Below are 1,153,433 nucleotides of genomic sequence, written 5' to 3'. Positions count from 1 at the left end.
CAAGGAGGGCAGAGAGAGATGGAGAGAGAGAATCCCAGTGCAGAGCCTGATTGGGGCTTGATCTCATGAACCGTGAGATCATGAACTGAGCCAAAATCCAGAGTTGGACATTTAACTGACTGAGACCACCAGGCACCCCACCTAACTCACTTTGTGTGTGTGTGTGTGTGTGTGTGTGTGTGTGTGTGTGTGTGTATGTGAGAACTAAACCCCTTTGGTCGTCCCTTGATTTTCACTTTTCCTCATTTCCCACTCACCACAGTGAGTCTCATCCCCACCACCATGCTGAAACTCTCCCCACCAGTGTCACCCTGCTCTCCAGGCTGAAGGTCAAGGGACATGCCTCTGTTTTTATCATATTTGAACTTTTTAAAACACCCCTCACCAAAGTCACCCTGGCCTGCAGGTTATTGGGATAAATAGACATATTTCAACCTTGTTTGTGTTTGAACATGTTGCACCATTAGGCATCTTCAAGACGCTCTTCTTTTGTTCTTTATAAGCATATTCTGTTGTTTTTCCTATATATCTAAATGTGCCTTCTTAGTCTTCTTTTACAATTCCTCTTCTTCTCCCTGCCCTTAAGTGTTTATGATTAGGGTTTTATCCCTTTAGATGCTGTTGCTGTTTTAGCTTGTCTTTTCCTCCTCTCCTTCTGTTTCTTGTTCCCCCTCCCCCCTTATTTCTCTCAGTCCCTCTCCTTAACTCAGTCTAATCCAAGAAGGCCTTATCTAATTCCCTGGTTTTAGATAAGTTATGAAAGATACTCTGTATTACTATCTCTAAATGTATACTCTTTCTAAATGCCAGATTTGTCCATTTTATTGGATATCTCCATTGGTTTTCTCACAAGGTATTCAAGTTCGACATAACTTCAAGTTAAATATATCATCTTCTTCCTAACCCTTTCCATTCCCCTATTATTCCATATTTCATTAATCTACTTGTTTAAACCCCAAATGATGACCATTTTCATTCATCTGTCTCCTTTACTTTGCAGACTCTTGGTGGGACTGTGGCAACACGTTTGCTACATGTTCTCCTTGCATCTACTCGTACCACCATTCTAATCCAATTTATACCCTGTAGTAAGAATGATTTATTTTGAATGCAAATTGGATCATATAACATTTGTGTTTAAAAATCCTTAAATGACTTTGTCATACTTGTTAGTTCAAAATTCTTTCTTTTTTAATTTCAAGTATAATTAACATACAGCGTTATATTAGTTTCAGATCTACAACACAGTGATTCAACAATTGTATATGTTATTCATTGCTTGTCATGATTAGTACATTCTCAATTACCTTCACCTATTTCACCCATCCCCACACTCATCTCCCCTCTGGTAACCCTCCGTTTGTTTTCTGTATCTGTCTGTTTTCTTGTTTGTCTCTTCTTTGTTTGTTAGTTTTGTTTCTTAAATTCCACATGAGTAAACTCATATGGTGTATGTCTTTCTATGGCTGACTTATTTCACTAAGCATTATGCCATCAACCCATATTGATGCAAATGGCAAAATTTTATTTTTTATGGTTGTGTAATATTCCACTGTATATAAATATATATACCGTATATTCTTCATCTATTCATCAATTGATAGATACTTGAGTTGCTTCCATACTTTCCTGTTGTAAATAATGCTGCAATAAACATAGGGGTGTATATATCTTTTTGAACTAGTGTTTTTGTACTCTCTGTGTAAATACCCAATAGTAGAATTACTAGATCACATGGTGATTCTATTTTTAATTGGGAGGGGGGGAACTCCATACTGTTTTCCACAGTGGTTGCACCAGTTTGCATTCTCACAAACAGTGCAAGAGGGTTTCTTTTTTTCACATCCTCACCTAACACTTGTTGTTTCTTGTGTTTTTGATTTTAGCCATTCTGACAGGTGCAAGGTGATATCTCATTGTAGTTTTGCTTTGCATTTCCCTAATTATTAGTAAAGTTGAGCATATTTTCATATGTCTGTTGGCCATCTTTATGTCTCTTTGGAGAAATGTCTGTTCATGTCTTCTGTCCATTTTTTAAATTAGATTATTTGTTTTTAGTGTTGATTTTATAAGTTCTTTATATATTTTGGGTACTAATGCCTCATCAGATATGTGCATTGCAAGTATCTCCCATTCAGTATGTTGGTTTTTAGTTTCAATGATTGTTTCCTTTGTTGTGCAGAAGATTTTTATTTTGATGTGGTCCCAGTAGTTTATTTCTGCTCCTATTTCTTTTGTCTCAAGAGACATATCTAAAAATGTTGCTGTAGCCAATATCAGAGAAAATATTTCCTGTGCTCTTTTCTAGGATTTTTATGGTTTTCAGTCTCATATTTAGGTCTTATACCCATTTTGAGTTTATTTTTTGTGTACGGTATAAGAAAGTGGTCCAGTTTCATTCTGGTGCATGTAGCTAACCAGATTTCCTAGCACATTTGTTGAAAAGACTGTCTTTTTCACATTGCATATTCTTGACTCCTTTGTCAAAGATTAATTGACCATATAATCATGACTATATTTCTGGACTCTCTATTCTGTTCCATTGATCTATTTTTGTGCCAGTACCACACTGTTTTGATTACTACAGCTTTGTACTTTAACCTGAAATCTGGGATTATGATATCACCAATTTTGTTCTTTTCTATTGAAATTCTTCTGGTTCCATACAAATTTTAGGATTATTTGTTCGAGTTCTGTGAAAATACTGCTCAGCCTCTGTGCAGGAGCAGTCAAAAAGTGTGAAGTGTTGTGTTGACACTCTTGGGGGACACTTTGAACATAGATCATCTGAGGTAGATTCTTCAAAATTTCTCAGAGAATCCTGGCAGTATAAGTCATGGCCACCCACTATATCTACCAAGTCGATAGCACTCTCTTTTTTTGGCTTTCCTTCCTTCCTTAAGTTCAGCCTCTCTACTCCTTCACTCTGCTTCCTGAGGTCACCTCCCAAATAAACTTCCATGTCTAAGACTACATCAAGAGCTCTGCTTTTGAAATGTAAAAAAAGACAGTTTCTGTGTCCTCTCTTCTTTCTCTATGCCTTTCTTCTCATCTCTTTCCCATTCTTCCAGAGGACAAGAAATAAATAAAAATAGCTCAACCATTATTTTCTCTCAGATGGAGCAGAACTGGGAATACCTCTGCTGTTACTGGCACCACATCCACCCCAACTGGCTAAGCCAGGGTCTTCTCAAGACAAAGACAGTTTCTTTCCCAGAAGACATTCTGGTACCAGTTAAATAGGATATTATTCACCTCTTCACACATGGTGGAAAAGTCAATGTGTAATATATTCTTACCTTTCTCCCTAGGTTCATATAAAATGCTTCATTGCTGTTTCTGTCCTGCTCCAGCCAGACGTGCTGATTTAGTTTAGTTCCTTAAATGTATTGGTCTTTGTCAGATTCAGTTGCAGATGCCTGCAACTCCTCCCTTCTTATATATATTCTTATATATATTCTTATATATATATTTTTTTTTTTCCAATTTCAGCTCAAATGTTAGCTCCTCTGGAAGTTATTCCATCACCTCCTTACCATATGCTTCCATATTGCATGACCTTCCATTACCCTTATTCCATTTTTTAGTAATTTCCTGAATAATAAAACTCCATAGAAAATAACTCCATAAGGAAAAAACCCATATGTACTCTACATCCCATTGCCTGGTATATAGAAACCAACCAGCAAACGCTGTTAAATGGAAATGGATTAATCACTTTGAATTGAATTACAAGAGAGAAGACTAGGATTAAGACCAAGTTTCATGGTTGCAAAGGTAGTCTCTATTTCGTAGTTTTTGGTGACATTTTTTAAAAGGTTTTATTCCAGGGGCGCCTGGGGGGCTCAGTCGGTTGGGTATCTGACTTTGGCTCAGGTCATGGTCTCATGGTTTGTGAGTTTGAGCCCCGCATCAGGCTCTGTGCTGACAGCTTGGAGCCTGGAGCCTGCTTCGGATTCTGTGTCTCCCCCTTTCTCTGCCCCTCCCATACTCATGCTCTGTCTCTCTCTGTCTCTCAATAAATAAATGTTTAAAAAGATTTTAAAAAGTATTATTCCAACGAAGATAATTTTTGAAAAATCAAAGACATGAGAGGGTGATGTTTGCAAAAGTAGGCAAGCAAATAGACTACTGTTAGCAGGAGTAGGATAAAGGGACTTGTTAGAAGTTTGAGAGATAGTAATATAATTTTCTTCTCCAGGTGAAATCCTTTTATTTTTGATTGCTTGAAAGCCTGTTTCCCCTTTAACTGCTGGCCTTGTTCCATCTCCCTTTATTTCCCACAATGGTTTCTTGTGATTTAAACACTCTGAAATCCCTGAAACGGTTACCCCAAGTTGTAGAACCCTTGTGAAACTGGTTACTTAGGAGGTCAGATAGAAAAGAAGAAGAAAATAGTTGTGACACTATTTTAAATTCTGTGAATTTAATTTACCTTCCTAAGTGTATTTTCTCTACTAGAAGTAGTCTTTCTAGTTAGAGCAATGTTTAATGCAAACTATGCCTTGGGCAAATTATTCTGGGGATTTGGACATTGCAGCAAAGAGCTGAGATGAAAGGACACTGAATAGAACTTATGTTTCCTTCTGACTTATAATGGCTGGGCAGTGATGGTAAATAGTATCTATTTCCCCTAACCAAATATCTCTTTCATCTGATGCATTATATTAATTGCCACTGATGCTTTGAATTTTGCCAGCAAATTCTGAGCATTAAAATCACACAGTGCAAAACATTTCCATTTCAATTCTTCAAGGTTATTAGCTTGTTTAAGCTTCAATTTATGCCCGTTGCTTTTTGCAAAATATCGTTTAACTTCTTGTTAATGATAGACTGAGCATTGAAAATGACCCAAAGGAATATAAAAATAATAAGAAACTTTCATCCCGGGGTGCAGGTAAAGAAGTATGCTGTCAGTGTGCCAAAAATTGTTAGGGAAATGTATGCAAACTGTATCTCAGGGAAGGCAAGAGTGAACTAAGGGGCTTGTAGCTAGTGATATGCTACATAAGGAATGTCTTGGAATGGATACAAACATTTCCGTAACTATTTTTAAGAATTCTGCCAGAGATGGGATTAGAAGAATGAGGTAGCAGGAGGGAAAGGAAAGGTGGAGTCAAAAGAGGGTTTATGCACATGACCCAGTGGAGGGGAGGAAAATGATTATGCAAGAGAAGGAGGGAAATAATGGAATGGATGTTTCTGATAGGGCAAAAGTAGATAGAAGCCAACATGTGTGTGGAGAAGCTGGTCTTCGGTGTGTTTGTGGACAGTTCGTTCATTACACAAGAGGAAGTCTGAGCACAGAGCTACAGGTGCTGATAAGTAGGTCACTGTGATGGAATCTTAAGGAGGGGCTGTTCTTACTGTTTCAATTTTCAATAAATGAGAATGAGAGAAAAAGTGTTAGGTATTTGAGAAAGAAGTGGTATGAGGCAATTGAGTTTTCCACTTCCACTGTGGACAAGTGAAAGAAGTTGGAAAATGTCACACAAAGTTAAAGTCATGAATAAGACCTATGTATGTTAAAACATAAATAGAACTCAGAAATATAAAACCAGGTGAATTCAAGGTGTAGAATGATACGTAGAGTATATTATTTATGTGAATCTAAAGCATGCATCCATGTTCATAGGAAGCTTTATGTGTATGCAAAGATGTTTTTAAAAACCTCTTGCAGAATATATACTAAAATGATGGCAGTGGTTGAAGGGGCGGAAGAGGGCAGCTGGGGAAGCTGGGCAGGTGGTAAGAGGTGGAAGCAAAGGTGGGTAGCTAAGAGGGATTTAGAGTTTTCTGAATTGTTTTATTTCTTTCAAAAAGATTTGCAGCAAAGGTGACAAAGATGAACAATTAATAATTCAGAATGATGTTCGAGATAGAAATATTGGGCTATAATCTATTTTATGTTTAAAATCTATTTTCGCTATTTTTCGAAACAAAATGCATATAAAATGGAAAGAAAAGTTGATAGACATGTGGACAAAAATATGAATTCTATACTGTACTGAACCTTCAATCTTAAAAATATCCAAGGGACAAAAATTAAGTAAGTAGTTATGAAAAATAATATAATGCTGTACATGTCCTCTGTTTATTTTTAGTAAATATCATACCCTTCGTAAATTCTAAAAGTCGAAATAGTACAGCCCATATCTTCCTGGAAAAATGCAAATAAAATACAGAATGGTGCACAGCTATAAACAACAGTTCACTCAGGACTTTGTAAATACTTCCCCCACAAAAATAAGACAAAACAAAATAAAATTCTTGGGTTAAAGAGGAAGACACATTGTCAATTTTAAACTAGCTAAAAAATCATGAGGATGAGATGACTCCATGTCAAAATGTTTGTAATGCAGCCACATTTGCACTTAATAACCTTGTTTGTTTTGTTTTCTTTTTAAATTTTTTTAACACTTATTCATTTTTGAGAGTGAGAGAGACAGAGCATGAGCTGTGGAGGGGCAGAGAGAGAGGGAGACACAGAATCCGAAGCAGGCTTCAGGCTCTGAGCTGTCAACACAGGGCCCGACTCGGGGCACGAACCCACAAACCGGGAGATCATGACCTGAGTTGAAGTCAGACGCTTAACCGACTGAGCCACCCAGGCGCCCCTGTTTGTTTGTTTTTTAATATGAAATTTATTGTCAAATTGGTTTCCATACAACACCCAGTGCTCATCCCAACAGGTGCCCTCCTCAATGCCCATCACCCACTTTCCCCTTTCCCCTGCCCTCATCAACCCTGTTTTGTTTTGTTTTTAAAGAAGAGACATGGAGGCAAGCATCCTATTTTATTAAGAACACAGAGACCAGAGAGTTTGAAGTCGTTGGCTTTTTTGGATTGTTTTTGTTTTTGTTTTTAATTTTAGACAAGTGGGAAGAGAGGGGCAGAGGGAGAAAAAATCTTAAGCAGGGTCTATGGCCAGCACAGAGCTCGACACGGGGCTTGATCCCATGACCCTGGGATCATGACCTGAGCTGAAATAAAGAGTTGGAATCTCAACTGACTGAGCCACCCAGGCGCCCCTTGTTTTCTTTTCAAATAAAAACAACAGGGGGAAAGAAGGGAAGAAGTGAGAGAGGAAGAAAATGGGTAGGAGGAAGGAGGAAGGAGAGCATCACAATTCCTGACTTCAAGCTGTATTACAAAACTGTAATAATCCAGACAGCATGGTACTGTGTTCACTTTTAATCTTAGTTCAGGAAACAAAGAACAATGAAACAACCCTAAGGATGTAGGTAAGAGTGTTAACATCAATTCACCTTAATGAATTAGAAGACAGAAAGACTCTATAATAATATGCATGCCAGGGTTCATAACATACATGTATTAATAAAATGGGCAAAACTTCATTAAAACTAATTAAAAACAAAATAGTTAAATTGTTAATATTAGAAATAGACATTGGATTTGTGGTCCATGAGTGTGAGGATTTTTGTCTGTTTTGTTTTCTGTCCTATATCCAGACCTCCAATCAGTCATGGCACATAACAGCCCTCACTCCATCTTGATTGGGTAATCATGAATCAGATTTTAAACATATAAGGGAAAACTAAAATCACTTTACTAATAACTACGGACTTCTAACTATAAAGGTAATATTCTAAAAAAATATAAATTACCAAAAGGAGCTGAAACACAAAAACAGTAATGGAAAAAAATTCATTTAAACTCATTTTCTCAAGAACAGAAATGGGTCTGAGAAGATCTTTGAGGCTCTCTTCTTTCAGACTTTTAAGAAACACATAATCTCCAAGCTTTATATTTGGTTACAGAGTATTAAAAAAAAAGGCTTTCTAATCCCTCTCATGAAAGTAGCATAATATGGATATGAAATCCTGGAGAATGCTGCATAAATACGTAAATCAATCTTACTATAGTATGTAAAGGAAGTTTTTCCAAATAAAATCTTAAGTTTTTAATTTTAAAAGAGAGAGGGAAATGAAAGGAACACTTCAAAAATGGGCTCTTCTTGGGCACCTGGGTGGCTCAGTTGATGGTGCTTCCGACTCTTGGTTTTGGCTCAGGTCATGATCCCATGGTTGTGGGATTGAGCTCCAGGCCCAACATGGATCTTGCTTAAGATTCTCTCTCTCTCTCTCTCTCTCTCTCTGTCTCTCTCCCACTGCCCCTCTCCCCTGCTTATGCACTCTCTCTAAAAAAAAAAAAAAAAAATTAAAAGACTGTTCTTTCCTCAGTACCTCTCTTCAGCAAATAGGCTCCCAACCTTAAAACTGTAGTGATCCTCTTTGTAAAATTGACTGGACAGGAAAAAGCGATCTCTGACTTTTTCTCTCTATGTCTGTGTGTGTCTCTCTTTCCTTCCTTTTTAAATTTTCTGTTTCTCCTATCTTTTGCTGTATCTCCGTCTCTTTCTCCTTCTTTCTGTGTGCATGTGTTTGTGTGTGTGTGTGTGTGTGTGTGTGTGTGTGTGTGTATGCATGCATGTGATGAGAGGTGGTATTCTGCACCAAGACTTGAGGTTGCACCTGCACTCTGTATCTGAAGGAGCAGCCTGTATCACTAAGGATGGGAAGCAGTGTCAGTCATCTGCCACTGATATCAAAGGAGAACCTCACATCAACAGCAGCTAGCATGCCATCCACTGTCCAACAAGATTGACATGCATCTATGTCGTGTGAACAGCCACCATCCCAGTGGTTTAGATGCCGAAAAGTCTTCCAGGCCAACATAGAGGGCTATTGGAGGTATAGAAAGGAAAGCTCTGCCTACTCTCATCCTACATCTGTGTCTTCAGGTTACTTAATGGACCCAGCTGGAGATCACAAGACAGGACAATGTTGAAGCATACAGGATAGAGAATAGCATGAGCCTCAGGTCCAAGGAGATTTTATTTCAGATCTCAGCACCACCACTTACTAGACACATGCAATGTAAAAGCATGACTGTACCTTTCTCTATAACTGATTTTTTTGTTATTTTTCCTCTAAGATTTTGTTATAGAAAATCAAAGACAAGGATAAGCTGAAAGAATTATCAATTTAACACTGATATACCCATCACCTGTATTTACAATGAACTTTTTGCCCTATTTGCCTATCATCTACTAATTCATCTTTTAATTTATCAAGCCATCTTATTTTTGGAGGATGTCTCTTTTTTTTCTTTTTTAAAATTTATTTTATTTTATTCTTTTAATCACTGGTTTTTAAGTCATAGATAGAAAGACAGATACCATATGTTTTCACTCTTATGTGGATGCTGAGAAATTTGGTGGAGGACCATGGGGGAGGGGAAGAAAAAAAAAAAGGAAAGGTTAGAGAGGGAGGGAGCCAAAACATAAGAGACTCTTGAGAACTGAAAACAAACTGAGGGTTGATGGGGGTGGGAGGGAGAGGAGGGGGGGTGATGGGTATTGGGGAGGACACCTGTTGGAATGAGCACTGGGTGTTGTATGGAAACCAATTTGACAATAAATTCATATTTAAAAAAATAATCACTGGTTTTTAATCTAAAATGGGAGCTAACATAGGGAGTAAATAAGAGTATCATAGAGTAACATAATTTTTAGATTAAGTGAGTTAAGCACTTAAACAGAATGTTAACTAGGACATTGTTATGCTTTTTTCATTAAAATGATAATACACAAACTGTATAATACACACAGTGGTTTTACTTTCCCTTCAGATTCCTGAATTACATTTCTTTCTGAATGACTATGATAAAGAGATGAAAGAAGCAATTCATACCTAGTTTTTTCTTTTTCTGCTATGCTTCTCTCCTACCTTGAACCTGCGTCTCTCAGTGGTGTTACTGGATATGTGCCAGACTTCTCCAATTCCTAAGAAAACACTTCCCCCCCACCCCCACTGAGAGTTTCTGGTTAGTATTTGGTTTCTTTCTTCACTTTGGTTGCATCCACAGGAATTCTTCAAAGAGATTTGGAAAATCATGTCATTTATTTAACAAGTGTTTATAGATTAACTCCTTTATGACTGGTAGTGGAGAGCAAGTACCTTCATGAAGTTTACAGTATTAGAAACAAACAGCAAACTATTTAATAAATATATAAATATGAAACAGAGGAAATCATTGTATAAGTAACATAAATACTTTGCTATGATAGAGAATAGATTGATACAAGGATATGGATTTGAGTTTCCTATTGGGGTAAGATGGTTAGAGAAAGCCTCTTTAAGGAGGAGAAATTACATCTGACAACTATATAGGGCGGGAGGGTAGTCCAGAGATAAGAGGAGATTATCAGCACTTACATTTTTGCTAGGGGTGGGAAAGAGTATGGTGTGCTTGCTATATATAGTATCCAAGGCCAGTCAGTATAAAGGGAGCACAGTGGCAAACAAGAGAATGGAACAGGAACATGAGGTTAGCAAGGTTGATGAGACAAGTCACACAGGGCCTTATACTCAACTGTAAGGAATTGGATGTTTTGATAACTGTGATAGGAAGTGACTGAAGGATTTTCAATATTGGTGTGATACTCAATTTATATTTCAAAGAGAAAATACTGGCTCTCATATGGTAAATGGATTATGGGAGAACATGTTTGGGGATCTACAGTCTTTGTTCAGGGTAGTGTTTTAGGCTAGCACGATAACCGTGGGACAGAATTGGATTTTTGACATGTCTATAGGATCAGTAAGATTTGATGACAGGTTGGATGATGGGCAGAGGGAAATGAAGGAATCACTACTTCCTTTTAAACCTCTTGTTGGGCCAAGTAGATAGATGGGGATGGCATTTGGTGAGGTGGAAAGAATCAAGGAGGACCATGTCTTCTGAAGAAAGAGAAATAAATATTTAAATTTTGGACATGTAAACTCCGAGATTCTTATGACATTTTTGCCAAATTATATTAATTGTTCTCAACTATTTGCTGAGTTTCCATGTGGGAAGGTTATGTTCTCCTGCCCCATGGATATCAGGCTTGACTGTATGATCCGCTTTGGCTGATGAAATGTGGGTAGAAGGACATATGCCACTTCTAACAAAAGGCTTTAAGAATTATTGTATGGTTTTCACATCATTCTTTTCCATCTGTCATAAAAGCAGCATATCCCAGATAGAGGTTGTCTCTTCAGACTTGATTCAAGTATGGAAAACATGCATGGATCAGAACTCTTTAGCTGAAAGAGAGGCAACATTTAATGAGGGTGTAAATAAACGTTTGGTGTAATGTATTGAGATTTGGGGATTGTTGGTTACTATATTATAACCTAGCATAAGCCAACTAATTCAATATCCTAGTGGATATGTTGTGTAGATGGTTGGAGATACAAGTTTGGGTCTTAATGAAGAGGTAAGATTTAAAAATATGAATTTCTGGAGCACCTGGGTGGCCCAGTCGGTTAAGCATCCGACTGCAGCTCAGGTCATGATCTCACAGCTGGTTGAGTTCAAGCCCCACATTGGGATCTGTGCTGACAGCTCAGAGACAGCCTGGGGCCTGCTTCAGATTCTGTGTCTCCCTCTCTGTCCCTCCCCTGCTCATGCTCTCTCTTTCTGTCTTTCAAAAATAAATAAATGTTAAAAATAACTTAAAAAATAAGAATAACAAATAAAAATGAATTTGAAATTCATCAGCAAATAAATGTATAAAGCCAAGGCATTGGGTGAAATCATCTCATAAATGTGTGTACCAGGAAAAATGAATGGGTAAGGAACTCTTTTAATCAGTTTGAGTTGAGTGACAGAATACCACAGATTGGGTTGCTTATGAACAGAAATTAATTTCTCATAATTCCAGAGGCTGGAAAATCCAAGGCCAAGTCACTGGCAGATTTGGTATCTGGTGACACCCTACTTCCTGGTTCAGAGATGGCTTTTCTTTCAGTGTCCTCACATGGTAGAAGGGACGAGAAATCCCTTGGGAGCTCTTTTATAAGGTCAATAATCCCAGTCATGAGAGCTCCACTCTCATGACCTAATCACCTCCCATAGGCTCCACCTCCAATACCATTGCATCGGGGATTAGCTTTCAACATATGAGTTTTGGGGGAACACAGACATTCAGTTTGTATAGGAACTGAGCCTAGGGACATCCCCAAAGTGGAGTTTTAAAGAAAAGTAACTGCAAAGAAGACTGAAAAGGAGAACATAATGAAAAAGTGAGAGAAGCGGAGGAGGAGCCAGCTGTGTCTAGAGCTGCAGAAGTGTTAGAAGGAAAGTGGTTCTTCAGCCTAGAATCCTGGAAGGCTTGTCCTTTGTGACCTTGACAAGATCAATTTCATTTAAGAGGCAGAAGCAGATTTAGACTGGCATTTACTGAATGCGTGATGCAGATTTCCCCCATTTTTATATATCTTTTTGTCATTTCAGTTAGGATTCAGGATATGAGTAGATGTCTGTGTTCAAGCCTCCACTTAGGTTTACCATAAAACAAGAAGTTTTAAATGCCTTAACAGAGTAGCATAGGACCCTTTGGAAAGTTTATCTGTCAAATTTCTATGTGTGTATTTTTTCTAAATAAAAATGGTTATTAGTGTGGGAATGAGTATTTTATTGTTCCCTCAAAAATTCTGTTACTTCCCAGGATGCTAAAGGTGACACGAGTCTATATTAATTCTCCCAGGCCCACTCCTTTTGTCAGGAAATATTATTGTGGACATTTCCAGACTTTTACTTAAAATAAAACTACAATTTCAGAAAAATCTCATTATGGGGGACATGTCCATCAAACAATTTTCTTGTCACTAAGTACTCCATAAATACACTTAATGGGCAACATCGCAATAGCAGTAGAAAACCTAGCACAAAACTAGTTATTTATGCACTTATCTTGCAAAAATGTTTTCTATTAGATTTCTCTCTTCTTGAAAAAAGAGCTAATAAAAAATCCCTATTACTATTTGCAGTGCAGTCTTTGCTGATAATATTGTCCCAACCTTGACTGTCTCTCTCAATTGGTAAATAAGCCCAAATGGAATTTTCACATCTCCTATAGTAACATATTCTTTTATGACATTCCTGACAAAAGCTTTGCAGGATTTTGTGTTATGGATTCCTAGTTGAGAAGACAATAGAGGCACAGAAAGCAATAATAAACACACCTCCAGTAGTAGATAATGGCTTTCAAAGTGTGCTATATTCTTTTGAATAGAGATTACGTGTGTAAATACTGCAGTTCAGAAGGCAGAATCAGAAATAACCGCAATTGAGGACAACAGAAGATGATTTTTGTAAACAAACAAAAAACTTAAGATTTTTTTCACAGAAGATGAGTATCACAGCAGATAAAAACCTATCATGTAAACACTGAAGGTGCTGGATGAAATAATTCCCCCATATCATTTCTTCTAAATGTTTCCCAGGGAATTGTAAATTTTATGGGTCATGAAAATTGTCAAAACCAACACCTCAATTATAAAGCAATATCAGCTGTAGAGGACAGAGTCAAGAGCCCAGAAACATATCAGAAAAACTCCATGCAGCAGAGCATATGTCATAGGCATTACCTACTCATCCTTCAGGTGTGGATAGCAGACCTACTGTGTGACTGTCAACGTGCCAGGTGCTAAAACAGAGGACTAATCAGAAATGGTTTTTCTCAGGGTGCCTGGGTGGCTCAGTCGGTTAAGCATCTGACTTCGGCTCAGGTCATGATCTCATGGTTTGTGGGTTCGAGCCCTGCATTGGGCTCTGTGCTGACAGCTCAGACCCTGGAGCCTGCTTTGGATTCTGTGTCTCCCTCTTTCTCTGCCCCACCCTTGCTTGCACTCTGTCTCTCTCTGTCACTCAAAAATGAATAAACGTTAAAAAAAAATTAAAAAGAAATGGTGTTTCTCAAGGATCCTACCACCTAGTGCAGACAGGGGGGACAGCTATGTTGATATAATTACAAATATCAACGTGGGAATTGGTGGTAAATTTAATTTGAAAATATCTATGCACAAATTTTAGGTGTCCCTCTAAAGCTTTTTTCCCCTGAAGCTGATTATGTTATTATGTGATTATTTCTATGACATAGTTGAATGTAGGCACGCAGTCGCAGAGGAGAGAGTGACAAAAAGCATTTGGGACATTTAGAGATGCGACTTCATAACGATGGTAGAATTTACAACACAAATGAGGCAAAGGGGGGCATTCTCTGCCTTTTTTTCTATAAAGAGGTATATAGAAATAAAACCAGCTGCACATATTTCAAGCCTTCAATCAGTTTTTGATATATTTACATCATCACAGTCAAGATAATGAACATTTTCATTATCCCCCAAAGTTTCCTTGTGCCTCTTGGTAATCTATCTTTCCTTCTAACCTCCATCTCCAGGCAAACCACTGATTTGTTTACTGTCACTATTGATTAGTTTGCATTTTTCTAGGATTTTATATAAATGGCATCATCCATTATGCACTCAATTTTGCCTTGCTTCCTTTCCTCAGCATGATTTTGAAAGTTATCCATGTGATTGTGTGTATTAATAGTGTATTGCCTTCCATAGCTAAGTAGTAAATAAGTGGCCAGTTCATTATAGATATACCATAATTTGTTTTCTATTGACCTATTAAAAGACATTTAGGCTGTTTCCAGTTTTGTGCTAAACTTCTAGGAACATTGGTGTACAAATCTTTTTGTGGATGTATTTTTTTTCTTTTCTGTTTGGTACATACCTAGAAGTATAACGGCTGGGTGGTATATATTAACTTATTTTGAAACCAAGAAGTCATTATTCAAGGTGGCTGTACCATTTTATATTCTCATCAACAATGCATGAGTATTCTAGTTCCTCCACATCCTTGTTAACACTGGAGTTTTTCCATTAGAATAGGTGCATATTATACATTATGTGGTTTTAGTTTGCATTTCCCTGACAATTAATAATGTTCTGCATCTTTTTTAAGTGCTTATTGGTCATTGGCATATCTTCTTTCATTAAATATACTTTCAAATCCTTTGCCTGCTTTTGGTGGATTTTTTGTTGTCTTAATATTGAGATGTAATGTTTCTTTATGGACTCTGAATAAAAGTCTTTTGACTGACATACATGTTATGCATTTTTTTTTATTTTCATTGAAACCATTGGAATAAAAGCTGAAAAAACAAGACTTGGGGGGAATATTATGTATCTAGAAGTAACGTGGTTCAAAGTAGATGGCTATTAAATAGCTTCAGAAAAGTATACTCCTTAAGGAGAGAATAATAATAGGAGAGAATGTTAATAGGAATTCTGGGTACAGAAACCAAGTAGAAAGCATCTAAATTTTTGAAGCCAGTTATTCTACTGGAATGTGGATGTATTTTAAAAATAAAATATGATCATTCAATATTACAGAGGAATTTCTTTCTTTATGTTAAAGTACATAGTCTACCGTGTTCGACCCTCTGTAAAATCCTTTTCCCTGTTTTTTATTCCATTGACCCTCCATAGTAACCGTATTTGGATGAAAAATGCATCTTTCCGGCAACACTTTTTTTTGGTGCTTAATTTGTATACCATAAAGAAGTTATACTTTGATAAATTCAAATTTCATATTGTAAAAACTAGAAGGGCAAACAAAAACTGCTTTGAGTGGTTGAAACAGAAAGGATAAAAAGGCTAAAAAATCATTTTTTCCCTTTTCCCCAAATTATTTTATTAAATCCTTAATAAGAATTATTATTTAGTTTTAACTGACCCAGATTCCTCCTTTTGTCTTTCTAAAAAAATGTTTATTTATTTATTTTGAGACAGACAGATTGAGAGAGAAAGAGAAAAAGAGAGGGGGAGGGACAGAGAGAGAGAGAGAGGGAAAGAGAGAATCCCAAGCCGGCTCCCTGCTGTCATTGCAGACCCTGACATCAGGGCTCAAACTCACACTATGAGATCATGACCTGAGCCAAATCAAGAGTTGGACACAACCGACTGAGCCAACCAGGTGCCTCTTGTCTCTCTTTTTTTTTTTTTTTTTTCACAAGCCTCCCTGTGTCCCCCTAAGCACACAACAGAATTGTGTGAGTAAGTGTAACGGTCCAAAGACACAGATGAATCAGAAAACTATGAAATGTGGGAGAGTACATAGACAAAAATATTTCATGCTCCCCTCAAGACCTGACTGGGTATGTGTCTTTAATACCAGTACAATTTAAACCTACAACATTCTCAACATTTCTCTTTTCTATCTTCCTTACTGAATTAGATTCAATTATTATTAAAAGCAATATTGGTGCTATAAAGCAAAATTGGTGTTCTATACTTCTGTCCTATTTGCTTGGTCAGTTCCCAACATGTTTCACTCCAATTGTCTTTTTTGAACCCATAAAAGAGAAGCTGGACTCTGAAGGAGAAAAGAAGATAAACTGGTTTCACTCTAAAATCATGACTGCTAACTGCAAAGTTAGTGTTTTTTGGAAATCCTACTACATTCCTCCAGTGACTTGTGATAACATTGCGTGACAAATGGAGTGTCCCTGTTTCTAGTGTCACCCTTGGTCTTACCACCCTCCCCACCTCCCCTGAATTCTTTCCTCTCCTTCCTTCTCCTCTCCTCACCTCTTTTCTTTCCTACCCTTTTTTATTCCAGAAATATGATTAATTAGCTCTATGTCCTTGGGAATGTTACTTCTCTTTGCCTCAGAGTGTTCATTATTAAAACCGGAATGATATGAGTAACCTGCTGTATGATGTCACAATGAGGCTTTAATGAGTTAATGCAAGTAAATTATTTTAAACAGTACCTACCTTATAATAAATATTCCATAAATATTTCATTACTTATTTTTCTATGCACACCCTGTGGATATCATAGAGTTCTATGTAATTAAATACTATATTCTGATCATGTTATGCACTAAATGCTTGTGTCCCCCCAAATTCATATGCTGAAAATCTAACTCCTAATGTGATAGAATTAGGAGGTGGGTCTTTTGAGAAGCAATTGGGTCTTGAGGGTGAAGCGCTAATGAGTGGGATTAATGCCCTGATGAAAGAAACCCCAGGGAGATCTCACTTTCTCCACCATGTGAGGACAAAGTGAAAAAACAGATGTCTAAGCAACAGGGAGTGGGCTCTAACCAGACGCTATGTTCCAGTGTCTTGACCTTGGACTTTTCAGCATCCAGAACTGTGAGAAAAAAATTTATTGTTATAAGGCACCCAGTATATGGTATTCTGTGATAGCAGTCCGAACCAACTAAGATGTATTATAGTTGCTATGATTCTCAATCTTATGTCCATCAATCATAATCATTCTATTGAGCACTAAATCCATATATAAAGCCGCTTGCTTCACATCTCCTTTTGCTATCCAATGGGCATCACAAATTTAACATATATACAGAGGAACTCTTATGTTCCAAAGTCCTACCACCAAGCAAATGATGTGATACTTCTCAATTTTCCTGACTTGGTAAGTGGTGTCTTTACTCATACTGTGCAAATCAGAAATCTTTTTTCTCACATATGCAACTCTAAACCCATTGAAAAATACTGTCAGTTGGAACTCCCACAAATGTTTTAAATTTATCCATTTCTTTCCATGTTCATTGCTATCACTGTCATGCAGACCATCGCCCGCTCTTGTCCAGAATACAACCACCTATTGGTCTATTCATTCTACCTTTTGTCCTACCTTGTAAATTTCATACAACTGTCAGAGTGATATTCTATTATTACACACACTTCATCTCTTTCCTTTAAAAAAATCCCTTGATTGTATTATAATTGAATTAAGATTAAAATAGAACCTGCTACCATGCCCCACCTGATTTTCCTTCTCTCTAAAAGATAATTTCAAATCATTTTGCTTTTTCCTGGAATCCATTGGACATCAGCAATTTTGACTGTTTCTCAGTTCTTCAAACATGTTAAGTACTTTCCCGGTGCAGGGACTTCACACATACTATTTCCTCCCAATGAGGTGATTCTCCCCAAATCTTCACCTGATGAACTCTAACTCAGCCTTTATATCCCAGCTTAAATATCATTTCAGAGAACTTTTTCTTAACTTCAGGATCTAAATTAGGGCCTCCTAAAACTCCATGAGGACATCAACTTTTTTTCCCTTATGGCATTTATCCTAATTTGTAATTTTATAATATTTACTTTTGTGTTGTTTAATGACTATCTCCCCTTCATGTATAGGAAAGACTTGAGAAATAATAGATGACATCAATGGAACACATAAATACAGTGAAGGAAATGTAATGTGAGGAGAGATAAGGTGAACAGGCATAATCATAATTTATTTTCCTGAAGTAGGGAAGTTAACCAATGGGACAGAAAAAAAAGAAAGAAAATACATGGATATATATCAGTCGCGAATAATCAACATTTATACATAGACTGGCAAATTGTTAAATTTCTAAGAAAAGAGAAAATGCTCACATATTCAGGAATGAAGACATATTGTCTGTCCATAAGGATGAAAAGTTTTGTCTAACTTCAGATTTTTTCACTGCAGCATAAACACCAGAAGACAAAGAAAAAATGTCTATAAAACTGTGGGGAAAACAATGTGAATGTGATCCAATAATAATATATCCAATGGATAGGAGTTTCAAGTATGAAGGCAATGAACATATCTCCTGAAACATCACCCAAATAACATTTAGTGACTCTTGGATATTTTCCCCACTGGCCAAATGCATCTAATTCAGTGTTGAATTAGATGCAGAACGCCTGAAAAGGAGAAACTGTGGATGAGCATTTAATTAATTTTCACACAGAACTAAGACTAAACACATGTGGGAATTGAGATTATAGAACAGAATATAGTTGTATTACACCTTGACAATGTAAAAATAGTAATATAAATAATAATATTTGGCAGGAGAGATGAGAAGGTGGGAACAAGTGTAAAAGGACTAATTTCCTCATCATTTCTGTCCTCAGTAAATACTTAGCACCTGGAAACAGTGCTATAAAGTTTCTGTCAGGAGTATTACAGTCTAGTGAAGGAACAGAGACAGAGAGCACATTTAAAATGTAAATAATTTTATTTAGTGGACAAATGCCTCAAAGGAATCAAATCAGGATAATGAGATAGAGAGCAACAAATATGGGAAGGGAGAGATAAGTTAGTTAGAGCATCAAAGAAGACGTCTATGGAAAATAAATGTACTGTCCACAAGCCTAACCTACTGTTAAAAATAATAATAACTGTCCTCTTCATGTTTTGAACTATAGCTTCTCTCATGTTTTTAAAATGCTTTCCCTTGAGATAAAGACATATTTTAATTTTTTTAATGTTTATTTATTTTTAAGAGAGATCATGAGCAGGGGAGGGGCAGAGAGAGAGAGGGAGACACAGAATCTGAAGCAGGCTCCAGGCTCTGAGCTGTCAGCACAAAGCCCAAAGCGGGTCTCAAACCCACAAACCGTGAGATCAGGACCCGAGCCAAAGTTGGATGCTTAACCAACTGAGCCATCCAGGCACCCCTTTTTAATTTTTGTTAATGTTTATTTATTTTTGAGAGGGGAGATAAAGACATATTTTTAAAAAATACATCATTGAATCACTCAGTTTTACCTCAGATTCAGTTTTTTATGTTAAATTCCACTAAAATTATAATAAATACTATGTAACAAAATAGCATGTGGAGATTGATACTTATAAAAGTTTCTACCTATTTATCTACCTCTGGATGTCTGTTTATCCTTCGCGTGATGACTGAGTTTTTACATCTCTATCACAGAGAAAATTAGGAATATTGTTTACTCACTTTAATGATGTGGCTTACGGATTGTGCTAGAATTTCTTAAAATAAGCAATTTTATAAAACAAAAGGTATATTCTATTACCCATTCTCCCTGGAAAAAAAAAAGCCTTTTATAACTCTTTCCTATTTGCTAACATGCTACAATGCGGCTAGCACTTTAAGTCCAAATAGCTGATTTCATGCTATATTTTTCTATCTTTATTCATCAGGGTTAACCTTGTATGCTTTGTTTGTGAGAGGAAATGGATATTCTTTTTAGATATAAATTTTTTGTCAGGAAAATCAGTTTGAGGAAAGCAATTGACAGAACTTTTTGAGCTCAATTGTCCTATTCTTGAACCAGTTTCATATTCATAAAAGATTTGGCTCTAACTTAAAATAAAAAGTGGCAAACAGATCCAGTGACAGAAAAAATGCTCATCTTAGGATGCACCTGCTCTAAATAGCAAAATAATAATTGTAGAATAAAAAACTTAGTTAAGCCATTATGAAATGCTTTCTATTTTCTGTGCTGAGCAGCCTTAGAGCCAATGTCTCATGTATAGGGTCACTCGGTGAAACTGGTGTTGAATAAGAATGCTGAGTGTTTCCATATACCTTATATTGTATATTTACATCATAGACAAACCTGGTGACTGTGTTTTAAATGAAGACAAAAAAAAAAAAAAAAACACAGACTATGAGGTAAACCTAGGCTTATTAGCAGTTATATGTTAACATTATCCTATCAAAAAGTTTAAAATGCAAACAAAATATAAGTCCCAAACTAAGACTCCCTTTGCTGTTTCTGGATACCTTTGCAGAAAAATAAGGAATTTTGCAATATATTGAAAATTCATAATGGTAGAGAAGGCACTAATCAAAAATAGTTAATAATAAATAAGAGAAAGAAAGCTAGGGAAAAAAGCCTACATAACTAAGTTGGTCCCTCTGGATTCCAAAAGCGATAAAATAACAGTCTATTTGTGGATATTCTTTGCATCCTGTCTGGATGGTTTTTGTGGTTCTGAAATTGTACAAAGTAGGCCATACAAATACACACACATACACGCACTTTGTTATTAAAATATCTTCAAAAGAAAATTATAAGACAATTATGTCTTAATTGGAAAAAATCAAAAGAAAAGGAATATGGGAAATGAAAATTCAAAACAAGAAGAAGAAAAACTGCTCTGTGTGGTGTATCACATTCTCGAGAAGAGTCTGGGTCAAATTTTATTCTCCGTATCGGGGTTGTTTCAGTCCAGAAAAATACTTTTTTCATAATGTGACATATTTTTTAGTTGCAATACATAACAATTAAATGACGTGTCAATAGGAAAGTCACAAACAAGGAATGGCAGTTCATTCTGATGTCATTAATATATGACTCAGTTGATTCTGCAATTTTTGTCAGCCTAAGTGACATAATTGATTGGATCTACTCAATTTTTGGAATGTGCTAACTTGATGACTGGAAAAACCGGGCTTGTTATGTTTTCCAACTGCAGTTTCTTTTAATAGAAGCGTTTGTTGAACCAGACAGCCGTCAACTCCTTTGAGGCAGGATCAGCACTAGTGTTTCAGGGGAAAGAAATTTGTTTGCTTGAGAAATCAAGGAGGGGAGACACACAGCCATGACCCAGAGCCGGAAAAAAAGTGTCAGGAATCTCATATCATAAGGTAATGGAGACAAACTGTAGCTACAGTCATAAGGCTTTTTGAATTGAAGGGGTCTTTCTTGCCAGAGGATGAATTTAATGGGTTCACCTGCATATACATTTGTACTGCCTTGTTTCAGAGAGCCATAAAATGAACCCTATATGGCAATTGAGCCTTTCAGAGAAGGGAATCATTAGTATTAATGATCATGAATGAAATTTGATACAGTAATATTGAGTAATGCTTTGGTTTTTCAGAAGCAATTTTTAGGAATTTTGTTTAATTTTTACAGTGGCTGGAGCAGTGTCTTTACACATATTCAATGAACAAACATGTAAATAAATGAGTAAATGAATACAAAATAATATCGATACTTTTTCATGATCTACCATTCAGATCTACTCTATTTCTTTGTTTTTAGTGGATGTATGAATGAACAATTCCAACCACAAGAGGCCCCGTCTGCTTTTGAAAATTCCATAAAAATATGTATTTTCTCCTGCTGGTTCATTAACTACAGTATCTTCCCTTGTAGATCTCCAAACCATTTGGCCATATCCAACTAGTTAACTCTTCTGTCAGACTGTGGTTCCTTTGCCTTTCACTGCTGAAGCATCTAAAGCATCTATTATTCTCAATATGCAGCAGCATGCTTAGTTTAATTCCAAAGATTCTTAGAAGTAGAACTGTGTTTTTGGTTTAAGTGTTTTTCTTGAAAACAAAATTTCTTATCATCCTTCATTGCTCCCTTCACTGGGGATCATGGCACAGCTCTGAACAATAATTTGACCAGCCATCATGGTGTTTTGAAGGAAGCTTACTGACAGTGTTATGATTTCAAAACTCAGGAACAAATTCTGAGGATTCCGATCAGATTTGGAGAGCAATCTATAGACTCAAAATTCAAGGGTATGTTAAGCCTTGATTTCAAGTTCCTACTGGGGAGGTTGGCAAGCACCTTTTATTTCTTTTTTTTTTCCTTTTGCTATACAATTACTAAAATATTTATTACAGAAAATATTTAAAAATGCAATTAACCTCAAGATTTTGAATTTAGGTACATATGACCAAGATGTGAATAACAGAACAGTATAACATTAGCTCATTAAAGGTATTTGGATAGCTATATAGGTATATAGTTATAGATGTAGATATGGATATAGCTAGATATATAACAAAATTATCCTCTTGGTAGTGTTTTTAAAGTTTTAATTATCATACCTCCAGAATAATGTTGAATACTGTGATGAAAAGCATCTTTTTATTGAAAGTGACTATAGTAAATAGTTCCCAAATCCACCAGGAAATACAACAAGACCAAGTTAATTTAGTTCAGGGATGCCAAAATGTTCTCAAAGCAGAAAAACCTATTAATTTAAATCATCATATTAATAGGTCAAATGAGAAAATTATCTCAGTAAATCATAAAAAGTCCTTTGAGGAAATTCAGTATAGTGTACAAAATTCTTAATAAGCTAACAGTAAAACATTAGCTGAAGCCAATAACCAGCGGGATGCTTAAAGGTAAATGCTAGAATTAGGGTGGATGTCTACTAGAGGGAAATTTCAACTTCTTGTCTATAGGTCCCTAAAGTCCATGAATGAGCATCAAAGAGTCTGTGTATTGGTGAAAGTAAATATAAAGTAAGTGCATATACATATACAGTTTTTGTAGATTTGCATTTTTCTGGGGTGTAGGTTCATATCTCTTAACCAGATTCTCTAATAGATCCAAAGCCAAAAGTGTTTAAAGATGAAAGAAAAAAAAAGACCTAATAGGATATCTTTCATTACTAATTTTTAAATATTATTCTTTCTTTGAAAGAGCCTTGTAATTAGACAAGAAAATCAAATAGTATGATCTTTGCATATTTCCCTCAGGGAGCTCATTTTCGTTTAAGGATAAAATAAATGGACTATAAATCTGTCAAATTTCCATAAATATTCTTTCTCTTGTCTGGTTTTTGGATAAAAGTGTGATAGCATATCATCTGAGATCATCTTCTCCGAAGAGAACATAAAGTGAGGAATTCTGAATTCATAAGTGATCAGTGATCTCTCATGTTTCAGCAACTATAGGATCAGGTTAGTCAATAGCCTTCCATAAAATATTAGACAACAAAACAAACCAAGAGGGCTTCTTGGACTTCTCACAATGGAGATGAAAAAGAACTATTACTTTTGGGTGGATTATTTAATAGTAAGATTGTACCTTGTATGTTAACTAACTGGAATTTAAATTTAAAAAAAAAAAAAGATAAAGATAAGATTGTGCCTACATTGTCCATGGAATGTTGACTCTGAAATCATACAAAAGTGTATTTTTCTATATTTAATTGCATATTAATTACTACGTGTAAAAACTGATGTATAACAAAAGCAAATAGATTCTTTCATACTGCTACTAATAAAGAGAATCATGTTCCAGTAGTTTCACTCACCATGCAATTATTGATTTGCTCACTTTTCCAGGCACTGTGTCAGTGACAAGTAACATTTTATATGTCTTTTTAAATTTACAAAATACTTTCACATACACTATCGTTATCAGCCTCAGATGAGATGATTCATTATTGCTATGATAAGCATATACATCTGCAAAAGATTCCCCATTAATATGAATTTTAAAAAATTATGAAAGAATTCTAATTTCCTTTATGAAGCTGCTTTCTGGTGAAGTTATAGGATTTTGTTTATATTTCTGCATCTCTCTAGCTCACTCCATGCACTGAGATAATTGCCCTGTGCTTGTGGGCCAACCATACCTCAGAGAAGACTGTTCTGGAATGGCTGGATTGTATCAAGTCATACATCACTTCATTCTGCATTCCTGGTAGTAAATCTCACTTTAATCTTCTCATTAGAAAGAAACCCAAAGCAGGTGTAACCTCCTCAAAAAATTATTTGCTTCACCTTTTATTCCAGAGGAATTTCTGAGGCCTTGTTCAATATAGCAAAATCTTTGAGTGTTGGTTTCAGACTTCAGGTGATTCTAGGGTTAGACAGGAAGCCCCTTCTCCAGATCGTTATATGATCATCTGCTAAGTGTTGATTCTCTAATACTGAGGAAATTAGTTGGTTGGTGTTTTCTATTGGTTGGCATATTATTTCTATTTCATCCTGTTAAATTTCCATCTCTAAAGAGGGCCTCACTGACCCCATCTGCCCTCTAGGAACTCTGTTGTACTTAGGATCCTTTTTGCTTGTGTCAGATTTGCTACATTATGTTTATCACCCCAAAAGAAAATTATTCCAGTTTTGATTCTTTTCTTTTTCTTTTCTTTTATTTAAAAAAATTTGTGATGTTTTATTCACTTTTAAATAACTTATTTAAAAAACTTTTTTGTGTGTTTATTCATTTTTGAGAGAGACACAGAGTACGAGCCCAGAAGGAGCAGAGAGAGAGGGAGACACAGAATCTGAGCAGGCTCCAGGCTCTGAGCTGTCAGCACAGAGCCTGATGTGGGGCTCAAACCCACAAACCGTGAGATCATGACCTGAGCTGAAGTCAAACGCTTAACTGACTGAGCCATCCAGGTGGTCCTGTTTTATTCACTTTTGAGAGAGAGAGAGAGACGGAGTGCAAGTGGGGAAAGGACAGAGAGAGAGGGAGACATAGAATCCAAAGCAGGCTCCAGGCTCTGATCAGAGCCTGACATGGGGCTCGAACCCATGAACAGTGAGATCATGACCTGAGCCAAAGTCAGATGCTTAACCAACTGGGCCACCTAGGTGCCCCAAGATTTTCTTTTTATATTGTATCATTACTTATTGTTTCTGCCATCTTATAATACAGCCACAATGTCTGGCTTTGCTGTCATCCTTTAAATGCCATATATCTTAAGGGGATGTTAGAATTGTTGCCATTTCTTAGGGTGCAGCTAGCAGCTAGCACTGAGTGGCTTGTGTGGAAAGGCCTATCACCCCAAACTACAATTCACATCAGGCTGGATACCGGCAAGGCACTTGTGGTAGCTTCTTCTGAAAGCAGACCCTGTGACAGAGTGTAGTGGTGGGATATGGAAAAGAGAGGAAGGAGAAAGGAAAGATTGGGCAAAGGGACAAGTTGAGCTATGATACAGGCCAGACAACACTTTGGCCTGCTCCATAAGGAGTGCTTGAGAAGGAATGTCTCATTGGTGTTATCTCATATTGGGCCAACATGACCAGGCCTTTATAACCTAGCCTCTGTCAGGCATCGCATATGGACCACCCTTGGGTGAGGTGGCTTGCTATAGCCAGGGCAATCTCTGAAGGGTCTGATAAAGCTCTCAGTAGTTGAGACAATAAGTAGTTCCTTCAAGCTGGAATCTATGTACTGCATCTACGTGTCCATCCTTTGTAATACCATTCTGGGTAAAGACACATGTTATGGCACTATTAACCTACTGGTGGGGAGGAAAGAAACATATGCAAATGTTTCTTGCAAATGTTATTGGGCCTGAGAGTTGTTACCTTTAGTTCAGTCTTGTACAGTTTCCATAGAAGTCTGAAGAAAGACCAGTTCAAATTGATCTAAGAAACATGCTGTTTACAAGCCTGACCAGTAGTTCAATACCCTTATCACTGAGTCAATAAAGAATTGATGACACAGGTAATTATGAGAACATCATGACCCTAAAGCCAAAGCTATAAAGTGTGTCAATAATTCAAAAGTTAAAGGCAGTGGAGGTCCAGATTTAAAAGGCAGCAAAAGGTAATAATAAATACTAACAGTAAGCAAAGGTTGTGAATATATGGCTAATATAAAATATTTAAACACATGTATCAATGTGCCTTTTTGAGTAAAATTGGATCAAATGAGTAAGTAACACGTACAAATCATTTTTCCTAATATTTAAGGCAGTAGAATTCAGATCTGCCTTTGGAGAAATACTTTATGCATTTATTTTCTATATTTCACTAAAACAAATTATAGCTTTAGCTTTTCACTCAGAACTCCCATTGGGAACAGTGTGCTTCATAGGAAAAAAAAAATCTGGATGTATTTAGAGACAAAGCAAGAGGATGAAAACAAGGTCTGACAGTACAGTGAGCCAAATCCTGCCTTCCCAGGCATTGTAAAGCCAGCATCGATGGAGCCCACTCCAGAGCCCTTTTTCAGGCAAGGTTCCTACAGAGGAGCATCTCCAAGGGAGGTTTGGGGAGCCTGCCCATGGCTTTTAGGAAGCCTGCAGCTTCTTTGTGCGATCTGAATAAAACTAAGGCCATCTAATTATGGAGTCAAATGTTTTGGTTAAATGACACACTCCTTGTTCTAATTATCACTTATCTCAAAGGGGAGAGCTTCACTTTACAAAGGGCAGGAAGAACAAGGTTAACTTCCCCTCCTAAAACTCTCCCTCCATTGATGAGAAAACACACAGCTGGAGTTTGTACCTCAGAAACTGGCACTTAAGGGCAGTGTTTATCAATGTAATTTGTTGCTTTTCTTAATCGAAATTCACTCAAAACTAATGGTTGAACTCAGAAAAAAGGAAAACCACATAGTCACTAAAATTTAGATGATTTGTATGCTGGATGTTTGAGTTCTGGACCTAAGATACCTGGAAAGAAATTGTTAGTGAATCCCAAATTGGTCAGAGATTAAATATGAAAAAAAAATTGTTTTAAAAATGGAAAAACTGTTTAATACTTAATTAAATTATTTCTTATATGTCCTGATACAAATTAAGGCAGTAACACCTTAATGACTGTCTCTCACATGCTAATAAACATTACAGCTTCTATGAATAGATCCAAGGGCAGGCTGTACTTTTAATTCCAACCTTCAGCTAAGTAGCACCTTAAATGCTTTCCTGCATTATAATGATCTCCAATTCTTAAAAGTATTCTCTCTACCGCCAGCATGATTTTCACAAAGCTTATCTTCTATTCTAATTTGGCCAGGAGCAATAGGTTTCCTGTTTGAGTAGATTCTCCACTGCTTCCTCATTTTTAATTTTTTTCTGTAAACCTTCTGCAATTTTGTATTGGTTAAAACGTTTTTCTGAGACATCTCCTGATTCATTGCTTTATGAATCCTCATGACTTCTCCTGGATCAATGCATTATAAGCTTGGTAAAATTTTTGCCTTCTCTAAAAATAGATAATTACATCAATGTGCTATTTTCATATAAAATTGGATGCTGTTAATATCCATTATTGCACCCCAGAGCCTATCTGTCCTCAAGAAGTCTGCAAATCTACTCTCAACACGACAGCTTTTGCTCACATACACCCAAGTGCTTACTAAATAGAGTCATTTTAATGTCCCCCCATCACTGCCAACTCATCATATTTGGAATCATTGTTGGATTCCATCATGTCACTAGATGTTCCTAATAATTATAGATTGTTTCATTTCTTTCAATGTTCATATCTCAATCTACGACAAATCATGTCTGTTTTGCTATAAGTGACCTTGGTTGGCAAGGTCACAATTCAAAGCAGAGAAAGACAATATGGAAAGTAGATAGGTCTGCCAGGATGGGACAGACACTTGAACACAAACAACTAGGGGTGAGAAGGAGGTCTAAGAGGTGGTAGTATGTGGTATTCCAGAGTGTCTGGTGGCAGAAAATAAGCATGAATCCATGCAGGCATCAGCAAAACTTGCTAGGGAATCATATGGAGATGCCAAAGGATAAAGATAGTAATTGGCTATAGAGAGGCTGATAAGAAAAATGCCAAAAACAGTGCATATAGACTTCCTTCTAAAGAATATAGTATGAGAAGTGGGAGGGAGAATGATTTTCTAGTGGAGATAACTGACAAACACTGCATTAGCCATTTGATGAAGGTCAACAGTAATAAGTTGTTTTGATTTATGTACCCTTGATGTTTGTGCTTTTTCTCCTCAAGACTCTTTTTTTTAATGTTTATTTATTTTGAAAGACAGAGAAAGAGTGCTCACACAAATGAGTGGGGGAGGGGCAGAGAGAGAGGGAGAGAGGGAGAGAGAATTCCAAGCAGTTCTCCTCACTGTCAGTGTAGAGCCCAACACGGGGCTTGAACCCACAAACTGTGAGATCATGACCTGAGCTGAAATCAAGAGTTGGATGCTTCACCGAATGAACCAACCAGGCACCCCTCTCCTCAAAATTTGTAACCCCTGTGTAACCATGAGAAAAACATCACACAAACACAAATTGAACATTCTATAAAATATGTGACCAGTATTCCTCAAAACTTAAAAAGTTATCAAAAAAACCCAAAAAACAAAAAGAATAAGAAACTATCATAGGGTAAAGGATCCAAAGGAGAGATGAAGACCAAATATAATGTGGTATTTTGGATGGAATCCTGGAACAGAGAAAGAACATTAGACAAAGACTAAGGAAATCAATCTGAATTAATTATAGGTTTTAGTTAATAATAATGTGTCAATATTTCTTCATTAGTCATGATAAATGTATCAGGGGAAAAGTGAATGCAAAAATGCAGAAACTCTCTGTAATATTGGTGCAACTTTTCCATAAGCCTTTAATTATCCCCAAATTTTTTTAAAAATTAAAAATTATGTCGAGTTGAAAAATGCAGAGGAAATTGAGAAAAATATTCAAATAGATATCAGATGCACAGATCACAGAACAAAGATAAGAACATTGGGCTGAATGTTAGGGCAGTTGGCATAAGGTTGAGCAAGGGTTTTGGTTAGAGGACAGGAACCTTTTTTCAGCAATGGGCCAGACAATACTTTCAGCTTTGCAGAGCACATAGTGTCCTTCACATCTACGGAACTCTGCCGTTAGTAACATAATAGTAGCCTCATACAATTCATAAACAAATGGGCATGGGATGCCTGGATGGTTCTGTTGGTTAAGCGTTCAACTCTTGATTTTGGCTCAGGTCATGTTCTCACTCTCACAGTTTGTGAGTTCAAGCCCCGCATTGGGCTCTGTGCTGACTGCATGGTGCCTACTGGGGATTCTCTCTCTCCCTCTCTCTCTGCCCTCCCCCATTCAGGCTTGCTCTCTCTCTCTCTCTCTCTCTCTCTCTCAAAATAAATGAATAAACTTAAAAAATGGACATAATTGTTTAATAAAACTTTACTTACAAAAATAATAAGTGGGCTGGATTTTATTACTGGGTTGTGGTTTATTAGCCCCTGGTCTGTAAAGACAAAGGTAATTAAGGGTAGTAATTAATTGGGATAATAACAGAGAAAACAGGACAAGAACTTTGTCACTGGAACTGGAATTTAAAACAGGGCTTGATTAAATGAACACATGATCCTAATTACCTGAGCAGTGGTACAAATCAGAGTGATTTAAGAAACTACCTTTATTGTGGGTTGTCAGAGTTATTGAATAGAACTCTTTAAATTCCCATGAAGACATGATCTGCTCCAGAGGCTGCACTAAGAGGACTAACAGGTGCAAAGTCTAGACCATTCTCTCTGACCAGTAGCCAGAAAACAGATCGCTCTATTTTGCTGACCAGGCTCAGTCCCACTTCCAGTCTATAGTCAACCACATTGATAAAACACCATTATTTTCTACAAAATCTTTTTTGTTTATTTCTCAGAAATCACAACTCATTCTTTCCTGAAGGACACAAGACAGACAAGTGTTTGTCTTGTTTGCTTCTACAATTTAAGGATCTAAGAGTAGGTCAGTGCTCCCTCAAAGATTGAGTTGGTCTTTGCTCATTTTGTCTGAAAATGAAGGATTTATAGATTAAAAGCATCAACTTTTCTTTGGATTCCACAATCTAGAAAAAATAATAGACGTAAACATTCTTGCTACATTTCCTAGAAGTTTGACATACTTCAGGGCCAAGGTGGATAGAATTGAATGAGAACTGACAAAGATCAGAGAATGTTATTTCAAGGAAATAAAACAAATTGATTGAAGGTCAACATGTTGTCAGAACCCAGATAAATTCAGGCTGAACCCACAGTTTAGGATGTATTGGTCTGATTATTTTACCAAACAAGTTTTTAAAATTTTTATCCCCATGGTTTGCTTTTCATTTGCCCTTTTTGTTGTATTATACTCTCCTTTAAGGGCACTTGTAGACTTCTCCCCTCATCACTCTATCTGAGAAAACAGACAGTTGTTGTTATTTAGTATTACAAGACTGTACTGGAAAGGAGGGGCACTCACATGGTTTACGATCAGGAACTCTTTTTATTCCTCAAATGTCTTAAGGTTAAAATGGGAAAAGCTTACAGTGGTGGAAGGGTGGAGGGTTCAAAATAAAATGCATCTAGTAGAAGAAGGAAAGGTTACTAAATCCCGGAAAATATCAAGAAGTGGGTCATAGCACTTTCAGTGGGGTCAGCAATCTCCCAGGGTGTCTGCAAAACACTGGTAGAAACTTTCTAAAGAAAAGTTAGAAACTAGAATTCTAGCTGCTTTGCCAGGCTCTCAGCATTCTTATATCTATTTCTGAAAAACTCACTCTACAGAGTTAGGGGGATGTGGATTCTAATTACAGATTAATTTCCAAGAAGCTGAGCATCCTTGTTTAAACCAATTTACACATTCTAGAGTTATCTTACTTTATTAAGACATTTAAAATTTTAAACTATATCAGTGATTTCTAATTTGACAGCATACTAGTATCAGTTAACATTATATCATGTCGTCAACAGCAGAAATCAAAACTTCAGCAAAAAATAAGATTTACTGGGTGAATATTAGAGTTGATCAACATTGCTGCAAAAGATACACAAACAAACCACGGGAGGCGCATGAATAAGAGCAGCTCTGAGATTCTCACTAGCTGGAGTTTATGGATATTTTTTCCCCAACTCGCTGCAAATAGGATGACAGCCTCAGGCATCTTCAGTTTTTGGTTTATTCCATTCAGACTTCAAATTCTAGAGAATGAGAATCTAAATGGCCTCCGTAGGTCAATAGTCTACCATTAATTGAGTCAGCTATGACCAAAGGTACAGGATCGTGGTCCAGCCCTGTGAGAACCCAAATAAACTATTCTTCCCTACACTTAAAGATTCCTAAATTAACATGATTCTAGTATGATCCATCATCATGTACAACCATACATGCACTCACATCCCTTCTACTGGAGAAAAGCCATTTTTTACTCCCAGTTCCTGAATTCACATTTGATGTTCTGTAGTCTCTGTTGTCGTCTACATTGCTGATAAACCATTTCAGATCTGTCTCCTTTTCATCCTTTTCAGCACCGCTGCAGTTTTAATTCATGTATTTTATTTTTCTTCATACACAAACACATGTGCTCCCAGGGTGACCATACCCCCAGCTTTACTGACCTATGTGTAATGCATCTTCTTTGTCAGAGGTGAATTAGGATTAGATCTATGTCTTAATTGTGGCTAGTGAGTGGTGAGAAGACAAGTCCCAGAGGTTCCTTGGAAAAGTATCCTGCCTTTAGATACAGTGAGTAAGTTATTTTATCTTTTACTCTGAGTGTTCCAGTGCCTAGATGTGAGGTTCAATGTGCTGAAAGCCATTGGCTTCCACCTGAGTAGAAAGCTGATGTAGAGAGGTGAGAGAAGCAAGATTACCCAAGGGAAATGAAGCAAAGCCTGCTCTACTTCAAACTTTCCATTATGTGATTTACTTAAAATCATTTTATGTGACTTGCAGCTGAACAGATTCTAATTTGTACTCTAGTTTCTGACTCCAAAATATTTTAGTAATGCTTTTTCTTCCTCTCTCTGCCTTGATCAAATTTACATTTTCTGGATCTATGAAGAAAATAATATTTTCCTTTTATAAATATACCCTACAGATGATAGAGGAATACAAGAAACATGCATATTAACATATGTAATCTGTTTTTTTATGGCAACCCTGAAATTACAGTGTCCTTGAATTTGCAACCTGAGGTACGGATGTGATTTAATACCTCCACTACCCTTTCTATATTACACATGGATTCACGTGGCAACTTTACTTGCATGGAGAAGCCAGGGAAGACCTTAATATGAAGAATATGAAGTCTTGACTATTGAGATGGTAGAACAGGAGGAGACAGCCAACAGGAACCACTCTTCTTCTGGATATTATTGTACAATACCCATCATATTTACTCTGGGTGGTCAGATTCAGTAACCTCAACAAATATTCCTTTTTCATGATTTCTCCATTTACATTAGGAGTTGCATAGGGGCGCCTGAGTGGCTCAGTCAGTTAAGCATCCAGCTCTTGATTTCAGCTCAGGTCATGATCTCACAGTTCATGGGTTTGAGCCTCAGGTCAGTCTTTGTGCTGAACAGTGTGGAGCCTGCTTGGGATTGTCTCTCTCTCTCCCTCTTTGTCCCTGTCCCATTTGTGTGCTCTTTCTCTTTCTCTCAAAGTAAATAAATAATAATAATAAAGGAGTTACATAAAGCCAAGTCACACTTTCAGTTACTCCAATTCAGAGAAACCATAATTCTTTTGCATAATAAAACCTTTAGTCTGGTACAACCCAAGGAATTTAAAATTTTCAAGGTGGACTATTAGCTATAATACTGATAGATACTTTGATCCCCTCTACCACTGCTCCTTTGTTCATAACACTGGGTTTATCTCTAGGGTATAGAAATAGATTATCTCTATGAGAAAAACAGCACCCTATCACCCAAATGTATTGTCCCCCAGCTTCCAATAGGCTTTTCTATTATTTTGAGTACCAGTTGCTTACAGCTGATGGATAGAAAATAAGACCAGTGAATCTCAGAAGCAACAGCCCCTTGTTTACTTCCTTTATTTTGAATTGGTTTCTTGGTTGGATGCAGAGTATAAAGCATTGAGTAATTTCATGGATGAATGATATTGACAGCGGCAGGGAAAGTAACTTCAAATCTAGATTAGGTGTCTATTTGGTGAGGACAAATCTTTGCTCCTTTCATGACAGAAAAGGTCACATGTAATCAACCTACTACCAGAGAGCTGCCTGGGCTCCTAATGCATGATGTCATATTATGGATTCAGACTTGGTCTCAGCAAGAGGGATGGCCAAGCCAAGCCTGGTGAGATGCAATTCCATATGGTTAAACCTACAAATCTATCCCATCTCTCCTCCTTTACCCACTTTGTTTCTTGGGCTTAATGTACCAACACTGGCCTGGTTGGGAAAGAAGGCTTATGGACATCCACAGAGGCTCATTCTGTCCTTCTGAATTTGGAGAGGCTATTTTGCAATAGTAGTCTTTTGGCTAAAGATACAAATATTTTAAAACTCTGTTCAGTACTTTTCAAGACATCTTCACTGAAAAACTTTGGTTCTGTTTTTAAGTCTTATCATTGCAAGCCAATAATTTTGTAGCACTGCTATAAGTCCATTCTTAGATCTTCAGACACATGCTCTTTCACCAAAACTCCATCTCACAAAATCCTCTAATATTGCTATTCAAAGTCCTTTATTAGATATCTGACTGAACTATCAGTCACTGTCTAAGAATCAGTATATATCTTGACCTGAGGCCATCTCAGACAAAGTGAAAAACAAGGTGCAGTTTTTGAAGATCTACCAATGGAAAGATTTTTTTTCTCCCTCATTTGATAACCCCTGAGAAGGGACTTAACACTGCTGCAAAACACATGTGGTTAGGGCTACCATACTGTGTGATGCCTAAAGCAGGCTCAGATTTTTCATCTTCTTCAACTGGTCATTATACCATGAAGTCATAACGAATAAGAGGTGCACTGGGGTTGTGTTTGAGTAACTGTTTGAGGCTTTAGGTTCTTTTTGGAGCTATTTCTGAATGGAATGCTTTTGGGTGTGCTTAGTCAGAAGGTTCAGAAAACATCTGGTCTGTGTTGCCCTTTAAGTCCAATGGTCACATGCTCCCTTAGGACCAGGAGCTCTTTCTTAAGGAAAACAAACAAAACAAAAACAAACAAACAAGCAAACACAGGTCCTTGTTAAATAATTCCTGACCTCAGCGTTCTCAGTTTTACTACCCTGCTCTAAGTTCAGATCACGTGCCACATAGTATTCTAGTCTGTTGCAGATATATCGAATATGAACTTACTAATACAGTACTTGGGGCAGAAAAACCAGATCAGTAGCCTATCTTAGGTGGAATATTAGTTAACTGTTTCTACATTTTAAAAAATCACCCGAAAATGTAGTGGATTAAAACAACTACCACTTATCTCACAGTTTCTGTAGGTCAGGAACCTGGAAACAGCTTAATTGTGTGTGTTAGTACAATGCCTTTTGTAAGACTGAATCAAGCTGTTGTTCAGGGTTACAGTCTCATCTGAAGGTTTGAATGGAGGGAGAATCTGCTTCCATGGTCACTCATGTAGTTGTTTCTAAGAGTCAGTTAATTGAAAGCTGTTGGACTATGGGTATTAGTTATTTTCTGGATGTTGGCCAGAAGCCTTCTTTAGTTCCTTGACACGTGGATCTCTTCCAACAGCAGTTTGCAACAGTGTATCTGGCTTTATGAGAGTGAAAAGATGAGAGAGGAAGAAGAAAATCAGAAACATTTTCTGTAACTTAATCATGGGAGTGATATGCCTTCAATTTTGCAATATTCTATTTGTTAGAAGCACGTCACTAGATCCAGTACAGACTCAAGGGGATGGGATTAAAAAGGACTTAAAAAACCAGGAGGCAGGGATCATTGGGAACCATTCTAGAAGGTGTCTACCATAGATGAATGACCTCCATTAAATCATAAGACATTTTTGTTCATCTGACAAGTGGAAGAAGGGCATCCAGATATGGTTATCATCCAACTAAGCACAAGAGATATTAAGTGTTCTTTTTCATCAAAGAAGACATAGGCTGTGTCTTTCCTTTGTAGTGCATATCTCAGACCAGCCCAGATCAATATACCTCCAGGAACTTCACTGAGGTTACTGTGTCCTATATTTGTTGTGAGATTTTTCTCCTGTCTACCATTATCCATAAATTTTTGAAAAGTCTGTCGGGAATTTACTACTCATGTTTACTTAGTTCAGTCAGGATTTCATCATTAACATAATAAACTAGTCTAATGTCTTGGAAGGCTCCAAGAGATTAACCTTTCTATAGCTTAGATTGTGGCAGTAATAAAGTGGCAAAACCTTATTGGCATAGTGTTCCCACAGCAGGTGAGAGAGCTTGGCTTTGTGTAGTCTCTATGTATTGGAAAAAAAGAAAAATGTGTTTGCTAAGTCAATAACTGTATGCTAAGTACCAAAGGGCATATGTGGAGCAAGAGTCACAATTAAAGTCATTCCCTGCTTAAATTAATGATAAGAAGATTTATTAACTTAGACCCATCAGACTTCCCTTCAGGTCAAATCAGAAAATGCATCATTGCTGTTGAAGAAACGAGGAAAGGTAAAGCACTTTTGAAAGATTCCCTTAAGAAGGCGGGGGGAGGGGGGGGCGGCGGAAATCAACTGGAGTTTAATAGTGTACAAGAATGAGATGGGCAAAATATCATATTTATAGTACAGAATTCATAAAATTTATTCCTCTTAATGTTTTTAAATTCCTTCCTTTACTTTTGGCCTTTCAGGGTCAGTTAACCTTACCCATGAGTAGCATGGAACTCAGTCTAGCATGGAACTGTAGCTGTTTGTTGAGCACAGAATATAGTATCTCAGGTGGGTTATTGTGTCTATTATAATATATTCTGTCTGATGCAAATTTCAGACTTTTTCTTCTTCTTCAACACCTTCCAAATTGTCTGTAGATGTTGAACAACATATGAGAAAAAATACATTTTCTTATGGATTGCTATTCAATTGTGGCAAGAGAGTTCAATATAAGATTGCAAGAAGAGGCCATGTAAAGATTTTTGTAGGTGTGTTTCAGATAATATTGCTACATGAAGAAACACTACAAGGTATTGTGGCGTAAAACAATCACTTAATTATACGGATTCTATGGGTTAGAAATTTGTAAAGAGTCATGCTGAAGACAGAATATCTCAACTCTGAGCTCTGAAGCCTCAGAAGGGCAGATTTCAAAGGCTGAATGTGATTTAAATATGGAAGCTGAAATCATCGGGATGCATCTCCACTCACCTGTTGAGAGGTTGATGATAGTTGTGGACCAGAACTTCTACACGAGGCTGTTCCGTATGATCTTGCCACTTTCTATAGTTTGGGCTTCCTTGTGACATAGTAGCAAGTTCTGAAAGCAAGTATCTCAAGAGAGAGGAAGTGGAAGCTGCAGCTTTCCTAAGGCTGAGGGTTTGAGCCCAGCATAGTCCAGATTTGGTGGGATAGGATATGGACCCCATGTCTCAATGGTAGGAATGTCAAGGAGTTTGAGGGCCATATTTCTTTTTTTAATTTTTTTTAATGTTTATTTTTGAGACAGAGCATGAATGGGGGAGGGTCAGAGAGAGGGAGACACAGAATCTGAAACAGGCTCCAGGCTCCGAGCTGTCAGCACAGAGCCCAACGTGGAGCTCAAACTCACGGACTGTGAGATCATGACCTGAGCCGAGGTCGGATGCTCAACAGACTGAGCCACCCAGGCACCCTGAGGGCCATATTTTTAAGCTGCTACTGGAAAGATATGATTCTTCAAATTTTCTGGCCCTTCTCTTATTTTGATTTTATTTATTTTTAAGAATCCAAATCTTTCCTCAAAAATGTTCATATAAGAATCCCAGAGAATTTAATTTCTATAGTATTAACCCAACAGTTGTACTGAGTAAAGTTGTTTATTCAGCTGAGCCACATAAATTCCTTGAGTTTTCTTCATCTTGAGCTAAGAGTTTTTAGTTGTGACTTCAATGATTTCTTATTTTATCATTGTTCATAGCCTGAACAGTTCTATTTTCCACTTCGTATCACCCCTTAGTCAGGGTGCAGGGTTCAAATTTAAAATAATCTAGAAGCTGAAGCGCAAAATCAAAGTTGGAAAGAGCAGATTCTACCTATTCATAGGAAATTCCAGAGAATTGCTAATCCATACCGTAAAAATCTAAGGAAGGTATTTCCGATGGTTCTAAACACCTACATGTTTCTGCAAAGCTTCCCTCTTTGTGGAAGAGAGGGAACAGTGAACAGAGAAGATATCATTATTGGCTAGCACCTAACTGAACCACCTACACTAGTGTGCCCTATATCAACATCTTTTATTCAAGGTATTGACAGTTTCACAGGAACCCACAGAAACTGGTGCTGACTGATTTAGACAAGAGAGAATTTGTGCAATGTCATTGCAGAAGTTCATGAAATCAAAGGTATAATGCACCAGGATCCTGGGCATCTCTGGGTTCATCAGCAGTGGAAGTGTCTGCATTTCTTCTTCTGAGGGTGCTGCCATTCAACTGACTCAGTTGCAGATACATCCAGTGGTCAAAATTCTTAAAAATTACTAGCTGTGTGTACTATATAAAAATTACCCAGGACATAATTTTATTTTCAGGGGAAATTCTCTTTTCCTCCCTTATTCTAAGGGTGAGAAATTACTACAGGGGCCCATAAAGAACAGGAATAGAAAGTTTTGCTTGGGTTAGTAGTCAAACTTCTCTTTGGAGTTTAAAGAGCAGGAGCAAATGTCAGGCAAAGGTCCTTCTCCAGGAAAGTGGAATACTGCCAGTCCTAAGTTTAGTACCGCTGCTATCATATTTCTGCCAAATTCGGACTTGGGCTGAATCCAGAGGCTCCTTCTCTAATTGATGGGGTCTGGTGTGGTTCTTTATGTTCTTTGATTTACTTATCATCGGCTGTTCCCTAGTATGCATGCTTTTCCAGCCTCTGCTACATTGCTTATAGTGCTACCTATATACATGTAAGTGTTACATTCTCAGTGAAAAACAAATGAATTAATGGGGATAGGAAATTCAGAGCAATTAATTGCTGGGACATAATGGGGCTTGTTGTTTCTGTTATTCTCTGTGTTTGTTGTAGCACCCTAAAATTAAGCGCTCCTTCAGTACCAGGTTTTGTTACCTACATTAGGTTTCTGCCTCAGGACAGTATCCTTTATGTTTAACGGGTCAGCCAATGTAAGGACACCTGGAAGACAAAATACTGACCTTTTTATTGATAGGCCAATTTAATTAGTTCAGACTCTGCTTTCTTTTCATTTTAACTTCTTATTTACTTTAAAAGTTTATTTATTTATTTTGAAAGAGAGAGAGTAGGAGCAGGTGGGTGGGTGGTGGGCAGAGAAAACAGGAAGGCAAGAATCCCAAGCAGGCTCTGCACTGGCAGCTGAAGAGCCTGACTCAGGGCTCAGACTCAGGAACCACGAGATCATGACGGGAACAGAAATCAAAAGTCAAGACGCTTCACCGACTGAGCCACCCAGGTGCTCCTAGACTCTTATTTCTATAGTGAATTATTTCTTTATCTTTTTATTTGTTTTTCCTTTCTTTGTGTAAGAAAGGCAGACTGCCACATGCAGTGCCTCATTTGGATGTGTCTGGAGTCTTGGCAGTTCGATTACCCTATGTTCTCCTACACATTGACCTTGAGAGCTCTTTTGGAAGTTTTAGCAAGGGAGAGCAGCTACTCATATACCTTTGATGGAAAAATGGTCCACCTCTACCAGGAAAGGTCGTCCTCTCTGAATGAGCATGCACACACCTTCGGGAGGGAGGCACATGGAGTCTTGAGGGAGGAAGGGGACCCCCGCCTGACCAGCCAGATCGCCATCACACCCTATCTTGTTTGTTTTGTTTTGTTTTGTTTTTTAATCAAAGTTGCTAAATAAAGTTAAATGGTTTTCCTTTTCCTTTATTTTCTGGATTGTATTATTCTCTTGATCATTGTTAGGTCATTCTTCAGCTCACAATGATTGGTTTCATGATTTTTTTTAACCATTTGTTTCTGTTCTGAACATTTCGTTAGCAAAATCAATTATTCATATTCTATACCTTTTTTCACTGGTCACTGTGTCCTGATCATAGTTTCACAAATTTTTGAAGGGAATTTTACTGACTCTACTATAATATTTTAAAACTTTATTGAATTATAAGTTTCTTTACCTTCCCTGATTTACATAGTAACCACCTATTATATTCTATAATCTTATCACCTATTTTTCCCCAAGTTTCTTAAAGTCAATATATTTGAATAAGATTATAAAGTAGATAGTATATAAACTTCATTTTTATTTCCTTAACTGTATTTTTGTTTTAAAAATGTATCCATGGGGCACCTGGGTGGCTCAGGAGGTTAAGTATCTGACTTCGGCCAGGTCATGATCTCATGGTTCATGAGTTCAAGCCCCATGTCTGGCTCTGTACTGATAGCTCAGAGCCTGAAGCCTGCTTCAGATTCTGTGTGTGTGTCTCTCTCTCTTCCCTTCCTCCACTCACGCTGTTTCTCTCTCTCTCTCTCTCTGTCTCAAAAAATGAATAAACATTAAAAAAAAATTTAAATATATCCTTGCTTTTCGTCTATGTGGCTGATTTGTGTGTGTGTGTGTATGTGTCTGTGTATTGTAAAATATATTAACAGACCACTCATTGGGATCTTTTTTTTTCTAATAACTTTTCTTTGAATAAAGACCCTTTTCATGACTGGCATGTTCTTCCCAAATAGAGTGAAATGATTTTTAATTTATCTACTATTTTTCCTCCCAGATGCTCTTGGAATCTTCCTCTCTGTTATTAAATGAAAGGATTTGTAGACAAAATTTTTCATCACCAATATGTTGATATGTCAGTGTATTTGGAGTCAAGTGGGATGGGTTGGAGGGAAGCCCAAGTACTGAGTCCTACTGCAAGAAGAATTCATTTTTGACACATTTTCTTGTCTCTTCCATGTTATTTTTCTACTCAATGCACACACTCAATTTGTTTGCCTGGGCTTCAAACTCTTGGCATCAGCTACAGCTATGTCATTTTTGCTTGTATTCCTGTCCACTACAGCTGAGAAGAACCCTGCTATACCAGGGAGAGGCACTGTTGTGCACCTGCTATCCCATTGCTGTGACCTCACCTGCCCATTGCCAGTTTGGAGCCGCTGGCTTAGTTTTCACTTGATCCGAGGCAGACAAAAACAAAAACAAAACAAAACAAAAACCCTCAATGTTATATGCTCTTTATTTCTTTCATGATCCTCCTTCTTCCTTACATCCCTTTGACCTCTGGATTTTGGAATCTTTCTGGGTTCCCTTCTAGATCACTTCTTGCAACATCACAGTACTCTTTTCTTTCTCTCGGGACAGCAAAATTTCCTCTATTTCGAGATTTATTGTCTGGCTTCTCTTCTAATATGGCCTCATATATGTCATATTCAATAACAATTCTTTGACATTTAGTACACATTGATGGCACCATTTCCTGTTTCTGTTTATTATGCTTTTTCTCTCTGCTTATCTGTCTTTGTTGATCTTAGTCTGTATCTATAATAGTGATGGGGGTGAATGTGCTCAAGTTTCCATCGTTTACAGAGGTCTCTTGTCTTTTATTTTTTATTGTCTCCCTGCATAATTGTTAATTCTCACAGAGAAAAAAAAGAAAAAAGTGCATAGAGTTGGTGAGGTTTGCTTCTGGCCATCATGTTAGAGCAAGCAACCAGATCTAATCTTCATAATTTGTAGCCAACATTCCCCTTGAGCCTTAGTCAGTCTCTGGAACAAACCCACATGTTCCGAGATTTATTCTAACACCCACAATCTTATGTCCCATTTCCCCTAACCATATCTTTTAGGAGTAAGCAACCACACCAAAGTGTTACTAGAAGAAGCATTTAGTTTTATAGAAGAGAGTTAAATTTTAAATGACAAATGAAGTAGATCTTAAACTATTTAAAAAGTGCTGAAGAAATGCCAGTATATTTAAACTGTGCAAAAAAGAAAATCTGCGTATTGTAACATGCACTTGGATTTTCAGTACATGGGGTTTAAGAGGAAAAAGAAGAAAGAGAGAAGAAAAAAATGATTGCCTTATCCCATTCCCATGGCCCATCCCCTTGTGAAGAATCTTGTCTACCGTCCCTATCGCTCTTTAGCCTGTACCCTATTGCCTATCCTGAGAGGGCCTATTCTCTCCACTCCCATGTTCTCCTGTTGCCAGGCTCTGACTCTACAGAACGAGCTCCTACTTTGAGATATGAAAATTACATTGACAAATATCTGTTTTAAGGTAAAAATCTAATTAACTATTTACCTACCTCAACTTATTTAAATGATTCAAATCTTAATAGATCAACATATATTTACTGAGTACTTTTTAAAATGTTTTTTAAAAAGTTTATTTATTTTGAGAGAGAGAAAGAGACAGAGTTCATGAGTGGGGGAGGGGAAAAGAGAGGGAGAGACAGAACCTCAAGCAGGCTCCGTGCTTTCAGCACAGAGCCTGATGTAGGGCTCAGACTCATGATCCATGAGATCATGACCTGAGCCAAAATCAAAAGTCCAAGGTTTAACTAACTGAGTTACCCATACACCCCCCTGAGTTTTTTTAATATTTGAATCATTTTCTTAGGTATTTTGAGAATCAAGTTTATCCTACCATATTAGTTTACTAGTGCTGCTGTACCAAAGCAGTATAGACTGGGAGGCATAAATCACAGAAATTTATTTTTCTCATAGCTCTGGAGGCTAGAAGTTTGAGACCAAGGTGTTATTAGAGTTAGTTCTCTCTGAGAGTCCAGGAAGGAAGATCCTGCTCTCTTTGACTTTTAGATGGCCATCTTTTCCCTGTGTCTTCACACTGTCTCCCTCTGTCCATATATGTCCATGTCCCAATTTCTTCTTCTTATATGGACACTAGTCATACTGGATTCGGACCCAGCCATATGGCCTCATTTTAACTTTAAGAGTGAGATTTAATCACCTCTATAAAGATGCTATCTTCAAATACAGTCAAATTCTGAGGTACTAGGGATTAGGACTTCATCATATGAAATTTGAAACAGACACAATTAAGCTCATCACACGCTACATATTAATTATTTTATCTAGGAAAGACAGCTTAGTATATTGGTTAAGAACAAAGACTGTGGAACACTTCTGCCAATATTTGGATCTTGGATCTGACTACCTCTTAGCTGCGTTACTCAGAGCAAGTTTTCCTATGCTTCAGGGTCTATATCTATAAATTTAGGGTAGTATTTAATTCATAAGCTTGTTTTTAGATTAAAGGCTAATACATGTAAAGTGCTTAGAAAGTACGTAACTTGGAGTATGTATTCAATATGTTTTATATTTCTTTTTATAGTTAAATAAATAGCAGTAGATATGGCATATGACATATATAGCCATCGTGATGACTAAATCGGTCAAACACCTGATAGAGTAGTGGTTATGTAAGCTTTCTATTAAAATTTATTTTGACAAAAATAACCATTTGAAAAAGATGTAAACATTTGAGTAGAGCCACTCTAATCAGTTCTTAGTCAAAAGCACTTAAACTTAATAAACGGGTTCTAGTTATGGGTAAGATAGAGCATTTCTTCCATCTCTCCCATTGGTAGAGCTATAAGCCTGAACAGAATGCATGGTGAAGCTATTTGAGGACTCTCAGAAGTAATTTGTAGCAAGCAGATTGGGGAAGAACAGAATCTGAAGTAGCACAGAGAAGTGGCTTTATCTTGTTCCCCACTTTAGTATTCACTTGACCAGACTTGCAGATCCCCAAATCTGGAAGCGTGTGCTGCTGAGAGCACTCCAGGACATTCCCTCTGGTTCTGACTTGAGGAACAGGCAAGGGGTCTCCCAATATTCAGAGACAGTAGGAGAAATCCCCATATTTTCTTTTTTCTTTTTCTTTTTTTCCTTTTTCTCCTCTTTCTCATCCCAGCCCCCAGGCAAATCCACTTGCAGGAATGGTGGTGACGCAACAGTGGAAACAAGGTGGCTTTCAGGCACCAGTAACTCAAAATGAGGCAAACTTGCAAACTTCCTTTCCAGTTTGTGGAGCTGTGGTCCCCAGAGGAGGTTGAAGTAAACCACTACTCCTCTCCAGAGGGGGCAAATGTAATGCTTTCTTATTAAAAAAAAAAAAAAAAAATGGATGGGGATTGTGATTTATCAGCTGGCACCAGAAATTTTCTGAGGAGGAATCAACCATCCCTTAAGATCATTTTTAAATAAACTGCTTAAAGAGACATTAAAACTCTGAGCATCCGAGTTAATTAGCAACTGTGATGATTTTTTAAAAAAATGAGAATTAAACAGGTTGTTTGGTCATAGAGAAAGGAGAATAGAGGGGAAACTCTCTGAGAAGAGAGCAGAAGCTGGGGGGCATCATTTGGGGAATAAGAATTGCTAAAATTTAAGCTGTTTGCACTTGAAAAGTAAATCTTTCCATCTTCCTAAACCTTATAGTGATGTCCTGTAAATGCCTATGTAAGTGGGTTTTATTTTATTTTGAGGTTGTGCAAGTTAAGGAAAGAGACACATCTTCTATCAATGACAATGATAGCAAGGAAATGAGAGGATTCTTAAATTGAACTAATCCAGCTTTTATGAGCTCAGAGCCAGAGAAGCACATGGGAATGTAAACCTTCTTGGGGTTCTCAAAGTCTGGTGGAAGGCCATGGGCTTTCCAATATTTGTAAAGAGTCACATCCATCTTCCAGGAATCATAAGGCTCTGGTGGCCACAGCTGATAAGTGGATGACACCTCAGTGTAGTTGCTCAGTATACCTGGACAGCACCAATACTTTCATAGGTTTCTAATTGTGTAGACTCTGGTCTTTCTTTAGAACCATACAATGGTTCTAAAGTGTTTCTTCTTGAGCCAGTAATCTCATTACCTCTTTCCTACTGTTAAGAAACCTTCTCAAAAAACTGGAAATAATGCTGGTAATAATATGTGGGCAGCGTGTCTTTTCAATGTTATTTAGGGGCAAAAGCCTTCTTAAGGATTGTCTAGGTGAATGAACTTTCTTCAATGCATTGCTTGTTCCTCAAAATGCCTGAACTTTGAAGTTACATTTAAATTGTGGCTTTTTGTTTGGTAGATATGAATAAAGTAAAAATCTGCCTGGCAGGAAAAAGATAACCTCAAAGTTTACAAGCCATTGTCCTGGAGGACAATAATTAGTTTGTATCTAACCCAAAAATCTTATCCTAAACGTTCCCTTTGTAAATTCCAAATAAATACATAGCTCATCAAATCTCTTTGAATCGGTCTTGAAATCTTACTGGTTCCCTCAGTAATTAATGACCTCAATAAAATCTTGGACATGTGTTCATTTAAAAACAACAACAACAACAACAACAACAACAACAACAACTCATGGGATGAGCCCAGTATTAGGATAAGCTTAATAGCAGAATGGAGACAACATAGGGAAGAGTTAATAAACTTAAAAATGGATCAGTAGAAATTATCTAATATGAACAATGAAGAAAAAAACCCTATTAACCCATGGACCCATAGGAACATATGAAAAGAACTAATGTATGTGTCATTGGAGGTCCAGAAGGAAAGGAAAAAGAGTGAAATGCAGGGAGAAAAATGAAGAAATAATGGCAGAAAACTCCAGATGTAGATAAATCCATAAACTCTTAGGTTGAGTATTCTCATTGAACCACTAATAGAATAAACACAAAGAAATCCGTACTGATTTCCATGATAATCAAACTACTGTCTTAAAAGGAACAAGACAGCAAGAGAGGGGAGCCTGGGTGGCTCCGTCCATTAAGCATTTACTCAATCTCAGTTCAGGTGTTGCTCTCAGGGCTTGAGTTCAAGCCCTGTGTTGAGCTCTATGCTGGGCATGGAGCCTACTTAAAAAAAAAAAAGAAAAAAAAGGAACGAGAGAAATAATGTATTACCTATAGGGGAATAATGATTTGGTGGCAACAGATTTCTCATGGAGTCCAGGAGGAAGTCTCCATATTTGTAAGGTGCTGGAAGAAAACTACTATCAGTCCAAATTAATTACATCCAGTGAAAATATCCTTCAACAACAAAAATGATATAAAGACCTCTCAAAACTAGAGTATATGGGGTCAGCATAACTGCTGTGAAATTTTACTATGAAAAAGTTCTTTTGACACAAGGAAAATGATACCAGAGAGAAACTTGGGATATCAGGATGATCGAAGAGCAAGAAAAGATATAAATATTGATGTAAATAAAACAGACTATTAATATATTTTTTAACTTTTTAAATATCTCTTTCAGTTGAAACAGTTTTGAAATCACCTGATGCATTTTCACTGCATGTGGCTATAATACCTAAAACAATAACATAAGCAGAGAAGGAAAGGGACTTATATTGTGGTAAGATTTCTACATTATACTTGAAGTGGTAAAATAAGTAGACTGCTAAAAGTCAAGGAGTGGATTTAATGCTGAAGAAAACCACTCAAAATACTATAAAAGGGGTTGAAGTCAATAACACAACTGATAAAATAATTTTTAAAATGTTTATAATATCTAAAAGAAGGCAGGAAAGGAAAGGCATACGAATGAAAAACAGTGTCAATAAATAGAAAAGATATACTAAAACAACAAACTTAAACTGAAACTTAACTGCAAGTACGTTAAGTAATATAAGTCAAGCTACATCAATTAAACAAAAACACCACCAACAAAAACCCAGGGATTTTAAGAATGGTTAAACTGCTGTGAATCAACTATATACTTCTGAAACGAAGCTCAAATCAACTAAATACTTCTGAAACGAAGCTCACTTCAAATATAATGCTAACTAGATTAAAAGTAAAAGAATAGGAAAAGACATACTGAATAAACACATATCAAAAGAAAATTTGAAGTCTTAGATTCATATCAACAAAATTTGACTTAAGAACAAACATTTACCCGAAATAAAGAGGGATTTTGCATAATCAGGAAAGGGCAAATTTACCAAGGAGACATAGCAATCCTAAAAGTGTATGTACCTGACATGAAAGTTTCAAAATATATGAAGCAAAAACTGACAGAATTTAAACAATCAATAGACAAATCCATAATTACAATTGGAGATGCAAGACTGCTTTCAGTAATAGACAGATATAAAATCAAGAAGAATATATTACAACTAAAATACAACATGAACCAACTAGGTCTGATTGGCATTTATAGAGTACTCCATTCAAGAACAGCAAAATGCATATTCAAATATGCAGTGGAACAGACACTAAGACCATATTTTGGGTAATACTACAAACACGTTTAAAAGATTTGAAATCGGGGCACCTGGGTGGCTCAGTTGGTTGAGTGTCCAACTCTTGGTTTCGACTCAGGTCATGGTCTCACAGTTTCATGAGTTCGAGCCCCATGTCTGGCTCAGTGCTGACAGTGCAGTGCATGCTTGGGATCCTTTCTCTCCCTCTCTACCCCTCTCCTACTCATGCTTTAATTAAAAAAAAAAATTAAAAACATAAAAATAAAATATTTCAAATCATGCATGATCATAATGGAATTAAGCCTGGAATCAATAAGAGAGAGATAAAAGCACATTCTCCAAACATTTGGAATTCATATCACACATTTCCACAAAATACGCAGGTCAAGGAGATAGTCTCAAGGGAAATTAGAAAATTTTTTGAATTGAATAAAAACATATATATCAAAATTTGGGGGATGAAGCTGAAACAGTGTTAAAGGAAATTTTACATCATCATATATTAATAATAACAAAGAATATTTTCATACTCTCTCTAGCTTATTTCATATAACATAATGATCTCAAAGCCTATCCATATTGTAGCAAATAGTAGGGTTTTCTTCGTTCTTTTTTATGCCTGAATGATATTCCTCTATCTATCTATTATCTATCTATCTATCTATCTATCTATCTATCTATCTATCTACCTATCTATCGTCTATCTACCTATATATCTCTATCTATAGAATGTATATATCTCTCTATATAGATAGATACATATATATAGAATGTATACTAGGGACTTGGAGGATGTTAAAAAAATAAGCATATACAACAAAATCTCTTCACACATAAATTTGAAAATTTATTTGAAATGGTCCAATTCCTCAAAAACCATAAATAAAACTCACTCTAGATGAAGGAAATATTTTGAATAGTCCTAAAACATGTAAAGATATTAAATAGTAGTTAAAACTTTTCAAAAAAAGACATCTCCAAGCCCAGAGGATTACACTCAAAAATTCTACCAACATTTCAAGAAGTAATAACACCAATTCTTGGTATCACTTCTAGTCAACAGAAGTGGAGGGAATACTTCCCAACTTAGTTTATAAGGTTAGCATTACCTGATACCAAAACCAGACAAAAATTTGTAAAACTTGTGGAGGGTTAAGAACTTTTGTGTTTCTATGGAGTTAGAGCTTTCTGAACATTTTTTTTTTCCCTGTGGGTTAGGATGCTGGGCTATAAGCAACTCTTGGGTAATTAATTCACAACTGTATAGATAGGGAGGTGACTGGAGAGATTTATGAAACTCAGGACCTTGAAGATACCTTCTAGATCATAGAAACCAAAGATAAGGTAGGGATGGAGAGAGTGGGCAGAGAGGCATATCTGGCCTTTGGACAGTTGTATTCACATTCTAAAAGGTTAGAGTGAGAACACAGGATCCATTTCATTCCACCTTCAGAGAATAAGGTTTGTTTTCCCTTCTATTTGTAAGATAGATACCTCTTTCTCCTGTATTTAAGCAAAGAAAATCTTTTTTTTTCCTGTTTCTCATCTGAGATACTGACTTTGTATGCATAGTACATTTGGTCTTGCTGTCATTGTGTTGCTCCAGGGGTAAAAACTGAGATGTAAGAATCCAGTTAATTTTTTGCTTTTTAAGTTAAAACAGATCATCTGCCTTTAATCTAGAATATCTCTTGTGCATGTTTATGATAAAAATTATTAAGGTGACTATTAAATCCCAATACAAAGAAAAGAATCCTCAGATGGGTCTCAGGCTGGCATTTCACTGCTCCAAAAAAGAATTGGCACATGTCACTTCTGCCCACTTTTCTATAGCTAGGACAAGTCATTTGGCCCTGAACAAACACAGTGAGGACCAGAAAGTACAGTACTATCATGTGTCTTAAAGGGGAAGGTTACAGAATTCTTTACTTAACAGTATTAATTTTTATCAAAACTCCTTTTTTATAAGGAAAAATGATGATGGGTCGAATTAATCCCTATCAACTTCCATAAATGAATTCATTTAAAAAATTTAAAGCAATATTTATTGAAAAATAATACACATTTCACTAAGTTGAGTAAAGTAACTAATGAGGTCAGTATCACTTCTACATGATAGGGTTGAAAGATGCAGTTGCTTTGAGTGGTCTAATTCTTGTAATGAAGCTCATTGCCAAGCCATAGTCAACTGAAGCTAAGTCAGTAGTTCTAAACTGGAAATTATTTTGCCTCCCCTGTACCCTGGGACATTTTGACAATGTCCGGTGTCATTTAAAAATTTTTATGACTATAGGGGTTATGGGTATCTGGTGAGTATCTGATGGTAGAGGGAAATGATGCTACTAAACGTCATACAACTACAAGACAACCCATCACAATAAAGAACTATCCAGTCCAAAGTATAAATAGTGCTGATGTTGAAAAATTGTGGTATAAGGTCTAGAAGAAGATAACCCGTTCACTTGCCTTTTCTCCATAAAAATATTTATGTTTCTAAAGTATAAATGTAAATAAAACTATACTAATAACTTTATACAATTCATATATTCAAGGCCAAAATGAAAAGACATACATGGACCCAAATTTATATGTTATCTGACTTACCCAAGGAAACTTTCCTTTGTTGACCCTGGCCTAGGACACAGAACCTATTAGATGATTCCTGAGTACCATATACTTGCTTGTGATAGTGTTCACTAGAAAGGTAATGAGAAATAGCATGTCATGGCAGCCACTCTCCCTCATAAGGAACATTATGACAATCTGATGATAAAAAACTCCATTTAACCCTTCTTGTTTCAGGAAATGACTGCTTTCAGAAAACCTTCTGCTCCTAACATTGAATGATCCTTCTTCTCTTGAAATATCTCAAACTGTTGATTGATCCCTACAGCCAAGGAAGGACCTCCAAATGTGCCTGAAGGCAAATAAAAAGGTTTGCCACTTTAAAAATCCTACCTTAATAGAATATTTGCCAATCAGAGCCGGTCTAAGAATGCCAGGTTTTTTTGTTTTTGTTTTTGTTTTTGCTTTACTCTTTCTCACACCTTTGAGTCATGTTAAAATGAAAGTGATAGCAGATGGAGTACCTTCCACAAGTTCATGAATAAATGGACTTTATTAATTTTTGCCTTGGACTTAATTTCATCTTTGGCAGTAATTAGATCACTGACTGTGAAATTATTCACTTATTGCCAGTAACCCTTGGAGTGTCTATCTTGCTCATCACTGTACCTGTTTCTTTGGAGAGAATATACTATCCTAAATGTTTTTGACTAAGCTTTGATATACTTTTTAATCCCTGCTTAGAAGAACAAGCTTCTTTCCCATTGGGACCATCCATCCCTTTTGATAAACTTATCAACAATGATATAAGTTAAAAAATTGTATCCAGGAAGACAAGGCTAAATTAAGTAAACATAGGGTAGAATTAGTAGGAAAAGTAATACAATGAATTTCATTAAGTGCATTACTTTCCCTAAAGTTATCCATGGTATGCTTTCATGAAAACTGTAGACGCAAAAATAGGCTCAAAGAATTTACAACTTGGTTAAAGAGATAAAAAAATATATTTTTGGCAAAGAATATGCAAAGACATATAATAGATGTTTTTTCAGTGCTATAACAACTATGTTTATATATAAGGGATAAGTATAAATGAGATAAAAGATGGCTATCCAAGAAGAATTCAAATAGTAGTTGACTTTAAACTTGTGATTTTATACTTACTTTATTTACTAATGTCGAATTAGGATTTTGCATTTTATTACCAGATCAGGATATTAACTGAGTCTAGGATTCAGATATAATAAGCAAGTTTTATTATATGCCCCATGAATTTTGTTACTTTGTGGCAATCACTAGGACCATTCAAAAGTATTCTGGTTCTTTTCCTTCTAGGTATACAACAGAGTTCTACTTTTCTTTTCCTTCTGAAAGTTTTCTGTTTGTTTTTTACGGGCTTAGGACTTGATTTGTCCAATGAAATGTGACCAGCAGCCAGACATAGTTCTTTAAGAGTTAGACATAATTCACTAGGTCCTCATCTCCCTGCCTTAAGAGATCATGGAAGCAAAAATATTGATGGATTCATCAGTTTGATTCCCTGAGTGGCAATAATAAATAAAGCTGTTCTGATTATCTATGTGGAATATATATCATGAACATGAAGTGAAACTTTACTTGGTCAATCTATTGAAATGTGGATTGTTGGTTACTGTAGCAGGGCCAAGCCTATCCTGACACTTCTTCCTAAAGCAATCCATTTCTTCACAAGGTAAAGGAAAAAAAACCACATACAAAGCAGCCCTGAGGAATGAAATGTATCTTCCATTTCTGAGTAATGGTTTTACGGTGTCACCTCAGTGAAATGTAATAGGGAAGTAGCAATTCAAGTATGTTTTCCTATCCATCAATGAGAATAGACAATCCTGTTTAGGAATAAGAAACTTAACCTGAAGACTTTAAGGATAGCTTCTACTTGGGAAGAGCACAAAAATCCTCTTATAGAATCGTCATATCTTTAAAAAGAAAATCTATGTAGACATACATATGGCTTCATTTTGTTTTTCTTTTTTTTTTTTTAATGTGAATCTTGAGGACTAAAGAAGAAAGTAAAATTAAAGAAACCATTTCCAGGTCTGAAATGAAAAAAAATAACAGAAAATATAATCAATATATGACCTAGAAATACATAATCTGATGGACTAAAATAGACTTTTAATGTAGAATTGGGAAATTATAGCTCAAGTAACTAGAAGCTTTTGTATGAAAAAGAAAATAAGGATTGGCTATCAAGTTCGATTAAAATAGAAGAGAAGGCAGAGTGTAAATCTGGTACTATAAAATATTTAGAAACAGGTCAAATATGGTAGAATAGTAGCTGGTTTCTGAATAATTGCAAACAAAGGCAATAACACATCTATGAGTATTGCACAGAGATCTCCTAAAAATCAATGTGTTTTTACTAGATCTTGTAATTAATAAAACTCAATATGCTACAGCGTTTCTTATTTGGAACTACAAGTACTTGTGAAGAGGTGGATGAGGAAGAAATCTTTCTCTTCCTGTACTTGCAAAGAATAATGAAGCAATTTTAGAAAGCACCCATTAGGGTCCACATTTATCAAACTTGGCAGGATTGACTAAATAGGTCTTACCTCAATAGCATGTTGAAATGAAGTAATAAAGAAACAAGAAGTAGAGATTTGTTGTTCAATTATTTAGACAGTCAATTTCAGGCATGTAAATTTAGTAAAGGCAACAAATTCAGAGAATTCCTGTGTAGATAGGAAATGTAAATATATTGCATATATACTCTTCTGGGTAAAGAAGATCATGTCCTAACAAATTAATAAAAGAATGACAACTTAGTAGAAATACATGTTACAATGAAACCACAACTATAGAAATACTCTCAAACAGTAACAGTCAGGATGAATTGTATCATCTTGGAAATTGCTAGATACAACCAGCCACATAAGACAGAGAAATTTTGAGGAATTCTTTAGGTCTAAGTATGGAATGGGTTACACCTGTATCAAAAAAACCATTAAATTCAGGTGTCATTTAATGTGAAATAGATATTAGATTTGTAAGGATTATAAATCTAATGGCAACAAAGAAGCAGAGAGTGTGTTGCAGTTCTCCTAATGGTGATTGTTATTGAACAATAGGCATAGAACTGAGAAGTTTGGGAAAGTTTCCTGGATGATCTGTGTATATGGTTTACCAATGATCTTCTTTCTGACCCCAATCACATAGACATTATTAAAAAACAAAATAAGGGCACCTGGGTGGCTCAGTCGGTTAAGCATCCAGCTCTTGATCTTGGCTGAAGTCACAATCTCACATTTCATGAGACTGAGCCCTGCATCAAGCTCTGCACTGACAGTGTGAATCCTGCTTGGGATTCTCTCTCCTCCTCCCTCTCTACCCTTCCCCAGCTCGTTCTCTCTCTCTCTCTCTCTCTCTCTCTCTCTCTCTCTCCCTCTCTCTCTTTCAAAACAAACAAACAAACAAACAAACACACATTAAAAAAATTAACACAAACAAACAAAAGTCTCTGGTAACAAAGGGAACAAAAGAAATGTACTCATACTATATACACTTTTAAAAACCTATCAGAGAACTGAGGATTCAAATAAAGCTAAAATACAGAAAACGATAAATATTTCATAAAGGAAAGAGACCTATGATGACTTATTTCATCCTTAGAAGAGTAGCAGAAAGCAGAAAGACCTCCAGATATGGAAGCACAGAGATATCTACCAGATTTTAACATACTTTAGATGGCTTCTTGTTGACTTGTGTGACGATTTAGAATCCAAGCCTCCCCCAGCCACAAAAGTCTGCACCTTCCTTTCAGGTCTTTCCACTGGTCTGCACCAAATTCATGGGGTAGAAAGCCAGGTCTAAGAACAATTCCTCTGAAATACTTCAGTCCTTGACTGGCTGCAAGGCCACAGCCTACAGAGACTGAGGGAGGGTCAGGATGAGTGATGAAAGCCAAAACTGGTTCTTCAAAAAATCATTTAATAGTGACAACAAACCCCTGGCTTAATGATCAAGGAAAATTACAAATTACTGATAATAGTAATCTAAGAATGGATCTGACTAAAGAGTTTATAAATATTAAAAGATAATAAGGAAATATTATGAAAAATACTGTGGTAATAAATTTACAGCATAGATTTCCTGAAGGACATATATTATCAGAAATAACTCTAGAAGAAATAGAAAAATTCAATAGTCCTCTATCAATTTTTTTAAGTTTATTTATTTTGAGAGAGAGAGACAAAGAGAGAGCACAGGGGAGGGACAGAAAGAATTATAAGCAGGATCTGCACTGTTAGTTCAGAGCCTAAGTCAGGGCTCAAACTCACAAACCAGGAGATCATGACCTGAGCTGAAATGAAGAGTCAGATGCTTAACCAACTGAGTCACCCAGGAACCCCAGTAGACCTCTATTAGTTTAAAAAATTAATTCACAGTTAAAAATCTTTCCACAAAGAAAACTACAGGCCCTGATTTCTTAAATGGTGAATTCTACCAAATGGCAAAGGAAAAACAAAACAAAACAAAATCAATCAAATAAACAAACAAAGGCAATTCACCATGTATTATTTGAGAAAATAAAGTAGGAAGGAATAAGGAAGGACTTCCTTATTCATTTTTATGAGATTATTTTTACTCTGAAACTGAAACTGAGCAAAGACTTTATAAGAAAAGGAAAATGCAGACAAGTATCTCTTATAAACGTAGACATAGAAAGTATTAAAAATAGGATGTGTAAAAAAATAATATACTGTGGCAAAGCAGGGTTTATGCCAGTAATGCAAGTTTGATTTAACCATTCAAAACTCTTGACAGTGTTTTTCATTACATTAATGAGTAAAAAAAAATCCAAATGATAATTTTAATAGGTGCAGAAAAATGCCTTTAAAAGAATTCAACAGCCATGGTAAAAATTCTCAAAACTACAAATAGAAGGAAACATTTTCTACGAAGGATTTCTACAAAAAATCTAAAGCTAATAGGATTAATGAAATACATTGAATATTTTCCCCTTAAAATCAAGAACAACACAAGAAGGACTGCATTGCTCTTATTTAATATTGTTCTGTTTATCCTAGCTATTGCAATAAGACAGGTAAAAAAGGGCAGGAATATTATAAAGGATGAAGTAAAACTGTTAATATTTGTGGACACCATGATTATGTATGTAGAAAACCCTATACAACCTATAAATAATTATAAGAACTAACAAGAAAATTATAGTTTCACAGGATTCAATATCAATACACAAAAATGTACTGTCTTTCTATAAACTAGCTAGAAAAAAAGTTTAAAGTGGAATTTAAACATAATATAATTTATTTCAGGGAACCAAAGACTACTTTATAGAAGTAAGATATAGATTCAACACAATCCCAACCAAAATCCCAGTGGTTTTTCTTTTTTTCCAGTAAGTGAGAGCTGATTTTAGAATGGATATTTAAAAGATCTTGAATAATCAAAAAGATCTTGAGAAAGAACAAAGTTTGAGAACTTATACTACCTGACTTCAAAATTTGCTATAGTAAATAAAAGCAATGTGATGTTGAGTAAAGATTACAAGGTTTAATGACAAAGAAAAGAGAATGCAGAAATAGGCACTGATTTCTAACTAAGGCGTGGAGTTAATATAATGAGAGAAGATTAAATGTTTTTACTAAATAATGCACAAAAAAACAGATTAAAAAATAAAATTCAATTCTTTCCTCACAGACACAAAAGTTAATGAGAGATGGGTAATAGACCTAAATGTAAGCCAGAGTTGTAAAACTTCTAGATGAAAACATAGAACACTATGTTTGTCATTCAGGGGTAAGTAAGCAAAGATTTCTCAAATAACCATGAAAGAAAGGAATTAATAAATTATACTTCACCAAAATGCTTTATTTTTCAAAAAATGAATCAGGAAGCCACAAGACTTAAAAAAATCTTCTCAATAGTTATTTGACAAAGAACTCAAATACAGATCATATAAAGAATTCTTAGGGGAACCTGGGTGGCTCAGTCTGTTAAGCATCTGACTTACGCTCAGGTCATGATCTCACAGTTCCTGAGTTCCAGCTCCAGGACAGGCTCTGTGCTGACAGCTCAGAGCCTGGAGCCTGCTACAGACTCTGTGTCTTCTCTCTCTGCCCTTCCCCAGCTCAAACTCTCTATGTCTGTCTCTTTGTCTCTGAGAAATAAATAAACATTAAGAAAAAGAATTCCTAGAAATCAGCATATTATGGAAAACAATCCAAAAGACTTGAATGGACCTCAAAAGCATAGAGATATTATTAGTTGTCATAGAAATGCAAATTAAAACTACAATCAAATATTTAAGTAAATAGTAAATCAAATCATTTGCAAATAAGTTGAAAAATAAAATAGAAAGCACTTTCTGACTCAGTTTATAAAAAAACCTGACAAATACTTTGTAAGTAAAGAAATCACAGACTGATACTCCTCATGAATAAAGACACAGTAATCCTTAACAAATTGGTAGCACATTTAATAATATATAAAAGGGATAATATACCATGAACAAGAGGCATTCGTCCCAGGAATATGAAGCTAATTTAACTTTTAAAAATCAAAGACATTACAAGGAAAAAAAAAAGGAGTAAAAGAAGACCATATGGATATCAACATAGATGCAGATAAAGGATTTGACAAAACTCAGTATCCATGATAAATACTCTCAGAAAAATATGAATAGCATCAACCTGGTCAAGAGAATCTGTATGAAATATACAGCAAACATGATACTTACTTCCTAAAATACTGGAAGCTTACACTTAGGATCAAGGACGTGGCAAACACACTCTTACCACTTCCAATTAATATTGTGCTGAAGTCTCTAGGGTGATAAAGCAAAGGCAAAAAGGCATACAAATTGGAGAAAGAAGAACAAACTGTCTATATTTGCAGACTCTATGACCACATAGAAAATCCTAAGGGTCCAAAAAATTATCAGAATTAAGTGAATATAGTATGTGTACAACACACAAAAATCCATTGTATTTCTATATACTAGTAATAAGCAATTAGAAATAAAGCTTAAAGAAACAATGCAATTGTAATAACATCTAAAATATGAAATACTTAAGAATAATTCTTTTAAATATGTATAATATATTTATACTGAATATCACAAAAGTTTGCTGAACTAAATTAAAGAAGACACAAATAGGGGAGCCTGGGTGGCGCAGTCGGTTAAGCGTCCGACTTCAGCCAGGTCACGATCTCGCGGTCTGTGAGTTCGAGCCCCGCGTCAGGCTCTGGGCTAATGGCTCGGAGCCTGTTTCGATTCTGTGTCTCCCTCTCTCTCTGCCCCTCCCCCGTTCATGCTCTGTCTCTCTCTGTCCCAAAAATAAATAAAAAACGTTGAAAAAAAAATTAAAAAAAAAAAATAAAGAAGACACAAATAAATGGAAAGACATATGATATTTATTTATTGGAAGACTCTTGTTAAGGTGTTATTTTTTTGTTATTGCTAAGATGTCTTTCCAAACTGATCTATATATATGATGCAAGCTCAATCACAATCCTCATGGAGATTTTCCATTTAAATTGCCAAGGTCTTACTAACATTTTATGGATGGATACAATTTAGAATAGCTAAAACAGTTTTGAGAAAGAAGAACAATATCAGACACTTAACATTAACTCATTTAAAGGTATACTATAAATCTATGCTAAGCAAGGCAATGTGATTTTAGCAAAGCGTAGATATGTACACCAATGGAAGAGAAAAATGTCCCGAGTTAGTCCTACACATAAATTTGTTCATAGATATATGTAAAAACAACTTGGTGAGTAATTTCAAAATATGGTGTTGAAAACTTGGCTATGAATATAGAACAAAATAACTTCAACTCTTAATACCATGCATAAAACTTAAAATGAATCATAGACCTAAACATAAAAACCAAAATAAATAATAAATAAACAAACAAACCTTTTGGAAGAAAACTTAGTAGAAAATCTTTGCCACTTAGCATAGGCAAAAATTTCTTAGGTAATATGCGAAAAGTATGAACCATGAAAAATTAGTAAATTGTAATTTATCACAATTTAAACTTTAGTTCTTTCAAAAATACCATTAAGAAAATGAAATGATAAGCCACAGACTAGTAAGAAATATTTGCAACACACTTATTTGACAAAGATATTATATATAGATTTAATTTTTAAAAATTTCAATAATTAAAAGAATTTAAATAATTTTTAATATTTAGTTTTGAAAGAGAGCACAAGCAGAGGAAGGGCAAAGAGAGAGGGAGACACAGAATCTGAAGCAGGCTCCAGGCTCTGAGCTGTCAGCACAGAGTCCCACATGGAGCTCGAACTCATGAACTGTGAGATCGTGACCTGAGCCAGTCAGATGCCCAACCAACTGAGCCACCCAGGCACCCCAAAAGATAGAATTTTTAAAAACAGCAAAATATTTTGAATGGAAACTTCAAAAAAGATATATAAATGGCCATTGAGCGCATAAAAATACTCAACATCATTGATCATCCAAGAAATGTAAACTAAAATACTTTGAGATATCTCTACACGCTCTCTAAAGTAATTAAACACTGACAATGCCAACTGTTGGTGAGGATGCGTAGCAAATAGAGTTTTCATTCATTGCCGGTAGGATTGTTAAACTGTCCAACCATTCTGGAAAGCAGTTTGACAGGTTTTTTTTTTTTTAAGTAAAGTTACACTACATCTATTATGTAACAGCAATTTCATGAATTTATCCAACAGAAAGGAAAATATATGTTCAAACAAAGACTCAATGGAATGTTCGTAGATGCTTTATTCATAATAACTAGGAACTAGAAATAAACCATCATCAATTTTGATGATTACCATCTTGATAATCATCAAGAATTGAACTGATGAATACATTGTGGTATATCTATATAATGGAATACCACATCAACTAAAGGGAACAGACTACTGGTTCTAATCAATATAATGAACCCAAAAAATTTCACATAGTGTATGATTCTATTTATATGATATTTTAGAAGCAGAACAATTAAGACAATTGGTGGTTGCTTAGGACTAAAGATGAAGAAAGTTTCCTGTAAAAGAGCACAAGGGAAATTTGCAGGGTGATAGAAGAATTCTATATCGTGTTTATGTTTGGGATTTGTCAAATCCCAAATGTTTGGGATGCATTTGTCAAAACTCATCAGCTCTTTCCTAGCTTCATCTACTGCGAGAATGAAGACCATTCTTAGTAATTAGGTTGTCGACTTTCCAGAAAGTGTCGACATCACTGAAGGGATGTGCTGTTATTATGAAGTTCCCCAGAGGAACCCTGCAAAGGGACTTCAATCACATCAATGTAGAACTCAGTCTCTTTGGAAAGAAAAAGAAGAGGCTTCGAGTTAACAAACGGTGGGAAGATTGAAAAGAACTGGCTACTGTTCACACTGTCTGTGGTCATGTACAAAATGTGATTGGGGCACCCGGGTGGCTCAGTTAGTTGAGCGTCTGACTGTTGTTTTCAGCTCAGGTCATGATCTGACAGTTTGTGGGATCGAGCCCCACATTGAGCTCTGTGCTGACAGCACTGAGCCTGCTCAGGATTCTTTCTCTCCCTCTCTCTCTCTGTCCCTTCCCTGGTCTCTCTCTTCTTTCTCAAAAAAACAAAACAAAACAAAACAAAAACAACAACAAAAAACAAACATTAAACAACAACAACAAAAATATGACCAACGTTGTTATACTGAGTTTTCAGTATAAGATGAGGTCTGTGTATGCTCACTTCACCATCAACATTGTTGTTCAAGAGAGTGGTTTTCTTGTTGAAATCCAAAATTTCATGGGTGAAAAACAAATCTGCAGGGTTTGAATGAAGTCAGGTGTTGCTTGTTCATTATCTCAAGCCCAGAAAGATGAGTTAATTATTTTTTAATCTTTATTTATTTATTTTTGAGAGAGAGAGAGAGAGTGAGAGAGAGAGACAGAGTGTGAGCAGGGGAGGGGCAGAGAGAGAGGGAGACACAGAATCCAAAGCAGGTTCCAGGCTCTGAGTAGTTAGCACAGAGCCTGATGCGGGACTCAAACTCACGAACTGCAAGATCATGACCTGAGCTGAAGTTGGATGCCTAACTGACAGCCACCCAGGCACTCCAACATAAGTTAATTCTTGAAGGACATGATACTGACCTTGTATCAAACTGAGCAACTTTGATTCAGCAAGTACAACAGTTAAAAATAAGGATATCAGGAAATTTTGGGATGGTATCTATGTTTTTGAAAAAGCAACAGTTCAGCACGCTGATGAATAAGATCTAAGTTGTCCAGCTACAGAGATAGCAAGGTGCCAGATGATTTTTCAGGCTAATTTGTGATAATTTAAAGAATTTAAAGCAATGAAAGTTATATTGATTTTGGGGGGAAAAAACCTTATCAAACCCTACATTTACATAGATTCATTTTATGTTTATACCAATTATACCTCAATAAATTTGATTTTAAAATATGTACATGTCTTGAGTCCCTGAGATCAGTCTTAATCTTGACCAGTCTTGACCGGTCTTCACCAGTCTTAATCTTCTGTCACCCCTTTTCTGTTTCTGACTTATGCATGTTCTAATAATCTCTCAGATTCTTCAATACATTTCCATCTTTGAAACTTTGATTTATTTCTGTCTGCAGTCACTGATCATTCTTCAGTTTTTCAACTCAGTTCAGTTCTGGCTTGTCTTTAAAAGCCTCACTTTGGAAAGTCAAATATGGTGGCCAATGGCTTCAGTTCAAATTTTGAGATATTAGATTCTGATGAAAATAGAGACTCATGTACCCAAGATGTGATTTGCAAGAATTTACTTAAAAAGTTCATGTGGCACTTATACCATGTGACTTACGGGAAGTAGTTTGATTTTTGCATTGCTTCAAACTTTTGATGCATACCAGAATCACTTGGAGAACATGTTACAATGATGGTGGTCTGCAGTAGGTGCTGAGATGTTGGTTTTTAACAAGTCTTCCCAGTGATTTGGATGCAGCTGGCTTTCTGACCAAACTTGAATTTGACCTGTTGGGGTGGAAAGTGTGCATGTGTGAGTGGTGGTCATGAAAGCTAGGGAGTATGGCACTCACTGAATTCATATCACAGCTCTGCCATTTTTAAGTTTGGATAAATTTGTAAATCATTTAAACTTTGAATATCAATTTCCTTTTTCATGGGAAAAATATTATTATTATGATGATTATTATTATCATTATTATTAAAAATTATTATTCCTGATATTTGCTGTATTGATTAAAGATATAATGTTTATTGGGCACCTGGAACTGTGCCAAGCATAGAGTGCACATTAGATATCACTTCCTTCCTTTTTCAGTTTCTCTTAAAGACTGCGTATGCATTCTTAAACCTTCTGCAGATAGTATCTACATTAAAAAATATTTTATTTTTTTATAGTTAGCCATAAATTTCAAGTTGTGGAAAAGTAAGGATTTGTCCTTTGCTGTCAGCAGTAACTCTTACTTGTTTTGCAATGAGAAGAATGTCTAATTTTTGTGATATCAATGGCTAAGGTTTAGACTAGGGCAGGACTGAAAAAGACCTTTCCTTTCCTCTTCTGTCCTTTCCTTTTCCTTCCTCCCTCTTTCCTTCTCTCAGTCCGTCCTTCCTTCTTGTTCTCCTTTCCTTCCTTTGTCCATCCTTCTTTCCTATTAACTGGTCTAAATAGAGATTTGAACTGTGATATAAGCCTTCTTGTTTCCCACTCTCTTACCTAACTACAGAGAAGATTGACCGATGAAGCCACCTTTCTGTTTTTGGTGGCATAACATTACTCAGCTAAGGACCTCTCTCGAGGTATGGGTCAGGCCCTAAAAACAATTCATATAGATCATTTCATCCAGGCTGCATAGTTAGATATATTGAAACCCACTAAAGTGATTCTTCACCACCAGAAAGTGAGTTTATAGTAGAGTTATGAATTCATCTTAAATTTCTCAATTCAGACTTTCCTTTGGCTTCCAAGCACTTTTTAAAATGCTAGGGCAGAATATTGTTGCCATTCCTAAACTCAGATTTCATTTCAGTCACCCACAGGTGCTTGTTTATTTCCTATTTATTATTATTTGTTTTTGATTCAGGCTTATTTTTCAGAATCCAGGATCTGCACACACTATACCAGTCAAGTTTATCTCTCATCAGTCACTCTGCACACATCTTTTCTTCCCACCTCCCTGCTTTGAGTCATGCAGTTTCTCCAGGCTGGGACAATCTTTTTTGCCAGTTTAAATTCTTCCCATTACTCAAGACCCTATTCAATCTCCACATTTCCTCTAGGAAACTTTTCTTCAATTACTCTAACCTCTGAACTCCTGCTGTATTTATAGATGGATCACGTGCAGCGCTCTAATTACACACAGAATGTCAGAGCTGGAAGGGACCTTAGAAATCACAGAGAAGGAAACAGGGCACAGGATGCAGTCTGGAAAAAGTGGAAGGTCATGATCTTAGCGTGTGTGTAGGGAGACGATTTGGATGTGACACTGATATTATTTGTGATGGTAATGATGAGGGGACAAGAGGCAGGGACCTAGGTGGGATTCAGTGTTGATAAGAGTAACCAAGGTTAACCTCATACAGGAGGGAAAATGCGATTGACAGTTAAGCGGAGATACACTGGTGTATTGGAGAGGAACACTGAGGTCTGGGTGCTCACCTGTGTGCACTGCCAGCCTCAGTAACTCTCTGGAATGCTGGTGCCATCCCAACAGGTTCAGAATGATGCAAAAGCAGAAGGCAATGAAATACAAGCTCACTGGACATGTTTACTCTTTCAAAAAATTGTATTGCACAGCCAGATTTTTTTCAAGTCAATCACTCCAATTTGTCAACCAATACTTATTGATAGATTATTGGAATATAATCAAATATAAAAAGTTGTAGGAGTGGGATTTCAAGTATAGGGAAAAACATAAGGAAAAAGCCATGGAGGATAAGATCATCTGGTGCAAAGAAAGACAGTGAAGCTAGCTCAGACTTGAAAGGGAATCCTGCCAATAGGATATTAAATAGGCAACCCAAGGACTGGAAATGTATTTTTAGGCCAATAGAAATCCACTGATTGGAATTAACATAAGAGTGATAAAGATGAACAATTCATTTTATTCTGTGTAGACTTTGAATTAAAGGGGGCTAAGTGGAGATATCATTGATCCAGTACAAGTGAAGTGACATTTGACATTTCCTTCTGATTTTCCCATCACTTTTCTGGGTTTCTTCCCACCTCCCTGGTGCCACATTCTTAGTCTCCGGAGTATTCACCCTGTTCTAATGCTCTGTCTATTATTATTTTTTCTTCCTTGCTCTACTCTTTCTACTCATTTCTAAGATTTAAAATGATAGAAACAAAATTTTAAAATTATATACATGCTAAAGATTCACTATTTTGTGTGATTACACTTGGATTCACCTCACTACAAATTATTCATGTATACAACTGTCTCACGAACATATCCAGTTGCAAATTTCCATAGATGTCATAATCTTTCATGGTACTTCTCCAACCTTGGGGTGCTCTTATTCTTTCGGTAACAACAACTGCCATCCAACAAGCAGAAAACAAAAAGTTATCTTTATTTCTCCCAGTTCTTGGTTGTTCATATCCAATAAATCAGCAATCTTTTCTCTAAAATATATCTTCAATCTGTCCATGTTTCTCTACATTCTCTAATGTAAGTCCCTCTTATATTTGTCCTGTAGGGATTCAATAGCTTCATACCTATGCTTCCCCTATGACACTCCTGTAATACACTTTACACAATATTGCTAAGTGCTCTTACACAATACTATTTATCATTTTATAACCCTATGTAAAACTTTTCAACAGCTTCTCACTGAACTAAAGGTAAAACCCAGGCTCTCTACACTAGCTTAAGAAGCTTACATGATCTGGTTTATTGTGTCTGTTTCATCCACATCAGCCTCCTTTCTGATTCTTGAACAACTAAGTTCTTTATTGTCTTAGGACTTTGGGATATGCTGTTTCCTCTACTCCGTGCGCTCATCCTTTGATGTTTCTCATGGCTGACTTCTTCTCACACTTCAGGTCTCAATTAAAAACATCATCTTTTGGAGAGGGCATTTCTTTGTTAAGGTTGGCATCTCTCATGCCATACACACAGTTTTTCTCTATCATATTTTTCCGCTTTTCCCCTGCAAGACATTTATGCAAGTCTGCAATTATCTTAATTATTAATTTATATATAATCCGTTTCTCCTGATATAAACTTCATGAGCAAAGAAACTCCTCTGTTCTATATACAGGGGTATAAAACAGACCTTGACAAAGGAGCTGCCCCATAAATACTTGTTGAATGAATTAGGAAGCCACCAATTTCCATTTTAGAAGGAATCGTGCCAACAAAACTTCTGCAGATACAATAACAGCTAGAAACGCGAAGCTAAATATGAAAACAACAGAAGTGGCTTTGTACTTGTTTTATTTACTTCAATATGAATTACTTTGTGCTTAAAATGCCAGGCAAAACATTTACCAACTAATGCTGAGAGCTGCAGCTAAGTGGAAGAATATTGAAGGACCTACTATTGGGTGTCTTGAGGCTTAAAAGAAGAGGTTCAAGATGCATCTTGTAGAAGTCACTTGCCAAATGTTAAACTGCAAAATTCTTTAAAGGGGAAGGTCCCGGGGCGCCTGGGTGGCTCAGTCGGTTAAGCGTCCGACTTCAGCCAGGTCACGATCTCGCGGTCCGTGAGTTCGAGCCCCGCGTCAGGCTCTGGGCCGATGGCTTGGAGCCTGCTTCTGATTCTGTGTCTCCCTCTCTCTCTGCCCCTCCCCCGTTCATGCTCTGTATCTCTAGGTCCCAAAAATAAATAAACGTTAAAAAAAATTTAAAAAAAAATAAATAAATAAAAATAAAGGGGAAGGTCCCATACTTAACCTAAAGGGGTCCAAGTACCTGCAAGTTTTATTTACATTTCGGATGCAAATGAAGCACCTATTATTCAAAACTTCTTGTGTTTATATCCTATTAAGTATCTTCTATGCCCAAATATTTTGGAAATCTTTATAGCCATGTGCCTGTCTTCTGTGGATGCTGAGGGGATATTCTGTGTGGAGGTTAAACCACACAGAAGGGACCAGAGACTCCTTGGAGACAGGCTGCCCACAGAACCATCTCCACCAGCAGGCTAGACCCCTCTGACACTTTGACACTGTGTGGGTGAGGACATCTCTCTTCTCTTTCTGGGTCAGGCCGGGTATTGGAAGGGCCTAGGTGTAGACTGGCTTTACTACTGGCTTGATTTAAAAATGGTGGCAATAACCACATGCCTTGTTTCAAACATTGTATGCATAAGCTGTTGTCTCTGTTTAAACACAATTCTGAGATCAAGGCTATTTGTGTGTCCTTGCTCACATTGTGGTGTCCCTTTGGTGGCTGCCAAAAATCACATATTGAATATTTGTCAAACTGCATTAAAATTGGGTATTTTTATGATAAGCAGACTCTAGCTCTGATAACACATGAAAAGTTTCTTGCAGTAGAAAAATTTTAACTCTTCTTTTTTCTCATTTAAAAACATGTTTATTGATAATACCAATTGTATATAAAAGTGGAGAAATATAATGAAGTCTTCTCTATTCATTTCCTAGGTTAAAGGATTGTCAACTTATACTCACTCTTATTTCATTTGTACCCTGACCAACATCCCTCCTCTTTACAAATAATTTTGAAGCAAATGCTAAATACCATTGTATTTCATCAGTAAACATTTCAGCAGTATCTTAAAGGTAAGCCTTATTTTTTAAAAAAATCACAATACTATTGATCCACCTAAATATATTAACATTAATTTCTTATGTCAGGAAGTGTTAATTATGGTTTTAACATGGTGTTAAATGTAAGGAGGAGATTCTATCTGATGCAGAGCTCACAGAAATTTAGAAACAAAGATTTTCTTCCTCAGTGACCTTCTAAGCTTTATGTCTCTGTGTCAACAGAGGGATAATAAATACTCACACTTATAATAATAAAAACTCAACCTTTTGTTATATAGTTGTGACTCCTCATTTCATGAAAGAAAGGTTTATTTCCCAACTGTGTGGAAACATTTTTAACCCTGTTAGTTCTTGGAAAACAGTGGTTACCAATAGCTATTGAGTTTAATTGGATGAAACCATAGACGGTCACAAAAGTCCATGGGAATATGGAGTCCATGGAAGGAAGATATATACAAATTCATATGTTGTCAGTATGTCAGTAACTGGGTAAACGTCTTGAAACAAAACAACACCCAGTTAAGCATTGTGAAGTGTCAGAGGATAAAGTAATAACGATGATATTCCAAAGTAGCAAGAGGAAAAAACACCCACAGAGACCATAATTTTTGTTTCTTTTAAATACCATCAAGAATCTAGAACAGTGCTTGCGTCCGACTTCGGCTCAGGTCGTGATCTCGCGGTCTGTGAGTTCGAGCCCCGCATCGGGCTCTGTGCTGGCAGCTGAGAGCCTGGAGTCTGCTTTCGATTCTGTGTCTCCCTCTCTCTCTGCCCCTCCCCTGCTCATGCTCTGTCTCTCTCTGTCAAAAATAAATAAACATTAAAAAAAATTAAAAAAAAAAAAAGAAAAGTGCTTGCCACACAGTGACTATTTAGTAATGTTTTTAATAGACTGACAAATTGAAAATATTTTTAAGGGGGCAGAAAATATGTGGGAAGTCACAAAACATTGACATTAAAGGCATGAGTCAATAATGCCTTGAGAACTGTTTTTTTAAAAAGTAAGAGGAATTTAAGTGAACTTTTTTTTTTTACTATTGTTTTCAGTGTATGTTTCTCTGCTTTTAATATATAAAAATATTAGTGTAGCTAACACCACAATCAGAATAGTTACATCACCCCAGAAGAACTCCTTCAAGGTATCCCTCCACACTTACACCCTTCTCTGTCTCTAACCACTGATCTACATTCTCAAATTGTAATTTTGTATTTTTGAGAATGATGTATAAAAGGAATCATACAGTATGTAACTTTTTGGAACTGCCATCTTATACTCAGGTCAATGCATCTGAGATTCAAGTTGTTGTGTGCATTAGTAGCTTTTTATCACTGAGTAGTATTTCAGTAGAGATATCCTTTATCAGGTTGAGAAATTTACCTTCCATTCCATTTGCTCAGAGTTTTAATCATGAATGATGTTGAATTTCATCAAATTCTTTTTCTGTACCACTGGATATGATGATGTAGTTTTTCTTTAAACTGGCAATATAGTGGATTGATTAATTTTCATATATTCAACCAGCCTTGCATTACTCAGATAAGATTCTCTTAGTTATGGTATATTATTCTTTTTCTGCACTGCTAGATTTGATTTTCAAATAGTTTCTTGGAAATTTTTGTGCCTAGATCCATGAGAAATAATAGTGTGTAGTTTTGTGGTATAAAAAAACACATATTTGTGTTTATGCAGAATTGGGACTTTCTGAATAAATTTTGCTGAAAACTTGGATTCTGGGCTAAAAGCAAGTCTTAGGAAGTTAATTTTTAATTATATAGAGAGTGAGAGCACCAGGGAGATTTACCTAACTCTGGAGGTAAATGTTTGCATTTTGAGGGAAAATGTCTCTATGAGAAACAAAGAGACAAAGTCTCTATGTTGTAAAATCTGAAGACCCCAGGGCTTTTCTGGCCCTGAAAGAAATGTATTAATGTGTTGTGTATATCAGTAGTTCATTCTTTTTTAGGCTAAGTATTTTTACTTATCTTACAATTTGTTTATCCTTTCACCAGCTGAAGGTTACATGAGTTATTTCCTGTCTGGAATTATATGAATAAGTCTTTCTTCTTAATAGTTGGTTACTTAATCTGCCTTTTGTTGAAATGTGACTCATCTTATTTCATCCTTACATATGGTCATTCTGCACATTTCTTGAGAGGATTCATTGCTTTCGTTCTGGGATAGTTTTCCCCACTGTGATGACCTTGATTAAGATGTAACCATCTTCTCATCCTTTTTCCAGCTCAAGTTCCACATTACATTCTTTTTTCTGGTGTTCTTTTTCTACTCTTGAAACTTCTAAGGTCTCTTGATCCCTTTCTCTCATTTGTTTAAAATGCATGCCCTTTCATGAACTCTGGGCTAAATGGGATACACTCAGGTCACTTTGCCTAGATACCTGATGCAGTGATGCTTGGACTGTGAGGTCCCTTGCTGGATGCTTCCAGAACTACACTCTAAGATGCATGTCATAGGTATGGGATTTCCCAAGGTCCCCTGGGTTACACTGCTTCTTCCTTCCTCAAATTTTTAAGTGGGAATAAGATATAGGGTTTGCACTTTCTGATATCTTCATTAACGTCTACAGTGACTTGCCCTTCACACACTATGCTTTAGTTTATATTGGAAACTATACATGGCCTATTTATCTACATTTTGATTAAATTACAAGAAAGAGACAAAGTCTGTCTTGCATTTGGACCTGAGATTTTGGAACTTTAAAGCTATGTATATGCATGGTGATTGTCCACCATGAGGTAAAGTCAAATTCATATCCCTAACATTAAATGGGGTAGATCTTAAAATTAAATATATGAAAACATGCAATACTTTGTACATTATCCTGTCACAATGATGGATATCACAACTTGTGATAATATGTCTAAGATGTAATAACTACATATTCAAAATGTTTCTATATGGATAGGTCCATTTAAACCGTACAGTAATCCTATAAGGTTGGACTAAATATTTAATGAAATATTAAATATGAATATTTTCATTGCTCTTTTACAAATCAGGGAATGGAGTTTGTGAATGGTGGAGCCTGGGCTCAGACACTGACATCTTGCTCCGGAGCCTGGGCTCATGGTCATTATCCATTAAGCTGTGCCATCTTTGTAGATGGAACCATACCTGCATACAGATATCTCTTTGTGCTTCAAATCCACATTACCCATATTTAGACATATTAGTGAAGATGTGGATTGTGGGTAGTGATTGGCTTCTCTTCTTCTCTACAACCTCAGAAAGAATACTCTTTTTTTTTTAAAGAATGATTCTTCTACTTGATAATGTCTGGTGAATATCAGCAAATTTGGGGGGAAATGAGTGTTTGGCAGAAGATAACTGTTTGACTAGAAACTTTCTTTCCTTACTTTTGGTTTTATTTTATTTTTATTTTTTTGTCATGAATACTTTTGTCCTGACCTAAAAATACCCGCTTATCAAGACCTTATAATTTGTACAGTGTTGAGGTACTTGTTACTTGTGCCACGAGAACAATTGGGAATGCATGATTTTATTGATATTCAGGGCCTACTTCAAAGCATGAAGGAAAAGAGGAAATGGGAAATGCCCATCAGATGTGAAAAGATCCACACCAGCATGTTAATAAGAAAGAGTGTGAGAGGCTGCAAAAGAGAAGGAAAAGCAGTTTTTGAACTTTCAGAGACTCAATCTCACTGAAAGCAGAAAAGCATCTGTGCAACCAAGTAACCAACCAACCATAGTGATGGCACTATGTCTATCCTATTGTCAATGATGTAAAAACATTATTTATATCTAGTTTGGGTGGTATTTTAAAATATTTTTTACTAAAAGCAAAAATACAACAGATCCCATCAACTTCTAATCAAAATCTGTGATTACCTAAATTATCTCCATCTTTTCCCCATTCTTCCTTCATGTAATTCTGTAGCATTACTGTCTCCTGAGCTGGGAGGGAGAACACACTGTAAGGTACATGGCCCAGGCTTAAACTAGTTAGAATATTGTGTTCTCTCTGGTTTCACCTTGGACAAGTACCCTGGTCAGAGGCAAGAGATTCAATGGGACTGGTTCTGGTGATTCATGACAAATCTGTCTGAAATAACTCAAGAATTAAAGGTGAAATCTATTACATTAACAGATAATTTATAAATAATGATAGTGAACTATTATATATCAATAGTTATGGGAAATATCATGTGTGGGAAATAGGGAGATGTTGACCAGAGGGTATAGAGTTGGAGTTATATAGGATGAATAAGTCTAGAGGCCTAATGTATAGTATGATGACTATAATTAACAATATTGTGTTAAAAACTGAAAATTTTCTAAAAGAATAGATTTCAGGGGCTTCTACTACACACACCAAAAATGGTAAATACATGAAGAGATAGATATGCTAATTAGCTTGACCGTAGTAATGATTTCCCTATGTATATGTGCATCAAATTGTCATGTTGTATACTTTAAATATGTATAATTTTTATTTTATTTAAAAATTTTTAAACTTTGATTTTAAGTAGGCTCCATATCCAGCATGGCTCGAGAACTCACCACCTTGAATGGTGGTGAGTCACATGCTCTACTAACTGAGCCAGCCAGACACCCCTACAATGTTATTTATTTATTTATTTATTTACTCATTTATTTATTTATTTATTGTTTTATTGTCTTATTGTCTTATTGTTTTATGTTTTATGTTTTATTTTTTAAATTTTAATTTTATTTTTTAAATTTACATCCAAACTAGTTAGCATATGGATATTATATAGCATACAGTACAACAGTGATTTCAGGAGTAGATTCCTTAATGCTCATTACCCATTTATCCCATCCCCCCCCACAACCCCTCCAGTAACCCTCTGTTCTCCATATTTAAGAGTCTCTTCTGTTTAGTTCCCCTCCCTGTTTTTATATTATTTTTGCTTCCCTTCCCTTATGTTCATCTGTTCTGTGTCTCATATGAGTGAGTCCTCAAATGAGCGAAGTCATATAAGGTTTGTCTTTCTCTGACTGGCTAATTTCACTTAGCGTAATACCCTCTAGTTTCATCCACATAGTTGCAAATGGCAAGATTTCATTCTTTTTGACTGCCGAGTAATACTCCATTGTGTGTGTGTGTGTATGTGTGTGTGTGTGTGTGTGTGTGTGTATAAATATATATATATATACCACATCTTCTTTATCCATTCATCCATCGATGGACATTTGGGCTCTTTCCGTACTTTGGCTGTTGTTGATAGTGCTGCTATAAACATTGGGGTGCATGTGCCCCTTAGAACAGCATACCTGTATCCCTTGGATAAATGCCTAGTAGTGCAGTTGCTGGGTCCTACGGTAGTTCTATTTTTAGGTTTTTTATTTAAATTTTTTTTAATGTTTATTTATTTTTTGAGAGAAAGAGGGACAGAGTGTGAGCAGTGGAGGGGCAGAGAGAGAAAGGGAGACACAGAATCCGAAGCAGGCTCCAGGTGCTGAGCTGTCAGCACAGAGCCTGATGTGGGGCTCTAACTCACAAGCTGTGAGATCAAGACCTGAGGCAAAGTCAGACGCTTAACTGAATGAGCCACCCAGGCGCCCCCTATTTTTAGTTTTTTGAGGAACCTCCAAGCTATTTTCCAGAGTGGCTGCACCAGATTGCATTCCCACCAGCAATGCAAAAGAGATCCTCTTTCTCCGCATCCTTGCCAATATCTGTTGTTGCCTGAGCTGTTGATGTTAGCCATTCTGATAAGTCTGAGGTGGCATCTCATTGTGGTTTTGATTTGTATTTCATGTGTTGGTTGGCCATCTGGATGTCTTCTTTGGAGAAGTGTCTACTCATGTCTTTTGCCCATTTCTTCACTGGATTATTTGTTTTTTGGGTGTTGAGTTTGATAAGTTCTTTATAGAGTTTGGATACTAACCCTTTATCTGATTTGTCATTTGCAAATACCTTCTCCGACAATTCTGTCGGTTACCTTTTAGTTTTGCTGATTGTTTCCTTCACTGTGCAGAAGGTTTCTATTTTAATGAGGTCCCAATAGTTCATGTTTGATTTCGTTTCCCTTGCCTCCAGAGACGTGTTGAGTAAGAAGTTGCTGTGGCCAAGATCAAAGAGGTTTTTTGCCTGCTTTCTTCTTGAGGATTTTGATGGCTTCCTGTTTTACATTCAGGTCTTTCATCCCTTTTGGGTTTATTTTTGTGTATGGTGTAAGAAAGTGGTTCAGGTTCATTCTTCTGCATGCCGCTGTCGTTTTCCCAGCACCACTTGCTGAAGAGACTGTCTTTATTCCTTTGGATATTCTTTCCTGCTTTGTCAAAGATTAGTTGGCCATACGTTTGTGGGTCCATTTCTGGGTTCTCTATACTGTTCTATTGATCTGAGTGTCTACCATACTGTCTTGATAATTACAGCTTTGTAGTATACCTTTAGTCTGGGATTGTGATGCTTCCTTCTTTGGTTTTCTTTTTCAAGATTGCCTTGGCTATTCGGGGTCTTTTCTGGTTCCATACAAATTTTAGCATTATTTGTTCTAGCCTTGTGAAGAATGCTGGTATTATTTTGATAGGTATTGCATTGACTATGTAGATTGCTTTGGGTAGTATTGATGTTATAACAATATTTGTTCTTCCCATCCAGGAGCATGGAATCTTTTTCCATCTTTTTGTGTCTTCTTCAATTTCTTCCATGAGCTTTCTATAGTCTTCAGTGTATAGATTTTTCATCTCTTTGGTTAGATCTATTCTTAGGTATTTTATGGGATTTGGTGCAATTGTAAATGGGATCAATTCCTTGATTTCTCTTTCTGTGCATCATTGTTGGTGTATAGGAATGCAACTGATTTCTGAGTGTTGATTTTATATCCTACCACTTTGCTGAATTCATGAATCAATTCTAGCAGTTATTGGCGGAATCTTTTGGGTTTTCCATATAGAGTATCATGTCTCTGCAAAGAGTGAAAGTTTGACCTTCTCCTGGCAGATTTGGATGCCTTTTATTTCTTTGTGTTGTCTGATTGCAGAGGTTATGACTTCCAATACTATGTTGAATAACAGTGGCGAGAGTGGACATCCCTGTCTTGTTCCTGACCTTAGGGGGAAAGCTCTCAGTTTTTCCCCATTGAGGATGATATTAGTTTTGGATCTTTCATATATGGCTTTTGTGATCTTGAGGTATGATCCTTCTATCCCTACTTTATTGTGGGTTTTGATCAAGAAAGGATGCTGTATTTTGTCAAATGCCTTCTCTGCATCTATTGAGAGGATCATATGGTTCTTGTCCTTTCTTTTATTGATGTGATGAATCATGTGAATTGTTTTGCAGATATTGAACCAGCCCTGCATCCCAGGTAGAAATCCTGCTTGGTTGTGGTGAATAATTTTTTAATGTATTGTTGGATACAGTTGGTTAATATCTTTTTGAGGATTTTTGCATCTATGTTCATCAGGGAAATTGATCTATAGTTCTTTTTAGTGGGGTCTCTGTCTGGTTTTGGAATCAAGGTAATGCTGGCTTCATAGAAAGAGTTTGGAAGTTTTCCTTCCATTTCTATTTTTTGGAACAGCTTCAAGGGAATAGGTGTTAACTCTTCCTTAAATGTTTGGTAAAATTCCCCTGGAAAGCCATCTGGCCCTGGACTCTTGTTTATTGGCAGATTTTTGATTGCTAATTCGATTTCTTTACTGGTTATGGGTCTGTTCAAATTTTCTATTTCTTCCTGTTTCAGTTTTGGTAGTGTATATTCTTCTAGGAATTTGTCCATTTCTTCCAGATGGACCATTTTATTGGTGTATAATTGCTCATAATATTCTCTTATTATTGTTTTTATTTCTGCTGTGTTGGTTGTGACCTCTCCTCTTTCATTCTTGATTTTATTTATTTGGGTCCTTTCCTATTTCTTTTTGATGATACTGTCTAGTGGTTTATCAATTTTGTTAATTCTTTCAAAGACCCAGCTTCTGGTTTCATTGATCTGTTCTACTGGGTTTTTTTTGGTTTCAATAGCATTAATTTCTGTTCTAATCTTTGTTATTTCCTGTCTTCTTCTGGTTTTGGGTTTTATTTGCTGTTCTTTTTCCAGCTCTTTAAGGCATAAGGTTAGGTTGTGTATCTGAGATCTTTCTTCTTTCATTAGGAAGACCTGGATTGCTATATACTTTCCTCTTATGACCGCCTTTCCTGCGTGTCAGAGGTTTTGGGTTGTGGTGTTATCATTTTCATTGGCTTCTGTGAACTTTTTAATTTCCTCTTTAACTTCTTGTTTAGTAGGATTTTCTCTTTAGTAGGATGTTCTCTAGTCTCCAAGTATTTGTTACCTTTCTAAATTTTTTCTTGTGGTTGATTTCAAGTTTCATAGTGTTGTGGTGGAAATATGTACAGTATGATCTCAATCTTATTGTACTTTTTGAGGGCTGATTTGTGTCCTAGTATGTGGTCTATTCAGGAGAACATTCCATATGCCCTGGTGAAGAATGTATATTCCACTGCTTTAGGATGAAATGTTCTGAATACATCTGTTATGTCCATCTGGTCCAGTGTGTCCATTCAAAGCCATTGTTTCCTTGTTGATATTCTGTTTCAATGATCTGTCCATTGCTGTGAGTGGGGTGTTGAAGTCTCCTACTGTTATGGTATTACTATCAATGAGTTTCTTTATGTTTGTTATTAATTGATTGATATATTTGGTTGCCTCGACATTTGGTGCATAAGTGTTTACAATTGTTAGGTCTTCTTGGTGGATAGACCCTTGATTATGATATAATGCCCTTCTGCATCTCTTGATACGGTCTTTATTTTAAAGTCTAGATTGTCTGATATAAGTATGGCTACTCTGGCTTTCTTTTGGTGACCATTAGCATGATCTATGGTTCTCCATCCCTTTATTTTCAATCTGAAGGTGTCTTTAGGTCTAAAGTGGGTCTCTTGTAAACAGCACATAGCTGGATCTTGTTTTCTTATCCATTCTGTTACCCTGTCTTTTGATTGGAGCATTGAGCCCATTGACTCATTGATTTAGAGTGAGTACTGAAAGATATGAATTTATTGTCATTCTGTTTCTTGTAGACTTGGAGTTTCTGGTGGTGTTCTCAGGTCCTTTCTAGTCTTTGTTGCTTTTGGTCTTTTTTTTTTTTTTTTTAATCTTTTCTCCCCTCAGAGAGTCCCCCTTAAAATTTCTTTCAGGGCTGGTTTAGTTGTCACAAATTCCTTTAATTTTTGTTTGTCTGGGTAACTCTTTATCTCTCCTTCTATTTTGAATGACAGCCTTTCTAGATAAAGAATTCTTGGCTGCATATTTTTCTGATTCAGCACACCAAATATATCCTGCCACTCCTTTCTGGCCTGCCAGGTTTCTGTGGATTGGTCTGCTACAAGCCTGATCTGTCTTCCCTTGTAGGTTAAGGACTTTTTTTCCCTTGCTGCTTCCATGATTCTCTCCTTGCCTGAGTATGTTGTGAATTTAACTATGATATGCCTTGTTGATGGTTGGTTTTGTTGATTCTAATGGGAGTCCTCTGTGCTTCCTGAATTTTGATGTCTGAGTCTTTCCCTAGGTTAGGAAAGTTTTCTGTTGTGATTTGCTCACATAACCCTTCTACCACTATTTCTCTCTCTTCCTCTTCTGGGACCCCTATGATTCTGATGTTGTGCCTTTTTAATGAGTCACTGATTTCTCTAATTCTTAAATCGTGCTCTTTTGCTTTAATCTCCCTCTTTTTTTTTTATGCTTTATTATTCTTCATACATTTGTCCTGTATCATTGATTCTTTCTTCTGCCTCACCCATCCTTGCCGCTGTGGCCTCCATTTGAGATTGCAGCTCAGTTATAGCATTTTTTATTTCATCCTGTCTAGCTTTTACTTCTTTTATCTCTGTAGAAAGGGATTCTAGTCTATATTTGACTCCAGCTAGTATTGTTATTATCATGATTCTAAATTCTGGTTCAGACATTGCTAGTATGTGTGTTGGTTAAGTCCCTGGCTGTTGTTTCTTCCTGCTCTTTGTTTTGGGGTGACTTCCTTCATTTCATCATTTTGAAGAGAGAAAAGGAATTGAGGTAAAAAAAAATTAAAATTAGAAAAATATTAAAAAAAAAAATTAAAAACTCACACGTATACACAAAAAATCGAATAAATGATGCTAGATCTTAGGTGTGTTTTGGTCTTGGTGTTCAAAGGAGCTTGATAGATTATAGAAAAAAAAGGAAAGAAAAAACAAAGGAAATCGTTTGGAAATTTGAAAAAATGAATACACTGAAGTCAACTAAAATGAAATGATGGAAGTAAAATAGAATTTGAGAAAATTTACACAAACATAGAAAGTATAGTAGAAAAAAATTAAAATATTTTTAATAAGAATTGAAAATAAAAATGAATTTTTCTCTTTCTGTATTCAAGAAAAAGAAAAGAAATGAAAAAGAGAAAAAAGAAAGAAGAAAAAAAGATAAGAAAGAAAATTGAATGGATGGCCTGGTGAACAGACTGAAATACTACTGAAATTACTTCGTTTTCCCCTAGAAGTCAAACTATGAAGCACTTTATAGTCCATAAACTAAGCAGGCGGAGAAACTTCTGTTCTTGAAGAGCAAAGTTAGCCCAGTGGGGGAAGGCTTAGTGTAACGGCTCTGTTCTCCACTATATGGCACTGCTTAGCTGACTGGGGTGGATTGTTGTGGAGCTTGTAGGTGCCTATGCGCATGCACGGGAGTGGTGAAAATGGCGTCACCCACCTACCCAGTCTCTAGTATCGGAACTCTGCTCTCCCCCATCAGCAATTGCACACCCGTCCTTTGTCTTCAGCTTCTGTCCACTCCCAGCTTTTACACAGCCTGTGACCAAGCTCCAGGCAGCACCTCCCTCCTGAGTTTTGTTTCAGATGCAGCTGTTTTTCCTGACCCCTTAGTTCTGAGGGACTGTGGCTTTGACTCGTTCTGTCCTTCTGCAGAGGGTCTCACCATGCAATGGCCGGGTGCCGGCCACACCCAGGAATGTTTGCTGGACCTGTGCTGCTGCTGATGCCCAGAGACTATAGCCAGGTGCCAGCCCACCCCGGAAAGGTTTGCAAAATAGTGTAGCAGCAGCGTTTCAGGGACTATGGAAAATCACAACACACATCTGGCACCAGGCTTCACCCTTAACAACCTTATTCTAGCACCAGCAAATGTGGTTGTTCTTCCGGGTCCACTGGGGCCGTGCCTTTGGGGGACCCACACAGCATCTACCAGGTGTCCTTCCATCAGGAGAACTGACTCCCCGTGTAGCCTGAAGAACTCCAGACTCCACTCTGCTCCTGGGGACTCGCCTTTCCCACCAGAGCACCACCAGGTATTGAGCTGTGGAGTTTCAGACTCTGTGCTCCCTCTGTTTATAGTCTTAATGGAATTTAAACCCTGTCCTTTCTCCTTTCTCCCTCTTTAGTTCAGTCCCTGTGGCTGTTTCCACTTTTCCACTTTCTCTCCAGCTGCTTTTGGGGGGTGCTTTTCCCAAATTCTCCCCCTGCCCACCCCCCATCTCCATCCTCTCTCCCCCCACCAAAGCAGCTCCCTGCCCTCCACGGCTTCTCTCTCCTCCAGTTCCCCTCTCTGAGCTGCACTGCGTACTTGCTGAATTCTGTGGTTTGGGATGTGCAAATTATTGTGTTAATCCTCAGATCAGTTTTCTAGGTGTGCAGGATGGTTTATTGTTGGTCTGGCTGTATTTCATGGATGTGAGACGCACAGAAAACTTCCATGCTGTTTTGCCATCTTGGTTCTTCCCCTATGTTTTGTTTTTTTTTTAATTTATTTATTTATTTTTAGAGAAAGTGAGAGAGAACTCAAGGGTACTTACGGGAGGTGGAACAGACGGAGAGGGAGAGACAGAGAATTCCAAGCAGGCTCTGCACTGGCAGCATGAGCTCGATGTGGGGCTCAAACCCACAAACCATGAGATCATGATCTGAGCCAAAATCAAGAGTTGGACGCTTAAATAACTGAGCCACCCAGGCACCCCACAATGTTTATTTTAAAAAAGGAAAGGGCTACATTTCTGAATTAAGAGTAATGGAGAAGATACGCTGTGGTATTGAGTAAGAAATGGTTAAGGAGGGGGCTGCTTTAGCTAAGGTAGTCATTGAAAGTATCTCTGAAGAAGTGGTATTTGCTTGAGATTGAGTAGGGAGACAGCAATCATGTGAAGGTCTGAAGGTCTGTATCCACAGCGGGCATAGCAGCAAGGACAGAGGTGATGGTATCAAATAAACTCTTGATGCTAGAAAGGCCAGCAAGAATTTCAGTACAGCTGAAATATGGAGATTGAAGGAGTGAGGCAGACAACCTCCACAATGGGGGCTCCCGTGACAGTGGAAGCTGGCCTGGCACTCACCACTAAGCTGCTGTGTCCTTCTGCTGATCATAAACAATTTCACAGAACAGCAACGTCAACAGCTTTTTTTCTGTGACCATAAATGGAGAAAGACAGAAACACAACTACTCCATAATTATATCTAATCACACATAGTTAGAGACCCAGAACAAGAAAATGGTTTTGGAAGGACTCAATGCATTATGTTCGTGACAAAGCACAATCTGTGATTGCCTACCTGCCACTGGTGGGATTATGGATTTTTTGTTTATTGACTGTATACCCTATATATATTTTTTCTTCAATAAGCCTTGCGTAAACAATGAGGAAAGTTGAAAAACCTATTTTCATTGTTTTCCCTTGATTTACTGTTTGTGTGTTGAAAAGATAGTCATATCTGCTCAGGTAGGCAAGGTCACTACTCATTAGCAATCTAGAACTATCTATGCAGTGAATTTATTCTATACAAAAACTTGATTTTTTGATACTCCATTTTTATGGAAAAGTGATGATGAGAAGGCTAAAATTAGTGAGTCATTCAATAGTGTAATTTTGAATTATTAAACTAATGCATTAGTTACAATGATTCTAAGTGAATTAGGTCTTCCAATGTCAAAAGAAATCATATTGGATTCCTGTGGCATAATATTCAGAAATTTCTCAAATTATTTAATGATTTGTCTAACCTTGAATTCCACAATGATAGACATAACTCCATGTAAGACTACATTTCTGGTGTCTGGATATTGTCAGTATCAAAGGGTATATGACAAAGACAATAGACAAAGGTAAGAGTGAATTGTTTTATTATTTAAAAAAAAATTAGTTAGATTAATTTGATTCTGTCATAACATTACCCCTTGAGGTTGTGAACTGTGAGATGATTTAAAATTATAGCTGTTATCTAATGTCCCATAGCTCAATTTGTCTGTGCAGAATGAAAAATGAATGATACATGTGCCAGAGCAAAAAGGAATTATCAAGTTTGATGAAAGCCAGACAGAAATCATGTAATGTATTTGCTATACTGTGCTTTTACTCTTTTGTCCTTTATTTTATTTTCAGAGAAACTTGTTATCCTTTTTGCATGGTTTATTATTTCAGACATATTCATGACTGAATATGAAAAAGATTGGAATATTGTCCGGTGATGATCTTGTCTTTAGGGAAATTTAGCAGGTTTGATGCTATTTTGAGTATATATTCATATACAAGCTGAAAATCCATAAGTCCACCAATAAGTACTTAAAATTCTACTATATGCCCACGTGGATATATGGAAATCTATGTTTGGACTTTAGTAGAATACAAGGTTTGTTGTCATTCCCAGTTCTTATACCCCTTGTCCATCTCTCACTAAACAGTATGAACGGTGATATACTGAGTTTCTCATCCTCTTTTGTAGCCACCGGTCATAATATGACACAGTTCTAGACAATGACATTTACCAGGAGTTTCTAGAAAATCTTTTTCTTCCTAGTTATATACACCCTCCATCCAGGTGTGGAAATAGAATGATGTCTGGGTCTGTGGTAGCCAGACATCATCCTATTGAAATCTCATATAAAGGGGCATACATGCGAAATAAAATCCATAAGGCATAGGATAATAGAGAGGAAAGAGAGTAAAAACCTAAACCCCTGAGAGCATTGCTGAGACACTGAGCCACTGACAGCACAGCTTACCCCCAGACTCTTTTATGTGACAATGGTAAACTCTTACTGAAGTCACAATTCATTGGTTTTTATTACTTAATCTAAATACTGTCTCAATTGGTATCCTTCCTTAACATTCATTTATTCAATAAATATTTGAGCATCTACTAAAAGCATGGCATTTTGCTTTTCCCTGTGTTTGTGGAAATCATTAATAGAACTTAGTCTTCATTTAAGGAGTGCTTAAGAGAGTGCACGTTAATATGAAACTTTTCTCTAAGGATATGTGGACACAAAGAGATCCTATTACAGAAAAGTTAAATGCACATTGAAACCTGCAAGCTGACAAGTAGCCAGGTGGGCAGAGAGGGAGTGGGGAACATTCCAGATAGAGAATAGCACGTGTTCTAGCATGAAAGTCCAGAACAGGAGGGAGCTTACCAAATTTTCAAAGTTAAAGAAAAAAAAAAAAAAGCAATGTTGTTAAATTAGACACAGATATAGTTTAGATGGCAAGATCGCATTCATTAAGTAATAGAAAGTCATTCAGATTTAGTCTCAATATAAATGACATGCAGAGTTAAAGGAGAATTATGGTTGTAACTGGTGTCCTAGATGGAGGTAAATACTTATATTTACCTTCCTTCCTTAATAAGAATCTCTCAAAATGAGAGAAAAAAAGGAAAAATTAATATGCATTAATATAAGTTGTGATAATAGGAGAGGTAGCATAACAACAGAATATTATAAAATAGGTATTACAATTCTATGCACCTAAGTCTAATGTATGTTAAGATTTTGCTTAACTTATTCTTAATATCTTCATGAATTTTATAAATTTCCTCATGAGTTTTCATTCTAGTAGACTGGAGATGTGGAGAGGTAGGTTTAACCTGCCAGTTAATACTAGTCTGAATGTAACATAAATATAAAAAAGTGCACTAATCTTAAGTATACAACTCAAAAAAATTACAGCAAAATAAATATACTCATATAACCATGATGCAGGTAAAAAATAGAATAATTGCAACACTCCAGCAACATCCCTTATGCTAACTTCCAGTAACTAACCCCACACCCTTATATGCACCCTCTGGTTTTGAACTTGAAGGAAAGCATACAATTTTTTTACATTATTTTTAATATAGTAATAGCTAATTCATTTTTCTTGCTATATAATGTTCTAATTCTTATACTATAGCAGTTTATTTATGCATCTTACAGTTGATGAGCACTTCAATTATTTCCACTAGTAGATTTCAGTTGTTTTTAGCAACTGGCTATTATAAACAAAGCTACTATTAATAATATTATATATGTGTATACTTTTGGGTCATTTTGCCAGGATTGCTTGGTTATAATGACTGAATGCCATCAACTTAGTAAAAACTACCAAACTATTTTCTAAAATGGTTTTACCAATTTAACCTCTCCAGGATGATTCGAGACTCTGGTAAATCCACGTCTTTGTCAATGTTAAATTGTCAATCTTTTCCATTTTAGCCATTGTGAGATGTGTTTAGTAATATCTCAATGTGGTTTTAATTTGTATTTTCTTGATGACTAATGAGATTGAGCACCTTTTCATTTGACTCTTGTCCATTTGGATATATTCTTGTGTGGGACTCCTGTTCAAATATTTTGCTTATCTTCCTATGGGATTGTCCTATAAAGTTGTAGCTTTTTATTTCTTTTAATTAAAAAAAAATTTAATGTTTATTTTTGAAGGAGAGAGACACAGACTGTGAGTGGGGGAGGGGCAGACACACACACACACACACACACACACACACACAGAATCTGAAGCAAGCTCTAGGGCTGAACTGTCAGCACAGATCCTGAGGTGGGGCTCGAACTCACAAACCGGATCATGACCTGAGCCAAAGTCGGAGGCTCAACCAACTGAGCCACCCAGGCGCCCCCCCATATTATATATTTTTTTTTAAAAAAGAGAGAGTGCACACGTGCATGAAAGCAGGGGAGGGACAGAGAGAGATGGAGACACAGAATCCAAAACAGGCTCCAGACTCTGAGCTGTCATCACAAAGCCCACCTCGGGGCTTGAACTCACAAATCTTAGATTGTGACCTGGGCTGAAGTCAGACACATAACCAACTGAGCCACCCAGGAGCCTGTAGCTTTTTGTTTTTAGTATTCTGGATAATAGTCCACTTTTGGTTATACATATTATAGAGATTTTCTTCCATCCAATTTTTCTTCCAAAATTTCCTGACTATTCTTAAAATTTTGCATTTAAATATTATTATTAGTTTATTGTTTTATACAATGGTGAAGAAAAATTAATCAAATAGCAACAACAAGATCTTGCTGGAATTGTGATTAATATTTTATTAAGTATAAATCAATTTGGAGATAAGTTTCATTTTTATAACATTAAATTGTCCAGTTCATAAATTACTATATCCTTCCATTTCTTTATGTGTTCTTTAATTTCTCTCAATAATGTTTTGTAATTCTTCACGTAGTGAATGTAAACATTTGAACATTTAAACATTAAAAAAAAAGATTTTTTAAATCTTTGATGCTACTTAAAATTGTATTAAGCTTTAAATTTTATATTCTAATTACTTGAATATAGTAATATTGTTAAAAATACTGTCTAATACTTTCTTCTAGATTTTTCTTTATTTTATATAGATTTTTATATAGATTACATGATTATATTACCTGCAAATAATGCTTTTTTAATATTTCTTTTTCAGTCCTTATACCATGAATTTCTTTTCTTACCTTTTTGCATTAAAAATCCATTTTAAAATAAAATGGTAAACGTTAATAAAATTAAAATTTCCAGTATATTAAATAGAAGTAGTGACAGCAAGCATCATTGTGTCTTTTCTCATTTCCTAATCAATATTTAATATTGTGTTTTATTTGTAGATAGTTTTCATCATTTTAAAGAGCTTCTCTTCTATCTTCAGTTTGTTAAAATTTTATTCTGAGTAAATTATTTCTGACAATTTTGTTTATAGTCATGTTTACTTTTATCAAATGATTTTTCTGAAGTAACTGATCTTTCTCCTTTATTCTGTGAATGTGATGAGGTGTGTTGATTGATATTATATTAAATTAGTCTTGGAATCAAACTATTTCTTTGTATATACTAGATTTGACTTGTAATGGGTTTTTGTTTCTATGGTTAATAGATAAATTGGTATTTAATTTTACTTTTTTGTTATACAACTGTCAGGTTTTATTATCAATACTATATTGAATTTATAAAAGAAACTAGCAAATATTTACTATTTTTTTGTTCACTGACAGAGTGGGAATTAATTTGGTATTGTATCTTTTTTTTTTAATGTTTATTTATTTTTGAAGGAGAGAGAGACAGTGTGAGTGAGGGGGGGGCAGAGAGAGAGAGACAGAATTTGAAGCAGGCTCCAGGCTCTGAGCTGTCAGCACAGATCCTGAGGCAGGGCTCGAACTTACAAACCTGTTGCATCCACATGACTCCTGAAACAGAATGCTACAGGCACCAGTGACAGTCACAACAAAGTTTATTGCAATGGGAGGCAAGGCTGACCGATTGGGACTGACACTCTTGACCAGAGTGAGGCCTCGAACAGCCGGGGTACAGAGTTTTTATAGCTGACCACATCGTCTTATCATCACCTGGGAACAGAACAAGGAAATAGTTCCCAGATGCGGGTGGAAACAGTTCAGACATGCCCTTGCCCCAATCCAATCAAACACTAATCCAGTTGATTTTCCTTAAACTTTTGTTCCCTTGACTGATAGGACAAGGCTGTTATCTCTTAACCTACAGTGTTAAAACAAAGCTGTTATTTCTCAAGGCTACATGTTAGCCCTACACTACTATTTAACCCTTACAAACCGGATCATGACCTATGCTGAAGTTGGAGGCTCAACCAACTGAGCCACCCAGGCGCACCCCCCCCCCCCCAAGCCCCTGGCCCCCGTATAATACCTTTTTTTTTTTAAAAGAAAGAGTGCGCACGTGCATGCAAGTGGGGGAGGGGCAGGAAGAAAGGGAGAGAAGGTATCTTAAGCAGGCTCCATGCTCAGCGTGGAGCCCACATGGGAACCTTGGGCTCAAAGCAGGGCTTGATCTCAGGACCATGAAATCATGACCTGAGCTGAACTGACCCACCCAGGCAACCCAGTATTTGATCTATCATGATGTGAAATTCAGTGAAGCCATATAAGCCTTGAATTTTCTTTTTGAGAAAATTTCTAAATATAGATGAAGTTTTTAAAGTGCATATATGTCCTAGACTTTGGGTCTGGAGTTCTTTCTTGTCCAGCAAGAAAGCTGCAGGCAGGATTAAAATGTGAGAGATGGCTAATGTCTGGGAGAAGACAAGAGCCCCGATTAAGGCTCCTTGCTCTGTTTTTATTAGGATCAGAAGGATTACAAACATGGTGATGGACGTGCACAAAGAGACAACGGAACTGTGAACATTAACTCATGGATGTGAGGGAAAGGGGGTTTTGAAGATAAGCGGAGTTAGGGGTTTGGGTTAATACAAAACAAAAATCCTGGCCCCTGGTGGAAGGTTGTTTACAGCAGACCTGAGGCACCACCTCTGTTTACCTAAACTGGCCTAGGGGAAAAGAAAGACGGAGCAGGCTACCTCAGGGTCAACAAGGCACCTTTCTTTTGCTAATTAGCTCCACTCTGGGCAACCTCTTCCCTCAGCAGTCTATAGCCCTATTTACCTGTTTACCTAATTTGCTCCTTTCCAGTGAAAGCAGCTTTCTGCTATTGTACTAAATTGAGGGGTGTATCCACACTGAATACCTAATCTTGTTTACCTCATATACCTTTGTTCTATATTGTCTATATTGGGGCCTTTGCCCCACCCTCCCTATATCTATATACCTTATCTTGTTTACCCCAACTTGGGTGTGAGCATCCTATGACTTTCTAATTCTTTATGCCCTGTTAAGGCATCAGTGCAGGCTCAGGGAATTCCTAACCTTATTCCCCACAGATATAGTCTTATACAGATTTTTAGTGTTTTATTTATTATATCAAAATTGGTTAAGTTGTGTCCGTTTAATTTAAAATTTTAGATTTACTGGCCTAATTTGTAATATCATTTTGTTTGATTTTTTAATATTTGTAGAATCTATAGTGATATCTCCATTTGTTTCTGATATTGGCTATTTGTGTTTTTTCTCTCTTTTTTTAAATGTTTATTTATTTAATTTGAGAGACAAAGAGAGAAAGAGAGAGAAAGAGAGAAGGAGTGTGTGTGTGTGCACACGCGTGTGTGCCAGCATGGGTAGAGGCAGAGAGAGAGGAGAGAGAGAAGGCGGCTCTGTACTGCTAGTGGAGAGCCCAACATGGAGCTTGATCCCACAAACAGTGAGATCATGACCTGAGCTGAAATTAAGAGCTGGTAGCTCAACAAACCGAGCCACTCAGGCACCCCTCTCTTTTTTTTTTTTTTCTTGATTGAACTTGACATGAGTTTTACATTGGAGTTTTTAAAGGACTACTATTTTTTCTTTGCTGACTTTTTCTCATACACAGTATATTCATTTTCATTTCCATTAAATTCTGCCCTGATTTTTATTATTTGTTTTCTTCTGCTGTGTTTGTATTTAATTTGATAACCTTCTTCTAAAGTTTTGAAATGGGCACTTATTTTTCAGTCTACCTTCTATTGAAATGTAGCTTTTGAAATAAATCTTTATACAGATTTACATTTTCTTCTGAGCGTGACTTTAGCTGCATGTCACTCATTTCAATATGTAGGATTTCCCTTGATAAAGAGTCCAAAGTTTTTTCTAATTCTTCTTGGGATACTCAGTTTGCTATGATTTAACCCTAAAAGTATATTGCTCAAGTGTCCAAAATTGAAGATTTCCTTTTCATCTTTTTCTTATTCATTGCTAGTTGAATTCAACTCTATCTAGAGATCATACTCCAAACCATTTAAATTATCTGAAATATACTGAGAATTGCTATATGGGCCATCATTTAGTCACTTTTGGTAAATGTTCTATGCAAACTCGAATAGAGTGCTTGAATAGAGTGCTATTCTTCACGTTGGAAGAGAGGATGGATAGATAGATAGATAGATAGATAGATAGATAGATAGACAGACATCTGCCAATCAATGAGGTTCAGTTTGTTAATATCTATAAGTAGTTCAAATCTATATATTTCCTAATTTTGTTGTCTTGTTCTATTTGTTACTGAGTAAAATTCTAAAATCTCCCACTGATCTTGTGACTTTTTTCTGATTTCCCTTTTAATTATGTTGATTTTGTATTTGTGGCACCCCTCCCTTTTTATGATAATGCAGGTTCACAGAAGCATTCATGAAAGCTGAATAACACAAAATGATTTGAATAATCAATCATAAATGATGATTGTTCTGTGACTTTTAGACAATTTGGTCAAAACATTAATTAAAACTCTTATTGTAAATTATAAATGTATAAGGGGATGGACATAAAAACAACATTCATGTTTCTGTAGTACAGTGTAACTTAAAACATTAAAAACATTGATTGATTAATTAAAGTTTTATATCTTTGTAAGAAAATGATTTAGGAGTACATTGAGATGTGAACACTGTTTTCCTTCTTCTTTTCACTGTATGTTTTGTGATATAGAATAAACCTCTTTTCTATGTCCTGGTGAATTATCATACTCCTTTCTAAGCTTAGATGAGTTTCTAACATTTTATCCTTTGCACTTTCAATATCTCTAAATATTTTTGAGGGTTCTCTTAATGGGAATTTTTGTTGCCAACGTCACTTCCTCTGGGATGTTTTCATTCTTTTCCATCATGACCATGTTTCCCATTTATATCAATACATTTGCATTCACCTAGTTCCTCTAGCAGAATATCTGCAATCAAACAGAGCACCGTCAACATTCCCATGGTCAGCTATTTTTTTCTATAACTCCGTTTACATTCCATTCTTATATCACTTCCAGTCTTTATTACTTTATATTTCTTTGCTCTCCTTTTCCTTGTGGGTCAATTTCTTCCTTTAATTCTGTATTTTTGTAAAATGTCACTTGGGTTTATCACTTGGGGACAAGGAGGCAATACACTGCACACTTCGCTCTCTGTACACAAACTGAAAAACAGATGCACAATGACCAATCGCAGACAGACTTTCCAAGAAGTGATATGATTTGTCACTGATCATCATGTGCATTTGTTATTTAAGTAGTGATTTGTGGACTAAAGAGCTATAGAAGCAAAGTTTGTACTTTATGTAATTATTCACAGTTAATATGCCATGGTAACCGAAATTTGAACTGCAATGTTGGGAATATGGTGTTATTTAATTAAACTATGGTAACTGAAATTTGTGCATATGCAAGCCATGCAAAATGAGGATTGTTTCAATATGTTGTGGCCATGTTATTAGATACATTCAAATTCACTAATACTTAGAATAGTGAAATTCATGGAGATGGAAATTAGAATGGTGGTTGCCAAGGCCTGGCAGCAGGTGGGCAATGGAGGGTTATTATTTAATGGATGCGGAGTTTCAGTTTGGGAAGATGAAGAAGTTCTGGATGTGGATGGTGGTGATGGCTACACAGTGTGAATGTTCTTAATGCCACAGAACTGTACACATAAAAATGGTTAAAATGGTAGATTTTATGTTAACTGCAATTGAAAGAATTTTTTAAAACATTTTAAGAAAGAAAAAAAAAGTTGAGAGAATTACCCAAATAACATCAACATTTTTCAAAATAAATTCTAGAAAAAGATTATGTGAACTGGGAAAAATAATTGAGGAAATGAGAAAATAAAATTTCCCGACATTGAGAAAAGACTCTGAGGGCCAACAATGATGAATTTGTATATACATATCCAGACATGTCATGAAAATTTTTCAGAAGATAATACGTAGTATAAAAATAAAAAATATATATATTCCAAAGTTAGAAAGCCAATTATCTAGAAAGAAATAAGATCAGAATGACATTGGACAGGAATTAGAAGTCAAGGGGCAAGGGGCACCTGGGTGTCTCAGTTGGTTAAATGTCTGACTTTGGCTCAGGTCACAATCTCATAGTTCATGGGTTTGACCCTGGCATCAGGCTCTATGCTGACAGCTCAGATCCTGGAGCCTGCTTCAGAAATCTGCTTCAGATTTCTCTCTCTCTGTCTCTCAAAAAAAAAAAAAAAAAAAAAAAAGAATAAACAACACCACCAACAACAAAAATTAAAAAGAAGTCAAAGGGTGAAAGCCTTAAAATTGCAAGAGCCTCAAATTGCAAGAGCAAAATAAACACATTGTCAGACACTCAGAATTAACAGAAATGTTATCTCCCTTTATTCTTACTGGAAAAACAAAAATAAAAGGAACTATATAATTGTTAGCTCACAGCAAAACCAAATTAAAAAGGAATCCACTAAGGAAGAGGTCAGAAAATTCATGAACAAGTAGGGTTAATCCAGGGAACAAGGAAAAGAACAAAAACAGCAAAAAATCTAAAGGAAAGAAATCCAAATCACAGTTGTGTAGATGGCTTATGAGGAAATGTCCATGTATAAATTGTTTAACAAATAATAGCATAATAAAACCTATAGATAAGAAAGGACAAGTGTATTCAAGTATATGTTTTTGGTGAATAAACACATGACAGAAAGCTCACAGTCTAAATAGGAGACAAGGAAAATGTGATTTGATTCTGAGAATTTATTTATTTATTTAAAGTATTTTTTTAATGTTTATTTATTTTTGAGAGAGAGACAGAGCATGAGTTGGGGAGGGGCAGAGAGAGAGGGATACACAGAATCTGAAGCAGGCTCCAGGCTCTGAGCTGTCAGCACAGAGCCCAATGCAGGGCTCAAATTGTGAACCATGAGATCATGACCTGAGCCAAAGTCAGACGCTAAATCAATTGAGCCACCCAGGCACCCCAGTTCTGAGCATTTAAAGGATTGTATTTGGTCTTGATGCTTGGAATGTTCTCCTTCTAGTTCCAGAAAGCTGGTGACTTAAGATGATATCTTATCTATGAATTCATTCACACTTCCTGGTCTTGTGAAAATATTTTCATTATCATAAGATTGAAAATATAGCTTAGTCGTTTTCAATTTTAAAATCAAGAAGAGCAGAAAAAAATTATGGTTATAAACACACACACACACACACACACACACACACACACAAATATAAACTTGGCAAAAGAAAAAAATCAAATCTATTTGAGAGAGATTTTAAGAGTGAGAAAGAACAGGAAAAGTTATGGAGTGAAATCTAATACTGCCTTTGTTCATCATGCATAGTGGAAAATACAATAGTGTCTAAAGTTGTTGGATCAAGAAACAGAGATTTACATATATGTAAAATCAATTATATATACAGAGTGTGTGTGTATATATATATATATATATATATATATATATATATATATATACACATAACACAATTTGAGAAGAATGAAAAGGAAAGGAGCTGGTGTAAATGATAGATTTCCCATCATTCATAACATGGTGTCAATGGATATCACTTATTTGTAAAAAACTAAGCTATATGGGAATAAACATATTATAAAAAAGTAAAAGTAAGCCTCAAAAAAACAACAACAACAACAAACACTTTAAAGTGGTTTTTCTAAAGCATGTGAACAGAGTGAATTTGGGACATGTAGTATAATTTCATAACTTGATGTACCTATATTATACAAAATTATATTAGCACTTGAATACAGTTCATTCTGGTGTTTTAAAAGTAAAATTTAAAAATGGTCATGAATAAGAAAAAAAAGGCAGAAGTATGCATGAAAAAATTAGGTTCAAAAGATTATTATCGCTTGCAATAATTGCTTTTGACAATAGAAAACAACACTTATGCTCAAGGTGATATTTTCACTGAGAGAACTATTTGAAATACATTTATTCTGTTCTCATTAATTCTGCCTCCCAATTAACTTACAATTTTGTGTTCTAGAAAGGTAGAGAAGTCAAAAGAGAGAGGCTCTGTATTAGTTCTTTTCTCTTCGTTTTCTTCCCTTGGCACAGAAAGCAAAATAACCAAAAAAGAAAAAAAAGAAAAAGTTAAATCTTCACATGGAGCAAAAAGTAGAATTTGGATTAATATTTAAAGGAGAAAAACATTTTTTGTTTAGACTTACAAAAGTTAATTCTCTTTTTATCAAATTCCTCTGTTCTCTGAAATGTTCCATTTATCCAAAGTAATATAGTTTAAGTATTCAGAGAAGCATTCTCATTATGCAAGATGCTATGATTTTTTAATGACTTCATGTTTTTACAGAAGTTTTAGGTTCACCAAAAAAGAAAAAAAAAAATTGAGAGGAAGGTATAGAGATTTTTCACATACTCTTACCCTCACACATGCATATCCTCCCTTGTTATCAATATCACTCACCAGAATGGTACATGTTTTTACCAACAATGAACCTACATAGACACATCATAATTACCCAAAGTCCATAGTTTACCTAAGGACTCACTCTTGATATTGTACATATAATAGGTTTGGACAAATGTATAATGTTATATATCTACCTTTATCATACCATACAGAGTATTTTCACTGCCCAAAACCATACCTCTGTGTTCTGCATATTCATATCTCCCTCCCCCCAACCCACCATTGGCAACCACTGATCTTTTTATTGTGTTCATAATTTGCCTATTCCAGAATGTCATATAGTTGGAATCATAAGCAGTATGAAGGCTTTTCAGATTGGCTTCTTTCACTTAGTAATATGCATTTAAGCTTCCTCCACGTCTTCTTATGGCTTAGTAGCTCATTTCTTTTTAACATTGGATAATATTCCACAGTCTGAGCATACCACAGTTTATTCATCCATTCACCTACGTTTGAAAGACATCTTAGTTGCTTCCAAGTTTGGGTAATTATGAATAAAGCGTCTGTAAACATCCACATGTAAGTTTTTGTGGGAAAAGAAGTTTTCATCTCTTCTGGGTAAATACCAAAGAGTTTAATTACTAGATTGTAGGGTAAGAACATGTTTAGTTTTATAAGAAATTGCCAAACCCTCTTCCAAACTGGCTGTACTATTTTGCATTTCCCCTAGTGAATGGGAGTTGATATTGACCACATCCTTGCCTGTATTTGGTGTTGTCCGTGTTCTGGATTTTGACTATTCTGTTAGGTGTGCAATAATATCTTACGGGTGTTTCAGTTTACATTTCCTTGATGGCAGCTGATGTGGGACTTCTTTTCATATGCTTATTTGCCATCTGTATTCCTTCTTTGATGACATATCTGTTAATGTTTTGGGCCCATTTTTTAATTGAGTTTATTTTCTTGTTGAGTTTTAAGATTTCTTTGTGTATTTTGGATAACAGTTCTTTTATCAGAGGTGTCTTTTGTAAATATTTTGGCCCCTTCTGTAGCTTGTTTTTTAATTCTCCTGATATTGTCTTTCACAGAGAAGAAATTTTTAATTTTAATGAAGTCCAACTTATCAATTATTACTTTCATGCATCATGTCTTTGGTAATATTTCTAAAAAGGCATCATATACCCAAAGTCATTTGGGTTTTCTCCTATGTCATCTTCTAGAAGTTTTATAGTTTTGTGTTTTACATTTATGTCTATGATCCATTTTGAGTTAATTTTTGCAAAGGATGTAAGGTTCATCTTTAGAGTCATGGTTTTTGGTTTTGTTTTGTTTGTTTTTGTTTTGTTTTGTTTTGTTTTGTTTTGCGTGCGGATATCCAGTTGTTCTGGCACCCTATCTTGAAGACTATCTTTGCTCCATTGTATTGCCTTTGTTCTTTTATCAAAGATTTGTTGGTTGTATTTATAGGTGTCTATTTCTGGGCTCTCTATAATGCTCATTGATCTATTTGTCTATTATTTTACCAATACCTCACTGTCTTGATTTCTGTAGCTTTATGGTAAGTCTTGAAATAGTGTCAATCTTTCAACTTTGTTCTTCTCCCTCAATATTGTCTTGGCTATTCTGGGTCTTTTGCCTCTCCACATAAACTTTAGAATCAGTTTCTCAATATTCACAAAATAACTTGCTGGAATTTTGCTTGGAATTGCATTGAATCTATAGATCAAATTTGGGAGATCTGATATCTTGTCAATATAGAGTCTTCCTATCTATGAACATGCAATATTTCTCCATTTCTTTAATTATTCTTTGATTTCATTCATTACAGTAATTTTTTATAGTTTTCCTCCTATAGATCTTGTATATATTTTGTTAGATTTAGACCTAAGTATTTCCCTTTTTTTTGGTGGTAAATTATATTGTGTTTTTAAATTTATAATTCCACTTGTTCAGTTTTGGTGTATAAGGAAGCAATTGATTGTTAAAATTTAGTTTTCATCCTGCAACCTTGCTATAATTGCTTATTAGTTCTAGTTCTGTTTTTTTTTTTCTTTATCACTCCTTTTGGTTTTCTACATAGAGAAAAAATTCATCTGCAAACAGAGATAGTTTTGGGTTTTTTTTTTCCCAATCTGTTTACTTTTTTTACCTTAAAAATTTTTTTTTTACATTTATTTTATTTTTGAGAGTCAGAGAGAGACAGAGCACAAGTGGGGGAGGGGCAGAGACAGAAGGAGACAGAATCCAAAGCAGGCTCCAGGCTCCGAGCTGTCATCACAGAGCCCAACGTGGGGCTCAAACTGACAAACCATGAGATCAAGACCTGAGCCAAGTCGGAGGCTCAACCGACTGAGCCACCCGGGTGCCCCGAGACTGACAAGTTTTAAAGGCATGGTTTAAGCATATTTAACTTTCTTAGAACAAAGAAAAATAAAATTTTTCAAAAGGAAATCCCCTTCCTTTTTGAGATCAAAGACACCAGTAGCTTAAAAAAATTTTTTTAATGTTTATTTATTTTTGAGAGAGAGAGAGTGAGAGAGTGCACGTGGGCCCGCGCCAGCAGGGCAGGGGCAGAGACAGAGGGAGAAATAGAATCCGAAGCAGGCTCCAGGCTCTGAGCTATCAGCACAGAGCCCGACATGGGGGCTCGAACCCATGAACTGTGAGATCATGACCTGAGCTGAAGTTATAAGCTTAACTGACTGAGCCACCCAGGAACCCCACAATCTGTTTATTTTTTTATTTCTTCTTCTTGCCTTATTGAATTAGCAAGGATTTCCAGTCTGATGTTGAAAGGAGTGATGAGATAAGATTTCCTTGCCTTGTACATGATTTTAGTGGGAAGGTTTTGAGTTTCTCACCAGTAAGTATGTTAGCTTAGGTTGTAGATAATCTCTATCAAGTTGAGAACGTTCACATCTATTGCTAGTTTATTCAGGGTTGTTTTTTTTTTTTTTTTTAATCAAGAATGGATGTGAGATTTTGTCAAATACTTTTTCTGCATCTATTGACATGAACTTATGACTTTTCTTTTTTAGTTTGTGATGTGATGGATATTTTTAGTTGTTTTTGAAATTTGAAGCAATCTTGCATGCAAGGGATGAGTCCTACTTTAATTCTTTTTATAATTTTTTGGATTAAGTGTGCCAATATTTTGTGGAGAGTTTCTGCATCCATGTTGATGAAATACTCATGATGCTAATGTGTGAACAAAGACATCTTTGTACTTGTTGCCTGCAGACACTCAGAAAGATCACTAGAGACATTCACACTGCAAACAAGGAAAATCTCTTTGATTGCCACTGCTTGACTTCATTCCATCTGAAGATGCTTCAAACCTGACATCCAGAGATTTTATCAGTTTAACCCAGAAACTGAATTTATAATTTGCTCAGATGATTAACCTTTGTTTTTCTTTTATTTACATAGAAATGCCTTTCATTAAATTACCGGATTGCTCACATCATACAGAGACCTAATTTAGATGAAAACTCACCTTTAACACTGTCTTTTGAAATAAAACATCCTCATATTCATCCTGTCCTAAGTACTTATGAGGATATGTGATTGTTAATACATTATGTTGTGCCTATGTAAATAACTTAAGAAAACCCATTGAAACCCATATGATTTATTTAACTGATTAAATCATGGCTCTGGGAATCTCTGCTCTAGGGAATTTTCTAAACCTTTATTACTGTTTTCCTTATAGTCCTCATATTAACATCTCTAGTGCCTTGTGTATTCTCAAAGGTTTTAAATGCCTGTTGGCACCCAGCCACATGCTAAATGATATCCATCAGGATCAGACAAATGGGTGAAATCAACAATAACCATACAAAAGATGAAGACGGTGACCACATGACTCTCCAGACTGATGATTCAACTAATGAAAAACAGCAAATGTGCAATTCTTTAGCCTTGACTACGTCAAGGGTGGTAACAGAATCATGCCATAATGGTTGGTCATTCTCTCAGTCAGCAGACTGGGGGAATTGTTAAAATAAAAAAACAAATAGAGACTAGTTTTGAAAATTCCCTGAGCAGATAAAACCAGTGTAGTCATATAAGCTAAACTTTATTTAGCTTATTTTGCAAGGCTAACTTGACCTGGGTCATTTCTCATTTATGCCTCTGGAAATTCTAAGCAGAACTTGAAATATTTTCCAAGGTTGATATGAGGTGGTTACCAATGTGAGGTGGTGACCAATTCCCTATTTAAGAGAATTCTAATATCATATCTAATATCATGACCAATCATTGTGAAGAATAAACAGTTACTGCTGCTGCTGCTTTCTCATTATATAAGTTGCTTTATAACAACATACCCCTCAGCCTCATACCTTGTTTAACTAGTTTAAGTGATTTTGATATATGCAAAATAAATTTTTGACTGATTACCACTTCAGTGATTCATTGGTTTTACTTTTGCCATTGATTTTTGAACCTATTTCTGAATACCGTCCTCAGGAACAGTATTCCCTGAGCTTCTTGGATCTGTGGTTTGTGTCTGACATTAATTAGGGGAAATCCTCAGTCATTATTATTTCAAATATTTCTTCTGTTCCTTTCTCTTTCTCTCCTGAGATTCCTGTTACATGTGTGTTATACATATTGAGGTTGCTCCCAGTCCTTGAATACTCTGTTCTGGTTTTATTTATTTATTTTTTTTAGTCTTTGTTCTGTTTGCTTTTCAGTTCTCAAGAGTTCTATTGATATATCCTCTAACTCAGAGATTCTTTCCTCAACCATGTCTAGTCTATTAATAGGCCCATCAAATGTGTTCTTCATTTCTGTTACAGTGTTTTTGATCTCTAGCATTTCTTTTTGTTCTTTCTTAGGATTTCTGTCTCCGCTTGCATTGCCCTTCTGTTCTTGTTTCCTATTTTACCCAAGATAGCCCTTAGCATATTAATCATAGTTGTTTTAAATTTCCCTTCTGATAAATACAACATAAACACAACATCCCATCTGCCATGTCTAGTTCTGATGCTTGCTCTGTCTCTTCAAATTGTGATTTTTGCCTTCTGATATGCCTTGTAATTTTTTTTTTCTTCGATAGCCAGACATGATGTACCAGGTAAAAAGAACTGCTATAAATGGGCTTTTAGTAATGTTGTGGTGAGATGTGGGAGGAGGGGAAGTGTTCTATAGTCCTATGATTAGGTAAGTTTATGCTTCTGGACTGTAAACTTCACAAGTGTTCTCAGATTTTGTTTTGTTTTTGTTTTTGTTTTTTTCTCTTAGGTGGGACAAGATGGCTAGGGATGGTTGGGGTTGTGTATTTCTCTTTCCCAGGTCACTTAGACTCCGATAATACCATCATAGCTTAGGCTCTGATTAACTAACTACTCTTCCTTGAGGACGGGACTTGAGAAGAATAGCTCTGGCATATTTCAGAGTGGTTCCTTTCCCCCTTCCCCTGCCAGAAGCGGGAGAGGATTTTGCTCATTCTATTTTTATGGCAACCTGGTCAAGTTTCTGGAGGTCAATCTCATAATATTGTGGAGTACCCTTCAATAACTGGGTCCCTCAGAATTGTCTGTACTGAGCCTCTAGCCATTCTTTGGTTATAGATCTGGTTTCCTACCTGGGCTCTGGTTCTTGGAGGTTTCCATTTGTGAGTCTCTGCTCTGGGGAGCCACCCCAGCCTGTCCCGCTTGGTGGTCTGTCTCTTGTCCTGGGGGCAACAGTTGGCCCTGTTTCATCTGTTTTCTTATGGATCCTAGAAGAGGAGTTGATTTTTCAATTTTTTCAGTTTCTTATTTGTTGTTCAGACAGAGTGGAGGCTTCCAAGCTTCTTACATGTGGAACTAGAAAAAAAAGTAAACTACATAGTACCTTTTTAATATTAAAGTATTCTGGTTACTGAGAATTCTTTAGGTAGGAGTTGGGTAGGGAAAACTGTGTTTTAACAAAATTATCTATTTTAAAGGCAACCTACATTGTTTTTCTGTTACATAATATGTATTATTATGGAATTATGTATTTAAGGAAGTAAAATTCTAATCTCTTCACTTTCTTATAGAAATCATAGGAAAATATCATGTGTTGCCTGAGAAATGTAAGTGGAATGGCATTGCCATTGGTTTTTTACTGCTCAAAATGATTTTTATTTTATTCTTGCCTGGATCTCTTTAACCTAAATTCATTACACCATTCTCAAAAAAATGCTTACAATTTCTAATTACACAATTTTATTTTGGATTTTATAATGCCATCTTTTTTTGGTAGCACATTCTGCATTTGCAATAAGGATAGTTTTTTTTTTTAACTAATTTTTATAATAACTGCCATTTAGGCCATTAGTATATCCATCTGATGAGATAGCCATCTTACAGAAGTAAAAACAAGAATGCATACAATAGTGTAAAAGAATTTATTTAATCTACCTTCCCCCTCCCTCCATCCTTCTGAACTCATATCTAGTCTTTCCCTCTCTCTCTCCAGTCTTGTTACTATAGTTACTGTGGCCTTTTCGCTGTGTCCTGAATAGGCCAAGCAAAATACTCTGCATTGCTATTCCCTGCACTTTGGAACTCTGCCCCAGATACACAAGTCGCTCACTCCCCGTCCCTTCCTCATATCTCTTGGTCAGTGAGACTTTTTGATCACCTTCTTCACATTGGCCCTACCCAACAATACATATTCACCAGATCTTTCTACTCCTTTTCTTCCTTAACCTGCTGTAATTTTCTTCACAGCACTTAACTCCTGATATTATATATTTGTTTTACTGACTGTCACTTCCTTTCTATCCTCATGCTACCTTCATTGGTCTACTGCTTTGTGAAATGACTAAAATCCATATGAAGGAAGTTCCTCCGTTTACCCCTTTTCCTTCATCTATGATCCATTCCCCTTTCCCATTCCTTATCCCTTCTCTGTCTTTCCTAACTGATCGGATTACATCAGTGATCCCAAGCAAGGAGCATGAAAATAGGAACCAAAGGACATTTGGGTTACAACAGAAATAGTTTCCTGAACAAAAATCACAAGGACAAATAACTGACCTTCCCCTAGCCCATAAAAACACCATCCTGGTATTAATCTGGAAGTCATGTGCTCATTGTGAAGCTCCATAGACATCAGCTGAATGCACATTTAAATTCTATTTAACCTCTGTTGCAGTCATTGAAATAATTTTCTTTTGATAGCTCTGTATTTGTGCCTTAAACTGTTGGGCATAATAGGGGCTCAATAAATATTTGTTAAAGAAATATTTGTTTATATCTTTCCTAATTTGATGATAATATCCATATGGTTATAAGCAACGTTTTTAATGCTTATATTATGTTATTTCATTAACTTTTTCTTTCCTACAGCATAATTTTAATAGTTAAATATTTTTCCATTGGGGGCATATCACAATTTCTTCAGCCAGTTTCTCTTATTTAGACATTTTTACTATTATGAGCAATGCCCCAGTGAATGGCATGTAGCTGAAATTTTGCATAATGCCCTGCGTAATCACCTTCCTGAGGCAAAAACCTGTCTAGATACCATGTGCGTGCATGTGTGTGTGTGTGTGTGTGTGTGTGTGTGTTCATACTATCTTCTAAAGCAGTTGAGTCTAGTAGGCCTTACATATAAGGTACAGTTTAGCTACTATGTTTTATTTAATATTTAAATGTGTGAAACTCCTATCACTATCTACTTCAAACATTATTAGTGGGAAAATGCGTTTTTGGCCAACTAAAACCTGATAACAGTTTTATAAATTCTTCTCTGCCATTAGACTGCTCCAATACCTACCCTATATGGTAAAAAATTGTAACAATAATTCCCCTCTTTAGCCTATAACCTACCCCATTTTTTATCCATGTTTGTCTGTTTCTGTTAGTAAAAAGAAAACAAACTGAAAGTACAACCAAAAGCCCCACCGCTTTTAGCTTATTTCTGCAATTAAAATGTTAATTGCTAAAAAAAAAAAAAAAAAAAACAAAAAACAAAACAGCAACAAAGAAAACATTTCTTTTAAAGAGTAATTTCTAGGAGTGTAATACTGCTTCAAAGAGTATCATTTGGATAAATGTTCACCACCTGACTTCTCAAATGACTGTCTTAGTTTATTTTTTTGCATGTACATATACGATGCTCATTTTCCCTCACTTTGATGACACTATTTATTATCCTTATTTTTAACATTTTTAATGGCATTTATTTTTTATTATAATTTTTATTTATTTGATCATTTTTGAGGTTCATTCATGCTGCTAGACATATGTCAGTCTTTCCTAAACTGTGTACTTAATTTCTATTTAGAGAATCCATCTTTTGTGTATTATATTAGTCTGTTCAGGAATCCATAACAAAATACCATACATGAGGTGGCTTAAACAACAGACACTTATCTTCTCACAATTCTTGAAGCTGGTAGCCTAAGATCAAGGTGCCAGCAGTGTTAGTTTCTGGGGAGGCTCTTATTCTAGGCTTACAGACTTATGCTCACTGTGCCTTCACATGACTTTTCCTCTGTGCATTCATGAAGAGAAAAATATCTAATGCGTCTTTCTCTTTTTATAAGAACACCCGTCCTATGGGATGAGAGTCTCATCTGTGTGTCCTCTTACAATCTTAGTTACCTCCTTAAAGGCCCTATCTCCAAACACAGTCACTTTGGGGCTTAGGGGTTCATCATATGGATTTGGGGGGTATACAATTTAATCCATAGCACATATCTGTATTTTCTAATGGCAATTCTGTCCTTAATGTTTTAATTTCAATATTTAATCCACCTAAGAACTTTTTTATGTAATGTGTTTAGTTCACCAGCTAATTTTTTTGTCCCAATATCTATTATTGAACAACGCAGAATTTTTCCACTATTATAAAAGCCATCTAATCATTAAATTTTCTATCATTCCCATATGTATTCCTTATATTCCTTTTATTTAATTGATCTACTGATTCCTATAGAACCGATGTCTTGTTTCAATTATTATTGTAACATAGCTCTTAAAAGTCTTTCTCAGGGCGCCTGGGTGGCTAAGTCCATTAAGCATCTGACTCTTGATTTTAGCTCAGGTCATGATCTCACGGTTGTTGAGTTCAATCCCCACGTCTGGGCTCTGTGCTGACAGCATGGAGCCTGCTTGGGATTCTTTCTCTCTCCCTCTCTCTCTGCCTCTACCCCACTTGCTCTCTCTCCCTCAAAATAAATAAATAAACTTTATTTTTAAAAGATCTTTATCATTATTTTTTGAATTTTTTGACTTTCTTCTTTTTAATCCTTTACTGTTCCAGATGAACACTTGAATTTAATTAGATTTCTTCATCTCACTACAATTTAAAATAGATTTTTTTTTAGAGAAGAGCAACATGTTCTTATCATAGAAATAAAGGAAAAATAAAGAAGAAATATTTCTACATCTATCTATGTAATCTAATTCTACATGTACCCACATATCTATGTATCTACCTATCTTCCCAAATGGGACTTTTATATAGGCTGAATCCTTTCCAAGAAATAACACTCCAGACCTAGGTGGTTTCACTGTTGAATTTTTCAAATATTTAAGGAAAATATGCAAAATATGCTTCACTGTTATACTATTTGTGTTTTTTTTGCAGCAAAAAAACTGGGGCATCCCATCTGACCACTTGTGATGGTTAGTCTTTTGTGTCAACTTGACTAAGCTATAGTCCCCAGTTTATTCAATCAACCACTAAACTTGGTGTTGCCATGAAGGTATTTTATGGGTGTGGTTAACATCTACAATCAATTGATTTGGAGGAAAGGAGATTATCCCTGATAACCTGGGTGGGTCTGTGTAATCAGACTGCTAGTTTTAAGAGGAGAAGTGAGATTTCTGAGGAAGAAGAAATTTTACCTATGGAGTATAGTTTCAGCTCCTGCTCAAGAGTTTCCAGTCTGTCCTTCCTGAAGTTCTGATGGCCATTCCTACAGATTTTGCACTTGCCTAGTCAGCCCCAGCAAGTATGTAGGCCAGTTACTTGCAACAAATCAGTCTCTTTGTATATATATTAAAATTTTTCAAATATTTTTTAAAAGCTGCTAAATCATAAATGTTAATTGATTTCCAAGAATCATGAGATATTTCAAAAAACTCACAAACTAAAAATAAGATGAAATAAGACAAAAACAAACATCACAGGAAGCAGAAACAAAATTCAGGAAATTGAAAAGTAATTTTAACGTGAACATTCATACCCTTTAATTGATATTCTCAGGGGATCAAAAGAATGTTGAACAATGTGACATGGTGATCCATAATAAGAAATATATATTTGGTCTTCTTCTTTTCTGGCACAGAAGTCCTAAAACCCTTGGAATTTTCTGTAATGAGAGTGATAAAAGTATCTTTTGTTATGTTAATAAAGTGACTTTTGGAAAGCATTTAAGGAGAGGGAATGGTTGACAGTGAAACCAACTGTGCAATTGGAAGGTTGGAACTTTCAATCCTACCCTGACCTCTGGGGAGGAGAGAGGTTAAAGACTTGGTTTAATTAGTGATGGTCAATCTTTATGTAATGAAGCCTACCTAAAAATCCAAAAAGATGGAACTTGGAGAGGTTCAGGGTTGGCGATGCTAGAAGAGTTGCAGGCCTAGGGAGGGCTCCCTTCCCATATGCCTTACCCTATTCCTCTCTTCCATCTGGCTCTTCTTGAATTATATTATTTTATTGAAAACCAGTAATCTAGTAACTAAAATGTCTCCCTGATCTATAGGCAGTCAATCAGAAGCCCAAGTGACCACTTGGGCTTGTAATTGGCATCTGAAGTTGGGAAGGGGGAGTCTTGTAGGACTGAGCTGATCTGTGGGATCTGATGTTATTTATGTAACCAGGGTGCAGGAGGGCAAGAGTCCTTGGGTCTGGGTGTCCTGTTACCAGTGAGAGAGTCTGCATTATGTGAATGGAGCTCTCTGTTCTTGGGTGCCCCATGAAAGATTTATGTGAGGATCCATGCTCAAATAAAGACAGCCAGAAAGAAAGTAGCAAGCACAAAGCAGTTTATTAAGGACACTCTCAACAAGGGAGAGTGGGCAGACCCAGAAGTAGCAACTGCATGAGGATTAGAGGTGTCTTTTCTTTTTATTTTGCATAGGTTATGGGTCACAGCTATGTGGTCTCCTACTGAGGTTGTTTGCAATCATCTAAGGTTGGGAGGGGGAGTTTTGGGTCCTACAGTGTTTTCTGTTGGAACTCTCAGGGCCATCCTTCCTCTTGGAAAACCAATGTAAATACATCGTAATGAAGCTATAGATTATCCTGGGGCAGAGGTTGAAGAGTAGAGTGCATTTCTGCTCCTATGGCTCTTCATTTGTCAGTAGCAGAGTGCTGGAAGCCTTAAGTCCAGAATGTTGAGAGCCACAAAGTCAGACACTGTGCCCTCAGCTTATAATGTGTTACATATTTATCACCACCTTTGCCTCCAGCTCATGTCTAACTAGCTGCCTATTCTATCAATCCCAAACATACCAGCTTTTGTCACTTGCTGCTGAAGAAATCCAAAGGCAGAGAGACTAGTGGTGGTGAAACAGGAAAGGAATTTATTTCAGTGAGGCCAACACCAGAAAGGCAGCCGACTAATGTCTCAAAGATTATCCCCAAAGTGCTGAAAATACTTCTAGGTCTATCTAAGGAAAATGTGGGACAAAGGTGTGTGGGTGCATGCAGGTGGGCAGTAAAGGTCAGGTTGATCATTGTTTCAGGGTCAATCACTCAGAGTCTTGCTAGTGTGAGGGCAATCCTTATCACTTGAGGGTGTAGTTCCACCATAGGATGGTTTCCTGTGAGATCTTTTGTCTGAGTTTAGATAAGCTGACAAGAAGAACGTAATCAGTTTAGAAAGTACAGACTGAGATCAAAATGGAGGCAGCTGAAGTCCTCTTTCATTTCCAGTTAGTATCAGCATTGAGTTGAATGGTAGGACACCCAGTTGAGGTCAGAGAATTGCTTGAATGTGCTGAGAAACCCTCCATGCTCCCCACACACATCAGAATTGGTGACTGAATTATTAAACAATAAGAACAAAGAAGAACTCTTAGAAATTAAATGATTGTAAAATAAATATTCAATATTTTGTTCAGAAGATAAAGTTGAAGGAAAATTTTAATACAATACAGCAAAAAAGGGGGGCAGGAAATATGAGAGAAAAAGAGATAAACTTGAAGTCAATCTGCAAGCTCTAACTTTACACTAATAAGTTGCAGAAAGAATTGGATAGAGGTAACACTGAAGAGGAAAATTACAAAAGCTAAAATACAAGAAATTTCGTAGAGTTGAAGGACATAGTTTTAAGATTAAACACACTGAGTGTTTAAACTAATGAATGAAAAAGACAAACAGCTGGACACATCACTGTGAATATTAGAGATAAAAAAATAAATCTAAAAGAGAAAATAATTTTGAAAAAAATGAGGGGAAAATAAAGCGGTTTGCCACAAGAGATTAGAACCAGATAGGGATTATTGTTTTCTTATCAAGAATACAATGTACACTAGAAAAATTGGAATTGAGCCTTCAAATCTTAAGAGAAGGTTATTTCTGGGGCACCTGGGTGGCTCAGTCAGTTGAGCGGTTGAGCATCCTTCTTGGGCTCAGGTGGCGATCTCATGTTTCATGAGTATGAGCTCTGCATGGGCTTGCTGCTGTCAGCCTATCAGCGCAGAGCCTGCTTTGGATCCTCTGTCCCCCTCTTTCCCTGCCCCTCCCCCCTCAAAAAATAAATAAAACATTAAAAAAAAAGCTATTTCTACATACTAGGCCAATCCATTTTAAAGATATTCAAGCAGGCAAGAAGAGGAAAAAATACCTTCTAAATACTTCATAGGAAGTTTCTTAAGCCTGTGCTTTAGTGAAACAAAGGAGAAGAGTAAGGAAGAAGATAGATATGATTCAAGAAACATGGCACCCATCCTGGAGCACAAAGGACAGTCAGCCTGGAGAACACTCCACCCATATTAGGGAAGCTCTTTGAGTTTAGAGCGTGTCAAGTAGAATTCAAGCAGGGAGGAGATGAGTCTGGTAGTATCAAACCACATTCCAGAACAGCCACACACAGGAAGGAGGAGAAGTATCTTTTGTTGCTTTTATTGTGCTAAGTTCTGTATATAATTGAGATCCCTGTCTTTTTCATTCCCATCCACCTCACTGCTTTCATATTCTGCCCTTTTCCATTAGCCTGAGGGATATCTTACTAGGGATTCTGCTCACTAATTTCTCAGAAAATCTTCTGGTTTCTTTACTTTTGTGGTCTTTATTATCCTCAGTCTGTCTTATGTTTCTTACAGAAAATCCTCAGCTTGGAGATGCCAGCTTTTCCTGGTTTCCAGTGTTGTTATAGACATTCTTCTCACCCATTTCCTTAGTAAATTTAATGAAAGATGGACAGGAGGGGTATTTAAACAAATGAACTTAAATCACCAACTTAAATAAGGAAATAAGTGTTGGGGAGACACTTAAAGTGACAAAGTTAATTTATAAATGTGTGCTTTGATTGTTAATTTTCTTGAACTCTTACTCATGGATTAGTTGTCTTCTCATGACAATAAATAGATGTAAGTAGATGACAGAGAAAAAGGGTTCATCTGTTTTTACGATGACCTTAGTACTTTGAATAGAATGTTAACTGGTAGCTTTACACAGTGGTGCTGAAAAATACCTTCAGCTCATTCTTACTCAGAGAAGCTGCTGGTGCATCATGTATGTCATTTGTGTTAAAAATTTGTTCTCTTTTTTTCCAACCAAGTTCTTCATTCTTGATTTCCATTGGTTATTATAATTATTCTTATTTTGTTACAGTCAGACATGTAAAATACACTTCTTATTTTTAAAGAGAAAGCATACAAAACCAGATGGCAAGAACCAAAATCTAAGGGAAAAACTAGTTTAAATTAAGCACACATTCCAGTATAATGAACCATATAATTAATCTAAGAACAAAATGATAAAGTCCCTAGTCGTACATATATTCAACTGGTTCTTTGTCGATTTGGTTACTAACTCAACTGTTTCATTTAATACTCTGAGTTAATGAGGGATCTCATATTCTAACAAGATGAACATTACAGGATTTTTGCCTTAAGCCCAAGGTTCTCAGAAGTCTGCAAAGGAAGTACAAGTAATGATGAGAGAAATGTGTGTGTATGTGAGTGTGTAGTGAGACATGTGTGCATATATGTATACTATACATACACATATGTACATATACACAATGGCCATTTGTACATTTATATAAAAAGCTACTACATAATGATTATAAAAATACTATTAAGGGCAAAAATTGACACATTATTCTGTTCTCAGAGTGACAAAAAACAACTTATATAATTGAGTAGAATACAAAACAGTTAAGATAAGTGCTGAGTGCAAAAAAAGCTATTAGAGAAATATCAAACGATTGCCTGCAGAAAGGGTCTTATAAGTAGGGTTTTCATAGGTAGAGGTTATGGTTAGAATATTCTGTCTAGAAGGTATGGCAAGAGCAAAGGATAATGATACCTTCAGAGGATAATGAATGATAGTGAATGTAACAGCTTGCCTAGGTTTATGGAATAGTGAGATATAAAGCACAAATTTAAACCTAAACTAGGGTCATAGTTTTATTCATTTTAAATGTGAAATGATCAGGCAGTCATCTGAGAGTCACTGAAAGATTTTTAGCAGAGGAAGGTCACAATCAAAGCAGTACTTGAGGTCTCAAGGTGCCAGATAGAGTAGGCAAGAGACTGGTGATCGAGAAGTCATTGACAATATTACAATAGTCTAGCTAGTCACAAATGAGAGTTTAATTTGAAATATGTTGGCAGCTGGGAGTGGGGAGCAAGGATGTTTGTGGGAGACTGAAAAAGAAAAACTGACAAAAATTGATGATGTGTTTGTCAAGGGACATGAAGAAGAAAAAGGATCAGTGATATCACTAGGCTTCAACACTTGGTGAAGGGGAGAGTGGCAGATTACTAAGAAAATATAGAAACCAGAAATAGCAGCTGGATTTGCTCAGGATGCAAAAGGGAAAAGAAAGAGGGAAATGATGAATTGAAAAACTAAATTATTACATGTCATAATTTCAGGGAGATTTTACTCAAAATTATTCACTTTTCTACACTTATTTCTTGAATCCAGAAGTTGTACAAAATTACTCTACCATTGTTTCCAACACCTAAATATCGAGAAGAATGCTTATAAGTAAGAAATGAATCACAGTGTAATGATATTGACAGCTGTGTCTGTAGCCTGTTATTATTTGACTATGTTCTACAACTTCATTAGTTCAATTGAATACATATTCTGAAATGAAGTGATTTACTGGTTCAGCTGAATATATAGCAATATATTTGCATAAATAATACAAAATCCATTTATGCAACAGTGTACTGGAAATAGTATAATAGTGTCATTGTTAATTTATCTGTATTAGTGCCAGCAAAATGTATTCATGTGTCATGAATCATGGAGGAATCAGTTTAGCTTGAAAATAGTGTGGTTTATTCTTATTTTCTCTTTGGGATACAATTTGTTCCTAAACATCTTCTCACACATCCAGAAGATAACAAGGAGAATTCTGAATTGGTTTCAGAGGGAGAATCTGGTCTGCAACATTACATAAATAGATTGCTTTTCCACTTTGTAAAAGGGACAACTATGGCACATAGATAAGTGTATCACTACCGTCCATCTTTGTCACCTCCAATACATTCATGCGAAGCAAGAGGAAATCAATAAGCACAAGAACAAAATGGTGGGGCATGCTTTCCCTCTTAGAAAGAAATATTACTGGAATAATGCCCTATAATTTGTGCTAATATATTTATGCAATAAGTATGTATATGATATATATCACTCTGATTTGCCTAGTGTATTTTTGTAGCAAATGGAATGCATTAGTTTTTATTGTCTCATATATTTTATTTTCTAAAACATCAACCTAAATCAACAAGTTTGACATGTTTTTAAAACATGCCCCATTTATGAAATAATTCGTTTGCAGCTCATTTGGAATTTTAGTATGTTTAAATTCATATGGGAAGATCATCAGGCTTATTATATATGCATAAATATCAGTATAAGCTAATATATTTTATTATAAAAGAATAAAGGACAAATAGTTTATTAATATTCTTTTGTTTCCTTGAAAAAAGTCTATATACAGCACATAAAAATATCATTTATAAACTATTCAGGAAAAAATAACAGTTTAAAACAGCCATTCTATTCCCTAGAATCATCTGTATATTACCGCTCTGGTGTATAGTTCCTTTAAAATATAGCTCAGAAGATATTTTTAATTCCTACAACTATACAACTACAACTATATTTAATGTATTTCCTACAACTATATTTAATGTTTTGTTTCAGAAATTCCGAACAAGGTATAGACAATAGAGGGGATGGGGCCCCTGGGTGCCTCAGTCGATTAAGTGACTATCTTAGGCTCAGGTCATGATCTCACGGTTTGTGAGTTCAGACCCAGCATAGGGCTCTCTGCTGACAGCTCAGAGTCTGGAGCCTGCTTTGTATTCTGTCTCCCTCTCTTTGTGGCTACCCCCCCCCCCAACTCATGCTATGTCTCTTTTTCTCTCTCGAAAATAAATAAACATTAAAAAGAATTAAAAAAAAAAAAGAAAAGAAAGGGGAATTAAACTTTCTTGAATACATGCAATGAAAGGTGCTAAATAGTTTATATGAAAGTTCATCTAATCCTTCCCAAAACTGGGAGGTAATTTTTTTTTTCATCATCATCTAATTGATGAAAAAAAATAAATGACTATGAGGACCAGAGTTGAGATTCAACTGCAGGTAAACTGCATTTTAATGAGAGTAGCATTTGCTCAATATGCTGAGCTCCTGTATTTACACTCGTACCTTCTCTCACTCTTAATGCTCACAATACATTGAACAATGGTAACTCTCCAGTACCTATATGCAATGGCACCAAAAATCCCTTACTCTCTATTCATATGAAAGTGTATATCTTAACCAGATTGTTCCTTTTCAAATACTACTTTTGCCAAAGATTATTTGTTAGGACACTGGATTCATTTTCCATTACCCATCTGTTCACATTGTTTTCATTCTGTAGTTAACTGGGCCCTGTGTCCACAAAAGTGACCAAGCATATATAGGGCTGTAACTCATTTAACGAATAGAATTCTAGGGGTGTGTGGATTGCTCAGTTGGCTACTCGTCTGACTTCACCTCAGGTCATGGTCTCACAGCTCATGATGAGTTCGAGCCCCTCATAGGGCTTTCTTTTGTCAGTGCAAAGCCTGCTTTCAGATCTTCTGTCTCCCTCTCTCTGCCCCTCCTGTGTGCTCTCCCTCTCTCAAAAATAAGTAAACACACACACACACACACACACACACACACACACACACAAATTCCTTTGGTATCTCAGAGATAAGGGGTATGCATAAATCTTTCTGTTTCTTGGTTTTTACAATGACAAGTTCTCATTTGCCCCTAGAAATTAGATAAACAATATGACTGAAGAAAAAAATCCTCTTGATTTACTACACAAAACTTAACATGCATGATATGAAAGATATCTCTTCCTAAGAGAGTATTTATTTGGAAAAATACCTGTGAGCAGAAGACCAATACCATAATTTTAAATAGGTTAAGAGGAAATACTTAAAGGGAATTTGGTCTTTCCTATTGCATCCTGAATGCCTTCTGGCTGGACGGAGAGAGAAAAAATTCAATGTCTTTGCAGACAACTACTGTTATCATTAACACGTATCAAGAATAACTCATAAGAAGAAAGTTGGGAGATAAAATAGTACATGCAGTATTATTAATATTTAATCTATGCTTTAGACAGCACATCACCATGGAAATGCTCAAAAATCATGGAATTCAGAAGGGAGGGCCTGAGTAGACATAGACATTTGTAGGCATCCTCATATAGTTGAACATGGAAGAATCAGACACTATGAAGTGAGAGAGAAGAGAAAAGTCAAAGTAAAATTTCTAATCTGATCATTTCAACTCCAGCTGCATATAAAATAAAGACTAATGTCCAAAACTTCTTGCATGACACACAGGGTCTCTCATATCTGCTTGTCTTCATCCTGATCTCGTGCTCTCTTCCTTCTTAAAAAATTGACATTCTAGTCAGAGACTTGTTCCTTGTTCTCTAAAGAGGAATATCTTTGTCTATGATATTCCCTTTACTTTTAGTAGCTATTTATTTATTTATTTATTTTTATTTTTTTAACATTTATTTACTGCTGAGAGACAGAGAGACACAAAGCATAAGCAGGGGCGGGGCAGAGAGAGGGGGAGACACAGAATCCGCAGCAGGCTCCAGGCTCTGAGCTGTCAGCACAGAGACCGACGTGGGGCTCTAACTCACAAACTGCGAAATCATGACCTGAGCTGAAGTCAGACGCTTAACAGACTGAGCCACCCAGGCGCTGCAGTAGCTATTTATTTTTTATACTTGCAATCTTATCTTTCAAAATGCAGATCAAACACCATTCTTTCTGAAAATTCTTCCTGGACCCATCAGTTAAAAGTCATCTTTTCCACCTTTTGTCTTCATGTTTTATTTCTAACACTTGCATTGAAAAACACACCATATTGTAAACACTTACATACACACAATATTTCACACAATTAAAACATGAGCCTCTTCAGGGTTAACATTGTTCAAGGGCTTTATACATAACTAGCATGAGAGATGGCAATTAAAGGAACATGAATCAGTTCAACAGATGAGAACAATTTCCTTAGTTTATGTCACCATCGAACTATGATCTAGCTTTCCAGATTTGGGCAAGTCATTTCACCTCTTCGGATTGCAAGTAATCCAATTCTGAAATAGAAGGGTTGGTATAATTGTTATTTAATGCTCTTTAACATTAAAATTTCCATAATTCCAGTAATAGTTTTTCTCTTGGGTAATTAATCCACAGATAGACAGCAGTCATGTCATAACCAGAAGCAGTAGAAAAGGCCAGAAATTATTAGAATGCTTTCTTCGTAAGATAGGATGTTGAAAAATTTGACCTGTGTTGTTGAAAATATAGTTTATAATAAAAGCATCAAAATGAGATAAACATTTCTAGCACATCTTCGAAGTCCAGCTAGGCAGAAGTTGTCATCTTGTCATATAACATAGAGTTAGCATTTGTAAAAGAGAAGTTACATGAAGCAGTAGTCTCATAATTTTGCCCTAAACAAAAGGAATATGTACTGAATCTTATAAATCTAGAGAAATGTCATAAAAATCACTTTTTTTATTTCATCTCTCTCCTCAACTGAGGGCTAATATTAATGTATACTCTTCTAAGTCTAAACACAGGCTTTGAAAAAGGCAAGACAAGAATCCGAGTAGAGGAAAATTCTGACTAGACTAAAACAGGACATAGTCTCTCATAAATATTGAAAAGATAAAGTTTTTAGTCTGATTCTTTCCCCAAAGAAGCATATATATAAGCAAAAAAAAAAAAAAAAAAAATCAATGAAGCTTAATATGAACAGGAAGTCAACCAGTTGTGTTTTCATCAATTAGGGTATCAGAAGGGATGAAAATGCTTTGCATATTTTTAAAAGCATTATATTGAAGAAAAACAACAATAACAACAACAAAGAAAATAACAGGAGTATCTTAGTAAGGAAACAGTTTTCTGGAAGATTATAATATTGTTTTCAATACATTTCTCTATAGTCTCTATAATTATATTTATTCTTTGAAGTTTTACTCAAGCAAACCCCATATATAGAGACCTGATTTTGAAAGTAAAAGATTTTGGGATTCTCCAAATTTCTATTATTTTATTGTCATTAAAAAATGACCAATTAATGGATTTTAAAATAATAACCTTTATACATGTTTCCTGATTACTTAAAAAAATAATGCCTTTCACAATTTTAGTCGTATTCAAAACAATATTTTTCTATCATGACTAAAATGGTGTAATGTGCTAGATTTGATTCAGGTGAATTGATCACTATTCAGTGCATATAAACAATATTCCTGACACAGACACTTTCTTTCAAAGCCTCCTCTTTTTTCTTGTAAGAGCTCCAGATACGTGTGAGGACTTCCACTCAGTAAGAAAATAGAAGAAATTTCACAGCATAATTTTCACTGTTCCATATAGGCTTAGTTGGCTTATCACCACATTTGAAGAAAATGATTCTGATCTCTGAAGTTTCCTCACTTACAAAAGAAAAAGGAGGAAATAATAACTGACGTAAGTCAGTTGATATAAAAATTAATGTAAATCTCTTAGCACAATAACTGGCAATAGTTAGCCCTTGATAAATTGTAATAATTATTACTGTCATTACACAACCCAAGCATGAGTTTAATCATCGTCATTTATTCAGTGCTAACGGTAAGCCTACCTAGTTTCTCTAAACTCTAGTATTTTGATTTGTCAAGTTCGGGTGACAGTTTTTGCCATATCTACTTCACAAAATTGTCATCAAATGAGAAAATGTAGAAGTCACTTACAAGCCATTATGAAACTGAGGCAGAATTAAGGTAACATGAGCAGCTTCAAGATTTTAGACATTCTAAAATAGCGACACCAAAAAATCTTCCTGAAACTCCTAAGGATAATCTGTCCCATTCTATTGAATCAGAGTCGTCCAAGGTTAAAATCTGGGCACATAAAATTTGGAAAATCTCCACAGGTATTTCTGAAGCTGGTGAAAGGTGCAGGACTGATGCTTTTGTGCAGTGATTCTGAACGATGGCCGCTCATTGGAATCACCTGGGGAGCTTTACAAGCTATGGATGCCTAGAATCCAGCTCAGAGCAATTTAATCAAAATCTTTGGCAGTAGAGCTCAGAGAATCAGTAGTTATAAAAGTTCACTAGGTGGCATGTTCAAGGAGACAGAGTTAATACCCGGTAAAGCAGTCATTTCCCTCCTAGCTCCAAAGCCCATACTTTTTTGCATTATTTCTCTACTGACTCTGAAGTGCCTGTCTTCAGTTTGTAAAGGGCATATAATTTAAAAAGGTAAAATGACTGTTGCTCTTGAAATACATGTTTAATTTATATTTGTTTTCCCTTTGATATTACTGTGTGTTTTTGAAAGCTAAATGGAGACGGTTTGGGGGTTTAAACTAATCTATAATCATAAAAGCACAAGCCCATTCCATTCACAATTGCTATCCTTGTCTTCCAAAGAGAAGCACAAGTTTTGAAAAAGTCACTAAAGGAAGACTTCAAAACTTAAGCCCTTTAGGAATATTGAGAACTATTCTAACAGCTCTAAAATAAGTAGATTCTCATCAGAAATTTGATAATGCATATAAAATGGTTACTTCTGGGGAACCAAATTAAGGAATTTAGAAAGTGAACGATAAACCACTGTAATACCTTAGGGAAAAGAAAGTAAATTTTTTAACTTAATGGTTTCCCAAAGGGAACTCTGTATCGGATGATATTTCAAAAGGCTACCACTACTTGAATGTCTTGAAAAAGTAAGAGAAATTCTTATAAATGTTTAACAATAGATTCTTGCAGTTTTTAAAACATGAATAAAAAAAAAACCCAGTGGGGATGGGAATGGGGTAGAGGAAGAAGTCAGTTCTGAAAATCTGAGTAAAATTTCACACTGCGAGGAGTTACAGAAAGTTTCACATACATTTTGCCTTTTTTTTTTTTTTTTCAAACCAGTGGGTTCAAACTTCACATTAACACAGCTGCAATACTAACGGCTTGTCTATTAATACTGGCTGCTGACCTCAAAGACTGCAGTTGCCAGCTTGAGCTGATACCTATAATGCAGGAAAATTGAAACCATAGAATTCACACACTAAATTTCTGGAAAAGCAGTTTCCTAAGCAAAGTGTTAGAGGTCAGAGTCATCTCAACTCTCTCCATATGTGGATAACTACTTGGTCGTGTAGGCCAGGAGATACTTTCTGACTCATGGTGAAAACAATTTAATGAAAAACATATCTCTTTCAAAAGAAAAAGATTGAAGGGAGAGTAACATGGATAAATTTGAAACTGTTGGCTTATATTTGAAATATAATTAAAAATAAAATATAGTAGAGATTATTTATACAAAGCAATGAGGTATTGCTTGGTCTATGATTCCAGTATTGACCATTAATACATCAATGTTTTGAATAATGCTTGCTGATCGTTAGCTTATCCTGGTAAATACTACTAACATATCCATTTAGTTCATAAGGAGATTAAGGATGAACATTTAGTATATAATTATTTTGTGATCTGTGGTTGCCGTGATGATTTTTAGTTGTATTGTATTTTTGGTCCAGTAAGAAGGTTTATTGAAAATTTCATACTAGCAATGATATGATATAAATCAGTGGACCTAAAACTTGAGCATGCATCAGGATTATTTGGAAGTCTTCTTAAACTATTGATTGCTGGGCTCTACCTCTATAATTTCTAATTCAGTAAATCCATGTTAGGGTCAGAGAATGTGCATTCCTAACAAATTCCTAGTTGATGCTAGTATTGTTGGTCCATGGTCCATACTTTTGCTGTAAATAAAGGTCGTTTGAAGGAAAACAAATAACAATAATAAAAATAATAGTTCTCACTTGTTGTACACTTACACATCTGGCCTGGATCTCATTTAAAACTCACTGTTGAGGTAACTAAAACCCAGAAGGATTATGAGACTTTCTCAGAGTGAAATCAATAATAAGGGGTCAAGACAGGATTCAAACCCAGTTTGCCCCATTCCAAAACCTTGGAATTTAACAGAAGACCTATAATTATTATCGTTCTATGCTCTGCATTAGCTTATTAATACAGATTTCTTTTCCTCTTCAAAAGTGGATTTGTTAACCATTGGAAGTACCTAACATCACATGTGTATAACATATCAAACACTGTTTCATTGTGTACTTAATATTAATCAAGTCTCAAAAACTGAATCAAGAAACCATGGAGTGCTGGCTCAAAATCACATACAGTAAACAGACTTTAGTGTAATTTCACTCAAATTCTTGCTATAACATCAAATGACATTATGGAGGAAATACAAAGTGAAGAAAACCAACAATAAAACTAAGTCTTATAAACCAAGTCTCATCAATTATTCAATAATGATATCTACATGAAAGTGACATGAATAACAAGGTAAAGCTGGATGAGAAATAATAAGTAGAATAATCTGTGTTCCATATCATATCATATCATAGCCCAGACTGACATCAAGAAATAGGGGACTGAGAAGTGGAGGGTAGCAAGTTCCTCTATAATTCCCTCACCTCACATTCCTTCCCCTGACTCATGGACATAAGAAAACTAACTTGAAAACTGCCTATTTTTCAGTCTCTTGGTACCATCCTGTGAAGGAAACAGGTTTTTGTTTGTTTGTTTTCCTTGACACTCGCAGGACACTCTTGAGGACAACACACCCTACAGGTTTTAGTTTTCCTAAAATCCATGTATTCCAAGTACCAAAAGATCAGGAAGTTGGGATGAAAGATGGCCGCATGAAGCCTTTTAGATCCTGAAATTTTGGATGGGTATTGTGCACATTTACTTGCTGTATCTGAGAAAAGTACCCAGTTGGCACAGTGAGGTAGAGCCACACCCCTCATTTCTCATACCTGTTAATAAAAATTGAGCACGCCCTGGTGTTACCCCATTCTAGGATGAGGAAAGATACACACACACACACACAAGCTACAACTGAAATGGAATAGAAGAGAATAAATGCCAACTCTCCATGTATTTGTGTTCATAATATGCATGGCAATTGAAATCAATATGAAAAATTGTTATTTCATAAATAGTTTGGGGATCATTTGGCTAAATGTTTGGCATAAAATTAAGGTAAATCCCGCTCCTATGTCTACCAAATTAGATTGTAGATGAATTAGATACTGGAATATTGCTAAATAAAAAAATACTATAAGAAAATAAAAGTGACTACTTATATAATTTGGGGGTAGACAGATTTGAAAACATGATAATAATGGAGATAAAATATAGAAACCATGTGATAGATTTTTTTCTCTACATCATAACTTTTAGGTCAATAAATCAACAAGACCAACACAAATATTAAAAATAAATTTGGGAAAATATTAAGAAAAATAAAAATGATAAAGTTTGATATCTTTTTTGAAATCAGGGCACCTGGGTGGCTCAGTTGGTTGAGCGTCTGACTTCAGCTCAGTTCATGATCCCACCATTCTGAGTTCGAACCCTGTGTTGGGTTCTTTGCTGACAGAACCTAGAGCTAGAGCCTGTTTCAGATTCTGTGTCTCCCTCTCTCTCTGTCCCATTCCCGGCTTGTGCTCTATCTCTGTCTCTCTCAAACATGAATAAACATTAAAAATTTTTTAAAAAATAAATCAATTAGAAATATGAGAACAAGCCGATAGATATATGGGCAAAGAGTGTGGACAGACAATTCAAGTTCAACAAAAGTGATAAATGATTAATAAAATTATAAAATTATCTTCAAACTGTGCAGTCATCAAAGACATGCAAATTAAACAAAGATAAACTCTACTTAACTACTATCTATTTGGCCCATATTGAAAATAATAAAACCCAGAGAATGGGTACTATACTTTTCCACTTATAATGGAAATATAAATTGTCAGAACTTTGGATTTGACAATTGGCAACACATCAATTTTTGAATCTGTATTTCTATTCATTCAGTAATTTAACTCCCAGGCATTTATTCTGAATGATAATTATGGACAGAAACGAAGACTTAAATAGAAGGAAATATGTCAATCACTATTTAAAAATGGGGAAAACATGGAAATAAATTATCCCAAATAAGTGTATTAATTTGTATGCATTCATTAAATGTTATTTCATGTAACTATTAAAATACTATATATAGGAAAGTATTTAATGAGTAAAACATTTTTGATGTCTATTTAACTGAAAAGGAAAATTTCAAGACACTATTTACAATAATACTCTATTTGTATACAAGTACACAACTGATTCAAGATGGCCAACTTAGTCCATTAATTAATCACTTCGCCCTCCTAATGTCTCTTAAAATTATAATAAAGAAATAAAACCCCCAAATCTCATGGTTGACAGTATTAAATGCATTATTGAAAGAAGTGAAGCAGATTGAAGACACTGACAAAGCACTGTATAAAAACATGAGGCATGCCGTATGCCTGGACTAGGCTGGTATGGATGAGATATTGAAAGGTTTAGAATAAGAAGCCCATATCAAGGAAAGCTGGATAGGAAAGAGATTTAAAATAAAAATAGGCCTTGCTGTGGAGGTCATAAAAGGTTTAAATACAGTATAAGCAATCCCTCACTTTCTTTCCACTTCCATGAACTCAGTGGCCCCAACCAGGCATTTTCTCCAAAGTAAAAATTAGAAGTTTCTGCTCTAAAAATTGAGTTAATGGCCGAGGACTTGTTTTCACACCAAAGAGTAAAACTTCCACTCCTACTGGCCTTTAGGAATGCCAAACATAATGCTCTAATCTCCACAATTCACACTAAAGTGAAGACCTTCAGGCATCAAGTCTTTCCAAAGTATTGCCTTGGTCAATTGTCTAACCTCTCATTCTTAAAAGCAAATGGAAAAACAATAAGAAAAGCAGAACTAATTAGACATTTGAGAAAAGGTTGGAATATGAAAAAGAAAAAAACACCCAACAAGATGAGGAAATAAAAAAGTAAAGATTCTTAAATATGTAAAAAATTCGGAGGATAGAAGAAAACTTAAAACTTCTAGTCAGTATTTTCGGAAGAAAATCAAGAAGATATTTCACCCATCTAACAATATCAGGATAAATTAAAAAGGAACAGCAGAGGAAAAAAAAAGATCTCTAAGATATATATATAAGAGATATATATATATTTCCTAGGGATCATTCTTTTATTAAATTATATATGCAACTCTTTTATTAATTTGTGCATAAATCCAATTGTATAATTAAGTGATTTAATATATATTATATGTATATTTAATATATATTATATATTTATATATTTTCAATTTTATATATTAAATTTTACATGTAAATATTTATAACTTTATATATATATATATATATATATATATATATATATATATATATATAAATACATGTATAATTTAAAGGGAAAACAATAGAAAACATGGCTTGGATTTGCTTTTCACAAACCCAGCCCCAAGGCAAATAAGGATTTTCTTACAGCTGTAATAGAAGTATTTTTTACTCTCTGTAACTCCTGAGGTCAAAATTGGGGGCCCTGAACTGGCCATTTTTAACTCCAAGTCTCAAATATAATCAAGAGTTGCCAGCCCAATCCATAGTCCGCGTACTTTGTGTTTTTATTCTGTAAAAACTATAAAGTCTTCGAAAGACTTGCTTTTTATAGACACTTGATTTGATATAGAGAAAGGGGGGATTTAAATTATAGGGAACAAAAATGTAGTCATTAAAATTACTTTTTCTCCAGTGAATAATAATTATAGAGTATGGCGGCACAGTTGATTGATTGCTAAAATCTAGTCTCCCTTCTTCCATAGTAATAGTGTGTGGCTGAACAAAGGACTGCTCCAAGCAGTTAGAAAATATATTTCCCAACTTTCCTTACAACTATCTATAGCCAGGTGCCTCAATTCTTACTAATGGATTGAGTGGAAGTGTTATTTGTCACCTTCAGATCCAGGCCTTAAGTCACTGGATGAACACTTGTCTGAATCCCCTGCTGGAGGTGTTGTGAATGGTTGAATTTTTTTCTACTGGATTTGTTTTATGCTTTATAAAATGCCCTTATGTTTTCTGGCACAAAGATGGAAACTATCACAAGCTTTCTGTGGTAATATAGGTTTTTCTCCATTGTAAACATTCTTGACTATTTCAATAGGAAAATATAGGAAAGAATTATTGAAAATCATGGACTTAATATATTCTAACTACAGGTTTATTTTTAGGAATGTATCTGAATTACCAAACAGGAGATATGGCCCATATACATTGAAAACATACTAAGAGTTCAATTATAAGAATTATTTATACATGTTTATCACATAATTTTTTAAATTAATTTAAATGTTTAAAAAATAATGCACAGTCTTGTATATGTGGCATATATATTTATATTTATGCATGTATATGATGTGTGTGTGTGTATGTATACATAATCTGAAGGAAAGAACATAAAATTCATATTATACAAAAAACAATTATAGGTAATTGTTATCTTTTGTATGCTTATCTCCATTTTCCAGTTAATTTGTATTTATGTGAACTAAAAATTTTTTAAGTAATTTAGACTTTATTAGATTACCCGTGGTAGTTAAGAACATTTTTTTGTGAGGCATCAATATCCATAGATTTGTTTTTCATTCAGAGTCTAGTTTTAGCAAAGGATTAAAAAAAACACACAATTTAAATTGATTCACTCAGATTAGCAGATTGATTAACCTCATTTTGAAAATTAAACTCTTCTAGAAAACTCAGGAATGGACCCATAACTATATGGCCAACTAATCTTTGATAAAACAGGAAAGAATAGCCAATGGAAAAAAGATAGTCTCTCCAACAAATGGGGTTGGGAAAACTGGACAGCAACATGCGAAAGAATGAAACTGGACCACTTTTTTACACCATACACAAAAATAAGTTCAAAATGGATGAAAGACTTAAATGTGAGACAGGAAACCATCAAAATCCTAGAGGAGAAAACAGGCAGCAGCCTTTGTGACATCAGCTACAGCAGCTTCTTACTGGACACGTCTCTGGAGGCAAGGGAAACAAAAGCAAACATGAACTATTGGGACTTCCTCAAGATAAAAACTTCTGCAGAGTGAAGGAGACAACAAAACTAGAAGGCAGGTTACAGAAAGGGAGAAGATTTTTGCAAATGACATATAAGATAAAGGGCTAGTGTCCAAAATCTATAAAGAAGTTATCAAACTCAACACCCAAAAAACAAATAATCCAGTTAAGGAATGGGCACAAGACATGAATAGACATTTTTCTAAAGAAGGCATAGAGATGGCTAACAGACACATGAAAAGATACTCAACACTGCTTATCAGCAGGGAAATACAATACCTGTATCACTTCACACCTGTCAGAATAGCTAAAAATGACACAGGAAACAACAGATGTTGGCAAGGATGTGGAGAAAGGCAAAACTCTTACACTGTTGGTGGGAATACAGACTGGTGCAGCCACTCTGGCAAACAGTACAGAAGATCCTCAAAAAGGAATATTGATTCAAACGGCACATGCACCCTGGCATTATCAATAGCCAAATTATGGAAAGAGGCTAAATGTCCATTGACTAATGAATGGATAAAGATGTGGTGTGTGTGCGTGTGTGTGTGTGTGTGTGTGTATTATACATACATATATATATATATATATATATATATATATATTCCATTGTGTGTGTATAATATACATGTATATATATTATACATATACATGTATATATATTATACACACACAATGGAATATTACTAAGCCATCAAAAAAAATGGAATCTTGCCATTTACAATGATGTGGATGGAGATAGAGTGTATTATAAGTTAAATAAGTCAATCAGAGAAAGAAAAATACCATATTATTTGACTCATATGTGGAATTTATGAAACAAAACAGGTGAACATAGGGGAAGAGGAAAAAAAGGGAGAGAGGGAGGCAAACCATAAGAGACTTAACTATAGGGAACAAACTGAGGGTTGCTGGAGGAGGGGGGTGAGTGGAGGGATGAGCTAGATGGGTGAAGGGCATTAAGGAGGCTGTGATGAGCACTGGGTATTATATATAAGTGATGAATCACTAAATTCTACTCCTGAAACTGATATTGCATTATATCTTAACCAACTAGAATTTAAATAAAAACTTGAAACAAACAAAAAAGGGTAAGCTTAGTGAGAAAAAGGAATATTACCTCAAATAGTCCAAAGCGAAGTAATTAAAATGAGAAGCTTTTTTCTCAAATAGATTTTCTAAGCTAACTTTTCATTCTGTTAATCATTTATTCCCTTTCTTTCCAAGGAACTTTGCAATTACAGGATCATTGTCCAAAGTGGTGCTGCTTGAGACAGAAATAGTTATGTATTCATTTACCAGTATTTTTGTAAGCTTTAGATCACTGGTGATGTAGATGAATTAACAATGATATATTTTATTTTTATGTAATTCTGGTTATTTTGCATTATTTCTCCTTGGTGACATAAATATGTCCTCCTATGGCAATCTATTGCTTCTATTGTTGTTTACTTCATTTTTGATTTGGAGGAAATTCCAAATTAAATATTAAGAGCAAAACAGTGCTTTGTAAAAATTTGGGTCACATGGGATTCCAGATGCCCAGAATCCAATCCAACCAATTCTGAAACTAAAGGGTTCTAGTATTTTAAATTGTTAAAGGATTTCTTATGTCTGCATTTCACAAATGGTCTTCCATACTGTTTCTACACGATAAAATTGAAGAAATGCTGTAACTCTTTTGGGGCTATATTTGAGGAAAGTTTCAAGATTACCCAAGGAGTTGAATGATATACACTCTAAGTATAGATTTTAAAGAGAAAATAGTTAAAGGTATTATTTATTGACCCTTGAAAACAAAACAAAATAAAAATCCTCTTCTTAAGTGAAGGTATTTTCAGGAGTAAAACAAAAACAAATTTAAAAGGTCAGTGGGAGGGATGAAAAAAATGTTTTGCAAAGCCACAGTTAAAATACTGTCGATTTTATTGGACTTAAACTTATAAATTATTGATATTGCTTGAATTATGCTTAGATTCTATTTGTTCACTAATCTTTAGGCTCTTACAAACCGGCATTATTAATTTGATTTTCTTCTTTAACAGCTCATATTTGAGAAGTGTAGGCTTGTCTGTTTTAGGCAAACTTAACCAACCGAGCAAAGTCACTAAACCCTGAAGAGCAAATTACAATGCACAATGCACTAGTCAGGAGTAATGATTGAGTCACACACCTTGCCCTGTGAAAGGAGTCAATTAAAATATTTAAATATAGCAACCAAAAATATAAAAGTTAGATGCAAGTACGCCATGCAATGAAGGACACATAGCTTGAAAAAGATTAAGATGCTCAGGAAGTAAACAGGAAACAACTTTGGAAAGATAATTTATTCAACCAGTATTTATTTTGGGCTTTTTTAGATACACACTTTCTATGTACCTTGAAAATACAAACAGGGGTGCCTGGGTGGCTCAGTGGGTTGAGCGTCCGACTTTGGCTCAGGTCATGATCTCACAGTTGACGAGTTCGAGCCCCACGTCGGGCTCTGTGCTGACAGCTCAGAGTCTGGAACCTGCTTCGGATTCTGTGTCTCACTCTCTCTCTGCACCAACCCCTTTTAAAAATAAACAAAAAAATAAAAAAAAAAGAAAATACAAACCTATTTGTTTCTCATAACAATTCTATGTGATAACATGTGAGTTTTCTAGCAAAAGTCCTGAATACACATTAGAAAGGCAAGGAATGTGTTCCTTAGTGTTAAGTGTCCTATCACTTCTTTAAACTGTCACCTATTCCATCCCAGCCCAGAAGTCCCTTATGCTGACAGTCAACCTCACTTTTCTTAACTGCCCTGTTCTAAATTCACATATAGAGCAGACTGAAATATTAACAACTGCCTTGATCGCAAATATCTGGCCTGGAAACTATTTTATTCATAATTGCCTTGGTCTGATATTTGACTATGAATTTATGCAACATAATACAGGTTTGCCAGTCATGTTATTTGTCTGCCTCCTATTTATATTCCTTCATACATGGCCAATAAGTTTAGTTAGCCATGCTCAGCAGGCTTTTATGGAAAAGATGGATAAGCATGGATAAAGACATTAGACTTCTTCACCTCATCTCTATCAGATCCTATTTCCATGGGCTCTATCTGTTACCTAAGCTCATGGACCTGTCCTGAATACATGCAAGGATTATCTAAAGGCCTATCTTCAGGTATGCATTTATTTTAACAGTTCAGTTTTTACCTAGTAGTTTTGCTTCATTGTTTCTAGATTTTATGACCCTTGATCTTGCACGCTATATACATAGCTCAAACCTTCACTGAATTGACAACTCATTTAGAACAGTTGTTTGCTTCTCACTCCTAACTCTTAGCACTCTTGTTTCTCTCTTAGCTATGATCCTGTTATACTGGATCCATGGATGCATAGTTGCAAGTAAAAGATGCTCCTATTACCTTTTATCTGTTAGCCTAGCCTGCCTATCCTCCCTTTCAAGAAAGAGAATAGAATTATCTCCTAATTTCAGTTTCTCTTCCTTATTAATGAACTAGGCATCATTCAATATCATAAGTGATGATTTCTCAGAAATCATACATAATTACAGATAGTGACCTGCCATGAATCTCTTCTTGGATACAGGCCATAGTCTAGAATATATGTAATTTAGATATCACACATGCCCTTGTTTTGTGACTTTCCGCCCTTCTGATGATGAACCACTTTTGAATACTGAGAATGCTCACTTGGCCTCTCATTCATGCTTTGAAAATACTTTCAAGACAAACTCATGTGATTTTTCTGTTTTAAATACTGCCACTAAGTAATGGTAGTAATTTGAATTCCAAGGTTTTTTTTTTTTATTCTTCTGAGATTCACAGAGTAATGAGATCTTTGTCTTCATATATTCCTAAATCCCATCCCTCTTTGATAGACTATACCATCTCCCTTTGCAATTGTATATAAGGTAAGCTCCTTTTTTTTTTTTTACTTTGAGCCAAAATTTGTCTCACTTTTACCTAAATATGAGAGATAAAGTAATAGCTATTCCAGAGGGAAAAGACTAGTAATGGTTTTAAAGCATGATGAGAACTATATTCCTCCCTTGAATCTGAGTGGACTCTGACAGCTTCAAACAATACATTATGCAGAAGTGATGCTCTGTGACTTCCATGGCTGATCATAAAAGTCCATGAAGTTTCTGCCCTGTTTATTAGAGCCTTCATTCTCAGAGCCCAGAGCTTCCATGTTAGAAGTTTGGCTATCCTAAGCTGGAGAGGCCCCATAGCTGCCATGGCTGACAGACAGCTGAGTCTGTCTTTCTGCCATCCCAGCATAGGCTCCAGACCTATTAGTAAACAAACTTTCTTGGAAGTGGCTCCTCTAGCCTATCCGTGTTCTAATAATCAAGCATCTGAGGCATGTGCAGCTATGTCTAGTCATCTTTGGGAGGCAATTAAGTCATGAGGGTGGAACCCTCACAAATGGGATTAGTGTGTCCTTAAAAGAGGCCAGAGAGTTCGTTCTGCTTTTGGCCATGTGAAGATACAATGAGAAGTCAGACATCCACAACCCAAAAGAGAATTCTCACTAGAACCCAGCCATGCTGGTACCCTGATTTCAGACTCCCAGCCTGCAGAACTGTGAAAAATCAATTTCTACTGTTGATAAGCCACCCAGCCTATGGCATTTTGTTATAACAGCTTGAACAAAAATTAAGACATCATTTCAGTTGACAGAGAAGGGCCATTCCTGCTATGTTTTTTCTAAATCATGACCTCCAGAATCCATGAGGATGATAAAATGTTTGTTGTCTTAGATAACTAAATTTGGGGGTGATTTGTTATGCTACAGTAGGTAACTGGAACAGGAGAGTAAAGCATATCTTATTATTCCCCTATCTCATTTTACTGAAGATGAAATTAATATTTGGCTTAAGCTTCCACAATTCTTGGACTATCCCTTATATAATATTTCATTACCAAACCAGTCTTTGTGCGAGTTCTCCTTCTTCCTCTACACGGGTGATCTCTGATGACTGACAAGTACAATGGTGGAGTCTCACCTATTTTGCTCTGGACTCTTCACCTCTACTGATGCAGATTAGAATTGAATTTCCTTTTCAAGCAGCCATATTGTTGTTCAATGAGCTGAGGAGTCAACTAAAACTCCCTTGGCCTCTTACAATGACTGCCAGCCTCACTTTTTACTCTATTAAATTATTTCCAAATCACTGTTTAAGCTTGTTGAAGTATTTTTGAATTCTGATACTTTTATAAAATATATTCCATTATTTACAAGCTTAGTGTTACCTTCACATTAAAAAATAATATCGTAAGGTTTTCCATCTCTTCATTTTAGTGGCTTTCTGTTTATGGGTCTGTTTAGTGGCTCTTCATTTTAGTGGCTCTTCACAGTTATTCTTGAATTTTACATCTTATTTATATAAGAAAAAAATCTTTGAACACAAGCATAAGCAGCCACTGAACCAGATTGTAATCGTACATCTGTATCTGAAACTTCCTCTTACATTATTTCATTTCTTCTTTGCAGCATCATGAGTATCATTAAAGGTATTACTACAGATAGAGGAATTGAAGCTCATGGAGATTAAGTAAATGCGACAAGGCTGGGATTTAAATACAGTTGTGTCTCCCTCCCATATCTCTGCCCTCTCCTTTGTACTACAGCTCTAGAAATAGGACACTCAGAAGATAGCAGTGATGACTTATGCATAGCACCTCAGTCACTAAATCAAGACCCACCAAAGGTAATTGACTGGAGCACTCTCTGGAATTTGGCTGCACATTTTCTCAGGGAAATTGCTAAGAAGGTTGAGAACAAGTTATTTTCAGTCATGGCAACGAAGCTAAACACATTTTACATAAATAACTCAGAAAGACTTGCTCCAGGAAAATATATTTGGCACGGAAAAGAACTCATCCTAAAAGAATAACGTACTACATAGTTAATTATGAAAGAATGACTTTGAAGAGAGGTAAGGATAGGAAGTTAATGCAAAAACTACTTAAGTCCTGTTGGCGATATGCTGCAGTGTGTGGTGAGGCAGAACTGTTACTCAGGCCATGAATACTAGCATAGTTCTGGAAATGCGACATAAAACCATTAAGTGTTAAAAGTCATTACCCCTATTCTCCAAACTTGTTTCTTTCTTTGCATTCCTGATACTGATTAGTTACATCTCTACTCACAGTCACCTAGCAAGAAACACAGACATAAACATCAATCTCTCCTTCCTGTGTCTTTACTTTTTAGACCAGTTACCAAACAATTTTTATTCTACTTCCCCTCCTCAACAGTAATAATCCCAATTGTTCTTCCTCTTCCAATTTCTCCCCACTTCAGTCCAGGTTCCGTGATGATGGCAAAACCCCAATTACTCATTCTAACATTTACTAAGACTTCACAGTGTGGCTTGCATCATGCCATGTGCTGACATAGAAGTGAACAAGGCCCAGTTCTCACCCTCAAAAAGTTAACAGCTATTCAGAGGAGCGTGTCATTTCAACATGAAAGTTAATGTCTAAACAAGTATAGGATAACATGGAAGCACATCAGAGTAAAATAGAATCTACTCTTGGGAGAGTTTCTTCTGTTTGAGTTCTAAATGGTGCCCTTATACCAGCTTTAATCCACAGGATACAGTCCAGACTCCTTAATACCATTTACATTTACTTTCTTAGGTAAGTTGTGGCCTGTCAAATCTGTTTTGAGATCTAGTTCAAGTCAACAACAAAAAAAAAAACAGTGTTGTTTTTTCTGTATATTCTTCAACCAACAGTGATTTAAACTAAAGGCATCAATTCCACTAAAAGCAACATCCAGCTATTTAATTTAATTTTTTAACTTCTCAATTCTGATTGCTAGAGGTGAAGTCTTAGGTTGGTCTCACAATTTTTGCAAGCGACAGCTTAAAGTTTGTTTGACCCATTCTCCCAAGGTGAATGATTTGAGTGTGGTTCAATTTATTGTACGTGGCATTTATAGACAAGACCTTTAATGTCCCCAAGACAAGGAAGTGCCTCTATTTTTAAAGGTTCTATGGCATTCCTTTTCATTCTGAATTTTCCCTTATGTCTTCTTTAATCCATTTGCACACTGAGATTGTCTTTCTGCTCATTTTGACAATCTTCTTATAAAGTACAACTCTTCTCTCTTTTGTTGTTGTTGTTGTTTGACAAAGACATCATAGAAGAGGTCTTTGGGAAGAAAGATTGTTTCTAGTCCATGTCCAGTTCAACTAATGGTCATAGTAGCAGTGCAAAAAGCACATGGGCTGTGGATGTAGGCAGGTTCCTTGCCTCTCTTTGCTAGCCTTGCAAGCACCATGCTTTCTGCTTGTCTTAAACTTCTGTTTCCTCATCTGGAAAATGGGAATAAGAATATAGCCTGACCCTGACAGTCATGGAGTTTTCTGTTTCTGTTAGATCACTAGAGCACAGATGCTCCAACACAAAATGGGATAAAATATTTAAAAAATAAATAAGTACTACCTTATCTTGATGTTTCTATACATAAGAAACCAATATCCTATTAGATTTTTCTCAAAACCATTTAAAACAGAAATAATGTTTGTTTTCCTTTGAGTTGGGTTTGTTACCACTTGATATGAGCTAACACGAAGAGGAGAGGAGAGCAATGGTGAGGGTGAGGTGTCAATGCTGAGTCATCAGCTGAAGAAATCATTATATTATGGATACTGACCTCAAAGCATACTTGAATCAGAATATGTCATAGCAAAAATAAGCATTTTTGTAACTCATAGGGATTTCTTGCAGATGCTTAAATATTCTAAGTAGTGATTAGTTAATGATAAGGGAAGGAAGCTCTGTCTGGTTTTAAAAATTAAGGAAGACCCCATTTTTGAACCTCCTAACACAGTATCTTGCCTGAGATAGGCACTCAATAAAGGTTTGCATTTGCCTGCTTTGTGGACAAAAAGATGGTATTTGTCTTTTTTTAATTTTTTTTTAATGTTTATTCATTTTTGAAAGACAGATACAGAGCACAAGCAGAAGTGGGGCGGAGAGAGAGAAGGGGACACAAAATCTGAAACAGGCTCCAGGCTCTGAGCTGTCAGCACAGAGCCCGATGCAGGGCTCAAACTCATGAACCGCAAGATCATGACCTGAGCCAAAGTTGGATGCTTAACTGACTGAGCCACCCAGGCGCCCTGGTATTTGTCTTTTTATCAATAACCTTGTCCCACACTAATATAGCCTGTTTCAGACACCATTAGAATCTATTTGGAATTCAAGGGTATATTCACATTCAATGCTTACACAATTTACTTCAGTTTTATAAAAACAAACTTGCTCAAATTTCCCTCATGGATTCTGTGTGTGTGTGTGTGTGTGTGTGTGTGTGTGTGTGCATGTGCATATGCATGTGTGTATGCATGTGTGATTGTTTTGCCTCAGGCTGGCCCTGGGCTTCTGTCCATCATAGATTTAATTCCCACATGGCCATTGTATACATAGCTTCAGCATTTTGCTAAAATGTGAATAGCTGTTCTACCACAAACAGAATGCAGTATGCTAGAGTGTTCTATTACCAGGATTATACAGATAGCATAGTCTTGGTTTACATAATAGGTCCGCAGATGTTTGTTGAACAAATGCCATAATGAATAAGTTAAATAACAAATACTGAAATTTTCATATATGTGTAAATGAATGGAAATACAGAGAGAAGACTAATATTGTCGTTGTTAGCCTGTGTCTCTCCAAGTTGCCCATAGTAAAGAACTTCTTTAGATTAAACCTTTAATAGGCCAATGAGAATAAAACATGGAGATACATAACTCTCATGGTCAATGTGCTTCGGGGTTGCTTATACACTGGTGGCCCCAGGCCACACCTGGGAGTGCACTGGCAGTAGAATCCCCTATAATCCTTCTCTATAAAAGTCCATTAGACACAACTCATCCTTCTGTCTTTTCTTCCTCTAATTTTCATGTGGGATTATATTTGAAACTCAGTCATTATGTTGGGAGATTAGTCTCTTAGTCTAGTTTTTTTCTGTTCTGTTTCATGCCTTATCCATCCTTGACTGATAACTAGACATCCTTTCACACCTCCTCTATTTTAATACCTCACTCCCTCAAACCAGACCTGATCGTTTGGTCTTGCCAGGGCACATTAGTACAGATCCATCCTAGGTTTCTGACCTAAGTTTCCTTGTTTCTCACCTTAGCTTCATTGTCTTCATCAATTTTCCCTCAGTTTACCCTGCTTATCCCAAATTTGTTCTCATCTCACTAGTGAGAGTCCCAAGTGTGTTGTGAAGCATGGTTGCTCCATTTCTGGCAGTTTGGGATTATTCTCATATCTAAATCCAAATAAATCTAATTAAGAATGGTGAAGAAATCCAAAGATATTGGCAAATTGTGCATACAGGAATCTAGCTGATAAATTATGCCCAATTATGCTTGTTTTAAATATAAATATGAATGCTTATGTAGTTGTTCTAGTTGACAATTATGCACTATCATTTCAGGAAAATTTTGATGCTGTTGCCTTTTATTATTATTGAAGTCTGTGTATTTGCTTGCAGTTATGTCCGCCATGTAATCCATTCAACACCCAACACGCAAACATTTATTGGCTACCTACAATGAGCAAAGCAATGTTCTTTGCACAACTCTTCGAGGCTCATGGCCCAAAGGATAAGTTCTGTGGATTTTATTTCTGTTTTATTTCTATTTATTTGCTTATTAGATTGTCTTTCTCTCTAACTACTTAAATAAAAGGGCCTTGATATAGTCTTGATTGTATTATTCATTGCAATATCCTTAAGTCCTAGAACAATGGCATGAATATAGTAGGTGTTCACAAAATGTTTGTTCAAGGAATGAATATGTTACGTAGACTGAGCACTGAATTGAGAGAAGAGGGGGAATCATCAGCTCTAAATTAATTAAAGCCTCCATCTAAGTTAATCTGAACCCTTCTCCGAAAGCCTCCAAATGGTTTAGTGAAAGGTCTAAAATTTCAGACACACTAAGGGATTGGAAGGAAGATTTTCCAGATCTGCTTCTAGACATTCTCAGGAATATTGTGTTGAGGGCATCATTCTGAAGTTCAGGAGGGATATTGGGCTTCTGTAGATTAAGAGAGTAGGAAATCATAAAACCTGGGCCTATTATCAAGGAAACCAGGAAGCCAGTTAAGCTTCCAGTTAAAACTGCTTTGTCCAGGGGCACCTGGGTGCCTCAGTCTATTAAGCGTCCAACTTCAGCTAGGTCATGATCTCACAGTTTGTGAATTCGAGCCCCGCATCAGCACCGTGCTGATAGCTCAGAGCCTGGAGCCTGCTTCAGATTCTGTGTCTCATTCTCTCTCTGCCCCTCCCCCACTTGTGCTCTGTCTTTCTCTGTCTCTCAAAAATAAATAAATGTAAAATTTTTTTTTAAAACCCTGCTTAGTCTAAGGGAGAATATACAAATCTTCCTCATGGACTCACAAATAATATATATATGTAGGTGCCACCTTCACCAACAACCTTTTTGAGTGTGGGATGCATTGAGTCACTCACTTCCAAAGATTAGACTACAGAAAGACAAGAACAACAATGTACAGTGGAGGAAACTGGAAATCATTACTTAATCGAGTGCTCAACTTTCACGTCACCAGTGGCAAGTCATATTGATATATACCCTTTGATATAACGCAATGAAAAGGCTACTTCATGTCTGTTGTATCCTTCCAAATTTTAAAACCCCAGGCTAATCATGACAAAAAAATCAGACAAACCCAAACTGAGGAACATTTTATAGACTACTAGAGCCAGTACTCCTCAAAATTGTGAAGGTCATGAAAAATGACGAAAATGTAAGACATTGTCAGAATTTTTTATTTTTTCGTTTTAATAGCTACGGACTACTAATTTAAACCATTTTCATTATAAAGTATTTACAATATGCCAAACAGGAACTTCAATGCATGAGTTGTTTCTCTGATAGTCTGGGGGATAAAGATGAATATATAGCTCCAATGGCATATTTTCTGCTGGGAAGGTCTGTGAGTTGGCAACCCTCGAAGGCTGTTGAATTTAATACAATTATATGAAATGGAGAGATAGCTATCCTTCCTTCTGTTCTATCATGAATATACATCAATGAAGACTTTCTTAGGAAAATCACAGAGAATAAGAAATTTCTTAAGAATATTACAGTGACCCTTTCCATTAAATATATGAATGAGTTCATCATAATTTTAAAAAGTGTGGGGGCGCCTGGGTGGCGCAGTCGGTTAAGCGTCCGACTTCAGCCAGGTCATGATCTCGCGGTCCGTGAGTTCGAGCCCCGCGTCGGGCTCTGGCCTGATGGCTCAGAGCCTGGAGCCTGTTTCCGATTCTGTGTCTCCCTCTCTCTCTGCCCCTCCCCCGTTCATGCTCTGTCTCTCTCTGTCCCAAAAATAAATAAAAAACGTTGAAATAAAATAAAATAAAATAAAATAAAATAAAATAAAAAGTGTGGATCAAAAAAACCCCTGTATTTTTGTCCAAGATTGTTTCAAGAGAGTTTATACAATATTTTCCTTCAAACTTACAGACTTCCACATCCCTTGCGTGCAAAAGTAGTTTAGGACATTCTTGAGAGTGCAAAGTCTATTTTCTGTGTGCCCTAAAGAAATGAGCCTGCTGAGGAGGAAAAATAACAGCTGTATGGTTGAAGTGTTAAGCAGACTTTCTTCCACCTTGTTAAGAGCAGTGGAAGGTCATGGTGGCCATGGCTTCATTAGTGAGCAAACTCACCTTGTTGACTGTGTATTATCTTTTGATTCCCCTCACGGATCCTTTCTCTACTTATTTTCTTCCATACGACATCTACTGTTGAAGCTAAGAGAGAACCAAAAAAGATGAGAGTTTATCTATTTGGGTGTATCTATCTGCAGCTCAGTGATGTGACACTATAATGTCCAGCCCAACATGCAACTAGCTTAAACTCTTAAGAGCCAAAAGAAGCTCAGAGAGGGGCACCTAGGTGGCTCAGTTCGTTAAGCATCCAACTCTTGATGTTAGCTCAGGTCGTGATCTCATGGTTCGTGAGTTTGAGCCCCTCATAGGGCTCTGTGCCGAGACTGTGGAGCCTGCTTGGGATTCTATCTCCCTCTCTCTCTGCCCCTCCCCTGCTCACTCTCTATCTCTCTCATTCTCTCTCTCTCTCTCTCTCTCAAAAACAAATAAAAATAAATACATAAATACATAAATCAATAAAAATTTTTAGAAATGCACAGAGAAATATTCCTTCATATTGCAACAGAAATGGTGCTAGTAAAATGTAAACTAAAGATTACCTTCTGCAGGATCCTCTTGTCACTCAAATGGTCTTTAAAAGTTCTTATAAGTAGCAAAGGTTTCAAATACTTGTTGCTTTCACCACAAAATGATTATGATAGCAGCATAGTTTCCCTTCAAAGTTTTTTAAAATAGCATTCTTTCCACTATTTGATTACTTGAGAGAGGTTGTCTGAATTAGATACTACTAAAAAATATCTGTAAAACAGTATTGAAAACCTGAATATTTCAGAAAATAAAAAAAAGATCTCTAAAACACTTAAAAGACAGGTAAATGGGGCGCTTGGGTGACTCAGTAGGTTAAGCGTCCGACTTCAGCTCAGGTCATGATCTCACGGTCTGTGAGTTTGAGTTCTGAGTCGGGCTCTGTGCTGGCAGCTCAGAGCCTGGAGCCTGCTTCAGATTCTGTGTCTCCCTCTCTCTCTCTGCCCCTCCCCCGCTCATGCTCTATCTCTCTCTGTCTCAAAAATAAAATAAAAACATTAAAAAAAAACTTAATTTTGGGATGAGCACTGGGTGTTGTATGGAAACCAATTTGACAATAAATTTCATATTAAAAAAATAAAGAAAATAAAAGATTGTATATCCTAGAAAAAAAAAGACAAGTAAAATTATTCCATAGCTTACTCAAATTATCAATCATAAAATCACTGTAATTAAATGGCACTGTTGATTACATTGATTTCTATGAAACTGCTTTTAGTCAAATAATAAAATATAACTGACAAAATATATAACAAAGAGCAAAGAGTAATAGAAAGCAAAGAATAAAGAATTTAAAACTTCATTTTATAGAAATGCCTAAAAGTTTGATTTTTTTAAATTAATGTTTATTTCTGAGAAAGAGAGAAAGAGAAAGTGTGAATGGGGGAGGGGCAGAGAGAAAGAGAGGGAGACACAGAATCCGAAGCAGGCTCCAGGCTCTGAGTTGTCAGCACAGAGCCCAATGTGGGGCTCGAACCCACAAACTATGAAATCATGACAAGCCAAAGTCAGACTCTCAACTTACTGAGCCACCCAGGAACCTCTGAAAGTTTGATTTTTAATAGAAGCAGTATCTGGCAGGTTAAATACTTCAAAATATGTTGAATTGATTACTTTAAAATCAAAATGAAAGGGTGCCTATGTGGCTCAGTTGGTTAAACATCTGACTTCAGCTCAGGTCATGATCTCACAGTTCTTGGATTTGAGTCCTGCGTCAGGTTCTGTGCTGACAGCTCAAAACCTGGAGCCTGTTTTGGAGTCTGTGTCTCCCTCTCTTTCTGCCTCTCCCCTCCTCCTCCTGCCCTGCTTGTGCTCTATCTCTCTTTTAAAAATAAATAAAAATTAAAAAAATTAAAATCAAAATGAAGACATCCCATAAATCAGAGTAAGAATAAAGTTTATAAATGTAAATATGATAGGCTTGGTAAATAGATTCATGGATTATTATATCCTGTTTACTATATTGCCTTTTAACTGGTTTTCTGCTGCTACTTTGATCTCTCTAGTCTATTCTCAACCCAGCATTCAAAATGCGTCTTTCAAAGCTTAAATTCATGTCACTTTCACATCCAAAACTCTCCAGTGGATTCCCATCTCTTTCAGTGTAAAAGCTGGCCATTCCAATGGTCTCTGGCTCCCGTATGTCTCTGTGAGCTCTGCTCCTTCTACTCTCTCCAATTCTTATTTCACTCCAACCGTACTGACCACCTTGTGATTCCTTGAATTCATCAAGATAAAACTTCTGCCTCAGGATCTTTGCCTTGGCTGTTCCTTCTTCCTGGAATACCCTTACCAATATCCCAAGTGGCTTGCTGTCTTACTTTCATGAGGTCTCTGCCCCAGTGTCATCTCCACAAAGTCTTCTCTGACTACATGCTCAAAATTCACTTCCTCGGAGACTTACAAACTTCCTCCCCCCCCCCCCCCCCCCCGCTGCTTTATTTTTCAGCCCAACCAGGAAGATGTGGGGCAGGGCATAAGAAGTGAGCAGCACAATCTCTCTTGCCTTGTCTTTTACCATGGTCTTCCTTATTGATGTCTAACAGTGATTTTTGTGATTCTTCACATGTATCAAGCTTATCCATGACTCAAAGCCTCTGTACTTGCTTTTCTTCATGCCTCATTTCCACTTCAATTGCCCTTCATTGGTCAGGGATTGGCTCAAATGTTGGCTCAAACCCGCAGATATTTTTTTTTTCTATCTAAATAAGACTGCTTTATCCACCATTGGTCCGCCATCCTCAGCCATTTTACTCTTGTCTGTTACCTTCACAATTCTTAACATGACTGGAAATTACCTCATCATTTTTCACTTATTTGTGGTCTATCTCTTCTATTAGAGAGTAAGTTCTATGAAGGTGGGACCCTTGTCTTGTTCAAAATTGCATCCCCATCACAGGACAGTGTCTGACATACAATAGATGTTTAAAATATATTTGTTTAGGGGCGCCTGGGTGGCGCAGTCGGTTAAGCGTCCGACTTCAGCCAGGTCACGATCTCGCGGTCCGTGAGTTCGAGCCCCGCGTCAGGCTCTGGGCTGATGGCTCGGAGCCTGGAGCCTGTTTCCGATTCTGTGTCTCCCTCTCTCTCTGCCCCTCCCCCATTCATGCTCTGTCTCTCTCTGTCCCAAAAATAAATACAAAACGTTGAAAAAAAAAAAAATTAAAAAAAAATATATATATTTGTTTAATGTTTTCCTGAATGAATATTTACAGAAAAAAACAAGGGAAAAAACAATGAAAAGAATTATGGTCATATAATTTCCTTGAGATTAAAAAGACTTGCATCTTGGGGTGCCTGGGTGGGTCATTCAGTTGAACTTCCAACTTCAGCTTAGGTCATGATATCATGGTTTGTAGGTTTGAGCCCAGAGCCGGTTCTGTGCTGACAGCTCGGAGCCTGGAACCTGCTTTGGATTCTGTGTCTCCCTCTCTCTCTCTCTGCCCCTCCCCTCTTATGCTCCATCTCTCTTTCTCAAAAATACACAGTTAAAAAAAAAATGAAAAAACGACAAACAAAAAAAAGACTTGCATCTTTAGTTATAAGCAAAATAGACCCAACTCTAGTTGTTTAAAGCAGTAAGAGGTTTATTTTCTATTGTGGCATGAAGTCCAGAAGCAGAAAGCCACAAGCTTATGTGGCTTGTTCCAAGATAGTGTTAGCATCACCATGGATTAAGTCTATATTCTAGGCAGGGAGAATGAAGACACCCAAAGTGAAGTATGTAGGATGATTCTTTTCTCTTTATGTGGAAGAGAACTACATTCCTTCAAGCCCTATTCAGTACCCTTTTGTTAACCTCTCACTTGCCATAACCAAGTCACTCTTCCACAGGGCCTCCACTATTTTCAAGAAAGATTTTTTTTATGTTTATTTATTTATGTTGAGAGAGAGAGAGAGAGAGAGAGTGAGAGAGAGAGCAGGGAGGGACAAAGAGAGAGATAGAAAGAGAGGGAGAATCTCAAGCAGGCTCCACACTGTCAGCACAGAGCCCAGATGTGGGGCTTGAACTCATGAACTGTGAGATCATGACCTGAACCGAACTCAAGAGTTGGACACTTAACTGACTGAGCCACCCAGGTGCTCCCTCAAGAGAGATTTTGAAATTGAATTTTTAACTTGGGTTTATCATGGCCTCAAATAAAATCTGGATTCTATTACTAATAAAGAAGAAGAGGTTGAATATTGGGTAGACAGCTGACAATGATGGCCACATGAGTTTAGACAGCTTTATTTCAAAATAACCCAAAATTTCAGCAAATGAGGATTAAGGTACTGCCAGGTTCTATTAAGTGGAGGCCTAGGTTAGTATATTTTTAAGGACTAAGGTTCAAGGGATCTGACTTCTGATCTAAATTCTAGCAATTATTTGCTCTGAAAACAATCACCTAACATTTCTGAGCCTCTACAGTTTTATCTGCCAAAGGGTGATGATATATTTTTTATGCCTTACTGAGTTTACAGATTTGTTTTGAAAATCAACTGATTTACCAAGTACAAAGACACTTGAAAATGTATTAGGTAAATCATGACCATAACACAATTTATTTTCTCTTCTCATTTGTAATGAACACAATTTTTTTCCAGGTATTACACTGTCAATGAGGCAAGTACCAGAATTATTCTATAAGTGAAAGTTGGCTATAAACCATTCATTTTACTTTAATAATGACCTCTTTGGGATCCAAAAATGCTCTAACTTATATTAAGTCCCATTTGATATTGCAGGGCATTTCAGTCTAACTACCATAAATAAGCTAGCATCTTAAAACTCTGTTTATACTCTAATGGTCTGCATTTTATATATGTCAAAGCAAAATTCTTAATTATGTAGCAGAATGAGACAAAATGTCTTCATCACTTTCTATGCAGTGTTTGACTATATTTTGGTATTGCCGTTGGTAGGATTAATGTATTTTGACTAATTAAGATAAGAATGTGGCTTCTTTGCAGGATTACTAATAGAAGATTTACTGATGCTGCATCAGAAATCTATGCCATCTAGCCTGTGCCAAAACTTGAAAGGCTCACAATAAAAATATATCTACAAGCTCTGACTGTGTACAAATAATCGTGCTTGGCCCCAAAAAAGCAGAACACCCCCCAGAGTATGCTTCTTACAATAAAATTATTGCTCCCTGACTATATTTGGGCTTATGTTTCAGTGATAATTCTTCTAAAAATTATTCCAAATGTGTTTTATTCATCACATTAAAGTTCTTTTACTGAGGATCTCACTCTCAATAGGATATTACTTAACATTTGAAATTGTTCAATTTGTATTACTCTAGGTTTTCTTTCGAATTAGTCCTATCCCACAGTCATTTTGTGTGTAAGAGAAGGGACTGCCAGTCTGTAATCGATATTTATTCTCAGCAAAAGTTTTGGCATGAATTTATATATCTGTTTCCAATCATAAAGCAAGCCCTGCCTGTGTGTGTAGGTATCATGAAATATCTGCCTGTTCATAGGACTGTAAAAGTTGCTTCATGAAGCCTATTCTTTTTACTTTCTACATGATTTTTATTTCTGGCAAATCCTACAAGTAGGTAGAAGATATCTGTTCGACTGTTTTAACAGAGACCAGATAATAGTAGCCTAAACAAGATGAAATATTTATTTAGGATTTATACCTTTAATTAAAAGGCTAAGCACCTTCATTATCAGTCTAGATTTTTCTCAGGACTTCTGGGCATCCAGATTCCCTCTGTCTTACTAGTCTGTCATTTCTGAGGGTATTCTCCTTGCCGATATGGAAGAATCTGTCAGGCTAGTATCCCAGTCCATGATGAGAAAAAGTAAAACTGAAGGCAAACTACTTCCTTTTAAGGATTTGGTCTAGAAATTATACATATCGTTTGATATATTTGGCACCATACCTCACTACAAAGGAGGCTGATAAATACTATCTGTACCTGGGAATCTATGGATCCAGCTAAATTTGGGGGGCCTGTTACCAAAAGCAAATGGGGGCTGTAGTTATTAGGGGACACTTAGTGGTCTTGGCCAAAACAGGATTGCCCACAATTTAGAGTCAGCAATTTGACTATTAATGTTAGTTTGATTTCAGGTACCTCTGTGTAAAAAGGATCTTTCATTTGAAGGCTCTATAAAGGTCAGAAAATGATGAATTGAAAGTAAAGTAACACCATACAATCAACTACACCGTTTATAAAAACAATTAACCCTAGGAAAAGTTTGCAACAGTTTACTGATAACATATGAGTCTAATTATAGTGTAGTCCAGATGTTAACTATCAATTTCTCCACACAAACTTATCATTTAGACAGCAAAGGGTAAGGGAAGTCTATCTGTCCTTGCTTCTCGATCATCGTCCAAGCTTTGTTAGTTGAGGCCTCCCTGAGTTTCAGCGATGCAGCCATTTCCTTATCTCATGGTAGTTTATTTTATTTTTTTTAATATGAAATTTATTGTCAAATCGGTTTCCATACAACACGCAGTGCTCCTCCCAAAAGGTGCCCTGCTCAATGCCCATCCCTCCCACTCCCCGTCAACCCTCCGTTTATTCTCAGTTTTTAAGAGTCTCTTATGGTTTGGCTCCCTCCTCTCTAACTTTTTTTTTTCCTTCCCCTCCCCCCATGGCATTCTGTTAAGTTTCTCAGGATCCACATAAGAGTGAAAACATATGGTATCTGTCTTTCTCTGTAGGACTTATTTCACTTAGCATAACACTCTCCAGTTCCATCCACGTTGCTACAAAAGGCCATATTTCATTCTTTCTTATTGCCAAGTAGTATTCCATTGTGTATATAAACCACAATTTCGTTATCCATGCATCAGTTGATGGATATTTAGGCTCTTTCCATAATGTGGCTATTGTTGAAACTGCTGCTATAAACATTGGGGTACACGTGCCCCTATGCATCAGCACTCCTGTATCCCTTGGGTAAATTCCTAGCACTGCTATTGCTGGGTCATAGGGTAGATCTATTTTTAATTTTTTGAGGAGCCTCCACACTCTTTTCCAGAGCAGCTGCACCAGTTTGCATTCCCACCAACAGTGCAAGAGAGTTCCCATTTCTCCACATCCTCGCCAGCATCTATAGTCTCCTGATTTGTTCATTCTGGCCACTCTGACTGGCATGAGGTGATATCTGAGTGTGGTTTTGATTTGTATTTCCCTGATGAGGAGCGATGTTGAGCATCTTTTCATGTGCCTGTTGGCCATCCGCATGTCTTTTTTAGAGAAGTGTCTATTCCTGTTTTCTGCCCATTCTTCACTGGATTATTTGTTTTTCGGGTGTGGAATTTGGTGAGCTCTTTATAGATTTTGGATACTAGCCCTTTATCTGATATGTTATTTGCAAATATCTTTTCCCATTCTGTCAGTTGCCTTTTAGTTTGTTGATAGTTTCCTTTGCAGTGCAGAAGCTTTTAATCTTCCTGGGGTCTCAATAGTTCATGTTTGCTTTTAATTCCCTTGCCTTTGGGAATGTGTCAAGTAAGAAATTGCTGTGGCTGAGGTCAGAGAGGTTTTTCCCTGCTTTCTCCTCTAAGGTTTTGATGGTTTCCTGTCTCACATTCAGGTCCTTTATCCATTTTGAGTTTATTTTTGTGAATGGTGTAAGAAAGTGGTCTAGTTTCAACCTTCTGCATGTTGCTGTCCAGTTGTCCCAGCACCATTTGTTAAAGAAACTGTCTTTTTTCCATTGGATATTCTTTCCTGCTTTGTCAAAGATTAGTTGGCCAACGTTTGTGGGTCTAGTTCTGGGGTTTCTATTCTATTCCATTTGTCTATGTGTCTGTTTTTGTGTCAATACCATGCTGTCTTGATGATGACAGCTTTGTAGTAGAGGCTAAAGTCTGGGATTGTGATGCCTCCCTCTTTGGTCTTCTTCTTCAATATTACTTTGGCTATTCCGGGTCTTTTGTGGTTCCATACAAATTTTAGGATTGCTTGTTCTAGCTTCGAGAAGAATGTTGGTGCAATTTTGATTGGGATTGCATTGAATGTGTAGATAGCTTTGGGTAGTATTGACATTTTAACAATATTTATTCTTTCAATCCATGAGCATGGAATGTTTTACCTTTTCTTTGTATCTTCTTCAATTTCCTTCATAAGCTTTCTATAGGTTTCAGCATACAGATCTTGTACATCTTTGGTTAGGTTTACTCCTAGGTATTTTATGCTTCTTGGTGCAATTGTGAATGGGATCAGTTTCTTTATTTGTCTTTCTGTTGCTTCATTACTGGTGTATAAAATGCAATTGATTTCTGTACATTAATTTTGTATCCTGTGACTTTGCTGAATTCATGTATCAGTGCTAGCAGACTTTTGGTGGAGTCTATCGGGTTTTTCATGTATAATATCATGTCATCTGCAAAGAGTGAAAGCTTGACTTCATCTTTGCCAATTTTGATGCCTTTGATTTCCTTTTGTTGTCTGATTGCTTATGCTAGAATTTCCAACACTATGTTAAACAATAGTGGTGAGAGTGGACATCCCTGTCATGTTCCTGATCTCAGGGGGAAAGCTCTCAGTTTTTCCCCATTGAGGATGATGTTAGCTGTGGGCTTTTCATAAATGGCTTTTATGATGTTTAAGTATGTTCCTTCTATCCTTTCTCGAGGGTTTTTATTAAGAAAGGATGCTGAATTTTGTCAAATGCTTTTTCTGCATCGATTGACAGGATCATATGGTTCTTTTCTTTTCTTTTATTAACGTGATGTATCACACTGATTGATTTGTGAATGTTGAATCAGCCCTGTAGCCCAGGAATGAATCCCACTTGATCATGGTGAATAATTCTTTTTATATGCTGTTGAATTCGATTTGCTAATATCTTATTGAGAATTTTTGCATCCATATTCATCAGGGATATTGGCCTGTAGTTCTCTTTCTTTGCTGGGTCTCAGTCCGGTTTGGGAATCAAAGTAATGCTGGCAGTTTTCCTTCCTTTCTATTTTTTGGAACAGCTTGAGAAGGATAGGTATTATCTCTGCTTTAAATGTCTGGTAGAATTCCCCAGGGAAGCCATCTGGTCCTGGACTCTTATTTGTTGGGAGATTTTTGATAACTGATTCAATTTCTTCGCTGGTTATGGGTCTGTTCAAGTTTTCTATTTCTTCCTGTTTGAGTTTTGGAAGTGTGTGGGTGCTGAGGAATTTGTCCATTTCTTCCAGGTTGTCCATTTTGTTGGCATATAATTTTTCATAGTATTCCCTGATATTTGCTTGTATTTCTGAGGGATTGGTTGTAATAATTCCATTTTCATTCATGATTTTATCCATTTGGGTCATCTCCCTTTTCTTTTTGAGAAGCCAGGCTAGAGGTTTATCAATTTTGTTTTTTTCAAAAAACCAACTCTTGGTTTCATTGATCTGCTCTACAGTTTTTTGTTTTGTTTTTTTTTTTTTTTTTAGATTCTGTATTGTTTATTTCTGCTCTGATCTTTATTATTTCTCTTCTTCTGCTGGATTTGGGGTGTCTTTGCTGTTCTGCTTCTATTTCTTTTAGGTGTGCTGTTAGATTTTGTATTTGGGATTTTTCTTGTTTCTTGAGATAGGCCTGGATTGTATTGTATTTTCCTCTCAGGACTGCCTTTGTTGCATCCCAAAGCGTTTGGATTGTTGTATTTTCATTTTTGTTTCCATATATTTTTTGATTTCTTCTCTAATTGCCTGGTTGGCCCATTCATTCTTTAGTAGGGTGTTCTTTAGCCTCCATGCTTTTGAAGGTTTTCCAGACTTTTCCCTGTGGTTGATTTCAAGTTTCATAGCATTGTGGTCTGAAAGTGTGCATGGTATGATCTCAATTCCTTTATATTTATTAAGGGCTGTTTTGTGACCCAGTATGTGATCTATCTTGGAGAAGGTTCCATGTGCACTCGAGAAGAAAGTATATTCTGTTGCTTTGGGATGCAGAGTTCTAAATATATCTGTCAAGTCCATCTGATCCAATGTATCATTCAGAGCCCTTGGTTCTTTATTGATCCTGTGTCAAGATGATCTATCCACTTTTGTAAGTGGAGTATTAAAGTCCCCTGCAATTACCACATTCTTATCAATAAGGTTGCTTATGTTTGTGGTTAATTGTTTTATATATTTGGGGGCTCCCGTATTCAGTGCATAGACATTTATAATTGTTAGCTCTTCCTGATGGATAGACCCTGTAGTTATTATATAATGCCCTTCTTCATCTCTTTTACAACGTTTAATTTACAATCTAGTTTGTCTGATATAAGTATGGCTACTCCAGCTTTCTTTTGACTTCCAGTAGCATGATTGATAGTTCTCCATCCCCTCACTTTCAATCTGAAGGTGACCTCAGGTCTTAAATGAGTCTCTTGTAGACAGCAAATAGATGGGTCTTGTTTTTTTTATCCATTCTGATACCCTATGTCTTTCGGTTGGAACATTTAGTTCATTTACATTCAGTGTTATTAAGGAAAGATATGGGTTTAGAGTCATTGTGATGTCTGTATGTTTCATGCTTGTAGTGATGTCTCTGATACTTTGTGGTCCTTGCAATATTTCACTCACAGAATCCCCCTTAGGATCTCTTGTAGGGCTGGTTTAGTGATGATGAATTCCTTTAGTGTTTGTTTTTTTGGGAAGACCTTTATCTCTCCTTCTATTCTGAATGACAGACTTGCTGGATAAAGAATTCTCGGCTGCATATTTTTTTCTGTTCATCACATTGAAGATTTCCTGCCATTCCTTTCTGGCCTGCCAAGTTTCAGTAGATAGGTCTGCCACTACTTTCATGGGTCTCCCATTATAAGTTAGAGTGTGTTTATCCCTAGCTGCTTTCAGAATTTTCTCTTTATCCTTGTATTTTGCCAGTTTCACTATGATATGTCTGTGCCTCTTGGATTTCAGTGCCTTTTTCCTTCCCCAGATCAGGGAAGTTCTCAACTATGATTTGTTCAAATACACCTTCAGCCCCTTTCTCTCTCTTCCTGTTCTGGAATTCCTATGATATGGATATTGTTCCATTTGATTGCATCACTTAGTTCTCTAATTCTCCCCTCATACTCCTGGGTTTTTTTTTTTTTTTATCTCTCTTCTTCTCAGCTTCCTCTTTTCCCATAATTTTATCTTCTAATTCACCTGTTCTCTCCTCTGCCTCTTCAATCCATGCTATGGTCGCCTCCATTTTATTTTGCACCTCATTTATAGCATTTTTTAGCTCCTCATGACTATTTCTTAGTCCCTTAATCTCTGTAGCAATAGATTCTCTGTTGTCCTTTATGCTTTTTTCAAGCCCAGCTATTAATTTTATGACTATTATTCTAAATTCTTGTTCTGTTATATTGCTTAAATCGGTTTTGATTAATTTGTTAGCTGTCGCTACTTCCTGGAGTTTCTTTTGAGGAGAATTCTTCTGTTTCATCATTTTGGGTAGTCCCTGAAGTGGCTCCAAACTGCAGGGCACCTCCTCTGTGCTGTCTGGAGTAACTTGTGTTGGTGGGTGGGGCCACAGTCAGACCCGATGTCTGCCCCCAGGCCACCACTGGGGCCACAGTCAGACTGATGTGTACCTTATCTTCCCCTCTCCCAGGGGCAGGACTCACTGTGGAGTGGTGTGGCCCCTGTCTGGGCTACTTGCACACTGCCATGCTTGTGGTGCTGCTTCAATGGGATCTGGTGTATTAGCTGGGGTAGATCCACAAGGTGCACAGGGGCGGGAGGGGCAGGCTTAGCTTGCTTTGCAGGCAGTGGTCCCCTGTGGGAAGGGCCTTGTAGCACCTGGAGCAAGGCCGACCAGTAGGAGGGATGGATCCACAGAAGCACAGCATTGGGGGTTGGGCATTTGCATGGTGCAAGCAAGTTCAGTGACAGGAACTGGTTCCCTTTGGAATTTCACCTGGGGGATGGGAGAGTGAGGCACTTGCCAGTGCCTTTGTTCCCCCGCTGAGCTGAGGTCTGTCTTCCAGGGCTCAACAACTCTCCCTCCCGGTGTCCTCTCACCCTCCCCACTCTCCAAGTGCAGAGCTGTTGAGTTTTAACATTCCAGATATTAAGTCCCACTGGCTGTCAGAACTCACGCAGTCCATTCCCTCTGCTTTTGCAAGCCAGACTCAGGGGCTCTGCCTTGCCAGATGGGCTCCCCCTTCACTGCCCCGGCTCCCTCCCGCCAGTCTGCTACCACACACTGCCTCAGCCCTTCCTACCCTCTTCCGTGGGCCTCTTGTCTACGCTTGGCTCCAGAGAGTCCGTTCTGCTAGTCTTCTGGTGGTTTTCTGGGTTATTTAGGCAGATGTGGGTCTAATCTAAGCGATCTGCAGGACGAGGTGAGCCCAGTGTCCTCCTATGCCACCATCTTCTCTGCTTCTCTTTCATGATGGCTTATATGTTACCAATTCAAATCAGACTTTGTACTTGCTGAAATCAAGGTTGATATACCATGGAAAAGCATTTCACTCATTTTGTCTTTATTACCAAAAGCCCATTTTGGGATTACAGAATATTTGTTAACTGCATTTTTATATTTACCATTATATCTTTCAAATAGTTAACAAAGGTATGAATACAAATTCAAAGACTTCCAGAAGCATAGTTTTCTATTACTGCATACTATAATGGTTGCTACAGAAAATTCTCTTCTGTCTTTGCTTTTTCAGGTGAATACACTTATGACAAATTTGGAAGAATGAAACAACTTTAGGCCTAGGAGATACTTGGAAATCTGTCCCTGTTATTTTGAGGTCCTTTCAATCGATGTTTCCTGTATCTTGTGGCAGGGTGGAAACTATTTATTTCATATCTAATATGCTTATGATGACTGATGTGTGTTATATTCTGAAAGAATTCTTTGCAGATGTGTAATGACTTTAGAGGAAAATGAAATACACATGCATTATACACCACAGCATTGCCACAACTGAAATGAAAGAAGAAATGATGTACATACAATATTTAGAAAATTTGAGGTAAAATAAAATGCATTCCTACTTTTCTGAATTTCTGTGAAGGTTTCAGAAGAAAATTGGAAGTATTTTGAGAATTCCTTCATTACAAAGAACTAGTTAATAAGGTAAATACACAAGGGCTACAACCTGGGAATTTTTCAGTAATTGCCTTCCATCTTTTCAGACATTGTATTGGACACCTTTTAGAACTTTAAATCATTTCTAGAAAATACACAATCCTCCATCTAAAGAAAATAGCAATTAAGAGATGGAGCTTACAAAACAGGTAGCACTGTTGGTCACATTTTCAAAAGTCAAAGGGAGCTCTAACTCTTAGTGTAGTAGAAACAATGGCAGGGATATACGTAGAGCTTATGGCAGACCTGTAGGGTGTCCATGGAAATACTGTGCAGTCTAGCAGAGTTTGGATAGAATTCTTCACCAGGCCACTATGCTCCAATGATTAGCAGGTATGAGAGGCAGAAACACACTCATTTGTAACATTACTTGGATTACATCTCATCATGTCATCGTGGGTTATACCCTCTCAAAAGTCAACACGTTCTTGCATAACAGGTTATGGTATCTCAGCGAACGACATTTTCACATTTAATCCATTTTCTATTTACTGTAGCCACTTATTATCTTCTCTAGATTTAGAAAAACAGCTGTGATACTTTTCTTGACAAACAAGATTAAAGTCCCCAGAGGTCTTTATCATTTCCACTGACTTCTGTGCTCTTAAACTGGCTTATTTGTCACATCAACTGAAATTTCCTGACATTTGTTGAAATTTTGAGTACTATTTCATTGTTCCAATTATTTTTGAATGAAAATGTTCTCACTTCCTACAGATTACACACTCCCTTGCTTCACATTCATTGCAGCACATTTCTTTATAAAGTTGATAAACAATTTTGAACTCCAAATTATGCCTTGCATGTCACAAAGCTGCAGCTGTAAGCTGCAGGATTGAAATATGAGCTGAGAGCCTTCATCAGAACAAACAAGGTCATCGAGTAACTGCTAAGATTAGGTTCATTTTTATCACTTACTAATTGCTGTATCTGTTGGGTTTAAGGGAAAATCCAACATGCTATTTTTAGAGAGATTCACAGCCAATGCATTATGATAGCTAGTGGGCCTCTACTGCTTTCTATAGGAAATGAAGGCAGATTTATCTGTTCATTCTATGTGTATTAAGTACCTATTACTCATTTGCTAGACATTGTTCTATGCATTAGGGATATAGACAAAGATTTTGCAGTTCACTTGGGGAAATAGACAAATAATATACAAGTTTTTGAATTTATAAATATTTATTTACATTTATAATATCAAATCTTACAAAGGGAAAGAGATATGTTATCATTTTTGGTTGTTATTGGCTATCTGTAATCTTAAAGAAATCTGCCAACGGCATCACCAGAGAAGATTGCATTGTATGTTACCTGTAATATTGACTAATGGGTTAGGAAGTAAAAAAGAATAAATTGTTTGATGTGAGAAAAAATTAAAATGTACCTATTAGGCCTCTACCATTAGGATGAATGTTCTAATTAATGGAGATGAATTTCCTTCCCCTTTCCTTTACAGAAGGTTTTATAGAATCTTTCTGAGTTGTGAATTGTGACATTCACTGAGAAGCTAGGAAAAAAGAGAGCAAATTGCTTTTCCCAGGCTCTGTAATGTGTCTATATATAAAGCATGTGAAAGCCTCAGTGATACCCTCCAGAAAGATTTTCCTTTCTTCTCCCATTATAGCTACTTTTACACAAGCTTTGATTTACATAATAAAGCAATAGAAATCAGACTGCATTAAAAATGACACATACAATGCATCACATATAATGAACTTAGTGACACTCAAGTAAAACAACATTTGATTCAACACATTTTCATTTGGAAAGTCTTCTGGTATCCATTTAATGGGATTTTTGAACTATAAATGAGAAATATCACTTAATTATTCTTTCACTTCTAATTTCCCTTCAAGTCTTTTCTTAACATGGGCAATATACTATGTTGTCCCCTGTGGATATTTCTGAACAAATACTTTGTAAAGTAGCAAAATACTTTTTGTTGGAGTGTGGGGAGTTAATATGATCCCCTTTACTAGATGTCCAATGGGAGACTCTAGTAGATATCAACTGGCCAGCACTATTCCTCAGAAGGCTTAGTGTTCACCAACATAACCAAAGAAGTAAAGCTTTGACTACTGAACTCAGAGTTATCTTGCATTCAAAAGTTGTCATAAAGGAAAAGGCAATTCCAATGAAGATAGTCCTTTACTAAGAATAACAATTCACTACTGTTGCTCTGTTGATTACTTAACTGCAAATGCATAAAATGATATTCAAACAAAAGGATTCTGGTAAATTTTTTACTTAAATGAGATAAAGTGCCAACGCTAAATCATTATTATCCAATGGACTGATTTCTGAAAGATATGCATGAATACTTAGAATATAAAACAAATGTGTTAATATTCCAAATATGTAGCATAATATTATTCTCATCAGCAAATATTTAGTATTTTAAGGTTATGGCATTGAATCTCACACATTACTTAACTCATTTGCTTAATGACAACTGCATGTATGTTTGGTTGTTTACCCATAATCTTCAATACAATAAAGTAGTTTGAACTCTGTTTCAAGTATCAAGAGAGTAAGGATGCTTTCCAATTTTTCCTAATATCTCTAGAGATGGTGGAGCTTTTAAGGAAGAAGAAGCCAGATTAAAAATGTTGTAATTTCACATAATCTTCTTCTATTTATTATTATAGTAATTATCAAGGAAGACTACATTGTCCGTGGAGGGAGGAAGTCATTTTAAGAAAAGGGAGAGAAGAAATCTTCACCTCCATGGAACTAAATACAGCCAATTACCTAGTCCTGTATATTTTCCTCCTCTTATATTTCTTGACTCCATCCTTCTTCCATCCTCACTTTCTTTCAGGCTGCAAGATTAAATTCTTCATCATAATAATGAGGCCTATAATTTGCCTTTTTCTAATCTCCCTCCCCCCAAATATTTCTTTTCCAACTTAATTTAATTTTGGTAGATTCCTGTTGATTTTCAATTTTAGTAAAATCTCTTTCCAGTGGCTTTGAGGACCTTGACAAAATGCCTAACCAAATATTATCACTCATTAGACCCTTTGTCAAGGCAATAACAGATATGTCCCTTCTCTTGAAACTACTGCATAGTTTAACACCACTGCCAACCAAGAGTATCTTGGCCACAATGGGAGCAAGTTTCTCAAGATCTTCAGAGAGCTATTTAGATCAACAAAGAATAGCCTTTCTAGAACCAAATACTCTCAAGTTGCTGTTCACACTTCCTAGCTTAAAGTTTAAAGGTCCAGGCACATCTGTGTGGGTCAGTCAGTTAAGTGTCCGGCTCTTGACTTTGTCTCAGGTCATGATCTCATGAGTTTTGTGAGTTGGAGCCCCACATCGGGCTCTGTACTGATGGTGTGGAGCCTGCTGGAGATTCTTCCTCCTTCTCTGCCCCTCCCTGGCTCACACTCTCTCTGTCTCAAAATAAACTAACTAACTAACTAACTAAATAAATAAATAAATAAATAAATAAAGTTTAAAAGTCCATCACATGATGGGCACCAATGATATTACTATGGTGTTAATGACATAATAGTTCTCTCCACTCCAGGTGGAAGAGTTCAACAGAAAGTCCTAATACCGAGCTTAAAACCAATTTCATCAAAACAAGTTATTCAAAACAGGTCAAGACACAAACAACTTTGTCCAAAACAAGCTTTTAAAACATGGATTTGAAATCATGTTATGATTTCATACATACAACACTACTGTTTATGCTATAAGCTTTAAGAGGGCAGAAAATCAAGCTAACTGCTGTTTCGCTAGCACCTAGCACAGTGCCAACCACTTTGGCTTTGTTTTGAATATTGTTGTTGAATTAATGAATTATTCATCCCTTACATATAGTAATTATGATACTCTCCTTACTTATTAAAAAAATAAACATCAGGTGTGCATGTAAGAGGTAAAATTAATTCTGTTTGAAAAGAAAGGTATTATAAGGCAATCTAGAAATCAAGTACACAATCAAATAGTCATCAAATCATTGTTTTGGTTTTTTTGCTAACATCAAATTTTCTGGTTATTGCTGTGGTAATTAGACATGGAATTCCTTAGTAATACACGAAATAGGTCTCTGACTAGAAGCAATTATTCAGTGAGTTTTAATAATCACATTTATGATATGGTGGGTGTCTGTTTTCAATTTATTGAATTACTAGAACTGTGGTGGCAATCTTCATTTATTTAACAAAGGGCTTTACGGAAATTGGTCATGAGGTACTAGACAGATGCCATGTATCAGACAGGCAAAATCAGGAAGCTATGGGAATTGGGGGTGGTCACTGAGAGGACATGACCACAGGTTGACTTGCGAACTACACCCAGTCAATCAGAGGCTTCTGACCCTTTCTCCTGTCCTTGGAATGTCCATTCCACCCACCACTACCACCTGGGAGCTATTTTAAGAAAGTAGCCTTGAAAGATTAAGTTGTTGTTGAGACCATATGGACTGAACACGTGACTGAATCCAGTTAAGTCATCTACATAAACATTTAAGATTCTGGTAAGCAGGTGTGGAGATCTACATGTCTCACACACGCTCCAAGACAGACATTGCATGTAAATTCCCTTGCTCATTAAACCTGCCACCTACCAATCTAGAGTGACCAACTCTTTCTTCAGTCTCTCCCTGCTCTTTTTGTGGGTGGGGGCAGTTTCAGATTTCACCTGGGGTAGCTGTCAAGGTTTTGAATCAACAATTGGTGAGCCAGCCAGGAGACCAAAGAAATAGGTCTTAGGAAAGGGCAATCCCTAGATGACCATTGACTTCTTTATGGGGAGGGGTGGCTTGTATGTTAGAAACTTGTCAACTGCTGTGAGTATGGGGACACCCTAAAAATTCTGGCTGGTTTAATCAGTTTGTTTGAGGAACTTCCAAGAGTGCACTGTGGCAGAGAGGGGAAACAAACAGCTACCATGGTGGGCTAGCCTTTCCTGTGGGCAGTTGAGCTGGTGATCCATGTTTTCAAGTTGGAAAGTTGGAAGAAGAGCTGAGATTAGGGAAGGATGTGCATTGTCCACAGGTGGGAGAACAGGATAATAAGTTGGAGAATTTGGTATTCTATTTTGCAAAGCCAGGAGGGCATAGGCTACCTCAGACTAAGGCCCAAACACTGTGACAAAGTCTGATTGGGAAACTAAGGGGTGGAATCCCTGGAAAAGTGAGGAGAGTGAAGGGAAGGATGTTGCATTTATTGACTGTGAAACAGATGAAATGTCCCATGTTGTTTAACCCCTAATACAAAGGAAAGCAAAGGCAAAGCAACAGCAGCCTCCGCCATTGGGACAGCCCCCAATTAAGAAATGTTTATGATAAAAGAATATACTCTCAGTGAGCTTATTGATATAGCTGCCAAGTTCCAGCAGAAAGCCAGGGAAAGTATCTAGGAATGGCATTTCTCTGTCAGGGCAGGAGGCAGAGAAAATGAACATCATTGCATATTGTGCCCTGCAGCAGGACCTTGGGAGCTCAAAGTATTCACTCTCTTATAAACTGGATTATTCTAAGGAGGCTTGGGCCAAGCCTAGATACTTTCCCTGGCTTTCTTTTAGTTATTAAATATCTTTCACATGCATGTGTACACATGCACACATACACACACAACAGAACATGAAACGCTCATCTTTTTTCTCTTCTGTCTTCTGTTCTGGCTGCTACTGTGAAGTGGAACAAAGAAGACTTACCACTCGAATGTTTATTTATCAGAAGCGACATTCACTCCAAAGATGCTGCCTACCAATGGCCCCATGGGTTCCAGCTGATGGACTGCCAGCACAGAGCTGGGTTCTGTGCAGTGAGAGAACGCCCCCCATCCCTGTTCAGTTCTATCTTTGCCATTTCCATCCTAACACATCTCTGGCTGTGGCCAGAACTTAATCTGAATTCAGGGGACTAGGGAGTTAGCGTATTACCCCGTCACCCGTCTCTTGTTCTCTTGTCTCCTTTCCCAACCTCCTCATGACATTTTTATTTACTACCAAAATTACAAAACTAAATCTCTTATGTATATTTGTGAATCCATGGTGAGCAAATATTAATGTGGATGTATGTATGGTGTGAGTCTGTGTGCAGGAGCAGTGGGGAATATTGTATTTATGAGCAGTTTCCTGGCTTCAGCTCTTTCAACAAAATTACATGATTTCTTTATGTCTCTTTTTTTTTTCCAAGTAATAGCTTCATAGTGATACCTTTTGTTACTCCAATTAGCATAGTTTAAACTCTATTTTACATTTATAAGTCATATATGTATCTCCTAGGGTCCTTAGAGCAGTTTTAACACAAAAAAATATTGTTGCAGGCAATTTTCCATGGGTCTCTGCCATTTCTGTACATGCTATATCAGCTTTTGTTCCACAGTATTTTTACAAGGATGTTTGTACAGAAAATAACCTTGGAAGACAGAGATAGTGTCTCCTCCCAGGTCGAAAGCAGACTTGTTTTTTAATCAGGATATTATTAAAGATAATGCCTCCCTTGGGGACAAAGATTGGGCAGGTTTCCTTATAGCCCATTAAAAAAAGATTAGGGTTGGAGCACCTGGGTGGCTCAGTCAGTTGAGCATCCACTCTTGATTTCAGCCTAGGTCATGATCTCACACTTCATGATTTCAAGCCCCATGTTGGGCTCTGTGCTGGCAGTGTGGAGCCTGTTTGGGATCCTCTTTCTCCCTCTCTCTCTGCCGCTCCCCTGCTCGCTCATTCTCTTTCTCTCTCTCTCTCTCTCTCTCTCTCTCAAAATAAATAAATAACCTTAAAAAAAAACTTGGTAAAAAAAAAAAGATTAGGGTTTCCCAAGCTGAGGCTCCCCACTGTGGTACATGTCCACTGAAAATTCCACCCAGGCCACTCTACTGCAGGATTGCCACAGGATTACGGGAGCAAGGAAAACTAATACAAACATGAGGCTCCTGCCGCTTGCTGTGCTGTGGGTAGTAAAGTTCTTACTCTCTGACCCAGGAGTCTTGTGACTTCTGCTAGTATCCATGAAACTGTGACAGGCCAACTTAGCTTGAAAATGGGGTAAAATCTCAGATCCTTCGTAGTTCTTGACAAAGATTCAAAACTCCTTAGTAAATCTATGTGATTCTAATATACAGGTTAAAAAAACACTAATTTAAAAAAATTATGTAACAACCTTGTATGCTAATTATACCTCAATAAAAAAGGAACCTGAGGGGCGCCTGGGTGGCGCAGTCGGTTAAGCGTCCGACTTCAGCCAGGTCACGATCTCGCGGTCTGTGAGTTCGAGCCCCGCGTCAGGCTCTGGGCTGATGGCTCGGAGCCTGGAGCCTGTTTCCGATTCTGTGTCTCCCTCTCTCTCTGCCCCTCCCCCGTTCATGCTCTGTCTCTCTCTGTCCCAAAAATAAATTAAAAAAAACGTTGAAAAAAAAAAATTAAAAAAAAAAAAAAAAAGGAATCTGAGATATTACCAGTAATAATTTTGAAAAGAAAGTCTTGTCCTCCCTGAAGACATGGACCCTGGAAATGATAAGAAGTACAACAAATTCTTGGGGAGTTGGTAGTGAAATAATCTATTCCCTTATCTTTGACCGTCCTAATTGGGGCACATTCACTGCAGGAATAAAAGCAGACTCCAGTCTGCTCCCAGCACCTAGTATGGGACACTGATACCCATGTTGAGCCACGGTGTTGGACAAGGAATTTATGATGTTGGACAATCCATTGCTGATCTGGGGGAAATTAACAAATCCTAGGAATAGGCATTGGTTGTGGTAAAGACTCAAGACAAAGAGGAAACTCCAAAAGATTATCCCATTCAGCTATACAGGGTCTGATAAAAGTTGGAAGCAAATGTGGTTTGACCTCATTGATGTCTGGACCCTACCTTAAAACATAGACCAGCAACTCAAAATTGTGTTGCTCAGATCTATTTCTTTCTTTGGTCTCTCCTTGCTTTCTCTAAATGGTGGGGGGGGGGGGGGGGCAGTTTCAGATTTCACCCAGGAAGCTCTAAGTTTTTGAATCAACAATGGACAAGTCTTGTGTATCTATCCAGACAAGTAGCAATGCTAAAAGAGTTCAGCTAAAGCAGGCTCCATAGATTCAGGCCAACTGGCTGGTTCAGGGTCCAGTGTCCTGTGATGGCAGTTTAAGAATAAGGTGGTACAAGCAGAACTTCTTGGAACTCAGGCTTGGGCACTAGGGGTAGAGATTAGAAAGATGAGCAAACAGGTCTGGGCAACAAGAAGCAGAATCGACCAGGCATTTGTACAAGGATAAAGTTCCAAGAGAAGTTATGGAATTTGAGAGAAAGGATTTCTATTTCATTCTCCGCTGCACTGCCATGTAGTCTAAGTGCCCAGAGCTTCTGACTGCTGAATGGGGTGGGGAAGCCAACTCTCCTACACAAGGGCTGCCCTTCAAACTCCTCTGTGACTTCTGAGGTCCAGGATTAGAACGAGGACTACTGAGTCACTCTCCATACCAAGATTTTGAAAAATTTTGACAGTCTCTCCCTTTATCTGTGGTTTGTATTTCCATCACTGGATTTCTGTTCCACATACTTCCTGATCGTATTTCTTTTGATTTCCCTTTAAACTCAAACTTACTCTTTGCTTTTAGGCACAAAAATCTGAAAAATATCCCATTAGCATTTTAGTGGCAGGTACCTGTGGGAAAAGATCTAGTCTGACTCACAGCTTGTGGCCCAGCACGCACTTGGCTGAGATGATGAAGAGAGATCACGTATGACTGCACCTTCACTCCACGTAGGGTAGCAGGTGTCTATCCAAAAGGAAGGCTGACTGCTGAGACCCTAAACACAAGCCACACATGTGGAACTAACAAAACAACATCACCAAGAAACACCTGTGTCTTCTACTTTTTGGATCATGCCAAGGAAAGTATTTTCTTAAGCCAAAAAATGTCCAACAAAGGAAGAAGAAACAGTGTGATCTGTCTTGTTCTCTTCAGAAATAGAATGCATATTAAATTCAGCCTAATAGGCACCATGATAATGATGTCAAAACAGCTCAAAGCAGGTGAATCCTAAAGACCAGTGGTCATAGGCATAGAAGCAAAATGTGGCAATGGATGACTGAAAACTGTATACCCCTTAGTAGACCATGCTCCTAATGTATAGTTAAGGATTATCAGTCAGTAGATTTATATTTTTCTGTGGAAGGTAGTATATACGGCATAGTCATCTGAAGCCATACCTTATTGACAATGTGAACACTTAACAATGTCATCATTATTCATAACTATGGTTAATCTGTGTGGACAATGATCTATTTTATGCATGCAATATTCACTGATAAAAACATCTGATAATAAAAGCAGCATTAGGTAAGTAGGAGAGAAAAAAAAAAAACCCATAAAATCAGCCACCAGTACATACAGATTATATCCATTGTATTGGTAATTTTTTGAGTGACTTATAACTTGCTTCCCACAAATCCCTTTAAAGATAAGAAAAGTTTAATATTACTTTGGAACCCAATCATTACACATGTTCCTGTTTTAAGAATGTGCACATCGCTGTTGTAGTGAATGATTTAATTAATTGAAGCCTTGATTTCTTGTGCTAAAGTTTAAAAAAATTATCCCCTTTTCGTGTGCAGATTTCTTAACATCGCTTCACCTACATATCAAACAGTAGGCATTACTTGGGAAATGTTATAGGATAAGCCTGATGTTTCTGAAATATATTCATGGGGATTTTCATTTCTTTGAGTATAACACATAGGCCACTCTTTTCATTTATTCAAGCTTGTGTATCACATATAATTCATCTTTTATTAGCATAATAATTTCTAATGAGTAAGCCCCTTTGTCCCTCATCACGTAATTAAATTTTGCAATAGTTGTTGAATATATTCTATATTTACTCATTAGTGGGAAAGGGAAGGCCGAGCTATCGAGGTAATTACATGTAATCTCATTCTCCTGAGTCGTCAGTGGATAGAGCTTGAGTACAAAATGTGCTTTAACTTTCTGGAGTGAAGTCAGACTATAGCTGAATGTATCTGCTCAACAGATGTTAAACTATTGGGTTTCAGAACAAGGAAATCTGCATATCCATATGTGGACTAAAACAATATATTTATAATGCATACATTTAAGCATTTTAAAATTTTTGACAAGACTTTCTTTTCAAAATTATTACTGGTAATATCTCAGATTCCTTTTTTATTGAGGTATAATTAGCATACAAGGTTGTTACATAATTTTTTTAAATTAGTGTTTTTTTAACCTGTATATTAGAATCACATAGATTTACTAAGGAGTTTTGAATCTTTGTCAAGAACTACGAAGGATCTGAGATTTTACCCCATTTTCAAGCTAAGTTGGCCTGTCACAGTTTCATGGATACTAGCAGAAGTCACAAGACTCCTGGGTCAGAGAGTAAGAACTTTACTACCCACAGCACAGCAAGCGGCAGGAGCCTCATGTTTGTATTAGTTTTCCTTGCTCCCGTAATCCTGTGGCAATCCTGCAGTAGAGTGGCCTGGGTGGAATTTTCAGTGGACATGTACCACAGTGGGGAGCCTCAGCTTGGGAAACCCTAATCTTTTTTTTTTTACCAAGTTTTTTTTTAAGGTTATTTATTTATTTTGAGAGAGAGAGAGAGAGAGAGAGAGAGAGAGAGAGAGAGAGAAAGAGAATGAGCGAGCAGGGGAGCGGCAGAGAGAGAGGGAGAAAGAGGATCCCAAACAGGCTCCACACTGCCAGCACAGAGCCCAACATGGGGCTTGAAATCATGAAGTGTGAGATCATGACCTAGGCTGAAATCAAGAGTGGATGCTCAACTGACTGAGCCACCCAGGTGCTCCAACCCTAATCTTTTTTTAATGGGCTATAAGGAAACCTGCCCAATCTTTGTCCCCAAGGGAGGCATTATCTTTAATAATATCCTGATTAAAAAACAAGTCTGCTTTCGACCTGGGAGGAGACACTATCTCTGTCTTCCAAGGTTATTTTCTGTACAAACATCCTTGTAAAAATACTGTGGAACAAAAGCTGATATAGCATGTACAGAAATGGCAGAGACCCATGGAAAATTGCCTGCAACAATATTTTTTTGTGTTAAAACTGCTCTAAGGACCCTAGGAGATACATATATGACTTATAAATGTAAAATAGAGTTTAAACTATGCTAATTGGAGTAACAAAAGGTATCACTATGAAGCTATTACTTGGAAAAAAAAAAGAGACATAAAGAAATCATGTAATTTTGTTGAAAGAGCTGAAGCCAGGAAACTGCTCATAAATACAATATTCCCCACTGCTCCTGCACACAGACTCACACCATACATACATCCACATTAATATTTGCTCACCATGGATTCACAAATATACATAAGAGATTTAGTTTTGTAATTTTGGTAGTAAATAAAAATGTCATGAGGAGGTTGGGAAAGGAGACAAGAGAACAAGAGACGGGTGACGGGGTAATACGCTAACTCCCTAGTCCCCTGAATTCAGATTAAGTTCTGGCCACAGCCAGAGATGTGTTAGGATGGAAATGGCAAAGATAGAACTGAACAGGGATGGGGGGCGTTCTCTCACTGCACAGAACCCAGCTCTGTGCTGGCAGTCCATCAGCTGGAACCCATGGGGCCATTGGTAGGCAGCATCTTTGGAGTGAATGTCGCTTCTGATAAATAAACATTCGAGTGGTAAGTCTTCTTTGTTCCACTTCACAGTAGCAGCCAGAACAGAAGACAGAAGAGAAAAAAGATGAGCGTTTCATGTTCTGTTGTGTGTGTATGTGTGCATGTGTACACATGCATGTGAAAGATATTTAATAACTAAAAGTGACTGCTTACTTTGTATCAGCACTGTTCTAATCAATTTACCTGTGACATTTTAGTCATTATCTGGGAGGTCAGTATTATTATTATGCTTCCTGTACAGATACGGAAAATTAGGCAGAACAAGGTTAAACGGGTAGTCTGAGGCTCATATTTTGAAAAGTAAAATTCTTGCGTTACAATGGAGAAAAGGGACTAAGGGCTATTTGGTTAGCAGGCAATTGAGTTAGGGAGATATAAATGAGTGATATAAGGTACAACAGTTCAGAGAATGGTTACATGATCCGAGAGACAGTGGTCACCAAAGACTGATTAAATAGGTAGAATGTAATATAAGCCTTGTAAAATGATGGGAGGAATGGCCTGAGCAAAGGCACAAAGGTGAAAAAGTTCATGGCTTCTGTGGAGAGAACAGTGACCAGGTTAATGTGACTGCAGTGGAGCATTTGTTCATTTATTCAGCTGTTTTTTTGTTATTGTTATATAGCTATTATGTGTAAACAACAAAGAAATAATAGTAAAAATTATACTGAATGTGGAGGCCGGGGTCAGATAAAAGAAACCTTTTACATGCAAAACATGCCATGTCATATTAGGTTTACTAATAATTTTATTGTACTTTTTTCTATATTGTAAATTTGAACCTTTCAAGACTTTTTTTATCTCTCACTTCTAATATTTGTTTTCTTTTTAATTTTTTCAGCATTTATTTATTTTTGAGAGACAAAGCACAAGCAGGGGAAGGGCAGAGGGAGGGAGACACAGAATCTGAAGTCTCCAGGCTCTGAGCTGCCAGCACGGAGCCTGACATGGGGCTCAAACCCACGAACCATGAGATCGTGACCTGAGCCAAAGTCGGATGCGTAACCGACTGAGCCACCCAGGTGCCCCTCACTTCTAATATCTGTAATGCTAGTACTTTGCCTTAAAGATTAAAGGTCTTGGGATGCCGAGGTGACTCAGTCAGTTAAGCCTCTGATTCCTGATTTTGGCTCAGGTCATGATCTTACAGTTTGTGAGTTCGAGCCCTTTGTAGGGCTCTGCCCTAACAGTGCAGAGCCTGTTTGGGATTCTTTCTCTCTCCCTCTCTCTGTCCCTCCCTGACTAGTATGTGCTCTCACTCTCTCTCAAAATAAATAAAAGAATTAAAAAAAAAAAAGTAAAGGTCTTTCAAACTGCTGATTAAAAAAAATAATAAGGTCAGGAAAATATTTTCTGCCTCCGGTACTCCAGATTATATTTTATGTTCTAACATCTTACTTGCAATTGTTATATCTACAAGAGGTGACTTTTAAGGTACTCGGACTTCACATAATGTTTCCATGTCCTCTCATACTAAATTTTTATTTCTAAAAAAAAATTGAAATTCTGATTTGAGATTATTAAATACTTAGGTTGTGCTCATAATACACTTTATGTTGAAGTCTCTGTTTTCCCACTTCTGAGACCTGAAGCCAGAGGTGCAGTTAGGGAGAGGCCAGGTCCTTTGGGGGAGAGTTTCTGAAGGCATTTGCTGCTTCTAAACAGGAGAAGGCAATCCCACCTTTCAACCTGTCCACTTTGAGCCTGTCAGGCAAGGCTATTTAGGCATTTGCTCACAACCCTCTGGAGGCTGGGTGCGACTTAAACCATTCTCACTGTCTGCAAGTATCCACAGTCCCTGTTATGCAAGTTCTCAACTTTGTGGACTCCGAGGCAGCTCAGATGAAGCCAAGGCACATTGGTGGAATGCCCCTGTGCTGGTCACAGCTTTGGTTCTCATCTATGCAGAAGCCCATGGCTTTACCTTCTCACAAACACTCTGGATTTTCTCTCTGAAGCCAACTGAAACGAAATAGTAATGACTCCTTCTTCCATATTCATGAAGGAAGAAACTACAGTGAAGTCTACCACTTGTAGACTTTTTTTTATTTAAGTAAAGAATCTATCACATGGAAATTAATAACATGAGATGCCTGCAAGAAGAGTTTAAATTACCTAAAAACAAAATACTGAGTTTTGTTTTGTTTTATGTAACACGTGCTTAAAGTTTTCTCTTAGTAGGTTTAGTGAAAATTGAATTGGAAAGGGGAGAACTGGCAGCTATTTGGAAAGCTTTGGAAGTGGGCTGATTGTATTAGTTGACAGTGGGGTTTGTTTCAGAAGGGGTAGACTCAAGAGACAATAGCACAAAAAATCACTTGAACTTGAAAACTGATTGCTTAAGGGGTAGGAAGCAGAGGCAGAAAGAGGAAGGGAAGAAATTTTGTCTTTAAAATTTTCAGACACAAACCCAGAGTAAAATGGAGTGCTCCCGGATTTTGATCGGCAGCCAGAAGAGGACTGAGAGACCATCTCCTTGCCTACAAGTTTGGAACATGTGGTTTCTTTTCTTTTTCTTTTCTTTTCTTTTCTTTTCTTTTCTTTTCTTTTCTTTTCTTTTCTTTCTTTTCTTTTCTCTTTCCTTTCCTTTCCTTTCCTTTCCTTTCCTTTCCTTTCCTTTCCTTTCCTTTTTTTTAAACATTTATTCATTTTTGAGAGACAGAGAGAAACAGAACGCAAGCTGGGGTGGAGCAGACAGTGAGGGAGACACAGAATCTGAAGCTGGCTCCAGGCTCTGAGCTGTCAGCACAGAGTGTGATGTGGGGCTGGAACTCATGAACTGTGAGATCATGACCTGAGCCAAAGTCAGACACTCAACCAACTGAGCCACAGAGGTGCCCCAGAACACGTGGTTTCTTGATACAAACCTCTAACTGTGTTACTGAATTTGGTTCTTTTACAGGGTTCCTGGTAGAGAATATACATTCAAGTGCTCTTTCCTATCTTATATTGGATTTACATAAAGGTTATCTTAAGGGACAAGGCTCGTAATACATTGATTTGGAATTGAAATAATTATAATTAATTATCTGGACTTTGTGACAACTTAAATAACTTTGCCCTGCAGACCCCCATTAAAGATCTAGAAAATTGCAGAACTGTGCACATATTTGCAAATATCTCAGTAATTAAATCATCTATAAATGCACTTTACTGTATAATAACTGAATATATTTCAATATGCTTTAAGTTTAAATGATCCAATATGTTCCCAATAGAATGGTGTCTATTTTTCCTTTTGCTGCTTTGGTAAAGCAATCACATTCTCAAATCTGTTGGACAGAAACACATTTTTTAGCTAAATAGTTGTAGCTATAAATTCTAATTGTGTTCGTATGCATGGATTACTCCAAAAAGATAGACATGGCTTTGAAGTTGTAAGAAGCTGAGTTTAAAATTGGGTGGTACTCAAAAGTATCAACATAAAAGCTGGGTTAGACATTCACACATGAGTGAACAAACAAGTCCTAAGACAGTGAAGCAAATCTGTTAAAATTATATAGTTATATATTTTTTTATGTACTAAGATTAAATCTCCATTATAATGGAGGCTTTGTGTTTGTTTCTTTAATACTGTATCCTCTGTGCCTAGAGCAGAGGAGGGGGATATTATTGAGGGGATATGTAATTTAAATATATGTATAGATTATACATACATATGTATGTGTATCTACAAGCATATATCAATAATAAACATTTGTATAAGTATAAACATACTCATAGAAAAATAACTTAAAAGTATTAATCATTGGATATGGGATTATGGATGACTGAATTTTTTATATATTTTTCTCAAATTTCCAAAGTTTCTACAATAAGCATTATTAATTTTTAAATTAGATAAAAATAGCAATGCTATTAATAAGAAAAATATATACATTGAGAAACTCATATGTATAATCAAAAATGAAAAATGTCATGTTTTCTTCAATATCTGTAAAATACTTCAATCATTTAGAAAATAACTACAATTGAAATTCATTGGTATTCTTTTCTGTGTAATGTGAAAACTGCATGGACTATTATCTACTTTAATAGCCATTTTATAATTTCTCTAAGATCTTCCAGGGGGGATTAATTTATGAATAACTGCTTAAAGGCTATTTTGTTACCCATTTTCCTATATCTGGTGTCATTTGAGAGCTAGTGAGCTTTTAGATTGGCAATAAGGTCCTAATTTTTGATTGAGACAATCAATGATCTTGTGACCTCTATAGCCATTATAAGCTAGAGAAAGAATGACCTAGAAAAGTCACATTATAGACAGAAAACTCATTACCTTTTTTTTAAAGGAAAAATTCAAAAGGAACAAAAAGTCAATCCAGTTTCTTTGCTTTCAACCTATTTAATAATAGCTAAAATTTACTTATTACTTGTGCTGTAGCAGGTGTTATTCTAAGCACATTAAATGTAAAAATTTCACTTAATTCTCATGTTCCAAAGAAGTGCAGATTATTTTACAAATTAGGAAAGTGGGGGTACAGATGCATGAGATACGTTACTCTGTATTACCTATCTAGTGAATGTTCAAACCAGGATTCCAAACCAGGCAGCCTGACCCCAGAGTTCACAGTCATGACCAAAATGATGAACTGCCTTCCAGCCCTCCAAACCAGGAGGTTCACTATGGTCCAGTAGAGTGAGGACTGCCCAGGGAAACAAGATGGCAGACCTAGAAATTTCTATTAATATTAGCTCTATAACCTTACAAAAACTTTTCATCTTCATTTGTTGATGAATTTATAGGCAAAATGTGGAAAATTTTTGCTTTTCTTTCCTGGAAGCATCATGGTATCCTTTGTGATCTTGTGCAGGCCCCTCTGGCTCTATAATTATGTGAGCACTCTATCACCCAATACATTGGAAAATCTTAAGAGTGTGAAATACAGAAGGGTATGTTTGCTAAAATAGCTTTTAAAAAATGTTTTAGAAGCCTAGAGAGGGCTTTATTTCAGAAAGAAAGAAAAAGAAAGAAAGAAAGAAAGAAAGAAAGAAAGAAAGAAAGAAAGAAGGAAAGAAAGAAAAAAAGAAGAGAAAGAAAGAAAGAAAGAGAAAGAAAGAGGTTTAAACAAAACTACTGCTAAAAACTATGCTGGCTCATTTTTGTAACAGGTTTGGCAAATTCTTATTTAAAAAATAAAAATATTTTTTAATGACTCAGTGGTTAAGTGTCCAACTCTTGGTTTCAGCTCAGGTCATGATCTCATAACCATGAGATGGGTTCAAGCCCCATGTCATGTGGGTTCGAGCCCCATGTCAGCACAGAGTCTGTTTGGGATTCTCTCTCTCCTTCTCTCTCCCTCTCTCTCTCTCTCAAGATAAAAATAAATAAACATAAAAAATAAATAAAAAATAAAAATAAATTCTATGCCATTTAATTCATATTAATGGATTTGTTAAATCTAGAATAGCACTGCTACCAAATTCTGAAAAAGATATAGCACAAAAAACATTATGAATCCATCTAATTTTCACTATGTGAAAATTAAAATAATAGTGATTTAAATTTTAATCTAAAAAAATTACTTCAACAAGAAGAGTTATTACAGAATGAGAGGAATCATTAAAAACTGGAAATCTCATCAATAAAAGTAGTCAGATAAAAGTATTAATGAAAACATAATCGTCATAATACGTTTTTCTCTTTTTCTGCCTTCTTTTTGCTAGGAGAGTAATAGAATATTAATATTGTAGTCTAAACATATCTATATGAAACCAATTGCTGCTAGTATCAGATGAAATGTTGGCATTCAACTTCTATCTAAAGAAAAATTCAAACACGTCATTAGAAAATGAAATTACATGTATATAAAAATTGGCAAAAATTAAATATTCATGACCAATAAAAATAAAAATTTAGTAGTCAACCTCACTGCTAAAAAATACAATCTGATGCAACAATGTGACTGATGTCCACATGGCCTGTCTTATTCCTCAGGAGAGGTTATAAATGGTCCAGAACATCCCCTCATTTTGAGGTAGAGAGGTCCTTTTTTTTTTTTTTAATGTTTATTTATTTTTAAGAGAGAGAGAGACACAGCATGAGTGGGGGAGGAACAGAGAGAGAGGGAGACACAGAATCAGAAGCAGGCTCCAGGCTCTGAGCTGTCAGCACAGAGCCTGACGCCAGGCTCGAACTGACGAACTGAGAGATCATAACCTGAGCCAAAGCCGGAGGCTCCACCGACTGGGCCACCCAGGCACCCCAAGAAGAGAGGCCCTTTTGCAGGCAAACTTCTATGGGTATAAATTCTATTGCCTAAAAGTGCATTTTGGAGAACCTGATCTGCTCAGAATATTTTTTTTAAAAGAAAAAAACAAGAGAAGGAGAACTAATCTCACAAGCTGAAGTCCAAACTTCTGAGGAAATATCTGAATATTGTGTAGTATTGTTGCAGCTCTCTATGGCCTTCCCCTTGAATCTGGGCTGGCCTTAGTGTCTGGCACGTAAAGAAGAGCACGTAGCAGAAATGATGCTGCGTTTCTTCAGAGGCTGGTTCAGAAAACAACAGGGAGCTTACCAATGATTCCCTGGGCGTGCTACCTGTGGAGTAATCCTGCTGCCATGTAAGAAGTCTAACTGCCCTGAGACCTCAGGCAGGGGCCTGGTGGAATCTCCAACCTTGCCTACCAGCTGTGTGAGGGAGCCATCTTGGATGTCCAGCTCAGGCGCTTTTGGGTGATTGTAGCCCCACTGGATGTCTCACCACAACCCCACAAAATGTTCCAAAAGAGGACTGCTCAACCAATCCCCTTTCAAATTCCAGAGTGACTCCAACATTGTAATTAAAATAAAATGTTTGAGGGACACTTGGATGGCTCAGTTGATTAAGTGTCCGACTCCTGATTTCTGCTTAGGTCATAATCTCCCGTTTTGTGGGGTCGAGCCCTGCATAGGGCTCTGCACTGACAGCATGGAGGTTGCTTGGGATTCTCTCTCTCTCTCTCTCTCTCTCTCTCTCTCTCTCTGCCCCCCCCCCCCCCCCGCTCATGGTCTCTCTCTCTCTCTCTCAATTTAAATAAACGAAACTAAACGAAACTAAATTAAACCAAAATAAACTAAAATAAAATAAAGTAAAATGTTTGATTGAAGTGGCTCAGTTTAGGGGTAATTTGTTATACACAGTAATAATTGGAGCATTGTTTTTGATAAAGAATATAGGGATAGTAAAATAACCTTTGAATATTTTCTTTTTTTTTAATTTTTATTTATTTTTTAATTTTTTTTTAATGTTTATTTATTTATTTATTTAAAAAAAAATTTTTTTTTTCAACGTTTATTTATTTTTGGGACAGAGAGAGACAGAGCATGAATGGGGGAGGGGCAGAGAGAGAGGGAGACACAGAATCGGAAACAGGCTCCAGGCTCTGAGCCATCAGCCCAGAGCCTGACACGGGGCTCAAACTCACGGACCGCGAGATCGTGACCTGGCTGAAGTCGGACGCCCAACCGACTGCGCCACCCAGGCGCCCAATGTTTATTTATTTTTGAGACAGAGAGAGACAGAGCATGAACGGGGGAGGGGCAGAGAGAGAGGGAGACACAGAATCGGAAGCAGGCTCCAGGCTCTGAGCCATCAGCCCAGAGCCCGATGCAGGGCTGGAACTCACGGACCGCGAGATCCTGACCTGAGCTGAAGTCGGATGCTTAACCGACTGAGCCACCCAGGCGCCCCTGAATATTTTCTATGCCTCTTGGTGTCCTGAAATTTTTATTTCACTGCTTTATTCTAAAATAACAGCAGATTAATCTTAGCCCAAGATCCTTTGGTTTTTTATTTTGGAAACCATCTAAAATGACTGATTTTGAAATTTATTATGTTATTGCACATAATAACATATGTCTTATAATTTTCTAATTTCCATATCTGTAGTTGAATGACATTTTATCATTTCTACTATGTGTTTATCATTCTCACCCTTTATAGTTGATTAGGCGATCTAGTGGTTCTGTTTTTTTATCAGTTTTTCAAAGATAAAGAATTTGGATTTATTATGAACTAAATAATTTCATTTCTGGCTCACTAATTTTTGCTTTCACAACATTAACATAATTTACATATATTAATATATGTATCCTGCTTTGTTTTGCTTTGTTGTCATTCATCTATCTTTTTAAGTGGAATGCATAATCACTTATTTTCTAATAAGAGCAAAGTCTATGACTTTGCCTATGAATGGATAAAAGTTAAGTTCTATAAAAAAATGGCAATTATGGAGTCGCTTCTTTCTTAACTCCACAGTTTTGTTTTTTGTTTTGTTTGGTATTCTGATACAACATTATCTTTTTAAAAAATAGTATTTATTTTTTGGAATAGTTTTCGGTTTACAGAAACATGGAGCATGTAGTACAGAGTTCCTTTTTACTCATGATTATTAGCATCTTGTATTACTATAATTTGTTACTCGATTTTAATTTATTTTAGTCCAGTGTTGAATTTGATTTACTAATATTTTGTTGAGGATTTTTTTTGCATCTATGTTTATCAGGGATATTGGCCTATAATTTTCTTTCTTTGTAGTGTCTGGCTTTGGTGTCAGAATAATTCTGGCCTCATAAATGAGTTTGGAAGTACTCCCTTCCAGTGAGAAACTGGAAGATGGGTGTGTTTGCCTGTCCCTTTACACCGAACCAAAGCGGCATAGTTGCAGGAAGTGCTGTGTGCCTGTTTGAAAACTACTTTTTATTTAATATGGTCTTGTAAACTCATGAATTCCAAGCCTATTTGCTTTTAGACCTGGGTGATTTGACAGTCCATCTCTCAGGTGGTATCCACAAAAGTTGAGATGCCAAATGTATGGACAAGCTTTTTCAAGGATCAGCTGGATGCCTGGTTTTATTGTTGGAGCTAGACAGAGGGAGAATTCAGGAAAGTGCCCACCAGTTCTTTTGGGCTTGTAATAGGATCTCAGTCACCTCTTCGACACAGGTTGATTAGAAGCCAGATCCTCAGGTAGCATCTGGAAAGGTATGTAGCCAAACCCTTTCCAGTGAGAAACTGGGAAGTGGGTGTTTTTTCCTGCTCCCCCTGCACTGAGACTGGGAATATAGCCTTGGGGAGTGCTCAAATGCTTGTTTAAAAACTGCTACTTTGTTAACTATATTCCAGTGAGACTCATGAATGCAAGCCCTGTTTACTATCAGAGCTAGGTGATTTGGGGGCTGTCTCTTGGGTGACAACCATAAAAGTTGGGGTGCTAGATGTATGAACAAGCTTCTTCCAGAGAGACACTGGTGACTTGGTTTTACTATTGGAACAAACTGGAGGGAGAAGGCTGAGAAGTACCCAATAGCTCTTCTGGGCTCCAGAAAAGATCCCAGTCAGTCAGATGCAGGCTATTTCACTGTGAATGGGATATAAATATTCTGAGATCTTGCATTCTTGAAAATGACTTGATTCTACATTCACATATGTCATTTTTGTTCATGCAGACATCTAGGTTAAATAAGATTTTCCCTAAAAATTCTGAAGGGGTTACTTTGTTGACTTCTTGCTACAGTCATCCCAGGGTATTGTTTTCTCACTTTAGAAACTTTTAGTTAACTCTATTTTTGGTGTTTTGAAATTGTCACTATTATGTTCTTTGGGTAGAGTCTTGTTTTATTAAACGTGTAGGTCACAGGTAAACCTTTCAATTTAGAAACTGATGTTCTTACAGTTCTAGCAAAATTTCTTGCAGTTTATTGTTTGATAATTTCTTCCCTCAGTCTTCTCTGTTCTCTTTTTGGAACAACTACTAATCAAATATTGATTATCCAGGATTGTCATCTAACTTTCTTATGTTATATTTCTTTGTCCTCCTTTATGAAAGAGTTATTGGTTTATGGAATTTTTTTTTCAGTCATCGTATTTACGTCCCTTGTTTTAACTCAATATGCTGAGTCCCTGTTTTATTTGAATTTTTGTTGTTATTGTCTTATTTTGTTGTAATTTTTCATTTATATATTTTGGGAGTTTTAATCCATTGTGATAATTGTGGTAATGGGGATTATATTTAAAATACTTAATGAGTACAGGAAAGAAACCAACACTTTAAAATGGACCTACGGGCTTACTGTACCATGAATACTGGCTAAATATCAGCCATGGGATTTTATGTTAATCTTATTGTTAATTCACTTTATATTTCTGACTTTTTTTCTACTCTTGAAAACACACACTTGTCAATTATTATTTTTATGTTAATTGTGATGGTTATAAATTTCTACATTTAAAAAAGTTAATTGAACTTACATTTCTGAAATTATTAACATCCATATGAAATAGTATTTATTGACTTGTTTATATTTAACATAAAGGTATGAGCTAAATTTACATTTTTCCAAGGTCTTTTTTAGACCTATGTGTTTTGTTAGTATGATATTGCATAAAAATGGTGAGTTTGTTTTCCCATTTCTATATCATTAATTTAAAAGTGTTCTTTATCTAGTATTTCAAAAGTTAAGTAAATGTGTTGACTTATAAACATATTTTCAATCATTTCTTGAGCTTAGATTTAATTTCTGTGTGGAATTAAAGCAAATAGAATCTGAAATCCATTGCCTTCCTACAATAATTTGTTTTTAAATTGTGTGTTCTTCTACCTAATGAGAGTTATATTTACTTATCTTTATGTCATAAATCTTGCTGATGTGTATTTTTCCCTTCTTAAACTAACAGAGCCTTTTCTACACTCTTCATTTGTTTCCAAATTTTAGATATTACACTATGTAGGTGATTCCACATTTTCCTCTTTGATATTATTAAAAACCATTGGATCTTAATCTGTATAGTTGATATAGGCTCAGTGACCCAGATGTCTAAAGCAAATTGATGAGCAAATGTTCAGGAAGACCTAAACAAGTCAGTTTAAATATTCTCTAGATGGTTCCTTTTTTTTTTTTTTTTACTTTTTTTTAACATTTATTTATTTTTTGAGAGACAGAGACAGAGCATGAGCAGGGGAGGGACAGAGAAATAGAGGGATTCACAGAATCCAAAGCAGGCTCCAGGCGCTGAGCTGTCAGCACAGATGTGGGGCTCGAACTCATGAACCATGAGATCATGACCTGAGCTGAAGTCAGATGCTTAACTGACTGAGCCACCCAGGCACCCCTGGATGGCTCCTTTTTTATGCTTGATGACACCACTTTGCTTTACTCAGCATTGTGTGTTGAACAAAGATCAGCATAATAATTTATCTAACTTCCCATTATTTGGAGAGTATCCTTCCTTAGTAATTGTGCATTCCAGGTCACATTTTCTGTATATAAAGAAAATCATTAGCAAATAAGCACAATCCAGAGAGTTTTTATTTTAAACACAAAATAATCACATTTCTATTTTTTTCTGTCATAAAGTTATATTGCTAAATTAAAATATCCTATTACTTATAGAACCAAGGATTGTAGAACATGTCTAGCTAGCCACTTAAAGGTAAACTCACTTTGAAGATGAGCAAGGGAAAACCATGAAAAGAAACTCCCAGCAAGAGTATTTAACTTCAGGCTAAGATTCAAGTTGCTTTAATAAAATTAAAGTTTAGTGGGAAATTCACCAAAAGACAATTTACGCTATCATTTCTGTTAAAAACACTATTAATTAGTTAATAAGATAATTATGTGCTTATAAGAGGAAAACAAGATACAAATCTAAGTAATCTATTTCATTAAAACATTCTAGGTTATTTTAAAAAAAGGACTATGAATGTTTTTTAATAAACTTGTAAAAAAGTGTTTATTTCCACTTTAGATTATCTTTGATTGAAGCATTACTTATCAGACTACGTGGATATGTTATAATCCACTGTTATAATCTAGAGGCAGCATGCATAAAGGGTTGCTAATTGTTTTATTTTGTTACTTGAAAGATGAAGCACACGTTTTGGCAAATTGGAAAAAGAAATATGTCAATAAAAAGAAGGCAGTATTAAAAAAAACAAAAAACAAAACAAAACAAACAAAAAACCTAACCAGTAATTTCTAGGGGCAGTCCTGGAAGTCTATGCAAACTTTCAAAGTTTAACGTGTGCACCTATATTTCACAATGCCATCCAAAGCAGCCAAGAAGATCCCTGGGTCTTATCTGAAAAGTGGTTGATATTTCTCTCCCAGTTAACTTGAAGAATTATTTGGAGTTTTATTAGATTCCATTAGATTCCAGATCAAACATACATAGATGATAGATGCTACACTTAGTATCTTACATTTACTGCATAGAAATATTATTCTAATATATAGGTTAATATAGAATATTTTAATAGCTGAAATTTAAGAACATGGTATTTATAATCAGATAGATGTGGGTTTTTTTAAAAGCCTAGCAATTGTATATATATATGTGTATATATATATATATATATATATATATATATATATATACACGCACATACTCAGTGATGAAAAAATAATGAAATCTTGCCTTTTGCAACCATGTGGATGGAACTGGAGGGTATTATGCTAAGTGAAATAAGTCAGTTAGAGAAAGACAGATATCATATGATTGAACTCATATGTGGAATTTGAGAAACTTAACAGATGATTATAGTGGAAGGGTAGAAAAAACAAGATAAAAACAGAAAGGGAGGCAAACCATAAGAGACTCTTAAATACAGAGAACAGACTGAGGTTTGATGGGGGTGGGGTTGGGGTGGGGAAAATGTGTGATATTGTATGTATGTTAGCTAACTTGAGAATAAATAAAATAGAAACAATAAAAAAAAACAAGCCCAGCAACTTATCTTCAATCATATTCTAATTTTTATAGATGTTCCACTTCTACCTCATTTTCCTTATCAATAAAATTAAGATAACAATACAAATTTACAGATTGATACAGATTTAAATGTCACACACATACACATTTATAAACATTTCTCTTTCAATACCTGCATGTATACTAAATGTATGTTATAGCTATAGCTATTTCTTTATCTATTAGTCCATTCTTGTTCGTTTCCTCTATGTCTGAGCCAAGTACTCTGTCACATAGGAAATGGGTGATATATTCAAAAGGAATATGGCTGTAGAAAGCAGAAAAGAGAGGAGTTTGTTCCTGTTATTTGTGTTTGAGAGGACTAAACAGAGTGGAGTGGAAAGAACCCATGACGGGACAACACTGGGGACGAGGGAGAGCAAAAATGCTGTCACTGACCATCTTTGGTCACCCTCAAATAGAAAATGATTCTCAAGGCTGTGGAGAAGGGCAACATCAGAGATGTGAGGAAGGTTGGGTCCTTCAAAGGTGTCCCTGAACCCTACTTCCTTGGCCACGCCCTGTGGAGATGGCAGAGACAAGTTTGTGTAAATGAAACACAGAGGAAATCTAAGTTTCTATGTCAGGTTGAGTACTAAGTAGTGTCCTAGTCAGTTTGGGCTGCCTAAGAAAATACCATAGACTAACAGACTGGCTTAAACAAAAGACATCTATCATCTATTTTCTTACACAGTGAACACTGGGAGTCCAGGATCAGGTTGACAGCATGGTTGGTTTTTTGATAACAGCTTTCTTCCTTGCTTAAGGGTGGTGACTTTTCTTCTGGGTCCTCAACTGATGGAGAAGGGGCAGACTCTCTGATGTCTCTTTTTGTAAGGGCACAGATCCCATCATGAGGGCCCTACTTTCAGGACTCCATCTAAACCTACCAAAGATCCCATCTCCAAATAATCACACTGGGGGTTAGAGCTTCAACATATGAATTACAGGGGCATGATTTAGTCTACAGCAGAATAAAGTTTCCAAAAAATAAATTATTGGATCAAATATTTATAGAAGAGGGCGTCTTAGAGACCTTCACAAGTTTCCTTTAACACTGCCTGGCACAAGAGCAACAGAATGATTGTGCCTAATGGTGGCACAGGATTTATAATCACTGTACCTGAAGTGGTATTGAAGACTAGAATATGGGAAAACCCATGATTTACCTGTGTGTGTGTGTGTGTGTGTGTGTGTGTGTGTGTAGCAGGGGCAGCAGCAATAACTATACCAACAGATGCCAAATGGAAAGTGACATTAATAATCAGATCAGGGCACTTGGGTGGATCAGTCAGTTAAGCATGCAACTTTGGCTCAGGTCATGATCTCATGGTTTGTGGGTTTGAGTCCTGCACTGGGCTCTGTGCAGACAGTTCAGAGCTTGGAGCCTATTTCAGATTCTGTGTCCCTCTCTCTCTTCCTTCCCCATCTCTTGCTCTCTCTCTCTCAAAAATAAATAAACACTTAAAAATTAAAAAAAAAATAATCAGATGTCTTCACCCCCACTAGCTTGACCTTATCCCAGAACATCAATTCATGGGCATTATGTAAGGCCTATTGGGAATTTGACATAATGCTTGTAACAAGGTTAGGCACAGAGGAACCAAACTGGATGGTCTTTGTCATCTCGTAAGAATGGATATTTGAAATTAGGTTCAGTTTTAGAGAAATAAGCAAAAAAAATAAATAAATAAAAACCCGTGCATATCTAAGTTCGTGTACTGCTTTAATTAAAAGTTTCATTAAGGGTTGCGGATCAGATGCTGTGTTGAACTGGTCCTGATTGTCATCACTTTCAATGTATTTTGCCTCTCTTTTTGAAATATTTTTTTCATTGAACTGTCCCATCAATCCCTTTATCAATTACAAACAAAAAGGAAAGCATGCTGCATTTTACACTCAATGTATTTTTAAACCACCTTCAAAGAGGGAGTGGTTATATATGCTTCAAAGGCAGCTTTCCTCCCTCTTTTTATTATATCAGTATCATTTTCTTTATTGAACATTTCATAGAGGAGTTCTATTGTAACAGCCACTCCTATTTGTCAGGTAGCACTATCAAAGGAGTTGTAGGAGGAGGGTAATTACCAAATAGTTCTAGCCTGGTGAAGTGGATAATAAGAAGTGCAGTGAACATGGATTTCCAGTGTGTGTGTATGTCTGTGTGTGCGTGTGTGTGTGCATGCTTGTATGTTTGTGAATCAGCATTTTGATTCGTTTATCATTTCTCTGCTTCACAAATGAGTTTATGCTTTTTAACAATACTACAGAGAAAATCTCTGATTTTGGCTAAGCAGGGAGGGAGCTCCTGCCTGAGCTGAATAATGTGAGAGCCTCTCAAAATAAGTCTAAAGCAAACAATGAGTCATGTAGACATTAAGTAGTTTTTAAAAATCAGTTTTGCCACTCTGGAAAACAGTGTGGAGGTTCCTCAAAAAATTAAAAATTGATCTACCCTATGACCCAGCAATAGCACTTCTAGGAATTTACCCAAGGAATACAGGAGTGCTGATGCATAGGGGCACGTGTACCCCAATGTTTATACCAGTACCTTCAACAATAACCACATTATGGAAAGAACCTAAATGTCCATCAACTGACGAATGGATAAAGAAGATGTGGTTTATATATGCAATAGAATTCTGCTTGGCAATGAGAAAGAATGAAATCTGGCCATTTGTAGCAAAGTGGATGGAACTGGAGGGTACGATGCTAAGTGAAATAAGTTAGGCAGAGAAAGACAGATACCATTTGTTTTCACTCTTATGTGGATCCCGAGAAACTTAACAGAGAACCATGGGGGAGGGGAAGGGGGAAAAAAGTTACAGAGATGGAGGGAGGCAAACCATAAGAGACTCTTAAATACTGAGCACAAACTAAGGGTTGATAGGGGGTGGGGGAGAGGGGAAGTGGGTTATGGGCATTGAGGAGGGCACCTGTTGGGATGAGAACTGGGTGTTGTATGGAAACCAATTTGACAATAAATTATATTTAATATAAAAAAAATCAGTTTTGCCAACCGTCCACGAGACAGTCTGTGTTTGTCCACGTTGTAAAGGCGTTGGATTTCAAATATCTGCATCTCAACAGTGAGTTCAAATCCCAAAAATAGCACCTGATCATATATTTTACTCACTTTTATGAGTAAACACAACTTTCTTTTGTCTGTTATCAATTCACACCTTTCAGCAGAAGACATAAAGGGAAAATAACAGAATCTTGTTAAACTGAATAACATAAATAATATGTGCTACATTGTCTTTTCTGGATTCTTTGTAAGTTCTAAGAGTTTAATTAAATTGAAAGTTGAAATATTTCCAAAAGATTTGCGTGAACCCATTCATACTAGTCTGCCTTATTGATAATGGTCTCTAAACGCTTAGCTTATTTGCAATAATTAAGCTTTATTACACATAAGGAGGTGAAATTGTTGAAGAGGTTATCTGATCAGTGACCCATTCCTACACTTCTCAATTCTGAATTATAAATCATGTTTTACAGAAAACTAAATGCTGGTCAGTGTTTCTTAGAAGAACCCGGGATGAGTAGATGGCTCTTCCCACTACACACCCAGGTGTGCACTTTTCCAAGATGGGAAGTATGTTCTCAGGATGCCGCTAGTCAGATTGGCTTGATACCTGTTGGTAAAGATGACCTCTCTTAAGCACCATACCTTGGTAACTGAGTTTTTATGCCCAAGTTCCTTTTACACAGTCTAGTCATGCTGCTCCAGTCCAGTGATTGGAAGGCTTGACAAATCATAGCAGCATGTTCATACTATTGATGTCAGTAACCAGCAATACCACCAACATGCTTTGATAATGTTCTCTTAGCTCTGTTAGCTATTACCCAAGAAGTTTGCACATGCATTTTGCTATCAATACTTAAAGATTTAAGATAACTTCTCTTCAGTGTACAGTGTCTATAAATTTTATGTACACATATTTTTTGTGGGTGTAAGTGCAGAGGGAGGGTAAAGGGAACTTTGATCAAGCCAAATAGATATATAAAGTAAAAGAACTGCACCAAAATGAGGAGGAAGTTATCAGCAGTGGCAAAGCAGCAAAAAAGACCAACAGTGTTTTGCAAAAATAAGTTAATTAAGGGTCCTCAGAAGAGATCTGAATCTCACAGCTCACTTGCATGTCTCCAGGGAGATGGAGCCTCTGATGGACTCTTCAATTGTAATTAAATTACGATAAAGCACGAAGGAGCAAATAGTAAGTTGAGGTAGCACAAACTGCCTCGAAGACTTACAGTAAACATCATTAAGATTGAGTTTATACTTTGTGTTGAACATAGTTCTAAGCTCTTCATGTGGATCAACTCAACCTCACACCAACCTTCAGAGGGATGCCTCGTGATCTTTATTTCACAGATGATGTAACCAAGTCAGAGAAAGGTTAGCCAAAGTTACATAACAAATAAAGGACAAAGAAGGGATTTGAATCTAGGCAGTCTATTCCCAGAGCCTACTAGCCACACCCCAGACAATGGAAAAGTTGTTGCTTCTGTGTGACTGTAACCTGGTATCAGGAAGATACCAGGTAAACCCCATGCTTTGAGCTGACAGGTAAACCACAGTCTCAGAGTTGAATGTGATTTGGTACTTGTCAACTGGGAACTTTATAGAGGACACAAATCACCAACCCAAGAGAAAATAAGGAGCAAGTCAATGACATCTTCTATTCAGTAGCAAATCAAACTCAAAAAGCATTATCTAAATAGTGAATATCTTAGATGATCTCTATTTTACAAATGGAGGGAGATTATGTTGACATTTTCAATTACTGTATTTTGGAAGGAGAAAATGATTCAAAATAGTTCAAAATATTATACCGTTAATGTATATAAGCCACATGGAGCCCCATGAGTACTTATGATTCTCCATCTCTGCGTTCCATCCCAAGTGTTCATTGTGAGGTAGTCCTTGAGCTGGTTACTGTTCTTTACCCAGTGAAGGACTCTAGTGGACATCATTTTGAGGGATCCCCATATCAAGATTTTTTCCCTTCATCTAGGAACCTATCTTATTTATTCCCCCCAGAACATTACCTTGTTAGAATCACCATGGGCTCAGTCTAGAGTGTGCATGCATACATACACACACACAGCAGAAGGATGAGAATGGGAATATTTTTCTGCTTGGTTTCCAATATACTGGAAATTCAAGTAAGGACTATTGCCCAATGCTCCAGTTATCAGAGGTCTTGTAATACTAGATAGTCTGACAATTTTGGTTCTTCTTTTTTTTTTTTTTTTGAGTGTTTGTCTGTTTATGAATAAGTCTTCATTTAAAGCAACTTATCAGACCTGAGTTTGTGCCAGAATATCACCTTGTCTTCATAATGTCTCTATTCCTCAAACTTCTCAATTAGAGGCCAAAAAACAAAAAAATCCCTGAAGTTAATGAAGCTTAAGCCTCAAGGTCCTTCACTTACATGGGCTCCTTCCAGGATCATTTTTGGGGAACCTAAATCTGTTCACATGGTCATTTCAAAATAAGGTATTTTAACTGTAATTTATGAATACCACTCTCTTTGCACTCTGACTTTTCCTAAATAATGCCCTGTCTCCTATCATATAGTATACAATGGCTATAGGCAATTTTGGGATCTGCTTAATAGGAAGTTCACCAGGGATTCATGTCTAATGGGGAAGTTTACTACAGGTTTATAGGAACATATTTATATGATTTGCACATACAATTAAATTATCCCTTACTGTTTTGGTGTAAGAATGGCTTCCAGGAATACTCTTACCATATTTGGGACCAACTCTTCCCCTATGGATGACATGAAGACAGCAGTGACAAATTGGTAATGAGTGTAATCAATTCAAAGAGTGTTTAAGTTTACTTACTGCCCGAGAAGTATTTGAGTGTTTTCAAATCTTCTACATCACACATAAAAAGAAACTTGATAGAGGTTTTTCTAAATTTGACGGCAATTCTAAAAATTTACATTACGTTAACATAATGAGTGTGAGGTTGAAATAAACATTTTTATGCTATCAGGTTTTGATCAACCATTCTAGAGGAAAGACTAATTTATCTTTCTGTTCTCTTCATTAAAAATGTAAAATCATCTGGGCACCTGGGTGGCTCAGTCAGTAAAGCATCTGACTTGATCTCAGCTCAGGTCATGATCTCATCACTTGTAGGATTAAGCCCTGCATCGTCAGTGCAGAGCCCTCTTGAGATTCTCTCTCTCCCTCTCTCTCTCTACTTCTCTCCTGTTTTCTCTTTCTCAAAATAAATAAATATTTTTTAATTAAAAAAGTAAAATCATCATCATATGAACAGGCAAGTGATCATAAGAGTAAGAAGCCAAAAATATAGGCAAAATTATTATAGAGATGAAATTTTTTTTCTGGATTTGGTGAAAATCCAGAAAATTTGGTGTTTGTCAGTTTTACAAATTTTTTTTGTTTCTTTTTCCCTCATTCCATTTAAATAATAATGTAAGCACATAATATTGCGTCCATATACATATATATACATTTTTTTTTCTTAAAGGATTTGCACCCTCCCCTACCCAAATTGAAAAAGCTCTGGCCATACAAAACCTGGATCTATTCCTGCACCATCAACATATGTCCAAAATAAATTTAGAAAAAAAAATAATAAAATTAACAATATGTCAGGATAATGAAAAAATGCACACAAATTTAAGACAATGGAATATAAGATAAATATGAATAGTTTTATTTGTATATTGATTTATTTTATTCTAATATTTCTTCTATTAGTTTTCTTTATTTTTGAGAGGCAGAGAGAGACAGAGCACGTGTGGGGGAGGGGCAGAGAGAGAGGAGACACAGAATCAGAAGCAGGCTCCAGGCTCTGAGCTGTCAGCACAGACCAATGTGGGGCCTGAACTCACAAACGATGAGATCAAGACCTGAGCCGAAATCGGACGCTCAACTGACTGAGATACCCAGGCGCCCCAGATTCATTTTATTCTCAACTGAAATGAATCTTACTTTTATTTATCATCATTGCTGTTGATTTTATCTTTCCTTCTCACTGCAAAATCTGGATGTCAATAATTTAATTGAAATAATGAGCTGCAGGTATCCCACTGCTAGGGAAACAGATGCAGTGTTATCCAGAACAAACAAAACATTATATTGAGCACAGAAAGAATTTATCAGATTAGGTTTCCAGGCAAGGTAAAATAAGGTGTCTTGCTTCAAGTAAAAAAGATAATTTTGTCTCCTCTTTTCCTATTTTTAAACAGCATTGCTTTATGTGGTGAATCAGATAATGTTGTACCTATTATAGCTTTTATTTTTATCAGGTCATTAGAATAAAACAAAAGCCTCAAGCAGCAAATATTCTATTTTCATGCAAATCTTCTAAGTAATAAAAGATGAGCAAAGAGAAATTAAAGAGAATATCTGTAAGGAGTTGCCTCCAAATTAAATAGCATTTAAACAATTCTCATCAACTCTGAAATCTCTTTTGCATTTATTCTTAATTGTTCAAAACAAGAAATTTTCTGAAATATATGTGGGTGCTCTTTCTTTCAGCTGCTTTCTCTTTTTGGGTCTTATTTCATATTTGAAGTCAAAGAAATATATTAAAATTGCAAACAAAGTTGGTTTTTAATTAGAATGTTGGCAATTAGCTCACTCATTTATATCTCATTTCCTATCTTCACTGGGTGTAAGTTGTGTATGTCTTCAAATTACCTTTCTAAGTAAAAAATTGCATCCTCTCCTATCCCCTTATACTACTATCTCTCACGTAATTATGTTAGTACAGTGGAATAATTTTCATTATAATTTAAAAGAAATCTTAGTCGTATTACAGAAGGAGAACTCAGTTTTTAATTGTGAAGATCACTGAATAAACCACCACCAATGACTGATTTTATATGCCTGATTGGCAAAAACTAATATTTACTTCTAGCCTTGTTTGTCAATGTAGCAGAACATCTTACTGGTTACCTGACCTCCTTTTGTAAGAAAGGTAGAGTAGAGTAACTTGATTATTTAAATTAGAAAGATAAAAGTTACAGAATATAGAAAGTGAAATCCTACTTCTAAAAAGAAACATCTTCTCCAGTTCTTTCACCAAGCAGCCCAGCAATAACAGCTGTAGTAGCATGCCATCTGCTCACCAGGAGCTCCCGTGACTTCCCTGGGCCCTGGCTGCTGGTCTCTGCATGGAGAGTAGCTGACTTCATGTCCCTCCACTGGGAAACATAAGAATGGACTTGGAGTGTCCTGATGAAGCCAGAAGCAAGAATAATTACAAGATTGGGGTGGGGGTGGGGGTGGGCAGTGGTAAAGAACAGGAGCAGTTTAGGAGCAGCCCCATGGCCATGTGGTGATAATTTTGGCAACAGATTATTCTTGACAACGTGAGTGAATATTTTAAATCTCTGAAAGGCTTTAATGATACTCAAAAAAAAAAAAAAAGAGTTAAAATGAAGTACACAAAATAATAAATTACATTTCTGGGGCATTCCCCACCTACGCTCTCACCAAGTATTCCTTCTAAACATGTACAATGTTCAACCACAAAGGTGTCTGCTTTAGGTTTTGTTTTTTCTTCCTGATCACATTTCCAGTGATAGTTTGGTTCCTTGGGTACATTTCAACATGTCTTAGAAAGACTGCCCAGACAACTGTCTTGCTGGCTCTCTCTTCGATTGTGCTCTGCTTTTCAAATCACATTTTACTTTAATAAATATCATTAATGAAACTTAAATTAGGCCACCACCATAAAACTTGCTCCTTAAACTTACATGTGACAACCGTGAATCACTACCTACATCATCACAGAAGATGAAACACAAAAATGCCCCTCACCTTCATCATTTCCATGGTATAGCTTACAAAACACTTCTACATGCATTATAGGATCTGACTTTGCAACAATCTGGAGAAGGGATTAGAAATGGTAGTCTAATTATCCCTATATATAGCTAAGTAAAATCAGAATCAAAGAGTTTTAACAGTAAATTTTGGGATGTTATATAACTAAGGAATGTTAGAGCAGAAATTTCAATTTAAGTATGTTGGTGCCAAGCCCTGTTTCCACTATACAAATGCAAAATACCAAGTGATTTTCCAACAAACGCTTTTTTTTTTTTAAGTTAGTGAGGGTCCTGGAATTGGAAAAAAAAAAAAAAAAAAAAAAAGGATTCCTCAATGGTGGAACCATTGCCAGCATGGTTCCCTAAATACCAACCTATTACCAAATTACTGAGACCTTGAATTTATCCATTTATCTTTCTGTGATTGCCTCTACTAGCCTTTCACATGAGTGCACCTGATTACACGGATATGAATATTTCATCCAGCTCTAAAATAAATGCTGTCCTTTAGTGTAGTTTGTGCACCAGGCCAGTGGTTGGTTCTCAGTGTCATTCATTCTCTGATTCCATCTAGATCAATGATGAGACTGATGAAATGCGTTCTCTATAAAATGAGGGCTGTTGTGGATCTTCAGACATTTCAATAGGCCCTAAAATACGAGCATATCTTACTTAATAAGGGCTCTCTCCTTCCTTTCACCTCTGTTGGCTACCACCACAGAACTCTTATCTCTGTGCTAATCCCTGCCCCTATATCTGGAAGTATTTTTTGTCAGCAGGGGTTTAGGGAGCCTTAAGTCAACGTTGTGGAATTTTGTATATAAATGTAAGTCATGTTTTATAGTCATGTAGATATAGGGCTTTTCTCATGCCGAGCTCACATTCTATCAGGCTGGCTCTGCTTTCAGCCACAGCTTACTGGACACATCCACCTGAGTTTCTACTCTCTGATGACCTCCTACTGACATCTGAACCCTCTTTTTGCCTCTTGACTTTTCCAGTGTACAGAAATTGGTCAGGGAGTTACCGTCAAGCAGACATGCAAACCTGAAATGTTGAAATCTTGAAGTTGATGGACGTGGTAGGGGAAGCAAAAATAGGAAATGGATACAAGGTAGAAAATGCTTTTCCTGGTCCATCTTTGGAGAAACAATTCTAAGAGGCTCATTGTATGTTCTTCAAAAAATCCCAGAGGGGATCATGCCCCAATTGCCTTAGTACTTCTAAAAAGGTACCTTATATTGACTTTTCTTCTTTTCATACTCTCACGTGTCCTATGCTCCTTTTTCCTTGAACTGTTCTCAATGAAAATGACTTTATACATATCCTACACTCAACCTCTCATTTTGGGGATACCTCAGGCTAAGTCAGTCTGGCCTTGACTTCATAGGCTAGTTGTAAAAACTTGGGTTTTGGTCCTGTACTAAGACCACACTTACTATAACATGATGAAATATAATTCCCCATCTTACTCCCTGTAACCAATCTCATGAATTAATAAATTCTTTATATTCTAGTTTCCCTAAGATTGGTTTTGCTCTAATTATCCATCTTCCAAAGGTTAGATTCCTTACTGTCAACTCCAGCCTTTGGACTGAAGTCCTGCTGGTCTATGTTGTTTTTTAATTTAATCTATTTTTGGATCCCCTTTTACTGTGTCAGTTTGGGACACATCTACCACTTCAAAGTAGGCTATTTGTTTCTCACTGCTGTTTAGGTCAAATTATTGCTGTAGGTCAAGTGGCTACCCAACTTGAAATTTCTCTTAGTACCTTTAACTAAGTTTCTTGTGCCTTCTCTGCCATAATTAGTATGCGTAGTTCCAAGTTCTGGCCTTTCCTTATACATTCCATGCCAGTGGAGCTTCAGGGAAAACACCACCCCACCTGGTTGGATCCCACATTTGGTTATAGACAGAGGCAAATGATTCCTTAAACAACTATAAAACTGCTCCTCCCAAATTCCATCCTTTGGGACAAGGACTCTTTGAGGTTCTTTATATACAAAAATACAGGATATGTGTTCTTTAGTATTAGAAAATCCTTTCTGGGCCATTGCTTTTATTGACCTTTAGGACTGTTGGCATTTTTCCAAGTATCACACCTTCACTGGACAAACTGTGTTTCAAAAACTTTAAGATACTTCTTAGGGTTGACTTGAGAAAATATACCTTCAGAAAGCCTGTAGTTTCTTAGATTTGGGGGCATTGCTGATGTTGGGTCTGGAACATAAATAGATAATATCAGAGTCTACTCCATTTCTTTATCCAGAAGTCTAAATAAGATAGCATTTTAAAGCATGGAAATGAATCCAGCCCACTGTACTGACCAAAGGACATTTATAGCCACCAGTGATCTCAGGTGATATTCCTCACCTTATCTGCTTATGGGGAATAATAGCTTCTCCTTCTCTTAGGAATGCCTCGCCTCACAAGGATTACCCACACCTGGAACCATAAGGTTAATGGGCTTCCAGGAAATGTAGTGCTAGATTTCTCCCCTGTGATTTAGAAGAAAATGAAACTGAGGGACAGGAGTGACACGGAGTTGAAAACAAACAATCTAGCATACATGAATTTTCCTTTAGGTATACCTGAATCAGTCCCATCTCCCCTACACAGAAACATCGACCTTCCCCTACTAATTTGGTCATGTTGTGATTTCATTTTTTCTTTTATTCTGGTGGGCTTGACTGAAAATATTACATACAGCTTCTCTCCTAAAAAAAATTTTGTTCATCTTTAATACATCACTGATTTTCCCTGATTTATCCAAAGGATACTTTCACTCTCTTTTAGTTATCGAACTGCTTCTTGGTTTTCTAATTTTCTCTGCAGTGTATAAAACAGACTTGTATGTTTAATAAGACATGATCATATAAAACACATTACAGTAACACTCACACAAACTAAATGCTCTTCAAACTTACTTTGAACATATATCACCAACTTTATGAGAAATACTCTAATACAAATGATTCATTCTCTGATAAATCCAACTAACAGATGATTCCTGTGGAATTAAATTCTTTACAGGAGGAATAATTAAGAATTCAATGGTACGTAGCCCATATTTATACAGTTTCTTTGTGTGTACAATGAGGGTGAGGTACTAAATAACACCCAAGGTAACTGTCTACAATTCAAAGCCTTATTAGTCCAATAAACACAACACCATTATTCTTTTTTCTTATGTTGAAAATCAAAATAACGGATATTGGCTCATGTCCACCTACAATTTTTATGTACTTACTCTTTGCTAGCCACTGAGCTGTTTTCTTCACATTCTGACAGTTATATATTATCATTTAAATTTTATACATGAGGTGTTTAAGGCTAAGGGAACCTAAGAAAATTCTTCTGTGCCCACATATAGCAAATTGCTATAAATTCAAACCTAGGTCTCTGTCTACATCCACGCTTTCTGCTACACTAATTTTTGCCTCTAGGGGGAGTCAAAGTATTCTCTCATGTCCCATATTTACCTTCATTTTGCTCTCAAAGCTGGGACAGAGCCAGTTCAAACATAAGTAATGGATTTTTGCGTATGATTTCCTTTTCATTATGTGCCCACAAAGGTGGTATGGCAACGATGGTTGAAGGGCCCCCATCAACCTAAGTGGTACTTAGGTACCACTTTATCAAAGGAAGACTGAGTGGGTGCTTCGGTCCACTTGTGCTCCCAGCTTTGTGAGGGATTTTCTTTTCACTTGTTGCTTCTAGATTTGCCTTTTCTTATTATCAATGACAACAGCCAGAACTCCAACCTGATGTGTCCTTTAAGTATAAGGTGTACACCAAATTTCAACAACTTAGTAAACAAACAAACAAACAAGCATATAAGCTATTTCCTTAATTTTCTATGAAATATATTGAATGCCTTGGGTTATACAAAATATAATTTCAACTATTACTTTTACCTTCTTTTAGTGTGACTGAAAGAAGAATTTAAATTATATATGATGTTAGCATTGTATTTATATCATACGGGTCTAATCTAGAGACCTGATATTAAGGTGCAATCCTAAGAGAAAAGAGGCAGGGTACTGTTAGACTGCTATTCTTTTTGGCATTAGTCCCCCTAATAACCTATAAAATGAATTGACATTCTATAGTATACCAGCTTATCTAAACAAGAGACTAACAGGGTTGTGGAGTCAAATCTTAGGACAATAAAAGCTTTCATGGTCTTGGAGAACCCCTCAATAAGCAATAGAACATCCAAACATATTTGATAACTTTTTCAGGGAAGTAAAGTCCTGTGTAGATTGTAAGAAAACTCTAGTACTTTTTTCTTAAACTTCTGCTCTACTGAAATACATATATTTATGGAGAGAATATTAGAAACCAATGTCAGGAAAAGATATAGGTTCATTTCAGTGACCTGGGACACTTTGTAGGAAACCACAAACTGCTGGTGGGGCAGCAAATCTTCACAGGAAGTATCAAGAGCTGAGGGTGTAGCTCTTCTCTGGATCAGAGCCTTGGGAAGGGTGTCCATCAGGGCAGGCAAGGTGCCAAAGTATTGGATATTTTGGCCCTTCGTATGAATTCTCCACATCTCTTTACTTTGCATTATATATAAGGCTGAAAGATTGGCAAAAGTCTGCATATTTATAATAGTCATGAATTTGGAAAATTTAGAACTTTTGTTTATTAAAAAATGTTTGTAATATTTATTTATTCTTGAGAGAGAGAGAGCAAGAGGGAGAGAGAGCATGACCAGGGGAGGGGCAGAGAGAGAAGGAAACAAGAATCTGAAGCAGGCTCTAGGTTCAGGGCTGTCAGCACAGAGACCAAGGTGGGGCTGGAACTCAAGAACTGGGAGATCATGATGTGAGCTGAAGTCAGACGTTTAACCGACTGAGCCACCCAGGCATTCCAGACCATTATTTTTAACTAAAGTGGGTTTGGGAACAGAACTATAAAAAGAAACAAGAGCATTTCATTCTTGTCGAGGGGGTTAGGGGCTGGGTAAGAGGTGTTTTCTCTTCTTGGATTCTTTAGGAAAGAAATCTCAATGGAAGAGCAGCAATCCAAGACTAGGAAACATTTAAACATTTAGGGGCACCTGTGTGGCTCAGTCGGTTGAGCGTCCGACTTCAGCTCAGGTCATGATCTCACAGCTTGTGAGTTCAAGCCCCGAGTCGGGCTCTGTGCTGACAGCTCAGAGCCTGGAGCCTGCTTCTGATTCTGTGTCTCCCTCTCTCTCTGCCCCTCCCCCACTCATGTTCTGTCTCTGTCTCAGAAATAAATAAACATAAAAAACAATTTATAAAAAAAAGAAACATTTAAACATTTGGAAACATTCAGGTTTTAGAAATTTGGGACACTCTTGATAACAGACAGAAAACAATTACAATAAAAAGTTAAGAGGGCTTCACAATTAGGCATGTTAGTACAATATTTTTCTTTGGCTTTGAACATCAGAAACCCAGAGATAAATAGGGTCATATGAAAATGGATTCTGATGCTGAAATTCAAAGAAGACTTATGAGAAACAGAAAGGGAAAGTGAGGAAACAATTAGATTGGGCAAAGTGAATACCTACATATGGTAGAAAAGGAATGGGATCAATTTGAAGTAGTTTGAAAAGAATTAGGAAGCATTAAGGAGAAATGGAAATGGGCCCCAGAAAAATGAGAGAGAGAAAGAAGGGGACTTGTATGGTCTCTGGAATTTAAAAGTCAAAAGTGCAGTTTGGGAAAAGAGCGCACATGATGCAGTACTTTTTAATGACTCCTCAAGGATGGAACCTCCAGTACTACCAACACTTCCTGTCTGGTTATCTATTGAGAGAAATTTTCTAACACGAATTATTAAGGGGATAGGGCAACAATATGCCTAGGAGCAGGATTCCCAGGAATACCAAAGTAGAAAGCAGATGCAGTAATATTCCAGGCAGAAACATGGCAGCACAGAGCTCAGAAAGCCTTAGGATATTTCTAGGGCTTGAAAACATCAAGATAAGGGCAGAAAACAGAGACTGCAGGACATTTACTATCATGACATTTGCTTGGAGAATTGCCTGGGATTAGCATGGGGAACCCTGTATGCATAGAGATTGGATGTTCTCTCTCTAATCAAGGCTCATTATTAATCATTAAGTTATAAGAAACATAGGAGTCATTGAAAATTTAAAAGGAAATGGAAGTTTTAAATGTTTGCACACATACTCAAAGGAAGAGGTAATGTCCATAAAGATTTAGAAGAAGGGCAAGAAAGCCATTTTAATTTCTAAATTTTGCAATTTTTTTTAAAGCAGGTGTGTTTGATGTGCTCTCTTAAAGAGAAAAGACATTTTAAGTTGTTTATTTTTTTCCCTGTAGGATTTTGAAAGCATAGTGTCAAATTAGTCTTTCGATTGAAGACTTCTCCCAGTTGAGTGCAAAGTTCACAACTGTCAATTTCTGGCTAAACCAGCAGGGATTGATTTACCATTGGTCAAGATAAAATTTTTTGAAAAAAGCTTTTATTTTCCCTTTGTGTTTTCTCAGTCTACCATTTTTGTCCTCAACACTATCTGCTCTAATCTAGTAATGAAGGTGTACTTCTTGGCTCCATGGGATTGGATGTTGGGAGCATAAAGTTGGCAAGGGAAATAGTGTTTAAGAGCTGGATGCTTTGAATGTTTCCTATTATTACTCTGGAATTTTAGAAAACTGAAGTGGTTCTTAAAGATATACATCAGTTGCTGAAGAAGGCATCCCTGGAGAGCAATCCACATCCCCTCTGTGATTTGCATGAGATCTTAAAGTGGGACTAAGTCTAATTAGAAAACGATGAAGGAGATGGGATGCTTTGTCGATATTGTATTCCTAAATTTACCTCTGGGGAGAAAAGAAAGTAATTAATTTTGTTTTAGATTTAACTCATCTGCAGGAAGTGAGTGGATTTGCTGATGGGGAAGCTGACATATCAGAACTTTATAGGGTGCAGGAAAATTGGGAGCACTGTATACTTTCAGCACTTTAGTTACAATCAAGATTTTCACTTTCATCTGGTACACTTGACATCAGGACTGTCATAATTTGGACAGGGGATCTCTCTGGAGTAGGCTATGTGCTTTGGGGTACACTTAATAACTTGTCTGGATAAATAGGTACGTTTGGGCACAAAAGGAAAAGGTATTCATGAAAGACCTTGAAGGATCTGAGAGTTTGTACCCTTTTTCCTGGATTCTCAGTGCAACTGAAAATGGCCACAATGATTTAGCAGAACTTTTTTTATTCTTTGCCAATGTTCTCCCTTGATGGGAAGATACACCACTGAGTGGCCAATAGAGTCTATACTTCCACTCCTCTGTTTCCAAGGGGAGCCAAACGTTTCCTTCCCTCATCCATCATCCCTACAGGTAAGTCTGGTTAGAGAATGAGAATGTGTATTTGGCCAAAATGCTAGGGAGTTATTTTTTTGGCACTCATTTCCTTTTTGTTTATTTTCCCTTATTCTTCTTGGAAGCTGATGTCTTCATATGTGCCCATACTTGCTTCTTACTTGGAAGGTGAGGCCTAGAATGAATAGCTTCACCTGGTTTTGCCCTACAGATTTAACAGACTTAACTAATAAAAATACAGGACACAGATGGTGTGGATATACTTTTCCTCATTCCTCCACTAAGGATAACTAAAAATCCTGGAAATCATGTATTAAAAAAACAATAATGTTCTGAAAGGTGGAAAAATGAAGCGATCTTGGAAACCAAGAAATGGGATGGTGTTGAATTCCATGATTTTTTTTTTTCGTCTCATATATCTCAGACTTAGACCTGAAGAAGCTTGCAACCTGAAAGTGCCAATGAGTGCAAAACACACTACCCATGTACACACACATGCACCCCAGCCCCAACAAAGCCTGTTATCTCTAGCCAAAAGACCAGGAAAAAGACAACCTAACAAAACATAAAATTTTTAGATTGTAATCACTGTACTCCAGTCAAAAACCACAGAAGAAACTGTGCCTCACACAGGAAACACTGAGTGGGGAATCTAGACTTCCATCTTCATGCAGTTGCAAAAAAGCACCCTGATATTTCTGCTTAGGGTGTCAGAGAAGGCCACATAAGGAGTCAGAATTTTGCTTCCTGCCAGTCCCTAAGAAAGCACTTGAATCATGTGGTTTCAGTGAAAATCATGTGGCGACCCTAGACTTCAAACCCCATATGATGGTAATCAGGTGCCCTTTCTCTCTGTTAGTGTGGATCATATGGCAGTTTTATTTCTTAATTTTTGAGGAACCTCCACCCTCTTTTCCACAGTGGCTGCACCTATTTCCCACCAACAGTTCACAAGGGTTCCCTCTTCTGCGTATCTTCACCAGCATTTGTTATCTCTTGTTTTTTGATAATACACATCTTAACAGGTGTGAGGTACCATTCCATTGTGGTTTTGATTTGCATCTCCCTGATAATTAGTGATTTTGAACATCTTTTCACGTACCTATTGCACATTTGAATATCTTCTTTGGACAAAACGTATCTATTCAAATCCTTTGCCCATTTTTAAATTAGATTATTTGTGTATTTTTTACTATTGCTATCAAGTTGTATAAGCTCTTTATATACCTATATACATTAATCCTTTATCAGATGTATGATTTGCAAATATTTTCTCCCATTCCATAGATTGTTTTTTCATTTTGTTGATTGTTTCTTTTGCTGTGCTGAAGCTTTTACCATATGATCCATAAATTTCACTTCTGGGCATATAGATGAAGGATACGGCATTACTATGCTGAAGAGATATCATCACGCCCATTTTCATTTCAACATTACTTACAATAGTCAAGACAAGAAAACAACCTCAGTGTCCATCAACAGATGAATAGATAAATAAAATGTGGCGTGTGTGTGTGTGTGTGTGTGTGTGTGTGTGTATGGCATGTGTGTGTATGTGTGTTTGTGTATTCCATGTATAGGTGGAATTATCTGAAAAGCAAACTCAAGCAAACTCATAGAAAAAGAGATCAGATTTGTGGTTACCAGAGGTGGGGCTGGAGGCTGGAGGGTAGAGGAATTGAATGAATGTGGTCAAAAGGTAAAAACTTCTAGTTATAAATAAGTCCTGGGGATGTAATATACAGCATGATAATTATAGTTAACACTGCTGTATGGTATATCTGAAAGTTGTCAAGAGAATAAATCCTAACACTGCTCATCACAAGAAAAAAACTTTTTTTGTATCTATATGAGGTAAAGGACACTAACTAAAAGTACATGGTAATTATTTCGCCCTATATGTATATTGTCATTATGCCATACACCTTAAACTTATACAGTGCTATATGTCAATGATATCTCAATAAAAGGAAAAAAGAGAGGGAAATAAATACTTAAGTGTAAGTTTATCAAAACATTTAGAGGGTTTGTATGCTGAAAACTACAAAATGTTGATAAAAGTGTTTAAAGATCTATATAAATGGAGAGACATATTCTGTCCATGGATTGGAAGACCTAACATAGTAAAGATATCAATTCTTTCAAGATCAATATCCACATGCAGTGCAATTCATAATCTCATAACATGCCAAGCAAACATTTTTTGTAGATATGAACAAGATTATTCTAAAATTTATATGTGAGGGTAAATAAACTGCAATTGGGGAGGGATAGACACATACAACAATGGAATAGAGTAGAGAACCCATAAATAGACCCACAAAAATAAGCCCAAGTGCTTTTTTGACAAAGGTACACAAAAAATTCAATGGAAGAAAAATAGTTTTTTCAAAACTTGGTGCTGGAGTAATTGAGCATCCAGAAAGAAAGAAAGAAAGAAAGAAAGAAAGAAAGAGAGGGAGGGAGGGAGGGAGAGAGGAAAAAAGAAAGAAGAAAGAAAAAGTAAAGAAAGAAGGAAAAAAGAAAAGAAAAAGAACCTCAACCTACATTTCACAACTTAGGTAAAAATTATTTCAAAATGGATCATGAACTTAAATGTAAGATGCAAAATTCTAAGTGTTAAAAAAATGAGAGAATTTCCAGGATAAGAAAAGATTCCTTACAAATGACACCAAAAGTGCATTCATAAAAGGAAAATTGATAAATTGGCTTTTATCAAAGTTAAAACCTTTTGCTCTGTGAATGACCCTGTTAAAACAATGGAAACATAATGAGTGGAAGAAAATATTTACAACTATATATCTGACAAATAATTAGTATCCAGAATGAGTAAAGAACTATTGGGGCACCTGGGTGGCTTAGTTGGTTGAGCGTCTGACTCTTGATATCATGATCTTGATATCATGACTCAGGTCTTGATCCCAGGGTGGTGATCCCAGGTTTGGGGGATCGAGCCCCATGTAGAGCTCCATGTCAGGCTCTGAGTTGAGCATGGATACTGCTTCAGACTCTCTCTCTCTCTATCTCTCTCTCCCTCTGCTCCCTCCTCCACTCCTCACTTTCTCTGTCTCTCTCTCTCTGTCTCTCTCTGTCTCTCTCAAAAAAAAAAAAGGAACTATCAAAATTGAAGAATGGACAAAATAAATTAAGAGATACATTTCACTGTTCTAATTAGATTTGTTTTTAAGTTGTGGAGTTCTTATTCTAAAAGTTTTATAATTTTTTTTTCATGTTTGGTCCTAGTATGCTTTGTGGATGGAAAATATTCCCCAGGTAGTAAGTGATTACTCAGGCTTCCCTGTGCCCTCCCCAACTCTGGAGTGTGAGACATCATCCTTTGCTAATGATTATAAAAATCTATTGTGCATGTGTTTGTATGTATGTTGGAAGTTGGGGAGAGCTGAATGTATAGGTATGCGTGTGTCTAAATTGTGTGGGTTGGTAAAACACTCCAAGTTTATCCTGGGAAATGTGTTACCTTTTGAATTAGAGAAAAATTAATCTGGAAGGAAATATTTACAGAGTAGCCTTTGGTAAAAGATTTAAGCTGGCCACGTTGCCTGATTTCATTCTAGGTCTTTATGGTCTAGTTTAGATAATCAGAAAACAATTTGGTGGCTATAGCATATATTCTCAATGGGAGTGATATCACCTCCAAGGGGCAAAGCTTGGTTCTCTAGGGCAAAAAAATTCTTATTTGTTTTATGTATAAAGTGCAATTATATATTTAGTACATAAGCAGATATTCAATATATCTGTGGTAAAAAATGTAATGGAGATGCCATCGGGGGAAAACAGCTTCTTGTGATAAAAAGGGTGAGAATGTTTTTCTATACTAATAAACAAAATGAATTGATTCTTTTGCATATCTTCCTTTGAATTTGTTTTGGCAATAGATGGTTGCTTAAGGATTTGTGACTGTAACATGCAAATCTAATAAAATTTCATGTAATCTTAGCTCACAACTGGCTTAATATTTTGGAAAATTTTGCAGTGAATGATGGCTAACCTAAGCCCAAATAACGTTTACAAAATCCACGATAATAGTGATTAATCTCCTGATTAAAATGGGAGGTCTTAAGTTTTAAATGAGAGGTGGGAAGGGAAAGAAGAAAGATAATGAGAGAAAGGGGACAGGGAGGGAAGGAGGGGGGAAGGAGGGGAGGAGAGAAGAGGAAAAAATCTCTATCATTTTTCTAGATTTAGAAATTTAGTATTTGGGTAGATAACAAAACTGTAAAGGAAATCTTTAGTGTGTAATAACACCCAATCAATCATCCAAAAGACTATCCTGCTATTCTTCTTAGTGTACATATACAGAAACTAGAAAGCAAAGATCTTTGGTTTCTATACCAGACTGTAGAAAGTCAGAAAACCAGTACAATACATTCTTTGGGAGGTGGGTGAGGGAGGAAATTATATCATGTAATTTTCCTTAATGTTCTATGTTTTCCCTCCACCACACATTTGATGTTAGTCCTTTCCCAGAAAGCACTGTTGTTTTTGTTTCCTTTCCTTGCTCTCATTCTGTTATCACAATTCTCTCTTAATGGAGAATTCCAAGCACATAAGAGAAGTATGAGTTAATAATTCTGTGGCAAGCTCAGTAGAATGGCACACTCTTTAATGACAGGAGCAAGCTAACAATATGAGGTCGATGTGAGCACTGTGCTTTATGTAGGTAAGGTATCTGGCTCACAGTGGACATCTTTCCTTAATGACTGATGTTATAGGATTCTGCTACCTTTTGCTTCTTGGCAAGCCCATAAGGAATACTATATGTAACTCATTAACTTAGAATAATAACTTCACAGGATTTAATTACTTTAAATACTCATAAAAAAGAAGGTGAAAAAGGGCTAGTCTCAATACAAATGGGCAGTAATGTTCTAGAATGCAAATGATTGCCTTCTCACGTAAGTAACACTAGGTATGCCATCTAAGTGATCTGTAACTCATTGCAAATGGCAGCATATTTCACAGAGAAGGTATTTATACACCAGGCTAATAGGCAATCAAGGCTTTGAGAGAAATAGATATCAATATGCGGTGGGACAAATTCACGGAAACGTAATTACATTTACATTAAACAATCAAGTAAAGCAAATCCCAGCAGAGATGCAAAAACACAGGGACAGCCTTACATGCACACTAGATGATCAGTAAAATTATTTCAGAATGTAAGAAAGACTCTTCTTCAAAATAATCTCTGATAGTATTTATGATATTGTAATTTATCTAAGAAATATATATTTGGTCTTTGTCCTCTTCCTGGCACAGAACTCCTGAAGCACTTGGAATTTCCTAAATAATAAAAGCAATAAAGGTGTCATTTGTTATTCATTACAAGCCTTAATCAACCACATCTGAGTGTATGTTAATGGAGTGATTTTTAGAAAGGTCCTAGATAGTCACAGTTTGGGGGCTGGTTGTAGGGACCAAAGATATAACTAGAATGTTAGAACTTTCAGCCCTAACTCTTAGGGGCTAGAGGTTGACTTAATCACCAATGACCAATGATTTAATCAATTATGCCTATATAATGAAGCTCCGTAAAAATCCCTAAAGCACAAGGTTTAGAAGAGCTTCCTAGTTGGTCAACATGTAGAGGTACTGGAAGGGTGGCAGAAAGGGCCTGGGGCTCCACATGCCTTCTTCCAAATCTTGGGTTATACATATCTTCCATCTGACTGTTTCTGAGTGATAACCTTTAAATAAATCAGTATTCTAGTCAGTAAACTTGTCCTGAGTTTTGTGAGCCATTCTAGTAAATGATGGAACCCAAAGGGAGGTCATGGAACCTTGGGTTTATAGCCAATCAATCAGAAGTCTAGGTGACAATGTAGACTTGTGATTGATGTCTGAAATGGGACAGTCTTATGGTACTGAACCCTTAACTTCTGGGATCTGACCCTCTCCCCCGCTGGATCGTATTCCAGTTGAATTAAATTGTAGGACACGCAGCTGGTATCAGAGAATTGCTTGATGTGGAAAACCCTTCCACAGATCTGCTATGAAAAGTGAAGAATTGAGAGTAGAAGAGAACAGAGAGGTTTTTCCTTTCAATGTTGAACTTTAAAAGATTGTAAATTGTTTAGGCTTTTTAGAAGGCAATATCCAGATATCAAAACATGGCATACTAGTCATAGAGAATAATCATAACCTAGGTTTCAGAAGTGGAATGAAAGGTCACTAGATCAGCAGAAGAGATACCGTGATGTAAAATCAGTGAGTGTTCATCCAGAGTTCAGTTTAACAAACTTTTGTGGCTGCTAGACTCTAGAAACTTACTCTGAAACTTACTCTACACAACAAAAAAAGGTTATATAGCCCAGTGCTTTGTGGTCTAAGGTAGGGTGGACAAACTTTTACTATAACAGACTAGGAAGTAAATATTTTAGGCTTTGTGGATCACATATGGTCTCTGACACAAATTGTGTGTGTGGGGGCGCCTGGGTGGCTTGGTCGGTTGAGTGTCCGACTTTGGCTCAGGTCATGATCTCACAGTCCGTGAGTTCGAGCCCCGCATCGGGCTCTGTGCTGACAGCTCAGAGCCTGGAGCCTGTTTCAGATTCTGTGTCTCCCTCTCTCTGTGACCCTCCCCCGTTCATGCTCTGTCTCTCTCTGTCTCAAAAATAAATAAAAAAAACGTTTAAAAAAAATTAAAAAAAAAAAAACAAAAAACAAATTGTGTGTGTGTGTGTGTGTGTGTGTGTGTGTGTGTGTGTTTACTATCCTTTAAATTTCATTGACTACATAAAAATAGATTGCGTGGTATATTGGGCCTGTGAGCCATAGTTTGCCAATCCCTGGTCAAGAACAAGTTACTTATCCTTAGTGTGCTTCCGTTTCCTCATCTTATAATGGGTATAATACTTCTCTTGCAAAACTGCATTCAATATTAAATAAGATAATGCTTACAAAGCATTTAAAATATGGTATCTGTTCAATAAATGGTAGTAGCTGGAGTCATTATGGTACTTGTCATAGTTGAGTAGTTTAGTATTTATATAGTTATTGTTATTATAAGATTACTATCATTTTTACTTTATTAAAACATTTATTATAAAATTGCTATCATTTTATTCTCCAGAGTGTTGTGGTCGTGTCACAGGGAGGAGAAAGCCTTTGAGAAGAGAATGGGTCAGCTATGTCTAGTAGTTGTCATAACTAGGCACACAAAGAGAAATAACAGATGGAAGAGCAAGAGCGAAAGTATCAGGTCATTTAATGGAGGGCTAAAGATACCAAGCAGTGTAGCATTTCATAGCATATACATCCAGTGTGGGATTATATGTAATGTGGCATTTTAAGTGCATACATTCAGAGTCTTGATCAAATTTTAGTCAGGTTCCTTTCAATTCTATTGACAACTTAGGCCTTGCTTTTTGTACTTCCATGTCATACTTTACATGGCTTAATTTTAGCAAGAATCCTAAGTTGATTTAGGCAGACTTTCCCCACCCTTCATATCTAATCATCATTGATGACATCTAAGCAGGTTCCTCATCCTCTACCATCCTTTAGGTGATGTCTTGTCACTTTGTCTACCTTCAGCAAGAATCCTATTAGGTCAGTCTAGCCAGAATCCCTCCTTAACCCCCATGTTTCCTCTTAGTTATTTTTCATCCACTGAGCCCCCAACCCCCCATCCCACAGACTTCTCCTTGGTTATAAATTCCCACATTTCCTTGTATTCAGAGTTGGGCTTAAATCTCTCTACCCTGCTGCAAAACCCCAATGTAGTTGTCCCCCTGAATAAAGTCTGGCTTCCTGTGGTCTAACAAGTGTCATGGATACTTTTTTCTTTAACTAGTATTATATGTAGTGTTAAGTAGGGCTAGATCACAGAGCACTTTTTTCAATACAATAGAGCAGTGGGTGTTATCCTTTAGGAAAGGATTAAATAAGATTGAACAAAGGATTTGACGATTGGGAGTCACGTGGGCCTGACCATTCTGATATTGGGCAAATAATGGACCAATCACTTGATCAAGAAAAAAAAAAGGTCACTCTGTATGGAAAGTAGAGAATAAGATAAACAAGAACTAGACTGAAAGTAGCAAAAACAGTTAGGAACTATTCATATCAGAGATTACAAGTGTCTAAAATAGAAGGAGGAATGGAGGAGATACCATCGTGCATAGGATCTTAAAATATTTTCAAGGAATAGTGCTGGGTTTTATCTAGTGCATCCTAGAGAGATATACAGGGTGGGTCTTGAGTTTCTAGCTCAGATGGTACTGGGATACAAGCGCATTAGTAGGGTTTATGATGACAGATTGGGCAGAGAAGATACACTCAATTTGGGACATGTTGAGTTTAATGTCTACCATGGTCACTTAACCACATGTCTAGCAGATGGTTACATATACAGGATTATATTACACACACACATATATATACTTTACATATATATACTTTATATATATATATATATAATTTATATATACTTTATATATACATATACTTTTGTATATGTATACATATACTTTATATATATGTACATACATATATATACATATGTATATATTATACATATATAAAGTATGTGTGTGTGTGTGTGTGTGTGTGTATATATATATATATATATATATATATATACACATATATGAAGCTATTTTACCTAATTGTGTTTTTAAACCATGAAAGTAAGTGATTTGACCAGGAGAATAGATGGAACAAAAGGAAATATGAGTAGAAAAAATATGCCTGGGCCTACTGATAAAGTTTTCTGTGAAAATCTAAAGGAAGGACTATTTTTTTAAATTTTATTTGAGAAACACAGAGAGAGAGAGAGAGCCAGGGAGAGGAGAGGAGCGGAGTGGAGAGGAGAGGAGGGGAGGGGAGGGGAGGGGAGGGGAGAGGAGAGGAGAGGAGCGGAGAGGAGAGAGAAAATCTTAAGCGGACTCCACACTCAGCACACAGCCCACCATGGGGCTTGATCCCACAACCCTGGGATCATGACCTTGGCCAAAATCAAGAGTCGGAGGCTCAACTGACTGAACCACCCAGGCACCCCTGGAAGGACTATTTTTGCAGTTGTCCTTAACAAACCATGCTAGGGGGAAAGAATGATGCAAAGATAAGGAATCATGCAAACTTGGCAGATTAACCAGTCCCTGAAAATATTACAAGTTTTATGAATCAGTATCCTACATAATTTCCCAAAATGCAACTTCTGCAGGCAGTTAAGGTAATTCAGTACGAGTCTTGCAATTATAACCCACATCAAAACATGACCCAAGAAGAAATTAGGCAGGTTGGTATGGCAGGTGCAATTTCTATTTTCTGTAGAGCTGAGTAAGGCTATCCTTTCTTTATCTACTCATTATCTCACATTGTTTAAAAACAATTATGCAAATTAAATTCAGACCTTTCTGCTAAAGGAAACAAGAAAAAAAGCACTGTCCTTTTTGGTGATCACCTGGTCTTATTGGTCTTTGAACTGGCATGGAAAAAAAAGAGGCAGTTGGATCTGTTTGCCAACATCAACATCATTTGTGTCAAAATTAGGAGGATTTTATTTACCATCAGAAATTGATCCTTTTTAAATAATTCTACATAGCAGGACAATACTCTCAACATTAATGATGTCCTATTAACTAAAGGCAGATTTTTCAATATATACAGCAGGCTGCTGGAATCTTTCTTAAATATTTTGCAGACCAGAAATACTCATATGACATGAATACTTGGGGTCACATGTATGAAATATTGAGATGAAACTGGAAAAGATAATATGCTTCTTTTTTGTCTGACATGTTCTAAATTATAATAGTCAGGCAATACTAGGTGGGATGCCAGCTACTTCAAAATAGTACCTGCATACCTACCCTGATGCTTGGTGTCTTTCATTCCATTTGGTATAATTGAACCTGGCTAAGAAAAGCATCCTCATCATTACTATAAGCACTTATTAAAAATTTAATTATGGCAAATAGTTTTCTCCAAGCTGCATATGCAGTTACTCATTAATTCTCACAACACCCTTAAGTTTAGATGAGATTATTATCACCCTTTCTGAAGATGAAGATATACAGAAAGTGTAAGCAATTTGCCCAAGTATTTGCTCAATATTAAATGTCTAGTAAATAGCAAAGGTGAGTTTTATACAAAAGTGACATGTTTCCACAGTCTGTGTCTTTAACCACTGCATCTCACCTCACTCTAAAGATTTCCCAAAGATATAAAGTCAAGGACGGGATACACCAGAATTCAGATGTGCCAGAAGCAGAAGAATTTGTTAGATCTGTGAGGATTGGGTTAGAATATTGCAAGATTTATATCTACTCAAGGAAAGGAATTAGTTTCTTTTTCCTTTTTGGGAACATCCATTGTTCAGGAAAATGGAGATAGTTCATTTAATCCTTGCCTTTAATGAGGAGGCAAAATTCAGTGGAATAATGGCATTTCAACCATGGATAATTTCAAAAGTCTGTGAATAATGTTAATGGGCACTTTGGGGCAATGTAAGCTTAGCAATTAGATGTCTCAGAACCATAAGTAAGAGCATGTAGTCTTCAAGTGATGATACTTCCAGTTTTCCATGACTTCTTCTAGAGTAGAAACAAGTACTATACCTCTTCCATTTACCATAGACATGGAACATAGTGATTGTTTATGCAGATGTGGAAAAAATGAAGTCCATCTTAAAGAATGCAAACAGAGATTATTTGGAGCTTTCCATAACAAAAGAGTTAGCCACCAATACTTGCATTTAGCAGAGACTCAAAGGCAGACAGAGGAGTGGGAAAGCTTCATGGTGGAAAAAAAGGAAAGCCATGATAGGTTATGGTTATATTCTTTCGGCAATTGTTGGCACAGGGAAATTGGAGTCAGGCTAACTAGAAGTAGCATTTCATATGATTCATTTGGAGAACATATTTGTCTTTCTCTGGTTGGTCCTGAGTTGGGAGCAGGGGTGAAAAGTGAGGAAGATGGCAGTTATTAACTTAGTTCTGACTGTTCTGGGCTGACTACTAATGTATTTGGTGTGGCCATCATTTCTCTGTATATTGAGACTCACAGATACATTTTAAGCAGAAGATAGGACAGTCTTCACATCTGTGAAGAAAAATTCTTCACAGGTAAGAATGGCTACAATGAAGGTGCAACAGGGAAAAGGTCAAGAGCTAATTATTTAGGAGTATAGGGCTGGCAGTCACAAGGTCCATTCTAAGTCTTTGTGAGTGTACAAAAAACCAAGGTATGGAGGTCAAGGCCTGCATGGAGCTGCTGTGTCAGTGGTTGCCGCCACCAAGTCTCCCATCATGGGACAGTGATGATGTAGCCTCAGGTGCTGATTATTCTGAGGGATATTATCTTATCCCCTTTCTGTATTAGGTGAATCATGGATATGAGTCTATTCTGGGATGGGATATCAAGGATGATAATCAAGGACAATGGTAAGAGTGGTTCTTACCAGAATTTTCATGAAGCCAAAGATTAAATAAAGGTTGACAAAGTTGAAGGCACAGTGATTAGTATGAAAGAAGGATGTTAAGCAAACAAAATGGAGTCTGGTAGGTTTGTGTGGGGTGGTAGTGGACTTGAGAGTTAGGGTGTTCAAGAGCTAAGATGAGCCAAGGAGATGGTAGATAGAAAGAAAATCTGAAGGAACTGGCTAGCGCTCTCATTAGCTCTTTAAGAATTAATAGATTCTTGGGGCGCCTGGGTGGCGCAGTCGGTTAAGCGTCCGGCTTCAGCCAGGTCACGATCTCGCGGTCCGTGAGTTCGAGCCCCACGTCAGGCTCTGGGCTGATGGCTCGGAGCCTGGAGCCTGTTTCCGATTCTGCGTCTCCCTCTCTCTCTGCCCCTCCCCCGTTCATGCTCTGTCTCTCTCTGTCCCAAAAATAAATTAAAAAAAAAAAAAAAAAAAAAAAAAAAAAAAAAGAATTAATAGATTCCTCTTGTATATAAATGAAGAAGACACTTAAAGGGTGGAAAACAACATAAACAGTCATATTGGAGAGCACATCATATATTTAAAATTTCAAAGGTGTTGCTGCAATTGTTTCTGATAGACAGTAAACACCCAAACAAAGCCACATAGGCACAATCTCTCTCTTCTGAGAAGCTGGGGAGCTGAACATTAGCTTTTAAGGAAGGAACAATACAAGAACACTGATCATTCACTCAATCATTTGCTATTCTTCTGCAAAGTAGGATACTAATAACTCCTACCTTATAGGGTTGTGTTGCCACTCAATGAATTAATAATGTAAATTTCTGAGGATAGTGCCTAACACAGAGAAAATGTTATTCAGTAGCTATTAGTATTATTGTTACTACTATTACTCTTTAGTAAGTTTTGAGAACTGTACAAAAGACCAAAGAGACAAAGACCAATAAGACAGAGGTCTAACCGAAGAAATTCATGTTTGAGAAAAGAAATGGGGGTGTATCAAATAATTACAATTTAAGTGCCATGATTAGGGTTATACACATACAGCATGGAAACACAGAGGAGAAAGTCACGACTGGAATACTAACCCTAGAGCTGGAAATACCCGATTGGTGCAATTCCATTATCACAAAAATCACAAGGTTGCTTTCTGTTATAAACATCCCAGATGACCACTGATTAAACTTGACCTGAGTGAACTTTCAAAAGGATTAATTCTGATATAAGAGATGAGTGAAGAGTTTGCTTTTTAAATTTCTAATTTAGAAGCTCTTTAATTTCACACTAATTCAAGTCAAACTACTTTAAATTGAGACATGTCTCAGTAGGGCTGGTTTGTATTAATTGAGTATTTGCATATGCAATTCTTATTTGCTGCCAAGATTTTAAAGTTATTTATCTCAGTTATTGCTCTTGGAGATGAAGTTAAAGAAAGACAAAAGGTTAATACTGTTTATTAAACAGAAATATATCATCTTAGCTTCAAAATATTTTTATCATAAAGGTATCACTAAGTCCATTTAATACAAGAAGAAATTTTATGTAAAGAGGTTGAGGAACTCTCCCAAAATTATTTGTCAATAATTCATTTTAGCCTGGATATATTTAACTCTGAGGACAAAAATGTGGCATTATTTTTTGAATCCATGCTATTTCCAATAACATAACCAATAATATTACATCATTGATCTAGAAAAAAAACATTATATGGCCTTCAATGGATTAAAGTTATTTTCTTGCAAGCATCTCTGACTTTTTTTTTTTTTTTTTTTTTACTTTCACTACTGAGATTTATAGTCTCATGGTTCTGGAGGCTAGAAGTCTGAGGTCAAGGTGTCAGGGCCCTCCACTTGAGGGCCACGAGGGAAGGATCTGTTTCATGCCTCTCTTCTTGGCTTGTAGATGGCAGTCATTTCCCTGTGTCTTCACATTATCTTCCTTTGTACCTGTGCATGCCCAAATTTCTTTTCCTCCTTTGGTTTTGTTTTTGTTTACAGTTGAAAACCATTTTATAGTTAAAGAGATGGGAAGTGGAACATTAATGAGAGGCAAGTACACGTGTATCAAATTGAAAAAAGTAAAAACAGGGGCGCCTGGGTGGCTCAGTTGGTTAGGCAGCCGACTTCGGCTCAGGTCACGATCTCGCAGTCCGTGAGTTCGAGCCCCGCGTCGGGCTCTGTGCTGACAGCTCAGAGCCTGGAGCCTGTTTTGGATTCTGTGTCTCCCTCTCTCTGACCCCCCCTCCCCCTTCATGCTCTGTCTCTCTCTGTCTCAAAAATAAATAAACGTTAAAAAAAAAAAAAAGAAAAAGAAAAAAGTAAAAACATTTCCTATATGGTTACAAACATTGGGAATTATTTTTCTTTTTCACTTTTGACATATTGATATACAAAATTAGTCCCTCAGTATTGCTTTACTTTACTTTTTTTTGGTTATTAGTGAAATGAAACTCTTTTTTATGTTTATTAGCTGTCTTTGCTATGAGTTATTCATTCATGCCCCTTATCCATTTTTCTACTGATTTTTTTCCTCGTTGATCATAAAAGATACATCTCTTCTCTGACATTTTCTTAAGCAAACTATTGACAAAGCAAATATGCTATTGGATTAAAAATACAATATATCATGACTACATTGAGTAAATGCAAGGGAGAGGAATGTTATCAGAAATCCTCATATCAAAGAAGAAAAACCAAATCAATCATGTTAATGATATAGAAAAAATGCTTTTTCATAAAACAAAATACCACATCTTGATAGAAATATAAATACTTAAGAATATATGGGGTGCCTGGGTGGCTCAGTCGGTTAAGCGTCCGACTTCAGCTCAGGTCATGATCTCACAGTCCGTGAGTTCGAGCCCCGCGTTGGGCTCTGTGCTGACAGCTCAGAGCCTGGAACCTGTTTCAGATTTGACCCTCCCACGTTTATGCTATGTCTCTCTCTGTCTCAAAAATAAATAAACGTTAAAAAAATTAAAAAAAAAAGAATATAACAGAACTTCCTTTATCTGATAAAATATATTTATCAAAATATATAGCAAAAGTATATTTAACAAAAATAGTAGAAGAATTCTCTTTGAAATAAAAAGTAAGACAAGAATACTATTATTATTGTGCCTAACAAACACTTAACTGGAGATCTAGGAGTTAACTTGCTATTTATTGTGACAAAATTTAAAAAAAAATTAAATCATGATAAGGAATAAGATGTTGCCTCTATTGTAATTGTATTGGCTTTTCTCAAATTAAAATATTGAATCAATGTAATTCCTATCAAAATTCCAACAAAAAGTTTCATGGAACTTGACAAGCTGCTTCTCAATTAATATTAATGAACATATATATGAATTTTTATGGAGGAAATATAGACCTCTGTAGACTAGGGAAGCATAATCAAGAGCCCAGAAACTTATCAATGCATATTTGGCACAGGTCTTAAAACCCCAGCACTTCCTTTCTAAGAATGCAGCTCAGAGAAAGCCTATCATCTATGTACTAAGAAGCATACATGAGTGAAAACCGCAGCAATGCTGGAGTAGCAAAACACTGGAAATATACATCAACCAGGAGAATGGATAAACAAATTGTATTTTTCCATAGAATACTGTGCAATAGGCCAAGTAATGAAATAACACCACCTTCAAAAACTTTCATGAACCTCAGTAATATGATGATATAAAAGAAGGAAGTCATGGGTATTGAGGAGGGCACCTTTTGGGATGAGCACTGGGTGTTGTATGGAAACCAATTTGACAATAAATTTCATATATTAAAAAAAAAAGAAGGAAGTCACAGAAGAATATGTATGTTATAATCTCGTTTATATAAAGGTCAAAAACATCAGTGTAGTTTTAAGGATGATGCATACACAGTAGAGCCATGCAAAAAAGCCAAGAAATATAAACATAAAATTTAGGAGTTCTCCTTCTGGAGGAGAGGTGTATGCATCATGAAATATGGAACCAGAGAGGAAGACTCAGAGGATATCAATTTTACTGGTAATGTTTAATTTCTTTTTTAAATTTATTTTTGAGAAAGCATAAGTTAGGGAGGGGCAGAGAGAGTGGGGACAGAATATTCAAAATGGGCTCCGTGCTAACAGCAGCAAGCCCAATGTGGGGTTTAAACTCATGAACTGCAAGATCATACATAACCTGAGCCGAAGTGGGAAGTTCAGCCAAGTGAGTCACCCAGGTGCCCCAATAATATTCAATTTCTTAAGCTGTGTGGTAAGTCTTAAGTATTTATTTTATTAAGCTTTGTACTTTGTATATATCATATTGTTTTTCTTTTTATGTATTAAATATAGCATAAAAATGAAAAAGCTCTTCAATAATTGTAAGAAATGATCTCTGAGATATATTGTTAAATGCAAAAATAAGACAAAAAAAAGTTCAGGTCTGGATATATAAAATGCAACATTTTTGTGGCATGTGAACAAATATTACATGGCATATTTCCTTACATATTCAAACAAATTAGCTCCAGAAGTAATAGGCCAAAATGTATTCCTATGTGTCTCAAGATCAGCCAGCAGATGAATGAGAGATTTAGAACGAGAGAGGTTAAAAAAGCTTTCTCAAAGTCACAAAACAGCAGCAGAGCCAGAACCAAACTGGCCCTTCCCTTTAGCAAATATTTGTTGAGTACCAACTATGTCCCAGGAACTGGTCAGGCATTTTGGATATGTCAGAGAACAAAGTGAAGAACTCTGCCCTCATATAATTCAATTCTACCTGGAAGAGATGAGAATAAAAAATAAACACATTAATATATCATGTTGGAATGTGATAAACACCCAGGATATGACGATAGGCTAGAACAGGGTTAGAGGGTAGTGAGGCCTGAGATGGGGGAGGGTTAGGGTGCAATTATGTTACATAGAGCAGTCAGGCAGGCCTCATTAAGATGGTGAGGATTGAGAAGAGTCATGAGGAAGGTGAATGAGCCATGCATATGTTTAGAGAAAGAACATTCTAGGAAACTAAAGCAGGCCCTGAAAAGCAGGCACAGCATCCAGGCAGGCAAAGTGAAATCTGAAGCTTCATTACTGCCATCATTATGCTCCACTGATTACCCTGAGAGTTCTGCTATTTCTCACTCTGGAATGGATTGTTAGACACAAATTGTGTGAATAGAAATGAATGTTTCCTTTTAGAAATATCAGTTAATTTATAACTTAATATTTTATATCGGTTGTATACATATATGCTAAAATGGGGATACGTTGGGTTCACACTGTCAACCAACAGAAATATCTTGCAAGACATGAGCAGTTATGATGTGCAGGATCTTGAAGACTTTCTCATCTTTCCTAACATCCTCATCGTGAATGTGGCCCAGGTTCACGGAGCACATGTGAGACTCACTTGTTTTTAAAGATTGAATACATTTATTTCAGAATAAAGGAAATAGGAAAAGCAATAACGCCTAAGCCCAGCACATTCCCTGCCCCCTCACCTCCGGCCCATTTTTAAAACAATAGTCGGAGGCATTCTCTAAAACCCTATCTTTCCAAAAAAAAGTTGCTCAAAGAAAAGCATGTTTTCTGGTTAAAAAAGAAAAGCAAAATATCAGGGTGCCTGGCTGACTCAGTCAGTAGAGCCTGTGACTCTTGATCTTAGGGTTGTAAGTTTGAGCCCCATGCTGGTTGTTGAGATAACTTAAAAATAAAAATCTTTTTTTTTAAAGTATCAGCATATAAGGAGGAAATAAAACCGTTGATATTAAAAATGTAAGTTGGTGTTAAAGGAGAGGAAAAATCAGCCCACAGTCTACCTGGGGGATTTGCAGAGGAAAAAGGAAAGAGAACAAAGGTTGTAACTTTTATCCTCACAAAATATGCTGCTCTAAGGACTTAAGTTGTTTTAATCTTCTCTCTACATACCACTGGTTTTCTTGACCTTGCAAAAGTCATTTGGTATCTGTTCATATATCTGTGAAAACAAGGGCAATGATCTCTTTTCTCTGTGGATCCTTCAGGATAATTTAGTAACTTTAATATCTAATACCAATGACTATTATGTCCATTGCCTTTGTTCTCAAAACTCACACCACTGACCTAATAATGGACAAAATGACAGCCATGTCTATAGCCACTTGCAACAAAAGACTCTCCATAGTCTCATATTGCAGTATAATGAAGAGAAATTACAAGTGGGTAGAGAGCAGCTACCCAGAGAGAATCTGAGGATGGAATGAAAGGAACAGTCTCAATGATGTCCTTATAAATGTGCCACCAGCCTAACGGGAGAGAAAGCATGCTTCCTAGTTAATTTTCCATATTAGTATAATGAGAAGGAATAGACAAACTGCCAGCGGGTTCATTTGGCTAATGTTTCAGCCAGCAGACACAGCACAGCTCCCACTAAAAGGGGTTAAAGGTGGACAAAAATATATATTATTCGAAGCTGTTTCTTTTGGCCTTACAAAATACAGAGTAGAGCCACTATGGAGAGTGGTTTAGGGATGCCACCAATCATTTATAGTTCATTTCTCCTACCATATTCTGAATTTTGCAAAATATTTCATTTTAATAAACCTCTGCTGGCTGAATTATACCTAGAGCATCAAGCCTAGCCTTGTACTTCCCATTGCTATGAACAGCCCCCCGAGAAGTCGAATAAATATCATTTTTGTGGATGCTTATTCTGCCTGTTTTCAAAATGTAATAGTCAGTATTCATTATTCAAACTAAATAGCAACTATTCAACCTAAAGCCCAGCTTCCCTTAGAATTCTGACAAGGAACAAATGAACATAATAAAAATATGTAGTAAATACTTGTCTTTGCATATAGACTGGAAAAACTGCTGACTTCTAGCACAAATATCCCATATTGTAGCTGTAGAATGACTGGTTAAAGGATTGTACTTATTAGGTCTCAACTTTACGGATCCATTGACAATACACGATTGTCTGTAAAGTAGTTACATGGCATATTTTTCTAAAATGCTCTATAATCATTAGTTGTTCCTGACAGCAGCTCTATGCGAATTCTGAAGTGGGTTCCTATCAGTTCAGTGCTACTTTGAGGAGTCAGGTATGGATAATGTCTGTCTGAAAATTATCCAGGGTGATCATTCATGACAAGAGTTGGGCTGAGATAAAGACATACTGTTACTAACTTCACAATCAATTCATTGAGCAAGTTCCTCTTGGTCATTTATTGCTCCTTGCTCCTTTTCTTTCTTTAAACCACTGAAATCCCACGACTATTTCAGGCAACTCTCTTTTCATAATAATTATAAGAATTCAAAGGTATTGATTATCTATAAAAGAATTACCTTTTACTGATGATCCACCATGACCGTGAGTGATAATCCTGGCATAGTGGAAAAAAGACATGATTTGGAATCAAGCCTGGCTCTGCCATTAATAAAGAGATTTGGGCAAGTGACTTCACTTCTTTTTGTTCATCTGAAAGAAAAGAGATTTTGAACAACTGATTTCTAAGGTCCTTTCCAGCATTAAAAGCCAGTAATTTTATATCCTTCATGTTCATGTAATGGTAAAGTCAATAATTACATCCCTTTTCCCCCGATTATCTTCTGGGGAAAAAAAATCTGAGACTATCTAATACTTATATCTACAGTTCAGTGACTGCTTTTTGGCAAATGATTGTGTGGGCTGACAAAGTCCCTGGTATTCGTTGACACTGGGTTAATGTGAAAAATTCATATCAATTGGAGAGAATGTGATGGAGATACAGGTAGCTAACAAGAACTGTGTGTAAATACATGACCCGTTGTGCATGTTAGTAAAATCTATCAAATTTATCCTCGGTGGAAGACAACTGGAGAAATATTCATATGCTATTATTTTTCAAAATCATATGTAAATAGTCCAAAATTGTTTTTAGCTCCCTTCATTTAGCATAAACAATTGGACTATGGGCACACTTAAACATCACATTTTCTTAAATGTCTAACAATGCTGAAGTCATTCACCCTAATTTGAGGCTCTGGGCCATTGCTAACATTTCAGCTATGTAGGGTAAAATGCCAGCATCCTTTGAGCAAGGTATTAGAAGTTTTTCATTGGTCAGTAACGCTTGACTGAAAATTAATTTCTGTGCTTTACTAATATGAATGTAAAGAAATGGGACATACACCTGTGGCAGTGTGGTGGACAATAGAGTAAAAGGTTTACAACTAAGAGTCTCATTTAAGGAGTGCAGGAATAGATAACAAGCAAGAGTGGGTGTTGCTGTTGGAGAAGTGATTCCAGAATCCTAGCATTGATGCCAACAGAATAAAGGCACATAGAACGATAGAATAACTTCCAATATCCTTGTGTGTTTTTCTATATGCCTCTGGTTGATCTTGTCTTCATCAAACGTTATATGAGAAATTCAGGTATCGGTACCAATTCTTCACTCTCCTATTTGAAAATTGGGCATCCACACCCTTGCCATGTCATCATGGTGAAATTTCCTGTACTTTTACTTTGGGCTTGGCTATGTGACTTGTTTGGTCAAAGGGATGTTAGTGGATGTGATGCTAACAGAAGCTTGAATTAGAATTGCTCATTCTGACTTGTGTTTTACGCTTGACAATTTGTCACAAAAAATATATATACACCACATAGCCACTGACCAAAGGAGAATTAGAGGCATATAGCCCGAGCTTACAACTTGCAGCCAAGCCCAGTTGACCTATCGCCTGAAGCGGTGCCGTAAAGCAGCACATCTGAAGCCAGACTATATTAGCAGGCTGCAGTTGGGCTGTAAACCCACAGGCAAAATGCTTACTGTTGCAAAACACTGAATTTGGGCGTCTTTTGTGACATAGCATTACTATATTGAACACATAGTAAACCATGCTTTAGTAGTGCCTTCTCACTTTTTCAGAAAAGATTTTTTTTTTTTGGCTTGTCTTTTGAGAAGAAAAATAATATGCATTTATTGCAAAAAATTTAGAAAGTAATTTTGTATATTCTTTTTTACTCAATCTATGAACATATTTAAGCTTATAGCTTAAGTTTTAACTTGAATGTAAACAGACAGCAAATGAGATGGACATTTATGTCTCTAAAAATAAGGCCATATTAAATAATTTTACTGTCAGAAACAACTGCATTTGAATTGTGGAGATCTGCAGAGGGATATCAGAGTTGAAGGCAGGCTTGAGCAGGAAGAAAAATTCCTTGAATGCGGATTAATTTCAAACAAGTTATGTACTTATTTGTTTTAGAGTTTTTAATTAAAGTAAATAATCAAGTTCCTTAAGGAAGATTGAACTAAATATTGCATGGATCTGTATATATCTGGAAATATAAGGTGGTGGAAAAAATCTGGGCGATAGATTTGTTAAAAACTCTCAAAAGTAGACCCAGTAGCTATACCTAATTTTCTTAGTAATGATATTTAAAATTGCAATTCTAATTAATTCTTTGCTCCCTTTTAATTCTGCTTTAGGTACAAGGATACTTTATTTTAAATTATTGAATTTAATCTGAGCTATTATTTGCGGTATATTTGTGTTGACTTTTTTACATGCTTTGAGTTTGCCAGACCATATAAAATCAAACTATCTCACTTCAGGTGGTCAGTGAATGAAGTGTGAAGAATATGCCATACAATATCTAGAAACAAAATTACATGCTTCAAAACCTCCAAGTTATACTTAATGGTCATAGTATTAATTGTAAAAAGCACCATTTGTTGAAGTGCTATTTTATGCCAAACACTGTGATAAGCATCCTGCGTGGATTATTTTGTTTAACTATTATGGCAACACTTTGAGTACACCCTTGAATATCTTCACTTCATCACTAAAGAAATTGAGGGAAAATTCTCCCATTTTTCGTAAATTCATAAATCCATACTGAAGCAAAAATAGTCTGGTGTCTGTTATCAAAATAAGGACAATATACTTATTGAAAATGACGGCTGCTTCGTATTAGAACCCCATGGAATAGGGTAGGCATTTGGTGCGACCCCATCTCCCACCCCTGCCACCATTGATATTATGTCAAAGATTTTCCAAATATCTGCCAACCCATCTAATAAGGAGAGACTCAGCCACATTTTCCCTTATTTGTTAATGATTCATGGTGTTAAATGGAACAGCATTGAAAAATCTTGTTAACATCAAGATATATTTAATCTATTACTTCTTCTTGATCTCCTAAGTCACTCTGACATATAAGGAAATTAGATTAATCTGACATGATTCATTCTTTATACAGCCTTGTTTATTACTCCCTAGTACAAGGTAGCTGGTGTTCACCTAGCTGTTTCCAATTGATTTTTAATGATAAATTCTTTTTTTTTTGCATTGAAATTTAGCTAAAACGTGTCACTACTTTGTGATCCCTATTGTGAGTTGGGAAAAGCATATAAGTATATTTAATTGCATTGGTCTGTTTTATTAAGAAATCTTCAAATTTAATTTCTAGATTCTCTAAGTTTAGAAATTAATTTAGAAATATAAGTTTAAAAACACATATCGTGACTCCATTAATGTCTTCTTCGTTATCAGAGGTTGTGGACACTAGGAACGAAAGAAAATTCAGTTGTAGTTTTAAACACGTTTAAATTTACTTCTTCTCCTTCTAGCTCAAGTGTAACATTGCTTCTCTTTTTTTCTTTCTTTTTTTCCCCAGATTACCATAGTTGGAATTCTAAAATAAAATTGAAGACAAAAATAATACAAAAAGTTTTGCTGTTTGAATGTTCTGTGTGTAGATATTTCAATTTTGATAATTTAACCCAATCGCTATTTAAGAATTATCTTTGAGAATCCCCTGCACTATTCTGTGTTCTGTAGGAACTGTGATAGAAGCAAGACAATATATGATGCATTATCTCTGACTGCAAAGAGCTTACAAAATTATTAGTCAAAATAAACCAAGCAATAAAGAATAGACTAATATATAATAAAACAGCATTAGGTCATTAAAGGTGCATACATCTGAAGACTTGATAGAAAGCTCAGTCCCCTTGATGCCCCACACTCTTGTTTTCTTATCTGAATGACAGGGAAAAAGACACTGCTGTTCTAAGAAGAGGTGGAACAGCTGTTGAATTCTTGCCATCATTTTAAAGGTTGCTCATTCAAAAAATCCAAATAACACAAAGAATGTTGCTGCTTAGGGTAGAGCCCCGGCATTCATTCCCTGGTCCTATTATCCATTTAATTGACCCGATTTTTGGCATTTGGTCAACAATGTATACCACCCTTTCCATGAAGCTACTTTCTGGGTATCACTTATGTTTTGTGAGGAGGTCTCCTAACCAGCCCTCCTGAATGCCAAAAGATCAAAGTCAGCACTAGTAGGAAGAAGAAAAATTACCTAAGATAATAGTAAATAATGTTTAAATATTCAAAAACAAGAAAGCAGAAGAGAGGAGAGCAATTGAGTTTCGGAAAAAGTAGAGAGTATGGGTGTGGGGACAAGGTTATGAGGCTGAACAAAGAATAATGTAAAATCTCTGCCATCATTCTTGCTTCCTTTCAGAAGCATGCACACAGGATCTTGTTTTAATCTACTCTGGCAGCTTCATCCTGTCTGTCAGTACTCTCCCAATTTGGGAGCACATAAAAAAAGGATTAAATCATATTAAGTAATGTAAGCTGAAAGTGTTGGGCACAATATTTGTGGAATATAAACATAGCATTCTTTACAATATTTCTAAAAATTCTCTCTTATTCCTTGTTTATCATTTCTGATTGCATCCTAATGTAGTATTTTTTTCCTATTCTTTCATCTTTTTAGGAAAAAGACATTTTATGTGTGTTTAGTTTTATACTTCCTACCTTCCTTCCTAGCTTGGTGGAGGGCTGGAATGTTTTCTCATATAGCTATCAATAGCTTTTAAATGGTTGTCCCGGAATCTTTTGACACTTACACTACATTTGCATGGGTCATCTCCTGCGATCCCCATTGAGGCGTCTGAAATTCACTTTCTACCACAGCATACGGAAAATTTCTAATAGTCTGAAAAGTGCACAGAATGACATCAAGGTGGAGCAGCAGAGAGAGAAGCGCAACAACAAAAAAATCCTGCTCTGAGAGTTCAAAGCCCTTTTATGCATTCAGCTGACTATTCATAGAGATCTTTTCTTCTACTAGGGTTTGGAAGCAGCTTCTGAAGAATGTGCAGAGGTAGTCTCATTATATCTAGCAAAAAGAGCTGGACACATTGAAAACACACACAAAACTGGTTTCATTATTACACACTACATTTTGTGCCCAATATTAACCATGGAAGAAAACACATCACATACCAAACTCTTTGAGGTCAGTGAGATCTTGGTGGTTAAACAGATAAGATAAATAAAACTACACATGTTTCTTGAATATTATCTTTTCATTGCCTCTATAAAATAGCTTAGAAGTATTAGATTTATTTTCTAATGCCAAAAAAAGGGAACACTTAAAAAAATACCACTGGTCTGGACACTGTTTAAGAAATTAAGAGAGAAAATGCTGATTTTTATCCTATTCATTTTTCTAGATCCTATAACTTTAATATTTGTTATTTAAACTTGTTTCTTATACTTTAGTAAGGTTCCTTGGTTATTAATTTATATTTTCTTTTTATTGCAATGATTACAATTTTAACCAATTTTGTTTTATTTCCCTGGATTTCTTAGTGATAAATGAGGAATTGAAAGTGCTTGAAATTTCAAGATGGAGCCCAGTAAGGTCTAACGAACCTAGTATTAAATTTTATCACATCTTATCTTACCCAGTTAGTGTTTTTAAGCATGTTATTTAATAGGATTTAAATGTGGCAAAGAATAATAATATAAATAGGGCAATGGCTTCTTGATCAATCGATAGATATAAGAATAGTCAAGAATGTGAAAGGTGACTGTAAACCATAAATAAGAATTATTAACATTTGTTCAACAGCATTCCAGATATTTCTACCAATAGATAGTAAGACAGTAGACATATGGGTAAATAGGTGAAATATTTGCTACCATTTTTGGTATTTTTAATTGAATGTATTAACTTTTACACGAATACAAGAGGAGATAACAGACGTGAAATGATAAGAGAAATGTTGCAGAATTCACCATCACAGAGTTTCTACCAGATACTAGTTGCTTAAACTTTAATCCCTTTGAAGCTAATGGGGGCAAGGCAGTCCTGAAATATCTCAAAGATTGGAATCTTCCTCGTTTACCTTTTAAACAAACATACTCAGTGGGGAGACTGGGTGGTTCATTCAGCAGAGTTCCACTCAGGCTCAGGTCATGATCTACGGTTTGTGAATTCGATTCCCACATCAGGCTCCCGGCTGTCAGTGCAGAGCCTGTTTTAGATCCTCTGTCCCCATTCTTTCTCTGCCCCTCCCCTGCTTGTTTTCTCTCTCTCTCTAAAAAAAATAAAACATATTTTAAAAATTTAAACAAACATACTCAATATTTCCGATATTTTCAACATTTTAAATATTTTCAGTATTAACTTCCTATCACACAAAAAATAGGAAACTGGTATGTCGATACTTTGACTTCCCTTTCTTCAAAACTATAGTTTTATATGTGTATTATTTTTTACACATTTAAGGTTCTTTAAGCATAACTTCCACAGTTATAGGGATCTGCTTGGTCATTTAAGTGATTCATTTTCACTCCTTCTTTCTTCCACTGCAGCCTTCATAATTTTGATATTCGTGAATCTGTCACACACATAAATGCTCCAGAAGTATTTCTTTTCCCTTTTCCTTCGCACCAGTAATATAAAGGGATTTGCTCCATTACAGTTCAGCTTTCGTTCCTTTTTTTTAAAATTTTAAGCTTACCCTTATTCTTCCAGTGATTTCTCTGAGTCAATAGTATAGATTAGAAAGACTTGTAGGCATGGAGGGCCTATAGTCGGTTGAGCATCCGACTTCAGCCCAGGTCATGATCTCACGGTTGGTGGGTTCAAGCCTGGCATTGGGCTCTGTGCTGACAGTTCAGAGCTTGGAGCCCTTTTCAGATTCTGTGTCTCCCTCTCTGTCTCTGCCCCTTCTCAATTTACGCTCTGTCTCTCGCTCAAAAATAAATAAACATTAAAAAAAATTAAAAAAAAAGAAAGAAAGACTGTAGGCATTTGTATCTTTCTGAATATGTGGTGGTGAATTGTTAGAATTCTTTCTTGTGTGTGTCACATATAAGATTTGCATGCACAACAAAAGCACAAATCATTACTATTTATTTGTTGCTCATATAAAATGCATTCCAAAGGGAGGGGGGAGAATATCTAAATTGAAATGATTTAAAAGAGAGTTCACTTCCCAGGCAACATACCAAGAAGATTATTTCCCTGTAGCATAAAAATGACTGATGGCCTTACAGGAATATATGATCTAAACTATTTTCATCTTTGCAAGGTCCATATTAATATGATTAGTAAACATTTGGAATTTATATTATGCTTGATAAACTAAAGCATCGTAAAAATAAAACACATAGCTGATCTTCATTTTAGAAATGAATAAAAGTAATAAAATCATGAAATATAGAAGAGTCCAGATGACATATTTTTGCATAGCTTAGAATAATTTTATTTTAGAGCAATACATTTGCGGGAAGAATTTCATCCTCACTGAAGTGACATGTCTTTTGATAATTATTATGCCTCTCAATCACAATTTTAGTAACATTGATAATAAGATAGAGGAGCAACATATATTTCTATTGTTTTTATCTTCTAGAAACACAGAGACTTTTAATAATTGTGATTTTTACCAAGTGTGTTGTTCATCTTTGCAGTAACCAGACAACGCAAATAAGTGGTAGAAATTAAAATCGAAATAAGCACATTTTAAAACATTTTTAAAAGCCAAATAAGAAGTTCTAGAATCATTTGTCACATAATATAAGATTTTTATTTCTAGTTAGATATGTAGATGCCTAAGGAAGAGGCAAGGTAGAAACAAAATCCATAGAAAAAGGGGATACACACACACATACACATCCAAGGATATTTTTAAGTTTTCATCTAGAACTAAAAAATAGAATTTATATATTTTTCTAACATTTATTATATTAAACATCTCCAATATGATAATTTTAGTAACAAACCAAGAAAATCACCATGCATTCTATACATTTAAAGTATCATAAGGTCTTAGACATATAGATAGCATTATAATAGCATTACTCTTATAAAATTTCTTAGCTGCTCATTCTTGGAAATTTGTAATGATATTTGATGCTCTCAAAATTGTTGGAAGTCTGTATTTTTACTATTATTCCTATGAATGTCCTTTTCTGAACTTCCCTTTGTGAAAAATTATGCTATTTTACCTAGTCACACAATGGTGGCCACCATTTGCTTTATTAAATACTTAACATTTATTGTGCATTCATGAAATGGAAAAAACATCATATACATTTCAGAAATAATTTATAACTAAATATTAATCCATATCAAAGAAGTCAATGAAAAATATTTTTTTTAAGTTCTGATTGTGATTCTTTCTTTGGTTTGAAATCTGAAAGCCTTTATTCTAGATAGTTTTTAAACAAATATGACTTTTCTGCCTTTCAAAATAAAATAAAATAATATAATGACATGTTTGCAGTTCACATGTTAAAGTACTATAAAATATAATCTTGTCAAAGGAAATTTCCTGTTGGTTAGCAGAATCTGCCTATTAAAAACTTTGAATTTCTCATACAGCCAAAACTTGCCTCCCTAAATTTAAGCCATTGAGCCAAGCCCCTCTCTGCTCTGCTGGATATTAGGAGGAAATAAGCTATCAAAGAAAAGAACTCTACTTTTAATGTGATGGCCTTGAGTCAAAATCACCCGGAGAGCTACCCTGCTCTGAAGGACAGCAGTGTTGGGACTCCGGTGAAGCCACTATCCATCAAGGGCTGGTGTTGCCGGAATGCACAACTCCTTCTGTCCAAGATGGTTTAGGAGCCATCAAGAATCCGTGTCCTTTTCCCCATAAAAATGAAGCAAGTAACAAACATTGAAAGCCCAGCATAGCCAAGGCCCACGGAGGGATCACTAGTATTTGTGCCTGAGAAAAAACATCCAGTCTATGAGACTCTTCTACTGTGGGGCTTAGTGTGAGGATTACAAGAAGTAGTAATTAGTGCCGTTTGCCTTACTTCTTTTTCCCTTACTTCCATGAAAATGCCTGGTATTTGAAAAATAATGTTAACTAGATTGAACTATGGGGTGAATGTGTATAAATTAAGCTTATCTGGAAAGCACTTGGTAATCAAGATCGGATTAGGATTTATCAATACAAATACAATATACATCATTTTAACTGAGCCAGCCATATTTCACATGTGTGAAATGCAAATGCACCCAGAAAACTTCAAAAGCACTTTTATCAACCAATGCATTTGTATGCACCAACAACAGAGTTAACCTTGGTATTACAATTATAAGCAGTTTGATATTACTTGCTGCAAACGTGAACTCACATTTTATCTTTGGCCATCAAATATAGAGTTAACAGTAAATGGGTTCTAAGTGTTTACATGTTGAGAAAGGTATTAAAGACGGTTTATCTTATTTCATACCGTTTTACTTTTCTTATCCGGACACCCCTGATTTTGCTTCATTTTACTTGAAAGCAGGCTAATCTGACAGGTGGAAAACCTGGTGTGGCTCATGGGGTTTTAGTCTCTGGCCCCATGTTTCCACAACACTCATAAGACACTACAGCTTTCATTTCTCATAGTCCAGCCGTTTGTTCTAATGCCTGATTTGACATCATTGGCCCCGCTCCTGGAGTTCTGGTTTTCCTTGTTTTGTTTTTGTTTTGTTTTGTTTTTTTCTTATTCATTGTCGCATGAATCCTAGAAGCTAGCTCAATATATAGCTAATATTGGCTCTCAAACGTATTTGAAGAATGGATACATGAATTAATCTAGCAACATCCTGAAATATCTAACTCATACTCAAGGCACATTCTCAGCATCACTGACAAGCAAAGAAACTAATTAATTAATGAAGTATGGGGCGCAGGCCTAATTTATGTACCTCCAGTGATTTTTTTCAGCAGTAGTTATAAAAATCATTCTCTATGTCATTTTTCTGAGATTCCATAAAATATAAATCTCTAAAACGGAAGAACAGGCGTAGAGATGCAACACGCATATGAACATTTGTTAGAGCTGCAGACGAGTAAACACACCTGATCATAACCAGTGCATCCATTATTTTGTCTCACTGGTCTTTCCAAAACCCACATGTCCAATTTTTGTTTTGCCTCTTTCTGAATATCTTCTAAAGGGAGGGGATCATATCCTATTTTTGCATTTTTTCTCTTCACTTAATAAAGTTACATCTTAGTATTGACATTTCACTTTCCCCAGGGTGAATACTTGAAAATGGTAAAAGCATGTATGATCAGGAAGCAGGTGAATTTCTTACAGTGTTCTGCACTGTTCTTTCCATCTGTCCGAGTTTTGGAGTTCAGACTGACAGGAATTAAATATGCTTTATTTCCTGTAAGGAATAAAGTTTTCCTGACAATCACTTCCAACCAGAGGAGGAAACATGGTGTAAGAATGGAAGTCAGGATTTTACTTTCATTTCCTCTAGAAATCTTGTCTCCTCAAGGGCAAAAACACATTTCTGAGGAAACATTAGGAAAAATGATGTTTTATTTGGTTCCATGAACTCAAGGTAGATGAATGTTGATCTTCAGTATATGTTTACACATACTGTCTTTAAATATAATCAGAAGTATAAAATCTCTCTATTCTAAAATATTTCACTGTGTGCCAAGAAATTTACTCAGATTTTTCACCACAGAGAGAAAGTTGAATATTTTCAAAAGGTTGTTATTTTGATTTGACATCTGACTTTCCCTATCTGTGAAATGGGTAAATAATACCTTCTTTATAAAATGTTTGTGGTAACTTTGTGAGAAAATAAATATCAATCGAATGTGATATGTAGATTAAAAAAGCCTAGAACAGGTCTTCAAAATGAGATATTGCCCCACAAATTTTATTTTCATCATTCCAGCGTTTTTCATTTTGAATTTAGTTCATTTTTATTTTCATTTTTAATTTCTACTTCATTTTTAACTTTTTGGTTTTTCCTCTAGTCCCTGCAAAACTGAAAAAAACATTAGAGATGGCGCCAACTGTAAATCTGAAAGACAGAGAAAAGAACCCCCTACCAATGTTGAGCTGCCAGGTGATAAAGTGGTCAGTTAGGACAATGAGCCAAACTGACAGTAACAATCAAGCCTTTCTTCACTTACTGTGATAGTATAATTGAGAGGCGAAAATAGGCACCAGCTCCCTTGTGTTTCATTTTCCTGATGGAACCACACTGGTAGAGGGTCAGATGACATGCAGTGTAGGAGCAAGAAATTGTCCCACTGCCCAAATGCACTAAACAAAAGCCTGCTTTTGTTTTTCCTTTCTATTCTTTTTTCTTTCTTTCTTTCTTTCTTTCTTTCTTTCCTTCTTTCTTCTTCTTCTTCTTCTTCTTCTTCTTCTTCTTCTTCTCCTTCTTTTCTTTCTTCTTCTCCTCCTTCTTTTTCTTTTTCTTCTTCTTCTTCTTCTTCTTCTTCTTCTTCTTCTTCTTCTTCTTCTTCTTTTAATGGACCCAGGGCAAGAGTTCAGGGAGTAGGGAAGGAGAAACAGGGGTATGGGGTAGGAGTGGAAAAGAAATCAGAGTATACTACAGGGGGTGGGTACTGAGTTCTTAACTGAGTCCAGAAGGCATTAATACACTGGCTGTGCACCAAGTTTGGCGTGGGGAGAACAGCTTTCCCCAATGAGATCTGCCAGGCAACACTTTATAATTGCCTACAGTCAGGCCTCAAAAATCACACAAGGGATTTTTGCCTGAAGTCAGACTCCTCAGTTACTTTTTGTGAATACAAAATTAGAAAGCAACTCACTAATATTAGAAAATTATATACTAGAGAAAAGGGCCTTGCAATTCTAAATCACAAAGTAACTATAAATGACCTCAAAAAAAACGTGAACATGCCAAGTATTGGGGCAATACCTAAGTGGATTCTGGTATATCTGCATGATGATATATTAAGTAGCAGCAATAAATAGTGTCTTCAAGAAATATTTAATGGTATGAGGAAATATTTGCAGTGTAACATGAGGTAAAGAACATAGAGTACCACATTTGATATAGAACAAGATTCTCCAACTTGTAGATATATCTTTGTGCATGTGTGTGCATGTGTGTGTGCGTGTGTATGTAACCTTGAGAAAGCATATCTAATGTTAAGAATAGTTTTTCTAGTTGTGCCTGGGTGGCTCAGTTGGTTAAGTGTCTGGCTTTGGCATAGGTCACGATCTCATCATTTGTGGGTTCGAGCCCTCTGTGGGGCTCTGTGCTGACAACTCAGAACCTGGAGCCTGCTTCAGATTCTGTGTGTGTCTCTCTCTCTCTCTCTCTCTCTCTGCCCTTCCCCCACTTGCTTGAGTGCGCACTCTCTCTCTCTCTCAAAAATAAATAAACATTATAAAAAATAGTGTTTCTAGGCAACTTGATTATGAAACAAATTTTGTAACTTTACAGGATTGGACAAATTCTCAGTAGTGAGCATGTATAACTATTACAATTATTAAATATACAATTATGCAGACAAAAAATATTTTAAAGATATGGATCTGAGCAAAAGAAAACATTGCTCTGAGGGACCTGCCTCAGTTGCACTAGTCACTACCCTCAGCACAGGCAGATGGTGCAGAGAAAAGAAGACATTGAACGGTGGAAAGGAAAAGTCATTGGAACCTCCCTCCCTGTGCTTTTTTGTTCAGCTTTTAGATTGCCCTTTTTTTTTTAGTGAAAGTATTATACATACAAATAATACTTTAGTAAGTCTAATGTTAATTAATTGATACTAAATGCACAGTGATGTTTGTAAAGACCTGCGTGGAGGGGGGACACTTTTGTGCTAAGAAGTGGGATTATAACCATTAGTGATGAACCTACCACTTCCTTACTCCTTCCTCACTTTCTCCTGGACCTTTCATTGCCTCCGTTTTTTGTCACGTTTGCCCCGCTGAGTAGCCTCCTGTTTCTCTGGGTGCACAGCTAAAAGACTTGCCCACACTGTCTCCCTGCAAATGTCACCTCTGTCATTTCAATTGTGATACATGCTATTGACAAGCAAGGGGATTGGAGAACGTCACGGCACTTTTTCTATTTTACATCATCTTGACAACTTAAAACCTCCCCAAACAGCACAATCCTTTCAGAATTCTATGTTACTTTTTGATTTTATAGGGATTTGTTTTAGAGGATTAAGGATGCTTCACCTTGGCCTCACCTCTTCCTAATCACTGGCCTTGATCCTGACATTCAAACTTTATTTTCCTCAAGAAATTCAAAGGCTGAATTGCTGCCATTTAGCAAAGCAAGAGGAGCAGATCCTGAAATAATGGAGGAGGACAAAGCAGATTTTTCCTAAAATATTGATGTAGAAACAATGCCATTAATTCTTGTGTTTCTTTCCAAAATGATGCTTTGTTTACAGGGCTGTTTCCTTCCTATTCAAAATAATCCAAAGCAGAAGTAAGTAAGTTTGAGATTTACTGCAAAGCTTAGCCTATAATTACTGAGCAAGTTAATCAGGAGAACACATTTATAACAATATGAATATAAATTTTTAACAAATTCCATGTATAATGAATATAGACAACCAGGTACTCATTGACAAAGGCCAGAAGGTTGGATAGTTTCTTTTCTTTCTTTTTTTTAATTGCCTTTAACCTTACTAGCCACTGTTTTTTCATCCTGATCAATACACAATAATGGAACTTTTAATATTTTAATAGCTTTGATTACATATTTCATTTCAGTCAACACAGGGAGAAACTGGTTCTTACCTCCATGGTATTTTAAAGGAAAAGTCCATCACATAAGTATAAAGACAAAATAGACTCCTAGGCTATAAAGACAGGTGGGGTGTAATATATTCAGTGAAAGAAATAAAAGACTTATATACATAAATAAAGTAAGCAACCTGTGTCCTTTGGTTTCTCTCTTTAATTGATTTCAAACCCCATTATCTCATATAGAGATAATGCTTTTTTTAAAAAAAATGCTTTTTTTTGCTTTTGTTTTTTTTTTTTTATTTCAAGTTTTTAATTTAAATGTTAATTAAAATATAATGTAATATTGGTTTCAGGAGTAGAATGGAGTGATTCATTACTTACATATAACACCCATGCATATCACAAGTGCCTTCCCTAATACCCATCTGACATTTTTATCCCATCCCTCCACCCACCTCCCCTCCAGCACGATAGGTCATATTTGGGGCAAACTTCTACTGTGGTTAAAGCAGCCCTGCTTTTGGAAAGTCACACGGGACCAAGGATAGAGACTGACAGAAGTAAGAATATGCCTGCCCATCTGCCCTGACTCCACCCTAAACCAAGAGGGAAGAATATTTCTTAGATCTTTGATGTGTGACCAAGCCAATTTTGGAGGTAGTAGTTGTTGTTGTTGTTTTGTGTTTGTTTATTTGTGGTGTGTGTGTGTGTGTGTGTGTGTGTGTGTGTGTGTGTGTTTGAGATAGTTAGTGGGCATGGGGGTGGCAGAGGGAAAAGGAGAGAGAGAATTCTAAGCAGGCTCCACACCCAGCTCCAAACCTGACTCGGGGGTCAATCTCAAGACGGTGAGATCAGGACCTGAGCTGAAATCAAGAGAGTTGGGTGCTTACCTACTGAGCCACCCAGGCACCCCCAAGCCAGTTTTCTTATAGAGAAGATGAGCTAGAACTTAGAAGGCAAAATCCACCCATCAATTGATCAATTTCTTACCTTTTGTTTTAGCTGAAAGATAAGTGAGTTCAAATCCTTTCTCTGCCACTTGTTAGTAGTGTGATGTGGGCAAGCTTTTAACAATTCTGGTCATCAAGTGTTTCATCTATAAAATTAAGCTACTACTTAGTACTTCTCACATATTGTTGTTGAGATATTAAATGGGTCAACACATGCAAAGCTGACCCTGACACATACTGAGCACTGGATATATGTTTATCTTCTATCATTCCCTTTCTCTTTTTAGCTGTTTGAATAATCTGGGTCCTGACCATTTCTTGAATTGGAGAAGTAATAAACAGTTTTAAAATATCAAGCAAATTGTCTCTTCTAAGTCACTGCTAATTTGCATTCAACTTGGGTCTTGTCTTTAGCTGATAGAAACGACATAGCCCCATAGACATACTGTGGAGTTATCAAAATGCAGAACAGTTGGCTCTCTGATCTCCCACAGATAAAATTTAAAACAATTAAGTGAGCGTGATAGCACATTGACTGATTTGAAATCTTTTACTATATGAGGTTTCAGTCCACAAGTGTTATTTTTTATTATTTTTAATAAAGCTATTGTTTTGTTATAGCTTATCTCAGACACACAAAGTTGTTCAAGGTGTACTGATAGCCTTGGTCTGCATAAGGCTTAGCCCTCATTTTATTATTAATCATTTCAGCCTCCATTTCCTATCTCCTTTGTTTCCCTCTTCTGTAAAGGCCCTAGATTAGTCTCAGATCCAACAGATCTGCTTTTCCCCTTGCCCTTCCCCTGGCCTGCTCTATAACACAAGGAAATCATCTTCTGTGAAATACACGTACAGGCTCCCTTCATCTGACGTCGAGTTAGGCTGGATCAATAGGAGGCACTGATGGAAGGACACAAGAAAGGAGGGTGGGGAAGGACAGGTGATGTTACTCCTGTTTCTCTGCTCTCAGCAGTATTGGCTATGACCCCAGATTGTGCTGAGCATCTGCCCTTGCATGGTTTTAGTTCCTACCAGGTACCCTGCCTCTCCTAGAGGCCCAGCTAGGGCCATCTTCATGGGCATGAGACCCACGCAGTTGCAAGGGCCTTGCACACAGAAGGACCCCACGCATAGTTGAATGCTCTGCTGTCACCATCTTGGAATTCTTAAATTTTGAACAAGGGGTCACATGTTTCCATTTTACCCTCAGCTCTGCAAATTACATAGCTGGTCTGTTCCAGCATCACTGGGGGAACTCCCTTTACATTTGCAGCTGCCATCTCCTTAGGCTCCATGAGAATACATTTGAGTGCCTTTTCTTCTAAAGTTCCAGCTTCCCTATGTGTCCTGGCTCCTTGGCTCTGTACCTCCATCATGTCTGACATCCTAGGAGTAGGGGGAGCTTTTGCAGTTATTCCATTTTCTACAGCTTTCACTCCCTCTCACTGACAACTATGCTGCAGTTCACTGAATTATATTTACTGTGTTACATCATCTGGCATAGATTCCATTTGCTTGACTGGAGTCTGGCTTTATAGACACCAAAGCTACAGTATCTAAAATACATTCAAAGTTATGCAAGCATTTTTGACAAATATATTCTAATATTTGTGGGCTTTCAAAATTTATACTAATAGTCTTGTGGGGGCGCCTGGGTGGCTCAGTCAGTTAAGCATCCAACTCTTGATCTTGGCTCAGGTAATGATCTCACCAGTTCCTGAGTTCGAGCCTGCATTAGGCTATGCACTCTCAGTGTGGAGCCTGCTTGGGATTCTCTCTCTCTCTCTCTCTCTCTCTCTCTCTGTTCCTCTCCTGCTAGTGCTGTCTCTCCCAGAATAAATAAATAAGGTGAAAAAAATAGTGTTGTGCCGTAGGTCTTTGTCAGCTGCTGACATTAAACTTATTACTGTTCTTAAACTTTACTCATGGTGCTGAATAAATTTTACTTCTTTACTGTTGCCGGCTTTCTAGTATTCCATCTTTTCCCAAGACAGAATTCCTATTGTCTTTTCCCCCTAATAAGCGACATCTAAGCTTTCTTCAGCTCCCCACTACATGCTGTGATTGCAGGAAATTCCCCATTTCTCATCCTAAGGTAATGCATCAAAAGTCTTGGTACTCTAAGTCAGGGTAGGCTTTTGCTTTTTCAAAATGAGGATGCTCCTTCTGCTCCTTATTTTCTGGTGTTTTATATCAGAGATTAGGATCAAACCTTATCAAATACCTTTTCAGTGAGGATTGGAATGATCATGCCATTCTTCTCCTTTAGTCCATTAATAGAATGATTTACATAGATTGATTTTCTGTTTCAATTACCTTTCCATCCCAGAGATAAAACCTACATAATGATGTAATAGTGTGCTTTGTGTCTTATTATGTACTTTTAGAGGTGATTAATAAAAGTACTCTTTACTGAGTAAATCTATTCTGCTCCCAAATTTAGATAAATAAAATTCCACGTAAATTGTGATTTTCTACTCTTACCCTTGTTAGTCACTCCTTATTATTTCTATCCTTCTTGTTTCTTGGCATTTACTTTGTTGTTTTTTTCATAGCTTCTGAAGTTGCACAAATAGTTTTTTCAAAGTTTTAGCCAAATGTCACATTTGTTAAGTTACTTCATTTATTCATTATTTCATTAAGTATGTCTTCCTCAATGAAGTACTATTTAATATAACTTTTCCAATGTGTGAAATTTTTATCTGTATTTGTATTTATATTTGTTGATTTCTATTATTACTGCATTATAATAATGGGTGTGTGTGAGTGTGTGTGTGTGTGTGTGTGTGTGTGTGTGTGTGACTATATGTGGTATATTTTGTGACCCTGAGCAGATTCAGTTTTTGACAATTTTCCATCTTGGTTTTATATACTATATAGTTTACTCAATATCTATATTTTTGGTACATTAGCTTCCAAGTACTGATAGTATTAAAAATCTTTGAATTTGAACAGATATTGATTTATTTATGACTTTATTAATAGGTTTATATACATTCAGTTGTTTCTGATAACCTCTTTTTCATTATTCCTTTAACCAGTGTAGCACTCACCTTATTTTCTCTTTTTATGTTTTTTACCTAAAATTTTCTTTTTTAATTTTGTTTAATGTTTGTATTTATTTTTGAGGCAGAGACAGACAGAGCATGAGCAGGGTAGGGGCAGAGAGAGAGAGAGACAAGAATCCGAAGCAGGCTGCAAGCTCTCAGCTGTTAGCACAGAGCCTGATGTAGGGCTTGAAGCCACGAACCATGAGATCATGACCTGAGCCGAAGTCAGAGGCTAAACCAGCTGAACCACCCCAGTACCTCTAAAATTATATTTTTTCAAATATTAAAATTGCTGTCATGGCTGACCTGCATATGGTTTATATAATCATAGAGACTTTAACTTCTTATTTTATAGTCTAGCCCTTTTACATTTATTATAATTATTGCTACATTAGGACTTCTGCCTCTGTATATTGGGTTTTCTGTATAACATATATATTTCTGACTCTCTAGTTACTATGTGTTCATTCTTTCCAAACTGCATTGAATAATGCAAATTTTCTTTCTCTGATTTGAAAGTTTGTTCCATTGACTTTTACTCGTGGGGACTTACACACATGTATAGCTTTATGTAAATGTATATGCATTTCTTCCCATGTCTTTTTTAAGGACACCTATATCCATTTCTTTCTTCTCTTTTTTCTCTATCTACTAAACCCTCAACCTTACCAACTCTTTTCTGCTCTTTTCTTAATTTGAGGACACTGTTTATTTAGACCACTATAAAGTTTTGTTGACCTACTTATTCAATGTTATCTCCTAAACCTTGTTTCTCTCTGAGTCCATTTCTATTTCTGTTTGAATACTTCCTCCAAGAGTGTTTTCAAGAAAAATTTTGTATAGTAAATTTTACGAAGTCTCATATGCCTCAGAATAATATTTTGCCCTCACATTTAAATTATAACTTTACTGGATAAAAATATATGTTCACATTTTTCTTTCATCAACACATAAATATTATTTCATTACCTTCTGACATGCAGTGTAGCCACTGAGAAATCTGAATTTAATCTGAAACTTGTACTTTTGTAAGCTATCTGCATTTTTCTCTCAAGGAGCTTTTAAAATGTCATCTGTACTACACTTTCTCAATTATTATAACAATATATATACAGTGTGGGCTTTTAACTTTCTGTTTAATACTATATATGAACTTTTCATAATTTAAATTGAAGACTTTTTGGGGGCACCAGGGTGTCTCAGTTGGTTAAGTGTCCCTCTTGACTTCAGCTCAGATCATGATCTCACGGTTCATGGGTTCAAGCCCTGCATCAGGCTTTGCACTGGCAGTGAGGAGCCTGCTTAGGATTCTCTCTCCCCCTCTCTCTCTTTCCCTCCCCCCTCAAAATAAATAAATAAATAAATAAATAAAGATTGCCTTTTAAATTGAGGACTTTTTAAATTAATGTTTTAAATATTTCTTTCCTCTTATTTATTTCTTTTCTCTTCTGGTATATGTCTGCTACTCTGGGTGATGACACTTCTATTTTTATACTCCTTATCTCTAGACTTATTTTACCTTTCTTTCAATCTTTATGGGTGCCTTCTTTAAAGTATTATTGACCTTATCATCCAAGTTTAGGTTCTTTATTTCATATTTTATATTATTAATACCAGCATCCCCAAAGGGTTCTTTATACAACTTCTGTATCTGACACCAGTTTTATGCTTTATCTGTAAGAATATATATTCTGTGCTTAGTTTATGTTCAAAATTTGCATGGTTCATCATTATTTCCATTTCCTTTTTTTTTTTTTTTCATAAATTGTCCTCTTCTATCTTTCCCAGATCTTGAGTTCCCAAATTTCTTATTTTCTCCTGTGATTTCTTATTCTCTTGAGGTGCCAACCCCCTTGGATTTATTATAAATCCGGAGAAAGGGTGGAAGCTGCAGTCCTATATTATACCTGTCAAAGTCAGTTTAAAAGAGTCTTTGGGACAAGAATTCAGGCCCAAGACTTCTGGTGTTGCCAATGGGTCTCAACTCCACTTCTGATAGGTGGCCTTGCCCCTCAGAGAACAGCATTACCTGTGCTCCTATTTCCCCAGGCTCCTTCCTAAGGTTGACATTATGTGGCTCCTGGGGTTGGGTTTGGGGAGACAGGACAGCTCAAAGCTATCTGCCTGTTGTCCCTCCCTAGCTGGACTGCATTGGTGAATCCTGCTACCTGCTCTTTGTGTTCGCTTGCCATTGATGTGTTCCTGCTGCAGGGGCTACAAGAAAATGGCTAGCTCGCATGCAGAAAGAGTTGAGCACACCAGAAAGCTCTTCTACAGACTGTTCTCTCATTTGGCTCCTGGCCCTTGCTCCACCTTGGGTCCCCATTTCCTTCCTTCATAATGACCCCACCAACTTCCAGTTCCCCAAAGGTCTTTCACAATTTTTGTCTTAAGTTCTGGGTTCCCTCAACCTCCTTCTAAATTCTGTCATATATTTAAAGTTAGATTCCGTAGCCACTTAAACAAAGCCATGATTTTGTTTCCTATTTTATTTACCAGTCAAGAAATTGTGTCTCTGGTGTATATATTTTAATTTATACATATATACAGTTATTTTATATATATATAAAATGCTCTGCACTGTCAACACAGGGGCTCGAACTCACGGAACCATGAGCTCATGACCTGAGCTGAAACCAAGTCAGATGCTTAACTGACTGAGCCACCCAGGCGCCTTGTCTCTGGTATATATTGATAATATTTAGTAATGTGCTGTAATCACTCCCTAGCAAGCTGGACATACATTACTGTAGACCAGATCCCTGAAATTGAAGTGATTTGTTTCTATGAGGTACAGATTTATATCTAAAGTTGAGTGATTCTGTGGTATCTTTCAATATTTTCATTTTCTCCCCCCCCTTTTTTTTTTACATTTTGAGTGTTTTATAATTTGGAAGCTATTCAGGTGAAACTTCAGAGCCGTGTTGAATTGTTGTTGGTAATTTATTGATAATAGCTCACTGGTTGTTCCCAGTAGCAGAGGAGAGTATACTAAGATACTCTGACAGTCTGAAAATAACTAATATTTGTTTAGCATTTTGCAAAGCATTATCTTAGTGGCTAATAAAACAAAACTGTAAAACAAGCTTTATTAGCATTCTCATTTTATGGATGAGGAAAGCAGGGTTTAAGGCTCTTTGACTTTTTCAATATCACTCAGCCAAGAATGAAGGTCAGGTAACCGGCATAAAGAAAATCACAACCTGGGATGCCCCAAATGCAGAAATATGTAGGCACAAATACCAAGTATACCAGCAATATGTTAAGCCAGCAAAAGGGAGCAAACATGAGGAATAGATATCTACTTTTGGATGAAAAACCTGAAAAGAAGTAGAGTGGTTTGGCTGCCAGATTAGTCCCAGCTATACCTAGCTATACCTCTGCTAAATGAAAGAAAAAAGAAAAAGAACTAAATGAAAGAAAAAGACAAAGACAAAGAACATAAGCCTGACTTAAAACGTGGGAAAGCAGCGGGTGGGAGGGGGTAGGCAGAGAGAGGAGATCTACTCAGGTGCTTTCTTTACAACTTTCCAGAGAGGAAGAAGTTTTGGTTACTACACTTATTTAAAAATTATGTCAAAATAATGGCAGTTCCCTTCTCTCCATGCTGCCCTGTTTTCTGTTTCTCTGTCTCTCTCTGTATTTCTTCCCTTCTACCCCTTCACTTCTCGATCCCAGACATTTCTTTGTAGAGATGTCTCTCCTTTTTGCCTGGATCCTGTCTCTCATCACTTTCCTATTTGCCCCCCTTCTCCCTCCTTTTTTCTCCCTAATTCTGTCTGTGTCTCCATCATATTTATTATGCAATGATATATCAGGTTCACCAACACCATGTCTTTTATTTCTCGAAAAGGGAAGCTTCACAGTGTTTGGATATTCGAGTAAATTGGATATTTTTGTGTTATTCTTCCCAGGACTTAGTTATTTTATTACTTTCTAAATAATATGGCATTATCTGAGAGATTCTGAATGAAAGTCATGAAAAGTCATGAAAAGGGACATCTTTATCTTCCCCTTCAGTTTGGCAAAAATGGCATATATTGATTGTTCTGGGTTTGTCATAAATACCTAAAATTAGAAATTGTCCTCCTACCCTCAGCTTAATAAGTCTTGTGAATTTTATTTAGCTTGTAAATTGGAAACAGGTAGTTTTTTAATTCTTTTTTAATTATCTATTAAGATAATCATCTTTTTAAAATATTTAATCTTGAGCATTGTAACTCATGTAAATAATTGTTTCACTCTTGAAGAAAAGCCTACTTGGTACTATTTGTAAATATCATATTTAAAAGTTCAGCTTCAGGGCTCCTGGGTGGCTAAGTTGATTAAGTGTCTGACTTTGATTCAGGTCTGATCTTGCAGCTCATGGATTCCAGCCTGACATCAGGCTTTCTGCTGTCAGGGCCTAGCCTGCTTCAGATCCTCTCTCTGTCCCCCTCTCTCTCTGCCCCTCCCCTGCTCACACTCTTTCTCTCTCTCAAAAATAAATAAACATATAGAAAAAAATAAAAATAAAATTTCAGCTTCTATGTTTATAATTTAGATTGATCTGTGGTTTTTCCTTTCAGTGCTGCTCATTCAGATTTTATTTCAGGTTTGCTTTAGCTTTGTGGAGTAAGTTGAGTAATTTTTTTTTTTTTTAATTTCTGTTTTTCTACATTGTTTCTAACATTGATGCTCTTTGTTGAAGTTCTGGTAAAACTCATTTGCAAATTTTCTAAAACAGATATCCATGTTAGAGGTAAGCTGTTCAGTTGTAATTTTTTTTTCAAAATCTATGGGGATTGGTTTATTTAGGTATATTCATTCTCATTGCATGTATTATGTGTCACTTAGAGTATATTGCATCAAAAATATTCATTTAATTGATTTTTAGTGGCATTAATTTGCCTGTAGCATTCTCTTATCTTTTATTACTACTCCATATTTGTACTTATGCTTTTTTCCTCATTTCCAGTTTTGTTGTTGTTTGTTTGCTTGCTTTGATCTCCTTCCATTTTTCTTTATCAGATATCTTCACGGCTTTTGTTAATCTCATAAAATAAGTTTCTTTATATTAACCAAGTCTACATTTTTCTATTATATTTTTCATTATTTATAATTATTTTGTTATAATAATATTATAATTATTATGTTATTTCCATTTAACATTTATTTTGTTTTTTCTAACCTCTTAAATTAAAGTCTTAGCTGCTATATTTTTGATCTTTCTTGTTTTCTATTACATATATTGAAAGCTATACATTTTCTGAGTGTCATCCTGGATGCTGCCAGGTTTAAATATGTAGTGATTTCACTGCCATTCACTTTAAAGTACTTTCTGATTTTCATTTCATTTCTTCTTTAGCCCAAGAAAAATTTAATAGCATGTGTCTTATGCATAAACATAGTAGCATAGTAGCATGTTTCCATATGCATAAAGTTGGGGGGAGGGACAAGAAAGAAATACTACTCTTTTGTGCAAATTTCCAACTTTTCCTCATAATGTTCAGGAAAATGGCCTACATGTTTTTTGCTTTGAGAAAATAGTTGAATTTATTTAATATCCAGTATGTGATCTGGTTTATTGAGTGGTCTAAATTTACTTGAATACAAATTTATTTCTAGCATATTGGATACCCAGTTATATGTATATATGACCATAAACTGGTTAATTGCTTTATTAAAATCCACTCTATAATTTCTTTTAAAATGTATTTTCTCTCAGTCTCAGAGGGAGATGAATTAAAAGGATCTTATTATAATAATGAATGGTCAATTAATTTTTGAACTATCAAAAAATTTTTAATGTGTTGCACCACTAGTTTGTTAGGCCCAGAGAGACTTTGTCATTACTACGTGTCTTGATTAATTAAAACTTTGATGGATACTGAATGATATCTGACATTTATTGAGCTTCCTAAAGAGGAGGCAGTGTTTGAGTACTTTGCAGCTCTAGTTGGTCAATAGTGTTATTGGTGGCATTATTATTTGACTTTTATGCGGGAAATACAATGTTGTGAAGAGTGAATATCCAGTTACTCTAAGCAAGCAAGCAGAGGAGCTGCCCTGGACCCAGACCCACAGGGACTGGCTCTAGAGCCATGCACATTAAGGACCACTCCATGTGGCTCATTATCAACACCACTCATAATTTTGTCTTTTTCTTCAATCCTATTATCTTTCCTTTATACAGTGTTTGTCTGGCTTCATTTTCTCATTCTTTTGTTCTCAATTGCTCAGTGCCATGTTTCTTTTAGGCCCAATACTTGTTAACATCATATAGCTGGTTTTATAAAACCTACTTTATAGGTTTTATCAAGGTCCTTCCTTAAATCAACAACATAATTCCCCCCTCCACACATACAAATGCATTTTAATTATGGTTATTTGTATTTGTATTTATATTATTTTCTTATTTATCATATTCTCATTAATTCCTTATATTTTTTTCTCCAAGTTTTCTTTACTAATCCTCTATTCTTTCACTTACCTTAATTTTCTTCTGCCTTTATTTACTTGGGAGTCATCCACTCTTTCCCCAGTTGTCTAATGGTTAGCTTTAACATTTGATTACGTGTTTCTCTGAAAAGTCTAGAAGAAAATCACCTTTCATTTCTTCCTCTGGAGTAAGACAAGAAATTTAAAATGACTATCCCTATCATCATCCACTAGGGGAATTTCATGCGAGGGTTATAACTTTTTTTAAAAAAAGGTATTGAGTATTATCAATAATTTGTACATAATTAAAAATATTTCTTCTCATCCAGGTTTCTCATTCAATTTTATTTTCTGAGCTTTGTTTCTGTAGTGCTAGTTAAAAACTTTGAATGATTTCTGCGCAGCAAACTTTCTCACTTTTAACTATGAAGTTCACTTATTTTACTGCCCATATAATTGTTAGGTAATATTTTCACATTAAAGTTTCAAGCTTTCAAAAGCTTATATGATATTATATCTCTTTGAAAATATAAGACTAGAATATTCAATACAATAACCAAAATAACATTTTCATTTTTCTTTTCCTTGATTACTGCTTTTCTTCTATCTGCCCTGTTTTACTCTGGGATTACTAGTATATAATACTAGATTTCTTATGTTAGTTCTTCAGGTCTGTCATATTAAAGCCAGCAAGTTTTACATCTTTCTTGAATTCTTTTTTAATTTCAGGAAAAGGATATTGAACTGATCGTGTAATATCTACATTTCCAAATTGTTGCTCAGTTTCTCCATGGCATTTTAAAATGTTGTTTTTAATCTCCAAACATTTCACTTGTTCTTTCATGACTTCTGGCTGAAGATCATAGATAAATCATTTTTATGTTTTAGAGACTTTCTAAATTTTTATTTGTTCTTTTTTATTTATTTGTATTTTTGAGGTAAGTCTTTTTATAAGGGAATCATTCTTCCCATTGACCTCCTCTGACTTAGTATATCTTTTTTTTTTTTTTTTTTTTTTTTTTTTAAGATGAGACAATTTTTTTTTTTTAACGTTTATTTATTTTTGAGATAGAGAGAGACAGAGCATGAACAGGGGAGGAGCAGAGAGAGAGGGAGACACAGAATCTGAAACAGGCTCCCGGCTCTGAGCTGTCAGCACAGAGCCCGATGCGGGGCTCGAACCCACGGACCGTGAGATCATGACCTGAGCCGAAGTCGGACGCTTAACCGACCAAGCCACCCAGGCGCCCCTTAGTATATCTTTTTATATGTCCAGTGTGTGTGTGTGTGTGTGTGTGTGTGTGTTTTCTTTCATTTTATATCATATGTATAATATATATATGATTTATATGTATGATTTATACATATATATACACACATATACATGTATATATGTGTGTGTATATATATATATATATATGTATATATATATGATTTTACTATTAAGAAGATTGAGCTGACTCTTCACCTAGATAGTGTGAACATTTGAGTCTTTCATGTCCAGATCACACATTAGTTCTGAAAAAGTGAGATCTTTGTTAATGAATGGGGATATGAATTGGAGCATGTGATAGGGAAGAGAGAGAAAAGAGGTCTGCAGTACTCTGCATGTCATAAGGAGGGGCTATTTTGCATTTCTGGGCAACTGTGTAATGGACATTTACACAAAAAAGGATATTTTGCTTGTCACCACTGTAGTGAGCTACCATTTTCTAGTGGATAGAGGCCAAGGATGCTGTGAAGCCACCTACAATCCAATCAACAGTTCTCCACAACAAAGATTTAGCCAGTTAACGATGTCAATAGTTTTGAATGTGTGAAATTCTGGTTCTAGAAATGCAAAGGAATTCATGGTTTAGGAAAATCAAACAACAAAGTGGTCAAAGAAGGGTCAGTAAGAGAGAATAGAGTTAAAATTATTGTCACAACAAGAGTAAATATTGGAAATGACATGCACAGGCAATTTTAAAGTTCTCCAACAGAGAGTAAAAGACGATCCTCTTTTCATCTCCCCAAGAACATTTAGCAAAAATCTATATTGCTCAGCTTACTCTAAGTGTTGCATTTCTGATATTTATTTGGCTTTTCAACAATATGCTAAGAATGTCTCCCCAGCAGGTGAAGCAGAAATTACCAAGGAGTAGCTGTAACATTGTTGTTACATCTGGAACTGTAGTTTTATTTAGCCATATCAGAAGTTTCCTTGCCTATGAGAAATAGCTGGGAAGCAATAGCTAGATGATATGGTAAGTAAACTAAATTCCCATGTCTCAATACAAAATAAGTGAATTTCTAATTAGAACCAGTACAGGTCAGCAAGAGGCTTTCTTTCCATGACAACTTAAAGACTTGGGATCCGTTTATTTTTGGATGGACCATACCAGAGTCTTCTGCATCTAACCAGCAGATAGAAAAGTGAAAAGTAAAGAGGAAACATATCTTTCTCAAATACCTAGACCCAGGGTTGAGATACATTATATTTTTTCACAGTCCACTGGAGAGCACCAGTCACATGCCCCCCCAGATACAATAAAAAATGTGGGTAGTATAATTCTTAGCTGAGCACAATAATTCTATATATTAAATAGGGAGCATGCGTTTTGGTGAACAGTTGGTTGTTCTTAATACACATCACAAGAAAATTTTTCATGTCTTTGAATTTATTTTTTCATATTAGCTGATAACTGGACAGTTAATTAGAAAAATTCAGTTATTCTTTTATTGACATACTTCTGGCCTTATTAGGAGCAAAAGTCTCAATATTTTTTCTTTACTTCACATACTCTTTTTTGTGTCAATAAGAGCATGGTCTAGATGCTGAGAAGGATTGTCTTTTTTATCAGGCCTATATTGACAAATTCCTATCCAAGTGGAGGAAGTCTGAGAATTTTTACTTCTAAAGAGATTTTTTGTTTAACTGACTGTGCAAGTATACAATAATATGTATGAGTTGTGGGATTTTTGGTCTTGGTATCAGTCTTATCTTACATTATAATCTGCAGAACCTCAAACATATTTGGAATATATTGATTATAACTTTCTCTTCTTTCCGTGAAATGTAAACTTAAAAAAAATCTTATATACATTATTTCGGTAACATTTTGGAAGAAAATGGCATAAATGAATGTACTCAAAATATGTTATGATCACTGAAAACACTACTTCCTCCAACATCTGACTTTTACTAGCCCCAAATATGAAGTCAAAGTGTCAGCATTATTGCATGTGTTAATATAAGGATTCTGAAATAAAACCTGGTAAGTTCCTGATCACATTAAGATATTCGTTGATTTCCTCACAATTTCTACTAGAAATGAAATGAATTTAGTTACAATATTTATGAAAGGTCACACTCTCATTAAGTTGTGAGAAGACCACCAGCAGTGGTTCGTGATGAGCAGGATATTTAATGCAGCCTGGTTTTTTGTTTTTTGTTTTTTGTAATTTCTGTTGTATGTATTCCAATAAAAGTGTTTGATAGAAGGTGTATGGAAAAAATAAGCATGCCCATGACACTATCATAAGGAGGAAATGTCTGAAGCAAATAGCTATTGCTTGTCTTTTTAGAAATGTAGAACTTTCCTTTGAATTAAAACCACATTATTTAAAGATCACAGGATCATACAAAAAAAAAGAGCATAAGAAAAGTACTTCAAATTTCCTCACTGAAGACACAGAAAGTATTTGCACATTTACCAGAATACCATATCAACTCATGAAGCATAAAGGGCATAGGGCTGGCCTGGCATAGAAGTCCAGCTAAACACAATTCAAGGATTTTACTGGTCTTAGCAAATACGTGTTAAGTTTAAGTAAGTAACAGAAACAAAGGAATAGGCAGAAGTATAATCTTAGAGAGAAATTTGGAGGGCAGAGTCTTAGAGATCACAAAATTAGAAAATGGCTTTATCAAGCAGAGTTAATCCATTTTCATACAGTAAAGTTTCCTCTGGGTTATATTCTCTTTGGCATTTGACTTCTTTGTGCTTGGAGTTAATAATTGCAACCAAACAGAATTTAGAGTAATCCTACTCATGATTGACTAAGGGAAAGAAAGATATGCCAATTAGATTTCACATGAATGAACCTTAATGAGGCCATAAGATTCACTGACAAGCGTTAGATCTAAATTCCCTGCATAGAAAATATGTTTATTCAGTACCTATCATGGTCAGGACTACCGAAAGGAAACAGCAATCTGCAAGCATTTTTAAACTTTGAGAAACATACAGACTGGAGCAGAATAGATACAGCATCTTTAAGGTGGAAATTAATAATTGCCGTAAGATATGTGGAGATGAAGTGATTTCAGAAATTCAGAAAACAGAAACACTGTTTGCATAGGGTGAAAGCATCCAACGTATCATGGAAAAGGGTGTATCTGAAGAGAGCTTAAGATAACAGTAGGATTTGGATGTGTAGTGATTGTGTAAGAACATTTAGGTAGATTTTCCTTTTTTTTTGTATGACAATTGGAAAGTATGTGCATCTACTTGTATGTCGAGGAAGTGAAGGAGAAACAAGTTTGAAGAATTATACTCAAGGTGTATTAGCAGAGACCTTCAGATGCTGGATTGAAGTTCTGGCACTCTAGTGCCCAACTGACAACCATTGCTGAGATTCTGAGAAGAGGGGAGAGGGTCGTCCACTTTAGGGAGGTGCATTTAGTTGCACATAGTTGTCATTAGAGAAAAGAAGAAGATCAAATTGGGAAGGGCTGTTCGTAGGTTACTGCAGAATTATGGTGGTGAATGTCTGACTGTAGTGGCTGTAGTAAAATAGATAAGAAAAGTGAGTAGTAATAATGTAACCGGGCTCTTGGCAGAAGGTGATCATCACTGTGGGTGATTACCAGAGAATGGTAGCACTACTATTTCAAATCTGGACATCTGGAAGGACCAGGAATATTCTTAGTTTGAATAAAGAATATACAAAGAAAATACAGTTAGAAGTAGAAGTAAGTTTAAGTATGAAATAAGCACTGAATATATAAAGCAATTATTTTGATATTTTAATACATAAAAAATAAATGTTCAACACAACTTTCTAAAGATTAAAATAATATAGCAATGATGAAAGTAATATTTTTAAAGGAAAGTGAAGACTGATTGATAGAACTTCCAGTTCCATCCATTAGTATGTCGCACCTGATAATGTTTGAATTAATCATCTCATTGCTATATTCTGCATTTTACTTGATTGAGAAGATTTATCCTTAAGGAGGCCAAAGGACTCTAGTTAATGTGAATATTAATGGCTAAGTTGGCTTGTTAAGTTATTTTTGCGAAGTTACCTTTGGCTTTTAATAACCATTAACAGTAAAAACAATGATCATACACTTTGCAGATATCCAGAGTTTTCTGTGACCTTCTCCTGGGGAATAGGAATAAAACAGACTGAGAGGAAACTAGCATATGTGATTAGAAGAACTTTTGAATGCAAAGGAAAACAATCATGCTGTCTACATCAGTTTGAGAGCAAACTTTTCAGCCAAAGAATCCTCAGTGCCAGAAAAGAGTTAAACACAGACTGGAGAAACTAAAAAGCGAAAGCTAATAGGAGACTGTTCCAAGCAATTGTATTTTCTTGTAAAAGTAATACAGAGAACCTGAAGTAAAAGTTCAAATACAAAAAACACACATGCACAAATAACCTCTCCACAATTAGCATTTCAGCATATATCATGCCAAACTTTTCTAGGCACATATATGCAGATATTTAAGTCATTCATTCATTATAAAGATCTAACTGTCCACTTTACTGATCGAGATCAGTAGCTCTCAAGTGGAGGCAATTTTGCTCCCCAGAAGACATGTGGCATCATCTGGAAATATTTTTGGTCATCATAATTTAAGGTATAAGTGCTACTGGAATCTAGTCAGTAGAGGTCAGGGATGTTGCTGAGCATCCTGTAATGCACTGAACAGCTTCCCACATCAAAGAATTATGGAGCCCCCAATTTCAGTAGTACTGAGATTGAAAAACCCTAATCTAGATTCTAAGGATTCAGTAGTTAATGAAACAAAACACTAGCTTTCATAGATATTTCTTCTATTTGTTAGAGTAACACAACCAAGGAAATACATTAGATGGAAATAAAATAACTCATGAGTAATGGTAAGTGGTGTCATTTTTTTATAGAGTGGTCATGGAAATTTCCCTAAAATAGGTTATCATCTGAACAGACATACATGATGTGAGGGAACTAATCATTTAGGTATCTTGACAAAGAGTCTACTGGGCAGAGGGTCAATAGGCACAAATATCCTGAGAAGAAAATGAGTCTAGTGTGTTCAAAAGGAGAGCAAAGAGGCTGTGTGCCTAGATCATAGTGAAAAGGCAGGAAATGGTCAATGGTTATTAATGGTTGCTGATACTTTAGTGCCTTGTTAAACATGACAAAGATTTTGGGCTTTTACTCAGGATAACAGTGAAAGTTACTGGGAGATTTTAAACAAGCGAGAGACACGATCTGGTTTGCATTTTTAAAAATCACTAACTATCTGCCATGTGGGTACAGGAGAAGGGAAACTGTGTAGGTCATTGAGATTGTCCAGCCAAGAAAATATTGTGGTCTGGGCCACAGTCATAGTAATGGAGATAGTAAGAGATTATTGGGTTCTGGATATATTTTGAAAGTAGAGCTAAAGCATTTTGTCTTCAGAGCCTAAGAAGTCCAAATTAGTAGAGTTCAAGGTTGCAGGTTGAGAGCAAAAATTCTGCAAGTGGGTTCATTTCTTCCCGGGTCCATGTATTCTCTGTAAGGAAAGTGCCATATAATGTATCTGATTCAAAATATATACATTACATTATGTAAACCCATCTTTTCAGGGTGTTGTCTCCCATCTGGAGCTATAATTGAGTCATTGATAAACCATTCCACCTTTCATTAGCTTAGCTCCTTCCTGGAGGTAGGGAAGGTGGCAATTCAGATAATTTTATGGGCATGAACCCAGTGTTGCACTTCCTTTGTTGTAAAATGAGTTCTTGTTAGAAGCTAGATGGGAAATGTTCTGGGGATGCATGGACTGTGGTGTTGGCAGGAGCATAGGAGCAATGAAAACAAATACCTTCCTAGACTGTATGTCTATTGCAGTGAGGTTTCATCTCTGCTTCATTGCAATCAAACTACTAACAGATAGCTGGCTAGAATGGCCCAGGAAATCGTGCCATATCAGAAGCAGCTGATGTCTGCTGTTGACAGATTAGTCTCTTAGAAGTAGTGACAGCTAGGTCATCCTTGGTGAGGAGAAGACCATGTTGTTGAGCCTAATCCCTAGCTTCTAACCTTGTCACTGTGGCCACAAGGTATATATGTAATATGCTATTTTGTCCGCCTGAGTAGTAAGAGTCACCGTTGTGGTGGATGCCCTTTGAGGATTCACATGGGACACAAATATCTTCACAGTCTATGCCCATTCTAAGAGGTCCATCCATATATTTCTTCACCAGACTTCAATGGGACAGAGTGGCATTTGGGGCCATTTGATGGGTCTGAGCATCACATCAAAATCAGAAATCTCTGAAAAGTCTGGACATTTCTTTTTCTCCAACATACAGTCATTCCAATAAATGGGCTTTTTTTGGAAAAGGAGTAGAGGAAGATTTATTATGGTGGGTACTTTTGGCAATAGTGCAAGTACCTTCCTCAAAGAGACCTAGCCTTTAATTAGGGGTCTCTGAATTGACATAGAACCGGAAACTGGATGAGAAGCTGGGACTCTCCATGGTAATTATTAAGTCAGATTTTTGTCTACCAGACTTAGTTTCCTGTCATGTTGATCAAATAATACTGCAGTGGGTTGCCCAGCTATTACATTACTAGAGACTTCATGATCAAATATCCATTGCCAAATAATTCTATGGGCCAAGGCTTTCTGATTACTGGTATACCCCAGCTGCCTTTGTCAGTAGATGTGCTCCTCCTATCTCTGGTTAAGTGCTGCCAGGCTGCTTCTGCTACTTGTCCTTTGAAACGAGGAAGCCCATCTTAATGGTGGGACCTATGATAATACCTGATCTGCTGGAAATCCACACTTTGAGATACCTGCTTACAAGCTGTTGGCCATTGTGTACTGCTAGCTACAGTGCGTTGCAAGAGCCTGGCCAGAGAAGCGAACTGGAATCAGAAATCTCTTCCTCCTTGACGGCCCATCTAGTGCTCTCTATTGACTAAATTAACATTGTATTGGCTGACAAAGAAGAAATATTTACAAGGTCCAAATCTTTTATCATAGAAGAGTGATTTGAATCTGAGGGGTATCTGTTGATAATCAATACAACCTCTATTTTAAAAACCCATGCATACTAATTTGGAGGCTTATCTGGAAGCTCCACAGCATTGAAGAACCAGAATCCATCTATCTTTCTGTTCTTCCCTTCACCTGGTTGAAGGTGTTATAAGACCATATCCAAATACCAGTAAGCAAGATGGAAGAAGAAAGAGAAGCATGCCTCCTTCCTTTAAAGCAGTGACTTGGGATTTGCACTTACCACTTCCACATGCATACCATATGTTACAGGGACACATCTACTTAGAAGGAAGGCTGGATTATGCAGTCTTTACCTGGGCAGCCTGTGGCCAGCTAAGATTTAGAAGTTCAATCGCTGTAGGAAAAAAAGAGAATGGATATTGGGAGCCAATTCATTTACTGCCTCAGTTACATTAACTTTGGAATGGCAATTAAATATTCAAATATCTGTCTCATGTCCCATCCCTAAACTGAAATTACACTATACCTGTTTCATAATCTAATTTTTATACTTAAAGTGTATTTCCATAGCATGTTTTAGCAAAATTTGAGATATAGTGTTGCATCATGCTTTGTGTTACTAAAAATCCTATAAAAGATTTGATCTGTCCCTTATTTTTTTTGCTGTTTTCAATTCTCAATACTAAAAATAAAGTTCCATGTAGATATGACTCTGACCACATGCTTGATTTTTTAAATTTAAAATACATTCTGAAAAACTGTATTATCCAGTAAATAAGTACATGATTTTTTTCAATATTATGTGTTGACAAATTACTCTTCAGAATGATATAAACAATTTAAAATAGTGTGTGAGAGTGCCCATTTCATCACACCCTCACCACACAATTTTCATTTTGTGTTTATTACTTGTCCATTTGAATGATTTGCAATTCTTCTTATCTATATCTTCTTAAAGTACTAAATAAAATATACTATCATTATCTTGATCAAAGATTTAGACATATAAATATGGTATGACTCCATTATATTTTTGAATGGGCTATGTTTAGTAGGTGGGAAATATTGATTTTATATATTCACTTATTTTTTCTGGACAAATTACTTGCCCCTTTATGATCCTCCTTGGTTTTCCAGTTATAAACTTGTATCATCTAAAATAATAATCAGATTGCCATCACTTTAATACTTCAAATTTCTTTTTCTTTTCTATTTCATCAGCTAAAACTTCTAAAACAATATTAAATAAAAGTGGTGATACCTATTGGCCTTGTCTAGTTTCCCAATATAATTAGAATGTCCATACTATTTCACCACTAAACACGATAATGCCATTGATTAAAATTGTTACTGTTTCATAGTCGTTGAGAAGCATCTCTCTATTACAAGCCTGTCATGATTCCACTGACCAAACTCTCATGTAGTTTCTCCTAATCAGGGCATTCCACACCAGCTGTGCTCCAGCTAAGACCAGGCTGTATACATAGTAAGGTCTTATAAAGTTATGGTGATGGTGGGGTGGGTTGGTAAAGCTTACTGGCAAGTGAAGGAATTACAGGTAACTCATTACCAGGTTATTTGGGCTTTTAAATTTGAAAGCACTGATTTGACACAGATATACCTAAACTGATAGAGGCTTTGAGGAGAATGAAGGTCAAGTCAAGTCAAAAGAAAGCCAATCTCAACCACATGAGCAATTCAGGAAATTTTACTTTCTGTTGCCCTTATGTATGTCTTACACATCTTTTTAAACTCTTAATATCTAACTGAGCACTTTACACTGAGTAACATAGCTGACTGAATGTGGAGATTATATATTTAAATGTTTATTTACTTATTTTGAGAGAGAAAGAAAGAGCTTGAGCAGACAGGGTCATAGAGAGAGGCAGAGAGAGAATCCCAAGCAGGCTCTGTGCCTTTGGCATGGAACCCAATGAGGCCTCAGTCCCACTACCGTGAGATTATGACCTGAGCCAAAATCAAGAGTGAGATGTTTAACTGGCTGAGCCACCCAGGCACTCCTGGAAATTGTATTTTTAAGAATGCTTTATAATAACAGCACAAAATTCATTTGTAACATTTCTTAAAAAGAAAATTGAGGCAAAGAGTTGTTCTTAGATTAAGCATGGTTAGAAAAGAAAATTAGGCTTTCCTGTCTTCAAAACTAACACACAATAGAAGAAAACAGTAAAATACTCAAAAGAAGATGAAGACTCAAGGGAACACTTTAGAGCCCATACATTTTTGTTTTTATTTTTTTCTTTCTGTACCCAGAGCCAGACTATGTTCCAAATATGACTTATGACCTGGTAGTTTGACCCTTTAATTAATATTTAGTATGATGATTATATCTTTTTTGAATGATCTTTTATGCCATAATTTCATGTTTTAATGTATTAGAATGTTTTCACCAATTTTGGAGAAAGTAAAATCCATAACTCTTTATAAATGTCTCTGAAACATGAGTGCTGTTTTCTCTTACAAAGCCTTAAGTGCTCACCCATACAACCAAATGACCTGTCCCACTTCAGGGCAGTAATTCAGATATAATGTCAAAGAAATATATGGTCCACCTTGAAGCTTTAGCAGTCACCCTGCCTGCCAAAGCAAGGCTCCTTTGAGAGACAGCTTTTTTGAGCATAAAGTCAAAAAGTTCGACACATCACAGGCATTTTGCTATCCCCACCATCTGTGACTAAAGATAAAGCCCATGCCCTTATCCCCTAATAATCTTCTGACATTGATAACTATAGTTAAAGAGAAACAGACTTCACATGCAAGCCCCATCTTAATAGAGCTTAAATTAGCTGAGCTAAATTTAGACACTTTAACATATACCTGATGGTCAGAGTAAGAGATAATAAGTGGTTTCTGTGGTGCTAGGTGGGTAGATAAACCTTGATGTCTGAACTGCACTTGTATAAGTTCCAGATACTATAAAGTGTAAATGATTTCAACTGTGATCACGGCTCAAACGACAGCATGGGAGCAATCCAGAGGACATTAGCACTGATATAAATATGATATTCAGCAAGAGACCCATTTCTGGTGTATTTGTGAACTATTTCTTTTACAAAAAAAATATGTGTATAAAATGTACTTGTGTTATTACTACTAGTCCCAAATTTAAATAATTTATAATTATATTTTACTTGAATAGTGGGTTTCAGTACGAATGGTAAAAGAAACATATAATAAGCCAGGAAAAATTATTAATAATATTTGTGGAAGATAGCAAATTAATATTCTTGCTATGCAGAATAAATTTTCAAATCAAAAATTAAGAAATGAGCATCCAAATAAAAAGATAACACAAGGTTGGCATATTGACACACAAAAAAGGAAATAGTAGAAGAAACAGAAGATATACATTTTTTTAAAGATACCATTTTTCTCAACTTTCATAACATCAGAGTTTTATTTATTTTTTAGAAGTTTTTATTTATTTTGAGAGAGAGAGCCCGCACAAGTGGGGAAGGGGCACAGAGAGAGGGAGAGAGAGAATCCCAAGCACAGAGCACCATGCAGGGCTCAAACTCATGACCTGTGAGATCATGACCTGAGCTGGAATCAATAACCAACAGAGCCACCTAAGCACCCCATTATCAGAATTTTAAAAGATAACCATCTATAATGAACTAAGAACTCTCATACCATGCAGATAACTGAAATAACATTATGGGATACAATTAAGGTACATATTAATTGAGGGGCGCCTGGGTGGCTCAGTCGGTTCAGCATCCAGCTCTGGATTTCGGCTGGGTCATGATCTCGTAGTTCATGAGATTGTGATATCTGTGTAGTCAGCTTGGAGGCTGCTAAGGATTCTCTCTCTCCCTCTCCTTCTCTGCCTCTCTCCCACTCTGTCTGCCTCTCTTCCTCGAAAAGGAATAAACTTAAAAAAAAATTTAAGTAACTTGTCCAGAAATTTATAAGTACATGAAGAATCTGAAAATGAGTCTAAAAGCTCAACTACATATATTTCAGCAACAAACTTTCATAATAACAAATTTACTATACACTTGCTATATGCCAACAATCATTTCATTTATGGTGATAGCTCCATAAGATAATACTATTATATGCAAGTTTCTCAGGTGAGGAAATCATGGTATAGAGTAATGAAATAATCCACCGAAGTTCTTCATCTAGAAGGTTTAATCCAAGATTAAAAATGGGTAGTCTGATTCTGAAGAATAAATTCTTAACTTTGAAGTACAGGGGAAATGCTTCATTAAAATTCCATTATTGGGATGCCTGACTGGCTCAGATGGTGGAGCATGTGACTCTTGATCTGTGGGGTTGTGAGCCCCCATTGGGTATAGACATTACTTTAAAATAAAGTTATCAAAAATTCCCATTATTGGGGTGCCTGGGTGGCTCAGTCGGTTAAGCGTCCGACTTCGGCTCAGGTCATGATCTCGCGGTCCGTGAGTTCGAGCCCTGCGTCAGGCTCTGGGCTGACAGCTCAGAGCCTGGAGCCTGTTTCAGATTCTGTGTATCCCTCTCTCTCTGACCCTCCCCCATTCATGCTCTGTCTCTCCCTGTCTCAAAAATAAATAAACATTAAAAAAATTTAAAAAAAAATTCCCATTATTGAAAATTATTTAAAGCTCTATTCAATTATTTCTCATTGATGAATTATATTACTCAAAATATATCATTGATAATATAATATAGCTCTTGTTTTTCACCAAATCACAGACCACCTAATAATTGTACAAATTATTTTAAAAATACAGAAATTTACAAAAGTGAAATCTAGCAAATACAAAGAAATAATAAAATAAATTCATCAGAAGAAAACTTTCTTGGAAAGATGCGTGTTTTCAACTTAAAACTGCTCTTCAAATACCCATTAAAATGAATTAAAGGATACACTGACCTACATGAAATGTAATTATATTTCTAAACTTCAAAAATAAAGATAAAAATACTTAAATTTATTCAGATAGATAAAATACAAGTGACGTACAAATATAGAAAATGTGCACTTAATTAAGTCTAACTTTCCCAAATACTAAATGTTGAAAGACAATAGAACAACATCTTAAAATTTAGTGTAAATTTATACCCAGCCAACCTGTAGTTCATGTGTGAACTTTACAGAAAGATAGTATGGGCTAATTGTTGAATCGAACAGTTGACCACAAAATGTGCTACGTTTTCTAGGAAGTAAATTCTTGACAAAATACCCCACCCAATCAAGAAATTAAAATATAAACACACACACATCAAAAATAAGGAACACGTGATATGAAATTAAAACAGAAACTAAGGGGTGCCTGGGTGGCTCAGTGGATTGGGCGACTGACTTTAACTCAGGTCATGATCTCGCGGTTTGTGAGTTTGAGCCCTGTGTTGGGCTCTGTGCTGACAGCTCAGAGCCTGGAACCCGCTTCAGATTCTGTGTCTCCTCTCTCTGACCCTCCCATGCTCACGCTCTGTCTCTCTCTGTCTCTCAATAATAAATAAACATTAAAAAAAAGGTGGAAACTAAACTTAAACAACATTGAAAGAATCACTGATAACATTTTACTAAATAATAAAATATGCAGTGAAATTTTTGAAAGAGAAAATACATCATGCTGTATAAAACAATTAATTAATAAGTTGGGCCAAAAAAAAGTAAGTTGGGTCTAAAATCACAGATTATTTCTATAGATTTAGAGCTCAAGATTGCTGAGAAAAATTGAAGACTGGCTAAATTTCTTAACCTAGTCAGAGATATCTTTTAGAACTTTTACATTTTTCATATTAATGTAGAATCAATAGAAGAAATAAATTGTAATCAATAGAAGAAAATAAAATAAATTCATATAGATAAAAAGCAGAAATATTTTAAAAGAAAAGATCAAGAACTTGTAACATATATTATGTATAGCACAGAGAAATTAAAAACAAATGGATAGTGAGACACATTATATACATAAACAGTAGGAAATATGGAGGAAGTGAAGATAATGTTAGACAAAATGTACTTTAAAAAAAGAATATGTACTTAAGAATAAAAGCCTTTATCATTCTGTATATGTTATATAAGCTGTATATGTTATATAACATGTTTATATGCCATGTTTATATTTATGGTCATACATGTGTAGTCATATATTCATGTATTTATAAATATTTATAGATATTCTATGTTAAGTTATAATATTTATAGACAAATATATTTATATCATAAAATATAAAATTCAGTTATAAAACTTCTGCATATATATACATGCACAGAGAAGAGCATTAAAATTAAACAAAATGACTACAATGCAAAAGATCATTTGATATACAATAACATCAGTGGGGGACATGAACATATGGTTAGGGCTTTGACCACCTATGTGAACAACACGCACGCACACACACACACACAGATTCAGATTGGTTAGATAGATATATAATTGATTGATGGAAAAGGTGTTTCAGCAATTCAAAATATTTAATGACATTCACATATAATATACATTTATATATACCTATATCACAAATAAACTTATGACTAGTCGACATTTCTCATATAAAAATGAATAACCTTTTGCTTTACATATATCCTTAGAAGAAGATAAACTTTGATTATGTATTAGGCACTAGAAGAATTGCAGGGTATTCTCAATTTAGAAATTCTATCAAGCATATTCTTTAACTTTAATCAATAGTATACCTTAACTGTGATAATTATTTATTGAGCATATAGTATCTTCAAAGCAATGCAATTACTCAGAAACCAATAGACTTTTTGAATAAACAATAATGAAGAGAATCTAACCACTTTGAAGATATAATAAAATATGTCTCCTTGGATCAAAGAATTAGTCAAAACTGCAAGTTGCATTTCAATGAAATTACGAGTTATTATCAATGAGAATAACATTTACAAAACTAAAAAGATATTGGCAAAGCTGTACTGACAAGAATATCTAATAGGCTTTTTTTCTTAACAAGAAAAAAATAAGAAGCAAGTAAAATACGATAAACAGAATAAATGTAGTAGGAAGCAATTAATGATGGTAAAGATTAATCAGCATGTAATTTATTCAATAACATAAAAAAATGAATTGACAGTGTGAAGGCCTAGTTTTATTAAATAATATCAATAGAATAGACAAACTCAGATAAAATCCTTTGTGACACAGAATGACAACAAAATCTCAATATAGTTTGTGTGAGAAAAGGAATATATTAGTATTGATATGGTAGTGATTTTTAAAATATAATTCTAAAATGTTAATTTTAAAATTATGATAAAACAGAATTTTTGGAAGAAATTATAATTTTAAAATATTGTTCAAGAGTAGGTAGAATAACTTAATAGCCAATAGTAATAGCTGATAATAATGTGAGAAACCAAAAGAGTTCTCAAAAAACTAAGCAGAAAGTTTATATCTCATGCAAATGGTTTTAATGCTAGGTTTCTTAAAGATTCACTTATATTCTAACTGCTCCGGGCATTTAAAAACCTTTATGAAAAAGTATATACATTCACAAAATAATGTGTGGATGATGTCAGTTATGCATATGGATTTCAAAATTGTAAATATATTAGCAAACAAAACAAACTATATAATGAACCAAGATTTATTCTTGGAATGGAAAGATGGTTGAATATTAGGAAATATGTAACAGAAATTCTTATATAAATTATATAGGAGAAGAGAGACCTTGTCTGTTTTTATAATCTACTTAATCCCCAGTTATTACAACAATGCCTGTTTTATTTTAATTGCTCAATAATTATTATCTGAATGACTCTTCATCATCAATAAGCAAAGGAAAAAAATAAATGTATTAAATACAACAGCTAGTATTATATTGATGAATTACTTTTTACCAGATATTGTTCTAAGTGTTTTATTTACTCAACCTAGTTAATTTTCACACCTACGTGTGAAATGCGTGCAGAAAATACAAGAGCAGAGGAAGATAAAGAACAAGCTACAAATTTACTGCTGGAGCTGGGATGCAATGAAGATAGTCTACCTCTAGAGTCCCCAAAACTACACTGCATGGCTTTTATAGTTAACATACCAGAAGGACTTTTGATGGAGTTCAATATTCATTACTGACATAAAAAAAAATCTTTAAAAACCCATCGGTTTATATAATACTATAGGAAGGATTTTTCTTAAAAAAATATAGATGATAGATAGATAGATAATATGATTAGCATTATACTGAACTTTCACACTGACCATGAAACATCAGAAGCATTATTTTTAAAATTAGGAAATAATACAAAATTAACTGCAACATTACTTAGGACTATATAGTAATTTTCAGAGTTATCAATAATGAAGAAATCAAACATGGTAAAGCAGTCAATATTGTAGCTACTTGAAAATAATTTTATTTTGGTTTTTATTTTAAAATTTTATTTACAAAATATTTAAAACATACAGATAACATGACATCATCATATCCACTGCCAAAGTAAAATAGATATGAAAATTGAATGGAATGGAATATTACAAATAAAATTAAATCTCTACTCCTGAAATACACTGGACACAGCCTGTGCCCCATTTCTAAGTTTTCTACTACCATTGTGAAATTTCTATAAACATTTCCCACACATGCTTTTATTATTTTCCTACTTAAATGTGTATTTTATCAACAATACATGATATGATTCAAATGTGTTATAACTTACATAAGTGGATTTGTTGTTTTTTTATGTAAAGTCCCTTTCATAGCAATATATTGTTGAGAATTTAGGGACCTAATTCATTAATTTAATTTTTTTTAATGTTTATTTTTGAAGGAGAGAGAGAGACAGAGCATGAGCAGGGGAGGGGCAAAGAAAGAGGGAGACACAGAATCTGAAGCAGGCTCTAAGCTCTGAGCTGTCAGCACAGAGCCCAATGTGGGGCTTGAACTCACGAGCTGAAGTCAGATGCTTAACTGAGCCACCAAGGCCCCCCAAATTCATTAATTTTAAGTACCAAAACTATATTTTACCATTTGATTACACCACAAATGATTTATGATTCTTCTACAATGGGACAATGAACAATAATCATCTTTGCATGGGTCTCCCTAATGCAGATAAACGAGAATTTGTCTAGAGTTGCCACTTGGATATGAAATGTCAGACTTTGATAACATGTACCACTAGAGCAAATTTTATAGAGCATTAGACAAGACAATGTCGATTGGCTAGAAGTTAGAGGATTTCCTCATAATGCTAGAAGGTCCTATTTTCTAGGGTGAGGTGAACTAGCTAAGCTGAGTTGCAAGATTGTGATTGATGTATGTTATTTCCTTGAGGGGTGTTTCTCCTAAACTCAGACTGACTTAGGTTTGGATTTGTGATGTGGGCTGGGCCACTGGGGCAGTCTCCATTTTGTGGGTCTCCTAGACAAATTAACTTTCCGTATCTAAATTGTCTTCTCTAATCACTTTTAACATCTAATATAACTCACAGACAGCAAAATCTACTCATTTTGAACATACCATTTAATGATTTTTGACAATCAAGGTACACAAATGTCCATCATGCCATAAAATTTCCTGTTTTCCCTTTCCACTGAATCTCTCCCCTCTCAACGCCAAGCTTTCTGTCACTAGAGATTAGATTTATATCCACAAACTTTTTGGTCTTTGTAGGTAATTCCTTTTCTCTCTAGTTGCCTTTACAAATGTGCTTGGTTCTGTAGGTTCACTGTTATGTAACTAAGTTTGGATATATTTTAAATTATTCTGCCTAAGAATTATTTTTCTTGAAACTTTCACCATCTTTGAGAATTCTCAGCTATCATCAATTCTATTGTTTTCTTTTCCCCAATTTCTTTATTATCTCTTTCTCTAAATCCTAACACTCACATGTAGTATTTTCTTACTTTATCCTTAAATCTCATGTTTTATTGCATTTTTATTGCTTTATTCTTTGTAATCTCCTCAGCTGTAACTTGAAATTGATAAGTTCTGTCCCTAGACTTGTCCAGCCTATTATACAACCCATCCACGGGGTTTTAAAATTCATTTATATATTTAAATTTTTAGACATTTTGTTTAACTCTTTTTCAAGTCCAGCTCCTTTTAAGTTGTGATTCAATAATTTGTGTCCTTAATCAATTACTATAAAAAGAAATTCATATTCTTTTTGTGATATTTTCCCCATTATCTGAAATTCATGTTTTCTATTATTGCTATTTCTTATCACTGTTAATGTTTACTGTGTTTACTCTTGCCTTGTGTATTTTGTAATTTCTGATGCTTAGTTCATATTTGCCTTCTGTTTTTTTCTTTTTGAATTCCTTGTGCCTTAGGTCATCAAAGTTTCTTTCCAGAGTGATTTTGATTGGTTTCTGCCAGGAACAAAATATAAATGGCTCACTACCACTATCCATATTAATTTCTCAGGTTGAAAGTTCAATAACATATACTGAAAGACTAAACTTAGGTAAATTGTATACCACTAGTTTTAAATTCTCAGGGCAGACTTTTCCATATTCAGGGTTCAAGCAAAAAGACACAACCTTTTTAATCATCTGTGATAACTTTTTAAAATTTTTTTTGAAATTTAATTTTATTTATTTTGAGAGACAGAGAATTAACAGGGAGGTTGGCAGAGAGAGGGGGAGAGAGAATCCCAAGCATGGTCCCAACTGTTAGCACAGAGCCTGACCCAGGGTTTGATCTCACTAACTCACTAATGGTAAGATCATGACCAGAGCGTAAATCAGGTCAGATGCTAAACCAACTGAGCCACCCAGGCACTCCAATTTTTAATATTTATGTTTATTTATAAAATGAATGGAATTTCTGGATGGAGGCAGATTACCATTATCACAGATGACATCCATTCCCCTTTTCCCCAACTCTGGTCTCTTTTGAAGTTATGCAGATAGAAACAGGAATTTGAAACAGGAATTTGGGAGCATTTATAAAACAGCCAGCACAAGAGCCTCCTCCCCTCCAGGAGAGGGAAAGAAAACTTGTTTTTAGTGTAAACAAATCCTTTGTAATGTTAATGAAAGCTCCAGATATAATCTCCCTTTGAAATGTAAACAAATACCTCAAGGGGGGTAAATCTCTACTCCAGAGAAATCTAAATCATCTTTTAATTTCCAAGGCCTGTCTTTTAATCCAGGTTTCAGTTTTCTTTGTTTAGAAAGCCCTAACCATGCAGAAACATCGAAATATTTTCTCTACAGTCCCCCTGTCTCCCACAGTGGGTAAGTGAATTTTTTGAATATTGCCTTTTCAGGAAGGGTATATTCAGGCTTTTGAATAGTCCCAACCAAATACTGAGCCTTCTTGCCAAACTCACAACTCACTCAGTGTGAAGGCTCATTTGTTTGACCTGCATGGGTAGTAAAAGTCAGGCCTTATACTGCCACAAAGAATACTTGGCTAATGTAATTCCACTTCAATGCAATTATAGTAATTTTCAGTTCTTTTTATTTCTGGCACCTGCAGAGTTTCCTTTGTTTCTCACAAGTTCTTCTATGCTTTATTTATTTATTTATTTATTTTTAAGAATCTCCTAAAGTCCCTTCAAGTGTCTGTATCTGAAAGATATTCAAGTTGCGTTTGTCACATCGTCAGAAACAAGCAACTGATGGTTGGATTTGTAATTGTAGTAACAGGTCAGTCAGGTGACTGGATAAAACATAAATTCAACAGTTCTATATGCCAGGGATCATCAGATAAACAATAGTGATGAAATCTCAAACAAAATAGTAGCAAACACATACCCAAGGTTATTCAGTGTTTTATAGAGAAAAGTTGGGAAAGAGGCATTCCTGACTGGAAAGCAAATTTGGCACTGCTATGTAGCAATTTGCTGATGGTCATTAAATATCCTGGCAAGATTTATGCTTTCTGCCCTCTTAATTCATACTCTAGAAATTTATTCGAAGAAAATTATGAAGGATGTGGGCAAAGATGTTTATAAAAAGATGTTCATAAAAGTGTTTTGTAGAGATAAGATAAATAGATCTGATTGAGCAAATGGAAAAAATTTAAAATGCTCTACAAGAGGTAAATTTTGGTATGAAGAATTAAGTAGCATGCAGAATTTAAAATTCTATTCTGAAAGGACAGTGACATGAGAAATAGTCACATTACAACAATTCATGAAAAAGCCAGGCACTGAAGTGTACATACAGTTCAACGTGATTTTTGATAAAATACATAAGAATGATGAGAAAACTTAGTGAAAAGATATACAAAAACTTGAAAGAGGATTTCTCTCTGAGTGATGGATTTCTCTTGAATATTTTACATGTGTAAATATTATTGTTTCTTCTGTTCAGTATCAGAAGTTGGTGATTTTTAGAGTTAAAATATTTCTTTTGCTGGCTTAATAATTCCACTCTAAAGAAAACATCAAAACATATTTGTAAGAGTTAGTCACCAGCAACTACCTAAATGTCCAGCTTTATAATATGATTAAATAAATTATGATCTCTCCATGTAAAGAAATAATATGTAAATATTGATAACATCTTTTTAAAGAAGATGTAAGGGCTTGAGAAAAATCAAACAGTATAAAGTTATGTTTAAAAAAATACGATGGAAGATCATAACATAATCTTGATTTGTGTTCATTTTCTTGGATAAAACTTTATAAGTAGTCTTCAAGATATTAAATAATAGCTTGGGTTATCATGAAGTATGCTCCTTTTTGTGTAACTTATCTATGTTCTGTGAGATGTCATGGGACTCTAATATGCTAGAAGCAGTCAGTAATCTCCTTTAGTTATTTAGAAGATATTTTGTCTGCTTGATAGAGTATATTCTTGTAAGTCTTTGAAATTTAATCACTTAGTCAACTTCATGGCTGATGCTATATACCATATTGTTGCCACTAGCTACATGTGGCTACTTAAATTTAAAATAATCAAAATGAAATCAAATTAAAATTTGAGTTCCTTACTCACACTAGCCACATTTCAAGTGGCCAGTAGTCACATGTGACTAGTGGTTATTTACCATAACAGCAGTTTGCATAATAGCATATGTGAAGTTCAGAATATTTCTATTATCACAGAAAGTTTGATTGGAGAGTGCTACATAGACTTTTCAAAATAATTCTCCAGTTTCTAAGGAAATGTAAAATTAAAGAAAAAACAGTTAGTGCTTCACATTTAAGAGAACTAAATTGTATTTTTTTTATAATACTAGTTATATGCTGACTCAGAGACTAGTAAGGAAAACATAAACCACCCTGGACATTTCAACAATAGGAGATTTTATACAGAAAATTAGTACATAGATGTTAAAAGTTTGAATGAAGACTACCCTATGAACCAGCAATTGCACTACTGGGCATTTACCCAAAGGATACAAAAACACTAATTTGAAGGCATGTATGCACTCCTATGTTTGTTGCAGCATTATTTACAATAGCCAAATTATGGAAGCAGCCTAAGTATCCATGGATAGATGAATGGATAAGGAAGATGTGTCATCTGTATGCAATGCAATATTATTCAGGCATAAAAAAGAATGAAATCTTGCCATTTGCAACAGTATGAATGGATCTAGAGAGTATAATGCTAAGCAAGTCAGAGAAAGACTAGGGCCAGAAATACCAAAAGGACATGGAAGAAAACATTGTTAACTGTCATCTGAAGCCAAAGTGATACTAACATGAATTATAAACTGAAGGGAATGTCTGTTCTACCCTCATCCTTTCCAGTCTTTCTCTAATAGAGCCAAAAGGACATTAGTTGGTAAATTATACTTTATAGATTTCTGTAAGCATCCCAGAGCCAAGTGTCAAAAGAGGATATGAACCTAAGATATAATAGGTGACTCACCTGTATATATTTACACACACACACACACACACACACACACACACACAAAACCCTAAAATTAAATCATTAGCTATGTTTCTCCAAAGGGAATAATCACATTTAAATAAAACACATATTTATCTACATGTATTTATCTATAAAATATATATAAATGTATACACACACACATATATATATACTATTTAATTAAAGCATATTTCATGTAGTAGTTTTATTATTTCTATTGGTAATATTTATGATTTTATATTTAATATCAATGTTCAAACATCAATTATTTATTAATTATTAATAACACTACCTATGTGTCAGGTATTCTCTACATGTTTTATCTTATTTACTTGTAACAAAAATCCTATAGAGTATTATTTTATGCATTTAATACATGTGAAAACTAGAGGTTGGTAACACATCCAATGATTCATACTCAGGAAGAAGAAGGCTGATACAAGAATTGAGAAATTAGCCTCCATGGCCATGTGACCATAAGGGAACTATTTGTGGTTCTATATTCCTATCACTCGTTTAATATTTGATATTTTGACTAATTATTGCTTAAGAAATGAGACAAACCAAAAATATAGTAACAGAGTAGCAGATCCTTACCAAAGATTCATGTAACTGCATATTTATTTTGACTTTTCTTAAAGCCTTGGAATATTTTAGGGCACTCTGTAGTCAATCTATGAATATTTCATTTAAAGCAGTTTCCCTTGTTATTTTTATTTCCCATAATTTATCCATTTACCTATAATGTTAGAATCATTCCCCCATGAACCATCCAGGGAAATCATTGTTTGGGGAAGATAATTGCAACTGGTTTTGTTATTATTTTTATTCTGACTAGACATTGTGTGTGTGTGTGTGTCAATAATGACAAAGGATAATGTTACTGAAAGGTAAACCAGTTCCCAAGTACCATGCTATTGCATCTAGGACCATGAGTTTTTGTATAGAACTGAAGTTGAGAATCTGGAAAGGAGGAGAATAGGAAAATGAAAGGGAATTATATTTTATTGCATTATTATTTACTGGAAAGTGTTCTGAATATGTGCTTTCAATTAATCATCAAAGTTAGTCTTGGAGGGGTGCCTGGGTGGCTCAGTAGGTTAAGTGACCAACTCTTGATCTCGGCTCAGGTCATGATCTCATGGTTTGTGAGATTGAGCCCCACATCGGGCTCTATGCTGACAGTTCAGAGCTTGCTTGGGATTCTCTTTCTCTCTCTCTGTCCCTCCCCTCATAATCTCTCTCTCCCTCTCTCTCTCTCTCTCAAAAATAAATAAACATTAAAAAAAAAAGTAAGTCTTTGAGGAAAACATTATTTTTTCTTTGACAGGTGAGAAGACTAAGATTCAGAGGGTGGGGTGGGTCCCTCTGGCAAAGCCAGAGCTGGGAATGCAGACCAGTTTGACCTCATGAGCAGTATACTCTCCTCCAAACTAAGTAGAATTCTGGCTATTTATTTGGTTCAGGGTTCATTCCCCGTTCACCAATTGATCATAGTTTTAAGAATCTAATATATTTGCTAGGCACTCTCTTGGTAATGAGAAATGCTGAAAACAATAAGACAGTGTCACCAACAAAAAAAAAGCTGTGAGCCAATGTGCAGAGACCAGGCATGTAATCAGACAATTGAATCCCAGTGAGATCATTACTCATGAAGGTATTTCAAGTCCTGAAGAGGAGTAGAGGAAGTCCAACTTTGCTTTGTGTATGGGAAAGCTTTCTTAAGGACATGGTAGAGATTGAAAGCATAGCAGAGAGTTGTCTATTAATAGATGTGGAAGGCTTCCTGCCTAGTAGGCTCCTAAATGGTAGCTGCATGTTCTGACCACATTCCTTTGCACTGGGTCCTTTTAAAGCATGCAGGAAATCCCACATGGGGATAATGCAAATTTAAAGTAATGTATGCATTTGATTTTCAGAATATCATATCTCTCTTGGAGATTTCTCAATTATCATTATCCCTGGTAGTATCAAAGATTTGAAGAAATATAAAATACATCTTATGTTTCCTCTCTCACTCCTGATCTGATACAAAACCCTATTAATAAAACTCTCTTTTTGCCCTGATTCTTTTTCAACACTCAAAAAATTAAAACCTAGGTAAGTCCTGATATAAAAATATATATAATACAGTTTCCAATTAGATGATGAATAAGTAAATAGAAAACTTTACAAATATCTTTTTAAATGTTATCCCAGAGTAAGCTAGTGTATAGCATAGTCAACTTTATGTTATTTAACCTCAAATATGTTTCCAAAAACCTATTTTTACATCCAAATTTACATGTGAACGAAACCAAATTCAACATAATTTCTCCTTTTGGTACTCTAAAACCTGGCTTTTTTGCGTCAAGAGTTACTGAAGGCATAAGAATGGAGGGATGTTAGACATTTTCTTCAGTTAGACATCTTGCACCCAATGGGTCACCTTGTCCATTCAATTGTATTTCTTCCTCTACATTTCCATAACAACTACCATTGATTGAATCCTCATCATTTATTTTGTTTGCTCACTAAAGGGTCAATAAGATAGATTAATCCTACATATAAGTACCTTAGCTCAAATCCTCATCATTTCCTGTCTGAATTTTTATAATCATTCCCATATTCGACTCTATATTTAGACCCACCTTGTTACCAATGCAAGTCTAGTCATATGATTCATCTACTAAAACAGTCCTATATACAGTCCTTATTTACAAAATTAGTTTTATATGAGAACGCAACATGCAAAGTTCTTTATAATCTCTCTCATTTGTAATCTTTCCCATTACTTTTCCCATCACCCTCATGCTTCCAAAATCTAACCCATATTGAAATTTCTGTATATCACCCACATGCTTCCAAATCTAACCCATACTGAAATTTCTGTTCTTCTGAATGAGCCCTCCTCTCTTGCGTCTCTATATCATTTCCTTTGCACCCTACTATTTCTCTGCTTGTTATTCCCTTCCCATACCTCAACTCTTCAGCACTTCAGATGTTACCTTCAGTGATTTCTTCTCTGGTTAAGCTCTTTTATGTCCTCAAATGAAGCCAGGTATTTCTTGTTCTTTGTGTGAGTGTTCTAGACTGTATTTGTTTGTGTGAATCCTGCTTATTTATTTATTTATTTTCCCTAACAGCTCAGCATTTTAAACAGGGCTGCATTAAGAACAATGCCTACTATTTTTTTTTAACGTTTATTTATTATTTTTTTTGAGACAGAGAGAGACACAGCATGAATGGGGGAGGGTCAGAGAGAGGGAGACACAGAATCTGAAACAGGCTCCAGGCTCTGAGCTGTCAGCACAGAGCCCGACACGGGGCTCGAACTCACGGACCGTGAGATCATGACCTGAGCCGAAGTCGGACGCTTAACCGACTGAGCCACCCAGGCGCCCCGAATGCTTACTATTTTTTTATTTCCAACTTCTATTTTCCGAACTCCATCCTATTGCTGACCTCTTATGACTCTGTTTGTCCTCAGTTATATCACATCTGCCTTGACAAATAAGGCTGTTCAGCTAAAATATATTTAAAAATAGGAAACTCCTATGACCTGTGTGATTTATTAAGGTTGATAGCACAGGCAAAACTATTGTCAGTCCTCCTTCTACCTTTACACAGCTGGGCCCTGATGTTTTTCATTCCAACTTAGTACCACCTCGGTTTCCAAGCAAATCTTTACTCAAGTAGCCAGCATAAAAACACATACAAGATAGCTTAAAAATAAGCTCTCCAACCAGATGGAGATTTAGGTTTCCTAGCATGAATGTCAAGCTCATTCATTGCTCCCAAGAATTTCTTTGCTTTGTAGTTCAACTTTGGGCACTGTGTACCTAGGAAAATCTTTATGCCCATGCTCATTAAACAACATCTTTGCACACCAACTATGTCCACAGGTTGTAGTCTCCTTTTCCTGATTTGAATTTTGATATACAAGTATAAGCCAGATAACTGTTAAAAGACAAATTATGGATATATCAATCAGTTTGGAATGAACAGTGCTATTTTACATCAGTACGATTAGCCTTATTTTCTGATTTCTCATTCATGGCCAACTTGGCTGATTCTCAGATTTGATCCTCCCCTATCTCTTATTCCCAGCTTTCTCTTTACCCATATTCATGCCATCTCCCATTAACTTTGGGATAATTCAACTTAGGGGACTATTCAACTTCTTTTTCCAGTATCACAAACTGAGCCCATCATCATCTTGTTATTGGCTGGTACTGACCATTAACTATCTTCCTTTAATTTTTACTCTCAGCCTTCTGTCTGTGTTCCAAATTACAATAAACTTGGAGACAGGAAAGTACTGCAAAGGAAGTCCTACACAAACTATTTTATTACTGGCAGACATAGTTTGCCATTGTAAAATAATAATTTATAGATCATCTGCCCCAATCTTAACTCATTACAACCAAAACTCTTCAACTCTCCAGTTTTGGAAACTGTCTAGATGTTAATCAGAGTCATTAAGAAAACACACACACACACACACACACACACACACACCATATCATAAAAATTAACTCTTAACTTTTTATTAGCTTATTTAGTTTATATTACAAAACCAAATTTTACATGTTCATTTAATTTAAAGAATCCTTAGATGCCCTGTATAATTAAGAACACTGTAAGTCTAAATCCAGTTTAGAAATTATCTCTCTACTACTTCCTAGTAGAGTGTAGTAGAGTTTGGGTTATAATGAGTTAAGATTGGGACAGATGATCTATAAGCTATCAATGGCGACCTATGTCTGCCACTAATAAAATAATCTATTTCAGACTTCATTTGCAGTACTTTTCTGTCTCCAAGTTTATTGTAATTTGGAACATAGGCAGCTGAGAGTTAAAATTGAAGGAAGATAGTTAATGGTTAGTATCAGTCAATAAAAAGATGATGATGGGCTCAGTTTGTGATGCTTGAAATAGGGGTTGAATCGTCCCCAAAGTTGGATTATCCCAAAGTTCATGCAAGTGCCATGAATGTAGGAATAGAATTTTATATATTACCATATATAATGTTTCATGGTTGCAGTCATGAAAATTAGCACTAGATCCAAAATACATATATGGAGATTGAACTCTACATGCAGAGAAATATCTTAAATTTGATCACCCATCATTACTCCCAGATCACTTCCCTTCTAAGCCATCAAGTTGACCTTCAGATCCTGGGATATCTCCAATGGCCTCAGGAGAATTTGAAATTCCACTGAGGACACTAGTTTACCTTTTAGAACAGCATGGTTTGAGCTGTTTTCTTTCCTTTAGAAGACCTATAGATATAAATTGCCAAGAAAAGGCAAACCATTTGTCCTAATACAAAATATTCCTTTTAGCACAGGTTTCTTTCTTTCTTGAACTAGTCTCCAGAAAGAGATTTTTACTTAACAGTGAACTACAGCATCTAAACCAGAGCCAGAAAAATACTTCACATAGTTATTGCCTTCGCTACTTGGCTTTCTTGTCAGCTTCTCATTTTAAAGTATAGAGATTTTATTAGCCAACTTCCCAGTCTTTCTCTGTTTATCAAGCTGTGCTTGGTAAGATGTGGGAGAAGCTTGCTAGTTTTTAGGACTTCTATGACACATTCCATGCCTAATAGTTACATTAAATTAAAAATAACTATTGGATAGCTTAGGAAACATCTGATAAGGGACAAATAGGTTAATTTTATTTTACTAACATGTGATCTTTAATCCAATTTCTGAGATTACTTGTATAATAACACATATTTTATATTTTCTAGAGATCTGCAAAATTCATGTCAAATTTTGACTCTTAGGCATCAAGTCCAGGCTATTTGGATTCTCATACTGCGTTGCGTTACATTTTATGGGACACAGAAACATGACCATATCAAAAGGTTACAATTTAATTGTTTTCCAGGCCCAATGAAGGCTCAATGATTGCCTTTCAGTGTTATTAGAACAGAGAATGCAGAAAAGAGTATCTTCATTTGCTTATTCTTCCCTTTACTTTCAAGTGGAAACTTGTCACATAAGGCACACTAATCAATCAACTGGTTACTTAGGATTTATTTCAAAATTATTGCTCAGGATTGTTGGCCAAGAAAAAGTGTAAGGCATATTCTCAGTGAGTTCAAAATCAAAACAGAGATAAAAACTAGGTCTTAAAAAATTAATACATAGTCGAAGCTAGGGACTAAATTAGGTGAAAGGATATTGGTAAGCAAAGCATTCTTGAAAAAGTTAGAAATTATGGAGAGCTATGAAGACCAAATGAAAAGGAGAGCATAGTAGATGATTCTCATTCTCAAAGTCAAGGGCTCTTAGAACCCCTCAAAACCTTATGTTATTATTATATCAGTTCAATGCACTGTATTAGATATTCAGCTGAGAGAGAATTGAAATTCTTATTATTGCTTGAATATATACCTTTAGTAGTTTTAATAGTGTAAATAAAAGTATTTGTATTTTTTATAGATTTCTTTCTATTACACACACATATTTAGTTTTTAAATACATATATACACTTCCCCCTGCTTTGTTTTCTGTCATTTGCTGTTCAGATTTTATTTCTTTTGTTATTCTCTCAAGTTATTTGATTAGGGAGACCCCAGGAGTAATCTGGTTACAGATGTGTTTTCTTGGTCCATTGATGTTTTTAGATATTGGATTTAATCAGTTTATATAGAACATCCTCTCTCCAGCTATTGAAATCCCCAATAGATCTTATTGTTTTATCACAGCCACTCTGTCTACTGAAGGAGTCTTTCTTTACTCTCCTGCTCTGTGTCTTTAAATTCTAACAGGAATTAATTTTAAGAGTTTGAAAATATTATAGGTCTTATATTTTCCTAACTTTAAAATTAAAGATGAAATATCATGTAGCAGATAACTCTTCTGTTAAATACTAAACAAAATTTCTTCATTTCATAACCCCAATCTCTATCTGTAGCCTTTTTTTAAATTTTTTTATTTTTTTATTTTTTAAAATTTTTTTAACATTTATTTATTTTTGAGACAGAGAGAGACAGAGCATGAATAGGGGGAGGGTCAGAGAGAGAGGGAGACACAGAATTGGAAGCATGTAGCCTTTTTTATTAAATAGCCTGCGATCTTTAGCCTAAATTATTATTATTTTTTGACATAAGTATATTGTCATGCAAGAACTACTTACACATTCTTTTATATCCATATTTGGAAATGGTTTCGTGTATTTATGTAATTTAATGTAACTTAGTGCCTGACGTTTCCATTCATGTATTAGTTATTTTTTATTTATCATCAGTCCGTGGATATACTTAAGCCTGTGTACAGTCATTTGCTTCTGTTTCTATTGCCCTTGTCTCTTCTCAAGAATGCCAGCATCAATATATTTGATGTCCATTGTCTCCCCTCATTGTCTACTGTATTTTGATGGTCTTTCCCCCCTTTTCCTTCTTTTCCTGTATCTTCTTGTATAACGTCAGTTATTTGTACCCTCCGTCCTTGATTACATTATTTTCTTTGTTAATTTCTGTTCACTGCTTCAAATAAAATGTTTGTTTTTGTTAGCTTCAGTTCATTGAAGTCTTTCTTTATTCCACACAGTTCTTGTATATCTCTCTCTTTCTGCTTTCTTCTCATTATGTTTTTTGCCTGCTTTATCCCACGTTTTACCTTTTGTTTCATAGACTATATATTGCATTGAATTTTACTGTGAGTGAAAACTATGCTATTTTTTTCCCTTGCAGGCTTTATAGTTATCTCTTTCTTTTGGGTGGCAAAATATTTGCTAGGCATGTCTTGGTTTTATTTTTACGTTCCAAAGACTTCATTCTTTCTTTGAGAGAGATCTACTGTGGATTGTTTTGTGCTACAAAAGAGTACAGTGCATTTTCTTTGATTTCTCCAGATGACAATTGACCTCTTCTTATATATACTAAAGAAACGGTGGTTGATAGATCAATTAAGGATAAGAAAAATAAAATATATTACTTGACCTCCTGTTATTCCTTTTCTAATGCTCTCCTTTTCTTTATGCAGATCCAAGTTTCTGACCTATGTCATTTTCCTTCTTTTTAGAATAATTTATTTTAATATTTCTTGCAAGCAGGTCCACTGGTGACAAGTTCCTTCAGTTTCTGTTTTTCTGAGGAAGTTTTTATTTTCCTTTTTTATTTCAGGGTAATTTCACTAGATAGAATTTTAGATTGTGGGATCTTTTCAATACTTTAAATATTTCAACCCATTCTCTTCTTGCTTGCATAGTTTCTGAAGAGAATTCTGATATAATTCTTATCTATGTTCCATGATAGGTAATCTTTTTTCCTCTAGCATCTTTCAAAGTTTTGTTTGAAAGTTTTCTTTGAAATTTTCTGTGTCTTTTATTTTCTGCAGTTTGTATATAATATACCCAGATATTTTCTTTCTTTCTTTCTTTCTTTCTTTCTTTCTTTCTTTCTTTCTTTCGTCTTTCTAGCAATTATACTATTTAGTGTTTTTTGAGCTCCTGAATTTGTGGTTTGGTGTCTATCATTAGTTTTGGCAAATTCTCAGTCATTGCTTCAAATATTTCTTCTCCTTTCTCTCTTTCTTCTCCTTGTTAGCCTCCCATTACTCATATGTTACATGTTTTGTAGTTTTCCTACTCTTTTTGGATATTCTGGGTTTTTAAAAGCCTTTTTTCTCTTTTTTAGTTTTTTTCAAAAAATATTTATTTATTTATTTTGAGAGGGGGAAAGAGAGAGAGAGACAGAGAGACAGAGAGCACAAGCGGGGAGGGGCAGAGATAGAGGGAGAGAGAGAAAATCCCAAGCAGGCTCTGCACTGTAAGCACAGAGCCCTATGTGGGGCTTGAACCCACTGTGAGATCATGACCTGAGCCAAAACCAAGAGTCAGATATTTAACCAACTGACTCACCCAGGTGCCTCCTCTCTTTTAGTTTTTGACGTTTCTATTGACATATCCTCAAGCTTGCTGATTTTTTATTAGCTGTGTCTAGTCTTTGAATGAGCCCTGCAAAGGTATTCTTTGTTCTTGTTATAGTTTTGGTTTCTTGTATTTCCTTTTGATTAATTCTTAGAGTTTCCATCTGTCTGCTTACATTACCCATCTGTTCTTGCATGTTATGCATTTTTTCCATTAGAACCCTTAGCATATTAATCCTATTTGCTTGAAATATGTCATCTGGTAATTCCAACATTTTTGCCATATTTGTGCCAGTCTGATGCTTGCTCTGGCTCTTCACACTGAATTCTATTGTCTTTCAATATGTCTTGACATTTCTTGGTGAAAGCTGGGCATGAGGTACTGAGCAAAAGGATTGGAGGTAAAAAGGCCTTTACTATGAGGTTTTATGTTTATCTGGCTAAGAGTTTGGCTGTGTTTACTGTTGCTGTGGCTGTAGGTGTCAGAGGCTAAAATTTTAGCTGGTATCCTTGCTTTTATATCCCCTGTTGTCTTTGGAATTCCCTAGAGACCTTGTTAAATAAAGTTAGATATGCAATTCTTTCAGTTGTAATTCCTTATTATTACACAGGAGTCCTATTGATGCAGTGGCAAGAGGAGGAGAGGAAAACATTATGTAGTCCTATGATTCATTTCAGTCTTTTAGTGAGCCTGCATCCTTGGCTGTGACCTTGACATGTGATGTGAGTCTTCCCCTCTCCCTTAGTGGGGGTAGGAGAGCTGGAGGGGACTAGAGGTGATATTTTCTTTCCTCCACATGGAAGGCTAGTGAGAATTGGAGAGAGTATTTTTCATCCTCCACACACAAGGCTAAAGCAACCTGCAGGTGGGCATTCCCCTTCTCCCAGATTGGGCAAAATCCTAGTGTATTTCATCAAAAACTATTTCATCAGTTTCTTTTGAGAGCAAGTCTTGGTAAGAACAGAATTCTCTGGTTTTATTTCAAGTTGGTAATCTTTCCCCTCCCCACACTGGAATCAGGATGGGACTTTGCTCTGATCTTCACTGTGAGAACCTGGTAGGACTTCTGAAGGTAAAACTCATAAAAGTATAAGGGCCCCACTAAGACTGAGCATGTCCCCCTGGAGTTGTAAGTTCTCAAACTTATCCACATGCAGTCTCCAGCAATTTGTACAGTTTAAATTTTTCTACCCTGGTACTGGTTCCCATGGAGGTGTTCTTTCTTGTTAATTATGATTCTCCATATCGGTCTATGTCTCCAATTTTTGAGGTAGCAATTTGACCTGTGACTTCAATTAAAAAAAAATACTTTAAGGAAAACCATCCCACTGGAGCCACTTTTGTTTATTGGTATTCTTTTGCATGCCTTTTAGAATCCTAGGTCACCTGTTTCTGAATAATATTTAATCTCAGCCAGCTTGATATAAGCTTGGTACTCCCTCTGTGTCCCATTGGGCAATATTCCAAATTACAGTGTATGAGTGGTATTCTTCCAGGATTTCCTCTAATTATTTTTCATAATTCTGTACAGCTTTTTTGATTAGGGAATTGTAAGTCAACCTTCATATTTCCTCAATATCACTACACTGGATCTCATCAAAGCTATTCTGTTTTTTGCCATTCAATTAGTACCCTGTCTGAGTTTTCATGCTTAGGATGCCCATCCTATCAGCACACAGACCCTATCATCTATCTAATCTAATCTAATCTAATCTATCATCTTTCTAAACATATATAGATATACAAATAAACATATATAGCTATACACACATATGCCTAAATATTTCCATGAATTTCAACTGTGTAATGTAGGATGTATGGCAAGGTAAACACCTGTAGAAAGTAGGATTTATGGCAAATTAAACACCTGTGCTCAAGTTAGCATCTTTTCTAGGTAACCTCAAGTCTTTTCCACACCATTAAGTAGGTGACTGGGAGTTTCCAGAATACCTTGAAAAAATTAGTCATACAGAACAGGAACTCCCAGTATGGTAGCATTTACTAGAGGACAGCCTTGTCCCAATGGGCCATGCCTTCAGGAAAATCAAGGAGCGATGCACATTTTGAATCATGACACCTCTGCCAAAATATAGGACAAAGACACTGTCAAGTAGATTTACCCATGGAGTCACCTAAGGGTACTCATGCATAGCACAACATGGCACACTTATTTGATAAAAGTTATTGTGATTAATTCTGGCATGGGGGAGGGTTTTTCCAGATGAGTTTTTTTTTTTCACCGATAGGGAGGAAATAGTGCACAGAGCCACGTAGGTTTAAATAATAACTTTTGCATATAAAAGAAGAAAAGATAATTCTTTCTCAGGATGTGATGGCAACCATTATGCTCAAACCCAAGAATAAAAGAATTGCACAGGCTCTGGAGGTAGGCCTGCAATTGCACGTATTACCATAATCTCCCAAGAGGCTCAAAACTAACATAACAGGTTGCAAGCAGATTCTTGTCATCTGGTGTGAACACAGGCCATAATCATAAATGGTGTAACATGTTTTCAAACAGGTTGGAGTAATACTTAACAGACATTCGTTAGCAGCTCAAGTTCCTAAACACTGAAAAAAGAGAATTATGGGCAAAGACTGGCAGTTGAACACTTGAGTCCATGTTATGATATTTACTAGGCTGCTCTTGGAGGCGTCAGCTGTGCACATTTGGCTGGTTACATAAATAGTTGCTGCTATTCTCACTACAACCAGATTTGATGTTTATAAGACTTTATTAAATATTATATCAATTGGTCTGGCTGGGCAATAGGTGGTAGCATATGGTTCCAATACTTACTGACCCACCAGAATGAAAGAACTTATAGGCTGGGTTTTACAATGAGATATACATTCTTACTAAGTATTTGAATCAAGTAATTAAGACAAGGAATTGGCTAGAAATTTAAAAAAAGCCACATTGGTCTGAGAGAGATGTTCTATACTCCACTTCTACCTCTAACTATCAGACTCTTCTTAGTTGGGTCTCATGTTATCATTCACAAGTAAGAAGTTATATTATATAATCTCTTTTAAAAATTTCAATCTTGATATCTTTTCAAAAATATTTGGTAAGCTTTTCATAAAACTAGGGATATGTAGTTCCTGTCTAGACCAATGGGAATGGACTATTCATGTAGAAATTCATTCATTCATGTACATATCTCTTTGAGGCTTTTTTCTCTGTCTTTCTTTTTCCTTTTTTTATTCTGCAAGTTATTTCCTGCCTAACCAACACTGAGAACTCCTTCTATAAATGTCTTTTAAGTCTTAAATGGATTTTGACTAACAAAGCATTAGTATCCACCAGAATTTCCTAACCATATGGTACACTTCAAGAGAACAAGGACTAAACCTACATAGAACCTAAAGCAACTACCCAGGGCAAAGATGATGACAAAGGGAAACAGTGAAAGCCTAAGTAGAAAAAAGGGTATGGAACATTTAAGGCACTCTCAGACATTTTAAATGCCCCAAGCAATTCTGATTCGAGAAACCAGGATTGGGATGCATTTCAGAGTACTGATTTAGGAGTCTTCACAGTGTGATGCAGTCCAGGTGATTGATCAAGATGACCAATTTATGCAAGAAAAGGGAAGTCAGTGGAAAGTGTACAACCCTGGGACAGAGCTGTAAAATCCTAAAACAATAGGACAGGATCTAATTAGATGGCTGGTGGACAGAGCTTGACATCCCTGGAGGGCAGGTAGGAAGTCTCCATTAGAGTTTCCCCACACTGAAGCCACTGTAGTCAGGAAACTGTGTGGGGGGTGAGGAGGAGGAAGTGTTAGATTTAGGAAAACATTTTCTAAATCAGTTCTAAAGTGCCAGAGGGAAGACCTTAATTAGGTTTTGGTGTTACAGCCCTAGAGTAAGAAAGTTTCTAAACTCTATTATTTAACACAACAACAATTTATTTCTTTCCAACCTCTCACATCATGAAATCTAGTTAAATATTTTTCAATTATCTCTCCTCATCTAAATCCTCACTTGCTTGTCCTAGTTCAGATCCTTATTATTTCCAGCCTGAATTAGCCCCAGCTTTCTTGTTGGGTCTGCTCTATACACTCCTTCTCTTGCAACCCAGTTCATCCTCTGTATTCACTAGCGTATTTTTTACGCAAATATGAAATATGGCTTAAAATTTTAAGCTGTTGCCTATCCCTGGCAGGACAAATATTCTCTGTAATGTGTGGCTGTCCTTTACCATCTGCCTGCTTCTCAAGATTCTTTTGCTTGAACCCTCCATAAGTGCTCAGTTCCAATCAGGTACATCAACTTGACCATTTCCTTTTTAGTAATCCATGTTGACATGGGAAATGGAGGCTGAAAAAGATGATTCCCCAAACTAGAATGGAGAATCCAAAGCTTTTAGGGATTAGGAATACAGACAGATTCCAGGTGTAACTGGGTCAGCCCTTTCCCTGTGTTATATAGCACAAGGCCTTCCCTAGTCATCCACAACTCCCTTCGATGCCCTTATGGCTCCTGTTTGGTTGGGTTTTAGTGACTAATTATAGCACCTCTGACTCAGTCTGTCTCCTCTAAAGGATAAGAAGAGGGGATATTGTTGAGTTCACCAAATCTAGTAGGGATGAGCCTACCTGCCTTCCAGGACCAATCCCCGTGTTCTCTCCTGAAGAGAAGACTCTTTTTCCGAACCTTCACTTCATAAAAGATTGATTATTTGCATTGAATCAATAGGAAAGGTAGGATTCTATGAATTACTGATGTGGTCGATCTCTATTGATCTTAACTCATAAATACAGCACAAAGAATTCTGCTCCCTTACGGGAGGAGGCATTAAGTGTCAGCCATGCTGCATCAGTACAAAGTGATGATCCCAGATGCAGAGACATGGAGTTGTGAGGTGGAAAGATATGGGAAACAGTCAACGAAAAAGAATTTTATATTAATGCCTACTTTATTTATGTGTGTAGTTTTCTTTTTCCTCATGGTCTTATTAGGCAAATAAAAATTGACAAATATGTCAGTCACCTTCTTTTCCCCTTGATGTACTGTTCTATGATGTCTGTATCACCATCTATTTGACTTCATTCAATATTTCTTATTGAATCAAAACTCAGAAGTGGGGACAGAGTTACAATTTATTGGTTTTCCAAATTCAGACATCTGAGGGAAACCTATAAAGTGTATCAGAATTTGTACACTGACTTATATTTTGTTTCTAAATGGAAAAAAGAAAATTCCCATCTGATTATGTCACCTTTCCTTTCATCGTCTATGGAAATAAAACACTGACAGGGAGACCCTTTATGTGTTATTCAGTAGTTTTTTTAATAGGAAATTAACAAACTGGACTCTGGTTGTACACATTATTTTATGCATTAATCTGATTATACCCAATCTCTACTGCAATCATCTTTCAGACTGCCCCTCAGATTTACATATATTTTGAATAGTTTTAAGAGAATTTAATAGTCTAATAAAGATGAAAACTAAATCAATATGCATTATTCATTTTAAGAGCTGCATTTGCTTAAACGCTCTAATCCTTCTATTATTTAGATATGAAAGTACAAGATTTATTTTACTTCCCAGTGATAATTGTTTACATATATGTAGCACTCTTGCATGTATTCCTAATTTTGATCCTCAAAAGGATGTTATGAAAGTAGCAAAGTAGATGTCAGTCCCATTTTACAGATGAGTAAACTAAAATGTAGATGGGTTTGAAGATTTTCCTGAAGTCACTGTAAATGGTAAAAGCCAGTGAAAAACAAGTCTTACAAAGCTGAGGTGAGGCCATCAGAGTACCTGGGTGTATTAATTAGGACTTTTGGTTTGCAAGTTCGTTAAGAGGGTTTTTGAGGCAGTTGACATGACTTAGACATTTACCATGAATGAACAGGGGATGTGTCACAGGTCTTTGATGGGAGAACTTACAGGGATTTTTCATTTTGAAAGGACTATTCTGGTTGCTTTGCTGAGAATAGACCATAGAGGGTGAAAGATGGAAGCAAGGATACCTGTTACATCGCCATTGCAACAACCCAGGGATGGATAGCAGGAGCTTGGATCAGGAAAGTAAGGAGTAAAGATGGTGAGAAGTGATCTGACTTCAGATGAATTTTAAAGAGTCAGTAGGATTTGCTGATAATCATGGAACATGAGATAAAAGAGGAGCAAAATATAACTCAGTTTTGTGTGTGAGATGCACAAAGTGTGCATGGGATAATGGGATTAACTGGAATGGGATAATGCTGGTAGAGAAACTTTGAAAGGCAAGATTAGAATTCCAGGCTTAGAAATGTTGTTAGAAACATTTTTGGACCTCTTAAGCCGGGTGTTAGGAAATCAGTTTTCTATGTAAACCTGGAGCTTGGGGAAGAGGTTCAAGTGGAAATACAAGTTTAGGAGTCATATCTGCTTTGTTCTTCTCTCTTTGCAGAACTTTCTCTGCTCTTCAGTTCACAGAAGGAACAATGCACCTTAAGAGGTGGCATAGACAGAGTAAAGTTATTTGGTCCCAATTTCAATTTATTGAAGAGAAAAACTGATTGGTTCATCATTACTCAGGGGTCTACATCTTGACCAATTAACTACAGCCAGGAAGAGGGATTGTGAGGCAGACACATGGTCCAGCCTTGTAGGAGTGGTGAGTGGTTCCTGCACCAGAGTTAAACAGACAAACCTGTGGTTAACCACAGTACACAACCCAGAGTTGTTGTTGTTTAATGTTTATTTATTTATTTTGAGAGAGAAAGAGAGAGAAGGGGAGGTGCAGAGAGAGAGAGAGGGAGAGAGAGAATCCCAAGTAGGCTGCGTGCTGTCAGTGCAGAGCTCAACCTGGGGCTCAAACCCATGAACCGTGAGATTATGACCTGAGTCGATATCATGAGTTGGATGCTTAACCGACTGAGCCACCCAGGTGCCCTCATGACTAAGAGCTTTTAATAGGTGAGAGAGCTTAATACATTTGTGAGTTATAATAAAACCATATGCAACCAACCTTGAGAGGATAGAGGGAAATATCTATTAAAGGACTGTAACAGAATACAGACAGGTATATTAACCCTTGACTTGAAACATATCAAGTAATTCAAGAAAAATTGCAGAGAGAAAAATCCAATCACCCATCATGAATATCAGAACAGACAGAACAGTATCCTGATAGAAGATCTTTGTCATATTCAAATTTGAGAGTCAAACTCAAATTCACATTTGATCTCATGATAATTCTGAGACTCATTAATGGCTGCTGTATTCCAATTTGATATTTAAATAATTCAACTCAACGTTTCAGCAGATCACTAAGTTTTTCATTACATTTTCCATAAAATCAACTTCTAGAATCCTTATTATAATAAATTACAAAATTTATTTCTTTTTTCTCCTATACCTTATACCTCTTTTGTCTTGATTTTATTTGTGATTTATGTAAAAGATGCCTTTAACATTCATAAAAACTAAAATAAAATTATACATTACTATGTACACAGAATTAATGTATTAAAACTTTATTTCATTTTGTTAAAGGCCTTAATACTTATTCCATATTAGTGATGGATGACCAAAGCTTATTATTATCACTGACATGAACCCCAAAACTATCTTGTAGGGCAAATGATCAGAAAGGTGGTGCCATAATTGATTAATAAAGCCACCTGATGGTGTTGGGAATCATCAAAGATCTGGTTGGCATAATGATAAGTTTTGTGTTAAAGTTGCTGTAAAAAAAGAGAGTGCACTTTATTAGAACAAACATTACAATGTGTTGTTACTACCCTCTGTTCCTTTCCAAGAGTAAACGTAAAGATTTCTTAATAACATCTCTTCTTACAGTGTAGATCTGACAATGCACTTGTGCTGAAAGTGCACAGATCTCCGATGTGAGACCTGGTGGGAAATTTGTGTTTTTAACAAGCTCCCCAAAGTAATGCTTATATGTACTATAGTTTAAAATAACATATGCTGAGAGTCAACAGAACCAAATTTATTTATAAATTTGATATCAGCAAGAAAAGAAATGAAGAAAAGGGAAGAAAAGGGAAGGGGAGGGAAGGGGACGGAAGGGAAGGGGAAGGGAAAGGAAAGGGACGGAAAGAAAAAGGCAAACAGGGAATCAGATACAGGATGTATTTCACAACCTTAAATTTTAGAAGGGAAAGAAGGGCATGCGTTCTGATTGAAGTGGGCAAAAAGCCAAGGTCATTAAAATTCTGACTGACTCCCTGCCTGATTTCTTAGTGACCTGGTCATATTTTAAGCAATTCATCAATCAAGAATAAATATTTAGTGAGAATGTACGGCATGCTCAAGGTGTGGTGTGATTTCTCCTGGTCCCTGGACATATGGACATATGTTATATTTGTGTGATTGATTGTGCATGATATCTCAGTATTTCTGCACTCCATTGGCAGGATGTAACCACTACTACACCAAAATTGCCCTCAACAGGCTACTTATGAAGGAGATGGGAAACAAACCCAAATTAAATAAATGAGTCAGATTTAGATACTAGGCAAATCCAATAGGACCATGCTGAATGTGGTTGAGGTTTCAAATCCGTTCTGTGATGAACACAGACAGCCTGAGCTTTAACAGCATTCTCTGAGGTTGTATCACATTGACTAAACCATATATTTCAAATTACATTGATTTTTTAAAAGTATTTACTTTATAGACTAATTGAAGTTTAAAAAGCAAAGGATTTAGAATCCAATAATCTGTGTCCAGGTTTGACTGAGCTTCTTTTACATGTCCTATTTAAAATATGGATGATTATGGGTTCCTTACAGGACTCTTTGGGCAATGAGAAGCAAATGCATTATTATATCAGATATCATCTTGATGCTATAAAGGGCTATACAAATATTGTTTGAAACAATCAACTGTTCATTTCAGGTAGACCCATGACAGAACTAAAGTTCAAAGCTTGTCACTTGCACTAGGATTTTGATAACATGCCTTGTAAAAACCATAGGAAGCTAGAAATTGGCAGGATTTTTGGCTCAATGTGTAAGGATTTTCTGAGGAGAGACATAGGGCTAAGATCCAATTAGGCTAGAAAATACCCAGCAAACAACAGGCGAGTGCTATGCTAGAAATATCATGGTGTTTCACCTCCCTTAGCTGCCATATGTCCGTGATCATTAATTATAGTGACTTCATCCACTGTTCTTGGGGTGGTATCTTGAATTCTCTATATTTCTTTATTGGGTGCTCCCAGGTACTGTGCTGAGCAATTCACCTGCATTAGCTTAGTTATTCTTCACAATATCAATCTGAGAAACACATGACACTGGCCCCATTTTATGATGAAAGTAACCTCCATAACAAGAAGAAGCTTGTCTGTGGTTATACAGAAAGGAAGAGATGAAATCTGAATTTAAAACAAGACCATTTTTACTCCAGAACTCTCACTGGGAAGTGCCTCATTATAATTCCTCCTAGGGTTTTTAATTATTTTGAATGACATATTAAAAGATGTGTTAATTATGTTCTTTGTTGTCATTTTCATAAGTTTCATGTATTTTAATTTTTTTCTATTGAAATATTTTTAACAATCTTAATTGGATTCCTTACACATTAGGTTCTAAGCTCTAGAATTGGTTCTCAGAAATAATTCATCCTGCCTTTAATGTAGAATAAATGCATGATACATTTTAAATTTTAGAATATTGATATTTTCAACACTTAAAACATTTTCAGTAATACATCTGCACCTGCTTTCAGGGCTAAAGACTCTAGAGATTAACCTTCCATCTGAGTCTTAACCTGTCCCCCAGAATAGCCATATGCAGCATAGGGAATATAATCAATGGTATTTTAATAGTGTTGTGTGGTGACAGATGGTATTGTGGTGAGTACAGCATTAATGTATAAAGTTGACTCACTATGTCGTACACCTGAAACTAATGTAACACGGAGTGTCAACTATACTGAAATTAAAAAAAAAATAGAAAAGAAAGAGCCATATAAAGAGGAAAAAATTGTGAGAAGTTTGCTTATCTGACAAGTCAAGGGAAACTAGTGATCATGAAGGGCCAGGCAAAGAGGAACAAGGAAACAATTGGGGGTGGGCTCTGCTTGTCACAACATTATAGACTCCAAGGATTAGTGGACCACAGGTAGCCCTGGCCTCTTAAAAATTAAGCATGTATGCCCAGCCTGCAGGATCTCAACCACTCCCTTACAGCCAGTGGGCAGAATGGACAAATATGATCCAGTGTACTGGGAAAGAAATGATATATCTAAATGCATCACAGTGTATATTCTAAATATTCCTTTTACAATATGACCGTTGACTTGAATCCTGGTTCTGTCATTTACTCATTGAATGATCTTAAGAAACATACTTATTATCTATACCTAAGTTTTCTCATGAGTAAAATGGGGGATCATAATAATGCCTACTTCATTAGGTTATTGAGAAGAACGCATGAGTTAATGCATGCCAAATATATAAGTAAACAGAAAGATGCCTGTCCCATAATAAGCACTCAGTAAGTAATTGCTAACTATTGATTTTATTACCTATTTTTGTCTATTGTGGTTCAGACCATACTGCATGGAAAGATAAACATAATACTTGGCACAAAGATGGCACTCAGTAAATATCATTGAATTAAATAATACATTTAAACTTTCCTCCATGAAATTACTTAACTATTCATGAAATAGTAAATTATCTATATTGTAAGACATTGTATGCAATTAAAGAAGAATTCGTGCGTAATCCTATTCTTACTGGGTACTGCTGGAAATGTTTCCTTTGTTAAAGTCAAAGCTAACACTGACCATTATATATTTTCAGGAAAAGACCACATCTGATGGTCTTCCAAGATATATGAATCTTTAGATTTCCAATAAAAGAGCTCTGATGAGAAGGAGAGATTTGGCTTTGGACTGCTCTCTTCTAAGAGAATTCTGAGCTCCTTGCCTGACAAATCATTACTAACAGAAGTGCCTGGTTAAGACACGATTTGTTGTCAGTAATAGGACAGTCTTTCAAAGCAGGTCTTGTAGATTTTAAGCCACCAAATCATGCTCAAGAAAAGCTTTGTGTTTAATTGCATTCTTCCCCCCTTCCCCAAACCACACTTTCTCACATAAATTGTATCCTACATTGCTATGCTAGAGGGATACAAAATAAAATCTCTAAGGACTAAGAGGACAGCAAGCTTGGTCTCATAATATCCAGTCCAATTTTCCAGAAGTTTAGGCAAAAGTGATAATTTGGAGTAATCCTTACCTCATACTCCAAACCCAGAGAAATGCACCCAGCACTGCTCTTTGTTATGTAAATATCATCCCCCTCTACCTGAAAGACACAGCTTGAGTTTACTTTAATCCACCAGCTCTCCTCTAAGTGATAAGGAACAGTGCAAGGCTTGCATATGTTCAGTACCATTCACTGGAGCTGTGAACACTGACAGGCTGGCAGCCCCCTCCTTCCCCCTGGTTACCAGCAGAATTGCTGCTGCCAGTGTCTGTTGCTGTTTCACACGCCTTCCTTACACTCCTTCTTTTTCCAGAAAGGCATTGTATTTCATGAAAGAAGCCTGGTCTGGCAGCCAGGGACAAGAAAGTGGGAGAAAATAACAGTGCTCCAGCTTATCAGAAATAAACTAATAAGAACAGAGGTACAGTCGTGGTAGTGGAAAGCATCCTCTAGCCCAGGACTGAGCTATGCAACTTCCTCTGCTATCAAATTTCCAGTCCCTCGTGCCAAGGCAAGATCTCATCTATTAAGTTAAGATGAGACTCCTTAAGTCTTTTCTCACTCAAAGATAACACTAATATGGAAATTAAATCAAACATTGGAGTTTTCAGTGAGGAAAGAGTTGGATATGTCCAGAGTCCTACATGGAATTTACTACATAGACCAACATATGAAAATTTAGTTAAATAACTTCATTTTACAAAGAATAAAACTGAAATCCAAAAACATTAAGTGGGATGGATTCAGGATTCAAACTTCAATCACCTAACTTCCAATCCAGTGTTCTTTCCATATAACTTCATCAAAATTTCCAATGGAATATGTCCAGGCATCATCTGGTAGCTTGTGGAGGGGGTAATTTAAGATTAAAAAAATAATAATAATAAAATGAGAGAGAGAGAGAGAGAGAGACCTTTCAGAAGTCACAGAAATCAGCTCCCATTACTTGTGTAACTCATCCTGTATTTAGACCTTAAAACCTGCAAGTGCAGACTTTTGTAGGACTTTCACTCATGGGAATGCTTGTGTGAGAGGGGACAGAATGGAGATGTTCAATTCCACAGGTAAGAAGTATAATACAGGCCTCTTAAGATAAAGTCTGGATAAATTTTATCTCTGGACAGTATTTTAAGTAAAGCTGATGATTATAATTTGAAACAGATTTCCTGTATTTTTGCCTCCAAATTTTAAGAATCTATTTAAGATATTTATTCTACATGATTTTATCCCACAGTATATTCACTTTTACATTTTGAATCTCAGAGATTTTTCTCTAGTGCTTCAAATTTAGGAAATCTAGAATGACAGCTTTCCTCCAAACTTCCATCTTTGGCCATCTGGACTGAACTAAAATCTCTGATTTGAATGGAGCCACTGGAGATAATAATTGTGGCCTTCCACAAGACATCCTTCTCCAAGTTTTCCCATGTGTCATCAAATCCAGGCAAGGAGCTGGTCTTTATAAATTGTACTCAGTTTACAGCTGGAGATCTTTAATGGGTAGGGCATTTTATCTTTAGCTGTGCATATATAAAGAATGAATATGGGATAAATACATAATTGAAATGGATTTGGTCAAAAGTAATGAGGTATCAGGTAAAAAGGAGACAAGACCAAATAAATGAAGTTATCAAAAAAAGAATAATACTCGTTTATTTTTATTCTCTCAGCAAGGGGTAAACCATTTCCTGAATAGATGAACTTTATCTGTCAGTTTAAGCTAAATTATGATGCTGTAACAGGCAACACTAAAATCTCAGGGACTCACAACAAAGTTGTATTTCTCTTGGAAGTTATATGTCTATCACAAACTGGCTCTGACTCTGTTTCATGTTGTCTTACTCCAGTATTCAGGCTTACAGAGGAGACCTAATTTAGGACATTACCAATCTCATGTCGAAAAATGTAAGTCAGAGCTAACACAGGAAGAATTTATGGAAAATAAGTGTTGATATTTTCTCTTAAACCTCACTAATAATTGATTGGCCAGAGTAAGTTATGTGTTCAGGCTTAAGACGAAGAGATGTGAGATGATACTCCAAAGGGAGGGCCACTGCAAAGAAGGATCCTCACAAATCAGCAACAAGAACATGAACAACATGAACATGAGCAACATGAACATGAAATGAGCATGGTTCATGTTGAACCATGATGCAACTCACTACATTGTCCTGTATGTCAGAAGAGGGATGCCTTACAGTTGAATATGTCATGTAGCCTCATATCACCTCCCAATAAAAATAATTATGAAAGTATATACCTCTCCTTCAAAAAAAAAAAAAAGAAATGGAGACTGGCCACCAACCAAATGCCAGACTCTTGTTTAGTCTGAAGAGTAAACAGATAATCAAATGTGTGTAGTATGACCATGTGTCCCAGTTTTCCAGACATAATCTCCTTTCACTTTCAAAAATGTCCTGAGGTTGTATGTTTAAAAATTTTTATAATGAAATATTGACCTAAAAAGTGTTGTAGATTGATGGTCAGCTATATCGTCACTCCTAGGGATAGGTAATACCTCTCTCTACGTGTTATTGTCTCAGAAATACTGGCCCTAAAACCATCAGGAAGTAGAAAAACACAAGCTTATTCTGAGGTGTTGTCAATAACAGTCTGGAAAGGCTCTTTCCTCACATATCCATGCTCTCGTAACTTTCTGCATTTGGGTAGGAACAACGAAACAGAAATGAATTGTCACTATTAAACCAAGCAAAAGTAAGAGAGAAGTAGTCTAAAATGGCACTGTAAGTCCAAGTGAATACAGAAGGAATCTATGGAAATTGTGATTTTTTTTTTACATCCTTCCTCAAGTGTGAGTACTACAGAGCCAGGTGGTGGGCTGGTAAAAGAGCAAAAAATAAGATCTTTGCACAGAAGATGAGTAAAGTGGCACAACCACTTTCAAAGCACAATTTGTTGATATTAATTCAAATTCTAAATAATGTACATGTTACTTATTTCAGCAATTTTTCTTCTAGAAACTCATGCTAAGGAAATAATCATAGCTCTAAGCAAAGAAGTGTGAAAGCAATTATTTTCACTACCATTTTTAGAACACTTACAATGAACTAAGCACAGAACTAAGCACTTTGCATACATTTTTTAGTTAATACTGACAAAAATGGAATGAAGTCTGAATGATCATCCCCCTTTATCCAGGAAAAAAGACGGTAGTCTAAACACTTCAAAAAACAAACAAACAAACAAACAAAAAAAGCCCTTAAACAGAATGAAAGAGTAAACTTTTGAATCCAGATATGTTAATCTGGATAGGTTAGAAGAGCTTCCCCATGCTGTTTTCAAAAAATTAGAAACTACCTAAATAAGGAGAAATTAACCACCTATTACTTACACCATAGTCCAAATATCCATTGGAGAGATAATTGCAGTTATCAAAAAGAATATTTTAGATGAGGACATCAGCAAAACTGGCACAATAGGTAACTCCAAGAGTCTGTCCACCCACAGGAACATTGAAAAATCAAGCAAAAATTATCAGAATCAACTGTGTCAGAACTGTGGAAAATAGTCAAAGGCGTACAGCAATCAAATCAACACTAAATCAACAAGAGTATAACTTAAAAACCATAAAAAGTTGTGGCGCTTTTGCTTGCATTTGTACCATTCCCTCCTTGGTGGTGGCAGTCCCGAACATGGCAGCCTGCTTGCTGCGTGGAATCCTCTGTGGTTCCACGGTGGGCAGGCATACCTTATTCTCAAAGAACCATATCTACGTGTTCTAACCTGTCTGGGAGCTACCTGAAGATTGACACAAAATGTATGACTTAATTTTGCCTCACATAGAACTCACACAATCTGGAAAAGTGGTAGACATTCCACAAAGACATTGTAATACAAGTGAACAACTTGCTGTGGCCTGTAGCTAAAGATTATAGTTACAACAAACAATGAAACATATAAATCCTAGGAGTAAAAGTTGGGGAGAGAGGTGTTTTGTTTTGTTTTTTAATTCCAAAGTATGCATGTATACTATAGAATTTTAAAGTTACGTATATTCCAGGTCAAGATACATGCTCAATGAAAGACCTGAGAAGACCCTAAATTTTCACTATAAAACACTGCTGAAAGAAATTAAAGAAGACATCTATGAACATCTCATGTTCACAGATTGGAAGATTAATATTGTTAAAATGTTGATACTGCACAAAGAGATTTACAGAATCAATGCAATTCCTGTCTAAATCCCAATGATATATTTTGTTTGTTTGTTTTTGTTTTGTTTTGTTTTGCAGAAATAGAAAAACTCATCCTAAAATTTATATGAAACCTCAATAGACCCTGAATAACCAAAACAATCTTGAAAAGAAAAAAACAAAGCTGGAGGACTCATATTTCCTGATTTCAACACCTACTACAAAGCTAAGGTGATAAAAACAGTGTGGCATTGGCATAAAGACAGGTATACTGGGAAATTTAATAGAATGGAAAGCCTAGAAATAAACTCATGTATATATGGTCAAATGGTATTTGATAAGGGCATTAAGACCATTCAATGGGAGAAAGCAGTCTTTTTAACAAATGGAAGTAAGAAAACTGGATATCCATAAACAAAAAATGAAGTTGGACCCTTATCTAATATTATATACAAAAATTAATTTAAAATAAATCAAAGGTCTAAATCTAAGAACTAAAACTATAAAACTTTTAGAAGGAAACATAGGGCAAAAGCTTCACAACATTAGATTTAGCAACACTTTTTGGATATGGCATGAAAGACCCAGGCAACAACAGGAAAATAGACAATTTGGAATTCATGAAACCTTTAAAATTTTGTGCATCAAAAGACAGTATGAACAGAGCAAAAAGGCAACTCTCAGAATGTGAGAAAATATTTATAAATCTTGTATCTGATAAGGGATTAATATCCATAATATATATAAAACTCCTAAAAGTCAACAATAAAACCACCCAATTAAAAAAATGATCAAAGGACTTGAATATACATTTCTCCAAAAAAGATAGACACATGTCCAATAAACACATGAAAAGATGCTCAACATCACTAATCATTAGGACAATGCAAATCAGACATGCAATGAAGTATTACCTCATACCCATTGTGATGGCTACTATAAAAATTTAAATAAATAAAATAAAATCAGATAAGATAAAATAACGTGTTGGCAAGGATGTACAGAAATGGAAATCATTGGCACTGTTGGCAGAAATGTAAAATAGTATAGCCACTGTAGAAAACAGTATGACAGTTATTTCAAAAATTAAAAATAGAATTGCCATAAGATCTAAAAATTACCTTCTGGCTATATACCCAAAAGAATTAAAATCAGGGTCTCGAGTAGATATTTGTACAAACATTTCCATAGCAACATTCATAGTTGCTAAAATATGGAAGCAATTCATATACCCATTGATGGATGAATGGATAAGCAAAATGTGGTCTATACATACAATAGACTATTATTCAGCCAGAAAAAGGAAGAAAATTCTGACATGCTATACCACGGGTGAAACTTGAAGACATTATGCTAACTGAAATAAGCTAATCACAAAAAGAAACGCATAAGTGTGATTACACTTATACTTGGAGTACCCACAATCATAGAGATAACTAATGGAATGAGGAGATCATGGGGAGTTATTTTTTAATGGATATAGAATTTCAGTTTGATAAGATGGAAGAATGACTTAGATGTATGGTGGTGATTATTGTACAACATTATGAATGCACTTAATACCACTGAACTGTACACTTAAAAATGGTTAAGATGGTTAATGTTATGTTATATGTATTGTACTACAATAAAACATTTTTTTAAAAAGGAACCAAACAAACTCTGGAACTGAAAGCTATAATAACTGAAATGAGCAACTCATGGGGTGGTTTTAATAGCAGATTTGAGCAAGCAAAAGAAAGAGTCAGCAAACTTGAAAATAAGTCAATTGAAAATATCTAGTCTGAGTAACAGATAAAAAAAAGAAAGAAAAATGAATAGAGCCTAAGACCTGTGGAACATAATCAGTCATCCTAACATATATGTAATGGCAGTCCCAGAAAGAGAGGGGAGAGAAAGAGGCAGAGAGAATATTTGAAGAAATAATGACTGAAAACTCCCCATATTGGATAACTCTCACATCACGGAAGCTCAACAAATTCCAACAAGAATAAACTAAAAAAGATCCACACCAAAACACATCAAAATCAGATTGCCAAAACCAAAGACAAAATGAGAATCCTAAAAGCAGCAGGAGAGAAGTGACTCATCATAGCCAAGTGGTCCTCTGTAAGATTAACAGAAGAAAGTGAGCCGGCAGTCTTAAACTGCTGAAAGAATACACTGTCAGCCAAGATTTCTATACTCAGCAAAACTCCCCTTCAAAAACTGAAGGGAATAGTAAGAGTTTCCAAGATAAATAAGAATGAAGTTGGATTCCTACTTTACAGCATATACAAAAAATTCTCTCAAAATGGATAAAATACCTAAATGTAAGGGATAAAACTATAAAACTCTTAGAAGAGAACATAGGGGTAAACCTTCTTGTCCCTGGATTTGGCAATGGATTCTTAGATATGACACCAAAGCCTGGGCAAAAAAAAACAAAAAACAAAAAAATTGGACTTAATCAAAATTAAAAATTTTTATGCATCAAACAACTTTATTAAGAAAGTCAAAAGACAACCTACAGAATAAGAGGAAATATTTGCAAATCACGTATCTGATAAAGGTCTAGTATCTGGAGTACAAAAAGAACTCTTATAACTCAACAACAAAAAAGACAATCAGCTCAAAAATGGGCAAAGGACTTACATAGACATTTCTCCAAAGAAAATATACAATAGCCAGTAACACATGAAAAAATGTTCAATATTAGTCATCATAGGGAAATGCAAATCAAATCACAATGAGATATTGCTTCACTCACTAGGATAAGTATAATTTTTAAAATTGAAAATAGCAAGTGTTCACAAAGATAGAGAGAGATCAAAAGTTTTGCACATTGCTGACATGTATATAAAATAGTGCAGCCACTAACAAAACAGTTTGGCAGTTCCTCAAAAAGGTACATATAGATTTACTATATGACCCAGCAATTCTCCTCCTAGATATATATCCTTAAAAATAAAATAGGTACGCAAATGTTTACTTGCATATAAATGTTCATAGCAGCATTATTTATAGTAACTAAAAAGTGGAAACAACCTAAATACCCATTATCTATTGAATACACACACACACACACACACAATGGAATGTTTTCAGCACAAAAAGAATGAAGTAATGATATGTGTTAATACTTGGATGTATACCTCAAAAGCATTATGTTGTTTGGAAGAAAAAGAAGTCAGAGACAGACGTCACATATTGTATAATTCCATTGAAGTATTAAGAGTATTCAGAAATATCAAGTCAGAAATTAGGTAAGTTGTGTTCCAGTGGTGAATAGGAAACGACTGCTTGATTGATAGTCGGGTTTTCTTTTGAGGTGATAAAAACGCTTTGGAATAAGACAGAGACGGTGGTTGCACAATACTGTGAAAGGATCAAGTACCACTGAATCATACGCTCTTCAATGGTTGATTTTCCAGGTGCTTATATTTTACTTCAATTTTAAAAACATGTTTTAAATATTTTATGAATTGAAAAATGCTGAACATGCATGATGTTAACAGAATATGTATTAAGAGGTTGTGTGTGTGTTTGTGTATTTGTGTATCTGTTTCTCAAATACATTATCCTGTAAAGGACAGAGTTGTTTTTTTAAAAAAAATTTTAACGTTTATTTATTATTGAGAGACAGAGAAAGAGACAGAGTTCACTCCAAACATTTGTTGAGTGAATGAACAAGTCTATGATTAGGTGAAGGATAGAGAGAAACCAAAATACTACTTCTTGCTATCACTCAGAGAATTGTGGATGATTTTATTTTCTTCAATTTGTTTATTTGCATTTTTCTGATTTAGTTCTTTTAAATAAATATGTGTCATTTTGTAATAAAAACTAATGACAACAAAAGGAGATGGCTTTTAAATTACGTATTCTTACAATTGACCCCCTTCTTATTCCAGTTTAAAAAAAAAGACATATTCCAGGTAAATATTTCATCAGAGCATGGTACAAGCCAGCCACTAAATCCTTGGGGAAAGACATTGAAAATAATTTTCTTAGGGCACTACTAAAAATGTCTTAGTGCTCCAAATAAGAAGCTGGCATTTCTTTTAAGAAAAATGAAAAAAAAATCAAGTGATGAATAGCAAACATTTTTCCAGTAAAGAGATCTCTGATATAAAAACAATAACAGAATGCGACGACCATGTCATCATTGTGGGTGCAAATTGCTGAAAATATACAACAGGAAAAGCAAGGTCAACAGATATTAACATACTATTTTTCAGAGCCCCAAGCAAGCAGATTAATATGCTACTTAATAAAGTGCAAGCTTTTCAGAGGTGGCTGTTTAATGAACAATTATAGAACTCCAGATGTTAAAGAAGGAATTGAAGACAGCATAGTATTTTGGAACTCATAATGAGTCTGGATATAATGAAATCTACTTCAGTAATGAGACGACAATAGACCTAAAACATGGATCCCTGAAGCAGTGATGAGTTAACCTTTAAAAATCATTGTGAAATCTAGTTAAGAGAAAGAGGTGAAAGCTCAGATTCCTTAATCTCATTAATTGGAAACTTCTGCATACTGCACACACTGAAAATCAGTTTCATTATAACAGAAAGCCTCAACTATATAAGAATAAAAATTGTTTTCACCAGGATATTATTTGAAACTAAATTAGGGAATTTAAATTAAGGGGGAAAGAGCCTTAAACATTTATGGTCACTAGGAAAAAATAGAATAAAGCAACAGTCTGACTGGTTTCATTTGATCAGAATTGACTTTTCAACTTTAGCTGGAGGCTGTCATATTTCTCTAGAGAATTCATTAATGATGTATTTGGAATTCCAATAAAAATTCAAAGTTAGAAAATAACAGGAGCTCCCTGTCCACGATGAAAATCAGAGTCTATGTGCCGAATATGACATCATCTTGCCACATCTGTACTGAAATGACCAGCTACAATAGGGAAATCTGACAAATCATCTACAGTTTTTAACTGCAAGCAATAGAAAAACCTGGAGTTTATGGAAAGGATATTAAGTCACACACACAGAATGACCAGGCATCCTTGAGATCACACTTTGGAAACAGTTGGAATCAAGGGCAACTATACACTATGACGTCTATCCGTCCCCATTGTTACTGAATGCAGGATGTTCTAGTTTGCTACCTTAATGCCGATGTGCAAAATATAGAATACCATGTGTACTGGAAAACTGATATTGCTGCCAACACCACCATCACCAAAACTGAGTCTACAGTGTTCCCACTTCTGTGTATTACTAACTCCCATTTCAAGGTCAGAGTGTGTGAGCTTAAATGTTAGGGCGTAAATCCTTTATCTGTCCTTTTGTTGCAAGGGAGGCTGACTTCTCAGTTCCTATAGGAAACAGAGGATTCGGTTCCTATGAAGACAAACACAGAGGAAGTTCCCAAGTATGCGATGATATTTCAATAATGGACTGGTAAAAATTATTATTACCTATGATCTAAAATTTTGGTTGTGCACCTCAATATATATGTTTCTTGCATTTTGAAACAATGGTCTTGCCTATCATAATGCAACTATCACATATCGCAAGCAAAACCTCTCACCTCATAACCTTGTAAGGAGACGTCCAAAGTCATGTTATGTACTATGTCAACAAGATCTATTGATAATAGTGTTTCTTTACTTCTGCCTGAATACCATCTATATATAGGCAAACTACTAAGTCATAAAAGTAGCCAAACCTATTATATTCAACAATATAGGGGAAAAAAAAGAAATATTCTCTCTGTCTCCCAACACACACACACACACACACACACACACACCCATACATGTCCATGCGAAGGAAGAAAACACATATATATGATACATTAATTCTTTGACTTAATTCTGCAAGTAGCTATGAAATGGATTTACTATTTCCCTTCTCTAGTAATAGCTAAAGGTTACTTTTATTCTCATCCAGCTCTTCAAATGGTCAGCAGTCTGCCCACAGTGGGATGGTACACACACGCCATTTCTAACAGATCCAAACCCTGTGATTCAACGTTTTGGAGGCCTGTGCAAGGTTTCAGTGTTCTTGGAACTTGTTACTCTTTTTTTTTTAATTTATCTTTCTAAAGTGTTTATTTACTTAGTGGGGGAGGGACAAAGAGAGGGAGACAGAGAATTCCAAGCAGGCTGCACACTGTCAGCGTGGAGCCTGACACGGGACTCAAACTCACAAACTGTGAGATCATGACCTGAGCTGAAATCAAGAGTCAAAGGCCTAAACAACTGAGCCCACCCAGGTGCCTCATTATTCGTTACTCTTGAACCTAGTAGTAAAAACATGTACTTTAGGGAATCCCAAGGGTGTCATTTGTACTCCTCCTTGACCCCAGCATGGTAGCCTAACAGAAATCCAATTAATCCTTGATATTTCAGATCTATTACCTGGACATCATAACACTTTTTTTTTGGGGGGGGGGGTGGTAATATTGATCAACTGACATGAAAAGAACAAAATGGCCAGGTGACAGTCTTACTCAGCTTTTAATTCAGGGGAAATGTTATTGTTTCCTTAGTGGCAATATTTCTTCAGTAAGCATTAAAATCTCTAAATAGAGCTCCAAATGGAAGTAAGTATTTTGCCAATAGACCTTGAGGGCTAATCATGAAGTGTTATGCTCTGCAGATATCAGCCTTCCCCAGAAAATCCCTCCCAAATCCAGTAGATTTCAGGCTGGTAAAAATATTTGGATTTTTCCTTTAATCTCAGATGAAAAAGGATATATGCATGCAACACAAGTACCCACATAACTTCCAGTTCAAGAGAGACACAGGACTATGTTGATAATGCAAGAGCTCAAATCAGACAGTCCTGGGTTAATTTTAGCCAAGCCAGTACCGGCAATATGTTCTTGGGGAAGCCACTTAATATCCTTTAAGCTTTAGTTTTCCCATCTGTAAAATGGAGATAACACCAACTACACAGGGATGTTGATTTTTTTTCTCCTAATAAGATAATATACAGTTAAAGTGCATAGCTCATTGCTTACTAATGTGAATGCTTAATTCGTAAAAGCAGGGGTAATATTTAAAGTATTTTGTAATCAGCACATCATAGGCACCAGTCATTCAGAACAGATTCAGACTTTGATGATAGTGCAGGATCTTGGGGGCCTGGCATTGGCCTTTGCGATGGTGGAGATTGAGGCAGTTCAAGAGAGAGGCTGGGGCATCAGAAGCCATGTGGGGAGTTTCAGGGAAACTGTGTTTTAGCAAACCAGGTAAGAGTATTTCAGTGGTAAAACAGTTGGCACAGCTAGTGTGTAAGAACTGCTTACCAGCCTGCCATAGAAACAAGTAGGAGCCATGGATGTGGTGAGGGTTATGACGGTAGTTGTGATAAAAACATTCCCTTAGTAAGGATAAGCAGAAAGAGATAAAGTATGCAATGCATGAGAAGACTCAGACTGAGAAGTAAAGAAGAAAAAAAAAAACCACCCCATTCATATGAGAGTAGGGTGAAAAAAGTCATAAATTGAATACAAATGATGTTCTTGAAATTTCAAAACACTACAGTTGTTCGGTAGTTTTTAACAGAATAAAAATGTGACTCATTATTCTTGGAAATAAGAACACTCCATAATGTTTAGGTTATTCTTTATGAAACAATTAATTTTTAAAGGAAATTTAATTTTGTTTGTCAGTATTTTCTCCCAGCCAAATGGAAAACTCTTATCGAGAGTTAATTATATTTCATTTTCTAGAATTTGTGAGAAAAGAAAAGGGGAAAACATCAGCTTCTGAGACATATATTTTGCTGCACAGAAGAAAACAACACTCATAACTGACTTTCAGTTTTCCTTTATCTATGTTTATATTTTAGAACAATAGCTATAATTAAAGATATGGTCTCCTTTTGAGAAACTATATTTATTTGAAGTCATATTTATTGGGCATTTACCATTTACTAGGTAGGCAACAGGGTACTGTGATTGAAGGAGCATGGTATTTGTGAGGGAAACCAACATTTACGTTCAGTGCTATCCTACACAATAGACAAGTCTCCAGGCTAGCTTCTGTGAGCTCTTGTCAGTTTCCCCCTGTTCCTTGTGCTCTATAAAGACAAGCTTCTATTCCAGTTCCTAGAGGAGGCCAACCTTAGATGTGACTTCAGTTTTTTGCATTTACTCTATCCTCTGTCTGGAATACTCTTGGCACGCCTGCCTTCCTTTCAACATTTACCCTAAGTTCCACCTTCTCAGAAACAATCTTAGCTCCTCATCTTATCCTATGCCAATCTTAGCTAAAGTAGCAACACTCCACCACTGATCACTCTTTAAACTAATTGCCCTGTTTTATTAGTGTAGAGATACTCATGATCCAAAATATGTATGTATTTATGTAATTATGATCCACCCTCCAAGTACAAACTGAACCAGGCCAATATTTTGGTGTGGTCATCATGATATCTTTAGTGATAAAAACAATTCTTGGCATAAAGAGAGGACTCAAAAATAATTATTTAATAAAAGTAGTAACACAAGGTAAAACCAAATCACTTGATTTTCAAAAAGTAAGAATACAAAGCAAAACTGAATCACTTGATTTCCAACTATATAGATTCTGGAATTGCTAGAACTCTACACTGCATTTGAAAAAGGCTGTCATTACATATATCACATATTTGAGGAAATAAACATAAACTATTTGGAAATGGTATATAAGTCTATTCCATGTGGGTTCTTTGGCTATACTACTATATCTCAATAGTAGATGGAGTTGGGGCTTGTATTAAAACAATTAAATTTAAGCCTAAAATAATGTGTCTTAAAATTTTCAATGTTTTGGAGACCTGTTCTTAAGGCTCTGAACTAATTTGCACTTATCTATTAAATATGGAGCTTCTCATCCAGTCCCATGCTGTGAGGTTGTGCTAATAATGGTTTATCTAATTTTTAAATCCAATGTTCAAAGGGGAAACAGAGTTTTTTCTCTGGATTCGTGTGGAGAGATAAGATGGCTGTAGGAATGAAAGAACAATAGATCAAATATGAAACCACACATCTAAAGCTTGAGGAAAAGAGCAGAAAAGGAGATGGCCAGATACCAACTTTTAAGGGAAAAGATGTTCATATTGGAGAAAGATAAAAGAAAAAGAAGAAGGAGTAGAGGTTTTACTATATGAACTTTCCCACAGCTCAGAAAAATATGAAAAGTTCAGTCACTTCAAATTTAGCTGGCATATCATTGTCATCTAACTGCTGACAGATAACTTTAAAAGATTGTGCACCCAATAACAATAGATATTTATACAATAGATAGCTGATAGAAAACAAATATATGACGCACAATTACAAGAAATGTAAAACACATAGGAAAATCATAATAGTAAACATGTGAGACATATATAGAAAGAATTATAATACTTCATTGATTTCAAGAAAAAAGGATATTGCATGAATTTAGTGTTGAATAGAAAGATTGAATAATACAAATATGACAGTAATTCCTAAATTAATTGAGCTTAAGTCAATTCAAGTCAAAATACTAATTATGCATTTTTAATAAAATTTTACAAAATTATTTTATGTAAATTCAATGCAAAATTACATGGTAATTCTCTCTCAAATAATTTTTATAATTTATTTATTCCAGAAAAAAGTATTCATGTTTGAATTTGAAAAATAAATAATTGAAAAGAAATACAAAGATTACATGGAGGTTAATATTAAAGAATATAAAATTATCTCTACAGTCAAAATAATTTGAATAGTATGATACTTACCACAGATTATATTATGGGCAAACAGATAAGTATATCAAACTGGAAGCCTTGAAATAAACCAGAGTATGCAATTATTTAGTCTATGGATAGGGCGGTATTTTAAGTTAGCTGTAAATACTAAAATTACTCCAAAAGTGGTGTCAAGATAATTGGCCAATTCTATGGAGGGGGAAAGAAGATTTTACTTTACTTTATGTATCACAATAAATTTCAAAATAATGAAAGAATTAATAGTAAAAATGTGGAAACAAAAATTTAAATAAAATACAAATATTAATAGAGACTTTCTATACATGACATCCAAGGTAGAAATTATAAAGGAAAATATTGGTAAATTAAAATCTTTCATCATCAAAAGCACAACTAAAAGACAAAGAACAAAAATTAGACAGAAAGTATTCAATTAAAAATTAACTAACACATATTCTTTTGTAGAATTCATAAGGCTTCCAGTAAAATATTAAAAAAAAAAAAACACTTCAGCAAATTACAAAGAATAAAAGAAAAATAACTCCAAAGCTCTTCCACACAGATTACTACATAGCTAGCATTTTAGTGAATTTCCCTCCAAATATTATTTTCTCTGCACTGATACACATAGAATTGCAAGAATATAAATATATATGTGTGTGTATATATACATATATATATATATATATATGTATATATGTAATTTTATTTTTAGAGAGAGAGAGCACAAGTCAAGGAGAGGGGCAGAGGGAGAGAGAGAGAATCTTATTTTTTTTAAGCTTAGAACGTGAGAGCAGGGAAGGAGCAAAGAAGGAGACAGAGTCTCAAGCAGGCTCTGCCCTGTCAGCACAGAGCCTACTCCAGATTTGACACTGGGGTTGAAGGGGCTTGTCCCATGGCTGGAACTCACAAACCATGAGATCATGACCTGAGCCGAAATCAAGTCAGGTACTTAACTGACTGAGCCACCCAGGCACCCCAAGAGATAGGTGGAGAGAGAAAGAGAGAGACACTCTTTAGCAAGGTCCATGCTCAGTACAGAACCCAGTGCAGGGCTCACTCCCACCATCCTGGGATCATGACCTGAGCCAAAATGAAGAATCAGACACTCAACCAACTGACCATTCAGGCACCCTGCAAGAATATATTTTTACTTTTTAATATATGTTAACCCGATTTTCTCCAAACAGTATGTTCTGGAAATACAGGTATATGTCCCCATGTTAAATAGCTACATATTATTCCATTACTTACACTAAAGCTCAGTTAATCTCTTTTATTCCTTTTGTCCTTTGTATAATAATATGTGTAGTTGTTAACATTTTATCCTGTGCATTTTTATCCGTTATCACATAATGAGTTTCCTGACAGCAGAGATGTTCCCCACCATTTTTCCTGCTGTAATCCCAGGGCCCATGCAGGATCCAGCTAATGCTGGGTTCTCTAAAAGTGGCTATTGGGTAAAAACTAGAGGTATAAAGGTGTACTAGATACTTAAGGATACCTAATTTTGAAAACAAAATAGACTATAAATGGCCTGGGGGGGGGGGCCAGCAGCAGGATTTGAAACCCAGATTGTTTAAGAATATGAGTGGTAAAGATAGTGGGTGATACAGAAACTATGGGGCCTGATTCTCATTAAAACCATGTGACCATGAGCTTGACATCATTTTACCTTGATGACACGGAGGGTCAAAGTAAGTTTTGTGAATTAATTTATATCATTATTCATAAGATAAATTACATATTAGTTCTTCAACTGGGGTCAGCCATGTAGGTAAGGGAACTTATATATAAGAACTCCACATTTTCTATAAAATAATCTCCTGGTTTGAGTTCTCCAGAATGGATCTAAGTAAGAAGTGGCTGACATTGGAGTCACTGACTGACCCATTAACATTTCTCTACAGAAATTTCAAAGTATCCAAACATTACTGTACAAAGATTGTAGAACAGAGTTTCTAATAATAGAAAAAATGATGGGTAAAACCTGCATGAACAGTGATAAAGGAATGGTTAGATCAAGTCTGTGACTTCTAATTATGAGAGGATGAGGAAGTGGTGACTATTTTGCCATCTCTAGGTTCTCTTCAAACTATCTGTGGTATCAAGATTTTGTTTTTCAATTTCCAATCTAATGCAGACTGACATTTTACAAAATACAAAGACATTTTTCAGCAATATCAAATCGCTGTAAATTTTCTAAGCACTTACCCTGATTTTCTGTACTTATCTGTTTGTGGACCAATTAAAAACAGTTCAGAAACTGGCATCAGCCCATGGACCATACTTTGTGTAGCACAGTTTTACAAAACTTTGGTAAACATGCTCATTAATTCAAAATTGAAATGTTTTTTTTTTTTTTTAATTTGAATCCCAAATATGCCAAATATATAAATGGGCTTACTTGGAGCGTTTTTCACTATGATATTATTCATCTCAAAGTAAAATGTCCATGTGTAATACTGACTACACTTCAGAATATGGGAATCATTTGTCACCAACTGGTTTTTTGCCACAATTATCAAAGCTGGGGACTCCTGTTATTCTAGCTTTTGTACAGCAAACATTAAGTTGATATTTAGAATACTTTAGAATATACTAGCTACTCTACTACAAACAAAATATATGGAGTTTTACCTTTATCTGTCTATTTTTCCTATATAAATAAAACTACCAGTCAAGTCCGTTCTTGGGAAAATATTAGCTAAAGTTCATTAACATCAGGAAACAAATACTAATATAATCTCAGCCAGGAATCCTTTCCAAAGAGCTAATTAACTTCAAGTATTTGAAGCCAACAGGATTGCCCACCCTCACCCCAAGAGAGGGCAAATAGGCCTTATTTCCCTGTAATACACTCACAGGCTCTGTTAATAGTTAAAGTCTGGCAGTCGAAACCCAGAGGTTGAGTTTTTAGTGCTGTTAGATTATCCCAGGGCAGCATCAATTTCTGGCAGTGATAATGCATGCAATGGCTTTCCGGCAGGACACGGCCACAGGGTTCCTGGCAAAGCCACTGAGCAAGGTTTTTGTAAGCAGATCCATATCATTTTTGACAGGACTAACATATGGCTTCGAATTTCTGGCCAAAGCCTCCTTCATGGTTCCTATCAGAAGAGACCCTACACGCTCTCTGGCAACACTGCCATGCAATGTAAAGGATTTAATTCCTGGAAGTATATTGCCACAATGATTTGCTACAGAACAAATTTCAAAGTTGGTTTCCTGCCAACACAAAATTCTATAGGTCATGTCAAGGCCAACACCACAGTGAGTTTTCAGCAAGAAGATATTGAGCTGATCTTTTAATAGCCCTCATACTCACACTTTGCCATATTCTTAAGTGTTTCTGTGCACATTGAGCATAAATGAAATGTTTTCTACATGAAAGAATAGTGCAATCATGTAATGTTTTGTGCATGTGCGTAGATAAGCATTCTCCAGCACCTCTCACTAGTCCATCTAATAGAGTAAATTGCAATTATTTCAAAATTTCACTATGATTTGCAAAAGCCAATGCATGTTCCTGCTAACAGTGAGGATGGAAAGAACAATAGTGTCCCACAGTTCAAAATATAACTTAATTCTTTCATCTTTTTATTCTGACCACAAGCTAATTCAGCAGCTTAACTTAAGACTGCAAATATCTGAGGGGAAGAAGCCCTCGCCTTTGAAAGGTGATCAAAGTTCAAGATGTAGGACAGGAAGTAGCAATATATCCTTCACTGGGGCGGGGGGGTGATGCATTATTGTATTTTCCTAAAATAGCACTATGCACAATGCATATATTTAAAATGCTATTCTCATACTGCTATCATGGCATTGGGATTGACAATATCATATCACATTTTCCTAATACTTTCATCGCACTTGGGGTCACCCTGCTCAGGGTTAACTTGGCAAGTAAGGATTCAGGTAAGAGCTTTCTCAAAGAAAAGGTTGTAGAATCACTACATTTTATTTGATTTATGTGAAATATTAAACAAACTGACAAGAGAAAAGCAAAGCTCCTCAGCTCAAAATAAACAAAATACTTTTTTTTAAGTGATTATTATTCAACAAAAGCAAATAAAAAATTTTTCTAGGTCACTTCCTTTCTGTTTCATGTTGCCTCTGGGGTCTTATGATAACAATTAATTCACTGTAGCTCTTAAAATCTGTTTATTTTCATCCTTAGAAAAACACTGTCCCCAAACCGAAGCTTATTCACACTTGAGTAACCCTTGAGATACACACAGATTAACTCTAATGTGCAAACTGATGTGATGTGGGGGAAAATGTCTAGGTGAAACTCAAAGGTATAAAACTTACTGGCAAATGAAGATTGTAGGTGTGAGACTTTTTTCTTTGTTGTTCATTTTGGTATGCCTGACATAGAGAAAAGTAAAAGTTAGAAAAAATTCAGAAAAAACATTTTCTGAGTGCCCTTTGGGACCAGAGCATTGTATTGATGAATGTACTATAGCTGTAATTCCAAATCAGCTTTTACCTTGTCCCTTCACCAAAGCTTGAAAAAGAGCCCCGAAGCTGATTTCTGTCCTTTTAATTTAACAGCTGCAAAGGCATCCTGGAGTAGGTTGAACTCTGGTTGTTCTTCCATAATCATCCTAATAATTTTGGAATTGTCTTACTACATCTGATGCAAAGTTTAAGACATGATTGTCACGGACTTTCAGTATTTCATTCATTTATTTGTTCGATCAGTAAATAGTAATTGAGGAAAAAGTATGTGCCAGGTACTTAAGTGTAGCCTTTGGGTGTGGAGTGTCCTTACAGGGTTCAAAACTCTGAATCTTATCCTAGGACCATAATAAAGGAAGCCTTGTCAATTGTAATTAATTTCTGCCTTGCCAAAAGAAATAGGTCAAAGAAGAAGAATGGAAAGATAAGACTTACAGTGCAATGAAGTTAAAAGGTCTCCAAAATTTCCAGCAAACAATGGTTTAATTTCGAAAACAGCACATCATACTACTCTATTAAATACAAACATAACATAATATAGCAAAGAAGATATAGGAATGTGGCACCAGGAAAAAACAATAACTTACAAATATGACCAACACTTTGTTTTGCAATGTTGTGTTAATGCAGGACCATTTCACACAAACTCACTAAGTGCCAATGTTTCCAGCCAAGGAGTTTAAAGATCATTGATTTGGCTGGTTTAGAAACCCAATGGCTGAAACCCAAGAGACAGCTGAAACACAGAAGAGAAATAAATCTGGCTTGAAGAATCACTGAGAATGACAATAACTCTCAGATGATAGGAAAAGACTCTTGGTCTTTGACCTTTCTTTGACTTTCTATGTGGTAACTTGGGAGGCGTAGGTTTCTTGGTTGCTAATTATAGCTGAAGTAGGTCAATAAGGTGCAGGTTTCTCCTGAGATATCAATAAAGGAGTCAGACTCTGTCCCATCTTTGAAAGGGCAACAAGAAGGGAACACCAGGTAAAAAGACCACAGTTAAGTGAACTGCTCTGAAAGCGATGGTATGTTTGTATGCAAAAATAATGACAGAACTTTTTGGGTCTCAAATGAAGATATGCCCCCTTTTCCCCTGAGAAAGGACAGTTACCACAAAGTACTTATTAGGAACCAAAGAAAGTTTTTGGATAATATTGTTATGCTATTTTAAGGATGAGGAAAGGATTCTTAGGAGTTAAATAAATAACCCAAAAATGCAGAGCCAGCACCTGGCCAAGGCAAAGCTGGCATACTGTCTGGGGTCCCCTACCATCAGCCACCCAGCCCCCCACCCCCAGTGGCCTCTCCCTAAGCCTGTGGTTCCTTCTTACCAGTGGGGAGAAATGTCAAAAGCATCATTTTTCCAGTTATTTTAGAGCACAGATTTTGCTAACTACATTTCTCATGTCTATCTTCACAAAATACCCACAGTGCCCTTATATGGGGACACAAATATTAGATTTCTATATGAAACTCTAAAATCTTAAACCTATGATGTTTTTTCTTCCTTTTTTTCATAATTAAAAAAATAGTCAAAAATCCTAACCAATTCATTTTTCCCCCCAAGGAAAATAATTTTAGATCGACTGTTCAGTCTTCCTTAAAGCCATTACCTACGATTCTATGGAACACAAAATATGTTTCAGCTTCCTACTGCTGTGTTTACAGCTGGATTGTCTTCTATTCCACATTTTATCACACTGTGGTATAATCAAGGTACAGGTTAAGGTAACACATTATTAGGCCTCCTAAGAGAAGTGTAAATGAACTCTGACTTATATATTGGCTAATTATTTTGTGTGCTACATCATTAGCTATCGAAAGTCTTTACATTTAAATGTATTAATGAGAGAAAAATTCAAGCCTATCATTTTTAATGGGCACAATCACATTATCCAAAGACATGTTTCAGCTGAGGCATGAAAGGTGGATTTCTTCAAGTCTTCTCATTTTATAACTATTTCCTGATTACGAATATAATAACTGTTCATTGTAGAAAATGTAAGAAGATACTGAAAACCAGAAAGAAAAAGATAAAAATTGCTTGAATCTCACAACCCAGAGATAACTACCATTAACATATTCAATCTGTAAACATATATGCATATACATATGTATAATATGCAAATATACTTATATATTCACAAAATTGGGACAGTAGCATACCACTTGTTTATAGCTTAATATTTTTCATTTAATAAAACAGGAACAGATCTGTAGTTATTAACGCATTTTTTTTAATTTTATTTTTTATTTTTTTTTTAATTTACATCCAAATTAGTATATACTGCAACAATGATTTCAGGAGTATATTCCTTAGTGTCTCTTACCCATTTAGCCCATACCCCCTCCAGTAAATGCTCAGTTTGTTCTCCATATTTATGAGTCTCTTATGTTTTGTCCCTCTCCCTGTTTCTATATTATTTTTGTTTCCCTTCTCTTATGTTCATCTGTTTTGTCTCCTAAAGTCCTCATATGAGTGAAGTCATATGATTTTTATCTTTCTCTCACTGACTAATTTCACTTAGCATAATACTCTCTAGTTCCATCCACATAGTTGCAAATGGCAAGATTTCATTCTTTTTGATTGCCATTGTATATATATACCACTTCTTTATCCATTCATCCATCCATGGACATTTGGGCTCTTTCCATACTTTGGCTATTGTTGATAGTGCTACTATAAAATTGGGGTGCATGTGTCCGTTCGAAACAGCACAACTGTATCCCTTGGATAAATGCCTAGTAGGGCAATTGCTGCACTACTGGGTCATAGTATTTGCTATGGTGGTAGGGTAGTTCTATTTTTAGTTTTTTGAGGAACCTCCATACTGTTTTCCAGAGTGGCTGCACCAGCTTGCATTCCCACCAACAATGTAAAAGAGATCCTCTTTCTCCACATCCTTGCCACATCCGTTGTTGGCTGAGTTGTTAACGTTAGCCATTCTGACAGGTGTGCAGTGGTATCTCATTGTGGTTTTGATTTGTATTTCCCTGATGATGAGTAAAATTGAGCATTTTTTCATGTGTCGGTTGGCCATCTGGATGTCTTCTTTGGAGAAGTGTCTATTCATGTCTTTTCCCATTTCTTCACTGGATTATTTATTTTTTGGGTGTTGAGTTTGATAAGTGCTTTATAGATTTTGGATACTGACCCTTTATCTGATATGTCACTTGTGAATATCTTCTCCCATTCTGTCAGTTGCATTTTGGTTTTGCTGATTGTTTCCTTTGCTGTGCAGAAGCTGTTTATTTTATGAGGTCCCAGTAGTTCATTTTTGCTTTTGTTTCCCTTGCCTCCAGAACCATGTTGAGTAAGAAATTGCTGAGGCCAAGATCAAAGAAGTTTTTGCCTGCTTTCTCCTCAAGGATTTTGATGGCTTCTTGTCTTACATTCAGGTCTTTCATCCCTTTTGAGTTTATTTTTGTTTATGGTGTAAAAAGTGGTCCAGGTTCATTCTTCTGCATGTCGTTGTCCAGTTTTCTCAGCACCACTTGCTGAAGAGACTGTCTTTATTCCATTGGATATTCTTTCCTGCTTTGTCAAAGACTAGTTGGCCATACGTTTGTGGGTCCATTTCTGGGCTCTCTGTTCTGTTCCATTAATCTGAGTGTCTGTTCTTGTGCCAGTACCATACTGTCTTCATGATTACAGCTTTGTAGTATAGCTTGAAGTCTGGGATTGTGATGCCTCCTGCTTTGGTTTTCTTTTTCAAGATCGCTTTGGCTATTTGGGGTCTTTTCTGGTTCCATACAAATTTTATGATTATTTGTTCTAGCTCTGTGAAGAATGCTGGTGTTATTTTGATAGGTATTGCATTGAATATGTAGATTGCATTCGGTAGTGTTGACATTTTAGTGATATTTGTTCTTGCTATCCAGGAGCATGGAATCTGTTTCCATTTTTTTGTGTCTTCTTCAATTTCTTTCATAAGCTTTCTATAGTTTTCAGTGTATAGATTTTTCACCTCTTTGGTTAGATTTATTCCTAGGTATTTTATTTTTTTTTGTGCAACTGTAAATGGGATCAATTCCTTGATTTCTCTTTCTGTCACTTCATTGTTGGTGTATAGGAATGCAACCGATTTCTGTGTGTTGGTGTTATATCCTGCAACCTGAATTCATGAATCAATTCTAGAAGTTTTTGGTGGAATCTTTTGGGTTTTCCATATAGAGTATCATGTCATCTGCGAAGAGGGAAAATTTGACCTCCTCCTGGCTGATTTAGATGCCTTTTATTTCTTTGTGTTGTCTGATTGCAGAGGCTAAGACTTCCAATACTATGTTGAATAACAGTGGCGAGAGTGGACATCCCTGTCTTGTTCCTCTCCTTAGGGGGAAAGCTGTCAGTTTTTCCCCATTGAGGATGATATTAGCATTGGGTCATTCATATATGGCTTTTATGATCTTGAGGTATGCTCCCTCTATCCCTACTTTCTTGTGTTTTTAATCAAGAAAGGATGCTGTATTTTGTCAAATGTTCTCTGCATCTATTTAGAGGATCATATGGTTCTTGTCCTTTCTTCTATTGATGTGATGAATCACATTGATTGTTTTGCTGATATTGAACCAGCCTTGCATCCCAGGTAGAAATCCCACTTGGTCGTGGTGAATAATTTTTTTAATGTATTCTTAGATCTGGTTGGCTCATATCTTTTTGAGGATTTTTGCATCCATGTTCATCAGGGAAATTGGTCTATAGTTCTCCTTTTTAGTGGGTCTCTGTCTGGTTTTGGAATCAAGGTAATGCTGGCTTCATAGAGAGAGTTTGGAAGTTTTCCTTCCATTTCTACTTTTTGGAAGAGTTTCAAGAGAATAGGTGTTAACTCTTCCTTAAAAGTTTGGTAGAATTCCCCTGGAAAGCCATCTGGCCCTGGATTCTTGTTTTTTGGCAGATTTTTTTATTACTAATTCAATTTCCTTACAGGTTATGGGTCTGTTCAAATTTTCTATTTCTTCCTGTTTCAGTTTTGGTAGTGTATACGTTTCTAGGAATTTGTCCATTTCTTCCAGATTGCCTATTTTATTGCCATATAATTGTTCATAACATTCTCTTATTATTGTTTTTATTTCTGCTGTGTTGGTTGTGATCTCTCTTTCATTCTTGATTTTATTTATTTGGGTCATTCCCTTTTTCGTATTGATCATACTGGCTAGTGGTTTATCAATTTTGTTAATTCTTTCAAAGAACCAGCTTCTGGCTTCATTGATCTGTTCTACTGTTTTTTCGTTTCGTTTCTTTTCTTTTTTTTTTTTTTTTTTTTTGTTTTGATAGCAAAAAAAATTTTAATTTCTGCTCTAATCTTTATTATTTCCTGTCTTCTGCTGATTTGGGGTTTTATTTGCTGTTCTTTTTCCAGCTCCTTAAGGCATAAGGTTAGGTTGTGTATCTGAGATCTTTCTTCCATCTCTAGGAAGGCCTGGATTGCTATATACGTTCCTCTTATGACCACCTTTGCTGCATTCCAGAGGTTTTAGGTTGTGGTGTTATCATTTTCATTGACTTCCATCTACTTTTTAATTTCCTCTTTAACTGCTTGGTTAGCCCATTCATTCTTTAGTAGGATGTTCTTCAGTCTCCAAGTATTTGTTACCTTTCCAAATTTTTTCTTGTGGTTGATTTCAAGTTTCATAGGGTTGTGGTCTGAAAATATGCACAGTATGATCTTGATCTTTTTGTACTTACTTAGGGCTGATTTGTGTCCCAGTATATGGTCTATTCTGGAGAATGTTCCATGTCCACTGGAGAAGAATGTAGAATCTGCTGCTTTAGGATGAAATGTTCTGGATATATCTGTTAAGTCCATCTGGTCCAGTGTGTCATTCAAAGCCATTGTTTCCTTGTTGATTTTTTGATTAGATGATCTGTCAATTGCTGTGAGTGGGGTGTTGAAGTCTCCTACTATTATGGTATTACTATCAATGAATTTCTTTATGTTTGTGATTAATTGATGCATATATTTGGGTACTTCCACATTTGGTGCATAAATGTTTACAATTTTTAGGTCTTCTTGGTGGATAGACTCCTTGATTATGATATAATGCCCTTCTGCATCTCTTGATACAGTCTTTATTTTAAAGTCTAGGTTGTCTGATATAAGTATGGATATAAGTTTGCAGGTCTGCTGCAAACATGATCTGTCTTCCCTTGTAGGTTAGGGACTTTTTTTCCCTTGATGCTTTCATGATTCTCTCCTTGCCTGAGTATTTTGTAAATTTGTACTTTCTTTTGTTGACCATTAGCATGATAGATGGTTCTCCATCCCCTTATTTTCAATCTGAAGGTGTCTTTAGGTCTCAAGTGGGTTTCTTGTAAACAGCATATAGATGGATCTTGTTTTCTTATCCATTCTGTTACCCTATGTCTTTTGATTGGATCATTGAGCCAATTGACATTTAGAGTGAGTACCGAAAGATATTAATTTATTGTCATTATGTTTCTTGCAGAGTTGGAGTTTCTGGTGGTGTTCTCTGGTCCTTTCTAGTCTTTGTTGCTTTTGGTCTTTTTTTTTTTTTCATCTTTTCTCCTGTCATTGAGTCCCCCTTAAATTTTCTTGCAGGGCTGGTTTTGTGGTTACAAACTCCTTTAATTTTTGTTTGTCTGGGAAAGCTTTTATCTCTCCTTCTATTTTGAATGACAGCTTTGCTGGATAAAGAATCTTGGCTGCATATTTTTCTGATTCAGCACACTGAATATATCCTGCCATTCCTTTCTGACCTGCCAAGTTTCTGTGGATAGGTCTGCTGCAAACATGATCTGTCTTCCCTTGTAGGTTAGGGACTTTTTTTCCCTTGATGCTTTCATGATTCTCTCCTTGCCTGAGTATTTTGTAAATTTGATTATGATATGCTGTGTTGATGGTCGTTTTTTGTTGAATCTAATGGGGGTCCTCTGTGCTTCCTGGATTTTTATGTCTGAGTCTTTCTTCAGGTTAGGAAAGTTTTCCACTATGATTTGCTCACATAACCCTTCTACCTCTATTTCTCTCTCTTCCTCTTCCAGGACCCCTATGATTCTGATGTTATTCCTTTTTAATGAGTCACTGATTTCTGTAATTCTTAAATCGTGCTCTTTTGCCTTAATTTCCCTCTTTTTTCCTGCTTCATTATTCTCTATAACTTTGTTCTCTATATTGCTCATTCTGTTCTGCCTCACCCATCCTTGCTGCTGCAGCATCCATCCGTGATTGCAGCTCAGTTATAGCATTTTTTATTTCATTGTGACTAGTTTTCACTTTTACTTCTTTTATCTCTGCAGAAAGGGATTCCAATCTATTTTCAACTCCAGGTAGTATTCTTAATTATTGTGATTCTAACTTCTGATACAGACATCTTGCTTGTATCTGTGTTGGTTAAATCCCTGGCTATCGTTTCTTTGTGCTCTTTCTTTTGGGGTGAATTCCTTCGTTTTATCATTTTGAAGGGAGAAAAGGAATTAATGAAGTAGAAAAATTAAAATTAAAAAAAATTAAAATAAAAAAAATTAAAATTAAAAAATTACACACACACACAAATCAAATAGATGATGCTATATCCTAGGTGTGTTTTGGTCTGGGTGTTGAAAGTGGTTTGACAGATTAGAGAAAAAAAGGGGGGGGGGGTGAGGAAGGAAATCATTTGAGAATTTGAAAAATTGAATACACTGAAGTAGACTAAAATGAGATGATGGGAGTAAAATTGAATTGGAAAAAATTTACACAAAAGCAAAGAATATAGTAGAAAAAATTAAAGAAAAATATTTTTAATAAAAATTAAAAATAAAAATGAAGTTTTTCTCTTTCTGTATTCAAGAAAAAGAAGAGAAACTAAAAAGAAAAAAAAGAGAAAAAAAGGAAATCATTTGAAAATTTGAAAAAGTGAATACACTGTAGTAGACTAAAAGAAAATGATGGAAGTAAAATAGAATTTGAAAAAATATATATAAAAATAAAAAATATAGTAAAGAAACTAAAGAAAAATATTTTTAATAGAAATTGAAAGTAAAAATGAAGTTTTTCTCTTTCTGAATTCAAGAAAAAGAAAAGAAACGAAAAAGAGAAAAAAGAAGAAGAAAATAAAGGAAATCGTTTGAAAATTTGAAAAAGTGAATACACTGAAGTAGACTAAAATAAAATGATGGAAGTAAAATAGAATTTGAAAATAATTACACAAAAGTAAAAACATAATGAAAAATTAAAGAAAAATATTTTTTAATAAAAATTGAAAATAAAAATGAATTTTTTCTTTTTGTATTCAAGAAAAAGAAAATAAGTGAAAAAGAGAAAAAATAAAGAAAATTGAATAGATGAACCTACTAATGGATTGAAATAAGACTGAAACCATTCTGTTTTCCCCTAGAAGTCAGACTGTGAAGTGCTTTATAGTCCATAAACTAAGCAGGCGGTGAGACTTGTGTTCTTGATCGAGATTGCCCAGTTGGGCAGGACTCAACTGGGAGTTGAGTGGGAGGCTCCGTTCTCCACTAGATAGTGCTGCTCGCCTACTGGGGTGGAGTGTTGTGGAGCTCTTGGGTGTGTATGTGCATGCATGGGAGCGGTGAAAATGGCATCACCCATCTACCCAGTCTCTAGTATCAGAACTCTGTTCTCCCCAGTCAGCAATCGTGCACCCATCCTCTGTCTTCAGCTTTCGTCCACTCGCAACTTTTTCACTCTCCATGACCAAGACCCAGGCAGTACCTCTCTCCCGAGTTTTGTCTCAGATCAGGCTGTTTTCCCCAGCCCCTTACTTCTCAAGGACTGCGGCTTTGACCCATTCTGCCCCTTTGCAGGAGGGTCTCACAGAGCAATGGCCAAATGTCAGCTGCACTCGGGAATGCTTGCTGGACAGTGCTGCTGCCAGTGCCACGAGACTGTGGCCAGGTGCCAGCCTGCCCCAGAAAAAGTTCTCGAGACGGTGTAGCAGCAGCATTTCAGGGATTATGGAAAATCACAACACACATCTGGCACCAGGCTTCACCCTTAATGACCTTGTTCTAGCACCAGTGAATGTGGCCGTTTTCTGGGGTCTGCTGGGACCAGGTGGCTTCAACAGTCTCTACCAAATGTCCTTCCAGCAGTGGAACCGCTTTTCCCCATGTGGCCCAAGAACCTCCCGGACCCCACTCTGTTCCTGGGGATTCACCCTTCACACCAGAGCACTGCCAGGTATCCAGCTGCAGAGTTGCAGACTCTGTGCTCCTCTTGTTTACAGTCTTCATGGAATTTAAACCCTGTCCTTTCTCCTTTCTACTTTCTCCCTTTAGTTTAGTACCTGTGGTTGTTTTCAATTTTCCACTTTCTCTCCAGCTGCTTTTGGGGAGGGGTGCTTTTCCCATATTCTCCCCCCTCCCTCCATCCTCTCTCTGCCCACAAAAGCACTTCCCTGCCTGCTGTGGCTTCTCACTCCCCAAGTTCACCTCTCCATGCTGCATACCTGCTGAATTCTGTGATTCAGGTTGTGCAGAGTGTTGTGTTAATCCTCCAATCAGTTTTCTAGGTGTGCAGGATGGTTTATTATTGGTCTGGCTGTATTTCATGGAAGCAAGACTCACAAAAACTTCTATTCTGCCATCTTGGCTCCTCAAAATATTTTATATAAAGTTACTTTTATGCATATGAAATTCATAATGTATCAACATTTATTTTGTCAATACTCTATTATCATTTATTTTATTTGTTTCAAGTCTTTAAACTATTATAAATAATCCCAGCAGGAATATACTTATAGGTAAAAAATGATATCAATCTCTATGACGGTTTCCTAAGAATAAATCAATGGAAAGAGGCAAAGAATATGTATTGTTAGATTCTTTTTTCTAAAATGTTATACCAATTTCATACCTCACAGCAGTGAGAAAACATTGTTTATGTTTGCTGAGAGTGGCTCTTATCAAGACATTTAAATACTTATCAATTTAATAGATTAAATTTTTGTCTCATTTTTATTTAACTGAAGGTCTTTTGATTATTACTAATTATTAAACTGGAAAATTTTTCAATATAGTGAGTGATTGGTCATTTGTAATAAGTTATATTTTACTTTTATTGTATTCATTTCATTCATTGATTCTTTCTTTCACTCATCCTTTTATTTATTCATTTGATAATTACCTACTGTGCTGTAGGCAGCATAAGGTGCTGGAAACAAGTGATGAACATGATGAACTCCCACTCTCAAAGGTACACATGCTCCTGAAGGGAGACAGATACACAGAATTCAAAAATAAACAAATTAATTTCAGCTCATGTGTAATAGTTTCCTAGGACTGCTGTAACAAAATACCACAAATTGTGTGGCTCAAGCAGAAATTTATTCACAGTTCTAAAGGCTAGATGTTTGAAATCAAGGTGTCAGCTGGGCCTTGCTTTCATAACCTTCTTCCAGCATCTAGTGGCTCTAGGTATTTCTTGATTTGTGTCCTCATCCAATCCAATCTCTGTATCTGTCTTTCCTCTGTGTTTGCTCATGCCTCTTTGTCCAGTATTTCTTTCCTTTCTTGAGTCCTTGTAATGAGACCCCCCCTAGTCAGTATGATGTCATCTTAACTTGATGATATATGCAAACGCTATATTTCCAAATAAGGTTACATTCACAAATACTGGGCTTAGGACTTGAACAGAGCTTTTAGGGGGTCACAGTTCAACCCACCACACTGTGACAAATACGAGGAGCAGCAAAGAAAGTGCACATTTCAACTTCCAAGATAGAGAGTGGTCAGGGATATGCTGGGAGGCTTACTTTACATGTAGAGGCCAGTGAAGACCTCTCTGGAAAGTTACCACTGAGCTGAGACCTAGGTGATGAGTAGGTGCCAACCATACAGAGATCTCCAAGCAGCACACAAGAGCTTGTATAGCATCCCTAAGAGGTGGACTGTTGTGAGACAGGGGCTGGATCATATAAGACCTTATGGACCACAGTAAAGAGACTATAGTTAATCAGAGAATAAAACAATCTTTTTAAATAATTATTATTTGATGGTTACTATGTGCCAGACAATATTGAAACAAGTTTTATATACCTTAACTTACCTCTACCTTATACATACAGAAAAAAATAGTTTTATTACCTCCTAACAATGAGAAAATAAAGTCCTAGAAATTCTAAATAATTTTTTAAGGTTATAAGGATAATCAGGAGCATTTCCAATTGTTTTGTTAATGTTTTTTATATTAAGTATGTTAACTTATAATTTTTCCAATGTGTACTTTCTTTTTAAATTAACATTTGGGCTTCTTAACCAACAGGTACTATTTATTAATATGCTTAATTATCTATTTATCTATGTACCTAGGTATCTATTATTTTATTTTATGAATTCTGTCTTGACTTGTGTGATTAGAAATGAAAATAATAATAAAAGGAAACTTCAGGGATTAAAATAAATGATGGCCTATATTTTAATAGTCTTTTGCTTTCTTTTCTTTCTTGATTTGTGTGTGTGTGTGTGTGTGTGTGTGTGTGTGTATTCATTTATTTTACATGTACTTTTTTCATCCATGTTGAAGATATTTTTCGAGCTAGAACTCCTTTTGGTTCTTCTGACCACTACAGCAGAAAAAAACTGGTGTCATGGTGAAGGCCTTCTCTCTGGTCTATTTGCTCTAAAGCCCTATAAATAATGGCAACCCCAAACTTAAATCCATGGTGGCAAAAATCATTTTCTATGCTAGGACATGGTATGATCTTGTCTTAGTTCAGCCTGCTAGTACAAAAATACCATAAACTGGGTGACTTAACAAACACTTCTCACAGTTCTAGATGTTGGGAAATCCAAGTTAAGGTGCCAGGATAGCTGCTGTGTGTTGATAGTCTCTTCCTGGTTTGAGGATAGCCATCTTTTCTTTGTACCTCATACAGCAGAAACTAGAGGCAGGGCCTCTGGTGTCCCTTCTTATAAAAACGCACATCTAAAACTAATTACTTCCCGAAGTCTGTATCTCTAAATGTCATCATATTAGGAATTAGTGTTGTAACATAGGAATTGTGGAAGTTGGAGGGGAGGGGGCACAAACATTCAGACCATAGCAAATCTCTAGCTCTTGGCTTTTCAAATTACAGAGCATTAATGTGGCTTTGTAATAGTCTTCTCTACCAGCTTCCTGCAATGCCACATTTCTTTCACAGAGGGGAAGTTCCTGTGAGTCTGTTTTGGGTATTCTCTTTTGTTTTTATTCGGTCCCAAGGCTATCCTATATATCAGATTCACTCTAAAAATAATTACTTTTTACCTTGATTACAAAAGTGATTCAGGTCCTTCCCCTCTTTTCCTTTGGCCATTTCAGGTAGGTTGAAGGACAGGATGGAAGAAGTCGTGTTCCGCTGATTTTATTAGATATTTAAAATTAGAACTATTTTTATATATGGACATCCATAAAAACATAGTTACTAGTGAATTTCTGATTTCTCATCAAAATTAATATTCCACATAAGTTTTACTTAATTTCTAGAGTTAATCTTTTATCATGGATGCCACTGGCTTCAATAGAGTGTCTTGTTTGTTTTCCAAGTTAATCATTTATTCATTACATTTCTAAGAGTGTCAGATCTCCTAGTTAGCTCTTGGTCAGATGGCTAGTCTAACAGAGTCTAATATCAGATATTATCAGAAAGAAGGGCTAATGATACTGAAGTAGTTTAATTGGTTTAGTGACTGATTTGGCAAAAAAAAAAAAAAAAAAAGAAAAAATGTTTGAAATCTGAATGTTAGAAATTATTTAAAAATATCTGACAATACGTAAACTGTTCACATAAAGCAGTTAAACACATGAGGGTGGGTCAATGAGAACATTAAGAAGCACAGACCTTTAAAACTGAAAATGGCATGTTCTCTTGAGATACTGATTCTTAGTCACTTATATGTGACAAAAGTTATGTCTCAGTTTGGTAGATTTCAAGCACTCTATCAACTCCAGCCCCAAAAGAAAAAAGGATGATTATTGGTATGAAACTCAATACAGAAATCATACAGAGAAACAAGAAAATCCTACCAATTTTCTCACACAGAAGTAACTGTTTAAGCAGATACATCGGATCCATTTATATAATTGTAAAATATGGATGGTTCACTTTAAGTTAGAGATTCTGAAAACCGTGCTCTGAATTTTATGGGAGCTCGGTTATTTATTTTGTGCTGCTTTGATTCTGTTTTTTTTCCCCTTAAATAGTAACTTTACACACAAATTCCTCAGAAGATGATAAGTAAAATTAAAATCACCCTATTACATGCACCAACGCAAACAGGTGAAATGATTTGTTTTTGTATGGGTTATCCTTATTCTTTTCCTTGATTAAAACGGTTTAGGAGCTGGAGCCATTTTTTTTCTTTTTTTTCTTTTTCCCCCCTTCTCTTTCTATGCCATCTGGGTAGGCAAACCCAATTAGCACATGTTGAAAGCTAGCAACACCTTTTCCAACATTTCAAAGTTTTGGCAAGCGTTAAAAGTTACTGTGTCACATAAAAGCTCATTTGGCACATTACAGGGTTTGCAGTATGAATTTATCATATGGAATGATCATTTTCCAAGTGCATTGAGAACATACAGCACAATTGGATTTGGAAAGATCAGTTGAAATAAACTTCATCATTGTGGTTCTAGGATCAATCCACTCAATCTCTTTAATGGAGTTCTTCACCTTCTTTACTTATACAAAAGAGAAAAGAGTTATGGTCCAGAAAAGCCCTGGCCTTGGTCTGAGACACTCTTATTTCTGGCACTCTCTCAGCTTACTAAAGGAATCTTGGAAAGGATGGAGATGAAGGCTCCAAGTTTACACTACAGGTTTCATAAAATTCCCTGATTCTTATGTCTTTCTCATTATGCTAATGGTCTCCAAGGCTGCTCAGAGCTCAGCAATCATTGCTCTCCTCAGTGATTATATACCTGGAGCTGGCTGCCAATTGCCCACTAGTTTCTCCCTTCTACTTCAGTAACATGCATTAGGGGAATTCTCTGGTGTATTATGCTTGTCTGTCGCAGTGAATATGCTATATTGCCTTGTTTGCCATCTGTTCCAAACTCCTTTAAGGGTGCCTTCCTTTACTGAAGAGGCTGGACAACAAAATATTACATTTCCCAGACTCCCTTGCACCGGAGGTCCAGATGTTATTTAGGACCCACATTTAGCTACACTTGCCTGAGCGTTGAATCTTTAATTATGTTAAGTAGGGAGACAGGCAATAACCCTTGAAACATCCATTTCTCTGTTGCATATCAAGCAGCCATGATAGGGCTCTGGGGTCAACAGTTCTGACAGCAGCTGCCTATCCCTAGATCAGTACTCAACCAGCTGAGTCAGCAGCTACCCCCCTTTTCAAGACTCTGGATTGTGACTGAATCAGTACTTCTTTTGGTGGGCTGGTCCTATGGATTTTTCTATGCTGGGTCCTTCTATGAGTCTCAGCCCAGACCCTGCACTGACAACCCTTCCAATGATATGTGTGAGCCTCTACTACCCAGGATTAAATAAGTTCAGGTTTAAAAAACTAATTTTCATCTCTACTGAATTCTAACTCATACAGCCATACTGTCCTACAATGAGATTACTATGTCCTTCATCTCAAACTATGTTTATGAAATCATTTAAGCTGTGCCACATATTTTTATCTCCTTCTTGCTCACACAGAGATGAGAACATGAGGAATTATTTTGGAATTAAAAATATCACAGTAGTTCACGAAGACAGCCTATTCTAAAACTCTTGGCATCAGTGAAGATCAATCTATTTTTTGTGTGTGTTCCTATCAGTATAAAGAGCTACACTGGAGAGCATGCAGCATGTAATGCATACCTCCATGCACACATACCCACATTTTAACTACTCAATGCATACATCTGTATGGATGCTCCCTTGTAAGCCAGCCTCCTCCCCAGAATCTAAATCCAAAAGCATGCTAAAAACAAAAACAAAACAGACACTGGAACTAATATTACCATTTCTATATTTATGGCCATATGTTATTCTTGCTTTTAAATCATCCCTAACATCGAAACAGACTCTATGTCTTATTTACTCTTCTAGCTCAACCACGCTTCAACAAGGGAAATGTTAGAGTGGGGCCAAATAGGCCCTACTCTGCCACATTCTAGCTCTCTGTGAGTAACATCTTCTCATTATCCTCAGTCGGAACTATGGGCACAGTAATTCTACTCTGTAATGTTGGGAGGCAATTAAATTGGAACATTCATGCATCAATGATGACTGGCGTAGTAGGTGAGCAATAAGTTGTTGCTTACTGTTGCTGTCACCAGTCTCATGCCAGTCATATCATACCTGCATTTTTTTTAACGACCTCTGAATGCTTCTGGCTGGGGCAGAAGGTATTTAGATAGAGAGACCATCACATAAGAGACTTTAGGTAAAAAGAGCAAGTCATGTAATCCTAGGTTATCACCATAAACTTTTCTGATGATGCCATCAAAGCAGTTGTAAGCCTTTACCAATAACACAAATTTATCAGTAACATTTCAAATGTTTGTAATCTTCACCTCTTAAGTAATTTCTACAGTTTTGACATATTTATATTTTCCTAATTATATTATAAACTGGGCTCAGGGCTTATGCTTTGTCCCTTGCTGCATATCACACTACAGGTATTTAAAAAGGTTTGATTGACCTAACCTGACATGTAGTTTTAGAATAAGCCACATTCTTGAATCACTGTAATATTTTAAAATTCCAAAATAATTCCTCATGCCCCTATCTCTGTCTGTCTTTTTATTTATCTTATTTTTTGGTGTACTCATAACATACAACTTTTATTATTTTTGTTGTTGTTGTTTTTGTTGTTTTTTTTTTCAATGTTTATTTTTGAGAAAGAGAGACTGAGCACGAGCAGCAGAGGAGCAGAGAGAGGGAGACACAGAATCACAGAATCCGAAGCAGGCTCCAGTCTCCAAGCTGTCAGCACAGAGACTGACGCGGGGTGTGAACTCACAAACCATGAGATCATGACCTGGCGGCTCAACCAACTGAGCCACCCAGGCGCCCCATTGTTGTTGTTTTTCCAAATAGATAACTTGTTAGACTTTCTGCTGCAAGAATTAAAATCTGTCCAGTCTTACAACAATAGCTATTTCTGAAATTATGCTCAATCTCTCAAATTCTGATTTACTAGTTTTAAAAAGCCACTCTTCAAATTATCACCCTGTCACTGGTGACTAAAGGAAATACTGAATGGAATCAACTTATTATGATCACACATCAGACTACCCTGAAGTAATCTTTTAAGTGGATGACACATCTCTGGTGTCTTTATAAACTTATTTTTAATAAATGAGATGAAGATCCTTAAAAGCATGTGCTTGCAATAGAGAAGATTTTGTATTGTTCTTTGAAAATAGATTAGAATCGGGGCACCTGGGTGGCTCAGTTGGTTAGGTGTCTGACTTCGGCTCAGGTCATGATCTCACAGTTTGTGACTTTGATCCCCGCGTGGGGCTCTGTGTTGACAGCTCGGAGCCTGGAGCCTAACTTCAGATTCTGTATCTCCCCCTCTCTCTACCCCTCTACTGCTCATGCTCTGTGTCTCTCTGTCTTTCAATAATAAATAAATGTTAAAAAAAGAGAATCAATGATTGTTCAATATTTTTTTTTCTTTTTTTCTTTTTTTAATTTACATCCAAGTTAGTTAGCATATAGTGCAACAATGATTTCAGGACTACATTCCTTAATTCCCCTTACCCATTTAGCCCATCCCCCTCCCACCACCTTTCTAACAACCCTCTGTTTGTTCTCCATATTTAAGAGTCTCTTATGTTTTGTCCCCCTCCCTGGTTTTATATTACTTTTGCTTCCCTTCCCTTATGTTCATCTGTTCTGTGTCTTAAAGTCCTCATATGAGTGAAGTCATATGATATTTGTCTTTCTCTGCCTGACTAATTTCACTTAGCATAATACTCTCTAGTTCCATCCACATAGTTGCAAATGGCAAGATTCCATTCTTTTTGATTGGCGAGTAATACTCCATTGTATATATATACCACATCTTCTTTATCCATTCATCCATCAATGGACATCTGGGCTCTTTCCATACTTTGGCTATTGTTGATAGTGCTGCTATAAACATTGGGGTGCATATGTCCCTTCAAAACAGCATACTTGTATCCCTTGGATAATTACCAAGTAGTGCAATTGCTGGGTCGTAGGGTAGTTTTATTTTTAATTTTTTGAAGAACCACCATACTGTTTTCCAGAGTGGCTGCACCAGCTTGCATTCCCACCAGCAATCCGAAAGATATCCTCTTTCTCCACATCCTTGCCAACATCTGTTGTTGGCTGAGTTGTTAAGAGTGCTGGGGGAGGGAGGGGAGACAGGTGTGTGGTGATATCTCATTGTGGTTTTGATTTGTATTTCCCTGATGATGAGTGATGTTGAGCATTTTTTCACATGTTGGTTGGCCATCTGGATGTGTTTTTTAGAGATGTGTCTATTCATGTCTTTTGCTCATTTCTACACTGGATTATTTGTTTTTTGGGTGTTGAGTTTGATAAGTGCTTTATAGAGTTTGGATACTAACCCTTTATCTGATATGTCATTTGCAAATATCTTCTCCCATTCTGTTGGTTGCCTTTCAGTTTTGCTGATTGTTTCCTCCACTGTGCAGAAGCTTTTTGTTTTGATGAGGTCCCGGTAGTTCATTTTTGCTTTTGTTTCCCTTGCCTCCGGAGACATGTTGAGTAAGAAGTTGCTGCAGCCAAGATCAAAGAGGTTTTTGCCTGCTTTCTCCTCGAGGATTTTGATGGCTTCCTGTCTTACATTGAGGTCTTTCATCCATTTTGAGTTTATATTTGTGTATGGTGTAAGAAAGTGGTGGAGTTTCATTCTTCTGCACATCGCTGTCCAGTTTTCCCAGCACCACTTGCTGAGGAGACTGTCTTTATTCCACTAGATATTCTTTCCTGCTTTGTCAAAGATTAGTTGGCCATACGTTTGTGGGTCCATTTCTGGGCTCTCTATTCTGTTCCATTGATCTGAATATCTGTTTTTGTTCCAGATGGTTCAATATTTTTTAAGTAAACATCATTTCTTATACTATTTAGTGTATTATTTTATAAGGTTATTTATAAGTATTATTTACTATAAGAGCTGAACAAAAACTTCAGTGTCAAATATTGTCTGCATTGCTGTGAAGAGGCACATATGTAAACAACTGTGATGTGGAGCCTAAATGTTTGGCTGGCATTAGGCAGTTGTTGGATGAAATGACAATTTACCAATTCCATTAATGGCTTAAGTGGTTAAATGTGTCAACAGGGCTATTGCCTTGCAAGACTCCCTGCTTTCTTACACATCTTGAAAATACTTATGTAGGGGCGCCTGGGTGGCGCAGTCGGTTAAGCGTCCGACTTCAGCCAGGTCACGATCTCGCGGTCCGTGAGTTCGAGCCCCGCGTCAGGCTCTGGGCTGATGGCTCGGAGCCTGGAGCCTGTTTCCGATTCTGTGTCTCCCTCTCTCTCTGCCCCTCCCCCGTTCATGCTCTGTCTCTCTCTGTCCCAAAAATAAAATAAAAAAAAAAAAAAAAAAAAAAAAAAAAAAAAAAAAGAAAATACTTATGTAATGTGGAGCCTGTTCAAAAGGCTCATTCCTACAAGAAAAGAGGAAAGCCAAAATCTGAGTTCCCAAAATGAATGAAAATGTGTTCATTCCTCCCACTTCAGGGAGGTGTCAAAAAAGACTGTCAGTTTCATAATTATGCCTCTTGAGCAGATGGACGGTAAGACATTCTATGACATTTGAGAAGAAAATAATTTTAAAGCCCTAAAAATAATAATAAAGGAACTTCTAAATAAAGTGCATGCTCCAACACAGAAGTACAATATCTTAAAGTAGAAATGGGTTTTTTAGAACAACTAGAGACCCATTTGTTAGCTAGACCTTTCTATGTTTACAGTACACACACCATCAGGTTTTACAACAGGTCATAACAAAAGACAACCCTGCAGAATGTTCTGGAATAGCTACATAAGTTTGGAGCCGATGAATTTATGTAGTATGAATCTACAGTTTGCTCCTGCTTTGAATCAACCACAGGCAATAGCTGATGCAGAGAACAAGGCTAAAATTACAATATGAAGTGGGGGTTGGGGGAGAGGTGGTTAATTTTCAGCTTTTGTTCCATTCGCTCAAAAAGAACAAGTGAAACATAATACAAGGAGAAAACACACTATTCAAATTTCTGTCACAACCTGAAGTCTACCTAGCTCTCTGAACTGCCAAATCTATTGATAGACGATAAAGATTTCCATTCCCTGAATCATCACACCCTTTTCAGAACACTATATTTTCCTGTCAGTGTTTCTTTGGGTCCACTGGGTAGATAAACACTGAAGCTTTAGGTGTGAAGTCTATCTGAAGAGGCATAAAAAAGATATTGACAAGCCATTTGTTCCTTCTGTCTTTTGTGTCAGATTCAGAAAACTAAGGAAGAGCAAAAGAAAAACCAAAAAGATTTCAAAACTTACATCAAATTTTGGTTGATTTAGCCACCTGACTTCTGCAACTACTAAGACTGTTCTAATAAGCAAATGGCCCTCACTTTTTAGATATAATACATTTTTAAATTACATAAGTTATATAAGGTTATTATAGAACAAACTAGAAAGTAAGGATAAGAAAAAAAAAAAAGAAAGAAAGAAAAGAAAAGAAAAAAAGAAAAATTATCCACAATTCTACCACCTAGCAATTAGGACTATAAATATTTGGTACTAGTTCTTCCCGGTATTTTTCTATACACACATAACTATATTTGCAAAAATAAGATCATTTTATAGTTACTCTTTTGCGGGCTACTGTCTTGTGTACATTTCATTGTCATTAGACTCTTACAATTTTAATGGCTGTATACTGCTGATATGCACATGAAGTACAGTAATGTCATATTAGGTATATAGTTCCTAATACATTATATATGCTGTTAAGAGATAAACTGAGGCATCTTATAAATTTTAGGAGTTTATTTGACCATGAATGTACTTGAATAGGGCAGCACCAAACTGGAAGCGGTTGGCAGCACTTTGCTGACAGGAGCTAGGGGAAAGACTTACATAGAAAAAGTGTGGAAACAAAGAAAGGAAATTATTTTACTGACTATGGCTTAAAACCTAGTTGACTGTGAATGGTAATCCTTGGTGTTTTGATTTTGTACCCTTCATGGATTTATAGGCTTAAATTTTGGTTTGCTTACATAGGTCACCATGGCACGAGAGCCGCCTCAGACTAATGGTCTCCTTGTTTAATTAAATTAACAATGCCTATAATGTATATCCCTACTATAATCTGAACAGTATTAGTATTTCTCTTGGGTTATTTCTAATGTTTTGATTTAAATACTGCTGTGATGGATTTTCTCATATACATCGAGTTTCAAATAAGTTTTCTAAGTTATTGAAATAGTTTCCTTAAAAGTCTTAAGAAGTACTGCTGCTTGCTCAAAGGGAATACAGATGTGCACTTTAAAATTTTTTAAATACCTATTACCAAATTTTCTTCCAGAAAAGTTTCCTCTAATTTATATTATTTGGTTACTAGTGAGACCAAACACCTATTAATAATTTTGTTGGCAATTATGGAAAGAGCCTAAATGTCAATCAACCGATGAATGGGTAAAGAAATTGTGGTTTATATACACGATGGAATACTACTTGGCAATGAGAAAGAATGAAATATGGCCTTTTGTAGCAACGTGGATAGAACTGGAGAGTGTGATGCTAAGTGAAATACGTCATACAGAGAAAGACGGATACCATATGTTTTCACTTTTATGTGGATCCTGAGAAACTTAACAGAAGACCATGGGGGAGGTGAAGGGGAAACAATAACAGGTTAGAGAGGGAGGGAGCCAAAACATAAGAGACTCTTAAAAACTGAGAACAAACTGAGGATTGATGGGGGATGGGTGGTGGCTTTTGAGGAGGGCACCTGTTGGGATGGATGAGCACTGGGTGTTGTATGGAAACCAGTTTGATAATAAATTTCATATTAAAAAATATGAATAATTTTTCTGTTGGCAATTTCTATTTTTTATTCCATAAATTCTTGTTTGTGAATTTATTAGGATTTAACTGCACATAACAGAAACCATTCCAGCTCCTTCAAGTAATTGAAATATAATACAGGGTGTTATATGCTTACAAAATAAGTGGAAGTCTTGGACGCCGACCGTAGGCTGAACATGCACAGTAGAGTAGGTGCTCCTGGTGACCCACCAGATTCCCCTTAGTAGTCAGGGCACTATGCCCAAGCAGCTCTGAGAATTGGCTCATAGCTCTCCACTCTTCCCCAGAATTTTCTTTGGCTGAATGGAAATTGTGTCTCCTGGAGGTTAAGTTACTCTCCTCCCCAAAAGAAGCTAGCAGCCGATAACTCACTAACACGAGGTACAAAAGGACAGATCCTTTCCCTCAAGGTGTTACAATTGATACCCCAAAGTTCCCTTCAAAGGTACAGCTCCCCTCAGATACAGTCTACTTTCTTGTTTAGTCTCTACATACTCCCTTCTTCTTCCTTAACTCCCTGTCCCGAAGAGCATTCCATCAACAAATCACTCACAAAAGAACCCTGACTGAACACAATAACCATAAGAACAAAAGTGGCCAACCATGAAGGCTGGTGGACCAACTGAAAATCCTGGGAGTCAGGAAGGCTGCTTTCCCAGCGCTGCTCAATACATATGAGCAAAGCAGATACCCTGGATGTTACATCTTAATGTCTACAATGCTATGGAGTGTCTGTCTATTGCTACTGTTGCTGTCACAAAACTAATCACTCGCACAAATGAAATTGCCTGCAGAAGCAACAAGAACAGCAAAAGCCTATCTTCCATCTCACAGGTCTCTTTCACATTTTTGTACTATTCCGTCTTCTTCAGAGAAGCCTAGACCCCAAGCACTAAGGGAATCTGATGAACATTGTCTTCAGCTTCCCAGCCTCTATCAAGCTTTTAAGATTTTAAATCTAGTTGTAAGGTTTGGAAGGATTTGAGTGGCCAGTGTGCCATATTTACCACAAGGACTTTTGCTTCTTTTCCATGATGGATTCCTTCCCCCTCTTCCTCCCTCCTCATAATTCTCAGATCATCATTTGTGTCTTAATATTATTCATGATGATTTTTGACATTCAGAATACATTTTTTAATGCATTTTAAATACATTTTATTTAAAATGTATTTTTTAAATGTCCTTTTCCTTTACCCTTAGAATGGCTTCCCCTATGAAGGTTATAAACAAAAATATTTTCTATCTTCTATTCTAGTCCTTTCATGGTTCTATTATATACATTTAACTATTTTAAATTAGATTGGCATATGCAGTGAGGTAAAGACTCAAATATTCTTTTTTCCAAGGTAGGCAGCAAAATATATGAGCAAAGATTATTGAATAATCAATTCTTTAAATTCTAACTTGAATGTAATTCCTTTTGATATTTTAAGATTTGTGCTCACCTTCATTGCTTGTCTATCTATGTGGCACCAGCCATTGCTGTAGAACACATTGGAATAGCAGGTGGAATAAAGCAAACTTCGTCACTATTTTTCAAAGTTTACTGTGATATATCTCAAGATGAACTCAAGAACTACTTTGTCGAGTCCTAGAAGAAATCTGTTGAGCATTTTAAGTGCAATTGCATTAAATTTATGCTAAAAAAAAGGTAGCACTTATGATGTTGGATTGTATTATTCAAGATGATTGGATTTGTTTTATTATGGCGGTTAACTTTTAATGTTTTCTTTACATAGGTATCAAAATTATTTTGTTGTTATAAATTACTTTTCTGTGAGTCTTTAGATTGGAATATTTATTTCTCCATTTATTTTAGTAAATGGATATTCTAGGAATAGAGAAGAACTTTCAATTTTTACATAACTATGTCTTCGTCATGTTTTTTTGTCCTGTCAAGGATGTAGAGCTGTTTAGTCCTTCTACCTTCTGTCCATTTTTTCTGTGTGGTTCTTAAAAACTTTGTTTTGTTTTATAAACTTAATGAAAGTTCTAGCTGTCATATGCTGATTTAAACCTCATAAAAGAATTTGGGTTTTTGTTTCAAATACTGACTTTAAATTTAAATTTAATTTTTTGTTTTAATATTGTGCCTACTGCTTTGACTTTCCTTGCACATGCCTTTCATATTTTATTTTGAAGTTTTCTTTTTTAAAATCATTTTATTAAAAACAATTTTTTTTGAGAGAGAGAGAGAGCACGCATGAGCAGGGAAGGGGCAGAGAGAGAGAGAGAGAGAGAGAGAATCTTAAGTAGACTCCGCATCCAGATCAGAGCCCAGTGTGGGTTTCAGTATCATAATTATGAGATCATGACCAGAGCCGAAATCAAGAGTCAGTTGCTCAACCGACTGGGCCACCGAGGCATCCCTAAAATCATTTTATTTAAGTATGATTGACATACAAAAAGTTGTATATACTTACCATATACAACTTAATGAGTTTGCAGATAAGTTTACATCAATGAAATTATCACAACAATCTGTGCCATAAAGATACCCATCACCTCCAAAAGTTCTGTATTTTTGTACAAACTTTCATTCCTTGATTAAAAAAAAATAATGTTTATTTATTTTTTGAGAGAAAGAGAGACAGAATGTGAGCAGGGAAGGGGCAGAGAGAGAGGGAGACACAGAATCCAAAGCAGGCTCCAGCCTCCCAGTGGTCAGCTCAGAGTCTGACTTGGGCCACCCAGGCACCCCCACATTTCTTTCATAATAAAGATGTTAGATGTATATTTTTAATTTTTTGAAAAAGAAAATACAGGAAATATTTTTAAATAGGAACAAAGGAATTTTGTTAAACTGGAGCAAATAAGCTAATTAGAGAGTTATACCTCACTTTTTGTTACAGACATTGACTAAAATTTGTGCATGAGTAGAATTACTTTAAACGAATTAAGAGATCTGAATACTAATTTAAAAAACCTTCTGTAGTAGGGTGTCTGGGTGGCTCAGTCAGTTAAGCATCTGGCTTTGGCTCAGGTCATGATCTCATGGTTTGTGGGTTCAAGCCCTGCGTGGAGCTCGGTGCTAACAGCTCAGAGACTGAAGCCTGCTTCAGATTCTATGGCTCCCCCTCTCTCTGCCCCTTCCTTGCTCACATGCTATCTCTCTCTCTCTTTCTCGAAAATAAACATAAAATTTTTTTTAAAAACCTCCTATGGTAAAACCAAACAGGAAATACATTATCTCCTTATATGTGTGTTACATTGCAACTAAAAATTATAAATAATAGGTGCATTAGCCTCATATATATACTTCTCTCTTTATATATCTATATATATATAGACAGATGTAAATCTTACCTTAATTCTAGTTAGAGCATTATTTCTCTATCTTTGGGATCTTGGGATTTTCTCCTACAGTGATGTCTAGTTTAGCTACTATGCTTCTTCAAATAATGTAGTAAGAAGGTCACATAGTGGAAAATATCCTGATGGTGTGTGTATTTGAAAAGGGTTTTGTTACCTTTATACTCATGTAAAAGCTCAGGCTTCAGAAATTGTCCCCTCAGTACTCTCCTGGGAGGAAGGGAAGTGAAGATGGGCTGGTTTCTAGTTGCCAGGTCTGTTAGTCCTTTGGGAATGGTGGAGAGAGGAGAAGGTCATCTCAGCAAGCCCACCTCATTGCTGAGAGGTTTAGTTTCTGTATTTACAACAGTCATTCTGACTGCCATCTTTTCTGGTGCTACCACAGACCTACATTCTCAGGAGGCACCTCTGTACTTCCCACTTCCCACCTATTTTTTTAAGCTACAAATCCAAGAATTACAAGAATTCCAGCTACCTCAACTTCCTCATGCTCAATGGGCAAAGGCCCTCCAAATGGAATGTTGACCATGGGTCTCCCTCAACATGGTCACTCTTCTTCTCTCCAGTCTTTGATTCTCTAAAGTAGGAGCTTGGGGAAAAAATTGATCCCTTGTATTCTGTATTGAATTCTGCTACATCATGATGCATTTTGGCAATGATAATAATTCATGTTGACTAGGAGTTCTCTTCATATCTTGTCCCATCTCTACTGCATTTGGCAGAAATTGTTAGTGTTTGGCATGTAGATTAAACTAATTCAAACAGCAATGCAGGGTTTTTACCCTCTATTTTTTTAACGATTTATGTTAAAATTAATAGAATTAAGTCTTTCCAGAAATGCCCCAGAAATATTTCACACATTTGACACATCTGTGAGGAAATTTCTCCTGCAATCTCATAAGCCAGAAGGAAATTTATTATATTTCACTGATTAGCTAGGTAAGCAGTCTTTTTCATTTGTTAGTTACTAGATTATTTTACTGTCCTCAGGAAGTTTTACTTAATAGAAGGACAAAACTTTCATATAGGAAGTGTAGATGTACTTATGAGATCGTTAAAAAAGGACTCCTAAATGTGTTCATTGTGCATCTGAATATGTTACCTAAATAATTATCTGGAATGTTGTATTAGCTGTCGGTTGCTGCTATAACAAATTACCACAGACATAACATCTTAAATGACACAAATTTAATATCTTATAATTCTGTAGGTCAGAGGTCAAACACAAGTCTCACTGGGTTAAAATCAAGGTGTTGTCAAGGTTTAGTTTTAGTTTCCTTTTTGGAAACTCTAGGCAAGATTCTGTTTCTTTGCCTATTCCAGAGGCTGCCCCCATTCTCTAGCTCAGGGACTCTCTGTCCAGCTTCAAAGCCAGTAACAGTAGCTTCTCACTGGTCCTGCTTTCATCCTCGCATCTTCTCTGGGCATTGCTGGGAAGGATTCTTTAATTTTGAGAACCAACATGGCGAGATGGAACCCACCTAGATAATCCAGAGTACTCTCCCTGTTGCCAGGTCCTTAAGTTAATCACATCTGCAAAGTCCCTTTTGTCATGTAACATGTGTAACATACACACAGATTCCAGGGATTGGGATGTTGACAAGTATGAATTTTTACAAAAAGCAGTATAAAAAAACTCTTACAAGTAACTTGATCAATCTGTCTTTTAGACCATTATAAATGCATTTCAGATCATTTTCTGAGACAAAGTGTTAACTTGGAGTTTATGGAATGTTATGGTCTCCTCAGTAGAAGAAGGTAGGGCCTTTCGTCACAGATAACATCTGCCCAGGAAACCCATAGTAGTATTCTAGGGTCACTTGTAGATAATTCTGTTTCTTGGTAGAGCCCTCCAAAGTTGTTGATATCTAAAATGCTGCATTTCTCAGTAGGAAAAACCCTGGTGTTTAATATTCCATATAAATCTTTGTTCTACCAGGCAACATAAGACCTCAGAGGTGTCGGGTGGACTCTGATGGGGTTGAGCATGTCATGGTCCTTCAGACAGACTTACTCCTTTAGGCAAAAGAAACTCTGGGAGCTTCTTTGGCTCCCCTGTTGGATGCAGTGGTTTCTGGACATTATGATCAATGATCAACAGACTCTGTAGCCTACCTCATGTTTTGTTTCCTATGATTACATTTTGCACACAGGCACCTTTTAATTTGGTAGCCAGACTGGGAGGAATGTGCCCTTATCTTAAAGTCTCTCTTCATGATTAACCCTTCTTCAATGCTTCCCTCCAAAACTCAGGACCTGAGGACCCCCAAACCTGAAGGACACACATGCCTGCCAAGCCCTTTCTTACCATGCCACGTCTTCACTGCTTTCTCCCCACATCCTCACTGCACATACCCACTGTCAGGCACATGTTCATCTTCTGCCTCCTGCTTATTTTCTCAAAGTGGCTTACACAGCAGATGTTCCAGTAAATGTTTTCAACTTTGTCTCTTCACAATTCTGCTACAAAATAGGAACTGTACACATGCTATTGCCCTTCAGATTTTCAAAGAGAAAACTCTTCACAGCTCCCTTTCCACCTCATTGGAACCTGCCCCCCCTCCTGGACACACGTGTAACTTATTAGAAGAGTGTGTCCCATTATGCTTCTCTCATCAGCAACTTTCTCCACTTCTAGGTGCCTTTCTCTACAGCCTGATTACTGCATAATTCTTTTCTAATTTCAGATATTTCTGCCTCTTCTGAGCCAACAGCATGACTAACAGCACAGTTTGCATACCTGTCCTTTTCATCCCAGAACTATTCTTAGTCCTGAAAACTTATCACCCAGCTTGGGAAAATGGCATTACAAGGTCAGATATCATGAAAAAAAGAAAAGCTCATTACATTAAGTGAGCATCTCTATTGATTTTATTATAATAATATCTGTGATAATGATCATCTGATCATATACATGCATTTTATAAACCTAATATAATATTTTAGTAATACCCAATCCAGTAAGTGTTAAGTTATTGACATACATTCACTTGTTCATTCTACCAATATTTCTTGAGCACCTAGTACATGCCAACTTTGTGCTAGGCACAGAAGGCAGATACCACCAAGTCATTTTCATCTTGTGTTTCTAGAGCCTAATACCCTGCTCAGCATACAAACAACATCCATTCCATGTGTGTACAATATCCTTGGAGAACCAAAGAAGCAGCTAAATAAAGGTGCTCTTCTGTTTGTCATCGAAGGGCAATATACTACAGCAGTATACATTATAACTTTCAAATTCAGACAAACCTGAGATCACATTCAGATTTTGGCATGCAGTGGCTGCATGCCCATGAAGCAGACGATCATCTCTAAATCTCAGTTTTTTCATCTATCCGTATTTTTGCAAGATCAAATGAGGCAAATCTGTAAAATCATTCCACTAGTGCTGGGCATCAAGTGTGCATGGCATACGTTTTAGTTCTTGAGCTCCTAGTTTTGTTATCACTCCTGTGACAGGCACAGGGTTAAGTGCCAAAGGCCAGCGGAGGCACAGAGAGGGAATAACTGCACAAGCTTCCCAATGTGAAAATTCAGAAAGTGACCCCCAGAAAATTCAGGAAACATCCTTCTATACAAAGAGTGGGTGAAGTTCTAAAATAAGACGGCTGAGGACATAATGTTCATGACAAGTATGGCTCATGTTAGGCAGAGAGGTGTTAGGTAAGGCACTGAGGGTAAACCAACCAATTATTTAGAACCTTTGCTCATGTGGCTGTTCTGTGCAGTGAAACCTGGCCTTTGCTGAGATGGTTTACTGAGAAAACCCTCTGTAACTGTGGCTGGGTCACCGTGTTCAGGGTCAGGGCCAGTATGGATGCTGGGTTTCAACTGCACTTGAATTAAAAAGCTTTTGACTCATAAAGTATTAAGCAGATCAAATCAGTAACTACTTTTACCCTGATGCTAATGGCAGCCACCTTACTCCACTGACATATCAGACCCTCTTCCTCAAATGTTCTCTTTTCATACATTGAGGGTGGGATTGTCAGACAAAATATGAAATTCCCAGGCAAATTTGAATTTCATCAGAACAGTGGCAAATATTTTAGTGGTCTCAAATTCATCTCAAATATTGCATTGGAGATACTTATATTTATCCAAAGTTAAAATTTAACAGGGCATACAATTTTTTGTTTTTGCTTTGTTTTTTGTTAAATCTGGCAATCCTGAATGAGGGAGATTCTCCTTGGGCCGTTTGCTTCTTACCATTACAAAAGGCATTAATGATACCCCTTTCAAACCATTCTCACTAGCAGAAAACAAGGCTAAGTGTGGCCACAAAAATGCCTCATGGAAACCATTTAATTCATCTGAAGTTTTAAAAAGAAAGCTCCAGAGTGATTCTTGTGCACAAAAACTTTGGAAAACTCTCTAGCATGTGATTAAATGAGTTAATGTTTTAAGGTGTATTATTTCTAATAACTTTTATAAGAACCCTTATGATAACTACAATTGTTATTTCCACTTTACAGATAACAACATTGAGGCTGAGATATTTTTAATCAGTTGATTTCCCTAAAGTTGGGATTCAAGCCCAGGTTTTAAGGATTGGAGTATGCACTCATAAGCACCATGCTATTTTGTCTTCAATTAATGTAACTTATGATATAATATCTCAAATTATATTCAAAAATAAGAAATCACACCTCTTTCTCCTTATCTCAAAAAATGCTTGGCTCAATTATCTAAGTTCATCAACCAATAAAAGTCAGATGACACCATGTCCCAAATATTATAATATGTACACTAGAAAATGCTCCAAATTGGCTTCTCCTTTATCAAGCACATCTTCTTTTATTTTCACAAGTAATTTAAAACTGTAATAATGCCCCAATTAACCCTCCACTCTCATTTGTTCTTATATTGACAATTCTCCTGCCTATGTTTAGTCTTGTTTGGACCGTGCCCAGTGGACCACTGTTGCCATCACGCAGTAGTGAATAATCATTCTAATACCAAATTGCTCACATCTCCCACATTTCTGATGTTCCAGTGAATCAACATGACACGTATCACGTACAAATATCGACGCATCAGCCCTGTGCTCACAGAAATTCTAAAATATGATCAAATCTCAGACTAGTTTCCTAACAGCTCTCTTGAGGATATATCATTCATTATTCTGTTCATCTCTCTTATTTAAAAGCTTTTATTTCCCCTTTGGCTTCTGTCTTTCTGGCATTTCAGTGCTAGATTGATGTGGACTCTGTAGAAAGGAAACAGTCTTAATTCTTTTATTGTCAGAGATCCCCATAATTTGAATAGGCAACCTCCCTGCTCTAATAGTCTTGAGAACTTGGAAAAGTCCCCAGACTTTTGTATCCTAGGGCTGTTTCTAATGGTTCTTCCTCTAGCTGTGACCTTGAATCAAGTGATCTTCTAAAAATTATGTTTATCCTTGGCTTTGGAAATTTGCTACTCCAAAGACAGTACAACATATTATTCCAATTGCATTTTTCTCCTGTGGCATACCCTTCTATTTTTTTTTCAGTTGCTGTCAGTTACTCATCCCAAGAGGAAAAGAAAACTTTGAATTCTAAACACAGTGCTGCCTGCTTGGACCCACCAAGTTAGATTATTCCACTAAAGTTTTGCAGGTCATGTTTCCCTGTTCCTGGAAATAAAGCCTTAGCTCTATCAAGGCTTTCTATCTGAGTAGGAGTCTGCCTGAATGGGTTCAGCTGCCTTGTGATATGAGTCTGCCCCAAATTCCAAAATGAAACCTTTTTCCTGCCCAGCCAGATTCTATCTTCTAATTTCTCCATTCCTTATGTGAGATAATGTCTGCAAGAAATGCAGTTAGTGGCAATACCAGCTTGAATTCTAGGAGAAACTTTCCCGGCCTCAAAGCAAGTATCTCATCCTCATCAAAGGAAGATTCTTTTAGGGACATGTAGGCTATTTCTCAAGGGAAAATGCTATGTCAGCAGATTGAATGTTATTACCAGTTATTCAGGTAGGGCTTAGCCCCCACAGGTCCCAGTTCATTGCATATTTTTTTAATCTGCTGAGCTATGCAAGACTGTATTTGGTTGAGGAAATAATTATATTCCAACTGAAGCTGAAAATATAATTAATGATAATATTATGACCTATTATATTTAATACTACTAACATTCCATTATGGAATTGGGTCTTTAGGAAACTTATTTCAGAATTACAAAAAAATTGTTTATAGTTGTTTATAAAAATGATACATGAAAAACTCATATTAACTTTGAATTCCTCCTGAATCCCCATATGATATCAATAAAAGATTTTTAAGGCATAATATCATAAAGAAAAAGGAAAGGAATTAACAACAACATTTTAGAAGCTAAACACAGAACAATGAGTGGTACCTGATTTAGCTTAATAGCCAAAGTGCAAGAATCTAGAAATCACCAAAAAGCCTAAGAAATTGTCAGCAGTAAGTCCTCTGGAAGTCAGAGTGAAGATGAGACTAAAAACAGAAGAATCCCAATCTGGAGCAGAACTGGAAGTTAAACAAGATATGAGGGCAGGTAATGGAAGTTGGCTATTGTCAATAGGGGATATTCTAAATAAAAGATAAATAAGACTGCCAGCCTAACTCTGTGCTGCTGCAGGACTGTTCTTTCTCTTTCTGGTGGAAGAGGGGAAACTGGGCAAGAGTATAGAAGGCACAGTTGGCAGTAGGTATATGTACACAAAAGAAAGGAATTTTGTGAATGTACATCAGATGGTGAGGCCAGCAGCCCTCTTCCCCCTCTCATATCCCCAATATCTTCAGCTAGGTGGGCAGCCTCCTGGCAGGATATTAGAAAGGTCCTCTTGAGGAATCTGATTAGCCCCAGAAAAAAGACGTAAGGAAACTGCTAGCAGATAGGCTTTAACAAAACTGTCCAGAGAGATGATCTCTTGGAGAAACTCCTATCATAGTCCATATTTATGGCACTTCAATGAGCTTTCTAGATAGAAACAAAACAACCAAGGATCAACAGCATATGGGGAAAACTTCTAACATGAAATTTGGAGGTTCAAAGAGGAAACCAAAAATTGGAGGAAACTTGAGTGCCTGAGTGGCTCAGTAGGTTGAGCGTCTGACTCTTGATTTCAGCTAGGGTCATGATCTCACACTTTGTGGAATTGAGCCTCACACTGGGCTCTGCAATGACAGTGCAGAGCCCACTTGGAATCCTCTCTCTCCTTTCTCTCTGCCCCTCCCACATATGCGTGCATGTTGTCTCTCTCTCTCTCAAATAAATATTTAAAAATTTATTCTAATATAAATGTAATATACATTTTATATAAATATACTCATAATACATCTCTATGTCTACATATATCTAGCATAAATATATAAAACTAAACATACAGAATGTTTTTATATAAGAAAAAAGGACTGACAAATGAAAAATCACCATGAAAAATGGGTGTAGGACACTCAAATTCAGAGTTTAAGAGTATTATCTGCCTTTTGAATACCCATTCAATTCAACTGCCTCCTCCCCTTAATTACTGTTTGAGATTAAGAGGGTTAATTTCTTCCTCTGGGTCCCTCATTTATAGCATAAAGGTAATGGACTTTACTTCTTATCATTGTTCTGTGGATTAAACCAGAAATGAATGTAAAGTTTGAGTATGACCTTTGTCACATATGAGATACTCAGCACTTATAGCTATTATTATTATATTATTATTACTATTAGTTTGTAGTGTACAACAAAAGCAAATTTAATCAACATATCATTACCAATATGAAAATCTATGCTGCCTATACATATGGGTAAATTTCTGACCACAAGTGAGAGAAATCACAGATTCTCCCGGAAGAATGGAGGCGCGTGCATTCTGAGACCAGGAGAGGTCCTACTCACTGCCATCTCTCCGTTGCTCAACGAGTGGCGTTGCACAGAATTCATAAACCTTCAGAGCAGGAAGGACTGGAAAACATAGAAAATATATGTACAAGTTCTAAAGAACAGATGGAGCATGTAGGAGAACTCCACGGCACCGCGGGGAGCTTCGGTCTGTCCTCGCTGACTCTGCTTTCACTCTCCACTCCTCTCGAGAGCATAGCGCAAGTGTGTGTTCAAGGATATTCAGCTCCTCACTGGAGTCTTCTATTCCTCCAGGTCCTCCTCAGGTGCTCAGCAGCACAGTTGCAGGTAAACCGAATGAGATGATATGGATGAAGCACAACAGATCCGATCAGTATTAAGGATAAAAACAAAACATACAAAAAAATAAAACTCAAAGGAAAGGTCCCAGTGCAGCAGAATCAGAAATTACTACCTAAAGCACAGCAATAGCTGCTGCCAAATGAATTCTCCTTGAGTTGAGGTGATGTTTTTTCCCCTGCTGGCATTGTTACTGGGTTTGGCTGACCCTGTGCTTAGCCCATGCTGCTTAGGTGCATTAGCCTGCTGCTACTGTCTCCTGCTCTCCAGAGGTGGCAGTCTTGGAGAAGTAAAACCACTTGACACACTTTGATAAAAAAAAAAGTACACAGGTCCCTTTCAGGACCTGAAGCCAGGCACTTTTTAAACAGGTTGACCTGTTCTATTATGTGCTCTTTTTCCTAGTCTTTCTGTTTGCATTGTAAAAGATGGGTGTATACATTACACGTGACCATTTATGTAAGTATATTCATATCAATAATATATATATATATATATATATATATATATATCCATTCAAGCACAGGAAAGCATCCCTGTTACAGAATACAGTTGAAATGGATGCAAATTTTGTTGCAAAGAAACAGAATTAACAGGTGGGTGTTTAACATTTCAAAGAAGATCCCCCCCTGCCCCCGATAGATGTGTCCATGCTAGGACTTGCTTTTTTAATAAATAATAAGCTTTTCACCACTAAAGGTAAAGACAGACAGTGGTATTATGGGGGAAAATGATGCATTAGAAGAGAGTTTAGACTACATATATATATATATATATATATATATATATATACACGTATATATATATATATATATATATATATATATGTATGTATGTATATATTTCCATTCTAAGAGTTCCCTGTTGTGTCAGATACCAATTTGAGAAATAAAAGGTACATTGTAATTTCAAATGTGATTGATACTCAAGTAAGGACATTATCCACAGTACTTTATTATTTGTTTTCAAGGTGGATTATATTTTAAGCTTACACAGTTCCATCTTCCACTGCTTTGTGTAACAAACATAATGTTACATTTCCTGAATTCCAAAGAAGAAAAAAAACCTCTATTCCCTCTAGATTGCCAGCTTATTCTTTTCAAGGAACTGATTTAATTCTTTTACTTCCCAAAATAAAAGCAATAGTCCTGAACTCCTTGGTCACAGGGACTCTTCACCATTCAGTTGTGTCTTCTTCTCCAGCCACACATGACTACTACCCTTAATTCCCCCTTCACTGCCTTTTTCCTTATTTTGCTTCTATGTGTTTTAGCCACCGAGCTAGATATTTTATATAGATTATCACAATACAAAATCTTCAAAATACAATTTTAATCTTAAATTTCACCTCAGATTTGTCCGATTTGTTTTGAGAGAGAGAGAGAGAGAGTATGTGCACTAGTGGAGGATGGGGGCAGAGAAAGAGAGAGAGAAAGAGAGACAGAGAGAGAGAGAGAGAGAGAGGAGAGAGAGGAGAGAGAGAGAATCTTAAGCAGGCTCCACACTCAATGCAGAGCTCCATGCGGGGCTCAATCCCAAGACCCTGGCATCATGACCTAAGCTGAAATCAAGAGTCAGATGCTCAGTGAACTGAGCCACCCAGACACTGCAGATTTGTCCAAATTTTTGTATGTACTATTGTGTGTCTCTCTTATACTTCATGATTTCTAAGATACCCTGGGAATTTTAGATTTTTCCACTTTGATGTTGTTAGCACATAGGGTGGGTATATGAAAAATAAAGAAAGCATTATTTTAGAAAATCACAATTGTAGTTATTGGCAAGCATTTAATATAATAGATGCTCATTCAGAAATGAAGAAGAAAAGTCACAGAACATTTTAAAGGCTATTAGTAATCTGGCCCCAATGACATCACCTGCAGCCACATGGCAGCACCTAATGATAAAAACTTTTAAAAGCTCTCTGCTAGGCATTTCCATGCCACACAACAACCCAGAACTGAGACAGTCAAGGTTTTATATTAACAGACGAGTGCAATTAAGTGTTAAGATAAAGTTAGAACTGTTGAGGCTAATGGACTATTTTCAGGAATAAACCTGCAAAGGCCTTGGTCATACATCTTTGCATTGCTCCAGGGTCTACACGGGGAGAGAGAAAAACAACCAGGCTGCAGGCCCAGACGCATTTTACAGTTGTGCCCATTAACTCTTGGAGAGGATACAGACACACCACCTAATGATAGCAATTTCCAGTCAATCTAGCAAAAGACATGACCTGTTCTGGGTTTCCTGGAGGTTATAAGAACATTGACTAATTTATTGAGCCAATATAATAAGATAACCAGATGGAGAAGCTAATGGGCTGAGACACCGACAGTTAAGCATTATTTGCTAACACTGGTATAGAGGAGAGGAGAGTATATTATAGACCAGTACTTACCTTTTAATTAAAATAATACTGTTTTCAGCATTGTTTTAACATAGCAGTCAGGCAGCATGGACTCAGACTACCAGACTTGTTTTTTTTTCTTTTAGCCTCTTTTGGGATGACTGCTTGAGCAAAGTCAAGACAACCTGACTGATACAGGATATTTCATTGGTTCTTATTTGATTGCTCATTTGACCCCACCAAGCTAATCTTTAAAAGAATAAGAAACAATATAGCAATTGTCACAAAAACAAGAAAACTAAAAACTGAAAATAAATCTTTAAGGATTATTCAGGACAATCTCAACATCCCATCTCTGATACCTTCTAACAGTTATTCTATAAATCACTGAAATTGAAAATCTCCCCTTCAAGTTTCTGTTTTTAAGAACTTCTCACTTGTTGAAATAACAAGACTGCCTTAAGCAAATCCATTTCAGTGGCCCAATACTCTTCTACATCCAATTCTATGGTGACTATTACAAGCAATCTAGAAAAAAGCATTCTTATCATCTTACACCCAGAATACGACTGACTACATGTGTCTTAGGGATTTCTCTTGTACCTCAAAGCCTTAAAGGTATCTTTGTATCTCCCTCCCTTTATTGAGCTTTTCTTTCATCTTGATCTATGATCTTGCTGCAAATTTTTAATTTGGACAAATGAAACACACGTTAGCCCAGTTTGCCAACTTATTCCGTCCACCATTGTTTTTCCTTTGTGGGCTCCGTTCACAGTTATTTTTAACTCGTTCTGTCTCTCTGCCCCTACTTTTACTGCTTTCCTCTTTCCTGTCCCTCAGTTATCCCTTCATTTCTTCCTTGTCCCATCTTTGTCTCTCTTTTTCATCTTGTTTTTTTTTTTTTTTTTTCTTTCACTCTTTTGAATTTACTGTTTGGTCACTCTCATTTCAATACTTCTGCATATTTTGTGTCATAGTGTTGATTTTAATTTTATGTTTCTGGCTTTAAACTTTGAAAGACATAAACACACTAGTAAGATCAGTGACAACAAATACACACACACATACACAAAATTTAAAAAGCCTTCCTTCCTTCTTCTTTCCCTCCTTCTTCACAGAAGTAGATAGAAAGAAAGTGGCAATAGCCAGTCTGAGTTAACTAAAAGTTTGGCCAACTAAATGGTATCTGTAAGAATAAAATTATACTTGAGGAAAAGAGACTTTTAAAGACTTTTTTTAAATGGACTGTTTTCTTTCTTTACTCCTTCAGTGTGGGAGAAAATGTTCCACTACAGGTACTTTAAATAACAAAATCATATTACATTTTGTGTGTGGTCTATGCTGCCACTACTGTACTGATTTGCCCTCCACAAATTTTCTGTAAGGAATCTGTAAAATACAGTCTTCCTGAAGTTCTGGATCATGAGGCATTAACTCTCCTTGAGGAAACTGTGATCTATCAGCCCCCAAGTCACTTTGCACCCTCTGAAGATTTTTTTTTTTAATTTTTTTTAACGTTTATTTATTTTTGAGACAGAGAGAGACAGAGCATGAACGGGGGAGGGTCAGAGAGAGGGAGACACAGAATCTGAAACAGGCTCCAGGCTCTGAGCTATCAGCACAGAGCCCGATGCAGGGCTTGAACTCACTGACCGCGAGATCGTGACCTGAGCCGAAGTTGGGCGCTCAACCGACTGAGCCACCCAGGCGCCCCAGCACCCTCTGAAGATTTTTAAGCCTGATATGAAGTCTTCATCTCCACACTCAGTTTTGCTGGCCATCTGTTAACTCTGTCATAGGAGAAAATGCTAATCCCTTGCACAACTCAGTTTCTCCATGTGAAAATGGAGAAAATAAGATTACTTACTTCAGAGGCTTATTGAATAAGACAGTGGCAGAATAAGTAATTTGGACCAAAATTTCTGATGAGGGCCACTATAAAGGCTATACAAAATATTTTAAAAATCTGCATGAGGGCATCAAAAAGCTAACAAGTTGGGGAATTATTATTGAGCCAAGATCCAGGAGTGGTAGACAGAGACTTAGGGAATTGATCCCAGTAGGCCGGCTCTTCCCTTTGGAGACATTTGCTGATATCAGAGGAAATGGTTGAGAGTTGGTAGCTTATAAACACTTTAGAGATTGTCATGTGGCAAGGGAGACAGGAATTGGAATTTCAAGTTCACCTACGTGGGGATGTGGTCTTGGAGAACACCCCTTCATTTAGGTTGAGGATCAGCAGGGGCTCACACCAGGCGTAAGAAAGAACTGAAAATTAACATTCCATGCAGGGTACTCCAGTTCAAAATAATCTCTATCTGAACACATGAAATTGGATTAGGGTGATCACATCGTGATAATGCCTCCAGGTGTTTGGCAGAAGATGATCATATTAAAAAATATAGATAAATGTGTAGGTTTAAGTCACAGACATGATCTCAAAGAAGATCTTAAATGTGGGATTTTACGGGTAACAGCTGCCAGGATAATAACTAAATGGTGTCAAAAGGAGATTAAGTCATTTTTCCCTCTTTTTTCCTTTTTATTATTATTTTTTTAAATGAGATTATAAAACTGTTGCAAAGGAGTTGCAGAGAGAGGCCAAACATGTGCTTTCTCTTTCCCCACGTCCCTGAGCTAGAGGGAAAAAGACGTTTTAGCTGGAGAAGTTAGTGAGATCATACCAACCAAATGCCACTGATAGAAAGTTCAGGAAAAATCTGAGGTGAAGGAAATGTCTGTCTTCTTATCATGGCCAATACTTGGTTAATTTTAGAATGTATCATCTGCCACAGACGAATAGGTTATCTTCTCTAGCCTAGGAGTTGGCTCAAAGTCAGATTTCAGTGAATGCTTTTTTACATAATGTTGATTTATAGATATTTCATTTGTGTAATGAAACACTTATTAGCACAGTAAAGGAGATAATATCTATAAACATACCAGCACAGTGCTCAATCCTTCAGATGACTTTGGTAATTTAGGCAAAATGTGAAGTTGAATGTCACTGAGCTTTCCATATTTAAAAATTTTATTGAACCTTGATACAGTTTGTTTTCAAAATTGAAAATCAAGTTAATTTTATTAATATTTGACTTACCCACTTTATCATCATAGTCATGTTTTATAAGCAACTTATTAAAATATTTTCCAGATTTGTCTTGTCTATTAATTGGCATGGTATTTGAACTTAGGAAGTGTCAAGGTTAAGTACCTTACCTAGATATAGAAATAGAATGACAAAGTATGACAGCAGGAATTGTATATGATATGCCCTTCCACTCAATCATGTGTAGCATGTCACTTCTCGTCCAACTTATCATGAAAGCCATTGAATGTATCTGACAGGACATATATTTGACTGCTGGAATGATGGACGTCTCTGAATGTGTAGTCCTGGCTTGATGGGAGAAGATTATGAATGTGTGGCATCGAGGGCAGGTTCCCAGCAGTGAAAACAGAATTTCTACCTGACGCTGCACGAGGGTTCTGGGATAGTTGCCCTGTATGATGGCTGACAGTTTGCATGTGTTTTAACTCTGGCAATCAGTCAACCTGCTCTTGATAGGTAATTGCCAGCAGGAACCTAATTTTTCCACATCAATTGTCACACATGTCTCTAATATTCTTATTCACTATTAACTAGATTGACGATGTTGTTTCAGACAAGAATAGGAAAAGGAAGGAAAGGTTTCACTTTCTTCCTAGAAAGACCCAACAGTTCAGCTAAATTATATAAGTAAAAAGCTAACAAATCTTTGGAGCATGTACTTAAGATGGAAATAAATGACAATATCCAATGTCTCATTCATGCATTGATCAGTATGAAATTGCTAATAATACATTATGTTGATGTGCGTGAAGTCAAGTTATTTTAACTCCTGGAGCAGAGAGCCATGAATGCATTTTGAAAGTAGGAGCTTTTAGTAACTGCTTGACGTGGCTAGATTGTCTTTCTATTCTCTTTATTTTAAATATATTTAAGCTAAAATAAATTACTTATTTTCTAATTATAAAAATAATACATATGTAAGACAGCCTGGAAACAAGACAATAATTGATACAATGAAGAAAATACAAATTACTAATAATCTATCATAAAATAACTTCTGGTATATGTATTTATATATATATATATATAAACATACGTTATTATACATTATTGGTCTAATGGATGTTTAATATTCATTTCACCAATTCTGTATTGCACTTTTGGACTTTTTGTAGTTTTAAATTTTTAAAAAATATTTATTTATTTTGAGAGAGAGAGGGAGGGAGGGAGGGAGGGGCAGAGAGAGGGAGACAGGAACCAAAGTGGGGGCTCTATCTCCCAGGAACCGTGAGATCATAACCTGAGCCAAAATCCAGAGTTAAACCCTTAACCAACTGAGGGACTAAATTTTTATAAATTACACATTAACACATAGTCTTGAGATTATATATATGAAGATAAATTTATTATTTTTTATGAAAAATAACAAAAAGGAATTGCTGAAATAAAGGATATATAATTTTAGACTTTTTTATATCTAATTTCTCAGAATTTAAACTCCTAATAGTAGAATAAGAATTTCCACTTTCTCACACCAAAGGGTATTTTTTTTCTTTGACAAGTTAATAAGTTAAGAAACAAACAAGATTATCTTTGCTGTTTGTCTTAGGCTTGATTTGATTACTGATGGATAAAACGTGTTTATTGGGCATTTTTATTTCTTGTGTTTGCATTTGTGTGTGAATGTGTGTGTAAAATGGCTGTTTAAAAAATCTTGACTATCTTTCTTATATCTTGACCATCTTTCGTATATTTTTCTATGTAATTTACTTTTTAAAATTTTTATTTTGAGGTAATTATAGATTCATGAATCTATAATTCATGAATTATACTCTGTATAGAGTTCTTGTGTAAACTTCACTTTGTTTTCCCACTATTCACATCTTACATCATGATAACCGATATTAAAACCAGGAAATTGACATTGGTACAATGTGTGTTTATAGTTATACTATGTGTGTGTGTGTATATATATATATATATAGTGTATATATATATGTATACACACACACACACATGCATATACATATATATTTGCACATACATTTATACACACAGTGTTCTCTTGGGTCTGTTTCTGGGATTTTCAAGTTTTAGTAACCTCTAATACTTCTATTTTTATTGAAGTGTTTGTCTTGCAAGATATGCATAGACCAGTGTTCATGCAATGCTCATACATTTATCATAAACTAAATTCCTAGGTATTTTATAAGCTGCATCCTCTCATTTCACCCTGATGGTCTCTTGGTAGGTAATATCACTGGAAGGACCTCTAATCACTTGCACCAAATCAAGGCTGAAGCAAAGGAGTGTTTCCCAGTTATCCCCAGTGGGAACAAAACAACCTTCCCCAGGCAACAGGCATTAGAGGAGTTCAGCAGACTAGTCCTCTGCCTCCCTAGAGCTCCTGCCTCTCAAGGGGACTCTTACCAGCTACAGCTGGCAAAGACAATGGCCCAGTGGGGAGTCTGGCTCTTACTACACAGCACAGGGGTGCTGTCTCCTGTTTCTCTTGTCACTGCCCAGCAATTAGGTGGTGTTTCTCTAGAGAGCCCTCCATCCACACTCTTCAAAGAAGCTATTTATAACCTCCACCTTTATTCTCAAACCTCCCATTCTGAACCGTCAGTCTCAGCAAAGAGAAACTCTTAACTCTTAACCCCCTTAACTTCTTACCATCTCACCTATCAAATGACCTGAATCTGTAATCATCTACTTTTTCTTTTCCTTATAATAAAAGAGTTGTCCCTCCTCTTTATAGCTTATTTCTCAACCTATGCTCTTGTTTGCTTGGAGACCTTACCCTATTGATTCCCCTCGTTTCTTTCTTTCCTTTTTTTTTTTTTTTTTTAATGATTATTTATTTATTTTGAGAGAGAGAGAGACTATGCACACATGCAAGTCAGGGAGGGGCGGAGGAGGGTAGAGAGAGAAAAAAAATCCCAGTCTCCACGCTATCACAGAGCCCGAAGCCATGGGGACTGGATCTCCAGAACCACGAGATCATGACCTGAGATGAAATCAAGAGTTAGCACTCAGCTGAGCCCTCCAGGTGTCCCTCCACTCTTTCATTTCTTTAATTAAAGTTTCTATCTTTTGCTTCTTTTCCTCCAAGTTTTTCCAGCTTCTTCCATCTTAAAAAAAGAAAAATCCAGTTCTCACATGTCACATCAAGTCGAAGTTCTCTGTGGTTATGTAACATTTCTAATTATTCATTCATTTATTGGTGTTTTCTGACTAGCTCTGTCAGGACACTGTCCATTATATTGATCTTTTCAAATAACCAGTGCCAGAATCTTAAATTTTTATGTTTTCCAATGCATCCATTGTGTTTGTGTTACACTTTCTTTTTTTAAAGCTTCCCCCCCCCCCCTATATTTTTAGTTATAGTCTTTTGGAATCTAAGTCTTGTTCTTTCTTATCATTTATTTAATTGGAGATGGGATTTTTTAGTTACTGCTTCTTGTTTCATAATGAAAGTACTTGTGGCTACTATTTTCATCTGATTTTACCTTGAGTTGCGTTTCATATGGTTTGATATATGGCCTTGTCATCTTCTTTCTTTCTTTAAAGCCTGCAATTGCAGTTTTTATTTCTCTTTGAATCAAAAGTTATTAAGAATAGTGCTTTTGGTTTCCAAGTAGTTTGCTTATTTCAGTTTATTTCATTATTACTTTCTGGAATCATCTAGTGGAAGTCAGATAATGTGATCGCCATAAGATATTCTTTGTTACCTCACTATTTAAAGACATTCACAGTCATTTGAAAACAGTATATATTCTCTCTAGGATATAGCATTTAATGGAACTATTAAAGCAACATTGTTATTAAAGATAATATTCCATCCTTGGTTTTTCTAATTTACTTTTTCCATTTTGAATTTGTCAAGGCTAACAGAGCTAAGTTAGTTTTCCACTAAAATTGGTATCGCGGCAATAACTTCTTGCTTCTGAATGCTATATATCTAATTGTATAAATGCCTATGACAAAACATCTTCACACTGGAGTGAAATTTTAATCAAAATAATATAATCCTCTTTATCTAATTTCTTCACCTGGATTACTAACTTGCCCATTAATATTGATTTGGTAATATGGTTTGCCTGATATGGTTTTGCTAATCCATTTACAGTTACTTTTTGACAGATTGTCTCATAATTACCATATAGATTCATTTTGTGTTTGACCCCTTTTTTGAGAATTATATTTTAATAAAAATTTACTTACCCACATATTTATTAAATAGCTATCCTTTTTGGAATATTGCAAAATTCAAAAGGTACACATTGATATAGGTGAAAAAATAAATCTGTATCCCTCCCCTGTCTCCCAGGTACCCATTTACTGTTCTCAGAAATGACATTTTTACCATATATCATATCTGAAATGAATGGTCCACCAACTTACATACACTTACACATGTATTTTTTTTTGTCAAACAAATTATAGCACATTTTTCAGGTTTCCCTGATATATTTTACTTAGCCCAACGACTATACATAATCTCTATCTATTCATATACAACTATGCTATTTTTTTTTAGTGACCACAAAATATGTCATTGGTTTCCTGTATCATAATTTCTGCCAATCTTCTTTCTTTTACTTCACATGTCTAGCTTCCAGTAAGATTCTTCTTTTTTTAGTGAATATGAATTTTGGTCTGATTAATAAATCTGGAAATAATAATTAACATTGGTTAAAACTAACACATGCACAGGAATAATCTAAATGCATTTTGAAATTTGTACTCTGTTGTACCGAGCTACATAATTTCATAATCAAATTACTCTTATATTATGTACATTGACGTATTGACTTATTGATGAATGGGCATGGAGATTTCTCACAGCAACACTTATTTCTTCAGGTTCTTTCATGACACAGGTGGGATCCTAGCCTTCATCAGGTCAAGATGCACAAGAGATAAAACATAACACCACTTGCATACAAACACATGCATCTCCATTCTCAGACACACTCACTATTTGTGTTACTGCCACAGAATTGTGCTCTATAGATAAAATAATTGCAATCAATTTTATTTAGTTAATTCTCATATAAAATAAATAAGCGTGTATCTATAATTACAGATAATGCATTTTCAAGTATATTCTGGCAGAATCAAACTTCTTTTTAAATTAGGCTCCATGAGACCCGAATTCTGGGCAACACAGTTTTACAAATCTGATTATTAGAAGAATTTGCACAGATTAGCATCTAGCTCCATATCCCCTATCCTCACATTTCTAAGGCCAAGTGCTATAAGATGTATTCACTTTGTGATTTGGTTGCTGGCTCTATACCTTCATCTGTGAGTCAGCAGAAGGGTAGCAGGAGGATTCCTGGAAGCCATTCCTCCTCTGGGGCAAAAAGCTGTAATTTAATTATACACAGAGGTGACTGTTAAACACATAAATATATCCATCTAAACTCAAAGTATGTGTATTGACTAAAAATTTTCTTCTTTGCCCAAATACTTTTAATCTTTTTGGTACTATAGACCTCTTTGGCAATCTGAAGCCTATGGACTTTTCAGAATAAGAGCATCAAATAGTATGATAATATTATAAAATAAATCAATTATATTGAAATATATAAACTAATAAAGTTGTAATATATTGACATATTGTGTATTATTGCATTAAATAAAAAGACCTACCACTGTGACTTAAAATAGTGATGAACAAATGATATACTGAGTTAGCTATTATAACTCTATAATCATATAAAATATATGTAATTTCAGTTAGGGAAAAATAATCACAGATACTATCCATTCACTGTGGTTTAATGCTTCAATTCATAGGTAAGGGAAATGCTAAGTCAGTGAACATAAAAATGGACTTTTTCATCCCAATTCTCTTGTACATTCTGAGTTCAGTTTATTTATCTGTATGTTAAGACCTCATGACAGATCCAAATTGTCCATGGCCACTCCAAAGCCACTAGGAGAGGAAGGATAATGGACAGGAAGTTGTAATGAAACAATACAGTGATTAAATAAATTGCATCTAATCACTGCATTTACAGAATTCAGTGGTCATGAGGACACATTGTTAGATGTCCTCTCTAGACAAGGCCCATGAAAATGTGGAAACGTGAAGCTTAAGGTCTGTTTTGTTTCTTGATAAATTTATCTCCATTTGGCTTCAGGGTAAATCCATCTGTGCATTATATTTATATTTTATTTCCCTAAATCTTAGTTTTTAACACTGTACTTTTACATTTCACAGTGGGAAAGGGCTTTAATTCTTTAAATTCTTCTATTTAGTTTAACTTAATGGCAATTTCTGTATGCTCATTCTCACTGAGGTATGTATAGACCTGTCTAATAGGAAGCTGAAGTAAACCAAAAGATTTGTTAGTTAAATTTTGTGCCGTTTAGTCCTGAATAAGGAACATGAGAATGGTTCAGAATCTTTGCAATTTTATTTCACCAATGAAGAAATTAGCAGTGCATACAATCTTGATGGGAACTCCAAGTAGAAATTGTCAAGGAAAGGGGTGTACTTTTTCCATTAACTAAAAGCTTTCCCATCGTTGCTGGGTTAGCCAAAGAGAGATAGGGCTCAGCATCCTTTACTAACTCATACAACTGACAACATAAATGGCCCCTTGTGATAAACTGAATTACTGCTCATCCATAATTGGTGCCTCTCAATGCAATGCCCTTTCCAAGAGGAAGATTATATATACATCCTCACACTGTTAAAATCAGGTCTTGCCATGTGACTTGCATCAGGCCAGTGGTTGTCAAATAGGAGCAATTTTGCCACCAATGGACATTTATCAGCAGCTGGAGACAATTTTGGTTGTCATAACTAGGGGAGGGATTATTATTGGTATTGTGTGGCTAGAGGCCAAGAATGCTATTAATACATTCTACAGTGCACAGGACAACTCTCCACAACAGAGAATTATCTAGCCCAAGATGTCAATAGTGCCCACTTCAGGAAAACCTGCTTTAGGCAATAAAATGTGAAAATAAATGATGTTTCTCCTTCCAGGCAGAAGGCTTGAGAGTAATTAGTTATTATGTTCTCTGATAATATTCCTGAGAGAAGTTGTTCCATCAACCCGGTTTCTACAGTAAAAACAACACAGGACCATAAACATTTGTGAAGCATCTGATATCTTACCCTACTTGCAAGCTAACAATTTCAGTCTCTAACTGTTTTAGAGTGGAAGACTCAAAACTCTTGAGTCAGAGGGAAAAAAAAAAATCATCATTCACACTCCAGGCAAGCAGCATGAACATCCTTTTTCATGTCAGTTCATCTTGTCTCCCAATTCCTATGGGAGTGACATGGAGGCGTTCAGGTCGAAGAGCACATGGATGGGAACCCTGAGTTAGGGAACTCAAAATTTTTATAATGGATGGAAACAAACCCATGACCTTTGCCCTGGAGGGAAAAGTTAACTATTAAACTGAACTCTAGACAAGAGCTTCCTTTGCTTCAGAGGGAGAAACTATCTCTATCTTTCTAGGCTGTTCACCGTAGAAACTACTTTGAAAAGATAGTCCAGAGCAAATTCCAGCAGTGCCTCTTCTCATAAGACATTCATAAATGTGAGAGAACCACGAGATTATGTTCCAAAACGAGGAGAATACCAGCAAAGATACACTGAATCTACAGCATGAGTTAAAAATAAACTTGTGATATAAGCCACTGTGATTTGGGCCACTCACTCTCTTCTTTTCTTTTTTTATTGTTTATTTATTTTTAAGAAAGGGAGAGACAATGAGAGAGAGAGAGACAGAGAGAGAAAGAGAGAGAGAGAGAGAGAGAGAGAGAACAAGTAGGGGAGGGGCAGAGAGAGAGATGGAGACACAGAATCCATCTGAAGCAGGCTCCAGGATCTGAGCTGTCAGCACAGAGACCACGCAGGGCTCAAACTCACAAGCTGTGGGATCAGGGCCTGAGCCAAAGTTGGACGCTTAACCAACTCAGTCACACCCAGGTGCCCCGGGCCACTCACTCTCTTTACTGGAAATCGTAGGACTTCTTACTCTTGATCCATTTACCAAACTCTTGATCCATTTCCAGCTAACTAATTCTCACATGTTAATGATCCTTTTACAGCCCAAATTTATAATAATTGTGCTCAGTCTGCAACAGGAAAATGAAGGAAGAAGATCCAGAAAGAGGATTCCCTAATACTCTCTTCAGATGTATTTGTGTCAAGTCATAAAGCTTCATCTGTCGGGCTAACAACTAATTTGTAAATCACTTACCGATTACTTGAAGTAATGAATAGATTAATTAATATTAGTGCAACTGATACACTGTAAATATTTTACAAGGGATTTATTTGTTACCCATCATAATTTTGTGTATTCTGTTACTTGATAAATTATTTCAAAAGGTTAGTGTGCCTTGTGAATAGTTTATAAATATTTGCAAATAATTTATCTCGTATAATAGTCCATAAATAATTTGTTTTACACATTACCACATACTTATGAACTTTTGTTTACCATAAATATTTTAATTCCTGGAAATTCATTTAAAGCTACTGAGTTCCAAAGTGATCTATTGTAGTTTTCTGTGACTAGAAAGAATAACAATAAGGTTTTGTAGAATTTTCTTTGTTTTTATTTCAGTCATTCAACATATATTTATTCCTCTAAGTATTTAGATGATGTGATTATTAATGGTGAAATTGCTACATTTTTAACAATAATGAATAATTTATAAAATTAAGTGAACATGATTTTTCAAAATAATGTATTTGGAGACCCAAACAAATTATCAAGAAATATCAGTTTCAAATTTTTTTTAACATTTATTTATTTTTGAGAGACAGAGAGAGGCAGAGCATGAGCAGGTGAGGGGGAGAGAGAGAGATACAGAATCCGAAGCAAGCTCCAGGCTCTGAGCTGTTTTGTTAGCACAGAGCCCGACGTGGGGCTTGAACTCACGAACTGCAAGACCATGACCTGAGCTGAAGTTGGAAGCTCAACTGACTGAGCCACCCAGGCGCCCCAAAAAATGTCAGTTTCAAAATTCACTTCTGAAACCTTCTTTTGGAGTTGTCTTCTGAATTTAGCCTATGAACCTGCAGAGTTCTTTTAAAATCAAAACCCCAAAATTTCTCTAGTTTTCCCCTCCATGTGCTGTTTCCTTCACTTTCAACAACTTACTTTCTTATTACATGTACTCTTGAACCCACTAAGATGTGTGTTCCTCATCACTCTTCCGTAAGAAACAGCTTTCTTAAATGATAGCAAGATTTCTCATGTGGTATGTAAGTGTGTGTATGTTTTCTGATTAGAAGAATAACAAATTCATTATAGAACTTTTGAGCAGTGCAGAAAAATAAAAGTAAATGTTGCCATCAGAACTACTTACCATTGTTCTTTGGATGATATCCCACATTCTTGTAGTCTTTCTGTTTTTTCTAAATATATATGAATTCTTACACAAATTTGCAGATGGCACGAAATGTTAATTTTACTTGCAGGCTATGAAGACCAGGTCTTTGAGGACAAATATTAAATTATAAACTGGGAATGCTAAGAAAACCAAGTCTCAAAAATTTTTACTCATTTTTAGCTGTGACCCATATTAAGAAATATGTTTTTCATTGTGATTAATTTTACACACAGTTTTTTTAAAGTCTCATAAAACAATTCCCATCATAATGGCATCCCGTTTAATATTTTCTACTCTTCTTTCTCTTCTATTTCATTTTTTAAAATGTGACAAGTGGTTTCATTAGTGGGTCATGGACAGTGAGCTGCAGTTTGGAAAACAATGATCTATGAGTGCCTCTATTGCCAGATCTGGTAGCAAACCCCTAAGCACTAATTCAGTTATCTCTGGGAACTCAAGGCTTCCTTTTGCTTATTTGCTATAGGAGTCTCCAGACCTCTATGGCCACCTGGAATGAATCACCACTGATTCAATCTCTGTCCCAGAGCAGAGCTTCCCAGTATCAGCTTCAGTTTTAATTAGTTTATATACTGACTTCACTAATCCATAGGTGTTTGATCAAATCAAAGCACTATATATCAAAGTTTCTCAATACTGGCACCACTGACGTCTTGGGCTGAATAATTCTTTGTTATGAAGGGCTGTCTAGTTCATAGAATGTTTAACAGCATTGTTGACCTTTACCTACTGGATGCCAGTAACAACCCTCCACATACATCATTTATGGTATCAGAAATGTCCACAGACATTATCAAAATGTCCCTTGGTGGAGTGGGGGGCAAAATCATTTCAAGTTGACAACCATGACTCTATAGGATCGTGTCTTTAATCAGGAAAAGCTTATAGGGAGACAAGATATGAAATTTCAAGTGAGTCCCATACTAGGTTATTCTGTCATCCCACCCCCGATAACCCCAGCCCCCTACCAATTTTTGTTCAGTTCACCAGTACCAGGAAACAATGTGTTCACCATGGGTCTGTACCATGTAATTCTGGTGTGGAACAGAATAATATTAGTAATACGCAGTTATTATAATAAGCATTTATTATGTAGTAGGCACTGCTTTAAGTGCTTTAGATAAGAACCCCACCGAGGGCTTTGAAAGGCAGTGGGCACTTAAATGTCTTGCCTCATAAAGCAATAAAGGTCCATTAAGGGATGGAGCCAAGATTTGAACCCAGGTAAAGTGGCTGCAGAGTTCACACATTTAGCCACTCTACCACCATTGATCTCAAAATCTCAGTACCTATCACTTGATTTATAACAGATTGGTTTCCAAGCATCCTATGTAGAAATCCTCTCAAAGCATTAATCTCTGCAGAAGAGAATTACTACAAAAGGGAGACACAATTCTTCCACTATCATCTTCTTAAACATCAGATTGTCCCTTTAGGACAATTCTTACCTAGAGCCATAGGAAATAATTAATTCAGTGCACTGTACCTATATTACTAAGACTTTGTCCTCAGTGGGTTTGTCCTCTAAAAGATATATGCAATATTAATTAAGTTTCTGGGATGGTGTAATATGCTGTGCTTGTCAGCCTTATTAATTAATGAGGAAACCAGTAAAAAATATGCCTTATTTAGTTGACCCTTGACCCCAGCATGTATAATCTCACAGTTCACACACAAATTGTTGTTGTCACCTTGAGAGAAATATCAGATGGATTCTTCACTAATAAGTGGACTTGTTGATCTTGGGGGTGGAAGATGGAATGGTGTAAAAGGGTTCAAATAATCTATGAGGCATCCCCTCCAGTGTCTCTGAACAAGGCATTTATTTTGAAAGAATTGGAGTCAATTGGAAAATTGTACATGTACAATTCAGACATCCATCCCTTTGCCCCTGTGTCTGTACTTTCTGGGCTTCCTTCTGAATTACACTAAGATCCGATGTCTTGAATCTAAGAAAATTTTTATAGCCTTGGAGAAAATCATAGTTTGTCTCGAAGGCAAGAAACATCTTTGAGCATCTATGCTGGGATCCATTTCCTTACTCTAGGCCATGTTCACCTTTACAAGTGTATGTTTTACCTACTGGGCTGAATCTTTTCTTCTTGAGTAGGAGGAGTATAGAACTGTATTTTAGAGTCTTCTGTTTTATGAGTCTTCCAAAAACAGGACAACTCTCAAGCATTAAGAATTTCATTTGTTTTAGAGTCACACATATTATTACAGTATATTTTTCAAAAACATAAATTGTGACTCTAAGATAAATATCAAATGAATACATGGAAACATTTTACTTAATCATTAACTAATGAGGAAGCCAGTAAATGATATGGCTGTTTCAAGGGCATTTAGGGAACAGGTTATTTACGGTCATTTTGACAAAGAAATGCCAAATTAACTTACAATAGTTCACTAAATCTGTGCCCTTTAATCAATAATAAGTGATGAGATGCCTTGTCTTGAGTATGTTACTTGTCTCATCATTGTTTCCTCTATCTCAACCCCAGTCTCTGAAATACCATTTTTATTTAATATTTTGTCCAGACCAGAGACCCAAAAGATAATTGCATATGGCATTTGATGAACTTGGATCAGTTAACGCAGTGGACTATTTGGAGTATTTGTGACTGTGTGTGTGTGGTGTATGTATTTGGATTACTTAATCATTAGAAGGAAGTATCAGGTAATGCTCAAATTGTCATATACAATACGCATCACATCCTTTTATTCTGGATCAGAGAGTTCTATGTCATATTAGAAGCTGATGCCAAATGGATCTGAGACTGCTAAGGGTTCAATGGATGGCCAAGTCTTGGCCATTTTATCTAGATTGACAGGGATGGTATAAAAGCCACTAGTAACTAATTCTTCTAGTAGCATGCCTACAAATGTACATGCTGCAAAATTGAAATAGTGGTTAAATGTAAATTTCACGGCCAAAAGCAGTAAATTTGTCATAACACTTCTTTTAGAGAGTCATGATGCCATGCTGATGAATCTGTGATAAACAAGACTTGGAAGCATAATACTACATTGGATTTCTGTAGACACTTATACATGTTGAACAGAAGGTTGCTTTGAGCTATACTCCAAGAGGAAAGGCAGGCACATTATTTTCTCTGATAGCCCTACCCACATGTAGAGTTGCTGCTTCGTTGTTATGACTCCTGATTTCCTTCCCTTCTAGAGGGTTACTAAAGTTTTTGGTTTTTAGCTCTGCAAGACAACCAGCAACACCAGAGATGGTGGCTGTTCCATCATTCTGGGTCTCTTAATAGCTGATGATTAGCAAACCCTTCTGCCAGCCCATGAGCATGCAGCATGAACAAGAAAGAAACCTGTGCTAAATTAAGCCACTGAGATTTGAGGATTGTTTGTTAATGCAACATAACCTACACTCTCCTAAGATAATACAAAATGGCTTTGTCATTAGCATAATGGTGAGTGAATAAACAACCAGAAGGTAGCCAAAATAAGCAGAAAAATAGCCTAGAACAGTGATTCTCATACCTAAGAGTACATCAGAATCACCTTGAAGATGTGCCAAAACACAGGTTGCTAGGCTTCATTCCCAGAATTTCTAATTCAGCAGGTTTGGTAGGTAGGACCCAAGAATTTGCAATTCCAACACATTTCCAGGTGATGCTGCTGCTGCTGATATAGGTACTACACTTTGAGGAACTCTGGCCTGACATGCATTTCAGAAGAATATTAATGGTGAGAACGCACACATTTATCACACAATAAAGCTACAATGATTCAAGTAGCTGGCTTTTTGATACCAATGAATACATACTTTAATGAAATTGACTAGAAGGTCCAGGACCAGATATAACAATATATGTGTATGTTTTACTTTTGCAGTTTAGACATGAAATCATTTTATTTTCCCAAACTGCTAACTGAAAGCATTTTTCCTCTTGAGCAATCGATCCATTAAAATGTCTTTTAATGATATTTTGCCCCAGTTGCATAATTATCCCTATGGTAATTAAAAGAAAGTCCAGTCCATTAAAAAAATTCAATTACGCATATAAATAAAAGTACCCCCACCCCACTATTTTCTCATCCCAAACTTTAGGCTGAATATGTGGAGGGGAAGCCAGAGGAGCAAAAGTGTCATCTCCACATCAGGCATCACCAACCTGCTTCCTAGTGTCTGTTTCTCCTAAGTTAGATGGGAGAGGAAACAGGGTACTTTTTTGTGACTGCCTCATGTGTCAGCTGAACCCTTCTCGTTTGTTTGTCATTGTTGTGATATGAGCAACGACACATCTCTGGTGGCAATGATCCTGATCAAGATGGTTATCTGGAAGGTATTATGTTTTGAGTATTAGTGGAGTAACACTGAGAGGTCATTATTGATGGAGAATTTAATTCCATGTTGCTCAACTGGCATTTGTGGCCCTTTGCAGGACTTAGCCATCTTCTATATAGTTTCATTGTACACAGTCAAGTTAAAATTTAAGTATGGTGAAAGATAAATTTCTAATCATTTCTGGGGAGGAAAACAGAAAGATCTTAGTAAGCAAAAAAATGGGATTTCAAGGCCTTCTCTGTTACTTAGAAGGTAATCAATAAAATTTGTTTCAATCTCAAATATAAAAATGTGCGAAGTTGTCCTTTCTAAATGCTAATCAGTCAGTCAATTACTATGAACTTTGTAGCAGAGAAAGCACAATTTTGTCAGGGGTACCGTGGAAAATTATCTTTCTCTCATTAAGACATTTATCATTTCACCAGCCAACTGACAGCTGATGGACCATTGTAGGTTACTAAATCCCCCTTTTATTAGACTCTGTAAAGCAAACAATGTGAGATGAGAAAGCTGCTTCCCACTGTGGCCAGATCCTCTTGGATTAATTCCTATTTCTTAGCCATTTTGGCCTACTTTTTCATTGACAAAAATTTTTATGACTCATTCAATGCTTAAATATTTAGATATTCTTCACATCATTAAAACAAGGGATAGTTTTAAATGCTGCCACCATTGCTTGCCTTGGTCCAACAAATTCTAAGATTTTAGCTAATATCTTTGGCATCACAACTTAGTCATGATCATTGTGTACATGGGCATGTGGGTATGCATATGCTGGGTTGTCCATACATTCTGGGTACAAGCATCTATAAGGTTTATAGAACTATGTAAAATGGGGGTTGGTTACTAGCTATATAGTTCATGAAACAATTTTTAGGGACATTCTGGTATGCAGCAGACTTTATATGGTATAGAAATCCCGTTCTCTAAGGGTTTAAGCCTGGTAGAGAATCAAGAGTTATAAATAATTCTAAATAACAATACAGAATTAATAAAAATCTAAGACAATAATAAAAGAAGTCTATAAACTTGTATCTGATTAAGCACCAAATAAATAGTACAAATAAATAGCAGGAGTTTAGAGGAAGAAAAGAGCATTCAATGTGAATCTATTTTAGTACTCAGAATCTCAATTTAAATAAAGTATAACCTTGATCAACAGAAAGACTATCACTGATTTGTGATTCAATCTAAAAAGGTATAGGAGAAGTCATAGCTTTAAAAATTACTTCTATATTTGCAATACCCAAATGTATGTGCTTCAATAAACACCACAATTTATAAAGCATCCATAATTCTAGCTTTGGAAAGCAACTATTTAGAACCAAATTAAAGACAATTTAAATAGTTGCCACATATAACTAAACAGAGCATTATATTTTATTATTTGCTTGTCCACACCTTGAAGAAACCACTTTACTGCCGGGGTTGATGTTTCCATTTTTTATGTGTTTGTACTGTTCTCTGCTAAAAACGGATTGAAACTGAAGGGTTATACAAGCCTGGCAACATATTTTCACAAAGAAAATGTACTTGAAAAGGAAAATTACTTCATCCATGTAGTAGCTAGTCAATAATTCCCAAATTTCTACAGAAAGAGTAAGATAAAACCACACTTAGCCAGTAAGAGTACTTCACATCCTGAGGGATCCAACAACACTGATTGTAAAGAAGTTATGATTTCAAATAGCTAGTTCATTAGCATACATGCAGGCAATTTACCTTGCTCTTTGAAATAAGTAATAAGATCTTGAGAATAGACATATACAAATTAAAGACATACTCCAGGCAAAGTAATTTATCTTACTTTCAAGGATACATTATTAAACAACTTCTGTGATCGCTCTGGGGACAATTTCTAATGCCATGGCAAAGGTACCTGTGCCCTTCTTTTGATGTACTCATATTAAGAAGGTAGATACCAAAAGGCAAGGTATTCTTTGAAAAAGGTAACATAGTAGATACATTTAAAAAGACAAAGAGCTTTAAAAAAAAACTGGAAAGTTGAGAAAAATAAGTGTGACCACAAGATGGGTGAGAGCAATTAAGAGAGTTTGAGGGTGGAAAAAAAAAAAGAATTGTTATAAAAAAGAACATTTAAAAAACACTGTAGCACTACATGCAAATATTTAGTATTTGTCTCATTTGATGCTAAAGTAATTGGCTAAAGGCATTTCATTGGCTAGAGTAATAGAGAGCCCCTCATATTTACTTGATAAAGTAATTGTTGTTCATGGTCATTCAGGTTTTGGTATTGGCCATAGTAAGTTAAGTTTTGCAATGGTCATAGAATCTTTGAAATTTCAGTGGCTTTGGACAAGATTTGAATTACCAGCAGTGTTGGGTGTGTTTTGCTGACTCTACTTGAAACTTTTGCCTTAATATAACTCAGGAAGCCAGGATCTTTCCACCAACTACATGGGCAGGAAAGAAAGAGAATGGAGAATCCCCACCTTTTCTTAACCATCTCAGGCTCCAAATAGCAGATCACTTCCACACACTTTTATACTGGCAAGAACCCAATCATCTTATCAAATTTAACCATCTGGAGTACTGGCACTGTAGTCTTTCAGTGCTCTACAAGACAGGAAAATGATGTGGTGAACATATAGCATAATCTCCACCACAGTACTCTGGGGAACATATGAGAGCCAGCTCGGTTACCAAGGTCTTTAAAAAATATACCCTTGAAAAGGAAAATTACTTCACCCATGAAGCAGTCAACATTTGATACATTTCTACAAAGAAAGTAGAATCTTTTATTTGGTAAGTTGATAGAATATTGCAACTTTTCAAAGGTAGGCTTCTCTGGTCCATGTATATGTCCATTAATTTGTTTACCTACCAGGAAAAAGATATAAACATATTAGTTCAGACATACAAATTTACCAGTGAGGAATAAAAGAGGGAGACAGAGGAGTATCATCCTTATGAAAGGAGAAAAATATTGATGATGTAATATGCTATGTAAAAAAGTATGACCATAACTAAGTGCTGTTGTTATAGGAATTTTTATTAAATATTTTAGATAATTTATGGGCCCTAAGATGGATCCAGAAGTCTTGATAACCTACAGACAATGCTCATTCTGTTTGGGTTTTTGCTTTGGCATGGATGTTGAAACTGATGGTACCTCACAGGCTCCAAGAGAGTCTGAAAAGCTTTATTACTCATATAAATGAACCAGCCCAAGGGCAGACCCAGGTTGGTTCAAAAATGGTCTTGAGAGCCGAGAAAGGAGACTAAATGGGGATTTATGGTAGTAACATGGTGGAGCTGGGATGTGAGTTTCTGTGTATGAGCTGGGGCTTTGAACTTCTCATTGGCCCCAAGGGAGGAAGCACTCAGGATTTCGTTCAGCTTGCCCATGTCTATGACTTAATAACTTAACCTCTCCATTCCTTACATCCTCCTCTGTAAAATGGATCTAACAACAGTAAGTATAGTTAGTTCAAAAGATTGTTGTGGGTTATTAAGTACAAAATTTTTGAAACAGCACATGGTACATAATAACCACTTTATAAATATTAAACTATCCTTTTAATTATTTCTGCTCTTAATTATCATTGGTATTTCTTACATAAGCCTTACATTGTCTCTCAAGTGCTATATTGCAGTAGACTTCTAACCAGTCTCATATCAAAGCCAAAATGATATGTTTACTACTCTTACTAGCATCCATCTGTGACCCTCTTGTTGCTAGTAGTAAAATTTTACGCTCTTTAAGTTAGAGCCCAAACTCCTTATGGTAGCTGCCTCCACATTGTGAGATCTGGCTTCTGATTACTTCTCCAACTCACTGTCTACTTTCCTTGCTTACTACCTCTTTCCTTGCTTACTGTAATCTGGTTTCTTGAAATGTTCATGTTCTTACTTCAGGTTGACTGTTTGAACCCCATGGAATGCTCTTTCCATCTTACCAAATTTCAATGTGGTATTTCCATTCTCGCCAATTATGTCATTCTAGTATGTGTTTCAGTTATACCTAGTTCTTTCATATTGTAGCATTTTTGTCATGGAATATAATAGCTATTTTTCTTATCTGTAAAATACACTTGAAGATGCCATAATCTCTAATAGCATAAGATGAGTGGCTGGCATATAATAATGCTTATTAAATACTTATTGAATGAATGAACATATTTAAGTTAAAGCTGTCATCCTATACTATCCATCCTGATTTTTTAGCATCTGAAAAAAAGAGCAAGCACATTCCCACTTATGTTACAGTCATCTCAATTAGTGAAGACAGGAAAGTTTTTTCCTACCTGAATCTCTTTTTAATTCTAAAGTTCTCTGGTTTATTCCATAATTCTGTTATGCTTTCCAAGATCTCAATACTCTATAGACTCATCATACTCTAGGTTAATTTCAAAGGGTAAGTACACACAGTTATCTCAGTTTTGTTCAAACTATGATAAAATATTGAGAACTAAGATACTCAGCTTATGTAGAAATTGGTGCTCTATGAATTGTTTTGCATAATAAACTCTGATCAAAAGCTCTAAACATTTAATTTTGATGAAAAATTAAATACTTCTTTCTTAGAGTGGGAGATATTCCAGAGAGTTACATTTGTTGGTGTTAGAAATCTATACAGAAATCTATACCCATACTTAATACTTTTATTTCTCCACCCTAGGTGAGCTCTATGACATATAGCCCTTCATTAGACATATAATGTGTTTCTAAATGTTTTCTGTGGAAAACTAACTATAGATTCTCAATAGCTATTATTTCAATGGAGAATATTCCACAATCTGATAATATTGGGAAATACTGAATTCAAACAGCTTCTTTACTACAGGAATTCTGAAAGCTTTTAATATATTAATGAGCACTGAGAATATCTGAGAATTTGGATAAAAAATGCAGCCTTCCCTTAGGGTTACTTGACCTTGGAACCCTTTTATGCAAAGCGCATCATGGGACTAGTGTAAAACCAGTTTGGGAAATGTTTTCTTGTAAGTAATAGATCTCCTTTAAAGCACTAAAATCCTGTATAAAACTTAGTTAATTAACTTTCTCAATGACCTTATTAAGAGATATTTTAATACTCCATGTGACTCAAACAAAGTAAACCATATAGTTTCTCCTTATAAATATATTTAGAGTTCAGGCGCATTCAGAGTTTCAACTCTTGCCTTCCCCTCAAGCATTCTCCTGCTGGAACAAACTGGGTCTTTTCCATATATACATATATATATATATATGGATATATACATATATACATATATATATACATATATATATATATATATATGGATATATACATATATCCATATATATATACATATATATACATATAATATATACATATATATATACATATATATACATATAATATATATATACATATATTATATATATATGAATATATATAATATATATATATTCATTTGGATCATTCTAGTAGGTATCCTGTAGCTGGTTTTGTTTTTTTGTTTGGTTGATTGGTTTCCTGTCTGCTATGGACTGAATTTTGCTCCCCCCAATTCACATGCTGAGCCCTTAACCCCTATTGCAACTGTATTTGGAGATAGATACCTATCTGGAAGGAGGTAATTAAGGCTAAATGAGGTCATAAAGGTGGGGCTCTGATCTGATAGGATTAGTGTCTTTAGAAGAGGAGACACTAAAGCCCATTTTCTCTTCCTGCTGTGTGAGGATACAGCCATAAGGTGACCATACTCAAAACGGGAAGAGAGATCTCACCAGAAACCAAACTGCTGGAATCTTGATCTTGGACTTTCCAGCCTCCAGAACTGTGAGAAAGTAGGTTTCTGTTGTAGAAGTCACCCAGCCTGTGGTATTTTGTTTTGGTAGCCAGAGCAGAACTACTGACTAAGTACCACCTCAGTCACTGTCCATCAGATTCCCTCCATTATCAAAAATCAAGTGAAAGTCTCCCTGAAGCAGTAGATCAAGCTCAAGAATTTGAATAATATGAATATTTTTGATTGTAGGGAAGTCATCATATGATTTGTTCATTATTTCCATTAAGGTAGGTCTCTTAATGCATACAAAATCTGGTCTCATGTCTGACTTCATTGTTATGCATTTTTCTTCTTATATAATTTTGAAAAACAAACAATGAGTATTGGAAGTCTAAAATACATTTAATATATATATATATATATATATATATATATATATATTAATTTAGAGAGAGAGAGAGAGAGCCAGAAGGGGAGAGGGAGAGAGAGAGAATCTTAAGCAGGCTCCACACTTATCACAAAGCCTGATGTGGGGCTTGCCTTCACAATCCTGGGATCATGACCTGAGCCTAAATCAAGAGTCAGTTTCTCAATGGACTGAGGCACCCAGGCATCCCTATTTTAACACATTTTAATCAACTGCCTGGCTCATGTAAGGAAATGACTTGGATAGGAGGAGCCAAAGTCCATGTTTGGTTCTCTCATCTCCCTTTCCCACCTGCATTATCACTCCTGAGAGAATACCCTGAGAGGGAATATTCACTCTGAGTGGAGCCTCTGGCCTAGAAAACACAGATATATAAATGACATCACCTGAGGCCAATGACTGATCAAGAACTTGTCAACTCAGATAACAAAGACTGCCCACAGTTCTGTGTTATCTTTGGTGATTTCCTATGATTTTACAATGTCATATACAGTAGAAACAATGGGCCTGATCTCCAACAAGGGAAGAGGAATGTCATAAATGAAGAGATTTCTTTTCCATGCATGATGCCAAGTTCTTACCATTTTAATTACTCTCATTTAATTCAGATGATTTGACATTTCCTTTCTTGGAGAGATTTAAATATATTAAGTTCTTGATTAAAAAAAAAAAGCCACTGTGCATCCCAGAAGTAAGAGTACATTATGTCATTTGTAAATATGGAAAGAATTATTTGCTCAGGCACATGCTTTGGTAATGGACAAGGGAAGAACATTCTTTAAAGCAACATTCTCTAAATAAGTTCTAGAGAACCTTACTTATGCAGAAATGTGTTAATTAGAAAATTGAGTAAGGGTATTGAATACATTTAGAAAACCCAGAGTTAAACAAACTTGAATGGGTTTCTTGGCTACAATATTTCTGATATCCTTTAAATGTTAAAATGCCTTGTGAATTTCCAAAAGAATCTGTCATATGCAACGTTTTCTGAATTTAATGTGATAATAGAAACCTCTTTTGTTGTTGTGGTTGCACAGAAAGCATCTTCTGTTAGTGTTAGACACCACATTTAGAAAATGCTCTTTACATAAAGGCACAGACCTCTCATATTGCATGCTTGTATAATGGCTCAACTTGTTTTTAGTCAATTCCTCATTCAGGGTCATCAACCTATGATGATGACTTCTGCTCTATGGCAATGGTTCTCAGAATGGGTCACATACCAGCAGCATTAGCATCACCTGGAGATTTATTAGAAGTAAACATTTTCAGACCTCACCCCAGACCTACTGCATTGGTGCCCACCAATCTGTTTTTAAAAGACTTTCAGGTAATTATTTTACATGCTAGCATTTGAGAACCTGAGAACAACTGATCTTGCATGTTAGAATCAGAATGGAGACTCAGATCTCAATCAAGTAGAATGAGCACTTTTTTTGAAAGTGGACTGTACCCCTGGAATAGTGCAAGCTCCACAACAGAGGATGGGAAGTTGAGTGCTTAGCAGAGTAAAAAATCAAGAGGACAGAGACCCTACCAATAGGCACTACAAGTAGAAGCAAAGGCTGGCCTAGCAGGTACATTAGGTATTTGCATGACAGAGGTCATTTAGAGGTCTTCAAAGCAGGCTTGGTAACAAATGACTGGGATTCAGAGGCAGAAATCAGGTGCCTGGTAATACAGGCAAGAGAAAGACATACCTAACCTCACAGGACCAGGATCCTAGAGGTGAATCAAGGCAGGAGGAACTCTGAATTTCAGGGAACAGAATACGAGACAGTTACAGAATTTTGTTACATAACAATCCTGAGGCCATGTCATTACAGGTCTGCACTCAAGTGAAATTAAAACTTGGATTCAATGAGGGGAATCCGGGCAGTTCAGTCAGTTGAGCATCCAGCTCTTGATTTGGGCTCAAATCATGATCTCATTTATGGTCACGAGATCAAGCCCTGTATCAGGCTCCACACTGAGCACAGAGCTTGCTTGGGATTCTCTCTCTCCCTCTCTCTCTCTGTTCCTTTCCTGTTCACTCATGTGTGCACTCCTTAGATAAATAATTATTTAATTAACAGATAAACATTAAAAAAATAAAAGATTCAAAGATAGACAACCAAATTTCTGAACTTGGGCTGGTTATGAACTTCTGAATTAAAAGCATTTAAAGGTTTTATAACATGGGGTATAGCAAATATGCCTGACTGAGGATCCACATGGCTTCAGGAATTAGAAAAGTACAGAGGTGGAGACAAGAACCTAGGCACATTATTGCCACAAGACCCTTGGATTTCTCAGCTAAAAAACTGATTACCAACCACACTGTGGCTGTCATTACGCCTGTAGAGCAGAGTGAATCTGCTGCTTCTTTGCTTCTCCTCACTGTTTGATAATCTGTAATGCTTTATTACCTTTACTAAATGAATAGTCCTGCTTTCAATTCTTCATTAAGCAAAGACATATGCTGTGGATTGCATAACTTTCCATATTCGGGTTGCTACGCTTGTGGATGTCCCCTTGAAGATGTGACATTGATACTAAATTCCAGGTGTGGTTTGACCAGTTAAGCTTAGATTAAAACAATAACATTCCTTGTTAGGGACATTTCTATGATTTTTCTTTGCTGTTCTCATTACATTGAGTAATGTTAAGCTATCAACCAAAATTCCCAAATTTAATTTGCATGTATTGATTGCTCATAAAATGTAAAGTTATACTACAATTGGGATACTACACTTTATCCTCTTTCTCGGTTTCATGATGTGGATAACTTTGGAGTGTAGATCTGCCATATCTACTGATAAAAGTGTAGCAGGAAGGTCAGTGAAAATTTAAGCCACAGATACTCTCATACATCTGTCCGTCAAGCTTCTGAATTCAGGTATTTCCCCGCTGCATGATACAATAATTGAAAACAAACTCAACATTACTAAAAATATTTATGAAAAAAGTTAACCAAATTTTCAAATATTGATTCTTCTAATCTGCATGTGTCACTCCCAATTCTTTTCAGGCACAGTTTTAATGTCTTTGCTCTACAAATACTCCATGGTACTCCTCAACCTGCAAATCTTTTGGAGGTTCAATAAAAATTATGGTACAAAATCAAGTTACTAATTAGGCTAGTCTTGAAATAAAACATAACTTTCTTTGACAGGTCTCTTTCAACATGAAAAATGAGTAGCGTCAAAATAATTCCTGACTTTTAGAAGACAGTGAAAAATCTTAATAATAGCCAGATCCAGAGTGACCAAAATTTCAAAACACCTGTAAATGTGTGATATATTTCTTTTCCAGCACACAAGGAGTATACCATGTGGGCTATTTGACTCACTGGATGGCATCTTCTAATAAAGCCACAATTCAAACTCTTCAATATTGAGGGAAAAAGGGGGCAGTTCACATAACACGGCACTTGAATAAACCAGAAATGGTGATGAAAGTGACATGCATAGGTTAAGGGGCCCCGACAATAACCTAAATGGTGACTAACAAGCCTTGTATCCTCCTTGGTTACAACAGTTTTCAACACAGACATGACTGACTTTTGTGCTTTAAGCATTAATAATCTAATATTTGATCCTAAATCCTCTGTAGAAATATTGCTATCTTTTTTTGAATAAGTTGTTTTCTCTGAAAACTCACATGACCTGTCACATACTATCAAGCCTGAAATTATCAACTAGTGACTTTTCCAAGCTTCCTCAAGTAAAATTTTTGTTTTGTTTTGTTTTTGTTTAATCATCAAAAGATTTCCAATGCACAGTGTAAACTTTTTCTAGCATATACAAGTGAAAGTTTTCACATTCAGAGGGCATAGCATCTTCATAATGCTACCTGTTTCGCTAGCAGTTCACTTCCTTAATTCATGTTAAACTTGAAGCAACTGTTGGCCAATATGACAGTTTTAAACAACGTGAAGACCATAAGCGATATAGGACACTTTTTGACTTGTAAGAAACTGCAGTGAACAGAAAACAGTTGACTTAGGCCTTCTTTGATAAAAATTTTTCAGGTCTGACCTCCAGTAAATCATCTAAGACAGAGGTGGGGTGGTAGATGGGCTACATGAGTGATGTTAGACAGAGGGTGAGAGAGTCCTTATAATTTGGGCAGACAATCCAAAATGTTCTGCTACAATCTATTCAATAATTCTTAAAAGAGAAACCACAATATCAAATAATGATCTTTAACTTTTAAACTCATAGTCAATTCATTCTACTTGAATAGCTAGGAAACATATACCCAGATATAATCCAGATTATAAATGTGAACTGGAAAGTTACCAGAATCTGACAGCAAGAGTCCTGTGTTCCAATGTGGAAAAACTTCCTTTGGTTGAATTTTCTTTAGTATGGCAAATATTTTTCTCAATTAAGACAGAATTTAACTTCAAGTATAATTTAAAATGGTAGTAGAACAAAATTACTTTCAGAAGAAAAAAAACATGCTCAATACTCTATGCAAGTTTACTTTGTTATGGAAATAGTCACAAGGCTCTTTAATTATTATTTCAGTAGAATTTGTAATTAAATGAATGGCAGCTACCAACTTAGTTCTTCAGAAGTCCACCTGTTCAGAATGCAAAACATGACCTAATAAAGGATGACAAAAATTTTATAATTTCATTTTGTTTTAAAAATAGAACTAAGCAAATCAGATGACCAGCTAGATCAGGATAATGTCCATAGAGAAGCAGAGAATTGCTGACATAAAGCGTCACAACACTAATGAAGTCAAGTGAAAATCATCTAACTTATGTGTGCAGAGTTATCACCTTTGTTTAAAAAATGAGTGGTCATTGTGCTTCTTTTAGATTGTAACCAATTTCCACGCAGTTCTTTTTCTCCTAAAGGATCACATAACCTCTAACCCTTCCATGGATACTTACCTTTTTTTCCTCATACTGTTATACAGTTTTTGAGTTACATCATATGTTTCCAGAAAACAAACAAACAAACCCTGTGAAATGAGTTAGTTAGTGCATATATACTCATACTTCGTTCCTACACTCTGTAGGGTCTCCCCACCTAATCATAGAACACACAGAAGGCGTTTGGTAGCCAACTGGCACAGGCTAGAAGGATTTCACAATACAGAGAGAAAGCACTCAACATTAAGTGAGCTGTGGTATACCAACCACAAAATCATATATTTATTTTTCCAACGTTTTCTTTTATTGATAAAAACTACACAAAAGCTAATTGATAATTAATTTAAAAAGCAATGTTATACATTATCTTGTGTTTAGAAATTTGTCAACTTGGCAGTTTTATTCATTGACCACATGGCCATTGTTCTTCATAGGAATGAGTCCATATGAGAAGATTTCTGCTGGTCTTTCCAACCAGAAGTCTGTACAGATCCCTTTCAGAATCCTTACACAGTGAAAAGTCACAGTGAGGACTGCCAATAAGAAAAAAAAGCAAATCAAAACTCCTCATACTGTGTACTTCGTGTGTTTTGAAGGATCATTCGCCCAGATTTTAGTGGATTTTCATTCCAGTAGTTTTGTCAAACTCTGTGGTCAACTTTCTTTGTGGCCTGTCGTAAAGCAAATTTTCTTTTGGTACAACATAAGCTTTAATGCCCATGTTTAGGATTGGAAACAGATTCACTTGACCAGGAAAAAAAAAAAAAAAGAAAAGAAAATAAATCAAACAGGAACAAACAGCATTTTAGAGGAAAAATGAAATAAAGCAATTGAAATCAAGTCTGTAAGAATTACACACACCTAACAAGGAAAAGTGTATTGTGACCCCACTTCCCACCCAGCTCAGGTTCCCCCCCACCCCACCCCCCTCCCCCCTGTGGTTCTCCAGCCCAGGAACCATGCAGTGTAGAAAAAGCAAATATACAAACAATCCTATATGTAGCTAGGGTGAAATCTATTTTTATAAGAACTCGACACTTGGACTATTTACATCCAGGAGAAGTTTTGTTTTGTTTCGACGCAAAGAAAGTTCTGTAGTGTTCTCCTGGTTTTGCTGCAGGTGCATCCGCTGCCCTCTTTAAGCAGTTCTTTTTTCCTTTCCTGTGTGTCCTGGCTGAACAGAAAGGATGAGCCGGCTTGCTTGCTCGATTTTGGACACCCATTCTCCTTTAAGATGAAGCCTTCCCTCCCCGCCCCCAGCCCCGCCGAGGTCCCTCCCGAGGAGTTGGCCTTGGCGTTAGTTTGTTATTCTCTCAAGGTAAATGGCCGGCGCCGCCGACCGGGCGATGGTGGCGATGAAGCTGTGGTCGCGCCCGAGCTCCAGGCTGGGGGTTTCGTCCTGCTCCGGAGACACTGCTTCGTAGCCCTTGTTGACGCGGAGCGGCTGGTGAGCCTGGCAGTAGCCGATCACAGGCTGGTCGTAGCTGTAATAGGGCAAGGGCTTCACGTGGTGGGGGATCTGGGTGGGAGGAAGAGAAAGTCCGATTAAGAAAGTGCTCTGGAAAGATAAGAAGAGGGCATTCATGGCATTGTACTTTGTTCTCTTTCTTGCCCTTTTAAGGCATCAGCTCCTGATTCTGCTATTAATAAACGTTAAACAGAGTAAGGATTGTTAGTATTTAACTTGATATTGTTTTGTCCAGATACATAAGCCTTACATATGATTTTATGTACAGTGTATGTATGTGTGTATATATAATTTGTATATACACCTTTTATGTAGTTGTGTGTATATATACTTTATGTAAAAGTGTGTACTTTTTATGTATACTTTTATATAAAGTGTGTATATATACACATACATATGCATATACATATATATGTATATATATACACTATATATAAAATCATAAAGATGTTTTCATGTTCAGTCCTATTATCTTTCTATGTATTGTCATACAGACAGTTAAAAACAACCTAAATTCCCATCAACAGGGAATTTTAAAATATGTTAGGTAAGTTCACACACTTGAGTACAAGTATACAAAGACTGGGGTGTCTGTCTATTGTAATATGGCAAAATATGATATTAAGAGAAAACAATGTGAAAAGAATGTACAGTATGTTCCATTTTGTATAAATACAAATATAAACATACATAGAGTTTTTACTTTTAAAATATACTTATATACAATTAAAATCTTTATTGTGGGCATATATGTTTTATTTAAACCTTTTAAAAAATAATCACAATTTCCTATAGATTATTTCTAACAATTCTATAAATCCTGGACCAAGGAACTGAAGAATCATGAAACTGGGCACATCCTTGTGTTCATAATATGTAATGTTATTGATTTCAAGCTAACAAGCCAAATATGTGTCTAATGTTGGAATAAAATGCCTGAATAACTGTCTATAGAAATCCCTTTTCATAGGAAAAGCTAAAAATATTAAAATTCTAGTAATTTCAAGTCTGTGCAGCTTTTTATTAAACCACAAATTTCTGGTAAAGAAAAATAGAGAAAGGAATATGAGGGTTGCTTAATTCTTTTTTTTTTTTTTTTTTTTTTTTTTTTTTAACAGAGCATGAACAGGGGAGGGGCAGAGAGAGAGGGAGACACAGAATCTGAAACAGGCTCCAGGCTCTGAGCTGTCAGCACAGAGCCCGATGTGGGGCTTGAACTCACGGACCGCGAGATCATGACCCAAGCCGAAGTCGGCCGCTCAACCGACTGAGCCACCCAGGCAGGCACCCTGAGGGTTGCTTAATTCTTGATATCACACTAAGCATTTCTCATGACCCACTAGATCCAGTCTGATACTCTTGGTTAACAAGTCCACAGGTGATAGAATTGCAAACACTCCACTGTCCTCTCAGGCAAGAGATGTGGCAGTTTCAAGTATCGTCTCCCAGCTCCAACTCACTTGCCGTAGTTGGCTTTATGATGCCAGGCTGGGTCTCTGCAAACTACACTGCTGCTTGGCCTGCTGCTCCCTATTAGACTTTAACAGTGGGCCCACTGGAGAGAGATGGCAAGACTAGAGGAGCTGGAGGAAACTGACCCCATGGTGGGCTTCCTCTCTGCTTCTTCCTGCTCCAGGGAGCTACCTCACCAACACTCCTTCATATTGGTTGTAGCAGCACCTTCCCACAAGAGCAGGCCATTCCGGTTTGTAGTCTTCCCAGCATTTGATCCCATCATGTCCCCCTCAGGATCTCCAGCACCAAGGAAATCTGAGATGCATCTCTGCAAAGCTCCTCCTCCAAGCTTGTAATTTTACAGTTCCAACATGTTCGTTTAGCCCCTTGGTCCCACAGGTGGTAGGGCTGGCAGTTACTTCTAAAGCCGTTGCCTCTGTTACACTATGGCACTTTTAACCTTTGCACGAGCTGAGTTAACAACTCTGTATTTAGTTAGCAATTCATGTAAATGCTTTGTCAAGATAACTGATATGTTGTCTGTCTCCCGATTAGACTATAGACTAGACTGTATCTGAGTCTTTCTGTAGGTTAAACTACAGAAATTAAGGTGTTATAATTTGGTAGAGAAGTTAACCCCCAAAGGCCTTATGGGTTAATTGTTCTGAAGGAAGTTAACCAGTGTTCTATCTAACTTGGCAGCCTTATTTTCACAATCCATTCTTCCTATTATTATATAAATCCCTCAAATGATCATGCAACTAGGTCTTGTGTTTTCTTCCTAGTATCCTCATTAATGTGTTAAGCAAAATTTTGACATAAATTATGTTTGTATGAGAATTCTGTTTTGAACACCTCTATGCTTATTAAGATGAAAGTCACTTTCTCACATTTTTAAAGATATAGATTAAAGTAATGTTTTCTATGGCAGATCGCAACTCATTACTAAGTTATAAAATCAAATTAATGAATCCAGATAAACATTTTAAAAATTGAATTAACTGGAACAGAAAATATTAGATTATATCATGAATAAGGGTAAATTGCTTCATAGAAGTTTTGTTTCAAATTTGTGTGTTCATAAATGTGTGTTTACTGAGTCACACTGTGATTATTTGTTAAACTGGGAATCACAATAAAAGATGCTTCTAAAAATACTCAAAACACATAGTCAGGTTATGTGATCACAATAGCTAGATAAATTCTCTTGCTTCTTTTACTATTCTCTTTTTTCTAACTCACATAATTCAGTTTTTCTGAGCGAGTGAGAAAATTAAGCCAATATATATTTCTTTATTTTTGGATGAGACACGTTGACTTCTAAATGGAAGGTCAACACTGTTTTCATCAAGTCTTAAGAAATAGTAAAGGAAAGATAATTTCTCATCAAACAAGATGTTGATATAACCTGGAATATACAATGCTGTTCTCAAAAAAATCTGAACAAGAATACATACTAGGTCAAAATTTTTATTGACACAGAAATGTTTTAGAACTTAGACATTAATTTCTGGGCTGAGAGTGAGAACAAGGAACAAATTATAGGACAACATGGATGAATTACTAGATGAAAAATGTATTTATAATATAAAGTTAGGTTTGCCCTCAATCTATGGTGGGGTTTTTTTTTCTTACTCATATAGACTTCTCCTTATAAATCAGTACAGGTCCAGACATGAAATGTTTGTCAGCAAGTTCTATTTTAAGTCACCTCATAGGATTTTGCTGTGTGTCAGATAGGTGGAGATATCTGCGATTAGTGTCATGGGTCACCAAAACTCCGAAAAAGCATAGAAATGAAACCACTTCATTGTGACATTTCAGCAAAAAGAATTTTATGAAGACCTTCTTAAGAGTTACATAGTTCATTCTTACTTTTTCATCGTTAACAGGTGGAATAGTATAACTCTAAAACAAAAAATTCACCAAATGATTTCCAATGACAGCAACATTCACTGGTCATAGAATATGTGTTGCACACTTTCACTGAAATGCATGACTCATTGTCAACAAAATAGCCAAATTACTAAAAGGCATCAAAATAAACATTAAGCATGCGTTCTGGTTTTGTCCACTATCTCGTAGTACCATGGATAGTTCTCCTCCAGTCACCCATGAGAAGATTCCTGAACTACAAACATAACTTGGATGAGCGGTAAATGCAAAGTGAGACAGAGTCCTACAGATCCTACTAAAATTGAGTTCATCTACAAATGAAAACTTATATGTGAACAGTGTTCCATTTTCATTGTAAAATTCCAAAAGCTGAACTAAAATGGGAACAAACAACTTCATATCTAAGCCACAGTGGCATTTACCTTCAAATTAAGTTGATTCAAATGTCCAGGGACCTGCATTAACTGCAGAACATCAGGTTCATATATTCCATCATCTCTGAACTCAGAAAATTTGTTTTGCTATTACATTGGACCAGTTTACTTTTTACTTCAATGAACAAGGGCTCCTGCCATTTTCTCTATTGTATTTGGAGACAGGCTTAGAACTTCCAGCAGGACAAAAAACATTGTAAAGCTCCCTCCTGCACAACAGCCCAATAGCAAGAATTGAAAAGCCTAGTAAATTGGCAAGCTCTGAAAGGATATCTGAGATGTTTGCTCATTTACTCTTAAAATCTATTCTGCAGGGCACTATGTAATCAACTGATTTTGTGGTTTTCAAGGAGCTAAGAGACTGAGGTCTTGTATTTTATAGTAATAATGTACAGTACATTAACCACCTGGGTCCCTGTGTGTATCATTGTTTCCTTTCCAGCAGTCAAAACAAAGTATCCTTAAGTTCCCCTTAATGTGTCTTTGATATTTTTGTAAATGTGTTCTTAGAGCTTTTCCAAACGGTCCCTGTGTTCCATCAGCTCTCTGACGGACTTCATTCTGTGGCACAGCACAACAGCACGACTTAAAGATGGCCTCATTCGTATGCTTCACTGCTCATTGATTGCTTTGGAAACTGCACTTTATTTACAGATAATAGGTGTGGTGCATGGAACGAAGGAATCTCATCGGGGAAATATACTATCCTGAAATTCTGTCATTTGCTTCTCTCAAGAATGTGAACACTTTAACTCAAATTGGATTTAAACTTTTATAGAGGCACATAAACTTCTATAGAGGCATATTTCATAACTAAATCTGAGGTAGGTTACAAAGGGGAAAATCATTATAGTCACTAATTATAAGTCACTTTAATCCTGCCGAGTTTCCTGCAAATCCCCTGAAAATGGGGATAATAATGACATCTCATTCACCTCTATAAATTTCAGATAACTCTGAAAGTATTCACTGATTCTCAAGAAAGCAGGAATACACTGGCAAGACATATCTGCTGTAGTTTAACTCAACACTGACAGTGTCTTTCCTGGAAATGTTCCCTGTCTTTTGTCTTACAGTTTCCATTCGAGAGATGCAAGGTCTTGAGGGGTCACAGAGTGGTTCATTAACAGAGGCTCTCAGCCCTACTTTGTGCACTCAGAAGCTTAGATACCTTAGTGGATGTCCTGGTTTTCTGAAAATATCATTTACCCTTTGCCTAGAATATGTGTTTTTTCTACCGTGCTGGAGAGAGTGGAAAAGGACACACCCCTCTCAATTATGGTGGCTCACAGAGCCAGTGATTCAAAGAGGAAAGTGAAGAAAAGAGAATGTGTTTAAACCTTGGGAGGAAGGGCAAAAGTATAGCGGGATATGCAGAGTTTCAAGAGTCTACAAATTGATTCAGATCCCATAATTTTACATCCATAATAATTATATTTAAAATGAGAAATGAATGTGTCTGTGTAGTTAATGTGAGAGTAATGTGAAATGGGCTCTTGATATATGTGATCATGAAAGGCTTTTGAAGTTCAGTTTTGTTATAAGCATGAAATTCCAATATCGTTACCCTCTTTTCTCAAAGGTATTAGCATTAGTTATAAGTAGTTTAATAGTCTGATCATTTTAAAATTACCGTGCACTACCATTAGTCTTATTTATTAACTTTTCATGAACATTGTTCACATTTCAGTATGAGTTCTTTCAATTGAAGTCATAAAAAGTTGATTTTCAATTTCCTAAATGACATTTGGTCTCTAATTTTTGGAATTAAAGGGTAGTGTCTGACTACTCAGACCATTTAAAAAGTACCATCCTACAAATCCAGATGAGGAATTCAATGTAGTTGAATTGCTTAATGGAGATGGACATTTGGTTTATTGGAAATAAAATAGATTAAAAATGAAGGGAAATAGCTAAATGAGCATATAATTCAGCCTTTATTCTACTCACTATGTTAGCCTGTGACAGGAATGGACAGGGCCTAAGAAAATGTAAACAAATTTGGCTAGAGGTTGTTTTTTGTTTTTGTTTTTGTTTTTCTTTTCAGGAATTTTGATCAAAGCTGACAGAACCTCAGCTCCTTTAAGTACATTGGGTAAAAGGGAGATTTAATGGACTCATAGACACAAGAAAGGATTTTACAGCTAAAAAGAGCAAGTACCACTGGGTCTCAAAAACAATTGACACTAGGAACTCGAATGTCACCAGGGTCTTCTCCGTCAATCAGGACTGAGAATCTCTACAAGTTATCTTCACATCTTGATTGCCCAACAGCTTCCATCATCTGACTGAGCACAGGGCGACAGCTTCAAAATTTTGCATGTTCCAGCCATAGTAGATCACACGAATGACCACAGTTCTTTCTAGCTCCCCTCATCAAAATGTAGAATAAATAGTGGCTGGTCTTGTGATTTTCTTTGCCCAGTAGTACACAGCAGCAGAAGTGCTGCTTGGGTCCCAAGGTTCCTAGGATCCTGGCCAGGTTAGCCACCGCCACGTGAACAAGCCCAGTCTAGACCACTGGAGAGTGGAAGGCCCTCTGGAGCCATGGAGGCATCTTAGACCAGCCAGCGTCCCTTAGGGCCCACAGAAGTTCATCAGGCACATGAGTCCAGGAGCAACCCCCCCCCCCCGCCCCCCTGCACTCCAGCTGGCCCCAGAGGAGCAGAATTGCTCAGCTACTGCCCTTCCTTCCAAAAAGCATATGAGACATTGGACTGAACTACGACACTGACAATTCCTACAAACCTGCTTTCATCCTTCACTTCTCAATTGAAAGAATTAAAATAACAATTGTCCTTTCATAAATTTTGTCTCTTTAGGTTTCGAATATCTGAAGGCATTTGTAATATAAAAAAGGGACACAAGGTAAGAAATGAATCGAAATCAACTCATCAAATTAACATTATTTAATCCATTCGACAATGAAACATTCTTGTTCATTGTTTTTAAATGCAGGCTCGCTTCTTAATTAGAAAACACAATTATCTAAGCATTAGTTTCTTTTCGTCGAACAGTAAAACTTTCAATATCACTTGACATTATTTCTAAAACATTTGCTATACGGCTTATTTTAAAGCACAGTTTTGAAAAAGTACCTTGAACCCAAAGGTCAAGATGGAAATTTGAGTCCTGAGTACTATCTTTCCAAGTTAGCACTCAAATGAACGAAGATTTTATTTAATAGATGTTTGTTCATTTGTTTTTCCATCACCAAATCAAAAACTCTTAGAAGTTCCTGTAACATACAGTATAGAGGAGAATAAATTAAAAGAAAAATTTACTAGCATGTAATAAAATGCAACCAGAGGAAAAGCTGCTTGAGATTAGGGAAAGGCCATTTGCAGGACTATAAAACAGTCAGCAGCTTTGAGTATCTAAGACCAGTGAGGTAGGAAGAAAAGGCAGGGTTGGGGCAATTCCCGGTCATGAGAAAAATCAGGATAACATCAGAGGTTGAGAAAAAGCAGAATAAGCCTTACTTTCAGGATTCATATTGTGTAACACTGAGTAAAGCCAGAGTATAACTATACCAGAAAACTCACCTCCTATTTAAGGAAATGGTGAGTTCTTCTTCTTCTTCTTCTTTTTAAATGTTTATTCTTGAGAGAGACAGAGACAGAGTGTGAGCAGGGGAAGGGCACAGAGAGAGAGGGAGACCCAGAATCTGAAGCAGGTTCCAAGCTCTGAGATGTCAGCACAGAGCCCCTCGCAGGGCTCAAACCCAGGAACTGTGAGATCATGACCTAAGCTGAAGTTGGAAGCTTAAGCAATTTAGCCACCCAGTGCCCCACAAAGCCTATCTCTTTAAAAAAGAGGCCCATGCAATCTCTGACATCCTAACACTGTATACACACACAAAGACTTTACTCCCTAAGCAGTAACAATAATAAAGAAGAATCTCAAGAAATAAGATTCAAGAATTTAACAGAAGACAATAAATCACAGTGATTAGTGGAAAAAGTCAAGATTTACTAAAAATGAATGAAACTGGAAACAATTTAAAATGCATTTTATTTTATTAAAAAAAATTTTAATGTTTATTTTTGAGATCGAGACAGAGACAGAGCATGAGCAGGGGAGGGGAAGAGGGAGAGGGAGACAGAATCCCAAGCAGGCTCCAGGCTCTGAGCTGTCAGCACAGAGCCCGATGCGGGACGAATTCATGCGAGATCATGACCTGAGCCAAAGTCAGACGCTCAACAGACTGAGCCACCCAGACGCCCCTAAAGTGCATTTTAGTTGAAACTCATCATCCTGACATTGCTTGGCTGCATACCAGGTATTCACGTTATTTGTTGAAGGAAAGAACAACAGCAATCTTCTTTTTCCCACACTTTATTTTGAAGATTAAATCAGTAATAAATACGAAAAAACTCAAAATAATCTACTCATATTTGTCACAAACACTTATTAAATTTATTGATCTTTGGTTTTGAAAATCTCTAAAGAAAAACAAAAGATACTGGTGCAAATTGGTAACTTCTGTTTTGTTTATGGGCTGATGTGTTTACCAAGTAGCTCTAGCATGCAAAATACACAATACTAAACACAGTACATGTTGGCTTTTCATCTTGATGGGACTATTCAGACCATTTTAATTATTTTTTAAAGGTTTTTATTTTTATTTTTGAGAGAGAGCACGTGAGCGGGAGAAGTGCAGAGCGAGAGGGGTACGTACAGAGGATCCTAAGCAGGCTCTGTGCTGACAGCAGCCAGCCCAATGCAGGGCTTGAACTCACTAACCTTGAGATTCTGACCTGAGCCAAAGTCAGATGCTCAACTCACTGAACCACCCAGGTGCCCCTATTCAGACCATTTTAATGTTTATTTTATTTTTGAGAGACAGAGACAGAGCGTGAGTGGGGGAGGGGCAGAGAGAGAGAGAGGGAGACACAGAATCCAAAGCAGGCTCCAGGCTCTGAGCTGTCAGCACAGAGCCCAATGCGGGGCTCAAACTCACGAACCAGGAGATCATGACCTGAGCCGAAGTCTGCCGCTTCACCAACTGAGCCACCCAGGTGCCCCAAGACCATTTTAAAGTTAAGTTCTTGGGTGCCCTGGTGGCTCAGTCAGTTGAGCATCTGACTTTAGCTCAGGTCATGATCTCACTGTCTGTGAGTTCGAGCCCTGTGTGGGGTTCTGTGCTGACAGCTCAGAGTCTGCAGCCTGCTTCAGAACCCTGCCCCTCCCCCCCACCCCACTAGCACTCTGTCTCTGTGTTTCTGAAAAATGAATAGACATTATAAAAAAATTTTTTTTTTAAAAGTTAAGTTCTGACAAAAGTTGCATGTTGGCATTTGCTTTACTTGTTCTGTTCTTATTTAAAGATGGGAACATGTTCTATTTGTGCACTCATGGTTGTCCAAATTTTAACTTTTAAGTCAGTCGTGGGATAACAGAACAGAACATCCACTTACATCTTTATTGCTCTCCTACCAGGCCACCTTGCGTGTGAGGTGTCCAGAGTTGATTAACTTAATGAATGAGGTACTAGCTGTACTTTGAAGTTAGCTTTGACTCCATTAACTGGAAAGCTTATTACATTAGCAGGACTCTCAGTGTTCAGTGAGGTTTTGGGCTAATGAGCTGGATTAATTAGCTAGTATTAACTTCTAAAGGCTTTCCCTCTGTTGCTCTGGCCTCCGAATTTGAAAGAGGAAGGACTCCCTAATAGTGCACTACAAGCAAACATCCTATCGAAGTGAAATCTACATAAATACTGCAATAAAAAATAGACACCATGAAATTTCAAAATCCACATCTTTCTCCTCTGAAAAAAGTTATGGAAGTTTTGATGATATACAGTGATGTACAGAAGACAAGTGTTGCTGAAATAGAAGGCAGTAATCACTACTGCTGGGAACTTAAAAACAAAACCGAACAAAAGAAAACAAAAACAAAACTTATTAGCACATGTAACAGATTCAGGGTAAGATTTACTTTGCAATCCCTTCTCAGAAATTTGGAAATGGTGGGAAGGTGCAAGCAGCAGGCATGAGAGACCTTTCTTCTTTCAGGGTCACTTTGAGTTTCTCCACAGTGTTCTGAGTAGCTTATTTCTAGTTTCCATAGGAATTTCTGTAGTTCTGTATAAAATTGTGTTAAATTCTTAATAGTGTCCTTAATTTGTTTTATGCAAGAGCCTGTATCTCGTCTAATCCAAATGTGACTGATTTGTTTGGCTTTTGAAGATATATTCCCTTTGTGATCCTCCCAAAGCATGCAATTCAATAGTGCAGTGGGTATTCAGTAAAAGCTAGAAATGTTTTTAAAATGTAGAAATAAAATGAAATGAAAATCATATATAAGGAAGGTGATTGGGTTTCTTGCATTCATGTACCTACCTTTTCATCCCAGGGTAAAAGTTTAGAGCCAAATGACAATTACAGACGGAAGAAAACCCCAGAAGGACGTACACCTTGATAGGATGAGTAACCTGATTCTAATAGAGTTTAAATAGAACTTCTTGGGGGACTGACTGATCCTAATGAAAAGAGGCATGGCAATGTATATTTAATTACAAATATAGGAGAGGTCCATTTAGAAAATGCAATTAAAGTTTTTATTCTGATCGAATATATTTTAGAACAGAATGGCAGAGTGAGGCATAAATAATATTGGTCTCATATTTTTTAATAAAACGTGTTAAGCTCTAGGTTGCTGCCTGGATCTCTGCCACTGAGTATATACTATTAAGGGGTAATTATATAAAGTGAATTTGCCATAATAGTGCACTTATTTATGTATCCATTCATTCACATAGCAAATATTTATCACTGGAGTTAGCTAACTTTTTCTGGGAAGGGCCAATAGTAAATATTTTAGGCTTGCGACCCATGCAATCTCTGTCACAACCAGTAAACGACTACCATCGTAACATGATAGTAGGCTGAGACAGAATGTAAACAAGTGAGCGTGGCTCCATTTCAATAATAATTGATTTATGAACACTGAAATTTGAATTTCATGTAATTTTCAGGTGACAGAAACTATCTTCTTTGGATATTTTCAACCATTAAAAGCAATAAAAGCCATTTAGCTTGGGCTTCATTTACTAAGCTAGGCATTGTGGTAGGTGCTGGGTGTATGAAGAAGAAAATAAAGGTCCGTCCTCAAAGAGCCTCCTCAGAACTGATAGAGTAAGACGAATGTAATTCTAATTCCCTGTAGGTGAAGCTGCATAATCCAAATCAGTGAAGAGAGGGAGAAAAGCACTCCCAGCTGGTGGACACTGCAGGTTTTCTTGTGAAGATCCAGGTCTTCCACGCTGGAATAAAGCTCTCAGTGGATCCCAGACAAAGAGCTGGACCCACACAACCTTGGTACTTAGAAGTCAGACTTGAACCTCCAGGTGGGAGTTCTGAAGTCACCATTCAGGTCATGTAGATCAAACACAGTCTGGCAGAATAAACGCCCAATGACCTTTCAGTGAAGATCTTAAGCAACACTCAGGCCCGTGAACCTGCCCCTGGGTATATGACAGCTTATATAACTGCAAGGCCCAAGGGAACTTTCCTGCTTTTGTAAAAGAGGTTAAGTTCACGGGTCATCTAACCATAAACAGGTTTTGTTTTGTGGAGAAGTTGAAAAGCCTTTCTCTTTCCCAGTCTCAACAAGCCTTTTCCCATATCTGGGCCTTTGTACTTGCCATTCCTTTTGTCTGGGATATTCTTATTCCAAATCTTTTCAGTAGGATGATGCTGATCCTTTGAGTCCTGGCTTAAATGTCACGTTTCTAGAGGGGCCTTCCCAAACTGCCCTAACTTGCCGCTCCATCACTACTCACACACGTAAGCCATTCCCTATTTCAGTTCCCTGGTTTTTTTCTTCGCAGCATTTATCAAAATGTTAAGTATCTGTGATCATGTGTATCTTTGCTCCTTTACTGTCTGTTTTCTCCCAGTATGAGCTCCATGCTGTCACAGAATGTTTCAGACTGATTTGGTATTGCCTTCCTAGAATATTTCAACAAATGTGTGCTAAAACAATGTATGAATTTATGAGAGGTATTTGTGAGGGAATTGGGTTTTATGTGGAAGACATTTGCCTCCAAAACTGTGAACTTCCTTTCCTTTGTCTTTTTCCATTGCCTCTCACCCAATTCTCTGCTTTAAATTTAAACAGCGACCTAGGATGGGGCACAAACACTTTCTATATACAAATATCGGCATGCCCAGCACTGTACTGAGAGCTATAGGTAACAGAATGACTAAAGGCGTCCATGACCTTAAGGAACCTATAACCTAATATGGAAGACAAATGTGAGCAGGTTTTTACAATGTGACATCATTTATGGTACAATGTAATAGTAGAGGTATATGCAAAATGATAAGGAGGACAGAAGAGGAAGTGAGATGCTTATCAGGTGTTTTCTAATCCAAAGAATGGATGCTTATGAAGTCACCAATAGAAAGTCTCGTGCCACATGTGGCTTCTAAATATGGTCAACCCAATTCTGCTACTGTTGCCACGGCACATGGCTTCCTTGTGCCATTGAGAGCCCACTGCCCAGGTTAGTCTTTTAAAAATATTAATAGTCTATCCAACTCACCTACAATTTGCCCTTGTAGGGAATGGATTCCACATCCTCAATCTCTTCCTCCATTATTTTCACCTCTCAGCTCAACACTGAGAGGAGACTGTTGCCTTAGTTTCTTACAGATGAAGCATCCCTAAGTTGTGATAAGCAGGTAAGACTGACCATAGCTCTGGGGCAGGACATTGAGACAGCAGCTTTCTCAGTGGCTGCTGAGAAAACAATTGACCCTTGCCACCTTTAATAAAAGTGAAGAAAATGGAGATCCTCACCTTCCTTTTCACTAGCCATTTAGGATTTCATCAACCATACAGACTGCCCTTAAACCATGGTTGTCAGACCTGGATGCAACTTTGACACCCTTTGCAGTGATTTTAAAAATACTTAAGTCTGGTCCCTATCCCAGATCAATCAAATCAGAGTTTCTGGGGTATGGCCCAGGCCACTCTATTTTTTAAAAAGTACCCGCTCAAATGTGCAACCAAGGTTGAAAACACTACTTCTTGTTAAATTTAGATGGCTTTCCTTTAAAGATGTAGGCCCAGCAGGGAGTACACATTGTGATTTACCTAATTCCCCACACCTGCCTGAAGACTCCCTGGCTCAAAACAAAGCAGATTACTTCCCAATCTGAAGTCACCAAACATGGTGCACATGTGTGTGCTTCTTACTCTCCAATTAAATTTTCCTTTTTCTTAAGTTCAATTCATTACTGCTAATTATTCTGTCTCACCAATTTGTGTTTCTTCACTTGGCCCTATTCCTATTCTTGTAGGTGATTGTTCTGCCCGGCTTTTAGTTATTATCGATTTGGTTATGTATATTTCTACTCTTTTGTCTAAAGTTAGGTGTAATTCAGTTGGGTAAGTTTAACAACTACATTATACACATGTTTTTTAAATAGCTACTTGTAGGTGAATTTACCTTGCCTTGATGGCAAAGTGCCCATAAATGTTCAGTCAGCTGGAGAACTCCTTTGGCTAAACATTTTCACAATCTATTTCTTTTATTTTTTTTTAAGTAATTTAATTTACTGGGATGGTAGTAATAGCCCATTCCACTTTGCACTATGGGGAAGAAAGGATATTTTTATCTACTTAAAAGCTAATAAAGACTCCCACTGTTGAAAAATATTCAAACCTCCCAATTATTTCCATCAAGCGATAAATTTAAAAGAAAAGAAAAAGAATTAAAACCCCAAAGTGTTAGCAAGTAAGCAATAATGACTAGGAGAAACTTAGGGAAAGATCATTAAATTCATCTTTGCTTTAGAGCAACCTGATACTCATATGCAGAGGGGACTATAAAAAGGGTGTTTTCTGCCACTGGAAGTAGTAAGAGTTGACATATAATTGATGAAATTCACCATCTTTGGTAATAAATCATAGAAGGTATGTGCGCAACCACAGAGCTGTTCTCCCACTCTCCACCCATCACCCCCAACTCCAGCTGCTGCTCACCCAAAGATCTTACTTGCCCCATAGTATCATGCTCCCCTGTCGACCACCATGGCCATATGCCTATAGTTCCCTAGCACTACAGAGTATTAATTTTGCAGACTACCTCTATGGGTCCCTTTTTAAGAACGAAGCTAAACTGAGTAGCTGAATTTTTTGATATACTCCAAAGGAGTTGGGTAAATCCATCATGTTGCACTTGATTATTTTTTTTTTGCTATCTAGTCCCACTACACACCATTTCTATAATATTCTACTTTTCTTTCCTGACCCAAATGTATTTTCCCTTTTTCCTACCAAACCACCTCAATGAATGCATGTAGCTTTATTGTGATTCAGGTACCTTTGACATCTGACAATCCAAGCAGGCCACTTCTAACCTGTATACTGTGTTCTAGTTCTATGTGTTCCTCCTAGATCCTGACCTTTGGGTGATTGACCCCAGAGTATTTAGCCCAGATTCAGAATTTCACACTGCTCTTAACAGTTTAGTTTAGAAGTTTTTAGTTCTGAACTGTATCTTAATGCAGATAGACCACAGTCTTTTATCAAGACAGCTCATGCTCATTGAATCTTACTAAGAAGCTCAAGGTATAACTAATTTTTAGAGTGCCACTGAATAGTGGTTTTCTGGCTTATTGTTAAATAATACCACACATTTATCATAAATAAATTTATTTATACCATACTATTATAAGTTATTAAAAATAAGTTTATGATTTCATCATGAACTTAGACCCTCAGAGAAGTCCTGGAACTCAGTTTCTTGGAACTGAGTCAAGCATTGAGAGTTTGATAGAAAAAGAGCTCATAGTATTCTTGGATAGATTTAACTTTATGTGGATTCTATATGGCAACCCAAAGTACTATTTTCTAGGATGGTAGGTAATTTCTATTTAACTACGAGAAAACATGGAAAAGCAACATTATCATTTTAGCTAAACATGTAGTAAAACCGCACTGATTCAGACTAACTGAGAGATGATCACTCAGTGAGAATAATAAATTACATAGCATTTTAAAAAGTTGTAGTTTGGTGCGCATGGGTGGCTCAGTCAGTTGAGTGGCCAACTCTTGATTTCGGCTCAGGTCGTGATTTCATGGTCATGAGATCCAGCCCTATGATGGGCTCTGCACTGACAGCATGGACCCTGCTTGGGATTCTCTATCTTCCCCACTCTCTCTGCCTCTCCCCCAGTCACGCGTGCACATGCTCACTCTCTCTTTATCTCTCTCTCTCAAAATAAATAAATGAACTTAGAAAAGATTTTTAAACAGTTGTAGTTTACTTCATTGGGATTAACCTAAAGTCAACAAGCTACCAGTGTGTGTAGACAATATACTTTCCCACCTATATCTCCTTGATGGGTAGGGTGTTTATGTCATGTGACTTGTGGTAGAGGGAGAATTTGTGCAGATTGGTACCAGGAAGACTAGGGAGAATAAAAGATAATGAAACAACATTCCCTTCCTGTCCATTGCTTCTGATCAGCAGTTGATCAAAATGTGCATGAAGGACTTTGTAACGCACTGAGTACTAAAGGTGACATATACTTGTAAAGAAGCCCTTCTTTTTTCTGTGGAAGAGCAGCACTCTTGCATCTCTGACCTCATCAATGGTCTTGCAGTGGGGCACTGTTACAGACCCAATGTATGTTTCCTCCATCAAATCCATACCTTGAAGCCCTAACCCCTGTTGTGGCTGTATTTGGAGATGGAGCTTCTAAGGCTGAAAGATTAAGATTAAGTGTGGTTATAAAGGTGAGGTCTTGATTCCACAGGATTAGTGTATTTTTTAAAAATGTTTATTTATTTATTTTGAGAGAGAGACAGAGAGAGACTTGGGGAGGGATAGAGAGAGAGAGAGAGAGAGAGAGAGAGAGAGAGAGAATCCCAAGCAGGCTCTGCACTGTCAGCATGGAGCCCAATGTGGGGCTCAGTCTCACTACTGTGAGATCATGACCTGAGCCAAAATCAAGAGTCAGATGCTGAACCAAATGAGCCACCTGGGCTCCCCAGAATTAGTGTCTTTATAAGAAAATACCAGAGAGCTTGTTCTCTGTCATTCCATGTACATATAAAGGCTACGTAAACACGCCACGAGATCCCTGTTAGCCAAGAAGGGGGATCTCAGAATGAAACCTACCTCTCCAACACCTTGATCTTAGAATTCTGAGTCTCTAGAATGGCTGTTTAAGTCATCCAGCCTATGGCATTTTTTTTATGGCAGCCTGAGCTGACTAATACAGACACCACCACCCTGAAGTGGTGAGACTTTGTATAAAGATGGGTGAATGCTGTCACAGTGATGGAAGCACCATGGCTGAAGCTGATGAGTCACTTAGTGAGAAAGTACTTCTGCACACCTCCAGAAAGAATTTATTGAGAGAGATGAGTGGAATCCTGCTATTTAATAGCAGGATATATGGGCATTAGTGGTATTTATCTGATTTATCAATGCTAGACCACAAGGATCAGTATACAGATTGTCACAAGATGCTAAGATTTCCCTCCTGACAAAATATCTCTTAGTTTAGGACAGATTTAACAGGAGCATGACGATTTACATTTTTCTTTCTTGAACATCTTCCCCATCCTCCATTATATAATGTTCATCTTTATACTATTTAAATTAGTCTGGATCTGGGAGGGGGTCATATATGAGGGGATTCTTTCCTTCCTTGTACCTTATTTTTACTTGCAATGCAAGATGGAGAGAGACTTTTATATTCATGTAGGCTGTCATTCTCCTAGTGTCCAGCTGGTGACCTGGGCACCAACACATTTTCCTAAGATTCTGTAAGCTGTGGTGCTCCTTGTCTCCTTATGTCACCCCAAAGGCTCATGACTACTGAAAAAGGATCAAGGTAACTCTAACTTACTGCATATCTTTGGACTGCATTGTGCTCATTCTCCTTTCATCCACTTAGACACTTTCCCACCCTTCTATGCCTTGCCTTGTGCCTAAGGAGGCTCATTCTATGACCCAAGATCCGTTGTTATCTGTCTTCAATTAGTTTCAGTAATGAGAGGTACCCAATGGTAATAGGAAACAGGAGGTCAGAGTATTTATTCCTTGCCATCCAGTCTGGCCTTGCTACTCTTCTGGAGTGACTGGTTTATTCTATAGTAGTGATTCACAATCTGGAGCAATTTTGCCTCCTGGGGAACGTTTGGCAAAATCTGAAGGTATTTCTATTGTCAAGACTAAGGCTGTCAAGACAAGAAGTTGTCAAGACTGAGGTATTCCTGGGCATCGAGTGGGGTAGAAGCCAGGGATGCTACTAAAAATCCTACAATACACAAGATATCTTCCTGCCAACAACAACAACAACAACAACAACAGAATTATCTGATCTAGATGTCAGAGTGTCTTTGTCAAGCTATGTTTGTACTATAGTCACAGATACTTTTAGATGGACCCTCAAGATGAGAGGTCTTCCTCAGCCACAGCTTCCACTTGGATATGATAACAAAGTATCTTCCTTTTGCCCCTTCTGACCAAGGAGTGGGGATGGGTAGCAGCTTCTTGCTGTTTCTATTAGAATTCTTCACCATCCTCTGTAGATCTCCACTCAACACTGCACTTCTATATAATATAAACTCTCTTTAAGTTTATTTATTAAACTCTCTTTATTTATTTACTTTTTTGGTAATCTCTAACCCAACATGGGTTTCAAACTCAGGACCCCATGATCAAGAGTTTCATACTCTTCTGAGTGAGCCAGCGAGGTGTCCCTAAACTCTCTTTGGTTAAAAATTTTGAGTGTATAGCGTTTCTTTGTAGGACTACAATGGGCATGGAGTTATAGGCTTACATGAAGCAATTGATATGAGCATTTAACATCATGTTTATTTTCCTTAAATTAGAGGTGGAGTGGCAAAGTTTCACCAGTACTAATTGCAAACATTTATTGAGTGATGTCTCTGTGTATTCATCTTTATAAGTGCTTGATATCAATTAACTCATTTATTCTTCACAAAAGATCTACAATTTGGGTGCTGATAGGATTCATGGTAAAACTGGAGCATGTGGGTGAAATGACTTGCCCGGGCTCATGCACTGAAAATGGCTGTGAGCCAGATTGCTTAATACTACCTCAAGGAGGCATTTTGTCTTCAGAAATAAACCAATCTATAATATGTGCAACACAGAAAGCCATAGTTGGCTCCAGTGAATCACTCAAATGTGAATCACAAAGAAATTTTCGGAGTGGCATCCAAGGCAACCCTTGATGGCATTCTACACTCCCACTCTGTCTTTTTTTTCTTTCTTTTACTCCTTTGTCCTTACCTTCTTCTTGCCTCCTATATTTCTTCTCTTTTTCTTTTTGTTTCTCTTTTCCCTTTATTTTTGCATGTCTCTTCACTTCCATTCTTTCCTCTCTTTGCCTTGCCCCCCACTTCTTTTCCCAAAACTTAGGCTGCTTTTGGTACCTAAATGTTAAAATGAACTAGGTTCAACTTTTTAGTCATAATGACATTCAAACCATAAGTAACAGAAAGAATGTATGAAATATTAAATAAGCCTATTCCTGGGATGTATGAAATGTTAAGCATAAAATCACTTAAATGTTAGTTTTCCAAGTGCCAGTGACTTGAAACAATATAGTCAATTTCATTAAAAAAAATTGTGATGTATACTCTAGTTGAATCTTAAAGCCTGTATTTGAGAAACACAGGAAAAACAGGTTATAATTTATATTCATATTATATAGAGATATGAAATTGTTTAAAAAGATAAAGTTTATTTATGTAAGGGCTTGAGTTTGAGAATATGAAATGGCAATATTTGAAAGTAATAGCTTCTCTGAAAATCCTATTCAAAAGTGGGCAAATTGATTTATTCTCTAAGGAATTATGACAGTAAGCATAAAAGTATAGTTGCTGCTTTGCGTGCAACAATACTAAGGATAGTAACCTATTCCATCCATTTTTCACTATAAATATATACAGCACTTAATATCAAAAGCTGAGTTATACTGACACTTTGATAAATGGATGCATTGGTAGATGAGTGAAATAAGATTTTGTCTTAGAGGAAATATTGGCTTTTCATTAGGCCAACTGAGAATTTATAGCATACAAAAGAACTAGGAATTTATAGTTTCTTTAAGGAGGTTTAAATACTCCTTCTAAAGATATACAAGTTATCTTCTCCTAAGGAAAAACTATTTCCAATTTCTAGGACTGATTGAGAGCAATGCACAACATATTTGTCTTAAACTTGTATGTGGAAAGAGTGAGAACTGAAAGTTAATGCTGGTCAATTCAAAATGTTCTTGTATTTTGTCTTCTTATGAGCAAAATAAATCTTCAAAAAAAACCCCACAAACCTTTCTAATGACAATTTTCTCTGTAAATATCCCTCTCCCAGGGTAAGAACAAAGGCATTCTCTTGCCATTTCAGAAATTTTGCTGAAATCAGGATGTGACTCCTCCTGCCTAAGACATTCAGGATAGCCGAAAGATTGGGAAAGATTCTTGCCTTGTTCATTCTTTATAGGGAATAGAATGTGCTGGGGATGTAGCATATTGAAATTCACATGGAACTGACACACAGAAATATCTTCTTTTGATGTGTTCATCACTCTAATTATTGTTATGAAGAAGTCTTTATAAAGATCTCAAATGAAGCATCTTGTGACACTACCTAAGAAATGACTCATGTTTCTTTGAGGGCCTGCTCATAATCACTAACTAGTTTCAGGAACACTGGGCTGTAAAATATGTATTTCATTTCATGGCCATAAAAAGAAACAGGTGAAGGTCATTAACATCTCTATAGGTCTAGAAGGATCATTCTACTACCTTGGTTTCATAAACTGCTGCTGCCTCTTAAGGAACTGCTCTTTATTTAGATTAAATCTGCACCCCCCCCCCCAAAAAAAAAAACACACAAAAGAAGAGACCTCAAATGATTACACCATATTCTTATTTCCAATCAGATGTGGGACCAGAAAAATGTCCTGATAAGTAAAATGAAGGGATTAATTTGAAAGATATTTAAGGTCCACTTTGCCTTATTCTGTGTTTTCTGTGAATGCAAAACAGTCTTTTCTATTGGGAGTAGTTGACAATGATAATGTAACTGAAGCCATAAAATTAATTAGATGAATTTGGGAGATGAGCTGTCCCTAAAAAGAAGTTCATCTGCAAGTGAAAAACACTAATATGGTTGTTAAGGTGCTGTGTCCAATGTCCTTTAGCGCCTGGCTCCTCCTAGTGTAATACACACCATCTAAGAGCCTGTTAGAAATGCAAAATCTGAGGTCTCACCTCAGACCCACTGAATCTGAATCAGCATTTTAACAAGGCCTCTGGATGATTCATATGCATACTAAAGTTTGTGATGCACTGCTTTACAACAGATCCATTGTTTCAGAGGTATCATTGACCAGAATGACAATGGTGCAGCTCTGTGTTTCCACCATGCCCAGATCAAAAAAAGCATTAAAATAAAAAATGACAGGGGTGCCTGGGTGGCTCAGTTGGTTAAACATCCCTTCTGCTCAGGTCATGATCTCGTAGTTCATGTGTTCTAGCCCCTTGTTGGGCTCTGCACTGGCAGTATGGAGCCAGCTTGGGATTCTCTCTCTTACCCTCTCTGTCTGCCCCTCCGCAACTTGTGCTTTCTGTCTCTAAATAAATAAATAAATAAATATAAAAGAAAAGAAAGGTAAAAAATGAAGAAAAGAAAAAAATAATAGTAGTTTTAGAACCCAGGGAAGTGATCTTCCAGACCAGTGGCAGCAGCATGACCTGGTATAACTTGCAGCATAACTTGCAAATGATCACACTCCACCAAAGACCTACTGAATCAAACTTTTCAGTTTGGGGCCCAGGCACTTATATTTGAATAGCCCTTCAGGTGATTCTGATGCCCAACTGGACTTTTAGAGTGGGAAATGAAGAGTCACCAGATATAGATAATCAGGGTGAAAAGCAATTGACGAGAGTTACCAAGCCCAAAGGGGCTTACAAGAAAAACGGACATATTTCCATAAATGGTGCTGTGTTTTCAAGGGTTAGGAATATATGTGGAATGAACTATGTTATTTTTTCTCCAACTCCATAAATTGCCCTTCAAAATTGATATAATACCAGCTTCTTCAGGGAACCTTTTCCCTTCCCCATTATCTGTATTGACCATGTGGTGGTTGTCACTTTCCAATAATTGTATCAGGAGACCACCAGGGAACTACTTTATGTATAAAGTTTCCAGAGGGTAGAGATTCTGTCTTGTATCTGTGTAGCCTGCAGGCATTTAACACTATATCTGGCATACAGTTGAGGCTGAATATGTTTTCTATTTGTTAATTCTTTTGTTTGGAGATGAAAAGGACTATTTATTTCCTGGTTTAAGAATCATTTTTTTTTAAAGGATGAATAGCTACCTGTAAAATACGTTGAGATCCTCTGATTAAAAGTAAGCTATGTTAAGAACATCTCCTTTTATACATTAAGCATTAAAAAAAATCCACCAACAAAGTCATAGAAGGTCTTTACCCCCCAGTAGTACAATTGAAACATTTGACATAACATAAAATATGTCTCCATTTTCATGCATTTAAATTTCTAATTGTTTCTCGGTTCCTTTGGAGAGCTTTTCTAGGTCAACGAAGTACTCACACTGTGCTACACATTCCAAGAGTCCAAGTTAGTCTCATCTCTTATCCTCAAAAATAGAATGCTGGCAAATGCTTTTCGTTTATACAATAGTTAGAAGAGATCAAAAGAAAAATTTGACTGTGTCAAATGCAGGCTCCTGCAGCTTTTAGATTTCTGGTGAACAATGTTATTCCTAGCTCCTTAGTATCTCCCCTTCTTTCAGGTTAGTTTCCAACCAGTTTCAATCCCGAAAAACAAAACAAAACCACCACCACCAACAACAACAAAAAACCAGTGACAAAGAATTGTGGAAAATACAGTGATGTGATTATAGATTCCTAACCCTCATCTCATCTCATTTGACTCAAGAAATGAGCAAGGGACAAAAATGATGGTGAGTGTGTGTGTGTGTGTGTGTACATGACTGCATGGGGGTTGGAACTGCAGTATCAGCAATTTGGAAACAGTATAAAGTACCATCCATTTGCCATAATCTTAGAGGATCTGTGTGGGATTTAATGCAGCAGGAGCCAGACAGAGGAAAGAAAACAATGGCTGACTTAGAACTACTCCATCTGATTTAGATGAAATTCAGGCAAAATCCCACTAAAGTGACATTGTTTGTAAGAATGACGAATGGAGGTGAGGTGGGGCCACAGCAATGGCTCCACTGTGGAATCCCTTTAACTGCTATGCTTTCACAGCATTCTTAAGTGACTTGTGGGAGATCTGAGGCCCAGCACTATTACTTCAAATGGCTTTGGCTAGAACCTGAAGCATCAGGAAGGTTGTGTGCTGTCCCTCAAATCATTGCCAGGTGAACTGAAAAACAGTTCAGTTTAAGGCTGACCTTGAATACACTTCAATATACTTCATGACCAACGCAGAGGTGAGCCCAAACCAGCACAGAGAGGATTTTTCTCTTGACAGACCCCCAGGACTAATTTCTACCTTTGTCTCCAATGCTGTAAGCTTTTGAATTCTGGGTCTGTTTTCATTAACATTAACATTCTTATTAACATTACCTAATATTGGGAAGGACTCTAATGCTCTCCATATGAACAGTGAAGGATCTAAGGAAAACCCACCCAGGTGATTTTGAGGGAAGTTACAGTCCAGGATTTCCCTCATCTCCTCAAAGAAAGAGAAGAAAGAAAAAAACATTGAAACTTAGAGGCCAAGTTTGAGACCAATGCAAAATTTTAGAGGAAATTACCTAAAAGGAAAGAAGTAGTTGTGGGCAAAGACAACTGGAAACTTGGAAATGTCTAAATAAATGTTGATAGTAAACACCAAAATAATGCTAGAGAATCACTGAAGGAGACAAATATGTGAAAGAAATAATAAACTAGCTATAAAACTGACCAAGACAGCCTTTGCATTGCCCTCCATTGGACCAAACTTTAGACAAGTTTCTTTATGACCATAGGCCTCTGACTTCCCTTTACATAGAGCATTTACTTTAGAAAACTTGAAATTGTAAGTTCTTCTCTGACCTGGGAGATGTAAGTCTTCTCCCAGCCTTTTGCCAGTCTAAAACCCAAGAATAACCTTCTCAAAGGCCTTTGAAATGTAATCATTGAAACAGAGAAAGCCCCCCTCTGTCCCTCTCTGTAGGATGGTAGGAGCCTAATTTAAGTAGGTAGGAAATCAGCAAACCCATGTGGCCTAATCATATTGATGAAACTCACCTCCCCAGAGTCCTCCAGTAACTCTTCACTAGCTAACCTGAGGGTCTAAAAACTGCCCAGCCCTTTGTTTCAGTCAGTTCAGTTCAATCTCTCTCCCTTATTGCAATGGTCTCAGAGGAAATCTTTCTTGCCTATTTAACTGTGTTCTGTGGAACTTGTCTTTGACAAAATCCACATCATTTCAATAAAAGCTGGTTATATATAATATAAAATATATGTGGTCTAGATAAAATGATAAATTTCTCATCATCATTTCATACACGTACGTAATTACATTCTGGAAGACAAATTGAAAGAAAAAAAATGTTAATTCCAGGCAAAATAGATCAAAGCAAAGGAACAACTAAAAACAAAAAAAAAAAAAAAAAAAAGGAAAAGAAAAGATAAAACTTGAAATTAAGTTAAATTAAAATTCCCAAAGATGTGATCTTTACACAGAATAATCCATTAAAGTAGTATATAAAACCAAAAATATTTTAGGGGAAGAAACCCTCAAAAATCCAAAGAGGAATTAAGCAATTTTCTTTCAGTTGTTGACAGACAATGTGGACGGAATAATAAATAAGGATATAGGGAGTTTAATCTTGGAATCAATATGTTTTATTTATTAGGCATAACATATTTTCAGAATTCTTAAATTCCACCAATGCCAAATCTACCTTAAATTTGAGTTAATTATAACTGTTTGGAAGAAAAAAATAACAATATAATAAACACAACTACATTACATTGATTTTAAATTACTTACTGTTTTCAAAAACTTTACATTATTGCGGGAGAAACAGTTTAAACTGTGAGGGGAAAGTGTCTTAGAATTAAGGTTACAGCAAACATATAGCAACTGCTGAAGGCTTTAAAGATTATAGATTCCTTTAAAATACCTTTAAGGGGCGCCTGGGTGGCTCAGTCGGTTAAGCGTCCAACTTTGGCTCAGGTCATGATCTCACGGTCCGTGAGTTCGAGCCCCGCGTCCGGCTCTGTGCTGACAGCTCAGAGCCTGGAGCCTGCTTCAGATTCTGTGTCTCCCTCTCTCTCTGACCCAACCCCGTTCATGCTCTGTCTCTCTCTGTCTCAAAAATAAATAAACATTAAAAAAATTTTTTAAAAATAAAATAAAAAATAAAATACCTTTAAGCCTTTATTCTTTCTCATTATATATATGTATATACATATATATAATATATATATACACATATATACACATATATAATATATATATACATATATATACATACATACATATACATATATATACATATACATATATATACATACATATGCATACATATATATACATACATACATATACATATACATATATATACATACATACATATACATATATATACATATATACATATATGTATATATATGTATATGTATGTATATATATATATATATATATATATATATAATGAGAAATGCATGCTTCGGCACAGAAAGTTATATGTATAAGCATGGTCTGAGAAACACTATTTACAAATGACCAGTGTTAATTACCATTAGGAACAATTCAAATCCCGGCAACATAGAAATAATAAATAAATTGCATTATTTTCATTTGGATAAAAATGTAAAGCCTTATTTTTTTTACTCTTAAAAAAAATGTAAGTAAGTGAATCAAACATTTGCTTCAAGAAACTAAAACAAATTTAAAAAGACAATGAAATAAACCTGCAAGGAGAAGGATGCCTCAAGAAGGGATTTAACAAATTATTGAACAAAATAAAAGGAAAAAATTAGCCATATTTTAAAGTAAATCATTTAAACTTTTCTCTGAAAATAGCTATAAAATATGACAGATAGGATTTCTTCCTGTTAACCTATATATTCTGTTTTTTTTTCTTCAGGGACCACATATTATTTTACAAATATTTAATTGCACTTGACACTAATTCAGACCCTGGAGGAAAAATATACAGTAGACAAAATGGACAAGGTCCCTGTCTTTGGCAGATCATGGTCTGTTAGAGAAAAGAGACAAAAAGAAATTACACTAGGGAGTCATAGAGGTGTGTGGAAGGCAGTCAGAATGCTCCTTAAACTAGATCTGTGATGTCACATGCTTCCAGAATAAGGCTCAGTTTGAAAGATGACATTTCTGGCACAGCAAACACATGTTCAAAGATATGAGGAAAGAGAACACAATAGTATTTTTAAAAGAAATCCAAGGTGACTGTGCGTGTGTGTGCGTGTGTTTGTATTTTAACTGAAATGTTCAATTATGAGCATTTGAGAATGAGAGAGGATGTGTATGAGCTTACACTATGGAGGGCTCATAACAAAAGTGCTTAGTAATATCTAAATTATTCATTAGGGAAAATGCAGATCTAGAGCGCTAACAAAATGAATTTTAAACAGAGCTGCTACTTGTATTTCCTTTATTTTATTGTGAAAGAAAATGTAAATAATTACTTTTGAAATTAATTCCCAAATAAACTTCTATATTTGAGTTAAAATATCTCCAAAGCTCATGAGGTATTCATATTTATTTGATTTAATGTTCAGTCCTGGCTATAGATATATTGCAAAAAAAGAAAAAAAGATGCATTGGTACCACTAGATTAATGTTTTTGAAAAAGAATCCCAGTTAATTCACTTAAATACATTATTCAGATAAATAACATACTCCATTAATTGCTGCATTATAATCCTATGCAGATTTGAAAATTATTATAGAAAATATTTTTAATGTCATTTAAAAACTAACATTTTTAATGTCATTTAAAAACTTCTATATATGTGGTCAAATGAGAAATGTAGATCAGAAGTTATTGTGCCTCCACTAAAATAAATCTAACATGTGCATATGCATAGATATAGGAGTGCTGTGTTTTTCACTGGGTGATAAAATTAAGCTGATTTTTGTATTCTTTTGTAATAACATAATATGAATAAATGCCATAGTTCAAAATTAGGTATCCTATGTAATTTCATTCATTCAAGTTGTGTTTATTATTGGGCATCACTGATTGTGAAATGACGAATGCAATGTTCTCCTCGTTTCATGCATGAATAGCTTTCTATGATCTTATTAATATCATTATTCCACATCTGAACGGCTTCTTAAAATACCAGGAGCTATGATGGCCAGTGATTTTGTCAAGACTGAATTTCTTTCTGTGTGATTTTTTTATTTACTTATTTTTACAAAAATGAAATACTAAAACAGTTAAGTAAATGCTCCTTAAAGACAACCGTTTGCTCAGCCCAGCATGTAGTGAAATGCTTTAATTGTGAAATCCATTATTTTGCACAAAACTAATTCAATTCAAATAGAGATGCACAATAACCGAGTGGCAGATTGCACTCTAGGATGCACTGCAGCAATTTGGGGCTTTTCATTTTTATTCTATACCATCCTGATTCCCTATAGGCAACGTTCCCCGGTTGTTGTTCCTATAATATGGTTGCATCAACATCCAATTTATTCTGCAGCAGGAAATAAACTATTTAGATGTCAGTCCTCCAAAGATACCCTGCTACACGCTTTCTCAAAGAAGGAAGTATAAACAACTAATTGAAAATTCTGATCTTGTGTTTACATTGGCATCTGCATTTTGAATAGTCTGCATAAAATTCAAAATGAGAACTTCTTTAATAATTGATTTGCAGTATTTGTAATGAGAGGAATCTTTTCTCAAATATGAGGCTACAATTTTCTGTCTGAAGTTAAGCATGTAGAACAAGTAGTCTGATAAAATTAATAATTAGAAGGATTAGGCAAAACAGAGCATCAATTTATAATGATGTACTTTATAATATCAATAGTATAATTATTGCAGTAGCTCTGGACAACTTTCAATAGAAAGTGAATGAGAGTGAATTTTGGTTGGGAAACCAATAGTTCATATATTTTGGAAGCAGATCATCCCTAATCACCTTTGGTATGGTAATCCAGGTAGGATCTTTCGCTATTTAATTTAGAATTTGTTTCTAGTGTTTATATTTTCTACCAATAATTTGATTTGAACATATATTAGTAATAGCCTTCTTCATAAAAGACCATAAGCAGAATAAATGGTTCTGTGATATATATTGAGATATTAAAGTAAAAAAAAAATATTATTTTATCCTTCTCAAATCTATATAACTGAGTTGTTATGAATACCTTGCGGAAATAAAATTGATTTTGATGTACAAGAAGCTTAACAAACCCATCTTTAAACTGAGAGCATGGCTTGAATCCATCATGCTCTTGAATTAATTTATAATGATGGGTATTAAAAGACAAAGACCAGCCAGATAGAATCTACAGAGTTGCCTGAGGAGGAAAAAGTCTTGCCAGTGGGTCAACTAGAAACAAAATGAACCATGAGTAGAAATATCAGCAGCAAAAGTTAATCAGTGACCATGCACTTGACTGACTTCTGAACAATATGCACTTCAGCTGAATGAAACCTAGCTGCTCCTATCATTTTAATAGTTTGTGAGTCTGGAAAACATAAGCTATCTGAGCATCTTGGCAAGCTATATTCTTCAACCCTCACCTCAAATTCAACTTTGTCTGGGAAACCTGCCATAATTGATTGGAAAAAAAAGTACAAATTCTTTCCTGTTCATAAAACAATAAAGAAAGTTTCTAGCCTATCTTCCCAAATGTACCATGAACGATTAAAAATAAGCCACACTTAAAACAATCTTTTCCAAGTGATTGATTTTTCTTAGATTATGAGTTTGAAAATGGCAGAGTTCTTACTGAATTAGTATATTGATAATATATGAAAAGAAGTCAAGAAAATACAAATGATAAATAAATAAATAAATAGTCTGCCAATATTTCTAATCCTTGCTTAGCAGTATTTGTATGATATTTTCAATTCTGTCATGGGTTTCATTGTCGTAGCATTCTCAAAATAAAAGTAGTTGTTAAGTTTAATGAAAACTTGAATATTTGTCACGCAGCTCTTTTAATCCTTGAGGGAGTTGTCTGATTCACTTTTCCTTTACCTTTCTCCACTCTAACCTCCAGAGGAGCAAAATAACCAGAGAGCTAAGTGCTGAGAGGTAATTTGGATTTAAAAATATCTGGGGGAGGTGCAGATGTATTTAGGCAGTTTCTTTCTTTGATTCCTGCTAAGAGGCCCCCTTTTCAATTTTATATCTAGTGTCAACAGGCTATAAGATTCTTTGCAAAGGAATACATTTTCTCGGTTGACAAGCTAAAAATAGTTTCCTTAAAAAATACAGGAGAAACAAGATTTTCACATCGTTTCCCTTGCTGTTTCCTTTATTCATGCTGGTAGCATCAAAGCCAAAGCCATTCCATTCAGCAAGTTTCTGACACCCTGATTGGCTGAACACAAAGAAAACTTGCTGGGGAGCAATTTAACTGTCACAATTTTTGTTTCCATCCATAAGCAGGTGACTGGTGGAACCCAAAGGCATATCTAAGGAAAGTACAAAGGGGTACCCTGGGGAAAACTCCCACCTTCTTAACCACAGCTGGAGAAAGACTGTATGTGATGTGGAAAGGGACACGGAAGGCCAAGATTCATGCTATAAATGAAGCAAGTTATCTGTCAGACAGCAAAAGGTATCTCTAATAGGAAAGAGGGAAGGGATGTGGACAATAAAAATGACTTGGGAAACATGACGCTTGGTGGAGAAGATGACTCTGGAGATAGAGTCCACAATCGGCATAAGGAGATTCTAATCTGCACTGGAAATAGATAGCTTGCCATTATCAGCAACTTTCAGCCCATAGTGATTTCTTCTTTTCCTTTTTTCTGCCTGTTCTGCATAATCTCCCATATTATGTTCCATCATTTTATACATTTCCAGAGTTTGAGATTAACAGGTAGGAAGCCCATTATCTACTGAGGTCAATACAGAATATTTAATGGTTAGATATGAAATAAAATGGGGAGTGGTGTTTCCCTCTCTCTCTGTCCCTCTCCCACTCACGCTCTCTCTCAGAAATAAATAAACATTTAAGAAAAATTTAAAGGGGCACCTGGATGGCTCAGTCAGTTAAGCGTCAGACTTCAGCTCAGGTCATGAACCCACATTTTGTGGGTTCAAACCTTGCATTGGGCTCTGTGCTGACAGCTCAGAGCCTGAAGCCAGCTTCAGATTCTGTCTCCCTCTTTCTCTACCCCTCTCCTGCTTGCGCTCTATCTCTCTCTGTCAAAAATTAAAAAATAAATAAACATAAAAAAAAATTTTTTTAATGGGGAGTGGGAGGTAGAACAGGAAAAAGGTGTCTTCTACAGAATTAATGGTGAAGTTTAGTGCTTTGGTTAAATTTAGTGAATATTGCCTATTTTGTGAGGATTAAGAGTTATAGGGAAAATTCTGTGCTTTAGAAAACTGAAAAACTATTCATTTTTTAGAGTCTGTTTTTCCAGATTATCTGATTCTGATCTATGAGAGTTATTTTACAACGATGTCAAATATTTTTTATCTAAAGACAACAAATACATTCTGTCAGATGGAGGTTTGGTTGACGTCCCTTCCTGTCCATGGCCGGGGGGGGGGGGGGGGGGACAGGAAAAAAGCAGTTTCTATTTGTAATTTCATTTCACCATTTCTTTATATGAATTTGTGCATCTTTAACTTCTTCTTTGAATGAGTTACATCTATCTGGTACCTTAATTATGAGTTAAGTAAAATCTTTAATATGTTCATTTATGTATGCATGGGGTTCATGATTTTACCATTAAACATATTCTTTCACAAAGTGTAAAAACAGCTAGAACTTGGAATCGGGAGAGATGAATAAACGTTGTAGTTGCTATTTTTGTTACGAGCCAGCATTCATGATTCTATGTGCTGGGACACGGTCATGATTAAAATGAAGAAGGTTAGAGTGTAGTGGGAGAATTAAGTAAATAAATAGTTCCAGTATAATGTGTGAAGAAATGTAATTCAGGTAAGTACAAGGTCCTATAGTAATGTGGATAAAACAGCAATTGACTCTGCCTCAGGGTCAAGAGAAAAATGGGGTGTGTGTATGGGGGGCAACATTTAAGAGTAAGATTAGGGAAGGAGTTAGCCAATCACATTATTGTCTCTAGCTACCGCTGATGAATAGCTATAATCAGACATTGTAATATTAAACACAGAACCAGGACAAAGGCAATGAGTGAATAAGCTCTCTTTTACTCAATCAGAACTAAAATGAGCTGAAGCACAAGGTCACATTTACTAATACTAGGAAGTCGGCAAAGATACAAAGTGTAATGTTCTCTATTTAACCTGTGTAGACTTAGCAGTGGCTGAGATTAATGATAGCCCAGGACAAATAAAAGATACAATTTCAAAATAAGTGCAAGAAAGCTCATAAAGCAAGGTTAAGTTTAAATAAAAATTTAATGTCGACCTTTTTTTTTAAAGTAATCACATAAGAGGGAAATCACATAAGAAGGAAAAGTAATAATACAAACTTGAAGCACTGTATCTCTGTTCAATGTCCTTTTATACCTATTCTGTCATTGTAACCTCTGGAAAAGTCCCTGTGAATTCAGCTGAAGAAGGGAATTCTAACACCGCTTTATACTTAAGGACTCTTAAACATAGAGAGGTTTTTATATTAAGATCTGTGATAATAATGATAAATGCTTTCATGTCTATAGAGTTTCTAGTTCAAAATAATTTCTACATACAGCATTTCCTTTAATTTCCTAACCACTAGCGAAAAGGAGGTTTTATTTTTCACGTTTTACAGATGAGAAAGTGGAGTCTTCGAGAAACAAAATTTCTTACGCCAAGTTAAACAGCTAATATGTGGCCCCTGCTTTTCTGGTCCTCATTCTGTGATTTTCTACTACAAGTTGCTTCTCAACAAAAATGTAACTTTATGATTTGGAGATACTAGGAGTCATGGAGTTTGAGATTGAGGACCCATTAGGGCTGGGAATAGAGTTTGAGATTAGAACTAGGTACTGGAGCTTTGTCTCTAATTCTGTTTCTTTAAATGCCAGAAGAATGGGCAGGAGGGAGGTGTCAGAGGAGCCAAATAGGCCATCCTTCCTTCCTGTCCTACCGTCATACTATGATACGTGGAGGGAATTAAGATTTACGTACTATCTTAGTTTATCCCAGCACTGTTATTAGTGCCTTCTGAAAGAATGAAAGAAATGCATTTTAATTAAAAACAACAACAACAACAACAACACAGGATTTTTATTTAGTTACAGGAAACATGTAAAGATCAAGGAAAGTTCTAACAACCCCCCCCCGCCCCACCAACCATATTAGTTTCAATAATGTTACAGAAAACTGTGTGGTATAAACATAGATCTTTCTTGTTTGTCTTCATTTCATAGGACCCAGAATTCCAATTTGTTCTTGAATTCAGTTTGGGCCATGGTTAAATGCTGCACACCGGGGTATAGACTAATTTATCAATACCTTGCAGAACCACTACCTATGGTTTTTCAGGTTGTGCCCTTCAGAAGTTGCCCAGCCAAACAAATGAGGGCACTCAATTCCAACCCATTTTCCACCCCACACTCCCTTCCTCAAGGGCAGGACCTGAGGTTGGGTTGAAGTCTTCTGGAGGGGGTACACACTCTTTTTTTTAAATTCACACCAAGGCACTGTATGTGTTCTCAGAGGCAGTGAGGAAAGGGAATGCGAACAGTAGGAAGGACACTGGAAAAAAGTGGTCAAGGATGTGAGGTTCCTTTAGAACCACCCCCCCCTTCTGTTCTCTATACACTTTCTGTTGGCTCAGAAGCCTCTTATCCTCATCACTCACCTTGATCCCAGTGCCCTCTCCTTCTTACAAGAACTCTCATCTTCAAGGGGTAACTCAGCTAGCATGAGTGACATAATAAGGCTTCTTTGGGAGGGCTTCTACCTTGAAAAATATAATATGGGGGAAAAAAAGTTTCCTGGCTGGCAGTTAACTGGGACTCTTTCGCTTTAGAGTAAGCCTAAACTGGCTTCTTTTTATCTCTAGTTTTCCATCTATTTCACGTATAGATGGTTTGGTTCTTCTTTGCAGCTGCCAGAACCAAGGGCAGCTTCCTTGGATGAGTAGCCTGAGGTATGTGACTTCTGACAGCTTTTCTGAGAAGTGTTGGGTAAATCTTCTCTCTTGTTTGTTCGTTCTCCAGGACTGCCTGCATCTCATCACTCCTGCATGAGATCTGTCTCGGCATCAGGGACTCTGCTTTACTCGTAGAAGTACCAGGGCAGTTATCCAGACTTACTGAAGGAAACACCACAAGGCTGAACCTAGTTCCCCAGAGTTCTGTGTTGTGGCTAGGAGTTAAAGTCCAAAATAATAGTGATTTTGTTGTTTCCTTCAGATACAGACCCAGAAGTGGAATGACTGGATCCTATGGTAGTTTTACTTTTAATTTTTTGAGGAATCTGCATACTGTTTTCCATAGTAGCTGAACCAATTTACATTTTCCCACCAACAGTGCATAAGGGTTCTCTTTTCTCCATAGCCTTCAAGAACTTATGACTTTTTTTTTTTTTTTGATGATAGCCATTCTAACAGATGTGAATGATATCTTATTATGGTTTTAATTTGATATTTCCCTAATTATCACTGATGTTGAACAGCTCTTCATGTACTCATTGCCCATTTGAATGTTTATTCAGGTCCTTTGCCCATTTTTAAAAATTGGATTATTTGTTGTTTTACTATTGAGTTGTAGGAGTTATTTATATATTTTGGGTATTAACCCCTTATCATACATGTGTTTTGCAAATATTTTCTCCCATTCTGTAGTTTGCCTTTTCACTTTGTTTTCTGTGCAGAACCTTTATAGTTTGATATAGTGCAACTGTTTATTTATTACTCTGTTGCTTGTACTTCAGGTGTCATATCCAAAAAATCATTACTATCCTAAAGAGATAATCTGTACCGCTATATTCATTGCAGCATTATTTACAATAGACAGGCCATGAAAACAATCTCAGTGTCCATTGACAAATGTGTGGATGAAGAAAATATAGTATATATATTATACACCCACACTCCGCCCCACACACACCCACACACCCACTTCCCCCCATCCCCCCCACTCACAATGGAATACTATTCAGCCATTTAAAAGAAGGAAATCCTGTCATTTGTGACAACCTGATGAACTTAAGAACATGCTGGACATTATGCTAACTGAAGTTAGCATACTGTATGCTAACAATACTGTATGATATCACTTATATACAAAATCTAAAAATAAACAAACTTACAGAAACAGATCAGATTGGTGGTTGCCAGAGGCAGGGAGGAATTGGATGAATGTAGTCAAATGGTACAACTTGCAGCTACAGGATAAAGATATTCTGGGGATCTAAAGTAGATCTTAAAAGGTCTCCTCACAAGGAAAAAACAATTATAACTATGTGAGGTGGTACATGTTAACCAAACTTACTGTGGTGATCATTTCACAATGTACCAAATCATTAAGTTGTACACCTTAAACTTATACAGTGTTATATGCTGATTATATCTCAATAAAACTGGAAAAAATAGTCTGACCTAATAATAAGGCAGTTGTTGGCCCTGCAGTCGTTGTGTGGTGTTTACATTCCTTCTCTGTAGGGATACAATGATGCAAGAACTTCTATGAGGCAAATTTTTGGCTCTGAACAAAGAAATAAACATATGAAAAGTTATCCCTTCAGTGGAGCAGATCCTGATTAGGAGATAATTCTCTGGACTCCTGTTGTTTGGGTTCAAATCTCTGCTTCACGCTAGCTGTATAATCTTGAGAGCCAAACTCCATATCGTCCTTTTTTAAAATGAGGAAAATGGGGTGCCTGGGTGGCTCAATTGGTTAAGCATCTGACTTTGGTTCAGGTCATGATCTCATGGTTTGTGAGTTTGAGCCCACATCGGGCTCCATGCTGGCAGTGTGCAGCCTGCTCGGGATACTCGCTCTTTCTTCTCTATCTGTCCCTCCCCTGCTCATGCTTTCTCTCTCTCTCTCTCAAAATAAATAAATAAACTTAAAAAAGTAAAAAAATAAAATGAGGAAAATGAGCACTATTTCATAGATACTATGGAATTTAAGTAAGAAAACACATGTAAGTCCTGACATAGTGCCTAACAAACAGTAGCACCCAATAAGCATCAGCTATTAAATAATTCCCATTACCACTTGTCATGAACAGAATTAGACCTTCTGAATTTGGGGAACAATACACTGAATTGTTGCTTAATTGGATAGACTCCCCCTCCACAGGGAAATCTAATGGGCAAGATGTCAGCACCTTCTTGTTGATATAAATATACTCTGACACAATTGGATATAATCCTGTTTCTGCCATAGATGCAGTCTAATGTTAGACTTAATGTGCTACACTACTTGGAAACCTGTTTTGGGCAATCATGCTGTCTGACTGGACCCTGAGAGGGTTGTATTAATCAATAAACACTGAGCTGCTACAATGGCAGGTCATGTTTCTGTATTTTACTCTAAATATGGAATAACACATTCCACAAGTCTTTTCTCAGCTGCTTGATAAGCCAGTTTGATGTTACAATGACAAAGAGATAATTTGCTGAGGACATAACCTATTGGCTGTTACTCTGATGGCCTCAGAGGATCCCCAAATCGATATTTTCTTGCATCCTCCGAGTTCCCTGATGTGATACAGGGCTACTTCTTCTCAAGTCAAAATTGAAATTAGAGAATGATAGAAACACAGTCTATCGGAGCTGCAAATGATCTAGGGAATATCTTGCCAAAACCCTGACACAACTGACACTTGTGGAGAGGGCTTCACAGGGCTCCTGGTAACCTCTACTGTGATCATTTCAACAATTCTGGAATCAATGTTGGGAGGCATCATCTATTTGAAGAAACAAAGTTCCTTGTCCAAATGTACCTACTTACGTTCCTTAGTAGGTCTGAAACTCAACAGAAGCCATTTGACTGTAAGATTGGAATATAAATCTCACAGCTACTTATTAGATGATTTACCGGACCATGTAGAAAAAAAAAATAAATGGGAATATCATATGGACATCAAGATACCATAAGGAAGACAAAGGGCTCAGAAACTTAGGGTGTCTACTTCAGCAAGAACACTCATAAAACAATAAATCCTACCCTGCCAGATACACAGGAAAACACAACAGGACTAGAGAATAATGCAGTGGATGCTTCTGGATTGTACACAAAATTTCTTAAGCTGGGAGGACCTGGTAAAGACACTATTTCAGTGCTTATTATGTTCTCATGTGGAGAAATGTCATAAGGTAAATTGGTGAAAGAATCAGCCATGGAGAGCTACATATTCTACAGATACACAGGAACAGATAGGCATTGCAGGCTTCAGAGCTATACATATTTATTTTGCCAACAATATTTGTCATAGGAAATCAAGTCAAAACACTGTAATAAGCTAGTTTCCAATATGAAATAGACTTTCAAACCCCAGAGAATTCTTGGGGAAAAACAAAAAAACAAAACTAAAGAAAAAATTCTTAACTAGCTTAGCCTATCACCCACTCATGTTTCTGTATCAGATCTGGGTCATAAATTTCATTACATTTCAATTTTCTCCATTATATTGTTCTATTTCAAAAAGAAAGTCAGCTTTTGTTTATCTAAGCCCACAAACCTGGAGGCAGGAAGAATACTTAAAATACAAATGCCCATATTTAGAGAAATGGAATTTTTCTAGTCATAAAAAAAAGAGCTTGCAGAATAAGGATTAAGATCATATACATACATGGCTTTTGGTATAATACTTGATCTATAATATCACTATGTTCCAGCATTTAAAAATGCATATTAAATCAACTTAGAAACAAATAATCATAATAACAACACCCTCTCATTGTCTGAGAAGGGAGTCAGAGTCACTTACACATTAAATTAAATACTACCCCCCCCCCCCATGTCAAATCAGGAGTATTAGAAATTGGGAAAATGTTTGTAGAATGCTAATGTTCAACTCCAGGAAACATTTATTTGGCATATACTGTACAAAACACTCTGCTAAGATCCATGGATGATCCAAAGGTAGAAAGACATACATCCATTCCTTAAGAAGTTAGAGTATACTCGGAAAGATGTCTGTGATATTCAGTCATATACCTATGACCGAGGGCAAGGTATGCTATGTCTCCTAGTAGCTATCAGAGAACACAGCATTTTAGGCAAGAGAAACTGCCTTATGAGTAGTAATGTTGCTGTTGCTAATGATTGCTTCTTTGTGAATTCTCGATGGGGACCCTCTGCAGATCTCCAGGATTCTCTCTTTGTGCAACTTTCCCTCTTCAGTACCTTTTCCTTTAAATGCCAGTAGGTAAGGACTCTCAGCTCTGCTCCTCAGCTCACAGAGTCAGCTGAGGTCTGCCTGGGTTCCCCGTCTCCCACCCCACTCCCAGCCTGAAAACACATTCAAGGCAGTAAGTTGGAGGAAGCATAGGGTTCACCTTATTTGTTTCCTGTCTCTTAGGGATCACTGTCCTGCATTGCTTGATGTCCAGCATCTCAAAATACAATGTTTTATATATTTTGTCTGGGTTTTTGTTTGTTGTGTGTGGGAGAGTGAGACCTATCTCTGTTACTCCATCTTGATAGAAAGCAAGTCTTCATTGATTAATTATGACTCTTTGAAGAAACTACCCATTTGCCTTTGAAGAAACTGAGGCTTTGGTGGTATTAAATAACTTCCTGAATTTCACATAGAACATGAAATTATGAGTTGGTATTCATACCCAAGTTTTTAGGCAAGTAGGGTCTAGCGACTCCTGGAAGAGGTGAATGGCTTATGCCATTTACTCTAGGTTTGGGGGATAGCACTATCCATTTGGTATGCTTCATATTTATTCATCTTACCTTGACACTTCTTACCATCAGAGTGCTTAGATAAAAACAGTATTTTTTAATCCTGACCACCTGCTTTCTTTATGGACTCTGGAGTTTTGGTATGCTTAGGCAGAAGGTACCTACATGACCAGCCTCCACTAAAAAGTCTAGGCATTGAATCTCCTTAGCTTTCTTCCTAGCCAACATCTCATACATGTCACAACTCATTGCTTGAGGAATGAAGTATGCTCTGTCTGACTCCACTGTGAGAAAACTCTTGGAAACTTGCACCTAGCTTCCTTGGACAATGCTTCCTGTGCCTTTTCCCTTTTCTGATTTTATTTTGTACCATTTTGTTGTAATAAATTATAGTTGGGAGTAAAACTTCATGCTGAGTCCTCCAGTGAGTGTGGAGGTGGTCTTGAGCATTCCTGACACAGGGAGATAATACCTTTTGTTAATGATATTATGAAGAGCTTGGCACCCTATTGTGAGAATTTTAATTTGTTCATTATTTCTGGAGAATCATTCGGAAATATGTATCAAAATTTATTACCTATACTCTTTGATTTAGTGGTTGCATTACTTGAAATTTTACTTAAAAAACACAGGAGAACACACACACACACACACACACACACACACATACACACATAACCTCATAGATTTACAATATTGTTCACAAATTTGAAACCCTGGAGACTATTTATGAACATAGGACTAGCTAATTCAGTTATGACATATCCATGTATTGACCATGATCTGTTCTAATTTGTAAGGAATCTATTCTGATTGGTCAATGCCCTTTTTGATGCCTTGTTAAAATATTTGATCATTTCCACTGGATATATTTAAACAAAACACTATGCATACTATATACACTATGCCATGATGCTATGGGAAATGTTTAGATAAACACTTCCCAAGTTGCTCATAATTTGGTGAGTTAGAACAGATTTTTACACTGTCATCAGATAATCTAAGCAAACACAGAAAATCCCATCATCAAAGAGCAGAACTTTAATAATTTCCTAAATATTTGAGTGACTTGTTATTTAGGCTAACAAAGGTGAATATGTACCTATTGTCATAGGGAAAAGGCTTACCAGGGCCATTATTTGACCTGACAAAGGCCATCCTTCTCAAAACCTCTCTAAAGAACTAGGTAAAATTTTAAACAAGATAAGGAATTAAAGCCCCAATCCCTTCCTTTGAGGTTCAACGTTCTACAACTTTATGGACAGAGATTATCCTAAGTTCTACTGGTGGGAAAGAGCCCTGAAAAAAAAAAGACAAATTAAAATGACCACACAATTAGACATAGCCCTTCCTGTTCCCACTGGTGGAGGGGAAGCTTAATGTATTTCCAGTAAGTGTGATTTACATAATCTGTGTCTTAAATTTGTGATTTTGATAAATCTTCTTGCCACTTAGCATATCTTCAGTATGTTTAAATACATATTATCTGAGTCTTTGCATATTTTAGAATATCTTCTGTCACCTTTATGTAAGAAACAGCTTTTTTGGGTAAGACACTTTTCTTATTTAAAAGCCAATGGTTTTGTTCCATTATCTTTTGTTCTCACTGGTTGTGGCAGAAAAATTAAAGCAACCACAATTTTGGTCTATCATAATTAAATTTGGCTTTACCCTATTCCTCTCCATCTGGATGTTTGCAAACATTTTTCATTGTATTTGCACTCAAAACCTGATTTCAGATCTATACAAAGGAAGGTTGTATCTATCAATTTTACATAAAGTATAAAAAGCTCTTTCAATATCAGCATGCAGGTCTTTTCTAGTTCAGGAATGTTTCCTATTACTATATTTTAAATACTTGTCCTGTTTCTTGATTCTGGTTCTTACTTCGGTTATATTGATGATCCTTATGGATATTTCCAGTTCTCTATATCTATTATTGCTTTCATGTATTCATGGCTTACCATCTGTAACACTGAGTTGTATTTCTATAGTATCAATTTTTTTATCGCCTCCAAATGAATTAATTGTAGGGAAATAGAAACTTGGTTATCAAAAATCTCAAAATTCAGACTACCTACTTCTGTGGTTACAGCATTCTTTCTTTCTGCTAGTTTCCAGAGTAAAAACCAAAACCAAAACAACAGCAATAACAACAACAAAAACTTTGTCTAAACCAAAAGTGACTCTTTGACCTCTTTCTATGTATAATATCAATAGAAACTATTTAAAATATTGGAATAAATTCAATAAGAGCTATCACCCAAACCTATACGAGAAAAGAAAAGTACAATTTCAACCAAGTTCATAAAATAACACTTGCAAAAACTGGAAATTCCTGAATAGGAAAACATTTTAATGTTCTCATGATCCTTATTAATTAATAGACTAGTCCAAATAGTTAATACCACTTATTACTACCAACATTTTCTAGAAAAATATATAAATCAAAAAAATAAAAATATATGGCCATAGAAGATCATCAATAGTTATGGAATGAATAAAAGTGGTTATGAAAATTTGGCAAAAAAGCCCCAAGTGAGCCCTGGATTGTTGGAAAATAAATGATATCAAAATGCTTCACGGGTACCTCCACGGCTGTCAGTTAAACATCCGACTCTTGATTTCCCCTCAAGTCATGATCTCAGGGTTCATGAGTTCAAGCCCCATATCAGGTTCTGGGCTGACAGTGAGGAGCCTACTTAGGATTCTCTCTCCCTCTCTCTCTGCCCCTTTGACACTCGTGTTCTCTCTCTCTCTCACAATAAATAAATAAACTTAAATAAATTAATCAATACATAAAATTTAAAGATAAAAATAAAAATAAAAACACTTCAGTGTTAGTTTCCTGTCACCACTGTAACAAATTACCAAAGATTTGGTTTAAAGCAACAGAAATGTATCTTTCACAGTTGTGGAGACTAGAAATTAAAAATCAGCATCACTGGGCCAATTCAAGGTATCCACAGGACCATGGTCTTCTGGACTCTCTAGGGTAGAATGTGTTCTTTGCTTCCTCCAGTTTTTGGTGGCTTCTGGCATCTCATGGTTTATCGCCACATAATTCCAGTTGTATAGGCCAGCATCTTCAAATCTCTGCTCTGACTTCACATGACCTGCCCTTCTCTGTTAGTTGAATCTTACTCTGATTCTCTCATAGGATCACTTGTGACTGCATTTAGGTCCCATCCAGAAAATCCTGGATAATCTATTTTTCATGCCCTTAATTTCATCATATATGCAAAGGTTATTTTAACATATAAGATGACGTTTACAGGTTCCAAGGACTGGGGCCTGGTATCTTTGTGAGTCATTTTTCAGCCTACTATGGAAAGAACAAACAAAGCTGAGATGCTAGTACAGAACAAGGGAGACTACTAGAAGCAGGATCTAAAGTATAGAAACAAGTTTAAACACATCTGAGAATCTAGCATTCAAAAAGGTTGATGCTTCGAATGAGTGGGAAAAGTCATCATTCAACAACTGGTCGGGCATGTGGAGACAAAGAAAAATAGAAACTACCTTAAACTATAAAAGAAAAAACCTCACTTCAAATTTCTTAAACTAGATACTTATGTGAAAAATAAACCATCTTAAAAATAACTTAGTTACATATTCATACAAACTGAGCATAAGGAGTTTCCCAAAGTGACTGACAGAATTAGAAAGAAAATAGAATATGTGAATAAAATTTAATATCTAAATTTCTGGATGATGATAAAATACTATAGCAATTCAAAGAAAAGGAATTACTTGTCAACCTATAAATATACTTGTAGTAGTATGACATACAACATATTGTTATCTTTAATATATAATGGTCCCTAGGAAAGATAAACATTTCAATCGAAAAACAGGCAAAGAAAGTGATAATGCATGTCATAAATTGAGACTACAAATGGCTTATAGGGGCACCTGGGTGGCTCAGTCAGTTAAGAATCCAACTTCTGCTCAGGTCATGATCTCGTGGTTCGTGAGTTTGAGCCCCGTGTTGGGTTTTGTGCTAACAGCTCAGAGCCTGAAGCTGGCTTCAGATTCTGTGTCTCCCTCTATTTCTGCTCCTCACCCACTCGTACACTGTCTCTCCCTCTCTCAAAAATAAATAAAGATTAAAAAAAATTTAAAGAATGCAAATGGCTTCTAAACATGGTAATGTACAAATTCACTAGTAAACACAAAAAAGGTAAATTTAAAAATAAAATGAGACTTCAAAAAACTATCAGGGCAGAAAAAATTTAAAATATGCTGATAAAATTCACCGTAAATGAAGTACGGACAAAAAGAATGGCTTCCACACTGTGGGAATGTGTAAACTACAAACCTTCTTGCAATAAGAAACCAAAGACTCTTTCTATATTGGTCATCTAGCAGCTCTACTTGAAGGAATTGACCTGAAGGAAATAATCAGTACTGCTTGACTATGGAAATGCTCACCAAAGTATTCTTTATTACAATGAACCACAAATTTTCAACTATAAGGACAAGTTAAATGAATTATTGTATGCCCACCTTGGCTAACACTGCAAATATTGAACATTTTAAAGAATAGATAATTATCGGGAAATATGTTCCCAGAATATGTGTTATGAACTTTCATGTAGATATATACATATATATATATGTATATATATATGTATATATATATACATATATATATATGCAAAAACTATACAATAAAATCTTGATCGTCATGGATTTCTTCTGTGTGTCATAATCTTGGTTTTCCACTTATTTTTATTTTCATAATTTCTTACTTATTCTTGTATTTTCTTCTATCTTTACTTTTCTGAATTTTCTATGATGTTCATTCATTGCTTTTTCACAATAAAACATTTTATGACTACACAATAATATATGTACATTGTTATTGAAAAATTACTTATAGGGGCGCCTGGGTGGCTCAGTCGGTTGAGCGTCCAACTTCAGCCCAGGTCACGATCTCACGGTCCCTGAGTTCAAGCCCCACGTCGGGCTCTGGGCTGATGGCTCGGAGCCTGGAGCCTGTTTCCGATTCTGTGTCTCCCTCTCTCTCTGCCCCTCCCCCGTTCATGTTCTCTCTCTGTCTCAAAAATAAATAAACGTAAAAAAAAAAATTAAAAAAAAGAAAAGTTACTTATATTGTTTGTAAGTACATAGAGTCACAGAGAAAAGGGTCACCTAAAATCCAATCACCGTAAAACAAACACCATCACCATATTGGAGGTTGTCCTTTCCTTTACCTATTGATGCATACTTGTACTTTACGTATTTTTCAACTTGCAAAATTAGATGAGATTATTTTGGCACAGTTTTTCATTTTCCTGGAGAGTGAAAAACAGTATTCTGAAGGCCACTCTCAAGTCCCTAGAGTTGGCACAGAATGATTTGGGAATATGCCATTATATGCCCCAGTGGTATAGAATGTTACATGACCAGTGCACTTTCCTGCAACACAGTCAGAAAAATTAAAAACACCATGAATTGCTGAGAATATTTTGCTGGGATTTTTTTTTTTTTTAGTTCAACTTAGAAAATAGATGGCAATCTTCTTATTTTAAAAGAATGTTTTCCTCCATTTCTTTCCCATTTTAGCAAAGACAGTAAAGAATTCAAATTATATAATATCTCTGTCCTCCATGCCAGCTGTGTTTTGTGTTTGTCAGATGCTTCAAGTGATTTTCAAGCAGCTGGGCTTTCTCAACCATATTTTACTCCAATTATCTTTCTCCATGATCTTCCAAGCTATTTCAAATGATACTCCCCCCACTCTGATTCAATACACATGTTTATAGTAAAAAAAAATTGGAAAATAGAGAATGAAATGATGAAGAAAATCAGAGTCCGCTCTAATCATGCTAACCAGTGATAAATAATGTTAACATTTTTTTATCACTAGTCATTTTTCTATACACACCCATGTATAATCCTATTGTACTTACAGTTTGTACCATTTATACCTCACAGCTTTAATACTTTACAATTTTATTAATTATTCTTCTCAAGTATTAATATTAATATTTGCAATGCATTGTTGATATCTCATCACCACCTGGCTCTCCGTATCCCCCTATCAACGATGCCAACGCCAACACTCAGTTACGCAGATCTGAACCATGGATTCTTCCATGACACTTTGCTCTCATAACCCACATCCTGTCGTCAGCCAATTCTAGTAACTTTAACCAAAAACAACAACCACAACAACAACAACCATAATCTACAGACTTCCCACCCTTTCATTGCTAACCCCTTACCCCGGCAATCATTATTTCTTTTCTACTCTACAACAGAAGCCTCCCTTCTCGCACTTTGCTACCCCTACAATTAATTAAATAAGTCAGACCATGTATTCTTCTGCTTAGAACTCGCCAATGCCCTCCCATCACACCGAAAATAAAAACCTAAATATGTGCCGTGGCCTAGAAGAACTTGGACTCCAGGCGTCTATTTCTTTGCTCCTTCTCCTTCTCCTCTCTCACTTTGCTCCAGCTACAGTTGCTTCTTTCATGATCCTTGAATATGCCAAGCTTGTTTCTGAGTGTCTTTGCATTTTTTTATGTGTGCTCTGGTGTAAGACCTCTCCCTAGGCACTGTCGTGGCTCCCTCTCTTACTTCATACAGTTCCTATTCAAATGTCACGACCTCAGACTCCTGCTCTTAACAACCTATAAAAAAGATCATCACCTATGACTTGCTGTTTTACATGTTTCCTTGTACGTCTTCATCAGTTATCCTCAGCTCATATTATGTTTATGTATTCATTTTACTTATTTTCTATCTCCCACACTAGAATGTAAGGTGAATAAAGATCAGGGCTAGTCAGTTTTTGTTAATCCCGACACCTTCAAAGTGAGTGACATACAGCATTCATTAATTAATTTAACCACTTCTCTCAAACTACACAGCTTTTATTTTCTCTTATAAGCAATACTTTTCATCCTTGATTATAACATAAGAGCATTCTAAAAGCAAATTATATAATTTAAGTGATGTGAGTATTGTGCAAAATGATTCTCAATAACAGATTTCCTTAATTTATGCTTCCACTAATATGGTATTAGAATACCTATTTTTATATACTCTTATGAACACTGAGTTTTACTCTTTAATTTTTCTCTTTAAATTTTTCATTCACTTATGAGGCGAGATGCTTCTTTTCACATTTTAGGTGTTACTAATAAAACTGCTTTGAGATCATTTATGTAAACAGCCTGCTACATAGTGAGCTATCAATACAGGTTAGTGATTTTTTAAAAATTATAAATGTGTTGTTTTTCTAAGAAGTCTTAAAATCTATAGAAATTGTATTCCAACTATAAAAGAGTGGTTTTCAGCCTGTTGTAACAACTTGATTACCAGGTTTCTCATTTTTTTCATTAAAATATTAAAGCCCCTGCTTCACTAGGATTATTGACCCCTTAATGAAAACAGTGCTTTGAGATCAATGGATATACCACATTATAGAAGCATGCTGATTAGCAGTGAATGTGTTTTCTCAAGGAACTAAAATCCAGGAGGTTAAGTTCTAGTTATTATTAATATTACAGACTCTCCCTTACCATTTATACAAACTTTAGGTTATTTTGAGAATTTAATATTTAAAGAATAGGGTGGTAACACTATAATCAATGGTCAAAACTATAGATCCACTGAAAACAAATCGGGACATATTTGAAGGTAGCTCATTAGAAACAAATACAGAAAGTCCTCTTTATTTGGACAAAGTCCTCCAATCACTCCATCCCCACCTTAGCCCTGTCTTTACCTAGATGTACCAGTCATAAACCTTGAAAGTTCCCTGGTTAGAGGCATTTCTTTCTATTAAGGGTTTGATCCAAAAGGCCACTGTTAATATGCTAAACTGCAGAGTTCCTATCACCTCCCCATTTGGGAGGGGGATGTTCATGCTATAGTTACCAAAGAAAAATAAACACTAGCACCTCACATCCCCTTAGCCTGTGTATTTTATCTAATTTTGTAGTTGTTACAGAGCAGCTTACAGAAGCTTGAAAGCCTATTGATGGGGGAATAAACATTTTGAAGCATGAAAGACAGGCGAGGACAAAACAACAAGGTTGGGGGCCACTGGGCATCCAGAAAGCAGCAAATGGACACTGGCTGGTTGAAGGGTGGGAGGTCATCAGGCCACCTGAGAGCTGAGGGAGCAGCCACACCGTCAACTCTCCCCTACATTGTGAGTTGGCCTCAGGCCTTCCATCTGAAGGGAAAACCTATTCTTTTTTGACTATAATTTTAGTGAGAGTTGTCTGCCTTTGTTTCTGCAATGTTTCTAGTTAGTAGATGAATGTGTTTATGTTGAGCATTTATGCAAGAGGGAATGTAAGAAAACTGAATGCTGTCAGGGGTGACTTCATGTGTGTCTGGCCAGGGCACTCCAACTTCAGAAGGGCTCCATGCTTGCTTTTCTAAACAATCTCTGAACAAAGCTGTCACATTTTCAATTTAATAGTCCTCAACACCGAAAAGGCAGTCGATTAGAATCCAATTTCTCAATGGTTGAAAGTAAGCCTTTATTTGATTTGGGAGGTGGGAAGCTGCAGAGATACAGAATGCTAGGAACTTGGTCTCATTCGTTGTTTTTATTATAGAATAAGTTTACTCATTTACTTTTCTTATGTTAATCTCCCATTTCCTTACAAGCATTATACTAAATGTGTTTCATAAGAATTATATTTCAAACACCAAGCTTTTTTTTCCCCTGTAGCAATAAAACATTAAAATAACTTATACTCTTTTTGATAAATGGAGTTATTTGAACTTCATAAAACACAGAGAAAAAATTTATAGTGTAACTGAATAATAAACACAGCTAGTGGAAGTCTTTGAGGTCTGGAAGGAGGAATGAAACAATGTATACTTCCTCCCATCTCATATATCTGATCCAATTTCCAGATCTCTGATCCATTCTAGTCACTTAAACACCACATAAACTTCTTTGACATTTAATTATATTATGTATATGCTTGGTACTATAGAAGGACCAACAGAATGAAAACTTCATTGAGTGTTTTTCTGGCTGCTAACCAATGAAATGCTCTGTGAGATGGGGCAGTGGTTAACAAATGCCTGGCCCGGCAGTAAATTCTCCAGTCTTAGGAGACTGTTGGACCTGCCTGAGAGTGGCAGCTTGCTAAACTGTGGTTTGAATTGACTGGGGATACTTGTTAGCATTGAAATGGGATTTAATAGGCTCAGCACGAGCTTGATAAGAGCCTGTATTACCAAGAGACGCTTAATTCAGCCTAATTATTGGCTTTCGGTGATAAATGGGTCGCCTTAGCCCCAATGCTTTCTTGCGAAGGAGACTGTGTCAAAAAGCTGTTTTGCAGTAAGGCAGCCTTTTTGTGCCTAGGCTGAAGATGGGATAAATATTTAATCTGAACCGGCGCCTTCAATGAATTTCTGCGTTAAAATAGGCTTTTTCCAAGGTCAGATTTAGAGAGAGTTTGCATGTTTCTGCTAAAAAAAAATCCTTAGAACCACTAAAGGAGGAATACATATACATATTTCATCCAGAAATGTGTGTGCAGGAAATATCCCCACTGGGGAATTGTTTATAGCACCTATTTTTCTTTACTTAAATCATCATGAGTGGTATAATCTTGCTTCTGTCAGACAAGGACCATCTCTCATCAGATGTTTCCTCAGATGTCTTTCATCAGCCATGGGCTTGCTTGACTTTGCCTTGTGTAAGAGAAATATGAAAGCCCTGGGTCTGCACAATCTCAAGACATGAAATCCCCAAGACACAGAGTATGAAATGTCTATTGCTACTTTGTTCTTTATAATTTCTCATATCTTTTCCATTTTTAAAACATATATAATTCATGTATTTTAGATGGAAGCTACTCATTGATGTGAACAAGTAAAAGAAATAATCCCAGGCAGTGAAAATTGATCAAGTAGCCCAGGTGAGCTTTTTGTACATTTCTTCCCTCCTGACTTTCAGATTAGGACTGGTTGACAGGCTTTCAGTTTTATTACCTCTGCAGCAGTCAAGGGAGATGTGGACAATAGAAGGGGTGCTATTTTTATTAACTTTTATTTATTTATTTATTTATTTTGGAGGGGCATGTGTGTGTCCCGGTTTGTTGAGCATCTGACTTTTGATTTTGACTCAGATCATGATCTCACCGTTCCTGAGATTGAGCCCTGCATCAGGTTCTGTGCTAGCAGCATGGAGCCTGCTTGGGATTCTCTCTCTCTACCTCTCTCTCTGCCCCTCTCCTGTGTGCACACACACATGTGCACTCTCTCTCTCTCAAAAATGGGTACACTTAAAAAGTAAAAATAAAAAAAAAATTTAGAGTGGTTTCAGATTTATAAAAAAAAAAATTAGAAGATAGTATAGTGTGTTCCCATATACTGCAAATTCAGCTTCCCCTCTTTTTAATATTTTACTAATTAGTAAAGCATTGGTATTACATTGTCACAATTAATGCAACAAATTGGCATGCTATTATTAACCAAAGTCCATTCAGATTTCTTAGTCCTTATCTAAAGTCCTGTTCCTGTTCCAAGAGCCTGCATTACATTTAGTCTTCCTCTTCTTAGCCTCCTCTGGGCTGAAACAATGTCTCAGATTTCCCTTATTTTTGATGACCTTGACAGTTTTGAAGAATACTGGTCAGGTATTTTGTAGCATGCCCTAAAGTGGGATTTGACTGATATTTTTCTTGTGATTAGACTGGGATTAAGGGTTTTGAGGAGGAAGATCACAGAGGGAAAGTTCCATTCTCATAAAATTTTACACACTATCAACATAACTTCTTACTGATGATAGTGACCTTCATCACCTATTTGAGGTAATGGTTGTCAGATTTACCCATCACTGAGTTGCTTCCCACCCCCTTTCCATATCATACTCGTTAAAAGAAATCACTAGGCACAGCCAGAATTTAAAGGAATAGTTGTTATGATCCACCTTCTTTTTTATAAATTTTATTTAATGTTTATTTTATTTTTGAGAGAGAGAGAGAGCGTGCACACCAGAGGGGGAGGGGCAGAGAGAGAGAGGGAGACAGAGAATCTAAAGCAGGCTCTGCACTGTCAGCACAAAGCTGGATGGGGGTGGGGGGTGGTGCTCAAACTCATGAACCATGAGATCATGACCTGAGCCGAAGTCAGACTCTCAACTGTCTGAGCCATCCAGGCGCCCCAGATCCATCTTCTTGAGGTAGAAAATCTACATAACAAAGGAAGTAACCCCTCTACCCAGTAGCTAATTATTCCATGTATGTTTCTTCACAAATAATGACAATACTAACTGTGAGAGATTGCTCTCTCACCAAATATGAGAATACTAACAAATTCCAATACCTGTCTGCAGGTCCCAGGTGGGAAAAAACAGCATATTTACCACCATAATAAAAGAAGGCACAGATGAGGAGTAAGCAATCCCTATAGTATACAGTGTATCTGAGTCAGATGTAGGAAACCTCTGGCCATGACATTTACATTGGTTTTTACGGTGTGAGTTAGTGGCAGAATTGTAAAGTGGGTCAAGTGTTTCTTTGAAAGCACCTTTTCCTTTTCTTCTATCCTGCTTCTTTTTTTCCCTCTCATTTCAGCAGTACTCTCTTCACCCCAGGGCACTCAGTGATTTCTGGCTGCCAATTTGACCCTACCTGTCACAGAGAAAAACATCTCATAAACCAAACAACAGAGCACACAGTAAATCACCTAATGCTTTGACATGTTACTTAACACAATTCCATTTGGCAGATATTTATGGAGTAGCAATTCTATGCTAAACACGGGTATCATGGAAACTAGAAGATAAGGCAATCCATATTAAATTATGGTTCGGTGTGATTAGAGAAGTGTTGGAGGTATGTCTCTTTAGGGTTTCATTTTCACCAGTGGGATTATGGTTTTTTTGTTTTTGTTTTCATTTAATGCTACAGAGAAGAAAATGCTTCTTTCAAATAAATCACCCATTTTAATGAATGTTCAGCATTAATAAGAGGGTGTGATGATATGGAACTTAAAACGAACTTTCCCTTCATCTCGCAAATGAAACCGGAAAAACTAACCATAGGTTTTGTTTCAGTTTCATGGGATTATTATTTTAAACACCTCTCACATCCTCACACATACATGATATTTGGCGTTGTATCTCTAGTACTCGGCATAGAACCTGATAATATATTATGTAGCAGGTGACTAATAATATTTGTTGTTCCTATGCCTTTTTTGGTTTTATTTGATTTCATTTTCACATTTAAAATAGTAAATTTTATTTCTTAGAACAATTTTAAATTCATAGAAAAACGGATGGGAAATTACAGAGATCTCCCATATATCCTCTGCCCCTACATATGCACAACCTCCCCAAGTATCAAAATTCATAGACATTTAGGACCAGTTATTTTGCTTTCAGAAATTAATCCCATAAAAATACCATCATACGTGTAAAGTAACAAATGTACAGGGTTATTCACTGGAGCCCAACTCTCCATAAGAGGAGTTCTGCTAAATAAATTATGGTACATCCATAAAGTGTGTTAAGAGAAAGAAATTTTTAAAAATATTCAAGCTATAATGTTAAGTGTGGGGTGCCTGCGTGGCTCAGTCGATTAAGCTTCTGACTCTTGATTTCAGCTCAGATCATGATCTCAGGGTTCATGGGTTCAAGTCCCACATCGGGCTTTGTGCTCATAGTGTGAAGCCTGTTTGGTATTCTCTCTCTCTCTCTGGCCCTCCTCCGCACCTCTCTCTCAAAATAAATAAGTAAATAAATAAACAAACAAACGTGACAATGTATATATAATGTTAAGTGAAAGAAACCAAAACAATGTGCAAAAGTCTAGGTTCACTAGGCTACCATTTGTATAAGAAAATTGGAAAAATAGGTATATATACATTTCAATAAGCAACTTATGACACTGGTTTCTCAGTCAGGGGGAAGGGCAGAGGGGTGAGGCCCAGGGGGAGAGGGATATAAGTGGAAAAGAACCTTACTATGTGCTTTTCTTTTTTTTTTTTTTTTTTACTTTTTGAAACACATGACCATAGTATCTATTTAAAATAAATAAAGTGATGGCTAAAGTTAGTTTAACAATGTTTTGTATGAGTCAATGACTGTTCATACAGAAAGATTACAGCTGATATGCCTAACTGAAACTTAAAGTCAGACTAATTCTGTGAATTAGCTTGACACATCTAGCTTGCAAAACTAACTCAAAGATCTTAGGTAAAAACGTGACTGTGTTGCTCATTTGTAGAGAAGGGCCTGGCCCTAGGCCTGCAGAAGCAAGGGATTCGGGCTGAATTAAGATGCCCTGTTTCAGCTGTGCTGCCCTTTGCAAGCCACATGGCTGGAAATACGGCTGACGCCAGTTGAAACAGATGAACAAATTAATGAATATCTATCATTTTAATGATATAATATCTATAATGACTTAAAGCAGAATCTGACAAATAGCACTATGCAAAATTAGTATTAGTAATAAAAGGAGCAGTAGTGGTTCTAGTAATAAAAACAACAACAACAACTATTATTATTGATGGATTTGTATGAGGAAATTCATTTGAGGATTACAAAATGTTGGGAATCCAGGGTGGGATTGGGCAAAATTATGGACTGCTTGTTGAATGCAAACATTAGAAGTTGCAGGGAAAACTCATTTTGCAGATAGCCATAAAATAACTGTGTATCAGAGATGAATGGAAGAAAATAGAATGATGTGCAATGGAACAGAATAGAATATTAATGTAGAGGAATGAACTCCTATGTTTTGGATCTTTCAGCTGTCACTAACAACTGAAGAGCTCTTTTGCAAATTATTATATTCCTACCACTATTTTTCTACTCTACTTTGTCTAATAATTTGTTTTTCCATGTTATTTTTGTTTCTTGTTTATTATTATAGTCATTATTTTTATGAATTTTGAGATGAGGCAGTTAGAATTCCTTAGACCTGTCTGTTTAATCCTACCACAATAACAGAAATAACATAATGATCAAGGTCACAAATTGGCACTGTTTCCTCCCTGCTTTCCTCTGTCTATACAGAGAAGGTAACTTTGCTGGTATAGACAGAATCTGATACAAAAAGGATTGTTTAGTATGCAAAGAAGTTAATGAATGAGACTTGGTGAATGGAACTGGTATAGCATGGGTCATGAGCAGGACTTCTCCCACTGGGTTCAGGCTGCTTTCAGAACTATGGTCACCAAGTTTTTACTGGCTGCTTTGACTATGGATCCCAAAGGGATGAGCAGTGCAATGACTGACCCCTTCCCTGAACACAATGGTCTCAAGCTGGATGCTCACCAAAAGTATCCAGCTGGGGCAGCTGGCTGGCTCAGTCGGTGAGGCGTCAGACTTTGACTCAGGTCGTGATCTTGCAGTTCGTGGGTTCGAGCCCCACATCGGGCTCTGTGCTGACAGCTCAGAACCTGGAGCCTGCTTCATATTCTTTGTCTCCCTCTCTCTCTGCCCTTCCCCTGCTCCTGCTCTGTCTCTCTGTCTCTCCAGAAATAAATAAACATTAAACAAAAAAAAGTAGGGTCGCCTGGGTGGCTCAGTCAGTTAAGCATCTGACTTAGGCTCAGGTCATGATCTTGCAGTTCGTGAGTTTGAGCCCCACGTCGGGCTCTGTGCTGACCGCTCAGAGACTGGAGCCTGCTTCAGATTCTGTGTCTCCCTCTCCCTCTGCCCCTCCCCTGCTCATGCTCTGTCTCTCTCTGTCTCTCAATAATAAATAAACGTTAAAAAAATTTTTTTAAGTATACAACTATTGTCAAAGAAAGTGAATGCATAGATCTGTTATCATGAACTCTAATCTGCAGGAGCAGGAACCAGGAATCTGTATTTTCAAAAAGATTCCAATGTGATTTCAATCAGCCACAGTTGTACACTTTCCTAATAATTAGTTCCTGGCTAGCTTCATGTTTCATAACCTTGACCAACACTGTTGAGTCTTATAAATTTCATCTGGTGACGCTTGTCAGAAAGACTCCTGAATCCCCCTTCTTAACTTTCTTTTCCTCCTCCTTTCTTGTGACTTGCTTCAGATTTTCCAGTGGATTATGTGAGCACTGCTTGCTTTTACTTGAGGTACAGCTGGCTGATGCTCGAAGACATGAATGATTTTTCTTACAAAAGCCAAATAAGAAATATAAATGGCTTCGCATCTTTGTGGGGGAAGTACACCCACAGTGAACTGCAGTCCAAAGAAGCAAAGACACAGTTGGGTAATTTCCTTGTGTGTTCAGTTTAAGCTAGATTGTTCTCTTAAATGCTGAATTTGTGATATTAACAATAGGTGCATTTGTAAGGGTCACAGGAAATCTTAAGAATGAAGTGGGCCTTACTCTCTGATGAATGCACAGATTCAAACTGACAGAGAGGACAAAGGAAGAGAATTCCAGAGGGAGGGAACAGCCTGAAAGCAGTATGGAGTGCCAGGAGAGGGCACAGTTGTTTCTATTATCAAGGAGCAAGTGATCTCAACAGCTTGATAGTTCATTCCACTGTAGAGTGGCCAATGATATTTCATAGGTAATATAGGAGCAGATTGGAAATTTGATTTAGGCTGTTGCTGAGGTGGTGGTTTCACTGGTATACCAGTTGACATGACTACTACAGAAGTAGAAGACATAAGGATTGAGGCTGTGCAGAGTGGAGTTGGGGTCAAGATGCAGAAGAAAGAGCTATGAACTAACGTTTATCAAATGATAATGCTGGGAACTGAATAAGCAGTGCCTTGTTTAATCTTCACAATGAAGCTAGTTAAATTTAAATGACAAATAATGGCCTTGGAAAGGTTAAATAATTTATCCAAGGTTATGCAGCTGGTAAGCTGATGAGATCACATTTTGTTATTCTGTTCTTGGCACTAGAAGTTCTGGGGAGCAGTCACAATCGCAGCCAGAGGGTAAGGCTATGCCCATAACATGGCTACTCACATCCTGTGCGACTGCTTTGGAAAACCACCTTTCGTATTATTTTAAAATGAAAAGTACTTTAAAATATGCTTCGATGCTCTTTAAACAAGAGAGATTTTTAATGATCCTATCAAATTTGTATTAATGAATCTGGGCTGCAGAGTACCATCATCTCGCTTCAGATATGCCAGGTTTCTTCCTTTCACATGAAAGAATTGGTTTTCCTCTTCAGGGAAGAGAGTTGTGGTATTTAGCATAGAACTTATCATCATTCATAAAACATAATCATGTTGGACATAACACTAAGGGGTTTCATGCTCTCTTAAACTCTGAATGAAGGAAAACCCAGAGCAAGTTCTTTAAAAAGCTAATGAGACTACAGATAGCAACAGAAGTATGAGAGTTGTGGTTTGTAGCCTTTGGTGAAGGGTAGGAAAAAAAAAAAAAACTACAGTGCATTACTCTTTGTAATATCTATTTGAGCTGGTGATACATTCTTTTCCCCCGAAGATAGTTTTTTTTTTATTTTAAAAATAACAAGACAAAGAGTAAATTATACATTTTTAACTTAAATATTTTCTTTAAATGCATTTTTAAAACGGTGTTTCATTGACTTGTGTTCCTTCAGTGGGTGAATAATACGGCATAATTTACTTACTAGGACATAATCTCTTATAACGTCAAATTTCTATTTTAAAAAACTGAGGAAGGGGTGACTAGATGGCTCAGTCAGTTAAGCTGCTGACTTGGTTTCAGCTCAGGTCATGATCTCACGGTTGGTAAGGGTGAGCCCCACATCAGGCTCTGCGCTGTCAGCATGGAGCCTGCTTGGGATTCTCTCTCTCTCTCTCTCTCTCTGCCCACCTCGCACTCATGAGCCGATGTGTGTATGCACTTTCAAACTCTCTTTCAAAAATAAATAAATAAACATTTTTAAAAAATGAAAAAAAAACTCAGGAAAAAATAATAAAATCTGTGCATACCTTCCTTTCCTCACAGCCATATCTCATCACATTACTGAATATGAAGTCTGAACTAATGTGGTATCTTAAACTGTTCAGCTACAGTGAGCAAATGCTAAGAGGAAAATGTATTGTAAACTGAAAAGACTGTGGTAACTAGTCTTCCCTTTCTCAAACCCTCACAAATAAAACACTGATGCCTTCCAGATTCCCACTGTATGTATCCAATCCAGTTACTATTTAAGGTCACCAGGGAGACAGCTTCAAACATGAAAGCTCACCCATACATCACCACACTCACACAGGCTGACACCCACAAACACAGACATAGGGTTGTCCACACATGTTCTCTGAGAATATTATTTTTTAAAAATGAGTTAATCCTAAAAGAAAAGAAAAGTAAAAACTCACATATGATACTTAAAATTAAAAGGTCGGAAGTCATGGTATATTAAATATCAATAAAACCAGTACAAACAGTGTTGTCCTAAATAATTGTTGACATGGTTATGAAACATAGCAAATGCCAGAACAATTCCTGAAATACAAATGAGCAATGTTCTGTATAAGATCCCATATTATTTTACCAAAAAATTGATAAAATAGAATAATAGACTAAAAAATAGCTAAATATATCACTCTATAATTTGGTAAGGTAAAGGTAAACAATAATAATAATAGGCAGTATTTATTGCTATGTTATAACAAAAATACATTACATCATTTAATCTTCTTTCAAAAACTAAGACTACCAGAGGTAGATACTGATACCTTCTTTCTTATGTAGATGAAGAAACTGAGCCACAAAAACTTACATCATTTGCTCAACATCAGAAAAAAGGCATGTATACTTCCCAAATCAAGAGATGTAAATAGCAGGGCGCCTGGGTGGCTCAGTCGGTTAAGCATCCGACTTTGGCTCAGGTCATGATCTCAAGGTTCGTGAGTTTGAGCCCTGCGTTGGGCTCTATGCTGACAGCTCAGAGCCTGGAGCCTGCTTTGGATTCTGTGTCTCCCTCTCTCTCTGCCTCTCCTCCACTTGTGCGCACTCTCTCTCTCTCTCTCTCAAAAATAGATGTAAATAGCAAATCAAAATTTCATCGATGTAGAAAAACACGGCAATATAAACTAGGAAAAGACAAGGAAGCATTCTACATTTAAAAGAAAACTGACCAGTTTTGCCTGGAAAACAAACCAACAGTGTACGTGAACATTCTGTTGGCAGGTGAGCTACCTAAACTTGCTAGGCTTCAAATCAAAACATTAAAAAAAATTGTTTCAAGAACATAATGAATAAAAATGGAAATCAAAGACTTTGCCCCACCCAAAAGTGATACTTTCATGCTTTTTCCACTGTTAAGACTGTGACTCATCTTCCAGGTTGTTACTCTCAACCTAGCTCTGTGATTGAAACTTCAACTGAGTAAATAGATAATATCAGGTGGAATATGCTCAAATTCTATCCGTCATACCTAAAATTCAACTTTCATATACAATTATCTTTCGTCCCTCCTCCAATTTTCATACCTTTTCTGTGAAAGGCCAATCCATCCAGTCTTTGCATTTTCAGGAATTCAATCATTCAGTATACCCCCTCTGTGATCTGAATCTTCAGCCTCAGTATGTCCTTCATAGGCTGCCATGTCCTAATAGTGTCCATTGGAACAACAGTGGCAACTACAATAAGAGAACTTCTGGATCCCACATGACTTTCCAGATATCCACCTGACAGTTCTCTTACTCGTTAGTAAAATTTCTTAAGAAAAAAAAAAAAAAAAGGAAACTAAACACATCCTATTTCTTCAGCTCTCACTCTATTGAACACCAATTTTTGCTCATGGTATTAAATGTAAATGATGCTTTTTAGGTTCTCATCTTGCATGACCTCTCCCAGTCTCTGTTGGATTGTCTACATTCCTACCTGGCCTCTTCATACAAGCATTCCTCAAGTCTCCATCTTGGGGCTTCTTTTCTTCTCATTTAGCATTCTGTCCCTGAGCTCTCTAACTTCCTGCTGCATCAGATTAAAAAGGACAGGACTGAGCGCCAGATTCAGGTCAGGGCTCCAGCAGTGTCAGTGGGATTAGAGAAGAATGAGAGTTTAAAAATTTCTCCAGGCCCCCATGGGAGTGGGAGTGAATGCAAAACAGGAATCTAGGAAAAATCATGGCTTTGTTTTAGCCTTAATCCCTGGGAGGTAGAATCACTAGAAGAAATCTGTCATAAAAATAATAGACTTTGTTTTAGAGAGGTTAATTGAAGAAATTAGGTAGATATCACTACCCAACTATATATGATTAGTTTTTAGTGATTTTTGCCTATACAGAATTACTAACAACACATTATCAATTATCATAAAAATTAATAGAGACCGAACTCCCTTTCTATTAAAAATAATAGAAAAGTAATCTTAAGCATCAGGATGGTAATACTGATAATGTGTATTTATAATTTAATACTATATAAAACTGTGAATGCTGTTATTGCACTAATAAAATTGAAAATCACTGAGGCAAAAAAAAAAAGGAGCTGGAAGCAGTCGCAACATCTGAATTATCCATTATATCCTTTCTCTGTAGACTGTGAAAATTAGGGCAAACTGGTAGGACATCATCTGACCTGACATCCATTTTTTGAACTAAAAATAAGGTGATTAGATACATGTTTTGATGTAAAATCATGGGTTATGTCAGCATACTGAGCAGGGCACTATATTCCATGGGTACTATGAATATAAAGAATAAGTGGGAGATGTTGATGAATATAAAAAAATAAATGGGAGACTGATTTTGAGCAGTCTGTGACCAGGCTAAGAAAAAATGAGTTGCTCCTACACCACAGTGAGTCATATAATTGTATTACAAATCAAGGCCAAACTTTAATGACACACACATTTAAGAGGGATGATTTTGCTTTGTTTAAAAGAACCCCAAAACTGAGGTTCAACAATGAGCACATCATAAAAAGTGTGCAAGCTAATTCAAATATCTGGTCTCCTCTGCTCCAGTAGATTTAATTAAAGTAGAAGAAAGATTGAGAGCATATATGCTCTCAATTTTTATGTACAATTGAAGATAGATGTCTATCTCCACTCTTCTCTGAGTTTTAATATAATTTTTTTTTAAAGAAAGGCTTTCATAATTCCTGAAACATGTCAGAAAATTTAAAGGTATTCTCCCAGGTACAAAACTTACAGAACTAGGTTGAAAGAAGACCCAGAGGCCAAATCCACTTCAATATAAATTGGGAATTAAGTGAAATAAAAGCAAATAACAATATTGACACCATTTAACATGGGTCATTGCCTTTGACTTGTTAGGCCCTGGGTATGAACTGCTTTGAAAAAAGATAAAGTAGGAGATAATATGGTGCTACATCTAACCAGTGCCCATCCAGCATAGACAGTGGAGACCTGGGCTTTTCCCCTGGAAAGGCAACATTCCCACCTTATTAATGTGGGCTACAAAGAAAATACAAAAGTTTTACCAAATGTGAGGGTAAAAGGATATATACCAGTGTATTTGTTATTTGGTTTTCCTCATAGTATACTGTCCAGTGTGTACTGGGACAGAGTCTAATAACTTTTATTTTTTAGAGAATTCCAAGCAAATTAATCTATGCTTGTTGGAAAATAGTAGATTTGAATATAACCGGAATGAATAGAAATAGGAATCCAAATTTGGCTCATGAAATATTCAGTATTGAATGAATATGAAATGAAAATATTCAGTAAAATTTCAGTAGTAAGAAAATATGATATTCCAGAGTCAAATAAAGATAATATTTCCAGAAAAAAAAGTTTGCTGTAGAGAATATATTAATTTTTTAAACGGCATGTGCCTTGTGTGCCCAAAAACAATTGCAATAAAACATGGACTTTATGAGATCAGAGCTGAAAATGAGTCGCTAAGACCTGAAAACAATAGGGTGAATGAGTTTACTGAGATAATGGTGGAAATGAAGAGAGCTGGACAGTATAATAAAGAATGTAAGTAAACTATAATGTTATAATAGAATTAAAAGTGACATTAGGATAGTGAAAATAGAAATTAACATGAGACAGAAAACCTAATGAAACATAATGAATAATTTATTAGTTACTAAAAAGAAAGGAGATTAAAAATAGACAAAATTATGTTTTCCGAAGAAGAAACTAGTAACATTATAATAAATCGTAATTAAAAAGATAGGGAAAAAATAAGCAATAAACTTTACTTAGATGAAGAAAACTCTGAATCTTTAGAAGGAAAGAAAGAGTTCATTAATTTCCAAGTGATTTAAAACCAACATGTAAAGAAACCACTGTCACTCAATGGAAAAAAAAATAGCACTAACCATAACTGACTTTGTAAATATAGCAAATCAATAAATTGTGTCAAAAAGCCACAGGTGAAATTAATAATAAAGGGAAGTAAAGAACATAGAAAAAATAAGTTCATTATTTTACATCAAACAGAATAAGAAGATCATATATCAATCACCATTCAATGTTTACAAAATGAAACAACCGGGTAGAAAAGTAAAAGCTACCATCATCAAATTAAAAATAGGATATATAATGTACAGATCACAAGAGGAAATTAGAGAAGCATACTTTGTCTTTATAGCAAAAGACTGAAGAAAAGCACATCCAGGTAGAAGAGAATAGAGAAACAAAGAAACAAGAAAGAATTAAGATGAAAAAGTAAGACCAAATGAAACATCTTTAATTAAATTTACTAAAAGCTTCATTAAAATAAAAGACTCTCAAATTCAGTAAATGTGGTAGTTTTAAAATATAGCCACGGATTTTCTGATAATTCTCTCTTAAAGAAGCAAAGCCTCATTCCTCCCCTCAAGAGTCCTCTGAACTTAACAACTCACTTCTAACTAATAGGATCAAGCAAGAATGATAGTGTGTGACTTCAAAGAACTGGGTTATAAAAGGTACCACCACTTCCTTCTAATTCACATCCTCTTGGATTGCTGGCTCAGGAGGAAGTTGACTGTCCTGATAAGAGAGCACTAAAGCAGTGCTGGAGGGGCTCACCAAGCAAAGAACTCAGGTGGGAATGAACCATCCTGGAAGTGGATCCTCCAGCTCTAGTTTCTGATTGCTGCCACAATCGACTGTAACCCTTTAAGAAACCCTGAGCCAGAACCGCCCCGCTCAGCTGCTCCCAAGTTCCTGACCTGGAGAAACTATGAGATAAGGAATGTTTGTTGTGTTAAGGCGCCAAATATTGGAGTAATGTGCTATGCAGCAATATGTGACAAAAGCAGTAAAACATACCTACCTATGTTCTCAAACACCTAGATTCTAGTTTCAACAATCAACCCTAATACAAGGGAGCAGATTGAAATCTGATATAAAAACTTAAGCAAATGCAAGTGTACGTACATAACATCAATGAGTATGAGCTATATTTCAACTTATATTTTGCACAAAAATGGAAGACTACTTTCCTGCTATACAAAGAATAAAAGAAACAATAAAGGTTTACCTTCTATTCTTGTGTTATTTTAAGTAATTCTTAAAAGCAAATTTGTTTAGTAAATCAACAGCTAGGAACACATAATCAAATAGAAATCATGAAAAACGCAATGAGACAAAATTTCGCTGCTCATTATTCATACCCAACTCGCACAAACACACACATATAAATACAGGCATACACACTGAAATAGTGAGCTATTTCTGCAAGTATATAAACAATGTTGCATTTTTGCTAAGGCAACAAAGATGAAGTAAGTAATATGGTGGAGAGTGTGTGGTTAACTATCAAGAAAATATATAATTAGACCAAGTGACATAGCATTATATGTAATAAAATAAAAAAGTTTAACAAACTAAAATAAAATATTTGTTAAATGTTCTCCTGTTCATTGGGAATGGGAGTTAAGGACCTCAAAAACATAAGAAAACATAAAATAAAAGCATAAGGAGATGCATTAATTGATTTAATTCCATAAACATTAAAACTGCTAAACATCACAAACAAACAAAATTAAAGGGCAAAGAGAATATTGGAAAACATTTGCAGTATATATTCAGAAACATGTTAAATCTGTTTAAAACAGTTTTCTTAGACAAATAAAAGAAGGTATATGAACATGCATGTTTTGTTTCCTAAAATAATGTAACAAATGATACGTTTCTTGTTGCTTTAATAAATACGTTATAAACCATTCCCTTTCAGTACCTCTACAGAATGGCCTGAGTTGAATGACTTAGAGAAAAATGTGTGCTCCAATGGAAAACTATGCATTGTCTATAGGACATCCCTCTGGGTTGTCTAATTCTCATCTTTTCTTGTCTTTGAGCTATTTTACACCTGTGAGTTGTTTTATCTGTGGACATGCAAATTCTGTCTTGTCTGGTAGAGATTCAGTTGACTTCTCAACCACCCCCTCCAATGAAAAATCAGCTTTTCCTCCATTTGCAGTATCTTTCAATATTCTTGACCTATAAATGTATCTGTTCTTTGCATTCTCTTTATAGTATACAATACTCTTTATATGCTATCCTATATAGCATCTCCCTTCTTCCTTCATAAATTAATTTGTAGGAAAAAAAGTTAGGGTATATTTATTTCATATCTGCATTATTGCCTTAATTTTATCTTTTTGAAAAAATTTTTTTAACAACAATACATTTGCTTTAGGAAAACAATCTGTTTACCTTCAACTGATCATCACAGATTATAAATAAATACAATGTTTTCAGGTTCTCCTTGGGGTGTCTTCATGTTAAACCAATGAATTATAAGTCAAATAATTATACCAATAATTATAATTTGATAAATCCTTATTCTGAGTGGTAACCATACACTAATTTTATTAAATTACTCATGAGGCTGCTTTGAGCATTGCCTTAAGCTTGTAACACTGATGCAAAAGAAGATAGACAAAAATAAAACATAATCTTTGCCCAAGGGGAAGTTAGAAACTAATGAGAGACCCAGCAATTAATTATTATCTGTACATATTAGATAACTTTTCAATATTTGCTTAATAAATGGCCAGTTAATAATGATTCAAAAAGTACATAAGGAGCGTTAGCATTGTTTCCTGGAATTTTAGAGGTAGATAAAGGTGACTGGTCACAGGAATTTTCTAATGGCAAGAAAGGCTTTTGAAATTGGCTTTTGAAATTCTTTGATCCAAGAATGGATAAGGTTTGAATAGATGGAGAGGATGATGGAGTGTTTTCCAAACAAGGAAACAATGTGAACAAAGAAATCAGGGTAGGGGCTCCTGGGTGGCTCAGTCAGTTGAGCATCAGACTTCAGCTCAGGTCATGATCTTGAGGCTAGTGGGTTTCAATCCCACTTCGGGCTCTGTTCTGACAGCTCAGAGACTAGAGCCTGCTTCTGATTCTGTGTCTCTGTCTCTCTTTCTGCCCCTCCCCTGCTTGTGCTCTGTCTCTCTCTCTCTCTTTCTCAAAAATAAATAAACATTACAAAAATTAAGAAATCAGGGCAGATTTCACAGAATATATCTAGGGAACATCAAATGACACTTAAAACACATCCAATGTTTTCATTTGGGGTACTGCTTATTCATTGATTTCTTTACTGCATATGCATATATTTGCTAAGCATTTACAACGTTCTAGGCAACTTTTCCAGGAAAGGAGGATATAATGATGTGAACCAGACATGCAGCTCCTGGCTCTCATTGTTTAAGTTCTAGTAGGGCAGACAAAGAGTAAATACTTAGATACTTTTAGGGTGGTATGTGCTACATACTAAAGAAAAATAGAATAATAGAGAATGACCAGAGGCAATGGCTATTTTAGATATCCAGGGAGTTTCAGACAGTTGAGAAAATTTCCTTAAAGTGGAAGAATTTTACCTAAGACCTGAATGAGAAGTAAGCAAGAGTGACTGGAAACTGAAAAGTGCAGAGACACAATGGGGAATGAGTGCAACCAGATATAAACAAAGGAGTGTAACTAGTAAATGTTGAGCAACATGAAGGGGTGCAAAATTGAGTGGAAGGGGAAGGTAGGGATTTGTGGGAGGCTGAACAACAGCCCCCAAAGATATCCATGTCATAATCACTGGAACCTGTGAATGCTACCCTATATATATGGCAAATATGATTAAACAAAGGATCATGAGACATGGAGATTATCCTGGATTATATGCTTGGACATGATATAATCACAAATGTCTTATATGAGGCAGGTAAGAGTCAGATAGGATTCCATAGTTTAGAATATTTTTAAGCTTATTTATTTATTTTGAGAGGATATTTATTTTGAGAGAATATTTTAAGCTTATTTATTTATTTTAAGCTTATTTATTTATTTTGAATCCCAAGCAGGCTCCATGTTGTCAGAGCACCCAAACCTGGGGCTCGATCCTACGAACATGAGATCATGACCCGAGCCAAAATCAAGAGTTGGATGCTTAACCGACTGAGCCACCCAGGTGTCCCTAGAATCTTTTAGATATGAATAAAACATTTGTATTTAGCACTAAATGTGACAAAAGAGAGAATGGAAGGAAATGAGGGTTAAAGAGGGAAAAGGAATGATCAGCTTTACATTCTAAATAGTCATTCCAGATACTAGGTGGAGAATAGGATTGAAGGGGCTAAGTGTTGAAGCAGAGAAAGTAGTTAAGAGGCTATTGCAACAGCCTAAGGTAGAAATAAGGGCTGGCTGAAACATTCTGATACTAGCAGAGATGTAGAGAAGTAAGCAGGTCATAGTGGAAATGGTCTGATTCTGGATAGATTCTGAATATAGAATGAATTGGTGTACTGATGGATGGGAAGTAATGGAGAGAGAAAGGTATCACTCACAACTTCTAGCTATTTGACTTGAGCAATTTGCAGATGTTGATGCCACTTAGTGAAATGGAAGTGAACAAGGGAGACACAGGAGGGAAGGCTTGGGGTTGATGGCTATGGAAGCAAGTTAAAAAGTCCATTTTGTGTGTATTAAGCATAAGATTATGGATAGACCTCTGGCTATTGAATGCACTGTCTGGGATTCAGGGGGAAGGTAGAGTTAGAAATACACATGTGCACATATACATGGTGTATAAGTCCATGAGACAGAATGAGGTTCCCTAGGGATGGATTACAAAGGTTGAGGTGAAGGCCTAGAACTGAGCCTGGAAAATTAAAACATTGAGAGGTTAAAATCAAAGGGAAGATGCCAGACAAGGAGAATGGGAAAGAGCATGCAGTAAAATAGGAGGAAAACGAAGAGCCTGTGGAGTTATAGTCTCTAAGAGCAGAAATTATTTTATAAAAGAGGTATTTATATTATATATGAAATATATTAAAACCAAATCTATTGTCAAATATATTAGAATTAAAAATATATAAAATACTAAATGTATTAAAACAAATCAAAGAAGTGGATACTGAATTTGCTAACTTAGAGTAATTAATGACCTTGATCAAAATAAGTTTCACTGGAGTTGAGCAGATGGAAGGAAGTCCACGTAGACCATTGAGGACACAATGAGAAAGAAGGAAGAGGTGGTTACATGTGAGCAAGTGTTATCCATGGGTTTTGCTGTGAAAAGGACCAAAGAAATGCCATGGTATCTACACAGTAACATGTTTTTCTTAATATTGAAGATGCTAGGTCATTATCTAATTCAATGGTTAAGGACATAAAGAACATAGCAAAACTAATAGATAGAAAAAGATTACAAGAAAACCTCCAGTATTTTAATGTAGTGGTGAAGAATTTAGGATTAGGAGGGAGAAAAGCTAGTTTTGAATCTAAGTATCATTGCACACCAGATGTGTAATCTTAAATAAGTCACATAAACCCCTTTAGCATAATCTAATCAGTCATAAAAGGGAAAATAATAAGGTTAACAATATCAAGGACTATACTGATATAATTCCTAAGAATTTGGAAAGTAGGAAATGGATTGCCTTTAAAACATAAACTGTTACATAGAACTAAATAAATTTATTTATGTATTTATATATTTATGTAATTTATACATCATATAAATATGTACATAGTAGATTTTGAAATTCACCTGCAGGAGACAGAATAGCTACAAAGCTAGAAGGATTTAGCAGTACTTTAAATAAACTTCATTAAACTACTTAAGAAATCTTGTGTCATTCAGAAGAAAGATTTGGCCAGCCAGAAAAGCAGAAATAAAAGGAAGGTCACCAGAGAGGCTGTTCATCACACCAATTCAAGTATCTCACAGCAACAAGTGTGCATTAACTATCATCTCAAAACATCTCTGCCTCCTATGGAAAGTCCACCTGTGGAATAGAAATGACTGTAAAGTTCTGTAACCAAGGGGATGTGTATTTCCGTTCTTGAAGGAAAACTCATCACAATCGTGAGAGAGGCTTCTAGCTTCCTCAGGCAGGCACATTAAGCTTTGAATCACTCAGTTGCCTTGTTTTGTTTCTATGCTCACTCAGACACATCCATCTCATGAAGAGAAGGTGCTGATATGATAGACCTTGTATTTTTCTTTTCTGTACCAGTAGTCCTTGCAGTAAATCAATAAAGTGATTTCTGATTTTGATTTGGCTTCTCATAGTGTTGGGTGGCAGAGGAGAAAAATGTGCTCATCACACTGACTTTAGGTATTTCAAGACCCTGTGATGTTATTTTCCATTTTAAAATAATAAACCAGAAAACTGGTGTATGTTTCAACTCTATAGGCATTTTAGGTAGCAAGGGTTAGTCTCTCCAGACCTAATCACTCCTGAGTACTTGAAGAGAAAGTTTTGAGTCTTAAAAGAGAAGGATCATATTCCAGAGGTCTGCCCTTATGGTTTGCTTGCTCTAATGTTTACTGATGGTGAATGCCCATTAAACAAAAGCACATACTGCCGTGCTGCTCAGATTTAAGCTCAGTATCACAGGGATGCTAGAAACTACACACTGTGATGACTATATCTTGATGGATTGATGGATTGGACAGCATTGAGAAACTTCTCATTTGATTCCAAAAACGTGTTATTTACATTGACCGACTTTCCGATTCTTGCACAAAATGTATATGAGCATAAAGAAATCAGCCAACATATTTTTTTCACAGATTGTGTATTTAAGATCAATAGATTGAGTATTGATAAGATTACAAATATATTGCTCTAGTTTGAGGCAATTACCGATACCTACCAAGGTACCAAGTGCTTATGGTTGTTTTTCTCTCCTCTCACATCTGGCATTAAAGCCATCTCTCCACAGGAATTAGATAGTTATAATAATATTACTGTATTCTTGCTTTTTCTCAGGAATCAGAATTTCCATTTTCCACAGTTACTGATTCTAAATATAACAGACTAGTGTGGGAACACAATAGAACAAATGGAATGTTATTTTCAGAATACACAGGAAACTGTCGTTTGTTTTTACTCTTGGGAAATAGAGAATAAAGGATTTGTTGCCTATGTTAGAAAAGTCTTGCTTAAGTGTTAACACACTGACTTAGGATTTAATAAAAAGTAGAATCATTTCTTTCCTCATTTCCTTATTTCTACCAATGTTTGGCATAGAATAACCTGCTAGGAGTTTCTCTTGAACATTGGATGATGCGATGGCAAGTGACTGCCTGATTGCCTGAGCACGTCATTTAGGACACTACTGAGTTCTCTCTAAATAGTTGCCACTCCTCCCCAAACTGCAGTAAAGGAGGAAAGCTCTTAAAGCTTTGAGAGGCAGAGGCTGTCTTCATCTTAGCTCCTTCATAATTGCATCTTCTTTGGGCCTCAATGCTGGATGTGTAGTGTCTAAAAACGGAGCAGTAATGTGAAGTGAAAGTGATATCATTGTAATGCACATTTCAAAGAGACTTAGTGCTAGTTCTCTTGACTTCATACACTTTGAAGTGTTCCAAGTACGAGACGATGACACTTAGGAAGAATCTGAAAAATTCCTTCTCAAGTGTTAGTGTAATGCTGCCCTTGGAGAGAAGAGTGTGCAGCTCCATTAGGGAGTTAACAATTTCTTACTACAGCTATTAAGTTGACGGTGGCACGAATGGTAGGTATCAGCGAATTTCCCTTTGTGTTTTCAAAAACAGACCTTTGTTTCTTTACTTGCAAAAGACACTTTCATTTAAGCTCATATGAGCACAGTGCCTGTTGCCTCTTCATAGAAACTGAAAGCAAATTCATCTTCTAGCTCCCAGCTTCTTTACACTTTGGAGCCGTAGCAGAATGGAACAAATTTAACATGCCCGGCACTAAACCAATCAATTACCCGAAACCACCTTTGCAGTCTTCCTTGGCCATGCCAATCCTCAATCCTAACTCTTGCTTCCTAACCTCAAATTTGCTGTAAATTTCTGTTTAATTCCTCATCTTTAATATACAGTCAGTCAGTAGGATTTGGAATTCTTTTCTATAGTCTCTTACCAGAGAATATGCTTATCATATTCTGCCCTAGACCCTCTGCTTTGAAGAGCCTAACTCTGTCCTTTTTTCAGCTGTGACCCATTTGACTGGTATCCATGGAGCCAACAGAATGAGCCCATTCCCAAACATACAATTCAGTAGCTAATAAAAAGTTGTATCTTTTGATATCTGATTATTGCAACTTTGCTATGACTTGCAAAATGGTTACCTCAAATCCATGATCCAAATAGTAATACTGCTTTAACAAACCTATTCACACATCATGAAAACCTTGACATCTGAGAGAAGGAAGTTAGAATGCTGCATCTCACTTCAATCCCTCTCATGAGATCCCACCATTGTTGTCACTAACTCCTACCCCTTCCTTCCTGAGAATTAGCCCTTCAGGGGCTCCCGAGTTGCATCTACCAAGCACCTGTGGACACTATTAACTAGGTGCAATTCAGATATCATTTTTAGTATCTTTCTATTCTTCTCTTCCTCTTCCTCTCCTTCTTTCATTCTTCTCCTTCTTCTATTTCTTCTTCTCCTCCTCTTCCTCCTCCTCCTCCTTCTCTTCTTCCTCCTCCTTCTTCTACTTCAAATTTATATGGTTGCTCACGTTTGTTGCAGTGCAGAAAGGAAATGTAATCTATACCTGACAGAGTATAGTATCTTTGTATTGAACATACAAACATATCCTTTGAGTTCAATGGATGTTAAATAATTTTATAATTGGTACCTTAAAACATTCTATTTTGTAGAAATCCCCAAAGGATTAATTCTTTCAGTGCTTAAAATATTTTAGTGACTTGTAAGATGTTTGGGGATTTGGATACACTGAAAACCCAATATTTTCCTCTCCATTAAAATAATGTAACATACGCTCCCGCTTTCTGAAAATTTTCTCTAGAACATACCGGCAGACACAAATTAGGTTTTTATACTTAAAGATGTCTGCACTGTATTTTATTTGATTTTCTTTGGTTTAGCATGCCTGAATTTCCTGTCACCAATTTGACTGTAAACCAGGTGGAAGTTTGTCTTAGGCTTCTTTGCATCCTTATTGAATCTCAAATATATGGAATGTGAAGCAAGTATTTTACACACAGATTCAGGTTGATTAAAGCTTTACATACACACACACACACACACACACACACACACAGATTCCAAGACATGGATTGCATTTCTCCTGATTTCCTACAGTCCATCTTCTAATACATTGTTTTAGTGCATCCTTAAGTGATTTGTTTCTCTACCCTGCTTAATGGGGTAGAGAAGGCTAAGAATTTCTTAGGTCTTGAATAAAAATTTGTTGAAAGATGATTGAATACTTTCACCTTTTTTATTTAGGTTTGAATTTTCTCAACATATATCCAGTTTATGATAACAAAGGTGTGTTAGAGTGAGTGCTTTTCAGTATGTACAGACTGAATTTTAAACAACATTCTAGTTCCCAAGTTGCTATTTTAAATTAACTATAGCTCGTGGATGAGGCAGTGGCTTGATTAAAAGCCAATGATAACAGCTCTATGTACTTAAAGACATCCATGACAAAGACAACTGCAGGTCTCTAACTAGGAACTGGTGAAGGAAGACTAGTTTAGAGTGCATGTGGCTGCAGTAGAAAGCTGCAGGGGATCAGTAAAAGAGAGTCAACAGAACAAGCTGATTGATCTAACTTGGTGGCTAAAGGGCCCAGAGGAATTCAGACACAACTAAGTTGTTAATGTTGAGAGAACTAGACACATTCTGATACTCTTAGCAAAATTGGAAAATCAGAAAATAGAACATGTTTATTGGGTGGAGAGATAATATCGTGGGTTTCGAGTTTGCAGTGATTGTTAGATATCTAAGTAGAACTGTGTATGAAATATGAATCTGGAATGTGGGTGAGTGATTACGGTTGGAAATAACAGATTTGGGAGTTGTTTGACACAGAAATAATGGTTGAAACAATAAAAGTAAATGAACTCTGCAAGGGAGTGATCATAAAGGGTGAGGAGTTTTATTTTAAAGCTCCTATTTTCCTTTAAAAGAATCCTCTGTGACTTACCCATCCACATCCATGCAGCAAACTCTGACTGTAAATATGCCATTTGTTCTTCAACTTTGTATGGATGTTCTAAGTGGGTCAGAGTAGTTGAATCCATAAATTTATCTATACCGAACATATTTTATCTCAGCGCCGGCGAAAGTAAATTAAAAAAAGACTTAAAAATACGTCAGCTGTCCTTACATACAACGCACCTTTCAAATATATGATATAGTCTGATCATTATAAAAACTAGTAAAGGAAGGCTGATGATTGATTTTCTCAGTTTATATTTTGGAATATTCACTTATAAATTCATATTAGTAAATATATATTATCAATAAATATAAAACTTTTCATTATAAAATATGATGCTATTAATAAATACATAATACATTTTAATTACGTGAGCATTTAAATTTACTTAACTTCATCATAATGATTTCTTAAAGTAAACTTGTGATTACAAAATGTTTAACATGCTCATCATAAAGCATTTTGAAAATAGAGACAATTTTAAATTATAAAATTTAAAATACTTCCTTCTTAGAGAAATTAGGCAAATAATGTTTTGATATGTCTGTGCCTTAAATATATATTGTTCCTTTTAATAATAAATAACAAAAACATTTTTGGCATTTCTGACTTTCCTTTTTCTCTTTCCTCTAGTGCAATCAAATATCCTCTATATAAGTAATTTGCAAAGGATGTGTCATACCTCATTGAATAGATACCCATGATTTAGTTGAACAAGCCCATACTTTTGAACTTAAAAGGCAATTTCCAAATATTCGTTATTCTAAATAATTCTTCAATGCGAATCTTAGCACATAAAATTTGGTCAGGTTTCTCTTCGCATATATTCCTAGAATTAGAATAATGAATCATGGCTTGCAAGTGTACTTGAGACTCCTGGTCCACATTCTTGCATTCATGCAAGATAATTCCAGGTTCTACGAATGTTTGTAAAGTTGATACAAGCGATTTATGTTTTTTGGCCTGTGGCCTGGAAGATCAGACTTCTTCGACAGTTGTCGAAAGTATTAAGATTAGAGTACAATTAAGAGCATCTTCACCCCATTTCCATTTTCTGCTTGCTTTTTTTTTGAACAATACAAATACATTATCCCATCATACTCATATTCATCCTGTCTTTTAGATAATATGTCACTGGAGATGAGAATGCTTTCTCCATGTTCAATGGTTCAAACTCCTGAAGATTGCTTTTTAACTCTGAGCTGGGATTTGTGGGAATATCAAAATACTTGTTTTGTTATCTTATACTCTATTTTTATAGATGATACATCCATAAAATATATAGATCTCTTTGGAAAGATGATTCACATATAAAATTCACTAAACAGGAAAAGAAGAAACTCTACACACAATGTTACACAGCAGTACTTGAATAAATGCCAAATGAGTAGATGTCATTGTGCTAGTAGACCAACAAAACCCTTTTTTGGAAGACAATAAAGGTCCAATCTTCCCTTCATATGCAGAAAAGTTAACACTGGGAAGAAGACACATCAGTTAAATGAATAAATACGATATTGTGATTTATTTGAAATATATATCTGGTCATCTAATGGCCAATACGTAGTTTTCATATATATTTGGTAATTGTCCATGGTTCCTGGCTCACAGCTCCCAAAACCCTTAGAATTTCCTAGCAATAAGAGCAATGGGAGCATGTTTTCATCATAATATTTAGTCTCTTGTACTTAGTTCTTGAAATTGTTTCAGAACCATAAAGGTAAAAAGGGGATCTTGTTATTTATAATAAGCCTCTTTCCACTACAACTGGGTTTATGTTAACGAGGTGATTTTTGGAAAGCACCTAAGGAAGGGGGCTTGTTGCCAGGGGAGCCAACCCTGAATAGAAAGTTGGAACATTCAGTCCTACCCTCTGATCTCCTGGAAGGGGAGGGGAATAGAGAATGATTTCAATGGCAAATGGCTATTGATTTGATCAATTGTGCTTTTGTAATGAAGCCTCCACAAAAATCCCAAAGGGTGGGGTTTGAGAGCTTCTAGGTTGGTGAGCAACATGGGGATGCCAGGAGAATAGATCACTCAGAGGGTACTCAAAGGCTCTGTGCCCTTTCCCCATATCTTGCCCCATGCATTTCTTCCATCTGACTGTGCCTAAGTTATATCTTTTTATAATTAACTAATAATCTAGTAATTAAAATGTTTCTCTGAGTTCTGCAAGCTGTTCTAGCAAAGTAATCAAACCCAGGGGGGAGGTCATTGGAACCTCCAATCTATAGCTGGTCAGTCAGAAGTACAGGAGACAGCCCGGACTTGTGACTGGCATCTGAAGTGGGAAGGGGGGCAGTCTTGCGGGACTGAACCCTTTACTGTCTCCAGGTAGACAGTGTCAGACTGAGCTGAATTGTAGGACACCCAGCTGATGTCATAATATTGCTTGCTGGTGTTGGGGGAAAGCCTTCCCTACCACTTGGAACTGGGTACAATAATTTTTACCAAGCTATTTCAATGTTTAGTGAACTAAATGATTTGGAGGAGCTAATAACATCAGGATTCTTATAGCCTAACTCCACTCTCAAGTACATGTTCCATCAAAAGAAATAATCTCCATGGTAACATCATAACTAGGATGTAAGAGACCAATAATGCTGTAAGTTTATAGGAATCTTTCTTTGGTTTTTCATTTATCCTTTGCCCATGGCAATATATCCTCAAAATCCAGAACTTTATGTGTATTGGGCAAGTCACCTACGTGCTTAGACTAATTTTATTCTTTAAAAAATGAAAAAAACTGATCAAATCAAACATTTTAAAGATGTGCATGTCAATTATACCTCAATAAACTTGGAAAAAAATGGCCCTAAGAAGCGAACACTTCATGAAAACAAACATGGGTGGCTAAGTATCTCCTAACATGTGCATGGATTTATGAGGTGAGAAACACTATATTTCTGTTTAAAAAAGAAAACTAAATACTACCTTGGATTTTCTTAAATTCTAAAGGAAATTGTAAATAGAATCCTACACAAAGAATATGACTCAAATTGTAAGGATTTCTAATTCCTCTTTGAACTCAGGAAGAGAACTTTCTGAATGAAAAGTGCCATATCTGGGTTTGGACTTACAATAATATTATTAAGCTTTAATCATTTGAGGCAATAAATGCTCTAAATATTTTAAATAAAGACACCAGGACTGTCCTCAAATTATGGGAGTATTTTCTGGAAATAAACACAATGAAAAAAGCAATAGCAAACTTGTCTAGTCAGTTGATAACTTTCACACTTATTTAGGTATGTATTTGCTTATCTATCTAAGCATCTATGATAAGATTTCCTGAAGAAAGTTACTCCCAGGGAACTGGCATAAGCTAAGCCATGACTAGAAAAATAAGTTTCAGTGATAGCTATCAGGAACTAGATAATGATTACAGGTAAGAAAACAGTTGAAAATACTCTGGATGATTAATCATGTAATCTGAAATCTACAAGACCAAATTTAAGTGATAATTGTAGTTAGCAATGTTTTTGCCTTCCCAGAGTTATCAGAGAACATCTTAAATCCCAGAAGATATCCATTGTTCTCTCCCAGTCCTGAAGAGAAGGGTAGATGACATAAAGTTGGGGAGAAGCTGAGAGATACATCAAAAGGCCCTCTCCCCTGTCCAAGTATTATAAGAATTAGTTTTTCATGGGAAAAGGGGAAAATTATTAGAGGAATAAAATTGTTAGATGGTGTATTTGAAGGTAGTTTTTTTAGACTTGAGATATAATGAAGGATATGTGAAAAAATGAAAAGAAAACCATGAAAAATGAAGTGTAATATTTGAATATTAATTCCTCCTTGTCAGTAGTATATTCAATATGTGACTTTGGCCCAACTGCATAACTTTTATGAGCCTCAGTTTTATTCTAAACTGAAAGACATTATAATACTTCTTAAAAGTATTTTTTAACATTTATTTATTTATTTTGAGAGAAAGAGAGAGCGAGCATTCGTGTTTGTGCGTGAGTGGGGGAGGGGCAGAAAGAGAGAGCCAGTGAGACAGAATCCCAGGCAGGTTCCTCACTCAGCACGGAGCCCAACGTGGGACTTGATCCCACAACCACATATCATGACCTGAGTCGAAATGAAGAGTCAGACGCTTAACCAACTGAGTCACCCAGGTGCCCCAAGACATTATAACACTTATGATGTAAGTTTGAAATGAGTTAGCAAGTATGTTTCAAAGGCTCTGGTATCTTGTAATTACTCAATAAATATTAGCTTCTTACTTTGTTGTTTTGCCAATATCTTTGATCATGCCCATGCCTACTCCAGGACATTCTCCATGCCTTCCTGTGTTCTTTCTCATCTTTATTTTATTCCACACATCTTTGCAACAGCTCTCTTTTGTCTTTCACTTTTGTTTTCTCTTTAGTTGTAAAAGCACCAAAGATTATACTATTGACAATTAACAGTTAATGAACAATTAATATACACTAGAGACTATATTAAATGCCTTACATACATGTCACTTAATTCTGATAACAATCCATATGGCAAGATCTACTGTTATCCAAGCTTATACATAAGGGAATAAAGATTCAGAGATGTTAAACACATTCTCCAAAGTCACACAGCTACTAAGTAGCACAGGTGGGATTTAAATTTGCGAGTTGAAAATCCAAGATCTTGCCCAATTCAGTATTGATTGTGTTTCCCAAAGTCTAAGGAGGTAGATAAGAAGGTAACAGGGCTAAGGTTTATGTTTGGTCATGAGTTATTAAGGTTAGTCTGGTAGAAATTGTTTTTTTTTTTTTTTCCTTTCTGTACCAACAACTTTTTAATAATACAAGTTCTATTACTGCAGTAAATCAATTTTCAATATCATGAAATGAGAGGATTTCCCCCATATTGTATGCAAATAGATGAAATGTTAAGATGGGATCATTCTGTCACCTTCCAAGGTTAATCATCTATAAGAATTGAGGCAGAAACAAAATTTGGGAATGTCCAAGTCATTTTAGTACTATTTAAATTTAAAGTCTCAAAGTGTCATAAAAGTTACTAATTAATATACAGGAGATGTCTAATTATATTTACTATTCAATGTATGACACTGTAAGAAATGATTTTGGCTGAATTATCCAAAAGCTTATTTTCAACTTATTTATTCTGTAAAATATTTATAGTAGCTGTTTTCCTACTTCTAAGCCTGTAATTAGTTTATATAAGAAGGCTTTCTACAATGTTTAATGTATATCCCTAAATCAAGAAGGAAACTTACTGAGTTGGAACAAATAATGTAACAATTGCAAGTCCTGTCTTACTATTCTTCATGACAGCATAAAAAAAAAAAAATCAGCTTGTAGAAACTAATTCTAATTTTGTTACCTGAAGTATCTTTGCAAATTAGTTTTGGAATACATTTCCCATCCCCCAACCAAACTCTCTTTCCTCCCTAGAGAAGCAAATTGCCACTCTACTTGAAGCTACTATGAACACTCATTGATTTCTGAGATGTTACAAGCAGTGTCTTCTCTGTATCACACCTGGAATAACACCTAGAAATATATGGAAGTGCATTTTTAAGTAATTGATGTTATTTGAATGAAATGATGTTCTTGAATTTGACAATCCATGGGAGGTGTTAATAAGAGCTCATTGATGGACTACAGGGCTAGATAAACCAAATGTCACTTTTGAAGTTGATCTGAAATTTAAGCAATTTATCCTGAATTCAGGATACCTACTTTTTGTTCAGAAAACAAACCCACCCATCCAATTTGTTTTAGTTTACATAATTATTTTGTATTTACTCACAACAATACCAGCAATGAAATGCATAACATTCATTCCTCAATAAAAAGAAAGGGAATTTGGGTATCATTCTGGGAACCAGATTACCTCAAGTCCTCTGTAATGTAAATATTCTGCACTGAAATATTTTTATAGAATTTTTCCCAAGGATATTTACCACAATATAGTGTTAATTATGAAACTGTTAAAAAGAGAAAAAGAAATTAAGAGACAGCGTGAGGAAAATAAGAAATGTTCTCAAATGATTGTTGACAACAGATGGAGAGTCAATGAGGTAGAGAGATACAGACATTTTATCCTCAAATGACAACAATTTCTGAAGGGAAAGTTCTCAAAGCACGAACACAAGATTGCATTAACTGTTCTAATCAGGTGTCAGAGAAGCCAAGATTCACAGAAGAGAGGAAAAAAATGCTCAATTAACTTTTTTTCTAACTGAAAACATTTTACTGACCCTAAATCCTCAAATAGTAATCTTAAATCAATAAGTCAACAGTGAACTATTTTTACTATATGATCACTTGACAATTTACAAACAATAGATATTTTCCTTATAATTAAATAATTAATTGTATGTTCTAATCTGTTAAGCCTCAATTGCATATCAAGCTATCCTGGTAGATATTTTTTATCCTGTCATTTCCAATTAATAATGCCTATTTGCTAGAGTTGGTTATCCTGGAAAACCATGAAATATTACCCTAACGCAGTTTCCACTCAGTGGAATAGGTTATCTTATTTGGAAGCATTTGTTTGTATATATCATAGAACTGATATCTTTATCAAATAATAGTTCATTTATAAACACTTGTGAATAGTTTGGGTAATTTCTAAATATCACTTTATTATTTTAAATGCTGACTCTTGCAAACCTGCACAAAGGAAGTGTTTGTTCCTTGGATATGAGAATATTCCAGTATTAGTGACACATTAGGAAATTCTTGCTTTATCAAATGATTCTAGAATTCTGAATTCCTTTAATGGCTTTATTTAATAGAAATCAACTGTCTACTATATGCCAGGCACTGAGTCTGGCCCTAAGGAAACAATGATAAATAAAGGAGACCCAGTAGCTGTCCAAATATTGCTTGTCCTCTAGAAGGAATTCTTTGTTTATGTCTTTTGGGGGTTTTGGTGATGGTATTCTTTGGAATATCTTCAATAATGACAAAGCATTGTTTCCCCTTTGAAGATGAATTTGCCAATAACGGAGTATGGGGTAAAGACGAGGTGGGTTATTAGCCATTTGTTATTTTATTAAAGTTGGTGAAACACAGGGGCACCTAGGTGGCTCAGTTGGTTAGCATCCAACTCTTGATCTCTGCTCAAGGTCATGATCTCTTGGTTCCTGGGTTTGAGACCCACTTCAGGCTCCATGTGCGGACAGTACAGAGGCTGCTTGGGATTCTCTTTCTCCCTCTCTTTGTGCCCACCCCCCTCACTCATACTGCTCTCGCTCTCTCTCTCTCTCTCAAAATAAACAAACTTAAAACAAAGTTAGTAAAACACATAATGATCAAATTGGCATTAACGTTTTGTTTTTTTTTTCCCAAAATCATAGTTTAAGTTAGCTACAACGGTAGTACAAACAGGTTCTAAAGAAAATTGCAAAAGTAACTTCAAAATTGTTTAGGCAAAGGCATCCTCTCAGAAGTTGTCCTCCACAAATCCAGCCTTTTAACAGTAGTAACAGAGCTATTCCTTCCCTTTTCTTGTGTATCCCAGAACACAGTTTTCTGGACACCCAGAAAATCAGCTTAAGTGTATTTGATGGAATGTTCACTATCACCTGAGAAGGGTGTGCAGGGATATTAGTGAACGTCAAACTTCTATCTGCTGAACCTCACATATGGAAGACAAGCCCATAACCAAAACCCCAAACCCAAACCAAACTGAACTGAACCGAACCAAAAAAACCCCAAAACTGATTTTACTTTTACTGATGCCCTCCCTAGATATAGTTTTCTATTTCCCACTAAAACAAATAAAAAAAAACAAAAAAGAGAAGATGAAGTTAATATTGATATCTGGATTCTTGTTTCTGATCATAAATTTGCCATCTCTCTGACCGCACATCCAGGAAAATGTCACTTTCAATTTATTGTCTTTAAAAGGCCTTTGTAACACTGGGGTCGGATGGGAATTCATTAACTATGAAATACTTTAAAATCCTCAACTTTTAAATGCTATGCAGTTATTACTATTCAAGACACACAATGTCAGTAAAAAAAATTCAGGAGGTTCAGAGTCAGTCTGGCAACCTGGACAAAGGGAGATGAAAACTGTACTGTGGGCAGATGATAAAAACATTCAATATAAAAAGGCATATGCTCCAAAAAAAGGTAAGAAGTATGTAAACATTCATAAAAGACATACTAAAAATAGGTAATAAAATATCAAATATTCGACCATAATATAAACCTTAAGACATATTATTTTCACATTTCACAGAAGCAAAACTTAAAACTGATAGTGAGACTGTGGGAAAATGGGGCTCATACATACACTGTTCATAGGAGGCAAACTTTAGACATTTCTTATCAGCAATTAAGCATTATTTATCATTAAAACTTTATTTGGACTTTAGCTGCAATGTGGCAATTTATGCCAATACATTTAATACCTCTCCTTGCCATATTCCATTTGAAATGATATATAAGTAAGGAAAATTTTGTAAGGGGAATTAACCTTCTATCTACCTTAGGGGAGACTAGCTAATTTTATAAATATATAGTTGGAATTGGCTTTTCCCTCTGTGGATTCAGATGCACAGAGAAATTTCTGTTGCTTAAAAATTGACCCATCGTCTCAAAGTGATGCTCTGAAATAAGTAAGTTTACGCATCGCCACTGTTTTTGTTTTTCTTCATCAATAACGTCAACAACATAGTGTGGTCTTTTTTTGGTATCCATTTCCAAGTGACAGACAGGTGATAGCCATTTTCTTTTGGACACAAATAGATACATTTAAGTGAGGAAGAAGCAAAGTGAGAAAATGGGTCTGGGTGCAACCACAGTCCTGTGACTCTACATAAAGTAAAAACACAATCTAGAAGCCAGGGAAGGAAGAAAAGAGGAGAAAAAGGTGGAATCAGAAGATTGTTGGAGTGTGATTTGTACATTTTCCAGACTTGGGTTTTTATATTTGGCTTTGAAAACTTGTGGATGGCTTAGATTTAACATGCATTCCAAAAGCATCTAAAATTCCTTATTATATATATATATATATATATATATATATATATATATATATAATATTATATATTATATATTATATATATAATAATATATACTATATATAATATTATTATATATTATATTATATATTTATATATATATATATATATATATATATATATATATATATACCTTTCAGGTAAGGCTTTTAACTTCATTTTCAGAAATGGAGAGTAAGATCATACAGAAGTATCTGGAAAAGTGGAGCCTGAAGCCCAGTGCTTATTAATGAACAACTGGAAATTTCAATGACTGGATATTTGGTGATAATAATACTTTATAAATTTTACATCTGACAATATTTTGATTATGTAGATAAAATGAGTTCTCATTTTGGAATTACACAGTAAAATATTAACAGATGAAATGACATGACTTCTGAGAGTTATTAAAGTTAATTTGGAGGAGGAAGTTTGGATGGGAGTGAGGCTGGGCCAGGAATGGCCGGGACTGATGGTAGCCGAGTTCAGATGGCAGATAAAGGGGAATTTATCACACAAAACTATTTTTGTACATGTTCAAAATTATCCATTATGAAAACTTAAAACAGCATCAATACTAAGTCTTTCTGTCTCCAAAACCCATGCTTTAAAACACCAACAATAATTTCTTTATTGATATTTACTGGAAAAAAAATCACTTTTTCTGTTTTTTGGGAACCACATAATCTCTCCTCATTTTTTTGTTCCCTTATCTATGTCAGCGAAAGTTAAACTATTTTCTTTATCTAGTACTATATAATTTAGTTTTATTTATTTATTTATTTATTTATTTATTTAGAGAATGAGTGGGGGAGGGGCAGAGAGAGAGGGAAGTTCAAACAGGCTCAGGGCTGACAGTGCAAAGCCACAAAGCCAGACGTGGGCCTCAATCTCACTATCAAGAGCCTGATGCTTAACAGACTGAGCCACCCAGGTGCCCATATATAATTTAGTTTCTTACTGAAGTTTAGTAAAGAAGCAAGCAAACAGACAATGTATCATTTCCAACAATGTGGGTTAGAGTCAGAGTTTCATGGTAAAATTATGTTACCATCATTTGTTTTGAGAAGGAGGGTTAAATTGTTTTAGGAAAAAAAAAGACTATTTGATTATAACGTCTCCTAATCCCCAAGTCCAAAGTCATAGACTATCTTACTTAGTGATGGATCATTGTTGCAGAGGTTTTAATGAAGAAAAACGGTATAATGCTACCAAACTGATACACATTATGTAGTTGATTTCAGCTTAGAGGTTACTGGGTCATTTTTTTTTTTTTTTTTTTTTTTGAAACAGAGTATGTTCACTTCATTTTGAGAAACAATAATAAGATTCTTTTGTTTCCCATCAGGAGGCAGTAATCAGAAGGAAGGAAAAGAATGCTGACAGGGCTTGCTTTAGGAAGAGGTAGGTGTATGGTGGGGTTGCAAATGTGAATTCGTTTTGGTGGTGCAAGTGAGAATCCTGTGCCCCAAATCTATCGCTTTCTTTACCATATTTCAGTCTGTTTTGATGTCAGAGAATTAGTGCTTTGTGATTTAAAAAAAAAAGTCTGAATGTAGGAAACTTGACTAGAAAAAACTAAGCTACAATCATAGTAATAAAACCAATGCGTACAACACAATTGAAAAACAACAGTAAGTAAGACAGTGAAAGTGTGTAGAACAAACGAGAAACAGAGCAGGGTCTGATGCAGTCTGGAGTGTGAGTGGCAGCTCCCCACGGACCTCTGAGGAAGAATCCTCCCAGGAGGCAGGCCTCAGCTGCAGGCCGTAGGTGGACAGTGGGATCAGGTCCTGTGAGCAAATGCACGAAGATGGAGGGGATATTGAAGACATGAAAAATACATTCCTTAGCATTCTGGTAGTTTTTGATAAGATGCAAGTACTACCTGGGGAGCTAACATCAAATTCTTTTAGTCTTTTTTATCTCAAAAATGAAATGGCTCTTTATAAAATTGTCTATGTGACAGTGTTCTCCCCATGAATGGTGTAGAAACAAGTGGAGATTCGAAATGGAAATAAGAGAGAGGGAAACTCCTACATATGATTGAGGTTCAGGGTTCTAGTGAGAAAGGACATCTCAGAAGCTAGTCATCATGGGAAAGCACTGGAAATCTGGAAGAAAGCTGATAAAGCAGGGAAATAATTCCAAAAGAGTTATTGCAGAGACTGGGGTGATGTGAGTGAGGCACCAGGGGACAAGATTTAAGGAGGCACTAACTCTCAGGGGCTGACCCCACACTTCTGCCAACCTGCTGAAGACTTCCTTAAAGTTTGGGCCCTAGCTCCCTTACTCCCTTCTATTTATCCTGGTCCAGGTACCATGGAAAACAAAAAAAACACCCTCAACTAGAGTAACTTCTTGCTCAAAACTAATAATATGTATTCTGGATAATTACAAATGGACAGATTTTATCAGGTTGATATTCCAAACTGATATTCCAAATAAATTCTATGCATTTCTAAGAATAATGATGGTAATAAAACTTCATAAAATAAATATATTGCTAATCATACTTCTATAGAAGGTGACTTTTAAAAAGGAATAATAGGTTAATGAAAAATAATCATGCTGATCAGTAATCCCTATCCAATTCTTCCTTAGCAAATAAGTTTAAAGAAAGTTTCTTACATTTTAGACCAAACCAAAATACCTTATTAACAAATGTTTGCAAGTAAGTTATAATCTCCTTGTATTTGAGACTGTATCTTAAAATTTTGGTTGTTTCACAGTATTTAAACTAATGTTCAGCAATGCCTTAGAAGTTCAAAATAATATACCAAAAAGGAAAAAAAAAAAAAAAGAAATGCTAATGATATATTCTTGTCATACAAAGAACTGATTTATAAGTGTATTTTGCCTTCTTCTCCACATGAGAAGGAAAGTGATTGGTGGAGGGCAGTGACAGGAGTTGACTCCTGGAGCACAGCTATGGATGATGGTGGAGAGAACTATGTCCTCATGCTCATGGGGACAATCACTTGGTAGTAATGGATGATCAATTATTATTCCTTGAATTTTGAACTCTCCACCATTTTAGATCCTTCTCAATCTGATTTCAAAATTCCAACTTTCTCTCTTAGGGGTCTTCAAGTTAAACACATTATTCTAGCCAAACAAGGTTTTTTGTGCTACCCAAAGCCTTTTATCCCATTTGCACTCTCATACCATATCTTTAACTCCTTTACAGCCATTCACATCGTATCCACCTCTCCAAGACCTACTGACTGGTCCATATGCTCCATAAAGAGATACATTTAATAGAAACGTAGTGAAAATCAAGGAGTTGTACATTGGATAAGATCAGAAGATGACAGCAAGGATCAATCACAGATCAGGATCTAAAATAAGTAGATTCAAATATTGGTAGCATTACTAATTGAGTAATGTTGAGCAAACTCATGCATAACTCTAATCCTCAGTTTTGTCATTTTATAGTTGAAGATGACAATAACTAAGATTCACAATTACTACAAGGATTAAATGCTACATTTCTTTGTGGTTTGGTTATTATTTAGATCATAATTTTAGTTTTATCTAATTTTGCCTTATTTTAATTTTTAATTTTTAAATTTGCATGTACTCAACACATATGTTATATTAGTTTTTCGTGTACAACAGTGATTCAACATCTATGTACATTATGCTATGCTCACCTCACAGAGGAGGAAATGGAAGTTATATCTATTTCTCCATTATATACTAAATACACTGTACATAGCAGGCACTTAACAAGTGTCACTTTCCTCTCCCTTCCTCTGTTCATCTGAAGAGTAGGACCCATGTTACATGTTATCATATGTGTGTGTGTGTGCACACACATGTAAATGTGCACATGGAGTCATAGCACCGACTCCAATATTATATGCATAGCTTTCTCAATAGATTCTGTTAATGCTTAAGTGGTTCTAAAAATTAAATTTGTCCATCCCTAATAAGGATAGGGGTAATGGAAAAGCCAGAGAAATCTAGAAATGGATCAAATATCACAACTAAGATTTATGGCATAACAATTTAATTTTCCATTTCTTATTGGGGACTCTCTTGAGACATCTAAAAGATTGACATTATTTATAAATATATTTAATCCCCAAAGCTCCAATTGATTTTGACTAAGTAGAAGCAGCCAGTTTGGGTAAGTCTGGAGCCCCACTTGGGCTGAGGGCCCAGTTTTGCTAACAGCGCACATTCAAGGAACACTGTGAGCAATTCTATTTATCTAAGAGTTCAGCCTCGTGCTTGGGTTTGCAGGTGCAGCTGTAAATTTCAGGTGATTTACAGAGTGGGAAGCACACCAAATCTGAAATTATAATGGAGCTCAAGGCTCACAGCATCTTTTGTTAGATGCTCCGGTTTATGATTTTGGGTGGGTGCCACCACATTTTTCTTCCAAGTGCAATAAAAAAAATGATGCCATTCAAGCTGAAAAGCTTAACAACCACTTTACCTTTATTGAATCTGTAGCTAATGTACTGAAATAGCAGGGGTTTTGCTGCAAATGTAATTTGAGTTTTTGTCTGGGCATCTCTTCATGCCTTAAAAATGGGTTTGTACTGAGCACAAGTGGGTTACCTAAAAGATCTAAAGACAGAGATACAGGGCTTGATTTTACAGTTGCTGATAGTTTCCCACCTAGACCCTGTGGGAAGGAAGTACTGGTTTAGAGATCATGGAGATTGAGAAGCCATGTTCTAGAAGTCATCCTGCTAAACTGCAGCTTTAGGTTGTTGCTTAATCTCCCCAGGGATCAGTTCTCTTACCAACAATTTGGCAGAGTCAGAGTTGATGACCTTCAAGCTCTTTCAAATTCTAGATGTGTACTCTGCTAAGGAAACTTGCATGCTTATTTAGTTAATTTGTTTATTTGACACCTTGTGTTTTCCTAAGAGCATTTTCCTGAAGTGATGTTATCTCCCTGCGATGTGGTAAATTTGATCCTGAATTACACTATAATTTTGACCCTATTTGCTAATCATTTACAAAACAATCTCTAGGATTGCAACCGAAAGTGGAGTATGACTGTGGAGATATAACATAACTCACTTTTACTTAAAGTTGAATTATGTTGCCTGTGCATGAAAGTTCTAAGGAAGCTTCATTTCTTCTAAATCCTATTCACAGTAAACTACTAATTTTGAACATTTACTATCTACTACCTGTTATGCTAGAGAATTTCACCTGCATTTTTTAATGCTATCATCACAACTTACTGAAGGTCATACATGAGTAAGCAGTTATTGGATTCCAACGCCAGTCTTCCAATTCCAAACTTAACAGCCTTCCGTAACACATTTTCTATCAGATCGTTTCTCTTACTACGACCCAGAATAAACTGGAAGCACCATTCAACCTAAGCTCCTGCTATAATTATTGGTTCATTCCATTCTCAGAGTCATCTCCACCTTTTGGCATTGTTTCTTGTCCTTTTGTCCTAGACTACACAAAATTGACTTTTATGTTAAGATCCAAGTGATGCCCCAGTCCTCATCAGGAACTTTTAATAATAATCACATCAGATTTCATTTACTTCCTTTTCTGAATATTTTTAGTGAGTTTAGTCTGCATCATTTAGGATGCAATTGTATACTCTCATGTTATTATTTATCAAATTAATGTTTGCTTACGAGCTCTCTTTTGGAAAAAAAAGCTATTTTTTCTGGTGAAACAGGTAATTTGTAATAAATATTATTTAATCCATTCATCCAATAAGACTCAACTTTCTTTGCCCTGAAACATGCAAAAATGAAACAGTACCCTTAACCCTTTGGTCAGATAATTCAGAGTGAGATGGGAGATACTGATACCCAAACAAATAAATGTAAATAATATAATACAATTCATGACCAAACTTGCCTTAAATGTTATTACAAAAAGAGATGTGGAAAACAGCTCCGTGGAAGGGATGGTAGGCTTGAGAACATATGAATGAGGAAGCTGGAAATTAATTAAAAAGAGCTTTTTTTTTCAGACGGGAAGATCTTGATATTAGGAGAAACAATGTATGCAAAAATGAGCATGAGTATGGTTTATTCGCAGAAAAAGATGGGATTCTGTGTCTTAGAGCAAGCTGAATAGTAAGAGATGACGTAAGATTCATTCATAACTTGTACCTGTCTATTGAAAGCTTTATGCTATGCTGAAAAATCTAGGCTTTATCTTGGGAAACGCTAAAGATTTTTCAGTTTTGTTTCGTGTGTAGCAGAACTTGGGTGTAATAAAATTTGGTGTTAGAGAGATAAGGTTGGGCACAGTGTGGAGGATTCGTTGGGGAGGAGCTATTGTCACTAATATAGTTGTGGTGAAGAAGGAGAGGTAAAAAATTGATTCAAGAGATGTTCAAGAAATATAATCAACAGAACTGATTGAATTGAGATAGGCTCTCAGTCTCCTAGATTGTTTTTTTTTTTTATATACAAGTCTGCCTTTATTTCAACATCCAAATTGTTGAGAGCACCTGTCACCATCTAAATAGAACTCAATTGCTTTCTCGCTGATTTTTTTCTAGGACAAACCAAACACTGGTCCTTGCCCTTTGGATATTAAAGCGGTCTTTGAATGGGAACACTGTTCAGCTGTGGACAATTTGTCTATGAAATGCTACCCAGAACATGTACTTAAAACTGACCTCTCTACAGTAATATTTAAAATAGGCTAAATGGCAAATACTTGGGCACAGAAAAAAATGTGTTAATTCTAAAGACAAAAGATCTTGAAAGTAGTACTTTAAACCCTTTTAAAATTTAGGTATGTGATACCTCAAAAAAGTGTTAGGATAAATCAAAGATGAAGCCATTTTCCAGAGGGCAAAGAAAACAACAACCCCCCCCCCCCCCCCACACACACACACAACTATGTTGGTGTTGTTCAAGGACAAATACAATTGCAGTATTATAGATGATCCTACATGCTGCTAACCTACTATACATGGAATCTAAGGGAATGTGTTTTCTCAATGCCACAAAATCAAGTTGCCTTTCCCTCCCAGTTGTGAATATTGTTGAAAAGTTTTCTCCATCTGCCTCTCCTCAAAGTTTCAGATGCTCATTTGCCTTTCTCTTAAAGAGTTCAGTACTTAAGAAAATCCTTCATCATGGTCTGCCTATAGTAGTAACCACTCTGAGTTGGCAATCTTACAGGCTTCCTACTCCACTTCTTTCCTAGAGCTAATTCTTGATTATGTTCACGGATACAATTACAATCTCAGGAGATGAGTTATGATCACATGAAGGCAAGAGTGGTAGAATACTTCCCATTGCCAGACATTTACTTTCTCAATCTCCTGTGCAGGTAACAGATGATCCTGTGACAAATATGGGCCAATGAAAAGTTAGCACTAATCTTTTAGGAGCCTTCAGAGAGAGCTTTGGCTGTCTGATGAAAGAGCTAGTCATGCTGAGAGTTTGCTTCACTTTCCCTCAACAAACACATAAATCTTTAAAATGAGTCATGATACTGTCGAAGTGGCAGTCACCTTCAGTCACAAAGTAACAAAGCACAGTGACTAACATCCTAGTCAATGAGCATGGTAGAAACAAAAGAATGGATGACCTGGGTCCAGACGCGTGCTTATAACCCACTCTCTGAGGGGAAAAAAAGAAAGTTTTCATTTGTTTTGTTTGCCAGTTTTAATGGTGTAAATATTCCCACCATAGCTGTATTGAAACTACCAATCACTAAATATCCAGCACGCCACTGCCTGGGTACCTGATAACAAACGCTGAGCTACTGAGTCTGCTCTAGACTCCCTATTTAAGATGTCTCTATTTTTTTAATATTTATTGAGCACCTACTATATGGCAGTTGCTAGTCAGGGCATTTGAGACACGCCAGTGTGCAAAACAGAAGAAAAGATCTCTGCCCTAATGGAAGTGAAATTCTAGAAGAAAGTGAAAGACCATCAAAAATAATCATAGTTTATTTACACAGCTTATTTTACATAGGAATTATGTAACATTTTTTTTAATTTCTTTTTTAACCTTTATTTATTTTTGAGACAGAGAGAGACAGAGCATGAACGGGGGAGGGGCAGAGAGAGAGGGAGACACAGAATCGGAAGCAGGCTCCAGGCTCTGAGCCATCAGCCCAGAGCCCGACGCGGGGCTTGAACTCACAGACCGTGAGATAGTGACCTGAGCTGAAGTCAGACGCTTAACCGACTGAGCCACCCAGGCGCCCCGGAATTATGTAACATTTTTAAAGTTGATAAGTATTATTTAAAAAAAGAGAAAGAAGCACCAGATTAGAGTAAGGAAGATAGAGTCTGGTGGCCAGAGCAGGCAAACTTCAGTAATAAATAAAATGGCCCAGCTAGGATGCATTGAGATGGTGACATTTGACCAAGGTTTGAAAGAGAAGAAAGATCAGCCAAGTGGATATCTGGAAGTAGAGCATTCTGGGCAGAGGGAATTATTAGAACAAACGCCTTTTGGTCAGAAGCCTGAGAGGCTTGACTGAGGAGTCATCAGGAACAAAGTGAACAAAAAGAGAGGAGGAAAAGAGGGAACAGGCACAGGATCAGGGAGCCCTTGTAGGTCATCAGTTGTTAAGGCAGTGAACATCATTGCTGAAATAACTGGAGATGGTTACTGACCCATGTCTAGGACAAAGATTGATATTTATGAATGCCCTGCCTTATGCTCATTGACAGCCCTTTAATGCTAACTCCTGCTCCATGAGATCAATTTCCCCTTAGGATTTAGAGTATTCCACAACAAAACATTTTGTCCCCTTAAACGACAGAGCCAAAGCTTTTAAAATTTTATAGATTTTCTACTTCATTATAAAAGGCAATGTTTGCTCTAAAATTTTCTCTTATTTGACAAAAGGAGAATCACATCAAATACTTCATAAAGTTTTCTTTAAAATCAAAACAGAGTTACAAACACATTCTGGGAACAAGTTACTGCTGGAGAAGATGCACTTCACTTACACCAGCCTCTTTTTGCCCTCCACACTGAGTTTAACGAGCACACCAAAAGCACATTAAAAAGTCAGATAATTTTTAATCGAACTTAAAATAAAAACTAGCAAATGATGATATCACCATGCCAAACTGTTAAAAACATTTTCTGAAAACGGAATGCAGATGAGCCTAGAAAGTAGATCTGAGAACATTAATTTGGAAGATGAGAAATCATCCTTCTGTTGCACATTTGGTCAGTGTGGGTCCGTGTGGGTCTGTGGGAGATTCATAATAGGGCCCCGTGGGACATGGTGCCTCAAGATACAGGAAATTCGGCTGTTGGAGGGTAAGTGACAATAGGACAACTTATTCGGATAAAGTCTAATCAGGAATATCTGAAAGTGGGAAAGTGAAATGAACAATTCATAGAACTACAAATGATCACTCTGGTAATCACCCAATCACTCTGGTAATCAAAGAAATACATCCAGAAAAAAATGAGGTTTTAAAAAAGTAATTTATATGTTTTCAAGTAATATTATGTTAGATACAATATCCCTATTGGTTGAAATGCTGGCTAAGTCTCTTATCTATATTAAATGTAAATATCTAAATAGGCACATCTATTACTAAGAAATATTAGGGCACACATATCAAAAGCATTATCAATATGCCTAGACTTTATCTTGGAAATTTTATTTCTAGAAATTTCTATTTCAGGGTTAATTTTTGTCTTGTGAAATTTGTCTGCAGGTGTCCTATTAGAAAAAAACAAAACAGGAAACAACCTAAATGTTTAATATGTTAATCCTTAAAATAAATTATGGCTTATTTATCAATAAAATATTTATTATCATTAAAAACAACATATACCAAATTATTTGAAAATATTCTGTACTATTTTTTAAATATATTTTATTTATTTAATTATTTATTTTTAACTTTTTTTAAATGTTTATTTATTTTTGAGAGAGAGTCAGTCAGAATGTGAGTGGGGAGAGGCAGAGAGAGAGGGAGACACAGAATCCGAAGCAGGCTCCAGGCTCTGAGCTGTCAGCACAGAGCCCAACGCAGGGCTTGAACTCACCAGCCGTGAAATCATGACCTGAGTCAAAGACTGACGTTTAATCAACTGAGCCACCCAGGCGCCCCTGTTTATTTTTTCTAATCTTTATTTATTTTGAGAGAGAGAGACAGAGACAGAGACACAGAGAGACAGAGTGCAAGCAGGGTTGGGGCAGAGAGAGAGGGAGATAGAGAATCGAAGCAGGCTCCAGGCTCTGAGCTGTCAGCACAGAGCCCAGTGCGGGGCTGGAACTCATGAACTGTGAAATCATGACCTGAGCCAAAGTACTAGGCTTAACTCACTGAGCCCCCAGGTGCCCCTCCCTGTAGTATTATTAAGCTAAATGTGCTATATATTTGCTTAGTGTTTTTATAAAATATAAACTAAAGATATAAAATAAAAATATTAGGTATATATACATGTATGTGTGCATATATATATACACACACATACATATATATATTTACATACATATACATATATATGTATATATATATATGGCTGAAATAAAATCTATGCACTAATAAAAGAGGTAAGAATTGGTCATTCAAAAATAAACATGCATTTCTTCTGTTATAAAAATATTATGACAAAAAATTCATAGCAAAAATATTTCATCTTGTTAACAAAATAAATTTTATACTGTCCTAGTATAAAAAATTGTTTCTACCCCTTTTGTTTGAAATACATGTATTTACAAATGTTATCTGTATATTATCATATAAAATATATTATAGATTCATATGTCATATTAATATATTCATAAAAAATATTTGTATCCAGTGAGTAGCTTCTGCAAGTTTGAAAACTCCCAGCAGAAATTTATATGGGTGCTTGGGTGGCTCAGTCAGTTGGGCAACTGACTTCGGTTCAGGTCATGGTATTGCAATTCACGAGTAGGAGCTGGCAGTTCACGAGTGGAGCACCTATCAGGCTCTGTGCAGACAGCTCAGAGCCTGGAGACTGCTTCAGATTCTGTGTCTCCCTCTCTCTCTGCCCCTCCCCTACTCATGCTCTCTCTCTCTGTCTCTCTCTCTCTGTCTCTCTCTCAAAAATTAACATTAAATTTTTTTTTAAATTTAGAATTACCAGTTTGCAAAGGCAGAAAACATGGCATATATGATTGACCATATGCATTTCATGATACTTTTTATTGTCTATATATTTTGCACTTAATCATACACTACCATATATTAGGGAAATGCAAAGGATATAGCATATGGGCATATGAGTTGGAAGACAGTGAGTTCTAAATCCAACTTTGTCACTAGCCATGTCTCTTGGCTTTTTGCACATCGTTGGAACTTCTCTGTGTCTCATTTTTCCATTAAGGGGCAATACTTTAATATAAATAACAATTACCATTTATTGAGTGTCTAATATGTACTGAGGTGTATTCAATGTGTTTACAGGTATTGCTCAGAACAACCCTATGAGTAGGTGGTAATGTTATTTCTCTTTTATAACTGGGGAACTGAGGGAGAAGAGTGTAAATAACTTAAAGAAACAGTTAACAAGTGACAAAGCTGGGATTCTGTCTCAGTCTTTTAAGTCCAACGTCCTTACATTCAACCCATACCCTTCACTTCCTCACGAAGTTGAAGATAATGCTTTTCAGCCCTTCCTGCTTTATGTTTTTTTGTATGAACTACAATTAAGATGACAATATAAAAAATTGCTTTGAAAAATATGTACAGTTATGTTTTAAATATAAGTTCAACAGCAGTTAGTTTTTTTATGGGCTGGGTTTGAAGACAATACAGTCTTTTGCTAGAGAAGAGCTTCAAACTGGTTTCTAAGACAGCTGTATGAAGAAAACCAAAGTTTTGAAATTCTAAAAATGAACTATTAAGTATCCCAGGGATTTGAGGACTTAAATTATTGGCTCATGTGAATTAAATTATCAAGAAACCAAGGTTTCAGCAACTCAAGAAATAGATATAAAACTGAAATAATAAAAATAATCTTTAAGGTGACAGACATCCACGTCTTCTGACCAGCACAATTTCCCTGTTATTGGAAATTTCCAGCTGACAATCAGTGTTTAGTTTATGAAGCAAAATGTTGATACATTACTCAATACTTGTCACTAGAGGAATTGTTTGCTGTAAGGACTAAGCCATCTTACCTACTGAAGAGAAAAGGAGTCCTGACAGAATTGTATGGATATCAATTGCCATTTTCTTTTTTTATTCAGATAAGTCATTATTAATGGTCTTTCAGTAGTTATGTAAAAATTATACTTGATAAAAATTTAGGATATGCTCATAGTGCCAAGAATTATCTAAGGCAGCACTCTGATGCATTGCTGAAGGAATCTTCCCAATTGCTCATTGACATTTTGTCTTTTTGTAATTTTATCCTCAAATGTCACATGTTTCCTCATTGTGGGAACATTTTGCTAGTCTGTTCTTGTAATACCTAAAATATGTGCTTATTTATTTATTAGAGATCAATGTAATACGATTGAATTAAAGGAAATCAGTTAAAAGTTGTTTAAAAGGGCATACTTTCATAAAAGCCAAGGAAATAGGTAAAGAGCTAATGTAAAATTTTGTTAAAAACAGCAACAGTGCACGTTCATATAAATGCAATGCGGAACATATGAATATATGAAAGTCAGACCATCATAGACATGTATCCCACAGGAAACCCCCACAAGAGTAGGACTCAGCTATAGTTTCCTGTATTTCAATTCTATTTTATCCTTTCTTACTAATTTTTTGTATAAAAAGCAGAAGAGAACAAAGCCATATTGATAAAAGGGTGATTTAAATAGTGATTTAAAACTTCTTTCTATGAGCTTCAGAAATGTAAGTATATTTCCCCAGATTTAAAATATTGTGATCAGCTGTTTCTGGGTAGCTCAGTTGATGAAGCATCCAACTCTTGATTTTGGATCAGGTCATGATCTGATGGTTCATGGGATTGAGCCCCACATTGGACTCTATACTGATGGTGTGGAGTCTGCTTGGAATTCTCTCTTTCCCTCCCTCTCTGCCCCTCCCCAGCTCACACATGTGCCCACTCTTTCTCTTTCTCAAAATAAATAAAAAAACACCAAAATATAAAAACAAAACGTTGTGATTTTAAAAAGGAAGAATCAGGGACCAGAAGGAAAGAGATAACAACTTGGTAATGAATGTAGACTAAGTATAGACTTTATATAAGATGTAATAAGATTAAGAACAGATAAAAGGTCTGATTATAATATAGAAATACTAACAAGTAAAAAGGAAACAAATCAAGTCACTTTCTCTTTGAAAGTGAATGACCCAGTTTTTACAGAGGAAATAGTTTTTTTGAGGGTCAAAATAGGAAGATCTGACTATTTAAGTGGTAGGTACTTTTTGACAAATCATTTTGCCTCTTTAGGTATTGATTTCCATTTGTCTAAATTCAGACATATTGTATTATTTGGGGAATAAGGTCATTTTCAATCCTACCATCATTAATAATTTAATGATTTCATTAAATACATATTCTGTATATTCTTATATTGTAAAATTCCAAGAATGCAGGAAACTATAAAGTACAGGAACATTAGCCCAAGACTAACTTTTAAAAAGTATTTTAGAATCATCAAAAGTCTTCCTGCACACCACTAAATGATGTGATTTTTCTTCCCATATCTGTGCTACATGTCACTTACCTCCAGGAAGCATGAAGTTATATTCTACTTCTCCATTAAAATGGTCTTGTTTATTCAGTTTCAGTCTCTTCCTGATAGTCCATTTGTTGTAGTACGTTGCTTTCTCAGCTCAAGTGTCAATGCAGTCTTTTCAACAGCCACAATCTCTGCCTTTTCCTGAGAAATTTGTGTTGGCCTTTGCTGTTCCTTAAACTTGACATAGGCATTGAAATCTGCCAGGCTGATGGGGTAATCATTTGCTTATTTGAGAAAAGTACTTCCCTACTTTCACTTTTCCTTTTAAAAAGGAATTGTAATAAAACATAATAATCCAAGTTATCAATGGTAATAAAGGCATTTAACATTTATAGTTTCAAACAAGAGCATGGATGAGGATTAAAGAATTATGCTGGTTTTGAATTTATGACTCAAAAGAAAATCTGCTCTATGCTTAAATATATAATGACATTTACCTGAAGTAATACAGACACATATGAAATAGATCAATAAATCCTATGGGCTTGCGCTGGTCAGTCTAGGGCCCAAAGCAGCCAAAGCAATGTGCATCAAATGAGGCATTCTTTGGCTGGAATATTTCTTCTGAGGATTCTCAGGCTGTTTCTATGTTTACAAGTACAAGTATATTCATATTGATCCACATGTACAGACACTTGCCTAGTTGGGCATTTAGGGAAAAAAAGTAGGGGTTTTTATTTTCACATTGCTATAAATAATGACATGCCCTTGTCCATTATTTCAATGAAATTAAAATCAAGAAAAATGGGCCTGTTGCCTCCTAATTCCTGCATGTTTGGGCCATTTGGTGCCTCTTCTGCAGCTTGTCAGGCGTGGCGGCATTGGGTGTTTGTACTCCTGGAGCAGGGCCCTCTCAGGTGAGAGTTCGCCCTTGGGAGGTGAGGAAGCTTGGATTAAATGGCAATTCATAGTCGCACTCAGAAAATGCTTTCTTGGGGATCTAGCGATCACTTGTTATTTGTTGCTTCTAACTAAAATTGCTGTGAACTATGCACTTTATTCAGGGAAGTGCATGGAAGCAGTGAGAAAGCCAGTTCTCAGGTGGGAAACAAATGCTGAGAAATGCTATTGTCCTGAAAAGGTCATCCTGAAGATCACTGCTCTGGACCAGACATGGTAACAATAGATAGTAGCAGCATGACCTTCCTGACTAAAGGAGAAAAAAAAAGCTGTATCTGAGGAGAAGAAGGGGAATATATTATATATATATATATATATATATGTGTGTGTGTGTGTGTGTATATATATATATATATGTATATATATATATGTATACATGTATACATGTATAAAGATGGATTTTATATAAATTATATGTAAATACTATATATGTAATATTTTATATATGCACATTATATATATATATATATTATATATATATAATATATATATATAATAAAGCAATGATAACCTGAGAGAATGTTCTGAAGATGCAATTTCTCTGTTAAACTGAAGTCTGTTGACTCATGTTTGAACGGTCTAAGGACTGAAAACAAGGATCTTATTCACATATATTTGTTGACTTTGAAGGAGAATTGGAGGGGCACCTGGGTGGCTCAGTCGGTTAAGCATCCGACTTTGGCCTAGGTCATGATCTCGTCATTCCCAAGTTCAAACCCCATGTCAGGGTTTGTGCTGACAGCTCAGAGCCTAGAGCCTGTTTCCGATTCTGTGTCTCCCTCACTCTCTCTGCCCTTCCCCCATGTGAACTCTATCTCTCAAAAATAAAAATAAACATTAAAAAAACATTATTAAAGGAGAATTGGAGCTAAAAGAGAGAAATGAAACTTTAATAAATGAAGACACCTAGCTGGCAAAATGAATTCTTATGTTTGCAGAAAGCCTCTTTGTTAAGGATAGCACCATCTGTATATTCATTTGTGTAGTCCAAAACAGATCATACTTCCAGACTATTTTTCTGCCCTCCAATTACATACTTTTGCCACCAGAGTGGTGGCAAAAGCTGGTGACTTAAACACATCCCACTCTGGACACTTCTATGTCCCACCTACCTACCACATTCATTCAAATTCTTTAATTATTTGTGAACTTGTCCATTTCCTACAGGCTATTATAAACTTCTGGGAAGAGAGAAAATGCAGCTACTAAGAGCCAGGTACTTACATATAATAATTCAGTCCTCACAAGGTCATGGTAAGACAGATCTGATTGTGAGTGTGTATTTCCATACCAGAAAATCAGCATTCAGAGGTTAGAGGTAACCTCCAGGACAGAGGCTAGTGTAGTAAGATATGGTAAATGAATCTTGAACTTCCTAACACTAAATTTAACATTGTTTTCACTGTACTTTGCAAGTGAAAGTTTTATATTTATTTACCTTTGATTCTCTCTTTTCCTTGCCTAAATTCCACAGTTTTTCAAATAATAATGTTCAATAGATATTAGCTATATACAAGCAACTAAAACACCCCCTTCCCAGAAATTAATAGAAAAATAGAGACAAATAAAAAGTAATTTTCCCTATATATTTATTACCAATTCGATGTTTAGCAATTCTGATGATGTAGGAGGTAAAGTAATCATATATTACAGACCACTAGCATTCAGGAACCTGAAATACACTGGGTGACTGAATGAGATCCAAAAGTTTTCACCTACTTGGACTATCAGGTGAGATTTAATCAGATGAAATTTAATAAGAATACATGTTAAGTCCCGCACTCTGATTAAAAAAAATCTATAAGACTTAAGATTTAGGCACACCTACCCTAAACTAACTCACCACATTTTAGTATAAGAAACCAAACATATTATATCCCACTTAGAAGATGATGATTAGAATTTCTAAGTAAATTGTGAATAAGAAATTTTGCTAAGAGGATAAGAATTTGGGGGAAATTATGATAGCCTTCTTATAGCACTTTAATATGGTCATATGGAACAAACATTAAACTAATTCTATTTGTTTTCAAAGTGGTGGGATACAGATGAAAAGGCAGAATGTAGAGAAGTTGCTCTCACTTTGGCCAAATATGGAATGAAATACCCAGGAGGTAAACATTTTTTCACCCCTGGAGTTATTTATGTAGAGATTTAAAAACCATTTATTGGGGATTTTTAAGAAGTGATTTCAGTATCAGATGATGCTTATAATCCCCCCTAGCTCTTGATTCTTACTTGTGTTCTTTATAGTCTTGTGGGAGAACATTTTACTGGGTTCTTGACACATTCTCCACCCTCATTCCAAGGTTGAGGTTACCCCACTACACTGTGCTGTAGCACAAGCAATACTCATGTAGTACTTGGCAAACTGGTTGTCTTAAGAAGTTATTTAGCAGTGTGTGTTAAAATCCTTTCTTTACCTTTAGATTATAAGTTCTATGAGGGCAGGGACCATGTCCATCTTGATATTCACCATCTACCCACCTTCATGGAGGAAGGAGTCAATAAATATTAATTGACTGACTAATTACATATTAGGGTCCTCTTTGCAGAAGCCACTTTTGGATATTCACTGGTAGTAAAAAAAAAATGAGTCAAAGGCTCGTATTGTATTGATGCCAACAGCACCATAAGATGAAGGGGATGGGCACGGTCACCTAGCTCAGTGGTCATTTTGAATACAGTTCATAAAATTAAAAAACGTCTTTTCCAATGTAACATTTTATATTCCGTACCCAGTTTTTGTCCATCTTCATCACTTTATCACAGAAGGTATTAACCTTTTATCAAACTTAGTCCTAATTTGAAGACATTTGTTTTCCCAGTTTTTTTTGGCTAAACTTTTCATTGAGTATCTTGACTCTCATGATTTTGAGCTCCCTCCCATAACTGCTAAGAGTTAAGATCTAAGTATTTGAGAATCAAGAAGATCCCTAAGATATTTTCCTATTTTAAAGGAATGTTAGGCAGAAATACACATGCTTAGAACATAGATATTGATTGAATATGAGACAAAGGCTATACCTTTAAACAAAAGGGAGTAAGCTGTTATTATCCAATGACCCTGTTTAACACATAAAAGATGCTTTAAGACTGCCGCGTTGCATATTCCTGGAGAGTAAGAAACTGAGAGTTCAGTATACCACTTCCCATTAGGACAAATGTTTTATATATCAAAATTCCTATATTGAAATCATTTAAATTATTTGGAAGAATACCAGAGTGATCAATAAAAACCCTGCACAAGAATTCACTTAGCTGGAGTGAAAGGAGCAGGTGGGAAAGGGTCTCAGGACCATTCGACGTCCCATCCCTTAATGGAAACAAAACAGAAGCACTGGATATTATTCCTTCCAGAGCAGGATGATGCTCTTGCCAAAGAATCCCAATTACCTCCCTCCATCCCTACAAGACCTATCCTAAGTGTAGGCATTAAATCCCTTTGAGGGGCACCGAACACTTCAGAAGTTAATTTAAACTTATCTGTATGCATTTTCACTGAGGAACAATCTCAGTTCCCACCATCCTTTTTGAAGTCTTGAAGCGCTCACCAACACAGAATGATAATGATACAGTGATCTCATTTCGAACATTTTCCTCAGGGTTTTCATCAGCCCTGCTGGTTACCTTTCTTTCCTTAGAGCAATTTCAATTTCCTTATGACTCAGCAAGCAGCTTTGGGATCGATACTGTATTTTTTTCCTCTTTCAGTTTTGGATTGGCCCTTCAGCTTTTTATTTATTTATTTTTTTCTAACACACATCTAAAAGATTTCCCTTCCACAGGCAAACTTTTAAAACTCTGAACTGTATCTTATTTTTTAAATTTTTTAAATTTAATTTTTTAATTAGATATTTTAATTAAAAATATCTTTTTTTAATTCTTGACTGGTGTGTCATGTTATGTCACATCACTTTCAGTAAGTCTTATCTCTTTGTGTCCTAGCAGTCCACAAGCAAGCTAGAATGACAGACTCCACTGACCAGCGAGTGCCAGGATGCAGTGTGAGGTCTATAGGCCAGGTTTCCTTGAGGCTTTGCAACACGTTCTTCCAATGAATGCAAATGTGAAGGCCTTCAGATTGTGTTTGCAAAACAACTTGGACATAAATAACTCCAGGTATAAAAGATTTAAAGGTAAAATACCTGAGATATGGCCCAAATCCTGGAAATACTTCCACTGTTGACTTCCTCTGGATGTAGTTGGTGTAAATGCTAGGTGTGTTTGTTTTAATCTTTTGTTTGTTTCCTCTTATGAATGTTAAAAGTTAGCTGCTATAATAAATCCTTCAGGGATTTTTCAGTTGAAGAAATGTTTGCCATCAGCTTAATGTACAACTGATGCTACAGTGGTCCTGAAACCACAAATAACACACTCCCATCACTGCTCAAAGATTTCCCCTATTTGGCAGTGCCCCTTTCATAGGTAAGCACTAGCCCCACCTTGTGAAATAGGTTGCTTCTGTTGATTTACAGTTTTTAGCATTACGGGGCATGTTGTCTGGAATAGAACATATTTTTCACCGGACATATCTCTTCCCTGCAATACACCATGTACACATATACATGCACAATCCTTCTCACTCCATTTAGGAATAGAAATTCCATTTAAGTCCCGGGATACATAGAGTTGAGGCTTTATTGATTTAATTGGCTTTGGAAGTTTCTAGAGAGATCAAGTCCATAAGAACTTATTGATTCTTACTGCCAACCTAACCAAAAATGCCCTACTGAATCTACTCAGTTGTCAGACATTTCCTGTTGACACAGTTGTTCTGTCCTACAGGGGATATTAGGATCCTGGATAATGTGAATATCACAGGCTAAGTCAGGAAAAGATTATAGTCATCAGATGGAATTAAAGATTTTTTTTTTCAACTGAACTCAGTTGAGTTCTATAACTCTATATCAATCTAGTAAGCTTTTAGAAGTAGGTTCTCATCCCTAAATCTCCAAACAAAGCTTGTTTTTTTCTGATATTATTATTTTTTGCTTGGTTAAATTAGAGGCTCATGGAGGTATCATATTTAACCCAGACTATACTCCTACACAAGTATGAATCACATTTATTAAAATTTCAATATCTTCTATCTATAGACATATGCCACGGTCAGTTTTCAACAAATTTTTTTTTGAGTGTGAACAGAATAAGAAAAAATATCTCTCATTTATATAGCACCTTTCAATCAGAATGTTCTTTGTACACTGTACATGGTTAATTTTTTTCCTTCAAATACATGCATTAAACTCCCACGGATCTATCAGCAATTTTGCAGGGCTATTTTAGGATTATGTTAGAGAAAGGCTTTAGCAGAATAAAAAAGCCTGGCGTAGCCTTCACTCAACTTAAGGAAGTTCAACCTATTTTTATATTGTCTAGTTCTATGTGGAAATATTGCTAAGAACATAAAAATATATCCAGTAGATTTGCAATAGGTTATATGTAGGAGGGAGCCTGGCCACTTAAATAGAGTAAAGCATAAAAATTTAAACTGAGTCAGACCCATATGAAAGAGGATGAAGATCTCTGATCATTCTGAAGATTTTTCTGGGCCGTCTTTTTTGTTGTTGTTGTTGTTTTGTTTTTTTTACCCCATTAAATTACCTTTTGTCCCTTCCCTATTCTCAAGTACCTGTATTCTCATTATACCTTTCCTGGCCACCCTCTTAAAATTGCTTTCAGAAAAGGATGGGGAATTTACTTAACCCTACCACAATATGCAGTTGTTAACAGTTTTATTTGACCTCACTGGGGTTTTGTATTTTAAAAACTAATAAAACCTTAAGGTAAGGAAGACAATTTCAAGTAGCCGGTTAAGGAGACTGAGGGTTCTCTTTGTCTTTCAAATTGTATTAACAGGCTGGTCACCAGTTTCATATATTTCTTATATTAAGCTTGTCTTAAACTTACAAATACAGACAGGCAAAACTAAGAAATCTCATGGGATGCTGTTTGGCTTATCCGGAGGCTGATTTGAAAAATGAATGAAAAGTGGGAAAGGGTAGATGATTGATTTTTTTAAAAAAAGGTCAGACCTTTTGGGGGAACATTAAAAAATGTCTGCCAATTCCAGATACGTACGTAAAAACACGGCCATTATTATGTATGATATAAATAAACTTAGACTATTAAAATTGAGATACAGTATAACTAAAGATACAATGAATTTATCTTAGGAAATAAGATTGAGAATTATACCATAAGATTATGTGAAAATTTGAAAGAAGGCCATAAACTAAAATAATAGCCAAGAATAAGAAAATACTCTAGGAGAAAATTATATGTAAATTAACAATAGTACTGATCAAGATAATAGTATTACGAACTTGCACATTATTTGACATTTTACACAAATTTACATTTATTCTCTTATAACATGCCCTTCTAGGTGAGCAATAGTGTAACCCATTTAGGACAGAAAGTGAGACATTTTCAATATAAATGGAAAGGAAAAAGAGATTTAGGAAGGCAGAAAACAATTACCTAAATTGGAATATTGCCAGAACATATAGATTAACAGTCCCATCCTGGGAGAAGTATCCTGAGATCTTTAATGCTCACTAGTAGCTAGGATCCTTTTCTCACCAAAAGACATATGATCTTATATCCTACTGGAGTCCTCCAGTGTTTCCTGCTTGCTCAGCATTTTTGCATACCAATGCCTTTTACTGCCTTCTCCAGGAAGAATATATAGTTTGCACTTGGATCTGTGGACTTGCTGAGTAGTCTGACAAGGTCTTTTCAAAAGGATTATATGGCTATGTCTCACAATAAGAGATATTATAACCCTCTCTGGCATCTCTCACCACGTCCTGTGAATTGTTGAATGATCACCTGAGTGTAGTCAGATCACCTGAGCAAAGGAGAACACTCCATGCTCAGAGTTTCCCAAAAGAAAAAACTGGAATCTTTTGGATGAAACATTTTCCTTTGGAAAAAAAAAGATGAAACTCTTGAGAAATGTTCTGTAACAAGTGCAGGTATGCAGCGGGTGAATGAATACTTTCCAGCATCTCTGCTTCTACTGCTAAGTAGAGTAGCAGGTCTATTCCTTTTCTATCACTCAGAGCTTTTATTTTTCTCCATTTGTTCACATGTCCGACTTACGTTAAGTTAAACCTCTCCCCTTCCCAAGTGATTGTCTTCAGCAGGAAAAGTCAAGAAAATTTACTGGGAATAAAGCTGGTCAACATGTCTGTAATGCCATGGAAATTGAATGTTTATGGCACAACTATGTTTATTATATAAATGTAATCACCATACACAAGTGTTCCACGAACACTGATAGTCCAATGGTAAGATGTCAGGGTACCACACATGGAAATGCCTATATACACAATTTATACAATAAAGCACATTTTAACTGTCCTGCTTTGTATTAAACTTCATTCTCTGAATGCATCCAGAGACATTACTGGTTATGCTTGCAGAGTTCTACATCTTACAGACTATGCTCTTAGGTGGCAACATAATACAACAAACATAGATCTTAAAATCTTGAAAAAAATCAATGCTGCACCAGCATGTTCACCTGTATTTTAAAATGGTATATTGTGTGCTATAGATAGCAAACATTGTCCCAAGTTTCATATCAAGTAGAGTTGCTAAAGTAGAAAATGATCTTCCACTTAAAAGAAGTACTAAAAAACCCTTTTGCCAAACTCACCTTCAAGCTTCATATTAGTGTGTGATGTACAGCAATAAAATATTAACATTAACATGCTTTGTAGTCCAATCTCTGGATATTATAGATAATGGAACTGGCATAGGTGGAGTTGAGGATTTGACTAACGTTGTATAGTAGTTAGCAGAGCATCTAGAGTTTAGACTATAGTCTACTTTTAACCAGAAACTAGCATAGCAATCTAGTCTTACACATCTTCTAGTCAAGAATACCTAAATTAATCACATGTATTTAATTAAGAATCTTGTGTTTATGCCATAATATGCATTTCACTTCAGCATATAAAATACATGAATGTGTGCGGTAGATAGACTCTGAGATAACTCCCCAAAGATCTCTGCTTCTCGGTACTCACGCCTTGTATAACCCCCTCCTACTAAATGGGCAGGAACTGTGACTTGCCTCTAACTAACAGAATACAGCAGTTAATGGGATATCATTCCTTTGATTATATTACATATAACTATAAATTTTGTTTTGCTAACAGACTATGTCCCTTCTTGGCTTTGATGAAGCTAGCTGTCATGCTATGAATTGCCCTATGGAGAGGCCCAGGTGACAGGGAACTGAAGGTTACTTCCAACAGCCAGCATGGAATTCAGTCCTCCAGTCACACAGCTCACAGGAAATTTAATGCTGTCAATACCTATGCAAGTAAGCCTGCAGGAGGATTCTTCCTCAGTCAGATCTTCAAATGAGACCTCAGCCAGGTCAGCACCTTGACTGAAGCCTGTGAGAAACACTGAAGAAGAGGACCCAACTAAGCAACACCTGATCTCCTGACCTACAGAGAGTGTGAGGCAATAAATACGTGTTGTTTTAAGTTGCTAGGTTTGAGATAATGTGTTATACAGCAACAGATAACTAATATAATTTTGCTTCTGTATAAAATAGCAATATGTACTTAAAGGAAATAAGTCTTGTCCACAATCAAAGTAACGTAACTGCTATGGGAAACTTACAATTTTTTTGATCCTCAGGATAGATTAAAATCAGATTCGTGTAACCTCTATTAAAATGATAATAAAAAGAATTAGGCAATTATGAAGAGCAATTATAAAAACGGAATTAATAATAGAAGAAAATTACAATTACTTTCTAAGATGTCTTTGATCACAACAAAGTGGTTTTCTAAATGTCACTCTCTACTTGTGTACATTTCCCCTTCTTGAATTACTCAAGTGACACCTTCTGGAGGCTATCTCTGACCTCCAGCACCCATATATAGTTCAGCCTCATTTGCCTTCCCTAAGAACTTACTGTTTGTATCACTTACACAGCACGTAAAACATATTAGCGATACAGCTGGTGGGTGCACAGATATAGCTTTTCTCCTTAATATGCCCTTCTAAGTGAGGAAAACTTCCTAAGGTCAGGAACAATGTCTCATATTCCTCCAATGCCAGCAAAATACATAGTAATTTATGACACAGAAGATTCCCCAAAATCTGTCTTTGTAGATGTTGGTGCTGATGTTAACAATAGAAATAATATGTGTTTTCGATTTAAGAAGAAAATTCAAATATCGTAAGTTTTCAAGACATGAGGAAATCTATTTGCAACACACTGGGAGAAAATTATGTAGTTTGGTTAGTACTTTCAGACCCAGAGCCCTTCTAGACACAGCTGCATTCCCCTTCATCTTGCCAGTTAGAGCTTTGTTGTAAAGCCACCTTTGGAAAAAAAAAAAGCCAAGTTCTCTGAGCAATTATTGATTTTTCTTGTGGAATTCAAGTAGGTAATTAGACTAACACTTTGCCCCATCTTTAAATTCTGTGATAGTCTTGTGACCCTGGCATGTGTGAGACAAGCGTGTGCTGCTGGGTAACATTTTACCATATGACCTTATTGTTAATCATCAAGGTATGCTGCTTGAAGTCACAAATTTTAATAGGTGAGGCATGTGAAACAGGTTGATAGATTGATATCCTGATCTTGATGCTAATGTATTTAAACACGAGAGAATTCATGAACAGTGTACAGAATAAATTTAAGTATTGATTAATTCTTCTGAAGGTCAGCCTCCTCTGATCATTTGAATTTCTTGAAAATTTATAAGGTTAATTTTTCCTAATTTAATGGCAAATCATATTTACTATAAATAAGATTTAATCAAAAACTTAAAATTTAGGGGAAATTATTTATATCAACCAAATCTCCTCCTTTCCAGAGAGAATGATTCTTAGTATGTTAGAGTACTTTACAGAAAATTCAAATTATACTGTATAGGAAATGTCTGTGTTTTTTTTTTTTTTCCTTTGGACATTGGCATATAATGTTTCCTCTGCCTAGAAAATTCATCCAAATATTCTCTCATTGCTCAGATCTTGCTCATTTTCTTGTCTTATCTTAGACAACATTTGAGGAAGTCTTGACAAGTAAAGTTCACTTTGACTCAAGAAGTTTTGCTTTCCCCAATTTCTATTGTGTTCTTCTAGTATCTTGCTCTTCTCTATTAACACAGTATCACATTTAGATTGCTTGATTCTTCAATCTCATAGCTAAACTATAATTCTCATGAAGGCAAAGACAATGTCTTGCACACCACTGTACTCCCCAAATAGTCAAAGAGCTGGCCACAGGTTAAAATAGAAATTCACTTTTGGTAAATGAATGGATGAATGAATGGCCTAATTTAATGCATAATAAAATTATGAATATATTTTATGATGATTAAATATTGACAATAAGGTTTTAAACAACTGTTGTAATATTCCACCACATGAATGAACAATCATTTATTTAGCAAGTTATTTTTTTCTTGGTCATTGATGGTACTTCTAATGCTTTGTTATTTTAGACAATTCAGTGGTCAATCTTGTAATGGGATCCTGATCTCTATTTCTGATGATACTCTCAGAATAAATTCTTAGAAGCAGGCTTTTGATGCTACTGCCAAATTACTTTTTTCAAACGATTAATGATTAATAATGTTAAGAGTGGATATAGTTTATTTCTTAAAGTTTGCTTTAGGTGACAGCATCAGCTCTCATGTTACAGTTATATGATGAAGATAAAATATTCTCTTCATATATTTATCATATATCTATTATAATAATTCACATTTCTTAATCTGATACCATTTCTCATCTGCCTATTGTCTCCCAATATCCCTGGTTCATTTTTCTGTTGGAGTGGCATTTGAGGAATTATTTTTATGTACACAATTTCTGTTGCACAATGGCAGAAATGGGAAGCTTCTACATGAGCCAAGAAGCATACAGGTAAAAACAGCCACATGTTCACTAAAGGATACAGTTGTTGTTCTTGTTGTTTTAATGACATATACACAATGAACATGTATTTGCCTTAAAGAAGGTAGATCAGTATTCCTACAGTAAAGCCTAAGAGATAGTAAAAGATATGTCTGCCTCAGTCATTAGCCAATTCCTACCACATTCTGACTTCTTTAAGGCCCTTTAATGAGAAATAGTGCTCCCTATTTAATACTTTTCAATATTTTCTCCTTCCTTAACACTTCTCCATAATTTACATAAACCTCTCATAGTCGTGTTTCATATTCCTTTCAGACTACATACTGGTTTATTTTTAGTCCTTAAATTGCCAGGAGGTCATATCTATCCCATATCTGACATATTTGGTTGCAATACATTGTTGGAATATATTGTGAATTATAAGTGAATGAGTGAATGAATGAATCAGTTAAGTAAGATGCATTTCCATTCATTTTGTCATTCTAGTTAGTGGGGCTACAGGGAATTAGAAAGATGAATTTTGATGACTAGCAAATCTTAGGGAAAAAAACTGATTCAAGCCTTTGCCTGTTTTTCCATATTTTCTAAAGCCATCCTTTATCCTAATTGACTACTGCTGTCAATCACTTATAATATGAAAATCTTTATAAAGGTTGAGATATGTTTCCTCCCATGACCTGCCAGATCTTGCTGGTCACTTTGTATCCTCAATGGAAATTATTCTTCCAAAGGTAAGAAAACATTTTGGGATTATAGGCAATTGCCACAGGCAACTCTTATTTCTGCTGAATTTTGTCATAGCATGTAGTTAAAAATGTGTGTTTCATTAGAGGGGTGCCTGCAAGGGAACACAGTCAGTGAGAGTATTTACAGACTTGGGATACCAGTTACATGAAAAAAAAAATCTTTCAATTTGTTGCCATCTTTACAAGAATTGAATTTAATGAGCTTTTCTCCAGCTGTCCCTAAGGAATCTACTCTCTAATCAAGTCTAATTGGTGTTTTCCCTTGAGGTGAGAATTACACGCACACACACACACACACACACACACACACACACAGAGTAAAGAACACACCATGCCTAAAGATTTTAGAGAAAGGGAATTGTTTTTTTTTATTTGTTTCCAAGAAATTAGCAAGATTTAGATTGATTTCTGTTAAATCATGATATAAGTTATTTTAAACTAACGTTCGTTTACACTACCTGTTCATTGAAAAGATACTGATAAAAGCTATCAAAGTACCAGATGTAATGCTGGGTTCCAGAAGCACAGGACTACCTAAAACCTTGCCTTCTTGCATTAAGATTAGAGAATTGTTACATAATTTTTGCAAGCTAAAAGCCTGGCAAATATATTGGAATGAATACTGTTTTTGCTGAAGTATCTCTATTAGGCATTACATTATAAGACATTTAGTTTTCCTTCTCCATAGATAAAAGTATGAAAAAAAACTACAAAGGATAATGAATATCTCCCTTTCTGATACTCAAAATTAATATATGATGTTTACAATTTTTTATATTTGCCTCAGATGTTTTTAAGCAATACTTATGTGCAAAGTTGGACATCACCCCCCATGCTCTTTCTCTTTCTCCCTGCTTCCCATCCTACTTTGCTTCCTTCAAAACACAGTCAATTACATCATGGCACGGAGCCTGCTTAGGATTCTCTCTCTCCCTTTCCCTGCCTCTCTCTCTCTCTCTGTCAAAATAAATAAATAAGCTTAAAAAATAAAAAATAAAGGAGCTATAAGGTAATTTCATTTTATTTGGTATAGTTTCTGTCTGCTCTGCTTCTTTAAAAAGGGGTTTTGATGATTTCATTTATTTCCTTCAATTTTAAATGGATACTCTAGGGTTGCCTGAGTGGTTCCATCGGTTAGGCGTCTGACTTCAGCTCAGGTCATGATCTCACTGTTTGTGGCTTCGAGGCCCAGGTTGGGCTCTGTGCTGACATCTCAGAGCCTGGAGCCTACTTCAGATTCTGTGTCTCCCTCTTTCTCTGCCCCTCCCCTGCTCACTCTTCGTCTCTCTCTCTCTCTCAAAAAAAATAAACATTAAGAAAAAAAGTTTAATTAATACTCTATACAAGTTGGTTGGAAACTGATGTTTTATTAGTTAACATATTCATAATTTTTGTGCAACTTTAAAAAGGAAGAGTTTATACATTTTTAAAGCAATTAGTCCACTTTTAAATTATTTTGTTGCTTAACTTTCTAAAAAAATTTTTTTCAGGAATTGGTGACTATTTTACCTTTATGAACAATAGCTAATCAACTAAAGACTCGACACTTCATAATTGCATGGTATTTATTGTACTTAGGGTGAAGTGTAAAATAATACCTAGGATTATTAGAATTTTAAATCAAAGTTAAAAGCTCAAACTAAAAATGTCTTACCTCTGTGCTTTACAATCTAGTATTAAACCAGAATTTAATTATTTCTATGTTTAGTTCAGAAATATAAAAACTATTATTTTATTCCTTTTAGAAACTTTATTTTCTTCATGATAAAAACTTTATCAAAGTCACTTAGATGTAAAACGGCCATTGGAAGGTCGTTTTAGCAGCAACATTATATATTCATTTAAAAGGAAGGAATGGCAGTGCTAAATTGACAGACTAAGCTACAATTTGAGAGCCAGATTCAAATGAACCCAATCAAAAAGTTAATTAACCTGACGCGATGTGCATGATTGGGGTAGGGGAACTGGGAGAAGAGGAGATCCCTACTAGCAAACAAAAAGTCAAAAGTTTCAAAACCGAATCATAACTACAAGAAGGTCTGCTTTAATACACAAGAATTACATTATGTATAATGCTGAATATTGCACATAGATTAAATTTCAATGATAGACAAATGTTTAAATAAACTATAATTATATCCAAAGGTTATTGAATGTCTATTAATAGATTTATATATAGTGTATGATACTATGCAACAAATGCTTTTGTTAGGTCAAAGTAGTAGAATGTAAAGTTGTATATAAAGTATAATTACAATTATATATATATGTGTATACGTATATGTAATTATGTATATAACAACATATAAAATAAACCTTGGGCATGAGGGAGAAAAAGGAACAGGAACCAACATAGTTTTTCTCTTCTTTGGCAATATGTACTAAAAGCTTTTAAAATGTTGAGACTTTTAACCCACTAATTCTACTTCTTGTAATCTGTTTTAAAGAAGTAATGTAAGAAGTGGATAAATGTTTGTGAATAAAGATGTCCGTGAAAGTGCAAATTGTAAACAACTTAAATACCCAAGTGGGCACCTTAAGAAAATTATTGCGCACATGCAGGATGTAATTTTATACAGTAATTATGCTTTCAAAATCTTTTTGATGGCAAAGAAAAATGCTTGTAATGTAAAAGTAACCAGAATTGCAGTATATAAAATTCTATGTATATAGAATGTATGATCATAAAATGAGCACAGATAAAAGACTACAAAGACATATGCTAAAATGTTAATAGTAGTTTTCTCTGGATAGGAGGAGTATGATTGATTTCCCTCATTATAACTCTCCATATTCTACAACTTTTCCATAATTATCACAAAATATTACTTTTATTTAAAATAAAAATTCACTTCAACTTTCAGACTTTCTCTAATATGCATGAATGTTGACAAAGAAATAAACGCATTTAAAAATATATTGAATGGTGATTTGTAAAGTAAGGTCTTCCCCTAGTAAACCATAACCTGTAAAAGGCAGCAACAGCATCTTAACTTCTGTGTGTACTCATTGCCCACCACTGTCAGCTCAATTAATGCTAATGAAATCAACAACACAAGACAGGAAGGATTTGAGCTGACTGATAAGCAGGAGAGGAGTTTTGACTCCCTCTTCCCCTCCCTGCAAAAACAAAAACAAACAAAAAACCAAAAAAAAAAAAAAAAAGGAAAATATCACAAGCCTGTGGGAATTTTGTGGAAATTACACAGGCAGTTTCAACTAATAACTAATAATTTTGTATATAAACTTTTCCAGATTACAAAGCAGAAGTCTCAGATTTCTCAGGTTAGCAACAACTCAGATAAATAAACTTAACAAAAATAGCACCCTCCAAAAAACTGAAAAATAGAGTACACTATGAATAAATATGACCCATTTCTAAATTATAAAAACTGTTCAACATAATTGACCACACCAAAGGTTAAAAGAAAAGACATTTGAGAAAAGTCAATATCCTGAAAAAAAAATCAGAGCAAAGCAGAGAAAGACAAAGCTAAGAATAATTGAGAGAAAAAAAAGAATATTAGGAAATAAAAAATTATACTTTTTCCCTACTGTGATAAGGGATTACCTCAAATAAATGGCAATATTTATTTAATATTTAATGAGGAACAGTCTTAAGCATTGGAGTCACAAACACTACTGAGACTTCACCACAAATGATAAATACTCCAAAACTTTAAGATACACACTTTTTAATTTAATATCTTGGGTTACATGGATTAGCTCAAATCTCTATTGAACTTGGGCTAAACACTTCAGTTTTACAGGTGTTCTTTTTACAGTCAAGTATAAGTATTGACTCCCATGATCAGCACTGTTATGAAACTTTGCCGTACCTCACGCAATGGAATGAAAAATGAGATTATGACTGAGTATGGAGAAAAAAAGGAGACACATCTTTAACTCAGGAAAATATATTCTACTACCTGGAAAGCTCAAGGGAAAATTTTTAAAAAACCTATGCACTTAATAGAGTGTTTGTAAAGAAGGTCATTTCCAAAAATTAAAACACAAAATAACTTTCCTAGATACTTAAAATAGTCATTTAGAAAATGAAGATTTTGCAGAGAAAAATATTAAATACCTTATAAAAATGTTAACACTACTGTGTAGGATATTTACAAGAAAAACTGTCTTATTTCTGATAGATTTAAAATAATAAAATAAAATAAAAATCTCTTATTACTATAAGACACTATCTCTAAATGGAAGATTCAACACAAGAAGGGCACCAATTCCATCAAAACTGATCTGCCATCTTAAGGAAAAATTTTGAACTTAATACATCAATTTTTCCATTTGTCTATAAGTCCAAATGTATATTTCAGAATCTTTCAAATAATAGTAGCAAAAGAAGACGTCCATTGTATTATTATTGCATCACAATTATTTATTTTTAAAACTGTACTGCTAACACCAGAATGTAGAGAGAGATATATGAATTGAAGTATAAATTAAAGAAAGATATACAGGGAAGCAAATACTTTCCCATATAGAAAATGTAAGTAATTAAAACTGGTTTTGAATTAACTTTTAACTCTGTAAATGGGAAAGGAAATAATTCTCTCGTATCTATTGTATGCCAAAATAAATTCAAGAGAGTAGAAGTGTAATGTGAAAGTAAATGCATCAAATAATCAAAATTTGTGATCCTTAATTGAGTATTTTTAGTGTGCATACAGGGGAATTTTCTTTCAAGCCTCACAACAATGGGAATAATAAAAAGAAAAACAGGATAGATGTAAATATATGACAAACAGCACTATCAATCCAAAACAGTTACAAAGTGACAAACACTAAATACCCTTTGTTTATACACACATATACACACATCATAAAAGCATATACGTTATATATATTTACATATTATGAGTTTGTATACATGATGTTTGTGTGTATACACACACATACAACATATATAACATATAAATGAAATACAATAGGAGATAAAATTAGAAAATGCACATGTTATTGAAAGTTAAGAAATTCAAATGGCTGAGGAAAACATGAAAAATAAAATAATTAAATTACTTAGTCAATGGAATGTGACCTAAAATAATGATGTGCTACATTTTGCCTGTCAAATTGCCAAGACGAATAAAGAAAAAAGATACTGCCTAAATTATCAAGTGGAAGCCTTAATATTCTCCTATGTATGTGTACACATGCATGTGTGTGTATATATATATATACATATATACACACAAAGGCATGTCTCCTTTTTTCCTCCATGGTCACTGCATATATATAATATAATATATAAATATATAATATATAAAAATATATAATTTTTAAGAAGAAGTAATTTTGCTTCAAATGTATTCTTAGAATAATAATGAAGTAAAAGAAATAGTCTTGAAGTTCAATATCAGAGATTGCATTATTTCAATTGTATCATAATTTCTCTAATGTCATACTAAAGGTAATTAAATTATGTTATAGAAGTATATTATTGGCATAAAAATTATACATATATGTGTATTTTAAAATTATATAATGTATAACATATAAAGGTAATATATATCTTGCTCCAACACATCATCATACACATATATCTTCTGAAAGTTCGTATTCTAAAACTTAAGAATTATCCCCTACGGATGGCAAGACTTAGTGTCTCAATATGTATGCATATCTTTCCATATTAATAAAATATATTTAAGACTTAAAAATAGTTTAGCTTATTTCTAGCAAGGAAATTAAGAAAGGAATTCTCATTTGTTGAGATGATAGATGCTTTGTAATTATCTTCATCAATCAGAAGTATCACCTCCATTTCAAATTCTATTCAATTTCAAAGTTCATTTTAATTATCCAATAGTTTTTTCTATATTTTAGTTGGGACCACTGCTTCCTTTCATTTTTTGTTTTTCTTTTGTCATACTGATTTTTTTTTCAGTATTTTTCTTTTGCTACTATGGAGAAATAATGTTCATTTTTTTGCATCTAACACTTGGTTGCCATGTCCAAAGAATGATTTTTCTTTTTTACAATTTGTTGATTAAGTCAAGGTAGTGATTATAAAATATTTGATGCTTAGTTACTTTATTTAACACATTCTGCTTTCTCTTCTTTAAGGGAAAGAATGTGAAGCTAAATTCTCAATTAAGGTATGTCAGGAAGATAATATTTCAACAATGTATTTTTTTTTCTTTAGGAAGCCTATGTACTTAACTATCCCTTAGTAACACCTCCATTTTAACTCTGAATTACAAAGACAATATCAAACAGGCAAAAACAAAACAAAACAAACAAACAAAAAAACAGAAAACACACACACACACAAACACAAAGAAACAAACAACAACAAAAACACTTTTATCAAAAATCGAATTTGTAATATGACATCTATCTAACTAGCTAGCTAGCTATCTACTACCTTTTCATGGAGGTGAGGTAGGAACATTTGACCTTTGCTTTGGTTAGATTAACTATGAAATTGATTTAAAATTAATAAGGTTATTTTAAACACCATTTTGCTCTTGTGTTTAAAACTAAGGTTTTGATTTTAGTCTTGAAAATGTTTCACCACAAACCTCTTAGCTAGAGGCAGCTTAGTTTGAGAAACCAGGTATTGATTTTGAGGAATAAAAAATTTTATATACAGTAAACATATTGCTTTTTGTGTGCACAGTCTTATAGAAAAAAAATGAGAAAGTCTTCTAGAAAAGAAATGAAGAGAGCTTCTGCTTGAAATATGTCTTTCATTTTCAATGGGATTAAAGTGAAAAATAAACTATCACTTTCAATAATTTCATGATTCTTAAAGATTATTAGTGTTTAGTATTTGATTTATGTGAATTGAAGAAATGAAGGTGATGAAGATAGACTGGAAACCTAGCAACAGATACATAAAAATAATTTGACTTCAAAGATCCAAGGATACTGATTGAAGCAAATGGAAGTTCAGGTTAATTGATGATCCAATTAGCAAGGTGGCAGGCCAGCAAAAGGATGATACTTTAATCTGAGCAGTGGCCCCCACCACATTCTTAGTGGATGTTTAAATAATACAGCAGAAAAATTATACTTGCTTCCACCTTCTTTGCGTTTCTTTCATATATGAGAGGAAAATAAACAGGTAAAAGGGAAAGAGGGGTGGGAGAGAGAAAAGAGAGAGATTAAGATAGAATGATTGCAGGGAGCATTCAAGAATGTGCAAGCCATGGCCAAAGTTATCGAACCACTGTTCACCTCAGGCATTCTGTTCTGTGACCTGCTCTTAGATGGATGACTACAGGGATATTCAGGGAGTTCTGTCATTCTGTCAAGAGATAAAAGATCTGAGGTCATTTGCTGGTGAATGTTCCATCTGGGATCAATGAAAAGGACTAATCGTAGCATACACACTACCAAAAGCAAGATAGACCCTTAGACTCTTGGAGTGGATTTCATCATCCCACCATACCAGCCTAAATATTTTATGCTGAGAAGGCCAAGTTTCATGATATGAAGGCCACATAACTAGTTGTCTAGCCCTGAGTGGTTAGTAGAATCCAGGTCTCATGATTCTGCTTCCATTAATGTGTTTACTTCATAGATTATTACTCCCACAAATTAAAATTTCAAAGGGGGATGAGCCAAAGCCTCACAAGTGAAGTGAGGGAAAAAAGATACTATGTACTGACCAGCTTACTATTCTAGTCTACAACTTCTAACATCATGGTTAAGCATGATTTATATAATTATCGAAAGTTGTTTCAGAGGCCAAAGGTGGACATACATCCTATCAATGTTAATTACATTTACTTTAGAATGTTTCAAGTCCTTATTTCCTCAGACACAGTTAATACTTTCCAATATGTTAACGTATGGTGAGGATTTATACCTTGACAAAATAAACCCCTGAAGGAAATAGAGAAAAGTTTTTAAATTATGTATATATGAAAATAACTGTCAAAACAATAGTAGAGAATATCCATGTTTCCATGCAGCAATGGCAGCCAACCAAACTTTCCAAAAACATGAATATTAACAAAAATAGGACCATAATCCATACCAAAATGTAGTTGGTAGGAAGATAATGCTACAAAGTCCAATTTATATAGAAATATGGCAATAAATAACTTAAGCAGAGCCAACTCTGACTTGTATTCCAGAAAAGAGGATTAGGCAGAGACTCAGAGAAGAGAGCCGAAAGGTCTAACAATGGAAGAACACAGGTGAAATCACTCCCAGAAAGAGAGCAATGCACCCTGGTGGGGAGGATCCAGAACAGATCTGAGATGGATGGGTCAGAGGAATGACTACTGAGAATACAAGAAGTCTTGCAATTTCAAGGGAACAAAAATGGCTGTCTTAAGGAACCACTTCAGGGAAAGAGAAAGAATGAAGTGAAAGGAGGCATGATTTGAAATGCCCTTTGAGATTTTTGGTGAAACAAAAAAGGAAATTAAAGATCCTACAGAAATAAAAAAAGGATCATAAAGTCAGAGAACATGCCAATCCCTTTCCAACAACTTCCTGCCAAGAAGTTTGCTGAATACAACAAAACAACTACTTAAATAACAGAAGAGGCTCTCCAAAAAATTGTAAATCAACACAACCACTCACTCCTGCCCAAAAAGAATCACCTATTATTGCTTGTCCAGAAAATGATAAGGAATTTTCAAAGTAAACAAAAGAATGGATGACATCCTTACAAAATTACATTAAGAAAAAAAGAAAAAAAGAATCCAAGAATTTCAGCTGTTGGAAAGGAGAAAAGCCTCACCGAATACTCTATGCAAACAATTTTCAGTTTCAGACAGTTTTACAAGGAAACTCAACCAAATTTTCAGAAACTATAATCACAATGCTATTTTAATTTGCCCAGAGCATAAAAATGTAGGGTAACATCTAGATTCTTCTTTTAAAATTTTTGTTTTAGTGTTTATTTATTTATTTTGAGAGAAAGCAAGAGAGCCAGTAGAGAAGGGGCTTAGAGAGAGGGAGAGAATCCCAAGCAGACTCCATGATGTCAGCACAGAGCCTGACATGGGGCTCGATCCCATGAATCCTGATATCATTACCTGAGCCGAAATCAAGAGTCAGAGACTTAACTGACTGAGCACCCCACATCTAGATTCTTTATATGAAGCAAAGCTAACATTAACACCCAAACCTATACATACACACATACTCACATACATAAAATTACCAATCTCACTTATGTATATTGATGCAAATTCCTACATAGAATATTAGCAAAACACACACACATACACACAAAATAATGCATCATGGTCAAGTGGGATTTATCCTATGAATGTAAGAACAGTTTAACATTTGAAAATCCTTGAAATACTTTGCTACATTAACAGATCTAAACAGAAAAATCATGATTATCTCTGTAGATGCCGAAGAGATTTTTTTTTAATTTTATTTTTTTCTGACAGAGACAGAGCGAGCTCACATGCACGTGAAGGAGGAGCAGAAAGAGGGAGAGGATCTGAAGTGGGCTCTGTGTTGACAGCAGAGAGCGCAATGTGGGGCTCAAACTCCCTAACTGCAAGATCATGAGCTGAGCTGAAGTCGGATGCTCAACCAGCTGAGTCACCCAGGTGTCCCTGAAGAGATCTTTTATAAAATTCAATACCTATCTCTGATTAAAACACTTACCAAAATAGAAATTGATAAATACTTGCTTTACGCAGTAAAAACTTTATGCCTTAGTCCTAAAGCCAGCATTTTACTTTTTAGAGAACACTAGGGGCATTCCTACTGAGGAGATACAAAAGGCAAGGATGTCCAGTATCCCCACTAGTATTTAATACTACATTGGAGGTGTTAAAGAACACATTCAGACAAAAGACAAAACAAAATGAACAGATACCACAAAACAAAAACTATTAAGAGTTGTAGTAAGTGGGCAAAAAAGATAAAAACATTTGTTTATCCAGACAGCATAATACTATTATTGGCAATCTTATCCTGAGTAGGGGTCAGCAAATTATAGTCAATGGGCTGGCCATCATTTCTGTAAAATAAGTTTTTTTATATATTAAGTTTTATTCACACACAGCCATGTTTATTGATTCATGTATTTATTGTCTATGGCTAATTTTGCACTTCAGCAATAGAATTAAATAGTTGTGACAGGAAACGCATTGTCAACAAGGCCTGAAATATTTATTATCTGGCTCTTTCAGAAGTTTGCTGAGCCTTGCTCTAGAGAATCAGTGATAAGATTAACACAAAAAATAACATTCCATTAGGAGGCAGACTATGAAATGAACAAGCTTTATATATGAATAAGATCTAGTTAAAATATTGGAAGAGTAAATCAAATTTATTATAGCAATGCAAAAAATAAAATACTTGAAGAACATTTAAAATTGATTCAAGGAAAAATAAATCCATGTACAAATGGATATTTAGTGTATGATAAAGGTGGCATTTGAAATCACTGGAGAAAATATGGACTTTTTACACAGGAGGTATTTGGTAATCAGAAAACCATTGTGGAAAAATATGAAATTGCATTATTACCTCACATAAGAATGAATAAGATATCTAAATATAACAAATAAAAGTTGCATAGTTAATAGAAGAAAACATAGATTAATTTATAAACTAGTAATAGGGAAAGTTTTGCATATGACTTAAAATCTGAACACAAAAATGGAATGTATTGATTAAATTGATAAAAAATTTCACAAAAAAAGTAAATAAAGGCAAAAAACCAAAATAATCAAGGAGAAAATATTTTCAGCATATATCACAGATGAAAAACTCATCTCCCTAAAAATATAATGAACTAAATATGAGAAGGAGAAATTTAAAAAATAAAAATTAATGCAGAATAGTCTCTATTTGGTATACTATGTAGAAAATAAGTAATTTTTTTAAAAATGTTTTTATTTATTTTTGAAGGAGAGAGAGACCGAGCGTGAGCAGGGGAGGAGCAGAGAGAGAGGGAGACATAGAATTTGAAGCAGGCTCCAGGCTCCGAGCTGTCAGCCCAGAGCCCGACGCGGGGCTCGGGCTCACGAACTGGGAGATCATGACCTGAGCCGAAGTCGGAGGCTTAGCCGACTGAGCCACCCAGGCGCCCCAGAAAATAAGTAATTTAATACGACTGTTGTATTACTGAAATTACCCTAAGACATTATTGTAAAAGCCAGAAAAATTTTTTAAAAAACTTAGATTGAATCTTGGTTATATGAAGAATTCACATAGTAATCTAGAATGGAAATGCTTTAAAACTTTTCTAGGAAAGTTACAACTGAAACCGCTCTCTGGTCAATTTCCAATAGTAAGAAGCTGTGTCCCATAGAATAGGAAAGTTTGCAAGATATTTGGCTATTTGGGAAATAACTTACATATCTTTAAAGCCTTATAATACTGACAATAATAACAATAACAATAACAATTGCTATTATTTTAGAAAGCCTAATATGTGCCTGCCACGGTTTTATATACCTTTCTGTGTGTTATTTTCTCTAAGGTAATAAGAACCCATGAAGTCATTGCCTCCATTTTGTACATAAAGAAACAGAAGCAGAGAAGTTGAGTAACTTCCTCAATTTGCACAGCTGGCTGTGGGAGTGTTGGGATTCATCATGGCTGCAGCATGGTGCTTGAAGTCTAGACCAACAGAAAAGCAGGTTTCTACCAGAATATTTGCAGCTCCTCATGTAGCTCCCACTACCCTCACCAGAGAAAGAGCACAGAAACCGTGGAGTCATCAGACAATAAATTCAGTCTTCTAACAACTGACCTAAACCCATACTCTACTCTCTAACTAACCTTTCAACATCCTGGGAAACTATTCAGTTGCTTACCTTTGTCAGCAGCATTTGCTCTTTCTGATACAAAATTATAAGCTGGCTTTACAGTTTGTTTGCCAAATACGTATTTGGATTACTTTGTCTTCCATTTTTAGACTTTGAACAATAGTCCCTAGTTTTCTAGTTTTGGCACGCCGAAAGCTCTAGCTGTTTCATTCTGCTACCAAAGTTGCTGCCAGGTCCATGATGTCAATGTTATAATGCTCATACCGTTTTTATGGCTTCTAGAGTAGATTTTAGGAAGTTAGGAAGAGTTAATAGGCCCATAAGGCATAGTTTCTCCCATTTTAGGCCATTTGAAAACTGATTTAAGTGTAAATTGCAATTTTTTTTGGCAAACCTAAAAATAGTGATGTATATCAGGAATTCCCAAAACATGTTCCAAGGAACCACAGAACATCAATAGGCTTCATTTTAAGGGAGAAAAAAAAAGTGGAAGAAGTGGGAGATTCAAAGTGAAATACGTTTAGGAAAACCTGAGTGATTTTGCATATTTTAAACTCAGAAAGTCACAGCATTTTAAATATTCATTATGGCCCTACAAGAGGAAAATGAAATATGCTGCATTTATCAAATATGTTTTTTGCTCCAAGCCATCTTTCAAGGAGCCTCTTAAAGGACTTGTGTTCCTCAAAAATGTTTTTGGGAAATACTGACTTGGAAGGACATGTAAGAACTCCTGAAACGGCATTTCAGTGGCATTCTGGGGATTATTAAGAATCTTTCCTACTGATATATTAAAAGTTGTCCCAGAAGTGTGAAAAGATATTGGAAATCATAATAAGAGGACTATTACTTAATTTGAGCCTCAGAAAAACAGGTATAACTGTTATCAGCAGAAAACAAGCAAAAAAAATCAATAGACAAAAAATTATAAAGGAAAACTGACCACAGAGGTTGAATTTATAAATCAATCATTGAATGAGATTAAAGAAATAAATAATTCTATTACTTAGTTATGAAACATTGATTAGTTATGTTAATTAGTTATGTTTTGTATTAAACAAAAAAGTGTCACACTTAACCTTTAAAATAAATTCGTTCAAATGTATGCTGTTCACAAGACAGATAAGAAATTATATTTCTTGAAAGTCATATCCAAATAAAAAGGGGTAATTTTCCAAGAAAGGGGGCTTTTTAAAAAAGGAATTACTAACCTGAGTAGAGATGGAAAATCTCTAATATCTTAGTCTCTGACAACTTCTGATAATATTCATCTAAAAAATTTAAAGAAATAATCAAATGGCTATGAATACAGATAATTCTTGTTAATATAGTTCAAGTCTTCAAAGAGCAGAGAATTTCTAGGTTATTTGGCTTATTTTAAGGCAAGAAAAACAATATAAGCAATCTCAAACTATTGCTCCCAGAAAGATTAACAACATACAACCTAAGAAAAACAACACAGATAAATTCCAGGCCAACTTACGATATGGATTAATTGTCTATTTTTTGTTGGCATCAAAATGTTACTGATTAATATTGATTAATTAATGTATTGGTTAATATATGCAACACACAAAAAGAGGAATTTTGGTGGAACTCCGCAGGGATTTTGAATCATCCTCATCCTATTTTGACCTGTGTTTGTCTTCCTGTCTAGCATTTCAACTTTAGTCTGAACTGAGTCTTTGCTCCAGTTGAGGCAGGGATCCTCCAGGAGTCTTATTTGTTTGAAACACTTAGAAACTGCTGGAAGAGAACCCATCCTAAGGACATGGGTATATTTCCTGAAACCATGACCCAATAACTAAATCTCAGAGTCAAAGCTAAAGAAGATTCTAGTTGTGTCAATGCGTTCTGTCCTTATTTCTTCCATTTATAAAATCACAGGCTCAGTTTCTGGGTCCTAAGGATTAAAAGAGCTCTAAATAAGTTCTAAAAGAGCTATTTTGCTCAAAATTCCATGCATATTCAGGATGCACTGTATTTGTATTTGTCTCATCTGTTTAATACTGGACTAGGAGAAAGGCACTTTTCATTACTTAGTCATGAACCACTGTTCAGTCATTTCCCCCTCAAATATGAGTAGATCTGCCATGTGAGGGGAACTTTGGCAGATTTTAAATGGCCCAAATTCAAATAAGTTTAGAACACAGTTGGTTCAATCAACTGCAAGTAACTCTCTCAATTAGATAAATTTAAACATGCATATTATACTAAATAAAATCAGTTAATTAATTATATGTAGAATGGTCTTTACCTAAACGTCTGTGGTTAAAGATATACAAAGATGACCAGTGGATGGAATTTACAGAGATATATTTGGCTATTCAAAGCTTCTATTCTCTAAAATTAAATGGTGTTTACAATGAAGTAAGTTTTCTCAGGAGGAATTTGTCCACGTGCTAAAAACCATGCTAGCAATAATAATTCACTAGTAAGAATTCAGGCACTGGTGGGTAATCAGTCTAGATGGCATGTTAGGTCCAAATGGACATGGGATTCTAGGATACTTGATTCTGGTTTGTACAAAACATTGAGTTCTGATTTTCTGTATCTAGATAGAGGTCTTGTCTACTTGTGGTTTCTAAACTGACCACTTTTGAGAAGAACATGTTTAATTCATATTATTAATTAACCTGTTCATAATCAGTTGGAATGTTCCGACTGTCAGGTTGCTACAAGAGCTGAAAAGAGCAGATCAGCTGATTTTCAATATGGTGCTTGTAACCAAATGGCATTTTGCTGGCAACTTTTGTTAATGTTCCTATTTTCAAAATGGGCCAAGCATTAACTCTTTTGTAAGGCTCTGAATCTTATCTGGTGAAGGTATTATTAAAAAATCACTATTATAAATCTTTTGCAAGAAGATTGAGTGACATTTTTTATTCTTTTAATAAACTGGCTGTTCAACTGAGCAGAGTTTTAACCACTTGATCATAAGCTTGCTTACCAGACATCTGTATGTAAATCTGTGTCTGTGTGTGAGACATATGCACATATATATGTATGTGTATGTATGTTTGTATATAAGTGTGTACATATAGATTTATATACACATTATATGTATTATATACACATTTATATACACATTATGTGTGTGTTTGTATATAAGTGTGTACATATAGATTTATATACACATTATGTATATATATATATATATATATATATACACACACACACACACATTGTTTATTCAGGTGTATGTGCACAGATATACATAGTTATACTACATAGTTAAAAATAATACAATTCAATAACAACTTGATTTATGTATTATCAATATCATCTCTTAAAAATTCACTTACCAAATATTACAGAATGACAGTTTATTTTAAAGTGAGACAAGGAAAAATACTTTGCAACAGGGCAGTTAAAAGAAAAAAAAAAGAGCCAGACTTAATAGAACAATCCCAGGTAGATATTTTCCCATTATAAAATTTTAGCACTTCATTTGCATTTCTATTTGTAACTTATCTGTTTTTACAACATTCTGTGTTAATTTCCAACTCTATATAAAACTTGTGGAAGATGGTAGACTGATTTGCTATGGATAAAAATACCTCATATTCAAATAAGCTTTATAAAACAGATTATCTATAAGTTTCTTATTAGTTAATCTATTCTCAAATGGCTGTGTCATTTATCCATCAAAGAGAAAGAATGGTCATAATAAAAACAATGTCTTATGTAGTATTTGTATTTATAAATCAAGATGACAAATAATATTACCTCATTTTGATACAGATTCTCAGAACGAAGGCAGACTTTGGGGACATATGAAGCTAAAATTGTTCATTCTCTGAGCCAATGGGCATAGAATGGAAAATACTAGAATTGCTCTTCTCTCCAGTCATTGATTCTGACAAGGAGAAGCAAACAAATTGTTAGAGATTTAAGCATGTCTCTACTTTTATCTTGAAGCCTGGTTCTGTCCACTATGTGTCTATAAATCCAGTATGCTCTTCATTCAGGCTGTACAATTAAGACAACAATCTGTACCTTCAACACTCCATCAGAAAGAAATGTGAAGAACCACAGGGGTAAACACACTGCAAAAAATATATCGGTGGTATTGAGCCCAGTTTTGTTTTTGTATAAATAATTAAGAAAATGGCTAACTTCCATGCAGAATAGGGTGGATGGCAACATAACCCCAATTACTTGCATTGACAACTGAATTAATCTTCTTCTTTTCTTTTTCTCTTTTTAATAACATATGGGCTCCACTCAGCTGTGGATTATGGTGGAACCTCACTGGGATCACATCTGTCAGGTTTACAGGGTGAATAAAAGCACTCAGCAGGTTTGTGTGCAACTGTGTGTGTGAAGGCAGGGGCGAATTAGTGCCAAGTCTATGCCCTTGTCTTGTCCCTAAGATGTTAAAGATCATTATCTATTACATAGATGAACCCCATACAGTATTCTTTATGAGAAATTTATAAAAAAGAAAAAAATATAAGTATCTAAATGCCTTACACTAAGTTACAGTTTCTCTGTAGCACCCTCCCCCCCCCCCCCCCACACACACAGTTCAGACTCTTGGTTACATTTTCCCCATGGTGTGACATCAAAAAAATCACTTGAACAATAATTTAGATACTAAACGCCATAACCTATGCAAGTCAGGTTTTCAAAAATGAAATAGAGTACAAAATTCATTGTTTTGGATACACAAATGACAAGTTTTCATCAGATATGGACATGTTTTAAGTTCTGCCTGACCCTGGACAGGGTATTACAAATTCTATTCTGTTCTATGAAAAAAAAACAACTTTGAACAATCAATGTGACTTATCTCAGGTGTAATTTTTCATGAGGTGGCCAATATCCAAAAAATTAAATATGCTATAATTGGAAAAATTTATGATTCAAAATTTATAGGCCACATATCATTTGTTTAGCGAGTATGCCCAGAAGAGAATCACTCCAGTGAAAACTATGATACCTTTATATATTCACTTAGTTAATGAAAGTGTCATTTCATCATCAAATTTTTGTCAGCTGGAGTTTCAGACCTTTTTATTTCTAGTTAGCAAGTGTTTATTGGACGCATTCTGATAGGGGCTCTGTTGGGGACTGTGATTACTGTATAAGATTTACAGGATATGTTTCTTGTACCAGGAGCACAGTATTTGGCAATAGCAGTTGTATATAAAAGAGCTAATTAATTAAATAAAACAATTACAATTGTACCAAAAAGTATGCACTATACATTTGTGAAACAGGGAAATTAGAAGACAGGCTGAGTCTGTACTTGTAACTGTTCTGAATTTGAGGAAGAGAATATTCTGATGAGGGTGCCCAGTATATTTCACAAAGATGGACATTTTCAGGTTATTTAAATTTCAGAAAGAATGTGGTTGTTTAGACAATTCTACTGTCATTGCTTCAATGAGTCAGAAAGAGTCCAAGTTCTCTGAGAACTTGAGATGAGGAGGTAAGCTTAAAGCTGAATTTTAGTTGTTTATTCAGTGCAGAGTAGGGAGTTGCCTGATAAAGAAATCACCTGCCATTCTGCATTCAGAGAAAATTTAGCTCTCTGCAATGTAAACCCCTGACCAGAGAGAGAAAAGAAATGTGGTCACACAGCACCTGTGACATTTCCAATTTCACTTCCATATCTAAAATAAAAGTAAGATGTTATAAGATAACTACTCCCTTATTTTTATTACTAAGTAGTCTGTTGGGCATAAATAAAACTTAAATGAATCATTTTCAATTTTCTGAACTTTTTCATGGATTTTAAAAATTATGGTATTCTCTATAGAGTATATAACATTATGACAAAACTGTCTATTAATTTTTTTTAATTTTTTTAAAGTTTATTTTTGAGAGACAGAGACAAAGCGTGAGTGGGGGAGGGGCAGGGAGAGAGGGAGACACAGAATCTGAAGCAGGCACCAGGCTCCTAGCTATCAGCACAGAGCCCGACATGGGGCTCAAACCCATAAACTGTGAAATCATGACCTGAACTGAAGTTGGACGCTTAACCACCTGAGTCAGCTAGGCGCCCCCGAAACTGCCTATTATTAATCTCTGGTAAATAGCATATAGTAGATGTGATGAATGAAAAGAGAAAAATAGTAAGGTAGAGTCTTTAATTCTTAGATCTTAGGCTGTTCGAGATAACCAGAATAGCTGTTTCTCTACCTACATCAATTTTTACCTTCAATCAATATAACTAGGAGATAATATGCTTAGGGCACAGACTATTTTGTAAGCACAAGTTGGGTTATGTGATTAGTCCAGGTAGCTAATGGCCCCCCAGATGCTATTTCCTTCAGCAACCTGGGCTGGACTCTATGTTAATTCCCATCACACAGCTTTAGGGTAATTATTTGCTCTGTGGACCCTTGTCCTTGAGCCCCACCTCTATTCCTACAGGGCCAACTAACAACAGCAATGCCATTCAATCACAAAACAAAGGAAGAACAAGATTGTTTTTTTATATTAGTAGAATTAAGCAATCAAAAGGGAAGGGGATCTAAATAGAGAAGACCTTATACAGAAAAAAAATACTTTATTCTCTTCATTTTTCCACATGTAAACTCCAACCACTAACAAGATGGTCCAAGCTTGCCCCTCTGTCCAGTCCTCTCAGAGTTTCTCTTTAGAAATGGAATGAAGACGGAGAGGTCACAAGTGAATGCTTAAACTCCCTATCTAGTGCCAGGAAACTTAGCCAAAAGAAATGTGACAGCTTAATACAGGTATCTTCTGTTATAAGTGAATTTTCCTGTGTATTCTAAAGAATGTATACTGAGACTTAATATACATCCTACTCTGCTCCTGGTGGTTTCTGCTTCTGAATTCTGTATAAATATAAAATACATACTCATTAGATAGTAACTATGCATTTGATTTTAAATACATAGGAATGCTTCAGTAAAATAATTTTCTTCTCTTAAAATCCTAATAGTTAGACATTTTAAAAGTAGGGTTTGTTGACTAACAACTTTTTTGGAAATCAGCAGATTATACAGATATATTTGAATAATATGACAAACAGTCACTGAAATAATTTCCCCTTGCATGTGGTAAGTCGAATTTTCACTACTATAGAAAAGGGTAATTTCAAAACATTAATAAGTATCAATACAGTAATAGGTGATGGTACAAAATAATTTCATTAATGTCCCCTATTGATATCTGTGTTAGTTGTTATTTTTCACAACCATGTAAAGTTATCTGGGCAAATAGCTCTGGAGGTATGGAATTTTAAGGAAGATGTTTACTAGATTAAAAAAAAACACATTACTATGAATTATGAGGTACAGAATATATATAATGTTACTTGTAATTTTTGCACATACTATAAACCAATTATTAACTTCTACTTTTCATTTTAATCATTCATTTAGCATTTGAAATGTTTTGAAAGATTGATTTTCCTAGAAACAGACCAAGTTTATAAAATAATGTACTCTGGCTAAGTTGCATTCATGAACCAGTAGAAAAAGGAAGGTTTCTGAGCAAATGGTGTTGAAAAATTGGTTAACTCCACATTTGAAAAAAATCTGAGACTCTTACCTAACTCCTTACACCAAAAGGAATAACTGATTAATTAAGAGATAAAACTAAACATTAAAATGAAATGCAGGTGAATGTCTACACACCTCAAGAGAGGAAAGAACTTTAATAATTTATTCAACAAATATATATATATATAGAGAGAGAGAGATGCTGGGGATACAGAGGTGAACAAAACTACAGAAATATCTGCACTCATGGAGCTTGCATTCTAGTGTAAGGGAGAGAGACAGGTAGACAACACATCTACATACACTTTATTTTTTAATGGTAGATGACCAGTACTATTGAGAACCACAGAGTTGTAAATAGATTGGCCACTGTAAGTCTTATGAAGGTGATATTTGAACAGAGACTAGAGGAAATGAGGTATCAGCCCTAAAGATTCCTGGAGAAAGATTTTCCATATAAAGAAAACAGCCAATGCAAAGCACCTAAGATGAATTCAAGCCTGGTACATTGAAGAAAAAAAAAGGAAGGTCGTGTAGGTGGGAGGGAGGGAAGGAGAGAGTAATAGGAAAATTATTAAAGCTATAAATGGAGTTAGCAAAAAATATTGATAGATTTAATTACATATGCATTTGAAACTTCTGTACATTAAAGACAATCATGAATAAATTAAGAGGCAAAAGACAAACTGGGATGAAATGATAAGAACAAATTAACACAAGGTAATCTACTAGATAACAAGATCTATAGAAACTAGAACATTTCTTATTCACAGCAGAACCCCCAGAACTTAGAACAATGTCATTTATTGATGTCCACACTAAATATACTGTGAATGCTGTTTAAGAACTTAATATATGCTAATAGAAGTATAGAGTGTGGGATGCTCACATATATTTTTGTAGATGTCAAAAATGGACTTCTTTAAAGGATTAGGTAGAAATACGTCAGAAATCTCAAAATTTCATACTATTAAACTCCATCATCATCTTTATTCCCCCATCTTATTTAATTATTTTTAAAACAATAGTCATTCCTAATATTATATTTTATTTTCACTTTATTATAATGTACCTACTAGGGCAATGGCTTTGTTTTGTTCTTTCTTATATGCCAAATCATAGAATAGGTCCTGGTACATCACAGCTTTCTAGAAATATTTCTTGAATAAATGAGTGAATAATTGCACTTCTAGCAAATAATCCAATTGAAATAAGGAATGCTGGTCAAAGATTTATGTATAAGGATGTTCATTTCAGCATAATTTAAAAGAATAAGAAATTGGAATACCTTGCATTTACAAAATCAAGGTAATGATTAAAAATTGTGGCATATCCATTTGATGGAATATAATACGGGGATTAATCTTCTTTACAAAACACATTTAATACCAGGAAAGTGCCCACAATATGTTAAATGAAAACAGTGCAATTCTAAATCCCATGACATTCAATTAACACTTTTGAATTGAATCATATATTAGCAGATATTAATTAGAACTGAATTTTAGAATTGTGAGAGACCTAAAAATATACCTAATCCAGGCATTTTCTAACTTTTTTCCCTTCCCTTCCCTTCCCTTCCCTTCCCTTCCCTTCCCTTCCCTTCCCTTCATACATCAAGTCTCCTATGCAAGATAATTTTTTAATATATTTTTTTAATGTTTATTTATTTTTTGACAGAGGGAGAGACAGAGTGTGAGCAGGGGAGGGGCAGAGACAGAGGGAGACACAGAATCTGAAGCAGGCTCCAGGCTCTGAGCTGTAGGCACAGCCCCAAGGGGTGCTCAAACTCACGAACCATGAGATCATGACCTGAGCCGAAGTCAGACGCTTAACTGACTGAGTCACCCAGGTGCCCCTATTCAAGAGATTTTTTAATCAGAAGATTAAATAAGAAAAAAATATCACATTTTAAAATGAGGGAATGGGGGAATATGGTATGGTGAAGGCCTAGTGTCCTAATTCCAGAGCCCCTGTCTTCCTATCCCCATTTTGCTGCTCTTGGAAGGCCTGGAGACAACCTTTTAGGATTCGTAGGATACCTCTGAACAAAGTGGGAAAAGTAATAAAAAAGATTATTCTAATTTAATTGAGATTCAGAAGATCTCAAGGCCCAGAATGTTAAGTCACTGTCTATGGATATGTATCTTTTTGACAAACATAATGTGGGGCCCCTGGGTGGCTCAATTGGCTAAGCATTCGACTCTTGGTTTTGGCTCAGGTCATGATCTCACAGTTTGTGAGTTTAATCCCAGTGTTGGACTCTGTGCTGACAGCATGGAGCCTGGTTGGAACTCTCTCTCTCTCTCTCTCTCTCTCTCTCTCTCTCTGCTCCTCCTGTGCTTACGCCATCTTTGTCTCTCTCAAAAATAAATAAACTTTAAAAAAAACACAAAAAACATGTGTTTTTTAATTGAATATATTGAACACATAACTGTTTATAAATTGAAGGTGTACCAGGTGTTACTTCAATACATAATATATTTAATATGTGTTATTATATATTATCATTGTAATAATATTTATCACATTACATAATTATTGTTTTATTTTGAGAGAGAAAGAGAGAGAGAGAGAGAGAGAGAGAGAGGAAGGAGCAGAGAGAAAGAGAATCCCAAGCCAACTCTGCGTTGTCAGTGCAGAGTCCTATGTGGGGCCTGAACTCACCATGAGATCATGACCTGAGCCAAAATCAAGAGTTGGATGCTTAACCAACTGAGCCACCCAAGCTCCCCATATCACATTACATAATTGTAGCACAATATTATCTATGTTTATTATACTGCGCATTATATTTCTGTGGCTTATTTACTACACACCGCAAGTTTATATCTTAACATCAACCTTATTCTCCCACCCTTATCTCCTGGTAACCACCATTTGACTCTATTTGAGTACTATTTTACTATCCCTTCCTTGTTAACTGAAGCTTCAGTCACCAAAATTCACTCATCCCTTGGGCACATTTGTATGGCTTCTGGCAGTAATTTTGCTGACAGAAGTGTTACCATATATATAGAAAGAGTACCTTCTGAAAAAAAAAATTTTTAAATAAAAAAAAAAAGAAAGAGTACCTTCTGCAGAATTGAAGAGTTCTTTTTTATTGCTGTGGCAATAAATGACCACACATTTATTCGATGGTTTAAAACAACACATATCTATTCTTAAGTTTTGGAGTTCAAAAGTCTGACATTTTAGTCTTAGCTAAAATGTAGATGTAAGCAAGGCTGGGTTCCTTCTTGGGGGCTTTAGGGTAGACTCATTTCCTTGCCTTCTCTAGGTTCTAGAGGCTCTTTGTATTCCTAGCCCATGATTCCCTTCCTCAGTATTCAAAGCCAGTAACATTATATCTCTTCATTTTTCAATAGTTACATCACCCTCGTACTTTATTCTCCTTCCTTCTTCTTCCATTTATAAGGAGCCTTTTGGCTATCTTGGGTCCATCTGGATAATCCAGAACCATGTCTCTTTTCGGGTCCAATGATTAGCAACCTGAATCCCGTACATAATCTTAATTCCCTCTGCCATGTAGCCTAAATTTTCACAGGCTCCAGTAATTAGGGCATTGACTTCTTTTGGGGACCATTAGTATGCCTACCGAAAAGAACAATTAAAGAAAAATTCCTCAGAATGTCTGCCTTCCTTTTTTCATACCTAACACATACATATGTGCACATGCACATGCTCGTGCATGCACACACACGATACCTTCTGTAACGTGAGGAATTTTTAGATTTTCTGCTTGCCAAATCACATTGAAAAGTTGTAAAAATGTGAATTTTCTCTAAAAGAAAGTAACATTATGGAAACCAACTTAATTGTCCTCTATTTAACATACTCACAAAAATAATAGTCAATCTCTAATTCTTTTTTAAACATATGTGGTCCATCTTCTACAGCACCTGACCACTGTGGCTATACCCAATTCCTCCTATTTCTACTTGCCACATTATAAATAGGCCAGGAGTTATTTGGGTTTCTCCCTTTTTAATCAACCTTTCTTAAAATTAAATAACTACTTTTTAATTAATTAGTGAGTCTCCATCCAGACAGATTTGAGATATTGTAATGTATTTTCAGCAATTATCCACACTAATGCTTTAATAAGGATTTATGGGGGCGCCTGGGTGGCTCGGTCGGTTGGGCGTCTGACTTCGGCTCAGGTCACGATCTCATGGTCCGTGAGTTCGAGCCCCGCGTCGGGCTCTGTGCTGACAGCTCAGAGCCCGGAGCCTGTTTCGGATTCTGTGTCTCCCTCTCTCTCTGCCCCTCCCCCGTTCATGCTCTGTCTCTCTCTGTCTCAAAAATAAATAAACGTTAAAAAAAAAAAAATTAAAAAAAAAAAAATAATAATAAGGATTTATGTATTAGACCACCTCTCATTAACCAGAGCTCTGGGAGAAAAGAACATGAGGCATGTGGATTTTGATGACGGAGGAGAGTATGGAACTGGGGGTAGGGATAGAAGATGATAGCCATGAAAGGGGCCTCATAAGAATAGGGGCTATATAGTAGGGCCCCTAGGGATGACAGTAGGAGATAGTTCCAGGATGAGATTTGGGTCTGTTGGTAAACTTTTCCTATTTTAAGTTTTATCTGGGCTTGTACTCTGTATTAAGTTTCATTATGCACAACCATTTTATTTTTCATTGAATACTTATCTAGAATCAAATTGCCCTACTTTTAAAATATTCTATGAAGTTATACATCAGCTAGCCCCAAATTGGTAGATTTCCCTGGTGCATTTGGAAGGAGTTTCTGAAAATTTTATCATGTCCATTTGAGTTCTAACCATTTCTTGGTGTGTCTTAATGAACTCTATTTCCAGGGACTTCGAGTGACTTTTTCTGTAATAAACTAATAAATTCGGTGGGTCAAGGTTAATGTAATTTTAATATGTCAATCAAATTCCACAGCTTCTCAGCTCTTTAATATATGTTGAACTGTTTCATTTATTTTTCAACCAAATTTCATTAAAACTACAAAAGCTTATTTTGTCTAAGCCTGGTAATATTTACTGATGACATGTTGTCTAGAGAAATTAGGATTCTGAATCAGAGTCAAAACATGGTATTCTTGAGGTAAATCAAAAGGTGAAACATCCATAAAGTATTTTTATTATACATAAATGATAGATTTTGTATATAGATCCTGTTACTAATAAACTGATCATATGAAGATTGCATCCAGGAAAGTTGATAGCATGCTTTTCTTAATTATGTAATATTATTTTATTACCACGGAAGTCCTTAGTGGATAGAGTATTCTATTCTATCCATTCACTAATGATTCAGATGTTTTTAGATTTAAAGGAAATTCATCAAATGTTTCAGTATCAAGTGGCCATTCTTCAAATGTAGGAACCCAATGTAATGTAAATGTGAAAGCCCAGGAGCTCTCACATTCAACATCTTACTTAATCTTTGCAGCAATACTGAGTGACAGGTCTTATTCCCACCTACTTAAAAGGAACTGAAATAGAAGTGAAATTACTTCCTGGGTTTGCATAGCATGGTAGAATTGGCATTCAGACATGGATCTCCAGCACTCCTCCAACCCTAATTACACGTAGGGCAGAGCAGCATGTAATCCAACTTCATAGGATGTCTCTTGTTGTCTTATTGGCGTATGCTTAGCAGATCTTCCTATCTTCTTATTTAGTTATATCATTAAATTGCTTAGTGGAATTTTACCTACTTATTGAGAACAAAAATAATCTTCTTAGAGAAACCATCTTGGGCAAAGATATAAGAGAGAGGAAGAAGGAGGTGATTATTTGGAAGATGGAATATATGTATTTTTTTAAGTAATAATAAAAAAGAAAGTAACAAAGAAAGAAAAAAGTAGCAAAACTTGGGTTGATTTGGGATCCTCTAGTATGCTATCTTTATTAAAAGAGAGAAAAGGAAGAGAGGAAATTAGTTTTTACTTTATACCAACAAATGCCAAGCATTTTCACGTGTTTTATATCCTCATGATTACACTAGAAGGTTGTTTTTACAATCCTCATATCACATATGGAAACAACATAAGGCTCATAGTTTAAAATGCTAGGCTAAATTTGTTAGATAAGAACAAATAAAATTGAGATAAACACAGGTATATCTGTCTCTAAGATCATACACTTTCAACTGCTTAACATTTAGCATCTTGTCAAAGAACATTTCAGTATGGGTTATCAAATGAAATTACAACAAATTACTGTTCTTTCTGGAAATCACAGTAATGATGTTGCTGTAATGGAGCATTAAATAAATATGTTTACAACTTTTTAAGATTATAAGTAAAAACATATATACCTAAGGCTCAGAGTGTTAATAATAATAATAATGTGGCTATTGAGAACATTTGATGATGGAATTAATTCAAAATAACTTTACTCTAGATAGAAGATTAAGGCAACAGTGAGTTACCCTTAGCAGATCTGACTCCAATATAATAATAAATTTGGAGATTTAAAAGATACAAGATACACAAAAAACGTGTCTTCAAAGTCTTAAAATCCTACTGTAGAAGGTATGTCTTAAGTTTCTAGGTTGAATCTATAAGGAGGTATTTTTTTCAGCTCAGTAGTAGGCAGGAATTGAGCTAATGAAATCAATGAGCTAATCATTGCTGGAAGTTTTAATGGTGGGATTAGGTAGGCATTTGTTTGGGATGTTGTACATAGGACTCAAGCAGGTAAAGAAGAATTGATTTGATGCTTCTAAGCCTCTTCCCACTTCCCACTGTTTATGGTTTTATTTACTACAGGGAATATCAGTGTGGAAATAATTATTTACTTAAAAATTATGCAATAAAGATCAGTGCCTCTTTTGTCCTATGTGTTCTATATTTTCACCCCCTTGTGTAGGCCAAGGTAGAAGGAATCACGAAGTTTCTATGATACAGTTATCTAATTTATAAGAATATTAACCTTATTCTCTGAATAGCTGAATGTTTTTTAAGAAGATAAAGCCTACAACCCTACTGATCACACCAGATTTGATTCAGAGGTTGTTGCTACAGGAAGAAAATAGAAATAAAGCAGATATAGAACTCTCCCGATCCAGTGGGGCTTATGCATGTATTTGATGTTTGCTTTATGTTTTACACTTGCATGTATCATTACAATAATATTTTCATAATGGAAAATAATATGTGTTCCTGGCATGCCAGCTTGAGAAATATGATTGGCTGAATATAACATCTCTCAGCAATGTTAATGTAAATCTTTGAGAGTATAGAAGATACAAACTTCCCATAAAGGACCCATTTTCATATATCTGAGCAAAAAGGACGCTACAACAATGTTGTGAAGGCTGCTGGTTCAGTGCAGAAAACATTGGCTTGGAAGTTAGAAAACTCATACTCAAATTCCGTCTGCTATTAACAAGTTTTGTGACCGGAAACAACATCAAATGTCACATATGTAAAAGAAAAGTATGCGTATAATGTATGAAACTACTCTCCATGAAGTGTTAGAGTAAAAATAATATGAGCCACACACTTGTCAAATGTGCTTTGAAGATGATTCATTCTTAAAGTCCTATTATTAAGCATAAATATTTTTCAGTTTCTTCTTATTCATGGATTGATGGAATCCCTTACAAAGCATATGTGTGCACTCAAGGATAAAGCTTGTGCCAGATTCTTTATCTATCACTGTAAATAATAACTCTGTGTTTCTGAAGAGGCATTTGCAATGAAATGGCCACAAAGATGATAGAAGGTCATTCAAAGCACAGAAACACTCTGTTATATGAAAACAACTGTGGTGTGAAATGTTAATTGATCTCATATCATTGTCTCTTTCCAGCTTATTTCATTTTTCCCCCAACATAGAAATATATCTCATTCTCCCCTAGACATTATCTGTCTTCTTTGACCATTCTCATGCATTTTGCACAATGATAGGATGTTGATGAGCTTGATGGTCCTGAGTCATAAATTTGTCTACAGAAATGCCCTTACTCAATGAAATAATCTAAAGTAGCTACTATTTGCAGAAAATATAAAATTTATACTTTTTAAGTTTATTTACCTATTTGGAGAGAGAGAGTCTGTGTGTGTATGTGCACTAGCACATGCACAAGCAGGGGAAGAACAGACAGAGAGGGAGAGAAAGACAGTCCCAAGCAGGCTCCACACTGTCAGCACAGAGCCCAACAAAGGGCTTGAACCCATGAACCGTGAGATCATGACCTGAGCCAAAACCAAGAGTCAGACGCTCGACCAGCTGAGCCATCCAGTCTACCCCGAAATTCATATTTGATCCATAATATGTATGCATTTTACTTAGGGAATAAGATGAAGAAATGTCTAAAAAAGTGTCCTTTAGTTAATGATGATTCACTCATAAAGAAACATTTTTCCTGAAGGAAGAGAACAAGGGTCAATCAGGTATTGAATTTGTAAAGAAAACTTTCAATGAATAAGATAATAGATGGATATGCAGCAAAGCCAGTGTAGTAAAAGAAATAGTCATTTTGTCAAACCATTTGCTAATATGATAATAATTATTGGGAACCTCAGAATTATTTGTTTAAGCCTATTAAGGATTTCTTGAAAATAAAAATGAAAATGTTGTCCTTGACAGCCAAGAACAAATGCTGTGACAGAACACAGTCCTTGTCAAGAAATGATTACACACCCACCCAACCATGGTATAAATCTTTCCATTGGTTGTAATTCTATTGAGCATTTCAAAAATCTTAAATCTAGTACTTGAGAGTTTCAACTTTCTCCTATGGCACATGGTTAATGACTTATAGATTTTTCCTATGGTTAATAACAGTGGGAGACAAACCATGAGGTCATTGAATTGATCATTATGGAATTCTGATATGCTCACTCAAGAGGAGAAACTGAAAATGGAGAAAGAGAAAAGAAAGCAGCGGAGAAAGGAGGACTAATGGGGAAGACAGAAGGAGAGAAAGAAAGAGAAATATAGAAATGGCAATTGAAATAGAATAGGCTAATGACATGTAACATACACAGTCAAGAGGAACAGAAAAAAAATGAAAACATTGGTATGCAACATTGAATAAGTTTAAGGTACACAACAAATTTTGATACACTTCTGTATTGCAAAATGATGTGGGGAGGGGGGAAAGAAATTAATGATAAATGACTTTGATGGAACTACATACAACAATTAAGTTACAATTTCCAATTTAAGAAAATGAAAACTTTATGATTTGTGTGTTTGTGTGTGTAGTTGTGTGTGCGTAGTTTAAAACTGTCCATAACCCCACCACCATGAACTGGAAACAGTGAATTATGATGTGTGCCTTTTTAATTAAATGTTTTGTATATAATAAAAAGGAACACATTATACACAATGTTTTATTAACATTCTTCATTTATTGCATCACAACTATCATTTCACATCAATAAATATACTTCTATAAATATGGCATAATATTGCATTTTAGGGATACATCTTAGTTCAATACTTTTTTCAATTAGATTGCTTCTGATATTTCAGCAGTTATAAATAATGTTATGATGAATCTCTTGTGAATATATTTTATCCATCCTTAATTATTCTCTTAGGATAAATTCGTAGAAGTAAACTGTAGGAAATAGGTATACAAAATTCCAATACTGTTGTAAAACATTTAGAGATAATGCCATTCAGAAAGCTCATACTAACTTGGATTTACCAAATAAAAATCTTTGATGTCACAGGGCCCAATATTCTTTCCTGAGAAGACATTAGTTATCATCATGTAGTTTTTAATCTTTGCCAGTTAAAATATTTTCGTTTATTTTGTAGCCTTATTGCTATTGCTATTGCACATGTCTTTTCTCTTTTCTTTTCTTTTCAGGTTTGTTTTTTTTTTTTTTTTTTTGAGAGAGAGAGAGAGAGAGAGAGAGAGAGAGAGAGAGAGAGAGAATTCCAAGCGGGCTCTGCACTGTGAGCACAGAGACCAATGCAGGGCTCAATTCCACAACCCTAGGATCATGACCTGAGCAGGTATCAAGAGTCAGATGCTTAACCGACTGAGCCACCCAGGTGTCCCTGAACATGTCTTTATAATTATTTCTTTTGCGTCACTTACTTATGACCTTGACCCATTCTCCTTGGGAGTATTGTTATATTTATTGATTTGTAAGAGAGTTTTTATATATGTTGGAAACATTCAAATTTAACAATGTTTTTCCTGTATCTTGTATGTTTCATGTTAAGCTTATTACTAGATATATTTTATCTAATCTTAATGGTATATTTGTCTTATTATTGTCTTTCAGATTATTGTTGATAAAGGACAATTGATGTCTGTCCACTTATTGAACTAAGTAGATTACTGAGTGTCCTTGTTAATGTGGAATTTTTAAGTTGAAAGTGGGTTTTTTCAAGTAAACAATTTTAACACTGGCAAACAAGGAAAAATTTTGTCATCCACTTTCCAATATCCATGGTTCCCATTTCAATTACCATCTCTCTCCTTATTGATTAGCAGTATGAGAAAATATGGGGGCACCAGGGTGGCTCAGTAGGGTAAGTGTCTTTATTTTGCCTCAGGTCGTGCGTGATCTCAAAGTTTTTGAGTTCTAGCATGTCCGGCTCTGCACTGGCAATGAGGATCCCACTTGGGATTTTCTCCCTCTCTCCCTCCCCGCCCCCCCATTCCCTGCTTTCATGTACGTATGCATGCTCTCTCTCTCGCTCTCTCTCTCAAAGTAAATCAATAAACTTAAAAAGAGAAGTATTAGAAAACATGTAAAATAATAATGGTGATGGGTAGAAGACTTGTTTTTAACACTAAATTTTAATGTTAAACATTAATGTTTAACATTAAATTTTTAACATTAAAAAAGTGTACTTCTATTTACAATTCTTTAAAGATTTTCATGAGAGGTTGATGTTGAAATAAATAAAATGAAATTATCGCACATATCAAGAAGATTGCATGGTTTTGTTTTTGATCTTATATTAAATTATTTATATTAATATACTGAATACTATTGAGTCACTCATTCATTAACAGAATAAAACACACTTACTCATGACATTTTAGTCTCTAACTACATAGTTGAAACTGTTACAATCATGTTTTTTTATTAGGTTTTTCAAAAATCTTTACTCCCAAATGAGGAATATTCTATAGTGAATCTGTAGTTTTGATTTTAGTATGCTATCTTCAGAATATTCTGGAATAAGGTGATGATAGAGTTTTGTGAAAAAATATGAAGCTTCTAGGTTTTACTTCTGGTCAGTAATACTTTACAGAGTTAAGTTGGAAAATATTCACCCAGAAAACTATCTTTCAGTGGTTGCATTCTTGGATACCAATAAATCTTTTTTTTCAAAGTTTGTATTCTGTTTATGTTTTCTATTTTTTGTTATTTTAATTAATATTTCCCTAAAACACCGTCCATTATATTAACATAAAATGGTATGTATAATATTTAATTACTTTAATTTCCTTCATATCTGTGGCTCTGTCATTTTTAAATTCATTTCATTTACAAGATGTTTGATTTCTTTGTTTCTTTAATGTAATCTTTTTTCTTGATTTAAATTGTGAATAACAAATGTATACTGCATTCCCTCTACTTTTTCTTTATATATGGAGTTATTTCAGTGTTGCTTCATGATGTGGAATATAATTTTTTTTCTAAAGCTTCAATGATCATTTGAATGAGTAGTTATTTTCTGTTCCTACAGTAAAATTAACCTGAATTCCCATTAAATCATGATTATTAAATGTATTATTTAAGGTTTTATATCACACTTTTTGTCCACCTGAAAAATGAGTAGTGTGTTTGAATAAAAGGTAGAGAACTAATTGCAGGTTTTAATACCATTCATTCTCTCGGCTCTCACCCGACAAAGTTCTATTTATTTTTAAAACAACCTTAAATTAAAATTTTAAATTAGTGTGTTTCATTTTATTTAATTCTATTTCTATCATTTTTAACATAAGCTTTTATTTGTTTAATATCAAAACTAAGATTAATGTCCAGGAAAACTAATTTTGTTGCTTACTATCATAACTCTTTATTAGATTCTGGCTATAGTTACATATGAATTAACAACAAAACTTTAAATCACAGACAAACTTCAGTTTACTAGAAGTAGAAAGAAAATTTCGAGTATCTTATGCATATGAAATAAAAATTAAACAATGCTCTTTTTCATTGGTGTTAAAAGCCTCTGTTCACCTGGGCTTAATACAGAAGCTGGAAAAATCCACTTTCCAAATGCCCAATAAAATATATCAAGAAATAAGAACTGATGCTGTATCTGGGAAAGAGAAAAGGAAGGAAAAGACAATCAATTGGTGATTTACCACACACACACACAAAAATATTTCCTTTGGGAACAAGAGGTGAACCCTGAGAGTAAGGTGGGTGAAGACATCCTCATTGGAACAGGAGTCACCAGAAGAAAGAACAAATGGACTGAGCATTAGAGTGTGAGGGAGATTATCTATTCTAAGAGTCTTCGTGGAAAGTCCACCAAGTAAATGAAATGATATCAAAATAGGATTCAGCCGCAACAATTACAACAGAGTTATGCCTTGAAGATTGTTCTGGTTAGAGTTGTGTCTCTGTTAACAGAGGACAATGTCCCAGATGAATCTGCAAGTTTTATTTTTAATAGAGAGGCAAAGATCATTTTCTCCATCTGTCTCAATTTGTACCACATTTCTTTTGTTCTGAAAGTTTAGACCTCTGACATCTTATTAGAGGTAAAGGTTAAAATGAAGGTACCTGGATACATTTACCTCCTTCACTCAAGTAAATTTAATTTATATATTTTTTGACTCTTGATATTCAAAACATAAAGGAGTCACCCAGGCAACTCATGTCATGCCTGACTGAAACCATTCCCACCCTCTCCACTTGATTAGGACATAGTAGATTAGAAGAATGTTCTTTTTGAGGGACTAAGTAAAAGGAAAAAAAGAAAAAAAATATATATATATATACATGAAAAAAGTTCAGGGGCGCCTGGGTGGCTCAGTCGGTTAAGCGCCCGACTTCAGCTCAGGTCACGATCTCGTGGTCCGCGAGTTCGAGCCCCGCGTCCGGCTCTGGGCTGATGGCTCAGAGCCTTGAGCCTGCTTCCGATTCTGTGTCTCCCTCTCTCTCTGCCCCTCCCCCGTTCATGCTCTGTCTCTCTCTGTCTCAAGAATAAATAAACGTTAAAAAAAAATTAAAAAAAAAAAGTTCAAGTAAAGGATCTACTCTGGGAATCTGTCTTTTTATTTAAAAAGTTATTATAAAAACTGAAGAAAGCTGTAAAATATGTTTTTAATATTCTAATCAAAATATAATACCCTGTTTCTATTGAAGTAGAGCAGTTATTAAACAATGAAAAATAAACTTCACCAAGAAAATATTTATTGGAAACTAGAAAGGTAATCTTTGGAGTTTTAAAGGTAATCTAGTAAGCCACAGGTTTGTAACTGGAGAAAACAAACCAGTGCATTTGAAGATAGAGAAATTTCCTCAGCAATCCTGAGTTAAGAATAAAGAGATGGAAGTGATAAAAAGAAAAAAGTGCCAGGTCAAACAGATGCTGCAAATAAAATATATGTAGAATATAAATTCCAGAGGAGGGAATAAAATCAATTATGATAATTTAACCAAAGAAATGGTAGAGTACTATGATCACAGTTTAAAAAAAAATTCCTATGGTTCATCAAAATTAATGAAAAATTACTGACATCTGGTTGTATCCAAGCTTAAAAAAATATACATAATTTCTCAAGCTGAAATCCAGTACACTTGGAAGGTAGGTGTCAGGGGAAAAAAATCAAATAGTCAAATTAAAGTGTTAAAAGTCACTATGCCCCCAGTAATTTTAGGTCCACAGTATTTTGAGGTACAATATCCTGACCTGCAGTTCTAGGTCCACAAAACTCAGATGTGCAAAAATACAATCATATTTCCAGAACTAACTTAAATACCTGACTTGGAACTCCAGCTTGCTTCTTAGCAGCCAGTTTCACCTACTTATTCCCAGGTAAATTAAATGCAGCTAATTTCAGCTACAATAATATTTATAAACCTTTCATTTATGTTCATTTATAAACATTTCACATAAAAGACTCATATTTTATTTCCCTTATTCTCTTCCTCACGTTGACTGTAAGTCTACAACAAGATATTTATAGTATATGAAAGACTGTACCCATGATGTTTATTGGGATGTATAATGCACAGGTGCTCTTTGTTAATATATCCTTTTTGGTGTAGACCAGAGGTTGGACAACTTTTCCTATAAAAGGTCAGAAAGTAAATCTTTTAGACTCTGCGGGCCATTTAATCTTTGTTGCAACAACTCACCTCTGCCACGGTAACATAAAAGTAGTCACAGACAATATTTAAATGTATGAACATGACTATCTTCCATTAAATCTTTATTTACAAAACCAGGGGCAGGTTGGATTTTGCCCAAGGGCCATAGTCTGCTGACCCTTGCTACATTAAATTCCCAGAACCTTTTCCAAAATCCTTTTAATTTAAATATATTTTATACTGGGTTTCATAGCACTGTCATTCGTGAAAAACAGTGTCTGTGTACCTAACCAGAGTTAAGTGCATTCTGTATTGCTATTGGATGTGCTAACTCCTATTAAGTCCTGTGTTTCTCTCGGTATCCCCCAAAACTGTTGGGTGATCTTCTTGCAGGCCAATTACCTACATGGAGAACTCAGGGAGATGTCTGGGGTTCCTTACTGTGCATATATCAACATGTGCGGTTCCGGAAGATGGCGGCGTAGGAGGACTCGGGGCTCACAGCGCGTCCTGCCGATCACTTAGATTCCACCTACACCTGCCTAAAGAACCCAGAAAACTGCCAGAGGATTAGCAGAAGGGAGTCTCCAGAGTCAAGCGCAGACTAGAGGCCCACGGAAGAGGGTAGGAAGGGCGGCGAGGCGGTGCGCGCTCCACGGACTGGCGGGAGGGAGCCGGGGCGGAGGGGCGGCTCGCCGGCCAAGCAGAGCCCCCGAGTCTGGCTGGCAAAAGCGGAGGGGCCGGACAGACTGTGCTCCGACAGCAAGCGCGACTTAGCGTCTGGGAGGTCATAAGTTAACAGCTCTGCTCGGAAAGCGGGAAGGCTGGAGGACAAAGGGAGGGAGAGCTGCTGAGCCCCCGACGGCAGAGCTCAGCTTGGCGGGGAACAAAGGCGCCAGCGCCATCTCCCCCGCCCATCCCCCAGCCAAAATCCCAAAGGGAACCAGTTCCTGCCAGGGAACTTGCTCGCTCCGCGCAAACACCCAACTCTGTGCTTCTGCGGAGCCAAACCTCCGGCAGCGGATCTGACTCCCTCCCGCTGCCACAGGGCTCCTCCTGAAGTGGATCACCTAAGGAGAAGCGAGCTAAGCCTGCCCCTCCAGCCCCCGTGCACCTTGCCTACCCACCCCAGCTAATACGCCAGATCCCCAGCAACACAAGCCTGGCAGTGTGCAAGTAGCCCAGACGGGACACGCCACCCCACAGTGAATCCCGCCCCTAGGAGAGGGGAAGAGAAGGCACACACCAGTCTGACTGTGGCCCCAGCAGTGGGCTGGGGGCAGACATCGGGTCGGACTGCGGCCCCGCCCACTAACTCCAGTTATACACCACAGCACAGGGGAAGTGCACTGCAGGTCCTCACCACGCCAGGGACTCTCCAAAATGACCAAACGGAAGAATTCCCCTCAGAAGAATCTCCAGGAAATAACAACAGCTAATGAACTGATCAAAAAGGATTTAAATAATATAACAGAAAGTGAATTTAGAATAATAGTCATAAAATTAATCGCTGGGCTTGAAAACAGTATACAGGACAGCAGAGAATCTCTTGCCACAAAGATCGAGGGACTAAGGAACAGTCACGAGGAGTTGAAAAACGCTTTAAACGAATTGCAAAACAAAATGGAATCCACGATGGCTCGGCTTGAAGAGGCAGAGGAGAGAATAGGTGAACTAGAAGATAAAGTTATGGAGAAAGAGGAAGCTGAAAGAAAGAGAGATAAAAAAATCCAGGAGTATGAGGGGAAAATTAGAGAACTAAGTGATACACTAAAAAAAAATAATATACGCATAATTGGTATCCCAGAGGAGGAAGAGAGAGGGAAGGGTGCTGAAGGGGTACTTGAACAAATTATAGCTGAGAACTTCCCTGAACTGGGGAAGGAAAAAGGCATTGAAATCCAAGAGGCACAGAGAACTCCCTTCAGACGTAACTTGAATCGATCTTCTGCACGACATATCATAGTGAAACTGGCAAAATACAAGGATAAAGAGAAAATTCTGAAAGCAGCAAGGGATAAACGTGCCCTCACATATAAAGGGAGACCTATAAGACTCGTGACTGATCTCTCCTTTGAAACTTGGCAGGCCAGAAAGGCTTGGCACGATATCTACAGTGTGCTAAACAGAAAAAATATGCAGCCGAGAATCCTTTATCCAGCAAGTCTGTCATTTAGAATAGAAGGAGAGATAAAGGTCTTCCCAAACAAACAAAAACTGAAGGAATTTGTCACCACGAAACCAGCCCTACAAGAGATCCTAAGGGGGATCCTGTGAGACAAAGTACCAGAGACATCACTACAAGCATAAAACATACAGACATCACAATGACTCTAAACCCGTATCTTTCTATAATAACACTGAATGTAAATGGATTAAATGCGCCAACTAAAAGACATAGGGTATCAGAATGGATAAAAAAGCAAGACCCATCTATTTGCTGTCTACAAGAGACTCATTTTAGATCTGAGGACACCTTTAGATTGAGAGTGAGGGGATGGAGAACTATTTATCATGCTCCTGGAAGCCAAAAGAAAGCTGGAGTAGCCATACTTATATCAGACAAACTAGACTTTAAATTAAAGGCTGTAACAAGAGATGAAGAAGGGCATTATATAATAATCACAGGGTCTATCCACCAGAAAGAGCTAACTATTATAAATGTCTATGCGCCAAATACCCGAGCCCCCAGATATATAAAACAATTACTCATAAACATAAGCAACCTTATTGATAAGAATGTGGTCATTGCAGGGGACTTTAACACCCCACTTACAGAAATGGATAGATCATCTAGACACACAGTCAATAAAGAAACAAGGGCCCTGAATGATACATTGGATCAGATGGACTTGACAGATATATTTAGAACTCTGCATCCCAAAGCAACAGAATATACTTTCTTCTCGAGTGCACATGGAACGTTCTCCAAGATAGATCATATACTGGGTCACAAAACAGCCCTTCATAAGTTTACAAGAATTGAAATTATACCATGCATACTTTCAGACCACAATGCTATGAAGCTTGAAATCAACCACAGGAAAAAGTCTGGAAAACCTCCAAAAGCATGGAGGTTAAAGAACACCCTACTAACGAATGAGTGGGTCAACCAGGCAATTAGAGAAGAAATTAAAATATATATGGAAACAAACGAAAATGAAAATACAACAATCCAAACGCTTTGGGATGCAGCGAAGGCAGTCCTGAGAGGAAAATACATTGCAATCCAGGCCTATCTCAAGAAACAAGAAAAATCCCAAATACAAAATCTAACAGCACACCTAAAGGAAATAGAAGCAGAACAGCAAAGGCAGCCTAAACCCAGCAGAAGAAGAGAAATAATAAAGATCAGAGCAGAAATAAACAATATAGAATCTAAAAAAACTGTAGAGCAGATCAACGAAACCAAGAGTTGGTTTTTTGAAAAAATAAACAAAATTGACAAACCTCTAGCCAGGCTTCTCAAAAAGAAAAGGGAGATGACTCAAATAGATAAAATCATGAATGAAAATGGAATGATTACAACCAATCCCTCAGAGATACAAACAATTATCAGGGAATACTATGAAAAATTATATGCCAGCAAATTGGACAACCTGGAAGAAATGGACAAATTTCTAAACACCCACACTCTTCCAAAACTCAATCAGGAGGAAATAGAAAGCTTGAACAGACCCATAACCAGCGAAGAAATTGAATCGGTTATCAAAAATCTCCCAACAAATAAGAGTCCAGGACCAGATGGCTTCCCAGGGGAGTTCTACCAGACATTTAAAGCAGAGATAATACCTATCCTTCTCAAGCTATTCCAAGAAATAGAAAGGGAAGGAAAACTTCCAGACTCATTCTATGAAGCCAGTATTACTTTGATTCCTAAACCAGACAGAGACCCAGTAAAAAAAGAGAACTACAGGCCAATATCCCTGATGAATATGGATGCAAAAATTCTTAATAAGATACTAGCAAATCGAATTCAACAGCATATCAAAAGAATTATTCACCATGATCAAGTGGGATTCATTCCTGGGATGCAGGGCTGGTTCAACATTCGCAAATCGATCAACGTGATACATCACATTAACAAAAAAAAAGAGAAGAACCATATGATCCTGTCAATCGATGCAGAAAAGGCCTTTGACAAAATCCAGCACCGTTTCTTAATAAAAACCCTTGAGAAAGTCGGGATAGAAGGAACATACTTAAAGATCATAAAGGCCATTTATGAAAAGCCCACAGCTAACATCATCCTCAACGGGGAAAAACTGAGAGCTTTTTCCCTGAGATCAGGAACACGACAGGGATGCCCACTGTCACCGCTGCTGTTTAATATAGTGCTGGAAGTTCTAGCATCAGCAATCAGACAACAAAAGGAAATCAAAGGCATCAAAATTGGCAAAGATGAAGTCAAGCTTTCGCTTTTTGCAGATGACATGATATTATACATGGAAAATCCGATAGACTCCACCAAAAGTCTGCTAGAACTGATACATGAATTCAGCAAAGTTGCAGGATACAAAATCAACGTGCAGAAATCAGTTGCATTCTTATACACTAACAATGAAGCAACAGAAAGACAAATGAAGAAACTGATCCCATTCACAATTGCACCAAGAAGCATAAAATACCTAGGAATAAATCTAACCAAAGATGTAAAAGATCTGTATGCTGAAAACTATAGAAAGCTTATGCAGGTAATTGAAGAAGATATAAAGAAATGGAAAGACATTCCCTGCTCATGGATTGGAAGAATAAATATTGTCAAAATGTCAATACTACCCAAAGCTATCTACACATTCAATGCAATCCCAATCAAAATTGCACCAGCATTCTTCTCGAAACTAGAACAAGCAATCCTAAAATTCATATGGAACCACAAAAGGCCCCGAATAGCCAAAGTAATTTTGAAGAAGAAGACCAAAGCAGGAGGCATCACAATCCCAGACTTTAGCCTCTACTACAAAGCTGTCATCATCAAGACAGCATGGTATTGGCATAAAAACAGACACATAGACCAATGGAATAGAATAGAAACCCCAGAACTAGACCCACAAACGTATGGCCAACTCATCTTTGACAAAGCAGGAAAGAACATCCAATGGAAAAAAGACAGTCTCTTTAACAAATGGTGCTGGGAGAACTGGACAGCAACATGCAGAAGGTTGAAACTAGACCACTTTCTCACACCATTCACAAAAATAAACTCAAAATGGATAAAGGACCTGAATGTGAGACAGGAAACCATCAAAACCTTAGAGGAGAAAGCAGGAAAAGACCTCTCTGACCTCAGCCGTAGCAATCTCTTACTCGGCACATCCCCAAAGGCAAGGGAATTAAAAGCAAAAGTGAATTACTGGGACCTTATGAAGATAAAAAGCTTCTGCACAGCAAAGGAAACAACCAACAAAACTAAAAGGCAACCAACGGAATGGGAAAAGATATTTGCAAATGACACATCGGACAAAGGGCTAGTATCCAAAATCTATAAAGAGCTCATCAAACTCCACACCCGAAAAACAAATAACCCAGTGAAGAAATGGGCAGAAAACATGAATAGACACTTCTCTAAAGAAGACATCCGGATGGCCAACAGGCACATGAAAAGATGTTCAACGTCGCTCCTTATCAGGGAAATACAAATCAAAACTACACTCAGATACCACCTCACGCCAGTCAGAGTGGCCAAAATGAAGAAATCAGGAGACTATAGATGCTGGAGAGGATGTGGAGAAACAGGAACCCTCTTGCACTGTTGGTGGGAATGCAAATTGGTGCAGCCGCTCTGGAAAGCAGTGTGGAGGTTCCTCAGAAAATTAAAAATAGACCTACCCTATGACCCAGCAATAGCACTGCTAGGAATTTATCCAAGGGATACAGGAGTACTGATGCATAGGGGCACCTGTACCCCAATGTTTATAGCGGCACTCTCAACAATAGCCAAATTATGGAAAGAGCCTAAATGTCCATCAACTGATGAATGGATAAAGAAATTGTGGTTTATATACACAATGGAATACTACGTGGCAATGAGAAAAAATGAAATATGGCCTTTTGTAGCAACATGGATGGAACTGGAGAGTGTGATGCTAAGTGAAATAAGCCATACAGAGAAAGACAGATACCATATGGTTTCACTCTTATGTGGATCCTGAGAAACATAACAGAAACCCATGGGGGAGGGGAAGGAAAAAAAAAAAAAAAAAAGAGGTTAGAGTGGGAGAGAGCCAAAGCATTAGAGACTGTTAAAAACTGAGAACAAACTGAGGGTTGATGGGGGGTGGGAGGGAGGGCAGGGTGGGTGATGGGTATTGAGGAGGGCACCTTTTGGGATGAGCACTGGGTGTTGTATGGAAACCAATTTGACAGTAAATTTCATATATTAAAAAAAAAAAAAAAAAAAAAAAAAAAAACATGTGCCCATCTCTGCAAGGCTACTGAGTACCATAAATCAAGATGATAAAATTGAGCCCCAAATTTACTCTCAGTTCAGGTCATTCCCAGTCAAGTCCCTAACAACCTCTCCCATTCTTGCCTTAGGATTAGCTTGCAGCAGGGTAGCAGGAAGTTACACAATGATTCTTATTTCCTCTTCTATTTTTACTTTTCTCTACCCTCTATTATCTTGACTAGCGCCCCCTACTCCCCTCATTTTTGTAGTGGTAAAGTGGTACTCAAAGGGGAAAATGTGCTTCTAAATCTCTTCTACCTGGGACTTAGCCTGCAGTCATGATGATAACAGGAAAAACATGGCATCTTTTTACTTTTGGAGGAGAGAAGAGGGCTGAACACACCATTTGATATTTCAAAGGTATCAGTGGTTTTCCAGGATTAATGGGTCATACTCCATCTTTTCACAAAACAGTAACAATGCTATGTTAACAAAACATGAATAACTAAACACTAATAACACACCAGTGTATGAGAAATACACTTTCATGAAAAATGCCTATCCTCCTATCCCCCTTGTGAAAGTTTTACAAGTGCTGTATTAACCATTACAACCACAAAAAAAGCAACAAACTTGTGGCTAATAAATGCTAAGTTTTGAAATTTCATTTAATGCTAAAGAATTTTACTTGAGGTGCAATCAAATGATAATATTACAGGTTCTTTCTGTCAGTTCAGGTTTAGACAAAATCTCCTGTGTACAGCTGCGTACCAACTTGGGTTAGATTCCTTCACATAATTCAGAATTTCACCTTTATGCCCCATTTGTCCACTACTTTAAACTTTGTTCTAGGAACATATTTGGCTTATCATATAAGCCATGCAAGTATAAGACATGAAGGCTTATCCTCATCCAAAACTGTAAATGGAATAAATGAGACTGGCCATCAAAAGAGAAGGGAAGGATGTAGGGGCGCCTGGGTGGCTCAGTCAGTTAAGCGTCTGACTTCGGCTGGAGTCATGACCTCATGGTTCGGTCCTGATCTCGTGGTTCATGGATTCAAGCCCCATGTCAGGCTCTGTGCTGACAGCTCGGAGCCTGGAGCCTGCTTTGGATTCTGTGTCTCCCTCTCTCTCTGTTCCTCCCCCACTCATGCTCTGTCTTTCTCCATCTCTCAGAAATGAATAAACGTTAAAAATTTTTTTTAAAAAAAGAGAAGGGAGGGATGCAAAAGTATAGAGGAAACAGAAATCATCTGTGTCATCACTCTTGGTGGTCTGGTTCACAGTCATTTCCTCGCCCTATTTTCCTTAATAACAACCTACCTTACAGGACAGGGGCTAAAAGCACCACATTCTCAATTTAGCTTCTGTTGCTAGTACGAAAGGCCCTATGCCCTGGTTCTGACCCAACAAAAATTAAGAGTCTTCAGGGGGAATTCTGGAAGAGATTTCCCACTGTGGTAATAAGAGACATGAATGTCAGTGGTGCCCTCCTTGCCTCCCACTCCTGACATCAGCTTAGCTGGGGGTCCCTAAGACCACTGTCAGGCTCAATCATTCACTGAAAGGACTCCCAGAACTCACAAAGGCTGTTATCCTAAGGGATATGGTTTATTCTAGCAAAAGGATGTAGATTAAAATCACCAAAGAGAAGGTGCATAGGGTGAACTTCAGGAGAAACCAGGTACAAGCTTCCAGGTGTCCTCTCCTAGTGGAGTACACTGATAAGCTTAAATCTTCTAGCAACAATGTATGGAGCACAGGCAAAGTGCTGTCAACCAGGACAGCTCACCGGAGACTTAATGTCAAGGTTTGGCTTTGGGCAGGAGGACAAGGGGGTGATCAGTTACAGATGCATGCAGCATCTCTGACCTCAGCTACTCAGACTCCAACCTCCCACAGCAGAAATAACCATTCACCACAAACCACATTGGTAGCATAAACTATTTGATCAAGCAGGTACCTCACAGCCCAAGGCCCAGGCATACCAAACAAAACACAGGATATATTTTTTTAAATCAGCCAGAATATTCCAAGGACTCAGAGTTCATTTCCCAAGAGCTGGCCAAGGGCCAGTCCTGAAGGCAAAGCTTTCTTGGGAACGTGCAGGGTTTGAGCACCTGGGCCTCTTGAGTTAATCCTCTGCGGTGTATTTTGAACATGGCTGAGTGAAGGCATATGTTTGGAGCTATAGCCTCCATCTTGAAAGTGTAAAGGGACTGCTGAGAGAATTGTAGATGCTGATGAGGGTCTGACAGTTTTGAACTTCCCATTTACCACCTCCTAACCACCTTCCTGAATAATACCTTTCTATTTGAAATACATTATGAAACCATTTTAAAGTTATTTTATTTGGCTCTTCTCTTTGGTTCAGCTAAATAGATAAGTGATTCAGCATCCAATGCATACCATGGCATATAACTGAAGTTTGGAGGCTAATATATATATACATATATACATATGTATATACATATATGTATACATATATATACATATATATACACATATGTATATACATATATGTATACATATATATGTATACATATATATACATATATATACACATATGTATATACATATATGTATACATATATATACATATATGTATACATACATGTATGTGTGTGTATATATATATATATTCTGATAAGACTTCAGTCTTAGAGTGAATATCAATATGACAGAAAGTCTGTTTTTTTATCCTGTCTTTTCCCAGCTCTCTGTCCAGTTCTAAGTAATGAAATAACTACAATACCTTCATTGCTACAATTCTAAAAAATCTCATGATCTTTTACTTATTTATATTTTCTTGAAATGTTATTTATTTCCACTAACCTGCCCCAGTGTTTTACATAATGAACTCTCAATAAATACACAGAATGTTCAATTTGAATTCCAATTAGACATTTTTCCAATGAGATTTTGCCACATAGCTCTTTCAAAAGAACAATGCAGGGCCCCTTTCTGGCACCTACAGATAATAAAAATCACTTTGCAAGAGACATTTACAATATTGTAGTCTTGATGGAAATGGTTAATGTGTAGCCATACCACATTTTCCTCTCTTCTTTCTCTTCATTTTCTGTAGAAATAAAATGTTTTTTCTCAAAAGGATAAACTTTGATGTAACCTTCTGTTAGTCTCAGATAAGGGGCTTTAAATCCTAGCTTTCCAGAAGTTCCTTCCACAACACTTTGAGTTCTTCAGCAGAGTTTTAGACTATAGACACCCATTTTATAATCTCCAGGCATGAATGCTTGGGTTTGAAATAATGGTTTAGTTTCCTATAGAATTCTGAAGGTTTTGCACTTGTGTGAAAGAACGACATTGAGGTTTCAGTAATTTATTTCAGAACCTGGAGAAGACTTCATTTTCATAGCTGTCACACTAGGTGATATGTAGGCCCTAATGACATTCAAAAGTTGTCAGTGTGATTTATTTGTAATTTGGGAGACTTGGCTGGTAACTATTTGGAGCTGGTCTGTTGTTTTAAGAGGGTTTTCTTGTGTGTCTAAATATAGAATAATGCAACAGCAACAAATAAAATATAGTATGTAAAATGAAGCATCTAGCACGGCCTCAAGTCCATGGCAGATTCTCAGCAAATCGTCTGCCCTCCACTTCAATTGCCAAAATACCATTATTCTAGTCCCTACCTCGACCACATTTTAATTAATTTATGTATTTGAAACATTTTTTCCTGGTCTTGCTGTAGTCGTATGTTTTTTGCTTTTTTGTTTTTGTTTGTTTGTTTGTTTTACTTTAGAATAGTAAATTTAGATTTACAGAAGAGTTCAAAGATAGAGTTCCCATACATTATTTACCCTGTTTTCCCCATTTTTACCATCTTACATTTATCAAAATTAAAAAGCCAACATTGATATATTATTATTATTATTATTAACTAAATTTTATACTGCATTCAGATGGCACTAATTTTCACTGAATATCCTTTTTGTGTTTCAGGATCCCACAATGGATATCCCATTGAATTTTGTCACCATGTCCCCTTAGCTTCTTTTCGGCTATGGCAGCTTCTCAGATCTTGCTTATTTTTGAGGATTTGGCAATTTTGAGAATCACTGGTCCAGTATTTTACAGAATGTTCCTCAGTTTGGATTGTCTGATGTTTTTCTTTTGGTTAGACTGGGGCCCTGGGTTTTGGTAAGAAGACAACAAAACTGAAGTGGCTTCTCATCACATCATATCAAGTGTCTATATGCTATTAAGATGATTTATCACAGATGACACTAATCGTGGTCACCTGGCAGAAGTAATGTTTGTCATATTTCTCTACTGTTGCTACGCCCCACCCCCATCCTTTTTCGTGCTCTATTCTGTAAAAGTGACATCAAGTATGATCCACACTCAAGGGTTGGGGAATCAAGCTCCATCTCCTGGAGCAGTTAACATCTATACATGGTTTGGAATTCTTCTGTACAGGAAGTTTGTCTCTTTTCCCATTTATTTAAATGATCTTTGTTTATATCATGTGGACTCATGGCCCTGTATTTTACACTGTAGGCCATATTATTTATTTTGTTCCCCACATTGTGCCAATTTTGGCAACTGAGCCTCTTCCATGTTGACTCCTATGTCCCTTGGACAAGTCCCTTTGTTTGGCTTTTGAGTACTTTACTTTCTGGCACTCCAAGATGCTCTAAGCTCATCTGGTATATGCCTGCCCCAGCCTGAGAATCAGCCATTTCTTCAAAGAGATCTGGGTATTTTTGTTGAGAATGACAACAGAAAGTAAGATCTGGGTGCTGGGTGTACTCCTTGCCACTGGACTCATTTTTATAACTGTCATGGAAGCATTAAAAACATATGCATAAGTAGAAAAATTACTGAATCTCTCAAAGCCTTTCACTCAATGATCAACACAGACAAATCTTCTTCATCTCCTCTATCTACCTCTCCGACTTGTTCCCCAGGCCCCACTGTCATTGTATCTACAGAGTCTCTAAAAGATAAATACCTTTTTAAACCTAACTATAATGCCATTACCAAACTTTAAAGAAAATTCATCTATAATGTAACATCATTCACATTCCAGTCAGCATTCAAATTTCATTGATTGTCTTATATTTTTAAAGTTAATTCATTCCCCTCCTAGGTTATTTAAAATTTTTTAAAATCCAGGAATTTTATAGTAGCCTTCATCATGAGTGGGCAGAGGCTTATACTACCAGTCCATTAATCTAGTCAACCACAAGTTTACCTCTCCAGTGACTGCCAAATTTGTAATTTCTAGATCAACACATCAGCAAAGATTACATGTATCTCTAATTTTAGTTGCAAATGGAGAGCAGGGAGGGCTTACAGTATAACTCCCTGACTAGAAATGTTGGATGCCTAGGATTATTTAGGAAACATGAGAAATGATAACCTGGCCACCAGATCGCTAATAAAATCTGCCTGAGGGGAGGGTAGGACCACAAAATATTTTGTCTAGACCTGATAGATGAGACCCTCTATGCTGGTCCTGACTGTAGTGGGCACTGCATAAATATTTGTTGAATGAATCATAAATGGTTTTCACCAGAAATGTGCTTTGCCAAATACTACCAAAGATCATTATTATTTTTCCTGTTTGTATTTATCTACTGTGCATTTGTATTATTATTATTCAAAGGCATTTACTTTTAGATGTATTTCCTACAAATGACATTAAGTGATTTGTTTTGGAACAAGTTTGGGAGTCACTGATTTTCATTAAAAATTTTTAAACAAAATTCATCTTTATTTCAATAACTAATAAATATAAATTGTTTTCATGTTTACTCTTACAGTTCTTCGCCACTGCATTTATTGTATTTTCCTACCTTTTTTTTCTAATTTACACAAAATATTTCTTCTCAATCCCACACATAACCCACATATGTTAGGAAAGCTTTTACTGTTGTATTTATTAAGTAAAAGTGCAACACCTCCTTTCCAAACATGTATTTTAAAGCCAAGAGAAAATACACATAATGGAGATCATAATGGTAATTTTTAAATTAGAACTCAGGTATCCAAACTACACCATACTGCCTTTATAATATACTTTCCTGAAACTCTCCTTTTTTGTTCTCTGTGGGTTCTACATGATTATGTAGATAGATCGCATATTCATCCCACTTCTCTTTCTCTCTGGCTCTGTGGAACCATGAACACAACTCAGCAAGGACTTGATGGATTGAAATAGAGCCCATTCATGAATCTATCTCAAATTCCAAAGTCTATTTCAATTCTATTCAATTTAAAAAGTATTACAAAACTTCCATTATATGCCAACATTATTTTAAGTATTGAAGGTGATAGAAAGATAAATATGTATAGTTCATTCTGCTATAATGCTTGTCTTAAAAATGCACATTAGTCCCAACAAAACTGATATATTAAGGAACAATTTGAGCATAATATGAATTTCGTGTTTGCTTATGCATAATTTCATCCATGAGAAATGCTAGTTGAATGCCAAAAAGTACACCCAGCTGAACAGAGCCACCATGCAGGAATGCACAAAACACACACATATGCACATCTCAAACATCTACCAGCTGCCTCAGTTCACTTGTGTGTTACGAGCCCCAGTGATCCAGATCCTGTGTTAAAACCTTCCATCCAATTCCAATTAGCCCTATTTCCACTACTTCATAGCAACTCACAAGCTGCAACTGCTGCAATGCCTCAGGTTCTTGTACTACCCCATGCTCTTGGGTAGGAGGCACTTATAACTTGTTTCTGGTCAATAAAACATGGCAGAGGTGATAGGTTATCTCTCCTATGATTATGACACATTATATAGCAAGGGTGAAGAAAGTAACAGACACAATTAAGTTCCCAAATGAACATAAGTAATCCCTAAGTTAACTTTCACTGATTTAGAGTACATTATTCTGGGTGTGCCTTATCAAATCATGTGAGCCCTTAAAAAGAGAATTTTCAGGTCAAAGATAGAAGTTAGAGATGCTGTCCTGCTGGCTGCGAAGAAGGAAACAGCCACATTGAGAAGGGTGACTTATAGGAGCTGAGGCCTCCATCCTGTCACTCCAGCATCCGATTTGCTATCAACCTGAATGAGCTTGGAAGAGAACCAGAGCTTCAACAGACATCGCAGCCTCCAGACAGCCTCGATTTTACCTGTGAGACGCTGAGCAGAGGGCCCAGTTGAGCTATTCCTAGACTTCTGGCCTGTAGAATTACACGATGAAAAATGGGTGCTGTTTCAAGCCACTAAGTGTGTGGTGATTTGTTATGCTAGCAATAGAAAACTAATATAGTTTCAGATGGCTATATCCGCAAATAAATTTGTAGCCATCTTCAAAGTAAAGTGCCATTTGGGGGCAATATTCACACGTTTCTTAACCATTTACTATGGTGAAACTACGCTGCTTTCTTTTATTGGGTCCTTATTTTTTCTTAAACGTGTCACCAACAAAGTTCTTTTTTTTTTTTAATTTTCTTATTTATTTTGACAGAGAGAGAGAGAGAGAGAGAGAGAGCATGTGAGACAGAGTGCAAGCGAGGGAAGAGGCAGAGAGCAGGAGATAGAATCCCAAGCAGGCTCTGCACTGCATGAAGCCTTGCACAGGGCTCAAACTCACGAACTGTGAGATCATGACTTGGGCCTGATCATGACCTGAGCTGAAACCAAGATTTGGATGCTTAACTGACTGAGCCACCCAGTCGTCCCATCACTAACAAAGTTCTTAAGTGTTGTGACCCAGTCCCATTTTCCCATAGGCCTTGTGACTTTCAATGTGCTTACACAGCACAGTGTTTTTTGAGAATACATATGTCATCTTGTATTAAAACTGGCTGTACTCAGAACATATTTGAAAAAATAAACCCTTTCTCACATAATTATGACACAAGAACCCAATAAAGACTAAAATCTTTTTCTAATAGTATTCAACGTACTTGTCATATTTACCCTTAAACTATCTTTTTAAAGTAATAAATATGTGAGGCCTAAGAAATAAAACCAAGTTATTACAAGGTTATCCTTTCTAATCTCTCTCTTTTAAACAAGAGGTGAGTCTGAGATTTCATTTAGGAATTATTACCATAAGTGAATTTTTTCTAAGTTCCACTTTTCATAAACTGAAGAATTTGATTGTTTCCTCCTTTGGGGTTATAAGGTTCTCCATTCAATGAGTGTTTAGAGGAATAGGAAAATATGGAATGTATTTAAGAGGACTTTTATGAAAATTTAACCCAGATCTTAAAAATATTCATTTAAAAAATAAATAAAACTACACTTAATAGTCTTACAAAGAGAAACTCTTTAAAGGCTATGCAATTGCCAATCAACAATTCTACAGATTCACTCTATAGTAGAGTCCCCAAATTTTGTACATAACACATGCATTCTCTGATTTACCCCTTCTAATGAAGCCCATCACTGTCTATTATTGAAGAGTAAATTGATGAAGCAAAAGAGAACTGAGTTACAGCTGACATTTTCATGAATTATAACTATAGTAGTAATGGTGCTTCATCAAGAAAATAAATTATCTCTGAACTGCACCCCCATATTGTCCCTTATCCTAAAATTCCCAAAAACTTACATCAGAAAAGCTCACATAAATGTGAAATCTCCTCCCAGTTTCACTAGAACCAAAGAGAAGGCATATGAAAATGTGTCAAGATGATGAATGGAGGCATAATATATTACATCTGCTTAATTTATTCTCCATTCAAATTGCAAATCAGCAACTATTTTACTTACTTATGACATTTGTGTTTATGGTTATTAGCATTTGCAATATTTACATTTCATGTTTGTAGTGGATCTCTATAGAGGTTTTTGCCAGTGATTATCTTACACTTTTCCTGAAAGCCCTCTTTTGTTATATCTATATAACCACCTGAGGCACTACCATATTTATGTCCATAGTTGATTTCCCTTGGAATGTGAAGCTGTCCCAAAATGAGCCAATCAAGTTGCTTCCCTGAGATTTTAGAACTTGAGAGGATTAAGAAATCTCTGAAAGCCTCTCCATTATAAAAACTGCACGTTATAAAACTTTGTTCTTCTTGGGGTGCCTGGGTGGCTCAGTCAGATGAGCCTTGAACTTTGGCTCAGGTCATGAACTGAGGATTCATGGGTTGGAGTTCTGCATCAGGTTCTGTGGTGGCAGCTCAAAGCCTGCTTGGTTCTCCCTCTCTCTCTGCTCCTCCCCCATTTGCGCACTCTCTCTCTCTCTCTCTCTCCATCAAAAATAAAATAAATAAGCATTTAAAAAAATAACTTTGTTCTTCTTTATTCCTACAAATCAAGCATGAGTGATAATGAAGCCTATGCCATAGATAAACAAGACAAAAGACAAAATAGAAAAGACTTAATGGCAGAGCTGGATTCTCAAAGCTATCGCCTTTACTTTGGTTTTCCAATAGTCATGTATTTCAAGAGTCAATATATTTCTCTGTTTTCTACTAATTTACTTGGGTTTCCAGCCCTTGCAACCAATGAAATCCTAATTAATACACTGTTAGAGAGGCAGCAAATAAACATATGTCATTTAGCTTCCTGTTTGTGCCTTAGGCTTTCTCAGTTTACTAATTCAGTCTAATGTTTTGTCTCTCAAAAATTTTTCAGCTTCAAAGTACTGACATCTTTCTGTAGGGCTCTCAACAATTGGGACAGGAGACAGTGGGGGTAAGTGAGTAAAAGAAGGTAACTCCTCTAATCTAAGGAGTTACCTTAGATTAGATTAGTTACTCCTCCAATCTAAGGAGTTACCTTAGATTAGATTAGTTACTCCTTTAATCTAATAAGTTCTTGTATGACTTATTACTTCAGATGTCTTGTTCTTGAAAAAAAAAAGTTAACAATGAAATGATCCGAATAAATTGACTAATTTTGTAAGACACATATCCTAATTACCTTTCTAAATTTCATGCTCTTAGAAGGCAGAGAATATGCCTTTCCAATTTTATATGGCTTTATATCAGACATATAATAGTCACATAATAAATGTTTGTTGAATCAAATAGAAGGACAGCAGCCATGTGGATGTGGAAGTTTGGGTTTTTGACTAAAGTCACACTTTAGAATCACACCTCATATCTGATGCTTAAAATCCTTTAAAATATTGATAAAATAAAAATTCAGTGTTAATTGGAATTCTCTATTTTGACTGTCAGTTCTCTCATTTAAAACATTAAAAGTGGTATCATGTATAATTTACTGAATAACAGCAAAAGCCATTCTGAAGTGTTATGAATATGTTTAAACAAGTGCACAAGTGGGGGATGAGATGTAGTCTTTCAATTGTGTGGTTTCAAGATCAAATTCTACAGTGTGTCTATGGGCCTGACCACTATTCACAGAGGAGCTTTGAGGATTTTTGATGATGTAGAACAATCAGTGATGAAAGATCAAAGACTGGAACATTGAGGGCAAATATGGGTTGATGCATTTTAAAGGCAGTCGTGCCTTAAATAATTTCAGGGCATAGGATAAAACTGTGGGTGCGATGAGATGGGTAGTTAGGAAGCCAACTTACCCTTCTCTTTAGGTGAATAGGAAAAGAAAACTATAGCCCAGAATACTGAATGATTCTCAATTTTTCCAAGCTAACTGAATGACCTTTAATCAGTTCGAGGAATAAAAATGCTTGTCAAGGTTGCTACTTAATTCAGGATAATTTCCCTTCACCTCTTGACTTATGCCATGAAAAAATTAAGCAAGGACTATCAAAAATTTAGAATGTGGTGTAGTCATATTTAAAATAAAGTCATATTAAATATATTTCCTGGGGATGGTTCTATGTTACTGTATTCAATTTTACATAAAATTCAAAGCTAAAGTTAAATAAAGCCTACAAACTCAACTTCTTAGGAGTAGTTTTGAATGCTTCAAGGATATAAAAACAAATTTGCCTTTACTTTTAGGGTCAGAGATAACAATGAAAGGAAGGGGAAAGGGTGTGGTTTTGTTTGTTTGTTTTCTTTGTGCAGTGCTTTTATATGTTAATAGTCCCTCCCTCCCTTTTCCTGCAGTTTCTTCAGGAGAGAGAAATGGCCCGGAGCCCCCTCATGCCATCTATTGAAGACCTAGATGGTGGGCAAAAATAGGCCCCATGGGCCATATCCAGTTTGTTCCAAAACAAATCTGGCCATGCCCATTTGTTTTTGAATTGTCTAGGAATGCTTTCATGCTGCAGAGGTAAAGTTGAAAAGTTTCAACAGAGGTCAAACAGTCCACAAAGCTGAATATGCATTTACTATCTGGACATTTACAAAAAATATTTGTGGATCCACCAGAGTTGGGTTCAGGAGGAAGAAACAGAATTTCAGCCCTGCCCTGCTCTAGTTCTTAGCTTTTTCTACTTTGGTTTTTCCTTTGTCATTAAGGTGAAATAGTCTAAATGTCCTAGTATAGACTTAAGAAAAAATGAGAGAGTAGGCATGCTTCTAGTCTTGACCTTATGTTAAACAAGCTATTTAAGATCCTACCCTACACAGGAGGTCCAGCATAATTCACCAGGGCACAAAACCCTTCTTTCATAATAACAGAGTCAACATTGGTCCGACATTTCCTCTTGTAAATCCATCATGGATCTAGTTCAGGACAGAACTCACAGACCACTGATATTCTAGCATCAGTGACCTGACTGAAAAAACACACTGCTTCAAAGTGAAAATCAAAGGAACCTCACATATCCTATCCTTTCAGCTTGTTTTTAGCATGAAAAAAACCAGGCAAATGTGTTTTGTAATAGAGCTCTAAAAATATGTTAATTGTAGTTAGAGTTGTTTTTAGTTTTATTTTTTTAATTTGACTTATAGCCTATTGTCTTAGAATGGAATCCTTTTTAAGTTGGAGTGTGGGGTTTGGGGGGTGGTTATTTTTTTTTCTATTATCTCTCTGTAGAGACTGGAGATTAGTACTGTTTCGGCTTCAGGCTCTGTGTACTAATGGTGTAATTTCTAACAGCCAATCCGCAACAAACCCATAAAACTTGTCTTAATGGGATTTTGCCTTGAGCACCATCTGTAATTAGGTAGGGGGTTACCACTGCAACTCCATTACTGTGATTTCTAGGTGAGTCTCTTGGGGCCCCTTTGGCCTCTGGGCTTCCAAGCTTTATAGCATTCACTGAGCATTAGGTAAGCCTCTGCTAATGCTCAGGCGCACGCACACACACACACACACACACACACACACACACTCAACACCATACCACACCATACAGTGTGGTTAATGTCTATTAGCAATTTCTGTAATTAGAAAATGTGCCTGTGCTGAAAGTTTTGTTCTTATTTTATTATTATTTTCTTTCTTTTTGCACATATTGGCTCTTTTGATGTAAGTACAATCCAATCTAGAGGCACAGAAGTAACCACAGATGCCACACCAGAAGTGTGCTGATGACACCATCTGCTTTCTGCAATTCTCTCTTGGTCATTGATTTCTCTGGGAGATTTTCTTCAAAATAGTTGGACAATCTTATGGCATGTTGTGTGACATATGGAGTGCTTTTTCACTAGTGACTTCAGCATGCTGTAGTGGAGAGAGCAAGGATTGTGGAATCAGAGGGCCAGATTTAGAAGTCTGTATTGGTTTCCTCACTGGACAAAGTCATGTGTTCTTCCTGTCCTTAGTGTCCTAGTCTGTAAAATAATGATTTATGTTATATAGCTGTCTAAGAGGTGTTATGGTGAAAAAATGAGAAAGCACTGAAAATGCTTGATAAATTATGCAGTGCTATTTAAAAATAAATCATAATTTTATTTTTCTCAAGATTTTCTTAATGGAAGTCAAATCATTTCTAACATCAAAAGAAATCTTTTCATTCCAGCCCTAGTAATTTTTATACCACTTTGGTCAGCATTTCTTGAAGCTCAGAGAGATGTTTGAGTTTTGAGGGATTAGACTTTTGTTTAAAGAATCTGCACAACTTTGTTTTATGGCAATGTCTTTTTGGTGTAAGCAAAAGGCTCTAGGATTATGGGGAAAAAAAGTAATGAGACAGAAAGAGAGAGAGGTGGGGAGAGGGAGTAGAGGAAAAGAGAGTGAGAGAAAATAAATACTCTTTGGAAATAAAAATTAAGTGAAAAGTATATTCAACTTCTTTATCAAATTGGTGATATCCCCAATAACCATCAAATAAATAAGGAAACTATTAAACAATAGTGACTATTTGCATTCTGGACACTTTTTGGGAGAAATGTAAGCATGCATTGATAAATATGAGCAATAATATCAACATTATGTTAAAATCATCTTTTGTAATAGAAGGAAGAAACACAGGGTAGGGGAAACCATTTCCTTACTCTTCTATAACTCTTTGTGTAGCTTTTTGTTGTATTTCTTGCTCTCCTTGATAGTCTCCTTGAGATTCCCCTTCACAATGCCTTTTTGATTCAAGAGTATGGGACAAGTTTCCTTGATATGTGCCCAGGGATCTCTCTCCCTCTCTCTCTCTCTCTCTCTCTCTGTCTCTCTCTCTGTCTCTCTTATTCTCTCACTCTCTGGCTCTATCTTGTAGCTACATCATCTAATGCCTCCCAGCTGTCCTATTGATCAGGACGATTACACTCTGCCCTCTGAATTGGATGGACAAAACCCAACTGGCTGGCTATGTATACATGTTCTCTAAAGATCCAATTTTTCCTGCAGATGGATCATAAGGGCTTGATTTAAAGAAGGAAAGTATAAAAACTTCATTTGGACTTCAGGTTCAATGTATTTCCTTCAGTCTAAATTCACAAGCCATAAAACTGATATTTTGATACCTATGTCTTACTCTTACTTTAGTTTTCAAATGATTCAGAACTATTGAATGAGAGAGTTGTGATTAATTAGTGCCCTCAAAATTCCAACAAATAATTTCAATATCAGTGTAGTTTTTATTACGTTGAGAGAAAGAACAACAAACAGAACAAGGAAGCTAGTAACTGAAAGAATAAGGCCTTAAGTCTCAAAAAAAAAAAAAATGTGTTAGTAAGATAGTTGTCTTCAGTTTTTTTTAACTAACCTGGGAATTGATCACAACAATCACAGCAACTTCTGTGTTGTCCCCATTTTCCCCTTGTTCAAAGTGAATATTATTGTGCTTATCCTATTCGTCTTTCATATTATATATTGACCAAGGCAGAAACAGTTATTAAAGCCATGACTCAACATGATGGGACATCGCATCTAAATGTGACCACATCCCAAGTACTTGGACTTCAAGCTGAAAACATGAATTGACTGTAACCTTGAGGCTATTTCCCTTAAGGGCAGGGGCAATTACAGTCATGTTTTAACAAAGGGTTCGGACCATTATTTGGGTAGTCAAAACACCAACTGGTGAGAGATAGGCATTGTCTTCCAATGATAATCCTAACCCCTTTTATCCCTTTAGTAATATAATCTCCAACCTGTATGTGGACACAGTGCCACCCGTAATAAAGATATTTCCATGTCTTCATCACAGCCATGTTTGACCACTGTACAAAACTGTGGCAAAGAAATGTAGGTGGAAGGAAAGGGTACACGGGGTATTCTTAAAGGGAAGAGAGGCACATTCTTCTTTTGTACTAGGTCTGTACTCTGGACCTCAGTTGTCTCATTTGTAAATAGAAAACTGTCTTCTAGATTATTATCAAAATTCACCACCAGGTCTGAAACGACTATCACTTTCTGATAGCCCTCTAAAATCTACATCAGACAGGATAGCACCAGAACTTGCCTTGGCAAATTCTAAATTAGAGGACACTTGTTTTTAGTCCAACAACTTTATTTTTCTGGCTTTTTTCTTTCTGTAAAATATCAATTTTCCTATCAGAAAGAAAGGCTAAAAGTTATTTCTGAGAATGGTGGTGGTGAAAAGTTAAGTTAATTCATACTAATGTGTCAGTGACCCACTGAATTAATCCCCTGGAGTATTTGCCCTTTGAAGAAAAGAAATACACACACACACACATACATACACTTGCACACACATATATAGTATATGTGTGTGTGTGTACTTTCTATATATACAGATACATATATGTGTAGATACACACATACATAAGGATAGGAAGATGTTTACCTTAAAGAAATTAACTTCAAACAATAGAACATCACAAATGCAGTTGAAGTCTATATAGAAAAATAATTTGAGATGCCTACATGTTTTTCAATTCCTCAAATCATAAGCTTTAGCCAATAAGATGAATAATATTGAATGCAATAGTAAGTCACCTTATGACAAAAGACAATACATATATCTAAATAGCCCATTTTTAAAATCTATGAAATACCATCAATTCCTTTAATCTGAATCTCATAGCAAAGTATTCAGGGAATTATCAGAGAGAGAGAGATGCTTTCTCAAACAATAGAGCTGTATATTATTCCATTCTACTATATGATATAGTGCCAATTACTATGTATTAAATCTGTTTTCCTGTGTCTGAAAATAGGCATTCTTTTTATCCTTACACTATCACACAAATAGACACTTACCTAAAGGAGCTGATAATTTTTCTAGTGCTACAGTAAGAATCAAATTTTGCATATGAACTACTTGAGTAATTAAAAGAAGATAAATAGGATTGAGGTATATAAAAGAAGAGGAATGCTTATTAATTTTTTAGAATATATTACTAAAACTAGTGTCTGGTATTAATAATTGCATTCCTTCTAGAATATCATGCTTTGAAATAATGACATGCAAGATTTGATCCATTGAAGTACTAGCAGTATCCATTATATTGATTGAAAGGTGCCAGATAAATCTCTCTTCAGTTATAAGGTGTTGACTGGGTCAGAGACTGATGATTTAAATAAATAAAGAGGAAAGAATTTCTGAGCACAGCATTAGTGTCAGAATCAATGAATTATCCCTGCTGGGTATTTATTAGTGCACCTAGAAATACTAGTTTTGGAGGCAGCCATGACATTTCAGGAAAAGTTGATGAAAAATTTAACTCTTCATTCTAAATTTACATGCTTTCCTTCCCTACTGTACTCGAATATTAAAGGTAGAAATCTAAAATATATTGGCAGTAGTCTGTCCTACACAGGTACTCCTATGTTGAGAAATGACATCTTCAAGTCAGTGGCTGAGATGTCGATAACATTGACATTGATTTACCAGTGTACATTTTGCATCAGGAATCCAGTTCTCAAAGCAAGATTCTACATTCAGTGGAAACGGAGAACTCTACTTTGCAGAAAGATCTCATGACGATTTAAATAAATTTGGACGTCTGTCCTTGTCACTCGGAATTCTTTCAGAAGTGTCACTAAAATGTAATTATGTCAAATATAATAAGACAGTGTGTATGCATGTAGACACACATACACAACTTCACCACAGAGATAAACAATATTGCAATTAAGTTTTTTTAGTAATACAAAGTAGCAACTGTGGCGAAGAGTGAAAAAGTAACTACTTTTAGTCACTAGAGTCTACTTTTATTTCGAACTTCTTTTAGTAGTTACAGTCCGAAGACTTGCTTTTGGATCCAATTGTACACATGATGAGGGACAAACCAGCTAATATTTTTGAAACTTAGGTGTCTTATCTGTGAAATTTATATTAGCGTACCTTTCTCCTATAGTTATTACAAAATGGCTCATTTAGTTATTGCAAGTGGTATGTTTATGCTTAACAACCAGTAATGTTTAACAACCAGTTAAATGTTTAACAACCAGTTCTCCATGCAAAATAGACCTGATTTGTAGCAGTTTTCAATTTATGGAAATTATAGTAAATATTTCAACCATAGACAATTTCAAGGTATCAATCTGAGGTCACTGAGTATGTGATTGGAAAGTGATATCCAGAATCCAGTCTTATAAACCGGTGCAAGCTGGTTTCAAGACATATTGCTCCCACTGGAAAATATGGGTGAGATATAATGTGTCCCAGAAAAAGCATATGCTTGCAAACTCTGTTGAGTGAATGTTCACATGAAAGGGTCGTATAGTCATTTCCATATGGAGGGAAAAAGGATGCATTAAGCTGTTGATTAGCTTAATTTTACAATCTTATATAAAGCCATATTTATGATCAAAATAAAATTCTGGAAAGTACTTGGGATCTCTCATTCTCAATTCCATATTCTCGAGAGTTAAAAAAAAATAATATGGCTCTAGATATAAATTTTACTTAAATATGTTGATTACCAAACTTTCTGAATTTAATACCATTTCACCAAAAGCAGAAAAGAATATGAAAGTAAGAATAATATAACCAGTGTGAATGGTCTCAGGGCACACTCCTGTAGCATTCAAGACCAGGAAAGACAAAAGGTAAAAAAGGCACTGAGTAGCTAGCAACCTGAAGCTAAGTATGATGATGAGGGAACAAAAGGCAAGCTGAGAGCAAAGCACAAGGTAACACCCTGTACCCCTCCTCCTCTTCATACCCCCCACCCCGTCCCCTTCCAGGTGTGATGTGTGTGACATTCTTCAGGCACGCCTGGCTGCCCAAGAACAAAGGAAAGGGAAAAATAAATAGTTAACTGAAGATCACAGTCATGCAGGACAGAGTCTCCATCAATTTACAAACGTCTTAATAAAATTAGAAGAAAAAGACAATCTTATCAATAGCCTAAGTTCCAGAAACCCATAGACATGGTTTCCTGGAGCCCTAACATCAGCCTCCCCTCCACAGTGATGTGGGGAACAAAGGCAAGAAGAAATGTAGATAAAATAAAATTTCTTTATAGCCTGCAGCCCATTGACAAGTACTTGGGGAAAATACGGAGTATGACATTCCTCTAGGAACTCCCTACTGTGTCTTAATGTTAATGCTTCACCAGAGAGGAAAATAACTTTATCTCAACAATAGCAAGGCCTCCAGTATCTCCTGAGTCTTCTTTAGCATATCAAAGTCCTTTGGGGAACTTCCTCTTGCCTTTATCCCCTCCCAACTCTCAGGTATATAATCAGTCACTCCTCACAACCCCAGTGCACCTCTTTCTGCCCACAGGTCCTGACCTCCTTGCTTTAATAAAATCACTTTTTTGCACCAAAGACATCTTAAGAAATCTTCCTTGGCCTGCAGCTCCAGACCTCCACCACCATTCCAAAACCGCATCCATGGGAAACTGTGCTCTGTGTATGACATAACTCTGGGGTCACAGCACATTTCTTACTGGTAAATTTCCCATTCAAAGATGCAATTAAGTACATATGAAGACACACCACCGTATCAGTAGATCCATCATGTCAATGACAAGATGAAGCCACAGAACGACCTTAAGAAGCATAGTCTGGAGGCTGAACAGCAATTTATAGAAACACAAGGCTTGGTATGGTCATTGCATTGCTCGGCTCCAGGGGGAGAATTCCACACTGCACTACTCAGTGTGAATGATGTGCCTTGCTTTTGGACCAAAAAGTTACTTAAAAGTCCTTAGCTAGAACTTTCACATACAAAACAAAAATGGTCATGGAAGTGACCAACTGATGCAGATTAAAATCTTTAACTAAAGGCCAGGGAGGGAAAATGGAGTTTCTAGGAAGTTCTACTGAAAGACACTGAGAGCAACACTTTGATAACTTCTTTCTTTTTGTTGATAGGATGGGAAAAGTGGTATCAGAATCAGTGTGGTAGTCATGCATTTCTGATCTTTGGATGGAACTTTCATGTTTTCAAATCTGATTTTGCTTATGCATCAAGTAATTCTCTATTTTAATTTAGGCATTATGCAAGATGAAAGGAGGGTCTTATTTTCATCAACTGACTACACATTTTTAAAAATACATCACTCTAATACCACTTGTATAGTAAATCACTGAGTTCAAGTATCACTTATAAACAATAAAAGAGTAGGGGAAACATTGATTTTGTTTAACATTTAGAATCTATTTTAATGGGCTTTAATTAATAGTCTTATTGGTATTTTCCCTCAGTAGTTTTAAAATATCTAATAATGAGCTTTCCCTCCAAATTTGTTTTATTTTATAAAATAATTCCTGGTAAAGAAAATTCCATTGACTTTGTGTCTGCATGTCATCAGTCCATTTCAATAGCTTTGATTTTTTTTCTCTCTAACATTCCTCAGTTCTGAGCCTGTCTCATTGACAAATCCAGAGAGAGTACAAAGATTAGTCTTGATGTATTAGACGAATCACACATCCTTCATTTGGCAGTAACTGTCTGGCAAAGTTAAGCATCTGGCAAACAGTATCATACTGATTTAAAAAAAATTGTGATAAAACTATTATGACATTTCTTAATTTCAAAGATAAAAGAATATAAATTATTTTAAAAATTCTGTCTCAAGTTAAGATTCTTTTAGAACAATTTACTGAGTATGGGTCATACAATTTCATTACAAAAAGCTCCTTATAACTGCTTTTTATTGTTTGTTGTTACATTTTGAGAGATGTGATTTGACACATATGTGAGTTAATGAGCTAGATTATAATTAGCTTCATTGAACAAAATGAGATACTATCTTTTGAGTAACCTAGAATTTTCCTCTAACATTTTCCCTCATATTTACACAAATTGTTCAAGCAAGTTTAGATTTAAAAGCTGAGATTTTTTTTTCAGTAAAAGATCTTAAAATGCTATTCTGTAATTGATCATAGTTATATGCAAGCAGAAATGCTATCATGGAACCATTTTTGAAAGACATTAGTCTTATTTATAATATCGAATCTGAAAAAGTAAATGTAACAGAGAAAGCAAATAGAAACTGTTAAATTATCACATCTTATCAATTTGTATCATAAATGTTCTTATTTTCATCATGGGTTTTTTTTTTTTTTTAATCTTTTTCAAGTCTATATATACATTGCTAAACTAGTCTTATAATATTAAGAATCCAGCCTGTATCACAGAGGATCCCAACAAGGAAATACCTGGAGAAGGAAAAGGAGCAACAATGTATTTAGCATTCAATAGTTTGTTATTCTACATGGTGAAGTTATTCTCTATAGATCTTTCTGTGTTTATGAAGTAGGCGTGGGGGTTCTATTTGCATCAACTGTTGTTTAAGCACATCTTTGGCATTTTTTTTTTTTTTAATTTTTTTTTCAACGTTTTTTATTTATTTTTGGGACAGAGAGAGACATGAACGGGGGAGGGGCAGAGAGAGAGGGAGACACAGAATCGGAAACAGGCTCCAGGCTCCGAGCCATCAGCCCAGAGCCCGACGCGGGGCTCGAACTCAGCCCAGAGCCCGACGCGGGGCTCGAACTCACGGACCGCGAGATCGTGACCTGGCTGAAGTCGGACGCTCAACCGACTGCGCCACCCAGGCGCCCCATGGCATTTTTGATCTATAAAACGATTGGTCCTACAGCCACTATGAGATAACACATTTCTATCATGCTAATAGTAGAAAGAACAGACTATCATCCAAGAAATTACATCCAAGAAAACTTGGAAATAACCTAAATGTCCTTTAATAAGGGAAGAGATAATTAATATTTCTGTTCTCCATTACCATTGCCACTTTTCTATCCTCAGTTCTGGTAGAATGGAGTCTTTAAGCAAAATAATGCCTTAAAATTACATCACATGAGGGGCGTCTGGGTTGCTCACTCTGTTAAGTGATTGACTTCTGCTCAGGTCATGATCTCACGGTTCATTAGTTCGAGCCCCACATTGGGCTCTCTGCTGTCAGCATAGAGCCAGCTTCAGATCCTGTCTCCCTCTCTCTCTGCCCTTCCCCCGCTATGCTCTCTCTCTCTCTCTCTCTCAAAAATAAACATTTAAAAAATTCTTTCAAAAAAAAACTAAGTCACATGAACCATGTTAGTATGATAAATATTTTGTTGTTGTTGTTGAGATATATGGTTAGCCTAAAGAATGTACTGTCATGATGAAATGGGACTTGCAATTCGGAGGGATCAAGGGTTTGAGCCAGAACTTGAGATCTGAGGAGAAACTCTATGAAATGGGAGGTTGACAGTGGAATGAAAGGATAAATGGAAGTGTAGTAGGTAAGACGTGCTGAACAAAGACAAGTGGGAGGGAATTTAAGCGCCCATATTAAGCTAACTTAGCTAAGAATAAAAAGCAACCACAGGGAAATAGTGAAGAAATCTTTGTATCACCTCTTTGACTCCAAGTATATTGTTAATGGTCTAGGAGTATCATAGGATTCCTTCTGATAAAGACTGTCATGTCATCTATTAAGTATTTTGGTGACATCCATATAATAACTGCTTATATCAGTATAGAATTTACATGTACATTCTGAGGTGAAGGAATTTCCAAGCCTTTTCAAAGTGAGAAAAAAAGAAAAAGAAAGAAAGAAACACTTACAAATTAAATTTGCTTGATTACAGTATTAATGAGGATGTTTTGCTTTATTTTTAATTTTTTTTTCTTTTCACATTTATTTATTTTTGATAGAAAGAGACAGAACACAAGTGGGGGAGGAGCACAGAGAGAGAAGGAGACACAGAATCTGAAGCAGGCTCCAGGCTCCAAGCTGTCAGCACAGAGCCCGATGTGGGGCTCGAACTCACCAACCGCAAGATCATGACCTGAGCCAAAGTCAGATGCTTAACCGACTGAGCTACCCAGGTGCCCCTGTGTTGCTTTATTTTTACAAAAACAAATATGCCTAAAACTATACTTTCGATATAGCTTTAAAGTGTTTGAATGATATGTAGCTGCAATAGATCATTCAATTTGCCATCCACTTGGCGCCTTTGAGCAGTTAGGTTATATTACATATCTATTTTGTATTGATGTGTGTTCAAAGGAACATTTGACAAGGAATGTGGAAATTTGGTGTCTTTTCATGTATTTATGACATTGTGAATACATCTAACTTCTTGTCTTCAGTTTATTTATCTACAAATTATGAGCTACACAATATGTAGTCGTTTCCGGATATGCCTTATTGGATTCCCTAGAGGTCCACTTATGAATTTATTTCATTTTGTCTTAACACCAACTTCAAACAGATCATTATTCAATCATAATTTACATTTTATATGTTTAGATTTATATAGGATGAACTATTAAAATAAACTTGTTTAAATTTTATGTATGCATGCGAGTATCTCTATGCAAATGTATTCATATGTTTATACATAGAAAATTAAGTACTTACACAGATAAGGTAATATTCCTGTGTATTTTTTGTTAAGATATTTGGCATCCTACTCATTTAGGCATGAACCCAGAGGAAATGTAAGGTGTGAAAAAGCCTTCTAAATAATAGAGTTTAATACACTCACGGCTTCATACATTTTAGGCATTGGACATAGAACACATCTGGCCTCAATTTGCACATATGGTTCACTGGAAATTATTTATTTGTAACCTTAAGTATAATGTCTAGTGCATAAAGAGAGCACAAAGGTATGCATAATATTATTGACTTATTATTATTGATCATTACTAATAATAATTACAATAATAATAACTATGCTATTATTTATCATTATCATCTAATAGTTGTCGACTTCTATGAAGAGCTCAAGGCTTTAAATCCTAGTTATTTCATCGCCTGATCTTCCTCTGCTCTACCATAGAAATATTGATAACATTGGATCATGATCAAGGACATTGATTATATTCCAATTCTAGATTCAGAGTCTTTAATTTTGAAATCTAATACAGATCTAGTATATTTAAACTCTTTGCATAAATGTAATTTTCTCTCACCTAGCTGGAGTATTTGATCTTCAAAGGGCCTGAGTCTGCCTGTTTCTGGGATATGCCTCTTTCTTAAGGCCAGTGACAGACAATTTAGGTCAACTCTGTATTAAACATTAAGGAAAGTATGCATTCTCCTCTCCTTATAGTTTTTTCTTGCCATCAAAATATTAAGATAGTTTTATAAGTAAAATGTAGAAGAAAAAAGAATCCACTAAATCTATTAGGTCTCAGGTCTAGCTTCTTAACACGAGAACGCTTTTGTATATCTATGGACTTCAGCTTAGTTCACTAGGGTTTGAAACTTAGGCCTGCATGAAACCATGGAATAAAATGTTCCTTCCTTGCTGTGCTCTGTTCTGTGTCTACACTTCTATGAAGAAATTTGAACTGCAATATTTGTATTAGGGTAGATTTTAAGAATAGTGGTTATTCTGATGACCACTTATCACCTTTTTCTGATAGGTTCTCTGATAACCTTTCCATCAGGCCCATGGATTGTAGAACTTCATAGATAACTTGTATTCCTTTACCTACTTCAGCCCATTAATGTGGAGGCTATGTGGTAGCTGATCAAAGAGAGACCAGGGACAAACAAACAAACAAAAACAAATACCAGACATTGTGACAACAGAGGAGTGGCATGCCACAAATAAAGAGCAGGAAAGTCAATTAGAATATCCTATTTGGTAGCTCAGTTGGTTGAGCATCCAAATCTTGATTTTAGCTCAGGTCATGATACCTCAGGTCATGGGATCAAGCCCCATGTTGGACTCTGTGGTGAGCTTGGAGCCTGCTTAAGATTCTCTCTCTCTCTCTCTCTCTCTCTCTCTCTCTCTCTCTCTCAAAATGAAAAAACTAAAAAAAAAAAAAAAAAAAAGAATATGTCATTTGGTCTATGAAGAGTTACTTCTGATGCCTGCAGCAGAACATGAACATTCTAGAGAATCTAGAAACTCCCCATATATCCCACTTTCTAGGTAAAGATTCACTTTTTTACTTACTAGAACTGGAGATAATAACTTTTAACAATCAGAAAAAAATTTAGAGTTTGTATTTTAGGGTAATGTTTGAAGCTATAACAAAACTTGAATATTTGGTGACAACACAACAGAAATTTCTTATTCAGATAAATTTCAGTGCAGATTTTCCTGGCGACTTTCCATTGCAAGAAGATTCATGAGCCCAGATTGCTTTCACCCTGTAGCTCCAGTATTTCCTATGGTCTTGGAATCTACTACAATCAACATTAAGCAAGGGAAAGACAGTGAAGACATCACTGGTCCTTAAGATTCAGAAATTTTCATATATCACTGCTTTTACATTTCACTGGTGAAACATAGTCACTTAGTCTTTCCAGAATGAGAGGGAAGCCAGGGAGTAGGTCCTAGCTGGATATCTAGTGGCCCTGTCTTGTCATTCAAAGAATACAGTAATACTTCACCACTGTTCTGATAGATTCAGTGTTCCTCTCCTGACTATGTTAAGCAGCAAGTTTTCTTCTGACCCCAAAATTGTGGAATGAATTTTATCCAAAATTATTATAGGTATTTCAGACAGTTCTAAGATGGTCTGTTTTTTAAGCGATATCCTTTTAGTAAATCAGTATTCAGTGGCTTCTAAATGGCCAGAGATCATCCATAATTTTCTGCATTTCTCAGCAGATTTAGGGAGAAAATATCTTGCAGAAGTTTCCCAGATATATTTGATTGATACCATTGCTATAGTCAAATGAACATGTTAGTGACAACAACTCATTATTTCAAGGCCAACATGGGGCTGGTTCCTCAAATCTTTTGTTTGTTTCTGTTTTTAGATGTCCAGATCCCAGATTACATCTGCTATCTAGAACTCAGGAAGAAAGTTCCTAAAGTGGGTATGCAGATTAGGTCTCCACCCACCCTCATTACACTGTGCTGAACTGGTCACCCTTCTTATTGCCAGAAGTAAACCTAATACTCTAGTTCTGTCCAAAGTCACCCTCTTAGAGCCCTTTTTTTCTCTCTTCTCCTGCAAGGCTAATAAGTCAAGTTTCATAAAGCATTTAGGTGCCTATTGACTTTTTACGACTTTTGTTTTCTTTAGGATTAAGGTTGATTCTCATAATTGCTTTTAGCAATTGAAATTGTTTGTATTTCCCTCATTCTTGTGGCTGGAATTTTGTCTTCCAATGTGATCTAAGAAAGGAATAAAAAGGTAGGACATAATTCATTCAAAGATAAAATGTAAGGGAAATATACATCAGAAATAAAACCCAAAAATAAGAAAAAGATGAAAAAGGTTCTTTTGTGAGCAGCATTCAATAGCAGGACACATGTACACTATCTTTTACACATTGAATCATATTAATTTTCAGGCAAAACAAATGGGTATTTACATTAAACACATTCTGAATGCATTCAAGTAAGAGTCAAATGATAAGAGTATTAAGATAATTGATGTTTAGTCCCTGAGGGAATACAGATAAAAGAGTGTATTTCTGATGCTTCAACCTCTGTGCTAACTCTTCTTCACAATAAAAACATTCTCAGAAAGTTTCAGTCAGATAAAGAAGGAAATAAATGTACAAATTTGTATTGAAAAATGATATGCCCCATAGATTCAACCTCAACTTTTATGAACAATGGGTCTACCTGTTACTATTCTGATGATGAAACCTTGGGAAAGTAAGCAACCTCTAAGATCCAGAGATTTTTATTTCATCGGGACTGAGTAGTTATAGGTTTTTAATTTTTTTACTATATGACATAATTTACATAAAATTCTTAATAAGTGTGCATAATACTAGGTACTAAATATATATGAATTTCTGTCTTATGGTTTCTAGTTCCAAGATGAATGTATCTATGAAATGATATTTTGTAAAAGCAGGTAATTAATATTGCCAATGATTAAGGTTGCATGTTGCAATAAATAGTTCTAAATCATATATTATTTTGTCAGAAAGCATGTTTGCTCAGCCTTTCACTTTCCTTGTGAAAGAAGCTAGCAATACAATTTCGAGAATTATAAATGCACCATAACATGATAATCAGTAGATCAATTCCGCAATCAGTAGGTCTTATCTGTCTTCACATTAAAATTCCTGGAAAGCTGTTATAACCTACCAATCCCTGGATTCTGAAATCCTCAAATGCCCAAACTCTGATTTAATTTTTCTTTGATGAGGCCAGAACACCAATATTTTTAAAAGCTCCCTTGATGATTAATATGCAGCCAGGTTTGAGCATCATGTAATCAAAAGATTCATTGGGAACATTAATTATGCCTAAATGAGGTGTTTACATTTATGGTCTATACACTTTCTTGTTACAATTTATTCCTCTATCCATAACAATTGGATTCTACTTTTTTATTCTTGTGAGCTCCAGACTTCTACATCCCTCTGCCTTCTGGACGGCTTCAATTGTATATTCTGCAGGAACTGAATCCTCAAAACACCACAAAACAAATTTATTACCTTTGTTTTAAATCTTCTCCTTCTCCTCTATTGTGTGTTTCAATGAATAGCACTGTAATCCATTCATTCTTTTAAGCCAAAAGCAAGAGCATCAGCCTTACTGCCTTGCTTGTCTTCTTCCTTCACATACAATCTCACACACCAAAAGGCTGATCACTCCTCTCTTTTATACATCTCCTGTATCTATCCATGTCTTTTCATACTCAGAGCCATTACCCCAGGGCCATAATACTATCTTCTCTGAACTATTCTTAAAGCTTCATCATTGGTCTCCTTAATTTCAGTCTTGTCCATCATCAATCCAAATTCTATTCTAAGTCATCAAAATAACATATGATCACATCACTGCCCAACCTAAAATGTTAGTGTGGCCTCTGATGCCCTTCATGATTGCCCCTGCTTGCCTCTTAGGTCTCATTTCTCTTCACACTGTACATTCCAGTCACACTAGCCTTCATTTCATTTTTTTGAATGTTCTCACTTATCTCTTTGAATATGCTATCATTGCTCTTCAAGTCATAGTTTGCTAATTCCTCTCCCTTCCACTCCTCACTCATACTTTCATGACACTTCCTCCAGGCAGCCTTTTTTAACACTCAAATCTGGATGACATTTTTTCTTAGGGGTTCTTATGGCACAAGACTTTCCTCTTTAAAATATTTACAACATTGCGTTTAATTCTCTATCTGCTTACTTATTTGTTTAAAAATATGAAAGCTCTCTGATGAAGTATAACTGCTTTGTTCCTAGCTATGTCTCCAGTGATTTTCCCAGTGCCTCAGAAGTAGTAATCACCCAGTAAATACTTGATGAATTAAGGGGCAGAAGCAAATACATTGATCGTAAGAATGAAAGAAGACACCTTATCATGAAGCAGGTCTGAGTATTTTCACTTGCAGGTAGGGATTAGTGGGAGGCAAAAGAAGATAAAAGAAGCTCGATGCCACTGTCTTCAATTTTGTTCTAAAAGTATGGTTATATTTATCTACTGAAAATATGGTTATGATTATGGAGTAATCATTATGTTTACTCCAGTGTTATGGAAGAACACTGAAAAGTGTTCTTCCAGCTATTCCCAGAATTTTAGAATGGGGAGGAAAGTTACCAAAGGCAAGGAAAAAGATCTTCAAAGTGAATGAAAAGATCATCGAAATCATGGATTTGTAAAGGGGTAGGTCTGCATTACTTGGGGACATTTGTGAGTGTTCTTGGACTCACGTATAAGAAAGGACACAACAAATTATGGGCTTTCTATGGAGCTTACTTGGAAGGTTGTGGTAGGAGTCCAGAACTTCCAAAAGGGCCACATGGTTTGTAGAATGTAGAAATCACCCTGCAGGTCTGGCCCCAGACTTGAAGATTTGAAAACTTAATTTGGGTTTAGGACAGGTGTGTGTTTTGTCCAAGGTTATGGGTGTAGTAAATAGTGGGACACTTATTTGTTGATTATTATAAGCAAAATACAGCAGTCCCCCCTTATCTGCAGGAGGTATGTTCCAAAAGCCCCAACAGATGCCTGAAACTGTAGACAGCACCAAGCATTATATATACTATGTTTTTTTCCCCATACATACCTATGATAAAGTTTAATCAATAAATGAGGCATAGTAGGAGATTGACAACAATAACTAATAAGAAAATAGAACACATAATATACAGTAATAAAAGTTATATGAACATGATCTCTCTTTTTCAAAATCTTATTGTACTGAACTCACTCTTGTGATAATGTGAGATGTTAAGATGCCTACAGGATCAGATGAAGTCAGGTGATGATGTAGGTATTGGGACATAATGTTAGGCAACCACTGACCTTCTGATAATATGTCAGAATGGGGGGAACCACCTGCTTCTGGACCATGGCTGACTGCGGGTGACTGAAACTGCGGAAAGCAAAACTATAGATAAGGGGTGAACCGACATACAGTTAACTAAAGAGAATCCTTCCCAATGTCATAACCTCACAGTTTTCTTTTTAGCTTCATGAAAAGTAGAACACACACATAACTTTACCTCAAAGGAAATTGTTCATAAGATAAAGCAACTAGTCTACCTAAATGACACTTTTTATATTTTCCTGAGGAGACAAAGATTCACTTTAATGTATATTTATTGGTCTCAGAGTAACAACTTCTTCAGTGTAGAAACGTTTATTGTGAAAACGTCACCACCATAAAATGTATCATGTTTTATTTTAGCAGATTAGAAATGGCTCTATGAGTCATGGGGCAATATTGGTGAAGAGGGAGAAAACTGTGGCAGCAAATGTGTGGCGTGGTTGAAGGCACAAAGAGGATCCATGTTGTAATACAGAATATTAAAGAGAATTCCACAGAATAAGAAGCAGTATGTTGATTACAAAACATTTTAGCCTAAATATCTATCAGGCCCTGAAAAAAAAAAAAACCCTGCATATCTCTGATGCAATCTGTTTTTTAGTCTCATGATGAACCTTAACAATAAGAGCACAAGAAAACAATAAAACATTGACCTAGTGTAAGTACAAAACAATTTGGGGTTAAAAATGAAACATGTCAAAAATCATATTTTGAGTGATAAAGAATGCTGTATACTTTTTTTCAAAAAAAACATTACACGACAGTGGATTTTTAAATTACAACATTAAAAATGCTTTTTGACATTGAATTCATTGAAGTATACAACAATAACTATATCCACAACTGAGAAATTGTGTTCAGAAATCCATAAACATCTCATGCATGATGTCCACTTAATTTCTTTTTATTATTATTATTATTAATATTATTATTACTTATTTAGAGAGAGAGATTCTGAAGCAGGCTCCACACTCAGTGCAGAGCCAGATGCAGGGCTCGATCCCAAAACTCTGGGATCATGACCGGGGCCAAAATCACGAGTTAGATGCTCAACTGTGAGCCACCCAGGCACTCCCATTTAATTTCTTTTTAAAAAATAAGGGTTTCTCTTCATTTTTTTTAATTTTTAAAAATCTTTACTTATTTTTGAGAGAGAAAGAGAGACAGTGCAAGCAGCTGAGGAAGAGAGAGAGAGAGGGAGACACTGAATCCAAAGGAGGCTCCAGGCTCTGAGCTATCAGCACAGAGCCAGATGCTGGGCTTGAACTCATGAACTGCAAGGTAATGACCTGAGTCAAAGTTGGATGCTCGACCCACTGAACTACCCAGGCACCCCTTAAAAAATAAGGGTTTCTCTTTAAAAACAATAATAGTGTACCTGTTTAAGCTTCTACTTGAAATCTCAATGCAGTGTCACTAAAGTACAGCCTTTTATCTTATTTCATAAATGTAGGCACACTGCATCTTGTCTCCCCAGGTAGTGAATGCCTAAGAAGTCAATTTTTTTCCTAAGACTGAAATACTTTACTAAAAGATGGTAGAAAGCCATATGCAGGTAAATATTCCAAGGAAATAATACTCCCAATTATCTTAAATGGGAATGCATAAGCATGCGTCCATAAATTAACACACTTAAGAAAAAAAGAACACTTTGGCATCATCTTTATTGCTTGTTACATACTGAATGCTTGTGTCCCTCCAGAATTCACAATTGAAACTTCACCCCCAGTGTGATGGCATTTGGACATGGGGCCTTTAGTAGATAATTAGACCATGAGGGTGGAGCCCTCATGAATGTGATTAGCCCTTACAAAGAAGATCCCAGACAACTCCCTCCCCTTCTGCTATGTGAGGCAATAGTGAAAGAGGACAGGTTAGGGGCACTGGGGTGGCTCAGTAGGTTAAGCATCCAACTCTTGATTTAGGCTCAGCTCATGGTCTCATACTTTGTGAGTTCAAGCCCTGCATCAGGCTCCAAGCACTGACAGTGCAGAGCCTGCTGGGATTCTCTCTCTCAATCTCTCTCTCTCTCTCTTCCCCTCCTGTGCACTCCTTCTCTCTGTCTCTGTCTCTGTCTCTAAATAAATACATACATACACTTAAAAAAAAAGAGGACAACCTTTAATCATGAAGTGGGTCTCATTAGATGACAAATCTACCAGCACATTTGTCTTAGACTCCCCAACCTCCAGAACTGCGAGAAATACATTTATATTGTTTATAAGTCACCAATTTATGTTATTTTTTTTTTTTAGTCAAACAGACTAAGTCATAACTATACAGGAAAATTAAAATCACAACAAATAGATGAGAAATATGAAAACTATTCTTGCTTGCTTGTTAAGAAGACAAGCGAGTGTTTATCCATGTACTTGAAAATAAGGCTATAGACTAGATGTAAGGCAGGTGTAAGATTTGGTGTTTGGAAGAAATCCTAGTAGTTGGAAGTGATAAAAACATGCACTGAAAAATCATCCATACTGGGTAACCCTCACTTCCTAACATTAAAGAAAACAGCAAGTTATTATCTCTGAGCCTCAACTTTTTCATCTTTAAGATGGGGATAATAATCTCTGCATTCCTGGATTCACTGAAGGAATTAATACAACAGTATACATAAAGTCTGATGAGTTATAGCAACACAGCAGGTATGTAACAAATGTTAAATGATCTGCTAACTCACACCTAGAGTAAGAATTTGGTCTATAATCTTCAATATTATACAACATATAAAAGAGAAATTAACTTTTCTGTAAAATTTTATTGAACTTTAAAAATGCCATTTGAAGCATCATTCAATATACTTGAATTTACATATACTTCATTATTTTTTAAATGCCCTTTCTGACAAATGAGCTACATTTGTCATATAAAGATGAGGGAGAAAACAAAAGACCAAATTTTTTATTTGAAAAGATTACAGTATGGGGTACCTGGACAGCTCAGTTGGTTAAGCTTCCAACTATTGATTTCAGCTCAAGTCATGATGTCATGGTTCGTGAGTTTGAGCCCCGAGGCGGGCTCTGTGCTGACAGTGTGGAGCCTGCTTGGGATTCTCTCTCTCTCAAAATAAATAAATAAGCATAAAAAAAAAGGTACAGTATGACCAAGAAGGCCTGAGAGGCGAGGATAATTATAGAATAGCATATCAAGAAAAAAAAGATGGTTAGAGTGATAAAATTTAATTCATAAGTATGATGGAGTCACTGATATTGGATGAATGGAGGAGGGATTTTGAACTCTGAGTTCCTGATCTGGGAATTTCAAGGAGATGTTGAGATTTGAGATGGGAAAAAATAAAACACTTAAAATGCTAAATATGCTTTTCAACAAAAAATCAATCAAAAGAAATTACAGTGATATGTTGATAATAATAAGTAGCAGCAGAATTAGAACTAATATTTATTGACTGCATTCGATGATCCTGAAGCTACACTGGCATGAACTATGACTTCTCTCACTTAACCCTCATAATATCTAATGTTGCTAATATCTCCCCATTATAGAGAGGAGGAAGTCTAGAACTACAATAGATAGGATGTATAACTTGCCTAGAATAACAAATCTAGTAAATTAACATGCCTAGATTTTAAGCCAGATTCTTCTAAGCAATAATCATTATAAACTAAACACAATAATGTGGAAGTAATGACATATTATATATATTAGCACCATATCAAAAATATTCAAGCCTTACTTAGTCTTTAATCCCATCTTATCTAATTAATGTTTGCATGTTAAAAAAATAAATTTACACATAAACTGAGAAATGAGACTTCTTTACACAGATACACAGGCAAATGGATAGACGTTTCTATGTACCCATGCATGCAAGCACACGCACAAAAAGCAGCATTCAGATTATGACAACTTACTTTAGAGAGTGTTGACTATTAGAAAGGAACAGCAGTGTAATTAATCCAACATATCCACTAATCACACTATCATTTATGCCTGACTTTGAAAATGTGTTTTTTATTCTCAGTTTGAAAGAATAGGCACAATTACAATAGATTCTTAGCAAAGACCAAACAAAAGAAAGGAATTTCAAGGTGATTCATCAAATAAAAAAATTCTGAGCTGCCCCAATACCCTGATCTCCCTCCCTCATGTCTGGCACTGAAGCATCTTTTAAAATTATACACTGTGAATTGGCTTTTGCAATTTTCTCTTTTAGCAATTCCTCAATCTCTTTTATTCACAACAGGATTGAGAGGAAAGAAGTTTTGACTTAAGACAGAGCTCCCCAATACTCTGAGAGCTGCAGTTGCAGGACAGTTGCGTTGCAGGACAATGCAAGTAACTCATATCACCTAGTAGAAAATCCATTCAATGACAAGAGGTACAGTATTGTCTTTTCTCTCTTCCTGCCCTCATTACTTGCTGTTATTGTGAGCAGGAAACCCTACAAAAAGAGGTGATGACAAATACACGTTGGGGCTGTGGTCTTATTGTACCCATAAATACTTTCCACCATTTAATTAGACTAGAGATGTGTGTAACCTACATGGCTGAGCTCTCTTGGGTTTTGTCAGGTGAAGACAAATGTCTTTGTATTTTAATCTTTTCTCATTGAAGTCTATTGGACATATTTTCAAAGGAAATTTAATAATCTTACACTATTTAGAACTACTTTATTTTAGGATATCTCATCTTTTTTTCATTTATCTGATTTCCATTTCCAGTAGAACTGGTCATAGTAATTTCATTTGGAATCAATTCCTCAGTCTGATTATGATTCTGTAGGTGTTATATAGTAACTTAATAATAGTTCTTAGGCAGTTAAGTCACTAGAGCTAATTTATAGTGGAAATGCATATGGAATACTATATTACTGCTCCACCGTATTTCAAAGGAATTCATTATGATTAATATTATTACAATAGCAATTGGAGGAAGTAATAATGATTTGCCACAAGTTATAAGGACTCATTGAATAGTTTTAATCTTACTATATTTAAACATTGAACTGCAAGTAAATTCAGCAATACTCAGTAATGAGATTTGGGACTCATAATAATGCTATTAATCATAACTAGATTTTATACATTTTATGGTAAAGAATACATGATATTTGGTGGATTTGATTTAAAATATTTTACTGATTTTGAATTAAGCTATCTGTGTGAAATTTGAAACCTGTGGTGATTAAGTCTTTATGAGAACCATATTTGTCCTACATGATTGATGGATTTAATTATCTGTAGTGAATATTCCATATTTACACTCAAATCCAACCATTTCATACAATTAAGAGAAATAGAGTGATTTGGAGAAAAATAAACAGTGCTTTAGCTAATAAAAATATACTAACAACCACTTCTCTATACCTTAGCCATCCTCAGCTATTGGAGGCAACATTGAACCTGGGGCAATTTTAAAAAATGAGTCCGGAGGGTGCCTGGGTGGCTCATCTGGTTGAGTGTCCAGCTCTTGATTTCAGCTCAGGTCATGATCTTGCAGCTTGTGAGATTGATCCCTACATCAGGCTCTGTGCTGATGGTGTGGAACCTGCTTGGGATTCTCTCTCCCCCTCTTTCTCTGCCCCTCCCCTGATCTCGCTTGCTCTCTTTCTCTCAAAATAAATAAACGAACATGAAAAATTTTTTAAAAAATGAACTCAAGTAAATGAACATGTAAGTTTCTGGCTCTGTGTTAAACACTTGGGATGCAATATAAAGAGGCCAGGCTGCTCACTCTAATGGATTCCCAATAAAGTAGATGCAAAGCCATATAAAACTAAATATAATACAATGGAAAACCTGCTCTATGAGGGGTTAGGACAAAGTAACCCAAGGAAAGAACAATTATTTCTGCTTGAATAGTTCACAGAACACTTCATAGAAGATATAACATTTTCAGCCAGACTTGATGGATGAAAGGAATTTCAGCTATTGGGGGTGGCATGGAAAACGTGCCAAAAATATTAGCAGAGAAGTGGTGATGCTCAGTGACCACAGGATGAGAAAAGATCTCAGACTCTCCCCTTATATGCAGTCTTTGTGTTTCAGTTGACCTATCTGTAAAATGCGTTACTTCCCTGTTATTATGATAATTTATATCTAACAGAATTATCACCAATGAACACAGTGAAATAGTTGAAACCACCTTGTGATGTTGTAAACATGCCATTTATTTTGATATCAAATACTTAGGATGATAGTATTAGAAAAATGTAGAGAAATGAAATAACTTTTAACAGAAGATAGGTAAGCAGCATTATCATTGACTGGTCAAGATCATAGATTAAATCCCATTATAGCGAAAATTAAGAGTCACAGGAAAAGTATGTAGGAAAAATAAGAGATAAGACAGGAAAAAATGTAAAATTACTAGACAGTAAGAAGTCAGCAGTAAGAGGCACAAGCTTGACAAGAATGAGTGAGGGTAGGGCTGTGGTACAAGCGAAGAGAAGTGGATCCTCAAATGATGAAAAGAGTAGTCACAATGGTGATCCATGCAGAAAGAGTTAAATAAGCCCTCCCAGATATCTGAACATGTCCATGAGAGCACAGTAATCCTTAAACAGCTTTGCCAAGAAAAAAGTAAGAGCAACTTACAGTTCCAAAGAATAGTCTAGAAGCATATCACGAAAGGTCACCTGAAAGGCCTCTATGGTATCATCACATTTCAGCTCATGTATACCTAAAAGCATATCCACCAAGGCACTTCAGGTATTGGGATGGAATCAGTGACAAATGCAATATAACCTCACACTTAAGCAGCTCAATTTAACCAAGCATATGGCAGAAAATCATCCCCGCTTACACTTCCAAACTCCATCCAATGCAAAGTAAAGGAGTTATTTTTAAAAATTCTATTAACCTTCAAAACTGAGAACATGAATATTGTACCTGAATTGAAAAGGTTAGGAAAAAAAGTGAATCCTTTGGTAGATTAAGGCAATATGGACTCATTTGCTTGATATAATATCACTTGGATCAAAACAGATTGCTGTCCAAACTTTCAGATAATAGGTTTTACAATAGTTAAACAAATGAACAACAACAACAACAACAAGAAACCCACTTCACTCTGTATATAGTTCAATTTGTGTCCCCAAAGAGCCTTTTTAATGTAAAAAAAATGGGAAGTATTGAGCTCTGACCCAATTATTAAAAAATTTAAATTAATAGCAGTTGCTATTCAATGTGCTTTCAAGAAGGGGCTCTGCCATATTTAGATTTTAACTACTTAAGCTCAGGAACTTTGTTTTGCTATTCTTTTGTTCACTGCCAATAAATGGTGCTGTTTGAATAAATAGAAAAGTAGACATAACATTATGAGAATAATTATACATGAAAAAGTAACCTTCAGAATACATATGTAACTATCTCAAAGAAATCAATTTCTGAATATTATTCTCTCCTTTCAAAAGTGCTAACAAAACTCTTTCTATTCCAGTATTCCCAAGTTTGACCATAAATGCTGCCTGGCAATCAGTTGTCCTAGTATTGAAGCAAATATAAGACAAGCTAATGATTTTAAATGTGCCAATGTTGCAGTTTCTCATAAAATATACCTTTGGTGATAAAATAACATGATTTTTCTATATCACTGAAAGCTATAGAACATTAATTTATTGCTTCCAGAGTTTATGTTTATGTTTGAATGAAAAATGACAAATATTCCCTAACTGGTGGAGTCATATATTTGTATCTTGACTAATATATTCAGAATGTACTTCAGTTCTGCTCTCTCTGAATAATTATAAAGCTTATCATAAGGACAAGCAATAAAAGTCTACTGCAAATATAAGATTTAGATTATTTAATAATAATGTCCTCTGCATTGTTAATGGTTTATTGATTGGGAATTAACAAATGCTACCTGGAAGTACATTAGTCTATTTGAATGGAAGCAATTCAGACGCAAGCAATTACTAGGGTTAGCATACTTAGTGGCATATTCTCTTGCCTTCCTGGAAAGAGCTTTGTTATCACCATTAATACATAGTGTAATTGAGTTATTCAGAGGCTGTTTTCCCCGATATCTAAATGTACATCATTAATGAAGCTGAAATGAAGTTGAGTTTCCCAGACTTGAACAATGAGGTTTTCCTGACAATGTCTCTCCAAATAGACCAGATAGATGTATTCACGTGCAGTCTTTTCTATTTGATTTCAACACTTTGGAGGAGGAATACATCAGTGTAACTTCAGAATAGATCTGCATATTAGCATTTTTCTATATTAGGGAAAAAATAAAATATAATAAGTGTGCCACATGTAATTTAATGATGATTTCATCACTAGAGGATTCACACAAGAGTCAACAGACACATCAGCTATTCTTTGAATAACAGCTGGAAAAAAACTTACTAAGTGAAAATGCACACAAATAATTCTTTTTTACTTGTTCCAAATTTTAAAAGTAGTCTTACAAACATCATGAGATAAGAAAACTGGAGTGGAGTGACAGATGTTAATTAGACTTATTATGGTGATCGTTTCACCATATGTACAAATATCAAATCGTTATGTTGTAAACCTGAAACTAATATAATGTTATGTGTCAATTATACCTTGCTAATAAATAAATACATAAATAAAAAAATCAATCAATCAATCTGGAGTGATTAACCACTGTGATTCTGCTGATCAACATTATAAGTATAATGATTACGAGAGTGAAGTTGATTTGAGTCTTCTGCTAAGAGTGGCCTCTTTTCCATTTTTTTCTTAAAAAATAAGACCTCTGACTTTACCCACAAGCACAGTTTCTTTTCAACACTACTTTCTATGATGAGAAGGTATTTCCTCAGTTAATTAAGGGAAACGGGCCATTGGACTACATCTTCTTTATATCCCAAATAATATTTTCTGGGCTTTTCTCTCACAGCAGGAGAGGCATAATTTAAAAATGTCAAGATAAGAAATATTGTTTACTTTATAAAATAACAAGAAAATATATTAGCTTTAATGGAGATTGTATTCAACTTTTATTTTGTTATTTTTTTTCACGTTTTATTTATTTTTGAGACAGGGAGAGACAGAGCATGAACAGGGGAGGGTCAGAGAGAGGGAGACACAGAATCTGAAATAGGCTCCAGGCTCTGAGCTGTCAGCACAGAGCCCAACGCGGGGCTCGAACTCACGGACCTCGAGATCATGACCTGAGCCGAAGTCAGCCACTTAACCGGCTGAGCCACCCAGGCGCCCCTATATTCAACTTTTAAATCTAACTTTAAAACTTTCAAAAAGATTCTTTATTTTCAATTCCATAATGTACCCTTCAATCTAGGGCAAATTTGGATTACCATATTTGGCTTCCATTTCCTGAAAGTTTTAAACTGATTTAATAGTATTTCAGGGTCCACCACTGGAAAGTGAATTCATGGAGAAAATGACTATCAATTCAATCTGGTTCCTATTAACAGGATGTGAAGTCTTGACTATGAGAAGTAATAATCCACGTTTCTCATAATGGCACACAGTCATATCGTTTTCAAAACATAGATGCTTATGATATGAATTTCCTAATTCAGCCAGTTAGATCGGTTTTCCCTCAAGAAGATATATATTTGATTTTAATTGGGCTCATGTCTTCTGTTGTCACAGGTTCCAATTTTAGCTATTCTCAGCTGTAAGCCTTAAGCATGTCTGAGACAATAAGATCAGCTTTAACCCTTGATAAGACTCACAAAGTAGCAAAGTTTTTACTCTTATAAGTACAAAATTCCATGGGATGAAAGATTTCTCCACCCTTTCCCTTAATATGACATCAAATATTTACAGAGAAACTAACCATATGCACCCAGTGCTGAGGCAGAGGACCTGTGCCATAACCATAATGCCAAATTTCACGTGACAATCTCTTCCCAAGAATGCAGAATGCAAACCAGAAAAAAAAAGAATTGTTACAGAATCTCTTGATTGGTATAAGTTTCAAGGCTGATTCTGTGCCTCTTTGGTATTGTGTGTTGATAGATTTTCCAACACAAAGGTGGACAACTGAGCCTTATAATCATCTGACACGATAAACCTCATAATGGATCAGCCCCTACCCAGAGGAAGAAATCATATAATGAGAAACTGAATGTTTGAACTAGAACATTTTATCCTTCTACCTCGGCCAGTTTCGTAGTTGTTTAAATATTAAGTACCATGAGAAAGTACACTTAGCATCCATTTCCATGCAAGATTCAATGAGGCTCTGTAGGCTCCCCTTCACCCCCATCCCAGCCTCCAGAACGCATGAACTGCACCTATGTTCTTTGTTTTATTTGAACTAAGCAAACAGACTTGGATAGGTTTCATGTTTCACTGATTCTAAGATAAAACTCTGTAGTATGAACTGATACTACACCTAGAACAAAATTACCCTAGACCAGGGTTTGATAAGATTTTTCTGTGAAGGGCCAGATAGTAAATATCTTAGGTTTTGCTGGCCAGATGGTCTCTCTTGAAACTACTTAACTCTGCTATTGTAGCATTGAAGCGGCCATCAGCAATAAGTAAATGAAAGGGCATGGCTATGTTCCAATAAAAAAAATTATATACAAAAACAGACGGTGAGCTAGATTTGGCCTGCAGGACATAGTTTTCTGACTGAGACATAAACTGAAACCTCAAAGGCCTGATGTTATTTTCTTGATTGGCTAATGGGATCTGAGGAAATCTAACCACTCAACCAGCTGTTATACTCCCCTTTTGCTTTTCCTTTCTGGGATGCACAACTCAAAACTTGAGTCTGTGAGGGTTTCAGGATGTCTTTCTTACCAAATCTGTATAGTTGTCAGCTTTTAACTAAACCAAAGCTTTTGGATCAGAAAGTTAACATCCACAGAGCAGGGGGAGATAGCAGTGTGAGAAGATTCCACTCAGGTGGAGAACCTGAAGACATAGCTAAGGATTCAGTTAAAAAATAAGTACTATTTAGTAATTTTGGTCAGTGGTTCTGAAGCCTTAGCAAGCATAACAATTTCCTGAGATGTGGCTAAAACTGTAGTCATCATACTTTCATTCTCCAGATATTGCAATTCAGTATGTAAAAAACCCTGAACTTTTACCTAGTCACCCAGGTATTTTGGGTATAAATAACCCACAGGTTATGCTTTGGGATTTATCATCTAGTCACCAAAACTGACCAAATAGGTAGAAACTCTGCAAGAATGTACACCACATGCTTTGGAACCATGCAAAGATTCTAAGTTCTTAAGGATTATCCTGTCATGAAAGAGAGATAAAGGTGGATATTTCCATTCATAAGGGCTAATTACAAATAAGCCATACCTTAGTGAGGGAGGTTTTACACTGCCTCAGATATCCTAGAAAATAAAGACTGGCAAGTGATTTGGAGAGTGTAACCTATACATTCACTTCCTTTATCCTCCCTTTTACTGAATCCTGGAGGGGAAGTATCAGTATGCTAGCTTCTGGTAAACATGACTAAAGCCTGAGGCAAAGAAAAGTACACAACCCATGCTTTCCAGTTGCTGAGCAGAATTGCTGAAGGTGTGTTCTAAGGAACAGTAGTCCTATAGGGTATTAACAGGTGTTAAATGAAAGAAGAATTATATGGGTAGGTGGGAAGGTAGACTATGCAGATTTTTTAACTGTGAAATCTCATCTATCCACTGCCCCAGCAAGTATCTTGCTGGACTAGTTTTCAAGGCTTGTTGCTAGGAAAATGATCTTGTAGAGGGTGAAGAGCCCCAGGTGGACCGTCCTTGGCGCTCAAAGAAACTTGGAGATAGTGATCACACTGTTAGTGGTTCCCCAAGTACCTCTTCTCTAGAATATTGAACTGATGTTGATTACATTAGACACCATGAACATCACACATCTAAGTCTAGAGTGTCCCTTTCGTTAATTATGATTTGTTTCCTGGTGCTAAAATTTGAAATTTCAAATATTCCCCTAATTTTCACCCAATGTATTCTATTAGAGTACTCTTTAAGATACTCTTGGCAAGTTCTCAAATTTTAAAATTATGTGTTGGTCACAATATGAAATTAAAAATAAATGCCATAGTGCAGATACATGCAATTTGAATACAGGGATCTATATTCATATGTATGAATATAGGAAATAAATATAGGAAATTCCCATAGATATGGGAAAAGAAAACTCCACATCAAGTGGGAAATAAGGCTGCTATTTAAGATCTAATAACACAAATACCAAAACATTGCTGGTAAAAGGAGAAGATAGAAGATGCAAGAGATAATCATGCACCTCTTAAAAATAAGTTTAGTTCTTTAAAACTGCACATAAGCTAGGAAGAACTAAGCTGCATTCTTTAATTTTAATAGGTAAGAGATGGAGGAGATAGTAGCATATGAAACAGATAAAGCATATACCTACTGGAAAAAAGTAAACAATATGCATGAACGACATACACAATAAGCTGTCCTAAGTATGTGATGCTGTCTACACAGAATTTAAAGACAGTATCTGATACAGCTCTTCCTTTATCTTGGTAGCCTGTGGAGTATGACTATAATGGTAAGGTGCAGTGGTATAAAAAAAGGTATTTATGTGGGGGGTCCACAACCAGGGAAGGAATACTATTTTATGACTTAAACTGTATTTTTTTAAAGTTTATTTATTTATTTTGAGAGACAGAGCATACACATGGAAGGGGCAGGGACAGAGGCAGAGAGAATCTCAAGCAGGCTCTGCACTGTCATTGTAGAGCCTGTCGTGGGTCTTGATCCCACAAACCATGACATCATGTCCTGAGTAGAAATCAAGAGTCTGATGCTTAACTGACTGAGCTGCCCAGGTGCCTGGTGACTGCAGTTGTTTTAAATGCTAGTGCATGGTGATTTAAAAAGGCAAACTTTTTTATTATTATTTTAAAAATCTCCACAGAGAATGCATCCCATTATTGCCTGCACTTGTCCGGGGGAAGACCACTTCCATTGTTATCACCTTCAGAGCCACTGGTTTACTGTTTATTAGAAATGAAAATATGGCCAAACAGAAAATGAGCTATTGGAAATTGCCTGATGCCACACTGACTTCCCTCGATGACAAGCAACAAGAACACGAAAATCAAGTTATCTCACTAGGACTGCCCACACCACAGCCTCTTTTCCATCCTCCTGATTCCCAGAGAGTAAGAAATGAATACAATTCTAACATATTCAAAGAAGGAATAATTTTATCATATTGAAAAAAATTATAGAAGATTTTTGGGTTTTTTAATGTTTTTATTTATTTTTGACAGAGAGAGAGAGACAGAGCATGAGTGTGGGAGGGGCAGAGAGAGAGGGAGACAGAATCTGAAGCAGGCTCCAGGCTCTGAGCTGTCAGCACAGAGCCCGATGCGGGCCTAGAACTCCTGAGCCATGAGATTATGACCTGAGCTGAAGTCTGATGCTTTACTGACAGAGCCACCCAGGTGCCCCTAGAAGATTTTCCATATTATGAATAAATGTTCCAAATATATTGGTTAGGCAAAACAATGTTGAAAATAGAGAATTCACAGTATGATCATCAATTTATTAAAAAATACAAATTGGTGACCATATTATAAAGTTCTTCATTATGTATAAAATGCTACATATAGTATTTAATATACAGTATTATATATTATATATGCATGTTTGTATAGAAAACATGAATAGTGGGATTACATGAGATTTTTATTTTTCTATTTTACGATTTTCTATTTTTGAACTTTATAAGAATAAACATTATTATTATTGGAAATAGTTGAAATATTAGAAGTGTAAATTGTTCCATCTAAAAGAACACTAAAGCAATATGGACTTGCACAATATCTTTATTTATGATTTTATCTCAAAAACTATACCATAAAAATATAGCCAGGTATATGTGGTATTTTCATCACAAATGCCCACATTAGTATTATCTCTTTTCTCTCTCTTTCTGATACACACACACACACACACACACACACACACACACAAACACAGGAATACCAGATATCACTTCCAGGATCACAGTTATTTAACAACAATTTCTTGAGGGTCAAGATACTGTAAAGGTTAAGAGAACTCTAGAACCACATGATATAAGTTTTAAACCTGACTGCAATTCCTGGATGTGTGACTCTCTACAAGATTTTTTTCTTTTAAAATAAAATCTCTGTAAGTTTATAATCAAATCTCTTAAACTGTCTGAACTTACATCATTCTTATGAGGTTTAAATTGAGAAATACATTTAAAGTGCTTAATAGAATGTTTGGCATATTGTAAATAATAAATACACACCATTTTTATTGAATAATGTCTATGCATAATATATGGTGCTAGGACTGTGGGGAAAATAATCGTAATACGACAAGATGATTTATTTTTCCAATGGGATTTTAGAATCAATATTTGTGAAAGATTAGAGAGAATGCAAAATCCTGTTTTCAATTTGCCTATCAGCATCCATGGTGCAAATACATTAAGTCATACATATTTTCATTTTTATATATTATAATGGTAGGATAAAAACATTTCCCCTTTTTGGATGGTATAATATATTGACTTTTCTGATCATCTAACATTATAGGCAGTGGTGTTTATTTTCAGGTGGCATGTGTGAATAAATATTTATTTGATATAATTGGAAATCTTTGGGCAGTAAGAGGAGATACTGCCCAAACGTAAAAGACTTGTCCACATCATCACTTTCGAATCTTCAAATTCCCAATGGCTACAATAAGACTTTGTTGCAATATTACAAGTGAATTTCACAAATATGTTAGCTTGCCAACATTTTTATATATCAAGAAAAGAGAAAAACCTGTAGTTGTAATTCTAGATTTGTTTCTATCAGTGTGAGAAATAAATCAAAGAATGGCTACCTTAAGTGATCTTTCAGAATCTAATTATGTATTTTCCTTTTGAGAGAGCTGTGTAGTTGAGTGGTCATCAGGAAAGAGGCCTTGACCATCTTTGTAGTTTGGGCACTAGGACAGTCTTGTTCTTTCCCAGAGTGGAAAAAGGGGAGGGTGGGATTGGCTGAATTGATGAAACAATGCATTTCTATGTAATTTTGCTCTTCGTTGATGCATCTCTCCTATGTCTTAATGACAGTCACAAAACATTAACAACTATTTGAGGTAAGTAGATCAATATATGTTTTAGAAGACTGGAACATTTCAGATAAAGATTAAAGAGTGGCGAGATAGATGATAAATGATAGATAGATAGATAGATAGATAGATAGATATTCAGTGGCAGCTTGTCCTCTGGGAAGATTAAGATTACATAAATAAAGTTCTACTTTTGCCTCTGCTACATGAAATTCATGAGATCCTATAGATTTTCTTGATTTCTTCCTTTCTAAATAACATTTTAGTTTCCTACTATGGGTAATAGTTTGAACAGTCATCATTATCCTGAAATCTGCTCAAATATCAGAGTTTCAGAGACCAGTTTGAGCTGATTGCAATTAATTTTTAAAACTCTTGGCAATGTAATCATTCTTAAGACTTTCCAGTTCTCCACCACCTCTCAGTAAAGGTTTTTTTTTTTTTTTTTCCCATCTGGAAATCCTCAAGTGTGAATTAATAGCTCTGAATTACAGAGAAGTAAACAGACTATGCCAAAACATGTTTAAAACCAGAAATAAATATAGGAGTATGGATTAAAATACTTCTTAATGTTTTGCAGTATAGACTTTTAATTAACAATAATAATGACCTGCATTCCACAACAGCTTGAAACAATGAACCATATTAGAAAACCTTGAGGGATATGAAATTGATATTATGTCCCCCTAGAAAGAATTACCTCCAAGTCTTATTGCATTATTATCAAAAGCAGCAATTTTTAGGTGCACCTAAATATTATTTAGTTGGTGAATTATCCCACTACTTAAGTTACATTCTACTGAAATTAAAGAATCAATGTTCCTATAAACACAGTATAATATATCCTATATACAGCACAGTATAATATATTCTTCATATTAATATAAATAACTCCTATTAGTTACCATTTTACTGTTACTTGTTTGTTACTTGAGGTGAGTTGAAAAATAATTAAAGATTTTTAGTTTGTTATTCCAGGAAATGCTGTCAGCTTTTTAAATCCAAAGTGCAATTACTACTATAAAATCTTGACATTTTTAAGTTTGGATACTTAAAGTACTTATTTTATGTGTGAAAGTGTTCTTACTAAATTGACCTTATATTTGTTGAAAAATAACCATGTGAACATTATAAATGTGCTGCCAATGCAGAAATAAACATTAAACATTTGAAGCTATTACCTCCAACAGAAATTCTTCGTTAAATGTAGGAAACGGAAGAAGGAGGAATCTAAAGAAAGGATTTGTTTAATGAGAAAAATGCAATAATTTTACACATTTTTCTCCAAGATTTACAATGATTAAGCTCTCATCCAGTTTGTGCAAAAATAATAAGGAATGTTAGTTTCTCAATTCAGGGACAAAACATCATAAACATGTCTTTTGTAACTAACAGAAATGGATTCTGTATATGAGTAAAAGAGAAAACTTTTGCCTACGTCACTGGTTCCACCTTTGGGTAATTTTGTAAATTTGGGTGATTCACTGGCCCAGCAAGATTGAGTCAGCTGAATGGAAAATCACAGTTTCCAGTTGAAGCTAGTGAACTCTGTGCACAGGCCATCCCATTCTGGTGTGTGAGTCTTCCCTCTTCCCCAGCAGTGCCATTTTGCCAGAGAAAGGTCTCCTTGTCACTTCCAAACAGTCCTTCTCCTAAAATTACTAAAAATAGTTAAAGCAGAACCATGGGAGTGCAGGGTTAGGGAAGAAGAGCCAGATCCCTTTCCTGAAGTTTATTATGTTCTAGGTCCAATACACTTTTCCACTGGATAATAGGAGGATAGGGGCCTTTGTACCCCACTGACCCTCTGTCTGTGAGTTTGCCACAATACAACCGATCTTAAGCCCAGTCCATATTTGTCAGTGTATGTGTGCATGGAAGGTAAGGGGAGTGGTAGTGCCTACATTCCTTGCACATTAGTGTGACGACCAATACAAACATTAAAATCCTTAAGTTGCTATCATGTTAAGAAATAGTAAGACCTATATATCCCAATAAAGATTATTTTAGAAGAATAAAAAATGATTTAAGATAGATTTGTAGTGTTTTCGTCTCCAATTAACATTCACCTTTTAAAATGTGAAACGTTTTGGGTGCCTGGGTGGCTCAGTGGGTTAAGCATCCAACTTCAGCTCAGGTCATGATCTCATGGTTCTTGAGTCAGAGGCTCGCATCAGGCTCTCTGCTCTCAGCACAGAGCCTGTTTTGGATCCTCTGTCCCCCTCCCTTTCTGCCCCTCCCCAGCTTGGTTCTATCTCAAAATAAATAAATAAACTTAAAAAATGTTTAAAAATAAAATGTGAAACATTTTGCTACTGATTTTCCATAAGTTCTTAAAATGTCCCTGCACTATTTGGAACATGAATGTGTACCTAAGGGACATGGTTATTTGATCACCAGTGGCCAGGATTGGATGCCATCACTAAAAACATCAATACAACATATTTTCTTCATTTCATCTTTAGCCAAAATAGGGAAAGAAGCATCCTGGGTAACCGAAACAGTTGAAAACAGGGACCTACATGAGATGGACTGTATATTGGACCAACACTCTAAGAAACAATTTTATATTAGTGGGATCACTTCAGATTGCTTCAGTTTCTTCATTTCTAAAATGAGGGTTTTTGACCACATAAGGACAAAAGTTTATTTGGGGTCTGAGACTCTGGGTGATACATGATACAAACACATGTGCACCTGATTTTCAACAAATTTTAGCTCAATAATATAATTTTAAACTTTGCTTAAGGCAGTTTAATCTTTGATAAATTCGCAGATATATAAGAATGTGACACACCCTTAGGATAATCATAATGAAATTTTATTTATTTATTTATTTATTTATTTATTTGATGGAAATATGAGTATAGACATTGTGGGAAATGGACCAAATTTATGTAGTAACCGTGAATATTCTGGACCCCTTTCCATAGTACATTGTTCCTAGTAAATTCTATAGATCACATATCTACAAGACAGTTGCTTTTACCCTTGGTATTTTTTTTTTTTTTTACCCTTGGTATTCTTTACCATAGTTTCTCTCTAAATTCTGTTTTCTCAATCATTTACTTTACTTCATCAATCCTCAAACCTTTGTTAACTCTTAAGGTTGCAAAGGAAAACAACCATAGTTCTTATCTGAACTTGGATTATCTTTGCAATTTACCCATTTCTTCAATGAAGTCCTTCCAACCTATGGATATAATTTTTTGGTTTTCTGAGATTTCTCTTCTTGATGTAGCTCATATACATTAGAGATAATCACACTATGCTAAATGCATGTATATATGTTGACCCTAAGCCCTATCATTGCCTTATGGAGCTTTACTATAACTTCATTTTACATATAATTGAATTGAGGCTTAGAGTGGTAAATCATTTGCATAAGGAAGGGCCCACTTAAAAACTGAGAGGTTGAATGTGATGTGGACAATACCACAAATCACTAGTTAGTAATTTGAGAGAAAATAACTAAATGAAAGTATTTGAGAGGATAGTTTTGTAAAAGACAGTTTATACAAGAACAGATACGTACAGAGATTATAATACCTAGTAGTATATATTGTTGGATGAATGAATGGTGGCAGTTATAAATGCTGTACACACATGATCTTGGGTGATCATATTACCTCCCTTCCCCCACCCCTTAATTTTTATTAGTTACTTAACAATATGCTGCCCAGATTAATAAATCAGAGAGAAAAAGAGATATAATAAAAATGTTTAGAATTATGACAATGACTAACAAAACAGTATTTTTCCTTCTAGAAAGAGAAACTGGGTATAAAGCGTTGAACTTGCAAGCTGAAATAACCTTTACTATTCCCATTTTTTTAACTCGTGAATGTATTAACTTTTATATCAAATTAAATGAAATAAGTGTGAACAAACTCATAGTATATTATAGTAATATACTGAAATTTTTGTTGAAATGAATTATTTTTAGTGTAATATTGAATAAAATATTATTACCAGAATAGGCAGAAAATCTAAAAAAACCCTCAAAAGACAATATGATGCAAGAAATGTCAGAATATATTATAAGTTAGCTCATTCAATACATCAAGTCACAGGTAATTACAATGATACTTGAATATTATCAGAGCATGTAAAAATAATGCCAAACTTCCCAATACATTTTAAATGACATCATGACTCTGAAATCAAAAGTTGATTAAAAACCATTGTATATGTACACACGCAAACATACACACACCCTCAAATCAGTCCCAATAACAGATGTACACGGAAAATCCAATTTAGAATTCTGACAAGGCATTAGCAGTATATTAAAATATAAGACACATAACCAATTTCTCTCTTAAGAATGTCAAAACTTCAGTATACATATTATTTAATATATCAAAGAATGAAAAATTTAGTTATTACCTTATTCAATGTAAAAAGTTATTTAAAAATTCAATTATTATTCTTGAAAGAATAGTTATTACTAAAAGTCAATTTTCAAAGTGTAATTGAAAGAACAATTATGTATGATACAAACCAGGGGTCAACATTAAATTAAATAGTAAAACCCCAGACACTTTCTTCTTAAGTCAAGGATATTGTGACCTTTGGTTTTATTAATCACTGCTCTGGAAATCATGGCTAATGCAAATCACCACAATAAAGACAGAAGTGTATATTTTGGGAAGGAGAGGGAAGAAAAGAAAACATATACCCGAAGATCCACACCCACAACTGCACCTACCCTGAAAATGTAGAGAAAATCTGAAAAAAAAATTATTGATATCTTAATTAATTAAAATGCATCCCTCATTGGAAAATGGGCAAATAACATGATCTGGCAACAAAGAAAATAAACACACATGGCCAAGAACACTTTGAAAAAACATTTTGATTCACAAATAATCCAAAAAATTCAAATGAACAATGAATTTCATTTTTTTCCTATGAAATTAGAAGGCGTGTTTTAAGTATTGACTAAGCCATAAAGTCAAAATCATATTTCTAAAATGAACTGTCATGTTTTGAGGAGGAGAAGGAGAAAGGTGAGGTGGAGAAATTTAGTTTTATGTTTCTAAAGCCTTAGAATTTTACATGACTAGTTGACATAGCTTTTCCATATTTCAGACATAACACAAGGAGGTACTCATGAGTACTGGTAAAATCCAAAAGCATTTTGAATAAGGGAAAGAATTTTAGTCAATGGATATCAGATAAAATTTCATAGAAGTGGACAGAATTGATGTGGAATAAAAAAATAAACCCTATAAGCCAAACAACATGAATGCCTACAGCTGTGACCAGAACAGTTCAACTTACTTGGAGGTAGACTGGGGATAGGAACATTTTAAGCAATAAACAATCCAGCTAGGCATATATTTACATTTTATTAGTTGCTCTCTAGTGTGCTTCCTGACGATATATGAGATATTTGGAGGAAATAACTTTATGATAAATTCTAGATCTACCATAATATAATATGCTATAATACCCAAAGTCAGAACATTTGAAATTTCCCTCTGATATTTCTGTACCACCCTCCAACAAGTGTCAAAATTTAGCAATATTTTTTCCCTGTGCCTAAGTCAAACTCAATAATGTTCCAGGCATCTGTACTGCCCTCCTTATGTTTAAATTGTTTGATATGTTGAAAACTGAGGGCAACTGTTGGGATGAGCACTGGGTGTTGTATGTAAACCAATTTGACAATAAATTTCATATTAAAAAGAAAACTGAAAGAAAAGTATGCGTTTAGAATGGTCTGAGTAATGCAAATATTGAAAAAGAAGAAAGATATAAAATTGATAAACCATGTTTCTAACCTAGGACATTCAAGAAAGAAGAGCAGCTTGAGCTTAAATTGAAAAGAAAGTGAGTAACAAAAATTAGAACAGAAATTCATGGAATTGAATACAAGAGAACAAGAGAGAAAGTCGATGAAACCAAAAGCTAGCTCTTTGAGAAGATCCATAAAATTGATATATCTTTAACCAGGCTAACCAAGAAGAAAAGGAGAGAAGACACAAATTACCAATGCTAAGAAATGGAAAAGGGGTCCTCACTTCTAATCCCAGGGGCTTTCAGAATATAATAAAGAGATATTATGAATGACTTTATACCCATGAATTAGATAATTTAGATTAAGTGAATCAATTCCTTGAGAGATACAAACAACTAAAACTCAAACAAGGAGAATAGGCCTATGTCTATAAAAGAAATTGATCTGATAATTAATAACCTTCCATTAGGCTCAGATGGTTTCATTTGATGAACTCTATAAACATAAAGAAAATATGATACCATGTCTCCACAATCTAGTTCAGAAAACAGAAGCAGAGGACCTCTTCCTAATGCATTCTATGAGACCAATATTATCCTCACACCAAAACCAAATAAATATATTATTAAGAAGGAAAAGAAAATTACAGACCAATATATCTCATGAACAAAGAGGCAAAAATGCTCAATAAAATATCAGCAAATCAAATTTACCACTATATAAAAAGAACTATACACCATCACGAAGGGGAATAAATTTCAGCTGTGCAAGACTAGTTCAACACTCAAAAATCAATTAATGCAATCCAGCACATCAACAGGACACAGAAGAAAAAAAAATCATATGATCATATTAATTGATATATGATCTGAGAATAAGTATGTTTAATTTCTAAACATTTACCTTAGGGCTATGTAATGAAAACTGTTTTTGTGTTTTAGGACCTGAAGTAAATGCATATTTGCATACTTAACTCTTAGAATTACCGGAGTTTGCAAATCAAAAAATCATTCACAACTGACTTGGCCTTCTTGTATTTGAGTTTACACTGGCGTAATGCTTGACCTTACCATTTAAATATTGTGTTAAGCATTTCAAACAAATACTGTAATATGTCATAACTAAATGCATCACACCTGAAAACAAATTTGTGCAAGCAAAAATATTTGATAAAATATCATTATTACATGAATTATTCTTGCTCATTTAGGACAATAATAAACTATCTGTACAAATACAAAGGTACTAAGTAAAATAGAAACAGTATCTAAAATTGCTTTTGTATAGCCCACCATACTTTGTTCTTAGGTATGGCTGGAGTCAGACACCCACAGCCTAGCTTTAAAATCAAACTACGAGCGCCTGGGTGGCTCAGTTGGTTAAGTATCCAATTCTGGCTGAGGTCTTGATCTCTGCTCAGGTCTTGACCTCATGGTTCCTGGGAACCCGTATAGGGTTCTGCACTGACAACACAGACCCTGCTTGGGATTCTCTCCCTTTCGATCTGCCCCTCTCTCAAGCACTCTCTCTCTCTCTCTCTCTCAAAATAAATAAATAAACTTAAAAAAAATGTAAGGTGGTTTCCCAGAAGCAACTCAAGAGGTAAGTGTAGGCCCTAGTTTTCATGACCATGCTCATGTGTTTTGAGATTCTGCCAGCATATTTGTGGCTCAATTGGTAATGCAAAGGAAAAATCACTGTATTCTTTTCAGGAGCTTCCAAACATGCATAAGCCTCATCCACATCTAAAAAACAAAGCAAAGAATTTCTTTGTTGCAAACACACAGCAACAAGAAAACCCCTCAACTCTGTACCTTCCTCCTGAAACTGTTTTTCTCTTTCTCCTTCCTTTGTAACTAATTTTCTTGGAAATGTTGCCATTTTCTCATCTTTCATTTACTTCTCTATCTCACTACAATCTTTTCCCATCAAATTGGCTCTACAGAAAATAGCAATGTCATGCTTTCAATGACAATCTAATTACCATTTCCAATATAACACTGTAATTTTTTTTTCAATTCTCATACAACATTTTATAGTGTTTGACATTGTTGATTAATCTTCTTTGGGGATCCTTAATAATAGTCTCTGCTGGTTTTCCTCTCATTTTCTTGATGACTTTTCAGGTAGCCTTCACTGGCTTCTTTTTTATCTGGGTCCTTAAATATCCTCCCAATACACCTACTCAGCCTTCCCAATTTTTTTTCTAACATGCATTTTTTTACTGGCATAATAACATACATATTTTTGGCTTTTCCACATACCAACTTACCTATTTATCATATAAATAAATTTGTAAATGAATTAACTGTCTCTTAAGTTTCTATCAGACCTGACCCACATGTTTTACCGTCTTCTAGATGACTTTATCTATTTTACCCTAGTACGTCTCTCTCCTGTCAGAATGTGTGCCGCTTCTTACATTTTTTTATTCATTCTCAGGAGAAGCACAACTATCTGCCTGTTCATCCAAATCAGTAATAAGGGACTGATTTCAGACATTTTCTTCCAAGTCATGCTCCAACTTCAATTAGTCAGAAAGTTTTCCAGATTTTATCCCTTCAATATCCCTGCTCGATTCCTCTCTACTTGCATAGTCTTTGTCGATTCAGCTTCTGATAACAGTGAATGTAATTCCACCAACCAATCCATTCTACATAACTTAATCGGTTTTACCCTTCAGTGTGGGAGTTTTGATTACAAGACCATTCAGGAGGGGCGCCTGGTGGCTCAGTTAACTGTCCCACTTTGGCTCAGGTCACAATCTCACTGTTCATGAGTTTGAACCCCTCATCAGGCTCTGTGCTGACAGCTCAGAGCCTGGAGCCTGCTTCCTGCTTCTGATTCTGCGTCCCACTCTCTCTGCCCCTTCGCCGCTCATGCATGCTGTCTCTCAAAAATGAATAAAAACGTTAAAAATTAAAAAAAAAAAAGACCATTCAGGAGCTCCTCAATCTCTATAGAACACAATTTGATCTTAATATTGTTGGGGTGTGGACATGGGCCCTTTTGACCTGCTGCACACTTCCTGTTTTAATCTTCTCAAATATCCCTTCTATCACTTAGGCTATGTTCCATACCTCCCCCCCCCCCCCCCACCAAATAATAATAACTTATAATTCCTCAAAATAGCCATGGTTACAAAAACTTGTGCCTTTGCCCATGACAATTTATTTTCTTAGAATATTCTTCCTACATATACACTTTTGCAAAATTCCTACTAGTTTTTTAAGGCTTACACTTCCTTCGAGAAGCAGATTCTTAAATAACACACTGCAAATACTGATATTATAACACTCATTACATTCTTCCTCTGAATATTGGACTCTAAGTGAACAGTCACTAGGTCTTATTTGTATCTCTATTCCTAGTACCTAGCTCAGTGCCTGATGCCTAAGAGTTATTTAACAAATGTGAAGACAAATGAATGTTGACTGAGGACTGGCATGCCGTTGTTATTTATTTATTTATTTGATTAAAAAGGCAATAAGGGATGATTAAAAGATTAAAGATGTAAGTAAGGAAAATGAAGAAAGTCAAATGTCAGTTACACCATTCACCTGTCGTTATATTTTGATGTATATGAGGGCATTTGTTTGCGCAAAACTTACATAAGAAAGATGCAGCTCATAGGGCAAAAACTGTTTAATTCACTAATGACAATCAAGTAATTGAAAATTAAAATAGCACTGGGAACTCTTTTTAAAAGGAAAACCAAATCTGGCCATGAAAACCAATTTTTCTCTTTCATGTGCTCTCTCTTTGTTCCTCTATGCCTGTCTATCTATCTATCTATCTATCATCATCATCATCTTCTCCCACTTGATATATATATATCTCCAGATTAAACTTTCAGATGTAATTACCTTTCCACAGCCAGCCTAGTCTTCCTTAATAGTTTTCTTTTAATCCTTAGCCCCTTTGCCATAGCTAATTCTTCTCTCTTGAGTTGGGCAAGAAGGAGAGGGATAATTTATAGAGTGGAGGGAAAAGAGGAACAGGCACAGAGTAAAATATAAATGATGTGCATGCTGTGCTTGGTAACTCCATACTACCATGTAAGGATTGTTACCTGTGAAACCACCCATATCTCAGTCTAGGTTCCTGACCGGTCTTTTGGAGTTCAAAGGCTTATGCTCAGCATAACACTTGAAGTATATCCCCTGCTCATGCATTTGTGGCATATATATATATATATATATATATATATATATATATATATATCTTACAATTTAATAATTTTGTTGTCAGTATATTAAATCAAAATCTAGCTCCACCTGTTGGTGTCTAGGGAGCCATCAGTTCCCATATAGCCATTAGCCTTTGCTAATTGCAAAATAAAGAGACAGCCACCCTTATTGCTCTCCCAAAGGGCTTCCTGCTCATCTATGTACATTACAAGGATTTGCTATTATCTATTTTACCTGTTAAAGTTGACAGAATCTGGTTTTGTAGAACTTAGATACATATTTAAGGAACAGCGTTTGGTCCTCTTTAAAGATATTTTCCTCTATATTACCAGTCCACTAAACAGCTAATTGGTCTCTTGTGAGGATGGGACAGGGGCCGAAGGAGGAGTACTATACACCTTGCTTCCCACCCAGTCATTCTGTAAACTAACCCTTCTTCAATCATGAAGTTCTGGTACTTTTTTTTTTTTCTCTTTCTCATTATTTTTTAAAAATTTTCTGCCCCCTCCATGTCCCCCAGTTTCCAGCTGGTGCCAGATATGGAGATGCAAAATGTAAGAAAAGAGATGTTTTTAGTATTTGCCTCAATCCAGAAGCAGATGTCTTAGATTTCCTCCAAGAAACACAACTTTAGACAAGTTGCAAGTGCAGCTCTAACTATAAAGAAATTTTAAGCCTTTCAGGTAGACATGCAGAGAGCTACAAACAGATGACATGTTGTGCTAAGCTTTGCCTTTTTCCATAGAGTAACAAAATTTTCTAACAGTCAGGAAATGGCATAACAATGAAATAATAAAAAATACTAACAGCAATAATGTAATAATGGTGATGACAATGATGATGACGCTGGTAATGGTGTTTGAGCACCTACTGAATTCTCTAACTATATTATAGACCGTGTCCCACTTGTTTTGTAGCTATGTTGTCTTTGTTACACCTCACAACTACCATAAGAGTTGAAATGCTATCTTTATTTTATTATTTATTTATTTTTTGGATAAGAAATTGAGAATTAGAGGGGTGCCTGGGTGGCTCAGTCGGTTAAGCGTCCGACTTCAGCTCAGGTCACGATCTCGCGGTCCGTGAGTTCGAGCCCCGCGTCGGGCTCTGGGCTGATGGCTCAGAGCCTGGAGCCTACTTCCCATTCTGTGTCTCCCTCTCTCTCTGCCCCTGCCCCGTTCATGCTCTGTCTCTCTCTGTCTCAAAAATAAATAAACGTTAAAAAAAAAATTAAAAAAAAAAAAAGAAATTGAGAATTAGAGAAAATTAGTAGTTGACCCAAACTCTCAAGTCTGTCTCTTCTGGTCTGTGTCTTCTTCAAAATATCTCTATTCTGCTAGGACTTTGGATAACTTTCATGTAACTTCAAATCAGAAACAATTTTAGAGATCACACGGTCCTACTCACTCATTTTAGGGGGAGGAAACTGAAACTCACAGAGTTAAATGATGTGTACATGGTTACTTAAAAAGAGTTTCAAAGAAAGCTTCAACATTTAATCTCCTGATATAGAGTACAGTCTTCCTTCTATGACTTCTAAAATGGCTCCCCAAATTAGGACTCATACGCTCATAATGTGAATAAGTGTACTGGGTAAAATTGATAGAATATTTAAAATCTCTGAGAAGCCAATGTATACATTCAACAAATACATCATGCTGCCTACTTAGTTTCTTACAAAAGCGATGTATTTCACATTGTTCAATTCTGAAGTCTTTTCTTCTGGCACTCATAACAACTAACAGTATTATAAATAATGAAAAAAACACTAATTTTTATTCAATTGCAAATTCCCAAATCCCCCCTCGTTGGTTTCTTCCCTATTAAAATGATAAGCACATTGGTTTGGGTCTCTACAAGTGTGCTATTGATTCGTAAGTTACGTGAATTTAGCAATATTATGGCATATCATAAGAATGTTAAAAAATGTTATAGAATAACTATTATCCTTAGCTGAATAACTCCTAAAAATAATTGGTTTGCACTATGAAACCTGTAATTTCTCATAAAAGAAAAACACCCTAAAGCAATTTCACACCATCTTCACATATGTTCTGCCAAAAGTTATATAAAGCCGAACCTCACAGCCTAGAGCTGTAGCAATGTAATTAGATTTCTATTTTATAACTGAATATGCTGATTTCATCGGAAGGTGTTTGATAATATATTTTGCTTATTATGCCAAAATGTCATGGATAGAGGTTGAGAAGTTGAGTTACAATTAATTACACAGTTTCACTGAATGACTGAGACAAGAGCACTGTGGAGCTCCCATCAAGGCGTAAATGAGGCCCACTTAAGTCTCAAGATCATTGATTTAGTTGCTCTTTAGAACCAATGCCTCTACTCAAAGTATCTCCAGGGTTTACAGAACAGAAAAAGTACAAAGCAGCAAGGGAGGGTGGATAGGTACTTTGGTGGTTCAAACATTCCAAGATTCCTGAGATAAAGACAAGAGCAATACTCTGAGGTGGGGGTTCATGCTAGAGGAGAGGACAACAGCAGCACACGGAGAGCAGTCTTCCCGGACACATAAAACAGACTCTCAACAGCAATGTTCTCAGTCTGTTGTGAGGATCATCTGTGCCTGCACAGCCTGTGTGTTTGATAAAACTGTACATTGTCAGCCCAACCTACCCAGATCAGATCGTCTCAGTTGGAGTCTCAGAATGTGCACCTCTGTTAAGCTCCCCAGGCAATTCTTACTGTAGGCTGAAGTTTGACAACCACTGATCCCTTGAGTTTGGTGACTGGCATTTAGTGAGAGGCAGACTGATGATTAACAGGTGCTACGTCCCATAAGGGGTATCACTTGAGTGTCACTAAGAAGGCCAATCATGGCATCACAGAAACCAGAAGAGATTCAGACAGGTAATTGGCATTTGTGGTGTCGGTTAAACAGAATGGTAGCAGGCCTCCAGTCTCAGGTTTGGGTAAGAGTTTTGATCTCAGGGAAGAAATAGCTATCAGTGTGACCCCTCGTTTGAGAAATATTAGTCCAAGCCTGGCTGGTAAAGAGAGAATAAGGAATGGGCTTGGAGTTGAGAGCATCAGAGCCAGAGTTTAACTGTATTAACTGTATATAAATGTATTTACAAATACATCCCACCATTCATTTGTGGGTTTTTTCAAAGTTCCATTAACAAACAAGAAAAGAACAGAAAATAATACCCTCCCCCTCCAGAAATACACGGATAAAACAGAGGTCAAAAAATCAATACGATTTAAATTGTGACGGAAACTTTTTAATGGTTATTTACTTTTCTATAAAATGAGGACTGATGATCATAGTGATAGTGTTATATTTCATCCCACAAATCATGCTGTTTCATTGACTTGCAGGGGAACAGAAGCCTTTATTGTGGGGGATACTATCATTCTTATTTTATGGCCTCCATTTATAATGCAGCACAGAATCTGGTTGTTATTTCAGCACTCTCCAAGAAAGTCAGCCACTCTGGTAAAAACTCAACCATTCTCAACTGCCGTTTTCCCAAAACAGTTTGTCTTCGTGAGAAAGAGGGACCTAACAGTACTTTCCTGAAAATCCTGGTCAAATCTGCTCATCCAATGAGATGCCAGAGGACTGAGGAGGATGAGGAGATGGGAGAAAGTAATGTGGTGAGTCAGTTGGCTGACACCCACTATAAGCCTTTCATCAGAGACAGTCTCTTCCTCCTGTCATACGCACACTCCTAATCAGTGACACTTTAAAGTCACCTGTCACTCTCTGCCTTATATATATTATAGGTAATTCATCCATTCACTGAATACTTTTTTAACCTCCTTCTGTGTGCCATATGGCAGTCTAGGCACATCCATAAATAAGACTGCCGGTGTCCCTAACCTCATAGCATTCGGAATCCCTGATGGCAAGATTTGTGCCTGATATATGATGTCACCTCTCATGAAAAATATTTGCCATATAAAATCCTGGAATAAGTATAATGGAAAGGTTTGCTAGGGTTAACTCTGTTTCCTTTTCCTTCATTCTCTTTAAAAGGTAAGCTACCATATTGGGTGAGATTTTTTTTCCCACCAATATTTGACAGGTACATACCATTCTGACCAGAGCAAAATGGGAATGTTTTCTATGATACTAAAACAAGGAAATCTGGTTTTGACACCCTGAGATGGATGGGAAACATATCTGGTGAGATATAAGCTAATTTTAGTATATAAAAAGAGTTGAAAAGAAACTGCTAGCTGACAAAGAGAGGGATGTAAGATCAGTGACATTGATTAGGATATGATTTTTATAATCTTAGAATCATAGAGTAAATGTTTAAATGCCTTGAAAGTTCTAATAACAAAGTGTCCCATATCATGCTACAATTTTCTTCATTTTATGAGGTTTTTATAATAGGGAGTGCTAGTTTTTCCTGCTTCTGATCACAATAAATTCCTTAGTTTTAATTTTTAAAGTATTGTTTTTTAAAATTAAAAAAAATATTTGAGAGAGAGAGAGTGTGTGTGCAATCAGGAGAGAGGGACAGAGGGGGAGAGAGAGAGAGAGAGTGCAATCAGGGGAGAGGGACAGAGGGAGAGAGAGACAGAGAGACAGAGAGAGAGAGAAAGAGAGAGAGATATTGAATCTTAAGCAGGCTCCACGCTCATTGTGGAATTGGATGTGGGTTTCACCCTACCACCCTGGGATCATGACCTAAGAAGAATTCAAGAGTCAGATGCTCAACCGACTGAGACCCTCAGACACCCCAATTTTTAAAATATTCTTAAGTGGAAAGAAGTTTCTCAGAAGTTTTAGCTCCCTAGTGCATGATATAGAAAATATGGATATTTCATATGCATACTCTTCTGAAGGTAGACCTGCTATTTACTTTTTCCATTGTCTAAAATTTTCAGAAGGAAAGAACTCTTCATCTGTATTTGGAACACTCTCTTCCCAAGAAAATCCTACCTTTTGTGTGAGACATGGGGTATTGCAGACCATATCACTTCTGATGAGCTCTAATATATACTTTTGATGGTAATGCTCATTCCTATTCTATCAGTACTAATACAACCAAATAACCCATTTATGCCATTTTCCATCTTTCTACAAGATGGATGAGTAAGCTTAATGCATAAAGGATGACAAAATGAAATATAGAAATCTGGACAGAACGGAATAACAGGGTAGCACGTACAATTACTAGCATCTGTCAATCCCTTCCCATCATTTGTCATTCATTCTGTTGCTAATTCTCACAGTTGAAATTATGTGTCATGGGATAAATGTGATGGAAAGTTACTTTTCAGCTTTTCTTAACCAAAGGATCAATGAAACACATTCAGAAAAAAAATACAGCAGGTATTTTGCTTGTCATTTTCACATCTTCAAGACAGAGGAAAATGTACTTTCCATCTCTCTTTGGGGGGAAAAAGAAGGAACCCTGATAAGAACACAGCACATAAGGAGAATAATTTCCAGTTCCTTAGAAGAAGGTTTTGTCATCTGTTCAGATAAATGCACAGTTTTTAATGCTGACTCATGGTTATTAGTATGTTTGCTCTAAATATGTACTTCTTATTCTGATATAACAAAGCATTAATAATGATTTAACAGATTTTTCAACATATTTTGAAATTGTGACACCTGAAAGTCCTTTTTTTAAAATGGGCTTTTGAGCTAATAACATGTATCTTGAGAACACTAGAAAGTTTGAAAATACCAAGTGATTGTATTAATATTATAGCATATGGTGTATTTTGCAATATTAACTAAACCCCCACTATGTCCATAAACTTGAAATAAATAAAACAAGGTGGGATTACTATTGTAATACACACAGGCACATGAAGAAACAACAAAAAAAAGCCTCAAGAATGATCCAGGTATATATCTACACTCTAGTTTCTAATAAAAGTGGAATTTCAAATGAGTACAAAGGATAGATTTTTCAGCAAGTTTTACTGGAATTTGATAGGAAATGTGGTTATATTTTAGAGAATAAAAGTCAAATAAATATTCTGATATGCTAATACTAGAAATGTAATTTTCCACACATATTTCTGGGGAATATTCAATAATGTATTATGAAAGTTCTAAAATTTACATTCTTTTAATCTTTTTAAACTCTTATACCCTTTACATTTAATCTAGGTAAGTCAAGAGGGGCAAGCAGAAATAGTTATGCGGAGTAATCGTCTTGGCATGTGCTTTTAAAACATTTTTTCAATTTTATATTTCTGTATTTTCCACATTTCCTGGTATTCAGAAGTGAGACCGTAGGTCGCCCTTTAGAGTATAGCTAGTTATTTGCAAATATTAAGAGCCATGTGCAGTAGTGTGCTGATAATAGTTAGCCAATCAAATGATCCCAATTGGTACCACCGGAAGATTTCTGTGGTGTAAGTAACCCCACTATGGTGGGTTTCAAGCTATCAGCATGACATCATTGAAGTTGGACACGGCAGTGCCCCATCTGTGGGCTGGTTCCAGTACCCCACTGGACCCATTTGTGAAAACAATTAGCATATCACAAGCTAGGAGAACTCATCATTTGTTTATGCTAACCAAGTCTCTCTTCCTCATGGTGACTCCTAAGTAGGACCCCTCTTTGCCATGCACATGGTGAGAAACTGGCCACTTGGCTACTTCACACCTAGTTCAGGCAAGGAGGGTCCAGCCTTGCTTGCTTATGAGGAATTTGAGTACACAAGTGGATGTTTCTAATATAATCTGCTGTAATTTTTCAGACAAATCTGGGAGTAGAAGGAGGTTGTTTTCAGAAAGGACTCACAATAGTGTAGAAGATACCACCTCTCTGCCATACCCGTTTTACTCCCAATATTCCTTACAATTCTGGGCATTTTATTTAGCATCAGTGCATCTCAGTGTTCATTTCTCAAGATTAAAAGAAGATAAATACACCTCCACTAACAGTCAAAAGATGATCATGAAGCAAATGTCAGGGAGTTAATTGTGGAAACACTCTGCTAAGCAGAAAGCATTACACAGACATGAAGAAGATTTGTCATTGAACCATTTTTGGCTAAGTACTTTATAAAAGTCCCTGAAGTATTTTTATGATGCCACAATAATTAAGTTTATAGGAAGCAATGAGTCAAATCAATATCTTTTTCTCTTATTTATTTTGTAGCTAATCAAATAATTGTTAAATGATTTAGAAACAAACATGAATTCTAGATATAAAATAAGTAAGTCATGAGAGAATTTTGAGAAGTAACTTCCTACTTTTTTTTTTCCTCCTAATGAAATAGATTGCATTCTTGATCATTCATGCCATGTGTATGGATTTTCTTCCTTTCTTGCCTCTAATTCTTTGGGGAAATAATGTTTCTTTCCATTGAATTATGATTTCTCCTTATAATAAATATGGTCCTTCTATTGAAAATTGGCTTGTGTGCATTTATATTAAAGGGTTTCAAACTTTCATCCAAACTCCAATCCATATGCAGACATACTCTACTATCCATTTGACTTTAAATGCATAAAAGATGTTCTAGAAACTTTCCCTTTACTTGCTTATCACAGAATTAGTCATGCAAGGAACCCTTCAGTAATAGCGGAATATGTTTGTATCAAAACGTATTTTAAATAATAATAATATCAAGAGAGCAAATAAAATCAAATTATGTCCTAATTAGACCTAGCATCCATGGAAAGAAAAACACTGGGCTTGGTATAAAGAAACCCATGTTTAAATGATGACTCCTTTGGTTAATGGAACCATTTGATTAGGGGGAAATAACTCCAAAACATAAAAATAATAAGATTGGTTAAGTTACTCATACAATATGACACAGTTACATTGCATATCAGTAGTTATTTACTTTCTTGGTTCCTATATAACTCACTAGTCTCTTTCTTGGTTCCTATAGAATTCACTAGTCTCTGCCTTCTCTACTAAATCTCTGCATGCTGGTGTGGCCCAGGCTCAAACAGAATTTTTGCTCTACCCACACACATCATTATCTGATCTCATTTAATTCTATGGTATTAAAAGGCATCTATATGCTGATTATATTATGTGTGTTTATGTGTGTGTATAGGTGTGAAAGCATGTGCATGTGTGGACAGTTCTCCCTCTCAGTGGAAACTTTCCCTTTGAGCTAGTGAGTTGATCCTTCCTCTTGGATGTTCAATAGTCTCCCTTCTATATTAATAAGTTCAAAATGGAACTCTTGATTCCATGTCTGCTGGCATTCATAAGGACAATGGCAAATACCCCCCCCCTTTTTTTTACATAACACCTAGATATTATACTGTTTTTCTGTACCCAGCCCCCAATTTTTGTTTTTACATATTTAAAATCTTTTGCTAAGGTCTTCTGTTGGGAATAATATGTGATCTTTAATTTTTGATCAAAGTAAGCACAAACACCCATAAACTTACCCTCCTGGTGGCAATCACAATTTCTTGCATAGATTACATGCAGCGTGAAGACATTTTATTACAAGCTAACTTTGAAAGATTGCAGGTATTGGCTTATTCTAAAGATGAAACTAAAATTTCAGAAGGCGGGCAGTATATTAAGCCACTGCAGTCATTCCCACTTGAACCAGCAGCTTGTTGATTTCCAAAATATGTAAGGCCGCTCCTCAAGGCCAAAGGCTGGAATGTAATAACCATCACAAACTGTTGTTGGATTCCTATGTCCTCACAGATAGAACTCACTGTAAATGTTTATTTCTTTTGGAATATTGATAATGTTGAAACCAGGAAAATGTGACATTTCATTCTTCTTTGTATAATAGTTGTCAATTGGTGATTCTTTATTATATTTCAGTCATGAAAGAGCAATCTAAAGCACAGGAAATGTGTTTTCTCTTTCAAAAACCTATTAGAAGAAAACAAATAAGGATTAGGTTATAACTTTTTTTTCATCCAAATGTAGTGAAAACAGTGGGATGCCCTTTTATGCTAACTATGTCTAGGAAAGAATTGAAAGGCTTGCTGAGCCAGAAACATAAATGGCTTTGATAGCACTGGAGTTGAAAACCTTTATTTACATTCACTCAGTGTGAATGTGAGCTTCCATATGGTCAAACCCATGGCTTACGAGTCTATGGGGAAGGTTAATATGTTATCTGGCTCTTCTCACACAAATTATATTCTGATGGCAACCATTAGCCCTCTCATAGTTTTCTTTCTTTTATGAGCCTTCCCAAACTCTTCTCCCCTTTGGCCTACAAACAGATTCCCTCCTCCACTAGGCCAGTTCAGCATGGTTGACTCTGAAGGCAACGTCCTTTCTTTCTACTACAGAAAAGTAATGCTTTGCTAAGGCATTTCCTTCAGAATCATTTAGCTGTTTGAAATTTAGAAATGGGAAAAAAGAATCAAGGCACATGCTTGGCTTAAGTTAGAGGATTTTATTGCTCAGTTATGTTGGTGATGATGAATGGTAATGGTTGTAGTCATTTTTTCTTATATAACATGAATATATATATATATATTTTTTCGATGTTCTGCTTTCACATTTATTTTCTGCAATCCAAATGCTCACTCACTCACTCATACAGCTCTTGCTTAGGATTCTTGAATTCTAAGCAATGGATGAGATAGTCAGAGAATAAAAATAAAACCAGTGAGATACCACAGTGCACTCAATCATTTCTTCATTCACTCTGTCATTTATTCAATCAACACATATTTACAGGGGTTATACCTATAAGGTGTACTACCTTCAGCAGAAAATGAAACTGAAAAAAGAGAAGAAAATGAAACTTAAGCTCATCTGGGAGTGTCTGGTGAACTGGTAAACAGATCTTCAAGTAATTGGTTTGCACAGATACTTATTTATTTTTGCAGAAGGTAAAGGGGGACGTTTTTAGATGCTGACACCTGGTGGCTGAGACTAGGATGGGTCGTGCGGAACAGTGCTGTGCCCTCCCTTGCCTTACAGCATAAACTGGGTCTGAGGTCTGAGGATACAGAGATAAAGGCGAAGCTGCATAAGCAATTTTCATGTAGCCCATTATTTGACACCTAGAGGCAGCCTGAAATCCTTCTGTCTCCAGACAATTAAAAAAATGACACAGAGTGAAGGAGAAGGGTTTTGTCCTTTCTTTCACATAGAATATGGTATTAAGGTTGTTGTATCATGTGGACTTTCATGGTGATTCTCAGTGATCAGAAAGAGACACAGATACCAGGAGCTCAGTGGTCAGTGACGATGCCTGGGCCCCATCTCATACTCAGCAGTTGCTCACCCAAGTAATAGCAAATCCCGGTATTATCAGACATATGTTATCAGACATCCCTTGGAGACTCCTAGAAATGCTAGAAATGACATTCAGGTCATTGAGATCCTACATGAGCATGTATAGGCAAGAATGAGTGGAGTTGTCTGTGCTACTATTAATTTAACCTCACCTCTACCTAGACATTGCTGAAGCCTAGGAAAGGTAAGTCTCACTTTCTAGGGGAAACTTAGACTTTAGGTACTGAGCATAGAAGGAAGGTGCCTGGATAACATGAGGCCAAGGTGCTTATATACTAGTGGGGGAGACAAATAAGGTAACAATAAGTACAACATAGTATGAGATGCTGCGATAGCTCAGAAAGAGGGATGTGGGAGTACAGAGGATGAGTATACAATCCATACTGGAAAGACAGAGTTTTGAAAGATGTAGAGAAAAAGAGGAAGCATAAAAGGCACTACAGCAAAGGGATTAGAAAGACACTCTAAGGTACACTGATAGATTTGTGAGAGCTTGGTTGTATTTGAAATGCAGATTTCAAAAAGGGAATGAGCAATAGATGATGATAGATAGGTAGATGATGGAGACACAGTGAGATAGAGACATAAATAGGCACATACATATGAGTTTAGAAGACAAGTAGGGCCCATGTCATGAAACACCATGTGTCCTTCCCTGGTGTCAGATCCTATAAGGCTAAGGACTACATCCCTCCTATTAATTGCTGTACCTCCAAGTGACTACAAGCAGCAGAAATGTAAGAAATTGTGTCTGATTGGATAGATAAATGTATAGCAATGTGGTCCAAGTTTATCCTATACCCAGTGGAAATCACTAGACACTAGCAGGTTGAGAAGTCTTGTGAGGGGAAGAAAATATATAGAATCATGTTAAAGGAAGACATAGTTTGGCTCTTATTGTTTTCCTTTTAAGATGATAGAAGAGAGCATATTTATATGCTGGAGAGAAAGAGCCAATAAGGAGAGAGAGGAAGAATATTCAAGAGAGGAGATAATTGTTGGAATAATTGCTTTAAGAGGATTGAAGAAACAGATCATAAATAATAGGTGGGAGGACTTGCATTGGACAGATGACAGGACAGCTTCTCCACTGGGAAGGAAAGGGAGAAGGGAAGGTAAACAGGGAGGATGATCACAGGACTGAAGAGAAAAGGCTGGGGAAAGAGAGAAGGCTGAGAAAGAACCCTCCTCATGTACTCTATTTTCTCTATGAAAAAGATGATAAAATTGACTTCTCAGGAGCACAGAAAGAGATTATATATATATATATATATATATATATATATATATATATATATGTATATAGTCTGCATGTATCCAGAATACCAACCCAATGAGAATCAGCTTGATGGATGAGGAGAAGGTGCGGAATGTTTTGGCTAACGCTGGAAATAAGATCAGTTCTGGAAAGTATCTGGATGTATTATTTCCATTCCATCAGTTTTTTCCATAAAGGAGTACATGAAAATGACATAGGTCATTGTATAAGAAACATACATAAGAAGCAGAAGAAACTTTTTATTCAGAGATTATGTTGTGTGTAGGTTTATATAAGACAGTAAAAGTTCTAATAATATGAAGAAATATCTCATGATATTGTACATGAGTGTGGATTTTACTTCCGCACATTGACTTTAAGCTCTTTGAAAGGAAGCACTGTAAATTTATTTAAATTGTAAATATCGTTGCATCTTGTCTGCTACTTTACTACTCTGGCCATATATCCATCTTAGTTTCTACTTTCTTAAGAAAGGAAAACCTGTGTTTAGTAAATGATGTTTGAGATCTGTTTGTGGTTTGATAATATTCTCAAGGAGCTTTTCTCTTCTTCCTATTCCTCTTTTTTTAGTAGGGTGTGTAAAATTGATGATGATGATATTATGAGGCATTGAAACATGTCTTACAGTACCTACTACACCTTTGTACCAAAGGCTAAATCAAGGCGGCCATATTTTGTACCACATGATACTGTCTACAGCCAATTGGATGAGAATCAGGCACTGAAGCCAAGAGAACACTCAGCAATCCTTGATTTATTACTTGGCTCCAATTTATGAGTAAGACCATTCATATTCTAAACCTCATTTCTTACAAGCTGGGACTACTGATAAAAGGGGTAAGTTAGGTTTGGGAACTGATGCTTAAGAAAAGTTGTAAAGTATTACTGGTTTTGTGATGAGCCAAGCACAAATTGAACATATAAAAGAGAGAAGAAAAATGAGTAAGCAGAAAAATCCAAGCAGAAGATAAAATAGGATGAGATACTAGTGTGAACCACAGAAAATGTGAGCAAGATTACATGTAGCCTAAGGGAAATATAAAGCAAGTCTCTAGAATATGTCCCTACTAGCATCTTATTTCCATTGCATTTATTAATATCATAAGGGTCAAAGGTACAGCTATGGATACAAGCTTCTTGGATTTAAACCACAGCTACACTCTTCACTAAACTTGTGATCATTAGAAAGTTAAAACATTCTGGCCTCAATATCATTATCCATAAACTGGGAATAATCATAGTGTTAAAAATGAAATTAGTTAAAAGAGAATACTCTTGAGAAAGTCACGTGGTACCCAGCTCTTGCTACTATTATTTTAATACTCCTTACAATTAGATGTGTTTAAAATCAAAGCTTCCATTCCCCATCTCACCAATTGTTCTATTGAACCATGTCATACTTTAAGACACCAAAAAAAAAAAAAAAAAAAAATTAACTGTATTTGTATATTCAAAATGTCCTTGACATTTTTAGACATAAAAAAGAGTGAGCAGTTCTTGAAGATGTGACTCTTTGAAGATATTTAAGCTTATGACAATACAGGAAAATATTGGATTAACTGGAACGCATTCTAGATTCCTGTCTGACTGCTTGCCCATTATTTCATTTATGGCAATTGTCTCCCCTTTTCACTCTTTCTGCTGGGCATAACGCCTCTCATCCCACACTGTAGCTACGTGTTTATTTTCAAAGCCTAGACATAGATGATGGTTTATAGTTGGTAGAAGATGTGGTGGGAAGGACCCTGACTCAAGCTTACACAATCATTCCCTTTCCTGGGTTTTAGATGATAGTTAAATTCGACTTTCTTAGGAAACCATAATACATAAACTCTGAAAGCATGAGTAACCACGTGTTGTCATGCAGACTGATGAGCTTAAAAAGCCAGTCTTCAGCAAGACAAAAGAATATCACAGACTCTCAGAGATAAGCAACAATGAGAATGGAGACAACATGCTGATGATGACTGAGCTACTGGGTAGAGCTGCTGCTGAAGTCTGGGCACGCTTATCCTCAGTTTCCAAAAGCATCTCTGGCCCCTTTAAGTGCTATGGTCTGAATGCTTGTGTCCCCCCAAAATTTACAAGTTGTAATTCTGATGCCCGTTGTGGTAGTATTAGGAGGTGGGGCCTTTAAAAGGTGATTAGGTCATGAAGGATGAGCCCTCATGGATGGGGATTAGTATTCTTATAAAAGAGGTTCTACAGAACATTATAGCCCCTTCTGGCATGTGAGGATATAATAAGAAGTCCATAACCCCGAAGAAGGCCCTCACCTGACCATACTGGCACTCTGATCTATTTCCAGCCTCTGTAGCTGGGAGAAATAAATTTTCTTCCTTATAAGCTACTTAGTCTATGATAGTTTGTTATAGCAGCGTGAATGGACTAAGACAAGTTACACAGTTGTTCAAACCAGTTTGTGTTTAGTTTCATATATTTACCAAACAGGGAGAAATGGCTCTAATCAATAAATCTAGGATGTTTAAAATTTTTCAGAATTTTCAAAAATATGAATTTTTAAAAGAAAATGAAAGATGGTGGGAAAGACATAGGATATCTCTGAGACACTATGTGTCTTTTGCAGAAAGATTCAAGAAAAGAAAAGAAGTAACAATGGAAAGAAGCCACTCTCCTACAAGATACATTCTTGGCACCACACTTTTTTTGTTTGTTTGTTTTGGTTTATATATTGATTTTGAGAGAGAGAGAGAGAGAGAGAGAGAGAGAGCAAGCGCAGGGTAGGCAGAGAGAGAGAGGGAGAGAAAAAATCCCAACCAGTCTCTGCTCAGTGTAGAACCTGACATAGGGCTTAAACTCATCACCCGTGAGCTAATGACCTGAGCTGAAATCAAGTCAGATGCTTAACCTAACTTGCTGAGCCACCCAGGCACCCTCTTGACACCAGATTTGTTTTTTAATTTTTTTAATGTTTATTCATTTTTCAAAGACAGAGAGAGACAGAACACAGGCAGGGGTGGGGTGGAGAGAGAGGGGGACACAGAATCTGAAGCAGGCTCCAGGCTGTCAGCACAGAGCCAAACGTGGGGCTCAAACTCACAAACCGCGAGATCATGACCTGAGCCAAAGTCAGATGCTCAACCAACTGAGCCACCCAGGCGCCACTCTTGGCATCAGATTTTTAAGAGGAATAAACTCTAGCCTCCTATGCTAGCAAGTTAATGAAAAGCAGGAGGCACTTTTTCAGCCAATAACTAATCGGGATGTGGTGGAGACTTCTACCCAAGTGCTTTAAGTTTGAGAGCAATGCCTCCTGAAGTGAGCACAGCCAATTTTTGATGACCAGGAGAAAAGATTCCAAGTGCTTAAACTTATTTCAAGGGACACCAGAAAGAGTGATTAGGTAGAAAGTACAATTAAAGGATTAAGGGGGATGGAGGAACTATCACTTTGCATATTTGTATTACATTTTATTTCTTATGAATTTTTTAAGTATCCTATGTTTACACACTGATATTAAATATTATTATCATCCACATTGCTAACCCAGGAGGCTAGTTCCTCAACACTGGACTTCAATTTCTTTGGAGCAAAATTACAATGAGATGATTAATGTAGTTATCAGACACTGTTTTGCTCAATTACAAGTGCTTGCCACCATAGTAAATGCTATAAAAATATTCATAGTCAACAAATAAAAGTAATTATTATTTATCTTGTTACATGAAAAAAGTGATAGTGTTCATTCATTCCCTACTTAACATTTATTGACCTTGTTTCAGGCAATACATATTAGTTATGTGTGGGAAACAAAGAGATATGGCTGTGAGAATCAGTCTCAGCATTAGAAGAGAAATTCAGATGGTAGTAAAACACAGAAAGCAAATTATCTTTCAATTATCCCTAACTCAAAAATTCACAGCTGGAACAGTAACTAGGCACCATCAACAGAAATCTCCATTCACCTCAGGACATTTACTCCTGCTCCATACACTCTGCCAAGGCAGAGCCAACTGGGCTTTTGCAAATCCAAACCCGTCTTAAATATAGAAATATCAGCACTATTTGGAAATATATTCTAAGCATAATTTTAAAAATATGTATTAGGAAAGAGTCGAGGCTTCTGTGTACACTAATGAAATACATAATGTGAGTTTTGTCATAAACACTGAGCAGAGCATAAATTCAAACATTGGGCGTTTAAAGAGTTTCAGTCCCCTTATAACTTGATCAATCTTTGGGAAACTGAAATTAAATGACCTTGGAAGAGGCTTATTGTCCCTTTGATAGAAGAGCAGTTCTTAAAAAACAAAACAAAACAATACAAAACAAAACAAAACCCAAAAAACTTTGAAACATATTTGGTAATGAAAGGATTGTGTTCAGTGAGTTTCTATTTGCCTGTGCCATCAATCCTAGGGCATCCGCACTATATGTTCATGAATATTGTTATGATCTGCCATTTGCCATATTTCCTCTATTTCTCTAGTTATTTGACCTTGGAAACAAAGTCTGCTATCAGCCTCCGTTGATGCATTCAAAGTCTTCTTGCATTTGAATAAAAAGAAGTAAGAAACCCTACTGAGTAGCAAAATCATCAACATAATATGAGTTCCCAGAATATTTTTAACATTTATATAATTTCACTCTGAAAATCCCAGTGATGCAAAATGGAAACTACTTCTTAACCATGCAAAGATTTTATGTTCAAGCAATCAGGCTCTTTCTTTGGGTTTAAACTAAATGGAAAGGAGAAAAGAATTTGAACTCCATCGCCTTCATTTTAGGGCTGATAATAAAAAGGTAAGTTTGCATAATTCCTTATAGTTTTCCAAGCACCTTGGTACCTATGGGTGATGGAGGGTGATGGAGGAGTTTGTGACCAGCGGGGGAAACCAGGCTGAGTGATGCGATGTGACCTATTCCAGAGGCTGCAGCATGTGGAAATCAAGAGCAGATCTGGAGAGACAGGAGGGACCTGGGTGAAATCCAGAATTGCAGGAAGAAAGTATAAAAGTCTGAGAGGAAAGAGAATCAGGTGTAAACCAAACACCAGGGTAAATTAAAAAACAAAACAAAACAGTGTTTAACTAGATTTGCAAACATGGGATACACTTGAAAATTAAGTGGAATGAAGGGTAGAACATTACAAATTTTATTGATTTTTAAGTCTTATTCCTAAAGCTGTGGTTCTTTTGCCACAAGTGAAAAAGCATGTCTTAAACAATTTTTCTTATGCCCAAAATGCCGATAAGTAAGTTGAGGCTCCGGCAGTTAAATGATTTACTCAAGGTCACACATAAAATTAAATTAAGACTCACATTTAAGTCCTCTGATTGTAAATATTGTACTCTTCAGACTATCATGCCATTACAGACAAAAGGATTTTAAGTAGTTCATTTAATTCCAGTATATAATGTTAAAATGATAAAGACCACTCATTTCTGTCAGTACAGATAGTTGCTGTGCAATTCAGGAGTGTTGTAATAGATCTACATATACAAGATAATGATATAGTGAGAATGGAGAGAAGCGTCCAAGTTCGCCCTAAGTTCCCAACCCTTTTTCTAGACTCTAAGTCATCTATTATTAACCATGCAGTATTTCTTAGTTTGACCCTTGTGCTTATATTATGTTCTTTAAAGTCTTACCTGAAATTGGAAAGGAAATTATCTGGGGATAGTTTCTAATCATATTCACATAATCCAACTCTACAAGTTATTTCATTAAGATGAGAAAAGATTAGGATGTAAAATATTTTAAAATTTGTCTGCCTTCATAATGACCTAGTTTCTAGACAACAATCCAATCAAAACAGTGACACTGGGACCACAAGGAAGTTGTACTCTCAGATAGTATTCACCTATTTCTTTGTATACTTTTTAAATGGGAATTATCAAAAACTAAACAAATATCATTTGAAAATGAACAGGGTGATTCCCAGTGTAACTACCTGACACCTGCTGTTTGTGATCATTATCTATATTAAGATTCACCATGTGCTTACCTTAATAATTATCAAGTATTTGCAGCATTAATGAAATTTACCATGTTACTATGTTAGTAATCCCATTTTAGAAAAATGAACACATATAACAAAAGGATCATCTTTTTATTATACACAGAGTTAATATACTGTGATTCACAAAAGATCTGTTCTCTCAGCTCAAAGATGCATTATCAATTTAGTAAGAGCTGATTTTTAAGTATAAATATATATTTAGTATTAGTACACTGAAACTTATTTCTCAGATTCAGGAATGTTTCAATATAAAAAAGTGTAGGGACTCCTGGATGGCTCAGTTGGTTAAATGTCAGACTCTTGATTTCAGATCAGGTCATGATCTCATCGTTTGTGAGATTGTGCCCCCATCAGGATCTGCACTGACAGTGTGGAGCATGCTTGGTATTCTCTCTCTCCTTTTCTCTCTTCCCCTACCCACCGCCCCTGCACTTGTGTGCATGCGTGCACTCACTTCTAAAAAACAGTGTAGGGGTGCCTGGGTGGTTCAGTCGGTTAAGTGTCTGACTTCAGCTCAAGTCATGATCTCTCGGTTCATGGGTTCAAGCCCCACATCATGCTGTGCTGACAGCTCAGAGCCTGCAGCCTCCTTCCAATTCTGTGTCTCCCTCTCTCTCTGCCCTCCCTCACTTGTGTTCTGTCTCTCTCTCATAACTAAACATTTAAAAACTTAAAAAAAAAGTAAATGAAAAACAGTGTAGAATTTTTCCTCCTATAATTAATGAACAACAAAGTATCTTGTGGCTTTTACATGTATATCTAGAAGAAAATAAGCAACAGAGACTTGTAGGAGACTCTGTCACATAGTTTTAACTGTTCTACACCTTCATCCCATTTTTTGGCAATGACTTATATGTATGTTGTCCGTGTGATACCGTTCTGGCCTATGAGACATACGGGGAAATCTTCCTGCTGGGACGTACTCAGACAGAAGGCCTCTGCACCACCTTTTTCTTCCTGCCTTAAACTATAGCATGGTTCTGGAGTTGCAGATGTCTTCTTGCAACCTGAAGCCGAGGACTAACATATTAAAGTTGGTAGATGACAAAAGCAGCAGAAGCTTGAGACGCTGGGGATATCATGGAGGCACTGAATCAGCACTAAATTACTCTCAGAATTCTCTATACAGAAGTATAAACTCCTACTTGTTAAGCCTGTGTTATTTGGATTTGCTGCTATTTGCAGCCCAAAACATTCCTAACTATATTATTCACTCTCAAGTCAAGATGATTTAAAAAATGAGATGGGCATCACATATTAAGATATGCATAAATAGATAATGGAGTGAAGGTTTGACAAAATAAGAATTATTAAGTTTAAAAACAATACAAGGATTTTTTTCCTGGATTTTGGAGGTAGTTGAGGATGAAAGTTTTGATATTATAACACTGTAGACATTCAAAGTAAAATATTTTAAATTTAGAATGAATTTTATGTGATTGGATCTTTCAAACTGCCATAATCCAAGCATATGTTTTTTCTTCCAAAAGATAATTCTTTACTTTCTATCAAAATGTGGATACTCTCCTGGAAATCCTTTAAACTCTTATTTAAAATTACCTTGCACAAAATAAAAAGGATACATTCCCAGTTGGAAAATTTGGTGACAGGGTTTGTGTTAGAAACATGTAAAAGTTGCACATATTTAAACAAGTTCCCAGCTGTGAATTAATCAGGGGAATAATGTTTTCTTAAGAGTAAATTGAGAAATTGCCTCCTCTGTATTAGACTGATTCCCAGAGAGATTTGCTTTCAGCTTAGAGCCCCAGTGGGATAGCATTTCCTTTCTTTCTTCTACCAAGGCCATAGAAAAGGAGCAAAGGACTGAGAAGGGATAGGATGCCCCTTCCGGGCACCTTGAGTGACAGTAAGGCAAACAAGGGTCATCACTTTAATTAGCTTTAATAACCCAAAGCAGGGTGAGAGATTCCCTCCTGAGACAAAAGTTGCTGCTAGCTGCCGAAAGGATGTTAGTGAAAATTCTGTTATGTCAAAAGTCTTGCCGCATGATTTGAAGTTTTTATTAAGGAGTACAGGAAGTTAGAGGCTTCTGTGCAACATGTGAGAGGAAATCAAAAAGGAGATGAAATCTAATGCCTTTTTTTTCCCCAGCTAAAATCTGGCTTCTTTTAAGGATATAGTCTTAGTATATTAGGATGGCTTTATTAACGCACCAGATACTCATTACTTTTAATGATAAAAGGGAATATTGAAAGGGAATATGAATCATTAATGAATGCTCAGGGAAGAATGAATCTGTCCCACCTCACCCCTCTCACACACTTGCTTAGAGGTTTCAAAGAGCTGAAAACAAGTAATTTACCTTCTGAACGTTAAGCTCTCAATTCAAAATCTTTGACACAGCTAGTTCTAGTAAGGGGTGGAGTCCTTGACCCTCCATTCACATTGTAACTTGGAATTTTATCATCTGTTCTAACATCCAGAAATATGACTGATTAACCTAGTTATATTTTAAATGATGCGAACTCTAGATTTTCATGAGACTCTGATCCTTTGCATTTTAGCAGTGCTACAAGTTCTAAGCTCTTGTTTCTACATATTGACCTGAATTTTCACTGTTTGATCTGAACTTTTAAGGAGTGCACATTTAAAAATCTATTTTTTTAAGCTAAGCATGATTATCCTCTTTTCTGGTATTAATTAATAAATAGACTGGGCTGCAGGATATTTAGTAGAAGTTCTCATAGTCTTCAGCCAAAGTGTAGTGGGATCGATTCCTTCTGGAGAGACGGAGGGTACAAGGACTGCAAAGCCTAGATCAGAGGTTCAGGGATCCTCCCCTTGTATGGCAGATTCTATTTCTAGGTTACTCATGTCTTTTCTTTTCAGAAGCCTCCCAACCCCTGTCCTTCTGTTAAGAAATCAATCATGTGTTTGTGCTTCTGGCTTACAGAATTAGGTACATAATCCAGTGTGGCCAATATGAATATTTTTGATAGGTAGTGACATGCAAGGTATATCTTACCACTAATTCTCAGGAATAGAAAACAATGGAAACCCAGGATGGCCTGGCGCAGCTATTCTGGCACATGGGGTAAGTTTGCTTGAGAATGAAATCAACAGACAGAAAAACTGAGTCAACAGATGGAGGAAAGGAGATAGATCTCTGACTACAGTTTACCCTCCTGGATTCATCTGTGTCTGGAGCAAGTTTTACTGCCTTTGGACTTTGTAGTTATATGGGCTAATACAGTTTTTCTTTTGCTTTAGCTAATTAAACATTGGTTTCTCTCATATGTAGCCATAATAAACATGAAAAATAGGCTGTCTCATCTCCTGTTTGTAAAGTGGTCACTAGAGAAAACTTCAAACAACTGGGTTGCATGAACTATTTTGAAAAAAAAATTATTTTTGAGACAGAGAGAGAGGGAGAAGGGCAGAGAGAGAGGAAGACACAGAATCTGATGCAGGCTCCAGGCTCCGAGCTGTCAGCACAGAGCCCAACACGGGGCTCCAACCCATGAACTCAGATGCTTAACCAACTGAGCCATCCAGGAGCCCCAGCATGAACTATTTTGATGCTATATTTATCTGAAAGTCAACAGCCAGTGGTGGGTAAAAAAAAAAAAAAAAAAGCTGGCTCCAATAAATTATATCTTTGCTGTTTCTGTACAAAGTAACAGAAAAAGATCAAGTTTATATTTGAGAAGGGTAAATGGGATAGTAACAGTGAATCTGATTTTCTTTTTTCGTGGTCATCCTTTCATTGTAAGTTCTATGAAAGGATTGTCTCTAAATATAGCATTCATTATTGTTATATTTTCCTGCTATCAAAAAGTGATGTTTCCTTTTATAGAAAAAGGATGCATAACATTTGACTGTAGTCAGAATGCCAGAGTTTATTACATGTGAGGCAGGTACCCACACTACACGTGATGACAAAGTACAAATCCTTTAGTGTTAGGTAATGTGACAATACATTTATTTATTCTTTAAGAAAGATCAAAACTGGGCCAAAGACCTTAAAAGACACCTCATCAAAGAAGATAGAAAGATGGCAAATAAGCCTGTGAACAGATGTTCCACATCATATGTCATTGGGGAAATGTAAACATGAATGAGATACCATTACACAAGTAATAAAATAGCCAAAATCCAGAACCCTGACACCACCAAATGCTGGAAAGGATGTGGAGCAACAGGAACTCTCATTCATTGCTGGTGGGAATGCAAAATACCACAACCACTTTGGAAGACAGTTTGCCAGTTTCTCACAAAACTAAATATACTCTCATTATATGATCCAGCAATCATGCTTTTTGGTATTTACTCAAAAGAGATGAAAATGTATGCTCACACAAAAACCTACACACAGATGTTTATAGCAGTTTGATTCATAATTAACAAAACCTGGAAACCAAGATGCCCTTCAGTAGATGAATGGATAAATAAACTATGGTACATTGAAACTATGGAATATTATTTAGTACTAAAAACAAATGAGCTATCAAGCAGTGAAAAGACAACCTTAAACACATTATTACTGAGTTAAAGAAGCCAATCTTAACAGGCTATATACTTTATTTCTCCAACTGTAAGACATTGTGAAAAGGCAAAACTATGGAGACAATAACAAGATCAGTGGTCTCCAGGAGTTGAGGTGAGGAGGGATGATTAGATGAAGCATAGAGGACTTTTAGGACAATGAAAATACTCCATACACTATAATGGTGGACACATGCCATGATACATTTGTTCAAACTCATAGAATGTACACCACCAGTAGTGAATCCTTATGTAAACTTTCGATTCTTAGTGATTATGATGTGCCCATGCAGGTTCATCAGTTGTAACAAATGAACTACTCTGGTGGGTAATGTTCATAATGGGGGAGGCTATATATGCATAGAAACATGAGGTATATCAGAAATGTCCATACCCTCCTCTTAATTTTACTGTGAAGTTAAAACTGATCTTAAAGAAAAAGACCTAAAACAATAGACAATTCAGCTACTAGCCCTAAATTGGGAATACCTAAATTGATATACCCTATCATATTGTTTAGCAAACTAAATAACCTCTCACACATACCTAATTAGGAAATAGCCAGTATCAATTATGAAAACAAATGTGTCTTTTGTTCTTCACTCCTACTTTAAGCATCTTATCAGAATATTTTTTGCCCCAACAATTTCAGTGCTTCCCCAATAAATATTCTAGGGAATGCAATTTCTACATATTGTTATGTATTCTATATATAGAAAATATAGAATATATTGATATGAACATATATGAACCTGACTTATGATGTTTTGACTTATGATTTTTCGACTTTATGATGATGCAAAAGCCTTACATATTCGGCAGAAACCATGCTTTGGGTTTTAAACTTGGATCTCTCCCTGGTCTAGTGACATGTAGTAGGATGTTCTCTGCTGATACTGGGCAGTAACAGCAAGCCGTAGTCATAATTAGCCACATGATCACAAGGATAAACAGGGGATACACTTACAACCGCACTGCACCCATACAACTATGCTGTTTTCTGCTTTCTGTACAGTTCAATAAGTTACATGAGATACTCAACACTTTATTATACAATAGGCTTTGTGTTAGATGATTTTGCCCAACTATAGGCTGATGTAAGTGTTCTGAGCATGTTTAAAGTAGGCTAGGCTGAGCTATGATGTTACGTGTAGTAAATGCATTTTTGACTTAGGTTATTTTCAATTTACAATGGGTTTGTCAAGACGTAATCCCATCCTAAGGTGAGGATGATATGTACTGTTGAGTTTTCATCCTGAATCTCTCTTTATTTCTGGAATGCTTTAGATATTCTCAGTATTGGTCATAGAACTCCTTCCCCCCGGAAAAAAGTGATTGAGTAGCAAAGTAAAAGACCAGTTTGAAATGTAATAACTTATTTAATATGCTTCCCACGTGGTCTGTCCAGCTTCCATTATTTTCCACATTGCTAATAGTTTGCCATAAAAGCAAGCACTGATAGTTTGTGATGGATCCTAGAAGAAATATTTTTTTTTTTTAAATTAATGATCTCAGGATTGGAAGAAAGTAGTTCATTTGTGCTCCAGTATGAAGAAATTAATTAAAAATTTGAATCTGCAACTGTTTGAAAATAGTATAAACAAAGGTTCCATGTGTTGGGTGTAGGAGAAAGGCTGCTTTTATTAATGTGAAGCTATAATCATTTATTGACAAATAAGATAACAAATGGATTGAGAATATACATTCTAGAGCTATCCTTGTTCTTGTCCTTGCAATTATTCCTGACCTGGGCAACTTACTTAACCTCCCTAAATTCTCTTATCCTTATCCTGGGCTAGAAAATGGGAATAATGATCCTCAGTGCTTATTACCATGAGGACTTGATTTTAAAAATCTCTAGGGGCTCCTGGGTGGCTCAGTCAGTTAAGTGTCCTACTCTTGATTTTGGCTCAGGTTACGATCTGGTGGTCCTGAGATAGAGCCCCATGATGGGCTCTGTACTGACAGCAGGGAGCCTGATTGGGATTCTCTCTCTCCCTCTCTCTCTTCCCCTCCTCCACTTGTGCACGCTCTCTCTCTCTCTCAAAATAAACAAATAAACATTTAAAAAATAAAAATTTGTATCTAGCATATAGAAGATGATGTTGATTATGATGATAACTGTAGATGATTTATCATATTTTATAAAAATAATTACTAAGATGTCTCTAATCTTCCTTTGCTTTCTGTCTCTACTGGCCTTAGGCAAGTGACTTAAAATACCTAGGACTTGGTTTCCTCAACTCATCTCAAACATGGATTGATTAAAAGTACATGGGGGCAGATAACAAGATATAGAAATAAAGTAGATAAATCACCAAGCAAAACAGTTAATAACTACTGGCTAATCTTTCTTATTGTTAATAATAGTATTCTTTGTATATCTAATAAGGTTATATAATAGCTCTTCCTTACTTGGTTTGGGGAGAGGAAATCTTTCAGGAACCCTGAGCTTCCTTGCAAGTTCTTACTGGGTAAGCCAAGAATGCAACACTCTAATCATTTTTATCAGGGCCATTTCTCAGGGTTATGTTTGCAGGGCAACCTGGAAATATTAGGTAACTCCTCTCCATCCCTTTCTTACACCTTCCCACCCCACTTTTCTCTGCTCATAGAAAAGAGCAGGTATATTTCTGTTTTCTGTCAAAATGGTGAATCCCTCAATCTCAGTCATCCTACCTTATAACACAACCAGTTTCATGTGCAATCACCTGTGTTAGGGCCTTTGCATTTACTCAGTGGAATTTTGAGGAGCACAGAGAACTGGTGAAAATCAATGTGAAGCTCTGGCTAACGTTGTTGCCATGAGTAATAAAATCCTTTGACTCTGACCCAGGGGACTCAACATTCTTCAAACTGTGGCAAGCTAACACATTAGTTTGTAAGTAGGCTAAAATTTCACATGCTGCACAGTTCTTCACATAAGGTTGAATCTGAAACAGTAGTTTCCTAAGGAACATAAAAAAAATATTTAAATAACTTATAATTGATACACTGAAAATATAATTCATTATTATATGAACATGGCACTTAGGGTAAAGGGAGATTGACTAAAACCACTACATAATAGTGTATTATATGTTTTTAGTTGATAAACATGTAAAATTGATTTCTCAATACTATCAAAAGCAATGCACAAAAAGTATAATAAGAAAAAGTTAGGAAATTCTAATATATGGCATTCCATCCAAGTTAAATAGTATCTAACTAGGAAAATGAAACTTTTTGTTCAAAGCCCCTCCTGACATTTTGATCTAAGTCAAGAGGAAAGTTTTACGTGTAGAGCTCAGAGTTGAATCTGATAATTGACAAGTCTTGCCTTATTATAACACGTGGGATTGTAAGGAGAAATATGTCCTGAGAAACTGAACTTTTAAATTTTAGATGTTTGTATATAGAAATTAAGTTCAGAAAATGCATGAAAGAGATAGAAAGGTAAGGAACAATTTTGAATTGAAAGAGCTACCTATATAATTCCTTGTTTTAATGTTTCTTGTGAGTTAAGTTTACATATATTTGAAAAGCAGCATATTCAAGAGCAATGTATTGATTTTCTTTTCTTTCTTTTTTCTTTCTTTCTTTCTTTTTTTTTTTTTTTTTTTTTTTTTTTGCCACAGAATGTATGTTCAATTGAAATGTGGAAGCAGAATGTTTATCCTTGTGAATTCTGGTCAAAATATTGCTGTGCTTTCGTCTGGAATCCTCTCCACCTTGATTCTAAACGTATAAAAATAATAGTTAAAGTATTTTTACATCATATAGATACCCCCATGAAACAAAAATGGAACCAAAATCTGTAACAATAAATGAAGCCTGAGCTCCAATTCTATGAAGTTCCTAGATCAAAAGCTGGTGGAAGCAGCTGGGGAATTGACTCTGTCAGAATAAGAAGTATCATACCATCCTATATGTGGCTGTGGGCAAGAGTCATGCTGAAATCTGAAAACACACAAAAATAAATGTGAAAAAGCTATAATTACTGCCTGGGGCTGCTCCAGGAAAGCTGGAGGGAACAGACATGTCCATCTCACCTGGGACCAGCGCTAAGCCATCTAGATTCAGGAGTTAGAAATATGTCATCCCTTATAGCATGAGACCCCTGAAATTCCAATATAAGAAGTGATTCTAAATGTAGGATCTCATTTTGCAGGCTGGAAACCACTACGATATATGGGTGACCATGAGAAGTAAAAAATGTGTGCACACATTCAGACACTTATTCAAGATGAATTGACATTTTAAGGCCTACATCACAAAGAAAAATGAACAAATTAAAAAAAAACAACAGAAAATTCAACAAGTGAGACAATTAACTTATGAGGGTATGCAGATAACATAGCAATCTTTGAAAAGGACTATAAAATGATCTTAATCTGTTTGTAGTGATAAAGGAAGGGATAACATTCATAAATTACCAACGGTAAATTGTGAAACAAGACATAGGTGGATATGATGAGGAATAAGTTGAAATATAAAAACATCATTAGAGATCCTGGAAGTTAAAAACATTATCAAAGAAAAAAATAAATGTGATAAATTTTGAATGGGCCACAAAAGTAGAGAAAATTATTGAACTGTATGTCATAATGAGAAAATGGCTAAAATGTAATATAGGGAAAAAAGTTAAGAGAAACAGAAGATAGTTTTAGATTCATCAACATATACATCAGAGAAGTTTCAAAGGAAAAAAAAAGATAAAGAGTAGAGAGGTAATCTTCAAAGAAATAATGACAGAGTCATTTTCTGAATCAATGAAAGACATGAATCATCAGTTAGCAAGCCAAAGAGTATTGATCAGGATAAATAAAAATAAACACACACCTAAACAAACTGTGAAATTACCAAACAACAAGGAGGAAAATAATCTTTAAAAGCTTCAGGGAGAAAAACCAGAGTATCTACACAGGAATCACAATTACTGATACAGTCCTTTCAGTAGTAACAAGAACTGCCCAAAGACCATGGAGTATTATTTTCAAAGGTCTGTGAGAAAATCAGAGTCAACCTTAAATTTTACACTCAACTAAACTACCATTTACAAGTGTGCTTTGCTTTTTTCTAATGTTTTATCTATTTTTGAGAGAAAGAGAGGGAGAGAGAGAGAAAGAGAGAGAGAGAGAGAGAGAGAGAGAATGCAAGTGGGGGAGGGGCAGAGAGTTGGGGGGAACAGAGGATCCAAAGCAGGCTCTGTGCTATAAGCAGAGAGCCTGATGTAGGGCTCGAGCTCATGAAGTGTGAGATCATGACCTGAGCCAAAGTCAGACGCTCTACCGAGCAACCCACCAAGGTGCCCCTATAAGTGTGTTTTAAACAAAAACATTAGATTTAAAATACTAAAATTATTTGCCATAAACAAATATTTTTAAATTTTACTAGTAAAAGATATGGTGAGGGATGCCTGGGTGGTTCAGTCGGTAGAGCATCCGACTCTTGATCTTAGGGTCATGAGGTCAAGCCTCACAATGGGTATGGAGACTACCTAAAAAAAAATAAAAATTAATAAAAACAATAAAATAAAAGATATAGTGAAATATGAACCTAGAAGGAGGACTGTGATATCAAAAGCAAAAGAGTTGTAAAATGTTGGAAAAATATATTTTTTAAAAGGGATGGATTCAAAATTCTAAATAACAATAACATAGAATGTGGATGGGAAAGCCCAGAAAGTGGATATGAAGAGGACATTGTCTAGTTCAGGGGGAAAATAAATGTGGAAAGTAACCTTGGATTTTGACAAAAAGGTATAAAGTTAAACATGTGTGAAAAGACATCAAGTGGGATATATTCACTTACTCAGTACATATCTAGTTAGGGCTTAATATGTGCCAGGCAGAGTGTGCTGGAACTTCAGCCAATACTCTTAGCTGAGGAAAAACTGTGAGGTGCCAAATATTAAGACAGTCACCGGCTACAGACGGACAGCATCAGCCATTAAGGCTACCCCTGTGAGGGTTGCTGTGAACGAATTGTCAGTACAAAGGAAGAAAAAGGAGTTCTTGATGCATACTTACAAAACTTGGGTTGTATTAGAACATGAAGACTGGTAACCAGTGAAGGAATTCCTACAGACATATTCACTAAAAGGACTTGAAGGAACCATGGTGCGGCATACCTCTGAAGAAGATGGGGCATTTCTTGCAGAACTTTTCCTTAGCTCCACAAAGAGAAAAAGGCCATGATACATCTTCTAAAACATAATCATGCTCATTTGTAAAATTATGGTTGCTTGATTTTCATTTCTATGAAGAGCTCTATTAATACAATATGGTATAGATTGCATGGTAGAAATGTATATTATGAACTGTTCTCACCAAAATTGAATTGACTGGTGAGTTGTGTAACTAGCAGGCTGCCAAATTCAGATCATATTTCACCATGAATAGTCTTAGGAAAGTGTGAGGTAGAAGAAAGGCCATCTACTTGGGCATAGGAATTTTACAATTAGGTTATGAAAGAGATGATACATGAATATTGCCACTTTATTCAAACTTGACTCAATGTCTTCTGGTCAATTGCACATTATAAACCCTTCAATGCATTTCTCGTTGTTTCCAAAAGAATGGACCTCAAGGAGCTGAGCTTCTCCTCAATATAAGAATTCTATATTATCCTCCATACTATCAGACAACAACAACAAAAAAGATAACTGAGACCAATTTTGTTGGTTTAGATGAACATAGTTTAGAAACCTCACGGAGTTAAACCAGATTGCTTTTCTGAGCAATCACTAAAAAAATAGCACTATGAAAAGATGCTCAGTGTCACTAATCATCATGAAAATACCACAATGATCAAAACTACAATGATATACCCCCTCACACGTGTTAGAACACCTATCATCAAAAAGACAAAGAGATAACAAGTGTTGGTGAGGATATGGAGAAAAGGCAACACTTGTGCACCGTTGATAGGAATATAAATTGGTGCAGCCACTGTGGAAAACAGTATGGAAGTTCCTCAAAAAATTACAAATGGAGCCACCACATGAGCCAGCAATTTCACTTCTGGATATATACTCAAATGAAATGAAAACAAGATATTGAAGAGATATCTGCATCCCATGTTCAGTGCAGCATTATTCACAGCAGTCAAGATATGGAAACAACCTAGGAGTCCACCAACAGACGAATGGATAAAGAAGATGAGGTACATATGTATATATATTATACAGAATATTATACAGAAATGAGAAAAAGAAAATCTTGCCATGTGCAACAACATGGATGGACCTTGTGCCCGTTATGCTAACCGAAATAATCCAGACAGAGAAAAACAAATAATGCATGATCTCATTTATGTACGCAAACTGAAAAAATAAAAAGTCAAATACATAGAAATAGAGACTAGAAAAACGGTTGCAAGGGGCTGAATCAAGTCTGAGACTCTACTGTAAATCATGGTGACTGTAGTTGATAATAGTGTATTGTATAATTAAAATTTTCTGAAAGAATAGAACTTGAATATGCTCACCACCCCCCCCGCCAAAAGAGAGATAAATATGTGAGGGGATAGATGTGTTAATTAACTAGATGGAAGAAATCCTTTTATAGCGTATATGTATATCAAATCACCACGTTGTGCACTTTAAATACCTTACACTTTTGTCAGTTAAACCTCAACATAGCTGAAATTAAAAAAATAATAAAACTAAAAAAAAAAATAACACTAATCATGAGATATCTGGTTTCCTACTAATGAGACCTGTGCCAAATTGTATAATTTTGTTAGTGTTGTGTAAATTGTTCTTTTTGCAGGTTGTCAAACAGGGGAAGAATATCTCAGAGGAAAAAAAAATATGATGTGGAGCTACTTCTCTGAGGAACTATGTGGAGAAGTCAACTCTTTCTTTTTAATGTTTATTTATTTTGAGAGAAAGAGAGAAAGAGCATGAGTGGGAGAGAGGCAGAGACAGAAAGTAGGATAAAGAGAGAATACCAGTCAGGCTCTGCACTGTCAGAGCAGAGCCCGATGTGGGCTCCATCCCAGGAATGGTGAGATCTTGACCTGAGCCAAAACCAAGAGTTGAAACTCAACTGACTGAGCCACCCAGGGACGCCTGGAGAAGTCAACTTTTAATGACTGTGTAAGGTAAAATAAAATTTTATTTAATAACATGTATCACTAAGGATTAACAGGGGAAAAACAAGGATGATGGATAAAGCTCTACTAATTCCTATATGCAATCCCAATATAAAAGATCTCTTGCCTGAAAAATGTGGAAAAACCTCATGAGTACACGTGACTAGGGTGGAGGTTCAGGGAGATTAAACCTCCGCTAATATTCTTTAGGAGGAAATGTACAAGGATGCTAATGATTGATGAAAAGTTCCCTGACAATCTGCTGAGATAAAATGTAAAAATTCAATTAAGTATAGCTATAGAAAACAAAACATTTTTTTTTGTATAACTGAATCATGGGTCTAAATTTCATACATAATACAATCTTTTCTTAGAGACCTACTCCTTCAGGTGCTTTGCAGTAACTTGTCAATATTTTAATATATCTGGAAAGCAATCAAGAGCACATATTAAGCCTGGTAAATTGCATAGCCCAAGAGGGAAATGTTAGTTCTGGTCAAGGAATAAGGAGCCAGAGCCATAGGACAACGTATTGTCAGATTATTTTGAGTATTTATGCAGAACTAGACTGTTCTAATGGATTTCTCAGAATGTCTTATTCCAAAGTCAGTAAAATTTTAATTAACCTAATTTCCCTCATTTTGATTCCATGCTCCCCAAGCAACCATCAACTTATGAAGCTCAATCAAAAAGACTTAAAATATTTATGATCTTTCTGACAGTGATTTCTAGAAGTAAATTATTACTCTTGGACCTCCTTTTCCCCCCTTTTTTGTTCCCATGCAATTTGAACATAGTGACAAGGTTTGTTTATAAATAAGCTGGCATAGCTGTCAGTGTATATGTTTCATATTTCACTGTAAGGTTGGCAATTTAGCAATCCCTTGTTTACCTTAGTTTTTTGGATATTGTATTTAGCATGACTCAGTCTTCTGGCTCAGGCCTCAACACCCATGAACACTGACAAAATAAGTATTTCAGAACCTAAAATGCTACCAGAGTGAGGTACTGGCTCATGAGATCTTGCAGAGCTCAAACCAGTCTTCCTTGAGACCTCACTGTTTCTACTTCTACTTCCTGACTCACTCTACTGACTTATACAATTTATACAATCCCTGTTTTAAAAAGGAAAGGCACATGAAGTCACATTTAAGGATATACGGTTGGTAATAGAGCCAGAGGAAACAGAACTAACATTTTATGGAGTCTTTACTACATTCCATGCACTGTGCCCAATATCTTATGCAGATTGTTCTTTTTAAGCCTCACTATTTCCTACACAGGTTTAGAAGGTTATACCATTAGTTCCACCAGATAACAGAGGTACCTGCTCACACAAAGCTGGCTTAGTGTATTCCCAGGGCACCTATGAACAGGTTAATATTAATGTATGGTCACTCAACTATCTATATCAGAATCAACCTGAGTGCTGATTAAACATATAGATTGATGATAGTCCCTTCCCTGCCCCCAAGTCATCAACAACAGCAATGACAAAACTATAGAGTCTGACTCTCCAAGCTGAGAATCTGGAATCTGCATGATTAACCAGCAGCCCCAGGTGATTTTTGCGCACTCTTAAGTCTGACATCCACTACTATAACCAGCTATCTGTTTGCAGAAAGAACCAATGCAAAAAAAAAAAAAAAAAGTCATTGCTACTATCCTCAGTTATATTTCCTTCACTTTTTCCCTCTTTTTCCTCCCCTCTTTTTTCCCTACCATGAGACATAAGCTAAAGTTTTTCCTTTAGTCAGTCCTGACTTATAGTCCCTTTGTGGTTATGACTCATCCCAAACACTTTCAAACTGAACTGCAGCAAAATCAATAAATCAATGTAATTAAATCACGATCATAAAGAATATTACTCAACAGTACCTACTGGCCCTAACATGTGTTTCTTTTCATTTCCTATCCTGGGAGTAGATACAATTCTCAAGTGAACACTTTCAGAAAATATCTTGATAGAATCTCAAGATGTACTTGAGCAACTGGTACACAGTAATGATGACTGTGACTTAAGACTCTCTAGGGGCCAATCATAGGGCCATAAAAAATGCTTAAATCCAGGAAAGAAATCACAAAAGGAAGCCAAAAAGGCTGGTGAGGAGTCTGCAAATAAAGGTGCATAAACATTTTCTCTCTATTTTATAAAATCAACATATATTTAGCCTACACAGGTCAAAACAGAACTAACTCATTTTGAATCGTGAGAGCTACAGAAGGGGATTTGAAGTTTCCGTATCTTTTCTTGACTTTCAGACTTTAAAACCCGAATTACTTAAACTGCTAATGCAGTGCAAACAATCAGCATATATCTGGTGCATTGAATTTTCTTCTCTAATATGGAATTCAATTTTGTCTTCCACAGCACATCACTTAAAGTTTCCATAGTTGTATCCATTTTTCATTTGTCTCAGGGTCTCAAATAAGAAAGCACTTTGAACAATTATATAATATAGATTCCAAACTTCTATAAAGCTGCTTCAAAATGCCATTTTCAGATGGTTTCTATTGTACCTTAAAACTAAGTTGTTACAGTTTAAAAGTGTACAAGGGCAGTCTGACAGTTCTATATACTATGGAAAGAACTCAATGGACGATGATAATGGCTTCTTTCGGCCAGGAAACTGTACAATAGATCGTTCTTCTTTACACATTACTGAAGGTAGACTGAAAAATATAGCCTACGTGATTTTTTTTGGTTTCTGAGCCTCATTTAACTTGATGAATTGACAAAAGCCTCAGACAGTAGCTGAGATGGAGAAAGACTGGGAAAGTGTGTCCATAGGTGGAAAAGCATGACCCTGAATCAAACTGTGAACGAGACTGCGGGGGTAGCTGAGGCACAGGAGAATTCGGGAGCAATTTCCTCTTTAGGACTGAGCATACAGTCTATCTTCTCCTCAGTCTTAAAGGATTTCTAGGAGAAATACCATGAAGGGAATTGTATGTTTTTTCCCATAACACAGATGCTAACATTTCAAATTTCAAGGGCTATCATAAATGATAGGTTGGGAGAGAATGTGACAAGTCTAGTACACAGATATGCTAATGGAGAGAGCATGGTTATGTTCTCAGTCTTGCTGCTTGTATCAATGGCATGTGAGAGGTGGGGGGATCAGTGGAAAAACCTGTAACTTCACATTGTCTTCGGGGTCAGAAGTCTGCAAAGGGGCAGCACTGCCTGTTTGTAAAATGAGAGAAATTGGAAGGCATCAATTTCCTGTCCCATCATTGTGTGTTTGGTGGGATATGGACCAAAGAGAGGTGCTTATCTTGGGTTGTCCTGGAAACCTGCCAATCTTAAAAGTTTTCATGGAATAATTGAGATTTATCTGGCCATTCCTTCATCTTCTCTTTGGTTTTGTCCATAGCCATTATTTGGGCTCCGCTCTCTGTCTCAGGAAGCTTCCACTATTTCATTCCTGAAATTAACCTATGCCCCTCCATGGTTGCAGCGGAGGAACGTTTTACATGGGAATCCCCTTATTCTTCTTCCCTAGGAATCTCTTTGTCCTTGAGAAAGCACTACCCGCCTTTGATATGTTGTTCTAAGAGGAAATCACCTATGACTTCATGATTCAGAGGAAAATTATATATATATATATATACATATATATATATATATATATGTATATATATATATATATACATATATACACATATATATATGCAGTGTATTCAAGCTAAGTAATAAATGTTATCTTGCCTTTCTCTCTGAGGCTGTAGGCTTAGCCCCATCAAAGCGCTGACTTATTGGGGTGTGGTAGGGATTGCCTTAGTGGCTGCTTCAGGGAAGCCTATACCCACCCTCCTTGAAATCTACATTCAAAGGAGTTAGGCAAGAGAGATAAGACACCTCGTCACCAGCCTGCCTTGGACTCATGTTGTGGATTCCTATTTTTCTGTTTTTGGATCACACTTTTTCCTTGAATAATTGGCAGAGAATCTGGAATGATTCACATATGCACCGGAGAGCCAGGCCCCTACTCCCCAGGAATGTGAGGTACCCTGTTGCTTAAATAAGACAACCTTATTAGAATGCAGTACAACATTCCTAAACCAAGTGTATATATGTGATAGGGGGTTTACTGGGTGGGGAGTATCACTGTGGGTCAAACATTCCCTTCCTATGTATGCGAGAATTTCTCATTATTACTTCTTTGGAGACAAGAGATGAAAATAGAATCAATGAATAACCAAAAAACATGTCATCATCCTTGAGCTTTCTCTTAGCCATCTCTTTCCATCTCCGCTAACTACAAAATCAACTCCTCCACACCCAACAGATGTCATGTAATGTGCTCTAAAAATTGAAACTCAGTGTGAGATAGATTGAAGAATTGAGGATTTTCTATAGTGCCTCATATGCCTTTGTCCTGGCAACTATTTCTCCTACTATCTCTTGTACATAACCTCAGCTCCTAATGGCTACTTCACACTCTTGACAAAAACCATACTGCATAAACAAGAGTTATCTGCACAAATAATTCCTTCCTTTTTAAAAATTTAAAATTTTTTTATAAGAAAGGCAAACTGCCACATGCAGCACTCATTTGGATATGTCTGTAGTCTTGGAAGCTTGACTACCCTATATTCTCCTACAAAAATGTACCTTGAGAGTCTGCTTGGAGGTTCCAGCAGGGAAGCTCTGCTACTCATATCCCCTTGACAAAAGAATAATTCTCTATCAGGAAGGTCGTCCTCTTCCACAGAGCACACAGCTTCAGGAGGGATGCACATGAAGTGATGAGGGAGGGAGGGGACACCTGCTTAGTCAGCCACATCAGCCAAGTCAACCCTGGTGATCAATGGGGTGACAGATGTCATAGCCAGATCGTCCTCACATGTGATTCCATCCTTTTCAAGAATCACCCTTAACTAACTATTCCTGAAATCAGCCAAACTGCCACTCACCCTGCCTGCTTAACCCTCCTTAAATCATTCCACCCTCCTGCACAAGGTCAGAGTGTTCCTTTGGTGATTTCTCAGGCCTGGTGTCTTCAAATAAAAGGTTATGTTAAAGATACTTGATGGACTTTCTTCCATACAGCATATAAAATATGGTTTAATATTTTACTCCCTTAGAATCAAATCATTATGACTTTGTAGATTTTGAGTGCCCCACTCTGTGTTCTTCTGAGGTATTTATTGTGATTTGACTCATTTTCAAGTGTATATCTGGCCTCTTTTCCAATGTATATCTTAGTTTGCTTTTCAAATAACCCTTTAAAGTCTATTTGCTGGAACCCCAAAGCAACTCTGGGAAAGAGGGGAAGTTAGGGTTCTACCTGTGTATAAAACAAAGGCTGTGAAAATGGTGTGTTTCTAAGAGGTGTATGTAAGATGCCCAATATCTGGCAGAAGAGACTCATTTTATCCTGCATGAAGGTCCTCGGCAAATACCAAAAGCCATATTTCAAAATTCCTAGTATGTGAAACTTTTTCCCCATAATTACCACTGCTGACTTTGTCCCAGTTGAAACCACCATTAATTTGAGCTACAACTATTGCCCACTAAGTGGTATCCCCGATTCCACACTAGCCCCCTACAATCTATTCATTGCATAGCAGTCAGATTTTTCTTCCTAAACTCATACAACAGAATGTGTCACTCCACTGCTTAAACCCCCAAGGCTTCATACCACAGTGCACTTTGTGTTTCCTGGGAACAATGAGCTCATTTTTTCTATCACCCTTAATGCATCCTTGGTGTCCTTGCTCTCTCACGATTGGCTTCTTCTCTTCATTCAGGTCTCTACTTAAAAGGCCTTGTGAGGGGTGTCCCCAGGAACATCAAATGTAAATTCTACCTCTACCATATTAATTCTCCTTATTTGTCTAGTTTATTTTCTGAAGTATGTATCAATATTTTATTTTATTCATTTTTACTTGTTTAATTCACTATCTCATTCACACTAAGAATTTATGCTAAATGGAGCCAAAAATTTGTCTTGTCTATAGTGGTAATCTCAGCACCCAGACCAAACTTTGACATATGGTGGATACTCAGTTGAATTTTTGTTTATTTTTAGTTTTTTGCCTAATCTTTAATTTTGCAGTAAGAACATACCCAATTTCTCTTCTCTCTAAGTCCCTTAGGCTGCAACTTCAGCTTTCTATGTGCTATTTATATCATTTTTTTGGCCATTGATAGAATTTTCATGTGTGTGTGTATTTATAATTAAACTTTTAATTTCATGGTAATTGTAGATTCAGTTAATTTTATTTGCATATTATTATTATCATCGTCATTATCATTATTATTAACTGCTTATATAGAACTTATACTATGCTAGGAATTATTTTAAGAAATTTGTAAACATTAGATCACTTACTAAAATCCTTGTGTGATCAGAGAGATACTATTATCCTTATTTTACACACAGAGGGAGGCACAAAGAGGAAAAGTAATGCTCATGTTCACACAGGTAGTAAACAGAAGAGCCAAGATTTAAACCCAATCCATGCAGTCTGTCTCCAGAGTCCAAGCTCCAAACTGAACAAATGGGTAAAACCCAAACATGACATATACTTAAAATATTTCCACATATATTTATTTATTTTCAATCATGATTTTCTGAGAATTTCTAGCTCTTAAACAAAAGGCATCCATTCCTTCAGGGGAAGAAAAATATGGCCTGGAATAAAAGAGTTACTGATCATTTTTGAATCTCTGACTTAACATTTTGGGAATAGCAGTAATTACAATAATTTTAAATGTAGGCCCTGCTGAGAAAAGTTTTTTTTTCCCTAAATTCTCAAAGCTCATTTTTACAAAGATATCAAAGAGATGTTCAGTGAGCAATAACAAAAAATGGTTGGGGACTATTACCTAAGAATATCTCCTTCCAAAATTTTGTAAAGCCTCTAGAAAATTTTATCTTGAGGGATGGGGGTAGAAGAAATAGATGAAAATCTTAACATTAGGGTCAAGGGCTGCTACCCTTAGCAAAGTCCCATATCTACATGTCATTCTGAGGTATAGAGAGGCAAGGGTTAGAGAAGTTGACTAGATTTCTGGGCTGGAGAACAGCCCCTCAGAGTCTGCAGGTACCAACATGATGCAGACAAATGAGCCGAGATATGCTGCACTTTTGAGTCCATGGAATACCTGAAGATAACCGGTAGATCAGAAAGTCTGGGATTATAATATAGGAGCTGTAAAGATGGACTCCTTCACTGGGGTCTCTGAAGTGTGGCAACAAGACGCCCATAAGAAATAGGTAGCCAACCTTCAGTGGACACCAGACCCTGATAGGGATTGAAGAGGCCGAAGCAGACCTAGACTCTGAAGACTGTTAGAAGTCCAGAGGACAGCAGTCGTACCAAATGCATCTCTAGTCAAACACATAAAAACTTTCTCTTAGGGACAGATTTAAGGAGGGTGAAGGGGAAGCTTGATAGGGAGAAAAATACTCCAATATGATTTTAAACATAGACTGTTTCTACCTTCCAGTGACTTTCTATTAGGAAGAGGCTGAGTTAATAGGAAAGAACCGATTTTAACCTGAGGGATCTGGGAGACCTTGGAAGCCAAATGGAAACTTAAGGCAATTAGAGCTTTTTCTTACAAGAAATAAAGAGAAACATGGCTCTTTGTGCATACAAGATGTAGAGTATGTACATTTGCAATTCTGTTACCTAAGAGAAGACTAAGAACTCACAGAGGAGATGCAAGCAAAAGAGGAGGTGAACATCAAGGCTCCCTTGTGTATTATAATAAAAGAAACATTGAGTGCCTTTAGACACAGTGCAAAGTATTACAGCAATTTAAAAAGATCAATATGAAGATAGCAGTCATGCATGTAAAATCTGCTGAGATATATTAGCTATGTGATCAAATTCCATTGCTGTGTGAAAGAATATCTTTGGAAAGTAATGAAAGTCCATAAATAGAAATAGTCATTTCCACTATAGGAGGGCCAAGGAAAAAATGATACCAAGGTTTGAGAAAGTGTTGATCTGCCATAGTCCTTTCCCCATCTCATAAAATGGCAACATGAATAAATTGTACATTTGGCTGGCATATTAGTGAATATCTTTACAACTGAATCTCACCATTGAGGTCTTTCTTAAGGGGACAGAATAGAGCAAGGTATTTACAGTGTTTTTGCAATGGGTCAGTGGAAAAGAAAGGCTGCATATCTTTTATTCTGCTTCAGAGAGAGTTCTATGAATAGCAAATTGGCTCTTTTCCTAATTACTCTCCTGGAATCAGCTGCTGAGTGCAACTCCATAACCTACACCATCCTACAAAAGACACGGCAGAGGTTAAGCGATTTTGTCCTACATCCAAGACAGCTTTCATATAGCTTCATTGTTCCTTCAATGAATTGAGTCATTCACTGAAAATACATACTTTAACTGTGTCCCCAGATATATTACCTAAGGTATTAATCTCCACCGCACCAAATTGAAATTGGAAGGAAAATGTAAACTGCACCGATGTGAACGATTATAGAATCTGGTAATTTGGCCAACCACTTACTATGCGTGGCCAGAGGCATTGATGGAGAAGATAACAAAAAAACAAAACAAACAAACACCTCAAATGTAGTGTGGTATTAATGTAAATTAATGTCATCTGGATGGCATTCTTTACACTAAGTCAAAATGATGAACAGAAAAGCCACTTGAATTAGTGGTGCACACATTCATGTTTATCTCAGCATCCTAAGTGAAAGCTGATATATAAAACCTGTAATCTTGTTTTATTTATTTTTTTAAACAATTTTAATCTTTATAGAGCACAAGCAGGGGAGGAACAGAAAGAGAGGGAGACACAGAATCTGAAGCAGACTCCGGGCTCTGAGCTGTCAGCACAGAGCCCGACGCGGGGCTTGAACCCATGAACCGTGAGATCATGACCTGAGCTGGAGTCAGATGCTTAACCAACTGAGCCACCCAGGCACCCCGTAATCTTGTTTTATTTTATAATCCAATCGAATCTATATTATATTTTTCTTAAACTCAATCATTCCTAAGAGCAGAATCATGGAGATATCATAGAAGATAGAAGTTAGATTCTTCAACATAATGTAGCTTCACTCAGAAGCTAGTGTAACTGTGGGCATTTTGAACTCACTACTGAAATGATATTGGTTAAGCTTTTTGAATAAGGTTGCTGTTGTTGTCCCTATAAAACAATGTAAGGGCTGAAGGATTAAAATCACTGAATGTTGGCAATGCAGTGCCTAACAGCTGTGTATTTGAATAACATCTGGGTACCAGACTAAACTCTTGTTTTTCTTGTTGAGGTGTGCTTGCCATATAGCTCATGTTTATATCACTCGTCAAATCATGTACATTAACTCAGTCAATTTATTGCTTCTGCCTGGGACACAGTGATTTCCAAATGTACCATTTTTATAATTGTTTTCTAGGCCTGGAGGCATAGCAAGGCGTCGGCAATGCCTTTCTGGTAGCTTATTGCTTTCTCCTTGCAGGATTCACTGTTTCTGACTGGGTTAGCACTTTCTGTCTAACACTTTACTGTGTTGTACAGTATGCCAGGTCTCAAGCCACGTTGGAGCCAAGAAGGAAAAAAAAAAAGAATGAAATGCAGCTAAACAGTTTTGCTGACATCTTCTTGTCTCATTTCATTCACAGAGTGTGAACCCCTGGAGTTTTACAACCATTTGAAATTCAAAGGCAAATGCTGAGAGCACACCATCATGAGAATTGGCACCAATGAAAAAGTTTGTCAAAACTGCTTTGGCACTGAACCACTGAATGTTTTCGGCACAAGTAGAAAGCTGACACCATTCATAGACAACTCATGGGCCAACCCGAAGGAAAGATGTCAGATCCACTGAAAATCTTTCCTTGCAATTACTGTATGATTTCAACATTGAAGTCTAGGAGAAATACTATTTTTCTCTGAAGTGTGTTGTGTGGCATCCTTTTCTTTACCTATCGAAGGTTTGTCCTCTCTCTTCCTTAGAACTTGAAAATGCATTTTGGAAACCTGCTAGTGATTTTAAATTTCAAAACAGATAACAAACATGATTCATGTACTATGACTCATCCCTCGTAAATGTTCTAATTGTATAAACTACATCCTTCAAAGCATCCTACAGACACATTAAATGTTAATAAACACATTTAAAAGTGCCAAGAGGTATGATTCCTTCGTACTCACTGACAAAACTGTAACCAGTTCTCTACTTTGTGTCTACAATTCAAAATAAAGCTACGAAGCTGGTGGGCCCTGAATTTTTAACCTTAGGCTTGAACCCACCAGCTCTAAAATCACAGTAGCCATACCTGGAATATCAGTGGCAATCAACTTTACTTCCATATGCATGGTTTTCTATAATTTTTCCAGTTGTTTCTTCAAATAAATAATATTAAAACTATTTATTGTATTTTTGTACACTTTGTAAATCAATAAAGTCGTTCCTTTTAACACTATGTAAGCTTCCATCTTGTAATAATTTGAGAAAGAAATTATCATTGTTCAAACCATCTAAAGGAAACCATGTCCAGTTACTATCTCCCATGTTATATCTTATTTTGCTCAAGATCCACTTTAAACACCCTAGTCATTCTTTTGGTTGGCTTACCATCTGTTTCCCCTCATAAACTCTAACTTCCATCAGGACAAGACCTTTTGTTACATGTTCAAATCTGTATCCTTCCCCCACCCAAGACCTAGAAGGGTAACTGATACTTAGGTGTTATTTAGAGAATATTTGTTGAATGAATGACTAAATGAACCTACTGTTTAGAGTGAGGTTGGTCAACTGAAGTCTTATCCACAGGTGATTTTCTAAGTTGAGATTGATTGTATTTTGAGGCCATGGAAGAGGAAGCTACTTCACCATTCTCTCCATGTAAAAGCAACATTGAAACAGAATTGATCAGCTGAACATCAAATATCATTTTGGGGATTTTTGTCTAATATTAATAATCCATATAGGAGCCTGGGATATTAAAATTAATGACTTAGTTTTCTATGAGAGCATCAGAAGTATATGCATAGAGTATTATGATCTAATAGAAATAGAATGAGACTCATGCATTAATTTAAAATTACTTGGCAGTCACATTAAAAAAAGTAAAAAAAAAAGAAAAATGTTATGGACTTAATATGTCCCTCACCAAAATTCATATGTTGAAACCCTAATCTCCAATACATAGTATTGGGAGTTGGGGCATTGGGAGGTAACTATATTTAGAGGGTATAATAGGGTGGAATCTCCCTAGAGCTCTCTGTCTCTCCCCCATGTGAGTACACAACAAGATGTTGGCCCATCTGCAAACCAGGAAGAGGGCCCTCACTGGACAATGATTCTGCCAACACCTTGATCTTGAGCTTCCTAGCCTCCAGAAATGTGAGAAATAAATGCGTGTTATTTTGGCTAACCAGTCTGAAGTGTTTTGTTATAGCAGATGGAATTGACTAAAACAGAAATGATGGAATTAATAATATATTTTATCTAATGACATATTTTCAAAATATGATTATAACATAACCATATAAAATATTACCAATGAGATTACTTACATTCTGTCTTTTTTTTCTTACATTAAGTCTTCAAACTCTAATGTGGATTTCATACTCCTTACATACCTCAATTCAGTCTAGTTACATTTATTTTATTATTTTAATGTTTATTTATTTTTGAGAGAAAGAGAGAGCACAAGTAGGAGAGAGGGACAGAGGATCTGAAGTAGGCTCCATGCTGATATCAGAGAGCCCAGTGTGGGGCTCAAACTCACAAACCATGAGATTATGACCTGAGCCGAAGTTGGTGGCTTAACCAACTGATACACCTAGGTGCCCCAACTAGTCACATTTAAATGCTCTGTAGTCACATGTACTAATGGCTATCATATGGGACAGAATAGGGTTAGAATAAGAGATTTACTTTTGGGGTTAGACCCTACCTAATTGTGGGAACTGATGAAGGAGTCTATGTTAGATTTAACTTCCATGTTTAATGTTGAGTTTGATGTCCCCAGAAGTCAGCCTGATTGGCAACCAGAATGGAAGCTTGTTTCTTTTTTTGTTGTTGTTGTTTTGTTTTTATTTTTGTTTTATTTTTTTGTGGGCAAGAATGAAGTAAAAATGGGACACAAAGGACAAAGTATAACACACGTATGTTTCTCACCACCCCCAACCTAGATGGAGGACAGGCTGGTGACTTTAACCATGGATCCACCCACTCATGTGATCCAAAAATCAGAGTTGCTGAAGGAAGAGAAGTGGTGGGAGGTGGAGAAGCTACGTGTTCAGCCACTGCCCCATACCTACGAGGTGCAATAACAGGTCAGTGAAAACATGAGCCAACTGCCACATTATTTGAAACACTGCATCAAACCTTACAGCATACAAGATGGCACTGCTTTACCACTGCCTATCAGATCTCATGCAAAATGTCTTTTGTGGGCAATGGAAACTCTGAACCATATATGGAATGAATTCTGGGAAGTGTAGATCCAGCTTAACTAAACTGATACAGTATGAATGCACCACAGGCAGGGAGGAAAGCTTACTCCAGTGTTTCCACGTCCTATCAAAATTAAAATTATTCTTTGGAAATATCATCTCAGTAGTAGTACAACACAGGGGTTTAAAACAGATGTTCTACAGAAACCTCCTATAGTGCAGAAAGTTTTACACTGAGAAATTAATGCCTACAGATTTTGTGTTGGTACGTTTCTCCTTTCCTCCTCTTCTTCCTCCTCCTCCTCCTCCTCCTCTTCTTCTTCCTCTTCTCCTTCTCCTCCTTCTCCTCCTAGACCTTCTCCCCCTCCTCCCCCCCTCCTCCTCCTTCTCCTCCTCCTCCTCCTTCTTCTTCCTCTTTTTGTTTTTTAATCTGAAACTGTAGACACTGACACAAAATCATTTAACTGCAGAGATCCTAGGGAATATAAATAATCACCTACAGAGCCCAGGCAGGACTGATCAGTGCTAATTGCACTTAAAGTAAAAGTTCTAATATAATTTTTAAAGTAGAAGTATCATAGGCTTTTAGAACTAGAAACAGTTTTTCGAATTATCAGATTGAATTTCTAGATGAGGAACTGAGACCCAGAAACATAAATTGAGTAAACCTCAAATCATTTGATTAGAGAGTAATTCAGCAAAAAGTAGGACTCTGTTTTCCAGAGATCTAATATACTATAACTGAAATAAAATGGAAAAGCAAATAAGGCTATTCAATCAAATAAGGATTGCTTTCCTGGTTAAGTCTAACTAACTCATCAAATATACATAATACCTATCTATAATTATTACCCATGGTACTGTTAATGATCTACCTATATAACTGGTGCAGGACATTGTTAATAAGTGGTAAGCTCAAGATACATCTCATTAAGGAAAAAAAAGGTATACTCTTTTTTATATATTTTTTAATGTTTTTATTATTTATTTTTGAGAGAGAGAGAGAGAGGCAGAGAGAGAGGGAGACACAGAATCCAAAGCAGGCTCCAGGCTCTGAGCTGTCCACACAGAACCCAATACCAGGCTTGAACTCACAAACCACAAGATCAGGATCTGAGCTGAAGTCTGACACTTAACCGACTGAGCCACTCGGGAGCCCCTCAGAAGGTATACTCTTAATTGTAATGGAATTAAATAGAATATAGCATATATGATTAAGGTTAGATAACCTTCTCCTCATTTTCCAGCATTCTCATTTTCTTTTCCTTTTACCTTCTTTTTTCTTTCAGCTTTCCCATTGAGAAAGAATATCACACAGGGGAAGAGGCGAAACTATTCAGAGCACATAAAATAGAAGCAGAGAGTGGGAGAAGGTGTGTGCCTTGATTCTAGTTTGTTCTTTCTGCTCCTATGAGTTGGCTGCAGAGAACAGACGTGGTCTTGTCATATGTGTTGGCAAAGGCAGCAAGTGAGGAAGGTGCCTTCCATTCTCCCTCAGCTCCCAGGCATTTCAGAGGGGGTCTCCCTGTTGAGCAACCTTGCCTGTGAGGTCAGTACTGTGAGGAAAAAGTTGACTTAAAGTGAACATTGCTGGACAAACTGGAAGTCAAGTAGAAGTTCCAGCCAGACCTGAGAGTATCTGAAGCACTATTAAAAACTGAAGTAAGAATATCAGTATCAGTGGAGGCATAGACTGGCTCTTTCAAAACAACTGCTGAGAGCCTGTGCTGGGACAACAGAATATGAGTTACAGGAGCCCTTGGCTTCTCATCAGTGGTAAGAGTAGGTAGGGGCTGACGTCAATGCCACCTCAAAGCCACTAGTGTTAATAATCTTCCCAATAAATTTACATACTCTCTTAGACAGACGGGAAAGAAAAACTCTGGATGATGAAAGAAATAACTCAGACACAGAATTTGAACTTTGAAATAGTTCTACATTTACCCCCAATGAGATCATGTTAATGATAAAGAGGTTGTTTTAAACTGGGAGGGTCTGTTGCCTTCAAGTGAGTGGGTTACTTAACTTCTCAGTGGCTTGGTTTCCTCTGAGTAAAATGAGGATCATTGCACCCATTTTCCAGGGAGTTTGATGGTAAGATTGGGTTTAGTGATGGAAAATAAACCTATTCTTTTTTAATTTCCCCCATGTGGGAATCAAAGTGAGTAAATTCTTAGCTTTGTGCTATGAGCATGATGAGGGAACATCATGAAAATGATAAAGCTTGATGGTGAGTGTGAATAGGAACAGTTTTTTTGTTGTTCCCCCTACAGGCTGTGGAATAATAAGGCGTGATGGAGAGAATTGATAGGAAGAGGTGTGTGAGGGTTAATAAGATTGAGAAGTCCAAATTAGGAAGAAGAAAAGAAAACTGGGGAAAAGCAGATGGTCAAAGGATAGCCCAAGCGTGAATGCAAGTATGTTTAGAGTGAGCATGATATGGGTACACATTCTATTTATAAATTCAATATTAATTTATTAGAAAAAGAATAGCTTCCCACTGAAACACTTCAAAATTACAGGACACAAATAAGACCATCCCATTATATGTTATGAATCATTCTGTGCCTGTCTTCCACTAGAATTTTTACATAGTTAATAAACACTGCTTATATGATCCTTTTTTGATAACATTGCAGAAGAAGCATTTATGGCATCTTATAAAAAATTTTATAAACATTACTCTTAATGACTATAAAAAATGCTTACATAATGCTTGATAAGATAGTTTTATTATAATTGACTTTTATTTCAAAGACCTTCATTATTTGCAAACCGGCAGTCTTTTGATGTGTCAACTTGGCTAGGCTACCATCTCCAGTTACTCACTGCACACTAACCTAGAGTTGCTGTGAAGGTATTTTGTGGATGTAATTAAAGTCCATAATCAGTTGACAGGGAGAATATCCTGTATAATCAGGGTGGGCCTGACATAATCAGTTGATAGGTCTTAAAACAGAGCTGAAGCTTCCCCTATGGGAGACACACTTTGCCTGTGCCCAGAGTTCCTTACAATCTGCCCTGCAGATCTCAGACTTGCCCAGCCAGCCCCTGCAATCATATAAGCCAGCTCCTTGCAATATCTCTTAATAGCTACATCCTACTGGTTCTACTTTTCTAGCTGAAGCTTATAGGGAGGAAGTTCTATGTTTTAGAAACAATATTGCCAAAGAATGTACTCTAAAGTGGAAAATAAATGCTACCAAGAGAAGCTCATCAGCCTAGTGAATGAATGGAGTGCATAGAAAAACAGCAACAAAAGCCTGGAAATTTGAAATCTGTCAGAAATAACTGTAAGTACTATATCTGAAATGTCAAAGGAACAGAAGTGCCAAGGTGATTGCTAACCACGCTAACCTAGCCTTGTTTTGTGGGAGATGAGGGAAGAGTAAGAAACAAGGGGGAAAAGGAAACAAGTTATAACTGACGGATATAAACAAATTCTTCAAATTCAGAGTGTCTGTAACCAAGAGCTGCAATTTTCCTCCGGCACTATAAAGCCTAGCAGTGTAGCCATGCTGATGTGCAAATTCAGCTGGAAAGGTTCCACACCCATCTGCAACTAGATCACACAGATTCCCTCTCCTCTCATGCAAGGTTCCTATTTCTGATGAAAGACAGAACATTTTGCCCCTGAAAATGCAAATAAACTTACCCCCACAGAGGCACCTGCTCACAAGTGATAAATGGAGGCCTTGAAGTGTTTCCTCTAGTGAATTACATATTAGAATTACACTTTCTATTTCTGGGAACTTCTCATTCTCACCTATTGCCTTGTTCAACATTTGCTGCCTCTGGCTGCAGAAACTGATTAGGAAGCAAGGCCAATTGGAGATTTGCAATGATACTGTATTGACTTTTTTCTTTTTTCTTTCCTTTTCTTTCTTTCTTTCTTTCTTTCTTTCTTTCTTTCTTTCTTTCTCTCTCTCTCTCTCTCTCTCTCTCTCTCTCTCTCTCTCTCTGTGTGTGTGTGTGTGTGTGTGTGTGTGTGTCTTAATAAGGGAGACATAGCCAGCAGAGAAATGTGTAGTAGCACTCTATTTGATTGTAGTTAGGGTCATCTCTTGTTTTCTCTATTTCATAGTAGCAAACCATGAATACCCAACGCTTCTCAGTTACACTTAGCTAAAACACATTGGGTGTTATTCATTTTAAAAGCTTGAGGGATAGAAGCAACACTAGGCTGTAGGGACCTTGCCCTTTGTTTGATAGCCCTTACATGCCATCAGAAAGAATTCTCCAGGACAGGTATCACTATAGATGAGTACACTGAGGCTATAGAAATTAATATCCGAGGCAGAAACAGGATTTTATCGGAGACCTGCTCTCTTTTTGTTCTGCTGTGCTGCCGCTGTAAGTAATACGTGTATCCTCTAAAAGTCACATTGAAATTAAATTCCATTTAGTAAATATACTTGTGGACTATCTACTGAAAATAAGCATCTACTCTGGAAACTTCTTTTGTAGAACAAATATCATATGTATTGGCCTTACCCATCCTTTTTTCCATTTTTTTTCTTTTTAATTTTGAGGAAGATATAAAAGAATCTTTTCTTCCTAACATGTATTCTCTATTAGCTGTACCTCCTAGGGTTTGATAAATACAGGTAAAGAGACCATTTGCTGATGCTAAGTGAACGTGGTGCCCACAATTTGCATGTGCTGCAGAGAAGCATCTACAGAGGAGTAATTTCCTACCAGTAAGGATAGTTTGGTTAGATCTATGATGCATAGCCTACTTATACCAAATACATTACCTATGTAAGTAACTCTTCTCCATCTGCTCCTCCTCCCACAATCCCAAGAAAAAATTTTTTAAAAATCTAAAAAGAACAAATGATGAGTATAAAAGACAATTTTAGAAATAACCATATGAATAGTCTTCTAATCTCATTATTTGATTAATAGTCTTCAGAATATGAGAAATCCCATCTACTTATACTCACCAGGTTTGCATAAAGATCAAAAGAGTACATATCAGGAAAACTCTTTATTTTAAAAAGAAGTGCTAGCTCAATAGAGATAAGATGGGAACAGATAATCATAATGAAATGTTGATATGTAAATATATTTTGCATATAATTAATGCAAGCCTAAATATCCAGCATATCTCCATGCAAGTTAAACTCAATATATACTTGACTTTTACTTATAGATACGGTATACACATTGTTTAGTGTAACAAACAATTGAAAGACCTATTTTGCATTTTGATGTTTTTGAAGTCTAGTTTCTATTTCAAACATTTAATTTCTGTTATGTGATGAAAAATAGCCCCCCTACAGAAAAATACTTTTGTTTTCTTTGTTCAAAACTGTATTTCACTTAGCCATAGAGTTCTGAGCTCTCAGTTGTCTTTGTTTTTTGTTTTGACTTTTGTTCTGACTGTGAGCAGATGAAAAGAGACCAGGAGGAGTGTAAAGCCCTCTTTGATACCTGAAGGATTCCTAAGGGTTCTTTTATTTGTTGATAGCTGGGATTTTCTCATTTACATCATTTCAGAGAACAAACCATGTAGCTGCCATATCGTATCTGTGTCTGGGTAACCTTTTGCGCTAGACTGCTGTGTATGGATTAACTCATGATGGTTATTGACTCAGACTTCTTACAGCATTCCTCTGAGCAGAAGGCAAAAATCAGACTCTTCCATTCCTTATACAAACAGCAAGCATCCAAGCCAATTTCTAGAATCACTAGGTTTTGACTACGTTAAGAAATATGTACATTTTCTTTCCTGAAGAAAACTTCTGAATTGCTAATAGTTCAGAAGAAGTTAGGCTGAAGGTATACTTTAACTCAGATAGCTTCCTCAGATATTTTCTAAGTAGGAAAATACAATTATTAGGAGAAGGTTTAAAGCCCTTGAAGTCTTCTGATACAGTGCAAAAATTATAATTTGCATATAAACAATTGGTACGATAATTATAATTTTTTCCTTTCAAGAAAGCAAATTAATGACTCCTAAGCAAAGTTTTAATCCAATTCTAACATTGGTTTGTGCTTGAATGTGGCAAAGCATAATTTCTTTAAGTATTTTTAATTCTGATCTTTTTTATTTAACATATCATCCCCCACCCCCACCCTGCCCTGCTCCATCTAAGTCTCTAAATGAAAAAAGAGGAAAACCTTGTTACAGAAATGTAGTGAATTTGCACCTCCAATCTCAAATCTCACACCTTGGAAGGCCCCAATCTGCTGTTCATTTCACAGTGCTATGTGAAAAACTTCTTGAATGAAATATGGAAACTGAATTTTTAGACATGTTATAGGCAGAACATAGCTCTACTGACCAATGGATGGTATTGATTTTCATAAAGTAGGATTTATTCAAGAACATACTACTGGATACTAAGCTTGACCCTGTTTCACAAATAAAGATGACATAGGGTACTGACCCTGATTATTGTTATCCCTTGACATTTTTAAGCCCCCAAAGATCTTAATTAAATGTGCAACATTTTAGGCAACATCGTGTAGTGAAGAGCATCATCTCTGCTATCGGAATAATAAGGTTTGAATCCTAAATTTATTACTTTCTATTTGACCTTGAGAAGGTTACAAACCTTTCCTAAGCCTCAGTTACCATGCCTGTGAAATGATACTATGAATCTCATTGAAGGAACTATTCTGAAGATATAAAGAGGAAATGAATTTAAATCTTTAGCACAATGCCTGGCACATTGTAATTATTGAAAAAGGGTTAGCATGTATTCATCCTGCTAACCTAGTGATAAAAATTAAATCAGTTGCAGATAAAGTCAATTTCTTGTTTCTAACACATGCAAATCAGTTTGAAGAGAGACAAACTTAATTATAATTATAGATTATTACATGAATGGTACTCATTATGCAGCAATAGAAGACTGACCAGAAAATTTTATTCAGAAGTAAGTCTCTAACGTAATAGAAACTTAAAAAGATGTAAAATTGGCTTTGGCACTAGGTAGTGAGTGGGCAAAGGCTAGGCAAGTGTCAAGGAGGCTGCTGGTGAAGTTTGGGACAATGGCACACAAAATGTTAGCAGAAGCTGGAAAATAAGTGAAAGAATTATGATCAGAGGCTGAAAAAAATGGCGATCTGTGTTTTTAGTAGTGAAACAATTGACAAAGCCATATCCTATGGTTACTTGGAAACCATAAAATGTGCTTAATGAACTTGTGAATCTAAGACCTCCAAGCTCAATATTGTAATTTTTTTGGCTTCATGTATTAAAATACAAGAAGAGAAATCTGAACTAAGTTAGAATTTTTCTGTTTATTTGTGGTATTAATAGTAAATACAGAGGGCACAGGATGCAATTGACTCAAAAAGAAAACTGCATTTCCTTCAGTCTCTCCCACCAATAAGATTCTCAAAACGGACTCACAGTAAGAATTAAGTCAAGTGTAGCTTTAAGATCCTTTGTTGATACTGTAGAAACACTATGGGGGTACCAACTAGACCTCTTTGGCTACACAAAATGGTTTCTAAGAATTTTAAAGGCTTTATCCTCTTAACACTCTACTCCAAACAGAGAGAGGTTTATTTCAGAAATTATTACAGATATGGCTTCTGAGGTATGGAATAAACAACAGTTACAACAAACATATGAAGTGCACAACATTTTTAAGGGAGTAGTATCAGATTGAATTAAAATGCGCAGAAAGTGTTAAAAATGAAAAGATGCCTATGCCTACAGTTTTCTATGACCATCAAGTAGCCTGAGAAGATACTCAGCTTCAAACACTGCTAATTTCTTTTGGAAAAAAAAATGTCCGTCTCACAGGAAAGAGCCAAGAGTCACCACACACACACACACACACACACACACACACACAGTTTGAGAATCACACTATTGTGGCCACAGGGATATCAACACGCATGACACAAGCAAAGTCATGATAAATGATTATATATCTGGGCTTGCCAGTTGTCACTATGTGAACAAAAAGATTACACTTTTTACACTGTGAGTAAAAAGATCACATGGAAAGAGATCCTCAATTATTCCAGCCATCCCAACTAAGCCAGTCTTTAACCAAACTTGCCAGATGAATGCAGCTGCATAAGTAAAGCCATATGAGATCAGCAGGAGAAACTTTTCCCTAACCCATAAAATGAAAAAAAAAAAAAACAACCTTTTTTTTTTGGTCTAATCCTCTGAAGAATAAGGGTGGTTATGCAGCAGAGATAACCAATGCACTCACTACTGCCATAAATTCTAACACTAGTGACCTATCACACAGATTCATGTCATTAGTCACTAGCTGCAAAGATTTTAGAATAAAAAGAACAAAACAATCCTCGTTCTTAAAAGAAAAAAAGAAAAAGGAAAAGTTGAAGAGAGAGGAAAATGAAAGAAAAAGGGAAAAACTCATTTTTTTGTTACTCATGAGTATGATTGCTACAAATAACCCACGTAGCCTCTTCACTTTTTGTTTTAGATCATTTTTCTCAACTAAGGAGTGGTAAAACATGTTCTGCTCATTTTGCATTTTTCTCATTTGCAGATTAAATGAAATAATATATACGAGCCACTCTGAAAAATATAAAACCTCCAGATTTCAGATGTTTGTAAATGTAGATAGTAGGAATTTCATTATTGGGAACATATTTTAATCCCTTAGTCTAGCACATTATTCCCTAAGGATGTTTGGGAAGCCAGTTAGAATATATCTTGTTTGAAATGTAATGAGTCTTTTTACTGATAATGCAAGCAGATAATGTTTTTTCTTTTGCATTTTTCCAATAGTAATCAATTTGGAAAATTATACCTTTATGTTTCAAATAGAATGAGAAAGACTCTTGATCCATATTTCTGAAATTCTAAGGCTTACAACTCAAGCGTGTATATTTTCACATTTGATTTGTGATAAGGAAATCTGTCCATCCATAATCAGTGGAAATTTATGTCACATTCTAAAAGTCACTAACAAAGAGATATGTAATGCTTTATTTCCCTGGCAAAACCCATGACCCCTTAATAGATCACAATTATTTTCTTAGAAAAATACTATGACTTCTTTCAAATGTTTGTTACCAGTAATACCTTTCAAATAATCTCTTGAAATAGACTGATAACTACAAGATCCAATTCCCCTCTGTTTCTGATACCATTGTTTATCACGGTATCCCAATCCCCCAATCCCCCAATCCCCCTCCCAGAGTGGTGACCATTAATCTCTTCTTTCCAACAATACAATTCTTAGAAATGGCAAAGATTTTTCACCCTTCCCCTTCTTTTTCCCTCTCCCTCTGTTGATCCCTCTCCCTCCTCTTCCCATTTCTCCTCCTCTTCTTCCTCTTTCTTCTTTTTAGTATTCTGAATATGTGTTCCTTGTTTCCCCTTCACAATCAGAATGCAAATAAATTCCATCAATATTTCCACAGATCATATGTTTCAGAACTTGAGCGATATTGGGTGTCAAAAAGACTGGAATCTACTCACTCTTCTCCATTGTATAAGAACTTTATGAATGACTAAAGGCAAAGGGCTGAGGTGAACTAGATTATAATACAAAGTAGATAGGCTAGATAAAGCCACGGAAGAATGTTGGTTTAAGAATTACGTAATATTATGAAGACTTAACCACGTTCACTGCATACCACTGCAGGTACATGGTGATGATCCTTTCTTCCTTTCTTCTTTATTTTAGGTGCCATTTCATCAACAACTATTTCTACATATATTTGGCAGAAGACCCTATTTAGATCAGCATTTCAAAGATTAAAGTCAATTACCATTTCTCACAAATATTGATTACTTTTCTTGCTACATAAGCAATCTATGACCACACATGCCCCCTACTTAAGTCAAAATATAGGGTATACAATGGGGGAACAACAAATGCCCAGCTCTAAAACTTAACTCATGCATTATAAACATTGCCTAAAACAAAATTTTATTTTCTTTGCCATGGATAAGTAATTTTACTAGGGATTAAATGATATTGTGCATACTCTGTGGAATGCTCTTTAGTAATTAGCACTACAAAAGAAAGAATCTTTTTATTTATTCTGACAATAATAATAGCTAGCATTTATGTTCTAGGGGCCATCTGAAACACTTTACATGCACCATCCTTTCCAATCGCCCCTAGCACCCTAGGAAGTAGATATTACATTTTCCTCATTTTACAGAAAGTGAAATGAGGCTCAGAGAGATTGCAAACTTTGTGCAACTTGGAAATTGAAACTAATAATCTTGTACACTAGATTCTAAATGCTCGAATTTAACCATATCCATGATGATGAGAGTAGTTGCTGTCCAACATATACATTTGGAAAAAAATTTTTAATGTTTATTTATTTTTGAGAGAGATATAGAGCATAACAGGGGGAGGTGCAGAGAGAGTGGGAGACACAGAATCTGAAGCAGGCTCCAGGCTCTGAGCTGTCAGCACAGAGCCTGATGTGTGGCTTGAACCCGTGAACTGTGAGATCATGACCTAGCTGAAGTCCAACACTTAACTGACTGAGCCACCCAGGAGCCTCTAACAGATGCATTTGAAAAAAATCTAAATTATTATAATGTTTTATAGCAAATGAGTTTTGCCACCTTTAAATTAAATTGTAAATTTACAACCAAACTAATTCTAAGTGCCTAACCTAATTTTAAAAACATTTAAATCAAAATCCATTTTAATTATTATGCCATATATGTAAATTATTCTACCAAACCTGAAAAGCAGTTTATTATCATATAAAAATTAAAATTTTGAATGGGTAAAGTTCTCTTTAAATTTTTGTTTGCATATTACACACACACACACACACACACACACACACACACACATTAACCCAAGTATTGTTTAAAAATTATTGTCTGAACTAAATTATATTTTTGGGGAAGTTCACAATACAATAATATTGGAATGTGGGGATATGTAAGTATTCAAAAGGAAATTTCCATATTTGTATACAATGAAAATAAATATTAAATACATCAATGAGTATTTGATAAATTATTCAGGGAATGTTAATTTGAAGGAAAATATATAGTATAACTCAATGAAAGGTAAGCAAAGGGGGAAAAATCACTCTCCTTTGTTAAAATTCTTACTTTGATCTTCTGATATTTGCCATATTACTGGAACTGGTGAAATGACAGTAATCCTTATAGTGCCCGTATGTCACATCTCCCCCATGCCTGTCCTTCCTTGTCTTCCACCCTGCATTATTTATAAACTGTTTACCCCACTAGATGTAAAGCTCCTTTTCTGACACAGACAATGTAAGGTCAATTCTTTTTATTCCCATGCTTCTTCACACTGAAGAAAACACTATGTAAGAGCAAGATTCAATTTTTAATGGGGGCATAGATGCTTTAATCTGAGGCTTTTTTAAAAGATTATAAAATTGGAGAAGATGAATTGAATATCAAAAGGAAATAACAAATCCTTTTAAAAATAGCTTATGTAATAGACTGAATAGTCACAGCATGCCAAAATTAATTTGCAATACATGCATGCATCTGTGATGAAAAGGTTTTAGAAGCACTGAAGTGCTCCTAATCTCAATAGCCAGGTGGCAGGAGTAGAATGGGTGGGTAGCCACTCAGGAAGCTCATGGTAAAAGCTATTTACCAACTAGGATAGAAGGAGTTTAATATTTTAACAAATGGCATGACTGTATCAATCCTACCAGTGAATATCAGCTCTGAGTACATAATGTGCTTTCTGAATCTCTAAGAGCCTTCTAAATGATTATAGTTAAAAGTAAATTGTCTAAAGGATCATTCCATCTAGCTTAATCTTTTTTTGACTGTTTGTCTTTCAAAATAATATGTAAAAGAAACATTACAAATATCAAAACATTTGAATTACAATGTGCATTGCATTAATTTTAGCATGTTTGCCAATTCGTACCATGCGGATTTCACGTATTCTGTTTGCAATATCCAAAGGATCGCTCACTGAAGTTCTGAGAAGCAGCAATACCGCTCATGAGCAGAATAAAAATTGCCAATAGAATTAATGGCAAATTCATTTTTCAACCATTTCCCATATTTTTCCTCTTTTCAGTAAGTGTTACGCAATATTAAAGAACATATGTTTGCAATAATGTAAAAATATATAAAACAAACTCTTGTTCACTTCACACCCATATCAGTTTTGATAAGGATCTACTCAAAATAAATAGCAATTATTTATGGTGCTACCTCTATTAAGCTCTGCATGAATAATTGGGGTGTTAGCTCAAAAAGTTTAGCATTCAGCAAGGAAAAGGAAAGTCAAACACACTTAAATCTAAAGTCCAAAGCAAATTTGAAGAAAGAAGAGATATCAGAAGGTAACATATGACTCATTGAGAAATGAAAAGGACATAGATTAAGAAAGTTGGCGAGTGTTCAATGATACAGACATAGAACATCAGAAGCCAAAAGTATGAATGGAAATCAAATGTCAGAAACCACTTAAAAACATTAATCAGAGGATTTCCAGGAAAAAAATGTTAAGTTGAGATCAACTGTCTAACCTTCCCCAACTCTATTAGAAGACTTCTGAAGAAGCCCAAGGGAATATAAGATAAAAAGGAACCATTCACATGACTAAATCTTCCAGAATTTTGCTTGGATACTAGATTCTGTGAGACATGATTGAGAGAAGATCCAAGAAGCCCCTCTCAAGTCATCCTCTCTGGAATTTCAGTGATAATGAGAACAACATAAATTATGAAGACAAGGAGAAAATACTAAAAATAGAAAACAATGACTATGATGTTAATCAAAAGAAAGCAGAGTGAAAAAGAAACACAATGACACTTGGATGGTGATATAGGGAAAGATTAAAACAGAAGAAGACCACAGAGAATTAAAATATTCATAAGCAATAAAATCAGAGCCATCCATGCTCTGAATATAGACAGTAGAATATATGATTTAGTGTACAAATGTGATGACCCCACCAGTCACAGATGAAACTTCTAAGAGAGATTATTTGATAAGGAAGACAGAAAAGAGAAATCTAATATATGGCAATTAGACTTCCTGAAGAAGAGGATAAATTATAAACAAGCAATAACCAAAAACATAACAAAATGAAACATTCCAGAATGGAGGGAAGATTTGTTGTATCACCTACCCTGAAACATTAGCAAAAGAGGCCCACAGTAATAAAGCAAAGTCCGTAAGATATAGCAGGTGTCAGTGGTGACCAGGAAACCTAGAGACTCGAGGGTGTGTGAATGGGTGGTGGGGGCACATCAAACAAAATGAGAAGATTAAAATGAACTCAAGAGTTGTAACATTATAGTATAAATATCTAATAATTAGTGCTGTAATACTTAGAATTTACATACATATTCTACATAATACACAGAATTTAATATGTGAAATTTGTTCATAAAACAATCCTAAATTCATATTTCATTTTCATTAAAAAATTTATTTCATTTCATTAAAAAAATGTAATGTGAAACAATGAACGTTCATACACAGAGTCAAATATCACAGATTTAACAACAAAGCAATAATAATGTAAATGTTTGCTGAAAGGAGGTGGTTTTTATTACAATGTTTAGAAGTTAACTTTAAACTTATAAAATCTTAGGGCACCTGGGTGGCTCAGTTGGTTAGGTGTCCGACTTCGGCTCAGGTCATGATCCGACAGTTCACAAGTTCAAGCCCTGCAACGTGTTCTGTGCTGACTACTTAGAGCCTGCAGCCTGCATCAGAATCTGTGTCTTCCTCTCTCTCTGCCCCTCCCCTGCTTGCCCTCTTTCTGTCTCTCACTCTCAAAAGTAAACATTAAAAAGTAATAAATTTATAAAATATTTTTAAAAAATTTTAACATTTATATATATGTATATATATATATATATATTTTTTTTTTTTTTTGAGAGAGAGAGACAGAGAGAGAGAACAAGTGGGGAAGGGGCAGAGAGAGAGAAACAGAGGCTCGGAAGAACACTTGGCACTATGAGCACAGAGCTCAATGTGGGGCCCCAACCCATGAACTGTGAGATCATGACCTGAACTAAAATCAAGCATCAGCTGCTTAACTGACTGAGCCACCCAGGAGTCCCATTAAATTTATAAAATTTTAAAGATGTTAAATATAAGTATTTAAAATAGGATGTATACTTTTCAATTCATAGATGATAAAAAAAAAGACGAGTCCACTTATCAAAACATTTTTTTTAAATTTTTTAAAAATGTTTATTTATTTTTGAGAGAGACAGAGACAGAATGTGAGTGGGTTGAGGCACAGAGAGAGGGAGGCACAGAATCTGAATCAGGCTCCAGGCTTGGAGCTGTCAGCACAGAGCCTGACGTGGGGCTCGAACTCACGAGCTATTCGATCATGACCTGAGCCGAAGTCGGATGCTCAACCCACTGAGCCACTCAGGCTCCCCCTACATATCAAAACATTTTTAAAAAAGGAAACAAACAACCAAAAATGAATCCTTGATAATGAACAATTTGATGTTATGAAAATAAAATCAGATGAGTCAAATGCCACTATTTAAAAAATGACATTATTCCCTTGCTGTAAAATCCCAAAATATGTTTTCTAGGCCCACGATTGTTGGCAATCTTTAAAATTTTTATCAGTAATACCCAAATATCTATCAGAAAACTTGTCCTAATATACATGCCTGTAAGCAATTTTATAAACTATTCTTGTCACTCTGTTAAAGCTCAGACACCATCCAGATTCTAATATTGCCACTTTCTTATGTGACACCTCTCTCAATTTGCAATGTTTTGATACCTATTGATGTAAATATTTTGAGAGATTTATTAGACCGCGGTATTCATTTATTTCTTTATAAATAAACTACTAATGCTCTTTGGCCATGTTTCTATTAGGATGCTTGTTTTTCCTCCAGATATGAGTGTAATTTATAATATATTATGTAGAATATATATGTACAAATATTATTCTTTTTCTTGTTTGTATTGTAAAGTATATTTTTCTAAGTTTGCCATTTACTTTGAATTTTATAGTATTCATTGATATGCCAAATTTTTTTTTTTCATTTTTTAATGTAGCTATCTACTATACCACTAATTTATTGTATCTTCCATTAAGGATAGACTTTCGAATGTTTTCACCACTTGGAGATCAAATAAATATTTTCTTATAGCTGTTCTATTTAATTATTCAGTCTACACAAAATTTATTTTGCCATAATATCTGAGGTAGGTATTGACTTCCTTTTCCAAGTAGATCTTGATTATCCTAGGGCCATTTGTTAGTTTATACCCTAATGTCTCCACATGGTTAGCACTAAATATTCTTATAGCAGAAGGCTTTGGGAAGATTATGATTTACTATAGTTCATGGATTACACAGGGGGTGGACATATTGCACAGCCCCATGGTTTAGTCCTCAACTTCGCTTTAATACATGTTTATATCAGTGATCACATGTAGTCTTATGGTTTTAAATATCATGTCTGATGATCCCCAGATGAATGACTCCCAACAATACCAGACTCATTCCTAACTCTCTCCTTATGTGTGTGTGTGTAAATTAATGTATTATATTACATTTATTTATCAAAAATAAATGTAGAGCTATTTTTATCTGCTTCCACGACATCTCTACTGGGACATCTATCTTTTTCCTTACTTGGCCATATCAATTGTATCTCTTTACTTCCAGTTGTTCATGCCCCAGACCTTAGCATGATTATCAACCGCTCATTCTTCTATACCCCACATCTTATACCTCAGCAAACCAAAATACTTTTTAAAGATCTCAAGAACCTGGGTCTCTTTGTACTTTCTCTACAGCAACTGGCCTAGTGGAAACCACCATTACTTTGGGCCTCGAATATTGCATTTGGCTCCTAGCCCAGAGCCTCTCTACTTCCACTATTGTACTTTCTCCCCAACTCTGCAGTACTTTTCCTCACAGAAGCCAGATTGAAAGATGTGAAACGTAAGTCAGATTGATACTGTATCCTCTCTTCCAAAATTTCCAACAGTACACCACCTTAATGAGCGAAGTCCAACTTTCCTAGTATGCCCCAGCACATTTGAGATCTGTCCCTCCCTAGCCTCATCAGTCATCATTCCATTGGTCTTCTCACTATCTATCCCTCTAATACTGCAGAGCCTTAGTTACCATTTCCTCTTTGAAGATTTTCCCTCAAGCCAAGTAGCTGTTCTTTCATTTACTTCAAATCTCTGCTCAGATTTCACCATATTAGAGAAGTCGGCCTAATCATCCCTTATAAAATAGTACGCCCTCCCCAACAATCCTGACTGATTTCTCCGTTAGTTTGCCTTTGTTTGTTTTTTCCATAGCACTTACCACCAGGCTATTATATATCCAGTTCATTGCTCATTTCCTTCTCCTTTCACTAGATTGCAAGGTCTGTGAACACACAGACTCAGTTTTGTTCACGTTGCCATATGCTACAGCAGAGACTGGAACAAAGTAGGAATTCAATATATTTGTTGAATGAATAAATAAATGATTGAATAAATGAAGGACAAACTGACTCACTAAGATCTGTTTGATCCTATTTTTGTTCCATTTCTTTTTTAACTGGTGTGCATATTGGGAGAAAGTTGATGATTCTTAAGTGTGTTTTATTGTCACATACTCAAGTGTTATTCCTTATTATGTGTTAAAGGGCTGCGTTATAACCTTCTTAAGTCTTACCTGTTTAACTATTTTAAAGTTTTCTGATTTAGAGGGTAGTGGGAGGGGACATTTTTTTTCCTGATTTATGAATAGTATTTGTTTAGAGTAATTATATTTCAATAATGATACGTTTGAAAATACTCATTCATTTTTCACCAATTTTGTCATATTGACTTTCTGGGAACTTAAATATACAAGGTTATTTTCTTGCTGGGCTCTAATTGCCTATTATACCATAGAACATGTTTCTACTAATTGTACTGGGACCACCTATTACACATTTTATGCCTAATAATATGTTCAAATTCCCAATAGAACAGCATACAAATGAAAAAGAAGAAATATCTTGAGACAATCACAATCTATGGTTACCTGGTGTTTTTAAGTTGAAAAGTAACTGAAAGCTGTAACAGAAATAATGTCTTTTAGAAAGAAGGGCTTTAAATTTCAGCTACAGTGAAAGAACAATAATTCCAAGGAACCAATAGAAGTTGTAATCTATTCAGTATTTAAAACTCATATTTTCTAAATAAGATCATTGTCACATGCATTTATTATTTTAAATGGGCTCTCTCAAGAAAGCATTGAATTTATATTTATGAAGACATTTATTACACACTAAATGCCAAGTAAAGATTATAAAAAATATCTTTATTGAAGTCTAACAGCAATGAAAGACATTTTCCATTAGTAGTATAATTAGCTCATAATTATGTAGGCAATAAATGCATAATTAGTTTTTTTATTCTTAATATATTAATATTGTATACAATATTGGCCATGGAAATGTAAATAATATTGACAAATTAAATCACCATTTCCCTGTGTACTGAATATCAATTTAATTGAATGAACAGATCTTTTTAAAACATGGAGAAGTTTAAGAATTCTTCCACCACAAACCTACATAGAACTCTTGTTCCTTGTAGATCTGAAGATACATTATACTTTCCTATATTTGAGTAGGTGGGTGTGGAGGATAATATCTAGGCTATGCAAATCAACATTAGAGATAGGGCTTATAATCCTTTTCATTTGCTCCTCAGCTCATTTCAAATATTAACAGGGCTCTTTAGTTGTATACTATAAGCTGGCTTATTGTTTGTCTCCCAAAATGTAATAATGTCTCATTAAGTAAATAAATACCTCCCCCTAAAAATAACCAACTTATAAAGTATGAGATGGATTTCTTAAATGTTAAACAAAGACTTACACTACAAATATTCAGATCATCACAGTTTTATATTTTCCTTACTTTGGGGGTAGTGGCAAGGACCAGCATGCCTGAGGTTGAAACTGTAACACAATCAATATTTCAAGATTATTTTATTATTTTTCTTAATTTTTTAAATCTTTATTTATATTTGAGAAAGAGAGAGACAGAGTGCGAGCAGGGGAGGCGCAGAGAGAGAGGGAAACACAGAATCCGAAGCAGATTCCAGGCTCTGGCTGTCAGCACAGAGCCTGAAACAGGGCTCGAACCCATGAAACGAGTTCATGACTTAAGCCAAAGTTGGACGCACAACCGACTAAGCCACCCAGGCGCCCCTCGAGATTATTTTAAAATAGAAAGTATGCTTACTGTACTTTTGTTAGTGATAATTAAAAACTGGAAAGAATGAAAGTGTCCTATTATAGCAAATAGTTATATGTTATTATTATATATCCTATTATGGTATATTATAAAACTTTTAAAGTAAGGATTTCAAGGCATTTTTAAAATTTGGGAAAATGTTCACTATGAAATTTTTCCGAGTATATTAAAAAAAATTAAACAAAGAGAGGCACCTAGGTGGGTTAGTCATTAAGCTTCTGACTCTCGATTTCAGCTCAGGTCATGATCTCACAGTTTGTGGGATCAAGTCCCCTATTGGACTCTGGACTGACAGCAAGGAACCTGAGTGGGATTCTCTCTCTCTTCTCTTTTTGCCCCTCACCTGACTGTTTACTCCCTCTCTCTCTCTCTCTTTTTCTCTCAAAATAAATAAACTTAAAAAAATAAATAAAACACAGAAAATATATGTAGACCTTAATGAAATATTATGAAGTGACCATCCTTGTAATGGTAACCCAGGTCAAGAACTTTGCCAATCCCCAGAAGTCTTGTCCAAGACTTCACAATTCAGTCACAACTCCCTCCTTCCCTGAAAACTTGAGTGCTCTCCTGACATTCATAGCAATTGCTTTCTTTATGAGTTTTTCTAGTTCTAATATCAAAGAATACTTCCCTAGACACCAAAGTTTAATCTTGTTAAATTTTTAAAAATGTGATGTGTCTTTTAATTCACTGTTTAAATCTGAAGATCCTCACGTTATCTTGTACTTTTCTGGGGCATTTGGGTCTCCCACAATCTAGATCTTGCTGATTTCATAATTATGGGGCCATTCAACATTCATCTTCTGTTCTTCCTGAGAATGGGCAGCTGAATCCACAGACTTGATTAAACTTAGTTTTTAATCACTGTCAAGGCTACAGATGATGCTTTCTTTCTTCAAGAAGTGTATTATGTCTGCTTGCTTGACGATGTTCAAACTGCTGATATTCAATGCCTGGAATCATTAATTTTTTGAGTGTTGCAAAATGGTGACATTCCAAATCTAACTTTCTTTATGAGTTGGAATAATTCTGTAAATAAAAGTTTTTATTCGTCTACTATTAGGGTACCAAGTGTTATAGTTCATATAGTAAAGGTAAGATAAAGATAGTTTTTTCCCCCATTATTCATTATTTAAAAAAAAATCAGTTCCTTTTCATCCTCCAAAGGTGACTAGGCTTTTTCTTCTTCTTTTTTTTCTTTTTAGTAAACTTTTTATCTTGAGGTACTTGTAGATTCATATGCAGTTTTAAGAAACAATACAGAGAAGCTCCAGGTATGCTTATGCAGTTTTTCCCAATGGTATCATCTTGCAAAACTACAATGCAATATTACAAGCAGTTTATTCATACCCATAGAGTCAAGGTACAAAACATGTCCATCACCCCAAGAGTCCTTCTTGTTTCACTTTTAAAGTCCCGGTCACTTCTCTTACACTTCCAGCCTCTCTATAAACTCAATGATTAATCTGTTCATCATTTCTATAATTTGTCATTTTAAGAATTTCATAAAAATGTAATCACACAATAAATAATCTTTTGGAATTGACCTTTTCCATAGCATAATTCTCTGGACATAGCAGTTGTTGTGTGCATCAATAGTCCATTTCCTTTTATTTCTGAATAGTAATCCACATTATGGATGTACAATTTAACACTTTACGTGTTGAAGAACGTCTGAGTTGATTCCAGTTTTTAGGTATTACTAAGTTGTTACATTAAAAAAAATTCACCAACTACTAAATATGTATAAGCCAGTCTTATAAGATCAAAGTGCATCTTTTATTACTTTTATAGCATTTCAGAATTTTAATGAATATTAGGTATTAAATTTCATATCCTATTAGTGGAAAAAAACAATATACTATATTTTAAAAATTAAACTTATTTTGAGATAATTGTAGATTCACACGCAGTTGTAACAAATAATAGCAGACATCTAGTGTACTATTTTTCCAGCTCCCTCCAGTGGTATATTTGAATAAGGACATGAAAAGAATGTGTACAGGTTTTATGTAACATACATCTTTATTTTTCTGGATAAAACCCTAAAAGTACAATTGGTGGGTTGTATGGTAGTTTCATATAGATTTTTAAGAAATGCCAAACTGTTTTCTGGCATGGTTGTATCATTTTACATTACTATCCATTGTGTGAGAGATTCAGTGTCTCCATATCCTCACCACCATTTTGTGTTGTCACTAATTGTAATTTAAGCATTCTTAAAAATATGAAGAAACATTTCACTGGGATTTTAGTTTGCATTTTACTAATAGCTGATCATATTGAACATATTTCATGTGCTTATTTGTAATCTGTGTGTCTTTTGTGGTGAAATGCCTCCTAATGTTTTGCGCATGATCTAACTGGATTGTTTGCTCTTTTACTGTTAGTTTTAAGAGTTCTTTATATATTCTAGATACTAGTCCTTTGTCAGATATATGATATGAATATTTTCTCTCCTATTCTGTAGCTTGTTCTATCATACCCTTAATAAGGCACTTTACAGGCAAAGGTTTAATTATTATAAGGTCTAATTTGTTATTTTTTTTCCTTTTATAGATCATGTTTTTGTGTCAAGTCAAATAATTTTTTGTCTAGAGTTATTTTCAAAGGACTCTTTCATTGTTTTTTCATTTTTTTTTCTGTCTTCAACTTTATTGATTTCTGTTTCTATTTATTTTCTTTTATTTTTCCTTTTGGCACAAAAGGGCACAGTTTATTACACAGAAATTATTCTTCAATAAAGATAAAAAAATTCAAAAGGAGTCACTCAACTTCTACCTCTTCGTCTTTGTCTATAAGGAAAGAGCAACACTGACTGTAGTTTCAAAATATATATGAGTTCTTGCAAGATAGGACTCCAACACTTCTCTGTTTTCTCTGTATACAACTAAATCTTTAGTAGGCCATTATATTGTTCCATCAGGAAAGTTGAGACCATGGGCATGAGTCCAATGATGCTCTTCTTTCGGCATGAAATGTAATCCTTTTTTATACACACACACACAAAATACAAAAACATTTGTTACAATTGGTGAATTTATACATAACATTGACAGTGATCATCCAAAGTCCATAGTTGTACATTCAATGAGTTTGAACAAATGTAAACAATACACCCATTGTTATATATTATACAGATTTTTTTCCTGTCCTAAAAATTCTCTCTGTTCTGATTATTTATCACTTTGCACAATTCCTTGCAGTGACCACTAATCTTTTTATTGTCTCCATAGTTTTGCCTTTTCCAGAATATTTTCCAGAATGTTGGAATCATACAGCATGTAGCTTTTTAAGATTAGCTTCTTTCACTTATTAATATTCATTTAAGATTCCTCCATGTCTTTTCATGGTTTAATAGCTTATGTATTCTTAGCACTAAATAGTATTTCACTGTCTAGATATACCACAGTTTATTTACCCATTCACCTACCAAAGGACATCTTTGTTGCTTCCAAGTGTTGTTGATTATTAGTCGAGCTAATCACTACCACAATGTGGTGGTGGAAGTCCTAACTCTCCCCTGGTCTCTTCTGATACCATGCCAGCTGGGAGGGAGAAAGAAACATAATTACTGTTGGGTAAGAGGGTAAGTCCATGTTGCCTACATGATCTCCATTGCCACTGTGGTCTAGAGGGCCTGTTACCTGCTGACAGTTAAGTCCTGGCTCCATAATTTACTTTCTTTGACACTACCCTGCTGGGGCTGTTGAGGTTTCATTACAGGTGCAAGAAGACAGAAGTCTAACCTCCCCACTCACTGTTTCTGCAATGGGTGGGAGTAGGGCCATGTTTTTTTTCTGTGGTTGGATGCCATAGAGCATTTATCTTCTAAAGGTTTTAGGTTTTCCTAAATTATCTCTTTCCTGGTCCCATGGCTAGAAAGAGCTGATTTTACTGGGGCTTTTATTTTTTTTCTGTGTATATAGCATTTCTGAGTTACCGGCTTCTTCACCTTCAAGTTTGGGATATAAGAGACAAAAAGAAACTCGAAACTCATCACTGTATTGTTCCTTGAATCCAAATTCCCTACTTGGTGTGCTTTCTTCCTTCCAGTTTCCAAAGTCTTCTTACATTTATTTCACAGATAATGTCCATTATTTTTAGTTGTAATTAATAGAAAGGATAGGGAAAATAGAACTATTCCATTTTCTTAGAAGTCTCTTTTTTAAAGGTATACTATGATTGATTTAACAATGTTTGATGGATTTCAATCAGTTGCATTTTTTATCTTTAATGAAGTTCAAATGGTTTCAATTTCAATTATTAGGAGACTTGTTAAGTGTATACTGACTTATTTTAACATGACTTTAAAAGTTTGCTAGATCTGTGCTATTTGGTATAATTATACTCTCTCTTTTAGTCTTAAATCTATTAATAACTGTATTTCATGTTCACCACAAGTTTTATGTCAATTTTTCTCAAATAATTTGATCATTTGATGCTTACTCTCTATTGGATTTTTCAAAAAAAGTTTTATTGGAACAATATTTTCCAGGTTCTTGCATGTTGATAACATTTAACAATGTTCTTTATCATTGAATGTCAAGATAGGTAAATACAAAACTCTTAGCTCACATCTTCTTCTATCACCTTAAGTATGTATAGCTTTTCTCATAGAATATAAGGTTGTTTTTGAAATTTTTTATGATAATCAATTTTTTCCTTAAGTTCATTTTCTTTTTCTGTCTGCATAGTGATTTTCTTCTTTTATCCTTTATTTTTTCTTCTCCTTTTATCCTTTAGAGTCTAGTGATTTTTTTTTTAATTTTTTTTTTTAATGTTTATTTATTTTTGAGACAGAGAGAGACAGAGCATGAACGGGGGAGGGTCAGAGAGAGGGAGACACAGAATCTGAAACAGGCTCCAGGCTCTGAGCTGTCAGCACAGAGCCCTACGCGGGGCTCGAACTCACGGACCGCGAGATCATGACCTGAGCCGAAGTCGGCCTCTTAACCGACTCAGCCACCCAGGCGCCCCTCTAGTGATTTTAATATAATTCTTTTGGTGTTTGTTGTTTTGAGTTATTAACCTTAGGCACATGATGTACTTTTTTATTTTGTGTGCTATTATTCATACATTGGATTTATCCTTTCCTCTCTTCAGTATTTGCCTCTTTATTTTAAATATCTTAATTTTTTTATCTTCTCTTGAAAATTTAAACATTATAATTTCTTTTTATCTTGCATTTCTCTTAATGCATTATTTGTTGGATTTATTTGCTTTTGTGGCCCTCCTATATTTATGAAGTGATTTTTTTTTTGTTTTGAACTCTAATGCTTTTCTGAGTATTGTCTAATTTCTTTTATTTTTTCTAACTCTGACTTATAGTGTTATTTCATGTTGTGTGTGTGTTTGTCAAGTTTATCTCTTTTACTTGTTTATTTTTGAGGAAAGTAGTCACATGATGTTACATTTGTTTCAGGTATATCCCATAGTAATAACGTATACTATTAACGTAACATAGTAATAACAACCGCACATTACTATGCTCACCATACTTGTAGCTACCATTTGTTACCATGCAATGCTATTACAATACCATTGACTATTTTCTCTATGCTGTCCTTTTTATTCCTGTGACTCATTCATTCTGTATGTAACTGGAAGTTGGAATCTCCCACTCTTGTATATTTTCATCTTAATGTTTGACTCATTTGGAACAGGAGGCTGTAGTATTATATGGTTTTGTGGGCTGATCTGTTACGTGGCGATTTGGGAAGATTCTTCAACTTTTAAGAGGGAAAAGTGGTCAGGATATTTTTTCCTAACTTACTACTATTCTCTCCTCTGTTACTTTTCAGTAGCATTCAAGAATATGGCAGTTCACTTTCTGAGCTTTCCTGGCTCTCCTCTAACCTCACTTTTATCTGAAACTCCCTTTTCTTCATTTCTATTTTCCTCGTCCTGCTCAATTATCCCTCTCTTACATAACCAATTTCACCAAGGGAAAAAAGAGAAAATAAGATTAGCATAGGGATCATTCCAATCCTAACAGGTCTTTTCCTAAGAGAGGAATTATCTGTGAGATGAGGGCAAATGTGGGGTAGGGTTTCAGTGGGTGTGGAAGAGATGGTGATTTTTTTTTTTTTTTACAAAATATGGAAAAACCCAGCATTATCAGAATTAGTATGTTACCTTATACATTTGTGGAAATAAAAATCTCACAATAAGAATATTTCACACAGTGATTTAAATATATTTTAACACATCAAAATTCAAAGCTGCAGGAATCAAAAAAACACACTGAAGTATGAACCAAGAAAGGAGAATGAGACTGTTTGGATTATCTTGCAGGCTAACTGTAGAAAAAGAATTTCAATTTCCTCAATATTTCACAATGGAGGTGAACAACACTGCATATATTATGCATGGTTCAGGGTTATAATAAATTGAAGGAAAGGGGTTTTTGTCAAAGAGCAAGACAGTAAAGGATTAGGAACTACTTCACAGTGCATGTGAGGTGAAATTAACAGAAAGCAGAGACTAGTCTAAAAAAATCAGCTCCAATTTTGGTATGTTTTTTCCAGAATGGAAAATTGTTTGCAGTTTTGAAAGCTTGAAAGCACCAAACTAAAAAGGAATCCATAGCTTAATATATGAAGGGGTAGTAAATTGGCACCTAAACATTTCATGAGTTTTATATATGTTCAATAATTTTAAACGAATTTGCTCATTTAAAAAAAAAAAAAAAAAAAAACTTCCTTTCCAGAAATTGTAAAGTAGGTTAAATATTAGAAAACTGTAGATAAAAAATAATTTTTAAATGATTAAAAGTATAAATACTGGAACCAAGCAGAATATCTAGCAAAAGTTTAAATTGCATTATAAAATTGAATATCTCTCGAATCGGTAAAAAGTGCAAAGATTGAACAAGTGGGTAGACATTTGGTTAAAATAAGATAAGTAAATATGAATAATTTACTCTTCTGATGAGATTACTAGATTGACAGACCCTACCAAAAATGCCAAGTACACCGTGTCTTGATTTTATCCAAGTATGACAACGTCTGATATGTAAATTTCCTGGAAATAGGTGTATACCTTGTGGAAATGGTAGTGCACAGCTGGTTCAAGAATTATATACAGCTGAGTTGATTAATAACTTTGCAGCACTTTAAAGGGAGGCGTTGGGTGTCTCTTTATTAGCGATTTCAAAGAAATTATAGAAGGAAAGTTTATCAGATTTTCAGTTGATAGAAGGTAAAATGATAGGACAGTTCACATAACTAACTCACATAAAAGCATACTAATGTGCTTTTCCATAAACAGGAAAATACAAATTAATAGTATAAACATTAAATTTCAAAACAGCATGAATAGAGAATAGGAGAGACCTAGCAGCCAGTAGAGGTTTTAGGTGAGCAAGAACTTGATAAGAATCAATATTATGATCCAGATTTTAAAACTGACTATCGATAGTGTCCAGTAATGAGAGAGAGGCGGCACCATAGACTCTACTGGCTAGACACATTCTGGGATGTTATGTTTAGATTAGGGATATGTCAAAAGAGGGACTACAAAAGCTAATACGTACCAAAAGAAAACAACCAAAATAGTGAGATTCTGAATATGATGCAATACAAGAAATGGTTGGCAGAATACCTTGGTGCTATTTAACACATCTGGATATAGCAGCTGGTATATGCTATGGTCCAGAACAGAGGTTGGCAAACACACCCACGAGCTCAATCCAACTGTTTTGTAAAGTTTTCTTGAAATACAGTCATTCCTGTTTGTTTATGTATTATCTGTAGCTGCTATTGCATTACAATGGTAGAGTTCAGTTACTACTGGGACCACATGACCACATAGCCTAAAACATTTACTTTCTGGTCTTTCACAGAAAATTATTTGCCAACTCTTTGGGTAGGGAAAAAAAAGTATAATGGGATACATGATTGCTGTATTCAAATATGTATGTTTGAGGACTATCTTTATATGTAAAAATGTATTCATTTACTTCAAAAACCACACATGATGGATATACCTGCTAGGTATCAGAATGCTGATCAATACTGTGATTCCTCTGTGGTCTCTATGGGGGAGAGGATCTGTTTGCTATGAATACAAGATGAATGAGCCAGGTAGAAACTCTGCTTTCATAGAGTTAACATCCTGACAGGGGACACCTATTATTAAATAAATAATTACGTAATCAAGCACAATTTTGGTAAGTTCTATTAAGGCAAAATAGAAAGTGCTAAAACAAGCATGCATTTCATTTATTCAAAGGTATCTTTTTCTGCTTACATTTTTAACATCTCTGAAATAGAAATATATATTTCAGACAATTCTGTCACCCTACAATATGGTATATAATTGGGGGAGTTGTAGATTGGTTGGGAAATGATAACTGGGAAGTTTATCTGTAAAAGTAGTATTTAAGCTGAACAAAGAAGATTTTCATTACCCAGGAGGCCAAAGCAAAATGACAGTGGATTTAGGCAGAGTTAGAATTAGCTGAGGAATTGTATCAAAACTATGATGATTAGTGGTTGTTGATTTATATTTTCCTCTTTGTCTTATCTTGACACACTCAGGGGAAAGATGCATGGCAGTGATGCCTAAGACTATTGACTTTACACTCTACAGGACCAAACTCTAGTAAAAATTATAATTGCACATATAAAGGATGTTATCAATTGTCAGAGTTAAATTAATGTTAGCAATTAATTTTTAAGTAGATAGTTTTTATGTAGAAGATGGTTTATCTAAAAACACCCAAAGAACTTTTAAGCAAATGAAATACTAATGATATTTAACCCTTCTATAGCAGTTCCTGTGTCAAGACCTGTTACAAGTGTTGAAGAGATATGCTTTTTAGGTGGCTTGCTCATAACCACCTGAAGTGAGTGGTGGGTCTGAGGTGTAAACCTAAGTTGTCTGACAAGAAGTTACACTCTTCAGCGCTCTGTTGTACTGCCTCTCAAACAGGAACTATTCACAAATGAAATGAGCTAGTCCCAGACCCCATGGCTGTCAATAATTAAGTAGAGTATGAACTTTATCTTCCAGAATTACCTTAGACAAGATCTTTTCATTGAGTAGTTTGATTTTATGAACCATGGTGATCAACTCTAAGACATTATCATTCTATAAGGGGTAGTCCTTTTTCATTGTCACACATTGCAAACTGTAACTAGTAAACATATCCTCTTATTTTGTTACAGCTGCGTTCTTTCTCTGATGTGCTTTAGTATACTTTTTTTTTTTTTTTTGGCTTTGTGTTAAATCAACCTGTACTATTTTTAAAGCAAACAGATTCTACATAGTGCTTAGGAAAACGACCGACTATCTCACATTTTCATGCTGTGTTCTATAAATTATCATGAAGACGGTTAGGATACTTTATGGTTCCATTAACTATCACTTTTACTTTTAATTGTTTTCCTGGCATTTAGTGGTTCTGCCAAATTTTAATATTATCTCAGGGTTCCTGGACAATTATATTTGAGAGTTTCAGAGTACCCAGGTACTCTGATTTAGTGAAAAGATAACGTGAAATATGCCAAGCATATTAACAATTTACCTTCCCTAACAATGTTGTATTAAATACTACAGAACAAGAAACCAAGGATATATACATACCTCAGGAACTTCTACAAAGATTGCAACATACATATATACTTGTGTATATACACATACATATGTGTATAAATGTGTGTGTGTGTGTGTATGTGTGCATCTGCGTGTGTGATTGTGTCTCTTCCCATTGAGGAGGAGGGGAGAAAGTGGGACTGCTACTAACTTTATCAGTGCTATAAATTCTAAGGATATCAGTATTTTCCACATCCAACCATAAGTCCAAGGCATTTCTCAAAGTTAATTTTGGAGTTATCTTTAAAAAAATTTCATATGTCACTACTCCTTTTCATTATTATGGATGATTGAGAGTTGACTATATTAGAAAAGGGCCATGTGCTCTGAGTTCTTTCTTCTATTACGACTGAAGCAGTGCTTTCCTAGTAGTCTGAATAAGTCTGAAAGTAAATGATCACCAAGCGTTTTAATATTGAGTTTCTATATCATTATGCTCATATACATTTTCTAAGGCTGTTTATACCTTGCAATATTTGCTTACTATGCTACTGTTTTTGTTTTTTTTTTAATTTTTTTTTTTCAACGTTTTTTATTTATTTTTGGGACAGAGAGAGACAGAGCATGAACGGGGGAGGGGCAGAGAGAGAGGGAGACACAGAATCGGAAACAGGCTCCAGGCTCCGAGCCATCAGCCCAGAGCCTGACGCGGGGCTCGAACTCACGGACCGCGAGATCGTGACCTGGCTGAAGTCGGACGCTTAACCGACTGCGCCACCCAGGCGCCCCTATGCTACTGTTTTTAAAACCTGTCTATTTTAAATTTTTAAGCACAATTTTGACCCTTCTGTAACTTCCCAAAATTATATTTTGTTTTCCTACAGATACTTCACCTTTCCTTTATGTATAATGCTTTAAGAAAATACTGCCTTGTAAAATAAACATGATTTTTTCTTTTGTACCAGCAAAAAAAAAACCCACAAAACCACAAAAACACATATTTACATGTGTAAATGTAAGTTAATCCCCATGTCATTTCCTGTCTCTTCCATAAGCCCCAGAATCATATGGAAATATTAAAAAAGAATGTTAAACTAGAATATTAAACTAAAAAATACACCACAAACCTTACTATCTCTTACTCAAAAAGTATTTTTATCTATTTTTTTATGGTTTATTTTATTATTTACTTTTAGAGAAAGACAGCACCAGAGCATTCACCCGCAGAGGAGGGACAGAGAGAGAGAGGGAGAGAGACAATCCCAAGCAGGCCCACAGGGGGGCTTGATCACAGGAAACGTGAGCCAAAATCAAGAGTTGGTCTCTCAACCAACTGAGTCATGCAGGCACCCCTCAAAAAGTATGAAAATTTTAAAGTGTCCCATAATACTCATGAAGGTAATACATAGATACAAGCTGGTTCATTAGGTTAGTAATGTGAGAAATTATCTTCCATTTGTAATTAAAAACAGTAACAACATATACTAATAAAATTTACACCAGAATATGACTTCCAAATTACACAGAAAGAAATGAAGAAAGAAAGAAAGAAAGAACAAAAGAAAGAAAGAAGAGAAGAAAAGAAAAAGAAGGAAAGAAAGAAAGAAAAATAAAGGAAGAAAAATAGTGCCCACAAAAAAAGACATAGGACATAAAAATGGTATAGTCTCAAGATGAAATACAACATACAAATTAGAAATCCCTTTGACAAAATGAACTACTAACCTAAGAAAATGTTCTTGATTTAATTTTAGGTAATAGAAATAGATAATTAGGCAGTATGTATGGTAGGAAACCTGAATATTTAAGAAAAAATAAATATGAACATAGAGAAGAAATACTCAGATTACATATATAAATCATTAGGGGAATTTTCAAAGTTTTAAACTTATTCTTTGTGCCTTTGTGTCTTTCCACATTGTGTGTGTGTGAGTGTGTACACATATTCATATGTATATAAAATGAATGAATGAACATACGTATATATTTTGTACAAGCCCTAATCACATTTTGGGAAAACATGAATAGTTTTACTAGTGTTTTATCCTGACAGCTTTTCTTTAAATGTAAATGTTAAAATTAACTACTTTTTAAATAGTTATTTTGAAAGAAAACCAACTATTTGAACAAAAGTAAATAATGTTAAAACAGCAGCTAATGAAGAGGTATGATTATAATATACAAGATGTTCTTGGAGGCTTTTCATAAAACATTAGGCTTATTTGTCATTTTGTCCATCATATGATTAGATGACAAACACTGATCAGGTTTATATCCATACCACATCAATCAATGGAGATTCATTCCCTCATGAAGAATACCCTTTGAATGTATTTACCTTATATGTCAATTTCAGGCCAAAATCTGATCTGTTTCATTTACTATTTTATTTCCAAAATTTTGTCCTATGCATGGCACAAATGAGGCTTTCAATAAATGTATTTAATTAAATAAATTACTAAGAGGTTTCAAGTTAAGAGATTAAGCATATAATCAAGGCATAACTGATATGTTAATAAATTATATGGTCTTTCAAAACTAGATTGGATAAGAAATTATAGGTAAGAAAGAGAAAAACAGGATCAAATTCTGAGAACTCATTCCTCTCACAAAATTAGAGGTCAATAAAGAGGTGATGTGATAGTAAAGGAAACTGAGAATTGATTTCTAGAACACAAGAGGAAATTCTGGAGATTACAGAGTTCTGGATTCAACCAGGGAAGAATGATTCAAGGAGAGATGTCAGCTCTGATGAAGGCTCTGAGAAGTAGAGTAAAATCAGGACAGAGGAATGTCAATTGTATTTAGCCACATGGAGATTACTGATGACCTTGGAAAGGGCAAATTCTGGGAGATGATTGGATTATTTTAAATTTATTTTACTAGTGGTAAAGGTCATTTTCATCCTCCGACATGGTGGCTTCATATTTTTGGAAGCCAGATTTGGAATAGGTTAAAGAGTGACTAAGAGATCGAAAATAGGTTTTTTGTTTTGTTGTGTTTTGTTTTTTAAGGAAAATAACTTGGAAGGCTATTTTTAAGTTTATACTTTTCAAATTACCTAAACACTTATCTAATCCTCTAAAGACCCTTTTCAATTGAATGTCCAGATACATTTTTTTCTGATAAAAGGGATATCACACAATGTAGCACAAAAGAGACAAAATTCTAGCTTTTCTGATCCACAGCCCAGTGTTTTTTTCACAACAAAATATAATACAATATTCTCTGAAATACACCTATACAATGACATAAGTATTTAATACTTTACAAGAATCTGAATTGTTATCAGTTGAACAAATCTAATCAATACTGGGATCTTCTACCTGTTACCAGGGACTTTTTCAAAAGTTTTTTCCTTGGACTTTGATTAGATCAAGTTCTGTGGAACAGCCTAATGTTTTGAGATTCCATTCTTCAACTGTACCTCCTTAGGGTCTTAGAGTCTTATTCTCAAAGAATTAGTTTGGACTTTTATTAATTAGGACAAATTGTCGGGGTGCCTGGGTGGCCCAGTTGCTTAGGCGACTGACTTTGGCTCAGGTCATGATCTCACAGTTTGTGAGTTTGAGCCCCACGTCAGGCTCTGTGCTGACAGCTCAGAGCCTGGAACCTACTTCAGATTCTGGGTCTCCCCCTTTCTCTATTCCTCCCCTGCTCACGGTCTGTGTCTCTCTGTCTCTTAAGGATAAATACACGTTAATTTTTTTTTTTAGTAAAAAAAAGACATATTTTCCTCACAGCAATGTAGGTGTTGCCACACAAAAGCTAAAGAACACAAACTGATAGTTGATTCATATGCAGGAGTAGAAATGGGTTACCAGCTTAAAGAATCAATGACAACCAGGGTACTTCGGTAGCTCAGTTGGTTAAGCATCTGACTTCAGCTCTGGTCATGATCTCATGATTCACAAATTTGAGCCCCACATCCAGCATTGTGCTGACAGCTCAGAGCCTGGCGGCTGCTTCAGATTCTGTGTCTACCTCTCTCTCTGCCCCTCCCTCACTCGTACTCTCTCTCTCAAAAATAAACATTAAAAAATTTTTAAAAAACTTAATGATAACTATAACACAGAAACAGAGGAAAGCACTACATTGACATGAGAAACCAAAGTGAGAGAAAACATTAAAGAAAAAAATGCAGGCGTGGGAGAAGACAGAAAAAATAAAATAGTTGAAAATGAAGTTCATTTGGTTGGAGGTAGCATTTCTGGTTTTGAGTACATTTCTATATACATATTTCATAATTTAAAGACTAAAGTGTTATTTTCCTAGTATAAATGCCTTTGTTTAGGCTGATCATCAACTGCTCGAACAGTATTTTTCTAGAAAACAAACATCTATCTTAAAAATCCTACTTTAAGGATCCTGCTCAGATAGCTTATTCTCATCCCTAAATAGCCCAACTCATGTGGATCTCTACCCATGCTTAGGTTCCTGATATCCTTACCATACATTGACTTCGTGGCATTCTCTAAATGTTGTATTTATCTTTTCACACTAATTTATCTTATCTCTTAAAAACATGTATATGACTCTTGATTTCAACTCAGGTCATGATCTCAAGGTTCATAGGTTTGAGCCCTGCATCAGTCTGTGTAGCTGGCAGAGCAGAACCTCCTTGGGATTCCCTCTCTCCTTCTTCCTCTGCCCTCCCCTGCTGTGCTCTCTCTCTCTTATAATCAATCAACCAATAGCAAAAAACAAAACAAAAAAACCCCATCATGTATACCATGGAACACTTACATTATTTCTTTATAAATTCCTAAGCATTCAGCACAGACACTTTCAAAAACTGGGCTGGACCTGATAAGTCTGGCTTGTGACTAATAAGCATTGCATTGATTTTGCTGAATCTCTAGAAGAAAGAAGAGTTTTTTTCCAGTTGACCCAACAATAATGACTGGAGCAGAAAGATAATAAGAGATGGTTTATCTAGGCCCCTCGCACCTCAACTAGGGATTTCTTAAATAAACCTTCAGTCAATCCATGGAAGACATAGAACCTTTTTACTAAACTAAGATTGTGGAGGAATGATCTCAAAAGTTTCTAGACCTGGGGTGCCTGGGTAGCTCAATCAGTTAAGCTTCTGGCTTCGGCTCAGGTCACGATCTCACCATTTGTAAATTCGAGGCTGTGTCAGGCTCTGTGTTGAAATCTTGGAGTCTGGAGCCTACTTTGGATTCTGTGTCTCCCTCTCTCTCTCTGGCCCTCCCCCATGCACACTCTGTCTCTCTCTCTCAAGAATAAATAAACGTAAAATAAATAAATAAATAAATAAATAAATAAATAAATAAATAAAGTTTCTAGACTTGATTAAGCCCTACCTAATGCTGCAGAAACTGTTGGTTACTAGATGTTTAGACTGTCTTAGGTCCTAGGGAACCCCTTCTAACAATCACTTGGTAGATCACTAGTTCAGTAACTCAATCACTAATCACTAATTTAATATTGTTCCTTCTCCCCCCAAATCAGGTGATGGGGACAGTGGGATGGGGATTCTATTGCTGGGACAGGGACATAAATGAGTTTATATTTTCTTCCCTATGGAAAGAGACCCAACAAAGGTCTTAATCCAATTCAAAGAAGGTTAAAATATCTTGTACAAACTATGTTAGAGATAAAATTCATAAAGCCATCTACAGTGTAGTCTCCTGTTATATTTTATGAGTGTGTCTTGAATTTCTAAGGACCCCAGGAACTGAAATCTCTGGAGGCCATAATATTTCCCTCTATATCCATCGTTTAATCCTGCCTTGCAGGCAATTTCAAGCATTGCACAGCTCCCAAATGCTCTGTTTGTCTTTCAATGCTTGAAGCAATACTTGCAAATATGACCTCATCAATGACTTCTCTATGGCTGTTTTCTTTATTCCTAGACTAACCAAAGAAAAGCCCTACATTCATTTAACACATCGTGGCTCACACAAACTGGAAACACAGATCGCCATTAAAAAACAATGTGAAGGCTAAAATCATGAGAAGGAATACTTTGTGTTTTAAGCATTCAATTAGATATCTATATACTCCCTAGTAGATATATTTCATTTATTTGTTTGTTTCCAGTTCAGAGCATCTAACTAGAGTTGAGTTTTGCTCCAAAATTAAATCATTGTAGATTCCAAATTCTCTCTCAATTTTAATTTCACAATTTAAATTGGTTTCATCTTAATGTACTTAGTGGGGAGTACAAATTTATCTGGTCCACTATCTCAAGTACTTTCGGATGAAGTGTGCCTAGAGCAGGCCAGTGGCCAGTGAACTTGTCAGAATCCACAGGCTCACATTCTTTACTGAAGTCCAGCAGAGAATAGTGGTCTTCAAAGTATCTATATAATCACAGCAAGCATATTTTCTCTGAAGTATCCATCTGTTTCTTTGTTAGACCACTTATTTTTCTTCCTGAATATTTATTGATGAGTATACACCATATTTCCAAGGAAAATCTCTATAGACCTTTGAGTAGCAAAATTGCAAGTACTAATTCAATATTGTTACTATGGCTTTCAATTATTCCTTACAAATCCTTTAAAAAGAGGCAAATGAAGACCGTGGATTAATTATCATATTGCATTAAAATTCATCATTTGAAATTTGCCTAATAGATTATTATTTGCCATGCACAGTAAGGCACAGATTTGCTATTAGAATTCACTTGACCTCAGGCATGTTAATTGCAATCCTAAAATAGCATCTATTTTATTTTCTTTGGGTTTGGCTTGTTTTTTTTAATAAGTTATCACTTATAATCTGATGGCTAAAGTTTTGTTTAAAAATTACAAAGTAATTTTTAGACTCTATGAAGTCACGTTTCAGCGTTACCTATGTCACATGCCAAATGCTGAAGTGGTGAAAAAATGCTGGGCTCCTTTAAATGTCATTTCTACCATCATCCCCGCCACATTTGTATGCTGTTTATAACATGTATGATGCTGGTAGAACTGAGCTGTTAGCAAAGCAACTCCACACTCATCCACTCCTGGTTTTGCTGTCTTTCCACCTTTTGCAAAACCAGCCTTAAAGAAATCATCCTGGTGGTACCTGGGTGGCTTAGTCGGTTAAGTGTCTGACTTCGGCTCAGGTCATGATCTTGTGGTTCATGAGTTCGAGCCCCACGTTGGGCTCTCTGCTGAAAGTTAGAGCCTGGAGCCTGCTTCAGATTCTGTGTCTCCCTCTCTCTCTCTGTCTCTCCCTGCTCATGCTCTGTCTGTCTCTCTCTCTCAAAAATAAATAAAAACATTAAAAAAAATTTTTAAAAATCATCCTGAAAATACCATTAATTAAGGGTCTTCTTGATGACCCAAGTTATCATGCAACACAATGTTAATAGGGTAGCCCATTGGAGAGTTTCTCTCTCCTTTGCCCTACTTTTCATAGTACTAACCATTTCATATTGCATTTTATTTCTTTTCCCATCTGACTCTCATATCAGGCTAAAAAATAATTGATTTTAGGGACTGCATTACATGTAGTATTGCTCCTATTACATAGTGAGTGTTTTAAAAATCTGTAAAATAAGTAATATAGTATTTGCAATACTAGAGGTCTAATGGAGGTCAATAGATTTCTAAAATCCCATTTAGTTCATGAGAAATTTGAATTAGGCTATATATTTGCAAGATAACAATGAACACAATTAATGAAAAGAAATCAATCAAAATCTTTCTCTGCTCAAATAGAATAAGAGGAGTAATTAATTTATAAAAGAGTAAGGAAAACAAAGATATGAACTATTTAAGATTTAACAGATCCATCATCCTAGAACAAATGCACCACAAAACACCTTCTGAGGCTGAAGAGACTAATAGCAGCTAGGTGTTCTTTGTAATAGAGGCTTTAAGACCAAGCTTGGGGACGTCTGGTAAGATGAGTCAAAAATATTTTTCAACCAATTTTTAAAAATTATAATAATCATGACTTTTTTTGAAGCAAAGCCTCAGGATAATATGAACTAAGGTCTGGGTGTACCTGTTTTACCTGAGCTTTGTGTTTTCATCATTTTTGTTAAACGTTTATTTATTATTGAGAGACAGAGAGACACAAAGCATGAGCATGGGAGGAGCAGAGAGAGAGGAGACCCAGAATCTGAAGCAGGCTCCAGGTACCGAGCTGTCTGCACAGAGCCCGATGCGGGGCTCAAACCCACAAACCGGGGGACCGTGACCTGAGCTGAAGTAGGACGCTTAACTGACTGAGCCATCCAGGCACCCCTGTGTTTTCATCATTAGTGTCAGTTCCTTCAGTAACCATAATATATATTTCTCCTCATATTCTGTCATCCACAAGTATTTCCTTCACTTTCAGAGAATGCACATAGGGTTAGCAGTAAGGGCGATTTTGAAGTCAAATTATACTTGGATTTCTATAAAACAAAACACACAATGCTCCACACACAAATCTGTTCTCTCTCTCTCTCTCTCTTTTTTAAGGAAATCATACTATTTTAAAATAATAAAAAGAAGTCTGCTTTTTACATTGTATCAAATACTATTAATTTAATGCCATCTTGGGTTTACTTACATACACAGACTGGATTCTAGCATTAGAATATTCTCTCTTTTTCATGTTATTCATTTCCAAGAAACATTGTTTGATTGTTCTATATTTGCCTTAGTCTTTCTATAAGTCAAAGCTATTGCAAAACCCATTAGAACAACACTGAGTTCACAAAAATGAAGACTATCTTTAACTTAACAGAATAATTTTATAGAAGAAATAAAATTCAACATGGTAATTTTCTCATTAGATAATATTAATGAATTATTTTTTAATAATTATTTTCTTAGCTATTAATTACTTGAAATTACAACAAACTCTTTTTTATAAGCAAGAGTAAATGGATTTTTGTTGTGTCTTATTGTCTAAGTCAAATTACTTTGATGTTTATCTTGATATTACTGGATGAGTAGGCAGAGCAGCAGAAAATATAAAAATAGAGTGATCTGGCTGATGTCACCATAGATTATATTGTGGTCCAAATCCATGAAACCTCACAAAGCTATGGAGACTTTTTTCCATGCTTTTTTATCATTTGTTATAATACTAATTAAAATATAATTTCTCTTCCCTTAAACAAGACATATCTTGAATCCTCCTTATGTTCTATATGTTTTATATAATCATTATGTATTCAGATTATTACTTCATTTATTAAATGCTTGCAAAGATTTTGACAAATGGTAAACATGTAATAGCTAAAAATAAACAAGTCCTGTTTAATCTACTGAAACTGTAAATGAAGCTTGAATAAGGTTGTATCATATGAAGCCGAAAGAGATTGTCATATTGATAAACTTCAGCTAAGTGCAGTAAATTCAGTAAAAAGTTAAAAAAAAAAAGTCATCAAGTTCATGATTTGGTAGCTCTACCTAGAAGCACTATTAAATGAGCTTCTCAGCAGATTTAAACAGTCTGGAATCTTGGCATATGGCAAATGCAGAGGTTAAACACTCAAATGCAAAATCATATGCATTCTTCAGGACTCCTGGGTGGCTCAGTCCGTTAAGTGTCAGACTTTGGCTCAGGTTATGATCTCACGATTCGTGAGTTGGAGCCCCACATGGGGCTCTGGTGCTTATAGCTCAGAGCCTAGAGCCTCCTTTGCGTTCTGTGTCTCCCTCTTTCTCTGCCCCTCCCCTGCTCATGCTCTGTCTCTTTCTCTTTCAAACATGAATAAATATTAAAAAAATTAAAAAATATATGCATTCTTCAATGCAGGAGAGATACATGGTTTATTGGATAGAGAATGAGGTTAAGAAGCCAAAGAAATAGATATTTGGCTACCAAGCCAGTCATTTATTACTTTTGTAGTCCTAGAGAAGACAAACTGTGTGTTCACTTTCTTTGTCTCTGTAGTGATTATATCTGAGAAAATGTTAAAAAGACACCAAAGAGACATATCAAATGCATGCAGTGTATGACCCAGGATTTTTTCTTTTTTCTAAGGAGGAAATTATTAGAATCATTAAATTATTAGAATTATTAAATTCTGAATAAAGTCTGTGGCTTCGATAATAGAATTGTATCACTCTTCATTTCCTCATTTTCACAGTTGTACTCTGTATATATATAAGAGAATGTTTTTGCTTTGTAGGAAATACCCTGAGTATTTAGAGGCAAATAGTCATTATGTCTGCTATTTACCCTCAAACAGTTTAGAAAAAATAGAAATAAAGAGGGAAAATGATAAAGCAACTATGACAAAAGGTTAATATTTGGGGATTAAGGGTGAAGGATGTGTGGAAATTCTTTGTTCAATGTACTTTTCTATTTTCTATAAATCTCAAATGATATCAAAAGTTAAAGTTAAGAAAAAATGTTATGAACAAGACTATCTCTCCCTTTAATGAAATTTAATTTGATGTATGAAACATAGTAGTTACTTAATATCTGTTATTATGAGTACTCAACCAAATCAGAATTATAGAAAGACTATAATTTATGTATAAGATAGTCTAGAATAAGTATGTGGGCTTTTATTATACAGGAAATATTTTTAAAAATACAATCTAATTTTATATAATCCCTATGATCACATGTAAATTATTTACTTGCACATCATATAATTTAACGTTATTCATGGAGCGTTTATAAACCTACATTCATCCAGGGCATTTCCCATGATGGAACCATAAAGACACTGGCAGCCAGAGGGGCATTAGACTTCTATGCCTCCGGCCCTCCCACTGTCCTCAAGCAAAGCCTTTGGAATAGACTGCAGTGGTGAATAGGGCTTTCTCTGTTCCAAGCAAAGGGATCAAAGCTTAATCCAGTGTTGTGGGCCAGGGGGACTTCTTTGGGCTCTGTCTCTTTTCTACCAAGGTGCTCCCGTTCTGTTGGGAGCTACTCAGGCTAGGAAGGCTTATGTATGGTTTTGTTAGGTCAGCTCTGCCCTTGGGCCTAGGAAATCAGCCTTTCTTTCCCATTCTCCACTTCTCCACTTCTTGTCCTCACCTCTCATTGATATTGGTGTGTAGATGGGTGTGTTTCTGGGAGGAAAACAGGCTACTTTGTATATTTTGGTTGTAGGTCAATGGCTGTCTCTAGTCTAGGCATTCAGATTTAGGGTTAATGTTCCAACTGACAATTGACCTTCTGCATATTTAAATTTTCTCAGTATCTGTCAGAAAAGTTGTCTATAAGAGGATGTAAAAGTGAGGATTTAGAACTTGTAGCTTCCCAACACATCTTATCTTCCAATGCTAATACAACATACAACATTGCAACAAGAAGCACAGCTGAGAAATTTCTAATTCTCTGAAGGGTCTTCCTGTAATGTTTGCACAAATGTATTTAAGATGCCTAAATTAATGCTGCTATGTTGAATTTATGTGGTCTACTGAAATCAAATTCAAGCTGTAATCAACAGTGATGTTGTGGGAAAGAAGAGAGAAAGGGTTAAGCAAATGCTGTCTTATTTGAAAGGGATGATGTGGGAACATTTAATCATAACTGGAATATTATCATATAAATGTGCAGATTACAGCCAAACTTTATGAAGGATGATGAATCAGGACCAGTCTAATGATCCTATAATCTGGCAGAATTCCTCTTGCAAACATTCTTCATCTTAAAGTGATGAAGGATTTCCAATGGAATAATAACTAATGGATGTTAAGCTCTATATGTCAGGTAAAAAAAGAAATGTATTATAATTTATTTGCAATTAAAGTAGCAAAACAGTCAATTCTGCATCCTACAAACAGGCAAAAACAACTTCCGGCCCACATCCTGGGCAGGAGATTAGTGAATATCTCAACCAAGAAGATAACTACACACTTATTGCAGGATGCACAATGCTTTAATTGGGAGGATTTCCTCATTTCCTCCTTCATTTTTATTTGCTTTCTTCTACATCTTCTTCCCAGATAATTTAAAAAAAATGATGACAGAAATCATAAATGCATGAAACCTTTTAGGGAAGTTCCTGTAGGTATTTGAATGACTTCAATAGGAATTAGAATGTCCTTGATCAGTCCCTGCAGTATGGGAATACATACATAAAGGACATACTGTCCTTTATGCTTGAGGACCTTTAACCCATCTGAATATAAAGTGCATGAAATTTGTAAAGGCAATATTATTTTAATGGAATTAAAAGACATTACTTAAATAAAATGGTTCAACTAAAGATTATCTGTAAAATATGGTGCTTAGAATGTTTATTTGAAACTCTGCCAATTACATCAAACAGTTCAAATATTACTTTGCATGGAAAGCTCAAAAAATGCTAGCCTTCATTCTGCTCTCTTTGAGAAGAGAAACATTTTATAAGGGAAAATTTATACAGATCTTAAGGTTGAGATTAAAAATGTTTCTTATGGTAATGTTTTTTCTAAACAAATTCAGAGTGTGTGTGTGTGTGTGTGTGAGAGAGAGAGAGAGAGAGAGACAGAGAGAGACAGTGAGAGACAGAGAGAGAGACAGAGAGACAGAGAGAGACAGGAAGGAGAGAGAGAAATTTGGGAGTGAAAACTGGTCTATTTGATGTCCTTTCCATGATTAATACTATTTTGGAATCTCTCAATCTCTCTCTCTCTCATGCACACACACACACACACACACACACACACACATACGAGAAAGTCTGGCACAGCTGACACATATACCTGTGAGAATGTTTTAGTAGTGAACATGTGTGAATATAGTAATAGGTTAGCAAGCACTAATATGTTATGCACCTACCTTCTGAACATGCTACATGTAAATAGCCTTTACGTGAAAGGTAACATGGCAGTTTTAAACAGAACTTGAGAAAATGGTTGGAAGAGTTCCTAGCAAAAGCTATTAAATGTGGAGGAAAAGGTAAATTTTTATTAAAAACTTTTAATGTTTTATTTATTTTTGAGAGAGAGAGAGAGAGAGAGAGAGAGAGCGAGCGCTTGAGTAAGGAGGGACAGACAGAGAGGGAGACACAGAATGTGAAGCAAGTTCCAAGGTCTGAGCTGTCAGCACAGAACCGTGGGGCCCAAACTCAGGAACCATGACATCATGACCTGAGCTGAAGTCAGATGCTTAACTGAGCCACCCTGGTGCCCTGGAAAAGGTAGATTTTTAACCCAGAAGTGTGGGAGTCTAAAGTTTGTATTCTTTCTTTTTTTAAGTTGGTATTCTTACTTTTTGTGTTAGTTCATAATTTTTGAAACCTCACAAAAAAGTAGAGAAAATTTCACAAGTGAACTCCAATGTGCCTGTTGCTCAGTTTCAACAAGTATCCATATTTTTGCCTCATTTGTTCCATCTATCATTTTTTTAAATATTTATTTATTTATTTACTTTTTAAAGAGAGAGATAGGGCATGAGCGGGGGAGGGGCAGAGGGAAAGGGAGACAGAGTCCAAAGCAGACTCCAGACTCTGAGCTGTCAGCACAGAACCAGACATGGGGCTTGAACTCACAAACTGTGAGATCATGACCTGAGCTGAAGTTGGACACTTAACCAACTGAGCCACCCAGGCACCTCATCTATTATTTGTTTTTATTTTTGTTTTTTCTTTTTGCTAAAATATGACAAAGTTGCTTCCAGGTCTCATGTCATTTCATGGGCAAATTGCACCCGTATTCGTCTTTTTCAAAAATATGGACATATTTTACATAAGTCCATTTTTACATCTAACACAAAATTGCAATTATTTTTGTATCATAAATTTTCCCTGATAAGTTAAGAAATAGTTTTTAGCTGGTTTGAATCCAGATCTATTCTATATGTTGCATTTGGTTGCTATGTCTCTTAAGTTTAGTTAATACAGAATGACCCCTCCCTTTTTCTCTCATGTCATTAACTTGTTTGAGAAACATACTTAGCTCTCCTCTAAAATGCCCGACATTCTGGACTTGCACATTTGGTTCCCTTTAGTGTCATTTAAGTTGTTCCTCTATTCTCTCAGATTAGCTATAAATCTAGCTAAGTCTGGAGTTTTGATTTGATGGTAGTTGTTCAACCATTTAGGCAAAAATACTTTGTAGGTGTTCCTTTGTGCTTTACATTGCATACAGCCAGCCCTACCAGACTAGAAAAAAAGAGTATCTGATTCCAAAATGATGGTCTTTTCAACACAACACATCACATTCCTTTACAGAAGTCTATGAACTGTATTCCTGGGGTTAATTGTTATCCTAAAAGGCCAACCAAAGTCTGAAACGTGCAATGGACAGATTTTTTTTCCTAGGAAAATTACTATAACGCTTGGTAAATGGCAGCTTAGAGCCAACCTACATATTCATTCATTCCACCCGACAGTATATTCAAAAATAATCTGATATTCAATTGCCACAGAGCCCTGGCAGACAGTCTCAATGATGAAGTCCCTGGAGGAGCCTTTGGCAGAACGACTAGACACTGCTCAGTAGGGAGACAGGGATGTGTCTGACACATGCACCCTTGAGGTTACAATATAAAATTATCCATTTTATTCCCAGGAAGAATTTGCCTCATTCACACTGTGAAAAATGGTTGGAGTAAGATTTTTTTATAAAAATGGAGCATAGGGAATGAAGCAGAAGGAGATCGGCTCCCTAGCTAGACATACACCACCCCCTCCCCACACAGAAAAACATACAGAATTTTTGTCATCTAGGAAAAGACAAGTTTGAACAGACTCGTATTTGCATTGGCGTTATCATCAAGCCAAATGAGGTGACTCCAGCCTGATGAATGAAAGGGAAACAGAGGCATATTTAGAAATGCATTCATAAGACTGAGAGACTTGTAGAAAGAGGGGGTAGAGGTTCATCCGTGGGTTTTTTATTTTGATCCCTAACTTATTCTGCAGAAAGATGTCCTGCTCCTATCTCAGAACAACCATCCAAGAAACAAGACACATTTTGTCACCATTCGTGAATTAAAATGTACTTAGCAGTTCGGAAATGTGTTACACTTCAGCCTGGAGAAAACTTTCAGAAGAAATCCTTGTTCTCAGCATCCCCACCGCATCTTGGCTCACCTTTAGCAAAAATATTTGTTGTCTTTGGTCTCATACATAACATTGATTTCAATTAGGTGAGTATACTGCTAAATGGGCTAAGCGTTGATCAGTCATTTCAGGCACAGCTTATCGTTGTTACAATGTATTTTTCAACAGCTGTTCCTGAGCAGAATCTTCACTTAAACTGAGTAGTAACAGAGAAGTTAAAAGCACAAGGTATTAGTTTGCTAGGGTTGCCTTAAGAAAGTACCCCAAACTGAGTGGCTGCAACCACAGATATTTATTGTGCCAGACCTATTGAGGCTAGAAGTCTGAGATCAAGGTGGCAATAAGGCTGGTTCCTTCAGTGGGCTGTGAGGAAGAATCTGTTCCGTGATTGTGCCCTAGCTTCTGGTGGTTTGCTGGCAATCCGTGGCATTCCTTGTGTTGTAGAAGCATCACACTGATCTCTGCCTTCATCTTCACATGGTGTTCTCCTGTGTGTGTGTGTGTGTGTGTGTGTGTGTGCGTCCAAATCTCTCCTATTTTAAGGAAAGCAGTCACATTGGATTAGGGGCTCCCTCGACTCCAGCGTAGCTTCACCTTAACTAATATCTGCAATGACCCTATTTCCAAATAGAGTCACAGTCTGAGGCATTAGAGATTACGATTTCAACACACAAATTTTGGGGGACACATTTCAACCCCTAAACCCAATAATATAAAATTCTAAAAAAGCACAACAGATCAGTCATACTTAGAAGATACACTATTTGGGTTTCTCAACCTCAGCACTACTGATATTTTGGACCAGCTGATTCTTTGTTAGATGGAGGTACAGGATGTCTGTGCATTGTGGAATGTCTTGATGAGCATTCCTACATACTAGAAAGATTACAGTGGCATCCCCACTCACATTTAGAATAATCAAAAATGTCTTCAGGGGCGCCTGGATGGCGCAGTTTAGTGACTGACTTCGGCTCAGGTCATGATCTCACAGCTCACGAGTTCGAGCCCTGCATCAGGCTCTGTGCTGACAGCTCCAGAGCCTGGAGACTGCTTCAGATTTTGTGTCTCCTTCTCTCTCTTCCCCTTCCCTGCTCATTCTCTCTCTCTCCCTCTCTCTCTCTCTTTCTCTCTCTCCCAGAAATAAACATAAAAAACAAAAACAAAAACAAAAAAACATGCCTTCAGACATTACCATGTGTCTCCAGGGGGCAAAATAGCCCTAGCTGAGAGCCACTGAACAATTAATCAAAATCAAATTAATTCTGTATATCCACAAAAACCTGAAAATTATGATAACAACAGCAACAAGTTAACCTGACCCTCAGCAATAGCAATGAAGTAGGAGTTAACTCTTTTTTCAAAGTGGTACATTTGTGTATTTTTTAAAAGAGGTGAATGGGGTGCCTTGGTGGCTCAGTCATCTAAGCATCTGACTCTTGATTTTGGCTCAGGTCATGATCTCATGGTTCGAGAGTTTGAGTCCTTCATTGGGTTCTGTGCTGACAGCGCAGAGCCTGCTTGGGATTCTGTCATGCGCACTCTCTCTCCTCTCTCCCTCTCTCTCTCTCAAAATAAATTTAAAAAGAAGAAGAAATTTAAGAGAGGTGATTATTTTTATATATAGATACAAAGATATTTTGATATAAAATCCATTTCTCTATTGTCTCATGTTGTATCTCTCTGTATTTTTATTTTGATCTTTTATAAAAATGAATCAACAGTGAAGTCAGGTGCAGGCAATGGAAGGTAATGAATTAACAGGGAAAAATAAAGCAGTATATGTTTTGTTATGCACAAAACAATCATGATTCAAAATAGAGAAATCAGTGTGTATGTGTATGTCATGTGCGTGTGTGTGCTGTGTAATTTTCTTTTACATGTATACACTCTCTAGGGGCTTATTCAGATGAGCCTGCTAAAACATTGGCATGAAAATTTGTTTTTATTTTCAAGGGAGTCCACAGAGGTGGAACCATACATGTATTTGGATGTTGTAACCCTGTTTGGGCATGTCTTATTCTTTTTTTTTAAACACATGGATAGCCATCATCATTCAATTTTTAGAAATAGGTGGGGCGCCTGGGTGGCTCAGTCGGTTAAGTGTCCAAGTTCAGCTCAGGTCATAATCTTGTGGTTTGTGAGTTCGAGCCCCACGTTGGCCTCTGCCCCTCCCCTGTTCATGCTCTGTCTCTTAATAATAAATAAACGTTAAAACATTTTAAAAAAACAAATAGGCAATAACATTAGTTTGTGTTAAGGCTTCTTAAAACTAGAAATTCAACTGGAGAATTTCTGTATGCATATAATTAAAACTATGCTTCAAAAGACTGGTCTAAATAATTTCCACTGATTTGAAAGAAAAAACATCCCTTGTTCTTTGTACATTTGCTTTTGAAGCCGTTTTAAAGTAATACATTTCTTGCTAAATTTTGATGATGTGAGTATAATATATTCTTTGCTTGCCTTGAAAAGGTGCAAAGAAAGAAGAAATGTAGATATTGTATTACCAAATAGTCCCAGTATCTCTTATACCAATGACTTTCTGATGAGGAATATATAACAAAATTAGATTAGTTGGGCAAATATTAACTCTTCAGATGTCTTTTCTGTAAAATAAGCCTAACATCTTCTACGTTGGCAAAATTCTTCATAAAAATTTAACGATAACAGTTTTTCAAAAGTGTTTGGTAGATTTGTGTTTCTTCTAGAAATTATCAAAATAACAGTGAAATGACTGAAAGTTTTGGGTAGATATTAGAGCAATTTTCCTCCCTATCCCCAGTAATAAAGAATGGACCCTTTAGTATGCTCTAACTTTAAAGACATTTATTTGGAACAAAGGTCAAAAGCAATGCCCAAGGGACTGTACTTGTCCACAGCTGTGTTTTCTTGGAGCATTTTCCCTTTTGTTTTGATTTAAATTCATTACAAGCAGTAAAATCAGAAAATTTCATTTAAAAATTGGAGGGTTCTGCTTTTCCTGAGGAATCAGCAGCTCTGGGATCCCTGACCTTCCATTCTTGCATGGCTACCATCAGATGGAGCTCAGAGGTGTAGCCCCATTTTTTTCTGGCTACATTCTTCAGTAGGTGACTGGCTTCACCACTGCCACTTTTCTCTACTACGGTCTAATGCGAGATGCCATTTATGTTTGTATTTGTTTGTTTTAACTTAGACCCAATCCCACCAATGGTACAGCCCTATAGATAGCATACGGGTTTACCATCCCCACTTAGTGAATCTATGGAAGGAAACCAACTAAGTTCAAAGAAACAGGTGTCAGAACACTTCTGAAGGGATAGGGCAAAAAAATAGAAGACATCATTATGAAGGCCAAGAACCTGAACCCGCAAGAACTTGTCACACATTCAACAAGTCCTTGTCACTAATTGCTTGGCACTGTTAGAAACAAACTAGGTCTCTGCCCTGCACTGATATCTTGAATATTGCAAAATGCATCTCTTACTTATGATCTTGGCATTATTTAACCCATCCAAACTTCACTTTCCACTTCCATAAAATGGAAAAATTGTATTTATGTCATAAGCGTAAGTGAGTAATTAGAAAGTTAATACATGTTAACTGCTTAAAATTATGTTTGCCAGGGCAACCCCTCATTAAATGTTATCTATTGTTATTTTCACCACAATTATTTTGATAACCCACTCACTCATTCTCTAAATAATCATCACGCCAATGTCTTATATTCTCAATTGACTCAAATAAATGCATAATTTACTTGTGCATACCTAGGTCAATCAGACCATGAAAAATTAGACAAAATTAAATATCAGAGCAAATATTAGCATAATTAATATTATATTAAATATCTAATATTAACTATTAGATCAAAATTGGAAACATTAAATGTTAGAGCAATGGTTTTGAACCCTGGGTGATTTTGTTTCCCGTGGAACATGTGGTGATGTCTCTAGATGTTTCTATTATCAAGACTGGGGTGTATGCTATTGTTATCTAGTGGATAGAAGATAAGGATGCTGCTGTTAAACATTCTTCAGTGCACAGGACAGTGCCTTGCAACAAAGAAATATCTGGTCTGAAATATTAGTATTGTGGGATTTGAGAAGCCCTGCACTACAGACATTTACTAACATAAACTAAATAATCACTATTATGAAAATAAGAAAAAAGATAATCAGAAAAGGAGGGTATGTCAAGAGAAAGGACCAATAACAGTCACAGAATTGTTTCCACTTGCACCATATGCTCATCAAAGAAGGTTTCATTGTCAGATGAATTAAGTGCTTTTCTCTGAACTACAGAAGTTTGACTTTCAAAAGAAAGCTTTTAGGATCAGGATAAATCTATCATCTTAATGCCCAGGACTAAGATGTTGAAGCCAAAATAAATGAATTTCCCCAGTGGATCACTAGCCATGTGTGTGAGTCTGTTCCTAAAATTAATACATGTAATGTCATGGCTTGAAACTACTTTCCGTACCTTTTCTCTGGGATAGATAATACACCAAACTTTTAAAGGTCCCTAGACATCTATAAAACCAGTTTTTGTGTAAGGCTGTCATCTGGTAGCATTAACAATTTACATAAAGACTAAATTGATTATCAAATTTGCAATCTGAGCAGCACCTGGATAAAGACTTCACTTTTTTTCCCCCACTCTTTGTCTCACCTTGTCAAATAGGAAACTAAAAGCAGTGATGGTTTTCATGACAGTGGAAGCGTCTATGAAAATCAACCATCCATTTCCCTCCAGTATGCTACTGTTTTTAGAAGATGTAATTGTTTCTTGGGTCTTATGCTTTTATTTCCAATTTTTCCTCAAGGACCTGCAGTAATTTATATGAAGCAATTAAAAATGTAGTTTATTTGTAGGTGGGAGATAGGTTATGTTTGGAGATGTTCTTAACCCTTGACCACAATAGAAATCAATGAGAGCGAACCAACAGCATTCACAGTCGGGGGTAGGGGGGGTTGGGGGGGATACAGAGCAAAATAAGGTTACATCTCCTTTTTCACAAAAGAGAGAATCACAGTTTTTGTTTGTTTGTTTTAATGTTTATTTATTTTTGAGAGGGGGGAGGGGCGGAGAGAGAGGGAAATGGAGAATCTGAAGCAGGCTCCAGGCTCTGTGGTGTTGGCACAAAGCCAGATGGGAGGCTCAAACCTGTAAACTGCAAGATCATGACCTGAGCCAAAGTTGGACTGACTGAGCCACCCAGGCGCCCCAGAATCACGCCCTTATAAGTGATCACTTGTTGCCATATTACTTATCTAGTAAGTTACAAAGTTCTCCTGTCTTCTACTTCATAATTATTTTTCTGAACTGAAAGAAGAAGCCATATGATGCTATGTTTTAATGATAACTGTGCTCAGAATCTATACAATGGATTCTATTCTACCCTTTTTATAAGCATTGCATTTACTTCTCTATAATTGGGAATTATGTGCAGGTGTGTGTTTGGGTGCATGTGTGTGTAAATATTCTTGTGAGAGATTCTATTAATTTTCTCTTTTAATTATTTTCTTACAATACCAAGGATGCTGACATAGGTATTTAAAATGAAAGTGAAAAATGTGCTTGATGTATAAAGCTTAGCCTCATTGATTTTCCTCAGGGCATATACAATAGAATAGCTTTCTATTTGAATTCACCAATCTAACAAAGTTTCAGGTCCCATTCAGTAATTTTTGAAAAGGAGCTAGGAATCCCAGTATAGAAGGTAAAAAAATATGAAGACAAAGGAGTATTTTACTAATATAGTTTAAGAGAAACAGAAAGCTTGTTTTGAGAGATGTGAAGAAGTGTCCTTGATGGTTATGTTTATAACCTCACTAGTTCAAAGAAACCATAACTAGAAGACAAAATACAACTTTATTATTAAAATGGAATTCATATACTGCAGAAATGTGATATTACAGGAAATTTTACTTTCATTTGTATATTTCCATGACTGATCCCTGTAAATGCTTAAATCCAAATACGATATTCATATTTAAAAATGAAAAATAAATGAACAAAACTTAATAGTTCAATAAGACAGCAAAACAGGGATAATGAACGAGAAAAACAAAGCAGACAGGAATTAAGCTTCAACAGGAAGCTTAGCAGGCCGAAATATTTACAAATCAATATATATCATCAGGAACCAATGATAATAGATCTGTGGAAATGGATAAGAGAAAGACAATCATAGGCATATGACTTTCCATATAAATAATACACTTAAAGTTTGCTTTGTGTTTTCTGTAGATTTATCCCAGGCCTAAAATGATTGCTTACAGCTGACAGCTTGCTAGTCTCCTAGTGATTTCAATAATTATCTCTATTGAGTTGGGGTATTGATCTGTAGCTGCTAGCCATTTCAAAATTCCCCTTTTATCCTGCTAGAGGTAATAGAATTAATGAGTCTCTTTGCCAAACATAGCAGGAACACTGGGTACACAATTAGGTCACAATATGAAACTGAAAAAACATAAAGGAAAATTAAATGGAAATTTTGAGCTAAAATAAATTTATATAAGGCCATTTTTTTCTGTTTAATTTACTTGTTAAGTACAGATATGATAGGAAAACAATAGCCAAAGTAAACCAAACAAACTGACTAGTGTATCTTCAGACTATCCTGCGTTAATATCAGTGGGAGAATGTTTAGTTCAAAAATAAGGATTTTGAATTAGAAATTTACATACTGATACATTTTACTTCTTCCAACTTTGAGTCACCATGTCTGAAACGCAACTGGGCCTTGCCCACCTATTAACTATGAGACGTTCCCTACTTTCCTTGTGTGTGGAAAGAGAATTGGATAGCATGTATGTAAGGAGGTTCTTCTGAAGAGTCGGTAGGAGGGCAGCCATGGGGAAGGTCAACATTGGGAAAGAATGCCTACATAAATTCCACAAGTTCTCATCCAAATGAGAACATATGGTTAGAAGCCACAAGAAATGGTGCCAAGGGAACACTCAAAAACTTGGTTGTAAAAATACATTGCACATTGTTTAAAACTACAAGGGATTAGAATTTGAATATTCCAATCACAGATTTTGGAACATTTTTTTTTCAGAGGCATCCACTTCCACTTTGCAAATAATTAGGCAAACCAGGGGATATGGACTACCTGATATAATGATCAATGAGAGGGATGTTAGACAAATATTTTTCACATAAAAATTTTTTGCCTTTATTTGCTTCACTAGATAATTTTTTATAAGACTTTATCAAAGATATATAATAGTAAAAGAACGAAAACCTATACAGGATAAATGAAGTAAACATGGTTAAACAGTTAAAGTAGGTCCTATTCAGGGAAAAATTCACAAACTAAATAGTTCTTATTAATTTGGCATTCCTAATAAACACTGATATTGTTACATTCTTTGACTTAAGTGCACTCACTTACACTTAGAGAGAGCTATACACTCAGTTTGAAGAATCATTTGGAAGAGTAGAGGGGTTACCACTGGCTGACCACTGTTTTTAAAAGTAGAAACAATCAGACTGCTATTTCTTTAGTTTGAGTAATTGCTGTTTTTAAAAGTAAAGCAGGCATCAGTGACTAGAAAAATTGCAAAATCAGTGACTGGAAAAATTCATTTTTGACCAATTTATCATTTCAACAAGTTTGTTTTTGACTTATTAATTTGCAACCTTCCCCCCACCCTCCCAATTTGTCTGCAACTAGATCACCTAATTTCTATACAGTAGAAATAGAAGAGCTGCATTTTTTTCTTGCTCCAATGGCAAGGCTGGGCCAAAAGCAGAGGCCCTAGAATGGCTTTGTTGGGGCAAAGGACCAGTGCTGGCAACAAAGGAGGACATTGAGCCCAGCAGCCTTGAACTTCTACAACAAACACAGACAGGAAAGGAATGACTCAGCCCAGAGGGGATCTCCATGCCATGACTGCCTTCTGTCCTCCTTTCCCTGCACTACCTTCCCATGGCGTCTAGATAACTGAAGAAGTAAAATAAAACAACACGACATCTAAATTGTTCCTTTTCTCTGTGACCGGGCCTGGGATCCCCAAGGAAGAACATTCCCAACTGTTGTTGGAAATCAGCTGTGCTCTTTTTTTCTAGGCACATATCTCGTTATTTGTAAAACCAAGCTGAGAAAGGAAGGAAAACCAGCCAAAGCATTTAAAAATATGTACTCCTGTGAAATTAAATTGCTTTAAGAAATGAGGTTTTTTGAAAAAAATCTTAAATTTATATTTTACACTAGATTCAAATTATAGCACCTATATACATCAAAAACTAGTAGCAATGAAATGATCATAATCCAATATCAAGGACAACTATAGGAATAATATTAAAAAATTTAAAATACAAACTAGGTGGGGCACCAGGGTAGCTCAGTCGGTTAAGCCTCTGACTCTTGATTTTGGCTCAGGTCATGCATGATTTGTGGTTTCATGAGTTCGAGCCACCTGTTGGGGTCTGTGTGCTGACCTTGCGGAGCCTGCTTGGGATTCTCTGTCTCCCTCTCTCTCTGCCCCTCCCCCGCTCACACTCTTTCTGTCTCACTCAAAATAAAAAAAATAAATTAAAATAAATAAATAAAAATTAAAAAAAAATACAAACTAGGCAGTAGAGAACAAATTAGCTAAAACAGAAAACAGAATGAATGACTTAAACAAAAGCTCAAGGTCAATAGAAATGAATTAAAGGAGTGAAGAACAGATAAAAAATTTTAAAAAAAAGACTGTCATTGAAAATTACATTGGCTAAGCTTTTGAATCTAAGAGAAAAAAAATCAGATTCTCCTCCCCCCAAAAATCATTGCCTATTTGGGAGGAAAAATTCCATTTGTTATTTAAGTTCCCTCCACACTCTAATAAATAAAGACAAGGTCCAACATATACAAATCTTGGAAGATAATTATTGTAGCACAATAGCTGTTTACACAGCATTACTATAGCTCTTATAGTATAGAGTTTGTCAAACTACAGCCCATGTCCATATTTGGCCCACTACCTGTTTTAATAAAGTCAACATAGTCACATCCATTGCAACATAGTCACATCCATTGACTTACATGTTGTATATGGATGCTTTCAGACTACGATGGCAGAGGAACTGCAAGAGAGACTGCATGGTCTGCAAAGTCAAATATTTACCATCTGGCTTTTTACAGAAACTCTTTGCTGACCTTTGATACAAAATTTGCTAGCCCCTGACCAAAAAAACAAATAAACACAAAACAAAACAAAAAACTATTCACAAAGATTACCACACATTTATGCTTCCCATAAAAGGTATTACATAAAACAAATTTTGGAAAAACTCTGTAAAATATGGGATAAGGTGCAGATAACTGTAATGTTATTACGAAAACTGTGTAAATGTAGATTTCTGAAGAACAGGGGTGGCTAACTGTGTAACATATACTTACTGTTGAAAGCAATTGAGATAATGTGTGTAGAAATGCTTTGAAACCTGGAAGAAGCTAAACAAATTAATTGGGTTATCATTAGCCACAAGAAGACCATTAATTAGAGGAATAACTAGTTCACAGTGGAGTAACATATAATTTAGTTGTTAAATCATAGTGTGACAGTGGCTAATTTTACCTTTCCTTACTATTAAAACATAAATTTTAGTCTGGCTGTTTTGATTTCAAGGGACTTGGAGCCAACCAAGCTAGTCCAGTGGTCTCAACCTGATTGCACATTAGAGTCATCTGGGGAGCTTTCCAACAAAATACCAGTACCCTTCCCACACCCCAGACCTATTAAATCAGGACCTTCTGATAATTTTCAACCCCCCCCCCCCAGATGCTTTTAATGTGTAACCAGGTTCAAGCAGTAGGAGCATTTCAATAAATCAATCAATACAACCTATATTTAGAGCAGATATGGAGGGAGGTGAATTTCATGGGAAGCTAAGAATAAGATTCATACTAGTTCAAGGATTCATGGAAACTGGAAGTAAGAAAGTTTCCACATGAGTGTATATGCACATAAATGTGACTCAGTCCCATCTCCCGTGTCAGCTTTTCAAAGTCTGCTACCAAACGGCTTCTGCAGGTTTCTGTTCATCCATACATTTTTGGTCAATGGTTTCGATTTTTCACAGGCTTCTGGCATCAATTCCTCCTGATGATGACATTTCACAGTAACATTTTTTATTTTCCCATCCCTAATTCCTTCAGTTTTCTTACTAAAAATAACCAACGAAAAATCTCAAGGAAACATAGTCTACTTGAACCTCTTCATATTTCATGGCAAATGGTAGGTCATAAACCAGAGGTTGTTAGTTACTGGGCATTGTTTTTAATTGTCTGTTTTTGGTCATGTAATAAGTGTTTCTGGCTGATAGGGAATAAATCAAAAAGTGCTAGGGTCAGCCAACAGGTGCATGAAAAGTTACTCAACATTACTCAACATCATAATCACCAGAAAATGTAAATCGAAACCACAATGAGATACCATCACCTCAATCCTGTTAGAATGGCTACTGTCAAAAAGACAAGAAACAACAGGTTTGTGCGCATGCACATGCAAACACACACACATGCACACACACACAGGAATATTATTCAGCCATAAAAAGTGGAAATTGTGCCATTTGCAATAACATGAATGGACCTTGAGGGCATTACGCTCAGTGAAATAAGTCAGAAAGGGAAAGATAAATACAAATATGATCTCACTTACATGTAGATTCTAAAATAAAACAAAACAAAAACCAAACTCACAGATGCAGAGAACACATTATTGGTTGCCAGAGGTAGGAGTGAGGGTGGTAGAAATGGGTGAAGGGACTCAAAATTATAAACTTCCAGTTAAAAAATAAACAAGTCCTGGAATTTAATTTACAACATAGTGACTACAGTTAATAATATTGTATTTTGTATTTTAAAGTCGCTAAGAGAGTAAATCTTGAAAGTTCTTAGCACAAGACAAAAATGTAATTAAGTATGGTGATGGGTATTAACTAATCTTAGTTAAAATGGTGATAATTTTGCCAAATATACAAATATTGAATTATTATGTTATACACCTGAAACTAATGTTATAACTCAGTTGTATCTCAAGAAAAAAAGAAGTGTAAGACTAGAGTGAAGTCAGTTAATGTTAGCTGTAGCTCATGCCTACCACCATGTCTATGGTGAGTAAGCCTTCCTTAGGGGAGGGAAGATGAGAGGCGGGGCCATTTCATCATCAGTAATGACTCTTTAGTATCCTAGGTAGTTTCAGTCCTTCTCTCCCCCTTTTTTCTCTCATCTGTCTTTTCTTACTTCTTTTCTGCTTCCTTCCTTCCTCATTCTGTATTTTCTTTCCCCTACTTTTACCCCTTCTTCCTCTTCCATTTATTCTTTTGCTCTCTCTAAACAAACAACATTCTGTAACTATCTTTATATTTCTTTTTTTAAATAATTTTTTAAATGTTTATTTATTTTTGAGAGAGAGAGAGAGAGTGAGAGAGCGAGAGTGAGAGAGAGAGAGAGAGAGAGAGAGAAGGGGAGATGCAGAATCTGAAGCAGGCTAATAGCACATAGCCCAACACAGGGCTGAAACTCACAAAGTGCGAGATCATGACCTGAGCTGGAGTTGGACGCTTAACCAACTGAGCCACCCAAGTGCCCCATCTTTATATTTCTAATACATTTCAAGTGGAATTAAAATATTTAGTTTACTTGAGGAAAACACACATTAATATAAGAAGAAATTTTAAATACCTAAAAATACTAGACTTAATAAAAATTAGTCTAGTTGTTGTTGTTGGTTCTACACATTAGGCATATGACCCAAACTTGTTTAGATAATTATTTTAGGTAGGATTTTTATATCCATTTAATATAGGCAATATTGCATATCTAGTTCCTTTGGACTTTAAGTCATGATTTTTACTATTTGATTTTTTTCCCACTGAATGCCTATAAATATTTAGGAATGAAATTTTCTGATTCAGTTGAAATAACCATTTTTCTAAACAACTTTTTAAAATGTATTCATTACTTAGGCCAGTCAAAAAGTTGTCCTTTTGAAAACAAAAATCCTTTTCTTCTCCCACTAAACTTTGTCAATCCTTTTTTTTTAATCTGCTAAACTTGGCAATGGTTTTCCAGATCTGTAGCTAAATTTACTCTTTTATACATAATTATTTAGCATACTTGCATCACGGGAACTAGACTATCATCCTAAAACAATGTACTACAAAATAAATATATTGTGTTTGTCTCCATTTTTTATTTCCTGACAAATGTCTTGGGATTTGGAAGACCGTTTGTCTTGTAGTAATAAACCATTAGCTTGTCACGGTAGATAATTCCTTCTGTAGAGTTGTCTAAATATTCCCAAGTCTTTTTCTTTACTTCACTTTTTTTTTCCACTTGGGTAACTTTGGCACTTAGATATTAAAATGAAATAGCGAGAAACTAAACATAATGGCTCATGTTTTGGCCTAGAATCAACACAAGCCCTGCAAGTGAGGTGCCAGTTCCTTCTCAATCATTTGGAACACATTCCATATGCCTGACCGGAATAATTTCTTTAGAATCAAGTCACTGGCAAGAGACTCAGTCATTTTGTATCCTTCTCAAATGAATTACATGGGATTTCTTAAACCTGAACAACATTCTTCTTATCTATGGGCATGGTCTATACTAAGTGATTAACCCATATAGGGTAGCAGTACAGCAAGGCAATCATAACAGGGCAATACATTTTTGCCCAGTGATCTGCACCTGTCCCATTTGGGAGAAGTAAAAGATAAAGCAAAAGATATTTTGCCCATACCTTAAAGTCACTTTTATATTAAATGTATCTTTTTCTGCCTCATACAGTTTTGTTATACTCCAGATCATATCTCCCATTCTTCCAAGATCCCCAGGCTTGATATTTCCAATTGATTGTCAAACAGACATCTCAAAGAATAACACAAAATAAACCTCTTTGTTTTGTTTGTTCATTTTTGAGAGGCAGGGTAAAGTAACAGTCAAGAGCAGAGGTTGGTAAACTCTGGCCCATAGGCCCAATATGGCCTTCTGTGTAGGACACTTGAGCTAAGAGTGTTTTCTACAATAAATATTTGCAATCAATTTGATGATTGGGAATATTGGAATCAGTTTCTGTGAATTACATCTTGGTTTGATCATATGACCTAAAACCAGTCATGCAATCTCTTGGTGTCTGAAATTCCTCACAGCATGCATGCTTGTGGGAAAAAAAAAAGCCTATGAAGACATATGCCTAAATATTAATTATGGTTTCTTTTGGAAATTTAGTGATGACTTTTTCTTTTCTTCTATTATGATTTTTTGGGGGGAGGGGCATTGTCAAAATTATCTGTGGTAAAGATGCAATTATTTTATAACAGAAAGATGCTACTGAAATTATTAGGCAGTATATGAGTTCACAGATTAAATGTCCTTGAAGAACATGGATTAACATCTTGGGAAAAGTGATTTAGGTAAACACATCTTTGGAATTTTAAAAAATATTACTTTAAGGAAATGTACCTATGTATTTTATTTATAGCAAAGATGATCCAAATCTTTTGGAAAAATCATGCTTGAAAACATATGATTACAGCAGATAACTTAATACTTGTTTTAAAATCATGGCAAAACAAATTAAGTCCAACGTTAAGGAAAGGGAATATGTATATATACACCATTATAAATGCTAAATAGTTCTAGATTTCGACTTCGTAATTCAAATCTGGCTTCTGCCATTTAACAGCTCTTATCTTGGATAACTGCAATTTATCTAAGTTTCAGTTTTCTTTCCCTCATCCCCCAAATCAGGGAAAATACAGTATTTTCTTAGTAGGGGTGTTTTGAAGCCTAAGTAAGATAATTCATGGAGAGATTTTAGCACAATACCTGGCACATTAATATTATCAATGTTTAATAAATTATATAAATTTATTGTATATACATAGAATCTGTCTCTGTTTTCCAATATAAGTGCAAAATAGTAGTAAATGATAAAATTACATCATTGAGGAGCAAACAATAATTTACTAGAAAATTATAAGGAGCATGTCACATAGAGTAAAAACTATCAACTCAAGTTCTAGTTTTGCACTTCCTTGATTTACAACTTTGGAGATACCGTTAGATTTCTTTTATCTTAGTTTCTTTAAATCTATAAAATGAAGGCATGTTAGATGTTCTTCCTTTTTTTTTAAATTTATTTTTTTTAGAGAGAGAGAGTGTGTGTGGGGGGGGGGGGAGGGCAGATGGAGAAGGAGGGAGAGAGAGAGAATCTTAAGCAGGCTCTATGCTCAGCATGAAACTTGATGCAGAGCTCTATCTCATGACTGGGAGATTATGACCTGAAGCCAAAATCAAGAGTCTGGTGCTTAACGACTGAGCCACACAGGTGCCCCTAGTTCTTATATCACAATGTCATAGTGAGAAGCAAATTAGATAACGCAATATCCTTTAGATTATAAATAGTAGTAGCAACTTTAATTATCATGATTATACTTGGCAAATCTGAAAAGTCAGTTCATATTGCTAATGTCAGTAATCCAAATGTTAAATCCAGGGTTTTAATTTACTCTAGTCTTTAATTTACTCTAGTCTACTAGAATCTAAAAAAAAAGTGGTCTTCAAAATTAAAATAATAAACCTGCTGAGATTATGAGAGCCAACACATTAATTGCTTTTTCACTTAATGTTATGCAGAAGCTTTCAGGGTGAGATCAATTCTGCTTTCGGTTGGTCTACTGCATCAGTCTGAGGGTTTATGACAAACATTCTAATCCCTCCAGGAAGAGAGTTCAGCATGGGGACCAGATGGGCATGATTAACCCTGCTTTGTTTATAGCACTGCTAATTCTCAGATTAATATAAAATATTATGTTCTTTTATATATCAAACTAACTCCCAAGTATGATTTCCCATTATCTACCATTCTAATGATCTACCCCACAACTCCTATCCATTAAATTCTATGAAACCATGATTCATTAATGTGAATAATCTTGAATTAATTGAACTAGCTTTTTTCTCTCTTTATACATATACAGACTAGTCACTCAGTGTTATCATCATTGCCTGATGGATAAATTGAACCCAAGTTGACTTTCAAAGTCATCTACACCGTACTTAATAGTTGATAGCTTTTAATGAGTCAATTAAACAAAATATTTTATGCAGGCTCCCTGAGAATGTGTAAAGCACAAGTGACCTTATAAAGCATGGTAAATGAAAATAGCTAATGTTCCAGGATATGCCTGTAAAACATGTGTGAGGGTAACAGGAAGGCAAGAGGGGGTCCAATACATTCGTGTCATTGGTCAATTTTGGCTTAAATTACCCTTGGAGAAGACCTACTCCTTTCTTTCCTGCATAACATTCTTCCTGTTTACATTGTTGACCATACCTCCAATCTGGTAAAACTCTGTTTGCACCAGGCAGTACTTCCAAGATCTAAACAAAGTGGTAACATTAGTATTTGAGTTTAGTGTATCTTCTAAACTAGATTAATCAAAAAGCACGTGGCAAGTAGAAAAGTAGATAAGAATTTCTTCATTTAAAATACTGGAAATCTACATAACAGTTGTTATTCTTTACACAGCAGTTGTTCTCTGCAGAGAAATGATAAAACTCAAGATTTGAAGAAAGGAACTAATATTTGTAACTTAATGCAGTCATTTTAGACCTAACAATAATTTTAATCAGTATTTAAACAGATTGAGTAACCTGATCTGGCAATTATTATAAGTATTCCAACTCAACAAAGCACTATCTGGAAAATGACCTGGTTCTTCTGCCTACTCAATGTGTATAGTGAATATGCTGATATTTTAAAAACCACGGGTAGAGACAGGACTCAGACTGTAACTCAGTTATTCTCTTTGCTCTCTCCTTTCTCTTTGTTTTTTCTTTATCTGTCTTTCCTTCTCTCCCTAGCACAAAATAGTCTTGGATTTTTCATGATGTCTTGTTGCCTCCAATAACGTGTAGCTGGGGCAGGAGGCTTATAGATCACCAAAGCTTAATCACTCTTCAGCACTCTATCATGTTGGCACAAGATACAGCGATCCCCGACACAGATGTAACAAGGTAGAGGTGGGCCTTAATTGTCTGTGTGAATTTTAGGGCTCTGACATTCTGATAATTTTTCTTCTGTGTTTAGTTCTTCTTTGTCCTTTTTATGGTAGCATAACCTGCTGGTCATCATTGTGTTCACAATTTAAATCACAGTAAGATCTCCGAGGATTTGTTTTGCATCTGTTAAGTTCATTCTAGTTAGAAGAATGTAATGGTGCCTCTTAGCCTTGTGTGTTTGCTAACTGTGGGGCCATTATGTCATATGCTTCTACATTTCTACCAAATTATATGTACAATTACTGTTCTGGGAAGGAAAAATATAAAACAAGAAAATAGCGCCTGATTTTTTTGATACTTGTTTTGTCAACAGAAGATCTGTGTATATTCTCTTCTAAATTATACTTTCTTCTGCAAAAGTCTTTAGAGGATACAACTAAACATAAAGGGCAAATGTCATTTAAGTTCAAAATCAAAGCAACCTACTTTATATCATCCTGAAGCATAATGACATTAAAAATTGCCCATTATTTTTGGTCAAAATTAAATTGAGCAGAGTTTGGAAACACTCTATTTTGAATACTGCCCATAATGTCAAATGCTTTATTTATTTGCTTGTTTGTTTGTTTGTTTTTATTTTTTTAAGTAGGCTCCATGCCCAGTGTGGAGCCCAATGCAGGGCTTGAACTCATGACCCTGAGAACAAGACCTAAGCTGGTATCAAGAGTCAGACTCGTAACCAACTGACCACCCGGATGCCCAACAAATGCTTATTATAATAAACTAAAAATTCTGAATTTATAACATGCTTAATGCTTCCTCTTTGTGTTCTCCCAAATTCAATCAACTCTATTCTACAGTTACTGGAAATCTAGCATATGTCCCTAAAATAAAGATTATTGATAGCCTGGATTATTTTTCTGCAGGAGACTAAAGCTCTTTGGGGAAATAGATTCTAAAGTAAGAGTGACAGGGAACATTAAGCTGTGTGTGTGTGTGCGTGTGTGTACGTGTGTGTGTTCATGTATGCATACATGTACATACTTACAGCATGACTTTTAAGGAACGTTATAAATTGTTCCTTACTTTCTTTAAACTACTCATGAAATGTGGAAATGTAATTCAAAAGACATACACTAGGAAATATTTTCATCTTAAAATTGATTCAGCTTTGGTTAAAAAAAACGTTTGGGGAATTCTAATTTTATCTAGTAAGTACTCCAACCCTAGAAAATACTGTATAAGCTAAGAAAGTAGTTAACTAATATAATGTGTTGCAACAGTATGATTATGTATTATTTAAAATAGGCCTTCAATGGACAACCTCATAATTGTCACATTTGCTGCAGTATATAAAGTAGAAATAAAGCATTCAGGACTACAGAGGAAACTAAGAAAGGGTATCCTTTTTTTAAAGTTTATTTATTTATTTTGAGAGAGGAAGGGAGAGTGCAAATGGGGGAGAGGCAGAGAGGGAGGGAGAGAGAGAAGCCCATACAGACTGTGCTGTCAGCACAGAGCCAGACTCAGGGCTCGATCCCATTAACCATGAGATCATGACCTGAGTTGAAATTAAGAGTCGGACGCTTAACCAACTGAGCCACCAGGCACCCCCAAGAAGGGGTATCTTAATAACTTAATTTAAAAGTAGATTTCAAAGTAGATTTCAACTCTCCTTCCCTGAGAATTTCAGATAAATCATGACAGAAGAGATAGATATAAATCCTTTGAAAGGCACCTGCCAAAAATAATTTCAGAGAGCAAAGTCAGCCACATTTTTCAGGCCACTGAACTATGTACAGACTTTAGAGAATGAACCATCTTATCTTCAAACAAGGTTATGCTTGGTCACTCAAGCCAGAAGTGTATTGTTCAGCACATTTCTCCCACAAGATGAATGGCATCTTAGATTTGCTTGATGCCTTTTCTTCATAATGCTCCAAGGAGTATATGCCCATAAGATTTCTAGCACTTGGAGGACAAAATTTGTCACAGATGGAGGGAACTTTTTGAATATTGTATCTGGGCTGTGCTTTCTTGGTACCTCCCCCTGCTTTTTCAGATTGTCAGATTTAACCCACTCTTGGAGAACCTAAGATATCACCTACATTCTGAAGCCATTTAAACACAAATGGTCCCAAGATATTCTATGGTCTGATAAAACTTTATAATTAATGTTGATTAATGTTATAACACCCATTGCACTGTACTGTGGTTCATTCAACACACACTGATTTAACACCTGCAGTAATAATTCATAATGTTCACATTTTATTGAAAAACTTTGTGTCCAGTATTACTGTGGAAGATTTTAAGCATTATTTCTTTTAATTCTCATCAAAATCCTCTCAAGTATTATTATTCCCATCACCAGGAAACTTAACTACTATTTACTGAGTACTAATTAGGCAGCAGAACTGCTTTCTACACAAATGTGCTGGAATTAGAGCCACAAATTTTTTCCCATCTTTTTATTAATTCCTAGTGATAGAACCAGAAGTTACAGAGATAAGACAAAGTCCTTGCCTCCAGAGAACTCACATGATAATAATGGAGATTAATTATGAAAACTATATTTAAAAGACAGTGTACAATTGTGTATCTTGCTATTTGTTGGCCTCTTTTTTTTTAATTGGGTTTTACAATATTCAGCATCTCATCTTTCCCATAGAGGATGCTAAATACATGTTTGTTGAATGAGTGAATAAATACTACTATATGCTACTAAATCACATTTTGTAACAACATAGTCTGACAGAATAACATCTGAAATTGTATATAATACTGGGAAAAGCCTGGGGCTTTGATTCAGGGGAAGAATACTTGGTAGCAAGAAGGGGGCAGGGCGGGAACAGGAACAAAGCATTTGGCTAAAACTCAGTGAATTCCTGGTCCAAAGCCAAGAGCCTCTGTTAATCTTATCATTTGATTCTCTTCCCATTTGATAACAGAATGGAATTTATTCCCAACTCACCTGTCAACCATTTACATGGGTGACACAAACCCTGAGCCTCATTGTATGTAAAAAGAAAAATGATGCCAGCCTTATGTATCTCATATAAGTTAAATATAAGTATAAAATATTAACCATAACTCCAGGAACATAGTTTGTGCTTAATAAATGTTTGTTTATGTGAAATGGGATCTAATAGATTCTTCCTATACAGTCTGACAATCTCTACAAAGTAAATCCTGGGTGGTATAAAAGAAGACACAGCTTTTCAAAGCCAAAGAAAAAGGGTGTAGTGTAGCTATCTCTCTTGGATTTCACACTGCAAATAGTAACAACATGCATTAGTGAAAGGCAGAACAGCACCCTGGTTAAGAGCTCAGATGCTGAATTAAATTGCTTTTTTCAAACCCTGACTCTATCAATTACTATTTTGTAACCTTCAATATGTTACTTAAATTTTTATATGTCTCAGTTCCTCCATCTATAAAAGCAGGTTAATAGTGTAGTACTGGACCTGCCAGGTCTATTGTATTAAATGAATAAACCAAGGCAAGGGCTTAGAATAGTACTGGCCTATAGTGAACACATTAAAAACAGAAGCCTAATGGGCATTATCTTCGTGGGGACAGCCACCTGTAGCCATAGATTCATGCTCTGAAGTTCAAGTTCTCTTACTTGATTCATTTTAAAGTTCAAGCTGCAACAAGAGTCACTAAGGTACAAAGGAAGTATATTAATGGATGGGAATCAGGAGCTTAATGTGAAAGCCTGGCAGTTACCCTTTATTGGCTCATTCACTGTGAATAAAGACTAACATGAAAAAAATTGGAAGACTCTCCTTGACATGTAGGAACATGATATGCAGACAAATACACAAGTAAGTATAAAAGGAATATATGAAATATTAAAATAATATGAGACTAATTAAGATTCACAATTTATTTTAAAAAAGAATTGAAAAAGATGTGATATTAGGTTGCATCTTGGGGAATTACTAAGGGCTTACTCAAACAAGGATGATTCATAACACTGTGCATGTATATGATGTCCATTGTAAATGCATTCACAGAGTGAATGGAGGCTGAAGTCCAACCCATGGTCTGATCTAATCACAAGCCTAAGGGCCTTCCCTGAGTTCTCCTGAGGAGAGTGCCAAATTCCAAATTTACTCAAAAGCAATGTATTGGGGTGGTAGTGGGTGGACTGCTGAAATTGCTGGGTCATCTGATAACTATGTTCACCTTTTTGAGGACCTGCCAAACCATTTCCCACAGTGGCTGTCCTACTGTATATTCCCCACCAGTAATGCAGGAGAGCTCCAATTTCTCTGCATCTCCACACAGGCAACAGCTAAAATTTTCCATTTTTTATTATAGGCATCATAGTGAGTGTAAAGTGGTGTTTCTTTGTGGTCTTAATTTTCATTTCTCTAATAATTAATGATGTGAAAATATGCTTTTTGGCCATGTGTGTGTCTTCTTTGGGTAAATGTCTATTTGAATCCTTTGCCCATTTTTCATTTGGATTGTTTGTCTTTTTTATTATTGCATTATAAAAGTTCTTGATACAATCTGGATAGTACATGTATCAAATATGTGATTCCATTTTAATTATAATTTGTATTAATAGGACTAGAAACATGTACCATTTTGGGTGCTTTTCATCGTGCATTGCATCACAAGGCTGGAAAATAAGCAAAGTGAATGTCTGTCAGGAGGTAATCTGAATTTAACACCATTGTTTCCTAATTCTTATTAATGAGATAGGAGGAAGAAAACAATAGAGAACATATAAATCTCTCAGAAAGATTAAGAAAAAAATCCTGAAAATGAGGGGAACTTCTAAAAAATAAAAAGGAGGTAAGAAAGGATGGAAGGTGGAAAGGGCTGAGGACCTCACCATTTACTGAGTAAAGAAAGGGACACTCAATTAGAAAAAAGTACCCCTTCATGCTAAAGCCTGGCAGTAAAATAAGCCAAAATAAGAGAACAACTTCTGATTAGGATCTTTGGCACCAACAAAAACAGACTTCAACGTAGGTGATGGGGCAGTGAGGTGAGGGGTTATGTGGTGATACAACTACTGAAGTTTTAAAGTATCTCTTAAAGATCCAATGAAATACTGTAGAAAAAAAGGTCAATGGGTTAAATGACTGTTCACTACTGATGTGTAGAAATACAACTGATTTTTGTATCGTGATCTTATATTCCACATGTTTGATGAATCCATTATTTATTTACTTATTCATTTATCTAAAGATAAGAGGTGTGGGAGTGTGGGGGTGGGTGGGGTGGGTGTTTCTATGTATTCTTTAGGGTTTTCTATATATAAGATTATATTATCTGCAAGTAGATGGTTTTACTTCTTCCACTGCAACTGAATCCCGTTCATTTTCTTTTCTTTCCTTAATGTCTTAAGTAGAACCTCCAGTACAAATTAGAAGTGAGGAAAGCAGACATCCTTTTCTCCTGATCTTAAGGGGAAAGCTCCAGTATGGTATTAGTCGTGTGCTTTTTGTAAATGTGTTTTATCAGGTTGTTGAGTGTTTATGAATAAAACTTGAGTAAGACAGGATGGTGGACTTTGTCAAGTGGTTTTTCTGCTTTTACTGTGATGATTATATGGTTTTTTGCCCTGTAGACAATTATGGTAGTATATTACATTGATTAAATTTTAATTTATTGAGCAAACCTTGTGATTCTGGGATAAATCACATTTGATCATACTGGATGATCTTTTTATTTTGTTTTATTTTTTAAAATTTTTTTAATGTTTATTTATTTTTGAGAGAGACAGAGACAGAACGCGAGTGGGTTAGGGGCAGAGAGAGAGGGAGACACAGAATCCAAAGCAGGCTGCAGGCTCTGAGCTGTCAGCACAGAGCCCGATGTGGGGCTCAAACTCACGAGCTATGAGATCGTGACTTGAGCCAAAGTTGGACGCTCAACCGACTGAGCCACCCAGGCTCCCTGATGATCTTTTTATTTTATTTTTTTATTTTTTTAATGTTTTTATTTTTGAGAGAGAGAGAGAGAGAGAGTGAGGGAAGGGCAGAGAGAGAGGGAGACACAGAATCTGAAACAGGCTCCAGGCTCTGAGCTGTGAGCACAGAGCCCGACGAGGGGCTCGAACCCACAAACCGTGAGTTCATGACCTGAGCCGAAGTCAGAAGCTTAACCAACTGAGCCACCCAGGCGCCCCATAATGGTCTTTTAAAAATATTACTGGATTTGGTTTGCTAGTAAATTGCTGATGACTTTTGCATCTAATGTATATTGGTGAGTGGTTTTTTGTTTATGTGTTTGTTTATGTCTTTGTCAGGTTTTGGTAATACTGGTCTCACTGAATGAGTTAAAAAGTATTCCCTCTTTTATTTTTTGGAAGAGTTGAGAAGTATCGGTGTTAATTCTTTTTCAAGTATTTGGTAGAATTCACTGGTGAAACCATCTGGCTCTGGGCTTTTTATTATGGAAAGTCTGATATCAAACTCAGTCTCTTCATTTGTTATAAACCTATTCAGATTTATTACTTCATGGGAGTGGTTTTTTGGCAGTTTGTATGTTTGTATCTTTTGGTAGTTTGTACATTTCACTAGGATGCCTTAATTGTTGATGTTTAGGTAGTCACAGTATTCCTTATAATCCTTTTTATTTCTCTAAGGTTGTAATTATATCCTCTCTTCCCTGACTGATTTTCAGAATTTGAGTCTTCTTTGTCTCTCTTTTTTCTTTTTTTCCTGGTTAATATAGCTAAAGATCTGTGAATTTGGTTGATCTTTTCATAGAACCAACTATTAGTTTTGTGGATTTCGCTATCATTTTCCTCTTATCATTTCTTTTTCTTCTTTTTTTTTTTTTTTCTCCAATGTGTATTAGGTCTTTCCTACTATTTACTTTGAGTTTTGCTTACTACCCTTTCTCTAATTGTTAAGGTGCAAACATAGGTTATTGATTTGAGATCTTTCTTCTTTTTTAATGTAGGGATTTACAGCTGTACATTTCCTTCTAACAATGCTTTTGCTACGTAACTTTTGTATGTTATTTTTTTCATTTTAGCTAATTTCAAAGTATTTTCTTTTTAAGTTTTTTTTAGTGTTTTATTTATTCTTGACAGAGAGAGCAGAGCATGATCAGGGGAGGAGCAGAGTGAGAGAGGGACACAAAATCTAAAGCAGGCTCCAGGCTCTGAGCTGTCAGCACAGAGTCCTATGCAGGGCTCGAACTCACAAGCTGCGAGATCATGACCTGAGCCGAAGCCAGATGCTCAACTGACTGAGCCACCCAGGCGCCCCAATATCAAAGTATTTTCTAGATTTACTTGCAATTTCTTCTTTGGTTATTTGTTAATCAGTAGTTTGTGTTTAATTTTCAGATACTTGTGAGTTTTCCAAATTTCTTTATGTTATTCATTCCTAATTTCATTACGTTATGGTGCCAGAGCATACTTTGTATGGTTTCAATCTTTTAAAATTTATTGAGACTCGTACCATATTGTCTATCCTGAAATGTCCATGTCCGTTCAAGAAGAATATATATTTTGCTGTTATAGGATGAAGTATTCTATAAGTGTGTTTTAAGTCTAGTTGGTTTATAGTATTTGTCAAGTTTTCTATTTTCTTGTTGATCTTCTATCTAGATAGTCTCTTAATTGTTGACAGTGGTATAGTAAAGACTCCAACTATAATTAATTGTTTATTTCTCACATCAGTCTGTTTGCTTCAGACGTTTTGAGGGGTGGCTAGGTGAACATGTTTTTACAGCTGTTATATCTTTTTGCTCTAACAGGGTTTGTTGTTGTTGCTGCTTGTTGAAGTTGTTGCTTAGTGACTTTTCTGCACTAATTCTGCAAAATCTTTTTTTTTTTTTTTTTTTTTTTTTGGTCAGAAGTGGCCATTATTGTTTCTGAGTCGGTTAGTTGTTGGGTAATAAATAGAGATTTTCTTCTTTTTAATTTTTTTTAACGATTTCAGGAATAGAATTTAGTGATCCATCACTTACATATAATACTCAGTGCTTGTCCCAGCAAGTGTCCTACTTAATGCCCGTTGCTCATTTAGCCCATCTTCCCACCCAACACCCACTCCCTGCCCCACCCAGCAACCCTTACTTTGTTCTCTGTATTTAAGAGTGAGAGAGATTTTCTTCAATACCTACAACCAATAAACTTCCCAGTCTTTGCCAATCAATGGTCTCTATGTGCTTATTGGGGTTTCCATCTAATCATCACCTAGGGGCGGGCGCCTGGGTGGCTCAGTCAGTTGAGCACGTGACTCTTGATTTCAGCTCATGTCATGATCTCACGGTTCCTGAGATCAAGCTCCGTGTTGTACTCTGCACTGACAACACGGAGCCTGGTTGGAATTCTCCTTCTCCCTCTCTCTCTGCCCCTCCCTGGTGCTCACTCTCTCTCTCAAAATAAATAAATAAACTTAATTAAAAAAAATTATCCAGCAAGTTCACAGCTCTGGTTCAGCTTTTACTTCCTGGTTGTCCAGACCCTCATACTTAGTGGGCAGTGAGAGCTTAGGGCCTTCTTAAGTCTTCCCTGAGCATGTTCACGGTCCTATACATATGGGTGATTTCTGGATTTCCAGGAATATGTAGTAGTTTTTCAAAGCTTTCTTTCTTATTCTCTGCTTTGTCCCAACTATACAGCAGGCAGTTGCAAAGTTTAAAACAATTGTAAATGTTTTTGGACACACCCCTTGGGAAATGCTTTTAGTCTTGGCAAGCTGGAATGAGGGCATATAACGACTATCTTTTTGAGTAGAGACTCCTAGATAACCACCAGACAGATCAGTCAACAACAATTCCTAGGGAATGAGGCTTTGGAAGACCTCATGTTCTTTTCTGCTCCCTCCAGTTCCTGGAACACATGCTGTTTTATTTTTGTCATGACTACTGCTGAGCTTGAGAACAGGGGATGGGACCAGGGCATGATAAAACACCACAAAACTCACTGTAATTACTAACAATCTGCCACTTTTTCTTGAATAAATGCTCCATGAGTTGTTGCAAACCTTTGTTTAATTTCAAGAGTCTTAAAAACATTGCTTTGAAAAAACAAAACAAAACGAAAACACTGCTTTGAATAATTTTTACATTGAGTTTTTGAGTTGATTTTACAAAAGGACAAATTTTCAGAGGTCCTGATGCTGCCATTTTCACTGATGTCACTCTAAATAGAATATTTTAAGATAAAATGAAAATGACCAAACTATATATTAAAAGTATTCAACCTTTCTATTATAAAAAAAAAAGAAAATTAAAATAACACTTAATTTATCACAAAGATTTTGGTTTTTATTTACTTATTCTACTGTTTTTTTACTACTTAAAAATATATACAACTACATCTTTAAAAACATTAGTAAAAAATAAATTTTTTAAAGAACAGTTTTAATATGCAATGTTTATATTCCTTCAGAATCTAGTGGCTTTAATCCTATCCAGACCCTAGGGATTACTTTCTGTGCATGACTAATATTTCATTCTCCCTTTTTACTCTAGAGGTCACATTTACCATAGGAATAGTGTACATAGGAAAATACAGGAGCATAAAGAATACTTCACAAAAAGTCTTGAGGAGATCTATACCTTCAGGACCAAATACAAACCATCAAAATCTTACCAAATGATATAAAAATGACATGAACAATCCCACTGTGAACTTTAGAATCTACATAATAATTGCATAACCTGAGCTTTGATTTTCTCGTGATCAGAATGCTCCAACAATAAAAATCTCTCCAACCTAAAGATATCTTTGTATATTGCAATGGTTTTCTAGAAATGCTTATTAAATTTTTATCCATGTTATTTTACTATAATTCAATGAAACTTCAAAATTAATTATACACAAATTTCTAGTATATAAAATATTCATTTAAGTATTATTCCCAATCCTAAATAGTAAATGTAATGGAGTTTACTGTATTTCTCCTGAACTCCCCAGAAGACAAGGAATATGACAAATACGGAATCGGGTATTACTATGGCTCTTATAGTGGCAAAAAACAAGAAGCAGAGATTTATTCCTACAACATGAATTAAGCCTGAATAGGACTTTGTTCAAAATCTCAAGTTCCAACCATATAAAAATTATAGGCAGGTAAAATAAATCCAAAAGTAGTTGTTTATGATATTTATAACCCTTTACTGAAGATTTTTTCCCATTCATGAGAGAACATGCTATAGACTTTCACAAATAGCAGAGTTCAAGAATACCATACAATATTTGTTGCTGATAAAGAAAAACCTTCAAACAAGTTCTAATATCTAACTTTTCTAATAGAAAGTAGAAGAAGCTGGTGTCTATGCTTTGTGTAGGCATCTCTTATACTATATCCCAGGTAGCACTGGGCTGGTTGGTGGTTCAGAGTATGAGAACTGACAAGCATTTGGAATTTCAAATTGGTAGGACTTTGTCATTTTAGTTCATATCACTGAACTCTGCAATTGCTTCTTATACTCTCCCTAACCCCTCAAAAATAGTCACTTCCTTTGGCCTTCTCTGGAAAACTCAGAGTTGTAAAATGTTATTAAAGATCCAAATCTTTCTATTCCATGCCATCAATTAAAAAACATCAAATTGGGAACTAATGGCTCCTATCAACATCATAACAACAGAAAAATTAAATCAACTAATTACAATACAAACTATACTTAAAATTATAGGTTAATCTTTTCCAAATGAGTGGTCTTTAGCTGAAAACCCAGATGACTCATGTTTCCATAGTTATACACAATTATTCAGCAAGTTTTCATCATAATTGTGTCATTATTTCCCTGAAAACAACGGATGGCCTAAACACATTTATATATTTGATTTCAAAATAGATGAATTCAAAGATTTGGGACATATTATTTTTAAGATTCAAAAATCCCATATGGCTTACCAAAGACTGCTTTACCAACCTTTTCCAAAATCTCTAAAGTTTATATGATTTTCTCAATTATCCAGTTACTAGTGTTTGTCAGGTCATAGAAGATTTCGGAATGTGATGGTTTGTTAGTACAGAAACAATCGCTATTGGTCTGCACTAAAGATTCTAGAGGAGGGCAAAAAAAAAAAAAAAAAAGGATCACAAATTTTCGGGTTTAAATTTCATTATGTATCCATTTTTTAATAATGAATAAATTCATCATAAATATAGAACTTAAATATAAATTTAATATGTATTTATTTCTGGATAGTTTATAATACAGAAAATCATAAAGAAACAGGAATATTATCCTTAAGCAGAGCATACAGGTCCCTGCTTCCTGAAGTGTGGTGCTTAGAATAACAGCCTCAGTGTCTCCTGGGAAATTGTTGGACATGCGTATCAGTCTACATCCCGGACTAGCGAAATCACAATTTGCTTTTAAACAAGGTCCCCAGGTGATTCATGTGCACATTATGGTTTGCAAAACATTGACATAGAACCAACCACTAGTGAAATTTTGGCAGGTATCTCAATGGTTTTCCCAACAAATATATTACAGTATACATATTCATGTAATTTTTTGATACTATGTTGTAAATATGTTCTTGTGCCATGAATACTTTATTGATATTATTTTCTAATTTTATTATTAAATATTACATAATTATTGTTAAAAATATTTAGCATAATAAGCCATAAATTGAAAGCTACCCAACTCTTCTCACCTAGTATAAAAGTTTGGTGCATAGTCTTCTAATCATATAAACATTAACACATTATTATATATTATACATAGAATATATAATTATATAGAATGTAAAGTCTTGTAACATATTCGTTTTGATGGCACTTTCCTTGAATTACGTACTTCATTTCTATGTTATATTATTCTATGTTCATTCCATGGACATGTTTCCAATATTATGATCTGCAGTCATTAGCATTTCTTAATATTCCTTAAGATTGAATCCTAGTGTATGAATATCAGTCTTTTCATACCAAAAAATGAACCATTATTAATTTTTAATTTTGATTTCCTTTCTCATTGATCTTCAAATGCATTGTAAAAGGAGGGTATGAAGGAATCAACGTGTATTATCGTGGAAAATATACTGATTCTAGATTCATGTTATCAAGGAGAACTCTGATTTTTTTATATACCACTTGTCTCTTTCTGCCTATATTTGTATATATTTTTTTCTTTTTACAATAATTAAAAAATAGCCATGGCTAAATATGTGACCTTCAGCAAAGATTTTTTTCTAGGAATCTGATGAACCATTTTTGTTTGTATATTCTCGTCTTTTTTTTTTTTCAGCTGAGAGCATTTTATTCAATATAGATGACTTTATCTTTGATATTTATGAGAAATATATTCTTAACTAGCTCCACATTATTTTTCTTATGAATAACTTGCCATGTACATATTAGTACTTCTCTTCTTTATTCTGAAAGCCTTTACAAACCTTTGCCCTACATACCAATCATTCAATATTGTGTCTATTTTATCTTTCATTATCTTAAATGCAATTTTAAATGGTCTTTTTCTTTTTATTTTAAATGTTCTAATGCATATTTTAGTTTCCCCAAATTCTTATTAATCTCCTTTAATTTATCCTGTTGTCTTATCATGTCAACATTTATATCATATTCAAACATAGGTGATCCATTTCTAACAAACCTTCATTAACATTGTTGGTGTATGATTTGCTTTTGTTCATAAGATCTGTGTCCTTGGGCCTAGTTCAAATTTGCAGTTGGAAAGTGTATTTTTGTCCATAGTCCCTTGACTACTTCTTGCTGTTGAAATTGACTTTATCATGTGGGAATTAGCAGTAATGAAATGGCATGCTCTCTTTCCCTACTTCTTGGAATTATAGAAACTCAAGGCTAAATATTCTTCATTCCTGAATTTTTTATTTCTGCTTTTAAATGTACAGTACTTTATTTCTGGTGATTGAATTTCCAAGATTGCACTTTTCTGAATTTGTCCTACTCAATTGATATCTATCTATGTATCTACTTACCTACATATCCATCCATCCATCCATCCATCCATCCATATGGATGGATGCATTTTATAGCTCTGGATTATATTATAAACTGGAAGCGGAAAGAGAAGTCCTGATTTGGAACAGAGGGAAGAAGGGCTATCTTAAAAATTAGCCCTAAACATTATAATGACAGCACATCAATTGGTATAGATATGGACTTTCTAAACTAAGAGGTAGAAAAGCTGAAAATAGATTTTCCTAGAATTCGTAGTTGGCATTATAAAGGTGAGCTGGCATTTGAATTTATCAAATAAGTTCCATCAAGTTAGGTTCAAAGTAAAACCAAATACACCAGCAGAAGTTTGACTGAAGTATGACTTTTTTCAAAACCTAATGAGATTTTGCTGTTTTCTACGTTTTAGTAAGTATTTCAGTGAAAGTGTGGGTAACAACTTACCCAGACTGCTAACCAGTTGTCAGTTTAAAACAGAAATTATTGCTGGGTCATGGAAGCTAGATCAGCATTGTTGCATCAAAATTAAAGATTTATTTTATTATATAGTATTACTTTTTTTTTTACTTTTTTTTTTTTTTAACGCTTATTTATTTTTTGGGACAGAGAGAGACAGAGGATGAATGGGGGAGGGGCAGGGAGAGAGGAAGACACAGAATCGGAAGCAGGCTCCAGGCTCTGAGCCATCAGCCCAGAGCCCGACGCGGGGCTCGAACCCACGGACTGCGAGATCGTGACCTGAGCCGAAGTCGGACGCCCAACCGACTGAGCCACCCAGGTGCCCCAGTATTACTTTTAGTGATGCTTTTCTACAGAGTGGATTAGGTGAGTTGCCCCTGCCAATACATGGTAAATCTGAAGTTAAAACAGACTAACATAAAGTATAGATAGTATATCCTTCCAAAACTTTACTAAACTGAGATTTGAAAGAACAATGTTGGAAAGAAAAGTTAGGCTTAATCATAAATAAGCTAGATTCTCTGTCAGTTTATTAGTCTTGATAAGGAGATCAGCAATTAAATCGTTTTAAATTTCTTCAAAGTAAATACAGCCTTGGGGTTATATTTAGTTTTTGTTTCACAAAAATTGGTGACATGTTTCACAGTGAGTAGGAGGATAGGGCGAAGGTGGCAGTAACACCAAATACTACTTAAGATACTTTTGTAAACTTGTCATAAAAATAAGTTGTTGTGTATTATTTTCTCACAATGCAAACAGGATTCAAATGTGATAATAAAAGTCACAATTTAAAACTAATTTTCAACTTTGTTTTAAATGGAGTGGGATGAGAAGTTAAGGCGGTTTCTCATAGGGTCATTCTAAAGTCTGATTCAGATTACTTTCTAAGAATGGTTCCCATGTATTTTAGAACTTTTTTTTCTAGCACTATGTAGATGAGTGAGGCTTCTGACATTTACATAAAGCAAAAAAGGCATTTTCATTCTCTCAGAGCCATTCCTCAAAGAGAAAGATGCTGCAGCTAGGGGAAACATTAATTAAAAGCACATCTAACATAAATGGCTTGTCACTGACATACAATACTTACCAGAACTCACACTGTCCTTGGAAGATAGAAAAATTCCTTCAGTGTTTGGGGTTTAATATGAGAAGTTAACTAGTCTAATTTGTAGTGATACGTATTATGCACAGGCTGCAATGTATTTGTGTATTTTAAATACTTTAAAGGATATTTCACTAAATGAATCCCTAATGGAATGTAATTTAATTCACAAGTTGAAAAATAGGATAACAGTTTCAGCCCCCATCACTCTCCTAATGCTTGAAGTATAGTTGGAGAATAAAACAAGCAGTGCATAAAGAACAGATATTATAGTAACAACTGTCATGATAATAAGAAGGATACACTGTAGTGTTTCTTGCTTATTTATAACAAATGAGCATGAACATCTTTTTGTTTCTTGGGGGAATAGTATTAATTCTTTTTGCTACATTGAAATGAAGCATGGGTAATGCCATTGAATGTGTGTCTAAATGACCTTAAAATGTTACATTAGTAGAAATGATAGGATGAAAGTCACACAAATGAACACAATGTTTATATTGTCCATATTTGCCAGATTTAAGTTGTATGATTTTGAGATAACTCTCTCATTGTCTAAATTATCTATGAATGGCCACTTTATTTGTAAAAAGGAGGCTTCAAGAAGATAGACTGTTTTCTTATTGTGTGACAGATTCCACAGTGGCTTTAAACCATATGCTGTATGGACACACATACACACACACACACACACACACACACACACACACATATATATATATATATATATAATAACTATAAATATAATAACTATATATATAATAACTATAATCAACCTGAACATATGAGATGAGGAAACTTGGCCAGTACTAGCTTATTTCCAGTTTGGGAACATGATGAGTGTTACTACATCCTAAAAGATATCACAGATGAGAAAGATCAGAGATGTATTTTAGTTCTTCCAAGAACCATGGAATCAGGTCAAAAACTTTGGAAAATTCTGGTATGAGATTAAACATAGATATTAGACATTTCTAATTCAAGAACCGTCTGTAGGCTAGAGTAGAAAACCTTCACTACATAAGATGCTTCTGACCTGGGTGTCCCAACACAGCCCATGATTTTGGAACTTACTGAGATCACTCCAGTGAAGAAGATCCAGAAGGACTCCCAGTAGCAAAAACATGGCTTTTGAGAGATTATGAAGACTGGGGGTGATGAGTGATCAGCTTAATAAAAATTCCAGCATATGTTTTGGGGGAATAAAAAGCAAGTTTCTCAGTCTGTATATGTGTAGATTGTACTCAGTAGCCTCTAAAAACTGTACATTGACAAAGATTGAAAGACCTTGAATTTTGATTAATGAGAAAGTTACATGGAGCACATTCATAGTACTTAATATATGTCAAATAATTAATCTTCATAGCCCTCTGTAACAAAGGAAGCTCTGAATTTTTAAGTGAAGACAGAGAGACACAAATAAATAAAATGATTTGCTTCCTTCCATTCTCATCAGGAGGCTTTCTAATCCATTTTTTTCCTACACTTTATAGTTCATGATCTCCAAATTTCTTTTTTGAAATAGTTGAGCTAATCTTTTGAGTCTCTAACAGCAAGATTTTCTTTGTAATTTTACATGTTTACCTTTTGTTATAAGGCTATGAGTAACACTGGGATTAACTTTTTTTGTTGTTGCCATATACCCAAGAACCATCTGAGATTTCTTTAAGAATTCTGTCACCTTATATCTCTAAAACTGCTACAAACTAATCCAACAGGAATTGGCAATGTTGAATTAGTTCTAAATGACAGCTTCTTTTGTTATTTTCTTTTCATATCCAAGGTTCTTTGAAAACAAGAATAAGGAAAAAAGACTTTTCTTATTAAAGAATATATATATGCTTTTTATAGTATATGTTTTATATATATTTATATATAGTATAGTATACTATAGCATATAGTATATGCTTTATATAGTATATGTTATATATAATATACTTTGTATATATTCTTATACATTTTGTGAAAATAAAGGAAACTTCATTTAAAATGGAGTCAGGAAGGCCTGAGCTCTCATATGCTACCACTAACAGTAAGAAGCATACCTCACATTCCCCAACAGGAAAAAGCTTTCTTTACATACCCCAGACAGAGGGGAGAATTTCTCCTTGCCTCATAACAGCCTAGCCAGCTGCCACTGCCCTAAAATCAGTATCAACAGCCCCTCTCAGCTTCCTCTTTCTCCTATAAAAGCAAGTCCCTTTCCTCTGTTCTCTAGTTTGCCAGTCAATTGCAACTCATTTGCTATTGCAGAAAAAGTTCATTTTGCCACTCAGATAGCTGGCTCTTTTCTTAAGGTCAGCAATATTCATATCGTCTATCTATCTATCTCTACATCATCGATACCTATATCTCCTTTTGCAATGCTCTGTGGTCCTGCAAATGTCAAATGACAGAGGAATTAGTAACAAAGCAGAATAATATAACAATGTTGCCTGAGCTGGCCTTGTTCGTCATTTATAATAAACTATATATTTTTCTAATCAATATTTTATTAACTTAGCAAGTCAGAAAGTCTTTTGTATGGATGAGCTGTCATGAAATACGGTAAAACAATAGCCATTAATTTAGAGAGCTACTTATCTTTAGAGACTTTGCAAAAAATCTGATTATCTGATACCCATATAGTACAGTGGCAAAGCTTGTACAACAAGCAAAAAGGCTAGGAAACCATGTACAGACTTCTGTTAAAGTTGCCTCCAAATCGAGACATTTTGAACTGTTTTATTCACGACTGACACACAAAAAGCTGTATTTATTTAATGTAGACAACTTGTGTTTGGAGATAAGTGTATACCTGTGAAATCAATATCACTATCAATACCATTAATGTATCCATTACCTCTAAAAATCCCACCCTGTTTCTTTTTCTTTTGTGATAAAAGTACTTAGTATAAGATTTACACTCTCAGTGTAATAAAAAATTACACTGCAATTTTTTAAACATATAATATACTATTGTTTATTATAGGCCTTATGTTATACAGAGTTCCAAAACATTTATTTTACCTGAGTAAAACTTCACACCTTTGACCAACACCTCCTCATTTCCCCCTCACCCAAACGCCTAACAAACACCTTTCTCTGTCTCTCTATGCTTGACTATTTTAGATTCCACATAGAAATGAGACCATGCAGTATTTGTCTTGCTGTGTCTGGCCTATTTCACTTAGCATAATGTCCTCCAGGTCCATCCATGTTATTGTAGATAGCAGAACTTGTTTTTAAAGTTGAATAATATTCCAGTGTATGGCTAAAATGCATTTCCCTTATCCATTCATCTGTTGATGGACAGTTAAATTCCTTTCCTATCTTGACTGTTGTAAATAATGCTGAGATTAAAATGGGGGGGGGGATAGATATCTCTTTGAGATTCAGATTTTAATTCCTTTGGATATATACCCAGAGAGGAGTTGCTGGTTCAAACGGTAATTCTCTCTTTAATTTTTTGAAGAAACTTTATGTTGTTTTTCATGGTGGCTGCTCTATTTTATATTCCAACCAACATCCTCACAAACACTTGTTGTTCAGGGAAATGCTTTAAAATATGTTATAAATATAGAGAAACACATTGACAAAAGGAAAACTGTCTTTTCTGTCAGTAATGGATTTGACCTTTACAAATATCAAACATTTCAACTTTTTTTATGGAGTTAAAGGTAGGGACTGCAATCTTAAATGCCATGACAGTCTTGCACAGGGACTGGCAAACTATGGCCGGCAGCCTCAATAGGGCTCAATGCCTGTTTTGGTAAATATAGTTTTATTGGAACACAACTTTGCTTATTGATTTACATATTGTCTGTGGCTGCTTTCGCCATACAACTGCAGAATTGAGTAGTTACGGCAGAGACTCTCTGACCTGCAAGCTTAAAATACATCAGATGGTCATTTTTACAGAAAAAGGAATTCTCACTCCTGGTCCTGCTGCCCCAGAAAGCTTGATAATTATCAACTCAAAGTTAGTAAAGTACTATTTACAGCATACTAGAGTAATGATGGTGTTGATTTCCATTCTTTTACGTTCTTCTTTCTACCTTTCTGTATGTTTCAAATTTTTTGAAATATTTATATATAATTCCTACATAGGAAACACATTTAAGTTTCATTTTATCTTTAACATGCATTTTACATACAGATATATTTTCAAATGCACTTTAAAAATATTATATCTTTTTGCTCTGTCAGCAACTTTTCTCAAAAGGGTTAATTACTCACTTCTATTCTTTAATTTCCATTCTCTCTGAACTCATTCCCATTAGCATTTCACCCACACGATGACTCTAAAATTACTCTCATCAAGGTCCTCAATGACCCTACATTGCTACATTCAATATTCACCTCTCCCTTCTTATTTTACTTTACCTATTAGCAGCACTTGAAAGGGTTGATCAGTCTATTCTACTGGAAGGGAGATCTGCAGCTGACTTCCATAATTCAATCCTCTCTTTTTTCCCCAATGGAACTGGTTACTTGCTTTCAGTCTCTTTTGCCCACTCCCTCTTTTCCCCAACCTCCTCTTAGTGGTGTTTCCCTAGGGCTCAGTCCTGATCACTTTCTCAGCCTACACTCACACCCTTGCACATATTCCAGCTCTGGCTTTAAGTCCCTTGCATGTGATGAAGAATATAAAATGTATATCCTCAGGTCATTCTGGAACACCAGAAGCAAGTCTCCTGCTATCTTGACTGCTCTACTTGGAAATCTAACAGACATCGCAAGTTTGACCTTCACAAAACTGAACTCTGACCACTGCTCTACTCTAAGTTGAATTAACCAGCATCCATTCCATCTCAGTTAATGGAAATTGTTTCCAGTGGTTGGAGCCCAAACTATCCTCGACTGCTCCCTTTCTCTCACAGCCCATTTTATCTAATCATGTTAGCCCCACCTTCAATTTATGTCCAGATCTAAAGCCTCACACCTTTTACCACCAACACAGCCAACACCAGGGTCTGAGTCATCATCATTTCTTATCTGCAAGGTAATTACAATGCCTATAAGGCCTCTGTGATTAGTTCCCTGTTAACATTCCTCTACTATTACTTTATTCCTGTTTCATTCTATAAAATTGCCTCCTTAAAGTTCTACAACTAAATGGAGCATTCTCCAGCCTCAGGCCTTTTGTGTTTACCATTCTCTGCCCACAAATGGTCTCGTTGTGTTAAGTACTCTTTTAACAGAAATTTCTCTCCCTGCTCATATAAAAGATCTTCTTTATCCTGCTCTATATTTTTTCTTTTATTCATTACATTTGTTATCTTCTGACTCAGTCTATAATTTACTTTATGATTATTTTTATTTTTTATTATCTGTCTCTCCTATAGATGAGAAGTCACCAGAAGACAGTAATCTTTGTTTTTCACCCTGATGCATTACCAGCACTTAATACAGCAATATGCCCAAATGTATAAGAAATTAACACACATATGTGTGCACATAGAGACAAACATATTTACCTGCCGTTCATATTAGAATTTAGATATTCATCATTTTCAATATTTCACTGTAAAGAAGTGACTTTCTTCCAATAAATGCCAGGTACATTCTGAAGTTTGAGATTCTATATATTTTTTTGAAATCTTACATTTCAGTAGCAACTTATCAGTTTGGAAATGCATTCTGGATAGGTTTTCAAAAATATTCTAGACCTAATTTTCTGATAATACTGCACTCTGAAAACCTTCAACTTTCTTGCCATGGGCAACTGCTGAGTCAACTAAGTATCCTCCTGGACTAATCAGATATACTCATCCCTGGAAGCAATACTTGAATAGTGACAGCTTCATAATCCATTAGAAAATTTACAAAGATACATTTAGTCAGCTTTTTGGGTTCTGTTTTCAAATAATCAAATAAATGAAAATTATTATCCAAATTCCATCCTAATGGGATTACTATTGTTTTACAATCCATAATACTCCCTGAAAGATTTAAGGTCCACAACCTTAAATCTTAGTTATACCTATGTTTTACCTTTCTTTTATATTTTTATTTTATTGTTAATTTACTCCTTCCTATCTTTCAGAAGAGAAGTAGATCCTAGAAGAATACCTCTTCTCTTATAGGCATTTTCTCATCAACTTTCCTGCCCTAAATTCCACTTACCTTCAAGCTTCCTATAAATTTTATTCCTGTAAAATTCCAGGAATATTGGTGTGCCCTTTTTGACTTTGGTGCCAAGGTGCATCTCATTCTTGTTTTTCCCAGTTACTTGTGTTAATTTGCTTGTTTTTTACTATAATTTTATTTATCAACCACTTATAATATGACTAATAGTAGACTACATGCTTAGAGGGATCCAGATCACAAAGTCAGAGACCTTACTATTAACCTTTATTTCCTTCTTTTTATGAGTTTTGTCATAGAAACAGTTATTAGTTTGAAATACATTTAAGAACTCAATGTTTATAGTGAAGTTTTACAGTTTCTACTGTTGAAGACAACTTGACAACTTTCCTTAAAGACAATTTTACTTTAGACATCTATCTATTCAAAAGGGCTTCTTTCATACATGGTATATAGGTTAGTGCAGAAAATTGCTATTCGTGTATTAAATTGAGGGCTGGTAAAGATAAACCAGTTGTGAACATATACACATGCACATATTTGTATTTCTTACCTTATATAAAAAAATCAATATAAAGTGGAAAAATATAAAATTACACTAGTTTTTGGTTCTGACATTAGTATCAGAGAAAAATATCTTTCTACTTTGAACATGTTTGCCCTTTTCGTACAAGAACTTCATTACTTCTGACAATATGTTGCACATTTGCCCTTTCACAAATACTATATATACAATACAAGCAGTATTTCATCATTTAAAATTTTTTTTTGTATATTCTACTGTTTTAGAAGACCAGCTTATTATACATCTTACATTTGAGGTAATTTGAAGAAGGGAAAACTAACTCAGTGATGTGTTGATACTGTGAAGGTTATTATTTTATTAATTTATAACTTTTTATAAGTATGCCAAAACACCCATCTGACTGATATAAAAATGCTATATTTGTGCATATGTTTTTTTAGCAAATATGTCATTTGTTCATTATTTTCTCTATGAGCAGATTGGAAAATTCCAAGACCTTTAATTTTCCACAAACTGAAAGTAAGCATGGTGGAAATTTCAGATTGCACAACATGTAGTAGGGATGTGATAACGGTTCGGCTCCCGCGATGCCCAGTTAGTCACCCTAGGGAGCCAAGGATTTCATCAAGCTGAGGGTGTGGAGCCGTCTACCTGTTAGAGTCTAGAGAAGTACTTGTGCTTCCTTGAGATGCCCACTTCTAAGTAGCTCTGAAGGGTTTGTCCACACAGGCACCCAAATGACCGAAGATGTGCCACAGAACTGAGTCAAAAGTTGTAGCCAGTGGAAAACCTACCACACATTTCACCAACCATTTATTTCAATAGTGAAAGCCAGTAAAACAACCCCAAATAAGATGAAATCAGCCACACAGCATGGGAAGCTAGTTCTGGAAAACATTAGGTAGTCAAGCTCTGTAAATTCCTATTCTTTCCACCTCTTAATGAATACGTAGTACAGAACAGTGACTGTAATGCTTACTCTGGTGCTGAGTGTTGAATTCACTTCATTTTCTTTCATAGTAATAGAATGTCCCAATTTTTATCTGGACATAGGGATTTTCTTTTCTTTTCTTTTTTTTTTTATGTTTATTTATTATTGAGAGACAGAGAGAGAGACAGAGCACGAGCAGGGGAGAGGCAGAGAGAAGAGGAGACACAGAATCCAAAGCAGGCTCCAGGCTACGAGCTGTCAGCACAGAGCCTGACGCGGGGCTCGAACTCACAAACTGAGAGACCATGACCTGAGCCGAAGTCGGAAGCTCAATCGACTGAGCCACCCAGGTGCCCCTCTTTTTTTTTTAATTTTTAAATTTTTCTTATTTTTTTGGTAAGTAAAGAGTGTGACTAATCCCTCATCAGTGATATATAAACAGAAGATTATGGAGAGGATTTCCAATGAACAACGTTGGAAACAATGAACAACATTACTGATAAAACAATTACTTTGTCTTTTGCCAATCTCCAACTAGTTTTACATTCTGATGCCTGTAATTTTGTAAGCAGCAAGAATTAGGGGTCCCCAGAAACACAGACAAAACATAGTTTTCATGACACAAGAGAAGTCATTTTAGGCCCCCAGCTATTTTCTGTTATCTATGATCTACCTGCCCAAACACACTTCTTGCAGAAATTCCTAAGAGGTGTCAGAATTACAAAGAAATGCAAAACCCTCAGTAGTTAAAAATTTTAAGGGAACAAAGGGAATGCAAAAGCCAGCAGTCTTACTAAGCCAGGAAATAGCTTAACCATATCAGAGACAATAAATCAGTGGTTAAAATCTCCCAGTGCTGTTTCAAAAGTATGCCAGACCCTGCATTTCTTACCTGAGATAGGAGCCCAAGACCCCATCCAGTTTATACTGGCCATGGGAGCCTGTCCAAAGCCACTTACCCTACTCATTTACCTCTGCTTTATTAAAATGTTAAAGTCTCTGCCCTAGGAGGAACACAGGCTTTATTAACATAACGTAGGATGTATGTATAGCCATATTTTCTAAGTTCACCTGAGAAACTTTATGGTCACCTTTACATGTGGTGATAAAGCTCCCCTTTCTGAATATTCATCCTAAACCCTAAATAAAAAGAACCCACTCACCCCTGCTTGCGGAATCATGGCTTTAGAAGTTATTCCCTGTGGGGCACCTGGGTGACTCAGTCACTTAAGGGTCCAACTCTTGGTTTCGGTTCAGGTTATGATCTCAAGGATTCGTGAGTTCAAGCCCTGCATCAGGCTTGGTGTTGACAGCATGGAGCCTGCTTGGGATTCCTTCTCTCTCTCTCCCTCTCTCTCTCTCTCTCCCCCATTCTCTCTCTCTGCCTCTCCCCACTCATGCTGTCTCTGTATCTCTCAAAGATAAATAAATAAAGTTAAAAAAATAAAAGAGGTCATTCCCTGCGATCTCCTTATGTGCTACAAATAAAGTTTCTTTGGTGTGACAACTCCACCTGGTGTAGTTTCTATCTGCAACTAACTCATGTTAATTTGGTTATAAGATAGATCCTAATGGCTAGATGACTAGTAACCATCTTGAACCCTGAAGACACAGAGGACTGAAGGGTGGAGAGCTGAAATGACCGCAGGTCCTTAGGACTTTGTGAACAGAATTTCCATTGCAGCCTCCAGAATTTTATATGAGAAACAAGTGCCTCTCTTGTTTAACAATGTTTAGTTGGATTCTAATAGCAGACCTAATTCTAACTATCACATTTTCTATTTGCAAATTTACTGTAATATTATTTATGGGAGAATTACTCTGTTTATTTTTTTTTTTATTTATTTTTTTTTTTCAAATTTTTTCAACGTTTTTTATTTATTTTTGGGACAGAGAGAGACAGAGCATGAACGGGGGAGGGTCAGAGAGAGAGGGAGACACAGAATCAGAAGCAGGCTCCAGGCTCTGAGCCATCAGCCCAGAGCCCGACGCGGGGCTCAAACTCACGGACCGCGAGATCGCGACCTGGTTGAAGTCGGACGCTTAACCGACTGCGCCACCCAGGCGCCCCTGTTTATTTTTTAACTTCATGGGTGTTTCATCAATGAAGTGTCTACATCATCAATCTTGTATCCAGAAGTGGAGTTAAAAGTATAGGCTCTGGAGTTTGACTAACTTTGATTCGTCATTTACTAGATGTGTATTTAACTTCTCCAAGCCTCACAGATGGTTTAATCACAAATAGTTATGATGATAGTACCTACCTCATACTGTCATGAAAAATAATTTTGATACTGAATATAAAGGCTTATCTCAGTTGGGAATACATAATAAGTGTCCCAAATTTATACTACAGATACATATGTATACATAAAATTGAAGTTTTATATATTTTTTGGATTATGAGCTATAGGATAAGCACAGGACCATTAATGTAGGCTGGAGTTTAATGCTTAATAATGGTGGTGATAATCTTATACAAACACATTTGTACACATATACACAATAAATTTTAAATTCCAAAATATTGTAAAAGTCAATGCTGTTTTCTTTTCCATGAGGAAAATTTTACAATGCCTGTAATATAGCAATGGATGTCTATATATAACCAAAATTGAGCTGATTCTAGTAATATAATTTCAAAAGCAAACTTTTCTCTTTATTGAGGAAGAAATATTTTTATGTGTTAGATGAGCTAGATTTGAGAATTTTAGATATACCTAAGCTTAAGAAGAAATATTTCATGGGACTATTTTTAATATCACATTTTACTATTTTAATATATATTTATATAGCGTTAATAAATCACAAAGTTTTTTAAGCAAACCATAAAAATACTTTCATAGCTTTTTATTTTTGGACATTTCTTTACCAACAAGTATGATACACTAACAATGGCTTAAGAACCATTGTTTGAAAAGTTGAAAGAAAAAGCATCCTCACCCTCAACATGTGTTTTTCTTTTCTTTTTTTTTTTCTGTTTTAAGAATATTGGTTGGAAATTTTTGGATGCTTTTGAGTCTGTCCTGATTCGGTAAAAGATAGATTAACTTAAACTAAAAACTATTAAAGAGTTATATAATTTTGTATTCTCTTTGAAACACCAAATTATATATTAAAGAATAGTAGTCTGTCTTTGTATTCTAGGGAAAAACTAATTGCCAATGTGCCATTTGTTCATTTTCAGCAAATACTATATGGAACACAATTTTCTGCCTGACACAATTCCTTTAATTTTTACCAAGAAAAATGCGTTCAGCTAAAGAGAACAATCAAATCATTTTCTATTTCAAATTGATATCATATTCTCTTTGTCTGTTTTCAGCACTTTGTATATCATATAATGATTTTCTGCTTGTTTAAATATGGTTTCTTATCACAAACTGATTAGCCAATGTAAAATATATGAGGCTAAAGTGGTTTCTAAATGTTCTCAGTACCTAAATCTTTTAAATATTTCCAGTATGCATAAATATTCCTATCTTCCCAAAACTTATATGGATAACAAAAAGCCAAAATGAACAAACTCTTTTATGCTATTGTTATTGCACTATATGTGAACCGATTTTTGAAAAGGGAGGAAAGCACATGAGTTAAATTCAAGTTTAAAAAAACAATCCTGTGAAAGACTGTCTTGCTCTTACTAATTAAGTAATTCAGAATTGCATTGAAGATGGGCCGTAAATGGAATAATAATCATAGAAAGTATTTAGAGCGCATTTTAATGTGCCAGGCACTATTGTAGACACTTTTCATATGCTCATTCATTTAATCAGTGCAATCATCCAAAGAAGTGGACACTGTTACCTGTGGTCCATTTTACAGATGAGAAGGGTATCAAGGAGAATGGCAACTGGTCCAAAGTCTAACATTAGAAAAGAGCTGGAACCAGATGTCAAGCTCAGGCTGTAAACCAAAATTTATGATTTCACCAACACACTTTATTATCTCTTAAATACTGCATTTCTTCTCATTTTTAAAGCATTTTTTTCACGTTTGGTTTTAAGAAGTTAAGATTAGAGGTCATACATAAAAATTTCAAAAAAACACTTGGTGCAAGGCTATTAAATGCTAGCATAGTAAATTAACACCACGCTTCAATGTCAGAGGACAGACTTTTGCTTCTAGCAGCAATGTTATCTAAACAGAAGAAGCAAGTGACAAAGCACACCTGGACATTCTGAGTAAAAGATACAAATATAACCTTCTAAACATTGTAGCTGACTGAGCTCACAATAGAGTAATGTAAATTACCCCAGGCCCAAAAGAAGAGGGCTTTAGAAACGAGAATGGTAAATTAATACTAAAACTGAAGCAACCAGTGTATAGTTGCTGATCTTGTTAAGCGAAAAAGGTTCTTTGCTGGCAGTTTGGGTTTTAATAATGGCTCTGTAGACAAGAAACAAGACCTTACTGCTAGACAGTATCAAGGAGGTGGGTGCACACACCTACACACACACACACACACACACACACACACACACACACACACACAGCTTAAGTAGATCTCTCTAAAGCCTACCTCCCAAGTGAATTGGTAGGCTAGAAACTTTGTTTCTGTTGGCAAAGGCAAAGCTACAAGATAATTTGCCTATTTTGGCCTAGGACCTGGTGGGAGAAAAACCTCTCCCATAAAAATTCACAATCATAGCCCACTCTCAGGAGTCAGGAATTTGACTTCTCAATTTCCACATGGTCCACTGGAAAAAAAAGCCAGTTAATAACTTCACTTAAAACTTTCCCCAGTTGATAGTAACCTAGGCCTGGTGGAATTTAGCCCAAATACTCTCCCGAGGTACAGACCCTGAACCAACCATCACAGAAGTTAGACTCACAGATTAAATCTTGAGAAAGTTGAGCTCACTGTTTAAAATAACCAGATCCATGAAGACACAAGCCACAGTGAGTGAGAACCACCAAGGACATGAAGCATAGGGTAACAAAAATAGAAACAATTGATGGAGAATATACAATGAGTATGTTCAAAGATAGAACTGAGGACAATAGAAAGGCACATAGTATTATCAAAAGAGAGATTAGGCAGCTATAAAAACAAATCTACAAGACAAAAAAATATAATCCCTTAATTAAAAAAAAACACCCAATAGATGTGCTAAATTAAACCAGGAAAGAGAATAAACTGATAGGCATATATGTGGCAAATAAATAATAGAAGTTTGACAGCATGTAAATATATGTCTTTGCACAGGTCCTCCTTGTCCTTAGACAAAATATTATATGCTAACACCTGACTGGGGAGTACAGGCCCAGCGAAGTATAAGTGAATGGAAAAGGGAAGCTAAGCAGAGAAAACAAATGTGCTCAGCATGTTGCTGAGCTAGTCACAACTGCATGATGAATTGAAAGATAGGTCTTACCTAAACCAGGAGGAGAAAGAGATGAGCATTGGTCTGGACCACTGGATTTTTTTTAGGTATTTGCCAAGGTTTACTACCTAGCAGGTGAACCCCACACAGTTCACACAGGTATGAACATAAAGGAATCTTATAGTGTCTTAGGCCTAAAAAGCTACTGAAAGCTCTGAGGTGAAGGCAAGAGGCATATGGCACCGGCATGAAGCCAGGGCTAATTGGTACTGTGGGCTGGATTATTTAGTGACAAAAAGGCCGAGGTGTAGTAGCCCCCAAAGATCTCTCCGCCGACAGTGATGGTGGCTCACAGTGACCTAGCTTTAAGACAGAGAAGCAGCACAAACCATCTATAGAACCCTTGAACCAGTCAGTGAGGCAAAGCACATACTGAATCCAGCTGCCTGCAAATAGTTTCTTGCCTGGCACTATGCATAAATATGCCATGTTAGAGGACAAGGGAAGTCTAACATTCATCTACTTGGTGTCTCTCGGGGATATAACATAGAGTATGGAGGAGAGGTAATAGTAAAGAAGATAAGGACTAAATATTTTTAGAATTGAGGAATGATGTCAAAGTAGAGAATCAGAAGATTTCTCAACAGCAATAATAGACTGGGGCGGTTATGGAACAATGCCTTCAAAATGTTGAACAAAAGATTCCCAGCTTAGAATTCAAATGTGTTCATCTATCATAGAGTTATAAGGGAAAAAATGGCATATTCAAGCAAAGAAAGTTTACCACTAAAATATTTTCATTAAAGGAGTTCTAAAAGGAATAAGACAAAAAAATATCATAAGAAAAGATTGAGATGTGAGAGAACAGTGAGCAAAGAAATTGATTAACACATGAGTAAGTATAAGCCAAAACGGAGTATACAAAATAATAAAAATGTCTATAATAAGAGTAGGGAGGAAAAGACAAAATGAATGCTATGTAAAATCAGTACCGTCAAATCAAGTATGAATGTTTGCATGTCACCATAAACACTAAAATAGATTTTTATAATTTCCATTATTGGGGAATATTGAATAAATTGATAATCAATCCTAGAGGAGGAAGAATTGTGCAATATAGAATTAAAATTTAGAAAAGCAGAGTAAACAGAAAGCCCATATTAGGTGACAGAAATAGTTACATCAGTTACCAGCTTAAGGTAATTAAACTAAACTCTGCAATTAAATATGGTGACTTTCAAGCTTCATTTAAAATATAAATGCTAATAAATAAAAAGCTAGTAGGGCTACAGTAATATCAAGAATGGAAAGGAAAGTAATGAATGGAAAAGAAAGTAATGAAAATAGAAAAATTAATGAAGTAGGAAAAAAAGACACAACTCAGAGGATTAATAAAGACAAGATATTGTTTTGAAAAGATCAAAAAATTATTAAATCTTCAAGCTCTGGATAGAGTATTCCTGATCCAAATAAATAAATAAATAAATAAATAAAAACAAAAAACAAAAAAAGCAAATAAAAATGTTAAAGAGTAAAAAGTATCAAAGTTACAAACATAATAGAAATTTAAAAATTGGGAAATATAATAAACTACATTGTGACAATAAGAGTGAAGACTCACTTTTACATAAAAGTAAACCTCTATTACACAAAAGAAAATACTTTCACATAAAAAAGAAAAATTATTTTTTTCCCTAAAAAAATACATGGAAATCCCAAATAGATCTACACTTGAGCCTAGATATAGAATTTGATTCTAAAATGTATGTGGAAGTAAGGACCACAATTAAGTTAAATTTGAAGAAAAACAACTTGGAAGAACTTACCCTACCAAATATCATTATGGCAACGTGGTGATCATACATGTGGAATTGATAGAGGGATAGACAATCCAAAGGAAGTTTGAGAATTCAGGAAAAAAGGTACATATTTATAGGAACTTAATATGTAACATAGATGATAATGAAGGTCACTTGGGACAAAATGGACTATTCAAGTATAATGCCTAGGAAAGGGTATTCCCATGGGAAACAATAAAATTAGATATCTACCTCCTATTATACACAAACATTTATAGCTGTAGTTTAAAGACATAGATGTAAAAATTCAAGACTTAAAATGGGTAGAAGCAAATACAAGACAATATGAATAAGACCGCTTGGTAAGGAAACATTATTTAACAAGACAAAGAATATAAACCACAAAGTAAAGTATTGATAAAATTGGTCATTTTTAAGTTATAAACTTGTGTGATGCAAATGATTCTACTAAAAAGTGAAAATACAATTCATTTACTACAAATACAGAATGTATAACACATATTACCCACAAAAAGTTAGTTTCTAGACAATGTCAAGACTATTTACAAATCAATAAAATAAAGGCAAATGCATGGGAAAAGAAGTGGCAATTCACAAAGAAGAAACTGGAAAAGCCAATAAAAAAAGGAAAACTTATTAAAGCCCACTAATAAAGAAGTTAATAGTAAGACCATGATGAGATACCATTCACACCCACCAGGCTTACAATAATGTAAAAATCTGGTAAATTAAAATGATGGTAAGTAGGGGTGGTGGTAATTTAAATTCAAAGCATTTTAGAGAGCAATTTGGAATTATCTAGTAAATAATGTCAACTCCTGGGTATAATCTAGGGAAACTGTCGTATAAGAAGACCTTGATAAGAATATTCATAGTAGCAGTGTTATTTCTCACAGCAGAATAATTATGCACAAAATACCATCCCTCTACGGGTAGGGAGAATGAAAAAAATAAACTGTGATGCTTTCATGACTGACTATTGCAAACATTAGACCTATACATGTCAAAATGAGCGAATCTCACAAATATATTGTTACGCCAAAAATTTGCAGACTAATGCATATATTCTGATTTCATTTGTATGCATATTAAAACTTGTCAATCAATATTATACATGGTTTAAATACATATACACATCTTTAAATATCCATATATCTATACATCTACGTCTGTCTATCTATTTATCTATCTAGCTATCTATCTAGTTACTAGGAAAGAGAATGGGATGCAATTGGGAGAAAACCCAGGAGACTCCAATAGGTTTTATAACGTTTTATTTTATTAAGTGTATACTGGTCACATGAATGTCGTTTCTGTGCGTTTTGTGTGCTGTAAATAATTTATAATGCATGTTAGATAACAGAACAATCAGACGCACACGTGCAAACGTCTGCTTCAGTCAAGAAGTTGGACAAACAGGACTTGGTATTGACTACCTAATTAACTGAAACCTGTGGAGACTTGGTACTAATATTCAAAACACTTGAATATAATGAACTTTATTTAAATCTAACATTCATATGAACATAATTTTAACTAAATAAAATAATAAGATATTTTCACTGTCACTTATGTGTCTTTTATGAATGTTAGAATGCAAAAATGTACACACATAACTTCCTGGAGATTATAACACGGGTATTTTATAAATAACATAAATGTTTTATAAATAGATGAATAATCCTTTCTAACAAATTATTCTTTTCTTTCCTTAAGGTACTCATAGATTTTTTTTCTCATCCTTTGGTGTCCTCTTGGTCCTTTGACTAACATGCAATGAATTTTCTGTCATTTCTGCATCATTTACACATTAACTTCCTTGTCAGCCGCATCACACTCTTTTGACACATTTGCATTAATAATGTTGCCTGTGAGAGGAGAGGGAGTATCCATCACTTTTTCAAGAATTTATGCTAACTTGGGTTAAGAATTTATTTTATACCATTAAACAGTTCATCAGTCACAATACCTTGACATGCTCTTCTAAAAACTAAACTTCATGGTCCCAATTGGAATATCTCCCAATTCCCAATCATTAACACTGTAAAATTTCACATGATGAGTAGGAATTGCACAGAACCAGCATGAAGTGTTCTTGTGGCACAAGCATTGCTGCTGAATCATACCTTTAGCTTTGAGACTAGTTTAATACAGGAAATAACAGGGATAGAAGACCAAGTTAAACCTCACCACAAGAAACAATCAGCCAAATCCAGAATGTGGGACATTCTACAGGACACATATCCTGGCTTCTCCAACAATAAATATAAAAAAATAAAAGGCAGAGTTTCTTAAAATTTTTGAGATGTAATATTCAAATGAAATGGGTACCTATGTTAAGTTTTGTTTTAAATGAATAATATGCTAAGGGTGCCTGGGTAGCTCAGTCAGTCAAGCATCGAACTCTTGATTTAGAGTCAGGTCATGATCTCACAGTTGGTGAGATCGAGCCCTGCTTTGGGTTCTGCACTGGCAACACTGAGCCTGCGTGGGATTCTTTCTCTCACTCTCTTTCTGTATGCTTGTGTGTGCTTTCTCTCTCTCTCTCTCAAAATAAACAAATAAACTTAAAAAAATAAAATAAAATAAAATGTTGGGAAAAAAATCCCTGAAGCAATCAGGAAAAGGGAAATATGGAGTAAATATTAAATGATACAGAGATATTTTTATTTATTTTGTGAAATGAATAATGGCATAGTAGTTATTAAAAGTATTGATATCACCAGGAGGTAATACTAAAGTACATGCAAATGTGTGAATTGCTTTAAGCCCTTACTAAATTAGTTCTGATTCTTTCAGTTAATCCTATCATCCAGAAATTTTATTATTTCATTGCAAGTTTAAAATATTAATTTGGATTCCCTTAGGATACAGCATAGTGCTATATGCCTAGAAGACATTGAAAAATATTTGAATGAATAAGTATGGGAACTAATTCTGACTATTGGTAAATAAAAGATTTGTTTGTTAAACGAGAGACATGTATATAATACATATTTAGTAATAATATATATAAAATATATGCAAGATATAATATATATTATATATAAGATATGTAAGATATAATATATTGTAAAATCTATTTATGACCTTTGCTTAAAATATACATACTCATATATATGCTAATATAAGTATGTATGTGTGTATTCATGTATATGAATATCTGCATATATAAAACTTTAAGATCCCAGGAATCATGAGATTCTCAGTACCAGAAATCCTCATTACATGAAACTTAATTTTATCTAAAGGCATATTTTGCACACAAAATGTAGCAGTTAGGCAAGTATCATCAAAACTGAGTAATGTTAGCCTAACTGTAAAGTTTTTAGATTTTTAAATATATTCTGATAAGCAATATTTCTAAATATGACATATGTGCTATGCTCCACAGGCAAAAATCATAGCCTACTAAAACCTTAAGATAAAGATAGCTAAATATGGTTTGTGCTGGTAATTTACTATTGTTTGGAAGTCCGGAGCCCATCTTTATTTTAGAATCTACTTTTTCATGTGATTCTTCAGACTACATCTCTCACATCCCCTTAGTTAGTCTGCACTCTGCTAGAAAATGCTAATGGCAGGCATTAAGTGGAGACTGTAGCATAAGCAAAGAGACTTCCTTCCGGCTTTCCACCTACTTTGTTGTTGCAGCAGCAGACAACAAGAGGCTCAAGCCTGCAGTTTGTTTTTGCACTCACATTCCAGGTCTGCCGTGTCTTCTTAGCAAACTAGAGTACCAAGCACAATGTAGGCTCCCTGTCCACTGGTCATGCACTTCCTGTGGGTCCAAGTACCAGTCCCTGCTCTTTCCTCAGAAGCCTGAGCACCTGTTAAGCTTTGCTCCCTCTTACCACCCCCCCCACGCCCCCAACATCAAAGCACAGTATTAATGGATCTCCATCTTGCTGCCTCTGGGTTTAGTTAATTCCATCCATTTTTTTTACCAGCCCTGGAGGAGATTGTGGCTTTCTGCAGTTGGAAATTTCTAGGTTACTTTGGACTTCTTTTTCTGCTCTTTAAAAATTCCAGTATCAGGGTAAACACATACACTTTATTTGAAACATTTAATATGTTTTCCTAACTGGACCCAAATGAAACCCATTCTAAGATGGGGGTCTTAGCACATATTTAAATCTTCCATTTATTCAGATTATTTTTCAAATGATCAAAGGAATGCAATAGTGACACAGGGTGAGTGACAAATCCTGTATGCTCCAAATCAAGGAAATTTTCTGTAAGATTTTGAGTGCCCAAAAAAGACTGAAGGAAGGGCTAAAAGCACTATGAACTTCTGGAGTTCTTGGGCTGACTCAGGAGACTCTGAATGCGAAGGAAATGCTTTCCAGTGTAATTCCTGTAATATCACATAACAGAGGTCAACAAACTGGGTGGCTGGTGTGACAAATGTATCTGCTGTCTGCCTTTGTAAATAAAGTTGCATTGAAACATAGTTGCACTTACTCATTTATGTATCCTCAGTGGCTACTTTTGCACCACAGAGGTTGAGGTGAATGACCTCTATGAATGACCTTATGGCATGAAAACCTAAAATATTTGCTCTTTAGCCCTTTACAGAAAAAGTTTGCAAATACGGCCAACTCCAGGTCCAAGGGTAAATATGGTATTATTTGTATTAAACAAAGTTTAACCCCAGCATTAATTCCAAATATTAGACCAGGTATAAGAATTCACACAGATAAGATGTTACATTGTTTCATTAACTATGGGCTTCATTTAAGGCCCAGGGGCAGCAGGCTGAACATCAAAGGTAGAAGCACTGCCAAAAGTACCTTCAAAGAGAAAAGTCATGATATTTGGAGAAGGAAGGTATCACTAAAATAAAATTAAATAAATAAATAAATAAATAAATAAATAAAAATAAATCATAAGACAGAAAATAAAAGAAACATTTTAGCCTCCAGAGATACCACAGATATGAGGGAGTGCACAGACAATTGAAGATTTAAATTGGCAAATTGAAACTAAACTTTTTCCATCTTGCCTGTCATAAAAGATTTAAACAACTCAATGCAACCTCCAAGAGAATTCCCAGCCATGTGAAAAGTAGCCATCCATCTATAAGAATAAAAAAAATATTAGTTCACTGGGCATATGAATAGACTTAGCAGTTGAAAAAAGGGGACCAGTCTTTGAACTCTATACTACTAATACTTCTTATAAATGGATCTACAATGTAAAAGGCTAAAACTATACGGTGTTCTCAACTGGCATTCTCAGTGTAATTCAGGAGGCCATTATATACAGTACAACAGAATACACAGTTATGGAAAGGCAATACTCAGTGAGGAAAAATAGATTTAGAGGGAAAGATTGTACTGCATAAAAATCTAGTGGAGGCAGTAAGAGCAGATCACAAATTTCAGGAAACACAATCAATCAATCAATCAATCAATCAATCAAAGGCATTCTCCTAGAATTTGGATAGAAAAAATTCAAAGACGAGAAAGAGGAAGGATAAATCAAAGAGGTCTCTGGCCTTAATTGAACCTAGAATTTCAGGCTCAAACATTCATCTGCTTGTTTGACCATATTCTACTTGAACATTTAATAGTCATCAAATTTAACAAGATCAAAACAAGACTCTTTATTTATATTGTTCTCACAACTTCTCCTCTTATAATCTTCCTCCTCTTGGTTAATATCATCATCCTAAAATTGCTCAAGGCCCAAATCTAGAAGGTATTGATTGCTGTCTTCCCTGCAATCCCACAAGGAATCCATCAGCCCATTCTGCCTAAATGTATCCGTAAATTATAACCACCTTCTGTGCAGTCCCTCCACCTCTGCCTTGCTTGTCCAGGTCAGCAGTGTCTCTCACATGAACTGATAGAAAAGTCTCTTTTCAGAGCTCCCGGTTTCCACTCTTGACAGCCACTAATCCATTCTCCATAGGGCAATTAGTGGTGTTTTAAAAGTGTAAATCAGATAATGACACTTTCCCCCCAGAATCCTCAAATTGCTTCTCTTTATAAGAATAAACCAGGCACAGGGATGCCTGTGTGTCTCAGTTGGTTAAGTATCCAACTTTGGCTCAAGTCATGATCTCTGTGTTCGTAGGTTTGAGCCCCACGTTGGGCTCTGTGCTGACAGCTCAGAGCCTGGAGCCTGCTTCAGATTCTGTGTCTCCCTCTCCCTCTGCCCCTCCCCTGTTCATGCTCTGTCTCTGTCTCTGTCCCTGTCTCTCTCTCTCTCTCTCTCTCTCTCACTCAAAAATAAATAAACATTAAAAAAAAAGAATAAACCATAGGAATCTAAAGACAATGATGGAATAGGCTTTGATTTCCATAGGTACCCCCTTAAAAACAGATGCGACAACTAGGAGAGCAGAACTTCAAAACCACATATATATCTGCAACAAAACTAAATGATAACACATTCCCACAAACCTCAAAATATGATCAGGTGGTAAGAAACCACTAAGAGCCAGAGATGAGTGTTTATCATCATTTGTGCAGAAGGGAGCATGGGATCAAGCAAACGTGACAAGAGAAGAACCTCCAAACAGTCAAGAACTTCTCACTGAAAAAGTTGGTGAGGCCAATTTGATGACAGTAGCTAAAATGGAGATGGGTTTCATCCACTCTAATCCAGAAGAGAGTGCCACAGCCCCAGTGTGAAGGTCTCCACCGGCCATTGTTCCCTTCGAATAATCAGAATATCAAATAAAGAATATAAACCAATATGTATAAAATTGCTAAAGATAAGAAAGAAGACTCAAAATATGAGAGCACCAAAAAGGCCAGGGAATTTGAGAAATCAAATAATCAAATAATAGAACTTTTTGAGTTGAAAAATACAAATTTTAAGTATTTTAAAAAACTAAAGGCAGAATTAGTAAATGACAAGACAGATGTGAAGAGATGACCCATGGTGCAGCACAAAATGGTAAAGATAAAAATTTATATATATTTAAAGATAAAAAAAATATATATATATACACACACACATATATATATACAAATACATATATATGTATATGTATGTATATATATATATATATATATATATATATATATATATATATGGAAAAATAAATATATATCTAACAGCAATTTAAGAAATAAGGGACAGAGGATGTGAGGGAGAGATAAATGCAAAGTGGCATGGCTTCACAGTTTTCATAACTGAAAAAAAAAGACATAAATAATTAGATGCAGACATCATGAGAAGACCTATATGGGATAAGGAAAGTGAGCTCCACATCTAATCACATGGGAGTCAATCTCCAGAACATGAAAGCAATGACTTACATGGATCAGTGAGAAACAACTAAGTACCAATAAAGAAAAGACAACTGGATTGACTCTTTAAAATACTGAGAGAAAACAGCTTCAACTTAGAACTTCTATGCAGGGCACCTGGGTGGCTCGGTCATTTGGGCTTCAGGCTCTTGATTTCAGCTCAAGCCAAGATCTCACAGTTCCTGAGATTGGGCCCTACTTGGACTCTCCCTCTCTTTTTGCCCCTCCTCCAAATGCACATATCCATGTGCATGCATGCACCCATACATACCCTCTGTCCCAAAATAAGTAAATAAACTTAAAAACAAAAACCAACTCATACTCAGCTAAACTATCATGTAAAAACCAATAAACAACCAAATAAATAAAAATCCTCAGACAGTTCAAAATCAAAATCTAGTGACAAGAGTTTTGCTGAAGTATCTTCTATAACATATTATATACATGGATAATAAAATTGAATCCAGTAAGCATTGTTAATGAAAGTTTAAACTGATACAAACATAAATTGCTATTATACATTTTTAGAGATTGTTCATGATCTTTGTGCCAGGAATCCCTTACCTATAAGTTTTATCCTAATAATTTTGCTATGGATATTTGCAAAGATTTTCCCACAAGAACATTTCAAAATTTTTCATTATATTGAAATCAGAAACATTTTTCACCCTGAACAAAAAGAGACTTGTGAAATATATCATGAAATATTGAAATACTATGCTATCTTTAATCATACTTTTATTTAAAAAAATCTGTCTAAAAGCATAATAGGTAACTTAGGTATATTACTTTCGAAAGCAGCCTATACTCTTGTAAAGTTTGTTGACATATTACTAGAGACATACTCTCCAAAATATTTAAATTAGTTATCTCTGGTAATGGAATTTTGAGTCCTTTCAAATTGCTTTTTTGTGTCTGACAATATTTTAAAATTATTTGTACACTAAACTTTTCCTTTTATACTCAGAAAAAATATTAATAAAAATAAATACTATCTATGGGTCTGAATGCATCTTCAGTGTTTGAAAGTTTGAAGACATAGAATTTGAACAAGGCATGGAGAAGCATGAAATATCTACTCCGATTAGCTTGTGAGTGGAAGGAAGGAGTTTTTCTACAGTAACTCACTACTTCTAGTCTCATGTGTTTAATGTAGAAAATGTCTGAGGCAGGAGAAGAAATAATGGAGGTGAAAGTACTCATGGGAATACAAGGCTGGTTTCTAAGGCAACCAGGTACATTCTAACTAATCTCAAAATATGATCACTTTTCTAGGGGTGTGTAATGTAAGCATACAAAAACTGACTTTTAGTAAATGTGTTTGGTGATTGCTTCCATTTATATCTATTTGTTTAAGTTCTCCTGGCAAATAAAACATGTAACTGGCTATTTTCTTGAATGACCAAGAAGGAAATTAAACTACCAGTTTCCACTGAGATTATAAACGGATTATAAAGTGGAAAAATACGTTGTATCATATTACCACATTTATTTTAAAGGACTCTACATATTAACACAACTCTAGGCATGGACATCATAGGGAAAAGTCATTCTTAAAAGAGCATTTTCCCTTTTACATGCTCGATATAGTTAATAAATCTGCAACAGTTTTTCAGTGTTATGTAAAACATTTTACCGATATTTAAGTGCAGTGTTCAAGAATCACTGATGAAGGGTTTAAACAGATGGAGATTCATTTATATACAAATGGTGCATAACAAGCTTTTTTTGAGGTTAATGTCTACTGGGCTGAGAGGAAGAAGGGATGGATGTGGGGACTCTGAAATTATCCCATTAATCCTACTAAAACACATCATGAGAAAGCAAACCACAGATCCTAAGTAGATCATAGTGAGATTCAGCAACAATATGATTTATTAGGCAGAATGGAAGATGTCACTTAATTATTTTAAAATGTAATGTAACGCAGTCAATGTACAACACTGACTTTATTCTCTACCATCTCTAACAACAGAAATGTGAGAATAAATTCAAATTCAATACTAAAGCAGTCCATGTAAAGAAACATAAAGAAAAAAGAAACTAAATGCTACTAAGTATGTGATTATTGCATATATATTATTTCTGCAGTTCAGGTAAGGACAATCACAAAAACTTGAAAGTTATTTTTAGTAAATGAATATTTCAAATTTAGCGTAATTATCTACTTACTTTCTAGCCATGAGGAAAATAGTCAACTATGCTTCATTTCCTTTTATCCATATGTAGCATAGCATATCATGCTAACTCTTTAGAGTATCAGAAGAATTTCAATGACTGATAATATAGTCCTCCAAAGCCTGACAAAATTCAGCATTCTATTTGTCATATAGTAAAGACTCTCATTTTTTTTTATTTCATACAAAATATAAGGAGTGTCTTTCTGCCCCCATATACTAAGCCTCCCTTTCTGTTTTCAAAAGTAACCAAAGTTTTTATACATCACATCGTTCACCCATTTCAAGTAAAAAGTATAAAATTCAATGATGTTTTAGTAACTTCACCAAGTCATGTCACCATCACTATAAATCACTTTTAGATTTCATCCCCAATGTAAACATCTACCGTTTACATACACCCGTGCACACCTGCCCCAGGCCACCACTTTCTCCATAGATTTCCCTTTCCTGGAGGCTGCATATGTAATCAATAATATATGGTCTGTTATTTATGGCTTTTTTCAGAGTATATTGTTTTCAAGGTTTATCCATGTTTAATTTTTTTAGATATTTACTTATTTATTTTTGAGAGAGAGAGCAGCCAGGGCAGGGGAAGAGAGAAAGAATCCCAAGCAGGATCCATTCTGTCAGCACACTTTCCTAAGGTGACATCCTCCCCCCTCCCCCACCCACACCACTCCTTTTTTTTTAACCATAAATCTCCTGCTCCATATGGGGATGACAAACAGATGAGAAGTAACTTCTTCTTTATATTAGCAATGTCCAAATAAATAAATAACGTTGTAAATTAAAATGTCATTACACAGTTAAGTTGGGGCAAAAATACAATCAGCTGATCCAATTTTAAAAAGTTTTAATCCTACCGGGAATTCACAGAGTATTCACACACATAGCATGCACACACACAGACACACACACACACACACACACACACACACACACAAATTCATGTTTTTGTACATATTTTTAAAAATCTAATAAGTGGTTTATTTTATTCAAACATGCTAAAGCTTAGGCCTGTTCTAGGTGCTGGAACTTATTTCTGCACTAAGAATTCAAGAGTTCATTAGCTCCACGTGTCTGTGTGCTCTTTAAAAAGATGTGATTGCAGCACCATAGAACTTATGCTCCATCTGCAAAACTTCAGCATTGTACTCAGAAAATTTATTGTTGTCAAAACATAGCATTTATTTCACAACAAAATTACTTTTCCCATGTTCATTGTATTTAGAAATTCATATTATAACAAAAAATAATTGCGTTGTCCTCAGAAAATGTTCCTCCTTATCGCAGTAACCTCATTTATGTAAGACCAGAACTTTGATCAAATGCTATCACTGCCAGAAATTGGTAAATTTTGTGGCAATACTGCCACTGGGAGCAAATGCCATTTCATGTCACTTTGTTTAAAAAAAAACTGATAGTCTTAAAAATAAAGTGATAGTCTTATTTCCAAATATTATTAAATTATAGGCTGGTTTAGGAACATTGAATGCTAATATTGATGTAATATCTGGAAAAAAATGACAATCTCAAACCCAGAGGAGTATCTACTTTCCTCATGAAGGAAAATTATTTACTCATTAGGAACATGAGTATGGCCGGTAAGTCACTGACTAACTCCATTTTTATTATTTTGCTGTGGTTTATGGGTTGGCAGAGACACATAATTTCTTTTAATCCTACTTGTTCATTATTAATGCTCAAAATCTATCAGTGATGGATACAGCATGCAGCAATGCTGGACATCATTACACATATTTATTTCTGAGACACTTTAGCTTTCAATAAAGTATAATTCTGGAATCTAGTAAAATTGAATCAGGTAAAGTGAATGTTCATCCCTGAAGGCAATGGCCATGTTCCTAGACAGCAGTGGTTGTGGTAAGGCTTAGTGGTTAAGAACATGCATTATGAAGCCATCCTACTTGACTTATTTATGTAAATAATTTTTTTTACTGTTTATTTATTTTTGAGAGAGAGACACACACAGAGTATGAGCAGGGGAGGAGTATAGAGAGAGACACCCACTGAATCCAAGTCAGGCTCCAGGCTCTGAGCTGTCAGCACAGATCCTGATATGGGGCTTGAACTCACAAACCGTGAGATCGTGACCTGAGCCAAAGTTGGACACTTAACCAACTGAACCACCCAGGTGCCCCTTGACTTGTTATTTATTAAACATGTGAGAGCTAGTGACAAGTCACTCAAATTTTTAAGCATCCATTTTCCCACCTCTCAAGTGTGGATAATAATGCCATAGAGATTCCCTGAAGACAAATCCCCAAAGACTACATGGATCATGTAAGTTTTGTTCTGATCAGAACTTTGAGGAGAGCTCCTTTTTTTTTTTTTTTAGAAAGAGAACCATTAATAATATGCTGGGATGACACACACACAAAAGATTTCCTGAACAAGTTGAGCATTTGATTATTTTATGTAATGTACACTTGGCACAGTGCTTGGTCCCTGGTAAGTGTTTAATCCAGCAAGGAAATATTAGTGTTATTTTAATTTTTATCTATTCACCTGATATTGGAGGATCGAATCCTCTTTTAAGATATGTTGATTTAAAAGCAACTAAGATAAATATGCAGTCCAACCATTGTCCTAGGGACTTTACTCATAGGCATAGCTATCAAGTAGCCACTTATGTAAGCCATGTTTACTTCGCCTACTCTACTCCAGATACTGTGGCGAATGATATAGTCAGACCAATGAAGAGACAGTTCCTGCCTCTTGGAGCCTACTTCCTAACAATACACTCAAGGGACAATAAATTTTTAAAAAGGGGCAACCAATGCTTTGTGGGAGAGTTTCAAAATGATAGAAGCTTCTCTTGCAAATAAATTTCCACAGAAAAACACCTGAAATGTTATTGTACAACCAGGGATTCATAAAGGTTACAAAGATTTCTTCTTTAATTTGAGAGCTTATTTTATTCCAGTTTCCCTGGATAAATATTAACCAACAACTTTTCTTGGCTTAGATCTCTAGAATTTTAAATGTCACTGTTCTGGGTAACTTAATCCTCTCTTCTGTGGGTTTTTTTTTCCTACTCCTCAGATCAAGACTGGAACTCAAGTCTGAGGATATTCTGGGATAGCTGGTCTAGGATCTACTAGGATTCACTTATATTAGTAAAGATAATCTACATTTATGCATAACTTCCCAAATTTTAATGCTTTAACAAATAAATGTCTACATTTTACTCATGGAAACTTTGCTATTGCCTGAGCATATCTCCCAAACAGCTTCCAAATGGTGACTCAGTAATGCAAGATATTTCTATCTTAAGAATATACCATCTCAAAAAAAAAAAAAAAAAGAATATACCATCTCTACACTGGCCTCTATAGTCATTTGGAAAAAGGAAGGGAGATACATGCTAGAAGGTTGAAAAATGGCTTTAGTCCAAATTGGTTTTGCATCATTTGTGTTCATATTCCATTGGCCGTGGGTAGTTACGAGAGGGCTGGAATATGTGTGTGTGCTGGGTGGGGGGCAGGAGGGGGGTGACGCATAGGGATATTCCACCAGCAGCAAATATATCATCCACATGATCCTACAAGTTTCTAAAATGACTTCGTATGAGAATTAAGAAATTACCATGTGGAGTGTAGGCTAACAGGAGACACACTAAATTCAGTTAAATTTAGTCTAGGATTTGAGCAGAAATTGAGGTGAAGGGTGATAGTGATAATTTCAAAAGATGTGCTTTATTAATGAATGAAGAAATATTTCAGAAAGAAAGTTTTGAGAACTACTTAAAGCAGAGCTCTTCCCCAATATTAGTTCAATAACCTAAAATGGAATATTAAAATGGGTCATTTTTAAAAGATTCAGAAACTTGAGATACATAAGGTTTTCAAATACTTCACTAATTTTCTAGGTCAATAATGTAATTTCATGCTTGTGATGCTTCATTTTCAAAACCAGACTGAAGCATTTCTCTTTTTTCAAAAGCTCGCTTTCTTAGACTCAAGTAATTTGAGAAATGCCTTGACAGTGCTGGAAAAAAATGTATGTATTTGTATAAAGCACAATATTTATCTTGGTAGGAAAACGAAATCTGCACAAACAATATCTTTGGCATCTCTGATAGCACCAAACATTGCCTTCACTTCACTGAGGCATGGTATTTGTGTCAATGGCGGAAAACATTTTTTCTATCAACCCTTCTTGTTCTTTGACAATCTGAGAACATATAATTTAATTTGGCTTTCTAACAGCAGTCTACAGCTCTTCAGTGCAGAAACTCAAGTGTTCAGAATGATTTTGAAACAAATCTCGGAAAAGAAACACAGGGGATTGTGTGTGTGTGTGTGTGTGTGTGTGTGTGTGTGTGTGTTGGGGTTATGTATGTGTAGGTGTGCTGTTTGGAAGATAATGACAAGAGAGATCAACAGGACAAGAAACAGAGTTTTAGTGTCAAACTTCCATGTCTAGGTGAAAGAATTAGTTCTTTTTGGAAAGAAGAGAAAAAAGAATGTGAAAAGACAAATTAGGACCTCACCATTTAATTTCTTGCTTCCAACAGATGAATCATGCTATATTTTGTTTTATATGAGAGAAATATCTACATTTTAAAGACCAAACTATGTGTATTGATTGTATTATCAGCTCCTCATCTTAATATCAATATGAACATCTTTTTAAATGAAACCAAACTGCACTTAAACAAGAACACAGCGCAATAAATTACCTCTCCCAGACAGAGGTTAAGTGGTATTGTGCTTCTTCAATTTAAAGCAAAAGCAAAGTGTTAAGAAAATATATATTTATTTTTATGCTTCACATTGAAAAAAAAACATGTATCTAAAACCTTAAAACCAAGATGCTGCTTTGGAAAATTCTGCAAAGTTTGAATTACAAGGTGGACAAGAATTATTTTTAAATAAAGAACATTTTTATGCCACAGAAATAAAAAAAATAATAATAAAGTAGTTCAGAAAATGACAGAAGGTTCTGGTACAAATAAATTTCCACAGAAAAATGCCAGAAATGTTATTATACAACCAGGATTCCTAAAGATTATAAAGATTTCTTCTATAATTTGAAAGTTTATTTTAGTCCAGTTTCCCTGGGTGAATATTAACCAATTACTTTTCTACCATTTGCTATAACTGAGATGATGTTTAAGGTTACTGTTTTTTTGCAAGGGTGATGAGAGGGTAGCAATGATTAAGGCTACCTGTGATGAGGTTCCACTACATTATAGAGTCCTCAGAGACAAGAAAACCATAAATCTAATTACCATCAATATTTGGAATAATACAGAAGACTGATGATTATCATGCACTTTTGAGAAAATATGCAAATTAATTATCAGTAATAACTTTATATGTTAACACTGATTATTTTTGCTTCAGAAGGTATAGACACGTTAATGCATAAATGTATATCCATATAGTATATATTGTTTTATAGACAATTAAATATAAAATGCATTTGTTTTAACAAGTTTCATGTTAAAATTAGAGATCTTAAGGATCTCTATTTCACAAAAATCACCTGCATAAACATCCCCTAAGTGAAATAATTGAGTTCAAGAAAAAGCTGTTCACATCTGGTCATATACATGGGCCAAATTAGGAACCTTAGTGCAAGGTCAAGTACGTTGAAAATATTTTTTTGGTATAAAAATAAGTGTAATAAGTGCTAATAGTACATTTTTGTCTGCAGTTTCCTTTTTAAGTATCTTACTTCCCAGAAAGCTTTCATGATGCAGGTTTCTCTCTCTCTCTCTCTCTTTTGGACAGGCATACATCATTCTTGCAATTTGCATATGCATAGCTCACAAAGTCTGACATTGGGCAACTGGATGTTAATATTCTATTCTAAAACTCTGCCATCCACCATCCATAAATGTACTTTTCCCCATGAGAGTCTGCTCACCGACTTAACTGAATAAATGCTAGAAAATCATCCAAGTAAAAAGTTTCTGTCAAGTAATAGGGGACGATAAGCTCAAGAAGAGGCAAAACTCAGAAAATCCAGCAATCTGTGATGAGTGAGAAATAATTAATTTTGAAAATATTATTTGTGTGATTTTACCACTCCAAGTGATTCAGAAGTTCCTCAGGTTTCCTAAAGGCTTTTATTTATTTAGGGCATGTCAAATTTTATATGTATCCACTCTATGAATCAGAAAACATTGAGACTCTGTAATAAAAATCACTGGCATGGCTCAACGTGTTAAAAGCAACAAACAAAATGGATTAGAATCCATTCAAATACATTAAAAATACGTTCTTTTTTCTAACAGTGAATATCCAAATTGATTTGCATGTTGGGAACCAGTCAGTCATGGAAGCAAATGGATCAACTGAGGAGAAAAACAACATAAACAAACAACCACAAACTTTCCCCCTATTTGCAACTTCAGTCCCATTTGGAGAAAGAAAGACACAGAGAGAGGAAGTGAAAGATGGTGGGGGAAATGTAATTCATCAATTCAGTCTGTTTACTGGCTGTTTTGGCATATTTTTCATATTCCCACACTAAAGTATATTAACTTACCTGTTGAACTCCATTTAATTAAATAATGTGTGTGTGTGTGTGTGTGTGTGTGTGTGTGTGTGTGTGTGTGGTTTTTTTCCCCCTTATTTTCTGGCTTACAGCTTTAAGTAAATAAAAAAGAGAAGGAAACCCTGATTGAACCATGTAGAAACATAAGTGTTACTGCTGCAATATTTCTCCCAGGTTCATTAGTGTCTATGCATTTTGTGTGGGACTGGACCTTTGCAAAGAATAGAGATATGAAGAAACAGATGGGGGCAGAAAAATGTGCATAATGGCATAAGTTCATGAATCCAATATGAAATCTTTGACTTTAAAGATCATATTCAATACAGAGATACATGAAGAAAAAAAAACCATTTTGGAGTGAAATTTGGATGAGAAAAAGTGTTTTTTTTCTATTTTAGAAATTCCTAATTTTATCTCATTTTATTCCTTTGCCTTCTAACGAAACTGATGAAAACCATTCCCTACTGGCAGGTAAAGTAGTGATGCACTCAGTTCTCGAGATGTAATCTCAGGGAAGCCTGACATCAAGGAAGATGAAGCCACAGGAGGGAGAGCCCAGGCACAGAACTTTAATCACAAGAGAAGTGGATAAATTTGAATCATAGTCCTATATCTGGAGGAACTGAGGCCAAATATAAAGAGAACCCAAACATGAGGACAAGGAAGAAGACAGGGGCAAAGAATGATGGAATGTGGAAGGGACCTGGGGCTTGTTCAGAGCAACAAGAGCAGGAACCAAGTTAAAGGCCTTCAGGAGAATCTCAAAGCAAAATCAGAAGGACATAATTATCTGCATGCTATGACATTAAAGACAGAACAAGTAATATTTTAAGTCCTCTGACTTTAAGACAAATTAGTCATAAATTTTAGTATAAAACAGCATTAGTTTAGGGGCACCTGGGAAGCTCAGTCAGTTAAACATCTGACTTCAGCTCAGGTCATGATCTCAAGGTCTGTGGGTTCTAGCCCTGCATTGGGCTCTGTGCTGACAGCTCAGAGCCTAGAGCCTGCTTCGGATTGTGTGTCTCTTTCTTTCTCTGACCCTACCCCACTTATGGTCTCTCTCTCTCTCTCTCTCTCTCTCTCTCAAAAATAAAAATTAAACAATAATAAAAAAAAGAATAACACTAATTTAGAAGATTAAATGAAAAATTAAGTGGCAATGAGAAAAATTTTGTGCTTGAAGAAAGCTTTCAACAAGGTTAAGATGGAGATGTCTTTCCCATCTAAGTCACAGACCTCACCAGATGGTCCATGCTATCTGTTATTCCTTGTCAACCTTTGATAAACTTGGCAACAGTGGAGTCACTCCTTGTGTTTCCAGTTCCCTGAAGGGAATGTTAATATTTTTTATTCAGTTTTGTGCCCTTTTAGCCATCAGTACAGATTTGTGTGGCATGATTTCCAGATAATGGAACATGGCAGGAAGATATTCTGCTGACTATACTGTTTTTTGTGTGTTTGTTTCTTGCTGTGATGTGGTTCATGACATCCATCTTCCTCATGTCAACGCATAACCTGTGCTGACTTTTCAGAAACATTTCTATTGTCAGGCATGTCTTGCAGATATGTCTTCAGGGAACAGGAATTAGCAAGCAGAACCGTTACAGCATTTTGGGCCTGGGTGAGCGGGATGTTTTAAACAAACAGCAAGTGTGTCAGTTGGTCCTCTCCTCATTTTCCTAATCAAAGCTCTTTAAAATCCACAAGTGACTGTTCAAATTGAAACAGGAATCTGATTGAACAGGATCCAAAATGGCTGCCAAATCCATCATGGATAAACCTTAGTAGAATTTCCTTAAAAAATTTTCACTGTACATATATGAAATCTGCTATAGTTCTGACTGTTTTATTATAAGTTTCTGCCCTCACAATAGGAAGTCATATTTTGGATATCATATGTGAAACAGTTGTTCTTGGTCCTAAGATGACATTTAAAGATTCTCTAAAGATTTTTTCTGTAATTTTATATGACATCTGGTATGCAGATGAATAAGATATTCTAGAACGGCTTTCATCAGAGATAGAGGAGAATGTGAACGCAGTCCCCACCAGAAAACAGCTCTTCTCCTTTTTCATAGGAGCGTGTAAAAACCAGCACAAATTTGGTAGACCAGGCTTTGCTTTAAGTCTTCTATTCTCTTCCATCCTAAAAGCCCTACTGAAGTCAAACCTCCTTTATCGTTAAGTTTGAGATTATGGATACAATTGAGACAGCAGAAGCAAACTAGGACTATCTTGCACTAATGAGTTCATCCTATTTAGGATGGTTCTCTAAATGTTCTTTTTAAAAAATATTTAATGGTATTTATTGTCTACATGCCAGTAAAATGGAAGTATATGCATTCTTACATGTCTTTAATCTGTGTGTGTGTACATATGGGTATATGTGTAATTGAGAAAGTTATAAAGATATGGGTATTTTAAATATCAACACTGAAAAACATAAGACATCATTATTTCTAGTTTACAGAATTTGAAAAATCATTGTGCCCAATGGAAATTATACTTGAAGTTAGTAACTTCAGTGACTTAAATAATTAAAAGATTGTACACACACACACTTTTTTTTTTTGTGTGTGTGTGTGTTTGTGTGTGTGTGTGTATAAAACTGTATGTATAGGTATGTATATGTGTGTATATACACACACCTACATATGTTCTGGATTATATACATATATGTATGTGTATATACTGGGTGAAAATAAAACTAATCATCTGCAATAGGGAACTAAAATAAGTAAGCTATAGTCGCAATAGATACAAGTAAATTATACTTGTGAAGTCCTCAGTTGTTTACCCCCGTTGAATTGCTTTTCTCCAAAACACTCCATACATCCATATTGTAAAGCTAAATTGGCTTTTTGTTGTTTACTTCACTTTCAACAATAGCCAAATTATGGAAAGAGCCTAAATGTCAATCAACTGATGAATGGATAAAGAAGATGTAGTTTATATATATAATGGAATACTACTTGGCAATGAGAAAGAATGAAATCTGGCCATTTGCAGAAACGTGGGTGGAACATATGTTTTCACTCATATGTGGATCTTGAGAAACTTAACAGAAGACCATGGGGGAGGGGAAGGGGAAAAAAAAGTTACAGAGGGGGAGGGAGGCAAATCATAAGAGGCTCTTAGATACTGTGAACAAACTGAGGGTTGATGAGGGTGTGGGAGATGGGAAAGTGGGTGGTGGGCATTGAGGAGGGCACCTGTTGGGATGAGCACTGGGTGTTGTATGGAAACCAATATGTCAATAAATTATAGTTAAAAAAAACACAAAAAACAAAAACAAAATTACATAACCTTAAAAAAACATGTATTAATAAATAATTTTCCTAGAGATTAATTCAGAATAGAATAGACAAAAGATTATATTTAAGCATCATTAGCAATAACAAGTTAGTGAGGAATAAATACAGGAATTTCCTTTTGAGGCCATAGGATATACAATGGAGAGAACCATAGAAATGGTTTGGATGGTGGAGGGGAATTTGGGAAGTTCTAAGTTTCTGTATCATTTATTGTGTCTTCTCTTTGCCTCTAGTGTGGTATATTTCTCCTTGTGCACTGAAAGGAAAAGATTTTGCATCCAGTATCCCAAAGGTAAGAAAATGGTGATTCCATTACAAGAGAGGCTATTTAAGTAAGAAAGATAGATTCCCTTCATGGAAAATCAATTCTCTCAACTCGCTTTATATGGATTTCTTGCATCCTACAAGTAAAATGTGGGATGTAGAGAGAAATGTGAAATGACATAGGGGTCTTGTCAGGTCATTCCTGGAAAGGTTTGGAGCTATTAATGGGATCCTCTGGGGGTTGACTTAGTAACACCTAAAAATGGAAGAACAAAGTTGATAAAGGTTATTAGGATGATAAAAGAATATGAAGGTATATAATCGTTGCAAGCTGTTTGCATCATTGTCTCCCCCTCCCCCCATCTTCCCGCCCCCCGCAGGAGAGGGCTGCATTCCTCTGAGTTCAAGGATATTTACCCACGATTTTTTTTTCTATTTTTAAGACAGTACTTGAGAACTATAACATGCAATGCCAAGGGTTAGTAAGAGGTCCCAGAATTTATTTTTGATTCTGCTATGGATATATGAAGGTTTTTATATTTCCTATATGTACAAGTCTATCTTTCTCCCTTTTGCACCCTTAATATTTTATTATCCTCTACATATGTTGAGACGCTGACATGATATGCCATTGTTTCTTATCTCCTCAACATTGTTATTTTGATCCTCTCCTCCTCAGCTTAAATATCCTTTACTCATATGTCAGTCTTCCTTGACCACCCCAGCATCATGCTCTGAAAGAATTCTGAGCCCAGCCCAGATCTAGCTTTTCTCATCTGCTTCTTAAAACTTCCTGTTATGTAACTGTCTTGTAAATTCCTTATGGCTCATCATACGCATTTAACAAATGTTCAATGTTTCAACTAATCAAAGTTACTCACTTAAATTTAATTGCATAAATCCCATGAATCAATAAACTAATAAATTTTATTGTAGCTAATCCCCAAGATGGCCAACAATGATCTGTGGCTTTTGATATTCACCTTGTGTGTACTTCCCTTGCATATTATATCAGAATTGGTCTACAGGACCAATAGGATATTATAAAAATGATGACATATCATGTTCGAGATTAGGTTGTAAGTGAAAGCAGCTTCCACTGATCATTCTCTTTCCCTTTCTCCCTCTGTTATCACTTGTTCTGGTGAAGTAATGCTAAAGGCAACCTTACAGGAAAGCCCATGTGGCAAGAACTGAAGTCTCTTGAAATAAAAAGCACATGAGCAATCTTGAGCCAATCCTCTAACCCAGTTAAGTCCTCACAGATGACAGTAGCCCTGATGGAGAGTAACTATAGTCTCAGCAAAGACCTGACCCAGAACCACACAATTAAGAGGCCCCCAGATTTCGAAGCTTCAGAAACTATGTGAGACAATATAAAATGTGTTTTTCAAGCTACCAAGTTTTGGCCTAATACAAATAGGTTATGGGGGAAGTGAAACAGAAAATAAAAAAGTTCATGCATGTAATAGATGTCATTTTTAACCAATTAGTAAGGTTTGGAAGTTTCCTGCACTAGAAATTTGACATCTGGGTTTAGAGATATAAAACAACCAGAAAATAGACTAAAATATGAAATTCTGCAAGTTACAAAAACATGTTAAGCAGTTTGTCTTCAAATTTAAGACTAAATCTTTTCCCACTGATGTACTTGGCCCCTATGTGTCTGTGACAGACTCAGACACAATCAGCAATAGTACCTTAGCAGATTAATCACCCCAAAAAGTCCCAATCCAGTAACACCACATAAAACCTATCCAACCCTATGCCTCTCTCTTAAAGTCAAAAGTAATATTCTGCTGTGCATTATGAGAAAGGAAAATTGTGCTGACATTTTCATACTTGAAAATTGTACTAAAATTTATGTCTTTCATATTTTTATTCACATGTTTGATTTTCTACTTTGTCCTTGCAAACAGGTGCTCCCAATCAAAGAAAACATGTTTATGTCTCTGAAACTCCTTTGTGTTCTTGTGCTTCTCATCCTCAGTGCATGTTTTCAGGTATCCAGCTCCATGGCCATGGCCTGAAAACATTGATATAACCTAGGGGATAAAGCAAATAGTGAAAAAAAAGAGTAGTGAAAAAAAAAGAGTAGTGAAAAAAAAATGAAAAACTTCCACATAGCGTGGGACTAACTGATCTCTTGATTCTCCAGTGGTCTCACATAATGAGCAAATAAAACTTTCACTGAATGCTGATACCAAGCACTCTTGTGGGTAAGTGTGAGTGCAGGGTAATGTTCCCCTTCCCTCTGTACCAACAAATGTTTGTAATGCAGAGGTGGGCATCTTCAATGAGGAGGAAGAAGAAACCACTTAATTAAACCTGGGATGGTGCACATTTAGAATTATGTGGAGCACAAACACAAAAGGCCCCTCTGAATGAGTGGACCCAAGCCCTTTGTTGCTTTACTTAACGTGAATTTTCTTTGTTTTTCCAGCTGGTTCTCTCACACTTGTACTATGTTTGATAGAAGCTGACTGATCCAAAATGTGCTTGGCCTAATTTGGATTTCTGGCTTCAGCAACAAGCCTCAAGAAAGTGCTAAAGTTACTCGTCTGTGGTAATCAAGTCTTCCCAAACATGAACTTAAGTAAAGGGAAAGATGAAGTGTCCTCCACAGATAAGCTGGATCCTAGTTACACAAAGCTTCCAGGGAATCTCTGTATAAAGCTAGTTGGCAGTCACAGAGCCTTGTTCATAGCAAGTAAGTGATTGCCTACAAGGTGTGCCCACAGGCCTTGTACAGAATTGTCATTCTCTACTATTAGCCGAATGCAGTGGTTTCTCCTGTGAGGTAAGGCATTGCTTAAGCAAAGCAACTAGTAGGCACTTGTGATGAGTACTAGATGTTATATGTAGGTGATGAATCACTAAATTCTACACCTGAAACCAATTTTACCACATATGTTAACTAATCAGAATGTAAATAAAAACTTGAAATATAAATAAATAAATAAATAATAAATAAATAAATAAATAAATAAATAAATAGATTTATTAAAACCTCTGGTGATGGTTAACAAATGTTATTTAGTATGGATTTATAAGAATGAATCAAGAATGAATAAGAATGGGAAAAAGAAAAAAAAGGAAAGCAACTAGTAGCAACCCAGAGTGGTCATGGATAATTTTAAACTTCCTGAAATGTTCAGGTTGGAATTCAAAATTGCAATTGCATGAGTAGTCACAGAGATACACCTATCACATAGTCTTCCTCCAAAACTTTCTCACAGCACATTTTGAAGGCTCTTAATTATTAGGGTATGTCTTGCTTTATAATCTCACTGTAAGTTCTTTGAATCTACTAATCACTTTGCCTTCAGAAAAGGCAGTTACCAGAATCTCTATACTATGCCTCATCTATCCTCATCAGTGGTTTTAAGTGCCACATACTGTATATGTGAAAAAATGCACAGTATTTTCTAGTTTAATTAAGATACTTGCCTTTAGTTAACAAATGAAGATGAGGAAAGTGAGCAACAAAGCTCCAGTGCTTTGATACAGAAGGCTTCCATTTGTGTTAGGGAAACAAGATGAGGAGATGTTCCACGCACCCTATGTTTCAAACCCACATGGTGTATTCACAATTAAATTCTCCTTAAAACATTCTGACTTCTCCATGTATGTGCACCACATTATTCCTTCATCTGACTCTCTACCATGAAAGGTATAACTTTAGGAGTATCATAAATAACTGGACTTCTAGAAAAGGTAAGAAAGAGGGACCTTTGGTTCTTCATACTCAGTAGTGTGTATGTATATGCATAAGAACAAGGGGGGAGAGGCCTAAAACTACACATAAAAGCAAATTTCTTTTTTTTTTTTTGTCTTTAGTACTTTAGTAAGTTAAATTCTGTTCCTGAAAATATTGCTTAATGCAGCTTTCAGTTTGTGATATACTAGAGTTGATCCATGTTTACTATCCAAAGACTATGGAAAGGAACACAGAGGTCTAAATGGAGGCTTAGGGCCAAGAACATGAGTTATTTGTCAGAGTTATTTTTAATGTGTGCTCTGTAATGGATTTATTACTAGGAAAATTAGTTAGAGGGAAAGACTTATTGAATTTCACAAAAACATGAGTATAATTGAATGTATTATTCACTTGGTGTAAATCCAACTTTATTAACAAGTGGGCATTATTCAAGTGTTCAGGTTTTTCAAAGGTCAATATACTTTCCTCAAGGCTGGTAAAAAGTTATTAGTCTACCATGTCATTATTCAGATTATTTAAGACTGTGACAGACTGAGAGCTTTGTTTTCTTTTTGATCATTATATATAAAATATGGAAAGTGTTGAAGAGATTCCTACAGTAAAAATAATGAAAATATTATTTTGAGTGTCCAGTATAAAATATAATTATTTATGTTTAATTTTTCTTTTGTTATTTTATTTCCCTATGTATCACACAAAGGAGGGAAGCCTGTTGGTGAATGTATGCTAAACAAAGCTGCAAGCAAATGTTTTATAAGTATTTGATCATCACAGCAAGCTATGAGGTAGTTATTAGTGTTATTCTCATTTTACTAACAAAGAAATTGAGATTCAGAGAGTTTGAACTAAACAGGATCACTTCCCTTGTTAGTGTCAAAGCTGGAAAGAAACATCAGCTCTTCTGAAATTCCAACTCTATTGGTACCAGTGTTTCCATCATTGACTAACTGGCCATGATAATCTGGTATGTTAAACATATAAAACTGAACTGACAGGGTTAGCTTATCTTTTGCTCAGTAATACAACTACCTGGTTTGGAATCTTAATGGAACCAAAGCTGTGGTTCATAATATATTGTACAGAAAAGTGGAGAAAGGCCAAATACAAATCTATTAGTTCATTTTGTCAAAGATTAGCCTAAGTGGGGCTGTATGTAACAGAGAGAATGTCGATGGTATGGACACCAGGGAGAAATTTAGAATAATTTCTCAAAGGTAGGATCTAATCCCTTATCCCCTTCAATAAATTTTCTGTGGATATACCCAACTTATAATTACTTAAGAGGAAACATCCCTTAAAGACACTGAAGCAGAATTTTAAGAAAAAGAAAGACACGGGGAAGAGAAAGGAAAAGAAGAAGGAGGAGGTGAAGAAAGAGGGGAAGAAAGTGGAGGAAGGGGGAGATAAAATGCATATAAGTATAGATATTAAGCCACTATTACCTGGCATTTATTTGCCTGGAGCAAATCTAGCAACTTCACAGAGAACCTACTTCAAGTTATTGAGCATAGCCAATGGCCATAATAAACATTTCGAGTATAAATTATGTCTTTGTTGGCTTTTATTTGTTTAGAAATGGAGCTAAGCTAGTGTTGGCAGCTTTGCAAATATCTAAGAGAGAGGCTGGCCAGCTCAGCAGTAACTGAGAGAAATATCAAGAACACTTACTGTGATATGACACAGCTTAAGCATCTCTTTCTTCATCATATTTTTCTCAGTTTACTCTATTTTCTTTCCTTCTTTTTTCCTGGAAAAATATTTAATGTCTTTGCTGCCTATGGTTAAATCTACCAGAAATATCCTCAGATCTCAGCTTATACTTGCCAAAGCAATACAAGACTAAATTTTGTCCAGTTGAATTAAGAAAACATAAACGAGCTACTTTAAGGGTCAGTTCCATATCAAGGTGAGTTAACTTTTACTAAGGGATAATTGGGGAAGATGTCATTCAGATTTCATCAACTAATAGGCTAATGACCCAAGGATTTCTTGTTCTTAATGTCACAGACTTTAGTTCTGCCATATAGTGAAGGCATACTAATTTATAATTAGATATCAATGACATAAACTATATCTCTGCATGGATGTGCATGCAACCTGGTCCCGTTAGTGCCATGAAAAAAAATAGTGCAATGTTAACTGCCACCTCACTATATTACCACTTGCCATTAAATGTCACCCTGACTCCTGAGGCATGGGTTATCATAGTCATTTGGGATAAAAGCAAGTACCTGAACTTTGTTTCATTTGTTTCCATACGCATATTTGAGGAATTATAAGCCACTCATTGTGTGAAACAGTAAGAAGAGATTTAAAGAATGAGTTATATTTGCCAAGTCTAAAATCAATGTTGGTGTATTCTGTCTTGGTAACAAACACTGAAAACAGCAAAGATTTAGAAGCACTAGAAAAACAATCATATTCACTGTAAATATAAAGTATATCTCTATTAACTTATATATGTATATACATATTTATAAATATACATATAGCTTTTGAGTAAAGATTTATAAGCAGGAATAAGAGATAATAAAGATGGGAATTAACATATTTTTGTTTAAAATTTTTTTAATGTTTATTTATTTTTGAGAGACAGAGCATAAACAGGGGAAGGGCAGAAAGAGAAGGAGACACAGAATCTGAAGCAGGCTCCAGGCCCTGAACTGTCAGCACCAAGCGTGATGCAGGGTTCGAACTCATGAACCGTGAGATCATGACCTGAGCTGAAGTGGTACGTTTAACTGACTGAGCTACCCAGGCGACCCAATGAATTTTTGTTTTAAATTAAGGTGCTGGCACTTCAAAACTGACCAAATTAAATTTATGTGAAATTAAGATCTTATAATACCACGACTTGTTCATGATAAAGATATGTTAAGCAAGTGGCTTATAGACTGGGACACATTGCCCAGCTTGAGGTGATTGTTTTCAGTTTGATGACTCTGCCCAATATTTTCACACATATTTTTTTTCATTAGGAAATAATTTTCATTAGCTTTATGTTTAACACAAGAAATTCAAGGTTCAGGAGACACTCTTATGTAAAAATGTGTTAAATATGTTTACATTACTTATGGACTTTTTCCTCCTACTAAGGGACACCAAAATTGGACTTGATGCTTCAAGTTTCATATGACTAAGGATATCAAGTTTCTTATAGTTCACAAGTATAGTGATTTTTTTCCTTTCATTTTTAATGTTTTTTCTTTTTACAGTTTTAGTTCTTATATCTCTATCAATTGTCTTTGTAGACTTGAAAATATTATTCTTAGAGGAAAAAAATCTACTGAAATCTTACTGTAGCAGAGTCTTGATAGCATGTCAAATGCTCTAGGCCTTTTAGGTGAAGAAAACTCTTTTTTTCTTTTAATTTTTTAATGTTTATTCTTTTTTTAATGTTTATTTATTTTTGACAAGGAGAGAGAGAGAGACAGAGCATGGGGGGGGGGGGCAGAGAGAGAGGGAGACACAGAATCCAAACAGGCTCCAGGCTCTGAGCCATCAGCACAGAGCCCAACAAGGGGCTCGAACTCACAGACCACGAGACCATGACCTGAGCCAAAGTCAGACGCTCAACCGACTGAGCCACCCAGGCACCCCAATATTTATTTATTCTTGACAGAGAGACAGAGACAGAGCACAAACAGAGTTGGGGCAGAGCAAGAGAGAGACACAGAATCTGAAGCAGGCTCCAGGCTCTGAGCTGTCAGCACAGAGCCCGACACGGGGCTTGAACTCATAAGCTGTGAGATCATGACCTGAGCTGAAGTTGGATGCTTAACCGACTGGGCCATCCAGGAGTCTCCGGTGAAGAAAACTGTTGAGAATTTCTTTTTAATCGTGTAAGTAATCAGTCACAAATTGAATTAAATGGACATAAGTTCTTTGCTACGTTTATGCTCAGGTTACAATGTAAAGGGGGTATATGTCCATTTGAAGACAAGACAGTAAATGACAAGTTCAGTTCTACAGACAAGAAATGATACCCTTCAAGGGCATTTGAAACTTTCAGAGGCACCAGTAATATTTATTTGAAAGGAACTACTAATAGAAATCCTGAAATTATTCTGACTGAAAATTATAGCTGAAACAACAACGACAATAATGAATAAAAATGGTCTGGTAATAACTTTCAATCCAAATTTTGAAGACTCTGGATAAGCAGTCCCCCAACTCTTACAGAATCCTGGCAGACATTGGCCAACATGTGGGGCTTATATTGCTGCTGCAGTCTTTTTTTTTAAGTTTATTTATTTATTTTGAAAGAGAAAGTGAGCTTGGAAGGGACTGAGAAAGAGGGAGAGACAGAGAGGGAGGGAGGGAGAGAGAGAGAGAGAGAGATTGAGAGAGAGAGAGAGAGAGAGAGAGAGAGAGAGAGAGAGAATCCCAAGCAGGCTCCACACTGTGCAGAGCCAGATGCAGGGCTTGATGTAACGAAATGTGAGGTCATGACCTGAGCCTAGGTTAAGAGTTGGATGCTCAACCGACTGAGTCACCCAGGCACCCCCACTGGCCACTGTCTTAATACTTGTAAAGGACTCCAGAGCTTTCTCTACAGATGTCCCTTTTCAGAGACATAGAGTATGCTGTTGCTTCTCTGAGGGACATTCATTATGTGCAATGGCACATGCATGCTCACTTCATCCTCACCAGTCAGGGTACACAGTCATCTGTGAGGAGTTCTCCACCATACTGAGAACAAATCCTTTCTAGAGTTACTTAGGATCTTCTGGGATTACAAAACCCTTGCAGTGTATGGAATTGACATTCATATAGTTAGGGACAGAACCACATATAAACAATAAAAGGGGTTACAGGAGAACTTGAACTAGAAAATAAATAGTATATTTACTTATTACAACAACACATTCTGATTTCTCTGCATCAGTTCATTTTACAAAAATCTTATAAACCTGCCATGAAGGAGAAAGTTATTGACAGTTTTTGAAAATTCTCAATAAACAATTTATTATGAGGAAGTCTTACTGTGGTGAATATTCTGATTATTTTCAATGCACTACTTTTGAAAGCCATATGTGTGTGTGTGTGTGTGTGTGTGTGTGTGTGTGTGTGTGTGTACATAATATGAGAACTATAGCAACTCAATGAAAAAATTAAAATAGCACAATGAGTAAATAAAATTTTATTTTCTAAAGTAGTTTGCCAAACTTACTTGGCATTTGTTAGTGGCTCCTAATGTTGTTATTATTAAAATTTTTTTTGATTATTATATGCTTATCTAATGGTTTATATTATGACACAACAGCCCTAAGGATATAAGCATCTCCAATCAACAGTAGAGGAAACTTAGGGGAAATTAATTACATTGCAAAGAGCTAACAGGGAGAGGATACAAGCCCAGGGCTTCAACTCCAAAGCCTCTTATCTTAATCATAATTCTGTTCTTTGCTTGTTACATTCATCTCTAGAATTCATTTTTACTCTCTGTGCTAGAGCCAAAGCTGAAACAAACTGAAAAATATGCAGTTAGCAAAACACTGAATTATACACAGAGCACAAGAAATAACTGTACCTGACACTAAAGATTGTAGGTTTTATAGTTTGGTCACTGGCTTGACAATTCTAGAAAATGATTTCTAGAAGTCTTCCTCAATGATTTCAACATTTAAAATTAATACCTTTGAAAATGTTTGAGGACATTTACAATATCCAATTGTTTTGCAATTTGTTCACCACAAACTTTTGAGAAGATTTTTTAACAGGCTGGAAATCCTCTATTGTACCCTGTGACTGAGTTCTTGTCCTTGTTTCCATGGTTTCCTGAGATGTTTACTCCAAGGGCTAGACTAGATCGAAAACATCATGAGCCATTCTCCCTTTTGTTGCTGCTTGCCACCATCTACACACACACACACACACACACACACACTCTCACATATTCTGTCTCTCTCAAAGCACTAATTAAACAAAAGTTGGTAGCTTTATTAATGAGTATATAGGTGATATTTACTTTTAATTTATTATCCCAGGTGGATTAACAATGAATTCTTAAAGTCAAAGGTTACAATCATATTCTAGATGTTCGTCTAGATAAATAAGTCAGGCAAATCAGTTTTGGTATAGTAACAAGACCTTCCTTGATCCTTGAACCCGATGGTGAGAACCTGCTAAAATACAAACTTCAGGAAATTCTACTGATAAAAATGGATTGAAGAAGAGAATCATGGTGATAATGTCTTTCATGTTTATGCTAAATTGTTTTCAAGAGAGTTTTATATGTATCTTCTAATCTGATTTTCATGGCACATAGTAATATATTACTTTTATTTTTATTTGCACTTACAAATAAGAAAACTGAGTGATAGTAGCGTTAACAAAATTTTACAAGGTCCTACCTTTTTTTGTGAAAAAATCATAGTATGGATCGAAATTTTCAGTTCATGGAATTACGTCACATCAACTAAGTAAATTTTCCTTGTATGTGAGTTTTCTGTACCCACACTCAAACAAGATTAATACCAGCACCAATGCTACCAACAATAAACATCCAGGATTAAAATCCAGGTTGGATGATTTTTAAATCTGTGCTCCTAATTCCAGCTATAACCTCGATGGGAAAAATTTTGGCTGTTCTCTTATTTGAACGAAAAGTACTTTATAATCAAAGTGATTTTAAAGATAATATCTTAATTTGACTTTCAAATATCACGTGTGATATGTGTTCACTTTTGTTTTAATGAATTTCAGTGCTCTATTTCACTTTCCTTCCTTGTGGTGGTAAAAGAAATGTTAATTTTGATATCAAGAATATGCTAAGGACATTTGCCTTGAAATGGTGATCTGAGCTCATGCTTATAGATTTCCCTTCCCTTCAAAACATCAGTGAAAATAATCAATGATGTATAGAAACAGAAAAAGCGAACAATAAATGTGTGAGAATCTAGGACAACTGCTCTGTTCACATGCCAGAATCTTTTCAGAATTTCTGCAAGACATAAATAAGGAGAGGCTGGATTGAGGAACGGGCCAATCAATTCATTGTTTACAAAATGCAAAGAGACCAAGGAGGAAAAAAAAAGGGGGCGAAACCACTAAAGGATTTTCAATGCCAACTGCTAGCTTAAGGGCAAGGGGTGGAATTAAAAGGGGCACTTGGGGCTAGATCTAGACATTGCATGTGCCTTTTTTAAATTCACTAAGTTAATGAATTTATACATAACCAAAATACATCCACTATCCATATAACTTACTGTCACAGGGTGGATTCTCTTAGAAGCAGAGTCAGGGACAGAGCTTAATACTGAGGAAATATTTATTGTTTATTAGAAAATGCTTTGGAGACAACACTTGTGGAAGGGAAGAGGATGACAACAGAGAACAGGGAGAAGCTGCATTGTGATAAAGGTTCAGTTACAAAGTTTGGCTGACCCCTTGGAAGCCCTGGAGTTAGAATGGTCCTGAGCGGTCCTGAGATGAGCCAAGATTGCCAGGGCTTTATGACCCCACATCAATCAGTCACTACTTGTGACTCTTCCTGGGGAGGGTTGGGGCCTTGGACAAAGTGGTTTCCTGTAATTAAGACAATTCCTAAAGAAGTGGATACCTGAAGGCTGATTGTGGACAAGATTCCCAAGTAGTCTATAGGTCCTTCATTGAAGAGACACTCAGGAGCACATCAAAGTGTTCACCACACTTACTCAGGAAATGAAGATTACTACTACATGGGAATGAAAACAACACCATTTCCTGATGACAATAGTCATACTGAGTAGAAAGGGAACATAGAGCCGGCTATGAGTTACATGAAAGAGAAACTGGTCCAGAGAGAAGGCTGTCTGCCACAGGCACCTCCACAGGTGCCCTACTTGACTCTGCTGATAGAAGCAACAGGATTTCTGTTCTAGAAAAATAAAACTTCAGAAGAGCTAAGTTTTTCCCTTCTCTTTTTATGTGACTATAAGATTGGAATAGAGAGTTATAAACATGATAGAATTCCCCTTAGCTCCTAAACTGTATGATAGTCCATTGACTCATATGGCAAAATGATCAAAGACAAAAGAATAGCACAAGTGATAGAAAAGAGATGTGCCAGTTCTAAAGAAGAGAAAGTATCTGAGGGACAAGACCAAATACATTGTGATGGGAGACAGTTGCTGGGAGAACCACCAGAAAATTGTTATTCTCAGGGAGATTTGAGAGGACTTTCAGTTTATGAACTGGGGAAAGACTGAGATTGGAAATGTATGCTCTAATATGAAAGCATGGTTAGAGAAATTTAAAAAAAATAATACAAATAATGTGCAGCAAATAGAACATGTAGGAAATGAATTTATAGACCTGAAAGACCAAACCTATTCGTTTTAGCAAGAAAGAACAGCAACACAAATAGGAAGAGATAATAACAGGCATAGAGTAAAAAACTAGGAAAGATACCATATTCATGGAGTAAAAATACTCAAAGAGCAGAGTAACCAACAAAGAAACATTAACTGAAAAAATAGTAAAATGAAACAAATCAAAACAAAAACCCCAAAATCATATTATCTTTTCCTTTTTTTTTTCTTATCTATATTTTGTAATTTGGTACAGTATACCTGTGTTGATTTCATGACAAAAGCAGTGAATGATATAAACAAGAGTACTTCAGAGAACTGAAACCTTAGTTGTCATCAGAGTTCTCATAAAATTTGTATATGTGCTTGGAAAGAGAAGGCAATAGCCTGAAAACATTGCTTTTACTGTCCTAGTATTGTGTTTCAAAGATTATCCTCCTGCCAAAAAAATTTAAGATCAAAGATTTTCAAATTCCATCACTGCTGCAGCCCATTCAGTATGTCACCTTTAATCTACAGTCGGCCATCTGCTTGGAGTTGTTTAAACAATATTAAAAATGTTGTCTTTAAAAATCTATAGTCAGACTTTCTCAGCTAATGGTATATATTTAACCTCTTCTTTCAGTGTATATTTCTTTTTCTCTTAAACCCTACTTCTAGAAATAACCTTCAAACACTATGTCCTTGGACACTTCTCCCCTAGAGGTATAAGATCTTGTTGTCCATATTAATCTGTGATGGTTAAGAATCTAAAGACAGGGAATAGCACTAAAATAGTGAAGGGTTTCATGTCTAATTTTGATGAGGATATTTATGAAAACTCTTCAGATACTTTGTATTTTCAACAGGCTTGATTTCTACTTAAAGCTTGAAAACATTTTCGGATCGAGATTACTCTGTTAGCCTTTGGTAATGTGCGAAGCATAGCAGAGATATTAGAGACACAGCACCAGATGCATTCATCCTGCTTTAACTTTTAGAAATGAAAAGGCAAACCAAACCAAGATACTGAAGTAGAAGTAATCCTGTGAAATAGAGGGCCCTGTTCCAACTGAGGGTCTTTGAAAATTAGGACTGGAAGTTTCTGAAGCTTTAGGCTTGAACTAGAATTACGACTCTTTCTGTAGTTACTACATTTCCCATTTAGTTTCCTTAAAAGCCAGAGATTTCTATATGGTAGAACCCAGAGATTTCAGTAACTAAAACAAGTGTTTCACCAATATTTTGGTATTTTACCCTATGGAGACATTCTATTTTAGAGTGGTAGAACCAATTCAAATCTCCATGCAATTCAATCAGCCTTAAGAAAGTTCTGGTGCCCAGTTAAGTAACTTTGATTACAACAGCATAACGAATTAAAACTCTTCTCTCTTTCCTTCATTCTGCTTTCTTGCCAATGACTTACTCAAGCAATACCTTACTCTACACAGAAAAAAGAATTTAGAGGGAGCCAGTTTCTCTGACAAACCAATTTAAATAAATAATGAAGGTAGTAATTAGCTGATAATATCTGCTTCGTTATCATTAATAAAAATTTTCCCCTTTTAAAAACTATAAAACTTTCCCAGAGAAAAATAACAATGCTGTATCAATGTAAGGAGAGGTGGACTTAAGCTATTTTTTCCCTACACATCTAATTCCTTTTCCATGAAATCTACAAGCATATAAAGTTGAAAGGAATGGTTTCGATGTTTTTGGTTCTTATATTTACACCTGCTGTTTGTTGCCAATATGATATGACACTCAAACACCTCTGCTCAGGGAAGACATTGATACAGATAAAGCCTCCAAGAGGGATTTCCCATCCCAGATGACAAGACTCACAAGTATATCAAATCTAATGGCACAGCTTAGACAATAAAACATATGTTCCAGGAGCACATTTAATTAGGACAGGAACTGTTAGTGTGCAAGAGAGCAGAGCAGAATTAATGGCACACTGTTTCTCTATGGACTCTGAGGGGTTTGTTTTCATGTGATTAGAAAAGATCTGTCATGTACACTATGCCATTGCCTCTCTATCCTGTTACCCAGGCTCTATTAATTTGGGTTTGCGTTCTCACTCAGACAAGTTTTTCTCCCCTGGCTTCAGTACTTTCCCACCTACTCTTGGATTCTTTTTTATTTTATTTTTCTCCCAGATTCCATCTAGTTATTCCATTGTACTGCTGCAAATGTTAATTGCAGCAAAAGTGATTTGCAAGTATTGAAAGATTCAGTTAAAGCTCTCCCTTGGACTCAATCGAGAAATTTCAAAAATAGAAATATAAATTTTAAAAAGAGCACTGCTATGAATTGGGGTGATTTGTAAGGATCATACACTGGAAACAGTGCCAAATGTGCAAAAAAAAAAAAAAAAAAAAAAAAAGGAAAGATTAATCTACTTATGAATAGAAAAGGTTTTCAACTTTTTCAATTTTTACTTTTTTAATATTGAGGATTTCTAAATATTTATTCAAATAGAGTTCATATCATGAAGCTTTTAGTGCTGTGAAAAACTGCTAAATCTATTATTATTTTTATTTTTAAAAATTTTTAATGTTTATTTATTTTGAGAGAGACACATAAAGTGTGAGCAGGAGAGGGGCAGAGAGAGAAGGAGACACAGAATCCGAAGCAGGCTCCAGGCTCCGAGCTGTCAGAATAGAGCGCGATGAGGGGTTCAAACTCATGAACAGTGAGATCGTGGCCCGAGCCAAAGTGGGACAGTTAACTTGAGCCACCCAGGCATACTCAAATTTATTAATAATAGAAAAGAGTTGTAATTCTTCTTTTGATGGAAGATTTTGCCTTAATTTATGTAATCTGAGCATCCTTTGCACTCAATACAGATGATTTTTGTTAGCCATTTTTTACAACTTGGTGCTCAAGTCCATGGCTCCATGGTATGCGACCACTTAACTTTATAGAATCTACCTTTCTAACTGGTAGCTCACGAACACGTGTAATTAGCTATTCCTTTGATTGCTATTGATTTTAGCCTGGCAAAGACATTCTGAGAAGAGCTTGGATGTCTGGCAAAATAAATATTTTCTGGCATGTCTTCAAATAATGGTAGAAGATGAATTAAGAAATATATGAGAACTACTCTTGTAAATGGTTATTGTTTTGTATTTGAATAATGGAAATGAAGCAAAGCATCAACTAGCTGCACCTGCTGTAACACAGGAATCAGGCAGACACAGAAAGAACAACACAGGAGAGGAGGGAAGGATTGGTGTGGAATTAGAAAAAAGTGGACAACAAAACATCCACAATTAATGGTTTAGAAAACAGCAATGTTTGGGTAGATAGTTGTGGCAATACAGAAGCTGTGAGTGAACTCCAATCAAGGATTTTCTACAGTCTTAATTCAATGAGGGAACACAAAGTAGGAAGCAAAGGGTAACAGTCTAATAGCAGGAATCCTTAATACTGTCTGCCTTCAGTTTTTTATGGCTGTGTATACTTGGGAAGAATTTTACCATGCCTTCTTAAAGACATTTCTTCAATTTCTGACAGAAATATCTTTCAAAAAGAACAGTAGTTATTCAAACAGGAAATCTTAATTTGAGGTCCAAGGGCCATGTGAAATTTTAACAAAACTGATTTGTATATATCCACACAATGTTTCTCTGAACCTGGAATCGTGAGGTGTGTTGGTAAGTACTGCGGCCCCAGGGCACATATGGCTAGTGATGGCTTGAAACATGTACATTCTGAATTGAAATGTGCTGAAAGTGGAAAATATGCATACTAGAGTTCAAAAATGTAATAGGAAGTGCACCTGGGTGGCTCAGTTGGTTAAACATGTGACTCTTGATTTTGGCTCAGGTCATGATCTCACGGTTCACGGGATCCAGCCCCGTGTGGGCTCTGCCCCGATAGCACTGAGTGTGCTTGGGATTTTCTCTCCCACTCTCTCTCTGCCCCTCCCCCCTCACATGTGTGCACTCTGTCTCTCTCTCAAAGTAAATAAATAACCATTTAAAAAATGTAATATGAAAAAATGTAAAAGAACTCAATGATCCTTTTACTGATTGCATACTGAAATATAATATTTTAGATATACTGGGTTAAGCAAAATATATTTGTTACTTTTATCTTTTTCTAATGTGTTCAATGTGGCTATCAGTAAATTTTAAATTCTATATGCGGCTCACATGTATGCCTCCCATTATATATCTAGTGGACAGCATTAATCTAGATCCTTTACGAATTTCACAGATGGCTTGTTCTCTTAAAGAGCCAAAAACTCACAGGGTCCCTTTACGTGAAGAATGTGTCAGATGCCGAATAAATACTTGCTACATGCATCCAATCTGTAAAACATGTGGAAATCAATTTTTCAGGGAGCATTAAAAATCTGTTTGAGTTTTCACTAAGGAGACTGGTTTCTGACATATCAGGCTATTCTTTAAACTACCGAGGGAAAATGCTCTGTGCGAAGGGAGAATCGTTTGAGAACCTCTGAATGTGACTGGGTGCAGACTCACATTCATTAGGGGCTGCATGGCTCATTGGTGAGCACTGAGTGCCTACCTGCCATCATGTCACACCTCACCAAACGTGGACTCCCAGGCGGCCACCTCAATCATTTGCTGCCTCTCTCCCCCTCCTGCCTTGACAGAGCTCTCCTTGAGCTTGCCCAAGCGTCTATGTAGCCTCACTTACATACATTATTGACATGATGAAGACAGTGTGGTCCTTGGGGGCTATTATTTTCTCTAAGCAAGACTGAAAATTTGTATTTATTCCTGGTTAATTTGTACAGTAATGCTTTTCCTAGCTGCTTCTTGGATCTAATCTACTTAGTAGAGAAAAAAAGAGCAACTACTTTGTCACAGAATTTGAACCTTAAATAATGGAGCTGAGCTCCGTTGTTAGGTAAGGCTCTGAAAAACTGGAAAGAAAAATTCTCCTGATAGTTTATTAGGCTAGGTAATAGGGATAATAGGATACCTGAATTCTCTTTTCTTTTTGCATTCTTCTCTATGCTTCAAAATAGAGTACAAAAGGCCCTGGCTACCACAGTGTTACCAGGCAAACTTGGATACAGCTCCACTGTTTTATTCTTTCTCTCTTTTCTTTTTCCTTTTCTCCTCCCCTTTTTAAAAATAAGAACTGTTTCCTAACGAAATAAAGGTTTCAACCTCCTCCTAATAAAATGCTTCATTAGCAGTCCTATAAGCCTGCTACATAGCAGGAGCTCAGTCATGAAGAGACAGATTGATTGACTGACTATATTATAAGAATGAACCAGAAGCCTCTACTCGTTTTATTTATTTTTGAAGTTTAGTTATTTATTTTGAGAGAGAGAGAACATGGGCAGGGGAGGGGCAGAGAGAGAGGGAGAGAGGGAAAATCCCAAGTAGGCTCCATGAGGTCAGCATATACGGCCCCACATGTGGGCTCGAACCCACAAAACTGTGACATCATGACCTGAGTTGAAATCAAGTCGGACACTTAACCAAATGAGCCACCCAGATACCCCAGGCTGCACTCACTTTACATTCTCCTTTTTAGTGAATTATGCTTGTTTTCTAGTGGCATTTATATAATCACACACACATAGACACATTATATCCTATTATGCTGTATATTGCATATAGATATATACATATATATGTATGGATGCATAGATTTACACGTCTTTATATATATATATATATATTTAATTGAATTGTATTATTAATTGTGTTATATTTTGTATTTATTTGTACAATAAATTGTATTTATTAATTGTATTTGCATTTTAAATAAGTTTAATTTATTAATTGTATTAAATAAATATATATTTTAATATATAAATTATATAAAGATATAAAAATCCTTTTAGAGGTAATCTTTTTCCTATATAATTGAAGAAGAATACACAAGAGACTATATTCTAATTGTCCGTTAAAAGAACAGCCTGATTGAGTCAGGAATAGAAGTGACTGGATATCATTTTCGCCTGTTAAGTTTCACATCATGTGCTGGTATTATTAAAAACAAATAATCCTATATCTTCTTCCATTGCCCTAAGCCTCCTTTATTGGAGTCTTTTTCCATTATTGTCTTAAAATTCATTTTCTCCTTGTCTCACTTTCTATTTATTCAACAATTTAAATACATCTTTACCCTTCTAAAAACTTCATATAAAGGAAAGCAGGTTGGAATTCACTCAGGTATTGTGTGTAAGTTTAGTAACAGAAAGTTTTTACTTTCTTTTTTGACTATAACACAGATCAAATAATTTTTTATAAAAGCTCTCTATCCCACTCACTACTTTCTTATATTGAGGTGCGTTAGTTTTCATTTTTTTTAAATAGGAAAATGTTTATTGCAGTAATGCTTTTCATGAAATTTTACCCAACTGGGGAACTTAAAGGGATAAACATGTAGACAAGATGGATGGGAAATTTATCCATTTGGAACATGCAAAGAAGAAAATCAGAAATTAGGTGTCACGGGTTTTTATGCTTAAATTATTTAATTGACGTCCTGGCTTCATGCCACCTGATTCACCTAGCAATTTTTGGGGAATTCACCAAGGGTGTCTAATTTGAGCCTATAAAGTAACCTAACTGGTGTTTTTGTGGACATGATGTGGGACTGTCATTTGATCCCAGCAGAGACCAAGCAGCATTAACACTAGGAGTGCTTGCTCTGGAACCTCATGGCCAAGTGTCACCACACACTTGATGTGGAACCTTGGACATATGTCATCACTTTTTATGTCTTAGTTTATTCATTCGCAGAATAGAGATGGCAATTATACTTCAAGGATTTGCTGCGTAAACTACAAGAGCTAAAACATGAGACGCACAAATAATAATGAGTGAGTAATCACTCAGTAGGTGACAATTATTCATCTTCTTTTTCCTATTCAACCTCCATCTTTTTGCTTTGTTGTTTACTGTAAGATTTCCTGTCTTTGGATTCACACCGAGGTGACTTGTTACTACCGTTAATGCTCACAGAGGACCTTCTCTCCATTAGAAGCAATTTTGAGCCTCCTGGAGAAAGAGGTGCACAGGATTCTCAGATTAGCAGGGTGCTCTTCACAGTCTTCAGTGCGCTGTGATGGTGTTGTCTGAAGATGTGGAGAGAATGCCTCCCTGCTCCCCTTTTCTGTAATAGTTTGTCACATACTTGAAAAAAGGGCTGCCTTGCCTTCTAAGTGCAGAGTCTTCAGTGAAGTTAACTCTCTGACAATTTTGCATAGCTCCCAAGTTTAAAAATCTAAGAAAGACTAACTCCTGTAAACTTAATGCAAAGAACAGTGACTCACTTTCTCCCTCTATATAAGTCAAGGTAAATAGTTTTTACCATGAAAAGGGATGCTGATTTCATTTATGCTATTATGTCTAAAATTAAATTTTTTTTTTAATGTTTATTTTTGAGACAGAGAGAGACAGAGCATGAATTGGGGAGGGTCAGAGAGAGAGGGAGACAAAGAATCTGAAGCAGGCTCCAGGCTCTGAGCTGTCAGCACAGAGCCCGATGCGGGGCTTGAACTCACGGACCGCGAGATCACGACCTGAGCCAAAGTCGGACGCTTAACCGACTGAGCCACCCAGGCGCCCCAATTATTATGTCTAAAATTAAACAGACACATATCTCATTTGAAAAGCTAAATTTTCATTTCATGATGAAAAATATTTTTGTATTAGTTTTCCAGGTGGAATATTCCTTTGAGCCAAAGGGCATTTTTAGGGTTAATGGGATCTGTTCTCATTAATACTAAAACTTATGAATGCTTTTAGATTTCACCTAAGGGAAAACACAGCAAATGCAAACTGTCAACTCATATAGATGCATCCTAAAATCTCAATCAAGCACAGTGAAGTCTTGTCAGGAAAAATAATTATCCTCTTGATTTAAAGAGTGCATTTTTCTCTCCCTAGTGACAAAGGAAGCATTTAATTATTAAAAGCTTATAGTGGTCCACAGTTGACAACTAATTTATTTCATCATGCCAAATATGTCGTAAGACACTAAGTTTAAGATATATCTTAGAACTTTCAGAATTGTTTCACAGGAGGTTAGGATAAATTACTATTGTTCTCAATATTTTTCAGTTTTAAAGTTTTCAATTACAAAAGTGTGGTCAACATCAATCAACACCAAATGCAAAGATGTTGTGGGACAGTGGGAAGTGTACTGAATTGGCTTTGTGATCATTTGGGTTTCATTCCTGGCACTTCGATGGAAGTTGTGACATTAAAGCTATTAGCTTCTTCCGTTTTTTCAGTCTGCGTGTCTAAAAACTATAGACTTTGCCTAAACATGCTTTATTGTCCATCCTAAAGGCAAACTATTTACAGTGTCGTGGCCAACCTTCCGTGCCCTTGATCCATCAACAAAAAGTTTACAAATTGCAACTGAACAATTGAAGTAATGGTCAACCTTACCAATAATGAAAAAAAACCTTTTAATAAAAAGTGCATTTCATAATTTCTGGGTTTTGACAATGTAATTGGTGATTGGCAAAGAAAAACAGTCTGCTCATAACTCATATTGGCATGAACATAGGAAAACAGGCACTTTCTTAAACTGAAGTAAGTGTGCATATTAGTAAAAGTTTTATGGATGGTAATATGCCAAAACGCATTAAAAGCAGTAAAAATAGCCATTTAATCCAACTCTTCCACTTCTAAGAATTTATACTGAGACAAAGAGCATATTTACAAAGGTGGTTTACATTTATACTTTGGAACAGTTAACATATAATTATATACAATAGAAAAAAGAAACCATGAAAATGAAAACTTAAATATTAAAGAATTGGGGATTAGTTATATGAATGTTGGTAAGACTCTGCACAGAGTAATATCAGGCATATGGGCTTTGGAATCAGAGAGTCTGTTTCACTTCAGGACTCTGAAATTTTCTAGTAGTATTTTCTTGTGAAAGTTCCTCACCACTGTAAAATTCAGTCTCTCCCCTTTAACATGGGAGTAATCATTGTGTCTTCATCAGAGGGGTGTTGTGAAAACTAAATTAGATATGATTTGTTTTGGGTTTATACTATTATACTCTCAATATTAGTATAAATCTATATGATGGGCACTCCTAGCTATCCATTAGCAATGTGGATGAAAAGCTATGTCAATTGATGTGGGACATAATTTTTAATTATGTGTTAACTTCAAAAAAGTAAGAAGTTACATGGCCGCAGAATAGTATTAAGTTGAAATCCTATTTTTAGTATAAATAAGGAAAGAGAATGAAAAAGCCAACATAAATTCTTTTTTTCATTTATATACGCTGGCTTTTTAAAATAATATTCAAACATTATTGTTTAATTTTTGTGGAAAAGAGTATTTTTGCTAAGTTGTAGGTAGGTCAAAGGTGGAGTACAACATTGTCACTGAGATTTAAAGAAAAATACAACTTTTAATCATACTTAATCAAATGAAAAACTAAAAGGTAAAGTATGTATTTGCTAATCTGAATTCCATTTATACAACTTGAAAAATCAGCAGAATGGAATCAAACAAATAATAAAATATTTAAAAAATTTTCAGACAATATGGGTATTGTAATAAATTACAATTATTCCAAATTTGCCTATAAAATCCATAAAAAATGTATATACTATTAATATATCTTTTAACAAATAGCTGACCTGTAGAGGGGTGGGAGGCAGAAATAAAGAAAGACCTCAAAGGAGGCACAAAAGTGGGATCTGAAACCAAGATGTTGTATTTGCATATAGGCCCAATTTGCTATATTGATGAGTTCCACAGGGAAAGGATTTCCCTGTTTGCCAGATGCTGGAGCTGGAAAGGAGCCTCTTGTGTAAAGCACAAATTTTTGAAGGGTTGATGCATTGTTGAAAGAAAGGACTAGAAAAAAAATTCTATTAGCCACTGAAAGCTTAGCTTCTAAAGATACAAAACACCAGACTCCCTCTGTAGTGGATAAAGGACTCCAACAAGCGTGTGTGTGTGTGTGTGTGTGTGTGTGTGTGTATGCACATGCATGTGCGTGTGTATGGGCACACACACATGAAAGAGTGGAGGGCTGTATTAAAGATGAGCACTCAGGTAAAAAGAATTATAATTTATAAACAATACAAACTAAAGTTCCATGAGAGAACAGGTTTAGCAAATAGGAAACACAACTAGGACATCGTAAAATCCTATTTTATTTATTTATCTAACCTTAAAATAATTTAGGAAACACAGATAGGTATAACAAGCTATAAAGAAAGGGCACTAAAGAGAAAAAGAAGAAGGAGGAGACAGATTTAAAAGAGATAATTCCTATAAATAAAACAAAAAAATAGTCTTTGAAATTATTGTCCATTCATAGGAGAATGACTTAATAAACTATAGTGTATTCAATGAAAATTTGGAAAGAAGTAAAAATAAATCAGTTCAAGCTTTATACATTAAAAGGGAAATTGGGTCAAAAATGATACAGATCATGTATATCCAGTATGGTACTATTAATATAAAATTTAAAACATCCAACACAATACCATAATTATTAGAAATATATGTTTAGTATCAAGGCCAATAAATGCATGTAAACATGCAATTCAGGCTGACATGGGGGTATGGAAACTGGAAAGGGACACAATGAGGCCTTCAACTATTTACTATATTTTTTTCTCTTGAGGTTATTAGTGGGCATATTACTCTGTACTTTTTGTATTTCTGAAATATTTCATAATAATCTTTGCTAAGTTATTATAGAGTTCAAAAAAATCAAACACTATAAAACAATAATTCAGGAACTAAAAGATGTATCCAAGAGGGGGTTGCTTAACATTAGAAAATATATATATCGTATTGTTCACTTCTTTATAATAAAGTCTAAGCTACAGTATGGTCTTTACACATATTATATAAAGACAGAAAAAAAAGAAGGTCATGATGTGGGGCAAGAATGGGTTTATTAATAATATGTTTATATATCTGATTAATATATAACATTAACTATAATTTATATTTATAATTAATATATTTAGTTATATTTAATTTATATATAATTTAATTATAGTTAATATTATATATTAATCAGATATATATACAATATATTAAATATATTATAATATATAATAACTGTTTGAAGGGTCACATTAGTTAATATAACCTTTAGAGTATATGTGTATTACCAAAAGGCCAAGAAGATAAAATTTTGAAACTAAAAACACAAACACAGGTAAATTTGATACTATAAAAATTAGGATAATGAGTTTGTCTTGTTCTTGACTTTAAATTTAATATTTCTATTTGGTCATTGCATGGGATACTTGATGCATTTAAAAAGATAATCTTTTCCAAAATGTAAAAGTACAGTTATATTTTTGATACTGATATTTAGTCTGATATATTTGTGATCAGGGTAGAGCAGCATTCTATATCTAGAGAGAAGCCTGTGATGTGAAATTCCTGTCATCTTGCAGAATTTTTATCTGCCTCCTCTATTATTAAGAGATTGATGTCTGGATCTCACATTAGGGTAGTGGATTTTTCAATTTCTCCTTACAGATATATCAAATTTTGCATTATGTATTTTTAAATGATGTTATTAGGTATATAGCAGTTTGAAGGATTCCAGAAAGCCACAGCTACAAATGAGTGATTCACAGGTGTTCATGCAGTAGACACAATGAAACTTGAGAGTCTCACATAGGTCCACTGCTACCAACCTCAGCTAGACATTTTCAAAAACTTTATGTCTTTTTAGGTATCTGCCGGCAATTGTTACTAGAATATAATGCTTTCCCTTCTCTTACACTTTTGAAATTTTACAGGGATACTCTTCACTGATAAACTCCCAACTAGACCCATAAATATAAGGGAGTCCTGGAAAATGTCGTTCTAGGCTTCCATAAAAGATTGCATGTTGGGGTAACATTGGTGCAATGTTTACAACAGATAATTCAGTACCATGTACTCCTTTGTCTATTCAGCATCCATAGATATCATTCTACCTTAAATTTCTAAACTATAATAGACAAACAATAACATTCTTTCATGTAACTTGATGGAACTACCCATCACATAATCACACAACAAAAATTTGCTTGCCATCTCTCAAAAAAACATAGACAAAAATTCTCAGATGTTATCTCTGTGTGATATTTATTCTTATTCTAGGTCAGTCATGATCTCCCTATGATATATCAGTAAGGACAGGTAGGGTTATGGTTCAGTAAAAAAATAAACCCCAAATATCAGTAACTTAAAAAATAATTTATTTCTAAGTCATGGTACATTTCCATGCATATCAATAGGGCTTTCTGCTCCTTGTCTTCCTCACTTCGGGAGTCACGCTAACAGAAGTTAACTCACGTAGGATATTGATAGTCAAATCATCCAGGGGAAAAGAATTTGGAGAATTGTGCACCAATTATAAATGATCAATTCAACAAGTTACTTCTGTCCATATTTTATTGGTCAGATCAAGTCCCATGGCCATGCCCAAGGTTAAGGGAGGGAGGAGTCTGGTCTTTCTATATTCCCAAGTATAAATGGTAATAATGTTAAACACAGTAATCTGTGGCAGAAAATAGAATTTTTTAAGTGATAATAATCAGAGAGGTAGAAGAGAAAATATCTTAGATACCTCCCTCCAAAACATTTTATTGCCATATGTTGTTTCATAATTCTTAGCATCATAAAATTTTTATTTTCAACTATTATTTATCTTCTCTAGTCAAAATTAGACATTTTGTTATGAGAGAATGTTAAAACATGGTTAGCTTCTTCAACTCCACTTTTGCTTACTCAATGTTTGATTTCTTTTTTTAATTTCTGTCTATTCAACATTATTGAGTAGAGCTAGAGATATTACCACTCCAACTATGGCATCAAGATATTGTGAAGGTAAAGTTATGTCTTAAGATATTTTCCATTAACAGATAAAATACCCAAGAAGTAAAACCAATTGAACATTTATTCAATTTCATATTGGCCTCTTATAAGACTTTACCTGAGATCAGTGATTTAACAAATGTCCCATTTTATGAAAGAATTTGATAAGAACATTATAAAACTCTGAGGATACACTTGAACATTTAAATAAAGTTATTAATTTAAGCCAAAAAGGAATAAAATAATTAAAAAGTAGTAAAACAATGTGTTTAAAACAACAAAAGTTGTTGCCTGGAGGTAAGAACTGGTGTAGGTATATTCAACACGTATTCCACAAATTTTTATTGTGCAGCATATAGGGATTTGAGGAGCCATGAGAATATTCTTGAAGAAAAATAATGCTATCATAGTGTTTGTTTTTAAGCAAGATAACAATGTTCTTCAGAAAATGGAAGTGTATTCTAAAGCCCTGCCTTCATTCACAGTTCATGTGAATTTAACTATTTCAATTTCTTTGACCTTCCCACTTTACTTTCCTCCTTTTTTATTATACAACATGTATCTCCAACTATTTAAGAAAAGGAAGAAAAACATCTTTCACATATTTAAACAAGAACCATAAATGGGGGGCATTTGGGAGGCTCAGTCTGTTAAGAGTCTAACTCTTGATTTCAGCTCAGATCATGATCTCAAGGTAGTGAGATTGAGCCCTACATCGGGCTCAGCTCTGAGCATGGAGTCTGCTTAAGATTCTCTCTCTCCCTCCACCCCTTTCTTTCTCTACTCTTCTCCCCTACTCAGGCTTTCTCTCTCTCTCTCAAAAACAAAACAAAACAAAAACAAAAACAAAACAAAACAAAACAACAAAACAAAACAAAAAACAAACCTTAAATGGAATTTGTCTATGAATGTATCATATATCTTGCTTACCAACAGAACTATAAAAACAGACATTATAGACTTAAAGGGAAAGAGGAACCAAAATACACAATAATCTTATCTTTTTTGACTTTGCATTTCTTAAAGTGTAAACTTCTCATTCAATATGCTTTTTAGTGAAAGGAGTATAAAAAAATATCATAGGTAGATACAACAGTGGGATCAAATAGAACCCTTTTTACCCTATGCGAAAATAGTTTAGCATACTGAAGGCAGAGTGAAATATTCTATAGGCAGAGATACTTCAGATGCAAGAAAATTAGTGTAAATTTTGGTCAAGTTTTTTTACGTACTTGGTTAGGGGTGAAAAGAAGAAATGCCAGCCTGAAAAAGGGAAATCATTTTCTCTTCTAAAATGGAAGGAAGTGCTAAGAAGATAAAGAGGTAAGTATGTTGAAATAAAAAGAGCAAGAAATATGGGAATTCTTGTTATATCCTAAAAGTCTCTGTAAAGCAATACATGATATGATCCTTGGAATGTTGGACAACTTGTTCAATAAAGGACAGTACTTTATTGTCCTTTACAGAAAGGACAGAAAAAGGAAGTACAGTACAGAAAAGGAAGGACAGTACAGAAAAAGAAAGATATGATACTAATTAGGTAGAGAGAAGAGTTCACCATGGAAATAAATATAAATAAACCCAGGGATCAAGAGGCAACAGCATAGTCTCAATTGAGCCTGTAGGATCTAAAACTGAATTTGGTGACAATTTCATTTCCTTTTGTCTGATCATAAAAGAATTAAAATTAATATTTTTCAATGAATTAAAAATAAGTAAAGTGTCATCCCAATAAAGAGTCAGTTTAAATGTGAAGGAAGAAAATGCTTCCATTTTACTCTTTTTTTTCCTGGTCTCTTCACAGAATTATAGAATGTCAGAGTTAGGGAGGATCTTGGGATCTAAGTATCAATTCTGATATCATCTATACAACTCCCCTGACATATATTTAATCTGTGCTTAGGAATTTCACCTTCATTATAGGAAGATTTCCAGCTGAGCTCTGAAGCTTAAGGGTAGTAGGTGGTAGGCATATTGGGTGTTCTGAATGATCTTCATTATCTTAAGCCAAAAATCTAGCCCACTGTCCTTTCACTGAGTTCTCTGCTGTAGTGACAGATTGGTTTCCTCCTCTTTGACATGAAATTTCTTCAGATGTTTAAAGTCAGACATCAGCTTAATGTTTCTAGACTTGTGAGACTACCTTCCAGTTTGTCAAAGCCTCTTCACATTTGTCACCCATCACTCTAGATATAATTCTCTGTGTGGAAGGTATTATACAGAACATACCATAAGGATGATCAAAAATCCCATTTTGCCTGAGACTAAGGGGGCTCCCACAATTCCTGACTTTGCCTGAGACTAAGGGGGCTAAATCTAGTTGGGGTCTATGCAAATTGGAATGATTTGATCACCCCTCAAGGTACACATTGCTTTCATCATCCATAAGAAAACAAATACCTCTATGTCTGGTTTCAATGTCAATGTCTTTCTCTTTTCCTGATAATTCCTATGGAAAAGATGCTGATGACCAAATCAACAGTCAGGCAGGAGGAGGATGATGACATGGGGAATAAACAATTTAAATCACTTACAGTTGGATTGTCAGGATGAAGGTGCTACAGAATAATAGACTCCTTTATATACTGTGCTATGAACCGAGGTGATTAGGAGACTCATTTCATATATTGGTTTTATGATATGTCAGGCTTTCTACTGTTCCAGCCGTCCCTAAGCCATAACCATCTGTATTACATTCATGATGCATGTTACACTGACAGTAACAGATTATTTAATTCATGTCTCTTGGAATAATCTCTTAGAATACTTAAAAAGCAAAAATATTCTCTTTATCCAAAATTAAATACTTTACAACTGCTTTCTTATCTTCCCATTATGTCCTAAAGTGCCTTCTACCTTCAAGTACTTCAAAGTTTTGTCCAATCTCTTAAAATGTCTTAGGGTACAGAAATCTATCCTTTTTAACAAAAGCATTCTTATTCTCATGTCTGCCCATTCCCATAAAGTACGGATTCTTAAAGATAAACTGCCAAGTCAAATGTTTTCTCCTGGCTTCCACTGTCTAAAGAATTTCCATGATTGAGGCCCACATTTTCAAATAAGCAGAAGCAGTCCAGGCCACAGGTGACACTGGAACTAGATTATTTATTAAGAACTTGATTCTTGCCAGCTAAAACTTTAGCTGCAATCTGCATGAAATCGCCCTCCACCATACAGGAAGTCAACTAAGTCAACGGACACTCCTGACCTGTCTCAGTCTGGCAGTTTCATTTCATTCCCATCCAGTCACATGTCTCCAAAACTCATGAGAAGATTTAGAGTCAGTTATAAGTAAAAAATTCCTTTTAGGAAGCTTTTACTACTGTGAGAAACTCAAAAGAGAAAGATTCTTATATATGCTTAGCAATATCAACAGCTCAATTCATACTAAATGAGTTAATACATGTAAAGCACTTAGAAGAGAGCCCGGTACACAGCAAGTACTCAAAAAATGTTAGCTTTTTTTTTTTTTAGGTTTTTTTATTTATTTTGAGAGAGACAAAGACAGCACAAGTGGGGGAGAGGAGACGGAGAATCCCAAGCAGGTTCTCTGCTGCCAGCACAGCATCTGATGTGGGATTTGAATTCATGAAACCGCGAGATCACGACCTGAGCCAAAACCAAGAGTGCATCGCTTAAGTGACTGAGCCACCCAGGCACCCCAAAAATGTCAGCTATTATTAACTGCTATATCTTAATAATATTATAATGAATGAGTATTATTAATATATAAATGGTTGAAGCACATTAAAGATGTGGAAACTGCATGTAGGACAATTCAGAAATTATCTAGAATTGCTCTGCTCAGTGATAATATTTATATATTTGAAATCATACTGTGTATAAATTGTAAAGCTTTTTTTGCTATTTCACAATTCTGTATATTTATTTAATGATTGCATAGTTTTCTATCATGTAGTAGTAAAACTGTATAATTAATAAATTCCTTAATATTTAACATCAAGTTTTCCTACAGTTTTATTATTCTGAACAAATTTGAGTACTGATATCTTTTCACCTAAAACTTTCAGCAAATTATTAATTATTTCCTCAAGATCACACTCTAGAGAAGAATCTTTGGGCCAAAGAGTAAAATTTTAACACATGTGATTTGTATTATAAAACTGATCTCAAAGGAAGTGTGGCTAATTTTTATTTACATTAGTAGTGCCAAATTTCCCACCTCCCCTCAAATTCTTATAAAATGAATGCATGCATGTATATGTATGCAAATATATGTATACCTATACACACATATATGCACACATACACATGTAGATTTATATATGTTTATTCGAGCTTTTAAAATCAGTATTTTTAAAATTATTTTTAAGAACATTTTGTATACTTCAAAATATCTTTATAATACTGTAATGAAGATAAGACATGAATAATTAAGTCACAAAGTGCTATGGCAATGTTATGGATAAATGACTCAGTCAGTAAGTGGTAAAGAAGCAAAACCTAGGCCTTTGTTGCCAAGTCTATAATTCTTTCCATTTTAGCAAGCAGAATTAACATGTCAGTAAGCAAATTTCTTGAAATATGGTGGTAGCCACTAGGATCATTCACTTTGTTTTAGGAAATCTAATTTGGCATTGTACCTAAAGTAAGTCAAAGAAGTCAATGAACAAAGCAGAATAAATGTACTTACAGATGTCCTGAGTCAGTGGTCTTTGAAATATTTAACTTTCCCCCTGTGGGATGCTTGGGGTTTTGCTGAATAATATAGTGTGAGACTTAGTAATTGTTTGTTCAGTTGATTGACAAGCATTACATCGAGTAAGTAATTACTTGTCATTCATCAGTATTTCAAGAAGACTGTGTGGTTAAATCGAGAGTAAGTCACTTACAGTTTAGGGGTTTAAGGTTCGATTTTCCATTGATTTATGTCAGGTTTTACTCTATTAAAAAAATTAGACCATAAAACTGTCCTAATAAGGATGATTCGGGCTTCAGCTGGACGAAAAAAAAAATGAGAGTAAGAGCCAACTCATTTTATTACTAAGACAAGACTGATTTCTTATCAGCATAATCACCTTATGCCCAGGATGTAGGTCTCAATGTAGTCAAAATTGAAAAGTGTCTTGGCTGTAGACATAGAAAACCAATTCTCTTAAATCACTAACTTCTCTGGTATTTTGGAAAACAAAAGGAAAAAATAATCAGCAAACAGAATTGTGGATCAGAAATATCTAAATGTGTTATATAAAGTTAACAGAATTTTTTTTAAAGAACTGAAGGCTTATATTCTATAGCTTAATTGAAATTATCATGAGAATGTATGAGAAATTATTATAAGAAATTATTATGAGGTAGTAAAAAACATGACAATTTATTAGATTGCTTATAAAATTAAGTCTAGTCGGATATCAAAGTATAAGAAGTTAGCATCTGAAAATTCATCACAAGTAATATAAGGATACAGAAGAGTTTGCTGATACAACAGAAATTACCACTTTAACAGCACCAGGCAGAAATGACAGTACCTTAATTTTGATTCTGCCTCAGTATGTTGCTCTGGTAAGATAGGCTATCTCTCAAAAAATGAAGGAAACTAGTTCATGGCAAAATGAGACCCTAAATTATGCTTACTGGCTGCCTAATCTCTCTCCTCTCTCTCTCTCTTTCTCCCTCTCTCTCTCTCTCTCTCTCTCTCTGTCTCCTAGTTATATTTTGCATACACAGAAGCAATTATCACATTATTAATATGTTAAAGAATATAGCTATGGAATCTAATGGTGTAGATTTAAATCGTGGCTCTTCCACTAATTAGTTGTGTGACCTGTATTAGTGGTTAAAACTCTCTTTGCTTTAATTTCCTCCTACATAAAACAGAGATTTAGTTCTATCTCACACACTTGTAGAAAAATTCATGTAAAATACTCATTTCAATAAAATACAACTTTCATTATTTTTCCCTCCTGAAATTTTGTGAAAAATCATGAAAATTATTTTTTAATGTCATGATGTTGAGCACATGCCAATTACATTTCCAGAAGAAAATTCTGATTGTCTCATTTATGCTACTGTACTATAAATTGATGATATCCATTTGTCATAAAAGCTATGTCAAAAGGATATCAGAAAAGCCAGTCAGAAAAAAAAAACAAAACAAAACAGTGAATCCACAAGGTTATGGAACAGTCTGTTCCAATCTCATCAGACAGACATATTGTACATATTCTCAGAATCGGGCATGAATAATAAATACTGAATTATGTGAAGTTTCAGTACACTTACATTTACAACATAAAGTCTACTCTCTATAGCTTTGTGTTTGACTCTGAGAAAGGTCTTTAATCTTTTCTTTTTAAAAGGTTTGTAAGAATAAACAGATATGAGGAATGGAGACTATGGTTTGAGCCCATGGATTAATCTGTTCATTATAATCCCAAATGATTTTACCAAAGAAATATAAAATTGAGAAGAAATTGATTCTAGCACAGGATGGCATAAGTTAGATAAATGTTTTGAGAAATGTCTATAAACTACATTGCAGGTTAAACTGAGTTGAGGGCAGGACCTGTTATTTTACTGTTTGAAGGAAAATCCCACGTGGGTATAATGGGGAGTGTGTCAAAAAAAAAAAAAACCCATTGACAAACCTAGCTTGAACCAGCAATACGATGTCTGATGCTGGAACAGATGAGACAAGAGGAATGGAAGAGAGGTGGACAAATTACTAATGATTTAGAGAAGTGGCCCAGATACCGGAAGCAGCACAGGACATTCTGATCCCAGGGCCAAGGATTTGCCTTTGACTGAATGGCTGGTGAAAAAAATGGCAATGGCTAAAAGTGGATTCAAGAGAAAGGTACCAGACAGGAAAGAATTAACTATCATTTCGCTGACACACACACACCCAAAGGAACGCAAACTTTTAGGTACAAAAGTAAAGCTTCCTATAAAAATAGCAAACAGCAACAACAAACAAAGACAAATTACTCAGGTACATATTTAACAACAGCAACAAAAAATGAGCCAGAGTATGAATGTTCATTTAAATACTACCAAATAACACAGAATAAGATGGACAGTCAGCTAAAAATGTTAGATGTTAATTCTACTTATATTAACTAATAAATGTAATGTGCCAATAAAAAAAAAAAACAGGATTTTTTGGATGGGGAGTAACGACTTATTAACATTATTTCAATGTGCACATAGAAAAAGTAATTAAAGGATATCTAGCAAAATTCAGAAAAATAACAATATGAGGCACCAGCCTTACTCCACGATACAATGAAAAATCTCAACAATTAGAGTGCAGTGCCAGTACAGAAATAGACAAAACTACCATCAATAAATATTAGCAAATAATGAAAATCACAAAGTTCCTAAGAAAAAATTTATGAGTTTGATATTGAATTATAAAAAATGTGTTATAAAAAAGATTATGGGGGCATCTGGGTGGCTTAGAAGTTAAGCGTCCATCTCTTGGTTTCAGCTCAGGTCATGATCTCATGGATCATGGGTTCAAGCCCCACATGGGGCTCCTTGATGACAGTGCAAAGTCTGCTTGAGATTCTCTCTCTCTCCCCTCTTCTCTACCCTTCCTGTGTGCTCTCTCTTTCTCTCTCAAAATAAATAAATAAACTTAAAAAAAGATTATGAACAATAAAACCAGTCATATCCATATTTAAAATCTAAATAATTACTGGTGACATGGCTATAAAGTATAATCAGTGAAAACACATTGAAGTAAGATATCTTTTGTACAATGTATAAAACAACATTATCATCTAAGGACATCTGGGTGGCTCAGTCGGTTAAGCGTCTGCCTTCAGCTCAGGTCAAGATCTTACCTTTCGTGAGTGAGTTCGAGCCTCTAGTCAGTCTCTGTGCTGACAGCTCAGAGCCTGGAGTCTGCTTCAAATTGTTTCCCTCTCTTTCTGACCCTCTCCTGCTCTGTCTCTGTCTCTGTCTCCCCCTCAAAAATGAATAAACATTAAAAGAAAATAACATTATCATCTAGAGCTAAAATCCATGGTGTCTCACCAAATTAACTGTGTGATATTTAATTGGGGGAGAAGTATCATGGGCAAGGAAGTAAAAATATGCTAAAGGTTTCTGCATAGGAAGAACAAATGATTCAGTGTTACCTATGATTTCAGTAGAAATTGATTCAGTGTTACCTATGATTTCAGTTTGGCATTTTGTTTTTTACTGAAATATAACAAGTATTCTAATGATTTTAGGATATACGGCTTCCAAATCTCTAGAAGAAACAAAAAAGGGAGAATAAAAATCTTTGTTTAACTCCAAAATTCTGATAGTGATCCAGTGTTAGGAAATGTAATAATAAAAATTCATCACATTATGAGGTTTAAAGTGAAAACACATATAATCTGGAACAATGCCTCCCAAAAGAATTTGATACATTGTAACATGTGTAGATTGCTTTTAACAAAACACAACACTTTTACTGAATAGAAACTGAAGAAGTTAATAACGTGATAGAGAATGATTATCTATCACAAAGAATGGCTAAAATCCTATATAATAGAGGCTTTCTCATTAAAATTAAGAAAAGACAAAGACAGCTGACTTTTCCATTTTTATGAAAGGACCAGTCAAGGTAATTGAATAAAAAAAAGTTTCTAAAAAGGAGTAAAAAAAAATGGAATAAAAAGTTAAAGTAATAATGATAGCTTCCTTGAAATCACAGAAGGAGCAATTGTAAAAAGATCTGAATTATTCTTAGTATGAGTTACCAAAAATATACATAGCTACACAAATGAAGATTGAAAAATTAATGTTATTTTCTTTTTTTCCACTTTGTGCATCTACTTCTTAATTTTTCTCCTTAAAAATATTTTCTTAAAAATTTTAATGAAAGTTATTATGAAAATATATTAAAATAAACTATATATCTAAATAAGAAATTGGGGTTACTGCCATAACATGGACTAATGAAGCACTAAAATTAGATTAATGCCCACAGCCTTCAATATTTTCCTTGAATGTTTACAAGTACTATTAATATATTGTACCGCATTCCACATAATTTACTTATATGGAAATAGTAGCCTGCTTTTCCTTGGAGCTAGAAAATCATGATCTGGAATTCTTCAATGTGAGGGAGCTGATTAGAAATGAAACCTTATTCAAATTTATGTTATTCATATCTTTCCTCTCTTTCTTTTCTCCTTCCTTCACATACACACATAAACACACACATGTGAATTTTATATGCATTATTACACTTAATATCACAGTTTTTCCAAAATATGATTTATCATCTTCTTTTTTTTATTTTATTTTTTATTTTTTTAAAGTTACATCCAAATTAGTTAGCATATAGTGCGACAATGATTTCCGGAGTAGATTCCTTAGTTGCCCCTTATCCATTTAGCCCACCTCCCCTCCCACAACCCCCCCAGTAACCCTCAGTTTGTTCTCCATATTTATGAGTCTCTTCTGTTTTGTCCCCCTCCCTGTTTTTATATTATTTTTGTTTCCCTTCCCTTATGTTCATCTGTTTTATCTCTTAAAGTCCTCATATGAGTGAAGTCATATGATTTTTATCTTTCTCTGACTAATTTCACTTAGCATAATACCCTCCAGTCCCATCCACGTAGTTACAAATGGCAAGATTTCATTCTTTTTGATTGCTGAGTAATACTCCATTGTGTGTGTGTGTGTGTGTGTGTGTGTGTGTGTGTGTATCACATCTTCTTTATCCATTCATCCATCTTCTTTTTTAAAATGGGAAAACACAGCCACAAAGAGGATAATCCTGACCTGCCATAAGATTCATAGGGAAAGAGCTGGCATCACTAAGACTCATGCCCATTACTTACTTCTCGTAAAGTCTCCACAAAGAGAAAGAATTGAAAATGAATGTGTTATTTCTTATAACAATTATATTCTGGTAAGACTATATTTGAGGAATTGACTTATATATTAAAGAAAAAAAACACAATGCAAAAAGTTGAATTATTGTTCCCTCATCCCCCCCGCCCCCATCCCAGATGTTACTGCTAAACTTAGGAAAAAGCAACAATAATGTTCAGACCATTAGAATTATATATAAAACTTTTCCCAAAGAATTTTAAAAGCTTGCCCTAGGAGTGTTCCAGGTTCCCATTCACTCTAGTTCCCCTTCATTCTAGTTCCTTCTTATCCTAACCATAAATAATATAAGTGGAATTGGAGATGCCGATTTCCACATAACATGTTAAATTTGTACCACCTTATGTACAAGTGGAAATTATTTTCATTGGAGGAATATTCTAATATTTGCTTCCTTACTAATGAAATTAAAAATAAGAAAGATATTATGCAAGTTTTATATCCTATAGGTCAATGTATTTGGGGAATAAGACAGCACTTATTTGGGGGTAATTTACTCCCCATGATCCTTTTTTCACATGAAGGAATTGCTGGTGGCTGAGCCTCACACCAGATTATGAAACTCTTTGTTGGTCAGTTCTACACAGTACAGCCAGGGATGGAAACCACTGACTCTAAACTAAACTTCTTGCCTTTATCTCCCTACCTCCCCACTTGTCACTCATTCTCTCCCATGGGAACAGAAAGGAATTACAGATTCAGTAATCTCTGGAAAAGGAACTGAGCATGCTTGACTCAGCTGCAGCATCCTTAGAAGCCAACCTGTCCTCATATCTACATGTTCTGGTCTGCTCCCTGTCTTGTGGTAAGGGGGCCACTGTTGGTGGGGAAAATCTATAGCTGTCCAGTGCTTATGGGATGAATTATTAGCATTCCCACTTGTCCACAGATCTAAAGTAATTTTCTAAACAGCTGTATCAGTAATAAAGGTCATATTTTGATCTATTAGTTTCATGTCTTTATTACACTATGGATTTATAAATGGATGAGTAGAAGGGCTATTATTTATATACCACCTGCCTCCCACAAAACTTCAAGAGTAGGTTTCCATTTTACTTTACCTTTACATAAGAGCTAAGAAAGCAAAGTGAGAGCTAAGAAAGCAAAGTGAACACATACACAGCAAATGTGGTATGTGTGCATGTGTGGGGTGATCACGGGTGTCATGGTTGGTGGTAGGGGTGGATAAATCAAACCAAAAAGAAACAAGAAGCAAACTTTAAATTATACACCGAGATTGTTTCTCATTCAAGATTAGGTATGTATCCACAAGCCATTAGTATCTTTTTTTTTTTAATCTTTTTTTTTTTTTTAACATTTATTTATTTTTAAGACAGAGAGAGACAGAGCATGAGCAGGGGAGGGGCAGAGAGAGAGGGAGACACAGAATCTGAAACAGGCTCCAGGCTCTGAGCAGTCAGCCCAGAGCCCGACGCGGGGCTCAAACTCACATACCGTGAGATCGTGACCTGAGCTTAACCGACTGAGCCACCCAGGCGCCCCCATTAGTATCTTTTAAAACTCTGAGAGTGAGACAGGATAGGTGGTTGGAGTGTAATGTCATAGGCCCATGGAAACTGATGTCAAACAGGCCTAGTTTTAAATCCCATTCAACCATATACAAGTGCTGTGACTTTAGGCAAATTACTAAACCTTTCCAAGCTTTAGTTGGCTAAAATGAAAGTCCACTATGAGCTTTGCATGAGGATTATATGAGATAATGTGTAATACCTTTAACACAGTGTTTGGCGCATAGTAACCAATGGATATTAGCTATTATTTTCATTACTTTGTAAATGAAGTCCTGACACCCAGAGAAAGATAGGTAATGTGTTTAATATCGCCAAGTTACAAAATTACAGAATGAAGCTAGCATCTACATTTTTTAACATTCTTCAACATCATACCCAACTTCATTCCCATAAACTTCATTCCCATGAACTAGTTCCCAGGAACTTAAATTGAGATTTAGTGCCTTGTTTCCTTAACGTGTTCTTTTCTGTACTTGAGATGTATACATCCATTCTTTCCGTTCTGCAGTGCTATTTATCAGTTCTAATGTAATGTCACCCCTTCCATGAAGCTTTCCAGATCATCTGGGGGCACTTGCTCTTTTATTAAAAAATGTAGCCTGGGGGCACCTGGGTGGCTCAGTTAGTTGAGCGTCCGGCTTCCGCTCAGGTCATGATCTCACAGTTCACGGGTTTGAGCCCTGGGTCGGGCCCTGTGCTGACAGCTCAGAGCCTGGAGCCTGCTTCAGATTCTATGTCTCCCTCTCTCTCTGACCCTCCCCTGTTCATGCTCTGTCTGTCTCTGTCTCAAAAATAAATAAACATGAAGAAAAAAATGTAGCCTGTGCCACTCATGTGGTATTAATCCAAAATTTCCTTGGGTTGAAATTAATTATAAATGTCTCTCAGTTATCTTGCTAGATTTTGTGTTCTTGGGTAGCAGGATTTGCCTTATTCCCTTGTGTGGTTTATTACCTTATATAGAATAAGCACTTAATATGCTTAATAAGCATTTGCCAAATAAAAGATAAATGAGAGAACCTGCCAATATTCACTTAGTACTGAATTTCTAAAAAAAATGAAATAACGAGATTGTGGAAACAATGACAATGTTAAATACAATTAAAATGCCATAGGTTTCATATAAGAAAGAAATAATTCTCTAGGATGAAAATTAATTGCCATGAAATAACTTCACACCCAAGTGGTGCTTCTATTATATTTGAGTATCAATTATATGATCCTTCCAACTGTTTTATAGAGAAATTTACATTGGACAATTAATACTTGATATCTAACTATGAGTCAAAGGAAGCTTGGTTTTCCCATATTATTGCTAACTCCCACAACAAAAACCCAAGGGCTACTAATAAGTTTTGGAGGAATCAGAGGAGCTACTTTTAAAAGGTAATACATTGTGATAAAGACAGAAAACAAAATAATCTACAGATCTACTGGCAGCAGGGTTGATAGATTTGCCTTTAAAAATATTACAGGGGCTCCTGGGTGGCTTAGTCGGCTAAGCATCCAACTCTTGATTTCAGCTCAGGTCATGATCCCATGGTGGTGGGATCAAGCCCTGGGTCAGGCTCCACACTGAGCATGGAGTCTGCTTAAGAATCTTTCTTAAGAGATTCTCTCCCTCTGCCCCTTTCCCCTGCTCATGCTCGCTCTCTCTCTCTCTCTCTCTCTCTCTCTCTAAATAATAATAATGAATAAAAAGCTATTACATTCCTTACTCCCTATACTGCTTCTTAAATAATATTGCATCAGTACTGACACTGGTTTAATGTAACTTTTAGTCTAAGTCTTTTTTTGATCCAAACTTATGGTTAGATTCATGGTACATAAATTTAATTCACATTGAGAAGGACATCACTATAAATAGTAAGATACTGAATTCATTAAATGAATAAATGACTGAATGAAACACTGCTATAGTTAGCCTTGCATCATGTTTTAGAATGTTTAGAGAAGATATTCGATTCACACTTCTCTGCAAGAATGCCTTCATCTCAGGATTTACACAATATTTTCATCTTTTTAAACATTTTCTAGACTAAGATCTAAATTTGACGCTCTCATTCTGCATGAAGGACAGCTAATTATTAACAATCATTTTCACAGAGGCTATTCTATTCTCCTGAGATAAGACTAATGTAAGATGAGTGAGGCACTCAGGTCTAATACACATTTTCAGGAGTGACAAAATACACAGTAATCAAGATAAATACTAAGTTAATGCAATATTTTAAAAAATCAAATCAGCGAACTATAACCCATAAATTGTCTGTTTCATTAGTGAAATTTTATTAGAAGTAGTAACACTAGGTAAATGTGTGTTCCATGTCCCTGGGATTTAGGCAAAAAATCCTTGTTGGTATTGATTAAATCACACCCTAATAGAAGTCAACATTTAATTCAGTCTTTTAATCTGCTCAAGTGGTATCTGAGGAATACAGAATGAATCAAAGTTTTTAAAATTGTAGAAAAACAATAGTATTACAGAGATCATAGTCTTTTAACACCTTTCTCTTCCTCCAAGAAACAAAATATGTCAGTCATTACACTCTTACTTGGACAAACTTCCAATTTTATTTAGACTATTTTGACTGCTTTTAGTTATATGGGCCTCTATAGACCTATGTTCAATGATTCAAGAAGACAAGAGATGTAAACCCTTCAAATTTGATGAAACACTAGAAATGGTCTTAGCAACATACATATATTCAAAGCATACTAATAGTTTTAAAAGGTGAGTTTTTTTTTTTTTTCCTGAACCACAGGGACAAAAGGTATATAAAAATACAAAATATATATTATTTATTTTCATATCATTATTTACTGATGATGACTATACCAAGAACATTATTAGATAAAGACACATAATATGATTTAGGAATGATCATTCATACTTTATAGATTAAAACAGAGACCTGATGTAAGCTAATTACTGGTAGACAACTATTTCAACAGATTTCTCACCCAAAAGTCCATGGCCTTTCTACTAAAACACATTGCTGAAAATAACCTTAGAAGTTATTTAACCCAACTTCCTTTATCACTCTGAAGAAAATTATTTTTGTGCTGATTGAAAACAGAATTGGTCTATGTATCAATTCTTCTGACTCTCCAGGACAGGGCTTTTCCATTACCCATGATAGAAGTGCAGCTGCCTCACCAGACGCATTTACTTGGAGATGCACCCACCCACTACGGTGAAAATGCTCAGAGCTGTACCTTTTTCTACATCAGCAGCCATCATACTCAGACATGCTGAGGGAGGGAATTGAAGCCTATAGCCAATGACTGATGTGGGGTGCTAAGTACCCAGCCCCTTACTTCGAAGTGAGACAGCTGAGGTGCCATTGATGCTCCACATTCTCTGTGAAATCATTTTGAACCGTAACTTAATACAAACCATACCTTTCCTTGGCTTCTTCCCGTCTACCCTCTACCTCACTGGATCACAGGTTTTGCTCTTGAGATCACTCCTGCAAATCACATCTATAACAATCATCTTCTCAGAGCCTGTCTGTATAAAAGTCACACTAAAATATCTGTGTTGACTCTTTTAGACATTTCTTTATTTTTATTTTATTTTCTAAATACCCTATCCTTTAACAAGCAAACTCTGTGACTCTTTTTAGCCTTATCACTGAACTGGGAAAAAACAAAAATGAAAAATATGACCTCCAGATAAACATGCAACTTTAAAGCTTTTGAAGAAAAAATCAACAGGGGGAAAAATACACTTGTCTAAAACTTTCTCTTCAGATTAAATAGTAGTCCTACCTCTCATGAAAGTATATGACTACAAAAAATTATTTTAAAAGTGCAAATCTTATCTTTTCTTAAATACTATGCATTTTCTTTGTGTTTTTATGCCTTTTATTTGATTTAAATTGTACCACATATCAAATATTATATTCAGCTCTTATTTCTTAAAAATGTTACCCTGATGACTTTGACTGAATTGACAGTTTACTCCCTGAAACGTGAAAAATGCTGTGTTAGCCCTTTCCATGTTTCCTTTCTGCGACAAAGGAGGAGGGGTACCCTCTCCTATCAAAGGCAATGAAAGTCTCAACATGGGCTCTGATCTTCATTCTTTCTTATATTTATAGAGGCTACATATGTCTATTTTTTTTTCTGCTGCATCTTCAGGCTGTAATGACTATTTCCACGGTATTTCCCATATATTACAAAAAAAAAAAAAAAAAAAAAAAGAAAAAAAAAGATTCCAAAAACACTCTCTGGTCCTAAGCTTCCCCTAGTTACTTTTCTCTCTCTACTCACCTCATTTGATCCAATCAGTTCCAGTTTCAAAAACTTGCTTTCTGCTCTTGGTCTCGTAGACATAACATGTTCTAGACTTTTCCACCAAATATTTGGTCACTTTTTAAAAGAATCATTTTGGTTCTTCTTTCTGTTTCCACCTAAATATATATTTCTAGCACAACATGCTTTCTAGGCAGTAGATTCAAATATTCAGTCCCTTATTGGCATCTCCCTCTAGATTTTTCACCCTCATTTCAAATATGATCTATCTACGCTGAAATCTCTGCCTTCATCTGCGCCTCAGGAACATATGCTAGACACTGTTCTAAGTGCTATGAATATGTATGGTATCATACATGTGCACACAACACGTAATCAACATACAAAACTTACAGATACATACATATAAATAAGGTCTTTGGCCTCATTGAGATTCTAACTTACTATGGAAAAATAAAACTACATATAGTTACCATTCAGTCTAGAAGAGTGTTTTGTAGAGGAATTAGGAGGAATTAGAAAGTAGTATGGTAGTGTGTAGCAGGCATACCCAAACTAGTCTGGGGTCAAGTACTATTTATGGAATGTTTTCCAGAGGAAGTTCTATGTAAGCATATTTGTACTTGAATTTAATTAATAAGATTAACTTAATAGAGGTGTATCAAACTTTGCACCTAGGAAATGGAAACGATAGCATGTATAGTATTAAGGATTTTTAAACCTGATTATTTAAGAGAATAAAATCTCAGTAAGCTTCCACATAGGACATACTTTTTCCACATAGGACACATAGGACATATTTTTTAACACCTTGAACTAAATAAAATAGAAATGAGTAATACAAATTTAAACCCATGACAAAAAAAAATCAAGCTCCTGGGGCACCTGGGTGGTTCAGTCGGTTAGGCGTCTGACTTCGGCTCAGGTCAAGATCTCATTGTTTGTGGGTTTGAGGCCCATGTTGGGCTCTGTGCTGACAGCTCAGAGCCTGGAGCCTGCTTCAGATTCTGTGTCTCCCTCTGTCTCTGCCCCGTCCCTGCTCACACTCTGTCTCTCTCTCTCAAAAATAAATAAACATTAAAAAAACTAAAAAAAAATCAAACTACTCAGATCATTTTATTTCAAAAAATATTTCTAGATAACTCCTTAATCAATGAGGAAATAAATCTAAAATAAAGCCAATAATAAGAACAAGAACATGACATAGAAATTTACAAAATATTATCAGTGTTCTATCCTGATAGATATTTATATGTCAATAATTTTATTACATGAAGAAAAATTAGTCTGAATATTCATTTTATAAACATTAAAAAAACAATCTATATAAAGTAGAAGGCAAAATAAAGATATCTGCAATTCATTAAATGCTAGAAAAACAAAAATACGATTAAAGAATATAGTCAGTGAACCAATAAAATATATATTTTTTTTCACAAATTTCACTTGGAAAAGAACCACTAACACCAAAGGAAATTTAAAATTAATACTCTAATGATAAGTATTAAGGAGATATAAATTATAAAAACACTATATATGTGCTAGAAATTTGAAAAATATGTATAAAATGGGCAACTTTTCTTGGTAAAATGCAATTTGACTTAACTAACTCAAGAAGTAGAGAACTTGGATAAATAAATTACCATGTGGACCATCTGTTGAAAAAATTTGAGAAAGGTTAATTTATCTTTTTTTACAGTAGTTAAAAGAATTTTTCCTACATTTCTACCACCTGCATCTATAATCATAATTTTGGGAATATTAGGGACAGGCTCACCTATATTTTTTACAGGACAGGGACAATAAACATAAACCAAGCCTACCTACTAACCATATGTTTAAATATTTAAAAGGTAAAAATAAGATACCCAGCTGGAAATTAAGATATGGTATACCTCCTATTCACAACAGATAAAATTTCCAAGTATACGTACATGAAACTAAAATTTCATATAACTGCAAATAGGCAAAATAGTAAAAACAATTTAGTTGTTTAATTTAATTGTTTAACTGATATTATACATGTTGGTAGCTGATGAGTGGGATATTTATAAGAAAAATAAAACAAAGGCATTTTTTTAAATCTGTAAGTGTTTATTCTATACATTTATGATTCTTTCTTTCATTTCAGCAAAGTCACTAGTTAGGTTAAGTCAAGATTTTGACACAACTATATTGAAGTTCTCCATTATTTTTTAAATTTCATCATAAATTTTTATTATATTATTCAAATTTTTACTTTCTCATAAATTGCATCTATGGTACTTAATTTCTCTTTTTTTCAAAATTTTCTATGTGGCATATTACCAAAAAAAGAAAAATTACAAACAATAGCAGCATATTTTTCAGGTGCCTAAAATCAATCTTCTTTTGAAATTTAGAAGAATCATTTTTTAAAGATTTTAAGATAATTTAAATCTTTTCCAAAGTAAAATAACCAGATTTAAATCTGATTTTTTTTTGTAAACCATGCCAAATCACTGTCGATAGCACAAGTTGAAAATTAATTTGATTTTCTGCTAAAGATCCACAATTTGCTTTTAGTGTATGTCATGTCTTATGTTTATTAAATAAAATTGTTTTTACAGGATTTAGATGACATTATCATTGTGTTTTAAGGAGTTTTAAGGTCAAATTTTATGTGTGCTTCACATATTTCATCTTTGGTCAGACTCAGAAAGCATCATATATAATAGTTTAATTTTTCAAAGAATATCATTGCTATCAGCTTAGGCATACAAAGTATAGACTGTATGTGGAAAAAAGAAAGCTTTTGATTTTCAGTCAAAATTCTAGCCTGTGCATTTCCCTCTTGTTCTTGACAATATGTACATTACTCAAATGAAGCTAAAGTTTTAATTTCTGAAACTAAATTAAATGTTAAATATTTTTATAAAATAAAAAAAATCATAATTCTTATATTTAAGAACTCATACTGTTGCCAGTATAAAATGACAGCATGCCTTACTCATGTTACTTGTAGAACTACTTATATATAAATCTGAGAGGGATATGTGTTTTTAATACCACAGAATATTTTTCAGGACAGCGTGCAACTGTTGCACACCATCAGGATAGAGAAGCAAGAAAATGGAAACTCATCCCTTCGGGGAAGTGAGTATGCCAGAATCCATGAGATTCATGCTAAGAAAAAGGACTTAGCAACTTGATTTATCTTCTTTCACATAAGCACTTCTGTTGCTTAAATTTTACTGTTCTGAAATAGTGGCACAACTCACACACCTTGCAGGCATGTGGCTATGGTTCCCTCCTGTTCTGAGGCTTAGGGTGAGAGATGCAGAGAAATGTTCCTCTCATGTAGTGATGGGTGCTCGCAAGAGATCTTCTGCCCAGGTCTTGCAATGCTAATGAGAGGAGGAGCCCATCAAAGCAACATGCCAATTATCCTGAGGGTAGCATTGAAGGAAATGGAGAGAACCGGGTCTCTAACAATGTCATTGAGCCCCTGAAATAATCACCCCGAGAACATGCCTACCTCTAGAATTCTTATGGGAGAAAATAAAAGTTCATTAATTGAGGCCACTTTTAGTTGGCATTATCAGCCAGGATTTGAAGAGCAAAGCAGAATCTTCTGGTATGTAGAATTTAAGAAAACACTTGAGTATGTGGGATAATGGAAGACCAGAAAGCCATCACTGAACATCAACCTGAAAAGCTAAAATGTGAGGTTCTCAGCATTCACATGTAATGCTAAAGAATCTGTAGAACTTTCCACCAAGTACCCAGATAACACCAACAAATTAGGATGTTCTCAAGAGGTTATCGGTAAATTGCTATAAATTTCTGGCTACAATAGCCATCAGAGAAGAGCCTTCCAAATCTTGCATAGTGGCCTCTCAGAAGAATCTGATCCTTAACCTATGGGCAAAGGGACCCTAGGTAACATGTACTAAACCCTGTTCTTTGGCACCCACGGAAAACAGCATGGATACGACCTATTAAGATGCCAAGTTTATTACAGACAATTCAACATGTTTGGATTTGCTTTCATTTACAGTAAAAAAAAAATACCCACATCAGAGCACCATAAGCATTCAAATTAAGTAAAACAAAAAAAGAGAGACTGTGTTTTAAAGCTATCATAAGTTAGGGGCGCCTGGGTGGCTCAGTCGGTTGGGCGTCCGACTTCAGCTCAGGTCACAATCTCGCGGTCCGCGAGTTTGAGCCCCGCGTCGGGCTCTGGGCTGATGGCTCGGAGCCTGGAGCCTGCTTCCGATTCTGTGTCTCCCTCTCTCTCTGCCCCTCCCCCGTTCATGCTGTGTCTCTCTCTGACTCAAAAATAAATAAACGTTAAAAAAAAAAATTAAAAAAAAAACTATCATAAGTTAAAAAATTTAAATTTAAATTTTATAGTGTTTTCTTTATATACTATATGTAGAAACAATCAAAATGTTTGACAATCCATGATTAATATGATCCCCTGATATATCATTAATTAATTTCAGTAATATTCCATTTTGTTCTTATATATTTACTATGTATTCATCTGTATTTTTAAAATCATTTAAAAGAGGCATGTGCTGGGGCACCTGGATGGCTCAGTCAGTTAAGCACCCAACTCTTGATTTCAGCTCAGGTCATGATCTCACGATTCACAAGATCTAGTCCCATGAGCCCCACGACGGGCTCCTCACTGAAAGCACAGAGTGTTTCTCTCTCTCACTCTCTCCCTCTTTCTCTCTTTCTCTCTCTCAAAATAAATACTAAAAAAAATAGGCATGTGCTATATTTTAAGAAGTTTAATGGGTAGGATGAAGTAATTGTTTTTGAGAGAGAGAGAGTGTGTGCACACATGAGAGCAGGGAGGAGCAGAGGGAGAGGGTGAGAGAATTTTAAGCAGGCTCTGCACCCAGCACCAAGCCCAACTCGGGGCTCAATCTTAAGACCATGAGATCATGACCTGAGCAGAAATCAAGAGTTGCATACTTAATCGACTGAGCTACCCAGGTGCCCCGAGGAATTAATTTTTTATCCTACCTGTCTTTGCTATAATGATATGCTTCTGAAACTATATTAGGATTAATTTACAACTTGAAAATGCTTAATAAATTATTAACATTATTAATATTTATAAATATTTCCCTTGGCAGTGTTCTATAAAATATATAACAGGTTAATACTGAAGAGATAAGTTATTTGAAAATTTTAAAAAGCTAGGCTTTTATACCTTAAATAAACAATTATAAACATATTTAATAACCTTTAATAACATCAAAAAGAAAAACTTAGCATTTACTGTAAAGAACTATATCTAAAACTAAGATCATTCTTTTTTTTCAAAATTTATCAAATAGATGCTTTCAATGCACTGTATGCAAGTTGTGAATACAGATAATGTCAAATTTCTGTCTTTAAACTAATATGATAAAGATTATACATAATGAGTACTTACAATACATTATATATATTATATGTTTATAATGAAACTGTGGCAAACCAAACTCCAAAGTTAATAAATTCCAAAATATAATCATTAATATGATAAATTAATAATGATTCATTTCAATTCTAGTTTTCTAATCTCTAGGATAGGTGGGCAACCATACAATTTGCCATACAAACAGGACATGAAAACTCTATTAAGAGAGCACGGTTGCTGTTAATTATGGTGAGTCCTCAGGTTCAAACAAGAATATATGGCCATTGTATGGACAGGAAAAATCTTCATCGAAGAGGTGCTATCTAAAATGGATCTTGAAGAATGAATCTCATAGAAAAATTTCATATATGTGTAGAAAAGTTATTAACCTTGCAGGGCAGGAGGAAATCAGTTCTTCTTCTTATGGCTCTTGAATATTCATATTAAAACCTAATATATTACCTCAGAGAATGAAAATATTTAACATTTATTAATACATAAGTAATAATGGGGTATTCATTTAGCTATTGTCATTTTCAAAATGTTAGTGGCACTGAAGAGAGATTTTATTTTTAATAAAGGATAATATTGGCCGGAATTAATCAGTGTTCACAATTAAGCGGCAACATGAGAAGTCTGTAACACACAGACTATCAAAACAGGACAGGGGAGGAGATAAAACACTAATTTCTATTTAACAACTTTAACTTAAATTTTAATTTAAGTTGAACCTAAGATTTATGAGTCTGAGTTTAAAAGAAAATATATATGAATACTTCATACAAAAATATGTGAGAAATAAGTCATTTTAAAGAGAATTGGTTGAAAATTTAGAATAATTTAAGAAATAAGTCAAGGACAATACAGTCCTTTATTCCAGTTTTGAGTGTATACCAATTTTTTTTTCATTCTGTCATTTCCTTGGTCTCCTCCCTTTGGATTTATGAGATCCAGCTCCTAAATCTGTTGGTCAGTTTGGCAATATTTTTCTCTCTTGATATCAATATGCCTACTTTTTTAAAAATTAAGGCATCCTAAATTTATATCTCTAGTACAGTGTTGAATAGGAATGGAAAAAATGGTCATTCTTGCCTTCCTCATAATCTTATCAGGAATTTCTTTATAGTTTTCCCATTTAAGTAGTGGGAATAAATGAAGACATCCCTCAATAAGTGTGTTCCAAAGAAATTACTTTTGAGAATACTGATATTATATAAGAAATTAGGTAAATAAACCTGATGCCATTGTTTACTCTATATAATCAATACATACCGTAAAGTATAACAAAATAGTAAAACCATCCTTAGTTTTTCCTTGTATCTACCTTAGGTGAAATGAGAAACATTATCAGTTACTCTTATTGCAGGTTGCTGATACTGGAAATTATTAGACTTAATAACATAAGGACAACTGAAATAGGATAAATTTCTAGTCAAACACATTAATATAACTAATACAATCTTATTATTTGTAATAATTGAGGTCAATCTGTTATACCTCCAAAACACTGTTCTGTTCACCTTTATGCAATAAATCTCGTATTGGAACAATAAGTGAGTTGGGAAATAGCACACTGGAATGGGGTCTCAGTGAAGCCTCCTTTTTTTTTTTAATTTTCCATCTATTTTTTTATGAGGCCCTGGGAAATTAACTCATTTTAGCTGAATTTCAATTATTCTGTCTGTACACTGTCTCTTGTGCCATGATCAATTCTTCTCATCCATTTACCTAATATATCAACATAATAGGTTAATTATTTTATTTTCATTTATTGAAAACCTGCTATTTCCAAAGGCATAGAAAGTTCTAGTTCTATTCCTTTTCATGCCCTATATCAGCGAAGGGAAATACTGCATTCAATCCTATTTTCACTTAATTTTTCATTTTCTTCTTAAGAGAAAAAGAAATGCATACACAAATAAACATGGTTTTATGTTGATAGATACGAATTTCAGATGGACTAGACTAGATCATGTAGAACAGTGAGACAATCAAACCTCAATAGTTTACACAACAACCTTTCATCTGTTACTAATGTAAATTACACATTAACGGTTGCTTTGTTCATTGCACATTCTCTAAGACCAAGGGCAACCTAGACTTTATTTTGGCAGCCTCCAATTCACTGCCTCAGTGGGATACTACTTACTGAGTGCTAAATCAATAAATAAATTTAAATATTACCTATAGGGGCACTTTATAAATTGTCTCCTGAAGACACTTGGCTAGAAATTAAAGACCTGAATCTTAATAATAATAGCAAGTACTTATCCATCACTTGCCATGTACCAGATAATAAAGCTACACATATTTTAGCTCACTTGGCCCCAAACAACTACCCTTTGAGGCGGGTATTATTAGTATGCTCATTTTCCACATGAGGCAGTTAAAAACACAACAGATGAGCAGCTGGCCCAAGATCAAATGGCTCATAAGGGCTAAAGCCAGGATTTGACCTTAAACGATCTGGCTCCAGAGCCTGGGCTGTCTCACTCTGCTACAATGCCCCCCTTAATGGAGGATTCCACCTTCACTAAAGTTTCTAACTTTGAAGTTTATTTATTTAATTTGAGAGAGAGAGAAAGAGAGAAGAGTGGGAGTGGGGGAAGGGCAGAGAGAGAGGGAAATAGAGAATCCCAAGCAGGCTCCTTGCTATCAGCACAGAGCCTGACGTGGAACTCCATTTCAGAAACTGTGACGTCATGACCTGAGCTGAAATCAAGAGTCAGACACTTAACCGGCTGAGCCACCCAGGCGCCCCTAAAGTTTCCACCTTTGGAGCAGTCATTTTCCTTGTTTTGTTTTGCTTTGTTTTCCCTTCTATAAAGAAAGGAAAAAAAAAAATATTGAGACCAAATGATCCCCAGATCACTTTCCATTTCATGAATCTACGAGTAAGATAAGGAAAATGTTTTGAAATGGCAAAACTCTAGATACAAGAATCTTCACAGTTTCTAAACAGATATAACTGACACAAGTGACATAAATCTCACTTGTAACATCCGATCCTGTCATGTTGTTGTACTTCAAAGACAAGGAACAATTATATCTGTTCAATAAAGGACGTTTATTCATTATAATTAATTAATAGCAAACATAAATCAGTTTCAAGAATGCCATGCCTAAGGTAAGTAGAAGCATCATGTTATAACCCAGAGAAATTTAGAATCAAAGGCATTTGAAACAACCACTGATTAAAGACATCACAAATTTCTCTAAAAAGTTCAAAACTTCTAACTTTTTTTAGCACTTCAATATCTCCAAAAAGCAGTTATAGAATCTTAACTTCATAGTCAAACATATGTGAGAAATGCTAGATTAAGCAAAATTAAGCAAATTTCTTAGAACCTTTACTATGATGATAGAATCACATACTTAGAAAGAACAGCCTTTCCCAATTTACTTAGCTGTGAAACTCCTATTTCTCTCATGAAGCATGTTGTGTGAATAATGGTCCCTGAAATATTCTTTATGAAATACTGATTTCAGAGTTCAGAGAACAAGAAATAGAAAATAATGAGTTTATTTTAAATCCCCAGGAACATGAAAGAAAAAAAATAAAATTTTAGCTCTTTTAATAATGTAACTTTCTGATCAAAAGTTCAATTTCTCTGTGGCTTGATATACTGATATATATATATATATATATATATATATATATATATACACACACACACACACACACATATATATATACACAAACACACACAAATTATCAAATCTGTATGTTGTCTACACATATATTATTTATCTCTATATATGTATGTGTATAATTATTATGTATATATATTATCATATATGCATAACATGTGTAAATATTTTCATATACACATAATATACATATTCAAATATAAACCCTTGTTAGTCAAGTTCTGGACAAAGTAATCAACTTTCTAAAACGGTTATTAACAACATGAATATCCATACTAGAAGACTCTATTATATGTATCCATCTTCTCAGAAGAACATTTTATAGGGTGGGAGTTGATAAGAATCACTTTAGCTAGGGTAAAAATGTCCAGTGAAATATAATCTTCCCTCATTTTTTTTCCCAAGCTACAACTCAGCTGCTACAAAGGTCAGCAGTTACAGTCCTCAGTGGATTCTTAGAATGTAGAATGAGGGAGTTTGAAATGATTTGTTCTGTCACCTGTTCCCAGAAAAACTGACATAATTTAATATGATGACTGTCTTCCTTTACCTCATTAAACTGGTAGGGGAGAGCTGGATAGAATCCTAAGTAATTTATGACTTACTACTTATAAAATATGAGTTTGGGATTTTCCCTCTACTTGGCCACAACTGCTTTCCTGTTCCCACCCACTAGCCAAAACATCTGTATGCATATATTAGCAAACCTGGAGTAAAACCCCTTCAAGTCAGTGAAGGCAGTTGTAAACAAGCACATCATCACATAGATATACAACACCACCTATGGCTTTTAACAAGACAGTAATTGGAGAAGGGCTATCCTTTATACTACCATGGCTTAGAATCAGCGGGTTACAAAAAGAGAAAAGAGGAAACATTCAAAGTATGAACAACAAATAAGGAAAAAGAGAGAAATTAAAAAACCTTCAGATAGTACTCTAGTATAGTGGCTGATAGGCTGGTGAGAGGTTAACTACATAGGTATTAAGAAGGGTCTGCAAAGTATGTTTTCAAAAATAGAGTTTCTGAAACCAAAATGAGAGTCATCTATCACAGGAGTGCCCAAGAACAAACTGCTATCTTTCGTTGCTATTGCCTAGAATTAGTCTAAACCCATGTGCTAACTTTTGCTTTACAATTCTGATCTCTGGACATGGGAAGTTATATATATGTGTTTAATTGAATTTTTGGAAAAATAAATAATTATCACTTAAATATAATAATTTGGTTGACCAAACTTTTTCAGAAGCTCTGGCAAACAAAGAGGTTAGCATACATCATTAGCATATACAGGGTAGTATAATTCAACTCCAGAAACAGAATGCTGAGAAAGAAGTAGCAATTTTTCAAGCAGATAGACTATATTCAAAACGAAACAAAAGGTTAGTGTCCTTCCAAGCTCCTTAGTGAAATAAATGAAATGAGCATAAAAGCAAAAGTCTAATACATGCCAAAAAGGAGCAACATTCCATAGCATTTCTAATAAACCTCCTTGTAATATTAAAAAATCACAGCTTGCTAGGACTTTTATTATAAATAAATGAAATAGATTATAAATAGTTGGCCATAAACCTAACCTTCTTCGATTTGTAGAGTACTTACCAAATTTCTAAATATGATTTTTCATTATGCTTCTTTTCAGAGATACTACTAGGGAAGAATGTCATGAATGCTATTTCAGATCTGTCATATATAATCTTCTAATCTGCCAACTTTTTGCAACTAAAGATGAGTTCATGTACAAGCTGACAAGAGGTGGGGATGAGTCTAGGCTTTCTTGAAGGTTGTTAAAAGTTTAAGTCTCCCCCCCCATTGTGAAGATACTCTCTGAATTGGCTTGGTAATTTTTATAATGACAGCTGCTGTCAGGTGAGAGGGTAAATTATTCAGTTCAACTGGGAATGTTGTCAGGAACGCTAAAAAGGTGCTAGAAATAGAAGTGGTCGCAGATAGTGGAGAGAGTGACTTGTGTAAACTTATCAAATCTCTCTGGGAATCCTGGATGTTTCATTTCCCCCCAGGTATGTTTTAAAGTCATTGCTTCTGCTGAGGATTACCCTTTCTTTCCATAGAAAGTGAAGTGGAAAACTTAATCAGATTAGCTGAAATAGGAAAAAACTCAGACATGTCAAAAAATCTGGAGATTTTGGCCCTGACATCCCCAAGTCTGAGAACTCCTTACAAATGGTATTACTACCAATTACTATTATTAGCAGTGGTATCAACAACAGTACTACCAGGGTACTACATAGTTTAACGTATATATCCATAAATGTCTGTACCTTTCAATTCGCTCTCTAGAAGTGGTCAACCAAAACAGGTTACCGTTTCATATTGCAATCTGGATAATTATTTTCTCTAGACAAGACAGATTCGAAGACATACTAAGCTGGGTTCCTAAAGATCTTACAGGACTGTGGTACCCTAAACGAACAGGACTGGAATTATGTCATCCTTTGGTGTAAACTGAGCTATCAGGGCAATTTCAGAGAGTTGGTATAGCTGTTGTTCTGCTCTATTTCATTTTATTTTTTGGCTTCTCGGTATTTTTTAAATTTCTGACTTAGTTTCCAATTTTACAAAATTAGAGATTTCACATAAATATATAAATTTGTATCTTCTAAGGAAAAGCGGAATATATGGAACAATAAGGATCATGTTCAAATCTAGTAAGAGTGAGCACTAACGGAAGAGCTGCAGTTCCCTGGAAATGCCCAGAGGTCACCAGAGTGCCCACCTGGCTGGCTTCTCACATTTACATTGCCTATCTGGTCTCTATAAACGTCTGAGACAGAAGTTTTCAGTAAACCATAGAAAAATCTAAGTAGCAATAGGTTCTTACAAGTGACCAGAAAAATCAAAACAAAAACAAAAAAACAATAGGCCATCTCAAACTGGTATAGCAAACTATTTGAACATTACTTAAGATGGAAGGTCTGGCAATAGGAATCCAGACCTTCCAGTAATGATTTTTACCCAGTTGCCTTTGAGGTCTCTGGATAGTGGCTGACAAGACCAAATGAGGTCTCCCACTATCAGGAGAGAAAGGAATAGGTTACTCAACAGCAACAATGACAAAGGCCCAGGCAAATGCTATGTTATACAACTTGAAGGTCCTGGAAATGGTCAAGGAATGGTAAACCATAAACGGAAATGATTCCAAGAACTAGATCACACTGTTATTGTTGGAAGAGCAGCACATATAACTACAAAGTGAGATCCAGTAGACATGGCTTATTTACGATCTATTGCTTTTAGGTCAAGATCGGTGTTAGAATCTGGCAACAGCCCCAGTGGGTGCAACACCCCATTACTGCTATGAGGATGAAAACGGTGCAAAGCCTCAAGTCTGAGTTATAATAGTTGTGTGTTTCTAGAACGGAGATCTAGTGTATTGGCTTAGCAAACACAAGTGATGACTTCATCTTGATGACAAGGTTTTTCAAGCTGTGGGGATACAGAAGGAATCATATATAGAAATTTCATTTAGAGGTAGTGGATATTATTCACAGGAGATGCATACTTCTGGCGTAGCCATTGTATGGTAACTCCCCTCTTATGCTCAAAATGTTACGTTATCAGGTTAAATTAAAGAAATATGTTGTTCCATCAAGATACCTTGAAGAAACTTAAAATTCAAGGCAGCACTGGTCTTTTGCTTAGTAACCTGAGGTAGAGGATACCTGCCTTCTCTTTAGGCTACAGAATAAGTCACTATGGCAACTCTGGACCTGAACTGAAGCTATATGGTAAGTGTCTGGTACCATTATCTGAAATGCCCTGAAATTCACAAAATCAGTGTCAAATATAAAGACCTGGGCATTACACAATGTCCTTTTTTTACACTGACATGTAACTCCTGTTATCACCCAAAACATATCCTTCTTGCAAACTAAGTCCATTGCAGACATCACAGGGTATAGCAGAAAACGGAACGACATGGTACTGACCAGCTGGATGAGCTGGGGTCAAACATTGGGAACTTTACTTCTTCATGTGTAAAATAAATATAATATTAGTACCATGCCAGGGTTGTTATAAAGATTACTTAAATAAAACATATAAGGTGTTTAGAACTATTCCCTGAATAAAGATTGTTGATGATGATTTTGAAATGGAAACAAGGTAGGCTACATTTAAAAGAAAACCACATTTAATACTTCCTGAAATAGAATGAAGCATTTTGAGGAATGGATTCTAGCAATTATTGCATTTGGTGGATGAAGCCAGGAGGTACTTCTATTAGTTCTATTCACTAACTCCTATTTATTCTTTTAGTCTCAGGTTTGATGCCACTTCTTCTGGGAAACTTTCTTAGACAGGCTAACTTGAGTCAAGTGCTTCAGCTTTGTGTGTTCATAACATTCTGTCATTCTCTGATCATAACGCTTTTTGTGATTCATTGTGAGGAACTGTTTAATTAGCCATGAACTCCATGGGGTCATTCATTCCAATTTATGCTGTATATCAAGCACAGTACTAGGCAGATAGGAGGTATTCAATAAATAGTTGCTAAATGAACGGATACATTAATCTATCAATTGCCATAGTGCACCTACCCACTCATCCCCCAACTTGGGTAAGAATGCTATAAGTAAAGCCATCAGATATAAAACCAGCAGCACCCAGAACTGGTGTGATAATTCCCAACTTAGGTCTAATGTGAAATTATTATGACACTAAAGCATAAGACTGTTGGTATTACATAAGTCCAGAACTAATTGCAATATTTAATAATTCCCCATGCTTGGAAATCAAAAGGGTGATTACTTATCCATTAGAAGGTTATGAACATTTTCCAGTCCTGGAATAAAGAAGTGTTTAAATGTTGTACATTACAGCAGTCAATTATTCATTCACACAGCAACTATTTGAGTAGCTCTTATCCTAGATTTGAGGGATGCAAAAGTGAACATGATAAATATGGTCTTTTGTTTTCATGAAGATTATATTCAAGAGAGAACTAGAGAAAACAAAGAAACAAGAAACCGGGCAAACGAGATAATATCCAATATTGAAAGGTGTCATGGAGGAGAGTAATATTGGATAACGGGAATCAGATGATTGAGAGGAAATGAATAGGGCTATTTTGGATTAGACAGTCATGACTTTTTATTTCAGAGATGAACAATGAGAAGTTACTAGTACTGAAAAGATCTGGGGGATACCATTCCAAACAAAAGAAACAGCACAGAAAAAGGCTCTCAGGGTGTATATGACACAAGTAAAGGACCAGGAGAGCATAAAGGAAGATAGAGCATAAAGAGGAAGTGGGAGAATGAAGTGAAATAAGATAAAAGGGTTATGGGATGGGGTAAGATCCTTTAGGCTTTGTGCATCATGGCAATTTGGATGTTAGTTGATTGCCATGGATACCCATGGGTTTTTGCTTTTCAGCATGATTTAGGTTATTAAAAACCACCATGGCTGTTATAAGGAAAATGTACACATTCTGTTATGAATGCTGAATGAACACAATCTATATATACTTCAGACATCATCTTAATAATGATGTTGCTAGAGTTTTTGCTTCTTTTTCAATGCTGCATAATGATTTCAAAATCCTTCTGGCTGAACACCGCAGTCCAACTGTTCTCTATTTTCCAACATCCCCCAAATGATTTTGTTGACGGATCAATAAAAACAGCCTTAATTAAGGTAGTGCAGGTCACATTTCACATCAAAGATAGCTAATATTAACTGGAACCCAAGATTACTGACCTACAGAAAAGTCTCCTACCGACTATGTGGCACCACCACACAAGTTATCCTACACAGGTGGCAAGGCTAGTCATCATTTCCATGATGTCTCTTCGGAGTCTGAACCTTTCCACACAAAACGGGACTTGCCATTTTCTCTTTTGTTTGCAACCAATTGAAATTCATATTGAAGAAACTTAGAAAATTTTGGTGTTTTTTTTTCCTGATTTCATTTAGTTTTCTCACCAGAAAACATTTGGGACACACTTGCATGTTACCTTCTGTTCTCCTTGCTGCGTGTGTCATCAGGGTGAGGTTATAATTGATGCTGACTCTCAAGCTGGCTGTGACTTACTGTCCACAGCAGAGCTGAGCTCACAGCACTTGGCTATTTGTTATAAATCCGTACAAAGTTTCACAAGTAGGTCTCCTTGATTACCTTTAAATGCCTATAACAGTCACTGACAATTCTGAGCAGTGTGTAGATTTTAGCAGGCCTGTAGGTTCTTCTTACTATTTTTGGCTCATAAATAACTATGTATTGTATGTTCCATCAGTTATTTCAAAACAAATCATGTTCTATTTTTTTTTTCTCTCTCTCTAGATGGGAGTGTTCCTGCATACTCTGTTCCATGCTAGGTACTGGTTAGGGAAAGCTGAAGAAGACATGATTGCTCTTTTTAATGGGTATAGATATGGTTGTTTAACCAACAATTATATGTTATATCTGAGAACTAGGTGCTATAAGCATCTTTAGCTTCCTCCATCCTGCCCTCTTCCATGCACCAGTAGAACCTAAATCATTGGAAGCCTCCTCTCCAGAGGTGAAGTTTCAATAAAACTTTGAGGGACAAATGGAATTAATTCTGTGAAGAAGGTAACTGTTTGGATACCTAAGGGGCAGGCAGGACTGGGGATCCAGAGCAAATGTGAAGACTGTAGGAGGAAGGCAGCTTCCTCTCACTGAGTCAAAGGGAAGAGGTAGAGATTTCGGTAGAGATACTGGTCAACTATTAGAGAAGGAGTTGGGATGGCCATAGTTACCTCAGAAAGTATGAGGTTGGGTTATCTATGGAGGGAGAGGGAACGGAACTGTGGGTTTTACAGAGAAGCCAGATTGCTTGTGATTGCCAGTGTGGAAAATGGAAGATGGAGGTTAAGTGGAAAATGCAGCCAGGGGCAATTCAGTAGTCTTTAAGAAATGCCAAGGTCAAGAGCCCAGGAAGTTTTGATAGAAAACTAGTTGTACTTACATCATATATTAAAATAATATTTGGGGGATGAATCAACACAATTCGCTGTTTGTACTACACAAATAAAAGAGTGTACACAAATAAAATATTTGTACTATGCCAATAAAATAGAATTATTTAAAAACTGGCGTGTTGTTTCAGGGATGCAGCAATTCTGTGATTCAAACCTACAATTTGCAATTTCACTTCCAAACATCAGATTTCTCCTCATGAGACCTCACTCCTTATCTCATCTCCACTCTGATATCTCCCTCAACTCAGCCTTCCCCACCCTACCTGTGTCTAAGACACCCAACCTGCCAGATCACCAGCTCTTTTTCTTCACATGGCTCCCTCCATTTCAATTTCCTGCAAAACTAAGATGTTGCTCATCAAGTTATTAAGGTTATAAATTCATTATAGAAGAAAAATCTTTACTTTTTCTCCCCTTCATTGTTCCCTCTACAGGAGGAACTCGCTGCGCATTAAACCACGCTGCACATTAAAACATACTGTTGTTGGGTGCCTGGGTGGCTCAGTCGGTGAAGCATCCAACTTCGGCTCAGGTCATGATCTCACAGTTCATGAGTTCCTTCCAGCCCCGCATCAGACTCCCTGCTGACAGCTCAGAGCCTGGAGCCTGCTTTGGATTCTGTGTCTCCCTCTCTCTCTGCCCCTCCCCTGCTCACGCTCTTTCTCTCTCTCTCAAAAATAAAATAAACTTTAAAAAAAATTTAAAACACACTGTTGTTTCATCTTCATACCTAAACATGAAATCAGAATTCTCTGGAAGTAGGGACTGGACATGGGTGTTTGGAGAAATTTCTCCAGGTGATTTTAATGTGCAGCTTTATCAACCATAGTGTTAGCACCTAGTTGGCAACTCAGAGGAAAGTAATGTTTGAGAAGCTTTTGTACATAAGAAGAAAACTAGCCAGTTGAATACCAGTCAAACCGCAAAAGCACAAACATCACAACCATTACTCTTCTTGTATTGGCAGGGTCACTGTCCTTTGAATCACAGATGATATTTCAGAGCTAGGTATTATCAACAACAGTGCAATTTAAATAAAGTTCACTTGTTGCAATACTCAAACATGTTGTCAATCTGACCATTTACTTACAACTAATTTATTTAGGAAAAAAAGGCAAGGGTTCTACTGAACTGTAATCTTCTTATGCCATTTTCTAAGAGGAATGAAAGGCAACAAAAAACAATTACATTGAAACAATGCTCTGACCTCAATAATCACACATTGAAAATACTTTTATCTGGAAAAAGCCATTAGGAGAAACTAGGAACAAGGTGAAAATAGCTTTTGTGTGTTTTGGATAATAGTAACTCAGCAGGACCACAAAAGTAAAGCCTTATTAAATCTACTTCCCATTCTACAATTCTCGCTTCTTCCCAGAGTAACTCTTTGACTCCTGGTTTCAAAAGTTTCTTTTCTCAACCCAGAATACAGTAATATAGCCATCTACCTGGTTTTTATGAGTATTACACTTTTCACTAGGATGTGTCAGACACGATATGCAAAGATTAGAAATATATATTAAGACGCATTTTATTTACAGAAATAATAACTAATTTTGTTGCTGATTATTTGTAACATGCCAAGGGACTGACTAAGCATTTGAAGGAGAGGCCAAGAACAAAGTTACTTTAGCCTGCCCCTTATCACTTCTGAGCCACACGGTGATCCCCCCACCTCTACTGTCCCATTACTAATAGCATCTCTGCTTATCTCATGATAATACAAAACTCATCCAGTCCTGCCTTGTCTGGAAAACTGTGGTTCTGGAAGTCTCCCTTTTCCTGTATTCCCTTTCCCCTCCCCCTTAGAAAGCTTCCCTTTAGCTGGCTAATATCTGGAAAGAATAGAATCCTTTAAAATGAAGTAAAATTCTTAGAAACAGTTACAAAACAACATTAAAAATAATTCAAGAAATGAAGAGACAATTTATATATAAATTTACTACTCTGATAAAGGATGGATTATCATTTTGTTTTGTCTTTGTGTCATATTCATGAATAATTTTACATATCCTTTCAAATGAGTCTCCTCTCCCAGCAATCTTTCTTTATCTGTCTCTCTTCCCATAACTGTAGGTCACACAGCTGGTTAACGGTGAAAATAAAACTCTAATCAAGTTCAATTTGACTCCTAATCTGCCATTTGCTCCCTGCATTTGCAATATCTTGTTATGTGTTTGAAGTTACAACAGAAATTGAGAGCTTGTTTGGAGGTTCGACCTGATGACATTCAGCAAATAATTTCCCTATATTGAAGAATTATGTCTCCTATCAGGCAAGTTCATCCTATTCCTCAAATCTGTAGCTTCAAGAAGGGGACACATATGGAGCATGGAGAGAAGTCAATGGCACTGCCTCTACTGTCTGGTAAGTACAGGCAACTGCTGAGCAAGGGAGTAAAAGATGCAGTAGCGCACCCATTGCCTGGGAAGTGCAATGGATGCAAAAGTGTAGTCACTCTCCACTAACAACTCTATCAGAAAAAAGGCCCTCTGAATCGCTGTAAGTGCTCAAGGTCCATCCAGGGAAAGAGAGCCCAGGTAATTTCATAAAATAAAATGAGCAACTAGATAGAGATGTATTTAAAAAGATGAACACTGAGGAAGTAGGACAGTTCAAAAAGAAACAAGTATAGAAAGTACCCTTAGTTTATGGGGCGCCTGGGTGGCTCAGTCGGTTGAGTGTCCGACTTTGGTTCAGGTCATGATCTCAGGGTTTGTGAGTTCAAGACCCGCGTCCAGCTGTGCGCTGACAGCTCGGAGTCTGGAGCCTGCTTTGGATTCTGTGTATCCCTCTCTCTCTGCCCCTCCTCTGCTCCTGCTCTGTCACTGTCTCTCAAAAATAAATAAACATTAAAAAAAAATTAAAAAAAAAAAAAGAAAGCACCCTTAGTTTTAAAGCTAGAAATACAAAGAAAGGATATAGCTACCAGAAACCAAGCACAGGGACCAGAAAGATAGCAAAGGGAATACCCAGGGAATACACAGGCAGACTCATGAAAGAGAAAACAGAGACTGCTCAAATCAGCATCAAAGCAGGGGAAAGAATGAGAAGTACTCAGGTTTCTCCTATTTTCTTAATCTCAATCTCTTGCCAATGCCTACATTAGTAGAAAGTAATAGGAAACTGTTGGGTGAGGGAACAGAAAGGGAAAAGAATTTAAGAAGAAATGGGCAAGTGATTGACCCAATCGCTAATCCACTTCCTACTTGATTCTAAAGACACTGTAGTTAAAGAAAATCAAATACTTTTTATCTGTATTCAGTGATAACCAAATGTATATATTTCTTGCTGATTTCAATAATTATCATCATGATCATTCTGATCCTACCACTAGACTTTTCAGCAAAGTACAGCAGGTAAATGAATTCTCTCTGACTAATCATGCTTGCTTTAATAATACTGGTGGGGTGTAAGTGAACAGGAAAAAAAGACACTATTAAGCATTACTGGAATAACTAAATGATTTTATTAGGTTAGAAATGTTCAGAGAAGGAGTGGCATAACTCTATTCACATATCAACATGTCTGTTGATACTTTAAAATCTACTGAAGAAGACATACATGTTAAATCTCCCATAGGTGTTCCTTAGGTAACTCAAATCTTTCACCAATCTTTATCTTATCCTAAATGTAATATGAATAAAATTTGACCCTTTAATTAATATATACAGATATATACAGAATATATACAGAATATATAATATATTACATATATACAGAATATATACAGAATATATAATATAATATATACAGATATATACAGAAATTCCACAATTTCCCCATGCAACACATAAAATATTATTGGGTGCTATCATGAACATTTTTATGAAAATTTTCTTCCCAATTTAGTAATAAGCTCTTTGTGGATAGAAACAATGAGTTAATATGTCTGTTACTACTGACAGCACCTGACCAGTGTTATGCATAGAATGATAAATATCAGGGTTAATGAAATATACCTCCCTTTTTTCCTTTTCTCACAAATAAATAAAAATGCATAGGGTGTATGGGAGATGACCTCAGTGTATAGGAAACAAGATACTATGAAGCATTACTGGAATAACTAAATGATATTATTAGGTAAAGATGTTTAGAGTATAAGTGACATAGCCAAATGGTGACTGGTTGTTCTTGACATTGTCCCCCTCACAAGAACAACTAACAACTATTTAAGAATAAGACATCACTGAAAGAATCCTAGAGTGTGGGTTTGAAGTACTACCACCCCCTTGCACTACACAGACCAAGACAGAATGCATTAGAAGAAAAGAGAAGCAGCTATACATTGACTGCACTGTCCCTCCCCGAGGCCAGCACAGCATCAGAGAGGTCTCCTTGAGCCTCCAGTTCCTCCAGTCAGAAAAAGGAGCCCATAGGGGACAACCAGCACTAGCCCCAGCGTTGTGAGCACTTTGTGAGAGCCTCTAGTCTCATCTCACACCATGAGGATTTCTGGGGAGAGTACACAGCTCAACCACAGGGAATCTGTGATGGAGAAGTGGGAAGGGTCTTTCAACAACTAGCACATGTATCTTGGCAGACAGAGTTCATACCTGCTCTGTCTCAGCAGTAACCCCAATCAGAGGTTTTGCTCATCTGCAGAACCAAGTCAGGCATCCATTCTGACCAGGGAACTCAGCAGGTGCACATTTACCTGATTCAGATACTGAAGTTTGCTGGCATACAGCCCAGTTTACCCACCTCCAGGAAAGGAGTTGAATCACAGAACCATCCACTGTGGAGAGTACATTCCAGCCCCATCTGACCAGAAGGGCTAAAGACAATTCCTAGAAGCAGTGAAGCCCAAAGCTGATTGTCCCCAGAACTGAGCTACTATCAAATGTGGATGTTCCTATGCTATGCACAGGCAGGGGTATTAATACATAGCCAATGCTGAGGGTGGCTCCCAGCCCCTTCCAACCAAAGAACCTATTCGGTAAATTGAAAATAGCCTGGAGTGGCCCATTCCTCCCATTCCCAGGCAAGGGAGGTGAGACATTGCCCTACCTACTGTAGAATGTGTCTTTCTGCTCCACCTGACCAGAAGGGCCAGAGACAACACCTGGACACTGTAGAGGTCAGTAGCACTCAAGCCAAGAGACAGAAAGGCAAAACAAACAGCTTGCCAAACAAAGCCAATGGTCTTATTTAGTCATGGAACTTGGTATGTGGGTAGGCTGGGGTTAAGACAACACAGAGCTTTATTGGCTTTAGAGCTGCATCTCCCACTGCCCCCAGGCAGGGAATCTAACTTGTAGTCCCATTCATTCATTTCTGAATACAGCCTTCAACTTATTTGGCCAGGGAACCTAACCAAAGCACATTGGAAGCAACATAGCCTGTTTAAAATCCCTATCCACAGTAGCACTTGAACAGAACACAGATGATGACTTTCCCCACCTTCAGAGTCAAACTGGTAGCTTCACCTGACAAGGGAATTCAATGCACACTCTGGCCTGATTCAGGTCCCCAAACCACAAGCTGTACAGGTCTGGGTTCTGTCCTGCTGTCCTGCCAAGACAGGGAAGCTAATTCACAGCTCTGTCTGGTACTGAATATGGTACCAAGTCCCGACCATCTAGTAAGCCAGAAAATCCAGACATACATCCTACAACCTCACTTGGATAGGGGAAAAAATTCAACAGTCTTATCCAACTATTTTCTGGAAATGTTACAACCCCCATCCCCAGCGTCAGAGCTGGAACAGCTGCCTCACCCAAAAATAGGCCATAATAGCAGGACCCACCTTCCTAAGGACATTACCAGTATCTATACCCAGAAACTTAAACTGAGCATGAGGTGAAGAAATGTCTCTTCTAAAGCAAACCTGTGGAAGAGGAGCCCCTTCACTCAAATGCACAAATACCAATATAATGAATCAAGAATCATGAAAAATGAAGTAAATATGACACCATCAAAGGAAATAAATGAAGCACTAAAAACTGACCCTGAAGAAATGGAATCTGTGAACTGTCAAAAGATTCAGAATAATCTTCTTATGAAAGTTTATTGAACTACAAAACACCGACAACTAAACAAAATTAAAAAGCAATGAATGAACAAAATGAGAAGTGTGGCAAGGAAATAGCAAACATCAAACAAACAAACAAAAAATACAGAAATTTGGGGTGCCTGGGTGGCTCAGTCGGTTAAGTGTCTGCCTTCGACTCAGGTCATGATATCCCCAGTTAATGGGTTCGAGCCCTGGTCGGACTCTGTGCTGACACCTCAGAGCCTGGAGCCTGCTTCGGATTCTGTGTCTCCCTCTCTCTCTATCTCTCCGCCACTCATGCTCTGTCTCTCTTTCTCTCTCAGAAATAAACAAACATTAATAAAAAAAATACAAACAGAAATTCTTGAGTTTAAAATACAATCATTGAACTGAAGAATCTAATAGGATTTAAAAAGTAAACTTGACCATGCAGAAGAAGGAATCAGCAACCTGGAGGACCAGGACATTGGGAATTATCCAGTCACAGGAGCAAAAAGAAAAAAAGAACAAAAAAGAATGAAAAGCCAACCTATGGGAATTACAGAACACAATAAAAAGAAAACTCTTAGAGCAAAAGTAAAAGAATGCTAATTAACATTATGAAAACAAAAAGATAGTATAAATATTTGGTCATAGATTTTGCAATAGGGTAATAGTGCTGTATAATCATAATTACAATTCTACTTTAAAAGTTAGAAAAAGAACATAGTAAAAATAACCATAACAATAATCTATTATTACTCAGTAAAACAAACAAACATGTAAAATAACAGCAATAACCTGAAATGTGAGGCAAGGAAAAGTAAAAGTATAACATTTACAAACTTTACTGAAGTTATCAATTTAAAATCAGGTGTTAAAGTTTAAGATATTTTACATAAGCTTTATGGTTACCACGGGGAAAAACCTGTCATAATTATATACAAAACACAATAAAGAAATCAAAGCATACTGAAACCAAAAGTCATCAAAACAAACAAACAAAAAAAGATAGTAGGATAAGAAACAAGGAACAATGGATCTAATAAACAGCCAGAAAGCAATGAACGAAATGAGAACAGTAAGTCCTTACCTATCAATAATTACTTTAAATGTAAATGGATTAAATTCTCCAATTAAAAGACATATAATATCTAAATGGATTTTTAAAAATCCAACAATATGCTCCCTATGAGAAACTCACTTTAGCCTTAAAGACACACACAGACTGAGAATGAAGGTATGGAAAAAGAAATTTCAAACAAATGATAAGCAAAACAAAAAACAAAAATAACAAATAACAAATGAACAAAAAAACCCAGGAGTAAGTATATTTATAAAAGACAAAATCAATTTTAAACTGAAATGGAAAAAATAGACAAAGAAATCATTATATAATGACAAAGGGATGAGAGCACCAAGAAGATATAACAATTATAAAAATGTACGCACCCAACATTAGGGCACCTAAATATATAAAGCAAAAACATAGCTAAAAGGAGAAATAAACAGTAATACAATAATAGTTGGGGAATTTAATGTCCCACTATTAACAATGAATAGATTATCCATACAGAGCACCAATAAGGAAAAAATGGATTCTGTATCCATTATAGACTAAATGTTAGGCTACAAAAGAAGTCTTAGCAAATTTAAGAAGACTCAAATCATACCAAGTAACTTCTCTAACCACAATGGCATGAAATTAGAAATCAATAACAAGAGGAAAACTGGAAAATTTATGAATGCATATAAATTAAACAACACTCTCCTAAACAACAAATTGGTCAAAAGAGAAATTAAAGAGGGAATAAAAAAGTTTCTTAAGACAAACAAAAATGAAAATACAACATACCAGAACTTATAGGGTGCAGAAAAGCAGTTCATAGTAATAAACACCTACATTAAGAAGCAGGAAAGATTCTAAATAAAAACCTAAATTTAGGCCTTAAAGAACTAGCAAAAGAATAACAAACTGAGCACAAAGAAGGCAGAATAAAATAAATAATAAAGATTAATAAATATAAATATAAATATAAATAAAATAGAGAACAGAAAAACAATAGAAGAGATTAACCAAACTAACAGTTGATTCTTTTTAAAGGAAAACTAAATTAACAAACCCTTAGTTAGATATAATGACCAAGGAAAAAAGAAAAAGGACTCAAATCAACAAAATTATGAATCATAAAAGAGACATTACAACTGATACTATAGAAATTAAAAGGATCATAAGATCATAAAAGGCTTCCATGAACAACTATATGCTAACACACTGGACAACCTAGAAGAAATGGAAAAATTCTTAGAAACATCAATTTAGCAAGACTGAATCACAAAGAAATTAAAAAAAATCTACATATATCAATTACTAGTAAGGAGATTGAATCAATAATCAAAAATCTTCCACCGAAGAGAAGAAAAGCCCCACACCAAATGGCTTCATGGGTGAATTTAACCAAACACTTAAAAAAGACTTAACATCAATCTTTGTAAAACTCTTTCAAAAAATCAAAGAGGAGGAAACATTCCCAATCTCACTTTACAAGGCCAGCATTATTCTGCAACCAAAATCAGAAAATGATGCTATTAGAAAAGAAAACTACAGATCAATATCTCTGATGAATACATATGCAAGAATTCTGTATTGAATACTAGCAAACAGAATACAACAGCACATAAAAAGATTATAAACCATGATCAAGTGGTATTTATGCTTGGGATGCAAGGATGGCTTAACATATGCAAATAGATCAATGTGATATATCACTCCAATAGAATGAAAGAATAAAAAAAGAATCATGATCATCTCAATAGATGCAGAAAAAGCATTTGACAAAATTTAACATCCATTCATAATAAAATCTCTTAGCAATTTAGGCATAGAAGAACATATATAAACATTCTAAAGGCCATTTATGACAAGCCAACATCTAACATCATATTCAACGGTAAAAGTTTGAAAGCTTTTCCTCTAAGATCAAGAACAAGACAAAGGTGCTCACTCTCACCACTCTTACCCAATAAAGTACTAGAAGTCCTAGCTAGAGCAATAAGGCAAGAAAAAGAAAGAAAAGGTATTAGAACTGGTAAGGAAGAAGTAAAACTGTCTACAGATGACATGATTTAATATACATAAAATCCTAAAGATTCAATCAAAAAACTGCTAAATTTAATCAATGAGTTCAGTAAAGTTGCAGGATATAAAATTAACATACAAAATCCATGGTTTTTATACTCTTAACAATGAATTTTCTGAAAAAGAAATAAAATAGACTTTTAGAAAACAACATTATTCTGGGTTGATTATTTAACAAAATAAAAATAGTTAATGTAATGATAATAACATACAGAAGAGTATCTGTGAAAATGTAAATCCATTTTAGAATTTATGGAACTATTACTAAATTAATACTAAGAGGTTTATATTACCTTTATGTAATCCTGATAATTAACTTACATAATAAGTATGTGTATTCCTGTTTTACACGTGAGAAAAAGCCAACCTCCTTACATCAAATACCTGATAAATTATAGCACTGCAGATGGTCCCTAAGTTATGATGTTTAACTTACAGTTGTTAAGATTTATGATGATGTGAAAGCAGTATGCATTCAGTGGAAACAGTACTTAGAATTTTTATCTTTTCCTCGATTACCAATAAGGGATATGATACTCTCTTATGCCAGGAAGTGCAAGCAAGCCATAGTTCCCAGTCATCCTTACAGTCATGAAGGTAAACAACTCATACACCTATAGCCATTCTGTACCCATATGACCACTCTGTTTTTCACTTCCAGTACAATATTCAATAAATCACATGAGATATTCAATACTTTATTATAAAATACATTTTGTGTTACATGATTTGCCCTCCTGTATGCTCCCATCCAAGTACTAACCAGGCCCGACCCTGCTTAGCTTCTGAGATCAGATGAGATTGGGCGCGTTCAGGGTAGTATGGCTGTAGACTGCCCTCCTGTATGCTAATGTAACTGTTCTTAGTATGTTTAAGACAGGTTATACTAAATGATGATGTTTGGTAGGTTAAAAGTTCTAAATGTATTTTAAACTTATAATATTTTCAACTTAGCATGTATGTATCAGGATGCAACTCCAACCATAAGTCAAAGAAGATCTTTACTCTGAGAACCCCAATCTGTTACTTTATTTGAGAGTATCTGCTCCTCACTATACCACGCTGTGCCTGATAGAAAAACTCTAAAGTGGTTGGTGTATACGTCAGGTATAATTTACTTCTAGTACAACTGTTTATACAGTCTTTTTCTTGGTTAAAAAAAAAAGTCTTGTATTTCTTTTGTGTACATAGTCTTTGAGAATAAGGAGAAATAAAACATTTTGGGAATGAGCTACAGTTTCCACACAAGTAACTTACTTCTTTGTACCCACTGATCACATAATGAACTTCACTGTGCTTCATTAAAAATACAGAATATATACTATTTGAAGATTTTTATCTGTCAAAATTTAACTTCAAGGTTGCAAACTGATCTACTAATCAAAGTTAATTGTTCTGAATTAGCATCATAGCAACTCTCATCAACACCAGTTAAGACCTGCAAATGATACCAGGAAATAAAAGACACTAGTAGATGATTCTGTCAAGTATGACATTCTTAAATATCATTTTCATTTTGTTTTAAATACTGTAAACATCAACTTTATTTGCTAATTAGGGACATACTCTCTTCTCAGATTGCCAATCTGAAGAACATTGCCAATCTGACACCTAGGAGCTGGGGTTGTTATTAAGAATGGATGGATTTATATATATATATGGCACATGGAGGAGTGGCTGGCACATGGTACACTTTCAATAATGTTAGCTACTATTATCATAGTGTACCCGAATTTTCAAGCAGGCCCTAGATTATTTTCCAGAAAAAGGAAAGAAAGACTTCTTCATGAGCTGTTCTTTTTCAGTAGGTCCCTAACACCCAACCTCAGGATTCTTAGAACCCATGTGGGACTAAAGGGATAGGTTGAGAGTATCCTATTCTGACAGCTAGCTTCAGTTCAGATATGCTAGAGAGACTCGAGGGTTATTGGAAAAATGTAATAGATCCTTTGTTTTATGGAACTCCACCAGAGAGAGAAATGCTTTACTTCATCTATCCTAGTAATAGGGCAGACAGAAAGAGGTATGAAATGAATATGGAGCTAAAATGTCAATCAGCCATTAAGCTCCTGAAATAAAAAGCTATGTACTGAGTGTTAGAGAAAACTGAAATGTAGGAACTCAGCACAACATCATTCCTACAGTTAACACCCTTGTATTGTGCAGTTAAAAGTTGTTAAAGAGGGTAGAAATCATGTTAAGTGGTCTTACTACAGACACCTGAATCCCCCTGTGGGATGACCGAGGTTTCCCACTGAGCTTATACACTGAGTCAAAGTGAAAGTCTGATTTTCCAGCAAACAAACAAACAAAAAACCAAAAAACAAAACAAAACAAACAAACAAAATATTAAGTTTTGCCTTCACTTAAGAATTAATGATCTAGGGGCACTTGGATGGCTCAGTCGGTTGAACGTCCAGCTTCTGATTTTGGCTCAGGTCATGATCTCATGGTTCTGGGATTGAGCCCTGCATTCAGCTCTGTGCACAGCCTGCTTGGGATTCTCTCTCTCCCTCTTCCTTCCCCCACTCATGGGGGTGTGCAAGTTCTCTCTCAAAAATAAACAAATTAAAAAAAAAAAGAGTTAATGATCTTAAAAAAAAACAGTTAATGATCTGATGTGGAGGCCATATCACAACATAGTTTTAATGTGTGGGTAACATAATGAAAAGAGGGACCCATAAAAAATGCATGGGACGAAAGTGATAGCTTGGGAAGTAAAGAGACCCATGTTGGTGTCCTAACTATGCCTTATTATTTTGGTTGACATTCAGATTCTCTTTATTTTTACAGTAGGTATGATAATATTTCTTTGCCTAAGTGTGACTATTACTACATGATATGCTGTATGTATTGTCCAGTTCCACGCCAGATGCACAGCAGGTTCATAAATGAGGTTATTGTTTCTTTATTAGCTTACATCTTCAGCACAATGATAATTATTCTGTACAACAACAGAACTTACACTTCTCTAAAATTGGCTTCAAAATGGCAAATTACTTTACCATTTTCAATAGAAAATTATCTATGAGATGGTTTAACTCACTGCATTCCTGGTTTTTCATGCCACATGCAATGCTTGTGTTACTAAATCCTCCCTTAAGTACAATATGAAAAAGAGGTAAGTGGCAAAATTAATATTTTATAGAAGTATTTTTTAACTGTTGCTAACTCACTGATATGGACAATCATCTCCAGCCATCTGTTACTCTATTCTCTGCAAAAAGTATTTATTTATAATTCTAACAGAATATATTCCTTTCTTGAAATAAACAGGTATTGTGATGTTTGGCATCCTAAAGAAGTCTCTCATATTTACTCGAGGGTGACAGTACTCTGTGAGGTATCCACAAAATCTTTTACTAAATAATCTAGAGTCTGCTTTCTTTGTAATAAATAAAATCAAAGTTCCTATATAATTTAATCGGCTTATGTTATACCTAGTAACTTTCCAAAAGTCTCCTTTTAGTAGGCTGATATGGACTATCCACAAATTCCAGATGTGGATTAAAGTAATCAATTTTGCATGGCCACTACTTTATCAATTAACATAAGCAAATCTTATGTTTTAACAATATGATTCCTTCATTTAACAACATGAGCTTTAGAACTTCAAGCACTATTAGTTATGTACTAAAAGGCATATTTTAAGTAGGAAAATGCAAGGAAAGAAGAAAGAAAAAATGATTGCAGAAGAAGGTTTTGAAGGAAATTAGTTCAGGGGAAAAGGAGTCACCCTTAAAACCTGTGGCCTTCACGGAGTAGAAAGGTGTTTTTGATGCTTCATTAACGAGAAGAATAGTTTGCCCAAAATACACTTCAAAGTTATGTGGTACAATTGGACACTTCTATGACCAGATGCCTCACTTGCCTTTAAGAAAATGTCATGGGCTAATTAGGTAGTCTAACACCATATTTTTACAGGATAGAATTATGACCTACTTTTTTTTCTTTAACTATTCTTGGCATCTCCTCATTAAACACAAATTGGCTTATTCTATCACACTTAGAGCACAAGTGAATTGAAGCCTTACTTTTGGGGTAAAACTGATGCTCAGTGCCTATCATTTTCATGTGAAGCACTTATGAGGCATTTTTTCATTCATCATAGATGAAAACTGGTTTCAGAACTGGCTAAACATCCAGACTTCCTTTCTTTGAAAATTTAATTGAACTTTGGCCTGTCAAGTGTCTTTGGAATGACTAATTTTAATTGCCACTGCTGAACAATGTCAATTATAGTAAAACCTCATAGATTTTAACTGCTCATGCCGTCTTAATTAATGAAAAGTTTGAAATAATGGATATATCTTTATAACTGCCATTTTCCCTTAGAATTATTAATACTAATGGCAACATCAGCAAATCATTGGTCAACTCTAACATTCCCTTCCCCATGCATTGTTTGATCCCTATTCCTAGTCCTTGCTATGTTTCATGTGGACCACTGGAGCTAGTATGTAAATAAAGAGGGGAAGATTCTACTCCTTGCAGAAAAGCTGAGGACTATGATGCTTTGAAAAGCCTTCTCACAGAAATACGACTAGGACTTGGATAAGCAAGAACGACGATTTGTAAAGCATTTCTGGGATTTCAAAGAGGTAATGGAAATTGTCCTAGACAAACAGTGAGGTGAAATTTGCTTAATACCATTGTCAGAATATGACAGGGAAGACTATGGTGGACCTAGTTTGCAAAAGGAATCCCAGATATTTGAAAATAAGTGAGAGTTTATATTTTTTTGTGCATAGAGTAAATCAAAGGCAAGGCAAATAAAGAAGAATTAGAAGAAATAACAATGGGCTTATTCTAGGATACATATGATATATTTGTAAATTGCAGTATTTACTTAAAATTTCTCCCTTGAAGATAGCTTGTTCACCTAGCAGGTAAAACTGAGTCTTCTAAATTTGTGTTTTCTATCGGAAAAGCTAACACGTGACATAAGGCAGGCATGTTTCAGAGGTTTTCAAACTTACATGTGCATCAGGATCACATGAAGAGTCTTTTTGAAAAACTGGGAGGAGCACCCCAGGCCAATGAGTCAGGATTTCCAGGGATAGTTTTGGACTGGTATCCAGACATGATTGCTTTCTTCTTAAAAATTCTTCAAGTGACTTTGATGTACAACTATTGCTACCAACCATTTTATTTTTCTGTTGAGACTTTTGTTTCCTTAATCTGCTTATTCTAAGTACCAGAATTTTGAAGATAACCTATTAGATATGTTAATATTTAATAACATCTATATGATTTATGTATCATTTATACTGAGAATAACTTGAGGTACATCACAGAATGAACTACATGTATTTATTAAGCCATTAATTTGAAGATAATTTGCAGATAATATAAATTGTGTTTCTTGAATTGAGTTCAAATTATTCCTAATTTAAACCAGAGCTAGAAGTGTCAAGGCAAACATGACTGTGCGTTTTTTGGGTCATGTTCGTTCTGCTTCATTTATTGCTCTGTTATAGTGTTCCTTGTCCCAACACACCTATTTTGAGATTGCTTCTTTCCTTTCTGAGTACTTTTATGTCATTTACAGATAAATTATAAGGCTTTTTATCTTCATCAACCAAAAATTAATAATTTAGCATAATCTTTTTCATATAGTAATCTGTTTTACTCTTTATTTTTAATGATGGCATGGAACATACATATCTTATATACCTTAATTCCCAAATAAATACAGTAAAGTATCACTACATTAGGGACCATGCCTCCCTTGTTGGCTACTATACTCATGCATAGCACCCAACATAGGAGAGAAGCTCAATAATGTTAAACAAAATTGACTCTATTTTTCCTAAAAAAAAAAACATTGCTCAGAGTTAGGCTAGTTTGGATACGTATTCAGATCTTTTATTTCAATATGAGCTTTCTACAAGGTAAGGACAAAAAGGGTAGGGGAAAACTTTCTTACCCCAGAAATTACACCTCCCTTAATTCTCTGTATCTCTACTCTGTGTTTTGCTTTATTTATTTATTTTTATTGGCTCTGTAATATTGGAAGTGGTTTTAAGTCCTGTTCAATATTTAATGAAGGACAAATGATATCCAAGGTAAAAAAAAAAAGACTTGGAGATATTTCAGCTATGTCTCCCATATATCTGAAACCATTAGTTTATTGCATTACCGAACATTTCTCCTAGCTGTAGCCACATAAGCAGTTAATGCTGTATATCCAGCTTCATGTGAACAACAATTTCAGTAAGCTTGGATAAGGTGGCTTTTGAAATGCTATTTGTGTAAAATATGTGATGCCTTCATTGACTAAGGAGCACCAGATACTGGACAAACCATTATTAATATTGAGATTAAAAAGAAAAGAATTGACCCCTGCCCTCAAGGGACACAAAACAAAGTGGGGAAGATGAGAAGGTAAAGAAATAAAATATAATGCCTCATAAGTGCTGGGCATTGCCAGAATACCACAGAATTGTGGTGTGTTGAAATTCCTATGAATAATGTTAAAGTCAGATTTTTACCCAAGAATTCTTCTTTGTTTAATTTTTTTAATGTTTATTTATTTTTGAGAGAGAGAGAGAGTGTGAGTTAGGGAGGACAGAAAGAGGAAGACACAGAATCCAGGGCAGGCTCCAGGCTCTGATCTGCCAGCATGGAGTCCGACACAGGGCTCGAACTCACAAACCGTGAGATCATAACATAAGCTGAAGTTGGATGCTTAACTGGCTGAGCCACCCAGAAGCCCCAAGAATTCTTTCTTGATAAATAATTATGCATGGTGAAAATTCATTCCTCTTAGATGAAATATCATAAAAGAGGCAAGAGGAGTCATATAATTTTTAGCCAGACACTTCATTGAATTCTTTGGATAAAGATGAGCATCAGCTATATTTCTCTCAATGTATATGGATTTGGGAGACTTGATTTTGTGATAAGAGCAACTGAAGAACCATAGAAAGATAGGGCTTACATTGTCAGGTCCCCTTTGTATTTATTTTGCATACATAATGGTTTGGTACTCGTCACCATTTGGAATTATTGGTCAAAGAGCATAATCTGCCAAGTCTACTAGAATGAAAGATACCTGGAGCCCTCAAGTCCCTTCCCCTAGATATCTGAATTCATACAGCACTCTCTCCCAGTCAGGAAATCCATTGGAAAAAAGAAGACCATGATTTAACACGTGGGTACATGTGGTAAGCAAACATACATTACCCTTGTTTACAGTACTGATAACTTTTGATTATTTCTCATGTCTACAACAGGTCTAAGAAGAGCATGGGAAGATCCTTAATACTATGTAAATACTTCCCTAAGATTTAGTCATCTCAGGCTTGGCCATGATGGAAAGTGAAGTTTGCCAGAAAATAATATGAGGATGTGAGTCACATCTTTGCCACTTGGCAGCTGTGTGACTTCAGGGAACTCACTTTAATGACAATAACAACAGCTAATATTCCTAAATTGTCTATGGTGTGTCTGTCGCTCCTCTAAGTGTGTACACATATTTTCCCTTCTTTTTGTCCCTCAATGAATATTTATTGAGTACTTGCTAGGTAAACAGTAGGGAGCTTACTGTCTGTGGGGCAGTGTTAGTCTCACAATTCTCCATAAATGTATAGAGTTAATTAATAATGGTTATACACATTTTAATTATACACTGTCTGTAAATAAGTAATTACTATTTGCCTAGACCTATACATGCTACAGTGAAAATAGATGAAATACATAATATGGCCATGACCTTGAAGCTTACATTTATCTAGGGAGAAAAAAAAATGTACCTGAAACTGACTTCAGTTGTCTAAATCATTTTGTCTTTGCTTTTGGTACAAATAAGCATATTAAAACATAATATTTTACAGAGAAAACAGAGGTATATATTATTTATGTACAGAAATGACATCAAACAGCTCTGTGAAAATCAATAGTAACTATTACATTTGATAAGCAATTCATTCTCACTACATGGTAGTAAAAAAAAGAATGTGAAAAATGTATACTTGTTTTATTTAATATTTTTTAAATGTTAAAGTTATATATTTTATAATTATTTATTGTTTATATTTTCAAATACTTTTATCTTCTAAAGAGATCCATATTTGTTTACTCCAGATAATTTAGAAGACTCTTGAAATCATAAAGAACAAAATTCAAAGACCCATTGCAATTCTTATATCATATATATCATTTAAAATGATTTGAACAAGGCAATACTTTTAATCTTTAACCATCAGTGGATTTTTTTTTCCTTCCACTCTTCTTCTCTGGGTAAAATCAGGATTAAAGATCACAAAGCAAAAATTAAAATTAGGAATGATCAGACATAACTTCTACCCATTTTTAATATTTATATTAATAGTTCAATATCTTTGCCTCTAGAGCATAGAAATATATATTGGTCCATTTATGCTCCACATTCCCAATTAAAATGAATAAGCACACAGTTTTATCATTAGTGTTTGTTTTCTATCATCTAATATTTCTGCTGAAGTTTATTATAGATAGGACAATATATGTCTTACACAAGCCTAAAACAATTCCTTGGACTTAATAGTATTTAAGAAAAGTTTGAGAAGTGGTATAAAATTTTCTCACAAATCAAATAAATAAAATTCATTTGCTGAGCTTAATAAGCAAAACACTTGTTCTCAGAGACAGTTTCTTCTCAAGGCACACATATATTTCATAAACCTGTCTTTTGACATACTTTGAATCCCTAAATATGAACACAACTGGGTAGAATATTATGCTAAAAATAGAATTGGTTGCAGAGGCACAGGGAGAATGCACTAATAACTTGAGTAATTTTAGGAGGATGATGGACTTCAGAGTGTGTACACTATGCTTCTAAGATCCTAACCAAATCCTCTTCTTCAACATCAATAATTCTTATCCTGTGCTCCAGCTTATATTTTCAATGTGTTGCCTTATACTTTACTGGATGGAAAGTTAAGGAATTATATTCTCCATTGACAGCTATTCCCAGCGATAACCAGGGCCAGGCTGACTGGGTTAATGGCATTGCCACCTGGTTTTCTGGTTCTCATTGCTAGCTGTTACCTGACTTCCTAGAGTAATGCCAGCATCACTTTTCTTGCCCCCAACCCCAGTTTTATAAGTGTTAGCAGCAATCTGCTTTACAAATTTAATGTACAGCCTCCAAGAAACAAAAGGAAAGAAAATTGCACTTTTATGAATTTCCAAATTGCCATAGCTCACACTCAATGTTTATTTTATTTTAATATTATTGCCAAGGGGTTTTTGCTGAGTGGAATAAATTTAGCACTAATGAGCATATTTTGAAAGTTTAAAAATATAATTTAATACATGATTCAATGTAATTTCTACAAAAAAGGACTCTAAGAGGCCAAGGAGTCATTGAACAGGAGGGAAACCATGAGGAAACAATGGAACAAAAAATAAATAGGTGAAAGCAATTGTGATTTTTACATTACCAATTAATCAAGTAGTCTTGTTTCTTTTTTACATCACAAGGACAGTGTTGTACAACAATAAAGGTAAGTCAATTTAATTATAAAACCACTCCAGAGTAGTTTCTTAGTGAAATCAATCTAATGGGGCCTGGCACATAGTAGGGCTTTCTAATCTTTATTTCCCACTTGTTTTACAACTTTAAGAGTATTTAGTGTGACATGGCAACTACTGGTTGTACTGGGGCGCTTGGGTGGCTGAGTCGGTTAAGCATCTGACTTCAGGTTTGGTCATGATCTCATGGCTCGTGAGTTCGAGCCCCACATTGGGCTCTGTGCTGACAGCTCAGAGCCTGGAGCCTGCTTCAGATTCTGTGTCTCCTTCTCTCTCTCTGCCCCTCCCCCACTCATGCTCTGTCTCTCTCCTTCAAAAATCAATAAACATTAAAAAAAAAAAGATATATGGTTGTACTTTATTGTTTGTGTCTTATCCATATGCCTACATTATTTTTTTTTTACACATGGAGATATCACAGGACTACTTTGTTTCTTTTTAATGTTACTATTTAAATAGTAATTAATTTATAAGCATCGTATGGGACTTATCAGGCAAAATAAAATATAAAGGTCATAAAGATACTGTTATTATTATTAAATTTAATATTAACTTGGTTTTAAAACAGTACATGCTTATAGATTCTTATAGCGCAATGCATTACTGGTCAGAGAAAATCGGAGAAAATTAAGAAAAAAAAAGATTCAACTTTTTGTTCATGTTCCATAATAGGTCTAAGATTTTAACAAAGGTGGACGCTGTCCAAATCCATGATCCTTCCATCAAATTTCAATTTTTCCACATAATAATTTTATATTTACATTAAGTACTATCTATACTTTTTAACTGCACTTTTTGTCCTCCCTTTCTCTCTTGAACCCATTCCAATCTGTTTTTGTCCCATCTTGAGAGAGAAGAGTTAACCTATCCCAGAATGATCTCCTACAGACTGATCACTCAGGAAAAAAAAAAGAAAGAAAGAAAAAAAAAGAAGGATAGTCTTTCTGTAAAACTGCATGGAAATTGGACAGAGCTCAGTGAGTAAGGTATTCAATCCTGGACAGCCACAAAAACTGAGATTCAGCTAACCTGATCATGCCAGAGGAGGATCTGATGATTTTCTACCTGCACATCCTAATGTGGGGAATCTTGCTGCCAACTTTTTACATCACAGCTACAAGCTCAGCACTTGGCACACAGTAGGGCTTTCTCACTGTTCACCCAAGGGAAAGAGCTGGTGTTATACCCAGCAATTAAAGCTGAGTTATAGCAGGAATGGCATGCAGCCAATTTCTGCCCAAATGTATTTGTGTCCTGCTCCTGTTCATATCAGAAGAACTAATGATTTCTTAAAGAAGCAGAAAATTCCCAAAGCCATGAGGCAGGTTTCCTCACTTGTAATCTGATGTCCATTCCTGCTGGCCTCCTGGGAGTCACTTTAGAATGAATGTGCATCAAAAGATCCATCTATCTGCTACTTCTCTTGTCTCCATGAGGTTTCTCCCCGTGAACCAAGAGGACTAGTGATGGTGCTCTTTGATTACTTAACTCTTTCCTCCTTTTAATGAAAATTCCCAATTATCCAGCAAAACTCCTTACTCATCACCATGTTTCCACCACTCCTCTATCCTTATATTACTCATCCTAGGAGCAGGATTGGACTGATCATGTCCTCTCCCTCTTTTGAAACCCTTTCTTAACTAGTTTCTGGAATACCACATTCTTGGTTCTTTTCCTACCTTACTCGTGACTCCTCCTTATTTTCCTTTGTTGGATTATACTTGAATTCATAAACTGTAAAGTTATAGTGTCCTAATATTTGATCCTTCTATATACTTCCCTATACTCATTCTTCAGATAATTTCAGACTGTTCCATGACTTTGAATTCCACTTGTAATCAATGAATAATGCCTTTGTATTTCCAGCCTCAACCTCTTCTGCAAACTGCATACTTCTTTATCCAACTGACTTCTCAACTTTGTAAGAGAATCATAAGCAAATGAGTTCTAACCATCTTTTTTCTATAAGGAATCTTTACCCAGATTACTAATCAGTACTTCACATTTAAAAAGTCCAAACTGCCTCCCCAAACTTGTTTCTTCCCCAGTCTTTCCATCATGGAACAGTAACCACATTTTTCTAGATAATAAGACCAATTCACTTAGCATCTTTTTTGATCCTTCTCTTTCTCTAATACTCCACATCCAAACCATCAGTGAATTTTGTTGACAATTTTTCTGAAATATATCCAGATTCCAACCTCTGTTCCTTACTTCCACTGCTGCCTTCACAGTCCAAGACACCATCATCTCCTCCTGGACTAAATGACAGCTTCCTAGCTATTCTCTGTGCTTTCACTCTTGCTCTTCTGTGGAATATTCTCCAAACAGCAGCAGCAGAGCAAGAGTTTTGAGTAGTGGATTCATGTCACCTTGCTGCATGAATGTCATTAGTCTCGTGGTTCTCCATAGAATACCCCAAGTACACATCCGCTCAAGGATTTTGCACTAGATTTTCTTTCTGCCTGAAATGCTATTTTTTTAAATAGCTGAATGGCTACTTTATTTTCTTCAAATCTCTGCTTACATATCACCTTATCAGCATTGCCTTTTAAACATTTTCTTGTGTAAACTATCACATCCCCTACAATAACTTTTTATCCACTCATTTTGGTTTATATTTCTTCATTGCACTTACTGAAACTCTGAATATTATATCTGTCTGTCTTCCCCAGAAAAATATCCACTACAGAAAAGTAGGGCTATTTTATTCTTGTCATCCCTCTAATTTTTCAGTGCCAAAGTCCTTGTTTGGTGGGTCACAAAAGTCACTCTTTTGGTGTTTTCAGTATCTTGCTGTAAATTTAGTTTCAAAACAAAACTGTAATAGAAAAAAAAAAAACCCACACTTCTTGCATTCATTCAACAAATACACTAGGCAATCACATCATTATTAACCTGTCATCATTAATTATTCAACACTAATAAATTATTCACCAAATATACTTTTAAACTCACATAAATATAAAAGAGTGTGCTAAATACTGTTGGGAATACTCATATAAATAAGATACCATTGTTCTTTTTAAAAACTATATAAATTGGTAAGCATCCTCACAGAAAAATAAAAAAAGATACAAAGAGAATAGTCTTGAAATGTTCCAAAGAGAGAAATAATCCCTAAATGGGCAAAGAATAGTAATATACAGCTTTGTTTCATAGCTAGCAACTGGACTGAGTTTCAATATAATATAAACGTAAAAAATCTGAGAAGAAATAGCGATTTCATCATTTGCTAATCATATGATCTTTGACATTTTGTTCTTAAATTTTCATTGATGTTTTGTTCTTAACTCTATGATATTTAGTATTCTCATCTATATGATGGAATATTTTGCAGGTATTAAGTGAGGAAAATGTTAGTAAACCATATAAGCTAATACCTGGCACTTAATAGTCCTCAATTATTATTATAATAGTAAAGATAATATAGCTTAAATGTATATCATGAATGATGCAGCCACAGAATGACAGGATTTGTTTTCAATATTTAATATTTGTTTTTTTTTTAAAATCCTTATTACTTAATAATAATGAAAAGCTATTATTAAAAAGTATATAAAATATTTCCATTACATATATGACCACCACATTTAATAGTTTTTTCAAAAGATCTCCAATGGTTGCAGATAGAGTTGCCAGAATTAGCAAATAAAAAACACAAAGTTCTCAACTAAAGTTAAATTTAAGATGAACAAAAAATTATTTTCTATGTAAGAATGTCCCAAATATTACGAGACCCGCTTATACTTAAATTTTGTGTTTGTTACCTGAACTTCAAATTTAACCTGAATACTTAAATTTGATGACAATTTTAATTATAATCTCTGGTTTTATTTTTTTAACTTAAACAGTGGTATGCTGATAAACAAGCTTATCTCACACACACACACACACACACACACAAACACACACACGTATACATAAACAAACAGAGAGACTTTATATGCTGTTTGCCAAGTTCGTCTACTGAGCTGATAGTGGCCAGCTCTGATATACCACTGAAAGGGAACTCAGGAAACTAGAAGGAGTTTTAGAAATCAAATTTAAGATCCATTTATTTATTTTTTTCATTTTTTGTTTTTTTTAAATGTTCATTTATTATTTTGGGATGGGGGAGAGAGAGAATCCCAAGCAGGCTCCACATTAGCGGTGAGGAGCCCAACTAGGGGCTGGATCCCATGAACTGTGAGATCATGACCTGAGCCAAAACCAAGAGTCAGACGTTTAAGCGACTGAGCCACCCAGGCACCCCCAGAGCCATTTAATATAGAGATTAGGAATTTGAAAACAATGGTCTGAAGGCTAAATTTGGCCATGTCCTTTTTTGTAACTACCCTCAGGTTAAGAATTTTTTTTTTATATTTTATATTTTAACTTACAAAGAATGATATACAAAGAGAACTTCTATAGCCCACAAAGCTTAAAATATTTATTATATGGCCCTTTATAGAAAAGTTTGTCAATTCATGAATAGAGGAAGAAATTCATCGTGATTCATTCATTCAGTGAATAATTATTGAGATCCTGCTATGTTGCAGAAGTCCTGCCAGGTGTCTTTATCAAGCTGATAGTGTAATATGAAAAGTGAGAAAGATATTCAATTGAATAAGGGTTGAAATAAACCTATAAGCACTAAAATAAATCTATATGGAAATATAGAGCATTATGCAACCAAGTTATGATTCTAAAGTTAGGTATTTTGACTTTTTCATGATGCAAGCTAGTAAGTCAGCCCTGCCAACTATGGAAACCTATTTTCTGATATATATATATATATATATGTATATATATATATATATGAGGAATATATATAAATAATTATATATTATAATTATTATATTATATACATTATATCTATATATTATATATATATTATATATATAATATTATATATATATATATTTATGGTTAGTAAACTGCCATTTTAAATGCTTAATTCAAAAATTTACTTTTCATATACCTTTTGCATTTCTTCAGATTATTCCTTTGTTTACAGTTTTCAAAGAAATTTTAGCAAGGCAATGTTATTATATATGTATTAACCACAGAATAATCCTCGTGATCTTCCAGGTCAACTTCTTTTATCTAACATGCATGTCCCAGCAGGACACATACTGAGGGGCAAAACACTAACGGGAAAACAAACCAAAACACTCAGGCAGCCAGACCCATCAAATATACTCTGCTTACAAATGTGATGTTAGATATTATTGCCCAATGCACTTCATATCTGACCTCTGTCTTTACTCAAACTTAACACATTTTCCCAAGTCATATACTTTATTTTTTTAATATTTGATATTAAAGGGGAAGAATTTATTACATATATAACATTAGTGTTTCTGCCTCTGTACAGAATTTGAGTCCTAAATTCTACTTAATACATATTGTTCCATGTCTGTCATGAAAGGTATGGTCTCACAGAGTAACTCTAGAGACTTCACAGATTGATTCCAAATATTGTCCTGTTTATCTGGACTGGCCTTTTGAGCCTCATGTCTTTCTTTTGCATCTTTAGAACAAAGAAGACTGAGTCCTCCTTCCCCAGGCACCTAAGCCTATAATTGTGTAGCCATAGCCATAAGATTTTATCTATCTGTTTTCATCTGACCTGTTACTCTATGTGCATGGATTGAACATAAGAGAGGAAATTTCTGAATTCTATTATTTTACCAGTGGCATATATGGCGTAATCTTAAAGTTTTATAAAAGGCAACATAAGGTGCACCTGGGTGGCTCAGTTGGTTAAGCATCCAACTTCAAGTCATGATCTTGTGGTTTGTGGGTTCGAGCCCTGTGTGAGGCTCTGTGTGGACAGCTCAGAGCCTGGAGCTTCCTTCAGAATCTGTGTCTCCCTCTCTATGCCCCTCCCCTGCTGGTGCTCACTCTCTCTCTCTCTCTTTCAAAAATAAATAAACATTAAAAAAAAGACAACATAAATATACTGTTACAAACATTCAATAATTACATGTTAGGGTCTTTTCCACTGCTAAATTGGAAATTTAATAGAAAAAATTAAGATGTACTTAATGTAAATGTTTCTTCAAGGCATGAAATCCACTTACATTTTAAAATTGGATTATTTCTCATGTTTGCAGGTGAATGAAAATTTTTCTTTAAGTTCTGAAGTGACTGTCAGATGAATATGATGAACTCAATTATTTGATTTCAGAAAGTATGGTGAAACTATAAAACATTTCTTAGAAAATTAAATATGTATAAGATAAATAAAGAAATTGCATTTCTTGAGAGTGTGAGTTTTCTAGGGTGAATCATAGGTGGGAAGTTTACCATTTGGGGGTCAAAAATCTTATGACAAATTAGTATCTTAAACTTTCTCCTTTTGTAGCAATAAAATAGTGTTTAGGAAGTATTTGGAAGCTTGGCCCTTGCTAAAAATTGTTTCAAAAGTATAAAACCTAACAATTTGCTCTCCTTTCTGCCTAATATTTAATCTTCCTTGGCATAGTCCTAAGTGATAGACTGGTTTTTAGCTACTTTTTGAAGCAACTTATAACTGGGCTTCAGGGGGCCTTCCCATTCCCAGCTGAGTTATAACAGAAAAGCTTGAAGTTACCTCTATAAAATTCAGAGGTGACATTTCTTAATTCTTCTCTTTATAATACAAATCCTGCAGTATTTTGGAATCACTCTTGTACCTATTCTTACTTACTATTTTGGTATTTCTATATATATTTTAATGTAATATTTTTGTCTTTTAATAGTATATATTACAAATTCTATCAAGCTTTCAATATCTCAAATTTTCTAAACTTTGCAAAATTTCAATGTTTTTGTTCACTAATAAATTTGATTGCTTAACGATCAAGAATATTTTATTAAAAGTGTTCTTTTGTAAGTCAAAACCCCAGAGAAGAGCTCTTGAAACTTTCCTGATAACTATTTGACTTCTTCAATTAAGACTATATTCTGAGTAGCAAGTATGTGTCAACTATAAAGTACAAGACATATCTGACAATCTAATAGCCACATCTATTGAACTGGGTCATGAAAAACCAGATCATATAAGGAACATATGGGTGCCTGGGTGGCTTAGCTGGTTAAGTGTCTGACTCCTGATTTCAGCTCAGGTCCTGATCTCTCACAGTTTGTGAGTTTGAGTCCCGCGTAGCCCTCAGCACTGACAGCACAGAGCCTGCTTGGGATCCTCTCTCTCCTTCTCTCTCTCTCTTCTCCTCCCCCACTCTTACTCTGTCTGTCTCTCTCTCTCAAAAATCAATAAATAAACTTAAAAAAAAGAACATATATGTCCTTGTTTCCATATTTCTAACATTCTATGCAGACTATTCAGAGGAACCTCAGGTGATGGCTTACCCAACCATGATATTAGAGGACTCCAATGGGGGTAATTTAATTCCTTGGAAAAGACACTTCTCTTCTGAGCTCACAAAACCAAATCACTATAATGACTTCACTTAATCTGCGACTATAGTTTCGATGTGGCCTCAGGTAGAATATGTTTCTACAAATGTACAAAAGATGTGATCTAAATTTGTGGTTATAATAGATTTAAGAAAATTGTGGTTCATGTGCTGAAATTTGTCACTTGACACACTTAAAGTACCATTAGACTGATTAGAACAGCGATCATAACCTTACCTGTAAATCAGAATCTACTAGGTAGATTTTAATAAATACCCATGGCTGAAGGTTTGATGAGACCAATTAATCAAGAATCTCTGGAGGCTAGGACTTGGGGCATCAGTATTGTTTAAAAGTGTCCTCTAGTGATTCTTACCAGTACTCAGGATCAAAAACCACAGCATTAGAGGCCATGCATGGTGTTCAGTTTCTGAGGTTCTCAACTGTAGTTGTATATTTTATATATCTGGGAAGCTTTTGTTCTTGTTGTTTAGTGCTAATTCAGGAGTTCTGCTTCTACCAAAGATACATAAATTTCTTGAAAACCTAACTCCCAATATAACAGCAACAACAACAACAACAAATCAGACTACAAAAAATAAAACTTTCGTAAACCTAGATTGCTGAAGTCACAAGGCCACAACCCAAGAAATACAGAAATCCAAGAATCTCCTCACCACAACCCAATGGAAATGTTTTGTAAACACTGGCTAATTTATTGAAGAGGAAGAGGCACAGAATGCTGTATTAGCAGGTAAGAAAAATTCAGCTCCCAATTTTAATATACTTTTGAAGGCTGACCATGAGCCACAACGAGAGTATAGAGTAACTGGGAATAGTAGACACAGAGGAGTTCATACCCACTCTGGGGCTCTTCTCTATGCACCTCCTCACAGCATTCATGAATGAGATTGAGAACATAATAGGAGACTGGAGACAGCCATATTTAGTGAGGTAAAAATGGAGGAGGAGACCACTGCGATGACAGGAAAGGCACGGACTTGACTGAGACCCTTCTCCTCTACTCTACAAAAGCTCTAAGCTGCCTGGGCAAGAGGGGAGAATCCTGCTGCCCCAGACCACAGGTAAGTACCATTGTGACCCAGTGCAGACCAAAAGAAAAAATAACCCTATTACTGGGGCTGGGACATTTTTGGGTCCAGAAATTGTACCAAAACCATCAGCAGTCTCCTAACTTTGGAGGAAAGCAGGACATTCTCCTCCCACAAAAGTACCAAAGAGGGGCACCTGGGTGACTCAGTTAAGTGTCCAATTCTTGATTTTGGCTAAGGTCATAATCTCATGGTTTGTGAGTTCAAACCCTGCATCAGGCTTGGCACTGACATCACGAAGCCTGCTTGAGATTCTATCTCTCTCTCTCTCTGCTCCTCCTCTGCTCACTTTCTATCTCTCTCTCAAAATAAACTTAAAAAAATACCAAAGAAACAAGACAGAGTTTATCTGCTACTGGGGGGACACGTAGCCAAAAAGCACCACTTCAAAGCCATAGGCAGAGAGTATCTGCCTAACACTGAATCTTGATAATGAAAATAGAGATCTCCCCTCCCCCCAAAGCCATAGCAAGTACCAAGTACCAAGCAATAGCAATCTACTGCTGGAAGAGGGTAAATAGTATGCAGAGAGATCCAAGCAGAATAAATACAAAAAATAAAATACTGCTAGACACATTATACTCAAACCACTTAAAATCAAAGATAAACAGTTAATCTTGTAGGCAGTCATTTAAAAAAGGAAGAAAGGAAGGAAAGAAGGAAGAAAGAAAGATAGATCATATACTGATTAAAAATCAAAGGCAAGAATTAGAGTCAGAAAGTATGCAAACCAGAAGACAAAAACTGACATCATTAAAGTAATTCCACAAGCAAGCAAAAAGTCAAACTAGGATATTATACCCAGAAAAAATAAATTTTTACATTAAGTATTTTTTAGACAAACCAGTGCTAAGAAAATTCATTACCAGCATATCTGCACTTAGACAGAAGGAACATAATATCAGAGGGAACTCTGAAATACAGAGTTCCAGAAATGGTCTCAAAAAAGAAAGAGAAGATATATTTGTTCTTATTTTAAATTGTTCTAAATATATTTGACTGTCCAAGCAAAATTAATAGCACTGCATTGTAGGTTTATTGCCTATGTAAAAATAAAATATATGACAACAATAATATAAAAGAGAAGAGGGAGGAAATATAAGTATAGTGTTATAGGGGCGCCTGGGTGGCTCAGTCGGTTAAGCGGCCGACTCCGGCTCAGGTCATGATCTCGCGGTCCGTGAGTTCGAGCCCCACGTCGGGCTCTGTGCTGACAGCTCAGAGCCTGGAGCCTGTTTCAGATTCTGTGTCTCCCTCTCTCTGACCCTCCACCGTTCATGCTTTGTCTCTCTCTGTCTCAAAAAATAAATAAACGTTAAAAAAAATTAAAAAAAAATAAGTATAGTGTTATATACGCTTATGTATACTGTATGAAGTTGACATTAATATTATTTGAGTTTAGATTGATAAAGAAATAAATTAGGAGCCAATATTATAGTTAAAATGTGAGAATAAAACATATACCAAATAATTTTTTCATTTAAAAAATTTTAAGTTTATTTATTTATTTTGAGAGAGACAGAGACAATGTGAATGGGGGAGGGGCAGAGAGACAGGGAGAGAGAGAGAATCTCAAGCAAGGTCTGTGCTGACAGCATAGAGCCCGATGTGGGCTTGAATTCATGAAACCATTAGATCATGACCTGCATCAAAACCAAGAGTCAATGCTTAACTAACTGAGCCACCCACATGCCCCTTTCTTCAAGTTTTAATATAAATTCTAATTAGTTAACATATATGCTAAAACTGGATTCAGGTGTAGAATTTAGTGGTTCATCACTTACATGTAATACTCAGTGCTCATCAAAACATGTGCCCTCCTTAATACCCATCATCCATGTAGACTATCTCCCAACAAATTCCTACCATCAACTTCAGTTTGTTCTCTATAGTAAAGTCTCTTGTGGTTGGCTTCCCTCTCTCTTTTTCCCCCCTTCCCCTATAGTCATATATTTTGTTTTTTAAATTCCTTGTATGAGTGAAATCATATGTTATTTGTCTTTTTCTGAGTTATTATGCTTAGCATAATACTCTCTAGCTTAATCTACATCCTTGTAAATGGCAAGATTTCATTCTTTTTGAGAGCTGAATAATATTCAAAAAAAACTAACAATACAGTTAAAAATGGGCAGGAGACATAAATAGACATTTTTCCAAAGAAGACACAGAGATGGCAAACAGACATAGGAAAATATGCTCGACATCACTTATCGTCAGGGCAATACAAATCAAAACTACAATGAGATATTATCCTACACATGTCAGATTAACAACACAGGAAACAACACGTTTGTTGGCATGGAAGTGAAGAAAGGGGAACCCTCTTACACTGTTGGTAGGAATGTAAATTTGTGCAGTCACTCTGAAAAAGAGTATGAAGTTTACTCAAAAAGTTAAAAACAGAACTACCGTATAATTCATCAATTGCACTACTAGGTATTTGCCTAAAGATACAAAAATACTTGTTCAAGGGGATACATGCACCCCAAAGTTTATAGCAGCACTATCAACAATAGCCAGTTATGGAAAGAGCCCAAATGTCCATTGACTGATGAATGGATAAAAAAGATGTGGAGATGTGGTGTGTACACACACACCATATGTGTGTGTGTATCTGTGTGTGTGTGTGTATATACACGATGAAATAGTACTAAGCCAAAATTATTTTTAAAATTACATTTTTACCATTTTAATCAATGCAATTTTTACTTAATTTTCCAAATAAAGTTATCCTTTTAATAGGAGATTTTTAAAAATGACATTAATTGGTGTGCACATAACATTTTGATTAACAGAAGTGCAGAAGCACATCATGCATTGTTTTTAATAATGTAATTACTTGATAATTCATTTCAAATTAATAGTTTTAAATTGATTAATTATTAATGGTATATGAAATTAAAATAAAATATAACTTAACAAGGAGTGGGAAACATGCAATGTACACAATTGAGTAGCTACAACTTTTATTCACTAAAACTTGATGTAGGTGAGTTGAAACATCACAAAATCACACCAGTATATGACTTGTTAAAGCACTTCCTTTTTCTTTTTGTTTAGAGACCTGAAAAACCCTTCTGTTTTCTAGGTGCTAGCAATGGTATCTTTAGAACAGGTATTTTAAGAATAATAGGTCTATTTATTCTTCATATATAACACTCAGAATAGAATTACTTTGCAGAATTCATGGGTGTTTTGAAGATACTGTTCCTGAAAGTTATGGACCACCTATAAATCTAAGTGGGTTCTGATTTTTCATAACTTACATGCTCATATCATCTCCCAGTGCTCTTGTTACCCTGCCAACATTTTGTGATGGTGAAGAGGTTAGAGAGAAAATTTTGAGCAACACAAAAATGTCAGAATGAGGCGTTCTTCCAAAAATATGTGCATGGGCAATTTTAAAGAAAAACTATTAGGTTTACATCTGCAATTAAGAATGCTGCCCACAAAAATTGAAATTAATTAATATTTTGAAATTGTGCTTTTAAATTTAGCACTTAAAGGCAGGTGGTCATTTTAATATGATATTTTTTATATTATTACAAATAAACATACTTTGTAATTTATATCAATAATTGAACTTATATGAAGACACAATGTGCATTATATTAATATGAATTAACATATTAGTATAAATTAATACATTATGATATATAATATTAATTGTATTAACTATATCAATATGTTACTGGTAAATTATTTTAACTTTGGAGACTATTTTCTTTTGAAATTTGGCTATTCTAGGGGATCAGAAACAATTATCATTAGATATGCAAATATATTTTTGAAAATTGCTGAAATATTCTATAAATACATTATGTAAATATACAAATTAATATATAAATGTATATATACGTATCTTTCTTTGTATATATTTTATTTCTTTATTTATGTATTTGTTTATTATTTATATTCCTTAAAATTATGTATATGTGTATATATATATATATATATGTTAAAAAATGTTTTTATTTGAGTATAGTTGACACACAATGTCATAGTGGTAATAGGTCTACAACACAGTGAATCAACTTCAGTACAATTATGATCTGCTCACCATAAGTGTATCTACCATTTGTCACCATACAATGCTATTATAATGTCATTGTCCATATTCCCTATGGTATGCCCTTTATTCCCATGACTTATTCATTCCTAATTATTTTTATGAATATATAAAATATACATGTATGTAATCATTTGCAAAATAAAATCATGAACAAAAAAAAGTATGCATATGTATATATATGTATTTATATGGATTAACTACAAGTGAGAATATGGATAGAAAATCAGATTTATATACTTGTAAAGCATAGATAGAAAATATTGATACCTAATAAAGATAATTATTATAGAGTCTTATCTACTGGAATAAAAATGATCAATTTCTATGTCACCAAACCATATTTCCTAGAAAATCAATTCTAAGTACCATTTCAGCCTGAAATCCATGAAGTAAGCCAGAATGTCAAACTTTATATAACTATAGTAATATAAGTGCTATTAAGAGAAAATGACAAGTAATACGAAATTATAGACACATTTAATAGTGAATGAGTAAATCCAAAGTAAAAAGCTTGATGTATGCTTTGTTTTTAGTTTTCTATAAGTAGATTATATGCTTTGTCTATTTCCATAAGGTAGCAGACAAAGGAATATGCCCCCTCTCTATTCTGTATTACTATAATTTTATTAATATTATCTCATTGTACACATAGTAAAAACAATTTATCCATAATTTTGAAGAAATTATAAATTCTATAGGATTCTAGCTAGCAGAAATTAGATTTTAAAAAACCTGAAATTTTCTCACAAAGAAAAAGGCTTAAGCACATAGATTTAAATTCTAGTTCTCTCCAACATTCCAATAAATGATCAAAGGCTTAGCTCATACCTGGCAGGATAATATTATATGTTGACTATGGAGTTACCTTTCTCCCTCTGTTTCCAGAAAGTAGCTGTAATTTTTGTTTTTTTGTTTTTTGCCACAGATTTGGATGAGCAGAAAAAAGCTAAAAATGCTTCTTCTCTTTTTGTGCAATTTTAAGCTTAGCAAAGAGGATTCCTAGGATTTTGAGGGAAATGATGGGAAAGGGAGAATGAAGAAGCAACTAAACCTACATGGGCAGGACTGAGATTGAGAAGGGGGCTGAGTAATCTGTGTCCTTTGGGAAACCATAGCACTCCAAATAGAAGGCAAGGACTCAGGGGAACACAATCTCCAACACGGGTCTAGAGCTTGCTGTGTGTGAGGGACTGTTTGGAGAACTTCACCCCTATTTATGTATTTAATCCTCATAAAAATCTTCTTAGGTCACATCTTAGAATTTACATTTTACAGATGAAAAACAGACATGGAGAAGTTAGATAATATACAATACCACACAACTAACAGGAGAGATAATATTTTACTCAGAACTATTTGTCTCCATTGTCTGCACTCATCCACTGTACTCTTTCACTGCTAATGGCTGTATGGGTACAAGGTATCTTGTTGGCAAATTCCTCAACATCATAGCACTAAATAAAACCTGGGAAGAGTTTGTCTCTCTTAGGTCATATTTGGGTGCCTGGTAGTTGTCAGAGTATGAGAATTTCTCATATTAAATTTTCCACCAGCCTTGTAGAATGGGGGTTTGGAGGCATAATTAAGTTAATTTAAAACAAGTCCGGCATCAGAGATGAGAGGTTGCTGGGACAGATGGGAGGTATAAATCTTAATTCAACTACGACCTTGGGAAAGGTCACAGATGCCTGAGATGACAGAGAGTGGGGAACCTGTGCTGGCATCTACTGTTCCTTGCTTATACTTAGGGCAGCTGGTTTGGTTTCTTGTTTGTTTTTCTAATAAGTAAGGTTAAATGAGCCTCTGAGAGAACAGGAGCAATGCTGTAATCAACCAAGCGTTCCATGCTTGATGCTATGACTCCATGGTTATCTAGCTATCTCCTTAAGTCTTCAGATTTGAGGGCCTCTGAACTGGAAAAGAATATTAGAGTGAATATAAACATACTGCCTCCTACTCCCTTTGGGTGTACCTTATTCAAACCAAAACAAACCCACTCTCTGAAATGACCCTTCTGCAATTTCTTTATTAGTATTATTATTAACATTTATTTATTATTGAAAGACAGAGAGAGTAAGAGCGTGAGCAGGGGAGGGGCAGAGGGAGAGGGAGACACAAAATCTGAAGCAGGCTCCAGGCTCTGAGCTGTCAGCACAGAGCCTGATGCAGGGCTCAAACTCACAAACTGTGAGATCATGACCTGAGCTTAAGTTGGATGCTTAACTGACTGAGCCACCCAGGTGCCCCAACCCTTCTGCAATTTCAATGAAGCATAGGCACAGTGAGTTAACAAGGAATAAAAATGTCACTGAAGCTGAAAGTAAATGGGCAACTCTAAGGAGGAGAAATAATTGAGAACAAGAGAAAAACAAAAAATCATTACCGCATCTTAGATGGGAACACCCCCTTACCTTATTTTGGAGGGGATGTGGGGGCTAAGAAGTGGCTTAAACAGAAATTTGTTTTCTCACAATTCTGGATAACTAGAAGTCAAGATCGGGTGTTGGCAAAGTTGTCTCTCTTCGGGCCTTTCTCTTTGACTTGCACATGATCATCTTCTGCCTATTTGCATTTGGTCTTCCTTTGTATTGTTCCATCTCTGGATTTTAAGTCTTTGAAAGATTGCCTGGAATTTCTTCTGTGCCTGATTGTACTTTCCTCTCCACCAATTCCATAGTTCTTGGGAGTCCAAGAGTTTCAAAAGTATCTATGCCAATGCTAAGGAGACAATGTTCTCCTTGTTTTCTCTGTTACATTATTTACTTATTTACTGGTCTAAACACATTGGCCCGGACATAAAACATGATACTTAGTGCTTTCATTTTCAAACAAACAAAAAAATTAATCAAAATGATTAACCAAACTTCCATATGCAGAAAGTATGCTGGAGCCCCACCCAAAGGTCATCGTGAGTGCCTCAGATCTATCCAGAATCTCCTTGATTCGTTCCACCTCTCCTCTAGCAAATTACAACTCAGCAATCATTTTTGTTTCCTGAGTATTCCCTTAGCTTCTCACACACAGGCAAAATCTTTTTCAATAGAGTTTTCTCTCTAAGAGGAATTCTTATGCCAGCTGTTCACAGAAACAAATGCTTTACTTTGGATGAAAAACATGATAACTGATGTAAAAACTGTAATGGAGGAATGTACACAATATTGGATATTGTAGAAACCCCCATGAGTAAATTAGATGTCAATTTTAAGAAATCTTTCACAAAATACTTAAGCAAAAGAAAAAAAGAACATAAATAATGAGAGTGAGGAAGGAACATGGAAAGTACGCTAAAATACAATTTGCAGTCTAGAGTGCAGTCAAGAACAAGATGAAAATCAATGATCAAGAAGTAATAAAATGAATTTTTCTGGGGTGAAGAAACACTTGAAACTGGAGATCAAGATGGCTTAAAATCTATCATGTAACATAAATAAAGAGAGCACCTCAACTTTGTGATTATCCCCATAGAAGTCGTAAATGTCAAGGGTAAAGAAAACAAACAAAATTTCTGAGTATTTTTAGAGAGAGAAACACACACACACACACACACACACACACACACACACACATATTTATCCTTATGTAATATGTAAGTTGTGGCACCAAAAGTACATTGTCAGAAATATGAGAATTTATAAATATTTTTGCTTATGTATTTATTCTGAAAGAAACAGAGACAGCGTGAGTAGGGGAGGGGCAGAGAGAGAAGGAAAGACAGAATCCGTGCTGTCAGTGCAGAGAACGATGTGGGGCTCGGACTCAAAAAACCGTGGTATCATGACCTGAGCTGAAACCAAGAGTTTAGCAAACCAGACGCTTAACTGACTGAGCCAACCCAAAGTCTTAGAGATGTAATCTAGACAACTTAGAAATTAATCACTTAAAACACTGGTAGCAAAATTAAAACAAATAAGCAAAGAGTTCTCTTTCCTAAAAAATGAAGAAGTAATCCTCTACTCTTTCGGCTAATTATAGTGGTAAAACACTGTAGAGAAAAGGGCAGACTGGCAAGGGACTTTGGCATCCAGGAAATAACACAATACCAAGCCTGTGGGTTTTCTTTTTTCTTTATAAATTGCAGATTTGGTGTTATAAAAGCCAGTAACTTGTAAACACCAATGGGCACAGACAATAAAAGCCCTAACAAAAGCCTCCTCCCGTTTAGTTAAAGGACAAGAGGCAGTCTAACAAGATTAAAAAAAACAAAAAAAAAAAACAACAAAAAAAACAACTTTAGAAAAGTTTAGCAAACAGCTACTTTACTCTATCCAAACATCACAGAAAAACTTTTGTCTCCACCTCCATGCACAACAGCAAATGCCTAGGGTGTAACCTAGACTTCCACTCTCCACTGGTTGTAAAAATTGGCCCTTCCTCTCTCCAGGCCTCCTTATGAGTGACATCATCTTTAAACCTTGTGAGGCAATTCCTGATAAGCTGCAATGGGGCCCAGGGAAGATGGGTGACCTGGAAGTCCAACTACTTCCTTACAATCATCCAACTTTTGGATGAATATCCAAAATGCTTCACTGTGGGAGCAGGAAATGTGGGTTCCAAGCAGATGCAGCAGATCCCCATGTCCCTCTATAGGAAGGCTGTGGTGCTGATGGGCAAGAATACTGATACACAGGCTATCTGAAGGCATCTGGAGAACAACCCTGCTCTGGAAAAACTATCGCCTCACCTTTGGGGGAATGTGGCTTTTGTGTTCTCCAAAGAAGACCTCACTGAGATCAGGGACATGATGCTGGCTTATAAGGTACCAGCTATGGCTGTGCTGGTGCCATAATCTTATGTGAAGTCACTGTGCCAGTCCAGAACACTGTTCTGGGGCCCAAGAAGACCTCCTTCTTCCAGGCTTTAGGCATCACCACTAAAATCTCCAAGGGCACCACTGAAATCCTGAGTGATGTGCAGCTATTTAAGACAGAGACAAAGTGGGAGCCAGCGAAGCCATACTGCTCAACATGCTGAACATCTCCTCCTTCTCTTTTTAGATAGTCATCCAGCACATGTTTGACAATGACAAGGCTCACAACCCTGAAATGCTTGACATCACAGAAGAAACTCTGCATTCTTGCTTCCTGGAAGGTGTCCACAGTGTTGCCAGTATATGTCTCCGGATAGGGTATCTGACTGTTGCATCAGTGCCCCATTCTACCATCAATGGATACAAGTGGATCCTGGCTTTGTCTGTGGAGACTGATTACACCTACCCAATTGCTGAAAAGGTCAAGGCCTTCTTGGCTGATTCATCTGTATTTGTGGCTACCACCCCATGGCCACTAACACCGCTGCTGCACCTGCTGCTGCCACAGCCCAGCCAAAGTTGAAGAAATCAGACAAGGATATGGAATTTGGTCTCTTTCACTAATCATCATAAAGCAACCAATTTAGCCAAACTTATTTGTGAAACAAGAAAATAAAAGCTTACTTCTCATTAAAAAAAATGAGTGGGTGGCACAGTTGATTAAGCATTTGGCTTCGGCTCAGGTCATGATCTCGCAGTTCATGAGTTCAAGCTCTACATCAGGCTTTGTGCTGACAGCTCAGAACCTGGACCCTGCTTCAGATTCTATGTGTTCCTCTCTCTCTGCCCCTCCCTCACTCGAGCTTTGACTCTCTCTTTCCCAAAAATAAAATAAACATCAAAAAACATGTTTTTTTTACCCAACCCTTCTGTCACTTAGGATGGCTCAAAGAAGTCTGAGTGGTGAGCTAGGACTCTTATCCTTGCAGAATGAGTGATAACTGGTGTGTCTTTTTCTACTTTGGCATCAGTGGAGACCATGTGGGAATCCTGCACTTCTCTCCTTGACTGAGGGTAACAGGGTACCCCTCCTTACTCTTGACTGAGGTGGTATCAGAGTGGGCCTACTAGATAGTCACTTTATCACTACTCAGTAGTAAAGAGAAGTTACTTTCTCTAGAGCCAGAAAAGTGGGGAATCTGGACTTTCACTGTAACCTGGCAGAAATGAGCAGCACTTTACCTTCCCCTGCCACATTAGTAGCAAAGAAGGCTAGCTAAAACAAGATTTTAATGAGGTCAAAAGTCTCATACATAGTTCCCAAAATATCTAGGACTTAATTAAAATATCTCTTGAATTAACAAAGAGCCAGGAAGATCTCAATTTGAAAAAGAAAAGGCAATCAACAGATGCCAACACTTAGGTGATACAACTGTTAGAATATCTATCTAACAAGGATTTTAAATCAGTCGTCATAAAACTACTTCCATGATTATGAACACATTTGGTATATTTTTTAAAAGAAATCCTAAGAAAAGAAATGGAAAATGTAAAGAAGAATCCTGAAGGGAGAACAACAAAAATTACGCATTTTGAACAGAAAGAATATAATCTGGAAGAATAATGCAAAAGGAGGGACCCGGAGATCTGTGAGACGATTACAAGAGATCTAACTTGAATGTTATCAGAGTTCCAGGAAAAGGAGAAAAAAGAAGAGTTGGAAAACATATCCAAAGAAATAAAGGTTGAAAACTTCCCCAAATTAGCAAAAGACATACATTTAGGAATTTAAGAAACGGAGCCAATCCCAAACATGGTAGTCCCAAAGAAATTCATGCCCAGACATGTAGTAAACTTCTGAAAATGAAAAGAAAAGAAAAATTTTGAAAGCAGACAGAGAGAAACAACACATTACCTATATGGGCAAAGTTTTCTAATGCAAGTGAATTCCTGATAAGAATTTGTGGAGGCCAAAAGGAGATAGCATGATTTTAAAGTGCTGAAATAAGGGAACTTCATTCCAGAATATACATCCAAGAGTAATATCCTTCAGAAATAAAAAGGAAATCAAGACAGTCTCAGATGACTGAAAATAAAGCAAAATAAACAAAAGAGAAACAAAAAACAAATAAGAATTGTTGCCAGATGATTTGCCCTAAAAGAATGCTTAAAGAAGTAATCTAAACAGAAAAGAAATGACAGAAGAACAAATTCTGAAACAACAAAAAGAAAGAAAAAAACAACAGAAAGTAAAATTATAGGTAAATACAACACACTTCTCTTTTCCTATTAAGTTTTCTAAATTATATCTGACGATTAAAGCAAAAATTATAAAATTGTCTATTTTAGCTCTCAACAGGAATTATTTAAGATAATTATGTTATAAATTGAGTTAAGGTAGAATAATGTAAGGAGAGAAAAGTTTTTGTACACTCCTCAAACTGGTCAAAAGATGACAAAAGATGGCAAAAGACTGGTAGACTTATAAGTTATGTGGATACAATATAAAACCTAAAGCAAATAATTAAAAATTCTATACAAAGGGATACACGTACAGACATCACAGATAAATTAAAATGGAATTCTAAACAATGTTTAAGTTACCTACAGCAAGAGAAGAAAAAGAAAACACAGAAATGAAAAACAAAACAAAGAACAAAAAATAAAATGACAGTCATAAGCCTAAATATATCAATAACTACATTATATGTAAATAGTCTAATTAGAATAATTAAAAGATAAAGATTGAAAGTAGATTTAAAAATATGATACAACTGTATGCTATCTATAAGAACCTCACTTAAAATACAGGTTTCCCTCAACTATCTGTAAGCAGAGCGTTCTTAGGAAACCTTTCATATGGTATGAAATGGTATCAAGTAAAGAAGCAGTTATCATTAATATATATGGAAAAAAAAATTCCAGCATTCCCAGACGTTAAAATAACCTCTCTTAGGCTTTTTTGATACCTTAGGACATATCTTGCTGATGGATGCACAAAACAAATCCAGATAAAGCACAGATGCTCACAGATACAATTCAAAGCTAGGGAGGCTTGATTCCGAGATGCTGAGCATAGTTCCTGGGGAAGGAGCTAGGTGGTGACACTCTGGCCGCGACTGGTTGGTGCTGCCTCTCTAATGACTCACTGCAAAAGAAACACTAAGTGCTCTTTTTGCCTTTTTTCATAAAAGTAAAAATCCTCTCCGGATTATTTTAGATTAATGGAAAGAGGTACTAATGTAGATCTTTCATAAATGTGAAGTGGCATAATGCAAACTTTCAAAAAAGTGGGGAATATCTGTATAATCATAAATAGAGTTTGAAAGTTAAAGTATTTAGAAAGAATATGCAAATAGCCAAAGGAAAACAGGAGTGGCTGTATTGATATATCAGACTAAGTAGACTTCCCAGCGAAGAAAATTACAAGGAACGGGGTGGGTCACTGCAGAGTGATAAAAGGGCCAATCCACGATACTAAATGTGCATGCATTAAACAACAGAGCTGCAAAATATGTGAAGTGAAACTGCTAGACTGAAGAAGAAATAGATCAACACACAATTATAGTTAAGTTTCCCACCTCCATCTCTCAAGTGGATAGACAACTAGACATAAATTAGCCAAATATAAAAGAACTGAACATTGTCTTTAACCAACAGGATCTGATAGACATTTATAGGCTATACCATATAATAAGCATAGATTACATATTATGTCCACAGAACATTTATCAAAATAGGCCATATCTTAATCATGAAAAACAAATGAAACAAACTCAAAATATTAAAAAGAATTTAAATTTAAATTTAAGAATTTAAATTTAAAAAGTTTGTTTTGAAAACAAACTCAAAATATTAAAAAGAATTTAAATCACATGCAGTGTATTCTCTGACCACAATAGTATCAGAGTAGAAAGTCAGTAATAGAGCAATAATAGGACAACCTACAAATACTTGGAAACTAAACACTATATTTCTAAGTGATCTAGAAGTCAAAAAGAAAATATTAAAGGAAATGGAAAAGGATACATTCAACAGAATGAAAATAAAATTAACCTATCAATATATATGGGATGCAGCTAAAGTAGTGGTGAAGGGACATACATATCACTAAAGGCCTATATTAGCAAAAATTAAAAATCTCAAATCAATAATCTAAGCTTTCATATCAAGAAACTCGAAAAAGAGGAACAAAAATAAGCTCAAAGTATGCAGAAGGAAGAAAATAATAAACAAACAAAACTAGCAGAAATTAATTATGTGAGAAAACCGAGAAACAATGAAGAAAATCAATATAACGAAATTTGGTTCTTGGAAAAGATCAGTAAAAATGATGAATCTCTGGTGTAACAGATTAGAAAAAAGGAGAGAAGATACCAATGTCATGAATGAAATAAGAGATATCTCTAGAGTCGTTACTTGCATCAAAAGGGATAATTAGGGAACAAATAAAAAATAACTCTACACAAATTAATCTGACAACATAGATGAAATGGACCAATTATTGAAAGCACAAATTAGCACTATCCAGCCAATATGAAATAGATAATAGTTATGGAGCTGCTTATATTAAGAAATTAAAGGGGTACCTGAGTGGCTCAGTTGGTTAAGCGTCCAACTTCGGTTCAGGTCATGATTTCACAGTTTGTGGGTTTGAGCCCCCACGTCAGGCTCTGTGCTGATAGCTCAGAGCCTGGAGCCTGCTACAGATTCTCCCTCTCTCTCTGCCTCTCCCCCTCTTGTTCTCTCTCTCTCTCTCTCTCAAACAATAAACATTTAAAAAAATTAAAAAAAGAAATTAAATTCTTCTGAAAAAGAAATCTCAAGCTCAAATAGTTTCATTGGAAAAGCCTACTACATGTTTTAAGAAGAACTAACAAAAATAACAAGAACTAATTTTAAACAAGATCATGTAAAAAATAGAAGAGGGAAGACTTTTTCAACTCATTTGATGCAGTTAATATTACCCTCATACAAAATCCAGATGGTAAGATGGTAAAGAGAAAGAGAGAAAAGGAAGGAAGGAAGGGAGGAAGGAAGGAAAGAAAGAAGGAAAGAAGGAATACAGGAGTGAGTGAGTGAGTGAGTGAAGAAACAGATCAATATTCCTTATATATAGAGACAAGAAATTTCTTTCAAATTTTTTTTTTAAGTTTATTTATTTATTTATTTAGAGAGAGAGAGACCATATGAGCAGGGGAGGGGCAGAATACAGGGAGAGAGATAATCCTAAGCAGGCTCCATACTGTGAGTGCAGAGCCTGTTGTAGGGCTTAACCAATGAACCCTGAGATCATGACCTAAGCCAAAACCAAGAGTCAGTCTCCTCACTGACTGAGCTACCCAGTCACCCCATTGACATTAAAAAATAATCTTGGGGCGCCTGGGTGGCGCAGTCGGTTAAGCGTCTGACTTCAGCCAGGTCACGATCTCGCGGTCCGTGAGTTCGAGCCCCGCGTCAGGCTCTGGGCTGATGGCTCGGAGCCTGGAGCCTGTTTCCGATTCTGTGTCTCCCTCTCTCTCTGCCCCTCCCCCGTTCATGCTCTGTCTCTCTCTGTCCCAAAAATAAATTAAAAACGTTGAAAAAAAAAAAATTTAAAAAAACTTTAAAAAAAAAAAAAATAATCTTAACAAAACATTAGCAAATACAATTCAGAAAAACATAAACTAGTAAACCATAACTAACTAGATTTATTCTAGGGATGCAAGGCTAAAACAATATTCCAAATCTAAGAAATATAACCTGCTATAGTAAGAGGTTAAGAAAGAAAAATTACATGATCTTATCAATGGATGCAGAAAAAGTATTTGGCAAATCTCAACATCCATTCATGATAACAATTCTTAGAAAACTAGGAATAGAAAGACTTCTTGAACTTGATTAAAAAAACTACAAATAAACTATAGCTAGTAGTAAAACACTTAATGCTTTTTCTCCATGTTTAGGAATAAAACAAGGTTATCCAGTCTTATTACTGCTATTCAACAAAGAATTGGAAGTTGTAGCCAACAGGATACAGTTGAATAAAGGAAATAAAGACATATGATTAGAAAAGAAGAAATAATTTCTAATTGAAGATGACTTGATTGTTTATGTAGACAAAGCCAAAAATCTATTAAAAAGTTCATTAATTTAGGTGTGAGCTCAGAAATGTCACATAGTGCAATATAAACATTAAAAAATCAATTGCATTTTTATATGCTAGCAATGAACACATGAAGATCAAAATTAAAAATACAACACCAGTTCAAACCCCTCAAAAAAAAGGTAATACCTAGGTATACATCTAATAAAATAAATACAGTACTTCTAGGTCATAAATTATAAAGTGCTAGTGAAATCAAAGAAGATCTAAATACATGGAAAGACATAACATGACATGAATTAGAAGACAACACAGAAAAGACATCAATTTTCTGTAAACTGTCGTACCCACACAACATAATTCCTATCAAACCCTAGCAAGATAGTCTGTAGATATACACGAGATTATTCTAAAGTTTATATGGAAAGTCAAAGGAAGTAAAATATCTATAACATTTCTGAAAAATAGAATCAGTGGTAGGAATTATCAGTCTACCTGATTTTAAGACTTATTATAAGCTACAGTATCAGGACTGTGGAATTAGCAAAAGCATAGACACATAGATGAAAAGAATCCAGAAACAGATACACAGATACTGTTTGTTTGTTTGTTTTTGAGAAAGGAAAAAAGCAATTCAGTGGAGGAAGAACAGCCTTTTCAATAAACTGATGGAGCAATAGGATACTCATGGGCAGAAAAATGAATCTCAACCTAAGCCTCACAGCTTCTACAGAACTTAATTCAAAATAGACAGTAGATTTAAATAAAAACATAAAATTATAACACTTCTTAAAAACATAGGAGAAAATCCTTGGGGTCTCAGCCTAGGTGAAGAGTTTTTAAACATGACACCAAAAGATGTCCACAAAAGAAAAAAAAAAAAAGATAAACTGTACTTCATGAAAACTGAACACTTTTGTTTGTGAAGACCCATTAAAACAGAATGGAAAGATAAGTTACAGACTGGGAGAAAATATTTGCAAAGCAAATATCTGATAAATGACTTGGATTGAGAATTTATAACAAACTCACAAAACACCACAGGAAAAAAAAAAAAAAAACTAATTAGAAAATGGGCAAAAGAATTTTCCCTGAAGAGGATGCCATCCACGGAATGGCATATAAGCATGGAAGAAGGTGTTCAATATCAATAGTCGTTAGGGAAATGCTAATTAAGACCACAATGAGACATCACTACACATCTATTAGAACAGCTAAAATTAAAAACAGTGACAACACCAAATGCTGGTGAGAATATGAAGAAAGTCAATCCTTCACACGCTGCTGGTAGAAATCTAAAGTGGCAGAGTTGCTATGAAAAATAGCAAGGCAGTTTCTTTAAAAAAATAAACCATACATTACCATACAACAGATCAATTGCACTTCTGGGCATTTATCCCAGAAAAATAAAAACTTATATCCACAAAAAAACCTGTGATATTTTTTATAGCAACTCTCTTTGTAATAGCCCCAAATTGAAAGCAACAAAAATGTTACTTAACACATAAATGGATAAACAAAATGTAGTATCTACGTATCATGTGATACTATTAATAAAAAGGAACAAACTGTCAATATATGCAGCAACTTCTATGGCTCTCAAGGGCACTGTCTTCAGTGGGGGGAAAAAAGGCAATCTCCAAGGGTCACATACTTTATAAATCCATTTACATAACATTCTCAAAACAAAGTTATAGACAGAACTGACTAATGGTTGTCAGGGTTTGATGAACAAAGCAGTGACTGTGAGGGATTTGGATGTGGCCATAAAGGGGTAGCAATCAGAACCTTTATGGTGCTACAGTAGTTCTGTATGTTGTGTATTGAAGTGGTGATTTCATGAATACACACACATGATAAAATGTCATACAAGTATACTTATACTTACATTTTATTGTATTATCAGTTTCCTGGTTTTGCTACTGTACTACACAGCTATGTAAGATGTAATGTATGGGCAGAACTGGGTGAATGGTACCTGAAAACTCTCTGTGTGTTCTTTGCAACTTCCTGTGAATCCATAATTATTTCAAAATGAGAAGTTTGCAACAAAAAGGATACCACAAATAATTAAATAAGATAAACACAGGGCATTCAGACAATAAACCATAAACTTTTGGTATTACCATTAGATTCATATTTACATTGTATTAAGGAATGTTATCAAAAACGTAAGTATAAGGCAAGTAGATGGTTGCATGTACCACTATATTCGCTTTTTATTTGAGTTTTATTTGAATAAAACTCAATGGGATTTTCATTGCTCAGTGGGATTTTCATTGAAATGACATCAAATCCTGACAGGTTCTACATAGAAAATTAGTATGGGCAGCATTTGCAAAAAGATATGGGGCAGAAATTTAAAAAAAGACAATAAAGATGTGGAACATCAGGAAGTTGAAGAAGGAGCCCTGGAAAAGCAGAAAAGATGGATTTTACTAGAAAACATCAAAATACATAGTAACATTATTGTAACTAAATTTGTACATGATTGAATAGAAATTAGGACAGAGATATGTGGCACTAATTAGAAAGTCTAAAAACAAAACAAAAAAAACCTTAAAAAATAATTTAGTATCCTCTAATGTCATAATAGCAGTGACAGGATATGTCAAAGGTCAAGAACATGGTTTGGGCATCAAATAAGCTTAGATGTGAATCCTGGCTCTTACATTAACTGTCTATGTGATACCCAATGGCAATTTCTGGAAGAATACTTACGTCTCAAGGAATATGTACCACATTGATGAAACCATAATAGTCACAATATCATATTCCATCTTGTAAGGGAAACCTAAGAATGATATAGGCAAATGGACAAGTAGTTATTCAGTGATACACTCCGCCACAGGAAATATGGGGAACATGGAGATCAACAGATAAGAGACAGGATAAGAATTAAAAACCGAGAGCACCCTTTCTGATGAAAGCGATCCTGGAAGTTATATATGAAGGATGAGTAAGAGTGGTCTAGGTGAAGACCCAGAAATGGAGAGAAATGGATTAAGATTATAAACATGACTCAGTGTCAGTGCAACATCATTTGCAAGACTGAGAGGAAATAATTTATTCAACGTTGATATAATCAGGTTACTTTTCACCTTTTCCATATGTAACACCTACACGTTTGATGAACGAAGAGGTTCAATAGAACAACCCACGTTAAGAGCATCATAGGTCAAAATAAACTCCTAACTCTACAGTTAATTGTGAGTATAAAGAGAAACACAGAAAGGAAAGGAGAGGGAATTCTATTTGGTGCAGCAAGCAAACCTCAGTGTTAGGAGGTTTAAGATGTGAATTTAAAAATCAGCCTAATAGATCATTGGGTTCCCCTTAGTACTAGAAGAAAAGTCTGTATTAAAAGATTATAGAAAGTCTGCTACATTTTTAATAGAGAGGTTATATTTCTAGAATTCACACAATATTCAGCTTTATAAATTTATGGGTCACAGCACAGTTTACAGAGGTAAAGGATATGCTCATCTGAAATTTCCTAAAAGAGACTGATGTGATTGAAAACCTGTAGAACGCATAAGTGTATATGAAAGTCTCCTCCACATTTCCTAAATTAGATTTTCCTTACTGTTTGACCTACAACTGAAGAGATTAAAACTTGGGCGCTTGGCTGGATTAGTCAGTAGAGCATGCATTCTTGATCTTGGGGTCGTGAGTTTGAGACCCACGATAGGTGTAGAGATAACTTAATAATAATAATAATAATAATAATAATAATAATAATAATAATAAAAGAGATTAGAACTTCAAAGAAGTCACATATGTATATGTTGGTGTCTGTGCTTGCTTAGTTGAATGGTTCCTTTCTGTATCGAGAGAAGTGTAATCTGTATATCAGAGACCAGAATATATCATACAAAAATGAGCTTTAATGATTAGTTGTGATTTTAACACAACATTACACAAATATGTAGCAGTATTTAGATATCAAACCCCTTCTTGTCAAAATTTGCCAATATGTTTTTCTAATAGCCATTAACTACTACATCAAGAAAGAGATTCTAATTTGTCATCATTTAGTTTTTGATGTTATTAAGAAAGGTAAATATAAACTGAGCTTGTACCAAGAAGCACAAGCTAGTTCAACTATACACATAGGCACAGATGCACTAAGTGCATGTCAAAACATAGCATTTTCATAGGCGATTGGGCATTTACATTTCTGAGTGGGCTTTTAGAATTGTAATTATCCAATTTAGAAGGCAAGAGGGCAATTTCCTTATGAAAATAAAGCCTCACCAGCCTGATCAAAATGCAGTTGGGGACCTTATCCTAATTGATGACACTGGAATTGGAGACAATCTTCAAGTAATGATTTTAGGAGATGAACCATAGAATAACTTGTACTTTTCCCCATCACTAGGCAATAACTTTAAAATAATAATTTCCCATATTCACACGTACACTCATTTCATGTGTCTTATTATGATTTCCAATGATAAGTCTTAGGCGGGCACAAATTGGAGGAAGCATGAATATTGTGTGTAGTCCATAGGAGAGGATGGAAAATTCAAATCTGTATTGGGTTTCACAGTTCCTCTAGAGAAGGGCTTGAGAGTATTTTGAGTATCAAAGACTAAGCAAGGTTTATAAAAAACAGTGTTCTAAATACCTTGGAAGTAGTAAAGAATAGATAAAAGTAAGCCAAGGAATAGTAAAAAATGAGGAAATCGATGGTAAATTTACTACACACCGAATATTCCATTTCTCTTCCTACATTCTCCATTACTCTTTCAGTTGCATTGTCATATGACAAATTCTGGTGGGGGCTATGAGGAAATTCATTCATTTCATTTCTAGACTAAGGCAGTGAAATTCTTATATGAAATTATCCAGGCTGGGGCACCTGGGTGGCTCAGTTGGTTAAGCATCTGACTCTTGGTTCTGGTTCTGGTCATGATTCTCACAGTTTTTGGGTTTGAGCCCAGTATCTGGCTCTGAGCTCACAGTGGAGAGCCTGCTTGGGATTCTCTCTCTCTCCCTCTCTCTCTGCCCTTCCCTGTTCACACACGCTCTCTCTTTCTCTCTCAAAATAAATAAACTTAAAAAAGTTAAAAAAAATATCGAGGATATCTTTTCTTATTCTGGCGAACCTGGAAATATTAATTAAGTTGATGTTATTATATGAGGCTCCCATTAGCCTTGGTCCCTGAGTGTCCCAAGATCCCTTGGTGTCCCAAACTGGAAATGAAATGTGAGAGAGAAAATAAAACTGGATTACTTGAAGTCACTTAAAAAATATCTAAGCCTAGCCTCTCCTGACTAATATACATGGTACCTGGGGACAGAAATCTAGGATGTGACATGGATAAGAGTATGTGCAGCATTCCTAACAGCATTAGAACTACTGATCTTTGGAGAAAGTGGGCTCTCTATCCTGGTCTATGGGTCTTGCTGACTTTGGATAAACACAAATAAAAATATAGCATCCCTTACATATACAATTTAAAAATAAACATTATTTCCAAGTACTTTCAGATTTACTGAAAGGTTGTAGTATTGTACAGAGTTCCCATATGCACCTTACCCAGTTGCCCCTATTCTAGTATTAACATCTTACATTTTTAGGGTATATTTGCCTTAACTAACGAACAATCACTGATACATTACTATTCATTAAAGTTCATACTTTATTTTCATTTCTTTAGTTTTTACCTAATGACCTTTTACCTATTGCAACACCCCATCTAGAATACATATTATTTATTTTATTTGTCTCCTTAGACTCTACTGATGACTGTTGCGGTTTTGAGGAGTATGGGTCATGTATTTTTTAGGATAGATTTAAATTTGTGTTTGTCTGATAGTTTTCTCATAGTTTGACTATAATAGTGGATTTTAAGCAGAAATATCACATACCAAGGACTATCATACCAAGAGTACATACTGTTGAGATGACTTACCACTGAGGATGTTATCCTTAATGACTTAGCTGAGGTAATGTTTGTTAGATTTCTGCCATTGGAAAGTTACTCTTCACCCCCAACTTTTCACACTGTACCTTACAGAAGAAAGTCACTTTCATACATATTTTTATATCTAGATAAGTCTACCTGGAATCCCATTCTCCACTTGTAAAATGTTCCAATATTTCTTGGTACTTTGTCCTAATGGTATCTATCAATGAAGACTTTCAGATAATGAAAGCTCAAACTTGTAGAAAGATATGTTAAACTCATGCTTCTTTAATAATTTTCCTTAGAGTTGTATCTGACACTTACATACCTACTCTCACAGTAACTCAGAATATTAGCATTTCAGAACTGTATGTAAGAAAGTGCATTCGTCCGCTCAAGGTGCCATAAAAATGCCACAGACTGGGTGACTTATACAACAGAAATTCATTTTCTCACTCTTCTGGAGGCTGGAAGTCTGAGATCAGGATACCAGTACAGTTGTTTTTTGGTGAAGACTCTTCCTGGCTTGAAGTTCACAGCATTCTCTATTGTACAATGCCTCTGGCCTTACTTGGGTTCATTGATGTGGAGAAGGAGAGCAAGTGAACTTGCTGGTGGCTCTTCTTAAGGACATGAATCATATCAGGACCCCACCCGTATGACTTCATTTAACCTTCATTAGTTTTTTAGAGGCCCATCTCCAAATAGAACCACACTGGGTGTTACAGTTTCAATATAATGAATTTTTAGGAGACACAAACATTCACTCCATTGCTGAAGGTAAAGAAATAAAAGAAAAGCCAAGTAATTAACAGAAGACAATATGTGAAGTCTAATTTCTCTTCCACCCGATTCAAATAAAAGAAAAGCAAATTACTGGGAAAAATGTTTTTATTCTCTTGTTTTATTTACTATTTGTCTTTGAAAAAGCAGTACTATTTACCTCTCAAATGTGTGTTAGGTGTCAAGACACAATTAGATATAAATCTATTCAAACCAACCCTAAAATAAGGCCCCTTATATAAACACACAGCACAATTAGAATGAAACGGTCATCTCAATACTGCTCTACTAATGAGAATTGCCTCTATGAAATGACTATATTCATTTAATTAAAAAGCCCATTATGGATCTCATTCAAAATGCTGTTCACTGAGCTCTTCAGAATAAATCTAATTTGTTTTAGTGGAGTGTTTAGAAGTGTCATTTTTATTTGTTTTCAAAGATGGTAAAACAACAGGGTCTTGGAAAATATAATGAGCCATTCACCAAAAGAAGTCACAGTGAATGGCTTTTATAAGTTGAGAAAGCCTTAAAATTAAAGGGAGTCATGTCATCATAATATGCTAAGAAAAGGACAAAGGAAAGGTTCTGCTTAATACAAGAGAGAAAAAAAAATGGAACAATATAAAATGCAAAGCTTTCTTCTACTTTCTACTTGTTCAGCATGTTTATTAAGTTGTATTTTAACTACTCTAATTATTATACTTGAGAAGGAAACAGTACAGTAATGCCTGTTGTATTAAGAGCATGTTCAAAATAACATGCTACATAGTTTTACATATAATTTCATTTCATTTAATACATACAAAGCCTTGTGAAAATCTTTTCAAACCCAAGGAAATATATAAAGTCTTTCATCTATAAAAAAGCTAGAATCATTAATTGATGAGAAAGTAATGGATAATTAAATATATTGCACTAGGACAACTGATTATTTTAGCAGAAAAAAAATGAAGATTTTTAGCAAATTATATTGTAAAATAAATTTCAAGTAGAGTAAGTTTTAAATGTAAAAATTTAAGTAGACACCAGGACCAAAATAACGTTTCCAATTATTCTGGAAAACAAAGAAGACAAAGGAGTTGTAAATGATTTAGTAGAGTGGAGGAATTTACATTCCAAGGGTCTACAGAGGAGATTCAGCTAAGAAAAGGGCCTTTTTTTCCTACTGATCTCTTGAGAGGGTCCAGAAGGAATGATAGTGGACAGTGACAGACCGGTGCTAAAATTGTTTGAAAGGCAGAGTCAGTGCCTTCTGACTTCAGAAAGCAGGGGGATGATTCTGGAGATGGACAGAGCTGTGAAGGCTCTGGATGTGGAAGAAGTGAGTTCCAGTGGAATGCAGAAATGAGGCAGCAGGCTGAAGGCTGGGGGCGGGGGTGAGGTTGGGGGGTGAGAGTCAGCTGACATGCCAAACTCAGAGACCTCTCTCTTCTTTCTCAGTCTGCCCCTTAAAAACAGACCAGACATTGGAAGATGGCAGAATAAATTGTATTATCAAGAGGAAACAAACAAAAATACTGAAATACTGACATTTGGTAAGGGAAGGGGTGCCCCCACAAAGAGTCATAAATTGTAAAGTTGCTTTCCTCTCGATCTCTGCCCAGGAAAGCCATAGGAAACAAAAAGTCCCTATATAAACCTAATAACCCGAATTTTTAGTGCTTCAAATATCACTGAAGAAATCCCCCAGAAAGTACAAGACGAAGCAATTGAAAATAAGAGAAAATGTAGTAGGAAACTTAAAACATATAGATCTAGAAGATCCAATATATGGCTAATGTAAAGAGACCATATATTCCAATTTTCCCTGGTAGGTCACATTTAGAACTGGTTTTCCAGCAGATTTCTTTTAAATGCCACTTTCAAGTTAAAAAAAAAAATCTTATTGTGGACTATGAATTATAAGAGCATGCTATTAGACAATAAGATTTTCCGAAAAGAGAATTTAAAAGATTAGAAACAGTTTCTATAGATGATAATAAAACATCAGATCACTGATGTTTTATAAACATCTTTAGAAATGGGAAAATAATGTTAAGTAAAAATCCATATGAAAATGATTAGGCATCTAAACGGCACTGTGTTTTTTCCCCTCCTACGTATCTATTCTTCTCAGTTTCCTTTATCAGCTCATATGGTTTTGCTGTCTAGTTTTGTTTCCTTAAACTAGTTCTAGGCCTTTTTGTAATCTCATTCTATACTTAAATCTTTGATGATTTGATCTATACACAAAACTCCAAATTCCATTAATAGGTCAATGACTTTCAAATTTCTATTTTTGACACATACTTCTCATCTCAGCTCCAGGGCCAAATATATCCAAATGAGCATTTGACATTTCCACTAAAAAACAAAACAAAACAAAACAACAACCAAAAACAAAAAACAAAACAAAACCCTCAATATCTTAAATCCACATTATATTTCCCTTTTCTTTTCATCACCTCCATTTCCAATCTGTCCTTTTAAGGGTCTTGTTCCCTGGAATGTACCACACACTATCTAGAGTCATTCTTAACTCTTCCCTCTCCAATACTCTTACATTGAATTTATTACCAAGTCATACTGACTTTTCCCTACTGATTATCCTTCATATCTCTCTAAATCTTTGCACTGCCACTCCTATCACCCTGCCACTGCTCTCCTCTTTACTCCTGGAATAATCTCCTAAAGGCTCTTCTGGCATGCATTCTTCTTATTTCCCTTCAATTCATTCTGCATACCATATCCCAGGGATTTTTTAAGACAGATGTGATCATATCAGTTCCTGGCTTAAAATCCACTAAGGTCAGTCCAATTGCTCTCAAAACTATGGCAAAAAAAATCCTATAAGGGCTGAATTCATCTGTCTTCTCTCTACATTTCTGTCTTCTCAATCATTTGTTCCATAGTTAGCCAGGGACTCGTCATAGTGATCTTTCTCTAATTCTCTAATCCAGTAGTTTTCAAAGTATGTTCCCAGAGCTGCAACACCTGTGTCACCCGAAAACTTGTTAGAGGTGCAATATGTGCAAATTCTTGGACCCTGACCCAGGCCTTCTGAAACATAATTTTTAGGACAGGGCTCAGAAGTGTGTGTGTGTGTGTGTAAATTTTATTTATTTTGAGAGAGGGACAGAGAAAGAGAATCCTAAGCAGGCTCTACGCTGTCAGCACAGAGCCTGACCCGGGGCTTGATTCACCAACCCTGAGATCATGACCTGAATCATATCAAGACACTTAACCGACTGAGCCACTCATGCACCTCACAGAAATGTCTGTTTTGACAAGCCCTCCAGATAATAGAGATGCACTCTGAAGCTTGAGAACCATTGAACTTTTGCATACACTGATCCCTTCACTTGTAACTGTTTCTCTCTTCCCTTTTCTTACTTTCTACTTGTTTTCCATGTTTTATCTCAAATTTTATTTCTTCTGGGGCATCAGGCTTGATGCTTCATCTTTCCCTTTAGTTTATTTAAAAATTTTTTTAAATGTTTATTTATTATTTTTGAGAGAGAGAGACAGAGAGACAAAGTATGTGCTGGGGAGGGGCAGAGAGAAAAAGAGACACAGAATCCCAAGCGGGCTCCAGTCTCTGAGCTGTCAGCACAGAGCCCCATGCGGGGTTTGAACTCATGAACTGTGAGATCATGACCTAAGCCGAAGTCAGCTGCTTAACCCACTGAGCCACACAGGTGCACCTCCTTTGGCCTAGTTTGGGTTTTCTTGTTATAAATTCTCACAGCTTCCAGCATTTTACACTCAAACCAACTGTTACAAGGTATGATTATATATTTGTATAAGTTGGTTAAATGTCCATCTCCCCAACTAGACTTTGCAAAACAGGACACCATGAATCTGGTTAGACAGATCCATAATTTATTAAGCATGGTAGCACACAAAAGAGGTTCAATAAATATGACTAGGTTAATGGCAATATGTTAAACATAGAGATAAAATATTGGTGAAAAGACAAGGTAAAGGAAGGCAATTAACACACTCCATTGTTAATGACAGGCGTTCACTGATTTAAGGAAGACAATAGATTATATGTCATTACACAAAACTTACTGAATCAAAGTGTCTGCCAGGTATTCTAAGCTAGTACCATTTATAAGTATAAGTGAAATTCAAATATACCAATTGCTGATAATCACTAATGACTTTAATGAAAGAAAAAAAAATACTAAAGTTATACAGCGCATGATTATACAGAGCTCACTTGTAAACAAGGTCTTTTGCCAAGTTCTTTCTTTATTTCTTTTTCTTTCAGAGCACAGGAAGTTTGTTAGAAATGTCTTTGTCTTGCATTTGTCTTATTTAAAATATTTACAATATTCAACAAAAATCAAATAAAAGAGACTAACTAGTTAAATGTTTTATCTTTGGGAACAGCAATTTATTAGAAATAGATTAAACTAAACTCCTGGAGCCTTGGTCCCTTAAATTCTGAATTATGTTTCCTGGTTACTAAGCAACATGGGTGCTTCATGGAGGACCCACCAATTCAGCTGTGTCTTTCCTACTCGTGATTGCTGGGAGACACAGAACTTAAGGTCATCTGGCCACAGCTATGCACTAACGTAGAAAGATGATGACTTAAGATCTGAACTGTGGCAAATGTCTGGATTGACTTGATAAGGCAGCTCTTGTTCATCTGCATCCCTCTGCAGAGGCTTGAGCAAAAGGAAAAACCTCTACCTCAATAAGTTATGTATTTGGGTCACTGGTTTTAAGAAAGAAAGGGACAGCTTAGAAAAGTGACCTAGAAAATTGAAAAGTTAGGGCTTAATTGGAAGAAAAAAATAAAAATGGTAATAGGTCTTGTTCCCGGTTTGCCAAGGAAGGTTGAGAAATTGCAACCTTTTGCCCTTCCTTTATGTCCACTAAAAGGAGATTATTTAGACGCAGGTCTCTCCATGATGACTGGTGTGAAAATAAGGTCATCCTTGCTTGGTTCTCCTCCAAATGCCCTTTTCTATGAAAAAAAGATAATTCTAATTTTGTGTAGTAATAAACGTATAATAGAAGACTGTGTGGAATTAAAATTTATTTGAGTATTTTCTGAAATTCTGTTCTTTTTCATGAGCTGATCCTCAGGATCCTCATTTTATAACCCATGTTATTCTTCTACGTTGTTATCTGGCCACTTTCATTTCTGATACCATCCCCTTTTCTTAGTTCATGCCTCATTAGCTACCTAGAGTCTAGACCATGAAATAGCCTCCTAAAAGATCTTCCTGACTTCTGCTGACCCTCCTCTAATTCATGTGCAAGGCTACCACTCAGGTCGAAGTTTCTGCAGTATCATTTTGATTATGCTGTTTGTCCATCCTTCCCGGATTTGCTACCACTCATTATCCCCTGATGGCCAAATGTCTTAGTATAGGATCAAAACCGTTCTATGACCCAGTAACAGATTACTTTTACATTCTTACCAAAACTTGCTTCTACCATCAAGTGCTACTCATATATTCTCTACAAGCATAGGTAATTCAAACATAAGATATTATTTAAATTTCTTTGAGTACATCATGTTGTTTAACATCTCCAAGCCATTGTACTTGCTGTACTCACTGCTCAGAATATCCACTTCTTTCTCTAGAGTTTTCTGCCTGGTTAATTCTTCATCTTCCATCAAGTAGGCTCATGTTCTAACTGCTCTTTGAAACCTATCCTAGCTATCCCTCCCCTCTTCTCAATAAGCATATTTATCATTCCCTTTGTAACACTTATCTTCTCTGTGCATTTATCAATACGTGATATATCATATATATTCTATGGGGTTTTAAAATCAATTTTTTTCCCACTGATATCTCCTTAAAGACAGTAATGTTGGACAACTTTGCAGCCAGTGCCCTGTATAGGGAAAGCCCTCACTAAGCATATTATAAATGAATAATTGAAAATGTATTATTACCATATGATAATTTACATTTATAGTTCATTATTACATTAGACTGAACTGGGACTCTGTCATATTTATCTTCACGTTTCCAGTGCCTATACAAAGCCAATCAGATTGTAAGTGTTCAATAAAATAGTTTGAATAGATAAATCAGTGGATTAAGAAAAAAGACATTAAATTACATTGCTGAACCAGACATACACAATATCATAGAGAAGGATAATTTGTCTTTGGTTCCAACTCACCTTCCCTTTCGCCCTGTTAAGCCACCTCTTCCCTGCCCTATATTGTGCCCATTCACATATTGTGCCTTATATTTGCTTCTCCTTCCCCACCGTAGCTGGATGATTCTTGCCACCTGTGACTTTTATTGAGCGATTAGTTGCTTACTCAGGCATATTGGCACTTTAATAGGAGTGTCTTGAAAAACAGGAGAAGAGTTTCACGTCCAAAATAAATGAATCCTTAAAAAGGAATTTCAAGTAATCTGATGAACAAAATAACAGATATTTGTGAAGGTGTGGGATACAAAGAGAGGAGAAAGTGGGAAAGAAAAAGGGCAGCAATTGACCATGTCAGAAGGCACAGAATTTCCATGGAATGAAGTCATTAACAAGTGAATTTGATCACCATGTCCAATTCCTCAGCCATCAAAACAAAGTGAATCTTGTAGCTATCAAGGTTTTGTTTTTGTTTTTGTTTTTTGTTTTTTGTTTTGCAAGACACAGGTTTATCCGGAATTAAAGAAAGCCATATTTTTACTTAAGCTTCTATGATTTGACAGATTTTAAAGTCATGTATTTTAGACTACAAAGATCTTTCATTGGCACTATTTTTTAGTGAATTCCATCTTAATATTTTCATTCTATGTGGCATAACAAATTATAATGGGACCACTTTTAATCAACTTGTTTTTTCATCCTGTTAATTTTCATGTCTATTTGGGACATCCATTAAAGTCAATATCCTTAATTTAATGGAAGATTTCCTTTTGAAGTTGCTACATTTTTTTTCTGCCTAAATTAACACTGAGGATATGTAATGGATGTGTTAAATAGATAATGCTATTAATGGGAAAACTGCATAAATTAAATACAAGACTGATAATTTTCAGAGCATCTGCTTTATTTTCAACAGTTCAGATTCTCTTATGCAGTGAATAAGCACTCTGAAGAAAACAGACTGTATTATCTATTACCTAAATTTATAATCACTATAGCAAAATTTTAGTCACTAGACCTTTTTTCGTTTTGATATGAATTTAGCAGAAGGCAGAAATAAGCTAATACTTAATCTCATCAGGACAACACCTTCACATACACACAAAAATAACCCAAGGGTTTGGGTAAACTTTGGGTGGGAATCATTCTTTATAAAACTTTGTAAGATGAATAGTGAGCTTAGAGATTTCAGGGTATTAGATTTAAGGTTTTTAAAATGTTTAAGCAGGATAAAAAGCACAATGCTCTGTTCTAATTTTATACTTCTTCTTTAGAAACACTATAATAAGATTGATACATAAAAGAAGCAACAGAAATCTTTTAACATTTTTTTTGTGGTTTTCTGTTTTGCTTTTGACATCCAAAGACATTTAGAAATAGATCCACCAGTGAGATTCTTAAACTAATTACATATTCATTATGTACTGATTTGATATAATATACATACGGTTATATACCTTAATATTCTGTAAACAGCATCTTCTTTTTCCTTACTGGTAAATACAAGATGTCTATTTCTTTCTTATCTCAGTAATAAGAGAATCTTTAGGAAATGACCCTCAGAAAATATGTTTCTTCAGTCTCTCTTAAAACTAGAGGCTAATGTTGCTCTAGTGAATCAAATTCACTAATCTGATTACTTGGCAGCATTTATTTACGTTCACTTTGGGAAAATAATACTAAATTTTATATTTCCCAAGCCCTCATACCGTTATTTTCTTTTGCTTTCTCTCTTACATATGTGAATACACACACACACACACACACACACACACACACACACACACACACACACTGTTAAGCTTTCTGGTAATAAAGCAGGAGATTTTTCTGTTGCCCATATTATATATTAAGAGACCAAACAATCTTACAGAAAGGTTAATGAACATCTAGATGAGATGGAACCCAAGGGTTTTAGTTCATTCAGTTATTTTAAAAGTGGCTTTGGCTTTCTGCTGTATCTGTACCTATGGAAAATATCTGAAACTACCGAGGAGCATGGTAAAATCACAGGTGCAATAAAGGTCATGGTGTTTGGATGATAAATGTGCTCACCTAACCATATATTTTATGGTTAGATATTTTAAAAAGAATTTACAAAAATGCTTCCAATTTGGTATTGGGGAATACTTTATACCTCTGTGGCTTCTTTTTCCCCTAGTGTATTCAAAGACTAAAATTTAGGTACTCAATCAGTAATTTCCAAGTGACATTAATAAACCTAAATTACAATGTGTCAAAAGGTTTTGACAAAAAAATCCCTATTATTGCTATTACTTTAAATGCATGATCTTAGGAATTTTTTTGGCTATATTACTATCATTAAAATGGCTTTTGGATTTTTAATACTATGACCCATTCACAACATCTATATAGTCCTGGGTATCTAACTGTTAAAATGGATATAAAGGGATCCACAGACTAGTTAACTAAAAATAACTATCATTACATCCATCCTTCTTCTAAAACTCTAAAACCAAGTAGCTTGACAGAGTGTATGGCAGAAAGCAAATGAAGGAAGAGTAATGAGGGTTTGGTGGCTTTCACTGTGCATGGGTTCCATTCACTTAACCATAAGTACCATTACATGTATAGGCTCTATGAGGGCCTCCAAGGACACAAAAAGGGGCATTAATGTGCAAGAATTCTAGAAAACTAACAGTGATGAAAATCAAATACTATACAAAAATCAAAATGTAAGTCTTTTTTAAAAAATTTTTTTAATGTTTACTTATTTTTTTTGGAGACCGAGAGAGACAGAGCATGAACAGGGGAGGGTCAGAGAGAGAGGGAGACACAGAATCTGAAGCAGGCTCCAGGCTCTGAGCTGTCAGTACAGAGCCCGACGTGGGGCTCGAACTCACAGACTGTGAGATCATGACCTCAGCCGAAGTCGGACGCTTAACCAACTGAGCCACCCAGGTGCCCCAAAATGTAAGTCTTAAAATGAAAGAGAAGGGAAGGGGAGGGGAGGGGATGAAAGGGAAGGGAAGAGAACAGAAGAGAACAGAAGAGAAAGTAAAGAAAATGGTTGTTAGGGACCATTTAAAGCCATCCTGACATATGCATAAGCCACTTTGTCTACCTATAAATAATCTCTTCCCTTAAAACTTCCATAGCACTTCTCTGTGCCACACATTAGTGTCCACCTGCACTGATTTGCATTGTTATTTGTTCCTGCAGGGATTTCTTTATAATTTTCAATCTGGATTATAAAATCCTATAATATAAAATGGAGGTGGTACTCTATAATGTTTTGATTCTCCTTTGTCTCCAAGGCATTGATCAAGCTCTTTCATAATTGGTGCTAAACTAATTGTTGTTGTTGTTTTTTATAGAACCAAATATAGCCTGATATAATTAATAGAAGCTCACTAAATGTTCTTGAATAAAGTTTAAACATATAACTGATAATCAGACAAAATTAGTCTATAGGCTGTTATTCTGCAAAATGCCCCAGAAAATAAAATTGGGAGCATGCAAATCAATTCAAAGGGCTTACTACTATAAAATAGCATTAAACTATTTTATCGCTTGCATAGTTGCCAGATGATCTATAGGAGGAGATGGGCCTCTAAGCATCTACAAGTGCATTCCTCCCTATGCTGGCTCTCCTCTGTGCTCACCTCTATTCAACCTGAGTGACACTCAAGGTTAATGTGACACCAAATCAAATTGAATCAAGGTGAGAGATTTTCTTAGAGGTTGTGCCTGGGAAAAAGAAAAACAAATTATTTATGTGTGTTCAGCTTGCAGCATGAGTTTCACTGGATCTCCCACACTAAAGATGACAATCCTTTTTGTGTTAACGTTTCAAAAAAGAACTGATTTTCAAAAACTGGGAGTTAAATGGAAAACACAAAAGTCATTGAGTTGAGAAAAGTTAACTAACTTAAATATAAGGGTATAGGCAAAACAACTAAAGCACAAAAAACAAGTATTAAATATGTCTTCAGCTACTGCTCCTAGAGTTAAGTCTATTTAGTTAAAGAGCTCCATATTGTCCTCTACACTTACCATGATATTATAATTGTGTCCATTAAAATAGGCTGGTGTTTTTATTTTTATTTTTTTGGATTTGCCAAAAAGCTCCCAAACTGACTATTTCAGAGTCTCAAGCAAACATTACATATTAAAATATATAATATGCTAAAATCTATAAAGAAAGACAGAAAGAAACAACAGGGGCAGGGAAGGAGAAGGAAGGAATCTTGCCATAGGGAGTGTATGTAGATATGCAATGTAACTACCATAAAATTTAAATACACATATATATTTTTTCCCTTAGGACATGTTTATCTCTCACTCTACCTGCTGGAGTAATATGGAAGGAAAAGGCTTAGAATCAAGAAAGAACATGGGGGACTGAAACAACCCTTGTCTTCCAGCAGTGAGGAGACAGGAGAGCTCTCTCTGATAAAGCATGGGGTGGGAGGACTCAACAATACCAAAGACAAGCAAGGAGAAGAGGCCAAATTTAGAGTCCAGGGAAAGACAGCGGGTGTGGGTAAGCATGTTAGTTGCCTTATTTCACTTCGTCCTTGATATAATAGCTTTATCTCCTCTATCAGTATTCTGTGCTCTTACATGTTCACCTTTAAAACAGAATAGGCAAGCCCAGTGACTTACAACTGCAGAACACATGTCAGAACAGAAGGGATAATCCAAAATGTGCATTTTGAGATCGTTTCTATAATGTGGCACATACCTCATTGTTCTACACTTTCACTTTTTGGAAATAGTTACATTCAAAACCAATTACACATACCAACAGTGGCACACAGGGCCTATTTTCTGAGAAAATAAATTTTACCATTTTCAGCTTTTAGTACCTCTGTATAGCATGAAGAATACTTCGTTGTAGTTCAGAATAAGTTTTAACCTTTTTCTGTCTGATCCAGTCAATCATATCACAAAGAAAAATCATTGCTTGGCTAATTGCATATTATTTCACAGAAAATTAGAATTTGTACATTATGAAAATTTATAGTATAGAGACATAAAATAGTAAAGCTAAGGCAAAGATATATCCATCTGTCTTTTATTCAGATACCCTTTCAAACACATAAAATATTAAAACATATTCTTCAGATTTTCCATTCCTTTTCTCTACCAGTATGTGTCAAGAGAAGAGTGAATGGGGAATAGCCTCATGGTTAGATTATTTGAACACAAACCACCGGGGAGTAGTAATTTGGACATTTTCTAGCTTGGACTGAGTTTAATGCACTGTTAAATTTCTCCTTTCATATGTAAAAGCAGATGATCTCATTTTCTTAAGTGACAAATGGATTCTGTGCAATATAGCTCATTCGTAGTGAACTTTACAAATGACTCACACCATATATGACTTGTGTAATTACATTTACATTTGCTTGTCATATTTACTCTAAAATGTCACTGAGTACTTTTAAAAGTAGCTCTATATGGCAAACTGAAGATGAGAAAACTATAGCTATTCATTTCAGATTAATCCCAACTCTGATTAGTTTCATAAGAAAAATAAATCAAATTCATTTGCTAGGGTTAACCGGAATGTTTCATTTGGGATTTTTCTCTTCTTCTCCCCCCACCTCACCCCATCCCTCTCTCTCCTCTCTCTCTCTCCTCTCTTCTCTCTTCTCTCTCTCTCTCTCTCTCTCTCTCTCTCTCTCTCTCTTTCTCCCTGGGAAGAATCACTGCCTCAAAGTCACACTGGAAGCTAATTATCATGCTGGAAAGATGTGGCATTTTACTTGGAAAGGTCATATGGCATAGTGAAAAGAGCAGTGAACTTATAATTAGAAGTCCAAGGTTCAAAGCCCGATTCTCCTGTCTGGTGCGATGAGCATGGGATAGTAGTAGTACCTCTAAAGCCTTGCTGACTTTTAACCAGCAATGTGACCTTGGGCAAAGAGAGTTGGATCTTCTCCGTTTCCTCATGACACATTTCTTTTTCAACAGCTCTTGTAACAATCAAAAGAGATTATACCTGTGAAACATTTACAAAAATACTAAATTTATGCACAAATGAGGAATTTAAGCACAAATTATTAAACCAAAAACACCTCCTTTGCATGTAATACTGTCCTCTGACATCTGGAAGGAGCTTAAAAATTCACCATCTGTATATCTATGCATGCTTGATTGGCACCCCCCAAAATCTGTATTTCATTCATCACGTATCTCATAGCAAGAGCTAAGAGACTGCGATTGCTGGAAAAATCAGGGTGGTACAGCACTAAATGTCACTTGAGAAACGATTTTCCCAAAACTACATAAAGGTGTATGAGAAGAGTTGCCAAGAAAAGTAAAAAGCCAAAAATATGAATTTCAGGGTATGTTTAAAGGGTGCCAAGGGGAAGTTATCCCAATATAGCTAGAGAGAAAAGACCCAGATATCTGCAGGGGATATAAATACTCCATCCACAGTATCTTACTTCACCAGTTTGTAGAAGTCAGGTTAGTAAGCAGTGTATGCCATATGGACTCCACCACTTTCTGGCTCAATGTCATTTGGCAAGTATTGTTTGTTTCCTCCCACGACTACCCTTTTGGGCTTAGTATTTCAGTACCTGAAGCATTATAACCCACTGCCCTTAGTCAGTAAGATGCACAAATGCCCTTTGCAAGTTGGCAAAAGCAATGAGATTTCACCTGTCTAAACACTTTGGTGTGATGATAATAACCAATGGTGATTCTGTAAAACTGAAAAAAATTAGAATGTGACACGTTTTTGGAGGCTATCACTAACTAAAAGGGGCAAAATTTATCCATTACCAAATTATAAGTCTAGGTTAGAAGAAACTACAAACATTTGAAATCTGTTGCTTAGATCATGGGGTTATTGAACTCATTGTCTTTCATGACAACTCTTTCACCTTTGGGTAATTTAAACTACCATAGACTCCAAAAACTCTTTCCATGGATCCACTAAATATCTGTCTTCTCAGGACCCAGGGAAAATAAAACTACTTTTTTTAACCAAGATGATTCTTTAAATACCTGAAAATATTCCAGCTTTTTTTCCAAGCTAAATATTAATCTCTCAACCAAGTTTATGTAGATTTCTATGCATTGATCATTTTAACTACTCTCCTAGAGCTGTATCTTCATTTCTTTCCATTGTAGCACTCAAAAGTGGATGCCATAATTTAGTTGTTTTTTAACGATTATAATGTTGTCCATCACCTGCTCTTTTGGTCTCTATATTACACTTCTATTATTGTAGTATATATTGCATATATTGCAATATATAAAAGTATATATTGCTTTTAGATTGTTCTTATGATGTGGCTAACTATTATACAGTCTAATAAAACATCTGAGTCTATTTTTGGTCTTTATTAGTAAAAAAATTAAATATATACAAAAGTAGACTAATATAACAAATCTCCTATATATCCATAATTCAGCTTCGATAGGTTTTTTTTTTAAGTGTATTTATTTTGAGAGAGGGAGAGAGAGAGCATGCGAGCAGGGCAGGGGCAAAGAGAGAAACTCCCAGTCTCCGCACTGCCAGCGCAGAGCCCAACATGGGGCTCAATCTCATGAACCAAGAGATCATGACCTGAGGCGAGATCAAGAGTTGGATGCACCTGAGCCACCCAGGTGCCCCTCAACAATTTTCAACTCTCATGGGTCTTATACACCATTAATTTGTTTGAATATTATTAAGAAGAATACAAAATTTTAAACAGGACATATTAAACTAGAAATTGCATTAGCAAGCTCATGTAAATTGTTATGGAAGGAAAAAAATCCTCATCAAATGGCAAAAACAAATTTCATTCTGTCATAAGATAGAGAATTAACTATAAGGAGTACTGTATACCATTCTCCTTAATGGCCCATGCAACAATGTTGACACCCTAATCCCCAGAACTTATGACTATGCCCGGTTACAAAGAAAATTAAATTTGCACCTGAAATTAAGGGCGTTAGCCAGCTGACCTTAAAAAGGTGATTATCTGAGGTTATTTGGGTTAACTCAATATAATAATCACAAATTTGGAATATGGAAACAGAAGAGAGTTGAGGGAAGATGTAACTGTGGAAGCAAGCCACCAAAAGATGCAACATTATTAGCTCTAGAGATATAATGGGGCCACAGCCAAGGAATGCAAGCAGTCTACAGAAACTGGAAAAAGCAAGGAAACAAATTCTCCACTAAAGCCTCCAGAAGGAATGTAGCCCTATTGACACCTTCATTTTAGCCCATTTAGTCTTTAGTAAGACCAGTGTTGGACTTCAAGCCTACAAAGTTATAAGATAGTAAGTTTGTGGGAATTTGTTACAGCAGCCATGGAAAACTAACTGAAAGATGCAATCTCTAATGTTTATTATACCATCCAGAATATTTCCTATTACTTCAGACACAGATTATGCCAAAACTGATGAATGTATCTTTTATATTCTCATTGCTATAATTAAGAAATGTTATGAACAGTACATGTTTTGAAGTTACATGTACTGCGTTCAAATTATGGCTTTGCCAGTTACAATCCACATGACCTTATAGTAAGTAATTAAACTTCCTTTGCCTCAGTTATCTAACTTGAAGAATGTGTATGATACTTCATAGATTATGAGGACTGAGAATGTTAGAGCATGCATATAAAGCAAATAGCTGTGACTTGCACATGAAAAGTTGTAAATATTTATTAGTTTAATATTTTTAAATTCTTTACAAATTGCCGTAACTTTTCTTCAAGTAGAAATTGCTCCTAGATCCAGCTCATGTCAATTATCTTGTCAACAAGGAAAACATTAGAAGATTTGTAAAATGCCTGGCTGAAATGCAGACCTTGTCTTGCAGTGTCTAATACACCCTGATCTATTAAGCTACTAACCCTATTAAAAGAAGAAATTGAATTAGTCTGACATGACTTAGTTTGTGTGAACCCATATTGAAACTGAATGGTATGTGTTCTTTCTTTCAGGTACTCACTAATAATTTCCTTTATAATTGGTTCAAGAATCTCATCTGAAATCAATGTCAATCTCATTTGGCGAATGTTTGCACAATGTCTCACTCCTCTCTCTATGGTGTCACTCAGTAACCCATGCTCAGAGCTTCTTGTGATGTAAGATATTGTGAAAGTCCACGTAGGAGCTCACAGTTAGCAAGATCATCCTCAGGATTCCAGAACCTTTTGTCATCCATGATTTCCAGATCATAACAGTGTTTCCAGAGCTTAGAATCTTGAGGCTTTTTTAATGGCTTAATTATTTTCCTAAGAAGGATTTTCAGTGAGGCTAGCAACTAGCCAAGATTCTGTGTCAAGGGTCTCCCAATTTTCTAGCCCTCTCTTCACCTTCGCAAATTTCCAAAGGTCTGAATAAGAGTTGGGACCAACTTCTGAGACACCCAATATGTCTTACCTCTTAAGGTTATTTTTTTTTATTACTGTGGTAAAAAACACATAACATGAAACATGAAATCTATCCTCCTAACAATTTCTTAAGTGGACGGTACAATATTGTAATTATGTTTACAACACCATACAGAAGATCTCTAGAACATTTCCATCTTGAATGTCAGAAGCTCTATAACTACCAAACAGCAACTCTCCCATCCCCTTATCCCAGTCCCTGGCAACCATCATTCCAATTTTTTTGCTTCTATAAGTTTGACTACTTTAAATACTTCAAATAAGTGGAATCATATAACATGTAACTTTCTATGACTGGCTTATTTAACTTAGCATAATGTCCTCAAGTTTCATCCAAGTTGTATCATATGACAGAATTTTCTTTTTTATGCTAATATTTAATTTTATGTATATGCCACATTTTCTTTTTTTAATTTAGTTTTTCCCTCCTTCATTGAAATATAATTGAAATATAACATGTTGTAAAGATTAAGGTGTGCAATGTAATGATTTGATAGACATATGCATTGCAAAGTGATTACCACAATGAGGCTAGTTAACATCTTTCACCTTATATAATTACCATTTTAGTTTGTTGTTATGGTAAGAACATCTAAAATCCACTTTCTTAGCAACTTGCAAATACACAATTCAATATTTTTAACCATAGTCATCATGCTACCCATTAGATCTCCCGAACTTAGTCCTTTTATAATCTCTTATAACCCCAGAACATATTCCTCTTAAAAGTCTGTACCCTCGGATCAACATCTCCCTATTTTCCCTAACCCCTAGCCCCTGGCAACCACCAGTCTATTTTCTGTTTCTATAAGTTCAGCTTTTTTAAAATTCTACGTTTAAGTGAGATACTATAGTATTTATTTTTCCTTGTCTAAGTTATTTCACTTAAAGCCCTCAAAATTCATCTATGTTGTCACAAATGACAGGATTTACTTTCTCTTTCTCAGCTGATTAGTACTCTATTGTGTATATATGCCAGATTTTCTTTTTCAATTAATCCATTGATGGACACTTAGGTTGTTTTCATTTCTTGGCTATTGTGAATAACACTTCAGTGAACATGGGCATGCAGTTATCTAATCAAGATCCTCTTTTCAGTTCTTCAGGATAAATACCCAGACGTAGAATTGCTGGATCATATGGTGGTTCTATTTTTAATTTTTGAAGTATCTCCACACTGTTTTCCATCATGGCTACACCATTTTGTATTCTAGATTTCTTAACTGAAGCTTCCATCTATCGCAATTTGTAGGATATCACAACGTAGGATAAAGCAACGCTAATGCTTTCTCATGCTTGCTCTCCTCAAACATGTACTGACGAACTGTGACCCACCATGACTGAAATATCGATTCACTTATTAAACAAATGACAAATGTAAATTGAAAATTAGTAGGAGTGAAATAGGAAGTTTCACATATCAACCTCTTATGTGGTTCAGCTTTGACCATAAAAATACTGATCTAACTTGTGATTTAGGTAATAGGGTTGTCAATTTACAACTGTTCCCAACTATTAAATTCTCATTAGAAAAAACAAAAAGCATGACAGAAATGATGCGTATTACATTCAAACAGCTGCAACCTTTCAACTGTGGACAGGTACATGCAAATGAGTGAGATAGAACCCCTGACTTAAATAAATTTGTTTAGGAAAATAGGCAAAGTGACAAAAACAGCCAAGGATAGAAAGAGTTCATGAAGCGAAAGCTTGACCACTTAGTCTATGTCAGTTCCCTAGCTTCTGCCATGTTACATAAAATAATTAAAAATAAAATGCAGGTAACTTATCAAACAACTTTCATCCATACTGTTTGTAATAGAGTATCTGTCGCTGTGTTGTCTCCTATATATGTAAAAACAGTGGCTTGCAGCTGCTTGGGCAGATTTTGAAATTGTATTACTGCAATTACAATATTCCTTTGTCCCAGAGGCAAAAAATCACTCTTTATTTAGAAGTTTGTAGATGACAGCTACTTATTGCCCAAGTTGTTCCATGGGTGGTATGTCACATGAGATGAATACATACCTTCAGTACTGGATATATTGAAAGTGCACAACATGGTCTGTTAATAATTCTCATAGTGTACCCATTGTCCCAGGGAATAATATTCTATTAATATTACTTAAATTCAGATGATTGCACATACTAGGAATCCAAACTTATGTAAGCTAGTGAATATTTATATTTTATTTCAAATGTAAAATGCTTTTCTCTTTTAAGCTAATGTCTTTTCCTTAAATACAGAAAGTAGTTTAAAATGAAAAAGACAACTATGTGTAAAATTCCATATAGACAGGTGACATATTCATTCTTCTAAAGTGTCAGCAGATCACTGAAAATATGATTCGATACATAGCACCACACCAGGGCTCTGGTGCTGTCACTCCATTCTGCAGGTGATTAAGTACTATTTCTGAAGATCCTATTCAAAGTTAGTGATGAAGTTAGGAATGGAATTTGTTTCCTAAGTCTTTCTGTGTTCCTTCCACCTTAACATGGTGCTTGCTTACATGATTTCACAGTAGTGAGGAAGATATGAATTTTAAGGAAATTAGAAAATGAAGAAATCAAAGGAAACTGAATGTTGATAATCTCAACAGTCCTTGAAGTCTGCTTATCTACTACTAAACAGGCAATTCACTCAGAAGCTGAGGAAACCTTAATACACTCATCAAAGTCCTCTTTACAATTACAGAGGTATTAAAGAAAGTGTCCAACAGTGAGAGGTGAATCTTAAGTAGTTTAAAGATTGCATTTAGATGATGAAGATAAGAGAAATAATACTTAATGCTACTATAGAGCCTTTACTCTTGGAGGCTCAGAGTATTTAACTAAAGGTCAAATGATATAAGCCTCTGATAGCTACAAAACTGGGCTAAAAAACTTTATCCATTCTAATAATGTGTTTGTGGTTTTTCCTGCCCTTTTAGTTTCCTGCAGTAGGTATTTCCAATACCTATCTGTGAGCATTCTAGCACAAATTCTCTTGAAAAACCAGTGAGGATATTTTCAACTGGCAGTAAAAAGAAATGCCTTAGTGCCATGTTAAACAATTGTTGAGGATAAATACATTTATGTAAATTTAACTCTACCCCTAACACAAAATTTTAAAAACAATTCTGTTTAGACAATAGAAATACAAAAACACAGAAGCATGAGCAATTGCAAGCAAGCGTTACAGAAATCCCCTAAGAAGGAGAAATATTAAAAAGAAATCCTGGTAGTCTAAAACAGAAGAGGAAAAGCAACACAAACTTGTAGGTATTGTAAGCCATGCAATATTTGTCAATTAGATATATCTCCATCTTCACAATGTAGGATAAAACAAGCCCTATTGGATGGCAACACTATAAAAAGAATGTAAATCTAAGTTTAAAGAAGCTAAAAGTCTGCACTTCCAGACAAAATAACACAAAATATTTCTTTAGATATAAATAACATTATTCTTATATGTAATTATAGATGTCTATTGATAGTTCATGGCATGTTAAACTGCACTGGATGTGGCTGATGGGAAGATTATAATCTAATAAACTTTGGAAAGATTATAATCTCGTATATGGTAAATTTGTACATTTTCTGCTATTAACAGAGCTGCAAGAATACTGTGGATCCACTGAACTGAGTAATTGCTTGAGTTTTGTAAATTCAGCTGGAGTATGCAAATTGAAATCTAGATTTTTGAAGAGGTTAAGACTCTATTCTTCCTTCTGATTATAGTGAATAATTCAGTAAAATGAAAGTGTTTTTAAATATGTAAAATACAAGGTATTAAAAGTTTACGTTAATAAATCATTCTAGGGGCGCCTGGATGGCCCAGTCAGGAAAGTGATCAACTCTTGATTTCAGCTCAGGTTATGATCTCGCGGTGGTAAAATCGAGCCCCGGGTCAGGCTCCATGCTGAATATGGAGCCTGTGTGGGATTCTCTCTCTCCCTCTCTCTCCCCTGCTTGCGCATGTTTACTCTCTCTCTATCAAAATAAAATAAATTAACATTTAAAATCAGTCAATCAATAATTCTAAGTCACTTTTATGAATTGATTTTAAGAATTTTTAAGTTAAGAATTTTGAACTATTAATCATTCCTTTTATCTTTTTCAAAACAAAATATTTAAAATCATAATAATATCATAAGACTAACCTAACTGATAAAATCATACTAAATGTTACATAATATTTTGGTCTTTAAGCATCTGCTACTTTAAGATTATATAAAATGCAAATAATTTTTTCTCTCAACTGGCAGTTTTCCTTCACTATACATTGCCACCAAATATATATATATATGAATGTATATATATATTCTGAATATATATTGAATATATATTTATACATATATTTTTGAATATATATATATAAATATATATATGAATAAAAAACTCTAGCAAGAAAGTCATTGTAGAAACTGCACAGTGATATAAAGACAGTTAAGAAGAGAGCTTCTATTTTAAATTGGTATCTCAATAGGAATTCCTAATTTAGCCTAGACCAGCTTTCATAAAACTACTCATTAAGACAATGGGAAAAATCATAACCAAAGGAATATCTCAGAATTGTCATACTTTTAGGAGTAAAAATGACATTAATTGAAGCCTATGGGCTACTTGAAGGAAAACTTATTCAAAATTAATCTTTTTGATTTTTTTTGGCCCAATCCTACCTTCAATTCTCTCTTTGCACAAGTGAGGAAAGTAGATAGAAACAATCAATTATAATGTTGTATTCATAGCTGCAATCTCCAAACAAAGCCCTAATGGAAAAGGTAGGCTCTGGTTATGCAAAGCAGCATCCAGTCACAGATGAAGCCTGTGAGGGTTACCCAGAAGACAAGAAAAGGGAAAGTGGGGCACCTGAGTGGCTCAGTCAGTTAAACTTCTGACTCTATTTTGACTCAGGTCACAATTGCATGGTTTCATGAGTTTGAGCCCGGATAGGGCTCTCTGCTGTCGCACAGAGCCTGCTTCAGATCTACTGCCTCCCTCTGTCTCTGCTTCTCCCCCACCCATTTTCTCTCTCTTTCAAAAATAAGTAAACATTTGGACATCCAGATGGCCAACAGATACATGAAAAAATGCTCAACATCACTCATCACCAGGGAAATACAAATCAAAACCATACTGAGATACCACCTCACACTGGTCAAAGTAGCTAAAATTAACAACTCAGGAAACAACATATGCTAGTGAGGATGTGGAGAAACAGGAACCCTCGTGCACTGTTGGTGGGAATGCAAACTGGTGCAGCCACTCTGGAAAACAGTGTGGAGGTTCCTCAAAAAATTAAAAATAGAACTACCCTACGACCCAGCAACAGCACTACTAGGAATTTATTCAAGGGATACAGGAGTGCTGATTCATAGAGGCACATGTACCCCAATGTTTATAGCAGTGCTTTCAACAATAGCCAAATTATAGAAAGAGCCTAAATGCCCATCAACTGATAAATGGATAAAGGAGATATGGTTTATATATACAATGGAATACTACTTGGAAGGGAGAAATAATGAAATCATGCCATTCGCAGCAACGTGGATGGAACTGGAAGGTATTATGCTAAGCGAAATAAGTCAGAGAAGGACAGATACCATATGTTTTCACTCATATGTGGAAATTGAGAAACTTAACAGAAGACAACAGGGGAAGGGAAGGGGAAAAATAGTTACAAACAGAGAGGGAGGAAGGCAAACCATAAGAGATTCTTAAATACAGAGAACAAACTGAGGGTTGATGGCGGGGAATGGAGGAGAGGGGAAAGTGGGTGATGGGATTGAGGTGGGCACTTGTTGGGATGAGCACTAGGTGTTGTATGTAAGCGATGAACCATGGGAATCTACCCCAAAAACCAAGAACACACTTTTATACACTGTATGTTAGCCAATTTGACAATAAATTATATTTACAAAAAGATAAAAACAAATAAGTAAACATTAAAAAATAAAAATAATAAAAATTAAAAAAAAATACTACAGTCAGTCCCTGACTTATGACGATTTGGCTTACAATTTTTTGACTTGATAAACTGTGCAAAAGCAATATGCATTCTGTAGAAACTGTACTTCAAATTTTGAATTTGGCTCTTTGCCCAGTCTAGCGATGTGCAGTATGATACTCTCTCTTGTGATTCTGGGTAGCAGCGGTGAGCAACAACTCCCACCACATGCCATCACAAAAGTCAATAACCCACATACTTAAAACCATTCTCTACCCACACAACCGTTCTGTTTTTTACTTTCAGTACAATATTCAATGAACTATATAAGCTATGCAATACTTTATTATAAAATGGGTTTTATATTACATAATTTTGTCCAACTGTGGGTAATATAAGTGTTCTGAGCATGTTTAAGGGAGGCTAGGCTGAGCTATGATGTCTAAGGTAGGCTGGACTGAGCTAGACTGAACTCAGTAGGTTAGGTGTATGAAATGCATTTTTTTACTTATGATATTTTCACTTTACGATAGATTTATCAAACATAATGTCATTGCAAGTCAAGGAAGATCTGTATGCATGAACTGGACCTTGTCCAGCATCACCAAGATGTAAAAGGGGTTTTCACAGAGTGGTAGTAGCCTCACGCATTTTTTTTTTTTTTTTGCTTCCTTTCTTCAGTTCTTTATTTTTTCCTTGCTACAACATGTCTTAATTCACTTACAAGATAAGAGTTTTATTTTCAAAAGGAAAATTTGAAAGGTAATGGATTTATAGCCCTGACATTTCTAAACTGTGAGTATAAAAAGTTTAAGTGATTGTATTCTTCATTAACTACATATTTACACTTGAATTGGACATTTATGCTTGCGTTATATGCTACAGGATTACCATAATCCCTGGAGCTACTATCATAACCCTGATTAACATTTATATTAACCATGGGCTTCATAATGCACAGTTGACAAGGAAACCTGTTATTTTATCGCATGCCAACAATAACACTTGCAGGATAAAGAGGTATGTTTGTGTTTTTAAGAATTGTTGCTTGGTGGGCAATCTGGGTTACTACTGACAACTTGGGACTCTGGGGCTCATACTCAGACCAGCCTATTTTTGTCTCCAAAGTGGGAATGCTGATTGAATTTCATATTTAATGAGTATAGAGTAAGATTTTTTCTATTCAATTCTGTTTGAAATAAAAATATTCCAAAGTTTAAAAACTCTGAGATAAATCTTTGTTTACTATGAAGAACCACACATAATTAATTTCTTTTGTGATTTTCTATATTTCTCAAAATAGTGTTCCTTCATCCTTTCTCATGGCCACTCACTCCTAGCTAATTTACCTTTTAATCCCGGGGTTAAAACTCATGAAAAACACCCAGGAGGAATTACTGTCTGATGGTAATATTAGGAAGGGTTTTATTTCTTTTTTATCAGTTGACTTTGCTTCCTTATTTGTTTATGCTTTGTATGCTTTGTAAGCAATCTTAGATATTTTGTAAACTAAAACAGCAAAAATTAATGAAAACATATATAAGACTAGAAGGGGAATCTTAAACTGTGAGATTCATTAGACATGATGCAGCAGATGAAAATTCCAGTCCACACAATTGTGGATGCAATAATATCAGTAGGTGATACCTTTCCTAGACATCATCTGCTATGTTCAACAGAGGTTAACATCTACTTGACAATTTTCCTTGGATGCCTGAATTCATCCCCAGTGGTGTCCCATTGCTTTCAAAGTCCGAGCTCCAGAATCAGCACATAAGTCCCTTTACAATGTGGCCCTACCTATAATTCACGTTTCCTTTTCTTCTTGCCTTCCCTATAGTTTCAGGATTTTGTTAATGCTCCAGCCATACTCAATTACTTACAGTTCTTAGAATTTGTGTTTCATACTGCATTTGCTCCCCAAAATATCTATGACTACTGAGTTTCCGGTGATCAGGTAGCTCAGGCATCTTTCTATCTCAGTTCAACTCAAACTTGATACAGGAAGGCATTACTGCTTGACTACATGCCCCTTTTCTACTCTCGTGCCCCATGGATAAGTCCACATCAGTTCTACTGAATAAGGTAGAGACAATACCTTATTCAATAGTGTGTTCCCAGCAGATGGACTTTAGTAGCTGCCATAAATTTTCTTAATACTAAGAAAATTATTTGACATTTTATTACATAGGTAGGAGTTGGAAATAAAACTATAGTTGTGTGGAAATAAAACTATAGTTAGTAGGGACAGGGTTTTATTATACTTCTCTGTTAAGCATACTATGGTTAACTAAAATTATGGCACAACCCAAACTAGTTTGGTATAAAATGTAGAGTTTTTTGAGGTATAAATAGAGAGTACCATAAAATATATAGTGTTAAAAGAATTAGAAAATGGAAAGTCAACAAAGATCTTAGTATTAATTTATACTATTTGTTCCTTAACTTCTATCTTGTGTATTTTTGGTATGTTCTTAATTCAAAAAAGTTCAACTTTAAAGAATCCATAAAATTATAATTTTGTTCATATTCACATGGGTGTATCTTATTTATTTCCAATGATATAAACTTAAATTATTGCTGGTAAAGATCAAAAGCTTAAAAGTAGAATAACATGATTCACATATACATATTTAGCAGAGTTTCTGTGTGCTTCAGACTTATTTAAATAAGAGAAAAATTGGAAAGAAGAAAATAAACCTGTATCAAGTAGCCATTATATTTTAGTATGTAGCCCACATTTTTCTGTTTAATAACTCTTTAATAAGTTAAACTGTTATTATTCTCCCCCTTTTTTTGAATGGTGAAATAAAAATTCAACTCCATTACATTACTTCTCTAAAACACATCACTAGTTAGTAAGAGAATTGGAAACTAAAGAGAAGAGGATAAGTGGAGAAAGTGGAGAATTTTTCCAGAAATCCATATAATGGAAAATTAGGGATCTATAAAAATGATGATATAGCTATCTGTTTATTTAAAATTTTTGTAATGTTTATTTATTATTGAGAGACAGAGAGAGCATGAGTATGGGAGGGAAAGAGAGAGGAGGAGACTGGAATCCAAAGCAGGCTCCAGGCTCTGAGCTGTCAACACAGAGCCCGATGCAGGACTCGAACCCACAAACTGGGAGATCATGACCTGAGCTGAAGTCAGACGTTTAACTGACTGAGCCACCCAGGTACCCAAGCTATCTGTTTATTAACATTAAAATATTAATACCATTATTGACACACTCTATTGATCGATATATAAATAAGCTAAAGGTTAAGTTTACTATATATGTCATCTGGAATTTTGAGAGGCACAAACAAGAAAGAATCAGAGAAGGAAGAAAAGAATGAATATTTGTGCAGAAGAACATCGTGGTTGATCTTTCTAGTGCTTATTCACAGACATTTATCCTCCTTTTAGGCATAAGGGAGGAAAACACTTCATCACTTCCATCAGTTAGTCAGTGTTATGTGACTAACTGTGGCCAATGAATTATGGCCAAAGCATTTAGTTGCTGATGTGGATCCCTGCATCACCAGTCCTCTCTTCTCTTGCAGTGGTAAAATGTGATACCTCATGATGAGATGGTGATATACCAAGATGGTGGAATTTCTGCCAGCCTAGGTGTCTCTGAGTGACTAACGGACGCAAACCCTTCCACTGAAAAGTGTTGAATGTAAGTATAAGGGAGAAATGAAGCTTTATTGTTTCAACACACTAAAATTTTGTTTTGTATTGCATCACAGCCTAGACTAGTCAAGTAATATGTGTATATACCATATACCTGTATATCAGATATATGTACATATGTGTGTATTTGTGTGTATGTGTGTGTAGCAAAAACATTAAACTTCTTATTTCTGGATGGTAGACGTTTATGCTACTTTATCATCATTCTTTGATTTCTGTTTTTAGACTGTTTCTTTGGTACATTTTCTACTTCAGAACACATGTACTATATGTGGAATAACTTAATCAGTAATTCAATTAATAAATAGTGGCTGATTTTTGAGGAAAAAATGTCAGGAAATTTGCTCTTGAATATTTACTTTCAATTTATATCAAGAGCATTAATTAAAATAAACTTATCAAGTATACAATATCCTTGATTCCCTGTTATAATAAAAATTAGAATTTACCTAAGTTTCAGAGCTTTTAAGAATGCAATGCATTTGGGAAAACATGTTCATATAAACCAAATATTTTAACTAAGCGTTTGGAAAGATGATGACAATAAGAAATATTAGAAAAGGTAAGGGTTAATAAACACAACCTTTTTTTTTGTCTGACAAGATGTTGGAGTAACAAAAGCAGATATAAAGCTTAAAGACAGTCTTATATATGTCTTCAAAACCTAACTACATGGGATTTATCTTTTGAGTGGGCAGGAGAGTGCACATTAATGTATACCACTGAGACACTTTTCTTGCCCTACTTGTAACAAGACTCAAGTGTGACCTGAATGGCTCCCTAGTGCTTGGATTTATATTCTTCTCAGAGGCATTGGATATTGTATTTCACTACAAAGAGCTAAAAACATTGCAATCATTATTTATAAATCTTTTAGAAAAATGCATTTTCTTAGCAGCAACTATGGCAACAGGGACCTGGAAATGACACTGGAAAAGAATTGAGCTCAGCTGCAGTGGGTAATGCATGCAGGATTTATACTGTACCACCATCTATATTTTAAAACTGGAAAAATCAAAACAAACATTTGCTATATATAATTATTTTCTATTTTTAGCCTATGTATTCCACTTACCTAACTTTTAAATGTTGTAATATGAAGTACATTTACTTCATCTTCATGAAAAAGTTATAGACATAAAATGACTCCAGGTGATTGAAATCATCTTATTTCTAAGGTACAGTCAAATTAACATATTTGTGATAATACTAGAATTTCTTCTTTTTTTAATGTTTAAAAAAATTCTTTTAAATTTTTAGTTTTTTAAAAATTATTTACTTTGAGATAGAGATAGAGCACAAGCCAGGGGAGGGGCAGATATAGGGAGGGAGGGAGGGAGAGAGAGAGAGAGAATCCCAAGCAGGTTTCATGCTGTCAGCACAGAGCCTGATGTGGGGCTCGAACCCACGAACCATGAGATTATAACCTGAGCTGAAATCAAGAACTGGACGCTTAACTGACTGAGCCATCCAGGAGCCCCAATACTAGCATTTCTAGCCATAGTGCTTATATTACTGTCACTCATGGATTTAATACATTATTTCTAGAATTGAAGATATGATCTTTTTTTATAAGTGCTTAATTTAAGCAAGTGTGATTTTTTTTTGCTTTTACATATTACTTTAAGTACATATGCACAGTAACCTCTTATATTACATTAGACACAGAAACAGTTCATTTCTCAGGAATTGTTTTCCCCTATATTAAGATCCCTTTCTTAATCAGAAAAGTTTCTGCTTCTGGTAATTTTTCTAGGATATATATTTTTTCTTAAAATTTAAAGTCTACATTATTTAAGGAGTGAGATGGGAATTCTTAGGTGGATCAGCACTGTCGGGCCCATGTCTGCAGGTTCAGGCAAATTCCTCCTCCAGGAATAATACCGACAAATTAATATAACCAATTATATGACGTCACCATTATTGTTTTAATTGGCTAGGGCAACCATAACAAGTAGCACATATTGACTTAAACCACAGAAATTTATTTTCTAACAGTTCTGGAGGCTAGAAGTCCAACATCCAGGTGTTTTCCAGCAGGGATGATGCCTCCTGAGAGTGATGAGGATAAATCTGTTCCAAGGTCTCATAAAGTGACCCCTGGAATCAGTACAGAAGACAGGGTTCTCTGACATCCAAATCTCATCACAGATCTGCTAGGGAATGGAGATCCCTCTAGTATTCTGGCATTCAGCATTAGTAAGTCTTAGGGTTTGTCTGTTTGTTTGTTTTTGTTACATATTTCCTTTGCATTTATTTACATGGAGATTTTCCTCAAATATTTTATATGTCATAAAGGGGCGTAGTAACACTTTTTATTATTAAAAATTATCTTTTGTATGAGTCTTACATCATAGTAAATAAGAAGAATGAATAGTCCACTCAACCAATGTAGGTCTATAAAAAGTTTGCTAAAATGTAATGAGACTGGTTACTTGATTTACAGAAATCACTCTAATTATCCTATTGTTACCACATTTTGTTTCACATCTGATAAGGTTAGTGCCTTCCATTTAGGGGTATCATCTATGAAGGGAGAGGGGAAAGAGAAAACTACAGACGGACTTTAGAAGATTGATCTTAGGGACCCTCCTCATATATTGACTAGTCAGTGTTTTATTCTCTCTTTCTATACCTTGAGACCCAGGGATTAAGCAAGCCTGCCTTGTTCTCTCATCAATTTCTAGGGTTCCTTCTACCAAGCTTGGCTATAGTCTTTTCAGAAGCCTTTATATGCTGTCCCTTGAAAGCAGTCATACCAAGGATTCTTAGACTTTTTTGCCTTAGTAATAAAGAGAATGGAACTTTAAAGCAAATTAGAAGTAATGTATTGAGGGAGATTTTCTACTTGAGTGTTATCCCTGTTCTTAGTTGATTAACTTTAGGGTATCCCAATTATCCACACTGGCAATACCTTGTGATTATAGTGTTACTTTAGGACTTACACAAGATCATGTGGTCAAAAGCTTACACATCTAAGAAGAAAATAAGCTACTTCTTTTTCTCTTTTTAACCTTGCCATCATTTCCCAAAGCAGGTGATATGATTTAAATTTCTAATGTTATGCAGAACCCTATGGAATTAACTATGATGGATAAGCATGTGATCTGTGAGAAACTCAAAAAGAAAAAAGTGAATTCTGCCTTTCCATAAATAATACAAGATCCAAAGACAAGTGGATTAAATGGTCATTGGGAGTAACATCATCTAGAGTTCTGTGTGGATCTATTATCAAATGAAGACAATCTAATTAAAATAGACAATTGATTCTAAAATGATTTTATAGGAGAATCACTAAGGAAATATTTAAAACATTTCTCAGATCTCACTCCAGACTTAATGGAATCCAAGGATGGATATTATCTAGAAATTTTGGAGATAATTTTTATGCAAAGCCAGAATTGAAAACCACCATGACAGATGCCAAAACCCAAATCCTTAACTAGTGATGCATTGGCCAATTGTCTCCACAATTTAATCTCATGAAATTTACAATGGACTAATCTTGCACTCATCAGAAAGTGTCCTGCTACCATCATTACAGAGGAATAAGAAAAATGCCATTTTTGTTTCCATTTTTCCAATAAAAATGGAAATTTCTTGGCACTTTTAATTATCATTTTGCCTTTCTATTAGTTGCAACTTTAACCTAATAGTGATAAACATTTATTATTGATTAAGGTCTAGGAGCAGCACCTAACACGATTTCTAAAATGTACAGAAGATGATGGGTAAAAATGTTTATATAAAACATTATACAAAATATTCATCAATATATAAAAATGTTCCTTTAATCAAATATAGGAAGATTCCCAATCTGACTAAAGGGCAACTTAAGAAAACAAATATAAAAATAATAATTAAAATTTTAACATGACACTCTATATGGTTGTTGGCAACAATACAGACCAGCTGTGTTGAGAAGAGAAATAGATGCACAATAGCCGTTCCTACTTGTGTGTGTGTGTGTGTGTGTGTGTGTGTGTGTGTGTGTATTATTTTCTTCATTACCACATTCTGAATGATGAAAGATGATTTCAACTTTGTGACAGTTCACAGAAGATTCCTAAAGTAAATCATAAACTTCAAAATTCAGTCTCTTGACTGGAAGCACAGGGACATTGTTTCCTTTTCGTGCAGTAGGAGAATATTTGCTACTTTTAGTCATGTATTTGTCAAATCATGTGCATGAAAAATAAAAGCCTATCTAAGTAAAACCCTCCCGTTATCCACTGTTAGATACACTAAGACTCTAAAAGGTGGGCAAGGAACCTACAGGAATATATTCATTATAACTTACTGAAAAGAAACACTTCTAAATCTTTCAAAGAAAACATGTTGACAGATATATGGAAACATAACAACACACTGTCACCAAATGTGAAGATATAATGTCAGATATTATTGATTTTCTAAAGTTTATTTGTAGTACATGTAGTTTATTAGACTACAAAAAAGTGATGTCTTCTAAAAAACGTGGGGTTGTTTTAACATCTAATTTGTAGAAATGATTATTCACAAGCGTTTTTCTTTAATCAGAATTGTTATAGCTGGAATACCGTACTAATCTTTTGGTGCCACTATTATATAACAGAAATATTTTAAATTTTGTTTGGATTTCTAAAGTATCTTTATATAAAAGGCAGAGGACAAAATAATTAAGTGTTAAGACAACAGCATTACAACCTAGAATTGTGGCTAAGGTCTATCAAAGATTAGATGAATAATTTGGGACAAATGTCTCAATATGGGGCTTAATACTTCATTTGTAATATAGAGTTTATACTAATTAGCACATAAGGTTGTAGTGAAGAATAAACTCTAGCAACATTTAATATAACACCTAGCGAAATTAAACTCTCAATTATTGGTAGCTACTCCCGTTGTATATAAATCAAATACATACAACATGCATGCATATCATCATTTGATTAAATACTATTTCTTACAAAAGGATTTGAGACATATATTTAATGTGCACATTCATATGTTTATTTTGTGCTTATCAATTATTTTCATCTACTTGATTAAGATAGCAACTTGCATTCGGTAGAATCCTGGGCTTCATAGTTATAGTTAAAAATAGTAATGCCTTTATAGTTAAAAATAGTAATACATACTGAGTTAAAAGGAAGATGTAAATCATAATGAAAACCCAGTTGTAGCAAATGGAAAAACACTTTGAATCTACATAGATGGACTTTTTTCCTTTTATTTTTTTAACAGGATATAAAGCCATATAATTGTCTCTTTTAAAGCTATTTGGACTTTTTGGTTTGTCTAGGGTTAATAGTACAAATATAAACCTATCATAGAAAACACACTTTATATATTTTTAATATACTCTGAAATAGATAATTCATGAAACTTTTAAGATTACTTTTTCTTTTTAACTTTACATATTTAAACTAGTTTGTAGGAAAATTGATAAAGTTTATGGTTCAAATTTTAAAACTACTGAATGTTGAGAATTCCTAATTTTTAGTTTATATAATAAAGTAATTGAATTTGAAAAGCATAACACCATAGCTAAATAAATAAATAATTGCTAGGAAGAATTTAAGTAGAAACAACTACATAAAGTATTATTAGAAAATATGTAATAACTAATAATGATGTTCCAGGAGGTTTTACTCTGGAATGATATATGTCCCAAAAAGATTCTTTCAGGTCATTATGTCACATAGACTATATTAAGTAGTAATCACTACTAACAAAATGCAGTACTGCATAAATTATCAGAGCCATCCTTTTAATTAACATAACATTATGAAAAATAAGAAATCTATAGCTAAAACTATCCCATTAATATCCTTTTGATATTTGAAATATAAATGCAGTCACTTTTATTTTGTCCCAGGAGACACAAGAGGAATGTAAGAGACAGCTGGCAATCCACTCACGTAATTGTGTTTTTCCCTATGTTTGAATTGTTAGGCAGAATTTTTGCTAATAGAACTAAAAATGAATCCTTTTGCCCTTAATATTAAACTTGATTATTCTTGGGCCATAGAGAGACTCAAACACAAGGTAGACATGGCATATTGTATGTCCATGACCCCTATTCAAAACTTATCTGTAACATGGAGAAGCTAAAGAATCATAAGAAATAAAGAAAAGTTAAGACATTGCCTAGCAACACCTTGGAAAATGAAAGCTATGGACAACTCACCAGAAATGAGAACAGGTGAAATCATTTAAAAACCTATTTTAGACTTAGTTTCTCAGTTTTTAAGTCATCTAGGTAGAAAAAGAGAGCTAAGCAGAAATGGACTCATTTTCAATGCATCAGAGGAGCGACTGAGGAATAGATAAAAATAAAGACATACTTTTCTAGCCATCACTGCAAACTCACATGAGGGCTAAAATTTCCCTCAGAAATAATCAGAAATGAATTCCAAATTTAAAGCAATAAAATACAAATCGTATACAAAAATAATTTGTCTCACAATACTATTCAGTTTTGATTCCACGTGACATTGTGAGATCACTTCTAGCTTTTTTAAAGAAATAGTAGGTAAATCTATTTATTTTAATAGTTTTGCTACATAAAAATGACTTATTTTTAATCACTGAACCTGATCATTCAGGTTTCTTTGCAAATAAGACTCAAAATCATTAATAGCAGGACTCCAAGATTTCCCCAAAGTAGCTTTGACATAATGAAAAAAATGGGATTTAAAGTCAGAATATGCTATTGATATTGTTGTGAGGATTAAATGAAACAAGTAAATACTAGTATCTGGCACTTTATGGGGGAAGGGAGGTATTCTCAAAAAATATTTGCTTACAAATACTGTGATTTGTAATATCCCATGAGAAGTCATTCGGTAGCAGAGGGGACTTGTGTCAGCAACAGCAGGTGGATGGCTATAAACTACTCCAAACACCGTTGATGAGATTTCTGCAGTAGTTTTGAGTAAAATGGCTATGCACACACCCCTTCCTAGGTCTGTGGAATGAGTTTGGAGGAATTACTACCAAGGAGGTATTAGGGAAGTGATGGGACAGGACCACTTTGTGTGGAAATGATAGTAGGGTAATACAGCCTGTCTTAACATAATCTAGGCTTTGGGTGAAAGCCATTGTGCACGGTAGGCATGGGAGGATAAAAGAGAGGAACAGCTCGCAGAAGCTTCTAGGCTGGAGCATCTATGCCAAGCTCTGCCACTCTTCGGGCCTGTTTTCCTGGATGACTGCAATGCTATATATCTGCCCTGCCCACTTTATAATATTACCAGGGAAAGTCTAAACCTGAGAGTTTCAGCCACCTTCTTAAAACCCTCATGTATTTTCTTCCTCTTTAGAAAAAAAAGGCATAATCATCACAGGTTGGTAAGTATGTATTCTAAAGTAGATTTGTCTGAAGTTATCAACTTAAAAAAAAATTTTTTAACGTTTATTTATTATTGAAAGAGAGAGTCAGAGTGTGAGCAGGGGAGGGGCAGAGGGAGAGGGAGAGACAGAATCAGAAGCAGACTCCAGGCTCTGAGCTTTCAGCACAGAGCCCAACGCAGGGTTCGAACTCACAAACCATGAGATCATGACCTGAGCTGAAGTTGGATGCTTAACCGACTGAGCCACCCAGGCACCCCTGAAGTCATCAACTTTTAGAAGAGAAGGCAATTATAATTTCCAAGAAGGCAATTATAATTTCCAAGAAGACAAAGGCTTCTATATACTTCTTTTGATAGAGAAGAAATAAAAGTGATGAATAAGCATGCCCTGCATGAGTAGTGGGACCTTAGTAGGGTCTGATTATGGCACAAGTGCAGACTTTATTACACACAAGCTAGTGTCCTGAAGTCCACACCACTCTAACCTCAGTACTTCTTACCACGGTGCTGATCTTGTGGTAAACACTCAACAGAATTTGTTGAATGAGTGTTAGCAGTTCCATGAGAAGTGAATCCCAAGTTTCTGAATCCAGAGGGAAGAAGTGTAGAGTTTAGTGGCAAGTGGTCCATCTTTAATGGAACTACTTTTTATCCATGAAATAACTGAGGATGAATGAAAAAAAAAAGTAATCAAATGATGGACCTGAAAAATTCTTGAGACTTAGTGTGAATAGAAGTCAGAAAAACTGGAGGGGGATAGCTTTTGCCTCTCTGGTTTATTACAATGGCTACCAGACCATGTGTACTAATGCCATAAGTAATAATTGTGTTAAAGTAATAACTGCCAGACATTGGGCAAATAGTATGTAAATAGGTATTATATTCACTATTTTCCCAATATTATCTCATTTAATCTTTAAAATAACCCTACAGAAGTGGTATTATTTTGTCCTTTTTACATATACATAAACTGAGGCTCAGAGTAATTACCTTATCTTAGATCACAAGTTAGTAAGTAGTATAGCCAGGATGTAAAGAATGTCTTTCTGACTCCAAATCGTCTTAAGATGGTATGCTAAGTTTTCTTAAAACAATGTCCTTTAAGTTCTCTTTATAATATGAATTATATTCATATTATATATGAATATAATTATGTAGTCTAAATTAACCACACTTTTATTCATTCATTATGGATCAATTCTTCATATTAGGAACATCATATCATGTACATAGATGAAAGACGGGAATATTTGTAATGCACATCAATCTCTGAGGACAATGAACCATATAAACAAAGGTTGAAAATATATGCATAAGACTCAATTATTTGAAATTACTAAAAAATTTTCTTAATGTTTATTTATTTTTGAGAGAGAGACACACACAGAGTGTGAACAGGGTAACGGCAGAGAGAAAGGGAGACACAAAATCCAAAGCAGTCTCCAGGCTCTCCCAGCTGTCAGCACAGAGCCCTACATGAAACAAGAAACTAGGAACCATGAGATCATGACCTGACCGTAAGTCTGACACCTAGGTGCCCCATATTTGAGATTACTATTTAATTGCTGTTTTAAAACTCAAAACTAGTTAATTCAACACCAGGGTGACATCTGTTATCTAGTTTTCTTTGTTGACTTACATAGAATTAGACTATTTTGTTTACCCCTTATCAAATTTCTCATATTTATATAAATGCCAATCCTGTATACTAAATAAAAGTTGAATTGTAAATGCTTTTGAAATTATTGAGAACATGTTCAAAAGCATGCTTGAACTTAGTTTGAATTCTTAAACCATTCAAATACTAATTTGATCTGACAATCTTTTTTCTAACTTCACCCATCTTAGGGACAAAGTTTCAATACAGGTAGTAGCTAAATTAATTTATTGTAAAACCAAATATTTTGTAGTAAACTTCCTTCTCTATCTTGTTCCTCATTTATTAAAACTAGTGTCTGAAAGTGGCTTGAAAGTTTATACACATTATGCTGAATGAAATGCTTTAGGCACTAGCAATTTCAGGTTTTTAATATTCAACAAGCATAGTCCTAAAAGTCAATGCATGTTTTAAAATTTTCATTGCATATCCATGTGTTATTGCTGAGCTCTAAAAATCATTGCTTTGTTATGCTACTAAAGTTGGCAAGATGACTTTTTCCTATGATACCTTACATTTAAACCTGAAAAAGGTGGATGTTGTATTTTCCAAAAATTGTGCAAATTTATAAACGGTATGACCAGAATGATCTCTTTTATGCTCTCAATTAAGCCTGTACATTCTAAGCTTCCGAAAATATGTCTATAAAGTCATTATCACTGATTCAGTATAGATTATTCTGAAAATATAGATTATCAAAATTATAGTATGAGGATATATTTGTGTGTGGAAAATGGATCACATCATTTGAGATCTCTACTGCCCTTATACTTAACCATGTATGATGACCCTGTGTCCACATCAACAGCTTCTCCTTAATGGCTGCCTATGACCCATTGCGTGGATACATCATAATTCGTTTATTCAGTCCCAGATATTTGTATATAGGTTCAATTAGGTTTGGTTATTCAATATTGGCATCAATTCTGTAATTTTTTATTATACCTAAGATAAATTATTTTAAGTGAAGTTGTCAGATAAAGGATATGATTTTTAAAAGAATTTTAATATGCATTGCCTTTGTGATATATTAACTAAAGCAGAAATATACCTGTGTGCCCTTTTGTATCCTGCATCTGACAGGTCACTTAACAACGACAGTTTGCAGGGACAATAGCTCACATCAGGAATGTCTGTAGCCTCCTTGCAATAGCTCTACTGCAATTTACCATGGCTTTCAGATATTGCTGATCAGCCTTATGTTGCAAAACCTTAAACTTGATAGTTTCCATTAAGTCACACCTGAGGCATTGGGAGCAGACATATCCCAAAATGGTATGCAAATATGACACCACTAGTATTCAAATGACTATTCAGCTTTTGCAGCTGATAAATCCTTAATATCTTTCTCGTCCTGTCCTCCCCAAAGCAGTTAACCTGAGGCCAATTAAGGATAAATTTAATGCAATTTTCTGTGATGTGGTTACCTTTCTAAGTTGAGGATATGAGAAACAACTATATTTGGAGAAGAGTTCAATACATGTGAACCCCATCTTCAAATACAGTCTTTTTTTCTTGTTCCTCAATCAGATTATAAAGTAATAAAATTAAAAAAAAACGTTAAATGCCAAGCAGTGAACTGCAATTGATTAGATGAAATCCCTAATCTTCTAAATCATTTTTAAAGTAAAATTAAATACTATCTGTCATTTGGTTAGAGTAGGCAGTTAGTTAGGTTCTAATAGGATGCCTGGAGGCCAACAAAGAGGAAGTCATGGCCAGCTACCTGGAATGTCCGAGGCCTGTCCTGGCAGCCCTCCACAAGAAGCTGGACCAAACCAGACAGGTGCCAAGATGATGGGTGCCAAGACAGGAAACCTTTGACCAAAGAAGGAAGAAAAAGCAGGAAACCCTGCTCCCAAGAAATCCCCACATCAACTAATAATTATTCCACCTGTTTGTTAACAACTGTTGATAGACAGTAGAAACCTGAACCCCAGCATTGCAGGTCTCTTTCCCTCTCACCTGCTCTCTCACATCTCAAAAGTGTACTTCCACTTTAATAATGTCTCTGCTTGTGTTGCAATGCTGCATTGTGTGTATCCTTGTATTCTTTCTTGTGACTCAACCAAGGGCCTTTGGGGACATCTTTGGACAGGCTGGGTTGAAGCCTCAGGGCCCCAGGGTATTCCCAGTTCACCTGGCAATAATTCATACACTTCTCTAAAATAGGAGCTATATTCTGCTTTTATATATTTTGTAGTCTACTTTGGATATTAAAATCCTACAGAATAAAACATGAATGGGTGGCAGGCCAATCTGAAATTTTCTCTGAAATATGAATTACTAGTTACTTTTTGATTCTTACTATATTTATCCTTCTAGTACCTCATATTTCATTTATTAACATAATGCGAGATAGACTTTTTCTGTATGTAATTTTTATGACTTTACATTTAATAAGTAAATAAGTAAATTTAATAAGTCATTGTCATATATATACACACACATGCTATTTCTATTACACATACACAAACAGATGCACATGATAATATGATTTTGGCATTTTATTTACTTCTGTATAGAGAAAAGATTTAAAAAGAAAGAATAACTATAGTGAAATATATGATATTAAATAGGACATTTCTTTTCTTATTAAGCACAGTACAAATCGATATTAACAACACAGGAAACAAAAAGTGTTGGTGAGGATGTAGAGAAAGGAGAACACTATTCCACTGTTGGTGAGAATGAAAAGTGGTGCAGCCACTCTGGAGAACAGTATGGAGTTTCCTCAAAAAACCAAAAATAGAACTACTCTACAATCCAGCAATTGCACTATTGGGTATATACCCAGAGTATACAAAAATACAGAACCGAAGGGCACATATACCCTAATGTTTATAGAAGCATTATCCACAATAGCCAAGCTGAGGAGACAGCCCAAATGTCCATCAAATGATAAATAAAGAAGATGTGATACACACACACACACACACACACACACACACACACACACACTGGAATATTACTCAGCCATTAAACATAATGAAATCTTGGGGTGCCTGGGTGGCTCAATTAGTTAAGCTCTGACTTTGACTCAGGTCATGATCCCACAGTTCATGGATTTAGATCCTGTCAACACAGAGCCTGCTTTGGATGCAGGGTTTCCCTCTCCCTGCTCTCTTTCTCTCTCTCCCTCTCTCTATCTCTCTCTCCCTCTTTCTCTCAAAAATAAATAAAATAAACATTAAAAAAAGAATGAAATCTTGCCATTTGGAAGAATGTAGATGGAGCTAGAATGTATTATGCTAAGTTAAATAAGTCAATCAGAAAAAGACAAATACCATATGATTTCACTCATATGTGGAATTTAAGAAACAAAACAGATGAACCTATTGGAGTGGGGGATAAGAAGGGAGGGAAACAAACCACAAAAGACTCTTAACAGTAGAGAACAAACTGAGGTTTGATGGAGGGAGGTGAGTAGGAGATGGGTGATGGGTAGTAAGGAGAACACTTGTGATGAGCTCTGGGTATTGTAAGTGATGAATCACTGAATTTTACTCCTGAAATCAATACGGTACTGTATGTTAACTAACTCAAATTTAAATTAAAAAAAGATCCAAATGGTAAAGAATAATAAATGGAAATTGAAACACACTAATATGTCCCTTTCTCATTTTCAGTTCTGGACCTAAGAGGACTATTTCAACTCTATTTTGATTATTATATTGGCTACTGCTATAATTCTCAATAATAGGCTGATACCTCAACTTCTTGATTTTTAACCCCAGAGAATATGAACTTACTAGCCCCTTTTAATTTGAGGGATTTAGTCACATTTTCTGACTAATCACTTTCTTCCTGTGAGTTTTGTAGATAGCTATTACTTTGTTTATATCTCTATTTTTGTCATGTGGAAACAAATTTAATTTTTCTTTCCTACAACATATTCTTTAATTGAAGTATAATTAACAGTGTTATATTAGCTTTGAGTTGCTCAACATATTGATTCAACAATCCTATACATTACTCAGTGCTCGCCGTGGTTAAGTGTAGTCACCATCTGTCACAATATAACATTATTAAATAATATTGACTATATTCCCTAAGATGTACTTTTCATCTCTGAGATTTATTTTGTAACTGGAAGTTTGTAACTCTTAATCCCCTTTATCTATTTTACCCATCCCTCCACCCACCTCTTTATCATTTTAAATAATATACATAAATCCCTTTTGTTCTGTCACCTGGGACACTGCCTCTTAATCTACACTATGTAAGAGAGGAAATCAATGCCTTTACATTTTCCCACCTTTCTTCCATCATCCCTCCTTCCTGCATCTATCTAATCATAGCAGTGCATGTACATTGAGAGCGTTTGAAACAAGACAAACCCATTCTCTTGAGTCAAACTGTTTTCTTTTCTAGCAGATTCTATCAAATTATCTGTATTTGGGTATTTGGGGTATTGGTTAAGCACATCCTAAATCTCTATAGGATGTACAAATTTTGAGTCAAAGAAACCCTAAACCTACTAACATAAACTCAAAAATACAAAAGAATATAATTTCTAATTCATAATCTCCTGGCATAGATAACATTGATTATGAAAACAAACAAAAATATACATAAAAGGAAGGGAAACAAAACCCAAACATTTCTATTCACTAACAAATTCAAGAAAAAAAAAAAGATTAATACAAGTTAGAAATGACAGGGCAGAAATAAAACTGCTTAATGATGATTCTTTGTGCACCCTTTGCAACACAGAAAGACAGAAGCTGGAGTACAGTCCAAACAATGCACTTTTAAAATGACATTAGAATAGCAACATGTCCTGAAAAATCAAATAAACAGGTCTTGTAGGAAGGGCAGAATGACAAACATCTGACTCTCTCCTTTTCTTTCTTAGGACTTAGGAAATGTGAAAACATGAGAAATAAACTCTATTGATCTTCCAAGAAATGTAAAAGAACCATCTTAATACCGAAAATTTTGCAGAACTTCTATAAATTGAGGTGCAGATACGACCATAATAAAACAACATACTCATTAAAGGCTGCCATTTAACTTATCTGATAAAATATGACACATTTGAGACAACATAGCATAGGAAATCCAGACAACAGAAGCCCTCTGGCTGGGAAGGAGAAAGCCAGGAAGTCAGGTTAGACTGGGAGAGTTGGTAATTAATGGGAAAGCTAGTCCCTCTCCTCCACCCGAGGGGATATTAACCACTGCACTGAGAGGAAAGCCTACAGTGGAATCTGGCAGTGTATGATTTTTTTCAATAACAAAAGGCTAAAAACACACAGAATACCCCAAACACACAGCTCCCCATGGGAGCAAAAGGCTTAAGTAAACCCAACCACATTCATATTATGGAAGCTTCTTCCAATATTAAAATAATAGTGTAGGCCAGGGATGGGCAATTATGACTCACTCACAGGTCAATTCTGGTACACTTCCAGCTTTGTAAATAAAATTTCATTGGAACATAGCCACACCCATTTATTTAACTACTGCCTATGGCTACTGTTGAGCTACAATGGCTGAGCTGAATAGCTGTGACTGAGACCATTTGTCCAGGAATGTCTAAAATATTTATTATCTTGACATTTAAAGGAAAAGTTTTCTTGCTCCTGGTAAAAAAAAAAAAAGAAAAAGAAAAGAAAAAGAAAAAAAGAAAAAGAGGTCTATTTAATGACATGAAAACATTTTTGTGAGATAATACTAGGTGAAAGAGGAAATTATAAAACTACACAAAGCTCATATTTTTGTGTATCTAAAAATGTTTGTGTGTGTGTGTGTGTGTGTGTGTGTGTGTGCATACATGCATTTGTGAAAGTAGGGAAGGATAAACACCATAATGTTAGCAATGGTGATCTCAATTAGGATTATTGATGGCTTCTATTTGTCATTATTAACTATTGTCAAAGTTTATCCATAAGAAAATGTTACCTACGTAACAAAGACAACAACAAAATATTTTAAAACCGAAAATGCGCAAAATCATTGAGGCAGGTTTTATTGGTGTTTGCATAATCATTGGTCCTAACAGCTGAATTTTCAGAAAAGGAATATGGCTCCTTCTTGTGTTTTAGTAACATGGAGCTTTGACAGCCTCAAGGACTATGTTGCTTCATTCTTGTGCAGGGCAGGCTGCAAATTATGTCAAGGTTCTATGAGTTTGATAGCTATTGTTTGGAAGGGGGACAACTGCTCATTTTCAACTGTGGTCTCACAAGCATGGAGAAACTGTTATTTTTCTGTGCTCCTTCAATCAAACATGGAACATCTGTCACAAGACTACTGTCTGATATGGCAGCAAAAGCTGCTCTCAATGTAAGAGCTTAGCAGCTACTACAGGAAAGATCAGACAAGTACAACCAATATGTCGATACCTGTACCAGATGGTGATGATTAATTAATTTTTAATAACATTAAGCATTACAGTGTTGGGAATAATAATCATGACTATATTATATATGTATATATATATATATATATATATATATATATGTACACACACACACATGTGTTATATGTGTATACATACGCTTGTGTTTTGTCTGTCATTTCACCTAAAATAGACTCTTAAAGTAAGAATGTGATATTTGAAATATTTAAGTCTCTCTCATAATTCATGATTTCAATTTTCAGTATAAACTTAAGCTTGTGCTACAGTTTGCTTTTTATTGTCAAGTAGAGGTTTGCAAATATTGCCACAGATTATCCCCAAATTACTTGAGGGTACTGAGGTGTTTTTTGTTTTGGTTTGGTTTTTGGGTTTTTTTGTTTGTTTGTTTGTTTGTTTGGCAAAAATTGAGTTGAATTCAAATGAAACTATAAAGCAGTGCTCAACATTAACAAATTAGAATAAAAGGCAGGAATTTGACAAACTCTGAATATCTGGCCCTTTAAAAAAAATTCTCTGCATATCATTTTTGTATTTATTGAAACTGTCCCATTTCCTGAAGACTACCAAGAATTTTATAAGTGAAATCTGGAGTTCACAAGGAATTACTCAATTTAGGGCATCTAAGGAGAGAGTGCTGATGTAGAAGAAACCAAGAGTATTTAGGTTAAAAGCATAATCTCTGCAGTCAGAAAAATTGGGATTGAATTCTGCTTATTAGCTATGGGAAATTGGGCAAGTTTCAAGTCCTCCATTTGCTCAAACTTCCTGAGACTTCCTGTCTCCCTCATAAGGTTGTTTTGACAACTCAATGGGTTAATAATTGTAAAGGGTTTAGCACAGTGGATGGCATATATCAAAGACTGTATGTATTATGCATTGGTTAAGTAAATGGTGACAAGTATGAAGCTTATTTGGAAAGCCCTATGGTGGGCCATCACCACAGTCACCAAGAAGAGTGAACAGCAAAGATGCAGCACTTAGGAAGGGAAGACAAGTTTGGTTGTAAGCTAAGGCATATGCTAGACACAAACTTTAAAAAAAAATTCCAAAAGACACAGGCTGTTAAGAATTCCAGCCTTGGTAGAAAATGAAGATAGACTAAAAATTGGAAGAGAGTCTCACAATTACTGAGTTGTCAGTAGAAATATGAGTAAATTTTTATTCTTATCCTGGCCATTCTAAATGAATACGAAGCAATCCATGTAGGGGACACTGGATTCCATTTTTTTTCTCTCTACTATTCCACAAATAACTTGTAGGCACAATATATTTTTATCATTCCATAAATTCCGCCTATACCCCAAATCCCCACCTTGGACACCCAAACTATTGAAACTTCTGATGTTTCTTTTAAAAGTTGTCTGACTTCAATCCATTTCACTGTCCACATATCCCTGTCATTAATATGAATTTCTCCAATTGATTTCTCAAAAGTGTATTCTATCCTACAAAAGTATATAATTCCTCAGTGTTAATTAGATGTCACTTAAATCTTCCTAATGATGTACAATTGGCCTGCTTATTCATTTGTGTTTCAGCCTCTTCTGGACTGTGATTGTTTCAATCAGTGAAAAATGCTATTATTAATTCCCATTCAGTTACATCAACATGGTATCAAGTCAATTATGTAAATGTGATTTTATTTTGATGACATTACTAGATTTCAGATCAGTTTATAGAGCTTCAATTATCCACTTTGAACCTCACCTTAAAACTCTAGTTTGAAGACAAAAGTTTTTTCTCAACTTAAATACTTTGTTAGATAATAAATAAATATCCTCTTATTTCACTATGGTTTGTAAAACTTATATTTCAATTATATCAGCTCTGCATAATTACCTATGTGGTTCTTAAAACACATACATACATACATGCACACACACACACACACACACACACACACACACTTCCATAATGTGGCTTAAACCTTAAGTCCTTTCTAAAATTTTATCTAACTACATGGAAATTCATCATCTAATCTTGACCTACTCTGGAAAAAAAAAGGAAAAAAAACCCAAAAATACCAATTCATATAATTCAATACCAAAATAAAGATTTGATATGGCCCTTCTATAATCATATGATTTTTAAGGGAGAAAATTAAGTAGATGCTGAAGTCAATGAATAAGGTCAAATGAGTTAGTACCAACAACTTTTCTTTGATAAGAGTGTTTGGAGGAGTGCTTTGGCGGTTCAGTCAATTAAGCATCCGACTTCAGCTCAGGTCATGATCTCATGGTTTGTGAATTCCAGCCCTGCATCGGGCTCTTTGCTGCCAGTGCAGAGCTCATTTTGGATCTTCTGTGTCCCCCTCCCTCTGCCTCTGCCCTGCTTGTGCTCTGTCTCAACGATAAACATTAAAAAAAAAAAAAAAGAGTGCCTATAAATGAAGAGGAAAGCTCATGGGAAAAACAATGATACATGCCTAAAGTTAGAATAAATAAATTGATAGAAAAAGTAAGCATCTCTTTAGATCGTTTTATTTCCTCTCATCATCAGGAAAATCGAACTCATATCCTATCATAGAGGTAGACTGTCAGACTGTTTATATCAAAACCCACTTTCAGTGACAAAACAGCCACAAGAGAATTGTTGCTATGATGATATCCTTCTCTACCTTGTCCCTTCATCTTGGCATCCTTTCTATCCCATATTCATTTTCATCTTATTTATCTATTACTATTCTGGTCATCTCTATGATATTCTTGCCCCCAAACTCTCCTCCACTTTGGTTGATTCTACATACTGTTGACAGTGTTCCTCCTGAAACTATGCCAATGCATTTCTCTTTGAATACAAAAAACAAAACAAAATAAAACCTCTAAATGACAATGATTCCTCAAAGCCTACCCAATAACATCCAAATTCCTTGGGAAACCATACTCCACTGAAAATCAAAATATTTTAATGTATTACTACATTCTCCTTTGAACAAAAATCTGTTCTTTATTTTTTTTATTACAAAAGCCTAAAGTAAAATGAAAAATAAAACAAAACATTGTGTGGGGATCACTGTCCTCAATTTTGAGCCAAAGTTCCTTTGCTATCTATAAATTGTTGATAATGTAACTTAAAGTAGACACTGTGGCCAAAGAGGTACATTTTAGAGGATATCTATATTTCACATGATCATAGGAAACACAATTTTACACATGTTTTAGCTTATTTATAATGTTCAAAGCATCTAGATATTTATTTATTTGGTTTCCTTGAATTTTCAAATACTGTTGAAAGTATAACAGAGGGTCTCTATAATTATAGTACTTCTCATCTTCTAGGTACATTTTGTTAGATTGTTTTGTATTTTACTGTGTTTTAATGTTCAGTGAACGAAGTTTCATTAATCATACCTTTTTTAAGATAAAAAATTATTATGTAATATTATAAATGCAATCCATGCTCAAATATGGATTAACAAAAATAAAATAAAATCTAAAACAAAGGTAAGCACTGTTCTGATCATGGTTTATAGTCTTTTACATATTTTATACATATACCCGTACCAGTTTTCTAAGAATAGGATCACAATATATTTATTGCTTTCAATCAGTTTTTCTTCACTTAACATTATATGTTCTATGCTTGACAGGTTTACTAATTAAAAGTTATTCTGTAAGATCACTTACTAGCTGTGTGACCCTAAGGGAATAACTATCACTGTGATTAAATTTTCTTATCTGAAACATACAGATGAAATACAGAGAAAATAGTACCTTTCTCTTATGGGTCTTGATAGGATTAAATGCAAAGTACCTATAAAATATTTTGTACCAAAAAATAAGAACATAGGTGAAAATAAACCATTTTTCTGGAATAGTATACTGCATGTGCACATTTTTATTAGGTTGAAAACAATCTATGTGAAATAGTGGGGATTTGCTTAAATTAAAAAAAATCTAATGAAGTCAGATAGAACTTTATAATGATATTATAGAATGCTGTTATTTACAAAGAATACAGTTTAAAATACATTGTTAATTGAAATAAGTAGGCAACTCATTTACATAACATAGAAATAACTCTTGTAAATAAAGGTTTCCTGCCACTCTGTTGCTTTTTTTTTTTTTTTCATTATTCTGCAAGAAATAGAGGTTGCTACTGCCATAAAATTTACTAAATTGTAAGTGAGATATAGTTGTCGAACATTATTTGCAATATGACTAACACAGAGTTAATTTCTTTGTATATCAAATGTTTTTGTGAGTGACCCAGAAGGCTTTAACGTTTCCTGCAGCTTGACTAAACTTTAGACAAAGTTGCTTTCTGACTCTAAGCCCCTAACTTCCTTTTTCTTACAGCAGTTTAATTGTAAAGGCAATGGAAATGTGAATTTTTTTTCTCTGCCCAAAGCCTCTTACCACCTTTATAAGATGTGCCAGAACTGCCTTTCTCAAGACTCTGAGAACTAGCTCTTTGTAATGTAATCATCAAGGAAGATAGCATCCCTATCTGCTAGTTTCTGTGGGAGGGTAGGAGCCTAATTTGGCTAAGAGACTTACTCCAAATTGTAAAATTACTTCCTTCTGTGAAGAAGGAACAAAATTCGCTTCCTTTAGGCAAGGTCAGTTAGCAAACAGAGATGATCTAGGATCCTCCCCAACCCCAGGTGTTAAAACCTGTCCAAACTTTTGTTTCAGTAGAATTAGTTTATCTGTTCCGTCTCTCCTCTTGGATGCAATCTTACCAGAATAAAATCAACTCCTGGCTGTTTTTCTTGTCCTGTGAGGTCGATCGACCGATCGATCTATCGATCTTCTATTATCTATCTATCATCTATCATCTATTTTCTTTCCTCCCTCCCTCCCTTAGTTTCTCCATTTCTTTAACAGAGGCACAGTGGTTCTGGATTCTTATAGCTTGTTCTATAATTTGGAGCAAGTTACATGGTTAAACTTCAATTTCTGATTTGTAAATAGGAATTTACAGCACCTCCAAAGCAGAGTGGTTGTCAGGAACAAAGAAGATAATGCATAAAAAATGCTCAGTAAAGGTTAGAAGTAAGGTAGTCCAAGGGTTTGAATAGGCAATTACAAAAACAGTCTGCCAGTTAACTCTTGAAAAAAATGTTCCATGTCAATTGTATTTTTTTTAAATGCAAGTTGAAACAGTGAAATGTTAGTTTCCAGCAATCAAAGTGGCATGTTTTTTTTAATGTCTCTACAGAGTTGGCAAGTTTTTGGCAAAGAAAATATTCTCACATACTAGGGGTAGAAATATAAAATGCTATTATCTTTCTGGAGGGCAATATGTAAATAAGTGGCAAAACTCTTAAAATTGTGCCTACCTAGCAATTCTGCTTTTAAGGTGAAGAAGTAGTTTGACATTGGTAAATATTAGTCAATGCCAATGTTTATCCCGGCTCTATTTCTAACATTGAAAATAAAACCAACCTATAAAACCAAATTATAGGAGATACTGTAAATAAATCACTGTGCAAGTACACAAGAGAATATACTATATAAACATTTAGAATCACATTTAAGAACCTTTTACCACTTGAGAAAATTCATGATAAAAAGGAAGCAAAAACAAAGTAAAGTAATTTATACATTGTAATCTGTATGTTTCATACCAAGTGAGCTAGCTTGCGGTCTAAAATATGTAATACAAAACATTCAATGGTGATCATTTTCTGCCATTTCATAACTATTTGCAAATATGCAAATATGATCAAAGTAATCACCTTGGTATTTATCCTCTAGTTCAAAAGCAGTATTTTTTTAGGCCATTATTTTTCTAATAGTCATTGAAATAAATATTTCTATATTGTCCAATATCTTTTTATTTTAAGTTTATTTATTTATTTTGATGGGGGGGGGGGTGGTGGGCAGAGAAAGAGAATCCCAAGCAGGCTCTGTGCTGATGGCATGGAGCCTTAATGCAGGGCTCAAACTCAAAAACCATGCTCATGAAACCCAGAGTCAGACGCTTAATCAACTGAACCACCCAGAGGCCCCTTGATGGTCTTCTACTCAGGCATTCCTTACTGCTTTCTTTTAGCTTTTACTTACTTTGTTCCTATGAATGTTCATCAAATCCTTTTTATAGGTCTATATTAAATTATGGTATCTCCCAATTAATATAATACTCCTCACAATGTTTTATATTTGTAAAACTATTCTATACTCTAAATATACATTTTATTCCTTATGCATTTTCTTCATTTAGGCTTCAAATAATATTCCTAAAATTAGATAATACTATTTAATGTTTCCATAGAATCAGTAAACCACCAGACAATTTAACTAGTACACTGCTGAGGTGGGGGTTAGCAGGAGCCTGGAAGACAACCTTTTTTCATTTGACTCTTTTAATAATGCACTTGACTTATTGGTTTATTTACATTCTCCACATAGATAAAATTTAAACCCACTGACTGCTTATTGAGAAAACCAAAACAAAACCAGAAAACCTCTCATCTAAGAACTGTCAAAATAACAAGGACTCACCACAGGTTGGTGATGATGTTAATACTCATATGAAGGATTTTATTGCTCAGAAGACAAAATTAGTGTATTATTGCTTTCCTTTTCAAATTAGCATTTTCCTTTAAATTCCTAACACTGAGTTTTATTTAAAGCATGCTTATATGATTGAATTAGTTGACATAAATGGCATATGGCTAAATTATTACATGTAACTCATGTGGAGACACACAGGAAACTTTGAACATGGATAGACTGAAAAGCACCATGAAAAAGAGAACTCAGAACCAAAATTTCCATAGAAGTGCTGCAGATCACATTGCCTATTGGCTGAAAATTAAAATGACACCTGGAAAATATAACTACCCTTTTCAAGGGATAGAACCCAAATCTAATAATCCTGTTACTTAATATCATTTTGGCTTGAAGTGGGATAGTTTATCTAATTTGGGTAAAGGAACAGGCAGTACCAATTCATTTACGTGGCATGTATACTATTTGCTCTAACACCATAGTGATAGTTATAATTTTAGAATGGGTAATTTGTTAAGTATGATAACACTTCCCCCCGCCCCCCCAAAAAAACCTCTCACTTGAAGCTAGATTGATATAAAGATTTCTAAGAATAAACACTTGAAAGCTAAGGTAAAGCTGATGGAATTACATAAAATTCTGAGTGCTGTGGATTAGATACCTATCTGATTTTTTATTTTGTAATGTGAGATTTATAGAACAATTGCAAAAATAATATAGAGTTCACTTATACTTTCACCCAGTATCCTCTATTGTTAACAGCTTATAAAATCATAGAACAGTGACAGAAATAGGAATAGGAAATTGCATTGATAAAATATTTTAAACTCACTTAACAGATACTGAATTTCACCAGTTTTCCACTAATATACTTTTCAGGACTAGAATCCAATCTAGCATCCTACATTGCATTTAGTTGTCATATCTCCTTAGGCTTCTCCAATCTATAAAAATTCCTCCAGCTTTCTTCTTCTATCATGACTTTGACAATTTTGATAAATACTAGTCAGTTATTTTATAGAATGTCATTCAGTTTGGGTTTATCTGATACTTTCTCATTACTGGATTGAACTTATGGATTTTTCATAAGAACAGCACAAAAGTGGGGCACTCAGTTAGTTAAGCGTCCAACTTCAGCTCAGGTCACCATCTCATGGTCTGTGAGCTCAAGCCCCATGTTGGGCTCTGTGCTGACAGCTCAGAGCCAGGATCCTGCTTCAGATTCTGTGTCTCCCTCTCTCTCTCTGCCCCTCCCCTGCTTGCACTCTCTCTCTCTCTCTTATTTATTTATTTATTCATTTATTTATTATAAATAAACAAAAAAATAGAACAACAAAGAAGTGACATCAAGCTATTCTCAGTGCATTCTACCATAAGATACATGACGTTATTCTGAAGTACTGTATCCTTACATTTCAGAGTAGGTATGTCCTTAGAAACACTGCAGAGGTAACTGTTGGGAAGTGACTGTCCCTGAATGTTGTTCAGACTAAATAATTCATATTTATGCCTGTGAAGCCTGATAAAAAATTACCAATAAGAAAAAAAAATCCATGTTTTTGGAAGTTAACTCATCATTTCACAAATGTAAAAAACAGATACCCAATCTTTCTATTAAGCTGAAAGTGAGGCTAATATAGGGTATGAATAAAAACAACTAGAATGGTACATCTTCAGTAGAGAAATCTCTGTATTGATATATGGGACTTTGGGGGAGGGGGAAACTACTAGAAATATGTATATTTCTGTTATCGAACAGTGTGAATTTAAAGCTATAGGGAAATTAATGTGACTAGTATTTTTATATTAATTCATAGCAACTCCAGGAACTATATTCATAATTATACATATTAAAGAAAAGATCTAATATTGAATTTGAAAAAATGTCTAATTTGGTTAAGTGAGTAGGGTACAAAAGAACCCATTTTCAAAATCATTTCTCCAGATCTCAAATGAAATATAAAGAACAGGTAAATCAAGTTAAATTGAAATACTTTTAGTATTTAAATTTTACTATCACTCTTACTATTGAAAGTCCCCTCATCCGCTATCTGACCTAAGGACCAGATTCTCTTTGTATACCTGAATGCAATTTATTTCTTTAAAATGGGGGTAGCCAGGTATTAATAGATACAACTTATATTTTTCATGTAGGGAAAATGCAGATAGAGTTTGGTACATTCATAAATTCCTGTTTTGTGGTGGACCCGCCCCAAGGCCAGGTAAGAGTCAAATAACTTAGCTAAAAGCCAGCTTCTACTTGATTCCAACCAACTGCCTCTCACTCTGTCACCTTTGAACTGTGGGTGGGTCCTGCTAGTGAAGCTGGGGAAGTGATTCAGTGACTAACAAGAGTTTTTGAATGCTTTCAACTTGTCCTTATGTCCCCTTCTCCTATATCTTGTAGGGAAAAAGCTGATAGGGATTTGGGATTCTAGGATATTAAACATGTCTGATTTTATAGTGAGAAGCCTACAAATATGAGTGTAAATTGTCCAAGTGCAACACCTTCAGCACAGTTCACAATAAGCATAACCACTTCCTGTGTTTTAAACTAAGGACACCTACATTTTGAAATAACAATAATACATAGATTTTGAGTATACTAAAATCAAGATTTGTTGTCCATGAAAGATGTTTGCTACTAACCTTCCAAATATGAAAATCCATGTATGCTTTTAAATCAGGAATTTAAAATCTAGGCTTATACAATTTGCTGACCTTATGACAACCATCATAGAATATCCATTCTAGCACTGCCCACTGAGAAGGCATATTTCTTTTTCTTTTTCTCCTTTCTTTCTTTCTTTCTTTCTTTCTTTCTTTCTTTCTTTCTTTCTTTCTTTCAAAAGGAAAAGGTAATGATATAATCTCCTCACTGTAGATTCTTCAGGGGAAAGTGTCCCACAGGCTCCCCACTTACCCTCCATTACTCCTACTTAGCTATTTTCTGAGCTTTTCTAGACACTGTGTAACCCTAGTGCCTCTGTCCTCCCTTTCTTTATTAATGTCAGATCAGCTATGTCTATTCATGCTCATGTCAAAAATGAAAGATAAAATGACCACCACACAAGGGCATAAGGTACTTTAACAAGGGACTAAAGAGCAAAAACAACAGTAATAAAAATTATTGTTTTCCCATGTTTCAGCTGGTAAAAAAAACTTACAGGTAGTTGCACCAACACCCTTAATTTACCCACCTAATAGACATAGGCCATGGAAGAAGAAAGAAAATGTTCATACTATTATAAAAGAGATTTAGTCTTCCCATCATGATGACCTCAAATGTGATCTGCATGATTGTCCCCCAAACATTGAATTAATAGTGTTATTTAACTATTTATTTAAAATCAATTTCCATCTAAAAAGGATTTGAGGTGGCCAACTTGAAGAACATAATACAATTAAGTTGATATAAGAGAGAAGTCCAGAGTCAAAGAAAGAGACCAAATAAAACATGCCAAAAGCAAATGCTACTAAAGTTGTTGTTATTAGACATCAAGAATCTCATCTTCATGATAATTTTACCTAAGTCATTTAAATTTTCTGTTTTAATATTTAAAAATATTATAAACACAAACAAAAAATGTGTTACCAAATCAGCACAAATTAAAATAATATATATGAGTTTATTTGTAATTGGATTTATGCAGGCTGTTAAATACTCCAGCTACAAAAGCATATAGCATTTAAATAAACCACTGGGTTATAATACCTGTATTAACTTCAGCTTCTTTGATATTTCATCTCTCTCATTATTTGACTGATACCTGACAGGTAAATTGGAAATGTTGTGTTGAGATTTGTAAGCACATACATTAATAACAATAAAAAAAGCTTCATGTCATGGCAAAACATTACCTTGCCTCATTTTTGGTTAGTTTTATTAAAACAAAAAAAAAACTACAGAAAGGATATTCAAGTAACCTCCAATAAATTTATTACTAAAAGCACCATCTGCTGGTTACTAGAAATTGATGCATTTCAATCTGTCTTCAGATTCTTTGATAAAAGAATAGAAAAACATTTTTTTCTCTTGCATGCCTGCACAGATTCCCGCTGCATACTGAAGTTACAAGCCTAGAGAAACAGGAGGTAGATTTTATTGGTAAAATGTTTTAGTCTATGTGTGTGTGTGTGCAGTGGAAATCAATTGTACAGCTTGCCTTTTATTGGAAAGCTTAGGTATATAAATGAGAGTATTTTCTCTTCTAAATCAGTCTTACATAACCAAAAGGCAATTGTTAGTTCAGTAAGTGTAGAGGCCTCCCCCACAGGAAACATTACAAAATCTAAATTGAAGTGTTTTAACTAGTTCAGCCTATAGCCTGATTCTAGCCCACAGTAGGTTCTAAATAAGTGTTGGCCGGATGAAGAAAGGGAAAATAAATTCGTGACTATGGCTTGATGTGAGATAAGACCAAATTGGGGGGAAAACCGCTCATATTTTATATTCATTAGATAGATATTTTTAACTATGCCAAAATTTGATGTGTGAATTTAACATTAGCAAGGGAGGAGTGATGCTTTTTATTTTTAAAGAAAGACAGTCATGCAAAGAATACATTTAGAATTTTTGAGATTTCATTAAAAAAAGGTATTAAATCTGGGAAGTATAAAAGACGTTTAGTATGAGCATTTGACCTCATGGATTATAAATATAGAACAAAGAAATCTTCTGTTGCTACATAGCTTTTTGTAAATTCAATAGAACTAAATTTCTACAGTCTCCTGAGAGGACTGAATTTGATTATTTCAAATTAAAATTTAAGATATGAAATTCTGAGTTATAGAAGGGATATTTTTTTTCCTCTTAAATTAATTTCTCCCCATTGCACATGAAAAAAAAATGAGTTTCATGGGTAATCAAGGTAAAGCGAAGTCACACAGGTATAATTGGTAGAGTTGACATTTGAATTTAGGCTCTTTGTTTATAAAAGCATTGTTTTTCAAATTTACGAAGAAGGCTCTCAATTATACTGCATTTTTTGAGAGGTGGGAGGGAATGGGTAAATGAGTAGAAACACAACTTACTCTATAGGTGAGTAACCTCCTAAGCCTCACTCTGATGGTAGTTTTCCATTTCTCTTAGGTGATCCAAATATACCTCTTTAAGTAAAATAAATTGACATTAAGAACATTCACTAAGCATCTGGCTTCTCTAACCACTTGAGAATAAACTCCAAGCATTTCAAGATGTGATCCTGTATCATAGTTGAACTAAAAAATGATTCTGTTTTCATTAAATGATACGGCAAGCTTAAGAGTTCATTCAACAGATACTTTCCCAAATGTTGGAACATTTCTGAATTCAATGGCAAGAAAAAAAAATGTATTCATACCAATTCTGTAGTACATGATAAAAATAAGTGTTTGACATGGCTTTAGGGATAAACTGCCCCTGCTAGGAACACATACCTAGTGCTAGGGCAAAAATAACCCTTGCAAATCCTAATATCAATAAGGCATCTTCATCAAACAACCTTCAAAATTAGTTTAAAAAAGTAAAATATCTAGAGTTCACGCACAATTTTTAAAATCCATCCGATTTTGGTATTCGTTTGCCAGAGAAGGTCCAAGACTGAGAGTTGGCATTTTGGAACTGTGAGATCTCCCCATCTCTCTCAAACAAATGATTTGTTACTGATAACCAGTTGTGCATATTAGAAATGTTGGCATCCAATATCTGCTACATAGATATTTACATCAATAACAAAAACACCATAATAGTAATTTTTAGTGAAAATCATTGGTTGTCCATCCAACATCACTGTCTCTCAATAGCATCCAGAAGTTCATTGAGAGAACCACCCTTTCCCATGTGCTAAAGTCACAAGGTTTGGGTGGCATTGACTTCTGGGGAGAGCTCTGATTTTCACACACCATCTTGTGTTCTACCTGTCTTGCCACAATGAGCGGTAGCCCAGTTCTCGGCAATTGTCTCACAGGAATCTCTTCTCCGCTTTGCTTTCTGACCAAAGTTATTCTGAACAGAGTAAATCCCAGAACTTCCTTCCCCTGAATGTGTTTGGTGGTTGGAAGAGAAACATTCTCACTCTAAACCAGAAAGAGACCAGTACCCTCATTATTGTCTACAGCAGGGTGAGATAATGAAGAGATCTAGGCTTTAGATAATACTGCTGCTGCCGAAGGACAGAGAATTGGAAAAGTCCTGAGTACTAGGCTACCCTGCCCTAACCCTTGCTGGGATGTCTCTCTGTTGCATGAGCCAACCATTTCTCTTTATTGCTTATGCCAGTTTAATTTTTTTGCTGCTTGGAAACAAACACGTAATCACAATGGGAATGATGGTAGTTACCATTATTTAAGTATTTCCTAACTGAAAGGCATTGCTTCCCAAAATCCTGCCCTGGAAGGCAGATGCTTAATTATTACCTTCATTTCATTGATAAAGAAACAGATTTGGAGAGGCTAAATGACTTCCTTAAGATCACACATCTAATAAATTATCAGAACTACAATTTAAATGTTATCTTTCTGATCATAAAGTCCATATTCTTTTTTAAAAACGTTTATCTATTTTTGAGAGGGAAAGAAATAGAGCGGGAGAGGGGCAGAGTAGAGAGAGAGAATCCCAAGCAGGTTCTGTGCTGTCGGCACAGAGCCCAGTGTGGAGCCTGAACCCACAAACTGTGAGATCATGACCTGAGCCAAAATCAAGGATTGGATGCTTAACTGACTTGAGCCACCCAGGGGCCCCTGAAGTCCACATTCTTTTAAACCTTATACTATGGGTTTCACCATTATTAGCTGTGTGATCTTGTGTAAGTTATTTAACCTCCTGGGTCTCAATTTCTTCAAACATGAATTTAGGAAAATAATAGTTCCTAATTTACATGAGGATTAAAGAAGTTTACATATATGAAATACTTATCTAAGTATGTGCACAATAGTAATCACTCAAAAATATTAGAGCTTATTAAAATTACTAGTGATGCCATTCATTTGTACATTGGGGACACAAATGAAGTCTGCCCCAGTGGCCCAGCCCACATCACAAATCTAAACCTAAGTGAGCCTGCACTTATAGGAGGCACCCATCAAGGAAACCTAATTAATTAATCACAGTCCTAATGACAGTCCTGCAACTGAGCTTTAACTAGCTTACTTTACTCTAGAAAATAGGACCTGCTGGCTTTATCCAGAAATCCCCATCTACTAGTGAGTCATTCCCAGTGTCCACGTTGCCTCTTCCAAGGCTCAGTAAAACTCACTCTTGCCCAAAATCCCTGAGGAAGAGTGTTCCATTGTTTATGAGTCACTGTAGTCCCCCAATCCAGGGATTGTTTTCCCTTGAATAAAGGACATCAAACTTGTTACTAAATTGTTTTAGTTCTGCCATTTGATACCAGACTTACATTTATTAGTCTTCATGAAAAAGTCCTTAGGTTAAGTTTCCTAACCAACAGAATACAGATTTTTTAAGGCATTTCATCATTGCCGAAAACCCGCTTGAAACAAGCCTCAGCTGGAAACACTGGATTTTCATGGAGCTCACATAAGAATGGCTACAATCTTCCTGGTTTTATCTTTTTACCCCATGTGCATTTGACTTTATTGATTTTTCCTTCAGCATATATTTATTAAAAATTTAGCTTGTGTGAAGGGGTTTTGGAGCAGGGGATGGAATAGCAAACATAAAGCAGATAAGGTTTTTACTTTCAAGGAGCTTAACAGTCTTGTGGGGTACAGGGGATAAACACTTAAATAGGTAAGCTCACACACAATAAATATATTTCTGACAAAAGTGTTACAAAAAGTGTACTGCGATAGCAGACAAATGGAGGCTCAAGCCTTTGAAGCAAGGGGAGGGTCCTCTGAAGATGAAATTTTTATCTAGAACTAGCTTCATCTGGAGAAAAGTGTTTAGGAGAAAGACCACAGCAGGCACAACAGCCATGAAGCAGAAAGCAACTTTATGCTTTCAGGACACCCTAACATCCTCCTGTAGCTAGAATAATGTAGGGGACGTAAAGTCAGGCAAGTAGCAGGAGAGGTTGACACAGAACAGATCATACTGCATTTTGTAAGCCATTTTATAGATTTGCTCATTCATCTCAAGTGTCTTAAGACAGTGGTATGATTTCATTTTTTTTAAAGAAGTCACTGTTCTGTGGAGGATAAATGTGAGAGGCATATTAGTAAATTTGTGAGGAATAATCAGGAAGATATATGTGTGATCTTGAGAGCAAACTATTGCCTTGAAGAGTGTGATAGTAAAATGACAGAGAAGAGTAGTTGAATCAATAATTACTTAAGAATTTGAATTAAGGGGAGGCTGAGTGGCTCAGTCAGTTGGGCGTCCCATAGTTGATTTTGGCTCTGGTGAGGATCTCATGGTTCGTGAGATTGAGCCTCACATTGGGCTGTGAGCTGACAGCTCAGAGCTTGCTTGGGATTCCCTCTCTCTCTCTTTCTCTTCCCCTCCCCTGCTCTGTATTTAAAATGGCTGCTAGGCTAACATCTAATCCCTTCTACAGAAAAATTCAAGAAGCTGCTTGCAAGTTAGATACCACTCTTCATTCCTCATATCTAAACCCCAAGCCAGTAACTGACAGTCTCCAAAGGACTGTTTCCCTAGACACAGAACATCTTTTGTATGCAAATCCCTGTCTCAGTCTCTGCCACTAGGCCACCTAAAATAAAATAGCTCATCAGTTAGCAGAAGACAAAATATTTCCAGGATGATTCTCATTTTTCTAGCCAAAGCAACTTTTACTTTACTCATACTGCATGTAGAGCTGGTTATGTAGATAGATTATAGATGTGAATTCAGTTTGGGACATGGGGTTTGAGACCCATTTGAGCCAACCAAGTAGAGATGTCAAGTTGTTGCTTAGCAGTGGAAAGCTCTGGACCTCAGAAAGGAAAATAAATAAAATTAGATTGTATGGATGTCATAAAACATAAATGCAGCATGGGCATGGGAGAGAGGATAGAATGAAAACAGGGTCAAGACTCCCCTCAAAGATTTGAAATGATCAGTGAGCCATTTGCTAACAGAATTCTCTCCACTTTTTCTCTGAGGGCCCTTTTCATGTTGAGGTTTGGGAAATGTACTCTGTTTTCATGAGGGTACTCTTTCTGAAGTGATACCAACTATTTTTACAGCTTTCAGCTTTTTGTATCATATATTGGAAAAAAAATTGCGTGAACATTTTGTTGTTGTTGTTGTTTTACCCCTAATCAGTACATCAGCTTTATTCTAACAGTAGGAATATTGGTGGTCATGTTTAAACCACTCATAATTTACCTTTTTATCATCAAAGTACTCCTCTCCCTTTCTCTACTTTGAATAGGATCTATAGAATCTAACCTCATTTCCAGCAATAAGAGGAGAGATACTGCATTTTGTTGTATCAGACTAGTTTCCCTTTCTCTGTTGCCATCTTGTCACAAAAATCTCATGCACACCTTATGCAGATTTGAGACCGTCACTTGACAATTTTTTCTCACTTATTTTGCTTATGAGGCTCCATTTTCTCCCTCAGGCCTGTTTTAATTGCAGAACTTAAAATGTCTCCTAAACACTGGGCCTAAGCTGTCTCTGCTACAAGACACATTTTATGTGAATGTTTTTGTTGTCATTCCATTTTGTGTTTGAATCTATAGTTCTCTCCTCTAAGTTGGATACAGTAAAATAGTAGGGAAAGAATTTGCTTCCTAAATTAAATGTAGAGAACATCTCTATACCTGGAAGCAAGGATACCAATCAGGTTATTTATATTAATCTATTTGGACATTCTACAGAACCAAAGGGTAACAATGTGTGAATAAAATAGCTTGTGGGCCTAACTACACTGTACAAAATATTAAAAAGTTATACAAGACTAAAAAAAGATGGAATAACCTCCTGAGAATAGGATACAAATTGTATTTAAATAAAACTTCAAGACTTTTAGCTCCTAGATCTCCCTAGTATCACACTCTTCTCGGGTGGGTGTAGAGCTCTTTTTTTCCAAGGTAATTAGTAACATATCAATAACAATGAAGTGCTATTTGGCTATATATAATCAAGACTGTTATGTAAAATGGTTCCTTAGTCATGGTACATTTTATATTTGAAAAAGTAATTTAAATTCTTTATAGGGTAGAGAGCAAAAGGAAGAACAATAGGTTCTAAATTGGCTGGGTAGGGATTAAAAAGAGAGGAGTTGAGGGGTCCTTTACCCTTCTATGTGATTGTAGCATTTTGGACTGATGGCATTTGCTACTTGTCTTCTATTATTCCTTTGTTTAATCTTGGGCAGGCCTATCTTCTCTGGCAGTATGTTTTTTGGGGGACAGTAAGCCCAGTAATATTCACATGGTTACGCCCTTCAAAAATGATCTCAGTAGCTGGGGTGTAGAGGGGAAAATGCAAGGAGAAATACAAGTATACATTAGTAAAAAGGGGGGAAAGCAGAATAAAGGAAAGTAAGAATTCAGCTAGACCAGAAACAAAGGAAGAGAAGAGTGAGGAGGAGAGCAAAGAGGAAGGTATTTTAAAAGGGAGCTGGAGGCAAGAAAGAAGAAACAAACACAAGAAAAGAACAGATGAGAAAGGGAAAAACATAATAGGGAAAGACAAGACAGGCTACTTGGTGGATGTGTCATCACAAGGATCTGTATCTGCCTTTTTAGCAAAACACATGTGTTAAGAGACATGGCATTGTATTTCTTACTACATACTGTGCTAAACCCTTGGTGACCTCTCATTTCTGGTAATAAAAGTTATAATTTCAGCAAATAGGTTTTATCCCTTAACACCATAGCCTGTTTGATATAACCTGAGATTAAGTTACATTTAAAGTCCAAGTGCACTCACCGATGTAGGTGAAGCTTGTTGCTATCAGGTGTAAATGAATGATAGCTCTCTGCAAAACCCCAGTCACATAAAACCCTTGATCCACAGTCAGAGCAACCCTGTCCACTTCAGATGAGTTTGTGGCCAGGGAGTTCACTGGTTTTCCCATGGGAACTCTTAAAGCTTCCTGTTTGGGTTGACATTTTTCCAACTGTGTAGTTGAAAAGGGAAATTTCTGCAATGGGGGTAAAGACATCATTCTTTCTCCTCTCCCTTCCTTCCTTCTTTCCTTTCTTCTCCCTCATTCTCTCTCATTCATTCATCACAACTATTCCATTAGAACACTTTCAGGCCACAGTTTGAGGATATAAGGATTAGAGCTTTACAATGACAGTTTCTAAAACTATAACTTCCCAAATATATTATACATTCATAAGCAAAATGTGAAGCCCTGGGGGAGAGTGCAGTGAGCCATGATCTACGGTTTACAAGTGCTGTCATTGGGAGAAGTTACACAGGACTCTTCACATAACTTGGCAGGTGATTTATTCCTATTTAGGGATTTCAGGCTGCACCATAGGCACATAAATTGAAAGAAGCTGACGAATGGCTTCTATACTTTAGCCCTGATATCTCAAAAGGCACTGTACATGCTCTAGATATAGAATCCCTTCGAGCAGAAATCTCTTGAGAGCTAAGTGGGAAGTAACAGGCCAAACGGTCCAATGGCTACTTGGGACCTTGCACCTGGCACCTTCAGTATTTCCAAACTGAGTTTTCTCACTTGGAAAATATAGAGACTGGCCAGAATTTCACGAATCTCAGATGAGATGGCTACTAAATGTTAACATCAACAGTGTCTTCTATCTTCTCCCTATTTAGGGCCCTTAGTTTGTTTCAGGAGAAGACCAACCACAGGATAGTCATCATCAGAGAAGTATCCTGTTGCTCCACTGACTGGTTATAATACATTCAGCTATGTGTAACTTTACAGAATTCAGTCCAACTTCTCATAAAACTGCTCACATAAGATTGTATCTTTACTTCTGAGCCCTCTGACTTTCTAACCAAACATAGTTTTCATTCAATAGATGTTTAAGTGAGCACCTAATATGTGCTGGACTGGGACTTCGTCTAGGTGAGGAATACTGGCATGAGCACCATAGAAACAAATTGTATCCTCAGGGAGTTTACATTCTAGAAGGAGTGACCAACATTTAAAAAAAATAAATAAAAAGAGGTACAAGTAAAAACTACACTGTGTTTAATAATGCTAAATACTCAGGGGAAAAAGCCAGGGAGGGCTCTCTGCACGATATTTGCTTTGAAGCTCTATTGCTGCACAAATCTTGGTCCCTGGACTGAAATGAAGGTGCTCAGATTAGTGAGGGTGTCAGGTATGCCAACAAATATGGTGCATGGGCCATAGATGTCTTCACAGCCAGATGCACAGGAGCTTGTGGGAGGGAAGTGGAGAAGACAATGTGCATGAGATGCAGATGAAAATAAGGAAAAGTTTCACAGAAAGGGTGGGCATTTGTTTGGGGTCCTGAGGGATGTGCAGAATTTGTCCAGATGGCCTGATTAGGCTGGAGATGTTACAGGGGTATATATATCGTAACTCCATTATCATAAGAATAAACTAAATAACCCTATTCCATCAGAAGTTGTGAATGTAGTTAGGCAAGGAACAGTCAGGAACCTGAAGGAGCAGAGCTTGACCTGGGTTTGGCTCGACTGCTGGAGGCCAGCAAGAGGAGTAAGGAAGGCAGGATCAGACACACAGGCTCTTCTTCTACCCTAAGCAACAGACTTGATTTGGTTGGACCCTTAGGTGATTGAGTGATTGGTTCAGGTTTGTATTTTAGAAATGTCACCTTGTAAATGTCACTTAGAGGGGGCTGATGTGGAGGGGCAGGACTGTAGGTGGAGAGACCACTTGCTGAGTGTAAACCAGGCATTCAGCACAAGTTTGGGAATTGTTTTGTTATTTAATTGTTTGCTTCCCTAAACTCTGTTACTTATAATTGCCCACATGGTTCAAATGACTTGCTCACTACCCACAGAATAAGCTGACATGTATACAATTAATAGTGCTTTATTCAATAGTGCTGATTGCAATCAAAATAGTGGTATTTAAAATATTACTAATTGTTTATATTTTGTTGAGTGGGGAGAGAATTGATCCTCCAAAGTTTCATCCTACACTAAATGAAGAAAAATAAGCTGATAAACTGCCATCCAAAACTATGTTTAAAAAGAATTTTAATGATAAAAGGAAATTTCTATGAAACGTGAAATAAAATAATTCTTAAATATTATGTATAAAATGTTTTTCTATTTTACATGAATATATGTACATGCATGTTATAGATATGAACAAAGTATGACAACATTTAATAGTGTCTATCCTTAGGCAATTGGATAATGGGTGGTTTGGCTTTTTTTTTTTTTAACTTTTTTAATGCTTATTTTTTGAGAGAGAGAGACAGAGAGACAGAGTGTGAGTGGGGGAGGGGCAGAGAGAGAGGGAGACACAGAATCTGAAGCAGGCTCCAGGCTCTGAGCTGTCAGCACAGAACCCGATGCGGGGCTCGAACCCACAAGCTGTGAGATCATGACCTGAGCAGAAATCAGACACTCAACTGACTGAGCTGCCCAGGCGCCCTCTTTTTTTTTTTTTTTCTTTTAAACTCATCCATATGGTCAACAAAAGTCTGTTCTCAACTTTCTATCAGTAAAACTACTTACTTGAAAAATTAAAATATAAGAAGCTCCATGTATTTTACCTTTCTCAATGGTGAAATCAATTTCAAAGCCCAGCATATCCTAATGCTTTTGACACCACAGGAAAAAATGATTAAGTTGTCAAAATATCAAAATGGTACTTTATCCATGATAGAATGAAAACAGTGTGACTCGCTTCCAGATTTTTCTATGTGTTTTTGTTCATTGGGACTCTTTAGAAAGCGGCAATGACACATTTTTTAAACAACAGATGGGACGCCTGGGTGGCTCAGTTGGTTAAGCCGCTGACTTCAGCTCAGGTCATGATCTTGCAGTCCGTGAGTTCAAGCCCCACGTTGGGCTCTGTGCTGACAGCTCAGAGCCTTGAGTCTGCTTCAGATTCTGTGTCTCCTCCTCTATCTGCCCCTCTACCTCTCATGCTGTCTGTCTCTCTCTCAAAAATAAATAAATATTAAAAAAAAAAAAACAGCTTATATAATTTGAAGGGGAGAAGGTACAACTGGTATATGGATCTAAAGATGCAAGGAAAGCAAAACTTCAAGGACTCTTAAGTCAGGACTTAAACACTATTTGCATACTGTTTTCTGTTAGTCCTCTCCTCTGTGGTTCTCTTTTCAGTTTGTTTCCTTCATGTTGAGATTATTCTCTTCTACTATAGGAGTCTTGCCATGATACAGGTTTAACAATCCTGCTAGGGAAAAGAAAAATCAATCTTCTAGGATTTATATATCCATTCCAGGAAAGATTCATTGGCTCTGTTTGGTTTACATTCTCTTCAGTGGGCCAATCATTATTACTAGGGCAGCAGGGTGGGGGGAATGATTGTCCAGGACTGTTATTAAAGTTTGGAGAGAGGAAGATGCTATAATTAAAAGTGTAAAGTAAATGATTAAGTAGCAGATCTACAATCTATTCTGTCCTTGTATTGGATGCTGTGTCTGGGAGGGAAAGGTCATATGAGTTATTAACATACATGAAAATAGAGAGGTTGTATGATCAAATCAACTGCTCTTCTGTAAGTTATGTAATTAAAAACAGTTATTAAGAACTTTCTATGGCACAAAAAGACACATAGACCAATGGAATAGAATAGAAACCCCAGAAATAGAACCACAAACGTATGGCCAACTCATCTTTGACAAAGCAGGAAAGAACATCCAATGGAAAAAAGACAGTCTCTTTAACAAATGGTGCTGGGAGAACTAGACAGCAACATGCAGAAGGTTGAAACTAGACCACTTTCTCACACCATTCACAAAAATAAACTCAAAATGGATAAAGGACCTGAATGTGAGACAGGAAACCATCAAAACCTTACAGGAGAAAGCAGGAAAAGACCTCTCTGACCTCAGCCGTAGCAATCTCTTACTCGACACATCCCCAAAGGCAAGGGAATTAAAAGCAAAAGTGAATTACTGGGACCTTATGAAGATAAAAAGCTTCTGCACAGCAAAGGAAACAACCAACAAAACTAAAAGGCAAACAACGGAATGGGAAAAGATATTTGCAAATGACATATCGGACAAAGGGCTAGTATCCAAAATCCATAAAGAGCTCACCAAACTCCACACCCGAAAAACAAATAACCCAGTGAAGAAATGGGCAGAAAACATGAATAGACACTTCTCTAAAGAAGAAATCCGGATGGCCAACAGGCACATGAAAAGATGTTCAACGTCGCTCCTCATCAGGGAAATACAAATCAAAACCACACTCAGATATCACCTCACGCCAGTCAGAGTGGCCAAAATGAACAAATCAGGAGACTATAGATGCTGGAGAGGATGTGGAGAAACGGGAACCCTCTTGCACTGTTGGTGGGAATGCAAATTGGTGCAGCCACTCTGGAAAGCAGTGTGGAGGTTCCTCAGAAAATTAAAAATAGACCTACCCTATGACCCAGCAATAGCACTGCTAGGAATTTACCCACGGGATACAGGAGTACTGATGCATAGGGGCACTTGTACCCCAATGTTTATAGCAGCACTCTCAACAGTAGCCAAATTATGGAAAGAGCCTAAATGTCCATCAACTGATGAATGGATAAAGAAATTGTGGTTTATATACACAATGGAATACTACGTGGCAATGAGAAAAAATGAAATATGGCCTTTTGTAGCAACGTGGATGGAACTGGAGAGTGTGATGCTAAGTGAAATAAGCCATACAGAGAAAGACAGATACCATATGGTTTCACTCTTATGTGGATCCTGAGAAACGTAACAGAAACCCATGGGGGAGGGGAAGGAAAAAAAAAAAAAAAAAAAAGAAAAGGAAAAAAAAAAAAAAAGAGGTTAGAGTGGAAGAGAGCCAAAGCATAAGAGACTCTTAAAAACTGAGAACAAACTGAGGGTAATGGGGGGTGGGAGGGAGGGGAGGGTGGGTGATGGGTATTGAGGAGGGCACCTTTTGGGATGAGCACTGGGTGTTGTATGGAAACCAATTTGACAATAAATTTCATATATTAAAATAAAATAAAATAAAATAAAATGTTTCCAATCTACTGCCCTCATTAAAAAAAAAAAAAAAAAAGAACTTCCTATGTTGGGGCGCCTAGGTGGCTCAGTCAATTGAGCATCCGACTCTCTTTGGCTGAAATCATGATCCCAGTATCATGGGATCAAGTCCTGCTTTGGGCTCTGTACTGAGCATGGAGCCTGCTTAAAATTCTCTCTCTTTCCCTCTGCCCCTCTCCCCTCCTCTCTCTCTTTCTCTCTAAAATACTACTACTACTACTACTAATAATAATTAATAATAATAATAATAATAATAATGATAGAACTCCCTATGTTAATCTGGGCCTCGATGTGGCAAGAGAGGATACGGGGAATGGTGTTTGAAGTTCTAGACTTTTTCCTGTTTTGATTCTACCTTATAATTGCTTGTACTCTCAAAAATTTTAATAAAATTGATACTGGGTAAGATCTCTAATTTTTGCAAGTACAATGGACAACCCAATCCTTTGTGTTAAGCTCTGCCAAAATAATATGGAATGGAAATGGGATAGAGCCCTCAAAAAATGAATGAACATACACAACTAAATTATTTTTCTGATAATTCTCTTCATACAAGACAGGTACTGAAAAACTTACAAGAAGAACAGTCAGTGTATTTTCATTAATTAAGGTCAACTTTAATATTAGAGCAAAGTCACAGATATTGTCATAAATAATAAAAATGCCAATATGTCTCTTAGGAAAACCTTGCACTCCTAGTTTTCCAGAAAACACCTTTTCCTATTATAAACTGGCTATTTTCTGGGACTGAATTTCTTCTAACTGCAAGGGCTATCATACACATTGCCATTGCAATCTGGCAAAAACAAAACTATGTATATAAATAAATAAATATTATATATTATATATATTTTATATATTATATTATATGTATTTATTTTTATATAGTTATTTTGTTATATTCATATATATGCGTATATATACGTACATATATATGTGTATATATATATATATTTACTATATATAAATATTTTTACTATATATAAATATTTACAAATATTTACTCTCATTCCTCCAAAAGGACTTGGAGAGTTGGAATTTTGACTTATAAATAAGCTAAACAATAAATATAGCATATCACAAAGTGCAATGGGTTGGATATTTGGGAACTTCTGTTGAGAGTCAAAGGAAGAAAGGAACCAGGAGCTCTGTAATTAGTAAATCACAGCCTTGATTATTAGTAAATATTTTAGAATAGTTCTTCCCCATAATTATAAACTTAGTTTTGCCTTAATGTAAAAATATTTTATCAGTGGTCTAGCAAAGGGGTGTATGTGTATATATTAATAATGTAAAAAAGTGTTCATGAGTATTTCTTCCCTTAGTGAAACTATTTATCAAGTTCTACCTGACCTCTGTGTTTAAATAGGCTTCAAGGAATCATTGTTCATCACATTCATTTTCAGAGAGGAATCATGGAAAGATCATAGGTTGAAATATATTTTCCTCAGTAACAATATTAAAATGCCTCAACATCCCTAAATTGATCTTACATTGTTCTTACGTTCAGTTGAAAGTATTTTCATTATAATATAATAGTTACTAGTTGTTGTAATGCATTATAACTTATACCTACACTATTTACTATTATATAGTTTTAATTATTCACAATTCTACCTATTCACGTTTTCATTTTTGGAAGTCCTAACCTTTGGTTGAGTACAGTTATATCCCTCCTTGGTATGTTTATCTTTGTCCTTTGGTTTCTGTCCATATTTCTTATAGGATGGTGCTCTATTAGAGATAAACTATGTTTACTAAAGGATAGGATAATAGTCCTACTCTGTTAATTACAACTCTCTTATAAAAGTGTTTTGACCAATAACATATCTAAAATACTATTACAATGCCTGGAATATAATAGATATTTAGGAAATGTTTGTTTGTAATTCTAGTACTCCCCTTTCCCATTTATAGAGTCTTGTTATTTCTTTATTTAGCTTGCTTCTTTTATTCTCCCATCTTAATGGCTCTATGTTCTTACAGACATTAGTAATATATTACTTTTTCTCTAATAGCTTATATTAACTTGACTATTGTGTGATACTCTGCTTTGTTATGGAATCTACCAACTGATCCAACATGGAATTGGGACTTCCGGTTATGTTTCCAGGTTAAACGTGCTTAAAACACTAATGAAAACCTCCAAATCATCACTTTCCACTTCAAATTAAAAGCCATTGTCTTACAACAGCTATAAGGCACTGAACAATCTGGTACTCTCGAGTTTTTTCAAATTACTTTCTATAAAATGTTTTATATATTGTTTTCATGTCTTTATCTTTCCTAAAATTAACAGCTTAAAATGTGTATATATATCTATATATCTATATAGATATATATACAGCTTAAAATGTGTATATACATATATATATATGCATGTGTGTGTGTGCATACACACACACACACACACACACACACACACACACACACACACACACATATATATATATATATATATATATTTGTATATACTTTTTCTCTCTGCCATCAGTATAGTAGAGGTCATGGAGGTCATTGATCCTTATGCAGTGGTACACCAAGGCTTTCTCATAATCAGTCCCTGCTTGCAGTTGTAATCAAGGCTGGTACATCTCCTTCTTTGCTATTAAACTTAAGAGACTTTTAAAGCTATTGGAATAGAGCAAATAAATCCTCTCTTATAGAAACTACTTTTGCATGGAGGTCAAAGAAGAATGCCATGTATTATTGTGGTGATAATTGAAGTTCATATTATTTAAACATGGTCTTATTTTTTAGTCATCAATCTTTTTAGGGGAAAGACATAGAAAGCTTCTGTGACTGCCAGGACATTTTACATATCCATTTTATATTCCTTTCAAGATGTAGCCACATAAGGAATAGTTAACAGAACTAATAAGACGTAGCCTTGAAATGGCTTTGTGAAACAGTTTGGCACACCAAAATTTAATTGTGGCATCAACTTCTAAGTGCCCGATCATTTACATAACTGAAGGGATATCACATATAAGCACCATGACTATTTATAGGTATCAGAGAGCCCTGTACACATGCCTGTATGAACTAGAGGTTTCTGATAGGAATTGTTTACCCTATCCTGGTTTTCTGCCTTACCTATCTCATTATTCCAGGATTGGTCAGTTTTCCTCCTCTGAGACCCACACTCTAAAAGAATTTGAGGAGACTTAAATTAGCAAGCTCAAATATGAGCAAAGCACTTCGCAATTCAGAAAGCCATGGTTTGCTCCATTACTTCATATATACTTCGTTGAAATGCCAACTTCTCAGGAAGTTCTTCCCTGCCAATCCTAACTAAAGTGTGACCTCTTGCTTCCCCATTACTCCCATACTCCATTTTTTCCTGTTTTATTTTATCAAAAGCAATTATCTCTATGTGATAGTATATGTACTTATTTAATGTATTATGTATTTATGGATTTAGTATCCATCTTCCCCATGTAAATTCCATAAGGGCAGCACAGCCAGGTAGCAAATGTTGAATATTTGTTAAATGAATAACTAGATAAGCTTTTCTATTAGCAATACATGTATTAGTGCTCTAAATTAGAAATAAGGAAAGGGAGACTCTTGAATTGTACGTGAAGTGATCAAGCCCATATAACTCATCACTAATGTTTTCAGACACTTACTTCTTAAAAACTGCCACTGAATTATGCTGTCTTTGCTTCTCCAGTGTAAGATGGGTCAGAGGCAGATATATGGGGACTGGACAGTAGGTAAGAGAAGGTTAGAGACATGTTTCTTCTCTCAGAGGCTGGGGATAGTGGGACAAGTAAAGGAGAAAAATAGGCTCATCTCCTGAGAAGATAGCTTTGTCACCAGAAGCTCGGGTATTCTTCACCCTCAAACTTGATTTTATGCTCTCCAATGAACGTTGCTTCATTTCCCAACTAAGATGATACACATTGATAACTGTGACCAAAGAAGTGGGCAAACACTTAAAAATGCCATAAATCTATATTCTGAATATGAGTTCACACAGATTTAAAGGAATGCTAGTATAAAACAGATGCCCTAAGAAATGTGATGCACCACATTCTAATAGATTTTTATAAGGTATCAAGAGGAAATAGTTCATAAAATAACCTTTAGTCTTGTTAGGTAACCTAGTACATACACACCTGTTTGGTTTCACTAAAATCTATATTTTAAATATACACCCTTGTCCATATGTTGTTACCGGTGGTAGCATAAAACAGTGGTTAAGAACATGGCTTTGGAGTCAGAGGGTGTATGTCCACAATTCACAAGCTCACAGATATTGGGGGGAAGAACCATTCTAACTTGGTATCTTCAATTATAATATTGGGATAATAAAGAATCTACAATGTAAGACTGCTATGAAGATTATACAACTCAAAACTAATAAATATGGTATACTACCTCCATATCCTAAAGATATGGCATTCATATTCAAGATTAGTGAATGCCTAAAGATTAGGCATTCATATTCAAGGAAACATACATACTTAAATATTGAATATTGAAATAACACTAAACTAACCACGATTAAACTCTACACAGATTGTTGACCTTTTAAACACTTTCATTACCACATGGGAAAAATGAGTGCTTATATTTCGGGAAGAATTGGTAGGGATGGAATTATGAGTCAGGAATTCAAATTAGTGTAGAAATAAAAGAATTTATAGCACCACTATGTTTGTATTCTCTTGATTTATCATTTATTTAGCATCAGAAATGATTTTAATTTGGCCTCCATAACTCATGATTTCAATATTCTTTTCAGGCATTTGACGCTACAAGTTGCTTAACAGAATAAAAATATGGACCTTGCCCAGGGAGCATGATCTACATTTCAAAGTAAAAGAAGATTTAAAAAAAAGTTACTTGGTAAGAGTATAGGGAGGAAATTTAACAGTGCATATCACACAACCTCATAAAATACCTTTGAGTCAGAGAACATTCAGGCAGTGTAAAACTCTGATATAAAGCATTTTGCAATTCCAATTTCAGATGTTCTGCCAGTGAAATGAAATCTTCCATGGGCATAGTGACGTACAGTCCATATCTCTTACTATCCCATGGACTATCAAGAAATACTTCTTGAATAACATAAGTCAGGCACTCTTCTAGCCACAAGGGCAGACATGAAGACTAGGGCACAGTCTTTTACATATAGCTGAACATACCAGGTAGAGAAAAATATATCTGCATATATAATAGATTTCTCTTTGCATGCTCAAATCTATCATCAAGTCTTTTTTGTTTTTTGAATTTGATTTTTGAATGACACACATTCTCTCTTCTGCCTCTGAGTCTTGTTTTTATCCTGCCTGGAATACTCCTTTCCATCTGCTTAGCTTTGAGGTTTAAGTTAAGAAATTACTCCTTCATGTAAGCCTTTCCCCACCTTATCATAGATTATTTCAGCTACTACAGTTATATAGAACAATCCATTTAAGGTTTAAGTTAAGAAATTACTCCTTCATGTAAGCCTTTCCCCACCTTATCATAGATTATTTCAGCTACTACAGTTATATAGAACAATCCATACTTCCTCTAGAACAATTTTTGTCACAATGTTTGTCACACTTTTATTGCATGCTTTTATGTCCCCTGGTAACTTATATTCTCCATGGAGAAAAGAACTTTATATGTTGTCATTCTGCACAAGACAATGCATTTAATACATATCTATTGAATGAATGAAAAAATGAATTCCACCTAACGATTTGGGTTAAATGCTAAGAGCCCACTAAGATAAAATAATTTATTTTGGAGGAAGACTCCAATAATTAATTTTTGGAATTCATATTGAGTATTGACTCTTTCACATGGGTCTTTTAGACATGAGTAGGAGTTTACCAGGCAGGGTAAAGAGAAGAGTATTTATGGAGAAAGAAGGCATTTGTAAGGACTAAAGGATCTTTTCCAAGTTTGAGTTGGAAAAATTCCTTGTAAAGAGCAACAGTTTGTGAAGACAGATTATAAAGGGCTTAATAGAATATGTGAAGGCATTGGATCAAGATGGATGAAGCATCATAGTATTACAGAAGTTTTAAGTCAGTTAATGGGTGATTCAGAAAGAAGACAACATTGAAGTTAAATAAAACTTGGACAGGCTTCATTAATGCAGGATTTCTCAGAACCATTTGCTATATAAATACACTACCCAACGTAATTTACCATGAAGTTACAGTATAAAGAGAGTCTTTTTAATATGTTTGTTTATGAAACACTCTTCTTTTCCCATGGAGCATTTTGAAGGATTTGTGTACACAGAACACATGTTGGAAATCCACAGTACAGTGCAATGATTCTCAACTGGGTAGTGTTTTTTACCCCTAAGGATATTTGGCAATGTCTGGAGATATTTTGAGTTGTCGTATCTCTGGAGGTCAGGAGTTGTTACTGATTTCTAGTGGGTAGAGGTCAGGAATGCTGCTAAAACATCCTACAATGCTCAAGACAATCCGCACAACAAAGAATTACCCAACCCAAAGTGTTAGTAGCCAAAAGTTGAGAAAACCTAGTGTAGTAGAAAGGGAAACAATTGGACTTGAAGTCTCCATTTTGCTGTTTAATAACTGTTGGTTAATTATTTAATCTGATTAGGTCTCATATTTTTCAATAAAAAAAAAAAGAAATGAAAGTTTTTAATTTGGAAGGTAAAAGTTATTTTAAAAAAGATAATGTATATGGAATTATATGGTGGAATATGTGTCTCAGACCAGTCATTGCTTCTGTTAACAAAGCAATGGACACACCAGTGGGATGTGTCTCAAGAGTTCTAATTTAGGAACCTATGTCAGTAGCCACAATTAGAATCATAAGAATGGGGCAGATGAGCCAAACTGGGTCATTAGTGTTTTTCCTAAGGATTCCAAACTTGATAGAAAATAACACTTTTTTCCGCCCTTGTCAAGAGAGCGTGATCCAGTTGCACTGGACATGCCTAAAGCTCTTCCACAGTAAGAGGGTTTGAAGCTTACATTGAGAATAAAGCAAATATGAGACATGTAGATGGAAAGACTGAGTTTAAGCCCTGTGGCCAGTCATCTCTGAAGCCAGTAATCCGAGGTAACCAAAGCCAGTATATCTTCTATTTTCCTTAGCTAGCTCATTGGTTTTCTGTCACTTTCAAGCAAAAGAGTCCTAACACAGATACAATTATTATTTACTCTGTAGAAAATGGAGAGCTCTTATGTTTTCTAACATTCATTATAATAGAGTTATCCTAAGTAAATGTCTTGATCCCATAATAAATTAGGTTGCTCTAGGAAAAAAACATTTAAATGTTTCACAGAAAATAATACACATTGTATTATGGAATTAAAACACTAGGCTTCCCAAACCCCAAATTAGTTGTTGAATTTCATCCAATATGTATTAATTTTGGAAGACCAGTTGATCTCAAACTTGTAGTAATAAAAATATTTTATTCTGTATTCTATTTTAAAAATTTAGTTCTAATTTTAGTTATTTATGGCACTAGTATGTAGGTAACTTGTACTGACTTGCCCAAGAAAAAGTCTTAAAAAGCCAAAACATCATATAAACAAATTGAAAATATAGTGACTATGACTGTTGCATAATCTAAAGATAGAATAATGAAATAATTTTAAGGTATATTGAGCTAATTTGTTAATTTACCAATTATTTGTTTATTAGGTTTGTGCCTACTTTGTGCCTTTTACTATGGTGAAAACCTGATATATTTATCTTAATGGTGAAAACAAATACCAGGTAAGACAAAATCTTTGTATTTTGTGCTATGAGGCAACAAGAAATTGTGATACAAACGTAAGTATAAAAGCGGTCAGCGAACAGTTCTCTGAAGAAGGAATATTTAAGCTGATATCTGAAAGTAGAGAAGAAGTTAGGCAGGAAGAATATTCCAAGATGTTTGAATACTTGATATAAAGGTCTTTAGGAAATTAGTTCGTTGTCGTGGAGAAATAGGAAAAAGAAAAGGATGGAGTAGATAGAAAAAGGTGTGTAAAATCTGGATAAAAAAATAGATAATTTAAAAAATTTGTGCCAGTCTTGCCATTGAGTGGTAGTCACACAAACCACCAAAAAGAAGAAAAATAAGTAAGCAAGCAAGCAAAAATTCAGCATTCTCACTATGATGTACCAGGACCTATTGTTCTAGAACATAGTATTCAAAATATCCAGTATACAAAGCAAAATTACTCTGTATACAAAAGATATATATCACAATATATCATATTAAATATATTACATTGATATAATAAAAAAGACAAAAGATACCAATTAATTTTGAGATATACAGGTATTGGAATTATGTGACAACTATAAACAGCCATAATAGCAAAGACCCAGGAAGTAAGAGAAACACTCTTCAAGTGAACTGAACATGCCAAATCTTGGCATAGAAACAAAAATAAAGGAGAGGTAAGTGGCAGTTTTTGGACTAAAAATAATGGACTAGGCTTCATAGAAGAATGGGATTTGCCCTGGAAAATATGAGGGAACTTTAAGATACGGCAATGGAAATAATCCGATCTGAAAAACAGGAAGTGAAAGAGGAAAAAAAAGTGAACATAGAGCCATAGAGACTTATGAGGCAAAACCAAAAGCTTAATATTTGTGTTACTGTAGCAACAGAAGAAGAGTGTTGTACAGAAAAAAAAAATTAAACATAGTAGCTAAAAACTTCCAAACTTTGTGACAGTGATGAATTCACAAATTTCAAAAAGAATGAACTCCAAGAAATCCATGTCAGGATGTACTGCAATCATCAAACTTTGACTCTTAGAGAAACTACTAAAGAAGACTCTTAGAGAAACTACTAAAAACAATACCCAGCCAACTCAAAGAAGTAAAGAAACAAAACGGAATTATAAAATGAATTTAAAAAACAAAGCAAAAAGTAAACTCCCAACATAAATAACCATATCAAATGTATATTGTGTAATCATACCGATTAAAAAAAACGGGCTGCCAAAATACATTTTTACAACGGTAAATTGGCCTTTATTAAATTTATTTTTTTTTTCTAAGACATGCAGTGGTAAGAGAAGGAAAAGGCAAGCCACAGGTTTGGAAATTTATTTTCAGACTATCAGTCCCAAAAGGACTTGTATCTAAAATATATAAAGAACTCTAATAAAAGCTCAACAATAAGCGACAAACAATCCAACATGAAAAAAGCGGGGGGACAAAAGATTTGAATGGAGATATCAATGAAGATATACAGAAGGCTAATAAGCACATTAAAAGATGTTCAACTTTCTAGGCTAATGCAAATTTAAATATCCTGAGATGCCACTATACACCTACTAGAAAGAAACAACTACAACACCAGAGCTTCAACAATACAATTTGCTGGTGAGGATGTGCAGCAACTGGAAAGCTCAAACATTACTGGTGAGAACGCCAAATGATAGAGTTACTCTGGAAAACAAGTTGGCAGTTTCTTTTAAATTTAGATATACATTTGCCACATGAATTTGTGATCTCATTCCTAGATATTAGAGAAATGAATGCTTACATTTACACAAAACTTGAATGTTATGTTTAGAGCAGATACACTGATAATAAAAACATAAATAAATAATAATAAAACCCTAAAACAATTCAATGATGCAAATGTCTGTCACCAAATAAATGAATAGATAAAAAAAAAAAAACTATGGTGCATTTGTACAGTAATGAAATACTGCTCACCAGTAAAAAGAGATGAACTATAGTTAAACATAACAACTTATATGAATCTCAGGGGTATTATGCTGAGTAAAAGAAGTCATCCTCAAAAACTGCATAATGTATGATTCCTTTATATGACATTCAGAAAATGCCAAACTATAGGGTCAGAGAGTAGATTGGTGGTTGCTGAAAGTTAGGCATACAAGAGAATATTAACTACAAAGGAGTAGTAGTAGGTGACGCAATGAAACTGTTCTATTCCCCAGTCATGTTGGTAATTACACGGATCTAAATATTTATTAAGATTCACAGAGTGGTAAGGAAGACAAAAAAAATCAGTTTTACTTAAAATACATGGAAAAATGAAAGAATATGAAAAAAATGTTCAGTTGTTTGTGTCAAGATCATACAAACACAGAAATTGTGCTAGAGAATATCAATTGAAAAGAAAATTGAAGTGCTTTGTGATAAATAAGTGTAAAAAAAATGAAAGCAGATTATATACTTCCAGGGTAATTTTGTAATGCACATGACTATAAAAAGTTTTAATTAACCCAAATTTATGAAGAGCTCTTGTTAACTGATGTTTTAAAAAATTGATACTCACTAAAAAATGTGTAAAGCCATTTAAGGCAATTCACAGGAAAATGAAATACAAATGCCTAATATGATCTGAGAAATGTTACCTTTTGCTAGCAAATACAAATTTAAGCATCATGAGAAAGTATTTATTCTTAACGAAATGACAGAGAAGTAAATGTGAGTGTCAGTACACACATCATGTGTATGTGTGGAGGAACATGATCTTGGATGTGGACATGGGCAACTGGGCTATGGAAAAACATACATTCCTACATGCTGTTAGTGGAATTTTTTAATTGGTACAATATGCCTTGGAATAATTATGATAAACTTTAAATTTTTTTTCCCAAAACGTAGAGGAACTCTACTTCAGGAAATCAAATTAAATAATCATGGATGTAGATGAAAATATAGCTATAGGGTTTTCAATTGTGGAGTTACATATACAATTGAATAATTCAATAAAATGTAAATAACCAATAATAGAGGTTTGATTAAATAATATATAAGCACCCATGGAAATAATGCTGAGATGTATATTTACTTAAAAAGAAAAAACTGACCACAACAGATTTTTTAAAAATTAGTTACAAAATATAAGAACTGGTTTGATACTTTCTAAATAATATTCATTTATTTCTTAATTTGTGCACTACCTCAGATAGTCCATATCATGTACATTAGGTTATCCTTCACCATCCTCTACAGGTAATCTCTCCACCCTCTTCTTCCTGTTCTGGGGCTCCATCAGTGGGCTCCCTTGTATCCAGGTGTCTAGTTGATTTGGATGATATAAGGCATTGACAGAAGTGGAAGGACAGAAGGGTTCCTAGAGTGTTTATTCCTCAGCTAATTCCTTGTACACTGAGACCTGATAGTGGTTACATGACTTGACCAAAGGCCATAATTCTGTCAAATGGTTAAACCCTAAAGCTAGAGTTTCCACTGACTTTCAGTAACCATTGTCTCCACTTCAAACAGGAGATACAATGATTTCACACTGATGCAAGCCCTGGAAATTTTCAGCACTCCTTGTCATTATAACTTCATGCCTTTGTAACGAGTACATTTGTTGAATTCTCTCTTTAATCACCTCATTTTATTTACTAGGTATTTCCTGTCAGGATCCTCAATAATAATTTCACCAAAATATTAGAAGTTATTCCTTGCTATGGAATACAATTTATATATTTATGTTATTTTTATGTGGATTTACTTTTATGGATGTGTTTTGTGTGGTATTTACCTTTATGCCGATTTTTGTAATTACAAAAGGAAAAACAGGTAATTTACTGAAATAATGTTTCTCAAGCTATCTGTGGTGAAAGATTAGTTGTGTTTTTTATTCAGTCATGAATATACAGTTTTATAAATATAAAGGAAATGAATAGGAAAATTAAATTAAAATACATATACAAAACCAAAGTTTGTACATTTAAATTCAGCAGACATAAAATACTTGGCTATAGCAATCTATAAACTTTCTAAATGTTTAATCTCAATTAATGTAGTGTTTGTAAACCTGCATCTGTTTGTAGAACACACTTTTCATAGTACTGGTCTAAAATATGGTCAAGTGAATCATCAAATAAGAGGATATCCATATCCATATAATTGTATCTACTTACATATACATCTATCTATCTATCTATCTATCTATCTATCTATCTATATCTATATATAGTTAGTGATGCCTAAACAGTGCCTTACCACCTATTAGGTACTCAGTAAATATTTGTTAAAAATATGACTGAACAAATTATAAAAAAAAAAAAACAGTTAACAAAATGCAGAATACACACAACCATATATGCAATCACTTTGACTACTAGAGTTGCAGAGTAGGACTCTCATACACTATCCGGGAGTTGACAATAGGCAAAACCTATCTAAATGTTTACATAAGCATATGTTTTGGTCTGATAATAAAGTTTAACAGTACTATTCACAAGTCAGGAAAAACTGGAAAAACACAAAAAAATGTCCAACCAAAAGGAAAAGTATAAAATGCTTTCATAAAACATGATGGAACACAAAGCAAAATTTAAAATTATAGAAGTATATATAATGTCATGGAAAGGTTGATTTTTTTTTGGCAAGTGAAATATGACTTACAAGTATACGGAGTGGAATGTCAAATTTTATATACATATTATATATATATATATATATAATATGTATATATATAACTTGACATTATCTCTCTATATGGAAAAAATATAAAAACATTATATTAAAAGTTATTTTTGTTAGAGGAATGATAATATTTGTTTTCTTTTACTCTTTTGGTTAGATGCCATCTTGAAATTTCAATGAACCTATATTTTGAAACAAACACATAAACTATAGCCCAAATGTTACTTATGAACAGTTATCAAACATACAAAAATAATAGCAAATAAAAGACATGAATATTTTTAAAAATTATTTTAAATAGAATTTATTACATAAATACAGAGGTGGGTTAGATTAAGAAAATAACCTACTAACACAATCTTATATTCACTAATTAATGAGAAAATTAAATGAAAACACATTTGACAAAGTACAGCAGTCACTTAAAAACCCCAAAGAAAACAAAAATAGAAGACCATTAAAACTGACAGCAAATATGATTATAAATGTCAAACCACTAAAAGCATTTCCAATAATATGTGGAGGTGGACAGGGATACTGGCTAGCTCCATTTTTTTAAATCAACGATGTTTTGGAGGATCTAATGAATGCAGTAAGAAAATGAAATAACATCAGAAAAGTAGAGATAATACTCTATTTATGTTAATGATATTAAGAACTACTGAAAAGCCATTAAAATTGATTGACTTTTGTATTTTGGCTGCATATAAGGTAAATGCACTAAAAAATAAAACCCTAGATCTTTTCTGGTCTAGCAATAGTTTTGTGGAAAAGGAGATGGAAATTTAAAAAAATCTCCCATGCACTACTACAAAAACACCTAGATAATGCTTATGGATGAATTTTATAAGAATGGTCCAGCAGAAATGGGAAAGAAAATTCTAATCATATTTTTGAAGAACATAAATTAGATTTAAACAGATGGAAAGTGATACTAGGCTCTTAATCAGAGGTTTATTTCCCATAAATTAACTATCCATTTAAAACATTATGAAAGCAACCATTGGTTACATTTTTGTTGTTGATGCTATTGTTTATTGTTATTTGGATGGGGAAGATGGGGATAAGATGACTTTAAAGTATATAAGAAAGAATAAAAGCATTAAAAAAAAGACAGTTTTGCTAAAGAACAATGGAAAGAGAGGACAAACTTCACTAGGTATTATTAGAATGCTTACACATTTACTACAATAAAATATATACGGAAATTAAAAAAATTTTTTTTCAATGGACGTAGCACAGGAAATTCATAAAAATTAAATTCCGATATATACAAGAACATAAGTTAGGAAAGTTGTGTCATCCCAACTCAGAAGGTAACCAATAGATTATAAATTAATTCTATCATTGAGAAGGCTAGGTAGCTATCTAGGAGAATCTAGATCTTCTATCTTACCTCATATACAACAACACATTCTGATTACCCCTCTAGTTCTGGGTTTAGACTCTTCAGTGAAAGAATCCTTAATGTCAGGAACTTCAACTCTTCCCCTCATAAATATTCCCATGGACAGCTTAATAATGCTGAGGTGTCAGAGAATGAATTTAGAAGAATTTGAGAAAAGGTAATAAATGAGGATTTACATGTTTTTTAGAAAATTTTTTCTTTAAGACTTCTTTGAAACTATATGTCTAATCTATCATTAAGGGATAACCAAGACTTGAAACCCAAAACTATGGGGGAAAATGGAGATACATCGGAGTATAAAGATAATTTAAAACAGTTTGTAGAAATACCATAGACAAGTTAAAGGTACAAATAATACAGGTGGAAAAACTTACTCTGTAGAATTAATAACTACAAAATATCCAAAATACATAAAAAGTTGTTCAGACTCATGAGTACTCAGTAATATGCTGTGAATAAAATTATTTCACTACAGTGAAATAACACTTTAAACTTATCACTGAAAAAAACCCTTAAAGCCTGCAAGTCTCTCTCCCTCTTTCTCTCTGCCCCTCCCCCACTCATGTTTTTTTTTTTCTCTCTCTCTTTCTCTCAGAATAAAGAAGTAAACATTAAATAAATAAATAAATAATATTTTAAAAGGGTGCCTAGTAGCTCAGGCAGTTAAGCATTGGATTCTTGATTTCGGCTCAGGTCATGATCTCATGGTTTGTGGGATCCAGCCCATTCGGCCTGTACTGACTGCTGAGCCTGCCTGGGATTCTCTCTCTCTTTCTCCCCATCTCCCACTCACCCTCTTTCTCTCTCTCTCTCTCAAAATAAAGAAATTAAAATAAGAAAAAATAATAAAATAAAATAAAAAATAAAATAAAATAAAATAAATAAAATAAAAAATAAAATAAAATAAAATAAATAAAATAAAATAAAATAAAATACAATAAAATAAAATAAAATAAAATAAATAAAATAAACTGCTAACAACAAACAAAACCTTTACTGGTGAAAATGTAAGTTGATACAGTACAAGGTGAAATCAGGTGGTCAAAATCCATAAAATTCAGAAATACATACCTTTTCGGGGACAAGATAGTCCCAATGAGAGTACTTTATTTCTTAGAAATAACAACTATAGGGGCACCTAGGTGGTCCATTTGGTTGGGTGTCTGACTCTTGATTTTGGCTCAGGACATGATCTCATGGTTTATGGGTCCCAGCCCCACATAACTCTACTGACAGAGCAGATTGTGCGGCATGTGGCATCCTCTCTTTCTCTACCCCTCCCCTGCTAACTCTCTCTTTCTCTTCCTCTCAAATTAAATAAATAAAACATTAAGGAAAGAAATAACTATATTTAATGGTGTAATAAAATGATGTTCATTACAGTACTTATTACAGTAAAGTGGTGAAAGACTTGAAACAAATTGAATTCCCATAAGTAGTAGGATGGCTAATGACCTTAAAGTACATCTGTACCATGGAATATTAAGAGATCAACAGAAGTAAACCAACTGATTTGGGAACATTTGCATGAGATATATTTGAATAATAAAAGCAAGATGTAGAAAATAATATACTTTTGTGAAAGAAAGACATACCTTTATATATATGTGTTTATGTGTATGACTGAGTGCACACACACACACACACGCACACACACACAGAAAAATAGACTTACTCATCTTAAGTCATTAACTCAGACGACTTGATGGACACTGTGTACAATGAGGAAAGCAGGAACCAAGCAAAGTAGAAAAGAAGATCACAGTAACAACAAACGGCAAGAAAAAAAAAAACTATGAAAAATGTGCATATAAGGCAATAGAATTCCTTCATGAATGTGTGTCTATGTAATTTGTAAAAATATATTTAAAATAAAACAACAATTACTATAAAATACAGTTAGGAACAGTTGATATTTGTTGTCTATATTCCTCTGAATATTTCTTGATTCATTGTGTGCAATTTTATTAATGAACTCACCTTCATTACATGTGTGAAAATGTGACAGTGTAAATTAAAATGAGAAATGAAGGATCAATGAGAATTGGGACTATGTCCTAATCCTAGTCAATCAACATGAACTTCAATCGGTAATGAGGGAAGATTCTATTATTACAGGACAACTTTCTTTTCCTCTGTTCAGCATTCATGAGAAGCTGTTCACTCTCCTTTTGATGCTGAGCCTGACCTTCCATTTTATGGAATAACAGTTTAAAGCTATTTGTTTAGTTTCTCTTCCCAATGTATGAATAATAATTAGACTTTAGGAGTGAAGTCATATTACTGATTTGATGTACAACTCACCAGATGGCCAGAGGAAAATGTGTCAGTTTTCAACATTTGATTGCAATAAGGAGTAAATTCTAGTCTCCCTCAGTGACCTAACACACTGAACACAGATTACTCTGGCAATTATTAAGTGATCTGCAGCACTCTTTTGGATCATTTTGCAAACTCCAGGAATTGCAATTAATTTTATGCATGACCCACCTTATTTAAAATACTCGGTATCCCAGGAAATTGTTTGGAACTGAGTTGTAATCAGAAGTTCTCATTGTTGTAGGTGTTTATATTTGGAGAGAGACCAGGTTTGTCCCTGCTTGATAGAGCTATGGTTTAATGTGAATTATTGATCGAAACATGACAATACAGGGATCCCTTAAACTGCACAACAATTCCATCGAAAACCAAGATTTTATTGTAACAGGGATTGGAAACTCCAAGGAATTAAGGAGAATAAGGAAGAATGGTGATTTCTTTGTGCCTTAGTGTACAACTATTACTCTTTTCAGAGTAAGTTGACTGATAAAGAAACAAAGAAGAACATAAACACCAGAAGCCTAATTGCAAGCATTTCATCAAGGAGCCTATTGGTAATATTAAACAAATCAAAACAAGGAGGCAGAATTAATTTTATACATATTTCCTTATTAATCATTTTAAATAATTAAAATTCATGACTAACTTTATTCTATGAATTAGAATTGAACAATATTTAAGTTAAGCAATATAAAATGCTAATTCAAAAATGTTTAACTACTGGTTGAAAACAGATGTAAAAATGAAATTCAAACTATTTTATTTCAAATACGCTTTTATTTATATCACAACATATAGTTTAGATGTAGTAATACTAGGAAATGCAATAATTGAAATGAAAGGATCTAAATATGAGAGTCGGCAACACTACAGTTCTAGTGCCTTTAGTTAAAAGATGTTAACTTCTGATGTATATTTTTCAAAGCTTTATTCTTTTTTCCCTGCAAAATATAAAGACATGCATATTCTTGCTCACTGTATATTTTAAACATTTTTCTCACGTTTATAAACTTTACAGTGCCATACTTAAAGATTAAATAGTTTTCTGTTGTGGTTAAATCATAACCCATAAAGCTCATTCTTTAGTTTTAGATATTTATATGGTTCAACATTTTCCCTTATTTCACATAAACTATAATGAACATCCTTATACATTTATCTTTTCTGAATAATATAGAGATGACAGCATGTTGAAATAATATATTTTCATCTAGTTCTTTTATAATTTTTTCATTTCTTTTTACCTTGTGTTTATCTTGGTATAAGAACACAGCTTAACTTTTAAACCAAATTGTTATCTACATCTCCCAATATATCTTATTGAACAATACACTACTACTGATATGAATGTGGTTTTATCATGTATTACTTATGCATTTGTGTGCATACTTTTGTACTTATATTTGTGCATATATAGTTCTAAATCCAGGCAACACATATGTGTAAACATGTATGCATGTACATGCTTATACATGTGCACCTGTATATAGATATATATATACCATTGGCCAATCCATCCACTTCAGTATTCTGGTCCCGGATTGATTTCCTTAACTTATTGTAGCTTTGGAGTATATTGGGTATCAGAGCAGCAAGTCGTTCTTCATTCTTTTTATTTTAATCTAAGATTTCTTCCCTATTTATTCTGCCAATTTCTTAACTTTACTTTTCCCAATTAAAAAATTTTTAATGTTTATTTATTTTTGAGAGAGACACAGAGACAGAGTGTGAGCGGGGGAGAGGCAGAGAGAGAGGGAGACACAGAATCCGAAGCAGGCTCCAGGCTCTGAGCTTTCAGCACAGAGCCCTACGTGGGGCTGGAACCACAAACTGTAAGATCAAGACCTGAGCCAAGGCTGGACTCAACCTACTGAGCCACCCAGGTGCCCCACTTTTCCCAATTTAAAAAATCTCCTTGGAGTTCTAGTTTTAAGTTCTTTAAAACTGTAAATGAATTTTTAATAAATACACAGGTTGGCCTTGCATGAAATTTTCTTTCTAACCTAGAGGCCAGTATAAATTTCATAAAAGTAAACGATTTGGGAAATTTACTTAATCCCTCATTATTTGAGCCTCCTCTTTTGTAAATGAATATTATAATAACCCAGATATCAAGGTTGCTACAAGGTTGCTATTGAGATAATTCCTGTGATAAAACACAGCACTTAGCACACAGTAAGTTCTCAAGATAGTATAGGTATTATACATAAATGCCAAATAACTAAATATGACCAAATCAAAACTAATTACTAGTCACTTAAATCATTCATCAGTTGGTGAAATAATATTTGTCATCAATTATTACATCAAAATAAATTTAGAAGATAACTCTCATTTGAGTAGTTTTGCTTCTTAAAGAAAAAAAAAAGAGAGAAGTAACTAGTAAGCAAAAGCTACTTAAGATCTAGATGATCATAAGTGATATAGATGATTGAAAATCACATGAAAGGCAAAAAGAATCTTTAACTTCGTTGGTTAGAAATGAGAACAAGGATCAGTGTTGTCTTGAGAAATCCTGCTAAAAGGAATCAGTTAAGACAAGGTGTCCATTCGTTTGCTGTGCCTTGATACTATGCTATCGTATCAGCATACCCATTCGCATAAACATGTATAATGACCACAGGGCTAAGAGTACAGCCTAAGTGCAAATTTCTACTTGAAATTATTACAAAATCCAAAACTTGAAACTCAACCTTAAGACTAGGACTAATTGTAGGGCTTTACATTTATCACTCAACCTTTTCATGTTGTCATCTTTTCTATCTGCAAAATAAGGGTATGTGCTACAGTCTAAGTATTACGATTTCCATGAAGGTCAAATTAATTAACACATTTGAATTTCTTTTGAAAGAGTATAATGTGCCATTTGACTTTCATAATTATGAAACACTGATCCCTAGTAATTTACCATGTTTTCTTCCTCTCAGTTTGTAGAGGTTATGCATCCTTAATTTTTAGTGACTTAAAATAATATTTAGATGTTGTACTTAACAGTCTGTGTTACATGATTGTGAACTAGAATCAGATTATTTTGTCTGAGATATTTTATTATATGTAGGTATTATATTCATATTCCTTTTTTCTAACTTCAAAATGTTTAAGTTGATTTTACTTTTGTTTAGGTAGTGGAAGAGAAGGCTAATTTCCAGTCTTTAAAGAAGAAAAACAAAATGAAAACTAAGAGCAACCTTTTACAAAAAAGTGTCATTGTAGTGTAGCAAAATGAGCAAAGGTGATAGTGACCTTTTCCTATTTCCCACAGCACATTATAAATTAGCACAGCTGGAATATTCTATAGGAAATGAAGAATCATGGCATATGCAATTCCATATTGGTATTTTAATCATTGCTTAGTGAAATCTTTCTGCAATATTCCTGATCCTCCTGAATACTAATTAAATGGAAAATATCTAGTTAGGCTAAATGTCTGCTTCAAATCTTCCCCAGAGTTTTGCATATAAATATGAACTTCATTCATTTGCCAAACCAAATTTGATTGTTTGCTCTATTCCTGGATATGTGTTAGGTGTTAAGAAGACAAAAGACAATTAAAAGACAGTATGTCACCACAGCAAACTTGGAAACTTGAGTAAAATTTATATAAAGTTAAGATAAAGAAGATGATGTATGATTTATTGCATTAGACAATATTATCCTTCAAAAACCTTCTAATTTTCAATGAGCATAACACAGATGCATACCTCATTTTAAAAGTAATGAATATTTACTATGAGGACTTCAGAAAAACAGGGATGAAAATTAAATAAAACAATTAATTCATCACTCAGACATATTATTTTAATGTACTTCCTATATTTTTTCTGTTTATGAGTAGTAGTATGTTGAAATATATAATATTTTAGACAAAAATGGGATCATACTTTATATACTGTTTTAGAATTAAAATTTTTCCCCCACTTAATATAAACTGAAATCATTTCCCTAATATTTTCCCTAAAAGATGATGTTTCATGTCAGGAAAAAAAAATCTAGTCTGTAGTTATTTTCAGTTTTTGAAAGTATTTATTTCCATACATTACTGTTCCACATCTTTGAATATTTTTCATTGAGATAATTACTAGATGTTGAATTACTATATTAAAGAATATGAAGCTTTACTGTATATGATAAATTTCATTCCTGAGATTTTTCTAATATGTATAACTAATGGCAATACATGAGATTGCCCATTGCCTTGTGGTTTTGTTAACATTTATTACCAACTTTGTATTTTTTGTCAATTTAATTAAAAATGTCTTTCATTTTAACGGGGAACAAATATTTAATATACAGTTGACCCTTAAACAATGCAAGGGTTAGGGGCACAGACCTCCCACACAGTTAAGAATCTGTGATTAACTTTTAACTCCCCCAAAACTTACGAGTAATAGCAACTGTTGACTGGAGGACGGACGTACTGATAACAAATAGTCGATTAACATATTTTGTATGTTGTAAGTATTATATACTGCATTCTTACAATAAAATAAGCTAGAGAAAATAAAATGTTATTAAGAAAATCAATAAGGGAGAGAAAATACATTTATAATACTGAACTCTATTTATTGAAGAAAATCTGCACATAAGTGGACCTAAGAAGTTCAAACCCGTATTACTCAAAGGTCAACCTGCATACAGTGGTTAAGAAAAACCTTTTTGAGTATGTGTGAATTACCTCTGTGAATACTTTTTCCCTTTTTCCCACTAGGTGGTTCAACTTTTTCTTATTGATTGATGAAAGCATTTCATACTTAATTACACTAATCCCTTTTTATTTACTTAAGATATTTTAGTAGTTTATTACCTTAATTTTTGATGCTTTCAATAGTTAAATCTTACGTAATAAATGTAACAAAATTTTTGTATCATTTTGCATTTGGATTTAGTCATAAAACTTTTATAGCCCGGAATCAGTTAATTATTATCTTGATTTGTAAATATTGTTAAAATGTCAATAGCACCCAAAGCAAGCTACATTTTCAATGTTATTATATTCTTGTTTGTTTTTTTCAGCTTTAACCTTTTGATGTAAATAAAATTTATTTTTGTTGTCTGTTGTGAGACAAAGGACTTTTTTAGTCACGCCCTTCAATACAACCAAATAATTTAAATGATACCATTTTTGTCATCTATTTTCTCATATAAAATGGCATATATAACATTCTTGCAAGCTTGGGGGTCTCTTTTTGAGGTTTTTTGGTTCTATTTTAATCAATGCTACTTTAGGTTTACTACTATAGTTAAGAGAAATTACCATCTCATATTCCCCCAATTGCCCAGTTTCATTGTCTCATTGTTCTGACTGAGCATTTTTCTAATTAGAGAAAAATGTGAAGGTTTTTACAACATATGCTTACGGCTTATAAAACATACTGCTGTAAACTGTTTTATCATTAAGAAAACAATCGAATCTCTCTGCAAATTAAGGGCAAAATAGTAGTGGGGAAGGTTCACATTTTGAGTCATACATCTTTCATAGACAGGTTTGAATCCTGGATCCGCCACTATAAACAATTGCATTATTTTTCATTTTTTCAACTATAAATTTGGAGCAGTCATAATTCCATCAAATTATCATTGTGCAAAGTAAGACAGAAAGATATGTAAAGTATCTGGCATATAATATTTGCTTTATACTCTCCTTTGTACTTCTATTCTTTTCTATTAACTTGAAGTATTTATGGCCAATTTAAATTAGTTCAAGGAGACATTACTAATGTGAAATTTTTTTATAAGCTTCAACTTAGTTACCATAATAGAATATAAATTCTGCTCTCTCTCTCTCTCTCTCTCTGTCTATATATATATATATATACATACATATGTGTATGTATATATATATATATATATATATACATATACATATATATATGTATGTATAGATATCTCACTGGAAATGCAGTGTTTTATAAATGTGTTATAACTCATAACAACCCACCTTTAAATTCCAGTCTATTTACTAATTTATTCACTTGATATGAACTGAATCCTACCAATACATAAATAGTGCTATAATTTGCAGATAAATTAACCTAGCAAAGTTGAATGACTTCCCTAACTCCCTTTTACTAGAGAATAGCAGAGCAGAACTGGGACTTTGAGTTCTAGATTCTCCAATAGTCCAAGACATTGTGATATAACGTAATAGACTGAATGAAATTCAACAAGTAAATTGGGCATGTTAACATTTAATAGTACTCACTAATCACTTCAACATACTCTCATTCTATTATCTATTTTTTAAAGTTATATTGCAGCTTCCTACACCAGCTTCCCCAATCCATTGATTATTTTCCCTTAATATTTCACTCAGAATCCACACATGCCACCATTTTAATCATTATCTTACCATTGGACTTAACTTTCTCGTTCAGTTACCCACATTTTATCTCAGGCTGGGATGAATCCTACCATTTAGCTTCTCGATTTCTGGTCTTGAACAGTTGACAATACATAAGAAAAATCTCCGAGTCTTGTTATAGCCTCATGAAATATCCAAATTCATCCAGAGTTTAAACTTTACCAGATCCTCCTCAATATGTTCCTGTAAGTTCTCTATGAACTCTTTCAGGTACTCTTCTAAATATTGATTTCTTTCCCCCAGGGCCATATGCCTCATCCCCTCCCTCCTCCCAGCAAATGATCTTTCCTCCTTCATTGGAGGAAAAAAGGCGGAGAGGGGGACAATCAGGCAAGAACTTTCGAAACTTCCACTTTTTGCCACAGGCAAATGAATCAACTGTGTATTCTTTCATTCTTCCCTGCAATTTTAGCAGTGGAAGTTTTCTGTCTAAACTAAACTTAATTCCTTTCTCCAGCTTTTTTTTCTCCCCTGTTAGTTTTTGAGACATCGTTCAATTTCAACCATCTTCATTTTTTCTATCCTCACTCTTTTTTTTTTCTTTTATCTTAGATAAGCAATAATCTTCAATTTTATTTCACCTTAAAAGAAAATGTTTCCTCAAATCCACATCTTGGCTAATTATGGTTCTATATACTCCCTTTCCAACTAAGGTATTTGAAAGAATAATCTAGAATACACACCGTTTACCTTTTGGGTGGACTAATTATGCCTGATATGCCTTCAAACTATACATTAACCTAACTATAAAAGACAAAGACAAACACATAGACACACACACACGCACATGCGCGCGCACACACACACACACACACACACACACACACACACACACAAGATCAGTGACTAAGTCTAAGTCTGGTGTCATTTTAGGACCACTCCATTCCAATACCACTTGTTTTACCTCTATTTCTTCAATCCATCCTGCTTCTCCATTTTTATCATTATAACCATTGATATCTCACAGGTAAGAAAACTGTGGCCTAGAAGTTTAGTTACATTGCTGAAAGTAGCATTTCCTGGATTTCATTCCAGTCAAGCTGTCTTCACAGTTCATAGTCTTAACCATCTAAAGTATCTGCCTCTTACTTTACTAGACATTTCCTAGTCAGAAGAAGATTCTAGGATGCTAGACTATTCTCCCTAAGCAAGGTAAGCATAAAGAGAACTTAAGATTCACATCACTCTGGGAAAACATAAATCAGAGATCAAACTGACATCTAATGCAACTACTCTAGGGGAGAAACTACTTGGTTTGAAAGACAAGAGCTAAGGACAGAGAGAAGGTTGAGTTTTGATCACAGGCTGACTTTATTGTGGCCCCTGTTACCTCCATCTGTTTTGATGCTACCCTAAAACTGACTCTGTCCTCCTCCTTCCCAACAAACAGTAACACGGGGACTGACCTAATTCAGTTGTCATCCCCAAAGAGCCCATGTTATGAAACATACAATCTGAACAGTGGTGAGAAGAATAATATGACTGCTTCTGCCTTGGCAGATCCCTAAAATCGAAGATTATAACTGCTCCTTCTTCTGCCTTTTTTTTATCACTCTTTGTCCATAACAACCATATAACTGAGTCTATTAAGTGTCTGATTTATAGATTACTTAGACAAAACGGGATGGTAGGATTAAAACTATCTATATACAAAAGGTGGCCCAGAGTCAATATTAGCATATTTCTTAATTTAAAAAGTAAGAAAATTTTAACCAACTTTTTTTTATGTATTTAATGAAGGACCCTCATATGAATCCATGTGGGCACTATTACTGCCCATCATTTTACAAATGAGAATATTGAGGGGGCACCTGGGTGGCTCATTCATTAAGCATCTGATTTCAGCTCAAGTCGTGATCTCATGGTTCGTGAGTTCAAGTCCTGTTTCGGGCCCTGTGCTACAGCTCAGAGCCTGGAGCCTACTTCAGATACTGTCTACCCTGCACTCTCTGCCCCATCCCAGCTTGCACTCTGTCTCTGTCTCTCTCAAAATAACTAAATGTTAAAATAATAATAAAAATGAGAATACTGAGGTAATAAGAGGTTAAGTAACTTATCCAAGGTCAATAAATAGGAAGTGGCAAAGAGCAGATATGAATCCAGGAATTTTGCCCAAGAATCCATGTTCTTGACCACAATGCTATTTTGTCCCATTAGAATTTATACTATTTCCATAGTTAAAAATCCACAGGAAACTTTATCTTGGTTCATAATAAAAAAAATTACACTCTGCCTCAAAATTTTTCCTTATGAAGTTGTCATGGGCTATTCACATATTTTTAGTCCTTAGAACTGAATGTTGAAAAGAAAAAAAAAAGTAGGAGGCAAGGAAGAAAAATAATGAAACTGAAAAGTATAGGGATGCAAAATCAAAAGAAAAATATACTCCTAAGAATACACTGTATCGTCCTGAACCAACACAGACTCTAGAGTTGTCCCCAAAGACAGCATTGAGATGGAATCTAACAAAACCAGGTATTATTCCTGTCATCCTACTGAATAGGAGCAGTGGTGGTAATTTCCCTTATGTCCTTTAAGGAATCAGGGCCATGCACAATTTCATGAATTCTGTGTCTTGTCATCCTGATATGGTTTACAGAGCTTTGCATTCAATGCAAAATTCCTTTCTGACTCAAAGTTGTGACATAAATAGTAAGTGACTAATGAATGTGCTCTTTAAAATGCTGTCTCATTAACATCAGCTCCTCAATAAAAGGGGGAGAATGTATCATAAATAATTGCATCCCTTATGTGTAGACCACAGCTCTAGCTGAACACAAAGTGCCTATATGAGATTTATCTCCTCCTTTTCAGGAAGGTATTAGGAGGAATACTTCGGAATTTTAACTAAACACATTATATAACTCTTTGAATTCTAAAATGAAAAGAAACTCTTTAAAATAATTGAACTAGAGTATTTCTTGGTATAATGGAAAGCTTCAGTTACAAGTGACATATAATTCCACATGTGATTGACACATTTACCACAGATACAAAATTACTAAAGATAAATAAGCTACATGTGTTCCCTCTAAACATAACTAAATTCAAGTCACAAAGGGAAACTTTTATTAGTGAAGGCTCTCTCACAAAGCATACACTTAGAAGCAGAGAATGCCACTGATGGACAGCTAGAGGAAAAAAAAATTGTTTCCCTTTCTGTGTTTGCATGAACATTTATTTGCATTCAGCATCAGCACGCCTGCCACACTGTAGCAGGGTGAGTGGCTTCTGAGCACAAGAATGTTTACCTTCTGCTCCTTAGCACACATTTGTTTAAAATTCTTCTAAAAATTGAGTCTTCAAACTAACTGCTATTTATAGGGGCTGTATTTAGAGAAAGCTAAAAAAAATGGATTCCATTTTAAAGGACTAAGTGAGGGGCGCCTGGGTGTCTCAGTCAGTTAAGCATTTGACTTCAGCTCAGGTCATGACCTCACAGTTCATGGATTCGAGTCCCATATGGGGCTCTGCACTGATGGTGTGGAGCCTACTTGAGATTCTCTGCCTCCTTCTCTCTCTGCACCTCCCCCCACGCTCTCTCTCTCTCTCTCAAAAATAAATAAATACTTTTCAAAAATAAAGTCCAAGAGAAGTATAGGAAATTTTGAATTCAAGTCCAAACAAGAAAGGAGGAATTACCAGCAGAGGTCTAAATATTAACTTACAGACAAAACCTCTACCTGGATATATTTTCAATTAAAAAATATTAATGTTTATTTATTTTGAGAGAGAGAGAGAGAGAGAGAGAGAGAGTGAGCCAGGGAGGGGTAGATAGAGAGGGAGAGAGAGAATCCCAAGCAGGATCTGCTGTGTCAGAGCAGAGCCCAACTTGGGGCTTGAAATCATAAACTGTGAGATCATGATGTGGGCAGAAATCAAGGGTCAGACGTTTAATGGACTGAGCTATCCAGGCACCCACCTGGATATATTTTAAAGAGACAACTCTCTAACAGCTCAGTAGCCATAATAAAATTGGGAGACACTATTTTCTGAATTTATTTACAGGGCCATTTGAATTCTTATTGCTCCCTCTGTCATTCCCATCATGCCCTTTCACTCCCTCCTTTCCTACACCATCTCCTGGCAGCTTACCTCACACTCAGTGAGTCAATAAACTCTAGTGCAGCCTCTATCCCTGGATGGAAGACAGGAAGACAACTAAATCCATCCCAGTAAATAGCTGTCTTTACAGTAAGGGAGACATGTAAACTGAGCCTCCAAGTCTTAGAATAACCATGATAACCGGAACCACCTCTAGTATTTTCATTATTATCATTGTTGTAATTTCCGTGTGGGAAAATCACTGCTTTTAGATTCACCAGAGTAGAACAAATCCCCAATAATCACATAATCCTACCTCTTAGCAGATAAACAAACACATTTATTTAAATCAAACTTTTAAACCAACATTGATCCTTCCAGTGAGAAGGATTTCACTTTTATGGATTCTATCAACTCTTTCAGGGTCCAAACCCTTATCTCTATTTTCAGGGTGGAAGTTGAACACTAATTATATGTAAGAACCAACAGTCTTTAAAGGAAAAAAAGAAAGAGTGACATTTTATCTTTTTACCAGTAGGCTAGATCTATATTTATATTTTGATTCATACTAAAAAATAGTCTTTAAAATTTTTTTATTAATTTTTTTTTTAAATGTTTATTTATTTTTGAGAAAGAGAGAGAAAGAGAGAAAGCAGGGGAAGGGCAAAGAGAGAGGGAGACACAGAATCCGAAGCAGGCTCCAGGCTCCAAGCTGTCAGCACAGAGCCCCATGTGGGGCTCGAACCCATGAATCACGAGATCATGACCTGAGCCAAGTCAAATGCTCAACTGCCTGAGCCACCCAAGTGTCCCTTTTTTTCTAATTTTTTTTAATGTTTATTTATTTTTATGACAGAGAGAGAGAGAGACAGAGAGTGTAAGCAGAGGAGGGGCAGAGAGAGAAGAAGACACAGAATTGAAGCAGGCTTCAGGCTCTGAGCTGTCAGCACAGAGCCTGTCATGGGGCTCAAACTCATGGACCATGAGATCATGACCTGAGCTGAAATCAGATGCCCAACTGACTGAACCACCCAGGCACCCCTAAAAATATTCTTAAGTGGATGAAATTTACCAAGAACAGGTTTACTGAATATTGATGGTCTCAGAGAATTGCTAGAGTCAATGAAAAAAGTCTTGTTATCACCTAGTTACTTTCCAAATATCACTAAACTCAGGTGTATTTGCAGAATATAATGTTTAATTTCATCCTAAAATTCTGTTTTCTGCTCTGTGAAACACTTAGCATTTTTTTTAATTACACAAGAAAATTATGAATAAACTAAGGAGTCATTCAGTAATCAGGCAATCAGAAAAGCTGTCATGATTTTTCTCTTGACACAGGTTTTTTCATAAAGGTAAGTAATTTAAGTTTTGGCATGTGTCTAAAATAAACTGTTAGACCTCCACCTAAATAGATGGAAGGTAAATAATGAGAATTTGCTTGAGTTACTTTATTAATAAAGTTGATCCTTAAACAACATGGGTTTGAACTGTTTGGTCCACTTACGGGCAATTTTTTTTTTTTCTGTCAATACTGTATAGTACTTGTAAAGGCATTTTCTCCTCCTTGTGTTTTCTTAATAACATTTTCTTTTCTTTAGCTTACTTTACTATAAGAATATAGTATATAATACTTATAACATACAAAATTTGTGTTACTTGACTGTTTATGTGATCAGTATGTCTTCCAGTCAACAGTAGTAGGCTATGAGTAGCTAAGTTTTGGGGGAGTCAAAAGTTATATGCAGATTTTTGATCGTGCAGGAGTTAGCACCTCTAACCCCTGCATTGTTCAATAGTTAACTGTAATATAAATATCACCTTTTAATATATGTAAATAAATGTGTTAGAGTGTTGAGATTGTGGAGGTTTTTATTTGCATCTTTATTTCCTCCAACTAATACTTTTTAGTGTAAACAATAAATTCCTACTTGATGGAACAATTTGACTATATACATATATTAATATACATATATTACATAATGTACACACACACACAAACACACACACACACACATATATATGAGAGAGAGAGAGAACAATTTCTTATATATACATAAAAGAAAGTGTGCCAGACTGATTGATGTATCTCTTTGAAAGTTAAGGAAAAATTAAATACAGTGAATGTCCTCTTCGTGGCCAACTTTGTTAAAACATCACTCGTCATCTCTACGTCCATTGTTTTACCTCTCCTTCACATTTACCCCGACCAATCTGGCTTCTTATACTGTCCTCCTTCACAACAGCTCTCATCTATTAATGAGGCCCCTAGAGATAATGCTCATTTCACGGTACTCAACATACTTAAATTCCTAGTTGGATTCACCTCAGTTGATCATTCCCTCCTCCAGGAAACATGCTTTTCCCTGGTTTCCAGGACATATCTTTTCCCTTCTATTTCTCTAGTTACCTTTGCATCTGATTCATATCTTTCAAGACTTATCTGGAGGTAGCTTTCTTTACTTCCTTAATATTCTCACTCTCTATTTTCTCCTACCTACCCCAAACTTTGTTTGACCCTAAATAAGCAGATGACTCAGAAATGTATATCTCTAGCCCTGACCACTCCTAAAAGCTCCAAGCAATTATATCAACTTTCTATCTGGCATCTCCAATTGCATGTGTCAAAGGCCAATCTCATAAAAAATAAATCAGGAATCCCTCTTACTTCTCTCAAACCTGTCCATTTCCAGTGTCCCTTATCTTAATGAAAAGTACCACCATCCATGCACAGAAAAACATCAATGCTGTTTAGCTTTTAACTAATACTTATCTACAATATCCAATATCCTCTCCAGTCTCAAGAATTGTACTTACTATTATCATTCTTATATGCATTAATGTCTATCTCTACCAACATCCTAGGCAAGTTATCATCTCTGCCCCAGATACTGCATTAGCCACTTAACTTTCCCCCAAAGTACAATAAAAATGACCTTTTAAAAATTTCCAATCTAGTCACATGTCTATTTCTTGCTCTTCTTCCTCTCCATCATTGATGACTACTAATCACTCTTACATGAAGATAAAATCCTTTGCAGCTCTCAGCCAAAAGGTATTTCCACAGAGAAGCCTTCCAGCCCTTCCAGAATAGGTCAATTCCCCTGCCCATTCACACATAGATTTTCATCGCCCTTGCACTTGTTGGTGTCATTCTCTGATTATTTTGTGTCTGTCACTTACTAGACAATAGGCTATGTGAAGCAGGAGCTGTCTATTTTTCTTCAAGATTGCAACTCCAGTTACTACCATGAGAATGTGTACATGAGACAGTGATTGTGAATGCATCTCTCATTTTATACTTAAGATTGTAACCTGTTTGGAATTGAATAACTTGTCTAAAGGACTTCTGAACAGAATACATCTCACATGAAATTGTGCAACAGGCAAATTTTATTAATATGTCTGCTCTTTCCCCCCTTTCCCACTTCCTCATCCAACTTCTGGCAATTTCATCACCCTTAGAAACTCAGGGACTTTGGGGCGCCTGGGTGGCTCAGTCGGTTAAGCATCCGACTTCAGCTTAGGTCATGATCTCGCAGGGTCTGTGAGTTTGAGCCCCGCGTCAGGCTCTGTGCTGACAGCTCAGAGCCTGGAGCTTGTTTCAGATTCTGTGTCTCCCTCTCTCTCTGACCCTCCCCCATTCATGCTGTTTCTCCCTGTCTCAAAAATAAACGTTAAAAAAAATTAAAAAAAGAAACTCAGTGACTTTGAGTGCAGACTTCAGCTATGTCTGCTCTCCCAGAACAATGCTAATACATCTTTCCCAGGATACTTCTCCTTATAGGTATCTAAAGAACAGGAAAAATTATAGAAAATATAAAAACTGCAGAAATGAATAATAAGAGATGACAGATAAGTGTGCCTTCCAGGTCTAGACTGGTCTAGATTGGAAGGGGTTCATTTACACATCCATTAAATAATTGTAAGTTACCTAATAGTAATAGCTTTTAGCTGTTGATTACAAGATTCTGTAGCTACACTGTTGGATACAATAGTCACCAACCATATAGGGCTATGTAAATTTTTTAAATGTTGTATTTATTTTTGAGATAGAGAGTGTGTGTGAGTATGAGTGGGGGAGGGGCAGAGAGAGGTGACACAGAATCCAAAGCAGGCTCCAGGCTCTGAGATGTCAGCACAGAGCCCAACACAGGGCTTGAACTCCCGAACCCATGAGATCATGGCCCAAACCAAAGTCAGATGCTTAACCAACTGAGCCACTCAGGTGCCCCTAGGGTATGTAAATTTAAATTAATTAAAATCAAATATTATTTCCTTATTTGCAACAGCTATACTTTACATTATTGTTTCCATCATCATTCAAAGCTCCATTAGACAATATTGTTCTATAACCTGTCTTTTAATTAGTAAATTCTATATTTAGAAAATATTGTTTCCTTTGGCTTAATTTAGACTTTCTCCTGATTCTTATGTTCTCAATGGTGGATTAAAAAAGAACAAAACAGCTTTCTACTATACAACCCTGCCAATATTCACTACCTCCTCTCACCCAGGAAAAGGTGTGGGCGTGTGCCTAAGCTAGGACAACCTGTCTTTTCCCAAAAAATTTGGAATTTGAACTGAGGAAGGGAAAGATCATTTTCTCTTCAGGTGATTCACCTATGTCTATCATGTGTTTTAGAGAGGAAAAGGAACTGGATTTGAGAAATAAAGAAGATAGCAGATGTGCCATCAACCAATTATGAGAAGGAAAATGAAGTTCATGGTGACATTCATATACACTCATGTCTTCAATCTTTCCTTTACCCTTGCCCTTGGTGTACTATGAACTATCCTTGAATCCTTAAACATAAGCTACCTTTTAAAAATATATAAGGTAGGGGTGCCTGGGTGGCTCAGTCAGTTGAGTATCCGACTCTTGATTTTGGCCTAAGTCGTGATCCCAGGGTTGTGGGATCGAGCCCCGCATCAGGCTCCACACTGAGCATGGAGCCTGCTTAAGATTATCTCTCCCTCTGCCCCTCTTCCCAACTCACACATGCTTTCTCTCTCAAAATAAATAGTAAAATATTAAAAAAATAAAAATAAAATAAAAAATAAAAAAATAAGCTAGTTTGAATAGCTTTAACTTAATCTGCATAATAAACATGAGGTACATTTTAATATTTCTGTTTACAGATGAGGAGACTTTGGTACAATGAGTTCAATAAAAGTAATAGAGCCTGAATTAAAATCTATATGGTATATGTGAATTAAAAACATGTCATATTACTATTATCTCATAACATTTGCAAAGTGAAAGTCTTTGTACTAAAAGTTAAGGACAAAGGAATAAATACGGTATTGCCCTTGGTAAATTTTGTTTTTAATGTATTGTGGGTTAAGCTATAGGAAAGTAACAGAGATTAAAGACATTGAGGCAGGGCTGTGTGAGTAACATAGAGGAATCCCAGGAAAAGACTGAGACTGAGGTCCCCCAAATTTTCTGATCAACACAAGCAAGTTACCAGGAGCAGTTGAGCAGATTGGAGTTGAGAGACCCATAGAGTCTATGGGTCAGATAGTAGGTCCAACAATTATTTACAAATAGGCAATGTACATGCCATTTCAAGAGAGATCTGCTCCCCACTAAGGCTAATCTAAATTCAGGCCTGGAAATAAGCAAGGGAAGATGCTAGGTTTGGATTGAGAAAGCAAGGGGAGAGGGATAAGAAAATGAAAGAACAAAAATCCTGATATAAGAAGACTACAGATACATACCCCATCAAGTTTCCAAGTCAAAGTATAATAACTGCTGCCTCTAGCAATGTTACTTCCTGAAGCATCAACCTTGGCATAAGGTTGATTTGAGAGTAATCTTTATGTTTCTAATTTGGGGGAAATAGAAAGCATTGTTTCATTTCTCAGGGGCTTCATTCATATTCAAACTGTAAATAACAGAATTTTCCCATGGTTGCTGAACAAAAATGAAAAGTAAAGAGGTTTGATTTGTTTTTGAAGTTTAGAAATATGTCTATGAATGACTAGCCAAAAATGGCAGAATTTAGATATGATGGGATGGATTGATGCAGCTCTCTGCCAAACAGCATGATTAAAACCATTCAGACCCTGGAAATGGAACAGAGAACATTGGCTTTATTTCTGTAAACTAAAATGTCACCATCATACTTAAGTGCTCTTGTCTTGTCAGAGGATTTATTATTATTAAGAATTTCTCTGACATGCATTTGCCAAGTGCTTCATTGAAGTTTGCCATCACTCACAGCTCCTTGGTGACACGGTCTGATTAGACTTCAATAATAAAAAGAACTAAGGCATCCATGCAAATTAGCTCTAGTTCCATGCCCAAGGCCTCTCATTAACACATGATTTCAAGACAAGGTCAATTTAATCTGTAATATGATTAAATGGATGGGGAGGACTGTATCACATAGTAAAGAGGTATCAGAACATGTATGTTAGTTTCAACACTGGAGAATCAAAAGGTGAGTCGTCTCTTGCTCCCAATGGTCACCTACATCTCTGGATGTAAAATTAGCTAGGACCTGGGACAGGCATGTAACTCTAAGGTCCATCCCAAGATAAACAATAATGGACATCATTCTGTGTCTGATTCTGCCACAGACCATTATGTCACAGTGTGTATTAAGAACTCTACAGATTTATATTTTCTGAACTCAGCAGGGCCCTTAGCACCACCTATCGATCCCATTACCTGTCTTTAGTCGGCTACTCTTCCCATCTCCTTATTGACATTTTCAGAACTATCCCCCTTTCTCAGACTTTCTCTACACTCCATTCCCATTCCGCTTTTCAACAGATAGCCTGACTACTTAGAAAATTGTGGCCACTGGGCTCGATTTCCCTCATCCTTCCACCTCTTTATCTATTAAACTTTCTACTGGCATCCCTTCTTTCTTTTCTCTAATCACATGGGATGAACTGGCCTCTGGTTGCTCTAAGAAACAATTTCCTTTTTGTGTTTTTGAGATTCTCCTGTCAATTCTGCTGTAAGACCTAACTACATCAGTCATGTTTCTTTCATGGACCTTGAACCACTCCTTTCCAACGGGTCCTCACTCTGAGGTTAATCCTCCGAATTCTATAGACTTTCCCTTTGCCCCATGGTCTCTCTAGCTACTCACAAAGTCATACTGTGCTCCATGCTAAACAGTTATGTCAACAACCTTGAAGGGAAGGAGATTTTACTCCACTTGAAGCCTAGCAAGTTACTCTGCCACAGTTTTATATATACTGGCAGGAGACAAAGCTCATGGGTAAGAGACACAGAACAGTAGTATCCATGGTATTGCAACACGTGTGGGCTTTATATTTGCTGTGGTTCCTTGTGTCCAAGTCCTACAGAGGTGATGGATATAGCCAAAAGGATATTGTGTACACGGTGGACTTATGTTATAGCTAAGGGACCAACTTACACTTAGAAAAACCCCAATATTGTAATAGGATGCTGGCAGATTCATCATCTAACTGTTCAGGAAGAAGACATTTTCCTTCTAATTCTGGTCAGGAAAAAAGTGCTCCATCCTAGAAGGAAAATCTATCTCTATTTTCCAAAGCATTCTATTGTGCAAACCTCCTTGAAAATGTAATCTGGGACCAAAGCTTTCCTCATACATATAGAAATGCCATAGAGAATTGCAGGTTGCCATTTATTCATTTATATTCTTATTAGTGGAAAAAAAATCTACTGTATATTCTCTATATCCTAGCCAGTTTGCTCAGTGGGGAGTTAATGAGATGCAGATCACAGCACCAGATTTGAAGAATCCTATTGTATTCTTTTTTAAAGTTTATATATATGTATATATATATATATATATATATATATACACACACACACACACACACACACACATATACATATGTACACATGTACATATACATATGTACACATATATGTGTATATATAAATGGAGAGAAAGAGAGGAGAGAGAGAGCGCGCGCACACAAATGGGGGAGGGGCAGAGAGAGAAAGGAGAGAATCTCAATCAGGCTCTGCACTGTCAGCGTGGAGCCCAATGTTGGGCTTAAACTCACAAACTGGGAGATGATGACCTGAGACAAATGGGGACACTTAACCAACTGAGCCACCCAGGCACCCCCCTATTGTATTCTTAATAGACACAATGAACTGCAGTGCACATTTTAGGAATAATGTGATTTTTAAAAGCCCTTAATTATAAATCATAAATCACACATAGTCATTTCATTATAAACTGCTGAAAGGTTACTAGGCATTGAGGTCTGGTAAAAAGTCTCCACATATATTAGTATTGATTCAATAAAGAAGAATAAATCGAAAATAATATTTCAGCATTAACAGTGTTTTCTTCACTCTGTAAGACACAAAAAATGGTGCTTCTTGGAAAATATACTATTGTAGTTGCTGTAATCCTCCATTTTGTTTTAAACCAACAGTTGAAATCACATTATATTAAATAACTGTGTGTGCTTGGTCTTTTGAGGTAGAGATAAGGAAACACATTTTGCCAAGTTTAGCCATTGTGAGTTCAGAGTTCAGAAGCAAATTCAATTCTTTCTGGAAATGAGTGCAATAGAACAGCTGGTCAAACACAATTTACTTGCTGACAAAAATAAACTTAATGATTTCTGGGAGGAAAAAAAAAGGCTTACTAAAAAGGGTCATAAGGAATATCAACCAGATTAGGGACACTTTTTCTTAAAATGGTATCCTCTCTTAGACCCTTATGCAACTTTCCCCAGTCCTCAAACACAAATAAGTAAAGAAAACAAAATTAATGAAATTTAAAAATTAAAAACAAAAACAAGGTAGATAGAGACTAAAAAATGAAGTTATTTAAAATTGCTAAAACTTAGACTTACAGACAACTTATAATGAAGATCTTTGGAGATATTTCATTAGTTTTAAGAGCTTATTAAAGGGGCGTCTGGGTGGCTCAGTTGGTTAAGCGTCTGACTTCAGCTCATGTCATGATCTCACTGTTCATGAGTTCAAGCCCCACATTGGGCTCTGTGCTGACAGCTCAGAGCCCAGAGCCTGCTTCAGATTCTGTGTCTCCCTCTCTCTCTGCCCCTCCCCTGCTCTCTCACTCTCTTTCATTCTCTCTCAAAGATAAATGAACATTTAAACAACAACAAACAACAACAAAGAGTAATAAAAAAGATTATAGAAGAAAAGAAATAATCTATTGAATTTTTGCATTAGACAAACCAGGATCTGCTTTCTGAAACAAAACTTACTTGGGAAAAAAAAAGTTAGAAAATGATTTGTCTTCAATTTCTGTCTGTCTCCACCTCAGAAATCCAAGACTTGTACAACATACAAACTGGTACTGTATTTTGGGGTCGATGGGATACTCACTGCCTCACATCTTCTCTCCTTTCTTGCTTTTTTAAAATTTTTACTTTTAAAAATATAAGATTCATAAGAGGTTGCAAAAGTAGTACAGAAAACTCCCAGGTACCTCCAGGTAGCCTCCTTCAATGAAAACATCTAAGCACATAGCATCAAAACCAGGAACTGAACTTGGAACCATACTATTAAACTAAACTATTCACCTCATTTAGATTTCATCACTTTTACTGTCCCCCTTCATTTTTTTAAAAGTTTATTTATTTTGAGAGGGAAAGAGAGTGAGAGAGAGAGCACATGTGTGAGTGGGAGAAGGGCAGAGAAAGGGAGAGACAGAATTCCAAGTGCTGTCAGCACAGAGCCCAATGTGGGGCTTGAACCCATGAACCATAAGATCATGACCTGAGCCAGACTCTTAATTGACTGAGCCACCCAGGAGCCCCTGCCCTCCCCTTCATTTTTAAAGCTATATTCAGATATACAACCCACAGAAAATAACTGTCCAGGAAGCAAAGAGGGAATGGAGTGGGAATGGAGGTGGAGGTGTCCCTTGCGGGGGATACTGCTGTTAACATAGTGCCAGAAAAGTGCAGGCAGGAACGGAAACAGCCTGAGTCACTGCACAATGATAAGTCTACTTTGTTGATTTAATATGCTCACCAGTTGACAGTACCACACAAGAGTCTAGTGGAAAATGAAGGTGAACCTGGTCACCTGCAAGTCAAAGCCTTGCTAGAACTGAGAAACTAGACAGGGAATTTTCAACACACACTCTCCCAGTTGTGAAGATCTGAAGGTAGCAGGCAAGCCCATGTTCACATCCTGCCTCTCCACAGTTTCTACTGCTGAATAAAATATAAAATTTTAGGAAGGTTGGCATACTCAGATTACATGAAACTGTGATGCTGGAGGAAATCACTGCAGGAAAGAAAAGACTGAGATTAAAAATAATGGAGCTGTGATGAAATGTGACATCAAGGGGCTAAGAAAGAATTCCAAAGCAAATGGAAATAAATACACTGATCACAGAAGAGGGGCAGACTTGCAGGGAACGAGGCAACAAACTTCCTCTTTCCATAATTTACAAAGACGTTAAATAAGAATCCAGGCACTAAAACCTAACACCCATTTCCCTATAGTTTCCATAGTAGACAGACATGGTTTTCTCAAACAAATAAACATACAAAAGCAAAAAAAATCCCCACTATTTCACTTCTGAAGAGTATTTGTTTAAATGTGAGTAAAACCACTATCTTTGCACAGATTTTATCATCTTTTCTAATATGGAAATGAAGCTCATCAGATGATAATTGTAGAACTTATAGGGGACTTCTCTTTGGGATCAGACTCAATTTACTCCCTGGGGTAGGATGGTGCTAAAAGAGTGACTATTCTCAATGGCTATTTATTTTTATTATGAAATTTTAATGCCAATCTTAACTGCATTCAGAGTTCTTTGCTAGAGACCATCTGGTACCAAAAATTTATCTATATCTAGTTAATAAATGCAGCATCAAACATTTTATGGTTGTAGCACTACTTGATCTAATTGCTATAAATTTTAACTTCCAAAGTCATTTTGGACAGAAAAACTTTCTGGTTCCCTTTGGTGAAAGGGAAGAAAGTATTAATTTTCTTTTTGTATTATGAATTTCCAATTTCTAGAACTTCTGCCAGAGATTATTACGTGATGCAACTAATCTCTCAGTTTCTTCAGTTTATTCTAATCTTTTAAGCTTTCTCGGTTCCTTCTTTCCCAATTTTCTTCTAAATTTTAGTCAAAAACTCTTTTTAATTTTTCATTTTTTTTAAAGTTTGTTTGTTTGTTTGTTGGTTTGTTTAGAGAAATTTCTGCACGAGCAGGGGAGGAGCAGAGAGGGAAGGAGAGAGACAGGACCCCAAGCAGGCTCCTTACTGTCAGCACAGAGCCCAATGGCGGGGGCGGGGGCTTGAACTCATGGACTGTGAGATGATGACCAGAGCCAAAATCAAGAGTCAGCCACTTAACCAACTAAGCCACCCAGGTGCCCCCCAAATTTTTTTAAACAAACTTTACATGTCATATATCCATTCACTCTTCTCTCCACCCTGTGTTTTCTCTCTGTACAAACCTCATCGCTCAATGAAAGTTCAAATTGTACAAATTCCAAACTCAGGAGGAATCTTTTAGTTTTTAAAAAATAAACGTAAATGTCATAGGAAGAAAGGATACAACAAAATTAGTAAAGGCAAAAATAACTACACAGGAATCTTTTAGTTTTTAAAAAACTCAAGAGGAATCTTTAGTTTTTAAAAAATAAACGTAAATGTTATAGGAAGAAAGGATACAACAAAATTAGTAAAGGCAAAAATAACTAAACAAGAAACAAAAAGCACATTGTATTTGTAGCTAGACTCCCACATATAATCACTATCCTAAAGTTGGTGTGCTCATTCCAATCAATGCTCACAAGTGTATGAACACTAAAGGGATACAGTTTGAGTTGGAATCTCTGTCCACTGTGGACTATATATATGTGATCCTGGGCAAGTAACTATCTGACTCGGTACTTAGGTTTCTTTCTCTGTAAAATAGGAAAACATGGTTATTGCTTATTTTTAATGTTTACTTATTAATTTTGAGAGGAACGGAGAGCAAGACAAGCAGGAGAGGGGCAGAGAGAGAGGAAGGGAGAGAATCCCAAGCAGGTTCCATACTATCAGGGCAGAGCCCCACATGGGGCTTGATTTCCCCAACCATGAGATCATGACCTGAACCAAAATCAAGAGTCAGATGCTTAACCAACTAAGTCACCCAGGTCCCCCAACATGATTATTACTTTATGTAGTGTTTGTGAGAGGGGGAAAAAAAAGAGAATTAGGCAATTAGAAACTTGCTTGACATTTGCTAAGGGCTCTATACGTGTTCAATGCTGTTATCATCATTATTATAAACTTTTTCTAAAAAGGGCCAAATGGTAAATATTTGAAAGTTTGTGAGCCATGTTGTATTTCCTTCCTTCCTTCCTTCCTTCCTTCCTTCCTTCCTTCCTTCCTCCCTCCTTTCCTCCCTCCCTCCCTTCTGCTCTCCCTCCCTCCTTCTCTCCTCCTACCGTCCTAATCCCTGCTTTTTCACCTAATCCTTAAAAATGCAAAAACCAAACACAAACCCAACCAACTTCTACCTCATGGGGCAGTATAAAAATAGGCCATGGGCTGGATTTGACCTGTGGGTCATAGTTTCATGACCCTTCATACAGGTTAAGTTAGGGATAGTTGAAGTTTTATAATATCGATGTGTCTCATCCAATAAAATAATAAATTTCTCCATTATTCAAGTTTTATTGTGGCTCAAAAATTTTTTATATTATAGCTATGCCTGTTTTGTTATATTTACCCTTAGATATCTTATATCTTAGGTAACTTTTTATAAGTGATTTCCTCCTTTAAAAAATTATTTAAAATATCTCATTTTATGGTAGAATACTTTTAGATTTATAGAAAAGTGGCAAAGGTACTACCAACAGTTCCCATATACCCCTCACCTAGTTTCTCCTGCCGATGTCTTCCTTACTTCTGTCACAAGAAAACAACATTGCTATGTTATAGTTCCTAAATGCCACAGTTTCCTCAGACTCCAGAAGTTTTTCTCTAATGCCCTTTTCCTGTTCATGATTCCATCCTCAGTACCACTTTACATTTAGTCTACATGTTTCTTTAGCTTCACTTGGTCTTTGGCAGTTTCTCAGATTTTGATTTTGATGATTGACCTTGGCAGTTCTGAGAAGAGTTGGTCAGTTGTTTTTTTGAATGTCCCTGAATGAAACTTTATCTTCTACTTTACTCATGATTAGATTGAAGTTAATGAAACATTCTTACATTTTTCCCATGATTAGACTGAAGGTATAGTTCTCGTGGAAGACCACAGGAATAAAATACTATTCTCATGTTTATCAACTATCATGATTCACCATGCCATCAACATGATTGATCTCTGAAGATGTTACCCTAGGTCGCCTGCCTGAGGTAAAGTTTGTGAAGTCTCTCCACTCTCAAGTTACTTTTTCTCCCCTTCACATACTCCACTCTTTGGAAGTAGGTCACTAAGCACATCTCATGGTCAAGGAATGAGGAATTAAGCCTTCTTTCCTTGGTGTGGGGGGAATGTCTACACTAAATATTTGGAATTCCTCTTTAGATTTGTCTCTTCTCACACACTTTTATATTTATTTATTGTATCCATTATTCATACCACCTTTGATTTATTTTATAGTTGGGGTTATGATGTAATATATTATTTATTTGGTTTTCAAATTGTTCCAGCTTTGTCCGTTGAAAATTCTTTCATTGAAAATTTAACTGCTGTGTCCCATTGAGATGCTTGCATTGTTTTGTATTTTGAGCACTTTCTTACTTTCTGGCATTAAAAGATGCTCCAGGCCTATTTTGTATATTCCTTCCCCAGCCCTAGAATCAACCAGTTCCCTAAATATCTCTGATTCCTTTTCTTGGAGAGTAGTGTTAATAACCAAGATCTGGGCACAGGTTGGGCAATTTTTAAAAAATTAAAATTTCTGTTGATTTTAACACATTGATATTACAACTACAATCTCAGATTTAAACTGTTTCGTGTACATCATCCTGCAGATAGTAGTTGATTTACTATATGAATAGTATTGTTTTGGCAATTTTAATTCTGCCTTCCAATTCTTATACCATTTACTTTTTTTTTTTTAAGATACATTGTTTTGGATAGCATCTCCAGGACAATGTTAAGCTGTAGCATCTTTGTCATATATCTGATTTTAAATGAACGTTCTACTGCTTCCTGTAAAGTGGTGTTTTCTGCAAGTTTTTGATAATGCTACTTATCAGGTTAAAGAGGAAATTTTCTATCTCCGATCTGGTAAGAAAAGTAAATAAATCTTATAGGCATCCTAAATATTATCACATGCTTTTCTGAATGTGTGGAGAAGAGCTCATGGATTTTTACTCTTTTTGATCAGTATGGGATGAATTACATAAATCGATTTTCTAATGCTAGGACATCCTTGCCTGTCTGAGATACACTCTTGTGGTCAGGATATATATATTTTTTTATTGCTTCATAGAACATGCCAACACTTTTTTTTGTATTTTTGCACCTGTGTCCTTAAAGTAAAATCAACCTACTAACCTTTTAAAAAATAATCTGACCTCTTTAATGTCTGTATTCCTATGAAAATTTTACATCTTTTAAAAATATTTTTATAATTTAGGTTGTTATATAGAAGTCCATTTGGCCCGATTTTTTTCATAATTACTAGTTTATAATTATTCATAATACCCATTTACAAGTTTAAAAACTATCTGTAGTTATATTACCTACTTCACTGAAATGTTATTTTGTTGAACTTTCAATCATTTATTTCTGCCCTTTGTAATTCCGCCACATAATTCCTTATTTTTTTTCAAATAACAATTTTTGACATATTAATTTTTCCCTATATTTCAATTCATTTTCTGTCTTATTAAAACTACTTTTATCATTTTCTTCCTACTTTGGGGGTATGTCTGTCTCTTTGTCATAAATAAAATTACTTTATTTTTTATCTTTATTCTAATGTACTTAAGGTTATCATTTTTATCTGAAAGCCTGCTTTAAATTCACTCCACATCTGTAAATAAGTGGTATTTTCATTTTTAAATATGTTATTTCTATTATGATTCTTCTTACAGCAATTTTTAACTGAAGTGTATATGTATGTATATATGTTTTTCTTTTAAACTTTCTCTCTATATTATGTTTTGGAAGCTATCGTATCTTTTTTCTGAGTATGTTCATTGAGAATATGCTTTATATATTTTATTTTATTTTACTTTATTATTTTTGTAATTTCTTTTGTTTTATTTTATATATTTTAAACTATTGTGTATTTTTCAGATTTTCTTTGTACCCTGGGACCTCATCAGGTGCTAAAAGTTCCATATATGCATGGATTCAATCTACATTCTTTCAGATGTTGAAGAAAAAGTTTCTTGCTGTAACTGTGGTAGTCTCTCTGTATGTTCTACACCAGTCCAGGCTTTGCAGCCAGGCTTACTGGTACATATCTGGTTTAATCCATGATTACATGTGTGAGCTCAGATTGAGCACTTAAACTTTCATCCACCTCAGTGTCCTCCTGTGCACAATGAACCTTCCTGTTGGGTTTTAATAAGTATTGAGCAAGTTAATGTGTGTGAAGTACCCATGGGCTTGCCTGGAATATATCAGGAGACAGTGTACACCATTACACATTTCAAGGGCTCAGAAATACATCTTCCTGGTGAATTCTTCCTTTTCTCATTGTGCATAATGATGTTCTTTGTCTCTACAAAATGCTTTTTTTCCCTCATTTTGTCTAGTGTTGCTCTCATTTATAAGTAACCGCTTACTGTATTTTCCCATTTTTGCTTTTAATCTTACATTGTTCAGAGTTGTCTGTTTTAAAGCTATGTGTATACATACACACATTTCAATTAAGCCCGTTTTTTTAAGGGTAGATTTTCTTTGCCTATTTTGATTACTAATATTTTGAAATTTATTTTTGCTCTGTCTGTGCTTCTGTTGCACACGCTTATTCATTTTTCCCCTCTCCCTTCTGGCTATGTATTCACTGGTGACACTTTCTTTATTAACTTTTATTCGCTCTCTTTCTTTCCACTAGTTTAGAAGCAATACGTCATATTTATGTGACTTTAATGTTGATGTGTATATTTTTAACATGAATATTTGGCATGGAAACACCTAAGAGAACATACCACTCCACTCTCCTTTCTGATAACATCTGGCATTTAGATTAGTTTAACCCCAGTGGCTCTTCTCACATACAGCATGTTATTGTTGTCCTTCATTTTACCTCCACCTTGAATTTAATCTCCTCCACTAGTTCCTGCTATTAATATTGATATATACAGTTAATTATACATACATTTCCCTATATGACTATCAATTCCTTTGCTCATAATTGTTATTTTCCTGTGTTTTCTAATGAGTTTTATTTTTCTCTTCTTGAATTATACCTTTGTGGTGGTTCTTTGGAAAAAGGATAAACTCTATCTTGTTTTATCTTTTACTTTGTCATCTTTCTTCCATGGTAGTTAATATGGCTGGCAGTTATTTTTCTCAACAAATTAAAAATATAATGTCATTGTTTCCTGACCTTCATACTGAAGGTGGGGAGTCTGCTCTCAGTCTCATTGTTATTAGTTTGTAGGGGATATATCTTTTATTTCTAGTTACTTTAAAATTTTCATTTAGTGTTTGATAGTCTAGAGTTTCATAATAGTGTGCTTATATAGAGATAGCAAGAAACAAAAGGACATACGTGGCTCTCATTTCATTAGGTAGTATTTTTTTAAGCCAGCACACTATGAAGTTATAATTCTTGGCAATTATCTTTGAATTTATGGCTAATTAAGTAATATGCTTAAGGGCAAATATTCCATGGAAACATATAATTACGCTAAAAAACATCCTTTGTATATTAAATTTCCAAAGATTTTTATTGTTATAGATTGAATTTAAGAAACACTGCAGGGTGCCTGGGTGGCTCAGTTGGTTAAGCTTCTGACTCTTGACTTTGGCTCAGGTTATGATCTCTCAGGTCTGCAAGATCGAGTCCCACATTGGGCTCTGCACTGGGCATGAAATCTGCTTGAGATTCCCTGTCCCCCTCCCTCTCCCACTGCCCCTCCCCCACTTGTGCTCTCTCTTTCTTTAACAAAATAAACACTACCAAATGTTGGCAAGGTTTCAGTTAAATATAAAACCTCATGTACAACTCAGGAGATAACAGTCATTAAAACATCTCTTTAGGGCAATTTGGTAACGTATGGAAAAATCTGAAAATATATTCATATAAATTAACTGAGGAATTCAACTTCTAATAATTTTTCATAATGATAATTTTATTCAGAGGACTATGAAAAAAGATATATAACATATTTTTTAATAAAATAGCAAACAAATAGGAATTAGCATGCTTAAAACTTAATGGCATGTCTATATAATGTCTATATATAACCCTAAAATGCATTGCCCAACAATGTGATTTTTTTTTTACCTAACAGTGTTTTCATTCTTCACTCACTGTAATAATATGGTTATTAAAGTAATGTTTTCAAGGAACTTCATGTGAGATGAAATAGTTCATATTACAAAAATTAACTTATAAGACAATATACACACAATGAGGTAAAAATGTAGTCCAACTGATTAAACATAAGAAGTAGATAAAATATACTAACTAGTGGCAGATTTAGTGTTTGGATAATATTATGAATATTTATAAAATTTTTTTTCTGAAGTTTCTAAGCTTATTACATGAAATACTCATATGATCAGGTAAAGCAATTATTCTAAATGGGAGGAAGATAAGAAATGTAGCAAAAGTAGATGTAAACTAGATGTCTGTAGTATAGAGTATAAATAATAACAATTGTTATTATTAATTTCTGAGAACATCAAAGAAATAGAGATTTCTAAGTGACCAATTTCAGCCTTAGGAAAATATAAGAAGATTTTCTAAGCATGTGACATACACCAAAAGCAGAAAGGGAAATATTGATAAACTTGATTGCATGAAATTTTAAATCTCTTGTATAGATAGATAATATAATAAACGAAGCTGACGGACTAACAAACCAGAAAAAAGTTGACAACACTATGACAGCAAGAAGGCAAATTGTTTTAACATAAAACATCTCTTAGAACTAAGAGGAAGTTAGACCAGTAGTAAAATTGACATATGTAAATAGCCAAGAAGCATACAGAATTGCGATGCCACTCATCAGTAACTAAATGCAAATGATAATAAATACATGCCATCTCTCTCCATATGGCAAGTAAACTGAAAAATGGTATTAATAAGTAAATGTGGATAGGAATTTGGAAGAAGAGTTGATTCTTCCAATGTTTTGATGAACATGCAAGTTGCCATAAACTTTTTAGGTTGATGACTCAGTGGTATTTTGAAAAAACAATATTAAATCAACTGATTTCTGATAGTTACTCTACAGTCATGCATCCACATTTTGGCACAAAAAAAGAATGTTTAAGATCATTCTTATTTTCTTATGACAGGATGATGGACTTTTGGGGAAAATTACATAATTTATAATATAATATGTAACATACAATAAAAATATAAGGCATTTCACTTTCTTAGCTGGAATAATAAGCTATAGGATATAATTCTTGTGTATTGTTATCATGTGATATGAATATCTACTGAGATACTTTCAGAGTAAGAATATTTGTGTGAGGAGCACATTTTACTACTGTCTTTTAAGTTATGGTAAAGACTCAAGAATCAAATTTATTATATACTGTAAAGATTTGTCTGTGTTAAATCCGTGGCAAACAGGAAAATATGGCAGAATTTTCAAGCTAAATGTAAAATATTTATTAAAATATGTTTTGTTCTCTCAGCAGATATTTTATCACCAATTAGCATGCTTAATGTATTTGCACATTTTCTAACCTAAAGGAAGTAAAAGTAATTTATTTTTAGCCATGTAAGTTCTCCAAAAGCTCACCCTTGTGAGCATCAGAGAGTTATGAGCTCATAAGAAAGTGCCTGTGTTATCCCTAAAACAATGGACTCATGAGTTAACTCCCAGAAATTACAAATCAGTGGTCCTGGAAGATGCTCAAAGACCTAACTATTCACAAACACCCTGTGTGATTCTGGGGCAAGCACCCCTAGACTATACTCTGAAAAACACTGGCAGTAGCATTTGTCCTTTGCATAAGTCCTGGCAATGTTAATCCATTTTTATTACCCCATAATCTGCCTCATGAGGTAGGCAAAAATAATCACGAACATATTCTCACAACAGTGGCCACAAAATGACCTTTTACCTAAAACGGTTTAAGTTTGAAATCATGTCATATATTCTCCTCACATCACTGTAGATTAGAATAAAGTTATCTTATTAAAAGCATAAAGGGATATATTTTTTTAATTGAAATCTAAGTATACAACAGATCTAATTTCAAGATGGGTCAACTGGTAAAGTACTAGCCATACCAAAACCTACATCCATTATACCATTAGACCTTATCCTATTACATGGTTGCTTTTGCTGTTTAAGAAACTGATTTGACTAGAACCCTCTGCTACAAAACATCCTGCTGAGAAAAAAAAAAAGGCAGATTCTTCATTTGGAAACATAAACTGTGAAATTCCCTCAGTTTCTAATTATACTGGCTTGTGTGTTCACAAGGAATAGGGAGAATGTTTGATATATTTCTGTACTTCAAATTAAGTTTTGGAATATTTATCCTAATTTCATGTTTCATAACTTAATGTGAAATGACTGAGAAAATTACAGATCGTGTTAACTACACACAATGCAGTGATAGTTTTAAAAACCTTCAATTTAGATTTTGTACACTTCAGATTGGGTCCCATATTCATTAAAATTATTAAAAATTACCTGACTTTCTGACCTCTACTCTGTCCCTTTTTAAATCACCTTGCTTTCTCCCTCTTCTCACAGATACATTTTCCCTATGCGGCTCTCTGCATTCTTTGTGCTACTGTTGGGTTTTCTTTTTTTTTTTTTTTTCTTTTAAGTTTATTTATTTATTTTGAGAGAGAGAGTACATGTGAGCATGGTAGGGGCAGAGAGAGAGAGGAAGAGAGAGAATCCCGAGAAGGCTCTGTGCTGTCAGTGCAGAGCCTGACATGGGGCTTGACCCCAGGAACCATGAGATCATGATCTGAGCAGAAATCAAGAGTTGGAATCTCAAACACTGAGCCATCCGGGTTCTTCTGTTTGGATTTTCTAGTAAGGCCTTTCATGCCTTTCTCATATGTCATTCTTTTCTTCTCTGCTATTCTGAGAATCATGGCATAGAATCTACTTCCTAATGTTTTGCTTTTTGTATTACAACACAAAAGGCAGTCAAAGAAAGAGCTGGTAATCTAGATGCTTGCAACTTCATAATTATAGTTACTACAAAAATAAATATGGCTATATTAATGGAGTCTGTATTACATATGTGTGTGTGTGTGTGTGTGTGTGTGCGCGCGCGCCAGACACTGTTCTAAGCAACTTATGTATGCTATCTTATTTACCCAACACAAAAATTCTGATATTCCCTTGACATAGATAAAGAAATGGAGGCCAGAGATACTAATCACTTGCTCAATAGATAGCATATAAGTGATCGAGTTGGGGCTGTAGCTCCACCAGTCTGATTCTGGAATCCCTAACTGGTGATTTCTCAAAGATTGGTTCCTGGAAGACCAGCATGTAAATGAGCAGATCCACCCCAGATCTACTGAGTCATAAACCCTGAAAGTAGAGTTCAGCCTGTGCTTTGACAAGCCCTCCAAGGGATTCTGATGCAAGATCAAATATGAAGACCATGACGGTCAGCTGTACTGTTTCAGTGCTTCATTTAACAAGAGCTGGTTGTAAATGAATGACAAGAAATATGCTAGAAGAAATAAGCTACTGCTGGCTCTTTTATTGTTACTCTTAATATTTGTATTTTGTTAAACAGCATGTTTTATAATTCACTACATCAGTTGGTCAACTAAGGGCTTAATATTCATTAAGACTTTTCAGTATACAAGAAATTAGACTGTACGAAAGAGCAAGAAACATATAAGACATTGTCATTTCCCTCAAAGATCTTGTGATATAATTAGGGAGATAAAATGATAAAGCAGAGATCACTAAAAACACTATATGAACTTTGATGGCTTAGTTTAGAATGTGACCTCTTGAATTAGAAAACTGGGCTTCAATCTCTATTCCAGCTTTGATTAGCTGTGTGACTTTATCTGAATTATCTTACTGTTCCAATACCCAGTTTCTCAATCTTCCTTAAAAGAACTTAAGAAATTAAGTCACTATGAAAAAGTGAGTGTTTTGTACAATGTCTAACATATATTAAACTCCCAATAAATGTTAATTATTGCTACTTCTCCCCCTACGTTCAGGAGACTGAAAGATCACTGAAGACTAGTGTGTTTAAGGAAAAGATTAAAGAAAAAATGGGTCCTAAGTTCAGCAATATCTATCTTTATCCCCCTTAGTGAAAAGCAAAAGAAATTGGTAACAAGAGGAATTTGAAAGAATATTTCTAGGAAAGTGGATAAACCAGTTTTGATGATGCAATAGACTGGTGAAGGGAATTTGATGCAGATAGAGCAAGCTCAGATTTAAAGCTAATATACATGGGCTTTACCTTACTGTAAAGTGAAATTCATCTCTACTAAGGACAAATTTCACATGTTATACACATCATGTATGCTACAGCAAAACTATGAAAATTATAATTCTCAAGTCATAGGCATTGACAAAGATCTAATAATCTCTCAATTATACTGGACTTCTTTTAATCCTCTAAATACCATACCCAGTAAAAGGGCTCATAGGAAGGAAACACAGAGTGAAGAATGAAAACACTGTTAGGTAAAAAAAAATCACATTGTTGGGCAATGCGTTTTAAGAGGTAACAATCACAGTAGGATCTCGGTAGGCTAAAATTTGAGCCTGAGAAACAGATCAAGGGATAACGGAAAATAGATTATTTCAAAAGGGATCAGAGTATATTGCACTCTAATGACCCATCTGGTTTTATAAATTCCATTAATAATTCTAACTGTACATTTCTCAACCTTTTATCCTTAAGGCTTAGGCAAAATTAAGTTAACTAACAACAACATTAACAATAGGAAAGGGAGTGGAATTGTGTTTACTGTGGTTCCAAAGAGATTTCTGAAGTAGATTCACTGGCAGGGACAAATCCTCTTAGCTATTGTTGACCTCAAAAACGTTTGTGTAGTGTAATTCTTTGCTCCTCGATTAACCCTCTCACTGACTACTTGGGCAGTTGTCCTATGGTAGTGATGAGCTTTAAAATAGGAGTAATTTTCTAACAAAACACTTCAGATGGAGTAGGCACGATTTATGATATTCTTAAAATGATCAGAAAGATTAAAACAAGCTTTGAAAATGTATAGATCTCAAACTTTCTCACTTCACTCATAATACCAGATGAACCAAGGTAATAAGTAAACTCTATTAATCTTAAAAATAAAGATATAGAATATACTTAAAATATTACATAGAAAAGTTTTAGAAGGTCTGGTGTAGAAGATAATTTCCAGAGAAAGTATTTGAAGATATGCTACTGAAACTAACTCCTCATCAAATTGTCCTAAAACAATCAAAAGACAAGAGAGAAGAAATAGCAGTTTTAGAGAGGTTATATCAGTAAGTTATCAGACATGAGTAAGAGTGACTGATTGCATATATCTATAGATCTATTTGATCTTAGCAGTTTTATATACTGAACGTTATTGACTCCTGACAAGATGATTATGTAAATTCAGTGCCTATAATAAGTCAATAGAACAAAGATATTTTGTAATTGGAAGGTGGTTATTATTTCCACTCCATTTTAAGGCCTCACTCATATACATTATTTTTCAGTGTGCTCTACTGTATTTAACTCCTAGTGGTGCTATGGAATGGTTTTATGACCAAGAAGCGGGTAATATTCCTGCACGAACATTAATTTTCTTACCTATGTAATTGAGGATAGTGTAGTATTCCTCATAGAGATGCTTTAGGAATTAGAGCAAAATATATGGAAACGCCTGGACTATGATAAGCTTTTAATAGCTATTATATAGAACCAGATTTGGTTGATTATGGCATCTTTCTGCTTTTTCCTTAGGAAAGAAGAAATATATTAATTAAAAAAAAATTTTTTTTTCTTAATGTTTTTATTTATTTTTGAGACAGAGAGAGACAGAGCATGAGCAGGGAAGGGGCAGAGAGAGAGGGAGACACAGAATCGGAAGCAGGCTCCAGGCTCTGAGCCATCAGCATAGAGCCCAATTCGGGGCTCGAACTCACAGACTGTGAGATCATGACCTGAGCCGAAGTCGGACGCTCAACCGACTGAACCACCCAGGCGCCCCAATATATTAATTTTTATATGCATGTTGATTTATATATGAAGGTGAATTTTCTAAGTTTTGTTGTTGTTGTTGTTTTTGATTTTGGTTTGTTTATGAGGACTGTTGGGAGAGTATTCTCCATGGATCCCACATGTTTCTGCAGGTCTTCTAAGCAAAGGGCAGGTTTCTTTGCTGTCTAGGACGTCTCCATTTGGGGCAAAGTTGTGCAGGTCTGTAAGTTAGTCCTCTTTAAAACATTGGAGCTGCTGGCGGCGCCTGGGTGGCTCAGTTGGCTAAGTGTCCGATTTCAGCTCAGGTCATGATCTCACAGTTTGTCCGTTCCAGCCCCATGTTGTGTTCTGTGCTGACGGCTCAGAATCTAGAGCCTACTTCGGATTCTGTTTCTCCCTCTCTCTCTGCCCCTTCCCTGTTTGCACTCTGTCTCTTTCTCTCAAAAATAAACAAACTTAAAAAACATAAAATACAAGATTGGTGCTGTCTAAGCTTATTTCTTAAGCTGTCACACAAACTGATTGCATACTCATCATCAAACTGGACAACTCTGCATTACCCCATGGAGTATCGGGGGCAAGAGAAGCATACACAGTATGCTGTGTATTGTGCCCTGGGTCCTCATGCCCCTTCTGTCGGCTCCCACGAAGGTGTGGCAGGCTAACCTGTTAGCTCTCAAGCAAGGTAACTTCACGGGCCCTTCACAGTATGCAACAATGACTAGCTTACCTAAAGGTAAGTCATGCCACCTGATGAGATAAATTATGTAAAAACTAGGGACATGGTAATGAGTTGGAAAGCATAAGGCTAACAGTTAATAAAATTACTTCACCGTGTTGTTTCTGAATAGAGATCATCATATTAAAATGTCCTCAAACTTGAATTTCATACCACTTCACTTGACAGCGAGACAAAAATATGATAACGGGATATTTACAATGGTTCTCTACTTGGTATTTTCACAGGGCCTGGGGTAAGATCAGGTCCTTGTTCTTTTTCTGCTCAAATTATTCTTTTGATGCAGCCTTTTTGTTCCTGACTGGATGAAGGCCTTTGCTGTAGCTGCGTGGTGAATTGATTTACCCGACGGTGTAATGGAAGACTAAGGGACATGCCCATGTTCAGGAAAGGAAGAGTCAGATTAGTAGCTTCAGTCTTCAAAAATAAAAAAAGTAAGGGTGTCTGAAAGTGAACAGTCATTCAGGTCCTGTGAGTAGAGAAGTGAATGAAATGAATCTTCGCAGAAAAGATGAGATTAGATATAGAATGTTAAAGCTGGATCAGACCATAAATATAATCTACTCCAAGTCTAGAGAGATTCGGTCACTTGTCCAAGGTCACACTGTGCAGTCGGTAGCACACAGATCTCATAGCTACAAGGCCAGCATATTATTTCTCTACACCAGACATTCAAAAATGTGACAGTAATACAGATGGAGTTTGCAGCCCCTGGACTGGGGAAAATAAATCTGAGAGAGTTTCTCTTCTTCATTCATTATCTCTTTCTTTCATTTTTGTGGGGCCATTATTTTTCATGCAGTTGTATTACAGGTTCATGTAATGTAAGCATTTTGAGATTTATAAATATTATTTCTCACCAAGGTCAATTTATAAAGTTCCATTTCTATTACAACTATTTATAGATCAAATAATTTATAGCAAATGTTAAAAAGTATTATTTATGAAATAGTAGTGAATTAGTTTGGTGTCAGTTGTATTCCAAATTTGGAACTTAGTTGGATGTTTTCTCTTTTGTCAACATTTCCCAAGGCAAGCATGTTGGTGAATGTTTTTTATGTCAGTAATTCATTTTTTATTCATTAATTCATTTCAGTGAAATAAATAAATGTTTCAATGAGTATATAAATGAATATGTAAAAATAGTAAATATTTATATGTGCTCTTTTATATAAATATACATAGTTCATTGTATACATTTTTAGTTTAAATTTCCATGTATAAACAGAAGGGTTTTGTAAACAGTCATTTGGGTAACACAAATACCAATTCATGTTATATAACCATTTCATTAGAAGTTAGAACATACTGCAAAGTTCCAAGGATATAATTGATTTTATAGAGTTAGGTACTGAGTTATGGAGAATTTCCCACAATGTCCATCAAAATGCTGGTGCATTCATAAGTATCTTAAAATTTATAAAAAGTAAGTGTAAATGAGCATGAAAAAAATACCAAGTAAACATTTCACTATCTTTCAAAGTATCAGTGTTTAAATAAGTGCCAATCCCATTGCCATTCCAAATTAGATGAACTGAACTGTTACTGTAACTGTATTTTAACATACTTAAAGAAGAATAAAGAATTCAAAGAGCCGAAAACTGCATGTTTTTGTTCCAAAATGAAATCTGGAAAATCTAAGGGACTGAATTACTTATCAAACTCCACCTGCAGGATAGGTACTAAAGATTTTCCTAAAACCGGGTCCATAACAAAAGGTGCACAGGGTTGTGATAAGGTAGAACCATTCAACTGTGTTAAAAAGCCAAAGTAACTAATAGGTAGATAATTTCAAACAGGTGATTATTTATTACTCCCCTCTTTGTTTAGGTAGAGTAACAAAACACAGAAGTGACTTAAAAGGCCTTGATATTTGTGAATCTTTAAATGCTATCTGGTTCGCAAAGTGAAGTGATACTTTATTTCCCAGGTGATCATCTTATAAAGACATATTTTTGGGGCACCTGGGTGGCTCAGACAGTTAAGCATCCAACTCTTGATTTGGGGTCAGGTCATCATCTCAGGGTGCTGAGACAGAGACCTGCATCCAGCTCGTGCTGAGCATGGAGACTGCTTGGGTACTTGGGATTCCCTGTCTCCCTCTCTCTCTGCCCCTTCCTCTGCCCATGCTCCCTCTCTCAAAAAAAAAAAAAAAAAAAAAAAAAAAGAAAAAAGAAAGAAAAGAAAAGAAAAGAAAAAGGCTGATACTTTCCTAAACTCAAACCACCTACCACCAAAAGGAACCTAAAACTTCTATTACAAGATGGTACTGCCAATAAGCTAACAACCCCCCACTTATCCCATCACTCCACAAGAAGAAACAATTCTCTGCCTGAACAAAATACAAACAAGAGCTCTCTTTCCTATCCTTCTTTCCTTCTTTCCTTCTTTCTTTCCTTCTTTCCTTCCTTCTTTCCTTCCTTCCTTCCTTCCTTCCTTCCTTCCTTCCTTCCTTCCGTTCCTCTCCTAATACATGTCTGACTCTGTACTAGGTTTTGTGAATTCAATGGGGAGCCTTTATGGAAATCATCATTATGAAAGACAACAGTTCAATGACTATTTTGGTGCTACATGAGTAAGAGAGGCCCCTGCACTGAGTCTTGGGCTTTAGAGGGCTCAGCATATCCCAAACACATACACAACATGTACTAAAGAATATAGCTACCTTGTCACTCAAAATTTAGCATTAAGGTCCAGCACAGGAAAACTCTTAATTCTAAACATGCACTTTACAGTAATACTGTTTAGACCCCAGGGACCTCTTCACATTTTTGCCCAATTCCTTCTAACCATGGAACAACTGTAACTGACTGCTATAAAAATGTGTGTATTGTATGGCACTGGAAGATGGATGATGTTTTAGACACTGTTGAGAAAACTGAGCAGTGGATGGGCTTAGCTAAGAGGTAATGTTAGCATGAAGGCAATAGCTCCTTGCATAGTGAAATATCATTTTCCAGAAAGCAGAAAGGTGGAACATCCATTTTTCTCTTATTATTTCATTTTGTGCTTCCAGTATTACTCACACATTATTGCAATTTTCATATGAGCTGCAAATAGCAGTTGAGAATCATTTTTCAGTACAAAATAATTCATATCACTGGTAAATTAGTATATATGATGGTTCATACATAATATGTGTGAAGCATGATCCCTGTTCTTAACATTGGCAATCAGAATGTTCTTTATATTCTAGAACGCTAAAGTTCCAAATAGTTTTATTATTATAAAAATGTTATAAATTTGACATAAATTTTCAAAATGCTCAATAAAACAATCTTAATAAAAACATCATTTAAAATTTTGATTTATAGTAATTAAAATTAAGAGACAAAAATCATAAAATATTATTTTGAATAATTTAAAATAAAAATGTTATTGTTTTAAGAATATTTTTTGATATTTATATGTTTAATAAAATATATCCAATTCTATATACTTTGTAAGCAAATCCTATTTTAATTTTTAATCCTTTGGGGCATTGAAAATGAGTACAAAGACTGCTAGGAACAGGAAATTCAAATATGCAACACAGAGAAGAAAAAAAATGAAAACAAAAGGAAATATATAATCTTCAGAGAGGCTACCTGTTTAAATTTTTAAAACTTGAGACAGTGAAATGGAGCATATTTTTGTGGAACATGACCCACTTAAAATTGCAATCAGGACATTACAAATTCTTTATTAATGAATATTTAATTACTTAATTAACTGATCGAAACAGTGAAACTGAGCAAAAAAAAAATTATTCTCATGAAATCCACTGCTTGAATAGGTCAGATGATAGCTTTATAACTTTATATTCTTTACTAGTTGAAGATTTAATTACCCATAGAAACAATGGAAATGTATGTGTGCTTCTATTTGCATATATTTGCTTGTGTATGCATAAAGTGTTTCTGGAAGGGCACAAGGGAAACTGACAATGGTTATCTTGGGAAGGGAAGTAGGTGACTGGGAGGATGGAGCAGATGCTTTCTATACTTTTTTTTTAAGTAATTTTTAAAAATTTACTTATTTATATATTTTGAGAGAAAGAGAGAAAGAGAGAGAACGAGATGGGGGAAGGGCAGAGAAAGGGAGAGAGAGAATCCTAAGCAAGCTCAGCACCGTCAGTGCAGAGTGTGATGCAAGGCTCGAACCCACTAACTGTGAGATCATGACCTGAGCAGAAACTAAGAGTCGGCCACTTAACTGACTAAGCTACCCAGGCAGGTGCCCCTCTCTACACTTTTTGAACACTGTGTATATGTTATCTATTAAAACATAAATTGTTTTTAAATAAAATATTTTTTAAAAGACCTTGATGAAAGGTAAGGAAATTATTTCTCAGGTCATGTTAGTTCACTTCTGTCTTCGTTGCATATTAAAAAAAAAGATTATAGCCTATAATTCTGTACAGTATTTAAACAAATAATTGGATGTCATTTACCTAGCGCGTTAAGAACTGTGCTGCCAACGAATAATCAAAGGTGGGCAAAACATAAAGGCTGACTAAGAGCCTTACTTTAGTTTTGCTGCTATAGCTTTTCAAAAACACTCATTTCACCCGACCTGCTGCCCTGACATATTATTAAACTAAAGATCGCTGTCTTCATTCAACATACTTTAAAAATGTGTCAAACAGTGTGTATTAAAGTTAAAAAAGACACAGTCCCTTTTCCCAGAGCACAGAATCAACCAGGGATACTAACGGGAAAAAAAGGCAATTGCAGTATTATTTGATAATTGTCAGAAAGTGCTAAAACTGGAACACTATGGGATCACACAAGAGAAAGGGCATATAACTCAGACTGGTGAGCAGGAGCTAACCAAAGGAGGAAGTGATAGTTGGAGAAGATCTTTTCAGCAGAGGAATGAAGACAGAATGAGGTTGACTGTAGGTGGAGTTTAATTTACAGTGAATAAACTGGAGTGGAAGGCTGGTGCTAGATCACCTAGGGCTTTACCCTGCAGTGTTTACTAAGGAGTTTAAATTTTATCCAGAGGGCTCTGGGGAATCATTGACAAGTTTTTAGCAGGCAAGTCACTGCGATCAGATTTATGTTTTAGAACAATCACTTTTCTACTGGGTGGAGAAAAGATTGACCAGAGACAATTAGGAGACTATTGGAATTATTACAGTGGGAATGATTATGGTGTAAGGAGGAAGGTCCAGTAGAGACTGAGATGAATATACAGAATTACTTGTTGACTGACTTGTTTGGGGGTTGACACATTGGGGATTAGTGGGCTTCCTACAGTCCAGTTTGCCAGATTTATCAAGTAAAAATACAGGATGCCCAGTTAAATGTGAATTTTAGATAAACAGTTTATTAATATAATATGCCCCTTGCAAGTTTGGGGCATTATACCAAAAAGTATTCATTTTTTAAATCTCAAATTCAAATTTAACTAGGAGTCCTGTATTTAATCTGGCAACCATACTGCAGTGAAGTATTGAAGATAGTATCTCTATTTTTATAACATTCAGGAACTCTTCTATCTTCTATCATGTTTATGTTTATGTTTATGTTTCATTTAACACAATTCATAATTTTAAATCAAGAATACCAGAAAAATCAAATCCAGGGCAAGAAAAGACTAGAGGAAAGGAAAGCTAATTGTGTAAAAATAAAATCGATTTAAATAAAAAATTCAAGGAACTTATCTTTATTCTGTTATAATACCTCTGGATTCCATCCAGATTCTCATGAAGGAAAGTAAAGAATTATCATGATATTTGTGACAATCAATGTCCCCATATCAGTGTTTTCTTGGTCTCTTCCTTATTGCTAGTTTATTTGCTTTTGCTTTGGAGGAAAGAGTTACTGAGAATTAATATCTGAGAAAATGCTAGTCTTAAGCTTTACATGTATGCACTCATTGAATTATTAAAGCAATTAAGGAGGTAGGTATTAATATTATCCTAGCTTTAAGATATCTATTCTCTACGAAAAAGGCTCAGAAAGGTTAAAAATTGGTCTGAAATCACATACCTAGATCCCAAGGTAGCCAGTGCTTGAATTTAGATCATTTTGACTGTAATACAAATTCACTTGAAAATACCACCTCATCTATAACTTCTCTCAAGTTCCTTCAGTTAACTTACAGAATTTTGTAAGTTGATAATTATTAATAAGCTGTTCTGATACTTCCTTCATATTTAGGTTGCTCTCTCTGAAAATATATTGAATCTAACATAACCTTGTGTTGATATTAAAATGTATTTGCTCCATGTCTACACACAGACAAATAAGACTACCGGCTGGCACTGGTTGCAGAACTTAACTTCCATGCTTTAAGTCCACTGGGCCAAGACCTTATCTCGAATTATTTAAAGCACTCACAAAATGCGTGGATGCTTTAGTATTCACTTAATAAATATCCATTCAGTATCATATCAGTTTTTCTCATGTTGTTGTTGTTGTTTTTCCTCTTAAGTGATTTGGTTTCCCTCCTAATTTTTGCCACTTTTAAAATAATTAGATACCAACTGGTATGTTTCTATAATATTTGCTGAGAGACAAGAAGTCAATTTTGCTCATTATTAATCATTTTATACGTTTCATGTCTTGTAATAGATATTTGTACTGAAACATTTCTTTGAACATTATTAAAATCAGGATGAAGTTTTGAATCATTTAGATTCTATCATTAGGGCATGCATAATTTTGTTGGTTTATATATTAAAGCTACCAAAATGACTTATCCACATTAAAGACTGGTTAACATTTTAAAGGCTGACACATAAAAAAGTCTCACAAACATGTATAAGCATGTGTGTGTGTATACACACACCCACCCATCTATGAATACATATTCTACATTTACTTTCAGCAGGAAAGTAATCTCTACAGCTACTGACTCAATAGACTTTGTTTATGCTCTCCTTGTGGCATTCATCATTTTTTGAGCTTGTATTCAAGCTATTTATGCATATTTCCCATCTCCCCTAAGAGTTTTACAGGTAGGAACTGTGTTTAGTTCATCTTTATGTCTCCCACAGTGCCTACGCACAGCCCTGCATACTGTTAGCACTTGTTAAATGTTTGGTAAATGAATGACAAAAATAAATAAATTTAGTTTACTTGACCCCTCAGTCTAAAAAAGTTTTTTATGGAAACGCAATAAAGCTTGTCCCCATAAAAGCTTTTTTTTCCCCAGACCTTTTATTTCTTACAGTGTATTTCCCAGAACTAAACTTATTTTTTTAATCAATAAAGAACCACCTTTTACTGCAGATGTGAGGTTAAAAAGGGATTTAAGATGAAAATAGAAAATACGTGAGATTTTTTATCCTGCCTTCTGATTATAGGATCCTTCAGTATTGTCCAGTGAAGCATAACAGTATCGGTTCCTGATATAGTAACTTAACTGAATAATCTAAGAATGCCAAAGATCAAAGGCTTTTTCCATAGAATGTCTTCAGAGAATGGTGATAGCTTCACAATAGGCAACTAAAACTCCCCTTCCTTTGATATTAGAAGTTGACTGAAATGAACAAAGATTTATGAAAGTAGAGAAAACTTTCATCAGCACTACTAATAGAGAAGGAAGATAGCCACTTTTGAAATCTTCAAGGGATCTCTGCTTAATTCAACTGAAATGGAACCAAACTGAAGGGCAGTCATTTGCTATCTGAAAAAGCAATGCAAGCTACTGCTGAGTAAGTGGGAAAAAATGCCAAAAGAATACCTTAAATGTGCCATAATTTGGAAAGGTGAGAACTGGAGGGAAAGAATGAAACTACTCCTCTAGGAACTTCGTTAGCCATGTCAGATAAGGCAAAAAAAACTTTTCCAAGTCAGCTGAGCTGTTTGCCTCTAGTGTAAATGTGGCCACACTAAACTGAAATCAGTTAAGGTTCTTTTTTTCTACAGATTCCCTCTTTTGATACAGACCCCTCTCTTGATGCTGCCAGCATTAACAGAGAAGGAGGCAGGGCACATGACCCCTTATTTCTGGAATACAGATAAGTAAAACAGAAAAGCTGGTCCCTAGAAGGATAAAGATGAAAGTCAAGCTTCAAAGTACCCCTACTGGGATTGCCTATGGCAATCCTACTCTTGGTTTCCGGATCATTGACCCAACAAATAAAGTTGTATCAGTCAGTTGTGAATCTCCAAATGGAATATCTTAGCAACAGAGGTGTTAAGAGTGAAGAGATCTGAACTAGTTCACTTACACTATTTTCAGGTGAAAATAAAATCAATAAATATGGACCATTTTCCTTCTTCAATAACAACAACAAATGGAACCATGCATTTTCTTCTACAAAAAGAAAAGCCACATTCATGAAGTAAAATAGTATACAATATAAAAACATAGCACACAGACAATTTGTACAGGCTTGACTTCCATTAAAATTATTGAAAAATAGGGGCACTTCAGTGGCTCAGTTGGTTAAATGTCCGACTTTGGCTCAGGTCATGATCTCATGGTTTGTGGGTTCGAGCCCCACATCGGGCTCTGGGCTGGCAGCTCAGAGCCTGTAGCCTGCTTCAGATTCTGTCTCTGTCTCTCTCCCCTCCCCAACTCACATTCTGTCTCTGTCTTTCAAAAATGAATAAATGTTAAAAAAATTTTTTTAATTATTGAAAAATATGGTCTGTAAGCTTAGGAGGGAAAAAAAGTTTTGCAAACACCCTTGTGACATGCAAAAGTGCAGATATATTTTGTTTCCAGAAGGAAAAAGCCCAGAATGTTTTATTCTTTAATTTGATTCAATTTTAAATATTTTATTATCAACCTTGGTTAAATTATACCTGTGTCATTAAATATGGAAATCACAAGATTATACTTTCTCCTTAGATAGAATATAGATGATTACTGTCAAAAGTTGTAGGAATTATGGTCACAGGATTAGAAGGTTGAGATCAGCCTGGTGCTGAAAACTGTGAAGGCATAGTCTGTGATTGCAATGGAGAAAGCCACTTTGCTGTCTTGGTCAAAAACGTCCTCGGATAAAGATTTAAAACTTTGTTCCCTATGAGGAAATAATGAAACAGAGAATGCCCTCCCCCGCTTTTTTTCTTACCAGTGAGAATATTAAAGTCCTATCTTCTGATGTCCTTTGAATATTACTAAACACACACAGAAGTTTCCTCCACTGGATTATCTGTGTGATAAACTCAATTTTGGAAACATTCAAAAGCAACTGAGCTAGTTGTTTATTTAAATTAAATATTTGTTATTTTTCCTATTTCCGTAAAGGATATGATAAACAGCATATGACTACTACAAGTAACAACTTTCATTTCTAGAAACCAAGGCACTTTGCACCCAATATTAGCATGCAGCCACACGGGAAAATTAAAATTAAAAGCGCTTTAAAATGTTCTCCATTAAAAGGCACTTGCCATCCTCAAAGCTGCCCTGGGAATATAGTCTCTTGGGTTAGTTAAAATCTTTTCAGCCACTTAATCATATTAAAATATGATAATATTAATTCAATTCCCATACAAATAATTTCCTACTTTTCCTAGAACATAACTAACTGTTCCCTTAGCAAGGATAGGACAATGTTGGAGAGTGCAGAGACAACTGATCTCTAGTGATGAAAAATGTGTTAGAAATTTTCAATCTACTAACAACAGTATGTCTGTTGTCAATGTTTTGAAAACCAAGAGAATCATTTTGGAGTCACACACGTGTAAGTGTCTGGGCCAGGTGACAGCTTCCCATCTCTTCTGGGTCTCAGTCAATTGACCAGGCTTTGGATTCTGACTTTCATTGCCTTCCTTTGGGATCTTGGGCAAGTTACTAAAACTGTGTCTCAGCCTTCTCTTTTGTAAAATAAACTTATTTATAGTGCCTACTAGATAGATTTATTTTGAATATTAAAGAAAATAATGCAAACTCTTAATTATCATTGGTTTTGCCATTATGTATATCATCTCGTGCTGAATGCATTTCTTTTTTTACTCTTAATGTTGGCGCATTAAGGAAAATACCACAGATCTTTTTGCTTTTAAATAAAATTTACCTATCCGTGGAAATGATGTAATACAAAATAGTTTGTAAGTCAACATAAATAAGAAATAAAATAGCATTTATGGAGCAACTATGATGTACTGTGGTCTTTACATGTATTACCTGATTTGGGTTGGCAGTTTTATATATTTTTTAAATATTTATTTTTGAGAGAGAGAGAGAGAGAGAGAGAGCGAGAGCACACTAACAGGGTAGGGGCAGAAAAAGAGGGAGACACAGACACAGAATCTGAAGCAGGCTCCAGGTTCTGAGCTATGAGCACAAAGCCTGACATGGGACTTGAACTCACAAACTGTGAAATCATGACCTGAGCTGAGGACAGACGCTCAACTGACAGGACTACCCAGGTGCCCCTATTTGTTGTTTGTTTTTTTGTTTTTTAAATTTTTTAATGTTTATTTATTTCTGAGACAGAGAGAGACAGAGAGTGAGTGGGGGAAGGGCAGAGAGAGAGGGAGACACAGAATCAGAAGCAGGCTCCAGGCTCTGAGCTGTCAGCACAGAACCCTACGCAGGGCTCGAACTCATAAACCGTGAGATCATGACCTGAGCCGAAGTCGGTCGTTCAACCAACTGAGCCACCCAGGTGCCCCTGTTTTTTTTTTTTTTATATCAATTTCATTTTTAACATTTCTTTCCCTCAGTGTTTACATCAACCATTGCATAACAGAACTAATGCTGCAGAGATCCTCATTTATCCAATATTCACTCAACTGAGTAGAGAGATTTTAATGAAGTATCTACAGTGATTTCTGCAAGTATTCCAGATGACTATGATACCAAGTCCACAGTCACTCCTGGTTCCTCACTTCATTCTACAGGTCTCCAGAGTCATCCAAAAGTTACAGATCTCCACAGTGGTTGCCATTTACCCTTATTTTCAGGTGACACTGGACAGAGCATGCAAAAGCAAGATTCTTTATTTAGAAGATGATTCTCTATAAATCTCAGAGATCCACACTGTACACTTCTTATGTCTGAATTTCTGAGTCGAATTGTCCAGGCCTTACAAAGTATAATTTACTAAAATAAAATAATATACAGGAAAATAAATGAAGGAAAAAAGCCAAACAAAAAGGGAGAGGACTGAAAGAGAAAGAGGGAGGGAAAAAGAGAGAAAGAACAAAAAACTGAAGTGACAGCTATCTCTAAGGTCTACATTTTGAGGAAGTTTTTCTGAATAAATCACGGAGGATGCGCACACGATATGGTCTTTCCTTGGGTAATAAGAAATAACCTCAAGTCCCCTTAAAACCCAAGATAGATTACAGATTTCTTTCTTCATGACAGAGCAAGATAATGCATAGTAGATTATGAGAGTTTAAGGAAAAAACAGCATCAGAGGTTTATGTGTCAGCGACATAGCTGATGGTAAGTTATTCACTATTGAGAACAAGCAACCTGCACACCAGGTGTTTCCAGAACAGCATATAGAACAGTAAAGTGATTAAGTAGCATTGTTGCTGCTAGAGCGTTGAGCAACAAGGTCAGTGGAAATTAATGAGTGAATATATGTTTCTTAAGAGAGGGATATTTATACACAGAAGACAGAACATTGCTACTGTCTCATGGCTATTCTTTACTTTACCCATGGATAAGTTATACATAACAGGAACTTCCAACCTGTGGCTTTCAGTATAGCAAGACACAATGATTGACAGATGGATTGACTCTGATTTGCTTATTCATTCAGCAAAGTTTTGCTGAATATAGAGAGTATACAGTTTAAATAAATGCAATTTAAACAGATGTTTCATATTTCTCGTTTCTTTTTTTCATGTACTGTCTAGCTGATTACCAAAATAAGTATGTGAGGCCATACTAAAATATTTCCACTTGCATAATTAATGTGTAACAGGTGCTGTAAGAACCCTTATCCTAGAATAAGTTTCAAAACCAACATGGGAACACAAGTCCTCTGATTCCATACATCATGGCCTTTTGCTTATATTTTCAGTCCTTCCTCATTACAGTGTGCTAACCCTCAAGATCTTGGAAACAGGAGGTGGAGGGAAGACCTCTAAGACTGGTTTTTGCTAATTAAACACAGACATCAGCAGACAATGAATCAGAGAAAAGATAAGACATGGCATTTTAAAAAACCTTGATGACTTACAGTCCAGCAGGATGTGATTATAACTTGATCAAATTACTTATCATCTCTAAAAAAGAATCCACTCTCTAAGTGGATGTGGCAGTTTGCAGGGCCTAGAATACAAAGGGCCTCACATAGAAGAATCTATGTGACTCAATGGTCATTCCAGAGCTGTGCTGAGCTGTCAGGTGCCCCTGGCTCCAGACTTTGATTTTTCTCCTCTATCTCTGCTAAGATTCTTTGTATGAAACTATCCACAGTTTATCTTGTGCATATGCCACTAGACATTTATACTCAGACTATTATCCCTCTTCTTTCATCCTGATTCTATGCCAGATAAACAGAACTACGCATGTTATTGTCCTCACATGTGCTAGACTGAATGTGCTATCCCCTTATCGGTACATTTTTAAACAGACACCTTGAGTATAATTTGGCTTTCTACATTCCTTGCCTATAGGGAGACTCTGTACCAAGTATCCCTGATTCCATTGTTAGTGATGGTTCCCTTTGGAAATCACCAGCCTGGCATTATAGTTTACACCTCGGTCTCATGAGTTTCATTTCGGTGAGCCAAACCCCAGGTGACACATCCATTCTGAAAGAAGAGATGACAGATTTCTCAAGAAGCAAGGCTTAAGGCCAGACTCAGGAATGCAGCAAATTCCTGTATATCATGCAAACCATCAGGCTTTAAGGGAGCCAACTAGCTGGCCTGACCCAGAAACAGCTTCCATTTCATTGTGCCCAATTTTAAGCTTTCAATTCTTCTATTTCTGCATAAACGCTCGAAATATTTCTATCAGTATAAATCATATTCTTCTAATTGTGTTAGGACTTAAAAAAATCATCTTGCAAAAGAACTAGTCATTTCACATAATCATATCAATTCACAACATGTCCTGGTAAAGGATAATGAATAATGATGACAAAACAGGGCTAGAAAACAGTCACTGACTATGGAGCCAGATTTGTTTAGAATTTCAGAGAATTTCAGGGGTGCATGGGTGGCTCAGTCAGTTAAGCATGTGACTTTTGATTTCAGCTCAGGTCATGATCTCACAGTTCTTGAGTTCAAGCCCTGCATTGGTCTCTGTGCTGACTGCAAGAGCCTGCTTGGGATTCTCTCTTTCTCTCACTCTGCCCCTCCCCTTCTCTGATGTGCTCTTGCCCTCTCTGTCTCAAAATAAATAAATAAAGATTAAAAAGAGAAATTCAAGAAAATTTTGGAGATTTAGAAAAGTAAACATGTATTCTAAATATTGCATATTATACCTGGGGGGGGGGGTGTCTAGCTACACCCTAAAATCAAATGCATTAATATTTTTTAGGCAAATATATCAATGTCTACAGTAAATGGAACAAATAAAGGGTTAAAAAAACGTCCCATGTAGATTTAGGTCAAGTTTTAACATCAAATGAATTACAAAACAGCTTTCAGTTCTCAGAATGTATGGATTTCAGAATTATGGACCTTTAATGATAACCAATGAGCATGTAGTGAGTTCTCATTATATTTTCACAATAATCTTATAAATAATTAAGTGGTTCCTTATTGTCTACATATAAATAAGGAGGAATCAAACACTTGAAAACATTTCAGCAATTTGTTTTCAGCAAGACACAGAGTAAGTTGCTGAGAACATAATAAAAATCAGTGCCCTTAAATATGATACTTCACTGACTCCAAAAGAGAAACTGGGAAAGATGTGCCAGTTGAATTCTTTTATGTATCCCCTCGTTGTGTCCGCTTAGATGTGGCTGAAAGTACAGATCGCAGAGTCAGACAACTTGGATTGAAGGCTATCAGAAAATCTGGGTAAATTCACTTCCAACTCCCTAATGTTAATTTATGCAGTGGCAGACTAACGATCCCAAAGATAACTAAAGGAGATGCCATGTGAATTGGAACAGAGTGTGCTCCCCAGTGACTCTCAGCTGCCTACACACTGCCCTTGCAGGATTTATGAAGCCCACCAGGTTCGGCCCTACGCCTCATCACTGACCCCAAAAGACTGGTGGTAAAGCCACAAAAGTGTTCTTTCTCCTGATCAGACCACCACTCTCTCCAATATTTCAATATCATCACCACCCAGTCTCAAGAAAATGCAACAGTTTGAACTTGGGCACATATCCCCATTGTATGCTACACACAGCCTAATTTGAGCCCCTCTCAGACCCTTATTTCTGCTCTTAAAATATGTCCTCATTAGTAGACTCCCTCAATTTTTTCTCTGGATATCTCCTTCCTAAAACCAGGCTTCCCTTGAATAAAACGGATTCCTGAGAAATCCTTTCAAGAAACAGCTTTCTTTCCTTTATTTTCCCCCACTTAATTTGAACGACACTTGGAGACAGGTAGAGTTTCTCCTTGTCATTTGCAGGCCTCAAAAAATAGAAGTTAACGGAAAATAACACGCACATCCTCTCCCCACATTTACTAAATCTGCACTGCATGTTACTGTCTCTTCTCTCCTGTTCCTATGATGGCAACCCTCCAAACATTAACAAGAAGCCATCTCTTCTAACAAACTCAACAATTTAAATCAGCAATTTCTCTCAATCTCTTCCCTTTCATCAAGTTTTTTTTTTCCTTTGTAATCCATATCAGCATATATACATACCACAATATTCCCAATCTTTACCTAAAGTGGCAGGAGGCAGGGGAACGCCTTGTCTCTATAACTTTCCAGCCACTACACCATTCTCTGTACCCTATGTCAACAAAACTCTTCTAGGACATCCTAGTAAACACAGCATCTGCTTCTTTACTCCCATTCTTTCTTGAACCACACCCACAATTTTACAATTTAGCACCACAGAAACTGTCAATGTCATACCTGTGACAATTCTCCACTTTCACATTTACCTTACCTCCCAGTGTCTGAACATGTGGACCCCATTCTTCTTGAAACATGTTCTTTACTTGATGATACTGTATTCTTTGTCTTTCTTCTCCACAGCATGGTGCTGTGTTCTTCATTTTCTTTCCTGCTTCATGACTTCACAATCTTTTTTGTTCTATTGCCTACAGTTGAGTAATTGACCCCACAATCTGCTTTGATGCCTACATCTAAGGAATGGCCCTATAACTCACCTGGCTTCCAGACTAAAATGCTTGGAACTATCATTGACTTCTTTATTCCTCCTTTACTCACAGCTTATCCATCACCATGTGTAGGTGGTTTGCATTGCAAAAAAGCCTTTTTACCACCTGTAAACCATTGTCTGAGTTCAAGCCCAAAGTATTCCCCCGGATAATTAAGGGAGGTCCCTGATAATTCTCCTGCTTTATTTCTTGCTCCACATTCTCACCACTTTGTCTCATGTTTATGCAGAGCAGCCACAGAGGGACTTCAAAACTCTATCCAATTGTGCCATTTCTCTGCTGAAAATCCCCACAAATACAATGGGGAGAATACAGTCTGTGATGGGCCTATATGAACTTTCATGGGTGCCTATACATATTTCTTAAATATCTACCATCTTTAGGGCTCTGTATTATGGTGATACGAAAAATTCTGTCCTTTTGTCATGAAAAGTGTTCACAGTTTTCTGCTTCCTAATAGTTACTACCCTAACTGCAGTCAACGTTATTATGTCTTAGATTCCTATAAGAGTGTTTTCATGTTTCACTACGTTTAGGCCATTTTCACACTGAGCCAAAAAAAAAAAAAAAAAACATTCTCAAGTACCAATCTCATTATACCATTTTTGTGCTGAAACCCATGTAACATTGACTCCCTGTTAACCTCAGGTAAAGTTTAAAGTCCCCAAACTGATCACAGAAAAACTTGCAATAGACAGTTTGTTTTCTATCCTGACCTTTTAATACCATTTCTCTATGACCCATTCCCTTCCATTAAAACAAAATGAAGCAAAAAACAAAAAAAAACAAAAACAAACAAACAAACAAAAAACAGCCTTCCACCTTCCATCGTCATCTTGGTTCTAGGGCTCTATTGCTACTGAACTGATTTCAGCCTCAGATTATTATCTATGACTTTAGATATCTATATTGATAATTGCAGTTCTCTCTCTACAAAATCCTTCCTACCCCCTTTTTAGCTTTTTTCATCCTAACCCCTGTCTTAAGGTCTCTTGTCAGAATTCCACAGCAGCACAAAGCTTATTGAGTTGATTGGTTAATCATACCCTGAGCATGTCCCCAGAATTACTTTATTAATTGCCAGTCACTGGCTTATCATTGCCATATGATTGCAATTTCCTTTATACCAGGAGCTATGTATTGCCTCAGCTGGATATACAGTACTTAGTACAGTAACTATTTGGGGGTAAAGTGGGTTTTTTATATTTATATAAAGAATGGATGAATAAATGAATGAATGAATGATGAATAGAATGGAAATTGGGAAGACCCGATATATATAACTTCAAATACATGTATAATATAAATGTACTTATTATTTAAAAATTATTTAAAAAATTAACCATCCAATACCTTAACCTTTTATTTCTTCTTTATCTTTTCCTCTACTTGATAAGTATTTAATAAATGATTTCTAACTATTTAGTAGTGGGGTTGGGACTTAGTGGGTCCCCAATAATTCTAAGGTCATTGGCAGGTCTTAGATAAATCCTCCCCTTCAAATTTCCTCTGCCTGCTCTCAGATATATGTGTCATATTTTACCATAACCATCTTGAAACTTCCTCCTATATTAATCCTGCCTCTATCATCCAATGGCCAACATTAAATATAACCAATTTAATAGGTCACTATCTTTTTTTCCCACATTTTTATGAGAAACAGAAATTTTAGAAAAGGAAGTTTGGTTTAGAGATTTTCTTTTTTACTCACTAAGAGGAAGAAAAATGTTTATTACACTATTTTCATTTTATAAAATGTCTTATACATAAATATCATACAATGCAATTTATTGTTATCATTTTAAAGAATGCATCCTGGAATTCAACACAAATCAGTTGGAATCATAAGTTGTCTTGCCTGGATAAATAATACCACTTGTATTCTAATTTACTGTTTTATGTAGCAGAATAGTCCTTAGATCAGCTCTTCTTATGAGAAGGCTTTCTGAGGGTATTTTGGTTTCTGATTTCACAAGTCACTCTACTTTAAAATATGGTCACATAACCAATTTATAGAAATGAAAAACAAATTTGAAATTGTTGTAATTGCATGCTACAGAAAAAGCATGCTCTTCCGTTGTCACTATCTCTAATTTCCCCAGCATCTTTTTTCAGAAGGCTGCTACTTAACCCAGGCAAAGGGTTTTATTCAATTCGATGTGTCAGCATTTTATAATAGTAATATTGTGATTAATTTTTTTTAATATTAGGACTTTCTCTACATTTCAGAAAATGACACATTTAAATTCTCTAAGAGAAAGAAAAGCATTTGCCTTTAAGTAAACTTAAGGAGACAAAATAGGCTTTTAGAGGGAGAGAAAATACTGCGAGGGTATAATAAATAGCTGAACACACTGTTAACATATATATCAGGACACTTGTTCGGCCTCTGCCTCAGCTTGGTGAGTTATCAAACGGACTTGAAGAGATGTGTTTTTTTTTTTTTCAATGCCATCAACACTTCAAAATTTCTACAAAAAGTAGAAAGCCAGATTCATCTAACTCAACATATTATGCAACCTGCCTGTCTCACAGGAGTGGTGGGAAAGCTAATTAAAATGGCCACAGGAAACTTCTAAGTAGGTAGCTGCGTGGAATAATAGTAAAAAATATCATTTTTAGTTAAGCAACAGGAACCACTGGCTACCTTGAATTTAATGTCTTAGAGACATTAAATGTTTTCCACAAACCCTCACTCCCTCCTCCTCTTCAAATCACTGAACTTTCACATTATTGGCAAATGTGATGTCACTTTTAAGGTAAATTTATAAACTTACTAAACCCTCTGCAATCAGTGTTGCTAAATAGCAGGTGTAAGCCATGATTTAAATTACTCTTATAATGTAATTTTAAAAGTCTAATATAAAAACTCAGCTTCCACAGATGTTTGAGTTGAAAGCTTCCACTTATCAGTCTCACTCTAATTGCAACCAAATTAATACAATTTACTTTGATTTATGGGCAAAATGCTAATTTTGACTTGGCTGCCCTCCTGGGAATTACATAAAGCCCAACAGTACTTCTCCTTCTTCACCACTGAAAACTGTATGGGGGTGGAGACTGCTCCAGAACATGGTACAGACTGGTGATGCCTATGTAGTGGGCCACCTCTTACCACCCTAATCCTTTAAAGCTTTGTTTCTATCCTACTAAACAACACGTGTTTACTCAAATGTGATAGATCTTTCAGACGTGAACATACTTTTGTTCCGGGACTAAACATCACATCAGTCCATCACTATACCACTCTTCATCATCAGTATCTCTTCCTTCGCTCCCCTTCAAACTTCACCTGGCTAATACCTATTTTGTGTTTGATATTTGATTCAAAGATATGCCCTTCCAGGAATTCTCTTCTCATCAACTGAAATTAATTTAGCAACGAACTACTCCTAAAACAAGAGGTGTTGGCAGCTATAATTGGTAAGTGGCCTTGAAGGAGAAGGGGAATTTGAAGGCCAAGAGTCAGGACTTCAAGTCCAGCCATCCCACATTTACCCAGCATCTTCCTGCATTATCTGTTTGGATTATCTCTGTTTCCTCATATCCTCCTCAGTCTAGTAGGTCTCCATGATTGGTTTGCACAGTTCTTATTTTTCTCTCCTATCTTTGTGTGTTCACATGACTGACTCCTACACTAGCAAACGAGATTCTTTTTTTTTTTTTAATTTTTTTACTGTTTATTTATTTTTGAGAGAAAGAAACAGAGTACGAGTGGGGGAGAGGCAAAGAGCGAGGGACACATAGAATCTGAAGCAGGCTCCAGGCTCTGAGCGGTTAGCACAGAGCCCAACACAGGGTTCAACCTCACACTGGGAGATCATGACTTGAGCCGAAGATGGATACTCTACCGACACTGCCACCCAGGTGCCCCACAAATGAGCTTTGGAGCAGAACTATCTTTCTTTTATCTCTGTAACAAAGCCCAACAGTACAGAACCAGTAGATACTGGATGAATAAATGAAAGAATAAATTATCAACAGATGATGGCGAACCAGCAGCACCATGCACCTTTTAATAGACTGATATTTGCCATAGTGATCTTCTTTCAGTGGTTGGAGGATAGGGATTAAACAGATAAATTAAATTCTACAAAAAGTATGGGAGTAATACCTAAAAACTGCTCATTATGGTTTGGACCAAAAACTCAAATTGAAACAATTTATTAATCAACTGCTAAACCAAGCAACCAATTAATTATATTGGGTTTTATAATAGGGACTTTTATACATATCATCTCTTTTGCTAATATTAGTTTAGATTAGTAGTAAGAAAATCATTTTTTACATTAAAGCAATAATATAGTTGCTACTATAAAAATTGATGGTCATCAGGCCACTTTGCACAATGCATGGATTAAACTCAAAGATCTTCCATCAGTGTGAAAAGAGACTATATCCATTTCATACAAAGACAAACAGTTGAAAAGAAAGTTTCTCTTGCTCTAAGTCCACAAATAACAAGAAAAGACCCAAATACAGTAATATCTTTAAAAAATATGACTATCAAAAATAGGTGTTTCCATTCTAATGGGAAATAACCGGGAAAACATACTGCCCAACGCCCAGGGAGAAATAAATTGTCCTTCAGCAAGGTCCTGATGCATATCCTATGAAGTTAACCATTATAAAGTTGGTCAATAAAGCCAATCTTTTAAATATATAATTTCTAATTATAGAGGAAGAATTTATTCCTTAGACCTGGATTATTGAGCTCACTTGTAATTAAAAGTAAATCTTACCAAGAAATATCTCACAAAGAATTGCTATCTGCTTATTTGTTTTGTGGTATTTGTCCAGGCAAAGGAATTCATACACACGTATGTCAATCTTCCATGCCTCCATTTGAGAAAAACGGAGACAGGGACAAGGAAAATAATATTTGGGTAGGAGAAAAAAGAATTTATATAAATCAAGTAAATTTACCTTTATATTATGTTTAGGATGCACCCCCAAAATATTGTTTTACATGTAAAAGATGTAATCCTTGCATGAAAATCTTGAGAGCTGACTCTAATCACTATGTGTTGATTCCAGACTAACAGATATCCTGCAGAATGAAGCTTTAGTTTTAGTGAAAGCACATCTACTTTTGAGTATATGTTTGTTTGTTTTTTAATTTTTTTTGAAACATTTATTTATTTTTGAGACAGAGAAACAGAGAACAAGGGGGGGGGGTGCAGAGAGAGAGGGACACACAGAATCTGAAGCAGGCTCCAGGCTCTGAGCTGTCAGCACAGAGCCTGATGCGGGGCTTGAACCCACGAACCATGAGATCATGACCTGAGCTGAAGTCAGATGCTTAACCGACTGAGCTACCCAGGCACCCCAAGTGTATGTTTTGTTTTAAGTTTGAGTTTATTGTTAGTTTATGTTTTGGATTGTTTTGGCAGTTAGAGGTCATTGGCAAATCTTGACAACAGAAGCCATGGTAAAAATCATATATATGCATGTAAAATATTACAAGTGGATTCACCTACCACTCTTAGGGCTATTTAAATGCCTCCAAAATCATCTTTAAACACTAGCTCAGACCATTTTCCAAATCATGTTTGGATTATTCCTCTTTGATCTGGGTGTAGGTTTTAAAGATGTAGTGATCATCAAATAGCCTGGCAACAGGAAAAACAAAATTACAAATGCCTAACTAGTGTTCCTTTGGTCTAAACCCATCGCTTGTCCTTTTACCCTTAGTAAGCTTCAGGAGGGAATTCATACATCAGAGTTTGTAGGCACACATATATAAGAATACTCTATTTTGACAAACATTAAAAAAACTTACCAATCCTTATTAGAAAACATATTCTCCATATACATTTTCCATTTAAAAATCAGTTTTCTGCATTGATGCTTTCTATCCCTATCATTTAGTCTCACTTCCTAATAACAGTGTTTTTTTGTTTTTCCCCCATTTAAATTTGTTTATTAAGGGTATGGCCTCTGCCATGCACCTGTTATCCCTTCATAATGTTTTCCAATCCTATGAATTAGGGTATTTGCTGTTGTATCTGCTCCTGAAATTTATCATCCAATTTGGTGATTCTTCGTTAATAGCTCAATATTTATCATGGTTTGAAATATTTTTCCAGACATAATATTTTATAGATATTTTATAATTTATAATTATAGTATTTTATAAATTATATCAGGTCATAAATCTCAATGTGAATTAGTCGTTAAAAGATGTTGCTACCAATTAGGATTTTCATCTATCTGTTAAGTGAAGAATTTAAGTCCCTAAGAAATATAATATAAAATCAATATTCAATTTGCGGCAATTCTGTTCACAAATAATTCTCATTGTGTGTTTTCTCATAAAAATAAGTAATTGTAGCACCTGGGCCACTGGCTTCTTGCAACATTTATCCAAATTGCCAGGAACTCTGAACATTTCCAGAAGACTCCCAATCCTCTTGTCCAAGTTAGATGTTCCTCCTTGTCAAACCCTGATTCCCCATTGTGGCCCCTTGTGGTTCTGTATTATAATTGCTTTTTCACTTGTCTGAATCTCCCAGTAGACTGAAGCTCTTCAAAGGAAGAAATTATGCCCATGGTTAAATCCCTAGTGTCTAATGCAGATGTTATACTTTCTGTTTAATAAATATGTTTCCATGAAAAAATGAGTATCAATTAAACAGTCAATTAAGAAAATGTGCAATGAATCACATGTGTATGTTCTACTGTCTACCACTATTAATGATTTTTTCATTTTTGAGAAAATATTGTAAGTGAGCCAGCCTCTACCAGAAAAAAACATAGCTGTTTTTATCTAATCATAAAAGTAACATCCTTCACTGAAAGTAGTTTTCTTGTTGTTGTTTTTCAGCAAACACTGAATCCTGCTCTGTGGGAGTTCCATCAAGATAGTTAATGGCAGGAAGAAAAAAAAAAAGACAATAGTTTGACCCTTCAGGATTACTATACAAATTAAGTATAATAAATATGTAAGAATTTCTGATACAGTGTCATTTAAATGATTGAGGGTTGTTTGTCTTCTAAGTTGTATAGTTTGTGTATTTGTGTCTGTGTGAACGTGTGCATGTGTGTTTTCACTGCCTTCAGAAGAAATGTTTTTTAAAAAATCAAATAACTGGCAAAGTTACTTTATCTTTATCCTATCTTTCCTTGTATCTTATCTGCCCTAAATTGATACTGAGATTGACTGAAGAAGTTCAAGCACAAAGCTAATCAAACCCAGAATAGAAAAGGAGAGGCAAGGAGGTAAGGAGGTAAGGAGAGGCAAGGAGGTAACCTCCTGGTGCAGCCCCCCTCCTCTGGTGGCAATGCTACCACTCCTTGTCCCACTTAACCTCACGATGAACAATGTAGAAAATGTTTCCCAGCCAGAACATCTTGACTTGGCTCCTGAAAGGAAACAACTTAGATGAATCAAACTGCCAGTGCTAAACTTGTTCCACAAGTCATGATTTCTTGAATTCTGGAAAAATAACTTGTTATTTCTGTTAATAACATGTAAGGTTTCTGAAGTAAACGTAAACACATATCATAGGTTCTTAAAAATATTATACAAAAGGACAATCGACAAGTAAATGTTTTCTAACATTAGGATTTTACATTGCAATAGAAGAGTAATCACCAGAAACTTTTTGTGTCAGGTATAACTGGTGTCTGATATTTGGGGAAACGGGGCCATCCAGATGAGTAGGGAGCCAGTTTTGTTGTGATTTTTAAGGTCTATTTTAAAGACCTTCCTGCCCTGAAATAGCTCCCACACTGGTACTTGAAACCCCTATTAGATATCTTAAGCCCTGAAGACTTTGGTCCCTCCCATTTCCCCATTAAATTGAAATTGCTTTACAGGATGTAACACCATAGGAAGCATCAGCTAACACCTGATCAGGGATTGCTTTCCAATCTGGCAGACAGCTAATTAAGTGAGATAGTTCCTATGGGAAAGTACATTGAGGATGGGGGGCCCATAAGGAGGAGAAGAATACTGACTGAGAAGGAGGATGCTAAAGAAAATTTGGTCAAATTGAAATTTATCCTAGGGATGCATGTATAGGAAATCAACACCATTTTCTTTTCCGCTCACTAAAACAGTGATTATAAACCAGAGCCATATATGAGAATCATCGGGGGGGTTATTAAAACCATGTTCTAGGCCCCCAAATTGTTTGAATGCATCAGAATATTTGGTGGATAGACCAGGTCTGCATATTTAAAATATCCCCAGATGATACCGTTACATACACCATTGCGGTAAAAACCTAGCAAGTTAAATATATTGGGCTTAATACTGTTCAACAAACTTTCATTGTAAACCTATTATGTAGAAGGAACAATGTTGAGGAAATGTGAATGGACTAGACATGAACTTATTTTCAAGGAGATTACAATCTACCAAGAATAATAAGTCATGAGCATTAGAAATGCAAGGAATAATTGAAGTATTATAAAAATGCTACAAATAAAAGGTAGACGAATAGATTAATTTTTATTTTTTAAATGTTTTTAAATTATTTTTGAGAGAGAGGCAGAGTGAGCAGTGGAAGGGCAGAGGAAGGGAGAGAGAGAATCCCAAGCAGGTTCTGCACTGTTAGCACAGAGCCCAATGTGGAGTTCGAACTCACAAACTGTGAGATCATGACCTGAGACGAAACCAAGAGTTGGATGCTTAACCTACTGAGCCACACAGGCGCCCCAGGAATAGATAACTTTTGAAAAGAACTTTCAGGAAAGGCTTTCTGGAGCATAGGTTCAGGCCCTCTTCATTTCCCCTCCCTTTCCATGTCCCTCAACTCTGAGGGGTGGCTATCCCACAGCCTTTCATTTCTTTTGCGTCCCTAAACTATGTTAGGTTTAAGACTGCAAGTTAGCCTCAGTAAAATATGGAAGAGGGGGACCAAAGATTTCAGTCACTTTCCCTTACTCCTTGCCCCAGGATTAGGTACCCAGGCATTTGACCCCAAAGCCTAGCGTTTCTACTGCACTCACCCTACCACCACAACAATGTATGTACTTAGACAATTCACACAAGGCTCACTGCCATGTCAAGCAGTATTCATGGCTCTTTCAAACAGAAATAAATAAGACCCTTATCCCTGAGGAACACATGAACTACCAATAACGGGACATTAGTTTTGGGTTATGAGACCATGCTGTCACCATGTTTCTCTCACTTTTTTTAGGAATGAGCTTCTGTGGTATCAGCCCAGTTACCTGCCTCAATCTTAATCCTCCCACGGGCACAATTGTGGTGGTTACAGGGGTTCTTTAAAGACTGACCAACTGTTCCGGAATTCCATAGCCTGAACTTCTGCCTCCCCTTGGCATTGTTCACAGGGACCTCCAAGTACTCCCCACATAAATATCTTCTCAGTACAAGGAATGACAGGTTTGTCAGTGGAGTCGGCAAGGGCACTAGGCATAGGCAGAGAGTCCGAAGTTTGCGATATAGCCAAGATTCTAGCAGGATACCATTTGAAAAAAATTAATTTATCTCTGAACAAAGACTAGCAAGACAGTGGAAGAAAAATATCCTTATGTTCTATTCCTAAATTTTCCCCAAATCTCTACAGCATTCTACAATTGCATCTGTTCAGCCACCAAGCAAATATTCCATATTTGCAAGCATTTTACAAGCAGCTACCAGTGTTTAATCTTGGGATAATGCCTTCTTGATGTGCTAACCCCAAGGGTATTTTTGAACAGCCTAAATGTGAATTACTGGTTGTTAAAAAAGAAATTTGGCTGCTTCAAATCATGTCTGTCTATACCAGAAGCCATGACAACATTGAAACACAAGGTCATGTCTGTGCAATCAAATCCCATTAGGGTAACTTTGGCTGCTGGACTATCAAGGGAGCAGTGCATACAAATTATTCAGAAATTGCCATTATTAATGAAATGCAATTTTGAAAATTATTCGACATTTTACCAGCAGCACAGCATGGCACAGATAAATTTGGATAGAAATTAAAATACCTTTTTTATTTTTATATTTTTAATGAATTTTGTAAGGTTTTTTATTTATTTATTTTTGAGAGGGAGAGAGAGAGACAGAGAGAGAGGGAATCCCAAGCAGGCTGTGTGCTGCCAGCACAGAGCCCAATGCAGGGCTCAAACCCACGAAATTGTGTGATCATGACCTGAGCCAAAACCGAGTCAGAGGCTTAACTGACTGAGCCACCCAGGCACCTCCAAAGTTAAAATAACCTAATTTAACTTTCTACTCTCTAGTTCTTGTACCCGTTTCGTTATCAGTAAGAAAAACTCGATGCTCATCCTTTGAGATATCAACAATAGTATCTTATATATATTTATTAATGTATTAGTTATGAAGTTTTTTGACATTCATTGTCTCTATTAAGACTCACAGATAGTATTTTGAAATAGGAAGAAAGTTGATTTTTGTTCAATGTTTTTTATAGTTCATTTTCAAACCACAGAGGTAACTGTCAACCAAGTGTGGTTGGTTAGTGGCAAGATTATTGACTCAAATACTGGTGTTATCCTAGTTCACCTCTTGCATCATTAAGGGTTCTGTCACTTGTTAAGTGGAAGAATCTTGATCCAAACTCTATTAAACTAAAAATAAATTGATTGGATCACAGAACAGAAAAGATTACGGGTAGGTCTGACTTTACTTGCATTTAAAGCTCACACGAGGTCATGGAGATCCATACCTCAAGTCCCCTTCCTCTGTTTCCTCGTCAAGCTGTTTCCCTTCATGACAGCCAATTGACTTCAGCAACCCTAGTCTCTCAAACTCACACTACACATTCCAAAGACAGTGAGAGGTTTTCCTTCTCAGAAGTCACAGCAATGATCCACTTTGTTCTGAATGTGCTACTCTGAGCCAATTATTGTGGTGTGTGAGATAGATAGTCCAGTTGGTTTAACCCAATACAGCTCATGTTGGAGAAAATTCTACCCACACATGAGAATTGGAGGGATGATTTCTCACAGGAAATTTGGGAAACTGTCTGCAGCAGGAGAGAGAATTGATATTGAGAAGCAAAACACAAATGCCCACTCTAGGGATCTCCCTCATCTAACCCTCCACCCACTATCACCTCCTGGAATGAAATTACATGTTTATATATGAACCCATGTTTTATAAGTATAAAACACCAGACAAACATCAATACTACTTCTGTCTAATTACATGCAGGGTTATGTTAATTCCTTCAGAGATATTCCTAACCTATGTGGATGGCCAGGGTCCTTGACCCTAACTCAGCAGGTGACTGCATTTACCAAAAGTCAAGAAGGGCTGATCACAAATATGTTTAAATATACCAGAAAAATGGGGAAGTATTTGTAATACTCTTGACTGACAAGCTGCTTGAGGTCAAAAGAATATTAGACTACTCCCTGAAATAAAAAAATGCTCCAAATTTGACCTGATTATGTCAGGTCTCTTTCTTTCACTTTTTTCCCCCTTTCTTCCTATGGCTTTCTCCCATTTTTTTTTTACTCTTTTCCCATGTTCCTTTCATCCAGTAAGTGTGAGGCACTGAACTGGGAGCTGAGAAAATAAAGATAAGGGCAGATCCTTGCCTTTAAGGGAGATGGACAAGTACACAGATAATTATAATTCAGTCAGACAAATGCCGTGAAGAGAGATGTTGATTGAGAGTTATGTGAATAGCTTATCTGCTAGTTTCATTGTCCTGCCCAAGGAAGCCTTCCCTCACTCATTGCCCAAACCTTGTCTGATTAGTGACCTCCTTCTGTGTTCCCAAAGAGCCCTTTTCATACTTCTATTTATCTCAGTATGTTTTAATTGTTTCTATTTCTTTGCCAACCATAGCCACTATCAGCATTAAAACCAATTAGAGACCATAAACTCCATAAGGACAGATTTCTAAGTATAATCTGCTGTCAGTAAAAGATGTGTTTTTTTCTATTTCTCACAGTGATTAGGGATTGTTCTGATCCAATCATGCTTTCTCAGGAAGACAAAGACTATTAAAAAAGGATCTAAAGGAAAGTGAGCCGTGTAGTGTCATGCCAAGAAATTTATGCTTATTGATCCATGTGATCTATGAACAAATCTCCCAGTCCTCCCTGTACACACTTTATGCCCTTTCCCCCTCACACTTACACAACACCAATAATTCATTTTCAATACATGAGCTACCTGGCTGGAAATCAAACACCAAAACATCAAAATTAAAATCATATGTGGACAATTTGCTAAGAGAGTAGATCTCTTACAGTAATTGTGTGAGGTGATGGGTATGGTAATTACCTTCAGTGTAGTAATCATCTCACAATGTATACACTTATCAAAACATCACATTATACACCTAAAATGTATACAATTTGTATTGGAAAAATATAGAAATTTACTATTTCCAATAGCTTTTTCCCACATATAATAGGAAGAAGGTAGATAAAATAATCTCTAAGGTACTATTGAAATCCACTAATTCCATAACAATTTTAGAGAGATTTAATGGAAATGATTTAGAATGAGGAAATATTGATTATGGTTGTTCTAAATTGTGCTGGCATGTTTGCAATCCAGTGTACTGCAAATCAGTGTCACCGTAAAATCACCAGACATAAGTAAGTTTCCTCACTCTACCCAAATATTTGATACACATTTCCTTTCTAAGGAAATGCTTTTAGTAAAATCATACTCCTGTACATAATACTTATAATGGAAGGATAGCTCTTCTTAACTGTATGTCACCGACTTTGCTTAGAGAAATGCATTTCTTCATGGTAGTACTTACTCCCTTTTACTGTATTAAAGATTACTCTCTGTAATCTATGTCACTTAAAAACTGTTTTCCTTTTTAGGAGGTGCAAGAACATATTAATTCCTTAAATTCATTCTTTCTCAGCTTTGTAGCCAGTAAGATTTCCTGGTGACCTTCTTAAGTTCCATAGATCAACCATTTTGACCTACATTTACATTTTTGCAAAATATCATGTTCTCTTGATTCCATGTGGGAAACTTTGTGCATATGAGAACCTGTTTTGTTTGTATAAAACATTCTATTTCCCCACCCATTTTCTTGCTTAATTCTTCTCAACATAGAGCTTCATCATTAGTACTACAATTAAAAAGTACTACTTTTTTCTAGGAATCTCCTGTAGAATCCCTTTTATGACTATCTTTTTATCTTTCCATAGCACCTTGCTTTTCTCTCAAGATCTGCATTGTGATTGCCTATTTATTTTCATGTACCTAGTGGCCTTAATTCCATGAGATCAAATACAGTTTCATATCACAGATTTTAGCACAGTGCTTGGTACATCGGAAGTATTTCTTAGATATCTATCAAATGTGCAAATAAATAAAAGCAACTGCGTTTCAGTAAATGCTAATTAACTAACCAAATTCAAACCACTGATTCATTTTTGATCACTAGATTATGACCAAAATCATCTATAGGCTATCTATATAATTGATGAATATTTCTCTAAATTTATACTTTAGAATCCAGGACTAGTATGACGATTTACAAGTATTTGTCTTTCGGGGCGCCTGGGTGGCTCAGTCGGTTAAGCGGCTGACTTCGGCTCAGGTCATGATCTCGCGGTCCGTGGGTTCAAGCCCCGCGTCAGGCTCTGTGCTGACAGCTCAGAGCCTGGAGCCTGTTTCAGATTCTGTGTCTCCCTCTCTCTGACCCTCCCCTGTTCATGCTCTGTCTCTCTCTGTCTCAAAAATAAATAAAAACGTTAAAAAAAATTAAAAAAAAAAAAGTATTTGTCTCTCCATAGTCTGTGTAACATCTTTTTCTTTAAAGTAAAATATGCTTTGTACTTTTCCCTTTGAATGGTGAGTCCACTTTTCCAACCTGCATATATATATATATATATATATATATATATATATATATATATATAATATTTCCTTCATTCTGTGCTCTAAATCTTGTGGACTTTCAAAGCGTGACTGCAAAATTAATGACAGTTAGCAACTAATAAACATTAACCTCCATGAAAGCCCCCATAATGGGCCTACAAATGAGCAAACCTGCTGTTATTATACTTTTTGGCCTTAAGTAAAAGATAGTATTCTGTAGCTACTTACAAATTATTCAGTCCATCTAGAATTTTTTAATGAAATAAATCTATAACTCATTGTATGTACTCAAAACATGTATTTGTAGTAGTTGTTATCAAATGCCTTGGATTCATTCATAAATATAAACCACCTTTTACAAAGGCTTACAAATGTCAAACATTAAAATGATTACAAATCCGTTCTCAAGGAAAAAAGAAATCTGAGTTTTCTGCCTCACCTTAAAATGAACTCAGAAAAGTACTATTTCAAAAGGTTTCTCTTACTATGGACATTTATCCATGGAATAGTAGTAAAAGCATATCACTTCATATAAAATCATAGCTTAGAACTAGACTTCCATGTTTAGTAAAAAGGTCTCCTTTGTGGCAGAAAAACTGAAGAGACTGAGTCAAGAAAAATTAAAAAAAAAGAAATTAGTATACAACTCAAAAACTAGGTCTCTGAAATAAAGAGGTATCATTAAAATACCATTAAAATACTATATTTCTTTTATTAGACTTAGTTATGAAAAATATTTTAAAAGCCTTCAAAAATATTAGTTCACTAACCATTATAACTCTCTCCTTAAGATTAAACAGTGAACACACGTGATTATGGTGTTCTCTGTGCCAAATACAGTTTTGGGTGCTAGAGGTGAGCAAAACAACACATTTGCCACTTTTACATCTTCCCTTAAGTACTGACTTTTTCAATCAAAGGACATTTTTGGTATATGGATTTTCTTGTAATTTTCACATTAAAATAGCTTCAAAAAAGTGAGAAATCTATAATATTTATTTTCAGAATAGCTAATACAATATAAATGCAATGAAAGTGAATGCTTGCTTATTTTCATGCTATGGTACTCTTTTGTGAAGACAAGTGGGGCAGTACACACTACATTATTATATTTCTATTATCTTCACAACAGGGAGCAAGATTTTCAAGTAAGCATCGCAGTAACTAACATCAGATATATTTTCTCTTGCTCTAATAAATTATATTAAATGTGTAAAAATAAAAGCTCTCACCCAACCTAAATGGTTTGCAATTCTTAAAACACATAATCAAAAATATTGTCTAAAATCAATGAAAATTAACTTTGAAATTTGTAGTATTTCAAAAAATTTTGCTTTTGCTTAGGAAAGTATTTATATTAAGTTTCATTTTGTAAATAGCTTGCTAGTGCACTTTAACTCTCTAAAATGTCTTTATGAACAGATGTCTCTAAAACAGTAGGCAAGGGATTTACACATAAGAAGTTAACCATTAAAAAGAACTACTCTGAATTAACTTAAACCTCTAAGAAGTATTTTTAACTTAATAACATTTTTTTCACTTTAAACATTTATTGCATAAACCATCTTCCTGTTGTTTGTTTAATGGAAAATAAGCATTGCAAAATAATTTCTTAAATTGTCATTTTAGAGTGAAACATCCACCTAACCCTGAAATCATATGATGGAAAGATTGGATGTTCATATGCAGAGTCCTTTTAGAAGTCATTTCATATGCACAACGTGTGGCTCACATCTTATTAAAGCTGGATGGGATCATCAAGTAAATAGTCAACATCCCATAGATAGCCACCATTAGACTTCAGTTTTAGAAATTTGCATTTCAATGGTTTATCCATTTTGTATGACGCCACCATTTTATTAGGACTAGAAATGTTAAAGAACTCACCAGAGTTTCTGAGTCAGTGGCAATGAGGATCATGAGTCCAACATCTTTTTTTATATTTGTCTTTGTCATCATGATTTACTGGAGAAAGATATCAACAGCTCACATGTATTGGGCCAAACTAGTTTCCATCAGGCATATGCTAAAACTCTTGACAGCTACTTTTTCAAACTGTCTTTTGCATTATTTCTGTGTTTTAGAATACTTTCTATGAAGATTCTATGGCTCATCACTACAGAAATCCTTTCTCCCCAAGACTCATTCAGATTTTATCTGAGGTTGGGTCAGAGGAATGGATATGCATTTCTTATTCTTGTACCATTTCTCTGCAGACAACTGGTAAAATCAGAGAATGAGACAGGGATATACTCTATTTTCCTGCAATACACCTAATCACATTGTAGAAATCTGGTAATTATCATTGAATCTAGACTGGTTTGCACTTATGAAGTAAGCTTGAAATATACTCAGTTAAATCAAAATTGTGTTTACTAAATAAAAAAGAATACATGATAAAGCAAATTTAACAGTTTTTTTTTTTTTTTTTTTTTCTTAAGGCATACCAACTAAGCTATATTGGAACTTGGCTTACTTGAAAATCTTCGAATCCTCCTTGCACCTTCATTTATTCTCACATTTGCTTTTTCTCAACACAGGCTAGGTAACAATTTCTACCCACTCACATCCCTGACTCCCTTTAAAACTGCTTCAAGACATCTTCTCCAATAAATCTCTTGGTGAACTCTAAATTCATTCTGACCACCACGATTTTGTATTTCCACAGGACTTTATATCAAAGTCAGGAGAGGTTATCCCAGGCTTATTTTAATTATCTCTGTTTATTTAATCATGTCTGAGCTGCTAACTATATAATAAACTCATGAAGGTCAGGAAGACTCTTTCTAGTCAATTATTTATCCAATTAAACCTAATACAGAATTGTATAAACACCAACAAGATAGCAAATGATTGCTAAGTGAACATTTATTAAATGATTAAATTTGCTCTTTATAAGAGATATATAAAACAAGAACATAAGATGTACAAGACAAAATTTTTAAAGTGAGATGAACTCTCACCCCTGGAACAGTATGAGGGAAGCAAAAATAAAATCAAAGAGGTGTTGGGGGCTCTACCTAGGAGGATGTTGTCTCTGCTATGTCCCTGATCTGACTCAACTAATATAAATAACAGACACTGATAGGAGGGATTGGGAAGGTAGAGAAATGTGGTCTAATGGCATGCCACACACATAAATTCTTGGTACTGAGGCATATTTGCATATGTGAACCAGTGGAGTGTACCTACAGGGCACCAACGGACCCACAGTGTGCCACCAACTTTAGGGGATGAATTGCTTCTGCCTACACGTTATGCTAACATATGGGGAAATATTACTGAGCTTACAGTCCTGGCTGCCTCTAAGGGCTCTACTCAAAAAAGAATTATTTTTTTTAAAGTACAATTATTTTTCTATCATGTAGCTGAGACCTACTCCTCCTCCTTATGTCAAAGATTGAGAAGCAAGAGCCTCCCCTTGTTTTTCAGAAAGACTCAGCTCTGAAGCCCATTTATTTTCAGTCCACAGGAAAAGAATTACTTCTGTTCACTGCTTAATGAATCACAACTTCTTAGTCCCTACACTGAGAAGCCAATAATAAACACTCACTCATGTGAGGACTGGTGTATGTAAGTGGAATAGTATAAGTAGACAAAAGGAATTTACTTTGTTTAAGGAATTCAGTTATTTGAAGAACAGAAATCAAACCAACAAATTGCCATACATGATTTTCTCTGAAGAAGATTTAATAAGAGAGAATTTTAGGACAAAAGAAAAACCTAATATTTCAAATTCTTAACAGAAATCAAGAAGCCATTACAAAGAAATGTTCTGACATATATATCAGATAATATAGACAGATAGATATGCACACATATACACATACACATATATGTATGTGTTTCACACATGCACACATGTATATATATGATATGCACTTAAAAACACAAGAGAATAATAGAATATATAAATGTTGAAATAAAATTAATGTTCTAGAATACAATAAGAATACTTATTTAACAACCGTGCTATGAACTGCATTGTGTTCCCTCCCAATTCATATGTTGATACCCTAATCTTTACTAATTCTATTTGGAGAAAGGGCATTAGGAGGTAATTAAGGTTAAATAAGGTCATAAGAGTGAAGTCCTAATCCAACTGGATTGGTGGCCTTACAAGAATAAGAGAGACAGCTCTTTCTCTCTCTCCACCATGTATGGACATAGAAGTTGGCCATCTGGAAGCCAGGAAGAAAGCTCTCACCAGAAATTGAACCCTGGTAGAACTCAACCATGCTGGCACCTGATTTTGGACATCTAGCCTCCAGAACTGTGAGAATATAAACTGCTGTTGTTTAAGCTAGCCAGCCTATGATATCTTGTTATAACCTAAGACAAACACTAAACAAAATTTTTAAAATAATGAAAAAGTAAGAATGAAAGTTTAAGAAACAAGGAAAATGTACCACTCTACCTACTATTTGAATTATAGGAGTTCCAGAAGAAGAGAAAGGAACAAATGGAGAACACAATCTCATTAATTACATGACTACTCCTTACAAATTAGTTTAATGGCATTGGATAATATCCGAAGGGAAAAAATATGGACTTGTATGAGGGAAGCTCTTAGGCATTAGGAAAAGGTACACAGCAACCCAAATCAGCATTTCTGTGCCAAAGGTTCTTAGTTTAGGCTCTAATTAAATTCTTGTTATGTTTCTTGAAACACAAACAATGTGGGTTTATGGAATTCTCTGAACTGACTCTGTGATGCAGGGACAACAGCATTTCTGATCAACATTCCTGATAATTAAAAAGTAGTAATATGTGATTTGATCGTGTTGATTGATATATTTTTATTCATTTCAATCTTTTGATGATGTTGTACGTTAAAATGAGAAAAACAATATGCTTATATATAAAAGTCACACGGAAATTTGAGATCAGGATAGAAGATTTTTAGATGACTTTCCATCCCCAGAAAATTCCTTTCTGACCACTGCAGCATACACTCTTTGCTTATTTTGAAAATCGGAAGTTGAAGTAAAACCTTGTTATCCTAACATTACTAAGAATTATCTTCTCAAACATTTCCAATGATTCTCAAATGTGTGCAGAGATAAGTACATAGTCCCGCCATGCCTATTTAGCCCTACACCAGACAGTGGCCCCCTCAACATCTCTTTGACTTTATCTTTTCATTCATTCTGTCCCAGTCACATGACTCCTATGTCATGGTAGTAATGCTCCTGCCCTAGGTCTTTGAACTTGCTGTTTCCTCATTTAAATGTTCTTCCCTAAGCCATACCCATGACTTTGCACATAGATTGTTAGAGAGTCCTTCACTATGCATCCTAGTTCAATTTAAATACATCTTTATGTATGTACTCCTTATCTCCTGCCCTGCTTTGTTTATCTTCATACCATTTACTAGTTTCCAATACACCATGTTATTTATTTACTATGGCCAACAGATTCTTATGGTGGCCTGTAGGATCCCTGCCTCCTGATGTTCACTTATTTATCATGTTTATTTTTTATATCTTCCTACTAGATTAAAGATTCATGAGGGCATGACATATTGTCTGTTTTTATTCTACTTTTTTTTAACTAATGTGTACATACGGAGTACTTAGCATAATACTCGGTATATAGTACACATGATATACACTGCATTAGTAAATAAATTCTTTTTGCCTGCCCTATCTGTGGACTTGTCTATTCATTTGTTTTGTAATACTCTATATGCTGTCATTACAAACATTGGAACCAAAAATTAATCCTGGGGCTCATGTGCCTGATTAAGAGAATTGTTACGAAGAATTAATGCCTAGCCAACAGAAAATCCTGTTTTTTGACAAGTGTTCTATTTTTTTGGGGGTCTATTATTAATTTATAAATTATAACTCTTCCCCCAGGGCCTACTACAGGCATTACAAAGCAAATTTTGGTGGGCTTAAAAATAAAAAGCACGTAAGATTTAAAAATGTAATTTCAAAAGAGACAAACAAAGACGAAGCAGGCTCCTTCCTCTCCTATATTTCCAGGAATATAAGGGAAAGAAATAATTATCAATCATAGAAGGAATATGGTCAGTAAACATATAATGCAATAGCTTGTACTGTTGTCCTGCCTCTCCCAAAGGACATTTGCAATGTCTGGAAACATTTTTGGTTGTTACAACTGAGGGGAAGGTGTTACTGGCATCTAGTGGATAGAGGCTGGGGATGCTGCTAAACATCATACAATTCACAAGACATACAGCAAAGAAATATCTGGACTAAAATGTCAATAGCACCCAAGTATAATGGAATAGAGGTAGTACCACAGTTATAAGATGACAGCATGCAGGAATTTCACAGCAGAGCCCACATAAGCAAATTTTGAGTTAGCATTAACCATTAACAAAAACACCTTCAAGTTAAAGGGGTCGTCAGGGAAAAACACATGGTGACATCGGGGCTCTTTGGTGGCTACATAGGCACCACCCCCACCTGTGAGTTCCTTCTTCTCAAATCTGGGTTTCTGGCATTTATTAACAACTTTCTCTTCCTGGCTATAGATGTAGCCCTTTTATAGTATGTGGTCTTGAAAGAAGTTGTTCATTACAAGTTTGCTTTCACTCACTGTCACTACCTAGAGTCAAGAGCTGGAATTAAAAAAAACAAAAAACAAAAACAAAAAAACCTTTTTAAATGTTTATTTATTTTTGACAAAGAGAGAGAGAGAGAGAGAGCGCGCACAACAGGGTGAGGGGCAGAAAGAGAGGGATGCCCAGAATCCAAAGCAGACTCCTGGCTCTGAGCTGTCAGCACAGACCCAACACAGGGTTCAAACTCACAACTGCAAGATCATGACCTGAGCTGAAGTCAGATGCATAACTGACTGAGCCACCCAGGCACCTCAAGAGCTAGAATTTTTATCATGGACTTGAAAGTAGTGCTAGGGGATGTCCAGAGATACACTCAGCATTTAAAGATTTTTAAAACATGCCATAGTTCTTTCACTTTCAATTTGCGAATGCTCACAGAAATAACACACGACTTCCTGAGGTTCTATTTTTTTTTAAAGAACATATCCTTTCAATATAAATTGAACAATAACTAACCAGGTACATCAGGCATTAAGACTTTTATCTTTGAATGTGTCCTCTAACATTCATAGTTAAATAAAAAGAGAGCCAATTAATTTTAGTTTTAAGCAACTCACGTGAGAGGGACTCATCCTGTTTTCTATCAAAAAGCTACTCTTATTACAGCCGAAATTTGAAATTCCCTTGACTTGAACTCCAGGCCCAGTGATTCTACTGGTCTCCTCTGTTATAGGATCATTATTAATACTTCTTCAGTATTTTGTATGTTCAGTGATTTTATTTGTAAATATATTGCAGTGGCAAAGTATTTTATAAAATAAAAGCAAAGCAGTAAAACTAATAAATAAAAAATGTTTCTATGAAAATAATAATAAAAATATTATTAGTCATTAGCTGGCCTAATAAAAGAAAGAAAAAAACATGTGAGTTGTAGTTGGGGGAAGAAGGTTCAGATAGAGAAAATTTAAAAATAAAATAAAATTGACAAAGGTTAAGTAATTTTTAAATCAGATAATATTTTTAAAAAAGAAATTACCTTGAAAATTTGATGAAAAGTATAATTTTTTTAGAAGAATACAACTTAATAAACTCATCCCAAATAAACAGAAGTCTAAAAAGGCCATTTATGAAAAAAAAAAGTTGATACACAGCACAAAACCAAATCAAACACAAACCTAAGTCCAACTTGTTCTGTAGCAGAATTTTCTCCATAAGATAAAAATTGATGGATACCTCATGCCAAAAACTACAATTTTCTCAATGGGGGATTGTAGAAGCTTTGTTGATAATGTCACAACTAAAACAATGATATCCACTATCTACACTATTACCTAGATTTTAGTGGATGTATTATCCAATCCAATTAGAAGAGAGAAACACAGAATTCTTAGAGGCATAAGAACTGAAAAAAAAAAGATATAAAACTTTTTTTTTCAGATGATACTATTATAGATCTAGAAAACCCACGAGTCAATGGGAAATGTACTATAAACAACAAGATAAATGAACAAAGTAGAAAAGTATAAAATCAAAACCAAAATATATAGCCATAAATAATAAAAAACAAAAGCTTACTGTAAGATGTAATGGAATAGAAGGCTACATTTAGGATACTTCACAAAACAGAAGAATCCTGTTGAGAAGACTCAAAATAAAAAAAACCACCCGAAAATATATGCTTCTGAGAGACACAAAACCAGTGTCTCTACGCTTGGAACAAGCCGAGGTTAATACCTGGTAAAATTAAAAAGGTGTACCTTATTCTTCAATATAAAAGTTAGTATAATAAAGAATGCCCTCCCCCCTTCATATATATAATGTGATTTCAATTAAATTACTGTTTTCAAAACTGAAATTTAAACAAAAGAGCAAGAATAATCAGGAAATATCTCATTGAACAGTGGGTCTAGGCTTTCAGAAATAAAAGATATATTTTCTATAATTAAATTAGTGTGGTTTAGACACATAGACCAAAGAATAGAAAATCCAGGGAACAGTTTGTAAGTGTCTCTGAAAGTTAAACAAAAACTTACCATATGATTCAGCGATCCACCTCCTAGGTATGTACCCAAGAAGCATAACATATGTATTGTACACAGCAATACACGTAAGCGAATGTTCATAGCAGCATTGTTCATTGTAGCTGAAAAGTGGAAACAATCCCGATGCCCATAAGCTGATAAATAAATACAAAATGCAGTAATATCCACACAGTGGAATATTACCTGACAATAAAAGGGAATGAAACATGCTACAAAATGGATCAACCTGAAAAATATTATGCTTGGTAAAAGAGGCCAGAAACAAAATACCAAATATCATATGCACTATTTATATAATATTTCCAGAAGTTGCAAATTCATAAAGACAAAAATTAATTAGTAGTTTCCTGGATCTGGAGATGGAAACAGACAGTGATGGCAAGAGGGAACAACAGATCTTTTCTATGTGATTTTATTTTGGTGATGGTTGTATAACTCTTTAAATTTACTAAAAGTTATTTAATTTTGCCCTTAAATAAATTTCAAAGCATGTAAGTTATACATTAATAAAAGTGTTTATATAAAACATCCAGATAGACCCAATACATTTGAAAATGTATTATAAATACATCATCTCAAATCGTAAGGAAAAAGATGACGTTTTAAAATTAGCATGGTTGGGGGGCGCCTGGGTGGCTCAGTCGGTTAAACGTCCGACTTCGGCTCAGGTCACGATCTCGTGGTCCGTGAGTTCGAGCCCAGCGTCGGGCTCTGGGCTGATGGCTCAGAGCCTGGAGCCTGCTTCCGATTCTGTGTCTCCCTCTCTCTCTGCCCCTCCCCCGTTCATGCTCTGTCTCTCTCTGTCTCAAAAATAAATAAAACGTTAAAAAAAAATTTAAAAAAAAATAAAATAAAATAAAATAAAATAAAATTAGCATGGTTGGGATAATTGAATAGACACACTGAAAAAGTTAAAATTGAAATTGTTCCTTTTATGGTATGCAACAGAAAAAATGAAAATTATTCAGAAACTATACAATTTCTAGGGAAAACCATGAGTGAATTCCTGTCTATTTGGGGAGGTGAGAGAGTGTCTATTACTCAAAATTCAGATGCAACACAGAAAAATATTGATTTTTTTTAAAAAGAAAAGTCTGGAGTGCCTGGGTGGTTCAGTAGGTTGAACATCCACCTTTGGCTCAGTCATGATCTCGTGATTTGTGAGCTCAAGCCCCACATGGGATTCCTGCTGTCTGTGCAGAGCCCACTTTGGATCCTCTGTCCCCCCTCTCGCTGTCCCTTCCCCCTCTTTCAAAAATAAATTAAAAAATTAAAATAAAAAATAAGAATCTAAAAATTTTTACATTGTAAACAAGTAAAAACACAAATGAGTAACTGGAAAAATATTTTCTGCTTACATTAAAAATGGTTAATACCTAATAGATAAGGATCTCCTAAAAGAAACATAACAAGACAACCGATAGTAAATGGGCAACACATATGCACAGATAGTTCACAGAAAATAAAAACAACAATGAATATAAATGTCTGAATAGTTGCTGAGCCTTGCTAATAATAAGAGAAACACAAGTGAACTAACCCTGAGATACCCTATCTCCCTATCATATTGGCACTAATTCTAACCTTCAACAAACTGTGTGTGAGGCCAGAGGAAACATTTTCACATTTGATGGTAGGAAAGTAAAATAGTTTAAACCCTAAGGGGTGAGGGGAGAATTTGCCATTATCTTGCAAAACTACACATGCATATATGCTTTGATGTAGCAATTCTATTGGGAAATCTACTCCAATGATACACTGGCAAAAATATAAAAAAGATAAAAGCACAAGATTTAATAGCAAAAATCTGGAAAAGACCAAGATGTCTATCAGTAAGGGGCTGGAGAAAAAAGCTATGGTATATGCACACAAATGAATATTGTGCAGCATTTTAAAATAAAAGGAACATATTGGGGCGCCTTGGTGGCTCAGTCGGTTAAGCGTCTGACTTCAGCTCAGGTCATGATCTCACAGCTTGTGAGTTTGAGCTCCGCACTGAGCTCTGCTGACAGCTAAGAGCCTGTAGCCTGCTTTGGATTCTGTGTATCCCTCTCTCTCTGCCCCTCCCCCATTCACACTCTGTCTCTCTCTCAAAAATAAATAAACATTAAAAAAAATTTAAGGGGCGCCTGGGTGGCTCAGTTGGTTAAGCTTTCCAACTTCAACTCAGGTCAGGATCTCAAGGTCTGTGGGTTTGTGCCCTGCCTTGGACTCTGTGGTAATAGCTCAGAACTTGGATCCTGTTTTGGGTACTGTGTCTCCCTCTCTCTCAGCCTCTCTCTCTCTCTCTCAAAAGTAAAAATAAACATTAAAAATTAAAAAATAATCAAAATAATAAAAAAGGAACATACTATGCTTATAGCAAAGACAGTGGTTCTCAAAGGGATCGATATAGTTCCCCAGGGGATCCTTGGCAATGTTTTAAAAGGTGTTGGGTTGTCACAACCGGGCTGAGAAATGCTACTGGAGTTTATTGGATAGAGAAGAGGGATACTTCTAAATATCCTACAATACAGGATAGTGCCTCACAACAAAGAATATTCTAGCCAAAATTTTGATGGTATCAAGACAAGGAAATCTTGAAATAGGAAATATTGACAAATGAGCAAAAGTAAGGGGAAGAACTATATATATGGTTTGCTACTATTTACCTTATATCCCTAAGAGAGTCTATAAATATATAAACATATTTGATTATATTTTCTTGAAAAAATAAAAGGATACCCATGAGAGGTTTGATAAACAATAGGATGGAGAGATCAGGGTTAGAAAATAGAATTTTCTGAATATTCCTTGCTTGTGGATTTAACCTTAGAACTATGTAAATACATTCATAACTATAAAACAAAACAAAATTTATACTAAAGAAAAGCAAAATAAAGCAATGAACCTAATTTAGTATTTGGTATTGACCTAGTGGTATAATCACACAGATAGGAATTATGTTACGTGAGTTTAAAACAATAATATAGCTTCCATCTCTAGTAATTTATATACTATGGACAAAAATAAATGACCAGGAAACTTTTAACTATTTTGAATATATTTTAAATATTCAAATTGTTGGTGGCAAGGATGGTGTGTGTGTGTGTGTGTGTGTGTGTACATATCTTATAGGACTAGGCTGTATGTATTATATTTAAAATCAAGCTATTGGGACAGTCACTTAAGTATCCAACTTCAGCTCAGGTCATGATATCATGGTTTGTGTGTTCAAGGCCTGCATCCTGCTCTATGCTGACAGCTCAGAGTCTGGAGTCTGCTTAGGATTCTGTCTCCCTCTCTTTCTCTCTCTGCCCCTCCCCCACTCACACTCTGTCTCTCAGAAAATAAGTAAACGTTAAAAAAAAATTTTAAGTAAATAAATAAATAAAATCAAGCTATTTCCTAGCTCATTTACATGGTTTTCGGCAGGATTTACTTCTTCCTTGCCTGTTGAACTGAGGTCCTCTGATTCTCTTAAGATGCTAGTGGGAGGTGTCTCTCATTTCTTGCCATGTGATGCTCACCCTAGGGCAGCTCCTAATAGACCAGATGGATTTCCGCAGAGCAAACCAGCAAGAGAACTAGAGGAAGCCCGCAAGACAGAAGTCACGCTCTTTGCAACCTAATCTGGGAAGTGATATCACATCACTTTTTCTAAATTCTATTCATTAGAAGTGATTCACTCAGTTCAGTTCACATTCAAGAGGATGGGATGACACTAGAGCATGACTACCAGGAGGTGAAGACGTAAGAGCAACATTAGAATTTGTCCTACTATGGGTATAAAGCAAATAAGTAACTATGTTAACATCATTGATGATTGGGATTTGAAGCAGTAGAGAAAAGAGAAACAAGTATCAGGTTAACAATTAAGTAAAAATCCTGTGGATTTGAATTGGAAGTATGAATCCAAGTATACACACACAGACATGCACACACACACACACACACACACACATGCAAATATATGTGTATGTATATATACATTTCCTATTTCTGTATGCTGAAAGGCCTAAAAAGTAATGCGCACCTCAAGTACACAGACTTCACTCTCCAAATTCTATATTTTACTACAAGAAACAAGGCTCCTTGGAGAAATAATGGATGCTAGGCCTTGACAAAAAATGGACAGAATTAACTTGGGTGAATTTGTTATAGTAGAAAGCAATGGCACTAGATGTGTCAAATGAATTCAGGAAACAACTTGAAGAGACTCAGACCCAAAACAAACAAACAAAAAATAAGCATAAATTGGAATAATAACATTTACATGATATAAATTATATTTAAAATAATGAGCTCATAATGATATTCAGAAAACATCTCATCTATCCCCGCTAAGGAAAGCTTGAGAACTAACTCATCATTTTGAAAGCTGACAAATAGAGGAAAGCAATCAAGTATCTATCCTGTATTTCATGCATAAACTTTAGGATAAACCAGTGATTCTCACCTGTGGGCAATTTTGCTTACCGAGGTCATCTGACAATGTCTGGAGACAGCTTTAGTTCTCATGACTGAGGAAGGGTACTACTAATATTTGGTAGGAAGAGGCCAGATATGCTACTAAACATGCAAAATGCACAGAACAACCCATCAAAGCAAAGAGTTACCCAGTCTATAATTAGCAATAGTACCTGAGTTGAGAAATCTTCAGGTAACCAAACAGTTGAAGAGATGAAATTTTACTCCAGTTAATAAACAATTTAGGAATGTTCAAAAGTAAAATACCACCCTTTTGCGATCTAATAAAAGGTAGATTTTGCCATTGATCACAAATGGTTGTTAGTATCACATAAACATGAAAGAGTACAACCATCTATATAATATTATTTTCAATAAATTGAATCCACATCTGATAAAGGAACATAATAAATGGCACCAGCTAGATGCAATTTGCTAAAGCCACACTTAAAAAAAATCTACTGTCAGATACCTGTTTCTTCAATAAGTGAAAAAAATAAGAGAAAGAGGAGCTACATTGACCAATTGTAATACATAGAACATATTTGGATTCTAATTAATACAAATAAGCAGAAAACAAGTTATAAGACAATCAGAGAAATTTGGAAAGAATTGAATATTTGGTTATCATATTATGAAATTATTTAAATCCCTGTAAGTGTGACAGTGACATGGTCGTTATATTTTTAAAAAGCTTTCTTATTTTGGTATTGGGGAAACTGAACAGCAACATGCAAAAGAATAAAACCAGACCACTTTATTACACCATACACAAAAATAAATTCAAAATAGATGAAATACCTAAATGTGAGACCTAAAACTATAAAAATCCTAGAAGAGAACACAGGCAACAACCTCTTTGATATTGGCAGCAGCACCATTTTTCTAGATATGTCTCCTGAAGCAAGGGAAACAAAAGCAAAAATAAACTATTAGGACTACATCAAAGTAAAAAGCTTCTGCACAGCAAAGGAAACAATCAACAAAACTGTAAGTCAACCTACAGGATGGGAGAAAATATTTGCATATGACATAACTGATAAAGGATCAGCTTCCAAAATATATAAAGAACTTATAAAATTCAACACCTCCCAAAAATAACCCAATTAAAAAATGGGCAGAAGACATGAACAGACAATTCTCCAAAGAAGACATACAACAGACATACGAAAAGATGCTCATCATCACTTACCATCAGGAAAATGCAAATCAAAACTACAATGAGATATCGCCTCCCACCTGTCAGAATGGCTAAAATGAACAACACCAGAAACAACAGGTGTTGGTGGGAAATGGAGAAAAAGGAACATTCATGCATTGTTGGTGGGAATGCAAACTGGTGTAGCAAATGTGGAAAACAGTATGGAGTTTCCTCAAAAAGTTAAAAATAGAACTACCCTATGATCTAGCAATCACACTACTGGGTATTTACGCAAAGAAGACAAAAAGATTCATTCAAAGGAATATATGCACCTCTATTTTATAGCACCGTTATTTACAATAGCCAAGATATGGAAGCAGTCCAAGTGTCTATCGATTGATGAATGGATAAAGAAGATGTGGTATATATACATACATACATGAATATATACAATGGAATATTATTCAGCCATAAAAAAGAATGAAATCTTGCCATTTGCAACAACATGGATGGAGCTAGAGAGTATAATCTAAGCAAAATAACCCAGAGAAAGACAAATACCATATAATTTCATTCATATGTGGAATTTAAGAAAAAAACATCAGAGAGAGAGAGAGAGAGAGAGAGAGAGAGAGAGAGAGAGAGAAATGAAGTATGAAGTAACAGGCTCTTAATTATAGAGAACACACTGATGGTTACCAGAGGGTAGGGGGTGGGGGATGCATTAAATAGGCGATGGGGATTAAGAAGAGCACTCGTTATGATGAGCACCTGGTGATGTATGGAAGGAAGTGTTGAATCACTATATTGTACACCTGAAACTAATATAATGTTGTATGTTAACTAACTGTAATTAAAATTAAAAACTTAACAAAATCATTCTTATCTTTTAAGATATATATTGAAATTATTACAGAAAAATGATAAGATGTGGTAACAGCTTCAAAATAATCTAGAATGGAAAAAGAATATATATGTAGGAATACAGATGAAACAATCCAAAGCTATGAATTTATGATACCACTCTCACTTTTGTGTGTTTTTGGAATTTTGCGTGAAAGTTTTAAAACTTTACAAGTTCTATTTACTCATTACTGTACATACTAAGGGGAAAATATGATAAAATATCAACAAAATATTCCATAAAGTATACTAACTTGAAACAAAACTTAGCATTTTATTTACTTTAATATGCCACTTTAATCATACTGTATATAATTTTGAGCATTAATTTTTAACTTTCTATTTATATTAAAATAAATTTTCTTTTAGCATTACTCATTTTCAAGAGTCATGTCACTGTTAGATAATGGTCCATTAAATAAACATCACTTGTTTAATTTACTTTTCAACCCCTACTTACCATTTTATTTTTCTACTTTTCAGTATTGTAAATAGTGCTGAAATAAACACTTTTGCATATAATATAATTTCCTATCCAAAATCATGCATTTTAGGGCATATAGGTCTGGTATAAATCCATCTCTTTGGAATAATTCCCAGAATTTAAATAACTGAGTATAAGGTCTCATCGTTCTAAAGATTATTGAGACATAAAGACAAATCACTATCTGCAGAGATTAAGAAAGCATTTGGCTGCAAAAAAAATTAGCATCCTATAACAATTACTTAAACAAGAAGTTATTTTGTTTGTCTCACAAAATAAAAAAGTTCAGTGTTAGAACAGTGGCACCATAGTATCATCAATAACACAAATTTTTTTCTCTTCTCTTCTGCCATCTTTAATGCAGCCTCATGGTAACAATTCATGTGCTATAATACCATATCTAGGGCCAGACTGGAATAGGGTCGAAGAAACAAGGCCTTTCTTCCTTAGAGGTTTTGTCTTTGTATGTAGATATGCAAGCAATTCCTTGTAGATTTGTTCTGACCTCATTGGTGAGAAATGTGCTTCAAGTTCATGCCTGACTAGAAGCTGTGTAAGAAAACAGGGTGTTTAATTTTCTAGTGTAAAAGAGATAAGGTAGTTAGGAATGGATGCCGAGTGAGCCAATTTGTGGTACATGAGCCCCACATTTCAAGAATACCAAAGTGCTAAATGACATCCAATTTTTGTTATAACTGTTCAATTTCATTTAATAATTACATAGAAGATGCTCTATTGTTTTTAAATTGCTTTATATTCTTTGCCATTACCTAAATATGAAACTACATATTTATTAAGCAATTTATATAAACTATTTTGGGGTAGACAGATGTTATAGTGATTGGGAGGGTTAAGAACCCAGAATCTTAAGTCAAATAGCCTAGTTTAGTGTATAAGGCTGAATTTGAGGAAAAAATCATCTTTGAAGTGATGTTTTTCCACCCATCCTCTAAGACTAGTGCTTTACCTCCAGACCTTTTTACTCCTTGGCCTTCAAAAGTTCTCATGGTATATCTCATTATATAATGAGCTGATAGAAGCTTACTGTCACTTTGTACAGGATCAGATAAACTCTTTATTACCAAAGCATTAAAAGTAGACATGAGGTAGTTCATTACCCTACAGAATATTTTTATTTTAACCAAGATCAGTTCTTTATCCCCATGAAATGCACATTTTACAATGTGTGATGTCTCTGTTAAAAATTTTCTGATCAGTGCAATATTTTAGAAAAGGAAAATTTACAAACCCATTAAATAACACCTTAGAGATGATTGTATAAATAGCCATCTCTGTTGATAAGAATATCTTGAGGTTATTCAACTAAATATGCATCAGAAAAAACAAATGTTTGGGGAATTTGCTATAAACTTGAGGAAATTCCAGCCTTAATTACCTACACACTCCTGGTAGAAGTCATACTATATTTGGCTATAGATCCAAGGATGCCTATAGATGGCAGAGGCAAATGTTAATGAGCCCATTATTAGTGTTAGCTGTTTTTATTAAAACATCTTAAAGCTCCAGGAGGTGAACTAATATATTCTTTTTTATTTTAGATGCTTGATATTTTAAATGGAATATGAAACATCTTTGAATCACAGTGGCAGATTCTTGAGGATGATTAAGCATGGTGTCTATTAAAAACCTATGCAAATTACAAAAAAGACCTGTGCTAAATAAAACTGCACTCATACAGTGAGAATTTTAGCATTTAGTAATCTTAAAATATTTTCGTTTAAATTTCTTAAGTTTTTCTTTTTCTTGTTTTTATTTGTTCAATGTAACACAATGTCTGAAAAGTAGGGACTAAGATCGTCTAGTTTCATAGTTAAATTTCTTGTGAAAGCTGTCTATATTCACTCTCTTCATTTCCTGGCCTTTTATACAATTCTCACCTTGGTCATAAATTTAGTCCATCACTCTACTTTAAAATTGTTCATGATGATCACCAATCAAGCCTATTTTTCTAAATCGATCGGCTATTTTTCAACCATCATACTACTTGGCCTCTAAACAGCATTCATTTTTGTTAACATATTTTCCCTTGTCTTCCTGGTCATTTCTCTTTTCTGTTTCTTCTCTTATGTTAGACTACCTCTTCTACACCTTCTTTGGTGTAGGCTCTTTGGAGCCTCACCTTGTCTACTAATTAGAATTCTACTAATTAGAATTCTTCAAGACTCGGTCGAAAAATCTGCCTTCTTTTCACTCTCTACGATTTCCCTAGATAATTACAGTAATCACATACATACCAATTGACACTTAGAAGCAGAGACACAACACATTTATATCTTTAGGCCAAATCTCACTCTTAACTCTAGACATCTGTATCTGCTGGCTCCTTGAAACTTCACTTGACTATATCAAAGGCATATGATCTCTGCATAGTCTATATCTATGTCTTCTTTCAAACCTTGTTTTCTCACGTAATGGAACCCCTAAATATCTAATTACTCAAATCAGTAGGTAAGAGTTAACCATGACATCCATTTCCTTATTTTCTCTATCCAACTCATCAAAAATCCTCTTACATATACCTGTTAAATATTGTTCAAGCTCATTTACTTCTGAACATTGATATTGGTAGCACTGTTTTCTTAGTCCAATCTACCATTATCTCTGTTCTTAATATCCACAATAGAAATCTAATGCATTCCCCCCTGGCTTCCCTACAGTCTACTCTTTACATTCAACCAACAAAGTTTTTTCATCACATTAACCTGGTAATGATACAGTTGTAGACTTCCCTTTTTTCCTAGAAATATTGAGTTACTCCTACAAATCTTTCGTTGTGGCCATCAACTAGCCCCTCACATTAGTCTGTTTCCATTCAGTTTTGTTTCATTAATTTCTACTTATTCTTCAGATTTTCTCCAGAGATAGATAGATAGATAGATAGATAGATAGATAGATAGATAGATGATAGATACATAACTTTAGATATAGACATAGATATCTTCTTTTCTGTTTTCAAAGTTATAAAATTGTATTTTCTTTCAACACTATTGATGAATGCCTGTGTCTCCCATTACTTGTTAAGCTCCACAAGAAGAGGGACCAGATCTGGTTTTATTTATTCCTAGCATCTAGCAAAGTGCTTGGAACCTTGTTAGTATCTAAGAGATATTTGTCTAAAATATAAAAAATAAAAATGCTTTCAAGTCATAAATCCCAATCTTAATTCTATCTTTATGTATACTATCTTTTTAACTAATGTATTTATCAAGTTAAATTATTTTTCCCTTGGAAACCTCTTGGCTAACATGAAAAGATGTACATACTTCCACGCACATATAAATGCACGCAACGATGGATCTACCAGCAGAGAATACAGAGAAATTTATTTATTGGTTGCTTGAAATTAAAATTCTTAGAGCAGCATGAGATAATTAAGCTCTGTTTTGAAAATGAATCTTCCCTGTGAAGCTATTATGTAGTTGAACTGTTAATTTAACATATATTTTTACTTTATATTGTATGATATGGCTGCCAGTCTGCCATGAGGAGAGAATAGTAGGGAGAAACCTCTGTACTTTTTGGATTTACATAGTTTTTACTTAGATCCTGAAATGAAAGCTCAGGTGCATAGACAAAATTCTTTGCCTATTGGCATATAAATCAATGTCACTAATGTTTAGAAAATTACAAACCACATAATGTTTAAAAAAAGTAGGGAAGACAAGCATAAATTTGCCAAGTTTTTCACTTGCCAACTACTGATATTTAAAATGGCTACATTTCTTGTCCCATAACAACAGCAGGAGCAGCAAAGGAAAGTTATATTAACATTAAAAGAATCAGAAAGATATAAGGATAGGCTTTTCAATTATAAAAATGTTACTATTTGTTAAACTGTGGCCATTGTCCTTATTTTTATCATTTCACCTCAGTCTGTTAAAATTGCCATCAGGAGACTGGCCCCAGCACATAATTTGACATTTGCAAATCACTCATATAACATAGATGAGAAGGACACAACCCACAGTAAAATATTCCTATTTCCATTCTTAGGAATAATTCTATGAAATGTTCTATATTTTTCGGAAAGAGGTTCCAAATACTTTCAGTACTTATTGGATAAGTGTTTAAAACTGAGAAGAAAATTGAAATCGGCCTGCGTATTATCAATTGGTAACAAAGGTAAGGCCTTTCATTAATGAAAGAGTCAGAACAGAGAACACTGTACATAACTAATGCATGCTCTTAAGCAAAGTTTCATTGAAACTGCTTTAAAAAAAAGCAAATAAAGTTAAATTGCCTTGTGAATCTCTTTAATGTCTTTAAACTCATTAGTATGCCCCCAAACCTGGTGTACTTTTAAGCACATAGTGTGCTGCTTAACAAATACATATTGATTACTGTGGATAAAGAGTAGACACAATTAGGAGAAAAAGAACAGTTAAATTAATTCTCTACTGGGAGGGAAAGTTTAACAATGTCATTCCCTAGGTTTGACAGTAATTTTATTTAAAGATTTTTATAAATAACCTAAAAGTGGGAGTACACAGTAAGTTACCCAAGTTCTTCTAAGCAAAGGAATGCTGAGTCAGTGGGAGTAAAGTGCAGAGAGAACTCATGAAGCTGTGTGGGGTAAGACAAATGGCAATTGAGCTTCAATGTGGGCAAGTGTGAAGTAAAGCATTTAAAGAACAATTCCAGATATGGCATAAAAGATTATGAGATATCATTTATGATCCAGGAAAATGATCTAAGAATTACAATATGCTCTTTCATTCAAAAAGTCTTTGCCAAAACTTCACTCTCTATGGACCTCTCAAATGGTGGTGGTTCCGTCAAAGACCACAAGACTACAACTTTTCTTTCTTATACATTATCCAAGGTAATCTGCTTCCAAATTTATAGCTTTAATTGCCATACATAATAGATGTTTATTGTTTTTTGTTCCTTTAATGTGATTATTTTTTCATGGCCAGTATTTCATTCCCTTTCTTTGGTAACATATTCCAATTTTCCTTAAGGGAACCACCACCTTCTCTGCTCTTAGCCCAACTGTTTCCAGATGAATACAATGGTGCTTGTAGCTTCAATGAGACAAAATGAGCCTATGGCAGCCAAGCAAATCATGTACCCTGCCCATGGCTATCAGTTCAGGAAAGAGCAAGTAACAGAATAAAGGAGATGTGAGATGTTAGGTATAGCTTTTGGAAAGAAAAGCATTCTATCTTTCCTAGGTTTTGTTGACATGAAAATACGGGGTCGAGATAGCAGTCATGGCTTGAGAGAAGCCTGAAGCAGATGGAAGCATTCACAATATACCCTGAAAATGGAGCCAACCCAGAGGGAATAAAGAGACATGGCATCTTGGATGCCCAATGAATTTGCACCTAAAAATAACCCTATATAGTATATGAATGAAATTTTTTCTACATTAATTTGAATTGGATTTCTGTCACTTACAATAGAAATAAATGCTGACCAATATAGTACATTGTTGTTGTACTGATATACTGGTATACAATGGTGGGCTATTTGAAGTGAAAATCTCCTTTCTGAAATCCAGCCATGTTTCCAATTGAATGATTATGCCTATCTGGGTGTTCTTAGTAATTTCATAAATTATGCACTCAAAATTGAGCTCACTGTTTTGTCTCCCAAAGCATGCAATTTTTTTTAATGTTCTGTATTTTAATTAAAAAATTTTTAATGTATATGTATTTTTGAGAAAGAGAGAGACAAAACACAAGCAGGGGGTGGGGGGAGGAAGGGAAACAGAATCTGAACCAGGCTTCAGGCTCTGAGCTGTCCTCACAGAGCCTGACATGGTGCTTGAACTCACACTGAGATCATGACCTGAGCCGAAGTAGGATGCTTAACCGACTCAGCCACACAGGCAGTCCAATATTCTGTGTTTTAAGAAGTAACATTAACATAGTCTCATACATAATCCCCAAAGCCTTAGTAGTCATTTTAGCTTCTTCTTCATTTAACTCAACTTTTACTGAATTATTAAATTGGAAGACTTTGTTTTCATAGTTGCAACTTCTATATTTTATCTGTTCCCATTGTCTAGTTCAGCTACTACTATTTCTTACCTCCCCTAACTGTTCTTTCTTTCCATAATTAGACTCATCCCTCTCCATACTATTATTGTGATTTTGACAAAACTATTATGTTACCACTTCCTTACTTGAAATATTTCCATGTGTTTCCTGGATATTTAAAAATATTTTTTCTGGTTTTGCCTAACACCTTTGGAACTGTATCCTTTACCCGTCCCTACTTCTGTCCAACTCCCATACCACATAACCATGCACCCTAATTCCTGGGCACACTAAGCTGCTTGGGGTTTCTAAAAACAAACAAAACTTTCTTGTACTGTACTTTTACATTTAGAATTTTTGTTTTGTCCATCTGGAATGTTCTCCAATATTTCCACTTCTGGTAAATACCTTCATCAAACAGAACTCAATTTTACTGAACACTTATCATGGACTCCTCTGGATTTCTGATACTGTCATATGCTCCTCTTCAGGGAATCTATAATATTCTGTAAACCACTTTGTACTTCTAGGACACTAAAGTGTAATGACTGAGTTTCTCATGAATTTCAGCTATACACGGACTGTGTCTCATTCATTTTTAGAGTGGGTACTCACTGGTACTGGATAAATCCTTCACACATGGATGAATGAATGAGTGAATGGACCTTCCTTTTTCCAGCTAATCGTGTTACTGTTATATTAAACATCTCAACTAAACATTTTATTTTAATTCAAAATATAGGATCACATGCCCCAATTATGGGTCCAGAGACTTTGCTTTTTCTGCTATACGTGACTTCCTCTGAAAATAGGAGTAATAAAGACAAATGAAGCCTTATAGAAAATAACAAGTTTCTTAGAATCAGAAAGGAAATATTATTAAATATTCATTAAATTTGTATTTGGTGTAGATAAGGAAACATTTATTTTATTAAGAAACAAATGTACTTACAAATTTATATCTTGTATTCAAAACAGTTCCAATGTTTTGAAATATTTGCTTAATGTTTTGCTTTTTCCCTAGTTCATATTCTCTATTTATTATCTATCATCTATCTATACATCTATTTTCTATCTATACACCTATCTATCTATCTATCTATCTATCCATCTACCTATCTATTTGCAATTTCAAACCAAACATGTTAGGAGTGGGGTGCCTGGGTGCCTCAGTCAGTTAAGTGTCCGAATTCAGCTCAGGTCATGATCTCATGGTAAATAAAGGTAAGCCAATTCAGGGAAAGATATTTTGTTTGGTTGTTGTCATAGGATAGGATCAACTTGCATTTGTCACTTACAATAAAAATGGCTTGCAGAACGTCATTGTAACCATTTAATATTTTCAGTTTATTCCAGTGATATAGTAAAGCTCTCTCAAGCACTGGCCTTCAAAAATTTGAATCATATGCTCCGTAAAGGCTTTAAAAACTAGGTAACCTCTTGCACTTTTTAAGTTTATACCTAAGATTATTTTATATTCAAATCATTATGAAAGATGTATTTTGTATTTTTCCCTTTAAAATATATTTTTATTTAACTTTCAAGAAGAAAATTTATCTCAGTTTAGAGAAAATGTCTGTACTGGTAAAAGCTGATCCTCATTATCAAATCAATCAAATTGGATAACTTTCTCTCAGAAAAAGCAGGACTATTTTTTTAATGAAAATCAACATATGGCCTATATCCTTATGACAGTCTTCTTACTATGAATTCTAATTCTTATGCAAGTAAAGAGATTGAGAGATTAAGAGACACATGCACTCCTACGTTTTCTGCAACATTATTTACAATAGCCACAATGTGGAAGCAGCCCAAGAATGCATTGATGAATGCATAATTCTGTGTACACATACACACACACACACACTCAGTGTAATATTATTCAGCCATAAAAAGGAATGAGAGAATGCTATTTGCAAGAACATGGATGGACCTACAGAGTATTATACTAAGTAAAATGAGTCAGAGAAAGACAAATACCATATGATTTAACTTATATGTGGAATCTAAAAACAAAACCAAACCAGCAAATAAACAAAAAACAGACTCTTAAATACAGAAAACAAACTGGGAATTGTCAAAGGAGAGATTGGTGGAAGACTGAGCAAAAGAGATAAACGGGATTAAGAGATACAAACTTCCAGTTATAAAACAAATAGGGAGAGGAAAAGTACAGCATCGGGAATATAATCAACAATATTGTAATAGTATGATATTTTAATTGAATGGTGACTACACTTATCATAGTGAGCACTGAGTAATTTATAGAATTGTCAAACCAATATGTTGTACACCTGAACTAATATAATGTTGTATTTTAGTTACACTTCAATAAAAAATAAATAAAAAGAGATAAATACACATTTGCACATATATACCCCAAAACTGCTAGTAAAAAGTACTGAAAGAAACAGAGTCTTACTTCATTCTAGATATAAGCAAAAAGCATGTGACTAGGATGACATAAAAATCTGTCCCTTTCAGTATTTATTAATACTTTTTGTGCTTTGCTCCTGGAACTGTCCTTCAGAAGTAAAACATTCTTAACTGCCTCTTTGTTTGGTGCCAATTTTTTTATGGTTTTTGTCAGTGAAAAGACAGTAGCTGAGCAAATTTGCATCTTTCTTCTGTAAAATGGGTGAGGGACAATTGTGAGAGAGGAAGTGGATGAAGAAAATCTGTAGCCAGTAGACAGTTCTCAGGTACGTCAGTTTTTTAAAAAATACTATTATCTGGAAATTAAATCTCTTAAACCTATCCATACCCTGGGAACCCCTAAGCCTTCTTCCTGCACCAGTAAGAAAGGCATTCAATCCTTTGAAGGCTGATGTCTTGTAGAAAGATTCAGGAAAGCCTCCCCATTTATTTCCTAAAGAATGGGAATAAGAGAGAATAGATGAACAGAAAGTTATGAGTGCAGTATGAGAAAAATAGAATGTGTCAAAATCTATAATATTATATTTTGAGGAACTGAGAACTAGAAAAGATCAAATAGAATCAGCAATACCATCCTGAAATCAAAACAGGTTGCTTAGCCAAAAGGAAGATTACCATCCATCTCAACCCTGCACCAATGTCAACGAATCTAAGAATGCCTAAACTTGTAAAAGTCAAGGACTATACCTATAAAGTACTCTCGTTATAAAATGGATTATCTGTAGTAAAAGGAAATTATATACTGATTATGTAATACTTTGATTACCTATCAATTTTTAATTCTTCTCAGCCATAAGACCTTCAGCCATATTACCATCAATTAAGGGAAGCCATTAAAAAAACAAAAGAATTCCCTGGCTTCTGGATTTTCAAAAGCTGAAGTCCTAACACAACAACAGGATTGGAAGGAAATTACTAAGCCACTATGATGCTCTAGAATGAGTCAATAAACCTTTTTCTATCTACCTTTGAGCTGAGACTTAGGAGCAACAGAGAACAAAAGAATTACGTCAACTTTGGAAAAACTTCTCAAGAAATGGCCTTTTACCTTATGTTCCCACCCTCATCTGAGCTTCATGAGAAGTAGAACAGTAAAATCCCTAGATCAGTTTTGGTAGAATCCCTCCAGAGCAGAGGGCAACTTAGCCTGGTTTCATGGGTCTGCATGAGCATGAGGTTCTAGAGTTCCTTGTACATGAGTATGTTTTTGGAGCAATAAAGCTACACATAGCTGTCTTTCATGTCTAGATATGAGATCATGCTACTGAGCTTACCACAGAGATAAAGTAATATAGCATAACATTCGGAAGTTCCCCATAGAGGATACAATGCTACAGAGAGTAGCGTCCAGGTTAGGATGCAGAACAGAGTAAGGTGGGTGGATGCTCTAACAACGCCTACATTGGAAATAATGTCTTCCAAAGGCCAGAGTGATACAACTATTGCTGACAAGAAATAAGGGAAATAAAGATGTTTCAAAAGATACCAAAATATACCAAAATAACCAAGAACCCAATCACCTTCCAAAGGCTTTAATGTAAGTCATAAACTTACATACAACTTTGGAACACAATAATCCATAATATGTTAAGAAACTCATGAATTACTTGATTTTATCAACAAATTTACTAATTTTGTTTCACCACTAGGCTAAAAAGAGCTGGTAGGAGAAATTAATTAGGGTTATTTTTTAAGTTAAAATATTTTGTACATGACAATTGATACATCTTCAGAGCTACTGGTACACAAAGTTAACACAGTTACTGCCATGTATTGAGCACTCACTCTCCAAGCTAGGTGTTTAGTGATTTCCCTGCATTATTTTACCTTCCAAACAACCCTACAACTTAGAAATTGTTAGTACAGCATTCTTATTTTAAAGGTAAATAAGGTTTAATGACTTGCCCAAAGTTAGTAAGCCAACTGGTAGTAGAATCAGGAATTAAACCAAAGTATACTCATAACAATTCTACTTCAAAAAAACATACCATATACTGATGAGCAGAAGGAAGAATATGGGTACTAGTGAATTAATATATATACTGAAGCTGAATTGAAGATTTTGTGTCCACCTCCTACCTCATGGGACCTCAACCTCCAGTTTAGGGATTCTCAGCCTTGGCACTATTGAAATTTTGAGCCAAATAATTCTTTGTTGTTATGAGATGTCCTATGCATTGTAGGATGTTTAGCAGCATCCCTGGCTTTTACCCACTAAATGCCAATAGAGCCGCCACCCCCTGTTGTGACAATCAAAATGTTTCCAGACATTGTCATATGTCCCCTGGAGGGCAAAATGGCATCTAGTTAACAACCACTGGTTTACATTTAAAGTGGCTGAGGGAGACTCAAATGATCTTTACCAGCTGTCTTGTTTCTAGTTTTGAGAGTTCTTGTGACCTTATAATTGATACTGAAAACTTGAATCTAAGTAATTAGAAGAATTGAAGACATTTATGCAATTCATGGAAAGAAACTGCATCATAAGACGTGTGTTCAAGTTTTATTATTCAACCATTCTTCAACTGAGTTGCTTTATTGTTCAGCTAAAATGTTTTAGGCAGGTCAATTGCCCTATCTATGCATAGTCTCTTATTTCTAAAATACAGATCATAACATCCACTTTATATAATGTGATTAGATGGGTAAAATGAAACAATAGAAACAAAACTTGTTTAACTGTAAAACTAGGAGACTAAAACTGTATTTACCTTGACCATAATCACAATGGCAAAAAAAAAAAAAAAAAAAAAAACAAGGACCAATGCAGCTATTAAAGAGATGTTTGATCACGACCTTGAGTTATGAATTCCTTTATTTCCACCACATGAACATCTCTCTCAGGTAGTTTTGACTCTCCGTGTGTGTGGAAAAATATGTGATTAAGTGAGACATTGATAATTTCAAAGAAGGTAGAGTGTTGAAGGAAAGATACTAAAAGCAATCATAAAATTATTAAATTTTCTTTCAATGTGATGAAAATATGCTGTTATTTTTTATGAATTACTACAAGAAAGAATGCTCAGAACAGGAACTAAAATTATTCACAGGCTACACACTATTTACTAAGTCAAATACGTTGCAAAGTGATACAATATTTACCATGACATATATCCTGGCCTCTAGACAATGTTATCTGTCTTTAGGAAATAGGAAAATCATCTGTCTTTAAAGATCAATGCTAACATTGTTAGATAATTATATAAAATCAATATAATAATTGATTTTATATAATTGTAAAATGCCATAAAAAGTGAGACAAAAATTAGACATTACTCATTGATGTTAGGAAGAAGCAAATTTAAGACCAATGGAAAAGAGATTAGTATATCATAGAGATCATTACCTTCAGAAATGACATGCACATAAACAAACAAAAATATCCTGGAAGGCTTTAGATGGTTTAAATAGGTAAGTCACAATATACAACCTTTAGATGATGAAATACAGTGAAAGAGAAAAAAAGTAAAAAACATTACACCTTCACTTTTACCAAGCTTTATTATTTGCTATTAGTCCTATAATGGTAATATTCAAATATTTTCTGTATGTAACATATTAGCTATGAAAGTAATATTTTATTGGTATAGACAAATCATTCTGTAAACTCTCTAATCTCTTAAAATAGCAAAGTTTAGGTACATAGAATTTCATATAGCTGGCGATCAGTTCTTGGTACAGCTATAACAAAGAGGGTTTTTTTTCAACTGAGAATCCACACATAGTGTAGCAACTTAAATATTAATATAAATAATTAATCTATACTAATAATTCATACATCTGGTTTATAGGGTTAGGAAGAAAATTATGATTATCTGTTTTGACAGTGATCTGATTAGAAAGAACCCAGGGTATAATAATTTTGCTAAGAGTTTCCTTTTTAATTGAGATGACCTTTCAATAATACTGGCCTGTTACATTTCCAGCTGAATAAATGTGATGATTTTTATAAATTTTTGATTAAGCAAGATGTTTAGGATAGTTGAAGAAATCAGAAATATCAATGGTACCTTTGAACATGAAAAGTTGAGCTTATCACATATGCTCTTCTGAGCAGGCAAGCACGAGAAATTTGAGACACACTTTGTTTTTCACGATGGCTTCATATCACACAGAGATTCACCCCTTTAATGAACTCTATTTGTGGACTCATGCAAGAAAACAAGGTAATTGTATTATCTTAACCTCAATGACTTTTCAAGCCGTGGTGTTAGAGCCATTACACTCAATATTTGAAAAGAAATATATTAAAAAATAACCAAGTTGCTTTGAGGAAATTGGGACATAACCTTTTCATATAAAAGAATGAAAACTCACTGAACTGGAAAAAAGTATACTTCTGGTAGGGACATTTAACTCACTAGATAAATGTAAAACATTAACATTGCTCTTGTAAAGTTATCAAAGTGATTAAAAAGAACATTAAAAAGTACATTACAAAATTAATTGAATCGTGTTTGACAGAAAATGTAAGGCCAGAATATTTAATGAATATCTACTTTAGATTATTTTGTTTCTATGAACCATTTAATATTATCTCAATACCTGTTTAAATATTTTCTCTCCTGAAAAGTGAAATGTATAAGCACATATTTACTGAGCATTTATAATATACCCTTTTTCTTTTAATTTATTCCAAATGGGAGCGGAGGAAAAACTATGTTGAGACTATTTTTAAAAATTATAAATAATTCACAGTATGCCTATGAGTATAGCTATGCGATATGCTTAGCAAGATTATTACCAAGTTGTTATGGAGATTTAAACTCATGTAAACTGATATCTTTTACTAAATTTCTTTAAATTCAACAAAGTTAGATCACAAGATTGTGATGAATATATTCTTATTTCTGAACCTGTGAAATGTTGACACAGTGTATCTACAATATATATAAAACATATTGCCAAACTATAAAATAAACAAAATTTATGTATTTCAGTAAAGTAAAATATTGTTATAGCACAATGTCAAAATGATCTTGACATAGAATGCAAAATAAATAAATGAATAGAGTAGTAATGTAAATTTAAAACAGTATTTTGAAAAATGATCACTTTGTGGGAATGGTAGACATAAATATACAATGGAATCTAAAAGCTACATTCTCTACCTTGATGATAATTAGAAAAATATAAATTAAAGAAATCTCAAAAACTAAAGGTTGTTATTAGCACAGGTACAAAGAAAGACATATCAAACTGTGATTCCTTCAAATAGAAAACGTTTCTTCATTCTAGGAAGTATGGAACATTTTACAAAAGCTGGTTTCGTTTTCAGCAAGGATATAGTCTGAAAACTTTCTGAAAAGCATAAAACATATAGACCCTGTTACGTGTGCATAATGCCATAGAACTGAAACTTAATAATGAAAATAAACCATGCGATCCTGCCAAGAAGTTAAGGGATAGTCCTGAAAGTTACTTCACAGAATAACTTGTAGGGCTCTTTAGAATCTAAGAAGATAGAGCAGTGCTGTTGATAATCTTCAGACTCAGGCAAAAGTGGTATGAAGCTAAAGAAGTTGTTTGACCCTTTTAAATCTAAGATCCTGAACCTATAAAAAGGGCAATAAAACCAGGACCAAACTCAGGATGCTGAAAAAATTAGAGATAATTCACAACTTAAATCTCCTAGCAGTCTGTATCAAAAGAGTTATAATGCTAAACTCGTATTTGTCTTCCTTCTCCCCTTCTCCTCCCTTTCTCCTTCTTCCTCTTCTTCCTCCTTCTACTATAATTGCATGTTATGGATTAAAACCAAGTATGGCCAAATAAAGCCAAATATGAACATAATCATAGCTTCATTTATTATTCTGTCGTCTAACAAGAAAAACTAAAAATCTTCATTCGATTCAGAAGCTTAAGAAAAAAAAGTAACCATCCATGAGAAAGAAATTAGGAAGAAAGAAAGAAAGAAAGAAAGAAAGAAAGAAAGAAAGAAAGAAAGAAAAGACATATTCTAAGGATTACTATTTTCCCAAATTTATCTCTAACTTCAATGCAACAGCAGTCAGAATCCAAACAGGATAATATTTGGAAGTTAACAGTATTGGTGTGTTGAGAAAGATATGGACTTTCTTAAAATAGTAAAAGTAATAATGATAATAGCAATAGTGACACCACTATACCACATGGTATCTAAAGGCCAGCGATGTGCTATTTTGCATGTATTGTCTCCTTTAATGCTCAGTACAAAACTATATAGAAGGCAATATTTATTTCCATTTTACCAATAAAGCAACTGGAACAGAGAAAATTTGAGTATTATTTTGAATGTCACAGATAATACAAAACAAACAAAGCTGGCAGGTCCCAGAGATTGTGCTCTCAAAAATTATACTGTGTATCTAAATATAAAAAATGATATCTTCTCTATCAAACAAAAAGTGATTCTGCAGTACCGTAACTATAGTAATGTGGCATTGGCAAAGGAGAGAAGGGTGATATTGAATATTCTATAAACAAGCTTGAGAATGTATTGCAAATCATGTGTGAGAAATAGCACCGCATGGGAGTGCGAAGTCTAATAGGACAAAAGTCAAGAATAAATTTATCTTCCAAAGTTTACCAAGGAATTAAATATTTGCTATGAAAATAATTTTATTTGGGACATTGATTGCTCAGAATGTTAATGTCAAATAATCTAAAACTTAGCAGTCCCTGTGTTTAAGCTTTCAAATCAGTACCAATTCAGTAGCTATCAATTAATTAACTGATACTGAATGAATTCCTTCAAAAGCAGTGCAAATATAATTTCTTTCTAATGGATGTGCTGTCTTTTATTACATATCATTTTCAAAATACCAACCTCAGAAAAAAAAATATTTTAGATAAGTATAGTTTCAGTGCCCTAGAAAAATTTAGATATGTTTTCCTTACTTAGTCACACAGATTTGAATTTGTAGGAATGAGTATAATATTTTAATGGAACAGTCTGATTGGCCATTCCATATTTAACTTAAGAGGTACTCTCCCAAACTCAGTGAAGGGGTCTTGTCATTGCACAATTGTTTACACTGGAACTGCTCACATTACTTTCTCTTACAAAACCATTCTCACAATGAACGAAACCTGCTAAAATAATCTGCCTAAAGAACTTGACTTTTTTAACAAACTTTGATACTTTAATACATGTGTGTAAAGTCTATTTAATATCTAAACATCTCTATCTCACCCTGAACTGAAAAGGATCTGGTGTAATTTATTTGAACCAAGTCATTAGAATTGAAAAGGTTAATCTTTATTAATGACCTACTAGAATAAATGCTCAGGAGAGCAAGGACTGAGATTTTTTTTTTTGAAATTTATTGTCAAATTGGTTTCCATACAACACCCAGTGCTCATCCCAAAAGATGCCCCCTTCAATACCCATCACCCACCCTCCCCTCCCTCCCACCCCCCATCAACCCTCAGTCTGTTCTCAGTTTTTAAGAGTCTCTCATGCTTTGGCTCTCTCCCAACTCTAACCTCTTTTTTTTTTTCCTTCCCCTCCCCCATGGGTTTCTGTTAAGTTTCTCAGGATCCACATAAGAGTGAAAACATATGGTATCTGTCTTTCTCTGTATGGCTTATTTCACTTAGGAGTGAGTTTTTTGTAATGATTATTATGTTTTCATTATACCTAATAACTTGAGCAGTAACTTGCTCCATGCTCAAAAAATAGTTGCTGAATAAATGAATGACACAAGTAGTTAATATGTATTGGGTACTTACTGTATCCCAGGTACCATGCTAAGTACTGGTGTCATGTGATGCTCACAATCACCTAATTAGTTAACATTTTTGCTATCCTACCTTTACAAGTGAAGTTTAAATGTCAGATTTTTACTAGGTATTTTATTTTGAGAAAGTCAGTGAATCTCTCCCTCAAAGCCTCTCTCCCCTTACCTGTAAAATGAAGATAATAAGCTTATCTGTCTTGAGCTGTTATAAATAATGACTAAAAATAAATATTTTTCACAGTATTAGACACATAGTTGATAGTATACAATCATTAAATATATATCATAAGGCTTCAAGGCAATTTTTTTCACATATTCTAATGACAGTCAACTAAGTGAAAGCTGGACATAGTTTTCCTGGCTTGAATAAGTATAAACATGTTTACTTCTTGGTGCTTAGCTAGGCAACTGTAACTGTTCAGTGTTTTAGTCAATAAACCATTTGAGGACTATTTGAGGTAGGGATATGCGTCCTCACTACTGCCTAGAAGTTTTCTTTCTATTAAAAACAAGAAAGTATCATTAACAAAATTTCAGAATAGACGTTACCAGCTTGGAAAAACAAAACAAGACAACAAGCAGACAAAACACAGAAAATTGTGAAATGTTATTTTCAGAAATTCTGCACTATAAACATTCCCAATGTCTGAGAGAGCAATGACATATGGAAAACATGGACACAGAGGACTGTGGGTTAAAATCTGATGCAGAAGAACAGGGCACTACATGTGAAGAGGTTTTAGAAATAACATAACCAATTTATTTCACATTTATTTTCCTTTAATCAATGTACATATCATTGTCTAAAGAATCTAGAATCATTATTTATATAAGCAAAATATACAAGTCTAACTGACAAGACAGCACCATGTTATATTTTCATTTTCTCAATCAAGTATATAAGATAACAGTGAGTCTTATAAGTGATAGCATTTCAGATTCCTAAACCTCAGTAAAAGGTCATGTATTTGGATAGAAGCAAGAAGAAATTTTACAATACAACTCAAAACTGTTCATCTTACAAAACCAAAATTTGTCAGTGATATCACCTACCGAGTAGCATGGTGATTACATTAGTGTTTTCTAGAAAACTTCCCTCAAAGCTGCAGGTGTGTCAAACTCTTCTGTTATCAACACTGCCTGCAGACATGACAATGTTTGAGTATATGTTAAGGTACTTTAAACTCAGCTATCAAGTATACATTATTATGAGGGCAAATATTTGTTGATCCTATCTGTGTTCTAGGCCCTATGAGAAACTCTTAGAATTTCTGATGGTGAGCAGCAAAATACACTTCCCTCCCTCATTGCATTTGGCACTCAGTACTATGTGAACCCTGTATTTCAAGGTGTATGTTAGGTAGATTTAGCTAAGCCAAGGAGGTCAAAGATGATATTCCTGAAGAAGTGATATCTGGGTGGAGGTCTGTTTGAGCCAAAAGCTTTTAACTCCATGGAGAGGGTAAGGGAGTTCATCCTAGGTGTTCACGTTAATACAGACTCACTCTTATGGTCATTGTGAGGATTGAGTTATATAATACATGTATACTGCTTTGGTCAGTTCCTAGAACATAGTAAGGGCTCACTTAGTATATGTTAACTACTTGTATCCTCCTCCTCCTCCTCGTTCTCCTCATTCTTCCTCCTCTCTTCTTGTCTTTCTCCTCCTCCATCTCCTTCTCCTCCTCCTCTTCCTTCCTTTCCTCTCCTCCTCCTCCTTCTTATCATCATAATCATCATAAATAATAACGTACTCAAAATCTCTGTGTCATGAGAGATGGTGTCTAACAAAAGGGTTTCAAAGATAGGCAGTATGGCTCCAATGGAAAGAAAAACAGAAAAATTGTGTAAGACATAACATGGGGTGAAAGTATAGTAGAGCATAGTTTACTGTTTCCTAAGCATCAATAAAGCACATTTAGAAATAATCTTAGCTTGCTCAGGATGTCAATATATAATTTTATACCCCCAGAGTACCATTTGGCAAAGTTACAGTAAATTTGTGCTCTCTTAGTTTTAAAATTTATAAAAGTGATTTCATAAACCATCTCCATTCCTCATTTCCTGGTTCTATTACTACAAGCTGTACAACTCAGGTATTTAACCTCTCAGTTTCCTCAGATGTAAACCAGTGAAAAAAGTCTGAACTTATCCCATGGACCACTGTGGGAATTAAATAAAATAAAACATGAATATTATTCAAAACAAAGTCTGGTATCGGGTGCCCGGGTGGCTCATTCGGTTAAGCATTTAACCTCGGCTCAGGTCATGATCTCACAATTCGTGGGAATGAGCCCTACTTTGGGCTCTGTGCTGACAGCTCAGAGCCTGGAGTCCACCTTGGATTCTGTGTCTCCTTCTCTCTCTTCCCCTCCCCGCTCCTGCTTGCTCTCACTCTCCCTCTTGACAACAAATACATATTTAAAAAAATGTCTGTTAAGCAGTCAGAAAAAATATTTCTACTAATAGTATCACTATTAATTTTATTTTGCCAAATGAGATGTTGTTATCACCAAGCAAAAATTATGTGACATGTTATGAATTCCTCTGGGACTGATATGCAGCCTAGTGTAAGCACTTTCAAAACAGCAGCATCATCATATAACATTTATAGGCAGTGTGTGATAATCTATTTGTTTATCTAAATCAATGAAATGTTATGTTTCCTCCACATCACGTCTTCTCAATCTGATATATACAATCAGATGCTGTCCTGGCTGGGTGGTATAATTCTTTTTCTGTGGGAGGCCGTCCTGTGCACGGTAGGCTGTTTAACACCATCTCCATTCTCCCGGCCATAGATACTAGCTGTATGTCCCACTCCTCCATTGTAACAATGTCTTTGGACGATACCAAACAGCTTCTGCCAGACTGCCAGAAATTACCCTTGGTTGAGAACACTACAACTGACCTACAGTGACAACATTATTAGTTGATCATCCTCAATGATAACACGTATATCTTACACTGAAAATTAAAAGAATAAGATATTCAGGTTATTCCAAATAACTCATTTAGCATCAGTAGCAAACTGTAATAATGAGCCCTTTGTGGGGCCTAATTTGGTCTCATTCCAATGTAAACTCACACCTTTTGTGCTTCATTAAGATTTAACATCAGCCACACTGTTTTTCCTCTTTCATTTTATTGATGTAAAAAAGAGTCCAAGTTTGGACTTTAGCCACAGCAAGACAGCACTTTAAATACAGTTACTGTAAAATCACAATGCCCTTGCTACGTGAACTTTCCCAATAAATGCAATTTTTCTCTATAAAAAGTACTCTAGCAATCTCTATAACCCATATTTGGCAAAAAGTATCACCTCCCTCTACTAGTATAGAAAAACAATGGGAATAACAACCCAGGCTTTCAGGATTCACAAAGGCACCCAAATTTATAAAAACATATTTGGGAATAAGCTTGAAATTTCTTTGATGAAGGAAGCATTTGTCATTTGAGAGTTTACAGTTTCCAAAATAAGAATAAAACTAGTACAAAACAAAGCTGAAGGGTACATAAACTTGTGATGCAAAAAAACATGTAAACCATGGTACCAGAGATAGAAATCATAAGGAAGGGAAGGAGGGGAGAAGATTCACATCTTTAATGAGATTCTCCAATGCTTTAATAACTCCAAATACTTCTACTATACTGTATCACTTGTTTTTCCTATATGTAGTTTTACCATAACACTTATTTTGAAAGTGTAAATTTGTTTCAAGGCAAATGACATGTATATATGTATTTATGTATGTATCTGTGTGTGTGTGTGTATAGTATAAGCAAATATACCTATAAGGAAATAGATATCTGTATCTAAATATGAATAAAAACTTGTATGTGCAATTGTGTCTGCAAGAACACAAGGTAAATGTACAAAACTGCACCCACCTGAGGGGGGGGCGAGGTGGGAAACACATGTCAAACATCCACCAGTTACCTCAATTTGTTGTGCTATTAACCATGCCCGTCCACATCTAGTGTCCAATTTTAGTAACCCCCCTTCCATCACTGTATAATAATCCATAAATGCCCAATCATTCAAAAGTCCCATTCGTAAATGTCAGATATTTTTTAAGTTTATCTGCCATATTTATTGTGGTATTTGTGTATTTCTTAACCATTCAATATGTAACAACTGTGTTACACTTGTTATTAGGTTCCTATGATTATGTTTTTCAATATGTCACTGACAAAGTTTTTGAGTGTTGTTCCCTTAACCCCATTTTTCCACAAACCCTATGGATTTCATTGCACAATTTTTCATACCGTAGTGGTTTTTAGGTACACAGATGTCATGTTATAACAGACATAGTTTAATAAAGTGACATGTTCTGACCATAGTTTAATAATGTCAATAGTCCTACTGTTGTTGGGTTTAGCTCATTCCACACAAAAGTTTTGGCAACTAATGCTGAATGTGGAAATTTTAGCATTGTATTAGAACAATTTATTTCTTAAACAATTTCCTTTTTATGTAAGAAGCAGAAGGGGCATTGTTTATTTAAAGAGCAGATTAAATGATTGAACCATATCCAAAACAGGAGAAAGGTGCAAAAGAGAGAAAACAAATTATGAAAATGTTGCCTTTCCTTAATCATTCTATAATTAATTTCTTATCCACTCTCAAGGGACTAGAAAGTAGGACATGTGCCATATTACACAGAAGGTGGCATTAGCTCTTTTGTCACTGTCAGTAAGGTTTTGCATAAGAATCAACTGCTATGATGTGGATAGCTCAGCGTGTTCTGACCTCCCATCCTGCACTGTGGCTCAACTACAGACAACCCCAGCTGATGGGCAAGGGCTGAGCATACCTGGCTTCTGTTAGAGGTCAACCCCTTATTTCAATGATGAAATAATTACTCATAATCCACACAGGACCTTCCCTAGCCTCATCTTTAAATTATTCATTGGCCTACAACAAAAATGACTAGATTCCTGGGAGGAAATAGTTTATAATTTTGCATCTGTACCATTCTAATTTTGTTATAAAGAAAAGCAATTGTTTTTAAATGTTTATTTATTTTTCAGAGAGAGAGAGAGAGAGAGAGAGAGAGAGCGTGAGCAGGGGAGGGGCAGAGAGAGAGGGAGACAGAATCCGAAGCAGGCTCCAGGCTCTGAGCTGTCAGTACAGAGCTCAATGCAGGGCTTGAACTCACAAACTGCGAGATCATGACCTGAGCTGAAGTTGGACACTTAACTGACTGAGCCACCCAGGTGTGTGTCCCAGCAATTTTTTTTCAAGTAACTTTGTTCATTGCTGCAGCTTGAATTTTTTTTTCCATTTTCTAGAGAGACTGTGTGAGCAGGGGAGAGAGGCAGAGAGAGTGAGAGTGAGAGCAAGAGAGAAAAGATCTTAAGCAGGCTCCATGCCCAGTGCAGAGCCTAATGGAGTCTTGATCCCATGACCTGAGCTGAAACCAAGAGTCAGACACTCAATGGACTGAGGCACCCAGGTCCCCCTATGCAGCTTGAATATTAAAGTTACCATTTCCTAATGTTTTCTAATGGGAAAAGAACTGGAAAAGGTGTCCATATATGTGATTCTTATTCTCACTCCCCTCCTTATTCCTTTAGGTCCTTTTTTCTCCATAAAACAAATGGGGGCAATATTTTCTTACAGACACACATACATATATGTATATAGATACACATATATAGGTAATGTGATCGCTTGGATATGTTACAACTGCACTTCCTTATATTTATTTTAGTGTTTCTTTATTTTTGAGAGACAGAGAGAGACAGCATGAGCAGGAGAGGGCAGAGAGAGAGAGAGAGAGAAGGAGACCCAGAATATGAAGCAAGTTCCAGGCTCGGAGCTGTCAGCACAGAGCCCAACGCGGGGCTCGAACTCACGAACCATGAGATCATGACCTGAACCACAGTCAGACGCTCAACCAACTGAGCCACCCAGGCACCCCACTGCCCTTCCTTATATTAACAATAGAAAAACATGAGGCTTGGGACGCCTGGGTGGCTCAGTCAGCTAAACATCCACTCTTGATTTTGGCCCATGTCATGATTTCAGGGTTTGTGAGATGAAGCCTTGTGTCAGGCCCCATGTGCTGACAGCTCAGAGTCTGCTTGGGATTCTCTCTCTTGTTCTCTCTCTGCCCCTCCCCCACTCATTTTGTCTCTCTGTCTCTCTCTCTCAAAATAGACTTAAATAAATAAACAACAACAAAAAAAGGAAAACGTGGGGATCGAAATCAATGATATCATAGCTGTGGAGAGACAGCTCCCACTCTCTTTCAACCCTGGGCCCCTTTCCTCCTTCTTCTTCCTTTTCCCTCAAGGGGAAGAAAAAGTACAGTATTTTTTACTCTGTTTAGAGAATTATACTAGCAAATACTTACAATACACTAAGCAGTGTTCTAAGCACCTCCCAGGTATTAGGTCATTATCTCCTCACTGCAGTATTAGTTTTGTTTCACAGGCGGGAGAGCAGAAGCACAGAGTGCTTAAGTGATTTGCTAAATAGACCACACATCTTACCATTTGTTATGATGCCATTCTGTGTTACATAAATGTGGAGTGATGCCAAGTTTCTTACAATCACAATCGGGAACTCGGATTTTTGGGTGAGGAAAAGAATTCTTATCCGGATTTTAATATCTCTTTGTGGTTACTGAAAATTGTAGAACTCCATACTGCTCAACTGTAATGCGTGTCTCATGGTTATTTGCATCATGTTCTCATTTGGATTCACAGTATAATCTCTAGAGAGTCAGACTGGACAGTTGTGACTGTCAATTATTTGAGATGGGAAATACAATCAGGGTGAATTTTTACATGGGACATTTGAGGCCACAGGTTTGTCTTTCTCAGATTTCAGAAGATTATAAGGAAACTTAAGTATTTGAATAACAACCTCAAATAGAAGAAAGCCAGATTCTCCCCATAGCTTTTTTCTTCTCTTTAGAGGGGGAGAGTCTCATTTCTCTTGTCCATAGCCTTAAACACTGAGTCCAGAGAGAAAAGACAAAATGAAAATTGGAGAAGGAAGAAGCAGCAGTGTACGTAGGTTTAGAACTTATGAATGCTTTTTCCTATTCCATGGCCACTTCCACCCTTTTCTATTATTCACCAAGGAGGAGAAGATGTTAATCAGATAGTTTAAAATATTAGACATTGATTGAGCTATGATTACGCTGAGTGTCTTAAAATATAAGAAGCCATTCTCTCCCTCTGTTTCCACTAATCCTGCCTGCTCCCATTCCCACCTTCCAACGTGGTAGTCTTTAAACTTTCTCTTCATCCATCTCCTTGGATTTAGATGGCTGGGAAAATATAGATGATAACCTGAATCAGCCTCCTCCACAAAACCAACCCACACCCTCAAAAATGGTCACTTCCTTCTCTTCCCAATTCCATGTTGCTAGAAGAATAGCTTGGGTCAGGCCATCTCTGAATATCCACAGACATAACTGACCCCAGGTGTTCTAAAATTAGAAACAGAGGGGGCACCTGAGTGGCTCAGTCAGTTGAGCATCTGACTTCTGCCCAGGTCATGATCTCACGGTTTGTGAGTTCAAGCCCCGCATCAGGCTCCGTGCTGACAACTTGGAGCCTAAAGTCTGCTTTGGATTCTGTGTCTCCCCTCTCTGCCTTCTCTCTCATTTTCTCTCTCTCTCTCAACAACAAACATTAAAAAACTTTTAAAAAATATTAAGAAACAGAGGATCAAGGATACCTACATAAGCCTAAGTCTAAACGGCCTGCTCTAATTCAGCCTTTTCTAGAGCTCTGCATCTTAGACAAGGCTTGCCAAGGGTTTCTCTAACTTCCTTCCACTCTGTGCCATGGTGTGTGTGTGTGTGTGTGTGTGTGTGTGTGTGTGTGTGTGTGTGTGTCTACTCAGGAACCCAAAGAGAAGGAGGCATGAGAACAGGAGATCATTCATGTCTATAAGCCTGAGTCTCCTGTAATAAGATTAAAACCATATCCTTAATAATTAGCAGGAGTTTTAATCCTTATTATGTCACACTTTCCATTTTTCACCATTATGAAATATCTTAGGTTTTAGTCATAAAATTGTACCACAGCATTATAAAAATTATTTAAATACTTTTGGGGGATGGAAGTATAGGGAAGAATAAGCAGGAGGAATCTGAAATGTGTAATTCATTTTTCAATTGGCACTCACAAATAGTTTCATTTCACTTTCTAATTTTCTTACGGATTCTGAGGAAATAAATTTGATATAATGGCACTAAGAAGAGATTGACACAGGTCCCATGCCCATGTAACTAAAGTGCTAGCAGTTAATTCAAAACTCTTTAAATGAGGTCCTGCACAAAACTAATCACACATGTGATACTGTCTTGGCACTTAATAACTTAGAATAAATTCAAGAAGCCTTAGTCAAGGAAGCTCTTTAACTGGTTAGATTTCATATTTTCAGTGCTTTGCATGAAATCTGTTCTTTAAGAAGCTGTCAACATTGCCTTTGCAATTATAGCCTTCTCTCCAGGTGGAGTTCCCTCAACACACTTGACTGAGTTCTGAACCTATTGATTTATAAGTCTAATATTGAGATTGATAAAAATGTTATTTTTAAGAAAATACACGTGGGATCAAGCAAATGGCAAAACTATTAGACTAAGTTGAACACACAAATAAGATGAAGAGTACATCTAAATAGGCTGGAATAGACACATTCTTCCCAACAAATAATAATTTATGGTATGGTTCTTCAATTTCAATGGGTATAATAGTTACCCGATATAGTTGTTTAAAATATAAAGAATTCAGAGCCCTGCCTCCAGAGATTTTTTGTTAAGTAGGTTTGGTATAGAGCTAAATTCCCAGTGATTTCAATGCAATTGGCTTACCGACCCCTTTGTGGGCAGGATTGGGGATGTTTTAAGAGATGGTTTTGTCTGACTCTACTGAAGACTGAGAAGATAGCAAGAAAATGAGTAGTGTTTGCAACTGAGTGTTTTAAGAATGGAAAGAAGATGTTGATGTAATTAGACAATAAACAAAGCTGGCAATGATGCATGTGGTCAAAGAATGCACACAGTGCTCGAACACTAGAGAGTAGGAAGACCTGACTCTGCAGCAGAGGCTTGAAGTTAAAGACAGGAACTGAATACTGCAATTCCTGTAAGAAATAACTGGGAAGAGACAGAAGCAAGGGTGGTACAGATAGAATAGGCAGCCTATACAAACACCCCAAAGCAAGAGATCCTCTAAGTTCAGAAATTCCAAATAGTTTTCTGAGACCAGGAAGGAGTCTGAATGTGGGAGAGTGAGGTAGCAGATGCAGCTGTGGGATCAGATAGTAACCACCATGAGTGTCCCTGTCCCTCTGTCTGTACCACGATCTAAGATTTGTCCCCAATCCAATAAAGGACTTTTTTTTAAAATTGTTGTTTTGGGGAATGCAATCACATTTGATTGGAATAAGGAGATACTACAGGCAAAAAACAACAACAACAACAAAAAAGATAGGATATATTGCTATAATGCAGGCAAGTGACAATGCTTTGGGGATGAAGAGGCCAATTAGATTAGAAAGATTCTTAGAAGATAAAGTTGACAACATTTGTGAATGGCTGGAGTGGAAGAGGGGTCTGTGACTTCAGGCTTGGGGAGGAATATCCCCAACAAGTTGAAATCATCCACAACGAGGCATAAAATGCTGGATATCCTGATTTTTAAGTGAAAAACTTAAAATCTCAAATGTTGACAAGTAACTCAAAGCATTTTAAAACATTATAACCAACCAGATAAAACATAGCTGTCAAGCTCATACTCTGCAATATGCACTCTCTGATTCAGCTGAAGGAAAAAACAAAACTACACAGGCCCTGAGTGATAAAGCAAACTGTTCAAAATTATGCAGCTAATTAGTGGCAGAGCTAAGACAAGAATGCCAATTTCCTTTCTTTTCTACTAATGATAGTAACACTTCAAAAAATTAATTTGAAAATATTTGTATGTGTAGAAGTTGCATGCTGCTCTATGTTCACTGCTGGGTTATTGATTTGGGAAGAGGAAAAGTAGTTGTGTTGAAGAGAAGGAAATAGCATGGTTTCTGTAGGTGCATCCAATGTTGATTCAACAGCATAGTGAGTTTTGCAGGGAAAGGGAACTAAAATTAATGTATTGTGTATTTAGAAATTCAATGTTTTTTGTTTGTTTTCTCACTACTTTTGTGCTTTGGGGATACTGGTTAATACAATAATATAAAAAGAGTTAAATATGTTGTGTCCAAAATCCTTTGGTTGGTTGTGCTATTTTGTTTGTTTGTTTTAATTAAGTGATCGTCCAAAAGGTTAATATTAAATCAGTTGAAACTAGCATTCTAAGTAGTTTCTGAATCTAATAGTCAGGTGAGTCACGTCTAAGTGGAATCATATGACGAATATGAAGAATCATTCCAGGATTATTATTTATGGGCATGCTAATATGACATTCTTGGGAAAAATTAAAGTATTCGTCAAAAATTTATAACATATTTCATTCCCAGAAATAATCTCTAATTAAAATAACCTATTTTCTCATTGTTAAAAAAAAAGCCAACGGGGGCACCTGGGTAGCTCAGTCAGTTGAACATCCGACACTTGATTTAGGCTCAGGTCATGATCTCATGGTTCATGAGTTCAAGTCCTGTGTTGGATTCCGTGCTGACAGTGCAGAGCCTGCTTGGGATTCCCTCTCTCCCTCTGTCTCTGCCATTCCTCTGCTCTCTCTCTCTCTCAAAATAAACTTTTTTAAAAAGCCTATGAATATCCAATTACTAATATAATAATTAGTATTTTAATTAACTAACATATTGCTAATAAATGTACAGTTATGTGTTCTACCTGAACTAACCTATCCCTGCTTATAATCTAAAAAAAGAGAAAGACATAAATAAAAGAAATATGGGAGATGGATAAAGAAAGAAAGATCAAAAATAAGCAATGTTGTTGGTACTTTATTGGCTCCTATACAGCACACTGAAAACAAGCGAATACTTTGGGAGACAGGAAGTGAGGTAAAAATCTTTGGGTATTACATTTCCTTTAGGGACAGGAAAAGAAGATAAAAAGGATGGATGTGGAAAGGGAAGATTTGGACAAAATTCAAATCTCTTCCCAACTATTTAGCACAGAATTAGCCCTGTTTGCATTCATGGCCTCTAAAGGACTCCAACAAAAGCAGTCACCTAAAATCAAGGGATGTTAAACCTGTAGATTCTGGCATTAAGTAAGGAGTCATAGATATGTTACATTTCTCTGTCTTTTTTTCTTAAATGTGATTATACTATGTAATTAATAGTGTCTAAAACTTGTATATGTTGTATGAAAGTAATAATAAAGCAAAACAAAAACAAAACTACCCAGGTTAAAATATTGAGCATTGCTAGTATCTTCAGAGACCCCCTATTACTAATTTCTGATCATATCTTCTCTTTACTTCCCAAGACAGCACTACACTTACTCTTATATAAACAGCTTGCTTTCTTTCTGACCCTACCATTATGGCTATATTACAAAATAACATATTATTTAGTATTTAATTACTTATTTTTTTATTTTATTACTTATTCTATAATAACTAGGTTTTTCCTGCTTTTAAACTTCATATTAATTGGGGCATCTAGGAGGCTCAGTCAGTTAAGCGTCTGACTTTGGCTCAGGTGATGATCTCACATTTCGAGCCCCGCATCAGGCTCTGTGCTGACAACTCAGAGCCTGAAGCCTGCTTTGGATTCTGTGTCTCCTTTGCTCTCTGCCCCACCCATGTTTGTGCTCTGTCTCTGTCTCTCAAAAATGAATAAACATTAAAAAAATTTAAACTTCATATAAATTGAATCATTCTATCTATCTATCTATCTATCTATCATCTATCTATAGTATTTGTGTGTGTGTGTGTGTGTGTGTGTGTGTGTGTGTGTGTGTGACTTCTTTCATTTAGTACTGTGCTTTGGAGATTATTTCATCTTGATGTATGTAGCTATAATTAATCTATTTCTACTTTGGTATAGTATTCTATGGTATAAAGAAAAAATCTATTTTCAATTCTCCTCTAAATGGACGTTTGTACCATTTCCAGTTTGGGCTACTATGAACAATATTACTATAAATACTTGTGTGAGCATGAGCAAGAGTAGCTTGGAGTAACTCTAGCAGTGAAAATAGCCAGTTGCATAGTGATCTCTTCTGTAATATCTTACTTTTTTACATGGATGCTCTTTGGTGAGAATTGAAAGGGTATATTACTTTTGAGTCTACCTAACAAAGTTAAGAACATGTTTTGTATTTTTAATACATGTTTTCAAATTTGACCATACTAGCAGGCAATGATCCTCACATAAGATTCATGGAAAGTGGCAGGTTCAAGTCACTTTAATATATGTGCAAGTGATATTGGAATATTTGAAATTTGATGATCTTGAATATAGATAAGTTAAACATATTTTGACAATTCCTTCCAACTGTGTGACATACGTTACAAGTCCTAACATAAGGAAGAGCAATCCTAATATAAGGAAGAGTCTCAAACCACAAATTATTTTTTAAGTTTATATATCTCTTTCTTGTCATTGCCTATAAATTTTAGGTTAATAAGCAATTTAAAATTTTATGGAATCTGACCACTTCAACCAACATGAATATATATTAATATAATCTTTTATTGTACATCAAGTTATCCCCAAAGTATGCAAATCCAGAAAAGTTTTGTGGCACAGGGTCATTGGCAATAGGTTTTAGAATCCGACTTGGTTAAAATGTTGGGTGTTTAATGTATTAATCAGAATCTCTGCATGTCAGTTATCTCATGTCTTAAATAACTATAATAATACCAGAGTTGTAGTAGGTCCTAAATTAGATAATTTACATGGAGTTGATATTTGTCATTTTTGTTTCTTATTTGTTTGCCTCTTCAGAATTTTGAACTGGCATCCTTTAATTAGGGAATATCCTACCTCATGAAGTAAAGCACTCCTGCATCTGTAGAAGCTCAAGATATCAAGCTCATTTCCCAGCCCCCCTTATTACTAGAGTACAATCATGTGACCTAGACTCTGCCAATTATATGTACCCTCTACAGACCTTGAATCAAAAGCCACTGATATAAAGCAGCAAGACTACACAGAATCCATTGTGGAAAGAGATAGCCATTGGCAGCAGCGACATCTAATTCCCAGAAGCAGCAGTTCTATGGTCCAGTGTGTTGTGTTGCTGGGGTCAGTGCTGCCAACTGCCGTTTTTAGTACCCAGCGTGACCACAATGTAACTTCACTGGATCGTTTCATTTGGCATAAGTTTGGACAGTGGTAATGGCCATGTCACCTCAGATCCTGTTCTCAAGCTCCACTGTAAATGAATTCTGTGCAAACTTAAATCAACCAGTTACTATTGCTTTGGGCAATAAAGCTTGACTGATACAGTATGTTAAATACTTAAGCAGTACCAGGTCTATAGTAATGATGGATATCACCTCCAAGAGGTCAGGAATTATGTTTCACTTGTTCGATGTTAACATTTCCAGCACATAGCTCAGGTTAGTAGATAGTAGACACTAAATAAATATTTATTGGATAAATTCTTGCTATTATTATCTCAGAAATAATTGTTAGATGAAAATGTAGTCAACAATTAAAGATTAAAATTATTATTTTAAAAATTTAATATAAGATTTTGATGACAGTGCCTAGTAGCTTTATATCTGCTTTAGAGAGACATTGTTCAACAGTTTGGGAGCTATGTAATATTAAGTATCACTGCCCCCTGCCACCAGACTCACACACACACACACACACACACACACACACACACAACACACACACACACACAATCTTACCAGGTACAAAGTTACAGGGTAAATAAAAAAATCATCTTGTTTCATTCTCAAAAAAATGTACTTCCCAAAGTCTATGAGTCTAGAGCATAAATCTAAATTTTAACTTAAACAAATAATACAGTAAGGCATATATCGTTGATTCTGTTTTTAACTACGTGTTTTTGGTAATAATGCTAAATTTAAAAAATTAAAGCTAAATAAAGAAGATAGACCAATGTATTTATTCTTAAGTGCCAATAATCAGCAATGTAATTGACCTATACTTTAAGAAATTAGAAAAAAAAAGAAAAGAAATAAACATATCTATGTAAGCAGAAATCAACTTTTCCCAGGGGTCTCTATTCTTGCCTCCTTTCACCTCTTATATGGCAGAGTTGAAACAATACCCAAGAATTTGATCTCCTTTTTTCCAAAATAACTACATTTGGTCACATTCTAAAGGCTTGCTATTTTTACCTACCCAGTTCAATGTTCACTGTAGACCTTCTAGATGAAGCACTTATCACCTTATATCTAGATGATTATAATATTCCAACTTTAATTCCTATGTAAAGTGGCGTAAGATGGTGATAATTATTCCAAGTTCCTGCTAGTCCAATAAATTCTATAAATTTCTACAGATTAAATCCTAACATACTACTTCCCCACTATTACTCCCCTGCCAAAAAGGCTTTATGAATCTTCATTGCCTACATTTTAATTTTTAAATGCACTTAGCATCCAAAGATCTCCACAATCTGAACATAACTTTCTAATTTATCTTCCACAGATTCTATATGTAAACTTTTGCAATAACCAAAATAGTTCACATACTATCTCATAAAATTATTTGGAAAGGATCATAATTGCATTTGCAAGTCTTGTTCTCCAATCCCAGTTCAGTTTTCTTTTAAAGACTGATCTGAAGATTAGCTCTTCCTGAAGTCATCCCTGGGTGTCTCAATCCCAATCTGTTCTATGAATTTCCTTTAGGTTTTTTAATAAATCCCATGGATCACAGTGTTAGATAGAATCCAGTCCCTCTAACATTGTATGTTATATTTTTTAATTTCTCACATCATCGAATCCTGCTCAATGCATATAAGAAGCAATCAATGAATGTCTGTCAATTGATTTTTAGATGCAATCTGAGCATCAGTGCTATTCTTCCTAATGAATTAGAAAATAAAACATGGAGGTTCAATGGACTTGAATAGAGACAAGACTCAGAATACAAAATCAAGTATGGTGCACTTTCGTCTTATTTTGGATGTGGGGGAAACTCTGCTGTATGCTTGCTCAATATTTTATTAATAGTTGTAATTTTCTTACAGGAGTTAGAGAGAATTTCCATTTGTAATTATTCAATTAAAATCTCTTGAACATCTTCTAAATTCTAGGTATTATTCTAAACACTGACAATACAGCAAAGAGCAAGACACTTTTCTTCACAGTAGTTAAGAGAAATAGCTAGCTAAATAAATAAGGTGATTTTAGATGGTGATAATTACTCTAAATACAACACACAGGGTGATAGGCAAGAGGAGAGAAGTCACTTCAGGTTACAAAGTCTTGGATGCAGTAGCTGAATGAGACAGAAACGGGAAGAAATAGTTGGCCATGAGCTGTGAAAAGGTCTCCGGACAAAAGGATCTGTAAAAGTTCAAAGGCCTTTAGTTACCAAGCAATTTGGCACGTTTAAAGGTAAAATTCCTGCTTCTGGTAAACTTCTATTTATAAGATACAGGAAGGGGTAGGCAAGTCGGGAGTTTTGAGAGCTAAGCAAGAGAAGATGTGAGTTATCCTTGTAGACCAATGTTAGGAATTAAGATTTCATTTTACATGCAGTTGAAAGCCCCAGAAGGTTTTAATCACAGGAGTATTATGATCTAATTTATGGTTTAAAAGTTATCTTCAATTATGAGCAAAATGCCTTACTAAAGGTAAAAACAGATACAAGGAGAAGATTCAGAAAATTATTATAGTGGGCCATGTAGCATGGAGTAAGATGACAGCAGTGGAGTTGTAGAGAACTCGACAAATCCAGAATATATGTGGGTGGTAGAACTGACTGATGGATTTGATGCAGGGAGTAAAGGGGAAAAAGTGAAACCAAGAAAAGCAGAGGTCTGATTACTTAGTAAGAACTTTGAATTTTATTCCAAGTGACATAAAAATATTTGCAGGGTTTTGAAAATCAATGTGTCTTGAATTCATTTTAAGGATGTTTCTAACAAATACAGAGATTCTGTATATGCAATGGGGGGTGCGAGATAGCATGGGATCAACTGCAGCAGTAAAAATAGAGTAAAATCATTTTAATGGATCACATTAGGAGGCAGAGGAATGAGCTATCAAGAGAGACCAGATGTGCAATCTGTGTAGTGACACAGGGCCGTGAGCTCAGGAGGGCTCTGGATATGGTTTAATGTTCTACTGTCATTGTCTTGAAATTCTTAATAATTTTTTAACAAGGGGCCCTGCATTTTCATTTTGCACTACATCCTGCAAATTATGTAGTTGGTTCTGATAGTCACATTCAAGAATAGAAAGTGATATTGGGGATGAGTTAACAGTAGCTAAAACGATGGCTTTTTCAGGCAAGATTTTATGACTTAGATTCAGTATACCCTGGGTCACCAGAAGAGTTAAGATTTATATTTTCACCTTCCAAGTCTTTATCCAATGCACTTTTTCACAAAACTAATTTCTTCCTATTGGCTCAACCAAATCTGTTGATGGTTTCTAAATGATATTGTAATTGATCTCTTACACGTTATTTGGAAAAAATTTCTGATAACAAAGGAGAAAGTTAATAGAACTCCTAATCCAAAGTTGTTAATATTATTAAAGTCAGACATCCCTGTTTTTGTGATGTTTTCTGTTATACCAAGTACAGATACATATATTAATATATTCCACTATAATTTTTATTTTATCAGTTTTGCTGAAGTTTTATTTCCTTTGCAAGCATTCATTCTAAGATACTGACTTATAAAAATTCATTTGTGGTCTTCCCTAACTTAGATTATACTTTTGACCCTTGTCAAAGTATTGTCAAAGACAATGATCCATATTATCTGATAACTGCTTTTAGCCTTGAATTCCACTTTTCTTGGTATTAATATTCCTATTCTACAGTAATATTATTTTTGGCATTTCTTTGTCTTATCTATAGTTCTTTATCTTTTTGTTTTTGATGTTTCTGTGGAATTTTGTTTTTGGTATATCTCTTGTAAAAGGCATATTGTTGAATTCTCTTTTGTATATTCTTTCATCCATTCACTCTTACTATGACAGATTTCATTTAGACTTTTCTAATTTTACTTACCATGTGTTTCCCCTTGTTTTCTTCTTGTTTCCTTCCTTCTGTCTTCTGCCATATTAACCAAATTTTCTCAACACTTCTACTCTCCAGAGTAACATCCCCCCTGGTTCATCTAGTTAGCATCTGCTTATCTTTCAGATCTCAACACAAAGTGTCTTTAAGTACTCCACATAACAGATACCCTCCTCTCTTATCTCTTCTTATAACACCTCATATTCTTTAAAAAAATAATGTTTATTTATTTTTGAGAGAAAAGAGAGAGAGACAGAGTGCAAGCAGGGGAGGGGCAGCAAGAGAGAGGGAGACACAAATCCAAAGCAGGCTCTAGGCTCTGAGCTGTCAGCACAGAGCCCCATGTGGGGCTCGAACTCAAGAGCTGTGAGATCATGACCTAAGCTGAAATTGGATGCTTACCCAACTAAGCCACCCAGGTGCCCCACACCTCATACTCTTTTTAAAAAGCTCTATTATAATTTACTATTACATATTTGTGTGACTGTAACAGGAGGAATGTATAAAACATACAAGAAAATATTTTAAAATTTTAAGGTAATTTAAAAAATTTTAACTTAAGACTTATAAGTGTAGTTTCATTTATCTTCTGATGAAAGTCCATGTTTTATTTCTTCAAAGTGGAGCAAGAATTTACATACACTAGCCAGGGAATCTGAAAGCAGTATTTGCTTTTTTATTACATTTTCCCAATCCCTTAGAGTTGTCCCTTAGACACCTCTGATTGCTTCAATGAAAGCAATCACTGAATTGCTTTCAGTGATTTTCCCTTACCACATTTCTGAAATCATTCAAGTTAATTTTCATAGAAGAAACAACTCTCAGGGGTGCCTGGGTAGCTCAGTCGGTTAAGCATCCGACTCTTGGTTTTAGCTCAGGTCATGAACTCTCCATTTCGAGTTCAAGCCCTGTGTGTGGGGCTCTGCACTAGCAATGCAGAGCCTCCTTAGAATTCTCCCTCTCTCCCTCTCTCAATGCCTCTCCCTTATTCATTCTGTCTCTGTTTCTCTCAAAATAAATAAACTTTTTATAAAATTTAAAAAAGAAAAAATAGAATAAACAGCTCTCAGAGTTTATCTAACATTTAATTAAATTGCACCATTACAAAACAAGCACAAGGTAGAAACAAGTTTGAGAACAAACTCAATAGACTCTAGTTAAGCATAAAATCCAACTGGTTGAAGAAGAAATTCTTAGCGTATACTGAAAAGTAGCTACTGCAACTATTCAGAATGCTATGGACACCATCTAGTTAGGGTCACAAAGAGAAGAGACCTTTGTTTTTTGTTTTTTAATCTTGCTAATTACTTAAATTCAGAAAAGTTAGGAGAGCTAGACTAGTAATTGAGTCAAATCAGGAACCATGCTGTTTTGCTCACAAATAAACTGCCAGCACCTGCATTGGTATCAACAACATAGATGCTTCATAAATATCTGTTTAGTGAATGACAAGTTTTCTTCTTCCTATTTTATCCTAAAAGATCCACGAGTTTTTTAAATGATTTAAAATTTTATGCGATCCCAAGCATTGAAACCACAGAGACTATCATATCTTATTTTCAAAAGATTGCTATTAACATTTGAACATTTTCATATACATATATTTTCTCCTATGAGTATCTTTATGTTAATTTTTAAAGTATCTCAGTGTTTATTTCAGATTTAAAATATGAGGATACAGAACTCAGGGTCTGACATCAGCCAATTTTCTTATGTATTCAAACATCTCCTCTATGTAAACAGGTTGCCCAACCTGAAATGTGACTGGCCCCAGATGACATTATTTCCAGTGCAGGCTTTCCTCCATTCAACACACCGCACATGTCCAGCTTAAAGGTGAAGTGCACATACCTCATTTCCCATTTCACTTCCACACTTTTTTCCCCCTGCCCCTTAGTTCCTAGATATCTTACACCCCAAATACTCCTTTTACCATCTCACAGAAATTACATTTCCAATAAAATCTCTATTACAAACAGCCACTGTAAAATGTCACTCTCCACCACTCCAGGACACTAACTCTTAGGGCCTCACTCCAATATTCCTTTGTCTGCAATCCACTGATGTTTATGAATTTTCCTCATCCGTTACCTCTTCATGACTTCACTTTCCTCCTTACCTAATTTACTGTACATTCTCCATAGTTGGTAGGCATACTTGTCAACATGTTTCGATCCTTTCACTTCCCCCACCATGAACTTTTTTGTCAAACTATCAAAACTAGTGACTGATACTAATACCCAACCAGCTGAACACTGCTACAGAAAATAATGAATCCCTAGTGACTGAATTCACTTTACACTTGTGCTCACAAATTTCAAGTGGGTACTTAATCCAGAAAATCATAGTGCATTCTACTACTTACTATTTACTATGCCACCCTAAAACTTCTCTGATATGTCCAGTATTTTCCCCTAAATCATACTCTCAATTACTGATAATGCCTGATAAGAAACTGTTTTAGTTTCCTCTTATAAATATGTACCCATTTCTTTCCACAAATGCTCTGCATTTTCAGACTAAAGCTAGTTAACTATTCATGCTCCTTAAGTAAGTTCAATTTGTCCCTTGGTAATCTAGTTTCTATCTCTTTTTACTCACCCTTTGAATTCATTCCTGAAATTATCCCCTTTTGCTCTAACATCGTCAATCTCCCTCTTTCTATCATTTTATTCCATCCAGCCACAAACATGTACTGTAATTTATATAAAATAAACACCTCCCTTACCCTTATGACCAACATCTGTAACACCATCCTTTTCCAGCTTCTTACACTAAAGCTTCCACCCCTTCATTCTTGAAAAGGTTCTTATCAAGGTCACCAGTGACCTCCATCTCTCAGATCCATGGGATATATACTGACTTTATCTTATTCTCCTTTTTTAGTATTTATCACAGTTATTTAAACCCTCCTACTGATACTACTTCCTTCTCCAATTTTCTGTAACACCATCATTTATTTCCTCTCATCATTCCCCATGGCACTCTCCTGTGCTGAGTCTTCATTCTCTGAAAAACTCTACTGTCTCCCTCGCCACCCCTCCCACCCTCCCAACCCTCCCACCCCTGCACTGGACATTTTGGCAAGATTTCTTCGCTATTCTCTTGATGACTTCTTTTTGTCCTGTGGTTTTTAAATACTATCTATATGCTAATTAATTTTTAAAATTATATCTTCAACTTAACTCATTCCCTGGAGTTGGAGATTTCAATATTTCAATATCCAACTGTCTAATGCTATATTAAACTTAAAGCTATATGAGCGCACTTTACTCCCTACTCTCTCACCACAACCACAAAATCTGTTTCCCTTCAGAATTTTATTTTATTTTTTATCTCAGTAAGTGAAGTTGGCTAGGCTAAAATCCACTCTTGATTTTTTTTCTTTCCCCATTACCCCCCACCTCTCAACAGACAATCTAAAAACTCATCAAGTTCTGTTACATCTCAGCACATAATCCACCTCTCTACATCTCTAATCGAATCACCTTCCTTCTCAGCTGGACTGCATACAGCAAGAGCTTCCACGGCAACCTCCCTGCCTTGATTCATTTTCCATACAGAAGCCAGAATTATATTTTAAAAGATAAATCATATACATTATCTCTTCTGCTTAGAAACACTTAAACAGCTTTCCATTAAAAAATTTTTCCTAATGATGGTTCAGATACTATAGGACCCAATGAGCTCTTCCTACTGTCCATTTCCTAACAACCCCATATCACCTTTTATCTTTCTCTTCTACCATCAGTGCACTGAAGCCATCCAAGCTGTTTTTGTCTCTCCACAAAACCTATTTCATTCCTGAATTAATGCCTTGACCTTTTGGTTCCTCTGTCTAGAACAGTCGCCCCAAATATCATCACCTGGCACCTTCTTCTCTTCATCATGCATCAGCACAAAGGTCACTATCTAAGAGATGCAGTCCCAGATGACCCTGCATTCCTGACACAGTTTTATTTCAGAGATCACTCTGGCTGCAGGGCACACGTGGATTTAGAGAAAGGAAGTTGGGATAGAATCAGGGAACCCACCTGGATGATGGTTAAAATTATCCTGGTGAGAGAAATGCCAAATCTGCCTCATAAGTAGCACTGGTTTGATCTTTAGATTGATTCTCTTCTTCAAACCTAGTCCTTACATATATCCAATATTTTCCACCCCTACATAGTGCAGATAGTCAATAATTCTTCTCCAGTTTTGGGATTTGAGATGGGATCTATCAGAGATCGTGCAGATCTCTGTTCAAATATTTCTGGACCAAAGGAATAAAAGGGGAAGTTTTAAGTTGCTCTATTTTCAGTTGCCAGCATGGAGTAGCAAGGGAGCTATAGCCAGAAAGAGCAGAGACATAGTGCTTCACCTTTCTGCCAAATTGTTTCTCTTTGTATTTCTCAGAGCAGCAGGCATTAGCTGGGTCAGTGGCACTCTTTAGAGCTGGCACCACTCCTTTCATTTGGAGCCAGCTGTAGTACTGCCCTGCTTTCCTTAAAAAGCCATACATGCCAAATGTAACCTAGGAGGCAGCACCACTGCAGGGCTGTCCTATGGAATGGACTCATTATTTGGTAGAAATCTGGGGGAATAATGAGATCAATTTGTACTTCCCATCAACTGCCCAAAGGCTATTCTTGGCTCCAGCTTCTACCGCTGCAAATGAAAGAAGGTTAGTGGGATTTCATGTGCAGCTCCCACCCTTTCTATCCAGGTGGGCTTCTCCATCCCTGCAGAGACTCACCGAATGGCCAGTGACTGGACTGTCTGTCCTATTATAATGTTCACTGCTATAATTTATTTTATAGAAATTCTTCAATATTTCCCACATTTGAGTGGCTTCTTACATTTCAATGTTGATGGGAATTTTCTCTTTCATTGCCATATTTTGTCATTTCAGTGGAAATTCAAAAATGAGGGAAGTTTAAGTCTATGAGCTCTGATTTTTATCATAAACATATATTGATCTGACCAATAACTTTGTAATACTGTATCCATGGGCTCATGACACCATGCCCTTTGGTTCTTTTTCTATTCTGGTATTACATCATCTATGTATTTTTTTTAAGTTTATAATGCAAACTATCCAGATTTTTAAAAATCTGGATTACATCACAACCTGTTACTTATATTTGTTCAAAAAGTTCAGCTATATTCTTCTTATCTAAAATAACAGTAAATAACTAGTATGATAAACTCTCCATTCCACAAAATGCGTGAAGGAACTATTGTTTACCTCTTACAAAAAGTAACTTCACCTTCACCTTATTTCTGGAAGAGGCGTGCTGGGTTTTAACTTAACTTTTGTTACGTTAATATTAAGCTATATGGATTTCAAGAGAATAAATAAAAGTGAAGCCTATTGGATCTTTTGGATGACACAATTAAGGTGATTATTTCATAGGTAACTAAAACTCAGCATGTTCAAGTTAGGATTTTATATATATGTGTATACACATATATATAACTATTAAGAGAAGGGTCCTCCTATGAAACACATTGTAAAAGCCCTTCTCAATGACATACAAATTCAGTTGTGTTCTTTTTTTTTTAAATAGGGGTTAGCCTTTGATTATATCCCTTGTATAGCCCTTGTATAGCCCCTTCTAGAGTATTTCCATAAAATATTAGCCCCTTGCAAAACATCATATTAAGGCATCCATGCCATTTATAAAAACATCTTTTATTAAATATATTTATGCCTGACGTAGCTGAAGCTTCAGTGAAATAGATTTCAGGCAAATATATTTTAATAAAACAAGGGACAGAGATATGAATTCTTTTTCTATGACACACTTAAAAAGCTTTACACTCTTAGTGTATGAATTTGTCTTGGTGGAAAAAAAAAAAAGAAAGAAAGAGCTTACCACCAAACTGTGTGGCTCTTGAATAATCATTTGTGCTTAGGGAATCTCAAATGCTCATGAGCTAATCTTGCCTTTTAGAAATGAGTTTCTGCCTTGTATTATGCTTAGATATATAATTCTTATTATTACAATGACCATCTCATCAAGTCCCAATCTATTCTACAATCATGATGAAAAATGATAATCTTCAAATTACATTTCTCTTTCCAACTGAGTGAACTAATTGAAAGAATTCCACATCTGCATTCTCCATGGACACATGGAAGAATGCAAGAAAACATAAGGAGAATTGATGGAATACCTAAATATCTACATAGCTGCTAAACAACATACATACTTTCTCTATGCATTTAATATGATAATTCTCTGATACTCCCCCACCCCATAATCAGGCTAACATAGGCTGCTTCTTAGATCAGAAACAAGTTTTATTTTCTTTCTTAAAAAATATATATTATTAACCAAATTTAGTTCTGTGTAAGAGAAGCATTGTGACTACTGAACTGAAAATGTGCACCTTTGATAGCTGTATGACTTTGGTTAAGTTACTTAACTTCTTTGAGCTTTCTGTTATAAGAGAATAGCCATTACAGCCGCTAGTCTGAAGTTGAGGATGACAAATCTCTTTTGCATATCCATTTGTATCGGGCAAGAAAAAAGTTTCCCCAGGTGGTTTACTTCTTGAGGTCATTTTAGTAAGTCCTGACAACGATAAGAAGCAAATTTAAAATGATGATTTATATAGCTCATTGACCAAAATAATTATTCACACATAATAAGATAATTAATCATGAAAGAATTTTCCTTTTGAAATGATGTAGACACTATCTCAAATGTAGGCTAGTTGGTAAGATAAAAATATTTTAAGTGCTTGATTGGTAGTTAGAGAATGTATTTTGCATTTCTTTTTTTTTTTTAACATTTATTCATTTTTGAAAGACAGAGAGGGACAGAGCGCAAATGGGGGAGGGGCAGAGAGAGAGAAGGAGACACAGAATCTGAAGTAGGCTCCAGGCTTTGAGATGTCAGCACAGAGCCCGATGAGGGGCTTGAACTCACAGACTGTGAGGTCATGACCTGAGTCAAAGTCGGCTGCCCAACCGACTTAGCCACCCAGGCACCCCCATTTTGAATTTCTTAAAGAAACTGGTTCTCTGTACCTGAACTGAGAGCGCCAGGAAGGAGCACCACTATAAATGTCCCCAGGAATGTGGCTCTTTTGCCCTCCCCCTTCAGGTTGGGGCAGTAACTTCCAATAAAGCAACTGCATCCTAGTAAACTGTTGTGACACTGGGAACTCCAACCGACTTCCCCTATCCTCTACCAAGCCTGACAGACATTCTTAAAAGCAATGTTTGCCCCCATTTAATATTAGAAATGGAATATAAACTAAATTTTAAAGAATTTGAAAATGACCAAGGAATTGAGAAGAAAAAAAAATCTTCAACTCAGAGTCAAGCATTTCTAATTAACCCTTTGGCATACTTCAAAATTTTCTCTTTTTTAAAATGTCAATGTATTTTCGCATACATACACACATGCACACACCAGGTTGTGCAACATTTTCAATTTGTTTCTTACTTAAAAAATATACACTTATTTCATAAAACATGAAAATACATAAAAATAAATTATAAGTCCCCCAGAGGTATCCACTGTTACCATGGACATTATTTTCTGGTTATTGTACACATTCTCAAATGTAGTGAAATTTATTCAGACTCAATACTTGCCAGCAAGAACTCTGGTATTTGGAGTTCCTTGGCTCTGCTCATTTGAGTGCTGATTAAATATCTTCTCAGATTTGTCACTGAATGTGCATACCTTCTTACTATCATGGAATTAAGAACTTCTGAGGCCATATGGACTGAAAATGTCAAAATATCCCATTCCCCACTTCTAATTATCTCTATGCAATGAAAAATAAGGATAGTACAAACCTGTAGAACAAGCATAAAGAGTATCATTTTACTAATGAGGACTACTAGCATTATTATTTTGAAGTTAAAAAATATCTGTTTTTTACAATGCATGCATATTATTCTTTCTCTGGGGATCTAACCAACTCCTTCACAGTTGATCAATTCATTCTGAGAATTTGAGATGCTTTTTACTCAGCATCCCCTGCTCTGTGGCTGATTTTGGTCTCCTACCCTGGGAGTACTGAATTATACTGAGCAACCAGTAGAATGATTTTTCAGTCAATTGCCTCAAATGGTTCGCTGAACTGCTATTTCTTTCACCGATGATTTGTTTTGTTTATTTGCCTTTAGTAAAAACTTGCCGGTTGTTTTTATCTTTCTGTAATAACCCTTGAACATTTAAATAAAATGGGATCTTGAATTCACTTCTCTCTGAGAAAAAACTGAGAACAACTAAGAACATCTTTTCTCTTTTTCCCTAAGTTATCTACTCACTTAACCAACATCTCAACCGAGATGCCCCACCTACTCTGTTCTCACAATATCCTGTGCATACCTCTACCAAAGCACTTCTTATGCCTTTATAAAGGTCAGTTTGCTTGTGTCTTCCTCCCGGTGCTGGAATAAACCATGATGTGAGCTCTGGAGTATCCACCACTGCATCCCCAGTATACAGCAAAATATGTGACAGAAGTCATTATCAAAACAAAACCTAATCTCTCAAAGCAATGATTATTGTTGCAAAAGGAAAGCAATCAGTCCAGACATTTGGAAAGTCTTCCTTTACCCAGGAATTACTGCAGCGTAGCATTCTTCCATGGTAGAGATTTGAGTAAGCTCAGTGGAGAACAGCAGCAAGGGTTATTTAGAGCCCAGCGTCCTCCTCACACTTCCTGACTCAGCCCTACCCTCACTCCTGACCACCGCCAATCAGTTAATAAAATGCCTGCCTTGACATAAGGAAACCTTACAAGGAAATGTTCTAGCATATGGAAATGCACTACCAGCTCACCAGGAAAAAAATAAAAAAACAAAAACAGGTGGCAGGAAGATCTACCAACAGCTTTCTCTTTGATATTCATGTTGTTGCTGGGTTCACAGATGATGAAACACTCACAAGCAAAAGCTTTTAAATGGAAACAAAGTGGGTCTTGCATCCACCCTAATTAGCAATCAGCATAAGGAAAAATAAAATCACAAATTATCTACCTGTGCAGAAATCATTGCACATATGATTTTGAGAGTAGGACAACACTTCTTGTTTTCAGACAGCCTTCTAGGAGCATTCATACTCATGCATGTGCGTGTTTACGTGTGTGTGTGTGTGTGTTTGTGTGTGTTGGGGTTGAGAAGCAAGGGCAATCTAATTTAACAGGGGAGAGTCTAAGCAAATATTATGAAAATCTAAAAGAAGAAATGACTATGGAATCAGAGAGGAAAATTATTTTGATTGTTAATGCTGGATTTAATTATTATTTGATTATATCATCTTAGTGAATAAAAAAAAAATTTCTTCTAGATGAAGGCATTTTCATGAATAACCTGCACATTGTAAATCTCAAATAGTAGTACAACTACTCTCTTTAAACAATAAATCAAATGGCCATAATTACTAAATTCATAATAGTTTTAGATACCTATTTTGCAACACAATACTAGAAAATGTTTATAGTTTCTAAGTATATATTTATGACTGTAATTATCCTCCAAGAAAATCCACCCCAAGAATAGCAGCTATATTTTGTATGAATGAAATGTCATTACATATTTTATAGTTCTGACATGATTCTAAGATTATATTTTTCTCTCTCACAGACCTTATCTTCCTCCTAGTCAAATACATTTTTTTTACAAGCAGAATAATGGTGATGAAGTAAATGGACATATTTTATCATAATTGCACTGCAGCACCATCTCTAGAGATGTATTTTGTAATAATAGTGTGGCCAGTGATTGCACATCTCCCATCTCCTCTGGAAACCACATGATTGGTAGCTCTACAGTACACAATGTTAGGAAACATTACCATTGTACCATTTTAATTATTCTCTGAGTGAATCAATGAGTTGATGAATTCAGAGTTACACAATAAATGCTGCAGGTAATGGGAATGCTTCTTAGGGAAGATGGGATTTGAACTGAGCTTGACGGATTGTATAGTAGTAGAGATGGATTCTTGTTTGGCAGAAAACGGCCTGGATGAAGGCTAGCACAAGACACAGCAAGTAAAGACAGCATATAGGTCGATGTGGCTAATGCCTGGGGCGAGACTAGGAAAATATCAGAAAGACCTACATATGCCACAGTAATGTGATCATGGGAAAGAAGTTTAAGACAAAAGTGCAATCATTTCCATAGTTTTAAATAAACAAGAACTCATAATTCATCTAACAGAACTGTAATGTGAGCCATATGTATAATTTTTTTTAATTTTTTTTTAATGTTTATTTATTTTTGAGACACAGAGAGACAGAGCATGAACAGGGGAGGAGCAGAGAGAGAGGGAGACACAGAATCTGAAACAGGCTCCAGGCTCTGAGCTGTCAGCACAGAGCCCGACGCAGGGCTCGAACTCACGGACCGTGAGATCATGACCTGGGCCGAAGTCGGACGCTTAACTGACCAAGCCACCCAGGCGCCCCTGTATAATTTTTTTTTAATTTAAAATAGCCACAATAAAAAATGTTTGAAGGCAAAATTGATTTAATAATATGTATTGTTTAACCCAATATACCCAATATATCACAATTTAAGCATGTAATCAACATAAAAATTATTAGTGAGCTATGTTACTTTTGTTGTTGATGTTTTTGTTTCTGGTTTTTTGTTTGTTTTTTTGTTTTTTAATGAGTCTTCAAAATTCATTGTATATTTTGCATTTTTAGCACGTTTCAACTTGGGCCATGCCCATTTCAAGGGCTCAAGAGTCACTTGTATTGTACAAGGCAGCTCTCAGGTATGAATTAGTCTTAGGCACATTAGTTCTTCAGAACCCTTATTGGTATGGCCTGATATCATGGTAATATATTAATTTCCCATTCTTTGGGATGATTGATTCTCAAAAGATGGCCAATGGACCACCTTCATCAGATATTTATTAAAATAGTTGTCCACCAAGGTTTATTAAATTAAAACCTGTGGGTTGGGCAAAAAGAATCAGGATTTTTTAGAAACCTAGCCAAGTATTTCTTATGTAGATTAATATCTGAAAATATGACCTTTAAAACCTACTTTCCTGATAAATGACACAAGGAGAGATACTACATGAAATCATTAATATTTAAGATCCAAACCAATTCTACTCATCTTTACCATGAGAGGAAGCATAGTAGAGAAAATAAAATTATGAAATACATAGTTATCATATTCTCAGAAGCTCAAATCCTTAATTTTTGATCATAGAATTTATCAATGCCCACACTTTCTGCTACCACTAGTATATGATCTTCATGATGTTTGGGACTGATGTACAGTATCTGTATAATATACAGTTTTTATTTTTTAAAATAGTAGCTAGCAAAATAGTAGCTGTTCAGCAGATATTTGATCAATGAATGAATGAAATATTTACTTCTTTTAACGAGTTACTTAATGTGAACTAAAAGTTTGTCCATCCAGAGGTGCCTGGGTGGCTCAGTCAATTGGGCTAACAACTCTTCAGGTCATGATGTCATGGTTGTGAGATGGAGCCCAGCATTGGGTTCTGTGCTGAGCATGGAGCCTGCTTTAGATTCTCTCTCTCTGCACCTCCACCACTCTTTCTCTCTCTCTCTCTCAATAAATAATACATAATAAATAAATAAATAAATAGCTTGTTCATCCTGAAATGGAAGCTAGTTATGTATCTTGAAGGATTGCATGAAATGAAAATTGACAATACACACACACACACACACACACACACACACACACACTTCTTCATTTAACATAACTTTTCCCCAGTGTTTGGTTATTTTTCCTGAGCAGGGGAAGAGCGAATTCATAAAATTGCAGTTGTTAATAACTTGTATTCCCTCCCTCAAGGACATTTGCATTTTAAAAGCAAATGTCTGAAGAGATCCTCTTCAGTCCATAAGGAGTTGCTCTAATAGCTGTTATTCTGTCTTGTGACCATAGTGGGGGACAAGGGAGATGATCTATAAATGTATCATAGAGGGAGGCATCTAAGATTCTCCCCTGCCCCTTAAACCTGGTTCAACCCAATGATTACAAAATGGAAAACACATCTGTTTCTGCCAGAGATTTTACCTACTGGTTGTCCCACAAAGCACTTTCTTTTAGAATACAACTGTTCCAATATTGTGATTTCTGTTTGGATTTATTGTTTTTAGCAAAATTTCTCTGGTTTTCACAGATATTGTGTTCCTGGTCTCTGCTCTGATTAGACTAGTATAACAGAACAATACATAGGGGCAGCTGGTACCTGAGGTAATGATAAAAACAGCAAGCTTCTCAAACGCAATATAGACTATTTTTCCTTTGTGCCTCGATTTTGCTTAGTGATTATGATCCATTCGCAGAACATAAAACTTGTCTATCTCAGGCCCTAAACAACCATGACTTTTTTTATGTAAGGAGGAGATCTTTGTTTTAGAGAAAAACAACAAGACCTTAACTATGGGATACATTTCTTAGAAACAATAGAATTAAATTCAGATCAGCTCTCCACAGAGTTACAATTCTGAACAGAGCTTATCAGAAAGGGGCATATGGGGACAGTAAAGGCTTGTGAATTTAATTGGATAGAAGTGAAAAGAACCCTGCTTCTGCAGAATTCTGATTTTTAAAAGACCCCAAATTAATTACTTCAGAGGAGCCGGAATTAAATTGGTCTTGGTTACCACTGAGCAGGAAAAAAAATAATAATGAGAATATCTGGCAGATAAGTTAAAGTATTTTGAGTTTTATAACCTCAAAGGTGAGGTTAATGGTCTAGGAGAGATGCCTTAATGCAAGGAAGTGAAGTCTGCTGATGGAATGTACTAGAGTCACTAATGAAACAATCCAATCCATCAACGATTTCAGGTTCTAAAGCGTCTCTTCATTTTATATTATTATTAACAGTTAAATGATAATATTATGCTTCTTAATCACCGTTTCTCTTTGTTAATAATCAACAAAATCAGATCTCGAAGGCACCAACACAACCTAGTGCCTTTTCCAATCTTTTGTTTCTGGAGAAACCTGTCTCCAATATAATATTTGATTCTGTGATCAAAGCTTCCAAACTATAGCAACTTTCACTTTCTGTATGTTAATTTATTATCACAACTAAAATTAAGCATCACATTTTACATGGTGACATTTTTGTATAGCTGTTTTACTTTTTGTTGTTCTGGGGTTTTTGGCTGGTGGTTTGGGGGAGGAGAGGATAAGGAGAGAAAGAGGGGTTTGTATGGCTGAAAGATGTATCTTACAGGCATCTCTGAGCTCTGAGTTTTTTATAGGATCTGGCTGTCAGCACATTAAGTTTCTCTGTTTATTCATGTATCCTCAGTTTTGAATGGCCATCCTGACATATAATAGCAAGACTCTGCCCTCTCTGCAGACACTTCCAGCATGATTTCTCCATCTTGCAGGCATCTAAGAAAGACAAAAGCCATACTCCTGCTGCTCTAGATTCTTATCCACCAGAGACTGTACTTATGAGCACCTAGTCATCTTACACATCCCTATGCAGAGTCTCAGTGCCTGGATACAATTCCACTTCAGACGGCCTAAGAATGGATATGCACTCATTTATACATTCATGATTGCATGTGCATATGTATAGGCTTGTACACTTGCATTCTTAACCAACAACATACAGAGGGAACCTTTTGAACATATTCTAAGAATGATACATGTCAAAGAAATTAGGCCCAAGCACAGTAATTTGGTTATTAGTTATTCTGAGATTGAGTTTATAAATAATGTAACAGTGATTTTAGACACAATTTAAATTGGCATTTTATTCTGAAAACCACACATTTCTAAGAAAAAAAAGTAATAAAGTGATTTTAAGTTTGGATAGTAGGAAAAATGACAAGACCTTTAGAAAAGAAACACATTTTTGTGCTATAAAATCAATGGGTGTCAACCCTGAAAAAATATTTTGAATAAATGTCAGAGGTTATTTATTGATTTGTCTTTTTTTTCCCACTACTGTTTACTTTTGAGTTGCAATCAGCAGCTCTCATATAGTCTCTATGTCAGCCAAGTGATTAAAAAAAAGTAATGTCATATGGTTTCTGTTTATTTATTCTTGTGTTTTGCTTTTATTTCATTAATTTTTCTTTTTTTTCTTCAACATGTCTATGAAATTATAAATATCCATCATGAGTTATCTTGCCAACAACTCAAATATTTGTTCTATACCCATCCTCTGCTTTCTCTCCAGAGAATAAAACCCAAAATCAGAGAGTATCAAGGAAAAAAATTTTTTATCAAAACCACATTAATTTGGCTATCACTGACTTTTTCAATTCTTCTATTTGTGTCCTCATCTGACAAGTATTTAACTCTTACTATGAGTACAGTACTATGCTATGCTCTTGGGAAGCATATGAACTAAGAATCATTATTTATTGAGGATGCAAAAATACTTCATACACATTCCTTATCCACAGGAAGCCCACAATCAGGCAAACTATTCATTCTGTTACAATATGCTATAAGATCGAGGCATGTTTAAAATATTTTTGGAGTAATCTGTATTTATTCTTTAAATATAAAAAAAACCTGTTCAGTCCTCCCCGGCCTTAGAGTCTACGGCAAAGACAGACACATCAAAGGGGATTGCCAGGTAGTGTGGTGAGTGCCAGAACAGGGCTCCTGCAGAAAGCTCTGGGAATATCATCTGCACTCTTTACCCAGATGTGGGGACATAAATTTTGACTGGAGGAGTCTGGTAGTCTTTACACACTCCCTGGCTCTCTTCCTGCTCTCCTCCTGGTCCTGTGTTCCCATGCGTCTCTACACATGCATCCTCCCATGATGTGATGGCTACAACCACACAGGCCTTACCCCTAAGATCCAAATCGATCCTCGCCCTTCTCTCATGGGAACAGCATAAGAGCCCTACTATCTGTCACTGAGGACACAACTGAAATATCTGTTAAATGGGCCCACCCTGATTTGTAATCCTTTAAGAAGTACTAAGTATGTTGCCTCGTTTTGCCACATTTGTGCTGAAATTGAAACGTAATGCAGACCTTCACTCAGGAGGGTCGGATCATGCCCTGTGGGTACAGATGTTACCGTGCTTCTAGAACACAGAAACAGTCCTTTCATGTCCAATGTCAGCTGCTATCTTAATAGGAAGGACAGAAAAAGGAGCAAGGAGAAAATAAGAGGGAACGAGGTTAGCTTGACTCTCACCTAAGCATTTACGTTTGAGGAAAGTAGTTAGACTGCAGTGGTGGTCTGTGAAATCTGCAGAATCGGCCTGGGCAGAGGAAACAGCAAGGGTTTGCCTCTGAAAGCAGGGGCAGCAGGGAAACCACAGCCCACACAGAAGCATCTTTATTTCACAGAAGGCCACTAATAAACTACTCAAACAGAAGCCTGTTTGATGGAGAGAGAGAGAATGTGTCAGGGGGCAGGAAAAAAATCCTACAAAGAATTCAAACTGAATTTTAGTAATAGAGAGCTAATGTACTGAAAAAAATAAGCTTGCTGCTAACAGTAAAGACACTGCCAAGAAATAGATGGGAATTAGTGCCAGGTTAACACATAAATCAAAATTTTGCAATTATGCAAATGAGAAAGCCAGAGACTTTATTTCATTTCCATCTGATTCCAGAATAAAGACCCTAATTTTGATGAATATATAAAAAGATTTTAAGAAAGTGAGATGATGAATTATAGCAAACTAAAGATATGAATCTCACTCTGGAAAAGGAAGATGATTAAAATTTTTTATGTATGTATATCACATATATTTAAAACATACATATGAATGCATATATTGCTATAAATATATTGAGTATTCTAACTTATACACATTCAAGGACTTTTTCTTTTTCTATAGCACTTTATATGCTTTCTGACATTTTCACCCAGCTCTTAACGGTGAATAAGGCTGCTATAATTATCTCCATTTCAAAGTGATGATTAGTTTAATGCCATAATGAGTAAAGTTTTCTTATTTATAACAGTACAGTGAATCACAGTAAACTTACATTCCTGGAAATGTAAGATTCCACAGTGTTTTAGAGGCTGGAGTGGGTCAGCTAAGAAGTGAGTCACTCAGGATCAATTTGTATGATCTCTATTAGGCAGGCTTCTTTAGGAGCAACAGAACTGCTATGAAAAGCACAGACATATGTTTAGGCATAGGGAAACACATTTTAAAATACATAGCACTAGGCAACCAAGTTGTATGTGCCATTCATGATCACATATCATATAGCAAGGTAGAATATTTCATTCCAAGTAGTCCAATTATTCCCTTAAGAACTAAGGATTAAGAGCCATTTATCTTGGTTTTTGGCATATGGACAAGCAGATGGATGGACGTAAGAATTTTGGAAGGCACACCAAGTTGATGCCAAATATATTGAAAATTACATAAAACACAGACCAAATGACACAAAGCAAGGGTTTGAAAAGCATGAAATGCTTTTGAAAAGGAAGGCATGATAATGTACTTTCAAAATAACACGCAAAGGCATTTGGTTCCCTCCTCAATGAAGCTCTAAAGAGGAGAAAGGTGAGTGAATTGGACAAGAATCAGGTAGACCCAAGGACTGTCGCATCAGGTAAGGTAAGAATATTTGTGGCATAATCACAACCTTTGGCTGTTGATGATCCATAAAAGTGTGCCTCAGGATCACAGGGAGACTCCTGGTCAGAATCAGCAATTCATCTGGTATTTTATGATATGTTCACCTTAAGATTTTGCTTATGCAATTATAGAACAAAAAATTGCACTCTGGTACTGTTAACATAGAACCCAGTATTTCTTTAAATGTACAACTTTTCCTTTCTATTTAGATTATATACACAATGTTACAACAGGATCATATCAGCTGTTTCAGAAATAATGAGAAATGCTGTGGGACTCAATTAGTACCAAAAAAGTAGGCAAAAAACTTATTAAAACAACAATGACCTAGTAATTTAATGAGTAGGACTCAGTCTTAGCACCTCTTTCCTGTATTCTTCTTGCTCACTGGTCCCTTCCAGTCTCTCGGCTTTAAATACCCTCCGTGTGTTTTGGACTCCTGACACACAGCTCTAGTCCAGGCTGTTATCCTAAACTCCAAATTCACACAATAGCTATGGACTTGACATTCCCACTTGCATTTTAAATCTCTGTCTGAAACTTGGCATGTTCAAAACCAGATTCCTGGTTGTCCCTTCCTCACAAGCCACCTTCAAACACTTTTCCTCCCCTTGTTGAAAGCAATCCCATTCTTCCATTTACTCAGAGACATCATGGAGTTACCATAAACTCCTCTTTTCCTATACCCTATGTGCAACCAACAAATCTTATCAATTATATTTTCCAAATATATCCAATATCTGGTCACTCCCGACCAGTCCAGTTCAAAGTACCATCATCTCTCAGCCAAACTATTGTAATAAGCCCTGGAATTGTAATAATATCCTAAATGGATCTTTGATTCCCTCCCATCTACTCCCCACAAAAGCCAGAATGATCCACTATAAAGTGTATTTATTTATTTTCAGACAGAGAGAGAGAGAGAGAGAGAGAGCGAGGGAACATGAGCGGGGTAGGGGCAGAGAGAGAAGGGGATAGAGAGAATCCCAAGCAGGCTCTGCACTATCAGAGAAGAGCCTGATGCAGGGCTTGAACTCATAAACTGCAAGATCGCAACCTGAGCCAAAATCAATCGTCAGATGCTTGACTGACTGAGCCACCCAGGTGCCCCGGAATGATCAACTTTAAATACCTCAGATTACATTACTCATCCTCTTAAATACCCCCTGACTTCCCATAGCCCTGTTTCATGCCTCATGCAACCTGTCTCCTTGCAATCTCTCCGACCCCGTCTCCTCCACAGACTGTCCCTCTCTCACTTCAGCTCTCAGGCCTTCTTGCCGATCCTTAAACAAATCAATTATGATACTGCCTCAAGTCATTTGCATCTTGCTGTTCTTTGCCTGGAAGACATTTCTGATACATATGCACCTGGCACCTTCCCTAACTTTAAGATTTTGTTCAAATGATGGCTCATCATAGAGGTCTTTGCTGACTATTTAGACATACAACCCACACTCCCCTCCATCAGCAGCAGAATTCTCTAAACCCTATACCTTGATTTATTTTTCTCCATAATACTTTTTACCACCTGGTATGTCTTAAACACACACACACAGACACACGCACGCATGCACGCACGCACACAAAGTCTGTATTCACAATCTGTATTCACAAATTTGCCCTACCACTAGAATTTATGTGTAATGTCAAACCTAATACTTGCATTGTTTTCAGGGTCAGTCATGGCATGTGCACAGCTGTGAAAAATCTGCCACTGAGGGAGCATGTTCTCATCTGAGGTTGGACTCTGCCTTCTTGTTCTCAGCTATCATACTACAAACAAGTGTCTTTTCTACAGTCTATTTTGTGCCATGTTTTTCGCATTTTTTGTGTGCCTTTTGTTGGTGATTTTTCTGTTTAAAATGGCCCCAAGTGTACTGCTTAAGTACTGTCTAGTGTTCCTAAGTGCAAGAGAGCTATGATGTGCCTTACAGAGAAAATGTGTGTATTATATGAGTTTTGTTCAGGAATGAGTTATAGTGCTGTTGGCGGTGAATTCAATGTCAGTGTATCAACAGCATATATTAAATGAGGTGTTTTTAACCAGAAACACACAGGAAACAAGGTTATGTATTGATCAGCTGGCAGGAACTGTTGTGACCGAGGCTCACAGGAACCCACCCCTAGGAGCAGTGGTTTAGTGTGTGCTAATTCAGAGTTCATGGTGACTTTAGAAAACACGACTGTTGTGAACAATGAGATGTGACTATATTTGTTCTTTTTTTTATTGTCAAATTCTTCCCAAATGTAGAAGATTCCATAAAAGCATGGCCTTGTTTATTTTCCTCACTGACACTATTTCCAGTACTTAACCCTGTGCCTGGAATGTAGCAGGTGCTCAGTAGGAATAATATATCTATATGTCATTTAATATTCCTAAATATTCAGTGTGATAGGGTCTCCTGCACCCGTTCTACATATAAAAAAGCTTATATAACAAGGGTACATAGGTGGCTCCATCGGTTAAGTATCTGACTTCAGCTGAGGTCATGATGTCATGGTTCGTGAGTTCATGCCCTGCGTCGGGCTCTCTGCTAACAGTGAGGAGCCTGCATTAGATTCTCTGTCTCCCTCCTTCTGCTCCTCACCCGCTTACAATGTCTCCCTCTCAAAAATAAATAAACATTAAAAAAAACTGTTATCTCAGTCTCATTTGTAAGTGCAGTTCCATTAAAAACAAAACAAAACAAAACTTAAGAAGTCAATCACTTGCTTAATTTACTCAGTGGTAATTGTTGGTGTCAAGATGTGAAACCAGGAAGAGTATCTGGGTTCCTATCCACCTCAGTATTGTTCAAGATGAAGTTGTGGATACCTATACAGTTGATGAAAGAAATTAAGGAAGGAATAAATGAGTTAATTAAACACCACATGAATTTCCAGAATATCTAACTGAATATATCATCTTTTGGAGACAGTGAAGCCCACAGCCCTTGTTATTAAACTAATTATGATTCGAAGATTTATTACTGTTCCTAAATTTAAAAAGTTAAATAGGTAAATGCAGTGACTAAACCAGAAAGAAGTCTAGAGTGGACAACAGATTATTTAAAGTCAGAAAATATGGACTCTATTCCTGGATCAGGCTACTCTCTTCTGAGTGTTAGACACACACACACACACACACACACACACACACACACACATTCATACACATAGAGTTCATCCTCATTATCAAGTTATTAAGACTTTGAGACTCAGATTTTGAGACTGTTGTATACATATATAAGCATATTTTTCCTCCCCAATTTTTGGCTTAAGGGAGGAATCAAGGTGAATGATGAGTGTAAATTTGAAAATGACTACATGTTATATTATTAAAGTAATGAATAAACATTATGTAATAAACATTAATCACTCTTCTAAGTATTTGAAACAAATATTTATGAAGTAATTCATAAGGAGGTAGTTTTAGAATAAATATGATTATTGTTATAATACCAGAGCTTGTAAAATCAAAGACATAGACACAAATTAATGTCACTCAGACACGAGAGTTTTGCTTTTCCTTCAGGCTAATAGGATTGATTTTATGCACAGTGCTCACCTGATAGCTCTATTAGCCTTTTTTTTTTCTTTGTAGAAATGAGTGGGTCTGATGTACAAGTAAAATCAAATAAAGAAAGGACCATTGACCCGATTGTAGCCTGACAACTGTGACACAAAACACCTTCCACTCACAGACCTTGAGCTTTGGTTTTCGCCTCATGAGGCCTTCGGAGCTGTCACTTTGACTTAATTGTTTCTTTGGGGAGTAAGAACTGATAGTTGACCATGATTTGTGTTGATTTTCAATAAAGTTACTGCCAGGGGTATTTAAGCCGAAACATCTGCCTGACAGCTTTATTGGCATCAGTGTATGTGACACTAATAAAGAAATGAAAAAGAGATTTTCTTCTATTGTGCATTTTCCCACTTTCTTTGGCAGGTGGAATTCTAAACAATGCAACAGTCAAGCCAAGACTGCTTGTACGTCATTCTTACAAGTAACCATTTATTCAATTAGTCCTGGCAATTTGGAAAGTGTTCACTGTCACTTGTGTTCACTTAGAATGTGAGCCAGGTGGATTTGTCTGCTTTGTCCTTGTTTGTTATCATCTCTCATTGGTATTACACTGAAACACAAACATGACTTTGTGTTATTTCTGGGTCAGTGATGCAGAAAAAAATTCAACCATGGGATTCACATTTAAAATGTTTGTGTGTATGTGTTTTAAATTTCAGAGAAAAAGTATTCAAAAGAAAATTACTTTAAAAATTAACATGTGTGGAGGAATAGGCTAACAGAGGAAGGGAGGGAGAAAACGAAGAAGAGAGAGCAAAGGAAAGAGACAGCATCTGAAAAACAGAGAAGAAAAAGACACTGAATAAATTTTGAGGTATTTGCCTGGGACTTCAGCTATCTGAATAGATTGGTAGGACTTTTTTATAAATTGTCAGTCCAATTTCTTCTTTTGTTGACTTAGCCTTATTTATGGTTTTCTGACAGAGCCAATAGGGGTGGCTACAACAATGGCAGGAAGGATGCAACAGAACCATTATGGTAGCTAGTTTTGGTTTAGACTAAAAAATATCAAAATTAAATCAAGATTATAAAATACTCAAAAGTCAAATAAATGTTACAGTAATTCTGGCACCAAATTATTGAGAGAAAATTATAAACTCCCAGTTTTCCTTTAGTTTTCTTCATTTTGCTTTATAATTGACCCACATTGGCCTATTTAAATCCAGTACGTTTAGGATTAAGGGTCAAAATGAGTTGTTTTCTGCAGATGTAGCAACAATCACCTTTGATTCAACTATGTAATGTGTAACCAACAGCAATTCTTTCAAACTGCAGCACTTAACAATAATAAAGGCACAATAGGACAAATTTTTCAAATAATCAACACCTGCCTTTGTAACAGGAACATCATTAAGGCTTTCACAACAGAGTTGTTGACTGAGAGGCAGCATCACAGCATGTAAACATAAATCTTTGTTCATCCAGCTGATAGCCAAACGTCTATATTCCATTTTGTGAAGTTTAAAGTTGGGCAAAGGGAAGGTTCAGTATGTTGCAAGCAAGTGATTGTGTGAAACACAGACATATGGACATCAAGAAAGATTTGTGACCAAGAGAAAAGATGCACTTTGATGGGAAAACATTTTCTTCTAAATATGTAATAGGAGGGAAAGTTGTTCTTTCCCTAATACCACCAACTGTGTGTTGTGGAGGAAACAACTCCAATTCACGCCTACAAAGGAGCACAGGTGGTGTTGCTTTTACAACTCAGTTCATTCATAAGAATCGATTTAGCTTACTTTGTGGGACACATTAATCATATTAGAAAAAAAATTTAAACCTTCAACATCATACAGATAGCTTGCATCATTTTAATAGCCAGTTGCATATTATCGCCACTATCACAGGTTACTACCATGATGGGGAATGCTCAAACTGTTTTTCAAAAAGGTATCATTTGTTTTGAAGGGACACATAGTATTTACGAAATATACAGTAACCTTATATAGAATTTGTTTCCCTTTCTGTAGAATTTTTTCTGCATACATGGCCAATATAAATGAATGTCTATTTCTTTAGGCCAATTTCTCAGATATGTATTTTTTTAGATTATGTGATGTGCATGTTTTAATTTCATACATATTTCTCAATTGTCTTCTAGAAAAGTTTACCCATTCTCCAACACTAGAGTTAATAATTTTTAAAATATTTACTAATCTGAGAAGAAAAAAGGTAATTTTTAGGGTAATTTGCATGTTTTTTATTTATATGTGAAGTTGACGTTTCTTCAGAATTGGCACTTTATATTTCTTTTTCAGATTACCTTTCATATTTTTTTGCCTTTTTCAATTCAAATTATATGACATTTTGTTTTTGATTGATTTGCTTGAAGGTCTACTTTTCCTATTTAATAAATTATTTTTTCCCACCATAGCATCCTGCACATTATCTCTTTTCTCGATTATAATTTTTTATCACACACACAAAATAAACTTTTATATTTCCCCATTAATACTGACCTTTTATTTTCTTTATATTTATTAATTTTTAAAGATTTATTTATTTTTGAAAGAGAGAGAGAGAGCACGAGCAAGGGAAGGGCACAAAGAGAGAAAGAGAGACACAGAATCCCAAGCAGGCTCCAGGCTCTGAGCTGTCAGCGCCCAACACGGGGCTCAAACCCAGAAACTGTGAGAGCATGACCTGAGCTGAAGTCGGAAACTCAACCGAGCCACTCAGGTGCCCAAATACTGACCTTTTCTAACACAGACACAACGGAAAATGTAATAAAATATATGAGGTCTTTTTTCAGGGAAAAAATTTCAATGGAAACTTTCCTCAGGGGAAAAATAGTGCCAAGAACACTTTGCTTATAGATGTAAAAAGAAGTCTCATAAACTACTAAATTCATTCATGGGGTCTGTATGCAAAAGAAGAATTCCCATCCTTCTTGTCGTTTCCTCTGTGCCAAATCCCCAAACCCTTCTCCCAGTTGGCTTATATAAACATACACCTTTATATTCTCTGGTTCTTAAATCATTTCGTTTGTTTCCATATGTTCATTTATTAAGAATATGATTACTATTGCTACATGATGAGAATAAATTACCTCTTTCCTTCTAAAGTAGTTATCCCAGCTCCATTAAGCTAATATTCTATTTTCTGACTGAGAAGAAACACTTGATGAATGTGTGAGATGCACAAATGTATTACCTTTGATATAAGTTAATTTTCCCACTTGTGGGGGAACAAAACTATAATATGTCTAAGTCCCTGATGTCAAACTTGTAGAAAGATAAATAAGATGATCATGAAATGGGGTGATGTAATAAAGAGGATTTATTTCGGAACTATGTACTGAAATATTTACAATACAAAGGATGCACCTTTCTTATGTGCTCATAGAATATTTACAGAGCATGATCATATTATTTTTTTTAAATGTTTATTTATTTATTTATTTTTAATTTTTTTTAACATTTATTCATTTTTGAAAGGCACAGAGAGACACAGTACGAATGGGGGAGGGGCAGAGAGAGAGGGAGACACAGAAACAGAAGCAGGCTCCAGGCTCTGAGCTATCAGCACAGAGCGCGATGCGGGGCTTGAACTCATGGACTGCGAGATCATGACCTGAGCTGAAGTCAGCCACTTAACCAACTGAGCCACCCAGGCACCCCTATTTATTTATTTTTGAACGAGAAAGAAAGAGAGAATGAACAGGGGAGGGGCAGAGAGAGAGGAAGAGAGAATACCAAGCAGACTCAGTGCTCCATGTGGAGCCTGATGCAGGGCTCGATCCCGTAACTAGGAGATCATGACCTGAGCTGAAATCAAAAGTCAGATGCTCAACCAACTGAGCCACCCAAGCACACCCAAACATGATCATATTCTAAATGAAAATTAAATAAAAAAACTGAAATCTCAAAGTATCCAATATTCAAAACTCAAAAAATTCAAAATTATATATAATTACCTGAGCATAATGCAACAAAAGTCACAAATTAGCTTCAAGAATTAAAAAAAAATTAAAAATTTAAAAGTAAGCAGAAAATATTATTTTTAATAACTCTTACATCAAAAAAAAAAAAAAAGGAGGTGCCTGGGGGCTCAGTTAATGTGTCTGACTTTGGCTCAGGTCATGATCTCGCAGTTTGTGGGTTTCAGACCCACATGGGGTTCTGTGATAACAGCTCAGAGCCTGGAGCCTGCTTCAGATTCTGTGTCTCCCTCTTTTTCTGCCTCTCCCCTGCTTGCTCTCTCTCTCGAAAATAAATAAACATTTTAAAAAAATTGAAGAAAAAAAAGAAAAAAACCCAAAAGTATCATTTAAACAATTTAGAATACAAAAAAAAAGTAGAAACTATGAATTGCAGGCTAAGGCTTTAAACAGAGCTAAATTCATTTTGAAAAATATAATGGTAAATAATGTAATCTAAAAACACTGTCACAATAGAATATTAAATGCCATGGAACAATTGTCATGCTAAAGCCAGTTAGAAACATTATTTATAGTAATAGTCCAAACTTTTGAAAATGAATAGTCTAAGTGAAAAATTTACTGTAGTATATTTTGCCATAAAAATAAGCGAATGATGGTTTTCTTTAAGGGGTAAGATTACAGATGCTTCTCTTTGTTTTGCCTTAAGAGTATACTATTAATTTGTCTTGCAAAAATGCTACTTTAAAAAGTATAAATAAATGTAGGTGTGTGTGGAAGAATTAATAATAATTAATTCTGAAGTGATGGGTGTGTGTGTGTGTGTGTGTGTGCATGCGTGTCTATGATTTTCAATACATAAATGTGATAAAAGGATGATAAATGTTAACCTCTATAGGGATGGTTTACTGAGCTTTCCAATGTCTCTCCAGAGAAGCAGGTGGGGGGACAGGAGCAAGAGGACAAAGACAGAGAGACAGAGAGGAAGATTGAGTGTAGACCACATTAGCGTAGACTGCATGGTGAGATCATTAGCATTATGTACAACTCAAGAAGAAGATCTGCTGAGGATTCAGAAAAACACTTTCTAAAAAATCAAGAGCTACCATAGAAAATAAAAGTAATATTTAGTGAGATACATCTAAAATATTCTGGGTGAATACTGGATAACACTACCATGGCAAAACAATGAATTTCTGAATAAGGATGTCTCTCATCTTGACTAAAGGAAGTCCTAAGGAGGGAATTTGGTACTGTAATGGCCCTATTCTGCAGAGTTGAACCTCTATGTTAAATTCTTCCATAAGTACCCACGAAAATATTATATTCCCATTATCTTTTTAAAAATTGATTTATTTTGCAATAGATATCTGTGCCATACAGTATTTGAAATGTATTTCTGCTTTCCACAACCACATGACACAGATATTGCTAATTCTCTTTTAAGAATGAGGGAATCAGGCTCATAGACATTCAGTATCCTCTTCAAGGTAACCCAGACTCTAAATTGCAAGATGAATTCAGTTAAAATCCGGTGTTGGCAGTCTTAAGAATCACTGTTCTTCCTGCTGTGACTTCCTGTCTCCTAAATATTTGTCTTGTCCTGTATATTCTTTTCTCACATACTATCAAAGTTGATCATGACTTTCATGGAGATAATGGAAACACACAAGTTCAAACTTAGCTCATAGAAGGTCATCTTTATTTTTTTCATTTTTAATACAAGATGTCATTTGAAATAAAAAGTTTAAGTGAAAATTTATCTTTACATCTATCCAAATGTGGCATACCATTCCAGACAGCTCAGCTTTCAAAATTTCCAGATGAAATGCTACAACTAATATATGTGACTTACTCTTCCATGTGTTTAAATTATTAGGGTTCTTTGGGGTCATTTACAAAGCTTTGGGTATCTAAACATACAGTTTCCATATCAACAGTTACTATTTTAAACTTTTTTTTTTGGGGGGGGGGGGTTATTCCTTAAGGAAAGAAACTTTGCTTTTGTAAGCACTTAGTTCAGTCCTAGGCAAGTTTCAGACTTGTAACAACAGCCCGTCAATTGAGAGGTGTTTGTCTCTATGCATATACTGGCATATATACAATAATTCCTTTCCTGGAAAACAATCTGGATTTCCAAGATACTCAATTAGAGAAAACAGACTTCTATTTGTTCATGTCATTTCAGAGGCATTTACTTCTAAAGACCTGTAAGTAGTCTCTGATGTGAAGATGATGTCTGCTATAATTGCCACATAAGAGTTCAATTTTTATCTTTTCCAAAAAGGAAAAAAAAAGGGCTAGTCTTGATCAGTCTCCTTTGGCGAAGTATTTTTATGCAATTCCATATTTATTTTTACATGAGGACTTTTCTGTCTCTTAAGCAATGTAATTTCCTTCTTGACCTTTTCATTAATGTCAATGTCTGCTTTTTTTATATATATGAAAGTGAATGTGAAAATCTTTCAATGGGCTCTCTAACACCCATAATAAAAAAGTATAAGAAGTGACATACTCCAGAAATGAATATTTTTCTGTTAACAACATATATCTGACCAAAAAAAAAAAAAAAAGATCAAATAGGCAGTACAGTACACTCTGTAAAAGCTCTGGAGGTTTCAAACAGCAAGTACTCAGAGTTTATTGGAGAATGTGCACCTTTGCAGGGTACTAATCTCTGCAGACTTCTAAACAAAGCTAACTAACAGGAGGTGACTTTGACTGTGAAAGTGAACTGACCTACAGACAGTACACTGTGCATTATTTCCTTATAAGTCATCCTGAACCACAGTGGGTCTCAGGGTTAGAGGCGGATTCTTGACATTCCTTCCTGCCATTTCCTGCGCGCTCGCTCTCTCTCTCTCTCTCTCTCTCTCTCTCTCGTGTCCCTGGATCCTCAGATCCCTTCCAAATGATTACACACTTCTTCTCACAAAGGCTGTAAGCCACCTAATAATCAAATCATAAAATGCTAGGAAAAGACTAAGGAACAAAACAAATATATATTTTGAATAATACATATGACACATATTTTCTCATCTAGGATCTCATTTCACCCTTATTCCAAGCTTAATTTGGCATATTATGGTGAGGTCACCAGCATCCAGATGAATAAAATGAACTTCCCAGAGCCAGAGTGCTCAATCAGCACTGGCAATGTTAGAATTTGGAGTAAGGAAGAGATGGGGTCTGCTTCAGCCTAATGTGCTTTTCTTTAAACTACATTGCCTCTGATTATCAACCTCAGCAAATCCTGCCTAATCAGTAAAGTTGATGTTTGTGGATTTTTGCTTTAAAGAGGAAACTATCAAGTATGAGGAGCCACAAATGAGTCGAGAGACTGTGCTCTTGTAAAATATCCCCAGCATTATTGCCTGGTAGCAGATTACTCTCAGATGATTCAGAAGGTGTTCTCTCTTCTTGAGAGATGCTTTGTGATCATTCTTATCCTATTTTCTCCCCAAAATAGTTTATTCATTTAATATCAATATATTAGCAAATGCAGAGAGAGAGAGAGAACAGGCCATGGAAAATTAGCAGCTACCTCACCCAGGGTTAATATCTAGCTACTCATTGGACACTCATTCAATTCACCACTGTGAAGGCAAACAGTCTCAAGAAAATCAATTAATATATCATTTCAATTCCTAGATAGATCATTCTCTTTCTACTTCATATTGCCACTATTAATAAAGCAGGCAAATTAAACACTGACAGCAGCAGGGGGTAAAAGGAAAGTGCAGGCATAAATACTCACAACTTACAAAAAGAATAACCATATGAGCCATTCAGCATCACTCTCCCAACATTCTGATGCTCCAAAGTTGCTATACGTGACTGTTTTAGAAGCGTATGTGTGTGTGTGTGTGTGTGTGTGTGTGTGTGTGTGTGTGTGTGTGTGACAGAGAGAGAGAGAGAGAGAGAGAGAGAGAGAGAGAGAATGTACAAGTGAGTACCACAGTGACAAAGATAGTAAGACAGAAAGAAAGATTGCAATAGTTCTTTTTCTCTTTTGTTTCTTCACGGTTGAACTCTATAACCAGATGCCAAAGATTCACTTAGCATATCCCAAATGGCCATATCTGAAAAGTCCTTCAATTGATGTAACATTGTTCAGATACAACCTATATGGAAATACAACATTCATCATCCCTCTATTCACTTCCTGCCTAGAAAATCCAATTCTTCCACCAAAAGTATTCATCCATCTCCCACTTACAGACACTTTTCTGAAAGAATCAACATGAATATTAACTATAATTATTGAGAAGCCCTGTTCCAAACTATAGGTATGTTAGCTCATTTAACTCTCTTCACAATTTTGTGAGTCATGGGCATAGTGTTGTTTCCATTTTACATAAGAGAACATTTAGGCTCAAAGAAGTAAAGTAACCCGCCTGGGATCACAAACCTAGGATAAGGCAGAGCTGAGGTTTAAATGCAACAATCTGGTTCCAGAACATGGTTTCTTAACCATGACCATTATCTGGCTTTGGCAAGGCAATCCAATAGTTTCCCCCTCCTGTTTGCACATCACGGACCTAACCAGAATAGATTAATTCTGCCTTTGCCTAGGTACACAAATACAAAGGCTTGATAGAATTAAAATCTTGCAAGAATAGTAGTTCCATAGCTATTGGAGGCTGTTCATCTTCTAGGTTCTAGCTAAAGCCAGGGGAAAAAGTCAAGAGCTGAGATTATACCATCCCAGGTCTCCTCATGCACTAAGATGTACCCTGTTTCTTTTTCCATGTTCTTTGCTTTTTAATGTAAGATTATAAAAAAATAATTTTTTTTGAAAGCATGTGGCATGTGGTATGTGTCTCAGGCATCCCTTGCCAGTTTTCTTTATGGATACATAAAATTTGGAAAATCTCTTTTCAAAAGAGGATATTTATCCAAGGAATGAGGGCAACTGCCCCAGGTGAACTTACTTTAGGAAACTACAGATTAGCCTAAGAAGAGGGGAGAGGTGGCTTTTTCCCCCTATTTTGGGACCAGTTTTCCTAACAGTCCTGGATTGCTGTAAACTTCTGTTGCAATGTGTATGACCTAACACTAGTGTACAACTCTAATATCTAATCGACTGTTTGAAGATACTGAAAAATGTTCTAAAATTTCAAATCAAATGTGTTATGTTTTTGGGTCAATGGATAGCTACACTTTCCCTGAGTCTGAATTAGTGACTTCAATAAAAAGGAGATAATGGATGGGGGAAGCATGTTATGAATGACCATAAATGATTCTCACTAATTTGAAGTCACTGGTGCTTTTTTCCAGTATGATATGGCAAATCTTTATTCCAACTGTGAGAGGATAAGAGGAACCTCCATTTCTCATTTGAATTCCGCAAGGCATTGGCTAATAAATTGAATGCCCTACATGAGATTTTTGATACTTCAGGAAGTAAATAAAAAAGCAAAGAAAGAAAAAATGAAATGCAAATTACCATAAAAAACAATGAATTTTTGAACACAAAAACATCCATAGAAATATTTTTTAAAAGACACATTAGGACATGTGATTAACTTTCCATTCTACTTGAAGATAATGAAGATAATGAAGATTAAATTTGACACAGATTCCAGAAAGGTCTTGATCCAGAGAGGAAGAGTGATTACATGATAAATTTAAAAGGAGTTTAAAATAATTACATAACATATTGATTTGTACATTTTTAGACATAAGACAACATGGCAATATCCATTTTATCTTACTGTAATTTTAATATAATTTAAAGTGATATGTATCACTTTACAAGTCTGGTTTTAAAATTTTACCCTCTCAGTTGCTTAGAATTTACTTTATTTAATTGACAAACTAATTAGTATTAATTGCCAATAATAAGCCTTGTTTTTCCATTGCCCAAAAATACTTTTCCATCTAATCTATAACTTCAAGTTACTGGGTTTAAATGCCATGAGTTTCCAAGTTATAATGCACATATATTGTCTAACAATTCAGGTACAATAAGTGAGTTCTTCCTCTTAGATGAAAATCTAAAAGACTACTTGGGACATTTTTTTTTAATTTATGTGGCAGACAGACGAGTATAGAACAGAGGAGGACAACATCCTGAGAAGAAGACTGCATGGAGTTTCCTCTTAAGGGAAAAGCTCGAGGCAGCAAGAAAATAAAAATGACCTTGAGTGCAGACTGAAATCTGAATGAATGTGGACGAAGAAAACCTTGGGGGATTGGTACGAAAAAACTAATTTCACCTATCTAATGAATTTACTAACACTATTTTGGTTAATGTAACAAGCTGACCATCTAAGTATAGCTGGGAGAGTAAGTATCATTATTAATAGTTGGAATGTATTGATTGTGTATTGTATGTCAAATATTCTTTTTATTTCAATATTTGAAAGTAGGTGGTTTGTTTTTTTTTTTACAACGGTGTTAACTCAGAATGTTAGTCTAAGGCAAATCATGTGTGTCACCGTGTTACCATTAGACCACAGCTTACTGAAGTAAAAGTTCAGCTGCATTTATCTGGCAGGTTTGAGTCTTACTGAAGGGTAAGACTGTGTGTCTAGACACACATAGGTTAAGAAACAAATTGTGTCATTCATGGGCAGGCAGTGGATAATGTTTGAGAAATTAAGTCAGGGCTTTTGGCCACTGGGAAGCCAACCACCTCAATTAGTAATAGGCAATTTCTTAGGCAGTTTATTTGAATTGTTTTTACAGTTCAATGCCAGTATTTCTAATAATTTAAATATATTCTCCTTTTGTTCCTCTAACACATTTAGATGGTCTGCCCCTTTGAGGTGGCTTGTACAATTTAAGGTCCTGAAATCACATTTGCAAGATTAGTTGTCTGTATCTGGAAAGATGTCTCCATCTTCGAGCTAGACATGAGACTACAAAGGGGTGCCTATGGATTCAAGATTAGTCTAGAGTATGAGGACTTTCTTAAAAAACAACTGTATATGTATGTATATAAATATAAGTATATAAATATATAAATATATACATGAGAGAGAGAGAAGTGTATGTGTGTGTGTGTGTGTGTGTGTGTATATATGTGTGTGTGTATGAATAGTTTCTTTTTTAAATGTTTTATTATTTATTTTTGAGAGAGAGAGAAACAGAGCATAAGCAGGGGAGGAGCAGAGAGAGGTGGAGACATAGAATCCGAAGCACACTCCCAGCTCTGAGCTGTCAGCACAGAGCCCAATGCGGGCGAACCACGAAATCATGATCTGAGCTGAAGTCGGACGTTTAACCGACTGAGCCACCCAGGCGCCCCGTGTATAGTTTACTTTTTAAATAATCTCTTTCTCTTTCTCAAGGTCAAGAACACTACTGAAAACCAGAGCATTAGTAATTATGATTAAATTTGTTTGGATTTATAAATGTTAGCATATTAAATAGAAACATATGTTTTGGACATCCACAAAATGATTTTGACACTAGTAAATATAACTCTAATTTTGAAATTATTTTTATTTAAGTACAAATGCTTGAAAGTTAACAAATTTTCAGTTTTTTTTCATTATATTGATAAACTCACTTTCCCTTTATTGTTTTTAACAGTTAATAAAGAATAATCTTGCAATCACTGAATTTAATTACTATAACCCAAGCTCATCCAAGCACAAACAGAAGTTAATGACATGTTTATTAATAGAATATCTAGGCATAGAATCTTTGCAGACAGACTAGGAAAACACAGGTTAAAACAAAATGTTCAATGAATCAGGATGCCAATTAGCATTATAATAAATTCCAGAACTGGTTTCTGTTCAATGGGTTATTTGTAATATTTAATACGTTCTTCAGACCATCTTTACTTTCACAATTTATTTTTGAGAAACTTCTATGTATCAGACAATTAACTATAAAGACTCATATATAAAAGGTAAATACAATAGGTTTTATCCCAAGGAACTTAAATTCAAATATGGACCACAGTATGTGAACAAAAATATTTTTTAAAGAGTGTCATGTAAAATAAATGAGGAAAAACAGAGAGAACATGCAAACCTTGGGAAAACATAAGGCACCACTAAATTGGAGAATTGAAGGAGAAATTTGAACTGGATATTAAATGAGGGCGATTTCTAGTAGATAAAATAGGGCAAAGTATAGTCTGCATAGACAGCAAATGATGAACAAAGTCCCAGTAAGTGAAGAAAAATGTGATGTTTCTGTATAGTTGTGGACCAATGGGACCTGCTACAAAAAAATAAAAATTAAAAAAAAAAGTGTAATGGGGATTAACAGGATTTTAATCCAGAGAGAAGGTTTGAAATCAGATAATAAAGAGATTAGGAATTTAGATGTTTTCTGGAAGGGAAAGGAAATCAAAGAGGTTTTCTAATCAGAAGTGTAACATAAGATTTGTTCTTTAAGAAGACAGCCCTGGAGGCACTCCAAAAATAAATATTGTCGGTTTCATCCATATACTTCCTCAAAGGAGATGGTACATTAAAAAAACAAAAAAACAAAAAAACAAAAAACAAATTTAAAACCTCTACCATGTTTTTAGGGTAATAATAAATACTCAGTGATTATTAAACATCTATGCTTCCACAATTAAGTCAGAAGACTATTTTAATTAGCTATTGTTTCACATTGATTAGGATATCCATTTCCTTTCAACTCAATAGAGCAGTTTCATCAGAAATAAACAGATAGCAGCTATTCTCATGGAAGTTGACAATATATTAACTAATGGGTTTTGGAAACAAATTTTAAAAATTGACTATACTATCTTTTCTGTCTGTTCAAAAGAAAAAAAAAAGAACGGAAAAGAGGGAAGAGGGAATGTTGCCTTCCATTATGATATATTTGTCTGTTTGGGGGAAAAATAAAACTTTTTTCTCATTCATTCTGTCAATTAGAATTTGTGTATAGAAGTATAATGTACTTACTTTGTGACTACCTTAAGGAAAGGCATGGTATATTATGGATTCCAAGAATGAATCCACTAAAATGCATATTTCTTATGAAAAAAACCCCAATATTATTAAGCAAGTTAAAAACTTTTTTTTTTTTAATTTTACACATAAGGCCTGATTGATCAGTGGTCTATATGTATACTTTCAAATAAGTCCACTGAAATGAAAAAAATGAATTAATGCACAGATATGCCATTTGGTGTTTCACAAGAATGATAATGTTCATTTCCAGCTCTTGTGATAAACATCTAAAAATGACAGATCTATATTAGGAATGTTCTCCTCTCATGTGAATGAAAGAGCACCATCAGACATCACATAGTATACAGTAAGAATGCAAAATTAAATAGTCAAAAATTTCTGGTCACTAATTTACAGAATATTAAAATATCATGTCTTATTTTCAGCTAAATATTAGTTAAATAATGAAAATTTAAAAATTAAATTGAAAGAGCAACATGTTGAAACTTTTATGTTATTTTAAAGTGACATATTTGCAGATCAATCAAGTGAAATAACAAGCTGTTCTTTAGTACAAGTACAAACAAATATGAATTAATTTCCAATATGAAGATCTAATCAATTGCAAAATTTAATAAACTGATGAACATCCTCTTTTCTTATCCATTCAACTTATAATCTTTGCCATGTTTGAACCTGGTGCTAGAATGAGTCTTACACACAGCACTGAACTATTTAGTATGGGGTAAGGGGATTTATTAATCCAAATCTCCTTGTGACCACATAAAATGTTATAAACCATTACCCATCATCTACTATCCTAACAGGTATATATTAGTAATACATACAATGATGATCAAGTGGTCTCTATATATCTTCATTTTGCAATTCTATTCTATGACATTTATGTGTGATCTCCCCAAATTGCCTCTTGCCCAGAAGACTATAATCTGTCTGAACCTATGCAAACATTATCCTTTTGTAGCAGATAGCACATGAGTTATATCCACAGATGGTCGGTCCTTCAGGTTTTCATCTACAGAGAACAGCAATTTACCTACCACGTACTGGTCTTTCTTAGAAGTTGTTTTCAGTATTTGCAGAAGTGGGGACTGACACTCAAATTATCTAAACAACCATGTCTAACATAGTCTCTGATTTATGGTCTCACAAATCAATAAAGCAAATAAACAAGAATAGTTTGTTTGCAAAATTCAACTACTTTATACTGGATAATCCTGCTGAAGGAAACATATTCAACATTTAGAACAACATGCATCTTTAAGAGTTTTTTATTTCAAAACCACGGACTTCAGTGCCTGAGGAATAATTATCATAGTTAGCCTTAGAACATGCCTAAATAATTTAGCATGAAAAAAGAATTAGTGTCCTCTCACAACCTGCAAGAATTGTAACTAGATGAGCTAATATGACAAAACCTTACTCCTAGACTTCTAAATTATAACGATCTTCATGTACTCTTCCCATCCTTTATATTCCTTTGTATTCTCTGTATGATATTTAAAGAAGATTTAGTGTGACACAGAATATAATTGTGTACAATAATTATTCCCTTGCTAGAGAATGTGATGTCTATTTTGAGTTTTAGATTTGTTCATATTTTGTAAAATGTGATTGAAATTATTCAACTGCTATCTAAAGACAAAGAAATTGTATTTAAAAGATGTTATATCTATTACAGTAGATCTGGTCAATCAATTTACTTTAAAATTGGGAATGTCAGGCTTACCTAGTGTAAGGGAACTAATAATACTCAACTATGATATTTATAGATATAAAAATAATATGCATGGGGTTTTGTAAATATAAAATGGCATACAGCTAGCAGACTCTGATACATATTCTCCCAATTCATCATTAAATCATATACAAATAAAACAGGAGGAAAATTTAAAATAGGATGAAAACTAAGAGAGATAATACTTTTACAGATATTAGATGACCCTCCAACACCATTATTAGACAAACAAATTCTTACTGAGACCGTCTTACATAAATAAAGGGGCATAATATCATGAAATAGTGGTTCCTGAAAATTGACAAACATTTAATCCCTCCTCTACTTTCCACCATAGTTTCAAAGACCCAGGATCTGCACCACAAAGAAAAGTGGCCAGCCACCTTTCATTTATGGTTCTCACACAGGCTATGCAGGATAGAAAAATTAATATAACAATTCATAGAACTTAGGTAAAAAGTATTTTTATAGACAAGTATCAACATATATTTCTAATTGCTATTTCCAGGGGCCGTAAAAATTCCTAACACCTAATGTGTGAAATGATAAGAAACAATGCATATACACAAACTTATTCATACTACAAATGGAAGGGATCAAGACATAAGAATCCAGTATGAAATTTAGGATTGACATATAGAAAACTCTGAAATTAATATATAGCTTTTAGTTTTGAGAAATAAATAAACTCAGGCAAACAATAAATTACATAACTCAAACAATATCATTGAGAGGGCTAATATTTGGAAAGTTATACCCTAGAAAGAAATAGTACATTTTCGTACCCAAGGCCCACAATCCTTACAGATTTCTGTGCAGGTCAACGTAGAAAAACCTTATTAGTTTATCTCACAAAGTAAAAGTAAGTAATGTAATGAAATTAGAAATTAACTACAATTTCTTTTAATAGACTTAAAAATCAACAGTACAAAAAACCAAGCTTGGCATTCTCCCTAATAAATCTAAGGAATCTAGGAAATAAAATAGCAAATGAAATCTATTTGGAAATGATCAACCATCAGACTGTACCCATCAGAATTCATAAAATGTAACCAAAACTATACTCTGAAGAAATGCCATAGACTTAACTTCTTTCATTATGAAACAAGAAAAAGGATGTTAAAAGCTAAACTTCATGCTTAATAATATAAATGGTATAGGAATATATATTTCAGAGAAGATGCAAATTAATAAAGATAAAATGAAAAAATGAAACAGCAATAAGAAATCAGGAGACAAAGTGGCATATTCAATAAATACTTCTTAAAGCCATTTTAGTAGTAAATATATATGAAAACTTATTAAAAACAAAATCAAGAAAAAAGAATAAATAGGTATATTAGACACCAGTATTTGAGAATAAAATCACAGAAAAGTGTACAATTTCAGAATTATAAATAAAAAAACTGCCCTTTACTTTCAAATTTCAAAGTTCTATTTATATCACTCTGCAAAAAAAGTTGAGAATCTCTTAAAAATTAATTTCTAAAGTAGAAATTTTCAGTTGTTTTATGAGGAGGACAATATAATAAATCCTCAACTATAAACGTCATATAAAAATGAGCTAAGAAATCTTCCCCAAAAGGCACAGGATCCCCAAGAATTTTAGGGATGACATAAATGAAGTAAGTATCCATTTTTATGTACTAAAAACTATTTGAGAATGTAGAAATTATGGAAAGTTTCACAATTCATTTAACAAAACAGGTTTAATTCTGCTAATAAAAATGACAAAGGGGGAAAGTACTAATTAATTTTCTTTACAGATATAGATACAAAATACTTAATATTTTATAGCCAAATTATTTCAGCTATATATTACCATGATATTCCATGATAAAATAGTTTCTACTAGTACAGCAATGATGGTTGAAACTTACAAAACCTCATAAAATGAGTCTACTTTATTAATGAGTTAATAGAAATCATTTCCATAGATACAGCATACCTGTATGCTAAACTTCAATATGCATTTCTAATAAACCAATCACAAACTATGAAGAAGAGTATTTCTTCAACATGGTAAAGAATTTGTGACTAAGAGCAACTGCTGTTCTTGCTCAATGATAATAGACAACAGGAAATCTGCCAAACTTTTTTGCCTAAGAGTATAGAGAATCTAAAAGAGGAAAAATAAATAAATTTGAAAAATTTATAGACAGAAATGCTTTTAACAACCTCATTTGGTTTTGATTATTTTAGATTTTTTAACTTAAAAAAGGTTTTTATTATTTATTTATTTTGAGAGAGAGTACACGCAAGCAGGGAAGGGGCAGAGAGACAGAGGGGGGCAAGAGAATCCTAAGCAGACTCTGCACTGTCACCACAGAGCCCAATGCAGAGCTCAATCTCATGAACCATGAGATCATGACCTGAGCTGAAATGAAGTCAGACACTTGACCCACTGAGCCACACGGGCATCCATAGATTTTTTTTTATTGAAGTATAATTACTGAAATGATCCATTATTTCTGTTTTAGTTATATTCTCCATCTGTCATTTGTATTTTTATTCCCTTAAAAGTGCCTTTCCAAGAGCAGAAGCTTTAATGACAATGAAGTCTAATTTATCACTTTGTTCTTTTACAGATCATGCTTTTGCTATCATATACAAGAAGAGATTTTCTCCTGTATTTTACTCTAGAAGCTTTATAGTTTTCAGTTTCACATTTAGGTCTATGATCCATAGAATTAAATTGGTATCAGGTGTGAAGTGTTATTTATTTATTTATTTATTTATTTATTTATTGACCATATTGATGTCAAGCATTAATTGTTGAAAAGACTGTCTTCCTCCCCGGAACTGCCTTTACACCTTTGTTAAAGAACCACTGCCCACTTATGTATAGGTTTATTTCTGGATTCTCTATTCTGTCTTATTGATCTATTTGTCTATCTTCCTGTTTAATTCCACATTGTATTGAGTACTAACTTTATGTCTTGAAATAAGGCAACTTGCTTTTCAACTTGTTCTTCCTTTACACATTTGGTTATTTTAAGTCTTTTGCATTCAGTATTAATTTTAGTATTTCATTGTCAATGTGTCATTTTCCACTGGGGGAAAAAAAGCCTGCTGTGATTCTGGTTGAGATTGTGTTAAATCTATACATCAATCTGAGAAGAACTGACATCATAACAATACTGACTCTTCCAATTTATAAACACCCTGTGTCTTACGTGTAATTAATGCCTTTTTGAATTTCTCTCAGCAATATTATGTAACTTCACATAGGTTTAGAGCACTCTTGTCAGATTTATTTCTAAGAAATTTATATTTTTTGATGTTATCATAAACAGTTTTCATTTCAATTTTTTATTGTTAACACAGAAATACAATTGGGGACTCCCGGATGGCTCAGTCAGTTCAGCGACAGATTTCAGCTCAGGTCACGATATTGCGGTTCTTGATTTGGAGCCCTGCATTGGGCTCTGCGCTGACAGTGCAGAGCCTGCTTTGGATGCTCTGTCTCCCTCTCTTTCTGCCTCTCTCTCTCTCTCTCAAAATAAATAAACATTAAAGAAAAAAAAGAAATACATTGTTTTTTTGAGTAAAAAATGTACCCTCTATCTTGCTAAACTCACTTATGCTGGGAGCATTTTTAGCTATTATTTTTGTAAATGCCATTAGGTTTTCTATATGGATGATCATGTTATCTACAAATAAAGGTAGTGTGTGTTTTTTTTTTAATTTACTTTTGAGAGATAGAGACAGAGCAGGAGCAGGGGAGGGGCAGAGAGAGAGAGGGAGACACAGAATCCAAAGCAGGCTCCAGGTTCTAAGCTGTCAGAACAGAGCCCGTCTTGGGGTTCCAACTCATGAACCATGAGCTCATGACCTGAGTCAAAGTTGGATGCTCAACCGGCTAGCCACCCAGGAATCCCAAAAATAGTTTTTATTCTTCTTTCCATTCTGTATGGCTTTTATTTCTTATTCTTACCTATTGCACTGGCTAGAATTTACACATTTTGAATAGATGGTTAAAACAGCCACCTCTGCCTTCTTCCTAATCTTAGGATAAAAGCATTTGTCTGTCACTAGTATGGTGTGATTGTTAGTTGATTTTTCATAGATGTCCTTTATCAGGTTGAAGAAGTTCCCTTCTATTTTGCTGAGTTTTTACTAGAAATGTATATTTAATATACTCAAATGCTTTATCTGCATGTACTGAGACAATTATTTGTTATAGAATAAATTACATTGACACTCAGATGTGAATATCAACCACACATTCTGGAATAACCCTCATTTGGTCATGATTATGTATTTTTGGGTATGTTTTGCTAAAATGTGTATAAAATTTTTGCAGATATTTTTATTTGGTTTATTTTCCTGAAGTTTTCTTCCTGTAATTTATTTGTCTCCTTTTGGTGACAGTGTAATGATGACCTAATGAATGAGTTGGAAAGTGTTTCTTCTTAATTTTCTGTTTAATCTTCTTCAACTTGTGTAGAATTTGTATTATTTCTTACTTCAATATATGACAGAATTTACAGTGACACCACACATACCTGGAGTTTCACTTGTGGGAATAATTTTAAGTACATATTTAATTTATTCAATAGATACCAGGATATTCTGGTGCTCTATTTCTTATTCAGTAAACTTTGGTAGCTTTGTGTCTCTCAAGGAGTTTGTAAGTTATGTGTAAGTTATCAAAAATGGTTTTAATAGTCCTTTAATATGCTTTTAATATCTTTAGAATCTGGAGAAATATTACCATTCTCATTTTTGATATTGGTATTTGTGTATTTGTACTTTAGTTTTGGTAGATCAGTCTGAATAGAGTTTAATCAATTGCATTGCTTCCCTCATAGAATAAGTTGCACTAATTTTATTATTTTTCTGGTTTTTGATTGATATTGATTTGCTCTTCTTTTTTCTATTTTTTTAAAGTAGAAGTTGAGGTCATTGTTCTGAAAACTTTCTTCTTTTTTTTTTTTTTTCAAAGTTTTTTATTTATTTTTTGGGACAGAGAGAGACAGAGCATGAACGGGGGAGGGGCAGAGAGAGAGGGAGACACAGAATCGGAAACAGGCTCCAGGCTCCAAGCCATCAGCCCAGAGCCTGACGCGGGGCTCGAACTCATGGACCGCGAGATCGTGACCTGGCTGAAGTCGGACGCTCAACCGACTGTGCCACCCAGGCGCCCCAACTTTCTTCTTTTCTAATATAGACATTTATTCCATGTAAATACTGACTGCAGTGTGCATTTTTTACCAGAGCCTTCTTCCACATCTCCCTATGTCACACTTTTCAAATAGCTCAAGAAGTCAAGAAGACAAATATTTTAAGTCCAGGTCTACATCCATATTTACATGCACACACATACACACACACTCACACAAACATGAGATATGTAGAGAGGTAGACAGACTCATATGTTATTTTAAATATGTATATAAAGAAAAATTATAATGATATCTTATATAATTATAATCGTATCATATATATATATATATATATATATATATATATATATATTATCCAAAATAATACATGTTCTATTCCATGCTTCATACGCTGGTAACTTAATAGATATCACTGAAGATTAGTGATATCTGGATAAAGAGGTAAGCTTTCACAAGCATAATAACAATATCACAGCAATAGCTAGCCTTTGTTAAGAGCACTCACTGTGTGCCAGAGACTATGTTATGTCTTTTACTACATTATGGTTGCATTAAGTCCTATACACATAGTGGCACTATTTATAGTTAAGAAAATAGGTTGACATATGCTAAATAATCTGCCCATATTTCTAGAGCTAAACACGGCAGGGCTAGTGTTTTAGCTGAAGTCTTTTTGACTCCAAAGTGTTTCTAAAGAAAAAAAAAAACATTTTCTTTTTAATTTCAGCCTCTCTGTGGTACCAGTCAGTCTATGGCATTTGTTCAGATTTCATTACTTGTGAGCCTATAACTCAATTGGAAAAAATCTTTCATCAGGAGTTTAACCATCTCTCTCCCATATAATAGGAGGAAACTCTACCATCCGTGAAAATTGCTTCCTCCAATAGAGCAAGTCATCTGAGAAACTATCTTCCAAAAGATTGCAGAAAATTACAGAAATGTCTCTGTCAGTCCTCAAGTTCTTCCTAAGGCTAGTTTCTTCCTATACATTTTCATTTTGTGTGTTCAAAACCTTTTATTTGCTTTTCAGTTTCCCCCTTGATTCTTGCTTTGCAGATCTCCTAACATTGAACTGAGTGTAGGAACTTTACTAGTTTTTTTTTCCCCTCTCCATACATATAAGAGACAAACAAATATAGCCATAGCCTTAAATTCACTGATGGTTAACAAATCATTAAATATCCTTGGGCCTGATGGGTACTATTTGTGTTTCCCAAACCCAATTACTCAGAAATTTTGTGGGAAGATACACATTTTTTTCTACAATGTACTAACTTCACCCACCATTGCCTTTCCTCATGCAAAATTCTCTAAATCATACTGTGTGGTATGGTCTTTCTTTGCTAGACTATTTTTACCTATAGAAACTTGTCTGTACTTTAACCTTGGCTACGAGTCATGATAAAGCAAAGCATAACACTCTTATCATCAGGAAAATCCTGACACCACTTTATTAAAATCCTATACACAGACATGCCCTCAATTTTGAAGTGAGACTGAGATTACAACCAAACTCTGCATAGATTACCCCTTGTTCCCTAGATATGACATCCAACTCTTTAAGTTTTAGGATCACTAGTGAACCTTCATAGGCTACAGAAATCCTTACCTCTCCAAGAACAGATTATTTGTACCAAATCAGTGGTTCTCAATCGTGATCGATTTTGCTCACTCCCTCAGAAAGTTATTTGACAGTATCTGGAGACATTGTCAGTTGCCACAACTGGAAGATGGGGGTTGCTGCTGGTATCTAATGGAGACAGGCCAGTCATATTTCCTACAATGCTCAGATCACACCCCATCTCCCCACCACCAATTATCTGGCCTCAAATGTCAATAGTACTGAGATTGAGAAACTTTTCACTAGATTATTTCCTACATTAGGAGTTTCAATTTGTGAATGGAAATATGTGCATGCAAAGTAGAGCTGCCTCAAAATTTATACAACACTGAGGGAAATTTTCCTGGTTGTGGTTCTCTACACACTTGCCTCAGTCTGCCCAGCTATGCTAGATGTTAACTGTGTCTCTGAGATGTAGAGAGGTAAAGACATGATGAGAATAAAGAATTCAAAAAAAGCTTTATCAGTTGCCTAATTCTGCCATAGCTTTAGTTCTTAATCCTAGCTTTGGTAAACTGGGGTGGACAACATGTAAATCACAAAGACTGCTTTCAACCCTTTAAAGCTCAGAATCAATCACTAACTAGATAACCAAAACAAAAAAAACAAAAAAAAAAAAAGAAAAAGAAAAAAGAGAAGATAAAGAACTTTGACCAAATCTATTTCATCTATCCAGACGTGTTAAAATTCTGAAAGCCTCCATAGATATTCTGCAAACTGTAGGTTTCCATAGTCCCATTAATTTCTAATGCTTTATTTACACATGCTGTTTCACATAACCTCAGTTAGTTGACTCTCTTGCTCTTGAAGGCATAGGAGTCTGCCTAAGCTCCTTTAAGGGCAACCCATAGAACAAATTTAATAGAACATCTTCCTAACATTTTGCCCCAAGCTCACAGGCTTATTTTGGCTTCCTTGGTCTCTCAAAATATAGTAAGAGCTAGAGGAAACCTAATAAAAAATACTACAGAAGAAAATGATACTGCTCAGAGCACCTTGTCTAAGTCTACCTCCCCACAGTAGGAACACTCATTGGAGAAGTGCTCCCAGGCTACTTTGCTGCACCCTCTTCCCCCAGAAGAGCCTTATTATCAACTATCAACGCTTCTCAACCACTTTGAATGTTCCCTGATGTGGGTCCAAATTATCCACAGTAATGCTTTTCCTCCTCAAAACTTGTGAAGGTGAGAGAGGAGAACATTGCAGAGCAATCTCAGAGGCTTAACTGGTCAACGTCATTTTAAAAAATTGACTAATAAAATAAAGTGAAGCATGTGAAGTTTAACAACTGGCAAAGTTGAGAGATAATGGATAAAGAATATCCTATTTATCAGACCAAAGAAAATATACTGAAACAGAATCAGAATATTTTGAATTGTTTCTGATTATATATGCACATTAAAAAATACATCTGCCCAGCATATACACACAAATCTGCATTTAGATGGGTGATAGCAAAACACATAGGAGAAAATATTAAAATATAAACATTCATTATATTAGAAACAAAAATAATTATCATATATATGGAAATACTCTCCTGTGTGCAGAATATCTTAGTATTTTAATGTACACTTAACTCACAAATAGAAATTAGAGTTTTAGCGTATCCCAAGATTATACATTCAGAATTTAAAAGATATTAATTCACTCCAAATAATTTTTTAAAAATAACACAATTCCAATAAATGTATCAAAGAAATTTTATTAGACTACTGAAATAATAATTCTAAAGTTCATCTCCATATCCTCAAACATCTCATTTTTCTACCAATAAAGAATCATTTTAAAAAATTAAAAACAAAGAGGTAGATTTTTATTTGGGGTCATGGGGAAATGTCCAAGATATGTCACATTAAACAAAAGTCCAAAAGCATACAAACAGTATTTAGATAAGTACAGCTAGTATAATATTAATTGAGAATAAAAATGTAATCATTTATATATGCACAGAAAGTATCCAGAATAATACAGAGCAAAGCACTAACAATGATTTATTTCTAGACTATGGTTCTGGAGAGGATAAAAGGCAATAGAAAACAAGATAGTGGAAAGAACCACGTGTGTGTGTGTGTGTGTGTGTGTGTGTGTGTGTGTGTGTGTATGTGTGTGTACAGTGCCTTTTATAATTAGAAACTGGATGAAAATGATAGCAAAAAATATTTTTTAAATATAAATAATTTAACATAATTTAACCCATTATATTAATTAAGCAGTGTGAAAAAGGATTAGGAAAACAAAAAATTTAACACAAGAGCAAGTGTGTTCATATATATTTGTATATATGGAAACGTGAATACATAATCCATGCAAATAACACATAAGTATATATGCATAAAACAATATACGTGTTATAAGTATTCAATGCTTTGTAAATTAACAAATACAACATTCCATAGCTGTGAGTAAATGACAAATGAGTTTGGGGAAGTGGTAACATTTTTGATAACAAAAGTTAGTTGAATTAATGACTTGCATGCAAAAAATAAAACATGTAACTATTAGAGGAAAACAAAAATGATTATTTATTTAATATTTTCTGGAGATAACCTTTGCACCATACAAAAAAGGCAGAATCAAAAAATAAAATATAGAATTTAAATATATGAAATTAATTTTCTAATTATACAGTCAAAATTCCCACCTAAAATAATTAAAAGACAAATGAAAAGTTCTGAAAAAATCATCTGTGATGTTATAGAAGCTAAAGCATTAATCAACTAATTTAAAATCAATCAATAAAATTACGAATTGGCAAAGAACATGAACATAAAATACAGAAAGTAAACTATACACAGGCCAAACAAATGTAAAAAATTATATATGTCATTAATAAAGTGATGGATATTAAAAGAACAACAAAATACCTTTTGATCTAAATTGGAAAATATCACTGCCAATTTTAAAGTATTGAAGTGGAGAAGATGAATTTAAAATATTACAAATTTTTAATCATTAAGTATATTTAGATAGACATAGTACAACTGTGGCCATATTTATTCCAAAAATGTTGAAACAACCACCAAAACAAAACTAGAACCCATGTACAGCAAAGTAATATATATTATCATCCACTAATTAAAATTATGCTGGAGATGAATATTTATTTATGTGTAAATATGCTCACAATAGAGCAAATAGAAATAACAGATTATAAACAATTTGCTTCATTAATTTTATTTGTGTAACAAAAATACAGAAATATTTAGGAAAATGATAAAAGGGTTATATGGAGGTTTCTTTCTAATTTTTGTCCTTATGTTTTGTCATATTGAACATGAATTGTATATTGGAATGACATATTAATGAACAAAGTCAGTAAGGAAAATGTATATTAAAAAGCATACATCAAATCTATATCCTAAAGTTAATCCACAGTCTTAAATATCAAATCATGAAATAAGCTTACTAGTTTTTCAGACAAAAATTTATGAAGAAACTTTTCAAAGAGAATCTAATTATTTTTAAAAGTTAGGAAATAACTAAGAGATGTAAAATGATGGAATTCCATCATTTATTCTTTCAGTAAGTATTATTTCAGTAAACATATAAGACATAGGATGAGGCACTAAGATATAAAATCAAACAAAAATTGTCATATATTATCTGTCCTTGAGTAGACAGAATTGGAAGATATTAACCAAGTCATTATTAAAACACTAACAAAAAAATATGTGGTGATAAGCAAGAATAAAATACTATAGGTTTGACAAGGATTTCAGCAGTGGCTTCCTGAGGCATTGATGAATGGAAATTAAGGAAGTTGAGTGAGGAGTACTTAGGGCTGGGTTTATACAATGATGCTGTCAAAGAAGAAAGCATGACCAATAAAAGGGAAAGGAAAGGAGGCCAGTATACAGCAGTGTGGAGGCCTTCTGTTGAAAGCAAGAGGAGTGTGATGTGAGAAGAATCTGTAAAGGCAGGGCCAAGTTTTTCAGTGTTTTTAAGGTCATGTTAAGAGTTTTCATTTTCATTCTAAGAACAGGACTCCACTAAATTGCTTTAAATTAAGGAGAGGATGACATGATCAGCTTTCATTTTAAAAGATACACCACTGTGCAGTGTAGAGAATAAATCCAATGGAGCAAGAGATCATTTAGAGAGACTAAACAGGACAAGAAAGGTGGCACTCAAGAGATACTTAAAAAGTAAAATCAACAGGAGTTCATGATGGATTTTTTTATGGAGTGTAATGGTGAGGATGGGGTCAAGTATGATTCCTTTGATTCTGACTTGCAGAAATGGATAGTTTCATTCACAAGACAAGAACCACTGAAAGAAAAACGGGCTTGGAAGGAAAGACCATGGTTTGGTTTGAAAATGGGTTACAGGATCATATATTTGAATTCAGATGTCAAGTAGAAAATGTTTATACATGTGGGGAACTTAGAAGAGGTCAAGCAATAAATAACTTTATTAGTAAAAATAATGGTAATATATACTGTTTATGTGAATGTGATCATTCAGAGAGAGAAAAACAGAGTGAAGGACGGACAGGGAGAGAATGAATGAACACAGGGGATTGGAGAAAGTGTGAGGATGAAGCCATAAGGGAATATATTTAGTTTACAAAGAGGATATAAAAAAGGAACACTATAAAATGGAAAAGGAATGGCCCCACATAGAATTCCAAAGAGAACATTTGAAGAAGAAAAGACAAAGTGTTGAACATTAAGATATCGAGGTAAAGCAAAGAAAAACAGTAATCACATTTAGTGTTCATGAAGTCAGTGGCAAACTTAGCAAGAGCTGTTTTGATGGCTTCAGCTCTGATGACAGATTATAACAGGTTGGAGAACTAAATGATGAGGAAAGGCAGAGTTGGGTAGAGTCTTTTAGAAACATTTTCTGTGAAGAGGAACAAGATAGGGCAATAGAGGAGGAAGATACCACATAAGGAGAGAATTCTACACAGTTTATTTTGAGGGGTAAGACTCCAGTGTCTTTAAAAACCTATGACCATGATCTAGATTAGGAGTCAGTGAACTGTAAAATATGAGTTAAATCCAGCATGATGCCTGTTTTTGTAAAAAAATGTTTTATTGGAACACAGATGTGACCTTCCTTTACATATTTTCTGTGGTTGTTTTCATGCTACAATGACAGAGTTAAGTAGCTGTGACAGAGAGCATAAGGCCCACAAAGCCTAAAATATTTACTATCTGGTCCTTTACAGAAATATTTTTCTGACCCCTGATTAGAATAAAGAAATAATTTCGCCTTAACGATCAGGTAAAATTACTTAGGATGCTAGGGCGTGCTGGTGGAGGCATTCATTCAGAGGTCAGGTTATACCTTAGGAAATGGAACACTAATAGAATTCCTTATAATTTGAAGGTGATTCTCCTCCAAATTCTTTTAAAATTAGTAATAAAGCTGAAAATCTTTAGCAATTAACAAAATAAACAGAATATATAAAAATCAGATTAAATAAATTTTATATCTTTAAGGAATTGACATTCTTAAGGAAAAAGTGCATCTAATATCTAATGATCTAATGGTTTGATTCTGGGTTATAGGAGTATAGAGTGAAAAAACTCACCTGCCTCGTTTACAATTTCTAGTACAGTGGTCCACAGAGACTGAAGGAAAAAATACATGACTAGAGAAGTTGCCTAAGCCTAAAAAATTATTACATAAAATAAAAATCATTATATATGTTAAATTTTTAATGATATTAGTATTTTTCTAGGAAACTGTAATTCAATATTCTGATTCAAGGACAGCAAAAGGTGAACAAATCTGAGTAAAATTTATAATGTTTTCTCATTATTATATCCACAAAGGGACAATACAAAAGGAGTTTTCATTGGCTGCTTTACAAGTTTCAAGGAAGAGATAATACCTGTATTATTTTAACCATCTCAGAGCTAGAAAAAAGATATTAATAAATATAACTCAACTTTTGATAAAGAGAGAAGAATATTGGCCCTCCTCCCTAATTAAGAGAAATTTAAAAATTGCAAAGAAAATAAAAGTAAATTCAATCAGAGGTGATCTAGGAAGAATGTTATGAAAAAAACTACCATAATTAATTCCAGAAATGTAAATAACATTTAAGAGTAGGAAATAAAATATATAATTCATAAAATCAATAATAGTGAGAGGGAAAGATAGGCCGTCCAAAGAGAAAAAAACACAATTCCAAAAAGTCATTTAGTAAAATTGAATGTCCATCCTGATAAATATGTATTTTATAATGACACTATAGGTATAATGATGTGATAAATAATTTTTACCTAAAACAAAGTATTGCATCTGCTATTGTAAACACAAGCACTGAGCCCAGTATTAACACCTACTAGTGAAAGTAAACAATACATTTTTGTAGAATAGAAAAGTGAATGAATATAGAGTTGATAAAATGGACAAAAACAGAAAAGGCAGTCCCATCAAAATAAGGAACAAAAATATTGCTTAAAATCACTGTAATTGTTTGATATTATTCTAGAAGATTTAGTCAATACAAATAGAAAATAAAGAAATGTTAACTATGAGAAAGTTAACACATTTTGTATTTTATAAACTTATTTTTGAACTAGAAATTTCAAAAAGAAATCAACTTAGTCTCCTGAAATTAATTGCTTTTGTAAATATGTTGATAGTAATTTTTATGCATCTATACACTTAGGATCTTATATATGCATTAGAAATTTAAAGCAAATCAACTCATCATTACTGGGGACACAAAAGACAGGTAATGCAAATTGAGTTCTATGCCATTTTTATGCTATCCATAACATTTCCTTTGACAAGTGTAGAGATTTCCATTATTTCCAATTTGATTCATAGATCCACATAATGACAATCAAAATACTGTGTGTGTGCACGCGCGCATGTGCATGTGCGTGTGTGTGTGTGTGTGTGTGTGTGTGTGTGTTCCAGAAGGAGAAGATTAAAAAGAGGGAGAAGGAGGAAGAGACACATACAAAATTTTATTTCAAATGAAAATAGCAAGAAATAACCAAGACAGTTTTTAAAAATCTATGTGGAATTTAGAAGAAGACACCTTTATAATCTAAAATGTATCTTAAAACCATATTAAGGTAAAAATATGTTTTTGATACAAGAATAGAGAATAGATCCATGGCAAAATATAGAAACCAGACATGAATATATAGTTTTACATTAATGTTATGTGAAACACAGTGACAAAATCATAATTCTTTAATGGGGAAAAAACAAGTTCAGACCATATTTCACATTATATTCTAATAGATAGTTTAGGTAGATTAAAAAATTAAATATAAAAATATACCTACAGAGGAAATGATCGAAACATAGTGAATATTTATCTACATAAAGGATGGGAAAGGCCTTTCTAAAAATAAAAGCAATGTAAGAGAACATAATGAAAACTATTATTGACCTCACGGATTGTTCATACATCCTATTTCAAAATAAGAAATCCAATAACACAATACTGCACACAAAAAAAATCCTAATGCACTAAGTTAAAAATGTAAATGTTAAACACCAAAATATAATGTGTCAATTTGTTTAATAAAAGATAATAAATAATGTTGGTGTATATGTAGGGAAAATGTTAAATCTTATACAATGGATGTGTTAACACAAATAGGTATATTTTTTGAGGGAATAGTGTAGTAGGATGAATTAAGGAGTTTAAAGTTTTCATTCTTTTGGCTATGTATTTTCTCTTCAAGGAATTTACCTAAAGGAAGAGGTCACTGAAGAACTATCCTAACAGTGAAATGACTCAGCATAAATGTCCAACAAAAAGAAGGTGTAAGTAAGTGAGTTTCAAAATACAGTATTTTTAAAAGTGATTCTATCCATCACAAAATCTGAACTTTAAAGTAACAGTAACATATATCTATACATAGTTTTCAATAACAAATTAACTTTATGAACTCCCACATACATTACCTGTGCACATAATAGAAGTGAAATAGCAAAATTTTTAGTGTTATCACTGCATAGTGAAAATTGTTGACAACTGTTTTATTTTTTATTTTTTTTTTTTCAACGTTTTTTATTTATTTTTGGGACAGAGAGAGACAGAGCATGAACGGGGGAGGGGCAGAGAGAGAGGGAGACACAGAATCGGAAACAGGCTCCAGGCTCCGAGCCATCAGCCCAGAGCCTGACGCGGGGCTCGAACTCACGGACCGCGAGATCGTGACCTGGCTGAAGTCGGACGCTTAACCGACTGCGCCACCCAGGCGCCCCTGTTTTATTTTTGTAAATAACCTGTTTTCAACATTTTCTAAAGAAGCATTCATGTATAATTAGAAAATAATGGAAAATAAATAAAATACATCAGGTTAATGTACAAAACTGTACATGTTCATATTTCAAAGCAATATTTATCTAATAATTGGTATCTATAAAATAGAAATATTCTGAGAGAGCATTGATTACATAATATATTTTCATATGTAATTAGTCACCATGTTCCAATAAATTTTCAGTATGAAATGCAATGTGAAAGAGAATGGATAGTATTGTCTATCTAGGCCATGATCTTTGCCAATCTTCATGTTTTGGTGGAGAGTTGTATATACATTTTCAAGAAACAAGGTATGCCAAAATTAAAGGAGCATAAAGTTGGAATACTGATTTAAACTAATTTCTTATCATCCAGTCATTTGAGAAAACACAGACCATGAGTGGACAGAGAGTCAAGAGAGATTAAAATTTGTAAAATATTAAAAATTTATATTTATAATAGCATTCTCTCATCTTTCAATTTTCAAGATTGGCATCTAAGCAGTGATGCTCAAAAATAAAAACAATAAAAAAATCTGGTCAGAGTCCTCTAGACCAAATTCTAAGAATATGAAATGGGTTGACTACCTGGCAACTGGGGAGGGAAGTTTGGGAAGAGTAAGGTCAGGGCTAATGACTCTCTGGTCACTCTTTGCTGCAGGTCAAAATCACAGTGGGAATAGCTACCACATAACTGGCATTCCTATTTCAATGGGAAAGATGCAATCCCCAGGTGGTATGGGCCTGTCAGCACTTAATTGCCAAAGACAAGATAGACGTAGTTACCGTAAGAGACAGTAAAGTCAAAGCAGCAATCAAATAATTTGACTCAAGAGACCCATGGTGTGGTCTTTTTGATCATGGTATCCTTAGGAAAAAAGTACATGAGTACTAATTCTTACTTGATCTGTATAAGTAGGCCAGATCTAGGTCAAGTGAACAGAAGTATACCATGAATCACCAAAATAGAGTGTCAGGGCACCATAATCAATTCCCAGACTTGAGTCAATTTAAGACCAAGAAACATTTGAATGAAAGGTCAGATCCCACTGAGGAAAAGACAGAGCTACAGTGTCAAATGTATACTCTTAATCTTTTTTCCATCCTTTCCCAAAGGGACATACAGTTATTTACCAAAGTGACTGTGCATTGGGTTAAGTGATATAATCAAGTTTGGGGGCTTACTGGACATTGACTTGGAAGTGACACTAATTCCTGCATACCCTAAACATCACTGTGGTCCCAGAGTTAGATTAGGGGCTCATGGTGATCGATGGAATTTTAGCTCAGGTCCATTTCATAGTGGGTCTAGTAGGTCCAGTGGGTCCATGGCCCCATTCTATAGTTATGTGCCTAGTTCCAGAATACATCATTGGAAGAGACACTTAATGACTGGAAGAATCCTCATTTTGAAATAATACTGCCTTTGCAATCACAAGGAAAATAACTTATCGTCTTCTCCAGAAAAGATATTTTTTTTTTCTTTTGTCTGTAGGGTATTTTTTTTGTTGTTAAGGACCTGTACTAGTAGTACCCTCTATTTCACAGCATACAACATTATCACAGGAGGTATTCCATGGGGAAACTTAAAATATAAATATACTTCACATTAAAATATATTACAAGGATGGGGACAAAAATAGGATGTAAGAATCTATTTGTGCAAAAATAAGAACTCATATTATCCTCAACCAAAATAAATACTTACACACATGAAAGCATTAAATATTATATATTTTTGCTAGAGAAATACCAGTTTTTAAAAATACATATTAACTTGTTATTCATAAACAATTTGGAGAAATGAAAACTGCCTCCACTTATTAAGAAAATGAACTGAAGGGTAAACTCGATCAGAATGGAAATTTGTAAGTTGTTTCTATAACCCATTTCTTCCTTAGAGTTAATACTAATAAAAGAAGTATAAGTGCTACTGTCTTTGAAACATGAATAAAACGTTCAGCCAAGGGAGTATTTTACAAATCCTGAGGTATTATTTATATATTAGCGTGTCTGGTACCCAAACTAAATTACAGCTCAGACAAGGGACTGAAAGGTCAGGTTTATTATTCACTTTAGTAAAAATGTAACCACAACACTTGTTTCTACATCAGGGAGTATTATAGCCATCATTATAACTAATAATAACAATGAAAATAATACAGCTACAATGTATTTTGCATTTTTCAGTAGACAGTAGGGCTTATGGCTAATAATCATTTATATTTACACTGAAGCTTTTTATGGAGGAGTTCAGAGTGGTTTTCGAATAGTAGCTCATTAATCATTTCAACAAGTTAGTTGGAAAGTTATTATCCCAGTTCAATAGATGGAAAAATTATATCACAGAAAGGTCAGATACATATTTACTTGTCCAATATTACAGAAGTAAAGTGAGTGAGTTTCAAGTCTCTCAGGCCTTTTTTTCACCCTTTGATCTAACCACTGGACCAATGCAATTTTGGTTCATACTATGGTTTGACCATCAACCTAAAGTACTTGAAGGCTGACCTCTCTGCTATCACTTTTACAGACCTATAAACACAGAAGAAAATAACAATTTTTCATCTGTGGAGATCATACTAAAAAAGACTCAGACACAATTAATTTCTATTTCTTTCTTTTTTAAGTCTTATTAGAAACATACAACAATGTTGGTGTCGATTTAAAATTGTAAATACCAAAAACTTAATAGTGTAATGCATCATAATTAAATTTATGCCGAAACAGACAAGCAATATTTTCAAGGCTTCATGTGAACATAAATGTATTTAATAAGAGTTACTTAAAGGAAACAGGAAATCAACTTTTTATAATTCTCACCCCCCACAAATAATTAGATCACTGGGAAAAAAATGAAAGAACATATGTTTCAGTAAACGTGACTTGAGGGACGAGGGAGGAATTAAAAACAAGCACAGAATTTAAATTCAAATACTGTTTCTTATTTGTTTGCCTTAATAACCAGTGTAATTTCAAAGCTTTATCTGATATTTAAAGATAGCAAAACAAAATTGTTATCCTTAAAATGAAAATATACCGTGAATATGAATTAAATAGAATTGAATTTCTAAAATAGAATAATTTCAATTATTTTTCCTCTTTGTCTATATCATTTGCTACTCCAAAATTAGTGTCTATAAAGTTTTGCATTAACCTTGAAAATGATCCGAAAATGGAATAAATTCATAACCCTGCACATTCCTATTTAGAAGGACCTATTTGCTTAGGAGATCCTAAAAAAGAGTTTTCTTAAACAAATCTATCTATATTCACTGTAGCTTGTCTGCTTTGAATATTTATATATACTATGAAGTTTTTTTTAAAGTTTTAAACTCAGTAAGATTTGAAGATTTCAACCACTGGAATAGTAAGTAAAAATGACAATTATAAATGAAATTTTGTTTGAATATTATAGTTACTGCATTTACCTTAAATATTTCCTTCAAAACCAATGTGATAAAAATGTTTAATGTGCCTTATTTCCTTCTACTAGAAGAATTTACATTAAAAAATCATTAAAGAAAAAAAAAGATAGCCATTCTTGCTAGGTTTAATGATTCTATCTGTACCCTTCTGAGGTCTGAGAATTGAATAAACATATAAAAAACTGAAGTAAAAAAGAGAATAGAACTTTCCAAGAGATGGTGGTATGGACATTCCAAAATTCAGAAAACAATCATGCTAAAATTGAGACAGTGACAGAAGAAACAAAATTATCTCAATGTCTTTACATTTTTTAATATCCCCCAAATATTTACTTTTGAGGCAATTCATGTGAATTGGACAAGTCAGTAAAGAACAGGGTTTATTAAAAGGTATAATATATATTACTTTAATATCTGCAATATACATTTTAGCATTTTAGAAATATTTATATGAAATATGTGGGCGTTTAATTGCAATGGTTATTTAAATACACTTTTATTTCAAGGTTACTTTTGTACTTATATGTAAGAATACCATTTATATAATATTAAATATAAAAGTCTCACTTCCATGTACAAACAATAATGCTTAATATCATAATCGTATTTAGTATGCATGTATTTACTACTCATATGATACCCAGGCATTAATTTTTGTTCAATGTTTCCCTCTCAGTTAAACTTATTAATAATTTTTGGACATGATTTTTTCCGATTTTTAAAAAATATTTTCATGATGACCTTAACCTTTTATTAATGCATAGAAGCTTTGCTGTCCTTCCATTCCCAAACCTTAGGTTTACAAGTATTATATAATATCTGACATAAGTCAAACATCTTACTCTTAAAAAACAATTTTCCCACATCTACATTTGTTTAAACCTTAATTTCTCTTAACAATGAAAGCACTATTTTCTGAACTATTTAGCAGGAGTATGAATCATAGCCTTTGCATATATTGAGGAGTTTCAAACATACTGAAGCAGTTTATTTAAAAGCCAGTGATTTTGATGCCACAGGAAATTCTGTGCTTCGCAACTTTCCTTAATGTACAGTAAAATTTTTAATGGCTTATGGAGTGCCCAAGAAAAATACCCTCATAATTTCTCTTTCATTTTAAGAATATTGAGATTTTATTAAATTGACCTGATGGATGATGCTTCCTTCGGTACTATAAAAAGCAATTTTAATTTTTAAAACATATTTAACATAACTTTCATGCTCTTCACTGCTCCAAAGACACACCAATTTTTCAAAACTCCCAGTGTCTGATGATATACAGGTTGCCAGTGTACCACTGTGATTTAGTGATTCAGGAAACTCTAGAGACATGAAAATTTTGATGAGTCACCATGTCCTCAATGCTAATATTACGAAGCAACTTCCAATGCATAAAGTTATCTATAAATGTAATTCCTGAGAACTAGGATGACTAGATTTTATACAATATAAAAAAATCCCAAGAAGAAAAACTCTGAAATCATATGAATATTACTGGGGTGTCTCAAAAGATGTACATTCCTAAGACCATAGTCAGACGTTTTCAGCTTGGAATCTTATTAAAACTTTGTCCATGAGGTGCTAATAAAAACTTATTCTAAAAAAGGTAATTGGACCCTTTATCCTCAGTTTAAAATCTTTCCTAAATTAATCATGTCAGGCATTTTTGGAAGCTGTCATTCCTCACCATTGCCATTTGCAGATTCTACTAAAAACTCTTTTCACATTGATTTTAATTGAATCAAATTCAGACAACAGATATTTTTAATAAACAGTCATATTTAAATGCTTTCAAAACAACCAGTTACTTGCCAGAATTTGAAAGATACATAAATCTGCGTGTGTGCTTGCATGCATGTTATGTGTACCCATGCGTGCGAGTTACATATGTTCTCCTCAAGCATAAAGGAAATTATAATGTTCCTCACCTGAGCATGCCGTTTGTTTTTTTTTTTTTTGTTTTTGTTTTTTAACTCAAAATTTCTTTCATTTCTCATTGACAATGAATACCAATAGCTCACTTTTCCTCTAGATCCCATCTTGCTTTTGCAGTCCTGGGAATGACCACAGAGTTTACAAAGTTTACTAGTCTGAGCAAAGCTTTGAGTTGGGATATATTGTGCTCATCGCATATACTCATTTAGTGATGGGTCACAGGGAAACTAGTGACGAGCCCAAAGTCACACCAAAAATGGCAATGTGTAGTTTAAATTCTGCTTTTTGAAAGAAAAAGAACATTAAGAAAGACGGTATCTAGACAGGAGATACCTACAATTTTAGAGAGTTTTAAACATCTACCTTAAGAAGTATGTTCCTAACAAATTCTGATAACTAGAACCCAAGTTTCTTTCAAATGTCCAAAATACAGAAGAATTTTAATGGAAATATATATTCTGTCTCTCTGTACATGAACACATACACATGCATATATACAAACACATACACACACACACATACACACATAGATATAATTTAAGTGGATTTACAAAGTAAAGTTTCAATTATAACATTCTGACATAACACAGTGGGAGTTAGCCCCCAAATGAAGTTTATTTTCTATAGTTTTGTATTGATAAGGTGTAAATTAAACTCAAGGATATTGGGCCTCCATCACTTAGAAATCCTCTTTGAACATATTATGCTTTTTAGTTCTCATAAATTTACTTAGTATCCTTTAAAATGTCAATATCTAAAGTGTAGAAAGAAGTTAATAATCCCTCCTAAATCAATAGTTTGGACCTGACATAATATATTCAATAAATATAAACTGTTAGAAATGGTCTATACCACCCACTGCATAGCAGTGAAAGAAATAAAGTAAGCCCAATTGCAACCATTGTATTTTACTTGATTTTGAAGAGTTATAACTAAAATATCAAATATCTGGAAAATACATATCTAGTGTCACCTATAGTCTCATTTTCCTAATGGCAGCACTCTTAGCATTATGGGATCATTAAACTTTATATTTCAATTAGTTAACTTTTAAAATACTTGGAATGGAGAATTTCTTTAGAGACCGCTTTCATTTATTCATTCATGTTAAGGTTTTACCAATTTCATGTTTTTTAATTCACAAGACAAACTTGAAGTGTTCTCTCTTCTCCCATACTCACAATAATTAGTTTTATAAAGGTCCTTGCTAATTTCAGTTAATACAACATATCCTAGAAAAAACAGGTGTTCAAAATTGTTCTGTATAATTATCAAGTAAAATTTTGGTATGCAAAATAAAGTACCTTCATAATTCTTGTAATATTTTTAATGAGATAAAGCTATGCAAAGCACCACAAACTATTTTCAAAAGTACCTATTTGCAATTTTCTCTTTTAATAACACCTTACTAAGCTTCAGGCAAAGCTGTATCCTTCTGGCTTGAAGTACTCCTTTCAGAGCACATATTGAGGAGAGACAAATTTTTAAATGATTCAGTTCAACCAAGCACACTGCTCCACTCAAAGTATTATGATTGAGATGTATGTATCTATTAGAATTGTGCCATATATCATATTAATTATTCACTACTATCTACTCTATTCTTCTTTTATAGATATAAGAGAGTTTTACTGCCTAAGGTATTATAATATCCTTCTTCAATGTATTAACCTAGAATGTGCACGTGGACTTTTCAAAAATTAAAACTTATAAAGAATAGAGCCAAAGTTATTCACTTATTGAACTGCATGCTATATTTTATATTTGTATGTTAACTCAGAGACACCATTCTAATCAGAGATCTTAATATTTTTATTTTCTTCTTAAAAGAAATACACAAAACGGATATTTGAACTATATTTAGATCACAATAACTAAATATAACAGTTGTATAAGTGGAAGTTTCAATTTAATGCAGTTTGTTTTCAAGGCACTTAGTGCTAAGTTTTCTAGTTAAGTATTTATGGCTTTATTGGGTAGAGTTTGGTGTTCTGAATTTAAAAAAAGACTACCTCACAAAATTGTATTGTAAATATATTGATTCTTTATTTTTCTAAGCTATTGATAGGTGAGGTTTATAAAAGCAACAGCAGACTATAATTCAGCACACCTCTATAGTCCTAAAGAATTGGACATATCACTCCTCTCTCTTGGCTTCATTCTGTAGAGAAATTTTCTCAACAGGAGAAATTTTACTCCATAGTGACAAAGACATAAGGGGAAATTATGGTTCTCACCACACTTTCTAAGAATTTGCTTTTTCTCATTTCTTATATCCACCTATAACTGTAGTAGACTGACTATCCTGTCAAAAAGGGGGAATGGTGGCTGAAATGTTTGTATGTGTTTGTGTTGGAAAACAGGTTCATATTCACTCAAATGCAGCTTCATTAGACCCTGTGAGTTAATGGTCTTAAATGTATAACCTACCATTTCCCATGTTTTAGGGCACGGAGAGTTTGATCTACTTCAGCAGAGTTGCCATTTCAAGTTTCTTCATTACAACACTTAATTATGTACTTCATTATTTAATATGTCTTAACACCACATTCAACTCCAACAGTGCCACTGCAATTTCATGACCATAAACTCCCCTCTAGCTAATACACATAATATCAAAATGTGATTTGAAACAGTCATGTTTTTATGGAATAAAACATGTTTTTATTTTGTTCTAATCATGGTTAAAGTCAAGGGTCTTTAAAAGAATAATCTCTGGAATTTAAGAACTCAGGAAAAGCTTTAGAAATCACTATACTCAAGTCCTAGTTCTTTAAGAATCTTTCTTCTTTCTTGGTGATTATAATAAATAAAAATCACCTCTCTACTACAAAAGTCCAGAGAAAATGAATGAATGGACTTGGATTCTCCTTTCCCTTTTGTACTACTATGCTTTAAGAGGATCTCAAAATACAAACAGAATCTAGAATAAAACAGGATGAACTTGTTTTACTAATATTCATGTACATTGTATAAATGTCAGCCTGCAATAAAATCATCAAGTCTTGTTAGGACTCATATAAAATATCTCATTCTCCTTAATTTTTAAGGTTAATTGTTTAGGCAGGTTTCTTTCAGGGATGTTTTACTGGGATTACTATTCTTATTTTCAATCTACACAAAAAGGAGAAAATGAACTCTGAAAAATAGTTCAGTATTCCAAATTCTACTCAGTTGGAGAATATTTCAAACTCAGTGCTTTGTCTGAAAACGTTTCCCTCAGCATCTGCCTTTAGAACTATGGAAACTTTGGGTATATATTATCATAGAGCAAATTATTTGTTCCAACTGTTATAACTAGTAATAAAAAGGGGAAAATACTCATTAAATACTCATTAAAACTTTCCTTTGAACAACAAATCATCTAAAATTAGATATTAAGACAACATTGTGCCAGAACTTACTTTCTCTCTTTGCTACTCTATTCCAGCAACAAGGCCTTGGCAGTCATGATCTTTGTACTTTTTGATCAACTTTACCAAGCAAAGAATAATTTGCATCCAGTACTACTTATCAACAAGTTGGAAATCTGTGACTATTTTCTATGCATAAGCAAGTTCCTGTAAGTAATCTTTAAAATTAAATAATCAGAAACTGGATCCAAACTTCAATCTCATGAAAATGAAAATAAGGTAACATGGAATGCCTTCATTTGAAGGTAATGTTACAATAAGGGAAAATACCCAGAACTCAAATCTCTCTCTTTTTATTTGTAAATATTTGCATCACTTAGTTTTGGATAAGTTTCACAAGAATATACATAATTTTTGTTGGGGATGACAGCAACATTGACAAACAGTCCCTGTTATGCCTGTCATTATATTATTGCTAAATCATCCACAATATCAGGACCTGATTTTAGTTACCAGGGACATAGCCAAAACATGGAACTTAAGTTTCATTCTGATTACATACAAATAGCCAGCACTTAAGAAAACCTATGAAAAGTGATCTATGTCCAGTAAATTAAAAAAAAAAAAGAAAAAAAAAAAGGAAGGCAGGAAGGAAGGAAAGAAGAAAGAAAAACATCTTTAAAAGCCTAATACAATTACACAGTAGGCCTCTGACATTCTCTATGCTGGTATAATAACTAAATGGCAAATAACACGGAAAGTTATCCCTGTGAGATCCCTGTTGCATGCTTTAATTATAACTAAAAATTTACAACAAAATCAACCCTTGGGTAAATTGCTCTTTGGTTTAAATCTTCATTACCTCCTGGAATTTTGGTAAAATCACTTTGTTTTTAAATTAAGCTGGTCTCTCCTTCTTTACTCCATTACAGAAGTCAAACAACAAGAACCAGACGTTAATTTTAGAATGAAAAAGTTTTGTGTGTATGTGTGTTTGTAAGTCCAACCTCTGTATACAAACTGTTAAAAAAAAAAAAAAAAACAGATGTTTTAACATAGTGCTTTATTCCAACTTAATCTCATCCTTGAACGAACTTCCTTCAAGTTTCAACCATTTAAAAAAAAATAAAGAAAACAGTCAATTTCCTGGTGGTTGTAATTTAATTAAGTAACCTTTCACACTGAGCAAAAACCCAAAAGCAAAAGGGTCATTAATCTTTCTAGTGATTAGAGACACCTCTAGGGCTTCAAACATTTACCTCTCCTTCCCCGCAGCAGAAATGCTTTTAGGAGGATCATGGTTCATACCTCGCATTCCCTGGAGCCAGAGATGGTATATGTGCAGGGCCCAGATCCATTAACGGATATATCCATGGTCTCAGAGTTTGTAGGCTTGTAGTCCACATAATACTCCTGTAAAGGGGAATTCATTTGTCTTTCAGATTCTCTGGTCTTTTTCCGCCGCCTCTTCATAAGAGAATGTTGCTGAAGTTGTTTCATGCTGGCTGGGTAGCGTTTCCAAGACACATAGATTACCAAGAGGATCATGGCCACTGAGAGAAACAGAGCCACACTCCCTGCAATAATTTTGTGAAAGGAAACATGCTCATACTCTTGCTCTGTGCCAGGAATCTGAAACCCTGGGGAAGGGCTTGGTGTTTCAAGGGTGGGCTGGGTGGGGTCAGATTTGGAAAATGTAGGTTTAGGGATAATCAGAGGCTTCTGGGGCGTTTGGGGTACCAGGTGTGATTTTTCTGTGTTGACCACCTGAACTTCAGAGCAGATATTATACGTTTCCACTGCATCACTAACCTTCTCCCCCTGGATATGCTTAGGTCCTGCACATATCATGGTGCTTTCCTTATTTCCTTTGAAATTCTTAAGCCAATAAAATAGAGGACAAATGCTCCGACTGCATTCCCACATATTTCCAGACAAAGTGATGGATATTAACGATATCCACGCATTGACAGTTTCCTGTGAGATGTTGGTAAGCTTGTTGGAATCCAAATTCAATTTTTGCAAATTGGGTAGACATTTAAATGTGCCCGGCTCAATTCCTTGGATGTCATTCCCTGATAAATCCAAGTTGTGTAAGGAACTCCAAGTCCATGTCAAGCCTTGGCTAATGGAACGAATCCTGTTCCACTGTAAGTAAATTGAGCGGAGATTGAAGAGACGTGGAAAATGAGCAAAATTGATCTTGGAAAACTGATTGTGCTCCAAGTGGAGCTCCTTCAACTTCAAGAGGCCAGCAAAAGCATTTCGGGACAAGCTTCGAAGACGATTATAACCCAAATCCAGAAAGTCAAGATTTCGACAGTCTTGAAACACTCTTATCGGCACAGTCTTTAATGAGTTAGATCTCAAGTGCAAAATGATGAGTTTCCGAAGACCTTTAAATTGTTCCGATTGCAATGTCTGAAGTTTATTGTAGGAGAGATCCAGATTGCGGAGATTGGGAACTGGGTGAAATGTTTTATTGTGCAGATAGGTAATTTTGTTGGAGCTTAGAATTAATTCTTTCAGTCTACGGATCCCTTGAAAGGCATCTTCATCCACTGAGCTAATGTAATTATGGTCAAGATAAAGCCATATAAGCTGGTTAAGGCCAGCAAACTGATTGGATTTGAGTTTCTGAATGCTGTTGAACCTTAATGATAAGCCTTGTGACCCTCCAGAAATGTTCTCAGGGATATCTGCGAAAGCATGAGACTCACAGTATACAATTTTGCCATCACATCTGCAGTTCTTTGGGCAAGCTCTCTGAGCCCCCGTGAGCATAACAAGCAGCAGTGTAGGAAGTAGCACTAGCACCACACGCATGCCTCTCAGCTGCGTAATTAAACGGAAACCTACAATATTAAAAAGAAGACAAATGCACATTGTAAAGCTATTAATATAAATCACCGCCAGCTTACCGATATCAGGGGCATCCCATCTAGTACAGTCATGGGACAGTTGATTTAAGAACAATGTATTCAACATCTGAAGTCTTATTTTCTTCAGTGTTGCATGTTTGCTATTCAGGTTTCCTTCTTTCTTCCTTGATTTTCAAATCACCACAGTGCCGTGGAACTAAGAAAATCTTTCCCGAGTTTCAGGAGTTCATACAGTCATCAACACTGAAAAGCACACAGCCTGTCTTATCACTTAACGCCAACATTTTAATAACAATAATATTTGGGTAGTCATTCTGTTGAACATCAGCACAAAAATGAAGAGTACTGAGTCTTCCGGTAATGGCAAAACTGTGACTTAGAAAACCCTGTACTTGGACATCTTTCCTAGTTGAGCAAACAGACTTTGATTTGACAAAAGAGGTTCAGTAAGCTGTCAAGGTAACCCAAGTTTGCCCTGCCTGAAACTGTATCCTTATTGCATAATGGAATAACAATACATGAGCTCTGAACAAATGGCATTGGGACTAGTATGGGCAACCAGTGAAGCATGGTATGAAGACTACTAACAGTGTGAGGTACTCTCAACGTGTTAATAAGCATATATACTCTCAGCATTCAGGAGAACCTGCCTACCGTGGCTCTCTTGCCCAGCAATAGATACATCAGCCCAGAGCCCTAACTACTGATAACACAGAACATGTCAAAGTTAAGATTGTCAAATTCTTATTAAATATTTGCATAAAGTGAAAAATAATTTTGTGTAGTATTAGTTTTGCTGTTATTTTTAACATAGTTGCTTTTGCAAATTTGGGGAAAAAACAAGAAGAGAAGCAATAGACTACTACCCCCCATTTCCAAACCGACCTGCTCAAATTTCTCAGACTTTTTTTTTCCTCCCCTACCTCCATTAACTTCCAAAAACCTGCAAAGTTGCAATGTATTGGCACTTGTGCTGCATTTCCAAGTCATAGCATGTTAAGGGACTTCTTTCCTCTGTCAACAGTAGATTTATTATTTCTTAGCGGTAAGGCGGGGGGGGGAACCCTGTGTGCTGCAGTTTCTTTATTTATCTTAAATATTCATATTTTAAGCAAGAGGCAATCAGCCAAACCTCTAATTAAAAAGCTCTCCTTCTTTCATTCAACCAGGTTTTTTGTTTTGTTTTGTTTTTTTTAATTTGAAACCCGATCTTGCTCTCTGTCCTTTTGCCAGTTACAATCTCATTGAAATACATTCCAGCTCTTCCAGACAGGGGAAAGGGGGGAAAAAAGCCAGTCACACTTGAAAAAATAAGACTGGCAAATGACTGCTGGAAATTTGGAAGCTGTGTTTAGGATACAGCTTCAAAGATAAAACAAACCCTTGAGCGACCTCTGATAAAGTAACGACCCCACCCCTACACACACACAGTAAAGTGTTAACATTCTTCCTGACCGCGACCAGAAATACAAGCGTGGTTAATATTATCAAGAAATAGAAGCAAACACAATATTTATCTCAGGCTCAATTCCCAAGCTGTAGAAATGCATACAGAAGAGACAGTCTTAAAGATATTTCTCTAGAGTCTGTTTGAGTCCGTGTTATGCATTTACAGATTTAAAAAGAAAAAACTACTAAAAGGAAAATGATCTAAAAATATAATAGCAACTATACTGAGTCAACTGGCAAACTCAGAGGCTGCTGCTTTTTGCCTGTTTCCCCGTCTTTTATCAGCTAATGCCACGACTGAGAATAGGAAGCCAAGAGGATCAGCTTTGCTAAGAAGGAAACAACAAAAGTTCACTTACCCATCCTTTGTCATCCAAAAACGGTTCCCCCCTCTCAGCTTTCTTCTTATTTGGTCTCTCGTGCTGAAACCACCACCACCTTCATGACACAGTGCGGCTGTCATTCACACCATTCTGATCCCGCATGTGAGCTAGTAGCCCCATACAAACTTCCCCAGAGAGGACAGGCAAAAAATATATATACATATATGAAAAAAAAAAATCAGCATGGGGTGGGATTGGGGGGGGGCAGGGAAAAGGAAGCCAGTGGGGGGGGGGGGAGGGCCTCTAAGCTCTGAGGACCATTGTGTAATTCACCAGAGACCCATCAGCAGTAATTGGCAATCTGTGCAAAAAAGCTACAGCCCATTTCAAAGGTAACCAACTTCTCTGTAAAAAGAGAGGTAAAAAAAAAAAAAAAAAAAAAAAGGAAAAAAAAAAGAAAATCTTCAGAATACCTGGCATTCCTTATTGTGCTGGCTTTTGCCATTCCCAGATAAAGCAATTCATCCTCTGGATTTTCAGTTCTTGAAGCAAGTAGGCCTCCTGTGCTGTATGAGACCCCAGTTTAAAAGCTATGCAGGCTAGGTTTATCCATTTAGCTGGTCAGGTTTAAAGTGTTTTGTAGCTGTGCTGAGAGGCAGCCCTTGTCTAATTCAGAAGGCTTTCCAGAGACTGATGATGCTCAGAGCTTGTTGGTGCTAATGCTTGAGTTTGTGATACACTGAGTGCCCTCCGCTGGAGAAAACAGATTGCACATTAAAGACGGGAACAAGTGAGCCTGTCAGTGGTGTGCAGCCTTCCCTCTCTCAGAAAGGGAAATTAAAGGCACAGGATCACTTTTTTTTTCTCTCCAATAATATATATATTATGAAAGGGTTATGCCAAGGATTCCATTCAGTGATATTAAATATTAAGTAAAATACTGGCTAAATATTACCCAATTAGCAGTTTTTAAAAGTTCCCTGGGCCTTTTTTTTTTCTTTGCACAGATCACAGATTTATTATCTTTTTTCAGCAGAAATCATTTGAGCTTTTTTGTTGTTGTTATTGCTGTCAGTTTGTTTTATTTATTTATATTTTTTAAGCAAGACACAGAGAGATGCAATCTTAACTCAAGGGAAAAATATAATGAGATCACTTTTAAAGATAGTTACTTAAAATTTTTAGATCTAATTTTTAAATTCCCAACTTTTGATCATTAAATACACTATGCAATTTTGCACATCTTATTAAACAGTATGGATCATTACTTTCTTGAAGTGTACGTTCTTAGTCTTAAAGTAGTTATCTTTAATACTATATTAACAAATGTGCAGGTAACTAAGAGAAACTAAATGTTACTTAGATAAGAGTTTTATTCCAGAGTATAATTGACATCCTTGTGCAGTCACCATATTTTAAAGTTGTCTACATTCATAATGCATTTTTTGTGCAAGTTACTTATAATGTACAATTCCAGAAGAAAAAAAGTATGTGAGTTCTGTATCACTGTTGTATTTCTCTAAAATTTGCCAAGTATCCTCACAATTAGGAAAGACGAAATGATGAAACACCTGCAATATATATTTTTAAAAGCCTATGCTTTCCATCAACTTGCATTGGACTTTGAGAAAAAAAAATAATGATGCATCACCTTCCATTTTGTTTCTCCTCTTTACTTGTTTATTTCATAATCCTCTGGCAGAAGATTTTTGGAACAATCCAAAAGAATGAACTAATGTAACACAGAGAGAGACTGCTAGATGAGATTACTAACCAAACTGCCAAAATATTAATAAGGAGGGCTTATCATATAAATAACATAAATAATTTGACTCAGATTTATGTGTAGGCAGTAACAGGCAATTTATCTAATTACCAAGATTTTTCAAGGAACAGAAAGAGATAATATGTCCCCCCAAATATATCCCTTTCTCATTAACTGATACTTGAATTTCTATTTTAGAAATGTATACTTTTGGCTTAAGGCTTAATACCTATTGAAATGCAAATGAACACCCAAAGAGGGAATTTTATTTGGTTAATGAAAAAGGTATACCTTTCTAAGGAAATAAACATAAATGATACACATATAATTTGTTCGTAGTATAGTTTACATAGAAACAAACACCCTACCCAAATATTCAATAATAGAGGGTCATGTTAAGAAAAATTAATATATTCATGATTAGAACACATGCTGCCCTTAAAATTAAAATAAAATTACTTGTATTTGTTGACAGGGAATGATGACCACAATGTATAAAGCAAGGTGAGTAGAGGCAGAGAACACAGGAAAAAGGATGATTAGGGAGTCTACTTTTGTACATATTTTTAATTGTACATGGAGGCAAAATAAACTGTACAGAGTAGATTTTCCTGGGAGATGAATTTTGTATGGATTTAATTTCATCTTTTATGGGTTTTTTTTTTGTCTATTTGTACTTTCTGTTTCTTTTAAATATGATGACTACGTGGTACATATAACATATATGCACATATACATATGCTTGTGCACATATGTGTACATTTTCCTTTGTTTGAATATAAGATATAAGAAAGAGCAGCTTTTGATAGTGGATTGGAAAAATCTAATGGTGTTACCCACATTGATGGTGTAATAACCAACTAAAAAGCAAGCTTTCTTTGAAGTACTAAGATCTAATAGATGCCAAATTCCAAAGCAGACACTAAATCACATGCAGACTTTACAAAGGATTTTGTCAAAAGTCAATTATACACTGTGATTCTTGAACACACTGTGAGGGCACAAAAGGGCCAAGAGAGTTAAGAGGGACAAAAGATGTTGTGAGAAGGACTTCTTTAGAATGAGTTGTCCTGGTATTACTTACATGTACACACACACACACACACACACACACACACACACACACACCCTTCACCGAAGGAAATGAGGGTGGTATACCTACACCTTAGCTTATTTGTAGTGTGTTAAAAATAAGACAAAGGCACCAAATGGGGTTACTTATGTTAAGCCTCATATTGACAAACCAGGATTTAACTTAATTACAGTTTGGCCACTCCAGGAAAACAGAATCTTAAACCAGTCAATAAGGAATCACCTGGTCAACACTAGTAAGGTCATCTGTCTGATAGCTCCCTTTATTCCCTGAAGGAAAGTGACCTTGTCACAACCAACCTTCCTTTTTCTAATATAATATCTTTGTCCTATTCCCTCTGGTCTATAACAGTCTCTCATTTTTATGGCTTCTTAGAGCCCCTTTCTATCTGCTAGATGGAATGCTCCCCAATTCATGAATCACTGAATAAAGGCAATAAGATCTTTAGAAATGATGGAGATGAATTTTGGTTTAACTGTTTTGGTGGCAGTGATGGAATTCAAAGGAAATGTGTGTATTTGAGGGGACAACAAGAAACACAGGCACAATTACTCATGAATCCTTTGAATTCTTTGTCTTTCTTGCCATTTCTTAGGGCCACAGGTAAGTTCCTCTGAGTTCTGAGTTCTGGTCTCTTTGCATTGAACTCTTGGTCTAATCGGCTTTCTAGGGACACCTAGGTCACTCAGGCAGTTGAGCATCTGACTTTTGATTCTGGCTCAGATGATGCTCCCAGGGTTATGGGATTGAGCCTTGTGCTGGGCTCCACACTGAGCGTGGAGCCTGCTCAGGATAACCCCCCCACTCCTTCTGTCCCTCTTTCTCTCTCTCTCTCTCTCTCTCTCTAAAATAAATAATCATAATCATAATAATCATAATTGTCTTTCTAGTCCAGGGCAGGTCAGCTTAAGGTAACAGTTGTACCAGAACCTCAGCCCCTAGACTTTGGTTCAGTCCCCAGACGCCATATTGGGAACTCCTGGTGCTTCATTCTGCAGTTTTTCATTTGATTGGAATCCCAGTTTGCAGTCCCCATTTGTTGGGTCCTCTCCTCAGTACTCAGTTCCACGTTGGAAACTGTTAGCAGGGCACAAAATGCCATCTCTTGTCCAGGCTACTGTTGATTTCTGCTAATAGGCACATAAGGTAAAGGCCATTGCTAATGGGAATCGTGGAAGCCAAAGCTACAAAATTGGTGGATGGCACGGGTGGAACACTTAAAAGCTGTTAAAGCACTTGCCACCTAATTCTAAGACTTTCATGTTAGGATTAGGTGGCTACAGAATGGGTTAGACTGACACTAGGTCACATGCAACCTCAAGAAAATTTCCAGGTAATGAGGAACACTGTAAAATGCACATAATCCTCAAGCCACTGACACATCCCTGTTAGGTATTAATTTTGCTCTGGGACACCAAAGGCATACCTAAAAGAAATAGGATCCTTACATTCCAAAGATTTGAGAGTGCCACCTTCTGGCACACCTGCTTATTTTATGGCTAAGTAATGTGGGTCTCAGAAGCTGTACATACCTACAAAAATGGAAAAACTTTACTAAAGGCAATCTAGAATTACAGCGGCCATTATGGGGAATGATGTGGGAAACAAAGGCAGAAAGAAATCACAAAATTACATTTCCTTATAACCTGCAGCTCATTGACAAGTATTTGAGGCACGCAGAGTACAGCATTCCTCCAGGAACTCCCAACTGTCTTAATATGAATGCTTTGCAAGAGGGAAAAACAACCTTAGCTCGACAATAGTTAGGTTTCCAGGATCCTGAGAGTCTTCTTTAGCATATGGAAAACCCTCTGTAAACTTCCCCTTGCCTTTACCTCCCCCAATTCCCAAGTATATCATCAATCACTCCTCACAATCTCTGGACAGCTTGTTCTGCCCACTGTTCCTGTCCCTGTGCTTTAATAAAACCACCTTTTTGCAACAAAGACATGTCACAAACTCTTTCTTGGGCGTTGGTGCCAAACCCCAATAGGGAACATTCCAATTAGACAAGATTGTTCATTTTAGAAGTGCATTTGAAAGCAAGAGTTCCCAAAACAAATAAATACAATGGGTTATCAATTTTAATTGGTATTCATAAGTCTCCAAAAAGTTTCAAAATTCCAAAATAGCTTCATTGACATATTTGCTAAAAAGCCTAATGCCAAATTAAAAATATATTAAAAAAAAAAAAAAACAAGATCATCAAATAGAGCTAACTCCTATTGCCTCCTATCTACCCCCCACCCCCCTGCCTTTCATTATCTGAGTACTCAGTCTACTAATCCTCTGTCTGAATTGTCTTTCCACTATTAAGAGACAGCAGGAACATAAACAAAAGTCTACCAAATTAGTGGCCTTACAGATACCTCGGTATATACTCTGGAAGGAGGGCCCCCATAAGAACCCTTCACAGCGTTACAGAACCATGAGAGATTTTGTGATAAACTGCTACATTATTCCCTTAAACAGAAAGAAATGTCTCTTTCTTCTGGTTATCTTTGGGGGTGGCTTTGGATCTTGGGAGGGTAATATCTTCTCCACCCTCTTTGGGGATGCCTCTTGGTTTTACAGGTCAGTGGTTCATACTTCCAGGAATATTTACTGTTTGTAAATGGCTGAAACTAGTCCTGGCTAAAAATGATGATTTGTTTTTTTCTGGCAAGATATTTCAAATGATATTTTAAGCATCTCAGTGGTTAGAAGTTGTTCAAATTGAAAGCTGATATTCAGAGCCTGATAACTTTTTTAGGCCTCCTCCTCTAAGCTAAATGGACTCAGAGGGAATGAGAAACAAGTGAAAGACAAAGCTCTAATCTAGAATACAGGAATATTTTATTTCCGTTTTAGGTGAAGATCTTCTCCCTGATATAAAGAAGCAAACGAGGATAATTTAATTGAATGGGTAGTTCAACCTCTTGATATCATTGGGGCTGCAAGCCAATTCTTTGAACAATTAAAAGCAACTGTTCTTATCTTACAAATGTTTATAAAACCAGAAACAGCTCCAGAAACAATTCATAGTTCACCTACCATTTTAACTAATCCCAAACCCTCCACTATTTATCTCAAAATGAAGGCTTATATTGAAAAATTCTGGCCTTAGGGAACAAAAGTGCTACTTGGAGGAACAGGCATTCTTTCTCTATGCCTTTGAGATGTAAATATTCTACCCAGTCTTCTCTGGAAGTTCTTATCTAAACCATCTCTTTGAAATGCAAACTTAAGAGAGCAACTTATTCAGAAAGAGAGCAAGAGAGAGGCTGTTTGGGAAACTGGAATTAAGGGAAATGAAATAATGTTTCTTCTCCACAAATATTAATAAAAAGGTTGAGCCATCTGAGCAGGTAACTTTAACTTATTCCATTTGCCAGAGACATGATTTGCATCCAACTGCTCTTCTATAAACTAGTGAATTAAAACAGTGTTGGAACTGGCTTTTACTTTCAGTGGGTCTGGATAAAAATATGCACATGTGTTTTCCACACAGGAGAGGACTATATGACAGAGAAAGTGTCGGCCTGAAGCCATTTTAAAACCTGGTGATACCCCCAACAGAAAGGGTTTGCAAACTCTGCCCCTCTGCCCAAAAAAACGAACAAACGAACAGACAAACAACAAAAACAGAAACCAATCAAGTTTGGAAGGTACTAGATAGATGAAGAAAAAAATATGTCATCCCTGTCAAGGGAAATTTGGTCCAATGGAGCTATTAACCATCTAGCAATGTGTACATGAAAAAGAGAAATATCTTTTGACATCTGCTAGGACTAGAGATCAAAAAACCTTTTGATAATTGTTAAGTCAACCAAGAAGATTCCTGGGGCAGTCTGAAACAATAGTAAGTAAGGGTGAGAGGAGGTAAGAGAGAATGAGAGAAACTGACCATACTTTTTTTATAATTCCTAGGTAGCAGACGTTTCCACCCACAACTGGTCCTACACTGGAACAGGGGGACAGTGCTTATGTGTGAGCTTTATATAACATACAGTATTAATATGGCAGATCCAATATTCCATTTACAGATTTGAGACTTTATGAACTAAGGATATAATATGAATTTTTGTTATCTCAGAACCATTTTGTTACACACAGAGCGTTCAGTGACCTCACCTTAGTAATATGGAACTGACCATGGTAGGAGTTTTCACACCAAGGAAATCAGCAAAAGCTGAAGTTCAAAACATGATTTATTATTTTGTTGAATATCTACACTTAAGAAAGTGATATAGAAAATATTAGTAACACAGATTAAACTTAAAAGTATACTGTTTATAACCATTTAATTATAAATAGGTTTTATGTAATTATAAATAGCTATTATATAAATATAAATTATAATGTATATAATTTCAAATATGTAATATTTGAAAACTATGATCTGATGGGGCAAAAAATTACCATGTCACTGATGAACAAGGAAAATTCTAATATATGTATATACTGTTTCACTTTTGTCTTACTCATTAATGTAAGCAAAAATATCAGACAGTATTCATGCTGGAATAATACCTGGAGAGCCAATTATTAAGCATTTACCAGTAAACGACCATGCCTACAAGTCTACATCTATATTGTTCCAAAAGTGAACTAGTTTAAACACATAAATGGTACTGATGACCTGGTTTCAATATCTAAATCAAAATTCAGGGCGTCTGGGTGGCTTAGTCAGTTGGGTGTTCGACTTCGGCTCAAGTTATGATCTCAATGTCCATGGGTCCAAGCCCCGTGTCGAGCTCTGTGTTGACAGCTCAGAGCCTGGAGCCTGCTTTGGATTCTGTGTCTCCCTCTCTCTCTGACCCTCCCTGGCTCATACTCTGTCTCTCTCTCTCTCTCAAAAAGAAGTAAACATTAGTTTTTTCTAATTCAATATTATTACATAACCGATGTCACTTCCAATATCCTCAATACTTTTTTCTTTTCTAAAATATCATTTGTTCTCCTCAAAACTTAAAAGCCTGTATCAGTTAAGAACTTTAAAAGTGAAAGAAATCTCAACTCAAACTGAGTGAAAATAAAAGGGAAAATTATTTTAGTTTGTGTAAATCAAAATTGTATACTCAGATACAGGTTAACTCAGAAATTCAAAGTATCGCTGGTATAACCAGTTTCTTTGGTTCTTCTCAGGCCTGATTTCCAATGTGTTGTTTCCAATGTAATTTTCGTTTCAAAACAGCTCTAGTAGCTCCAGCTCCATGTACAGTAAGATTCAAGAATAAATGTTTCATTGCATGAAGTAACTCCAGTACTCTAGTGGATTTTGTCCCCCCCTATTAATAATTTTCTGTGACTAGATGATTGGGATTTCCTGAGTGGTGTATATAAAGGTCATGTATTCTACCACTAGGTGTGCTGGGAATAGCTTCTTCTTCTTCTTTTTAAACATATTTTTTAAGTGTATTTATTTATTTTTGAGAGAGAGAGACAAAGAGAGACAGAAAGAATGAGCAGAGGAGGGGCAGAGAGAGAGGGGGACAGAAGATCTGAAGCAGGCTCTTCTCTGACAGCAGAGAGCCTGATGTGGGTCTCAAACTCACAAATCATGAGATCATGACCTGAACTTAAGTCAGAAGCTTAACTGACTGAGCCACCCAGGTGCCCCTGGGAATAGCTTCTTAAAACACATGTACTGGGAACAGCTGAATGGCTCTGTAGGTAGAGTTCAAGCCCCATGTTGGATATACAGCTTACTTAAAAAAACACTCAAAAACAAACCGAAACATGTACTAAAAGGGGGAGAAAAATGGTGTGTGCATCTCTTCCAAAGTATAATGCCATCACCAAAAAGGGGCTGCTGCCCTGCCAGGGTATACCTTGAATCTAGGTGGGGATCATGTAACTAATCCTCACCAAGGACTATGAGCATAATTGATGTGTATTATTTCCAGGTCACGGTGGTCAAAGAAAAAGGGTCCATTTCTTCTGCTTCTAACTAGAACCCAGGACTCTAAAACCCTGTTAAAACTATTACACTACAGGGGACTGTTTATCTTGCAGTATAAAAGGGACAAGGTGTAATGATGGATATTGGGACTAAAAATATACACCATGCAAATAAATATGCAAACCAAACATAAACAAAAAAACATTTAAAAATACAAAAACAGAAACAAAACAACATAATAAAACATAACAACATCCCAGTAACCTTTTGCTCTTGCTCTACCCTGCCATCAGGATGTCATGTTACCTATGTTTTCTTTATCCTCAATATGTAAAGTTCTTCATACCCTGACTTACCAAATATTTCCAATCCTCCTCCTAACTTCACGCTCAAATGGCATAAAAGCAGAATTACATTGTGCCTGCTTCTCCTACACACATATGCGTGCATATGTGCACATACACACTGAAAAGCACATCATGCATGCATGTGCTTAAAAATAATTTACTCATCAGACACATTTTAATTATGTACCTAATTGAATTTCATTCAACATAAAGAAGAAACTTGAATCCACTTTTTCAAAATTAATGACTTTTTCTCCCTTTCCAATTTACTTATCATGATTTAACAGTGCCTCAATTCTGATAGTAGTGATAATTAGTCACTTAACTTGTTAAAATTTAAATAACATTTTATAATACATGTTCAGCTGAATTTAGGAATCTCGATGTCCATACTCAAAACATTTAATCCCAATGTGTATATTAAGGTAATTTCATATTAATATATTCACAGAAAAAGTTGTATTGAAATATAGACACATACAAATGAACTCGATGCCTCATTTTATAAAATAAAAAATTTTAATAACATAGGATATTAATGAGTAGTAATGATAGTGTAAACATAACAAAATGGGGTTTGGGGTGAATGGAAATTGGGCATTAAAACAATAAAAATGAAAATAAAGGACTTACAGTTTATGATAAATTAAAATTTTTTGAAATGTTTGAGAGAGAGTGTATGTGTGCATGAGTGTGCATGAACAGAGGAGGAGCAGAGAGAGAGAGGAGGAAAGAGAACTGTCAGCAGGCTAATGTTGTCAGTGCAGAGCCTCACAAGGGGCTCCATCTCAAACTGTGAAATCATAACCTGAATGGAAATCAAGAGTAGCCCACTTAACTGAGCCACCCAGGTGCCCCCTAATTATGATAATTTTTTTTAATTTTTTATAATGTTTATTTATTTTGAGAAAAAGAGTATGAGTGGGGGAGGGAAGAGAGAGAGAGGAAGATGCAGAATCCAAAGCAGGCTCCAGGCTCTGAGCTGTCAGCACAGAGACCAATGCGGGGCTCGAACTTATAAGCCATGAGATCACGACCTGAGCTGAAGTTGGACACCTAACTGACTGAGCCACTCAGGCACCCCTATGATAAATTTTAATAAATAAAAAGGAAGCTGTTATGAAAAAGAATGGGAGATAATTTGTTTTGGAGAATGAGGGAAGGAATCTTTAAAAATAATATTTTAATGGGCTTTCAAGTAAAATGCTCTCATATATTTGTGAAATGGAAAAATTACCAAATTTTTGAGACTAAAGGAATGAGTAAGAGTGAAGTAGGTGAATATGAAGGACAAAGAGAGAAGAATACATTAGGGAAAAAAGATAATAGTATGTGAAGAGGTGAATGCTTGGCTTATTTGAATAAATAATGGGAAAAAACAAATAATACAAACAGACTCATAGATGATTCAATATTAGAGTTACAAGACTTAGACTTAAAGATAATTTTGGTTACTATTTTAAAGAAGTACATATATCACAAGATGGGGATTCCAGCAAATAAATGGAGTTGTAAATAAGAATAAAATCAAAATTATTGTTGCAGGGAGTATGGCCAGAGTTGCAAAAGATGAGTCCACAAACAAAGTGCAGTTAAGTGAAAGTCCTCATACTTGAGTCAGAATGAGGTCCCTGACTCCAGAATGAAGCTTCTTTTCATTAGGATAATTGCTAAAGACTATGTGCATAAAGTCAGCTAAGCAAGTGTGTTAAACAATCTAATGGTTTAGCTTTTCAGGGTTGAATTTCAAGTTAACTGGTTTCTGTATCACTAGGAAGGGTCAGGTGTGAATGAGGATCCAGCCCTGGACAATGTTAAGGGCTCTAGGCGTTCCTTAGGAACCCAGCTGAGTTCAGCTGTGTAAACATGTCCTAAGGCCTTGCACCTTCTCCAGCCCTTCCCTTTTGAAGTCTTTCCTTTGATGTTTCTCTCCTGCATCTCCTACAAATTTTAAACCAAAATATAGAATAATTGAAAATAACTGAAATTAATTAATCAAATTTAAGTGGAAATTGGGCACAGCTGAAGAAGATTATGTAGTGAACTTGATACAATAACAAAATGTGAAATTTAGTTCAGGGACTTTTGTTTTATATATGCATTTATATTTTATTTTTACTATCATACATAGAAAAGAATATATTTTACTAAACCAAAAATATTTTACTCAGAGCAATATTACTCTGGTATTTTTTTTTACATTATTGAATTTTACTTAATAATATGCTGATTGTATATTTAATTGATGTCTCAGTGTATATAGTTTAAACACTGATATGAACAGAAATAGAACCTAAAATTAAGATAAGCTTAATAGCCTTTTCAAAATCACAAATCACAAATGTTAATAATATAGCTATGAATAGAACTAAATGCATGTACAATGACATCATATGGTTTACATAACATGAGCATTTTGTCTGTTAAGGCCAACAATGGCAACATCAACTGGAAATCCTGGTTAACTCTTGGTTCCATCTTTTATAATCATTTTTGGTCTTCAATGTCTGTCATTTTCATAAATTTTGAGATGATATAAAAACTTGCACAAAGAAGGATGAACAAAGTCTTACATGAAAATGCAAACTTTGCTTCAGTGAAAATTTTAAAAAGAAAGTGAAAGCAATAGAACAAGGCATTGTTTCCACATGATATCTTAAAATGCTTATAATAATGATAAGAGTAATAAGCTATCAGAAATTCAGGAAGTCAGACCAGAAAAAATATAAAAGACATATTACTAACTAGGAAAATAATTAAAAGTTAAGCCACATATTAACTGTATTATCAGATATTACATTTAACTTTAATTTTTTAAAAAATGTTTATTTATTTTTGACAGAGAGACAGAGCATGAGCAGGGGAGGAGCAGAGAGAGAGAGGAAGACACGGAATCCAAAGCAGGCTCCAGGTTCTGAGCTGTCAGCACAGAGCCTGACGTGGGGCTTGAACTCACAGATCGCGAGATCATGACCTGAGCCAAAGTCAGGCACTCAACCAACTGAGCCCCCAGGCGCCCCTCAGATATTACATTTTAAATAATATTGCAAATGTTTTTATGTTTGCTCTCAATCCTATATCTATAGCAGAAATGTGAATTAGAATAATTATTTTGTCATGTATTCAGCAGTATGTATCAAGATCCACACAAATGTACCTAGCCTTTAACCTAGTGTACCCATTCTAAAATGTCTCAAATAAAAAAATATACATTAAAATATATGCAGTACTGTGTTATTAGACAAGGAGAAAATAAGGCACACAATAAACTTCAAAAAAACTAGATTTTTTTGTTTTACTGAAACATGGCACATTAATCTATAAAATATTTGCAACCACTAAAATATGAAAATAATTTTATGATGAAAGCAAAATAGTATTCATTTTATTAATTACAACCATGAAAGAAAATCTATACTCATACTGAAAAACACAGGAAAAAAAAACTGGCTTGATAAATATGTAACTTTTTGGTAATTTCTTTATGGTTATAATTCATTTTCTGCAATACATATGAATCAGAAGAATAGAAGATGATACGAGAAAAGAGTTGCTTTTTACCCTAAATTATGCCAAATTAATTTCAGGTATCAATCAAGTTTCTGACTTTATTATAAAATGGTCTGGAATAGTTTGTAAATGATTTTAAACTAAATGTCTTCCCTGGCTACATAAACATACCTAATCAGGCATCTGTTACAGTAGGCTGATCGATTAGTATCAATATTTTACACCCTACTCTTCTTTTTGTGTCTGAACCATGCTGATATATCTCTTTACCTTTTACATCTTGTTTATCTTCTAGAAGGAAGGGGATGGTAACACAAAATTTTATAGAAGAGATATTTTTAGGGTTAAGTAATGATGATAGCAAAACACATAAAGACCTATAAAATGCTTAGTTCTGGTATAATATAGCTAGTAGAATTCAGGCTGTGTATCTGGTAAAAAATAGATTTAGTATTTGTGTTTACTATTTTCTGCATATTGTCCTGACATATCTAGCAATTATATTTTGGTAACTGTCATCACACTGCTGTTGTTGATTGGCTTTGCCCTTCCATAAACGAAAGTTTTATAATTATTCACTAGCTATATTCCTTCTCAGCATATGGTAGTGCCTATTTGTGTATGGTCTTCTATGAAGTACAGAATAATTTTAATTGAAATAGCCCAACCAGATATTCTGTATCAACTAATGCTCAAGTAATACCATCAGTCAATATTCTTTCTCTTTCTGCCATATGGATACATACTTTTCAAATGAAAGTAAGACGGTATATTAAAAAGTACATGAATATTGAAGTAAAAAGAATATAGGTTTACATTCTAATGCAGCACTATTAGCTGTTGCTCCATTTAAGAAATACCTACTGAATATGCACTGTATCAGTAAGCAAAAAATATCTGTCTTTAGCTGGATATAAAAATTTAAGTTAACCTGTCCTTAAGTTCTTTATCTATAACATGAAAATAACAGGATAATAGTATATAATTTCTAAGGTTTTGAGTATTAAATATATATATCTGCATATCAGTATCCACATATGGTAAGTATAGCAATATATTTGTATTTAATTAATGCATGTTTAGTGTTTTCCCTGATAGATTTAATAATATTCAGCTGAGCCTATCTGCATATATTTTTGTATTTTTTACTATCAAGTTTTTTCTCAAAAGAGAGAATACATTTTATATATATATATATATATATATATATATATATATATATATATATATATTTGTTTTTTTTTTTTATTGATCATCACTGCCAGTACATTACCAGGCCTGCTCAAGTCCTTTAGTTAAACATGTCTTATTGCATTGGTACTCTCATTAAGAGCACCTGTGTCATGGTCCAAGCTCAACAACAAACCAGCAAAATGACCTTAGTAATATCACAATTTCCCTAACCATTTTTTCCTGTAGTCTCTAAATGAAGGCATCAAATTGCTTTATGTGCAACCAGTCTCTGATTAAGTCATACTAACTGAATTAGAGCAAACAAACTATAGGTTATAAATATCAAGGAAATACTAGAGAATATTTAGTCATCTTTTTTCCTTAGAATCCCTAACAAAATTAGATCTATTGTGGGCTATTATACCAGCCACTAAAAACCCCTCCATCCATCTCATATATAAAATAAAAATGTGTGAAAATAACTTTTTAGTGAATTAGATGAGAAAATGTTAAACTGCTACCTGCCTAGATTGAAGTCTTCAACGGTCAATTCATGACTTTATAAATTAGCCCTTAATTTCTAAACAACAACAACAACAAAAAAGCCTTTCAACTGAAAAAAAATTATTTTATTAAACAGGTCCCAATATAAACTCTCCTTATTTGTAGCTATATAGAGCCCAAGTGGGGGAGAAAAACAAAAAGCTTAAAAATTCAGCTTATATGTAATAGTAGCACCTTTGAGTTGGTTTTGCATTTATTCAAGGAAGTGAGATGTTTTTGTTACAAGGTCCCCAAATGACCCTGAGTCACTCTCATCTAAAGTAGACAGCATAAAGTTAATAGTGAGTGACAATAGCAAATGAAAAAAGGAACATGCTTCTGCAGCATAGAGTGGATTTCATTCCATTCAGCAGGAATATAAGTAACAAGGCAACAGGAGCTTAGATGCTTATCACTGCAATTCCTACACCCTCTGGGTTTAATGATTAACACATAATTAGAATGTAAATAAGAACTATCTGGATATTACCTTGAAACGCATGTCCCATCAGAAAATATTTCCCTACTAGAGTTGATTTTATATATATTTATATATATATATAAATATATAAAAAATATATATATATATTTGTACAGATACAAACACGTGCCCCACCACACAAATATATTTGGCTGATTTATGCAATTTACTACTTACTGTACATTACTGCCTATGAAAATATAGTTGTATATAAAACATTTTTCCCAATAGAAAATTCTCACATTTATAATTGGCCATTGCAGTAATAAAACTCCAAAGAAATCTCAATTTAGCAATTAATAGAGGAATTTGAAAGAAAATTAATAGGGACATTGAGAGGAATTTGGCAGGATTCTAGTGCTATCTAGATACCAGCTATGAGTAGGAGTTTAGCATCTTTTTAAAAAAAAATTCAGAACACTGCTTTTCATATCTGTATACAGTCTTATAAAATTTAATACATTTAATAAAGGTAATGGCAAAAATGAACAGATATTAATAGTTTAAAACATGTAGATACAGAAACTATACAGGCTAACTAAAACATATTTCTAGAAAAACATGACTGAATTTAAATTTAGAGGGGAGCCGTTGACACAAGCCTTGTAATGGTCACTAGAGTAAAACCCTTCAGAGGAGCCTACCTTGTTTGCCAACTTTGGTGCTGTAACCCACTAGCTGTGTGCCCCAGCAATGAGAGACCTAAGCTAACAGCTGATACCGAGGTTTTAGCTGGAAGGACTACCTATACCAAGAACCAACTCATAGAAAGGTACTCTTTAACTAAATTTGGACTTTATTTCTTTCATCTCCCCTTTCCCTGAAACAACAGTATAATCAATCTATCACTGTTTGGAGTATGTTATTTCTTTATTGGCTTATTAACAGACATTATCCTATAACTACTAGCTTATAAAATATTATAAATTATATTTCCTACAGTAAACCTATATTAAATAATTTATTGGAAAAGACTTTTTAAAAATTCCAGAACTAGAAAAAATAATTCTAAAATTTATAAGGAACCACAAAAGCTAGAGGTGTCACACTTTCTGATTTCAAACTGTATAAAAAGCTAGGGTAATCAAAACACTATGGTATTGGAAAAAAAAAAAACAGACATGCACATCAGTAGAATAGAATTGAGAACCCAGAAATAAATTACACATATATTTATAATTAATCTACAACAAAGGAGCCAAGAACATACAATGGAGAAAGGACAATCTCTTCAATAAATGGTGTTTGGAAAATGGGACAGTACACGCAAAAGAATGAAAATAGACCACTATCTTACATCATACACAGCAATTAACTCAAATAAAGAGCTGAGTACAAGACCTGAAATCATAAATTCTTGAAAACAGGTGGTAAATTACCTGACATCAGTCTTGGCAATTCCTTTTGGTCCAAAATCAAGGAAAACAAAATAAAAAAATAAACAAATGGGACTACATCAAACTACAAAGCTTCTGCATAACAAAGGAAACCATCACGAAAATGAAAAGCAACCTACTGAATGGGAGAAGATATTTATATCTGGTATATTATATAGCAGTCATATATCTGGTTTGGGATTAATATCCCAAATATACAAGAAACTCATACAACTCAACAAAAAACAAACATCCCAATTAAAAAATGGGCAGAAGACATGAACAGATATTTCTCTAAAGAAAACAGAGATGGCCAACAGGCACATGAAAAGATGCTCAATATCACTAATTATTAGGTAAATTCAAATCAAAACCACAATGAGATGTCACTTATCAAAAAGACAGGAAATAATCAGTGCCAGAGAAAATGTGGAGAAAGGGGAACCCTAGTACACTGTTGGTGGGATTGTGAACTGATGCAGCCACTATGGAAAACAATATGGAGATTCCTCAAGAAGAATAGAATTACCATATGACCCACCCATTCCATTTTTGAGTATTCAACCAAGAATTCAAAAACACTAATTTGAAAAGTCATATTACCTGTGTTCATTGCAGCATTATTCACAATGACCAAAGTACTTGGCTATAAGAATTAAATCTTGCTATCTGTAACAACATGAATGGAACTTGAGGGTATTATGCTAAATGAAATAAGCCCAATGGAGAAAGACAAAGACCATAAAATTTCACTCATATATAGAATCTAAAAAAAAATGAACAAACAACATTAAAAACAAATTCATAGATACAGAGAATTGACTAGTGGTTACCAGAGTGAGAGGGGTTGGGGAGTGGCCAAAATGGATAAAGGAGGTCAACTGTATGGTGATGGCTGGTAACTAGATGTGTAGCAGTCATCACTTTTGTCATGTACACAGATGTAGAACATGCTGTACACCTGAAATTTAGATAATTAAAAAGAGAGAGAGAGAGACAGAGACAGAGAAGAGGTTGTGTTCCCTCATTAAAAGAGAAATGGATTTCAGCTCAGGTCACGATCCCAGGGTTGTGGGATCGAGCCTCACTTCGAGCCCTGCGTCAGGCTCTGTGCTGAGCGTGAAACCTGCTCTCTCTGTCTTTTCCCCTCTCTCTCTGCTCTTCCCTCACTTGCATGCTTGTGCGTGCTCTCTCTCCCTAAAATAAAATAGTAATAATAATAATAATAATAATAATAATAATTAAAAAAAAGAGAAATGATTTCCACTCTGATTAGGCAAGTACCTCATTTCAGCAACAGGGACATGAGAGTTTTTTTTTTCAGAAGACAAATAGACTGGGGAGACGCATGCTCTATACCTCAATACAAAAGCTAAAACAAAGATAATTTATAATTTGTTCCATCTATTGGTATGTGCAACTCTAGGGTTCAGCTGAAGTGCAGCTGGCATAGAAGGGGTATAGAAGGTCAGCCCTTCATTGCCTGTGATAAGCTACACATCAGAATTGATAACAATCACCAAAATGAAAAAAAAAATCTACTTAACATTTACTTTACTCTAGTCACAACTCTAAACAGTGTATTTTTTTTTTGTTCCAATATATGCTTATAGGTACTATTTTCATTTCACAGATGAAAAAACAGAAGCATGGGATTTTAAATAAATTTCTTAAGATTGTACAGCTAATACAAGATGAAACCATTATTAGAATCCATGGAGTTGGGACTCCAAAGCCCATGCCCTTAGCTACTAGGCTGGCCCACCACAAGATTATCTAGACCAACTGCTCCTGAGAGTGTGGGGAAACACAAGCAGGAACCCTAAGTCCGCACGATCCTGGAGGTAGATTCCATCCTGACCAGGTTTGACTTTTACACTGAACTAAAATTTTATGGACAATGACTAATCTGCTGGACTAAATTAGGCAATGAACTCACTCTGAGTCAAAGAAAGTGTGGGAGCTGTAACCTCTGGGCATCTCTCCCCTGACAATGAGTTTGTGTAGGCTGAGATCTCCTGCAAGGGGACAATGGAGAGTACTGAACTGCTTCCAACAAGGACTGAGTACATTTCTAGTTCCTGCAGAGGATGGTATCATTCATACAAAAACTGCACCGAATAATGGATACCACATGACAGAAGGCTGGTGGGCTGAGGCCCACCATTTCTTTTTAACCAAGCAATTGACTTAAAGGTAAAATTAGAACACTTAGAAGAAATTTCTCTTTTTGTTCTCAAATTCTGTTCTCTCCAGCCACATATCTTACGAATGCAATTTACTGACTATAAGATGCAATATGCAAAGTAAGACTATTATTCTATGATGTACCATTTACCATTACTTGTTTAACATGATGTTAGAAATGGGTGTACAATAAATATACATATCCAATTTCAAGGTATTTTCTCTTTCTAAAGGAAATAATGCATACATTTTAAAAGCCAGATTACAATATTTAAAAACTTGTAACAATTAAGGTAATTAAACAAGGGGGACATTACACTGAGGTGGTTCTAATGCCTTACAGGCTATGTAAGCAAACCAAAATCCAAGCCAGAATCAGTGCATTCTAATCCATAAATATTAAACTTAAGAACAACCAATCACAAATAGCCAACCAGGTTTTCCCAAATAAGGCATCCATAAGCTTTAGCCAATCAAATAATTTTTTGGCTTTGCTTCCCTGCCACCTCAATAAAATCTCTCCCTCTAGCTCCTGCCCATGGAGTATTCGTAACTACCCAATTTTGTCTTGGTGCTGATTCAAATTGCTGCATGCTCAAATAAACTCTTAAAAATTTTAATGCCTCAGCTTATCTTTTAAAACAGTATATGACAAAGGAGTGTCATAAACTTAAGTGTTAGCTAAAAGTGTAGAACCTGAATATGGTGGATAACTCCTGTGGCTCAGGAAGCTTTTGACAGAGAACAAACCGGTAAGGCTGGAGTCATTTGTCTGTTAACAGAAGTGTCAGCAAAATTCTTGTAATTCAAGTCTTATTAGGCTGTATAACAACTCATTTATATTAGCATTTTAGGTAAAATTGTGAGTAAATCATGAAATGGAGAATATATCTGAGCTTTAATTGGCTAAATTCTTATCCAATGTAAGCATTTGAGTCATGAGGTTTTTCCATCGTGTTATTTGCCTATCGATATAAACACATAATCATGTGACTAGAAACTGCATGATATATATAGAGATGTATATAAGTACAAAAAACTAGATATCATTTAAATAACTCACATTATGCATTGAATGTTATTTTCAAAATTCCATGGTGATGAGAAGATTGCTAAATTGAGCAATTATTTAGTGTCTTATTAATATAATTGTTTTTACTGGACATTACCTACGTGTAAAACCCATGCATCAATTTCAGAGTCCAATTCTTGAAATAATAAACACTGCATTCAGTAGGGTTGCCTGGGTGGCTCAGCCAGTTAAGCACCCAGCTCTTGATTTCGGCTGAGGTCATGATCTCACAGTTCCTGAGATAGAGCTCTGCATCAGGCTCTGTGCTGACAGTGGGGAGTCTGCTTGGGATTCTCTCTCTCCCTCTCTCTCTCTCTCTCTCTGCCCCTCCCCTGCACTCGTTCTCACTCACTCTCTCTCTCTCTCTCTCAAATATTAAAATAAAAAACTGTGTTTTATATTTCTATTATATAACAAAATTGCATATTATCAGTATCCAGTTTTTACTTTTTAATACCTGCACCCATGGCATTATTTCTACTTGCATGATCTAGCAAACTGTTCCTTGGAGAAAATGTTAAAGTTAATGAAGCTTATTTTATTATTGATTTGTGACTTGCGGTTGATTGACTTGTTAACTTAATAAGTGACTTGACTCCATGCAACACTTAAACACTCTTTCTTGAAATAGACTTCACCAATGATGCCAAAGCTGCTGAAGCTACTTTCAAAGGAAATGCTGGGCTCAGTGTTTAAGAGTGTGTTTTTCACATGGAGCCTAATACTTTAGTGCTGAGTTTCTCAAGGTCAGCACTACTGGCATTTTGGAATGGATAATTCTTTTTCTGAGGGCTGTATTGTGTATTGTACAATATTCAGCAGCATCACTGGTCTCTATGCACTACATAACCAATAACAACTTCCTGTCTTCGTTGTGATGATCTAAGGTGTCCTCAGATATCACCAAAATACTGAGAACCACTTCTAAAGTAGAAAGAGAGCAGGGTAAAGGAAATTTAGAGATCGCACATCGGGGGCAGAATCCAAGAATAGGAACTTTCCTAGAAAAGTCTTGAGGCATATAAAACAATACTTAGCATAAACTAAATGGAAGAATTAAAGTCCATAGGTTTCTTTATGTTAAAATTATTAAAGACGAAATGATTCTTTAATATTATTAAAGATGAAATGGTTATATATATATATATATATATATATATATATATATATATATGTCAATCAGCTTTAAGACAAATAATTTGGTTTCCATATAATTTAAGATAATCTGAATTTCCAAATTAAGAAAATGTAATATTTGGAGGTACTGTTATTCTTGCCTTTTTTTGTATGAAATATTAGGCCCTAAAAGTCTGTGTTTCAGAATTTTCAAAATGGAAGTGTGGAATAATTTTGCTTCTGCAAATGACTGGCATTTTTAGGATGAGGTATTTCTTATATCATCTTACCAGTGATGGCATACTTTAATTGCTAATCATTTTAAATTTAAGGCTGAGAAAAAATGTATCTTGAATAAGAAAGATATTGTTATCTCAAAAGATTGGTGGACACTAAATTAGTTGTTAGAATAACCATTTTTTTGAAACTCAAAAAACAACAATTATGACAAAAAAATTAGAAAGACAGCTTTATTAATATAACTTTTAATTAACATTATCCTTAAATAAAAATTACATTAAATAAGACCTGCATTTACTAGCACCAGCTCCAATTCTTTCCTTAGACAGTAAAAATTATCATTTATATTGAATATCAGCTTAGAGTTAGTTAATTGTGGCTAGAGTGCTATAAAAATAATTCAAACTTGGTAATCTTAATAAATTTAAAGTCTATACTTTGTGTCAGCCTCAGAACAATTCAACAGACTAACAAGTCACTTGTCCTTATTCTTAGTGTAATTAAGAAGGAAACATATGAAATATGCAGTATTCAATTACTACATTAATATGTGCTCGTTTATACTTTGGAGTAGAAAATTAAACTTCCAGCATTCCTGCAAGCCAAAATGTGTCAATTCTTAAACCAAGACAAGATTTATTAAACATGTCTGTAATGTATTGCAGACCCTCTTACAAATTTCACACTGTTTTCCCATGGTGCCTTAATTCCTATAAATAGAACAGCTTAATAAAACAATAGAATATTACAAACCACATCAAGAAATTCAAGGGATTTCACAGACAAAATATCCACACACGGCCAGTGCGTTTTCTGCCTTATGGCACCATTTATTCACCATGTGAAGCTAATTCCAAGGCTGCATGTATACACATATTCAAGTTGAAATCAGCAGGTGGGGTAATAATAAATATATTAAGTGGGCTAGATTTCTACAGGAAAATGCTATTTAATAAAACTCCCCCCCCCCACCCCCCCGGGGCTTTCAAGTTCTTGAAAGCTTTGTTCTAGGCTTTTATGTAAAAGTAAAAGTAAGTTAAAGTCCAGGGGTCTTTACAAAAATGGGAAACTCCTATATGCCTAAACTGGTGCTCTTACTGAGGCTGTATCATGCACTTCATGAAAGTTATGGCTGCACTTATGGCTCTAATGTATGCATATAATGTTTCTTTCACCAATATTGGGTTTTGCTTGCATTTATTGTGAAAACTGTTCTTTGTTTAGGGAAGATCTGTGTCCAGGTAGTTAACCAGAGGCGATCTGATCCAAAGCCTAGGGAAGAGGAGGAAGAATATCTTAATTTCACACTGGCAGAAAACCCGAAAGGGGAGCTGAGAGAGACAAAGACCAACCGGGATCATTTTGCTTACATGCAATTTAGATGGAGTAAGTGAGTGTTTGGACCTAAACTGACTGGGACTGTTGTATTCTGACATATTGTCTGAAGGTCTCAGGCCCGAGGCCCTCAGAATCCCAATGGAATCAACATCCATTGCAGAGATTAGAATGAAAACAAGAAAACTCTAGGGAGTAGGTGGCTGGACTCAGAGAGGGGACAACTATAGTGGAGGTCATTCTTAGTGGCTGAGATGAGCTTGCTGTTGTATGGTGGTGACTCTGTGGAATAAGAACAGAGGCCACACATGTAGTAGTCATGTCTGGGTACAATTCCCTTTTGTTTTTCACAGCCCTTCAGTGTAATCTGTCTAAAGTAGAGATTAGTTTATGTCGTAAATGTTAAAAATTAGGGCAAAGTCTGAGTTTTGGATGAATAGAACCAACTCATGATAGTGGCACAAGACCACCAGGGCAAGCTTACTGATTTCTGGACTACCAGTGAAACAGGGCACTCTCTCTGAATTTTTTTTTTCTTTGTAAACATTTTACTTAAAGTAATCTCTATACCCAATGCAGGGCTTGAAGTCACAACTCTGAAATCAAGGGTCACATCCTCCACGGACAGAACCAGCCAGGTGGCCCTGAAATTTAAAATAATACTTGGGGAGGAGAAACTGGTTTGAAAAAAAAAGAAGAAAAGAAAGATAGAACAAAAGAAAGAATGAAAGAACGAAAGAAAGAAAAAAGGAAAAAAAAGAAAAGATAATGAGAAAGACAAAGAGAAGCAGAGAGTGAAAAAAAACTGAAATCTGCAAAATTCAGACAGATTATCAAAGGATTATAAACTTGAGTAAAATAGCAAATCCTGTCATATACACCCAGGATTCCACAAGCAAAAGGAACCCGTGGAATTAAATGGTCTATGATATACCTTTCCTTTTAAACACAGCTGCCAAGGTAAAGTTCCCACTAAATAAAATATAACCCTATACTTAAAAGCTCATTTACCTAGATCTGTCAATATCATATATTAAATCAGGCACAGTCACCTTTATACACATTGATCATCAATTCTCATTCTTTCCTATAATAACACGACATTTTAAATTTGTATAGGATTTAACTTTTTGTTTCAAGTAATAAATACTCAAGATGTGACTTGAAAATTTTCAAAATAGATATTTTGTATAATACTCTCCCCTAAATATCTAAAGACACCCACTATTAATGTCTTCGGTAGAAACTTCTAATCATATTATGATTAGATATATACAGACACATGCCTATATAATTTACAGAAACACTAAATTGTAAGTCTTTATGAATAGGATATTTTACTAAAATATTCATGTCAACAGATATTTTCCTACAAAGTTTCTTTAACAGCATATACCAAAATCTATTTAAACGATTCTCCGTTTTTAAATTTTAAGTGATTCTTCAGGAAAACATACTGCTTTGCAAGAGTTCTATTCTACTTCTGATTTTTTGAAAAAAAGTAAAATCTGATTGTTTTTCATTTTAATAATCAAAAATTACAGAAAAATGTTTAAAAACTATGAGTGAGTTGTTCAATTCACAAATTGCCTGTATGCCTCTGCATTAAGTTCAGTGTTGGTTAGTAGAATTAAATAGCTTTAATGCAAACTGTTTAGTGATTATACTATTCATACATTGCTAAGAAATTTCAAATACTGGTGTTGAATTTTTTAAATTATCTTTTGCTTCAATAGAGATAGCCAAATGATTTTTTCTTACATGAAATACTGATGTGGTGAATTATATTTGTAAGTATCAAATATTAAACCATATTTGCACTAGTGGAATGCTAGTGCATATAGCATTTAGCATAAACCCTACATTTAGCGTTGTCTTATTTTCTTAAGTTATTCATGAAATCAATTTTGTCATATATTACTTATAATTTCTTATCTGTAATTTCCTCTTTTGCAAATTGTTAGGTTTTTTTTATCTATGCTATTCCTGTTTATTTAATTACAAAACATTCCATCATTTTCTAAACTCTACATGAAGTGAAAAGGTATTTTAATTCTATAAAATATCTATTGATAAAATAAATATTTATAAATCTCTTTTACTTTCAGGAATGCCCACTGTTTTCTCAGGGTATTTTTTATTTATAGTATTTTTTATAATAATTTTACTAATTAAATATAGCAAAGGTTCTTACTGGCCTTTTCAAATAGACATGCTCTAATTTATTACAGAGTATTTGTTATTTTGTTGAATAAAATCATTTTACTCACTTAACCTATTATGTTTCTTATTGTTGCTATTTCTATTCTAAATTTTAAGTGAATGCTTTTTCCGTGTTTAAAAAAAATAAAATTTTTTCATTATAGAGAATCATTTTTCATTATAACATGGTCTTAAAATATCCTAAATATTTTAAATAAAAGCCATTATTTTCATTTTTAATTTTAAGTTATATCAATATATTTTTAATTATTTCCTTGACAAGGCATTATTTGTGAAATTTAAATTTTCCCAAGAGATTTAATGTTGTCATTTTATTATTTCATACTTTTCATAAATTATGATAAAAAACTGTCCACATTTTCAACTTTAGGGAAGACGTTAAAAGGTTTCTTTAGAGTTTGTATATAAAATATAAGACTGAACATATATACCACATTAACAATTTATAATACTTTGCCTTTTATCATACGTATACAAATACAGCAACATTAATATTTTTAATGGCTTATTTTCTTTATTTTAGCTGTTAAAAATGATAGTGATATTTTAAAATTTTCTCACTGTAATTATAATATTTATAATTTTTCTGTTTTGTTTTCATAAAATAATGATGCTAATAATACCTATATGTTTACCCTAAACATTAGATAAAAGCTGAGATAAAGAAAAGCAACTCTGAGTTGTTCCAGTAATGAGGCTTTGACTATCTTCCTTTATGTTTTCACACTCACCCTGTTTCTTTTCTCAAGCACACATTTCAAATCTTCTTCACTTGGGCTCAAATTATTTAGAAGTTATACATTCCTTTTTCAGGCTGCCATTCTTGAAGAGATGAGGTAACTTGTGTAACCTATACTTTAATAGATATTTCTAAAAGTTTCATAATAATATGATTTTCTTCAGGTTCACATTCATCTACTTTCTACAAAATATTTCATCTTATTTTAATTTTTTGCTGCACCCTAATTTATAATTACACAATACCATGCTTTACTAGCACCACTTTTGTTGTCCTTTTTTTTTTTTATTACTGTTATCCTTTTTCTTATTATTTAATCTCACATTCATATGAAATATTTCCAGAACTGGTGTGTGGGTGGCATACTGAATGAGTCTCTGCCTGTCATATAATCTGTGAGATGCTTGTAGAAGAATGATGGTTTAGCTGATTTAAATACCTTCAGTCACAATCTTTTAACTTCATATTTTGCATTCATGTTTTATTGCCTTCCTGCATAGAGAGAAATTTGAGTCCAACGAGATTTTTTTTTTCATCTTTTAGAGATGATATATCTTTTCAGCATGGATGTTTGTGTGATTTTTTTCCATCATTAGTGCTCATGAACATTTTAAGCATTTCCTGAACATATAGAAACACTCATAATGTAATAAAAGCAAAACCTAACTTTTACAGCTATACGTATACTAACAGACAAAAAGGAGAAAAAAACCATAGCCCATGGAAAATGATTAAAAAGTTTGCTAGTAACAAGTAATGAGTTTATAAAAAATAAACTTACATCCTAATAGTGTAATTATTTCAGAATATCTGGAAATATGTATAAACATGCATTCTTTTATACCCAACAATTCCATTTCTAGGTATTTATTGCAAGGAAATAGTTCAGCAAATGCAACAAAGTTACATAGACTCTAGGATTCCCAAAGATTTAATCAGAAGTATCAAGAAATTATGCTATATATATATATATATATATATATATATTATGCTATACAGACCAATGGAATAAAATCAGGAATACAGAAATAAAGCTACACATATATGGTTGAATGATTTTCAACAAGAGTACCAAGATTTTTCACTGGGGAAAGGACAGGACAGTTTTCAACAAATTGTGTTGAAATACTGGATATCCACATGCAAAAGAATGGATGTGGAAACATCATACATCATATATAAAAATTCATCAAAATGGATGAAAGACCTAAACATAAGACCTAAAATAATAAAATCTTTACAAGAAACAAAGGGGAAAACCTTGATAATGTTGGATTTGACAAAGACTTAACTATAACATCAAAAACAGAGGTTACAAAAGTCAAAGTAGGAAATTTGGATTATATCAAAATTTAAAACTACTGTAAATCAAAGGACACAAATAACAGAGTGAAAAGGCAACTTATGGAATGAGAGAAAATACTTGCAAGTCATATATCTGATAAGGGGTTAATAAGCAGAATATATAAGAGAACTACTACAAAAGTGTCTCAGCATAATAAAGGGTGTTTATGACAAGACCACAGCTAACATTATACTCAAGGTGAAGAGTTAAAAGCTTTCTTTCTAAGACCACAAATAGAACAAAGATGTTCACTCTCACAACTTCTATTCAACCTAAGACTGGAAGGCCAACCAATAGCATCAGGCAAGAAAAAGAAATAAAAGACATCCAAATCAGAAAGGAAAAACTCAAATTCAAATAATCTCTGTTTGCAGATGACATGGTCTTCTATACAGAAAATCCTAAAGACTCTACCAAAAAAATATTAGACGAATAAAAATAAATTAAGTTACAGGATACAAAAACAATGTACAAAAATCAATTCTGTGTCTATATACTAACAACAAACTATCTGAAAGAGATATTAAGAAAGTAATCTCATTTATACTAGCATCAAAACCAGTAAGATACTTAGTAATAAATTTAATCAAGTAGATGGAAGATCTGTACACTGAAAACTATAAGATGTTGATAAAAGAAATTGAAGACACAAACACATGGAAAGACATCCAATGTTCTTGGCTAAAAGAATTAATATTATTTAAATGTCCATACCACTCAAAGAGTTCTATAGATTCAATTCATTCTCTTTCACAATTCCAATGGTATTTTCCATAGAAATAGAACAAAAATTCCTAAAATGTATACAGAACCACAAAACACCCTAATACCCAAAGCAATCTTGAAGAACAAAGCAGAAGTATCATATGTCCTGATTTCAAACTGTATTACAAAGCTATAGTACTCAAAACTGTATGGTACTGGCATAAAAACAGGCACACAGAAAATGGGAATAAAGAGCCCAGAAATAAAACCATATATAAAGGTTAACTAATTTTTGACAAAGGTACCAGTAATACATAATGGGGAAAGGATAGTCTCTTCAATAAACTGAGAAGGGAAAACTGGATATTTGTTTGCAAAAGAATGAAATTGAACCTCTATCTTACACAAAGTTAACTCAAAATGGATTAAAGACATGAACATAAAACCTGAAACCATAAAACCAAAAGAAAGCATAGATTTAAAGCTCCCTGACATTCTGTTGGTGTTGGCAATGATTTCTTAGGTAAGACACCAAGCCAACAGGAAACAAAATCTGAAATAAACACATAAGAGTAACATCAAAATGAAGAGATTTGCACAGCAAAGGAAACGATCAATAAACTGGAGGCAACTTACAGAATGGGAGAAAATATTTGCAAATCATATATCTGATAATGGGAATAATATACAAAATACATAAAGAACTCATACAGCTCATTAGCAAAAAAGTAATCCAATTGAAAATGGGCAAAGGAGCTAAGCAGATATTTGTCCAAAGAAGATATACAAATGCAAATCAAAACCACAATAAGATACCATGTCACACCTATTAGGAGACAACTATAAAAAATAAGAGGTAAGCGCTGGTGAGGCTGTAGAATAAAGGGAACCCTTATAAATGTTGGTGGGAATATATAATGGCACAGCCTTTATGGTAAACAGCCTTGTGGTTCCACAACAATTAAAAATAGAACTTGTAATTAATAGACAATAAAACTATCTTTACACACATAAAGATTGAAAATGACAAAGGCAAGACCTGCTTGCCTATTAAGCTAAATACAGGTCTTGATTTGTATACCGGTGGTTCTCAGTTTTTCAAACTTGAGGGTGTATCAGAATCACCTCAATTGCTTGTGAAACACAGATTACTAGATCCTGTGCCAGTTACTAATTTAGTAGGTTTAGGGTATGCTCAAGAATTTGTATTTCTAACAGTTTCCATAAGATGCTGATGTTGCTGGTCCTGGCTCCATACTGAGAAACCACCAATGTATACTGATTTCACAATGCATGCTCTCTCCATTTTTTACTTTCCAAAGGAAAATGCCTAACTCAAACTCTGCTACTGTCTGCTGATCCAAAACCTATGTGGCAATCTCTTGGGTATCCTACATATGACAGCCTGCTTTAGTGAGAGCCATGAAATGTGATCCCCTCTGTGATGAAATGGGTCTGCATAAGCTGCTACAAGTTGTTTTTCTCAAGAGAGGATTACAAATTTTTCTCCTCAGTGATGCCATTCCCATGGTCTAAAATTATATACAGTTTTTCACTGGCTAGATGAATTCCAAAAAATTTGTACATGTATATTTCATATCATAAACATTAAATCTCAGATGGACATAAAAGCAAAGGTAAAACATTCAAAGTACAGAAAAGTTGTCCAATAGGAAGTTTATCATATTGCTAGAAAAACAGAAATTATTAGATGTGAAGACAAAAGGAAAAACAAAGAAATCATGACTCAACTGACTACATATGATTAAAAATAATTTCTCTATATCAAAAATATAATTAAAAAGGAAAGAAGTCCCAGCAAATATTAAAAGCAATTCTGAGAGACTACTTATAAATACACTTTATGAAAAAAGCTTATAGATACTGATAAAAATAGATCAATAATATAGTAGATAGAAAAGCAATGGATGTGAAAATGCAATTCTAATGTGTTAAATGCAATCAGGAATTCTGGAAATGGTAATGGGCTTTTTGTAGTAAAATAAATGCGAATTAAAACAAAAGAGAGAGAGCAGTGCATTTAAGAATTACTAAAAACAATAAATTTTAATATGTCTATGTATAATAATTGTTTCTGGTGGGATACATAAATTAGTATAATAACTTAGAGATCAATTTTAGAAAATTTATCAATAACCATATATATAGATATGTCATCAGCCTTTGAGTTAGCACCTTTTCATGTTAAAACTGATTCTAAAAGTAAAAAAACTCCAAAAAATTGAGGATACTCATTATAGTGTATCTATTTTAAAATTGGAAATAATTACCTAACTATTGTTGTATCTGTGCTTAAGTTAAGCAAATTGCTTCTATCAATTTAATAATACATTATATGACATTTAACTGGCATTTAATGATACTCTGAAGCAATAAGGGAAACATAATTTTAGGTAAGTAAAGAACAAGCCAAGTCTATATGTATAACCATTATGTGGTAATAACTATATAAAATTATATCTATGGTGGATGGAAGAAAAGATAATTAGTCACCTAAGAGGGATAAAGATTATAAATATCTTTCTTGTCTTAATTTATTATTTTTAAAATTGCATTATAAACACTTCACTATTAAAAAAAGACAAGCACACCTCTCTCCTACTTATCAAGGAAAGAACAACTAGGTTTTGCTCCTTCCTTTACTAAAACAGGGCTGTTACTGTACTTCATTTGGCAAAATCTGGCCTTTGGGCCAAATCCAGCCAGCTGCTTGCTTTTTGTATGACCTGTGAGCTAAGAAAGGTTTTCAAATTTTTGAATAATAATTTCCCCTCACTGTTATTTTTGAGTATAAGAGAAAAGATCAAACTGCTTATAGTAGCTGTTTTGGAGTACTGGAATAAGTGCTATTATTTGTGAAATAATAAAACAAGAAAGAAAAGTTTAATGAGAGGATCACCCAACATGTAAGTGCTTCCATTCTAGTTTCTTTGTCCTATAGAAAGATACTTCAGTCTTTCCCCTGCTTGAAAATCCCACATTCTCCTATTGCTTCTTTACTTTTTGATGGCATACTTAGAAATATGAAATGCCATTGTGCTTCCTTCCCTCTACACTACTAAATAATTAAATTGTAAAAACAATGTCCTGTACGTTTTAAACCAAGATACTTAGGATCACCTTGATTTGGCTACAGATCCTCTGTATGTGTAAATAAACACTAAGAGCACCCCTCCATCCCCCCCATCCCCCCCCCCCCCCCCCCCCCCGCCGTCTGGGGAGACCAGTAGGCTCTGTCATGATTCACTGCCTTGAATTGAACCTACCCACTTTCGACCCCTGGATGTACTAAAAGTCTAAGGAAAAGTACAGTGAAGTGGGTCCACCTAAACGCAAAGAAAGAGATGAGGGCACTGAATCTGGCAGGCCCTCTCACAAAAAATAATTTGACTTCTTTTAAATTTGCAGGTACTTTATTCAATGCTGCACTGAAAACAACAAACAAGAAAGGTGTTCTTTTACTGCCATTATCACTTACAAAATATGAAAAAAGTATGCAATTCAAACATGGCATTTTTGTATGGAAAGTCTTTTTTTTCTAAAAACAAAGTAGTCTAGCAAAAAAAGTATTAAGGAGTAAAGTAATTATAAAATAAAAAACAAAACAAGAAATGAAGTCTCCTTTTACTTTGGTGCCTATTCCCTTTCTCTAAAGGGTAAGTACCACTTTTTAATTTTTTCTTTTCTGTTATTTTTAAAAAACAAATATATATTTGACTCTGTATATATGCATGTTATCTCCAATATAAACACAAACAAAACTATACTCTCCATTTTTTCCTCTGCTCTCATGAATTTAATGTATTTTGAAGATCTCTTCATAATGCCTTTAAAAATTATGTCATTCTCTCCAATGCCTGCATGGTTCACCAGAGATTGCAGGAATCTATGCCATAAAATAAATCATATTCCCCTAGATTGAGCTTTCAACATCTGTGGCCCCTATAATATTTGAATTGATCAAATATTTTGAACGAAATGATTTAACTAATAATTAGCATAATTTTGACTAATCAAATATTTATATAATTGTCATTTTAAAACTTATTAGTATGAGATTCATTTATTCTCTTAAGATGCATCCCTTCACAGTGCCACAAGCCAGTCACTGAGGCAGAATGCACTTTAGGAAGCCAAAAGTCACTCAGACATATGCAAGCAAATGCAGAGAATTGTTCTGCCCTCTGTATGGGTAGAAGTCTGTTGGTTCAGAATCTGGAGCTGATAAAGGTTACAGACATGAGTTGTTCCTTCTCTGTATCTTTCAAATTCAGGCAAAATTGAAACAGGAATCATTTATATCTATTGCCTTATCCTTTATCCATTTAGAGAAACACAGAATGAAGATTCACAGAATGAAAAAGGAATCTGACACAGCTTAACAGATGTTGATCACACAGGTTTGTTTTGGAAGAAAGCAAAACAAAGAAAAAAAAGTATGCATTTCTATGCAATTCAATCATTTGTTAGTATAAACATTTTTTGGGGAAATCAGAAATCAAATTTGCTTTGAGTAAAGCCTATGGTATAAATTATTCCTTAGAGACACTATGCTTATTTCCTTAAAAAAGTATTAAAATTTAGGGAGGGTAGAAAACATAATTATTTCAGTGGGTAAACACTGGTGTTTATTTAGCTTTAGAGACTTAGAAACATCTTTGGAGCTGTGCATTTTCTAAAGCCAAATACTTGCAAATAAAAATGTTAAGCTTTGAAATGGCAATCTAATTACAATGTAAACAAAAGTAAAAGGGGAATGACAAGTTGGGATTATATTAGCAAAATATACTAAAGTGGAAGATTTAATTTCCTTAGAAGACATGGTAGGGTCATAAGTCAAAGGCATTATAAAAAAAAAAAAAAAGATAAACACCTCAACAGGAAAAAAGGAAAGATACAAACACATGTATACACAGACATTCAAATAACAAATGGAAAAAAAAAAGAGTTCATCTGATAAATAAAAAAGTAAATGAAAATTAAATAAAAAAAGAGTAACCCTCTTATACCTCTACAATGGACCTAAATCCATCAACAACTCTTACAGTTACTCTCAAGATAAAGTGAGACTCTGTGTCTTGTGACCTCCCTAGTCTAAGGCACTGTCATTACTCACCTGAACTATTGCAAAAAATTTCTTCAATTCTACTCTTGCTTTTCTCAAATCTACCCTACACGTTGCAGCCAAGATTATAATTTAAAAATATAAATATACCATACTATACTTGTGCTCAATGCTCTTCTCAGGGTTGCTGCTTAGAGAAGGGGAAGAACAAGATATATCCATAGAAGATTCATGAAGTCCCCTAATCAACATGCTCACAGGTTTCTACTTCTTAGGCATTTACAAATGTGTAGAGACTTGGGACACTTGGTTGCTTTTCAGAGGAGCATACCTTAACATATTAGACACTTGTAGAAGGGATGTGTTATGCTACCTAAGAATGTAGACCAAATAAAGCAAGCTGGAAATTCCTTTGTGCCTTGTGCCAACACTGAATGTATATTCAGGAATAGCCAATAAAATTAAAATGTGCTTCTCTCAAACTCCAGCAGAAGCATCCCATACCCACTGTCCCCTCATTTATAACTTCTGTCTGCTACTCTAATGTTGTCTTCATCAGGACCTTTCTTCTTAGGGCCCTTTTCATTTATAAGTAAATCTTTGGGTTAATTCACCCTTTCCTCACCCAGCCTACAGTATATGTTAGAAAAATTTCTCAAAGCATTCTTCAAGCAGATGGTGTATGTTTAAAGTTAGCACGGCTGTGTAACAAATTAATCAAAATTTACCATTTTTTCAAATGTAACAAATTAATCAAATTATCATAATGTGCTATGCTCATTTTTTCTGGGGACAAGGATTTGGAAAGGGCACAGCAGGAGTGGCTTTTCTATACTTCACAGTGTCTTGGGCTTCAGCTAGGAAGATTCAAGGATGGGAATATCCCTGAATGCTTGTCCACTCCCATGTCTGGCATATGACTCAAGCATTAGGACTTAGAGTTCTGTGTGGCTTTCTCCATGTTTCTTTGCAGCATGACAGACTCAGGCTGGCCTTACTTAATGGTTCAAGGCTTTAATCATGAGTGTTACAAGCAAACAAGCAGAAACTACATCATCTTTTATGACTCAGCCTCCGGAGTTACACAATCAGTCCATGAAGGTCCAAGTAGGCACAAGCCTGATCAGATTTCAATGAGATTGCCAAAAGGAAGGGAGTGTGTCAAAGAAATTGGGGGGGGGGGGGCATGTTTAAAAACCTTCTCAACACTGATCCTTGTAGTGATACAGTTATCTTTCCCCAACTGTATATTGTTTTTATCACTGTTGCGAAATTTAAGCAATTAGGGTGCAGAAGTAGCTACCAAGGCAGAGTGGCGTTCATTAGGAAAATTTACGTACCCTACTCCATTTGCAGAAAGAAATACAAATGAACATGGATATTTGAAAACAAATCTGATCACGCTGCTGATTAGAGCTCTGTTGATGACAAAAGGGGTGTTGATGCTTTACTTATTAAAGTTCTTGTACATTTCAAACTTACTTGGGATTTATGAATATGACAGTCATTGTAAAGTCAAAGATAACAGAGCTTAGAAAGAAAAATCAGGTAAGAATTAATGACAAAATTGAAAACAACACTAAAGTTGAATTTCTTTGTTTTTTCTGATTATTATCTAAAGTAGTAACAAACTGTATATGTGTTAAATATATATGTGTGTATAAAATTTTTGTTGGATATTCAGTATTTTTACTAAAAGGTACCAAATAGAAAGTTAAGTTAGTATGGAAGATATGTAAAGATAGCAGCGGCTTTAAATACAAGCAGAAATAACATCTTGTAACTAACTTTTTAATTTTTTTTAATGTTTATTTTTGAGAGAGAGATAGAACACAAGCAGGGGAGGGCAGAGAGAGAGAGGGAGACACAGAATCCAAAGCAGGCTCTAGGCTCTGCTGTCAATACACAGCCTGACACAGGGCTCGAACTCACAAGCCACGAGACCATGACCTAAGCCAAAGTTGGACGTTCAAATGACTGAGCCATCCAGGCACCCCATGCAACTAATATTTGAAAAGTGGAATGTGTGTGTGTGTGTGTGTGTGTGTGTGTGTGTGCGCACACACGCACATCTGGCCAAATGCAGTTATATCTCAAGTATTCACACATATGGAGCTAGGTCTTTAATGATACAGTTTTGATATGCACAATATGCAACATATTTGGCATATTTTTGTTTAGATATTTATAACTAAATATAGTTAGTAATTTAAATTGTGCTAAATATATTTTAATGCTTTTTATTTTCACAGTATCTTAAAACATGTGCATTTAAGGACTATCATTTCAACCATTAGCTCTTAATAAGGTAGGCTTTTAGAAATATCAGTTCAGAGAGAATTCTGGGTAATTAACTAATGGCTATTTAGGACCTTGTTCTATACACCTTTCTTAGAATTAAGATATTTTTATAGGAGAAATACTCTGTTGCTAACACACTAATGTCCTTTAAAAACAGATGGAATTTTTATACTCAAGAGTCCAATTAGTACTTCTTAGTGAATTCTTATCCTAGTTTCTGTTTTGGGATTGGGGAATATTATCCCTTAAAGAAACATATTTGTAAAATATTATTGATGCAAATGTCTCTTAGCCTCAAGTGGAAATGCTAAAAATGATCATGCAACATTATTAAACATTATAACTATGTCATATCCTTTCTTTCCTCAGAGGAGGTCTTTTAATTTTTAAGTTCTTATCTCTTATATTCCCCTGAATCTCATAATTTATTCCATTATTTCAATGATAAGCAAATAAAAACATATATATTGTATAGGGCCTAATGCCATACTTAAAAATAGGGATGCTGGGTGGCTCAGTCTGTTAAGCATCTGACTTCAGCTTAGGTCAGGATCTCACAGTTCGTGGGTTTGAGTCTCATGTCAGGCTCTGTGCTGACAGCTCGGAGCCTGGAGCCTGCTTCGGATTCTGTGTCTCCCTTTCTCTCTGGCCCTCCCCTGCTTGTGCTCTCTCTCAAAAATAAACAAACTTCTGAAAAACAATAAATAAAAATAAAAATAAACATACATTCTATGAAGTATCATACACTAATAGTATCAGGTATAATATTAGTCTTTATCAAAGATCCCAACTTCCTTTTGTGGTAGGAGAGGGGATAAAAATAGAAGATAGATATATAAATTAAATTTTCTGTGCAATATTCCTGATATATTTTATTCAAAAATTGTTTACCATAAGCCATCTGTTCTTTAATAAATCCTTTAGAGTCATTTTGAATTACAGAAAAAGAGATTAATTTTCATCAAAATCACCAACAAAAGAGAACACTAAACCATGTTTGAGTTTCCAGATTACACAGAGATATAATTCCAGACTAAAGAATCCCAGTCACCTAAATTTTCAGAGAAAGTAGGAAAGAATTTCAAGAATAATAAAACATACATTTTCATGCTAAAAACTAAGATAAATATGTCTCACATCTCATAAACTTTCATTATTTTTTTCAAGGGTACAGATTGAAAGAATATTTGACCAAAATGATTATGTGAGAATGACCATCCCATTCTTGTTTCCAGTGATAAGGGACATGAAAATAAATGCCTACCATTAAATAGCTGAATTTGCAGCAACTGGGTATAGTTGCTGGGGTGCAGATATTCATCCTTGGCAACTGACTCTCCTTTAACAGATACTGATGTGGCTCAAATTCACATCTTTGGAAGTGATAAAGAGAATAATCAACAAGTCAACAGCAAACAGCAAATTTAATCAAGGCTTCAGAAGAAACTCTAATAAAATCTTTTGGGTCTTAAAAATGAAAAAGAAAGATCTGATTTAAAAATACTTTAAAAATTATCTTAAGCATTGTCTGAAAAATTTTTCAAAAAAACATACTTAAGAATATTTTTTAGAAAATGTGTATATATGTATATACACACTGATCATTAATAGCACTATTATAATCTATAAAATATTTTTAAAAATAGAAATATGGTGTAAAATACCATATTATACCAACTAAAACAAAGATAAAATTTGAAGAGCTAAAATGAGCTGTCTTACATTCCATAAAGAAGGGTAGAGATTATTTTATGTAGTTTAAAAATCTGATTTATTTTACTTAAAAAGTTGACTTACATTTAAAATTGATTTCTACATAGAATGAATTTAAGTGAGTTTTGAAAAATTTAAGGTAACTGACAGCTAAACTAGACTGTTTGTCTTTTGGGTTTTTTTGGTTTTTTTTTAACGTTTATTTATTTTTGAGACAGAGAGAGACAGAGCATGAACGGGGGAGGGTCACAGAGAGAGGGAGACACAGAATCTGAAACAGGCTCCAGGCTCTGAGCTGTCAGCACAGAGACCGATGCAGGGCTCGAACCCACGGACCGTGAGATCGTGACCTGAGCCGAAGTCGGACGCTCACCCGACCAAGCCACCCAGGTGCCCCTGTCTTTTGTTTTTTCCCAAATTGTTAGTGAAATTTTGAAGAAAAAAATAAACATTGCAAATCATAGCTGAAGATAGAAAAATAATGAAGAAACCATGAAAAGCAGTTAGCAACCTGAAAGGCTGTATAATGTATGATTCCATTTATACAACATTCCAGAAAAGGTGAAACTGTAGAGCTGGTAAGCAAATTAGTAGGTGTCAGGGATTAAGGGAAGGGAAAATGTTGAGTAGGTAAAACACAGCTTTTAGGGTCACCAAACTATTCTGTATAACACTCTAATGGTTTGATACATGATATTATGCCCAAACACAGAACACAGAGGGAACTTCAATGTATGCATTTTTTTTTTAAATCACTTATGATATCAAGGGATCCCAAATGGAATACAGCCTGTGACAAAAGATTCTCACTGTATCACAAATGTATGGAAGAACTACACGGAGGAAGATGAGAGAAAAAGTGCTGACCTAAATTACTTTGAAATGAGAGGAGATTATAATTCTAAACACAAAAGGAAATATACAAAAGCATTACATTCCAGGAGCACCTGGGTGGCTCAATTGGTTAAGCATCTGACTTCAGCTCAGGTAATGATCTCACAACCCGTGAGTTCAAGCCCCACACTGGGCTCTGTGCTGGCAGTTCAGACCCTGGAGCCTGCTTGGGATCCTGTGTCCCCCTCTTTCTCTGCCCCTCCCCCGCTTGCGCTCTGTCTCTCTCTCAAAAATAAATAAACCTGAAAAAAAATTAAAGAAAAAAAACATTACACTCTAGTTGATAAAGATTTTTGCCATGAGGATACAGGCTAACAGTTTTTAACCATTATACAGGTATACCAGGATTTTAAGAACTAAGTAAATGGATGATGGATGGTAGAAACCAAGTTTCTCACTATTGGAGGTGACAGGCAAGCAAGAGGAAAAGGCTAGAATGATAAACGTGGTAATGGATCAGAGTTGGAGACATCAGCATGTACTTGTTTAGCTTAATGTTGATATATATAGATGGATAAATATACAGACATCTTTAAATATTTTTTATGTTTATTTTTATTTTTGAGAGAGACAGAGTGTGAACAGGCAAGAGGCAGACACAAAATCGAAGCAGGCTCCAGGCTCTGAGCCATCAGCATAGAACCTGACACAGGGCTCGAACCCACAAACTGTGAGATCATGACCTGAGCCGAAGTCAGGCGCTTAACCAACTGAGCCACCCAGGTGGCCCTACAGACATCTTTATATACACAGGTTAGTATATACATATTTCCATGCTCTGTCACCTAACAGGTCACCAAATATTGACACTCGGGGAGAAACAAAGAAATCTTACAACCCAATTTTGGTTTTTGATACCAATCGCTGCTCTCCTCCCTCCCCCCCCCCCCCCCCCCCGCAAAATGATGGCTCTTTGGAAAAATGCTTAATTCTGGGCTGGAGCAGGAAAATATATGAATAAACGCTGAGAATTTTTTAATGCTAGAAATTAAGGAAGTACTTAAAATATTAACAACAACATATGATGGGGGTATGTGAAAGTGACACAGGATCCAACTGAAAGAGTTCCTAATAATGAAAGCTGAACAATCTGAGCAACAGAATAGATAACATATTGAATTATAACCCAAAGTATAAGATAAATATCCATGAGCCCATACTCACATAAATAACCAAATAAATAAATCGAGAAAGAAAAGACAATTTCCTATGCAGAACAGTTCCAAACAATGTATGTATATACACTACCCCAAAAAGGAGATAGCACAACTCTCCACTTTTATTTTTTTTATTTTTTTTTTTTTTTAAATTTTTTTTTCAACGTTTTTTATTTTTTATTTTTGGGACAGAGAGAGACAGAGCATGAACGGGGGAGGGTCAGAGAGAGAGGGAGACACAGAATCGGAAACAGGCTCCAGGCTCCGAGCCATCAGCCCAGAGCCTGACGCGGGGCTCGAACTCACGGACCGCGAGATCGTGACCTGGCTGAAGTCGGACGCTTAACCGACTGCGCCACCCAGGCGCCCCCAACTCTCCACTTTTAAATGACAGGTTGCACATAATGGCTTCCTTCATAAAAGTGCAATATGGAATGGGGGAAAAAAGAATAACTCTACAGGAGAAATACTGCACAAACACTACCTACAGTCAGATGATCAAGGTTAGCATTAGCAGTGATTAATTATAATGACGTTCTGTACTCCTGACATTATGTAATGAAAAGCAACTTAACCTCTGTTAATTTTCTCTTCAGAACAAATAGCCTAAGTCTAATCATAAGAAAAATAAAAATATCTCAATTACAGTACATTCTACAAAATATCTGGCTAAAATTCATCAAAAATACCAAGATCATCAAAAACAAGGAAATCTGAGGAACTCACCGTTAAGATGATCCTACGGTGAGATGACTGCTAAACGCAATGTATCCTGGAACACACACACAAAAAAAAAACATTAAAAAGTAAAGAAATCTGAATAATGTGTGAACTTAGTTAATAATAACATCAATGTTGGTTTGTTATTATGACAAATCTATCATATTAATATAAAATGTTAATAGTAGGAGAAACTGGGTGCGGGAGGTATGGGGTCCCTTTCATTATTTTCCTAATTGTTCTGTAAATCAAAAACTTCTCTAAAATCAAAAGCTTATTTTTAAAAATCAATTTTAGGAGCATCTGAGTGGCTCAGTGCATTGAGTGTCTGACTCTATTTCATCTCAGGTCATGATCTCCTGGTCATGGGATATAGCCTCACCTTGGGATTTTCTCTTCTCCCTCTCCCTCTCCCCTGCTCACATACATGGATGCTCGCTTGAGTGCACTCTCTCTCTTTCAAAAGAAAAAAAAATGTGTAGTCATGTGTAGTAATGTCACCTATAATTGATCATCCAAAAATAGTTTGGAAATTTAAAACAAAACAGCAGATAATAGCATAATGAGATAAAACATTTGTGTCTATAAATGCAAGTAATTATCAAAATAAAAACATAGAGACTCTGAGACTGGGTTACCCAAAACTAAAAAAGCAACAACTCAGGGCAAAAAATATATAATACATTAGGAAAATAAACAGCAGTCATATTCAAGCCAAAATACAGCCTGTGCCCAATAGTGACACTGTGATATGCAAAGCTAAATAAGATTAAGAGTGTTGTTGTTGTTGTTGTCGTTTTTAACTAGGAAATAATTCTATAATGTCACATAAAGAACACTCAATATCCCACATGCATGGCCATCTTATCCTGAAATTTAGAACACTTCCCAAAAGTTACCCTCAGCTGATATTTCCAATACCCCATCTTGTTTACTACTAAATAATGAAGGTAAATCAGCCTTTTTTGAAGCTGGAAAATCTCACCAACACTTATGAAGATGATTATTATGGAACAAGTTCTACTCCTATTGTTATTGTCTAAGTGTGGCAATAGGGACGCTCCCTGAGCCTGGTTACCCCAAACACAGTGTCTACTCTTTGTCATAGCTGAATCTGTGTGCTCTCTTCATTATCTGCCCCTTTCCCTATCCCTGCTCTTATCACATCCATTTTACAGCTGGTAACAAAAATCCTACAAACATTTCATAAAAATGTCACTGAAAACATGCAATAAATTATTAATAGAGATGGCTTTGAATGTATATTTTTACAGTGACTAAAAATACCATTAAGTAGAAAGTAAAATGAAAAATAAAAAACCTGTAGCATACATAAAAATATAAAAAAGAGATCTCACCAAAAAATAAGAAATTTTGAAAAGTCCTATAGGAGAGTGTGTAAAAATGAATAGGATACATTTAAATGTTAATAAATGAATGAGAACATATCCAGTTTTACTCAAAATCATAACTTTTGGCAGTGAATTTGTCAATTATTTCAAAAACAGCCAAATAATGGTGAAGCTGGAGTGAAATAGACATTGTCAAATGTATCTGGAAGGTGGTACGTTGTCACCTTTTGTGAAGTTCTGACTCTTGGAATCATGTTAACATATCACACAAACAGAAGTAAACACGGATAGTGGAATAAAACATAAAATGGAATATATGAACGGAACCATACTGCACATGTATTACATACTCACAAAGAAGGGGGAGAAAGACCTAAGCAAATTTTGAACTCCATATTTTGACACTGTGTGTCCAGGCTAAAGACAAAAGGACTATAAAGAAATATCAAATGTTAAATTTTAGTTAGTGGGCTTCTTTTCTACAGAGGCATAGGCTAGCAATACTGGAGTACTTTCTGTGTGTTCCAGGATTAAGCATAATAATAATAATAATAATAATAATAATAATAATAATAATTATAATAATAATAAAATAATAATAAAAAGAAAAATAAATAAAAAGACAAAGAAAAAAGAAAAACCAAAAACTCTCAGGAGGAATTCCTGTTGAGAAAATAATCCTGAATAGATGCAAAGATGTTGGTATGATAATCTATATTACCAGTGTGTTTATAATTAGGAAAATTCAGATTCCACACAAACTTAAAAAGTTAGACAATCCAGGAGTTTACACAATGGAATGCTATTTAAGCATTTGATTAAATTCATAGATAATATATAGTGGTATAGAACACTGTTCATAATAACTTTTCTAAAATTATTTTTTTTTATTTTAGAGAGAGAGAGAACATGAGTGGGAGAGGGGCAGAGGGATAGAGAGAGAGAATCTCAAGCAGGCTCCACACTCAGTGCAGAGCCCAATGCAGGGCTCAATCCTATGATCCTAGGATCATGACCTGAGCTGAAAACAAGAGTTGGACGCTTAGCCGATAGAGACACTCATGCCCCCCCTCTTCATAATATTTATACAAATATTCATACTATTTTTTACACATAGTATATAGGTATATCACTTTTAAAAATGTATATATGTACATAGAACTACTAGAAAAATATCCAACAAAACGAATAATATTTACCTCTAGTGGAATACTACGTGATTGTTATCAACTTTATTTTCTGTGTGACAACTGCTTTTAGAAATGAATATTTACTATTCTATAGTTAAATGCTGTTATATTTCATAAGTTATTATTTCTATGAAATAAAAAATAAATTCTTCAAATATTGTCCTCAAAATATGAGATCAGAAATCAAATTAGTTGGGAAACAGGAATGGAAAAGGGTTGTCGGGGAGACCAATGTTCCACAATTCTGAGTCTTCTCTGTGGTGTCCACAAAGATTTCTGGGCAGCTTCTATTACTGCACAATGGTTATGCAATCCTTGCAGCTAATCCCCTTTTGTAGACAGAAATTCTGCTCCTCTAAGACTAGCTTACAGTCTTGTGCTCAAAATGCTCAAATGGGTACAAATATCACGAAGGATGGGTAAATACTGACTTAATTATTTTCAAATTGAGAATATGACTTTGTCATTTAATGGATAAAATAAAACCATTTTTTAATTATGGAGTTTGGCAGTGCTAAAACAGACTAATTTCTGACCTTCATGTGGCCTTTTTGCAAAGCATAAAACACATCAACTCAGTTCTGACATTAAAACTTATTACATGTTGGGGTGCCTGGGTGGCTCAGTGGGTTGAGCGTCCGATTTCAGCTCAGGTCACGATCTCGCAGTTTGTGAGTTCGAGCCCCGTGGGCTCTGTGCTGACAGCTCAGAGCCTGGAGCCTGCTTCAGATTCTGTGTCTTCCTCTCTCTCTGCCCCTTCCCCGTTCATGCTCTGTCTCTCCCTGTCTCTCAAAAATGAATAAACATTAAAAAAAAATTCTAAGTTATTACATGTTGACAAAATATTGATGGTATTCTGATGGATAGCATTCCATTAATAATGCTTAAAACTGCTACAGATGAGTTTTCTTAAAAGCATTAGGTTACTAACTAGTCATCTTCCACATATTCCTATGTAATTTCTTAGGGTAAGAACCATAGAAAAAGACAAGTTTATCAATTTGTGCTTTTCAGTCCATTTTTCCCATTATCTATTATATGGATATGAAGAGATCTTTAATTTTGTCCATTACTTTGTATGTGGTAGAACTAATGTGAGACATAGTTAAGAATTACATACTAATTAATATAGACAGAGACATCCACTCACCAATACATTCTTTTTTTTAAAGAATTTTTATTTATTTTAAAATTCCAGTATAATTAACACGCATTATATTAGTGTTGGGTGTACAATATAATGAACCAACAATTCTATCATTACCAATGCTTATCATAATAAGTGTACTCTTAATCTCCTTACCTATTCTACCCATCTTCCCCCAACTCCCCTAGAACCAGCAATTATTGTCTATATTTAAGAGTCTAAATAAGTCAGAGAAGACAAATACCATATGACTTTATCCATACGTGGAATTTAAGAAACAAAACAAGTGAACAAAGAAAAAAATGAGACAAACGAAAAACCCAATGCACTATTAAAATGATTATTTCCTAAGTCTAAGTCTCATCACACTGTTTGCAATGACCTACTAAGTTTTCCTGTCTTTAGGATTTATTTTTTTTGCACCAGTTTACTCTAAAGAAAAGTACTTAAAAGTAATATGCAACTATTTAGACTAAGAGACATTTGATATTGGCCATTTAATAAAGTGATGATTAATAATTCATTGACAGATTGGGGCGCCTGGGTGGCGCAGTCGGTTAAGCGTCTGACTTCAGCCAGGTCACGATCTCGCGGTCTGTGAGTTCGAGCCCCGCGTCAGGCTCTGGGCTGATGGCTCGGAGCCTGGAGCCTGTTTCCGATTCTGTGTCTCCCTCTCTCTCTGCCCCTCCCCCGTTCATGCTCTGTCTCTCTCTGTCCCAAAAATAAATAAAAAAAAAAACGTTGAAAAAAAAAAAATTAAAAAAAAAATAATAATAATTCATTGACAGATTAATCATGTCATTGGAGTTGCCTATATAGAATTTTTATCATAATGATCTCCTACAGGCCAAATTAAACTAACCTTTAAATCACATGATTTTCCCCTCTTTAAACAATATCAATAATTAAAATCATAGTTAACATTTATTGTTTACAATGTGTCACACATGGTTCTAGAGGTTTTATGTGAATTAGCATTCATAATAACTCAAGAAGATAGGTAAGTGAGGTTGGTTTCCCCAGAAGCAGGGCCTGAGAAGTAGATTTATGAGCCTGAGATTTATTGAAGCAGTGCTCTATGAGTAATCTATAAGGGCATGAGAAAGCAAGATAGGGAAGAGAAAAGAATTATTCATATGCAACAACCTCAACTCAAGGGGAACTCTGGAGGGTTCATTGCTCCAAAGACTATTCTATTTTGGGTCAAAGGAGTAGAGCTTTGGTTTCTGTCTACTAATTGCCTATGACCCCAAGGGAGGGAGTTTTCATATAGGGCAAAGAGGAGGCTAGGTTAATGTCCAGGTATCATCTCAGGTTAGGTGCCCTGAATTTCCTGAGGACTTTCCTTAGGTTTCCAATGTTCCTTACTGTTCTGTATACTATGTAGGAAAGTACCAGAGCACCACAGCAATGGGAGATAGGCATACCCACAGAACTGACTGACGAATGCACTCCAGGAGAACTAAGCAGGGCACATCATGGGCATCTGAATCAACAGATCTACCATTTCTGTCATTTTAGAACTTAGGACACAGAGGCCAGGAAAATCACATGATTTACCTAAGAACACACAGCTAGGAGAATTACAGAGTTTAGATGCAAGTCTTGTCATTCTGGCTGTATAGTCAGAATTCCTACCACTACATATTGACTCAGGTTTTCAAGTTAACAATACATTTGTAGATCTACATATTTTTAAACCTCTTCTGGCAATCACTTATAAATTCGTATACCACCTGAGACATTAAATGAAATCCAAAGTACTACAGATATTAGAAAACTCATAAGAAAATTTTCTTAATAACTTAGCACATTATTTTTTATCAACTTATTTTTTAAACATGAATTTATAGCATCATTGCTTCATATTTCTTTCTATATAGAGGTTGCTTCATTTAAATTTGTTTCACCTTGTCAGGGTATGGTTCATATTTTGTTTTATCATTTGAGTATTTTTTCAGAGAGATAAAATTACTCTATATAGATGAGATTTTCCCATTCCAAACCAAAAGTTTTCCCAGAAAACTTGTTTAAGAAGGAATCCAAAATAAATATATAAGTAACAACATTCACATAAGACTAAAAAGTTACCATAGAAAATATACAATGGAAATAAGCACTTTAAGTTGTATGATAGGTGGTCCTGTCAGTAGCAAACAGGATGTGACATGCTGCAGACCCAGATACTACACTGAAAACAATAATAAACAGTCACGAATATAGTAAAATGAGCACACAATTATGAGTTTTAATAAGGATATGCTACAGCTAAAGTTGGAAATACTTTTGGGGGTAATGGACCTACATAATTTAAAGATAGGCAGTAAACTGCAGGCAGTAAAATTCAATTACACTGACTACAAGATTCATTCAAACATGCTCCCATGAAGCATACAATCCCCAGCATCATTTTGCTGATAATGTTTCCTACAGTTATGGCTGGCCACCCTTTTATTCTGATCACTTAATTTATGAACAGAATAGAGAAAATGAATTGTTATTTTGGGATTAGAAAAAAATCTTATAGTTTGCCATAGTGATAAACTGTATCTCCCAAAAAGCGTATGTGGACTTTGCAAAACAATCACGGTTTAACTAAACTGAGTAGCTGTTAACTAGGGTGCCAAACCTATTAGGAGATGCACAAATCATGTATCAGTGGGAGAGGTAATGCTTACGGTAGCAAGATTAAAGGAAACATGAAGATGGACAACGCTAGTTACCATGTCATTCTGAGAATGACAAGGTATTTGGATGGGACTATTCATTTTCAGGATTACCAGATTAATTCAAGAAGGAGGGAAAAAATTCCTTCAAGTATTTTCTCCAAGAAGTAAATTGCAACTTAGCGAATTCTGATTTCATTACCTCAATGTGTGTTTCTTAGAAAGAGTCATTGCTTGCTATATGGTGGTTTTTAAACTCCTATATTACAAAATGTTACAATAGTGTATCTTTTACAAACAGAGTAATTGTGTTTAAGGTACTTCTACAAGGAAAACAAAATTGTCCACAATATATGCAAATTGCATTGAAACTGTTGATAGGAATGAAATGTCCGTACCCTTAACTGACAGATTATTAGATACTAAGAAGAGAGTATATGGCATTGCATTCAGCAAATTTACAGGCCATAAAAGGAAAGCATGCATTAAAGCTGTTTATATCATAACACAGCAAGCCACTGAAAAATTACATATTAAATTAACTATTCTATTTTGCCAGCAAACACTATCCAAGTGAGTGAAAATATTTTTTTCTATTGTCTACCATTGTCAACGTGCTGTATTTTTAAGTTTAGTCATTATATAGAAAATGACACATAATGTTAATCTTAGATTTTTCTTCATTACACCCCTCACCTCCACTCACCAAAATGATAAAGGAAAATATCTTCGTTAGAATAATCTCTTAGTGGCAGTGACTTCTGTTACAGAGAATGGTAGAGAAGTCAAAGATAAGACTTTCATAATCCTGGAAAAGGTACTAAGTTATTGTATTTATATATTATTATAAAATTATTATAAAATTACATTTTTGCTCATATTTTCTCATTACTTTAAAGACAAAGATGAAGTTAAAAAGTAAACAGGGGGGGCACCTGGGTGGCTCAGTCGGTTAGGCGTCTGACTTTGGCTCAGGTCATGATCTCACGGTCCGTGGGTTCAAGCCCCGCGTCGGGCTCTGTGCTGACAGCTCAGAGCCTGGAGCCTGCTTCGGATTCTGTGTCTCCCTCTCTCTCTGATCCTCCCCCATTCATGCTCTGTCTCTCTCTGTCTCAAAAGTAAATAAACGTTAAAAAAAAATTTTTTTTTTAAATAAATAAAAAAAAATAAAAAAAATTAAAAAAAAAAAGTAAACAGGGGCACCTAGGTGGTCAGTCAGTGAAACATCCGACTTTGGCTCAGGTCATGATCTCACGGTTCTGGATTCGAGTCCCAAATCGGCTCTATGCTGACAGCTCAGAGCCTGGAGTCTGCTTCAGATATTGTGTCTCCCTCTCTCTCTGCTCCTCCCCTGCTCATGCTCTTTCAAAAATGAATAAATGTAAAAACAAATGCATTAAAAAGTAAACCAAAAGATGAGGTAAGGAGACTTTGCCTTAGGGCCATAAGGCTCTTTGGAAGTCCTACTTCATTACACTCTCCTCTCTCAGATTTTTTAAAATATGCATTTTTTTCAAGTTTTAATAGGCTTGGTTTTAGAGGAGTTTCAGGTTTATAAAAAAATTGTTCAGAAAATATAGCAAGTTTCCACATACCCCTTTCTACCTCACACTCCATTTCCTTTATTATTAACATCATGCATTAGTGTGGTACATTTCTTACATTTGATAAACCAATACTGAGGCATTATTATTAACTGAAGTCCACAGTTTATACATTAGAGTTCAATCTCTAGATCGTACAGTTCTATGAATCGTGACAAATGCATAGTCATGTCGCCACCATTACAATGTAATAAAAAATAATTTCACTCTCCTAAATATCTCTGATTCTCCACATATTCATTCCTCTGTTCCGCAATCTCTGCAAATATCTGGCAGGCAATCAGTGATCTCCTATAACTTTTCCAGAATGTCATATAGTTGGGATGATACAATACATAGAATTTTCAGTCTGGCATCTTATTTATTAATTGCATTTAAAGTTTCTCCATATCTTTTTTTTAATGTGAAGTTTTTATTAGTGCTGGTGAAGCAGAACATATAGATTTCTGAATGAGACATTAATGTGTAATATTAAAATTTAAAGAAATTTAAGTGGCAACTTTTAAAAGCTGTACTCTAATTACTTTTCTCATTATGTTTTCCCCCCATATTCAGTGAGGTGTAATTGACAAAAACTGTACATATTTAAGGTGCAAAATGTGACGGTTTACTATGTGTATACATTGCAAAATGATTGCAATAATCAAGGTAATTAACACAACCATCACCTCATGTAGTTATCACTCTGTATGTGTGTATGGTGAGAACACTTAAGATTTACTGTCTTATCAAACTTTAAGTATACAATATTATTGAGTATAGTTATACTCTTATTCAACTTAGCACTGAAAGTTTGTGCCCACTGACCAATATCTCCCCATTTTCCCTATCCCACAAACCAAGTCAACAACGATTCCATGTTCTGTTTTTGTGAATTCAACTTTAAGATTCTATATAAGTAAGCTCATACATTATTTGTCTCTCTGTGTCTAGTTTAACTTACTAGAAAGATATTCTTCAGGTTCAAGCATGCTCTCACAAATGACAGAATTTTCTTCCCTTTTCTTAATTAAATAATATCTACACCCAATGTGGGGCCTGAACTCATGACCTGGAGACCAAGAGTCCCATGCTCTAATGACTGAGCCAGCCAGGCACCCCAGAATATCCTTTGTTTCTTTATGACTGACTAATATTCATCTATTTCTGTGTGTGTGTGTGTGTGTGTGTGTGTGTGTGTGTGTGAGAGAGAGAGAGAAAGAAAGAGAGAGAGAGAGAGAGAGAGAGAGAGAGAGAGAGAGAGAATGCATAACACTTTCCTGATCCATGCATTAACAGACATTTAGGTTATTTCCATATATTGGCTATTATAAATAAAGCTACAATGAATATGGGAGTATCTTTGAGATACTGATTTGATTTCCTTTTGATATAAACCAAGAATGAGATTGGTAGATAACAGGGTAGTTCTATTTTTATTTTTTTGAAGATTCTCCATACTGTTTTTAATAACTGATATACCAATTTACATTCCCACCAACAGTGTACAAAGGTTGTTTTATCTTCACACCCTCACCAACACTTGCTATCCCTTGTCTTTTCAATTATAGCCATCCCAACAGGTGTGAGGTGATAGCTCACTGTTCATTTGCATTTCCCTTATGATTAGTGATACTGAAATGCACTTTTCATTTGCATTTCCCTTATGATTAGTGATATCAAGAATCTTTTTATGTATCTGTTTGCTATCTGTATGTCTTCTTTGGGAAAAAAAAATGTCTAGTCATGTCCTTTGTCCATTTTTTAACCTGGTTGTTTGGTTTTTGCCATTGAGTTATACAAGTTGCTTACATAATTTGGTTATTAGCCTCATCAGTATATGGTCTGCAATTATTTCCTCCCATTCCATAGGCTATCTTTTCATTTTGTTGATTGTTCCCTTTGCTGTGCAGATATTTTAGTTTGATGTAGTCCTACATGTTTATTTTTGTTTTTTGGTGATATGTACAAAAACTCATTGCCAAGACGAGTAACAAGAAGTTTTCCCCCACGTTTTCTTTCCTGAGGATCTCTATGGTTTTAGGTCTTCAATTTAAGTCTTTAATCCTTTTGAAGTTAATTTTTGTGCAGGGTATAAGGGTCTAATTTCATTGTTTTGCATGTGGCTGTCCAGTTTTCTTATCCATTTATTTATGAGAACATCCTTTCCCCATTATGTATTCATGGAATTCTTACAAAAAATTAGGTGATTATGTATGTGTAGGATTATAGATGTGATCTCTATTTTGTTCCACTATCCTATGTGTCTGTCTTAATGGCAGTATCACACTGTTCTGATTACTATAGCTTTGTAATATACTTTGAAGCCAGGAAGGGTGATGCCTCTAGCTTTGTTCTTTTTCAAAATCATTTTAGCTATTTAGGATCTTTTACAGTTCCACACAAATTTTGGGACTGTTTTTTCTGTTTCTGCAAAAAGTGCCATTGGAATTTGGATAGGTATTGTATTGATCTGTAGATGATTTTAGGTAGCATGGGCATTTTAACAATAGTAATTCTTCCAATCTGTGAACATGCCATACCTTCTCATTTAGTTGTGACTTCTTTCATTACTTTCATCAATGTCTTGTAAGTTTTATGTACAGATCTTTATCCTACTTGGATAGTTTTATTCCTAATAACTTAATTTTTCCTGTTTTATTGTGGTATAATTGACAAATAAGATAGTTATATATTTAAATCAAATCATGATGATTTGATATACATATATACTGTGAAAGGATCCCTCCCATCTGGTAAACTGACACATCCATCACCTTAAATTTTTTTAGAATATTTAAATTCTACTCAGCCAATTTCAGTTACCCAATGCAATGCTATCAACTATAGTCACCATGTTATACATCATATCCTCAGACCTTACTATCTTGTAGCTGAAAAGTTTGTACCTTTTACAAACCTCTCCCTATTTCCTCTACCCCCAGCCCCTGGCAACCATTATTCTACTCGCTGTGTCTTTGAGTTTGATTTTTTTTTTCCACATTCCCCATATAAGTGATACCATGCAATATTTGACTGTCTTTGTCTGGCTTAGCATAATACCTTTAAGGTCCATCAATGTTGTAGCAAAAAAGATTTCTTTCTTTCTCAAGACTAATAATATTCACACACACACACACACACACACACTCAACTATTGATGGACACTTAGCTTATTTCCATATCTTGACTATTGTGAATGAACATGTAATGAACATTGGAGTACAGTTATCTCTTTGATATCCTGTTTTCATTTCCTTTGGATATTTACCCAGAAGGGGGACTGCTGGATCATATGATAGTTGGGGGACAATCCCTAACAAATCTGGTGACAATTGTTTTAAAAACATTTTAAAATCTGAACATATCTCAAAGACACAATATAAATTAAAAACTTATTCAAGAAAAACCTACTAAAATTCAATAAGAACTATGACAGTATACGGTATTTGACTGAGATCTGTTTTCTCCCTATCCTCTCCAATTTAAGGAGATGGAAATTACACTCTAGACTAGTTTAGGCAAGAACACTAGTCTCCATCTGCCCCCAGATCCTGGCTGGAGGGCTATCTTCCAAAGAAGGACAGTATATCAAATTTCTCATCTCCCAAACTACCTGTTGCTGAGTGTGGAGAATAATGTGGTCCCAATCACCTTTGCCCAGTTTCATGAGTTAGTGGTTCCATTATCGGGCAGGCAAGTTGAGAAGACCTGAGAATACAATCCCACTCTACCAGAAGCATAGGTCCTAAAGCCAAGGTGTCACTCAGAGACAGTTATTCCATTAGCTCCATAGCAGCTGCATAGCAGTGGCTCATAGATTTTTACCTTGTGAGAAAAATAGCCTGTTAAACAGATGGCCCCCAATGTCTGCCAAAGGAACTGACTTCATTCCAAAGTTTGGAGAAATTCAAGCCTAAGGGCACTTTCAAAAATAGTGGAAGTTATAGTAAAAAATGACTAGGAAGAGATTGGTGGATTTCTTGGACATAAAGGTTAAACTGTAGGCTAGCTGGTTTTCCCTAGACACTCAGAGAAGGTGAAAACTAAGATAAACCTGCTTGTGGTCAAAATAACTCTCAAAAACTAACCTTAGAACTATCACTTCAAAGGAGTCCGAATTCCATTGCTTAAGTCTAGGGAACAATTTATACTCCAGGGCTTTCTTGAAACCAGTAGATCAGCCTACAGTGAGCAGAGCTTAAATGCTGGTTGTGTTCATAAACATAGACAGTCAGAGAGCCTTGCCAGAAACACAGTCATCCCAGGCTGACTATACAAATGTCCCAGGCTGTACCTCCTGAGGAGCAACATCTGTGTAAGAAAAAAATACAACAGACTCCACTAAGACTATACAGTCACTAAACACACAAGTAAATACAAATAACAAAATAACTGTTCCAAGACCTAAAATATCCATTTTCCAAAAAAATAAAATAAAATTACCAAACATGCAAAGAAACAGGAAAGCATGGCTCATATGCTGGAAACAAAGCAGGCAACAAAGATTTCCTATGAGAGCAACCAGATGTTGGATTTAAAAGAAGAAGAAAGCCTTTGGAGCAGCCATTATAGTCAAGGAACCAAAGAAAACCATGATTAAATAAATAAAGCAAGTTTTGATGGCAAAGTTGCATCAAGTAGAGAAAATGAATAAAGAAATAGAAATTATAAAAAGGAAGCAAATGGAAATTCTGGAGATAAAAACTACAATAATTCAAGTGAAAAACTGATTACAGGGGCTCAATGGTAGATGTGAACGGCCAGAAGAAAGAATCAATGAACTTGGAGACAGATCAATAGAGAGGATATATAATCCTCAAAATAAAAAATGAAAAGAAAAAAAAATGAACAGAGCATAATGCAAAAATGTGGGATACTATTAAACCCACAAATTAATATATAATGCAAAGATCAGAAGGAGAGGAGGAACAACAGGAGCAGAAAAAATTCAAATAAATCATTAATGAAAACTTCCCATATTTTTGAAAAATAGTAACTTCATATCCAGGAAGCTCAACAAATTCCAAATAGCATAACTGCAAAAAGATGAACAAGCAGATACCTCATAGTAAAATACTGAAACAAAAGACAAGAAAAATCTTGAAAGCAGAAAGATACAAAGGACTCCCCAATAATGTAAAAAGCTGACCTAGTGAAAACAATGGAATACAGAGGCAGCGGAAGAATATATTCAAAGTGCTCAAGGGAAAAAAATCTGGTAACACAATTCTATATCCAGGAAGGCAATCTTTAAAAGAGAGTTAAAAAAATAAAAAAATAATAAAAATCCCAGAAAAACAAAAACTGAGATAATTTATCACTAACAGAACTGCCTTATAATAAATATTAAAGGAAGTTCTTTAGGCTGAAAGCAGCCTGAAACCAAGTGATCAGACAATAATTAAAATTCACATGAATAAACAAAGAACTCCTGTAATGGTAATGATGTAATTATAAATGCATATTTACAAATACATATTTTTCATCTTTTTCATTTGATTAAAAAACAATTATGTCTAACAATGTTATATAAATAACCATTACATAATACAACAATACAAATATGCTTAGGGCATACACAAATGTAACATTTTCTACTGAGGAAGCAAAAACAGGTTGGTGGGAGCAAAGCTGAGCTAAGGACATAACTAAAGACTGTTACTTGAATCCACAAGAACAAATAAAAAGAAAAAGGATAAATAAAATTACCAAAACAGTAGCTGTATACTTCCTCTCCTTTCATCTCTCAGCTACTATAAAGACCTGAAATTATATAAAGACCTGAAAATATTAGATAAGTGTGTAACATTTATAACTATGTGTAACAAAAATAAAGTAAAAAAGGATTAAAGGGAATAGAGCTATATAGGAGTAACATTTCTGTATCTCACTCGAATTAGGTTAGTATACATCTGAAACTGATCCTGATAAATTATGATGTACACAGCAAAGTCTTGAGCAACCATTTAGTAAATAACTCAAAAAATGTTGTGAAAAATCATTAAAGAAATTAAAATGCTACATTATAAAATATTAATGCAAGAGAAACCAGTAAAGAAAAAATACAGGAAAAAAAAGACATGAGACACATAGTAAACAAAAAGATGGCAAACATAAATCTAATAATATCATATTAACATTAAGTGTAAATGGTTTAAAAAATGGTTCAATAAAAATAGAGGCAGTCCAAAATTTTTAAAATATTAAAAATCCTTTTTAAAAAAAAGGATAACTGTATATTGTCTACAAATTTACATCTACACATATAAATGCATTAAGACTAAAATAATGTGAAAAGATGTTATCATGCAAACAGCAATCACAAGAAAGTTAGAGTAGGTATACTAATATCAGACAAAATAGATGTTAAGACAATAAATTGTACCATGCATGACAAGAGATATTCTGTAAAGATAAAAGGGTCAATTCATCAGGAAGACATAACAATTATAAACATATATGCACCTAATAATAACACATGAAGAAAAAAAATACATGAAGAAAGAAAAACAGAAATGAAAGGAGAAATAGAAAATTTAGCAATACTAGCAGAGACCTCAATCCCCCATTTTCAATAGATAATACTAGGCAGATCAACAAGTAAACAGAAGACTTAACAGTACAAACCAACTAGACTTATTGTCTGTAGTACACCACACCAACAACAGCTGAATATATATACATGCCAAGTGCACATGGAACATTCTCCAGGTCAGACTATATACTAGGCCATAAAGCAAACAAATTTAAAAGATGAAATAATACAAATTGTTCTGACCCAAATGAAATAAAATTAGAAAAAAATATTTGAAAAAAAATCAAAAACATATGAATATTAAACAACATGCTCCTAAATAACTACTTAATAAAGAAGTCATAAAGAGTATTAGTAAATACCCAGAGATGAATGGAAATGAAGATAAAAACATACCAAAACTAATGGGATCTAGTGCATAGTAATCAATTTATAGCCGTTTTGCATATATTAAAAAAGAAAAAATACCTTACTCAAATCAGCAATCTAACTTTCCACTGTAAGAAACTGGAAAACACCAAACAGATTTTAAGGCAAGCAAAAAAAATAAAACTAAAAAAACAAGAAAAGAAAACAGAAAAAAATTAAAAGGGAAATTAAAGAAATTGAGAATATCAATAAAACCAAAAATGGGTCTTTGAAAGATCAATGAAGTTGACCAACCTTTAGTGAGATTGACAATAAAATACAAAAGACAGAAGACTCAAATTACCAAAATCTGAAATGAACAAATTACACAACTTCAATAAAATGGAAGATTTCCTAGATAGACACAACTAACCAAAAGCAACATAAAAAGTAGATAACCTGAATACACCTATAACAAGCAAAGAGATTAAACTAGTCATCGAAAAGCTACCTACAGAGAACAATGGATCACTACCACTGGATTCACTGTTGATTTTAACACACATTGAAATAATTAACTCCAGTTACTCACAAACTCTTTCACAAAATATAAGAGGAGGGAAAAATTCCCAGCAAATTTTATGAGGCAGTTATACCCTGAGACAAAAACCAGACAAAGATATAATGACAAGAGAAAACTATACCAATATCTCTTATCAATATACAGGCAAAAATACTAGAAAACCAAATATAGCAACATATAAAAAGAATTATATACCATTACCAAATGGAATTTATGCCAGTAATGCAAGATTGGATTATCATCCAAAAATCAATTAATGCAATATGTCATGTTAGAAGTTAAAACAAGAAAAACACATGATTATTTCAATAGATGCAGAAAAAGCATCAGACAAAATACACTTAACAGACCAGGAATAGAAGGAAACCTCCTTAACCTAAATAAGAGCATCTATGAAAAACCCATCTCATGTCATACTTATTGATGAAAGACTAGATACTTTCTCCTTAGATAAGGAACATTATAAGGATGTCTGCTCTTGCCACTTGGATTCAAGATTGGACTGCAAGTTTTATCCAGGACAATAAGGCAAGAAAAAGAAAAGGCATCCAGACTGAAAAGATAAAAGGAAACTATCTTTACTTACAGACAACATGATCTTGCATATAAAAACAAAATAATTTAAAAATTAAAAAAATATGTTAATTCCAGAAATAAAACCATTTGTCTATAGTCAGGTGACTTTCAACAAAGGTGCCAAGATCATCCAATGGAAGAGAACAATCTTTCAATAATGGTTCTGGGACAACTGGATAGTCACACACATACAAATGAAGTTTGACCCTTGGCTAACACCACATGTAAAAATTAAATCAGGATGCCTGGGTGGCTCAGTCAGTTAAGTGTCTGACTCTTGATCTCCACTCAGGTCATGATCTCACAGTTCATGGTTTCTACTCTGATAGTGTGGAGCCTGACTGGGATTCTTTCTCTCCCTCTCTCTCTGCTCCTGCCCTGCTTGTGTATTCTCTCTCTCCAAAAATAAAAACTTTAAAAAAATTAACTCGAAATGGACCAACAACTTAACTGTAAGTGCTAAAGTGATAAAACTCGTAGAAGAAAACATAGAAGCAAATCTTCACCATTTGGATTTTTAAATATGACACCAAAAGCACAAGCCAAAAAAAAAAATACATTGGATTTCATCAAAATAAAAATTTTTGTGCTTCAAAGCATACTCTCAAGAAAATGCAAATACAACTCACAGAATGGAAGAAGATCTTTGCAAATCACATGTCTGATAAAGTGAGTTGTACCAAGAATTATTATAATTCAGTTTTTAATGGTCAAAAATATGAATAGACTTCAAAGACTATACAGAAATGGCCCATAAGCACATAAAGAAATGTTCAATATCAACCTCAAAGAAAAATGCAAATCAAAACCATAATGAGATATCACTATCATACCCACTAGGATGGCTAGATCTTAAAGTCAGAATCACAAGTGTTGATGTGGATAAACTGGAACCCTCACACATTGGTGGTAAGAAAGTAAAATGGCACAACTGCTTTGAAAACAGTCAAAAAGTTTCTCATAAATAAATGCAGAGTTACCATATGACCCAGCAATTCTACTTCTAGGTACTTAGCCAAAGAAATAAAAACATGTCCATGTAAAAACTTGTACACAAATGTTTACAATAGCATTGTTCATGTATTATTAATCGTACTACAATGTGTAAACAACCCAAATACCTATCAACTGATGAAAGGATGGTCATTATATATACATATATTTACTTACTTACTTACTTACTTACTTATTTATGGGTTCTAGCACCACATCATGCTCTGTGCTGACAGCATGGAGCCACCTTGGGATTCTCTCTCTCCTTCTCTTTCTGCCCCTCCCTCCCTCCCTCCATCCTTCTCTCTCTCTCCCTCTCTCTCATTCTGTCTCAAAATAAATAAACTTAAAAAAAAAGAAAACCACAAGGTTGTGTCAGAAGTTACCACTAAAAAAGTGACCAAAGAGTTTAAGGGGAATGGTTGTTCAGAATTATAACTGTAGTAAAAAGGATATTTAGAGTCAGAAGAGCTAGATTATGTTAGAGGCTCCCACTTTTAATGCCAGGGTTATCTTGTTCAAGCTCCTTTTCTAAGTCACAATTCCTATTCTGTAAAAGTTGACAAATTTTAAACTTTAAAACACTATTATATAGAAATGTGAAAGATGTATTAAATGTACAGAATAGAGTTGAACCTTAATGCCAAGAACATATTTCAACAAATATTCATCCTGTAGAATTACTAACTTCACTGATCTTTTCTAAATCTCTCCACAGGGTTGCTTCATCTTTAAAATATTTGGTAATTATGCCAATAATGGTGCACAGAGCCAATTTCACACAATCTCCTTTTATTTCTTGTCCTTCTTAGTGGGAGAAGCATGAAACTATGGTAGTATTAACTCGTGGCTCGCCTGAATTTCAAACAGAACAGTCAGCTGAACTTCACTGTTATTGTTCTATTTATACTCATCATCATCACCCACAGGTGATCTTTCACCCTCATAACTTCCTGGGTAACATATTTTTATTGCATAGGATTAATGTGTTCTTCCTGTTACTTTCAAAACTGTGAGTAGTAATTAAACATGTAAAATAATCATCAAAGAATGAATCATTACTGAAATAATAAGAAAGCAAGATTGACCATTCAGAGCACCTAGGATTACATGGCATGCACATACTATAGTGGAGTCCTTCAGAGAAGCTATTATGAGAATAAGACCATTGCCAAGGGAGGCTAACTATAATATCTTAAGAACTTGTTTCATTTTCAAATGATTACATATTAAAATTTGGAATATATTTTGATGCTGTCTTTTTTTTTAAATTTTTTTTTTAACGTTTATTTATTTTTGAGACAGAGAGAGACAGAGCATGAACGGGGGAGGGTCAGAGAGAGGGAGACACAGAATCTGAAATAGGCTTCAGGCTCTGAGCTGTCAGCACAGAGCCCGACGCGGGGCTCGAACTCACGGACCGTGAGATCATGACCTGAGCTGAAGTCGGCCACTTAACCGACTGAGCCACCCAGGCGCCCCAATGCTGTCTTAAAATTAAGACCTACAAAAATGGTTTTGCAAAACAACTTCCACAAATTTAGAAAGAGTTTAACCAAAGGCCATGCATTCTTTGCAGTGCATATACTGTTTGCAGAACAAAGACTTGAGCAGACTTGTTATTAACTGGCTTTTTAAGCTTTGTGATTGAGACTCAGGAATCTTTAGGAAGGCTACATAAATTAGATAAGTAACATAGTAGTAAACTCTCTGACCTAAATCTGAGAAATTAAAAAAAATATGATATTCCAAGTTACTACCTTTATGCTTTTGAGTGACAAATAAACTGCACTCTGTTTTTTATTTTTATGTAAGTTGGTGTTAAGAGTGTACTTAAAAATTTATATGCATATTAACTTTTATGATAAATACCCTAAACTATTATTTGTAAAACTGCTCAAAGTTATCCAATAAAGTAGAACATATAATTTCAAATAATTTCACTCAATTCTTCCTTCCCTGTCAAAAATGCTAAAGTTATAAGAAAAATGTATTTACGTCCCCTCTGGTCACATTGTCTCTGGGACTGAAGTAGCATCAAGGTCTAAAAAAAAAAAAGAAACAAAAAAACTAGTGCTGCCAATAATCAGATGTTCTCTATCATCAATTTTTAGGCATTGAGGAATTTGTTTAGCCTACATCATTAAATAATATATTGACAAAACTTCCCTCAATTGCTTCCATTCTCAGAAAATATGGATTGGTCATTATTATTCCATGTTCTTGTTAGTTTTCCATTTCTTGGATCAGCTCTCATGATGCCATTAAAAACACATACATTAGGACTCTGCCCTCAGCAAAAATCCAGAAGCAAGAAAGTCTCCTCATTTATGGATAAGTTCTTATATTAATGCACACTACAAATTTTTTTTAAGTTACCCAATATTCACTAAATCAATTTATCCTCACAATACTTTGAGATTCTTATTAATTTATGGCATAAGTTGAGAGTCAGAGAGAAGTTCATATTATGTATGCCTTTGTATGCCATGATAAAGAGATTGAATTTTAAGAGCAATGGGAGCTATTTTCAACTTTGAAGTAGGAGAGCGTCATGGTATGATGTACATTTAAATAACAGTATGCCAGTGGGAAAAGATTAGAGCTAACAGAATTGGAAGTATGGGCATTGTAATAGTCTCGGTAAATGGCAGTCATAGCCTGGAATAGAGCCCAGTGAAATGCAGAGAGATAGAACAAGTCTGATTTCTACTGGGAGCAGAACCAGCAAGACTTGATGATGGATCAATATGAAAGGGAAGAGAAAAATATATCTTAGTGTTGGGACATAAGCAAATGAGAGAATCACCACATTTTATAGTTAGGAGAAACTGAGAAAATCAAATGTATAGAGAAAATCAAGAGCTCTGTTGTTTCTATGCTTCAAATGATTCGACTTACACTGTGCAGTACAGCAGGCCCTAACCTCAGGTAGCTATTCAAAATGTGAATAGTCAAAATTAAGATAATAGTAGTGAAAAATATACAATGAATTATGAAAAGATAAAAATAAATGAAAACATCTCATTAATATTTTTATATTGATTCCAATTTTATTTTATTTTTTTTTTAACATTTACTTATTTTTGAGAGACAGAGAGAGCACAGGCAGGGAGGAGCAGAGGGAGAGGGAGACATAGAATCCAAAGCAGGATCCCGGCTCCGAGATGTCAGCACTGAGCCCAACGTGGGCCCCAAACTCATGAACCATGAAATCATGACCTGAGCTGAAGTTGGAAGCTGAACCAACTGAGCCACCCAGGTACTCCTATTGATTCCAATTTTAAATGCTATTGTGGATATATCCAATTATGTAAATATTAAAATGAATAATGAAATTTTAAATGACTCTGGGGTTCACATTATATTACTATTGGAAAGAATGGATTAGCCTATAAGCTAAAAATAATGAACAGCTAAAAGTATTAGTTAAATTCATGTTTTTATTTTATTAAACTTACCAATGACTTTCTTGCATCTTTTCATATGTCTATACACACTTATGAAGACTAAGTGAGGAGATCCATTCGTTAAGCCTATAACCTCTATTTCTTGTAGAAAACATTTTTCTAAGTTACAAAATATGTGTTAGCATTTTTGAAGAGTGAATATTTCTCACAAGAAAACCAAAAGCATGGTGTTATCTTCTCATTCAAAAACAATAATCAGGTAAAACTTCTCCATTAACTTCCTTTTAAAAATAGTTATGTTGCTAAACATTATTTTATTCTCTTTAAAATTAAATACCTTTTTTTTTTTCTAATCTCCCTATTTGGCTATGAAAAAAGGGCAAAATGTTTAGTATTTAGAGTTTAATGTGTAGGCAAAACTGTATATGCTCCATAGTCATGCACTTAAAAATACTACTTGAAATGTAAAATATGGAAATATGTGCACATGCACATATGTAATATTTGTGTTTTATTTTCAAGACAATATTTGTACATAGTGACTGTCAAACTTGTATGCTGGAGATATGTTTAAACAATAAAATACATGCTGATTCTTTGCTTGTTATTTTACAGGAAAGACATCCAGAAATAAAGGAAGACCAGCTTGAGTGAAATTTGGAGACTGAGTTAGGAGATTTTGATTCTAACCCTGGTGCAGTCATGACAAGCCAGAAAACACTGGGTGAATCACTTAGCTTCTTTCTTATTTGTCTCTATTACAAAATAAGATGTTGGTATGAATAATTTCCAAGCTTCCTTTTCACCTCTTTCCTATTTGGGAATTACACATTCCATTGCCAAATAGTTCTACAATATAACAAGCTACTAGTCCACAAGTACAGCTAACACGTGTTAACACTTCTAGATTAAGCTATTGTAATTCTGAAATAAATTCACTAATGAAAATGTTTATTTCATCCTTGCCTTCTTATTCTCTATTACAAGGTAGTGTGTAAGGAAACTATGTTTTTTATTGGTAAGACATTCATCATTTCTGAAACATAATGAATTTAGCAGTTATACAGAAAACTAAAATAGTGGCTTTCCTCCCCAGTTTCAAGTTTTTTCCTATTTTATCACTTTGAGGAAAATGTAGAACCCAGGATTGATCATGTTTCATACGCAGACTTGCCACCAGGTTTACTGCTTCCTTTGATCTGTAGTGGATTTTAAACTTTCCAAAGGAGGGCAGAAATATAATTCACAGCAAAGGAACCAACATAGATATAACTCTTCAACAAAAATTATTTTCTAATTATTTCAGCTTCTCAGAAAGTAATTTCAAAGTGGGGACAGAAAATATTTGCTTATATGTGTTCAGCAAAACATACATTCATGCTCATAGGACTGAAAAGCTGGAAAATTCAAGCAGCTGTGAACACACATGTGCAAACAATCCTTGGAAACAGTTCTCAAAAAATCAGCACTGTCTTATAAATACAGAGCTGTAAGTAGAAACAAATAAGTAGAGGGGGATCCAATATTACTTTCAAATAAAAAGCAGAATTTTTTTTCATACACTAGATTTGGGGTATTGAGTAAGTTTTCTCAAAAAAGAGAAGGCAAATTCCATCTTCTTTTATTTTTTTGAAAGAGAAAGAGAGTGAGGGAAGGATGAAGGGAGGAGAGAGAGAATCTTAAGCAGACTCCACACCCAGCACAGAGCCCAACACAGGGCTTAGTCTCATGACTTGAGATCATAACATGAGCTGAAATCAAGAGTTGGATGCTTAACTGACTGAGCCACCCAGGTGCCTCATTCTCCTACCTGGGCTCTGTCTTTTCAGCATTATCTTTATTCAATCCCTCTTGTACATCTGTCAAATTAAACTTTAGGGAACATCACTTTCAATATTTTATTGCCCTAATCACAAAAGCCTAAATAAACTCCTTTGGTTATACATATCTTAGTGATCGCAATCTTCTGCAATCAGGCTTCTGCCTTCCTTTCCATACCAATGTATCAAGAAAGAAGATATTACTTTGTTTCACTTTGTTTTTGTTTTGTTTCACTTTTTTCCCATACTTCCTTCTTTAAAGCATAGGCAAGGAGATAGGAGATGTAATGCTAGGGAAGGGAAGACTTCAGATCATGCAGCTAAAATTAGCCCACAAAAGAAAATGCAGGATAGGAAGGAAAACCAAATTTGCACAGAGCATACCTTCAAGACATAAAGATGAAGAGACAAATCTTAAGTTTAAGGGTCAGCCCTAGAAGGAGGGTCAAGAAGATACATGATAAAATGGAATCAAGAGAGGTTCCCTGAGTCACCAGAACATTGTGGGTACATTTCATAGGGTTCTTCCAGGTAGAATGCATATAGAGAATTTTTTGAAAGGTGCCAAGGGAATCTAAGTCTTTAGCTGTGATAAGTGAAGAACAACAAGAACAAAAAGAATGAATGAAAGAGATAGGAAGAGAGAGAGAGAAGGGAGGGAATAATGGAGGGAAGGAGGGGGAAGGAGGGAGAAGGAAGGAAGGAAGGAAGGAAGGAAGGAAAACAGAAGAGAAAAACTCTACAATTTCCATGGCCTTGTTCCCCAGAACAGAGTATTTCTGTCTCAAAGATGGCTATGATGCAGATTCTAGGCTTGAGCGTGTAAAAATACTTTTTTAAATGCTCAGTTCTTGAGATTTGCAAGAACATTACAGTTGGATGAAAGACAATTTTTCATCATCTCCTTAGATGTCAAATCCCTTTGAGCAATTTGGAACATTCAAGAAAGTATACTGACAGATCAGCAAAAATGAAAGGGCATTTTCATCACCTTGAGAAATGGTGATCAGAAGAAATGTGCCAACCAATTAAAACATGATCAATGCCTCTATTTCCTTTATTTTCTGTCATAAACTGTGGCTAAAAAGAATTAAGTTATTATTTTTTCAAAGTCTGCTTTATCTGGATAATGTCATATAAGAAGGCAATTTGAATCACGAGAATTTAAATATACCATGTGGTAAATTACATTGATACAATTTTATGAAGACAGTATTAATCATATGTGAAATACATGATAGTCTGTCTATTGGTTGACTTAGTTTAAAGAAAAGCAACTGGCATTGGGTAGGCTCAAAATATGTATCTTTCATAGAAAGATATAGAAAGACAAAGTTAGTATAAGTAACCAGTTTAAGAAATCACGGTCTGTATCTTATTAGTCAAAGCCAGCTATGATACATTTTCTTCCACAATGTACCAATTTCCTTATCTCAGGAGAAAATCTCTGTTTTTCATCTGGCTTGGTAATTTGGATATATAAAAATAGTGAGTATATTTTATCTATATGCTATACAGCACATATATATTTAGAATTTTGATTTATAGATTCTGGATAGCTTGGGAAGACACATATAGGTTTGGCACACAATCAAGTGTCAAAATATTATGAGCCAGGATACATCCACAAGTTTTACAGTTCCAGGTCCATTGATTAAAAACTGTCAAAAGCTCACTGAGAAGATGAAGATCCAAATGAGAGTTCCAAGGATAAATGTCTTAAAGTTATAGTCTGGGTACATGCTTCCTTCTTTGATCTCACCCCACGGGCATCTGGTATTCTCTTCCCATTTGCAGTGACTATTCAATCCTTCTTGCACCCCCTCTGTGCCACCAACCCAGTAGCTCTTACCATGTTTTACTCACAGAACTGAAATTCCAAATGAGCTACACCCCCCTATTGAGAGTGCCCTGAGATAGTAATAAAGTTGGTCCCCTAAAAACAAGCTAGCATAGTAAAGTAAACCATGTCTCACCTGTAAACCATTTGCCAACTTTAAAGGACAAGGCAGAAGAGTCAGGAGACAGAAAGACCTTTGCAGGAGTCCGTGTGATGGGTCAAGGAAAGAATCTGATGTCTCTTGTCCTGGTTTCAATTATGCTTCAAATGAAACAGACAGCATGAGCCATCAACAGGATGAAGATGGAAGATGAGATACTGGACCTGAAAGATAAATAAAAAGGTAAGAAACAGTTGGCTAAAGAAGAACAGAGCATACAAGTGTGAGTAGCCTAGGGACTTAACAATGTAGCTGCTTAGAGGCATTAAGGAAACTCTTGGTTCCTGATCATCAACTTGAATACAGTTTAATCACTGTGTTTGTGAGTTTTCTCTGTCATTTCAGCAGCAGACGATTAAATTATTTATAGTCAGAAAAACAGTGTATGTGGGTGTGTGTTTTTCATGAGGAGGAGGATGGGCAGAATAAAATAGGGAGACAATTTAAAATTATTCTCTACTTTTTCTTTCGATTGTAATGCCACAGCTTTCCTCCAGCATTAACAATTCATCCCTTCATCTAAGGCACACATTTTAGAATTATTTGTATTGTAGTGAGCTAATTTATGTGCTTTTATAATTAAAGTAGTAATTATATAAATTATTTGGAAAGCATCTTTGCTCTAAAAATTAGTTATTCAAAAATGAAGTAAAAAATTCAAAAAGCGTGAAAATGGCCCCAAAACACACAAAAAGAGATTAACGGTGCTATATAGCTGTGGTCTTATCAATGAATCTTTGTGAAAAATAGTCAAAACATGCTTAAAAGAAAAAAAAATAGAATTGTTGGGGGCAGTGTAAAGAAAGATTTGCCTACAAACAGAAATTCTCTAGTAGTTACATTGTTAGAGTGATAAAGGCATCTTTAGATTGATTCCATATGCTTTACCCCCTAACACAGACTAGCACATGGAGCCCCCAAAAAGGAAGAGCCTACAGGTTCTTGATGCAAAGTAGCAGGATGGATGGGCAACCACAGCCCAGAGACCAAGAGAAAAGGATCCATAAGCAAAGGTAAAGATACAAAGACAAATTACCCAACTAAAGTGTCAAAAAGAACAGTATAATAAAAAAGGACAGCACAATAAAGATACAAAATGTTATAAGCAACCTAAACTAGATTTCTGAAACGAATAAAGCAGTATATTCTATTCAGAACATTGTATATAGTTTAACACGAATGGCTCTTCATTATCATTGTGGTTGTTCCTATTACTGCTGAGATATCTATAAACACAATATGTAAAAAAGGGAAATGTATAGAATCATTTTAAAATATGAAATAGATATTCAATTCAATAAAAATCAAGGACTAGCATTTCTGTAGAAAAGTGACATAGAGGCGTTTATCATAATGCTATCTACTTTTAATAGTCACTAACACCCAAAAGATAAAATACTGTAAATTTTGTATCTATTAAAAAGAATGCCTATACTACTGCTATATTATTCTAGAAGGTCTAGTCCATCCATTGAGGAAAAAAATAGCATTACTATTCAAATTGGTAGGCCAAAGAGCCTACCAGAATATTCAGATGAGATCTACATATATGCCAAAAGTCATAGTCACTTAGAAATTTTAATAAATTTCATAAATTTTAATAAAGCAAGATGTTATTTCTTTTTAGTTTGTTTTTGCTATGCTTCTGTTTTGGATCTAAAGTAACACAGACAGGGATTTCTCATATTAAGACAAACTTTTACTCCATGTATTAGGTTCTACCTTAGTCTTATAGAACTGATATTCTGAAATGCTGTTCAATTCTCTTTACTAGTACTTAGTATCTCTTGCACATTGATTTATAAGAATTGTTCTTCACTAGCTTTTACTGTAGCTATCTTTTGTTTTAGCATAGTTTATGGCTCAAAATATGCCCTATGTTGTGCTATACAAATTCTAAATAGTTTGTGTACTGTGTAATACTCTTTTCTAAAAGTTTGTGTGAAATAATAAGCAAAACCATGTAACTCTGGAGTTTCATTAATGGATAATGTCTTTATAACTGTCTTTAATTCCTTCCATCCTTATTTAGAATTTTCTAGGTCATACCATTTACCTATATTCTATTTCATAAATTGTTTGCAATATATTGCAGATATTTTGGAAAATATATAAAAGCAAAAATAAATTTTTACAAATGCACTCTAAGTGCACAAACAACAAAAAGCCACTGTGAACATTTGGTGTATATAATATCCACTGTGCCTCATCCTCTGCGTGCACAACATCCCTTTGTCTTAGTAATTTATCTTTCTTACTTTCCATTTCACCCTTTCCCCCAGCTGGCTTTCTGAACAACTTTTATGGTGTTGATCTCACTTTGCAGAGAGAGAGTCTATCAATTATACCAGTTTTCTTCTGAGAATTGAAATGGGTCATTTTAAACTTTTTGTTCTAAGTCTTTTTGATACTGATCCCCCCCCCCCCATTTCTATAGCACTGTAATACAACACCTTTCAAAGTCTGTGTTTTCCCTTTTTCAACAAGGTAAAATAAATGTGGGTTAAGCACTGCCAAAAGAGGTACATGACTTCAACTCTGACTTCTTTCTGTCCAAACAAGTAATATAGCCTTGCTATATTTACAAGATATTTTCTCTTGTGAAAGCAAAGTAATTTACAAAAATCAGCTACCTGATTTTGCAGAATGACCAAATGACCAAACCACTGCTTGTTAACAGCTAACTTCTCTTATCTATTATCTATCTATTCTACTTATCTACGGAATTCATAAAATTTTGTCTTTCGGAAAATGACATATTTTCACTAGATTTCCTGAATGTTTTAATCCAGATAGTTCCCCCTTTCACAGTTTTGCTAAGCCAAAGACTTGCTTTCTTAAGAGGTCAATAATGATCTTTGGCAGAGCACTGGGGATGGTGTTGAGGATAAGTTTCATTCCCTTTTATTTATCACAGGCTACAAAAAGATGAGTCTACATCTGTGGCCCTCATAATGGCTATTTAGACTTTAGCAACAGACTCTTATTTTAATTATTTTTCTTTAGCATATGCAAAACTGTATTTCCACATGGTCAAGTCTTTTTCACCAGAGAACTTCATTAGGCTTAAAGTTCAAAGTTGCCCGGTTACACATTCCATTGTGTATACTACTGTCTCCTGTGTGTGTCTTTTCCTCAGATATCTGAAGAGGAAAGGTACCTTGATGAGAACATAAAAAGACGTCTAGATATCTTAGTCCAATCTTTACTGTTATTTCTATATAAATCCCTTTCACATGACTTGCATTTCCAAAGATTTTTATATACATTCAGGCAAAGATAAATGTCCAAAGATGATTATTAAACATTGTTATGCAAAACTAAGCAAGAAGATTTTTTGATCAAATAACCATTTTAACCTATTTGTTAAAATTTGCAAAAGAATGCTATGTGGTAATTAACACTGATTTTTATTTTTTGACTTATGTTTCAGGTGTTACTTAGTTACTCAGAGGCAAAAATGAGGCAAACTGCTGTTCACATTTTTTTCTAATAGGTGTGCATGGGTGATAGAATTAAAATGGCTTCATTCCTAGGTTCAAAAGGCATATGCCATTTATTGTCATAGACATACAGATAAATAATACCACAAATTGCCCCATTTTCCCCCATTCTTCACCCTCAAGAATGTATGGTAAAAGTATCTTTTTATATTAAATACATACAATCAAATCTTGATTACAGGAGTGCCTGTGTGGCTCAGTTAGTTGAGCATCTGAATTCAGCTCAAGTCATTATTTGATGGTTCCTGAGCTCAAGCCCTACACTGGGCTTTCTGCTGTCAGTGCAAGCCCTTTTCAGTTCCTCTGTCCCCTATCTCTCTGCCCCTCCCCCTCCTTCCCTCTCTCTTTTTCTCTTTCAAAAATTTAAATTTTGATTACATATATTGAAACCACAATATTTTGAATTCACTGCATTGAATAAATGTATTACTAAAATTAATTCTACCTGTTTCTTTTAGTTCTGAATATGGTCACTAGGAAATTTAAATTGCATATGTCTTCAACTTGTGGCTCACAGTATATTTTTATTGGATATATCTGTCCCAGATATGTGTATGATAGAGTAGATATATATAGATTTAGGCATGAATATACATACAGATATATGCAATATATATTTAAGCACATTTGTCACTATTTTTATTTTCCATGGCATATTGTAACCACCTCTGACTTAGACTTCAATGGAACTAACACCATTCTCCTCATTCTGAGCTTGGATTTTTGAAGTTTCTTAGGTTCCCCAGATACCTTGACTTCCATTCCGGGCCTTACTGCACAACATGAAATCTTAACTTCTGATACCAGCTTTGGTGTTCTCTTTTACAGGTTTCTAAATTGTGAGGAAAACTGAATCTGCGAGAGACTCAGAATCCTAACTCACGAGTAAGAGTTAAATCTTAGAATATACAAAAATTTACTTTCAAAGAAAATGCATTTTAATAATAGTATATATCACTATTTTATAGACAAAATTCCCGGGTACCTAGATGAAACATTTCCTCTCCAATAATTAAAATTATATAATAAATGTGAAATATGTTTTCTTCATAATACCTGGGCTCTCTTTCATAAAAATGCTTTACTTATTACCTTATAAATATTCTCTCTGTATCACAGAGGCCTTAGTTTAAGGAATGCAACTTCTCTTAGCAATATTAAGATATTGACTCTGGAATCAGTCAGGGAATGAAAAATGAAGTTATGCATATTTAATCTACTCAGTGAGGATTTGGGGTTGCCTCTGAGAATAAGAGAGAAAATTAATTACTCCCCACCCTCCTTCACAAGGATATTTATGACAACAAAATTATATCAAAACATATGGGAAAGCATTTAGGAAGTATAACAGGATATAAAATGTAGGGCATTTTATGATTGTTTTTATGGGTGATAATTATTTAAACTTTAGAAGAAACATTCATTTGACTTTTGTGAGTTTAACACTTCTTTTAAGCCCTAAGGGCCAATTCCCTTTTTTCTTCAAATAAAAAAATCTATTTCACATCGATAAGAGAATATATACTTTCTTATTTTAACATTTCAAAAATTCTACTTTATGTAGAACAGTGTTTAGCCTTGACCACCTTTTCTAAACAGTCTGTGCCAAGGGGACTGTTACGTGCTATTCCTCCCAGCAAAATAAATAATGTATAGAATACAGTTTCTCTTAGAGTGTAGAAGGGCAGATAAAACAGAAAGAGAGAAAAAGAGTTTTCTTTTCATTTTCCTTATTGCCAGGGTATATATTATCCTTTAAAACATTAGTTTTATATTATTGCTATTTAGTATATACCCAAAGTCTTTAAAATAATTCTTATTTTTCAAACTAAGCTGCACACAGAAAGAAAGAAAGAAAGAAAGAAAGAAAGAAAGAAAGAAAGAAAAGAAAAGAAAAACGGAAGGAAGGAAGGAAGGAAGGAAGGAAGGAAGGAAGGAAGGAGATGGGAAGGGGGGTAGGGAGGAAAGAGAATTCAATCAAGGACAGGGGGAGGGGAAATAAAAGGGGGACAGAAGGGAGAAAGGGAGGGAGGGGAAATTGGGCCCTGGACTGAAGGAGTACCTAGCAAGGACTAAACTTTTAACTGCATTTTCAGCTATAAAATTGACTAATATTGAAAGAGTTTCTAGTTTCTAATTTTGAGATTAAAACTCAGTTGGGGGAGACATTCTCACTTTGTTCAGGGACTGAGTGGAGTGGGCCTTTTAAGGCACGGGGACTTCTAACAAGACCTACTCATCTTTGCCCTTGTTGCAGCTATGTATAGTGAGGTAGCCAAGACAAATACTTCCGACTATAAGACTACCATTATTTCTAATAAGCAAATTTTATAGTTGGGCATAGTACTGTGCTGAGAATGTACGTTTCCTCATAAATTGTCACATGGGTAAAAGCCACTGTTTCTTTTGGGCTATGTTGCTCCATGTGAGATGTAAGGATTTAAGCAGCTCAGAAAGGTATAATGATCTCAGACTAGAGGTATCCTCTCTGACAGAATCAACTTTCAATGACTGTGGTCACCTACCCTCTGTATTGCATTTCTTCTATGTGCAGTGACTTCAGTAAGATCTTGAGATTTTAGTTGGGTTATGATGTTTTCGTTTTTGTTGTTTTTTTGTCACCAAACCATGGCATCAGTGCCCAGTTGAATGACAATAGCACCAAGGTCCTCTGTAGCAGAGGCTGACCAAAAAGGCCAGAGAAGGCCTAAAGGACCAGTTCTGCAGCATATACAACCTGGTCATTAATTTGCCTTCACAAAAAATGTGCAAAAGAAAATTGAAAACACTGTTATCACTTCTCTGTCAAACTTTTGAGTTCCCACCCTGTTCAGTAACAAGCATACCTAGACTGGCCAATGAACAATAGCTCATTTACTTCTAATGAGTCTCATTTTATTTCAGCTTCAGTATTAATTCTAGCCAGGACCATCTCTTCATGACTGTTAAATAGTCCTTTTTGATGACTTTGGTCTACACGTTTTTCAGATTTAAGTTCTCCCCTCCAACTGACCACCCAACCACCCCTCCAGAGGTTCTGAAGGTTCTATTTTGAATGGTGGCTCTGTGAGTAAGGACTTTTGGCGTTTTCACTGTAATAGTAAAAAGGGATAGTAGGCCAGGACTGAATATTACCTGCAAATGTCAGCTTGTCTCTGTAGTGGGGAGCACACTGTTCCTCAGTGAGGATTTTTGTGCAGCTGACTTATTTATCCATTGAACATAAAGTTCTGGTACCTGACACTGGAATCTGTCATATTATGACTTATGGAAGGCCCAACAACTGGAACTAAGTGGGATAGAAATATCCCAGCAATGTCTACTATTTTTTGCACAATCCAGCCTGTTTTATTTGCTACAGAATAGCTTGAGCTTGTTTATGTGCTTAAGAACAACTGGGTATGTTTGCTGCTAAACTGAAAAAGGGGGTTGGGGTAAATATTCCCAGAGCAAGATACACTTTGTTCAGGTACTTATTATTTCTGTACTTGCTTAACTTTTGCCATTCGGCTTCTCTCCAGTCCCTTGCTTCCCTTAAACACACACACAAACACACACTCACCTATAATGGCAGGAACCTATTTTATTCATGGCTGTATTTCTACACTTAGAAAATTGCCTGACATATACTGAAGAGTCAATAAATATTCGTTGCATGTATTCATGCATGCATGAATTTTCATTTATACCAGCCAAAAAATTCAGTGAGAAAGGGTCTAATTGATTAACATTTCTGGCCTTCATGCCCAAAGTGCAGCCTATGGACCAGCAGCAGTCACATCACTTGGTAAGTTGTTGAAAATGTGTCCTCTTATGTCCCGCCTCAGATTTTAGAAAATTGAAACTATATTTCATCAAGTTGCCAAGGTGCGTCCTATTGCACATGACAGTTTGAGACGCCCAGTGTTTTGTTAAGGAATCATACATACTGCCATACCCTCACCTGCATCTAAGGCAGGAATCATTAATTAAGGTAACCTTTTCCACTGAATCTCAATCAAGACTCAAAACCCTTTTCAGTGTCCAACTCCACCTAGCTTTGATCAATTAAAGTTGACATATGGAGATTTATAAGTTTGTAAATGTTTATTTAATAAAGTTAGTTTCTTCCTTCTTATCCTTCCAATTTGAGGAATTACTAAATAATGGCAGTTGAAAAACTTAGAGGCAACTATCAATTAATGAAGGAGCATTTATGTAATGCTAAATAAATGATTAGCTTTAAATTAAGCCTTTCAGAAGAAAAAAACTTAGTAGGCAATTTCTTAATGAATTTACAATTTTATACATAAGCTAAAATGGAAAAATAAACATAACTGCAAAGATTAGAAACCAAATAACTAATTCTGTAATACTGATCAGTTTAATAAGTATAGAAGTTAATATTTTTAAGTCTTAAAATATAACTGGCATCTTAGGAATTATTTAATGTAAATATACATGGGACCTTACCAAAACTTATACTCTAACTTTTTTAAAGTTTATTTTGCAAGAGAGAGAGAGCATGAGTGAGGGAACTGCAGAGAGAAAGGGAGACTGAGGATCAAAGGCGGGCTCTGTGCTCACAGCGTAAGCTCAAACTCATGAATCATGAGACCATGACCTGAAGTTGGACACTTAACCAACTGAGCTATTCAGGTGCCCCAATACTCTACTTTAAAAATAATAAAACTGAGCTCAAATATAAAACACTTATCCAAGAAGCTAAGAGATAAAATGGTGATTTGGACAAAGTGTGACTTGTCTCCAAACAAAGGTCAATGAAAGTATTCAAATAAATAGAAAGGTAAGAGTGGCACCATCCAAGGAAGAGGGGACACCTCATGTGCAAGCTGCTCATCATCCCTTCTTTCAGGTCACTGTGTTCATGCCATCACATTCCTCTCCTCCTTTTTGTCCTTGACACTTATCCCAGGAAAAAAGAGGTGAAACTGTGGCCAAAGTTAGTTCAATTTGATCCTCTTATCTGCACATTTGAAGCCATCTGAATCTTGAGGCAGGGCTCAGGCAGTGAGGCTGTTGGAACTGAGTTGTCTGTTGGCAGCCCCTGATGAAGTTTCATGAATTCACGTTTCTGAAATCTCCAGATGGGTCTGAGCACAGAGCAATATTTTAACTTGTCCTTTGATGACAGTGAGACACTCAGTGTACTTTCAATAGCATACTTCATTTTTCTTCAGTAAACTAGATAAGGATTTTACTGCTCACAAATGAAGAAATCTATTGATAAGGAAACTAATAAAGACAGAGGGACTTAAGCAAAAGACTCCAGGTGAAATATCGGAAAATTTGTAATTAACTGTTAGAAAGAAACGGGGTAAAATATAGCAAGAATCATATATATATTTTTGTGTGGGATAGCATTATGTGGGATATATTAGACAACCAGATACTCAAGGAATCAACAACATATTGCACTGAGAATGAAGACCAGGGTAATGGGTCGATATGGCAATAGGTCAATTTTTTTTTAATTTTTTAAATGTTTACTTATTTTCAAGAGAGGGAGAGAGAGAGAATGAGTGGGGGAGGAACAGAGAGAGAGGGAGACACAGAATCCAAAGCAGGCTCCAGGCTCTGAGCAGTCAGCACAGAGCCTGACATGGGGCTCAAACCCACAGACCTGAGCCGAAGTTGGAAGCTTAGCCAACTGAGCCACCCAGGCGCCCCAGCAATAGGTCAATTTAAAGTCAAATAACGCCAATTGTGATAGACTACACCACTCCTCTTTTCCATTTGGCTCTTATTCCTTTAAGACAAGAACTGTGATATTTTTCTGGTATATGGCCACCAGTCAAAGATTATATATGTCTGCTTACCTGCAGCTAGGTATGACCATGTGCCTGAGGTCCAGCCAATGGGATTTAAGCAAAAGTATTTGTGAAATTTCTGAATCATGCCATGAAAGCAAAGAGGCAAGCTTTCCAGTGAAGAGAGAAAAGAGGCTTGGTGAAGGGAGCAGCAAAATTTTAGGCCACAATATGGAATCCATGGGTTTAGGATGTCACAGCTGCACTGACAAATATTCATTGCAAGCCCAGGCTACTTATATTTGGACTACACTGTGAGAGAACACTGAAATTCTATCTTGTTCAGGCACTGCTATTTTGGCTTTTGTTATGAAACTCGATCATTATCCTTCCTATTACACAGAATGGAGGTTGTTCATAGCAACATTAAAAGTGAGACAGTGACAAGCACAGACTTGAAATTCTCGCCTCAAGGTATGGAATAAAAACACAAGGATTTTAAGCAACAAGGCTTAGTGCTTAAACTTGTATAGAACATTTTACTTAATATTAAACTCAGCAACTGACTTCACACAATTGGGGATATTCAACAACAGGTAAATACATAATCTTTTAAGGTCTTTTTGTGAACTAGGATATTAACAGTGAAAGATCAGGATCTTAACAATTAAAGTGATATCTCTGAGAATTCAGAAATTATGAATAATCTTAAACCCTTAAAACTTACAGAAAAAATCTCCTCACTAAATCTCCTTTGTCTGAGAAAGCTTTCCTTTAAAAAAACACACTAGAAACTAGAAAAAGAATAACTTCTTTATATACACTCATTTTTGTCTTGCTTAAAAAGTGACTTTGAACTCAACATGCACAAGTAGTAAAATTCAGAGAATAGCCAAGGGAAATATTACACCCTAAAGTTTCTCAAATAAATTAAAAAAAAAAACTTTAAAACTTCTGGAATCATTTGTGGGAATGGAAAGAGAATGGGCATGACAAAATATGTAATAATGTTGTCATGTATAGCTCAATATATTGACAAGAGTACACCTTACCAGAGAAGCTGAATTCAACGTTATATAGACTACTTAGTATACCCAACTGTTATAATAACTGATAATTCTGATTTGGATGTATAATAGTCTTTGTAAACTTAACAAATTCAAAACAAAATTATTGATTTCCACATATATTCCTTTACCATAAATTCCTTCCCTAAACTCCCCCATTTCAGTATTCGGTAACAGTTTTCATTAAGTTACTAGTGCATGAAATCATCATTTATTTCTGTGCTTCCCTTATATTCACATTATTCACATTAAATCCTTCATCAAATCCACTGGATCTTCAAAATATATTCAGAGTCTGACCACATACTACAACTTCTACTTTGACTTCCCTAATCCAAGACACCTTCATTTCTTACCCAGAAGATCACATTCTCTGAACAGCCCTATGATCTCTATAGACTGTAAATCAGAGTCTCTCACTCACTTTGGATTTGGTCGAAAGTGGATTTGGTCACAGAGAGGCATTAGCATGAGACTGGAGGGTAATAGAAAAGACAGGTGATGAAAAACAGAGCTTTCTTTGGTTGGAAGTTGAGAACATTCATTTGAAACTTTTTATTTGCTAGCATGAATACCTGATGTTATTAATTTTCCTCTAAACACTGCTTTATCCACAGCCGACACATATATATATTATATATACAACATATTTTTATATATATAATACATATATTATATTTTATAAATAATATATATTATATAAATATACATCATATATAAATATATAACATATAAGATACAAATATATGTTATACTTATATATATTAGTTATATATAATATATATTATTTTTCAGTTTTAATTCAAATCAAAATATTTTAACATTTCACTGACATCCTATTGGACCCAAGAGAGTTCAAGAAAACTACCATTCATATATTTAAATGAATTGGTAGAAAAACATTCCATATATTTACTCCCATTTTTTACTAATTTCATAGGTCTTCATTTCTTTATACAGATCCAAGTTTCTCTTTTATCACATTCTTTGCCTCAATAATGTCCTTTATCATTGCTTGCAGTGCAGGTCTGCTGGAAGTAAATTCCTTAAACTTTTGTTTAAAAGTTCCTTATTCATTTTTAAAGGTATTTTTCCTGTGCATAAAAGTGTGTGTTGACAGGGTTTTTGTTTGTTTGTTTTGCTTTTTTTCCCCCCCAGTCCTTTAAAGATACTACACCATTGTTTAATGACTTTCAGGGCTTCTGACAAGAAGTGTGTGTGTTATCATCATTATTGTCCTTCTAGAGATAATGTCTTTTTCTCTGGCCTCCTTCAGGAATTTCCTTTACTTTCCATTCACAGCAATTTAAATACAATGTGTCTACATATATTTTGTTTGATATTTATCATGCTGGCAGTGAGCTGAGATTGGTGGATACATGGTTTGAGGTCTTTTGTTACTTGCTGGAAATTCTTGGCAATTATCTCCTAATTATTTTGCTTCTCCTCTGTTCTTGTCTGGGATTCCAACTGCACATATGTTTAACCATTTCATGCTGCCCTACAACTCTTAAATGTTGTTTCCCCCCACCACGCCCCCCCCCCCCACACACACATGCACTTTTTGTGTGTGTGATGTAGTTTAATGTAATTTCTATGGATCTATCTTTACATTGCTAATTCTTTCTTCAGCTTTGTTGAATTTACCGAGGGATCCAATGAGGAATTCTTTGCCTCTGATACCATTAAAAAATTATTTCTAGCCTTTCCTTCTCTTTCTTATATTTTCCATCATTTGCTGAAATTCCCAATCTTTTCAAGCATGTTATGCAGTTACCACTACTTTTCTGACCATTTTAATCATTAAAAAAGTCCCAATGTGAAGGTCCCAACATGAGACATTTGAGTTTGTATATTTTGGCTGTTTAGTTTATTACTTGTAGTATCTTTTTCTTGCTATTGTGTGTATCTCATAATTTTTGAATGAATGCTGGGCATCACGTGTAGCAGCTGAGCTACTCTATCTAATCAGGGGATGAGTTGGGTCTGAATTTTGTTTTTTCTATAGTCAACCAAATTTGTACCACAATATTCAAATTTGTCTAATGATACCTTGTTCTTAGGATGAAAACTGATGTGTTGGAGGGTTTCCTCCAGCTAACCTCTCAGCTTTTGGTCCTCCCTCTGGGCCTGAGACTCAGAGAATATCACTCTCTATATTCTTGACATATACCTCCTTCATTAAGTAAAGTGCTATTGGTTATCCCTTGGTGTTTGCTTATGTGCAGGAAGAGGGCAGGAGATGATCTCTATTACCCTGGACCAGATTCAGCCTAAAGTAAGTCATGTGCTCCTGGGACTCAGGTATGGGATTCTGTCATTATTCCTGCTCCTTTTTTTTTTTCTGTGGCAGACAAATTCTGCCTCATGTCTATGCAGATCTTGCATGGCAGAGAGGTACATGCTCGTGGCTAGAAGGTTCTAATGCCATTCAACCCAGGACTGGTTTCCGAATATCTTATAGGAATGCAACGTGTTTGTTTTTCACTTTTTTATCCTACCCTTTCCTCAGAAACAAATAGGCTATCCCTATCCCCTGCTGGTTGGAAGGATTTGCAATTCTTCCTTCATAGCTTAAAGAATTTTCTCTGTTCAAAAGAAATGCACAAGGGGCAGGAATTTCTGCCTTCTCTCTAGTGGTATCTGATGCCTACCTTTCTTACACTACTGACAAATGCTCTCTCTCCCTGTTCTCTATCCATAAAAAATTGCCTGAGATTCAGTGAGAGTCCTTATTGTGTCTATAGTTGCATGAGTTCTTCAGTAATTCATAAACTAACTTCATTTTTTTCTCACTTTTTTTGGCAGCCATTTTTTCTTCCAGTTCTGTCCCTATCTTCATTTCTTCCACATTTTCATCAGTTCTTAAATATTAGACTACTACTTGTTCTATTCTGTTGGGTTCAAAAAAGTTATTATATAATTTATGGATGTTATTTATCATTATTAGGTAGGAGGGATATACTTTCTTAACTCATCAAATCCTAGGCACAAGAAGAAATCTTAAGCATGTGTGTGTGTGTGTGTGTGTGTGTGTTTTGAGACAATGCACACAATGCACATGCATCCCCATGAGCAGGGTAGGGGAAAGGGAGAGGGAGAGAGAATCTTAAGCAGGCTCCAGGCCCAGAGCTAAGCCCAATGTAGGGCTCAATCTCAGGATCATGAGATTATGACCTGAGCTGAAATCAAGAGTCAAATGCTTACACGACTGGGCTATCCAGGCACCCTGAGAAATCTTAAGTTTTAAAATGGATTATGCTAGGGACACCTGGGTGGCTCAGTAGGTTAAGCGTTGGACTTTGGGTCAGATCATGATCTCATGGTTTGTGAGTCTGAGCCTCACATCGGGCTCTCTGCTGTGAGCACAGAGCCTGCTTTGGATCCTCTGTCTCCCTCTCTGTCTGCTCCTCCCTCACTCATACTCACTCTTGCTCTCCCAAAAATAAACAAACAGTAAAAATTGGATTATGCTAGATGATTTGTATAGTCTGTAGAGGAATGTTGTTGAAAACTAGAGACCAAATATAAGGTTCTTGTAGTAGTTCAGGAGAAAAAGAATGATTGTGTTGCTAGGCTGGTAGTAGTGTAAATGATGTATGATAATCTGATTGTGGATATATTTGCAAGGAAGTGTTGTCAGGGTTCACTGATGTGTTAGATGTAGTATATTAAAGACTAGAGTTAAAAATAACTTCATAATTTCTGACCAAAAATATTTAAATAATAAAGTTTTCATTTGTAAAAAAATGAGACAGAATAAAAAAAAAATCATGTTTTGGAGGTGGAGTTTAGCAAATAAAATTTAGTTCTAGATAAATTAATTTTAAGATGTCAAATTTCTGAGTGGTGATGTTGAATAGGCAGTCTACTACATGAAACATCTTCAAAGACAGATTATTTAAAAATTGCAGCATGTTTAAAATCCACTGCATTTTGCTTTAAAAAAAACCCGATGTATTCAATGTCAATACAAATAACATTTATAGAGCACCTATTATGTAGAGGGCATAACAGTGAATATGACAGGGTTCCTGTCATCAAGGAGCTTATTCTCATCCTCTAGTGGGAAAAAACATACACATACAGAAGGAACTCAAATAAAAGGAAATAATCAGCTTCTTCTCTTATCATTTTTCATTAAGTGCCAATGAAATATATGGCTTCTGATTTCAGCTACAGTTTTAATCAAATATGAGTCAAAGGGTGTAGAGATTATGATAATTTATTACTACATGAATAAGTAAAGAAATTGTGACAGTAAAGTATTAAAACTGGAAGGGTAAGAATTGAAGACTAATGATTGGAATTGAAATCATCATTTTTATTGATGAAAAAATACAAAGTCATTTGAGGATGGATGGCTGAATTGGAAAAGAAAAAGTATTTCTTAGAAATGACAAAAAATAAGTGGCCATATGTATGACTGTATGATTTAACATATTAGAATCACCAAGAAAAAGTCAGCAACAGGTTTAGACATGGGTAAAATATTAAATGAAGTAGGGGGAAAAAGCTAGTTTGTTAGACAATAAACCAGGAAGAGTCAAGGTAGTATAGGCAATAGTATAGGCAACCGAGGTATATACACACACACACACACACATGCACATGCACGCACACACACACACATTTACTTATATGTAAGCATGGATTACTTCATTGCATGCATATACGTGTACATTTACAGAAACATATATTTACATATTAAAACAAATATAAGAAATAAATTAGATATATACACCTTTTTTCTATGAGTAATGGTCTGGAATAAACAAAGAGAAGCCATTTTTTCTCCCTCAAATATAATGGATATGAGAGAAAAGAGAGCAAATGCCCAATTTCATAATTCTAGGTATTCCACAGGGAAACTTGCCAAGATCATGTTTTCTGCTGCATATCCATATAAGTTAAAATAAGACATAAAATGCATAATCAAATATTTAAAAATAATCCATCTCCTGGGGGAAAATATCCCCACAGTCAAAATAGTCAAATAGTATCTATTAGAATGACCAAAATCCAGAACACCGACAACATCAACTACTGACAGGGATGTGGAGCAATAGGAATTCTCACTCGGTGGTGGGAATACAAAACAGTCTGGTACAGTCTTAAACTAAACATACTCTTACCATATGACCCAACAATTGCACTCCTTGGTGTTTACCCAAAGGAGTTGAAAACCTAAGTCCACACAAAACCTACAACTTAAGTTTATACCAGCTTTATTCATAATCGCCCAAACTTGGAAACAACTTTTGGTACATGAATGAATAAATTGTAGTACATCCAAACAATTGAATATTTATCTAGCACTAAAAGAAATGTGCTATAAAGCCATTAAAAGACAAAGAGAAAACTTAAATGTATATTACTAAGTGAAAAAAAGCCAATCTGAAAAAATTTCATATGGTATGATTCCAGCTATACGACATTCTGAAAAAAACAAAACTACAGGACAGAGAAAACAGATCATTGGTTGCTAGAGGTTAAGGGGGAGGGAGGGATAGATAGGAAAAGCACAGAGAATTTTTAAGGCAGGGAAACTACTCTTTATAATACTAAAAGTATATACATACCATAATACATTAGTCTAAACCCTCAGAATTGCAACACCAAGAGTGAACCTTAATGTAAACTATGGACTTTGGGGGATTATTGTGTGTCAATATAGGTTCATCAGTTTTGACAAATGTACTACTCTGGTAGGGATATGGATAACAGGGAGGCTATGCATGAGTTGGGGCAGAGAGTATATGGAAAACTCTGTCCCACATAATTTTGTTGTGAACACAAAACTTCCCTAAGAATTAAAAGTGATTTCATAGGCATTAATGAAGGCACTTTTTGAGATAGCACTGGGTGTCATATCATATGTAAGAAATGAATCACTGGGTTCTATTCCTGAAGTCAAGACTATACTGTATATTAACTAACTTGAATTTAAATTTAAAAAAAGAAAGGAAAGAAAGCTGAATTAATATAAATAACCCCCCACATTACTAGGTAAAATAAGGAAATACAGTTCTTTAACAAATAATATATAAATCTAGAATAAAATAAACAATTATATTGGCTTTATAAGAAGGAAATAAAAACTGCTAGTACAAAAGGACAAGAAGTGACTTTTTCTGTTGAATATTATGGGCCAGAAACTCTTCAAAGAAATTCATATATATTAACTCACTCAACCCACACACAAAAACTTATAAGTGTATTTATATTATTTCTTGATTATTTAAATCAGGTAACTGAGGTCCATAAAATTTAAGCAATTTTCCTAATGCCATATACCTCAAAATCATTAAATTCCAGATCCAAAGCAAAGCATTATAGCTCTTGAGTTATTAATACTATCTATATACTACTATTCATAATGTTAGCACATGAATCTTCCTGAGGATAGTATTATAATTCTAGATTATTGTATATAAACAAATAGAATAGTGTGAAAGCAAAGTACCAAATTTATCTCTGTCTAAATTAAGTGATTCATTTCCCCCCTAATATTTAACCTAATGACAATGAGGAACAAAGTATGAAGCATTTCCCAAACCTAACACATAATTAAAAATTTCTCAGTATGTATTTAGGATTACTGTTCAAATTTTTGTTTCCATTGAAAACGCTTATGTTGTTGAGGTAGTTACACATATACTAACTTTTCTCCCATGAAAAGGCATTATACTAAAATTTTCAGTGAAATAAATCTAATAGTTAATATTTCAGTGCATTTATATGGATTAATTTAAACTCCACTATATGGTATTTATATGGATTAATTTAAACTCCACTATATGGTATAAATGATATTATCCATCAACACCAGAGACTAAAAGTATCAACAGACTCAAATTACAAATACTTCTTTTTGCCCAAGAGAACGATGCATTTTTTTTTTTTTTAATTTGTAGAAACTGACAACAGATCCATTTAGCTTTAAGAATTAATAGGAAATATTAGGGCACCGTGGTGACTCACCGTGGTGACTTTATTTATTTTGAGAGAGAGAGAGAGAGAAAGTAAGAGAGAGAGAAAGTAAGAGAGAGAGAGAAACTGTGCAAGACAGTGTGAGCAGGGGAGGGGCAGAGAGAGAGAAAGACAGAATATTAAGTTGTCAGTACAGAACCGAACACAGGGCTGGATTTCAGGAACCCCGAGAACATGATCTGAGCTGAAATCCAGCGGGATGCTGAACCTATTGAGCAACCAAGGGGCCCCTAGGTTGGGTCTTGATCTCAGGATTGTGAGTTCAAGCCCTGTGTTGGGCTCCATGCTGGGCATAGAGTCTACTTTAAAAAAAAGTTAGCAGGGAATATTAAAAGTGCTATTTGACATAGATGAGGAAAGATGGAATATCCAACGCACTACATGTACTGTAGTGTGGCAATATACTACATGTATTGTAGCTTGGGAAAAAAAAAGAATATATTCTAAATGGCTTAAGAAAGCATTTTGTGGCACCAAAGAAATTATATTTCTTTGTGAATATATGAATAATCTTAAGTCTTTGGAAGGCCATATTAAGTAATTCAGAAGCCAAGAAGCTAAAAATGATGATCATAATAAATACCACAAATACTGAGCAGCTACTCTTTGTCAGACACTATCTATACTTTTTATTTAAATTATCAGTCCCCACAATCACCCTAGGACCAGTTATTATTATTTTTCTCTCTTTACACATTAATTAACCTAGCCAAGAGAGGTTTTGACTAATATTGAAATTGCCAAACACTACAGTTCGTAAAAGTGGCAGTCAGGATTTAAACCAATTCAGTCTGGCTTCAGAAATACAACAACAAAAAAATGAGATAACATGTTTGGATTGTCATGCATTTATTTTAAAAACCTTATATTTTTCAGTGACATCAAAGAAGGAAAGATTATCATATAATGTTGAAGCTATAGCGCGACACGTGCTTTCTGAGGACAATTTGGCACTAAAATTTAAATTTAAAATATGCTTGCCCCTTGATTCAGCCTTTGCTCTCCCAGGTGTCTATCTCGTTAACCCCCTGCTAGAATTCTTTTTTTCTTTTTCGCACGACACATGAAAGAAACGTAACTGCAGTTGTGGGGAAACTATTAGGTTTCTAACTGGGCTTATATAAAATAAAATTTAAGAAATATAAAACAAGGGCCGAAATTAAATGTAGGTGTTGTGTAGTCTATCCTTTTGAGGGCTGAAAATTGAGTCATGGAGGAGTTAAATATCTATTTTTAATCATATAGCCAATCCTACAGAGATATGAACAGAATATCATATTCTGTTGGCTATTCTAGTAATAGAGCTCTCTATCCCACAGACATTTTGCTATTTGCATTATTCTGTTATTTGTGTTATTCTGCAGGCATTATTCATTTTATTCTGGAGATGTTTTGCTATTCATGGAATATAATCATGCAATTTGTGCCACAGTTTAAGAAATCCTTGGTTCTCTCAAAATTCTGGCCCCTCAAAAGACATATATGTCAGTCTGTTGTAATGAACATGGAGAGATTAAGATCTTGCCTCAGGCACTAAACAGATTATATGTGAATTTATTGTTTTAGAATTATTTACAGAAACATTAAATATCCCTTATAACTCCTGCTAATGCATATTAAACCTCAAAATAAACTATGTCATAGTCTAGTAATAGCAAAATCTGCAAAAGAGGGTTTTTTTTTTTTACTATTTAAGAAAATATTATAATTATGGTTAAAATGTTCAAAAAGTATCCACGTTGAGGGATTCCAAAGGTAAGGCTCACCCACCAGCTCCCCGGCCAGTACTGTGACACACCTCAGACAGCACTATTCAATTTTGCAAGGTATCCTCCCAGAAACTCTATGTACCACATACTTATATTGTTTGCATTTTGATTTTACATAAATGAAATTATGTTTTGGAAATCTTTCTCCATTTGAAAAATAGACCTATCATTTTCTTTTAAGTACAGCAGAATATTGTCTAAAATTTTCCCTAATAATGGACATTACTCTGTTCCAATTTTTTTCTATTATATAAAATGTCGCAATGGATGTCCTTGAACACATAATTTTGTAGTCTGGTGCCAGTATTTATGATAAATAGAAAAAATGTAATTGGCAGATCAAATGGTATGCATTTTTATTTGTTCGTCAAATCATCCAAAAGAGCTATTCCAGTTTAAACTTCCAATAGTGTGCATGGAATGAGTGCTTCCCCATAATCATGCCAATTATCAATTATATACATTTTTAAATTTGGCTCATCTTAATCATATTCTTCAAGTATTTTCATTTGAATTATATAGATTATTTAATATATTTAATATCTTTAATGTGCTCATTTATATTATGGGTCATTTGTTTTACCTTATGTTAACCAGCTTATTTCCGTAGTTAATAACAGTCCAGAACCTTTTCCACTTTCTTGCTATGAGGCTAATTCCTTAATTATCGCGTTGAAAGATTTATACAATTATGTTCTAAACCATAAACTGTGATACATAATGCAAATAAATGTTTCCAGTTTTCTTATTTTTCAGAATGTCCATATTGTCTTTGCCACCTAAAAACTGATTTAATTTTCATAGCCAAGTCCCTCAATCTTTCCCTTTATGATTTCTTGATGGCTTTGTCTTTTTGCTTATCATGGCCAAGAAATATTATTCAAATAGGTATAACTATATTTATATCTTTACCTATAAATGTATGTATATGTCTATAGATTTATATATGTGTGTGTGTGTGTGTGTGTGTGTGTGCGCGCGCGCACACTCTTCTGTCAACATCTTTCATTCACTTAAGACATTTTTGTGTGTAGGAGAAAACAAAAACTTTACTTTTTCCAAATCGATGGTCATTTCTATATCATTTCAGATACTACGGAGTAACTATCTGTAATATATATAAATCATCATATGTACATGGAATTTCTACTCAGTTTACTTCTTGGCTTATTTCATGGTGTGAACTGGAAGCACTACATTATAATAAAGCTTCCACTCAAAAAGCTTCCTACTGGCTTTAATTTTGGGAGGTCAGAGTATTAGGCCAAGATTATAGATTCTCTGGAAGTAAATTTTCTGCTAAAACTTAGAAGGCATCCAGTTGTTTTGCTTTGTTAGTTCCACTGGAAAATAAACACAGCTTAAAATATCTCATCATAATGTTTAAACCTGAATTCTCATTATGTAAAAGACCCTATTCTTGGTCTTTTCCCCCTCTCTGCTTGAGCCCACTAGAACCATAGGCTTGAATGAGAAGGTGACACAAAACTGGACAAAACCACAAAATGTGCAAAACCATCATTTGGTCTTTGTCTCTTTGTTTGCACCCATTACACTTCTAAAGGTTCTTACTTCTCTAGGAATTCTAACAAAAGGTTGTAAGATGGGGTGTCTGGGTGGCTCAGTTGGTTAAGTGTCTAATTCTCAATTTTGGTGTGGGTCATGATCTGACCCTTCATGAGTTCACGTCCCTCATGGGGCTCTGTGCTGATGGTGAGGAGCCTGTTTGGGATTCTCATTCTCCCCTCTCTCTCTCTGCCCCTACCCTACTCTCTTTCTCTCTCAAAATAAATAAACTTAAAAATAATCCAAAAGGCTGTAAGAGAGAATCCTATCTATTCTTTCTTCTTTTTTTTAATCCATTTCCTTTTCCAAAGTTTATATAGAAGTTTAAGGTGTATAACATAACAACTGGATATATCCCCCACTTGAAAAGAAAGTTTCCCTTTGCAGAACTATATTCCTTTCCATTTTTCTGTACTTGGCTAATTCTCTGATATTCTTTCTTCTACTCAAAGCCCCAGGACATAGCTACCACATCTCAACATTTTGTTTGATTAGATAACCTCATCAAGAGCTATGGCTCAAGCGTCGTTTACTCTGACTTTAAATCATAGCATTTTGCCAAAGCATGACTATAGCCTTTATTTTCTTAGCATGCATTACTTTTTCTTTCACTGTATCATAGTTAACTGGATACTCGCTGTGTTGTCGATGCTTTAAAAATTAATAGTTTATAAAATAACACTGTAAATACAAACACCCTCATTATTTTACTAGAACAGGTGGGTAAACAAGCATACGTTACTACCCAACATTGCTATGTATGCATGGAAATAATTATTTCATTTAGAAAGACAACAGGTCACATCTTTATTGGATAACAAAATCACGTAGTTTTAAACTACAAAACCCCTTAAGACACTGTCTCTAAACCCTTTATTTTATATATGATGAATCTGAGACCTTGAGATATTAACCAACAAATCCTAAATCATGTAGTGATCATGGCAAAACTGGCCTAATACCAGATCTTTGTAACTTTAAGGCTCACACTATGTTTTCTGCCTTACATCTTCAAATTCATTTCATATGAGTAGGTAGTTAGAAATCTGAGAATTGATATTTTCTGTTCAGTCCAATGACAAAAGTAAAACCCAAAATAAACCCTAGATCCCCAAATAATATGTAGAAAACATACAATGCTGTTTATAATAAAACAAACTATTCCCATACCAAGAAGTCAGGTCTCTGAGGTGGCTATATTCTTTTCAGAAGAGAACATTTTTGATTCTTGATTGAACAGAACTGCTCATCAACTTTATTGTCCACATCCACTCCAACACTAAAACCACTTCACATTAAATCAGTTTATAAAAAGACTAACTACCACAAAGAAAAATAAAAATTATACTTCTGCAAAGGAATGGGAAAAAATAAAGGTACAGTTGCATTTGAGAAGCATTTTGAAGTTGCTTTTCAAAAAACAGATTAGCCACAGAATTGTGCAATCTGCAGCATAAAATCTTTGGTATCACACATCTTATGTTTTTTTTTTTTTTCCTTTGCAATCCACATTGGATTACACCCTGTCACAGTGTTCTTTTGAAAGATTTAAAAAGGACTTGTATAACAGGGGGAAAAAAAGGTTTTAATTACTATCTCTCACATGAGAGACTGCTACTCTGTTCAAACAGATAATTTTGGGTCAAAATGCATAATATAGCTTTAGTTCTATTCCTATAAATAGCATTATTCCAATATTTCACAGAATTATCTATGGATAAAATTTCCTCCTTTTTAAATTAGAGTCAGCTACCACAGTGGTAAAGGGCAAGAGAGAAAAAGAGACAGAAAGAAGCAAGACCAAGAGATCATTTACTATTTTCAAATGCAAGTGTTGTAAGTCCTCTAAATGGAAAAATCACAATTATTCCTATAATTGTGCTATAATCTCCTCAAAGTCAGTAGTAACTGGCTTACTTATAGCTTTAATGTCATAAGCAATTGAGAAACAAACTTAAAATATGTTACTTGGATTTTTTTCTTAATATTATTAACTAAAAATCAGAATGCAAATCAAAATAGAAACATTATTGTATATTTTAGCAAAAATGTGAACAAGTAAGTAGTTAACAGGTGTGTTAGTAAATGTTGCTATAAGCATTCCCTACCATCAAACTTCTACTCATTGAAGGCATTTTCAATGAATTAAGTAATAAACTCAATACTAAAAATATCTGACTGGCTTTTCAGCCCAATGATTTTCAGGCATTAAAGCATTGTAGCTGAAATTGTAGTATTTAGATCTGGTTGTATAAGGCTCAGGAAATATTCATAGCTTTATAGAAATCCAGTGCACTTCTTCAAACACCACCAGCATGGTTCACATGTCAATCAACTGGAGTCAGAGATAAAGAGGGAATGTATAAAGGTCCCACTGAGCCCTGCTGGCAGCCATAAACACATCACTAAAAAGAGCATTAGGAACCATTCTGTTTCCAGCAATTAACTGGACCCTAAGCCCTGTCAGGAGTTCTGGTAGCATGGTCCTTCTCTTTGACTATTCTTTACTATTCAAAATTTACTATTCAAAACTTGTTCAAATAGTGTGCAAAACTGAATACATCCCTCTGTTGCAACTGATACATATGATAAACTCAGGATCTAGAGCTACAATGATGCATCTCAATGCATCCAGGGGCTATCACCAAATGGAAAGTGTGACAGAAAGCGCTGGCTTTCTGTGGAGAATTTGAACTAGCAGATTTTTCCCCCACAGGTTGAAACACAGAAACTTTACAAAATCCTCAAACCAACAACTAACCAGCCATCCATCTGGCAACATTTAATAGAGCTGAATTCATTCTCTTATTAACACAAAGGACACTGGCTCAAAGCTTTAACCTTAAATAGTCATATGGTTGAGTACACACTTTTTTTTATTTTTTAAAACTAAGTGACAATGTAAGGGAGTGGGGCAGGCATTATTTATGTACTTCATAATTGGCAGAGCATCTAGTGATACCTCTGAGTAGTGTGAATTAGTAGACGGCCATCCTCATGTTCTTTGGCTGCTGTAGTAAGAGAACTCAAAAAATAAATATATGCAATCTGTCTTCCAAATTAAGACATTGTAATTCTAAGCTCTACTTTTATTATTAGTTTTTATGAACTGTTAAGGCTTGTTTTTACTCATTGGCATTTCAGAATACAAACTCTGATAATAATCCCAAAGAAAATCATGGAAAATGAACTTACAACTCATTAATCAAGAGAGTACAGTTACATAGTTGTTAACAAACTATATAAAAATTGAGTTTTCTATACGTAAAAGTCTGTAAGTAAACACTATGGAAAAAATCCCATTCATATAAGATTCTTATGAAAACAGACTCCTCTGAGGCACAGTACAAAGAAAAGACCTAAAACTCAGAAAAGAACAGGTATTATTTGGTTAAACCAGCCCTCTGCTACATAAAAGGTAACCCTATAGGAATTTGATGACTGTTGTACAGTGAAGACAAATAATGCCACAACAAACCACACACTTGTTCGGTTCTCCTGTCTGCCTCCCAGCTGTACTGTGCTGTTACTTGTTATTTGTGATTTCTCAAGTTGTTGGTGGAGTGTGGATTTTGCTCTTCTGATTAAGGATAAGCCTTAGGCAAGGTATTCTCCCTAGGTGCCAACGAGTGCGACATGTCTATTCTCCTGCCCTGCCTCTATCTATAGCTATGCATTCAACAATTACTCCTGCCCATTTTCCATTTCCTGTTCTCTTCTTCCAGCTCCCATATGTGTTTCCTAATACATTCCAGCAGTTCCTGTGGTCCACTTCTTTCCCACCTGCCCAGATGGACATGAATTAATTAAGCACATTTGCACTCCATCTCCTTACCCACTTTTAAAACTTTATGTATAGTAAGAGTTTTGTGTCCTAAAAAAGGGGGAGAGAGATAGAAAAGTGGTGATTGTTGCCTTTCCTACAATAGATTAAAACTTTTGTTTCTTGGGGAGGACAAACCTCCACCCTTCAAGGTTCTTCTGGCTGGTCAGAGAATCAAATTGATGGGACACAGATTGCCAGGAGGAAATAAAATTATGTACATACAGGGAACTGACATAAACATGAGAGATTCCAGAGCAAAATGAGGTATATATGTCATTCTGAACAAAGGAGAAGGGGGTAGAGGCTTAAGGCTACAAAGGGAAGGAAGACAATTCACAGGGAGAATGGAAAAGAGTAAATGTTCAGTAAATAAATGTTTGATGAACCATGCAGAAACAATGGGACATAGAGAGGACTTTGATCAAATAGGCCTTGCTAGGTTCCTCCCTAACATCCCTAGTTCATATTATATTATAGCTATTTATAATAATATCTTGCTTCCTGGAAAAAGTCTTCTACCTAAATTCTTGTAGGAAGGGAGAAGGTCAAAGGTTCTTCTTGAGCCTTCTGTTTCTTAAAAATAATCAGTCTAAAATAATCCACCTGCCAAACAGATATATTTTGCAGTGGTAAATTTTGCTCTCCTACATGCTCTATAGAAAATATGAGAGAAAGATCCAGGTGAAGTTTCTTGCCCCTCCTGCATAGCTGCTATTTTCCTCTCCAGCTATGTTCATAACGAACACTTCTTAAGACTCTACTACAATCTTTTTACAAATAATGCTGCAATTAATAGCCTTGTACTTACACAATATTAGATGGATGGATAGACAGAAAGATAGACGTAAAATTTGCTAGTATAAACTTTACATCCTATAAGGGATAGACCTTTTTATAGAAATTTGATTGTAGGAAGAAATGTTCACATAAGAAAATTAAAATTAATCACAAAACATTTATTTCCTAATATATAAATAATAATTGAAACATATCGACCTAACTTTACACCAAGGTTAACCTACCAAGGTGTGCAGCATTTATACCGACATATACATAATGCATTCACTAGCTCCCTTCTTAACAATGAAAATATATTTGTGTGGGGAATAGCCAGGAAGATTATAAAGTAGATGAGTCATAGGGGAACACTTATTAAGTTATTTAAATATGTTATTAAGTTTTAATAATTAAAACTTTCTGGTACTCAGATTGAAAGTGAATTTTATGAAGGAAAAAAAAAGAATTTCAGAAATAGAGAGCCAGAAAATCATCCAAATGCAGACTGTGATAATGTTAAAGTTTTAAAATAGGTAAATGTTACATTATTCAGTAAGTGGTGTTACTTCAAGGGTCTAACCATTAACAAAAGTGGTTGCTGCACATCTTGCAAAACATAATTTCAAAATGGATGAAATGCTTAGATGGAAAATAAAAAATGAGAACTAATTGCTTAATGATGCCTTTATGGGTATTTTTAAGTTATATTTTTATTTCCTAAATTTTCTATGAAAACATAAGTTACTATCAAAATGATTTATTTATTTGGAGAGTGCACACATGTGCATGAGAGCAGGGGAGGGGTAGACAGAGAGAGAGACAGAGAGAGGGAATTCCAAGCAGGCTTTGTACCATCAGTGTGACATGGGGCTCAAATCCATGAACCATGAGATCATGACCTGAGCTGAAATCAAGAGGCGTACACTTAACCAACTGAGCCACCCAGGTGCTCCTGTCAAAATGATTTTTTAAAAATGTAATTATAGCTTTTTGCTTTCAGCTCGGAGGAAGTAAAGGTGCAACTATCTTTGGTCATCTGAATCTGGGTTCATGAGACACCAGCCACCTCCACCAGGCTGCCTATGTTTGACTCCAATGAGATCAAAGTCGAATACCTAAGGTGCACTGGTGGGGAAGTTGGTGCCTCGTCTGCCCTGGCAAGGAAGACGGTCCCCTTGGATCTGTCTTCAAACAAGGCTGGTGATGACATCACTAAGGCAACCAGTGATTGGAAGGGTCAGTGAAACTGACCACAGAACAGAGAGGCCAAGGTTAAAGTGGTACTTTCTGCCTCTGTCCTGCTGATCAAAGCACTCAACAAACTGCGAAGAGGCAAAAAGAAATGGAAAAACATTAAGCACAGTGGAAATACCACATTAGATGAGACTGTCAAAATTGGCCTTGATTTTTAGCCATTTTTAGCCAGAGGACTCTCTGGAACCATTAAAGAGATCCTGGGGACTGCCAAATTTGTGGGCTGACATGTTGATCATTGCCACTCTCATGACATCACTGATGACATCAATAGTGGTACAATGGAATGTCCAGCTAGTTAAGAACTACAAAGTAAAATACTTCAGTAAAGGATTTGACAACCAAAACAAAATTTAATAGTCATAAACTTCATAAATATAGGAATAATGGAAAATTTTTGTGTTGATTCTGTTGGAGCGGTACTTAAGAATAATCAAGTTGTCCACAAAGATAGGATAAATTAAATGTAGTGAGATATTTAATGTGTAATCATTTTAAATACTATAAAACTCCATACAAATGTTAGTCATTAGTTGCATTGGCATATTAATGGGTTAGGTGGGAAAGAACAGAAAAAACTAGTACAGTTCAGGTTATTAGAGCAATCCAGCTAAGTTCAAGCCAAGTCTGAGACAAAATAGCTTCAATGGCACTGTGAAATATAAAGATTGTTTATTATATTTCAGTCAGATGCATAAAACCATCAGAAGTGATACTGAGTAATCCATCTAGTAATGTATTCCTATATATCCTCATGCTCACTCACTTCCAATACTACCGAAGCGTGGAGTGCCTGGTGCACCTGGATTTTTAGATCGCCTGAGTGAAAATAACCTAATTATATGGTAGACCTTGGAGTTCTGGATATTAATCCAGACTCAGAAATCACCACCACCACCACCATCATCACCAGGCATAAGTTTTAAGCACTTCATAGGTCTTAATTCACTTCTTCCTTTCAAAACTTTGGTATGATATTTTCTTCCATTGTATAGATAATAGGAGTAAGGTATAGAGGAATCACATAAATTATTTAAAAAAAAAACCCAAAGCAGTTATGTGACATGGTCAGGCAGGCTGGCTCCTAGAATCAGACTGCAACTGGGCTATTGTTCCTGAGGAGGTTATTGTACTAGGCATATTTCTTTTCTGACATCTCTCAAAACGGCTGAGCCAATACTCAAGTATCGTACAAATTCCATTTTACTTAGACTTAATGATTTCCCTGCTTCCAATCTTTCCTCACATATCCCTACCCTATAATCCAACTTTCCACTATGTTTTTTACTTTATTTTTATTTTTTAAAATTTACATCCAAATTAGTTAGCATATAGCACAACAATGATTTCAGGAGTAGATTCCTCAGTGCCCCTTACCTATTTATCCCATCCCCCCTCTGACAACCTCTCCCGTAACCCTGTTTGTTCTCCATATTTATGAGTCTCTTCTGTTTTGTCCCCCTCCATTTTTATTTTTTGTTTCCCTTTCCTTATGTTCATCTGTTTTGTCTCTTAAAGTCCTAATATGACTGAAGTCATATGATTTTTGTCTTTCTCTAATTTCACTTAGCATAATACCATCCAGTTCCATCCATGTAGTTGCAAATGGCAAGATTTCATTCTTTTTGACTGCAGAGTAACACTCCATTGTGTGTGTGTGTGTGTGTGTGTGTGTGTGTGTGTGTGTGTGTGTGTATACACACATACATACATACATACATACCACATCTTCTTTATCCATTCATCCATCAATGGACATTTGGGATCTTTCCATACATTGGCTATTGATGACAGTGCTGCTATAAAAATGGGGGTGCATGCATCCCTTGAAAACAGCACACCTATATCCCTTGGATAAATGCCTAGTAGTGCAATTGCTGGGTCGTAGAGTTACACTATGTATTCTTCAATGTTGACCACGGACATTTGGAATTTTTCCTGTCTATGTGAGTTAATACATGATCCCTCAAAACTGTTTTTGTTTCTTTGTTTTTTCTGCCTCAAGCACTCAGAAGCTACAGACAGAAAACATGGACTATAGTATCCTTGGAATAGCAAAGCCAAGATTAGTTGTGTTAAGTCTATCATGATCCAAAATTACCTACTAAAATATCTAATAGAAAAATCTATTGTGAATTTGGAAAGACTACCTCAGCCCAGACCAGGTTTGATATTATAAAAGCATCACATCATTTCTCCATAACTTGGAACAAAAGCCAACAAAGAGCCTGTTGGCCCTACTGACTTAAATCTTGTAGATGTTATATCTAGACACCATAATAAATGTTATGCTTCAAGGCAAGATAGGAAAATAACTGTATGAGGCCACAGAGATAACAGTTTGTAAAAAAGGTCAATAAATATGTGAACACATATTTAAAGCATAAGACATTTTAGCAAGTTTATATTTAGGTCAATTTCAATATTAATAGTACTCAACTTGAAATAGATTGACAAGCAGGCAGAAAGACATATGAAAACAGGAAGGAAAATTTGTAGATGAGGAAAAGTATAACACTACTTTTTCACAACTGATAAAACCTTACCTAAGGGCCTATGTCATTAATGTATAATATATCTTCTCTTGAATTCACTATTCATATGATTTTAGTTTTATATCTTTTAAATTAATAATTTAATAAATTATTTTATTGCCAATATCTATGAAATTATCATTAACTATGGACATTATGAATCATAAACCATTTGAAGAAGGTATGCAAATCTTGTCTATAGATTTTAATATGAAGATAACAGAAATGAGCTTTCACAATGTAGGGCAAGGAGGCTCTAAACTAAAATTAGACAATTATCAAAGTAGGAAAAAATTCATTTGGAAAGTCAAAACCCAAACAAAAGCTTGTATTATAAACATTTTAAACTTTAAATACAATTGTAATGAATTTATAATGCATACTTTTATAGTTAATCTAATTATGTTTAAGCTTAACTATCTCATAATGGGATGAGATTTCTAACATTTAAACAGATGCACACGACGAACATAGCAATATAATCTTTTAAAAAAACTTTATAATTTTGTCACTGATACTTTTCGTAATGATAATAATAATTATTTGAGTTTGATAATCAAAACCCATCTCCAGATTTAAACACACATACATACACTTTGCGTGAATGTTAATGCTCTTTTTTGTGAAAAAGTCCTTATTTTACACCTTGAATTTTCTTATAGTTTGTTTTAGCACACTGCTAATAAAACACTTCACAAATACCTGAAATCATGTAAAGCAAAGTAATATGCAAATGTTAAAGCCACGACTCATCTTCTCTACAAAAATAATTTTTCCATACACTGAATTGTGAAAACAATGTCAAAAAGAAGATAAATAAACATTACTAATTTTTTAAATTCATAAGAAGAATAGATGAGTTGACTCTTCCTGAGCCAGAACCTATTCTAATAATCTCTCCTTATAACTAGTTCTGTCTATCAGGTTAAGAAGAGAAACCTGAATTTTTACTGACATTGAAAAATATGGTAAAGTGCCTAATTTCTTAATTGCAAAATTAACATCTTCCTTGATGAAAACAACTCATTTCAGACTAAAGTAATTAAAGACAAAAATTACCCATAGAAAAGATCAGAGGAACAATTGATATATGGTATTTATTTCCATTTGCACATGCAATTGTATAAAATCAATTCTTGAGGAAATCTTGGTTCCGAGAATCTATCAATATGAAGAGCTTGTAGACAAGAACTGCACTGTTGGGTTTAGGGGAGAAAATCCCAGCATGTTTTGATTACCTTTTCTCAACTTTTGTTAGATTATTTTTATAAGGTTTTCGCATATATTTTTTTTTTATTCACAGCAGACGATAATCATGCCAACACTCTACATACATTACAGATGCACACAAATGTATTCATTGTAAAATGTGCTCACAGCATATGATCACTCCATGTGACATCCATCTAGTTAATCATATGCTTTGAATTCAGCATTTCTAGGTCTCTCTCCTTCATCATTCCTAGAAATTTATATAAAAGCTTTTCCAACTTTATCTGCAAGTACCTTCCCAGTCAGCATGCTTCTCTGCAGAATCATCATCCTAACCCAAGTGCAAATTACCACCTATCACTTGACTAGGTTACACCAATAATTTTTCTAAATGCCCCATCTTCAGATACTCCTCTCTCTCTCCTCCAATCTTTCCTTGGGATTGTGGCCTAAACAATACTTACAAAATGCAAATCTGATGTCATCCTTCGCTTTTCAATATGCTACACTTAAAGACCTGCCTAGCATGGCAGCTGCACTTATCAAAAGATCAATTCTCATTTAGCACTCACACTGCTCTGAATACAAGCCTTAGAAATGCATGCCAGATTGCTAGAACTAACATACAGGTATGGAGCAGTGCTGCAAGAGAATCTGAGCAAGGATGAACATTTAGTTGGCTCTATCTAGGAAAGATGGACTCATATTGACAGAAATTTTTAAAATAGAAAGCTGTTCAAAATGGACTCAAATCACGTCTTCCCTGGAGTCTACAACGTGGTTGTCCTACACAAAATACACCATTTTCCATAAGTAAGGCTGCAAATACCACCACTTCCACCAACATCAACAATAGCCCTTCTAGCATAATGTTACTTTCCCTCAGACAACTGACAATTCTCTCACTGCCTTTGGAAAATGGAGCAACTGGAGGTCTCAAAAGTTACTGCATCCATCTCAAAGTCCTGAATCATTTAAAAGTTGCTCAATACTTTATGACTATATTTCCTTGATATTTTATAATTTAGGAAGGAAACTGTAATTTTAACTATGACCTACAATGCGTAGAGAAAAATAAGAGAAAAATTTAAATGCATATATAATACATATTTATAATATAAATATAAAGCCATGTTTAATATGTATATTATATAAATTAAGGTGTATGTGTATATATACACTATACACATGGTAGAGAAAGGAAAATCATAGAGGTAAATTCTTTAGTCCTTGTTTCTGCAATTATTCATGAAGCTATTATTGGGCTTTGTGATTTCCTTCCTCTAGTACCCACTTTGTATTTCCTTCTCACTCAGAATTCTTTCACTGGGATTCTTGAGCTAGGTGAATAATCAAACCTCATTCTTAAGAGATCTGAATACTTGGCATGCTATTTTACTATAGACTTCCAATAACTTTAACCACTAGATATGGTAATATTAGGAGGTATCTCAGGGATCCACAGGGTCACATTAATGCTCCTCTCTGCCCTCTTTGTGAAAGAGTGATACTCCTTGCCCTTGATAGTGATAATCAAATAACCCAGGAAGCACAAGAGTCCCCTTTGTTACCTGTTCTAGCAGTCGCATGAGGAGACTGAAGTAACCAGAGACAGATTCAACTTCCAATCTAGTGGAAGTGATGTGGTATTCATCAGTGGAATCTGAATCTACCAGCATTTTTTTGTTTCATTTACATTAATAGTGCAATAGTTTCACTTGATCCTTCTTTTTCTGGGTTTCCTATGTTCCACTATTCCCATTCTTCTGTAAAAATAAATGTTTCAAAGAAGAATAAAAATATTTAACATTTATTAGCACTGACAATGTGCTAGGCACTCTTCTAAGCATTAAACAGTAACTCATTTTAGCCTCCAAATGATTCTATAAGACAGGTAATATTACTTCCCTAATTTTAAAATCAGCAAACAGAAGCATACAGACGTTGTTCCTTGCCATAAATTAATAAATCCTAGTGGCAAGGCTGAGATTGGACGCTGTGCTTTTAATTTAATCATAAAAATACCTCTGATTTGGACTGTTAAATGATGCCCTCTTTCTGGATAACATCCAAACATCTTAACATAACTTACAAAGATACTTCTCCAGTAACATACTTTGGCATCCTTCATATACCACGTTACAGACGTACTGAAATATTTTTACCTTCACGAAGGTTTCAAGAGTCTTGGTTGATTCTGCATCTTACATAGCTACTTCTCTCTTCCTAAGACAAATTCTTTTGTATCTTAGCTTAAATGGCTTACTTGAAAAGGTAACTCACCTCAGAAATATGATATAAACTGTTATTAAATATCTGATATATCTCCTAGTGTAGCACTCACACATGGTACTGTAATTATGTTTGTCTCTCCATAAGGCTGTATAGTTTGTGACTGTAGGTATCATATATATTTTTTATTCCCACAACTTAGTAGAAGCATTAATGCAGAGCACAGAATCCTAGACATTAACTGAATAGATCAACAAACAAATGGATGTATGGATAAATAGAATTTATCGAATTTCTTTACTATTATATATATAATACTATGTATTAGATACAAAGTACTTTATACTGTATATGATTATAATGTCCTATGTTATATTTGTATTATATTTTTGTGTGTGTATATATACTATAAATGAAATTTGTATATTTGACTTATTTACAGCTGTAAATATATCAGAAGTTATACAGTAAGCTAAACCCAAAGGTGACACAGTTAATGTGAAATCCTATTTCTAAATGCTACTAATGTACATTTTGGTATTTCATTTTGAAGCCTTGTGTATATGTAGAACTGTGCCAGGTATCATGATGGATTGAAAGTATAAATCACAATCTTTATTTTTTTAGGATTTGCCTAGGAAGCTATGATTTGATGAATACAAAATACAGGATAGCATTAATTGCATCTAATAAGGGTTACAGAGGATAAATGCAGGTAAACTTCTGAGAACTGAAAGGAAGACCTGCAATGGACAAGAAAACCTTCAGAAAGATAAATTTGGCTGGAACTGGGGAGGGGTAAGAGTGTATTAGGTAATGCAGAAGGAGTAACACCAAGTATGGGAAACATGTAGACTATCAAGCTTTGTAAATATTCTGAAAGAGATAGAATATTTTTAGACCAGGAGCAAACACAGGTACACCTGAGATAGACTGGGCAGAAAAAGGAAGTGAAGTCTGTGTGATGACAATGTCATGTAGCAGTCACACAAAAGCTTTCTGATTTTTCTCGGCACAAAAAATACTGGGCTAGCCCCCAATAAACTGGACCAACCAAATTATTCTACTTGTCATCATATCTAATTAGTAACAACCACAAAGTCAAGGAGAAAAGTCAGGTAAAATCATGTATTTTCTTTACAAATTGATCATGGCTGTTTCTGACCTTTTTATTACTGATAAGCACAAGAGTGTTCACTGATAAAATTCTGCCAAATTTTATGACACTATTGCATTAAACTGAGTATTATATCCATAAATAAATAAATTGTATAAGACATTTTATAATACATCATTTAACCTCGGTCAATTTTCATGTATATGAACATTAATTTGTCATTTCTAACTTAGGAAGATCCTGAGCACCTCTACACTGAATCCCAACTTTGACTAACTGCATTGTCTATCTTCTGGTAAACTCTAGAGTCTTTCTTCTCATGGACTTGTGAAATAGAACAATGATGAATTGTCTGGAGGCTTTTAGTGAGAGTGATCTGTTTTTGCATACTATGCAAGCATTGACCACTTAATTATTTTTAAGCTGTCTCTTCAGATTCTCCTTTTCAAAAACTAGTTAAATAAAATGAAGTAGAAAGAGTTGAGACATCTGCTTAAGTGAAACTATTGTTTCCCCTTAATAATAAATGTTTCTTAAAATCCTTAAAACTTTTTTTTAAGTTTATTTATTTCCTTTGATAGACACTAACAGTGCATGGGGTGGGGGTGCAGAGAGAGGAAGAGACAGAGAATCCCAAGCAGGCTATGCACAGTTAGCACAGAGCCCAAAGCAGGGATGGAATCCACAAACCATGAGATCATGACCAAGAGTCAGATGCTTAACTGACTGAGCCACCTAGGTGCCCCAGGAATCTTTAATAAGTTAAAATGATATACAATTATAGAATTAAAACAAAATATTTTGATCATTTGGTCAATCACTAGGTAATTGGTAATAGGTAATTTTCTAGGTAAGTTTTTACCTTTATTGGAAAAATACTTTTTCAGGTTTTTATCATCATTCTTGATAATATTTACTAGGCAGAATAATTTCAAATCAGATTGTTAGCTTTTGTATGAATCTCAAAATCATGATTTGAATCAAAACAAGAAATACTATGCAAAACACCTTATATTCTTTATATAGTAACTAATCATAATACTGCTTGCAGCTCCAAACACATAAACCCCAACAAAAATTAACAAGCGAGTTTGCTGGCCTTACTTTCCTAACAAAAAGATTCCTATGGCTGGATTTTTCATGCACAATACAAATTAAACACACTAGTGACTTTTAATTCAAGATGGTGGACTAAACTCATGCCTCAACTCCTTATGATGAACACCTTTAATTTTCTGTAAAGAAATACAAAGGAAAGTAACACAAAGAGCAAGAAGCAGTGGAGGGGAGCAATAATGGAAAAGAGCTTTCAGTGCATTTCTAGGAAAGAGGAAGGTCAAAGGATGTTAATTAATGGCATAGAACAGGGAAAGTTCTAGGCTGCAGTGGAGATGGAAACTCCTCCATATTACAGGAAGAAACCAAGTAGCGAATTACAAAATTTGGCGAGAGGCAGAAAACAAAGTTTGGCGAGAGGCAGAAAACAAGTTATAGAGATGGATGGGAAAACTCAATATTACCATCACAAACATTTCCTTATTTTCATGTATAAAGGTAAAAATATCCCATTCATAATCCCAAATTTGATCACCTTTGGAATTTGACTATATGAGAATCATGCAAGACTATGTTTTACTGAGAAGAAGAATAATGGTGAATTTGCATTGGTCAATATGAAAGCACTCAAAAGTCATAATATTTAAATGAGCTTGATACTGAGACTTGTAATAATATGAAACAAGAATCAGTCTTAAGTAAGCAAAGCACAGTAACATGTTGAATACGTTATTTCATTGGCCGATTCAATCACAAAATTCAAAATGCATCTAAATATGTCCGGATATGCTTACACCTTTCTTAATTTCTACACGTATTCGTGTGTTGACTTCATCTGCCTATTTCAGAAAGGGGTTAAATATGCCCATTGAGATTACACATCGTCCTTTTATATCTAATAGTTTCATCATTATAGTTTAGGGTAAATAGAGGTTTCTGTTGTTAATCTTGTCAGGTTGTATCTTTGATCTTATTAAAATACAATTATAATTTTAGTTTGAAATTATTATGTGCAATTTTTAAAATATTAACATCATAGATACTGCTTTTGTTGATGTTAAAATTTGCCTAAAACATCCCTGATGACTGCTTTTATTAAAATTCCCTTAGCTGTTTTTTTTTTCCTGTTTATATATTTTAGCAGGGGCAAGAAAATTCATTCATTCAAACATTATGATTCTTCTATTTTTGGGATTCTTAATATTTGTTTTAAATTCTCCAACTGAATCCTATGCAATTATTTAGACATAATTATATGTTTTTGTACTTACTTGGATTCTCACATTTCTTTTATTCATGTCTTCTCTTTTCTTAAACTTAAGTACTTCTTTTTTTCAGAAAAGATATATGGTATATTACTCTATGAATCCCCACTTGTTAAGAATATATTTATATTGCCTAACTTTTGATCAAAGGTGGGCCAACTATGGGATGCTAAGTAAAAATATTTATTCTTGGAATTTGAATGTAGTGATCCACTACTTTCAATATCATGTATCTCAGATAAATTGTCTGAAAACAACCACAACCTAATTCCTTTGTAAATATATTCCCCTTTTGTCAAGTTGTAGGATACTTAGTACTTCTATTTATCTTTTTTTTTCAAGTTCACTTATTTATTTTGAGAGAGAGAGAACGCACAGTCACGGGAGGACCAGAGAGAGGGAAAGAGAGAGAATCTCAAGCAGGCTCTGCACTGTGAGTGCAGAGCCCTTTTCAGGGCTCGAACTCACTAACTGTGAGATCATGACCTGAGCCGAAATCTAGTCAGTGGCTTAACTGACTCAGCCACTCAGGAGCCCCTTTATCTTTGAGCTCAATATTTATTTGTACGTATTAATGTGTTTTTTCACATTAATAGTAATT

At 35.4% G+C, this 1,153,433-nt stretch overlaps 1 protein-coding gene and 2 pseudogenes across 1 annotated transcript; 2 read left to right on the top strand and 1 right to left on the bottom strand.

Moving 5' to 3' along the window:
- The first annotated feature begins 57,930 nt into the window (after window positions 1–57,930).
- On the top strand, window positions 57,931–59,071 carry LOC145715329 (large ribosomal subunit protein uL6-like; annotated as a pseudogene).
- Window positions 59,072–347,508: 288,437 nt separating this feature from the next.
- On the bottom strand, window positions 347,509–1,054,489 carry LRRTM4 (leucine rich repeat transmembrane neuronal 4). The gene is made up of 4 exons (XM_078444645.2): window positions 1,054,174–1,054,489; window positions 1,053,737–1,053,885; window positions 1,050,355–1,051,901; window positions 347,509–348,726 (listed from the first exon to the last, which is right to left on the bottom strand). The coding sequence occupies exons 2-4, from the start codon at window positions 1,053,738–1,053,740 to the stop codon at window positions 348,505–348,507; spliced, it is 1,773 nt and encodes a 590-aa protein (XP_078300771.1). The 5' UTR covers window positions 1,053,741–1,053,885; window positions 1,054,174–1,054,489; the 3' UTR covers window positions 347,509–348,504.
- On the top strand, window positions 746,800–787,270 carry LOC132688163 (large ribosomal subunit protein uL10 pseudogene; annotated as a pseudogene).
- Window positions 1,054,490–1,153,433: the final 98,944 nt, after the last annotated feature.

The sequence above is a fragment of the Panthera onca genome, chromosome A3 (assembly GCF_046562875.1).
Source record: "Panthera onca isolate mPanOnc1 chromosome A3, mPanOnc1 haplotype 2, whole genome shotgun sequence".
NCBI classification, from domain to species: domain Eukaryota; kingdom Metazoa; phylum Chordata; class Mammalia; order Carnivora; family Felidae; genus Panthera; species Panthera onca.
Note: the sequence above shows the minus strand (reverse complement) of the source record. Positions and strands in the feature narration are given on the sequence as shown.

What these genes read in the sequence shown, in the direction of transcription:
- LRRTM4 (XM_078444645.2), bottom strand. An exon ending in CTGGCTCCAGGGAATGCGAG is followed by an intron (nt 348,727 to 1,050,354) that starts GTATGAACCATG and finishes CCTCCCACCCAG; the next exon opens with ATCCCCCACCACGTGAAGCC.